Genomic DNA, 1,153,433 nt, shown 5'->3' with positions numbered 1-1,153,433 from the left:
TAGAATACTGAAAGGAGAACAGTGTATCGCATACTACGTTATCGATATCTGTGCAGTAAAAGCTTCTGCATGAGAAGTTACATTTTCATTTATTATTTATTTACTACTAAAACATTCGTAACACATTTAGCAGACAGTATCCACAGACGAAGGAAAATCAGAAAGGCTTTGACCCTCCTTTTTTTAGTCAAATTACGGCTCCATCAAGTTATTTTGCATTAGGAATGTGGATGCAATCAACGACTGTGAAATGATTTTCAAAAAGATGGAGCACAGCGGTACAGTAGTCTTGAATGAACTGTGACAGAAGCCCGAACAACAGGGGACTGACGTATCAGAACAAGTATTAAAACTCCGAAATACTGCATTGATAATGGCTAGTTACTAGCCGAAGTTTAGATTTGCTTTAATAAAGCGTGAAAGGAAAGGACGACTGATTGCTGTGCTCCATCATTTTGCAAGTCATGTCACAGGCATTAAGTGCATTCCACATTCCTAATGGAAGGTAACTCGACGGAGCCGGAATTTGGTTAAAAAAGGGGGAAAGACTTCATCATTTTTCTTCGTATATGGATACTGTCTGCTAAATTTGTGAAACAGTGCATTGATAATGGTTACGCATTAGCTGAAATCTAGATTTTCTTTAATAAAGCCTGAAACAAAATTGATTTAATTTCAAAATGGAGCACAGCAAATTGCTTCTGTAAATGCGAAGTCAACACATCAGTTCCTAGCGCTGTATCTTTCTTGTTTCGTGCCGGCCTTGTCTGCCGGTAGCTCCGCCGCACGGCGCTGCTGTCAGTTGTTAAAGATGGCGGCTGTGCTTCATTAAGTCCACAGCGTTCAAAATGGTTCAAATGGGTCTGAGCACTAAGGGACTTAACAACTGAGGTAATCAGTCCCCTAGAACTTAGAACTACTTAAACCTAACTAACCTAAGGACATCACACACATCCATGCGAGTGGCAGGATTAGAACCTGCAACCGCAGCGGTCGCGCGGTTCCAGACTGAAGCGCCTAGAGCCGCTCGGCCACTCCGGCCGGCCGTCCACAGCGTCAGAGCAACGAAGTGTGGCTCGTTTTCTATGGAGCAAGGTACGGGCGCCCATCGAGATCTACAGGGAAACGCAACCCACATTGGGTAAACCATCTCGCTTTGAGAATTGTGAGGTGGCGGTCTGACTGACAACATTTCCCGCACAGATGCAATGGTGACAGCAGATCGGTGTGTGCATATCGTGACCACTTCCAAGGAGCTTGGCATACCGTATGGGAGTGCTTACGACATTGTTCACAAGACCTAAGGGTACCAGAAGGTTTCATGTTGGTTGGTGCCTAAGCAGCTGGATGACATGATTAAAGACAAGCGAACGATGTCTTCACCATCTGGAACGGCACTCCAAGGAGTGTGCATTGTTACTGGCGATGAAATGTGCATACTACTTTTCACGCCGGAATCCAAGCAGCAGAACATGTCGTGGAAACAAACATCCAGGTTCGCCTGTGACATAAAAAAAAAAAAAATAGATTCAGAGCCATCTATTGGGAAAGTGATGTTAACGGCCTTCTGGGATAACCGTGGACCGCTCCTGCTGGATCCCATGCCACGAGGTGCAACCATTAATGCTGACAGTTATTGTTCCACACTGTTACGTCTGGGTCTGGGGGGGGGGGGGGGAGGGGGCTGCCATCAGGCGTAGGCGCTGATAGATTCTCAATGTGGACAACGTGATTCTGCTCCACGACAGTGCGAGACCACCTGTGGCATTCAGAACAGTTGAGAAGCTCTGGGAATTTCACTAGAAGATTCTGGACTACCCACCATACATACATCGCCCCTAGTGCTTTCCACGTTTTCGGACCCTTGAAGACGTTCCTGGTAGGACAGCGATTCACAAGTAACGAAGCCAAGACAGCAGTCCGACTGTTGTTCCATAGTCAGCCGAACGAATTCCACCCCAGGGGCATCTCAAATTTAGTGCTGCGATGGGACAAATGTGTGAATCGGTGTGGGGACTATGTAGAAAATTAGTGTAAAGTATGTAGGATAGGATGAATATTTGTCATTATCTGTACATACCTTACATTGGCTAATAAAAAATGGGGGCAAAGGCTTTATGATTTGCACTCGTATATCACTGAATGTACCTGCAAAATTGTAACATTGTACGACATACAATTCAGGAGATATGACATCATAAATATTGTTCTTAAGTGAAAAACTTGCTTCTGTTTAAAACGGAGCGTGCGTTACCTATATTGTGCTCATGCAGTGAATAACCCGAAATAAATAGTGTTTTGCGTCTTCAACCATAAAGGTTTTACATCCCTGTTGTCAAATATTTAACACATTATCTCATTTATAACGTAATCAGACGCCTGAGGCTGTTTCATACATGGGAGTTCGATTCTTAAAAGAATAGGGGGTGGCGTTGCTGGTGTTGTAAAAATTGGAACAAAAGAACTATAATATTTAGGCTATGTTTCAGGAATATATAATTGCTATTCCCTGTCTGCTGAGTTAATATTACATCCCTACTGAAGGAACGGCATTGCCGTTGAGGCACTGACTGAACCGAACATGCGGCACAGTAAAATATTGGGGAGGGGGTGCGGAAAATCATGTCATTTTACGTTGAATTCAAACAAATCGTTAAAAAGTTTTGATTTTTTTTATCGGTGATGTAATCACTCTCCTTATCAAGAACGTTTTATCATCTAATGTATAACGTTTCAATGCTGTATCGACAAAAACCAATTGGTTTTAGAGCAAAATTGCCCTTTTTTAAAATTTTTAGGCACTTAAAAAAGTTTTAGTGATCGGAATAAATTAAAATGTCGGCTGAGTATGTTGAATGAGGCACTACCTCCCACGTCAGTTCATTAATATTTTCCAGAGTTTGTCTTGCATAGTGCAGTCTTTTATCGTGTTGCGGAACATCGCCTTTTCTGCTGTTGATTGCAGGGCACTTTTCGTTTACTTTTACTCGATCCAGTTGTCCACAGTCAAGGTCTGCATTCATACTTTGTCCTGGATTCAGCACTTCAAACTGAACGACCCTTCACAGGCTCCACCAAACATCCAGAAGCGCCTTTTCGGGGTGTAAACGTGGATAGGTGTGGTTCTTGGGGATTCATTCGCAGAGCAACTGCCTTTTGCATTCTGGATTAGAGTAGAGAACGCATTTCTGATCTATAGTGATCAAGCAATAAAAAAAATAAATAAAAAATTCTGTATTGCACCGCGAAAGCAATAATTTGCTTCTCATGGATCGGTTAGCTCTGTTTGTCTTTACCAACCCGCCGCACTCTTTTTTCGATGGTCGACCAAACTTGGTTAAGAGCGTTTAACAGTTCGTCGAAACTCAAAGAGCATAAGATGCTGAATATGGACCACTTTTTAGCTAGTCATTTCACCATAAATAGAAAAAAAGAGGTAGACCAGGGTAGAATGTTTTAGTTTAATCTTTTTATTGGCTTAAAATGTTCCTTAAGAAGTCTATTTTTAAGATTTTTTTCATATAAAGTGTGTCATAAATGATAAAATATTTTAAAACCACAATTTATTGAGGGGGGTTGCCACATTCGAGGGCTCAAATGCAACCGATGTGGTACTATGACAGTTACCGACGGAATAGTTTCAGATAGTACCTCAGAGGGTGTTAGTATCAACTAAGTCATGGACTGTGCGGCTGATCCCGGCGGAGGTTCGAGTCCTCCCTCGGGCATTGGTGTGTGTGTTTGTCCTTAGGATAATTTAGGTTAAGTAGTGTGTAAGCGTAGGGACTCATGACGTTAGCAGTTATGTCCGATAAAAAAAAGTATGAACTAAAACACTATTCTCAACAAGGTTTCTCTTCATAACATTGTTCGTTTATGGTAAACAGTCTGAAACCAGGTGCTTGTCTCACGTTTCCTTAACTTGTTATTTCGCTTGTTTTTTAATACGAAGCGACACGTCAGAGCTTGAAAATGACAGACTTCTTTGTAAGGATAGAAAGGGTTCGAAAAGTAATGCCAATCGTGCACAAAACGCTTCGATTGGTAAGCGGAAGCAAGTTAACCGATATAAGTTGGAACTTCAAAATGAGAGTGTTTCGACATCGGCGAAAAAACAACGCCAAATGTACGGTGCTGGTATTGCCTACTAAATGTTTGTTCAGTTTCAATAACAACGCAAGTTAAGACTTTAAACACTTGTTTTTTTTTTTTTCAAAACAAAGTTTTTCAAGTTAGCGGCAACTAGAACTCATGATATATATATGCAATTACATTATTCCTTGTTCTAGCTTTTGAGTTGGCGTTTCTTCTACTTTAGTATGTACGATAACTGCGACATATTTTAAATTCTATTATTGGTCCATGGTTCTGTAACGACATTGTTAGTGAAAAAGATTGACTTTTATTTCAGATCGCAGCCATGTTGTTAAAATTTTTCAAAATATCGCTACATACTACGTTAGAAAATATCATGAGTTTCAAAGCAGCTTTTGATATTTCGTGCCGGCCCGGGTGGCCGAGCGATTCTAGGCGCTACGGTCTGGAACTGCGCGACCGCTACGGTAGCAGGTTCGAATCCTGCCTCGGGAATGGATGTGTGTGATGTGTGATGTCCTTAGGTTAGTTAGGTTTAAGTACTTCTAAGTTCTAGGGGACTGATGACATCAGAAGTCCTATAGTGCTCAGAACCATTGTTCTTTTTTTTTATATTTAGTTCTAGGTTGAAAATTGTGGCTTTCAGAGTTCCCACCAACCGCCCTCGCACTACGCGAAGGCCTTTCGGCGATGTCCTGAAGTGTCCTCTGGGTGCATGTTTTTTACTTATAAATATGCATAACACAATATTATTGGTGGACAATAAAGGTCTGAAATCATTTCTGCAATTTGTTTGTTATCAAGTTATCTTCCATTAGGAATGTGGAATGCACTCAACGACTGTGATATGATTTTTCAAATGGTGGAGCGCTGTAATCAGTCTTCCTTCCGTTTCACGCTCTATTAAAGCAAGTCTAGATTTCGATTGGTAACTAGCTACTATCAATGCAGTATTTCAGAGTTTTTATACATATACTAATATGTCAGTCTCCTGTCGTTTGGGCTCCCTTCACAGTTGATTCAAGACTACGAGGATTTGTTTAATAAAGCCTGAAAGAAAAGGACGACTGATTGTTGTGCTCCATCATTTTGAAAATGTGTTTGTTATTTTTTTGAAAAAAAAAATCATGAATACTGGTTCCAAAATCGAGCATGACCCTGGTCAACGCCCATAATTAATTAATAGCAAACAAGTCACTCTAATCCCAAAATGTCTTTGGCACGGCTTTGAAGTACACACTGAGCAGATAAATGACAAACGAATATCGACATCCGCAGAAACGACATGGCTTTACGTCACCACTGAAGTCATTAATATCTGTACTGCAAGAGAGTGCCTAGTAGCGGTTGCCCTTCTTAACATCCCTCTCCGGTGTTTAAGGCCTTGCTTTCAACGACTGGAGCGAGCACAGGTTCACGGTGTGGTTAATAACGTGCGAACGGCGCGTTTGGCAGCCGGCCAGGCTTCTGGTAATAAAAAGGGCCGACAGGCGACAGAGCGCGCCCGTGGGAGCCAAATTGCAACGCGCGTCGCATCCCCCCTCCCCCTCCCCCCAGTGTCCGACGCAAAGTGGCGACCCCTGCCTGGCAGTCGGTGGACACGCGCAGGCGTGACGTCACAGGAAGCAAAGGGCAGCCCGTTAGAGAGTTCTCTGTGCAAGTCGTTAGCACGCTGCGCAACGCAATAAAAAGGGAGATTTTTTCGAATCACCTTAATTGTCTCCCATTGCGATGCCAAAGTTTGAAATTGTGCTCAAGGCTGCCTGAAACCTTCCTCCATATTCTGGTCGTACGTAAAGTAGCGGCAAGACACAATATCAATGCCTTCTCTGGACGATAGCAACGGAAATACTATCGATCATAGTGCTGCAAGGCAGAGTTACTTAACACATCCTTCCAAAATTCATTCACCAAAGACGACGAAGTAAATATTCCAGAACTCGAATCATGAACAGCTGCCAACATGAGTAACTTAGAAGTAGATATCCTCGGAGAAGTGATTACGTGATTTAAGTTGCAAGTCTCCCTGTCCAGATTGCCTACTAATTAGGTTCCTTTTAGAATATGCTAATACAACAGTTCTATACTTGACAATCACACGCGACCGCTGGCTCAACCAAAGATCTGAAGACTGGAAAGTTGCACAGGTCACACCAATGTTCAGAAAAGGTAGTAGGAGTAATCCACTAAATTACAGGTCCGTATCATTAACGTCGATATGCAGCAGGACTATGGAGCGTATATAGTGTTCGAACATTGTGAATTATCTCAGAGAGAACGGTCACACACTGTCAACGCGGCTTTAGAAAACGTCATTCTTTACTCACACGAAGTGTTGAGTGCTATCGACAAGGGATTTCAAATTGATCCCGTATTTCTAGATTTCCAGAAGGTTTTTGGCACTGTACCACAGAAGCTGCTTGTAGTGAAATTGTGTTCTTATGGAATATCATCCCAGGTATGTGACTGATTACCTGTCAGAAAGGTCACAGTTAAAACAGAAATGATTTCTGGCATTCCCCAAGGTAATGTTATAGGCCCTCTTCTGTTACTCATTAATATGTATTAGGAGACAATCTGAACACCCGTCTTAGGTTGTTTGCAGATGGTGCTATCGTTTATCGTCTAGTAAAGTCACCAGAAGAGAAAAAGAAATGGCAAAACGATTTGGAAAACATGTTTGTATGGTGCGAAAATTGGCAATTGACCCTAAATAAGGGAAAGTGTGAGGTCATCTGTAACCTCCCCCTCACTTACCGACCTTAATGACAGTGAAAAATGAAACCGCGTGTACCTAATGGGAGTTTTGGAAAAGCAATCGTCACCGAAGTTAACCTGTCGGTAAAGAGGGAGGAAAGGGTTACATCTAAATGAAAGGAAATGTGCTAATGAAACTGGTGGAAATTAATTTTGAAAAGGGGTAAAGTTAATAAAGAAAGTAAATGTGCAGCCGTTACGTTAACAATTAACGAGCGGTAATTAGGTATTTGAGATTTGGGGGAAATCACGGTCGCCAGTCCTAAGGACAATTACTATAGTAACTGAAAAAGAAAGGTTATTACACATATAATTAGCACTAGAAGCGTGGCAACTGAAGGTTGACACGTGTAGTGTGAAAACTGAAAGTTTGTCAGAAGTAATAAATTTCGCTACACCCTGACTTAATTTAGCAAAAGAATTAATAAAACTGGAAAATCGAAAGTTAATTTAGTGACTGAAGTTAATAGTGAGCTTTCTTTCTGAAGCACATCGAAATTCAGTAAAATACGGTTAGTCTTGGACTACCTCAACAATCATTTCAAAAGCTACTTGAATCTACGCAATTTAGAAAGAAGAGATTTAACTTTGAACTTGAATTAAATGATTCTGAACAATTAACAATAGTAAAATTTAGTACGTACCAAGCTGAGCTGCAGTCACAGGTAAGCTAAAATACGGTAACAAAGCTCGCACTCTTAATTCGTGCTTGTGTAATCTGAATATTGTAGCCAGCTATTAATGCCATAATTGAACTTTGAAATTAAAGCAGTGAAAACAAGTTAGCTATATTACTTTAATGCTGGCGTTTGAATTTCAACGACACTCGGGTTCATTTCGGAAAAGGAAGGGACTCTGCTTGGTAATGCAATTGGGACAATGAGCAACAAAAGTTCATGCTAAGTTGCTGTAATTATAGTGACGAAAATGGAACAGTTTGAAAAGCTGAGGTCTGCCATACAGTTCTAAAACTTTACGTGCGTCCAGTCTTCCTCGTCGGTTGATTGAAGGTTTGAAGCCGTCGGTCGAGGAGGTGGCGACAGTCACTCATTGTCGGCCGTCGCTGTTGCAGAAGCTGGATGTTGGCGCGCCTTCTTCTCGACACGGTCACCAGACGAAACGGGCTCTTGATGTGCGCTAGTTAATGTTTCCCGTCCGCGACACCATGTCAGAAACTATCATCGCAAGTCGAGCGCAATTACATGCTGCCAAACCCCGAAAGCGCGGCAACTCGCGGGAGCGTCACACAACACACCTGCTCCACTCGCTACTCCAGCCAAACTCTCTCTGCTCAGCCCGCGCTCCAAGCGGCAGAGTTAACACTACCAAAGATCCTACACACTTTGATTCTTCACACGACCTATCGATGTAATCGTTCGATAGCAGTTTTCCCTAGGCAAGACCCAGCGTAAAAATACAAATAATAATTACGAAACAAACCAATTATACATCGACATAAATGTATAAATCTATATATACAAACAGTAAAACAATTACAATATACAAAGAGACAGAAATGTCATATCTTGAGGTAACAGAGTAAGGAAAAAAAATAATAGTACAATAGATGGAAATAGGAGGATATGCATTTCCGGCGTTACACATCCACATGAGTGCTGAAAGGAATCCGTTAAACTTCGGTTACACGATAAATCAGTCAAATCTAAATGTCGAAAATTCAAACAGATACCTAGAAATTACATTTAGGAACAACTTAAATTGGGAAAATGTTGTGGGGAGGCAAACCAAACACTGCGTTTTACTGACAGAACAATTTGAAAATGTTTCATATCTACTAAACAGAATGCGTACAGTAGGCTTGTTGGTCCTCTTTTGGAATGTTGCTGCGCGGTCTGAGATCCTTAGCAGAGTACGTTGAGAAAGTTCAAAGGACAGCACCTCAAAAGAGGTGAAATGTGGCTAAGAGGGGATGTGACGGCCTTTCTATCGTGTGACACGTCCACTGTGGTGTTAGGCGGAACTGTGGTGAGTTTTGGTGCCATCGTGACATCATTAACCCACCTTTTACTCAAATCTTTTCTGCGCATGCGTCGACACCTTGCTGTTAGAAGCGTCCCCGAGTCGTAGAGTGACAATAAATGGCGCCACACCTTTGAAGCAATACAGAGGAAGCTTGTAGGCACCTTTCAGCCAGTAATTTTTGAGAACATTTCTCTTGGAGGTTTCCTTAATACTTCAAAATGAACATGAACTGACTCGACCCCAAGAAACCTTTACTTTTGTGGTTACCGGTTTCGGTCAGTTGCTGACCATCTTCAGATCTCATATCGTGATGGTAGGTGGTGGCAGAGAAGGGAGGAGTTGAAGTTCTTGGAGTTCGTAACGCGTCCTCCGTTTCCTGCCATCATGGTATGAACTCTGAAGATTGTAACTGACCGAAGCCGGTAACAACAAAAATAAAGGTTTCTTGTGCTCGAGATCATGTACATTTTAAAAAAATCCTGTGAGCCACATTTCAGACTTCTGTGTCGCAATGGGAGATAGTGGGTTTAAAAAAAGTGACCCTTTAATTGTGCTGCGCGGTGTAGCAAGCATAGCGCAATACTGTAAATCAGATTGCAACTAAGCGGGACATGTGGCTACAACCCAAAGTTCCCTGCGCAAATCAACTTTCTGGATGGTTTAAACATTCATCTTATTCTTTACAGGGGAATTCGGTGATTTGACATCTCCGACATGCGAAAATAACGTAGAGAAATCATCAGATACAAAGCCAGAAAATTTTATCGAAATTTCAGAAGAACGCTGCAGGGGTCGTCAGCAGTCTATCGACATCTGGCTCACGATTTGCTATCCTTATTTGAACTTCTTCTGCTTGGTAAGGATCTCGTACCACGGAGCAGTACTCCAGTAGAGGACGGAGAAGCTTAGTGTATACGGTACCCCTAGTAGATTTGTCGCTTCTTCTAAATGTTCTGCCTATAAAAAGCAGTCTTTGGTTCGCCTTCCCTAGAACATTTTCTGTTTGATGCGTACAATTTCAATCTTTCTAATTGGAGTATGTGGGTATTTCGTTGAATCTACAAGCTTCAAATTTATCTTATTTGACGTGTAATCGAAATGTTACGAAATGTGGACAACCTCACACACTTCATTGTTTATGGTAAATTTACAATTTTCACACCATACTGGTATCTTGTCTAATTTTGCAGTTCGTTTTGGATCATCTGGTGACTTTACTGGACGGTAAACTACAACATCCTGTGACAACAGATTGTGTCGTAAATTACGAACCGCGGAGGCTCCATAATACTTTCCTGCGATAACACAGATATGGCTTCGGTTTTACTCGATGACTTCTCATCAGTTACTACGAAGTTTAACCCTTCTAACAGCAAATCACCAATTTAGTCTCACAAATCAGAAGATACTGAGTAGGCGTGCAATTTGATTAGAAGCCGCTTGTCAGGAATGGCGTCTAAAGCCTTCTGACAATGTACATGATGCCCGTACTTAAAGTTTCAGTTTCAAAACTCTGTAGAAAGAAAACTACTGCTTACAATGACGTCAAATTTGAACAGCATGTTATTGACGTAGGGGAAACATCATGAACGAAAAAAAAAAAAAACGTTGCCAACAGATGACTCTCTAAGTCTCTTAATGTAAATGGGTGGGTTGTTTCGGGGAAGGAGACCAGGCAGCGAGGTCATCGGTCTCATCTGATTAGGGAAGGACGGGGAAGGAAGTCGGCCGTGCCCTTTGAAAGGAACCATCCCGGCATTTGCCTAGAGCGATTTAGGGAAATCACAATGTAAATGGGGTCGCCTACAAACAACAGATGAGTCGCAATACGACGCCTATGGTTTGAGATGCACTTTTGACCATCCGCACTGTTCAATGTGCATGACTGCACAAACTCAGCAGTCTACAGCTGTAGCACGGTTAGTTACATAAGCCCATTCACCACGACAACGGATGGGAAGAATCGGATTTTAGTTGTCCTGTGGCTTAAAACCTCATAAAAAGCAAAATAACATTGGTTTCTAACTGTCGTAAGACTGGCGCAAGACATGTTCAATATGCTGTCCAACGTTTTCTGCCATAAGTTGAAATCGAGGAACAGCATGTTCCACAACAGATCGGAGTGTCTCGAGGGTTACTTTTAGTACGCGTTGCGCAGTGCGTGCCTTCAATTGAGCTATGTTCAAACCGGAGTACTGAACACAACATCTTTCAGATAACTGCACAGCGAGAAATAACATGGATTAAGATCCTCTTTTCGTATGGTTCTTATATCTTCCTTGCTTCACCCGTGTTTTATTTGGCTTCTGAGGTAGTAGAGTACTTACACCTCGTTTACTAAGTTTGCAAGTGAATCTCTAATATAATTCCTTCTATTCCTCGCTACTTTCGTTTTTCTTTGGATTATTCCCCAGTCCATGTTCTTTGTTCATTAGATTCTTCTTTCCATTCAACAGGTCCTATAATTTTTCCTTACGTTCATCAAAGATAGTACTGTCTTCAGCAAACCGTTTCCTTTCTTCACCTTGAACATTAATGCCACTCCTAAGCTTTTACTTTACATCCACCATTCCTTCTTCAATGTCCAGGTTGTGAATTTTTAGAGACAGACCATGTCCTTATCTTACGCAGTTTTTAATCTGAATATTTCTCGACTTGTCTACCGTTCTTACTGATCCGTCTTGCTGTGGGTACATAGTGTGTAGTAGCGAACCTGGCAGTGTTGTTCAATTGCTAAATATCTGTAGGAATCTGACATGAGTCCTAATCTCCTTCTCCCTCCTCTCTCTATCTGTTCCTTCTCCACCCTATCACTGTCCGTCTCCTGCCCCCTGCACCTCTTTCTGCCCATCTCCTCCTTTCCCCTCTAGATTTCCTCCCCCACCCCCACCCCGTTCATCACCTCTGCCCCCCCCCCCCCCTTCTCTCTGAACTTGAACCTTGTTTACTGTTGCTGCCAACGAAATCTTGATTGGGCATTGAAGGCTCTTAATATAAATGGTAAAATCAGTTGGAATCATTTGTATACTCGTCATGAAAGACCGCTCCTTTCTGCTGTATCTATTAGATTAGTAGCGTCTATAACAGCATATCGCATAAATATCATTCAACGACTAATGAATAATATCATTCAACGACTCCGATAACAATTTTATGGTTCATTGAAGTTCCATAGCATGACTTCCACACCAAAGTTGCAACACATTAGTTAACTGTAGAGAGACTATACAGTATTGCCAGATCAAAGGGTATAGCGGACTATACAATTTTATGTTTAAATATGCTAATATAGTTAAACTGCCTGCGAGAAAGGGAACGAAACCGCACATTTTCACGGTACAGTAGAGCACAGAATTTTATTTCTCGCAGCCCGTTCTTTCAAAAATTCTGTACACTATCGTTTAGAGAAAAAACACTGGGTAATGTTTATTAGACTTGTGTTAAAGTATAAGGTCAATTGAGCAAAAAGCTTTCGAGATTTCTGATAACATTTTCACTTGTCCTTCCGAACGTTTAGGAGGGTATCGAGTAAAAATTTGAAGTAAATCAGTCAAGAACTTCAGATTATTGTTGACAACGTTAAACGACCACTTGTCTTTGTATAGTAGCATAGATTACCTATCTTTTCCTACAGCTTATACGTATTTTTAATTGAGAACATTTAGCGTCATTTAATGTTGTCGAACGCCAAATATTATCAAAGTGTGTCCGTTGTCACAGTTGATTTCTACTGCTTTTTATGGACGATAAATAGTTTAGACAAAAAGAGAATAGAAGCTTTCGAAATGTGATGCTACAGAAGGATGCTGAAGATTAGATGGGTAGATCACATAACTAATGAGGGGGTACTGAATAGAATTGGGGAGAAGAGAAATTTGTGGCACAACTTGATTAGAAGAAGGGATCGATTGGTACGGCATATTCTGAGGCATCAAGGTATCACCAATTTAGTATTGGAGGGCGGCGCGGAGGTTAAAAATCGTATAGGAAGACCAAGAGATGAATACACTAAACAGATTCAGAAGGATGTAGGTTGCTGTAAGTACTGGGAGATGAAGAAGCTTGCACAGGGTAGGGTAGCATGGATAGCTGCATCAAACCAGACTCAGGACTGAAGACCACAACAACAAACAACCAGTAAATCGTAGTTCTTCAGAGTCGAACTTCTTGTATAATACAGCTTCAAGCATGTGATTTCTTTATAGTGGAGTTAACGTGTTAAACATTCGGCATCAAGTACGTGAGCGAGGAAAAGTGTACAAGAAATTTGAAATTGTTGGAAGCCCCTTAGTGTTCTCTTTATCAAATACTCGATACCCACCACAGTCATGGCAATTTGCTCTCTGTTTTTAGCATACGCTAATCGTTCACGCATATCAATGTTCATGACGTCACATCTCCTGAGCTTTGTAACATAAGATGATATAACAATTTGTCTATTATATTTGGACTGTTGAGCTCCGTGGCCGTGGATAATGATATTTCGTTGTAAAAATACAGCAACCAGCCACTTTTTAATGCGTTTTATTCATGCCAATATGCATTTCGGGTTTGCACCCATCTTCAGCTGGCAAATTACATGGATCTTCAGTTACTACTGTAGTAAGATGATATAATTTTGGAGTTTCAGTAGAATATGTCGATGCTGTCTGCTAAATGTGTTGCGAATAGAGTTAGTAGCAAAGAAGCAACCAATTAAAACGTCTTTCCCGATGCTGGGGTTTGACTTCATAAACAGCGATAATTTTTTTTTTCCTTTCATCATTTTGTGCGGATGTGAACGAGAAAAAGTTTCGTAAAGGTTGTCTGCAAGTCACTAAGCGCTCTCATTCACAAACACTGCAAGGATATAGTCTGGGAGTTTTTGCGCTCCTTGAGGTTCCTTGTCGTATACAGGCAGTTTGTAACTTTAATAGTCTATTTGTTGTGTTAAACCATTAACATAAGATTACACCTCTTAATGACTAGATTATGACAGCATTTCAGATTTTTAAATTCGGTCAATAACTGTATGAAATATTGAAAATCTATAAAAAAATGTTCAAATGTGTGTGAAATCTTATGGGACTTAATTGCGAAGGTCATCAGTCCTAAGCTTACACACTACTTAACCTAAATTATCCTAAGGACAAACACACACACACACCCATGCCCGAGGGAGGACTCGAACCTCCGCCGGGACCAGCCGCGTAGTCCATGATTGCAGCGCCTAAGACCGCTCGGCTAATCCCGCACGGCGAAAATCTAATTTTTGCTGCCCCTGCAAACCGTTAGAGTATAGACAGCTGCAACTGGGATTTGTTGACTGAGCCCCGGATTACCCACTTAGAAATATAATCGCAGATACCAAATCCGTTAAATATTTCGTCCGTAAGGGACGGCTTTATGAGGGCTACGACTGTTCATAAACACAAATAAAACAGTTTGTACGTCAGTCACGTGTTTATTTTGACTACGCGTTTCGATGGTTCACACCATTATCTTCAGGTAGAGAATTGTTTGTTTACAAGGATGGTATTGGCGAAGAGTACAGACGTATTTTCATAGTCACAGACCAAGGACAGTGAAGGTTATTTTGCACCGGGTAGTGTTGTAAAAGGTTTACATACTGTCCACTGACATTGTAAATGTAATATGCAGTGGTGAGGACACACATCAAGCAATAATATGCAGACCTTTTACAACACTCCCGTCCTTCAAAAGACGCAAAATACCATACACTGCCCTTGGTCTGTGACTGTGAAGAGACATTTTTACTCTTCACCAACACCAGCCATGTAAGTAAACAGTTCTCCACCTGAAGAGAATGGTGCAAACCATCGAAACGCTGAAGGCAAAATAAACAAGTGACTGACGCAGAATCTGTTTTATTTGTCCCAAAGCCGTGTTTGGCAGTGAAGTGATCATTCCTGATAACTGATGTCACAAGGGGTATTATAACAAGATTGTGGATGATTGTGTTGTTGAGTGTTACAATTCAGTCATCGAAATCATCCTCACTATTATCATCAGCTGCAGCTGCAGTTGGAGTATTTTTACCACCGACGCTACAGCGTTTTAATTTTGTTGCAGGTGAGTGGATGCTGCCTGTGCTTCTCATATTTGGAACTCGATATCGAAGTGTGACGTTCTGAGAGCCTCGTATGAAAACGTTCCAGGTAAGGTAGGCGTATTTCAGTGCATGATGCTTCTCACACTAAAATGTGTCGCTGAAGTAAGCGTGGCAAGGACAACTTGTATTTATACACTCACTCTTTGACGTTTCAGGTGTCGGACTTGGTCAGTGATATGTACATTTTGTCACCCTCTTTGTAGCAAGAGCGAAAAAAACGTCAGGACCTGTTAAGTACCGTGAGAGGTGGACTCGCATTCGGGAGGGCGACAGTTGAAAACCCGCGTCCGGCAATCCTGATTAAGGTTTTCCTTGATTTCCCTAAATCGATTCAGGCAAACACCGGGATGGTTTCTTCGAAGGGGCACGACCTATTTCGTTCCCCATCCTTCCCTAATCCGATGGGATCGATGACTTCGCTTTTGGTCCCCTCCATGAAATCAACCAACCAACCAGCCTGCTAAGTAATAATTGTCATTATTATTTGTGATTTCGTTTTGTGTATGTGCGATTTCATTGTTCTGTGTAAACCTCAAATTACACAAAAGTAGAAGTGTTGTAAGAGGTTCATGACTAAGGAATTTATAGCTAGCGCACTCAAGGAGATGTAATTTCGATGGATTGCTCACGCGCTGCGTGACATACGTAAGCTATAAGAGAATCTCAGACCAGAGAGCAGTGTCGGCTGCAGTAGGAGCCGTGTCGGTAGAAGGAGTAAGTAGTAGCTAGCAGTCTGGTGTATGGAGTTGGCGGGACCGGTCGTGTGGAGCGATGGCGGTGCCTGAGCGATGTAGCATAACGTAAAAGCAGCCGCGCGCATTTGTAGTTTGTTACAACTAAATTTGTACTATTGTTATATCTAGTCCCATGTAAATTTTTCAAAAAAATCTTTTAATAATAATATTTTTTTATAAAATTAACTTTTTGATAATCATTCATGTGAATTTAAAGAATTTGCTAATTTCTGCAATCCATGGTCATTCCGATTATCGTAAAGAAAAATCAGTTGTTTCTTTCTATACATGACAAATCTAGCGGCCGGCATTGCACTGGGCTGTGCTAGAAAATTTGCTTATAGGAGCAGATATATACGCGTTATCCAGCGACTTCATTGAGGTAAGATTTTTCAGTTTATTCAGTATGATCTTTCAGGGCCATGACGCAGCACTGTTGACGTCCAAATTTACCAGCTTAGATTCACAGTAACTTAATTATTGAAAGGTTACGTATAAGTCACATTTTTTATTGGGACGTTAGTCATTGGTAGGTTACGGAATTTATCTGTTGGGAGGTAACACTGAATATGAATGATATAAATTATTTTTACTGTTGGGAGGTTACAGTGTCCCTGCAGAAATATAAAATGCGGAGAGAGTAAATGTAGAGGAAGGTAAGAAAAGCTACCCAAAATGCATTGAGAAGTAGTAAATATGCTGACGGGGGGAAAAAAATGCAACGCGAAGAAGGAGTTAAAATTTCGCGCCAGTCGCATAAGAGCGGCGCTTGTAGCGCCACTTCGAGGATACGAAACATGTTTGCTTTCAATATACGCTGTAACGGTCGTGAGCGCTTGTTAACGTTGGGACTAGACGAATGTTGGTCAAGAAAGCCTTGAACGCGACAAAGATACCATTATAAATACCTCACTGAGTTTGAACGAGGTCGTGTACTAGGGCTACGAGGAACTTCTGGGATATTGCAGAAAGACCTGTCAGGAATGTAGCCACTATACATGACTGCTGGCAGCGGTGCTGACGAGAACGTAATGTTGCAAGAAGATCGAGCTCGGGACGACCACGTGGCACTGCCGAGAGGGAAAACAATCGTGTACGGTGTGTGCTCTGGAACAACGTGCCGCATCTGCAGGAGCAATTAGAGCGGCAATTGGCACCACAGCCACACAGCGAACTGTTACAGATCGGTTACTTCGAGGACAGCTCCAAGCCAGACGCCCTGTAGCGAGCATACCTCAAACCACCGCCACTTGCGACTTCACTGGTGTCAAGCGAGAGCTCATTGGAGGGCAGGGGGGGAGGTCTGTTGTGTTTCCTGAGGAAAGCTGGTTCTGCCTCGGTGTTATTGATGGCCCAGTGTGTTAGGAGGAGGCCAGATGAGGGCCTGCAACCAATCTGGCTGCGAGCTAGACACACTGGAACTACGCCTGAAGTTATCGTCAGGTATGTGATTTCATATAACAGCGGAGCACTCGCGTGGTTATACCGCGTACCCTGACTGCAAATTTGTAGCTCAGTCTGGTGATTCAACCTGTTGTGCTGCTATTCGTGAACGGAATTCCAAGGTCGTTTTCGAGCAGGATAACGCACGCCCACACGCCGCTGTTGTAACCCAACATGCTCTACGGAGTGGCGACATGTCGTCTTGGTCTGCTCGGTCACCAGATGTGTCTCCAGTCGAGCACGTATGGGACTCCATCGGACGACGACTCCAGAGTCATCCACAACCACCATTAACCGTTGACCGACCAAGTTAACAGGCATGGAATTCGATAACACAAACTGACGTCCAGCACCAGTACAAGGCAACGCATGCACATTTGCATGCTTGCATTCAACAACCTGGCCTTAACACATTTGCAATGGCTTATCTTACGCTTACATTAACCTGTGATCTTGCAATGTTAATCACTTAAATATCTTGATCCATAACATTTCTGGCGTGGAGCCGCATAAATTTGACTTCTTCTTCTAATATTTCGGCTGAATACCGTCCAGCCATCTTCAGAGTGAGCCGAGGTGACTGACGCTCCAGCACTTGCTCCGTCCTTTTAAACCCGTGGACCGCACCACTGCGCATGCGGCCACAGATACACAAGGTGCCAGAGACATAGTCCTTTGTCGTCTTTGGAGCCCAACTTTTTTGTCGAGGACTTCGAGGAGAAGGCGCTGGAACCTGCAAGGTTGAAGCCCACGGTGTTTTGGAGGTATGTTGACGACACGTTTGTAGTGAGGCCCCATGGTGAAGACAAGTTAAAAAGATTCTTAGATCATCTGAACTCCATACACAGAAAAATTCAATTTACGATGGAAATTGAAAAAGATGGATGCCTTCCATTTTTCGATGTGCTGGTAGGGCGTTAAGGTGATGGCATCTTGGGACACGCAGATTATCAAAAACCGACCCATACGGATTTATATTTATGTGCTAGTAGTTGCCACCATCCTCCACAGACGATGAGTGTACTCAGAACTCTAGTTCACAGAGCACATGTCATTGCTGACGAAAGCAGTCTGGAGGACGAGGTTTTACACCTGAGAAGAGTTTTTGAAGCAAATGAGTACTCACAACAGCAGATACATAAGGCGCTACATATGAAACCAACTGTGGGTATAAGAAAATCAGAAGAAGACAAGGAAAGATTTAAATCGATGATTTTTCTGCCATACGTGGGAAGCCTATCATCAAAAATAGGACGGATCCCCAGTAAGCATGAAGTGAACGTGATTTTTCGCCCTCCACCAAAGACAGCAGCACTCCTGAGTTCCGTTAAAGACGATTTGGTGCTTCAGAAGCCTGAGGTTTATAAGATACCCTGTGAGTGCTGCCGTTCATACATCGGACAGAGGACACGTACAGTCCAGGAGAGATGCACAGAGCACCGCTAGTGCTGAAGATTGCTGGAAGGTATTCAGCCGAAATATTAGAAGAAGAAGTCAAATTTATGCGGCTGCACTCTCGAAATTTTATGGATGAGTATTTGCGCCGCGAAAATATGAAGATGTACACTTAAATATGTTATGCAGGCAAACGTATTCCCGAAATTTCATTGTCCTATATGAACTATTTCGTGTAGCAATTTTTTTCCGTCAGTGTATGTCGATGAACGTTTTGTGACTAAATTATAGCGGGCAATATGGCATATTTTCTGACGTGCGCAAGTAATTTTTAACCTTCATAGCTGCCGAAAAATAGTACCGGCTTCGCTCTTTTTTTCTGAATGCAACTGTGTAATTTTCCTGTGACTCGAAACAGCAGTTGACGTACGTTTCAAATACATAACATATTTTGAATAGCAACACAAACCATTATCCCGCCGTCAGGAGATAATGTCTCATAACCATACGCCCTACTGCACCACAGTGTACTGGTTCTGGAAATATTTCGTTCACCTATCTTACGAGAGGACCCTACGGAGCGACCGTCTTCGATTTTCTCCAAACTACTTTTTGGATGAAACAATAGCAGAACTACTGTTGCGGAGAGATAAGTGTTTTATTCACAAGGTTGGAGCTAGAAACTTCACTTGTAGACTAAAACACAATCTCAAACAAAGGACTCTTGAAGGGCGCCGCCCGAAGTGGCCGAGCGGTTCTAGGCGCTACCGTCTGGAACCGCGAGACCGCTACGGTCGCAGGTTCGAATCCTGCCTCGGGCATTGATGTGTGTGACGACCTTAGGTTAATTAGGTTTAAGTAGTTCTAAGTTCTAGGGGACTGATGACCTCAGCAGTTAAGTCCCATAGTGCTCAGAGCCATTTTTTTATCGAAGGGCTTCACGTATTTCCATTGTCCATAACAGACAAATTGGATCTGTGCGAAATAGCCTAGGAAGCGACGCCTTTGGATTTGTGCGAAATAGCCTAGGGAATAACGCCTTCTATCAGCTCCGCTAGGACTGCAATGCGAACTGGGGAATATCTGTAAACGCGCTAGCGGAAAATTGAGACTTTACAAAGATTTATGACGCTCGTTCAGGTTATTTAACGGCAAGAGCGCTATCTCTGTCGCTCACGAATGCACAATGCGTTTCCGTCTTTTCTCCCTCAGTATCCGTTCTTTGTAAAAAAATCTGGTTCCTCACCTCGATTCTGAAATTTTATAGCGCGTCGCCAAGTGTCCGAATTTATACACCTGTTTATTCTTCAAGTCACTAGGAGCCCGGCCTGAATAATACACCTCAGTTCTCAGATCGCAGCTGCTGCTAAGTGTGTTCTAAATGACCCACTTGACATAGAAACCTGTTGTTTACGTGATGTAGTAAACATACAGAGGGGAAGGAGGCAGTAGTAACAGTGCATGCATGCAACTCCGAATATCGCATGTTAAGCTTAGCTGTGTGACTGGTGATAACTAATTCGTAGAGTACGGTAGTTTTTGTAGTAGCTCTGCTCAGTGAAGATCGCAGTCACATTACGTGTACATTAGATGTGTTGCATACCTATCGGGCGTTACCTCGTTTCGATCGCTTTGTTTTCCTGCGCAGTCAGTGTCTTAGCAGATTCTCCTAGAAACCAGGAGCGGTTAACTGTCTAGAAAATGAGCGAAGATATATAAAGGGCCGTGTAACCTATGGAACATTTTTGTTCTGCATAGTTATCCTCTTGTCTGTTTCTTAAAAATAAACAGTAATAACAGTAAAATTAAAACTGTCAATGTTTAATTGAGGTTTTATTTGAAAATTGTTGACTTGTAATGTGAAACAGAGGGGTGTTATAGTAAAAATAAAAAGATACAGATTTACCATATAACAGTAAAAATGTAATTTCCGAAAAAAAGAAAAATTTTTTAAAAAAGAAACAAAACAAAAACATATGAAACATCATTTCAACGTTTTGTCCACTTTTTATGAAACATGATTCTTATATTGGTAAACAACTTTTGCGCTTATCAATAATAACAAGAAACTCTTGCCTTTGACCACAACGAAGAACTTTCTAATGAGTACAAAATAACAACAATAATTATACAAATTTTCTGCATTTTTGTGCATTTGATCTATTCTTGCAGCAACAGTAATAGCTTTGGTTACATAAAAGCGCAGAAGTTACACAGTCAGTTAAACTTTATTACTTACAAAATGCAATTTATATTTTGTAAGGATATAGAATAACCAATTAACTAACACTGAACGATGTGCGGTTCTAGTTATGTTTAAAACAAAAAAGCAAGAAACAAAGACAAGTCATCGGGGCCCTATTCGTCTCTCACACATTCATTTATGTTACCTTTCCCTACCAGTGCTACCAAATCCTATTGGCAGACCTACCATTTACTATATATAGAGATGGTATCTATTCTTTCCCACATGTCCGAAAGAACAGGTATCATCTCTGTATACAGTTCAGGCTAACCGGCCATGACCCTCTTCTTCTGTGCTCATGCACACGCATTGCCCGAACTCTTACGGGAATTGGTCAGATTGTCTGCCGCGAGTAATGAGTGTAGTGGGCAGGGGTATAACGAATGTAGTGTGTGGACATTAAATTGGAAATGTGGGTCTCACTGGGGGCATGCAAGGGATAAACCCCTGCAGTCGCACTATCCTCTGTGCCCTCGGTGGCTCAGATGGATAGAGCGTCTGCCATGTCAGCAGGAGATTCCGGGTTCGAGTTCCAGTCGAGGCACACATTTTCAACTGTGCACATTGATGTATATCAACCCCTGTCGACAGCGTAGTGTCTTGATTTAATTATCATTGCCTACCATTTACTGCGTCATTTATGTGCTGTAGCAAAACTACCGCACCGTAGTCTTGGAGGAGCCCAACACTATTAATGAGCATTGTTCTAGTTTGCAGGAAATTGGAAATTTTTGGTAAGGTCTTATGGGACCAAACTGCTGAGGTCATCGCTCCCTAAGTTTACACACTACTTAATCTAACTTACGCTAATGACGACATACACACCCACGCCCGAGGAGGACTCGAACCTCCGACGGGCGCAGCCGCGCGGACTGTGACAAGACGCCCTAGACCACGCGGCTATCGCGCGCGGCGATTTTTTAGGGAAAATTGGTGCGCCAGCGAATGTATACCAGATCGATCTTGTGTAAACAACTTCTGTCACATTTTGTTCCGCAGCCAAAGCGGGTATTGCAGGTGCGCCTGTCCAGCGGTTCGCTATGTTCTCTGAAGCCTTCAATAAGCACCACTTATAGAAGAGTGATTGAGCTAAAAGAGCGGTCGCAGAAATTGACAGATTGGTAGTTAGTTCTGTGGCGGAGAGAACTTTTCCTTAACGTGCGGTTCCTGGTGAGCAATTGTAGTGTTTAGTAGTGTCGTCCTGTCCATGAGTGCCAAATCGTCTGAAGTTTCGTCTCGAATGAAAATCAGCCCACAGTTGCACTAATTATGTTTATTCTAAACCTTGACCATTGTTTCAGCTATAATAATATAGCCTTCTTCAGAAGTCCTAAAAAGTGATCAAACTAACATCTAGACTAGTAATACAATCTATACATAAACCTCTAAAATTACGTGTGTGATAACATATTACTTACATAAGCTTTTAAAAATGAAAAATGTCTTAGCCCAGCGGTTGCGTCAAGATCAATAAACTAAAATAACTTCAACAGACGTAAGCCTGTTTCGATCATAAGTAAAACTACATATGGCCCCGTTTGTCCTCCGCCACTACATCTGTTATACTACGCGCACGGTCGTCAAGTGTGCTACATCCTGCGCGCCATAGGTGGCGCTTCCCACATAGAGCTACATCGCACCGTTTATCAGGAGACTAGTTGATATCTACGATAAAATATTAATAACAAGCCTAGAAGTGCAACTGAAGGACCATATACTTATTAACACGACTGTCCAACAGTTAAAATGCTGTTGTATACGATCATTAAAGTGGTCAAACATTAACAATTTCATACAACAAAGTTTGCATCACTGTTTAAAGCATCATTCAGAAACGGGGCTATTATATGCAAATATAGCTCCAGATTACATTATTCGCTCTAACAGCTTATAGGGCTAATTCCACCAGCCGACCTTAGTCGTTGTACATAGGCACACTACTAGTGACTGACGATAGTCCTACGAATAGCAGTCTAGTGCATGAGTGCGGTAACATGGCACAAGACAATGAAAGGCACTTTAACATAGATGTCTCAACACGGACTACTGTTAACATAATAACAGCTTATGGCTCTTTACAATTTCCTACTGGAACATTGTTCTAAAACTAGTTTATCTCAAATCAAAAAAAAATGGCTGAAATGGCTCTGAGCACTATGGGACTTAACTTCTGAGGTCATCAGTCACCTAGAACTTAGAACTACTCAAACCTAACTAATCTAAGGACAAAACACACATCCATGCCCGAGGCAGGATTCGAACCTGCGACCGTAGCGGTCCCGCGACCGGCTATCTCAAATAATCATATAATAATATGGTACAATCGAGTCAGCACTAGTGCCTATCTGCTATGCCCAATACGGGCTGAAAACCTTCAAGGAAGCTGGAACTTTTCAAACAACACTGATCATTCAGTAAATTCCTATTGCCACACATTTTGTTCTTATATATCTGCACCACCTCCAGTAAATCTAATTTCATACGCTAGGCTTCTTTACACAATAGCTCGGTGTCATTAACAGGTTGGGGCTGTTTTTCATTTCGTAACGGTTGCTGGTGTTGCTGCCACGATGAAAATAAAAAAAAAATAACGTTTGAAGTTTCATAAATGCTAAGTGAAAATTTAGCCCAAGTTCTTACCTTCAGGAAGGAACTACTGAACTTCAGATCTATCGACTAGAGATTCCACCTTACAAAATATATCTTTCCCATATTCTCTTAGGCGTGAGACTGGAGACTACAGGAGGAAAGAAGGTCTGCTGACATGGACATTGTAGCGCAGTTTATCGAAATAAATGGCTGCAAGAAAGGACAAAACATTTATTCACGAGGAGGAAGCATACTCCCGAACCGATTTTTACGTGGATCACATACAAAACCTACCCTATGGTTATTTTTACGGATAAATTGAGATAATATAACGCCCCATCATTACTCAGCAGCGACTGGGTCGGTAAGGAACGAAAATGGACGGCAATTACTCCACCCCAGATTCACATCAATTGAAACCAAGGCTGGTCATTTTCTGGTCACAGTTGATACGTGAAAACTGACTTGTGCCTTGCAGCGAAAGGAAACACGGACGTGAACTGGAACGCGATCGATGAAGTGAATAGCGTGCTCCACAGAGTGAGTTCTGTATCATCTAGATTTATTGAAATGACGGCAAGGTTAGCAGTCGCAAAAAAATCCATAATGCTCCTAACCTTTGACTTTAACGTCACATGGAGTAAAATACAGGGAGCAAAATGCTATTTACGACTTTTATAGAAACCAGACGATAGTTATAAAAGCCAAGGGCCTCAAAGGGAGGCAGTAGTTGAGAAAAGAATGAGACAGGGTTGTAACCTATCCCAGGTGTCACTCAATCTGGACATTGAGTAAGGAGTAAAGGAAACCAAAGAAAAATTTGGACTAGGAATTAAAGTTAAGGGAGAAGAAATAAAAATTTTGAAGATTGCGGATGACATGCTACTTCTGTTAGAAATGGTAAAAGACTTGGAAGAGCAGTTGAACGGAGTGGACAGGGTCTTCAAAAGGGGATATAAGATGAACATCAACAAAAGAAAAACAGGACTAATGGAATGTAGTCGAGTTAAATCAGGTGATCCTGCGGGAACTAGATTAGGAAAGACATTCAAAGTAATATATGAGTTTTGCTATATGGGCAGCAAAATAATTGATGATGGCCGAAGTAGAGAGCATATAAAATGTAATATCGCAAAGACAAGGAAAGCTTTTCTGAAGAAGAGAAATTTATTAGCATCGAATATGGATTTAAGTGGCAGGAAGTCCTTCCTGAAAGTATACGGATGGACTGTAGCCAGGCATGGAAGTGAAACGTGGACGATAACCAATTTAGGCAAGAAGAGAACAGAAACTTCTGAAATGTGATGCTACAGAAAAATGCCAATGATTAGGTGAGCAGGCCACGTAACTAATGAGGAAGTACCGAAAAGAACTGGGGAGAGAAGAAATTTGTGGCACAACCAGATAAGAAGGAGGGATCGGTTGGTAGGACACATTCTGGGACATCAGGGATCACCAGTTAGGATTGCGGGGAAGTATTGGGGTTAAAAGTCGTAGAGGGAGACCGAGAGATGAATACACTAAACAGATTCAGAAGGATGTAGGCTCCAGTGGTTATTCGGAGATGAAGAGTGTTGCACATGATAGACTAGTATGGAGAGCTGCATCAAAGTAGTCCTCTGAGTGAAAACCACAACAACACCAAAAGCAGACATAATAACTCTAAAACACTGATCCAGTTCTAGTCCAAAATCGGTGTTCTAATGGCCACAGAAATCGCACATCATACTTATGGAGCAGCGTCTGTCAACTACGATTGCCCTGTGGCTCCGTAAACTTTCCCGGCGTAGTAATTCATTATATTCATATCGGGTCTCCAGCCGGAACATCGCGTCATCTGGCCAGGTGGACCGCCGAAAAAAAAAAGTTCAACTGTGTGTGAAATCTTAAGGGACTTAACTGCTAAGGTCGTCAGTCCCTAAACTTACACATTACTTAACCTAAATTATCCTAAGGACAAACACATACACCCATGCCCGAGGGAGGACTCGAACCTCCGCCGGGACCAGCCGCACAGTCCATGATTGCAGCGCCAGAAACCGCTCGGCTAATCCCGCGCGGCATGGATCGCCGAAATATCGTGTCCAGATAAAGAGATGTTCCCGCTGGAGACCCGATATGAATTGTCCTCGTCAACGCCCCAGACACTTCTTATGGCAGTCCAAACTGCCCCGTCTCCGAACACTGAGATGAGAGATCTTGGAGGAGCGAGACTGGCCAATCATCGTCAACCCGAATGCTTTTTTGGCGGTAGATTTCTTCTCCAGTCTGAAGGCTGGAGAAGCGACGCCCGTTTATGCGACATAAAATTTTCCACGCGCTCCTTAATATCCGAAATTCTAATAACAGGTACATGTTAGGCGATCAGGGAGAGCCAATCGAAGGAGCCACCGATACAAAAGCCCTCGCCGATAATCGCTATGGACTGGAGGCTCCAGTATTGAAATTTCAACTGCCGTTCCCAGTCTTCTGTCCCAAAGTTTCACCAGGGGAATCCACCTGAATTTACTCAGTCGCATGCGTTAGTGACTGAGTCACCATCAGTTAACCCAGTGGCATCGATTTGTAATTACGGAGGGTATTAGGTATATGGTGTGATGATGATGATGGTTTGTGGGGCGCTCAACTGCGTGGTTATCAGCGCCCGTACAATTTCCCAACCTTTGCTCAGTCCAATTTCGCCACTTTCCTGGATGATGATGAAATGATGAGGACACCACAAACACCCAGTCATCTCGAGGCAGGTGAAAATCCCTGACCCCGCCGGGAATCGAACCCGGGACCCCGTGCTCGGGAAGCGAGAACGCTACCGAGCGGCGGACCTGGTAGGTATATGGTGTGTTGAGTGTACAACGTAGTGCACTGACGGAAACAAATCGCAACACCAAAAAATAATTAATGTAGAGTTATGAAATTTCGGTATTACATTTGACTGGGTAACATATTTAAGTGAGTAACATTGCAAGACTGCATTGTTACGACAGCGGTATGTAAATGTGAAATCCTGGTACAGCAATAACCAGTGCAACAGCCAGACTGTTGAATGCAAGCATGCAAACGTGCATGCATTGTATTCTGCAGATGACGGATGTCAGTTTATGGGGTGGAGTTCCATGCCTGTTGCACTTGGTCGGTCAGCATATGTACGGCTAATGCTGGCTGCAGATGACGCAGGAGTAGCCGTCAGATTATGTTCCTGTATGTGCTCGATTGGAGACAGATCTGGTGATCGTCAGGCCAAAGCAATATGTCGACACTCTTTAGGTTATGTTTGGTTACGACAGCTGTATGTGAGCGAGCGTTATCTTGTTGGAAAAACTCGGCCGGCCGGGGTGGCCGATTGGTTCTAGGGGCAGCAGTCCGGGACCGCGCAACTGCTACGGTCCAGGTTCGATGTGTGTGATGTCCTTAGGTTAGTTAGGTTTAAGTAGTTCTAAGTTCAGGGAACTGATGACCTGAGAAGTCCCATAGTGCTCAGAGCCATTTGAACCATTTGGAAAAACTATGTGAGGTACGACAGAACAACAAGTCGAATCACCAGATTTACATACAAATTTGCAGTTGAGGTGAGTGGGATAAGGACGAGAGAGCTTCTGCTGTCATACGAAATCGCACCTCGGAACATTGCTCCACGTATGGGTCCAGTGTATAACAGGTTCCTAATAGGCCCACATCTTGCTTCACTTCAACCAACACACGGCCATCACTGGCACCGAGGCAGAACCAGCTCTCATGGGAAAACACAACAAACCTACACAAGGCGTCTGTCTCGAGGCTGTCTTTGAAGTAAGCTACCTGTAACAGTTCGTTGTGTCACTGCAGTGCCAGTTGCTGCTCAAACAGCTGCTAAGATGCAGAACGATGCGCCAGAGCCATACCCGAAAACGATTGTCTTCCTTCACGGTAGTGCCTTGTGGCCGTCTAGAGCCCGGTCTTCTGCGACCGTACATTTTCGTGAGCACCGCTGCTCCATTTTTGCCAACTCTTTCTGCACCATCGCAGGAGCACCACCGGCTTCTCGTAGCCCTATCACACTCAGTGAAGTGTTGATAATGGCGTCTTAGTGGCCTTAAAGGGATTCTTGACTAAATTTTTGGTAACTTTTTGGGTGAACAGCGGTCTTGCAATCTATGTAAAATCAGTCAAAAAAGGCCTTGACCGCGATGGTTATTTTATTAAAATGACCTAGTTGACGATGAGTGGAACACACAGTTGACATCAGTCGCTTCAGCTGATGGTGCTGTCTGAAGATGGCCTAAGCCCAGACCGCTACTGGCCATTAAAATTGCTACACCACGAAGAAATGCAGATGATAAATGAGTATTCATTGGAAAAATATATTATACTGGAACTGACATGTGATTACATTTTCACGCAATTTGGATGCATAGATCCTGAAAATCAGTACCCAGCACAACCACCTCTGGCCGTAATAACGGCCTTGATACGCCTGGCCATTGAGTCAAACAGAGCTTGTATGCCGTGTACATGTACAGCTGCCCATGCAGCTTCAACACGATACAACAGTTCATCAAGAGTAGTGACTGGCGTATTCTGACGAGCCAGTTTCTCGGCCACCATTGGCCAGACGTTTTCAATTGGTGAGAGATCTGGAGAATGTGCTGGCCAGGTCAGCAGTCGAACATTTTATGTATCCAGAAAGGCCCGTACAGGACGTGCAACATGCGGTCGTGCATTATCCTGCGGAAATGTGGGGTTTCGCAGGGATTGAATAAAGGGTAGAGCCACGGGTCATAACACATCTGAAATGTAACGTCCACTGTTCAAAGTGCCGTCAATGCGAACAAGAGGTGACCGAGACGTGTAACCGATTACACCCCATACCATCACGCCGGGTGATACGCCAGTATGGCGATGACGAATACATGCTTCCAATGTGCGTTTACCGCGATGTCGCCAATCACGGATGCGACCATCATGATGCTGTAAATAAAACCTGGATTCATCCGAAAAAAATGACGTTTTGCTATTCGAGTACCCAGGTTCGTCGTTGAGTACACCATCGCATGCGCTCCTGTCTGTGATGCAGCGTCAAGGGTAACCGCAGCCATGGTCTCCGAGCTGATAGTCCATGCTGCTCCAAACGTCGTCGAACTGTTCGTGCAGATGGTTGTTGTCTTGCAAACGTCCCCATCTGTTGAGTCAGGGATCAGACGTGGCTGCACGATCCGTTTCAGCTATGTGGATAAGATGCCTGTCATCTCGACTGCTAGTGATATGAGGCCGTTGGGATCGAGCACGGCGTTCCGTATTACTCTCCTGGACCCACCGATTCCATATTCTGCTAACAGTCATTGGATCTCGACCAACGCGAGTAGCAATGTCGCGATACCTTAAACCACAATCGCTATAGGCTACAATCCGACCTTTATCAAAGTCGGAATCGTGATGGTACGCATTTCTCCTCCTTACACGAAGCATCGCAACAACGTTTCACCAGGCAGCGCCGGTCAACTGCTGTTTGTGTATGAGTAATCGGTTGGAAACTTTCGTCGTGTCAGCACGTTGTAGGTGTCGCCACCGGCGCCAACCTTGTGTGAATGCTCTGAAAAGCTAATCATTTGCATATCACATCATCCTCTTCCTGTTGGCTAAATTTCGCGTCTGTAGCACGTCATCTTCGTGGTGTAGCAATTTTAATGGCCAGTAGCGTATTAAAACAACCACCGCGATCAAGACTTTTTTCACTGTTTTTATGTGTGCTTGACTAACATCAAGTCACCGCGTCCAGTCTCAAAGGCAAGTAACGCTCTCGACCGATGTAGCGAGTATTTAAAGCAAACATGATTTGCATTGTCGTAACTGTGCTACTAGCGCCACTCTTGAACACGGCTATCAAGTTTCGTTTATGTCGCACAACGTCTTCTTTGTGTTGCGAGTTCTTTTCCGCCGGTGTCGTAATGCAAATAAAGCGTATTCAACCTCGGTTCCCAGCGTGATGTCTCTCCGTGGTTTGGAACACTTGAGCAAATACAGGCGGAGACAATGTTCCCTGTCAAACTTGATAAAGGGAGACTACGAAAAAGATACTGCGTAAAGTAGAAACCACACAACCTCACGAGAGGCGGATTGATTGACGCCTTTCAGTCTTCCCTGTGTTTACGATTCTCGATTCGCACAACTTTCTGGACTGTTTGCGCACACTTGAATTGACTTTCGCTACAGCCTGGTCCTTGCCTCTGGCTATCGGTTCACTCCGTGAATCGTCGACCGCAGGAAGTGCCTACTTCTTCCATTGGCCTCTGTGTCGCCGCCAGAGTGAGTGATCGTAAACTGTCTTCCAGCTTCGCCGAAAAGGATATAAAAGTTCGGTGCTGGGGACCAACGAGGAACTCCCAAGAGCGATACGTTGTGGCAGACTTACTGCACTGCGTAAGTTGAGTGTGACTTGGTTTTCCCCTCTCTTTTCTTCTACCGTGCCTGTGGTTTGGCCAACTTAGGTCTTGCGACGTTCATAAGGTATTCAGCCATCTCCAGCCTTCCACAAACCAACATCATCCTTCGCCAAGCCGATCACAGAGAAGCTTCTTGCAGGTGTCAGGAAGATTGTTTTGACATAATACTTTTCTAAATGCTGGATATCAAATTTACAGGAAAATTCTTAATTAAATATTACTAACTATTGTTGATGCAAAAATCTAAGAAGAACAATTATGCAATAGAAAGGTATACGGGTAAATTATAATATACTATTTTTAATAAGATAAATTGTTGAAAAACGTCTGGAATTAGCATAGAAAAGCATTTACCATGTATTGATGAAAATAAACCCTTAGTGAGGTAAAAAGATCCGATCATTGGAAAATATTGGAAATAAAATGTTTTCTTAAATACATTATTGGTCGGTAGGTTTGTGACATAATAGTCGTGGTGGAGGGTGCTTACGCTATTATATAGCTGCCTTGAAAACTTGTTTGCCGGCCGGAGTGGCCGAGCGGTTCTAGGCGCTACAGTCTGGATCCGAGCGACCGCTAAGGTCGCAGGTTCGAATCCTGCCTCGGGCATGGATGTGTGTGATGTCCTTAGGTTAGTTAGGTTTACTTAGTTCTAAGTTATAGGCCACTGATGACCTCAGAAGTTAAGTCGCATAGTGCTCAGAGCCATTTTGCAAACTTGTTTTCAAGGGACGGTAGCACGTACGGAAACGGTACTTTTCCGAACATGGGTTCCTATTCAAAATATTATGTACTCGCTCCCCTCTATAAGTCCTAGAAGTTTGTAACGAGAATTTCGGAAAACCCTGTATTTATGATGTAGTTATGAAGTGGGAAGATGAAGTACAGTTACGAACAGAAACAGGATCGAGCATACCATTAAAGACTCTGATGACGAGATAATTACACAGGAAACAGAAGGTAATCTACAAAGCGCAGTGCTCAGGTTGTGCCAGAACGCAATGTACTTCAACTTAACTACATCTCCAAAAAAGACAAAGATAACAGCTTTCAAAGGGAAGAATCTAGTTAGATCGAAAATACTAGCAAATGAGAAAATTTTAGAACAAATATCCCACTTCAGCTACCTAGGATGTGATATTAATTCTAACTACGATAATACACTGAGAAGAATGTTAATAAATATGAAGCTGTCTTTGAGACAACTGGAAAAACTTTGAGAAAAAGAGATTGATTGTATATTAATTCCTGCTCGAATCTTTTTTTCGGCCACCCACGCACGCTTCTCCCCACACAGCGGTCCTGGAAAGGCTAGTTGCGTTACACATTTGTAGCCGCTGTCCCTGTTAATATGGCTTGCCTTCGTCATGTGTGGCTCCACGGACTTTTTAAATTGAATCCCAAAATGAATTTTCAGTAGTCTAATTTGTTGTTTTGTGACATTCCACTATACGCCCGGTAGACATACGATGTAGAGCAATGTGCGACCTTCGTTTGTTACAAAAGGCGAGTGCTGCATTGACGTCCTACGTAGCTGTCTCCCGCGGTGTGTGTGTGGTCTGACTTATACGGGGTGATTCAAAAGTAACTGCACACTTCGTGGGTGTAACGTACGCAACAAAACAAGAGTAAAATGTTAAATACAGATGTGTCTCAAACTGCATTATTCTCGAGTTATGATGCGTAATGTCATTTGTGGTGGGCATTACATAATGGCTTTTGATGTGTCGTGTTCGCCTGCGTATCGATCGATGTTGCTTTGTACACCCCTCTTCACTGCTCGGTTGATTCTGGCGCAAAATACCTTTGGATACTTGATTTCAGGGTCATCCGTTGTACTCTGTGGCGCTGTTTCAGTGTAGTGGCACCGGACATACTACGTATATTGATTCCGTCGAAGTGTTGCGCAAGGTACGCTATCGTAATCAAACGATAAATGCTACTGTAGGGACGCCTCGATTAACTGTATGGCGCCTGCTTCAAAGACAACAGTTCCACCCATTGTGACTAGAGATCATACAGGAGTTAATAGCTGTGAACTACCCTAGACGACAGAATTTCTGTCAGTCGTTACTCGAGCACCGTGCTGCTGATCCATTGTTCGGTCGTCGGGTAACATTTACGGATGAGAGCGTCTTTACCGGTTCGGGTATCGTGAACGCTCATAACATTCACGTGTAGGCGTATGAGAGTCCTCGCGTAACTACAGCACGAGGATATCAATATCGTGCAGCCAACTGCAGGTGGTGGCTCATGTCGGTACCAGTGACGTGTGTCGCTTTGGATCGGAGCAGATTCTGTCTGGTTTCGGGCGGCTAGCGGAAATGGTAGAGACTGCCAGTCTTACTTCCGAAATTAAGGAGGAGCTCACCATCTGCAGCATCGTCGATAGAACCGACTGTGGTCCTTTGGTGCAGAGCCGAGTGGAGGGTCTGAATCAGAGGCTCAGGCGGTTCTCTGACCGTGTAGGCTGCAGATTCCTTGACTTGCGCCATCGGGTGGTGGGTTTCCGGGTTCCGCTTAATAGGTCAGGAGTCCACTACACACAGGAGGCGGCTACACGGGTAGCGGGGGCTGTATGTTAGGGACTGGGCGGTTTTTTAGGTTAGAGGGTCTCAGAGAACTAAAGAAGGGGCGTCCGTCTAAAAGTGGGCAGGTAAAACACAGTAAGGTAGTTGTAGAAACGATTGGTATTGTAGTTGTAAATTGTCATAGCTAGGTTGGGAAAGAACCTGAGCTCCAAGCCCTAATAGAAAGCACTGAAGCTCAAATAGTTGTACGTACAGAGAGCTGGCTAAAGGGGGAAATACACTACTGGCCACTACACCACGAAGATGGCGTGCTACATACGCGAAATTTAACCGACAGGAAGAAGATGCTGTGATATGCAAATGATTAGCTTTTTCAGAGCATTCACACAAGGTTGGCGCCGGTGGCGACACCTACAACGTGTTGACATGAGCAAAGTTTCCAACCGATTTCTCATACACAAACAGCACTTGACCGGCGTTGCTCAGGACACGTTGTTGTGATGCCTCGTGTAAGGAGGAGAAATGCGTACCATCACGTTTCTGACTTTGATAAAGGTCAGATTGTAGCATATCGCGGTTGCGGTTTATCGTATCGCGACATTGCTACTCGCGTTGGTCGAGATCCACTGACTGTTGGCAGAATATGGAATCGGTGGGTTCAGGAGGGTGATACGGAACGCCGATTGGATCCCAACGGCCTCGTATCACTAGCAGTCGAGATGACAGGCATCTTATCCGCATGGCTGTAACGGATGGTGCAGCCACGTCTCTATCCCTGAGTCAACAGATGAGGACGTTTGCAAAACAACAACCATGAAGCGTGTATTCGTCATCGCCATACTGGCGTATCACCCGGCGTGATGGTAAGGGGTGCAATCGGTTACACGTCTCGGTCACCTCTTATTCGCATTGACGGCACTTTGAACAGTGGACGTTACATTTCAGATGTGTTACGACCCGTGGCTCTACCCTTCATTCGATCCGTGCGAAACCCTACATTTCAGCAGGATAATGCACGACCGCAAGTTGCAGTTCCTGTACGGGCCTATCTGGATACAGAAAATGTTCGACTGCTGCCCTGGCCAGCACATTCTCCAGATCTCTCACCAATTGAAAACGTCTGGTCAATGGTGGCCGAGCAGCTGGCTCGTCACAATACGCCAGTCACTACTCTTGATGAACTGTGGTATCGTGTTGAAGTTGCATGGGCAGCTGTACCTGTACACGCCATCCGAGCTCTGTTTGACTTAATGCCCAGGCGTATCAAGGCCGTTATTACGGCCAGAGTTGGTTGTTGTGGGTAGTGATGTCTCAGGATCTATGCACCCAAACTGCGTGAAAATGTAATCACATGTCAGTTCTAGTATAATACATTTGTGCAATGAATACCCGTTTATCATGTGCATTTCTTCTTGGTGTAGCAATTTTAATAGTCAGTAGTGTAAGTTCAACCGAAATTTTTTCAAACGATCTAACTGTGTTCAGAATGGATAGATTAAGTATTTATTGCTGTCAGAGGTAGTTTGCCTTGTAGGGAAACTGAAGTGGATAGTTCACGTGAAATAGTATGGGTAGAGGTCATACCTGACAATCGGACTAAACTATTAATTGGATCGTTTTACCGACGCCCCGACTCAGAAGACATAGTTGCTGAACAGTTCAAAGAAAACTTGGGTCTCGTTTCAAATAAGTACCCCGCTCATACAATTTTAGTCGGTGGTGACTCAGTCTACCCTCGATATGATGGAAAAATTATACGTTTAAAGCCGGCGGCAGGTATAAAACGTCATCCGAAATTGTACTGAATGCTTTCTCAGAAAATTATTTTGAACAATTAGTTCATGAGCCCACTCGAAGCGTAAATGGTTGCGAAAGACTACTTGACAGTTTAGCAACAAATAATCCCGGACAAATAGTGAGTGTTGTGACGAATACTGGGATTAGCGACCACAAGGCAGTTGCTGCTAGGCTGAATACCATAACACTTACAACCATCAAAAAGAAACGCAGAATATATCTATTTAAAAAGCTGATAAAAATGCTCTTAACGCCTTTTTAAGAGGCAGTGTTCACTCCTTCCGATCTGATCATGTAGGTGTAGAAAAGTTGTGGAACGTTTTCAAAGAGAAAGAGCAATTGAGAGATATATACCACATAAATTAATAAATTATGGTACCGATCCCCCATGGTACACAAAATGGGTCAGATCGTTGTTGCAGAAGCAACAAAAAAGCATTCCAAATTTAAAAGAACGCAAAATCCCCAGGATTGGCAAAGTTTTACTGAAGCTCGAAATACAGCGCGTACTTCAATGCGAGATGCTTTTAATAATTTCCACAACGAAATTCTGTCTCGAAATCTGGCAGAAAGCCCAAAGAGATTCTGGTCATACATAAAGCACACCAGTGGCAAAGCGCAATCAATACCTTCACTGCGCGTTAACAACGGTGAAGTCACTGGTGGTTCAAATGGCTCTGAGCACTATGGGACTTAACTACTGAGGTCATCAGTCCCCTAGAACTTAGAACTACTTAAACCTAACCAACCTAAGGACATCACACACATCCATGCCCGAGGCAGGATTCGAACCTGCGACCGTAGCAGTCACGCGGTTCCAAACTGACGCGCTTAGAACCGCACGGCCACACCGGCCGGCAAGTCACTGATGGCAGTGCCACTAAAACAGAGTTATTAAACACGATTTTCCGAAACTCCTTCACCGAAGAAGACGAAGTAAATATTCCTGAATTCCAATCAAGAACAAGTGCCAAGATGAGAAATATAGAAGTACATATCCTGGGTGTAACAAAGAAGCTTAAATCACTTAATAAAGGCAAGGCCTCCGGTCAAGATTTCATACCAGTCAGGTTCCTCTCAGAGTATGCTGATAAAATAGTTCCATATTTAGCAATTATATACAACCACTCGCTCACAGAAAGATCCGTACCTAAGGACTGGAAAATTGCTCAAGTCACACCAGTACCCAAAAAGGGAAGTAGGAGTAATCCGCTGAATAACAGGCCTATATCACTAACTTCGATTTGCAGTAGGGTTTTAGAATATATACTGTATTCGAACATTATGAAGCATCTCGAAGAAAACGATTTATTGACTTGTAGTCAGCACGGATTCGAAAATATCGTTCTTGTGAAACACAACTAGCTCTTTATACTCATGAAATAATAAGTGCTATCGACAGGGGATGTCAAATTGATTCCATATTTTTAGATTTCCAGAAGGCTTTCGACGCCGTTCCTCACAAGCGTCATCTAATCAAACTGCGCGCCTACGGGGTATCGCATCAGTTGTGTGACTGGATTCGTGATTTCGTGTCAGAAAGGTCACAGTTCGTAGTAATAGACGGAAAGTCATTTAGTAAAACAGAAGTAATATCCGGCGTTCCCCAAGGCCTTCTGTGGTTTCTGATCCATATTAACGACATAGGAGACAATCTGAGTAGACGTCTTAGATTGTTTGCAGATGATGCTGTCATTTACCGTCTTGTAAAGTCATCAGATGATCAAAACGACTTGCAAAATGATTTAGATAAGATACCTGTATGGTGCGAAAAGTGTGAAGTTATTCACATGAGTACTAAAAGAAATCAGCTAAATTGCGATTAAGTCACACAAATCTGAAGGCTGTAAATTCAACTAAATCCTTAGGGTTTCCAATTACAAATAACCTAAACTGGAACGATCACATAGATAATATTGTGGGTGCAGCAAACCAAAGACTGTGATTCATTGGCAGAACACTTAGAAGGTGCAAAAGGTCTACTAAAGAGACTGCTTACACCACGCTTGTCCGGCCTATTCTGGAGTATTGCTGTGCGGTGGGGGATCCGCCTCAGATGGGACTGACGGATGACATCGAAGAAGTACAAAGAAGGGCAGCTCGTTTTGTATTATCGCGAAATAGGGGAGATAGTGTCACAGACATGATACGTGAATTGGAGTGGCAATCATTAAAACAAAGGCGTTTTTAGTTTCGACGGGATCTTCTCATGAAATTTCAATCGCCAGTTTTCTCCTCCGATTGCGAAAACATTCTGTTGGCACCCACCTACATAGGGAGAAATGATCATCACGATAAAATATGAGAAATCAGGGCTCTCATAGAAAAATTTAAGTGCTCGTTTTTCCCGCGTGCCGTTCGAGAGTGGAACGGTAGCGAGACAGCATGAAGGTGTTTCATTGAACCCTCTGCCAGGGACTTTATTGTCAATAGCAGAGTAATCACGTAGATGTAGACGTAGATGTAGATGTACATGTTTTACAATGAATATTTGATTTGCTATAGTGCACAGTTACTCGAACTGCATATTATTTCATAGCACTTGAAAGGCAGAATATATCGATAGTTTTTCGAACACTACCAACATTATTTTTAATTTTGAATCTACAATTCGAGTAAAGCCACCATTCACGCTTGTGACTATTATTCAGGAAATAGTTATTTACATAGTTTAGTATGTAATACTACTGGTTTCGTCTACATCACAATCGCACAGGATTTATCCAGTGCTTTTTTTCTTATAATATATCATTCGCTGAATTATCTATTTACTGAAAAAGAGTGTGAGAATTAATGCTGTATTAAATGTACGGATTTCAAAGCGACAGCAGGCGTCGGACTACTCCGATAGTAACGAGGCAAGCCAACAAATTAGGTCGTGCGTTGCCCACAAAAGGTGGTCGTGTAGGGATTCAGTGTTTCTCTACTACTGTTCAGTCTGTTCACCGTAGAAGTAATGACGGAAATAAAAGGAAGATTCTGGATATGAGAAATTTGAGAACACACGGAAGGATACAGACAATCTTTTTTCCCACGTACCGTCCACGAAATAGTGCAAAATTACACTGAGTACAAAGTACCCTCACTACACACCGTAAACGGTTGCTTCAGGTACATTAACGTCTGACATCTGTTGCATGATATTTACGTGAGAGTGCAATTGCATCTGTTGTAAACAGTGAAGAATTTATATGAGAGACACTGAGGTGACGAAAGTCGTGGGATACCTCCTAATACACTGGACTCGCATTCGGGAGGACGACGGTTCAATCCCGCGTCCGGTCATCCTGATTTAGGTTTTCCGTGATTTCCCTAAATCGCTCCAGGCAAATGCCGGGATGGTTCCTTTGAAAGGGCACGGCCGACTTCCTTCCCCGTCCTTCCCTAATCCGATGAGACCGATGACCTCGCAGTCTGGACTCTTCCCACAAACAACCCAACCCCAACCCAACCCATCCCAATACCTCGTAATATCGTGTCGAACCTCCCTTTGTCCGACGTAGTGCAGCCACTCGACGTGGCATGGACTCACAAATTCGTTGGAAGGCCCCTGCGGGAACGAGCCATGCTGCCTTTACAGCCGACCGTAATTCCGAAAATGTTGGCGGTGCTGGATTTTGAGCACGAATTGACCTCTCAATTATGTCCGACGCCATTCATGGCGGGCGATATTGTTGGCCAAAAAATTCGCTCGAATTGTCCAGAATGTTCTTCAAACAAATCGCGAACAATTGTGGCCCAGTACCATAGCGCACTGACATGCATACAAAATTCCAGCGTTGCTTGGGAACATGAAGTCCACGAATGGCTGCAAATGGTTTCCAAGTAGCCAAACTTAAGCATTCCCAGGCAATGATCTGTCCAGTTGGACCGGAGGACCCAGTCCATTCCATGTAAACGCAGCCCACACCATTATGGAGCCACCACCAGCTGGCACAGTGCCATGTTGACAACTTGGGTGCATGTCTTCGTGGGGTCTGATCCACTCTCAAAATCTACCATCAGCTGTTACCAACTGAAATCTGACAAGACCCCGGTTTTCCAATCGTTTAGGGTCCAACTGATATGGTCACGAGGGCCGCAGAGGCGCAGCAGGCGATATCGTGCTGTTACCAAAGGCACTTGCGTCTGTCGTTTGCTGCCATAGCCAATTAAGGCCAAATTCCGGCGCACAGTCCTATCGGATACTTTCGTCGTACGTCCCACATTTATTTCTGCGATTATTCCACACAGTGTCGGTTGTATGTTAACACTGACAACTCTATGCAAACGACGCTGCTCTCGGTCATCAAGTGAAGGCCGCCGGCCACTGCTTTGTCCGTGATGAGAAGTGATGCTTGAAATTTACTATTCTCGGTGCACTCTTGAAATTGTGGATCTTGTAATATCGAATAACCTAACGATTTCCGAAATGCAATATCCCATGAGTCTAGCTGCAACTACCAAACCTAGTTCAATGTCTGTTAATTCCCATCACGCGGCCATAGTCACGTCGGAAACCTTTTCACATGAATCACCTGAGTAAGAATAACAGATCCGCTAATGCATTGCCCTTTTATACCTCGTTTACGCGATACTGTCGCGTTTTGTATAAGTACATATCGCTATCCGACGATTTTTGTCACCTGAGTGTATTTGTACCACCAGATATATGTATAGAAACATTTGTACCAGTAGATGCAAACAGTAATTATTTTCAAATTCAGACTCCTCCGACAGATATCGCGGAAGGTGGCTGCTCGTCTGCTCTTTTGACACTGAGTAATAAGTACCGTGTAAACATGGGTGACAAAAAGATCGGTTGATAACTGAAGTTCAAGAATTAATTAATATAAATTGCAGTTGTTTCAAAGAAAATGCTTTTTTTGCATGCTGCATATCGAAATTTTTATTTTTATTTATGCACGCAGACGAATTTCGCCTTTTTTACTCCGTGGGTGCCCTGAAATATTACATGATTTGTCTATTTTTACATATAGGTTATGGTTTCACATCTAGGTTATAGATTTAAAAACAGTTCCTTAACGTTCTTTATGAAAAGGAAAGGTCCTTACAGGTAACTTCTAATTCATTGCATCTAAGCAAACTGCTTTTTCTCATCTGGCAACCAGGTGGACATCTTACAGTTCACTGTTTACGTTACACATCGCTGTTAACTGCCATCTTTTTAATACAAAGTTTCATTTGTTTTTCTGAGTGTTACCAACTTCTCAGTTTTTCTGTATTCAACTGTTTTGTGAATGTATGTGTCTGTGTGTGTGTTATTTTTTGTCAGCTGTCCTGGGCGATATTGTGCCAAATTCTGACCAATTGGTGTGTTATATCGTCAAAATCGTGAGCTAATTTTCAGGTCCTGCCCATAATGCTACAAACGATTTTACACAGAGTACGCGAAGGAACTTGCCCCCCTTCTTGCAGCGGTGTACCGTAGGTCTCTAGAAGAGCGTAGCGTTCCAAAGGATTGGAAAAGGGCACAGGTCATCCCCGTTTTTAAGAAGGGACGTCGAACAGATGTGCAGAACTATAGACCTATATCTCTAACTTCGATCAATTGTAGAATTTTGGAACACGTATTAAGTTCGAGTATAATGACTTTTCTGGAGACTAGAAATCTACTCTGTAGAAATCAGCATGGGTTTCGAAAAAGACGGTCGTGTGAAACCCAGCTTGCGCTATTCGCCCACGAGACTCAGAGGGCCATAGACACGGGTTCACAGGTAGATGCCGTGTTTCTTGACTTCCACAAGGCGTTCGATATAGTTCCCCACAGTCGTTTAATGAACAAAGTAAGAGCATATGGACTATCAGACCAATTGTGTGATTGGATTGAAGAGTTCCTAGATAACAGAACGCAGCATGTCATTCTCAATGGAGAGAAGTCTTCCGAAGTAAGAGTGATTTCAGGTGTGCCGCAGGGGAGTGTCGTAGGACCGTTGCTATTCACAATATACATAAATGACCTTGTGGTTGACATCGGAAGTTCACTGAGGCTTTTTGCGGATGATGCTGTGGTATATCGAGAGGTTGTAACAATGGAAAATTGTACTGAAATGCAGGAAGTTCTGCAGCGAATTGACGCATGGTGCAGGGAATGGCAATTGAATCTCAATGTAGACAAGTGCAATGTGCTGCGAATACATAGAAAGAAAGATCCGTTATCATTTAGCTACAATATAGCAGGTCAGCAACTGGAAGCAGTTAATGCCATAAATTATCTGGGAGTACGTATTAGGAGTGATTTAAAATGGAGTGGTCATAAAAGTTGATCGTCGGTAAAGCAGATGCCAGACTGAGATTCATTGGAAGAATCCTAAGGAAATGCAATCCGAAAACAAAGGAAGTAGGTTACAGTACGCTTGTTCGCCCGCTGCTTGAATACTGCTCAGCAGTGTGGGATCCGTACCAGATAGGGTTGATAGAAGAGATAGAGAAGATCCAACGGAGAGCAGCGCGCTTCGTTACATGATCATTTAGTAATCGCGAAAGCGTTACGGAGATGATAGATAAACTCCAGTGGAAGACTCTGCAGGAGAGACGCTCAGTAGCTCGGTACGGGCTTTTGTTGAAGTTTCGAGAACATACCTTCACCGAAGAGTCAAGCAGTATATTGCTCCCTCCTACGTATATCTCGCGAAGAGACCATGCGGATAAAATCAGAGAGATAAGAGCCCACACAGAGGCATACCGACAATCCTTCTTTCCACGATCAATACGAGACTGGAATAGAAGGGAGAACCGATAGAGGTACTCAAGGTACCCTCCGCCACACACCGTCAGGTGGCTTGCGGAGTATGGATGTAAATGTAGATGTAGATTTAGATGTAGATGTAGAACGTTCTCAGCTGAAGATGGATCTGACGACCTGGCTGGCCGAGGTAGGGTTTGGCAAGCACGCAGACAAACAGCAGAAACTCTCGCAGTCTTCAGATAGCCATTATCTGAAATTTAAGCCGAAGATGGCTTCCCATGAAGGTGAACATAACGGAGCGCAGAATATCGTCAACTTACCGCTGTGACCCCAAACCATCAACGTTGCTTATGATGACAATCAGCTAGGTATCCCTCCACTGTCTGGTACATGTCTAGACACGTCTCCGCTGGGCTTCGGAGGTCAGTTCGAAGCAGTTCTACTCTTGTCAATGAGATTTCAAGCAGAATATGTGTCTAGAGGTGCTCGGATAGTGGTGGAATGCCAACCTTATAGTCCGACAACGAGGTGTGACGGTTACTGTTGACAGTTCTTTTCATAGCAGGACCCCTTTGGTTGTCATCCGCGGCGCCCTCACAACACAGCGGTATGTTGACAATACTCTACGCCCCGTTTTGTTGCCCTCCGTGGTAAGACATTCTGAGCATACGTTTCAGAAAGATAATGCCCCTCGAAGACGGTGAGAGTTAATACTGCATGTCTTCGTGCTTGCTAAACTCTGTCTTGGCCAGGAAGGTCGCCGGATCTCTCCACGACTGAAAACGTTTGAAGCGTTACGGGCAGGGCCTACCAACCAGCTCGGGAGTTCGACGATCTAGTACGCCAATCGGAGAGAATTCGATGCTACATCCATGAGGAACCACCCAACAGTTTTATCAGTCAGTGCTAAGGGTGATAACGGCTTGCATAAGGTCCAGAGATGGACCAGATCGTTATTGAATGGCTCAGTTTGTGAAGCTCTATCTCTTGAATAAATCGTCCAGTTTTTCTGAAAATGTAATCATTTGCTTACCTGTACATGTGCATCAAATCTACCGATATGAGTCCCATTCGGATAGTTCATTCGTAGTGCGTCCTTTTTAATTTGTCTTAGAGTGTAGTTTGGGCGCTACAGTCTGGAACCGCGCGACTGCTACGGTCGCAGGTTCGAATCCTGCCTCGGGCATGGATGTGTGTGATGTCCTTAGGTTAGTTAGGTTTAAGTAGTTCTAAGTTCTAGGGGACTGATGACCTTAGAAGTTAAGTCCCATAGTGCTCAGAGCCATTTTTGTAATTTGGGCAACGGCCTTGCCGCATTGGATCCACCGGTTCCCGTGAGATCACCGAAGTTAAGCGCTGTCGGGCGTGGTCGGCACTTGGATGGGTGACCATCCAGGCCGCCATTCGCTGTTGCCATTTTCCGGGGTGCACTCAGCCTCGTGATGTCAGCTGAGGAGCTACTCGATCGACTACTAAGGGCTTCGGTCAAGAATACCATCATAACGACCAGGAGAGCGGTGTACTGACCCCACGCCTCGCCTATCCGCATTCTCCACTGAAGATGACACGGCGGTCGGATGGTTCCGGTAGGCCAATCGTGGACTGAAAACGGAGTGTTTTTAGAGCGTAGTTTAACCATGGTAACATGCAAATAGTGTACAAACTTAGCCGTTTAGGAAATGCTTCCAACCTTGGCCCGAAAGCCAACCATCATGCTGTTTTGGTCGTCAATTAAATCGCTCCGTTTCGCCATTACGACAAAGACTGCACTTTTTTCCGCCCCCCCCCCTCCTCTACACGCTTTGTTTACCCTCCACTCCTAGTGCTGCCACCTCCCGTCTGCGAGTGGTTACTGCACGTTCACGTCGAACATAGGCTGTGATCACCTTAATGTAAACGGACCGTGTAGATGTAGACACAAAATACGTAGATCGGTGTAGGTCACCTTCAGCGATAAGACACTAACGCAGCGGGCTACGGTTCCGGCTTTTACTGGCAGCGCAGTGGGTTTACGCGCTCGTGCTTGCAGTGTTGAAGTTCATACAGGCAGTAAACAGAGGCGCGCGGCAGCCGCCGTCAATAAAGCAGCAAGTGCCAGGCTTGGCGTTCTGGTGAGGGGGTGAGCGGGGGGAAGAGGTTTGGGGGATGGGGGACTGGAGGTGCAGCGGGTCCGATATGAGCTTCTGGATTACTCCGCCGCACCGTCTACGTCTCCAGATTTCACGCCTCCTCTCTGTTTCTGAGCGTAAACAAACATACGCTCTGGCGTCTCCAAATCCGCGTGAATGGGAACTGCCAAGTCCCCTGGCAATCGCGTGTACCAGAGCAGGGTCGTAGTCGTGGCAGCTGTTTATCTTTTCCTTGAACAAATAAAGCAGCTACGTTATTAAGCTACTAGTTATCGACGTCACAAGGTGACACTGTGTCACTGAGCATTGCTCGGGGGATAAGCCGTCATGGTGAAGGGTAGGTTCGATATGAATTACTCTGCGTCGAAAACATTCTTGGTGGATCCTACTCGCGTCATTAATACCTTGTCGTGCTTTAACGAGTCCTACTCGTGGAACAAATGCGGGCCAAACGTAAACATCACGAGCCACACTCATGGGAACGGAAGACGGACCAAATATACACTCCTGGAAATGGAAAAAAGAACACATTGACACCGGTGTGTCAGACCCACCATACTTGCTCCGGACACTGCGAGAGGGCTGTACAAGCAATGATCACACGCACGGCACAGCGGACACACCAGGAACCGCGGTGTTGGCCGTCGAATGGTGCTAGCTGCGCAGCATTTGTGCACCGCCGCCGTCAGTGTCAGCCAGTTTGCCGTGGCATACGGAGCTCCATCGCAGTCTTTAACACTGGTAGCATGCCGCGACAGCGTGGACGTGAACCGTATGTGCAGTTGACGGACTTTGAGCGAGGGCGTATAGTGGGCATGCGGGAGGCCAGGTGGACGTACCGCCGAATTGCTCAACACGTGGGGCGTGAGGTCTCCACAGTACATCGATGTTGTCGCCAGTGGTCGGCGGAAGGTGCACGTGCCCGTCGACCTGGGACCGGACCGCAGCGACGCACGGATGCACGCCAAGACCGTAGGATCCTACGCAGTGCCGTAGGGGACCGCACCGCCACTTCCAAGCAAATTAGGGACACTGTTGCTCCTGGGGTATCGGCGAGGACCATTCGCAACCGTCTCTATGAAGCTGGGCTACGGTCCCGCACACCGTTAGGCCATCTTCCGCTCACGCCCCAACATCGTGCAGCCCGCCTCCAGTGGTGACGCGACAGGCGTGATTGGAGGGACGAATGGAGACGTGTCGTCTTCAGCGATGAGAGTCGCTTCTGCCTTGGTGCCAATGATGGTCGTATGCGTGTTTGGCGCCGTGCAGGTGAGCGCCACAATCAGGACTGCATACGACCGAGGCACACAGGGCCAACACCCGGCGTCATGGTGTGGGGAGCGATCTCCTACACTGGCCGTACACCACTGGTGATCGTCGAGGGGACACTGAATAGTGCACGGTACATCCAAACCGTCATCGAACCCATCGTTCTACCATTCCTAGACCGGCAAGGGAACTTGCTGTTCCAACAGGACAATGCACGTCCGCATGTATCCCGTGCCACCCAACGTGCTCTAGAAGGTGTAAGTCAACTACCCTGGCCAGCAAGATCTCCGGATCTGTCCCCCATTGAGCATGTTTGGGACTGGATGAAGCGTCGTCTCACGCGGTCTGCACGTCCAGCACGAACGCTGGTCCAACTGAGGCGCCAGGTGGAAATGGCATGGCAAGCCGTTCCACAGGACTACATCCAGCATCTCTACGATCGTCTCCATGGGAGAATAGCAGCCTGCATTGCTGCGAAAGGTGGATATACACTGTACTAGTGCCGACATTGTGCATGCTCTGTTGCCTGTGTCTATGTGCCTGTGGTTCTGTCAGTGTGATCATGTGATGTATCTGACCCCAGGAATGTGTCAATAAAGTTTCCCCTTCCTGGGACAATGAATTCACGGTGTTCTTATTTCAATTTCCAGGAGTGTATTTTTATTTGTCGGGTAGGGCTCCATTATGAGTACAATTGAAGAAGAGGCACGCTTGAGGTCCTCTGAGGCTATAGATACTGCGACAATGAGTAGCTCACTAGACAGTTCAGTTGAAGAGGAACGGGCGACTCTAAAAAAGGGCAATCACAGACGTTGAAGAGAAAAACATAGATACAAAGAAGGTAACTGCGAAGAAAACCTGGATAACACTTCAGCTGATTGATGAAAGAAGGAAGTACAGAACTGTTCAGTGAAATTCAGGAATACAGAATACAAGTCTCTTAGGAATTAAATAAATACGAAGTGTATGGAAGCCAAGACGAAGTGGCTCCATGAAAAATAAAGAAATCGAAAAAGAACTGATCGTCGGAAAGAATGACTCAACATATAGAAAAGTCAGGACAACGTTCGGTGAAATCAAGGCTGCTAATATTAAGAATGCAATGGGAACTCCACTATCAAATGCAGAGGAGTGAGCGGGTAGGTGGAGGAGGAGGAGTTGTCTGATGAAGTCACAGAAGAAGAAACAGGTGTCGACAGCAATGAGATAGGTGCTACAGTACTAGGATAAGAATTTAAATGAGCATTGGACGATTTAATATCAAATAACGCAGAAGGGATGGATAACATTCCATCTGGATTTCTAAAATCATTAGAGGAAGTAGCAAGAAAACTACTATTCACTTTGGTGTGTAGAATGTATGAGACTCACCACGCATTTCGGGAAAACAAGAACAACATAATTCCGAAAATTGGAAGGGCCGATAACTTCAAGAATTATCGCATAATCGACTTAGCACCTCGTGCGTCCAAGTTGCTAAGAAGAATAATATACAGTAGGACGTAAAAGAAAACTGGGGATCTGTTAGATGACGATCAGTTTTGCTTTAGGAAAGGTAAAGGCACCAGAGAGCAGTTCTGACGCTGTGGTTGATAACGGAAGTAAGACTGAAGAAAAATCACGACACGTCATAGGATTTGTCGCCCTGCTGCAAAATATTCGAAATTTTGTGAAAAACAGAGATAAGCTATAGGGAGAGACGGGTAATATAAAGTATGTACGAGAGCCAACAGGAAGCAGTAATAGTGGAAGATCAAGAGCGAACTGCTCGGATTAAAAAGGATCTAAGACAGGGATTTAGTGTTTCGCCCAACTGTTCAGTATATTCAGTGAGGAACCAATGACAGAAATAAAAGAAGAGTTCAAGAGTCGAACTACAATAATTAATTTCAGGTTGAAAGGATATCTGTCAAACAAAAGGCAATTACTCTGCAAAGACGGAAAACTTACATAAAGTCCTCGGAGAAGATCTGCTATCGTCTGTTCTAAGACGAGCTGTCTTACTGTTGTACAGAGCATGCACTTGACCGGAAAATGTTGTTGAACAACCTGAATCCAGTAACTGCGTGCTTCGCCCAAGAGTGATGATATCAGTTCTCCGGGTGTCTTATTTCCTTCCATTACATGCCGTTTAAAGCGAAGTACCCATCCTGCAATTCGCAACAATTTGTCGTACTACCTATACTGCGTAGCTATTAAAATAGGGAGTGTTGTTCACACGATGAAGATTTGATCTGTTAAACCTTCCGTGCTTGATGGAATACATAAGTTCCACTAAAGTAACACGCAGTTTGAGAATTGGGACGTATATATCTCACAACTCTCTAGTCCCAATATGTAGCAAGACGCTTTCGAAATGTACTGAAAAATACTACGAACCATGGAGTGGATATATAGAAGGCTTTGAGTAATCAAATCGTGAGGTGTGTGTTTATAGTATGCCTGTTTCAAGAAAATCATATCAAATCTCTATCTTCTCCACTCCAAGAATGTCTGAAGTAACTAATTGTGTTTTTTTTTATACACCATAGACATCGTTTTGTAACATTGCTACACACCCTATAATTCTGATGGTTTGTATGTAATTTGTTTTTAGGGGGACATATATGCCCTACAAGACGTCATAGAATACAAAAAAACATTGGTGTGTGGTATGTTAAAGCCATATCCAAATGTTATATTGAAAATCTGTGTTCGATATTTCATGTTTTTCGTCGTCAGCAGAATAAATATGATTTGGTGCTGATTTATTTTATCTTGGACAACAATCGCTTGGTTACTGTTATAAATAATTTATTCAACGACCGGTTTTGTAGCCTAAATGCAACATCAAGTTAGATCTTTTCTTCCTCTAGGCTACGAAACCGGTCATTAAATAAATTATTTACAAGAGCAGCCAATCGGTTATTATTCCAGACGTTTGCTTATAGGTGCGGTAGTCCATCATACAAGATAGTGATCTGTTATACGTTTTCCATAATTGCCGTACTGAAAGTCCTAGGTGCACATGAAAACACATGGATTTAGTTAGTGGGACACATGTGTCCCATTTCGCCATTTTTCAAAGTAGGTCAGTTCAAATTTTTTTTGGTAGTGAAAATGTATTTATTTTTTATCACAAAATTTTGTATTTGTGGGGGATCCACAGCCTCCAGATGCTTAATAAACGTAAATGTGGTCCTTAGTAGACTAGCGCGATTTTTATTAGTCGTGCGATTAGCTAATTTCCATTATCGTGCTCCTGTAGGGTTAATTTCTTTTGGCAATGAACGTTTGTATAAGTCATGGCTAATGTGTTTGATTCTTTGTTAACCAATCAGGCCCGTGGGACCTTATAGTAGTGCGCTAAAGTATGTCTGCTGAGGTACCTCTGGACAGTGGCTCAGCTGGGTCTTCCCCACCAGGGCAGAATCTCCACTGTAATTGAGTCGTTACTCTTTGTATTTTCGTAACATAGTTTGACACAGAGGTCTTTCGTCTGTTAGGGTCATGTCATATGCATCTTAAGGCTACAGTTGAGTCAATCCACAGTGTAGAATGACTTGTATCGTAGCTCGTGGTCTTACAGAAGTAATAAAGTAGTCTTGATACAAGAAGTGTCACTAGAAATTCCAGCTGTGGAAGAGTTATCCTATTGATGGGAACTAGTGTGTCTTTACGCAAATTAAATGGACTCATGCCACGTTTGTAGAGGTGCACCATACATAGAGGAACGCCCCGTGGACCTTTTCTGAGGCATCAGAAAATACATGGATTTCTTCCTCAGCACAGTTTTAGTCAAGATCAAGAGGTTATATCTCGTCCCATTCAACTCCTCTTGATCAGTTTTCCTAGGAAACTACTTTTGTCATGAGGTACACAGGCGACAATAGACTCAGTGAGTCATAGAATCGGGTCATACCCTTGAATGTAAGTAGCTCACTTGCTTAAGGCGTGTTGGTAGGACCACGTGACTGGTATCGAGTTATGTCATGACCTTCTATATAGTTCACACAATTGCCTAATGCTTGTGGGGAGTCCCTCTGTGACATTAAACAGTTTCCGGTGATTCTCTGATGGGGAGGGGGGGAGGGGAAGGTGAGGAGGGCCGTGATCATAAGTCGGCCAGGTGTGTAACCTGACGCCGGACGTGATAACATAGATATCTCAGTCAGAACTCTTCTTACTGTTCTACTTGTGTCTGCCTCTTGACATTGGGTCAGGAATTACTTCGTGCATTACTCTCATCATAATATACATGGAATGTACGTTTGTCTCACGTCTCAATATCTGATGTCTATCAAGTTACTTTTTTGGTGGTACATTTCGTCACACAAAACTGTCATTTTCTAGTGACATTCTTTTCCAACCATAATGTTGGTCCTCGAAACATTTGATCGCAGACGACTGAAGTTGCAGTTTTAATTAGTTGCTTCCTGATTTTCATTCTCGAGTCTTTACATCCGAAACGAGAAAAGCGCGGAATGAAAAGTCTTATGCAGAAGTTACCTTTGGAAAAGGGCGCAGGAAGTGGGAGATACAACGCGTCTGTGTGGCGTGGCGCGGCGGCCGGCGCTATCGGAAAAGAAATAATGGAAACGTCTGTAGCAGAGCGACTTTCGTGTGCAGCACAAAGCCCCGAGTATCGGCCTTTGTCGGTGTGTGCGCAAGCAGCGCCGAGTACTCGTCGCAGGAAATAACGAAGCGCCGGGGTGCTGCGAGTGTCTGCAGGCGCGGCGCGGCTCTGCGTGCATCCCTGAGGGAGCCAAAGCTCCAGCCCCCACCCACTCTGCCACGTCTTCTGCTGCCGTGACGCAGCTCGCTCGTCCCAAACACAAGCTCGTGAATGTTAATACGTGCAATAAGAATGAAGCAAAGCGATTTATCACTCGATGCTGGTGTGTCCCACATACACTACTGGCCATTAAAATTGCTACACCACGAAGATGACGTGCTACAGATGCAAAACTTAACCGACAGGAAGAACATGCTGTGATACGCAAATGATTAGCTTTTCAGAGCATTCACACAAGGTTGGCGCCGGTGGCGACACCTACAACGTGCTGACATGAGGAAAGTTTCCAACCGATTACTCATACACAAACAGCAGTTGACCGGCGTTGCCTGGTGAAACGTTGTTGTGATGCCTCGTTTAACGAGGAGAAATGCGTACCATCGCGTTTCCGACTTTGATAAAGGTCGGATTGTAGCCTATCACGATTGCGGTTTATCGTATCGTGACATTGCTGCTACCGTTGGTCGAGATCCAATGACTGTTAGCAGAATATGGAATCGGTGGGTTTAAGAGGATAATACGGCACGCCGTGCTGGATCACAACGGCCTCGTATCACTAGCAGCCTAGATGACAGGCATCTTAGTTGCATGGCTGTAACGGATCGTGCAGCTACGTATCGATCCCTGAGTCAACAGATGGGGACGTTTGCAAGACAACAACCATCTGCACGAACAGTTCGACGACGTTTGCAGCAGCATGGACTATCAGCTCGGAGACCATGGCTGCGGTTACACTTGACGCTGCATCACAGACAGGAGCGCCTGCGAACCTGGGTGCACCAATGGCAAAACGTCATTTTTTCGGATGAATCCAGGTTCTGTGTGCAGCATCATGATGGGCGCATCCGTGTTTGGCGACATCGCGGTGAACGCACATTGTAAGCGTGTATTCGTCATCACCACACTGGCGTATCATCCGGCGTGATGGTAAGGGGTGCCATTGGTTACACGTCTCGGTCACTTCTTCTTCGCATTGACGCTACTTGGAACAGTGGACGTTACATTTCAGATGTGTTACGACCCGTGGCTCTACCCTCATTCGATCCCTGCGAAACCCTACATTTCAGCAGGATAATGCACGATCGCATGTTGCAGGTCCTGTACGGGCCTTTCTGGATACAGAAAAATGTTCGAGTTCTGCCATGGCCAGCACATTCTCCTTTTATTTTTTTTTTGTCGTCAGTCTACTGACTGGTTTGATGCGGCCCGCCACGAATTCCTTTCCTGTGCTAACCTCTTCATCTCAGAGTAGCACTTGCAACCTACGTCCTCAATTATTTGCTTGACGTATTACAATCTCTGTCTTCCTCTACAGTTTCTGCCCTCTACAGCTCCCTCTAGTACCATGGAAGTCATTCCCTCATGTCTTAGCAGATGTCCTATCATCCTGTCCCTTCTCCTTATCAGTGTTTTCCACATATTCCTTTCCTCTCCGATTCTGCGTAGAACCTCCTCATTCCTTACCTTATCAGTCCACCTAATTTTCAACATTCGTCTATAGCACCACATCTCAAATGCTTCAATTCTCTTCTGTTCCGGTTTTCCCACAGTCCATGTTTCACTAGCACACAATGCTGTACTCCAGACGTACATCCTCAGAAATTTCTTCCTCAAATTAAGGCCGGTATTTGATATTAGTAGACTTTTCTTGGCCAGAAATGCCTTTTTTGCCATAGCGAGTCTGCTTTTGATGTCCTCCTTGCTCCGTCCGTCATTGGATATGTTACTGCCTAGGTAGCAGAATTCCTTAACTTCATTGACTTCGTGACCATCAATCCTGATGTTAAGTTTCTCGCTGTTCTCATTTCTACTACTTCTCATTACCTTCGTCTTTCTCCGATTTACTCTCAAACCATACTGTGTACTCATTAGACTGTTCATTCCGTTCAGCAGATCATTTAATTCTTCTTCACTTTCACTCAGGATATCAATGTCATCAGTGAATCGTATCATTGATATCCTTTCACCTTGTATTTTAATTCCTCTCCTGATCCTTTCTTTTATTTCCATCATTGCTTCCTCGATGTACAGATTGAAGAGTAGGGGCGAAAGGCTACAGCCTTGTCTTACACCCTTCTTAATACGAGCACTTCGTTCTTGATCGTCCACTCTTATTATTCCCTCTTGGTTGTTGTATATATTGTATATGACCCGTCTCTCTCTATAGCTTACCCCTACATTGTTCAGAATCTCGAACAGCTTGCACCATTTTATATTGTCGAACGCTTTTTCCAGGTCGACAAATCCTATGAAAGTGTCTTGATTTTTCTTTAGCCTTGCTTCCATTATTAGCCGTAACGTCAGAATTGCCTCTCTCATCTCTTTACTTTTCCTAAAGCCAAACTGATCGTCACCTAGCGCATTCTCAATTTTTTTTCCATTCTTCTGTATATTATTCTTGTAAGCAGTTTCGATGCATGAGCTGTTAAGCTGATTGTGCGATAATTCTCGCACTTGTCAGCTCTTGCCGTCTTCGGAATTGTGTGGATGATGCTTTTCCGAAAGTCAGATGGTATATCGCCAGACTCATATATTCTACACACCAACGTGAATAGTCGTTTTGTTGCCACTTCCCCCAATGATTTTAGAAATTCTAATGGAATATCTATCCCTTCTGCCTTATTTGACCGTAAGTCCTCCAAAGCTCTTTTAAATTCCGATTCTAATACTGGATCCCCTATCTCTTCTAAATCGACTCCTGTTTCTTCTTCTATCACATCAGACAAATCGTCACCCTCATAGAGGCTTTCAATGTATTCTTTCCACCTATCTGCTCTCTCCTCTGCATTTAACAGTGGAATTCCCGTTGCACTCTTAACGTTACCGCCGTTGCTTTTAATGTCACCAAAGGTTGTTTTGACTTTCCTGTATGCTGAGTCTGTCCTCCCGACAATCATATCTTTTTCGATGTCTTCACATTTTTCCTGCAGCCATTTCGTCTTAGCTTCCCTGCACTTCCTATTTATTTCATTCCTCAGCGACTTGTATTTCTGTATTCCTGATTTTCCCGGAACATGTTTGTACTTCCTCCTTTCATCAATCAACTGAAGTATTTCTTCTGTTACCCATGGTTTCTTCGCAGCTACCTTCTTTGTACCTATGTTTTCCTTCCCAACTTCTGTGATGGCCCTTTTTAGAGATGTCCATTCCTCTTCAACTGTACTGCCTGCTGCGCTATTCCTTATTGCTGTATCTATAGCGTTAGAGAACTTCAAACGTATCTCGTCATTCCTTAGTACTTCAGTATCCCACTTCTTTGCGTATTGATTCTTCCTGACTAATGTCTTGAACTTCAGCCTACTCTTCATCACTACTACACTCCTGGAAATTGAAATAAGAACACCGTGAATTCATTGTCCCAGGAAGGGGAAACTTTATTGACACATTCCTGGGGTCAGATACATCACATGATCACACTGACAGAACCACAGGCACATAGACACAGGCAACAGAGCATGCACAATGTCGGCACTAGTACAGTGTATATCCACCTTTCGCAGCAATGCAGGCTGCTATTCTCCCATGGAGACGATCGTAGAGATGCTGGATGTAGTCCTGTGGAACGGCTTGCCATGTCATTTCCACCTGGCGCCTCAGTTGGACCAGCGTTCGTGCTGGACGTGCAGACCGCGTGAGACGACGCTTCATCCAGTCCCAAACATGCTCAATGGGGGACAGATCCGGAGATCTTGCTGGCCAGGGTAGTTGACTTACACCTTCTAGAGCACGTTGGGTGGCACGGGATACATGCGGACGTGCATTGTCCTGTTGGAACAGCAAGTTCCCTTGCCGGTCTAGGAATGGTAGAACGATGGGTTCGATGACGGTTTGGATGTACCGTGCACTATTCAGTGTCCCCTCGACGATCACCAGTGGTGTACGGCCAGTGTAGGAGATCGCTCCCCACACCATGATGCCGGGTGTTGGCCCTGTGTGCCTCGGTCGTATGCAGTCCTGATTGTGGCGCTCACCTGCACGGCGCCAAACACGCATACGACCATCATTGGCACCAAGGCAGAAGCGACTCTCATCGCTGAAGACGACACGTCTCCATTCGTCCCTCCATTCACGCCTGTCGCGACACCACTGGAGGCGGGCTGCACGATGTTGGGGCGTGAGCGGAAGACGGCCTAACGGTGTGCGGCACCGTAGCCCAGCTTCATGGAGACGGTTGCGAATGGTCCTCGCCGATACCCCAGGAGCAACAGTGTCCCTAATTTGCTGGGAAGTGGCGGTGCGGTCCCCTACGGCACTGCGTAGGATCCTACGGTCTTGGCGTGCATCCGTGCGTCGCTGCGGTCCGGTCCCAGGTCGACGGGCACGTGCACCTTCCGCCGACCACTGGCGACAACATCGATGTACTGTGGAGACCTCACGCCCCACGTGTTGAGCAATTCGGCGGTACGTCCACCCAGCCTCCCGCATGCTCACTATACGCCCTCGCTCAAAGTCCGTCAACTGCACATACGGTTCACGTCCACGCTGTCGCGGCATGCTACCAGTGTTAAAGACTGCGATGGAGCTCCGTATGCCACGGCAAACTGGCTGACACTGACGGCGGCGGTGCACAAATGCTGCGCAGCTAGCGCCATTCGACGGCCAACACCGCGGTTCCTGGTGTGTCCGCTGTGCCGTGCGTGTGATCATTGCTTGTACAGCCCTCTCGCAGTGTCCGGAGCAAGTATGGTGGGTCTGACACACCGGTGTCAATGTGTTCTTTTTTCCATTTCCAGGAGTGTATATTGTGATCTGAGTCTATATCTGCTCCTGGGTAAGCCTTACAATCCAGTATCTGATTTTGGAATCTCTGTCCGACCATGATGTAATCTAATTAAAATCTTCCCGTATCTCCCGGCCTTTTCCAAGTATACCTCCTCCTCTTGTGATTCTTGAACAGGGTATTCGCTATTACTAGCTGAAACGTGTTACAGAACTCAATTAGTCTTTCTACATTCTCCATATCTCTCATCGGCCACCATTGACCAGACGTTTTCAATTGATGAGACATTCTCCATATCTCTCATCAATTGAAAACGTCTGGTCAATGGTAGCCGAGCAACTGGCTCGTCACAATACGCCAATTACCACTGTTGATGAACTGTGGTATCATGTTGAAGCTGCATGGGGAGCTGTACTTTTACACGCTATCCAGGCTCTGTTTGACTTAATGCCCAGGCGTATCGAGGCCGTTGCTACGGCCAGAGTTGGTTGTTCTGGGTACTGATTTCTCTGGATCTATGCACCCAAATTGCATGAAAATGTAATCACTTGTCAGTTCTAGCATAATATATTTGTCCAATGAATACCCGTTTATCACCTGCATTTCTTCTTGGTGTATCAATTTTAATGACCAGTAGTGTAGTAATATGCCCCCACTTCTTACTCACTCTCCACGGTTTTCTTTTGGCAAAACAGTTATTTCGCTCGAAACTCTGGTTCGACTGAGTTGGTGCCTGCATCTGTAATGGGCGATGAACAAAGTTTCCTTTCGATGGCGTACGTTCCACAGTGAGGATGGCAATCGAGCTGTATCACCGTGAGCACTGAAGCAATCATCCCACTGACGCACTACTTGGAAGATACCTGTTGAGTAAAAGACTGTGTTCTGCTGCGTGTGTTCTGCTGGTTGCTGCACATTCTCGACTGACGGGTCTCTCTGACCCTCCAAGGCCTTTTCTAAGGGTCTGAAGGCGTGATACATGCGTGGGAAGATATCTGGACTATAGGCTGGGTGCTCGAATGTTACCCACTTGGCGTAACTTGAGGCATAGCGCCTTACATCTTGCCTATTGAGATCGTAAAGCCAGTGAACAGGCGTGCAGTAAGAGTCACGCACAGGACATGTGGTGTCCGATGCCAGAGAGTACGCAGTTTCTATGCCATCTGGTAGACGTCACTAGCAGACGGACACTGCTTGAACTGCAGTCAAAGTACTGTCGTTTTTATTTGCAGTTCTGTTTGTTTAATTTTCGACCTGTTTATCAATTACTATAGCAATTACACTTGCTTATGAGAATGAATGCGAAATTACGTTTTAGGTAAAGTTTTTATATTATACATTGAAGTAACTGGTCTCGTGATGAATGTTTGGAAATGACGAGTGTGTTCTATGTCCCCCTCAATCCCCCCACCCCCACCCAAATTCTATAAGTCCCTCCAGATCTCGAGCACCATTAACTCCGACTCGCCTTCTATATCCACCTCCCGTCCTCCACGCGGATCCTCTATGACCTGATTCCTTTCCCCATTTGCTTCTTTTCCTCGAACATATCCGAGTCCTCTACACCTCCCACAGACTTGATTCCCCCTCCCGCCATCACATAGTTGCTCCTCTCCTCTCCAACCCCCACCCGCTACTGTGCCTTCACTGTTGTGTCCCACCTACCATCCACCTGTACATCCTTCATCTCATTTCCCAAGGAGGCTTCTGTCAACTCCCCCTCCTGGATCATGCCCTCTCTCTCTCTCTCCCCATTTATCTCTCCTATCACTTTGATCCTCACCTCCCCCTCCCTACCTCTGTCCTTTTCCTAGGCTCCCTCTCTCCCCCTCCCATCCTGTTTTTCCCTTTTACCCACCAACCCTCTCTTTGACTCCCTTCCCTCGCCCGAGTTCTTCTTCATCTCCTCCTCTGCCATTCCCCACTCCCTCTCGTGTCCGCTCTGCCCCCCACCCCCCCTCCACCTTATGAGTCCTCTCTCTCCATCGGCTCTTTCCCAACCCTTTGCTTTTTCCTCTCCTCCTCCGATTTTTTTCCTCTCATCTGTCCGAGTTCCCCACCCCCATCTGCACTAGGCTATGGTGTGTCATCTGTGGGCCAACTTTTTAGTGCAGTGTTTTAAGTGAGTGTTAAGTGTTGTGCATCTTTTCTGAAGTGTAGCGAACAGAAACACCAGACTGTCGCCTTGTTTTTTTAACTGTCTCCTGTTGTACCTGTCTGCTTACTGTGTGGTTTAATTAGCATCGCCAACTCTTATTTCATATTTTAAGTTCCACAATTTTCCGGCATTTCATAATTTAAAAGTTACCGTTTTTATCGCCTGATTTTATTATTTATTATGTTTTTAAAACTTCTGCAGGCTGAAGAGCGGCGTACTAAGCTACTGCCAGCCCGCTCCCTTTGGGGAGAATCGAAAACCAATAAAGAAAAAAGAGTGTGTGTGAGTCATTTGTACTGGGGAATTTGTTATGAACTATTTCATCGGTTTATGGCGCTGGGGAAATGAGATTATGATTTCGCTAAATGTAGTTTTGTTAAGAGAGAGTTAATTTTATATTTGTGAGGTTTCAAAATTTATCTATGTTAGTTTACTGTCCTGATTCAGTGACAAAATTTTGATCGGTTCTGCATATATGTGCGGGACTGAGTGGGTTTCACGCTGCTAACCGATTGGCTGTGATGTTTCTCCACCAATCAGAAATTAGCATATTTCGGGAACTAGAAACTTCTCTTGTGTAGAGAGATGAGTAGAGTCGGGGCTTGGATCTCATAATGATCAGACCTTTTGACAGGTGCTCAGATGAAAATGATTAATATTGTGATATTTTGGAACCAGGATATTTGAGAAGTGCTGTAAAGTGTGGAAGGGACTTCGATTTAATCCACAGTGTGAAACTCAGAACTTTTGGTGACATTTTAAATAACTAAATTTCGCATGGCGTGTTGCTTACTCGCAAACGTGAACTTTTTGTTACGTGAGACTGATTATAACAACTTTTGAGCGAGCTATTCTAAAAGAAACAATCCGTTTTTAAACTTTAGCTGAGGGATAATCGATAATTACCATAAACTGGCTGCGGTTAAAATGATGCATGCGTGTGGACTTTTCAGTCTTTGTACAGCTTAGAGTAAGGCTTGGTAGTAAATGGTGAACGCAAGCTTACCTTAATAAAGTGAGATTTTACGTACATAGATACTTTCATTTAGCTAATCCTTCCACCAACAATACAAATTTTAGTGCGACTTGTGGTTACGAGAAGTACAGCAGTTTTGTCAATAGCTTTTTCCGGATGAGGACTGCATTTCAGTAACTTCAAGGAGGCGTGCGTTTGAGAAGAGATTCACCACAAGGTGAGTGGAACTTTATACGCAGCAGAAACGTACGACGCCGCCGCAGACTTCGGCGTTACGATATTTTCTATATGGGGACGTGCGTTACCGTGAAGCAGCACCCAACCTGGCGCACCATTCCCAAACGGTGGTTTTAGACAGACGTGCTACCCCTTACGCGTTCTCCAATGGATGTTTCTCCTCCGGCTCCGTGTTTGGACGCATTAAGTAATAACATCGGCGTAGTTCACTTTTCCACATTTACCACACGCACGTTGGAAAGACACGCTTGCCACACTAATATCTGTCCTCAATGCCGATGCTTATATACCGACATCGGAGTCGCATGTACGCTGCAGCAGCGCGCCCCGATGGAAACTTTTTGATCGTGCCTTATATATGTTTATTCATCAAGCGTATCACTACTTTCCCTTTCCTGTTACAGTTGCGAATGGTTCACGCGAAGAACGATGACCGGTAATGCTGTCTGAGACTCATTCTCTCAAATTTGACCTTCACGGCATTTTCGCGAGATATACATAGGAGCAATATACCTGTTAACTCTTCTAGGCGCCGGCCGTTGTGGCCGAGCGGTTCTAGGCGCTACAGTATGGAACCGCGAGACCGCTACGGTCGCAGGTTCGAATCCTACCTCGGGCAGGATTCCGCTTGTGGCGGAGGGTACTTCTAGGACCATTACCTGATCTCCCATTACCTGTTCCACATGCGGATGGCTCGTGGGGAGAATGATTGCCGGTAAGCCTGTGTATTAGTTCCATTTTCTCGAATTTTCTCATCGTGGTCTTTTGTGGGATGAAGTAATATGCTGTCGGATTCTTTTCGGAAATTTCTCTCGAAATTCCGGTAGTCAGTCTCACTCTGAGGGACGTTATTAGAGACATCTTGTGGATGAGATAGCAAATAAGGTATTTGGGAAAGAACACAGAAAATATTTAGAACATTTTGTATCCCGCCTGGATAGGCGGTGCGTGGGTCTGCTCCTGTGAACTGCTTCTGTGTTATAGGGCGAGAGTGAAGGAAGCGAGTAGGAGCAGGAGAGGTGAATCACGTTGGTACTGCATGTAACTTTAACACTTTTAATAGAGTCAAAAACACAATTAAACATCAAATGGATACATAACTTTGGCTAGGATGAGCACGTAGGTGTGAAGCCGTAGTCCACTGTAACGTTGTTGCTTTATTTTGAGGTGTAAGCGGTACTGATAGACAATAAAAGCGGGTTAAAAACTGTGAGCTGTCTGGGGAAGGTAACCTTGCATTACTGCGCAACTGTTTCGCCAGGTATCCTGTCTAGCTTACCAAATTCCCAACCTGACTAACATTAATTATAATCTTTTAATAGTCATACGACAACCGGTGATATATATATAAAAGAGAATTTAAATAAAAAGAAATAAATCAGTTTATATTTGGAAATTTATTTTAACATTGATCATTGAAATTTCAGCATATTAAACTTGATTCCTAACTAAACTGGTGCCTTATTTAGGATTGTGAAAATGTGAGATTGTAATCTTACGGAACACATCAAATATGGAGCCAAGATTGGGAGACTGTATACAACACTGCATTCATAAAACAACACACAAAGAACGTTGAAACATATGCAAGAGAAAATTAACCACTACCAACCGATTCAATTTTCACCCAAAGAAGTTACGTTCGTAGCACAATCCTGTCCGTCATGTAATTACCACACACTGGTATACTAAATTCATATTAACTCTTTGTGACATCTTCCCGAAAAGAATAGCTGAGGGCTACTTTGATCATTACACCACATGCTTCACGTGGTCAACTTGGTTTACACAAAGAGTGTAACTCCACAATAATTTTGATAATTAAAATAAATTAGATCGAAAAGCAAAACCTCGAACTGGTTACTATCGTCTTACTATTAACCTGATGGGTCAAACAATTGTATAAGCATGTGGTACTGGTTTCACAAAGTACACCCCACATGCGTTGAACATAAAGAAAAGTTGCTATATTGAAAAATATTGTCAAGACGAGACGTTATAATCTCACGCACATTCGCATTTAAGATTGATGATCTTAGTTGGAGTTACGGATCCTCAACACGTGGTTCCACTTTACTCACAAAGTAGTGACAAAGCTACTACTGGAAGGTATTCTGAACTTCACACTTGAATTACACTGTGTTGCAATTTAAGATAACATATTTTAGATCTAAACCTGAAATAAAGGTGATTAAATTTTCAGTTAGGCTGAACTTAAGAAATCCATTGTCCTACGGACTTAGCAGACACGCGCTTAGCCGGAGATCTTACCACTTCAGACGCTTGCCACGGACCGACTGACGTGGTCCCTTCCTGAGGGGTGGCTCGCAAATACAAATGGAAGTGGCCAGAGGGGCAGCTTCCTATACCAACATGAGAAGGGACAGACAGGACCATACTAAGGATAGAAACCTCTTTGCTTTTAGAAAGCGTAGCTACCTGTTCCGACGTTGGTCCTACTGTTCTCCAGCAGACAGGCTTGTCTGCTACCCTCAAGCATGCAACTAGAAATACATTTGCTCATTCATCCTCTCACACACAAGGGAAGGGGGATGACAGTATCTTATCATATACAGTATATAAAAGAAAGCGGATGTAGGTTCCGTATGAGACTGTGTGACATGAATTACATATAAACTGTGTTTTAAAGTGTAGTAGTGTGACAGATCGTTCTTGTTTATGTGTAAAAGTAACACGTTCCACTACTCCGTCGCCTCCCAGATAGTCAGAAACGCCACAGTAAATTTAGAAGAGGAATTTATGCCGTAAATGACAACAGATTTAAGAAATTAACATGAAAGGAATCGAACAGAGACCTTTCACCATGTCTAATCCTGTGAAGTTAGGATGATTTGCTGTCCAAACTTTAACTGAACGGAACTAATACAAAGTCTCAATAGCAAGCTAGCCCACTCGGTAGTAGAAGCGATATTTCCAGGCCGTCTGCTCATGATGAAATGGCTGAAATCAAGACGGCACTCCCTGAGCTCCACAGCGTCGGCCAGAGGGTGCTGTGGTCGGCGTAGTTAAGTCTTCTCTTGTAGTGCCAACTTCCGAGAGCGTGCACCTGCATTGTGGCATCGTAACTATTGACGCCATAGAACCTAGACTCACTTTAATTGTATGTGATTGTACTGAAGTGAACATGCGAGTACAGTGAATATCACTGAAACTCACATACAGTGCAATTGTAACCATACAGGCGACAACCAAAAGCAGCAGGGATAAGGCGATGGGTTTGCGATTCTTTGGGGATGGTATTGGTTTCCTAGAATCCTGGCTCTAGAGAATTAGTTTGTTGTAGGGAATGCTCTAGCACAGACGTAGGTAATGTTAACTTAGGTCATAGACGTAAAATTCTGGATAAGGGGTTTCTTGAAAAATATAACTTCCTTGAGCACGAGGTGAATCAGTGCTTGAGATCAGGAAATGCCAGTAAGCATCTGTTGCGAAGGTAACATAAAATATAAATCGTCTACAAATGTAGTACCATGGTTTAAGGATTTTGGGAGTTTTTTTATTTTTTTGTAATATTTAATTTGACCAGCTACTGAAAATCCTTAAAGTGCATTACAAATGCTGAAGCGATATATAATTGTAGCTGTGCACAACTACCTGTGCCTCTGTAGAAATCGAACCCATATTAGATTTCTGGGCGGCCGATGTGGCCGAGCAGTTCTAGGCGCTTCAGTCTGGAACCGCGAGACCGCTACGGTCCCAGGTTCGAATCCTGCCTCGGGCATGGCCGTGTGTGTGTCCTTAGGTTAGTTAGGTTTAAGTAGCTCTAAGTTCTAGGGGACTGATGACCTCAGATGTTAAGTCCCATAGTGCTCAGAGCCATGTGAACCATTAGATTCCTGGTGGCGGATGTCGAGATTGTAGGCAATAATAAATAAATAAATTTCATGTTGATAATCACTACTTTAGATCCTTGTATCTCAAGTCAATAAAACAGATTTTTCTAGCTACACACGTTTCGCCTTCATTACTTAAAAGGAATTTTCAGCGGCAATTTTCGTAGATGCTGATCTACGTGTGGTTTTTTTCTTGCTGTACAGTTGTTCTTCTCCTGCTTTCTGCCATACGAAATTTCTTTTTCACAGTACCAGGCAATGAAAATTTGCGTAGACGCCTTGAAAATAATAAAAGCGAAACGCGTATGGCTGGAAAAATTTGTTTTATTCAGTTACGATAGACTGCTGTAAAGTAATAATAAGCTTAGTGTTACAAGGAGTTTGGGGCGACAGAACAACAAACAACTAACGATGTAAATAAATAAATGAGTTGTCGGCGTTTGTCGAAGACGTCACCCGGCTGTGTTGCCGTAAGTTGTTAGAACGTCTTTTACGCCGGAAGAGACTCGAGTTGTTATGAGCAGTTTATAAGTGAATGTGTGCGCTCCAGCTGACGTGAATGTACCGAAGAAATAACAAGCAGTAGCGGTGCCTCTCGCAGGTACTTGTTAAGGGGTTACTACGCCAGAGCCTTTGAGCTGCCGGCGGCTACGGTATCAAGCGACTTGCATCTGGCGGAGCCGTTATACACCGGCGCGCACGTCAAGTGCCTAGTCCACGGCTGTTAGGCAGATGGCCCACGGAAAGGCTCTCGAAGGCACGCCAGAGGAGGAAGTTTAACGGCTGCGTAACGACCAGCCGGAGACTCGTCCTCAGCTCAGCTAGCGGCGCTGTGGCAGTGAAGGAGCGTTAAACCGGCCAACCGGGCAGAGCGGTTCGACAATGGCGAACAGGCGGGCAGAAGTGGCGTCTATGCTATTATCAAGTTTCACTCCGGTCTGAATAAAATTATTGTGGCTACCAAGTCGCATTATTAGGAGGTACTAAAACAACTGTCATAACGAATTTCCGACCGACTTGTCAGCAGTCCTCTCCAGAGCTACTAAATGTTGGATTCTGGTGATGGTCCTCCCCTAAATAGAGTCTTACTTGGGTTGTCCGGTAGATATCGATGTCACGTTCTAGGTTGTCAGCTGAAAAGTAATGCCACCGATTTTTTTAAGTGAAAACTCTTAAAGCTTTTTGCCAACCGCTGTGGCCGAGCGGTTCCAGGCGCTTCAGTCTGGAACCGCGCGACCGCTACGCTCGCAGGTTCAAATCCTGCCTCGGGAATGGATGTGTGTGATGTCCTTAGGTCAGTTTGGTTTAAGTAGTTCTAAGTTCTAGGGGACTGATGACCTCAGTCCTCAGTGACATTTGAACCATTTTTAAATAAAGCAAATGTGGTTCAAAAATGGCTCTGAGCACTATGGGACGCAACTGCTGTGGTCATAAGTCCCCAAGCAAATGTCACTAAGATTCTACATGTTTATTCTTCAATTTGAAAGGAGTGTACTGGGGCACAATCGTCTGTGGCAGCCGAATGTGATTTTTATAAACGATGTATGACTTCGATAGGCTTTATATTTTATATCGCAGACCGAGACATACTGCTAGTGCTGGAGTAAGAGGGCGCTTGGCGCACAGTTGTGGGTAGCTGTCTGTGAGGGAAAGACGAAACAGTAGGCAGTCTTTGTGTTGTGTTGAGCCACCAAGAGTTAGATTAATTTAGGTGTGTCAGTATTGTTGAACTTGGAAGCAGAAGTCTTCATGTAAGCAAGGTAAAGATGTTAAATAATTATGATTTCTGTTTTTGCCAGCGCGTTAGTATACATGAGTTGGCTGATAATTTGTAATTGTTGAGTAACCCAGAATGTACATAAACTGTTTTGTTTTGATAAAAAGGCTAGTTAGATATTTCATTTTTGTAATGCTTCCAAGATTTTTTAACAGAGATAAATATTTAATTTGATGATTTGGATTTATGTCGGATTAATGAAGTTAGATAATACTTGCTGTTTGAATCTCAATGTTTGTGAATCAATTGAGAGTAATGTAACTTCAATTGTTAGATGTTTTTGAAAATCCAAACTTAACTTTCAATGTAATTTTGCTAAAAGCTGAGTGTTAGTAATTCACTAAAATCAGTACTGCCTCCCTGTCCAGGTCATATTTCTTTTTTAAGAAGTTGGATTTTCTTAAATGTTCTCGTTTATCGGCCAAATGAGTTTCATGTGCATTTCATTTATTATGGACATCGCTGCACATTGCTGAGCCTGTAGCTAGCACATTTACATATTTTTTTTATGAGAGACCAGAATATATTGCGTTACTTCGTTTATGCTTTAGAGATAAGACAATTTAATTTACTTGCTATGTGCGCAGTGACCAAAGTTATCAGTTTCGAATAGGGCCAGATCATTCAGTGACTAAGGGGCTGAATGTATTTCTAGTCACTGTATTTCTTTACTAATATTGGGAGTTGCATTTCCCAGTCAATTCGTGTAAAGTTTCGCTAACAGAAACAGAAAGTAACCATAGCACTTGCAGTTGCGCTACACGATAATTCGAGTTCAGTACCCATTCCACAGATCAGACATTCATTCAACGTAATGGTAAAGCTTGATCATTTTTAAAAGAACGTTATACTTGGAACGTTACACTTGGAGCCCCAAACATTTGATAGCTACTAAGATCAGCATTTATGCACCTAGAAAGGCCACTTGGAGCTTCCAATTGATATTTTCTCTACAATTGTTTTAGTTGTTAAGATTTGCATGTATTCCAAGTACAAGGCCACCTGGAGCCATTCATTTTTTGATTTTACTGTTAGGTTTTCTCACCTAATTATATCACTGTATAATGTTATGAACCAGTGATGTTCTGTGTAATATTAGGTTATTCTGCGTCTAATTGACAGCCTGATGCCACGCTTATTGATGTTGTCTTATTCAGAGTTCACTTTCAATTTTGCCTATTCCCTCTGATGTACAGCATTGTTGCTTCATCCAGTCTGTAGTTTCATTAGGGTACTGAACTTCTTATGGTCATGTTCCACTACCTTACATCTGCTACTTTTTTTTGTACCTTTCATTATCCAATCTCCTACCTCTGTTCGTGGTACTGGGGCAATTTACTACTGGTATTCATACTTAAACATAAGTGACTATATATGTTGTTTGGATCTCAGAAGAGTCTCCACTATGAAGAGCAGTGATGATGTTGGTCATTAATTTACTGATGTTTTGGTAATCGCCAACTGCGGATGTCGGCAATCTGTTGCCGAGTATCTCTTGTATCTCTGCACATGACTGAGGAAAATAATACGGAGTTCACTGGTACACTGAATGAAATACACATTGGTCACTACCAAGTTGTTGAACCTGCACAAAACAAAAATAAATGGACTTTATGATGCAGTCACTACAACATACTGATACGCTTCAGCCATGACTCTTCGTTTCCCTTGCCCAGTTCTATACCATTAACTTCATGTTTAGGATTGTGTACTTATTTTGCCTTACATGATTTATTTGTCAGCAACCTTGTTTATGAGACAATTTACTCATAATATAACCAGATTATAATTCATAATAGTGCACCTGATCACTATCAGTTCTTTCGAGTATGATGATGTTATACAATTAGATATTTTTACCACACATTTGTTGTACAAGGCACTTCGAAATATGTGTCAAAACTGTGAAACCCCGCGCTCGAGGGTTGTGAAAGGAATATACTGGGGCACATTTGTATGTGGCACCCGAATGCGATTTTTATAAACGATGTATGTCTTTGATAGGCTTTATATCGCAGACCCAGACTTACTGCTAGTGTTGGCGTAAGAGAGCGATTGGCGCACAGCTGTGGGTAGCTGTCTGTGTGGGAAAGACGATGGAGTAGGCAGTCTTTGTGGTGTGAAGCCACCAAGAGTTAGATTAATGTAGGTATGTCAATATTGTTGAACTTGGAAGCAGAAGTCTTCATGTAAGGAAGGTAAAGATGTTAAATAATTATGATTTCTGTTTTTTCAGTGCGTTATTAGATATGAGTTGGCTGATAATTTGTAATTGTTGAGTAACCCAGAATGTACGTAAACTGTTTTGATAAAAAGGCTAGCTAGCTATTTCATTTTTGTAATGCATCTAAGATTTGTCAACAGAACTACATATTAAATTTGATGATTTGGATTTATGTTTTATTAATGACGTTAGATAATATTTGCTGTTTAAATCTCATTCTTTGTGAATCAATTGAGAGTAATGAAACTTCAAATGTTAGATATTTTTGAAAATCCAAACTTAACTTGCAATGTAATTTTCCTAAAAACTGAGTGTTAGTAATTCACCAAAATCAGTAGCGCCTCCCTATCCAGGTCATATATTTTTTAAGAAGTTGGATCTTCTTAAATTTTCTCGTTTATCAGCCAAATGAATTTCATGTGCATTTCAAATATTATGGCCAGCGCTGTACACTGTTGAGCCTGTAGCTAGCACATTTATATTTTTTTTTATGAGAGACCAGAATATATTTCGTTACTCCGTTTATGCTTTAGAGATAAGACAATTTAATTTACTTGCTATGTGCACAGTGACCAAAGTTACCGGTTTCGAACAGGGCCAGATGATTCAGTGCCTAAGGGGCTGAATGTATTTTCCAGTGACTGTATTTCTTTACTGATATTCGGAGTTGCATTGCCCAATCAATTCGTGTAAAGTTTCGCTAACAGTAACAGAGAGTAAGCATAGCACTTGCAATCGCACTACACGATAATTCGAATTCAGTACCCATTCCACAGATCAGACATTCATTCATTCAAAGCTTGATCATTTTTAAAAGAACATTATACTTGGAACGTTAACTTGGAGCCCCAAACATTTTATAGCTACTAAGACCAGCATTTATGCACCTAGAAAGGCCACTTGGAGTTTCCGATAGGTATTTTCTCTACAATTGTTTTAGTTGTTAAGATTTGCATGTATTCCAAGTACAAGGCCACCTGGAGCCATTCAGTTTTTGATTTTACTGTTAGGTTTTCTCACCTAATTATATCACAGTATAATGTTATGAACCAGTGATGTTCTGTATAATGTTAGGTTATTATATGTCTAATTGACAGACTGATGCCACACTTATTGATGTTGTCTTATTCAGAGTGCACTTTCAATTTTGCCTATTCACTCTGATGCAAAGCATTGTTGCTTCATCCAGTCTGTAATTTCATTAAGGTACTGAACTTCTTCTGATCAGATGTTGTTGTTGTTGTGGTCTTCAGTCCAGAGACTGGTTTGATGCAGCTCTCCATACTACTCTATCCTCTGCAAGCTTCTTCATCTCCCAGTACCTACTGCAACCTACATCCTTCTGAATCTGTTTAGTGTATTCATCTCTTCGTCTACCTCTACGATTTTTACTCTCCACGCTTCCCTCCAATACTAAATTGGTGATCCCTTGATGTCTCAGAATATGCCCTACCAACCGATCCCTTCTTCTACTCAAGTTGTGCCACAAACTCCTCTTCTCTCCAATTCTATTCAATACCTCCTCATTAGTTATGTGATCTACCCATCTAACCTTCAGCATTCTTATGTAACACCACATTTCGAAAGCTTCTATTTTCTTCTTGTCTAAACTATTTATCGTCCACGTTTCACTTCCATACAAGGCTACACTGCATACAAATACTTTCAGAAAGGACTTCCTGACACTTAAATCCATACTCGATGTTAACAAATTTCTCTTCTTCAGAAACGCTTTCCTTGCCATTGCCAGTCTACATTTTATATCCTCTCTACTTCGACCATCATCAGTTATTTTGCTCCCCAAATAGCAAAACTCCTTTACTACTTTAAGCGTCTCATTTCCTAATCTAATTCCCGCAGCATCACCCGATTTAATTCGACAACATTCCATTATCCTCGTTTTGCTTTTGTTGATGTTCATCTTATATCCTCCTTTCAAGACTGTCCATTCCGTTCATCTGCTCTTCCATTTCCTTTGCTGTCTCTGACAGAATTACAATGTCATCGGCGAACCTCAAAGGTTTTATTTCTTCTCCATCGATTTTAATTCCAACTCGGAATTTTTCTTTTGTTTCCTTCACTGCTTGCTCAATATACAGATTGAATAACATGATATGTACACTACGATGTGTTAAGATTCATTGATTTGATATCAGAGCTCTTTACTGTCAGTACCGTCAGAGTGGAGGCTTTACTAACTTCGATGGCAATCAGTGTCAACCATTTAGGGTTACCATAGAATAAGATATCTGTATGGTGCGAAGATTGGCAATTGAACCTAAATAATGAAATGTCTGAGGTCATTCACAAGAGTAGTAGAAGGAATCCGTTGAACTTCGGTTACACGAAAAATCAGTTAAATCTAAAGGCCATAAATACAACTAATTACCTAGGAATTAAAATTACTAACAAATTGTAAAGAACACGTGTGAAGGCAAACCAAAGACTGCGTTTTTTTGGCAGAACACATAGAAGATGCACAGATCTACTAAAGGGACTGTCTACACTACGCTTGTCCATCCTTTTTAGGAGTACTGTTGCGCAGTCTAGGATCCTTACCAGATAGGATTAACGAAGTGCATTGAGAAAGTTCAAAGAAGAACAGTGCGTTTTGTATTATCGCGAAATAGGGGAGAGAGTGTCATAGACATCATACAGGATTTGGGGAGGACATTATTAAAACAAAGGCTTTTTCGTTGCGGTCGAATCTTCTCACAAAATCTCAATCACCAACTTTCTCCTCCGAATCCGAAAATATTTTGTTGACGCCTACCTGCATAGGGAGACACGATCATTATAATAAAACAAGGGAAGTCGGAGCTCGCACGGAAAGATACAGGTGTTCATTTCTTCTGCGCGCTATTCGAGATTGGAATAAAAGAGAATTATTGTAAAGGTGGTTCGATGAACCTTCTGCCAGGCAATTGTGATTTGCAGAGTATTCATGTAGATGTAGATGCAATTGGGCGCGATTTTTATCGAAGTAACATACGTTTTGCCGATATAGTATTTAGATTAATGAATAGCAATTAATGTTGTAATTCAAACTTGTTAAATTTCTGTATATTTCTTTGAGTGTTGTTTTACAATAAATATCTTGTCAGTAACCAGCTGCTCTACTTTTCCTAGGATTAGATTCCAAATACCGATCCCGATTATGTTAGAGTATTATTACAACTTAGGGAAGTAGTTCAGATGTTATTCCCAGTTTCTGGTTGGTAATAGCAGGGCTAATTTATTCGAGTTTTGGGTGTGACCACTCCGTTGCGAACCCAACATCGGCAGCCATCACACATACAAGGTGACAATTATTGAACTACATGAAATAAAATTGTCATAAATTCTGAACGGTTTGTGTTAGGACGTTCAAATTGCGCGGTTGGCCGCGGGGCATAATGGGAATTAGTATTCGCTGTATAGTTTGGTTTAGCCCACTTTCATTTGGATGAATTCGTCAGTGAGCAAAATTGGCGCATTTCGGGAACTGAGATCCGCATTTCGCGATCAAGAAGCCTCTTCACCCTCAATGGGTGACTGTGTGGAGTGCAGTGTCCAGTCATGGAATAATGGGTGCGATATTCCTTGATGGCAAAATGACTACCAAACGGTACGTGAAGGTTTTGGAAGATGATTTCATCCCCATTATCCAAAGTGACTCTAATTTAGAGAAGACGTGGTTCAAGCAAGATGGCGTTCGACCCAGGAAAGTGTTCGATGTCCTAGAGGAGCACTTTGAGGAGCGCATTCCGGCTATGGGGTACCCAGAGGCCGCTGGCATGGGCCTCGAGTGACCACCATATTCTCCAGATCTGACTACATGCCACTCCTTTTTGTGAGACCATATTAAAAACAAGATGTACCGGGTGATCAAAAAGTCAGTATAAATTTGAAAACTTAATAGACCACGGAATAATGTAGATAGAGAGGTAAAAATTGACACACATGCCTGGAATGACATGGGGTTTTATTAGAACAAAAAAAATATCGATAGACGCGTGAAAGATCCCTTGCGCGCGTCTACATCTACATTTATACTCCGCAAGCCACCCAACGGTGTGTGGCGGAGGGCACTTTACGTGCCACTGTCATTACCTCCCTTTCCTGTTCCAGTCGCGTATGGTTCGCGGGAAGAACGACTGTCTGAAAGCCTCCGTGCGCTCTCGAATCTCTCTAATTTTACATTCGTGATCTCCTCGGGAGGTATAAGTAGGGGGAAGCAATATATTCTATACCTCATCCAGAAACGCACCCTCTCGAAACCTGGCGAGCAAGCTACACCGCGACGCAGAGCACCTCTCTTGCAGAGTCTGCCACTTGAGTTTGCTACCAGGTTTGCTTACCAAATAACCCTGTGACGAAACGCGCCGCTCTTCTTTGGATCTTCTCTATCTCCTCCGTCAACCCGATCTGGAACGGGTCCCACAGTGATGAGCAATACTCAAGTATAGGTCGAACGAGTGTTTTGTGAGCCACCGCCTTTGTTGATGGACTACATTTTCTAAGGACTCTCCCAATGAATCTCAACCTGGCATCCGCCTTACCAACAATTAATTTTATATGATCGCACCACTTCAAATCGTTCCGTACGCATACTAACAGATATTTTACAGAATAAAGGATCCTTATTTCTATGTACTCGCAATTCATTTCATTTGTCTATGTTAAGGGTCAGTTGCCACTCCCTGCACCAAGTGCCTATCCGCTGCAGATCTTCCTGCATTTCGCTACAATTTTCTAATGCTGCAACTTCTCTGTATACTACAGCATCATCCGCGAAAAGCCGCATGGAACTTCCGACACTATCTACTAGGTCATTTATATATATTGTGAAAAGCAGTGGTCCCATAACACTCCCCTGTGGCACGCCAGAGGTTACTTAAACGTCTGTAGACGTCTCTCCATTGAGAACAACATGCTGTGTTCTGTCTGCTAAAAATTCTTCAATCCAGCCACACAGCTGGTCTGATATTGCGTAGGCTCTTACTTTGTTTATCAGGCGACAGTGCGGAACTGCATCGAACGCCTTCCGGAAGTAAAGGAAAACAGCATCTACCTGGGAGCCTGTATCTAATATTTTCTGGGTCTCATGAACAAATAAAGCGAGTTGGGTCTCACACGACGCTGTTTGCGGAATCCATGTTGATTCCTACAGAGTAGATTCTGGGTTTCCAAAAACGACATGATACTCGAGCAAAAAACATGTTCTAAAATTCTACAAGAGATCGACGTCAGAGATATAGGTCTATAGTTTTGCGCATGTGTTCGACGACCCTTCTTGAAGACTGGGACTACCTGTGCTCTTTTCCAATCATTTGGAACCTTCCGTTCCTCTAGAAACTTGCGGTACACGGCTGTTAGAAGGGGGTGCAAGTTCTTTCGCGTACTCTGTGTAGAATCGAATTGGTATCCCGTCAGGTCCAGTGGACTTTCCTCTGTTGAGTGATTCCAGTTGCTTTTCTATTCCTTGGACACTTATTTCGATGTCAGCCATTATTTCGTTTGTGCGAGGATTTAGAGAAGGAACTGCAGTGCGGTCTTCCTCTGTGAAACAGCTTTGGAAAAAGGTGTTTAGTATTTCAGCTTTACGCTTGTCATCCTCTGTTTCAATGCCATCATCATCCCGGAGTGTCTGGATATGCTGTTTCGAGCCACTTACTGATTTAACGTAAGACCAGAACTTCCTAGGATTTTCTGTCAAGTCGGTACATAGAATTTTACTTTCGAATTCACTGAACGCTTCACGCATAGCCCTCCCTACGCTAACTTTGACATCTTTTAGTTTCTGTTTGTTTGAGAGGTTTTGGCTGCGTTTACACTTGGAGTGAAGCTCTCTTTGCTTTCGCAGTAATTTCCTAACTTTGTTGTTGAACCACGGTGGGTTTTTACCGTCCCTCACAGTTTTACTCGGCACGTACCTGTCTAGAACGCATTTTACGATTGCCTTGAACTTTTTCCATAAACACTCAACATTGTCAGTGTCGGAACAGAAATTTTCGTTTTGATCTGTTAGGTAGTGTGAAATCTGCCTTCTATTACTCTTGCTAAACAGATAAACCTTCCTCCCTTTTTTTATATTCCTATTAACTTCCATATTCAGGGATGCTGCAACGGCCTTATGATCACTGATTCCCTGTTCTGCACTTACAGAGTCGAAAAGTTCGGGTCTGTTTGTTATCAGTAGGTCCAAGATGTTATCTCCACGAGTCGGCTCTCTGTTTAATTGCTCGAGGTAATTTTCGGATAGTGCACTCAGTATAACGTCACTCGATGCTCTGTCCCTACCACCCGTCCTAAACATCTGAGTGTCCCAGTCTATATCTGATAAATTGAAATCTCCACCTAAGACTATAACATGCTGAGAAAATTTATGTGAAATGTATTCCAAATTTTCTCTCAGTTGTTCTGCCACTAATGCTGCTGAGTCGGGAGGTCGGTAAAAGGAGCCAACTATTAACCTAGCTCGGTTGTTGAGTGTAACCTCCACCCATAATAATTCACAGGAACTATCCACTTCTATTTCTCTACACGATAAACTACTACTAACAGCGACAAACACGCCACCACCGGTTGCATGCAATCTATCCTTTTTTAAACATCGTCTGTGCCTTTGTAAAAATTTCGGCAGAATTTATCTCTGGCTTCAGCCAGCTTTCTGTACCTGTAACGATTTCAGCTTCGGTGCTTTCTATCAGCGCTTGAAGTTCCGGTACTTTACCAATGCAGCTTCGACATCACGTTTGGTGATGATCGTGTGCTCAGACGCCACTTTCGTCATGATTGGCCTCCCAGGTCCCCAGACCTCAGTCCGTGCGATTATTGGCTTTGGGGTTACCTGAAGTCTCAAGTGTATCGTGATCGACCGACATCTCCAGGGATGCTGAAAGACAACATCCGACGCCAATGCCTCACCATATCTCCGGACATCCTCTACAGTGCTGTTCACAACATTATTCCTCGACTACAGCTATTGTTGAGGAATGATGGTGGACATATTGAGCATTTCCTGTAAAGAACATCATCTTTGCTTTGTCTTACTTTGTTATGCTAATTATTGCTATTCTGATCAGTTGAAGCGCCATCTGTCGTTTGTATTTTTTGGTTCTAATAAAACCCCATGTCATTCCAAGCATGTGTGTCAATTTGTACCTCTATATCAACATTATTCTGTGATTTATTCAGTTTTCAAATTTATGCTGACTTTTTGATCATCCGGTAATCCCAAAACCAATAGCTAATCTGAAAATATCCACTCAGGAGGACATTGAAAGTATCGATGTTCCGACACTTCAGCGGGTCATGCAGAATTTCGCTATTCCTCTGCGCCACATCATCGCCAATGATGGCAGGCATATCGAAAATGCCATAACCTAAATCCGAATATCTGTAGTGACGTTTAAATGTTGAATAAAGTGTGTGCACGCCGTAGTTTGTAACTAATTTACGTTTTTTTTCATATAGTTTAGCTTCCAACATTATCAATAGTCCAATAATTGTCACCCTGCACACACAGCGTTTGGTACAAATAGATAACATGGCATTCCCGTGTAGCATTGAACATTCACGCCCTTTATGCCACGCCCTGGGATCTTTACGTGCCGATTGAGAGGGGAGGTGTGTCTGAAATGTTTTCCTCGACCACCCGTAAGAAACCAGCGTAATTTCAACGATGTGCGTCGCGGTTCTGACCTCCATCGCAGAGGCGGCGAAACAAGGAGTGAAACGTGGCTAATTGGGGTGTGACGACCTTACATCGTGTGACATGTCCAGGTTGACGTTGGACACAACTGTGGTGAAATTTTGAGCCAGTGTGGCATCATCAACCGACCTTAAACCTGAGCTACATCTACATCTACATCTACATGATTACTCTGCAATTCACATTTAAGTGCTTGGCAGAGGGTTCATCGAACCACAATCATAATATCTCCGTACCATTTCACTCCCGAACAGCGCGCGGGAAAAACGAACACCTAAACCTTTCTGTTCGAACTCTGATTTCTCTTATTTTATTTTGATGATCATTCCTACCTATGTAGGTTGGGCTCAACAAAATACTTTCGCATTCGGAAGAGAAAGTTGGTGACTGAAATTTCGCAAATAGATCTCGCCGCGACGAAAGACGTCTTTGCTTTAATGACTTCCATCCCAACTCGCGTATCATGTCTCCCACACTCTCTCCCCTATTACATGATGATAAAAAACGAGCTGAAGTTTTTTGCACCCTTTCGATGTCCTCCGTCAATCCCACCTGGTAAGGATCCCACACCGCGCAGCAATATTCTAACAGGACGAACGAGTGTAGTGTAGTGTAAGCTGTCCTTCCCCACGATATTATCTATGTGGTCTTTCCAACTGAAGTTGTTCGTAATTTTAACACCCACGTACTTAGTTGAATTGACAGCCTTGAGTATTGTACTATTTATCGAGTAATCGAATTCCAACGGATTTCTTTTGGAACTCATGTGGATCACCTCACACTTTTCGTTATATAGCGTCAACTGCCACCTGCCACACCATACAGCAATCTTTTCTAAATCGTTTTGCAACTGATACTGGTCTTCGGATGACCTTACTAAACGGTAAATTACAGCATCATCTGCGAACAACCTAAGAGAACTGCTCAGATTGTCAACCAGGTCATTTACATAGATCAGGAACAGCAGAGGTCCCAGGACGCTTCCCTGGGGAACACCTGATATCACTTCAGTTTTACTCGATGATTTGCCGTCTATTACTACGAACTGCGACCTTCCTGACAGGAAATCACGAATCCAGTCGCACAACTGAGACGATACCCCATAGGCCCGCAGCTTGATTAGAAGTCGCTTGTGAGGAACGGTGTCAAAAGCTTTCCGGAAGTCTAGAAATACGGAATCAACTTGAGATCTCCTGTCGATAGCGGCAGTTTTTTCGCAGTTGTCGATACCTTAATCTCTGAAGCGTCGGCGAGCCCGAGGCTGACATCACATGGTGTCGCGCTTTTGCACCATCAAGAGGTAGTTTGTAGACACACTTGAGCCAAATTTCAAACTTCTACGTCGCAATGGAAGACATTTACGGCGCTTCTAAAAAGCGATAATTTAATTGTATTGCGCAGTTTATTCAGAACTTCTTTCTCCATATTATAATAGCAAGTAGAATCAAACCAATACGCAGTTGTTCACACTGTAGTGTATGTTCCACATAACTGCCTTATATTTACTGTGCTGATAGTAGTTGCACCCTCACAGCGTATTGGAAAACTGCACACAAGAACTGTGCTTAAAAAAAACTGGTGTAATTACCACAGAGATTGGAATTCACAGCTCGTTACTTCATTGAGTGAGTTATATTCAGTCGAGTAATTGCTCATTGGTTGCTGAAATTGCGCAGTCCGTCCATAAAAGCGACAGGTGGTAACTCAATTTTTCACGATTAATTGCCGTATCTGGCTTGTCTCCTGACAGTACAAAGAAGCAATTGCAGTCAGTCGTATGCTTTGCAATTTGTGTATTGTCCTGTAACAAATTGGCTTTTCTGTGAGCTAAAGCAAAAAGATGCGGAATAGGAAACGGGGGGGGGGGGCAGACGTTGACAGCTGCATTACAACGTTTCGTGTTCATGCCCAGCGTCTGCCCTTTGTGCATGTGTGTGTATTTTGTGAAGAAAATAGGTCGGAAGTGTAACGAAATTGAGTGATAACATGCTGCGTTATCTAGTCCTGTCGCAAACTGAGCCATATGTAAACGAAACAGTTCTCAGAGATCTACTGTGCGTAATTTTGACCGTGAATTTTGGTTACTCAAACTCAAAAGAACCCGTTTTACTTCCAGACTTAACGAAAGTAATCACGTAGAGTTTGGTAACATTTAACACCAGAAGAACGTAAAACACGAAAATTCCCGTAAGTAAATTCATGAATAATTAAGGAAATGGCTATAATTTTATTCAGCTACACATGTAACAGCGAAATAAAGTCGCACTTGGTCATGAGTACGTCGTAATATAATGTCTACATCTACATCTACATGGATACTCTACAAATCACATTTAAGTGCCTGTCACAGGGCTCATCGAACCACCTTCACAGTTCTCTATTATTCGAATCTCGTATAGCGCGCGGAAAGAGCGAACACTTATATCTTTCCGTACGAACTCTGATTTCCTTTATTTTATCGTGGGGATATCTTATCTTAGAGGAAAGATTAAGGAAAGGCAAACCTACGTTTCTAGCATTTGTAGACTTAGAGAAAGCTTTTGACAATGTTGACTGGGATACTCTCTTTCAAATTATAAAGGTGGCAGGGGTAAAATACAGGAAGCGAAAGGCTATTTACAATTTTTACAGAAACCAGATGGCAGTTATAAGAGTCGAGGGACATGAAAGGGAAGCAGTGGTTGGGAAGGGAGTAAGACAGGGTTGTAGCCTATCCCCGATGTTATTCAATCTGTATATTGAACAAGCAGTAAAGGAAACAAAAGAAAAATTCGGAGTGTGTATTAAAATCCATGGAGAAGAAATAAAAACTTTGAGGTTCGCCGATGACATTGTAATTCTGTCAGAGACAGCAAAGGACTTGGAAGAGCAGTTGAATGGAATGGATGGTGTCTTGAAGGAAGGATATAGGATGAACATCAACAAAAGCAAAACGAGGATAATGGAATGTATTCGAATTAAGTCGGGTGATGTTGAGGGTATTAGATTAGGAAATGAGACACTTAAAGTAGTAAAGGAGTTTTGCTATTTGGGGAGCAAAATAACTGATGATGGTCTGATGGTCGAAGTAGAGAGGATATAAAATGTAGACTGGCAATAGCAAGGAAAGCGTTTCTGAAGAAGAGGAATTTGTTAACATCGAGTATAGATTTAAGTGTCAGGAAGTCATTTCTGAAAGTATTTGTATGGAGTGTAGCCATGTATGGGAGTGAAACATGGACGGTAAATAGTTTGGATAAGAAGAGAATAGAAGCTTTCGAAATGTGGTGCTACAGAAGAATGCTGAAGATTATATGGGTAGATCACATAACTAATGAGGAAGTATTGAAGAGGATTGGGGAGAAGAGAAGTTTGTGGCACAACTTGACCAGAAGAAGGGATCGGTTGGTAGGACATGTTCTGAGGCATCGAGGGATCACCAATTTAGTATTGGAGGGTAGCGTGGAGGGTAAAAATCGTAAGGGGAGACCAAGAGATGAATACACTAAGCAGATTCAGAAGGATGTAGGTTGCAGTAGGTACTGGGAGATGAAGAAGCTTGCACAGGATAGAGTAGCATGGAGAGCTGCATCAAACCAGTCTCAGGACTGAAGACCACAACAACAACAACAACATCGTGGGGATCGTTTCTCCCTATGTAGGTCGGTGTCAACAAAATATTTTCGCATTCGGAGGAGAAAGTTGGTGATTGGAATTTCGTGAGAAATGCAAACACATTTCTCGTAGCCGTCTGCTGTCGGATTCATGATTCCCACCTACAAGGTGCCTTGCACGAACAGCAGACGAAGACGAGCGGCGTTGTTGTGATTGGTCGGAGCTCAGAATTTCATGGCGGACGCCGCAACTTAACATGGCATACCTAACGTGACCATTTATTTTCTGTCTGAGCGGAACGCTTGCAGGATTTAGGGAAAAAAACTTATTTCACTATTTACAATTTATTCAAAAATAAGAACGTGACAATTATGTATTAATTATATGTAATTTGAATTAATCAACTTTAGATTACAGATGCAGACGCACTTGTTTTATATTTGTCGGCGGAGGAAATCAGTTTCAAAATTTCGGGGCCAGTTTTCAAGTAGGAGTAGAGCTAATCGCATGATTTGTTAATGTTTGTCTTCGTCATGAAAATGGCTTCAAAACTGCTATACTTAACTGCGTTTTGTCACTTGTCCATTCCTTATTCATTAGAGAAAAAACTCTTTCGACAGTTGCGTTACTGCCAGGCAAACATAAAACGTATTCAGTAATTATACTAAATTTCGTACAGTTCAGATTGTTGTCACGGAAATGTGTGAACAACTCCACCCAACGGACTTCGGTAGCTTGATATTTTTTCACCTATGACGTAGTTGGAAATAAGCGAAAACTCGTCGAATACGTCCGTATCTTGGTCGCTGCCAATAAATCCTTGTGCAATCAGAAAATCTGTCACATTCTGTATTTCTTACTAGTTAGATACTTTTCTCAAAGTTGCCCATTCAAACACTTCTAAGCTTGCACTGAACTGACACCACTGATCCGCATGTTCTTTGCTAGTCTTATAAAGTTCAGCCGCTGCAGCTTCTACACCCTGAACAGCAGCGTCAGTTTCCTGTAATTTTGTTATTAGATTACAAACGGAGTCAGGTAGGAAAAGCTGAACTCTCTTTACTGCCAAGTTATCTCGGAGCCGCTTAATTTCTTTTGTAGATTCTACAGCAGACACACATTGTGCTTTAATTTTCAACACCGTTTGATGGAAAGTCGCTGCCTGTGGAACCGTAATTCAAAATCTTCGAAAAATGTTTTGAAACTGTTTAGGCATTTCCGATGCTTACAAACTAATTTTTTAAGGGATGAAATATTTTTAAAATTCTTTAGGGCCGGCATTAAGGCGAGCTACATGGTTATGCTGTAGCCCAGCGTTTCCGATACTCTGTGTCATTGGAATCACAGAACTCCTCTAGAGCCCCCACTCGGACGCTGTAGATGTAAAAAAAAACTGGGTAAAGTTCCATAATGATACATTCGAAGTCCACAGGGAATCAGTCCGAAGCTGCTTTGATCGCGTTGTGAACTATATGGGGTCCGCTTCCAATCCCAATGAGTTGCCTTCCGAATGATAGGTTCAATTTTGCGAAAACATTGTTACTCGATTTTCGATTCTTTCCTTCACAACTGCAGTTAGTATTATCTCTACAAAATGCCACAATTGCCTTATTTAAATCAATGCACGATAGTACCTCCTACAAATAAACGACACAATATCCGCTGTTTCACCTGGCTGCTCCAGAAACTTTATAATCTTTACTTTCACACCTTCACAAGGTAATAAATATCGAATCAAAACAGGGAATAATTTTACTGAGCCATTGATTTGGAGACTCTGTTGACAAAGATATGCATTGGGCTTCACAAAGATGCTCTTCCAATTCATCCATCACCTTAGGTGCTAATACATTTAGAAAATAGACTGGGTTTTTGTACGAGGACATCTAATTTTTTTTCTCAAATCATGTTTGAATTAAATTAGAGACACAGTCATTTGAGCGAACTGTGTGGTTTCCTTGAACCGTGTGGTACGCCCACACACCTTCCACCACGGTTACATCCAAATCCTTCGAAGTCGGCAAATCTGTTCTGGGGAAAAAAAGCAAGCGTTGACGAGCTGGAATCAGCAGCTTGATCGGAAAACCTGTTTTTTTTTTCGATTTTAAATGTTTCTCAATATCCCTGACACCACCATGAGCAGCTCTAAAATCAGTACGACACTTTTCACACGTAACCTCTGATGCACTGTTCCTTTATTTATAAATGTATACTTATTTTGCAAAGTAATATTAACTCTCAACTCGCGAGATGACTTTTCTATAACGTATACCACTAGCTGGGATCTCTGGGACCCCTATGTTTAAGCCGAGATTTAAGCAAAACTCAGATGAAATTTTTAATTTATGCTATATGATATTTATTTTCACAATTATTTAAGTGCTGATTAAATTCTCCTAGTTTATTTTATTGCAATAAACAAAACCTGCAGCATTTTACTATTTATCGCACAAGAGCCGATAATTTTGTGTGGTTCTTTCAAGTAGTGCACATAAATGGACTGTTAGAGTACTGAATTTTACGTTCTGAAAAATTATATAATCTCTGTAGCAAATAAATTTAAATTCTAGATTTTAAATGTGCGTATAAAAATTCTACTCGATAGGTACAAAAAGAAAGTCTGTCAAATTGACATTCATTGCTGGGAACTACGTTTTCTTACCACCACTCAGAACACTTTCGATTTTAACAGGCACTTTAAGCATTTCATTGAAGAAACAGACAGATCCCCATCACAACTTTCTTGACGTTCTTCTTCTGAATGATACTCTTCTTCGACAGCAGGACTTTGATCACTGGCTAATGTAAAATCGTCGTTTTTTTGGTTTTATTTCTTCATCCATATCACTGACGCCTTCCTCCATAGAACTACAAACAATTTCATCAAACTCGGGAGCCGGCCGGAGTGGCCGAGCGGTTCTAGGCGCTACAGTCTGGAACCGGGCGACCGCTATGGTCGCAGGTTCAAATCCTGCCTCGCGCATGGATGTGTGTGATGCCCTTAGGTTAGTTAGGTTTAAGTAGTTCTAAGTTCTCGGAAGATAAGTCCCATAGTGCTCAGAGCCATTTGAACCATCAAACTTGGGAAAGTTAAAACCAACACATTCGAGCGAGCACATTTTGAGCTATAGGGTAACGTACTGAAGAAAACAGGTACGTAGTCCGCGAGGCGCAGTTTAGGAAACAGAAACACGTATCAGTAGCACGTGTAAACAATAACACAGAAGGCGATAACGGAACCGACAGCGAAACATCGTTGGTCTGGCAATTTAAGGGGGATACGCGGAGTATAGAAGCATTCCACCACAACATGCCTTGGGGGACAAGTTCGAAAATTTTCGCGCGGTCTGAGAGACCACACCATGTGAGTTAAGGCTTAAAGGCACTCTTGCGTTCGGGCATTTTTCTAATGTTACGGACACACAAACAAAAACGTTGATTGAGTTGTTTGATTTTGTACTTGCGCCCGAACATTCCAATACAAACTAAAACACAACAATGTTGCCGCACGTCAAGTTTGCATTCGCGCGTTGTGATTGTTGCCTCATTTGAGTTGAGCGACAGCATCTGTCTCGATCTCGCATGTTGCTTTCTCTCTCTCTCTCTCTCTCTCTCTCTCTCTCTCTCTTCTGCAAGACGCCCGCGCTGCCGCCGTCACCCGCGCGTTTCGAATGTAATGAATAACAGGCAGGTAAGCGGTACGTCTGATCAGTTATCGTTTGGTCTGTTTGCAAAAGCGGGACAGTTTTGCTCTGACTGGGGACAGCCTGAAAGCGGGATTGTCCTGCCCAAAGCGAGACGTACGGTCACGTGAGGCATATCGCATACCACATCAAAACACGTAAAGCGCCCGATGAGAGCACTACACACAAACATCAAAACACACCCCTCCAAAAGAATACATAAAACGCATGCAATAACAATTACAATAAAATAAATGACTAAGTCAGAGAAAGTAAATGGTAGTAGCAACTATTAAGAGTGGACTCAATAATGTCAACACTGATTGCGAATACATTTTACAGAAACTGCTTTTATTTTTAAAGAAAGCAAATATGAGAAACGTTTTCACGAAAGAGAAAGAAATTATAACTGAATCTATACGAAATGCCTTAAGTTTTTACAGAGGTGACTGCATGGGTTGCAACTTATCTGCGTCTGTCGTCGTTGCGTTGTGACGGCGGCGGCGGTTCGTTGGTGCTGGCGGCGTCATTGTTATGGCTCCATCAGTCAATAAATTGCAATGGATTTGCTTGTAATATGATTCTCCAGGCGTAACATTATCCTCCGTATCATTACTTTGATCACAGTACCCTTAGGCGTATCCGTTGAAGTATTATTTCACGTATGTCAGTGTACGATTACAACGTTCTTCACATACTTTCTAATGTCCCGTAGCCTACATAGTTTTAAAACAGTATACATTGCACTCATACTCACCGTTTGTGAACTTGCAGTCCTACAACAATTCCTGACAGACCCTAGTTCGGGTCGTACTTCAGGAGCATTGTTATCACTGTCAGAGGCCCAAGAGGAAAGCTTTCCATGCTGTTCCTCATGGCTGCGAGCCACCTAACCATCGTGCTATGGGTACCAAGTTGCTCAACTCTGAACTACAACGTGTTTACGTTTTTGCCACAGATCAGCTTAAACGTTCAAATGCTTTCGCTTTACTTTCTGATGGATGGACACCAAGTGATTAATCTCATTTTCGCGACATCAGATCCAATATGCTTCTAGAGTATTCGTCCTAGCGAGTGCAGAGACAGCACAATCAAGGATAAAAATGCACACTGGACTAACACTGAACGATGTGCGATTCTATGTGCGGAAAAGAAGAAAAAGAAAAAAAAAGTAAAGAGAAGTTGTCGGCTTCCAGTTTCTCTCTAGCACATTCAGTTATGTTTCTTTCACTACCAATGCTACCAGTGCTACTATTTACTACGTCATATATGTAAACACCGAGCGAGGTGGCGCAGTGGTTAGACACTGGACTCGCATTCGGGAGGACGACGGTTCAATCCCGCGTCCGGCCATCCTGATTTAGGTTTTCCGTGATTTCCCTAAATCATTCCAGGCAAATGCCGGGTTGGTTCCTCTGAAAGGGCACGGCCGACTTCCTTCCCCATCCTTCCCTAATCCGATGAGACCGATGACCACGCTGTCTGGTCTCCTTCCCCAAGCAACCAACCAACCATATATGTAATACAACGTAACTATTGAACCGTAGTGTTGATGCGACGGTTGCCCAGAAAGTAATGCACGGCATTAATTTTCTTCAACAGTTCTTTATTGAAGATAATGAGAATCACACACACGAAAGAATGGTGTTTTATCTACAAACCCTGTTTTTCCACGTAATCTCCATCCAGTTCTATGGCCTTCCTGCAGCGCGAAACATGGGCGTGTGTGCTCTGTCGGTACCAGTCATTGTCCTGGTGGCGAAGCCAGTGCTTCACTGTTTGAATCACCTCCACATCGTCCTCAAAATGTCTACCAATAATGGTATCCTTTAATGGCCCAAACAAGTGGAAGTCCGACGGGGCTAGATGAGGGCTGTAGGTGGATGGGGTAACTCTGTCCAACGCTGTTGTGCGATGTGTTCAGCAGTCCTCAGACTTGTGCGGGGCAGAGCGTTATTGTGTTGCAGCAAAACATCTCCTGGGTTGCTGAGGCGCCGATGTCACCGGAAGCTCGTCTTGAGTTGTGTTACAGTGTTGAGATATGCTTGTGAATTAATGGTACCGCCTCTTGGCATCACATCAATGAGAATCTCACCTTGAGAGTCCCATTACACGGTGATCATGACCTTACCTACGGAAGCAGTTGCTTTGAATTTTTTCTTCTGTGGGCAGTGGGAGTGGCGTAATTCCATCGATTGCCGTTTTGTTTCGGGCTCAAAATGGTGAACCCAGGTTTCATCGTTTCTGACAATCCGGGACAAGAAGGCCTCCCCCTCAGCTTCAAAACGTTGCAACAAATCAAGACAAATGCTTTTTCTGTGCGATTTGTGATCCACTGTTAGACATCGCGAGACCCATCTTGCACACTCTTTTGAATATCCAAGAATGCTGATAATTGCGTTGACACTTCCTTTGCTGGTCGGCAGATGCAGCACCAACTGCCGAGTCGTAATGCGTCTGTCCTCGCGAATGACATTAGCTCGCTGCAACATGTCAGGTGTGACAGCCGATGGATCCTCTACCCGACCGTTGCAAATCGTGGAGCTCCACTAAACCGCCTTCTGATGACCTCACCCTCCACTGTACTTCTGTCGACAGCAGAGGCTCCATAGATTTTGCACAAGCGTTTGTGAATATTCCCCACAATTTCTTTCAGTGCAGTGTGTAATTCAATGACGGCACGTTGCATGTAGCGTACGTCATCTACAGACGCCATTTTGAAACAGTCCTGCAGCTACGCTATCTGCAACTTCCTGGCAGATTAAAACTGTGTGCCGGACCGAGACTCGAACTCGGGACCTTTACCTTTCATGGACAAACGCTCTACCGACTGAGCTAGCCAAGCCCGACTCACGACCCGTCCTCAAAGCTTCAGTTCTGCCAGTACCTCGTCTCCTACCTTCCATACTTCACAGAAGCTCTTCTGCGAACCTTGCATAACTAGTACTTCTGAAAGAAAGAATATTGTGGAGACATGGCTTAGCCACAGCCAGGGGGATGTTTCCAGAATCAGATTTCCACTCTGCAGCGGAGTGTGCGCTGATATGAAACTTGCTGCCAGATTAAAACTGTGCTGGATCGAGACTCGAAATCGAGTCCCAAGTTCGAGTCTCGGCCCGGCACATACTTTTCAAATAGTTCAAATGGCTCTAAGCACTATGGGTCTTAACACCTGAGGTCATCAGTTCCCTAGACTGAGAACTACTTAAATCTAACTAACCTAACGACATCACACACGTCCATGCCCGAGGCAGGATTTGAACCTGCGACCGTAGCTGCAGGACGATTCCATACTGAAACGTCTAGAACCGCTCGGTCACAACGGCCGGCCACACACTTTCAATCTACCAGGAAGTTTCATATCAGCGCACACTCCGCTGCAGAGTGGAAGTCTCATTCTAGCTACGCTATGCGGCGGAAGCGACGGAAACTTGGCACGCTCACTCACGAGACTTCAAATAATGCATACGTAACGTTTCGCATTCGTAGCACTGTTTTGAGCTGAGAAAAAAAAATGCGGTGCATTACTTTCTGGGCAAAAATCGTAGAAAGCAAATAGATCGCTATGTCTACGAGTGGGTGGTGGGGGGTTGGTGGAGGGGTGGTGGTGATGGCTTGTGAAGTTGGATTTAGAAATAAAAGCTGTAACGCTCATTTACCAATGGGATTGTCACGTTTTAAGTTTTCCGACCTTTCCTAAAAGCCCGAGATGATTTTTGTAGTAGAGCCACTGCAATTCCTTTCACCCCCACTTTTCTGGCTGGATTAGCCCCTCGTCGTAAATGCCCTATATTTCCACAGGACGTAGTGCTGTCGAGATTGGCTTCTGTCCCTCTTCAGCGACAGCAGAACCAGCGGTGGCCCTTGGGACGGCCGCGGCGTTCATTAGCAGCAGTCGCGCGCACGCTTTGAAATGCTCCGCATTGCCGGGACGGCGTCCCGCCGTGGAAGTCCGGGAACAGGACAAACAGGCGCCTGCAGACTGCAGGGAGCGGGCGAGCGCCATGAATAGTTGACGGCGGCGCCTGCAACGGGCGAGCCGCGCCCTCCGCTTCTGCTGCCTCCGCCCCCGCCCTCCGCCCTCTGCCCTTTGGCCTTTCGCCGCCTCCCCCCGAGTGCGAAACGATCTGCAGCCGCCGCGCCGGCTTCCGCCGTGACCACTGCTCCAAAAGGTCGCACGTGGCTGCCACGCTTCCTCAGAAAAACGACTACTGACCACTCTGCCCTGTCGTTTGTCTGTTATGTAAACTGTTGCTCAGATAACTTACGGAAGTGCAGCCGGGTGACGACGTCGACAGCCGAGGATATTTCGACAGGCGCACACTCTTGTCATTTTAAAGTCAAAACTGCATCAAGTAAACGTTGTGCAAGGGAATTTAAAACTTCGGTTTTGCAGAATAATTCCGGAAGAAAACAAACGTACACACCCACCAACGAACCCGACCACTCTCCCCCCTCCCCCCCCCCCCTTGCACACACACATGGTCCATTGATAGAGACCGGACCAAATATCTCACGAAATAAACATCAAACGAAAAAATCTTCAAAGAACTTAACTCGTCTAGCCTGAAGGGGGAAACCAGATGGCGCTATGGTTGGCCCGCTAGACGGCGCTGCCATAGGTAAAACGGATATCAACTGCGTTTTTTTAAATAGGAACCCCCATTTTTTATTACATATTCGTGTAGTACGTAAAGAAATATGAATGTTTTAGTTGGACTACTTTTTTCGCTTTGTGATAAATGACGCTGTAATAGTCACAAACGTATAAGTACGTGGTATCACGCAATATCCCGCCAGTGCGGACGGTATTTGTTTCGTGATACATTACCCGTGTCAAAATGGACCGTTTACCAATTGCGAAAAATATCGATATCGTATTGATGTATGGCTATTGTGATCAAAATGCCCAACGGGCGTGTGCTATGTATGCTGCTCGGTTTCCTGGACGACATCATCCAAGTGTTCGGACTGTTCGCCGGATAGTTACATTATTTAAGGAAACAGGAAGTGTTCAGCCACATGTGAAACGTCAACCACGACCTGCAACAAATGATGATGCCCAAGTAGGTGTTTCAGCTGCTGTCGCGGCTAATCCGCACATCAGCTGCGGACAAATTGCGCGAGAATCGGGAATATCAAAAACGTCGGTGTTGAGAATGCTACATCAACACCGATTGCACCTGTACCATATTTCTATGTACCAGGAAATGCATGGTGACGACTTTGAACGTCGTGTACAGTTCTGCGACTGGGCACAAGAGAAATTACGGGACGATGACAGATTTTTTGCACGCGTTCTGTTAAAGGACGAAGCGGCATTCACCAACAGCGGTAACGTAAACCGGCATAATATGCACTACTGGGCAACGGAAAATCCACGATGCCTGCGACCAGCGGAACATCAGCGACCTTGGCAGGTTAATGTATGGTGCGGCATTATGGGAGGAAGGATAACTGGCCCCCATTTTATCTATGGCAATCTAAATGGTGCAATGAATGCTAATTTCCTACGTAATGTTCTACCGATGTTACTAAGTTTCACTGCATGACAGAATGGCGACGTACTTCCAACATGATGGATGTCCGGCACATAGCTCGCGTGCGGTTGAAGCGGTATTGAGTAACATATTTCATGACAGGTGGATTGGTTGACGAAGCAGGATACCATGGCCCGCACGTTCACCGGATCTGACGTCCCCGGATTTCTTTCTGTGGGGAAAGTGGAAAGACATTTGCTGTCGTGATCCACCGACAACGCCTGAGAACATGCGGCAGAGCATTGTCAATGCATGTGCGAACATTACGGAAGGCGAACTACTCGCTGTTGAGAGGAATGTCGTTACACGTATTGCCAAATGCATTGAGGTTGACGGACATCATTTTGAGCATTTATTGAATTAATGTGGTATTTACAGGTAATCAGGCTGTAACAGCATGCGTTCTCAGATATGATAAGTTCACAAAGGTACATGTATCACATTGGAACAACCGAAATAAAATGTTCAAACGTACCTACGTTCTGTATTTTAATTTAAAAACTTACCTGTTACCAACTGTTCGTCTAAAATTGTGAGCCACATGTTTGTGACTATTACAGCGCCATCTATCACAAAGCGAAAAAAGTGGTCCAACTAAAACATCCACATGAATTTGTAATAAAAAATGGGGATTCCTAATCCGTTTGACCTATGGCAGCGCCATCTGGTTTCCCCCTTCAAGCTAGGCAACTTTCGTTCTTCGTAGATTTTTTCGTTTGACGCTTATTTCGTGAGATATTTGGCCCGATCACAATCAATGGACCACCCTGTATATACATGTATATACGAATTTCAGTACATACCTCCTTCTCTATTTACACTGAGCTGTCTAAAGTCATGGGATAGTGATATACACATTTACAGTTCGCGGAATATTATCGTAAAGAACGTATAAAGGGGCAGTGCATTGGCTGAGCTATCACCTGTACTAAGTGGGTCACATAAGGAGGTTTCGGATGTGATTACAGCCGAACGACGGGATATAACAGACTTTGAATGCGGAATGGCAGTTACTGCTAGACACATGGGACGTTCCACTTGGGAAATCGTTATGGAATTCAATATTGTGGGATCCACTGCGTCAAGAGTGTGCCGAGAATACCATATTTCCTTCACTTAACGACCGAGAGCAGCAGCGTCTGCATGGAGTCGTCAGTGCTAACAGACAAGCAACACTGCGTGAAATGACAGTAGAAATCAATGTAGGACGTGCGACGAACATTTGCGTTAGAACAGTTCGGGGAAGTTTGACGTTAATGGGCAATGGCAGCAGATGTCCGACGCGTGTGCCTTTACTAACAGCACAACATCACCTGCAGTGCCTCTACTGGGCTCGTGACCATATTGGTTGGACCCTAGACAGAAAGTCGTGACCAGGTCAGATGAGTTCAGAGTCCTTTTCTAAGAGCTGATGGTAGGGTTCGAGTGTGGCGCAGACCCCACGGAGCAATGGACCCAAGTTCATTAATTCTTAACAACTGACTTTAGCTTTTCATTATTTCCTTTCAGTGCTCAAGCGTGTCAATACTTTTAACCCTGTAAATAAGAAAATGTTTTATCCAGCATAACAATGAAATAAATGCCATTGCATCTCATATAGAATATTAGTTAATAAAACTGCTCAATTTATTATTATGTGTCCATAATTAGTTGTAAACAAAATCTGTGCTGAAAATGTTTGAAAAAATCTGTAGGAAATTAGCTGTGTCAACTTACATTAGTAAACAAATGCCCTCAGGAGGAAGACATTTGTCAAAGGACTGCGATTCACAAGTCACATTAGATCATGCATGTAGATGCACATTTGCAACCATCTCATAATCAGAGCCAGCTTAATGACTCTCATGAAATGCTTCTTCAGGCACAGGCAGAAAGTTTACTGTGCCTGTTGCAGCTGTACTACACGTTTCACTCACTCTACCACTTGTACCGTGTTTCCCATACTACTAGTAGTTACTGTAGTAGCCTTTGAAACTGTAGATTAGTAGCTACGTCATCTGAATCAGAGACTCCTCCAAATTCTGAAATTCTGCGTGCTCTTCTATAAACTAGAGCCAGCAGTTCATTACCAGCCAGAACATCATCTGCCGTGGAACTATGCCACCTCCGTAAAGAACTAACAGAAATATTCACGAATGTCAGTGTGGTACCTCTAACTATAAAAACAAACAAAAAATGAGTAAATAATACACCTATGTCGTTTAAGTGTATGCATAAACTGTTTTCGTCATGTCGCATATTTTCATTAATCGTCTTACATGTTCACTGTTAGCGGAAGTAATTTACATTTTATCATCAGCTAACATTTTCGAGATAAATAAGGTGAAACCGTATTATCTACGGTGTCCGTTCGTCATTAGAAGCAGCATTTCACAACACATAGTAAAATTAGATGTAATTATGAACTGAGTTCACGATAATCTACTTGTTTCTATGTAAGGCGCGGAAGGAAACTTTAGTAGCGCTCAAAAGTACGAGGGTTATTCAGAAAGTAAGGAACTGTCGGTCGTGAAATGGAAACCACAATGAAAATCCGATGAAGTTTTGCACAGGTATTTTGGGCAGTGTCTATAGTATGCCCGTCGATCGCATTACGTCGTTCTTTTTAGTTCTGAGCACACAGGGAACACATGAAGATACCTAGAACAGTAGTGCCTCCCGCCAGCTACGAAGGCCTGCTGAGAAATTTCGCCTGAAGGTATGCAACCAACATTACATAACTGTCGTGCGTTTTCTTCTTAAAGACAATTCTCAGCCGCATTCTGCAGGGCCAATGAGGATGCTCCTGCATCGTTTTCAATTGGAAGTGTTTGATTGCCCACAATACAGCTCGTAATTGTCTCCCTCTGAGTTTCATCTCTGCTCACATGAACCGCTGGCTATGAAGACAACATTTTGGCACAGACAACGAGCTGTAGGACAACTCAGAGAATTGGCGTAAAGCACTGGCGGCTGTCTTCTATAACGAGGATATTGTAAAGCTGGTACAACGCTACGACAAATGTCTAAGTCGGATCGGCGACTATATAGGTAAGTAGCTGGAAGTTGTAGCTAACTGTTGCAAATAAAACAGTTTTGATTTTCACTGTGGTTTCCATTTCGCGACCTATTGTTCCTTACTTTCCGAATAGCCTTCGTATTTTGTAGAAAGCACTAGGTAAGTACAGATAAGTGTGTAATAGAAAGAACTACCAGTGGGCGGTTGAAAAGTAGATAATTATAATCTATTTAGTACGAAACTACATTAAGTTTAAAAAAAATATGTTACATCAAAACAGAAATAACAATTATTCTGGCTCAAAAGCGATTTCTAAATCTAAGTATGTAAAAATAAAACAAAACTATTTTGGAATCCTCGGAACAAATCAGTATTTAGTTACATACCCACGCGCTTTGATCACAACTGGACACGTATTTAGCACCGAATGCGCAAGCTTTTGTAAATGTGATGTGGGAGTTTTGGCTATTCCTCCAGTAATGCAGCAGCAAACTGATCCTTGTTTGAGTAGTTTATAAAACGAATAAGTCGATCCAATGTATCCCTGAGGTGTTCAGCTGGATTAGATTCGGGCTCTGGCTTGACAACTCCTGGCGTTTTGTTTTTATCTGAAAGATTTTTTTGTTTCTGTGGCCGTAGGTGTGATTTGAATCATTGTCCTGTTGAGATACCCAAATACGTGGCATGTTCATTCTCACATGTGGAACCATATTCTTTTCTAAAATGTCACTGTACAGGCAGTGATCCATTTTGCCTTCTATTGAGACTACAGGACCAACCCCACGTCTAGACGCTCCAGCCACCTTGCTCAATGCTCGGTAACTGGTACTTTTTGCTCTTCCTCTGGCTTTTTGGTCGACATATATAATGCGCATCATGAGATGAAAATACGTTAAATTTACTTTCATCACTCTATAAAACTTTAAACAAATCTGTAGCATTCTAAGTTTGATATTTCTCTGCAACTCTATCCTGGCCTTCCTATTTTCTGAATTTATGAGTGGTTTACGTGATGGTCGTCTACCATTTAAATCGCCCGATACTAGCCGACGTTTTACAATAGAGACGTGTAGGTTCAGTCCCTGATACTGCTCCAGATCATCCCTAATTTGTCGATCCAATTTATTTGGATCAGCGGCCGAGTGCTTACAAATCATTCTGTCCTCCAACCTTGTTGTTTTTCGAGGACGACCTGACCTTGACGTACTGGCTACTGTTCCTTCCTTGTTTGCCGTCGAGTCCACACCGTTATTAGTTCTTGTGGTATGCCACAGTCTGTAGCAACGCCTGATTACGACTTTTCCTTCTTCAAAATATAAAAAATACCTTGTCTCACATCTTTGTGTTTTGGTATGCTTTTAGTTGAGAAGCGCCGGAAAAAAACCGATAAATTCGCATTTGCTGTTAATACAGAAAGTAACAAACAGTTATCTCTGAATGGCTCGACAAGCTACAAAAAGAAGAAACACACCATAAAAGACTTGATGTCGCGTTGTGCTGAAAATTATTTTGTGGCAGCTTGTACCATATTATTACTCCCGTATCTCCTCCCTACAGCTCAAACACGCGAATACAGCAAAAGTGAATATATCGGGTTTTGTTCCAGCGCTCCTCAGTTGTCTCTACAAATAAACAAACACTGTCTCAATGCCCACGTGACTATCCCACTACCGAAGCAAATTACAAATCACTTTAGAGCTAAAGGAACGTATACTTATGATGTTATTGTATGACATCGCTTGTTTACTAGCTAAGTAACCACTGCAGTGCGAAGCTCTTGTTGGAGTTACACAGTTACATGTGTTGCTCTGTTGTGACTGCATACAAACAGTACTGACAACATAACACCGCAGGTACAAAATAAGTTTCAACGATGCTGTAACTGTAAATATGCTTACAAACGACTGCAGTATTGATTGTATACTGTGTAAAGGCAGACATGTAACTGTGAATTGTCGTTTGTATCAGAAGAGTAAATCCAAAGGCGACAAATGCTGGCCAAACACAAAACCAGCTACGAAGAAGCGTTCCTCAAAGGCCATCGACGAATATTCATACGGTTACCCATTTGTTCACCGATATTTCAAAATAACCGATTTAAAAACACAAAAGTAGCATTCGTACTAGGCAGAGAAAATATTGTGAATATACATTGATGGAAAAAATCTCAACACCAAATAATAATTAAGTAGAATAATGACATTTCGGGAATATATTTGTCCAGGTAACATATTTAAGTGATTAACATTGCAAGGTCACAGGTATGTTAGCACGAGGTAAGCCATTGCAAATACGAAATGTTGCTACATTAATATCCGATATAATCACCAGAATGTGGAATGAAAACATGCAAACGTCCATGCATAGTGTCTTACATGTGGCGGATGTTAGTATGTGCGACGGGGTTCTATGTCTGTTCAATTGGTCGGTCAATACAGGGACGGTTAATGCTGTTTGTGGATGACCGAGGAGTTGTCGTCCGATGATATCCCATATTTGCTCTGCTGGAGACAGATCTGGTGATCGACCTGGCCAAGGAAACATGTCGACACCATGTTGGTTACAACAGCGGTAGGTGGGTGAGCGTTATCCTGTTAGAAAACATCCCCTGGAATGCTGTTCATGAATAGCAGGACAGCAGGTACAGTTCTGCAGTCAGGGTGCGTGCGATAGTCGCCATAGTGCTCCTGCTGTCATACAAAATCGCATTACTGACCATAATTCCAGGAAGAGGTCTAGTGTGTCTAGAAAGCGCACAGCCTTATTGCATGACGTTGTTCAAACTCGGTGAGCTGCTGATGATGGCGACTTTGTCACCTTAAAGGCATTCTTGAGTAACGCAACTCAGCACGTCCAGTCTCAAAGGTAACTAACGCTCACAAACGTTACAGCGTGTTTTTAAAGAAAACGTGATTTGCATCTTTATAGTGGCGCTACTAGCGAAACTCTTGTACACTAGGCGCGAAATTGGAATAGGGATCATCTTTGGGATGTACAAACACGCCTACCAACTTTCGTTTATGTCACGCAACTCTTTCTTTGTACTGAGATTTTTCCCCGTTAGTGTATTAATACCAATAAAATCGACTTTTTGTGGTAAATAAAGAATTAAACAACATTTAAGACCAGTGGTATATATATTTATCGTTGTGACTTAAAGTGTTACTCTAGAAAAAAACAGTTTCAATAATTATCACATACTCATTTTTCTTACTAAGTTATTCTGAACATCACTTGTAAATCCACCTACTGTTAGTTTCGTAAACATTTTACTTTGTTTCGCCATAGTAAAATTTAATTTTTATTTTCCTTGTTTTTTTTACTGTAATTGTACTGTACATCTCTAAAGTTGATGTTTTTCTTTCATGTCGAAACTCCTACATAGCTGTAATGTGCAGCATTCAAATATTCATCGCACCATTATAGGTAACGTTTGGTCATAATTCCAATGCCAGTTTCGGACTGCACTGTTGAATGGTATTAAAAGGCGCGCAAATGGAATAAAATAAAGAACTTCTCAGTAACTGGAACGGTAATTCTTTAATTCAATACACAGTTGTGGAGCACCAGCGATCTGGAAACACCGAGAAACTAATAACTGTCGAAGAGCAGAAGTGGAGACTGGTAATGAAAAGAAAGCTTCATGTGATGAAACGTCAGCCGGAAGACAGAAGGAAATGTTTCCAACGAGGTATCTTGGTATTTATTCCCCCCACGCAAGGGCGATGGTGTGCAGCGATTCGTCACATGCGATATCGCTGCGGTCGGCCGCCAAGCAATTTCAACAGGTGTTACGAACACCACTGTGTACCTCCATGAATCCTTGGATAAAATAAATTAAATAATAGGGACTGTAATTGATAGTGAGGCGACAAAAATCGCGGGATAGATCCTAATAAAGTGCTTACCTTATTCGAACACTGTTTTTCCCCAAAACTTACCAAGGTTAGAGCAATGTCTACAAAGAAGCCATGGATTACTCAAGGAATAGGGGTATCTTGTAAAACAAAAAGAAAACTGTATCTACCAATCCGAAACAGTTCCGATGTTGATGCTATAACACATTACAAGAAATACTGCAAAATATTAAAGACTGTAATATGGACGTCAAAGCAAATATATTACAAGGAAAAGATAGTCATATCAGATAACAAAATAAAGACAATATGGGATATAGTGAAGGAGGAGACCGGTAGAACCAGACATAAAGAGGAACAAATAGCATTAAGAGTAAATGATACATTGGTGACATGTGTATAGTGTTGCAGAACTTTTTGACAAACATTTTATAACTGTTACTGAAAAGATGGGGTTGTCGGGCTCGATAGATGCTGCTATGGAATACCTCAGACCAGATATTTCAGGTAACTTCCATAGTATGAATTTGACCCTCACTACCCCAGCAGAAATAATGTCCATCATAAAAGCTTTAAAATAAAAAAAAAACATGATGAAATATCAACAAAGTTAATTAAAGAATGTGATTCTGAGTTAAGTAACATATTAAGCTATCTGTGTAATCAGTCGTTTATCAGTGGAATATTTCCTGAATGGTTGAAATATGCTGAAGTTAAGCCACTGTTTAAGAAGGGAGATAAAGAAATAGCATCAAATTTCCGTTCAATTTCACTTTTGCCAGCATTCTCAAAAATTTTAGAAAAAGTTATGTACAGTCGGCTTTATAACCATCTTATCTCAAATAACATACTGTCAAAGTCACAGTTTGGATTTCTGAAGGGTTCTGATATTGAGAAGGCTATCTACACTTTCAGTGAAAATGTGCTTAATTCATTAGACAAAAAATTGCAGGCAACTGGTATATTTTGTGATCTGTCAAAGGCATTTGACTGTGTAAATCACAATATCCTTTTATGTAAGTTAGAATATTATAGTGCAACAGAAAATGCTGCAAAATGGTTCAAATTTTATATCTCTGGCAGGAAACAAACGGTGTTATTAGGAAAGAGACATGTATCAAGCTATCAGGCATCATCCCACTGGGAACTAATTACATGTATGGTCCCACAAGGTTCCATTTTGGGGCCCTTACTTTCTCTTGTGTATATCAATGACCTTTCATCAGTAACATTACCATATGCCAAGTTCGTTTTGTTTGCCGATGATAGAAACATTGCAATAAATAGCAAATCAAGTGTAGTCGTAGAAAGACCATCTAATAAAATATTTGTGGACATTGATCACTGGTTCCTAGCCAATTCTTTGTCACTAAACTTTGAAAAAACACACAACATGCAGTTCAGAACTTGTAAGGAGTGTCCCACGAGTATATGTCGAACATACGATGAGAAGAAGTGGACAGTGCTAAATTCTTGGGATTTCAGCTTGATAATAAATTCAATTGGGAGGAGCACACCACAGAACTGCTGAAGCGTCTTAACAGATCTCTATTTGCAATGCGAATTGTGTCAGACGTAGGGGATATAAAAATGAAAAAGCTGGCGTGCTATTCTTACTTTCATTCCATAATTTCATATGGGATTATTTTTTGGGGTAATTCATCAAGCCAAGCTAAAGTTTTCTGGGCACAAAAACGTGCTGTGGTGTGAACTCAAGAATATCCTGCAGAAGCCCGTTTAGGGAACTAGGGATACTAACTACTGCATCCCAATATATTTATTCCTTAATGAAATTTGTCATTAAAAATATATCACATTTTCAAACCAACAGCTCAATTCATGGAATCAATACTGGAAATAAGAATGATCTTCACAAGGATTTAAAGTTACTTAGTCTTGTACAAAAGGTGTGCATTATTCAGGAACACACATTTTCAGTAACTTGCCTGCAGCCATAAAAAGCTTGACAACCAATGAAATTCAGTTTAAGAGAAGCCTAAAGGATTTATTGGTGGCCAACTCCTTCTACTCCATTGATGAATTTCTCAGTAAAACCAACTGATTTGTGTATACACACGTATATATATACAATATAACTTCTGCACAATTTCAGTGCAGTAATGTGTTCATTGTAAATATGTGTGTGTGTGAAGTATTATAGTAGTTGTATTACATGTTTATTACCGTATAAATAAATAAAAAAAACTTTTTTATTTTAAATTCAGTGCATTAGTATTTGTAAACTGACTCTTTCATATAGTGTTCATTAAAAATGACGATCATTCCACTTGGGTCCTGTGGAATGGTACATTAGCTTATTTGTTTTAGTTGTAAACATCTGTCATGTATTGTTGTATTTCTGACATATTCTACATCCTTGAAGACCTCCTCACTATGGATCAATTGGAATGAAAGTAAATCTAATCTCTAATCTAATCTAATCTAATCTAATCTAATGTAACATCGTGTCGGACCTCGTTTTGTCCGGTGTGGTGCAGCAACTCGGCGTGGCACGTTCTCAACAAGTCGCCGCAAAAATATTGAGCCACGCTGCCTTTATAGGCGTCCGTAACTGCGAAAGTGTTGCCCGTGCAGTACCTTGTGCTTGAATTGACCTCTCGATTATGTCCCATAAATGTTCGATAGGATTCATGTCTGGCGATCTGGATGGCCAAGTCATTCGCACAAAGTGTCCAGAGTATTCTTCAAACCAACTGTGGCCCGGTGACATGGTGCATCGCCCTCCATAAAAATTCCATCGTCCTTTGGGAACACAAAGCCCATGAATGGTTGCAAATGGTCTCCAATTACCGAACAAAACCATTTCCAGTCAATTATCGATTCAGATCTATCAGAGGACGGAGTCTATTCCGTGTAAACACAGCCCACACCAGCTTGCACAGAGCCTTGTTGACAATTTGGGTCCATGGCTTCTTAAGGTTTTCGCCGTACTCGTATCTTACTATCAGCTCTTACTAACTGAAATCGGGACTCATCTGACCAGGCCACGATTTTCCAGTCGTCTAGGGTCTAACCGATATGGTCACGAGACCAGAAGAGGCGCTGCAGGCGATGTCGTGCTGTTAGCAAAGGCTCTCGCGTCGGTCGCCAGCTGGCATAGCCGATTAACACCATACTACATCGCACTGTACTAAAGGATACAATCGTTGTACGCCTCACACTGATTTCTGCGGTTTTTTCACTCAGCGTTGCTTGTCTGTTAGCAATGACAATTCTACACAAACGCCGCTGCTCTCGGTCGTTAAGCGAAGGCCGTCGGTCACTGCGTTGTCCGTGGTGAGAGGTAATGCCTGTAATCTGGTATTCTCGACACACTTTTGACACTGTGGGTCTCGGAATACTGATCCCATTACGATTTTCGAAATGGAATGTCCCATGCATCTAACTCCAACTACTGTTCCGTTTTTGATGTCTGTTAATTCGCTTTGTGCGGCCATTATTACACCGGACACTTTTCCAGATCAGTCACCTGTGTATGAATGTGTCACTGTCCCTTTTATACCTTGTGTACGCGATACCACTGCCTCCTTCTGTATACGTGCATGTCGTTGTCCCATGACTTACGTTGGTGTACTATTCTTGTTTTGAAATGCTTCCCTTGGGAAATTTAGGTTACATTTTTCGATTTCACCAAGCGGGTTGTGCAGATCTTCCTAGTATTCTAATACAATCCGTTTTTCGAGTGTTAGTCCTCAGTTCCTTTTTCAATCAGTCTTGTAGTTTAGCTTCAAGCATTTACACTTTGTTTTGTAATCTCGATGTATTTGTAGTACTATTGTCAATAGTAGCACTCTTGTTATAAATTGTGCGAGAGAGAGAGTTAAATTGTATGAAATGACAAAGGAATTGAGTGTAGCTGTATAACAGATTTTCCCTGAACATTTAAATTAAAAAGTCCGCTTAATATTATGGTATGTCATTCTGTTTCAAAGTTAAATACCTTTAATAAGGTGTGTAATCACTGCCACCTCGGATGGTGTATTTCGTGTTACTTCTTAATATAGATGGCAACTCCGGCCTGCATTTCACTTCTCGGACTGGTTCGTGGTCCCTGAATATTCACACACATCGCTGCTAACCGGCCAGGGAGCCACATTGCATGCGCATGTAGCGTGCGATCTATCAGATTGCCTGTGATTTCCATGCGATCAGCGACCGATCGCTGGGATTTGCCCACGCACCTGCAATCTGTGAAGCGATCGGTTGCCCAAACGACGAATAACTGCTATCCGTCACTCATTTGTGTTGCTAGGGATGGAAAAAAACCGACTGGTTGAAACCGGTAGTGGTATTTTATTTCTGAATAATCTGTATTTGTTTGGTCTCAACATTAAAACCTGAAACTCAATCAGACTCCTCGACAGAAAAATCAAAGGGGGTAGTATTAGTTTTAGTCAAACATGAGGTAAAAGAATCCATTGCTAAAGGAAAAGAAATAATAACAAATTAACAATAAATCTGGTAATTTATAAAATCATATACATTGAAACTGCCAATTAAAATACGAGTAACTGAAGGAAGTAAAATCAAAGCTAATCTGAATGCATATGAAATAATCTGAGCAACAGAAAGTAAAGAACCTAACAAAGAATAATTTGAATTTGACGATCAACCAGAAATTATTATAGTATATGCACCCAATCTTGTACAACGTAAAAAAAGTGCAACCATAAGAAAAAGAACATCCATTAGACAGGAAAAAATTACCCAAACATCTAAACAAATGATTAAATTAAAAACAGGAGGAAAATAATAAGACAAATAATTTGACGTAATAAGTTAAAACAGTTTTTTTATTTTTAACGAATAAGCGGGTAAAAAGCCGGTACATCAATTTACCACAGCAACAATGCTAAAATTCGTGATTTTTTAAAATAAAGCATTTTTAGAAGCGAGTATGGTTTATGTGCAAAATTTCCATTGCTTTAAAATCTTGAGTTGTTATTCGAAATGAAAAACGACCACTGTAGTTTTAATAAAAACATAGTCAGTTACTAGTGAGTAACAAACACATGACCTAAGACTAAAGGCCCCCGTAAACGATCAGAGGTGTTTCCAGAATGAGATTTTCACTCTGCAGGACAGTGCTCACGAGGTCTACGTCGTACGCGCAAGGGACCATCACTTGAATGCATGCAGAAACTGCTTTCATCGCTGTAGACCACAGAGCGCCATTCCATCCTCCGAGTGATCCTCTGACGGCACCAGTCGAACCGAGCTCGCCGATGCTGTGGCGTGAGTGGAAGACGGGTTATCGGGGTGCGTGCCCGTACTCCCACTGCTAATAACCAATTCGTGTTGACACGTCTGCGCTCACAAGCCTTCTTACCCGTGCTGTGGTAGCTGTACGATGTGCCACTGCTTCCCGCACAATACGACTATCCTGGCGGCCGTCTGTGCTGCGTGGGCGTCCAGAACCTCGTCTACGGGTGTGAGAATGTTCACGTGACCACTGATACCCCAGTTGTTGCGTTACTGACGCAGCACGTCCAATTCGTGTAGCAATTATCTGACAGGACTACCCCGCCACTTGGAAGACGTCAATTTGACCTCTTTCAGACTCGCTCAGTTGGCTCCAGGAAGCACGAGTGCGTCTCCGTGACGTGGTTGCCTGTTTGCTTCCCACGTCTGCACCACACAGAGCCTTCTGGCTGCCAGCATTCCCCGTTAAAGCGTAGGCAAAGATGACGCTGTTGCAGCTACGCCACTTCCCCTGTCTGTTGCCGGATGACGCTGGAACCATTATCAGTACTTCTACTGAATGAGATTTTCACTCTGCAGCGGAGTGTGCGCTGATATGAAAATTCCTGGCTGCAGAGTGAAAATCTCATTCTGGAAACATCCCCCAGGCTGTGGCTAAGCCATGTCTCCGCAATATCCTTTCTTTCAGGAGTACTGGTTATGCAAGGTTCGCAGGAGAGCTTCTGTAAACGTTGGAAGGTAGGAGACGAGGTACTGGCAGAAGTAAAGCTGTGAGGACGGGGCGTGAGTCGTTCTTGGCGTAGCTGAGTTGGTAGAGCACTTGCCCGCGAAAGGCAAAGGTCCCGAGTTCGAGTCTCGGTCCGGCACACAGTTTTCATCTGCCAGGAAGTTTCAGTACTTCTACTATTCCACAAGTGGCATATGCCGTCATCGGATCAAAATCAACGTCAAGTTTCCAATCGTACTAATTTTTTCTAGCAGTTTATAAATAACAGCAATAAACAAACGAAAATCGGTTGCTTCATAAACCGATTATTTTGAGCCGTTTTAAAAGTCAAGTTTCACTGTAGATGAAAAGACAGTAACAGATTAACGAAAAACCTGTAGTTTCGGCGATAACCGCCCTTTAGGAGGTAGCGACAAGGCTGGAGATTTGCGGCCGGACATGGCTTGGTTCAAATGGCTCTGAGCACTATGCGACTTAACTGCTGTGGTCATCAGTCCCCTAGAACTTAGAACTACTTAAACCTAACTAACCTAAGGACATGACACACATCCATGCACGAGGCAGGATTCGAACCTGCGACCGTAGCCGTCACGCGGTTCCAGACTGTAGCGCCTAGAACCGCACAGCCACATCGGCCAGCCCGGGCATGGCGAGTGACGTAAATGGTTCGTTTCTGGTTGCGCAGCAGTGATGACATGGAACGGGAATTTGTTTCAGAAACCGGTAATGTTGAGCGGTTTTAAAAGTCAGGTTAAACTGTAAATGAAAAAAGAAACGGTATAACTGAAAACCGGTTGTTTCAGCGAACTGTCATCCCTCTGTGGGGTCCTTTAGAACGTAGCGATGAACGAAATTTCAGTACTGTTAGTGCAGCTTCTAACAACCCTACCACAACAAAGGTCAAAACTTAATTGTGATTGTAGAGTTGCTCACGCTGCTAAATATTGCATTTTCGGGCAACAAAAAAGTTGTATTATGTCGCAGGTGTCATTAGAGCACAGTTATTAAAGTCATTTCTTGAAATAATGGATAAACTAGGCACTCATTTTTTCGTGTTTCGCCGGCCGCGGTGGTCTGGCGGTTCTGGCGCTGCGGTCCGGAACCGCGGGACTGCTACGGTCGCAGGTTCGAATCCTGCCTCGGGCATGGGTGTGTGTGATGTCCTTAGGTTAGTTAGGTTTAAGTAGTTCTAAGTTCTAGGGGACTTATGACCTAAGATGTTGAGTCCCATAGTGCTCAGAGCCATCTTTTTCGTGTTTCCCACGCTGGTCTCGTTGTGAACTCATGGCTCAATCGTCGAAAATCTAGGTAGTGATGATTCCAAGCTCGGATGCAAAGAGGCCTAGGTGTCATTCTTACTTCATCTTGGACAGTTTCCAGCCACTGGCTGGGTCTGTCGGGAACACAAGCCTCTCCATCGTGTTCTGTCTTTCCACCATTCCCCCTCTTCCACCTTCGTCCAGTTCTCTCCTCTTCTCGTCACACATTCCTTCACTCCCTTCACCCATCTATCTCTTGGTCTTCCTCTGGGCCTCTTCCCCTCCAGTTGCAGATCAAACATCCTCTTTGGAATTCTTCCCTCATCCATTCTCTTCATGTGTCCATACCACTGCAGTCTTGATTTTTCTATCCTGTCCTGTACTGGTTCCTCCTTTAGTCTTTCCCTCACATACACATTTCGCAATCTGTCTCGTCTTGTTACACCCAACCTGCTCCTCTGGAACTTCATTTCGCTAGCCTGTATTCTACTTTTGTCGCTTTTGTGCATTACCCATGTCTCACTTCCGTATGCCAATATGGGGACAAAGTAGGTTCGGTATATAATTCCCTTGGATTTCTGTGGCACCTCCTTGCTCCAAGGTGTCATTCTGCGATATTCAAAAGTTTTATAGATGTGTTTCATAAACCATTCTTGAAGATTAAACTTTTGCAAGTTAGAACAATGGTGATGTAAATAAAGTAATCAGCACTCCGAATTTAAGTTACACTTCTTTTATGTTACTTTTTTTTGCAACATCACTTCACAATATAAAACATACTTGAAAATATCTACCTCACTGTTAAAGTTCACATTTCATAACTGACTACAATTTGCGTCTTTTCAACATGACGACCAAGACTTGACTCTCTAATAACCGCTTACGCGCCCAAAAATCAGAGTCACAAGTACGTCAAAGATCATAGTGACAAAAGACAGAATACACATAATAATATCATTGCAATATAAACATATCGATGAATCAGAGTATCTCTACATTAATGAAATCAAATCTGAATGTTGTCACAGAAATACACTCCTGGAAATGGAAAAAAGAACACATTGACACCGGTGTGTCAGACCCACCATACTTGCTCCGGACACTGCGAGAGGGCTGTACAAGCAATGATCACACGCACGGCACAGCGGACACACCAGGAACCGCGGTGTTGGCCGTCGAATGGCGCTAGCTGCGCAGCATTTGTGCACCGCCGCCGTCAGTGTCAGCCAGTTTGCCGTGGCATACGGAGCTCCATCGCAGTCTTTAACACAGGTAGCATGCCGCGACAGCGTGGACGTGAACCGTGTGTGCAGTTGACGGACTTTGAGCGAGGGCGTATAGTGGGCATACGGGAGGCCGGGTGGACGTACCGCCGAATTGCTCAGCACGTGGGGCGTGAGGTCTCCACAGTACATCGATGTTGTCGCCAGTGGTCGGCGGAAGGTGCACGTGCCCGTCGACCTGGGACCGGACCGCAGCGACGCACGGATGCACGCCAAGACCGTAGGATCCTACGCAGTGCCATAGGGGACCGCACCGCCACTTCCCAGCAAATTAGGGACACTTTTGCTCCTGGGGTATCGGCGAGGACCATTCGCAACCGTCTCCATGAAGCTGGGCTACGGTCCCGCACACCGTTAGGCCGTCTTCCGCTCACGCCCCAACATCGTGCAGGCCGCCTCCAGTGGTGTCGCGACAGGCGTGAATGGAGGGACGAATGGAGACGTGTCGTCTTCAGCGATGAGAGTCGCTTCTGCCTTGGTGCCAATGATGGTCGTATGCGTGTTTGGCGCCGTGCAGGTGAGCGCCACAATCAGGACTGCATACGACCGAGGCACACAGGGCCAACACCCGGCATCATGGTGTGGGGAGCGATCTCCTACACTGGCCGTACACCACTGGCGATCGTCGAGGGGACACTGAATAGTGCACGGTACATCCGAACCGTCATCGAACCCATCGTTCTACCATTCCTAGACCGGCAAGGGAACTTGCTGTTCCAACAGGACAATGCACGTCCGCATGTATCCCGTGCCACCCAACGTGCTGTAGAAGGTGTAAGTCAACTACCCTGGCCAGCAAGATCTCCGGATCTGTCCCACATTGATCATGTTTGGGACTGGATGAAGCGTCGTCTCACGCGGTCTGCACGTCCAGCACGAACGCTGGTCCAACTGAGGCGCCAGGTGGAAATGGCATGGCAAGCCGTTCCACAGGACTACATCCAGCATCTCTACGATCGTCTCCATGGGAGAATAGCAGCCTGCATTGCTGCGAAAGGTGGATATACACTGTACTAGTGCCGACATTGTGCATGGTCTGTTGCCTGTGTCTATGTGCCTGTGGTTCTGTCAGTGTGATCATGTGATGCATCTGACCCCAGGAATGTGTCAATAAAGTTTCCCCTTCCTGGGACAATGAATTCACGGTGTTCTTATTTCAATTTCCAGGAGTGTATGTTAACTATTTTACAGGAACACAGTAGCATATTGCTGGTATCGAGAGGTTGAGGTGACGTGCCGTAATGGTTACGTAATTCAAGTACCAGAGACAGGAGACTGCGGCCTAACGTGGCGAGTACAGCGTGCATACAAAAGCTTCCGCTTCTGATCGCCCGGGATGGGAAGCGGACATTGCTGGCCCCCGCCCGCACTGTGCGCTGTTTGCGCTGTGGTTAGCGCTCGCCCCGGTAAGCCCCTGCCGGCACATCGGGCCACTTCCAGCGGAGCACGGCGCTCACACAATGCGCCGAATTAATCGACGTAACGCGGCGCAGATCCGCGCCGCGCTAGCCGCCTCCCGCCCGATGGCACACAGCGCGACAAATTGGCTGTTAATAATGCCCGCGGGTCGCAGCGCACTCGCGCGTGCACACGCTCACACTGCAAAAACAGCCGCAGGGACGATGCTGGGCAGTCTCCTGTCATCTGGTGACGGCGCCTGTGCGTGCTTCAGTAACAATCCGGGCTTTATCTCCCGCGTTTTCTAGGCGTTGTTGATTAACGGTGGTGCTTCCGCGTTGAAACGGTGTGAGGCGATCGTACGTCGCGCGGATGGCTGCCGTTTCGTGTCGCGGGAGGGCGGCGTTGGACGACGAGCTAAAGCGATTACCTGGTAGCTGCAGAGAGGTGGACTATCGAGAGAGTGGAAGCAGCAAGTGTAAGTGACTGCAACTAGAACGAAAGGATTTTTGTGGAATCTGAATGGAATTTGACTTATTTTTCACCGTTTGGTTTCACGTGCAGCTACTTGTTTACGTCTTTTGTTAACGGTAGACATTGATGAAATTGACCTAAAATATCAATTTTCGATTTATTTTTTTATTTGTTAGTACAACTCATGGACAATAAGTTTCTAAAGTTTCAATGTTGAAATCGCATCCGAAGTGTCTGAAAATTAATTAAAAGTATGACGTTGCCTCCCTGCCACGCCCACGTTTTGAAGCAGCACTTCAATACCAGCTCAGTGAACAACGACTTTGTGTATTACTTTCAAACAAACGTGTGCGGGATGCATCTAGAAGGGCGTGATACATACTCTTTGGTTTTATAGATCATCTTTGGCCGATCTTGCAATTCTCAAAACGTGTGTTCATGGCAAAACCCAAAATCCAAATGAGTCTCTAAATTCACTCATATGGAAACGATGCTCTAAAAACACATTTGCATCTGCTACAGTTGTCATAATTGCAACGTACTGCCGGCCGGAGTGGCCGAGCGGTTCTAGGCGCTACAGTCTGGAACCGCGCGACCGCTACGGTCGCAGGTTCGAATCCTGCTTCGGGCATGGATGTGCGTGATCTCCTTAGGTCAGTTAGGTTTAAGTAGTTCTAAGTTCTAGGGGACTGATGACCACAGCAGTTAATTCCCATAGTGCTCAGAGCCATTTGAGCCATTTTTGCAACGTATGATGCAGTTATTGTATTTAATGATGGGAACGTCGGGATGATGAAGGTATTAGAAAGAATGGGCTTCAAGGTAGGAAATTTTACTCAAGACATCCTGAGAAAAATAGATTTACAGCGCGTCTCTGCAGCTGGAAAGTCAGTTGGAGACCTGGCAAAGGAAAGAAGACAGACAACAAGAAACCAGAAGAGAAGCCTTGAAGGGAAAGACGACCCAGAGTAAAATGTGATGCCTTCTGAGAAAGTGACATAAGAAAAATTGCGTTTACTGAAAAGTTTGTTTTTTTAAATTTATAAACCTTTTCCTCAGATTCTATGAATGCTAGAATTGTGAAATTTTGTACACATATTTCTCTAAACCTAATAAACGTTGTCTAAAGAGCAACGTTTTAAATTCTGATTGTAAGCTGAGATATGGGGCAAAGTACTTCGAATTTTGCGTGAATTTAAAATTGTATTTGTGGAATTATAATTAAAAAATTATGAAAATTCCCCTATTTGACCTATTCCAAAAAAAATCATCAGAGACGCTTACAACATATAAAGAGATGAATCAGAGAAATTTTTGTAGAAATCTCTTGAATACTTTCTGAAAAAAAGGAACATGCATTATTTTTTGAAAATAAAACTTCAAATTTCATTAAAAAAGTTGAATATATATACTCAAAGGATTTTATATGTAAATGTGTTACTTTCATGTAAAGCATGGTAAAAATTTCATTGCAATATCTCAAAAACCGTGGATTTGGTGCATTTTCGAAATAGTGTGTGTTTTTCATCAGCGTCCCCCTTTTTAGGGAGAAAACTGGAACTATGGTTAACTTTCGAGCATTCGTGACGTTAGCGTGTTTACCGACATAAAATAACGACAAAATTACGTAATTGGCATTTCATTGTTGATGACCATCACCTTTTTGGTGTTGTAACAAAACAAAAATACAGTGTTGATGGACTGGACAGTAAAAGTGTCTTCCATTACAGACAGCTACCTTAAGCATCCTGAAAATTCTTAAACGTAGAGATGAGAGGGAGTCAGTAATCATCTGTATGGAGAGGATGTTCAACATCTTATTGTAAGCAAAAAATCGAATTACTGTTTCACCAGTCTTCCAAGTGGAATCATAGTTAAAATGGAACTTAAGAGTTTGCGTGCAGTTGGCAATATACGAGGTGCGACAATAAAGTAATGAGACTGATGTGAAAAAAAAGTTGCTTACCGTTTTAGCCAAGTTTAGTGCTGTCTCCTTCAAAGTAGACCCTTTCGATTGCACACAGTTCTTCGAGCGCTTCTGCCACTGATAGTAACATTTCTGGAACTCATCTTCTGTAATTTCCTCCAATACCCTCGTCACAGCTTTTTGGACATCTTGTGTTGTTTGAGCACCATTGCGAACTTTGGCGTTTTGTCTCTGGATCGTACTGAAAAAACCAACTTTCATCACCAGTGATAACACGGCTCAACATTTTAGGATTGATTTCCGTTTGCTCTAACAGATCGGCTGCCACATTTTTCCGTGTTTCTCGCTGTTGTGGTGTGAGATTTTTGGGGACAATTTTTGCACAACCCTTTTGCATACCAAGATATTCAGTTATTATTAGACGAACCGTTTCTCGATTGATGTTCAGTTCTTCTGCAATCATTTTCACGGATCAGATCATTTTCACGGATCAGATCTTACGAGTTCACACCTGGACCAAGTTGATATCCGTCCATGAGCTTGATGGACGTCCACTGCGGACTTCATTTTCAATATTCGTTCTGCCTTCACTAAACATTTTATGCCAACGAAAAACTTGAGCTCTTGACATAACCTCCTCTCCAAAAGCCTTCTGAAGCTTACAGTAAGTTGTCGTCGCGTATTCAACCAATTTAACGCAAAAAGAAATGGCTAACTGTTGCGCAATATTATGCGGTTAAATTTCCGTGACGAGAGACACAAACACGTGGTAACGTATTACAGCATAACTCACGACTGAGCAGTTGCATCGATGTGCCACTTGGATTACAAGCAACTTATAGATCAAGGTCAAAGATATTGTGCGTACGGAAGCCTGCAGGGTTGTCACATCTTGCGAAGAAAATCAGTCTCATTACTTTATTGTCGCACTTCGTACATTGGGTATTTGACGGCTCTTGCGTAGTTTAGTGGAGTATTTGAAATTTTTCATGTGGTCAGTAGACAATTTTCATTCTTTTAAGTGTATTTTTGTTGTCCTTTGCCATTTTTGCTTGTATGTTTGCAAACCTACTTCTGGAGGTGTGCATAAAAATGATGTACTGGAGGTCTCAACGGTCTATCTCAATTTCAAACCATTCAAAACTGCCTTTTAGCGACTTTCAGAAATTTATATATAGACATACCTCTCCCCACCAAATTTAAGGGATGTCAGGTCTTAGTCCATTTTCAAGTTATACTCAAGATTATAATAATTTTTGATACTTTTAACACTTGAAAGTGGCCTAAGACAGAAATCTAGGTTGTAGAATAAAACCTGTTGTACAGTCAAATGGCCGTTATACCTTAAAAAATGTTTCTCCTTTCTATGTTAAATTAGCGATCCTATCAATACTAAGTATTTACGGAAAATGTATATATGGCCTAATCTACTTATCCGCCTTTTGTCCATCTCCTCCTCCCTCTCCTCTATGCCCATCTCCTGCTTCCCCTCTCTATTCGATCTCCTTCTCTTCCTGCTACCCCCTCTGTCTGTCAGTTCCTCCCCCTCCCTCTGTCCACCTCTCCCTTCTCCCACTCTCTGTTCATTTCCTTCCCAAAAATGGTTCAAATGGCTCTGAGCACTATGGGTCTTAACTGCTGTGGTCATCAGTCACCTAGAACTTAGAACTACTTAAACCTAACTAACCTAACATTCATGCCCGAGGCAGGATTCGAGCCTGCGACCGTAGCGGTCGCGCGGTTCCAGACTGTAGCGCCTAGAACCACTCGGCCACCCCGGCCGGCGTAGTAGGCTGTACTGCGATGTTTATTTACTCGTGCGATCAGCTAATGTCCACTATGCGTGATTGTCAGACAAATTTATAACTCCTGTATTTCATGTCATTTTGAAATCACACTTAATTACAAGTAAAAAGTAGCCCTATTCCGTCATTTTATGAAAGGATACGCACTACTGTGAGACCTTTCAATATCATGTTCTAAACTTTCCCTATGATGTTAAAACGTGACACTGTAGCAAAATGACGGAATATGGCTACTTTTTACTTGTAAGAGCGGTTTGAAAATGACGTGAAGTACAGATGTTACAAATGGCTCGACAATGACGCTTAGTCGCATGATAAAATCGCACGATAAAATAATCATCGCATCATGAGCCTTGTACGGACTATGTTTACGTCTTTAAACCAATTTAAGTTGTTCGTAATTCTTACCCCCAGGTATTTAGTTGAATTGACAGGATTTAAATTAGTATGATTTGTTGTAACCGAAATTTAAAGGATTCCGTTTAGTACTCCTGTGGATGATATCACACTTATCATTATTTAGGGTCAGCTGCCACATTTCGCACGATACAGATATCGTGTCTAAGCCGTTTTGCAATTGATTTTGATCTCCTGCTGACTTTACTGGACAGTAAATGACAACATCATCTGTAACCAGTCGAAGAGGGCTGCTCAGATGGTGTCCTAAATCATTTATATAGATTAGAAACAGCTAAGCGCCTATAACACTTCTTCAGGGAGCGCCAGACACAACTTCCGTTTTACTCGATGACTTCCCGTCAGATACTACAAACTGTCAATCAAATGGAAGTGTGGCATGTGACTGGTCAGGCAATTGAATCGGTGTGCCAGTGCTTGTAACCTCCCCCTCACTTATCGACCTTAATGACAGTGAAAAATGAAACCGCGTGTACCTAATGGGAATTTTGGAAAAGCAATCGTCATCGAAGTTAATCTGTCGGTAAAGAGGGAGGAAAGGATTACATCTAAGTGAAAGGAAAAATGCTGATGAAACAGGTGGAAATTAATTTTGAAAAGGGTAAAGTTAATAAAGAAAGTAAATGTGCGGCCTTTACGTTAACAATTAAGTAGCGGTAATTAAATATTTGAGATTTGGGGGAAAATTACGGTCGCCAGTCCTAAGGACAATTACTATAGTAACTGAAAAAGAAAGGTTATTACACATATAATTAGCACTAGAAGCGTGGCAACTGAAGATTGACAAGTGTAGTGTGAAAACTGAAAGTTTGTGAGAAGTAATAAATTTCGCTACACTCTGACTTAATTTAGCAAAAGAATTAATAAAACAGGAAAATCGAAAGTTAATTTAGTGACTGAAGTTAAAAGTGAGCTTCCTTTCTGAAGCACATCGAAATTCAGTAAAATACGGTTAGTCTTGGACTACCTCAACAATCATTTCAAAAGCTACTTGAATCTACGCTATTTAGAAAGAAGAGATTTAACTTTGAACTTGAATTAAATGATCCTGAACAATTAACAATAGTAAAATTTAGTACGTACCAAGCTGAGCTGCAGTCACAGGTATGCTAAAATACGGTAACAAAACTCGCACTCTTAATTCGTGCTTGTGTAATCTAAATATTGTAGCCAGGTATGAAAACTTTAACTGAACTTTGAAATTAAAGCAGTGAAATGCTATATTATTATTTTAATGCTGGCGTTTGAATTTCAACGACACTCGGGTTCATTCCGGAAAAAGAAGGGACCCTGCTTGGTAATGCAAATGGGACAATGAGCAACAAAGGTTCATGCTAAGTTGCTGTAATTATAGTTACGAAAATGGTACAGTTTGAAAAGCTGAGGTCTGCCATACAGTTCTAAAACTTTACGTGCTTCCAGTCTTCCTCGTTGGTTGATTGAAGGTTTGAAGCCGTCGATCGAGGAGGTGGCGACACCAGACGAAACGGGCTCTTGATATGCGCCAGCTAATACTTCCCGTCCGCGACACCATGTCAGAAACTATCATCGCAAGTCGAGCGCAATTACATGCTGCCAAACCCCGAAAGCGCGGCAACTCGCGGGAGCTTCACACAACACACCTGCTCCACTCGCTACTCCAGCCAGACTCCAGACTCCCCCTCTGCCCGCGCTCCACGCGACAGAGTTAACACTACCAAAGATCCTACACACTTTGATTCTTCACACGACCTATCGATGTAATCGTTCGACAGCAGTTTTCCCTAGGCAAGACCCAGCGTAAAAATACAAATAATATTTACGAAACAAACCAATTATACATCGACATAAATGCATAAATATATGTATACAAATAGTAAAACAATTACAATATACGAAGACACAGAAATGTTATATATTCAGGTAACAAAAATAAGAAAAACAAATTTATAGTACAATAAATGGAAATAGGAGGATATGCATTTTCGGCGTTACATGCTGTCTGTCGCTTCTGTTTCAGAATGTGGGATGAACATTAAGTGTTTTATTTGTGTAGGTGGGCAGTTGGTGACAGTTGTCTTGTTAACATAGGGTGCATTGAAGGTGGCAGTGACGGAACACCATTTTGTTGTCTCCCGTTTTTAAGAGAGACTACTAGAAACACGAGATGAGTAATAGTCCGTGCCAGAGAGACAGACCAGTCGGTCTGAACAGAAGGCACACCCTAACATCTGCTAACTGCTTCAGTAACCGCACGTCCCCATAATACTTCCTCTCGAGAGAACCAGAATAATGTAGGGCAGGGCGGCATCGAACCTCTAAGCATTATTCGCCTTTCCCTAACTTCAAGTCAAACAAGCTCCTCGTCGATGGAGAATGGAGCGTGTAATTGCTTGGAGCAGTCGGCTGGGATCCACGGAGCAGTGACGTGATATAAATCTGCTGCAGTAGCACAACCGCGGCGCCCGATGCATAGCTCTGTGCTCTGCACAGCGCTTTAATGCAGATTCATGGAGCGCGGAATATTCACGCATTGCGGTGTGCGGACTGCGGCAAACGCAATCTGGCCTCTCTCCATCGGGAAATTAGTCGCGCGATCGTGCATCACGCAAGTGATAAACGCATTCTGCTCCGTTGTTGAAGTTTGCAGCACTTGTTTGATACGTCAGAGATTTGAGCTACAAAACGACATAAGTTGGTCGAAAGGGTACGTACTCACAGATAGTACCTCCGGTTCAAAGACATATCAAATACTCCTTAGTTTCTGATGCTGCAGGAATTACTGCCGAGTTACGTTTCTGGGCGTTTAGATGCGCAGTTTGGGGCTACATTACACAACACAATTAAAGGATCGATGTTCGTATCTGGGTACACAGTCACGCAGGTAAATGGCAGGTCGTAACTTGCACAATGCTACGGACGCTGGCTTGTAGGGCAGTATTATGTTATGGATGACGTTTACTTGGACTTCCATGTGACCTGAGGTAGAAATCCAAGATTCCATCACAGCTGTGCACTACGTGAACCACATGACAGCCATGGGATCTTCTATATAGGTAACTTGATATCTGTCTGGCATAAACACATTTTGCTTAATGTGCCGGAAAAACAGCCAAAGTTGGAAATTTCACTTTTATTTCCTTGACGGCTAGTTTCGGGTTGCGACCCATTTTCAAATCATCCAGGTAGTCAAAATGGCATTTCTGAAAATATAATAAGCAGAAACGTGGAAGGAGTATGTATAGGGTCTATCCAAGGGAGTGTACTTCAGGGGGCTATTATAGAAATGGAAGAGGACGTAAAGAAAGATGAGAAGGGAGATATGATACTGCGTGAAGAATTTGACAGAATACTGAAAGGTCCCGGGAGTAGACAACATTCCGTTAGAGCTACTGATAGCCTTTGGAGAGCCAGCCATCACAAAACTCGGGTGAGAAAGATGTATCAGACAGGCGGAATACCCTCAGACTTCAAGAAGAATGTAATAATCCCAATTCCTAGAAAGCAGGTGCAGACAGGTATGAAAATTAACGAACTATCAGTTTAATAAGTCACGGCTGCAAAATACTAACACAAATTCTTTACTGACGAATGGAAAAACTGGTAGAAACCGACCTCGGGGAAGATCAGTTTGGATTCCGTAGAAATGTAGGAAGACGCGAGGCAATACTAAACCTACGACTTCTCACAGAAGATTGATTAAGGAAAGGCAAACCTATGTTTATAGTTTTTGTAGACTTAGAGAAAGCTTTTGACAAAGTTGACTGGAATACTCTCTTTCAAATTCCAAAGGTGGTAAGACACAGGGAGCGAAAGTCTATTTACAATTTGTACAGAAACCAGATGACAGTTGTAAGAGCCGAGGGCCACGAAAGCGAAGGAGTGGTTGAGACAGTGTTGTAGCCTATCCCCGATGTTATTCAGTCAGTATACTGATCAAGCAGTAAAGAAAACAAAAGGAAAATCTCGAGCAGGAATTATAATCCAGGTAGAAGAATAAAAAACTTTGAGGTTTGCCTTTGACATTGTAATTCTATCAGAACCAGCATAGGACTTAGAAAGCAGTTGAACGGAATGGACAGTGTCTTAAAAGGAGGGTATTAGATGAAAATCAACAAAAGCGAAACGAGGATAATGGAATGCAGTCGAATTACACGTAATACTGAGGGAATTAGATTAGGAAATAAGACACTTAAGGTGTAAATGTGTTTTGCTATTTATGAAGCTAAATAACTGATGATGGTCGAATTATGGAGGATATAAAATGTAGACTGGCAATGGTTCAAATGGCTCTGAGCACTAAGGGACTTAACATCTGAGGTCATCAGTCCCCTAGAACTTCGAACTACTTAAACCTAACTAACCTAAGGACATCACCCACATCCATGCCCGAGGCAGGATTAGAACCTGCGACCGTAGCGGTCGCGCGGTTCCAGACTGTAGCGTCTAGAACCGCTCGGCCACTCCGGCCAGCCCGTGGTTTGAAGGCCGCGATTGGCGTAGCGGAAAGAGCACAGAACGGTAATGCGAAGGTCGTGGTTATGGAGTCCTTATGCAGATTTTTTTTTAAATTCGCATCTTGAACAGCAAATAAAGCTAAATAATGCTCAATATTTCGAATTTATTAATGTTTTCATAAAAGGTATGAAAAGAAAAAGTAGAGGAAAATATGGCATTGCATATAAATTTCCAGGGAGGTATTCTAAGGCGTGTATGAGAACTTCATAAGATTTACACGTGCTGGGGTGATATTCGTCGTACGAATAGGGGAAATAGTAATTTTCTCGGCATCTTGCACGCTTTATGATCGCTCCGTTTCTTTAAAAATTATTTTTTCATTTCAAGTTTCTGCAGAAAAACAAACTTGATTTACTATTACAAAACGATAGCTCTTATGGCACAGTATGGCAGAACGCGTAACGCATCATTTCACAAAATATTGGTGAGGGTAGCTGCTGATGTACAGTGTGATGTATTTTGACGCAGACTCCTTCGGATGTGATTTCTTTTCCTCTATCCATGGGATAAGAACAATTCTGAAGCTGTCTAATCAAATTATGTACCTGACGATAAAATACGGGGTGTGTCATAATCAATGGTGTAAGCGCATACAGTTATAAGTACATGATTTTTTTCAAGTCTTCAGTCTTCTGTCACTACCTTACAATGTTGTGCTACAAACATGCATTCTCAGAAATTTATTACTCAGATTAATTCCAATGTTTTATACTAGTAGATTTCTCTTGGCCAGGAATGCCTTTTTGTCATTGTTAATCTGCTTTTTATGTCCTTCTTGCCCCGTCCGCCATGGGTTATTTTGCTGCTCGGTAGCAGAATTCCCTAACTACATCTACTTCGTGATCACTAATTGTGATGTTAAGTTTCTCGCTGTTCTCATTTCAGCTACGTGCCATTAATTTTGTCTTTCTTGAAGTTACTGTGTCTATATTCTGTACTCATTAGACTGTTCATTCCATTCAGCAGATCATCTAATTCTTCTTCACATTCACTGAGAATAGCAATGTCATCACCGAATCTTATGATTGATATCCTTTCACCTTGAATTTTATTCCCATTCTTGAACCTTTCTTTTATTTCCGTCATTTCTTCTTTGACGTATAGACTGAACAATAGGGCGAAAGACTACATCCATGTCTTACACCTGTTTTAACCTGAGCTCTTCGTTCTTGGTCTTCCACTCTTATTGCTTCCTCTTGGTTCTTTTTCATGTTGTATATTACCTGTCTACTTCCATTTTTCTCAGGATTTCGAACACTTGCACCATTTTACAATGTCGAACGCTTTCTCCAGGTCGACAAATCCTATGAACGTGTCTTGAATTTCCTTCAGTCTTGGTTCCATTATCAGATGCAATGTCATAACTAATTCTCTGCAGACTTTTCCCTGTCCTGAAGCCAAAATCATCGTCATCTAATACATCCTCAATTTTCTTTTCCGTTCTTATGTATATTATTGTTATCAGCAACTTCGATGCATGAGCTGTTAAGGATCGTGCGATACTTTTCGCTCTTGTCGGCTCTTGCTGCCTTGGGAATTGCGTGGATGACGTTTTTCCGGACGCCTGATGGTATATCGCTAGTCTCATAGATTCTATGCACCAACGAAAATAATCATTTTGGTGCCGCTTCCCTCCCAATGGTTTTACAAATTCCGATGGAAATTTATCCATCCCTATTGTCTTACTTGATTTTAAGTCTTCCAAAGCTCCTCTACGTACTGATTTGACACTGAATCCCCTATATCTTCCCTGTCGACTCCGTTGCATCTTGTATCTCGTCATCTTATATGTCCTCCAAGGCATACAGGACCTCAATGTACTCTTTCCACCTTTCCTACTGTGCAATTAAAAGTCGAATTCCCATTACACTCCTAATGTTGCCAACCTTGCTTTTAATTGCAGCGCAGTATGTTTTGACGTTTCTACGAGTATATGTTGAGCGGGTGCTTACTACACACATCAAAAGAAGTTTTGCATCATCTCGGTTCCGAGAGTTCCGGAACGTGTACAGATAATTGGAATAGAGATAAACATAAACGTCATTTCCGCCCTTTTTATTGCTCATGAAAACCACACATTGCATTTTGTACCACCATACAGCGAGACTATCAGAGGTGGTGGTCCAGATTTCTGTACACACCGGTACCTATAATACCCATCAGCACGTCCTCTTGCTTTGATGAATACCTGTATTCGTTGTTGCATACTGTCCACAAGTTCATCAAGGCACTGTTGCTCCAGATTGTCCCACTCCTCAACGGAGATTCGACATAGATCCCTCAGAGTGGTTGGTGGGCCACGTCGTCCATAAAGAGCCCTTTGCAATCCATCCAATGCATGTTCGATAGGGTTCATGTCTGGAATTCATGCTGGCCACTCTAGTCGAGCGATGTCGTTATCCTGAAGGAAGTCTTTCACGATGGGGGTGCAAATTGTCGTCCATGAAGACAAATTCCTCCTCAATATGCTGCCGATATGGTTGCACTATCGGTCGGAGGATCGCATTCACGTATCGTGCAGCCGTTACGTTGCCTTCCATGACCACCAGCGGCTTACGACGGCCCACATAATGCCACCTCACAACAGCAGGGAACGTCCACCTTGCTGCACTCGCTGGACAGTGTGTCTAAGGCGTTCAATCTGACCGGATTGCCTCCAGACAAATCTCCGACGATTGTCTGGTCGAAGACATATGCGACACTCATCGGTGAAGAGAACGTGATCCCAATCCTGAGCGGTCCATTCGGGATGTTGTTGGGTCCATTTGTACAGCGCTGCATGGTGTAGTGGTTGCAAAGATGGATCTCGCCTTGCACGTCGGGAGTGAACTTGCGTGTCATACAGTCTATCGGGCACAGATGAAGTCGTAACACGACGTCCTGTGGCTGCACGAAAAGCATTATTCGACCAGATGGCGTTTGGTGTCAGGGTTAAAAAAATGGTTCAAATGGCTCTGAGCACTATGGGACTTAACATCTGAGGTAATCAGTCCCCTAGAACTTAGAACTACTTAAACCTAACTAACCTAAGGACATCACCCACATCCATGCCCGAAGCAGGATGCGAACCTGCGACTGAAGCGCCTAGAACTGCTGGGCCACAACGGCCGGCTGCTGTCAGGGTTCCTCCGAGACATAATCTGTAGGTAGCGGTCATTCACTGCAGTAGTAGCCCTTGGGTGGCCTGTCATCGACAGTTCATGTCTCCCTGTATCTCCTCCATGTCAGAACAACATAGTTTTGGTTCACTTCGAGACGCCTGGAGACTTCCCTTGTTGAGAGCCCTTCCTGACCCAAAGTAACAATGCCGACGCGATCGAATCGGGGTATTGACCGTCTAGGCGTGGTTGAACTACAGACAACACGAACCGTGTACCTCCTTCCTGGTGGAAAGATTGGAACTGAGCGGATGTCGGACCCCCTCCGTCTAATAGGCACTGCTCATGCGTGGTTGTTTACATCATTTGGCAGGTTTAGTGACATTTATGAACAGTCAAAGGGACTGTGTCTGTGATACAATATCCACAGTCAACGTCTATCTTCAGGAGTTCTGGTAGCTGGGCTGATGCAAAAATTTTTCTGATGTGTGTATAAATATTTATTTTTGTGTTTCTTCAAAGTTTTCATGTAGCCTTTTCTCCTCAAGTACCTGCAACACCTATTTATTTCGTGCCCTTACCGCCAGGGCCTATATGCTTGCATGGTACCACTCTACTGGTCAACGCCGGAGACAAAGTCTTGTTGCATCCCCTTTATACATGCACTGTTTGCTGCGGAGGGCATCGTTCATTGTGCCAAAAGAATGGAAGCTGGAAGGTGCGAGATCTGGGCTCTAAGGTGGATGAGAAAGAACAGTCCAGTGAACTTTGTGATTTCCTCTCGGGTGTGCAGACTTCTGTGGCCTTGAGGTATCATGGAGAAGGCAAAGTTTTTCTGGCGACGAACATGCTGATGTCGTTTCTTCAGTTTGTTGAAGGTAGCACAAGACGCTTTAGTGTTGATCGCTGCACCACGAGGGAGGACATCAAACAGAATAACCTTCAAAGTCTCAAAAGACCGTCGCAATGGCTTTACCAGCTGGGGGTGTTGCTTTGAACTTCTGCTTCACAGTAGAGATTTTTTGGCGCCACTCCACGGACTGACGTTTTGTTTCCGGCTGTACGTCATGAACCCACGTTTCGTCGCCTGCGACGATGTTCGACAAAAACTTTTCACTATCAACGTCGCAACGCATAACCAATTCTGCACAGATGGTTCTTCGTTGCTCTTTATAGTTTTCTGTTAGGCAATGAGGGACACAGTGGGCACACACCTTTGTGTACCACAATCGGTGGACGACTTTGTCAGCACTACCAACAGAGACGTCCGCTTGAGCAGTGAGGTGTTCGGTTGTGATCCTTCGTTCATCTCGAATGACGGTGTCCGCACATTCCAATCCAGCCGCCGGCCGGAACACGGCTGATCGGGCCGGTTTGCATGGCCTCGTTGCGATGACGCCTCGCCCAACGATTCACCGTGCTCTTGTTCGCTGCCAGGTTTCTGAAGACATTTTGCAAGCGCCTATTAATATCTGCGATGCTCGTTTTCCTCTAAAAGAAACTCAATGTCACCTCACTGCTTGGAACACACCTCTGTTACAAGTGCCATTTTGAAGGCTACTTATAGCGCCTACAGTTTCATGATGTTCCGATAAGTGGAGGGACTGATGCGGGAATATTCCACCAATAAATTCCGCATTTTTTCAGCTGAAAAAGGTAGAGGAAGAGAATGCGTTGCTTATTTCTTAAGCGCCCCTCGTATGTTGTGTGCTGTGTACGCTGCTGGCCATTAAAATTGCTACACCAAGAAGAAATGCACATGATAAACGGGTATTCATTGGACAAATATATTATATTAGAACTGACATGTGATTACATTTTCACTCAATTTCGGTGCATAAATCCTGAGAAATCAGTACCCAGAACAACCACCTCTGGCCGTAATAACGGCCTTGATACGCCTGGGCATTGAGTCAAACAGAGCTTGGATGGCGTGTACAGGTACAGCTGCTCATGCAGCTTCAACACGATACCACAGTTCATCAAGAGTAGTGACTGACGTAATGTGACAAGCCAGTCGCTCGGCCACCATTCACCAGACGTTTTCAGTTGGTGAGAGATATGGAGAATGTGCTGGCCAGGGCAGCAGTCGGACATTTTCTGTATCCAGAAAGGCCCGTACAAGACCTGCAACATGCGGTCGTGCATTATCCTGCTGAAATGTAGGCTTTCGCAGGGATCGAATGAAGGGTAGAGCCACGGGTCGTAACACGTCTGAAATGTAACGTCCACTGTTCAAAGTGCCGTCAATGCGGGCAAGAGGTGACGGAGACGTGTAACCAATGGCACCCCATACCATCACTCCGGGTGATACGCCAGTATGGCGATGACGAATACACGCTTCCAATGTTCGTTCACCGCGATGTCGCCAAACAAGGATGCGACCATCATGATGCTGTTAAGAGAACCTGGATTCATCCGAAAAAATGACGTTTATCCATTCGTGCACCCAGGCTCGTCGTTGAGTACAGCATCGATGGCGTTCCTGTCTGTGATGCAACGTCAAGGGTAACCGCAGTCATGGTCTCCGAGCTGATAGTCCATGCTGCTGCAAACGTCGTCGAACTGTTCGTGCAGATGGTTGTTGTCTTGCAAACGTACCCATCTGTTGACTCAGGGACGTGGCTGCACGATACGTTACAGCCATGCGGATAAGGTACCTGTCATCTCGACTGCTAGTGATACGAGGCCATTGGGATCCAGCACGGCGTTCCGTATAACCCTCCTGAATCCACCGATTTGATATTCCCCTAGCAGTCATGGATCTCGACCAACGCGAGCAGCAGTGTCGCGATACGATAAACCGTAATCGCGATAGGCTACAATCCGATCTTTATCAAATACGGGAACGTGATGGTACGCGTTTCTCCTCCTTTCACGAGGCATTACAACAACGTTTCACCAGACAACGCCGGTCAACTGCTATTTGTGTATGAGAGATCGGTTGGAAATTTTCCTCGTGTCAGCGCGTTGTAGGTGTCGCCACCGCCGCCAGCCTTGTGTGAATGCCCTGAAAAGCTAATCATTTGCATATCACAGCATTCTCTTCCTGGCGGTTAAATTTTGCGTGTGTAGCACGTCATCTTTGTGGTGTAGCAATTTTAATGGTCAGTAGTGTATTAGCGTTGATACCAGGTGACTGAAGTGTAGCTGCCAATTGCCGACTACTGCACCTCCATCTGCGGACAGGAGACGCCGTGTCTTACTCGTGGCCGTGTTTTATCAGCGGGGGCCGCGCCGGCGGTGACAGCCGCGCTCTGCGGGCTCTGCGGCGTGCCAGGCGCAGCCCGGCACTGCGGGCGCCCGCCATAGCCGCCACCGCCGCTGCCACTGCCGTAGTCCCCCGGCCGCACCGGCTCCTTCCCTGCCCGGCCTCGGCAACCCGCAGCACACCGCACTGCAGTGCAGCGCAGGGTGGCGCCACACACGACTGTGAACGCTGAGACCGTGCAGAGTGGGGCCCACCAGATATACGGGCCCTGCAACGGAGCTGTGACGTCACACTAGTCGTCCTGTCCGCCACACCTCGTAAACGTGCGGCGCCGTGCAGGATCCACGGCGAAATTGAATGATCGTGTGGCACTGTTGGCCGAGACGCCTCATCCGGGGAAGTTCAGCCGCCGAGTGCAAGTCTTATTTCAGTCTACGCCATAGGGAATCAACACATAATTGAAAAGACACCCATTAAAGGCCGTAACTTCATCCTGTGCTATCGAGGTGTTTGGATGCATTTAGACACATAGTCTAGAATTATTAAAGGGGAATGACAGGGAAACGATCGAAAATATTGCTCAAATTCAGGACCTCTCGTTCTCTGTTCTGGAATGTAGTAGACAAATAGGGTTTCCTGCAGTGAATAAAGCATATATTGAAGTTTTAATTGGCATGTTTATTGAAAACATATTAATATCTCACTTTGTAGTTGTGATTTTCCCTTCGATTCCCGGCGGGGTCAGGGATTTTCACCTGCCTCGAGATGACTGGGTGTTTGTGTTGTCCTCATCATTTCATCATCATCCAGGAAAGTGGCGAAATTGGACTGAGCAAAGATTGGGTAATTGTACGGGCGCTGATAACCACGCAGTTGAGCGCCCCACAAACCAAACATCATCATCATCATCATGTGATTTTCCCGAGGCAGCTCTGAAAGGAGGTAGATCAACCATTGTCACTCTAGCTCCAGTTGGGGCTATCTGAAAAGTGAAACTAACATATCACTCTGATCCTTACAGATGTAATTTTAGTTTATTATAGGGCTTTGCAATACAAAATATTTTTGGTGAAATTATCGATATTTGAAAAAATATTTTTTTAGACTCCCACGTTTTTGGCAGAAAAAAATACTAAATGTGAACATACAAAAATTGTTCATCAGGTTACCCTCCATTCAGAGGCTGTTGCATGCAGCCTGCCTTCCACAAAAATTAGTATTCCATGAACTGTGTACAAAGCCAGACCAACAGGCATTACATGCATTCACCAAAAAAGGTGAGTGGTATGTAATATACAAACCATATGAGTTAAGCGATTAACTGCAACTTGTTATGACATCGTCTAACTATGTAACTGTTGTATTCTTAGCACTGAGAATGGCTAGTTGCTAGCGGAAATCTAGATCTGCCAATAAAAATTCCAAAGGACGACTGATAGCTGAACTCTGTTATTTACAAATATAAAAATTGTCTGTGATGAACTAAAGAATATTCAATTTACTTCAAGACAGACCAAAAATCAGTAAAATCGGATGAAAATTGTTGTGTGAGCTACGACATCTATGCCGAAATACATGGTTTTGAGAAAAACGCGCTTAGAAATGGTTCAAATGGTCATGAGCACAATGGCACTTAACATCTGAGGTCAACAGTCCTCTAGACGTAGAACTACCTAAACCTAACTAACCTAATGACAGCATACACATCCATGCCCGAGGCAGGATTCGAACCTGCGACCGTAGCAGCAGCGCGGTTCGGGACTGACGAGCCTAGAACCGCTCGGCCACAACGGCTGGCGCGCGTTTAGAGTTGGACAAGTACTTATCATGTATAAATAAATGGACAAAGCGTGAAACTTACGGAATATCACCGATGGCTGGTGTGGGGGGAGATTAGTGTTTAACGTCCCGTCGACAACGAGGTCATTAGAGACGGAGCGCAAGCTCGGGTGAGGGAAGGATTTGGAAGGAAAGCGGCCGTGCCCTTTCAAAGGAACCATCCCGGCATTTGCCTGAAGCGATTTAGGGAAATCACGGAAAACCTAAATCAGGATGGCCGGAGACGGGATTGAACCGTCGTCCTCCCGAATGCGAGTCCAGTGTGCTAACCACTGCGCCACCTCGCTCGGTCAAATGGCTGGTGTAAAATAACTATCGCCCCAGCTAGTGAACGGCTGCCTTCTGCTGCTTTGACTTGATGAGCCCTCATTTTCGTCCTCAAAGCCCCTTTCGTCGCTGAGAGCATTACTGCTGGCGTTTTTTTTCTTCACAGAATCGGCGCGTTTCGTTTCCGATTTTGATTTGAAGGGCATTTGCCACGTGCATTAATGCAGTATGGCCTACAGTGAATGGACATACGGCAGCATTTGAAACAATGTTGACAATTTTGCTTCGGTTGGATGTTATTTTTGGAGCGTATCTCCAAATGAAACTATTGACACTTACGTTCTCATTTTGAGTAAAACTGTCCAAACAACGCTCCAGCAAATCAGGTTTACTCAAATCGGTACAAATAGGGGTGATGGCACGGATAACGACTTGTGTCAACTGGTTCTCTGACGCCGAGGAGTGCCGCGCACGCTCGGCTTCAAACGCTCACAGAATCGTTACTTGTTGGAGTTCAAGCATAGTATTCTGAGGAATGAATGAAAATTAAGTCGGGTGATGTTGAGGGTATTAGATTAGGAAATGAGACGCTTAAAGTAGTAAATGAGTTTTGACATTTGGGGAGCAAAATAACTGATGATGGTCGAAGCAGAGAGGATATAAAATGTAGACTGGCAATGGCAAGTAAAGCGTTTCTGAAGAAGAGAAATTTGTTAACATCGAGTATAGATTTAAGTGTCAGGAAGTCATTTCTGAAAGTATTTGTATGGAGTGTAGCCATGTAGCCGGCCGATGTGGCCGTGCGGTTCTAAGCGCGTCAGTTTGGAACCGCGTGGCCGCTACGGTCGCAGGTTCGAATCCTGCCTCGGGCATGGATGTGTGTGATGTCCTTAGGTTAGTTAGGTTTAAATAGTTCTAAGTTCTAGGGGACTGATGACCTCAGTAGTTAAGTCCCATAGTGCTCAGAGCCATTTGAACCATTTTTGTAGCCATGTATGGAAGTGAAACATGGACGGTAAATAGTTTGGACAAGAAGAGAATAGAAGCTTTCGAAATGTGGTGCTACAGAAGAATGCTGAAGATGAGATGGGTAGATCACATAACTAATGAGGGGGTACTGAATAGAATTGGGGAGAAGAGAAATTTGTGGCACAACTTGACTAGAAGAAGGGATCGATTGATAGGAAATATTCTGAGGCATCAAGGTATCACCAATTTAGTATTGTAGGGCGGCGCGGAGGTTAAAAATCGTATAGGGAGACCAAGAGATGAATACACTAAACAGATTCAGAAGGATGTAGGTTGCTGTAAGTACTAGGAGATGAAGAAGCTTGCACAGGATAGAATAGCATGGAGAGCTGCATCAAACCAGTCTCAGGTCTGAACACAACAACAAAAATTCTGAGGAATAATTTTTCAATGTGTATATGTTCGAGTTTCGTAATTAAAAAATTCGAGCTTTTCGACCGTCACCTTTTTGTTTCCCCTTAAATTCATCTTAAGTAGGTACTCGCTCCCTGCCGGAGACGGCTGCTGGCACTCGTGTAAGACCTGTGGTATTATTTGCCGTGACGATCTGCTTATCTCATTGGCCTCGGTGCAGTTTCTGATGCCACCGTGCGGCAAAAGCACGCTGCTGAATCATTCGGAACGACGTGCAGAGCTATATCGACCATGCCAGATATACTGAACGCGCATCTGACCTGTGAGATGGCAGAACGCCATCTGGTTCACATGCAGGCCGTCTTTGAAGCACAGAGACGTAAGATGCCGTATTGGGTTTCGTCGTTTTCAGTCGAAACCCATATTCGGCGGATTTTGTACAATGGTGTGGAAAAGTTAAAAACGACAGTGACTTCCGCATCATGTGTCGCTGCTAACAAGGGAAACTCCCCATCGCAGCCCCCTCCCCCCCCCCCCCCCCCTCGTCCAGAGATTTAGTGGTAAGAGGGCCCAGTGCACAACCTGTCAAAAACTGAACACAGATCACAGATCAAGCCTGAAAAAAGGCAGAAGGTGGTACTGAACTGTGAAAAAAAAGTAAAATATAAACAGTGAACGGTCCAAGCTGAACAAGTGCAGTATTGAGCAAAACTGTATTGCTGGGCCGCCATGTTCCAGTGGTTACGGTCCTGGACTATAAGCCAGAGGAGCCGTGTTCATATTTCCCTCCGGCACTTGATTTTTATTTATTTTCACAACATTATGAACTATCTGTCCAGTCATTCAAATGTCTGTTCTCTTTCTGTAGTCATACTATATATTGGTTATAGAATATGAGTCGTGTGGTAAGAATACATTACTGTCGCATGTAAATGTGATGAACAGTGAGAGAGGGAGAAATGCCACGCAAATAAACGACTGGGACCTATGTTACAACCATAGAATTCAAGAGTCAGACCGGGTTTGATTCCCGGCAGGGTCAGGGATTTTTCACCTGCCTAGAGATGATTGGCTGTTTGTGTTGTCCTCATCATTTCATCATCATTCATGAAAGAGGCCAGATTGAACTGAGCAGAGGTTGGGAATCTGTACGGGCGCTGATAACAGCACAGTTAAGCGTCCCACAAACCAAACCATCATCATCATCATCATCATCATCATCATCATCATCATCAAGAGTCAGAACTTCCAAAACGGAATGGAACTTCGAAAACGTTAAAAACGTATGTTTTGACTGAGCGCATAGACACTGTGGGAGTGTGAAACTGTTGCGTTCATTTGTTACGTCTGATGTGACAGACTACTAAGTTTTCATTACTCACATTCATACGAACAGCTAAATAGGGCACGGAGGCACTCACTGACCAGGTGTACAAATTAGGTGCTTCGATAAGAGATTCCTATCATACGACACACATAATGCCGTGTATGACACAGCAAACGTGTTTTCCAGTCTAGGATTCCGTTGACTTGTCGCCGTGTCGTCAAAGGTTTGCGGTTCCTGTTCGAAAGCCACTTCCTTTCGGCTGCTAACCGAGTAATTGTGCAGAGTCAACTGTCTTTATAGGTCCTTTCCGTACACCTCGCTGTTACAAACGGACGTTACACCAAAACAGAGGCACAAATTTCTCGTCTGCTTTGCAATTCAACACTTTGGCACGATGCGGTGACTCTTAAACGCTGCCCTATGTTGCACTTATTGTGCTTGGACCGTACACTGTTTCTATTTTGCTTTGTTTTTCACAGTTCAGTACCTTTTCCTTCGTGTTCGTTATTTGTTCAGTTTTTGACGGGTTGTCCACTCGGCCCTTGTAACATTAAATCTTAGAGAGAGGGGGAGGGGCGATGGGGAGTTTACCTTGTGAGTGACAGAAGTTGATGAAAATTGGGCCACATATAGATAGCACTGTTACAGTATAGTACAGAAGATAACTGATAGAAACACGCAGTGAGACCAACAGGAATGACACTTTTATTCAAAAACAATTATTGCACTGACGTCACTGTGTTTTACGATGGTCCCCTGGACCCTAAAAAAGAGAGCATATGTTTGCTAATAGGGTGCGTGATCAGCGGAGACGGAAATGCATGCTCTGCAACGTGCTCCATTTCTGGCCAACAGGTTGGTGAGGAGTTTTTATAGTATGGTGTTCCAGTCCTCCAACAGCGCGACCGAGCGAGGTGGTGCAGTTGTTAGCACACTGGACTCGCATTCGGGAGGACGACGGTTCAAACACGCCTCCGGATATCCTGATTTAGGTTTTCCATTCATATGGTTCAAATGGCTCTGAGCACTATGGGACTGAACATCTGAGGCTATAAATCCCCTAGAACTTAGACCTACTTAAATGTCAGGTTGAAATGCACCCTTGAACAGACGCAGATGGGAAAGCAGCACAGTGTCACAGTTACGATGACCTGTGTGCGTACCGTTTCAGTCAGGTAGAGGTCATTTCTCTCATTTATACCTCCCGCACCATGTTACTCGGACCACCAAAACGACAATGTTCGACAATATTTCTGGGTGCCTTACGTGTTTCTAACTCTCGCCATATTAAGGTGCTTCCAGAATCACTACTCTGAATCTGCTCTCATCCGCGAAGAGCAAGTGACCCCATTCTTTGTTAGTCGAGTCCATATGGTATTGGAACCATCACTTACGGTGCCTCCGATGAGCAGGTATCCTCGGAACACAACGTACTAGTCCTCGGGCAAACAGACCACCCCCATACAGTCACCGTGCCGCTGTGGAATGTGGAGATCGCTTTCCATGTACTCCCGTTTAGTATGGTTCCAATCGCACCAACTGTTCGACGAGCGTCCCTTCTTTCCTGTTGCACAATGACGCGTGTTGTAACGTACTTTTGATACAACTACAGAAAGAGATTTTACATCTCGCCACCCTCAACTGTTTATAGTGCGCTGAGGAAAACACTATGAGAGGAGAACACAGAAATACTGATAATGATTAGTGACAAGAACGCACATGTTTATTGACGAACACACTACTTTTTACGAATCGGCTCAGGCAGCAGATACTGAAGTTTAGTTACTATTCCAAAAGCTAAGGCTGGATAGTAAACAATTCTTGTCCCAGTAGAATTTTCACCGAAGATGGGCTGATGTGGACTCGGTAGAGCAGGCGATTCGGCGCAAAATACACAAGTAGAAGACGGCCTTCTCGGTAGCCGAGCAGACTTGTAACTACGCTACTGGCCATTAAAATTGCTACACCACGAAGATGATGTGCTACAGACGCGAAATTTAACCGACAGGAAAAAGATGCTGTGATATGCAGATGATTAGCTTTTCAGAGCATTAACACAAGGTTGGCCCCAGTGGCGACACCTACAAAGTGCTGACATGAGGAAAGTTTCCAACCGATTTCTCATACACAAACAGCAGTTGACCGGCGTTGCCTGGTGAAACGTTGTGGTGATGCCTCGTGTAAGGAGGCGAAATGCGTACCATCATGTTTCCGACTTTGATAAAGGTCGGATTGTAGTCTATCGTGATTGCGGTTTATCGTATCGCGACATTGCTGCTCGCGTTGGTCGAGATCTAATGACTGTTAGCATTATATGGAATATGGAACGCCGTTCTGGATCCCAACGGCCTCGTATCACTAGCAGTCGAGATGACAGGCATCTTCTCCTCATGGCTGTAACGCATCGTGCAGCCACGTCTCGATCCCTGAGTCAACAGACGGGGACGTTTACAAGACATCAACCATCTGCACGAACAGTTCGACGACGTTTGCAGCAGCATGGACTGTCAGCTCGGAGACCGTAGCTGCGGTACCCTTGGCGCTGCATCGGAGACAGGAGCGCCTGCGATGGTGTACTCAACGACGAACCTGGATGCACGAATGGCAAAATGTCATTTTTTCAGGTCAATCCAAGTTCTGTTTACAGCATCATGATGGTCGCATCCGAGTTTAGCGACATCGCGGTGAACGAACATTGGAAGCGTGTATTCTTCATCGCCATACTGGCGTATCACCCGTCGTGATGGCATGGTATGCTATTGGTAACACGTCTCGGTCACCTCTTGTTCGCATTGACGGCGCTTTGAACAGTGGACGTTACATTTCAGATGTGTTAGGACCCGTGGCTCTACCCTTCATTCGATCCCTGTTTAACCCTATATTTCAGCAGGATAAAGCACGACCGCACGTTGCAGGTCCTGTACGGGCCTTTCTGGATACATAAAATGTTCTACTGCTGCCCTGGCCAGCACATTCTCAGATCTCTCACCAATTGAAAACGTCTGGTCAATGGTGGCCGTGCAACTGGCTTGTCACAATACGACAGTCAGTACTCTTGATGAACTGTGGTATCGTGTTGAAGCTGCATGGGCAGCTGTACCTGTACACGCCATCCAAGCTCTGTTTGACTCAATGCCCAGGCGTATCAAGGCCGTAATTACGGCCATAAGTGGTTGTTCTGGGTACTGATTTCTCAGGACTATGCACCCAAATTTAGTGAAAATGTAACCACATATCAGTTCTAGTATAATATATTTGTCCAATGAATACCCGTTTATCATGTGCATTTCTTCTCGGTGTAGCAATTTTAATGGCCAGTAGTGTATATGTATGGGTGGTGTCTGTTCTTTCCGACATGTCCGAAAGAACGGACACCACGCATTCAAATAACTGAGTCGCCCAGCTAGGCAATGGATCTACCTTCTTCAGTGCGGAAGCACAAATACGTCCAACCTCGTGTGGGAGTCTCAGAGCCCGGCCGGTGTGGCCGAGCAGTTCTAGGCGTTTCAGTCCGGAACCGCGCTGCTGCCACGGTCGCAGGTTCGAATCCTGCCTCGGGCATGGATGTGTGTGATGTCCTTAGGTTTAAGTAAATCTAGGTTCTAGGGGACTGATGACCTCAGATGTTAAGTCCCATAGTGCTCAGAGCCATTTGAACCATTTTTTGACTCTCAGAGTATCGAGGTTGGAGAAAAGGGACAGGGGTTGCGGTTAGGAGGCACTCTGTAGGAGTGTGGCGCGCCTAGAGAGTCCGCGCAGTTGCGACAATGCTGTATCCCGGATGGCGCAGTGGTTAACGCACCTGCCTAGTAAGCAGGTGATCCCGGGTTCGAATCCCAATCCGGCGCTCAGTTTTCACTCGTCACCGCTGATTCCGCGTGATGTCCCGATGCAACTGACAGCAGTCATCTTCTCCCTTTCCTCTCATTTCTTCCCCTCTCCACCTTAAATTTACATATGAGTTAGAAGTGCCTGCTGTGCAGTGGCGCCGTCCGAAATCACTTCTCCGGTGGTGCCACCTCTGCGACTTCTTAGGGTGGCAGTCTCTGGGCTCTATGACGTCTCTGGAGTGAGTTGACCTTTCGATGACTGTGGTGCTGCCTGGTGGTGCGTGCTGTGCTTGCGACACCACAGAGCGGTCATCTGCTGCTGTAGTTGGCCGTGACCACCACCTCCTAGATTTACTTAAGCCTAACTAACCTAAGAACATCACACACATCCATGCCCGAGGCAGGATTCGAACCTGCGACCGTGGCAGCAGCGCGGTTCCGGACTGAAGCGCCTAGAACCGCTCGGCCACACCGGCCGGCCTCTGAGACTCGCACACGAGGTTGGACGTATTTGTGCTTCTGCACTGAAGAAGGTGGATCCATTGCTTAGCTGGGCGACTCAGTTATTTGAATGCATGGCGTCTGTTCTTTCGGACATGTCGGAAAGAACAGACAAATGGCTCTGAGCACTATGGGACTTAACATCTATGGTCATCAGTCCCCTAGAACGTAGAACTACTTAAACCTAACTAACCTAAGGACATCACACAAATCCATGCCCGAGGCAGGATTCGAACCTGCGACCGTAGCAGTCGCGCAGCTCCGGACTGAGCGCCTAGAACCATGCACTTGAATGAGCTTTGTGAGCAATACAAAACCGTGGTCTACACCTGTCACATTTCGTTCTTCTCCCACTATCCTGATGGTTCTTCTCCATGTCAAGTCATCCATATGTTGTCTCCGGGCTATGTTGTAATGAAGAACACCACAACAGGGCACCTTAACTGCTAGCTAATTGACGCACACATTGTCTTTTTCCGTTCCTTCAGCTGCCTCGTATAGAGAGACCACTCTCATTTGGCGTTAAGTCACGCTGACCTCTCGTCGTATGACGTCCAGGTTTCTGTTCGCCACTGGGAGATCTCTGGCAACATGCTCGCGCACTTTCAACCTCTTTTCCACTGTGTTGTTAACGCGTTATGTTACTTTATCCCTGTCGTCTTTAAGTTTTACAGAGCAGTGGGTCTTGCGCACCCTGCATACGGGAGCCGTCGTGTCCGGTGGCTCGTTAGAAAGCAAATGCATTTCGTTTGACATCTTTGCTTGCCTGGCCATCCTCCGCAGCGAGCACAGAAATTCTTGATTTGTAAATAAAACCACCTTTCCTTGCTGCAACTTAATTTATGTTTTCCCAAACGCGTTTCGCCTTTTCTTTCGCTCTAAGGAATCTTCAGCGGGATCTATAACGATACAGTTTTCTTACTTTTAGATTATCAGACAGTTTACGTCGCGTTTTTTATGCAAGTAAGTAATTACTTACAGTTTGCTGTGATCTCCGTTTGGCCTCCTCTGGTCTGGAGCTCGCATTACTGCTTTATTTCCCAAACATAGGCACAATTTTGTATCCAGAACTTTTTCACACTGTTCACCATGTTTCTGATATTTTTGGCAAAATAATAATAACACACCACACAAAAAAGAAGGAGAAACATGGTGAACAGTGCGAAAAAGTTCTGGATACAATATTGTGCCTATGTTTGGGAAATAAAGCAGTAATGCGAGCTCCAGACCAGATGAGGCCAAACGGAGATCACAGCAAACTAAGTAATTACTTACTTGCATAAAAAACGCGACGTCAACTGTCTGATAATCTAAAAATAACAAAACTGTATCGTTATAGATCCCACTGAAGATGACGTAGAGCAGGGCTTCCCAACGTGTGGCCCGCGGACCCCTTAGGGGGTCTGCAGCCACCTTTCACCAAATCGTGTAAAATAATGAGTAAAATTATTGAATAAAAATATCAAAGTCAAATTCATCACTATTTTTTTCGTGTTAAAGTATGTGCACTTCTACTTCAGTTCGTATTCCCAAGCAGCCTTTGCGGTTCCTAAGTAAGAACGAATACACAGTTTAGTGCCGGAGAATGCGGCTTCTCTGATCGACTGCTTCGCAACAATACGGGGGTCGTTTGGGCGCCGGCTCACGGCGCTAGATGCGCTGAAACCTTTTACGCATGCGTGGAGCGAGCTTTGTCGACCAATCACAGCGCTCGCTGGCACGTATGAGGCCCCAGACATCGTTAAATGTTAAACTTGCTTTGTCAGTACACTACCTATATCATAAGTCGAATTTTGACCAGTTTATCACTTCTAACATGGATCCGTGGCTGAAGTCAGGATCATTGAAGAAGGGTGCGGTATCTCCATCGCCTTCACAACAAGGGAAGTTTCCAGTTGAAATGAATGAGGAGGGAGGGCGACCAAAGGAAGAACAATCACAAGAACCTCCAAAAGACTATTGACACTTCGTGGAGAGGGAGGGGAAGAGGGGTCATTGGAAACATGGCACTTGCATTAAGAAGCTTTCAGTTCCCATGGGTTCCGCTCTGAAATTTAAAGTTACTGTGCTCTTTACTGACTAGGGGTCCGCCATGGATTTTCGACTGTAGAAGGGGACCGCCAGCTGAAAAGGTTGGGAAGCCCTGCCTTAGAGCAAGGAAAAGGCGAAACGCGTCTGGGAAAAACAAATTAAGTTTCAACACGAAAATGTTGTTTCATTTACAAAACAAGCATTTCGTCTGATTTCTTACTCTCATTTGTCTTTGTATCTGTAGCGCGCTGCAAACATCTGCACAGTACCGCAGATGTCGACGTTATACGCTGTTGCATCTACTCACACAAGACCACTATAATGAATACTAATCTGACTTTAAATACAAACTCAAATTAATCTCTGGAAAGAAAACTGTTAATATTAACTGGAGCAGACGGCCGTTGTTGATGGTGAATGCGTCTTTGTTAGTGGTCATATTGACGTCTAGAAAAATGCTGTAAAATTTAGAAAAGATTACACCTTTTAATACTACTACCAATTTTGTAAAGGCGGAGTCTGTTATTTACGGGAGAAACGGAATCATAACTGGAAATTATAGCCAGAAGCTCTTGCATTCAAGTTTGCAAAACACTTCGTGATGATCGGCAATGAATCTCAGGGACGCTGTAGCAAGTTGCAAATGAATAAATGGCAGAATACTGATTGCAATCCTCCATTGCATCTCTACGCCACGATCCGCTAAGCTCGTATTGATCGTTGGCTGTAACAATAAATTATTAAAACATTTGATGTAACATGTATCTACTAGAAGAACTGTTAAAATGAGACTTAACTAAATTACATTAATTTGATTGGAAAGGGCTTATACCTAATACATGACACTTACACCAAATTTGTCTACACAGAAGTGAGAGTAATTAATGATACGCTAGGAACGCAGCTGTAGTGCGTCTTATCAGTACGAATGCCATCAGCCAAGACAGAGAGATACGAGTAGGAACGCTCTTCACTTACTTTCTAAAACAGAAAAGAAAAAAATATTACGATCGATCGTTATATTTTTTAAATATTATTTATAAAATAATAATTACATTTCAAAAAATTAATTTATCTAAATTATTTAGATTTGAAGTTATTTACAGTAAATAAATATATAAGTGCTTTCCGTCGTTTTTGTGACTTTAAATTTAGATGAAATTACTTTGGATTTGTCCATGTTATGCTTCAATGCTCTCTGTCTTTTGTTTGTAAACAAACTTGTTGCATTCAGTTTGCTGTTTCTGGTAGTATTGCCCACTTTATTCTTCATCCTCAATCTCACTTTCAGTACTGCTCGTCTCTGTCTCAGCTTGTTTTTCTCGAAATGTTAGTCTAAGAGAGACACAGTAGATAACGACAACCGAACAGTTGTGGTAACTAACCGAATAAAACATAATTATCTAAAAGCCAGGAGCAGTACGCACTTCGTATTTAATCGCTCGTATCTAGTAGATGAGAAGGTTAAAGGAAACTCTTATTATAACAAATTATTTCTGGTTTATTTAGGGACAACTTATATTACTTACAGGTGCCTAGCATTTAGCACTAACCTCAAATGTCAGCATATGTAAGACAATGCTCATTTGTAGTCTCAGTCGCATCGTCTGCTAAGAGTATGCCATATGTAGTCAATGAATATGCACTAACATAAATGATAAGAAAATTCACCATGTCTTTCGTAAACTGTGCATTCTTCATGCCACATTAAAGGGGATCCGAAACGATCCATCTCCTCCATGTTAATTTTAGCAAATAGAAGGAACATTTTTTCTAAAACAATTAAACATATTGCTCTGAAATTTGGACTACATGTTCAGTGAATATTTATGTGGAAAGTGATAATGCCATGTTAAGAAATGTTTATTGATTTTTGTTTTACAATTTTTTTAAACAGATGCTTATTTTTTCTCTAAAATTTTGCACTTCTTCTTCTGTAACTATTGAGTTATACAATATTTTTTGGCAATTTATTATAAAAATTAAGGAAAAGAAGTAAACAATATTGTGTATAAATTTCATTGATAAACTGTTACCAGTTTTTGAGAAAATGTTTCTCAAAGATGAAAATTTTGAAGTTATGGGAAATGGATTCCGAAGTTTTTTAATACATTCCTGCCCCATATGATGGATTATCAGCATCCTCTTCTTTTTCCAGTGTTAGTTTCCCTTTCACTGGTCTTTTCTTCCCTTTTGCTGCACGTTGTAGGCTTTTGTCTCTTCTTCCTGCACCCCTTAGTCTTTCTTCATCAATTAGGCGCATTGTGGAAAAGGTATTGTGTCCTGGTTGGAAACCTAAACGTTTCAGCACATCACATTTGATAATGTTTTCTTCATTGTATGTTGCCACTGCATCATACACTCCAAAATGCAATGTTTTTATCTGTGGAAACACTCTTTTGGGAATCCTATCCAAATTAAATTATTTACACTTTCATTTGGATTTTATGTTTTCCCATGTAAACACTTTTCCAATAAACTGGGCTATGATAAATCTTTGAATATGGGCTTAATTACATCATTTGGCAAACTGTTTTGTGGGCATATTCCTTTCCTGATTGGTACATACACCATGAGTCATCACCCATGGGGCACAGTGCATGTTGTGGGCGCTCATTTGTTGATGCAGTATGAAAAAATAATGCACATACTGCTCTCCTCATATGCTCAATGCCTAATTCGACACCCATAGTACCTCTGCAATCTATCAATTGCTTCATCTGTCAATCTTCCTCTTCCTCAAAGGATCTCACTATAACTAAACTTCTGGGATCCTAATGTCTGCTTTAGTTTGCGCAAGCGAGCCCCATGCACTTCTGCACATGTCCAATGCACTCCTGTTTTTGAATGTGAATTTCATTGCCACAAGGTTTGAGTTCCTCTACAGCTTTATATCCCTTAGAATCACCATCTCCTAGATAGTGTATCGTACATTATACCACTCCTGTGAGCAGGAAAAAATTGCTTTAAAAAAAAATGGCTCTGAGCACTATGGGACTCAACATCTTAGGTCATAAGTTCCCTAGAACTTAGAACTACTTAAACCTAACTGACCTAAGGACATCACACACACCCATGCCCGTGGCAGGATTCGAACCTGCGACCGTAGCAGTCCCGCGGTTCCGGACTGCAACGCCAGAACCGCACGGCCACCGCGGCCGGCAAAATTGCTTTCACTCCCTCTACTTCTATCGCTCCACTCGTGCCGTGAAAATTTGCTTACAACTTTCATTATGTTCGTCCTTGGTATTGCCCTTACATCTACAATGTTTTGAGAGAATAGTAACATCAATTACTTTGCAACTGTCTCCACTGGTAGCTGTTACAACTCCATTTAGAGATCTATGACCTCTACGTTGCCATGATCCATCTAAAGCAACAGTTAAATCTCTACAATTCCCATTATTTGTCACAGCTTCTTCAACTGCTTTCTTCATTGTTGCTTGAGCAATATCTTCAGCAGAAGATCCCACCAATTCATTATAAAATCCAAACTTGGTTGGTGGTTTTGCCAAGTTCATAATTCCACATAACATTGTCCCTGCAGTACTGTCCTTGCCAATGCAACGCAAGACATACACTAGCCTAACAAACATTTATATCATACACCTTCTTTCCACTATTACCACTACGAGGAATACTGTTAAAATTAGAAAACGAAACTTCTGCAGCACATTTGTTACACTTCAATAACATTTTACATGCCAAACCAATGTGTGAAGTTATTTTCAATTCCAGTCCTCTTTCTTTGCAAACTTGGCATAATACGTTATGGTTAAAAATATTAGAGAGCAAAGAAATGTTAATTATTTCATCTACATCATTACTGTCACTTTCATAGTTTTCAAATTTATCTTTGCTGCCACAGAGGTTCTTGCTGGGAGAAGTACTATCACATTCATCTGCAGTAGTCGGTGAAGCAGTCTCAGCAGCATCTCCCTTCGAAACAACAAAAGATTTCTTCTTCCACTCATTGTGCTTTTTCTTAAACACTCGATTGCTGAAACGGGGCATATTGATATCCACAAACCAAATACGCAAAACAGGTTCGAGCAAAATTCGTCACATACGCAAAATTGAACAGCTAAACAACACAAAGCAGACGCCACAAGTCAACACACACGGTATAGCGTTTATGTTTACCGATATGAACAGTCACTTGTCACAGAGATAAAGCCATACAACGTTGGAAAACAAAACACTGTGTAATTCCGCAAAGATACCCTGCTTGCAGCCAGCGAGCGGCACCGTCAGAGGTGACACACCACGTCGCTACAAACGTTTACGCGGCGCTTCAACTTTGCAGCGATAAAAAACACACTTAGAATTCATTTAGAAGAGTGAAACTTGATTTGTTTTATTCAGAAAACTCGAAATAATTTTATAATGAAATAAACCAAAAAACGTTAATTTTGTCATTTTCATTGTTCCGGCTCCCCTTTCCAGTCTTCTGTTGTGGCGTATCAAGACAGCCACGCCACTCGGAAATAGCCGAAATGCACGCGTTACACACGCCGGCTGGCGTGAGGTCTGAAACAGGATACGTAATGAATGCTATAAAGAAAAGTACGTAGCTTCTTTAATACTTAACTTTAATCCATCATTTGTATACAGCATTCTTGATGATACAAGTGAGACTCTCTCTAGATATGGTTAATGGCGCCTTGCTAGGTCGTAGCCATGGACTTAGCTGAAGGCTATTCTAACTATCTCTCGGCAAATGAGAGAAAGGCTTTGTCAGTGTAGTCGCTAGCAACGTCGTCGTACAACTGGGGCGAGTGCTAGTACGTCTCTCTAGACCTGCCGTGTGGTGGCGCTCGGTCTGCAATTACTGACAGTGGCGACACGCGGGTCCGACATGTACTAATGGACCGCGGCCGATTTAAAGCTACCACCTAGCAAGTGTGGTGTCTGGCGGTGACACCACATCTTCCATGATGGGTTCCTCGTAGACTAGTACTTTGCCTCTTCTTCCTTGTGTTTGGTTTAGCTTGTTTTTCTAAACATTGCATTTTTGCACGGGGACCTATGAAAAAATCTCGAATTTTTTGCCATTTTCTTCTGTGTTGTGGTCGGTCATGTTTTGGCAGTGGATAAATACTGGATAGGCGTACACCTGTTCGTACATCAGCACTCTAAATTTCATTACTGTCACGTTCTTGTTTTTTTCCCGGTGACTACACTAACAAATCATCTATCACTGAGAGGCATAATTTGAATGTGGGCCCTTTTTTAATTCCTTTGCCTTCTTCAGTTGTTGAAAGTATGCCTTTTTCAGTGATTTCTGATGGAGCAAGGTCTTCTGTTGTGAAGACATCCGGATCCAACAGTAATATTTCCGTTGACTCGAAGGATTTCTCAGCTGTTGGGATTGCGACTGTTCTAGAATATGCAAAGCACTCACAACTGTCTGCCTAATCGGTCTTACTGGATTAGTAACCGTTAGACACAATGCGGGGGGGGGGGGGGGTTAAGAGTACGCGCATAGTCTTCCCCGCCGTCTTACAGCGTACTCTTAACCGATGCGCCACACAGTTAAAAAAAAGACACAAATGGGAGCCATTGCTCGGTTCCGGTGGTTTGTTCCTCGCAGAACGGTGATCCTTTTGGGAAATAATTTTATTTGCTAGTGCATACCTAGATAATGCTCCTTGCTTACGATATATAACGTAAAGATTACATCATTTGAAACAAAAACTTATATTTACTTGCTATAAAGCTGTCGGAGTTTTTCAAGATTACATGTGACGGCGTCGCTGTAGAAGCAACAACTGAATGCCGGTCATTGTTGCCAGTGTAGAGAAAATTCCACTGCGAACTCTTACCCGACTTTACGCTACATTAGTACTCTATAGCGAGTCACGGAAGTTCTCGGCTCCCTTAAATGGACATTCTCAGAAAAGAATGACCTCCAAAATTTTGTCGCTGCAGATCGCGTTCATCGTGTACAGGTCTGAAATATTTAAACTGTGTGTGTTTTTTTCCGAAGGTGACTACATCAAATTCTATCTTCATTCCGTCGTATTTTGTTAACCGGGACAAGTGTACTCGTTAATCACAGAGTTTAATCCTGAAGAGGGCGGCAGCAAAGGGGGCTTCTCTCCTGCATCAATCACCAGGCACTCAACTGATGGAGTTCTGAGGACCATCCATCACGCCGTGCAGCTCAAGTGCTGATCTTGCGTTCGTTTCCCGCAGAGATTCTATGAGCCATCTTTTATAGGGTAAGCCTCTCAAGGATGGCAAAGTACGCAGTTTTAAGTCGATAATCTGACTAAGAAGCCTCTTTTAATCGAATTCCTGACGCAATTACATCTCTACGGAGATTATGAAGGATTACTTAAAACTTTGATCGGCGTGGCAAGCGGCACGTGCAGATAAATAGCGCAAATTCGAGAGAGTAAGGTCTATAATGTAATAATTGCATCCACGCCGCAAATTCTATAAACGAAAAAGCTACAGTTTCATAAAAAAAACCTGGAGAGGAATTCCGCTTTTCACAAGATATCAGTCTATAGTAATGTTTTTCTCCAGACATGTTTCAGCAGCTCATGTGGCATCTTCAGTGAGATTTCGTTTACTTTCTTTCTTAGAAATTATTTTTGCGTGTTGTTTAGGTTATATGAATTTTGGTTCAAAAGTATAAACATTTGCAAAACATTAGTTTGACATTAGTTTGCATACGTTACAAGGTTAAGGCAAATGTCACTGATTTTGCACATTATATTTTATTGACTACGATATGTTTAGAGATTCGGTTTTATATTAAATCTGGAAATGATTTGGATACATATGTTTCTTTACATACCTCGCATGACGCTTTTAAATATATACGCCGGTAGCTTTAAACGTGCCGTACCTTTTACACATCTTGTTACCTGCAAACAACGAAACGTTATTTATTTTTCTGTTTATTGTTCAAGCACGGGAATGAGAAGAGCTATAACCTCCAAAAGATGATTATTGGTCAAAAGGTCATAAACGTTTGAGTTTGTTTGGAAATTAATCATAAACTTCGTAATCTTTCCCCTCCTTCCTTCTTCCATCTACTGTCCATATTAAACACTGCCCTGTCCAAGTAATTGATAAGCAAAGTCTTTTATGAAGATTTGGGGTGAGCGAAGATTACAATAAACTCTCAAGTTTACTTAGCTTGTCATGCGGAGGTGGCTCTAGTTCTTCTTGTCTAGGGGTCTGATTCTTGAAGCTGAAGATGTAACATCAGGTCCTCACGTTTGGTTTGAACTAAATAATTTGGAAGATAGTTGTTGCAGAACGTTTTACGTAAATATATTTTGTCACATTTTAGTATATCATACAGTATTTTGATTTTTCACATTAACGAAGCCAAAATTACATTTTACAAGAATACGTTCGATCACATCAGAGGAAAGCTTACGACCCTCATAAATAGCAATATTCCAAAGGGTTTACAATTTTTCGTAACACACGTATTCCAGTAGTTTTCGTTACATTATTAATTTCGATTATTATTTCTTACATGAATCCAAAAATAAACAAATTAAACAATACAGGATTGCGGAAATTAATAATAGAAAAGTAATCCGCAATTTCAAACGTTTCTAAAAAAAATTTTAACTATACATTCAGAACTAGTACTTATAGATTATAACATCGAAACTAAAATATTTTATAAAGCAATTCTTTTTTAATAAATTTTAGCTTGAAATATAGCGTACTGTGTATAAAAGTAACTCAGATAATATTAAACTGTCCAAAATTTGAAAAATAATACTGGTATCGACAACTACTGTTGAGGAAAAGTAATGCTAGAGGGGGATGTCCCGTTACAGCTTCTCTAGTAATACAGTTTTTAAACAAAACAGAGTGAAGAAGCCTAAGGATAAAACATAGTTTTAACATCATCTGGAAAGGTAATAAGATTTAAATAACCTCCAGTTGAGGATGCTACAAATTTTGTGAGTCGATATTATACGTATGGGAACGCAACGATGCGCTCGTAATTCCATTTCGCCGTGACTTAATATCCCTAAAAAGTTTAGCAATTATAACAGTTACTGCTGTGAACGATTACATTTTATTATTATATTGATAGCACGCTACCTATTCAGGATGTCCGAAGCTTTTGGAGTCAAAATTATAAACATGCTAAGGATTTACTCTGAGATCAGGACCTCTTGGTCAGAAACGAAAATTTATATTTATTGTTTTTTGAGGTCAATGAGCAACACATCATTATCTTAAGCTTCTAAGAGATTTTCAAAGTAACGACCGCCACTCTCAAACCATGCATAAAAGCGGGAACAAAATTCATCCACACGCTCTAAGATACATTGACGGAAATGGGAGTGATTCATTATGAATACCTTGATCGAATGGTACTCCAGTGTTTTTATGGCTATGGGGTACGAAGCTTAAAATTTTATAATTATACGAGCTTCTTTTCGTTCCTAGAGATGAAGAATGACGTGTGTACTTTGTGGCTGTTGGCTGTTTCTAACGTTAATGGAACTTCTCAGCTGGAGATGGGAACAGAGCATGACCAGATGACGTGTACTTTATCATCATGTTTAGGACTTTGAGAAAGGTTGGTTCAAATGGTTCAAATGGCTCTAGGCACTATGGGACTTAACATAGGAGGTCATCAGTGCCCTAGACTTAGAACTACTTAAACCTAAGGACATGACACACACACCCATGCCCAGGGCAGGATTCGAACCTGTGACCGTAGCAGCCGCATGGTTCCGAACTGAAGCACCCAGAACCACTCGGCTACCGCGGCCGGCGAGAAAGGTTGAACCATTGGCGTGAGGGGTGCTGGCACATCATACTGACACATCGCACAGACAACTTTCTGTGGTGCAGTTACTGCAAAACGTGTGGCGACGAGATGGATTCATGATAGCAGTTTCACGAGCAGAAGAGGCTGGTCCAGCCGGAAGGCGCACGTGACGAGAAGGTCGTAGGGTTGTTGGACTTGCTCTGAGCAACAGGCAAAATCCAGACAGAGCTTCCAGATACAGCATCACCACGTGCCACCGGGGGTAGATTATTGGAACCTGGGCTGAGATCCCGAGTTGACATGCGCTGTTTGCTACTGTCACCATATCACAGGCAGTAGAAAACACGTGTTGTGTAGAGCCAGCGTCAGCTGGGACATTGGCAGGCATTCTGTGTTGTTCAGCTGTGAGTTTCACTTCCATTTCTGGCGACCTTGGCAACGCCATAGGGTCCGCAGAAGAAGTGATCGAAGGCCAGAGGAAGATGCAGTTCACCAGATCCATAGCGATCCAAGTCCGGCAGTCGTGATGTGGGGAACTACTGGAATTGGCAACAACAAACAATGCAATGTCCAGCATGCAGTAACAACGACGTTATGGTAAGGATAAATTGCTAATCACTGCATAGAGATGCTTTTAGTCGCAAGCAGGCGCAACAAAAAGACTGCCATAGGGTTTACTTTCCGGCGAAAAGGCATTCTTTTGAAGTAGAAGGCACACACCTACACATTCACACAAGCAAAACTCACATACAAATGACCACTGTCACTGGCCACTGTGGCTGGAGACGTTGTGTGTGTGTGTGTGTGTGTGCGCGAGAGGATGGGCGGGTGGGTGGACGGTGTGAGCTGTGCTTGCATGAATTTGTGTGTGCTTTCTGCTTCAGAACAAGGCCTTTTGGCCGAAAGCCAAAATGTACAGCAGTCTTTCTGTTATGGCTGTCTGCCACTCAACATCTCCTCTACAGTGTGCTTCAGCTGCCCCTACCGATGTCGTTTTATGCAACCCGCAATGTAATATCTGGTCGTCAAAAACCACGCTCGAGATTTTCATAGCCTCTGGCTTGCTACGCGCAAACTGTTAGTCCCACATAAAAAATGAACTTTTTTGTAGAAAATTTAACGCAGTAAAATTTCGCCAGAGGCCGTAGTTTTCGAGTTATTCAACAAAAACGTACAACTTCAAAAGCACCCTCTCCCCTAAACCAGTCATGATGACTTCTAGGATGTTGCTCATAGCACTCCTTCCTAGCACTCTACAAAAATTTCCGACTACACGTTCTTGACATTTTACCTTTCTTGGTCTTTAATGATTGGTCTACTACGTCACCAGCACAGTCGGCTATTTCGTTAACATTATTAGTGTAAACTTGCCCATGGGGATAATGAGAGAAAAACAAGTTTTGTAAATGTTCCGCTAAACTAATTATGTTCACAATTCGATCGAAGCTGAACCCATACAAGCACAGTTGTTTCGTAGTCAAAAGGCGTGCGAATACAACGAAACGTCAGTTTATAATTATTAAGTGCTCGATTAAGCTCGTGGCGTAATAAGGCCAGTCAGTGAAAACCATAAAACGTCGAAAGTCTGAAGTAATTCGTGGAATCGGAAATTTTTGTATAGGGGTAGGAGAGACTAAATTAAATTTTCTACAGAAACGTCCGGTTCATTTTTTTTCTTTCTTAGAACTAATAAATCGCGTGTAGCGAGTGAAAGAAAATGAAAAGCTCACACATGGTTTTTGAAGGACAGATATAACATTGCGGTTGCATAAAACCATATCAGCAGGGAAAAATGAATCATCTTGTGTATGGTGAGTGGCATAATACTGTTGGGTATGACAGTAGGACTGGTATGGTAGCTGTTAAGGGAGGCTGAATGCTCGGTATTGAGAGACAACCTTGCTTTCGTCCTATCATGATTTTACTGAATTTTTATGCTGCTTCTTTAAGATAGTATTTCATTATAGGTAACCGCGTCACCTGCAAAAAGCCTGATGTTACTATTGTAACCTCCCCCTCACTTATCGACCTTAATGACAGTGAAAAATTAAACCGCATGTACCTAATGGAAATTTGGGAAAAGCAATCGTCACCGAGGTTAATTTGTCGGTAAAGAGGGAGGAAAGGGTTACATCTAAATGAAACGAAAAATGCTAATGAAACTGGTGGAAATTAATTTTGAAAAAGGGGTAAAGTTAATAAAGAAAGTAAATGTGCGGCCGTTACGTTAACAATCAACTAGCGGTAATTAGATATTTGAGATTTGGGGGAAATTACGGTCGCCAGTCCTAAGGACAATTTCTATAGTAACTGAAAAAGAAAGATTATTACACATATAATTAGCACTAGAAGCGTGGCAACTGAAGGTTGACAAGTGTAGTGTGAAAACTGAAAGTTTGTCAGAAGTAATAAATTTCTCTACACTCTGACTTAATTTAGCAAAAGAATTAATAAAACCGGAAAATCGAAAGTTAATTTAGTGACTGAAGTTAATAGCGAGCTTTCTTTCTGAAGCACATCGAAATTCAGTAAAATACGGTTAGTCTTGGACTACCTCAACAATCATTTCAAAAGCTACTTGAATCTACGCAATTTAGAAATAAGAGATTTAACTTTGAACTTGAATTAAATGATTCTGAACAATTAACAATAGTAAAATTTAGTACGTACCAAGCTGAGTTGCAGTCACAGGTAAGCTAAAATATGGTAACAAAACTAGCACTCTTAATTTGTGCTTGTGTAATCTAAGTATTGTAGCCAGCTATGAATACTTTAACTGAACTTTGAAATTAAAGTAGTGAAATTCTATAATATTACTTTAATGCTGGCGTTTGATTTTCAACGACACTCAGGTTCATTCCGGAAAAGGAAGGGACCCTGCTTGGTAATGCAATTGGGACAATGAGCAACAAAGGTTCATGCTAAGTTGCTGTAATTTTGTGATGCAACCATTTTAAAAGTTTGAAAAGCTGAGGTCTGCCATACAGTTCTAAAACTTTACGTGCTTCCAGTCTTCCTTGTTGGTTGATTGAAGGTTTGAAACCGTTGATCGAGGAGGTGGCGACAGTCACTCATTGTCGGCCGTCGCTGTTGCAGAAGCTGGATGTTGGCGCGCCTTCTTCTCGAAACGGTCACCAGACGAAACGGGCTCTTGATGTGCGCCAGATAATGCTTCCCGTCCGCGACACCATGTCAGAAACTATCATCGCAAGTCGAGCGCAATTACATGCTGCCAAACCCCGAAAGCGCGGCAACTCGCGGGAGCGTCACACAACACACCTGCTCCACTCGCTACTCCAGCCAGACTCTCCTTCTGCCCGCGCTCCACGCGACAGAGTTCACACTACCAAAGATCCTAAACACTTTGATTCTTCACACGACCTATCGATGTAATCGTTCGATAGCAGTTTTCCCTAGGCAAGACCCAGCGTAAAAATACAAATAATATTCACAAAACAAACAAACATAAATGCATAAATATATATATACACAAACAGTAAAACAATTACAATATATAAAGAGACAGAAATGTCATATCTTGAGGTAACAAAGCAAGGAGAAAAAATTATAGTACAATGGATGGAAATAGGAGGATATGCATTTCCGGCGTTACACTATTAACATTGTCTGCAACGTCATTAATATACGACACGAACAGCAAGGGCCCCAACACACTTCCCTGGGGCACACCCGAAGTTACTTCTACATCCGATGTTGACTCTTCTTTCAAGATAACAAATGCTGTGTCCTCCCTATCAAAATGTCCTCAATCCAGTCACAAATTTGCGTTTGCGGATATATGTGTAGTGAAACTGTTTCGCTTCTAGTATCGTGTTCTTTCAACTGTATGCGTTTACGCCATTAATTATGATACACTCTGTGAGAGGTATGTACGAAAACAAAGATGAACATATATCTGTATTCTAACGTTCCCTTAAGTCAAATTTTTTACTGTCTAACTATCTGTTTCTTCCCGTCCGAGATTCTCGGTGGACGTATTGAGTGTACGGCAAACAACAATTTATATTTGTGCCAAAGGTTCAAATGGCTCTGAGCACTATGGGACTTAACATCTATGGTCATCAGTCCCCTAGAACTTGGAACTACTTAAACCTAACTAACCGAAGGACAGCACGCAACACCCAGCCATCACGAGGCTGAGAAAATCCCTGACCCCGCCGGGAATCGAACCCGGGAACCCGGGCGTGGGAAGCGAGAACGCTACCGCACGACCACGAGATGCGGGCTGTGTCAAAGGTTTTACAATATGTCGTCTGGGAAGGGAGGTAATTTCTTTCATTTCTAAATTGCGTCGTCCTGAAAATGATACCTAGATTCATCTAGCCTGGAAACGTCGGAAAACACGGCGATATTATTTATGATTGTATTATACTGCATTCATTATGACGGAGCTGGGCGATGCATCTTCTTCTTCGAGAATGAAGTGGTAAATATCGCTCTGTTCAAAGGAGAGTTAGTTTCTCAATCAATTTAGACTGTTACGGTGATAATCGTAGCGAGAGACTGTGGAAGTGCGAACTTAGACGCGTGAATTGCTGCTGGTGAAAGTATCCGCCAGCCACACGCCTCGAAATAACCGACATTACTCGCACTCTCAGTTTCCGTCAGAAAATGCCTCTCTCCGAAGCTGCTTAGCTGTCAGCGTGTCTCACTGCCGTGCAAAGCACTCGATTCAACTCCCGATACCGCTGGGGATTTTTCCTTGGTCAGAGTACAGTAAGTGTGCCGCTCACCTCAGCCGGGGGCGGTGTGCCTTGTCTTCCACCGTCGGTTCTCTCTGAACTCAAGCACGGCTCGTGGAGCCGATAGGCGCTGTCTTGAGTTAACAGCGTGGAGTTCGTCGCATGTAGGGACCATCTACATCTACATACTCCGCAATCCACCATACGGTGCGTGGCGGAGGGTACCTCGTACCACAACTAGCATCTTCTCTCCCTGTTCCACTCCCAAACAGAACGAGGGAAAAATGACTGTCTATATGCCTCTGTACGAGCCCTAATCTCTCTTATCTCATCTTTGTGGACTTTCCGCGAGATATAAGTTGGCGGCAGTAAAATTGTACTGCAGTCAGCCTCAAATGCTGGTTCTCTAAATTTCCTCAGTAGCGATTCACGAAAAAACGCCTCCTTTCCCCAGAGACTTCCACCTGAATTTCTGAAGCATTACCGCAACACTCGCGTGATGATCAAACCTACCAGTAACAAATTTAGCAGCCGGACGGTGTGGTTCTAGACGCAACCACTACAGTCGCAGGTTCGAATCCTGCCTCGGGCATGGATGTGTGTGATGTCCTTAGGTTAGTTAGGTTTAAGTAGTTCTACGTTCTAGGGGACTGATGACCTCAGATGTTAAGTCCCATAGTGCTCAGAGCCATTTGAACCATTTTTTGAACAAATTTAGCAGCCCACCTCTGAATTGCTTCTATGTCCTACCTCAATCCGACCTGATAGGGATCCCAAACGCTTGAGCAGTACTCAACGACAGGTCGTGTTAGTGTTTTATAAACGGTCTCCAGAGCATGGAGCCGAGGACGCTCGCGCTACAATCTTTGAGGTGTACACGATACGTTGAATTAACAGATGAGGGATGAAGTGGTATCTTGGGTGATTTACGAAGAATGTTTTTTACACTTACCATCTCAGATAACTGTAAGAATGATTTCGTGAAGTCCAACGTAGTATAAATTTATTGCCCGTGTTCACTGTGAATATTAGGTATGCAATTCAATACAGATGAATTTAGTTGAAGCTTTAAATACGAGGAGTGATCAGAAAGTAAAGTTACAAAGCCTGTACCGAAACGTGTACATTTTATTTCATACAACCAATGCAGCCGACCGATAACCGTACCCTCGAAGCAAAAATAAAACATCGCACCACGAAAGAATTGTCCGAATGCGACGAAAATCGATTGATGTGGCGGACATGTAGAGACATCTACATATATGTGATTACTCTGGTATTCACAGTAAAGTGCATGGCAGAGGGTTCATTGAACCACCTTCAAGCAGTCTCTATACCGTTCCACTCTCGAACGGTACGCGGGAAAAACGAGCACTTAAATTTTTCTGTGAGAGCCCTGATTTCTCATATTTTATCGTGATGATCATTTCTCCCTATGTAGGTGGGTGCCAACAGAATTTTTTCGCAATCGGAGGAGAAAACTGGTGATTGAAATTTTATGAGAAGATCCCATCGCAACGAAAAACGCCTTTGTTTTAATGATTGCGACTCCAATTCACGTATCATGTCTGTGACGCTATCTCCCCTATTTCGCGGTAGTACAAAACGAGCTGCCCTTCTTTGTACTTTTTCGATGTCATCCGTCAGTCCCACCTGATGCGGATCCCACACCGCACAGAAATACTCCAGAATAGGGCGGACGAGGGTGGTGCAAGCAGTCTGTTTAGTAGACCTGTTGCACCTCCTAAGCGTTCTGCCAAAGAATCGCAGTCTTTGGTTTGCTCTACTCACAATATTATCTATGTGATTGTTCCAATTTAGGTTATTTGTAATTTAATCCCTGAGTATTTAGTTGAATTTACAGCCTTCCGATTTGTATGACTTATCGCGTAATCGAAATTTAGCTGATTTCTTTTAGTACTCATGTGAAAAACTTCACACTTTTCTTTATTCTGGGTCAACTGTCATTTTCCGCACCATACAGATATCTTATCTAAATCATTTTGCGAGTCGTTTTGATCATCTGATGACTTTACAAGACGGTAAATGACAGCATAATCTACAAACAATCTAAGACGGCTACTCAGATTGTCTCCTATGTCGTTAACATAGATCAGGAACAATAGAGTGCCTATAACACTTCCTTGGGGAACGCCGGATATTACTTCTGGTTTACTCGATGACTTCTTGGCTATTACTACGAGCTGTGACCTTTCTGACAGGAAATCACGAATCCAGTCGCACAACTGAGGCGATACTCCGTAGGCACGTAGTTTGGTTAGAAGATACTTGTGAGGAACGGTGTCGAAAGCCTTCTGGAAATCTAAAAATATGGAATCAATTTGACATCCCCTGTCGGTGGCACTTATTACTTCATGAGCATAAAGAGCTAGTTGTGTATCACAAGGACGATATTTTCTGAATCCGTGCTGACTATATGTAAATAAATCGTTTTCTTCGACAAACAAATGATTACAATTTCAGAAAAATTTCATGATTTATTCAAGAGAAAGAGCTTCACGAATTGAGCAGGTCAGTTACACATTCTAGAGACCCACCCATAATGCTCTAAATGTTCTCAACGCGGGAGACCTTCGGCGATCTTGCTGGCCAAGTTAGGGTTTGGCAAGCACGAAGACAAACAGCAGAAACTCTCGCTGCCTTCGGGCGGACATTAAGCTCATGGCCCATGATCCAGGATGGCTTGCCGTGAAAGTCAACAAAACGGGGCATAGAATGACGTCGACGTACCGCTGTCCTGTAAGGATGCCTTGTATGACAACCAAAGGGATCCTGGTATGAAAGCGGAACTTCACTCCTGTTTGTCGGGCTGAACGGCGAGCGACAGCTGAATCGGTATCCCACCGCTGTCCAGGGTATCTCCAGACACGTCTTCGGTGGTCACTGATACTCATTTCGAAGTGGAACGCATCTCTGAGGACAGTAGGACAGTTCTGTTCCAATGAGATACCAGGCCGAAGATGTGACTGGAAAGACTCCAGAGAACGACGGGATATCAACCTGACTGTCGCTTGCCATATGGTGTGACTACCAGGAGTGTGTAACAACAACAACGCTGTACTATTGTACATATAAGTAAATTTTTTTTCCATCTGATTTTTCGATAAATTAGTGTAATCGATGTTCTGATTTCATTTCTTTTTTGATTCATGTCATTGTGTTAAGAAAACTGTAAACAAGTTTCAATGTGAATATTAATGTTTATGTCAAATGTCAAGCAATATTGTAATAGAATTGAAATGTAACAAACTGTGCGTCTGGTCCATACGGAGGCAATGTATGAGGATATGTAGAATGCAAAACCTCGGGTGAATACCCTGTCTGTAAGGGAGCGGTAAAAGGTGGATGGCAGGCGAGCGCGGAAAAATTCGCACGGGCGCTGCACGGCACAACGGGCTCAGCAGTAGTAGTTGGAGTTTGGCATGGGTCTTAGCAACACGTTCTGGAGCGGGGAGGCTCTCCTGGAAGACGTAGTTTCACTGAGCCTCGGGTATGCCGTTCCAACGCCCATACAGCATGCCAAAATTCCATAGGCACTAAATGGAAAAGTATTGCGAAGCTATGAAGAAATAAAGTGCCGATACGTCAAGAGCCATAGCTGTGGTTGTATGTGTGCTTTATGCCTCGCCATCTCGCCGCCTGCCAACCGCCGCATCGAGACGAACAGGTTGAAACTTTTAGTACTGTATTCGTATGGACCAGTGTTACTTTTGTTCCATACTGTTCAATAACAACTTAAATTTTACCAGAACTTTCCTATCATTTAATTGTCCTCACAACTAACCTAGATAGAGTCCTTTCCAAATGTTGTGCAATCCGAGTATCGCGAGATGAAAAATTTAAGTTTGTGTTAATAATAATTATCTGCAGACCTAACTATGTTAGAATGGTGTTTAAAGAATTGTTTTGTTAATGAACCAGTAAATGAATAACGAAGGTCTGACAAAGTTGGAAGATAACTTTAATATTGATTTAGTAATGAAGTTTAATTATTTCAAGACAGATATAAAGGTATTTAAATGGGTAGGTTATAAGATAAAGAGAGCAGTAACTCATATATTGGAAATCTTGAGCGCATAATGGTGTCAGTAATTAATTTTTTATTATTTTTTATTATTTATAATTTTTTATTATTTTATTATTTTTAATCATAACAGTTTCAAGGCCCCCCCCTCTTTTTTTTTATTCCTTTGAATTCTGGCGTGTTCTAAATTGATTTGACCAGCAATAGTTAAAGTCAATATAAAAGCCAAAATTTATCAGTGTTTTATCTTTATTAAAATTGACATTTTGTTTGTGGCTCGAAATTACTATTTCTAGGGTGACCTATGCCCGATTTTAATCAGATCAATAGACAGTACAAAGTTTGGTAGTATACATTATAACGTAGTGTTATGTATTCATGGTTTTTCCATATCAGTATAGAAAGTGAAACCATCAGTTCAATAGATTTTCTGGTTCTAAAATTTACTATATTATGCAGTATTACTACGTGTTGGTTTGCATGAATATACATCAACTTGTACAGAGAAGAAACTCAGTTAATGCCTAATTAGGCTGGCGACCGTATTATTAACAAATTGGTAGCATCTGCTGTGTTGCTTTTTGTCCGTCCTGACGTGCAGTTGCATTTCGGACTTACTTGACGTATCATTGTTATTACAGAGTGGGTGTAAGTCTGATTTGCCTCCATTCAGGTACACGCGGTCAATATCTATACCAAAATCCTGTCACGTAAGGTGAACCCCACTCACTTACCATAGTACAGGCTTTAATGAGTATCGTGTGCCCTACGCGCACGTTACAAGTGGTGGTCTAGGATGCCATTTCTTTTCACAGGAGGACCGTGTTTATAATCATCGCGGCACCTTTAGAGAACGACAGTAAGTCCACGATATCGTATACACTCTTTTGGTGCCATCCATGGCAAGCCATGTTGGGCCTACAGCTCAGCAAGATAAAGCCCACCGACAGATGGCAAGAGTTTCTACTGCTTATCTTCGTGCTCGCCAAACCCTAGCTTGACCAGCAAGGTCGCCAGATCTCTCCCCAACTTAGAACATTTGGAGCATTATGAGCAGGACCCTCCAGCGAGAACGAAATTTTGTCCATTTGTCGTGCCAGTTGGACAGAATTTGGCAGGGTATTGCTCGGGAGGACATCCAACAACACTGTGAATTAATGCCAAGCCGAATACGTTTGTGTAAGGACGAGAGGTGTACCAATGCATTATTGACCTCCTCAGCTTTTGGGGCTCTTTTTCTTGAATAAATCATCCAACTTTACTCAAACTGTAATCATTTGTTTGTTTGCACAGGTCCATCACATCTACGAATTACCGTTTCATTCGGATAATTCCTTTGTGATGCGTCGGATCTTTTTTTTTTCTCTTAGAGTGTAAATTAGGTTATTTTTCGACATGGTCTGCGTATTGGTTTAGGCACTTGTCGCTTTGTGGGCTACGCTGTCGCGAAGTATTTTACCTTCTCGTCTGAACTGAATCGTCGGACACTTAGGTGCTCCTTCAGCTGAGGAAAAAAGGTGAAAGATGCTTGGAGCGATGTCTGGGCTGTAGGGGGAGTGGCCGATGATGTCCCAGCGAAACTGGTTCATCAGTTTTGTGGTCTTCTTGGCTGTGTGTGGTCGCGCCTGGGTGAGAATCCTGGCTGTTTCCTTCCTGGCTGTTTTATCTGATTGCTTCGTGCTGGCGTTTCAAGGTCTCGCAGTGTCGGTCAGCGGCCACGGTATTCCCTCTTTCCAATAACTCCACGAGTATGGCACCCGCGCTTTCCCAAACCATTGTTGCCATCGCCTTCCCGGCAGATGGAGTCACTTTGAACCTCTTCGTCTTTAGAGAGGAGGGGTGTTTATAGTCCATTGCCGACGGCTTACTGATGGAGTTGTAGTGGAGGATTCGTGTTTTCTTACCCACGACAGTGCAGTGAAGAACTGTTTCCTTCCGTTGAGAATCATAGCACAAATTGCAGACTTGCACCCAAACAGTTCCTTTTGACTTGGTTAGTCAGATTTCGCGGATCCCTTCGGCAACAAACTTTCTGATTCTCCAAAATACGGTGAACGATATGACGAACGCATCGGCTTTCCCAATTCTACCGTCATATGCCGTAACGTCACCATTTTGTTGTGTTCAAATCTGTTGATGCCGTGCTGGCTCGACCACTAGGATCCTCGGTGACTTTTTCTCTACCAGTCGCAAAATTTCGACACCATTGTGCGACATGCTAGCGAGACTTGAAGCCACTACGTAAACCTCACCATATGCTGGAGAATTTTAGCCGCGGTTACGTGTTAGGCCCACAGAAATCAAATAACTGTGCGAATTTCTTGGCGAGACCAGTTTTCGGATCGAGTCGCCATTTGTGTGTAACTACAACTGGCGCCTTAGGTGACGGATGGCCGAACCTCTGCCAACCACATGTCTCAGAATTATCGCACAGTACTAATGCCCCTATAGCAGACGAAACACTAGGGCTATCGGCGTTGTAACTTAGTTTCTGATCACGCCTCTTTTTAAAGTATCACCAATTCGTACTTTTTGTGATGTTTGCAGGGCATTTGACTGCACAGATTATGTTACTCTCTCAGAAAAACTTGCATTTGGTTTAAATAATACAAGCAGGAAAACTAGTCTCTCCAAGAAATTCGCTCAGCATTCTCTCTGGTTTGTTGACACCCACCACAAATTGCTCTCAGAGTTTTTACCCTACATCCTAACTATTTGCTGCATGTATTCGAATCTCTGTCTTCCTCTACAGCTTATACTCGCTACGGCTCCCTCTAGTACCATGCACACTATTCCCAGATATCCTATCATCCTGTCCCACCTTTTTTCCATATATTTCATTCCTCGCTAGTTCTGCAGAGAACTTCCTTATTTCTTAAGGGGAGTTGGAATGCCGGAAAATGGAAAAAATTCACATTTTCAGTTTTTAACCTTATAACTTAATTTGAAATTTTCTGCTTAAAATGGTGCAAAATTTGTTAAGAAATTCCAATTGGAAGTATTTTTATTTAATTTTTCAAAATTACATGTGCGCCCAGCAAAGTTACCCATCTTGTGATTTGTACACATTTAAATCTTCGCATTTCCGAAAACATTACATATAGAAGGCTGTGGATTTCACTCTTCAGTTGTAGAATCTTTGATCCTTCCATAGGTACCATTGTTTTTACGACTAGCTGTGTTTATTGTTCAGTTTTTGATCTGTGAGTGTTTGTTTTGAGCCTCGAGTTTAGTTTGTCGCTCATTTGGAGTTTGTTATCTGTCTTGTTTTGACTTTCAGTGGTGAGTGCGTAGTTTCTACGATGCCTAGGAGTGCATCATTATTTAAAAAGCGAAAGTTTCGCGGTAATAGATTTACAAATAACGTTTGTTCAAGTGATTCTGCTTCAGCACCTGTTGATGCTGGTGAAAGTTCTGACGTTTGTACAGCTGAGATGTGTGAAGGAGACACGCCCACCAGTGCATCAAAAAAGAAGTTATCAAACTGTGCAAGTGAAATTACAGATGAAGCTTCTAATGAACAATATGTTTTAGTCGACTTTCCTGTTTTTACTGAGTTTATGAAGAAATGTTTGTGTTGTAATCTTTGTGGAGGTTCTTTTGATATGAACATAACAAAATCTATAGGACTTTCCTGCAAAATTGCTATAGTTTGTGCCAGTTGTGAAAATGAGACCTGTTTTTGGAGCTCTAAAACATGCAGTAGCAATTTGTTTGAGAGTAATATCAGGCTAATGTATGCAATGAGAGCAATTGGTAAAGGACATACTGCTGCTCAAACATTTTGTGCCATAATGAATCTTCCACCTCCACCTGCTAAAATTGACAATTACACTGAAGTGATAGGAGATGCTGTTCAGTCTGTAGCAGATTTATCAATGAAAGCTGCTGCCAGTGAAGCAAAATATATAAATGAAGGAAACCCAGATATCCCTGTTGCTTTTGATGGAACCTGGCAGAAAAGGGGTCACACATCCAAAAATGCTGTTGCTACTGTTACTAGTGTGGACAGCGGTAAAGTTTTGGACTATGAAGTGCTCACTAAACATTGTTACCATTGTGCATCTGGTAAGATAGAAGCAGCTCACATATGTAGCAAGAATTATGAAGGTACGAGTGGAGGCATGGAGGCTGCCGCTGCTGTGAAAATGTTTAGCAGATCAGAAAAAGAACGGGGAGTATTTTACACAAAATTCCTTGGAGATGGGGACTCCAAGGCATACAAAAGTGTTACAGAATCCATGCCATATGTCAATAAGACAATAACTAAACTAGAATGTGTCGGTCATGTTCAGAAACGAATGGGCACTCGTCTAAGGAAACTGAAACAGAATCTGAAGGACAAAATTTTGTCAGATGGTAAAACCATTAGAGGTCGCCTGTCAGATAAAATTATAAATGAATTACAACAATACTATGGTATGGCAATAAGAAATAATGCAAATAATTTGCAGGAAATGAGACAAGCTGTATGGGCCACATATTTACATCGATCATCAACTGATGATAATCCTCAACATTTTGCTTGTCCAGATGGTCCTCAGTCATGGTGCAATTATAGAAAATCTCAAGCTACTGGGGATCCTTATCACCATAAAAATTATATTCCATTGGCTGTTATGGAAGTAATTAAACCAATATATAGAGACTTGGGGCATCCTGATCTTCTGCGAAAATGTCTTCATGGTTGTACCCAGAATCAAAACGAGTCGTTCAACAACCTCATTTGGACTCGTGTACCTAAGAATGTATTTGTTGGGATAAAAACATTGAAATGGGGAGTCAGTGATGCTGTTATTTCATTCAATGATGGTCATATGGGTAGGCTAAAGGTCATGGCAAGGCTCGGCATTGCTCCTGGTATCAACACCATCAGAGGTCTTCAGCTTCTGGACAGCGTGCGAGTAAGGAAGGCTCAGTATGCAGCTGAATTTAATACAAAAAAAGCAAGGGCAGCAAGGAGAAGAAAGCTTCTAGGTGAAGAAGAAGAACTAGAAGATGACCCTGATTACTCTGCTGGACACTTTTGATAATAGAATAAAAGGTATTTGTGAATTTTCATAATAAATTACTTTAATCGCATTTTCTGGCATTTGACATTTTTAGTGTTACATGTACCTTTATCTCATAAACCACTCAACCAACAACATTCAAATTTTCAGAAATGCTGCAAAACAGTTCAAAGAGGCCACTGAACTAGAATCATGACAAGAACTGGCTTATTCTCTGAACTAGGGAAGTTTATGTTATACTTTTTCCAATAAAAAATGGCTTAATGGTAAAAAATTCATAAATACTATACCAACAAAAAGAAAACATTGGTTCTAGTTCAGTGGGCTCACAATATATGCTGAAAACCTCTGCCAGAATTTCAAAGTTCTGAAGATAATAGTTCCAAAGAAAAAGGTACACAAAGTTAGCAAATTTAACATTGGCGAGATAGGGCATTCCAACTCCCCTTAACTTAGCAGTCCACCTAATTTTCAACATTCTTCTGTAGCACCAGGTATGAAATGCTTCCGTTCTCTTCTGTTCTGGTTTTCCCACAGTCCATGTTTCACTACCTGTGCTCCAGACGTACATTCTCAAAAATTTCTTGCTCAAGTCTGATTTTTACTATATGCCCTCCTTCCTCCGTCCATCATGGGTTATGATCGTTCCATCTCACATAGCTTTGCAACGTTATGACCAGATATTTAAACGACGTGATTTATCACGTAGAACACTAGTGATACTGTATCCGAACATTACAGATTTGATCTCGGTGCTCATCTGCATCAACTTATATTTTTTTCCACATTTAGGGCTAGCTGCCATTCATCATACCAACTGGAAATTTTGTCAACATTAGAAGAAAAAAACCGATATCTATTGCTCATTATTAAAAGTTCAGTAGGTCAAAAAGGAGTTGAAAGTGTATCAACAAAAATTTTTTTATTGTTTGCCCAATGACATAAAAAGCGTGTCATCTAGCAAAGCTAGTTTTAAATCTCAACTAAAATGATTTATACTACTCCGTAGATGTTTTTTTGTTTAAAAATTGACAGCTTGTAAAAAAATATAATTATTTTGAACGATAGTTGCATGAATAGAGCTAAATGGTTCAAATGGCTCTGAGCACTATGGGACTCAACTGCTGAGGTCATTAGTCCCCTAGAACTTAGAACTAGTTAAACCTAACTAACCTAAGGACATCACAAACATCCATGCCCGAGGCAGGATTCGAACCTGCGACCGTAGCGGTCTTGCGGTTCCAGACTGCAGCGCCTTTAACCGCATGGCCACTTCGGCCGGCAATAGAGCTAAAATATAATATGTTCATTCAAGTTAAAACTGCAGCATATGTGTCCGTAATTACGATTAAAATATCGCGTTCCACATCATTTTAATGAAAAAAATCGTTCAAATGATCTATGGAACGTATTACTAACTAACTAGTAAACTAGCTTACAACGCTAAGCACTCCTGAGTATGTGACAATCACGTGAGCATAAGAACAAACGAAAATCACAAAGAGACTGGGACAAGATACCGGCCTTAATAATGCCGACTGACTGCAGTTGTCTTTCTCGTTGCTCTTTGCTCTACTGCGCAATCCTTTTTTCAGGATGTGTATTTTTCCAGCCATAAATCCCGTATAACGAAGTCTGTCCTTAATCCGTTTAATGAAATCCGGACAATAACGAAGGCAGCGGAGAACGGGCGAGAAGTTGGAGGGGAGGCAGAGAGCGCTGCTCCCACCCAGTCTGCAGCTTCTAATAAGGGCTGGCGGCCGTCCCAACCCCCACTCCCACCCCCAACCCCCCAGAAATTTGCACGCGGGTTGAAATTTTGCTGACGAGAACTACGTCTAAATTATGGCGGGGCCGATACCGGCGAGTAAAGTGTTTACGATGGAACTTCACTTCCAAAATTTAATGCGGTGGGGCGCGTAAGAGGGTGTTCTTTCTGAGTGACGTAAATTATTAACCTGTTCCTATTTTACCGTTAATAGTACTCTTCATTAACGATGTAAAGCCTTCCTAACAAGTTGCTGGTTTACTGTTCGTTGTAATGCTTAGAAAAACGAAACAGGTGGTAGCAGCGACGTTTCAATCTACGCTTCTGTCTCCGTACTGCAAATAGGAAGTCGCTGATAAAGTGGGAGCTAGAATAATTAATAATTTTCGGCCAGTGAATGTAACGCATTAATTTCAAAGGACACAGGCAAGTTGACTGTATTCGACCAAACTCTCCTTTTGTTGATTTGGAAGAGGTCTTCAGACTAGAATGAAGGTGGAATACGCGTAAATTGAACCTAAATCAACCTTTTTCGATTTATAGATGACATTGTTTTGTTTGCTCCTGATCTAGAACAACTTGAGCAAAGCAGGGAAAATTGAAAAGATCAATTATGGCAGTATGTCAGACGACCAAAATAACTTACATCCATTGTGGCGATAGGAAAATACTAAAGATTAATGATACGATAGAGAAACACTATATTAGACATATTCGTGTTGAGAGATTCAGCAACTGTTTAATTAAGATAGTTCTCATTTATTCCTGCATCTCAGTTGCACATTTTTAGTTAGATTACATGTTTCGGTCACAGTGAATTATCTTCAGATCTAAGTAGCTGCATCACCAGCCCGTGTTGTCTACTCATAACCACATACCAAAGTACTCTGATACGAGGATCTGAAGATGATCCAGAATGATCGAAAAATGTAATCTAATTAAAAATATGCACCTGAGGTGGAAAGATAATTGAGAATTATCTTAAATGGAGACAGTGGGAGATTTGTTTACTAACGAAAATTGAAAACATGAAGGTGAACTCTTCAAAGATTAAACATGAGGATAAAAACGGCTTGACTGAAAACATACGATATGTGTCAGTGAGTAGATTGTCAGAGTTTTATGGCTGTGTGAAACTTAATCCTTAAATGGTAAAGCAGCTCATTTTTCTTACTAGTGTAGTAGTTAAAAATATCTCTGTTACCTTCAAAATCAGACGAATTGTTGATAACAAATTTCGTAAGTGAATAAATGCGCTGTGAGGCTGTGGTTAATATTCCTAGCTGCTTAAAGAGACTCCTGAAAGGTGTATGCATCTGAACCTCACACACACAGTTGTAATTACTTTCTTTTGCACAATAATAGTTTTTGCCTAGCTGAAGAAACACGCCAAAATTTTATTTTGCGTGACACTAGAGAATTAAAATATCTACGAACTAATTTACTTCATTCTGTAACCCCATATTTGGCAGTTATTCTTGTGCACAAAGCAGCTGAACGTAAACGTTTTAAGGGTATGCGAAAATAGTTTTTTAACGAGAAAATAAATTTTTCGGGAAATGCATTTTCGAAATATTTTAAGTCGCCTTTTTAAAACTGTGTAGAACACATTCATATAACGTGCATATAAGTATTTTAAACCGTTTTTTAATATGTGGCACGCGATGTTCCGCACCATGTTTATGAGACACAGAACGTGCCTAATATAGCCTGCCTTCCCAGAGATGTAGCTGAGACCAAGAAAGCTGTCTTTTCTATTCGCTACGCTGTAAGACTACTGACAGCCGGCTTTGCGTCATTTGTTTCGTTTCCTCAGTGAGTAAATCCGTGGGCTTTTTGTGAAAGCCAAATTTGCCGAAGACATTTGATTTTTTCCTTTCAACATGCCAAGATAGTCATAAGGTATTTAAAGGCTTGTACATCGACGCAAGAACGTAAAGGATACACAGAATTCGTCTACTTCATCGTCTGCATCAGTATTTGACGTTCCAATACGGTCTAATCCCTATACATTGAGTGATGCTACTGCCACTATGTCAGAAAGTGCTTCAAAAATCAGACCAGCAGTAATTGAAGAACATACAAGAAACTAAATGCTGGGACTACAAAATATGAGATAATTAATGTGTCTTTACTATCAGACGTTTTTGAGAATAATGTGTGGTGCAAACAACATGGAAAATACGGTGTTACACTGGAAACAAACATAGGTGTAGGACTTGCTTGTGAATTAGAGTTGATGTGCAATTATTGCAAACACAGTTACTGCAGATGTAGGTAAACTACACGAGATAAACTTTAGTCTGGTTTATGGATTACGGTCTATAGCTATAGGCAGGGCTGCAGGTGCCATATTATGTGGTGTGATCAATCTCCCTGCTCCACACTCGAAATGTGACGAACTCATCATTGCAGTTGATGGTGCGTTGAAGATGTAGCACAGGAAAACATGAAAGATGTTGTTGAGAAAACTGTTGTAGAAAATAATAACAGGGACTTGTTCACAGATTTGATGGGAGCCAGCAGAAGAGAGGCCACACATCTCTGAATGCTGTTGTTACAGCTACAAGTGTTGACACTGGCAAGGTAATTGATGTGGCAGTACTTTCCAAGCATTGCAGTTGCAACATAAAATGAAAAACAAACATGAAAAAGAATACATAGCAAATTGTTAGGGTTCAAGTGGTGGTATGGAACTTACTGGAGTATGAAGTATTATCAACGCTCAGTAAAATGGTACAACGTTAGATACATAAATTATATTGGAGATGGTGACTAAGGCATTCAAAGAAATTGAGAAACTGAATGTGAAAATTTGAAACTGGAGAGTGTTGGCCACGTTCAGAAAAGGATGGGATCAAAACTTCTACAGCTCAAGGCTTGCATGAAAGACAACAAATTGAGGGACGGGAAATCTTTAGATGGGAAAAACAGACTGACAGATGCTGCTGTAGACAGACAACTGTATGTGCAAAATCAATCAAAAGAGCAATCTCCACCACAGCTTCAAGCAATGAGAATCCCCAACATAGGTCATGTTCAAAAGGAGAAGATAGATACTGTAAGACCAGTAGAGGCAAGGTAACTAAACAGCAATATAATCACCTTCATCATTTGCCACCTGCCATAATGGACGAAATAAAACCAATATTCCGAGACCTCGCAGATATTAATCTTCTAAAGAAATGTCTTCACAGTCGGACTTGAAATCCAAACGAGCGATACGCAAGAGAGTGCCTAAAACTGTGTTTGCGGGTATAAACACTTTTCACTTTGGCATCTATGATGCTATTTCATTATTCAATCAGGGTAATATAACAAAGAGCTAAGTTTTGCAGAAGATTGGGCTCTGCTTAGGATTACGAGCTGCAGCAGCTGTGCTATGTTTACGCAAGAAACTGCTCAGGTCTTCAGATAACGCAGTAAAAATCTATTCAGAGATGGCTAGGAAGCGGAGGAGAGCCATCAAAACGAAGCTGTTGAACAATTCTGATAATACTTGTTATGGAGCACGAGTGCGTTGAAGTACAAACTTGGAAGCTCATTTACTGTATCTTCAATGTTTTTTTACGTAAGGTTGTATTTCTCACAATCTATTTGTAGTCGAAAAATTACATTTTCAGTTGTGTCTTAATGTCTTCTAATATACCTGAATTAGAATATTTGTGAAATTAATACTTTTTAAAGTATATAATCTTTTTTTACCACTTAGAAGAAATAATGTATCTCAAATCCAAACTTTCTTTTTCCAAATTATTAATTCAGTAGAAAAGCAGAACATATGTCCGCATTATGTGAAAAAAAATCAAGAGTGTAGTTCCAATTATTCATGAGAAAATCTTCATAAGTTTTGGCTCAAATTAACATGTTTACTGTATGGTTCTTCCAGTTAAAGTTTTCATCAGTATGTAAGCCCAGGAACTTAGAACTTTCTACACTGTTTTCAATTTACAATTGGTGGGATGTTTTTGACAGAACTGAATGAGCTGAGTTTCTTCTAAGTTTAATGCTAGACCGTTTTTGCAAAATCGTTCAGCAACTTTCACGAAAACGTCATTTACTATTTTCTCTGTTGATAATTCGTTGTACTGCATCACAATGACGCTTGTATCATCTGTAATCGCGACTAATTCTGCCTCAACATTCAAATAAAATGGTAGACCATTAACATAAATCAAGAACAGTGGTGGACCAAAGATCGAACCCCATGGAACACTCAGTGTAATTTCTCCGCATGCAGAGGATGTGCCGTTCCTCTTTGTATTTCTCGAATTGCCTTGGATAAATTTCTATATTCTGATTCTTAAATGCAAGCTAAATAGGGCGTGTGCTTAATTACGTATTCCATAAATACTCGACTTTTCTTAAATAATGTAAGAGTAATGAGTTACGAGTTGATAGCGACTAAGCTGAAAATGGACTGCGCAAACTGTGTGGGAGGCCGAAAAAGTGGCTCAAACGGAGAATGGAGATCAGAACTCAGTGAGCGGATTCCAGCCCAAGGGAAGGGATTTGGCCCTTTTGTGAGTCCGCCGCGCCACCCCGCCTAGAGGCGGTCACCTCGACGTTTCGCTTTCCCACCGTTTGCGCCGTCAGCCGCGCACCAGGGCGCGACAAATGGGCTTTCTGTGTTCCGGGGAAACGCTCCCAAATGAAGTAAGCTATTAACACCGGGCCCCGGAAACGTGAGAGCTCGTTTGTTTTCGCTTGGCGTCCCCTTCCAGCCGCCAGCGGCACGCCGCTACTTTTAGTCGCGCATCTGCCGTAATTATGACGAATCTCGTCGCGTACGTCATTTAGATAATTGAAATGTTACCGCTTCAAAAGCCCTAAGTTTCAGAGAGAGCTCTAACGTTCAACTGAAATTCTGCGCTGTTTCTTATTTCTGTGCCCGCACCGTGTTACGACTGCACAGTCATAATTTATAACGAAATTAGGATCATCACCAATGGCAACAACAACAACAAAAACATCATCATCACGGATGAGGTCTTGCGCTAGTTCGCGCTACACGCATCTTTCAACCAGCATCCTTTAAATCTCTACTGCCTCATTGAGGGACTTATTCCTTATCCTAAGATGTCGGCGATTGCGTTTTTTTTCTTCTTCGTGCTGCAACATGCATGCAGCATATGTCTTTCCTCTAATTTTTTTGACTACAGTCTCTTTCACATATTTCATGGATATTCTTAGTTTTTCATTCCTTATCATCGTACCCGAGATCCTCATCTCAGACAATCAATTTTCTCTAATTCTGTAGCCCTGTTTACAGTTATCACCATTTCACAGCTACCAGACTAGACAGCTACCACCACCAACATACCAACACACTACTTAACCTAAATTATCCTAAGGACAAACACACACACAGCCATGCCCGAGGGAGGACTCGAACCTTCGCCGGGACTAGCCGTACAGTCATGGACTGTGCGACTGGTCCCGGAGGAGGTTCGAATCCTCCCTCGGGCATGGGTGTGTGTGTTTGTCCTTAGGGTAATTTAGGTTAAGTAGTGTGTAAGCTTAGGGACCGATGACCTTAGCAGTTAAGTCCCATAAGATTTCACACACATTTTTTAACTAGCCGTACAGTCCATGACTGCAGCGCCTCAGACCGCTCGGCTAATCCCGCGCGGCATACCAGTGGCAGTCTGACATTGTTTCTGGCCACTGTGTTACCAGTAATGGCGCGCGAAGTAGTGTGCTTACCTGTTCTGAAGTAGGAAGCTTTCCTGAACGCGAAAATTTCGACTTTTCAAGAAGAAAACAGGCCTCTGGGCATAGTTAAAGTTTTGGCGTACTGAGATATACACTGTAAGAAAAAAAATGGCGCACCATGAAGGAATTATCCGAATAGTCGAATGCAGCGGAAATCGGTAGGTGTGATGTACAAGTTCAGACAAACAAATTATTACAATTTCAGGGAAATTGGAATTTTATTCAAGAGAAAGAGCTTCACTTCTTTACAAGATCGTCAAAATCCCGAGCTGGTTGGCGGGTATTGCCCATAATGCCCCAAACGTTCCCAACTGGGGAGAGATCAGTTCGGCATGAAATCTCATTCACTGCAGTAGGCTCGTCTTCAGTGTTGAGTTGTACTTCGAACTGAGACCCGAAGACCACCGAATACGTGTCTGGAGACGCCCCAGACACCGATGGGATTCCAACCTGACTGTTACCAGCCAAACGGTCCGATAGCCTGGGATGACCTTCCTTTTCATAACAGGAACGCTTTGCTTGTCAGGCGCGGCATCATCACAGCACAGTGGTACGTCCACGATATTGCACGCCCCGGTCTGTTGCCCTTCATAGTAAGCCATCCTGGGCTTGTAGTTTCAGCAAGACAATGCCCGCCAGTCCACGGCGGGAGTTTCTATTGCTTACCTTCGTACTTACCAAATTCTACCTTAGCCAGCAAGGTCGCCGTATCTCTCCCCATACAAGAACGCTTGGAACATTATAGGTGAGGCCCTCCAACCATCTCGGAATTGTGATGATCTAACGCGCGAACTGGACGGAATGTGGCACAAAATCCCTCAGGAAGATATCCAGCAACTGTATCAATCAATGCCAAGCCGAATAACTGCTTGCATAAGGGCGAGAGGTGGACCACCGCGTTATGAAATTGTCCAATTTGTGGAGCTCTATGTTTTGAATCAATCGTCCAATTTTCTGTAATTTTACTCATTTGTTTGTCTGTACCCTGTGTATCATATCTACCGATTTCCGGCTCAGTGGGTGGTACCAAACCCGTTTCAAATGATACACCGCAATGGAAAGGTTTAGCATTGCCACTTGAGTCAAGCCAGCCGGTGTGGCCGAGCAGTTCTAGGAACTTCGGTCTGGCACCGCGCGACCGCTACGGTCGCAGGTTCGAATCCTGCCTCGGGCATGGATGTGTGTGATGTCATTAGGTTAGTTAGGTTTAAGTAGTTCTAAGTTCTAGGGGACTGATGACCTCCGCTGTTAAGTCCCATAGAGCTAAGAGCCATTTGAACTTTTATCATCCTTCGAAATAAACTGTAGTTCCTTGGAGTGGTGGTGGTGGTGGCAGCAGCGGCAGTGGCAATGGTGCTGCGGTATATGCTGGAGGCATGACGTCTGCAACTGAGGGGTTAATTAAGTCTGAGATGCAGTGTGTGAGATTGGGAAGTCACGTGGGGTTATCCGAGTAGTGGGGAAGGAGGGAAATGCAAGGGGGGGGGGGGGACAGTGACTAGGAGTTAAGGAGTAAGTGGAGGTGGGAGTGGAGTACAGGTGCAAGTAAATGATTGTGGATGTCGTAGTTGCAGGTTGACACATCGCTGAATGAGAACAGCGATATTGGTGACTAGCTGATGCAGGCAAAGACTACCAGCAAAGACGTAGGCTGGTGATCACTAGCGATGTCCGGCAGTGGGGCTGAGAACTGGTGGCGAATCTGATACTGGCAGTGAGGACTGGCAGTAATGGCGGTATCTGGCAATGAAGGCGATAACGACAGACAGCGAGGACTGACAGCAATGACGACGTCTGGCAGTAGAGGCGATGACGATGGGCAGCAAGGCCTGCTGCCAATACTGAAGAAGTGGATGGTATCGACTGGAAGCTTTTTCCGAAGGAATTTCAATGCTGAGAAGTGCCCAAATAGTTATATTCCGAGGCTAAGAGAGTTCCAACCCTCCGATGACTGCCACATTAACATATACGTAATCTTATAAACCAGTTTTCGTATTATAGGATATGAGCGCATATCAAAGGTACATAATATGTCTGACATTGCACCAAGCGAAAAAAATTAACAAGCTGTATGGCGTAATTGAGAGCCAATATATTGCTGTGAGATGCATGCATCACGACTGAGGTTAATATTCGTCAAAACAACGGCAGAAGTATCTTCTTACGACAATGACATACCATTTAGGGAGGCCAGACATTTTGTGACGTGTAAGTAACGTTCTAAAATATGTGTTAACTTTTTGTTCTTCGCATTATGCCCTGCAATATATGTACACTTTATCAATTTTCAGTTTAACTTACGCTTGGAAATGGCTACATAAATGATTAGCAATTTACTGTCAAATAGCAGATATTTCTTTCAAAAGGTTGGATAAGAATTCTTAGCTGTTCCATACCCCGCCACGCCATCTTGGAAAAATATCTCTTCTTACACTAAAGAAAAAGTCATCAACTAAACAACTGCCAGTGTATAACAACTCACTTCTCTTTGCATGTTTATTACATTTAATCTCATTGTGTAACACAAATACACTCCTGGAAATTGAAATAAGAACACCGTGAATTCATTGTCCCAGGAAGGGGAAACTTTATTGACACATTCCTGGGGTCATATACATCACATGATCACACTGACAGAACCACAGGCACATAGACACAGACAACAGAGCATGCACAATGTCGGCACTAGTACAGTGTATATCCACCTTTCGCAGCAATGCAGGCTGCTATTCGCCCATGGAGACGATCGTAGAGATGCTGGATGTAGTCCTGTGGAACGGCTTGCCATGCCATTTCCACCTGGCGCCTCAGTTGGACCAGCGTTCGTGCTGGACGTGCAGACCGCGTGAAACGACGCTTCATCCAGTCCCAAACATGCTCAATGGGGGACAGATCCGGAGATCTTGCTGGCCAGGGTAGTTGACTTACACCTTCTAGAGCACGTTGGGTGGCACGGGATACATGCGGACGTGCATTGTCCTGTTGGAACAGCAAGTTCCCTTGCCGGTCTAGGAATGGTAGAACGATGGGTTAGATGACGGTTTGGATGTACCGTGCACTATTCAGTGTCCCCTCGACGATCACCAGTGGTGTACGGCCAGTGTAGGAGATCGCTCCCCACACCATGATGCCGGGTGTTGGCCCTGTGTGCCTCGGTCGTATGCAGTCCTGATTGTGGCGCTCACCTGCACGGCGCCAAACACGCATACGACCATCATTGGCACCAAGGCAGAAGCGACTCTCATCGCTGAAGACGACACGTCTCCATTCGTCCCTCCATTCACGCCTGTCGCGACACCACTGGAGGCGGGCTGCACGATGTTGGGGCGTGAGCGGAAGACGGCCTAACGGTGTGCGGGACCGTAGCCCAGCTTCATGGAGACGGTTGCGGATGGTCCTCGCCGATACCCCAGGAGCAACAGTGTCCCTAATTTGCTGGGAAGTGGCGGTGCGGTCCCCTACGGCACTGCGTAGGATCCTACGGTCTTGGCGTGCATCCGTGCGTCGCTGCGGTCCGGTCCCAGGTCGACGGGCACGTGCACCTTCCGCCGACCACTGGCGACAACATCGATGTACTGTGGAGACCTCACGCCCCACGTGTTGAGCAATTCGGCGGTACGTCCACCCGGCCTCCCGCATGCCCACTATACGCCCTCGCTCAAAGTCCGTCAACTGCACATACGGTTCACGTCCACGCTGTCGCGGCATGCTACCAGTGTTAAAGACTGCGATGGAGCTCCGTATGCCACGGCAAACTGGCTGACACTGACGGCGGCGGTGCACAAATGCTGCGCAGCTAGCGCCATTCGACGGCCAACACCGCGGTTCCTGGTGTGTCCGCTGTGCCGTGCGTGTGATCATTGCTTGTACAGCCCTCTCGCAGTGTCCGGAGCCAGTATGGTGGGTCTGACACACCGGTGTCAATGTGTTCTTTTTTCCATTTCCAGGAGTGTATCTAGTAGTAAATACAATTTCCTTGAAAATGTATCTGGAGCAGTTTCCCAAAACTGAAACACAGACTCCTTGACCAGCGAGGAAAACAATGGTGGCAAGGTGCCGGCACTGACTACAGATCATCAACAGAGCCCTCAGAAGACATTCTCACGAGGCAGCAGCCGCTAACAGAGCAGAAACGCCGGTACGAAACTCTACTATTCTAAATAACTTCATCAACATCGGACCAGTATAGTAATGTTTGTCATCACAGAGTATTGATGACCAAACAGCCAACGAATGGCACTTCAGAAGACCCAAAGACCGAAGTTGTGCAATAGTGCGTAAATAAACTAAAATTCAGCAGTCGCAGGCGGCAGGGAGCCATTTGGGAAAATCTGTTGGCAGTTTGCGAGCGCCTGGAGTGGTGATCGCAACAATTAGCGAAATCCCCTAGGTGGCGGTGGTAGCGCTTTGCTGCGGAATTCCTGGGCACACGCGAGTGTTTGTCGCAGAGGACGCGAGACCTTGGTCCGAGCTGTACTCCAGCGTACAGCGCTGTGCAGTGTGCAATGCGGCACTGCCTGACTGCCGCAGGTCACGCGACAGCAGGCGCCGGCCCGCAACCCGCGTCACAAAATCTGCATTCCCAGTAGTATACAACTCGTGCGGCGCGCACTCGCAAAAAACACGTCCACTGTTTGACACCTGGTACAAAAAGCTCAAATACGCTTGTTTCCAGAGATGAAAGAAATATCCACTCAGATAACAGTAACAATCAAACACAATAACAGGCTTCTGTTTAAATCAGAGGAGGCACGTTATGAGGAATTCCTCTTGGATGTCACGAAACAAAACATACAGTGTCTGATGCAACGTACCAGAACATCCGTTAGAGGAGATTAATATGGGATGTGGCCACAGCTCGCCTTTATGACGGCCTGAACCCTGCTGGGGCATTTTCAGTGAGGTGTGCAGAAATGGCAGCCAAATCTTCCTCAATAGCCGAAACCAGAGAAGTTGATGATTTTGGACGCAGCAGATGGGGTCAAAGGCGACGTTCTCGTCCCAAATGTGTTCCATTGGGTTCAGGTCAAGACTGAGCAGGCCAGTCTATTCTAGGAATGCTGTTGTCCACAAACCATTGCCTCATTGTCAGTGGCGGCCGGTTATCATGAGCACATGTGCTACAGTACACTGTAAATATCACTCTAAAAGTATGTTGTTTCTCTTAGAATTCGAGCCACAAATTTCACAAAAGTTACGCCATTGTCTTCGAATGCAAGCCGGAATCGCACTAAAATTGCGCCATTTGTCTTCGAGTGTGTGCTGGTATGTAGATAAATGGGTCGAATACATATTTTGTAGTGCTCTCTGCGTGATAGCTAGAAACGAGTGTCGAGTGCTCAGAGAAGAGACGTAGCTGTCTGTTTTCGACTGTACATGTTCTCATGTGGCATCATCCCATGCAGCATTACGGGAGCTACAAGTGTCGTTCAATAACTCATGAAAATTTTTTTTGGCAGTGTCAGTCGAAAAAATGCCCAATAGACGAGGTGCGACAATAAAGTAATGAGACTTATTTTCTTGGCAAGATGTGACAACCCTGCAGGCTTGTGTAGGCACAATATCTTTGACCTCGGTCTATAAGCTGCTTCTAGTCAAAGCAGCACATCGATGCAACTGCTAAACCGTGAGTTGTGCTGTAATAAGTTAACACGTGTTTATGTCTCTCGTCACGGAAATGGAACCGCATAATATTGCGCAACAGTATGCCATTTCTTTTTGCGTTAAATTGGGAAATTGGGTGAAACGCGACGATAACTTATGGTAAGCTTCAGAAGGCTTTTGGAGAGGAGGTTATGTCAAGAGCTCAAGTTTTTCGTTGGCACAAAATGTTTAGTGTAGGCAGAACGAATGTTGAAAATGAAGACCGCAGTGGACGACCATCAAGATCACGGGTAGGTGTCAAATGGCCAGGGTGCGTGAACTCGTATGATCTGATCGAAGACTATCTGTGAAAATGATTGCAGAAGAACTGAACATCAATAGAGAAACGGTTCGTCTAATAATAAATGAAGATCTTAGTATGAGAAAGATCTGCGTAAAAATGGTTCCCAAAAATCTCACACCACAACAGGGAGAAACACGGAAAAATGTGGCAGCTGATCTGTTAGAGCAAACAGAAATCAATCCAGAACTGTTGATCCGTGTTATCACTGGTGATGAAAGTTGGTTTTTTTCAGTACGATCCAGAGACAAAACACCAAAGTTCGCAAAGGTGTTCAAATGCCCAGACCAAAAAAAGCTCACATGTCAACGTCAAAAGTGAAATGCATGCTTATGTGCTTCTTTGATTCCAAGGGAATTGTTCATAAAGAGTGGGTGCCTCTTGGACAAACAGTTAACCAATATTACTACAAAGAAATTTTAGAAAGACTTCATAAAAGAGTTCTTCGTGCCCGCGCCAACATTGCCGATAATTGGATTCTGCATCATCCCATACTGCTCTGTCAGTACAGCAATTCTGAACCTCAAAACAAATTTCAGTACTACCACAGCCACCTTATTCACCAAATATCACTACGTGCGACTTTTTTCTATTTCCAAGAGTCAAAACGGCGGTCAAGGGACACCATTTTCAAACAACACAAGATGTCCAAAAAGCTTTTATGAGGGTCTTGGAGAATAGTACAGAAGATGAGTTCCAGAAATGTTACCATCAGTGGCAGAAGCGCTGGAAAAAGTGTATGCAATCAGAAGGAAACTACTTTGAAGCAGACAACACTAAACTTGACTAAAACGGTAAGCAACATTTTTTTTTCACATCAGTCCCATTACTTTATTGTCGCACCTCGTATTGTGGGGCATCGTGGAATGTTCCCTCTTCAGCACTTACAGTTTTATGAAGTTCCGATAGGTGGCTGCCCTAAAGGTAACCCTCAAAATGGCGTCCGTAACAGAGGTGCGCTTCAAGCAGAGGTGCCATAGAGTTTGTTTTGGCGGAAAACCGGAGCTTCGCAGATACTCATAGGCGCTTGAAGAATGTGTACGGAGACTTGGCAGTGAACAAAAGCACGGTGAGTCATTGGGAAAATTGGAAATTTGCAGTAACTTCTATGGGATCAAACTGTTGAGGTCATCGGTCCATAGGCTTACACTCTACTTAATCTACACTCCTGGAAATGGAAAAAAGAACACATTGACACCGGTGTGTCAGACCCACCATACTTGCTCCGGACACTGCGAGAGGGCTGTACAAGCAATGATCACACGCACGGCACAGCGGACACACCAGGAACCGCGGTGTTGGCCGTCGAATGGCGCTAGCTGCGCAGCATTTGTGCACCGCCGCCGTCAGTGTCAGCCAGTTTGCCGTGGCATACGGAGCTCCATCGCAGTCTTTAACACTGGTAGCATGCCGCGACAGCGTGGACGTGAACGGTATGTGCAGTTGACGGACTTTGAGCGAGGGCGTATAGTGGGCATGCGGGAGGCCGGGTGGACGTACCGCCGAATTGCTCAACACGTGGGGCGTGAGGTCTCCACAGTACATCGATATTGTCGCCAGTGGTCGGCGGAAGGTGCACGTGCCCGTCGACCTGGGACCGGACCGCAGCGACGCACGGATGCACGCCAAGACCGTAGGATCCTACGCAGTGCCGTAGGGGACCGCACCGCCACTTCCCAGCAAATTAGGGACACTGTTGCTCCTGGGATATCGGCGAGGACCATTCGCAACCGTCTCCATGAAGCTGGGCTACGGTCCCGCACACCGTTAGGCCGTCTTCCGCTCACGCCCCAACATCGTGCAGCCGGCCTCCAGTGGTGTCGCGACAGGCGTGAATGGAGGGACGAATGGAGACGTGTCGTCTTCAGCGATGAGAGTCGCTTCTGCCTTGGTGCCAATGATGGTCGTATGCGTGTTTGGCGCCGTGCAGGTGAGCGCCACAATCAGGACTGCATACGACCGAGGCACACAGGGCCAACACCGGGCATCATGGTGTGGGGAGCGATCTCCTACACTGGCCGTACACCACTGGTGATCGTCGAGGGGACACTTAATAGTGCACGGTACATCCAAACCGTCATCGAACCCATCGTTCTACCATTCCTAGACCGCCAAGGGAACTTGCTGTTCCAACAGGACAATGCACGTCCGTATGTATCCCGTGCCACCCAACGTGCTCTAGAAGGTGTAAGTCAACTACCCTGGCCAGCAAGATCTCCGGATCTGTCCCCCATTGAGCATGTTTGGGACTGGATGAAGCGTCGTCTCACGCGGTCTGCACGTCCAGCACGAACGCTGGTCCAACTGAGGCGCCAGGTGGAAATGGCATGGCAAGCCGTTCCACAGGACTACATCCAGCATCTCTACGATCGTCTCCATGGGAGAATAGCAGCCTGCATTGCTGCGAAAGGTGGATATACACTGTACTAGTGCCGACATTGTGCATGCTCTGTTGCCTGTGTCTATGTGCCTGTGGTTCTGTCAGTGTGATCATGTGATGTATCTGACCCCAGGAATGTGTCAATAAAGTTTCCCCTTCCTGGGACGATGAATTCACGGTGTTCTTATTTCAATTTCCAGGAGTGTAACTTAATCCAACTTACACTAAGGCAACACAGACACCCATGCCCAAGGGAGGACTCGAACCTCTGATGACGGGGGGGGGGGGGGCGAACCGTGACAAGACGCCTGAGACCGCATGGCTACCCCGCGCGGCGGTCATTGGGCCAGGCGTCTGTCTCATCGTAACAAGGTCGCGCAAACATGTCCGATCCCCCACGTGCCGTCCGGCCGCGCACAGCTGTGACTCCTCCGAAGAAAAAAAGTTTAGAGCCACCTACTCCTTGTACGAAAGAGCCTTCTGCAGATGATCTGCGAAAGAGGCAGTTTTCCAGCAGATCTTAGAAGGAGAAAATGCGATTTAGAGGGTTCGGTAGATCTTCTCCAAATGTAAATCTAACAACAGCAGGGCGTGGGACGAGGCTCACCGTAGGGCTCGAAGTATGTGAACAGGAAACAGGTAGATGCCCCTTTCAAGTTCCTAGAATATTTCGTCTATGTGGGCTACAGCAAAAGGTAAAACTCGCTCTAAAGTGTTACGTGTAAAATACGAAGATATTTCGAGCAACATCTGTCGGAACGGCGCAGCTGCTGAAACGTAACGCATAAGTGAATCCGTAGTACAGTAGGTAAAAGAATATGACGGCAAGCACGAGGTGTCTGTTACAAAGGAAAGTGCGGAACTTCCTAATCATGCTGTTAGAAGGCTGAAACTGTCAAGAATGATGAAGCAGTGAATTACTTTGCGATACTGCTTGTGGAGTGTGCTCTTCTGGCCCCAACTTTACTTTCGAGGAGATTAAAATGAATACATAAGGGATTTTCTTAATGATTGAGTTGGATGTGGGCATTGATGAAGAGGGAACTCAGTTTGCAGAAGAAAAAAATGCGGACCCTGAACTGCCACCAGTTAAAGGTGACCGTGAAGATGCCTCTCGAATTGAGGAATTATTAAATTTGTTTCCAGGTACTATTGTTAAAGATTTAATTTCATTCCTCATTCTATGAACGCTACAACTGGTAACTGTAATTATCTATCACCCTATTTGTTATTTCATCGCTAGCTAGTCAGTTATGTTACTGTTCATGTGGAATTAAAACAAAGAGACTCGCAATTCGACAACAGGAGTTCTATTCACACTTGTTTCATCATTTTTTTTCTTTCATTTTGTTTCATTCCTCGTAGTGTTTAACAACTGGTTATAAAATTTACATATGTTTCAACAGTTCGCTATGTTTAACAACAGGATGTAAAATTTAAATTTATTTAAACAGTTCAATTTACATATGCAAAATTAGTACATTCAGTTTAGTTATGATTATTACCCTTGCAAGTCAAAAGGCTATAAGCCACCACATTGTAGATCATTGGTAAAGATTTGAACGAGCTGCCACTGCTCATAGGTGCTGCTTAATGACAGCGTGTATTGGCGTGCTGATATAAACAGTCATCGACTCCGAACTTTTTCTCCATCGCGCGCAGAACACAGTGCTATAAAATGTGTTCATATTGTTTTGCATTTACCATTTTCTTCAGCTTTGTAAGGAAAGGGGACACAACCTAACCACGATTAGCACCAGCATACCGTAACACGACCTCTTCAGTACTTCACGGTATTGCACATGATGCCAGGTAAAGTTCTCCAAGTATTTGCCAAATCCAGACCCTTCCAATAAATTGCCGCAGAATACAGCGCAATTCATGACTCAGTATCATTTGTTTCCAGTCATTCACTGTATACACCACGCAAAGCGTCACTTAGCACTGGGTACAGAAATGTGTAGTTTATGAGGAGCTGCTGGACCACCAAACCACGTGCTTTTTAACTTCCCTCACACGGTCATTGTGCTAGACGAACTGTTGGCAGTACTTTGGAAGTCACGACTGACTCCTCTCGCTTATTACGTGTGATTTTCTACAACCACCGCTCTGCAGTGCTCGAGGTCTGCCTCTTCTTCGCTTAGTTGTGGTTGTTCCTTCGCGTTTCCACTTCACGAAGGGCCTGATGGATTTTTTACACCAGTGACATCCAATGCTTAGTCATTGAGCTGTCCTGACCGGATCATTTTGCTCTTACTACTTCTCTACTGACAGCACAGTATTCCGCGCTTCCCCCTACTGCCGGATCATACGCTCCTGGCGTCTAAAGGTCATTTCCTTATTACGTAGGTGTGTCCGAATACTTTTGATCACATAGTGTACGTTATACACTGAAGCGCCAAAGAAACTGGTATAGGCATGCATATTCAAATACGTAAACAGGCAGAATATGGCGCTGCGGTCGGCAACGCCTATATAAGACAAGTGTCTGGCGCAGTTGTTAGATCGGTTACTGCTGATACGATGGTAGGTTGTAAGATTATTTAAGTGAATTTGAACGTGGTGTTATAGTCGGCGCACGAGCGATGAGACGCAACATCTCCGAGGTAGCGATGAAGTGGGGATTTTCCCGTACGGCCATTACATGAGTGTTCCGGGAATATCAGGAATCCGGTAAAACATCAAATCTCCGACATTGCTGCAGCCGTGTAAAGATCCCGCGAAAACGGGACCATCGCCGACTGAAGAGAAGCGTTGAACGTGACAAATTGCTGCAGATTTCAATGCTGGGCCGTCAACAAGAGCCAGCGTGAGCACCATTCAACGAAACATTATAATATGGTCTTTCGGAGAGGAGGCCCACTCGTGTACCCTTGATGGCTGCACGACTCAAAGCTTTTCGCTTCACCTGGGCTCGTCAACAACATTGGACTGTTGACGACTGGAAACATTTTGCCTGCTCGGACGCGTCTCGCTTCTAATTGTATCGAGCGAATGGACATGAATGGACATGTTCGGGTATGGAGACAACCACATGAATCCGTAGACCCTGCATGTCAGCAGGAGACTACAAGCTGGTGGAGATTCTGTAATGTTGTGGTTCGTGTGCAGTTGGAGTGATATCGGACCCATGATACGTCTTGGTACGACTTTGACAGGTGACACGTACTTAAGCATCCTGTTCGATCACCTGCATCCATTCCTGTCCATTGTGCATTCCGACGGACTTAGGTAATGGCAGCAGGGCAATGCGACATACCATACGTCCAGAAATGCTGCAGAGTGGCTACAGGAATACTCTTCTGAGTTTAAACGCTTCCGCTGGCCACCAAACTCCTCAGACACGAACATTATTGAGCATATCTCGGATGCTCTGCAGCGTGCTGTTCGGAAGAGATCTCCACCCTCTCCTACTCTTACGGATATATGGACAGCCCTCAAGGATTTATGGTGTCAGTTCCCTCCACCACTATTTCAGACATTAGTCGAGTTCGTGCCACGTCGTGTTGCGGCACTGCGTGCTCGCGGAGACCCTACACGATATTAGGCAGTTGTACGAGTTGTTTTGGCTTTTCAGTGTATATTTGAAACAAGGGTTCATAAGCTTGCACTTAATGTTCATTTCACAAATTCTGATACTTTTATACACCGCAAGCCACATTACGGTATGTGCAAGAGAGCACATTTGGTATCACTATTCTGTTCTCTCTTCCGTTTTCCGTTATTCAGAAAGAACGACGATCGTTAAGCATCAGTATAAGCCCGAATTTTCCTGATTTTCCGGATCTCTCTTTTAATACTGTTTGAACTTACCGAGTTACATTTCCAAGTACCTGTTGCAAAAATTTTATCATCTACATAAATGTATGACAAAAAGAAGATATTTTCTCAAATTATATACTTTGTCTTACCTGCAATGCATCTCTTGCACTGCTCCTTTCACTCCTATATTACCTATTTCCAGATGCCTTAGGACATCCCCCAAAAATCTATCCCTTCTGCTGGTAAGGGTTTTCTTTGTTATTTCTTCTAGTTTTCTTCCTTACTGTAATTTAACTCTCAACTTAGTTTCTAAGATGCATCTCTGTCCCGAATTTCTTATTCTCTGATTTCCCTTAGCGTCCAAGATTTGGTCTCATATAATGCTTTATACTTGACGCTTTCAGAAATGTCCCCAATTTCAAGTCGATTTTGATACAACTAGAGATCTCTTCTTGAATGAAATTCCCTTACATTCCAGAAATATGTTTCAGACGTCTTTCTTGCTTCTGTCTTACTGTATCCTACTTAGCAACGAAATATTTCGTTTACGTAGCTTAATTTTTATTTTTTGTTATCCCACCGTTTGACAGTCCTCCTAGCTCAGCTTTATATTCAGTTAGAAGAACAGTGGAAACGTGAACTTTATCACTGATATTTATTACACTTGCATTTCCATTCCAGTCTAAAAATTTCTTACTCTTTATCATTATTTCTTCGATATTTATGTAAAACAAGAGCATCGCTTCAATTTTTGAATAGTAATATGTTTCTCTTGATTTTATGTTTTCATTGCACCAGCTCTGTTTTTGTTGATACTGAAATCTAGTAGTCTGCATAAATTACCCCTCATCTTTTCGTGATTCCGAGCACAATACACTCCCGAAAGCTTTCTTCACGCCTATGAATTCTTTGAATATACGCTTATTTTTCTTCACTATTCTTGCTTAATTCACTCAGCTGTCGGTCAAAAATAACACTGTACCTCTGTAGACATATGCATACTAGGAAAATAACATCTCATTCCGTATCATCTAACCTCTAACACTTGTTTTGTGTTCCAGGTAAGCAACTGTGGATGATCGACTTGACACGTTACTACAACAATATGCATTGACTGAATCCTTCTACGTGTCGCGTGATAACTCAGAAACTTCGATTCATGGTAAGTTTGTTTCCAGTTTACACATGTTATTGTGAATAGATTGCGTTAGACCTGGGGTTTTCGAAGTGTGTGTCGCGTATATACAGTAGAGGCTTCAGTGTGCTTTCATGAAAAGAATAATTAGATTTATTTGGTTTCTGGGTAAAGGTACGACGCTTGCGCTACTAGTAATTTCTAACGGGCTGGTAAGTAAATGTTATTACTGTGGAAGTGCGGTTGATAGCAACCTAGTACTATCGTAGAAAAAGTTGGATGATAAAGATGTACCTGTACAGTACGTTTTCCTTGCTCTTCAAACGGCTTTTGACGATAGTGAATTCGAGCTAAGTAAAAAATTGATGTCTGTGGTTGTGGATCTAACTGAACTCTGTCTTTACTTCCTGAATTGCTTTCCAGAGTTAGTTGGCCAGCACAACTGGATCTAAGATCCTTTCACTACGGAACAGCCACAAAGACTTACCAATGAAGAACAAGACGAGTTAATTGATGTTTCTTTAGATTCCAAATTAAAATGGAACTTCGTTTCCTCACCATTGCTTGAGTTTTCGAGCTTGGAGAAGCAGGAGTACGTGTAATTAGGTAACGAGTCGCTACGACTTTCGATACTTTTTCAACATCCTACTTACGTGAGGTACGTTTTTCAGCAAAGGTAATCAATAACGCAAAATACAGATCGCGAATGAATGTGGACAAAGAGATGGGAGTTACCATTCCCAATCTTGCACTGAGATTTGAAGAACTGAAGATGAATGTACGAGGTCATTCTTCTCACTGATTTCGTTGCAAGAATAAGATGTAGCAACAACACATTTGATTAAAATGGGTTATGTAATGATTAATAAAGAAATAACTTTTCTTATTCATATTTTCGGACATTAAGTTCATATACTCAAGCCCTCAAGTCAAATGTTATGTGCAAAAGGGGCTGCAGGCGTTTACGTTCAGGTCAAGGCAGTCGTGGAGGAAGCCTTGGTACCAAAGAGTTTAAAAATCGCTGCTTTAAGGTCACTTTCTTGTGAAACCACTTCAAAAAAATCGATTTTTTTTCATAGAAAATCGAAGTTTAAAATGTTTTGAGCAAATTGATGGTTCCGTGAAAAAGGCAGAGTCCTACTCTGGATTAGAGACCTATAGTGGGTCACATTCAGAGCTCTCAAAATACACTCCTGGAAATTGAAATAAGAACACCGTGAATTCATTGTCCCAGGAAGGGGAAACTTTATTGACACATTCCTGGGGTCAGATACATCACATGATCACACTGACAGAACCACAGGCACATAGACACAGGCAACAGAGCATGCACAATGTCGGCACTAGTACAGTGTATATCCACCTTTCGCAGCAATGCAGGCTGCTATTCTCCCATGGAGACGATCGTAGAGATGCTGGATGTAGTCCTGTGGAACGGCTTGCCATGCCATTTCCACCTGGCGCCTCAGTTGGACCAGCGTTCGTGCTGGACGTGCAGACCGCGTGAGACGACGCTTCATTCAGTCCCAAACATGCTCAATGGGGGACAGATCCGGAGATCTTGCTGGCCAGGGTAGTTGACTTACACCTTCTAGAGCACGTTGGGTGACACGGGATACATGCGGACGTGCATTGTCCTGTTGGAACAGCAAGTTCCCTTGGCGGTCTAGGAATGGTAGAACGATGGGTTCGATGACGGTTTGGATGTACCGTGCACTATTCAGTGTCCCCTCGACGATCACCAGTGGTGTACGGCCAGTGTAGGAGATCGCTCCCCACACCATGATGCCGGGTGTTGGCCCTGTGTGCCTCGATCGTGTGCAGTCCTGATAGTGGCGCTCACCCTCACGGCGCCAAACACGTTTACGACCATCATTGGCACCAAGGCAGAAGCGACTCTCATCGCTGAAGACGACACGTCTCCATTCGTCCCTCCATTCACGCCTATCGCGACACCACTGGAGGCGGGCTGCACGATGTTGGGGCGTGAGCGGAAGACGGCCTAACGGTGTGCGGGACCGTAGCCCAGCTTCATGGAGACGGTTGCGAATGGTCCTCGCCGATACCCCTGGAGCAACAGTGTCCCTAATTTGCTGGGAAGTGGCGGTGCGGTCCCCTACGGCACTGCGTAGGATCCTACGGTCTTGGCGTGCAGCCGTGCGTCGCTGCGGTCCGGTCCCAGGTCGACGGGCACGTGCACCTTCCGCCGACCACTGGCGACAACATCGATGTACTGTGGAGACCTCACGCCCCACGTGTTGAGCAATTCGGCGGTACGTCCACCCGGCCTCCCGCATGCCCACTATACGCCCTCGCTCAAAGTCCGTCAACTGCACATACGGTTCACGTCCACGCTGTCGCGGCATGCTACCAGTGTTAAAGACTGCAATGGAGCTCCGTATGCCACGGCAAACTGGCTGACACTGACGGCGGCGGTGCACAAATGCTGCGCAGCTAGCGCCATTCGACGGCCAACACCGCGGTTCCTGGTGTGTCCGCTGTGCCGTGCGTGTGATCATTGCTTGTACAGCCCTCTCGCAGTGTCCGGAGCAAGTATGGTGGGTCTGACACACCGGTGTCAATGTGTTCTTTTTTCCATTTCCAGGAGTGTATAAAGTCCCTTCAAAAGTTAGTTTCGTTGCGTTCTTTCACTGCCCAGAGCCAATCAGCAAAACGATCGAATATCACACTTTACTTCCACCAGATCTCCACGTGAAGTGTCCTCAGTCGTTAAAGTCTCATAGTGAACGTTCACTACAGAGACTCAATCAAATGTCACCCAATACCACAGGTAGGTCTGCCTTCTTACAGCACAAACATCTAGGTGTCCAGAATAGGTCCTTTGAGCTCTTCATTTGAAAAGTCCCAGTCTCCATTTGACTCCTCTACTGTTACACTACTGTCTGCTTTTCCATTGGCTGAAGGCTGTCCGCAACAAAAACACATCACTCTTAAGTTCTACAAGCTCGATTTGACTCAGCCTGAACACTCCATGGATTAAACTAATATAATGTAAAAATGTTTAAATTCAGCAATGTTGTCTGCCGTTTGTGGTCTCGCGGTAGCGTTCTCGCTTCCCGAGCACGGTGTCCCGGGTTCGATTCCCGGCGGGGTCAGGGATTTTACCCTGCCCCAAGATGAGTAGATGTTGTTATGTCGTCCTCACCATCTTCATTCATCCCCATTACGGTCGGAGGAAGGCAACGGCAAACCACCTCCATTAGGACCTTCCCTAATACAGTGGTGCGGGTTTCCTGCGCCGTTCTCCTACGCCCTGTCAAGAACCATGGAACTTCATTTCCGTTTCCAGAGCAGTCTTATTCAGTCACACTGGGACCATTTACAATACTTGTAAATAAAAATTTGTTCATAAATAAATAAGCCATCATTAACGCGCAGGTGCACTCACTCCATCTTCAGGCTACGAGTGGCCTACCGGGACCATCCGTCCGCCATGTCATCCTCAGAGGAGGATGCGGATAGGAGGGGCGTGGCGTTAGCACCCCGCTCTCCCGGCCGTTATGATGGGATTCTTGACCGACGCCGCTACTATTCGGTCGAGTAGCTCCTGAATTGGCATCATGAGGCTGAGTGCACCCCGAAAAATGGCAACAGCGCATGGCGGCTGGATGGTCACCCATCCAAGTGCCGGCCACGCCCAACAGCGCTTAACTTCGATGATCTCACGTGAACTGGTGTATCCACTGCGGCAAGGCCGTTGCCATTGCGCAAGTGCACACACGATAAATGACAACAGGTTATTGTTAAATATTGTTTAAACAATTGAAGGGGTCAGAGAGATATAGTCATTAGCCACATCGAACTAGTTTTGAGATACAGCGAGTTTAAAGTTCCATAGAGGTCTGAAAATGTTTAATACAAAATAGAAACCTTATTTCTATTGCAAACACTTGCTTAATACTTGTGAAGCATGTTGTTAAATAGTCAACTCTCTGCATGCTGTAAGATATTAATTTTAGAATGATTCTAATTAAGAATTAGTCAACGGTGGCTTATGACTATATCTCCCAAAAAATTGTTTAAAACATAATGTATGAATTTGTAAGGATTTATTTTAACTACTCTTACACATCAAGCAGAATATATAATTTTTACACATTAATATATACATATCAGGTATCTGAGATGTATAAATTACTTTTTCATGTATACAGTTACATCAAGGAAGTTCCTCTACCTCATTATTGTACACGTTATTTCCAGTACATGACCGAAAGAAATCTTGATTTGCTGCAGGTATGTATGGCATAAGAGACAGTATATCATCAGTTTTTTTCTGGTTAATTGGTAGTGGCTTTCTGTACTTTATTGGCAGCTGATATGAATTTGGTTCAACTAGCCTTCCTTTCTTTTTGACACGAATATCCACTGACATGAAAGCTCCTATGTCTGAATAAGAGTGCTTTACACTTAGCTTGAAGGGATCTTCAGACTCAAACTTAAATTGAGTAGCTTCACTGATATGGTGGGGATTTCTGGACGTGGATTCTGTACGTTTTGAGGTCAATGTCTTCAGGCTTTTCAAACTTCTGAAGTCTTCTCTTTCCATTTTAGTTACAATGAAATGTTTTGGACTCGCAGATTTTATTACTTCTGCCCATTCATATGGAGTGTACACTATTGGACGTCTTTTTCTTGCATACCGTTCAATGCAACCAAAATCACGATTGCAAGGTAGCATGGTGTGACCTACCACAGGGAAGTAATGCTGGACAGAATCAAATCTTTTGGTAGCAACAAGGGACCTTTCCAAAGCAATAATAGTCCAATTCTTTGTCTGACCCTTGCAGTTGTCTATGATTATGTGGAGATGTTTTGTCTGGGCATTAGTTATCTCCAAGTACTTCAGTAAGCAGCTCCCAACCTCATCTGAACCCCGTCCTCCATCCTCCTCGCTCCACAGAAACATATAATCCTTATTTGATCCACAGTCGTGGATACCATAGTTGTATGCCCGTATTTTCCTCTTGTAAAATGCTGGATGTACTGTTAGTTTATGTGTGGGGAATGTTTGCTGCATGTCCATTGCTATCACATGATGCTCTTTCGAAATTTCTTTAGCCAGAGCAGTTAAAGACGCAATCATATTTTGTCCTCTGTCAGCGTTTTTGATATGCAGTTCATATTGTTGTTTCTTTTCTGTGACTTCTTCTGCACATAATTCTGGGTTATTTATTGCAATTAGAAATCCATCACATTTTGAACAGGTGTCACTTTTTGGTAGTTTGAATCCTACGTTACATTCAGATACGAAAATTTCTCTGAATTTACTTTCAGATACTGCAGGAACCTGCTTTTCTTTGCAGTATTGTGAGTATTTATCTCGAAAAAAGGAAGCAATTGTGAAATCACAATACAAATACACTTTATTGGGGTTCTGTTGCCTACTGTAATGACTGTTATATTTCGGTATGGCGTTGAGAAGTTCTCTAACACTTTGTACAGCTTCGTCTTGAAATTTATATGAGTAGTTTCCATGTTCTCCTGAAAGAAAAAAAGATAAGCTTATATCCTCTTCCTAATAGAAATATTTGTATAGTACTCAGTTTGAGTACATTCCTAACTTATAGCACAGAGTAACATACAAACCTCTCCCATCTTCTTTTGGCACTGCAAATCCCTGCTTCATTTGATGTTGCAAATTCCTCACTTTTCGTGCATGTAAGCCATGAACCCTTAGGAAAGCTTCCTTGCAGATCATGACTTCTATTCCGCATACCCCCACATTATAAGAAAATGTAACATCCCTGAATGATATTTTCTTGGAAGTCTTTTTTGGATAGCTTTGAAAGAAATTATTGACAGATATAACAAAATGAAATAAATGTACAAAATATTAAACCATTTGTATTCAAATAGTGAACAAACCTCCGTTTTTTCTGTTCCATTTTCATACAGCTCATCAGGTAAGTATTCGGGGCATTAAAGTTTCTTTTGTCCCAAAATGAATGAAAAATGTTTTCTTCCTCTGCAAGCAGTTTTGTGAAGCATTTATTTGAACAAGTACAGGGACTTCCTATAGTAGCAGCCTGAACAGTCTTGTGGGTTTTTAAAGACTTTTACTGCTGACCAGCATTTCGTCGACGTTTTGCTTTATTTTTCTTCCACTGATCAATATTTCGCTTTCTTTTCCGTGAAGGCTTTGATTCTTCGGGTGATTCTTCATTTATTCTACTTATTTCAAGGTATAATATGAAGAGCAAAATGGTCTAAGAATTTGCGTGAGATATAGTCATAAGCCACACAAAACATTAAATTTCGCTAAAATCACATTAATGAGAAAATATTTTTTACACATCTTTTGCCTTTGAAACTACATTATTGCACCACTAAGCAGTAATATAAATGTGCCCATCAAGTTTCATCATTAACACACAAGATGGCTATCAAATGCGTTGCCAATGTTGAGAGAAACAAAGTCATAAGCCACAGGAAATTAATCACCAGAAATTAACCGTTTTATTTCCTTACCGAAACATCATCTGAGCTGGAACTGCTGGTGAATGGATGCCAAGATTCATCACTGTCAGGATCCAAAGGGTAAAGCTCTTCACTTCCACTACTGTCTGTGTCAAATATTCGTTGAAGACCCGAAGACGCTTCAGACGTTCCTGACCCACCTGCCATTTTGCCGTGGCTTGTGACTGTGTATCTTCTGAAACTTCCACCAAATGGCACAGCATAGAACTGCACTCCATCATAGTCTGCCATCTGTTGCAGTAACACGGAACTTTTTCAACTCATTGTAAAGAAGACATTGTTAAGAATGCCGCAACATGAAAAACTCAATTTCGTGAAAGTTGTGGCTTATGACTATATCTCTCCGAGCCCTTCAATTATCTATGCCTTCTTGACAGTTGTGTCTTTTGTTTGTCTTTTCAATTGCGGTGTCTGCTAGCAAGTGATGACCACATTGAAATTAGAACAGATTTTTAATAGCATTTGAAAAAAATGGTTCAAATGGCTCTGAGCACTATGGGACTTAACATCTGAGGTCATCAGTCCCCTAGACTTAGAACTACTTAAACCTAACTAACCTAAGGACATCACACACATCCATGCCCGTCGAACCTGCGACTGTAGCGGCAGCGCGGTTCCGGAGTGAAGCGCTTAAAACCGCTCGGCCACAACGGACGGCTAGCATTTGCAATCAACACTTAAATAAAGTTACTGGCAAAATAGTAAAATGTTCAGTAAATAATTACACCAGTATGTCAAGATATGATGTGATCGTGATGCATCATAAGCTGTGTAGTTGTGGAAAATACGATGTTTTGAGCAACATTTGCAAAACAAACAAGATATAAAAGACATCATAAGTCAAGAAATAAAATAGATACAGATGATTGGCTTTCTGGGATAATAGCCATATTGCAGTTCTATCATCTTAGATATCAATTGCTGAAACTGCATGAAGCATTTAAAAACTGTAAATTTAGGGTTGACTGTGAAAATATTTAGTCATTGTAAAATGCTAATTGTGTAGTGTTTCAGATATTGAAAGTACTTTTTTTTAGGATGCAACTCATTTTTCTGAGTTGTCAGGTGTATCCAAATTTACTTTGTTATGTAACTGAGATTTATTATAAAATTTCGAAGAGATCTGTAAGTAGCTGCATTTCGGACTGTCAGACACTTTGCCATTTCTGGTGCATGCTTCGTACTTCTTCTAAGTAAGTCACTATCGTCCAAATTCCCCACACAGGGTTTTACTCCTTTCCTGCCAAGCGCTGCTCACATTTGTAGCTGGATGGCCAAGGATTGCTGCACTAGCCGTGGCACTTTGACTGAGTTAGTCACCGCCATACCCTGGGGTCCTAACGTTCAGCTTCACAAGCAGATTTATCTCCTAGAAACTCTAGGCAGCTGAATGACCCGCCTGCGTACGTGTAATGCCACAGCACTCAGCCGTTGTGAGGCCCAGTGAGGAGCTACTGGTTGTGAAGTAGCAGCTCCGGTCACGAAAACTGGCAACGGCTGGGAGAGCGGTGTGCTCGCATGTTCCTTGATATCCGCATCCAGTGATGCCTATTGTCTAAGGATGACGTGGTGGTCGGTCGGTACCGTTGAGCCTTGAAGGACTGTTTGGGCAGTGTTTTTAATTTTAGTGTCGTATACTTCCAAGAGCACACGTGGCCACTGGCAGTGTTTTTAGTTTTAGTGTCGTATACTGCCAAGAGCATACGTGGCCACTGTTGTTACATGGCCTCTCTCCGGTCTGCTTGCAGCAGCTGAAGCGAATTTACGAGATGGATTCGTCCCGCACCATGTTCGGCCCCTTCAGCGGTTGCGCCGAGACACAAACGAGAGCCCGTGTTGCCGGGGCTGTCCTTTGAGTGAGGTAGGCCGCTTCGTTTGCGCGGATCCGCCTCCCCCGATGGCAGAGGCGTAACTTTTAATGGTCTGTGCCATTAAGCCGGGCAGATTTGTACACGGACCTGCTTCCCATTACGCTGCGGTCGCGCGAAATTAAAAATACGACAGCCGCTTTCACCACAAACCCGCCGTCGCCAGCCCCAGAATCCGTGGCGGTAGCTATCTTGCGGCCCCACTGCCGCGACTGTCTTTTGTTTGCTTCGCGGTAGTGAAGCAACTCAAATCGCTTAATAAAAGCAAGTCTTCTGGTCCAGACTGTATACCAATTAGGCTGCTTTCGCAGTATGCTGATGCATTAGCTCCATACTTAACAATCATATACAACCGTTCGCTCGACGAAAGAGGCGTGCCCAAAAACTGGAAAGTAGCACGGGGTCACACCAATATTCAAGAAAGGTAGTAGGAGTAATCCACTAAATTACAGGGCCATATCTTTAACGTCGATATGCAGCATGATTTTAGAACATATATTGTGTTCGAACATTATGAATTACCTCGAAGGAAACTGTCTATTGACACACAGTCAACATGGGTTTGGAAAAAATCGTTCCTGTGAAACACAACTAGCTCTTTATTCAAATGAAGTGTTGAGTGCTATTGACAAGGGATTTCAAATCGATTCCGTAGTTCTGGATTTCCTGAAGGCTTTTGACACTGTAACACACAAGCGGCTTGTAGTGAAATTGCGTGCTTATGGAATATCGTTTCAGTTGTGTGACTGGATTTGTGATTTCCTGTCAGAGGGGTCACAAGTTCGTAGTAATTGACGGAAAGTAATCGAGTAAAACAAAAGTGATTTCTGGCGTTCCCCAAGGTAGTGTTATAGGCCCTTTGCTGTTCCTTATCTATATAAACGATTTGGGAGACAATCTCAGGTTGTTTGCAGACGACGCTGTCATTTATCGACTAATAAAGTCATCAGAAGATTAAAACAAACTGCAAAACGATTTAAAAAAAAATGAATGGTGCGAAAAGTGGCAGTTGGCCCTAAATAACGAAAAGTGTGAGGTCATCCGCATGAGTGCTACAACGAACTCAAACTTCGTTTAACCGATAAATCAGTCTAATCTAAAAGCCGTAAATTCAACTAAATACATAGGTATTACAATTACGAACAACTTAAATTGGAACGAACACATAGAAAATGTTGTGGGGAAGGCTAACCAAAGACTGCGTTTCATTGGCAGGATACTTAGAAAATGTAACAGACCTACTAAGGAGACTCCCTACACTACGCTTGTCCGTCCTCTTTTAGAATACTGCTGCGCGGTGTGGGATCCTTACCAGGTAGGACTGACGGAGTACATCGAAAAAGTTCAAATAAAGGCAGCACGTTTTGTATTATCGCGAAATATGGGAGAGAGTGTCACAGAAATGTTACAGGATTTGGGCTGGAAATCAGTAAAAGAAAGGCGTTTTCCGTTGCGACGGAATCTTCTCACGAAATTCCCATCACCAACTTTTTCCTCCGAATGCGAAAATATTTTGTTAACGCCGACCTACATAGGGAGGAATGATAACCACGATAAAATAAGAGAAATCAGACCTCGTACGGAAAGATATAGGTGTTCATTCTTTCCGCGCGCTATACGAGATTGGAATAATTGAGAATTGTGAAGGTGGTTCGATGAACCCTCTGCCAGGGACTTAAATGTGATTTGCAGAGTATCCAGGTAGATGTAGATGTAGATGTAGATGTAGATCAGTGCCGCGGTCAGAAAACAATAATTTGCTCGCTGCATAGGTTACGGCTCATTGCACAAGTAAATCCGTCAGTTAGCCGATGTATTATTCCTCACCCGGTATCACTTTCCGGAAGTATTAAACTAGCAGGATTAACGAAAGAATAATTGTGGCGTGGTATGTTGTTAAGGGGTAGATTTTGGAACTTATATTTATGATTTTTTTCTTCAGTAACATAGCAAACAAATTACAAAACTTGAAATTAAGACAGGGGTCAGACAAGGAGACGGATTATCCGAAATCCTCTTCAACATCGTGGTAGAGAAAATGGTGAAAACCTGAGAAGAGGCCCTGAATTTGGAAGTAATAAGACGGATATACCTCAGGAGGGAAAGACATAACCTGGAAATCAAGTGCTTAGCTTTTGCCGACGACCCTGCTGTCTTAGCCAACCACCGAGAAGACGGTGGAAATGTGCTTGAAAGTCTTCATGAAATTGCAGAAAAAACGGGTCTTAAAATCTTCTGTGAAAATACAGAATATACGGAGTACAATCACCGAAGTGAGAGACACATGAAAGTAAATCATGGGACGATTAAGAGGATAGAGAAGTTTAAATATCTAGGAGAATGGATCCATCCCGATGCAACTGATAGGGAGAGAAACAAATGAAGAACCAGGAAACTAGACGTTACACACAGGCTAATAAAGAAGAAGTGCAACAAACGGGTGTTATCCTACCCGGACAAAACGAGACACTATAGCTGGGTAGAACTTGAAAGATTGTACGCTTCGGTCTCATTTTAAATAAAAAAGGGGAGCTTCAAGAACTCGAAAAGAAAGAAAGGAAGATTCTGAAGAAAATACTCGGAGCACAGAAGACTGACGGGAGTGGAAGAAGAGGAAAAACTAAGAACTCTGTAAGTACACCGAAACGATCACGGACACAATGCAGAAGCGGTGGCTGAAGTTCTACGGACACGTAGTAAGGGTGGACGAATACAAACTGACCAAAAGAACCTTCAGCTACACCGTGAGGTTAAAGGCCACGACTAAACGTGCAGATGAGGTGAAGAGGGATGCAGCTGAAGATGGAACTAGGCCACGGATGATCCATATTGGCTTTTGTCTTGGGTTCTTCTTCCGACGTTCAGCTGATGATTTTACTGACGTTTCACCAGCACGAGTGGCTGGCATTGCCAAAGCTTCACTCTCCATTGCCGGTGGTGAACTGGAGCCGAGCTCGCGGCCGCAGACTATTTGTACCTGGCGCGCCAACGTCCGAGGGCTTCTCCGCAGTCATTTCCGGTGTGCTTCTCCTTTTGCTGTCTGCGACGGTCGTTCGCTGCAGTACGGAAAGCCAGGATCCGTTTACCTTATGGCTCTCCTCTTTCTCGTTGAAGCTGTTCGCGTGTTTTTGTATTTTTACAGTTTCTTTGAACAAGCCGGTGTCATAGTGCTTCTCTACAGCCAGAATTTTCGTGTCGGCGAATTTTGTTACGCGGTCGGTCTCATTCAGTGAGTGCTCTGCCACGGCCGCCTTCTCCATCTGCCCAAACCTTCAATGTCGCTGATATTCTTTGATCTTGGTGTTAATTGACCGTCCAGTAATTCCGACATAAACTTTTCCGCATGTGCGTGGCACACGTTATATTCCCGACATTGCAAGTGGGTCGCTTTTCTGCCGCGCGGAATTAGCCGAGCAGTCTTAGGCACTGCAGTCCTGGACTGCGGCTGGTCTCGGCGGAGGTTTGAGTCCTCCCTCGAGCTTGGGTGTCTGTGTTTGTCCTAAGGATAATTTAGGTTAAGTAGTGTGTAGGCTTAGGGACTGATAACCTGAGCAGTTAAGTCCCATAATATTTCACACACATTTGAAGATTTTTTGGTCCCTTTTCTCCTTTGCTGATCTACGACACTCTTTGATCTTCCTTGTAGGTTTGAAAATCGTCTTTGCGCCGTGTTTGTGCAACACACGGACGATTCTGTCCGTCACTCTGGGAATGTATGGAAGAAAGGCATTACCCGACATTTCTTTTTCCGATTCCTTACTTCGCCGAGTGTTTGGCTCTGTTACACTCCTAATATAATTTGTGGAGTACCCATTGCTCCTCAGAGCATGCACTGAGTGAGACAGACCACGCAATAAAATTCGCCAACACTGAAGTTCTGACTGTAGAGAAGCTCTATCACACCCGCTTGTTCAGAGAATCTGAGGAAATACAAAAACAAGCGAACAGCTTCAACAAGAAAGAGGAATGCGTTAAGGTAAACGGATCATGGCATCCCGTACTGCAGCGAACGACCGTCGCAGGTAGCAAGAGGAGAACCGCACCGGAAATGACCGCGGAGAAGCCCTCGGACGTTGGTGCGCCAGGTACATACAGCCTGCGGCCGCGAGCTCGGCTCCAGTTCACCAGCGGCAATGGAGGGTGAAGCTTTGACAATGCCAGCCACACGTGGTGACGAAACATCAGTAAAAACATTAGATGAACGTCGGCCGAAGAACCCGAGACAGAAGCCAATAGGCAGTTTGTCAACAAGTGGCCACGAAAGCCTTAAAAATTTCAAATTAATTTCATACCTCGGCAACCGTTTATTTGCGGACCTATGTTTATTGGAGAGTTTTAGCTACTTTTGGCCTGTACTTTCCATGTGTGAATTATTGACCATCAATTCTGAAACACCCTGTGTGTTGCAAAATCGTACTTCAAACTGACGTCAGTGATATGGGTCTGTAATTCAGCGGAGTACTCGTATTTTATTTCTCGAGTGTTGGTGCGCTTGTGCAACTTTCCATTCATTCAGGAACATCTGAAGGAACAGTGCTCAGCTGGGGGACAGAGTGTCGGTGCGGTCGCCAGAGTAATTAGCAGCGGCAGCTCTTGTGGAGTCCAGCTACACAGTAGGGAGGTGGTCGGCCACCGGCGCCCACCGCAATCCGTCCGCCGCCCACAATGGCCGCGATTTGAATAACAGCGCCGCACAAAGCCCGGCTGTCCGCGCCTGGTGGCAGAGGAGCGGAGCCGCTGTCACAGGCGCGTCCCGGACAGGTGACGCCTCTCGTGGCCAGGGCGCGTATCAGAGTCCAGCAGCTGCTACCTAGCGTGTGAGTAGAGTTGGAAACCTACTGTAGGATATCACATCTAAACTCAGACTGAGGCAGTTTTCCCAGCAGCTTTGATCATTTAAGGTCGTAACCGCGTTACCTGTATGTTAGGTGTGTTGCATACCTACCGGGCGTTACATAATTTCCAATGCTATGTTACCGTATGCGATCAGTCTCTTACTAGGTTTCCTTAGAAACCGGAAGTGGTGGACTGTCTCGAAACTGAGTGGGGATATCTAAAGGGCTACGTAAGGTAGGAACATTTTTGTCCTACATAGTTTTATCCTCCTGTCTGCTACTTACAAATAAACAATCTTTCTTGCAAAATAAAAATTTTGAAGTTCTGGTGTTATTGGAAGATTGTTGACTTATAACATGAAACAGAGGGATGTTGTAGTAAACATCGCCTCAATACTTCGCCGAGCTTATGTAAAACATGTTTCTGCTAGTCACAGAAAACTATTAATAATAATAGGAAACTGTTGCCTTTGTTCATGATGAATAAGGTTCTATGGAGTACAATGTGTAACAATAATTACATATATTTTCGTTTGTTTGTGCACGTAAACTCTATTAGCATCAAAAGTCATTGCTTCAGTTACATAAAAGCGCAGTAGTTACGCATAAACTAATATTACTTACTTATAAAATGCAGTTTATATTTTGTAAGGATATAAAATATAAAGTGAACTAGCACTGATCGATATGCTGTTCTATGGCCAAAACAAATAAACAAACAAAAAACAAAGAATTCGGCTCTTAGTTTCTCTCTCACACATTGATGTACGTTTCTTTTACGCTGAAGAGCCGAAGAAACTGGTAGATCTGCCTAATATCGTGTAGGGCTCCACCGACCACGGAGAAGTGCTGCAGCACGACGTGACATGGACTCGACTAATGTCTGAAGTAGTGCTGGAGAGAACTGACACTACGAATCCTGCAGGGCTGTCCATAAACCCGTAAGAGTACGACGGGTTGGAGATCTCTCCCGAACAGCGCGTTGCAAGGCACTCCATGTTCACGTTTGGGGAGTTTGGTAGCTAGCGGAAGTGTTTAAACTCAGAAGAGCGGTCCTGGAGCTACTCTGTAGCATTTCTGGACGTATGGGGTGTCGCAATGCCCTGCTGGAATTTCCCAACTCCGTCGGTATGCACTATGGACATGATTGGATTCAGGTGATCAAACAGGATGCTTATGTACGTGGCACCTGTCAGAGTCGTATCTAGACGTATCATGGGTCCAATATCACTCCAATTGAACACGCTTCATACCATTACAAATCTCTGCCAGCTTGAACAGTCCCCTGGTAACATGCAGGGTCCATGGATACGTGAGGTTGTCTCCATACCCATTACACGTCCATCCGCTCGGCACAGTTTCAAAAGAGACTCGTCCCACCAGGCAACATGTTTCCAGTCACCAACAGTCCAGTGTCGGTGTCGACGGGCCCAGGTGAGTTGTAAAGCTTTGTGCCGTGCATTTGTCAAGGGTACATGATGGGCTTTCGGTCCTGAATGCCCATATCGATGATGTTTCGTTGAATGGTGCGCACTTTGACATTTGTTGATAGTCCAGCTTTGAAATCTGCAGCAGTTTGCGAAAGGGTTGCTCTTCTGTCACGTTGAACGATTCTCTTTATTCGTTGTTGGTCTCTTTCTTGGAGGGTCTTTTTCCGGCCCACAGCGATGTCGGAGATTTTATGTCTTACCGGATTCCTGATATTCACGGTACACTCGTGAAATGGTCGTGCGGGAAAATCGCCACTTCATCGCTATCTCGGAGGTGCTGTGTTCCATCAATCGTGCGCCGACTACAGCACCACGTTGAAACTCACTTAAATCTTGATAACCTGTCATTGTAGCAGCAGTAGCCGATCTAACAACTGCACCAGGCACTTGTTGTCTTGTATGCGTTGCCGACCGCAGCGCTGTATTCTGCCTGTTTACATATCTCTGTATTTCAATACGCATGCCTATACCAGTTTCTTTGTCATTTCAGTGTATAAAGGGCCGCTTAAGGTAGGGACAACTTTATTCTACATAGTTATTCTCTTGTCTGCTACTTACAAGTAAATACTGATTGTAACAAAGCAGAAATTTTTAATGTTTAATTCTGGTGTTATTGGAAGATTTTTGTACTGTAATTCGAAACAGAGGGATGTTGTAGTGAAAATAAAAGAAAAATAAATACAGATTTATCATATAGCGAAAGAAAACGCAATTTCATAAAAAATGCGTAAAATAAAAAAAAAACCTGAAAATAAAAGTATATCAAGTATTACTTCAATACTTCGTCGAGCTTATATAAAACATGCTTCTGTTATTCATAGGGAACTTTCTCACTTATCAATAATAATAGCAAAATCTTACCTTTGCTTTGATGACTAAGAATGTACACTCCTGGAAATTGAAATAAGAACACCGTGAATTCATTGTCCCAGGAAGGGGAAACTTTATTGACACATTCCTGGGGTCAGATACATGATCACACTGACAGAACCACAGGCACATAGACACAGGCAACAGAGCATGCACAATGTCGGCACTAGTACAGTGTATATCCACCTTTCGCAGCAATGCAGGCTGCTATTCTCCCATCGACACGATCGTAGAGATGCTGGATGTAGTCCTGTGGAACGGCTTGCCATGCCATTTCCACCTGGCGCCTCAGTTGGACCAGCGTTCGTGCTGGACGTGCAGACCGCGTGAGACGACGCTTCATCCAGTCCCAAACATGCTCAATGGGGGACAGATCCGGAGATCTTGCTGGCCAGGGTAGTTGACTTACACCTTCTAGAGCACGTTGGGTGGCACGGGATACATGCAGACGTGCATTGTCCTGTTGGAACAGTAAGTTCCCTTGCCGGTCTAGGAATGGTAGAACGATGGGTTCGATGACGGTTTGGATGTACCGTGCACTATTCAGTGTCCCCTCGACGATCACCAGTGGTGTACGGCCAGAGTAGGAGATCGCTCCCCACACCATGATGCCGGGTGTTGGCCCTGTATGCCTCGGTCGTATGCAGTCCTGATTGTGGCGCTCACCTGCACGGCGCCAAACACGCATACGACCATCATTGGCACCAAGGCAGAAGCGACTCTCATCGCTGAAGACGACACGTCTCCATTCGTCCCTCCATTCACGCCTGTCGCGACACCACTGGAGGCGGGCTGCACGATGTTGGGGCGTGAGCGGAAGACGGCCTAACGGTGTGCGGGACCGTAGCCCAGCTTCATGGAGACGGTTGCGAATGGTCCTCGCCGATACCCCAGGAGCAACAGTGTCCCTAATTTGCTGGGAAGTGGCGGTGCGGTCCCCTACGGCACTGCGTAGGATCCTACGGTCTTGGCGTGCATCCGTGCGTCGCTGCGGTCCGGTCCCAGGTCGACGGGCACGTGCACCTTCCGCCGACCACTGGCGACAACATCGATGTACTGTGGAGACCTCACGCCCCACGTGTTGAGCAATTCGGCGGTACGTCCACCCGGCCTCCCGCATGCCCACTATACGCCCTCGCTCAAAGTCCGTCAACTGCACATACGGTTCACGTCCACGCTGTCGCGGCATGCTACCAGTGTTAAAGACTGCGATGGAGCTCCGTATGCCACGGCAAACTGGCTGACACTGACGGCGGCGGTGCACAAATGCCGCGCAGCTAGCGCCATTCGACGGCCAACACCGCGGTTCCTGGTGTGTCCACTGTGCCGTGCGTGTGATCATTGCTTGTACAGCCCTCTCGCAGTGTCCGGAGCAAGTATGGTGGGTCTGACACACCGGTGTCAATGTGTTCTTTTTTCCATTTCCAGGAGTGTAATAACAATATTGTTTAGATTTTTTATGTACTCATATGTGCATTGAAATTGTACTTGCTTCAGAAGTAATTGATTTGGTTACATAAAAGTTACAAGTTACGCGAGCGACTAATATCTATTACTTATGAAATGAAGTTTGCCGGCCGCAGTGGTCTAGTGGTTCTAGGCGCGCAGTCCGGAACCGCGGGACTGCTACGGTCGCAGGTTCGAATCCTGCCTCGGGCATGGATGTGTGTGATGTCCTTAGGTTAGTTAGGTACAAGTAGTTCTAAGTTCTAGGGGACTGATGACCGCAGAAGTTAAGTCCCATAGTGCTCAGAGCAATTTGAACCATTTTTTTTTAAAATGAAGTTTATATTTTGTTAGGATGTAAAATACTCAGTGGACTAACACTGAACGATATACCGTTCTAATTGTGTTCAACACAAACAAACAGGAAACAAAGATAACTCTTCGGCTCTCAGTTTCTCTGTAACGCATTCATTTATATTTCTTTCCTTAACAACGCTAACAATCCTGAACGAAGGAGAATCACACAGTAGTCAGTCGTAATCCCATTAGCTCTTATTAATCTTGCAAATCTAGATTTCGGCTATAAATAACCACCTTCAGCTTATTTTCGTAATATTTTAATATACTCACGGCGGTTCCTGTTGTCAGGTATACTTACAGGTGTATAGGCAGTGATCTTCTGCCTATACACCTGTAAGAACATATGGCGACAGGAAGTGCAGCGAGTCTGTTGAAATATAACGAAAATGCACTGAGGAAGGCTGTTTATAGCCGAAATCTAGATTTGTAAACATAATAAAAGCTAATAGGGTTGCGACTGACTGCTGTGTGCCCCTCCTGTGCACAACGGTTCCTGATGGGATCAAAGTTGCTACCAATACTACCGATAATCCTACCATTTACTACGTTATTTACGTACTGCACCAAAATTACCGAACCGTGCTTTTGATAGAACGCAGCTCTGCGTTTGAGCGAACAGACGAGCACGCAAATGAATCCAATACGAATTTCTGCACTGGTTGCGGTAGTGCGACAGAAGCACGGGTGGGGCTACGCAGTCTTCCAGGGAGTACAGTTTCTGCATCTATGCACATAATCGTCAAGCCACCGTGCAAGGCATGGAGGAGGGAACGTTGTATCACTACCAGCCATGTCGTTCTTGTTCCAATCGTAAATGGGAAGGGAGAAAAATTGATCTCTATATACCGCGATACGATCCCTAACTTATCGTACAAGGGGTGTCCGCAAAGTAAGTACGGTTTCGTTCCCCTCAGCAGTATTGCCGCACTTACACACATTCGCCGCGCGGGGTAGCCGCACGGTCTATACCGTCTTGTCGCGGTCCGCGAGCCTCCCTCCGTCGGAGGTTCTAGTCCTCCCTCGGGCATGGGTGTGTGTGTTTTGTCCTTAGCATAAAATAGATTAAGTTAGATTAGGTAGTGTGTAAGCTTAGGGATCGATGATCTCGGCAGTTTGGTCCCATAAGATCTTACCACAAATTTCCAATTTCCTTCCACGCCATAACAGTCAGATTGTCTTGTGTGTACATTTGTTAGTCATCGGGCAAATGTTCAAGACAATCTCTGAGACCTCCGACTGTGAAGTGCGTTCTGTAATACGGATTTCGAACGCAAAGATATTAAAAGATCTGAAATTCGTTGTCAATTTGTAGAAATTTATGGTGGAAATCTAATGATTGATGGAATGGTGAGACAATGGGTGAGACAGTCCAATAATGAAGGAACCATTGTTCATGACGAAGCACTGAGTGAGCGGTCGTGTCTTTCCAGTCATGCTTTGGCCGAAAAAGTGGATTAGAAAATTTGTGAAAACGGACGGTTCACACTGTAATTGTGGCTGCTTTTTTTTTTTTTTTTGGTCATCAGTCTACTGACTGGTTTGATGCGGCCCGCCACGAATTCCTTTCCTGGGCTAACCTCTTCATCTCAGAGTAGCACTTCCAACCTACGTCCTCAATTATTTGCTTGACGTATTCCAATCTCTGTCTTCCTCTACAGTTTTTGCCCTCTACAGCTCCCTCTAGTACCATGGAAGTCATTCCCTCATGTCTTAGCAGATGTCCTATCATTCTGTCCCTTCTCCTTATCAGTGTTTTCCACATATTCCTTTCCTGTCCGATTCTGCGTAGAACCTCCTCATTCCTTACCTTATCAGTCCACCTAGTTTTCAACATTCGTCTATAGCACCACATCTAAAATGCTTCGATTCTCTTCTGTTCCGGTTTTCCCACAGTCCATGTTTCACTACCATACAATGCTGTAGTCCAGACGTACATCATCTGAAATGTCTTCCTCAAATTAAGGCCGGTATTTGATATTAGTAGACTTCTCTTGGCCAGAAATGCCTTTTTTGCCAGAGCGAGTGTGCTTTTGATGTCCTCCTTGCTCCGTCATTGGTTATTTTACTGCCTAGGTAGCAGAATTCCTTAACTTCATTGACTTCGTGACCATCAATCCTGATGTTAACTTTCTCGCTGTTCTCATTTCTACTACTTCTCATTACCTTCGTCTTTCTCCGATTTACTCTCAAACCATACTGTGTACTCATTAGACTGTTCATTCCGTTCAGCAGATCATTTAATTCTTCTTCACTTTCACTCAGGATAGCAATGTCATCAGCTAATCGTATCACTGATATCCTTTCACCTTGTATTTTAATTCCACTCCTGAACCTTTCTTTTATTTCCATCATTGCTTCCTCGATGTACAGATTGAAGAGTAGGGGCGAAAGGCTACAGCCTTGTCTTACACCCTTCTCAATACGAGCACTTCGTTCTTGATCGTCCACTCTTATTATTCCCTCTTGGTTGTTGTACATATTGCATATGACCCGTCTCTCCCTATAGCTTACCCCTACTTTTTTCAGAATCTCGAACAGCTTGCACCATTTTATATTGTCGAACGCTTTTTCCAGGTCGACAAATCCTATAAAAGTGTCTTGATTTTTCTTTAGCCTTGCTTCCATTATTAGCCGTAACGTCAGAATTGCCTCTCTCGTCCCTTTACTTTTCCTAAAGCCAAACTGATCGTCACCTAGCGCATTCTCAATTTTCTTTTCCATTCTTCTGTATATTATTCTTGTAAGCAGCTTCGATGCATGAGCTGTTAAGCTGATTGTGCGATAATTCTCGCACTTGTCAGCTCTTGCCGTCTTCGGAATTGTGTGGATGATGCTTTTCCGAAAGTCAGATGGTATATCGCCAGACTCATATATTCTACACACCAACGTGAATAGTCGTTTTCTTGCCACTTCCCCCAATGATTTTAGAAATTCTGATGGAATGTTATCTATCCCTTCTGCCTTATTTGACCGTAAGTCCTCCAAAGCTCTTTTAAATTCCGATTCTAATACTGGATCCCCTATCTCTTCTAAATCGACTCCTGTTTCTTCTTCTATCACATCAGACAAATCTTCACCCTCATAGAGGCTTTCAATGTATTCTTTCCACCTATCTGCTCGCTGCATGGTACAGCGCGTATTAGACCGCAGCCTCTGTAACAATGATTGAATAAATGGTCTCTAGAGTTTGTACACGGTAGGAAAAAAAAATCACCCTGAATTTGTTACCAGCAGGTTCGATCAGCACGCAAGTACTACGGAGAAACTTCGTGCACTCAAATAGGAATCACTGGATAGAAGGTGATGTCCTTTTTGCCGGCCGGAGTGGCCGAGAGGTTAAAGGCGCTACAGTCTGGAACCGCACGACCGCTACGGTCGCAGGTTCGAATCCTGCCTCGGGCATGGATGTGTGTGATGTCCTTAGGTTGGTTAGGTTTACGTAGTTCTAAGTTCTAGGGGACTTATGACCACAGCAGTTGAGTCCCATAGTGCTCAGAGCCATTTGAACCATTTTTTTTATGTCCTTTCTGCGAGGCACTATTGAGAAAATTTAGTCAACCGCCATTTGGGACTGACTGCAGACATGTATTGTATGAAATTGTCATCAGTCCCTTAAATTTTCGCAGACTGCTATCCCCGTTGGATTTCGAAAATGCTTACGGCTGTCCTCAAAACAAAGCGGCTTGGCAGTTTTGACGTTTCTTATCCGATACAGTGATGAGGGAGGTGAATTCTTAAACAGAATTTTGCCCGATAATAAAACTTGGGTTTATCATATCACTCCGGAAGCAAAACACCAGTAGATGGAGTGGAGACGCTCACGATCCCCCCAAAAACAAATATTCAAAGCAACGTTTTGTCAGCACAAAAAAATTCACCAAGCTGAGACATTGTCGCGGATTAAAACAGTGATCCAGAGAGTGTAGAATAAATTTATTTTATTTCCGTCAATGATGACAAACTTTTGGTACTAAGACTACCGGTTTTGGTCAAAAACGACAGTCTTCAGAGCTGGTTTACATGTCCTAATATAATGAAGCGATAGGATAGGTTGTTAAACAGTCCTGAAGATGGTCATTACTGACCGAAACCGGTAGTCTCACGACCAAAATCTTTGTTATCATTGACGGAAAGACAAGAAATGTATCCTACAAAAAAATCATGTGCACTGTGTTTTGGGACTGACGGGGCATTCTGCTTCCTGAGTTCCTTCCCAGAGGTGAAACCGTCTTTGCGGTACGATACTGTGAGACACAGACAACTTCAATGCGCAGTTGATTGCGTTGCTTCGTGACCACGCACGTCTCCATTCTGCTGTTGTCACTCAAAACCTTACTCAGCAGATCGGGTGGGAGCAGTTCGATCACCTGCCGTAAGGCCACGATCTCGCATCTTCTGAGTGCCACTTGTTGAACTTTAAACGTGATTTTGGAGGAAAGCGTTTTTACAGTGATAACGACGCAAATACGGTGTTCAGCACTAGTTGTGTCCACAGGCGGCGTCCTTCTACGAAAAAGGCATAGGAAAGTTGGTTTCCCGCTATCACAAATGTCTGAACAATGGTGACAAATATGTAGAAAAATAGTTTAAGAAATGCACTTTCTTACAAAACAATTTTTTTTCAAACAAAACTTTTTACAGGTTTTGTTAAAAAAACAGTACTTGCTTTCCGGACATATCACGCATCTTCGTGCACCTTACGTGAATTGAACATTGGCAACAACACAACCGTTCTGCAGTCGGCTTCAAATGACGGTTCTCTAAATTTTATCAATACTGCCTCGTTAAAAGGACATCAGCGTCTACGCAGGGATTCCTATTTGAGATCACGAACTTCCTCCGTAGTACTTGCGGGCTGATCGAACCTGCTGGTAACAAATACAGGGTGATTTCTTTCCCGCCGTGTACAAACTCTAGGGACGGGCCGATGAGAGGATACAGAACAAAAAATGTCTAATGAACTTATGTCCGGAAATGCATGGTTTCCATGTTAGAGACCATTTATTCAGTCACTGTTACAGAGGCTACGGTCTAATACGCACTGTACCATGCAGCCACTGTTACAGAATGTGTTGAAAATGGTTTCCATGTGCCTCAACGCATGCGCATAGGCGACGTAGCGTATTCTGTCTCACACGTTCAAATCGGACAGTTTGCATCCGAACAGTGTCAAAGGCAGCATGAATACGCTGTTCCAGTGTCTTCGCATCTAGAATAGGCTCTGCATACACGATACTTTCGAGATGGCTCCATAACCAGAAATCATACGGGTTGGGATCCGGCGAATGAGCAGACGCGTCAGATCGCCAAAATTCTGAGATGACTGGAGGTGAGATGACGGCAATCTTTCACAATTCGGGAGACATCCTTGGACCGTGTGGCTAAGGTACTGTTTGGTAAGCACGAAAATAAGCAGTAGAAACTCGTTCTGTGCACGTGGGCATTATCTTGCTGAAATGTAAGCCCAGGATGGCTTGCCATGAAGTTCAACAAAACGGAGCGTAGAATATCGTCGACATACCGCTGTACTGTAAGGGTGCCGCTAATGACATCACTAGGGGTCCTGCTATGAAATGAGATAACACCCCAGACCATCATTCCTCGTTGTAGTGCCGGCCGGAATGGCCGAGCGGTTCTAGGCGCTACAGTCTGGAACTGTGCGACCACTACGGTCGCAGGTTGGAATCCTGCTTCGGGCATGGATGTGTGTGATGTCCTTAGGTTAGTTAGGTTTAAGTAGTTCTAAGTTATAGCGGACTGATGACCTTAGACGTTAAGTCCCATAGTGCTCAGAGCCATTTCAACCATTTTTTGAACCTCGTTGTCGTGCCATATAGCGGGCGATAGTCAGGTTGGTATCCCACTACTGTCTCCAGACACTTCTCCGATGGTCATCGGAACTTGGTTCGAGGCGGGACTAATCACTGAAGACAATTCTACTCCATTCACAGAGACTCCAGGCGTTATGTGTCTGACACCACTGCAAACGGACTTGTCGATAAACAGAGGTCAATGGCAGTCGGCGTAAGGGGCGCTGTGAGCATAGCTCCCTTTCTGTGAGTGGCCTATTAATGGTCCTCGTGAAACACTAGTTGGACGTCGGATCGATGATAAGAATGAATCTGGGGGATGTGAGGGCCCAGCTCAAGATTGGTCGGTCCTCACGTTGGGCCGTCTGTGTAGATCGACCGCTTTCAGGCCTTACCTGATCTACATCTACATGGTTACTCTGCAATTCACACTTAAGTGCCTGGCAGAGGGTTCATCGAACTATTTTCATACTATTTCTCTACCATTCCACTATCGAATGGCGCGTGGGAAAAAGGAACACCTAAATCTTTCCGTTCGAGCTCTGATTTACGTAGATGGGTGTCAACAAAATATTTTCGCATTCGGAAGAGAAAGTTGGTGATTGAAATTTCGTAAGTAGATCTCGCCACAAAGAAGACCGCCTTTGTTTCAGTGACTGCCACTCCAACTCGCGTATCATGTCAGTGACACTCTTGCCCCTATTGCGCGATAACACGAAACGAGTTGCCGTTCTTTGCAGTTTTCCGATTTCCTCCGTCAATCCTACCTGGTAAGGATCCCACACCGCGCAGCAATATTCCAACAGAGGACTGACAAGTGTAATGTAGGCTGTCTCTTTAGTGGGTTTGTCGCATCTTCTAAGTGTTCTGCCAACAAAGCGCAGTCTTTGTTTCGCCACAGATAATATTTTATTTGTGTGATCTTTCCAATTTAAGTTGCAACTGATTGTAATTCCTAGGTATTTAGTCGAATTGACAGCCCTTACATTTGTGCAATTTATTGTATGCTTAAAATTTATCGGATTTCTTTTAGTACCCATGTGAATGAACTCGCACTTTTCTTTGTTTAGTGCCAATTGCCACTTTTCGCACCATACAGAAATTCTCTCTAGATCATTTTGTAATTGGAATTGATCGTCTGACGATTTTAGTAGACGGTAAATTACAGCGTCATCTGAAAACAATCTAAGGGGGCTGCTTAGATTATCACGAATCCAGTCACACAATTGAGACGATACTCCAAATGCACGGAATTTGATTAATAGTCGCTTGTGAGGAACAATATCAAAAGCCTTCTGGAAATCAAGGAATATAGACTCGATCTGAGATGCCGAGAGGATTAACACGATCCTTATACACGATGTATCAAAGGCTAACATCTGTAACAGGTTTACGCAGATTAACTGTAACAGCACTGTTGTCTCTCCAACATCAACTCTCACGATTGGTCGGTCGTCTCTGTAGTTCGACTGCCTCATTTTAACGCTGTTGTTCGTCAATGGTTCACCCACTCCTGCCAACATTATCGAATAGTGGCATCACTCCTGTTCAAATGTCGAGCGTTTCGCCGATTACTCCAAGTGGCTTCTTTGAGCCCAAGTATACGTCCTGCCCCAAATGCTGACATTTACATACTTCGCTCACGCGTCTGTCTGCGACGAATAGTCACTGTCCAGCTGAGTACACGTAATTCGAAAAGGCTTTATGCCCTGGTATCGACACGACCTCTGTTTACTATCCTTACCAGCTGCACGGTGATATTGCGCTGCAGCGTCACACATTCATCCATCGGTTGGCAGAGTTTACAATTTTTCATTTTCCGTCGACACTGCATGAATACCACTTTGTGCCCAATTTGCCAAACTCCTTTGTGGTTCGTGTTTCTTTTTCTTAGATTGTTTTGGTCTATCTGGGTTGATAATTATTTTCCGTGACACTCTGCGAATCGGCACACTGAATTCGCCTGCTGCAAGTGCCTTGTTTTCCAGAGAATGATGGCGACAGTAAACAGAAAGCTTGTGAGAGGCAGAGCCGGAAGCTAACAGAAAGCCTGCAGGAGCGTAACTCGGGGCTAATCGAAGCGGCGGCGTGGGATGCCGAGGTGGGGGCCCCGCCCACTGTGCGCGGAGAATGGCGGCGGGCCATTAGGCGGCTGTGCTCTGCGGCGCTGCCATTAGGCGAGCTGGGCTGCGCGTCTCTGCCTGCGGCCAGCAACGAGGTTAAGGCGCGGCTCTGCACGCTGCGGGCTTCAGGCTGCTACTAATGCGTCCCCACTGTGCCACCCGGGGAAACTTGGCGCTCCCCCCCGGCGCTGACGTGTCTTGCGGGACAGCCGCTCCCATAGCTGCTCAGGGGCACTAACTACACTGCTTCCCCACAAGGCTGAACGCCAATGGATGACCAATTGAATTACGTACACGTACCTAGTTACTGTACCACTCTGAAACATCAGCAACGCATCGTGGTGCAAACTCATTCTCCTCTTACTTCTTCACCTTCATCATCATCATCATCATCATCATCATCATCATCATCATCTCCTTCCAAGGATTAGATGTAGTAATTCCCTCTTCCGGTTCAAAAATGGTTCAAATGGCTCTGAGCACTATGGGACTTGACTTCTGAGGTCATCAGTCCCCTAGAACTTAGAACTACTTAAACCTAACTAACCTAAGGACATCACGCACATCCATGCCCGAGGCAGGATTCGAACCTGCGACCGTAGAGGTCGCGCGGCTCCAGACTGTAGCGCCTAGAACCGCTCGGCCACTCCAGCCAGCCCTCTTCCGGTCCCTTATCATTCATCCATGCATGCATCTCTTATGAAGTATACCTAGTTCTCTCTTCCCAATCGGGCGATAATTCATTACTTTTTTTCTGCAATATATTTTCTATCATCCTGTACACATGATCCTATCTTGTCAGTAACTGAAAGATTTTTTAATGTGATCCTGTTGTTTCATTCATTATTTTACTCGCTTTTTACAGGCGCTTACATATCCCATGAATTTCATCTCTGCTGCTTGTATACGTGTCTTTTTTCCGTTTTTTGTTACTGTCCATGATTTGGAACCATATAGAAGAGTAGGTACAGCCCTAATTTTATAGAATCTCATTTGCGTTTCCTTTCTTGTTTTTTTTTTCAGAGATCTTTCAGTTATTCCTAAGTTTCGATTACGCGATAAGTTACACAAATCTGAAGGCTGTAAAATAACTAAATACTTAGGGGTTACAATGACAGATAACTTAAACTCGAATGATCACATAGATAATGTTGTGGATAGTGCAAATCAAAGACTGCGATTCACTGTCAGAACAATTAGAAGGTGCAACAGGTCTACTAAAGAGACTGCTTACACCACGCTTGTCCGCCCTGTTCTGGAGTATTGCTGTGCGGTGTGGGATCCGCATCAGGTGGTACTGACGGATGACATCGAAAAAGTTCAAAGAAGGGCAGCTCGTTTTGAATTATCGTGAAATAGGGGAGATAATACCACAGACATGATACGTGAATTGGAGTGGCAATCATTAAAACAAAGGTGTTTTTCGTTGCGACGGAATCTTGCCATAAAATTTCAATCACCAGTTTTCTCCTCCGATTGCGAAAACATTCTGTTGGCACCCACCAACATAGGGAGAAATAATCAACAGGATGAAATAAGAGAAATCTGGCTCGAACAAAAAAAAAAAAAAATTGTGTTCCTTTTTCCCGCACGCCGTTCAATAGTGACACGGTAGAGAGACAGATTGAAGGTGGTTCATTGAACCCTCTGCCTGGTACTTTATTGTGAATAGCAGAGTAATAGGATAGATGTAGATGTTAGAAGGGAGTGTGCCGGCCGTTGTGGACAGGCGGTTCTAGCCACTTCAGTCTGGAACCGCGCGACCGCTACGGTCGCAGGTTCGAATGCTGCCTCGGACATGGATGTGTGTGATGTCCTTAGGTTAGCTACGCTTAAGTAGTTCTAAGTTCTAGGGGACTATTGACCTCAGATGTTAAGTCTCCTAGTGCTCAGAGCCATTTGAACCAATTTTGAGACAGAGTAAGCACACGAAATTTTTTTTTATTTATTCTGTTATTACATCGAAAAACCTCCGTACAGAACTCAGCGACTTACGTAGTTACACATAGTGTGAGTGTAACTATCGAGAATGATCAGGTCTTTCCTGTCGTTTTTAATGTATTAAGAATAATAAGGACTTCATTCCCACATGTTTACTTCCAATAATATTAATTGTAATGGCTCAAATGGCTCTGAGCACTGTGGGACTTAACATCTGAGGTCATCAGTCCCCTAGAACTTAGAACTACTTAAACTTAACTAACCTAAGGGCATCACATATATCCATGGCCGAGGCAGGATTCGAACCTGCAACCGTAGCGGTCGCGCGGTTCCAGACTGATGCGCCTAGAACCGCTCGGCCACAACAGCCGGCCATTATTAATTGTACTTATCCTTTGTGACAAAAAGAAATACGAAGCTTCAGGCTGTTCACTCCCATTCCTGCTGATGAAAGCATATGGAATGGAAATGAAGTTCCATGCTTCTTCACAGAGCGTAGGGAAACGATGCGGGAGACTCGCATCGCTGTCCTAGGCAAAGTCCTAGCGGAGGTGGTTTGCCATTGCCTTCCTCCGACCGTAATGGGGATGAATGATGATGATCAACACAACAACACTCAGTCATCTCGGGGCAGGTGGAAATCCCTGACCCCGACGGGAATCGAACCGGGAACCTCGTGGACCGGAAGCGAGAACGCTACCGCAAGACCACGAGATGCGGACGATGAAAGCATAAGCTAATGAATTTACCGCGTTTCTCGCTTCCCCAGCTAGAGGTTTGAGTGGTTCGACAATCTACATGTATATTCTGCAAGTCATCTTACCGTGAGTACCGAACGAAGTAGCGCAGTGGTTAGCACACTGGAATCGCATTCGGGAGGTCTTCGGTTCAAACCCGAGTTCCACCTTCCTGGTTTAGGTTTTTCGCTATTTTCCTAAATCGCTTCAGGGAAATGCCGGTATGGTTCTTATGAATGGGCACGGCCGACTTCCTTCCCAATTCTTCCCTAATCCGATGGATTCGATGACCTCGCTGTTTGGTCCCCTCCCTCCAAACGACCAGCCTTACAGTGTGTGGCGGAGGGTAGTTTATGTGCCTCTAACAGTTGCCCCCTTTCACATTCCAGTCCCACGTGGTTCGCGAGGGGGGGGGGGGGGGGGGAAGGACATTTGCTGGTAAGGCACCGCATGGTTTCGAATCTCTCTGAGCTTTTATCTTCAAGGTCTTTTCGCTTAATAGACGTAGGAGGTAGCAATATATTCGTTGAATTTTCTGGGAACGTATGCTCTCGCATCTTTAACTGAACATCATAGTGTGACGCAGAACGCCTCTCTTGCAGCGTGTGCCACTGTAGTTTGCTGAGGGTTCTGTTGAATCTTTGGCGCTTACTAAGCGGATCTGTAACGAAACGCACTGCTCAATGTTACTCAATCTGATCTAATGCAGTTCCCATACAGAAGAGTAGTATTCAAGTATTGGTCGAACGATGGTTTTATTAGTTCCTTCCTTCGTTTATGTACTACATTTCCTGACTCTTCCAGTGAATCTCAGTCTGGCATCTGCCTTACCCACAATTAATTTCATGTAGTCGTTCCACTTCAAATCGCACCGTGCGCATACTCCTGGATATTTTATCGAAGTAAAACTTTTCTACCAATCAATTTTTGTAATGGAGGTGGTGTTGTACAGCTTCAATGAATGTTAAGAACTGCATTGTGCAATACACAGCCGTGTCAGTACATTTTATTAGAGCCTATCGATTGGGATCTAGGATCAGACCATCATCGGGTGCAAAAACCATCTGCGTAGCTGGAATAACAGTTAACAGATGAAAATTGTTCCATCACTAATAGTAGCTGTACATACGTAATGTATATGTCCTTTTAACCTCATAGACATTTGTGTGTTGCATATTTATGCTGTGAACAGATTAGGTCAAAGATTATTCAATGAAGCAATTAAGGCATTGCAAAGATGGCAAGAGGGTATATCTTTCACCTACCCTGTTCAGTGGATGAGTATGCCACACACAGACGTCTGTAAGGTTAAATGGACATATATGTTGCGTAAATGCAGCTTCTATTAGTGATGGAACAATGTACATCTAATAACTGTTATTTCAATCACGCAGATGTGTAACTGAGGTGGTTGCCGGACCCAATGATGGTCTGACACTAGACCGAAAACCATCGTCAGTAATAAAATATTCTGATACATGTGTGTATTGTCTAACGCAGTTCTTCAACTACTTATTTTTTTAAATTTTGCACATTGCTAGAGTAGCAACAGTAGGATGAAATCTTCTTGTAGAAATAACAAACATCCAATAACCTGCAAAATGGTAAGTTTATTTAAACGCCTTTGCTGTGGTTTCAACGTTTATAAAAACATCTTTTTCGGAAGGATATTGAAATGCCTGGGCTAGCAGGGCAGACCGGATTAAGTTGTGGAAAGGGGACAAAATAAGTTGCTGGCAGTTGCACTCAACATACAAACTTCATTTATCAACACACAATATGACAATAATGATGCAAAACACTCAAAACCTTAATCGACCTCCTTTGATTAACTTTGGTTCGGTTGAAGGCTACACTCAAAATCCAAGAAACAAGGCCTAAGCAAGAAATTTAAGTACAAGGTTCTTCTGGAGGTTCCACCCAAGAATATTTTCTAAATCTTCAATCTAAACAGGCTGAAGGCCTTAGTAATTTAATTTTAATGGAACTTTGCTGGAGGCCGCATATTAAGCAATAAGAAGAGTTTCAATTTAAAAGCAGAAAGCTTATCTTGAAACATTTCATGTAAAATTCGGCTGAAGGCCCCATATAAAAGAATAATCTCTTGCCTTAAGGGTAAGACAAGAACATTAAGAGATATTGATACTCACCAGAAGGCCACAAGGCCACACGTCAACCAAATAACTAAAACCCAAACAGTGAAATTACTGTAACACACAAGTAACGGCGCTCAGAAGTTTCCAAGGGTCAGCCTGAGATTGTAACACTAATGCCCGTTTAGGTGAGACAGGCAGCCTGTCCAACGACTTCTTAATCTGAAGGCAACCCAACCGACAGACAGCCGACCGACCAATCAACAAAATCAGTGCCGCTCCACGCAACCAGTAAAACGACCTCAAGATTTCAATACAACAACACACAGAATATTGGCGCCCACAACGACCAACAACACTTCTGCTGTCCAACTACACACCGCGCTGGACAGCATCAACACAATTAGGAAATTACATTGCCTAAAATTACGTCAACAACCGGGGCAGTTAACCGGAACGGCAACGGCCGCAAGGCAGAAGATACCGCTGGTCAACTTCAATAACAGGGAATAAACGAAGTTAAACTCCACAGGAAGCCCGCTGGGATCTTAGCCGACTTGAATACACTCACGTTATTGCTCGCGGGAATGTCCCAAAAGCGACAACCAGGATCAAACGAAGAAATGTAAATAGTTGAGGCTCGATAGTAACTTAAGTGAGGACTCAGCTTTCATGTCCAAGATCGGTGGGCGACGAACTTCGTAGCAGTCGCAAGCAGCACCTCACACTCCAACCGCGCGTGCACACCGCCAGCGGCCCGACCCTAGTACGCATGACGGAGACTCCCTTGCCGCTCCACGCCAACCGACCGACTGGGAACACACCTCCCACCCGAAAACTACATCTGCCACACCAAAGATACTACAGTAGTACAAGTATCGATACATGCTGCTGCTGCTACTCACGGAGAGGGCAGCAACATTATCGCTATAGCCGCAGGAGAAATAAAACCACAGGACTGCAACCAGGGTTTAATCCAAGACAAGCATGACTCGAGGCAGGAACGGCTCAGACATAGTGACAACTGGATCACAAGTTGTAGCGGAGGTACGTTAAAATGTGGTCAAAAGCCGTCAGTCAGATATAAAATTTCATCTCAATAACAATTAAAAAATCCACAAAATGGATGTTGCCATTTGGTATTTCCTCACCAAGAACCATATTGTGCACTTCTTCATTATTATGGAGATGAAATTTATATCTGTCTGACGCCTATAGGCCACATTTTAATTATCTCCGCCATAACGTGTAACACAGTTGTGACCACATTCTTTTGAAAAAGACGTTTTTATAAAATACATTAAAAGTATTGGCAATTGCGAATATGGACAACCATCAGCTGTAGAATGGAATGACGACAACGAAAATTTGTGCAGCACCGAGACTAGAACCCGGATTTCCCGCTTATCGCGAGTGGTCGCCTTACGTTTTGACTATCTGTGCACCCATGCGTCTCCACCCTGTCGTCAGACATCCATTACGTATATAACTACGATATTGCAGCGCGTGTGTTATTCTGACATATGTGCATGTCCAAACGAACTTTGCATCGCAATTCAGAATAACACAGGCACTACAATATCGTATCGTTTTTACAGGGGTTGAAACCATGGTAAAGGGGTTTCAATAAACCTTCTATTTTACGACTGACTGGCGGTTTATTATTCTTACAAGAATATTTACACTACTGGCCATTAAAATTGCTACACCAAGAAGAAATGCAGATGATAAATGGGTACTCATTGGACAAATATATTATACTAGACCAGACATGTGATTACATTTTCATGCAATTTAGATGCATAGATCCTGAGAAATCAGTACCCAGAACAACCACATCTTGCCGTAATAACGCCCTTGATACGCCTGAGCATTGAGGGAAACAGAGCTTGGATGGCGTGTACAGGTACAGCTGCCCATGCAGCTTCAACACGATACCACAGCTCATCAAGAATAATGACTGGCGTACTGTGACGAGCCAGTTGCTCGGCCACCATTGACCAGACGTTTTCAATTGGTGAGAGATATGGAGAATGTGCTGGCTAGGGCAGCAGTCGAACATTTTCTGTATCGAGAAAGGCCCATACAGGACCTGCAACATGCGATCGTGCATTATCCTACTGAAATGTAGGGTTTCGCAGGAATCGAATGAAGGGTAGAGCCACAGGTCGTAACACATCTGAAATGTAACGTCCACTGTTCAAAGTGCCGTCAATGCGAACAAGAGGTGACCGAGACGTGTAACCAGTGGCACCCCAGCCCATCACGCCGGGTGATACGCCAGTACGGCGGTGACGAATACACACTTCCAATGAGCGTTCACCGCGATGTCGCCAAACACGCATGCGACCATCATAATGCTGTAAACAGAACCTGGATTTTTCCAGAATGAGATTTTCACTCTGCAGCGGAGTGTGCGCTGATATGAAACTTCCTGGCAGATTAAAACTGTGTGCCCGACCGAGACTCGAACTCGGGACCTGTGCCTTTCGCGGGCAAGTGCTCTACCATCTGAGCTACCGAAGCACGACTCACGCCCGGTACTCACAGCTTTACTTCTGCCAGTATCTCGTCTCCTACCTTCCAAACTTTACAGAAGCTCTCCTGCGAAACTTGCAGAACTAGCACTCCTGAAAGAAAGGATATAGCGGAGACATGGCTTAGCCACAGCATGGGGGATGTTTCCAGAATGAGATTTTCACTGTGCAGCGGAGTGTGCGCTGATATGAAACTTCCTGGCAGATTAAAACTGTGTGCCCGACCGAGACTCGAACTCGGGACCTGCAAGTTTCGCAGGAGAGCTTCTGTAAAGTTTGGAAGGTAGGAGACGAGATACTGGCAGAAGTAAAGCTGTGAGTACCGGGCGTGAGTCGTGCTTCGGTAGCTCAGATGGTAGAGCACTTGCCCGCGTAAGGCAAAGGTCCCGAGTTCGAGTCTCGGTCGGGCACACAGTTTTAATCTGCCAGGAAGTTTCAGAACCTGGATTCGTCCGAAAAAATGACGTTTTGCTATTCGTGCACCCAGGTTCTTCGTGAGTACACCATCGCAGGCGCTCCTGTCTGTGATGCAGCGTCAAGGGTAACCGCAGCCATGGTCTCCGAGCTGGTATTCCATTCTGCTGCAAACGTCGTCGAACTGTTCGTGCAGATGGTTGTTGACTTGCAAACGTCCCCATCTGTTTACTCAGGGATCGAGACGTGGCTGCACGATCCGTTACAGCCATGCGGATAAGATGCCTGTCATCTCGACTGCTAGTGATACGAGGCCGTTGGGATGCAGCACGGCGTTCCATATTACCCTCCTGAACCCACCGATTCCCTATTCTGCTAGCAGTCATTGGGTCTCGACCAACGCGAGCAGCAATGTCGCGATACGATAAACCGCAATCGCGATAGGCAGCAATCCGACCTTTATCAAAGTCGGAAACGTGATGGTACGCATTTCTCCTCCTTACACGAGGCATCACAACGTCGTTTCACCAGGCAACGCCGGTCAACTGCTGCTCGTGTGTGAGAAATCGGTTGGAAACTTTCCTCATGTCAGCACGTTGTAGGTGTGGTTCAAATGGCTCTGAGCACTATGGGATTCAACATCTTAGGTCATAAGTCCCCTAGACTTAAACCTAACTAACCTAAGGACATCACACACACCCAAGCCCGAGGCAGGATTCGAACCTGCGACCGTAGCAGTCCCGCGGTTCCGGACTGCAGCGCGAGAACCGCTAGACCACCGCGGCCGGCCCACGTTGTAGGTGTCGCCACGGCACCAACCCTGTGTGAATGCTCTGAAAAGCTAATCATTTGCATTTGCATCTCACAGCATCTTCTGCCTGTCGGCTAAATTTCGCGTTTGTAGCACGTCATCTTCGTAATGTAGCAATTTTAATGGCCAATAGTGTATTTTTGTTTGGCGTTTGCGCTGTGATCTGTTGGATTCCACAAGCATCTTACGGCATCTATGTTCTTCTACCAACAAAGCTACATTCACTTCAACAACAACAACAGGGAAAACCATTTTCGCAAGCGAACTTTCTTTGATGGTTCCCCGAATACCAGCCACCGACAGGATAGGAGCGAATGCAAAGCGAACACGGCGGAACGCTGTCTGGCTGCTTTCGCCTATGGTTGGTTGGTTGGTTGTTTGGAGGAAGAGACCAAACATCGAGGTCATCGGTCTCATCGGTTTGGGGAAGGACGGGGAAGGAATTCGGCCGTGCCCTTTCAGAGGAACGATCCCGGCATTTGTTTGGAGCGATTTAGGGAAATCACGGAAAACCTAAATCAGGATGGCCGGACGCGGGATTGAACCGTCGTCCTCCCGAATCTTTCGCCTATGGCCTATGCTCTCACGCTGGTGTTTTGCTTCGGTGTAAACTTTGCTCCAGTGTAAACGAGACTTGAGGTGTGGCAGGTGAGCGGACAGTTCCCCCTCGGCAGGTCCCACGCCGCACACACACGCGGCCACGCACTCCCGCAGATTAGACGTCACGCTGCGCGTTCCTAAAATACGAGACGCAATACCCAGGAGGCGGACCGCCAGTGCGTAAACGCACGGTGCCGGGCGGTGACGCGTCGCCCCGGGGCCGCACGCACGTCACTCGCACATTCCGAGATGAAGCGTGCGCTGGCGGTCGGGCAGCCTCCTACCTCTCTCTATCTCTCTCTCTCTCTCCGCTAGAAGACGCTGGCGCCGCAGAAAATAATACCCACTCCCAAGGCGGAAGGCCTCGCCTCCTTGTCTCCCTGGGATCTCCTGTTGAATAAGGAATGCGCCACCAGTGGCGAGAGAGGAGGAGGCGTTTCCGAGAGGTGACCTCTTTTCTCCCCTAAAGCTGGCAGCGACGCCTCGCAGCTCGAACCGGAAATGAGGAACACTCGACCCGCTCGCTCGCTGCCTGCCGAAGCTGCCGGCAGTATCTCGCGGCTCCGAAAGATCGTCGCGCAGTCGCTCCCCTTCTGATTGGCTGCAGCGCACCGGAAGGACTTCCAGCAGAGACGCGACCCTCTGCTGCCACAGTTCCGGGCAGAAAATTTATGGTACCAGGAAAAAAAGAAAAACCGGCCAAGTGCGAGTGAGAATAGCGTTCTGAGGCTCCCGTGCAAACTTAGTCGCACTATGTAATCAAACGTATCCGGACACCTAGCTGGAAATGTTTTCCAATTTCAAACCTGGTTCATAAATCTCTGTCTTACCATTATATAATCTATCTGAAATCTTCCAGTGTCTCCAGGCCTCTTCCACGTATACAACCTTCTTACACGATTCTTAAACCAGGTGTTAGCTTATGATCAAGCTATGCTCTGGGCAAAATTCTACCAGGCGGCTTCCTCTTTCATTCCTTACCCCCATTCCATATACACCTGCTACTGTTCCTGCTCTTCCTTTTACTACTATCGAATTCCAGTCCTCCATGACTATTAAATATTTATCTAAAAATGGTTCAAATGGCTCTGGGAACTATGGGACTTAACATCTATGGTCATCAGTCCCCTAGAACTTAGAACTACTTAAACCTAACTAACCTAAGGACATCACACAACACCCAGTCATAACGAGGCAGAGAAAATCCCTGACCCTGCAGGAAATCGAACCCGGGAACCCGGGCGCTGGAAGCGAGAACGCTACCGCACGACCACGAGCTGCGGACAAATATTCATCTCCCTTCACTATCTGAATAATTTCTTTTATCTCACCATACATTTCTTGAATCTCTTCGTCATCTGCGGATTCTTGATAATCGTAACAGAGGTGTCGAGATTAATTAAGTATTTCATAGAACTTGGAGGTAACAGCCAAACAGCCAATGTCACTGCTTCATTACATCACCAATAAAATTCTTCCTACTAGTAACCGTTGTTGGCCCCCCTTAGCCTCGATGACTGCTTCCACTCTCGCACGCATACGTTCAGTCAGGTACTGGAAGGCTTCTTGGGAAATGGCAGACCATTCTTCGCTGACTGCTGCACTGAGGAGAGGTATCGATGTCGGTCGGTGAGGCCTGGCACGAAGTCGGCGTTCCAAAACATCCCAGTGGTGTTCTACAGAATTCAGGTCATGACTCTGTGCAGGCCAGTCCATTACGGGGATGCTATTCTCGTGTAATGACTTCCCCACAGGCCGTGCATTATGATAAGGTGCTCGATCGTGTTCAAAGATACAATCGCCATCCGGAATTGCTCTTCGATAGTGGCAAGCAAGAAGGTGCTTAAAACGTCAATGTAGGCCTGTGCTGTGGTAGCGCCTCGCAAAACAACAAGGGGTGCAAGCCCCCTCCATGAAAAACACGACCACATCATGACACCACCACCTCTGAATTTTGCTGTTGGCACTACACACGCTGGCAGATAACGTTCACCGGGTATTCGCCGTGCCCACACCCTGCCGTCGGATCGCCACACGGTGTACCGTGATTCGTCATTTCACACGTTTTTCCACTGTTCAATCGTCCAATGTTTACGCTCCTTACACCAACCTAGGTGTCGTTTGGCATTTACCGGAGTGATGTGAGGCTTATGAGCAGCCGCTCGACCATGAAATCCAAGGTTTCTCACCTCCTGCCTAACTGTCATAGTACTTGCAGCGGATCCTGTCGGCCGGCCGGAGTGGCCGTGCGGTTCTAGGCGCTACAGTCTGGAGCCGAGCGACCGCTACGGTCGCAGGTTCGAATCCTGCCTCGGGCATGGATGTGTGTGCTGTCCTTAGGTTAGTTAGGTTTAATTAGTTCTAAGTTCTAGGCGACTGATGACCTCAGAAGTTAAGTCGCATAGTGCTCAGAGCCATTTGAACCATTTGGATCCTGTCGCAGTTTGGAATTTCTGTGTGATGGTCTGGATAGATGTCTGCCTATACACATTACGACCCCCTTCAACTGCCGGCAGTCTCTGTCAGTCAACAGACGAGGTCGGCCTGTACGCTTTCGTGCTGTACGTGTCCTTTCAAGTTTCACTTCATTACCACGCCGGAAACACTGGACCTAGAGATGTTTAGTAGTGTAGAAATCGCACGTACAGACGTATGACAAGTGATACCCAATCACCTGAAGACGTTCGAAGTTCATGAGTTCCGCAAAGCGCTCCATTCAGCTGTTTCATGATGTCTAATGACTGCTCAGGTCTTTGATATGGAGTACCTGGCAGTAGGTGGCAGCACAATGCACCTAATATGAAAAACCTATGTTTTTGGGGGTGTCTGGATGATTTTTATCACATAATGTATGTACTGGCTGTTACTCGTGGTTGGGCTTACATATCAGTTTTCGTTCTGATTACCAATGGTAAGTAAGTAAGCTGTTGTACGTGCAATAATGTCACGTGTCTGCCCTTTCCGAAGTGCACGACGCAGCATGCACGGTTTTCTTCCCTCCGCATCAAATTAAAATAAAATTATTATGACTAAATAAGATCTGGTTACTTGAACGGAAAGGTTTTTCACTGTAAGATGTGGTCCGATAATTTCTATGCCGTACGTTGGTATTGGGATGACTATGGCTCTGAAGAGTACCTCTGCCGTTTCTAGGCTAAGGGATCCGATGTATTGTATTTCGTGAATTGCTGTCATTGCTTGTATTGCTTTCCATTGTAACGTGAAGAAACCGCAGAACGCTCGCTGAATCAACAATCTTTTATTGCATAAACGATTGGTTTCAGAGCACTTCAAGTTCCATCACCTGGTGTAAAAAATAAAATCCTTTAACCATCTGAGATCATCCTCAGCGTAATGTTGTCATGAATCAACATTTGGGTGAGGATGATCTAAGATGGTTAAATGATTTTATTTTTTTACACCAGTTAATGGAAATTCATGTCTCCCGAAACTGGTTGTCTGCGCAATAAAAGATTGTTGATTCTGCATCTGTTGTGCGCTTTCTTCACCTTACAAAAAAATGGTTCAAATGGCTCTGAGCACTATGGGACTTAACTTCTGAGGTCATTAGTCCCCTAGAACTTTGAACTACTTAAACCTAACTAACCTAAGGACATCACACACATCCATGCCCGAAGCAGGATTCGAACCTGCGACCGTAGCGCCTAGAACCGCTCGGCCATTCCGGCCGGCTTCACCTTACAAAATTCCTTATCTGAGAGGGAGTTGTAAGTGGCACTTGTGATGCACTAGTATTTTTGATCATTCTTTAAAAAATGTTATTAGGAATAAGCAGTACTAATTATCTCACTGATTCTTCGTTTACTATAGTTTGTGCAAAAACTAAATATCACTTATCCTTCGTCATTTTAACAGTAAGTATTCAAAGAAAATAAACTTTCATTCTAAAGTTTAGTTAGGTGTTTCTGTTGGTGATGGTGGCGGAGAGGGTGAGCGTTAGCGTGAGGTAGGGGGACTAAAAAGTGTCTCATTGTACTCAGGGGTAATGTCTTTCCTGTACGGCTAAGGGACCGTAGATATTAGTATTTGACATAAATTACAACTCTATACCTGTACTCGTTTCTGAGCTCCAGAGCTCTTAACAGACAGAAAGAAGGACATCAAATTGATCCTATGTGTTCCGTTCGAGGTACGGAACAGTAAAAACTTCAAGGGAGCGTTACATAACATTTCCCGTAAATTAATGTTAGTACAAGCATACCGCTAGATTTTCAGAAAAGCGACACAGCACTGATGACATAAAACCGGGCAATCAAACTTAAAATGTAGCGTTTGATCCACACAGTTAGCGTCACGAAACGTCCAGTTTGGCTATAGGGCGGGTGTTGTGTGGTACTTTGCAGAGTTAAAATTTACATCATGACGAAAGTACCATCGAAAAAAAGCGTACATTCATTTCACGCAAAACTTGAGAATTTTCATGAATGAAAAACACAGTATTATGTATTCTACACGATTAGTTGTATTGAGTTAACTGTTCTTCAGCTTATACACCGATGGCAGAAAAATCACAACACCAAGAAGGGGTTATACAACATAAAGTAAAGTTCGTAGGCGTGTTTATTCATCTGAAAGATGATGTCTATTCAAATTTCTAGCCATTCGCATATGAGTGGCGCTAGTTCGTCACTGTGAGGATGACAACCAGGTTTGCTTTAACTAAACGCTTTAACGGCTGTGAGTTTCGTTACATTCGAGATTCGACGTGTTGAGTTGACGTTAGTGAAGAACGCATATAAGGCGGCAAAGCCGCCACTATCGAGTTCGAACGATGTTGTGTAATAGGGCTACGAGAAGTTGGGTGTCCCTTCTGCGATGAAGCTAAAAGACTTGGCAGGCAGGTAGCCACTGTAGCTGGCAGTGATGATCACGGGAATATATGGTCGTAAGAAGACCGGGCTTCGGACGAACACGGGGCATTACCAGGAGGAAAAGCAATCGTGTTCGGCGTATGGCTCTGGCGCATCTTCCGGCATCTGATGCAGCAACCTGAGCGGCAGTTGGCACCACAGTGACACAACGAACATCTACATCTACATCATCACTGTGCTATTCACAATTAAGTGCCTGGCAGAGGGTTCAATGAACCACCTTCAAGCTGACTCTCTACCGTTCCACTATCGAAGGGCACGTGGGAAAAACGAGCACTTAAATTTTTCTGTGCGAGCCCTGATTTCTCTTATTTTATCGTGATGATCATTTCTCCCTATGTAGGTGCGTGGCTACAGAATGTTTCCGCAATCGAAGGAGAAAACTGGTGATTGAAATTTCATGAGAAGATTCCGTCGCAACGAAAAACGCCTTTGTTTTAATGATTGCCATTCCAATTCACGAATCGTGTCTGTGACACTGTCTCCCTTATTTCGCGATAATACAAAACGAGCTGCCCTTCTTTGTACTTTTTCGATGTCATCCGTCAGTCCCACCTGACGCGGATCCCATACAGCACAGCAACACTCCAAAATAGGGCGGAAGAGCGTGGTGTAAGCAGTCTCTTTAGTAGACCTGTTGCACCTTCTAAGTGTTCTGCCAAAGAATAGCAGTCTTTGGTTTGTTCTACCCACAATATTATCTATGTGACCGTTACAATTTAGGTTATTTGTAATTATAATCCTAAGTATTTGGCTAAATTTGCAGCCTTAAGATTTGTGTGACTTATCGCGTAATCGAAATTTAGCTGATTTCTTTTAGTACTCATGTGAATAACTTCGCACTTTTCTTTATTCACGGTCAAAAAAAAAATGTTCAAATGTGTGTGAAATCTGATGGGACTTAACTACTAAGGTCATCAGTCCCTAAGCTTACACACTACTTAACCTTAATTATCCTAAGGACAAACACACACACCCATGCCCAAGGGAGGACTCGAACCTCCTCCGGGACCAGCTGCACAGATTCGGGGTCAACTGCCACTTTTCGCACCATACAGATATCTTATCTAAATCATTTTTCAAGTCGTTTTGATCATCTGGTGACTTTACAAGACGGTAAATGACAGCATCATCTGCAAGTAATCTAAGAGGGCTACTCAGATTGTCTCGTATGTTGTTAATATAGATCAGGAACAATAGAGGGCCTATAAAACTTCATTGGGGAACGCCAGATATTACTTCTGTTTTACTCCATGACTTTAGGTCTATTACTGGGAAATGTTACCTGTCTGATAGGAAATCACGAATCCAGTCGCACAACTGAGGCGAAACTCCATAGGCACGCAGTTTGGTTAGAAGATGTTTGTGAGGAACGGTGTCGAAAGCCTTCTGGAAATCTAAAAATAATTTGACGTCCCCTGTCGATAGAACTTATTACTTCATGAGTATATAGAGCAATTTGTGTTTCGCAAGAACGATATTTTCTGAATCTGTGCTGACTACGTGTCAATAAATCGTTGTCTTCGAGGTACGTCATGATGTTCGAATACCGTGTATGTTCGAAAACCGTACCGCAAATCGACGTTAGTGATATAGGCCTGTAATTCAGCGTATTACTCCTACTTCCCTTTTTGGGTATTGGTGTGACTCGAGCAATTTTCCAGTCCTTAGGTACGGATCTTTCTGTGAGCGAGTGGTTGTATATAATTGCTAAATATGGAGCTATTTTATCAGCATACTCTGAGAGGAACCTGACTGGCATACAACCTGGACCGGAGGCCTTGCCTTTATTAAGTGATTTAAGCTGCTTTGTTACACTGAGGATATCTACTTCAAAGTTTCTCATCTTGGCAGTTGTTCTTGATTGGAATTCAGGAATATTTACTTAGTCTTCTTTGATGAAGGAGTTTCGGAAAACCATGTTTAATAACTCTGCTTTAGTGGCACTGTCATCAGTGACTCCGCCGTTGTTATCACGCAGTGAAGGTATTGATTGCGTCATGCCACTGGTGTGCTTTATGTATGAACAGAATCTGTTTGGGTTTTCTGCCAGATTTCGCGACAGACTTTCGTTGTGGAAATTATTAAATACATCTCGCATTGAAGTACGCGCTATATTTCGAACTTCTGTAAAGCTTTTGTAATTCGGTTACTTCAAGGACAGCTCCGAGCCAGACGCCGTCCATCGTGCATTCCGCTGACCCCAAACGACCGCTGTTGGCGACTTCAGTGGTGTCAAGCGAGAGCTCATTGGTTCAGATGGCTCTAAACACTAAGAGACTTAACATATGAGGTCATCAGTCCCCTAGATTTAGAGCTACTTAAACCTAACTAACCTAAGGACAACACACACACGCATGCCCGAGGCAGGATTCGAACCTGCGACCGTAGCAGGCGCGCGGTTCCGGACTGAGACCTCATTGGAGGGCAGGGTGGAGGCCCGTTTTCTGATGAAATGTCGTTCTGTCTCGGTGTCAGTGAGGGCCATGTGTTGGTTAGAAGGAGTCCATTTTGGGGCCTGCAACCAACGTGTCTGGGTGCTATTAAGGTGCGTTTTCGTATGAGAGCAGGAGTGCTGTCGTGGCTATCCCACGCACCTCGACTGCAAATTTGTACGTCTGGTGATTCGATCTGTTGTTCTGCCAATCATGAACAACATTCCAGGGGGTGTTTTCCAACAGGATAACGTTCGCCCACTTACCGCTCTTGTTCTGAACATATTCTGCAGAGTGTTGACTTGTTGCCGTGACCTGCTCGAGCACCAGATCTGTCTCCAATCGAGCACGTATGGTATATCACGAAACGACAACTCCGGCTCATCCTATATTGACCAGCTAAGTTTGCGTGCTTGCATTCAACATTCTGTCGGTTACACCAGATATTAATGTACCAGCATATCACATTTGCAATGGCTTATCTCGTAGTTACATTAAAATGTAATCTTACAATGTAAATCAGTTGAATATGTTGCCTAGACAAATGTATTCCCGAAATTCAATTACTCTACATTAATTACTTTTTGTTATTGCGAGTTTTTCCGTCAGTGTACAAGCTCATCAACAGTTTTTAACTGACTATCGTCACCAGATAAGTTACAAAGTTTGTAAACAAGACTGAGAAATATGTTACTCATGTAGAGTGTCATCTTTGACAGTGGAGTGACTATGCAACTGTCGCCGGTGTGGCCGTGCCGTTCTAGGCTCTTAAGTCTGGATCCGCGTGACCGCTACGGTCGCAATTTCGAATCCTGCCTCCGGCATAGATGTGTATGATGTCCTTGGTTAGTTAGGTTTAAGTAGTTCTAAGTTATAGGGAACTGATGACCACAGATGTTAAGTCCCATAGTGCTCAGAGCCATTTGAACCATTTGACTATACAACTAAGAAGTTAACAGTTGAAAAGTAAATAAATACAAATAGGGCAAGTCAAGACAAACATTAACACTAAACTCGAAAAAGGTGGCTATACATCAATTTAAGTAAAGTCGATAGTTCAAAAGAATACTAAAGAATAGATTGTAGTCGATTACATACGTAAAGTGATAAAGAAGCAGATTGAAAGATATAACTGGCAGTTACAACATTTTCCATGTGTAGTATCTCTTAATGCTTTTCTTTAGTACTGATGTGAACATCTATTTTTATTTAAATCGCTATAAAGGCACTGTTTCTCGAGTTTAATGTTAATGTTTGTGGTGGTTTGCCCTTTTCATATTTATTTACTGTTCAGCTGCTAAACTTACACTTGAATAACCATACCACCGTCAAAGATGACATTCATTCTTTATTCTTGCCTCACTGGAGGTGGATAACATCTTTCCCGGGGTTGTTTACAAATATTGTAGCTTCTTTGATGACGATAGTCAGTTGAAGTCACACGATGGCATTGTAAATCGAAAATCGGTTAATTCAATAATATTAACCCTTGTAGAACATACACAATATTGCATTTTTCATTTCCAATTATGTTGTTCCACCAAGTAGCGACGGAAGATCCAGTTAACGTAAAGAATTTTCAGTTTCAGCATTTGTCTCAAAAACTAAGGAAATTTCATGAAAACTTTGCTCCGGGGCTGGGGTATTAGCTACTTTTAATGTATTTTCGATACAATGACTTCCAAATATATCAAGACCTAGTGCGCATTTGAATTACTGTTTTGTTAAGTCTTTTTTACAGAGCCCTGTTTCTTTTCCATCGAAATAGCAAGCGACCCCGTACTGAGGCAAGGGTTTACCATTGGAATCAACAGTGACTGCGCGTTTGATGTTTATACATTTGCTGAGCACGTGATGAAATCTTTAAACGATAAGAATATCACCAGTTGGGGTCTTCCGTGACTTATTAAAGCCATCTGATTGTGTCAATCATATGTATCCTTATAACGGTCTCCCAGCCACCCAATCACAGTTGCAGATTGCCTTTCTAACAGCTTGCAGGGACAACGAAAATTTGGTTTTCAGTATTTCATATTGACTAAATTTTTAAAATTTAAAACGTTATCGTACTTTACTCGTGGAGAAATATAACGTTATGTTAAAGATTTAACACGATAAGTCAAGTTTGTAAGTTGGAAACTGTTGAGGTAGCATGACTCATGGTGCGAAAATTACCCGAACTATATTCATCCAATATTTCAGAGTGAGAGCACTTTGTGACTTCCAACAAACTTTATACATAAATTCCAACCATTCTCTCACTCGAACCCTCCCCCCTTCCCCCCATCAAAGAAGGAAAGTAAAAAAAAAATTCTGTTACTACATTTTCTATTCGTGCAGTAAAAATTCCACTCTTTTACAGACAGTACCCACATATACTTAGTATACACGAGGAATAGTTTAGGAGAAAAACTAACTTTTCAAAAAAACTTTTGGTTTCGACGTTTTCCTTAGTCTGTGAGTGAACAATCCGAAACTAATAAAACCATCATCAGTAGCGTTTTACGCATTCAGCCATAAACGTTTTACATGCTCAACGTCACGCATTTAAAATATCAACTCATTTGTAAGCTGTTACATACATGGGAGTTCAATTGGCTCTGAGCACTATCGGACTTAACATCTGAGGTCATCAGTCTCCTAGAACTTAGAACTACTTAAAACTAACTAACCTAACCTAAGCTAAGGACATCACACACATCCATGCCCGAGGCAGGATTCGAACCCGTAGCGGTCGCGCGGTTCCAGACTGTAGCGCCTAGAACCGCTCGGCCACCTCAGCCGGCGGGAGTTCAATTCTTTCCAGTTTCGGGGATAAGGGGATTTACTGATAATATGCTATTAGAGACTGTAGCGCCTAGAACCGCTCGGCCATCTCAGCCGGCGGGAGTTCAATCCTTTCCAGTTTCGGCGATAAGGGGATTTACTGATAATATGCTATTAGAGAAGTTTACTTCATTTGGGGGTGTTTCCGCAGAGCACAGGAAGCCCATTTGCTGCGCCCTGGTGCATGGCTGCCGACGAAGACGTCGGGGAAGCGAGACGCCGAACTGTTCGCCGCTAGAAGCTGAGGCGCAGCGGACTCACAAAAGGGCCAAAGCCCTTCCACAGGCGTGAAATCCACTCGCTGAGGTCTGGTCCCCTCCTCCTCCTCTGTTTGAGTCGCTTTTTCGGGGCTCCTACCTCCCTCCCCACGCCCTCCCCTTACGCCAGTGTTTTCTCTGCTTAGTCATTAACAGCTCTTAACTCATAACTATCCTATTCTATTACAAAAGTTAAGTATTTATGTAATACATAGTTCAGAACATGTCCGCTGAACGCTACAATGGGACTGCCACAGGGTTCGATGTTTGGTCCACTACAGTTATTGATTTTTGTTAATCATCTGTCAAAACAACTGTCAAAATATCTGACACAACCATATTTTTGTCTTTTGTAACCACAAAAACTGTTATACTTAACGAGACATGCCAGAAAAACTTTACTATAGATGCAAATTGGTCGTCACTTCCAACTAGACGTCACTTGATAAGGCCAATAAACCGAAACAGACCTGCCGTGTAAAATATTTTTAAAAAAATATTACCTTATTAAAGCTGGTTTGGAGCATTCATTTGCATAATGTCTTATAACGACGTATACTATGCTGCGGGCCGAAAAGAACGTAAAATCTGCCATTTCATCTGCGTCAAGGAGCAGAATCGTGTTTTGTACATGATACAAGCGTTTCTGCGAAACCGAGGAAAGAAGCATCAGGGGAGAAAACAGTAAATGAAGTTTTCTGTGAAAGTTACTGTGTGGTTGTGCAGAGATAGGCTAACTTTTAAAATTTGCAAAAAACGGTTTATTAATTTTTCTACAGAAAAAAACGTCCCATCTCCTAATAACTTATTACATCAAACAGGGACCAATAAGCAGGGTAGAAAGTTCTAAGGCCTTAGGTGTGCATATTCTGGAAAACTTATAGACATACTGGAAAAAGATATAGCAGATGTGCGAAAACATGTAGGGTTGGCTATTTTGCCTTAACAATCAGTGGCAGCTTTAAGGATATAGAATTCATAAGTTAATATCATAAGTTAATAAATTTTGCTTTATTGTCTTATAATGGTCTGGGATAACTTTTCAGACAAAAATTATTCATTGCACTAAAGAAAGTAATTAGAACTATATGTGGGGTTCATACAATTACATGTGTCAGGCATCTCTTTAAGTATCTGAGAAAATCGTAGTCTCACAGTACATTTGTTCATTTAGTTATCAACAATCCATCTGAAAGTTACAAGGATACCCGCAAGCAGAACGCTACAACGTCAATTGGTGACTACGAATTAGATGAAGTTCAACAATTCTGCTACCTAGACAACAAAATAACACTTTACGAACGGAGCAAGGACATTAAAAAGCACATTCCTAGCCAAGAGAGGTCTCTTAATATCAAATTCGAGGAAGTAATTTCTGAGAATGTACTTTTGGAGCACAGCGTTGTATTGTAGTGAAACACGGACTGTGGGAAAACTGGACAGAAGAGAATCGAAGCATTTGAGTTGTGGTGCTGCAGAAGAATGCTGAAAATTAGGTGGACTGATAAGAAAAGAGGAGTTTCTCCGAAGAATCGCAGAGGAAAGGAATATATGAAAAACACTGACACGGTGAAGGAACAGGATGATAGGAGACCTGTTAAGACATCAGGGAATAACTTCCATGTTACAAGAGGGAGCTATAGAGGGCAAAAACTGTACGGGAAGACAGAGATTGGAATACATCCAGGGAATAATAAGAGGACGTAGGTTGCAAGTGCTATTCTGAGACGGATGCGGTGTCCGAGCGGTTCTAGGCGCTTCAGTCCGGAACCGCGTGACCGCTACGGTCGCAGGTTCGAATCCTGCCTCGGGCACGGATGTGTGTGATGTCCTTATATTAGTTAGGTTTAAGTAGTTCTAAGTTCTAGGGGACTGATGACCTCAGATGTTAAGTCCCATAGTGCTCTGGGCCATTTGATTTGAGCTATTCTGAGATGAAAATGTTGGCACAGAAGAATAATTCGTGGCGGGCCTCATAAAACAAGTATTTTTCAATGTCTGCTTGTGTCTGTATATGTGCGGATGAATATGTGTGTGTGTGCGAGTGTATACCTGTCCTTTTTTCCCCCTAAAGTAAGTCTTTCCGCTCCCGGGATTGGAATGACTCCTTACCTTCTCCCTTAAAACCCACATCCGGTCGTCTTTCCCTCTCCTTCCCTCTTTCCTGATGAAGCAACCGTTGGTTGCGAAAGCTTGAATTTTGTGTGTGTGATTGTGTTTGTTTGTGTGTCTATCAACATGCCAACGCTTTCGTTTGGTAAGTTACATCATCTTTGTTTTTAGATATATTTTTCCCACGTGGAATGTTTCCCCCTATTTTATATATAGGGTGAATCACCTAACGTTACCGCTGGATATATTTCGTAAACCACATCAAATACTGACGAACCGCTTCCACAGACCGAACGTGAGGAGAGAGGGGCTAGTGTAGTTGTTTAATACAAACCATACAAAAATGCACGGAAGTATGTTTTTTAACACAAACCTACGTTTTTCTAAATGGAACCACGTTGGTTTTGTTAGCACATATAAACATATAAACAAATACGTAATCAGTGCCGTTTGTTGCATTGTAAAATTTTAATTACATCCGGAGATATTGTAACCTAAAGTTGACGCTTGAGTACCACTCCTCCGCTGTTCGATCGTGTGTATCGGAGAGCACTGCAACATACATCGCGTTTATACAGATTGATCTCCTAACGTTGCTCGCAAATGTCCCACTGGAAACTGGTCGACGTATGTGGTATCAGCATGATGGTGAACCTGCACATTCCGCAATTAACACTAGGCTGACCCTTGACAGGATGTTCGACGGGCGTGTCATAGGACGTGGCGGACGCATAAATTGGCCAGCCAGTTCTCCTGATCTTACACCTCTGGACTTCTTTCTGTGGGGTACGTTAAAGGAGAATGTGTACCGTGATGTGCCTACAACCGCAGTGGAAATGAAACAACGTATTGTGGCAGCCTGCGGCGACATTACACCAGATGTACTGCGGCGTGTACGACATTCATTACGCCAGAGATTGCAATTGTGTGCAGCAAATGATGGCCACCACATTGAACATCTATTGGCCTGACATGCCGGGACACCCTCTATTCCACTCCGTAATTGAAAACGGAAACCACGTGTGTACGTGTACCTCACCCCTCATGGTAATGTACATGTGCGTCAGTGAAAAAGACCAATAAAAAGGTGTTAGCATGTGGACGTAATGTGCTGTTCCAGTCTCTTCTGTACCTAAGGTCCATCACCGTTCCCTTTGGATCCCTACGTAATTCGGTGCTCTCCGATTCACACGATCGAACGGCGGAGGAGTGGTACTCAAGCGTCAACTTTAGGTTACAATATCTCCGGATGTAATTAACAGTTTATAATGCAACAAACGGCACTGATTACGTATTTGTTTATATGTTCAGATGTGCTAACAAAGCTAACGTGGTTCCATTTTAAAAACCGTAGGTTTGTGTTAAAAAAACATACTTCCGTGCATTTTTTTATGGTTTGTATTAACCAATTACACTAGCCCCTCTCCTCACTTTCTGTCTGTGGAATCGGTTCGTCAGTATTTGATGTGGTTTACGAAATATATCCAGAGGTAACGTTAGGTGACTCACCCTCTATATATATATATATATATATATATATATATATGTGTGTGTGTGTGTGTGTGTGTGTGTGTGTGTGTGTGTGTGTGTGCGTGTGTGTGTGTGTGTGTGTGTGTGTGTGTGTGTGTGTCTTCTGACTGATTTGATGTATACTTATGTATGAAAAAAAAGGAAAAGTTAATGACTCTACCTTTGACTTTCGGACAAACAGGCGTGAAATATACGGGTACAAAATTCTTTAACAGCTGTTCATCGATCCACTTTCTTTGACAGATAGCACAAATGTTTATTATCTCCTTACTGACTCATTCTATACAGTACCACAGGGGAATTATTGAAAATAATCAAGTAGTTATTTGTACAGAAAATATTGTAAATGACCATGATGTACCCATACAAGTAGTTTTTCATAAATACACTGTCCTCTCAAAAGTATCCGGAGACCCGTATGTAATCTGAAATTGATCACTAGCTGTCGCGAGAGGCGAACCGTCAGTAAAAAAGGAGGCGCGGAGAAATGTGTTGTCGGCAGGAGGCAGCAACAGCAGAATGGATCAGTGGCTCCGACGTGGCCAGTCGCTGGATGTCACCTGAGTGTCCAATCCAAGGGCGACATTTCAGCCCTTCTAAAGCTGCCCAAGTAGACTGTTGGTGATGTGATTGTGGAGTGGAACCGCGAAGGAATAATCGCGGACAAACAAAGACCAACCAGACGTCAAGTAATGACGGACAAATTCAAATGGCTCTGAGCACTATGGGACTTAACATCTGTGATCATCAGTCCCCTAGAACTTAGAACTACTTAAACCTAACTAACCTAATGACATCACACACATCCATGCCCGAAGCAGGATTCGAACCTGCGACCGTAGCGGTCGCGTGGTTCCAGACCGAAGCGCCTAGAACCGCTCGGCCACACCGGCCGGCTTACTGACGGACAGGGACGATCTAGCATTGCAGAGGGTCGTTGCAGGAAGCTGCAAGAAATCAGCGGGACGAATCACTCGTGAGTTCCAAAGTACTAACAGAATTCCATTTAACACAATAGGGATAAAAAAGAATTGGGTACAACGGCCGACCAGCCCATCATAAGGGACACGTTCTGGAGTCAGTGCTAAGAGTCGGTGAGGTGCTGTAACCGGCAACACCTCTGGATAGTGGAGGAACGAAAACGAGTGGCTGGTAGAAATACCATGTGGCAATCTGTTGGAAGGGTTTTAGTTTGGCGGCGGCTTGAACGACGTTACCTGCCATCACGTGTACTGCCATCGGTGAAGTACGCAGGAAGTAGTGTTACTGTTCGGACGTGTTTTCCATGGTTATCCACCCACTGCGCTTAAGAAAAACTACACACAGTACTCTGTAAGGTAGTGAAACAGTTTGGAGACGATCATTGTTTCACTAATGTGACAATGCACCTTGTCAAAAAGCAGCACCGAGCGAGGTGGCGCAGTGGTTAGCACACTGGACTCCCATTCGGGAGGACGACGGTTCAATCCCGTTTCCGTCTATCCTGATTTAGGTTTTCCGTGATTTCCCTAAATCGCTTCAGGCAAATGTCAGCATGGTTCCTATGAAAGGGCACGGCCGACTTCCTTGCCCATCATTTCAAAATCCGATGAGACCGCTTTCCTCGCTGTTTGGTCTCTTCCCCCAAACACCCCAACCCAACCCAACCCAAAAAGCAGCACCTATGAGGTAATGGTTCTTTGAAAACAATATTTCTGAAATGGACTCGCCTGCCCAGAGTTCCGACCTGCACCCAACAGGACACCTGTGTGATGAGCTGGAACATCGGATTGGCCCCAGACCCTAGCCTACAACAATGCTACCTTCTCTGCTTTCGGCTCTTGAAAAATAATGTGCTGCCACTCCTCCACAGACTTTTAGACACCTCAGTCAGTGCGTCCCTAGTAGAGTTCAAGGCTGACTTCATAATGACAAAGGGTGAACCAACCCATTTTAAGGTCAGTTAAAACTTGTCCGCATAGTTTTGAGCAGATTTTATATATATAGACAACTACAGTATGTAGACAGCTATTACCTGACATTAAAATGGATTGTGTCCACCCTTCGCCATGATGAAGCATTGAACTCTCTTAACGACACATTCATTGAGATGTCTTAAAGTCTGTGGAGGAATATTCGCAGGTTGGAACTTTAATAGTGGCAACTATTTATTTAGAGCTGGTACAAAATAGATACCCGTTTCAAAGTTTTACTGACCTTCAAAGTAGTCACTAGCATTGTGTATAACCCGTTGCCAGCGATGTGTAAGTCGTAGGATACTCTTTATCAGTGCTAGTTGTGTTGATAGTTCGAGCGACGCGGTTTACAGCACGACGAATTTGTAGCAGTTCTGAAGCGAATGTCGTGATGTGTTTCCTCCAGTTTAGAAATCGAGTTGAACTCACGAGGGCTTAAGTCACGGGAGTGCAGTAGGTGGCATAGTACTTAGCAGCCCCGTCAGTCAAACAAAACAGTTGGGAGGCACCCACATGCCTTGCTCATACTGTGGCATCAAGCAGTCAGGCCTGCAAGATGAGTGGTCTGCCAAGCGAGTGGATTCATTCTTATTTATCGAGTAACATGAACTCTCGTACTCACAATTAAGTTACAAATTATCCTCCTGTATGAATAATACGCAACGGAAACGCACATCTGACTATCAGTGATTTACAGAACTCAGACTGTTCACTACGCACTGGCAATACCACATTTTCTTTATGTCTTTTATTTAACGGCTTTTGTCAACACGTGGCCACCGCACTGAATATGAATGGCGCACACATTATAAATTCGGGACATCATGACAACATACAATTCGAAGGAAAAGTCCACCAATCTTTTTCTTTTCACTATCTTATTTATTCCGATAAATTCTATAACCTAAACACACAAATTCTATAACCTACAACAATAACACATGAGAAATTCCGCCCAGTGGGCATGGCTTTACATTGGTGAATCTCTATATTATGGTCTCGTAATTATTTAACGCTACAGTGCACTTTCTGGATAGGATGGTGGATCTTTTATTATATCTCACACTTCGACTCTCACAATCATCATCACGAAACTTTCCTCCAGACCGAGCGGTACAGAAGGAACAAGCATAACCCACTAATCTTTTGAAACTACCTCGCTACTTTCCCATGCAAACCACACATACCCAAATTACATGACATACACTGAAAGGTGGCTACACTGAGCCACAGCGCCAAAAATCGCGCCAGAGAGTATTGTTCCGCCGCCTCCACTGGCAGTGATTATTGAGACGCAGCGACAGGAGTTCTTGCCGAGAAGTTGTGGTGGACACTGCTTGTAGCTGAAGTTGGAATGAGATGGGGTAGTAGTGAGTGTTTGTTCGATGTTTTATGCAGCTATGTGATGGGAGAGATAGCAGATGTTATTCCAATGGAGATATTGTAATGGTCAGAGTGCTTTTCGTCAATATATATGAAGGTAATAAATATTATGTTGTCTATTTATTTGTGTGTCCTGAATAATGTGTCATTACAGGTTCAGTCAACAAAGCATCTGGCTTGTGTTCTTGTATTAGAGTGTAATTCTGGGTTTCTTGCACAATTATAGTATTTATAATTTTCTTTTATCACGTCAGTATAAATGATATTTAAAAATTCTTGTCTTGTTGAAGAAGAACCGTGCCAGATGTGCGTTGAGTCATACTACCACATACAGAACAGCTACACTTGTGCTTTGTTGGATTCGTAGATTTTATAGTTGCTGGGGACTTAATTAGTTAATTGTGTTAACAGAAATTTTCTTACATTCTTTGTTGTCATTCTGTGCAGTCAGATAGCGTAACAATTAGTTGTCAGGGCCAGCCGTTTACGAGACTTGCGTAATCGGACATACAGCTATTAAAAATATTTGCATTCATATTTAATTTTAATTTAGCCCCCATGCAACACCACACTACAATATGAAATACTACACAGGTAATAGTCACAACATTATTACTTTCAGCTTTCCCACTTCAATTAATATTTATCCCAGTTTCACACGACACTGCTCCACTTCGTAATTCTATTTTCCTACTATGAACTCTGGAGATATATGCACGTCTTCCTGTGCAATGCAAGCCAAGTGGCGTTGCTGGATACACGGCCGACTCACCTTGCTTCTCTCTCAGAGTTTGAATCTAGCGTCACACGGAATCGTATCACGCAAAGTAATATTAAGAACATATTCATCACATACGCGAGTCCTCAACTGATACCATGGACGAGTACTTCTCTTTATCCTTTGTCTCATACACAGTTTGAGACTCACACAGTACTCACCACGTGGAAGTACTCGCCATTTTTTAAATATTTCAACTTATGGTACACAAGCTATTTCTTAAATATTTCAACTTATTGTACACACGCTAGTAATTCAGCTTAACTTAAGCACACGGAAGTATTTCAACTTATTGCTACATGTGGTTTCATTGTGACCGTTGGTCACTACCGAAGATTACTACAATTCCATTAATATTACCTCCCTGACATTTAATTCTCCCCACAAAAGTTCCTGAAATAGAGAAATTATTATTTCAAACTACTCTTAAATATTCCACATGCATACCATGTCTCCACTCTTTCGTCATTACGGAGCACAACTAAAACAGGTCATAACAGCACAAGATCCAGCGGCAGAGTGCCGAAACATGGCCGTTCTCGAGGTCCTCTCGCACCTCTGCTGAAGTGGGGGAGCACCTTCCTACCGTATTGGTTAGCCACATTTCAGGCGCTCAAAGCTCAGGTAAGTTTCATCTCTTTGGTTCCACCAAAGGTGGCCAAAGGATCGTCTCAAAGATGATCATATATTCACATTCACTATCTGCAGTTAGCAGACGACCATACATTCATTCATTTCACAGATCTCACCAAACTGGATGTAGGGATTTATTTTGTGGGAGTGCACATGTGATCAATTAAATAAATAAATTGTCATTCTTTCCTACACTGGTATCCGGCTTCGCTGTATTAATTGAAATTAAGTTATTTTACAAAAAAACGTGTTGTTCTGACAAAAATAATGAAGTATGTTGTACCTATTTTCAATGTTGGGCGGTACTGTACCCTTTCACAGTAACAGCTTGCACAGTACGTGCTTGAGCATTGTCCCGCAAAATGATGATCAGGTCCTGCAGAAAGTGTCATCACTTCTATGCTGTTCATTTTAGGAACACAACCTACGACCAGCTTAGAGACAGAAGTGATGATAGTTTCTGCAGGACCTGACCATGATTTTGCAGGACAATGCTCAAGCACACTCTGTGCAAGCTGTTACTGATTTGTTTGACTGATGGGGCTGCTAAGTGCTATACCATCTACTGCACTCCCCTGACTTAGGCCCTCGTAAGCACAACTCGGTTTCTAAACTGAAGGAAACACTTCACAGCATTCGCTTCAGAGCTGCTACAAATTCGTCGGGCAATAGACCACACCACTCAAACTGTCAACACAACTGGCACTGCTAAAGAGTATCCTACGACTTCCATATCGCTGGCAACCGGTTATACAGCATGCTGGTGACTACTTTGAAGGTCAGTAAAACTTTGAAATACGTCACTGTTTTGTACGAGCTGTAAATAAATAGTTGCCACTATTAAAGTTCCAACCCTCATATATACGCAACTACAGTATGCAGACACCAATTAGTTGACATTAAAATGGATTGTGTCCACCCTTCACCATGACGAAGCCTTGAACTCTCTTAGGGACACATTCATTGAGGTATCTGAAGGTGTCTGTATACTTTTAAGTCTCCAGCTAGAGCGGGGTGTTCGAAAAACGACTGAATGTAGAGTCAGGGACTTCTCGGCCAAATACAGGTAGTGGGACGTAGGGGATAAATTCCAACTATGGAATATATGCGACAGGATTTCCAGTACCTTACACCCAGTGGACCCCCATCCGCAAAAAAAGAAAAAAAAACGTTAGCAGAACACGGTGATGGGAAATATTTCTAGTTTTATTCCAGTTCAGTTTGTCCCAGATAAAGTTGTAACCTCAGAGTATGTAAAAGTGTAGTTTCTATACCTGTACACAGGTATTATGTAAGATAACTGTCAACAAACAATAGCGATTTGCATGATTGAGAGTTTGAACAGTACCATTACGAGAATCACACTTAACAGCCATGCCATTTGTTGTATCAACAACCGCTCTTGGTGCCAAAAAACAAATACGTGGCAGGAAGAGAACCCCCTGCCACCGAAAGTAGTTATTGTTATGAGGTGGCTGGCTTACACGCTGCAACTATACAGCGCCATCATAGGGCTAAATAGGATTAGACAACAGTTGTGGCAAAAACAGATGGCTACAAAGGTTAGCACTGTCGTTTTAGGTTGATGACGCATGCTTTGTTTATTTGTTGTTATATCTTTCCTATTTTCAAGCTACTAGGTTAGTTTCACTATCGCTGCCGTGCTGTTAATCATGGCTGCTCCACTGTCTATTTGTACCAAAGAAGAGCAATTGTCAGTGATCCGTTTTTGTGGCCGGAAGGAGTATCAGGGACCGAAATTCATCGTAGACTTTCGGTACAGTACGGGAACAGTGTTTTGCCACAACTGAGTGTCTACGAATGGATTGAAAAATTCCGAAATGGTCGCACAAGTGTTACGCACGGTGAAGGAGCCGGACGACCGTTTACCGCCACAAATGAAGAAACCATTGAGCATTCACGTGAAACGATTCTCTTAAGACAGACGATCAACTATTGACGAAGTGGCACATCGTCTGCAAATTAGTCACGGTTCTGCCTACTAAATCATCCACAACAGACTTGGGTTTCATAAAGTTCGTGCAAGATGGGTCCCAAAACAACTCACTCAGTTGTATAAACAAACGCGCTTGGACATCTGCAAAAAATATATGGATCTCTATGGTAACGAAGGGGACAACTTCTTAGACGGGATCATTACTGGTGAGGAAACAAGGATCCATCATTACGAGCCAAATTCGCTGTGCAAGAAAAAGTTCAAGACCCAACCGTCCGCAAGAAAACTGATGCTTACGGTTTTTTGGGACGCACAAGGACCTGTACTGGAACATTATGGGGAAAGGGGCACAACAATAAACAGTGTACTTTACAGTGAGATGCTTACTGCCAGGCTAAGGCCTGCAATTCGAAGCAAACGCCGAGGATTGCTGTCAAAAGGTGTTGTGTTGTTGCACGACTTTGCCCGTCCGCATACTGGTGCCCACACTGCTGAAACGCTCCAAAAACTCAAATCAGAAGTACAGGATCATCCTCCATATAGTCCCGATCTTGCCCCTTCTGACTATCACTTGTTTGGACCACTCAAACAGGCACTAACGGGCCGTCAATTTGCCTCGGACGAAGCAGTGGAAGAAGCGGTGTATTCCTGGCTCGCAGCTCAACCGAGAACCTTCTTTTACGAGGGCATCAGGAAGCTTGTACAACGATGGACCAAGTGCGTTGAAACGCAAGGAGACTGTCGAAAAACGATATTCTTGTAAGTTTCCTATTTGATTATGATAAAATTTTATAGCTACTTTGAGGGTAATAATGGACTTACCCTCATAAGGTTTTAAATCTTTATTATGTCACTTTTTGTAATTCTCTCCACTTTATCATCGTGCACCTTTCGTCATTTTTTACACAGCTGCAGGATCTATATGAGGTCTGGGATTGTACTTACAGTATTCTCAACAGTGTCAATAAATAATTATTCAAGTCATCAGGACTACACAAGCTTCAGGGTGAGGTTGGTTTCTTCCTGCGTTCATTGATCAGGTTCCAGGCTCAGAGTTATACTCGAACACAATACGTGTTCCAAAATTCTACAACTGATCGACGTTATAGATATAGGTCTATAGTTCTGCACATCTGTTCGACGTCCCTTCTTGAAAACGGGAATGGCCTGTGCCATTTACCAATCCTTTGGAACGCTACGCTCTTCTAGAGACCTACGGTACACCGCTGCAAGAAGGGGGGGGGGGGGGGGAAGTTTCTTCACGTACTCTGTGTAAAATCGAAGTGGTATCCCATCACGTCCAGCGGCCTTTCGTCTTTTGAGAGATTTTAATTGTTTTTCTATCGCTCTCTCATCTATTTCGATATCTACCACTTCGTCATCTGTGTGACAATGTAGGGAAGGAACTGCACTGCAGTCTTCCTCTGTGAAACAGCTTTGGAAAAAGACATCTAGTATTTCGGCCTTTAGTCTGTCATCCTCTGTTTCAGTACCATTTTGGTCACAGAGTGTCTGGACATTTTGTTTTGATCCACTTAACGCTTTGACATAAGACCAAAATTTCTTAGGATTTTCTGCCAAGTTAGTACATAGAACTTTACTTTCGAATTCGTTGGACGCCTCTCCCATAGGCCTCCTCAGACTACATTTCGCTTCGTGTAATTTTTGTTTGTCTGCAAGGCTTTGGCTGTGTTTATGTTTGCTGTGATGTAGTTGGTATCTGTGAGGGTACTTGTTTTGGTATAGCAGCGCTGTGTTTCGACCGTTTCCATCTTCTTGGCCGTACGCAAACACCATCTCGACTAGTTCCCGACATGAATACCATATCACTCTGCTGCTTACATTACGTTGGTTTAATCACTCAGCTGACAACACGCAATGAACACACAGCATGTGGTCAGAAAAATTCTCCGTCCCTGCAGTTTGTCAGCTTTATTAACCTTCAACCAGTAGGCATAAGTGCAGATAATTCGATTGGCGACGGCGGACGATGCACTGAACAACATTACATAAGTATTTACGTCATTTGCAGACTAATTGTAGCGACGACAAGTCATATGTTTTTAGGTTGAGTAGTGCCTTCAAGTACAAGTGGCAAGATCATGCCGGTAATGCTTACTTTCCCCCTGACAGCTGGTCAGATTTTGAAATGTGGACAGGTGGACGCAAAACGGTTAGTCTATACTGACAGGCGTAGTTCACTTAGTGGTGCAGTTATACCTGTGCAGAAAAAATCGTGTCATAAAGTTTGTGACGTGTTTGTGGGAACACTATTCGACTCAGGGGGGAAAATCAACACATGAGGTCTGTTGAAAAAATTCCGGAATATTCGTAATTTTGCGCCTATACTGTGTTGGAGCGGAATGTGGTTGGCATCGCTGCACACGTCTGTGTTTAATGTGCAACTGCCGGAAGTTTCATTGTTGTATGTCTGCTATAAAATCCCGCTACGGAAGTTAAAGATGACCCTCGTTCAGGACGCCGTTCGACGTCTACCGACGACGCTCATGTCAGGAACTTCAACGAAACTGTGCGTGCCAGTCGAAGACTGAATGTCCGAGAGATTGCAGAGGGATGTAACATTTCAGTTGGATCATGTTATAAAATCCTGAGACGCGTCTTGGAAAGCATCGTGTTGCGTTTCTTAAGAGAATGATACGGCGCCTGTGGACTTCTTTTTATTTCAAAAGTTGAAAACCCGTTGAAAGGTTGAAGATTTGCAAGTGTAGACGAGATAAAAGAAAATTCGCAGATGGCGCTTCGCGTGATCCAGCAAGAGGGAAACGACAATGGGAGGGTGTATCAGTTGTGGAGGAGAGTATTTCGAAGGAGACCATGCACAATAAGTAAAAAGTAAGTTTTGAAAAATTATGCGGACAAAGTTCCGGAGTTTTTTAAACAGACCTGTATTTGAAGGGTTACTAAAATTACCCAATATTTCATTGAAATTTACCAGATTTAGCTGTCCACCTGGAATTGCAGCAGTCTAATTTATCAATAACTGTAGAGAGACAATTACATTAAAAAAAATTAACATGTCTTTTCTTTAATACATAATCCGTACCCACCTCTCGTGGAGCAAGCCACGCAAATTATTGTAAGCTATCACTAACAATTAGCCAGAAATAAATATCAGAAACTGTAGATCCTTTGTAAGAGGACTGACGAACAATATCTCGAAACAATAGCTCCACGCCACACGGCATTGTGGTGTACACGCAAGCGGGCTGGCTACGTAGCAGGGAAGTCTTTTCCTGAGGCGCTTCAGTTATCGACAACTCCGTGACAACAGAGTCAAAGCTAACGATCGTATTGTGTCGCAGATGTCGTTTCCAATTACGGTCGTGGGCGGCATCAAAGGGCCTCGTTAACGGCCAGCGGGCTGCACCGGGAAGTGTCTCCCGTCGTGAGTGGCCGGCCCCTGGGCGCCATTTCGGGAAAATAGTTACTGCGGACAAAAGTCTCGCAAACATGGCGCCCCCTTTTGTGCTCCGCGATGAAACGTCACGGCCTGTTCTTGTGAATGACGGAATACTTTCCGACTTAATTCTAGTGGAATTCGCCCGTTAGCTAGAGGGAAGTGAAGCTGCTACTTAGCTGGAAGATAACTCTTAATACCTGTATGGCGACGTCTGCTAGAAGCGAACTGTGTTTAATGAGCTCGAAGGAAAGTGAACGCTTAACTGGAGTGGAGGAGTTCATCGAAATACAGGGTGTGGCATAAGTCAGTGGTCACTAGCATTTCGTAGACTTCGCTTTGCCCAGCGTAATGGAGAAAACGGTTTTCAGGGGTGTAGTTCGCGAGACTATAGATCCTGTATTTAAACGAGGTTTTGTTAGAAATAACCTGAGTTGGTGTCTGACTATTTCGCCCCAGAAGAACTTGTTTTGTAAGGGTTGCCGGGGAAGCAATGCACCGCATTTTTTTTTTCTTCGACAATTCTTTATTGAACATAATGAGAATTACACACAAGAAAGAATGTTGTTTTACCTACACACCCAATTCTTCCACGTTATCACCATCCCCTTCTATGGCCTTTCTCCTGCGTGAAACAAGGGCGTGTATGCCCTGTCGGTACCAATCCTTGTCCTCTTAGCGGAGCCAGTGCTGCACTGTGTGAATCACCTCCTCACCGTCTTCAAAATGTATTCCACGAATGGCATCTTTCAATGATCCAAACATCAACTCGGTGCAACATGTAAGGTATGACAGCCGCCAGCCGACCGCTGCAAATCATGGCGCTTCACCGAACCGCCTTCTGATGACCTCACGCTCCATTCCCATCGACGTGCTTCTGTCGACGGCAGATGCTCCATATACGTACTTTGAACAAGCGTTTGTGAATATTCCCCACAGTTTCTTTCTCTGCAGTGAGAAATTCAATGTCGGCACGTTGCTGATGATGCTGGTACTTGTTGCCGATGATACAAGTATAGCTATCACACCCAACAGACAAGAATTAACTGATGAAATTGTAAACGATGTTTTTCAGAAAATCATTAAGTGGTTTCTGCAAATGGGATCTCATTAAACTTTCACAAAACACAGTATATACAATTCCGCACAGTAAATGGAATGAGACCTTTAATAAATATAGACTTCGATCAGAAATCGGTAGCAAAGGTAGAATATTCAAAATTTCTAGGTGTATACATTGATGAGGGGTTGAACTGGAAAAAACACACTGAAGATCTGCTGAAAAGTTTGAGTTCAGCTACTTATGCTATTAGGGTCATTGCAAATTTTGACGATATGCATCTCAGTAAATTATCTTACCATGCCTATTTTCATACTCTGCTTTCGTATGGCATCATATTCTGGGGTAACTCATCATTGGTAAAAGAGTGTTCATTGCACGAAAGCGTGTAATCAGAATAATTGCTGGAGCTCATCCAAGATCATTCTGCAGACACTTAAGGAGCTTGGGATCTTCACTGTAGCCTCACAATGTATTCACTTATGAAATTTGTTATTAACAATCCGAACAGATTCAAAAGTAATAACAGTGTACATGGCTACAAAACTAGGAGAAAGAATGATCTTCACAACTCAAGGTTAAATATAACTTTGGCTCAGAAGGGGGTAAATTATACTGCCACAAAAATCTTTGGTCACTTAGCTAATAGCTTCAAAAGTCTAACAGATAGCAATATAGCATTTAAAAGGAAATTAAAAGAGTTTCTGAGTGGCAACTCCTTCTACTCATTAGATGAATTTTTGGATATAGTAAGTGGGTAATTTCCCCACCCCCCAACAAAAAAATTGTCGTGTAATATTTCGTGTAATGTAATATCTCGTATAGACACCTTTTATTAACCTGACACGTTCCATGGAACATGTACTAATCTATTCTAATCTGTAACGTACATCACCTACAGACGCCATTTTGAAACTGTCCTGCATTTACGCTATCTGTCGGAAGCGACACGCTCGTCCAGGAGACTTCAAATAATACACACGTAACGTTTCGCATTCGCAGCACTGATTTCGGCTGAGAAAAATAAATGCAGTGCATTACCTTCTGGGCAACGTTCGTACTTCCGAATTGTGTGGATGTGGGGAGAACGATTCAACGTCGTCACACACACTTGTGTTATTTATACCATAAATACTGTAGGATTAGACTTTGCATCTGTTCACGTATCCCTGTAATCATCAACAAATAAGTTATCATTAGTAAAAGTTTGGTAACGTGACCCTAAGTACGATGTGAACATAATATGCTTTGTTTGACAACTGTCACATTCAATTTGACCTCGCCGCGAAACTTAGACCAGAAATTAATGGAGCACGCCACGATTAACGCGTGCGCCCGTATAAAAAATTAAAGTATGTAAACTCACGTTGAAAATAACGCTGCACACGCGTTTATAATATTTCCCTCCAAAAGACACACAGAATGCAAAGGGAGTAGCATTAATGTAAAAGAAAGGTATAATTTAAGTAAAAGGAAAATTCTTATATCGAATGGTGGATCAACAAAGCTTCATTGAAAGTGAATAGTTCACTCCAGAAATTTTATTTACGTAGCAAAAATTAAGAAAAGAAAAAGAAAGAAAATAGTTTTGTAGTGAAACAAACAGTTCACAGTCTGAACTGCTGAATTCTGTTAGTCTGGGAGAGCGTACAGCAATGCAGCTTATCTGTTCGTTGTTGGAGAGACATGGCGGGGTGTCGAGATGGAGGCAGCGGCTCGTGATATTGTATTTTATTTTTATTTTACACGTCGAGTTCCATAGGACCAAACTGAGAAGCAAATTTCCAAGGTCATGAAACGTGTCAGCACATGAAATTACAACATCGAAGTAATAACAGGAAAATTAAATGTTTATGAACCCAAAAAAAAGACAATCCATAAGTTTATGTACACGCAGTCAACAATATAACAGAGAAATCGGCTTAATTTTTCAAAGGAACTCCTCGACAAAATAGAAGGAGTGACCCATGAGGAAACTCTTCAGTTTCGATTTGAAAGCGCGTGGATTACTGCTAAGATTTTTTTTATTCTTGTGGTAGCTTACTGAAAATGGATGCAGGAGCGTACTGCACATCTTTCTGCACAAGAGTTAAAGAGGTGCGGTCCAGATGCTGATTGTATTTCTGCCTAGTATTAAGTGAGTGAAAGTTGCTAATTTTTGGGAATAAGGTGGTATTTTTAACAAGAAACGACAGTAAAGAATATATATATATATATATACTGAGAGGCCAGGTCAGAACACCCAGACTAGTGAACAGGGGTCGACAAGAGGTTCACAAACTTACACCACTTACTGCCCGAATCGCCCTTTTCTGAGCCAAAAATATCCTTTGAGCATGGAAAGAGTTACGCCAAAGTATAATACTGTACATCATAAGCGAATGAAAATAAACAAAGTAGACTACTTGTCGTGTCTAACGGTCACTTACTTCGAATACCGTTCGAATGGTAAAAAATAGCAGCATTAAGTCTTTGAACAAGATCCTGAACGTCGACTTTCCACGACAGTTTACTATCTATCTGAACACCTAGAAATTTGAATTGTTCAGTTATAGATGAAGTTGATGCAGCAACTCCGTTTGTCGTATTTCCACGACGAACTGTGCAGATCAAATCACCTTTTGGTTGGGCTGCAAAGTGCCGTTTAACAGGCCATTTGCTGAATAGACGTGATTGTCGGCGATAATCCACAGGTTTAACATGTAGACTTTTATTACTCGTTATACACACCTCGTTCTCTTTTCAGTACTTTATACACTGTTCGTGATAATTTCCGACCGCGATATAACTGTTCATAACGTTTGCATATGACTGCCGCAATTGCAATTTCACAGTCAGTAAAACCGTTCTTGCACCTGATCCACAAATGCAATTACGTTCACCGCGGCAGTTATGGCTTCCAACACTCGGCTGTTCATTAAGAAGACAAAAACAATACACGGTTTTACGGTGCCTTGGCTGTCGTGATGCGGTTATATGTAAAAATAGTTTCACTCATATGGTAGCAATAACTGATGTCTAATCGCGCAAGCATTGTCTGTACTAGTCGAGACACAGTCCATTTAGTAATGCTCAAACTGTACGATCTTTCTGTTCATAATGACCACTTGAACTTTCATTAAGCACTGCAACGGTAATCCCAATCGTCAGCCGTAAATTTCCACGATTGACTGTCTCTCCGAGCAAGCTGAAGTCAACACTGCATATCTCGCCATATTGTCGCACACAAACGCACACACTCTCACTGACTACCACTGCCTCACTGTATATCTCTGTTCCACTGTCACTTTCATTATCGGTTTTAGTGCTTTCATGGTGTAATATCTCTTTTATTCTACTAAAATCCCTGCACAATTCGAGGAGTGAATTACGGTTCCTACTTGACCATCTATATACTCGCAGAATCGATGCGCAAAGTATTACAGTACTACTACTATTCCATGAGCGCATAATTACTCTTTGTAATATTCTCTCTGGCGTGTTGAGGGGTCTTCTAGTATCTTCTCCGTGCCGAATAGCCGCATTGAATAATTGTAATTTTGCTATCGAGATTACTGGAAGAAAGAGATTGAAAATATATTGTATGCTACTCAAGAAAATATATACTGAGCATTTACATCAAAGGTGTGTAAGGAATTTCATTATATATGTATTCTCTAACAGGAAATTTGCACGGAGGTGTCGTTTCGTTGGTAATCAGAAGGGAACTTCCGATGAATTGGAAACTAACCTGCAATTATTAGATGCAAGAGTTCCATTATTTCATCGGATAATTAAACTCTATCAAAGCAAACTTTCCGCTTGATCTGAGGTTGACTACGCAACGCAAGAAAACCAAGACATTTTATTTACACAGGATTGCAGATCGCTTCGAATCATCGAGACTGCGGACAAGGAGAGTCATCGTCCGATTCTGATTAAACAAGGGAAGCTTAATTATAACTTTCTTGAGCGACTGTGATGACTGTGATATGGCTGCTTATGAATGAGATCATTAATAAAATACTAATAACTAACTTTCCTCCTCACCAGCAACCGGTATAAGCACAACATTAATTAAAATTATAATGGCAACGATTTACATAGCAGTTCTTCACATCACAGTTAATATTACGAATACAGAGCAAATAAAAGTATTTACTAAAGTCTATCCGTATTCAAGTAATAATAAGGAAAGGAAATAAATTGTACTTACATTTTAACATTATTACCAAATACAGCTATGCTACACCATCAAAGATACGAATACTTTGTCTAAGAAGCGAAAGAAATGACAGAAAAAAGAAAACAAATTATACCCATAAATCACTTGACGCTAGCAGTTTGAGGTTATGTTGTTTGTTGTTATCCGAGAAACAATAAACTGAGCGTGCATTTGTATTGCAAACGTGGTAGAAACATGATCGTAATTACAGTGATGATTGTGATTTGTTTGTGAAACGTTTTCCAAACATCCAACCTGCATCTCGACAAGGTATTCGCAGATTACATTTAAGATTTGAAGGGACTGTGACGGTAGCGGATCCCTCGTTCAGAGTAGTCCAAAGTCTTTTACTACAGAAGAGAATCTTAATGTTAGAGCACAGTGTTTTGTGCAGTCACCGACTAAATCTCATAGTAAGAGGTCCAAGGTGTATGGATGAGCGGGAACATGCCTACGAAGAATTAAGAAAAAGCTACATTGAGATCGTAGAAGCCTACTTTGCTTCAAGGTCTAAATGAACGTGATTCGGACAGGCGTACGGAATTCTGCGACTTGTACACAATCCGACAAGAAGCCGCGGCCAAATTTCACAGAAGTATTCTTTGGAGTGAAGAAGCGACTTGTACGCTCAATGACAGAGTGAACAGTCACAAAGAGAGCAGTTTTATTATGAAACAAGCAAGTAGTCAACAATCTGAACTCCTGAATACTGTTTGTCTTTAACTGGGGAGAGCGCACGGCCATGCAGCTTATCTGTTCGTTGTTGGAGAGGCGTGTCAGCACGTTAGTATTGGAACGTAACTCTGGTGGGACTATTTGATTGATTGAGAATGTTGGCAAAATTTAGAGTACCAACAACATTTATTTTCCCAAAGAAGACATAAATTATACTAAAGAAGTTATAGATTGATAGATTGAATACTATAAACAATTAACAGACGATTTAATTCCCCAACGGGTGGACCTTAGTTGGCAAAGACCGTTTATCTAGGTCATCAGTAAGTCAAGTACTCTAGCCCTAAAGTTGTGGATAACGCGATGAAGAACCTTGCACAGGATAGAGCAGCATAGAGAGCTGCATCAAACCCGTCTCGGGACTTAAGACCACAACAACGACAACAACAATGTGGTAGCATCAAACCATGCACTCACCCAAAAAAAATAACCATCTTCTTTACCCTATGGCGGCTGTGTCTTCGCATTTTTCGGCGGTGGTGAATCCGTGTTTTCAATGCTTGTTTTGTACCTCTTTCGCGTGACCATAGTGACATCAACACATCACTCGTGTACGGCGATTAAAAGGTTAAATGAGTCGTCTGCGATGGTCCGTTCGACGGATTACTTGAATTGGTTTGACTAATCACGGGACCCAACGGGCGGTGTTCTTTGTGTCGTGAAATATGTTGAGAAGTCACTTCGATTGTGACACTGTGGTCCTCGATTGCCATTCTCCGTATCTCTTGCCGTTCTCGGTTCTTCACAGCGAGATGGTCTGCCTCTTAGTTCTTCATCACTTGCACATGTCTGATCCAATTAGCAGCCCCTGCGCCGCATGACCCCTGTGTAATAATACGACGGTACATTCTTTCTGTACATTTCCACCAGATCAGCATGGATTGTTGCAGCTTTGTTGTGCGGAAAACAACTGACCGCGCCAGTTTTGTTTTTACTCCTCTACAGCAGGGTTTTTACCAATCAGCGTTTCGCCTAAGAATGGTGTTTCGCGGGAAGTCAATAAGTGCTCCGCCAAAAAATAGTAATAACATTTTTTCCGACAATATTAATCACTTTTTATTTATCATACTAATACAATATACTAATTACTTTTTAAAATTTTATTACGATTTCTCTGCTATTAACTGAGATTTAAAATTGAAATAATCACTGAATTAAACAAGTTTTTCTCATTTTTTAAAATTTTATTAACCTTCACAATAAATAAGGTATTCCACCAAGATATCAGGCTTCTCATAGTGTTCCGATAGAGGAAAAGTCTGGGAAACCCCGCTTTAGAGGCATCCTGCAGTTCTGTGGCGGTTCTGTGGCGCCAGAATAAGATTGAAGGCGTGTACTGGCAAACAACCGGAAACTTAATTACGCAACTTCATATTTTCGAGGCGATCATTAAAACTTTGTCACTGATCCTCGTAGCTTGCTTTAATCACTCTTCATCAATTTGCTTCGGAAAAAAAGCCTTTACTCAACTTGGTTAAAGCAAAATTTTGTTTCGCGCAGCTTGAAATTTCTTTGTACACTGTCTTTTCTTCATATAATTTTACATAAATTACGGCTTGCAATAATCTGACTGGTTTATTGTGCCTCCGTGTTTGCTAATGACCCCGCTGTCGCGTGCCGCAAACTTACGTAATCGTTCACTACCCTTAATCACGCGATCTCTTTATCTACATTTACCTACGCGCTGCACAAGCCACTATACGGTGCATAGCGGAGGGTACGTCGTACCAATATTATTGATTTTCCTTCCAATCGCACTCATTTGTTGAGCGAGGAAAAAGACGTCTATATCTCTCAGTAAGGGCCGTAATCTCTCGTGAGTGTAAATGTATGACGTGGGATAGTGAACCATCAGCTCATAGGCCCGTGTTTCATAGACGCAACACTGAACGCGCACCAGTATCGCAGCCTCCTAACAGACTAATCTCCACGGATGCTAGAAGACGTTCTTCTGGAGACTAGGAGCCCGCCATGATGGCTGTCCAGGCCCATAGTGAACGAAGTATTACAGCGTGTTTCTAAATTCTTGGATTGGACGCAGAGCACCTGTACCGTGGCAAACTCGTTCCCCGGATTTGATGCCTACAGACTTTTTTCTATGGGAGAGCTGGAACACACAGTCTACAATGACATACGAACTACACTCGAGGAGATGCAGCCTGCTCGGACATCTCCGCCGAAATGCAAGCACCTGTGCATCAGACGTTCCGCACGAGACGAAAAGCGTGTGTTGCCGCTGCCGGTGGTCATTTTGAACACAACCTGTGATGGTCAACTGTCTCGCTACTGATCAGAATCCACATAACTAGTGTATAAGCTTGTGTCGGGCACAGATCTTGTCACAAGCGGCGGTGCGGGAACTTATCGAAATACGGTATCTCGTAAACGACTTCATCTGCATCTACCATTCCATTGACGCGTGGGAAAAAGGAACACCTAAATCTTTCCGTTCGAGCTCAGATTTCCCTTATTTTATTATGATGATCATTTCTCCCTACATAGGTAGTTGTCAACGAAATATTTCCTCATTCGGAAGAGAAAGTTGGTGATTGAAATTTCGTAAAGAGATCTCGCCGCAAAGAAAACCGCCTTTGTTTCAGTGACTGCCACCCCAACTCGCGTATCATATCAGTGACACCCCTATTGCGCGATAACACGAAACGATGTCCTCCGTCAATCCTACCTGGTAAGGATCCCATACTGCGCAGCAATATTCCAGCAGAGGATGGACAAGTGTAATGTAGGCTGTTTCTTTAGTGGGTTTGTCGCATCTTCTAATTGTTCTGCCAACAAAGCGCAGTCTTTGTTTCGCCTTCCCCACAACATTATCGATGTGGTCTTTCCAATTTAAGTTGTTCGTAATTGTAATTCCTAGCTAATTAGTCGAATTAATAGCCCTTAGATTTGTACGATTTATCGTATACCCAAATTTTATCGGATTTCTTTTAGTACCCATGTGGATGACTTCGCACTTTTCTTTGTTTAGTGCTAATTGCCACTTTTCGCAGCATACAGAAATTCTCTCTAGATCATTTTGGATTTGGAATCGTCTGATGATTTTACTAGACGGTAAATTACAGCGTCATCTGCAAACAATCAAAGGGGCTGCTCAGATTATCACCTAGATCATTTATATAAATCAGGAAAAGCAGAGGGCCTATGACACTACCTTGCGGAACGCCAGGTATCACTTCTGTTCTGCTCAATGATATACCGTCTATCACTACGAACTGTGACCTCTCTGAGAGGAAATCTTGAATTCAGTCACACAATTTAGACGATACTCCATATGCATGCGATTTGATTAATAGTCGCTTGTGAGGAACGGTATCAAAAGCCTTCCGGAAATCTAGGAATATGGAATCGATCTGAGATCCCTTGTCGACAGCAGTCATTACTTCATGGGAATAAAGAGCTAGCTGTGTTACACAAGAACGATATATTCTGAATTTGTGTTGGTCATGTATCACTAAGTCATTTTCTTCAAGATGATTCATAATGTTCGAGTATAGTATATGCTCCAAAATCCTACTGCAAATTGAGGTCAGTGATATGAGTCTGTAATTCAATGGGTTGCTCCTATTTCTTTTCTTGACCTGTGCTACTTTCCAGTCTTTAGGAACAGACCTTTCGTCAAGTGAGTGGTTGTGTATGATTGCTAAGAAAGGCGCTATTGTGTCTGCATACTCTGAAAGGAACCTGATTGGTATACCATCTGGACTGGAAGACATGCCTTTCTTAAGTGATTTGTTTCGCAGCACCTAAGATATCTACTTTTATGTCACTCATGCTAACACCTGTTCTGGTTTCGAATTCTGGAATACTTACTTCGTTTTCTTTCGTGAAGGAATTACAGAAAACTGTATTTAGTAACTCCGCTTTAGTAGCACCATCATCGGTAACATTTCCATCGCAATCGCGCAGTGACAGTATTGACTGTTTTTTACCACAGGTTTACTTTACATACGACCAAAATCTCTTTGGGTTTTCTACCATATTTTGAGACAATATTTCACTGTGGAAACTATTTGAAAGCATCTCGCATTGACATCCGCACTAAATTTCGAGGTTCCGTGAAATTTAGCCAGCCTTGGAGATTTTGCGTTCTTCTGAATTTGGCATGCTTTTTTCGTTGCTTCTGCAGCAGTGTTCTGACGTGTTTTGTGTACCATGGTGGATCAGTCGCGTCTCTTATTAACTTATGCCGTATGATCCTATCTATTGCTGTCGATACTGTATCTTTGAATTTGAGCCATATCTGTTCTACACTTACTAGCACTATAATCCTGCAACAAACAGCACTGACACTCTAATTTACCCTACTTTTAATTTGTTAGTGTCGATAGGTATTGTTTTATTTAAAAAGATGTATGTTTGCACGCCAAAAATACGCTTTCTATGTATAATTACAGTCTGGCAAATAATACGACACCCTAATTAGCAATCTATTCTGTGAAAACAGCACATCGTTAACACTTTCCATTTCTGCAATATTTTCGGTGCAAGTTTTGGGTGATCTTTCCTGTTTACGTTGGCGGCAGCATAATGGTTACGCAATCATCTTCGAATAGAGATTCTTTAAATTTACCGAAGAGGGTTGCCGACACCTGTATGGACTTTCTCCCAGGGATTACTCTTTTAAGTCCCTCGAACACTTGTGTTAAACATTTCGTACTGGCTCTACCGGCCATTTACGAACTTTCCATATCTGCTGTCTGGTCTACTTTTCAAGGACTGCGAACGATGGGACAGTAGTTTATAGCGCTTTCCCAGAAGTCTTACAACAAACCCAAGTCGCCCATTCACCTCTCGTAATGCTGTTTACACATGTTGAAGGTATTTCAATTCAGTCTTTGCAACTACAAAGAAATGTGTGTCTTTGTCACCAAACGCGTTTCGTTTTATTCACATAAAGCATCAGCAGTGGTCCCGAAAAACTGTTGGGAAAAGATGTCGATATTACTCAAGATTTCTTTCACCTGGTTTTCGCTCACATCAGGATGTACCGTCTGCTTGCAGGTTTTTGCTCTGTATACTCTGGCCGAAAGTCGTATTGCTTCTACGCATTTCTTGATTTCAAACACACCACGGTATAGCATCAATACTGTCTGTTCGTATCTTTCTGGCTACATATGCCTCGAATACTTTGTGTAGTGTTACCAGCTTCACCGCTAGCTTTTTCTTTTGATCTAAAAAGTTATCTTTCTCTGTGATTCATCATATATGTGTTACCCCGTTTAATTATATTATTACGTATTTACTTCATGAGTAAGAGAAATGATGGTGTAATGCTGGAGTTGAAAATTTAAATGGTCAGCAATGAGGGGAGGGTGGGAGTCATTGGGGGAAGAGGGGGCGGGATGGGGGTTTGGGGAAGATGATTGAACAGTGAATGCGAAGTAGCAGAATTTAGTGAATGTTGTAGGAAAAGTGGTGAGGGGATAGAGGCGATCTGCCCGAGGCAGGATTCGAACCTGCGACCGTAGAGGTCGCGCGGTTCCAGACTGAAGCGCCTAGAACCGCTCGGCCACATAAACAGGCTTTGCCGTAATCAAAATTCCTGGTTACCTCGCGTCTTGACAACATCGTTGCAGATTTCTCGGAAGCACAACAGCAGCCAAGCAGCGGCTAAGCTATATTTCTGTTTGTAAATACATATTCAACGGTAGCATGTGATAATGCGTAATGACAGACAGTAGGATGAGGAGACTAAATATTCCTATGAAATGGCATGCCAAAACAACGATTTTAGAATGAAGTATATATTCAAACACACAGAGTAATTCGTCACGTGATCTTCACACATAACATATGTCTGAACAATAGTATGCTTAAAAAAGTGAATTATTTAAAGAAGGTACAATGTTAACAGAGAATTTCTACAAAAACTAAACAGTTTAATCAGTTTGTTAATGCATGACTCAGGGAAGTGGGGTGGCCTTACTCTCAGCTCTGAGCAAGTTAACTAGCTGACTATAATCATTCCTAGCTGTACAATGCTACAGTCTTATCTCAGACTTTGTCTCTTCAAAAATAGTAACATCATTCAATATATATATATATATATATATATATATATATATATATATATATATATATATATATATATACAGAGAGAGAAAGAGAGAGAGAGAGAGGGTGAGTCACCTAACGTTACCGCTGGACATATTTCGTAAACCACATCAAATACTGACGAACCGATTCCACAGACCGAACGTGGGGAGAGGGCCTAGTGTAATTGTTTAATACAAATCATACAAAAATGCACGGAAGTATGTTTTTCAACACAAACCTACGTTTTCTTAAATGGAACCCCGTTAGTTTTGTTAGCACATATGAACATATAAACAAATACGTAATCAGTGCCGTTTGTTGCATTGTAAAATGTTAATTACATCCGGAGATCTTGTAACCTAAAGTTGACGCTTGAGTACCACTCCTCCGCTGTTCGATCGTGTGTATCGGAGAGCACTGCAACATACATCGCGTTTCTACAGAATGATCTGCCAACGTTGCTCGAAAATGTCTCACTGGAAACGCGTCGACGTATGTGGTATCAGCATGATGGTGCACCTGCGCATTCCGCAATTAACACTAGGCTGACCCTTGACAGGATGTTCGATGGGCGTTTCATAGGACGTGGAGGGCGCATAAATTGGCCAGACCGTTCTCCTGATCTTACACCTCTAGACTTCTTTCTGTGGGGTACGTTAAAGGAGAATGTGTACCGTGATGTGCCTACAACCCCAGAGGATATGAAACAACGTATTGTGGCAGCCTGCGGCGACATTCCACCAGATGTACTGCGGCGTGTACGACATTCATTACGCCAGAGATTGCAATTGTGTGCAGCAAATTATGGCCACCACATTGAATATCTATTGGCCTGACATGTCGGGACACACTCTATTCCACTCCGTAATTTAAAACTGAAACCACATGTGTACGTGTACCGCAACCCTCATGGTAATGTACATGTGCGTCAGGGAAAAAGACCAATAAAAAGGTGTTAGCTTGTGGACGTAATGTGCTGTTCCAGTCTCTTCTGTACCTAAGGTCCATCACCGTTCCCTCTGGATCCCTGCGTAATTCGGTGGAGGAGGAGTGGTACTCAAGCGTCAATTTTAAGTTACAATATCTCCGGATGTAATTAACATTTTACAATGCAACAAACGGCACTGATTACGTATTTGTTTATATGTTCATATGTGCTAACAAAACTAACGGGGTTCCATTTAAAAAAACGTAGGTTTGTGTTAAAAAACATACTTCCGTACATTTTTGTATGGTTTGTATTAAACAATTACGCTAGCCCCTCTCCTCACGTTCGGTCTGTGGAATCGGTTCGTCAGTATTTGATCAGTGTACACTTCATACCTACCCTTGCTGTTCTTTACCATATTCTTTATCTAACAGATACAATCACAAGTTAACACAGCACTACTGAATACGTCCCTCGCCTACCACACTTCAGCTAAGAATTATCGGACTGCGCAGAGACAAAGACTATGCTATGACAAGACCAAAGATTGTTTATCAGGAACGTAACTTGCTCTCTCTCTGATGTGGACATCCATGACATATAAAAACCAAATGACATGGCCACCTTATAACATATCAAGGTAAGAGGTACCCGTTACAATATTCTCACAAAAGAAAAACAGACCATACAGTTTCATCTGTGACATTGCACAGAAAACATTAATTTTCGGCGAACATAGTTGATGCAACTCAGTTTCGTAAAGATATTCAGTACCTTACACTCTCACATCGTTGCTACTACCCTTTCCAGATAAATGGAAGATATCGCATATTCCAGCACACGCAAAATTTTTCTTGCTTTGACGCCATTTTGTCAAGGCATTGCACTCGAAGCGCCAACTGGTGGGTACAATGCATACTCGGTAGAATTATGGTTCTATTCATGCATCAGCCATATTTGTACATGTAAAACTTTGGAATATATACAACTTCGAAAACGAATTAATCTTTTATAGTGGCCCTGTAGTATCAAGCGATAGCAGTCGTAAAACATGGGGAAGTGAGCAGAGTACAAATTCTGCCGCCACAGGCCGTGCACCGCGTGTGATATGGACAATTGTTTACCGCGTTACGCTGGCTGGTGGGACTGTATAATGCCTTCCAGCCACGGTGCGGTGCTCTGCACGCGCCGACAGTAATCGCCTGATAAGGAGCTAGCGACCGTTCCAGACGCAGTCATTAGCGGTAATAGCCTGTCTGCCGGTGGACAATCTGATCAAGATTATAGCCGCACACAGATCTGCTCCCTTTTCCCCTTGCTTTAAAATTACAGGTAATTCATATTCAATCTTTCCCGCTAGCATTGTCCTAGAACTTTCATTCGTTTTGCTTGTTTATCTCGTCTTTTTTTTAAAGGAAACGATATTCGGTGAATGGTTTTCTCTGGTGTTATTAGTAAATGCAGACGAATAACTGCGAGGGAGGTAAATGCACTTAGAGTTCAGAGAGAATTCACAGAAAAATAAACATAAGCCAGCAATAAGGTAAAAGCATGAAATTTATTACGACGAATTGCAAGGAAAAACTGAAAACGATAGGCTCGTGCAGATGCTGAAGTTTATCAGAATGTAGAAAATATTTCTATGGGGGACAGACGGGACAACTCGACAGAGTACAAGATATCATAGCAATTAAACTCATCGACAATGTTGTGACTGACACTCCACAAATTGCGAGTATTTTTAACAATTACTTTCTAAATATAGCAGCAAAAAACAGGATCAACTGGTTAGGCTGAAGTGGCAAGAGAATATATTAAAACTTTAAGCAACTATTAGCAGCAGCAACACCCTTCACTGAAATTAACAGAAGTTTAAAAATTAAAGAAAAGCTCATGTGTATTGATGAAATTTCAAACAGAGTTCTGAAAAGTTGTTCTAACTTCATAATTAATGTCCGCCGGCCGGAGTGGCCGAGCGGTTAAAGGCGCTACAGTCTGGAGCCGCAGGTTCGAATCCTGCCTCGGGCATGGATGTGTGTGATGTCCTTAGGTTAGTTAGGTTTAAGTAGTTCTAAGTTCTAGGGGACTTATGACCAAAGCAGTTGAGTCCCATAGTGCTCAGAGCCATTTGAACCATTTTAATTAATGTCCTTATGGATGTATACAATGCATTGCTGGCACAGGGAACTCTCGCAGACAGATCGAAAAATGTAATTGTTAAACCTCTTTATAAGAAAAGTGCCAAGAAAAACTTACATAATTATGAACCAATTTCCTTATTGTGTCATTGTTACCAAAATACTGGAAAAAGTAATGTAGACAAGAGTAGCCTCATATTCAAATAGAAACAATTTACTTAGTATTTCACAGTTTTGACTCTTTAAGTGTTGCACGACTGTGATCTTATTATTCATTCACTCACCAAATATTACAAGATTTAAACAAAAAATTTTCCCATTTGTTATTTTTTGTCATCTCTCTAAGATGTGTGATTTCTTAGATCATGTTACTCTCTTAGAAAAAGTTTCATGGAATTGAAGGCTTTACAATCAACTTAACAGAGTGTAAAAAGTTGAGCTGAATGATTCAAACTATACTGGAAGGAGACAAAATTTTAGTGACTGGAAACAAAACACAAAGGGACTCACACAAGGTTCAATTTTGGGTCCACTTCTGTTCCTTGTACACATATCAAAAAAATGGTTTTCATCACCTCGGTTCCGAGAGTTCCGGAACGTGTACAGAAAATTGGAAGAGAGATCAACATAAACATCATTTCCCCACTTTTTATTGCTCATGAAAACTACACATTTCACGTTGTACCACCATACAGCGAGACCTTCAGAGGTGGTGGTCCAGACTGCTGTACACACCGGTACGTCTAATACCCAGTAGCACAACGGTGATTCGGCGTAGATCCCTCAGAGTGGTTGGTGGGTCACGTCGTCCATAAACAGTCCTTTTCAATCTATCCCAGGCGTCAGAATGAGATTTTCACTCTGCAGCGGAGTGTGCGCTGGAAACATCCCCCAGGCTGTGGCTAAGCCATGTCTCCGCAATATCCTTTCTTTCAGGAGTGCTAGTTCTGCAAGGTTCGCAGGAGAGCTTCTGCAAAGTTTGGAAGGTAGGAGACGAGGTACTGGCAGAAGTAAAGCTGTGAGTACCGGGCGTGAGTCGTGCTTTGGTAGCTCAGATGGTAGAGCACCTGCCCGCGAAAGGCAAAGGTCCCGAGTTCGAGTCTCGGTCGGGCGCACAGTTTTAATCTGCCAGGAAGTTTTTATCCCAGGCGTGTTCGACAGGGTTCATGTCTGGAGAACATGCTGGCCACTCTAGTCGAGCGATGCCGTTATCCTGAAGAAGGTCATTCACAAGATGCGTACGATGGGGGCGCAAGTTGCCACCAATGAAGATGAATGCCTTCCAATATGCTGGCGACGTGGTTGCACTATCGGTCGGAGGATGGTGTTCACGTATAATATAGCCGTTACGGCGCCTTCCACGACCACCAGCGGCGTACAGAGGCCCCACATAATGCCACCCCAAAACAGCAGGGAACCTCCACCTTGCTGCACTCTCTTGACAGTGTGTCTAAGGCGTTCAGCCTTACCGGATTGCCTCAAAACACTCTCCGTCAAACAAGTTAACAATTGATGGTTGGAAAGAACGACATCACAGTTACAGGTTGTCTGCGTAAACCTGTTATGCTGGCCACTGATGCATCGTATATATGGATGGTGATAACCACTTTAGCATCAACTGAGCCTTGAAGACGTTGCATTGAAGCGCTGAAACTGGTAGCTAAACAATAAATAAGATCATAAGGACGGCTGTAGGTGTTTCATTTTCTTACAAATTATATTCAGTTCTGTACAAGAAGTAGAGTCATACCAGAAACTGATGCACCACATGAACACGACTCTTAACTGACGTAGGACGTCAAAAATTTTAAAAATAATTCGATCTTTCAAATATATGCCTATTTCGTAGCGCACGCCTTCCTGAATAGTTTGATGTATTAAACATATACATTTGAGAGTTTATAAGGCACGTTATTTGGTCTTAAGTGTACCAAGATGCACAGCATTCTTCTGCCATACATAAGTGAAGAATATCATGACAGGAATCCTCTAGCAACTGCTGCAATGGAAGCCATCAAACCTATATTCAGGGACCTTGCAAATGAAAACGTATTGAAGATATGGTTAATGGTAGTACCCCAAACCCAAACGAAAGTTTTAACCAATGTATATGGGAAAGATTGCCAAAAAAACATTTTTATGGAAAGAAATGCGTTTTCTATTGGTGTCTGTGATGCAGTTTCATGTTTTAATGATGGTGTGCAAAGCAGGAAATATATTGTAGAGAAAATGGGAATTAAGTGCGGAGTGAACTGCTCAAAGCTTTGTATGCGATAGAGAGTGTATAGTGAAAGCAGATAAATCATTTTTGGAGGTGATAAAATCAGGAAGAGTGCATCATAGGAATGTGAAAACTGATTTAGAAAATGACAAATAACCTGCTTATGGTGCAGTAGAGTTCTAAAAGAATGCCAAATACAAGCAGAAACTTTAACGGCCATTTTCCACAAAACACAAATTTCTGTATTTAGGTACATGTAACATCCAAAATAAATATCCTGTTACTTTCAAACTTGGTGTGCTTTTTTAACACAAAATCCTTAATGGAAAACTTTAGAATTTTCCAAACCTATTGAAAACTGTGGTAAAAATTGAGATAATTTACTATAAAATTTGAGTTTTTTCTGAAAATGAAGTTTAAAATGTAATTTTTTCATAAATTAAATAAATTCTAGAGTTTCATACCCCTGTAAGTATAGTTTGTATGCTGTGCAAAGTTCATTGGAGAATCTCTCTTACTTATGAAGAAAAGTGCACCTATAGCAACAAATGCAGCGAACAGTAATTGAAAAAATGATGAAATTTCGCACGTAAAAAAATTATTTTGATATGTTTTTGAACTTCCACTGCTATGAGTGTGAATCCTGAATCCTTCCTGGTCATGCTGACAAAGGTTTATGAATTTATTTGTAAAAATATAGACAGTGGAAATTAAAATGTCCTGTGGCGCCTCTTCTGCTCCTAGTCGGCCGGTTTGACGTCTTACACCCCTTAATAGGGTAGAATGCTCCAGACTGTTGTGTATACAAGTTGATGAAAACTTGAAGTGGAAGAAGAATATTGTATTTTATTGTGCTGTATGTTATCCGGGGGCCTAGAAACGACGGAGAGGCTCCATCCACGCCGCAGCCGCAGTGGCCCACAACCCCACGACGACTACCGGAGACCACTTCACCCCTCCACAGCCCCACACCGAACTCAGGGTTATTGAGCGGTTCGGCTCCTGGTTGACCCCCCAGGGAACGTCTCACACCAGACGAGTGTACGTGTTTGCATGGTAGAGTAATGGTGGTACGCATACGTGGAGAACTTGTTTGGGCAGCAACTGCCGACATAGTGTAGCTGAAGCGGAATAAGCGGAACGAGCCCGCATTCGCCGAGGCAGATGGAAAACCTCCTAAAAACCATCCACAGACTGGCCGGCTCACCGGACCTCGACACAAATCCGCCGGGCGGATTCGTGCCGGGGACCAGGCGCTCCTTCTTAATCCGGAAAGCCGTGCGTTAGACCGCACGGCTAACCGGGCGGGCTAGAAGAATATTACTGTGCCGCTCAAACAATTAAGAACAGCTACTTTTGCTGTGATTAAAATCACCACTGACGAGCAAAGTAATGGCTTTGACATCCACCGATCTCCCGCCAGAGGTTCGGGTCCTCCCTGGTTGTTGGGGTAGTTTTGGGGGAAGAGACCAAACTGCGAGGTCATCGGTCTCATCGGTTAAGGGATGGATGGGGAAGGAGGTCGGCCGTGCCCTTTCAAAGGAACCATCCCGGCATTTGCATGCAGCGATTTAGGGAAATCACGGAAAACCTAAATCAGGATGGTCGGACGCGGGATTGAACCGTGGTCCTCCCGAATGCGAGTCCAGTGTGCGAACCACTGCGCCACCTCGCTCGGTCGAGTCCTCCTTCGGGTATGGGTGTGTATGTTGCCCTTAACGTGAAGTTAGTTTAAGTAGTGTGTAAGTCTATGGACCGATGACCTCAGAAGTTTGGTCCCTTAGGAATTCACACACATTTGAACATTTGAACATCCACCGATATCTACTTGAAACGATCTTTATACAGTCCTCACTAATTTCGCAGATCCTAAATCCACCACTTCTGTGGATATACTTCTCTTGTGGCCGCTAGGAGTGAAGGGCTGCAGGGTTGCTCGTTCATGGATTCATTTCTTTATGTAGTTTTATAGTTTACAAATAAACATAAACCTTGCGGAATGTTTATCTTGCTTCCAGAAATAAACATCTGAACAAGTGACATTCACTGAACTATACTGATGTGCAAAACTTAAGGGTGAACTTTCGCAAGATGTGTCACTTTCAAGGAAGAACTACACAGAGGAAGAACTGCTGTAGTATGTTGCAGAAGATAACAAAGAAATGACACTTTCACTAGAAGACAAAAGTTCCACTGAAGTCACCTCGATTCTTGATGTTCCCCTGGACATTACAAAAGATGGGATGTGGTTCTTAACAGTGTGTGTGATTACCAAGGACGGCAACACTTGCTCTGCAACGTGCCCCCATACTGGCCATGAGGTTGTTACGGAGTTCTTGAGCCAGGGCGTTCCATTCCTCATTGCAGAGCATGCGTTGCCGTTCGTAGCGATTAGATGCCCAATCAAGAACCATGTTCCCGTTTTTGTAATGTTCAAGGGACCATCGTGAATCACGGTGACCTTGGTGTAAATATCGTCTTTGAATTAAGTGTCATTTCTGTTCGTCTCATTGCGTATTTCTTTGTTACCTTCTACCATACAGGGTGATTCATGAAGATGTGCAAATATTTTAATGTTATTCTACAAGTAAAGCTAAAGAAAGAAGTTCATATAAACATAGGTCCTCAAATGTTTAGTCACGGAGTTATGGCTAATCAAAGATTTTGCCTGAAACTTAACTACTTCGCTAATATGAAGCCATTGCAAAACTGTACGAGGTTAAAGCGTGATTTCCATTTATTTTCTTGTTGTTGATCTGGTGAATCTAATAGAAGACATCCCAGACGTGTATCTTAAGTAGTTTTCCAGAACATCCACAGAAGCAAAAACGTAATTTCGTAAAATTTTTAATTTCTCAACAACTTGGCCCAACTTTTTAAATTCCAGAAAACTGCAAAAGGTTTTCAACAGAAACTGTATGAATGTGCCAGATAATCTGCTTTTTCAGTACTATAGCACACGTGGATTCATGTTAAACCAGAAAAAACACAGCTGATTGTTGAGGAAGTTGTACACCGTACGTACATACTATGTCACAATACATTCACAATAAATGTAAATTCAATGCATTTAGCTGCCCGTGTATGAACAGATTATGTTGCTCGTTTCATTTTCTCTGGGTTGTTCTTAATTTCGTCTATTGCATTCATAATGCAAGTAATGCCTCACGTGTATTGACTTTGTCCTAATAAACTGTCTTTCATCCATCCCCATACAGAAAAATCCATTGGTGTTAAATCGGGCTCTCTGGGTGGCCACAGACATGTAGCACCACGAACAATCCATTTCTGGGGAAAATGTTCATTTAAATTTGTGGTAACGGCGCTGGTGAATGTTTAAAGTACATATGCTAACGCGAAGCAAGTAGAACATCTTCGGGCAACGGGGGCATTTGGTCTTGAACGACTGGAAGTACGTCTCGGCAGTTAGACGTCCTAGGAAAATGAAAACAACAAAATAAATGGAAATTGTGCTTCACTTTAACTTCGTACAGCTTTGCGATGGTATCATATTACCGAAGTTGCAACATTGTGTGTTGATTATCCCACACCACACATTTATACTAAATCGCTGCTGGCAATTGCGTTGCACTGTTACATGTGGGTTTGCTTCAGACCATTCGTGCTCGTTATGTAATTTGTTTATACCATCTCGAATAAACTGTGCCTCATCAGTAAATAAAATATATTTTTGTAACTGCCAATTAGTATTTAACCAGTTGCACAACTCAAGCCATCTCGAGTAAACTGTGCCTCATCAGTAAATAAAATATATTTTTGTAACTGCCGATTAGTATTTAACCAGTTGCACAACTCAAGCCATCTCGAGTAAACTGTGCCCCATCAGTAAATAAAATATATTTTTGTAACTGCCGATTAGTATTTAACTAGTTGCACAACTCAAGCGAAGGACAGAATCTCGCGGATGTAAATGACGCACGTTTTGGTGACGGTAAGGGTCCGCCTCCCTAGCGCAGTGGTAGCGGTAAGTTACCGCCTGCCACGCAATGGGGCCCGGGTTCGATTCACGGTAGGAGACTGGGTGTTGTGTGTCCTTCATCATTATTGACATGCAAGTCGCCGAAGCGGCATCAACTAAAAAGTCTTGCAATACGGCGGCCGAACCCCCAAGGGGATATCCCGGCCAATAAATGCCATACGATCATTTCATTTCAGCGCGACTGCTACGGTCGCAGGTTCGACCCTGCCTCGGGCATGGATGTGTGTGATGTCCTTAGGTTAATCAGGTTTAAGTAGTTCTAAGTTCTAGGGGACTGATGACCACAGCTGTTAAGTCCCATAGTGCTCAGAGCCATTTGAACCATTTGAGCCATTTCATTTAATTTTGTTTATGGTAAGGATACAGACTATTGTACTTCAGTGTACGCCATACCTTAGATTGTGAAATGCCTAATCGTTGATAGATACGTCATGTACTGGTACCCGGGTTACGTTGAACAGCATCCATAATATCCTTATCATCGTCTTCAAAAAAATGGTTCAAATGGCTCTAATTAAACCTAACTAACCTAAGGACGCCACACACATGCATCGCCGAGGCAGGATTCGAACCTGCGACCGTAGCGGTCGCTCGGTTCCAAACTGTAGCGCTTAGAACCGCACGGCCACACTGGCCGGCCATCGTCTTCACGTATCGAGTGGTCGTAATGATTATGAACGCTAGGTGTAGAACCTGTCTCCCGTAACATTCGAAATACTCCACTAACGGTTTCAAGGTTAGGAAACGACTGAAACAACTAACTAACGGTAGCCAACAATGACATAAACGTTTCTACATTCTTAATGGAAAGTAAACAAATTTACTTGTATAATAATCTTTGCTTCTCTGGATGTTCTGGAAAACGACTGCAATTACACGTCTGAGACATGTTGTACTAGATTCATCAGACCAATAACAGCAAAGTAAATGGAAATCGTGGTTTACTTTAACCTCGTACAGTTGTGCGATGGCATCATATTAGCGAAGTTGCTACATAACATGCAAAAATTTTTATTGGCCTTAATTCCGTAACTAAACATTTGCGGGCCTATGTTTATATGAACTTTTTTCTTTAGTTTTACTTATAGAATAACAAATTAAAATATTTGCATATACTGTAGCAGTTCTCCCTATGTATGGCCCAAGTTTCATCAAGCTATGATACTTGGCAGTGACACATCATGCGAATATTACCTCGGTTGTTAAGTTTTTCACACCAGTGTATCTCGCTGCCTTCACACGAGACAACAAAAGGGCAGTGGCCATACTGGAAACAGAAGCACATCTGCAGCTCTCAGAGAGTATGCTAGGTACACTTGCCGATCAACAAAAATGACTAGAAATATGCCGATTTAGCAAACGGAATGTTAATCTGATGTACAAGGTACGTCTGAAAAGTTCGGCCATTGGACTGAGAAGATAAAGAAACAAGAGTTACAAACAGAATATCTTTACTGGCATTCAAAGTAATCGCCATTAGCTACAACACACTTCTGACATTGGTTGTACAGCTGTTGGAAATTATCAGCAATAGAGCCTTGCAGATAAAGCGTATCTTGCATTGTCTTTAGCATTGAGTGTAAGTAAGAGAAAGAAAACAAGACGTTGCTCCAAATAATGAAAGAGAGAGAAAAGTATAACCATGAAAGTCTGATAGTGGAAATATTACACTTAGAACATGACGATTAGATCAAATTTCTCCGAATAGACAGCCAAACATTTATTTACTTCGCCCTCACATTGAGAAAGGAGGCACAAGTTAGCAAAAATTTATTGTCTTCGTCTTGGTCCCTAATGACAAATCATTAATACACCACTGTATGGGAATATAAAAATCATCCGTGGAGGAACTGTAGAGCTTCGTGTTTTTTTTTAAATTTATTTATTTTATTGCACACCTGCCTGTATGTTGTGCCTAGAATATTTATTTTGTTTTTAACTCCTCCTATCTAATATATGGCTGCGAAAGACGAAAAACTCCTACAACTTTGTAACCGTCAGCGCTGTTTTGTTTCTATCCTTGATCGCTGTTTACATAGTTCCGGAAACTCAAGGTACAGTGAGACAAATTGTAACAAAACTCGTTTTCGCTTATCACCCATCAACACAAACAATGTCGGCCATCTTGTGAAATTTGCCGTCAATCAAAATTTCTCTCAAACAACACGCTCCGCTCTGTGTTTGACAAGTACGTCAATCAGCGTCGTACTCAGGTCTAATGCTTGACAAACCTAGTTGTTTGACAAACTGTTTGATGGTATACGGCGTGATTTAAAGTGTGTCGTAGTCTAAATGGCTGATGTACATGGATCCCTTGTATCAGCTTACAGTTTATGGTGTCGATGTACACTGGTGTCCAAAATTAAAGCAACATACTGCAATTCCCCATCCGGTGTCCAGTTCACGACGTACTCATATAAACTGTCATCGGATATCCATACGATCGTGTTCTGCGCGGAAAATGGCTGTCCGATCCACGGACAACACGCCAGCGATCGCGGTGGTGCTTGCCGGAGAGTCCCACATCCATAATCGCTGTGTTTACAGCCACATAAGGCGCAGTATGGCACAGTGAAGACGCCTACCAGACTCTCTGTTGTGGAGGACCATAGGAAGACCGAAAGCAGGATAGTCGCAAACTAATTTATTTTTATTTTATTTTATTTATTTATTTATTGTTCCGTGGGACCAAATTAAGAAGAAGTCTCCATGGTCATGGAACGAGTCAATACATGAAATTATAACACGATATTAGAAACAGATAAAATGAAATATAAAAAAAAAACATATTCAGGTGACAAGTCGTAAGTTTAAATGAAGACAATCAACAATGTAACAATGGAATTTGCTTAATTTTTTAGCTCTTCCAGGAGCTCCTCGACAGAATAGAAGGAGTGAGCCATGAGGAAACTCTTCAGTTTAGACTTAAAAGAGTTTGGGCTACTGCTAAGATTTTTGAGTTCTTGTGGTAGCTTATTGAAAATGGATGCAGCAGAATACTGCACTCCTTTCTGCACAAGAGTCAAGGAAGTGCATTCTACATGCAGATTTGATTTCTGCCTAGTATTAACTGAGTGAAAGCTGCTAACTCTTGGGAATAGGCTAATATTGCTAACAACAAACGACATTAAAGAAAATATATACTGTGAGGGCAATGTCAGAATTCCCAGATTTTTGAATAGGGGTCGACAAGAGGTTCTCGAACTCACACCACATATAGCTCGAACAGCCCGTTTTTGAGCCAAAAATACCCTTTCTGAATCAGAAGAATTACCCCAAAAAATAATACCATACGACATAAGCGTATGAAAATATGCGAAGTAGACTACTTTTCGTGTTGAAGTGTCACTTATTTCAGATACTGTTGTAATGGTAAATAAAGCAGCATTTAGCTTCTGAACAAGATCCTGGACATGGGCTTTCCACAACAGCTTACTATCTATCCGAACGCCTAGGAATTTGAACTCTTCCGTCTCGCTTATAATATGCCCATTCTGTCTGATCAAAATATCGGTTCTTGTTGAATTGTGAGTTAGAAACGGTAAAAACTGAGTCTTACTGTGATTTAGCATCAAATTATTTTCTACAAGCCACGAACTTATTTCATGAACTAAAGTATTTGATACTGTTTCAATATTACACACAAGATCCTTCACTATCAAGCTGGTGTCATCAGCAAACAGAAATATTTTTGAATCACCTGTACTACTAGAAGGCATATCATTTATATAAATAAGAAACAGTAGTGGCCCCAGCACCGACCCTTGGGGAACGCCCATTGCTTGATGTGAATCGTTCTCGTGCTTCTCGAATGTGGCGACCGGTTTATAGACACTGAAACTGTATCCCGAAGACCAGGGCAGGGCCGACTACATGTGACATCAGAAAGAGAGGACCTTTATTTGGCTGTAAGGGCGCGACGGTACGGCCTTAGGACTGCACGCAACTGGCATCTGACCTCTCAGCATCCCCTGGACGTGTTGTATCGAGGCAAACGGTGCCCAGAAGGCTTCAGCAGAGTGGCCTTCATTATCGGAGACCTACCGTATGAGTACTTCTGCCGCGTCTTCACAGGAGAGAACGTCTAGAGTGGAGTCGTCAACATGCCACTGAACGATCGAACAGTGGGCCAATGTTCCTTTCACATATGAGTCTATATTTGGTCTGGAGAGTGATTATCGACGGATTCGCATCTGGAGGGAACGTGGGACACGATTTCGAGATCCAACCGTTCTCGAAAGAGACTGATACCGAGGATGATCCCAAATATCACAAGCGTCTTCTAACCAAACTGCGTGCCTACGGAGTATCGCCTCAGTTGTGCGACTGGATTCGTGATTTCCTATCAGAAAGGTCACAGTTCGTAGTAATAGACGGAAAGTCATCGAGTAAAGCAGAAGTAATATCCGGCGTTCCCCAAGGAAGTGTTATAGGCCCTCTATTGTTCCTGATCTACACTCCTGGAAATGGAAAAAAGAACACATTGACACCGGTGTGTCAGACCCACCATACTTGCTCCGGACACTGCGAGAGGGCTGTACAAGCAATGATCACACGCACGGCACAGCGGACACACCAGGAACCGCGGTGTTGGCCGTCGAATGGCGCTAGCTGCGCAGCATTTGTGCACCGCCGCCGTCAGTGTCAGCCAGTTTGCCGTGGCATACGGAGCTCCATCGCAGTCTTTAACACTGGTAGCATGCCGCGACAGCGTGGACGTGAACCGTATGTGCAGTTGACGGACTTTGAGCGAGGGCGTATAGTGGGCATGCGGGAGGCCGGGTGGACGTACCGCCGAATTGCTCAACATGTAGGGCGTGAGGTCTCCACAGTACATCGATGTTGTCGCCAGTGGTCGGCGGAAGGTGCACGTGCCCGTCGACCTGGGACCGGACCGCAGCGACGCACGGATGCACGCCAAGACCGTAGGATCCTACGCAGTGCCGTAGGGGACCGCACCGCCACTTCCCAGCAAATTAGGGACACTGTTGCTCCTGGGGTATCGGTGAGGACCATTCGCAACCGTCTCCATGAAGCTGGGATACGGTCCCGCACACCGTTAGGCCGTCTTCCGCTCACGCCCCAACATCGTGCAGCCCGCCTCCAGTGGTGTCGCGACAGGCGTGAATGGAGGGACGAATGGAGACGTGTCGTCTTCAGCGATGAGAGTCGCTTCTGCCTTGATGTCAATGATGGTCGTATGCGTGTTTGGCGCCGTGCAGGTGAGCGCCACAATCAGGACTGCATACGACCGAGGCACACAGGGCCAACACCAGGCATCATGGTGTGGGGAGCGATCTCCTATACTGGCCGTACACCACTGGTGATCGTCGAGGGGACACTGAATAGTGCACGGTACATCCAAACCGTCATCGAACCCATCGTTCTACCATTCCTAGACCGGCAAGGGAACTTGCTGTTCCAACAGGACAATGCACGTCCGCATGTATCCCGTGCCACCCAACGTGCTCTAGAAGGTGTAAGTCAACTACCCTGGCCAGCAAGATCTCCGGATCTGTCCCCCATTGAGCATGTTTGGGACTGGATGAAGCGTCGTCTCACGCGGTCTGCACGTCCAGCACGAACGCCGGTCCAACTGAGGCGCCAGGTGGAAATGGCATGGCAAGCCGTTCCACAGGACTACATCCAGCATCTGTACGATCGTCTCCATGGGAGAATAGCAGCCTGCATTGCTGCGAAAGGTGGATATACACTGTACTAGTGCCGACATTGTGCATGATCTGTTGCCTGTGTCTATGTGCCTGTGGTTCTGTCAGTGTGATCATGTGATGTATCTGACCCCAGGAATGTGTCAATAAAGTTTCCCCTTCCTGGGACAATGAATTCACGGTGTTCTTATTTCAATTTCCAGGAGTGTATATTAACGACATAGGAGACAATCTGAGTAGCCGTCTTATATTGTTTGCAGATGATGCTGTCATTTACCATCTTGTACAGTTATCAGATGATCAAAACGACTTGCAAAATGATTTTGATAAGAGATCTGCATGGTGCGAAAAGTGGCAATTGACCCTGAATAAAGAAACGTGTGAAGTTATTCACATTAGTACTAAAAGAACTCAGCTAATTTTCAATTAAGCAATAAGTCGCACAAATCTGAAGGGTGTAAATCAACTAAATACTTAGGGATTACAATTACAAATAACCTAAACTGGAACGATCATATAGATAATATTGTGGGTAGAGCAAACCAAGACTGCGGTTCACTGGCAGAACACTTAGAAGGTGCAACAGGTCTACTAAAGAGACTGCTTACACCACGTTTGATCTGCCCTGTTCTGGAGTATTGCTATGCGGTGCGGGATCCGCATCAAATGGGACTGACGGATGACATCGAAAAAGTACAAAGAAGGGCAGCTGGTCTTGTACTATCGTGAAATAGGGAAGATTGTGTCACAGACGTGATACGTGAATTGGAGTGGCTATCATTAAAACAAAGGCGTTTTTCGTTGCGACGGAATCTTCTCATGAAATTTCAATCACCAGTTTTCTCCTCCGATTGCGAAAAAATTCTGTTGGCACCCACCTACATAGGGAGAAATGATCATCCCGACAAAATAAGAGAAATCAGGGCTCACACAGAAAAATTTAAGTGCTCGTTTTTCCCACGTGCCGTTCGACAGTGGAACGGTAGACACAGCTTGAAGGTGGTTCCTTGAACTCTCTGACAGGCACCTTATTGTGAATAGCAGAGTAATCACGTAGATGTAGATGGGCGGGAATTATTTTGACCACTCGAACACCTTTTGGGTGATCGGCAAGGTTTAACTGCTGTCAGGTATCATGACGAGATCTTGGCACCTCATGTGCACTTGTTGCGAGGTGCTGTGAACCCAGACTTCGTACTGATGGACGATAATGCTCGACCTCATAGGGCACGGGTGGTTGATGTTTTGTTGGAAACGGAAGATATTGCATACATGGCGTAGCCTACACACTCTCCCAATTTGTATCCCATAGCGCATGTCTGGGATGCACTAAGCAGCCGGGATGCATCACGGCAGCATCCGCTAACCATTCTTCAAGATTATCGATCAGCTCTGCAGAAAGAATGGGCGTTATTGCCTTACCGAGCGGGGTGGCGCAGTGGCCTGCAAGCTGGACTCACATTCGGGAGGACAACGGTTCACGCGACCACTACGGTCGCAGGTTCGAATCCTGCCTCGGGCATGGATGTGTGTGATGTCCTTAGGTTAGTTAGGTTTAAGTAATTCTAAGTTCTAGGAGACTGATGACCTCAGCAGTTAAGTCCCATAGTGCTCAGAGCCATTTGAACCATTTGAACAACGGTTCAAACCTGTGTCCGGACATCCTGATTTAGGTTTTCCGTGATTTCCTTGAATCGTTTCAGTCAAATGCCACGCTGGTGCCTTTGAAAGGGCACGGCCGATTTCCTTCCATATCCCTCCCTAATCCGAGCTTGTTCTCCGTCTCTACGCTTAATGACCTCGTTGTCGACGGGACGTTACACACTAATCTCTTCCATTACCGCCTCAACATGAGACCGATGACATCATCCACAGCATGCCCCATCGGTGCCAGGCCTGTATTGCTGCCAGTGGTGGTCACACCCCGTGGAGCACATCATCCAATTGTCGGAGTGCGTGCGGCAATACGTGAAGTTGGAAAAAAAACGATTGCCGTAATGAAACCAAGCTTTACCTAGGTTTCAGCCCAAGTGATTGAGCTTTCTTCAGAAGATAAACCTGATTCTATAGTGTGTCTACGAGAGCATGATCTAGTAATAAAACTGAAACCGCCTGAATAGGCGTAGTCACATTTTAAAAATGCGGTACATAGGTACTAAGTCTATTCAGGTTGTTTTAGTTTTATTTCTAGACCATGCCCTTGTAGACATGTTATAGAATCAGATTTATCTTCTGAAGAAGGCTCAATAGCTTTGACTGAAACCTAGGTAAAGGTTGGTTTCATTACGGCAATCGAGGCTGATAATTTTATATATATTAGATCACGTTAGCTGACTGGGCTGCAATGTTGAATGCAGGCCAGTGTGGCAGAGCAGTTCTAGGCGCTTCAGTCCGGAACCGCACTGCTGATATGGTAGTAGGTTCGAATCCTGCCTCGGGCGTAGATGTGTGTGATGTCCTTAGGTTAGTTAAGTTCAATTAGCTCTGTGTCTAGGGGACTGATGACCTCAGATGTTAAGTCCTATAGTGCTTAGAACCATTTTTTGCGCTGTCGAAAGTACTAAAAGAAAATTTTTTTCCATCGTTATGCATGTTGCAGCTGTTTAGGTTCTGTGTTCCTTACATTGTATCTACTTTACTATCAACCGTTTATAGTGTTTTGTGGGAACATAAACGCAGCCTTGCAAAATTCTCATTTGTTGTTTTAATTTTGGACACCAGTGTAGTTTCGTATCATCGTCTCCAACCATTACACGGCATTCCCCGGCTGACCGCTCGACCACAACCCTGTCTGACGTTCTCCAAGAACAGCGTAACAGATGGTCCTCTAGATCTCATAGTATTGCCCACTCATTTATTTTATCTCCAGACGATGTCCCGCACCCGGACTTCTTTGGAAGGGGGTGGCATCTCCTTCTCCCAGTGGCTGAATGGCGTACTTTTTTACGTCATTTCTGACGCGACGTGATGTAATGACATCATTACTCTCGAGCACTCGGCCTGCTGCTTCGGCTGCTACCGTCAACCTCCTCAAGGACTTTGTCGGAAAATCGCTGCGACGTCTCTAGCGCAAATGGAGCGGGACGGAAATCGCATGGGGAAAGGCGACGGTCTTTCCCCACCACGTCAATCCTGTTGGTTGCCTGACCTTCCCGTAAGTCACAGTTTAGGGCCTTAATGTCCGAAAGAAATTGTCACCGATACTCGTAAGTAACATGGCAAAATGTTCGCCTGTTCATTGCCGTAATTTCGATAAAGTGGAGCTGTCTGTTAGTATTTTAAACTATGTTGTACTTCCTCATCGGTGCTATCCAATTATATAAAATGAAATAATGACTCACAATTAATTTTATAATAGAGCGCATAAGTAATTAACTCAACGTTCACTTTTTAGTCTGGATCAACAATGATACTCTCGCCTGTGTATTGTCAGATACCTATAGTACTTTTGATCATAGAATGTTCTTTTTTTTTTTTTTTTTTTTTTTTAAATGGACTTGTAGTCCGAGGTGATAGGTTACAATACAGCATCACCGGTCTGTTGCGGTCTAACTGTGTTGGTGGGCCAGTAAATTTCCACTGTGCAGTGACTTTGTCACTGCAATTCACTTTGGAGGTGTGGCGGTGGGACTTGTGGTCCCGTACTTCGTGCAACATAACAAATATATCAACTGGTCATTTAAATTTGCCTGCGAGTATGCTCCTACAAAATAATTTTGTTTTTACTATGAGAGAAGACGAAGTCTTTAAGCTGTACGTTGCTTCTTGTTATGTACATCTGACTGTTCGCTTTTGCCTTCAGTGTTCTCCGACGCCCAAGGATACATGTAGACAAGTCTCTCCTACCCAGTGGCGTACGAAGACAGCGAATGAAGTAACCTCAGCCTTCACTGATTTTGCTAAGATGGCATGGCACTCTTCCTTGATTTTTCAGGAACATGCACTAAAATCATTATTGACGCTCTTGAGCGACAAAATGGTTTGGACCAAACAGCTTTCTGTGCTTCAGTGAACGCCACATCCGTCCGTCATGTATACTGCAGACATCAGCTCCCGTGTGCTCGTAAATCGCTCGTAGAATTTCAGACAACTTTAATCACTCGGAATCACCCGATGTTTAATACATCTTCATACAGATTTTTCATTAATTTTTAGTGCTTGATAAGTTCAAATGATCATTTCTCATCCATACGATGTCAAAAAAGAAAAAAAAGGGAAGAAGCTTACGCCCATAACTCTCTCTGCGTTCTTATGTTTCCACCTTCGTTCAACTAACTGTCCATTCCTCTAATTTTACATACATATTAAACCGTCTTGGCATAGCCGATATATTTAAGTACAACACTTACAAAGAAATTTACATATTAATTAGGTTACATAGGTAGTAATAATGATGAAATAAAAGCTATGTCCGTGTAAACAAGCAAGGTAAATTCCTTCATATCACGTATTTCTACGGAAAACTGTGTCCTCTGAAAAGAGAGGGGACGACACACACACACACACACACACACACACACACACACACACACACACACTTCTTTGGCACGTTTTCTCTCATACTTTTGCTAAACATTTTAACATCAACGTTAACGCGATTTATTTCACTGCATTCATATTTTCAAAATATTTCGAAAGTCATCAAAAGAGTATTTCCTGGCAGATTAAAACTGTGTGCCGGACCGAGACTCGAACTCGGGACCTTTGCCTTCCGCGGGCAAGTGCTCTACCGGCACGTCGGTAGAGCACTTGCCCACGAAAGGCAAAGGTCCCGAGTTCGAGCTTCGGTCCGGCACACAGTTTTAATCTGCCAAGAAGTTTCATATCAGCGCACAGTCTGCTGTAGAGTGAAAATTTCATTCTACATCAAAAGAGTAGATGGTGCCACTTTCAAAATTTATATTTCCATCAATATCTTGGTTGTTACCAGAGTTATGAGATCAAATAACACATCCCTCTGTGTACTATATTTTGCCGAAGCCTTGCCATTGAATTACGAGATACTGTCCGGTAGATGTAGATAACGTAAACTTAAGTGTATATTACTCACGGCTGTCGTTCTCGGTTTATAATCTTGACATGATATTAAATGTTCCAGAAGACTGGGTTGCAGGTGCATGGACTCTCCCAGATAAGCCCATTAATCTACTACAGACTTCACAGTGGTACTTTGGAACGTCGGTGTTAACATAGCCTGCAGGCTTATTACCGCACTGGTCTCAGCTACCTTTCCTCGTTAAATGGATAGTTCGGTATCTCATACATTTACTGGTATCACCGTCCTCATATGTGAAAATGTAGTCTATTTTCCTCTATGCGCGAACTTAATGATCAGTCTATATTGTAAGATATTCGAAGCACTGTTCGTAAACCGTATGTCTGACCGCAAATTAACAACGAAATTAACAACGAAATATTTACGCACTCGTGTGTCCTGTGCAGAAATTTTTATCTGCGGTTTTGAAATACCTCATTCTCTTTGTATATGACAGACAATTAATTTGATATACAGGCGCGTAATACTATGATTGTAGCAACATGGACAACGTTTGCTTTTTAAAAAAGAAAAAAAACAAACAAGGGAATTATCCTGTTTCGAATATTCCGTTCGGTCAAAAGAAGATTTTATTTCCATTTCCATTAATGAGTACTGCTCTCGGTCGCAGGGTCGTTATTAAAGTTCAGCAATCTAAACCTCAAAGAGGCAAAGCTAATTATAACTTCGCTTGTTTTGACCTTTCAGGCATTAATGCAAATTTCGCTCTGCGTTCCTTTTACGCAGAAAATGTTAGCGTATCAGTCTTCTTTGGGAAATCACTGACGGCAACTTACTGCAAAGTAAATCGTTTATTTCACGATTAATACATGACATTTGGAAGAACCTACTCTCCCAACAGTGTCGCCCATATCGTGTTTCAGACAACGGTAATTGGTAAAGTAGTAGGGAACGATAAGTCAGAAAGCTTTCGGTTCTATTGTTATTCGACAACAGATGACCTGTTCTCTCAGTAAGAACAGATTACTAATTTATCCGGAGTGGGTGGGATCGTAGGTCACGCAATTTATTGAAAATCAGAATAATTTAGAAATTAAGAAAAACATTGGAATGACATTGGTTAAATGCCATGAACATCCATACATTATACGTATTTTCAGGTAAACATACGAATTATAACATTATTTTATCATAAATTTTGTGCAGGATTAAAAAAAAAGAAAAAACAAGTTGTGTACACTAAGTAGCGACCCGCCGCGGCTTCCAACTGATAGCACGAAATACAGGGTGATTCTAAAGTCACTATTCATTTTACTAACCAATATGTAATGGCACTGTAACTTATGTTACAATAGGACATAATTTCAGCAGACTTCAATGTGACCACCTTGCATGTCTAGACACACCCCCCAGTGCTCCACTGTAGACTGAAAAACCTGCCCAATCATATCTGGTGTAATCTCACCAGCTGCGGCTCGAATCCGCTATGTTAAGCCTTCAGTGCTGCGGATCTTCACCTGGTATACTTTAGACGTGATAAACCCCCATGTAAAAAAGTCTAAGGGTGTCAAGTCAGGAGAGCGGGGTGCCCGCAACCGTGGAGAGGCACGACCAATCCATCTGTCGGGAAATGCTTGATTCAGACAATCCCGAACAACGAGGGCAAAATGGGTTGGTGCACCATCCTGTTCAAAAACAACTGTATCCATAATCCCATCAGATATCAACTGGGGCTCTAAAAACTGTTCCAAGATATCTAGGTGTGTGGTTCCAGTAACGGTTTGTTCTGCGAAGAAGAAGGGCCCGTACACTACTGACCTCGTTATCCCTAACCACACGTTCACTTTTGCTGTGTCCCGTTGCCACACCTGCAGCACACTAGGTTGTTCGTGTGCCCAGATCCTGCAGTTGTGTTTCTTCACATGTCCACAGGTATGAAACGTAGCTTCATCAATGAACAAGATATTTTGCATCAAATTATCATTTTCCACAGCTTGTAGCACGTCATGACACATAGCTTATCTGGCTGCGTAGTCCTCCGCTTCAAGCTTATGTGCGACCTGGATATGGTACACACGTTTGTTCAGCTTGTAACGAAGAACTCTCCATACAGTGGTTCGAGGAATACCAAGCTCCCTACTAAGTCTCCTGGTAAATGCGGAAGGGCTACGTGTGATCGCACCCTGCACACTTTGCACGGTGTCTGGCGTTATGGCCGGCCTCCCTGGACGTTCGTCATCTGCAGCACTACCCATTCGCTGGAATTTATTGACGAGGGTCTTGATAGCAAGCCTGGTGGGGCCTGTTTCCCGGAATCGACGGGCAAAGTCTGCCCCTCACCTGTTCATAAGTCATTCCACGAAGACGAGCAGAAACAACAGCGATTCGTTCTTCTTTGGTTAGCATTCTGTCGTAGTACCTGCAAGAAACAAATATTCAGTTCCGATATCACTGAAAAGTATAGTGACTTACTATATCACTGAAATGTATAGCGACTTTAGAATCCCCCTGTATTTACGATCTGTTTACCATATGTATATACAGGGTGTCAAAAAAAGTTTCCAATTGTTACAGAGGATGTGGTATGGAACAAGGAAAGAAAAAAAATTCGTATAAACATCGGTCGTAAACTTATGTCTTCGGAGATATGGCCTGCTACCACTACTATCAATGGTCATCATGTCTCTACGCTACTCTTCACAACATGTGCTCGATGTGACCGCCATCCATTGCAGTGCAGCCTTCCACCCCACGGCTCATGGAATCACGCATTCGTTGGAACACCCCTTGTCACTACCGTATTGCATCGCACCCATTGAACAGGCGTTTTCATAGTGTATCCACATCATTTATGGGGACCGCTTACACCAAGGTCTTTACATGCCCCCAAAACCAAAAATACACAGGGTTCAAATCAGGAGAACGCGCAGGGCGCTATATCGGCCCTCACTAATCAACCCATCGATCTTGAAAGACTCGTGTTAGATGTCGCCTCACCCAAAGTTGAAAATGAGCCAGTGCCCAATCACGCATAAACGTAGGGACCTAGCAGTCTGTCTCAGTGGACGCCTGCCCCAACGTTGATAACAAATGCTTGCTGGCGTCATCTCTCGCCAAGAGCATGCGGGTTGGCATCGGCCCATACATGCGCATAATGGTAATTTACGATACCATCTCTGGTGAAGCCCGCCTTATCAGTCAACAACACCTTAGCCGAGAACTGCAGATCACGAGCACACGTTTGGAGAAACCAGTGGCAGAATTACAATCTGGCGGTCAGATCGTATATCAGTAGAGCTTAGATTCGCTGTGTATGGTAGGGATAAATCAACTGTTTATTGATGACCGTCCAGACAACAGATTTAGGAAACACCTTCCGCTGCAGCTATTCATCGGCCTCTCGTTCTGGGGCTGTCCTGCACATGTTCTCTTACCCGCGGCTCCATATCAAGTGCGCTAGTTGCTCGAAGTCTACCACGATCCCGGGCTCCTGGTACAAATGATTTCGTTCCCGAAAGTCACTGGAACAGGGTATTAAAACACCTTCACATGTAGTTTTGTATGTCCATCGTTCTGATACGAGGTTTGACGGACTTCGGCCGTTCACGTATGTAATACAACGGAACACCTACAGGCGTCTTTACGATGTGATTCATTATATGGACACCAGCTTCGATGCTTCTGTACACCATCTCCAGGCATTAACTGACGCTGAGAGGGTTGATTCCAAACGTATACACGATTCCTCAGATATCTTCGGACGTTCTGTTTTGAATGTTTCTCCAGTCAGCTGGTAAGTTGATGGTTGGAGACACAACATCGTTGTTACAGCTAGTCTGCGAAAACCAGTGCATTGATATTGGCTACTGGGGAATCGTGTACACTATTGGAGTTAACCCATTCAGCGTCAGGTAAGGCTGAAGCGCCGAAACCGGTAGCCATGTAATAAATAACATCGTAATGACGGCTGTAGGTGTCCCATTTTATCACTCTTTAGATATGATGTACGGCATCGTGGATATTTGGCAGTCTACTGCTTACATGCGCGTAGGAAGCTTCCATCTGCTTGACCATAGCAGAAGACAATATCTGCCGTCTCCTTTGTTGGACAACTGAGTACCCGTGGTCTAGGGGCAGCAGTCTGCTTTCCGCAGCGCTGCGGCGAGGCCGTCTTGTTTACGTCCCGTCCGCGCGGTCGCGAGTGTCCGTAGTTGTTTACTACTGCGTTGTCGCTAGTTTAGAGTCCATCACTACCGACGCACCATGGCACATTCATATAGACAAACCACCATCAAGATCAGTTTTCAACCCGATCATGCACGACCGCGAGCTTTTGAAGTGGAACGTTTTCTACGTGACGACGTTAAAATTGAACCGCGAGACATAATTGGTATCCATCTCTCTATCACGAGCAGTGTTGTCTACGTCAAGTTAGTAAGTGACGAGGTGTGCAACAGAATCGTGCGCGCACATGCGAACGATCTTAAATTGAAACATTCTGATGGCCAAATTGGGGCGGTCTCTATCGATCACGCGGGGCTTGGCCTCCGTACGACACGCATCTTCGAACTCCCTTTCGAAGTTCCACCGGACGAAGTCACCGCGGCTTTCCAGCCATACGGCAGAGTGATCAGCCATATGGCCGAAAAATGGACCACCTTTACAACGTACCCCGTTCTTAATCGGGTACGACAGACCAAACATGTACCTTCATATCTTGTCATCGGCGGATGTAGGGCGATCATTATGTATGACGGCCAACCACGCACTTGCTCTGGTTATGGCCAAGTAGGGCACGTCCGGTCGGATTGTCTCCGACGACGGCTTACTCAAATCCCGACAGGTGAATCTATGACTCCTTCTACAGTGACGACCCTTCCTTGTAACGCCGGAAATGCATATCCTCCTATTTCCATCTATTGTACTATAAATTTGTTTTCCTTATTTTTGTTACCTGAATATATAACATTTCTGTGTCTTTACATATTGTAATTGTTTTACTATTTGTATATATATATATATATATATATATATATATATATATATATATATATATATATATGCATTTATGTCGATGTATAATTGGTTTGTTTCGTAAATATTATTTGTATTTATACGCTGGGTCTGGCCTAGGGAAAACTATGCTATCGAACGGATACATCGATAGGTCGTGTGGAGAACCAGAGTGTTTAGGATCTTTGGTAGTGTTAACTCTGTCGCGTGGAGCGCGGGCAGAGAGAGTCCGGCTGGAGTAGCGAATGGAGCAGGGGTGTTGTGTGAAGCTCCCGCGAGTTGCCGCGCTTTCGGGGTTTGGCAGCATGTAATTGCGCTCGAATTGCGATGATAGTTTCTGACATGGTGTCGCGGACGGGAAGCATTAGCTGGCGCACATCAAGAGCCCGTTTCGTCTGGTGACCGTGTCGAGAAGAAGGCGCGCCAACATCCAGCTTCTGCAACAGCGACGGCCGACAATGAGTGACTGTCGCCACCTCCTCGATCGACGGCTTCAAACCTTCAATCAACCAACAAGGAAGACTGGAAGCACTTAAAGTTTTAGAACTGTATGGCAGACCTCAGCTTTTCAAACTTTTAAAATTGTTGCATCAAAATTACAGCAACTTAGCATGAACCTTTGTTGCTCATTGTCCCAATTGCATTACCAAGCAGGGTCCCTTCCTTTTCCGGAATGAACCCGAGTGTCGTTGAAATTCAAACGGCAGCAACATTCAATTTCACTGCTTTAATTTCAAAGTTCAGTTAAGGTATTCATAGCTGGCTACAATATTTAGATTACACAAGCACAAATTAAGAGTGCGAGTTTTGTTACCGTATTTTAGCTTACCTGTGACTGCAGCTCAGCTTGGTATGTACTAAATTTTACTATTGTTAATTGGTCAGAATCATTTAATTCAAGTTCAAAGTTAAATCTCTTATTTCTAAATTGCGTAGATTCAAGTAGCTTTTGAAATGATTGTTGAGGTAGTCCAAGACTAACCGTATTTTACTGAATTTCGATGTGCTTCAGAAAGAAAGCTCACTATTAACTTCAGTCACTAAATTAACTTTCGATTTCCCTGTTTTATTAATTCTTTTGCTAAATTAAGTCAGAGTGTAGCGAAATTTATTACTTCTGACAAACTTTCAGTTTTCACACTACACGTGTCAACCTTCAGTTGCCACGCTTCTAGTGCTAATTATATGTGTAATAACCTTTCTTTTTCAGTTACTATAGTAACTGTCCTTAGGACTGGCGACCGTAATTTCCCCCAAATCTCAAATATCTAATTACCGCTAGTTAACTGTTAACGTAACGGCCGCACATTTACTTTCTTTATTAACTTTACCCCTTTTCAAAATTAATTTCCACCAGTTTCATTAGCATTTTTCCTTTCATTTAGATGTAACCCTTTCCTCCCTCTTTACCGACAAATTAACCTCGGTGACGATTGCTTTTCCCAAATTTCCATTAGGTACACGCGGTTTAATTTTTCACTGTCATTAAGGTCGATAAGTGAGGGGGAGGATACATCCTCTCAATTACGCCGACGTTGCACGAGCAGCAACCCTTTCCGATGCTGACCACACTAGTCCGATAGCCGCCCCCGATAGCGAGGCCATGATGGATTCTGCAGTACGGGATCCGGCCTCTACAACAGCGCCCCCACCTGAAGATACTCACCGACCGACCTTGCAAGAAGGCGTGGATGCCAGGATTGACATTGACCCACGGGTTGTGCCGACAGCGGCATTTCTACCAGACACTGGAGCAGCTGAAGAAATACACCCACATTCAGATACTGAAACACACGTCCGTAAACAGCGTTCCCCGCGAAAACACAAGAGACGGCGGCGTGCTCCATCGGACGAGTGTTTGCAGCGATCGTCTGACATGGACTGCGGACACTCCGACGACGGTACCGGAGGTACAGAGATCGCTGTACCATCAAACTCAACAGATCGCCGTGGTGACGGCTTCAGCCCGTCCGACCCCACAGAACAGCAGGATCACAAGCAGACAGCCGCTGCCGATTCCCAGCCAGTAGAGCCGATGGAGTCAGCGCCGAGTGCCGCAGCAGCCACTAACAGCCACCAGCAGCCGATGGTATTTCATGGTGACTGGGCGGACGACAGTGAGGAGAATTCCTTATCCATCGTGTCGGACGACACGCGGGGAAATGTACCCCACCAGTGTTGATCCTTTTCCGCCATCAGATACAGTGACGAGACAGCCTTACAAGGGTATTGATGGCCAACACGGGTGCTATGGATAGACCTCAAACTTATCGCGTTGCAACTATAAACATCAACACTATACGGAAGCGCGCTAAGTTATCCTTGCTTCAGGATATGTTGAACTCTGCTTCCATCGATATAGCCCTTCTCCAGGAAGTGTATGTCGACGACTTCCCAGGCATGTACGGTTACGATGCTTGCGTCTCTCCAGCTTCCCCTACAGGCAGCGGTGTCGCTGTACTTCTCCGGGAAGGGATAGTGGCGGACGATATCCTGTTTCTGCCTGGGGCAAGAGGAATGGCACTCACGGTACTGGGTGTCCGCCTTATCAATATCTACGCGCCTTCCGGGACGGACAAACGTCGCGAACGTTCACGATTCTTTGCGGAAGGCGTAGCCCCGCTCTTCCAAGGCGCCCAGAGACCAACTCCCACGACATAATCCGTGCCCGGAACTCGAGACGCTAATTCGGGACCTGCAGATGGTGGACACTTGGGAACATCTTCACGGCCACCGACCGGGATTCAGGCACTTCATGAGTCACTCTTCCAGTCGTATAGATCGTATTTATGTCTCACGCTCTCTCGCCGCTGGAACACAGGATGCGGAACTGTGGCCTGCAGCCTTCTCGGACCACTCAGCGTACATTTGTGCCGTCACCTTGCAGCGACAACAAGTTTGGAGAAGCCGCAGCCCGTGGAAATCAAACATCGCTCACCTGTCGTACCCGGATTGCCGCCAAGCCGAATATGATACGTGGCATTCGTGTGAAAATCGCCTCCGTGCATATCCCGCAACGGTCCGCTGGTGGTTGGACTGCGCCAAACCGGCACAGAGGCGAACGTTGATAACCTACGGTCGCGACCACGCCACTTGGCGTAGACATACACACGACTTTTACTTCAGGGTACTGCGCGACTGCGATGCTATGGCGCCGTCTCCGGAACGGCAAACGGCAGTCCACCGTGCTAAGGCTCAGATCATCGCTCATATGCGACGCCATCTAGAGGGGGTAGTCATCCGCATGAGGACGCAGGATCGGATGCCGAGCGAACGCCCGTCAATGTTCCACGTCTTTCGTGAACGTAAACGACGCCAACGAGCGCTGGTACGCTTCATCGACACGGAGGACGGTCGTCGCCTCACCACGCAACAAGACATAAACACAGCGTTCTACAATCATTATTCCCAGCTCTATTCCGCTCAGACCCCTGATCCGACAGCACTGAAGGACGTCTCTCAGACGATTTACGGCACCGTCACCCCGGCAATGGAAGCGGCCTTGATGGAAGAAATTACAGAAGAAGAAGTAATCGACGCCATTCGAAACGGAGCTGTCAACAAGTCTCCGGGTCCTGATGTCCTCCCCTTGGAATTTTACCGGACTTTTCAATATTTATTAGCCTCCCTATGGACGGACGTCTGTCGCGAACTACTATCCCCGGAAGTGCCGCTCCCTGCGGCCCTTGTGGAGGGGATGATTATTCCTATTCACAAACCGTCAGGTGGCTCACGACTGCAGGACTACCGCCCGTTGACGCTATTGAACTGCGACTTTTCTCGACTGTTGGCGGCGCGGATACGCCAGACCTTACGAAATGTTATCTCACCCGATCAAACGTCATTAGGAGGCGACAATAATATTCAAACAGCACTCAGTGAATATCGTGACTTGATCTCACTGGCGAGGGCATGTCGTCTGAAGGGTGCACTGGCGGCAATCGATTTTAGTCAGGCTTTCGACCGAGTGGACCACGACTATTTGGAAGCGGTCCTCCACCATATGCGGTACCCACAGCCATTCGTCACTGTCGTCATGCGACTACTCCGTGGGGCGACGTCCAAGGTGATCGTCAACGGCCGACCTACGCAGCCCCTCGCCATTTCTCGATCGATACGCCAAGGCTGCCCTCTGTCCACTTTACTTTACGCTGTGACCATGGAACCACTTCTCTGCGGCTGCGTCAACGGCTAACGGATATGACGTTACGAGGCCACGCTTTCCGATGTAAAGCGTACGCTGACGACCTGGTGATTGTCATCCGCAACGGTGACGACACCGCTAACGCACTGAATTGGATAGCGAAATATAGCATGGCCGCTGGTAGTCGTATCAACGTCGCAAAATCGGTGGCGATGAACATCGGGGTCGGATTGTCTGAGAACAGTGTCACCCCCTTACAGCTCAGAGATAGTTTGAAATGTCTCGGCATTGATTTCACAGACGATATACGACGGACCGCTGCTCACGACTTTCGACGGCTTTTACGAAATGTTCGGACTGGAATTGCCAACAACCGCCTACGAGCCCTGGATATCGTCCAAAGGACCCAGTATGTTGACACACATTTAGCGTCACGCATTCCGCACATCGGCCAAATATTACCTATACCGGTGATGTTAGCTCGCCGTATACTTGCGGCTTTTGGGTCCTTCGTGACTTCAGGAATGCTTTTCAAGATCAAATATGAGACTCTCACCCTTCCCCCGGATCGGGGAGGGTTTGGCCTTTATCACGTTCATGACAGGGCGGTTGTACTATTTGTGAGCACATTAGTCAAACTATGGCACCGCCGTCCGGACAGTCTGACGAGTTTGTTAATAGAAGAACTAGCACCGCCCTCCCTGTTGCCACCTGTGTCGATACACCACGTCCCCTCCTCGCTCTTCTACATCGGTGTCTTTTACCTCGAACTCGGTTACGTTCGACTTGCCTTACCAGCGACTCAACTGGCGACGGCAAAGACGATTTATCGGGTCCTGCAATGTGGACGACCCGATGACGTCGTGGAGAGGAAGCACCCGACCGTCAACTGGCGAGTAGTGTGGAGGACAATTCACCACGTAACACTGGACACTGACGTCACAGCGATGTGGTACATCACAGTCAACGGTAAGCAGGTGACCAGATCAAGGCTACATGCGATCCACATGGTAGACTCACCTACGTGCACGAGCTGTGGCGTGCAAGACAACGATGAACACCGTCTTAGCTGTGGCGTGTCGGCAGCAGTGTGGCACTTAGTGAGGCAAATGTCAGCATACTTCCTTCGAGTAACGCCGACTCATATCGACCCCAAGACTATCTTATTCCCGGCTGAGACGTATTACCCACGCACTAAAACTAATGCAATGACGTGGCTTCGTGGACATGCAGTGCATTATTTGTTTCAAGACGGCACTAAGGACACTTTAGACATTTGGAACTATTTGCAGGAACGACATTGCAAGATCCTCCGTAACCCAAAGTATCGCCAATATTTTTCCAATTATTTGTGGAGTGCGTTCCACGACCCTCCAAGTAGCTGGAACATCACGGGTAAGAGAAGCTAAAAATTACAAGACGATGATAGAACACTACACGGTACGACGTGGGATCTACCTTGGTTATTAAGAGAAGTCATACCTGGATGATACAGCAGACGGAGAGTTTCGTCGTGAACCCTCACACTCTGTAGCAGAATTTCCCCCATTTCATCTTTTTGTCCCTGGTGCGAAAAAGTCTTCGCAGTTTTTGTTTCCCATCTGGTGCAAGATGTAGCACTGGTTAATGGTGGTATGGATTCCACTCTTCAGTTTTGTTTCATGGTTTCCTTAGCCCCGCACTTTTCTCTCTTTCTTTCTGCCTTTTTCTACAACTATTAGCATGTTTTTAGTTAAGTGCGGCCCCAACTCGACGCAACGAGTGCATTTATTACTTTTCAGTTCCTTACCGTAAAAAAAATTAAAAAATATAAATTAAAAAATATAAAAAAATAATTTAAAAATAAATGAATAAATAAAATTAAAAAAATTCACAATAGTACACCAACTGCATCCTTTGTACCACATCCCCAGGATGGGAGGGAGAAGACATCGTGGCCAGGCCTCGGATTGCGACCCCTGCCCACCTTGCCTCCGCCACCCCACTACCTGATCCCTTCTCTTAAAATAAAATTAAAAAAAAAGGGCGGGGATAGCGTCTTTGATTCATAATCAAAACGTCTTCGCCACTGCCTAAATTTTGATAAATAATCAGCATTGGCGGCCGAAGGCTTCCGGCATAAAGTCAGCCTCATTCTGCCAACGGCCTTGTCAAAGAGGGCAGAGGAGCGGATAGAGGTTCAGGGCACTCTCTTGTCCTAGGGGTGGGAAATTGCCCCTAAAGGCGGAAGAATCAGCAATGATCAACGACATGAGGATGCAGAAGGCAATGGAAACCACTGCATTAAAGACACGTAACGTGTATCCACAGGACATGTGGCCTGTAATTGAAGAAGTGTCATGATGATCTCTCCATTGGCAAAAAATTCCGGAATAGTCCCCCATTCGGATCTCCGGGAGGGGACTGCCAAGGGGGAGGTTACCATGAGAAAAAGATTGGATAATCAACGAAAGGATAACGTTCTACGAGTCGGGGCGTGGAATGTCAGAAGCTTGAACGTGGTAGGGAAACTAGAAAATCTGAAAAGGAAATGCAAAGGCTCAATCTAGATATAGTAGGGGTCAGTGAAGTGAAGTGGAAGGAAGAGAAGGATTTCTGGTCAGATGAGTATCGGGTAATATCAACAGCAGCAGAAAATGGTATAACAGGTGTAGGATTCGTTATGAATAGGAAGGTAGGGCAGAGGGTATGTTACTGTGAACAGTTCAGTGACCGGGTTGTTCTAATCAGAATCGACAGCAGACCAACACCGACAACGATAGTTCAGGTATACATGCCGACGTCGCAAGCTGAAGATGAACAGATAGAGAAAGTGCATGAGGATATTGAAAGGGTAATGCAGTATGTAAAGGGGGACGAAAATCTAATAGTCATGGGCGACTGCAACGCAGTTGTAGGGGAAGGAGTAGAAGAAAAGGTTACAGGAGAATATGGGCTTGGGACAAGGAATGAAAGAGGAGAAAGACTAATTGAGTTCTGTTACAAGTTTCAGCTAGTAATAGCGAATACCCTGTTCAAGAATCACGAGAGGAGGAGGTATACTTGGAAAAGGCCGGGAGATACGGAAGGATTTCAATTAGATTATATCATGGTCAGACAGAGATTCCGAAATCAGATACTGGATTGTAAGGCATACGCAGGAGCAGATATAGACTCAGATCACAATATGGCAGTGATGAAGAGTAGGCTGAAGTTCAAGACATTAGTCAGGAAGAATCAATACGCAAAGAAGTGGGATACGGAAGTACTAAGGAATGACAAGATACGTTTGAAGTTCTCTAACGCTATAGATACAGCAATAAGGAATAGCGCAGTAGGCAGTACAGTTGAAGAGGAATGGACATCTCTAAAAAGGGCCATCACAGCAGTTGGGAAGGAAAACATAGGTACAAAGAAGGTAGCTGCGAAGAAACCATGGGAAACAGAAGAAATACTTCAGTTGATTGATGAAAGGAGGAAGTACAAATATGTTCCGGGAAAATCAGGAATACAGAAATACAAGTCGTTGAGGAATGAAATAAATAGGAAGTGCAGGGAAGCTAAGACGAAATGGCTGTAGGAAAAATGTGAAGACATCGAAAAAGATATGATTGTCGGAAGGACAGACTCAGCATACAGGAAAGTCAAAACAACCTTTGGTGACATTAAAAGCAACGGTGGTAACCTTAAAAAGTGCAACGGGAATTCCATTGTCAAATGCAGAGGAGAGAGCAGATAGGTGGAAAGAATACATTGAAAGCCTCTATGAGGGTGAAGATTTGTCTGATGTGATAGAAGAAGAAACAGGAGTCGATTTAGAAGAGATAGGGGATCCAGTATTAGAATCGGAATTTAAAAACCCTTTGGAGGATTTACGTTCAAATAAGGCAGAAGGGATAGATAATATTCCATCAGAATTTCTAAAATCATTGGGGGAAGTGGCAACAAAACGACTATTCACGTTGGTGTGTAGAATATATGAGTCTGGCGATATACCATCTGACTTTCGGAAAAGCATCATCCACACAATTCCGAAGACGGCAAGAGCTGACAAGTGCGAGAATTATCGCACAATCAGCTTAATAGCTCATGCATCGAAGCTGCTTACAAGAATAATATACAGAAGAATGGAAAAGAAAATTGAGAATGCGCTAGGTGACGATCAGTTTGGCTTTAGGAAAAGTAAAGGGACGAGAGAGGCAATTCTGACGCTACGGCTAATAATGGAAGCAAGGCTAAAGGATTTGTCGACCTGGAAAAAGCGTTCGACAATATAAAATGGTGCAAGCTGTTCGAGATTCTGAAAAAAGTAGGGGTAAGCTATAGGGAGAGACGGGCCATATACAATATGTACAACAACCAAGAGGGAATAATAAGAGTGGACGATCAAGAACGAAGTGCTCGTATTAAGAAGGGTGTAAGACAAGGCTGTAGCCTTCCGCCCCTACTCTTCAATCTGTACATCGAGGAAGCAATGATGGAAATAAAAGAAAGGTTCAGGAGTGGAATTAAAATACAAGGTGAAAGGATATCAATGATACGATTCGCTGATGACATTGCTATCCTGAGTGAAAGTGAAGAAGAATTAAATGATCTGCTGAACGGAATGAACAGTCTAATGAGTACACAGTATGGTTTGAGAGTAAATTGGAGAAAGACGAAGGTAATGAGAAGTAGTAGAAATGAGAACAGCGAGAAACTTAACATCAGGATTGATGGTCACGAAGTCAATGAAGTTAAGGAATTCTGCTACCTAGGCAGTAAAATAACCAATGACGGACGGAGCAAGGAGGACATCAAAAGCAGACTCGCTATGGCAAAAAAGGCATTTCTGGCCAAGAGAAGTCTACTAATATCAAATACCGGCCTTAATTTGAGGAAGAAATTTCTGATGATGTACGTCTGGAGTACAGCATTGTATGGTAGTGAAACATGGACTGTGGGAAAACCGGAACAGAAGAGAATCGAAGCATTTGAGATGCGGTGCTATAGACGAATGTTGAAAATTAGGTGGACTGATAAGGTAAGGAATGAGGAGGGTCTACGCAGAATCGGAGAGGAAAGGAATATGTGGAAAACACTGATAAGGAGAAGGGACAGAATGATAGGACATCTGCTAAGACATGAGGGAATGACTTCCATGGTACTAGAGGGAGCTGTAGAGGGCAAAAACTGTAGAGGAATACAGAGATTGGAATACGTCAAGCAAATAATTGAGGACGTAGGTTGCAAGTGCTACTCTGAGATGAAGAGGTTGGCACAGGAAAGGAATTCGTGGCGGGCTGCATCAAACCAGTCAGTAGACTGATGACCAAAAAACAAAAAATGTTGGACAATAGGCGTCCATTGGGAGCTCCATTGACGGACATGGAAACAAATTATAGTAAAGTAATGCTGTGTCCCACCAAGAGATGCGCCTTATGAACACTGCGGGTATAACAGCAGAATACCATGGGTGTTCCCTTGTGCTGCATAAACGTTTTAGTGCTTACGCTGTTTCGTCATTTGTCTTATGCCAAAGTGCTCGGTGGGCAAGATACATTCCTCGTACACACTCAAGTCGTAACCCCGAAGATATGAGGTTTACGACCAATTTACAGCAACTTTTCGTCTTCCCTTGGTGCGTACTATGTCTTATTGTAAATACTGAAACCTTTTTTTCGAACACCCTGTATATTCAAAAAGCGTCCTCATGAACAAGTCTAGCTTTTAGTGAAAACTGTATCGAAAGCCCTAAAGCAGCTTCCTGAGATCAGCCTTCGTTTAGAGACAGAAAAAAGCGGCGGGGGATACAATATGTAAATTTCTTTTGCGACAGATTATTACGTCTTTGTGTACACACAATCACGTAAGCCCCACAACACTATTAGTTAGGTACAAGTTGTCTACGCCTGGTGTTCCAAATGAACCACTATTTTGTCCATCTACCGTTCTTGCCTGTATATGTGTCATATTGTCTTGACATTGAGCACCAGCTACATCAGCTAATCCATAATCACTATCATCATTGTTTGCAGACGAACAAATGGCGATAATTCTGCTATCAAAAATCTGACCATCGTCACTTTACAGCCAGTCATTAATGACATCAGCCCCTACATCTCACGGTGAGCATCCTGAAATGTTTGCTAATGCTTCAATGAACTGCACCAGGTCTACACTGCGACCAGTTTCTTTACTCAAAGTGCAAATCTCTGCTAGTTGACACCCCTGAAGTTCTAATAGCAAGTACAACAAAAATGTGTTCCAACAATTCTCCTTCATTCATCCTACGCTATGCATCTTTTTGTCCACAAGTACTATGTAAGGACACAGTTTATTCGGTTGATACTGTACTCTTCATTTCGCCTTATTTTCATGTCTCTTTTTTTTTTAGCGGTTTGTGTTTGATCTTATATGTTTGCTGTTTGACTCTCAAAATTATGCACATCAGTGACTTATTATTATAGTTATGTTAAGAACCTTAAAAGTAAGGCATGACATGCTGACAGCTTACGATGATACTGTTGTTTTTCCTTTCGCTTTAATGTATGAGACATAAGAAAGCAGATGAGGGCGCAATCTATCTGTGCTACAAGAAACCAGGCAAGATTTTTTCTGACTACATATATCAGACGATAAAAGTCGCTAGACAACAGCTGCGTCATTTAACAAAGATTAAAATGACAAAGGAAGACCATGAGTGTCAGTGATTAATTAACCATCGATCTTTGTAAAAGAAATCTGTGAAAAGTAATTTATGAGTTCGGACATGTTGAAAATATCTCTGTCTTTTTTTATGGGCTTTATACAGGGTGAGGTGTATAAGAAAGGAGAGCAATATTTGTTATAGTTCTAATTATTTACCAAGTTGACTCAGCTTAAGAAATATGTTTCATGGAACATGGTCCGAACATTCATGGGTTACTGAAAGAAAAGTTATATTTGCATGAGCAGTGGTATAGTCCATGTAAATGAGGCATTTTCTTACAGTTATCGTGTTTTAAATTACTAAATACTTTTGATTGCAGACTTTTGCCGTTAATACATACGGAGTATCGCATAATATACGGCTGTTGCGGCTTCAGAGAAAGTATGGGCCGGCTGAACTACGTATCACAAGTAAAGAGAGCCAGACAAAATAAGTCCATCTGCTGTAGCCGTTTTATTCCTCTTTGTAATACTTTTACAAATGATGTTGGACATGTCATGGCATTGCAGTTACAGAGCAACAACGAATATTTAGTATTTTATCTTTCTTCAGCAAGTATAGTCTTTCATAATGTACTAGTTTTATGCAGACGCTGTGAATTACATGTAGCCATCTAAGAGCTCTTATTGTATTAGTGGATTCAGTATTGTATTACTTACTGCTTCTGAATATTCTTACGACCATGACATTTTGCTGTAAGCACTTCATTGTTGACACTCGCAAATAATGCGATAGGCATAACCTTATGAAGAAGGTCACTAAGTGCCTGAAACCGGCAAAAAGATTAAATTTCTCTTATGGAACTGGTTGCTTATTATTTCATTATAACAAATATTTCACATATACGAACATCTACACATTTAATGGTCTAACATGACAAGGATGGGATAGGCAGTTGGGCGTAGCCTAATAGTCAGTTATTTGCCTGAAGCAAGTTGGAGAAACCACGGAAAAGAAGGCTAGCCACCTGGAGACTGCAACGTCCGCATACCGTTTAAAACGGCGCAACGATTTATTCCTAGTGTACAATACTGTTTTTAAAATGATTATACATAAGGCGAGTCTATATTTTCATTCATTTTTCAACAGCGATCGCCGGCTTTGTGATGCACATTTCACTGTTGGTGGCAATGGCAAACGGTTGCTGTTGCAGGGAATGTAAGAAGGGATAGTTTTATCCTCCCAGAGGAAATACACTGTCTGATTGGATAACAATTTTATTTAATTTTCACAACAGAGCAAAACAGTTTATCGACGTACGACGCAGTCCGGTAGGGGCACTACTGTGCTATGAGAGACTTTCACCTGAACTTTCATGGGAACTACGGTGGTAATCGAAGGCACCGCGACAGCTGTGGACCACGTGAACTCAACTGGGCGCCACCTGAGGCCCTGCGTGCCTGATGACTTTTCCAACGGTGGTGGCACCTTCCAGCAGGATAACCGTCTGCGTCACTAGGTCAGATTGCTGCTGCTGTGGTTTGAGAAGCATGATACTGGACTCGAGTTGATATCTTGTACACGAAATTCGCCTCATATGAAACCGATGGAATACACTATGTTTTCAAAGGTTCCCGGACACCTGGCTGAAAATGACTTACAAGTTCGTGGCGCCACCCATCGGTAATGCTGGGATTCAATATGGTGTTGGCCCACCCTTAGCCCTGATGACAGCTTCCACTCTCGCAGGCATACGTTCGGTCAGGTGCTGGAAGGTTTCTTGGGAAATGGCAGCCCATTCCTCATGGAGTGCTGCACTTAAGAGAGGTATCAATTGTAACCTCCCCCTCACTTATCGACCTTAATGACAGTGAAAAATTAAACCGCGTGTACCTAATGGAAATTTGGGAAAAGCAATCGTCACCGAAGTTAATCTGTCGGTAAAGAGGGAGGAAAGGGTTACATCTAAATGAAAGGAAAAATGCTATAGAAACAGGTGGAAATTAATTTTGAAAAGGGGTAAAGTTAATAAAGAAAGTAAATGTGCGGCCGTTACGTTAACAATTAACTAGCGTTAATTAGATATTTGAGATTTGGGGGAAATTACGGTCGCCAGTCCTAAGGACAATTACTATAGTAACTGAAAAAGAAAGGTTATTACACATATAATTAGCACTAGAAGCGTGACAACTGAAGGTTGACACGTGTAGTGTGAAAACTGAAATTAATAGTGAGCTTTCTTTCTGAAGCACATCGAAATTCAGTAAAATACGGTTAGTCTTGGACTACCTCAACAATCATTTCAAAAGCTACTTGAATCTACGCAATTTAGAAATAAGAGATTTAACTTTGAACTTGAATTAAATGATTCTGAACAATTAATAATAGTAAAATTTAGTACGTACCAAGCTGAGCTGCAGTCACAGGTAAGCTAAAATACGGTAACAAAACTCGCACTCTTAATTCGTGCTTGTGTAATCTAAATATTGTAGCCAGCTATGAATGCCTTAACTGGACTTTGAAATTAAAGCAGTGAAAACGAATTAGCTATATTACTTTAATGCTGGCGTTTGAATTTCAACGATACTCGGGTTCATTTCGGAAAAGGTAGGGACCGTGCTTGGCAATGCAATTGGGACAATGAGCAACAAAGGTTCATGCTAAGTTGCTGTAATTTTGTGATTTGAACAGTTTTAAAAGCTGAGGTCTGCCATACAGTTCTAAAACTTTACGTGCTTGCAGTCTTCCTTGTTGGTTGATTGAAGGTTTGAAGCCGTCGATCGAGGAGGTGGCGACAGTCACTCATTGTCGGCCGTCGCTGTTGCAGAAGCTGGATGTTAGCGCGCCTTCTTCTCGACACGGTCACCAGACGAAACGGGCTCTTGATGTGCGCTAGCTGATGTTTCCCGTCCGCGACACCATGTCAGAAACTATCATCGCAAGTCGAGCGCAATTACATGCTGCCCAACCCCGACAGCGCGGCAACTCGCGGGAGCTTCACACAACACACCTGCTCCACTCGCTACTCCAGCAAGACTCCCTCTCTGCTCAGCCCGCGCTCCACGCAACAGAGTTAACACTACCAAAGATCCTACACACTTTGATTCTTCACACGACCTATCGATGTAATCGTTCGATAGCAGTTTTCCCTAGGCGAGACCCAGCGTAAAAATACAAATAATATTTACGAAACAAACCAATTATACATCGACATAGATGCATAAATATATATATATATATATATATATATATATATATATACAAATAGTAAAACAATTACAATATGTAAAGACACAGAAATGTCATATATTCAGGTAACAAAAATAAGGAAAACAAATTTATAGTACAATAGATGGAAATAGGAGGATATGCATTTCCGGCGTTACACAATGTTGGTCGGCGAGGCCTGGCACGAAGTCGGCGTTCCAAAACATCCCAAAGGTGTTCTATAGGATTCAGGTCAGGACTCTGCGCAGGCCAGTCCATTACAAGGATGTTACTGTCGTGTAACCACTCCGCCGCAGGTCGTGCGTTATCAACAGGGGCTCGATCGTGTTGAAAGATGCAATCGCCATCCCGGAATTTCTCTTCAACAGTGGCAAGCAATAAGGTGCTTAAAACATCAATGTAGGCCTGTGCTGTGATAGTGACACGCAAAACAACAAGGGGTGCAAGCCCCCTCTATGAAAAACACGGGCCGGCCTTAGCGGCCGAGCGGTTCTAGGCGCTTCAGTCTGGAACCGTGCGACCGGTACGGTCGCAGGTTCGAGTCCTGCCTCGGGCATGGATTTGTGTGATGTCCTTAGGTTGGTTAGGTTTAAGTAGTTCTAAGTTCTAGGGACTGATGACCACCGATGTTAAGTCCCATAGTGCTCAGAGCCATTTGAACCATTTTGAAAAACACGACCACACCATAACACCACGGCACTGTTGGCACTACACACGCTGGCAGATGACGTTCACCGGGAATTCTCCATACCCACACCGTGCCATCGGATCGTCACATTGTGTACCGTGATTCGTCACTTCGCACAGCGTTTTTCCACTGTTCAATCGTCCAATGTTTACGCTCCTTACACCACGCGAGACGTCGTTTGGCATTTACCGGCACCTCCCGCCTAACTGTAATAGTATCTACAGTGGATCCTGATGCAGTTTGGAATTCCTGTGTGATGGTCTGGATAGATGTCTGCCTATTACACATTACGACCCTCTTCAACTGTCACCGGTCTCTGTCAGTCAACAGACGAGGTCGGCCTGTACGCTTTTGTGCTGTACGTCTCCCTCCACGTTTCCACTTCACTATCACATCGGAAACAGTGGACCTAGGGGTGTTTAGGAGTGTGGAAATCTCACGTAGAGACGTATGACACAAGTGACAATCAGCTGACTACGTTCGAAGTCCGAGGATTCTGCGGAGCGCCCCATACTGCTCTCTCACGATGTCTAATGACTACTGAGGTCACTGATATGGAGTACCTGGCAGTAGATGGCAACACAATGTACCTAATATGAAAAGCGTATGTTTTTGGGGGTGTCCGGATACTTTCGATCACGCTTACGCGCGACCGCGTCCGTCTTCTGCCGGTGTGACGTCGGGCGTCCGAGCCGAGGTTAGGGCCCGTGAAATGTCTGCTGGTGTCGAGGAAGTGACAGCACGGGGGGAGGGCGTGGCCCACGCCGAGGTGTGCGGGCGGCAATCGATAAGCCGGAGGGTGACGCCTGCCGCCGCCGACGGGAGGGACCCAGCGCTCTGGGGACCGGCCGGAGACACAGGCGGGATATCGCACCGCGTCTGTCTGTCAGCGATCCCACCAGCTGCAGCGATCACCGTCCCCGCTGTTTATGGCGCTCGGTGACTGACACGGACCCCCCCACAGTTTATAACACTAGCCTGCCGTGAAACAAGATAATGTTATCCCCTGTGAGGATTAAAAATTTTGACCGCGCGTGTGTCTAACGGACAAAGGTATCGGACTAGAATTTTGAATATAGTGAAATTAACAGAAAAACTAAACAGACTTTAACTTTGGGGGTTAATGAAAGTGGTAAAACTCATATGTGAATGAAAAAAATGAACGGTCACCAGTTCAATTGGGCACATTAATTAGGAAATATATGTTTCAGAAATCTGGATAATGGTTATTAAAGTTACTTTCATTAATATTTCCCTTTTGAATAGCGCACAGGATACAAAGTGACATAGGGTACTGTGAGCTATGTGTAGCAGCAGTTATGAAAACTCACACCCCAGTAATTATAGAAAGCAAATTTGCACTAAACCCATACTAATAACAGCTACACTCAAGATCTTTACTTAAACCAATACTGAAATGTTACTGCATGAAGCGCCGAACTAAATTTGGACATGAGCTATCGTAACTGACATTTAAAACCACAAATAAAGATAATTAATAGCCGAGCGGTCTGAGGCGCTGCAGTCATGGACTGTGCGGCTGGTCCCGGCGGAGGTTCGAATCCTACCTCGGGCATGGGTTTGTGTGTTTGTCCTTAGGATAATTTAGGTTAAATAATGTGTAAGCATAGGGACTGATAACCTTAGCAGTAAAGTCCCATAAGATTTCACACACATTTGAACTTTTTTTTTTTTACACTGTTTATACTCCTCTGGTTCCCACAGAAAAATTTAAGTTGTCGTTTTTCCCGCGTGCCCTTCGAGAGTGGAACGGTAGCGAGACAGCTTGAATGTGGCTCATTGAACTCTCTGGCAGATACTTTATTGTGAATAGCAGCGTAATCACGTAGATGTAGATGTAGATATATATACATATACACTCCTGGAAATTGAAATAAGAACACCGTGAATTCATTGTCCCAGGAAGGGGAAACTTTATTGACACCTTCCTGGGGTCAGATACATCACATGATCACACTGACAGAACCACAGGCACATAGACACAGGCAACAGAGCATGCACAATGTCGGCACTAGTACAGTGTATATCCACCTTTCGCAGCAATGCAGGCTGCTATTCTCCCATGGAGACGATCGTAGAGATGCTGGATGTAGTCCTGTGGAACGGCTTGCCATGCCATTTCCACCTGGCGCCTCAGTTGGACCAGCATTCGTGCTGGACGTGCAGACCGCGTGAGACGACGCTTCATCCAGTCCCAAACATGCTCAATGGGGGACAGATCCGGAGATCTTGCTGGCCAGGGTAGTTGACTTACACCTTGTAGAGCACGTTGGGTGGCACGGGATACATGCGGACGTGCATTGTCCTGTTGGAACAGCAAGTTCCCTTGCCGGTCTAGGAATGGTAGAACGATGGGTTCGATGACGGTTTGGATGTACCGTGCACTATTCAGTGTCCCCTCGACGATCACCAGTGGTGTACGGCCAGTGTAGGAGATCGCTCCCCACACCATGATGCCGGGTGTTGGCCCTGTGTGCCTCGGTCGTATGCAGTCCTGATTGTGGCGCTCACCTGCACGGCGCCAAACACGCATACGACCATCATTGGCACCAAGGCAGAAGCGACTCTCATCGCTGAAGACGACACGTCTCCATTCGTCCCTCCATTCACGCCTGCCGCGACATCACTGGAGGCGGGCTGCACGATGTTGGGGCGTGAGCGGAAGACGGCCTAACGGTGTGCGGGACCGTAGCCCAGCTTCATGGAGACGGTTGCGAATGGTCCTCGCCGATACCCCAGGAGCAACAGTGTCCCTAATTTGCTGGGAAGTGGCGGTGCGGTCCCCTACGGCACTGCGTAGGATCCTACGGTCTTGGCGTGCATCCGTGCGTCGCTGCGGTCCGGTCCCAGGTCGACGGGCACGTGCACCTTCCGCCGACCACTGGCGACAACATCGATGTACTGTGGAGACCTCACGCCCCACGTGTTGAGCAATTCGGCGGTACGTCCACCCGGCCTCCCGCATGCCCACTATACGCCCTCGCTCAAAGTCCGTCAACTGCACATACGGTTCACGTCCACGCTGTCGCGGCATGCTACCAGTGTTAAAGACTGCGATGGAGCTCCGTATGCCACGGCAAACTGGCTGACACTGACGGCGGCGGTGGACAAATGCTGCGCAGCTAGCGCCATTCGACGGCCAACACCGCGGTTCCTGGTGTGTCCGCTGTGCCGTGCGTGTGATCATTGCTTGTACAGCCCTCTCGCAGTGTCCGGAGCAAGTATGGTGGGTCTGACACACCGGTGTCAATGTGTTCTTTTTTCTATTTCCGGGAGTGTATATCAAATTTCCTTAGCAGCAGTAACAGTTCAGTTAACTTTCTAATATGTGAAGAATATGATGGGGACCCATAAACTAGTATAATGTCACTAGCCAAGCTCTATGATTATTTCATTAAAAAACACTAATTCAAACAAAGCTACTCCTTTACTTTACTTGAAATAGTTTATATTCTACTTTGCAATGCAAAATATTCAACACTGAGCTTAATTAACTTTAAAAAATAGGAATCATTCGTGATAGTAATCAAGACACCACTAATTTTAAAACAAGCTTAACTTATTTGTCTCCTTTTTACTACCTGTGAAGCAGGTATTTTAGACAATAACATTTACACAATTTGCCACTGTGTTCTTGCAAAACTATACTTTGCAATAAAGTGAAAGTATTTTAGCAAAATCCTATCCGACTTCACTTTTGTGGTATTAGCTTTGACTTTTGCTACTTCTTTCACATTGGACAAACAAAAAGAAAGCACTTTAGAACACCTGAAAGCAATAATAGTTCATTTAATACAGCATACTCGGTTTTAGTAACACTTAGGAGAGGACCCTTCATAGTTTCGTGATCAGGATAGAAGATACGATTCCGAACACAGATTTATAGCATTTGGATTATTATTAAAATCACTCAGACAAATTAACTGGTCCATGCCACATACATATCTGGATGTATGAAGTTAGCGAAGCAGTGGCAAAGTTTTGGTGGCAAGCGACATGGTGGCTAAGTGTACTCACGGCTCTTGATGTTCGAATGCTCTATAAAATCTCTTCTTGTCGTCGGATTTTCAACATATTAGAGCCATTCTTTTTTTCCGAGAATACCCAATAATAGCCAAATCCACATCCGAGGCAAAATTCCTTGCAAAGCAGCTTCCAATTTCCTCTCTAGGCACAGTCGAAGTGTACTGTGCAACGGCTGGCCATTTACTGCGTACCGTTCCCAGCAAGGAGCCGCCCAGTTCGACCGCTAAAACCACTTTTTACATTGCGCCATGCCTCTTTTGTTGCGGAGGGATTTCTCTACATCTTTTACAGTTTACAATACAAGTGTCCTAAGCATGAACCAGCTTCCAATTAACATTGTCTGTCTTGTAAAAATACACATATTATAAAAATTCAATATTTTAACAAATCATTTTACTTTTATTCATATATATATTACAAAACTTCAAATTTCCTGTCATAAATCAATGGCCTTAACTAACACAGAATACACACTCCATAATTGCAGCTACACAGTTGCATCATATAAAACTACTTCTAAGCGAAGTAAGTGTAACAAGTTCTCCGCGATCTCGCGGCTCTTGTATCTTGAACCTTCACATTACACGCTTCTTTCTTTTCAGACCCGCAGTCATCGGACTGGCTTGATGCTACGAATTCACCTGCTGCGCCAATCTCCTCACCTCACACTAACACATGCACCCAGCGATCTCTGTTGTTAAAAAACTTAAATTTTGTGGAATTGATGGACACAACTGGTTTGAATAACAATTAACAAGCAGCATGCGAAAAGTTGTGGTGAGTGGTTCAGTCAATGATGGAAACGTAGAAAATTTTACTGATTGGGGAGAAACCACGAAGGAAGTCACGGTTTTGTGCGTCCACTACTATTCCTTATCCAGGGTGACACAGCTCTCCTTACCTATGGCTTTTATGCAACCACTAACGCTTTCAAAAACTACACAGACGATTTTCATATTCTCTTCCTCGTTATGTGAAAACTGCTCTGAAACGCTAGAGAAACTAGTATAGGCATGCGTATTAAAATACAGAGATAAATAAACAGGCAGAATACGACGCTATGGCCGGCAGCGTCTATATAAGAAAACAAGTGTCTGGCGCAGTTAGATCGGTTACTGCTGCTGCAAGATTTCAGTGAGTTTGAACGTCATGTTGTAGTCGGCGCACGAGCGATGTGGCACAGCATCTCCGAGGCATCGATGAATTGGAAATTTTCCCGTACGACCATTTCACGAGTGTGCCGTGAATATCAGGGATCCGGTAAAACATCACTTCTCCGACATCGCTGGCGTCGGAAAAAGATCTTGCAAGAACGGGACCAATGACGACTGAAGAGAATCATTCATCGTGAGACAAGTGCAACCCTTCCGCAAATAGTTGCAGATTACAATGCTGGGTCATCAACAAGTGTCAGTGTGCGAAACATCAGCGATGTGGGCTTTCGGAGCCGAAGGCCCACTCGTGTATGCTTGATGATTGGACGACACAAAACTTTACGCCTCGCCTGGGTACGTCACCACCAACATTGGACTGTTAATGAATGGAAACATGTTTCCCGATCGGAAGAGTCTCGTTTCAAATTGTATCGAGCGGATGGACGTGTACGGGTATGGAGAAAACCTCATGAATCCATGGACCCTGCATGTCAGCAGGGGACCATTCAAGCTGGTGGAGGCTCTGTAAGGGTGTGTGGCGTGTGAAGTTGGAGTGATATGAGACCCCTGATACGTCTAGATACGACTCTGACACCTGTTACGTAAGTAAGTATTCTGCCTGATCATCTGAATCCTTTCATGCCCATTATGATTTCCAACGGACTTGGGCAATTTCAGCAGGACAATACGACGTGCAGAATTGGTACAGCGTGGCTCCAGGAACACATTTCCGATAACCACCAGACTCCACAGACATGAACATTATTGATCATATCTCGGATGTCTTGAAACGTGCTGTCCAGGAGAGATCTCCACCCCCTCGTACTTTTACGGATTTATGGACAGTCCTGCAGCCTTCATTGTGTCAGTTTCCTCCAGCACTACGTCAGACGTTAGTCGAGTCCATGTCATGCCATGTCATGATGCGGCACTTCCGCGTGTTCGCGGGGGTTCTACACGTTATTAGGGAAGTGTATCAGTTTCTTTGGCTCTTCAGTGTATTAGCCCTACATACAATATGAACAGTTAAATTTTTTACGGGGATGTGTTTTCGCTAGAGGCCATAGTTTTAGAATTATTCAAGAAAAACGAGCACAAGTAACCTTCAAACGTGTTTTTCTTGAATAACTCGAAAACTTTGGCCTCCAGTGTAAATGTGTCGCAGTACAAAATTTAAGTGGATTAAATTTTCTACAAAAGGGAACTGCTCATTTTTTCTGTAAGACTAACAGTTTGCACGTAGCAAGTGAGAGAACTTGAAAATGTTGCATGTGGTTTTTGAAGACATTGCGTCTTGCATAAAACACATACGTTTCAGCCGACTCACTGTGTATAGTCTATACGAATACCCTTCGACACAACATTCGAAGAAGAGGATTGGTACTTTTTACAGACACCAGTAGCGTTATAATAAATCCAGTTATGGAGAAGCAACAGAAGAGATCGTTAATGATGTTTTACAAAAGTTGTTATGTGGTTCTCTCAACATGAACTAGTCCTAAATTTTGATAAAACACTACATTCCGTTCCGCACAACAAATAGTGATGCCAACAACTGATTTAGTCCATGAACAGGAGCCAGTAATAGGGTAGAACGCTCCAAAATTTGGGGTGTACATACGAATGCACACATTTAGCTATAAGAAGCATATTACAGTGCTTCTCAAACAATTAAGTGCAGCTACATGTGTTCTTCGTATAATACATAGGCTTGGAAATAAATGAATCAACCTCCTGATATATTTCCATATTTCCACTCAGTAATGCTTCGTGGAATGTTCTTCTAGAATGACTCATCACTTATAATGAAAGTATTGTTTGCACATAAGCGAGCAGAAAGAATATGTGGTGCTCGCTGCCGTCGTGATGTAGGTACCTCTTCAAGGAGTTAGGCATTTGAGCTGCAGAGTCACAATAGATATATTCGCTAATGAAGTTCGTCATAAATTATCCGTCACAATTTGAGAATAACAGTGATGTCCATATCTACTACACTAGGGGGAAAAATGACCTTCATTACCCATTGTTAAAGCTGTCAGTGGCTCAAAAAGGTGTTCAATATGCAGCAACAACAATTTTTGACCCTTTGCCCAATATAAAGTGTCTGACAGGTAGCAAAGCAAGTTTTGATTGTAATTTAAAATCTTTTCTCCTAAACAATTGCATCTATTCTAGGGACGAATTTCTATTTAAGAACCTATGGAACATATAACTAACTTACTATTCCAATCTCTGTTGTCCCCTACCGTTTTCACACTCTACAGCAACCTCTAGTACCACAAAAGTTATCCCCTTATGTCTTAACACATGTTCAGTTGTAGACTGCCGTGGGTTTTAGCTGAAATTGTGGTACGAAACGGTAGCTAATGAACTGTCTGCCGCTGATTCCCTATTAGTTGGAAAATTAACTTCACCTGCCAATCTTCTGTTCCCTCGACTGTGTTGATTCGTTTCGTCACAGGTTCGTTTAGTAACCGCGAAAGCGTCACGGAGATGCTCGGTCAACTGCAATGGCAGACGTTGCAAGAGAGGCGAATGCATCACCGGTGTGGTATACTGTTAAAAGTTCCGAGAGGGTACATTCCTAGAAGAGCCAACCAATATATTACCTCCTCCTACGTTATACCTCGCGAAATGAGCATGAAGATAAAATTAGAGAGATTCCAGCCCACATGGAGGCTCAACATCAATTGTTCTCCCCGCGAACTACACGCGACTGTAACAGCAAAAGGGGTAAGAGACGCTGAAACACAAATTACCCTCCGCCACACTCCTTCAGGTGGCTTGCGGAGTATGGATGTAAAAGTAGACATCGAACTTCTTCACGTCTAGCAGGGGTTTCTATAGCTAAATAAAGATTCTTGTTGTTGTTGTGGTCTTCAGTCCTGAGACTGGTTTGATGCAGCTCTCCATGCTACCCTATCCTGTGCAAGTTTCTTCATCTCCCAGTACCTACTGCAACCTATATACTCCTGAATCTGCTTAGTGTATTCATCTCTTGGTCTCCCTCTACGATTTTTACCCTCCACACTGCCCTCCAATGCTAAATTTGTGATCCCTTGATGCCTCAGAACATGTCCTACCAACCGGCCTCTTCTTCTCGTCAAGTTCTGCCACAGATTCCTCTTCTCCACAATTCTATTCAATACTTCCTCATTAGTTATGTGGTCTACCCATCTAATCTTCAGCATTCTTCTGTAGCACCACATTTCGAAAGCTTCTATTCTCTTCTTGTCCAAACTATTTACCGTCCATGTTTCACTTCCATACATGGCTACACTCCATACAAATACTTTCAGAAATGACTTCCTGACACTTAAATCTATACTAAATGTTAACAAATTTTTCTTCTTCAGAAACGCTTTCCTTGCCATTGCCAGTCTACATTTTATACACTCCTGGAAAGTGAAATAAGAACACCGTGAATTCATTGTCCCAGGAAGGGGAAACTTTATTGACACATTCCTGGGGTCAGATACATCACATGATCACACTGACAGAACCACAGGCACATAGACACAGGCAACAGAGCATGCACAATGTCGGCACTAGTACAGTGTATATCCACCTTTCGCAGCAATGCAGGCTGCTATTCTCCCATGGGGACGATCGTAGAGATGCTGGATGTAGTCCTGTGGAACGGCTTGCCATGCCATTTCCACCTGGCGCCTCAGTTGGACCAGCGTTCGTGCTGGACGTGCAGACCGCGTGAGACGACGCTTCATCCAGTCCCAAGCATGCTCAATGGGGGACAGATCTGGAGATCTTGCTGGCCAGGGTAGTTGACTTACACCTTCTAGAGCACGTTGGGTGGCACGGGATACATGCGGACGTGCATTGTCCTGTTGGAACAGCAAGTTCCCTTGCCGGTCTAGGAATGGTAGAACGATGGGTTCGATGACGGTTTGGATGTACCGTGCACTATTCAGTGTCCCCTCGACGATCACCAGTGGTGTACGGCCAATGTAGGAGATCGCTCCCCACACCATGATGCCGGGTGTTGGCCCTGTGTGCCTCGGTCGTATGCAGTCCTGATTGTGGCGCTCACCTGCACGGCGCCAAACACGCATACGACCATCATTGGCACCAGGCAGAAGCGACTCTCATCGCTGAAGACGACACGTCTCCATACGTCCCTCCATTCACGCCTGTCGCGACACCACTGGAGGCGGGCTGCACGATGTTGGGACGTGAGCGGAAGACGGCCTAACGGTGTGCGGGACCGTAGCCCAGCTTCATGGAGACGGTTGCGAATGGTCCTCGCCGATACCCCAGGAGCAACAGCGTCCCTAATTTGCTGGGAAGTGGCGGTGCGGTCCCCTACGGCACTGCGTAGGATCCTACGGTCTTGGCGTGCATCCGTGCGTCGCTGCGGTCCGGTCCCAGGTCGACGGGCACGTGCACCTTCCGCCGACCACTGGCGACAACATCGATGTACTGTGGAGACCTCACGCCCCACGTGTTGAGCAATTCGGCGGTACGTCCACCCGGCCTCCCGCATGCCCACTATACGCCCTCGCTCAAAGTCCGTCCACTGCACATACGGTTCACGTCCACGCTGTCGCGGCATGCTACCAGTGTTAAAGACTGCGATGGAGCTCCGTATGCCACGGCAAACTGGCTGACACTGACGGCGGCGGTGCACAAATGCTGCGCAGCTAGCGCCATTCGACGGCCAACACCGCGGTTCCTGGTGTGTCCGCTGTGCCGTGCGTGTGATCATTGCTTGTACAGCCCTCTCGCAGTGTCCGGAGCAAGTATGGTGGGTCTGACACACCGGTGTCAATGTGTTCTTTTTTCCATTTCCAGGAGTGTATCTTCTCTACTTCGACCATCATCAGTTATTTTGCTCCCCAAATAACAAAACTCCTTTACTACTTTAAGTGTCTCATTTCCTAATCTAATTCCCTCAGCATCACCCGACTTAATTCGACTACATTCCATTATCCTCGTTTTGCTTTTGTTCATGTTCATCTTATATCCTCCTTTCAAGACACTGTCCATTCCGTTGAACTGCTCTTCCAAGTCCTTTGCTGTCTCTAACAGAATTACAATGTCATCGGCGAACCTCAAAGTTTTTATTTCTTCTCCATGGATTTTAATACCTACTCCGAATTTTTCTTTTGTTTCCTTTACTGCTTGCCCAATACACAGAATAACATTGGGGAGAGGCAACAACCCTGTGTCACTCCCTTCACAACCACTGCTTCCCTTTCATGCCCCTCGACTCTTATAACTGCCATCTGGTTTCTGTACAAATTGTAAATAGCCTTTCGCTCCCTGTATTTTACCCCTGCCACCTTTAGAATTTGAAAGAGAGTATTCCAATCAACATTCTCAAAAGATTTTTCTAAGTCTACAAATGCTAGAAACGTAGATTTGCCTTTCCTTAATCTTTCTTCTAAGATAAGTCGTAAGGTCATTATTGCCTCACGTGTTCCAATATTTCTACGGAATCCAAACTGATCATCCCCGATGTCGGCTTCTACCAGTTTTTCAATTCGTCTGTAAAGAATTCGTGTTAGTATTTTGCAGCTGTAACTTATTAAACTGGTAGTTCGGTAATTTTCACATCTGTCAACAAATGCTTTCTTTGGGATTGGAATTATTATATTCTTCTTGAAGTCTGAGGGTACTTCGCCTGTCTCATACATCTTGCTCACCAGATGGTAGAGTTTTGTCAGGACTGGCTCTCCCGAGGCCGTCAGTAGTTGTAATGGAATGTTGTCTACACCCGGTGCCTTGTTTCGACTCAGGTCTTTCAGTGCTCTGTCTTCTTACTGATACAAAATCAACGGCCTTGTCTCAGTGGTAACCCTGATACCTTTGAGGTAATCGAAGTTAAGCGCTGTCGGGTTTGACTAGCACTTGGATGGGTCACCGTCTGGGTCTGTTGGCAAGAGGGATGCACTCAGCCATTGTGAGGCCAATTTAGGAGCTATTTGACTGACAGTTAGCAACACCGGTCACGAAAACTGACAACGGCCGGGAGAGCGGCGTGCTGACCATTTGCCCCTCCGTATCCGCATCCGGTGAGGCCTACGGGTTGGGGATGACACGGCGGTCGGCCGGTACCGCTGCGTCTTCAAGGCATGTTCGGATGTTGTTTGTTTTTTATTGATACAGGGAAACAACAAGCGAATGCAACAGACCAGCAAACAGACAGGTCTGTCAAACAACTCAGATATATTCGCCAAAAAACACGTGAAATATGAGGTAGCCTGTTACATTCTAAGAGAGATCGATCAACTCACAATTAGAAGAAACAGTCACGGCAACGTCTTGCTGCAGATCAAGACGAAATAACAAAACTGTATTGAATGTAAGAAAAAGATATGAACAACACTCGTCCAGTCCATTTGAGAGAGTATACTATCAGAAAATCGCGACAGAACTGTAGAACTTCTAACCAAAAAGGAAATAGTTAATAGCCACGAGATCTGCGTTTCAACAAAAGCCCAGACAGGGGCAACAAGAACTAACAACAGAAACATTTTTCCAGGCCTCTAGCTTGCACCATAAATGACCACAACTGGACCTGATCCTCTACAGGTAACTGCTATTCCGGAAGAGAGCCTATTGCCAGAAGAAAACCCTACTCTAAAAGAGAAAACACCTACACAGCCATATCTCATTCCTGAAGAGGACCCAACTGCAACAGAAAATCCTGCACCACAAACAAAGAGTAAATCTGAAGCTCTAGTTAAGCCTTGGTCCCATTTAGAATCCAAAAATGTTGAATCGTTGACGAATGAACCCGCTGCTCTAAGAGATTGGAACCTCAAGCTTTTGGGAGTTACACCTTCTGTACGTCGTCAGCGTTTGCCGTATCAGCCGAAGACATAACGCCACCACTTCGACTTGCAAAGACGAAAACAGAAACAAATGATAAAAGAAGGAGGAAAACTCTGTAGGATCGAACAACACTCAAGTGTTAGGAGGTGCTTCGGGAATTCAAATGCAAATCCCTCGAGGAAGGCGGCATTCTTTTCGAGGAACAATATTGAGGAAATTTAGAGAACCTACATTTGAAGCTGACTGCAGAACGACCTTATTCCTCCAACATAAATTTAGCGTAAGGCTTACGAAGATATACGAAAAATTAGGGCTCTTGAGGAGGCATATAGATAGTCGTTTTTCCCTCGCTGTATTTGTGAGTGGAACAGGAAAGGGAGCGACTAGTAGTGGTACAGGTACCCTCCGCCACGCACCGTACGGTGGCTTGTAGAGTAAGCATGTACACGTAAACGTATCCATGATAAGTGCGCATGTCGCTATTACTGTATGAACATTTTACCTCTTTACAGTGGTTGTGATTTGTATTCCGCCGGACGGCCGGGGTGGCCGAGCGGTTCTAGGCGCTACAGTCTGGAACCGCGCGACCGCTACGGTCGCAGGTTCGAATCCTGCCTCGGGCATGGATGTGTATGATGTCCTTGGGTTAGTAAGGTTTAAGTAGTTCTAAGTTCTAGGGCACTGATGACCTCAGAAGTTAAGTCCCATAGCGCTCAGAGCCATTTTTTTGTATTCCGCCGGTAGCGCGAGGGATACGGCGGTTGGATTGAAACGCGCTTCGAAATTAGCCACCATGATCGCGGTCTTCGACTGAGGCCACAGACATCAAGCATTCCGATGGTTTGGATACTCACCAGAACCACCCGCTAGGGAACGCAAAACTATGTTACCATTCAAGTACCTTATTTTCTCGAAATTTCAACGTGTAGCCATATTATTTGTACAGTACAATCACGTTTGCAGCACTCAAGTAACGTTTGAACATCAGTGTCAACTGTTAGAGCACAAAGATTTACTTTTCCATCGTGAGTGAAATGTAGAATCAAATGCGTCGATTATTAAGTCCAAGAACAGGCACGCTTTATATTTGTCGATTACAGCGCCATCTACTGCACGTATTTTTGGTGTAGTATCGGAATATGCAATAAAAAATGGCGGTTCCCATCTGAAAATACAAAGTTGACCCCGCCCATCCTGGAAGGGTGGTTAGGAGGTGGCCATTTGTATCACAGACATATACCCCCAATTTATTAATGTTAACTTTTTACTTAGGACATTTTTCCTACAATGCGCCGTTTTCGAGATATTTACTTGTCTAACATTAAAACAAATATCCCGTATATTCCCATAAAATTAGTTTGTGTACCAGCTGTTACTCCACAAGCGAGATAAGACTGGGTAATATTACTTTTTCTATAAAAGAACCTCTCGCTAAAAACTATTGAAGCTAGGACTTTTCAGCAATAATGTATTGTACCCTACTAAACAATGATTATTTTTACTAAATCTGAGACTCTGGGTTAAATAGTTTAGCTCTAAAGGTCCTTGGACCTTACCGCAGTTTCCCCTACAGGAAGACATAGAATGTGCGTGAATGACAGAAATGCACCCTCTCTCAGTTTCTTGTACATTTCCGGAATTCTTTTGCAGCAAGACGTTATGTAAGGCATAAGATCGGTTACTCTCACCTTTCTGGACCAAGCAAACTCAGTAACCCACATTTCGCCGAAAAGATAATACCTACTCAGAAAAAATCGCACCCGACTCTTGTCTGCAACGCGCGCTTCGATTTCAATCAGTGCCGAAAGCGAAACGCGCGCCTAAGAGAAACGTCACCGTGACGTCCAAATTGTAACGTAGGTCTTTGTATGCCTGAGTGTTTCAAACAAGTCACACTCACGCAACTTAAGTGCAATAGCGGCGTGTACAACTTATTTTTCGGAATAAAAGCATGGTTCAGTGAAACAACCGGTATATCTGCTGCTGGCACTATCTCATAATACAATTTTAACTAATAGATAACATATGTTTCACCTATCATTTTACCTTGTTACAATGGTCAGTGATTGCATGATAACAACAATATGGGTTTGTGGGTCCGCCATGATGCAAAACACTTTCGTTTTATTATTTTCTTTCTCCAACCAGTTTCAGCTATAATATCGCCATTACCGGTGATTTTTTTCTTTATTCTAAAACATGCAAGATTGCAACGGCAGCATACGTAGAAACCATGTTGTGACTTATAGTAAATACGGTTTTATGAAACCATTCACAGAATACAATACTTGGAATAAACAGCACATCTTTAATAATATTTTGTAATGTTTATAGCTATGCTAATTTTGTATATTTTAGATAAAGAAAGGAACCTACTGGTGATGGCGATATTGTCGCTGAAACTCCTTTGGGAAAGAAAATAAATATAGCAAAAGTGTTTTGTATCAACGCAGACTCACAACCCTATATTCATGTTTCCTCGTTTCAAACGACACATCACACGATTTTATTGTACGAGTAGTTATAGTTACAAAGCTATGACATTCAAAAACTTCGTTAAAAACAGGCGTCCAGCTGCCCCAGCCTCGGTGACTGAGGCCAATTCCGAAAGTGTTAATGGCGCCCGCAGCGCTGACGCCATTGCACTTTCAACTATGGCCTTTCCCTATGACGAGTTTAGCCCCTAACGCGACCAGTTTCTTAGCAGTGGACTATGAGTTTGCTGGTCTGCACCAGACAGTCTTGTACATGGTCCGGCCTACAAGTAATGAGACCAGCGCTGTAAATGTGTGCAACGTAAACTCCGTCGATGGCACTGGCGTGCCCAAAGATACCGACCGACCGCCGTGTCATCCTTTGCAATGGCTTCCTCTTGATGCGGTATCGAGAGGCTCCCAGTCGTTATTAGCTTTTGTGACCTGCACCCGCTGCTTCTCGGTCAAGTTGCTTCTAGATGGGCAGATGACGTCGTGTACTCCCCGTTCACGACCTCCTACCAAGGAAAACTCCCTGTCAGTACCGGGAATCGATCCTATGTCCTCCGATGACGGGGAAATATGTGTCGTTACGAAATATTAAATCGATTTAGACATGAGTGGAACAGTTGGAAAACTACATAGTGTGTCCTAGTTCCATTAGGACTGCTTGTATGACACTCTCCAAACTGCAATGCTATTCTGTGGCGAGTTGTAGCGCCACGATCCCGGAAGTTTCAAAAAACTGAGTAGGAAGTCAAAGCGTTAGCATTGCTGCAGCAGGCATACTGGTTGCGAATGTAACAGTACGTGTCTGGCACTCACTGGAAAATGGCAGTGAAGCAGTGAGGCAGCATGACGTTTTTTTGAGTCATGCAGCGTTTCTGGCGAAAATTTGTCGAGTTCGACCCAAATACCGAGACGTAAATTCCTGGTTGCTTCTCCACGACGTCATAGCAGCCCACAAAGCTTTGCACGAATTTTTGACCAACAAATGTATCACAGACCTGGATCATCCACCGTATTTGCCGGTTTTGACTGCAGCCGAATTCTAGTTGTTCCCAAAACTGAAACTGGCTGTGAAAGGACGGCATTATGACCAAATGAAGGAACTCCAAGGAGGTTGTACTACAGTACTAAATGCAACTCCAAAAAGAGAGAACAGTAGCTACTTGAAAAGACTTTTTTAAAAGTTTCTACGTGTGTTTAGATTCAGGGGGAGACTACTTTGGATAAATATAGTGATTTCGTAAACATACTACATGACTTTTATTTTCCGTAGCCGCAGCCCACACAGAACTGGAAGACACCGCGTACGTCAAAGGTATTGGCAGACCAATGAATTAAAAAGAAAACGGAAGGGAAGCACGGAAATGATTCACTTACCTACATCCAGTCTTTCACGAGAGAAACAAAGCCTCCTATCTACAGAATGCCATTTAAAAACTTCGGAAATCTACATCTTCATCTACAAATGTACTCAGCTAGCCACCATGCGGTGTGTGGCGGAGGGCACAATTGGCGCCAAAGTCATATCTCCCCCCCCCCCCCCCCTGTCCCACTCGCGGATCGCGCGGTGGAAAAACGAGCTCTTATTTCCCTTATCTTTGAATGGTGATCATTGCGCGATTTGAAAGTTGGTGGTAATAATATATGCTCTACATCCTCGGAGAAGATCGGATTTCGGAATTTAGTGAGCAGCCCCTTCCGTTTAGCTCGTCGTCTATCTCCAAGCGTATCCCACTTCAAACTTTCTATGAGATTTGTAACGCTCTCGCGATGGCTAAATGTACCAGTTACGAATCTTGCCGCTCTTCTTTGGACCCTCTCGATCTCTTGAGTCAGACTCAACTGGTAAGGGTCCTAAACAGACGAACAATAAAGTAAGACTGGACGAACTAAAGTATTGTAAGCAATTTCCTTCCTTGAAGGAGTACATCGCTTCAGAATTCTGCCAATAAACCGCAATCTAGAGTTCGCCTTGCCCGTTAGTTATGTAATCTGATCATACCATTTGAGATCATTTCGAATAGTCACACCCAGATACTTGACGGATGTCACCGCTTCCAAAGTTACTATTGTAAGTAGGCTGTTTATATTTTCTTATTGGCAAAGTTACGTAGCGCTCTATATGAAAATCACTGGCTGTGCTGTGTGCAGTCTGTGGCTAGTTTGCATTGTTGTCTGCCATTGTAGAGGGGCAGCTGGATGTAAACAGCACGTAGCGTTGCGCAGTTGGAGGTGAGCCGCCAGCAGTGGTGGATGTGGGGAGAGAGATGGCGGAGTTTTGAAAAATGTCATGAACTGCTGTATATATTATGAATATTGAGGTAAATACATTGTTTGTTCTCTATTAGAATCTTTCATTTTCTAAGACTATCAGTAGTTAGTGCCTTCAGTAGTTTGAATCTTCTATTTAGCTGGCAGTAGTGGCACTCGCTGTATTGCAGTAGTTCCAGTAACGAAGATTTTTGTGAGGTAAGTGATTTGTGAAAGGTATAGGTTAAAGTTAGTCAGGGCCATTGTTTTGTAGGGATTATTGAAAGTCAGATAGCATTGCGCTAAAAAATATTGTATGTCAGTTTAAGCACAGTCGTGTATAAATTGTTCTAAGGGGACGTTTCATATGGCGACCCTGCCAGGATACCTCACTGGAATCTTCTGATTTTTTCTTGTAGTTTGTGTATTTAGTGTAGCTTTTGTTTATTGCTAGCGCATAATTGTAGAGAGAATCTCCTTTGTAGTTGTAGCCTTTCATTGTTGTACAGAAAACAGTTGTGGCATGCATATAGATTTGCACCAAGTATTTCGCAGCTACGCTTGCAATTAACTACATATTATTTTCAGTGCTATGTTAATGTGTTCTCTTATTTTTGCTATTCAAATTGTGCTTTTCTGTGTTATCGTGTGAAATATTGTGACAATAATGGCGTGTGAAAAACGTAACACTCGGCTCCAAAGTAAACTGAGAAATGACAGTGAAGACGAAAGCAGTGTGTTGGCCCCACCATGTAATGAATTAACTAATATTCAAAGTAGTAATTTGGTAACTGTGCATAGGGAAATGGAGCGGGCGTCAAACAATGGCGTAGGCAGTGAAACAGGTAGTGAACAGGGAAGCATTATCGATCGATCGGTCGGCAACAGCTCGCCTCAGGAATCCGAAATGATAGGACACAATTTTGCAAATACTGTAGATTCAGGTTTTGCGTCCTCACCGTTTTCTCAAATAAGTCAAGACACATTTTCAGCTTGTCAAAATGTGAATGTTGCCGGTGCAAATGCACTGCCGAAAAGAGTAGAGGAACAGATTCCAGACACTAATGCATTGTTATTACAACTAATGCAACAAATGGAACAAAATCAGAGACAAACACAGCAACAGTTAGACACAATGGGACAAAATCTTCAAAAGTTAGACACAATGGAACAAAATCGGAGACAAACACAGCAAAAGCTGCAAAAGTTAGACACAATGGAACAAAATCAGAGACAAACACAGCAAAAGCTGCAAAAGTTAGACACAATGGAACAAAATCAGAGACAAACACAGCAAAAGCTTCAGAAGTTAGACACAATGGAACAAAATCTTCAAAAGTTAGACACCACACTTGAACAAACACGTGAAGATTTAACTACTGAGTTACATAACATCGAATCGAAATGTCAAAAGGTCTGTAATGACGTAAAAACACAAATTTGTGAACATTTTCAACCTATTTTTTCGCGTCATGAAAATGCATTACAGAATCACGAAGCAGCCATAAAAGAACTGCAAACTATTGTTCATGAAAATCATGAGACCTTGCAAGCTAAAATGGACTCAGTTGCATCTACCGATTCGGTTACGCAACTGGCAAAAACTCAGGAAAACTTAAAGAACACAGTAGATTCGATTTCAACACAAATGGACACTCTGAAACTTGGTTCAGAAAAACACACTGAGGAAATGTGTTCACTATCGGAGAAAGTAGCTGAACTTTCGGATCAGGTCACTAACTTATCTACAAAGGTAGATGATGATCTGAATGACACAAGACCCGTAGCCTTCACTGACACAGAAGAGTATGAACAAATTAGAAAATTCAAACAAAATCAAAATCAAATCAATACACAGTACAAAAGAGAAATCCGGGAAGTACAAGATCAGCTGACACAGGTAATACAAGAATTACATATTTCAGAGGATACTCGCGCTCCAACACGGGAAGAGGAACTAGGAAATACGGAAAAGCCACAAAATAATAGCACAGGGCATTTCGGTAATTATGAAAGGAATTGGCAAGGTGGACCGAATTTTGAGATGGAACCGCCGGCACGACGTAACAATGACCGATATGCTACTCGCCGACACGATGATTTTGACTATAAGCTGTTCATTACTACACGTAAATTCAAAACATTTAAGAATTCTGGCAACGACATTCATCCACAAGCATGGCTCCATCAATTCTCTCATTGTTTCCCTCCCAACTGGTCATTGGAGCACAGGTTAGAATTTATGCGTGGCTACTTGGAGAATGAACCAGCTGTAAGAATGCGATCGGTCATTCACGATTGTCACAGTGAAGGAGAATTTTATCATGCCTTCCTCTCAGCGTATTGGTCTCAAGCTACACAAGACCGGGTAAAACATAGCATCATAATGATGAAACACTTCGAACAATCTGAATTTTCCAGTCTTGTGAAATATTTTGAAGACATGTTGCACAAGAATCAATACCTGTCAAACCCATACAGCCCCTCAGAACTCATCCGCATTTGCTTAATCAAACTGCCCGAACATTTGAGACATATTATTTTAGCAGGACGTTGCAAAGACGACATTGAAGCTTTTCAGGGACTGTTACAAGAATTAGAAATTGACACAGACAGTCTCGGGATGCGAAAACAGGAAAACAATCACTACAGGTCACATCCGTCACAATTCCGTGACGACAGAAACGATAACTGGACGCGACAAGGCTATTCTCACCACACAAATCGTGACCAAAATAGACACCACCCGTATGACAACCGTTGGCAGAGTAGTAATAATTACAGGGAAAGATCACCTCTCCGCAATAATGACTATCACAGAGACAATCAGAGAAACAGACAATATGGGAACCAAAATAATTATTATCAAGGGAGACAGAATAACTTCAGACGCAACGGTCCAGCGCGCAGTTACGATTCAGGGAGAAATTCTCCACCACATGACCGACAAGAAAGATACTATCGAATCTACCGACATGACAACAGACGATATGATCGTAACGACAGACCTGAATTGCATCAGAACTGGCGAGATTTAAACAGAGCAGAGCACTCTCGTCACGATGAATTTGTAGAAGTTAGGTCTCCAAATCCCAATAACGATGCGCGCCAACAAAGAGACAATAGGCAATGACTCACTCCGCTGGCAGCCACAATACGTACTTATGAAACTGACGACGCAGCTGCCGTAGCTAGTAATTACGTAAAAATGGAAGACATTAGGGACATCTTACTCCAGGAACACGACGTAAAACATAACAACATTGCATATCCTGTGATTCACATTACTGTAAATGACGTAAAATTTACGGCAGTACTTGACTCTGGCAGTCCCATTTCAGTAATTAGTGAAACAGCTTTTAGCAAATGCAACAAATCGAACGATTGCCCCACACTTCCGTTACGTAAGATGAAATTACAAGGTGCAATCTTTGGAAAAAGTGTAGATGTACGCCAACAAACCAATTTAGAATTCTTTTGCCAAAGCCACAGCTTCTCTATGAACTTTCTTATTGTTCCATTATTGTCGACGGAAATTATACTGGGAGTAGACTTTTTGAATGAATACAAAGCAGTCTTAACCTTTCACGATGCTGAAATAAGTTTAGAGAAAGAAGGTAAGTCAATAGCTTTGAAATTTGAAGACTGGCTCTCAAACCATGATGAGGAAATTAATCGGCTTTACCTTCTGTTAGATAACAGTTCGGAATTTTCTACGGAACTAGACACTAACAATCACTCTGCAAGTATTGACAGGGATGACATCGACGGCATATTTGAAATTAATGAGTTAATTCAGAATAAAATTCAAACAATTGAGAATTGTAATGACACTGATAGGCAGAACCTTTTTGAGATTTTACAAGCACATTCCACAGTTTTTACTCACAAAACAGGAACAATCAAGGGATTTCAATACCAATTTCGTGTTCGTGAGCATACTAAATTTTGTGTTAGACCATACGTAATTCCAGCACATTATAGGGACCGTATTAGAACAGAAATACAATCTATGCTTGACGAGGGCATTATTGAGCCTGCAGTAAGCTCATACAAAAATCCGTTACATGTTGTTGAGAAGAAAAATGGATCGATCAGACTAGTCTTAGATTCGAGACAAATCAATACTATCATTATTCCTGAAACAGACAGGCCGCAGACGATGGAAGAACTTCTTCAAAATTTTAATGGTGTAAAAGTGTTGTCTTCCATTGATCTCAGATCCAGCTTTTATCAGATCGAACTTCATCCAGAATGCAGAAAATACACAGCTTTCCTTTGTTTCGGCGTTTGTTATCAGTTTCGGAAACTTCCTTTTGGTTTGAATATTTCTTCGGCAGCATTCATTCGTGGGTTAAATTCCATATTACCTGAGTTCTTAAAACGTCACATTACCTTATATGTGGACGATATTCTAATAGCAGAAGCTTCATGGGAACAAAATAACCGCATCCTCAACAGTTTGTTACGTATTTTTGCAGAATCTGGAATTACAGTTAACTTGGAAAAGTCTGAATTCGGTAGGTCAAAGGTGAAGTTTTTGGGACATATTATTTCTTCTGAAGGCATTCAGCCGGATCCTGAAAAGTTAGAAGCAATCAGAGCCATTCCTGTTCCATCCACAAAAAGACAAGTCCGCAGTTTTCTAGGTCTCGTAAATTTTTACCGTCGTTTTCTGAATATTCAAATTCTTGTTACACCAAAACTTTGTTCTCTCACTGGAAAAAATACTATTTGGAACTGGGACGAACAAGCACAGTTGGAGGTGAGCCGCCAGCAGTGGTGGATGTGGGGAGAGAGATGGCGGAGTTTTGAAAAATGTCATGAAATGCTGTATATATTATGAATCTTGAGGTAATTACATTGTTTGTTCTCTATTAGAATCTTTCATTTGCTAAGACTATCAGTAGTTAGTGCCTTCCGTAGTTTGTATCTTTTATTTAGCTGGCAGTAGTGGCACTCGCTGTATTGCAGTAGTTCGAGCAACGAAGATTTTTGTGAGGTAAGTGATTTCTGAAAGGTATAGTTTAATGTTACTCAGGGCCATTCTTTTGCAGGGATTTTTGATAGTCAGATTGCGTTGCGCTAAAATTATTGTGTGCCAGGTTAAGCACAGTCTTGTATAAATTGTTCTAAGGGGACGTTTCATATGGAAAATATAAACAGCCTACTTACATAGCCCCCATCCTCCCCACAAAAAATTTTACAAATCTGTATTGGCCACTGGCCAAAAAAATTTGTAAAATTTTTTGTGGGGAGGATGGGGGCTATGTAAGTAGGCTGTTTATATTTTCTTATTGGCAAAGTTACGTAGCGCTCTATATGAAAATCACTGGCTGTGCTGTGTGCAGTCTGTGGCTAGTTTGCATTGTTGTCTGCCATTGTAGAGGGGCAGCTGGATGTGAACAGCACGTAGCGTTGCGCAGTTGGAGGTGAGCCGCCAGCAGTGGTGGATGTGGGGAGAGAGATGGCGGAGTTTTGAAAAATGTCATGAACTGCTGTATATATTATGAATATTGAGGTAAATACATTGTTTGTTCTCTATTAGAATCTTTCATTTGCTAAGACTATCAGTAGTTAGTGCCTTCAGTAGTTTGAATCTTCTATTTAGCTGGCAGTAGTGGCGCTCGCTGTATTGCAGTAGTTCCAGTAACGAAGATTTTTGTGAGGTAAGTGATTTGTGAAAGGTATAGGTTAAAGTTAGTCAGGGCCATTGTTTTGTAGGGATTCTTGAAAGTCAGATAGCGTTGCGCTAAAAAATATTGTATGCCAGTTTAAGCACAGTCGTGTATAAATTGTTCTAAGGGGACGTTTCACTATGACTATCACAGAGAACAACGAAGATACACTGTTGTCCAAAATCAAACGGAAATTTTGCAAGTTTGGACTACTGTTGCCACAAAAGAGTATAAACAGGTGATACTAAAGTATAAACACTTTAAAGAATACAGAACTTAAACAACCGCAACATACATAACAGTAGACAACAGTGTTCTTCGATTTTTCCAACTTAACGGATTTTCGCACACATTGTGCTAAGTTATGGGACGTGATCACATCTGGCAGCAATACAGACCTGACAACGACGGGGCATTCTGTTAATGATGTCATCATTATCTTGAGTCAATAACGTCCATTATTCCTGCAGAGCTGCTCGCAATTCTTGAGAGTGGATGGTGGATGCTGACATGATGCAGCCCGTCTCCCTAGCGCATCCAACACATGCTCTTTGGTATTCAAATCGGGAGAAAGAGCATGCCACGCCATGTGCGCAGTATCTTTCGCTTCCAAGGAAACATTAGCCACCCGTGCTATATGAGATCGAGCATCATCGTCCATCAGTACGAAATCCGGGCCCACAGCACCTCGCAACAACCGCACATGAGGTCCCAAGATCTCGTCACGATACCTAACAGCACTTAAACCTTGCCAATTCACCCATACAGCTTCGAGAAAAGGTGTTCGAGTAGTCGTCATAATCCCTGTCCACACCATTAGGGATCCTCCCCGAAATCTGTTCGGGTCCAGAAATCGTGTTCCACGTTACCTCCAGATGCAAAACCCTCGAGAATCACTCTCCAGACCAAATTGAGACTCATAAGTGAAAAGAACATTGGCCCACTTGAAAGGGTACAGTACCGCCCGACATTGAAAATAGGTACAACATACTTCATTATTCTTGTCAGAACAACATATTTTTTTTCTAATAATAACTCAATTTCAATTAATACAGCGAAGCCGGATACCAGTGTGGGAAAGAATGACAATTTATTTATTTAATTGATCATATGTGCACTCCCACAAAATAATCCCTACATCCAGTTCGGTGAGATCTGTGAAATGAATGAATGTATGGTCGTCTGCTAACCGCAGATAGTGAATGTGAATATATGATCATCTTTGAGCGCCTGAAATGTGTCTGACCAATACGGTAGCATGGTCCTCCCCCACCTCGACAGAGGTGCGAGATGACCTGAAGAACGGCCATGTTTCAGCACTCTGCCGCTGGATCTAGTGTTGGTAAGACCTGTCTTAGGCGTGCTCCGTAAGGACAAAAGAGTGGAGACATGGTATGCATGTGAAATACTTAAGAGTAGTTTAGAATAATAATTTCTCTATTTCAGGAACTTTTGTGGGGAGAATTAAATGTCAGGCAGGTAATATAAATGGGATCGTAGTAATCTTCGGAAGTGACCAACGGTCACAATGAAATCACGTGTAGCAATAAGTTGAAATACTTCCGTGTGCTAAGTTAAGCTGAATTACTAGCGTGTGTATTATAAGTTGGAAATATTTAAGAAATGGCGTGTGCAGGACTTGAAATTAGAGACGAGTACTTCCACGTGGTGAGTACTGTGTGAGTCTCAATCTGTGTATGAGACAAAGGATAAAGAGAAGTACTTGCCCATGGTATCAGTTGAGGACTCGCGTGTGTGATGAAAATGTTCTTAATATTACTTTGCGTGTTGTGTTTCCGTGTGACGCTTGATTCAAACTCTAATACTCTGAGAGAGAAGCAAGGTGAGCCAGCTGTCTTGGCAGCCACTTGGCATGCATTGCACAGGAAGACGTGCATATATCGTCCAGAGTTCGTAGTAGGAAAGAAAAGTTACGAAGTCGGGCAGTGTCGTGTGAAACTGGGATGAATACTAATTGAAGTGGGAAAGCTGAAAGTGATGTGATTATAATGTTGTGACTATTCCTTATGTTGTATTCCATGTTGCAGTGTGGTGTATGTCATGTAATTTATGTATGTGTGGTTTGCACGGGAGAGTAGCAAGGTAGTTTCAGAGGTAGTGGGTTATGCATGTTCCTTTTGTACCGCTCGGTCTGGAGGAAAGTTTCGTGATGATGGTTGTGAGAGTCGAAGTGTGAGATATAGCAAAAGATCCACCATCCTATCCAGAAAGTGCACTGTAGCATTAAATAATTACGAGACCATAAGATAGAGAATCACCAATGTAAAGCCATGCCCACTGAGCGGAATTTCTAATGTGTTATTGTTGTAGGTTATGGAATTTGTGTGTTTAGGTTATAGAATTTATCGGAATAAATAAGATAGTGAAAAGAAAAAGATTGGTGGCCTTTTCCTTCGAACTGTATGTTGTCATGATATCCAGAATTTATAATGTGTGCGCCATTCGTATTCAGTGCGATGGCCACGTGTTGATCAAAGCCGTTAAATAGGAAAGAAAATGTGGTATTGCCAGTGCGTAGTGAGCAGTCAGAGTTCTGTAAATTACTGATAGTCAGATGTGCGTTTCCGTTGCGTAATATTCATACAGGAGGGTAATTTGTAACTTAATTGTGAGTACGAGAGTTCATGTTACTCGATAAATAAGAATGAATCCATTCGCTTGGCAGACCACTCATCTTGCAGGCCTGACTGCTTGGTGCCACAGTATGAGCAAGGCATGTGGGTGCCTCTCACACAGTTCGACCGTCCAGGTGGCATGTTGACGGCTCTGCTCTACACGTTCCCTTCTGTAAAGACGCCTCAGAGGTACACATACAGCAGGTCTCCGACAATAAAGGCCACTCTGCTGAAGTCTTCTGTACACCGTTTGCCTTGATACAGCACGTCCCGTAAATGCTGCGAGGTCAGATGGAAGTTGCCGTGGTAGAGTCGTGTCCGTACTGCCAAATAACGGTCCTCTCTTCTGATGTCGCACGTGATGGGCCCAGCCCTGGTCGCCGGGATACAGTTTCAGTGGCTATAAACTGTCGCCACTACCGAGAAACAACAGAACGATTCACATTAAACCATCGGGCCACATCAGTTTGCTACTCTCCCGCTTCAATTCTTCCTATGGCTCTCCACTGCAGAGAGTCTGTAGGCGTCTTATCTGTGCCATACTACACTGTCTGTGACTGGGTACACAGTAATCATGGACGTGGGAATATGCGGCAAAATCTACCCTGTTTGGTAGGTGCCCTTACGTCGTCGTTAGCATGGTTGTCCGTTGATCGGAATGCCATCTTCCGCGCAGAACACGATCGTACGGACATCTGTTGTCAGCCTGTGTAATTGTGTCGTGTATAACATACAGGACGAGGAAGTAGCGGCTTGCTGCTTTACTTTTGGATATCAGAGTGTATTATTTACCTAAGTTTTAACGCTACGAATCTTTCAAGGTGCCAAAGTCAGCCAATTTGACTGGCAGAGACAAACCGCGGCCGGCAACACATCCGTTTGTAGATGTGATGCAGAGTGAAAATCTCATTCTGGAAACATCCCCCAGGCTGTGGCTAAGCCATGTCTCCGCAATATCCTTTCTTTCAGGAGTGCTAGTTCTGCAAGGTTCGCAGGAGAGCTTCTGTAAAGTTTGGAAGGTAGGAGACGAGGTACTGGCAGAAGTAAAGCTGTGAATACCGGGCGTGAGTCGTGCTTCGGTAGCTCAGATGGTTTGCCGGCACGGTAGCTCAGCGTGTTCGGTCAGAGGGTTAGCTACCCTCTGTAATAAAAAAACTGAGTTCACCGATCAACAAAGAACCAAAACGGGTGTCTTAAGACGTCCGCCCCGAGCAGATACAACGAACAAAATGAGATTAAATATATATATATGGTAGAGCACTTGCCCGCGAAAGGCAAAGGTCCCGAGTTCGAGTCTCGGTCGGGCACACAGTTTTAATCTGCCGGGAAGTTTCACATCCGTTTGTATTCAAAAATAGAGACAACAAGCTTGAAAGTTTTCGTAACAAGTCTCCAAGCATTACTTAGAGAAGATGATGTACAATCAGTTAATTTTTAAATCAGTTCAAGCCATCTCTGATGGTCTCTTTCTTCAACTGAATCTAGACTCAAAGAAAAAGTCAATACATGAAGCGTGATTTGAGTCGTTATAAGTTGTATTCGCCATTGAATAATCTGGTTACGTATTCCAACGGTGGCCTAGTGAAGGGCCTATGACATTCTGCTGCACAAGTGAGGAGGAAAATTCAGCAAGTGCACTGTGACGTGTTGAGTGGACATGACAGCATACTCGGCATGGCCTTTGAGTGCAGAAATTACATGTAACGTCACAAATGAAGAGTGATGGAAATGGCAGCGCTGACGTGGCGACGGGGTAATTACCGGCTCTGCGGCTTTGATAATGAGCCGAGTTAAACGAAATGTCATTCAAGCCTGGACAAGCTCATGGGGACAGAGAGAAAGAGGAAACAAGTTTTCATCTTGTTCGCAACAGGACCATATTTTGTAAATAATGAGTGCTTTACGTTCGAAACATTTATGAACAGCATATTGTTCACTTATACAGTCCGGTAATGAGCACTGGATGGCACGAGAGACGATCCCGCCAGTAATAAAAGAAGATGGGGAGTATTGTGTTGTCAGTAGAGAAACAGAAGAAACAGAATGGGTCGGTCAGCTCAGTGGCTTCATCAGATGTCATCTGAGTAATAAATCCATCAGGGACATTTGGAAAGTTCTAATGCTGTCCAAGTCGATTGTTGGTGATGTCACTAAGAAGTGGAAACGGAAAGGAACAACCACAGTGCAAAACCAAGACCAGGCAGATCCCTTGTTATGAAATCACAGGATGGAATCATACGTGAGCTCCAAAGTGCTTTCAGCACTGCATCTAGCATAGCTGTGGGTAGGTAGTTAAAGGATGGGGTACAGTGGTCGAAGAGCTCCGCAAAATCCACACATTTCTGTAGTCAATACTATGTAAAGATAGAAATGGTAGAACAAGCGACGCGAGTGGACAACGGACGACTGGAAGCGAGTAAGGGGGAGTCACGGATCGAGCTAACGTTGTGGCTGTCCGATGGAAGAGTTCGGGTTTGGCGAATGCCTGAAGGAAAAACAATTTTATATGCAGGGCATCCGCAGCTGCTGGAGGTCGTGATGAATGATAACATCGCTAACAGCTGGTAATACTTGGTATTAATTCACGACACTACCGGCTTCACAGATTGCACCCGCATATTTAACAACTGAAATATAATTTTAAACTGTATCGGAAATTTGTGCTATTATATAAAGATTATTTGACGCACTGCACTCACAAAAATTATTATATTAGTCCATCACAGGAGATCCCAACGTTCTTAGTCAAGGTACTGCCATGCAGAAAATAGCCGGCCGGTGTGGCCGAGCGGTTCTAGGCGCTTCAGTCTGGAACCGCGTGACCGTTACGGTCGCAGGTTCGAATCCTGCCTTGGGCATGGATGTGTGTGAAGTCCTTAGGTTTGTTAGGTTTAAGTAGTTCTAAGTTCTGGGGAACTGATGACCTCAGATGTTAAGTCCTATAGTGCTCAGAGCCATTTGAACCATTTGAACAGAAAATATTGTCAACATTTAAAAATACGCTGCAGAGCCAAAGAAACGAGTACAGCTGCCCAATAACGAGTAGGGCCCCCGAGGGCACACAGAAGTGCCGCAACACGAATGTCTGAAGTGGTGCTGGAGGGAATTGACACAATGAACTGCGGGGCTGTCCATAAATCCGTAAGAGTACGAGGGGCTGGAGATCTCTTCTGAACAGCACGTCGCAAGGCCCTCCAGATATGCTCAATAATGTTCATGTCTGTGGAGTTTGGTGGCCAGCGGAAGTGTTTAAACTGAGAAGAGTGTTCCTGGAACCACTCTGTAGCAATTCTGGACGTGTGGGGTGTCTCATTGTCCTGTTGGAATTGCCCAAATCCGTCGGAACGCACAATGGACATGAATGGATGCAGTTGGTCAGACAGGATGCTTACGTACGTGTCACCTGTCAGAGTCCTATCTAGCAGTACCAGACGTCCCGTATCACTCCAGCTGCACACGGCCCACACCATTACAGAGCCACCAGCAGCTTGAACAGTCCCCTACAGAAATGCAGGATCCATGGACTCATAAAGTTCTCTCCATACCCGTACACGTCCATCCGCTCGATACAGTCTGAAATGAGACTCGTCCGACCAGGTAACATGCTTCCAATCGTCAACAGTCCAGCGTCGGTGTTGACGGGCCCAGGCGAGGCGTAAAGCTTTGTGTCATGCAGTCATCAAGAGTACATGAGTGGACCTTCGGCTCCGAAAGCCAATATCGATTATGTTTCGTTGAATGTTTCGCACGCTGACACTTGTTGACGGCTCAGCACTCAAATCTGCAGCCATTTGCGAAAGAGTTGCACTTTTGTCAATTGAACGATTCTCTTGCCGTCGTCGTTGGGCCCGTTCTTGTAGGATGTTTTTCCGGCCACAGCGATGTCGGAGAACAGATGTTTTTTGGGTTGGCAAGGTGGGCCATTTAATATCCTCTATTAGTGATGCCGAGTAAATCGTGCCGATATACTGGTCATTCATGGCAGTGTCAGTATGTATAAGAAGAAGAAGCAGTATTGAAGGCTAAAACCGATTTCTAAGGTAACAGCTCAGACATAGTTAACGGTGGAAATAGTACTGGATCGTAGGTGGTACATAGAAGAATAAACGAGGGCGGTCCCTTTCTTACCTTCTCAAACCGGCACTGAAGATGTAGCTTTCAACAAAAGCCCTGCCTACGCCGGCCAGCAGGAAACACTTACTAGACAGGTAAATATCAGCTACCACGTGCACCCTGTGTTGCAATGTACACGTAGCTACCCTTACGATACAGTTAATCGTACAAGCTGTAGAAGTTTGCCAAAATATTGTGAAGCTTTAAGTCCAACTGACTATTCAACGTGTTCTGTATGCTATCTTTTTGGAACCTAGAAATGTCCACTTCCTCCAATAGTTTCAAAATCTGGTCTTTTTCTTTTCTGTGATTTTCGACAATATTTGGGATTAAGTGTACTCCGCTTCCCGTATGTACGAGGTTACTGCAGATTGGGAATTTTGTAAATTAAGATGTTCCTGTATCCGTTTAATGAAAGATCTCCCAATTTGTCCTGTTTGTTTTTTTGGGGAAATCGTTGCATTTGATACAGTAACCACCTGCTGCGTTATATTTATCACAGGAAACACATTCTCTTTGTCCAAGTTTTCCACCCAGGACAGAAGCAATGAAATGTGCAGGAACGATGCTTTTGTACGTCGAACAACGGCCAGTTTTCTTCGAGATGAAACCCAGATATGGTAGTCAACTAAAAAATTCCGCTTCATCTGTCTCTGATCACTTGGTTGAAGCGTTATACCATCTCACCTAGATCCCATCAGGGAGAAAACATTTTTCTTATGGGTTGCATTAATAAACGGTACTTCATATACATTTTGATAAGCAACGGGATCTAGATGAGATGTTATAACGCTTTAACCTACTGACCAGAGCAATAGAGCGGTGTTTTCAGTAACTACCTTATCTGTGTTCTATCTCGGAGAAAACTGATCGTATTATTCCTCGTTTATTCAAAAATGGTTCAAGCGGCTCTGAGCACTATGGGACGTAACATCTGAGATCATCAGTCCCCTATAACGTAGAACTACTTAAACCTAACTAACCTAAGGACATCACACACATCCATGTCCGAGGCAGGATTCGAACCTTCGGCCGTAGCAGCAGCGCGGTTCCGGACTGAAACGCCTAGAACCGCTCTACTCTACTTTGTACCTACACTATTTCCACCGGCGTTAACAACGCTTGAGCTGCATCTTCAAAATCGGTTTTCGCCTTCAGCACTGTTACTTTCCCTGATACGTATTTGCAATTGCAATAAATCGCAAGTATATCGGTACGATTTACTCGGCAACGCTAGTAGGGGATTTTACATGGACCACTTTCCCAAGTAGCCTTCGTTCTTTTAGTTTTTTGTTTCCTGACAATACTGTCTGAATGGCAGTACCTAGACTAAGAACGTTGGTACACCTATGATGTGTTAATGTAATACTCTTTGTGAGTACAAGTCTCCAATAATCTCTATATAATAGCACAAATTTCCAATACAGTTCATGATTATATTTCAGTTCTTAAATACGGGGGCTGCACCTTCTGTCGGCGTTGTTTTCATTCATCACGTCCTGGAGAACTTAACCCGCCCGGTATGTACTGGAAACAGTGGAGTAGGGAGAGACTGATGTTACTTTAAGGGTTTGTGGGCTCCTTATAGCGCCTAAAAAATCGGTAACTGGGAAACGATACGAGCACGTTCCACAGCACTGTGCACAGCGTACAGTAAACAATACAGCTCAGAGACGATAATCGTTCGTATCAAACGACGTAACAGTGTTCAGAAAGGATAGATTAAATACAGTTGGTGGTGGAGTATTTGTCGCTGTCAGAAGTAGTTTACCTTGTACTGAAATTGAAGTAGATAGTTCGTGCGAAGTAGTATGGGTAGAGGTTATACCCGACAATCGGACTAAGCTATTAACTGGATGGTTTTACCGATCCCCCAACTGAAAAGATGTTGTTGCTGAACAGTTCAAAGAAAACTTGAGTCTTATTTCAAATAGGTACCCCACACACACTATAAGTCGGTGGTGACTTCAATCTACTCTCGATGTGCTGGAAAAGTATACGTTTAAAGTCGGCGGCAGGCATAAAACGTCATCCGAAATTGTGCTGAATGCTTTCTCAGAAAATTATTTTGTACAATTAGTTCCTAAGCCCACTTGAAGCGTAAATAGTTGCGGAAAGCATACTTGACTTTTTAGCAACAAATAATCCTGCACAAATAGGAAGTATCCTGACGAATACAGGGATTAGCGACCACAAGGCAGTTGCTACTAGGCCGAATACCGTAACACCCACAACCATCAAAAATTAACGCAAAGTACATCTATTTTTTTAAAAAAAAAAGCTTGATAAAAATGCTCTTAACGCCTTCTTAAGAGACAGTCTCCTTTCTTTCCGATCTGATCATGTAAGCATAGAAAAGATGTGGAATGATTTGAAAGAGATAGTATCGACGATAATTGAGATATATATATATATATAGCACATAAATTAATAAGTAATGGTACTGATCCCCCATGGTACACAAAAGGGATTAGATCGCTGTTGCAGAAGCAACGAATAAAGCATACCAAACTGAAAAGAACTCAAAATCCCCAAGATTGGCTTTGTTTTGTAGAAGTTCGAAATATAGCACGTACTTGAGTGCGAGAAGCTTTTAATAATTTCTACAACGAAATTCTGTCTCGAAATCTGGCAAAAAATCCAAAGAGATTCTGGTCATAGATAAAGCACACCAGTAGCAAGATGCGATCAATACCTTCACCGCACGATAACAACGGTAAAATCACTGATGACAGTGCCACTAAAGTAGAGTTATTAAACATGGTTTTCCGAAGCTCCTTCGCCAAAGAAGACGAAGTAAATATTCTTGATTTTCAATCAAGAGCAACTGCCAAGAAGAGAAACATAGAAGTAGATATCCTCCGTGTAACGAAGCAGCTTAAATCACTTAATAAAGGCAAGGCCTCCGGTCCCGATTGTATACCAGCCAGGTTCCTCTCAGAGTATGCTGATAAAATAGCTCTATATTTAGCAATTGTATACAACCACTCGCTCACAGAAAGGTACGTACCTAAAGACTAGAAAATTGCTCAAGTCACACCAATACCAAGAAAGGGAAATAGGGGTAATCCACTGAATTACAGGCCCATATCACTAACGTCGATTTGCTGTAGTGTTTTGGAACATATACTGTGTTCGGACATTATGAATTACCTGCACGGATTCAGGAAACATCGTTCTTGTGAAACAGCAACTAGTTCCTTATACTCATGAAGTAATAAGTGCTGTTGACAGGCGATGTCAAATTGATTCCATATTTTTAGATTTCCAGAAGGGTTTCAACACCGTTCCTCACAAGTGCCTTCTAATCAAACTGCCTGCCTATGGAATGTCGCCTCACTTGTGCTACTGGATTCGTGACTTCCTGTCAGAAGAGAGACAGTTCGTAATAATCGACGGAAAGTCATCGAGTAAAATAGAAGTAATATCCGGCGTTCCCCAAGGAAGTTTTACAGGCCTTATGTTGTTCCTGAACTATATTAACGATGTAGGAGACAATCTGAGTAGCCGTCTTAGGTTGTTTGCAGATGCTGCTGCTCTTTAACGTCTTGCAAAGTCATCAGATGACGGAAACGAATTGGAAAATGATTTAGATAAGATGTCGGTATGGTGCGAAAAGTGGCAATTAACCCTGAATAAAGAAAAGTGTGAAGTTATTCACATGAGTACTAAAAGAAAATCGCTAAATTTAGATTACGCAATAAGTCACACAAAATGAAGGCTGTAACTTCAGTTGAATACTTACGGATTATAATTACAAATAACCTAAATTGGAATGATCACGTATAAAATGTTGTAGGTAGAGCAAACCAAAGACTGAGATTCACTGGCAGAACACTTACAAGCTGCAACAGGTCTACTAAAGATACTACTTACATCACGCTTGTCCTCTCTATTCTGTAGTATTGCTGTGCGGTGTGGGATGCGCTTCAGGTGGGACTGGCGGATGACATCGAAAAAGTACAAAGAAGGGCAGCTCGTTTTGTATATCGCGAAATAGAGGAGATAGTGTCACAGACATGATACGTAAATTGGAGTGGGAATCATTAAAACAAAGGCGTTTTTCGTTGGGACGGGATCTTCTCATGAAATGTCAATCACCAGTTTTCTCCTCCGATTGCGAAAACACTCTTTTGTCACCCACCTACAGCGGGAGAAATTACCATCACGATAAAATGAGAGAAATCAGGTCTCGCGCAGAAAAATGTAAGTGCTCGTTTTTCCAGCGCGCTGTTCGAGAGTGGAACGGTGGAGACAGCTTGGCTTGAAGGTGGTTCCTTGAACGCTCTGCCAGGCACTTCACTGAGAATAGCAGAGTAATCACGTAGATGTAGATGTGTGCCCTGTCCTAGAGCAGCATCGATGAGACAGGGACCTCTCCCTATGTTGGTGCTGAGCAATAAAAAATTTTGGCATTCGGAGGAGAAAGTTGGCGTTTGAAATTTCGTGGCATGATTTCAATTTAGCTGAAAACATTTTTGTGTTAGTGTGTACTACTCCAGCTCTCTCGCCTGTTATCCCTCGACATCGAGGAGTGATGAGGTGGGGTGGCATTTCTTTTCATAGCGGGATCCCTTTGGTTGTCATCCACATCACCCATACATCACAGCGGTACTTCGACGATATTCTACACCCCGTTTTGTTGCCCTTCATAGCAAGCCATCCTGGGCTTACTTTCCAGCACGACACTCACACGGCGAGAGTTTCTACTGCTTGTAATCATGATTGGCAAACCCTACCTTGACCAACAAGTCGCCGGATCTCTCTTCAGTTGAGAATGTTTGGAACATTACGGGCAGGGTCGTCGAACCAGCTTGGGATTTTGACGATCCAACGCGCCAATTGGACAGAATCTGGCACGATGTTCCTCAGCAGGACATCAATCAACTCTGTCAACCAGTGCCAAGCAGAATAACTGCTTGCATAATTGCCAGAGGCGGGCCAACGCTTTATTGACTTGTTCAATTTGTGAAGCTCGTTCTCTTGAGTAAATCATCCATTTTTTTCTGAAGTTGTAATAATTTGTTTGCCTTTACTTTTACATCACCCTTACTGATTTCCTTCCCATTCGGATAATTCCTTCGTGGTGCACCGTTTTTTTTGCCTTGGAGTGTATTTACACTTAGGTCACTAGGATTTCTGATAGTTCCCTAGACATTATGGAAGAAGGGACATTGCTCGTAATAGGGTGTGTGATCACCACGGACGGCAGTGCATTCCCTGGAACGTGCTCCACTTTTGGCCATAGGGTTGGTGAGGACTTCTCGTGGAAGGGCGGTCCATTTTCTCCACAAGCGCGGGTGACGACAGCCAGACACTGAAATCACTAGGATTTCTGATAGTTCCCTAGACATTACGTAGGAAGGGACATTGCTCGTAATATGGTGTGTGATCACCAAGGACGGCAATGCATTCCCTGGAACGTGCTCCTGGTTTGGCCATAATGTGGTGAGGACTTCTCGTGGAAGGGCGTTCCGTTCCTCCATCAGCGCGGTTGACGACAGCCGGATGGTCACTGGTGCGTGTGGACGTGCAGCGATACGTCTCACACGTTTTCGAAGGGACTTAAGTCGGGGAAACAGACAGGCCAGTCCAATCGCCGAATGTCATCTCGTTCCAGGAAATCCTCCACCTGCGCCGTTCGATGCGGCCACGTGCTGTCTCCACGAAAAAGAAAAGAAGGCCGAATCCAGTCCTGAAACGACCCACATGGGGAAGGAATACAGTATCACAATAACATTGACCGGTCATTGTACCGTCTACAGAGATTTGGAGTTAAGTGCGCCCGTTCAACCTGATGCTACCCCACATCATGGCACCTGAACCACCAACCAAAAAGATCAGGTTGGACAATGAAACGTCCTGGCAGATTAAATCTGTGTGCCGGACCGAGACTCGAACTCGGAAGGTTTGGAAGGTAGAAGGCGAGGTACTGGCAGAAGTGAAGCTGTGAGGACGGGGCGTGAGTAGTGCTTGGGTAGCTCAGCTGGCAGAGCACTTGCCCGCGAAATGCATAGATCCCGAGTTCGAGTCTCAGTCCGGCACACAGTTTTAATCTGCCAGGAAGATTCATATCAGTGCACACTCCGCTGCCGAGTGAAAATCTCATTCAGGTTGGACAATACTCAACATGCCCTGGTATGGCGAGAGGTTGGAACACGTAATGCACCAAGGAACACTGTCGAACATAATCTGAGTTCAAACATAGTGAAGTATCTCGAACAGAACCAGAAAACTGGCGAGACTGGAATGTGTAAGGATTGGGGATTTGTACAGGCACTGATAACAACGCTGTTGAGCGCCACACAAAACAAAAATCATCATCATCATCATCATCGAACAGAAAGCCCTCTTCCATGCTAACAAGCATGGATTCCAAAACATCGACGGTGTGAGACCCAACTCGCACTTTTGGTTCAAATGGCTCTGAGCACTATGGGACTCAACATCTTAGGTCATAAGTCCCCTAGAACGTAGAACTACTTAAACCTAACTAACCTAAGGACATCACACACACCCATGCCCGAGGCAGAATTCGAACCTGCAACCGTAGCAGTCCCGCGGTTCCGGACTGCAGCGCCAGAACCGCTAGACCACCGCGGCCGGCAACTCGCACTTTTCTCACATGACATCCTGAAAGTCATGGATCAAGGCTTTCAAGTAAGTACAGTCTTTCTCGGTTTCCGAAAAGCATTTGGCTAAGTACCACTTACTCTTCATCAGGATACCATCCATTCAGAAATCTGTTGCACTCAGCGACTGTTATATTGACTTGTAAACTACAGATTTTAGCGATCAGTCGTCCTTTTTAAATTGTATTCGCATATCTAGATTTCAGATAGAAGATAGCCATTCTCAATGCTAATAATACAAGAAGTACATAGTTAGATGATGTCATTAAAAGTTATAATTAATGGCTTAACTCATACGGTTTCTAGTTCAATTGTTGGTGCTAGTCTTCTTCTAAAGAAGGCTCAGAAGAATGATACAAAGAACAATACTTCTGATGCAATAAATAGGATTATTCCTCATCGTAATCCAATTGATACAAATCCTGTATGTAATCCTTGTTAAGTTCCTTACCGTACTACATCTCGTCATCATTGAATTATAGTTAACGAGGTAATTCCGAATCCAATAATAAATAAATTAATGTTAAATAGGTGGAATCATTTTGCTAATCCTGATACTAGGACATTACTATTATTTTTGCTCAATGCGTGTAATGCCTGTTGGTCGGGCTTCATCCACAGTTCACTGAATGCTACTGTTTGCGGAAGGCGGGCTGTATGGAGAACACACCGCTTGGTTACTTGGCGCCATCTATGTACTTCTTATATTCTTAGCATTGAGCATTCTAGCTGAAATCTACGTCTGCCAATAAAATAAAAAAGGACGACTGATCGCTGAAATCTATAATTTACTTTTACTCTTGCTATCAAAAGTATGATAGCACAGTGTATCAAGCGAAGTTTATAATTTGATTGAAGGTTTCTTGGTAGGTTGGACGCTGCATGTTATTTTGGATGGAGACTTATCAACAAATGTGCAAATAACTTCAGGAGTGCCCCAGGAAAGAGTGTGTCGGACCCTTGTTGTTCAAGTTGTATATTAATGACGTTCCGGACAATACCTGGGTGTAACACTCGGTAGGGATGTGAAATGGAATGATCACATAGTCTCAGTCGTGGCTAAAGATGATTCCAGATCATTGGTAGAATACTGGGAAACTGAAATCAGTCTACAAAGGAGGTTGCTTACAAATCACTCGTGGGACCCTGAATATTGTTCAAGTGTGTGAGATCCATACCAAATAGTACTAACAGGGGGCATTGAACGAATACGAACAAGAGCCGCACGAATAGTTACAGATCTGTTTGACCTGTGAGAGTGTGTCACAGAGATATTGAAAGAAATAAACTGGAAAACTATCCCAGAAAAAGGTTACGTACTATGACTCTAGGAATATACTACAGCTCCCTACATATCACTCCCGTAGGGAGATTAATTACAGCATGCTCAGAGGCGTTTGATCAGTCATTCTTCCCGCGCTTCGTACGTGAATGGAAGAGGAAGAAACCCTAATAACTGGTACAATGGGACGTACACTCTGCCATGCACTCCACTGTGGTCTGCAGACTATGGATGTAGATGTAAAATCCTCATCGGCTTCAGGCGAATTCATATAAACTTCATACAACATTCTATTAGGAATTTCAGCACTTTCTTTCCTAATATTGTAATTCATTTCTTCAACTTCATACATTTAAATAAGTCCACAAATGCTGCTACAGTTTTATCCGTCTTTTAGATATTATGCCACCCTAACTAATGGGATATTGTATCTACTCAACACATCTTTATTTCGTTTTCTTCATATTCTTATAGTTTTTGTTTGTTCCGATCATAACTTTTTCGTAGAAACTTCTCACATATTATCGAAAGCAATTATGAATACTTGAGCGTATTCAATAATGTTCCTGTTACTGTTTCCTTGAAACTCATGTCTTCTGTTTAGTAGCTGCCTTCTTCCTCCTGAGATTTTATTTTCTGTTGATGCTCTAGTAACTTTTTTACTGTTTAAGGGCATCCGTTATAAAAATGTTTGCTTTTGTTTATGTACGTGTAAACTCTCTTTTCTAAGATACCAAACTTGTTACTTAGCTTAAGATGACATATTCAAAAAATCTTAAACAATTACTCGTAATATTCGTATCTGACACTCTGGCCGAGGAGTTTATTTCTCTTTAACTTAGTACCTACTTTCACTCTACATCTTTTGATCGCTTACATTTCTAAAGTGCTTTCTAAACATGGTAATGTGGACAGTTTATGTATTGTGTGATAAAGTATAATTTCATTTCGTTTTAGTTTGTTCCAAGTTAATTTTCTGTTTGTTTTCCTCCTACAGAATCCATTAACGACAAATTTGATGTTTTTCTCGACCAGTACTATAATTTCTAGTATTATATACGAAGTATTTCACTGAAAAATTGTTCTTTAATCGTACGTTCGCATTAAAATATCGCCATTACGACTGTGTAGTGGATTCGCGGTCATTTAACACTTTATCCAACTTTGTCACATCACTCGTGAATAATTTCCAAGCAATATCTGATGCTTATTTTTAAAACAAGTCTGAATAATTTGTCCGAAATTCTTTCAGTATCGAAGATACCGTTCCTTTCCTGTTTATATAAATCCTAGAACTGAATTTCTTCCCTGCTTTGTTCATCTGTAATAAATCTAAAACAAGCAGTCCTCGGAGTGATATCAAGGTAAATAGCCGCAGTAACTTTTTTACTGTTTAAGGGCATCCGTTATAAAAATGTTTGCTTTCGTTTATGTACGTGTAAACTCTATTATCTAAGATACCAAACTTGTTACTTAGCTTAAGATGACATATTCAAAAAATCTTAAACAATTACTCGTAATATTCGTATCTAACACTCTGGCCGAGGAGTTTATTTCTCTTCAACTTAGTACCTACTTTCACTCTACATCTTTTGATCGCTTACATTTCTAAAGTGCTTTCTAAACATGATAATGTGGACAGTTTATGTATTGTGTGATAAAGTATAATTTCATTTCGTTTTAGTTTGTTCCAAGTTAATTTTCTATTTGTTTTCCTCCTACAGAATCCATTAACGACAAATTTGATGTTTTTCTCGACCAGTACTATAATTTCTAGTATTATATACGAAGTATTTCACTGAAAAATTGTTCTTTAATCGTACGTTCGCATTAAAATATCGCCATTACGACTGTGTAGTGGATTCGCGGTCATTTAACACTTTATCCAACTTTGCCACATCACTCGTGAATAATTTCCAAGCAATATCTGATGCTTATTTTTAAAACAAGTCTGAATAATTTGTCCGAGATTCTTTCAGTATCGAAGATACCGTTCCTTTCCTGTTTAAATAAAGCCTAGAACTGAATTTCCTCCCTGCCCTGTTCATCAGTCATGAAACTAAAACAAACAGTCCGTGGAGTGATATCAAGGTATACAACCGCAGGTGTCAGAGTGAGAAAGTATTGCAGCTCCTAATAATACCGCTTCCCGAGCCGGAAAATCCGCTCCGCCGCGACTGTGGAATTAAGCAGCAATCTACACTCCTGGAAATTGAAATAAGAACACCGTGAATTCATTGTCCCAGGAAGGGGAAACTTTATTGACACATTCCTGGGGTCAGATACATCACATGATCACACTGACAGAACCACAGGCACATAGACACAGGCAACAGAGCATGCACAATGTCGGCACTAGTACAGTGTATATCCACCTTTCGCAGCAATGCAAGCTGCTATTCTCCCATGGAGACGATCGTAGAGATGCTGGATGTAGTCCTGTGGAACGGCTTGCCATGCCATTTCCACCTGGCGCCTCAGTTGGACCAGCGTTCGTGCTGGACGTGCAGACCGCGTGAGACGACGCTTCATCCAGTCCCAAACATGCTCAATGGGGGACAGATCCGGAGATCTTGCTGGCCAGGGTAGTTGACTTACACCTTCTAGAGCACGTTGGGTGGCACGGGATACATGCGGACGTGCATTGTCCTGTTGGAACAGCAAGTTCCCTTGCCGGTCTAGGAATGGTAGAACGATGGGTTCGATGACGGTTTGGATGTACCGTGCACTATTCAGTGTCCCCTCGACGATCACCAGTGGTGTACGGCCAGTGTAGGAGATCGCTCCCCACACCATGATGCCGGGTGTTGGCCCTGTGTGCCTCGGTCGTATGCAGTCCTGATTGTGTCGCTCACCTGCACGGCGCCAAACACGCATACGACCATCATTGGCACCGAGGCAGAAGCGACTCTCATCACTGAAGACGACACGTCTCCATTCGTCCCTCCATTCACGCCTGTTGCGACTCCACTGGAGGCGGGCTGCACGATGTTGGGGCGTGAGCGGAAGACGGCCTAACGGTGTGCGGGACCGTAGCCCAGCGTCATGGAGATGGTTGCAAATGGTCCTCGCCGATACCCCAGGAGCAACAGTGTCCCTAATTTGCTGGGAAGTGGCGGTGCGGTCCCCTACGGCACTGCGTAGGATCCTACGGTCTTGGCGTGCATCCGTGCGTCGCTGCGGTCCGGTCCCAGGTCGACGGGCACGTGCACCTTCCGCCGACCACTGGCGACAACATCGATGTACTGTGGAGACCTCACGCCCCACGTGTTGAGCAATTCGGCGGTACGTCCACCCGGCCTCCCGCATGCCCACTATACGCCCTCGCTCAAAGTCCGTCAACTGCACATACGGTTCACGTCCACGCTGTCACGGCATGCTACCAGTGTTAAAGACTGCGATGGAGCTCCGTATGCCACGGCAAACTGGCTGACACTGACGGCGGCGGTGCACAAATGCTGCGCAGCTAGCGCCATTCGACGGCCAACACCGCGGTTCCTGGTGTGTCCGCTGTGCCGTGCGTGTGATCATTGCTTGTACAGCCCTCTCGCAGTGTCCGGAGCAAGTATGGTGGGTCTGACACACCGGTGTCAATGTGTTCTTTTTTCCATTTCCAGGAGTGTATATTCGGATGTGGAAACAGAATGAAGTGTTTGTCGACTCAGTTTGGATATCGACTTCCCGCCAGGGGAAGTAACATTCTTTGGCGCGCCTTTGGGAGGCGAAGAAAACATTTGTATAAATTCTGGAGCTTCTCGAGGAGTTTATTATTCAGCAGCTGGCGGCAGACGCAGCTGGGCTGGGCGTGCTTTTCGTCTGCAGTTCCACTGTGAGAGGCAGCTCTCGACAGCAGCACACGTGCGGCTTCGCGCACTGCAGAGCTTTGCATATTCACATCCCCCTGGGTAGAGCGTCAGCTGAAATTTTCGCCACCGTGGGGGCTGCAGACAAAGTTATGCGGTTCTTTCATTTTTCATGCTATTCTGAAGAGTTCCGATTATTAACTGTGGCTTAGCTTTTATTCAACATTTTTATTAGATCGCTCTCTTATCTGTCTGTCTGATCAGTACATATTTTACGGTCGATTTTAAACATCAACACAACTCAGAACTGGATGAAAATTAAATACTAACTCTTTCTTGTCGCTGTATTCCGTATTGGTGTGAGTGAGAAAGGTTAGTAATTCCCGATATCTCCATTACCCTGCAGGACCGGCTTATTGAGCAGGAAGTATCAGAATGCGTTCCAGGCGGTATGCGAATGGATGGACCTGACTGAGTAGGGATGGGGGAGGGGGGGGGGAGAATATGGAAATCAATTTCTTGTCTGTCTGTCGGAGGGGGGCGGAGGGGTAAGAAAAAGGAGATCGAAGTCGAATTCTTGTCTGTCTCTTTGTTTGATAGAAATTTTGCAACTGATGTGAAACTAACTTCCCAATGAGTGAGATTTTTAAAATTTTAAACATAGCTCAGAACTAAAAGACAATGCCATATTAACTAGCTATCTTCAGATTTAAATTTTCGCTCTGCAGCAGAATGTACGCTGTTATGAAACTTGCTGGCATATTAAAACTGTGTGACAGACCGAGACTCGAACTCGGGACCTTTGCCTTTCGCGGAAAAGTGCTCTAGCAGCAGGTTGGCAGAAGAGCTTCTGTGAAGTGTGGAAGGTAGGAGATGAGTTACTGGCAGAATTGAAACTGTGAGGACGGGTCCTGAGTCGTGCTGGGGTAGCTCAGTATGCGTAAGGCAAAGGTCCCGAGTTCGATTGTCGGTCCGGCACACAGTTTTGATCTGCCACAAAGTTTGAACTGGCTATCTTATCTGGCGTGTGGCGGAAAGTACTTTGTGTACCGCTGCCATTTCCCCCTTTTCCTCTTCCAGTCACAAATGGTTCGGTGGAAGAATGATTCCTTCTAAGCATCTGTGTGAGATCGAATGTCTCTAATTTTTACCTTCACAGTCTTTTGGTAAGGTATATGTAGGAGGAAGCAATACACTATGTGATCAAAAGTATCCGGACATCTGGCTGAAAATGACTTACAAATTCGCGGCGTCTGCCATCGGTAATGCTGGAAGTCAATATGGTGTTGGCCCACCCTTAGCCTTGATGACAGCTTCCACGCTCACAGGCGTACGTTCAGTCAGGTTTATTTGGGGAATGGCAGCCCATTCTTCACGGGGTGCTGCACTGAGGGGAGGTATCGATGTCGGCGTTCCAAAACATCCCAATTGTGTTCTACAGGATTCAGGTCAGGACTCTGTGCAGGCTAGTCCATTACAGAGATGTTTTGTCATGTAGCCGGCCGCGGTGGTCTAGCGGTTCTGGCGCTGCAGTCCGGAACCGCGGGACTGCTACGGTCGCAGGTTCGAATCCTGCCTCGGGCATGGGTGTGTGTGATGTCCGTAGGTTAGTTAGGTTTAAGTAGTTCTACGTTCTAGGGGACTTATGACCTAAGATGTTGATCCCCATAGTGCTCAGAGCCATTTGAACCATTTTTTTGTCATGTAACTACTCCACCACTCCGCAACACATTATGAACAGGTGCTCGATCGAGTTGAAAGATGTAATCGCCATCGCTGAATTGCTCTTCACAACGGGAGGCAAGAAGGTGCTTAAAACATCAATGTAGGCCTGTGCTGTGATAGTTCCACGCAAAAAAACAAGGGGTGCAAGCCCCCTCCATGAAACACACGACCACACCATAAAACCACCGCCTCCGAACTACACACGCTGGAAGATGACGTCCACCAGACATTCGCCATACCCACACCCTGCCATCGGATCGCCACATTGTGTACCATGTTCGTCGCTCCACACAACGTTTTTCAACTGTTCAATCGTCCAATGTTTACGCTCCGTACACCAAGCGAGACGTCTTTTGGCATATACCGGCGTAATGTATGGCTTATGAGCAGCCGCTCGACCATGAAATCCAAGTTTTCTCACCTCCCGCCTGTCATAGTATGTGCAGTGGATCCTGATGCAGTTTGGAATTCCTGTGTCATGGTCTGGATAGATGTCTGCCTATTACACATTACGACCCTCTTCAACTGTCAGTGGTTCAAAATGGCTCTGAGCACTATGGGACTTAACATTTGAGGTCATCAGTCCCCTAGAACTTAGAACTACTTAACTAACCTAAGGACATCACACACATCCATGCCCGAGGCAGGATTCGAACCTGCGACCGTAGCCGGCGCCTAGAACCGGTCGGGCACCGTGGCCGGCCCTGTCGGTGGTCCCTGTCAGTCGACAGACGAGGTCGGCCTGTACGCTTTTGTGCTGTAGTGTCCCGTCACGTTTTCACTTCACTATCATATCGGAAACAGTGGACCTAGGGATGTTTAGGAGTGTGAAATCTCGCTTACAGACGTATGATACAAGTGACAGCCAATCACCTGACCACGTTCGAAGTGCGTGAGTTCCGCGGAGCGCCCCATTCTGCTCTCTCACGGTGTCTAATGACTACTGAGGTCGCTGATATGGAGTACCTGGCACTAGGTGGCAGCACAATGCACCTAATATAAAAACCGTACGTTTTTGGGGTTGTCCGGATACTTTTGATCACATAGTGTATATTGGTTGAATCAGGCGAAGAGAAACTGAAATAAACCTGAGACTCACAACATGTCCCTGTTGTTATCTCATCAAAATGTTTGAAATCGATTCAAAACTTGCACACACACAACACTATAAAGCTGAACTTAATTATTTAAATAAAAAATAAATTTTTAATTTCCCACATTCTTAAAATGAACTAAAAATTATAAAACAATATCTCCTAGCCCCATAGAGGTTTTTAACCGCCATACATTGTCCCTCTCCTTATTACCATCAGTTGCATGTGCCGCGTGTTTTCGTTTAACATCTTAAAAATATTTTCACAGCTATTAAAAATTGCAATAAGGTATGTAAACGAACGACTGATGTGGATAGATTTGACAGTGTCTAGCAAGAAAATTAGGATTGTGTCAGTATATTCGCATTGTGAAGGGACAGATCAAGATAAGATGGATAGTTTTTATGAGGCACTCAGTGATGTAGTTGTTAGCGTAAAGGACAAGGACAGTGTTCTGCTCATGGGTGATTTTAACGCCAGGATTGGAAATCGAACATAAGGGTATGAAAAGGTTATGGGTAAATTTGGAGAGGATATGGAGGCCAACAGGAACGGGAAACAACTCTTGGATTTCTGTGCCAGTATGGGCTTAGTAATCACAAACTCCTTTTTTAAACATAAGAACATTCACCGGTATACTTGGGAAGGCAGGGGAACCAGATCTGTCATTGACTATATAATAATAGATCAGGAATTCAGGAAGGCTGTGAGGGACACACGTGTATTCAGGGGATTCTTTGATGACACTGATCATTATTTAATCTGCAGTGAAATTGGGATTGTGAGGCCGAAAGTGCAGGAGGTCAGGTCCATATGTAGGAGGATAAGAGTGGAGAAACTTCAGGATAAGGAAATCAGGCACAAGTACATAACAGCGATCTCAGAAAGGTACCAGTTAGTTGAATGTAGTCAATTACAGTCATTGGAAAAGGAATGGACAAGGTACAGGGACACAGTACTAGAAGTGGCTAAAGAATGTCTTGGAACAGTAGTGTGTAAAAGTAGGATGAAGCAAAAAGTTTGGTGGAATGATACAGTCAAGGCAGCCTGTAAAAGGAAAAAGAAGGCGTATCAAAAATGGCTACATACCAGAACCCAGGTAGACAGAGAAAGTTATGTTGAAAAAAGAAACAAAGCTAAACAGATAATTGCAGCATCCAAGAAGAAATCGTGGGAAGACTTTGGAAACAGATTGGAGACTATGGGTCAAGCTGCTGGAAAACCATTCTGGAGTGTAATTAGCAGTCTTCGAAAGGGAGGTAAGAAGGAAATGACAAGTATTTTGGACAGGTCAGGAAAACTGCTGGTGAATCCTGTGGAAGCCTTGGGCAGATGGAGGGAATATTTTGAAGAGTTGCTCAATGTAGGTGAAAATGCGATCATTAATTTTTCAGATTTCGAGGTAGAACGGGATAGGAATGATGATGGAAATTGGATCACATTTGAGGAAGTGGAAAAAATGGTCAATAGATTGCAGTGCAATAAAGCGGCTGAGGTGGATGAAGTTAAGTCGGAACTCATCAAATACAGTGGAATGTCAGGTCTCAAATGGCTACACAGGATAATTGAAATGGCCTGGGAGTTGGGACAGGTTCCATCAGACTGGTCAAAAGCAGTAATCACACCAATCTTTAAACATGGAAACAGAAAAGATTGTAACAACTACAGAGGTATCTTTTTAATCGGCGTTGCGGGTAAAATCTTCTCAGGTATTGTTGAAAGGAAAGTGCGAGTATTAGTTGAGGACCAATTGGATGAAAATGAGTGTGGGTTTAGGCCTCTTAGAGGTTGTCAGGACCAGATCTTTAGCTTACGGCAAATAATGGAGAAGTGTTATGAGTGGAACAGGGAATTGTACCTATGCTTTATAGATCTAGAAAAGGCATATGACCGGGTTCCTAGGAGGAAGTTATTGTCTGTTCTACAAGATTATGGAATAGGAGGCAAACTTTTGCAAGCAATTAAAGGTCTTTACATGGATAGTCAGGCAGCCGTTAGAGTTGACGGTAAATTGAGTTCATGGTTCAGAGTAGTTTCAGGGGTACGACAAGGCTGCAACCTGTCTCCACTGTTGTTCATATTATTTATGGATCGTATGTTGAAAACAATAGACTGGCTGGGTGAGATTAAGATATGTGAACACAAAATAAGCAGTCTTGCATATGCAGATGACTTAGTTGTGATGGCAGATTCAATTGAAAGTTTGCAAAGTAATATTTCAGAGCTAGATGAGAAATGTAAGGACTATGGTATGAAGATTAGCATCTCCAAAACGGAAGTAATGTCAGTGGGAAAGAAATATAAACGGATTGAGTGCCAAATAGGAGGAACAAAGTTAGAACAGGTGGACGGTTTCAAGTACTTAGGATGCATATTCTCACAGGATGGCAACATAGTGAAAGAACTGGAAGCGAGGTGTAGCAAAGCTAATGCAGTGAGCGCTCAGCTACGATCTACTCTCTTCTGCAAGAAGGAAGTCAGTACCAAGACTAAGTTATCTGTGCACCGTTCAATCTTTCGACCAACCTTGTTGTATGGGAGCGAAAGCTGAGTGCATTCAGGTTACCTTATCAATAAGGTTGAGGTTACGGATATGAAAGTAGCTAGGATGATTGCAGGTACTAGTAGATGGGAACAATGGCAGGAGGGTGTCCACAATGAGGAAATCAAAGAAAAACTGGGAATGAACTCTATAGATGTAGCAGTCAGGGCGAACAGGCTTAGATGGTGGGGTTATGTTACACGCATGGGAGAAGCAAGGTTACCCAAGAGACTCATGGATTCAGCAGTAGAGGGTAGGAGGAGTCGGGGCAGACCGAGGAGAAGGTACCTGGATTCGGTTAAGAATGATTTTGAAGTAATAGGTTTAACATCAGAAGAGGCACCAATGTTAGCACTGAATAGGGGATCATGGAGGAACTGTATAAGGTGGGCTATGCTCCAGACTGAACGCTGAAAGGCATAATCAGTCTTAAATGATGATGATGATGATTAAAAATTTACAACAACAAATTTTCAGGATTAGAAATTTGTAATGCGATAGGGGAAATTCTTCTGTACTTTTTGGTGCCATTTAAAAACGTGGTATATTAAAAATGGTTTTTATTGAAGACGCTTTCTTCATATTCTTCAGCATGTTACTTGGCCCACATGTGGGTGGCAGATTTCCAATTGACGGTTTGGGTGTTACCTTCTTCTATGAATCATAATCAAATGGTTCAAATAGCTCTGAGCACTATGGGACTTAACTTCTAAGGTCATCAGTCCCCTAGAACTTAGAACTACTTAAACCTAACTAACCTAAGGACATCACACACATCCATGCCCGAGGCAGGATTCGAACCTGCGACCGTAGCGGCCGCGCGGTTCCAGACTGTAGCGCCTTTAACCGCTTGGCCACCACGGCCGGCGAATCATAATCGTGTAGACATTATCTGTACGACCTGAAAGCAATAAAAACAAGAGGAGTATATATAGTAAAAAATATATATCTACAGGGTGTTACAAAAAGGTACGGCCAAACTTTCAGGAAACATTCCTCACACACAAAGAAAGAAAATATGTTATGTGGACACGTGTCCGGAAACGCTTACTTTCCATGTTAGAGCTCATTTTATTACTTCTCTTCAGATCACGTTAATCATGGAATGGAAACACACAGCAACAGAACGTACCCGCGTGACTTCAAACACTTTGTTACAGGAAATGTTCAAAATGTCCTCCGTTAGCGAGGATACATGCATCCACCCTCCGTCACATGGAATCACTGATGCGCTGATGCAGCCCTGGAGAATGGCGTATTGTATCACAGCCGTCCGCAATACGAGCACGAAGAGTCTCTACATTTGGTACCGGGGTTGCGTAGACAAGAGCTTTCACATGCCCCCATAAATGAAAGTCAAGAGGGTTGAGGTCAGGAGAGTGTGGAGGCCATGGAATTGGTCCGCCTCTACCAATCCATCGGTCACCGAATCTGTTGTTGAGAAGCGTACGAACACTTCGACTGAAATGTGCAGGAGCTCCATCGTGCATGAACCACATGTTGTGTCGTACTTGTAAAGGCACATGTTCTAGCAGCACAGGTAGAGCATCCCGTATGAAATCATGATAACGTGCTCCATTGAGCGTAGGTGGAAGAACGAAAGTAAAATGAGCTCTAACATGGAAATTAAGCGTTTCCGGACACATGTCCACATAACATCTTTTCTTATTTGTGTGTGAGGAATGTTTCCTGAAAGTTTGGCCGTACCTTTTTGTAACACCCTGAATAGATGTAAAGATCATACACATGGCAACAGAGAGGACTGAGTTAATATACGGCAGAGAGGTTAACATTAGAAAGAAATGTCGGAAAACTACAACAGAAAGAAGAGAAAAAATGCTTATGAAAATACTGGGTCCTAAAAGAAGTAGTGAGAGACGGATGTGAACACCTAGATAAGAAATGTACCGGAGCATGAGAACAATTTGGAGAAATCAGAGTAAAAAGGAGAACGTGTGCCAGACATGTGATTATGATAGATATGGATAGAATGACGAAAAGAGTAAGGAGAAAAAGCAGGGAGGACAAAAGGAACGACAGGAACCAAGTGGGTTGTTGAACTCCGAAAGGACTGGTTGTGTGTGGGTACCAAGGTGAAAGCAATGGAAGCATTGTACACGTCGACCAATATGCCAGAGACAGGTGAGAGAGACTGATGCAGAGAAAGGATAGGGCGTCACCAGTGGAGAAGGTAAGAGAAGATGATGCAGAGAAAGGGTAGTGCGTCACTAGTGGAGGAGGTAAGAGAAGAGGATGCTGAAGATTTCGTAAAAAGAGCAGGAGAACAGGAGAAGAAATGAAGAGGTTGTAGGGGGAGGAGACGAAGAAAATGCAATCCGGGGCTCGCCGTGGATCTACAGAGGCTGTAACGCAAGAGGAACATTGTTCTGTGCGAGTTTGCATGTCATTTGCTTATGTAATGTGTTCCCGTGCGCTGAGAGGGGGGGGGGGGGGGGGGGGGGAACTCGGAGTTCGAGTCTCGGTCCGGCACACAGTTTTAATCTGTCGGAAGTTTCATATCAGCGCAAGCTTCGCAGCAGAGTGAAAATCTCACTCTGGCAGCTCAACATTTGCCTATAAATATGTCGAAAACCGTCTGAAAACGACAGTCAATCTTGCTGGAGTATCAGGTAGATAATCGTTGATTGGGGGAATTCATTCACTTTCGGACCTTACGTAGCAAATCGAAGGGCTGCCAGTTGTGGTATATAAATAGACGTACAAATTACTCTATTGATAAAATAAAAATGGTTCCGTGGAATAAACTGACGTTTAAAAGTATTTGTTGTGTAGGTCATCTTCAGCAGCAGCAGCATCAGCAGAGACTGTTTCACATCCACTGCTAGGTAAGGTCCTCATTGTCACATGAATATCATGAAACCAGCGCAAGAAAATTCATCATTCCTTTCTGGGAGACACACTCCCAATCTTCATTGTAGGCTGATTGCATTTCCGCAGTATCCCGGTCGCGAATGTAAGTCTGCCACCTACTTTACCTACGACTTGAGCCTAGTGATAATTCCATTTAAAATTCCTACAAATTGTGTTGATTGATATTTTAGACATACCATCTACGTCTTTTTTTGTTTTGTGAAGCGCACAGTTGTACATTTCTGAGCACTGAAAGCAAGCTGCCAATTTTTGCATCACCTTCAGAGCTTATAAGAATCTGACAGAATGTTTGTGGATCTTTTTTGAGATGAAACGTCGTTACAGATAATCTGCGAAAAGTCAGAGGTTACTGTTAACACTGCCTGCTGGTAATTGATATACAACATGACCAACAAGGGTCCAAAAACTCTTACCTGTGGTACGCCTCAATTTATTTGGTGATGAATCTCCAGCCAAGATAACACACTGCTTTTGCGTGTCAAGAGACCCTCAAGTTGTTCACAAATATTTTTTGATGCGCCATATAGCCGTACTTGTGTTAATAAATGTTTATATGTTTCCAAGTAAACTGCTTTTCGGAAGTCGATAATACTGGATCTACTTGCATTCCATGACCCATTGCTTCAAGGATGTGATGTGGGAAAGGCACGTGTTTATCACCTTACCGATCTTTTAGGAATCCAAACTGGATGGCAGGAGGAAATTATTTTGTTCTACACCCATAATTACGTATAAAACTCAGCATATGTTGGAAGATCTCACAATAGATGAATGTCAACGGTATTAGACGCTAAGTTTGGAGATCACTTCTGTTATCATTGCTGCACGTGGGTGCTAAATGTGCTTTCTTTTGTAATGGGATGGACTGTAGCAGAGCCAGGAACCAAGAACAGAGCACCAGGAAATTGGCATCGGTCGCCTTCAGATGTCGCATCCGCTTGCTCAGCTCCACAGCAGAAGTTGCCGCTGCAGTGTCGTCAGACTTCTGCATGAAATGTAGAAATGAAAACTTCAGCAGCTAAGATTGATAACTGTAATTTTATTTTTGAAGATCATTTTTGTCAGATCTATGTTGCCACCATCGGTTCTTAAGTAATTCATAATATCCGATGATGGAAACTTACATTTGACAAAGCCAGTCATCAAAATGAAAATTATTATTGTTATGAATAATAATAATAATAATAAAACTATTATTGTTGTTGTTTTATTTTTATGTCGAGTTTTATCAAGGCTCCATTTTGGGGCAAACACTGATTTATTCTACGTAAATGACTTACCCATAAATATAAATTCCCCATTAGTTCTGTTTGAAGACGATACTTCTGTTTTAATTGAAGACGCAGAAAAAATTCCGAGCTCCTTCGTAAGCATCTTAGAAAACTTATTCCAGTCAAATGGCTTGAAACAGAACGTAGAAAAAACCCATATGATACTTTTCAAAGCCAAAGATTCAAAATATGTAGGACTTCAAACACCAGATAACAATCAACTTATGGAAGAAGTTGACACGGTCAGATTCCTAGGACTAAATGTGGACAGGAACTTAAGTTGGAAAACACATATTCACTTCCTATCAAATAAAATATGCAGTTTTGCATTTGCAATGCAAATAATAGAAAATTACACTGACTTGAGTACACGAAAAATTGTTTATACAGTTATTTTGAATCTGTAATTAGATACGGTATAATTTTCTGAGGAAATTCAAGTAGTGTATTTGGAATACTGAAACTGCAAAAGAAAATTGTCAGATACATGTGTATTGCACAGCAAAGAGAGTCTTTTCACCGTTATTTCGGAAACTACAAATCCTATCGGTTCCTTTCATATACATTTATGAAATTTTGATCTTCCTGCACAGCGGACAAACTTATTTGAAGAGAATCAGTTTATCGACACATATAACAAGATAAATAAAAATTATTTTATGCTACCCACACACCAGTCGAAATTATATGCACGGATCCCACAGTATATGGGGATGACAATATATAAGAAGGTAATGGGCAAAAACATATTTTATATGAAGCTAGAAGTTTTGAAAATGAGGATACAGCAGCTTATGTGGGAGAAATTCTACTATTCAGTAGAAGAATTCATAGAGGATGGAATGATAATTTGAGTAAAGGGTAATTAATATATATATATATATATATATATATATATATATAGTATTATTATTATGATGCTGTATGTTAATATGTTCCATGTTCATGGTGAAATTTTGTCGCAGTTTTGACATGTCTCATGTACCTGAATCAAACGATTTAGATTATGTGTATTATGAGACAAATAAACCACAATTCACAATTCTAAGTTGCCATCATTAGATCTTATGCAGAAAAATAAGATCCGATTTTCGGAAATAAGATTTGCTGAAACTGATCACCAAAAATATATAGTTAGCGGTCTTGGTTGTTGAAGTTTTCACTTCTATATTTCATTTTTCTCTAGCTCGCCGGTTTACTTGAATTATGTCAAGCATATGTAAGACTTCTGCATGTCAGTGCCGTGGGGTCCGGCCTTCATGAAGCCAGCACTCCAGCCAGACCGACTCTCACGCGATGACACCTGTTTCGGTCACTGCCACTGTTGCAGAACATTTGCGCGGTGACACAGAAACGCCACACTTCCGTGAAGTCAGCAGCGAGCAGCTGCTTTTTAACCGATTCCAGACCAGCCATTACGGTGGAACTGCTGGGCAGGAATGTGTCCTGCAGTCTATGCTGGCCAGCATCGTATCTCTAGCATCACCAGGCTTTGAACCTCTGTCCACCACCTGAACATCGCTGTTATTGGGCACTCTGCCGCCTTCACAAAACGTCGACACGGGGACTTACCCATCCGCGCCCCTGCCGAAGTAACAGTAGTGGGCATCTCAGCCCTGAGCCTCTAGGACAGGATGCAGTTTGCCGTATTCACAACAGAGAAAAAACATCAGGTCCACATGATAAGAGCCTGGTAACGAGAGACTCCGTCTATGCATCGCGTCCACTATGGGATTTGTTTATTTATTTCATTAACAGTACAAAGCAACCGACCGCCTTGAATATAAGGTGGGTCGGATGCTACTAAAACCAATAGCAAAGACTCGTTGCTGTTAAAGTCTTGCTAATATCTACATGTACATCCACATAGATGCTCCGCAAGCCACCGTACGGTACATGGTGGAGGTTACTCTGTACTATTACTAGTACACTACTGGCCATTACAATTGCTACACCAAGAATGCAGATTATAAACGGGTATTCATTGGACAAATATATTATACTATAACTGACATGTGATTACATTTTCACGCAATTTGGGTGCATAGATCCTGAGAAATCAGTACCCAGAACAACCACCTCTGGCCGTAATAACAGCCTTGATACGCCTGGGCATTGAGTCAAACAGAGCTTGGAGGGCGTGTACAGGTACAGCTGCCCATGCAGTTTCAACACGATACCACAGTTCATCAAGGATAGTGACTGGCGTATTGTGACGAGCCAGTTGCTCGGCCACCATTGAACAGACGTTTTCAATTGGTGAGAGATCTGGAGAATGTGCTGGCCTTTTCTGTATCCAGAAAGGCCCGTACAGAACCTGAAACATGCGGTCGTGCATTATCCTGCTGAAATGTAGGGTTTCTCAGGGACCGAATGAAGGGTCGAAATGTAACATCCACTGTTCAAAGTTCCGTCAACGCGAACAAGAGGTGACCGAGACGTGTAACCAATGGCACCCCGTACCAGCACGCCGGGTGATACGCCAGTATGGCGGTGACGAATACACGCTTCCAATGTGCGTTCACCGCGATGTCGCCAAATACGGATGCGACCATTATGATGCTGTAAACAAAACCTAGATTCATCCGAAAAAATGACGTTTTGCCGTTCGTGCACACAGGTTCGTCATTGAGTACACCATCGCAGGCGCTCCTGTCTGTGATGCAGCGTCAAGGGTAACCGCAGCCATGGTCTCCGAGCTGATAGGCCATGCTGCTGCAAACGTCTTCGAACTGTTCGTGCAGATGGTTGTTGTCTTGCAAACGTCCCCATCTGTTGACTCAGGGATCGAGACGTGGCTGCACGATCCGTTACAGCCATGCGGATAAGATGCCTGTCATCTTGACTGCTAGTGATACGAGGCTTTTGGGATCCAGCACGGCGTTCCGTATAACCCTCTTGAACCCACTGATTCCATATTCTGCTAACAGTCATTGGATCTCGACCAACGCGAACAGCAATGTCGCGATACGATAAACCGCAATCGCGATAGGCTACAATCCGACCTTTATCAATGTCGGAAACGTGATGGTACGCATATCTCCTCCATACAAGAGGCATCACATCAACGTTTCACCAGGTAACGCCGGTCAACTGCTGTTTGTGTATGAGAAATCGGTTGGAAACTTTCCTCATGTCAGCACGTTGTAGGTGTCGCCACCGGCGCCAACCTTGTCTGAGTGCCCTGAAAAGCTAATCATTTGCATATCACAGCATCTTCTTCCTGTCGGTTAAATTTCGCGTCTGTAGCACGTCATCTTCATGGTGTAGCAATTTTAATGGCCAGTAGTGTAATTTCCTTTCTTCTTCCACTTGGAAATAGAGCGAGGGACGCTTATGACGCCTAATTTCTCGTATCTTATCTTCGTGGTCCTTACGCGCAATGTACACTCCTGGAAATTGAAATAAGAACACCGTGAATTCATTGTCCCAGGAAGGGGAAACTTTATTGACACATTCCTGGGGTCAGATACATCACATGATCACACTGACAGAACCACAGGCACATAGACACAGGCAACAGAGCATGCACAATGTCGGCACTAGTACAGTGTATATCCACCTTTCGCAGCAATGCAGGCTGCTATTCTCCCATGGAGACGACCGTAGAGATGCTGGATGTAGTCCTGTGGAACGGCTTGCCATGCCATTTCCACCTGGCGCCTCAGTTGGACCAGCGTTCGTGCTGGACGTGCAGACCGCGTTAGACGACGCTTCATCCAGTCCCAAACATGCTCAATGGGGGACAGATCCGGAGATCTTGCTGGCCAGGGTAGTTGACTTACACCTTCTAGAGCACGTTGGGTGGCACGGGATACATGCGGACGTGCATTGTCCTGTTGGAACAGCAAGTTCCCTTGCCGGTCTAGGAATGGTAGAACGATGGGTTCGATGACGGTTTGGATGTACCGTGCACTATTCAGTGTCCCCTCGACGATCACCAGTGGTGTACGGCCTGTGTAGGAGATCGCTCCCCACACCATGATGCCGGGTGTTGGCCCTGTGTGCCTCGGTCGTATGCAGTCCTGATTGTGGCGCTCACCTGCACGGCGCCAAACACGCATACGACCATCATTGGCACCAAGGCAGAAGCGACTCTCATCGCTGAAGACGACACGTCTCCATTCGTCCCTCCATTCACGCCTGTCGCGACACCACTGGAGGCGGGCTGCACGATGTTGGGGCGTGAGCGGAAGACGGCCTAACGGTGTGCGGGACCGTAGCCCAGCTTCATGGAGACGGTTGCGAATGGTCCTCGCCGATACCCCAGGAGCAACAGTGTCCCTAATTTGCTAGGAAGTGGCGGTGCGGTCCCCTACGGCACTGCGTAGGATCCTACGGTCTTGGCGTGCATCCGTGCGTCGCTGCGGTCCGGTCCTAGGTCGACGGGCACGTGCACCTTCCGCCGACCACTGGCGACAACATCGATGTACTGTGGAGACCTCACGCCCCACGTGTTGAGCAATTCGGCGGTACGTCCACCCGGCCTCCCGCATGCCCACTATACGCCCTCGCTCAAAGTCCGTCAACTGCACATACGGTTCACGTCCACGCTGTCGCGGCATGCTACCAGTGTTAAAGACTGCGATGGAGCTCCGTATGCCACGGCAAACTGGCTGACACTGACGGCGGCGGTGCACAAATGCTGCGCAGCTAGCGCCATTCGACGGCCAACACCGCGGTTCCTGGTGTGTCCGCTGTGCCGTGCGTGTGATCATTGCTTGTACAGCCCTCTCGCAGTGTCCGGAGCAAGTATGGTGGGTCTGACACACCGGTGTCAATGTGTTCTTTTTTCCATTTCCAGGAGTGTATGTTGGCAGCAACAGAATCATTCGGTAGTCAGCTTCAAATGGCGGGTCTCTAAATTTTCTCAATAGTGTTTCTCGAAAAGAACGTCGCCTTTCCTCCAGGGATTCCCATCGAGTTCCCGAAGCGTCTCCGTAACCCTTACGTGTTGCTCGAACATACCGGTAACACATCTAGCAGCCCGCCTTTGAATTGCTTCGATGTCTTCCTTCAATTCAACCGGGTACACATCCCAAACAGTCGAGTAGTATTCAAGAATACGTCTCACCTCCGTCCTATATGCGATCTCCTTTAAAGGCGAACCACGCTTTCCTAAAATTCTCTCAATAAACTGAACTCGACCATTTGCCTTCCCTACCACAATTCTCACGTGCTTCTTCCTTCTCGTATCGCTTTGCAACGTTACGGCCAGATATTTAAACGACTTGACAGTGTCAAGCAGGACACTAGTAATGCTGTATCCGAATATTACAGGTTTTTTCTTCCTACTCATCCGCATTAACATACTTTTTTTCATATTTAGAGCTAGCTGCCATTCATCACACCAATTAGAAGTTTTGTCTAAGTCATCTCGCATCTTACTACAGTGTCTGAAGTTCGACATCCTACTGTACCCCATGGCATCATCAGCAGACAACCGCACATTGCGGACCAACATGTCCGGTAAATCATTTATGTACATGGACAACAACAGTGGTCACCGCTCCTATCACACTTCTCTTAAACACTGCCGACAGGTGTGGCCGAGCGGTTCTAGGCACTTCAGTTTGAAACCGCGCGACCGCTACGGTCGCAGGTTAGAATCCTGCCTCGGGCATGGATGTGTGTGCTGTCCTAAGGTTAGTTAGGTTTAAGTAGTTCTAAGTTCTAGGGCACTGATGACCTCAGATGTTAAGTCCCATAGTGCTCAGAGCCATTTGAACCATTTTTTGAACCCTTCAACACTCCTGACGCTACCGATGTCTCTGACATACACTCGCTGTCGAGGACAACGTATTGGGTTCTATGAAGTCTTCGAACGCCGGCCGCGGTGGTCTAGCGGTTCTGGCGCTGCAGTCAGGAACCGCGGGACTGCTACGGTCGCAGGTTCGAATCCTGCCTCGGGCATGGGTGTGTGTGATGTCCTTAGGTTAGTTAGGTTTAAGTAGTTCTAAGTTCTAGGGGACTTATGACCTAAGATGTTGAATCCCATAGTGCTCAGAGCCATTTGAACCATTTGAATCTTCGAACCACTCACATATCTGTGAACTTATTCCACATGCTTCTACCTTCGTTAACAGCCTGCAACTGGGCTCCGTCTTCAATGCTTTTCGGAAATGCAGAAATATGGAATCTGCCTGTTGCTCTTCATCCATAGTTCGGAGTGTATCATGTGAGAGAAAGGGCAAGCTGAGTTTCGCAGGAGTGATGCTTTCTAAAACCATGCTGATCCGTGGACATAAGCTTCTCAGTCTCAAGAAAGTTTATTATATTCGAACTGAGAATATATTCAATGAGACAGCAGCAAACAGATGTTAGGGTCCGTTCTTTTACCCTTCTTACATAGCGGAGTCAGGTCACCTGCGCTTTTTTCAGTCGCTTGGGATTTTGTGCTGGGTGAGAGATTCACGGTAAGGCCAATGCCGTAGAGTATTCATTGTAAAATCGAACTGGGATTCCATCCGCATCTGGTGATTTATTTGCTTTCAAATCTTTCAGTCGTTTCTCTACTCCAGGGATGCTTATTACTATGCCATCCATACTGGAGTCTGTGCGATGGTCAAATAACGGCATGTTTGTACGATTCACGTGCGTGAGCGATTTCTTGAACGTGAAATTTAAAGCTTCGTCTTTCGTTTAACCATCGTCAGCTACCACACCGCACTGGTCAACTAGGGATTGATTGGAAGCCAAAGACCGGCTTAGAGATTTTACGTAAGACAACAATTTTCTCGGATTCTATGCCAGATCTTTTGCTAAGGTATGACGGTGGTAGTTGCACGTTTCGCACATACATCTTTTCCCAGACGCACGAATGTCTTTTTAACCTTGTCGTCGTGCTATTTTAAATAATATAAAGAACGTAATACATAAAATAAATTATATTCTCCTCAGAAATAAATTATATAGAACAACTTTAACAGTCATAAAGCATTAAATTCTCTGGAACCACTGTGAGAGTGCACGTTCGGCATTATCACATCCACACTGAGCTGGTGGTCGTCACACGGGGGATGTTGAGATGGTGTATTGGCCTCAACCCGTCGTCGACGCTAGCAGCTACAAACTCGTGAGAAGGTGAGGCTCATTTTCCTCGCAGCCCGTTATACTTCCAAATACCGAGCACAGTTCTTGATCGAGGGATGTACGGCAGCTTACTGTTAAAGAAGGGACTAACTCAGCTTAAAGTTCTCTATGGGACGAGTTTTCCCATGACCTTTGGTCACTTTCTTTATATCGAACCCCAGTATTTAGAAGACTTCTTATCTATTTTTCGTCAATACTGTCCTCTGTAGGAATATGGTAGTGTTGTGGCGTGCATTTCAGGCAGGTATTCGTAGCCAGCCAAGGAATATGTGGACCAGCCACCGAACTATGCATTATTGTATAGCAAAACGTGGTGTTTCCACAGCCGACTCTGTGACGGGAGCCTACCTCCTGTAATACAGCACATGGCTGAAAGCAGTAAAAGTTCTCCCAGCTCAGGCAGTAGCAACTCCTTCGGTGTCGTGCAGCCTTCCGACGAAGTCTCCAATGGCTCTCAGTCTTCCACCATAACCGATTCCATTAACATGAGGTAGCAAATATGAGGTGGAAACGTGGGTTCTACTATGTCAAAGACTGCTTGGTAGCTACAACAAGAAAAGACAATTAATTAGCAAGAGTACAAAATAAGGAAGTATTTATTACTTAACTTTGTTGTAGTCCATGATCTGTTGACAATTGTAGAAGACGACACTAGATTAAGCATCTGTAGAATTACATAATTTACAAGTCATAAAATATTGCAGTGACGAATTAATCTCTTGTAGTCTTGAATGTCGAATCCGGTACATTTGAAGAAGTGGGCTACAAAGACTTGATGGCAGCAGTGACTGAGCTGCAGACGATCACAGAGTAAGATCGGCGCTGGTTGACCACTGAGCGCGGCTACGAACTGTAGACTGGCACAACTGCACTACACTCCTACTAGACATGAAGTGGCCGAGCGGCGAGCATAAGTAGTGCGACTGGCTGTGTACTCTTTGGCTAACACAGCCGTTCTTCTGCTCCGTTTATCGAGAGAATCGCATCCGCAGGATCGATCTCTCAGGCGGCTGTGTGGTCGTATGACTGACGACATCGCAGTCTCCATACGAGTCATATGTAGAATGTCCTACTAAGGAGCTTCAGCAACATCAAGCAGCGTCACCAACTATGCGCAGTTGCTGATCTACGAGCTGTCACCTTGCTATGATGGTTCCAGTCGACTGAACTGGATCCGTCGAGGCGACGTCGCCCTTGGCGCGCCATCACCCGACACTCCAGCCAGTCTCTGAGCCTCCTGGGTTCGATGTTGCCCCAGCAAAGTTCCCACCCGCGTCACAGAGCGCCGGTGGTACTCCATCATCCGTACAGTTTTAACAATGCGAGTTGCGTCAGCAAGGTCGCTTCCCATCGACAGCTGCCATGGCCTGCCTATTTTCCGCAACGGAGATCTGGGTTCCTGACACTGAAGTTCACTATGGAAGGCATCAAGAAATAAGGAATGCTCCTGCTGAATAAACACTACTGTCGAGTCCGAGACACGCCGAGGTACTGGAAAATTTGTAGCACAGCTTTCCGCTCATGCTCTTCAATGGTATTACAGTAATACATATAAAAATATTTGCATTTATTCTGAATAGGCAACATATTTTTCAGGCAAGTTTTACTTTGCTCTTTCTGTATAAAGAGTCTATGTGTCTCTCATTAGGTTACAGTTATTATGACTAATTGAGTCAATAGTTTATGGACACCCTGTGCATTCAACGAAAAATTATCTAATGCAGCTACCTGATATTGTCAGTGTAGAGACGCAATCTATTATTTCAGTCATTACCAGCCAGGCTCGCATACAAGAAATTTAAAACTATTTTCAACCTTTACTGATCGTGTTCAGGTCAAAGTAAACACAGCAGCGTCTAAGGTAAGAGGACACTTTGACAATTGGTTGTTAACAATGTGAGGGAATGTCATCTTCCAACATTCTCGTACCTTGTTAACAACAAACTGACGAAAACTCATAACGTAGACACTGCTGTGTATACTTTGATCTGAAGACGAGCCGGCCGCTGTGGCCGTGCGGTTCTAGGCGCTGCAGTCCAGAACCGCTGGACTGTTACGGTCGCAGGTTCGAATCCTGCCTCGGGCATGGATGTGTGTGATGTCCTAAGGTTAGTTAGGTTTAAGTAGTTTTAAGTTCTAGGGGACTGATGACGTAAGATGTTAAGTCCCATAGTGCTCAGAGCCATTTGAACCATTTGATCTGAAGATGACCGGTAACGGTCGAATCTAGTTATCAAATTTACTGTATGTGGTCTTGGATAACAGAGATTTTATTTAAAAAATTCAACACCTATTGCACTGAACTATTGAAGGCGATTCTGGTCATACATAAAGCACACCAGTGGCAAGATACAATCAATACCTTCACTGCGCGATAACAACGGTGAAGTTACTGATGACAGTGCCACTAAATCAGAGTTATTAAACACGGTTTTCCGAAACTCCTTCACCAAATAAGACGAAGTAAATATTCCTGAATTCCAATCAAGAACAACTGCCAAGATGAGAAACATAGAAGTAGATATCCTCGGAGTAGCGAAGCAGCTTAAATCACTTAATAAAGGCAAGGCCTCCGGTCCAGATTGTATACCAGTCAGGTTCCTCTTAGAGTGTGCTGATAAAATAGCTTCATATTTACCAATTATATACAACCACTCGCTCACAGAAATATACGTACCTAAAGACTGGAAAATTGCTCAAGTCACACCAATACCCAAAAAGGGAAGTAGGAGTAATCTGCTGAATTACAGGCCTATATCACTAACGTCGATTTGCAGTACGGTTTTAGAACACATACTGTATTCGAACATTATGAAGTACCTCGAAGAAAACGATTTATTGACATATAGTCAGCACGGATTCAGAAAATATCGTTCTTGTGAAACACAACTAGCTGTTTATACTCATGAAGTAATAAGTGCTATCGACAGGGGATGTCAAATTTATTCCACATTTTTAGATTTCTAATGCGTGCGTAAGGAGTATCGCCTCAGTTGTGCCACTGGATTCGTGATTTCGTGTCAGAAAGGTCACAGTTCGTAGTAATAGACGGAAAGTCATCGAGTAAAACAGAAGTAATATCCAGCGTTCCCCAATGAAGTGTTATAGGCCTTCTATTGTTCTTGATCTATATTAACGACATAGGAGACAATCTGAGTAGCCGTCTTGGATTGTTTGCAGACGATGCTGTCATTTACCGTCTTCTAAAATCATCAGATGATCAAAACGACTTGCAAAATTATTTAGATAAGATATCTGTATGGAGCGAAAAGTGGCAATTGACCCTGAATAAAAGAAAAGTGCGACGTTATTCACGTGAGTACTAAAAGAAATCAGCTAAATTTCGATTACGTGTTAATGTAACACAAATCTGAGGGCTATAAATTCAACTAAATACTTAGGGATTACAATTACAAATAACCTAAATTGGAACGATCACATAGATAATATTGTGGGTAGAGCAAACCAAAGACTGCGAATCATTGGCAGAACACATAGAAGGTGCAACAGGTTTACCAAAGAGACTGCTTACACTACGCTTGTCCGCCCTATTCTGAAGTACTGCTGTGTGGTGTGGGATCCGCATCAGATAGGACTGATGGATGACATCGAAAAAGTACAAAGAAGGGCAGCTCGGTTTGTATTATCGCGAAGTAGGGGAGACAGTGTCACAGACATGATACGTGAACTGGAGTGGCGATCATTAAAACAAAGGCGTTTTTCGTTGCGACGGAATCTTCTCATGAAATTTCAATCACCAGTTTTGTCCTCCGATTGCGAAAACATTCTGTTGGCACCCTCCTACATAGGGAGAAATGATCATGACGATAAAATAAGAGAAATCAGGGCTCGCACGGAAAAATTTAAGTGCTCATTTTTCCCGCGTGCCGTTCGAGGGTGGAACGGTAGAGGGTATAATGGTCGCCTAGTCGTAGATATTGCTATAATCGCACTATTTCACTGCCATTTACGGAGCTTGTTAGCACCCGATGTTCGGTTGGCGCCATTAAAATGCATTATGGTAATCGCTGCTGCTTGCTGGATCGCTGCTGTGTCTCGATGCTAATGCTGGCTCTAAATCTGGTTGTCTGGGTAAAAAGATGAGGTCTCGTGTTTTCGATGTGCTTTTGATGATAAATAATGAGCGAAACCAACAAATATTTAAACTTCAAATATTAATTACTCTGGTGGCCACCTTAATTCCACTGTCCACCAAAGACAATGTAGCTCTTTACATGTTCTTTGCAATGTTTACCCACCTCGAACAATAACACACATACACTTTACCAAAGTGACATTCAGACTCCGCTCCCGACCCTTCTTGCTGCTTGTATTTACAACGTTGTCAAAGAACTACTAAAAAGAGATATAGTTTATAAGTCACATGTACATCTGTTATCGTAATTTGTGCATAAAAGTTAATAATTTATATCGAGTGACATAATTTAACAGGTTATTAAAATGATAGACAGATTTGTTGACTTGACAGAATAAATCATTGTTACAAAAAGGCCGTTTTTTAGAAGTTTGTCAATTGACTTCTCTAATTTGCATAAATAAGTAAATAACATGAATTATTAAGAATTACATTGCTTTCGTCTAAAATAGGAGTGCTTACGTGAATACTGAGTGAAAACGGTCCTAGTGAACAAATAGGTCTCACTGGGTGATTTTTATTTAAGGACATCCAAAATACGTAAGTTGGCCACTATTCTTCGTACTTCATATTAATTATTTAAGATGAACTTAGCGTTTTTACGTGATGACATTTGCTGTATCAGTGATCAAGTGATATTAACTTTTGTGTGGGTCAGTTAATCAGTATAATTTAATGGGTTGACTGTTTATCGAGGCATGTTATGCAATCATTGCTAACATACACAATAACTTTTCTATAATCATAAATACTCGTTAAACCGGTTGAATTTGGAGGGTATCGCATACTTCGGTAAAGCAAAGCCTTTAATATGTTCCGTTACAAGGGACAGCATGAAGGTGGTTCATTGAACCCTCTGCCAGGCACTTTATTGTGAATAGCAGAGTAATCACGTAGATGTACATGTAGATGAAGGCTAGAGTGAAGTCACTTTTCCGCTGTGGAACGAAAATGTCCAGTAGACGGAGAACGTGGGCAAACAGTAAGACGACCGTTGTCACGGCAGGGCGCTGCCTCGGCTGCTGCGAGTGCCCTGGTGGGGGAGGGGGTGGGAAGAGCCTGCTGGCCGGGAATCCAATAAGGCGCAGCGGCGCGCTGGGCCGGCCAGCGACCTCTGGCGGCGGCGGCGGGGGCGGCGGCGGCGGTGGAAATCGCGTTAGGCGCGGGGCAGCGGCCGGACGGGACGCCACAGCTTTGCCACGGGGACTGGTCGCCTGTCCGGCCACATCACACTCACGCGGAAAACTTGACACATTCCCACCTCCACTGTCGTACCTCGGTGACGGCACTCCCCACGCCTCGGCAATGTCTTCTCGTCTGCAGTTCCATGCGGCATTTCGCGGATGATGCTGTAGTATACAGAGAAGTTGCAGCATTAGGAAATTGCAGCGAAATGCAGGAAGATCTGCAGCGGATAGGCACTTGGTGCAGAGAGTGGAAGCTGACCCTTAACATAGACAAATGTAACCTATTGCGAATACATAGAAAGAAGGAACCTTTATTGTATGATTATATGATAGCGGAACAAACACTGGTAGCAGTTACTTCTGTAAAATATCTGGGAGTATGCGTGCGGAACGATTTGAAGTGGAATGATCATATAAAATTAATTGTTGGTAAGGCGGGTGCCAGGTTGAGATTCATTGGGAGAGTCCTTGGAAAATGTAGTCCGTCAACAAAGGAGGTGGCTTACAAAACACTCGTACGACCTATAATTGAGTATTGCTCATCAGTGTGGGATCCGTACCAGGTCGGGTTGACAGAGGAGATAGAGAAGATCCAAAGAAGAGCCGCGCGTTTCGTCACAGGGTTATTTGGTAAGCGTGATAGCGTTACGGAGATGTTTAGCAAACTCAAGTGGCAGACTCTGCAAGAGAGGAGCTCTGCTTCGCGGTGTAGCTTGCTGTCCAGGTTTCGAGAGGGTGCGTTTCTGGATGAGGTATAGAATATATTGCCTCCCCCTACTTATACCTCCCGATGAGATCACGAATGTAAAATTAGAGAGACTCGAGCGCGCACGGAGGCTTTCCGGCAGTCGTTCTACCCGCGAACCATACGCGACTGGAACAGGAAAGAGAGGTAATGACAGTGGCACGCACCGTTTGGTGGCTTGCGGAGTATAAATGTAGATGTAGATGTAGATTTAGACCTCCTCCATAGCAGGTGCGGACCCAGCTGCGTGTCGCAGCTTTCTACCATCCACGTCTCCCTTCCCTCCCTCTTCCCCACTCAAATACAAAGGTATCGTCATTAATGCCGTAAACGCATACAGTTGAGAGCAAATGATACTAGAAACAAAAAGATATCAGTAAACATAGGCTCTAAAACGAATATCTTGACATGTACGAGTACTTGTGTGTTTTCGATATTACGAAACAAATCTCTTCTACAATAAGCTCTCTGCTTCCCATATTTTGCGAAGTGGTAGTAAGGACGAAAACAAGAACAGTATTTGAAGTAAACGCCGGCATACGTTAAAGACATGGCCAAGTGTTCATATTTGTCACTGTGAAACATTTCTGTTCTACTGAACAAGTGTTCATAGCTCTAAAGGATGCGCTTTGGATCCCGTGTGTACCTGACGTTTTTTTCTTTTTTTGGTCCATACTACCTCCTTTAGATTAGGAAATGAGACGCTTAACGTAGTAAACGAATTTTGCTATTTGGCGAGCAATATAACCGATGATAGTCGAAGTAGAGAGGATATAAAATGTAGACTGGCAATGGCAAGGAAAGTATTCGTGAAGAAGAGTAATTTGTTAACATCGAGCATAGATTTATGTGTCAGGAAGTCGTTTCTGAAAGTATTTGTATGGAGTGTAGCCATGTATGGAAGTGAAACATGGACGATAAACAGTTTGAACAAGAAGAGAATAGAAACTTTCGAAATGTGGTGCTACAGAAGAATGCTGAAGATTAGATGGGTAGATCACATAACTAATGAGGAGATACTTAACAGAATTGGGGAGAAGAGAAATTCGTGGCACAACTTGACTAGAAGAAGGGATCGGTTGGTAGGACATATTCTGAGGCATCAAGGGATCACAAATCTAGCATTGGAGAACAGCGTGGAAGGTAAAAATTGTAGAGGGGGACCAAGAGATGAATACACTAAGCAGATTCTGAAGGATGTAGGTTGCATTAAGTACTGGGAGATGAAGAAGCTTGCACAGGACAGAGTAGCATGGAGAGCTGCATCAAACCAGTCTCTGGACTGAAGATCACAACAACAACAACTACCTTCTACCAAAATATGGAAAGCAAAGAGCTTGCAGTAGAAGGGATTTGTCTGAAAATGTCGAAGATGAACAAGTGCTCATAGATGTTAAGATACCCATTTTAGAGCCCATGTTTACAGAGAGATTTTTACTTCCAGTATCATGTACTTTCAACTGCATGCGTTTACGCCATTAATGCTGCATAGTTCGCAGTCACCTCCATTTTTAACATGCAAAGAAGCAGTCGACTTGAATAATAATAATAATAATAAGAAGAATATGTAAGAATTGTCATGGATTGGCTCCATTTCTCTGCAGCTGTGTCTTAGAAAAAGTAATCCAAGAGTGGCGAAAACTGAAACCACAGCTTAAAATTGAAAAAAAATGAGGAACAGCAAATATTAGGACAGAATGCTTAGCTAGTGCAGAAGACCTGGCGATTCTATGTCTGGACGCTGAAACAGTACAAAAGCAAATAGAAATTCTTAAGGAAACAGCATAAAGAGTAAGTTTCCAAATATCATTTGAAAAATAAATAAATAAAAATAAAAAACACACAAACAAACTACATTTCTAGCAACCACTTGACACACAAAATTTTGAAAACTAAATAGGGGAAATTAGAGAGTTTCTCAATTCGCATGTTTAGGTGAAACTATTCACAAAACTGGATATGAGAACTGGTTATGAAATTCGCTGTCACAAAATCAAAACAGTTTTCAACCTTACGAAAGACACCTATAACAAAAAGAAAGGATCCCAAAATGTATCAAACTGAGACACTACAAAATAGTCATCAGACCAGTGTGCCTTTTGGGGCTGAGACAACGACTTTAGACAGAAAGAAGGGTATTGTAAAAACCAAAAGTAAGGCCGAGATGTTATCAGGAAAATTTTAAGGAGGAACATACAGTTTAAGAGCAACTAAATAAATTGAAAGTATACCAACATTTATTCGGATACGAGAGAACACAAGTGCATATTACAGAATGGAACCGATCAGGTTAACCACAAAGGGTGCAGAATTCTACGAAACCAGAAATAAAGCTAAAACTGAAACGATTAAGGGGACCGCTGCAGTAACGAAGTCCTGTGGGATGCAGAAATGACACGAATTGATGTATTAGACAGGAAAATATTTAGGCAGAAACTTCACAACTGGACAGTTGCCCCTGCTGAAATACCAGGAACACCGTAACAAGTTGGTCCGTAACAAGTTAGTATGACGAGTAGGAACGAGCCCCTTCTGAGAGAATGAAAGTAATGCGGCCACAAAGGAAATGTAAAACAAGAATCCTGTAAATGTCCCATGTAGTACACCGCGTTGTCCAATAGGCTACAAATGTATATAATAATAGAAATATGTAAAACATAGTAAGACAACATTAATAAATTGTTTAATGAATGTAACATTTACGTAATGTTTCGTCGGCACTTGCAGAACATAGACATATTAAAAACTGACACACACAGACATTATTAATATTCCACATTGATATTGTAGGATTTGAAGGAAACAGGAATCAACAGCGGTAATTTTATTTAAAAAATTTTTGCTACCAGTTTTGGTTCCTCATTACTTTATCTTCAGACCCCTGTACAAATCAACAAAATCATCAAGCTTAGAACAGAAATCGAATCAGTTATGCAGCATCAATTGTCATTATATAAAACAAATTTCCCATGCATATGGCTTAGTAAAAAGTACAAACGGAGATACCAAAAATCAAGACTGTGAAATAAAATACATGACACACAAATATTGGTCACTGATTTGTCAGGTACCGTACCCATTCACTGTATTAATACAAACCGCTTAAACAAAACGCAATGCTAACATAATATTACGAAATACAATAAAAATTACTATAATGTAGTAATTAGAAAAGCCTTCATTAAAACTTGCGCAGAGTTATTTCATCCAAACAATGGTATCACATACAGTGCTCATACTGTAACGGAACGTCATGAACACAGAAAACCTGTTTCAAACTATAAGTACTGAAAAACAATAAAACTAAGTAATGATTGCAAAGATAGGAGAAAGGAAGAAGGCGATCCGACTCTAATAGTGTAACTGAGTTGTGAAGGAACGCAAGAACTGCTCAAAGGAATAGGAAACCAGAGATGAGAACGATGCACCTAGGTCAAAGTAAAAGCTTAAGCTCGGAAACGTAAATTATTATTTCTTTTACTTTTCTTTTCCTTTTCTTTGCTAGTGGTATGTAGTTGTGATTACTATGTTCCTTTATTCGTGCGTCATGTCTGCTAAAATCCAAATTACAGATAATTTAACCAAGGATACAGGAGAGAAAAGAAGAGATGAAACCAGAAGTCAACAACAAAGTAAACTCTCGATCTGTGTGCGTTGGTGTAGCAACATAGAGGGAATTCAACTCTAAAATACAGTCAACGCTTTTAGTATCTATCATACATAATGCAATATGAGAATTATTATAACTGAATAAAATAATGGCTATTGGTATTTGTTTTCTTCAAATCTTCGGCCAGCCCAGACCAATTCCATTTTCACAAGATGGAATTACAGAAACCGTTGTAGGATTATCCACGTACTCGCCCGTCCTTCACAGTATTATGACACTGTAAAACAAGATTACAACAGATTACGTGAGTCGTGCTTAGGTAGCTCAGATAGTAGAACACTTGCCCGCGATTGGTAAAGGTTTCCAATTAGAGTCTCGGCCCGGCACACAGTGTTAATCTGCCGGGAAGTTTCATATCAGCGCACACTCCGCTGCAGAGTGAAAATCTCATTCTGGAAGATTACAACAGACGAATAAAAAGTTCGTACAGCCCTTACGGAGCTCTAATTGGGCGGGAGCCATGTCTGAGGGAAATAGTGAAGACATTGTTTTCATCATGAGGGTGGATGGGAGTCTACTGCAAAGGGCTGCATGTGTGGCACCTCCAACCAAAGTGTCACCAGCGTGTGGTTTGCAGACCACACCCCGTGCGCGTACAGTTTCAGCGATAGTGGTAGCCGTGGGCGTCCTTTCGCGATGCGACCGGATAACTAGCGTGATGACTCTTCCACATCTGGCTCCAAGGTGAAGGAAGCCAGAATACGCTGCTAGCCAAGACGGCGGCAGAAATCAGCGTCAATCTTCACGGTCCAAAAGCAAAAGGACATCGACGAGAGCCTGCGTCAGACTGGAGTGGAGAGCATGTCCTATGTGGTGCACCTCAACTTCAAAAGCATAGTCCCTTCAGCCAGCCTTACAGGACAGTCTGCGCTCATTATTCACCTTTTACTTCGGCACGCTAACCAACCCCTATACCCATAGGAAGTTCCCTCCATCTTTTCCTTCCGTAACAATACATCTCTACCTACCGATCCCTCCATGAATCGGCAATAGAACGAACAGTTTTTCACACGTAAACCACACATAAAAATGTTTAATTATTACTGCGAATATATATATATATATATATATATATATATATATATATATATATATATATACAGGGTTATTACAAATGATTGAAGCGATTTCACAGCTCTACAATAACTTTATTATTTGAGATATTTTCACAATGCTTTGCACACACATACAAAAACTCAAAAAGTTTTTTTAGGCATTCACAAATGTTCGATATGTGCCCCTTTAGTGATTCGGCACACATCAAGCCGATAACCAAGTTCCTCCCACACTCGGCGCAGCATGTCCCCATCAATGAGTTCGAAAGCATCGTTGATGCGAGCTCGCAGTTCTGGCACGTTTCTTGGTAGAGAAGTTTTAAACACTGAATCTTTCACATAACCCCACGGAAAGAAATCGCATGGGGCTAAGTCGGGAGAGCGTGGAGGCCATGACATGAATTGCTGGTCATGATCTCCACCACGACCGATCCATCGGTTTTCCAATCTCCTGTTTAAGAAATGCCGAACATCATGATGGAAGTGCGGTGGGGCACCATCCTGTTGAAAGATGAAGTCGGCGCTGTCGGTCTCCAGTTGTGGCATGAGCCAATTTTCCGCGGGGTACGCGTGAAATTTGCCCGCACGCGTTCAACCGTTTCTTCGCTCACTGCCCCTTACAGAGGCATCCAGAAGCTTTAAACTGCGCATACCATCGCCGAATGGAGTTAGCAGTTGGTGGATCTTTGTTGAACTTCGTCCTGAAGTGTCGTTGCACTGTTATGACTGACTGATGTGAGTGCATTTCAAGCACGACATACGCTTTCTCGGCTCCTGTCGCCATTTTGTCTCACTGCGCTCTCGAGCGCTCTGACGGCAGAAACCTGAAGTGCGGCTTCAGCCGAACAAAACTTTATGAGTTTTTCTACGTATCTGTAGTGTGTCGTGACCATATGTCAATGAATGGAGCTACAGTGAATTTATGAAATCGCTTCAATAATTTGTAATAGCCATATATATATATATATATATATATATATATATATATATATATATATATACAATAATAATACGTCATGAATTACGAGGTCTGTTAAAAAAATTCCGGAACTTTGTCCACAAAATGTTTCTACGCGTACCTTATGCTTATTTTGCATGGTCTCCTTCGAAATACTCTCCTCCACAATTGATACACCGCTCCCAACGCCGTTTCTACTTCCGAAAAGTCTTGGTACGCCCCTTGCTGGATCTCTCGAAGCACAGTCTGTTAATTTTCTATATCACGTCTATCGTTACGAATCTTCGGCCTTTCAACGGGGTTTTCAACTTCGGAATATAAAGAATGTCCGCAGTACGGAGGATGAGACAGCGCAGTGAGTTTGTGTTTTATGCAACAGTCACGCAGCAACAGGGATGAATGTGCGGGTGCGTTATCGTTGTGCAAGAGCTACGAATTGTGTCGCCACATTTCAGGCCGTTTCCTTCTCACATTTTCTCGCAGGCGTCGCAAAACGTCCCGATAGTACCATCGATTAACATTTTGTCCTTGCGGTACAATTTCGTTAATGTTCCTGACATGACCGTCGTTGGTAGATGTCGAAAGGCGTCCTCAACAAAGGTCATCTTTAACTTCTATCTGGTCATTTTTAAACCGTGTGAACCATTCGTAAAACCGAGTACAGCTTAAGCACTCATTGCCGTATGCTTCCTGCATCCTGTCTGTAAAGTTTTTATTGAGTTACACGCAAAATTCAATGCAGACGCGTTGTTCCTCTAACTCTGCCTTCTCGAAATTCACAAACTGTGCGACACAGTGTTCTACTCCATACAGCACTTAACAATAACTAACAGACATACAACAATGAAACTTCCGGTAGTTACACATTAAACACAGGCGTGTGCAGGGATGCCAACAGCATTTTGCTTCAAGACACCACCGCGAAATTACGAATGTTTTGGAATTTTCCGAGCAGACCTCGTATATAAATGGCACGAAGTGTTGGTATTGCACTTGTAACGTCCCCTTTGGAAAATTATAAATGACTGTGCTGGTACACTTCTACGTCATTTGATTTTCAAACAGCTGAGCAAACCTGAATGTACTCAGACATTTCTCTCTTTACTTATTCTGATCATCACTAAACTGACACACGCTATTTTTAGCGCAACGCAATCTGACTTTCAGTAATTCCCACAAAAGAATGGCCCTGACTAACAATAACCTATACCTTTCATGAATCACTTACCTCACAAAAATCTTCGTTACTCGAACTACTGCAGTACAGCGAGCGCCAATACTGCCAGCTAAATAAAAGATTCTACCAACTGGAGGGACTAACTACTGATAGGCACAGTTAGCAAATGAAAGATTTTCATAGAGAAATTTCCTTTATCTGGCGTACACACGCCCAGGTCGTCCGCTTATAGCAAACTCTCAAAACTCTGGCATCCACCACTGCTGGCGGCTCACCTCTAACTACACAACGCTACGCGCTGTTCCCATCCAACTGCCCAACACTGCAATAGCGAATATTCCGACAGTGCCAACCAACCACAGACTGCACACAGAACAGTCAGCGATTTTCATACAGAGCGCTACGTGGCGTTACCAACATAAAAACCTAAACAGCCTACTTACACACTCTCACTGATCACCTTCATAATTCCAAAGGCACTAATTGTTTTTGTCTCCCGTATAGTAAAAATGAACTGAGAACAAGCTCCTTCATATTACAGTGGCTTGCCCAGTGGCTGAAATATTGTACATTATTTTTATATGAAGATCATCTCTGAAGTCCAGTACGTGCCACATATGTTTTGAACGTTTTGTTAGTGAAGCGTCTACAGTAACTTTTTTTTTCATATTCGACGATAGTAAGGACGTGTAGTGTAACATTTGCAACACATCGTATTATGAGAGTATTTAAGAAAAAGTAATGCCGTTAAAACAAGGAGGTCAGTGGATATTATGTTGAGAAATAGATTTGTGTTTAGGTTTTTACCATATTGTGGTGGAATACGCTGATCAACAGCTCCAGGATTCAGTGTATAACGGTAAAAGTTCATCAACGCATCTATTAAATGGGTTTATGTTAAAAACCGATTGCAGAGCATTGTAACTCCATTTGCAGTGGAAACGATTGGGTCCGAGTTCTGAAAATAGTGTGATTTCCCCAGGTCAAAGCAATATTGCATTGGCAATCATCATAAGGAGCGAATATTCCAACAGTGCCGAAAATAGGCATTTTATAAAAAAATATAAATTAACTTGGCAGTACTTGTGACAGCCATGTGAATAATACAGGATGTCAAATTAAAGACCTTTCAGCCGTCTACTTCCCAAACTTATTTGATTTGGCTACCAGTTTCGGCGATTTACTACGCTATTTTTAGGCCCATGACCGATGTGTAGTAAGATTCCACCTCGGAAATTAGATTAGATTAAATTAATACTTGTTCCATAGATCATGACTACGACACTTCGTAATGATGTGGAACGTGTCAGGTTAATAAAAGGTGTCTATACAAGATATTACGCCCGCATCTCGTGGTCGTGCGGTAGCGTTCTCGCTTCCCACGCCCGGGTTCCCGGGTTCGATTCCCGGCGGGGTCAGGGATTTTCTGTGCCTCGTGATGGCTGGGTGTTGTGTGCTGTCCTTAGGTTAGTTAGGTTTAAGTAGTTCTAAGTTCTAGGGGACTGATGACCATAGATGTTAAGTCCCATAGTGCTCAGAGCCATTTCAACCAAGATATTACATTACACAAAATATTACATGACACTTTTTTTGTGGGGGTTAGGGAAATTACCCACTTACTATATCCAAAAATTCATCTAATGATTAGAAGGAGTTGTCATTAAGAAATTCTTTTAATTTCCTTTTAAATGCTATACGGCTATCTGTCAGACTTTTGATGCTATTAGGTAAGTGACCAAAGACTTTCGTGGCAGCATAATTTACGCCCTTCTGAGCTAAAGCTAGATTTAACCTTGAGTAGCGAAGATCATCCTTTCTCCTAGTGTTGTAGCCATGTACACTGTTATCACTTTTGAATTCGTTCGGATTGTTAATAACAAATTTCATAAGTGAATATATATATTGTGAGGATACTGTGAAGATCTCTAGCTCTTTAAATAAGTGTCTGCAGGATGATCACGGATGAGCTCCAGGAATTATTCTGATTACACGCTTTTGTGCAATGAACACTCTTTTACTCAATGATGAGGTACCCCAGAATATGATGCCATACGAAAGCAGAGAATGAGAAAAGGCGTGGTAAGCTAATGTACTGAGATGTATATCGCCAAAATTTGCAATGACCCTAATAGCATAACTAGCTGAATTCAAACGTTTCAGCAGATTTTTAGTGTGTTTTTTCCAGTTTAATGCCTCATCAATGCATACACCTAGGAATTTTGAATATTCTACCTTAGCTACCGATTTCTGAGCGAAGTCTATATTTATTAATGGTGTCATTCCATTTACTGTGTGGAACTGTATGTACTGTGTATTGTCAAAGTTTAATAAGAGCCCATTTTCAGAGAACCACTTAATGATTTTCTGAAAAACATCGTTTAAAATTTCATTAGTTACTTCTTGTCTGTTGGGTGTGGTAGCTATACTCGTATCATCGGCAAAAAGTACCAGCTTTGCATCTAAGTGAATATAGAATAGCAAGTCATTAATATGTATTAAGAACAGCAGAGGACCCAATACCGAATCCTGGGACACCCCATTCCCCATTCTTGATTGTTCCCCAGTTTGAAAAATCACCAGTGTTTTGCATATTATGTAAACTGCTTATTTCAACTTTCTGCACTCTTCCATTTAGATATGATTTAAACCATTTGAGCGCTGTCCCATTCATACCACAGTACTTGAGCTTATCTAGAAGTATTCTACATTTACATCTACATGATTACTCTGCAATTCATATTTAAGAGCTTGGCAGAGGGTGCATCGAACCACAATCATACTATCTCTCTACCATTCCACGCGCGGGAAAAACGAACACCTAAACCTTTCTGTTCGAGCTCTGATTTCTCTTATTTTATTTTGATGATCAGTCCTACCTATGTAGGTTGGGCTCAACAAAATATTTCCGCATTCGGAAGAGAAAGTTGGTGACTGAAATTTCGTAAATAGATCTCGCCACGACGGTTCAAAATGGCTCTGAGCACTATGGGACTTAACATCTCAGGTCATCAGTCCCCTAGAACTTAGAACTACTTAAACCTAACTAACCTAAGGACATCTCACACACATCCATGCCCGAGGCAGGATTCGAACCTGCGACCGTAGCGGTCGCGCGGTACCAGACTGAAGCGCCTAGAAGCGCTCGGCCACCAACGGCCGGCCCGCCTCGGCGGAAAACGTCTTTGCTTTAATGACTTCCATCCCAACTCGCGTATCATATCTGCCACACTCTCTTCCCTATTACGTGATAACACAAAACGAGCTGCCCTTCCTTGCGCCCTTTCGATGTCCTCGGTCAATTCCCCCGGGTAAGGATCCCACAGCGCGCAGCAATATTGTAACAGAGGACGAACGAGTGTAGTGGAAGCTGTCTCTTTAGTGGACTTGTTGCATCTTCTAAGTGTCCTGCACATGAAACGCAACCTTTGGCTCGCCTTCCCCACAATATTATCTATGTGCTCTTTCCAACTGAAGTTGTACGTAATTTTTACACCCAGGTACTTAGTTGAATTGACAGCCCTGAGCATTGTACTATTTATCGAGTAATCGAATTCCAACGGATTCTTTTGGAACTCATGTGGATCACCTCACCCTTTTCGTTATTTAACGTCAACTGACGCCTGCCACACCATACAGCAATCTTTTCTAAATCGCTTTGCAACTGATACTGGTCTTCGGATGACCTTACTAGACGGTAAATTACAGCATAATTGCGAACAACCTAAGAGAACTGCTCACATTGTCACCCAGGTCATTTATATAGATCAGGAACAGCAGAGGTCCCAGGACGCTTCCCTGGGGAACACCTGATATCACATCAGTTTTACTCAATGATTTGCCGTCTATTACTACGAACTGCGACCTTCCTGATAGTAAATCATGAATCCAGTCGCACAACTGAGACGATACCCCATAGGCCCGCAGCTTGATTAGAAGTCGCTTGTGAGGAACGGTGTCAAAAGCTTTCCGGAAATCATGAAATCAACTTGAAATCCCCTGTCGATAGCGGCCATTACTTCGTGCGAATAAAGAGCTAGCTGCGTTGCACAAGAACGATGTTTTCTGAAACCATGCTGATTACGTATCAATAGATCGTTCCCTTCGAGGTGATTCATGTTTGAATACCATTCCATGATTTACATCGGTTCTGGTCAAATGAGGGGCCAGCATTCAAATACTGATATCTGTAGATTTCTTCTTGCTATAGGCATCACTTCAACCCTCAACTGCCGAATAACGTGAATAATATTTTGGGCAGAGATGTTAGCCGGCCTCTGTGGCCGAGCGGTTCTAGGCGCTTCAGTCCGAAACCGCGCTGCTGCTGTGCTCGCAGGTTCGAATCCTACCTCGGGCATGGATGTGTGTGATGTCCTTAGGTTAGTTAGGTTTAAGTAGTTTTTCGTCTAGGGAACTGATGATCTCCGATGTTATGTCCCATAGTGCCTAGAGCCATTTGAACCATTTGGTTTGGTAGAGATGTTAAAGGCATCGTGAACGTGTTGCAGGACGAGGGCTGGAAGCTGAACCGCACCAACTACTACCAGGAGGGCTGGCTGGCCACGGGCAACGTGCGCGGCATAGTGGGGGTGACGTTCACCACCTCCCACTGCAAGAAGGCCGGCGACTTCCCGCTGCGCACCAACTACAACCTGCGCGGACACCGCTCCGAGGTAGGTGGCAGTCCTCACCTGCTGTTACTCACCGCTATGCCCGGTGTCTGCAAGTCTGGGGTCTAGCAGCGATGTGTCCCCCACTTCCTACTGGTGGTCAGAGCACGGTGGGATAGGACAGAGTTTGGGTGACTTCTTTAAGCCATCCTCAGACGGGACACTTTAAGCACTCTAGACGTGGTTTTCATTGGGGTCAGTGCACGTTTAGAATCGATTTGGTGTACCAAACGGATGTGCTGCTGATCACGATTCGCAGCGCAGTGCTCTATAGAGACTTTTCGGCTGCTTTTCGGCTGTATTTGGCTCGCAGATCACACAATTTGTTTACTAAAATGGATGGGCGTGAAGTTGCTACGTTAGCTCCAATGAAACTTACGTTCCCTCTCGTGTCCATATAGTAGTCTTGTTGTTCAGTCTGCAGTAAACATAAATGAAATAATAAATACACATAAATGAAATACGAGGGCCGCCCAGAAAGTAATGCACCGCATTTTTTTCTTTGATAATTCTTTATTGAATATAATGAGAATTATACACCCGAAAAATTGGTGTTTTATCGACACACCCTATTTTTCCACGTAATCTCCATCCCCATCCTTTCTCCATCACGAAACAAGAGTTTTTATGCTACAACGCCACTTCCTCGGACGAGGAAAAAAATCAAAAATTAGCTACCAATAACCCAAAGATTTACCCCCAAGACCCAAATTCCCAGAAAAGTGAATAAGCGAACGAAGTTCCATTTATCACTATTATTAGGACAATAACAGGTAATTAAATCAGGAATCTAAGACTTGACAATTTAGCAATCTACGAAAGAAAGATTAAATTTCAGTAAAATTAAACTCGAAATCATAATTAATTGCAAAATTAGCACAAATTAACATTCGCAAAGTAAAACCAACGATCCCAAAGAATACTCCGTGTGAGTACTCTTTGGGAATAGTGAGTAATGACTAAGTATAATTCAATGCCTTGTCACTACGTAACGATAGTTAGCCGAAGCAGTTCATATATTTGAATGCCGTACATGTAGGCGCGCTTAGATTGCTTTTGAGATTGAATAATTGCGATATATTATGACGCAGTAATACGATTTTCTGACTTCAAATATCACAGCATTAGAATTCGAACGGAGGACTTTTACCTATTAGAATAAAGTGAACTTTTAACTAGATAATTGAACTAAACATTACTTAGACAGTGATTTAGGCAGCGAACACCGATAGACAATTTTCATTCATAATACCAGTGGTTTATGGCACTTCAGTGATAGGTCCGAAGCATATAATTTAAATCCTCCCAACACCTGGGAAAGTTTTCTTCTGAAGGCTCGGTTAGGAAGTGACTGATATTGTGCAATAAAACACCCTCTCGTGCCAAGTCGTACATTTGCGATTTAAAATTCTATCAAATTATTGACATGAAACGCCCGAGTAATAATTACGCGCAGCGATAATATTTGACTGTAGTGCTCGGCGCTTGTGTAGAATCTTTGACTCAAATAACAAGCCCACTGTTACGATTTCTTAGATGCTTGAAATTACGACCAGCTTGTAGGGAATTTGTTGTGGATGTGACTGTATTGGTTTTATCATTAATATTTCATCATTAATCAGTTAAACATCGATTACGAACGATTAATTACGATTCTTGGTGAAGTAAATATCTCACGCACGTCGACATTTCTGTTCAGCACTGTTATTTTGTGTAACGTCGTCTTCGTAACTTGATAACGACCTCAACATTCTACCGACTGTCGCCGAGTTTTAGCCGAGGCCAAGTAGAAATCAAATCAAATCATCAAGAAGAAGAGGCGTTATAATGCCCTGTCAGTACCAATCGTTGTTCACTGTGTGAATCACCTCCTCAAAATCTCTTCCACGAATGGCATCCTTTAATAGCCCATTTCAGTGCCCCTCCCCCCCCCCCCCAGCTTGAAAACTTTGCAACAAATCAAGACAAATGTTTTGTCTGTGCGATTTGTGATCCACCGCTAGACACCGCGAGACCCACCGTGCACACACTTTTGAATATCCAAGAGTGCGGATAATTGTATCCACACTTCCTTTGCTGATTTGTCAGATGCAGCACCAACTGCCGAGTCGTAATGCGTCTGTCCTCGCGAATGACAACATCAGCTCGCAACATGTGAGGTGTGACAGCCGTGGATGGTCTCCCCGACCGCTGCAAAACGTGGAGCTCCGCCGAACCGCCTTCTGATGACCTCACCCTCCGTGCCCAGCGACTAACTGTACTTCTGTCGACAGCAGACGCTCCATAGACTTTGCACAAGCGTTTGTGAATATTCCCCACAGTTCTTTTCTGTGCAGTGAGAAATTCAATGACGGCACGTTGCTTGTAACGCACATCACCTACAGACGCCATTTTGAAAATGTCCTGCAGCTACGCCATCTGTTCGAAGTGACGGAAACTTAGCGGGCTCACTCAGGAGACTTCAAATAATACATACGTAATGTTTCGCATTCGTAGCATTGTTTTTGGCTGAGAAGAAAGAATGCGGTGCATTACTTTCTGGGCACATCTCGTGCATAAGTGTACGCAAATATCCACGAACATAAGACAAAAAGAAAAATTGCAAGTCCAGACAGTAAGGGCATCAACTTCTCAAAGTCCCATTACAATTAGCGTGATAGACAATTCACAATAGCTTTCCACGTAAGCTATAAATTATTTCATCAATGTCACTTTTTAGTAAAACCCTAAGGTCACTCTTACTGGATCACTTTTTCTATTCGGTGACCGAATTTATAGAACAGCTGAAATACAAGACTTGTACCAAGAAATTCCAACATATCCTACTGCAAGTACTGCAACCTCTCCAACAGATAAGACAAAAAACATCATTTCTTTACTGCAATATTACTCTTACATTTCCTATACTTCATGTATGTGTATGTGTGTGTGTGTGTGTGTGTGTGTGTGTGTGTGTGTGTGTGTTTGTAGGACTGCACACAGTCATAAACAAACTTTGTAAAGGAATTATGTATCTCAGAATGTAGAACTTTTTTTTTGCATGAAAAAATGCAAACACTGTATTGCGATCGAATCAGGTAGTGGTGTAGAAAGTAAACTTGCAGTTTGTTGATCACGTTACCTGCGATGTCCACAAAATCAGAGAAACTCACTCCTGACAGAGAGCGCTCTTATATTCGCATATATACACTCCTGGAAATGGAAAAAAGAACACATTGACACCGGTGTGTCAGACCCACCATACTTGCTCCGGACACTGCGAGAGGGCTGTACAAGCAATGATCACACGCACGGCACAGCGGACACACCAGGAACCGCGGTGTTGGCCGTCGAATGGCGCTAGCTGCGCAGCATTTGTGCACCGCCGCCGTCAGTGTCAGCCAGTTTGCCGTGGCATACGGAGCTCCATCGCAGTCTTTAACACTGGTAGCATGCCGCGACAGCGTGGACGTGAACCGTATGTGCAGTTGACGGACTTTGAGCGAGGGCGTATAGTGGGCATGCCGGAGGCCGGGTGGACGTACCGCCGAATTGCTTAACACGTGGGGCGTGAGGTCTCCACAGTACATCGATGTTGTCGCCAGTGGTCGGCGGAAGGTGCACGTGCCCGTCGACCTGGGACCGGACCGCAGCGACACACGGATGCACGCCAAGACCGTAGGATCCTACGCAGTGCCGTAGGGGACCGCACCGCCACTTCCCAGCAAATTAGGGACACTGTTGCTCCTGGGGTATCGGCGAGGACCATTCGCAACCGTCTCCATGAAGCTGGGCTACGGTCCCGCACACCGTTAGGCCGTCTTCCGCTCACGCCCCAACATCGTGCAGCCCGCCTCCAGTGGTGTCGCGACAGGCGTGAATGGAGGGACGAATGGAGACGTGTCGTCTTCAGCGATGAGAGTCGCTTCTGCCTTGGTGCCAATGATGGTCGTATGCGTGTTTGGCGCCGTGCAGGTGAGCGCCACAATCAGGACTGCATACGACCGAGGCACACAGGGCCAACACCCGGCATCATGGTGTGGGGAGCGATCTCCTACACTGGCCGTACACCAATGGTGATCGTCGAGGAGACACTGAATAGTGCACGGTACATCCAAACCGTCATCGAACCCATCGTTCTACCATTCCTAGACCGGCAAGGGAACTTGCTGTTCCAACAGGACAATGCACGTCCGCATGTATCCCGTGCCACCCAACGTGCTCTAGAAGGTGTAAGTCAACTACGCTGGCCAGCAAGATCTCCGGATCTGTCCCCCATTGAGCATGTTTGGGACTGGATGAAGCGTCGTCTCACGCGGTCTGCACGTCCAGCACGAACGCTGGTCCAACTGAGGCGCCAGGTGGAAATGGCATGGCAAGCCGTTCCACAGGACTACATCCAGCATCTCTACGATCGTCTCCATGGGAGAATAGCAGCCTGCATTGCTGCGAAAGGTGGATATACACTGTACTAGTGCCGACATTGTGCATGCTCTGTTGCCTGTGTCTATGTGCCTGTGGTTCTGTCAGTGTGATCATGTGATGTATCTGACCCCAGGAATGTGTCAATAAAGTTTCCCCTTCCTGGGACAAATAATTCACGGTGTTCTTATTTCAATTTCCAGGAGTGTATATAACATCGAATATTGCAAAACATACAGTACGTCTATTAAATTAATAAGAAAGTGCCAGAACCTTTTATATAATGAGAAACTAAATAAAAAATATTTGGCTATAGCGGGACGCGAATCAACTAGACATGGTTCCCTTAACGCTGCACTTCTGTACACTATACTACGCTGAACTCATCTAACGATCTTCTGAATCCTTTAATCGCTGATATGTTAATAAATGACGTATAACTGTTACAAATCGTAACAAGAACAAAGCATTTTCTATAAGTCTTCTATGTGTCATTGCTTTGAAACGGCATACCCTCATAACGCACGAATTATAATAGATAAACAACCAAATATGACATAAATTCCTGTTGGTGGGACATCCATAAAGGTTATGTAAATTCTTGATAATACTGAAACGTCCACTACAGAGTACAAAATTTGTGTTTCTGAAGTCTTGTACACCCCATTTCGGAGTCGCAGTCCCATCTTCAGCTGCAGCTGTAAATTAAAAACTAAACCATAAAGTGGCAATATGTTCCGTTTACCAACGGAACGGAGACTGAGTAATTTGACTACACGTTGCGCTAAAGTAAAGACGGCTTGAGGAGCGATCCACACGAGCAAAGGAGAAACTCATATACAGTTCAAAGCGACGAAAATATTAATAAGCAGCTGAAAGTAACGGCACATGCACGAGAGATGAACTGCCCCACGATGACGTCTCGGGCGTTCTCACTGGTATTTATGATTTTCTGTGTTTTAATGTTGATGTAGTGCGTTATTAGCATAATATGTTCTTTTGTCGATGTTTACATTTTTAATGTTTCTGGCCTGTGTTTCTACTACCACAATTGCTTCTGTGCTTTTATTGCAGTAGTTACTAATCCAACTTCAATTTCCGGCCAGCGCAGTGCGCTGGGTGGACATTAGAAGTGACCTGTGTTTATGTGTTTGTCGATTTTATTGGTTTTTACCTCAGGTTTTTTTATTCTTTTCCTATTTACTTTGGACTTGATTCACTGAGTTTTTTACGCGTCGTTTATCTCTCTTATGTGTGCCGTTACTTCCAGTTGCTAATTAATACTTTCATCACTCTGAACTTTACCTCCATTTCTCTTTTGCTCGGGTGGGGCGGTACTCACACCGTATTTACTTTAGTGCGGCTTGTAGCCACATTACTCTGTCCCTGTTCCGTTGATAAGACGGAACACGTTGGTGTTTTCTACGAGTAACTGATATGTGGCAGACTTTGTTATTCAGTTCCTTAGTTACGAACACTTGAATAGTGTTTTGTATGTTATAATTATGTCAGTTTAGGTAATGTATACCATTGAGAGCACTGTGCAAAGTTGGTATCGTTTGGCCTTCCGTAAGTGTTTCTGTTCATGTCTCAGTTTGAGCCTTACGTCGTACCTCCCAGCCTTTCGAATAGTCTAATACGGCTTTATTTGCGTTTATTTATACACTTGCAGCATATGGTTGACTTAAGTCAGGTATATTTGAAAGTTGGTTTTAGCGTGGTTGCTGTTCTGTACTCCCACTGATCAGCCATGCTCGGCAGATGTACTGCATTTTGACTTACATTGGACCTGTACACTTTGTACTAATTTTAAGGTATGTTCATTGTTGACTGTAACTGCTTTTGTACTACTGGTAGGCTTTCATGGGTCTCATTGTTCAGACATATGGTTTCATTTTTAATTTACAGCTGCACCTTAAGATGGGGCTGACACCCAGATAATTTCGGGTTTCGAAAAGGTTGTTTTTATTGCGCAGAACTTGACACACAGTTAGTTCTGTTAAGACTTTGAAAGCCAACTGCTACCTGTTGACCTTGACGTGAGTTCATAACTGATATGACTCCGGTATTAATATCTCCATTATTGTGCAAAGTTTTGACCCACGAGTAAATATCAACGCAAGCTGACTTCGACTGATGAAATATTAGGTAGCAAGTAGTCTTTCGCAACGCAACGAGTCATATGAAGCGTCCTGTCATATGCGTTAACGTAGGGCAAAGTTATAACCAAGGTGGTTAGTTATTCTAGTGCAACTTAAAAGTGTGAAGACGTCTTGTCTTAGATAAAAAAACGGTTCTATGCGGATGCAAACCACATCTTTTATTGCCTGCAACTGATAATAGGAGGCATAAAACACACAGTAACTAATCTCGAAATCTTCAGAACTTCAGCACGTGTATCTAAGTTCTCAGCAAGCAAAGAAAGAGAAAGCTTGTGTGCCAAAGGCAGTAGTTTATCATGAAAGCAGTTCGACTGTGAGCAGAATGTATTCAGCTAATTATGCTCGCTGTAAAGATGAATGTAGACAACCGATAACTTGAGTATAAATGTTCTTTAGATTTAATAATCTAAACTGAATGTCGTTATTAGAAACAAGCTTAGAGCATGACAAGGAAAGGTGCATATATCTTCTGTCGGACCACGTGGAAGTACACCACCAAACATTCTCAAAAAAGGAAACAAAGGGAGACCCATATACTCACAAATCCACGAAGTATTATTACGTGAGTGGGAAAGTTACCTGGCACCGGACGGAAATCCAGGAATGACTTAAAAAAAATAAAAAAAAACAATATTAAACCTTCTAAATTCGACAAAGCATATTAAACCTTCTAAATTGGACAAAGCCTCGATCGGCACAGGAAAATCTAACCTCGCGTCGGCATGGCTAAAGAAACTCAGATCTTTAAGCCCGCTTCAGAGTACGGCGTAAACACCTGCTCTTACTATGCAACCACTACTGTGATTTCCATAACAGACCATAACAGTGCTTCGGGATTGTTAGACCTTGCTAGTGGTATTTAATAAGAGAGACGATTACTAACTGACGTCTTTCAACTTCCAGGATGAAGGGCCAATGTCGGTATAGATAACAATCTCTTTCTTTTCGTCTTTGACTAGGAGAGACATATTCGGAGGTAAAGCGGCAAATTCATCAACGGATCGAAGGGACACTGAATTTATAGAGCTGCATAGATGGCGTCATCGTTCGTCATGTGTGCTGAATGCGTGATTCTCTCTAGCTGGCATCAGATTAACACGCTGACGCCGACGAGTATCACCGGTGGCTCACTTTAGATCCACCCATCGTGCGGCGTGTAGTAACGGTGGCTCACGCTAGATCCCCCATTGGACGGCGTGAACCACCGGTGCCAGTTATGCTACCAGCAATACACTATCGTATGATGGATTACCCATCAGCCAGGCGTAACGAACAGCTGCGAATACAATTTCGTGTGACCATTGAACAACAGAGCATTTTGAATAAATGATACAGTCACATAACTTTTTATTAATTACAATAGATTAACAAAAAATTATTTCATGTGGTCTCTCGACAAACAAGAAAAGTTGGGCGGCTAGATGAAGGGAAGCATGAATTCACTCATCACCCCACAGAGAGAAACAATTCACAGCGCCATAGTGAACATGTTAAAACGATAATAGATTCGTCATTCTGCTGACGTAAAACGAGCACCCATAAACTCCCTCTTCATTTCTGTTAAAATTTTCATGACGGCCTCTCTGTGCACACTGATCAGCCAGAACATTATGACCACAGAACTTCTATCGATATGCCGGCCGGTGTGGCCATGCGGTTCTAGGCGCTTCAGTCTGGAACCGCATGACCGCTAGGTCGCAGGTTCGAATCCTGCCTCGGGCATGGATGTGTGTGATGTCCTTAAGTTAGTTAGGTTTAAGTGGTTCTAAATTCTAGGGGACTGATGATCACAGATGTTAAGTCCCATAGTGCTCAGAGCCATTTGAACCTTCTATCGATATAAACCTGCCCAGACGATAGCAACGTCCCCTAGCGAGAAATGACTGCTAGTCAGACACACGCACGTTTCATGTCGTATCAGTGAGCTTGTTGTCGGTGTGTAGAATGGGAAAGGCATGCGATCTGTCTGAGTCTGATCGCCGCGCGGGTTTAGCCGAGCGGTCTGAGGCGCTGCAGTCATGGGCTGTGCGGCTGGTCCCGGTGGTGGTTCGAGTCCTCCCTCGGGCATGGGTGTGTGTGTTTGTCCTTAGGGTAATTTAGGTTAAGTAGTGTGTAAGCGTAGGGACGGATGACCTTAGCAGTTAAGTCCCATAAGATTTCACACACATTGGAACATTTGAGTTTGATCGAGAGGAGATTGTGATGGCCTGGTGGCTCGATACGAGCATTTCCGAAACTGAACAATTTGTCGGGTTTTATAGGACTGCTGTGGTGAGTGTCTTCGACATCTGGTGAAACCAAGGGGAAACCACGGACAGACGTCGTGGGGTTAGGTGGCCACCCATCATTACAGATGTCGGACGTCGTAGGCTGGGCAGACTGGTAAAACTGGACAGCTGGCGATCTGTGCTGGAACTAATATCAGACTTTAATGCCTGGCAGGGTATGCTCATTAGATGACAAAGGAGTAGAAATTGGAGGAAGAAGAGTAGGATGCTTGAGATTTGCTGATGACATGGTCCTTCTAGCCACAGGGGAAAAAGAATTACAGGATTTGGTGGACACCATTGCAGCTAACGGAAAAAAAATATGGAATGAAAATTAACACAAATAAAACGGAATAATACGGAAATAAAAATTGTGCTGAATGGAGAAACACTAGAACAAGTGCAAAATTTTAAGTATCTTGGAAGCAGGATAGACACCAACTGGAAGTGCACCACAGAAATTAAAACAAGGATAGCAATGGCAAAAGAGGCGTTTTATAAGAAAAGGAGAATCTTCTGCAGCGGTCTGGACAGAGAACTCAGAAAGAGACTCATAAAATGTCTTGTATGGAGTGTTCTTCTGTATGGCGCTGAAACATGGACTATGAGGGAAAAAGACAGAGAAAGGCTGGAGGCTTTTGAGATCTGGACATGGCGGAAGATGGAAAGAATAAGTTGGATGGACAGAGTAAAAAAATGAAGAGGTACTGAGAAGAGTGGGAGAGAAAAGACAGTTACTAAATGTAATAAAGAGAAGAAAAAGAAATTGGATTGGGCATATATTAAGAAAGAATGACGGACTGATAAAAACAGTTTTAGAAGGTTATGTAGAAGGGAAAAGGAAGCGAGGAAGGAAGAGATTCCAGATACTGGATGACATGATGGACGGTACAACATACAGCAGCCTTAAGAAGGAAGCAATGGATCGCAGAAAATGGAGAGGCAAAGGACCTGCTAATATAGCAGATAACTGATGATGATGAGGGTACAAGTGTGTCCGAACACACACTGCAACGAGCACTCCAAACAATGGGCCTCTGCAAGCGACTACCCATGTATGTGCCAGTGTTACCACACGACATCGGCAGCTACAACTGGAATGGGCACGTGACCATTGGCACTGGACGCTGGTGCAGTGACAGAGCGTTGCACAGCCTGATGAATCCCGATACCTTCTTCATCAAGCCGATGGGAGAGCGTGAATCCATTGCCTTCCAGGGAAATAGTGCTTTGACAGCTGTACTGAGCGACGTACACAAGTTGGCGGTGACTCCATTACGCTCTGGGAGACATTCACGTGGGCATACATGAGTCCACGGAGCTCGTGCAAGGAACAGTGACGGCCAAAGAATCTCGTACTCTGGTTGCAGACCATGTACATCCCTTCTTGACGATCATGTTTCCCGATGGCAGCTGCATTTTTCAGCAAGATAATGGGCCATGTCACAAGGGCGGGAGTGTGATGGAGTGGTTCGAGGACCACAGTGGTGACTTACAATTGATGTGCTGGTCCCACACTCGCAAGATCTGAACCTGATCGAACACATCCTGGATTTGATTGAACGTGGCGTCAGAACTCATCATTCCCTACCCGGAATTTACGGGAAGTAGGCGACCTGTGTGTGTGTGCGGATGTGGTGCCAACTCACTCGAGCGACCTACGATGGCCTCATTGCTTCCATGCCACGACGCGTCGCCGATGTTATCCGTGCCAATGGTTGACATACCGGCTGTTAGGTAGGTGGTCATAATGTTCTGGATGATGAGTGTGCATTTATTATAAAAACTGAGGATTGTATATGTGTTAATTGGCATATATTTGACGAATTTTATATTTAATCTAGATTATAGTGTTACTGAATGACAGAAAAGGTAAAACGACAAAAAAAAAGCGTAGGGAGATTCGAACCAGTTATCCATTGATTACTCAAGAACTATTCTGCAACGCTACTGTTTTTTTCTCCATAAAACCATTAAAAAGACTAGCTTACTATGAAATTGCATAATAAGCTGACAACTAATTACAGTCATGTATTACAGAATTCATAGAAAGAAGAAACAAATTTAACAACGTCCTCCATTCAAGAGAATATGTAAATAATGACTTCCAGATAGTTTTTAAGTGGCTCTAAGCAAATGGGCTCAAATTAAATTTTGAGAAAACACAGTATGTAAAGTTTTGTACACTACATAACAAGGACGTAATAAGGACTTGTCGTTAATATCCAAGCTAAAATTAACAGAACATCCAAGAAATATACAAGGTCCATAGACTAGGGCGTGGGATGCAACACTCTTGACTGGAATACGATTTTTCTTGTCTCCTGGTGTTGTAGTAAGTTCAATGTTTTCTATATTTTTGTACACTGTTGTACGACGACGACGTCGATATCTCCTGTACGGCATGTTGGCGGCGTTCAATGCAGTTGCCTGTGCAGCAGCAAGACACAGACTGAGCGTAGCGCCGGAGCGCGCTCGCTTATATACTGTGCGAGGACTTTGACCTTAGATAAGGGACTTAGAGTTTTTGCAGTGGCCAGCGGGAGCGCTATGCTGGACGCGCACACTGGGTGTTTTAGAGTGTGCGCCACTGGTAAATATAGACTTTGAACAGAAGTCCGTTGATAAGGCAGAATATTCTGAATTTCTGGGTGTGTGCATTGATGAGAAATTCAATTGGAAGAAACACATTGATGATCTGATGAAACGTTTGAGTTCAGCTACTTATGCTGTTAGGGTTATTGCAGCTTCTGGTGATAAACATATCAGTAAATTAGCCTATTTTCATTTACTGCTTTCGTATGGCATCATATTTTGGGGAAATTCATCACTAAGAGAAAAAGTGTTCATTGCACAAAAGCGTGTAGTCAGAATAATAGCTAGAGCCCACCCAAGATCACCTTGCAGACATTTATTTAAGGAACTATGGATATATACAGTACCTTTACAGTACCCATGTTCACTTATGAAATTTGTTATTAATAACCCATCTTTGTTATTAATAAGCCATCCCAATAAAAAAAAGCAGCAAAGTGCATAGCTACAGTACTAAAAGAAAGGATGGTCTTCACTGTTCTGGATATGACTGGCATAGAAATGGGTGAATCATACAGCCACAAAAATCTTTGATCATTTACCAAACGGCATTAAGTGTCTGACAGATAGTCAAACAACAATTAAAAATAAATTAAAAAGAATTTGTGAATGACAGCTCCCTCTACACATTAGATGAATTTTTAGATATGAAGTAGGAACAAAATTAATTATATTGTGTAAAGAATGCTTATGTTAAATTGATATGTTGCACAGCATTATGAAATGTCGTGTCCATGATTTACGGAACAAGTATTAACGTATTGTAATGTAATTAACTTCAGTGTCATCTTGAACTGGTGACAGTGAAGCATCCACATTTTCTGCTTCTGCAGCCTGAGGTTGCTCTTCATCAGCGCCCACGCCCAACGTAATCATTCACTCTTCCAGAGTACATTTGGGAACAGAAGAGGAGTCTCGAACAGCAGCATCACAAAAACCTTCACTGCCTTGTCATTCTTGTCCGTTTCAGCCTTCTAACTGAGCTACGCGGCACAGCGTGATGTTCACCATACGTTTAGTAAATCAAACTTCCTCGGAAAACTTCACATTCGATTTTGTCTATAATTTTTTAGATTTGCATGGAACTGGTTTGGATGACTGATATTAGAGTTCCGAACGTCAAGTACCATAATCATAAAAAATTAAAAAATATTCGATTCCCAGGCTGTCTCCTTGTCAGAAAACAGTGTAGCTTTGGCGTAGTCGTCTTCTGTAACCCCAGAGACATTTACTAACAATCCTGTATAGTTGTAGATGTGTTTGGCCCACTAACAGCACTGGGAGAGCTTATAAGAAATAAGTATGGTCCGAGAGCGTGGTAGAATGTTGAAATGTAACTGCAGTGACAGAAAAATACGAAGGTTGGGACATTAATAGTGGCAACTATTTATTTACAGCTCGTACAACATAGATACGTGTTTCAAAGTTTTACTGACCTTCAAAGTAGTCACCAGCATTGTTTATAACCCGTTGCAGCGATGTGGAAGTCGTAGGATACTCTTAGCAGTGCCGGTTGTGTTCACAGTTCGAGCGGAGCGGTCTATTGCCCAACGAATTTGTAGCAGTTCTGAAGCGAATGCCGTGAAGTGTTTCCTCCAGTTTAGAAATCGAGTTGAACTCACGAGGGCTTAATTCAGGGGGGTACAGTAGGTGGTATAGCACTTAGCAGCCCCATCAGTCAAACAAATCAACAACAGATAGCACTGTATGTGGTTGAGCATTGTCCTTCAAAATGATGGTCAGGTCCTGCACAAAGTGTCATCACTCCTGTATCTCTTCATTTTTGGAACACAACCTACGACCAGCTTATACACAGAAGTGATGACGCTTTCTGCAGGACCTGACCACCATCTTGCAGGACAATGCTGAAGCATGTACAGTACAAGCTGTTACTGATTTGTTTGACTGATGGTGCTGCTAAGTGCTATATCACCTACTGCACTCCCCTGACTTAAGCCCTCGTGATTTCAACTCGATTTCTACATTGAAGGAAACACTCCACGGCATTCGCTTCAGAACTGCCACAAATTCGTCGGGCAATAGACCGCGCCGCTCGAACTGTCAACAGAACTGGCGCTGCTAAGAGTATTCTACGACTTCCACATCGCTGGCAACGGGTTACACAAAATGCTGGAGACTACTTTGAAGGTCAGTAAAACTTTGAAACACGTATTTATTTTTTACGAGCTGTAAATAAATAGTTGCCAGTACTGAAGTTCCAACCCTCGTATGTGTATGTTAGAAGGTCGTTAAGCGACTTGGGGGATACAGCGCCTTGCCCTCTGGGGTCGGTGCTTATAGAAAGACTTACATTAGGATGAAAGCTGAAGCAGCCCGATAAGGGCCATTAAGAGTCCCTGGGAGAGCGGGCGGATGAGGAACTGCGATCGGCCAGACTCTCCCTCTCTGCCCCCGTACTGCACCCATCGCAAACACGCTGGAGGGTGGGTTTTGGCGTGCGCTGTGGTCAACAACTGCCGGCCGCACTCTGCAAACACGACGCCGACGCGCATGCGCTGGTGGCGGGGTGCGTCATGATCGGCGCCGAAACAGCCCTCCTTAATCACCGGTTAGCGCGCGCTGATCCAGCATTTAATAGCGGCGAGATGGGCGTCGTATGGGAGAGCACGAGTCCCTGCAACCCCTCAGGCACCCGGCACAGTCACCCGCATGAGCAGAGTGATAAGAAATGAAGTTTATAACTGCCCACGTCGTGTTGTATCGACTCCACTGTAGCTTGAATGGATTTTTAAGTTTTTTTTATATGCCCGACTTCTAATTTCACCACACAAGTCTCCAGGGTTGAGCAGTTATTGCCCGATGGGGACACGTAGTAAAGCGGAGTTCGCCGTTATTAATTATGTTTTTAGATTTATTTTTATTACTCGTACAGAGACTCAACGTTTCTTTGTTTAACAGCGCGTCGTCAAAATAGGTATGAAATGCTAATGTCTTTGCAATACATAATGTCGACTATTGAGTTAAAAGTTCGTACCTATTTTTCCATTTTAGAGGAAAGAAACCTTGAGCGCTTCTGCTTCTATAGTCTCAGTATCAAATGTTCATTAATTTCAATTTACTTCCTATCTCAGTTCAATATTTAACACAAATTATATATCAATGTCATTTCAGAGATATTACGTCGGTTCCACACTAACGGAATAACACGTAATTGTCATTTAACATCACTTTTATTAATAATCCTTTTTCTTATGACGTAAATGTTAATTAATGATCACTATCTAGGAGGAAAGAGGGATTGATCCTAATCACGAGGTAATAGCTTTTAATGAGCCCGCAATCGTTAATTAAATAAAAAGTCACGTTCAAGGATGATATGCGAACAACTTTCGAAACGCCCGTTTTCACGTATCTGTCAAAACTAATCCTGTCGCCCACAATTCAAATTAACACTGACGTTAACCCCTTTTGTCGGAACTTCGAATCGTAACTATTATGTGAAAGTTTATTCTAGTCCCCGAATTAATTCGCGCACGACCGAACAGCAGAACGGAACACAAACGACTTGTTTTAACAACCGAACAACGCAATGACGTTACATTAAGACAATGTCCGCCCAATGAACATATCTTTGACTTTATCTTTTCTACTCTGCTTAATTAAATTATTCCTAATTACAATTTATTCAGCTATTTAACGAAAACATCTAACAAAAAATAAAATAAATTTATCCCAACGTAAAAGATCCGTTATAAGTTCCCGGTTCTTATTTTCAGCCGTGGTGAAAGGCAAGTTGCACGAGCAGTATTACAAAATAGCACCAGAATGTTTGTGGAATCGTTCAAAAATGTTCACTGCATCTCATCATCTTCTACCTTTACAATCAGCAAGCAGTAAAAGAATGCAAGCAAAAATCTGGAGAGGGAACTGAATTTCAGGGAGAACAAACTAAAAATTGAAGGTTTCTCGATGACATTTTAATTCTGGCACAGACAGCAAAGGACTTGGAATAGCAGTTGAACGAATAGGTGGTGCTGAACGGAATAGATCGTGTTCAAAGGAATAGATGGTGTCTTGAGGAGATGGTATAGTAATAACACAAAAAGTAAAACAAGGGTAATGGAATGGAAGTAGAATTAAATAAGGGGGTGAGGAGGGAAATTAGAGTAGTAAATGAAAAAATGAAATTAGTGTATGACTTTTGCTGTTTTGGTAGCAAAATACAGAGGGGTCCAAAACAATGTATGCACTGTTAAGAAGTCCATAACTGGCAAACTAATTGACGGAGTAATCTCATCTTCGGTAGTGTAATAGTTTGTAGTTCCGGCAATCACCACACAAGCGTCGTATTGCGTTGTTTTGTTTTGCAGATGGTAGTCGCCAGATAGTCAGTGTTTTGTTCTTAGTTGCACCTAGTTACTCGATCAAACATGGCTGGCGCAAGGCTTACATTCGATGAAAGGAAGTCAGTTTTGAAGTGGTATTTTAAGTACGGAAACATTAATGAGATTCAACGGCAACGGTGAAATGAATATCAAACAGAGCCACCGACACGTTTAACGATTCGTCGCATTCGAGACAGATTCGAAGCCGAAGGCTGTGTTAAAGATGTACACAAACAACGATCTGGACGACCTGTACCAGTTGACAAGTCCAGCTAACTCCCGTCGTGTGTTACAACAATTCACCCGCTCACCACAGAAGTCTGTGAGACAGCGTGCCCGTGAAACTGGAATGAGTCGCTCAAGTGTTCGGCGAATTTTGAAGACAGCAAAGTGGAAGTGCTAGATCCCACGATTGCCACACGCAATGAACGAGGACGACCCATATCGTAGAATGGAGTACTGCGAGTGGTTTACTAACATGGTGCGCAACGATGAAGAGTTTGCAGAGATGATTGTGTGGTCTGATGAGGCGAAGTTCAAACTCAATGGTACAGTAAATCGCCACAATTGCATCTACTGGGCCGTCGAAAATCCGAACGTCCATGTAGACAAAGCCGTGAATTTGCCAGGAGTAAATGTGTGTTGTGGGTTGTCTTACCGGGGCTTCATTGGGCCATTCTTCTTTGACGGCACAGTTACCGGTGAGTTGTACCTTCAGAAGCGTCAGTCATCCATTTTACCTGCCATCCGAGACTTGTATGGAGACGAAAGAGTTTACTTTCAAAAAGATGGTGCCCTAGCCCACTACCAAAATCGTGTTAGGGCGTATCTCGACGAAAATCTACCAGAAAGATGGATAGGCCGTAGAGGTGCTGTGGAGTATACACCACGTTCCCAAGACCTAACTCCTCTGGACTTTTACCTGTGGGGAACAAAAAAAGGACGTCATTTATCGACAAAAGCCACGCACATTCGATGAACTTCGAGAATCCATCGTACATTCACGTGCAAATATCAAACTGAAGACGTTGCAGTCAGTAGTTCGGCGGCATCGTTTGTGTGTGGATGTTAATGGTGACCATTTCGAACACCTACAGTGATATCTTTAAGTTGGAATTTAAGCTACACTTTCACCAAAAATGAGACAACTCCGTCAATTAGTTTCCAAGTTATGGACTTTTAGACAGTGGATACATTTTTTTAGGACCACTCTGTATATAATCTACCAATAAACTAAGTGTACCATCTACTAGAAATTACCTAGTCAAAAGTATCTAGACAACCCTGCGTCATGCGAAACTGATCACCAGATGTCACGAGAAGCGGACCTGGCAAAGTAAAATGAGGCGGGGAGTACTGTGTTGTCAGTAGAGAAGCAGTGACAACTGAATGGGTCAGATAGGAGAGGTCAGTGGCTTCGAACGTCGACTAGTCGTTGAATTTCACCTCAGCAACAAATCCATTAGAAGCATTCAAACGCTTCTAAAGCTGTCCAAGTCGGCTCCTGGTGATGTGATTGTAAAGTGGAAAGGCAAAGCAGAAGCCGCAGATAAACCATGCCTGGGCACATCTTATGTACCGAAGGAAAGGGACCGTGGAGCATTGCGGAACGTAGTTCCATAAAAATCGCATACAGTCGGCGGAAGGACTAACTCGTGAGTTCCAAGGTCCTACCAGCAGACCAACGAGCACAATGTGCGTAGGAAGCTGAAAAGAACAGTGTACAACGGCCAAGCAGCTCCTCATAAACCAAATATTTCCTGAGTCAATGCTAAGCGGCACTTGAAATGATGTAAAGAGTGACGCACTGGAAGTGGATTACTGAAAACGAGTGATTTGGAGAGAGGAGTCACGCTATACCGTCTGGCAGTCCGATGGAAAGACTGGATTTGATAAATGCCTGCGGAACGATACATGCCATTACGTTTACTGTTTTGGAGGATCTTTGTATGTCCATCTTTTCAGAGATGGTGTCCGTCTCCGTAGCGCAGTGGTACCTTAACACCTACCACGCAAGGGGGCCCGGGTTCGATTTCCGGCAGGGTACTGGGTGTTTTGTGTCCATCATCGTTTTCATCATCATTGACACGCAAGTCGCCGACGTGGCGTCAACTAAAACGACTCGCGATACGGCGGCCAATAAACGCCATACGATCATTTCATTTCGTTTCAGAGATGGTTGCGGGACTTGGCTGTTCGATACAGGACTTCAAATCAAACAAGTTTCAGCCGTCTGGTTTCCAAACTTATTTTATTTGGCTACCGGTTTCGGTGATTTACTACGGAATCTTCAAGTCCCTGACCGACGTGTAGGAAGATTTCGCCTCGGTTCTGGTCAAAACAGTGGCCAGCATTCTAATACTGGTATCTGTAGCTTTCTGCTTGCTATACATCACTTCAACCATCATCTGCCGATCGGTTCTGGTCAAAACAGGGCCCAGCATTCGAATACTGGTATCTGTAGATTTATGCTTGCTATACCGATCGGCAGATGATGGTTGAAGTGATCGGTATAGCAAGCATAAATCTTCAGATACCAGTATTCGAACGCTGGGCCCTGTTTTGACCAGAACCGATCGACAGATGATGGTTGAAGTGATATATAGCAAGCAGAAATCTACAGATACCAGTATTAGAATGCTGGCCACTGTTTTGACCAGAACCGAGGTGAAATCTTCCTACACGTCGGTCAGGGACCTGAAGATTCCGTAGTAAATCGCCGAAAGTGGTAGCCAAAAAAAGGGGAACTAGACGACTGAAAGGTGTTTGATTTGAAGTACGGAGGCGTTACTGTTACGGTAAGGATGTGTTTCTCCCCGTTGTCCGTACGAAAACAATAAAAGCTGAAGGATACGAACACACACTACAGCACTGAGTGCTGCGCACAGTGGAAGAACACATCAGAGACGATGACTGTATCAGAATGACAATGCACACCCTCATAAGGCAGTATCTGTCAGGCAACGAGTTGTGGACAATAACAGTAACTTAAAGGAATAACTTTGGAATGAGTTAGAATGCCAACTTCGCTCTCGATCCGAGCGTCCAACATCAAACCTTGTCTGTTGTCGGCTCTTGAACACGAATGGGCCGCCAGCCCTCCTCGGACATCCAAATACCTCCTTGAAACTGACCCCAACAGACTTCAAGCCGATGTACAGAACAAGGGTCGTCACACCCAATATTAATGTCCGCTGATAGGTGTCTGCAAACGTTTTATCAGATAGTGTATCAACTGATGTGCATCTATGATCTTTCCATTACACATCTCCAAAAAATGTCACATGTAGATAGTCGGATGAGTTGACTGACTCCAATTGTGACTCATTATGCTACAGAGGTAGGAAACTACGTTTTTTTCGTTTTTGCGAAGTACACAATTTTACAGTTTCGAAATTTATAGCGATTTGTCTGTCTTTGCACCATTCTCTCACAAATCTCTGACTGAATATTGTCTTCCCACTAATTAGTACAGAAGATAAACAGCAAGGGTGTCAACAAAACAGTAATAAGATTTTTTTTCAGGCAGTTTTAAGCAGTCGATATATGTTTCACAAACCCATGACGCTGAACTGCATTAACTGGATTTTATTAGTACTACTGGCTTCGGCCGTAAGCCATCATGTGGAACCTAACAACACAACATTCCAATTTGTATAACAGCATTAAGGCAAGGCCTAGCAGTGACATAATAATATACTTACGAAAACCGCTCAAAACATTTCATTTGTGATGAATATTGAAACACAAAGCATCGAATACTTTAATCTACTTGAAACACGTAATAAAAAAATCTCCTCATATGAATAGGACGATAGCTGCACTTATAATCGCTATCAATAAGTTTTTTTTATTACGTGTTGCATGTAGATTAAAATATTCAGTGTTTTTTGTTTCAATATTTATGACAAATGATATGTTTCAAGCGATTTTCGTAATTACATTATTATGCGACTGCTAGGCACCAATTTGTGTTGTCTTAATGTTGCTCTACAAATTAGAATATTGTGTTGTTAGGTACCAGATGACGGCTTACGGCCGAAACCAGTAGTACAGCTAAAATCCAGTTGATGCAGTTCAGTGTCATGAGTTTTTTGATAGTACTAAATGGTCTTAGAATAAATTTATTGCCGGCCGCTGTGGCCGAGCGGTTCTAGGCGCTTTAGTCCGGAACCGCGCGACTGCTACGATCGCAGATTCGATCCTGCCTCGGGCATGGATGTGTGTGATGTCCTTAGGTTACTTAGTTTTAAGTAGTTCTAAGTTCTACGGTACTGATGAACTCATATGTTAATTCCCATAGTGCTCAGAGCCATTTGAACCATTTGAACCAATAAATTTATTTATATCTTGTAACTGCTAATGGAGTTGTAAAGAAGATGTTTTGTTCTAATTAACTTATCGAAATGTTAAACGTAATACCTACATTAGTTTCGCAATTACTGATTTATAAATCTGTTATCAGCGTCCACTAATCTCAAGTTTATATCTTAATCCGACAAGTAATTTGTGGCTTTAGTCTCAGCATTCAGTTAGTAATACCATTTTACTGTTGTTTTCTGTAGGAATACGTACTCTGTAGTTTTTTTTCCTGGTGCTTCAGTTGTATTCAGATTAATGTCAGTGCTCAGTATTTGTTTCATAGTTCTAGTATGTTCATTTTAGATTCTGATAGGAAACTCCAAATCCTTCTGGCTAGTTGAGATATTGCAGTTCGTGCTGTGGAACTTTTATAGCCTTTATGGTCGGAACCTCTATTTCAATGCCAATCTCTTCTTTCCCTTGCTGCTGCAGAATAAACATTTACCACTATAAGAGAACGTTTTATTGTGAGACATTTCTCTGTAACTTGGGACTGCGACCATGGCATGTTATGCACTACTGTATGTATGGCATTTCGTACTTCACAACTGGATTGTTAAACAAAGACCTCAGAAAAGTTTTCGAAAGCCAGAGATAGCAAGTGATCGCAAGTCAGGTTGGTCTTTCTGTTCTTGCCACTAAGGGCAGCCATTCGGACGGGCTAATTTTTATGATCATTAACCGCAATCACGCGAAGTTTGCCTGAAATGTGAGAGCGAAGCGGCTTCAAAATACGAACTTCGTGATAAGAAACTATTTGCGTCGCGCTTTCATGCACGTACGCTAGTGCACGACTCATTTTCGCGGCTCAATATTGCTTAAGCTAACTTATCGCTCCGAGTAAGTACAATCATAAAAATTTTCCAGAAGTTATCTGAGTAAAAACATAGCACTGTTTGAATTGTGCAATAACTTGAAAGGTATTATTACACATTCCTTTTGATGAATTATAGTCATCATTACATCATCATCAACATCATCAGTAGCAGCATTGACCACTGATATTATCTGCACAAAAGAATAAACGCTTGCTTAACTTCTCTCATTCTTAATCTAATCTAAAACCATGTCTTCTGGAAAACGCCTTCTGTTCCATATTTAATAATTTATTTATCGTGTGGTGTACATTAAGAGTTTGTGAATGACAAGAATATACTTACACAAAGATTACTACACTCCTACGTTCAATACCTAATACAGCTTCCGAGCAAGACAGAATACAAATGGCAATAGATATAGGCGAATATCATAGTTTATCACTATAGCTGACAATGTCAGTAAATGTTCGTAAGAATCCATGTAGGCACGTGCAGGACATGTTGATACAACATGAGCAACTATCTATCATTCAGCACAGTCACCCGAGATGGTGATGAAGATTCGCCCCACGTGTGGAGAGTATGTACACATCTTCCATGGCCGGCTTGGATGCGCTTCAGAGTAGTCTAATTTGCTTAAGACTGGTCAAATTCAGGGCGTTTCACCTGGATGCAGGAGTCAATCATTGTGGGGAACTCAATCATTGTGGGGACAGTTTTGTTGCCAGAAGTGTTTCCATTCATCGATGACACTGAATTCAGTTTCCGTAAGACTTGCGGTTGTGATAAGAGTGGGATGTTTTTTGATGTTAATCTTTTTCGCTCTGTAGGGAATACATCGTGCAATACCGGAAGGTCGAGGTTATTAGCAATTTCTGATTCAAACAGTAGCGCGCTCTTTCGTCTGATATCAGGAGGTGGAATGTGGCTCAGGATAGGTAAACAGTATCTGTGAGTGGATCACATTGACCCACTAACGATTCGCATGGCTTCGTTAACTAGTACTTCCATGTTTTTCACCTATGAATTATTGAGCCAGGCAGACTTACAGTACGCAAGATCCCTCGCTTCTAAACTGATACTATTATTATTCAGCTTAGCCGCGAGTCCGTAGAGGGTGGTATATGTGACGTACAGTATAACTGGTCAGCATTTCCACCCGAGTGTAAGTCGCACCTTCCTTGATCCGCCTTGGTGCGTCGTGTCGTCGGATTTACTCCTACCTGTGCGCGGTGCAGCTCCCGTAAATGTCGTCCCGTGCAGATTCTTCATTGGCGCATTGGCTGTCTCTGTCGGTGGAAGCTAATTATCTGAAATTGCTGTCGATCAACTTTGTGGTATCTATTTACTCGAAATTAACAATCAGCATGCCGTAATATCACTTTTATTCCTATTAGATCAATAATGAAACACTCATGTCACAAACTACTCGTAACCTAGACCATGGCTAACATCGAACAAGACAGGAAGAGCTCTTAACGCCGGCTGCTGACTTTGGCGCGCAGTCCGTATCTCTTACTAGTTTCGTCACAGTTTGTGGATTTCCGATCAATTTCGTATTTACTAAGATATGCATTTGTTAATGAACGGGTGTGAATTTTAACGAGGCAAAATTATGATAAATAGTTTTAAACATCCAGAGGCTCCTCCTAGTATTCATGTTGTCATAAATGACTTTAATTATTAAATATTAATAAACAAAATCGGTGACTTTGGCGCCAAGATGGCGGTACTTCCCGTCATGTATATTTCCCAGGCTGACGCTTGTTGCTACGGTCCAGCGCCGAGCCCCACCCCACTACGCGCGACGTATGGTCGCTCCGTCACCTGGCCAGCCAGCGTGGGAAATGCTCTCCGACTCATGGCCGGCTACGGACTACAGCACTTCCTAACTATCGTGAATACATCAATAAGAGGCAATAATGTATTAAAACTGGTAAAAATGTCTTCCTCACGTAAGAGGCACCTTACAAGTACTATGTGATGTACAATACACCAATCTGATTGCCAATACTCGAAAACTATCTGCTGATAATCCCAAGCTCGTGCCACAGAGCTTATGAATAATGTCATTTCTGCTTTTTCCCTTAGCAGATGCTCATGGCAAGTGCTCCTCAACAGAGAGTGTCCTGTCTGTGGTGATCCCAGAGGTATTTTGGATGCATGTTTTAACGTTTTTGGTCTCCCTCAAAATAGACATCTACAGAGCCACTCAAATAATCTCAAAGGTGTCCTTGCAAAAATGAGTCCATCACAAGCCATGGACTCACATGGTTCTTTCATGACTCTCCAGCTATTAACTTTTATTCCAGATCTAGTTTTTAATTAAAAACTATTAGCACGTGCAGCAAAAAAATCTTGGGTAGCATTAGAGACGACGTTTTCATTGTTACCAAATGTCAACCAGTTTGGTAATCAGTAAGTTATAAGTGATCAGAAAAAGCTATAGTCACAAAGGAATCACATATATGTAACCTGTAAACTGACTCTTTCCACATCACTTCGATTTCGATAAAAGCTCTGCGAATGATCTTTGGAACATGAGGCTACCTGCCTCTCAGAGTGAAATAAACAAGAAATGCAGAGAAGTAAAGGGTGTAGCAAATAGTTGCAAATTATATTACCGCATATATATGAAACGCCAAAGAAACTTGTATAGGCATGCGCATTCAAAGAGACATGTAAACAGGTGGAATGCGGCGCTGCGGTCGGCAACGCCTATATAAGACAAAAAGTGTCTGGCGCACTTGTTAGATCGGTTACTACTGCTACAATGGCAGATTATCAAGATTTAAGTGAGTTTGGACGTAGTGCTATAGTCGCCGCACGAGCGATGGGACACAGCATCTCCGAGGTAGCAATGATGTGGGGATTTTCCCTGACGACCACTCCACTAGTGTACCGTGAATATCAGTAATCCGGTAAAACATCAAACTTCCGACATCGCTGCGGTTGGAAAAAGACCCTGCAAGAACGGGACCAACGACGACTGAAGAGAATCCTTCAACGTGACGGAAGTGCTATCCTTCCGCAAATTTCTGCAGATTTCTGTGCCGGGCCATCAACAAATGACAGCGTGCAAACCATTCAACGAAACATCATCCTCATGGGCTTTCGGAGCCGAAGGTACACTCGTGTGCCCTTGATGACTGAACGACATAAAGCTTTCTGCTTCGCCTGGGCCCGTCAACACCGACATTGTACTGTTGACGACTGGAAAGATGCTGCCTGGTCGGACGAGTCTCGTTTCAAATTGTATCGACCGGATGGACGTGTACAGGTATGGAGACAACCTCAGGAATGGATGGTCCCTGCATGTCAGCAGGCGACTGTTGAAACTCGTGGAGGCTCTGCAACGGTGTTGGGCGTGTGCAATTTTAGTGATATGGGACCCCTGATACGTCTAGATACGACTCTGACAGGTGACACGTATGGTAAGATTCCTGTCTGATCAGCTGCATCCATTCACGTCCATTGTGCATTCCGACGGATTTGGGCAACTCCCGCAGGACAATGCGACGCCCCACACGTCCATAATTGTTACAGAGTGGCTTCAGGACCATTCTTCTGAGTTTAAACACTTCCGCTGGCCACCAGACTCCACAGACATGAACATTATTGAGCATATCCTGCCTTGCACCATGCTGTTCAGAAGAGATCTTCTCCCCCTCATGCTCTTACGGATTCATTGCCAGTCCTGTAGGATTCATGGCGTAAATTCTCTCCGCCATTACTTCAGACAGTAGTCGAGGCTATGCCACATCATGTTGCGGCACTAGTGCACGCTCGCGGGGGCCCTACAATATATTAGGCAGGTGTTCCAGTTTCTCTGACTCTTCAGTGTTTGTATGTGTGTGTGTGTGTGTGTGTGTGTGTGTCTGTGTCAGAAGACTGACGACTGAATATACAGGGTGTTACAAAAAGGTACAACCAAACTTTCAGGAAACATTCCTCACACACAAATATAGAAAATATGTTATGTGGACACGTGTCCGGAAACGCTTAATTCCCATGTTAGAGCTCATTTTAGTTTCGTCAGTATGTACTGTACTTCCACGATTCACCGCCAGTTGGCCCAATTGAAGGAAGGTAATGTTGACTTCGGTGCTTGTGTTGACATGGAACTCATTGCTCTACAGTACTAGCATCAAGCACATCAGTGCGTAGCATCAACAGGTTAGTGTTCATCACGAACGTTATTTTGCAGTCAGTGCAATGTTTACAAATGCGGAGTTGGCAGATGCCCATTTGATGTATGGATTAGCACGGGGCAATAGCCGTGGCGCGGTACGTTTGTATCGAGACACATTTCCAGAACGAAGGTGTCGCGACAGGAAGACGTTCGAAGCAATTGATCGGCGTCTTAGGGAGCATGGAACATTCCAGCCTATGACTCGCGACTGGGGAAGTCCTAGAACGACGAGGACACCTGCAATGGACGAGGCAATTCTTCGTGCAGTTGACGATAAACCTAATGTCAGCGTCAGAGAAGTTGCTGCTGTACAAGGTAACGTTGACCACGTCACTGTATGGAGAGTGCTACGGGGAACCAGTTGTTTCCGTACCATGTACAGCGTGTGCAGGCACCATCAGCAGCTGATTGGCCTCCACAGGTACACTTCTGCGAATGGTTCATCCAACAATGTGTCAAACCTCATTTCAGTGCAAATGTTCTCTTTATGGATGAGGCTTCATTCCAACGTGATCAAATTGTAAATTTTCACAATCAACATGTGTGGGCTGACGAGAATCCGCACGTAATTGTGCAATCACGTCATCAACACAAATTTTCTGTGAACGTTTGGGCAGTCATTGTTGGTGATGTCTTGACTGGGCTCCATATTCTTCCACCTACGGTCAATGGAGCACGTTTTCATGATTTCATACGGGATACTCTACCTGTGCTGCTAGAATATGTGCCTTTACAAGTACGACACAACATGTGGTTCATGCACGATGGAGCTCCTGCACATTTCAGTCGAAATGTTCGTACGCTTCTCAACAACAGATTCGGTGACCGTTGGATTGGTAGAGGCAGACCAATTCAATGGCCTCCACGCTCTCCTGACCTCAATCCTCTTGACTTTCATTGATGGGGGCGTTTGAAAGCTCTTGTATACGCAACCCCGGTACCAAATGTAGAGACTGTTCGTGCTCGTATTGTGGACGGCTGTGATACAATACGCCATTCTCCAGGGCTGCATCAGCGCATCATGGATTCCATGCGTCGGAGGGAGGATGCATGTATCCTCGCTAACGGAGGACATTTTGAACATTTCCTGTAACAAAGTGTTTGAAGTCACGCTGGTACGTTCTGTTGCTGTGTGTTTCCATTCCATGATTAATGTGATTTGCAGAGAAGTAATAAAATGAGCTCTAACATGGAAAGTAAGCGTTTCCGGACACGTGTCCACATAACATATTTTCTTTCTTTGTGTGTGAGGAATGTTTCCTGAAAGTTTGGCCGTACCTTTTTGTAACACCCTGTGTATCGAACTGGCATATAAAATGATGAGTTATGAGTTCACATTGTAATCTTTATCAGTACAGGCGTTGAGCAAATGTGGTTCCAAATGGAATCACACATGGTAAACCAGAAATGGTGCTGATGCTGGTGGGGGCGCAAAAAACCGTTAATGTATCCCTACTGCGATAACACGGCGTATAGCACTGCAGTGCTGAAGTACAGTACTTCTGTGCGCTGTGCTCCTGACCTGTGGCTGAACTCCGGCATAATACAGTAAATGTCAGCGCCGGTCAGGTAAACACACGCAGTGCGCGGAAGCGAGTAACTAGCAGGCGGATGGCGCCTGAGCAGCGACCGACCGCTAAGCTCTGCCAGAACGGCTGCCCTGGGCAAACACCCCTCCACCCCCCCAACCCTCCATCACCACTCCCTCCTACCACCACTTCCCAGGGGCAGCGACGTGCGGCGCGACCTTTTACGACTGTTGGCCAAGGGTCCTTCGGTGCAAACTGTGGAGGCCACCGCGCACCTGTGGGACTCAGCAACAGCGTCAACACCGTCAACACCGCTGGGTGCGAGCAGTAGCTCACCGGCAGGCGGCGTCCGATCAGCCAGGCGGAGGGGACGGCTCCAGGAGAACACACAAGCACTGACACAGTGCAGTCATTCCTCTGGAACCACTCAAAACCAAATTCACTAACCATTATCTATTTCTCAGGTTCACTTAAGATAAAATGGGAGAATAGTGCGCCATTATGCAAAAATTACTCTACTGGCCATTAAAATTGCTACACCAAGAAGAAATGCAGATGATAAACGGGTAGGCGCTACAGTCTGGTGCCGAGCGACCGCTACGGTCGCAGGTTCGAATCCTGCCTTGGGCATGGATGTGTGTGATGTCCTTAGGTTAGTTAGGTTTAATTAGTTCTAAGTTCTAGGTTCAAATGGTTCAAATGGCTCTGAGCACTATGGGACTTAACTTCTAAGGTCATCAGTCCCCTAGAACTTAAAACTACTTAAACCTAACTAACCTAAGGACATCACACACATCCATGCCCGAGGCAGGATTCGAACCTGCGACCGTAGCGGTCACGCGGTTCCAGACTGTAGCGCCTTTAACCGCTTGGCCACACCGGCCGGCTAAGTTCTAGGCGACTGATGACCTCAGAAGTTAAGTCGCATAGTGCTCAGAGCCATTTGAACCATTTGATAAACGTGTATTCATTGGACAAATATATTATACTAAAACTAACATGTGATTACATTTTCACGCAATTTGGGTACATAGATCCTGAGAAATCAGTACCCAGAACAACCACCTCTGGCCGTAATAACGGCCTTGATATGCCCGGGCATTGAGTCAAACAGAGCTCGGATGGCGTGTACAGGTACAGCTGCCCAGGCAGCTTCAACACGATACCACAATTCCTCAAGAGTAGTGACTGGCGTGTTGTGACGCGCCAGTTGCTCGGCCACTATTGACCAAATGTTTCCAGTTGCTGAGAGATCTGGAGAGTATGCTGGCCAGGGCAGCAGTCGAACCTTTTCTGTATCCAGAAAGGCCCGTACAGGACCTGCAACATGCAGTCGTGCATTATCCTGCTGAAATGTATGGTTTCGCAGGAATCGAATGAAGGGTAGAGCCACGGGTCGTAACATCTGAAATATAACGTCCACTGTGAAAGTGCCGTCAATGCGAACAAGAGGTGACCGAGACGTGTAACCAATGCCACCCCATACCATCAAGCCCGGTGATACGGCAGTATGGCGATGACGAATACACGCTTCCAATGTGCGTTCACCGCGATGTCGCCAAACACGAATGCGACCATCATGATTCTGTAAACACAATCTGGATACATCCGAAAAAATGACGTTTTGACATTCGTGCACCCAGGTTCGTAGTTGAGTACACCATCGCAGGCGCTCCTGTCTGTGATGCAGCGTCAAGGGTAACCGCAGCCATGGTATCTGAGCTGATAGTCCATGCTGCTGCAAACGTCGTCGAACTGTTCGTGCAGCTGGTTGTTGTCTTGCAAAGGTCCCCATCTGTTGACTCAGTGACCGAGACGTGGCTGCGCGATCCGTTACAGCCATGCGGATAACATGCCCGTCATCTCGACTGCTAGTGATACGAGGCCGTTGGGACCTAGCACGGCGTTCCGTATTACCCTCCTGAACCCACCGATTCCATATTCTGCTAACAGTCATTGGATCTCGACCAACACGAGCAGCAATGTCGCGATACGATAAACTGAAATCTCGATAGGCTACAATCCGACCTTTATGAAAGTCGGAAACGTGATGGTACGCATTTCTCCTCCTTACACCAGGCATCACAACAACGTTTCACACGGCAAGGCCGGTTAACTGCTGTTTGTGTATGAGAAATCGGTTGGAAACTTTCCTCATGTCAGCACGTTTTAGGTGTCGCCAACGGCGCCAACCTTATGTGAATGCTCTGAAAAGCTAATCATTTGCATATCACAGCATCTTCTTCCTGTCGGTTAAATTTCGCGTCTGTAGCACGTCATCTTCGTGGTGTAGCAATTTTAATGGCCAGTAGTGTATTATTTTCACCCAACTACACTGAGATGATATCCACATATACGGATGGTGGTAGTCTCATGTAGACGAGGTATAAAATTGCAGTGCATTGCAGAGCTGTCATTTGCACATCTACATCTTCTCTCTGTCAACCACCATGAGGTGCTGGCTTGGGGTACGTCCCTTTGTACCAGTTATTAAGTTTTATTGCTGTTCCATTCACGTATGGAGTGCAGGAAGAATGATTGTTTGAAGGCCTCTGTATATGCAGTAATTATTCTTAACTTACTCTCATGATCCCTATGTGAGCGATATGTAGGGGGACTTTAGTATATTTCTAGCATCATCATTTGAAGCGGGCTCTTGAACCTCTGTGAATAGACTTTGTATTGTATTGTATGGAATTGGGGACCCAGAAACTACGGAGAGGCTCCGTCCGCGCCGTAGCCCTCAGTGGTTCACAACCCCACAACAGGCTACAGCAGTCCACTCACCCCACCGCCACTCCACACTAAACCCAGGATTATTGAGCGGTTCGGCCCCTGGGAAATTCTCACACCAGACGAGTGTAACCCCATTGTATGCGTGGTAAAGTAATTATTTTGCATGCATATGTGGAGAAAGTGTTTGCGCCGGCCGCTGTGGCCGAGCGGTTCTATGCACTTCAGTCCAGAACCGCGCTGCTGCTACCGTCGGAGGTTCGAATCCTGCCTCGGGCATGGATGTGCGTGATGTCCTTAGGTTGGTTAGGTTTAAGTAGTTCTAAGTCTAGGGGACTGATGACCTCAGATGTTAAGTCCCAAAGTGCTCAGAGCCATTTGAACCATTTGAAGAAAGTGTTTGCTCAACAGTTGGCGACATAGTGTAACTGAGGCGGGATACGGGGAACCAGACCGTATTCGCCGGGACAGCTGGAAAACCGCCTTAAAAACGTTCCACAGACTGACTGGCACACCGGACCTCGACACTAATCCGCCGGGCGGATTCGTGCCGGGGACCAGCCGTCCTTCCTGCCCAGAAAGCAGTGCTTTAGACCTCGCAGCTAAGCGGGCGTAGCATTAACTGACTTTCTCAGGATAGTTTACGCCTGTCTTCGAGAGTCTGCTATTTCAGTTCCTTCAGTGTCTCTGTGACACTCTCTCGTGGATGAAACGTACCTGTGACCCTTCTCTGTACACATTCAGTATTCTCTTTTAGTCCTATTTGGTATAGATCCCTCACATTTGAGCAGTATTCTGGAACCACTTGCACGAATGATTTGTAAGCTGTCTCGTTTGTAGACTGAATGTACTTTCTCAGTATCCTACCAATAAACCCAAGTGTACCACTGAGGCTGTATGATCATTCTATTTCATATCTCTACAAAGTATTACACACAGGTGTTTGTACAAGTTGGCCAACTCATTGATATTATACTCATAGGATATTTCGTTTTTTCGTTTTCCGAAGTGCAGAATTTTATATTTCTGAACTTTTAAAGCAAGTTGACAATCTTTGCACCACTTTGAAATCTTAAAAAGATCTGACTCAATATTTATACAGCTTCTTTCAGACAGTACTTCATTATATACAGGGTGTTCCAAAAAGGTACGGTCAAACTTTCAGGAAACATTCCTCACACACAAAGAAAGAAAATATGTTATGTGGACATGTGTCCGGAAACGCTTACTTTCCATGTTAAAGCTCATTTTATTACTTCTCTTCAAATCACATTAATCATGGAATGGAAACACACAGCAACAGAACGTACCAGCGTGACTTCAAACACTTCGTTACAGGAAATGTTCAAAATTTCCTCCTTTAGCGAGGATACATGCATCCACCCTCCGTCGCATGGAATCCCTGATGCGCTGATGCAGCCCTGGAGAATGGCGTATTGTATCACAGTCGTCCACAATACGAGCACGAAGAGTCTCTACATTTGGTTCCGGGGTTGCGTAGACAAGAGCTTTCAAATGCCCCCATAAATGAAGGTCAAGAGGGTTGAGGTCAGGAGAGCGTGGAGGCCATGGAATTGGTCCGCCTCTACCAATCCATCGGTCACCGAATCTGTTGTTGAGAAGCGTACGAACACTTCGACTGAAATGTGCAGGAACTCCATCGTGCATGAACCACATGTTGTGTCGTACTTGTAAAGGCACATGTTCTAGCAGCACAGGTAGAGTACCCCGTATGAAATCATGGCGGTGAATCGAGGAAGTACAGTACATACTGACGAAACTAAAATGAGCTCTAAAGTGGAAAGTAAGCGTTTCCGGACACATGTCCACATAACATATTTTCTTTCTTTGTGTGTGAGGAATGTTTCCTGAAAGTTTGGTCGTACCTTTTTGTAACACTCTGTATAACTGTGTCATCTGCAAAAAGTCTGATGTTACTATTAATGTCGCCTGCAAGGTCATTAATATACAACATGAACAGTAAGGTTCCATCACACTTCCCAGGGGCACACTTGAAGTTACTTCTATGTCTGACGATGACTCTCCATCCAAGATATTCTGTGTTCTCCTTACCAAAAAGTCCTCAACTCAGTCACAAATCACGTAATACTCCAGGTGATCGTGCTTTTGACAATAAGCGTAGGTCAAATGCTTTTCAGAACTCATGAAATACTGCATCTATCACACTGCCTTGATCCAAACTTTCAGTATGTACATGAGAAAAGTGCGAGTTGGCCTTCACATGATCGGTGTTTTCGAAATTCGTACCAACTGCACTGAGGAGGTCATTCTATTCAAAATACCACATTATGTCTGAGCTCAGAATATGTTCTAAGTTTCTACAACAAATATATGTCAGGGTTATTGGACGGTAGCTTTGTAGATCATTTCTACTACCCTTCTTGTACACGGATCTGACCTGTGCTTTCTTCCAACTACTAGGCAAATTTTTTTGTTAGAGGGATCTATGACAGATGACAGTTAGAAGAGGAGTTACCTCAGCCGCAGATTCATTATAGAATCCGACAGGGATTCCATCGGGCCCAGGAATATTGTTAAATTTTAACGATTTCATCTGTTTCTCAACGCCGCTGACATTGATACCTATTTCATTCATCTTTCAAGTGGCACGAGGATTAAATTGGCGCAGTTGTCCTGGATTTTCCTTTTAAAGGAGCATTTGAAAATGGAGATAAGTATTTCAGCTTTTGATATGCGACCCTCAGTTTCAGTTCCTGTCTCACTCGCTAGGAACTGGACACTAACATTGGTGCCACTAACAGCATTTATATATGACCAAAATTTCTTTGGGTTTTGTGAAATAACATTTGACAATATTCTGCTACGATAGTCATGGAAGGAATCAAGCATTGCTCCCTTGACAGCCAAACGCTTTTAATTCACCATCTCTCTGTTTATAGCCCTATGCTTAAATTTACACCTATTATGCAGTAATCTCTGTTTCTTTAAAGTTTCTTTATGGTGACTGTATACCATGGAAGTCTCCCCCCCCCCCCCCAATTATAAATCGTTTTACTGGTTACATATCTATCCAGTGCATGGCCAATTATTCTTTTGAGCTTGAGCCATAGTTCTTTTCCATGCTCCTGCCCTAAGCTGAAAGTTGCCAGTTTCCTACTGAGATAGGACACAACTGATTTTCTATCCGGTGTAGTGAACATATGTATTTTTCTGGATGTTTTAGTTGACTTTTGTACTTTGGTAATCGTTGTTGCCACAACTGCGTCATGGTCGCTGATAGCAATTTCAAAGTGGACATCCTCACAGAGGTCAGGTTTATTTGTTACCACTAAATACAATATATTCTCATCATGAGTGGGTTCCTAACTATCTGTTCCAAGTGTTTTCAGAGAAGGCATTTAGTAATGGTTCACAGGATGTCTTATCACTCCGACCAGTAACTGAACTGTAATTTTCCCCAATAACTGTCGTCTACCGATGATTACAGTGTGGTTGGGGAACTTCTGTACAAGTTAACTGAGGCTTTCTCTAAAGTTTTCAGTTACATTAGACGATGAGTCTGGTGGGAGATACAGAGGTCCAATTATCATTTTATAGCGAAACAATCTCGTGTGCAGCTTCAATTTCTATGTCGATGGATTTGAGTTTCTTGTCTACTGCGACATGTACAGCAGCTCCATTTCCAATTTGCCTGTCCTTTCGATATACACACAGCCTTCCCCAAAAATCTCACTGGTATCGATTTATCGTTTGAATCAGCTGTATACTCACAACTCAGATGATTCGTGTGGAAAGGTTTCCGAGGTGGTTATGGCCGCACAGTGGCAATTGACAGACTGTGAACGCGGAATGATAGTTGAAACTAGAAGCATGGGACATTCCATTTCAGAAATCGTTAGCGAATTAAATATTCCACAATCCATAGAATCCATAGTGTGAAAAGTGTGCCGTGAATACGATTGTTCAGGCAGTACCTCTCACTGTGGGCAACACAGAGGCCGTTGGCCGTCACTTAACGACAGAGAGCGGGATTTTTCTTAGAGTTGTCGGTGCTAACAGAGAGGCAACACTGCGTGAAATAATCACTGAAATCAATTTGGGACACACGACGTACGTATTCGTTACGACAGTGAGACGAAATTTGGCATCAATGGGCTATGACAGCAGACGAGCGACGTGAGTGCCTTTGTTAATAGCACGACGTCGCCTGCAGCGCCTCCCGTGGACTCGTGACCGTATCGAGTGCACCCTAGACGACTGGAAAACCGTGGCTTGGTCAGACGAGTCCCGATGTCAGTTGGTAGGATCTGATGGTAGGGTTGGAATGTAGTCTAGACCCCACAAGACCACGGACCCAGGTTGCCATCGAGGCACGGTGCGAGCTGGTGGTAGCTCCATAATGGTGTGGGTTGTTTTTACTTGGCATGATAAAACTGAACCGATCAATCACTGTATATGGTTATGTTTTGCTACTGGGACACCGTTTGCAGCCATTCATGGACTTCATGTTCCCAAACAATGATGCAGTTTTTATGGATGACAACGCGCCATGTTACCAGGCCACAAGTGTTCGTGATTGGTTTGAAGAACATTCTGGACAATTCGTGCAAGTGATTTGGCCACCCAAATCGCCCATCATTAATCCCATCGAACATTATGAGGCATAATCAAAAGGTCAGTTTGTGCACAACATCCTGCACCGACAACACTTTCGCCATTATGCTGATTAATCCTCGCACAAACGAAAAAATGGCTGACATCGAAATAAGTGTCCAAGGAATAGAAAAGCTACTGGAATCACTCAACAGAGGAAAGTCCACTGGACCTGACGGGATACCAATTCGATTCTTCACAGAGTACGCGAAAGAACTTGCCCCCCCCCCCCCCCTTCTAACAGCCGTGTACCGCAAGTCTCTAGAGGAACGGAAGGTTCCAAATGATTGGAAAAGAGCACAGGTAGTCCCAGTCTTGAAGAAGGGTCGTCGAGCAGATGCGCAAAACTATAGGCCTATATCTCTGACGTCGATCTGTTGTAGAATTTTAGAACATGTTTTTTTGCTCGAGTATCATGTCGTTTTTGGAAACCCAGAATCTACTACGTAGGAAACAACATGGATTCCGGAAACAGCGATCGGGTGAGACCCAACTCGCTTTATTTGTTCATGAGACCCAGAAAATATGAGATACAGACTCCCAGGTAGAGGCTATTTTCCTTGACGTCCGGAAGGCTTTCGATACAGTTCCGCACTGTCGCCTAATAAACAAAGTAAGTGCCTACGGAATATCAGACCAGCTGTGTGGCTGGATTGAAGAGTTTTTAGCAAACAGAACACAGCATGTTGTTATCAATGGAGAGACGTCTACAGACGTTAAAGTAACCTCTGGCGTGCCACAGGGGAGTGTTATGGGACCATTGCTTTTCACAATATATATAAATGACCTAGTAGATAGTGTCGGAAGTTCCATGCGGCTTTTCGCGGATGATGCTGTAATATACAGAGAAGTTGCAGCATTAGAAAATTGTAGCGAAATGCAGGAAGATCTGCAGCGGATAGGCACTTGGTGCAGGGAGTGGCAACTGACCCTTAACATAGACAAATGTAATGTATTGCGAATACATAGAAAGAAGGATCCTTCATTGTATGATTATATGATAGCAGAACAAACGCTGGTAGCAGTTACTTCTGTAAAATATCTGGGAATATGCGTGCGGAACGATTTGAAGTGGAATGATCATATAAAATTAATTGTTGGTAAGGCGGGTACCAGGTTGAGATTCATTGGGAGAGTCCTTAGAAAATGTAGTCCATCAACAAAGGAGGTGGCTTACAAAACACTCGTTCGACCTATACTTGAGTATTGCGCATCAGTGTGGGATCCGTACCAGATCGGGTTGACGGAGGAGATAGAGAAGATCCAAAGAAGAGCGGCGCGTTTCGTCACAGGGTTATTTGGTAACCGTGATAGCGTTACGGAGATGTTTAACAAACTCAAGTGGCAGACTCTGCAAGAGAGGCGCTCTGCATCGCGGTGTAGCTTGCTGTCCAGGTTTCGAGAGGGTGCGTTTCTGGAGGAGGTATCGAATATATTGCTTCCCCCTACTTATACCTCCCGAGGATATCACGAATGTAAAATTAGAGAGATTAGAGCGCGCACGGAGGCTTTCAGACAGTCGTTCTTCCCGCGAACCATACGCGACTGGAACAGGAAAGGGAGGTAATGACAGTGGCACGTAAAGGGCCCTCCGCCACACACCGTTGGGTGGCTTTCGGAGTATAAATGTAGATGTAGATGTAGATTATGGACGGCTATAGAGACAGCATGGCTAAATATTTCTACAGGGAAGTTCCAACGCCTTGTTGACTCCGTGCCACGTGGTGTTGCTGCACTAATCCGGGCAAAACGAGATCCGACACGATCTTAGGAGGTGTCCGATGACATTTGTCCCGTCAGTGTATATCGCCACGGTCACCCACTCCGAGTTGTAGGTCGCCTAGCTAACGACATCGAGCGGAAACAAAAATTTGATTTTCAATATTTCACGTAATTACTGACCGAGTTTAAAAACTTCAGATGCTGCCTTAATCTGCTCATCAACAGAGATAATCCTATGTTAAAAGTTTGAAGACAAGTATTACAATTAGAAATGTCTCGAGGGAGGGTAAATCAAGGCGAGCAAAAATACCGTACTATACTCATCCAGTAATTGAGACTGAGATTACTTAGTGACTCCCATCAAACTTCCCACATCATTTCTCGCTTGTTCCCTCTACATGACAACGAAAGGAAAAAACGTTTATCAGTTACATTTGCGCAGTAAAACTTGAGCGTCATGTGTAACATTTTAAATTATTTACTACTAATTTCTTTTGGAACAAATTTTGCTGGCAGTATCCACATATAACACTGAATGTACCTGTGAAACTATATCACTATGCAACATACAATTCAGAAGAGATGCATAAGAAGCTTTCTTTTCCGTAAAACCGAGTGCAAGTTATCCAGACTACATACATACACTGTTTGAGAATGAGAGACTTATTCACTTACAACAAACTTTGCACATACTTTCAAACCTGTGCGAAACTATTCCTCGCTGGCACGAAACAAAGCAAGAAAGAAAGAAAGTCTGTCGACTACATTTCCACTGTTCGTACAATAAAACTTGAGTATCACCCATGACATTTTAATTTGTTAGTTCTTTTCTACTAACTGTTCGCAACATAACGTTGCTGCCGTTATCCACTTATCACACAGAATTTACCTGCAAAGTTAAATGATTGTGAAACACATAGTTTTAATTTAACCTATGTTAGTTCATTTACTGATATTACAAGTACAATTAGATGCTTTAGTATTGGGTAGCTACACTGATTAGCCTGAACATTATGACCACTTAGCTAAGAGCCTGCATGTCCACCTTTGCCACGGACAACAGCGGCGACGCGGCGTGTCATGGAAACAGTGAGGCGTTGGTAGGTCGATGGAGGTAGATGGCGCCACATCTGCACACACAGTCACGTAACTCGTGTAAATTCCTGGCGGGGAGTACGGGGGGAGATGGGGGAGAGGCGATGAGCCCTGACGGCACGTTTAATTACATCCCAGATGCGTTCGATCGCTTTCAGACCTGATAAATTGGCGGAGGGGGGGGGGGGGGAACGGCACGTCAACTGGGATTCGCCACTGCGTTCCTCGATCCACTCCATTACACTCCTGCCCTTATGACATGGCCCACTGTCTTGTTGAAAAGTACACCTCCCGTACACCTCCCTGATGATGTCCTCGTCCCCTCCATCTACCCCTCCTATCAACTTTGACCCTGCCTCACCCCCCACTTCCGGTGTCCTTTCCTTTCGGCACCCTCCCTCCCTTCTCTTCTCTTCCCTTCTCTTTCCTTTTCCCCCGTCCCCTCCCTCCACCCCTCTTCTCCCGGGCTTCCCCTCCCCCTTCCTCCCTCCCCCTATCTCCCCTGCCCGTGGCATCTCTGCTCTCCTCTCTCGCTCTCCCACTCCCCTTCCTCCTCCTCCTCTCTTGGCAGGTCCCCGGACTCGCACACGCATAGTGACCATTCGCGCGCCGGAGATCATCGCCATCTGTGTCTCGTGTGTGTGACGTCGTTTTGTGTTTTTAGTGTCCGCCGTCCCGCTACTACATTCACTTGTGCCGTCGGATTCATCAGTGTTCTGTGCGCCGTGTCAACGTGTTTTCAGTGTTGTTTTCGTCGCGTGTGAACGGCTCCGTGTTTTTTGTGTCTATGTGACCTCTATCTTTTGCCCGTCACTATGTTCATTATAATTCTCCATTCTTGTACTATTGTCAACACTATGGCTGAAGAGCGGCGTAGTATGCCGCTGACAGCCTACCTGATTGTTAAGGTATTAAAATTACAATAAAGTAAAAAAAAAAAAAAACTTGTTGAAAAATGCCACTGCCACCAGAAAACATGATCACGAAGGGCTGCCGCCGCCTGTTTGCCTCTGTCCCGCAATACAAGTCTCAAGGAGCTGTCCCCCCCCCCCCCCCCTTAAGCATGATTATAAAGGTATCGGGATTCGTCAGACCATGAAACGCCCTGCCACTGCGCCAACGTCCAGTGCCGATGGTCATGTGCTGATTTAAGTCACAGTTCCCAGTGTCGTGATGCTCACATTGGCACATGCAAGGGTCGTCGGCAGCAGAGGCCCAACGTCAGGAGTGTTCGGTGCAGTATGTGTTCAGACACACTTGAACTCTGTCCAGCATTGAAGTCTGATGTTAGTTCCGCCACAGTTCGCCACCTGTCTTGTTTTACGAGTATGCCCACCTATGACGTCTGACATCTGGAATGGGTGGAGGGGGGGGGGGGTTGCTGCCTAACCCCATGATTTGCGGAAGTGGTTCGACCTTAGTTTCGCTAAGTGTTGAAGACACTCACCATAGCACTTCTCGAACGCCCATTAAGTCGTGCAGTTACAGAAATGCTCGTGTCAAGCCTCGAGGCCATCACAATCAGATCGCTCGTTTCCTAATTCAACACATGGACAGAGTTCTCACTGACACTGCATGCACCGTGTGTGTCTGATTAGCAGTCATTCCTCACCAGGTGACGCTGCTATCGCCTGGACGGGTTTGTATCGGTAGTAGACGCGTGGTCAGTGTGAAGACAATATGACAATGCATACAAAGGCAACAACCACAGCTGGACAAAATAATATTTCATTTGCAACACCAGGCGTAAACATTTTCGGTCGCACTAACTTGAAAAGCCTGCGAGGTCATGCTACACATAAACGATTTGTGAATCTGACTGAAAAGACTCTGAGTGATTACCTTAGGATACAAAATTCAGCGTTTTCTTCTACATCTACATTTACATTTATACTCCGCAAGCCACCCAACGGTGTGTGGCGGAGGGCCCTTTACGTGCCACTGTCATTACCTCCCTTTCCTGTTCCAGTCGCGTATGGTTCGCGGGAAGAACGACTGTCTGAAAGCCTCTGTGCGCGCTCTAATCTCTCTAACTTTACATTCGTGATCTCCTCGGGAGGTATAAGTAGGGGGAAGCAATATATTCCATACCTCATCCAGAAACGCACCCTCTCGAAACCTGGACAGCAAGCTACACCGCGATGCAGAGCGCCTCTCTTGCAGAGTCTGCCACTTGAGTTTGTTCAACATCTCCGTAACGCTATCACGGTTACCAAATAACCCTGTGACGAAACGCGCCGCTCTTCTTTGGATCTTCTCTATCTCCTCCGTCAACCCGATCTGGTGCGGATCCCACACTGATGAGCAATACTCAAGTATAGGTCGAACGAGTGTTTTGTAAGCCACCTCCTTTGTTGATGGACTACATTTTCTAAGGACTCTCCCAATGAATCTCAACCTGGTACCCGCCTTACCAACAATTAATTTTATATGATCATTCCACTTCAAATCGTTCCGCACGCATACTCCCAGGTATTTTAGCGAAGTAACTGCTACCAGTGTTTGTTCCGCTGCGATACAATCATACAATAAAGGTTCCTTCTGTGTATTCGCAATACGTTACATTTGTCTATGTTAAGGGTCAGTTGCCACTCTCTGCACCAAGTGCCTATCCGCTGCAGATCTTCCTGCATTTCGCTACAATTTTCTAATGCTGCAACTTCTCTGTATACTACAGCATCACCCGCGAAAAGCCGCATGGAACTTCCGACACTATCTACTAGGTCATTTATATATATTGTGAAAAGCAATGGTCCCATAACACTCCCCTGTGGCACGCCAGAGGTTACATTAACGTCTGTAGACGTCTCTCCGTTGATAACAACATGCTGTGTTCTGTTTGCTAAAAACTCTTCAATCCAGCCACACAGCTGGTCTGATATTCCGTAGGCTCTTACTTTGTTTATCAGGCGACAGTGCGGAACTGTATCGAACGCCTTCCGGAAGTCAAGAAAAATAGCATCTACCTGGGAGCCTGTATCTAATATTTTCTGGGTCTCATGAACAAATACAGCGAGTTGGGTCTCACAAGATCGCTGTTTCCGGAATCCATGTTGATTCCTACATAGTAGATTCTGAGTTTCCAAAAACGACATGATACTCGAGTAAAAAACATGTTCTAAAATTCTACAACAGATCGACGTCAGAGATATAGGTCTATAGTTTTGCGCATCTGCTCGACGACCCTTCTTGAAGACTGGGACTACCTGTGCTCTTTTCCAATCATTTGGAACCTTCCGTTCCTCTAGAGACTTGCGGAACACGGCTGTTAGAAGGGGGGCAAGTTCTTTCGTGTACTCTGTGTAGAATCGAATTGGTATCCCGTCAGGTCCAGTGGACTTTCCTCTGTTGAGTGATTCCAGTTGCTTTTCTATTCCGTGGACACTTATTTCGATGTTAGCCATTTTTTCGTTTGTGCGAGGATTTAGAGAAGGAACTGCAGTGCGGTCTTCCTCTGTGAAACAGCTTTGGAAAAAGGTGTTTAGTATTTCAGCTTTACGCTTGTCATCCTCTGTTTCAATGCCATCATCATCCCGGAGTGTCTGGACATGCTGTTTCGAGCCACTTACTGATTTAACGTAAGACCAGAACTTCCTAGGATTTTCTGTCAAGTCGGTACCTAGTATTTTACTTTCGAATTCACTAAACGCTTCACACATAGCCCTCCTTACGCTAACTTTGATATCGTTTAGCTTCTGTTTGTCTGAGAGGGTTTGGCTGCGTTTAAACTTGGAGTGAAGCTCTCTTTGCTTTCGCAGTAGTTTCCTAACTTTGTTGTTGTACCACGGTGGGTTTTTCCCGTCCCTCACAGTTTTACTCAGCACGTACCTGTCTAAAACGCATTTTACGATTGCCTTGAACTTTTTCCATAAACACTCAACATTGTCAGTGTCGGAACAGAAATTTTCGTTTTGATCTGTTAGGTAGCCTGAAATCTGCCTTCTATTACTCTTGCTAAACAGATAAACCTTCCTCCCTTTTTTTGTATTCCTATTAACTTCCATATTCAGGGATGCTGCAACGGCTTTATGATCACTGATTCCCTGTTCTGCGCTTACAGAGTCGAAAAGTTCGGGTCTGTTTGTTATCAGTAGGTCCAAGATGTTATCTCCACGAGTCGGTTCTCTGTTTAATTGCTCGAGGTAATTTTCGGATAGTGCACTCAGTATAATGTCACTCGATGCTCTGTCCCTACCACCCGTCCTAAACATCTGAGTGTCCCAGTCTACATCTGGTGAATTGAAATCTCCACCTAAGACTATAACATGCTGAGAAAATTTATGTGAAATGTATTCCAAATTTTCTCTCAGCTATTCTGCCACTAATGCTGCTGAGTCGGGGGGTCGGTAAAAGGAGCCAATTATTAACCTAGCTCGGTTGTTGAGTGTAACCTCCACCCATAATAATTCACAGGAACTATCCACTTCTACTTCACTACAGGATAAACTACTACTAACAGCAACGAACACTCCACCACCGGTTGCATGCAATCTATCCTTTCTAAACACCGTCTGTACGTTTGTAAAAATTTCGGCAGAATTTATCTCTGGCTTCAGCCAGCTTTCTGTACCTATAACGATTTCAGCTACGGTACTTTCTATCAGCGCTTGAAGTTCCGGTACTTTACCAACGCAGCTTCGACAGTTTACAATTACAATACCGATTGCTGCTTGGTCCCCGCATGTCCTGACTTTGCCCCGCACCCGTTGAGGCTGTTGCCCTTTCTGTACTTGCCCGAGGCCATCTAACCTAAAAAACCGCCCAGCCCACGCCACACAACCCCTGCTACCCGTGTAGCCGCTTGTTGCGTGTAGTGGACTCCTGACCTATCCAGCGGAACCCGAAACCCCACCACCCTATGGCGCAAGTCGAGGAATCTGCAGCCCACACGGTCGCAGAACCGTCTCAGCCTCTGATTCAGACCCTCCACTCGGCTCTGTACCAAAGGTCCGCAGTCAGTCCTGTCGACGACGCTGCAGATGGTGAGCTCTGCTTTCATCCCGCTAGCGAGACTGGCAGTCTTCACCAAATCAGATAGCCGCTGGAAGCCAGAGAGGATTTCCTCCGATCCATAGCGACACACATCATTGGTGCCGACATGAGCGACCACCTGCAAATGGGTGCACCCTGTACCCTTCATGGCATCCGGAAGGACCATTCTTCAATATGTAGTGGACATATATGTGAACGTAGTTGTATATTTCGTGTGTATGTGGAAAAAATATGTGTGTTTATAGCATTTAACCCAAGTCATTTCATTTTTCTGTCTTTCTGGATTATTTGCATTTTTCAGTAATTCGGATGACCTATGATCCCACGTAATCCGAATAAAGGATGGTTTGTCGTACCGGTTTCAGCTGGTGAGCGTCATTGTACGAGAAGTTGCTCGGAAATACTGTGGAGATATACTATCTGACAAAAATGTGAAGCTTGTAAAAGAGCAACGATGAAACAAAATGAAACCTGATCGGTCTAGAGGGTATGCGAAGTTATTTCAGTGATTATCATATCGAGTCAAATTTCCAAAGAACTTGGCAGAATAAGCCCGCTTATCAACATGACGTTGCACCCCTTCTGGACTGAATTCAGGCACTGATTGGGTTGGGAAAGGTGTGATAAAGGTCATATACTCTCTCCTGAGGCAAGCTGGCCACGACTGTCGTAACTGGTCCTTGATATCGTGGACAATGACCTGGGACAGAACTGGCCTTCAACTGATTCCACAAGTGTTCTGTTGGGACCGGATCTGGGGATCTTTCTGGCCATGGGAATAAAACACAGTTAGTTCATAGAGACGAATGTCATGTATGGACGAGCTTTGATCTGTCGAAAAATTGCGCTTCAATATTGTCGTACGAGAGGTAATAAGTAAACACGCAGGATGTCCATGATATACTGATGCGGCGTTGGAGGTTACACAATCATTGCCAGCGGTCAGCACGAGCCGTACCTGTTGTCTGCCCAAACCGTGACGCCATGAGTAACAAAACATTGAAAGAATGGTATCTCTCCCCAAGTCGCCGCCACTATCCGCTGACGGTGCTCATCCAGAACAGTGCATAAAGGCAGTTCATTTATGAACTCATCATCACGCGATTGGTCAGCTAACCATTCTTCCCACTCACTGTACCACTCCAAATGCATCCGTCTTTGTGTTGTGGTGTTAATGGCAGCATAAGCACGGGACAGTAATTGACTAATCTAATTGCTGATAGTTTCCAACCAAAGCTGGAAGATAGACTGTAGCAGAGAGACCATTACTTGCTCCCAGATGGCAGGCACTGATGTGAAGGGATTACTTTGTGTTTGTTGTAGATCTTCGTTCGCGGTGGTCAGACGTAGTGGACTGCCAACTTAATTATGGCGATGCCTAATCTCAGTTCCCGTGAAGTCCAACATCAGGCCATTGTCACATCCAGATGCCTCAAAAATCTGGATACAGGGGGGTTCGACCAGGTGGCCAAATTGGGATCAGTGGCCAAATTGGGACCAGGTGGCCAAATTGGGACCAGTGGTCAAACTGGGACCAGGTGGCCAAATTGGGACCTTCTAAAACTCTGTCGGGTGCTGCTAGCACTGTCTCACATGAACATGCTGCAGCTGCATGACCTTCACAGTGATCACTAAACATGCTACACTGTTCAAGGCCCTCACATATTATCCCAGATCAGGTAACAACACTGAACACGGTTGTCAATATCAATGAAACTCGCCAATAGATGTGTAACTGCAGATGTTGTTATATTTTATTTCATGACGACTACCAGTTTCGGTATTCCACTGTGTCATCTTCAGGCTCCATATGCATCTCTCAAAATAAATGATAATGTCATGCAGTGCCATACATCTCTGTATAATAGCGAGTCTTCAAATGAAGCACTTTTGAAACGGTTTGAATTCACGGCATCTAGGGATATATGGCACTGTATGACATTATCTTTTATTTTGAGAGATGCATGTGGGTCCTGAAGATCGCTTAGTGGAATGCTGAAACTAGTAGTCGTCATCAAATTAAAATTAAATGACATCGTAGTTACACAGCTGTTAGCGAATTGGTGTAATGGTACTTGAATTACGTAATCATTATGGTACCTCATCTGAACCTCTCGATACCAGTAATATTCTACTGTGTTTCTGTAAAGTAGTTTACATATTTCTGAGACAACATTCAGATTTGATTTCATTTGTGATACATCGATATGTTTATATTGCAATGATATTATTCTTATGGGTATTCTTTCTTTTGTCACTATGATCTTTGACGTACTTGTAACTCTGATTTTTGGGCACGTAAGCGATTATTAGTTAGTTAATTGTTAACTTGTTAGAGAGTCGGACCTTGAGAAAGTAAAGTCGTGGACGTCATGTTGGAAAGACGAATATTGTCGTCAGCTTAGAAAATGTGAACTTTAACAGTGACTGTGAGGAAGATGTTTTCAAGTATGTTTTGTATTGTGAAGTGATGTTTAGTGTGTCGCGTGATATTGCAATAAAAGCAATTAAAAGGAAGTGCAACTTAATTTCGGAATGCTGATTATTTTTTTACATCACCATTGTCCAGGAAAAGTGTAATCTCCAAGAATGGTCTGAGAAGCGCATCTACAAAACTTTGAATATAGCAGAATAAAACCTAGGCCTCTTTGCATCCGAGCTTGTAATCATAACCACCTAGATTTTCAACGATTGAGCCATGATTTTACGACGAGACCAGCGTGGGAAACACGAAAAGATGAGTGCCTAGTTTTTTCATTATTACATGAAATGACTATTAACTGTGCTCTAATGACACCTGCCACATAATATGACTGATTTTGCCCGAAAATACAGTATTTAGTAGCGTGAGCAACACCACAATTGTTATTAAAATTTTGAACTTCGTTGTGGTAGGGTTGTTAGAATATTGACAATTACTTAAGGGGCTCCGGAACGCCCTATACTTGCAATGTTAAAATAACGCTTATAAATTACATCTTTCCTCACAAAGTATTTGAGGTAGGAAGTTGAACTTTTTACAGATTATTTATTGGAATATGGGCTACAACTTAACACAGGGATTTTACAAAATTTTAGTTCAGTTATTAACGATGATTTTTTTTCAATTGTAATGAAAATTCACAACATTTTTTTGCAATTTTTTATTTATATATTCAAAAATATACAGATTTTTGGAAAAAGGCTGTGTTAAATTATGCAGAAGGTACTGTGTAACATTTACTGAAAGTTTGAAACAAATATGTTTGGAAGATTCTTAGAAAACATGTAATTAGTATGAGAAAATAAAAGTTTTGGGAATCGAGCGACAAAGATTGGATTAACTTTTTAGTGCATTCCAGGTCCATAGGATGGATTATCTTCATCCTCTGCAAACTCCTCCTCCAGCTTCCTCTTGCTCCTCCTCCTGTTTACCCTTGCTAGTATTTCTAGACTCTTTACAGCCCTGTCTGCAGCCCGAAGGCGTTCCTTGTCTAAAGCAAGCATCGCTCGTACCATGTTAGAACCTATCTTCATTCCCATATTTCTAAATACCTTGCACCTTACAATGTTGCCATCATTGAAAGTCGCAACAGCATCATACACACCAAAGTGAAGTGTTTCTATTCCAACAAATACAGTCTTGGGGATTCTCGACCATATAACACTATTTACACTTTCATTTGGGTTTTGAGTTTTTCCGTGAATACACTTTTTCAACAGTTCAGGTGCTGCTAAGTCTCTGAAAATAGGTTTTATCACCTCCATTATTGCATGAGGCAGACTATGCTTATGAGTGTACACTTCACCAGTTAGCAATCCTTTGTTATATTTACACCAACTGTCTTCTTCTTTGGGACACAAGCTATGTTGGGGATTTTCATCGGTTGAAGAAGTATGAAAAAAAAAGAGCCCAAACAGCCTTCTTCATTTCGTCGACACTTTGTGTATTTTGCCTAATAGCCATTCCATAATAGTTCTGTATTTTTTCAATTACACTGTCAGTTAACCTTCCCTTCCCATCCAACCCTTTACCGTCACTGAGTTTTTGTTTTTTGTACGAAGCTTTCAGTCGCCGAAGTCTTGTTCCCATTCGCACCAGCGATACATATTGAACCATCACAGGTTAGCCACAACACATACTTTATCTCACATCACTAAAATGTACCTGATGTACACGGACGTTAATAATAACACCATTTGACAGCAGTTTAACAGCGCCACAGTGGGTCACGCCCATGTAGAACACATTTCAAAAAAAAATTAAAAGTAGTTGTAGTCTTCGGAATTGAATAAATTATATATCTATTAAAAGGTAATAGTCTGCAGATTTAGAAAACGCAAAAAAGTAAAAATTGAACTTTTCATGATTTTGAGCCTTTTCGGAGCCCCTTAAGCAGCTGATGACCCCTGTCCATGAAGGATCAGAAGAGACTGAACATGATTGGTTGGTTGGTTGGTTGGTTGAGTTGGGGGAGGGGACCAAACAGCGAGGTCATCCCACCATTTGCTTGATGTGATTTAGGGAAACCACAGAAAATCTAAATCAGGATGGCCGAACGCGAGTTTGAAGCATCGTCCTCCCAAATGCGAGTCCAATGTGCTAACCACTGCGGCACCTGGCTTGGTCACTGAACACGAACAACACTACTGCACTCTGGTTGCCATACTACCTGTCATAGAGAACTTCAAGTCTAATCATTTACACACCCACCGACTGTGTGCATTTCTACGAAGAGACCTTGGTGTTCTGGGTGCACCGCTTTCTTTGTCAGGTAATACATCTTAAAAGACCCTAGCTGTCCAGCTATGTGGTGGCTCCTCTCGGCCCGGTCACGGTGCGCCATCAGCTGGTTGTTGGTGCGTGGCGTCGTTTGCGGTGCTCGCCTCTGCGATAGCCCCCCGCGCTATCTCGCTGCACGGCCGGTAATTGATGCTCCCAGCCGTAATGGGCCCGCCGGGCTGTGCCTGATTTACGCCCACGCGCCCCGTCCGCTCTCGCTCGTAATTAAAAAAGGAAGCCGACGGTGCGCCGACCTGCGTACTCATCTCGAAAATAAACGCCGCGTTGTTTCTCCGTTTAGTTTTTTTTCGTGCGAGCGTAATAAACCTGTCGCGGTTGCTGATACGGGTACTTATCGCGTACACGGGGCGCTGCGCACCGCTGCACGCTGCCGCGCTCTCGAAGCCGCAGCGTGTTAAAAGCCGTCGCGTGCCCTGCACCCATATCCCTGCCCGCGGCGCGCCCCAACTGCGCCACTTTAATTTCCTCAGAACGTGCCGCATATGGCGCGGCTACGACCTCACATAAATTACCCCTGTTCACACTTATGGCAGACAAGGAAAATTTATGAGCTAAATTACTTCAATACCTGAGAAAAGAAAGCAGAAGTCAGTCTCCTTAAAACACTGCAGACGAAACTAAAATCTAAATCTTCTTTGAATCCTTGTCCTTCTCGCAACGACACAGGACTATTTATTTAATCATTTCTTGTGTATATGTGTTAACTAGTTCGTGATTAAGATCGTTATTGTTCTCAAAACAAGTAGTCTGTGATATTATGCTTACTGTAGCAGTGTAAGATACTAGTTGTAAGGAGCTTATTAGGAATACCAATGAAAACGGAGAAAATCCTGGCAGGGTTGCCATTTTAAATAGCCTGCGGTATTTTCTGGTATCATAATAAATCCTGGTATGGTCAAAAAATAGTTCAAATGGCTCTGAGCACTATGGGACTTAACTGCTGAGGACATCAGTCCCCTAGACCTTAAAACTACTTAAACCTAACTAACCTAAGGACATCACACACATCCATACCCGAGGCAGGATTCGAACCTGCGACCATAGCGGCCGTGCGGTTCCAGACTGTAGCGCCTAGAACCGCTCGCCCACTCTGGCCGGCCCTGGTATGGTCACCATTTATGTAAGTAGCATGTATAAATTGCAAATGAAAATGGGGTAATTCTGGTGGAGTGGCCACTGATAGCCTGTAGTAGTGTTTTCTGGATCATGAGAAATCTGTCTTTTTTTTATCATACTGAATCCTAGCAGGGTCACCATTTATCAATTTATGTAAGTAACGTGTGTAATTGGCAAACAAAATGTGGGAAAATCTTGACAGGAGGATGTATTTATGTAAGCAGGTGTCGATAAGGATTACTTGTTCATTTTCAAGATATATTCCTTGTATTCATCTTTTGGATTTGCAGCTCTTGTATTTTTTTTCCTGTAGTTAAAATTATTAGATATAGAGTTGGATTTTTATGCAATACATTGTTTTTTCTTGTTACCCAAACATGTTTTGGCACCTCTGAGCCATTGTCAGTGGGTTTCCTTAACTTTTAAAGTGGATTTTACATTATAAGGTTTTGAAGGACCATCTGTAGAGTGTCATCTTTTTTTTGTGACTGATCTTACATCTTTTACATTCTGTGGGCACTGCATATACACGCATTACATATACTTTGTGTAATTTCGGTTATGAAAACAACGTTTTACTTGTCAAAACGCGGTGTACCCGATGTTGTTGCGTGTCATAACTCCTACAGCTAAACAAAACCCTCTGATGATGACACAGAGGTGGCGAAACACGTTGAGTAACAAGAAAAAACATGTTTTTCATAAATGTGGAACCTATATCCAATATGTCGTTTGTGTTGATGAACTATGTCTGTTGAGGCAGATAGAAGTATCTCAGATCAAATTTTTTCCATAGTGTCTCTTCTTCCTTTCAGAATTACACAGAAAGAATCTCACTCGGTGCCCTGGTGTAAATCAAGGGCTTAATTGATCTTTTCTGGGAGCTTAGTTTGTCTGCAAATTCACGTGGATTGAACCACGTCGGGATTCCACAGGTGAAGACATGCTCTGAAATATTTTAAATTCGAATTCACAGTGTCTTACCTCGATTCATGTTGAATCATTGAAGCTACTGTGTACACTGTACCCTTTTCTTACGCTTTCCTGTCCCTCTGTCACTATAACAAATCATTCTCCGATGAATGTAGCATGATTAGCAACCACTTCAGATTCTTTCTCAACATTCCCCGCACGTCTGGGGTGTGTCTTTGCCCTTACTATTGGTCCAATAGATCTCCCTGTCGATTAATAATCGCACGGTACATCTCTTTACATGATATCCATTAAAAAATTATGGACGCTAGCTAACTAGATTGACATACAATTAATGTCATGACAACTCTCAGTGTTTTTACTTGTTTCACCACCCTGAAACTAAGTGCTGATAATTATTTTCGATATGCTAGAGTTCAGAAACACATTTTTAATTAATCTACTTGACCAGTTTTCCTTGTGAACAAGGTTTAGTCAGAGTGGTGAAGCATGCATGTGAGCTGCTAGCTCCATATATCGTTGCTGTAACCCCAATTTGCATAACAAAGCCCATTTTAAGATTTTATTTAATGACATCATTATGTACCATGTGTATCATTTCCTCCTGCTAGGATTTCCTTTTTGTTTGATTTACAAAAACATGAAGAGCTACTTACGTAAATGGCTTTAATTGCCAGAATTTGTTAAGATCTAAGACTTCAGCAGGCTATTTACACCAATCGCTCCTCTTGCCAAAATTTTCCCCGTTTCTATTTTGAAACTAAACATATAGCACACAGTACCTTATGCAGTTCATTTGGAAGCTCAGTATCTCAACCTACTTGTCAGCAGGGTAACTTCAGGCATGTGACTGAAGTAGTCTTTTATTGGGGGCACCTACGTGGGATTAATATGGAGCCCTGCCATCTTCCTCACTGGCGAACGATGCAGAAACCTACTACCTGGCTACATACAGGTGTTTGTTCGCCCACAGGACGTACGTATGCATACGATACTAAATTCATATTCACTAGCAATAGCCGAGTGGAGGAAATATACGATTAGTGCCTGCCGACCTACAAAATGTATGTCATCAATTGCATAATCTAGCTCAGAAGCGCTGTCCAACGTCGTGGTGATAATACTTCATACTCCATTTTCATTTGGAAAGGTGCCATTATGAGCAGTCTCAGTCCAAACACACACACACACACACACACACACACACACACACACACACACACAATGATAGGATGTCAGAAACAAACGAGGCCGACCGAATTAATATCGCTAAAGTCACGTAAAGGACAGGGTCGTAGATTCGATTGAAACTGGTGAAGGATATTTCTGCAGCGGAAATTTTTGTGCGCAGTTTATACGTATTATAAATTAAAGTCCCCCTTCGCATTTTCCTACCTGGACGCGAAGGCAAATCTAATGAATTACTATAGAGACGTTGATACTAAAAATGGCTCTGAGCACTATGGGACTTAACATCTATGGTCATCAGTCCCCTAGAACTTAGAACTACTTAAACCTAACTAACCTAAGGACAGCACACAACACCCAGCCATCACGAGGCAGAGAAAATCCCTGACCCCGCCGGGAATCGAACCCGGGAACCCGGGCGTGGGAAGCGAGAACGCTACCGCACGGCCACGAGCTGCGGGCAGACGTTGATACTATTTTCACTAATAGACTGATTCACAAGGAACGTTTGTGTATATAATCTATTATCGCCATGCCAGGAAAATTCGGTCGTAGATACTTAATGCTAGACATACGATGCCGGAGTGTGAATAAAAATAAATAATCTCATTTATGTCTGCTGTTGCGCAATAACATACTTGTTGTCAGAACCCAATACTGCACGTAATTACGTGGGGATTAATATCCAGGGCAATGTTTCCGTGATTTTCCATTGCGCCCTCTCACTTCTGGATAACATTTATAATGTGTAATTGTTTGGTGTGGCTGACCGTAATGAGCTCTGTTCGAGTGTGCACAGACTGCTCCATTCGAAAATCACTTAAAGCTTTTCCTGTATTAAGAACTCAATATGGGTACGTGCTCTGGTACCATGCGTCTACATTGGAGCACTACTGTAACTGTGTATCACTGTCTCTTATCCTCATACATCAACGTTTATAAATACTGGCGTTGGAGAAAAATGTGGAAACACCGCAAGAAATGCATTCTTCAACATACACTGAAGCGCCAAAGAAACTGGTATAGGCATGCGTATTCAAATACAGAGATATGTAAACAGAGAGAATACGGCGCTGCGGTCGGCAAGGCCTGTATAAAAAAATGAAATGAGCGTATGGCGTCGTTGGCCAGGAGGCCCCTAGTCGGGGAAGTTCGGCCGCCAAGTCGTACTACATTCGACTCCAAATTGTGCGACTTGCGTGCCGGTGATGAGCATGAAATGATGATGAGGACAACACAACACGCAGTCCCTGAGTATAGAAAATCTCCAACCCGGCCGAGAATCGAACCCGGGCTCGCTTGCATTGGAGGCGAGCACGTTACCACTTTTTTTCTTTTTTTTATTAGTTTTTTTTTTCGCCAGGGAAAGGGTGAATGAAAAAAAGATCTTTATTGATACAAACTTAAATACAACAGAAATGCCATCCTTCCGGCGATAATAACACAAGACATTATACTCGTACAAGGCGAGCATTTTTTTTTATGAACAAGGTGTAGGAAAAAAAAGAATAATAATTCTGATGTAATCTAAGAGGTGAGAAGCAATATACAGTGGAGTGAGGGAAAGACCAGTGTTTTCTGGAGTAGTGCATAAAAGAAAGGAGGCGCGTGTCCATACGCCTACTCCACTGTGGGTTACAATGTAGAAAGTAGCGCGGGGAGTCTCAGATGTCAGCAGGGGGGGCGGGAGTCCTGTCGGCGTGTGGCCCCATCCAACTGAGCGGGGTGACGTAAAGATCGCATGTAGGTAATTGGCGAAGAAGGCGCGGTAGCGCGGTCGGTGTTCGACTTGACTGTGGGCGGTTTGTAAGTACTGCCAGAGATCAAGGCGTGATTTGTCGCCATCATTATACATGTAGGTGATCGTCCATCCCTTGACCCATACAATCGCATGATTTTTGGTGGCGGGGAAATAAGTATTCTCAGGATGGATAAAAGGCCATGCGTCAATCGAGTCCGGCGGAACGCGGAGGTAACAGGCAACGAACTGTCGGGCAAGTTTCCAGACGTCACTGGTGGCAGCACAAGTCAGTTGATGGACATCGTCATCCACGAGGTGGAAAATGGAACAAAGTGGAGAGTCCTTTAGTCCGATGGCGTGAAGACGATGATTTGTGGCGAATTTTTCATTTGCGACTTGGTACCATGTTGCCCAGACGTTGGAGGGAAGAAAAGGCTGGTGGATGTGACGCCAAACCGTTGGCCATCGCGTGGACGGATGTCTCAGTTCGATATTGTTGCTGGATATGGAACGAAGGAGTGGGGTGTAAAAATCTTTAGATCGAGGAGAACGCGTGGTCGGTAAGTGTGTGTGAGCATAACTGACGTCGACGATGAAATCAGAAATGTGCGTCAGATGGTGTTTGATGTGTCCGACTGGTACTGGTGGTGTTATGGTCGGGCACAAGAATTTCCAGCAAGCTGCGCATAAGGGAGGTGCCCCCGTGCCACTGCTTGTGCATGGTGGACATGTACAAGGACGCCGCGCGGAGTCGCACATTGACAAGGCCGAGGCCCCCCGCTTGCGGGGGAAGGGTGAGCGTGTCGTAGCGGACCTTAAAGAGCGTACCACCCGTAAGGAAGTATCCGAAGGCAGCCTGGAGGCTGCGTCCAATATTTGATGGCAGCGGGAGGACCTGTGCGATGTGGATCATTCTGACCGCCACATGTTGATTGAGGTATTGGACACATTGTAAAGAATCGAGTCGTCGGAGAAGATTTTGTCACACCGTCGTGCGGATAGTTTGGAGTGCACGCCGACCACTCAACTAAGCAGGCGCACAAACGTTGGTGCTATAGTTGGCGCACGAGCGATGGGACACAACATCTTCGAGTTAGCGATGAAGTGGGGATTTTCCCGTACGACCATTTCAGGAATCCGGTAAAAAATCAAATCTCCGACATCGCCGCCATCGGAAAAAGATCCTGCAAGAACGGTACCAACGACGATTGAAGAGAGTCTTTCGACGTGACAGAAGTGCAATCGTTCCGCAAATTTCTGCAGATTTCAATGCCGGGCCATCAACAAGTGTCAACGTGGAAACCATTCAAAAACACATCAGTGATATGGGCTATTTTGTGGCCTTGTCCGATTCCAGTTACTGCATTAATAAATCACACTTGCAAGATATTGACTTACTTCAGAAGAATAGAAAAGTTGGTAGAAGCTGAGCTTTTTGAAGATCACTTTAGGTTCCGGACAAAGGTACATGCAAAACAATTCTGATTCTACGACTGATGTCATAAGATAGGTTTAAGAAAGGAAAATATAAATTTACTGCGTTTATAGACGTAGAGGAACCTTTTAACACTACTGACTAGAATAAACTTTTTGGAATTGTTAAGGTAGCAGTAGTGCAATACAGCGGGTAAAAGGCTATTTGCAACTTCTACAGAATGCAGACAGCAGTTATAAGAGTCAACGGGCCTCAAAGGGAAGCAAGAGTTAAGAAGGCTCTGAGCACTATGGGACTTAACATCTATGGTCATCAGTCCCCTAGAACTTAGAACTACTTAAACCTAACTAAACTAAGGACAGCACACAACACCCAGCCATCACGAGGCAGAGAAAATCCCTGACCCCGCCGGGAATCGAACCCGGGAACCCGGGCGTGGGAAGCGAGAACGCTACCGCACGACCACGAGATGCGGGCCAAGAGTTAAGAAAAGTGTGAGACATGGTTGTAGCCTATCCCTTATGTCATTCAGTCCGTACACTGAACAAGCAGTAAAGGAAAGAAAAGAAAAATTTGGAGTAGGAATTAAAGCTCAGCGGATAAATAAAAGCTTTCATGTTTCATGATTACGTCGTAATTTTGTCAGAGACAGCAAAGTACGTGGCAGAGCAGTTGGACAGTATCTTGAAAGGATTATATATGACGAACATCAACACAAGCAAAACAAGGATAATGGAATGTGGTTGAATTAAGTCAGGTGATGCCAGGGGAATTAGATTAGAAAACGACACTTGAGGTAGTAGGTAAGTTTTGTTCTTTGGGCGCCAAAATAACTGATGATGGCTGAAGTAGAGAGTATATGTACTGTAGGCTGGCAACAGCAATCAAAGCGCTTCTGAAGCTGTGAAATTTGTTAACATCGAATACAAATTTAACTGTTACAAAGTCTTTTCTGAACGTATTTGTCAGGAGTGTAGTCTTGTATGGAAGTGAAACTTGGACGGTAAATATTTAAAATGGAAATAGAACAGAAGCTTTTTTAAATGTGATGTGCTTCAGAAGAACACCGAAGGTTAGATGGGTAAATCACCTAACTAACGAGGAACTATTGAACAGAATGAGGGAGAAAAAAATTGACATTAGTTGACTAAAAGAAGCGATGGGTTAATACGACACATTCTGAGAAATCAAGGAGTCACCAGTTTGTTACTGGAGGAAAGTGTGGAGGGGTAAAAATTATGGAGGGAGATCAATATAGGAATACAATAAGCAGATTCAGAAGGAAGTAGGTTGCAGCACGCATTCGGAGATGACGAAGAAATGCATTAGATCCGTCTTCCGACTTTTTTTTTTTTTTTTTTTGCTCTAAGCACTATGGGACTTAACATCTGAGGTCATCAGTCCCCTAGACTTAGAACTACGTAAAGCTAACTAACCTAAGGACATCACACACGTCCATGCCCGAGGCAGGATTCGAACCTGTGACCATAGCAGCAGCGCGGTTCCGGACTGAAGAGCCTAGAACCGCTCGGCCACAGCGGCCGGCAGTACGTTTTTTCTCAGGAGCTAAACACAATGCCTTTTCCTGCCTTTACGGTCGTTTGACGTTCTTTTGTTTCCATTCTTACAGGCACTGATATGCAGGAATTTCTCGACGTTTTGTCATTGTAACACTGGAGTTTCAAATCTCCTCTAGGAGCCAATTACTCGGAACTGCGTGTGTTTCTGCAGACAGGCTAGAATTGAAAATGACGATGCTGAGTTTCCCTTCAAGCCACAAACACAATGCCTGACGGAAGAAGACGCTTGAGGAAAATCATGTAAAATTGCAAAGAAATGTAGAGCGTTTTGAGATTACATACATAGACAAACTGTCGTTTGGTGTAAGTATAGAATTACATTCCAATGAGAGCAAAGAAAATTACAGGGTTATTACAAATGATTGAAGCGATTTCACAGCTCTACAATAACTTTATTATTTGAGATATTTTCACAATGCTTTGCACATACATACAAAAACTCAAAAAGTCTTTTTAGGCATTCACAAATGTTCGATATGTGCCCCTTTAGTGATTCGGCAGACATCAAGCCGATAATGAAGTTTCTCCCACACTCGGTGCACCATGTCCCCATCAATGAGTTCGAAAGCATCGTTGATGCGAGCTCGCAGTTCTGGCACATTTCTTGGTAGAGGAGGTTTAAACACTGAATCTTTCACATAACCCCACAGAAAGAAATCTCATGGGGTTAAGTCGGGAGAGCGTGGAGGCCATGACATGAATTGTTGATCATGATCTCCACCACGACCGATCGATCGGTTTTCCAATCTCCTGTTTAAGAAATGCCGAACATCATGATGGAAGTGCGGTGGAGCACCATCCTGTTGAAAGATGAAGTCGGCGCTGTCGGTCTCCAGTTGTGGCATGAGCCAATTTTCCGCGGGCTACGCGTGAAACTTGCCCGCATGCGTTCAACCGTTTCTTCGCTCACTGCAGGCCTACCCGTTGAGTTCCCCTTACAGAGGCATCCAGAAGCTTTAAACTGCGCATACCATCGCCGAATGGAGTTAGCAGTTGGTGGATCTTTGTTGAACTTCGTCCTGAAGTGTCGTTGCACTGTTATGACTAACTGATGTGAGTGCATTTCAAGCACGACATACGCTTTCTCGGCTACTGTCACCATTTTGTCTCACTGCGCTCTCGAGCGCTCTGACGACAGAAACCTGAAGCGCGGCTTCAGCCGAACAAAACTTTATGAGTTTTTCTACGTATCTGTAGTGTGTCGTGACCATATGTCAATGAATGGAGCTACAGTGAATTTATGAAATCGCTTCAATCATTTGTAATAGCCCTGTATATTGTTTGCGTTTTATTTCTAATTATATTATGTATGCAGTTTAAGAAAAATTCTGATAAATGTCTTGCATCTGCAACAAATGTGAACAAATAATTTAAATCACTAACGTAAATTTCATATGTTCACTTTCTTATTTTAAGAAAAAAAGCAAATATTTTGCAGAGGTTGTCACAGTTGCGCCGTTTAATTTCTTTAATTTACATCTAACAGCAGTTCAAACAATACATCAGCATAACACAGAGGATATTTGTCGTGGTTAAAAGCTAAAATCAATTTACATTCTTCAAAACAAATTATGTAGCTGTGGATGAAAACGTGCACTGGTGTTGCCTCTTTCTTTTCTTGTTTGTTTAGTTTTTTTAATTACTTCCTTTGTTAATGTAATCATTTGATAGGCGTTTTGCTAGTGGTTACTTTTTGTGTTAACATTTGTGCAACGTTGTAATTCATTCCATTTCAGCACAATAAAAAGATTTACTTAATCGTCATGATGTTATGAATATTCGACAGCTAGCACCACTTCACCCTTCCCGTATTCCACTTCTTCCGATGCTGCCAGTCTCCTTCTTCTAGTCCTCTGGCATCCATAGCTTCCCGGACATCTCGACGCAAGCTCCTGCTACGTTGCCCACGATTTCTTCTTTCTTCTGGGGTCCACTGCCACACTTTCTTCGGCCATTTTTGATATGCCACAACTTTGCCTCCAACAGTCCGTCTTCAGCGCAAGCAACTTGTTTCTCCGACGCTTGTTTCTTACCCACGTTTCTGTTTCGTATCTAGCGATGTTTTCAACAACTGAGCGATGTATCCCTTACTTGATCCTTTTTGTTATTCCAAAGGACCGAGTTCACTTATCGTACAGCCCTCTTGCCCTGATCAATTTTATTTTTTATGTCATACTCAATTTTCCCTTTAAATTATATCAAATGTAAAAGATGTACAACCCTTTATCTTACTGGCTGCAGCCACCAGATCCATTATATGGTACTGTAGCCAGCCTTCAGATATTCGGTTTTTGTCATGCTAATTGTGATGCCCCACTTTTCTCCTTCCTCTTTTAACTTCTATAGCATGTACTCAGCATCATTTTGGTCTCCTGCTACGATGGTCTGGTCATCAGCGAAGTGTGTACAAGGTTTTGTCCTCCACAGGGACCACTGTGCCTTCACATTAGGTGCTCCAGGCTTTGACATCTCCCTCCACATAGGTTTTAAATACAATCAGTTCTATAGCATACCCTTGGCATAGCCCTTTTGTAACAGGAAACTCCAGTGACAGTTAATTTCTTACTTCGGCAGTTAATAGAAATAATCGAAATTTTTGAAAACACATATTGACCAAATTGGAAAGGTTGAAAGATTGTAATATCTTGAGGAGAAAATCCAAGAAAATCGTTTGAAAAAACTGCTATAGAGGAAAGGATACAAACATGGAAAGACTTTTACAAGAAAAAATTCCTGTCTAAAAATACGAAAGAAAAGGCATTACAATACAGCAAAGAAGCCAGAATGTCTAGAGCCCAAATGTGTAGCATTAAACTATAACTTAGGGAATCAGAAATAGTAGGAACGCGGATTATTAGAAAAATATTGCGCCCACAAAAAACTATTGATGGTTGGAAATTACGTACTAATGATTAAATTTATCAAAACATGGAAAATAAGAACTAATGAGAAAAAGAAAACCGATATTTTTTGGACATTTACATCGAATGCAATGCAATATATTAACCAAAAAGATCTTCAAATATTTGTGGAATGAGAAATAAACAAGTTGGACACATTATGTAAGAAATTTTTTTTAATGAAAAGTGAAGAAATAACTCACAGAACTGTTTACCGTAAAAATATTGAATATGTAAGGATTCCAAGATAGAAGAGTGAAAAAAACTGGTATGAAATGGTCAGAAGACAGAAAGAGAAAACGTAGTGAAAAGGTGAAAAGGTATTGGAAGAAAAGAAGAGAAAACGAATAAGGAACCTGGATCTTAGTTGGTCCACACGAGAAGGAAAACAATAATAATAGTGTTTTATGGCGCAACGGCCTGGTGCAAGTCTTTCAAATGGACGCCAATTTGGCGACTTGAGGCTCTCTGAGTGAACGGCAGCTGTCCAAGAATACGAAAGAAAAGGCATTACAATACAGCAAAGAATCCAGAATGTCTACAGCCCAAATGTGTAGCATTAAACTCTAATTTAGGTAAATCAAAAATACTATAAAGGGGGATCATTAGGATAATACTGGGCCCACAAAAAACTATTGAAGGTTGGAAATTACTTAGTAATGATGAAATGTATCAAAACATGGAAAATAAGAACTAATGACAAAAAGAAAACCGGTATTTTTTGGACATTTATATCATATGCAAGGCAATAGATTAGCCAAAAAAAAAATCTTCAAATATTTGTGGGATAAGAAATAAACAAATTCGACACATGGTATAAAAAAAGAATTTAAAAAAATAAAAGGTGAAGAAATAACTGACAGAAGCGTTTATCGAAAAAAGTATTGAATATGTAAGGATTCAAAGGCAGAAAAGTAAAAAAAAAATTGGTATGAAATGGTCAGAAGAAAGAGAAAACTTGAGGATCTCTGAGTGAATGGCACCCGCTGTTCCCAGGCGGTCACCCATCCAGGTACTAACCAGGCCCGAAGTTGCTTAACTGCGGTGACCGGAAGACAACTGGCGTACCCAAGGTTGCAAGACCGTTGGCGACAGCTTTACTTGTAACAAAAATAAAAAAGGTAGCTCAGTCTGTAAGAGCACTGCCCCTAAATGGCAAGAGTGTGCCGATCCGACACACAGTTTTGATATGTCCACCAAGTTTCAAAACAGAGCACACTCCACTGCACAGTGAAAGATTCGTCCTGCAGACCTAATCCAGTCACCTAATCAGTTCCCTCTTCTGCTTGTTGGAGTACTTTGCCGGGGTGTAATTATACCGTTACGGGGAGTAGCGGCGTGGCAGGTGCGCCGCGCGTATCGACCGCCGGCTAATTGACGCGGCTCGGCGCCCCCGCGCGTTGCCATGGCGACCGCCGCCGCCTCCCACGCCCTCCACGTGCGCCGCACACAGCCGCGCCGCTCCCCGGCTACACCCATTAAAAGTTACCCGGCCACGGCCAGCGAGTGCCGCGGCTGCAGGTAAAGAGCAGCCAGTACCGCCGCTACTACAGTTTGACGTCCACTCGACAGGCACAGCGCTGCAACGAATTGACCAGTAGCTAAGCCAAAACACACGCTCCAGCGGAAAGCGGTGCCGGCCCTATTCACGCAGTCACTACTGCGCAGCTCTGTTGTGGTCAGGAAAATCGTTGGAAACGTGGATCGGGATTACAGAACAAGTTAAAATGGTCCAAATGGCTCTGAGCACTATGGGACTTAACATCTGAGGTCATCAGTCCCCTAGACTTAGAACTACTTAAACCTATCTAACCTAAGGACATCACACACATCCATGCCCGAGGTAGGATTCGAACCTGCGGTCGTAGCGGTCACGCGGTTCCAGATTGAAGCGCCTAGAACCCTCGGCCACAGCTGCCGGCACAAAACAAGTTAAATTCTTCGTTTGTGTAGCCATATTGTCTGTAGTTGCTTTGCTATTATTCAGGGTATTTTAATTCTGTCTTTGCAACTACAAGAAAATGTGTGTTTTTGCCAGGATATGCGTTTCTTTTTACTGAAATCCTCACCTCTTGCCCACGCTTCACCCTCGTACATGTTCGACGCATACATTGATCACACCACCTCCCCCCTCTCTTTGTCAACCCCTTCCTGCCTCTAAATACCGTGTTTACCCCCATCTGGTGGCAACGCATGAGTTATCCTCACACGCAAATGATCATAAAGATGGAGACTGGTATTCTGCAATAGATTGCCCCAATCGTCTACATCTACTTCTGCATCTACATCTACACGACTACTCTGCAAATCACATTTAAGTGCGTGGAAGAGTGTTCATCGAACCAACTTCATACTAATTCTCTATTATTCCACTCTCGAAGCGCACGCGAAAGAAACCCAGGTTGATGCCATATTTCTCGACTTCCGATAGGCGCCCGACTATCGCTTGCTCCAAAAAGTGCGAACTTACGTTCTATACGATGACATATTCGGATGGATAGAAAGTTTTCTAACAGACAGAGAGCAGTATGTCGTCCTGAATGGGACTTCAACAGAAACAAGCGTAACTTTAAGTGTGCCCCAGGGCAGCGATTTACAAAAAAATGGCTCTGAACGCTATGGGACTTAACATCTGAAGTCATCAGTCCCCTAGAATTTAGAACTACTTAAACCTAACTAACGTAAGGACATCACACACATCCATACCCGAGGCAGGATTCGAATCTGCGACCGTAGCGGTCGCGCGGTGTCAGACTGAAGCGCCTAGAACCGCTCGGTCACAAAGGCCGGCTACGATTTACATAAACGATCTGTTTGATGGTGTGGACATCGGCATTAGACCGTTTGCCGATGATGCTGTAGTCTACAGGAAAGTAGTATCACACGAAAGTTGTGAACAAATCAATGAGGATTTGCAGAAAATAAATGCGTGGTATAATGACTGGCAGTTATCTCTCAATATTAGTAAGTGTAACCTACTGCGTATACCAAGGCGAAAAATTCCCATTAATGTAGGAATACAAAATAAATGCCCAGTCTTTGGAAACGGTAACATCCGTTAAGTATCTGTGTGTGACTATTCGAAATGATCTCAAATAGAATAATCTGATTACACAAGTAACGGGCAAGGCGAACTGTAGATTGCGGTTTATTGGTAGAATCCTGAAGCGATGCGGTCCTTCAACAAATGAAATTGCTTACAATACGTTAGTTCGTCCAGTCTTAGAGTATTGTTCATCTGTATGGGACACTTACCAGTTGGGTCTGACTCAAGAGATTGAGAAGGTCCAAAGAAGAGTGGTAAGATTCGTGGCTGGTACATTTAGCCATCGCGAGTGCGTTACAAAAATCATAGAAAGTTTGAAGTGGGCACTCTTGTAGGTAGACGACGAGCTAAACGGAAGGGGCTGCTCACTAAATTCCAAAACCCGATCTTCGCCGAGGATGTAGGGCATATATTATTACCACCAACTTTCAAATCGCGCAATGATCACCATTCAAAGATATGGGAAATTAGAGCTCGTACTGAGGCGTTAAGACATTTGTTTTTCCCTCTCCACTACACACCGGTTGGTGTGTGGTGTACATGTAGATGTGGATGTAGACATATCTTTGTGTACTAGCTCTGTTTCCCTTATTTTATTATGATGTTCGTTTCTCACTATGCAGGTCGGCGTCAACAAAATATTATCGAAATATCCACGGGTGTACTGCCGGTCTACAGTGTCCAACGGGCACAATATTTCGGCGATCATACATGTCGCCATCATCAGGTGAACTGACGGACTGAGCTCCTGTGAACGTGCCGGTAGGGAGATCCGTACGCTATGAATGCTCAGAGGGAACTGGGTTCGGTCGCGGTCAAGAGAAGTGCTGACGGCACCCTAGGTCATGGGGTGTATCGGAAGACAACGCACACTGATCTGTATTTGCACGCAGACAGCTGCCACCACCCTCCACTGAGGAATGGGGTACTTAAAACTCTAGTACATAGGGCGCGCACTATCTCTGACGCAGGGAGTCTACCCCAGGAGTTGGAACATCTGAGAACTGTATTTCGAAAAAATGGGCACTCAGAGTGGCAGATTCAACGTGCTCTCCGCCCAACCACTACAGCACAACCTGTGGAGATGGATGAAATCACGAGGGAGGAGGTAGGCACTGCGTTTATTCCATGTACAGGCGCACTCTCGGGGAAAATCGCCCGCATTTTGAAGAAACACCGGGTCGGACCTGTGTTTTGTCCTCCGAATAAAACTCGTGCACTGGTGGGGAGCGCCAAAGATGACCTCGGATTGAGGAAGGCCGGCGTGTACCAGATTCCGTGTCAATGTGGCAAGTGTTATATTGGTCAGACGATGCGTACCGTCGAGGATCGATGGCGTGAACACCAGAGGCACACTCGACTGATGTATCCGAGCAAGTCGGCGGTCGCTGAACATTGTTTGTCGGAAAATCACGCTATGGAGTATGAACGCACGAGGATTCTGGTACAGACGTCGAGACACTGGGACAGCGTTGTTCGAGAGGCCATCGAAATTCGCACCAATGACGACCTCATAAACCGCGACTGTGGCTGTAATCTTAGCAAGGCTTGGGAACCAGTGATTGGGTTAATCAAGAGAAAATCGAGAAAACGTATAGTTGTGACGACCACGGCGGACAGAGCCATCACTCCGACTTCATCTCAGACGCCGTCGCAATCTGTTCCACCGCGCGACCGTGGCGCGGGGCGCGGACAGCAGAGGGAGCGCGCCGCTGGCGGAGGGTATTTAAATCGGCCGCCGCCGTGACCGAACCCAATTCCCTCTGAGCATCCATAGCGTACGGATCTCCGTGCCGTCACGTTCACAGGAGCTCAGTCCGTCAGTTCACCTGATGATGGCGACATGTATGATCGCCGAAATATTGTGCCCGTTGAGCACTGTAGACCGGCAGTACAGCCGTGGATATTTTGACTATCAAATACGCCGGGAGAAACTCAAGAATCACAAAATATTATCGCTTTCAGACGAGAAAGTTGGTGACTGAAATTTCGTGAGAACATTCTGCCTCAACCAAAAACGCCTTTGTTTTAATTATGTCCACCCCAAATCCTGTATCATGACAGTGACACTCTCTCCCCTACTTCTCGATAGTACAAAACGTGCTGCTCTTCTGTGAACTTCATCGGTGAACTCCGTTAACCACATCTGCTAAGGGTCCCACAGCGCGCAGCAATGGGTTACTCCTATTTCCCTCCTTGAATATTGGTGTGACCTGTGGGAGGGGAACTGCCGTTCTAAACTGAAACCTACACTAACATTCTTCACTTAAAACTTCCGGGCTGATAGGCCGTGGTCGAAGTATAAAACACTCTCCTGACGTTTCGTCTCCGACTGCGGGAGACATCCTCGGAGGTAAAGCGGCGAACATTGTATGATCTACACTAACATTTTTAGCCCGCAGCCACCACCACTACCGCTTTCCCCGCGTGAGCCCTGCCGGCTGCGCATCTATCTGCCACGGTATTGTGCGCGAACTCTACTACATGGACGTGCAGAACTTGGTCTACGGGCAGGAATACTGAAACTGCAAAAGAAAATTGTCAGATACATGTATACTGCACAGCAAAGAGAGACTTCTCGCCCATTATTTCGGAAACTATAAATCCTATCTAATGGTTCAAATGGCTGTACGCACTATGGAACTTAACATCTAAGGTCATCAGTCCCCTAGACTTAGAACTTCTTATCCTAACTAACCGAAGGACATCACACACATCCATGCCCTAGGCAGGATTCGAACCTGCCACCGTAGGAGCAGCGCGGTTCCAGACTGAAACGCCTACAACCGCTCGGCCACAGCGGCAGGCAATGTTCTAGAGAGCACTGCTGCAAGAACCGACCCATCACCGATACATTGTGCCCAACATGAGCAGCAATCCGTCGAGACATTTATTCAGTCTGCTGCAGCTCAAAACTCAGCACGGTTACTGAATGCAGAGTCAAAACAGAAGGTGCACAGAGAGGCCTTGAGAGCTACAGCTGATCACCTAGGGCCATGACAAATGAATCACTAACACTAAAACTATTCACCATGCTCATATTATACACTACTGGCCATTAAAATTGCTACACTAAGAAGAAATGCAGATGATACGGGTATTCATTGGACAAATATATTATTCTAGAACTGACACGTGATTACATTTTCACGCAATTTGAGTGCATAGATCCTGAGAAATCAGTACCCAGAGCAACCACCTCTCGCCGTAATAAGGGCCTTGATACGCCTGGGCATTGAGTCAAACAGAGCTTGGATGACGTGTAAAGGTACAGCTGCCCATGCAGCTTCAACACGATACCACAGTTCATCAGGAGAAGTGACTGGCGTATTGTGACGAGCCAGTTGCTCAGCCACCATTGACCAGACGTTCTCAATTGGTGAGAGATCTGGAGAATGTGCCGGCTAGGGCAGCAGTCGAACATTTTCTGTATCCAGGACCTGCAACATGCGGTCGTGCATTATCCTGCTGTAATTCGCAGGGATCGAATGAAGGGAAGAGCCACGGGTCGTAACACATCTGAAATGTAACGTCCACTGTTCAAAGCGCCGTCAATGCGAACAAGAGGTGACCGAGACGTATAACCAGTGCCACCCCATACCATCACGACGGGTGATACGCCAGTATGGCGATGACGAATACACGCTTCCAATGTGCGTTCACCGCGATGTCGCCAAACACGGATGCGACCACCATGATGTTGTAAACACAACCTGGATTCATCCGAAAAAATTTCGTTTTGACATTCGTGCACCCAGGTTCGTCGTTGAGTACACGATCGCAGGCGCTCCTGTCTGTGATGCAGCGTCAAGGGTAACCGCAACCATGGTCTCCGAGCTGATGGTCCATGCTACTGCAAAACGAACTGTTCGTGCAGATGGTTGTTATCTTGGAAACGTCCCCAGCTGTTGACTCAGGGACCGAGACGTGGCTGCACGATCTGTTACGGCCATGCAGATAAGATGCCTGTCATCTCGACTGCTAGTGATACGAGGCCGTTGGGATCCAGCACGGTGTTCCGTATTACCCTCCTGAACCCACCGATTCCATATTCTGCTAACAGTCATTGGATATCGACCAACGCGAGCGGCAATGTCGCGATAAGATAAAACGCAATCGCGATAGGCTACAATCCGACCTTTATCAAAGTCGGAAACGTGATGGTACGCATTTCTTCTCCTTGCACGAGGCATCACAACAACGTTTCACCAGGCAACGCCAGTCAACTGCTGTTTCCGAATGAGAAATCGGTTGGAAACTTTCGTCATGTCAGCACGTTGTAGGTGTCGCCACCGGCGCCAACCTTGTGTGAATGCTCTGAAAAGCTAATCATTTGCATATCACAGCGTCTTCTTCCAATCGGTTAAATTTCGCGTCTGTATCACGTCATCTTCGTGGTGTAGCAATTTTTAATGGCCAGTAGTGTACCTGGGTGGCTCTGAACACATTTCTTGAGGAATTTGCATTTTTTCCAGCAGTGTACAACAGTAAGACCGAACTGTAAGAGCAGTCAGTATTCATCATCCGACGGGTAGAGTGCACACACAGACCTCAAGAGATGTTGGACAAGCAGAAGAAGAAGAAGTGGGTAGAGTAGCATCGTACCGGCCTGTACTGAGGCCCAGAGCAGACCGTCCGTAGCCCGGCGCGTGTAATCCGCCGGGCAGGGCAGCGCGGCGCGGCTCGGAACAGGGGTGCGCGTCTCCATGGCAACGCCACCCCGCACCCACGCCGGTGACATTTGCCGCGTCGCGGTGCGGCGCGCGAACTCTGCGCTGCGACCGAAGCCGCATCCCCGCGCTTTCCGTGATGCGATTACGCCGCTCACGGGAACAGAGCAGGATTAGCGGTCGCAACTGAATCTGGTTGTTTCGCTACAGTGTTTAACGTGAGCTCTGCTGAAGCGCAGGAGCTGAGCACCGATGTGGCTCCACCGAGGGTAGCAATCGGCCGAGATCTCGTGCAGCACCGAATCATGTACTTCTCGTGCGGTCATGCATTATTATTTCATACGTAATGAACTGCCGTCTGACGCCAGTGCCTAATTATTAATGCGCAACGTAAACAATCTGTGTAACAAGATCAGTGCGCACTGCTATGCACAAACAATGACGATACAAAGGACATTAAGCAGCTAAAGCTGTACATTGTGGTTTGATATGTATCGTCTTTTTCAATGAAATCCGCTATTTGTGAATATGTTTTTCGTATTACATATTATACACTCTTTGATATTCTCAAGATAGCAGCGATAAAGTCAGGGAGAGAAAGTTTATGTACAGCTAGTACAGAATTCAGACGACAGTTATAGAGTGTGAGTCAAATGAAAACCTTAAATTGGTAATATCAAATCGAGATTTCGCGTCGTTACCCTGTAAGTTGGTAAGCGTGCTACAAACAGCGTGCAGAATGGCCTGTAGCTGGCAGCATAGTGCAGACACACACATACCGTCGCAGTATCAGTATAAAGATGGCCGCCCCACTTGCGACTTGCACCAGGGAAGAACAGCGTTCTGTTACTCGCTTTGATATTCATCGAAGAATGGAGGTTCAGTACGGGTGATACATGTTTGTCACAGCAGCAAGTCTACGAATGGAGTAGGAAGTTCGCAAATGGTGTGACTTCAGTGGAAGATGCTCCTCGGCCAGGTCAAGCACAACGAGTTGTGACTCCACAGAACATTGCAGCAGTTGAAGCCATAGTGAAGGAAAACCGCCGAGTGACACTAAATGAGATTGAAGCATGTTTACAGATTAGTCAGGGGTCAGCACACCACACTGTGCATGATGTGCTCCAGTTTCACAAAGTGTCTGCAAGATGGGTGCCACGGCAGCTGACTCCTGAAATGAGAGAACGACGTGTTGATGCTTGTGAAGAATTTCTTAGGCGCCTTGAATGAGAAGGTGATGGCTTCATTGCAAGAATCGTTACTGCGGACGAAACCTAGGTTCACTTCCACCAATCACTTCCTCATCCACCATACTCACCAGACCTTGCCCCAAGTGATTTCCATATGTTTGGACCACTCAAAGACGCAATGGGAGAAAGAAGTTCCGTTCTGATGAAGAGGTACGCCACGCGGTGCATGAGTGGTTGCGCGGACTACCAAAAGAATTTTTTTTTAAAGGAATGTATGCACTTTGTAAGTGCTGGAGGGGAGGTTATGTTGAAACGCGATACAGCATTGTACCACTTCTGCACAATAAATAATATTTTTTAAAAATATTTCAGGTTTTCATTTGTCTCAGAGTCGAGTGGCATGAAAGGGGAACAGTGGTTGAGAAGGGGGTGACACAGGGTTGTATCCTATCCCCGATGTCATCCAAACTGCACTCTGAGAAAGTAGCGAATGAAACCAAAGAAAAATTTGGAGAAGGAATTAAAGCTCAGGGAGAAGAAATAAAAACTTTGAGGTTTGCAGGTGACGTTGGAATCCTGACAGAGACAGCAAAGGACTTAGCAGAGCACCTGAACGGAATGGGCAGTATCTCGAAAGGAGGATATAAGATGAACGTCAGTAAAAGCAAAACAAAGATAACGGTATTTTCTCGAATTATGTCTGGCGATGCTAAGGGAATTAGCTTAAGCCGTCGGCACACGGACCGTGCTGTCGAACGTTAACGTTGAGCGTGTCAAGTTCAACGTGCTGCTGAACGCTCAGGAACGATGCGACTTGTGCATAAGGTTCGTGGGGCCCAACGTGGTATACGCGATCGCAACGCACTCCAGCGGCAGTTGAGGGATGTATCTAGTTCATAAATCACACTGTTTACTCAACGGGCGCGCGTAAAATTCCCACGTTAGCTCTATTAAAACGCATGTTTCCTTCATCGTCCACGAAAAGGAAAGTACCATGTCCAATCAATAAGGACACAGGCTTATAAAAGTTCCATTACAAACAGTGCGGTACAAATTCGAAATACTTCTCCGCATAATATAAACATTATTTCACCATTCCCACATTTTAGTAAAACTCCAGGGTCAGTCTTACTTGATCATGTTCCTACCCAGTAGCAGAATCTTTGCAATATGTGAATTACGAAGCGTAAAAGGAGCAAAATATCTTCATACAAGTAGCGCAAGCTGTCCTGTAGATTAAGCCAATCGGACAAAGTCACCCCTCAAAAAAATGTGAACTTATATTTACATAACATCAAATATTATAGTATATACTTATATTAAACTAATAATAAAGTATCAGAACCTAATAAAAACGCGAATGTTAGGAAAAAAAAATTTGGAGGGGTTATGACACGAACCACCGCCCCATCAAAATCTCATTAATGGACCGAGACGCTACTCACTACGCTAAACCAACAATACCCATCGGTGAATTATGTTATCTTACCCATTCGTAAAAACGTTAATCGCAGGTAATTATGTTATTAATTGAAATTTAATTATAACAAATTGTACCAAGAACAATGCGTTTTGGGTGGATCTTCAGAGTGTCGCTGTCTTCAAATAGCCTACTCTCCTAATACGCAAGTTACAATAATTCTTTGGCTTCGAATATGATGTTTCTCATTAATTTATTGGATCGAATCACACAACTAACAGCGGGTTTTCCAGTGATTCTCAATTTGCTGGTGGTCAGAAACGGCATATATAGACTTGAAATGAATGTCAATATGGCGCCTCACAACTGTGTACTGAAGGGAGACGGCGTGCTTGTGACGTAGGTGGCGTTGTGCCATCTCATTGGTCAACGCTCAGACGCACGCTCAGAATATCTGACATGCCAGATATTGCTCTGCACGTTCGGAAAGACTCCCGAACGTGCTGTTCCACGCTATGACGTCAGAAACTCGGCGCGCTCAACGCTCAACGTTCGGATGCACGGTCCGTGTGCCGATGGCTTTAGGAAACAAGACATTTAAAGTAGTAGATCAGTTGGGCAGCAAAATAACTGATGATAGTCGAAGTAGAGAGGATATAAAATGTAGACTGGCAACATTAACAATTAGATACGGCTCCTTAAATAAACACAACGAATGAAATTACATTAGAAAAGACTATATTACTGAGCTTTTCAAACAGCTTGCTTAAGCAAGTTTTGCCCTTTGCGCTGTCGCTAGTTTTGGAAACAAACTCATTAATAACTTAACATATTGTGCATACTTTAATCCACAATTGCTTTAAAATTGCGTAATATACTGGCGCGTCTCTCATTTAGAACGAAAAGTATTTATTCCGCAAAAATCGGCATTTAGAATACATTTGGTGTTCACTCACAGCCATCGTTCGGTCTTTCAACGGGTTTACGGAATTTAACCACTCGTTTACCATATATACGTTGTTTTAGATAAGGTGTTCCCCTCTACAACTTACGACATAATAAGTGAAAGGCAAATTTATTTATGTAGATAAATATAAGAAAAGCTTTTGCGGCGTTATCCATTGGTGTGACAGAAGTCACGGAGAAGGAGGAATAGGAGGAGGAGATAATGTTTAACGTCCCGTCGACAACGAGGTCATTAGAGACGGTGCACAAGCTCGGATTAGGGAAAGATGGCGAAGGAAGTCGGCCGTGCCCTTTCAAAGGAACCATTCCGGCATTTGCGTGAAGCGATTTACGGATAGCACGGAAAACCTAAATCAGGATGTCCGGACGCGGGTTTGAACCGTCGCCCTTCCGAATACGAGTCCAGTTTGCTAACCACTGCGCCACGTAGCTCGGTGACAGAAATCATGGGATAGCGATATGCGCATATACAGGTGGCGGTAGTATCGCATACATAAGGTATAAAAGGGCAGTGCGTTCGCGGAACTGTCATTTGTACTCAGGTGATTTATGTGAAAATAGTTCCGATATGATCATGGCCGCAGATGGGAAGTAACAGACTTCCAAAGCAGAAAGTTAGTTGGAGCAAAATGCATTTGGACGTTCCGCTCTGGAAATCGTTAGGGAACTCAATATACCGAGGTCCATAGTGTCGAGAGTGTGCCGAGGATACCAAATTTCAGGCATTACCTCTCACCTCCTACAGGGTGTTTCAAAAATGACCGGTATATTTGAAACGGCAATAAAAACTAAACGAGCAGCGATAGAAATACACCGTTTGTTGCAATATGCTTGGGACAACAGTACATTTTCAGGCGGACAAACTTTCGAAATTACAGTAGTTACAATTTTCAACAACAGATGGCGCTGCAAGTGATGTGAAAGATATAGAAGACAACGCAGTCTGTGGGTGCGCCATTCTGTACGTCGTCTTTCTACTGTAAGCGTGTGCTGTTCACAACGTGCAAGTGTGCTGTAGACAACATGGTTTATTCCTTAGAACAGAGGATTTTTCTGGTGTTGGATTTCCACCGCCTAGAACACAGTGTTGTTGCAACAAGACGAAGTTTTCAACGGAGGTTTAATGTAACCAAAGGACCGAAAAGCGATACAATAAAGGATCTGTTTGAAAAATTTCAACGGACTGGGAACGTGACGGATGAACGTGCTGGAAAGGTAGGGCGACTGCGTACGGCAACCACAGAGGGCAACGCGCAGCTAGTGCAGCAGGTGATCCAACAGTGGCCTTGGGTTTCCGTTCGCCGTGTTGCAGCTGCGGTCCAAATGACGCCAACGTCCACGTATCGTCTCATGCGCCAGAATTTACACCTCTATCCATACGAAATTCAAACGCGGCAACCCCTCAGCGCCGCTACCATTGCTGCACGAGAGACATTCGCTAACGATATAGTGCACAGGACTGTTGACGGTGATATGCATGTGGGCAGCATTTGGTTTACTGAGGAAGCTTATTTTTACCTGGACGGCTTCGTCAATAAACAGAACTGGCGCATATGGGGAACCGAAAAGCTCCATGTTGCAGTCCCATCGTCCCTGCATCCTCAAAAAGTACTGGTCTGGGCCGCCATTTCTTCCAAAGGAATCATTGGCCCCTTTTTCAGATCCGAAACGATTACTGCATCACGCTATCTGGACATTCTTCGTGAATTTGTGGCGGTACAAACTGCCTTAGACGACACTGCGAACACCTCGTGGTTTATGCAAGATGGTGCCCGGCCACATCGCACGGCCGACGTCTTTAATTTCCTGAATGAATATTTAGATGATCGTGTGATTGCTTTGGGCTATCCGAAACATACAGGAGGCGGCGTGGATTGGCCTCCCTATTCGCCAGACATGAACCCCTGTGACTTCTTTCTGTGGGGACACTTGAAAGACCAGGTGTACCGCCAGAATCCAGAAACAATTGAACAGCTGAAGCAGTACATCTCATCTGCATGTGAAGCCATTCCGCCAGACACGTTGTCAAAGGTTTCGGGTAATTTCATTCAGAGACTACGCCATATTATTGCTACGCATGGTGGATATGTGGAAAATATCGTACTATAGAGTTTCCCAGACCGCAGCGCCATCTGTTGTTGAAAATTGTAACTACTGTAATTTCGAAAGTTTGTCTGCCTGAAAATGTACTGTTGTCCCAAGCATATTGCAACAAACGGTGTATTTCTATCGCTGCTCGTTTAGTTTTTATTGCCGTTTCAAATATACCGGTCATTTTTGAAACACCCTGTACAACGCAGTGACCGACGGCCTTCATTTAACAACTGAGAGCAGCGGCGTTTGCGTAGGGTTGTCAGTGTCAACAGACAAGCAACACTGCATGAAATAACCGCAGACATCTATGTGGGACGTACTACGAACATATCCGTCAGGACTGCGCGACAAAATCTGGCGTTGATGGTCCATGGCAGCAGATGATCGACGCGAGTGCCTTTGCTAACAGCACGAAATCGTCTGTAGCGCCTCTCCCGGGCTCGTAACCACATCGATTGGACCTTAGGCTACTGGAAAACGGTGGGCTTGTCAGACGAATCCAGATTCCAGTCGGTAAGAGCTGATGGTAGTTCGAGTGTTGCGCTGACCCCATGAAGTCGTGGATCCAAGATCTCAACAAAACACTATGCAAGCTCGTGATGTGGGTTGTGTTTACAAGGAACGGACTGGGTCCTCTGGTGGAACTGAACCGGTCATTGACTGGAAATGTTTACTTCGGCTACTTGGTGACCATTTGCAGCCATTCATGGACTTCATGTTCGCAAACAATGATGAAATTTTTAGGATGTCAATGCGTCATGTCATTCGGCCACAACTGTTCGCGATTGGTTTGAAGGACATTTTGTGCAATTCGGGCGAATGTTTTGGCCACCCACAGATCGTCCGACATGAATCTCATTGAATATTTATGGGGCATAATTGTGAGGTCAGTTTGTGGAAAAATTCTGCACCGCGAACACTTTCGCAATTAAGGACGGCTATAGGGGCAACATGGATAAATATTTCTGCAGCGGACTTCAAAGGACTTGTTGAGTCCATGCACGTCGAGTTGCTGCATTAAGCCGGCCAAAATTAGGTTCGACAGGATATTGGGAGGTTTCCCACGACTTTTGTAACCTCATTATAAATGTAGTTTATGTAGTTACTTTCCATAGAGTAACAGCAACGAGCTAAAATATATTTAATACAATATTTTTCTCTTTCGTGTTACTGATGTATGCAAATCTACTGTGCACCAATCAATCTAAATCGAATTTCTATCCATTTTAGTTAAGGAGCTAGAAATATTCATTACTTTAACGGTGGATGCAACATGTATAGATAGATATTCTGATAGCGGAATGTTAAATAGTGTCAGATGTGCAAACGTGTGCCTATTTTCCTGAATACACAACTCAGTGCTCCTTGTAAGCGACCTACGGATGAGACGTCAAGTTGCTGGTGTAACAGAGGGACAAGCTTCCTCTACGCACTGTTACCAGTCATGTTTGGTTACACTATCTTATACAAGGCAGGTAAAAATGTAAATTGGTAATAACTAATATTTTGTCTTTTTGGGCATCAAATATGAAATAGAGAACATTTATTTTCTATCTGATTTTCGTCACTGTTAGCTCTGCAAACATGAATTTTTGAAGAATTATTAGATATTATTAAATGACGAAAGAAAAAACTTCGTACCTTGTTTTTTTAATTATTTTTTAGAACCTACAGAAGTCAACTTCCAACACCTGGAGTTATGGTCTGCAGTGCGATTCCGTACGACAGCAGGGGTACTGTCATGGCTATCCCACGCACCTTGACTGCAAATTTGTACGCCATTCAGGTGATTCGACGTGTTGTGCTGCCTCTCTTTTACAGCACTTCAGGGAGTGTTTTCCAACAGGAGAAGGCTCACCCACCTACCGCTGTTGTAACCCAACATCATCTACAGAGTGTCGATATGTTGCATTTTTCTTCTCGATAACCAGATCTGTCTCCAATCGAGCACGCTTGGAACATCTTGGGACGACTCCTCCAGCGTTATCCTCAAACCGTATAAACCGTCCTTGTATTGACCGTCTAAGTGCAACAGGCACGTGTAGGGAAGCAGCGTACTCACGCCGTATAAAATTCACATCAGTCTTTCCATTGTGTGCCAGCCAGTCCGCTGTAACTAGCTCTGACGTCATAAATGTTGCGCAATACTTTAAAAATCAAGTAAATAACCTGAAACGTTTCTAGCATGTCAGGAGTAATACTAAATCAATATTTGTTGAATATCAGTTCAATAACTTTAACCATTTTCGAAATTTGGATGTTTTTCTGTAAAAATCATTGGCCCAACAGAAAAGAGTTAGAAACTTAAAAATTTATATTTAGATTCCTTTTTCATAATAATTTAGTAGAAACAGTATTCTGGATCCCACAAATTAAAATTTTAATTGAAATTCATGATTTTCTGGTTTTTGTCTTAAAAATTAAGGAAGCAAGATAGATTAAGTAGGCAAATAAATAAGGCTAGGATGTTTAAACGTAAGTAGAAGGGAGATCCGCTATAATCATAAAGATGTGAGAAGTTTCAACTGAATAACTATAAAACTGTAGTGATAGCGTATCTCCAAAGGGCAAGTTCAGAGCTCGTCTACTGCGTGTAGTGTAATTAAATTAATTCTCTCGCCTAAAATATTTGACTTAGCCACGTCAGGCTTTTATGATGATTACTTACCTGTGTGCTGAATGCACATTTAAATTGAGAGCTTCATCGGCCATCAGCAAAGGAAGCAATGATTTATTCGATATCTTAAAGTGGTGCATTACTAGCCCAGCGGCTAGCCGATTTGATCAGGCGTTCCCTTAGCCGTCCGCACCGCGGCTTTATGTATAAGAACGCTGCGCGACGAATAAAGGTCCCAGTTCTCTCCAGACGCTGATTAGCTCACCGTCTGTGCCAGGTGTCGCGTCGCTTCGGTATCATTGCTATAAACAGCCTCAGATTCCGTAATAAGTTACTCGGGATATGCGTAACCATGAAATCGTTTTCCAGTGAAGTGTTAATTCTGGGATGACTTTAATGATCTATCTTCAGTTTGCGTATGTCGTATTTTCACGTGCCGCCGTGGGACAGACATTCTACCATTATTTAGCGTGGCATTTGATGAACATTATCATTAAATTATGGCGAACATTCACTTAAACCTTTAATTTGAACAGTTATAGTTGCATCAGCGCATTAGACTCTGAACTGCTCTGGTAGTTGGATTGTGTGGATACTTTTTCTTGGTCTGTGACTTTCAGAATATAGTGAACATTTTAGACAGAATCGTTTTTGATTATGAATCCCAGACAATCTCCTAATTCCTCAGAGCTATAAGCTGTAGCTATAAGTGTATTTCTCAGATGAAGTGGGCACTAGGAATTCTAATTACAGGCTTCACGTTTTGCTAATCACTTTCTGGTTGCCAATATTGTAGTTAGAGAGCCAGTGTTGAGAACGGCAAACAACAGCATTAAATAAATAATAGGAACATTTTATATAACAATTATTCCACCCACCACCCCACATATGGTGCTAATCGGCCGGGAAATGCATCTTTTCTACATTACATTCTACTTTTCCTAAACAATTATTCCACCCGCCGCCCCACACACAGAACTCCAGCCCACAAACTCAAATCTGGTTTGTCCAACACAATGCATGCACGTTTTCATGCTTGCGTTCAACATTCTGGTGATTACACCGGTTATTAATGTACCAGCATTTCACGTTTGTAATGGTTTATCTCGCGCTTGTATTAACATGTGATCTTGCAATGTTAATCACTTAAATGTTTCCTAGACAAATGTATTTCCGAAATTTTGTTACTCTACATTAATTATACTTTGGTGTTGCGAATTTTTTTCATCAGTGTATATCGTTCGCTACTCGATTAGTTCATTTACAACAAACGATAGAGATGGACTTGCATTCATTGACATTAGAAATTCCTTTCCAGTTTGAAACCGACTGTTGTTGACAACGCATGGCGCCTTATCTCCGGTTCCAGTTGCCTAGGACATAATAGCGACCACTGTTCTCACACCGTCTTACATGCCTGCGAGTGGTGCACCATTCCTTGTAGACATGTTGGACAACCCGCGTTGATAGACCAGAAAATCACTACACTTCACAGTATGGTCATGGGTGCGTCCAAATACGATAGCTCGTTTTTGCCATTCTATCAGTTTTGCATGTCTATCCGTCTCAATGTGCCGATTCTGTATACGCGACTCGGACACACATACCACTTAACTGCCCTACAGATAGTCATCGGTGGAAGGCCACATGTCCAATTCTACAGCGCTCCAAAGCGATCATTGTACTACTGTAAGGGCTAACTAACCTAATACTAATTTTGTCAGATGACCTTATGTAGACTTACATTTGATCCATCCCTCAAGAGCGATTCTAGGCGCTTCAGTCTGGAACAGCGCTACCGCTACGGACGCAGGTTCGCATCCTGCCTCGGGCATGGATGTGTGTGATGTCCTTAGGTTGGTTAGGTTTAAGTAGTTTTAAGGTCTAGGGGACTGATGTCCTCAGCAGTTGTAAGGAGCTTATTAGGTATACCAATGAAAAGGGAGTAAATTCTGGCAGGGTTGCCATTTTAAATAGCCTGCGGTATTTTCTGGTATCATAATAAATCCTGGTATGGTCAAAAAATGGTTCAAATGGCTCTGAGCACTATCAGGTCATCAGTCCCCTAGAACTCAGAACTACTTAAACCTAACTAACCTAAGGACATCACACACATCCATGCCCGAGGCAGGATTCGAACCTGCGACCGTAGCGGTCGCGCGGTCCCAGACTGAAGCGCCTAGAACCGCTCGGCCACTCAAGCTAGCAAAATACTGTGTGTACTAAAAAAAACTGTACGTCCCCATTCAAAGACCACCATCTTTTTACAAGCTGAATGAAAAATATTGTAATATAATGCAGTATCAGTATTGATGTTTTGTTAGATGAGTGTGTTTTCTGATGAGACCATCTCGGACTGGAGTTTATTAAAACATACTTTACTTAGAGTAGGAAGGATGTATTATACTTCTTGAGGTAAACGAGTAAGTTTCTTGTATCGGGTTTATTCTGTTGATATGTGTCCCCACGCGCATAAGCATACACACATTTTTCCACAGGATACCGTTTCAAAATTTGTCCATTAATCGAACGTTTTCAACGCACGTTTTAGGGTTATGGTAATATGTTGTACATCTGTGAACTTTACGTGTTACTAGCCAGAGCCTGCACCTAATGAACTGTTTTAAGTGGCGACAGTAACAATGAGAGCTGTTTACATAACTTAATATAGAAAACGATAGTAAAGCGAGGATTGAAATGTACCGCAGTCTGCGGATTCAAATGCAAATGATACTTGTTTCTTCGTTGAAGTTTCGCTTTCGTTTCGATACTGTATTTGTCGGAGTTTAAATGCCGGTGAATCTAATGATTCTGGAAGCGATCGACAGAGAGTTATTACTTCCAATTTGCTTTTGTGCGCGACATTTGTGAATCTGTTGCAAGTGGTTGCGTATTGCTTTATTCATACGTTAATGTAGGACTACAGTTTGGTACGCTCTATTTCCTCACTGTATTATGCAAAAAAAGTATTTATCTGTTTTCATTAAAGTAAACAAGAGACTGCGGAAAACACTGATATCTGGTTGGCGGAATTTGAGATATCACTCCTCTAATTTCGTCTACTGTAAAAGCGTTACGTAACGTCATGGCTGTCCTCACATATTAATATCAACGTCTATATTCTACAAGAGACGTTCAAGACGATGACTGTTAATGACTGCTACTTGAAGACTACCATATTTTACGCACTATAAGAAGCTACGGACTATAAGACGCAACTTAATTTTTTAGCAACTTTTTTTTTAAATAGCATTTTCGTTAGTAGATCCTCATCGTTGTCCTCTTCATGCGTAAGACGGTCTTCACTGCCATCGAAAGCGTCACTTATGCCGCACTTCTTGAAAAACTTAACAATGATGTTTTCTCTCACTTTTGACCACGACTGCTTTATCCATTGACACACTTGTTCGATTGTAGTCATTTTAAAGCTCCCTTCAGCGCGAATTAATGTTGGGTTTCATGCATCATCCATTTGTTCCATTCCTCTCTCATATACACTTTAAATGATTATTTATCGACACATCAAGAGGTTGTAGTTGTGAAGCAAGTCCTCCCAGAACAACAGCAAGCTCTGTATTTCCCTGTCTCAATTTCTCTTTCACAGAATTTTTCAAATGACTACTAAACTGAGAACTCGTCTTCAATGAAGCACCCTTACTTCTCTCTCACATTCTGTTAATCCATAATTTCATACCAGCCTCGTCCATCCAACCCTTGTCACGTATGTGAACAACACCCGGAGGTATTCAGGAGGTTGTGGCATTGTTTTGCGCTTGAGAATGTTCATTGAGTTAAGTTTAGTGCTGTCAGCACAACATGAAAGGACAACAGTACAGTGTATTTTTTCATGTCCACTTGCTTTTGTAGTTACAGTTTTAGCATCTTTCTTGGCAATATATCTTTTACTCGGCACAACAAATGTCAGAGGCGTTTCGTCCATATTCGCTAGCTGGTTTAGTTCCACGCTGATTCACTTTCCATGTTGAATAGTAAAGCGATGGAACGACAATACTTTCTCTTCATACTCTTGTGGGATTTTCTGATATTTTCGGTTTTGGTTTGCATGCTAAGTCCATGACGCTTCACAAACCCGTAGCAACAACCAGCTCCACCCTTAGTCTGTTTAGTTCCACTGTAGCGCTAGCTTACGAGCGTGTATTTCAGTAATTTTTGTATTAATTCCAAGGTCATTTTGACGCTGTCCTTGAATCCATTTCAATCGTCATCTTTTAGTTTTGGCCGTTTTGCATTCAGTCCTCTATTTACCCTTTTACTCTTCTTCAATTTTTTAATTCTTCTTTATTAGCCCGCCAATCGCGAATGTTTTTTTCTGTTGGTGGAGGGCCGAAATGCCGATCAGCTGCTTTGTTTCTATGCTCTTCTGCGTATGCTGTTACTTTCAATTTATAGCCCGCATCATGTGACTACTTTTTATTTTTTGCATTACGAAACTAGCTGCTAAAAAATTGTACTGTTATCGATAACACAAATCACTTTCAGTTCAAGTTGACTGGCACCGTAGACTTCAATGACGCATCATAGGCTAGACAGTGTTCTGGTTTGTGATGGACGGGAGGGAAGAAGACAGTGTTAGCAAGCTTGTGAATCCACGCAACTCATGTTCGTCGCATCGGTGCACTGCTGCTACCGGTTGAATCCAATGTTGCCACATAGAAATAGTTTCCCACGACATCGAATATATGGCCATGTTCAAGAGCCATGTTTAAGACTGGCAGGAATGTTGAACCAAACACTAGACATTTGTATCTGAATTTCGAGTATAAGATGCATCTGAATTTTGGAGACAATTTTTCGATGAAAAAAGTGCGTCTTATAGTCCAAAAATGTAGTAATATCCAACGCCCCTCCGAATCCAAAAAAAGGCTCTGAGCACTATGGGACTTAACATCTGTGGTCATCAGTCCCCTAACTAACCTAAGGACATCACACACATCCATGCCCGAGACAGGATTCGAACCTGCGACCGTAGCAGTCGCGCGGTTCCTCCGAATCCATTCACCGACGAAGGTCAGAAGTGTAGTGGTAACTCCTCCCTAGCTGTAGCGTTCTACTGCTTTTTAAGTAACTATTATAATCATTGTCTCCCTTCACACTCATGTAATCAGAATTATTGAGTACTTCTGACTACCGATGTGCGATGTTAGTAAATCATCGAATATAATTCCGATTTCATCATCGCGAGCACAGATCATGTCGAGCGCAGATCATAATCGATCTCAAAACGTCCACGTTCTTAACATCGACGTTTACATTTTTCGACGCGTGGTTGCAGCTGTAACGGCTATAAAGCTGAGTTCTGACAAAGTTATTTGTGCACTTTTATATAGTTATTAAATTTAATAATTTTCAACGGTGTTTCGTGCTGTTTGTGGCTAAATAACGATTTAATGAGCTTTCGGAAACGTTCGCTCGCTGTGTTATTTAGAGTTTTGTGTGTGTTGAAGTCGTCTAGCAGATTTCGTGCTTTAGTTTTCAGCTGACGTTTCTTATCGTTTCTAGTGAAATATTTCAGTAAAATTTTCATTCACTGCTTTGACTTTGATGAGTGCTCCAGTAGCCGCTTGAATTTTTGGTTGTAGCTAAGAATTTCTTGAAGTGTCCGCCCCCTGTAGCTGAGTGGTCAGAGCGACAGAATGTCAATCCTAAGAGCCCGGGTTCGATTCCCGGCAGGGTCGGCGATTTTCTCCGCTCAGGGGCTGGATGTTGTGTTATCCTAATCATCATCATTTCATCACCATCGACGGAAATTCTGAATTTTTTTTGTAGATTGCTCGCAGACGAGGGTGCACCAGGATGAGTGGCTACAGGGTATGATACCTTGGACGTTAACCCACATCGCCGTATAGATTGTTTCGAAAAGTCGATGTCACCGCTGGAGACCTCTCCTTGTAAGACAAAAAGTCTTCTATGTAACATTAAAAGCCGGTCGGAGTGGCCGAGCGGTTCTAGGCGCTGCAGTCTGGAACCGCGCGACCGCTACGGTCGCAGGCTCGAATCCTGCCTCGGGCATGGATGTGTGTGATGTCCTAGGTTAGTTAGGTTTAAGTTGTTGTAAGTTCTATGGGACTGATGACCTCAGCAGTTAAGTCCCATCGTGCTCAGAGCAATTTGAACCATTTTGTAACATTAAAAACAATCTAGATGTCCAATAGCTGGGCGTGTATCACATTCCGTACGAATGTTGCACCTTCCCGTAGATGCTCACGACACCAGCACGTGAACATTCGACCAGCTTCGCCGTTTCCGAGATTCTCCTTCACTTACTCTGGGTAATAATAATACCCCTTTTGTCAAAATCGCTTATCTCAGCGGTTTTCCCCGTCGCAGCCCATATCTTCGGTAGGGTGATCCCCCACCCATGTCTGCTCCGCTTAGGTACTTTTGTTACCGCCTCACGTGGCCGCAACGCCACCAGGCGGCATCCAACGTAGCAGTGGGCAATCGTCATAATGTTTTGGCTTAGCAGCGTCCACGGCTGCATAGCCGGGCTTGGTTCCGAAATGAATTACGGGCTAGTACTAATTGGAACTCCAAATGAAATAAATGAATCGCAGTACTTTGTACTGTAACTAACTGATGTACCAAGTGAGATCGCATATGTTTGATCTCAGTTTCGTTTAACTTCACAGCACTGGGGCAGTGTAACACTCTCTGACTGGCATATTCTGAGGGAGTTATACATTACTGGCCATTAAAATTGCTACACCAACAAGAAATGCAGATGATAGACAGGTATTCATTGGACAAATATATTATACTAGAAACGACACGTGATTACATTTTCACGCAATTTGGGTGCATAGATCCTGAGAAATCAGTACCCAGAACAATCACCTCTGGCCGTAATAACGGTCTTGATACGCGTGGGCATTGAATCAAACAGAGCTTGGATGGCGTGTACAGGTACACCTGCCCTTTCAGCTTCAACACGATACCACAGTTCATCACTGGCGTGTTGTGACGAGCCAGTTGCTCGGTCACCATTGACCAGACGTTTTCAATTGGTGAGAGATCTGGAGAATGTGCTGGCCAGGGCAGCAGTCGAACATTTTCTGTATACAGAAAGGCCCGTACAGGACCTGCAACATGCGGTCGTGCATTATCCTGCTGAAATGTGGGGTTTCGCAGGGATCGAATTAAGGGTAGAGCCACGGGTCGTAACACATCCGAAATGTAACGTCCACTGTTCAAAGTGCCGCCAACGCGAACAAGAGGTGACCGAGACGTGTAACCAATGGCACTCCATACCATCACGCCGGGTGATACGCTAGTATGGCGATGACGACTACACGCTTCCAATGTGCGTTCACCGCGATGTCGCCAAACACGGATGCGGCCATCATGATGCTGTAAACAGAACCTGGATTCGTCCGAAAAAATGACGTTTTGCCTTTCGTGCACCCAGGTTCGTCGTTGAGTACACCATCGCAGGCGCTCCTGTCTGTGATGCAGCGTCAAGAGTAACCGCAGCCATGGTCTCCGAACCGATAGTCCATGCTGCTGCAAACGTCGTCGAACTGTTCGTGCAGATGGTTGTTGTCTTGCAAACGACCTCATCTGTTGACTCAGGGATCGAGACGTGGCTGTACGATCCGTTACAGCCATGCGGATAAGATGCCTGTCATCTCGACTGCTAGTGATACCAGGCCGTTAGGATCCAGCACGCCGTTCCGTATTTCCCTCCTGAACCCACCGATTCCATATTCTGCTAACAGTCGTTGGATCTCGATCGACGCGAGCAGCAATGTTGCGATACGATAAACAGCAATCGCGATAGGCTACAATCCGACCTTTATCGTTGTCGGAAAAGTGATGGTACGCTTTTGTCCTCCTTACACGAGGCATCACAACAACGTTTCACCAGTCAACGCCGGACAACTGCTGTTTGTGTATGCGAAATCGGTTGGAAACTTTCGTCATGTCAGCACGTTGTAGGTGTCGCCACAGGCGCCAGCCCTGTGTGAATGCTCTGAAAAGCTAATCATTTGCATATCACAGCAAATACTTCCTGTCGGTCAAATTTCGCGTCTGTAGCACGTCATCTTCGTGGTGTAGCAATTTTAATGGCCAGTAGTGTATGATGAGTTGCTGTTAGAAATAACCGTGACTCCACACTGGGAAAGATACAGAGTGATGTATGTCCTAGGGGCAAGCATCGCACCACAGCTGGGCCGTGTCAACGACGGCGTAAATGTAGCGGCGAAGCTACGAGAGAGACGCAGGCTGCGGGGGCAGCGGGCGCAGGCGCTGCCGCCGTTTCCATGGCGACGCCATGTCGGGGAAACGCGAGCAGGGAAGCGAGTAGACTCTCTGCATATTGACGCCGAAACCTGACGCTCGGCTAAGCGGAGCTGGCCGGGGGAGCGACACGTAAAAAACGGCGCAGGTGCGCCTTTTACAACCCAACCCGCCCACACACCTGCCTCTGCACCTCTAGTGCGAGGTGCCCCTGCGACCCTCTGTGTCACGCCAGCAGCTGGAAAAACACACAGGTAGCACTTGTTGTTTCTGACTGAATGGTAGTCTTCCACATACTGATGGAGTTGCTGCATGATAACGTATAGATTACTTACAAGGGGCGGCCACGACGTTTGGAACGCTGATATACTGCAAACTTCGTACATTCGTAGTACTCCATGAGGACAACAAAATGTGTAAGCAGTAGCGCGTACTTCTCAAGCGTTATTGAGAAAATCGTAAGATAATATCGGTCGTCAGATATATACCCGTGCGTGACCTTTTTTAGCACGAAGCGGCGGCAGCCGAGTGATAGCCGCCACAGTAGCTCAGCGTGTTCGGTCAGAAGGGTTAACTACCCTCTGTAACAAAACACTAAGTGAATGGAACAACGTAGAACCTAAACGAGTGTCATCGGACGTCCGCCCCGAACAAATTCAACGAACAATCACGAACAAAGGGAGATTAAAAAAAAAAGTGGTTAGCGTTCAAGCCCCGTAATCGCTGGATCGATGATTCGAGTCCCGTTCGTCAGTTGTCTTTTTTTTTTTAATTTCTAACACAGGCATTTTCTTTATTATTTATATTACAGTTGATATAATGGGAAAAATACGTGTAACCGGGTGAACTTTTATTAAATTTACAATGTTATTTGGCAGTCTATAAATTTTTATTATTACAAATAATATAATATTCGTAACTATCGATTAGTAAACTACCAAACGCATAAAGTGATACTGAAAATGTATGCTTGTCATCTCCAGTTTTTGACCGGTACAGGTAGCTTTCGAAAGATGTACAATTAATCATCGCTTTCGACATTACGAGTACAAGTTGCGGGATAGTATTTTTCGTAAAAACGTGAAAAACAAAGTTAAACGGCACCAGCTGCAGTGAATAAATGCTATGTTGCCGCATACGCAAGGTCTTTTGAGGTTTTCCGTGGGAAAACAAACGTCGTTAACATTTTCAAAAACCTCTCTTTCAGACGATAATTTGGAAGCAAACCATGCATAATGCAGCATTTCCTTAAATATCGGCGCTGATAATTGGTCATGCAATAATCAACTGTATTTTAATCGCATCTTCACAAGAAGCAGTTTCTCGTTCTGTTTCGATTAAATATGAACAGTTTTGAAGACACGGAGAAGCATACATTTTCAGTATTACTTTAGGCGTTTGGTCGTTTACTAGTCGATAGTTATGAATATTATATTATTTGTGATAATAAAAATTTGTAGACTGCCAAATTACATTGTAAATTTAATGAAAGTTCATCCGATTACACGTATTTTTCCCATTATATCAATAGTAATATAAGTTGTAAAGAAAATGACTGTGTTAGAAACACAAAAAACTGACGAACGGGACTCGATCCATTGATCCAGCGATTACGGGGCTTGAACGCTAACCACTCGGCTGCCGCCAATTCGACCGAGCGAGGTGGCGCAGTGGTTAGCACACTGGACTCGCATTCGGGAGGACGACGGTTCAATCCCGTCTCCGGGCATTCTGATTTAGGTTTTCCGTGATTTCCCTAAATCGCTTCAGGCAAATGCCGGGATGGTTCCTTTGAAAGGGCACGGCCGATTTCCTTCCCCATCCTTCCCTCACCTGAGCTTGCGCTGCGTCTCTAATGACCTCGTTGTCGACGGGACGTTAAACACTAATATCCTCCTCCTCCGCCAATTCGTGGTAATATATACCTGATGACCGGAATTATCTTGCGATTTTCTCAATAACGTTTGAGAAGTACGCGCTACTGCTTACACAGGAGTAAAAAAAAAAATGGCTCTGAGCACTATGGGACTTAACATCTATGGTCATCAGTCCCATAGAACTTAGAACTACTTAAACCTAACTAACCTAAGGACATCACACAACACCCAGTCATCACAAGACACAGGAGTCAAGCATTATATTGCTCCCTCCCACGTATATCTCGCGAAGAGACCATGAGGATAAAATCAGAGAGATTAGAGCCCACACAGAGGCATATCGACAATCCTTCTTTTCAGGAACAATACGAGACTGGAATAGAAGGGAGAACCGATAGAGGTACTCAAGGTACCCTCCGCCACACACCGTCAGGTGGCTTGCGGAGTATGGATGTAGATGTAGATTTTGTTGTCCTCGTGGAGTTCTACGAGTGTACGAAGTTTACAGTGAAACCGCGTTCTAAACGTCGTGGCCTCCCCTTATTAGAAAAAAAAGTTTTTTGTTCGTATGGCAATTAATATTCTCTTTAAAATCTATCTTTTCGCACACGAAAGCCAGAAGGCGGTAGATACCGGCGCCCAGATACGAGATCTTATCAGAAAATTCCGGAATTTTGTCCACAAAATTTTTTTATTCTTACCTTGCACTTATTGTGCATTGTCTCCTTCTAAATACTCTGCTCCACAATTGATACACGTCTCCCAACGCCGTTTCCACTTCCTGAAGCAGTCTTGGTGCGCCTCTTGCTGGATCGTGCGAAGCGCCGTCTGCGAGTTTTCTATCATTGCAAATCTTTAGCCATTCAACTGAGTTTTAAACTTTTGAAATAAAAAAATAAAAAAAACAGTCAGCAGGCGCCAGGTCGGGAGAGTATGGAGGAAAAGACAGCGCAGTGATTTGTGCGAAAATCACGCACCAACAGAGATGAACGTGCCGGTGTGTTACCGTCAAGCAAGATCCATGAATTGTCTCGCCACATTTCAGGTTGTTTCCTTCTCAGCGGCTGGTCCAGGCGGAGGTTCGAGTTCTCCCTCGGGCATGGGTGTACGTGTGTTTGTCCTTAGGATAATTTAAGTAAAGAGGTGTGTAAGCTTATGGACTGATGGCCTTAGCAGTTAAGTCCCATAAGATTTCACACACATTTGAACATCTTTTTCCCTTCTCACGTTTTCTCGCAGGCGTCACAACACGTTCTGATGGTATCAGCGGTTCACAGTTTGTCCCTGCGGCACGAAATCATGATGAATTATTCCTTCAAGTCAGAAAAATCTATCAGCATGTCTTCAAAGCCATGCCCTGACGAGTTGTCATTGGTCTTGGAGAACCTTTCCCACCCATTGTGAAGGCTGAGTCTTGGTCGCAACATCATAACCGTAGACGCTCGTCTCATCACCAGTTATGATTCTATTAACGAACATCACGTTCTCATTTGCGCAAACCAAAAGCTCTTCACAAAATGGTTCAAATGGCTCTGAGCACTATGGGACTTAACATCTCAGATCATGAGTCCCCTAGAACTCAGAACTACTTAAACCTAACTAACCTAAGGACATCACACACATCCATGCCCGAGGCAGGATTCGAACCTGCGACCGTAGTGGTCGCGCGGTTCCAAACTGTAGCGCCTGGAACCGCTCGGCGACTGCGGCCGGCGGCTCTTCACCGATTGCAAGACGAAGGTCTTTCTGGTCTTGACTCACGAGCCGTGTGACGAACTTGGGGGCAACACGAAGCATTCCAAGATGCTGTGTCAGGATTTCATGACATGATCCAACTGAAATGTTACATTCTTCTGCAATCTGTTGGACAGTCAGTCTTCGATTGGCACACACAGTTTCTTTGACATTCCTGACATGAACGTCGTCGGTAGACGTAGAAAGGCGTTCTGAACGAGGGTCATCTTTAACTTGCGTCTGGTCATCTTTAAACCGTGTGAACCATTCGTACTACCGAGTACAGCTGAAGCACTCATCATCGTAGGCTTCCCGCATCATTTGGTGTGTCTCTGTAAAAGTTTTCTTGAGCTTCACGCAAAATTTAATCTAGACGCGTTGCTCCTCTAATTCTGGCATCATGAAATTCGCAAACTGTGCGACACGACGTTCTACTCAATACAGCACTGAACAATAACTAACAGACGTTGAGCAATGAAACTTCCGGCAGTTACATATCAAACACAGGCGTGTGCAGGGATGCCATCTACACTTCACTCTAACACAACATTGGCCTGAAATTGCGGATGTAGTGAACAGACCTCGTAGATGCTGTGTTCCCTGACTCCCGTAAGGGATTCGATCCAGTTCCGCACTGCTGCGTAATAAACAAAATCGTGAGTGTACGGAATATCAGTTAGCAGTCCGATTGCAACGAAGGATACATTTCGGACCCTGTGGGTCAAATGTCAAGTACAAATCGTTTAACAGAGAACTTACACTTCCTCTTCACTGAGCTGAAATGCATGTTGTTGTTGTGAGAAAGTTAGATGTTGGATTTTGTATTCTTTGAGTCAAGTGCGGAAAATATGTGAGAAACAATGAAAAACTTATCGAACAAACAACGAATAATGTTATTAACCTTTGAAGGTCAGAGTACCTTGGTCTACAAATTCCGTCATCGCACATCACGTTATTCACACGTTGTAAAAACAGCTCACGGATGTAGTTTAACATATGATCGAAGACGAAGTTTACCGTTTAGTGTCAGAGATGTGAGTATTAATAAATTGTTATATGCATGGAATAAATTTAAAATAGCTCTTTCAAATTATCAGATTAATTATAGCTAGCGATATCTGTTCATTTAACATAGATTCACGCTTTTTGAGTTTATGGAAGTATATTTCTAGTTGTTCTAAGAAATTTAGGGTCCTACCATTAGCTTCTTTCAACAAAAAAAAAATGGTTCTAATGGCTCTGAGCACTATGGGACCTAACTTTTGTGGTCATCAGTCCCCTAGAACTTAGAACTACTTAAACCTAACTAATCTAATGACATCACACACATCCATGTCCGAGGCAGGATTAGAATCTGCGACCGTAGCGGTCGTGCGGTTCCAGACTGTAGAGCCTAGAACCGCTCGGCCACTCCGGCCGGCCTTGGCTTCTTTGTTCGGTAACGTTTCTACTGTTTCTTTCCTCAGACATTATCCGCACCACGTGACTGACTAAATAAAAAACTTAACATCTGATTTTCTCGCAATAGGAACATGCATTTCACGTTACGCAAGAGCAAATGTACACGGTGTTTAAAAAATGACCGGTATATTTGAAACGGCAATAAAAACTAAACGAGCAGCGATAGAAATACACCGTTTGTTGCAATATGCTTGGGACAACAGTACATTTTCAGGCAGACAAACTTTCGAAATTACAGTAGTTACAATTTTCAACAACAGATGGCGCTGCGGTCTGGGAAACTCTATAGTACGATATTTTCCACATATCCACCATGCGTAGCAATAATATGGCGTAGTCTCTGAATGAAATTACCCGAAACCTTTGACAACGTGTCTGGCGGAATGGCTTCACATGCAGATGAGATGTACTGCTTCAGCTGTTCAATTGTTTCTGGATTCTGGCGGTACACCTGGTCTTTCAAGTGTCCCCACAGAAAGAAGTCACAGGGGTTCATGTCTGGCGAATAGGGAGGCCAATCCACGCCGCCTCCTGTATGTTTCGGATAGCCCAAAGCAATCACACGATCATCGAAATATTCATTCAGGAAATTAAAGACGTCGGCCGTGCGATGTGGCCGGGCACCATCTTGCATAAACCACGAGGTGTTCGCAGTGTCGTCTAAGGCAGTTTGTACCGCCACAAATTCACGAAGAATGTCCAGATAGCGTGATGCAGTAATCGTTTCGGATCTGAAAAATGGGCCAATGATTCCTTTGCAAGAAATGGCGGCCCAGACCAGTACTTTTTGAGGATGCAGGGACGATGGGACTGCAACATGGGGCTTTTCGGTTCCCCATATGCGCCAGTTCTGTTTATTGACGAAGCCGTCCAGGTAAAAATTAGCTTCGTCAGTAAACCAAATGCTGCCCACATGCATATCGCCGTCATCAATCCTGTGCACTATATCGTTAGCGAATGTCTCTCGTGCAGCAATGGTAGCGGCGCTGAGGGGTTGCCGCGTTTGAATTTTGTATGGATAGAGGTGTAAACTCTGGCGCATGAGACGATACGTGGACGTTGGCGTCATTTGGACCACAGCTGCAACACGGCGAACGGAAACCCGAGGCCGCTGTTGGATCACCTGCTGCACTAGCTGCGCATTGCCCTCTGTGGTTGTCGTACGCGGTCGCCCTATCTTTCCAGCACGTTCATCCATCACGTTCCCAGTCCGTTGAAATTTTTCAAACAGATCCTTTATTGTATCGCTTTTCGGTCCTTTGGTTACATTAAACCTCCATTGAAAACTTCGTCTTGTTGCAACAACACTGTGTTCTAGGCGGTGGAATTCCAACACCAGAAAAATCCTCTGTTCTAAGGAATAAACCATGTTGTCTACAGCACACTTGCACGTTGTGAACAGCACACGCTTACAGCAGAAAGACGACGTACAGAATGGCGCACCCACAGACTGCGTTGTCTTCTATATCTTTCACATCACTTGCAGCGCCATCTGTTGTTGAAAATTGTAACTACTGTAATTTAGAAAGTTTGTCCGCCTGAAACTGTACTGTTGTCCCAAGCATATTGCAACAAACGGTGTATTTCTATCGCTGCTCGTTTAGTTTTTATTGCCGTTTCAAATATACCGGTCATTTTTGAAACACCCTGTAAATTATGTATCACACGATTTTCACTTGTCGATGAACCAACAGGGTCCAAAACGTATGATGAAACTTAACGAAACATGAAAAAATAATAGCTGGCCAGAGTGGCCGAGCGGTTCTAGGCGCTACAGTCTGGAACCGCGCGACCGCTACGGTCGCAGGTTCGAATCCTGCCTCGGGCATAGATGTGTGTAACGTCCTTAGGTTAGTTAGGTTTATGTAGTTGTAAGTTCTAGGGGACTGATGGCCTCAGAAGTTAAGTCCCATAGTGCTCAGAGTCATTTTTTTAAAAAAAATAGTGACTTACGCATCTTTATTCATATTTCCTGAAATTTAGAACGCAAATTCACAAACACAAAATGAAAATATAATGGGAGAAATAGTGAAATAAACTGCTAAATTAGCTGACTCGCGCTCCTTATTTGGGCACAACAACAAAACAATTTAATAAATACACTGTATTCGCTTTCATTGGAATTTTCTATCTCCAACATAATAACAGTCCCTTTTGCAATCTATTGTGCTATGCGGATTATAGAAAATCAGATTTAGTAGACAGATTCACAGTCGGAGCCTCAGTTTAATAGCGAACGTTGATGTGCTCCCTGTTTGAACAAGGTTTTGGCTGCTTTAAACTCTGGATATCAACACAGTTGTTAGCTCTGCCTTGTATATCAGAGACCACGAATCCCTCTGGAATGCTCCGCGAGAATAGCTGCGATATGCTTGTAAACCAGCAGACGTCCGTACAAAGGAATGCGGTATAACTCGCCACGTATTAATTCCGCGCGCTTGCCGGATAAACAATGCTGGCGGGATATTGGGGATCGCCGTTGCAGCGCCACGGAGGGATCGCTACGCTTTTGTTTTACGAGGCAGGCAGCGGCGGGCGGTGTTTGCTCGCCACCTGTCAGCTCGCGTCTCCATGGCGACGGCACACAGGGGCTGCCGCACCCCACGCCTAGCCCGCCGGCAACCCCGCACAACACGACGCTCACAAATTAACTGGAAATTAAACCTCGCTCCGGGCTGCGCAAACATTTGCTTTTGAACCTCGTTGGCCTCCTCGCCTTCTGATTGGAGTGCTTCCTGTCCCGCAGGGGGATTCGAACCGCGCCCACCCGCGCAGCGTGTTGGCTGGGGAGGAAGCGCGTTCCCGTCGCTGACACACTAATTAGGCTGAGTGCGCGGAATCTTGCACCTGTCGCCGTTCAAAGACCACTGATGTGCGACAGGAATACTTACACAGCAAACGACGCATTTAGATCTGCTTACGCCGATAACATTTGTAAATGTTAATAAAAACCACCCCAGCAGTACTTCAGTTACATTTATTACGTCACGACCTGTTTTGTTCTAAATGAACATCTTCAGGTGACACCGAGAGTTCACTAATAGCCTACACAATTAATTCGCCCAAAGTGAGAATCAAACAAGTTATTTAGGTTAACTGCCGTCTGTAGCTACTGTTATAAAAGTCTTATTAAGACTTTACAGGAAAAACATCTCTCTCTCTCTCTCTCTCTCTCTCTCTCTCTCTGTCTCACACACACACAGCCGGACGATGTGGCCGTGTGGTTCTAGGCGCTTCAGTCTGGAACCGCGTGACCGCTACGGTCGCAGGTTCGAATCCTACCTCGGGCATGGATGTGTGTGATGTCCTTAGGTTAGTTAGGTTTAAGTATTTCTAAGTTCTAGGGGACTGATGACCACAGCTGTTAAGTCCCATAGTGCTCAGAGCCATTTGAACCATTTTTGAGTACTCAGAGCCATTTGAACCATTTTTGAACACACACACACACACAAACATCTCACTTAAAATAAACTAAATTAAAAACTGTAATCTCTCTTTCTCTCTCTCTCTCTCTCTCTCTCTCTCTCTCTCTCTCTCTCTCTCTCTTGCTAGTCAGAAAATATAAACACTCACTGGGCGACAGCAGACGCCTCCGCCACTATCAAAACAAAAGACGAAGGCATCCCGCAATTGCATGAAAAAACACGCAAAATGGCAAGAGGACAGTAATATTTCCCAATACAGACATGTAATTGTACTTGATTGCAGTAAAGTGCTGTATTCAAATACTCAACACATACACCTGGAAGACGAAGAAGAATGCAATAAACAACAAAAAATGTGAGTAACGAAAAGAGTAAAGACTGTCTATAGTAACATGTAAAGCATGTGAACAATTAATGATCATAACAAGCAAAATTAGAAGAGAAAAAACCACACTGTTACAGAGACCCCAGAAGACGCTTTAAAATAAAGCAAAACGCGTCTGGTCTTAACAAAACTTTTATTGCATTTGCTAAGGAAGGCAATTAAGCTATGCATCTGTGGGAAAAATGAGGCCAATAAACAAAAAACAAAGAAAAAACTTGACAATTAAAGTTGAACTTTAGTTACGATGACTGTTGGGAAACTTTCGGTATGACATGAAGATGTCCAGTTAGGTCGAAACCGGTTGTGGCCTAGTAAACGTGCCTGATACACGGCTGGGGTGGTTCTCATTAACGTTTATCATAATTCATTTGTGAGGCTTAACACCATCAAAATAATGTTCGTGCACTATTCGTTTCCCTCATGAGCAAGAACATGTACCTGCTGTACACTCTTTTCTTACTTTTGAAATTTGACTGAGGAAATAAACAAATCACGTCTGTTCTACTAGTACTTACATGGAAACTCAGAGCGATATGCATGCGTGAACGTAAAGGCAGGCGCTGGTTGAGTCTGTAGATGACGGCGTTGTATTTGACTACGAACGGAAACCATGCAGTGTCGTCAATACGCTGCAAGTGACAATCGTGGTCATATCAGTGTTCTGTGTAGTCGTGAGTGCATTACGTCGGAGATCAGTGAATTCGAACATGGGCAAATTGTTGGTTCACATACGGTGGGTGCTTCCGTAACCAAGGGAGCCGAAGTATTTGGTGTTTCAGGAGGCACCGTATCGATGACTTACATCACACACGGGGAAAGCAGGAAACGTCACGCGATACGTCACGTCGCGGACGAAAGTTGTGTTGAGTCATCTTAACAAAAAAATGGCTCTGAGCACTATGCGACTTAACTTCTGAGGTCATCAGTCGCCTAGAACTTAGAACTAAGTAAACCTAACTAACCTAAGGACATCACACACATCCATGCTCGAGGCAGGATTCGAACCTGCGACCGTAGCGGTTGCTCGGTTCCAGACTGTAGCGCCTAGAACCGCACGGCCACTCCGGCCGGCCGATCGTAACAGATGACCATTGGAGAGGACTGTGACGAAAAATAAAAGGACGTCAGCTGCGAAGTCATTGCGTAACTCAAAGTCGCACTCGTGAACCCTGTCAGCGCCGAAACAAAACGTTACGGAGATCCATCAGGAGGGCGAGCTGAAGTTCCAAAATTACCCATCAGTGATGTAAATGCCCGTAACATACTGCCTAAGCTGTAAAACCTAGATGGAACAATGGAAGGAACTTATTTGGTCGAATAAGTGTTATTTCGCAATTTTCCAGTTTCTGGGCCGGCCGCGGTGGTCTAGCGGTTCTAGGCGCGCAGTCCGGAACCGCGCGACTGCTACGGTCGCAGGTTCGAATCCTGCCTCGGGCATGGATGTGTGTGATGTCCTTAGGTTAGTTAGGTTTAAGTAGTTCTAAGTTCTAGGGGACTGCTGACCACAGATGTTAAGTCCCATAGTGCTCAGAGCCATTTGAACCATTTGAACCAGTTTCTGACCGAGTCTTTGTCCCAAGAGTGGGACATGGTGGGGGTTCGGTTACGAACTGGGCATCCATTCCATGGGTTCTATAGTTACTCTGCAAGATCGCACTACTGCCAAGGCCTATATGATCTTTCTGCCTGTTCGGGTCCAACCTACGGTACAACGTTTGTGCAGCAGTGGTGATGCTGTGTTCCAAGACGACACTGCTCACACAGTCCGGGACAGGTTTTATGAACACGAGGATGAATTGTCACCTCTCTCCTGGGCATCACAGTCCGCAAATCTCAATTATTATTCACTCTCTGCGGTCTGCTTTCGACAGAAGGGCACCTAATCGCTATCCGCCTCCGTCATCGTCAGCGCAACTTCTCATTGTTTCTCAGGAAGAATGGCATATTCATAAGATACCCTTCAAAACTATACAGGAGTTTCCAGAATGTAATGTTTGGAAGGTAGGATACGAGGTACTGGCAGAAGTAAAGCTGTGAGGACGGGGCGTGAGTCGTGCTTGGGTAGCTCAGTCGCTTGCCCGCGAAAGGCAAAGGTCCCGAGTTCGAGTCTCGGTCCGGCAAACAGTTTTAATCTGCCAGGAAGTTTTATACAGGAGTTCTATTTATCCATTCCGAGACGAATGTATGCTGTTTTGAATGTCGACGGTTTTCCTACGCCGCATTAGGCATGATAGTGTGCTGTGTTTTTGGTGTTTCCACATTTTTCTCCAACCCCTGTACATTTCCTACTCCACAATCGGTTTCGTTCTAAATGAAAAAATTCAGGTGACACCCAAACTTCACTTATTGTCTCCGTAACTACTTCTCACAGAGTGAGAATTAAATGTGAGGTTTAGATACGGTAGTTATCGGTGAAGTTTGGACACAGTTGTGGGGGGTTTTGTCAATACTTACATTGTGCTGATAAAGATGATCCAAATAATATTCATGCAGTAGTGGTTTCCGTCGTGAGAAAGAAGTTGTACGTCTTGCACTTTCATTTCTTACTTTTGCAATTTGACTAAGAAAAGTACACAAATCACGATGGCATGTAGCAACCTCTGGCATACTGCTGCGTATATGTGCACCCCATTTTCCTGTTCTACCGTTGAGTCCTTGAAATCTTCATGCTTCAGTGATGCAGAATCGGAAAACTCGTTTTAAGCATGCCTCCACGCTAGATTACCATTTTTCTGTCACTTCTATTCTGTTTTAGTCATGTGAAACAATCGTTTGACAATAAGAGAGCAACTAATTTACCTTAAAGACTCCTTTCGATTGCGAGACAGATTTTCTCTGACTCCTGATATAAAAACCCTATGGATAGAATGTGGAACATTACGTGTACAATGGACTGGCGATTTCTGATTTACAATTGCGGAGAGTAGGGTCGCAGTGGAATTTTAATTAGCGGCATTGTTGTAAGCTGTCATTTTGAATACTGAATGCAGGTTTATGAATTGTTTCATCTCATTCAAGAGGATGATGTGTACTTAAATGTAGCTAGGAAAATCGTTTAAGGAAAAATATAGTTTCATGCATGCAAAAGGTACGTTCAATTCTCTAGTTATTTTAACTTCTCCCTTGTCTGTGCCCCAGAACAATATTTCGTGTGTCGTAACTCGTAGGGAACTTTGTATCCTTGGAAATCAGTAGAACCTGCACCACGGTCGTTTACTATCTATTTTAAGATACGTAACATGGACACTGAGTCGCATGCTGCAGGGTGAGTACGCCATAGCACCCAAGACGGCTTTCCCACGGCATACGATTGTGCCTCTGTTAATGTTAAGAATTTTCAGAGTCGACGATCGCCGGAATTCTGCAGAGCCATAGAGATTTTATTCCAGGTGGGGTAATTAGTTCTATAATAGGAAGAGTGACAGATAACAGTATAAAAGCATTGGGAAGCGACTTCTCTCGCCCAAAAGTATCCATTCAAGTAACTAGGTATTATTCAGTCATGTTAATTTAACTTCAACTATAACAGAGGGAGGGAGGTTAAATACACCAGTCAACTGTTTCCATTCAACTACTGCCCAATGCCGTCGCTCTTTACAGTACCTAAGTGCTGGCGAGGGGCTGTTCTACCACTGTACCCCATTACCCCATTCTTTTTGACTCCATATACACAGTCATTGTGCTACCTGGATGCTGGTAGCACCATAAAACTGACGGGTGATTTCTTCGGCAACAGCCGACCGCTGTGGGCGAGCTGTTCTAGGCACTTCAGTCCGGAACCGCGCTGCTGCCACGGTCGCAGGTTCGAATCCTGCCTCGGGCTTGGATATGTGTGATGTCCTTAGGTTAGTTTTAAGTCTAGGGGACTGATGGCCTCAGATGTTAAGTCTAATAGTGCTTGGAGCCATTTGAACCATTCTTCCGCAACAACAACAACAACAACCACTCTTCGCAACACTCGTCAGTCCCTGTCGCGTCACCCACAGTCGACTTGGGCAGCTTTAGAAGGGCTGAAATGTCCCTGATGGATTTGTTATTCAGGAGATATCCAATGATCGGTCTCCTGACCGACGCATTCCGTTGTTACAGTATCTCCACTTACAAGACAATACTATGGGCTCCTTTTATACTATCGGACATCTCTCGTGACATCTGGTGGTCAGCTCGGCGTTATTTAGAGCTGTCGTTATACTTTTTGGTCAGACAGTGTCACAATGTCTACTGTCACGCCATACGTCGCTTTTAGCGGCCATCGTACAAGCCTCGGCTTCAAATAGGCCAACCGTTCCCGTGAATTTTGGTCATTCAGTTTATAGAGATCCTCCGAACGAGCCCGACATTATGTCATTCCGAATGCTGCTGCGTCATGGAACTCACATTTAACGAAGAGAGACATTGCCGCAGTTGAAACTTCCTGGCAGATTAAAACTGTGTGCCGGACCGAGACTCGAACTCGGGACCTTTGCCTTTCGCGGGCAAGTGCCCTACCGACTGAGCTAGGGGTCCGACAGGTCACCATTGATCTCCGAAGCCACTTCCCGTCCTACTTACAGATCGGCAGATGCCGTGTAATTATTATATACGACGGCCAGCCTCGGACCTGTTCCGGGTGCGGCAAAGGAGGTCACCTTAGATCCAAATGCCTACAACGGCGTATTACGCAACTTCCAGCTGCCGAAGAACCACCCACGTCGCAACCTAAAGTGCTACCGGTGACCTACGCCGCTGCTCTAGCTTCTCCTACCGCTTCGCAACGTCGCCCGGTCACCACAAAAGACGCCACCAACGAGCCCGACCAGACACCGGCGGAGAGCGCCTCGGACGGCCCGCCGCCTCGGCCGACCATCGACGGCGCTGCGACGATGCCGCCGCAACCGGACGCTGACCCTGACCTCGGAAACACGATGGGGATCGACTCGCTCATCGTTCCTACAGCGGCCTTTCTGCCAGAACGACGCCACTCCCTTCCGTCGCGTCGTCGGACACGGAGGGTCGCACAAGGAAACAACGTTCTCCGAAACATCGCAAGCGAAGACGTCGCACAGTTTCCGGCCAAGAGGAGACGTTACAAGTCGAGGAGGACGTAACCGTCGACCAGCACGAGGCCTCAGAACCCGCTACTGCTAACGAAGACGTTATGAGCGCGGAGACATCTATCGGTGTGCCTGCGCCCCGTGCTGACGCTGAACTAAATCATGAACGTATCACAGGCGACACTACACCACGCACCATTACAACATCCTCTGCAGACAAAATGCACCAGTGTCCGCTTCCAGGGCGTGGCACGAGGAAGAGGTCGAGGAGCAGGAGCCGTTACGGGACCCTGCGCCGTCACGGCCGCACCACTAATCATACTCTCCTCACATTCCCCTGCGCGCCAGCGGGATAACGTTCCGCTGCGACGCCCACACCCTTGCGCGGACAGCGGAGTGGACCAGCCTCCAGCAATACGACACCAGGCCTACCGGATAGCAACCATCAACACCAACAACATCCGTTCCAGGGTGAAAATCCGCCTTATGCAGGAGATGTTCTGGGCTTCGGATATTGATTTAGCCCTTCTGCAGGAAGTTCACTTGGCTAGTCTCCCGGATATCAATGGCTATACCGCCCACGCCTCCGCGAGTGATCCTATGGGCCGCGAAGTGGCCATCTACGTCCGCCACGGGATTTCTGTGACCGATGTCGCCTTCCTTCCATCAGCTCGGGGCATGGCACTCACTGCCATGGGGACACGCATCATAATGTCTACGCTCCCTCAGGCACCGAGGAAATCGCTCCCCTGTTTTTAGGGCGTTATGACCATTGCCTACTAGGAGGTGATTTTAACTGCGTTCTGCATCCTAAAGATCAGATTCCCCACTATACTACATGCCAGGAACTACGTATAGTGGTGCGAGACCTCCTGCTTCACGATACCTGGGAAGTTCAACACGGCGACCTTTCTGGCCATACCTTTCTTACCAGTCATTCCAGAAGCCGACTAGACAGGATATATGTCTCAAACACTCTTAGATCTGCGATACGGGGCGCCGAACGCTGGCCGCTGGCCTTTTCCGATCATTGCGCTTACATCTGTACGGTCCTCCTTCCGCCGCAATCAGTATGGCGCAGCCGTGCGCCATGGAAACTCAATACCTCACACTTGCATGACCTGGCTTGTCGCCAACAAGTCACTGAAACGTGGACAGCCTGCGAACGACGCCTTCCCCGCTACCACTCGACATTGATATGGTGGTTGGACTGCGTCAAGCCGGCGATCCGGAGGACACTGATTAGATACGGGAAGGACGTGGCCGACTGGCATCGCACCACTGTTGACTTCAATTATGCGAATCTCCAAGATCTGGACGCTCAACCGCCAACCCCGGACAACCAGTTGGAACGGCAAAGAACTAAGGTGAAGATAATTGCTCTGGCACGCCAGAAGCTGCAAAGGGTCGTGATACGGACGCGACACCACCATCACTCGGATTTAGAAATTCCATCCATGCATCATATAGTGTCCGACAAACTGACCACGCCTCATGGCACGCAGGTGACCACTCAGAATGACATCGTCTACGCATTCGTCGAGCACTACCGCCGTACTTATAGTGAAGAAGACGCTGAAACTGCAGCAGACGACTCCATTTTGTATTACGTCTCGCGCACCCTCCCCCACACGGAGGCGGATGCTTTGACAGTAGCGGTCACGCTAGACGAAGTCAACAACGCAATCGCCCAGGCTGCAGAACGCTGGGCATTGACGGTTTACCTCATGGCATCATGGTGGACGACTATGTATCAAGAACTGATGACATCTGACCAAGCAATCCCACCCGCCCTTGCTGAGGTCATCATCATACCAGTCCACAAACCAGCCCGTGGTTCGATGGTCACGAGTTACAGACCGCTTACCCTACTGAATGCCGATTACAAAATTTTCGCGCGCTTACTGGCAATGCGGCTCCGAACAATACTCCCTCATATCCTCTCGCCAGAGCAAACGACGCCTGGAGGACAGGTTATCATACAGACTGCAACAGGGGAATGCCGCGACTTAATTGCGATGGCGGCGGCCTGCAGACTCCGTGCAGTGGTCGTCGCTATAGACTTCGACAGCTACTTCGATAAAGTGCGTCATCGTTTCCTGCTTTCGGTGGCAGCCCGAATGCGCATTCCCCCTCCGTTTCTCGACGTCATCCGGCGTCTTTACGACAGTGCCAGTTCACGCGTCCAAGTCAATGGACGTTTAGCAGGGCCGGTACCTATTTGCCGTTCGATACGGCAGGGGTGCCCCCTGTATGCCATTGCCCTTGAGCCCCTTATTGGGGGCATGACGACCAAGCTCTCTGGCCTCACCCTACGCCAACACACCTTTCGCTGTCGGGCATATGCTGATGACCTCCTCCTCCTCATTCGCTCCGGCTCTGAGATTCGAGAAGTCCTCGAATTGATTACCCGTTATGGGGCTGCCGCTGGCAGTGCCATGAATGTCGCCAAATCTTCTGCAATGCACATTGGACGAGGCCTCCAGGAGGGTGAAGTGGCACCCCTGCCGCTTGTGCGGACTTTCCGGTACCTGGGCATTACCTTTACCCCCACGGTCACACGCACAGCGGCAATGAATTTCCGTCGCCTGTTAGACGTCATCCGCAACGACGTCCGCCAGAACCTCTTGCGCCGCCAGGACACACTTCGACGGGTTGAGTTTCTTAATCTTTATGTGGCATCAAAATTGGTTCACATCGCGCAGGGGGAGCTGTGTCTGAGGGACAATCCATCTGTCCCTCCTTATTTCCGCAGGGCACAATACCAGCTGGTGCTCTGCATGCCGGCGACCTCGTTTGTCGGCGTGGGACCTCGGCGCGTGTCGGCAAGTGCGCTTCGCCGCGCCCGTGGGTAACCGGGGCGTGTTCTGCCAAACCCAGGGGGTGGTGACATCACCTGGGCCAGGTTAGCTGGGTCCAGACCGTCGAACGACTGGGCGACCGGCCCGCCACCTGAGTAGGAGCGGGTCCCCTGGCCTGTAGGAGGGAGCTCGGGCTAGTAGACGGCGAAGGACGAGAAGTGCATCCGCTTCTCCGGAGTGCGGGGTGCACTTGCCGCTGAACACTGGGAGAAATCGACGATGACGAGGCCACTGAAGGAGACCAGGACACTGGCAACGGTGTACTGAACTCGGCGGCTTAGGGATGCCCTTGACCTAGGGACGAGGTTGGTGGGCGAGCTGCATTCTAGTCCCCCCCCCCCCCCCCCCCATGCCAGAGGAGCCGGTCCGGGGTAAGAGACGGGCTTCCAACCCTTTTTTCTTTCGCTTGTCAATCATGGCCGAACCTGAGACAAGCGAATCGTGTGCTTCTGCGAGAGCTTCGATGCTTTCTGCTCCCGATCCATCGGGGCAAACGGAGAATATTGACGAGAGTGTGACTGAGAGACACAACAGAATTACACAGCTGTTGGAGTCCAATGTAAAAAATGGAAAGATTAGTCAAACCGCCATCTTGGCCATAAAGAATGAACTTGCCTCCTGGGCCATTGCTCATGCAAGGCTTGAGGGGACGCGGCTAGGGCTGCCAAATTTAGGCAATTCTTAACCTTCGTCGAAGGAAGTAAAATAGAACGAACAAGCATGGTAGATGCAGGGGGATCCGTCCAGACGGATCCGTTTGAACGGGAAGTTACCGCTCTCCCCTCCCCCCGGAACATGAGACCGCCAGAAGATCGGGCACCCATAGTTAGGCGTCCTGCAATAGCGGGCCAAATTAAAAGTAGCTCCACATCCGAAGTACCAGTCCAAGTCAACACGATTAGTAGTACAATAGTAACACCTACCTGTGATCAACCGCCAGTTAGACGTCTGGAGGTAGATCCCATCAGGATCTATCCCAATCTAGAACATGCTCTACAACTTTCGCGTCTGGAGGAGCCGGCTGTCCTGACCACAGCTTTGAGGCATATAGTGCGGGTGGGACACCAGTACGGACGTAAAGTCACCTTCTCGGCCATGGAGGCTGTCGATAGGATACAGTTAAAGACCATGAATCTCCCCACTGACTTTGGCGCCCTGCGTGACCTTGTTCAAAAGGTTTTTCAAAGGAGGAATGAAAAATTCGACCTAAACGAAATTTACAAGCAGGCTGTCCTAGCCAACGGAAGGATAGCTTTTGACTGGAGGAAGACCTTTCCAGAACAATACGTACATACGTATTTCCCATGACAATTAAGATAGAAATAGGACAACTCAACGCACATAATAGTCGATTAGTCATGCAGGAGCTACGAAGGGTGGTGGAGGAGACGAGTCTCGACGTACTCTGTCTACAGGAGCCATACTCTCTTGCGGGGAACATAGCTTTCGCTAGTGTTAACTGGCAAATAATATCATTTGGGAACGATCCTAAAGCCACCACTATAGTCTTAAATAAAGCTATACGAGTCACAGTGCTCGCCCATTTCTCGAATGAGCACTGCATCGTAACTGAACTCCAGACTCCAGTTGGGGTCATTCACTTAGTCAACATGTACTACCAATATGGCGAGGACATCGAGGCATATCTAGACCAACTCTCAAGAATTACAACAGCACTAAGAGGCAGAAAGATAGTGGTGGTGGCAGATGCCAATGCGAAGTCCCCCCTGTGGTACAGTGGCACCCGGGACGGTAGAGGGGAGAAGATGGAGGAAACAATAATGTCTTTACAGTACTTGGTCGCAAACAGAGCCGGGAATCCCCCCACCTACACAGGCGGAGGAGGAGAAGGAACGAACATAGATATAACTTTAGTGTCACCTAATTTTGCTGGTCATCTGAATAATTGGAAAGTAAGAGACCAGGTAACAACAAGTGACCATAATTTAATAACTTTCGAGCTTACAGATAGGGAATGCCACTGGGACATAGGGTGGGAATTTCAATTAAACTATAATAAAACTAATTGGGAGCGCCTTGCAGGAGAGTTTGTTCCCCCGACATGGCCAGAGGGTGACGAAGACGTCGACAGGCATGCTGTAGAACTGGTTAGTGCCATCATGAGAGCGGTAAAGGCTGCAGTACCAACCAGGAGGAGGGCTGTCGCGGCCTCTCCCGCACCATGGTCAGCTGAACTAGGGCAGATGCGTCAGTCGGTCAGGAGGGCAAGGAGGTACTACCAGCGAAGTGTCGTCTGGGAAGAAAAACAGAGATGGCTGGGAATTTATAGGAATGCCAAGGAGGAGTTCCAGAAGGAGCTCAAAAGGGTTAGGCTAGCAAGCTGGGAAAAGTATGTTCAAAGCCAATTGGCTATAGATCCCTGGGGTATTCCATATAAAATAGTCAGAGAAAAAAATTAAGTCACCTATGGTACTATCAACCATCCGGGATGGGAATCGGATGACAGGGACGTGGCAGGAAACTGCTGAAGTCCTTCTCCGGTCCCTACTTCCGGATGACATGGAAAATGAGGACACGGAAGAACAAGGCCTAATTAGGCAAGCTCAACTAGAAGAGTACCAAAACAACACCTTGGTGTACCCTTTTACGGAGAATGAGGTGGCGGAGCACATTAAAGCACTTAAGAGAGGAAAGGCCCCAGGACCAGACGGCATTATCGCGGAGGTGGTGCAATACCTTGCTCCTCAACTAGTAGCACCTCTAGCGAGAATCTACAACGAGGCCCTAAGCCTCAAAAAGTTTCCTACCATCTGGAAACAAGCAAAAGTTGTAATAATTAAAAAGGGACAGGATAAGGATCCAAAAGAGGTTAAGTCCTACAGACCCATTTGTCTGTTGGATCTGTTGGGAAAATTGCTGGAGAGGCTGCTGGCTGACAGGCTGATGGCACACCGAGTGCTTTGTGGAATGAGCAGCAGGCAGTTTGGCTTTAGGCCGGGGCGTTCTGCGTCTGACGCAATCGCCATGGCGGCTGAGGTCTGCGGGTCGTCCACACATAAGTACATAGTTGGCATCATGGTGGACATCAGTGGCGCCTTTGACAACCTGTGGTGGCCTTCGCTTTTCTCTCGCTTGCGAGAGAAGGAGTGCCCAGGGCCGCTATATGGCTGTCTTAGGAGCTATTGCGTGGACAGGGAGGTCTGGCTATTATCCCCTAGCGGAAGAGTGGGCAAGAAGATAACAAAGGGGTGTCCACAGGGCTCTATCCTGGGGCCACTCTTTTGGGATATCAATATGGAGCCTCTCCTTGAGACCTTGGAGAGCTGTGCAGATGTGCTAGAGGTGATAGCTTACGCTGATGACCTCCTCCTGCTGGTTGGCGGTCGGAGCCGAGAGGAACTGGAACCGAAGATAGACAGAACTATGACACTAATCTCATATTGGTGCCAAAGAACTAAACAAAAAATTGCACCCAACAAATCCACTTATCTACTCTTAAAGGGCCAATTGGTCAGGAACCCAACAGTTAGGATGGATGGCACGCCAGTCATACGTCGTCGAGAAGCTCGATACTTAGGGGTAATATTAGATGAAAAATGGAGTTTTGCCAGACATATCGAGGCAACTACACATAGGGCATTAGAAGTGTTAAATAACCTCATCAACATCGGCCATAGACGATTTCATCTTCCACCAAATCTCATTAAATTGTACCATAACACCATTCTAGTTTCCATCGTGGGCTACGGGTCCGGGGTCTGGGCCCACAGGCTCACGAGGGTCGTTCCTGCCGTGGCCGTGCGGAGAGTGCAGCGAAACATGATACTTCGATCAGTGGGGGCATATAGAACGACGCCTGGGGGAGCATTATTAATACTCATGGGTCTATGCCCCCTTGATGTAAAAATCAGGGGGCAGGCTGCATGGTATTGGTTAAAAAAGAGGAAAATTGAAAAAACTATGGATATAATGGGGGTCAGAGTGGGGGACAAAATTACAATTAAATGAAGGGGAATAGAACTTTGGCAGGAAATTTTGGACGGGGAAGAGACCGGAAGAAGAACGCACCAACTACTACCAAATGTTCAGGAAAGGCTACAGATGAAACACTTCCAACCAAGTAAGGGACTGCCGCACTTCCTCACTGGGCATGGCCCGTACCCGGCATATCTTTGCCGATTCGGGAAAAGGGCGACACCGTCGTGTGACTGTGGTGCCGAACTGGGCACACCGGATCATGTGGTCTATGAGTGTCCGCTTTTCGACGACGTTGCAATGGACTTACGAAATTCATTACCTAATACAGACACTTTTCATCTCATTAGGGACGCTACCACCTTCACTATTATTAATAAACTGGCTGGCGAGGTATCTGCCAAGATCCTAAGAGAATACAGAAGGGAGATAGATTAGATAGGATCCAAATTTTCTCGACATAACGCATCATCCCATTCCGCCAGGGTGCGTACTGGCCGACCGTCAATGACGATCGGGATCCGACGCATCCAGGATCAGGGGGAGGGTGCGACCATACCGGCTAAGACTAAAGCACACCGATTATGACTCATATTAATTATTACCATAATTGTAGAAGTAGATTGTAGGAAATGTTTTTTCTTAGACCTGCAGCGATTGTTGGAAGGCCAGCCCAGTGCCAGGGGCACGCCCACTGGGGTTAGCTCGGTGGGCATGGCCACAAAATAGTAGGTTTATAGTACATTCAGGCACACCTGTAACGCTGCAGGAAGTAGTTATTGGTAGGAAAGTAGAGTATAGTTGATAGTGTGATTGCCTAATAGTTTTTCCACATAGATACCTATAGATAATGTAAAAACTCGTAGATTGAACTAACTTCCTGTAGTTAATACTAATAGTAAAATATAATAGATAAAGAATATGCTGCTAAAATGTAAATTGTAGCTAAGTTCGACCCACTAATGATTTCAGGTGGTAGGTTAATTATGTATGATATTGGGTTAATAAATTAAGATTTTTTTTTTTTTTAAGTTCTCCCTCTGCCAACTGCAATTGGGCGCAACCTTCAGGCGGCTTTTGGCTATTATCTCATGGCTGGATCAATGTTTAAAGTCCGTTATGAGACACTTACCCTGCCCTCAGGGTATGGTGGCGTCGGGCTTGTCAATGTCCGTATGCGAGCTGCAGCCTTGTACATGAGTACCATGAGAAAACAGTGGATGGGCCAGGGTACATCTCTAACACGCAGCTTGCTTGAGGTCCTCCTACCTGCTTCCACCTCACCACCGGTGTCTGTCGGCGATATCGTGCCTAAATTGTCGCATATTTCGACCTTTTTCGTCGACTACAGTTACATACATACCAGTCTCCCAGATACACGCCCACCCAGGACTAAGGATTTTTACAGCCTGTTGCTGCGCTGTGTTCCCCGGAATGTGATGGAGACCAAACATCCCTCCATCCAGTGGCCCATAGTGTGGACTACCGTCCACCAGCCCTTCCTCCCAACGAACGTCCGAGCACTGTGGTATCACATAGTCAACTGTAAATTTGCCACGAAGCAGCGCCTGCTCAACATTGGCTTGTCAGAATCCCCTCTTTGACTCCTTTGCCAGCAACTGGACACTGATGAACACCGTCTGGCATGCGCCTCATCGCAAGATGTATGGCGCTTCGTGCTGCAAATCATTGCCTGCAATCTCCGGGTGCCACCAGACACAATCGAACCTCAAATGTTTCTATACCCGGAGGACAGACATTTTCCCGCCGCCAAATGTCTTGCTATTACGTGGGTCAAAGGGTGGGCGGTCGCTCATCTCTTTCATGAGGGACCTAAATCCCGCCTCGACTTCTGGACCTATTTACGAACAGCCCACGCAGCTCTCGAAAACACGCCACGTTACCGAACATTCTTTGCTAACTATCTTCGAGCGGTCTTTGTTAGATCTCGACTGAGTTGGGGGGTGCCTGGCTCAGAGGGCACCTACCCCTCCTCCCCCGGCGGTGTCTGAGTTTCAACCGCCTACGATCTATTCTATTTCTGACCTCCGCGGATGGGAGAGCGCGTCGCAGATTGCGCGGATTTTATATCTTTTTGCTTTTCCTTTAGGCATCAATGTTAGCACTGAATAGGGGATCATGGAGGAACTGTATAAGGGGGGCTATGCTCCAGACTGAACGCTGAAAGGCATAATCAGTCTTAAATGATGATGATGATGATTTTTCCTTTCTTTTTCTTTAACCACAATTTATATTTCTTTTCTCTTTCGCCGATGTGTTCACATAATTTCATGATATTAGTGAATATTACAAAAACACATGCAAATAAATAAATAACAACGCCTTCCACTACTGTTGATTCCTGTGTCTCCCACTTCCCTAAGCACCACAGGCTCGGTGGTGGCGAGGAGGACACTGTGTCCAGGCCTCGGGTTTCGACCCCTGCCCACTTTGCACCCCGAGCCCCCACCGGTCCACTACATTAACCTTTTTTTAAAAAAAAAAAAAGGTTGTGGAGCGCTTTAAGAAAAAGAAAAAAAAAGAAAGCAAGAAATCCCGGGTTCGAGTCCCGGTCTCACACACATTTTTGCTCGTCGCCGCTGATTCCGCATGAAGTCCCGATATAGCTGATATCATTAGTTCCTCCCCTCCCCTTTCCTTTCTCCCCCTCCATCTAAAAACAAAACAAAAAAAAAGTCGGTAGAGCACTTGCACGCGAAAGGCAAAGGTCCCGAGTTCGAGTCTCGGTCCGGGGCACAGTTTTAATCTGCCAGGAAGTTTCATATCAGCTCATACTCCGCTGTAGAGTGAAAATTTCATTCTATTGCCGTAGTTGGTTATCTACTGATGTTGGGCTGACCCCAGAGAAAGACAGGACGCAGTTTAATAGAGATTCGAGCGCCTGTAATAAGATCGGTGCGCGAAGCATACAACTACCACCGACATGCCTAGTCATAAAATCTGGCGGAGAAGCCGGGAAAATTTTGGTCCTGTGTAAAATCGCTAAGCAGGTCGAAGGCTTCTATACAGTCACCCGTTGACTAGTCTGCTGTGGTAGTAGAAGATAGCAAAACGAAACCTAAAGTTTTAAATTCCGTGTTTACAAAAACATTCGCGCAGGTTCAAATGGTTCAAATGGCTCTGAGCACTACGGGACTAAACTTCTGAGGTCATCAGTCCCCTACAACTTAGAACTACTTAAACTTAACTAACCTAAGGACCCCACACACATCCATGCCCGAGGCAGGATTCGAACCTGCGACCGTAGCGGTCGCACGGTTCCAGACTGTAGCGCGTACAACCGCTCGGCCACACCGGCCGGCCATTCGCGCAGGAGAATCGCACAAAGATACGGTCGTTTAACAATAGCACAGACTCCCGCATGGACGACATAGTACTAGGGTAATCCCAAAAGTAAAGTCTCCTATTTTTTATAACTAAATAGACCTGTTTATTTCTACAATGATTTACATCAGTTTACAGCTTGAACATTTAGCTATTTTTCGACATGATCACCATTTCTGCCGATGTATTTTTGTAGACGCTGTGGCAGTTTTTGTATGCCCATGTCATACCAGCTCGCCGCCATGCTGTTTAGAAAGTCATGAACCACGTCTTTCACCTCGTCGTCGGAGCTGAATCACTGGGACCACAATTAACGCTGACAGGTACTGTGAGACTGAAAAAACTCAAACGGGCAATTCAGAACCGGAGAAAAGGAATTTTGAGCAAGGGCGTACACATTCTCCATGACAACGCTCGCCCACGCATCGCCCGGCACACCATTGCTCTCCTGCAGCAGTTTCAGTGGAACATGATCACCCACCCACCCTATAGTCCTGACTTGGCGCCCAGTGACTATCACCTGTTCCCTAGGTTAAAAGAACATCTGGCCAGAAAGCGATTCACCTCCGACGACGAGGTGAAAGAAGAGTTTCATAACTTTCTGAACAGCATGGCGGCGAGCTGGTATGACATGGGCATACAAAAACTGCCACAGCGTCTACAAAAATGCATCGACAGAAATGGTGATTATGTCGCAAAATAGCTAAATGTTCAAGCTGTAAACTAATGTAAACCATTGTAGAAATAAACAGGTCTCTGGCGTCGAGAAACAATTGAATGAGTTGAAAACAAATACGTTGCCAGGTCCGGATCGAAACCTAGTCCGGGTTTACAGGGAGTGCTCTACAGCTTTGGCCTCTTACTTAGCTCGCGTTTATGGCGAATATCTCGCCCAGCGCAAGGTCCCAAGCGATGGAAAAAAGCGCGCGTGACTTATGTATATAAAAACGGTAAAAGAACGGACCCGCAAAATCATTAGCCCAAAATCCTCAACATCGATTTGCTTCAGAATTCTTGAACATTTCCTCGCTTCGAATGTACCAGTAATAAATTTCGTTGAGATGGAAAAACTGCTGTGAACAAATCATCACGTTTTTAGAAGGCATCGCTCGTGCGATACTCTGTTTGCCCTCTTGTGACGTGACATTGTGCGAACCGTGGGTGAAGGGCAACAGGCGGATACCGCGCTCCTAGATTTCCGAAAAGCGTTTGACACGCTGCCCCAGTGCACGCTGTTAGCGAAGGTACGCGCTTACGGAATAGTTTCCCTGATATGTGAGTGGGTCAAAGACTTTTTTGAGTAACACAACCCAGTACGTTGTTCTCGATGGTGGAATACCAGTTCATCAGAGACAAGAGTATCCAGGTCGTCATGAGCGTCCCAGGTAAATCTGATAGGCTCACTATTATTCTATGTACAGGGAGTACATAAAGTCCGAGAACACTTTCAATTATTTATAGCACAAAAACTAAGCATTGTACAGATGTCATACGTATTGCATTTTGAAGAGAAACTCTGAATATATACATAAACGAAAAAACTACAAACAGCGAAACCCGTCTAGCTTGAAGGGGGAAACCAGATGGCGCTATGGTTGGCCCGCTAGTTGGCGCTGCCGTAGGTCAAACGGATATCCACTGCGTTTTTTTTTTAAATAGGAACCCCAATTTTTATTATATATTCGTGTAGTACGTAAAGAAATATGAATGTTTTAGTTGGACCACTTTCTTCGCTTTGTGATAGATGGCGTCGTAATAGTCACAAACATGGCTCACAATTTTAAACGAACAGTTGGTAACAGGTAGGTTTTTTTAAATTGAAATACAGAACGTAGGCACGTTTGAACATTTTATTTCGGTTGTTCCAATGTGATACACGTACCTTTGTGAACTTATCATTTCTGAGAACGCATGCTGTTACAGCGTGATTACCTGTAAATACCACATTAATGGAATAAATGCTCGAAATCATGTCCGTCAACCTCAATGCATTTGGCAATACGTGTAACGACATTCTTCTCAATAGCGAGTAGTTCGCCTTCCGTAATGCTTGCACATGTATTGATCATTTGTGCTTCTATGCAGGTTACCACTGCCACCACAGCATTGCCAAGTATGGCTGTTCTGGTGTTGTGAAACAGTTGACGGGAGAGTACAATCACGCTCTGTTGTCTTCTGGTGAGCCCAACAGGCGTGTGCTATGCATGCTGTTCGGTACCCTGGACGACATCATCGAAGTGTCCCTTCAAATGGCTCTGAGCACTATGGGACTTAACATCTATGATCACCAGTCCCCTAGAACTTAGAACTACTTAAACCTAACTAACCTAAGGACATCACACAGCACCCAGTCATCACGAGGCAGAGAAAACCCCTGACCCCGCCGGGAATCGAACCCGGGAAGCCGGGCGCGGGAAGTGTCCGGACCGTTCGCCGGATAGTTACGATATTTAAGGAAACAGGAAGTGTTCAACCACATGTGAAACGTCAACCACGACCTGCAACAAATTATGACGCCCAAGTAGGTCCTTTAGCTGCTGTCGCGGCTAATCCGCACATCAGTAGCAGACAAATTGCGCGAGAATCGAGTATCTCAAAAACGTCGGTGCTGAAAATGCTACATCAACATCGATTGCACCCGTACCATATTTCTATGCACCAGGAATTGCATGGCGACGACTTTGAACGTCTTGTCCAGTCCTGCCATTGGGCACAAGAGAAGTTACGGGACGGTGACAGATTTTTTGCACGCGTTCTATTTAGCGACGAAGCGTCATTCACCAACGGCGTTAACGTAAACCGGCATAATATGCACTATTGGGCAACGGAAAACCCACGATAGCTGCGACAAGTGGAACATCAGTGCCCTTGGCGGGTTAATGTATGGTGCGGCATTATGGGAGGAAGGATAATTGGCCCCCATTTTATCGATGGCGATCTAAATGGTGCAATGTATGCTGATTTCCTACTTAATGGTTCAAATGGCTTTGAGCACTATGGGACTTAACATCTGAGGTCATCAGTCCCCTAGAACTTAGAACTACTTAGACCTAACTAACCTAAGGACATCACGCACATCCATGCCCGAGGCAGGATTCGAACCTGCGACCGCAGCAGTCGCGCAGCTCCGGACTGAAGCGCTTAGAACCGCTCGGCCACCACGGCCGGCCCTACGTAATGTTCTACCGATGTTACTACAAGGTGTTTCACTGCATGACAGAATGGCGATGTACTTACAACATGATTGATGTCCGGCACATAGCTCGCATGCGGTTGAAGCAGTATTGAATAGCATATTTCATGACAGGTGGATTGGTCGTCGAAGCACCATACCATGGCCCACACGTTTACCGGACCTGACGTCCCCGGATTTCTTTCTGTGGGGAAGTTGAAGGATATTTGCTATCGTGATCCGCCGACAACGCCTGACAACATGCGTCAGCGCATTATCAATACATGTGCAAACATTACGGAAGGCGAACTACTCGCTATTGAGAAGAATGTCGTTACACGTATTACCAAATGCATTGAGGTTGACGGACATCATTTCGAGCATTTATTGCATTAATGTGGTATTTACAGGTAATCACGCTGTTACAGCATGCGTTCTCAGAAATGATAAGTTCACAAAGGTACATGTATCACATTGGAACAACCGAAATAAATGTTCAAACGTACCTACGTTCTGTATTATAATTTAAAAAAACCTACCTGTTACCAACTGATCGTCTAAAATTGTGAGTCATATGTTTGTGATATATATACAAACATTCGATATGCGAACCATGAGTGACCCAGCAGATGTCAGTACGGTAATCGAATTCTTGTCATACCCGTCCCAGCGTGGCATCGTCGGCTGTGGCAGTCCCTCCCAGTATTCTCTCCCGGAGCTCTGCTACATCACACATTCACTTTCCCATTAGTGTGAAAAGTGGCTTCTTCGCTAAAAATTAAGCGATCAACGATGCAATACACATCTTCATACAGTTATTGCAAGTTCGAGCAAAACTCGAAACGTTTGTCTTTGTCGTCGTCGTCGTCATTGAGCTTCTGCACTAGCTCCAATTTGAATAGTTTCATAGACAGCTTTTGTCGCAGGACTTTCCACAGTGTCATTGGATCCATTTCGAGTTCACGGGATGTACGACGCACCGATTTCTTTGGACTCCTTACGCGCTCCACATTCACTTCACTCACACTGGAACGTCTGCTTCTCTTTGCCGGGCACAAGCAAACCGTCGTAACGAATTTGTTGTGCCAGTGGTAAATGGCCTTCTTTGTTGGTGGCTTTTTACCGTACTTGGTTCTAAACATCAGTTGAACAACTGTAGCACACTTGTTTTTGTCGAAGTCCAACACACAGACAGCTCGCTCCGCACCTGAAGTCACCATGTTTGTGACTAGCGCTGACTATCGGCAAATCACCAAACTACGCTGTGGCGGTATACATGAAAAGAAACTTTCAGGGTTTCTCTTCAAAATGACATGTGTATGATACCTGTACAATGTTTGGTTCTTGTGCAATAAATAATTGAAAGTGTTTCCGGACTTTATGAACAATCTGTATACATGAATGATCTGGCGAACAGGGTGAGCGGCCATCGGCGACTGTTTTTTGATGATACTGTGGTGTACGGGAAGGCATTGTCGTTGAGTGACTGTAGGAGGGCAGTGGATGATATAGACAAAATTTCATGTTGGTGTGATGAATGGCAGCTTGTTCTAAGGTGTGAAAAACGTTCGTTAATGCAAGTGAGTAAAAGAAAGTCAGTCCTGTGATGTTCGAATACAGCTTAAGTGGTGTACTGTTTTACATATCGATTACATATCTATGTGTAACATTGCAAAGCAGTATGAAATAGAACGAGAATGTAAGGACAGTAGTATGGAAGACGAATCGTGGACTTCGGATTTTTGGGAGAATTTTAGGAAAGTGTCGTTCTTCTGCAAAGGAGACCGTGACATAAAACTAGTGCCACCCATTCTTAAAGACCACTCGAGTGTTTGGAATCCCCACCGTGTCCTATTAAAGGAAGACACCGAAGGAAGTCAGAGGCGTACTGCTGGATTTGTTAACGGCAGGTTCGGTCAACACACGAGTATTACGTAGATGCTTTGTGAATTCCATTGGGGATCTCTGAAGGGAATATGGCGTTCTTTTCGCGGAACGCTATTTAGAAAATTTAGAGCACCGGCATTAGAAGCTGACTGCAGAACGATTCTACTACCGCGAACTGCATTTCGTGTAAGGTCCACGAAGATAAATTAGGGCTCGCACAGAGGCATAAGAACAGTCGTTTTTACCTGGCTCTAACAGGAAAGAAAATGACTAGTAACGGTACACGGTACCGTCACACGTACCGTATGGTAGCTTGCGCAGTATGTATGTACATATAGATGTAGAACCTAAAAACCCTGTGAATAACCTCTTGGTGGAGTAATCGCTGATCTTACTGAAGAGAACAACACAATTTGTAAACAACGTTTTGACAACTAATGGGATTCTACCTGTTCCCCACCACACCGAAATTTTACCCACAGTGCTTTTAAAAGTATACAGCTCCCGTGGCGACATTACGGCGAAAAGTTTATGAGTCAGCTTAGCACTAGAAAAATTTAACGGTGAGGCGTTGCATGTGAGTATTAGGTAGTGTAATCTCTGTAGAATCGCTGTTGCACTCTCTGGTCTCTGGAAATTAAAGGTCGTAACTCCTTCGTTATTGCTCGAGTGCGCTTTAGCTATTGCAGCGGCTAGCTTTTTTCGCGTATGCAAATTATGCGCCAGTTACTGCTCGGTTTTAATCTGTTTTTAACTGTGCATCCCAAACAGCCGCTGACACAAAACACGCTGAAATTAAGTCTCGAAATTATAAAAGGAAAACAAACCAGTAGCATTACGTCCAGTTTTACGGAAAAAGTAATTTCTGTCCGGTCACGAATAAACAAGTTTTATAAAGGCGTGTTCTACGCAATTCGTAATATATATTTAGCAAGGAGCTAGCGTTGGAGGTTTTGCATAACTTTTGGCTTTTTCGCTCTCCAGGGACCTAATGCCCTTTCGTTACTCTTTCAGCAAACACTAATGTTCTATTCTATGTTCGAGCAGCTCGCATGGTTGACACTGCGTTTCTTTAACAGCTTTCTCTGCGTTTTTTCGAAACACGACAACTTAACAAGCTGAACAGAAATCTTAACAGAAGTGCACTTGTTCTTATAATGATATCTCTGTTTCCTCAAATTCTGCTCGTCCTTTTACTCACTCGTGGCGATTACATTTAAAAAAAAATTGTTAATGACTTTTGGAAAGCACCCATACAGACAGCCTCAGAGTGTTTTGTTAACTTTTAAATCTGTAACAGACTGAAACCGTTAAAAGGAAGCATGTGATACCACTACCACATTATAACAACAATTATCAGTTACATTCAATTTACCTGAATTTACGTCCACTCTCTAAGAAAATAAAAATATAGTTCATAATATAAAAGGAGGGTCGATAACACAAAGCATACTTATTCAGTTTTTATATTATAAGACAGAAATCGCTTTTCCTATATTTTTATTTGTAGTACTGTTATAAAATCGTATAGGAGTTTACACGTAGGCCCCCTGTCGTGAAAATAGTTTGAATTATCGTTGGTAATCCATTTCCAAAGAATATCAAACGCTGCAATAGTGTCGTAGTTTCTTGATATCTTTTATTACAGGCGAAGAAAATATGGTTAACATCTTCCTCACGTCCGCGATGATGTAGAGAAGATGAGATCATATTAAGTGGTGAAGATACTGCCGGCATCTTCTGTGATAAACCAAAGGCGCAGTTTTGCATTTTCAGTTTTGGCCATTCAGAAAAGACAGAGACAGTTCTTGTCCTATTAAGCTGGCTTTGTCTCTAATGGCCATAACGTCGACGAGACGTTACAATCTAGTAAGTTTTTCTCCCTCTTCATAAATACAAATCTATCCATTACAAACTCCTGAAGGAATCGGCTCTATAGGAACTCTTAAATTAGTGCTAATCAATAATTTAGTGAACATAGAAAGTCCGTCTTAAACTCTAGGTAAGAAAACTGGTACCTAAATGAGAACCCGGCCTAAAAATGCTCGATCACGAAGCGTAACTTTGACGAACGTCCTGTATAGTGTCGGAAACACTAAGCTGAAGTGAATTTCTCTGTTTCGGCCAGTGCGATGCGTTGAGTACGTGTATTTGAGTCATAGCGCAACGCAGTAACGCAGTGCTCCTCAAGCCATAGAGAAACTGAGTTTGGAGAAATAAACATCATCTCCCCGAGAAAATACCGAATCTGCTTTGGTTCTCCAACTTTGTGAATAGTGCTTCGCGGGAAGAGCATCTTCCCTCCAGGTATTCCCATTTGAGCTCACGGAGCATTTCCATAATAACTGCGCGTTGATGGAACCTACCGATAACGAAACTAGCTGCACACCACTAAATCGCTGCAATGTTTTCTACCAAACCGACCTGCTGGGGGTCCCAAACACCCCAGCAGTAGTCAACAGTGGGTCGTAGAAGTGTTCTGTGTGCGGTCTCGTTTACAGAAGAACCAAACTTTCCGAAAATTCTCCCAGTAAGCTGAAGTCGTCCAATTTCCTTTCCTACATGTTCGTTCTATTTCGTATCGCTTTGCAAGGCCCCGCCCAGATGTTTAAGCGACGTATGTGTCAATCAGGACATCACTAACGCTCTACTCGGACATTACGGGTCTCTCTTTCCTACTTACATCTACATCTACATCCATACTCCGCAAGCCACCTGACGGTGTGTGGCGGAGGGTACCTTGAGTACCTCTATCGGTTCTCCCTTCTATTCCAGTCTCGTATTGTTCGTGGAAAGAAGGATTGTCGGTATGCCTCTGTGTGGGCTCTAATCTCTCTGATTTTATCCTCATGGTCTCTTCGCGAGATATACGTAGGAGGGAGCAATATACTGCTTGACTCTTCGGTGAAGGTATGTTCTCGAAACTTTGACAAAAGCCCGTACCGAGTTACTGAGCGACTCTCCTGCAGAGTCTTCCACTGGAGTTTATCTATCATCTCCGTAACGCTTTCGCGATTACTAAATGATCCTGTAACGAAGCGCGCTGCTCTCCGTTGGATCTTCACAACATCTTCTATCAACCCTATCTGGTACGGATCCCACACTGCTGAGCAGTATTCAAGCAGTGGGCGAACAAGCGTACTGTAACCTACTTCCTTTGTTTTCGGATTGCATTTCCTTAGGATTCTTCCAATGAATCTCAGTCTGGCATCTGCTTTACCGACGATCAACATTATATGATCATTCCATTTTAAATCACTGCTAATGCGTACTCCCAGATAATTTATGGTATTAACTGCTTCCAGTTGCTGACCTGCTATTTTGTAGCTACTGCTTATCTGCATTAACGTACATTTTTCTACATTTAGGGAACGTTGCGATTCATCACACCAATTAGAAATTTTGTCTCAGTCGTCCTGTATCCCCCTACACTCACTCAACTTCGACATCTCACCGTACACCACAGCATCCTCAGCAAACGACCCCAGACTGCTGCCCACCCTGTTCGCCGAATCATTTATCCATATAGAGGACAACAGCGGTCCTTCAACAATTCCATGGGACGCTCCTGACGATAGCCTTGTCTCTAATGAACACTCGCCGTCGAGGACAACATACTGGGTTCTGTTACGTAAGAAAACTTCGAGTCACATTTCTGTGAGCTTACTCCATATAATCGTACCTGCGTTAACAGCCTGCAATGGAGCACCGTGTTAAATGATTTCCGGAAATCTAGGAATACGGAACTTGCCTCTAGCCCTTCATCCATAGTTCGCAGCATATCATGTCAGAAAGGGGCAAGTTGAGTTTCGCACGAGCGATGCTTTCTAAAACCGTGCTGGTTTGTGGACATTAGCTTTTCGCTCTCAAGGAAATTTATTACACTGGAATTCAGAATATGTTCTAGAATTCTGCAACAAACCAGTATTAACGATACTGATCCATAGTTTTGCAGGTTGGTTCTTTTGCGATTCTTACGTAGAGAAGGTACGTGCACTTTTGTCCAGCAGCTTGGATGTTTTCGCTTGGCGAGCCATTCGCGATAAATGCAAGCTAAGTAAGGGGCTAGTGCCGTAGAGTACTCTTTGTAGAACCGAAATGAGATTCCGTTCGGGCCTGGTGACTTACATGGTTTCAACTCTTTCAGTTGTTTCTCTGCGCCAGAGTTGCTTATTACTATGTCGCCGTTGCAGGACTCTGTGCAACGGACAAACGACGGTATGTTTGTAAGAGCCTCCTTCGTGGACGATTTTTTAACCGTGGAATTTAAAACTCGGGCTTTCATTTTGATATCTTCAACTGCCATCCAGACTGTTCGACGAGTGACTGGATAGAAGCCACTTAGCGATTTTACGGACGACCAGAATTTTCTCGGGTTCTCTACGAGATCTATTGCTAAGACATACTGAAGTGCCAAGGAAACTGGTATAGGCATACGTATTCGAATATAGAGATTTGTAAACAATCAGAATACGGCGCTGCGGCCGACAACGCCTATATAACACATCAAGCGTCTGGCGCAGTTGTTAGACCGGTTACTGATCCTACAAAGGCAGGTTATCAAGATTTAGGTGAGTTTGAACATGGTGTTACAGTAGCCGAACGAGCAATGGGGGGGGGGGGGCAGCATCTCCGAGGTTCCGATGAAGTGGGGATTTTCCCGTACGACCATTTCACGAGTGTACCGTGAATATCAGTAATCCGGTAAAATATTGAATCTGCGACATCGCTGCGGCCGCAGAAAGTTGCTCCAAGAACGGGACCAACGACGACTGAAGAGAATCATTCAACGTGACAGAAGTGTAACCCTTCTGCAAATTGCTGCAGATTTCAATGCTGAGCCATCAACAAGTGTCAGCCGCGAACCATTCAACGAAACTTCATCGATATGGATTTTCGGAGCCGAAGGCCCACTTGTGCACCCTTGATGACTGCACGACACAAAGCTTTACACCTCGCCTGGTCCCGTCAACACCTACATTGGACTGTTGATGACTGTAAACATGTTCCCTGGTAGGTTTAGAGTTATATCGGGTGGATGGACGTGTACGGGTATGGATACAACCTCATGAATCCCTGGACCGTGCATCTCAGCAGGGGACTGTTGAAGCTGGTGGAGGCGCTATAATGGTGTGGGGCGTGTGCAGTTGGGGCGATATGGGACCCCTGATACGTCTAGATACGACTCTGGCAGGTGACACGTACTTAAGCATCCTGTCGATCAGCTGCATCCATTAACGTCCATTGTGCATTCCGACGGATTTGGGTAATGCCAGCAGGACAATGCGACACCCCACACGTCCTGAATTGGTACAAAGTGGCTCCAGGAACACTCTTCTGAGTTTAAACACTTCCGCTGCCACCAGACTACCCTGACACTAGTATTATTGAGCACATCTTGGATGCCTTGCAACGTGCTGTTCAGTAGAGATGTCCGTTCCCTGCATGCTGTCAATTCCCTCCAGCACCACTTCAGACATCAGTGGAGTCCATACCACGTCGCGTTGCGGCACTTCTGCGTGCTTGCCGCTCGCTCTTTACCTAATTGGATAGTGCCTGACTATCTCTAGGTTACGCACGGTAAGTGTTTTGCACTATTCCTGCACTTCCTAATGTTTATTTTAAATGGTCCTATTGTTTGTGTTGGTCCTATTGTGTGTTGAGCATTTTGTGGTGGTTAATATACTTCTCTGTGGCAGTTTTTCACTGCCTTAGCAGGTCGGGCCATCTCGTTGTGCCCCTTCTGTGTGGTTTGTTCCCGAGATTCGAGACAAGACTTTTGTCGGACTGCTGTGATTTTTCGTAGAAAAGTCGAACCGTCTGTCAAATTCTGTCCTTAATTGTCTGTACTCCTGTTATGTAGCTCCCTAGTTGGGAAGTCACGCGGGAGATTCATGATCATCCTAAGGATTCTACCCTGGAGGCCCTGCAATCTTCGGATGTGGCAGTCTGCCGCACTGCCCCACACGACTGCCGCATACTCCATTACCGGCCTTATAAGGGCGAGAAACAGCGTAATACCGCAGCGTGCGAGTAGGGTTGACTTCTGGTTCAAGATCGGGTAAAGTGTTCTCAATCTTCCATAGGCTTTCCCCCTAATATCCCTTACGTGTGGCCCCCACGTGAGGCGTTTGTCGAGGGTCACCCCGAGGTACTTCGCAGTGCGGGACCATGGGATACGGCCTCCCATGATCCGCACCGGCTGTAGGTCAATGGGGATCTTTTTCCTCGTGAAGATGATTGCCTGACTTTTCCCGGCATTGTATTTAATTCGCCACTTTGTTGCCCCTGTGCCTAGAGCTTCGCATGCCGCCTGCAGGCGGCGGCGCATGAGGTTCGCATTCGCGCTTATGGTATACAGCGCGGTGTCGTCCGCGTATAATGCGAGCGAGACTATGTTGACCTTTGGAGTGTCCGAGGTGTAGAGGGAGTTCAGCAGAGGTCCGAGAACAGAACCCTGCGGTACTCCCGCCTGTATGGGCCTAGCTGTGGATATGCTTGCTCCCGCACGGACACGCTGTGCTGTGTCCGCGTCGGAAGCCGCATTGTTCCGGCGGGATCAGTTCCTCCGCGTATACATGTAGCATTAGCCTTTTAGAGTACAGGCGCTCGAATATCTTACAGATTTTCGGTAAAAAAAAAAAAGGTTCAAATGGCTCTGAGCACTATGGGACTTAACATCTGAGGTCATCAGTCCCCTAGAACTTAGAATTACTTAAACCTAACTAACCTAAGGACATCACACACATCCATGCCCGAGGCAAGATTCGAACCTGCGACCGTAGCGGTCTCGCGGTTCCAGACTGTAGCGCCTAGAACCGCACGGCCACTCTGGCCCGCTCTTATAGTGGAAAATGTTTATGCTGCAGCACCAAGGGAAAGAAGAGATTGGCATGAAATAGAGGTTCCGACCATAAAGGCTATAAACGTTTCACAGCACTAACTGCAATATCTCAACTAACCAGGAGGATTTGGAGTTTTCTATCAGAATCTAAAATGAAGATACTAGAACTAGAACTATGAAACAAATACTGAGCACTGACAATAATCTGAATACAACTGAAGCACCAGCAAAAAAACTACAGAGTACGTATTCCTACAGAAAACAACAGTAAAATGGTATTACACTTAGTGATCAGTTTCGCATGATGCAGGGTTGTCTAGATACTTTTGACCAGGTTCAAAAATGGTTCAAATGGCTCTGAGCACTATAGGCCTTACCTTCTGAGGTCATCAGTCGCCTAGAACTTAGAACTAATTAAACCTAGCCAACCTAAGGACATCACACACATCCATGCCCGAGGCAGGATTCGAACCTGCGACCGTAGCGGTTGCTCGGCTCCAGATTCTAGCGCCTAGAACCGCACGGCCACACCGGCCGGCAGATTGCCGGTAAAAGGCTGATCCTGTACTTCTGTTGGAGCCTGATGTCTTTGCCTCGTTTTGGGATAGCAACCACCTCTGCATGTTTGCAGTTGTGCCTCTACTTCCTCCTCTGTGAATTCTTCGATGTCTGCTACTTCTTCACCGTCGAAAAAGACTGGGAGCCGATGCTGCACTAAACGTATGTGCTCCTCGTCAATGGGGTCCTCTACAGGCGTGAAGTTTCCCGCAAGGGCACTGGCCTTGGCAGCAGGGTCGCAGATCACCTCACCACCGAATTGTAGGGGAGGGATGCTTTGACTTTTCCTTAAGAAGTACTTCGTCATTTGCCATACTGACCTCTACATCATATTAGGCAGGTGCGCCAGTTTCGTTGCCTCTTCAATGTATGATGGTGGTAGACGTTGTATGTTTCGTAGAATGAAGGCTTTCACGACCGGTTGACATGGCTGTTGATATACTTTCCGGGATGTGAGGTCGTGGTCCAAGAACTTTTCTGCTCCTTACGTTTCGTCCAGGACTGCGCTGGACTTCCTCAGAGGCGCTGCTCCGCTGAGTCTCGCCGACTGACTGGTCGGGTGTCTGAGAGCGACTTATATATTGTGAGAAAGGGGGGCGTGGTTCAGGTGACACGTGATGAGCAGTGATAATCCATAGCAAAGATAAGGTTGACTATCGATTACCACCTTGTCAAAGATAAAAATTGTTAGCAATTTTGTAGAGCCACTGTCCATATATCGCTGAGTTTCATAGCCTCCTCTTTCGTATTAAAATTATCGTGATGTTTATAAATTTCGGTAGCTTCTCTATAAAGCCGTGGATATTAATTTAACGTTGTAGATAAAACTTCGGTATCCGAAAACTTCACTTGGTAGTTGCCTGGTTGATACCGAAGTTTTATGTACAACGTTAAATTACTATCCACGGCTTTATAGGGAAGCTATCGAAATTTATAAACATCACGATAATTTTAATACGAAAGAGGAGGCTATGAAACTCAGCGATATATGGACAGTGGCTCTACAAAATTGCTAAAAATTTTTATCTTTGACAAGGTGGTAATCGATAGTCAACCTTATCTTTGCTATGGATTATCACTGCTCATCACGTGTCACCTAAATCACGCCCCCCTTCCTCACAACATATAATTCGCCCTCAGACACCCGACCAGTCAGTCGGCGAGACTCAGCGGAGCAGCGCCTATGAGGAAGTCCAGCGGAGTCCTGGACGAAACGTAAGGAGCAGAAAAGTTCTTGGACCACGACCTCACATCCCGGAAAGTATATCAACAGTTGTATGTTTCGCCGATAGATCTTTTGACAGCCCCACGAATGCCTACTAACTCTGCGGAGGCTGTCAGCTTCATGACAGCTCGGGTTTCGCCAGCGTCTTACGGCGGCCGTAGCGGCGACCTCGCCGCGCCTTCCGCCGGTCGATGGCGGCCGCTGAAGCCTGCCAAGGCCGAGGCGAGGCGAGAGGCGAGAGGCGAGAGGCTTCCGCCGCCCCGGGAGGCGGCCGCCGGTGGGGAGAGTCGCCCAGCGACGCCCGCAGTCCACGCCGAAAGCCCACGCCGGTCTGGAGGCGGCCCCCAAAAGCCACGTCTCCCACACCAGGGGCGAGCTCCACATCGGGAGTGCCCCAGCGAAGTGTGGCAGGACCGTTCTCGTTGATTCCGAAGTTCAAATGTTCAAATGTGTGTGAAATCTTACGGGACTTAACTGCTAAGGTCATCAGTCCCTAAGCTTAAACACTACTTAACCTAAATTACCCTAAGGACAAACACACACACCCATGTCCGAGGGAGGACTCGAACCTCCGCCGGGACCAGCCGCACAGTCCATGACTCAAGCGCCTCTGACCGCTCGGCTAATCCCGCGCGGCCCCGTTGATTCCGGCCTCGTCAGACTGGGCGCAGAAATTAGGTTTGGAACTTTTTTTTTTTTTTTTTTTTGATCATCAGTCTTCTGACTGGTTTGATGCGGCCCGCCACGAATTCCTTTCCTGTGCTAACCTCTTCATCTCAGAGTAGCACTTGAAACCTACGTCCTCAATTATTTGCTTGACGTATTCCAATCTCTGTCTTCCTCTACAGTTTTTGTCCTCTACAGCTCCCTCTAGTACCATGGAAGTCATTCCCTCATGTCTTAGCAGATGTCCTATCATCCTGTCCCTTCTCCTTATCAGTGTTTTGCACATATTCCTTTCTTCTCCGATTCTGCGTAGAACCTCCTCATTCCTTACCTTATCAGTCCACCTAATTTTCAACATTCGTCTATAGCACCACATCTCAAATGCTTCGATTCTCTTCTGTTCCGGTTTTCCCACAGTCCATGTTTCACTGCCATACAATGCTGTACTCCAGACGTACATCCTCAGAAATTTCTTCCTCCAATTAAGGCTGGTATTTGATATTAGTAGACTTCTCTTGGCCAGAAATGCCTTTTTTGCCATAGCGAGTCTGCTTTTGATGTCCTCCTTGCTCCGTCCGTCATTGGTTATTTTACTGCCTAGGTAGCAGAATTCCTTAACTTCATTGACTTCGTGACCATCAATCCTGATGTTGAGTTTCTCGCTGTTCTCATTTCTACTACTTCTCATTACCTTCGTCTTTCTCCGATTTACTCTCAAACCATTCTGTGTACTCATTAGACTGTTCATACCGTTCAGCAGATCATTTAATTCTTCTTCACTTCCACTCAGGATAGCAATGTCATCAGCGAATCGTATCATTGATATCCTTTCACCTTGTATTTTAATTCCACTCCTGAACCTTTCTTTTATTTCCATCATTGCTTCCTCGATGTACCTAAAACACAAGCAATCTTAGTGGCTCACACAAGACTCATTAACCCTCAACACAGAGAATCTCTTCCACCTTTAATCCAAAACGGCACAGAAATAGTCATTTCTTCTTCTTCTGCTTAGAACTAGGGAATAATTCTGGACCATCACCTACACTGGACTGAACACAAAATTGCGGTCTGTGCGAAGGGGTCAGCGCCACTTCACTCGCTACAGAAATGTACAAAAGTGTTTTCGTCCGAGCTTAAAAAGAAGCTTGTAGAGTCATACTCCCTATACTCGAGTATGGTGATGCTGTTCTCCAAGGACTTCCATACAAAAGCTCACCTGGGTTGGAACTGGCGTTGAATGCTTGTGCACGATACATTTGTGACGTTCGCTTTTTAGACCATATCACTCCTGCCTACAAACAACTATCATGGCTACGTACCAAGAAGCGCAGAGACCATCGTACCCCATACTTGCTCCATCTTCTTCTCAGTCACTGCACTCCCTCTTACTTATCGTCAACTTTTACACCACTATCTGAACAGCCGCTCTGTTCCAGCACATAACACTGTCATATTCTTTAAAACCGTCTCCGTATCAGGAACCCGACTCTGGAACAATCTTCCACAAGTATCAGAGAAACCGAATCCCTCTACACCATAATTCCCTCCCACGCGCTCTCTTGTCAGCAGCGTTCTCTGTCTGTATTTTATTGTTTCCTATCTTCTACGGTCGCTGTCATTTCAATCTTCTCCTTCATCTAAACTCTTTTCGCTCCTAATAACTCTAATGATAGTCTCAAATCTACTAAAATAATTTGTCTACTTTCTTACGCCATTCACTGTTATTGTTATTATTATTATTATTATTATTTCCTTTCTCAGACGTTATGTCTGGTTAAAAATGGAAAGTGACGCGGACCTTGGTCAAGCGTGACTTCCTTTTAGCTGTACAGTGTATGTTACATTGCATTTAGGAACTTTCGGGTAATTGAACATGTATCAATAATTACTGATTTCTGTAGTTGTATATATACGTTTGGATGTAGCTGTATTGCGTTGATGTACTGGTGGATACTGTGTGGTGTGACTCCTGTAGTTGATAGTATAATTGGTATAATGTCAACTTTATCCTGATGCCACATGTGCTTGACTTCCTCAGCCAGTTCGATGTATTTTTCAATTTTTTTCTCCTGTTTTCTTCCGCATATTTGTTGCATTGGGTATGGATATTTCGATTAGTTGTGTTAATTTCTTCTTTTTATTGGTGAGTATGATGTCAGGTTTGTTATGTGGTGTTGTTTTATCTGTTATAATGGTTCTGTTCCAGTATAATTTGTATTCACCATTCTCCAGTACATTTTGTGGTGCGTACTTGTATGTGGGAACGTGTTGTTTTATTAGTTTATGTTGTATGGCAAGTTTTTGATGTATTATTTTTGCTACATTGTCATGTCTTCTGGGGTATTCTGTTTTTCTAGTATTGTACATCCGCTTGTGATTTGATTTACTGTTTCTATTTGTTGTTTGCAAAGTCTGCATTTATCTGTTGTGGTATTGGGATCTTTAATAATATGCTTGCTGTAATATCTGGTGTTTATTGTTTTATCCTGTATTGCAATCACGAATCCTTCCGTCTCACTGTATATATTGCCTTTTCTTAGCCATGTGTTGGATGCGTCTTGATCGATGTGTGGCTGTGTTAGATGATACGGGTGCTTGCCGTGTAGTGTTTTCTTTTTCCAATTTACTTTCTTCGTATCTGTTAATGTTATGTGATCTAAAGGATTGTAGAAGTGGTTATGAAATTGCAATGGTGTAACCGATATATTTATATGAGTGATTGCTTTGTGTATTTTGCTAGTTTCTGCTCGTTCTATAAAGAATTTTCTTAAATTGTCTACCTGTCCATAATGTAGGTTTTTTATGTCGATAAATCCCCTTCCTCCTTCCTTTCTGCTTAATGTGAATCTTTCTGTTGCTGAATGTATGTGATGTATTCTATATTTGTGGCATTGTGATCGTGTAAGTGTATTGAGTTCTTCGGGGTCTGTGTTACTCCACTTCACTATTATTATTATTATTTCTTTCCTTTCTCAGACGTTGTGTCTGGTATTATTATTATTATTATTATTAGTGTCAACTATTACAATTGTTACTATTATCATTGTTAATATCATAATGACAATTATTAGTGCATATTTTTTGTGGAATCTTTGGTATGTCGTGCTCCTCTTCAGACGTAAGACAGGCCCTTAAGGCCCCAATCCTGTCAGGCTAAATAAGCAATAAACAAATAAAGAAAGGAGCTTTAGGATACGGTGGGCGGCAATTTCAGGCTCTTTACACAACAAACAATCCTGCTGGAAGAACGTCTGCAACTGAGCATTATACTAGAGGCTGAAAATACCGCTTCAGTTGTAAATTTCTTTTATTGTCACGACCGGGTTCGGGCTCTCATAAGCCCATCCTCAGGTGTCGCAACTGTGCTGTGGCTCCCGAGCGCCGCGGTGGACGTGTAATAGGCGCGGTGTGCTACATATGAGCTCTTTACACAAGATACTATTATACACAGGAAAATGTATAGGGAGTACTACAATGAGCGTATGAAAAGTTTGATGGATGGTCTCAGAAAATAAAGGAAACAAGAGCTACAAACAAAACACCTTTACTGGCCTTCATAGTAATTAACAATAGCTATAATACACTTGTGACGTCGGTTTTAAAGCTGCAAGAAACTAACAGCAAACACAGCTGGTGAAATTTGTCGAAGTACACACTGTTGCATATTCTCATCTATAACAGAAGATGACATCTGCTGTACATCTACATAGATACTCCGCAGTCCACCGTATGGGACGTGGCGGAGGGTACCCTGTACCACTACTAGCCATTTCCTTTCCTGTCGAATGTCTGTATGCCTCTCCATGAGCCCTAATTTCTCGTATCTTATCTTCGTGGTCCTTGCACGCGATGTTCACTAAGTGATCAAAAGTATCCGGACACCTGGCTGAAAATGACTTACAAGTTAGTGGCGACCTCCATCGGTAATGCTGGAATTCAATATGGTGTTCGCCCACCCTTAGCCTTGATGACAGCTTCCACTCTCACAGGCACGCGTTCAATCAGGTGCTGGAAGATTTCTTGGGGAATGGCAGCTCATTCTTCACTGAGTGCTGCACTAAGGAGAGGTATCGCTGTCGGTCGGTGAGGCCTGGCACGAAGTCGGCGTTGCAAAACATCCCAAAGGTGTTCTATAGGATTCAGTTCATGTCTCTGTGAAGGCCAGTCCATTACAGGGATGTAATTGTCATGTAACCACAGGCCGCGCACTATGAACAGTTGCTCGATCGTGTTGAAAGATGCAATGGCCCCCCCAAACTGCTCTTCAACAGAGGGAAGCAAGAAGGTGCTTAAAACATCAATGTAGACCGGTGCTGTGCTAGTCCTACGCAAAACAACAAGGCGTGCAAGCTACTTCCATGAAAAACACGACCACACCATAAAACCACCGGCTCCGAATTTTAACGTTGGCACTACACACGCTGGCAGATGACGTTTACCGGGCATTCGCCATACCCACACCCTGCCATTGGATCGCCATATGGTGTACCGTGATTCGTCTGTCTACACAACGTTTTTCCACTGTTCAGTCGTCCAATGTCTGCGCTCCTTACACCAAGAGGGGCGTCGTTTGGCATTTAGCTGCGTGATGTGTGGCTTATGAGCAGCCGCTCGACCATGAAATCAAAGTTTTCTTCCCTCCCGCCTGACTGCCATAGTACTTGCAGTGGATCGTGATGCAGTACGGAATTCCTGTGTGATGGTCTGGATACATGTCTGCTTATTACATATTACGACCCTCTTCAACTGTCGGCGGTCTCTGTCAGTCAACAGACGCGGTGGGCATGAACGCTTTAATGCTGTACGTGTCCCTTCATGTTTCCACTTCACTATCACATCAGAAACAGTGGACCTAGGGATGTTTAGGAGTGTGAAAATCTGGCGTACATACGTATGACACAAGTGACATCCAATCACCTGACCACGTTTGAAGTCCGTGAGTTCCGTAGGGCGCCCCAGTCTGCTCTCTCACGATGTTTAATGACTACTGAGGTTGTTGATATGGAATACCGGGCAGTAGGTGGCAACAAAATGCACTAATATGAAATATGTTTTTGGGGGTGTTCGGATACTTTTGACCACTTAGTGTATGCTGGCGGCAGTAGAATTGTTCGGCAGTCAGCTTCAGATTCGGGTTCTCTAAATTTTCTCAGTAGTGTTTCCCGAAAACAACACCACCTTCATTCCAGGGTCCCGAAGCATCTCCTTAACACTTACGTGTTGTTCGAACGTACCGGTAATAAATCTAGCAGCCCGCCTCTGAACAGATTCACTGTCCTCCTTCAGTCCGACGTGGTAGGGATCCCAAACACTCGAGCAGTACTCAATAATAGGTCGCATCAGCGTCCTCTATGTGGTCTTCTTTCCTGGTTGACCACTCTTTCCCAAAATTCTCCCAATAAACCGAAGTCGACCATTCGTCCTCCCTACCACAGATCTCACATGCTGGTTCCACCTCATATCGCTTTGCAATGTTAAGCCCAGATATTTAAACCAGTTGAACGTGACAAGGAAGATACTACTAATACTGTATCCGAGCATTAAAGGTTTGATCTTCCTGCTCTTCCGCATTAACTTGCATTTTCCCACATTTAGGGCCAGCTGCCACTCATCACACCAACTGGGAATTTTGTGTAAGTCGTGTTGTATCTTCCTACAGCCACTCACGTTCGTACACCACGGCATCGTCAGCTTGCTGCCCACCCTGTCCACCGAATCATTTATGTATACAGAGAACAACAGCGGTCCTACCACACTTCCCTGGGGCACTCGAGAGGACACCCTTGTCTATAATGAACACTCACCATCGAGGACAACACACGGGATTCTATTATTTAAGAAGTCTTCGAGCCACTACCATATCTGTGAACTTATTCACTATGCTCGTAGCTTCGTTAACAGCCTGCAATTGGGCGCCGTGTCAAATACTTTCTGGAAATCTAGAAGTATGGAGTGTGCCTGTTGCCCTTCATCCACGGTGCCAGTACCATCTGGAGACAACGCGGCAGTCAGTGGCACGGTCTTCCCCGCCTTCCTCTGGTAGAAAATTCATTATGCATCAAGCCCTTGGTGTCGAAATGAGTGATCAGTGTCGTCACAATTTTGGATTTTGTCGCCGACTTTCTTTGGGAGGCGGGGAAGACGATAAACACGATGCCATTTACTGTCGCTTGGTTTCCGGAACGTATTGATAGCACCGCGTGTCATCTCCTGTAATAGGTGCGGATATCCAACAATGCGTGATCACGGTGCTTCGAGCAACTCCACAAGAATTGTTTGCTAACAGTTTCCGACAGCTCTACAACCAATGTTGTAGCTAATAGTGATTATTCACTTTCTGAGATCTTTCAGGCACACCTTGTACTATCGATACTGCTATGGTGTAGTCAGTGGCGGCTCGTCTACATCTACATATACGTCATTACTGTGCTATTCACAATAAAGTCCCTGGCAGAGGATTCAATGAACCATCTTCAATCTGTCTCTCTACCGTTCCACTCTCGAACGGCTCGCAGGAAAAACGAGCACGTCAGTTTTACTGTGCGAGCCCTGATTTCTCTTATTTTATCGTGATGATCATTTCTCCCTAGGTAGGTGGGTGCCAACAGAATTTTTTCGCAATCGGAAGAGAAAACTGGTGGTTGAAATTTCATGAGAAGATTCCGTCGCAACGTAAAACGCCTTTGTTTTAATGATTGCCATCCAATTCACGTATCACGTCTGTGGCACTACCTCCCCTATTTCGCGATAATACAAAACGAGCTGCCCCTCTTTGAACTTTTTCGATGTCATACATCAGCCCCACCTGATGTGGATCCCACACCGCACAGCAATACTCCAGAATAGGGCGAACAAGCGTGGTGTAAAAAATCTCTGTAGTAGACCTAATGCACCTTCTAACTGTTCTGTCAATGAATCGCAGTCTTTGGTTGGAATTCTGGGTGTCCACAAATTTTTAGATTCAGATTAATCTGAGAGTATGAAATTAGTAGCATCTGCTTGCTAACCCTCAGCATTACGAACCTTTACGTACTGTATGATAAAATATAACAAAATTTGAGCTGACATGGACCATAAACACCACACAGTCAGCAGTTATTCGCTACGCAGTATTTATGTTTTCTGGGAAGTTTCTTACGTCAGATATTCTGGAATATTGCATGTTCTTTTATAATCATGCTGAATTATTCGATGTTTGTATAAACAGCGGCAGTCAGTGTACAAGTGTTCATTTCTCTACTGGCTACACGTTGGTATTGTATTTCACTGATGACCTTACTTTCGGATCCGGACTTGAGTGTCGGTGCAAGTAAATATTAGCTACCTTTTTCCGTCGGTAGTGATGCTACAGGCTGGTGTCAAAAATTAGGCGGAATGAAATGAAATACGAAACGAAGAGGTACTAGAACGAATGGGACAGAGATAATTTATTAGCTTGCTCCAGAAGGAGCTGGTTAAGAGGAAAAATTGTGGAAAGAGGGGAGGAAAAGAAGAGATAAAACAGATTACCGAAGACGTTGGTTTCGGCAGATGTGTTTTTTCCATTAAATAGGAATATTTGGAATTAAAGTCCAGGGTGAAGGGAAAAAAAAAGCTTTTAGGTTTGCAATGCCATCGTAATTGTGTTGGACACAGTAAAGGACTTAGAAGTGCAGTTCAACGGAATGGACAGTGTCTTGAAAGGAAGACATAAAATGAGCATCAACAAAAGCAAAATAGGGATAATGGAATGTAGTCGAATTAGATCAGGTGATACTGAGGGGATTAGATTAGGAAATGAGACACTCGAAGTAGTAAACAAGGTTTGTTATTTTGGTAGAAAAATAACTGATTATGGTACAAGTAGAGAGGATCTCAAATGTGGACTGGCAATGGCAAGAAAACCGTTTCTGAGAGAAGAGAAATTTGTTAACATCAAGTATAGATTTAAGTGTCTGGAAGTCTTTCCTGGAAGTATTTCTATGGAGTGTAGCCATGCATGGAAGTGAAACGTGTACGATAAATAGTTTAGACAAGAAGAGAATAGAAGTATTTCAGACGTGGTTCTACAGAAAAAATGCTAAGAATAAGATGGGTAGATCACGTAACTAATAAGGAGGTAGTGAATAGAATTGAGAGAAAAGAAATTTGTGGCACGACCTCATTAAAAGAAGGGATCGGTTGATAGGACACATTCTGAGATATCAAGAGATCACCAATTTAGTACTGGAGGGAAGCGTGGGGCGTAAGAATCGTAAAGGTCAACCAAGAGATGAATACATTAAACAGATTCAGAAGGATATCGTGCATTAGTTACTCGGAGATGAAGAGACTTGCACAGTATAAAGTAACATGGAGAGCTGCATCAAGGCAGTCTTCGGTCTGAAGACCACAACAACAGCAAACAGAACAGAATAGAGAACGGCATTATAATAGCACAAAGGCTGTTGATTCAGGAAATAAAAAAAGGCAGTGGCTCCGGGGGATGTGATGTGATTCCTAATAGTGAATTTTGCTCTATCGTAGATGAATCAGACAGCAATTAAGATTAGCGCTAACTGTAATCTTCATTATTCTAATTGGCTCTCTCCGCCCTCGTGAAAATGCTCTCTACTGAATTGTGCCCCAGCAATTCACAATTAACTACAGTTAAGTGCGTAATCGCGAACTGAGTGCCTGGTTGATGCGTACACTCGAATGATGAAGATAAATCACAGGCCAGAAAGTGTCTGTCACGCAAGGGGCGCATGTTACTTTGTGTTTCCCAACGGCGAACAAAAATGAATTCGTAAACCACGAACCTTATAAAAATGTAAATTTATTTTGTAAACTGCAGGATGTTCCAAAAACATTCATCAGACTTCATAAGGCTATATTTTCTATGTGAATGAAGATAGAGTCTCGGGATGAATTTTATGTTTCATATAGTACTACACAGTTTTTACATTCAAAATGACCATCCGAGTTTACCAGGATATATCTTTCACATGATCGCACATGCAATCTCAAGAGGGTTTTACAGTGACGTTTAGGATCAATGTTTGCATTTACATTCCGGAAATATTCGGTGTCCAACTTCAGCAGCTGAATGATGTATGGTTTGAAACACAAACGTCGCCAACAACACGCTATACAGCCACAGGCGGAATGGGTTAACCTCGTATGGCACGACGAGTGTACTTTCATTGACTGCGTGCAAAACTGTTCATTGTGGTCACAAATAATTTTCACCCACAGCACAGTGTGCGCTTCACTGAATTTTCCTGGCAGATTAGGAGTGTGTGCCAAAGTGGGACCCGAACCTGGTACCGCCAGTGTCTCTCTCTCCTACTTTCCTAATTATCCGCAAGGCATGCAGGACAACTTCTGTGAAGTTTGGAAGAACGGAGGTAGTGCCGAAAGCAGGACTGAACATTATTGACATTCTACATCTTTGTTCTTAATATCTACACATTTGCAGCCTTCTAACGCAAAAGGGCTCCCAGCTGTAGCGTGTTACATAGCGGTGTGTAACGTAACATTGTCGGTGCGTGAGAAACAGCGTGCTGTAACCGCGTTTCTAATTCGAAGAGTTCATAGACAGATGGAGCTATTCAGCATGACAATGCCAGACCACACACGTGCGCTGCGACATCTGCAACAGTCCGACGGCTTGGGTTCTCTGTTACCGATCGTCCTCTGTACATACCCGACTTGGCGCCATTCGATTTTCGTCTGTTAAGAAACACTTTCGAGGACTTCATTTTGATAGTGATGAAGCGGTGCAAGCAGAAGTGATGTTGTGGCTCCGTCAACAAAGTCAGACAGTCTACAGTGACAGTATCAACAAACTGGTCTCACGTTGGGAGAAATTCGTGTTCGGCACCAGAGTGACTATTGAGAAATAAATATCCAGACATGAAGAATAAAGATGTCGAATGTTAATAACGTTTGCTTTATTTGAAAAGCTTTAAGAGTTTTCACATAAGAAATTTGGAGTCATTACGTTTCAGCGCTCCTTTGTAATATGTGCCTACTAATGGAGTAGTGACTGACTAACATTGACAGAATGATAACTAAATTACTCTGAATGGCACTACAGTGATGTGGCATGGCCTTTGTTCTTGTAAATAGTGATATCACATACTCGTACTTTGCACACCGTTAATAGTTTGCTACACTGCCCCAAGAGTGTAGGCCGAATAAACCTAAAAGTAATTTCTATTTTGTCACTGTCATCCGTAGGCTACTGATTGTTCGAATCGTTGGAATGTCTACTTGTTTCTTCGTCTGCAGCGATTGTAAGCACTAACTGGTCTGTAATTCGTTACAAACTGTTCTGACTGCCACTGACGTGACCTTCTTGTTCTAAGCCTTTTTCATTTTGATGTTCATCTTATACTTCAAGTTCACTTACGTACATAAGGATATGTAGACACTAGAACTAGGTTCGAAAGTTGGGAAAGACAGAGAAAGTGCAATTAAAGAAGAATATGCTATAGGAAAAAAAAAACATTTTCGTGTCCTAGAAACCCTGGAAGCAGGTGAGAACGTGGGGGTAAAGTGGAAAGAAATTAAGTCCAAGATACTAAGTGTAGTGAAGGATAGACTTTAGAAGAAGAGAATGAGAAAGAGAAAATTTTTCAACGAGACATACCAGAAGGCTACAGAAAAGGGAAGGAAGATGAGCGAGAAATAGTTGGTTGACAGGGAGAACGAAGAGAAAAGGAAGAATTTTCTCAACAACAGAAGGGAGACGAGGCGAATCGTGAGAACCGAGAAGCAAATGTATCTCACCAGTTTGTTAGAATAAGTAGACACAGAGTCACAACAAGAATTCAAGATAATTTTTCCAGTGCATCAAAAATCGGAAACGTGGATTTCAGAGCATAACCATTTTCATTAGAGATGAGAACGGCAACTCGATAAATGACAATGAAAGAATTATAAAAACATGAAAAGAATAACTTTTAAATCGCCAAGACCCAGATGAGATGTTACCTGCAGACAGCACGGACGAAAGGGAAGATGAAGAAGAATGGCAGCTGACTGAAGAAGCTGTGAAGATCGCAATCAAAAGACTCAAAAACAACAAAGTACCAGGATAGAACAGAATACCAGGAGATTTAATGAAAGAGGGAGGTGAGAACCTGCACTTAGATATACATAAACTAATCCATTTGATATGGAAGGATGAGACATTGCCAGAAGACTGCAAGTCATAATATGCCCAATGTACAAGAAGGGCAACAAAATGGAATGTGGTAACTGCTTGCTGAATGTAGCCTACAAGGTAGTATCTATCATTATCGTCTGAAAATTACAACTATTCATAGAGAACAACTTCCAGGAATACCAAGCTGGCTTTCGACCAAACCGCTCGACAATAGATCGTATTTTCAGTCAAGATAGTTGTTTAAAAAACACTGGTAATACGATAAAGATATCTACAATCTGTTCGTCGATTTTCAACGTTCATTCGACAGAACCCACAGGAATATCCTGTGCAATGCACTGCGTGGCTTCAGAATCCCTGAGAAGCCAGTGAGCATGGTGCAAACTTATTTGGACGGATCAAGGGCAGCAGTGCGTTTCCGAGGGGTCATGTGAGAAACGCTCGAGAGCGGGACAGGTCTCATACAAGGGAATGCTCTCTCATATGTCTGCTAAATGTCATCCTTGAAATAGGAATAAGGGAACGTAAGCAACAGGAGTGGGCTGGAGTACAGATGGATGATAATTTCAGTTATCTCCGCCTATGCAGACGGTAAAGTACTAATAAGCGAATCAAACCATCAGATGAAGTATCTGTACCAAAAAATAGACAACTGCGAACAGAATATTAGGTTATAGGTCCGGCAAGACAAATCAGAGTTCACGCAGTTAGGAAGAAGACAAGAGCGGAAAGAATTTCTTGACATAGATGACGTGAGGTTCAAGAGAGTTCACAAGTTCAAATACTTCGGGATCTTAGTTTATCAGTGGCAACAACATAAAAACGGACAAAAGGAAATAACATGGGTGGGAACGAAATCCATGCATTCCCTCAGGGAGATGCTCAGCTCAAAATGAATATCAGCGAACGCCAAGATGAGAATCTGGAACACAGAGATACGCCCAGCAGGCACGTACAGATCAGAAACCTGGAGCATGAATAAATGAGAAAATGAAAAGCTATTAATATATAAAAGAATAGTAATAAATAATACATGGGAAACGATCTTAGACCGACGAGAATGGAGGAGAAAGAACGAGGAAATCCACCTCTTCATGCAACAGCCAACAATCCTACAGACGATGAAGAGCAAAGCAGTCCAATGGGCAGGCCATGTAGGCCGTATGCCAGAGGAAAGACAGATGAAGAAGGTACTTGAGCGGAAACCAAACACCGAACGCCCCTTAGGACGACCAAGACAGCTCTCGATGGACGACCTGGTGAACGATCTGGCAGTCCTGGCGACTGAGTACACCGGGAGGAACCGAGCACAGAACAGGTAGAATGCAAGGAATTTGTAAGAACAGCACCTGGTCCGCAGGGCCTGTGATCCTGGATATGTATATATTTATGTATCTACAATAATTTCAGTTAATCCAGTATAATGAATACAGGCAGAAGCAATTAATTAAAATTTTTTTACTACGAGTGGGATTAGAACCCAGGTCTCCTGCCCCATCCTAGCACCACATTAAACAGAGGTCCACGGATTCCCCTAGTACGCCTCCTTCCATAATACAGACTCCAATGCGTTATAGTAATCCGTACAGCTACGTTAGCTGCAGTGCCAGGGTGGCGCAGTGGTTAATGCATCTGGCTAGACAGCAGGGCACCTGGGTTCGAATTCTACTTCTCGTACAAATTTTAATTCATTGCTCCGGCTTGTATTCATTATCACGGATAAAACTGAGAGTTAATATGTCTCTGGAACATACGATTAGTTTAGCTTTGTTTATATTGTTCACCAGAGTATCAAGAGCTGCAACAGTTTTATTCCTCAGAGATAATTTGTTAAGACCTTCCATGATAAGACGTCTTATAGCATCAACCGTTTCGTCTGTTTTATTCTGGAAGTAAATCACCTTTACATGAACGCCCTTACTCGGCAAAAAATATCTATCAAGTACTAGTATTAATTTTATCTTTTAGTGATTCGAAGTGTCTGTCATAACTGAAATGTACTTTGCACCTTTTAAACTCGTCACAAATTTGATGCGATGTATATATAGCCAAAACATTTACTATTACAGATTCGCACTTCCTTCTGGAACAAGTACAGTTCTTCTCAAACAGCTTCCTGATGATGGCAGTAGTGCAATCCATTGATCTGACGGAATGGTAACGTTTCACCGAATGGAATGCTAGCACGATTTCCTCAGCAGGAAGACGCTTTTCTTCGTCACTCATAATGGCACCACTCTCCACTTTTGTAACTAAAGACATCGAACCCTGAGTCCGCAGTTCGTGGCCTCACGGTCGCGTTCTCGCTTTCCGAGTACGACGTCCCGGGTTCGATTCCCGGCGGGGTCGGGGATTTTTCACTTGCCTCGAGGTGACTGGGTGTTTGTGTTGTTCTCATCGTTTAATCATCATTCATGAAAGTGGCGAGACTGGACCGAGCAAAGGTTGGGAGTTTGTACGGGTGCTGATTCCGCGCAGTTGAGCGCCCCACAAACCAAACATCATCAATCATCACATCGACCTTTGTAAAGAAGTTTTGCTTCAAACATGTAACTTCTGTTTCTTTCCATTAATGTGTTACCCAATATGGGATCGACCTACGTCGTCGATTGGAAAAGTATTTTTCGTCAACGTGCATAATATTCTCGCTCAGAAATGGAGATTCAGCATTAATTTCGTCACTAAATACACACTTTCTTTTTGGCATTTCCGTGGAAAGTTTGCAAAATATCACATAAGTAAAAATCTGTGACTCAAACGGACTAAAACGACAGTTCCAAACGCGGCGGAAATGTTCAAAGAAAGAGGAAATGATAAACTTTTCCCCATGTGAAATCGTTACATAGAGCCAATCAGAGAACTTCAGAAATTGTGCCTTGTTCAGATCGGCGTAATCGAAGACTATATTCCTTTATCATTTAAGTATGAGTATATTTGTTCTCCACTTGGTGATACCATACCTTACTTAAAACCTTTCAAAATATAAAGGACGGATAATGAAAAAAGGGAGAATATTTGTTCTCCAATTGGTTATGCTATAAGTTACTTAAAAACTCTCAAAAAAAAAAAGGACGGGTCATGGAAAATGGGACAATAATGTCTGGTTGTCCTGAGCTACAATATATACGCTATAACATCTTTTATCCACCCACTGTCTAACTTCAGTATGTTGATCGCAATGAAACGAAGTATTAGGGGGAGCGGATAGTAGTGTAGTCTTTTTTAAATTAAATTCTAACTGATCAGTTGTGAATAAGTTTTTATTTTTAATCAATGAAGTTATCACCCTCCTTGACGACAATTTTTTTGCCACATAGTGCTTAATTTTCAGTGTTCGATCGATAAAAATCAGTAGGATTTTCAACAAAAATTGAAGATAGCACTTTGCACGCCTTTCCCATTCTAAAATTTTTTGCCATTGAAAACAACATTTTAGCGATCGAAACAGATGGAAAACAGGTGGCACAATGCCAGGTGAGTACGGTGTGTGACGCAATATCTCTCACCCCAATTCATTAATTTTTCCCAGGGTTCGTCTTGCGCAGTGCGGTCTTGCATTATCGTGTTGCAGAATAACGCCTTGTCTGTCGACAATCGCTGGGCACTTTTCAATTAAACATTGATTTACTCGACCCATTTGTTCACAGCAAAGGTCTGCATTTACAGTTTGCCTAGAATTCAACTTTTCAAAAAGAACGATCACGAAAATACTCCATCAAATATACAAAAGCGCCTTTTTAGCGTGTAAACCTGGCTTAAGTGGACATTCATTTGGAGAGCCACTGCATTTTTGATTTTGGATCATCATAGAGGATCCATTTTTCATTTCCATTGATCAAGCAATCGATAAACGTTTCCGTACTGTGCCGCTGGAGCAATAAGTTGCATCTGATGGATCGTTTAACTTAGTTTGTCTTTACCAACCAATTGCAAATGTTTTTGGATGGTCGACCAAAGATGGTTAACCTCTTCACTCCTGACATAAAAAATATACTAGGAAATTTTTCTTTTCAAATTTTCCATCAAACTAAGAAACAAGCATGGCACAAATGCAAGTGAAATATTGTTTTGTTGATTCACTAAGGCATAAATAAAGGTCTTCATATGTGGACCTCAGGTGCCACTTATCGTGAAAATTTACTGGTCTGTGCCTTGTACTCTCTTTCCCTTTTCTTCTTCATCATCATCATCATCATCATCATTTAAGACTGATTATGCCTTTCAGCGTTCAGTCTGGAGCATAGCCCCCCTTATACAGTTCCTCCATGATTCCCTATTCAGTGCTAACATTGGTGCCTCTTCTGATGTTAAACCTATTACTTCAAAATCATTCTTAACCGAATCCAGGTACCTTCTCCTGGTCTGCCCCGACTCATCCTACCCTCTACTGCTGAATCCATGAGTCTCTTGGGTAACCTTGCTTCTCCCATGCGTGTAACATGACCCCAACATCTAAGCCTGTTCGCCCTGACTGCTACATCTATAGAGTTCATTCCCAGTTTTTCTTTGATTTCCTCATTGTGGACACCCTCCTGCCATTGTTCCCATCTACTAGTACCTGCAATCATCCTAGCTACTTTCATATCCGTAACCTCAACCTTGTTCATAAGGTAACCTGAATCCACCCAGCTTTCGCTCCCATACAACAAAGTTGGTAGAAAGATTGAACGGTGCACAGATAACTTAGTCTTGGTCCAGCCCCATCTTACTTGCAGCCTCTGCCAGCTCTACCTTCTTCCCAGAGTAGCCCCCATTGATATTAATAGCTCCCCATCTCAGTACCATTTGTTTGCCAAGTCGTATCTTAGGAGTCCCTGGTTTGTCAGTTAGAGGTGGGACTCCGTCACCTCCAAAGGTCCGAGGCATTTTGCTCTGATTGTTGCCAGCATCATATTTAAAGTACCAGGGAAGCAGGTTGCTAACCTTACTTGCCCCGAGTCCCATTGGGTTTTACTCCTAACGGTTGAGGGACTAACCGGTGGATTTGGTAGTCTTTGCCGTATGAGCACGAAGGTGACCACGACTCAGAATATGTCCGAGATGCCCAGCCGTATTCCAAAGTAACCGGTATCCCGACTGTCGGGACTACTTACTTGGCCACTCATACGTTGCCCGTGGTTCATGAACTAGGACATGACTACAGGAACCCACACCATGAACCACCCCTTTTCTTCAAAGAAAACATTTTATTCGGCAATAGATACATTTTTTATTTGAAACAGTGCTAACGCACACAGGCAATACAGGTTTTTGTTGATGTTCTAAATCACCTTCACAAATGCAAAAGACAAACACACACATGTTGATCACAAAATAAAAAGTGCAAGCGATGGATTGTAACAAATATGGGTGAAAAATGCCGGAAATTGTCCAGCTGCAGCATGGAGACCGAATGAACACATCTCCAGGACCACACATATTGACTAACAATACTGGAAATCGCCAATGAAGATGCTTCATAAATAAATGAAGCGAAACGCGTATGGCAGGAAGCAAGAAAATGATAGAAAAGTAGTTTCTAGCAAGTAATAATTTGCTTCTGCCAGTAAATTAATCTTTGCGGTACTTGTTATGCTACAAAATAATTATTTATCACAGTACATAAATGCATTCCACATTTGATACACATGTCCCTTAGATTGCAACCAGGTTTCCGGCATTTTGAGGCATTCTTTGACTCAACAGATTTTGGCAGTTGGCGAACTTTTTAAAATCTTGTGGTTGCAACACAGCTGTTCTTGGCTTTTTATTCGCATTTTCTATTTCATCTACATCTTCACTGCCAGAGGAATTCACTAGACGAGGATGCCCTCTTCACCCGGTTGCTGGCACGACATCTTAACGCTCTTCTTGTTCACAGCCAGTTTCAGCAAGCTCAGCAGGCCAATCTTCAGTCAAAAACGAGAATTCGTCATCTTCCCAATAACATAATTCCGCATAGCTATCATTAAAAAAGAGCTTCTAATTGCTCATCACTTAATATTTCATGCATTGCTGTTTGGTTTGTGGGGCGCTTAATTGCGCGGTCATCAGCGCTCATGTACTGCTGTAAATTGTTGGAACAACAGTCATTGCAATATTCCATCATCGAACCAAATTGAAATTAGCAGATATGCATTATGACCTGAGTTCTACGAATGAGAACCTTCAGGAAATGGGTTACTGCATAGTAATGGACAAAATTTATACAAATCTGAATTAATTCTCAACGTCTAGAAAAGTCAACGAAAGTTAGAAAGCAAAACACAGACTCTCAGTCTAATATTTAGGCTCAATAATAATGCACATAATTTTTGATTCGTAGAAGTAACCATTTTCTGCCTACGACCAGCTGTAAACTAACACACGAATCGTACCTTGCAAGTTGCTGCGCCCTGGTTTTAAAACTAAGAACTAGAAAGTCCATACTCGCAGACCTCCGATCTATAATCCGAAAAATACGCCTATTTACGGAGAAAAAAAAATGAACGAACGTCCGCATATATAGGTCGAGGTAAAGAAGACGTACTAGTGCTTGACAGTTCATCGCTTGTGTGACACGGGTTTGCTTCCACTTCCACCCTTAACATGTCATTGTCTACAGTCGTTGGTCTTCCTAATCGATACGAGTCGGCAAGATCAAAATTACTTAGAAATTCTTCCAATCCATATGTGGCATACAGCAAACCAGTGGGTAACAGTATTGGTTAAAAACAGTCTTGGTTGCAGTTTTAGTTTTTTTTTTATTTTTGAACGACGCGTTTCGCCTTATTTAGGCATCTTCAGGTTATCTTTTCTAGATGGACGCGAGAGGCACCAAGATCTGCTTAACACGTTCCCTTTCCCGTACTGGCATACGACGCTGTGGCGCATTATGCTTACTACCTGTGCCCCCATCTTACTCTGTTACTCGCTCCTGTGAACAGGAACGCGTTATGCAGATCTTGGTGCCTCTCGCGTCCATCTAGAAAAGATAGCCTGAAGATGCCTAAATAAGGCGAAACGCGCCGTTGAAAAATAAAAAAAACTAAATTTGCAACCAAGACTGTTTTTAACCAATACTCAAAATTACTTGGTTTGACCATAGAAAACCACCTTTCCTAATGCAATGTTTTAGTAGCAGCTGTTGCTTTACTACCCTCGCGAAAGTCAAAAAGCATACGATGCCGAATACGTACCCCTTCTGGTATTTAGCTGGGCATTTCACCATAAATTACAAATAAAATAAGAGCAATATTTAATTATTTACGAGCAAACAAGTCACTGTGACCCCAAAACTCTTTGGCACGATTTTGAAGTACACAGTGAGCTGATAAATAACAAACGAATACCGACATCCGTAAAAACGACGCAACTTGCCGGTACTCCTAATATGTTCAGCTGTGTCTACCAATCCACAGTTGCACATCTGTGTCCTAGTCTCGATAACTCTACGTAAATACGCAGGGCGCGGTTGGGGGAACAGTAGAGGCGGTGTGAGGCACCCTCCGCCACGCGCTGCAGAGCGGCGGATATTGCGGACAGCCGGCGGCCGGGGCAGAGGTGGCAGGCGGGCTTTCACCTGTTGTTTCCGGACGCTCCCCTTTAAAAACGCGGGGCGCCGCTTTATGCGGCCGACATCAAAGCGGGCGCGCTCGCACCTCTTTTGTTTCCACTGTGCGACTGCCGGCTGACGACTGCCGACTGCAGAGCTCAGCTGACGCGGCTGCCGCGTCATTACGGCAACCGCAGGCGGTCAGATGTTCAGCTCAGAGATGTAGCGAGACGGTACGTCGTAATGCTCTGCTCCTGTTCAGCTGTTTGGCTTACGGCATCTGTGGCTCTAGATAGGGCTCGCGTCAGGAAAAGAAAACTCCTCACGTGTCAAAACTGAAAACACTACACAACATTAAGACACCGTACGGCGATGAAGGGTGTGTGTCACTCCTTTCTTTCACATAGTACAGTAAGACAACAATAAACTGACACCAGATAATCCGGCAGAGCCGATAGTCCGGCATGCGTCAGAAATTTTCCCGTATTTTTAGCTCGCTGCAGTTGGCAGTACAGTCCGACAAATTCGAAAACATCGGAACCGTTCGGCACGGCTCCTGTTCAGCAACAATTGACTGAGCGATTACACTCTCTCCAAGATAAGCTAGCTGCATTGTTAGCTGTGTGCTATTATCAACGATTCTTCGCCCACAGGACGTACGTTTACAGTATTTATTTTTCCATGCCTGTCAGGTCTCCGGATTCGGGCGGGAAACGCTCCATTTCACACCTGCTTTTCGCCTCTCGATTATTCCGTTGCCTCTGCTGACTTTTAGTTAATCTTTTCCTAATGCGTCTTTTTTTCTAATGATCGGAAGTCCTTTGCTCATTTCGTTTCTAATCGATGAACATATAAGTCACGTGCGACCTGTATACCGATTGTTACTTTTCCTCATTCCCGCGCATTTCGTAGAATGTATACTCGACTCGCTCAGTGTTATGCTGTGTTTGGAGTTTTTAAAATTATGTGTTGTCACTGTTCTTAAGTGAAGCCGCTTACTAGTCAATGCTTTTACAATCGGTATAAATCGATAGAGTGGATGGTTAAGTGTGTAATTTTATTACCCGAATCCCTGGAAGGCTCTATTTTGTGTAAGTGATTATTTCACGTGTATCTTAATAGTCATATTCATAGTATTAAAAAGGTTGAAAAAAGAAGATTAAAACTTATAGTCAAACTCTTATAACAGAAATAAGCAGTGGGTTAACTGTTTGCTATTGCGTTTTTCTGTGCCTCAGGCATCAGTCCGTCTTAGGTAAGTGGTTGCCTTTCCGAATCAACCTGTTGGATAGTTCTGGTTTCTTTAATTTGCCTTTCCGAATCAACCTGTTGGATAGTTCTGGTTTCTTTAATTTACCTTTCCGAATCAACCTGTTGGATAGTTCTGGTTTCTTTAATTTGCCTTTCCGAATCAACCTATTGGATAGTTCTGGTTTCTTTAATTTAAGTTTTTATAGCTGTTATATAGCTTTGTGATGTCATAGGGAAAGACTCACATCAGCTGTCTCGAGATTATAGCGAAAATGAGCTGCAGTTTTTGATCATTCGTACCTCCCGATTTTGAAAACTGGATTTCCTGATTTTTGGTTTTTAAAAGTTGGCAGGTTTTCGTTTCCGTCGCTGATGCGACGTTTCATTTAGTAGTTATTAAGGTAAGTCATTATACTGCTTCAATATTCAGCTATTTCTGCGACTGGCAGATAGAATAAACCACAGTACACAAAGTTCGTGAGCGCAGTTCAAATGGTTCAAATGGCTCTGAGCACTATGGGACTTAACATCTATGGTCATCAGTCCCATAGAACTTAGAACTACTTAAACCTAACTAACCTGGGGACAGCACACAACACCCAGTCGTCACGAGGCAGAGAAAATCCCTGACCCCGCCGGCAATCGAACCCGGGAACCCGGGCGTTGGAAGCGAGAACGCTACCGCACGACCACGAGCTGCGGACTCGTAAGCGCAGTGAAAATGTTTTCCAAACAGAGCAAAAAAGCGCCTAAAACGACAAAATGCCCACGTGTGACGTTGACAATCCACCAAAAACTGGACATCATAAGAAGATCGGAGAAAGGTGAGAACCGAAGAAACATAATGACTCCATTTCACAACTGATCTTCAACTACGTTCGATTAAAGAAACAAAAACGACAGCTGGAAAAACATGTTTCACGATCAGCATCAGTTAAAACTCCAAACGTTAGACGAACACTAAAAAAATCAGTTAGAAACTACTCTGACATGCACCGAGGTGATAAATGTCAGGGGATAGCGATATCCACATATACCGATGGCGGTAATATCGCGTACACGGGTTATAAAAGGGCAATGCATTGGTGGAGCAGTCATTTGTACTTAATTGATTTATGTGCAAAGGCTTCCTACGTAATCATGGGAATTAACAGACAGAACGCAGAATGCTAGTTGTAGCTAGACGCACGGAACATTCTATTTCGGAATTACATTTACGGAATTCAATATTCCGAGACGTACAGTGTCAGGAGTGTGCCGAGAATACGAAATTTCAGATATGACCTCTCACCACGGACAACACTGTGGCCTTCACTAAACTATGGGGTGCAGTGGCGATTTATTAGAGTTGTCAGTGCTAACAGACAGGCAACAATGCGTGAAATAACAGTAAAAATCAATGTGTTAGGTACGACGAACGAATGCGTTAGGACAGGTTGGCGAGATTTGGCGTTAATGGGCTGTGGCAGCAGACGACCGACGTGAGTGCCTTTGCTAACAGCACGACATCGCTCGCAGCGCCTCTCTTGAGCTCCCGCCCATATCAGACACTAGATGACTGGAAAACCGTGGGCCGGCCGGAGTGGCCGTGCGGTTCTAGGCGCTACAGTCTGGAGCCGGGCGACCGCTACGGTCGCAGGTTCGAATCCTGCCTCGGGCATGGATGTGTGTGATGTCCTTAGGTTAGTTAGGTTTAATTAGTTCTAAGTTCTAGGCGACTAATGACCTCAGCGGTTAAGTCGCATAGTGCTCAGAGCCATTTGAACCATTTTTTTGGAAAACCGTGGCCCGGTCAGAAGAGTCCCGATTTCAGTTGGTAAGAGCTGGTGGCATGGTTCGAATGAGGCGCAGACCCATGAAACCATGGACCAAGGTTGTCAACAAGCTTTGTGAAAACTGGTGGTAGCTCCATAATGGTGTGGGGCGTGTTTACATGGAATGTACTGGGTCCTCTGGTTGAACAGAATCGATCATTGATGGAAATGGTTATCCAGAATGAGATTTTCACTCTGCAGCGGAGTGTGCGCTGATATGAAACTTCCTGGCAGATTAAAACTGTGTGCCCGACCGAGACTCGAACTCGGGACCTTTGCCTTTCGCGGGCAAGTGCTCTATGTTTCGTTACTTGGAGACCATTTGCAGCCATTCATTGACTTCATGCTGCCAAACACAATGGAATTTTTATGGATGGCAATGCGCCATGTCACCACGCCACAATTGTTCCCGATTGGTTTGAAGAACATTTTGGACAGTTCCGGCGAAAGATTTTGGACCCAAATCGCGCGAAATGAATCGCATCGAACATTTATGGGACAAATCGAGAGGTCAGTTCGTGCACAACATAGAGGCAAGGATTGTAGAGGCAGCATGGCTCAGTATTTCTGCAGAGGACTTCCAAAAACTTGTTGAATCCACGCCACATCGAGCTGCTGCACTACGCCGGGACAAAGGAGGTCCGACTGGATATTAGGAGGTGTCCCATGACTTTTGTCACCTGAGTGTACTGTTCACCGTCGACAATGTCCGGTATTTCTACTGTTCCAAAGACAGTGATAGCAATTAAACTCCTCGAGATGACTGGGTGTTTGTGGTGTCCTCATCATTTCATCACCATTCATGAAAAGTGGCGAGTTTGGACTGATCAAAGGTTAGGAATTTGTAAGGGCGCTGATAATCGCGCAGTTGAGCGCCCCACAAGCCAAACATCATCATCATCACAAATTAAACTGCACCCATATTCTTGGGAACAATTTTTATTAATTAGTTTATTCTTGGAATTTTCAAATCTATGGTGGTTTTAAAGACTTTTTCATAACTAATAGTGCGTCTGTTGTCGATCTTCCTCTTTGTCAATCCATTTGTACTTCACTTAATAAAAAGTCTGCCATTGCTTTTAATCTGCTGTGCAGGATATCACCGTAAGCATTCTACAATTCAGCAAGTTACTTCAATCTGCTGTTTTAAACAACGACGTAACTTTTGTCTAACTTTTGAGAACATTTCTCGTAGGAAAACAACGGTCTGGCATAAGGCACTTTAAAAATGAATTATAAACAGTCTCAACCGCAAAACCATTTATTTTGGTGGTAACTGGTTTCGCTCAATATTTGGCCATCCTCAGACCGTCGTAGTATGATGGTAGGCGACGGTGGTAAACGGAGCGGATGTTGTAACTTCACGAACGTCAACTGCACAGGCTGACGTCTGTGGAGTTACGAGACCCGCTCCATTGTGTACAGTCTGTCTAGCACGCAGACAGGTTGGGTTCAGTCCCTCAACTGGCTCCTTCTAACCAACACAGGGCCATCGCTGGTAAAGAGGCAGAACCAGCTTTCATCACACAACACAACTGATGTCCACCCTACCCTCCAACTCAACTCTCGTTTGACACCACTGAGTCGAAATGGTCAGTGGAATACACGTTACAGGGCATCTGGCTCGGAGCTGTCCTTGACGTAATCGATTCCTAAGATTCGTTGTGTCACTGGGATGCTAACCGCTGCTCAAATTGCTGCTGCAGATGCAGTGCGATGTTCCAGACCCATATGCCGAACACGATGGCCTAGCGTCTTGTGACAAGTAGCAGTCTGGAGCCGGGCCATCTCGCGACCGTACAGTCCCGTAACCACCGCTACGAGCAGCAGTGGCTGCATTCTTGCCAAGTCTTTCTGCAATAACGCAGCTTCTCGTAGCCCTATTATATGACCTTGTCGAAACTCAGTGAGACGTTGATAGTGGCTTCTTCGTCGCTTTAGCCGCATTGCAGTGGCGCGGTTACTTTCGTCATTACGTACCTGCACCTACCTGTGAACTCGTTGCAGCAGATCGCCGGTAGGAAAGCCGAGCAGAAACCTGCCGTACTGCAACTCGCACTAGGCTGCAACCAACGTAACTATTCAAAGAATCGGGAAAAGATCTTAATTTTGAATGAAAGGTGGAAATAGTGGCAAAACTTCGGTATATTCTGAACTTTGATAATGTACACGTTCACTGCCAAGCCCGTGCTAATCCTAACACAGTCACGCACAAACCCTTTCATTATGTTAGCAAGTTTATGGTAACGTATTTCCAGAAATCTGAACAGCTACTAAGCACGGATTGTTCTTAAATGAAAATGCTGGCCATACTATTAAGTTTATCGGTGTCTAATGCACTCCATTTTTTAGACAGCGATCTGCTCATTACGCCACGCGGAATTACTGTCTTTTCTCATATACAAAATTACTTTAAAAAATCCGTACTTTAAAAAAAAACCACCGGAATAAATACACCTTCACTTTAAAACACTTTGGAAGCATGTAGCACAACTAAAACCGGCAAATTATAACTTCCTTCGTAGATCCTACTACACACGACCGTACCATTGAAAGGCTGGACTCCCATTACCTTCGATTGTTGTCAGCATTCTATATCTCCAAGAGAAAAGACGCGCGAAGAATACTCCGTTCTGATTGGTCAGTTTTCTTTAAGGTCGATAGAAAAACATTATTCTCCCGCGTTAGTCCGCACTTTTCATGACTACAAATAACACACTTTCGAACTGTACTTTTTTCCGAAATAAATATTTAACATTCTGATATTTTAGAATGAAATTTTCACTCTACAGCGAAGTGTGCGCTCATATGAAACTTCCTGGCACACCAAAACTGTGTGCCAGACCGAGATTCGAACTCGGGACCTTTGCCTTTCGCGGGCAGTGCTCTACCATCTGAGCTACCCAAGCACGACTGACAACCCGTCCTCACAGCTTTAATTCCGCCAGTACCTCGTCTCCTACCTTCCAAACTGCCACGTTGATCTGCCAGGAAGTTTCATATCAGCGCACACCCGGCTGTAGAGTGAAAATTTCATTCTAGAAACAAGCCCCAAGCTGTGGCTAAGCCATGTCTCCGCAATATCCTTTCTTCCAGGAGTGCTAGTTCTGCAAGATTCGCAGGAGAGCTTCTGTGAAGTTTGGAAGGTAGGAGACGAGGTACTGGCGGAATTAAAGCTGTGAGGACGGGAGATATAGAATGCTGACAACAATCGAAGGTAATGGCACACAGTTTTGATCTGCCAGGAAGTTTCATTGTAATATTTTGTTTATACTTTACGTTATTAACTATTTTCATTTGCACTGGAATTAGCTTTCCTTTTACCATAAACTTACTTAACATATTGTGATACGAAATTCCGTGTCGTCTGCGTTCACACTGGCTTAAAACTTCCTCACACTAATTCCTACAGCGTTCATCAGTAGAACAATGATCTACATATTTACTTTAGGCCACATTCACGTATCATTCACACTACTAAAAGCATATACAAAACTGTACAAACATAAATAAACAAAAACACCTTCAAGAAATAAACAGAACAATTCAATAAAACGTTCTCTTGACCTGTTTCTTGAATGTCTCTGTGCACTACTGTCCTCTAGCAGATGAAAATTAGAACTGTGTACTCGACTGAACTCAGTTCAGACCATCTGCCACTGTGCAGGCATGGGTCTTTCTCCCAGTACACAGGCTCTAGACACGAGCGAGCCTTATCATTCTTGACCAACATCAGCTCAGCTCCTCCACTATCAAAAATAACTAACGCACACGACCGTTACAGCGAGTGTTTATAGCAAACCTGATCTGCATCCTTGCACTGGCGCTACTAGCCCCACTCTCATGCGACTGGCGCCAAATCTGAACAGACATCGCCATTCAGATGTAGAAACACGCCTACCAAATTTCGTTTATGTCGCACGGCTCCTTCTAGGTGCTGCGATTCTTTTCCGTCAGTGTATTGTAGCTTCTCCGGGAGGACCTTGTCATATATTCTTGTGCCCCGTGTGCAATGACAGCACGTTAAGTTGGAGCAATTTAAAAGACTGGCCATGTGTATGAAATTGAGGTGTCGTTGGAAAACGGAAGAGGCTAACGCGTATACTTCCATCACACCCCTGCAGCCGCTCTGGACCAGACCATCTCGATGATACTTACTAAAGCCGAGATAATGTCAAACAGTTTTTTCTCTCTCTTCTTTTCCTTGCAGAATCGTTAACGGCGCCGGATTCGCAGTGCGAAACACCGCCGTTGCTCTCTCCCTGCCCCGCTCCACTGTGCGGATCTAATCTCAACGTCTTTTCTTTTCGGAACTTATGGCGCTTATTTCTCTCGCTAATGGATTGTGGCCAGAAATCGTTTATTTTCCTTTGTGGCTGCCGCGACCCAGGGACGTGTTTCTGCAGCTAAGTAAGCGTATTATTTCCTGAGCCTGCACGGAAGCAGGCGGCAAAAGAATGGTGGCAGAGAGATGTGTCCAATTCTGGCCGGAAATTCGTCTATGCTCTCTAAACTCGGGAGATCGCAGAGGTTTCGAGGGACCTTCAGAATGAAGTTTCAGAATTTGAAGAAGTGAGAAAAACACTGAATAATAATTTGGTAATAATAATATCCTGGAATAGAATGGCTATTTCCAACTGTGTATTCCGCCAGTTAAAAAGAAATTCGAGACTGGATTAATAAACAGTAGACAAGGGTTAGCATGGTGGATCCAGTGCTCCATAAGTTCTGCATTATCTCCCTGTCAGTACAGTACAGCGCACAGAACGTTCATACAACCTTGTCAATCTGTCAGAAAAGTCATTCTTCGGGTTGTTGTTCAACACATCAGCTTGAATGCCAGTTATATCGTCAAAGCGTTGACTCTTCCTGTGAATGTCTGCCCTTGGTCGTTTTGAGGTAGATTCGCAAAGTCTCAACGTACGCGATCTGTAAAGGGGACCGCATATAGTACGCTAGAGACACCTTTCGTATAGTACTGCTCGAGTGTTTGGGATAAAAGGAAGACGTCGAAGGAATTCAGAGGAGGGCTGTTAGATTTGTTACCGGTAGATTAGATCAACACGAAAATGTCACGAAGGAGCTTCGGTAACTCAGATTCGAACCTTTGGAGGGAAGGCGACATTCTTTTCGAGGAACACTACTGACAAAACTTAGAGAACCGGTATTTGAAGCTGACTGTAGAACGACTAACTGTCGCCAAGATACATTTCGCGTAAGGACCACGAAGATTAGATTAGAGAGATTAGCGCTCATTCGGAGGAAGAGAGACAGTTGTTTCGCCCACGCTCTACTTGCGAGTGCAAAATAAAAATAATCCTGTACAGAAAGACAAACAACGTGCAGATAACTTTTTGTCTAATTGAATATCTGGTTTTGACCCTTCTCTAGGCCACCAGGGCAATCAGTGACGAATTACTGCGAAGCGCAGGTCGTCAGTCGACCTGAACCTTTGCCAACTGAGGACTTGCGCAACGCGCTGATTCGTAATTAATGGGTTATCGGATCTGAGGATGACGTATAAAAGAGCTGAAAACTACATCGAATACAATTAAAGCGTAACATAGACAGTGTTTGTCTTTCTGTACATTGAAAGTGTCCGCCGCGCCCTATGGACATTATAGCTTTAATTATGAGAAGATAATAATAGTAGTAGTAAACCTGAGGATCATTTATGGCGATTTTTTTTCTTTTCTTTTTTTTTGGGGGGGGGGGGGGATCCGTGCGTGAAATTTTAGCCCAATTAAATGGGAACTTAACCGAAAACTTAACATTTCAGATACGAAATACGTTTTCACTAAATAGGACAATATTTCATACTAAAGTCCATTTGTACTTTGTAATTGTATATTCACAACCACTTCGCAGTTGGCTCGTTTTTCGATATTAATCATCGTAAGACTCGCAGAACATCTTCCACACTACGCAAAGTCTAGTAATTTGAAATATTTCGTATGGGGTGATGTAGTGTTTTGTGTATTACAACTACACTGCCGCATATCCGCAAAAATTCTCTATTGTTCTATGTATCTCCTTCTTCAGCTACTTTGCAAAGCCTCACGCTTCTTTGCTTTGCGATCGTATTGGTCTGGCATCGGACACATGGAACCTCACAGCATTGGCGGTTAGCTTTACTCCCAAGACTCACGTATCACGGTTATATATAGTTTCCAACTGTGTGCTCTCACTACCCCACGTAACTAAGTTAGTAGCACTTAGAAATTACAAGAAACGTCTGTTAAAATTAGAAGAATTTGTACTTTAAGCTCATAGAAAACTGCCTACGATGTCTAATGTTCATTCACAGTGCATTAGCGTTCACTCGATTCTGCACCGAAGCGCCAAAGAAACTGTTACAGGCATGCGTATTCAAATACAATGTAAACAAGCAGAATACGGCACTGCGGGCGGCAACGCCTACATAAGACAACAAGTGTCTCACACAGTTGTTAGATCGGTTACTGCTGCTACAATGGCAGGTTATCAAGCTTTAACTAAGTTTGAACGTGGTGTTATAGTTGGCACACGAGCGATGGGACGCAGGATCTCCGAGGTAGCGATGATGTGAGGATTTTCCTGTGCGACCAGTTCACTAGTGTACCATCAATAGCAAGAATCTCCGACATTGCTGCGGCCGGCAAAAGATCCTGCAAGAACGGGGCCAACGACTACTGAAGAGAATTGTTCAGCGTGACAGAAGTGCAACTTTTCCGTAAATTGTTGCAGATTTGCATGCTGAGCCATCAAAAAGTGTCAGCGTGCAAACCAATCAACGCAACATCATCGATATGGGCTTTCTGACCCGAAACCCCACTCGCGTACCCTTGACGACTGCATGACACAAAGCTTTACGCCTCGCCTGCCGACATTGGACTGTTGACTGGAAAATGTTGCCTGGTCGGACGAGTCTCGTTTCGAATTGTCTCGAGCGGGTAGACATGTACGGGTATGGAGACAACTTCATGAATGCATCGACCCCGCATGTCAGCAGGGGACTGTTCAAGCTGTGGGGAGGCTCTGTAATGGTGTGGGGCGAGTACGCTTAGAGTGACATGGGACCCCTGATAGGTCAGATGTGATTCTGCCACATGACACATACGTAAACATCCTGTCTCTTCACTGGCATCCATTCATGTCCATTGTGAATTCCGTCGGACTCGGGCAATTCCAGCAGGACAATGCGACATCCCACACATTCAGAAATGCTACATAGTGGCTCCAGGATCAGTCTTCAGAGTTTATATACTTCCGCTGGCTACCAAACTCCCCAGACATGAAAATTATTGAGCATATCTGGGAGCCTTGCAACATTCTGTTCAGAAGAGATCTCCACCCTCTCGTACTCTTACGGATTTATGGGCTGTCCTGCAGAATTGATGGTGTCAGTTCCGTCCAACACTACTTCAGACATGAGCCAAAACCGTGCCACGTCGTCTGCGTGCTCACGGGACTACTACACGATATTAGGTAGGTGTACCAGTTTCTTTCGCTTTTCAGTGTATAATTCTTACATTTCTCTGTGTTTGCAAAAAACAGCAATACGTGCTTGTGAGTCCACGTTGATGCAAAACACTTTTGTTTTATTTATTTTCTTTCCCGAACCACTTTCAGTGACAATATCGCCATCGTCAGTGGTATTCTCTTTATTCTAAAACATGCAAAACTAGAACGGCAACGAAAGTAGAGACCATGCTGTGACCTAAAGTAAATAAGATGTTATGTAACTATTCACAAAATACAGTATTTTAAACTAAACAGTACAACGTAATAATCTTTTATGGTGTTTATAACTATACTAATTTGCCGGCCGGAGTGGCCGAGCGGTTCTAGGCGCTTCAGTGTGGAACCGCGTGACCGCTACGGTCGCAGGTTCGAATGCTGCCTCGGGCGTGGATGTGTGTGATGTCCTTAGGTTAGTTAGGTTTAAGTAGTTCGAAGTGCTAGGGGACTGATGACCTCAGATGTTAAGTCCCATAGTGCTCAGAGCCATTTGAACTATACTAATTTTGCATGTTTTAGGATAAAGAAAGTGATGGTGGCGATATTGTCGCTGAAACTATTTTGGAAAAGAAAACAATCGGCCGGGGTGGCCGAGCGGTTCTAGGCGCTACAGTCTGGAACCGCGCTGCTGCTACGGTCGCAGGTTCGAATCCTGCCTCGGGCATGGATGTGTGTGATGTCCTTAGGTTAGTTAGGTTTAAGTAGTTCTAAGTTCTAGGGGACGGATGACCTCAGATGTTAAGTCCCATAGTGCTCAGAGCCATTTTAACCATTTGAAAGGAAAACAAAAATAGCAAAAATGTTTTACATCAAGGCAGATCCACAATCCCATGCTGTGTCCTCGTTTCGAACGACACATCACACGAATTTATCGTAGTTATAGTTACAAAGCTGTGATCTTCGAAATCTTTATTGCCACAGCCACGGTGACTGAGGCCAAATCCGAAAATTTTTCATGGTGTCCGCAACGCTGACGCCATTGCACCTTGAACTATGGCCTTTCCCTATGACGTGTGTAACCATGCGCGACCAGTTTTCTAGCAGTGGACTATGAGTTTGCTGGTCTGCACCGTACATGAACATTATTAAGCATATCTGATTAATGGTGGCGCCTTGCAACATGCTGTTGAGAAGAGATCTCCACCTCCTCGTACCCTTACTGATTTGTGGACAGCCTAGCAAGATTCATGGTGTCAATTCCCTCCAGCAATACTTTAGACATTAGTCGACAGGATGACAGGACGTGCGTTAGGACATCGTGGAATATTTTTCCTGGTACTGCAGGGAGCTTTAGAGGGCTGAAACTGTGGACTAAGACGGAGACTGGAATACATCCACCAAATAATGGAGCAAGTAGGATGCGGGTGCCACTATGAGATAAAAGGTTGACACTCGGGAGAAATTCGTGGCGGGTCGCATTGAACCAGTGAGAATATTGTTGCCCCAATAAAAAAAGTACGGAACTAAAAATCAGGGCAACTAAACTACCAACCAGATAAAAGCATTCTTTCCACTTTCAGTTTAAACGAGGACGTAAGGAAGGAAAAGCAAAAACAAAATACAACATGTAAGGAAAATAGCTCAGAAACTGGCAGAGGTACGCAAACATGAACAGCGAATAGAAGAGATTTAGACAGCTGCTCACGATAGGATAGATATCTTGGTTCGGGTGCTGATGTTTTCAGTTGCCACTAGATATTCATCGCATCGCAGGTTTACGTTGATAACATTTCGCACCATCGTATGTTCATTGCTTTCTGCACCTGCATCTACATAATCACTCTACAACTCATACTTAAGTGCCTGGCGGAGGTTTCATTGAACCAGCTTCAGACTATTATTCTAGCGTTCCACTCCAGAGCAGCGCACGGGATAAACGAACAATTAAGTGTTTTCGAGTGAGCTCTGATTTCTCTTATTTTATTACGATGATCATTTCTCTTTTTGTACGTGGGCGTCAACGAAACATTTCCACATTCGGAAGAGATAGACGGAGATTGCAATTCCGTGAGAGGATCCCGTCGCAACGAAAAACGCCTTTGTTTTAATGATCGCCACTCCAATTCACGTATCACTCTTCCCTGTTTCGCAATAATAGAAAACGAATTTTAGATGTCATCCGTCAGCCCCACCTGATGCGGATCCCACACCCCACCGCAGTACTCCAGAATAGGGCGGACAAGCGTGGTGTAATCAGTCTCTTTAGTAGACCAGTTGCACCTTGCCGGCCGGGGTGGCCGAGCGGTTCTAGGCGCTACAGTCTGGAACCGCGCGACCGCTACGGTCGCAGGTTCGAATCCTGCCTCGGGCATAGATGTGTGTGATGTCCTTAGGTTAGTTAGGTTTAAGTAGTTCTAAGTTCTAGGGGACTGATGACCTCAGAAGTTAAGTCCCAAAGTGCTCAGAGCCATTTGACCCATTTGTTGCACCTTCTAAGTGTTCTGCCAATGAATCCCAGTCTTTGGTTTGGTCTACCCACAATATTATCTATGCGATCATTCCAGTTTAGGTTATTTGTAATTATAATCCCTAAGTATTTAGTTGAATTTACAGCCTTCAGATTTGTGTGACTTACCGCGGATTTCTTTTAGTACTCATGTGAATAACTTAACATTTCTCTTTATTCAGGGTCAATTGCCACTTTCGCACCACACTGATATCTTATCTAAATCATTTTGCAACTCGTTTTGGTCATCTAATGACCTTGACGGTAAATGATAGCATCATCTACAACCAATCTAAGACGGCTACTCAGATTGTCTCCTATGTCGTTAATATAGATCAGGAACAATAGATGGCCTATAACACTTCCTTGGAGAACGTCGGATATTACTTCTGTTTTACTCGATGACTTTCCGCCTATTACTAGGAACTGTGACCTTTCTGTCAGGAAATCACGAGTCCAATCGCACAACCGCGGCGATATTCCATAGGCACGCAGTTTGGTTAGAAGACGCTTGTGAGGAACGGTGTCGAAAGCCTTCTGGAAATCTAAAAATATGGAATCAATTTGACATCCCCTGTCGATAGCACTCATTACTTCATGAGTACGAAGAGCTAGTTGTGTTTCACAAGAACGATATAGTCCGAATCCGTGCTATGTGTTAATATATCGTTTTCTTCGAGATAATTAATAATGTTCGAACACAATATCTGTTCCAAAACCCTACTGAAAATCGATGTTAGTAATTCAACGGATTACTTCTATTTCCATTTTTGGGTATTGGTGTGACTTGAGCAGTTTTCCAGTCTTTAGGTGCGGCTCTTTGTGAGCGAGCGGTTGTATATAATTGCTATATATGGATCTATTGTATCAGCATACTCTGAAAGGAACCTGACTGGTAAACAATCTGGACCGGACGCCTTGCCTTTATTAAGTGATTTAAGCTGCTTTGCTACACCGAAGATATCTACTTCCATGTTTCTCCTCCTGGCTGTTGTTCTTGGGAAGTTCAGGAATATTTACTTTGTCTTCTTTGGTAAAGGAGTCTCCGAAAACCGTGTTTAATAGCTCTGCTTTAGTGGCGCTGTCATCAGCGACTTCACCGTTGTTATCGCACAGTGAAGGTATTGATTGCGTCTTGCCACTGGTGTGCTTTATATATGACCAGAATCTCTTTGGGTTTTCTGCCAGATTCCGAGACAGAGTTTTGTTGTGGAAATTACTAAAAGCATCTCACAGTAAAGTACGCGCTATATTTCGAACTTCTGCAAAACTTTTTGCGTTCTTTTAAAAAGCAAGCTTTTTTCGTAGCTTCTGCAACACCTTTCTGACCCGTTTTGTGTACCATGGGGGATCAGTACCATCAGTTATTAATTTATGTGATATACATCTCTCAATTGCCGTCGGTACTATCTCTTTGAAATCATTCCACATCTTGTCTACGGTTGCATGGTCAGATCGCTAGTAGTGGAGACTCTCTGAAAAAGGCGTTAAGAGCATTTTATCAGCTCTTTTAAATAGAAATATTTTGCGTTTCTTTTTGATGGTTGTGGGTGTTACGGTATTCAGCTTCGCAGTAACTGCCTTGTGGTCGCTAATCCCTGTATCCGTCAAGAGGTCAAGTATGCTTTCGTATCCGTTTACGCTTAGAGTGGGCTCATTAACTAATTGTTCAAAATAATTTTCTGAGAAAGCATTCAGTACTATTTCGGATGACGTTTTATGCCTGCCGCCGACTTTAAACGTATACTTTTTCCAGCATATAGATGCTAGATTGAATTCACCACTTACTATAATTGTATGATTGGGGTGCCTATTTGAAATGAAACTCAAGTTTTCTTTGAGCTGTTCAACAACTATATCTTCTGAGTCGAGGGTCGGTGAAACGATCCAATTGATAGTTTAGTCCGATTGCCATGTATAACCTCTATCCATACTATTTCGCAGGAACTATCTACTTCTATTTCACTAGAAGGCGAACTACTTGTGACAGCAATAGATACTCACCACCAACTGTATTTAATCTATCCTTTCTGAACAGTGTTAAATAGTTTGAAAAAATTCGGCTGAACTTATTTCCGGCTTTATCCAGCTTTCCGTGCCTATAACTATTTGAGCTTCAGTGCTTTTTGATTGCCGGCCGTGGTGGCCGAGCGGTTCTAGGCACTACAGTCTGGAACCGCGCAACCGCTACGGTCGCAGGTTCAAATCCTGCCTCGGGCATGGATGTGTGTGATGTCCTTAGGTTAGTTAGGTTTAACTAGTTCTAAGTTCTAGGGGACTGATGACCTCAGATGTTAAGTCCCATAGTGCTCAGAGCCATTTGAACCATTTTTTTTTTCTAATTTTCTCATGTTTGCAGCTGTTCTTGATTCGAATTGTGGAACATTTACGTCGTCTTCTTTGATGAAGGAACTTCGGAAAACCGCGTTTACTAACTCCGCTTTAGTGGCACTATCATCGGTAATATTACCACAGCTACAGCACAGTATTTCTTGGTGTTGGTGTACTTAATAAATGGCCAGAATCTGTTTCGATTTTCTGCCTGATTTGGAGACAGGATTTCGTTGTGGAAACGATTAAAAGCATCTCCCATTGAAGTCCGTGGTAAATTTAATGCCCATTGATGCATTCGTCTCATTTCATTGCATGTAGCGCATTTCATATGGAAACAGAAATAGAGCTATAGTTTGTTTTAGAGTATTTTGTTGCCGTGTTTGTTGGTAGAAGCGAACGGTTCTCTTTGTTTTTACGTGACAGACGTCGAAACGAGGTTCTTGCCGCTATTTGCCGAGGGCAAATATGCTGAATGGTGGAGAGAGAGAGAGAGTACAAGGTCCGCATGTATTTGCCGTAACACGGCTGGCACGCTAATGGCGCGATTCTGCCGGCCCAGTGGGCTATTGAACGCCGCCCGCGTGACTGCACATCACGCGCACTGCTGCCCGTACAAGCGAGCACCTGACAACGGATTGCTCCACCCGGCGATAGCTGGCACGCCACGAGACGTGGGCCGAGGCCTCGTCTCGATTGCTGCACGCAAAACCCGTGTCGCCCGTTCGCATCGAAAGGCAAAACACCGCAGAGCCCGACAGCGGAATTCCGCACTATGAGCTTTTCAGTAAGCGGCTGGATTGTCGTGCCCAACACGCGCAGCAATTCGGCAGCAGACTGGTTTCTCATCATCAGCAGCACCGGACGCTGTATCCCTACATACTTAGCATTTGACAATTATTGGCGTTATATTGCTCCCGGCAGCAGTAAACGAGTGGCAGCTGTACAGGTGAATCTCAGAATTTCACTTGGTTTTTGTCGTTTACTACACTACTGGCCATTAAAATTGCTACACCACGAAGATGACGTGCTACAGATGCGAAATTTAACCGACAGGAAGAAGATGCTGTGGTATGCAAATGATTAGCTTTTCAGAGCATTCACACTAGGCTGGCGCCCGTGGCGACACCTACAACGCGCTTGGTTCAAATGGCTCTGAGCACTATGGGACTTAACATCTATGGTCGTCAGTCCCCTAGCACTTAGAACTACTTAAACCTAACTAACCTTAAGGACATCACACACATCCATGCCCGAGGCAGGAATCGAACCTGCGACCGTAGCAGTTGCGCGGCTCCGGACTGAGCGCCTAGAACCGCGAGACCACCGCGGTCGGCTACAACGTGCTGACATGAGGAAAGTCTTCAACCGATTTCTTATACACAAACGGCAGTTGACCGGCGTTGCCTGGTGAAACGTTGTTGTGATGCCTCGTGTAAGGAAGAGAAATGCGTACCATCACATTTTCGACTTTGATAAAGGTCGAATTGTAGCCTATCGTCATTGCAGTTTATCGTATCGCGACATTGCTGCTTGCGTTGGTCGAGATCCAATGACTGTTAGCAGAATATGGAATCGGTGGGTTCAGGAGGGTAATACGGAACGCCGTGCTGGATCCCAATGGTCTCGTATCACTAGCAGTAGAGATGACAGGCATCTTATCCGCATGGCTGTAACGGATCGTGCAGCCACGTCTCGATCCCTTGGTCAGCAGATGGGGACGTTTGCAAGTCAACAACAATCTGCACGAACAGTTTGACGACGTTTACAGCAGAATAGACTATCAGCTCGGAGACCCTGGCTGCGGTTACCCTTGAAGCTGCATCACAGACAGAAGCGCGTGCGATGGAGTACTCAAAGACGAACCTGGCTGCACGAAAGGCAAAACGTCATTTTTTCGGACGAATCCAGGTTCTGTTTACAGCATCATGATGGCCGCATCCGTGTTTGGCGACATCGCGGTGAACGTACATTGGAAGCGTGCAGTCGTCATCGCCATACTAGCGTATCACCCGGCGTGATGGTATGGGGTGCCATTGGTTACACGTCTCGGTCACCCCTTGTTCGCACTGACGGCACTTTGAACAGTGGACGTTACATTTCAGATGTGTTACGACCCGTGGCTCTACCCTTCATTCGATCCCTGCGAAACACTACATTTCAGCAGGATAATGCACGACCGCATGTTGCAGGTCCTGTACGGGCCTTTATGGATACAGTCAATGTTCGACTGCTGCCCTAGCCAGCACATTCTCTCACTAACTGAAAACGTCTGGTCAATGGTGGCCGAGCAACTGGCTCGTCACAATACGTCAGTCACTACTCTTGATGAACTGTGATATCGTGTTGAAGCTGCATGGGCAGCTGTGCCTCTACACGCCACCCAAGCACTGTCTGACTCAATGCCCAGGAGTATCAAGGCCGTTATTACGGCCAGAGGTGGTTGTTCTGGGTAATGATTTCTCAGGATCTATGCACCCAAACTGCGTGAAAATGTAATCACATGTCAGTTCTAGTATAATACATTTGTCCAGTGGATACCCGTTTATCATTTGCATTTCTTCTTGGTGTAGCAATTTTAATGGCCAGTAGTGTACTTCGTGCACGACGGTAAGGAGAGACAGGCTTCAGAGTGGTGCAGCAGCTGTCGTCATAGGAAAGCAGGAGCAGAAATGATTAGCAAGAAAGTAAATATACTAAACAGAAGTTTTACCTACCTGGTGGCTTTCTCGAAGTGTACAAAATCTCTTTGCAGATGAACATGTAGCAATAAAATCCAGCGAATACAATAGCATCCCATATTCCATACAAGCCTCTTTCAGATCTTTCAGCATGTTATTCACTGTCCGCTCACTTTCTGCCGCTAATAGCATGTCATCAGCAAATCTTATACATTGCCTTCTCTTTCCACCAATAGGTATTCCTCTTTTACCATCTAAGCCTTTCGGAATAATCTCTTCAAGGTATGCGTTGAACAACAGTGCGGAAAGTCAACTACCCTGTCTAACACCTCGTCTAGTGCTGCTTTCTTCTGACATTTTATTTCCAATCCTTATCCTTACTTTTCAATCTATTCCTTTCCTCTTCAAAATATCCATCAGCTTGTTTCACTGAACTCTGTCAAAAGCTTTTTCTAAGTACATAAAAACAGCAAAGATTTCTCTATCTTTATCCATATATCTTTCCCCTATAGTTCTTAACAGTCCAATAGCATTTCTTGTTCCTTTTCATCTTCTAATTCCGAACTGCTCCTCTGCAATCCCTCTATCCAGCTTGCCATATAGCCTTCTACTCAATACTCTCAGCAACATTTTAGCTGCATGAGAAATTAAACTGATGGACCTATGCTCTTCACATTTTTTAGTGTTTCTCTATTTTCTATTGGTATCACAACTGTTGCAAGGAAGTCCTCACGCCATTCCCCTTTGTCATATATCTTGTTACAGAGGGGCGCAAATAAACACAGCAAAAACAAAAGGTACAAGACTGTCCAATATTAAAATAGAACAAGCTACCATTAGCCAAGTAAGTGCATTTAAATATCTTGGAAACACAATAACTGAATACTTGACATGCCACCAGGAGGTGAAAACTCGAATTGCCATAACGAAGGAGGCATTCAACAGAAACAGGAGACTGTTACGTGGCAAAATAGATAAAGGTCCAAGGAAAAGGCTTGGCAAAGGTTTTGTCTGGCGTGTGGGACTATATGGGGAAGATACATGGACGCCGAGACGAAAGGATGAAAAAAGGTTGGAACCATTTGAAATGTGGATGTCGAGGAGAATGGAGAGGATGGAGATACAAGATGATAGATGACATAAAGGGAAGAGGAAATTATGCGAATCTGAAGAGCATGGCAGAAGAGAACTACGATGTGAAAACCTGCCTTTTGGCAGAACACTTGATGATGATGATGATGATGATGATGAATACAATAGCAACAAGACCATTGTAGGGAGACGCTCTCTTAACTAATGCAAGAGTAATAGTCAAGGGTGTGACTTGGCTGCATTGCGACTGGACCGCACCTCATAGCGAATGGGCCATGCGGCTCCTGCCGACCGTCCTATATTGCGCCAGTAGCAGGCGTTCGTAGTATGGACCCACAAGAGGTGTGCTCCATTGTGTCTGCCTTGTCTCACTGTGTTGTTTTTAAAATGTATGTTGAGCTCTGTTCTCTGTGTTGAGTGGTGTGGTTTAAGTGAGTGTACTTATACAGTCCATTAAACTGTATGCTTTGTAGGCACGTATAGGTTTAGTTACACATCAAATTACGCCACACACACACTAAAGTGCCAACACAACTTATCACAGGCAGATTACACAGTCTTTTTATAGAAATATTATTTGAAGATTTAATGCCCGCAATATGAAACATGTAAAGAGCAGTGTAAACCACTGTACTGGCTCGCACACGGAAAAAAAACATCGTGTAGAGCCCCACGAGCACGCAGAAGTTTCGCAACACGACGCGGCAGGGATTCGACCAATGAATGAAGTACTGCTGGAAGGAACTGACACCATGAATTCTGCAGTGCTGCCCACAAATTCATAAAGAGCACGAGGGGTTGGAGATCTCCTCTGAACAGCATGTTGCAAAGCATCCTACATATGCTCAATAATGCTCATGTCTGGGGAGTTTGGTGGCCAGTGGAAGTGTTTAAAATCATGTGAGTGGCCCTGAAGCCACTCTGTAGCAGTTCTGGACGTGTGGGGTGTCGCATTGCCCTGCTGGAATAGCCCAAGTCCGTCGGAATGCACAATGGTCGTGAACGGATGCAGGTGATTAGACAGGATGCTTAAGTATGTGTCACCTGACAGAGTCCTGTCTAGACGTGTCGGAGGTCCTACATCACTCCAACTACACACGCTCCACACCATTAAAGAGCCCCCACCTGCTTGAACAGTCCCCTGCTGACATGTACGGCCCATGGATTCATGAGGTTGTCTTCAGCCGCTCGGTACAATTTGAAACGAGACTCGTCCGATCAGGCAACATGTTTCCAGGCACCAACAGTCCAATGTCGGTACTGGCGGGCCCAGGTGAGGTGTAGAATTTTGTCTCGTGCCGTCATCAAGAGTACTCGAGTGGGTCTTCGGCTCTGAAAGCCCATATCGATGATGTTTCGTTGAATGGTCCGCACGCTGACACTTGTTGAAGGCCCAGCACTGAAATCTGCAGCAATTTGCGGAAGCGTTGCACTTCTGTTACGTTGAACGATTCTCTCCATTCATCGTTGGTCTCCTTCTTGCAGGATCTTTTTCCGGGCGCAGCGATGTCGGAGGTTTGATGTTTTACAGGATTCCTGATATTTACGGTACTCTCGTGAACTAGTCTTACGGGGAAAATCACCACTTCATCGCTACCTCAGAAATAGTATATCGCATCGCTCGTGCGCCGACTATAACACCACGTTGAGACTCAAATCTTGATAACCTGCCATTGTAGCAGCAGTAACCGATCTAACAACTGTGACAGACACTTGTTATTTTACGTAGGCATTGCCGACCGCAGTGCGGGATTCTGCCTGTTTACATACATCTGTATTTGAATAAGCATGCCTGTACTAGTTACTTTGGCGTTTCAATGTATGTTAACAGAACATCTCAGATTCTTTTTTGCATTGCAATTTCATTGAAATTAATTCTGCATCAATGCCATGTGTTCGAGCGGAGAAGCATTATTGTGTGGCGTATTTATCACTGATCATTTCGGAGTAAGTTAAATTCTGTGAGCTTACGTAGCTGAGATAAAACGCGGTAGCTACGAGAATTTAATGAAAACTCCTATTAATATTCGCAAATAAATTAAAATGACATTCAAGTTATATAACTAAAACGCAAACTATGTAAGTTAATGCCGCGGCTCTGTGACGTTTAATATTGCCAATATTCAAATAAGATAATGTGGACGTGCAAATGGCCGACAACAATCAATCGTAGGCTCACGCTGTGTTGCACTTTCTGATATTCTGAAAAAATAAGTTATTAGTCTCCTAAAATGTCGGGATGCTAAAATTGCATAAATAAAGGTTTTAAGAGCAAATAAACACATATACTGAACCAAAATGAAACGCCAGTACACGTACAAAGCCTGTCACGTCTATCCTCATCCAAGATTAAGACCAGAGTAGGTAATTACATTAATTCTTTCGACTGTTCCAGAATTATTAACATTTTGAACACAGAACAAAGAGTAACATACATAATAAGTAGATAATTTTTTTTTAATACAATTACGTTGAATGATAAATGTTCTTTTTCTGTACATTTTTACGTAAGCCTTTCAAGAATGATGAAAGTCTTAATTCACTGCACTGTTCGTAATTCCATACGAATAAATAGCCTGTTGTTCAGAGGATGTGGAGGTGTTAGGCTAGTGGAATGTGTCGGTAGGGGCGATGCAGCGTACTAGGACTGGAAATTAGAGGGAAAACGATAGGATTATTAGACTCAATTTTCTGGATGGTGTAGGTTGTTAGAAGGTGCGGGTGGGGTGTATGACGCTAGAGTGTCAACTTCGGTGGGACAGATACGCATGTAACATTTGCATAGGGGAAAATGGGTCGAGTCGAGGTTTTGTAGGTGGGGAGGATAGTAGAGAAATGCAATCCCCTAGTTACACCGGTTAATAGTTTAAGTAGGTTCAGACTATTATGAGCTTTATGTTTGATGGTTAGTAGGTGATGTTTCCGTGTTATTTGCCAGTCAGTGGCTAGTCCAAGATATTGTGGTTCAAATGGATCAAATGGCTCTGAGCACTATGGGACTCAACATCTTAGGTCATAAGTCCCCTAGAACTCAGAACTACTTAAACCTAACTAACCTAAGGACATCACACACACCCATGCCCGAGGCAGGATTCGAACCTGCGACCGTAGCAGTCCCGCGGTTCCGGACTGCAGCGCCAGAACCGCTAGACCACCGCGGCCGGCCAGATATTGTGGTAGAAGATAGAAAGTCGTGAGGCGGAAAGTTCACGTCGTTCGTCCTATAATTATTGTCGAGGGTTTGGTGGGGTTGATCTTGAGGACCTGTTGGTTACACCAGGAGATAAACTAACAGAGGTGGATTTGGAGGGATCTTTGGAATTTGCGTATTGTACAATTGCGAGGAAGTTAATGTCATCAACATACTGAAGGATATGCATTAGTGGGGGTGGCTGTAGCATATCTGCGGTGTTAAATGGGCTGGAATGTAGCGTCCTTTGTGTGGTGGTAGTGGTGGATGTGCAGAGTATTTCCAAAATTACGTCGCTTTCCGACGTGGCGCACACTTTAGTCAGGGTTGCCACGTACCCCGATACGGATGGGATTGTCCCGATTTTTCTGTTGAAAACCCGACTCCCTGTTAAACCAGTCAGGGTTGCCACTTACCCCGATATGGGTGGGAGTGTCCCGATTTTTCTGTTGAAAACCCGACTCACTGCTAAACCTTGGCGGGTGTACATAAAAATCCCAATTACACTTGACTGGATAATGTTTCGCACAGTATAGTCCGTTCATTATACGAGTTAAGAGGAATTCTTGTAAATATAACTCAACTTAAAAATGCATTTATAGATGTACACTCAACAGCCGTTACAGTCTCAACTTCTAAGTTAGCCGATCAGCTTCCTACACATGAATCGTTCTATGACGGCTACCAAACGCCAATTTAGAACAGTAGAAGGCGATAGGCTTCGGGCGACAGTCATTTGTTTCCCTCTGCAGCCAACGTTACGTACACTCTTTGACATAAAACTTGACCGGCGGCCGGCCGCTTCAGAGGCAAAGTCCGCGCCGATCGCGACATGGGACAAAGAAACTGGCCAACTCGCTAATTCTCTAAGTCCGGTTATCTGCACAATCTGGCAACACTGTAGACTGCGGCACTTCCTGGAGGAAAACTTGTCCCAAGATAGAGAGACTCTAGGCTGATTACGCCTGTGGTCTAGCGGTAGCGTGCGTTGTTTCTGTTCATAATGTCAGTGGATCGAGAGCAGCTGGCATAAAATATTTTCATAGCCTCTTCTGTCTGAATGCTGAAGACGTGAATGTAATGGTAGCGCAGATTCAATCTATTTCGCTTTGTGACACACCGATATCAAAATTTTATCTAGTAACGATTTTGCGGCAGATTTCCTGCAGACTGTCCTCCTCTGGACGCCGTATGCGGCAAAGCTCCAGGATCCATTTGCTGGCTACTGGCAGCGGCCGTGGCGACAGCAGCGGCGCTGCACTCCCCCGTTCTTTATCGAAAGCGCCTGCTACCGCTCATCGCTTTTGATGATTTAAAACGCTTTATTATTAAATGTTGCTCCACAGAAAATTTCTACAATTTCCATTCACGCTCAAAAGCAACGGAGACAGACGCCCTGATTAGTAGGCGGGTAATCGGCAAGAGCTGAGTATGGCCCGAAATTAATTTTATAGACTGGGACGAAATTAAACCACCTCACTACATTCGATGAATTTATAAATGCTTCATACCTCGTTTCTTTTCCTTTCAAACTTAATTATTTGTGCAACTTTTGGTCAATGTTTGGATGTTTTCGTCAAGCCAGAGTGAGCGTCTGTGGTGTAAAGTGTATTACAGTTCTTGTTTCATTCCTTATGGTAAGTCTATGCGATAAACTGTGTGAATACCTTGCAATGCATGCTCTGTAGCAGTGCAGGCACACTGCACATTTGGAGTTCCATGTATGGGTTCATGAAGTATTTATTGTTGATCGGAAGTGATAGTTAAGGTCATCAGATTTAAACCAGAAAAATTTGTCGTTTTGAAGGTTTCAGAGAACGGAAAGGAATTGCTAACGCCGGTGTTAGAAAACGTCTACAGTTAAACGCTATTGCAAAAATTTAGAAGATGTGAACTATATTAATGAACATGTGCACTTCATAAACAACCTTCTGACATGTTAGACCTATATGACGAACAAAGCTCAAATTTATATCGTTGACAGTCGGTTTGAATCTTTTCAGGACCTATTTTACAGTGAAGCACCTTGGAATTTGCAAAGCAGAAATCCATGATATTAACTTAATTTACTAAGTCGAAATCGGACGAAGATTGATGTTTAAAGGCATTCTTCAGATTTCGCATAAGAAATTTTTACTAGCAGTTTGCAACTCCATTAATTAAAATGGAAAATAAAAGGTTTTAGTCAGCGGCTTCTACCGTGATTCGAACTTATAGTACAAGCACTGCAACGCACAAGGGAACCTCTGAGCTAACGACACACTGGCGGCCAGGGGCGGACTATAGTCACTGCGATGTTGCCTGAGCCTCAAAACGCAACCTTAAACACAGAAACAGAGGAGGTGGAGATTACTGTTTTAACGTCCCGTCGACAACGATGTCATTAGAGACGGAGCACAAGCTCGGATTAGGGAAGGATGGGGAAGGAAATCGGCCGTGCCCTTCCTAAGGAACCATCCCGGCATTTGCCTGAAGCGATTTAGGGAAATCATTGAAAACCTAAATCAGGATGGCCGGGCGCGGGATTGCACCATCGTCCTCCCGAATGCACACACAAACAGGTGTTACTTATGTGAAGAACGCCGTTCTTGGAGTCCAGAAATTAAATATACTTTCTAATTGTGTCATCTTGCAGTGGATTATATCGTACGAGTCTTCGATGTGGAAAACGAATGTTAAGTGAATTTAGCGAGGTAACGCCGACCTACACCCGGAAGTAAATGCACTATCAGAGTGTTGACAAATACTTGCTACGACGCTGCCATTTCTCGGCTCTCTGACGAGGCAGCTCTTCAGCGAAATGCTTGCCTTGATTCTCCGATACGGTTCTTCAGAGTGGAGACGCGCGCGCACGTTTGGTTTTTATGCGGCGTTCTCCCCTGGTGGTTTCTGACGTCGCCTTGTGGGCTATGTATACATATGAGACATTCAATTATCATTAATCCAGAATGATACAAGTTTCAGCTTCCGGCGTGGAAGAAGGCTGTTGACGCCGACATTATATCATTTCAACGTAGGGAAAGCAAAACGGATCATTCAATGTTTCTCATTCAACATAAAGCATGTGAGATAAATTTCCGTAACGTTCATAATCATCTAAAAATACAAACGAAGTAAAAATACGCCGGAATCTTATTCGAATTGAATACAATGTAAGATACCAAACGCTTTGCACCTCGATGTCGAATTTGTCCACTTGCAATCGTTTGCAGCATGCACATAAATTGTCATGATTACCACGAGAATGAAGAAATATGTTGGTAAGGATGGAAGCAAGAAGAGACGCAGTCAACAAATATTCTATTCCTCATGGCATTCATTTCATTTGACACGTAAGAAGAGGTAAAGCGGGAATTTACTTTCGTTAACACGAAAGATATGCCGCACATATTGATAACGAGGAAGTCTGCGTCTTCATACGTTTCCTCCTTGAAATCTGTATGCTCTATTATATACTAAGTAGCCCGATCATTGTTTCAGTAATGTTACCCTCTTGTTTGACCCCGTAACGATGAACAGATTCCAAATGCATGTCTCTGCGTGAAAGTAGCTGTTCGAACCCTTCCTGGGTTGTTTTTTGTGTTTTATTGCTTGGAATTCCTGAAGCAGACCACTGTGCCTTCCCCCCTCGTGGGTTAGGTCTCAAAACTAAACCGCTTTGTATCCAATGGCATAATTTATTCATACAGCATCAGCATAAGACTCCTGCGAGTGAGAGAATGACAATAACAATCGTAACAAGAACAAGCAAATAATGAATGATGTTTATTCCAACGCAGAAAGAGAATGGCTTTAAATATAAAAATCTATATCTATATCCATATCTATTGATCTTCGAGTTGGCACAATGAAAATATATTCTTAGCATTTAGTTACTGAATTTAGTTCTGGATGTTTGCAGAGAAAAGGAAAAGTCGGTACTTCTCGCTAGTGTAATATAATGTGAACCAGCAACTACCCTTTCCTTAGAACACGACTCAAGCAGGTCCTCAAGTAGGCACTGCTGCACTCTGTTCCCTGACATTGCTCTGATGACGGTTAATGCAGATGGTTCCGATTATGAAATACAAAACGTATTGCAGGTTAGTTCCTAGGATAGTAACATTAAATTTGCGTTGTAGACGGCACATGAACGTGACGACTATCCATATTACTCATCAATATAAAAAGACAGTATTTTGGGAATTTAGCAGGATTACTCAAAATGAATTCTGAAATTGGGTGACTGACCGCACAGGTGCTAAACGTCGTCAAGAGTATACGATGTCCTAATCGCATTAGGAATATGAAGATCGTCTTCGACAGCTCGCAACTTTCACATAGCTAACCCCACCCTACTCCAGACAGCTCTCGGTGGAGTTGCACTACGTTGCCGATGTTATGGAAGGCCTTCAAACCGACAACAGACCACATATTGAAAAATACAAGCGAATTCTCTTGCAGCGTAAGCTCATTGTAACTAATCTAAAAATTATTGGAGAGGAACATTGTCCTATTCAAAAAAGTAAAATGTTACACACTGTTGACGTCAAACGGACATTATCTATGTCCTGTCTTGTGTCCTACTCATCTATAATATCAAGTGTACTATGAAAATGATTATATATAATGGATTATAAGGTAATGCATTGATACCAGATGGTGGGGGCCGGCCGATGTGGTCGTGCGGTTCTAGGCGCTTCAGTCTGGAACCGCGTGACCGCTACGGTCGCAGGTTCGAATCCTGTCTCGGGCATGGATGTGTGTGATGTCCTTAGGTTAGCTAGGTTTAAGTAGTTCTAAGTTCTAGGGGACTGATGACCTTAGAAGTTAAGTCCCATGGTGCTCAGAGCCATTTGAACCATTTAACACAAAATGACATTAAAAATTTAAGTTATTCACGAGCAGCTAGTTGAGAATATGTATGAACATTAAATGACACGACGAACCGTCATGTTCTGCATATGGATTCAAACCCAGCTCATGCAGACTAAGCAAAGATTTCGTGACTGACGGAAACTAACAGTCATTCCTGATTAGGCATACAGAGAGTGATATACCTCGATTTTAGACAGTATCAGTTAGCAAATATCAACTTTAAATTGCATAACGCAAACATTTTTAACAGACGCGAATTCCTACCCAGCATCTATTGTCCCTGTTAACGAACTACGAGAGATGTTAAATATTGCTTCTTCACAAGTAACTTACTTGAAATGCCGTGAGGTAAAGCTGTGTGTTGGACACGGATTCGAACCCGGAACCTAATCGGATTGCTATCGAAGCACAGTCAAATGTGACATATCGGAATTTCGCGGCAGTAACTAGATGTTATAACTGAAATGACGAGACGAAAAATTAATTTTTTCCTTCCGAGGACTCCAACCCGGCACCTATCGCTGTTATATTCTAGAGAAAACTAACGTTAAATATGGGTTTGTTGCACCAGCAGTGACATGTGAGCATGTTTGAACTGAAATAATATGACGAAGAGTTCAGCGCTCACTGGGAATAGAGCCCCACACATATCGTTGTTGACTACAAACAAAGAGACGTCAGCTACCGAATTTTTCTCCACCAGCTGCTCAGAATAGCATCTTGAACTTACAGTCATCTCGCAAATAGTTCTGTGTCTCACTGGGAGTTAAAAACGTCAGATATCGTTAGTGTGACAGCGAATGAAAATACATTAAAAATCAAAATTATTATCCACCAGCAGACAGGTGTTCTCATGCTAGAGCTTGATAATACATAATTAAATCTTTAGTGCCGGGCCAGGATTCGATCCCATTCACGCATAATATGTGAAGGTGTTGAGGAATCTGCAGTTTTGAACAAACAACAAATTGTAGCCGAGCTGTATTGCCACGAAGGGATCAAATTCCGCGTTAAGGGCGGTCTGAGTTGCATTCCCAGTTCAGAACCAATTTTATCGACATACAGAAGCTCAAATAAAAGATGGAATAAGTGTCCTGTGACCATACATAGCGTTTGTGTCGTCACTTGAAATAAATAACTAGTATAAGAAAGGTTACTGGTGGTAGAGTTTCTACATGTCGCCACTCCAGACTTTATTGTGGTTCAACCTACCGTCTACTTGGTAAAGAAGGAATATCATCTTTAATGTGAATTTTCTGACCATGCAGCCATTATATCTCCTTCACTTGGTGTAGCCAGGAGAGAATGGAATCTGTCTCTCCCTATCTAAAATCATTGACAGAAGTGGGAATCGAACCCAGACCATAGGTATAACAACCTACCATCCGTCCAACAGACCACGAAATCCTCTTCTCTGCGAGTCATTTTTCTATCGTAACGCAGTTGTGCCACACTGGATGAGAATTCTGACACACAGGCTCCCTGTAGTAATTTGCAGCATGTTCAGTAAATTCATTTACTTGGTTGACCGAATCACCATGAACTAGCTGCCTCGGCTACCCAGTGCATACATTCGACTATTTTGTAATCACAGAAATAAAATCACGTTACTGCCACCTACACACAACTGCCAACATTGTAGGATGCAGAAGTTTAAATAAGAAGTGTTCCTTTTCACTTGAGCTATTCTATTGCGCTATCTGTTACTAGAAAACGTCGTTCAGTCCAAAAGAAAAGCTGTAACTGTTTGTCTCTCAGAAGTCAAGACATGGCCATATGCATAATCTCACAGTGCTGTGGAATCCAAAAGTTCTGAAGGAATAGTTGCTGAGCTCTGGAGCTGTTGTAGTTCCGTGTCAGCTTGTAGCATAGATAAGATGTCGCGAGTTCGAATACATTCAGTGCTACATTTTTTAAAACGCAATTCTGCTCTCTGCTGAAGTTATCAATCTAATGGAACTTTGAACAAATTCCCTTCACTTCTCAACCCAAAGTAGTCGCATGTGGAAAAAGGACTAACTACTGTGACATTTTGTCCTATTCAGGTTTAATAGACAGCAGGCAGCAGATGCATCTCGAAGATGTGCAGAGAGAGCGCATCGTGCCATAATATGTCAGAAAAGTATTTTCTACATTAGCCGTCGTGTGGTAGTGATATTTTATTCTTCTTCAAACTTTGATTGACAGCTTTAACTCAGAACAAATTTTCTACATGCATGTAATCAATAAACTGCATGTGCATTGTCAGACTGTCATAGGTAACATCAGAGAATTCGCATATATCGTTGATGATTAATTTCTCTCTCATGTTTACTATTGTTTTAACAACACTAAAGGAAACCTTACGAAAATTGTGCACTGTATTATAAGAAATGAAATAAAACTAACGATGATAACCTTACGACGAAAGTATCTGTACACAAGCATGCCTCTATCGACACGAATTAGTAAAATACTACTCACTTAGATTTTGATAGGGTCTGTGTTTAATTGGTATGCTGTGTCATACTCAAGAGGTATGCAAATGTGGCATTTCATAAATATAGTTACGTATTCCTAGAAACCCAAAATTCGCTTGTCAGCAGCGGAAAGAGGCGTTACCTGTTGTGCAGCATTGTAAGTTTTTCAACATTGCACTATGAGCTGAAAGCATTTTCTTACGATTTCCGTATTGATGTTTGATCTGACTGCTTGTAGCTCTTTCACAGAAGGGATAAAAACGTTTCAGTCAGTGAGACTGGAACTGCGAACCGTAACAGACGCTGTTTCACATGTCAGCACGTTACCACAGAGCTGGCGAGGGGGTATGGGTCTCAGCTTCCTATTACGACGGCAATAGTAACTAGAACTCGTAAACCGCTATTTAAAGGTCGAGATTAGTTGCGATTTCCACCTGCAACGACTTTCTTGGGCTGAAAACCGTAAATTTTCAATCTTTTGTTACCCTTCAAGCTATAATAACTCAGATTATTCAATGGAAATGACAGGTAAAATCAAGTGAACTTTGAGGCTTAATTCCGTGCACACCAGGAAGTAACTCGTCGATCACAGAGTTGCCAAACATACGTTGCCTTGTTGCCAAATCTCAGTTACAGTACCAGCAGGAAGAAGACGAACCGATGTGATCCTACAGCGGTCTGGGAAGTGACCATAGCTGGTGTCTCCAAGTCGCGGCTGCTACGGCCTGGAATACGTAATGCGTCTGATTCGCTTTCTGTAACTAGGTTTAGGGACTGGAGCGTAGTTACTAATAATACTCAGAACTGACTGCAAACTGAGCATCATAAATCAGTAACTCTCATTGTTGTTTTTATATTTCTTTCGTAAGTGCACTCAAAACTAAGAAAGTCATTCACAGGCGTTTTCCTGCCTCGCCGATAGTCGAGCAGAACATACAAATAAAAATAAAAAAGAATGTGTGTGTGTGTGTGTGTGTGTGTGTGTGTGTGTGTGTGTGTGTGTGTGAGAGAGAGAGAGAGAGAGAGAGAGAGAGAGAGAGAGAAATAAAAAGCAATGAGAGAGTGTGTAAAAAATTGTTGTAAAGAAATTGAATCATGGTATTTAAAGAAATCTTTCATTAAAATGACACGTTACACATCATTACGAAACGTCGTATTCATGATCTATGGAACAAGAGTTAATCTAATGTAATGTAATCTAATCTAATCACATCATATTGATTAGCCATGAAGAGTCATGAACTACCGAAAGTTTTGCCAATACCAGTAACCAAATCTAAACTTGAAAATAAAAGACGACAATTTTTGTAATAAACCGTGACTCCTATGAAGACCCTTTCATCCCTGTTATCTAACCACGAAAGATGTCTGATATACCTCCATTCTGAAGTAACAAAGTGTGCATGCATTTAAAGATGAAGTGCATGATGTGAAGTTCTGTGACGGAGATACGAACCCAACACGTAATCCGATTGTTAACTAAGAAAAATCAAATGTTACGTATCGGTTTTTCTTACGAGCCGCTAGGTGTCTGAATCTAAAATAAGGATACAAACTTTTGTGCCTAAGCGACAATCGAACTGCACACCTACCGCGCATCCACGAATATAGCTTAAGTATCAGGTGCTTACTCATGAACAGTAAGATGTGTGCGTGTTTGACCAGAAATAACGACACCTGTTGCGATTGTTGGCAACACATGAACAGACATTGAAATTGCGCGTTAATTTTCACTAGCAGGTGGGTGTGCACTTGATAAAGCTAGAAATGAAATTATGAATATTTTTGTACTGGATCAGGTTTCAGACCCACATACTTACCTTTGGAAGAGAGCTAGAGAAGATTGCAGTCTTGGGAAAAGGAACGAAATGACTGAACTATACTGTTCCGAGAGATTCAGATCCTCGAAAGAGGAGATACGAATTCGAATCACAGTCCAGCACCAAATTTTTAAACGTCTCTAGTTCAATCAAGTACAAGTAAAATAAGAGCCCTGTCCCTTTAAATGGCTATCGGTTCATCAAATAAAATAAAATTTTATAATGTAAGTAAGTTTACTGGCGACTGTATTTCTGTTTACCATGACTTCCGCTTTGTCATTTCCCAACGAAAACTGGCTCTGCTCAGTTGGTTATGAAGGAACGTGATGTTTAATGCGGATTCTGGATTATAACGTCTTTCTCTTGAGGTTACCAGAGGTAAAATAAATATGTTTGTGCCTCTTAAAAGTAAATGCCTGAACCCACGCATTGCACCTGTGATAGCTCGTTCCACCAGACCATTGTGGCCACATTACCCAGCCCCAGGAGTGTGCTGTAACGGATGATGTGCTTAGCTTACAAAATTAGTCACGGTGGAAAAAATGCGAGTCTATTAAATGGTCAAGTAGAAGCAAGCTTCTGACGCAGAGATTATGCTATTCTCATGTCAGCAGGATGTAAAGACTCTTCTAGGCATCATAGGCTGGATGTGAAGCCATTTTGATTTTTCACAAATTCAGCAAATTTCTTAGTTCGAGAAAATCCACTGTGAAGTGTGAAGTTGCCGGATAATTCGATTATTACTGTTATTATTACTATCATTTTATTCGTACCGCTGATGGAACACGACCGTAGTCTTGAGGTAAAACGCGAGACCAGCTAATATGACGTCTGGCGACCGAAAGCACATATCGACAGAATTTTTATCGCCCCTTTCCCCTCGGTGCTGAAGCTATGAGTGTAATTCAAGCGAATCTACAATATCATATTAGCTGGTCTCGCTTTTAACCTCAAGACTACGGTCGTAGTCTAGAGTAATGTACTAAGACTGGAGTCAAGACTTCCTCTGGGAAGTGCCGCAGTCTACATGTTGCTAGATCGAGCATGTTGCCAGACATAGAATTCTGAGAGGAGCATGACTGTATTGTCCACCTTACGTGAACGACTCGGCGGTCAATTTTTTGGTCTGAGACTGTATCTACAACACATATTGCTCGCTTAAGACCCAGAAGAATTTAAAAAAAAAAGTAGTTTATGAGAGCAACGTTAACCATAGCGTTCGAAGTATTCATAGTATTGTATACGTGTGTGTAAACGCCTTCCAGTGATCACTCAAGAAAGACAAGGATACACAGTCTAGCTTCAATATTATAAATACGCCTCAGTTTGTGGATGAACTCAGACTTAAGTTGATAATAATTTTGAAAATATAGCAGCACTGTACCCATTGGTGTTAAACTCGTTTTCAACCAATGATTCCCACAGCTACGGGGATACTACTTGTGATACCTCTTAGACAAAATACTTAAGCAGTGTTATCAGACGAAAAGATCAACCTGACACAAACTGTGGGAAGTTTGTTTTACAACCTTCGTACCTGGATATTCAGCTTTTTCCTATTTGAGATATCTGTGAACGTTGCTGCTTAAGACGATTTAAGCAGAAAATAAATTCCCTCAGCTTCGACAATGTTTAAAGAAATCGTCTTATCGGCACTAAATCGTGATTTGTGATTTGTTTACCGGCTGTACTCTTCCGTATTTTGCCGGTTGGAAGGCGAAAGCTTATTGACAAATTTCACACAGAAATTACTGTTACAGTGTACTTATGGAGCCAAATGAGTCAATTGCGTATTTTCCGGTGAGAAAGAGCACTGGCAAACAGTCTTCGCTACATTAGGTTATTTAAACTGGTGTCACTCTGAGCTAGAATTTATGGTCAGCGACTAAGTGTAAGGTCAACGTTTCGGATGCGAGTTTTGCGACTGTGAAATACTTTTATACATTATAGAAGCGAATATTAAATGTGCACTAATATTGCGAAAATTTTGTACTTGGACAGCTTAGAATGAAAATACTTCTGTTTATTGCAAAGGGAAACAATAGATTTTCTAAAACACTGTCTGTCATACACTACTTGAAACAGGTCATGTCGACCAAATCATGTGGAAGAACTAACAGCAACGTATATCGGAAGGCAGTAAGATCTCTTGCCTTTTGGTTTGTCAGTACTCGATAGCCACTTCTAGGCGAAAGTAAATGAAGAAAGGCAGTGCGTTTTTGTTACCAAGTAACGTCTTCGTCAATTACTTTAGTTTTAATGTAATCTACGAGTAATTGCTGGTGTTTGATATTAACATGAAAAGGATTCCGTAGACAGGGAAAGAACCTGTTCTTGGGAAACTACTTCTATAGTGACCAAAAGATACTAAATGATGTTCAAGCACTTGTGTTACAGCAGCAGTATGAATAAAATGGTATTAATAATAACAGTAATAATCGAATTATCCGGCAACTTCACACTTCACAGTGGATTTTCTCGAACTAAGAAATTTGCTGAATTTGTGAAAAATCAAAATGGCTTCACATCCAGCCTATGATGCCTAGAAGAGTCTTTACATCCTGCTGACATGAGAATAGCATAATCTCTGCGTCAGAAGCTTGCTTCTACTTGACCATTTAATAGACTCGCATTTTTTCCACCGTGACTAATTTTGTAAGCTAAGCACATCATCCGTTACAGCACACTCCTGGGGCTGGGTAATGTGGCCACAATGGTCTGGTGGAACGAGCTATCACAGGTGCAATGCGTGGGTTCAGGCATTTACTTTTAAGAGGCACAAACATATTTATTTTACCTCTGGTAACCTCAAGAGAAAGACGTTATAATCCAGAATCCGCATTAAACATCACGTTCCTTCATAACCAACTGAGCAGAGCCAGTTTTCGTTGGGAAATGACAAAGCGGAAGTCATGGTAAACAGAAATACAGTCGCCAGTAAACTTACTTACATTATAAAATTTTATTTTATTTGATGAACCGATAGCCATTTAAAGGGACAGGGCTCTTATTTTACTTGTACTTGATTGAACTAGAGACGTTTAAAAATTTGGTGCTGGACTGTGATTCGAATTCGTATCTCCTCTTTCGAGGATCTGAATCTCTCGGAACAGTATAGTTCAGTCATTTCGTTCCTTTTCCCAAGACTGCAATCTTCTCTAGCTCTCTTCCAAAGGTAAGTATGTGGGTCTGAAACCTGATCCAGTACAAAAATATTCATAATTTCATTTCTAGCTTTATCAAGTGCACACCCACCTGCTAGTGAAAATTAACGCGCAATTTCAATGTCTGTTCATGTGTTGCCAACAATCGCAACAGGTGTCGTTATTTCTGGTCAAACACGCACACATCTTACTGTTCATGAGTAAGCACCTGATACTTAAGCTATATTCGTGGATGCGCGGTAGGTGTGCAGTTCGATTGTCGCTTAGGCACAAAAGTTTGTATCCTTATTTTAGATTCAGACACCTAGCGGCTCGTAAGAAAAACCGATACGTAACATTTGATTTTTCTTAGTTAACAATCGGATTACGTGTTGGGTTCGTATCTCCGTCACAGAACTTCACATCATGCACTTCATCTTTAAATGCATGCACACTTTGTTACTTCAGAATGGAGGTATATCAGACATCTTTCGTGGTTAGATAACAGGGATGAAAGGGTCTTCATAGGAGTCACGGTTTATTACAAAAATTGTCGTCTTTTATTTTCAAGTTTAGATTTGGTTACTGGTATTGGCAAAACTTTCGGTAGTTCATGACTCTTCATGGCTAATAATCAATATGATGTGATTAGATTAGATTACATTACATTAGATTAACTCTTGTTCCATAGATCATGAATACGACGTTTCGTAATGATGTGTAACGTGTCATTTTAATGAAAGATTTCTTTAAATACCATGATTCAATTTCTTTACAACAATTTTTTACACACTCTCTCATTGCTTTTTATTTCTCTCTCTCTCTCTCTCTCTCTCTCTCTCTCTCTCTCTCACACACACACACACACACACACACACACACACACACACACACACACACATTCTTTTTTATTTTTATTTGTATGTTCTGCTCGACTATCGGCGAGGCAGGAAAACGCCTGTGAATGACTTTCTTAGTTTTGAGTGCACTTACGAAAGAAATATAAAAACAACAATGAGAGTTACTGATTTATGATGCTCAGTTTGCAGTCAGTTCTGAGTATTATTAGTAACTACGCTCCAGTCCCTAAACCTAGTTACAGAAAGCGAATCAGACGCATTACGTATTCCAGGCCGTAGCAGCCGCGACTTGGAGACACCAGCTATGGTCACTTCCCAGACCGCTGTAGGATCACATCGGTTCGTCTTCTTCCTGCTGGTACTGTAACTGAGATTTGGCAACAAGGCAACGTATGTTTGGCAACTCTGTGATCGACGAGTTACTTCCTGGTGTGCACGGAATTAAGCCTCAAAGTTCACTTGATTTTACCTGTCATTTCCATTGAATAATCTGAGTTATTATAGCTTGAAGGGTAACAAAAGATTGAAAATTTACGGTTTTCAGCCCAAGAAAGTCGTTGCAGGTGGAAATCGCAACTAATCTCGACCTTTAAATAGCGGTTTACGAGTTCTAGTTACTATTGCCGTCGTAATAGGAAGCTGAGACCCATACCCCCTCGCCAGCTCTGTGGTAACGTGCTGACATGTGAAACAGCGTCTGTTACGGTTCGCAGTTCCAGTCTCACTGACTGAAACGTTTTTATCCCTTCTGTGAAAGAGCTACAAGCAGTCAGATCAAACATCAATACGGAAATCGTAAGAAAATGCTTTCAGCTCATAGTGCAATGTTGAAAAACTTACAATGCTGCACAACAGGTAACGCCTCTTTCCGCTGCTGACAAGCGAATTTTGGGTTTCTAGGAATACGTAACTATATTTATGAAATGCCACATTTGCATACCTCTTGAGTATGACACAGCATACCAATTAAACACAGACCCTATCAAAATCTAAGTGAGTAGTATTTTACTAATTCGTGTCGATAGAGGCATGCTTGTGTACAGATACTTTCGTCGTAAGGTTATCATCGTTAGTTTTATTTCATTTCTTATAATACAGTGCACAATTTTCGTAAGGTTTCCTTTAGTGTTGTTAAAACAATAGTAAACATGAGAGAGAAATTAATCATCAACGATATATGCGAATTCTCTGATGTTACCTATGACAGTCTGACAATGCACATGCAGTTTATTGATTACATGCATGTAGAAAATTTGTTCTGAGTTAAAGCTGTCAATCAAAGTTTGAAGAAGAATAAAATATCACTACCACACGACGGCTAATGTAGAAAATACTTTTCTGACATATTATGGCACGATGCGCTCTCTCTGCACATCTTCGAGATGCATCTGCTGCCTGCTGTCTATTAAACCTGAATAGGACAAAATGTCACAGTAGTTAGTCCTTTTTCCACATGCGACTACTTTGGGTTGAGAAGTGAAGGGAATTTGTTCAAAGTTCCATTAGATTGATAACTTCAGCAGAGAGCAGAATTGCGTTTTAAAAAATGTAGCACTGAATGTATTCGAACTCGCGACATCTTATCTATGCTACAAGCTGACACGGAACTACAACAGCTCCAGAGCTCAGCAACTATTCCTTCAGAACTTTTGGATTCCACAGCACTGTGAGATTATGCATATGGCCATGTCTTGACTTCTGAGAGACAAACAGTTACAGCTTTTCTTTTGGACTGAACGACGTTTTCTAGTAACAGATAGCGCAATAGAATAGCTCAAGTGAAAAGGAACACTTCTTATTTAAACTTCTGCATCCTACAATGTTGGCAGTTGTGTGTAGGTGGCAGTAACGTGATTTTATTTCTGTGATTACAAAATAGTCGAATGTATGCACTGGGTAGCCGAGGCAGCTAGTTCATGGTGATTCGGTCAACCAAGTAAATGAATTTACTGAACATGCTGCAAATTACTACAGGGAGCCTGTGTGTCAGAATTCTCATCCAGTGTGGCACAACTGCGTTACGATAGAAAAATGACTCGCAGAGAAGAGGATTTCGTGGTCTGTTGGACGGATGGTAGGTTGTTATACCTATGGTCTGGGTTCGATTCCCACTTCTGTCAATGATTTTAGATAGGGAGAGACAGATTCCATTCTCTCCTGGCTACACCAAGTGAAGGAGATATAATGGCTGCATGGTCAGAAAATTCACATTAAAGATGATATTCCTTCTTTACCAAGTAGACGGTAGGTTGAACCACAATAAAGTCTGGAGTGGCGACATGTAGAAACTCTACCACCAGTAACCTTTCTTATACTAGTTATTTATTTCAAGTGACGACACAAACGCTATGTATGGTCACAGGACACTTATTCCATCTTTTATTTGAGCTTCTGTATGTCGATAAAATTGGTTCTGAACTGGGAATGCAACTCAGACCGCCCTTAACGCGGAATTTGATCCCTTCGTGGCAATACAGCTCGGCTACAATTTGTTGTTTGTTCAAAACTGCAGATTCCTCAACACCTTCACATATTATGCATGAATGGGATCGAATCCTGGCCCGGCACTAAAGATTTAATTATGTATTATCAAGCTCTAGCATGAGAACACCTGTCTGCTGGTGGATAATAATTTTGATTTTTAATGTATTTTCATTCGCTGTCACACTAACGATATCTGACGTTTTTAACTCCCAGTGAGACACTGAACTATTTGCGAGATGACTGTAAGTTCAAGATGCTATTCTTAGCAGCTGGTGGAGAAAAATTCGGTAGCTGACGTCTCTTTGTGTGTAGTCAACAACGATATGTGTGGGGCTCTATTCCCAGTGAGCGCTGAACTCTTCGTCATATTATTTCAGTTCAAACATGCTCACATGTCACTGCTGGTGCAACAAACCCATATTTAACGTTAGTTTTCTCTAGAATATAACAGCGATAGGTGCCGGGTTGGAGTCCTGGGAAGGAAAAAATTAATTTTTCGTCTCGTCATTTCAGTTATAACATCTAGTTACTGCCGCGAAATTCCGATATGTCACATTTGACTGTGCTTCGATAGCAATCCGATTAGGTTCCGGGTTCGAATCCGTGTCCAACACACAGCTTTACCTCACGGCATTTCAAGTAAGTTACTTGTGAAGAAGCAATATTTAACATCTCTCGTAGTTCGTTAACAGGGACAATAGATGCTGGGTAGGAATTCGCGTCTGTTAAAAATGTTTGCGTTATGCAATTTAAAGTTGATATTTGCTAACTGATACTGTCTAAAATCGAGGTATATCACTCTCTGTATGCCTAATCAGGAATGACTGTTAGTTTCCGTCAGTCACGAAATCTTTGCTTAGTCTGCATGAGCTGGGTTTGAATCCATATGCAGAACATGACGGTTCGTCGTGTCATTTAATGTTCATACATATTCTCAACTAGCTGCTCGTGAATAACTTAAATTTTTAATGTCATTTTGTGTTAAATGGTTCAAATGGCTCTGAGCACCATGGGACTTAACTTCTAAGGTCATCAGTCCCCTAGAACTTAGAACTACTTAAACCTAGCTAACCTAAGGACATCACACACATCCATGCCCGAGACAGGATTCGAACCTGCGACCGTAGCGGTCACGCGGTTCCAGACTGAAGCGCCTAGAACCGCACGACCACATCGGCCGGCCCCCACCATCTGGTATCAATGCATTACCTTATAATCCATTATATATAATCATTTTCATAGTACACTTGATATTATAGATGAGTAGGACACAAGACAGGACATAGATAATGTCCGTTTGACGTCAACAGTGTGTAACATTTTACTTTTTTGAATAGGACAATGTTCCTCTCCAATAATTTTTAGATTAGTTACAATGAGCTTACGCTGCAAGAGAATTCGCTTGTATTTTTCAATATGTGGTCTGTTGTCGGTTTGAAGGCCTTCCATAACATCGGCAACGTAGTGCAACTCCACCGAGAGCTGTCTGGAGTAGGGTGGGGTTAGCTATGTGAAAGTTGCGAGCTGTCGAAGACGATCTTCATATTCCTAATGCGATTAGGACATCGTATACTCTTGACGACGTTTAGCACCTGTGCGGTCAGTCACCCAATTTCAGAATTCATTTTGAGTAATCCTGCTAAATTCCCAAAATACTGTCTTTTTATATTGATGAGTAATATGGATAGTCGTCACGTTCATGTGCCGTCTACAACGCAAATTTAATGTTACTATCCTAGGAACTAACCTGCAATACGTTTTGTATTTCATAATCGGAACCATCTGCATTAACCGTCATCAGAGCAATGTCAGGGAACAGAGTGCAGCAGTGCCTACTTGAGGACCTGCTTGAGTCGTGTTCTAAGGAAAGGGTAGTTGCTGGTTCACATTATATTACACTAGCGAGAAGTACCGACTTTTCCTTTTCTCTGCAAACATCCAGAACTAAATTCAGTAACTAAATGCTAAGAATATATTTTCATTGTGCCAACTCGAAGATCAATAGATATGGATATAGATATAGATTTTTATATTTAAAGCCATTCTCTTTCTGCGTTGGAATAAACATCATTCATTATTTGCTTGTTCTTGTTACGATTGTTATTGTCATTCTCTCACTCGCAGGAGTCTTATGCTGATGCTGTATGAATAAATTATGCCATTGGATACAAAGCGGTTTAGTTTTGAGACCTAACCCACGAGGGGGGAAGGCACAGTGGTCTGCTTCAGGAATTCCAAGCAATAAAACACAAAAAACAACCCAGGAAGGGTTCGAACAGCTACTTTCACGCAGAGACATGCATTTGGAATCTGTTCATCGTTACGGGGTCAAACAAGAGGGTAACATTACTGAAACAATGATCGGGCTACTTAGTATATAATAGAGCATACAGATTTCAAGGAGGAAACGTATGAAGACGCAGACTTCCTCGTTATCAATATGTGCGGCATATCTTTCGTGTTAACGAAAGTAAATTCCCGCTTTACCTCTTCTTACGTGTCAAATGAAATGAATGCCATGAGGAATAGAATATTTGTTGACTGCGTCTCTTCTTGCTTCCATCCTTACCAACATATTTCTTCATTCTCGTGGTAATCATGATAATCTATGTGCATGCTGCAAACGATTGCAAGTGGACAAATTCGACATCGAGGTGCAAAGCGTTTGGTATCTTACATTATATTCAATTCGAATAAGATTCCGGTGTATTTTTACTTCGTTTGTATTTTTAGATGATTATGAACGTTACGGAAATTTATCTCACATGCTTTATGTTGAATGAGAAACATTGAATGATCCGTTTTGCTTTCCCTACGTTGAAATGATATAATGTCGGCGTCAACAGCCTTCTTCCACGCCGGAAGCTGAAACTTGTATCATTCTGGATTAATGATAATTGAATGTCTCATATGTATACATAGCCCACAAGGCGACGTCAGAAACCACCAGGGGAGAACGCCGCATAAAAACCAAACGTGCGCGCGCGTCTCCACTCTGAAGAACCGTATCGGAGAATCACGGCAAGCATTTCGCTGAAGAGCTGCCTCGTCAGAGAGCCGAGAAATGGCAGCGTCGTAGCAAGTATTTGTCAACACTCTGATAGTGCATTTACTTCCGGGTGTAGGTCGGCGTTACCTCGCTAAATTCACTTAACATTCGTTTTCCACATCGAAGACTCGTACGATATAATCCACTGCAAGATGACACAATTAGAAAGTATATTTAATTTCTGGACTCCAAGAACGGCGTTCTTCACATAAGTAACACCTGTTTGTGTGTGCATTCGGGAGGACGATGGTGCAATCCCGCGCCCGGCCATCCTGATTTAGGTTTTCAATGATTTCCCTAAATCGCTTCAGGCAAATGCCGGGATGGTTCCTTAGGAAGGGCACGGCCGATTTCCTTCCCCATCCTTCCCTAATCCGAGCTTGTGCTCCGTCTCTAATGACATCGTTGTCGACGGGACGTTAAAACAGTAATCTCCACCTCCTCTGTTTCTGTGTTTAAGGTTGCGTTTTGAGGCTCAGGCAACATCGCAGTGACTATAGTCCGCCCCTGGCCGCCAGTGTGTCGTTAGCTCAGAGGTTCCCTTGTGCGTTGCAGTGCTTGTACTATAAGTTCGAATCACGGTAGAAGCCGCTGACTAAAACCTTTTATTTTCCATTTTAATTAATGGAGTTGCAAACTGCTAGTAAAAATTTCTTATGCGAAATCTGAAGAATGCCTTTAAACATCAATCTTCGTCCGATTTCGACTTAGTAAATTAAGTTAATATCATGGATTTCTGCTTTGCAAATTCCAAGGTGCTTCACTGTAAAATAGGTCCTGAAAAGATTCAAACCGACTGTCAACGATATAAATTTGAGCTTTGTTCGTCATATAGGTCTAACATGTCAGAAGGTTGTTTATGAAGTGCACATGTTCATTAATATAGTTCACATCTTCTAAATTTTTGCAATAGCGTTTAACTGTAGACGTTTTCTAACACCGGCGTTAGCAATTCCTTTCCGTTCTCTGAAACCTTCAAAACGACAAATTTTTCTGGTTTAAATCTGATGACCTTAACTATCACTTCCGATCAACAATAAATACTTCATGAACCCATACATGGAACTCCAAATGTGCAGTGTGCCTGCACTGCTACAGAGCATGCATTGCAAGGTATTCACACAGTTTATCGCATAGACTTACCATAAGGAATGAAACAAGAACTGTAATACACTTTACACCACAGACGCTCACTCTGGCTTGACGAAAACATCCAAACATTGACCAAAAGTTGCACAAATAATTAAGTTTGAAAGGAAAAGAAACGAGGTATGAAGCATTTATAAATTCATCGAATGTAGTGAGGTGGTTTAATTTCGTCCCAGTCTATAAAATTAATTTCGGGCCATACTCAGCTCTTGCCGATTACCCGCCTACTAATCAGGGCGTCTGTCTCCGTTGCTTTTGAGCGTGAATGGAAATTGTAGAAATTTTCTGTGGAGCAACATTTAATAATAAAGCGTTTTAAATCATCAAAAGCGATGAGCGGTAGCAGGCGCTTTCGATAAAGAACGGGGGAGTGCAGCGCCGCTGCTGTCGCCACGGCCGCTGCCAGTAGCCAGCAAATGGATCCTGGAGCTTTGCCGCATACGGCGTCCAGAGGAGGACAGTCTGCAGGAAATCTGCCGCAAAATCGTTACTAGATAAAATTTTGATATCGGTGTGTCACAAAGCGAAATAGATTGAATCTGCGCTACCATTACATTCACGTCTTCAGCATTCAGACAGAAGAGGCTATGAAAATATTTTATGCCAGCTGCTCTCGATCCACTGACATTATGAACAGAAACAACGCACGCTACCGCTAGACCACAGGCGTAATCAGCCTAGAGTCTCTCTATCTTGGGACAAGTTTTCCTCCAGGAAGTGCCGCAGTCTACAGTGTTGCCAGATTGTGCAGATGGCCAGTTTCTTTGTCCCATGTCGCGATCGGCGCGGATTTAGCCTCTGAAGCGGCCGGCCGCCGGTCAAGTTTTATGTCAAAGAGTGTACATAGCTGACAGTACGGTGTGAGGTAGCCATTGTTTGCTTTGTCGCAGTGTGTTGTGCTGTTCTTCACTCCGTTTCGAACGTTTCCTTTCCTTGTGACAAGTGTAAGTAATTGTTGCAGTTACTATAGTTATTAAAAATATCAACACATGTGACGATTTTAGTTTCGATTGCGGACATCATTTAATCGATTGTTTCCTCTGACTTCTGCATGCACAAGCAAGTGTGACTTGAAACTTACTGGTAAATTAAAACTGTGTTTCGGACCAGGGCTCGAACTCGGGACAGTTGCCTTTCGCGGCTCTACCAACTGAGCTATTCAAGCACGACTCACGCCCCTTCCTCACAGCTTTACTTCCGCCAGTGAAGTTTGGAAAGTAGGAGACGAGGTACTGGCGGAAGTAAAGTTGTGAGGAGGGGGCGTGAGTCGTACTTGGGTAGCTCAGTTGGTAGAGCACTTGCCGGCGAAGGGCAAAGGTCTCGAGTTCGAGTCTCGGTCCGGCACATAGTTTTAATCGTTTTAATCTGGCAGGAAGTTTCATATGAGCGCACACTCCGGTTCACAACCCGTCGTCCCGTCGTCCCGTCGTCCCCCCCCCCCCCCCCCCCCGGTGACGGTGAATGTGTGAATGTGCGGGCGTGGATTGCAGTAGGCTAAGTTGCATCGAACTCTGTACTGAGTCAGAAATCGATCGAAACAGTTTCTTATTATTACTGACGGTGAAGCATTTTTAGAGATACTAATAAAGTGCTATTAGAAGCAAAAGTGAAATTGAAAACCAGTTTCAATCACAAGTGGTGTAAAGTTTACTCATGCCATCACAAAGGTAAAACGAGTAGCTATAACGTTCACTATATTGTAGGCTTTTCGCAATATAGTGTCCCACCTAGGCGAAACTGACGTTAAAAAAATACGTTACAAAACCCAATTTTTTTTCAGTTTAAAAGTGTCATTTCCGAGGAAATAATCCCGACTTTGGTTCGCAAAATCCTGGCGACCCTGCGAGGCCGAAATCTTTTAAAGAGTTGGTCAGTCTTTTCCCGCCACCACTTCGCAGCGCCCTAACGGCAGGCCACAATCTCTGGGACAATCAGCCGAGGAGCGCCTCTAACTACTGGACCACTGACTGGGTGGGCCTGCCCCTAGTTGCGCCTTCGGCCGCCAGGCGCGCTGTAATCAGAGCACCCGTCAGCGGCCTGATTGAGTCGCGTTAACCGGCGGCGGGCGGACGGCACATCGATTGGCGCACGATGGGTCGCCCCGGGCGCTGACACGGCTCCGATGTCGCTCTCATCCGAGTGTCCACCTGTCTCTCTCTCTCTCATTTTTCTCTCTTCTCCCTCTCTGTCTCTCTCCCTCTCCCTCTTCCTCTCTCCCTCCCCGTCGGAATATAGCTCGTCTCGCCAAGCCCATTTTCCGCTGCTGTCGATATCCGACGTGGTAGCAAAACTGTCTCCGGCACTTGCCACAACTCTCACAACGGAAGGTAACCTCATACAGTTCCACTTATGAAAGTCCATCATTCTTGTGGACGTGAGAAAGCGGCTCACAATGTAAGTGATTGAATTGGAACACCACAGCCGTATTTTTTATGTATTTATTATTCAGACGACTAGTTTCGCACGCTACGTTTCGTCATCAGATCCGATTATAACTCAAGTAATTACATTCCATTAGAACTGCTGACGGCCTTGGGAGAGTCAGTCCTGACAAAACTCTACCATCTGGTGAGCAAGATGTATGAGACAGGCGAAATACCCTCAGACTTCAAGAAGAATATAATCATTCCAATCCCAAAGAAAGCAGGTGTTGACAGATGTGAAAATTACCGAACTATCAGTTTAATAAGTCATAGCTGGAAAATACTAACGCGAATTCTTTACAGACGAATGGAAAAACTGGTAGAAGCCGACATCGGGGAAGATCAGTTTGGATTCCGTAGAAATATTGGAACACGTGAGGCAATACTGACCTTACGACTTATCTTAGAAGAAAGATTAAGGAAAGGCAAACCTACGTTTCTAGCATTTGTAGGCTTAGAGGAAACCTTTTGACAATGTTGACTCGAATACTCTTTTTCAAATTCTAAAGGTGGCAGGGGTAAAATACAGGGAGCGAAAGGCTATTTACAATTTGTACAGAAACCAGATGGCAGTTATAAGAGTCGAGGGGCATGAAAGGGAACCAGTGGTTGGGAAGGGAGTGAGACAGGGTTGTAGCCTCTTCCCGATGTTATTCAATCTGTATATTGAGCAAGTAGTAAAGGAAAGAAAAGAAAAATTCGGAGTAGTTATTAAAATCCATGGACAAGAAATAAAAACTTTGAGGTTCACCGATGACATTGTAATTCTGTCAGAGGCAGCAAAGGACTTGGAAGAGCAGTTGAACGGAATGGACAGTGTCTTGAAAGGAGGATATAAGATGAACATCAACAAAAGCAAAACGAGGATAATGGAATGTAGTCGAGTTAACTCGGGTGATGCTGAGGTAATTAGATTAGGAAATGAGACACTTAAAGTAGTAAAGGAGTTTTGCTATTTCGGGAGCAAAATAACTGATGATGGTCGAAGTAGGGAGGATATAAAATGTAGACTGGCAATGGCAAGGAAAGCGTTTCTGAAGAAGAGAAATTTGTGAACATCTAGTACAGATTTAAGTGTCAGGAAGTCGTTTCTGAAAGTATTTGTATTGGGTGTAGCCATGTATGAAAGTGAAACATGGACGATAAACAGTTTGGACAAGAAGAGAATAGAAGCTTTCGAAATGTGGTGCTACAGAAGAATGCTGAAGATTAGATGGGTAGATCACATAACTAATGAGGAGGTATCGAATAGAATTGGGGAGGAGTTTGTAGCACAACTTGACAAGAAGAAGGGATCGGTTGGTAGGACATGTTCTGAGGCATCAAGGGATCACAAATTTAGCATTGGAGGGCAGCGTGGAGGGTAAAAATGGTAGAGGGAGAAAAAGAGATGAATACACTAAGCAGATTTAGAATGATGTAGGTTGCAGTAGGTACTTGGAGATGAAGAAACTTGCACAGGATAGAGTAGCATGGAGAGCTGCAACAAACCAGTCTCAGGACTGAAGACCACAACAACAACCACAAGTACTTCTAGAAGTAAGCGCTACAGCATCCAATGATTGGGAGTACTTATTCGGTTTATAGGAGAACCTAAATGATGCAAATGTGGCGTTGAAGCTAGTCGCCTGAATAATGAATACTTTGAAAATACTGCTCTGGTGTTCCACTTCCGTTACTCTTAAAGTAATATAGCGTTGTAGTCATGCTGACCTCTCGCTGTGCCACATCCAGCTTTCTGCGCATACCTGGAAGACCTCTGGCGACATTCCCCTGCAATTTCATTCATTTCCACCGAGTTGATAATATGCACCGTTACTCTGTTTATCTCCTCCTCCAGCTTCTCGTCATTGCTGTTGTAGCCGGATGAAAATGGTATGTGTTGTCAGAGGTACAACAGAGACTGACAACGGCGCGTACCGTAAAGTGCGAGATTTGAAAGTGATGCTATATTCAAAATTACTTTACAGCGAAACGGTTCATTTCCAGACATTGGTTTCTTATCAAAACTCTACTCCCTATAGCCCCTAGGAACCTGTAACATTAGTCGTCGAACGTCGTATACAGGGTGAGTCACCTAACGTTACCGCTGGATATATTTCGTAAACCACATCAAATACTGACGAATCGATTCCACAGACCGAACATGAGGAGAGGGGCTAGTGTAATTGTTTAATGCAAACCATTAAAAAATGCACGGAAGTATGTTTCTTAACACAAACCTACGTTTTTTAAAATGGAACCCCGTTAGTTTTGTTAGCACATCTGAACATATAAACAAATACGTAATCAGTGCCGTTTGTTGCATTGTAAAATGTTAATTACATCCGGAGATATTGTAACCTAAAGTTGACGCTTGAGTACCACTCCTCCGCTGTTCGATCGTGTGTATCGGAGAGCACCGAATTACGTAGGGATCCAAAGGGAACGGTGGTGGACCTTAGGTACAGAAGAGACTGGAACAGCACATTACGTCCACATGCTAACACCTTTTTATTGGTCTTTTTCACTGACGAACATGTACATTACCATGAGGGGTGAGGTACACGTTCGACGTGCGTTTCATAGGACGTGGAGGACGCATAAATTGGCTAGCCCGTTCTCCTGATCTTACACCTCTGGACTTCTTTCTGTGGGGTACGTTAAAGGAGAATGTGTACCGTGATGTGCCTACAACCCCAGAGGATATTAAACAACGTATTGTGGCAGCCTGCGGCGACATTACACCAGATGTGCTGCGACGTGTACGACATTCATTACGCCAGAGATTGCAATTGTGTGCAGCAAATGATGGCCACCACATTGAACATCTATTGGCCTGACATGTCGGGACACACTCTATTCCACTCCGTAATTGAAAACGGAAACCACGTGTGTACGTGTAACTCACCCCTCATGGTAATGTACATGTGCGTCAGTGAAAAAGACCAATAAAAAGGTGTTAGCATGTGGACGTAATGTGCTGTTCTAGTCTCTTCTGTACCTAAGGTCCATCACCGTTCCGTTTGGATCCCTGCGTAATTCGGTGCTCTCCGATACACACGATCGAACAGCGGAGGAGTGGTACTCAAGCGTCAACTTTAGGTTACAATATCTCCGGATGTAATTAACATTTTACAATGCAACAAACGGCACTGATTACGTATTTGTTTATATGTTCAGATGTGCTAACAAAACTAACGGGGTTCCATTTTAAAAAACGTAGGTTTGTGTTAAAAAACATACTTCCGTGCATTTTTTTAATGGTTTGTATTAAACAATTACACTAGCCCCTCTCCTCATGTTCGGTCTGTGGAATCGATTCGTCAATATTTGATGTGGTTTACGAAATATATCCAGCGGTAACGTTAGGTGACTCACCCTGTATATATAGCGTCCCGCCTAAGAGTCGTCAGGCGCATTTCCTCTGGCATTTCAACAGATATTTGCAATTTTATTTTTGCAATGTGTAGCTGGAGACTGCCAAACCAAATACTACTCATACACTGAAGAGCCAAAGAAACTGATACACCTGCCTAATATCATGTAGGGCCCCAGCGAGCACGCAGAAGCGCAGCAACACGACGTGGCATGGACTCAACTAATGTCTGAAGTAATGCTGGAGGGAACTGACACCACGAATCTTGCAGGGCTGCCCATAAATCCGTAAGAGAACGTGGGGGTAGAGATCTCTTGTGAACAGCATGCTGCAAGGTATTCCAGATATGCTCAGTATTGTTCATGTCTGTGGAGTCTGGTGGCCAGCGTAAGTGTTTAACGTCAGAGGAGTGTTCCTGGAGCCACTCTGTAGCAATTCTGGAAGTGTGAGGTATCACATTGTCCTGCTGGAATTGCCCAAGTTCGTCAGGTTGCACAATCGACATGAATAGATGCAGGTGATCAGAAAGTACGTTTCACCAACCTAAGCGTATCAGAGATTCTACGTCACTCCAACTCCACGTGCCCCACACCATTACAGACCCTCGACCAGCTTGAGCTGCTGACATGCAGAGTCCATGGATTCATGAGGTCTTCTCTGTACCCGTACGCGTCCATGCAGTCTATACAATTTGAACCGAGACTTGTCCGACCACGAAACTTTTTTCCAGTTATCAACAGTCCAATGTCGGTGGCGTAAAACTTTCTGTTGTGCAGTCATCAAGCGTACGCGAGTGGGTCTTCGGCTCCGAAACCCCATATCGTTGATGTATCCTTGAATGGTTCGTAGGCTGACGGTTGTTGATGGCCCAGCATTGAAATCTGCAGCAATTTACAGTAGGATTGCATTTTTGTCACGGTGAACGATTCCTTTTAGTGGTCGTTGGTCCCATTCTTGTAGGATCTTTTACCGGCCCCAGCGATGTCGGAGATTTGACGTTTTACCGGTTTCCTTATATTCACGGTACACGCGTGACATGGTCGTACGGAAAAATCCCCACTTCATCGCTACCTCGAAGATTCTTTGTCCCATCGCTCGTGATCCGACTACAGCATCACGTTCAGACTCACTCCAATCTTGACAACCGGCGATTGTAGCAGCAGCAACTGATCTAACAAATGCGCCAGACATTTTTTGTCTTATAGACGTTGCTGACCGCAGCGCCGTATTCTACCTGTTTACATATCTCTGTATTTGAATGCGCATGCCTGTACCAGTTTGTTTGGCGCTTCAGTGTATTTTCTCTTATGCGAAGCCCACTGTCGATAGAAAAGTTCGGTTTGTTTCCCGTTAGAAAGAAAATGTTTTTTCTAGCTGAACTGCACGTGTCTGTTCAATATAGCAGTCCCACATTAGTCTGGTGCAATATCCGTTTTATCGATGTGTGTCAACAATAACCGTAAAACAGGAAGAATAATAACAGATAGTATAGCAGTGATGGTAATATAGCAGTGGTGGCACTACCCTGGCCCATGCAGGAGGGAAGGCTGAAAAAGCATAAACACTCTTAGCTGGTTCTAATCCGTTCAAAATACGTCGAATGGGTTTTGAACGGTCTTGTGGTTCACCCTTGTACACCAGAACAAAAACTATGTCGCACTACTCTCCAAATCGGTATGGTCACTTTCATTACGCTTGCAGACTCATGATGTTCTCAGAGAAGGGTTGAATCGCCAAATCACCAAGGGGGACGGAGGAGGAGGGGGGTCTAAGCAGTGTCAAAGGTCGCCAAGGACTGCAAACTCTCGTTTTCGAGCGCGAAATGTGTGGAAATCAACGTCCAAGGAAAGGGGTGGTTTGATTCAGGTCTTTTACGCCACCCCCTGAGGCCTTTTCATGTAGATTCTGGGCGGCGGTGTGGCTGAAATGTTTTCTTTGGCTATCCATAAGAAATTCGCGTGATTTCAGTGCTGCGCGTTGCGGTTCTGACCTCCATCGCAGAGGCGTCGAAAGAAGGGTGCAATGTTGGCAAGAGTGGATGTGAGGACCTTTCCATCACGTGAGACGTCCACGGTGGCGTTGCGCAGAATTGTGGTGAAATCTGGTGCCAGTGAGGTATCATCGTCCCTCCTTAAATCCCACAAGAACTTCTCACTTGTGGGCTTCATTTTGCTTTGTTGCTCGAAATGTCGCCGAGTCCAAGGGGCGCCATGCTTTTGCATCATTACAGCGGAAAGTTGTAGCCATCTTTGAGTTAAATTTCAAGTTCTTACAATGGGAGATAATTACGGTATTTCTCAAAAGCGACCCTTTGTGTGTGTGAAATCTTAAGGGACTTAACTGCTATGGTCATCAGTCCCTAAGCTTACACACTGCTTAACCTAAATTATCCTAAGGACAAACACACACATGCATGCCCAAGGGGGGACTCGAACCACCGCCGGGACGCGACTGGAATAGGAAAGGGAGGTAATGACAGTGGCACGTAAAGTGCCCTCCGCCACACAACGTTGGGTGGCTTGCGGAGTATAAATGTAGATGTAGATGTAGACCAGCCGCACAGTCCATGGCTGCAGCGCCTCAGACCGCTCGGCTAATCCCGCGCGGCAAGCGACCCTTTAATTCTGTTACACAGTACATACGGGATGTAATGGGTTTAAGTGCCGATATTTTTATATGTGGTACGTTAAAATGTACACATACCAGCGTGTTGATTGTTTTTTCTCTGAGTCGAACAGACCCCACAAACACGTAACATAATTTACTACACGATGTTTTCTGCACGGTTGAAACTGCACCACTAAGTGGACCATGCCTGTCAGTATAAACTAACCGCTTTGCGTCCACATTTCCACAAATCTACAATGGACCTGCTGCCCAGGGGAAAATAAGCATTAATGACTTCCTCTTGCCACATTTACTTGTAGGTACTAACCAACCTAAAAACATAGTACAAGGGCATTCGAAAAGTAAAGATACAATGGCTTGCAGTCCTTAAACAGAACATTTATTTAGAAAACGTCAGTTACATCTTATTAACTGGATTATTTTTTACTTTTCGACATAATCACCCCCGTTACCCAAACATTTGTTAAGTCGGTGAACAAGCTTTTGTATCCCACAGTCATAGATGGTTGCCGCCGGTTGTCGGAACCACATTTCAACTTTATCTTTGAACTCTTCATGATTTTCCACCAAGATGTGACTTTAGGTAATGGAAGACATGGAAGTCAGTGGGCACAAGATCCGGGCTGTATGGCGGATGGTCCAATACGCCCCATTTGAATTGTTTGAGGAGTGCTTTGGTTACGAGCGCTGTGTGAGGCCGAGCGTTGTCATGAAGCAAGCGGACTCCACTTGTCAGCATTGCCCTGCGTTTGTTTTGAATTGCCCTTCGAAGACGTTTCAAAGTCTGGCAATATGCAGCAGCATTAATTGTCGTTCCAGGAGGCATAAATTCCAAAAGAAGAATGCCTTGTCTGTCCCAAAAAACAGAGGCCATGATTTTCTTCGCTGAAATTGACGTTTTGCATTTCTTGCCTTTTGGTGAATTCGAATGGCGCCATTGCATTGATTGTTGCTTGGATTCAGGTGTATGGTGATACACCTGTCACAATGTGATCAAGGAACTCATCACCTGTTTCGGCATAGCGTATGAGGAAGTCGAGTGCAAAGCCAATCCTTTTCTTTTTGCGTTCTTCCGTTAACAGTTTTGGAACCCAGAGCCCACACAATTTCCTGTACCCTAACTTGAGAGTCACAACGTCATACAGAGTTGTCATTGACACGTCCGGTATTATCTGAAGCAATTCTCTCAATGTGAGACGTCTATTCGCACGAACTGCTTCCTCCGTTCTCCGAAGAAGGGCATCAGAGATCACAGATGGCCGACCTGTTCTTTGTTCGTCATGAACATCGGTCCTACCTTCAGAGAAATGACGACACCATTTCGTTACATTTTGTCGATTCATAATTTTCCCATAAACAGAAACAATTTCTTTGTGAATATCCGCCGGTCGCTGATCTTTTGCATGAAGAAAACGTATGACGAAGCACACTTCGCATTTGACGGGATTCTGAATCGGCGCAGCCATTTTAAACACGACCTAACTCCAACCAGAAGCAACGTTCAACTGCCGAACGACCGCGAGGAGAAAGTTAACGGTTCAAGGTTAACACCAGTGTTGCCAACTTGCTCGCCAAAACTCTTCTGTTCCTCTGGCGTTCGGTGTATCTTTACTTTCCGAAATACCATCGTACTTGTAATAGTTATTAGTCCTCAAATGAAGTAAATACTGATGTTTTGTAGTTCCGTACACTACCCTCGGTCACCAATAGAAGTATCAGCACTTACACCTGTCACGTCCTGCATATATATATATATATATATATATATATATATATATATATATATATATATATATATATATACTGAAGGGCCAAAGAAACTGGTATAGGCATGTGTATTGAAATACAGAGATATGTAAACAGGCAGAAAACTGCGCTGCGATCGGCAACGCCTATATAAGACAAGAAATGTCTGACACAGCTGTTATACCTGTTACTGCTGCTATAATGGCAGGTTATCAAGAGTAAAGTGAGTTTGACTGTGGTGTTATAGTCGGCGCAGGAGCGATGGAACACAGCATCTCCGAGGTAGCGTCGAAGTGAGGATTTTCCCGTACGACCGTTTCACGACTATGCCGTGAATATCAGAAATCTTGTAAAACACCAAATCCCCGACATTGGTGCGGCTGGAGAAACGTCCTACAAGAACGGGAGCAACGACGACGAGAATCATTCCATGTGACGGAAGTGCAACTCTTCCGCATATTGCTACAGATTTCATTGCTGGGCCATGAATAAGTGGCATCGTGCAAACCATTCAACGAAATATCAACGATGTGGGCTTTCGGAGTTGAAAGCCCACTCGTGTACCCTTGATGACTGCACAACACAAAGCTTTACGTCTTGTCCAGGCCTGTCGACACCGACATTGGACTGTTGATGACTGGAAAAACATACTGTCTGATCGGACGAGTGTTGTTTCAAATTGTACCGAGCGGATAGACGTGTACGGGTATCGAGACAACCTCATGATTCCATGGACTGCATGTCAGCAACGGACTGCCCAAGCAGGTGAGGGCTCTGTAATTGTGTGGGGCGTGTGGAGTTGGAGTGATACGACACACCTGATACGTATAGATACGACCTCTGACAGGTAACACGTACGTAAGCATCCTGTCTGATCACCTGCTTCCATTCCTGTCCATTGTGGCGATTCCAGCGGGACAATGAGACACCCTCTACGTCCAGAAATGCTGCAGAGTGGCTACAGGAGTACTCTTCTGAGTTTAAGCGCTTCCGCTGGCCATAAAACTCCCCAGACGTGAACATTATTGAGGATATGTTGCCTGGGCCTTTCAACTCCGTCATCGGACTGTTGATGACTGGAAAAATGATGCCTGGTCGGACGAATCTCGTTTCAAATTTTACCGAGCGGACGGACGTGTACGGGTATGGAGACAACCTCATGTATCCATGGACTCTGCATGTCAGCAATGGACTTCTGAAGCAGGTGAAGGCTCTGTAATGGTGTGGCTCGTGTGCAATTGGAGTGATATAACACCCCTGATACGTCTAGATACAACTCTAACAGGTGACATGTACGTAAGCATCCTGTCTGATCACCTGAATCCATTCATGTCCAGTGTGCATTCCAACGGACTTGGGAAATGCCAGTAGGACAATGCCATCCCCCACACGTCCAGAATTGCTACAGAGTGACTCCAGAAACACTCTTCTGAGCTTAAAGACTTGCCCCGGCCACCCAACTCACCTGACATGAACATTATTGAGCGTATCTTTTCAGAAGTGATCTCCCTCCTCGTACTCTTATGGATTAATGGATAGCCCTGCAGGATTCATGGTGTCAGTTCCCTCGAGCACTACTTCAGACATTATGGAGTCCATGCCACGTTGTGTTGCGGCACTAGAGAGAGAGAGAGAGAGACAGAGAGAGACAGAAAGAAAGAGGTGGGGGACAGAGAGAGAGGCCAATTTTATAAATCCCTGAGAGATATCAATTTCGCGACGAATACCCCTTATTTGAGGACAGTCTCCCATTTTCTTTCATATGTAAATGATGCTCTTGAAGGCTGTTCCCGCCCGTGTTATTTGAGAGGTGCTGCTTATCTCGATACCGTCTTTTGAACGAGGATCGTTCGATATTCGGCGTCGGCCCGCAGGGAGCCCCGACGCCGTAATACTCTACGGCCGCCCCCGGAGGCAGGTGATAGTATGTGGCGGCCTGCTAACGACCAATCACGTCACGTGCTGCGCTGCGCCGAAGAGCCGATAGCAAATCCGCTATTTTGGGCGGCTCGGCAGCGACGAGAGGATGGAGGCCGTCAAGGGCTCTCCGATAATTGGCGGCGAACGCCAGCAACAGCGGCCGATCGATGTCCGCAATTACTGCGCCTCCGGGAGTCCCTCCACTGCACTGCGTGCACCCGGGGCAGCCCCAATGTGCCCTACCAGCTGCTCTGTTTGTCTCCCTTAATTACAGGCCGAGTCTTCCCTCGTCAACTCTTCACTTATAGTCGCGAAGGTGCTGCAGTCGACTTGTGCGGTCTCAAAACGTACACCCGCTGACGATGTGATGAACGATGACTTCGAAAGGGCTGTGGCACAGTTTCACACCGTCACTTAGTGAACAAGATACGGTCGCACAGCATATCTATAGAGTTACTAGCACGTGAAACAAAACATATCGTTCTTGACGGATATCTTCTGACATGAAAGTGACTTCAGGCGTACACCGAGCGAGTGTTTTAGGATTTTTTTTCATTAAACCAGGTGGGTGACCAGCCGCCTGTGGGTATATGGCTAGTTCTTTTTTTTACCACAAAAAATACTTTTGTGATATACCCAACAAGGTTTTCTGCTGTCTTAGCCATCGTGAGTGACCGCAAGTTTGTTAGCTTCCGGCCACCCTCGATGTTGCCCGTCCCTGCCACGTGGAGGCGGACCAGTTTCTGCGTTGTTCACCATTATCTTTTATTGTTATGTGATATCACATTTCTATGTTTAGATACAATTTGGGATTCAATCTCGATATGTTTTACGAAAAATACTTTAAAATAAAGAAAGGAAACAAATTAAAGAAAACCATGCAGGGAATTCTGAATCTAACTCATCTGTTTTAGGATAGCCGAGAGCGCTAACGCGCTGCTTCCTAGACTCGGGTAGGCGCGCCGGCCCCGGATCGAATCCGCCCAGCGGATTACCGACGACGGCCGGTGTGCCGGCCAGCCTGGATGTTGTTTTTGAGCGGTTTTCCACATCCGACTAGGTGAATACCGGGCTGGTCCCAACTTCCCGCCTCAGTTACACGACTCGCAGACATTTCAAACACATTCACACTATTTCACGATTTATACTAGACGCAGACAGCTGGGGAACACTAATTCCGTCCCAGGGGGTATTGGGTGGCAGCAGGAAGGGCATCCAGCCTCCCCTTAAAATTAACGATGACAAATCCGTACTTAACCCGCCGACCCTGCGCACAATCCTGCAGGCTCGAATCCTGTCTCGGGCATGGATGTGTGTGATGTCCTTAGGTTAGTTAGGTTTAAGTAGTTCTAGGGGACTGATGACCTCAGAAGTTACGTCCCATAGTGCTCAGAGCCATTTGAACCATTTTGAAAGGCTGTATAAATGACTTACCACGAGACGACCAACCAATTCAGTTTTTGAACTTTTTCTGTATTTATTACACAGAAAGTTCAGAACTCAAAAACCAATCAATCGAAACAGTTCAGTGCAACTCTAAGAAGTTCTCCGGAAAATCGACTTTGAGGTTTCCGAAAACTTCAAATGGTTCAAATGGCTCTGAGCACTGTGGGACTTAACTTCTGAGTCATCAGTCCCCTAGAAGTTAGAACTACTTAAACCTAACCAACCTAAGGACGTCACACACATCCATGCCCGAGGCAGGATTCGAACCTGCGACCATAGCGGTCGCGCGGTTCGAGACTGTAGCGCCTATAACCGCTTGGCCACCGTGGCCGGCGCTAATTAACATTTATAATCACCATTTATATGAAAAATGCGCGTATTGACCTTTCCAATTGCATAGTTTGTGTATTGCAAATATAAATTCTTTGCTGTCGATTTTCTATAAAAGACTGTTAATAAACATAGTTTAAATTAAAAACCACAATAGGACGAGGAATTCCGCCTTATGCAAGACACCTTTTCAGTTTGTTTTGCCCAGACATGTTTCAGCACTTTTTGTAATATCTTCAGTGTGTTATTTTTTATGTTCTTAATGTGAAATTGTTGTTACTTATTAACATTTAGCGAAACTTCTGGTACATAATATTCACGATTGTGAATGAATAATTGTTGTAAAATATTATACATCATTTGTTCATAGTCCAGAGTTGAGATATGTATTAACGACCTAATGCACTGTGTGTTTTTTATAACATTATGTCTAAAGTTATAGTTATAGCTTAATTGGCAAAAGAATGGATGTATGCATTAGTTAAATAGATTATATGATGCTATTGGATATTTATGTTGGTAGCTAGTCTGCTACACAATCTACAACTTCTCATCCGGAAACAGCAAAACGTAATTTTTATTTTTCTGTTTATTATGCATTTACAAATGGAAATGAGTATATCTCACGTTTTTTGTGTGTAATTTTCTTATATGTTTTCTTATATGTCGTTGGCGAGGTGAATAGGCTCATTTCGCCTCGCCAGCGACATATAAGAAGACACTACAACATCAAAGCCGAAAGTTACACACAAAAAACGCCTGGAGTTCTGTAATTTCGTCCCTCGCAAGATGAAGGATGACAGTTTTCTTCCATGTTTAGTGTTTTGTGACGAGGCAACATCCTATTTAAATGGAAAGGTGAATCGTCATAATGTGAGAATATGGGGTACGGAACAACCACATGAAGTTCTATTCTCCAAAATTTAATGTGTTTTGTGCAGTTTCACGGGAAAAGGCGTACGGTCCATTTATTTATTTATTTATTTATTTATTTTATTTATTTATTTATTTATCTATTTTTTTTTTTTTTTGCCGAGAACACTGTTACACTAAGAACGTATACGATTGAGAACTTTCTTTTCCCACAGGTAAAGTCTGGTTCGAACGACTTCATTTACCAACAGGATGGGTCACTGCCACACAGGCATTTGGAAGTGGGGGGCTTATAAAAGTCTCTGTTTATGTGCCCCCGTTACCAATAACAATGAATGAACTGAGACATCGCATAACAGCAACTGTGGTAGCTGTAACGCAAGACACGATCGCTGTAGTGTGGGAACAATCTAAATACCACATTAACATATGCCCTGCATCTCAAGGAGGGCATATTGAAAAATCTGTGAAAAAGTATGAAAAAATACTTTTTGAGTTTTCCGTTCATCGAAAAACAGAATTCATTGTATATGTTTACTAGTTTCAGAAATACAAACGTGCGAAATTGGATGATTCTTTTTCATACTCCCTGTGTTAAGAATGTTGTTGTTGTTGTTGTTGTTGTGGTCTTCAGTCCTGATACTGGTTTGATGCAGCTGTCCATGCTACTCTATCCTGTGCAAGCTTCTTCATCTCCCAGTACCTACTGCAACCTACATCCTTCTGAATCTGCTTAGTGTATTCATCTCTTGGTCTTCCTCTACGATTTTTACCCTCCACGCTGCCCTCCGATACTAAATTGGTGATCCCTTGATGCCTCAGCACATGTCCTACCAACCGATCCCTTCTGATAGCTCACAATTTGCATTATCGGTTCAGTGAGCTACAAACCTCCATTAATATGATGAAAGACGAGTCGTCGTACACATAATTTGTATATATATATATATATATATATATATATATATATATATATATATATATATTACAGCTTGCTGACATTTGAAAGTTGTCGAGTAGATATTATTCCAAGAGGAAAAATTCTAACTGATTCCTGTTCTTACTAAAATTATGCTTCACTCATATCAAAGTAGCAGCATTCAGCGTTAGCTCGGATCGACAATTAAGAAAGCAAGGTTAGAGCTGTGCGCGCCCGTCGACATTGTGATCGTCAGAGATGGGAAGCTAGCTCAGACTGGACAGGCAATATCTGCAAGTAGGCCGTGTTTTGATTTTACAAGCCATCTCAGCATTCGCCTGAAATAATATGAACAGAGAGTACAAAACGTGTGAATAAACCAGAATGGCAGATCGCATATCTGAGTCCTGTTCCTCTTCAATAACATTATCTGCACCAATGCGTTTTCTCACTGTGTGATTGAGCAAGGTAAATTCTGACGTTGTGACTCCCAGGCTACGAAACGGGTCGTTAAATACATTATTTACAAGAGCAGCCAAGCGGTTATTATTCAAGAAGTAAATTCTGTTACGTTAGTAACGTCAAAATCGTAGTCACAACACGGTACGGCGCTCTCAGTATTGGGTACCGGTTGCCCAAACAGCAGTCGAGGGAGACTTCATTTGTCGTTGTGGAGATGGAAGTCGGTCTGGTGCCATTCCGCACGGTCGCTATACGTCACGACGGAGAAGCCCATAGTTAAATTAGCAGAATGTGTGCATTGGCGACGCCTTTAATACGTTTAATGCCGTAATGTTCCACCCCTGCCATCTACCTTGCAACACCGTCTCTTTGATCTCGGTTAATTAATAATTAGTCTTTGATAACATTTCCCGCGGAAAGGTCAAGAGGTTGCCGACGACAAGTATACACTTCTCCGCCTTCCTAACGTCGCTGCTGGGTGGAGAACTTTCGTCATTGTGCTTCCATTCGGATGCCGGAGCCACTTGGAAAAGAAACTCAATTTGTAAAATGTGATGCTGACGTTGCACCGATAAACGTGCTTAGGTCCTTTCTTAGAAGCGTAGGTCAATTATGGACCATATATAACTCGAATTTACTCAGATATGCACCGAACTGGCACGGTGAATGTTTAATCAGACAAATAAAAGAAAGTGTTCTCGCTTTTCATTCTCAATATGCAGCGAGTTCGTAATGACTGGATATACACAATAAGATGAGAAACATAGGACGACATGGATAATTTTACGTTCCACGAAATTAACTAAGTAAATATTCCTACGGATTCTTACGGAATATCTGATCATTTACAGTGAGAGAACAATAGAACTTAATATTGTCAAACAAAACGGCACGTTGTCAAAGTGACGTAACAGTTTATTGGCAAAACTACCGAATAAAGAAAAGTATTTGAATGCACAGAGGAAGAACGGGAAGCTTAGGTAAGATTTAATATGTTTAATTTTGATTACTATTCAGCTGTTATTCTGATAATTTGTAATTTCTCATTTCCAGTTACAGTTTTTTTCAAACTGTAATCTGTGATAAAAATAAAAATCATATCTTGATTAACTGTTTATACTATTCTACACTGGAGCGCCAAAGAAACTGGTACAGGCAAAAAATGGCTCAAATGGCTCTGAGCACTATGGGACTTAACTGCTGAGATCATCAGTCCCCTAGAACTTAGAACTACTTAAACCTAACTAACCTAAGGACATCACACACATCCATTCCCGAGGCAGGATTGGAACCTGCGACCGTAGCGGTTGCGCGGTTCCAGACTGTAGCGCCTAGAACCGCTCGGCCACATGGGCCGGCAAACTGGTATAGGCATGCGTATTCAAATACAGAGGTATGTAAACAGGCAGAATACGACGCTGTGTCTGCCGCAGTTGTTAGATCGGTTACTGCCGCCGCAATGGCAGGTTATGAGATTTAAGTGAGTTTGAGCGTGCTGTTACAGTCGGCGCATGAGCGACGGGACACAACATCCCCGAGATAGCGATGAAGTGGGGATTTTCCCGGACGACCATTCCACGAGTGTACCGTGAATATCAGGAATCGGGTAAAACATCTAGATTCCGACATCGCTGCGGCCGGAAAAACATCCTGCGGGAACGGGACCAACGACGACTGAAGAGAATCCTTCAACGTGACGGAAGTGCAGTCCTTCCACAAATTGGTGCAGATTTCAGTGCTGGGCCATCAAGAACTGTCAGGGTGCGAACCATTCAACGGAACATCATCGATACGGACTCTCGGAGCCGAAGGCACACTCATGTACCCTTGACGAATGCACGGCACACAGCTTTAAGCTTCGCCTGGGCCCGTCAACACCGATATTGACGACTGGAAACATGTTGCCTGGTCTGGATGGACGTGTACGGGTGTGGAGACATCGTCATGAATCCATGGACCCTGCGTGTCAGCAGGGGACTGTTCAAGCTGGTGGAGGCTCTGTAATGGTGATGGGCGTGTGCAGTTGGAACGATGTGGGACTTCTGATACGTCTAGACACAACTCTGGCCGGTGACACGTACGTAAGCATCCTGTCCGATCACCTGCTTTCATTCATGTCCATTGCGCTTTCCGACGGACTTGGTAAATGCCAGTAGGACAATGCAACACCCCACAAATTCAGAATTTCTACAGAGTGGCTCCAGGAGCAGTCTTCTTAGTCTAAACACTTCCACTGGCCACCAAATTCTCCAGACATGAACATATCTGGGATGCCTTGCAACGTGCTGTTCAGAAGAGATCTCCACCCCCTCGCAATCTTACTGATTTATGGACAGACCTGCAGGATTCATGGTGCGAGTTCCCTCCAGCACTACTCCAGACGTTAGTCGAATCCATGCCACGTCGTGTTGCGGCACTGCTGTGTGCTCACAGGGGCCCTATACGATATTAGGCAGGTGTACCAGTTTCTTTGGCTCTCCAGTGTACTTAAAATTCATGAAAATCGACAGTCTCTCTCTGTTATACAAGGTGATCGCAAATTAACTTGATTTTTTTTAATCTTATGAACTAAACAGTACGGAATTATTTTTATGGGTTACAAATAATCGGTATGTCCTACTCGTGTCACCCTGCAAATTTCGGGACTATATTCGTACTCTTCGAAAACCTTGTGCAATACGTCAGTGGTGATGGATCCTACCACAGCAGCTGCAAATCACCCTGTAAAAAATCACAAGGAGTTAAGTCTGGTGGCCATGTGCAACACACATCACCAGCAACTGCGCGGCCGAGACACTGTCAGGCAGATGAGTGTTTAGGTGTTCTCGTGCAGTCCGGTTTAAGTGAGGAGTTGCTCGATGAATTTTCTGGCTTATCCTTGCCATTGAAGCAGTAGCCAGAAAGAAAGCATACTGAGGTAGTTAATGCCTGTGACATTTCTCTACATGAAAAAGGAGGGACCGTAATCTTCTCGCTCGTACCTTTGGCGAATTTCGTTCATGTTCAATAGACAAGTGGGGCTTTTCCCTTCCCTCAAAAAAGGAGATTATACCTATTAACTCTACCTCTATTGTGAAACGTTGCTTCGCCACCAAAAAAAGGAAATTGAGCGTATGGCGTCAGTGGTCGGGAATTCCCAGTCGGGAGGTTCGGCCGCCAAGAGCATGTCGTACTGAGTGCGACGCCACATTGGGCGACCTACGCGTCGACAATGGGGATGAAATGATGATGACAGCACAACACCCAATCCCTGAGGGGAGAAAATCTCCCTACCCAGCCGGGAATCGAAACCGGGCCCCCGTGCGTGGTAATCCAACGCGCTGACCGTCCAGTTATGTTCGCCACCAAAAATGCACCTCTTTGACTGTCTTTGTCATTGTCCACTATTACCAAAATCTCGGTGCAGAAATCAAATCGTGCATGATAATCTACCGATGTGAGTACTTGAAGCAACTGCATTCTGTACGGTTTCATGCCTAAACGTTTACGCAGGATTTTAGAAACGCTTGTTTCTAGGACATTGCTTGGGTACCAATGTCAAGCCACGGATTCCTAGACGACTATGCACACCAAATGGCCGAAATTTTGACGATCTATTCCTAAGATCCTGATCTCGAACAGCCTTGAAAATTTTCTTGATATTTCTATCTGTTTCCGAGATACAGAAGTTCAAAGATACGCTACTTGCACACGTGAAATACGCACCTAAAACCCAGTGCGATGCGAAAACGTAGTGACATAACATGGAGAAATATACTGTAAAGTGTCTCTGTTACCAACACAAGCGTTCTGGGAACCCCATGTTGTACTACAGAAGTAGCCGCAAAATTTTTGTGGCCGTAAAATCCGATCTGAGGTGTAAATATAGCTTTGCGTTATTTCATTTTCACATGTCATCTATCAAAATTTTTACTAACCCATAAAGTTTTTTTTCATATGAGTGACATGCCCTGCTGTGGCAGGGAAAAGAAGGGAAGCAACGGGAAACTGTTCCTATCGGAGCAAAAAAAAAAAAAAAAAAGGCGAATATTCTCCTGTTTAAAAGACTCTGCCTGAAAAGCGGGGTACCAGCTGCCTCATTCAATCTTCCTCAGCAACTTTAAAAATTTTCCGAAAAATTCAAACTTACGGACTTATTTGCGATTTTTATGCCGAGAGAGAAGGATACGGCGGCAGTGGGAAACAGAAAAGTAATGAATACTGGAAGATAGTAAACAGTGGTTGTGGTATAGAAAGAGCTAAAAACAGAATGGCAGTGTGAGAGAAAGAGAAGAACACAGTGGCAGTGGAACATAGCTGACAGTGGCAGAACAGTAATAGGAAAAGAGTGAAGGAGACAGTGACTATGGGAGAGGAATAAAGAGAAGGAGAAAGTAGAAGTGGGTGAGAGGCAGTGATAATGACAGACAGAGAGTCTATGACATTGACAACGGTGAAGAGAGAAATAGTACAGCGAAAAGAGACAGCAGCTGTGGGAAAGAATGATTGAGATAGTAGAACTAAGAGAGAGAAAAAAGAAGACAGTGACAATGAGAGAAGACTGTAATAATAGGACAGGACGAGAGGGACTGTGGCTGTAACACAGTAGACAGTGAAAGAGAGACGCAAGAAGAAGACTGAGTTGGCAGAATGAGTGAGTGAGAAAGCGCTACTGGGTCTGAGCGACTTACCAGTGATGGACTAGTCAGTGTGAGTGAGTTACAGTTAGGAGAGCTTGTGGTAGTGGATGTTAAAAAGAGTGCGAATATGTTCGCATGCAAAAATTTTTGTGAAATTTTTAAAGGTGATGAGATAGGTAGAATGAGATAACTGTTACCCACTTTTCAGTCAGTTTCTTTTAAACAGTCGCTTATTCGCCTTATTGAGCTCCGATAGGAGCATTTTTCCACTGTTCCCGTATGCTCGTAGCGTCGTTAATGGTTTGCAGTGCGACACCGTGTCGAATGCTTTCCATATATCAAGAAATGTGGAATCTCCTTGTTGACCTTCATTCACGGCTCGCAGGGGGCACCGTGCGATAAAATGGTAAGCTGAGTTTCGCACGAGTGATGCTTTCTATATCAGTGCTGACTTGTGCACAGAAATTTTCTGTCTTAAGGAAATTTATTGTATTCGAACTTGCAACATGTTCAAGACTTCTGCAGCAGACATTAGTTAAAGACATCGATGCTTCATACATTTGAAACACACATAGGAAAAAATGGTTCAAATGGCTCTGAGCACTATGGGACTTAACATCTGTGGTCATTAGTCCCCTAGAACTTAGAACTACTTAAACCTAACTAACATAAGGACATCACACACATCCATGCCCGAGGCAGGATTCTAACCTGCGACCGGAGCAGTCACGCGGTTCCAGACTGAAGCGCCTAGACCGCACGGCCACACCGGCCGGCCACACATAGGACCTGTCACGTAGGGTGATTGATAAAAACTGCTGCGCAATTTATCAGAGGGCAGATCTCAGACGTAACAGTGGTACAAGATTCGTCTGAAAAGGTCGGTGAATAAAGAGAAAAGAGGTTACAAACAAAATACATTTACTGGCATTCAGATGGCTCAAATGGCTCTGAGAACTATGGGACTTAACATCTATGGTCATCAGTCCCCTAGAACTTAGAACTACTTAAACCTAACTAACCTAAGGACAGCACACAACACCCAGCCATCACGAGGCAGAAAAATTCCTGACCCCGCCGGGAATCGAACCCGGGAACCCGGGCGTGGGAAGCGAGAACGCTACCGCACGACCACGAGATGCGGGCTGGCGTTCAGAGTAAGCACTGTTAGCTACAACACACTTGTGACTTCGGTGTTGTAAAGCTCTTAGAAAGCGCCAGCAAACGCTTCTCGTGGAATCGCTTGAAGCACCATGGTCACGCGATGTTGGATATCTACATCATTACAGGAGATGAGATCTGGCGCTACCAATACGTTTCGGAAAACATTGCGACAGTCAATGGCATGATGTTCATCGTCGTCCTCACCTGTATGGGGTAGAAATTCATGATGGGCCAAGCCCTTGCGGTCGAAAAAGTCGATCAACATTGTCTAAATCTTGGATTTTGTCAGCCGATTCTTCTTCGTAGGTGGCGAAGACGACTAACGCCATGCCATTGACGTTTGGTCTCTGGCTGGTACTGGTAACAACAGGTCTTATCTCCTGTAATGATGCGGATATTCAACAATGATGCGGATATTCCACAAGAAGCATTTAGTGGCAGTTTCCAAGAACTTTACAACTGATGTCTGGAGTGTGCTGCAACTAATAGTAATTACTCTGATAGCCTACCAAACCAACGTCTCACGTCTACTGTAGCTGGTGGTGATTACTTTGATGGTGTACCCAACCAATGTCTGAAGTGCGCTGTAGCTGGTGGTGATTACTTTGATGGTGTACCCAACCAATGTCTGAAGTGCGCTGTAGCTGGTGGTGATTACTTTGATGGTGTACCCAACCAATGTCTGAAGTGTGCTGTAGCTGATGGTGATTACTTTGGTGGTCTACCTAACCACTTTCTTAAGAGTGCTGCAGCTAATAGTGATTACTTTGATGGCCTACACAACCAATGTCTGTAGCTGAAGACGATTAAATTTATGGCATACCCAGCCAATGTCTAATGTGAGCTGTAGCTTATCGTGGTTAATTAGATGGCATACCCCACAAAAAGCTGAAGTGCTGCTGTTGATGGTGATTACTTTGATGGACCACCCAACCAATGTCTGAAGTGCGCTGTAGCTGTTGGTGTTTACCTTGATGGTGTACCCAACCAATGTCTGAAGTGCGCTGTAGCTGATGCTGAATACTTTGGTGGTCTACCTAACCACTTTCTTAAGAGTGCTGCAGCTAATGGTGATTACTTTGATTGCCTACACAACCAATGTCTGTAGCTGATGATGATTAAATTTATGGCATACCCAGCCAATGTCTAATGTGAGCTGCAGCTGATCGTGGTTACTTTGATGGCATACCCAACAAAAAGCTGAAGTGCTGTTGTTGATGGTGATTACTTTGATGGACCACCCAACCAATGTCTGAAGTGAACTGTAGCTGTTGGTGATTACCTTGATGGCCTACCCAACCAATGTCTCAAGTGTGGGGTAGGTAATGGTGATACTGTGATGAGCTACCCAGCCACGGTCTGAAGTGTGCTGTAGCTAAAGGTGATTACCAGAGAGCGGGTTATATGTATCATAAAATATGCATGCAAATATGCATGAAAGTGCCAAAATATGCAATATCAAATAATAAAAAAACATGGCAGTTACTGTGTGCATTATAACTCAAACTCGAACCTGGGCATATCAATTACGAGGAAAAGCGCCTGCCACGCGAAAAATCGGTACAATCACAACGCTGATATCATTTTCTGAATACTTTCTGGTAGAGGTCAGGAAGGGGGTCTAAATGGGATTATTTTCTAAAAATTTGCAAAATAGTGACGCATACCGTGTTTCAAAAATTGTTCCTTCTTTGCTACTGTTGTCGGTAACAAGCGGATGCGATGCGAGTGTGTCGCAGCGAAACAATCGATATGTACAGGTCCAACATCAAGATATATCGCATACAGAGGGGCACGCTTAAAACGACGTAATATTTTATTTTAAAAACAACGTATAATCATGAATTTTTTTAACAGCATTAACTTTTAATTAGTGCTATTGGACCAAAGCATCATTTAGAGTTTATTTTACATTGTGCTGCAATTTTAACCATAAACGAGCAAGTACTGTTCCAAATGTTCGATATTAAGATTGTATCTTCGATCACTCAAAACATCTTTATAAGCAGAAAAGGACCGTTCTACATCAAATGAGGTAACTGGGTAGTATTTGAATTCTGGTGCTGTCCTGGCACCCATCCCATTAATAAAACTATAAATTTGGCACAAGGGTTCAAAGCCTGGGTTACTGTTTACATTGTCTTCAAACTCTTCTTTAAGTTTTCATGGGAATACCTCCGGCAGTGAGGAGTTCACTAGAATAATTTTATTCATTAACTGAACAGATTCATTCAAGGCCAAACCTTGAGTTTCAAGCTTTTTAATACTTGCAGGCAAAAATGAGTGCTAATCACAGAAATGTTTTTTAATACCGGAATCATTAAAAACTTCCTTACAGTGGCAAACTGCCAAAGCCTGTGCACTATCGAAGTCCTCTTCTACCCCGCTAATGGCCTCGAAATGTTCATTGTAAAACAACACAGCTTCGACCCACGTACCCTAACGAGATACCACTCATTCTGGAGGTACAGGCACATTTCGTAGTTTTTCTTTGTAGGTCCTGATACGAGCAGGAGCCTTTAGAAACACTTTCAGCTTATTTACATTCACAAACATGGAACGTACTTCTTCAACTAGGCGATGTACTCCATGAGCAAAGCACGTCGGGATAAAATACTCGGAGGGCTTTTCTTGTTTTGATCATATAGGGAGCAGCATCTGAAATAAATGCAAAACACCATTTCATCTGCTGAAGATTCTGGAAACATTTTTCTAATACCCACATTCACAAATCTGGCGACCGTAGAATGATTTACTTTTTCAGTTCTTTGCAGAACGCTAAATAGGAAAGAGAAGGCTCTTCCATTAAGCACCAACAATTAAATTTGCAATGTAACGGCCACAAGAGTCGGTAGGTACATCAACTGAAATCCAGGTAATGCTATCTTTGAGGTCATTGCGTATTTCTTCCAGAACATTTACGTAAATTGTCGGTATGCAATTTTTACGCATTGTTGATTCGTCTGGTATATTTCGATTTAAGCAATATTTGCGCAGGAAGCCCTTGAGGATAGTGTTTGTAAGTTTGTGAAGAGGAATATTGCTTGCAATGAATGCTTCCCATAGATTCACGTTAAACCGACTTTTTTGGTTATCTTTGGACAAATCGCTACTAGTGCAGCTTTCTGTTGTCAGAAGTTGTTGTCGTGGTCCTTTCTTCTGCATTTTTGCAGGGATTGAATGAAGGGTAGAGCCACGGGTCGTAATACATCTGAAATGTAACGTCCACTGTTCAAAGTGCCGTCAATGAGAACAAGAGGTGACCGAGACGTGTAACCAATGGCATACCATACCATCACGCCGGGTGATACGCCAGTATGGCGATGACGAATACACGCTTCCAATGTGCGTTCACCGCGATGTCGCCAAACACGGATGCGATCATCATGATGCTATAAACAGAACCTGGATTCATCCGAAAAAATGTCGTTTTGCCATTCGTGCACCCAGGTTCGTCGTTGAGTACTCCATCGCAGGCGCTCCTGTCTGTGATGCAGCGTCAAGGGTAACCGTAGCCATGGTCTCCGAGCTGATAGTGCATGCTGCTGCAAACGTCGTCGAACTGTTCGTGCAGATGGTTGTTGTCTTGCAAACGTCCCCATCTGTTGACTCAGGGATCGAGACGTGGCTGCACGATCGGTTACAGCCATGCGGATAAGATGCCTGTCATCTTGACTGCTAGTGATACGAGGTTGTTGGGATCCAGCACGGCGTTCCGTTTTGCCCTCCTGAACCCACCGATTTCATATTCTGCTAACAGTCATTGGATCTCGACCAACGCGAGCAGCAATGTCGCGATAAGATAAACCGCAATCGCGATAGGCTACAATCCGACCTTTAGCAGAGTCGGAAACGAGATGGTACGCATTTCTCCTCGTTACACGAGGCATCACAACAACGTTTCACCAGGTAACGCCGGTCAACTGCTGTTTGTGTTTGAGAAATCGCTTGGAAACTTTCCTCATGTCAGCACGTTGTAGGTGTCGCCACCGGCTCCAGCCTTGTGTGAATGCTCTGAAAAGCTAATCATTTGCATATCACAGCACCTTCTTCCTGTCGGTTAAATTTCGCGTCTGTAGCACGTCATCTTCGTGGTGTAGCAATTTTAATGGCCAGTAATGTAATAATAAATCAATACTTAAATATATAGCTCTAAAACCGGCAGTATAATTACAATGTGCAGCCTATGTTTTTATAGACTGGTGCGTCAACGTTTTTTTCGTACATACATCTATACTTCACTCAATATATCGAGGATCTATAATGATATTTTTCTAAATATCTATGTATTGGATTCCAGATATTTTTAAAAATATCAACACTCCCACTGCTAGCCCCGAAGTGAACTGGAATCGCACTTCCCTAGCGGAACACGAACGAACACTACCGACTGCTGACCGAACACGAAGGAGAGCCGTAGGCTCACTCCCGGCTAGCGTTTAGACAAGGAAGAGAGTTCTCTTTCGCTGCCGGCAAGTTCGCTTGTTTTCGCTTCGGCGTGGAGGGGCCTTAACGGCGCCGGGCGTCGGCAGCATTTGAGACGGCCTTGCTGAGATACGGCGCCCTGCTTCACCGCACAAAGGGACGCCTGAAAGCGACGCGAGCGCCGCGCCGCGGAGAGCCCGCCGCACTACGCCACCACCCCCCACCCTTGGGCGGGCAGCCAGCGCGCTAGGAACTAGGTATGGGAAAAACCGATATCAGTATTTTAGTTCTGAATAACCGGTATACGAGGTTCGCTCAAAATATTGCGAAACATTCGTAACTTTGCGCCAATGGTGTGTTGTAACGAAGTACAGTTGGCATCCCTGCACGTGCTTGTGTTTGATGTATAACTGCTGCAAGTTTCATTGTTGTATGTCTCTTAGTTATTCTTCAGTGTTCTACTGCGTAGAACATTGTGTCGCAAGGTTTGCGAATTTCGAGATGGCAGAGCAACCCGTGTGCATTAAATTTTGCGTAAACCTCAAAAACACCTTTACAGACCCACACCACATGACACAAGAAGCCTACGGTGATCAGTGCTAAAGCCCTACTCCGTATTCACGAAGTTTAAAAAGGGCCGGAAGGAATTTAAAGATGACTCCCGTTCAGGACCCCCTTCGACATCTACCGGCGACGCTCATGCGAGGAACATCAACGAAATTGTGGGTGCCAATCGAAGACTGACGATCCGTGAGATTGCAGAAGAATTTAACACCTCAGTTGGATCATGTCATAAAATTTTGACACAGCTTCTTGGAATGCACCATGTTGCCGCCAAGTCCCACAGCTTGTGAGTCAAGACCAGAAAGACCTTTGCCTCGCAGTCTGTAAATAGCTTTTGGATCGCGCAAACGAGAAAAAGATTTTCCTTGAGAGATTCATAACTGATGGTGAGACGTGGGTCTACGGTTATGTTGTTGAGACCAAGGTTCAGTCTTCACAATGGGTTGGGAAAGGTTCTCCAAGACCAAAGAAAGCTCGTCAGGTCAGGTCAAATGTCAAAGCCGTGCTGATAGTCTTATTTGACTTTTGATAGTTTAGTTAATCATGAATTCGTGCCACAGGGACAAAATGTTAATCGATATCAATATCGGGGCGTGTTGCGACGCCTGCGAGAAAATGTGAGATGGAAACGGCCTGAAATGTGGCGATAAAATTCGTGGCTCTTGCATCACGATAACGCATTCGCACGTCCATCGCCGATGGTGCGTGAATCACTGTGTTTCCTCATCCTTCGTACTCTCCAGACATGGCCCCTGCGGACTTCGTTTTATTTCCGAAATTGAAAACCAAGTTGAAAGGACGAAGAATTGCAACGATAGACGAGATGAAAGAAAATTCCCAGACGGCGCTTCACACTATCCAGCAAGAGGTGTACCAAGACTGCTTCCGGAAGCGGAAATGGTATTGGGGACCGTGTATCAGCTGTGGAAGAGAATATTCGTAAGGTGACCATGCACAATAAGTAAAAATTAAACGTAGAAAAATTCTGTGGACAAAGTTCCGAAATCTTTTGAACAGACCTCGTATTTCGGTTTTTGTTTGGTCTCGGTTGTAACAGATCTTTTCTATTTTTAATTAATACCCGCGCAAAAAACGAAATATCAATTAGTCACAGCTATAGCCATAAAAGTTATGGTTTCTAAATTGACCTGGTTTAAAAAACGAGTGATTTTTATTTTTAAAATTTCAATTGCATTGAAATATTGCCCTGTTGTAGAACATGGGAAAGGCCGTCGCTGATGTTTTAACAACAATGCCGACAGAAACGAACAACAAACACATAGTGTAAGGATTGGGACAGCATTTCTGAGATGTCGTGTGACTAGGGCCTCCCTTCGGGTAGACCGTTGGCAAGTCTTTCGATTTGACGCCACTTCGGCTACTTGCGCGTCGATGAAGATGAAATGATGATGATTAGGACAACCTAACACCCAGTCCCTGAGCGGAGAAAATCTCCGACCGAGCCGGGAATCGAACCCGGACCCTTAGGACTGACATTCTGTCAAACTGACAGCTCAGCTACCGGGGGCGGACATTTCTGAGATAATGATATACCTCACAAGCTGCGACATGGTCGCGAATGGAACAGTGATCCAGAGAGTGTAGAATAAATTATTTATATCACTTCTATGATCACAAAAATGTTAGGTCCTCAGGCTCCCAGGTTCGGACAGCAATGACTGCCTTCAGATTGTTTTATGAAGACATCTCCTAATATAATGGAGCCATAGTCTGATCGTCAAATACTGTACCTGTTACAGTATGATGTGCCCTATTGGATGGTATGTGAGTGCAGGGTGACAATTATTGAACTTTATGCAATACACGCATCGCCCCGGCTCCCAGAACTCCTGAAGATAGACGCTGACTCTGGATGTTGTATCACAGACACAGTCCCTTTGATTGTTCAGAAATGTCACTAAACCCGCCAAAAGATGTAAACAAATGCGTGAGCAGCGCCTATTAGACGGAGGGGGTCTGACAGCCGATAAGTTCCAGTCATTCCATGAGGAAGGAGGCACACGGCTCGTGTTGTCTATAGTTCAACCATGCATAGACGGTCAATACGCCTTTCGATCGCGTTCGCAATGTTACTTTGTGCCAGGAAGGGATTTTAACAAGGGAACTGTACAGAAGTCTCGGAGTGAACCAAAGTGATGTTGTTCGGACATGGAGGAGATTCAGAGAGACAGGAACTGTCGATGATATGCCTCGCTCAGGCCGCCCAAGGGCTACTACTGCAGTGGATCCGTTACCTCCGGCTTATGGCTCGGAGGAACCCTAGCAGCAGCGCCACCATGTTGAATAGTACTTTTCGTGGAGCCACAGGACGTCGTGTTACGACTCAAGCTGTGTGCAATATGCTGCATGATGCGCAACTTCGCTCCAGACGTCTATGGCGAGGTCCATCTTTGCGACCATGCAGCGCGGTACACATGGGCGCAACAACATAACCGAATGGACCGCTCAGGATTGGCGTCACGTTCTCTTCACCGATGAGTGTCGCATATGCCTTCAACCAGACAATCATCGGAGACGTATTTGAGGCAACCCGGTAAGGCTGAACGCCTTTGACACACTGTCCAGAGAGTGCAGCAAGGTGGAGGTTTCCTGCTGTTTTGGGGTGGCATTGTGTGGGGCCGACGTACGCCGCTGGTGGTCATGGAGGGCGCCGTAGTGGCTGTACGATACGTGGATACCATCCTCTGGCTCATAGTGCAACCATATCGGCAGCATATTGGCGAGGCATTCATCTTCATGGACGACAATTTGCGCCCCCATCTTGAGAATGACTTCCTTCAAGATAACGACATCGCTGACTAGAGTGGCCAGCATGTTCTCCAGACATGAACCGTATCGAACATACCTGGGATAGATTGAAAAGGACTGTTTATGGACGACGTGACACACCAACCACTCTGAGGGATCTACGCCGAATCGCCGTTGAGGAATGGGATAATCTGGACCAATAGTGCCTTGATGAACTTGTGGATAGTATGCCACGACGAATACAGGCATGCATTAATGTAAGAGGACGTGCCACCGGGTATTAGGGGTACCGGTGTGTACAGAATTCTGGACCACCATCTGTGAAGATCTCGCTGTATGATGGTACAATATACAACGTGTGGTTTTCATGAACAATAAAAAGGGCGGAAATGATGTTTATGTTGATCTCTATTCCAATTTTCTGTACAGGTTCCAAAACTCTCGGAACCGAGGTAATGCAAAACTTTTTTGACGTGGTAAAATCGCCATTAACTTCTGAACTACTCGCGTTAGGACGTTAAAATTGCACTGTTTGCCACGGGGTATGATGGGAATTAGTATCCACATGCGTGGTTTGGTTTAGAGACGAAGCCCACTTCCATTTAGATGGGTTGGTCAATAAGAAAAATTGGCGTTTTTGAGGGACTGAGAATTCGCATTTCGCGGAGAAGTCTCTTCACCCTTAATAGGTGACAGTGTGGTGTGTAATGTCCTGTCACAGAATAATCTGTGCGATAATCCTTGATACCACGGTGACTACCGAACGGTACATGAAGGTTTTGGAATGTGATTTAATCCTCATTATACAAAGTAACTCAGTTTTCGACAAGCTGTAGTTCATGCAAGACGGAGCTCGACCCCATCGAAGCTGGAGAATATCTGATGCCCTGCAGTAGCACTTTGGGGACCGTATTCTGGCTCTGTGGTATCCAAAGACCTCTGGCATGGGCCACTATTGGTTGCCATATTCTCCGGATCTGAACACATGCGATTCCTTTTGAAGGGCTGTGTTAAAGACAAGGTGCGCAGCAATAACCCCAAAACCATTATGAGCTGAAAACAGCCATTCAGGGGGTTATCGACAGCATCGATGTTCTGACGCTTCAGCCGATCATACAGAATTTCGCTATTCGTCTGCTCCACATCATCGCAAGTGATGCCAGGCGTATCGAACACGTTATAACCTAATTCTGAATATCTGTAGTGACATTACATGTTGAATAAAGTGTGTGCACGCCGTAGTTTGTAACAGCAATTGACCGGCGTTGCCTGGTGAAACGTTGTTGTGATGCCTCGTGTAAGGAGGAGAAATGCGTACCATCACGTTTCCGACTTTGATAAAGGTCGGATTGTAGCCTATCGCGATTGCATTTATCGTATCGCCACATTGCTGCTCGCGTTGGTCGAGATACAATGACTGTTAGCAGAATATGGAATCGGTGGGTTCAGGAATGTAATACGGAACGCCGTGCTGGGTCCAAACGGCCTCGTACCACTAGCAGTAGAAATGACAAGCATCTTATCCGCATGGCTGTAACGGATCGTGCAGCCACGTCTCGATCCCTGAGTCAACAGATAGGGGGACGTTTGCAAGACAACAACCATCTGCACGAACAGTTCGACGACGTTTGCAGCAGCATGGACTATCAGCTCGGAGACCATGGCTGCCGTTACCCTTGACGCTGCATCACAGACAGGAGAGCCTGCGATGGTGTACTCAACGACGAACCTGGGTGCACGAATGACAAAACGTCATTTTTTCGGATGAATCCAGATTTTGGTTACAGCATCATGATGGTCGCATCCGTGTTTGGCGACATCGCGGTGAACCCACATTAGAAGCGAGTATTCTTCATCGCCATACTGGCGTATCACACGGCGTGATGCTATGGGGTGCCATTGGTTACACGTCTCAGTCACCTCTTGTTCGCATTCACGGTACTTTGAACAGTGGATGTTACATTTCAGATGTTTTACGACCCGTGGCTCTGGCTCTACCCTCCATTCGATCCCTCGAAACTCTACATTTCAGCAGGATAATGCACGACCGCATGTTGCAGGTCCTGTACGGGCCTTTCTGGATACAAAAAATGTTCGACTGCTGCCCTGGCCAGCACATTCTCCAGATCTCTCACGAATTGAAAACGTCTAGTCGATGGTGACCGAGCAACTGGCTCGTCAGAATACGCCAGTCACTACTCTTGATGAACTGTGGTACAGTGTTGAAGCTGCATGGGCAGCTGTACACGTCATGCAAGCTCAGTTTGACTCAATGCCCAGGCGTATCAAAGCCGTTATCACGGCCAGAGGTGGTTGTTCTGGGTACTGATTTCTCAGGATCTATGCACCCAAATTGCGTGAAAACGTGATCACATGTCAGTTCTAGTATAATATATTTGTCCAATGAATACCCGTTTATCATCTGCATTTCTTCTTGATGTAGCAATTTTAATGGCCAGTAGAGTAATTTACATTTTTTTCATATAGTTCAATAATTGTGACCGTGTACTTGCAGTGTGCAAGGCTTGTCCCTTCTTGCCTATATGGCAGTTGCACGCTAGTGTCGCCGGACGTAAGTTGTAATACAGAATGGCACCATCCCTAGTCTGGAAGTATTTTACGAAATGCGGTACCTAAGAAGTACAATTCTGCATTTGCTTTAAAAGATTAAGAACAGGAGGTGCCACAAGAAACTCTTGACATCATATACGGAGAAAACTTGAAACTTAACAATTCATGCAGACGATATTGCTGTATCTGTGTTATTCAGAAATACGACGCAAAGTTGCTTCGGACATGCATGTCTGCGTGAATCCCATGTTCGAGTCTGATTTTTGTAAATAGATTTTCTCACTTTATTTTAGTGTGGGAGATAGTTAGAACATCCCAAACTGGTATGGTTAAGATGTCCATCGCCTTCTAGATGTTTGCGGCAAGTGGGAGAATCTATCAGTCCAATCTTACAGAGGTTCGCAAGGGAACATGAGTGACCGAGTCTTATTCTCCATGTAAAATTCTTCTAGCTGTACTGCGGTTTTGCTGGAAAAGTGCGGTGGATTGAACCGAACGAAGACCCTGTCCTGCTGGGATATCTGCTACTGCTGTCCATTGCTCGTATCCCTCTCGCCTTGAAACTCGGGGAAAGTCGTAATATAGCAGTATAAGTACTGTGGGTTACATTCTTTGCTTCTGTATTTTGCGAGGGCATCTTACTGCTTCATTCGGTCGACTACCTAAAGTGTTCTTTTAACCAGCTTAGTCGAAATGTTTTAAATCCACCACTTTGTAAATACAGCTATTAAGAGAATTACTACTAGTGTTCTTATGTCACAGATGTCGTCATAATCTCTGGTAGACGTTCCGTGTCTTCGTAACGCCGCTATGACATAATTGGCCCCGTTACATACAGTGAGGAGTGGGGAGTTTGAATGTACCGCCATGCCAAGTCTTTCTACACTCCTGGAATTTGAAATAAGAACACCGTGAATTCGTTGTCCCAGGAAGGGGAAACTTTATTGACACATTCCTGGGGTCAGATACATCACATGATCACACTGACAACCACAGGCACATTGACACAGGCAACAGAGCATGCACAATGTCGGCACTAGTACAGTGTATATCCACCTTTCGCAGCAATGCAGGCTGCTATTCTCCCATGGAGACGATCGTAGAGATGCTGGATGTAGTCCTGTGGAACGGCTTGCCATGCCATTTCCACCTGGCGCCTCAGTTGGACCAGCGTTCGTGCTGGACGTGCAGACCGCGTGAAACGACGCTTCATCCAGTCCCAAACATGCTCAATGGGGGACAGATCCGGAGATCTTGCTGGCCAGGGTAGTTGACTTACACCTTCTAGAGCACGTTGGGTGGCACGGGATACATGCGGACGTGCATTGTCCTGTTGGAACAGCAAGTTCCCTTGCCGGTCTAGGAATGGTAGAACGATGGGTTCGATGACGGTTTGGATGTACCGTGCACTATTCAGTGTCCCCTCGACGATCACCAGTGGTGTACGGCCAGTGTAGGAGATCGCTCCCCACACCATGATGCCGGGTGTTGGCCCTGTGTGCCTCGGTCGTATTCAGTCCTGATTGTGGCGCTCACCTGCACGGCGCCAAACACGCATACGACCATCATTGGCACCAAGGCAGAAGCGACTCTCATCGCTGAAGACGACACGTCTCCATTCGTCCCTCCATTCACGCCTGTCGCGACACCACTGGAGGCGGCCTGCACGATGTTGGGGCGTGAGCGGAAAACGGCCTAACGGTGTGCGGGACCGTAGCCCAGCTTCATGGAGACGGTTGCGAATGGTCCTCGCCGATACCCCAGGAGCAACAGTGTCCCTAATTTGCTGGGAAGTGGCGGTGCGGTCCCCTACGGCACTGCGTAGGATCCTACGGTCTTGGCGTGCATCCGTGCGTCTCTGCGGTCCGGTCCCAGGTCGACGGGCACGTGTACCTTCCGCCGACCACTGGCGACAACATCGATGTACTGTGGAGACCTCACGCCCCACGTGTTGAGCAATTCGGCGGTACGTCCACCCGGCCTCCCGCATGCCCACTATACGCCCTCGCTCAAAGTCCGTCAACTGCACATACGGTTCACGTCCACGCTGTCGCGGCATGCTACCAGTGTTAAAGACTGCGATGGAGCTCCGTATGCCACGGCAAACTGGCTGACACTGACGGCGGCGGTGCACAAATGCTGCGCAGCTAGCGCCATTCGACGGCCAACACCGCGGTTCCTGGTGTGTCCGCTGTGCCGTGCGTGTGATCATTGCTTGTACAGCCCTCTCGCAGTGTCCGGAGCAAGTATGGCGGGTCTGACACAACGGTGTCAATGTGTTCTTTTTTCCATTTCCAGGAGTGTATTTGACGCCATTTCGGCGAACTGCTCGTCGATGAAGATGCGACAGTAAACTCGTGACGTTCTCATATTGTTTAAAGTCTGCTTCGAGTACCTGAAAATAAACTCCCGGAGCTGGAAGTGCGTCGCATCTAAGTAAGTCAAACTAAGTAACTCTTAGAATCTGTTCGCTACTTAGCAAACTGGAACATTTATCAACACACTCTACATAGTGCTCGTGAAAATTTGACGACGTCTCTCCCGTTTTGCTATGTGGGCTGATTCCGAAAAAATTATTCTAAAATTGTCTGTGTAAAAGATAGTCTGTGTAGCTCGTCACAATCATCAGCCTACTTGTGACTCATTACATCAAATTCCTCCTCTCCAGCTACATCACGATGATTTTTAGATCATTAATAATCCTCCAGCACTGCTTCCTCCTATTCTTCCAGACCAGGCAACCATTAATCATCCTGCAACGTTTCCTCTAGGTCCGATTAAGTTCCTCAGTCTTTCTTAACATACCTTAATTGTTTCTCTTTTTTCAGACATAACTCACTTTTGACAGCCGTAATATCTTGCTTCCAACTCCCTCCTCCTCCCCTCCTCCCCTAACCCACTTTCTCTCTTTGCCCTCTTTGTTGTCACTCTCTTTCTCTACAATCACCCTCTTTTTCCTCGTTTCTCTGGTCTACTAAAGGAACAGACACAGACATTGCGTGATATGAAAGTCTTCCTTTTCCCATCTGTGACACAGTCGCGAATAAAGACAATGATCTACAAAGTGTAGAATTTCTTTATTTAATTTGAATCAATGACAGGAAAAATTATGATCAGACTGTCGACGATCATCTTCAGATCTTTCAGCAAGAGGGAAACAATAAACACTTTGTGAAGATTTTGGCGTGGTTTGCACTGTATTATTATACCCATTCGACGATGTCTTGTTAATTTTGTTAATGTTTTATGACGATGCTATTTTGGTTTAATCATGTTAGGGTAACAAGAAGCTTTTACCGTTTTAATCATGTATGTTCCATTTCTTTTTTTAAGTTTCTGTTTTCCCTCGTACATATGAAATTAGTATCTTTTCACTATTTTATAATTTTTGTCTGCAAGCTGTATATAGTCCACCAGTTGTACTTGATTTCCCTCTCCCTGACAGATTTGGAATGGTCATTACGAACCTGTTACGAAAGAGTGACGACGATGTGTTTGAGTTAATTGACTGTATTTAAACAAATGAAAGAGTTAAATTCATCCATATTGTTTGGAAATGATTGAGGTCAGTGACTGTATTATAAATTCTTGAAATAATTTTTTCAGCTTTACTTTTACTAACATTAATGATCACAACGCGTTTCGGCAGCATGATGCCACCATTAGGTACATTACCGTTACGTGTACTTTAATCTGATATGCGATAAGGAATATTTACTGGGTGTTAACCCTGCGCAGGAAGATTCATTCATTTTAGTGTATACCTTAAGTGAGTTATATTTTTAAATCATATCATCCATGTCTTTGGTTACATATTTACCGGTAACTTAATTGTCTGGCACAGGGGCACAATAACAAACACAGTGTCATCACTTAACACATTCACGTTCTAATTCCTGTACTCCAAAGTCCCGCAACCGCTAAGCTAAATTTATTTCAACTCAAACAATGAAGTACAACCTTTTTTTAATACAATTATATTTATGTCATGGTACATATTAAATAGTATGATTATTGTCTTAACGTTGCTCAATAACCAAGAAATACCAAATACTCATTCTTTTTAGTAAGTGCCACAATAGAAATATGTTTCTGCAAAAAAATATTGTATTTTCATTTTTTTTACTACCCTAGTAATTGAAATAAATCTATCGCTAGCAGTTAAGCGACTCCGAAATGTAAACATATGAATGTCAGAGTGTAACGTGATGATGCGATTAACAGTGTGCTCTGCTGTGTGTGCCAGACAAACAAATTTCGCGCAAAATGTAAGTCAAGACGTTACTGAAATGATTTAAATGCATAGTTCACTGAAGGTAAATTAAATAAATTTATCTTTCTGTACAGCGTTAAATTTTGAAATATAACGCCACTGACAAACGCAGAAAATTACCTTCAACACACTTCAGATTAATACATGTAACTCTAATGCAATTGATGATGCAAAAATGCTGCCGAAACGCATCGTGCTATTAAACATTAGTAAAAAATAATGGATATAACCGAAGCAAACAATTGAGATGGTAGTGGCATGTACGCTGTTTGGGTGAGGAAAGAAGATGATTGAATGGATTCGAACTACACTACTGGCCATTAAAATTGCTACACCACGAAGATGACGTGCTACAGACGCGAAATTTAGCCGACAGGAAGAAAATGCTGTGATATGTAACATGATTAGCTTTTCAGAGCATTCACACAAGGTTGGCGCCGGTGGCAACACCTGCAACGTGCTGACATGAGGAAAGTTTCCAACCGATTTCTCATACACAAACAGCAGTTGACCGGCGTTGCCTGGTGAAACGTTGTTGTGATGCCTCGTGTAAGGAGGACAAATGCGTACCATCACGTTTCCGACTTTGATAAAGGTCGGATTGTAGCCTATCGCGATTGCGGTTTATCGTATCGCGACATTGCTGCTCGCGTTGGTCGAGATCCAATGACTGTTCGCAGAATATGGAATCGGTGGGTTCAGGAGGGTAATACGGAACGCCGTGCTGGATCCCAGGGGCTTCGTATCACTAGCAGTCGAGATGACAGGCATCTTATCCTCATGGCTGTAACAGATCGTGCAATCACGTCTCGATCCCTGAGTCAACAGATGGGGACGTTTGCAAGACAACAACCATCTGCACGAACAGTTCGACGGCGTTTGCAGCAGCATGGACTATGAGCTCGGAGACCATGGCTGCCGTTACCCTTGACGCTGCATCACGGACAGGAGCACCTGCGATGGTTCAAAAATGGTTCAAATGGCTCTGAGCACTATGCGACTTAACGGCTGAGGTCATCAGTCGCCTAGAACTTAGAACTAATTAAACCTAACTAACCTAAGGACATCACACACATCCATGCCCGAGGCAGGATTCGAACCTGCGACCGGAGCGGTCACGCGGTTCCAGACTGAAGCGCCTTTAACCGCACGGCCACACCGGCCGGCTTCACCTGCGATGGTCTACTCAACGACGAACCTGGGTGCACGAATGGCAAAACGTCATTTTTGCGAATGAATCCAGGTTCTGTTTACAGCATCATGATGGTCGCATCCGTGTTTGGCGACATGGAGGTGAACGCACATCGGAAGTGTGTATTCGTCATCGCCATACTGGCGTATCAGGCGGCGTGATGGTATGGGATGTCATCGGTTACACGTCTCGGTCACCTGTTGTTCGCAGTCACGGCACTTTGAACAGTGGACGTTACATTTCATATGTGTTACGACCCGTGGCTCTACCCTTCATTCGATCCCTGCGAAACACTACATTTCAGCAGGATAATGCAGGACCGCATGTTGTAGGTCCTGTACGAGCCTTTCTGGATACAGAAAATGTTCGACTGCTGCCCTGGCCAGCACATTCTCCAAATCTCTCACCAATTGAAAACGTCTGGCTAATGGTGGCCGAGCAACTGGCTCGTCGCATTACGTCAGTCACTACTACTGATGAACTGTGGTATCGTGTTGAAAAGCTGAATGGGCAGCTGTACCTGTACACGCTATCCAAGCTCTGTTTGACTCAATGCCCAGGCGTATCATGGCCGGCTAGAGGTTGTTGTTCCGGGTACTGGTTTCTCAGGATCCTTGCACCCAAACTGCGTGAAAATTTAATCACATGTGAGAGCATATGGACTATCAGACCAATTGTGTGATTGGATTGAGGAGTTCCTAGATAACAGGACTCAGCATGTCATTCTCAATGGAGAGAAGTCTTCCGAAGTAAGAGTGATTTCAGGTGTGCGGTATCGGAGTGTCATAGGACCGTTGCTATTCACATATACATAAATGACCTGGTGGATGATATCGGAAGTTCACTGAGGCCTTTTGCAGATGATGCTGTGGTGTATCGAGAGGTTGTAACAATGGAAAATTGTAGTGAAATGCAGGAGGATCTGCAGCGAATTGACCCATGGTGCAGGGAATGGCAATTGAATCTCAATGTAGACAAGTGTAATGTGCTTCGAATACACAGAAAGATAGATTCTTTATCATTTAGCTACAAAATAGCAGGTCAGCAACTGGAAGCAGTTAATACCATAAATTATCTGGGAGTACGCATTAGGAGTGATTTAAAATGGAATGATCATATAATGTTGATCGTCGGTAAAGCAGATGCCAGACTGAGATTCATTGGAAGAATCCTAAGGAAATGCAATCCGAAAACGAAGGAAGTAGGTTACAGTACGCTTGTTCGCCCACTGCTTGAATACTGCTCAGCAGTGTGGGATCCGTACCAGATAGGGTTGATAGAAGATATGGAGAAGATCCAACGGAGAGCAGCACGCTTCGTTACAGGATCATTTAGTAATCGCGAAAGCGTTACGGAGATGATAGATAAACTCCAGTGGAAGACTCTGCAGGAGAGAGGCTCAGTAGCTCGGTACGGGCTTTTGTTAAAGTTTCGAGAACATACCTTCACCGAAGAGTCAAGCAGTATATTGCTCCCTCCTACGTATATCTCGCGAAGAGACCATGAGGATAAAATCAGAGAGATTAGAGCCCACACAGAGGCATACCGACAATCCTTCTTTCCACGAACAATACGAGACTGGAATAGAAGGGAGAACCGATAGAGGTACTCAAGGTACCCTCCGCCACACACCGTTAGGTGGCTTCCGGAGTACGGATGCAGATGTAGATGTAGATGTCAGTTGTAGTATAATATTTTTTGTGTCCAATGAATACCCGTTTATCATCTGCATTTCTTCTTGGTGTAGCAATTTTAATGGCCAGTAGTGTAATAGAGGAAGAAGAGGACGCCCGAAAACAAAATGGGAAGAGGAAGTGAAAAGATTTATGTGAGAGAGGATTGTGCAGGCGGAAGATTGAAAAGATAAGAAACTTTGTGAGCGATGATCCGAGAAAGAATAGTAATGTTGTATTAAATCACGAATAAATGCCTGACCAGTAAAAATAATTACAAGACAAATGAAAGACATTGACTGTGGAGCGCGCGGTCGTCTGTGTGTGTGTGTGTGTGTGTGTGTGTGTGTGTGTGTGTGTGTGCGTGCATGTGTGTATGCTCGCGCGCTTTCAGTACAGTAAATTATGGATTTCAGTGTGGGAGACAGAACACCGACAGCCATGGTGACGTGCGTAGTAGTTCGGCTAGCTGTGTGTTTCAAACTCTGCTCTTAGCGAGGCAGCAACGGACGGTGGCGGGTAGGCGAGTTTTTACAGACCGCACACAACCCACGCGGCCAATTTCGCTCGCTTCCCTCTGCTGTCCCGCCGTAATTAAGTATTCATTGAGGGGTAGCCGCCCCCGCTAAGCGCCGGGGCGCCCTCTGGCCACCGGAAGCTCTGTCTGCTGAATTCGCTCTGAGACAGCTCCCCCTCTCTTGCAGCCGGCGTCAGGTGAAGGAACGCAAGTACTTCGCCGTTCAGCGAACCTGTCGTCGACCAAGAATGAATACACGGTCTTTCAGATGAAATGTTTTGCTCAGCAACATACAAAGTAATTAGTGAAAGGAATATTTATGTGGACAAGTAAAATGGAACTTAAATGAGCGTTTGGCGTCATTGGCCGGGAGGCCCCTTACGGGGTAGGTCCGGCCGCCTTGGTGCAGGTCTTATTCAACTACTGGCCATTGAAATTGCTACACCACGAAGATGACGTGCTACAGACGCTAAATTTAACCGACAGGAAGAAGAGGCTGTGATATGCAAATGATTAGATTTTCAGAGCATTCACACAAGGTTGGCGCCGGTGGCGACACCTACAACGTGCTGCCATGAGGAAAGTTTCCAACCGATTTCTCATACACAAACAGCAGTTGACCGGCGTTGCCTGGTGAAACTTTTCCGACTTTGATAAACGTCGGATTGTATTCTATCGCGATTGCGATTTATTGTTTCGTGACATTGCTGCTCGCGTTGGTCGAGATCCAATGACTGTTAGCAGGATATGGAATCGGTGGGTTCAGGAGGGTAATACTGAACGCCGTGCTGGATCCCAACGGCCTCGTATCACTAGCAGTCGAGATGACAGGCATCTTATCTGCATGACTGTAACGGATCGTGCAGCCACGTTTCGATCCCTGAGTCACAGACAGAAGCGCCTGCGATGGTGTACTCAACGACGAACCTGGGTGCATAAATGGCAAAACGTCATTTTTTCGGATGAATCCAGGTTGTGTTTACAGCATCATGATGGTCGCATCCGTTTTTGCCGACATCGCGGTGACCGCACATTGGAAACGTCTATTCGTCATCGCGTTACTGGCGTATCACCCGGCGTGATGGTATGGGGTGCCATTGGTTACACGTCTCGGTTACCTGTTGTTCGCATTAACGACACTTTGAACAGTGGACGTTACATTTCAGATGTGGCTCTAGCCTTCATTCGATCCCTGCGAAACCCTACATTTCATGAGGATAATGCACAACCGTATGTTGCAAGTCCTGTACGGGCCTTTCTGGATACAGTAAATGTTCGACTGCTGCCCTGGCCAGTATATTCTCCAGATCTCTCACCAATTGAAAACGTCTGGTCAATGGTGGCCGAGCAACTGGCTCGTCACAATACGCCAGTCACTATTCTTGATGAACTGTGGCATCGTGTTGAAGCTGCATGGGCAGCTGTACCTGTACACGCCATCCAAGCACTGTTTGACTCAATGCCCAGGCGTATCAAGGCCGTTATTACGGCCAGAGGTAGTTGTTCTGGGTAGTGATTTCTCAGGATCTATGCACCCAAATTGCGTGAAAATGTAACCACATGTCAGTTCTAGTATAATATGTTTGTCCAATGAATACCCGTTTATCATCCGCTTTCTTCTTGGTGTAGCAATTTTAATGGCCAATAGTGTACATTCGACGCCTTATTGGGCGACCTGTGTGCCGGATGGGGATGAAATGATTATGAAGACAACACAATACAAACTTAAGAAAGCTGGAGGACGTAGAATTACTGGTGTCCAAAATTAAATCAACAAAACGCTATTTCTATTTCCTGTTTCTAATACCCAAAATAATGATACAAACTGTCAACAGATATCGTGTTCTGCACAGAAGATGGCATTCCACAACAACGATGACGACAAGGTATCCACCAAACGGAGTTCTGTTTGCTGGGTGGTCCCACATTCGCGATAGCTGTGTGTACAGGCACAGACGATGCATTATGGCACAGAGAAGACGCCTACCAGACTCTCTGCCATGGAGGGCCGTAGGGAGAATGGAAGCACGACAGTCGCAAACTGATGCGGCCCAATGGCTTGACGTGAATCGTTCTGTTGTTCCTCGAATGTGGCGGCAGTTTATAGAGAGCGAAGCTGTATCCCGACAACCGGGGCAGACCCGACCAAGTGTGACATCAGAAAGAAAAGACCGTTATTTGGCTGTAAGAGCACGACGGTCGCCAGCTTTTTCAATGCTGTTTCAAAGAGGAAGACTGCACTGTAGTTCTTTCTCTAGATTGACGAGCAGATGACAAAATGGTAGATATCGAAATAGATGACAGAGGGATAGAAAAACAAATAAAATCGTTCAAAAGAGGAAAGGCCGCTGGACCTGATGGGATACCAGTTCTATTTTACACAGAGTACGCGAAGGAACTTGCCCCCCTTCTTGCAGCGGTGTACCGTAGGTCTCTAGAACAGCGTAGCGTTCCAAAGGATTGGAAAAGGTCACAGGTCATCCCCGTTTTCAAGAAGGGACGTCGAACAGATGTGCAGAACTATAGACCTATATCTCTAACGTCGATCAGTTGTAGAATTTTGGAACACGTATTATGTTCGAGTATAATGACTTTTCTGGAGATTAGAAATGTACTCTTTAGGAATCAGCATGGGTTTCGAAAAAGACGGTCATGTGAAACCCAGATCGCGCTATTCGTCCACGGGACTCAGAAGGCCACAGACACGGTTTCGCAGGCAGATGCCGTGTTTCTTGATTTCCGCAAGGCGTTCGATACAGTTTCCCACAGTCGATTAATGAACAAAGTAGTAAGAGCATATGGACTACCGGACCAATTGTGTGATTGGATTGAAGAGTTCCTAGATAACAGAACGCAGCATGTCATTCTCAATGGAGAAAAGTCTTCCGAAGTAAGAGTGATTTCAGGTGTGCCGCAGCGGAGTGTCGTAGGACCGTTGCTATTCACAATATATATAAATGACCTTGTGGATAGCATCGGAAGTTCACTGAGGCTTTTTGCGGATAATGCTGTAGTATATCGAGAGGTTGTAACAACGGAAAATTCCACTGAAATGCAGGAGGATCCGCAATGAATTGACGCACGGTGCGGGGAATGGCCAGAAACTGGAAGCAGTTAATTCCATAAATTATCTGGGAGTAGGCATTAGGAGTGATGGAATGACCATATAAATGGAATGATCATGTAAAATTAATCGTCGGTAAAGCAGATGTCAGACTCAGATTCATCTGAAGAATCCTAAGGAATGCAATCCGAAAACAAAGGAAGTAGGTTACAGTACACTTGTTCGCCCACTGCTTGAATACTGCTCTCTGATGTGGGATTCGTACCACATATGGTTGATAGAAGAGATAGAGAAGATCCAACGGAGAGCAGCGCGCTTCGTTACAGGATCATTTGGTAATAGCGAAAGCTTTCCGGAGATGATAGATAAACTCCAGTGGAAGACTCTGCAAGAGAGACGCTCAGTAGCTCGGTACGGGCTTTTGTTGAAGTTTCGAGAACATACCTTCACCGAGGAGTCAAGCAGTATGTTGCTCCCTCCTACGTATATGACTCTGAGCACTATGGGACTTAACATCTGAGGTCATCAATCCCCTAGAACTTAGAACTACTTAAACCTAACTAACCTAAGGACATCACACACATCCATGCCCGAGGCAGGATTCGAACCTGCGACCGTAGCGCTCGCGCGGTTCCAGACTGAAGCACCTAGAACCGCTCGGCCACACCGGCTGACTCCCTCCTACGTATATCTCGCGAAGAGACCATGAGGGTAAAATCAGAGAGATTAGAGCCCACACAGAGGCATACCGAGAATCTTTATTTCCACGAACAATACGAGACTGGAATAGAAGGGAAAACCGATAGAGGTACTCAGAGTACCCTCCGCCACTCACCGTTAGGTGGCTTGCGGAGTATGGATGTAGATGTGGATGTAGATGTAGAACTGGCATCTGACCTCGCAGCATCCTCTGGATGTGTTGCATCGAGGCCAACGGTGTACAGAAGGCTTCTGCAGAGTCGCCTTTACCGTCGGAGACCTGCTGAATGCTTACCTTTGACGCGTCTTCTCGGAAGGGAGCCTCTAGAGTGGAGTCGTCAACATGCCACCTGGACGGTCGAACAGTGGGCCGACGTTCTTTTCGCAGATGAGTCCCAATTTCGTCTGGAGAGTGATTCTCGACGGATTCGCATCTGGAGGAAGCCCTAAACATTTTGGAAAGAGACCGATATAGAGGAGGGTCCCTAATGATTTTGTTCCGTTGCTCCATTTGAAACTACGTCTTTAGTTATTTCTATCATTTAAACACTGACCTACAGAATTTTCCGTGACAAAGACAACTGAAGCTTAACCTATTCATTTATTACCCACAATATACAAGCCCAACGCCTTGACAACATGGCTTCCAATAATTAAGACAAAAGAATGGCCCACAATTGCAAGAAATCCTAACAATAATAAAATTCCAAAATTTTGAAATTAAACAAATATGAAACTACCTCCAGCTCTGTTAATTGCCAAAACTCATTTCAGTCACGAATCCCATTTTTTTAAGTCACTTACATCACAGAAAATCTTCATCACACGAACTACAACAATTAGAGCAAGCAGCAACTACAGCCAGCTAAATAAAAAGATTCTAACTACTATAGGCTCTAATTACAACGAGGCGTATGGTTAGCAAAAGAAAGATTTTGATGAAGAGCAAACAATGTATTTAGGAATTTTACCTTATTCATTTGACAGCCAGTTCTAAAAATTATATAGTTGTCAATAATTCCACAACCCAAACATTACCAACAACATCAATTCTCATTTTACATTTCTTTGCATCTCACTTTACAGTGCAAGTCCTACCAACACAGTCTCCACTAAGAAAATAGCATGTCCATAGACATCTCTATCCACTCGCTAACCGCTAGTCCATTCAACAAGTGAGTCTCTTGCCGAGGGCGCACAGTGCTGTCAGCGATATTAACACAGTCTACAGCGCTGCCAACATACAAACAGGCTACTTTCACACTGTCCACATTTTATGGCTTAGGCACCGGGCATTTGCATCGTTCATGAATGGTTTTTAAATTGCAATTCGTCCTGCAGTTCCTCCTTATGGAGCTCCCTTCCTGTTGTTTAGGTTCTGAAGGGGTTCGCGAATGGGACATTCAGTTCGGCAGTCACTATTAAAGCTGCCGTCCTCTTTATTTTTCGCCACACTCTCCTCCAGTGACCGACTCTCACGATCATTCAACACGCACTTTCATCCCCGTTGCAAGTTACCAGACGATGTTCCGATTTCCCAGAATGCGGTGCGGTGTAAATATGCGATTCGGTGCCTCTTGAAACTCCACGCTCTTCGGCTACATTGCTTACGGAACTGCCCATCCTACGAACACCAACAATTCGCCAACGTTCTAATTCATTTAGCCCCGACATAATGCACTCACAACCAAAGAGAACAATATTCTGGCAACGACAGACACTTGCAGTGTATTCGAGGACCATGCACAGGCCGCACGGGATTAGCCGAGCGGTCAGAGGCGCTGCAGTCATGGACTGTGCGGCTGGTCCCGGCGGAGGTTCAAGCCCTCCCTCGGGCATGGGTGTGTGTGTTTGTCCTTAGGATAATTTAGGTTAAGTAGTGTGTAAGCTTAGGGACTGATGGCCTTACCAGTTAAGTCCCATAGGATTTCACACACATTTGAACACTGCACAGATGCCGCTCGTGGTCAAATACAACAGCATAACCTACATGCTTGGTTAACATCTGCATTTGTGTTCAAGCACGTATGGTGTTTTCAAATTTTTGTCCAACCCCTGTGCTTTCAACACTACATTACATATGTTTTTGAGTGGGGTTGCCTTTAGCAAAACACTATTTTGTTTTTTGTCCCAGACATGTTTCACTGCAGTTGCAGCATCATCAGTGTTTTTTTTTCTTGTTATGGCTGTTAAACATAAGTAATGTTCTTTACTGTTTAAATACATACAAATATTACTTTCTAAATCGTAATTACAGGTTTTTTAGGAGCACATAAAATAGTGTATTCATACCTTCTTACAACGTGGTGTGGTTTTCCTGCTGCATTACGTTTTTATGGTGTCTGTTTTTTTTTTTTTTTTTTTTTTTTTACTTTAAAAACGTAATACAGCAGGAAAACCGCACTATGTGGTAAGAAGGCATGAATACACAGTTTTACGTGCTCCATAAAAACCTGTAATTACGATTTAGAAATTAATATTTGTGTGTATTTACACAGTAAAGAACATTCCCTGTGTTTAAAAGCCATAACAATAAAAAAAACACTGATGATGCTGCAGCTGCAGTGAAACGTATCTGGGACAAAAACAAAATAGTGTTTTGTCAAAGGCGAACCCCACTCAAAAACATATGTTATTGTTAAAGCAAACATACACAAAAGAGCTTCAACATGAAGATGATTACTGCATTAGATGTTTGTCCATATCTACCGAGTCCATGAACAGGGACCAGTGGCAACACAGTTTATGTACATACTACTCATAAAAGAACGATTCTTACAAACATAATTATCATCATCTTGGACAGTTTCCAGCTTCTGACCGGGTCTGTATGGAACATAGTCCTCTCCATCGTCTTCTGTCTTGCCACCATCTCTCCGTCTTCACCTTGGTCCAGTCTTCTCCTTTCTTCTGGACGCATTCCTCTACTTCTTTCAGCCATCTGTCTGTCGGTCTTCCTCTTGGTCTCTTTCCTTCCAGTATCATCTCGTGTATCCTCCCGGGTATCGTTTTCTCCTCCATTCTCTTAACGTGTCCATACCATCTCACCCTTGATTTCTCTATTTCCTCCTATAATGGTTCCACATTCATTAACTTTCTGATCCTCTCATTTCTTAACCTGTCTGTTACTCCAATACTGTTTCTCAAGAATTTCATCTCACTAGCTGGTACTTTGCTATTCTCTCTTCCTTTCATTACGCAGGTTTCTGATGCATATGTCAGGATCGGGACATGGTAAGACGGGTATATAACCTTTTTACTGATTTGGGGTACATCGTTGTTCCATGTCAGACTTCTGACACTTCCGAAATGCTTCTGCTTTTCTCTCCCGCTCGTTTATTTCTCTGTCGTTTTTTCCATCTGCCTGCATCAGGCTTCCTAGGTACTTGAAACTCTCCACCCTCGTCAGACGTTCCCCACCAATTGTTATTCCAGTTGTTCTTCTATCCTTCGTTCTTGTTGTGATAATCATCTCATTCTTACTTATATTAAATTTCATCCCATATTCTTGTACTGCTCGTTCCCACACGTCCAACTGCTCTTGTACTTCCTCCTCCTTATTCCCCCAAATCATCAGATCAATTGCAAACACGATGGGCTTCGTCTTCCTTTCACCAATTACTTGTGCTACTGGACTCATTATATCATCCATCACAACAATGAAGAGTATTGGTGGAAGTGTACTTCCCTTCCTCAAGCCATTCTTCTGTTCAATCCAAGCTGATCTCTCTCCTCCTACTTTCACACATCTCACACTTCCATGCTACATTTCCCTTACTCTACAAATAATCTGTTTTGCTACTCCTCTGTTCTCCAGGGCTTTCCACACTTTGCTTCTATGTACACTATCATACGCTTTTTCAATGTCCAGGAAGCTCTTTATTAGATCTATTCCATATTCATAGTGCTGTTCCTGCAGCTGTCTTACAGCAAAAGTTAGATCCACCATGGATCTTCCTGTTCTGAAGCCATTAGTTCTTGCAATCTTTTCTGTTTCCCTTCTCAAAGATCGGGACAATTAATCCCTTCTTCCAGTCTTCTGGGATCATCTTCTGTCTCCATACAATTTTCGTTACTCGATATTGTACAACATAATACAATTTGTAAAATGAATTTTCACTCCGCAGTGGAATGTGCACTGATTTTAAACTCCCTCGGTACGCGTCCATACCCTGCACATAGGTTTAATCTACTGGGAAGTTAATAGTTTATAGAGTCTCACTACAATAATAATAGGCAAACAGTATCGTCTGCATTTTTAATAATATAGAACATTATCTCACCGAAGTGAAAAAAAATCCTTCATATCATTTTTATGAGCTAGACAAGCTACAATAACTAAATGTTATACTGTCTCAAACGTAGTTTTGTTAACATTTCAGTTTCAGTTTGAACTCCAGCTGATTGTTTTTCCTGTCATTGACGGTCAGTTTGCAAGTGATGCGTCGTGTTTATAAACTGATAAATGCAGACACCCCAATTTCTGAGGAGAAATGAAATAAGCGGTGATACATTGCGACAAGTATTTTTCGGGGAAGAGCACTTAGCTGCTCGTCTGCTCTTAAGGAATAACTAATGGCTCCCTTAAAAGCAATGGCTACACCGCCACTTAGTTTCCGAAGTCAAACTAATTCCAGTCTGCACCGCCGCAGGGAGCGCGCAAGTTTCAGTGCATAAATCAATGGAAGAACCGGTAACATTTGATGTTCACGTCCTAAAATAATGTCCTCTCAGTCTCCCAGCGGGTAATTTTGAAACTTATTATAGGTTTATATCGAGAAATGGTCTGAATGTCTCAATTAGTGGGTGTGATACCAGGTGACTCGTCAATCCAAAAGGATTGATAGGCGTTATGTTTAAATATGTTGTTGTTTTTCGTTATTGTAACTGTCCTGCTGACGTCTACATCTACATCTACACGATTACTCGTGCAAGTCACAGTTAAGTGCGTGGCAGAGGGCTCATCGAACCTTCTTCAAGCTATTTGTCCACGGCTCCACTCTCTAACAGCGCACGGGAAAAACGAGCAGTTAAACCTTTCTGTGCGAGCCATGATTTCTGTTATTTTATCATTATCATCGCTTCTCGCTGTGAAGGTTGGAGCCAACAAAATATTGTCGAATGCGGAGGAGAAATTTGGTGACTGTAATTTCACGGGAAAATTTTGCCGCCACGAAAATGGCCTTTTCTTTACTGACTGCCACACTAATTCACGCATCATGTTCGTTGCACTCTCTCCCCTATTTCGCGATAATAGAAAACGAACGCTTCTTCGAACTTTTTCAAGATCCTCCGTCAGTCCCATGTCATGCCGATCCGACACTGCATGGCAGCACTCCAGAAAATGGCGGAAAAGCGTGGTGTACACACTCTTTTTAGTCGATCTATTGCATTTTCTAACCGTTTTACCAATAAATCACAGTCTTTGGTTTGCTTTATCCACAATAATATGTATCTGATCGTTGCAATTGAATTTTTTCTTAATTGTAATCTCTAAGTATTTAACTAAATTTACAGCCTTTAGATTTGTGTGATTTATTGTGTGACCGAAATTTAGCGGATTTCTTTTACTACTCATGTGGATAACTTCACACTTTTCATTATTTAGAGTCAATTGCCACTTTTTGCACCATACAGATATCGTGCCTAAAGCGTTTGGCAGTTGATTTCGATCATCTGATAACTTTGCAAGACGGTAAATGACAGCGTCATCTACAAACAATCTCAGAGGGCTGCTCAGATGTCATTTATATAGATCAGGAACAGCAGAGGAGCTGTAACACTTCCTTCCTGTTTTACTCGATGACTTCCCGCCAGTTACTACGAACTGTGACCTAACTGACATGAACTCACGAACACAGTCCCACAACTGAGACGATACTCCATAGCCACGCTATTTGATTAGAAGACGCTTGTAAGGACCAATGTCGAAAGCCTTCGGGAAATCAAAATGCGGAATCGATTTGACAAGCCCTGTCGATAACACTCATTACTTCGTGAGAATAGAGAGCTAGTTATGCTTCACAAGAACTATTTTTCCTGAATGCATGCTGACTATTAGTCAATAAATCGTTTTCTTCGAGATAATTCATTATGTCCGAACAGAGAATATGTTCCAAAAGCCTACTGAAAATCGACGTTAGTCATACAGGTCTGTATAAACTTACGTTAGGTATCACTTCCAGATGTTAAGATGTAAGTACCATGCTAACGTTTATTAATGAAAGTGCCATCACACGAGGTATCAAAAGAAATTAGTCTGGTCCGCAGCTCGTGGTCGTGCGGTAGCGTTCTCGCTTCCCGCGCCCGGGTTCCCGGGTTCGATTCCCGGCGGGGTCAGGGATTTTCTCTGCCTCGTCGTGACTGGGTGTTGTGTGATGTCCTTAGGTTATTAGGTTTAAGTAGTTCTAAGTTCTAGGGGACTAATGACCATAGATGTTAAGTCCCATAGTGCTCAGAGCCATTTGAACCATTTTTTTGAAATTTGTCTGAATGATGAAAGAGAATGAAATTTTCGCCCTGCTGCTCAGTGTGCGCTGATATGAAACATCCTGGCAGATTAAAACAACGTGCAGGGCCGAGACTCGAACGTGGGCCTTTTCATTTTTCGACAAAGTGCTTTAGCGACGGTAGGAGATAAGGTACTTGCGGAAGTAAAGTTGTGAGGACGAGTCGTGAGCCTTGCATAGATGGCTTTGGCAGGGCACTTGCCCGCGAAAGACAAATGTCCCGAGATGGAGTCGCGCTCTGGTACACAGTGGACGAGGATTTCACGGTAGGGAGGATGCAGTATTTTGCGTTTGATGGAGAGTCATCAAAAGATGAAGAAACTTTAGGGGTTGCGCAGAGAAGTGTGTTAGAATCCTTTCTGTTTATGTTGTGTATTACTCATACATAGATACAGCAATAAGGAATAGCGCAGTAGGCAGTACAGTTGAAGAGGAATGGACATCTCTAAAAAGGGCCATCACAAAAGCTGGGAAGGAAAACATAGGTACAAAGAAGGTAGCTGCGAAGAAACCATGTTTAACAGAAGAAATACTTCAGTTGATTGATGAACGGAGGAAGTACAAACATGTTCCGGGAAAATCAGGAATACAGAAATACAAGTCGCTGAGGAATGAAATAAATAGGAAGTGCAGGGAAGCTAAGACGAAATGGCTGCGGGAAAAATGTGAAGACATCGAAAAAGATATGATTGTCGGAAGGACAGACTCAGCATGCAGGAAAGTCAAAACAACCTTTGGTGACATTAAGAGTGCAACGGGAATTCCACTGTTAAATGCAGAGGAGAGAGCAGATAGGTGGAAAGAATACATTGAAAGCCTCTATGAGGGTGAAGATTTGTCTGATGTGATAGAAGAAGAAACAAGAGTCGATTTAGAAGAGATAGGGGATCCAGTATTAGAATCGGAATTTAAAAGAGCTTTGGAGGACTTACGGGCAAATATGGCAGAAGGGATAGATAACATTCCATCAGAATTTCTAAAATCATTGGGGGAAGTGGCAACAAAACGACTATTCACGTTGGTGTGTAGAATATATGAGTCTGGCGATATACCATCTGACTTTCGGAAAAGCATCATCCACACAATTCCGAAGACGGCAAGAGCTGACAAGTGCGAGAATTATCGCACAATCAGCTTAACAGCTCATGCATCGAAGCTGCTTACAAGAATAATATACAGAAGAATGGAAAAGAAAATTGAGAATGCGCTAGGTGACGATCAGTTTGGCTTTAGGAAAAGTAAAGGGACAAGAGAGGCAATTCCGACGTTACGGCTAATAATGGAAGCAAGGCTAAAGAAAAATCAAGATACTTTTATAGGATTTGTCGACCTGGAAAAAGCGTTCGACAATATAAAATGGTGCAAGCTGTTGAAATTCTGAAAAAAGTAGGGATAAGCTATAGGGAGAGACGGGTCATATACAATACGTACAACAACCAAGAGGGAATAATAAGAGTGGACGATCAAGAACGAAGTGCTCGTATTAAGAAGGGTGTAAGACAAGGCTGTAGCGTTTCGCCCCTACTCTTCAATCTGTACATCGAGGAAGCAATGATGGAAATAAAAGAAAGGTTCAGGAGTGGAATTAAAATACAAGGTGAAAGGATATCAATGATACGATTCGCTGAAGACATTGCTATCCTGAGTGAAAGTGAAGAAGAATTAAATGATCTGCTGAACGGAATGAACAGTCGAATGAGTACACAGTATGGTTTGAGAGTAAATCGGAGAAAGACGAAGGTAATGAGAAGTAGTAGAAATGAGAACAGCGAGAAACTTAACATCAGGATTGATGGTCACGAAGTCAATGAAGTTAGGGAATTCTGCTACCTAGGCAGTAAAATAACCAATGACGGACGGAGCAAGGAGGACATCAAAAGCAGACTCGCTATGGCAAAAAAGGCATTTCTGGCCAAGAAAAGTCTACTAATATCAAATACCGGCCTTAATTTGAGGAAGAAATTTCTGAGGATGTACGTCTGGAGTACAGCATTGTATGGTAGTGAAACATGCACTGTGCGAAAACCGGAACAGAAGAGAATCGAAGCATTTAAGATGTGGTGCTACAGACGAACGTTGAAAATTAGGTGGACTGATAAGGTAAGGAATGAGGAGGTTCTACGCAGAATCGGAGAGGAAAGGAATATGTGGAAAACACTGATAAGGAGAAGGGACAGCATGATAGGACATCTGCTAAGACATGAGGGAATGACTTCCATGGTACTAGAGGGAGCTGTAGAGGGCAAAAACTGTAGAGGAAGACAGAGATTGGAATACGTCAAGCAAATAATTGAGGACGTAGGTTGCAAGTGCTACTCTGAGATGAAGAGGTTAGCACAGGAAAGGAATTCGTGGCGGGCCGCATCAAACCAGTCAGTAGACTGATGACCAAAAAAAAAATTACTCATCTGTCAGACAGTGTCAGTAGTAACATCTGACTTTTCCGAAATGATGCAGTTATCTACAGTAAGTACCTATGTGCACAAATCTGCACTAACATTCCGACAGATTATGATAATTTTTCAAAGGAGTACAAATATTGGGAACTTGCGTTAATTGTTCAGAAATGTAAAAGTGTATACTTGATAAAACACAAAGACGGAGTGTGCTATGACTACAGTATCAATGAGACACAACTGGAATTAGTAGACACGCACATCTGGACGTAACAATATGTGTGAGGGTATGAAATGGAATGCCCACACACGCGTTTTCGTCTTTTTAGTCATCAGTAATCTAGTACCATGGAAGTCATTCCCTGAAGTCTTAACAAATGTCCTATCATTCCATTCTTCTCCTTGTCAGTGTTTTCCACATATCCCTTTCCTCTCCGATTCTGCGCTGAATCTCCTCATTCCTTACCTTATCAGTCCACCTAATTTTCAACATTCATCTCTAGCACCACATCTCAAATGCTTCGATTCTCACGCAGGCTTAGTCGTAGGCAAAGTAGATGTTAGACTTTGGAACACTGGTAGAATGCTAAGAAAACGCTGTGATATAATGCAGGGTACCCTCTGCCGTGGACTTCACTATGGTTTATAAAGTACAGAGTTACAGGGTGTAGCCAAAGGATATGGCCAAACTTTCAGGGAACATTCCTCACACATAGAGGAATAAAATGTTTTATATGGACATGGTTTCGGAAACACTTTATTTCGATGTTGGAACTCATTTCTGCTTCCTTCCATAATCCATTAATCATGCGAAACGCACAGGAGGGTATACTAGCCTTACATGAAACGTTTTCTTACATGAAATGTTCAAAATCTCCTTTAGGTTACTTTTGGTTAGGATGTTCAGCAACTTGTAATTCTTAAGTCCATTGCCAGCATTTGCCCCATCAATGGAACGACGATAATGTTAACATACGACTCACTTTTCTGCTTGTGTTGACATGCCACTAACCTCTACATCTACATCTACATCCATACTCCGCAAGCCACCTGACAGGTGTGTGGCGGAGGGCACCTTGAGTACCTCTATCGGTTCTCCCTTCTATTCCAGTCTCGTATTGTTCGTGGAAAGAAGGATTGTCGGTATGCCTCTGTGTGGCCTCTAATCTCTCTGATTTTATCCTCATGGTCTCTTCGCGAGATATACGTAGGAGGGAGCAATATACTGCTTGACTCTTCGGTGAAAGTATGTTCTCGAAACTTTGACAAAAGCCCGTACCGAGCTACTGAGCGTCTCTCCTGCAGAGTCTTCCACTGGAGTTTATCTATCATCTCCGTAACGCTTTCGCGATTATTAAATGATCCTGTAACGAAGCGCGCTGCTCTCCGTTGGATCTTCTCTATATCTTCTATCAACCCTATCTGTTACGGATCCCACACTGCTGAGCAGTATTCAAGCAGTGGGGGAACAAGCGTACTGTAACCTACTTCCTTTGTTTTCGGATTGCATTTCCTTAGGATTCTTCCAATGAATCTCAGTCTGGCATCTGCTTTACCGACGATCAACATTATATGATCATTCCATTTTAAATCACTCCGGATGCGTACTCCCAGATAATTTATGGTATTAACTGCTTCCAGTTGCTGACCTATTTTGTAGCTAAATGATAAAGGATCTATCTTTCTGTGTATTCGCAGCACATTACACTTGTCTACATTGAGATTCAATTGCCATTCCCTGCACCATGCGTCAATTCGCTGCAGATCCTCCTGCATTTCAGTACAATTTTCCATTGTTACAACCTCTCGATACACCACCGCATCATCTGCAAAAAGCCTCAGTGAACTTCAGATGTCATCCATACTTTGTTCATTAAACGACTGTGGGGAACTGTATCGAACGCCTTGCGGAAGTCAAGAAACACGGCATCTACCTGTGAGCCCGTGTCTATGGCCCTCTGAGTCTCGTGGACGAATAGCGCGAGCTGGGTTTCACATGACCGTCGTTTTCGAAACCCATGCTGATTCCTACAGAGTAGATTTCTAGTCTCCAGAAAAGTCATTATACTCGAACACAATACGTGTTCCAAAATACTACAACTGATCGACGTTAGAGATATAGGTCTATAGTTTTGCACATCTGTTCGGCGTCCCTTCTTGAAAACGGGGATGCCCTTATAGCACCAAACACGTAGCATCAACTCTTCACTGTTCATCACTGAGTTGGTTTTGCGGTACTGCGCAGTGGAAGTGTACTCAAATGTAGAGTGGACAGATGTCCACGGGTGGTAACAGCCGTGGCCTTCAACGTTGGTATCGGCCTGGAAGGACGAGAGCACATCAACTGGAGGAGGAACTACGTGCAGTTGACGACATTCCTGCTTTCAGCGTAAAGCAAATAGCTTCAACAGGTGATGTTGAGCACGTGACTGCCTGGGGAGTGCTACACGAGAACGTGCTGTAACGGTACCATGTACAACATGTGCCAGCACTATCAGCGGCTGATTTGGTTCAAAATGGCTCTGAGCACTATGGGACTTAACATCTGTGGTCATCAGTCCCCTAGAACTTAGAACTACTTAAACCTAACTAACCTAAGGACATCACACACATCCATGTCCAAGGCAGGATTCGAACCTGCGACCGTAGCGGTCACGCGGTTCCAGACTGAAGCGCCTAGAACCGTTCGGGCACAACGGCCGGCCCGAGATGTTCCTTAAGAGAATAATAACTAGTGATGACACGTGGCTCTGGGGTTATGATGTTTAGACCAAGGTCCAGTCTTCACAGTTAGTCAGGAAAGGTTCTCCAAAATCGAAGAAAATCCGTCAGGTCAGATTAAATGCCAAAGACATTCTGATAGTTTGACTTTAAAGGATTAGTTCATCATGAATTCGTGCCACAGGGACAAACTGTTAATCGATGTTATTATCGGGACGTGTTGCGACGCCTGTGAGAGAATGTGAGAAGGAAACGGCCTGAAATGTGGCGAGACAATCCATGGCTCTTGCATCACGATAACGCACCCGCACATTCGTCCCTGTTGGTGCGTGACTGTTGCACAGAAAGCGAAATCACTGTGCTGCCTCATGCTCCGTACTTTTCAGACCTGGCCCCGCGATATCTTTTATCTACAAAGTTGAAAATCTCGTTGGAAGGACGAAGATTTGCAACTATACAGGGTGTTACAAAAAGGTACGGCCAAACTTTCAGGAAACATTCCTCACACACAAATAAAGAAAAGATGTTATGTGGACATGTATCCGGAAACGCTTAATTTCGATGTTAGAGCTCAGTTTAGTTTCGTTCTTCCACCTACGCTCAATGGAGCACGTTATCATGATTTCATACGGGATACTCTGCCTGTGTTGCTAGAACATGTGCCTTTACAAGTACGACACAACATGTGGTCCATGCACGATGGAGCTCCTGCACCTTTCAGTCGAAGTGTTCGTACGCTTCTCAGCAACAGATTCGGTGACCGATGGATTGGTAGAGGCGGACCAATTCCATGGCTTACACGCTCTCCTAACCTCAACCCTCTTGACTTTCATTTATGGGGGCATTTGAAAGCTCTTGCCTACGCAACCCCAGTGCCAAATGTAGAGACTCTTCGTGCTCGTATTGTGGACGGCTGTGATACAATATGGTCTAGCGGCTCTAGGCGCTCAGTCCGGAACCGCGCGACTGCTACGGTCGCAGGTTCGAATCCTGCCTCGGGCATGGAGTGTGTGATGTCCTTAGATTAGTTAGGTTTAAGTAGTTCTAAGTTCTAGGGGACTGATGACCACAGATGTTAAGTCCCATAGTGCTCAGAGCCATTTGAACCATTTGATACAATACGCCATTCTCCAGGGCTGCATCAGCGCATCAGGGATTCGATGCGACGGAGGGTGGATGCATGTATCCTCGCTAACGGAGGACATTTTGAACATTTCCTGTAACAAAGTGTTTGAAGTCACGCTGGTACGTTCTGTTGCTGTGTGTTTCCATTCCATGATTAATGTGATTTGAAGAGAAGTAATAAAATGAGCTCTAACATGGAAAGTAAGCGTTTCCGGACACATGTCCACATAACATATTTTCTTTCTTTGTGTGTGACGAATGTTTCCTGAAAATTTGGCCGTACCTTTTTGTAACACCCTGTAGACAAGATAAAAGAAGATTTTTCGCCTCCAGCAAGAGGTGTACCAAGACTGCTTCCGGAAGTAGAAACGGCGTTGGAAGCGATGTATCAGTTGTGGAGGAGTGGAGGAGACATTGTACAATAAGTAAACGGTAAGCGTAGAAACATTTTATGGAGAAAGTTGAGAAATTCTTTGAACAGACGTCGCACTTTATGCTTGATGGAACTCCTCCCCACTTCATTATTAATGTTCTAGACAACTAATAACAATTTCCGTGACGGATGGATAGGTAGTCGTCCTCCATGCTCTGCAGAGCTAAACCCACTACACTTTTATCTGTGATGGCATTTGAAAGTGTTACGTACGGAAAATCAATACAATAAATGCAGAGTCCTAGTGCCCGTATTGTGGACGGCTATTAAACGATACGGAATTCTTCAGACGTACGTCATCATATCAGTGGTTCAGTCCGGTGGTGGGTTGACGCATGCATACTTGTTGACTGGGAGCATTTTGGACATTTAATTTAGGAAAGTGTTTGGTACTGTGCTGATACTTTATTTTCCTGTATATGTCCCATAATTAATGTGTTGAAAAGTTGTAGAAATGGAGCTCTAACGTGGGAATAAAGCGTTTTCGGATCCATGTCCATGTAACATATTTTCTTGCTCTACGTGTGAGCAACGTTTGCTGAAAGTCTGGCCTCCCTGTAGATATAAATGGTGATGACGGTACGTATAGAGCGCTCAACCGCGAGGTCACCAGCGTTCTTACTCAACTAAAAGAGCGCAAGTGTGGATATGAGATGTTAGACGCATGCAGCAAAATGTAAATTAAAAAAAAAAAAAAAAAAAATGAAATCCCCAGCCATCGTGGGACTCTCTCCCTCACTCACTCACACTGTCACGATATTACGATATTTCCGAACCGGGGCAAAAACTTGACACTGGCGCCCCCTCCCCCTCCTCACCCCGCCCCCCTCCTCCACCTCGGGCGTTTGAGGTAGGAGGTCAAAAACTTAAAAAAGAGCGATTTTACAAAAATGTATTCATTTTGTAGCGCACATCTTTCTGAACATGTACGTTCGAGGAAATTTAAGACATGTTATTTGGTCTTAAGTGTCCCGTGCACTGCCAAGTTTCTTCACACAGCATTCCTCTACCGCACTTCATTGTGTTTCGCTCTGCAGACTTCAGACATGTATATTTCGTAATGGAAGCCATCAAATCTACAAGGGCTATCCACAAAGTACATTACGTTTTGGAATTAAAAATAAATAAAGTATTGGAAATTTTTTTTATTATATACAGATGAAAGCCACACTTAAATACTACTTTTCTACATAGTTGCCATTTAAATTAAGGCACTTATCGTAGCGATGGACGAGCTTGGAAATTCCTTCGTCGTAAAATTCGGCCGCCTGCGCCTTCAACCAAGTAATGACTGTCTTTTGGGACAGAAAAGGTGTGATTTTTGTGGATTTCCTGGAAAGAGGCACTACAATAAACTCTCAAAGGTATTGCCAAACTCTGCACAACCTCAGAAGAGCAATACCAAACAAGCGCAGGAGAAAGTTGGGCTCAAAGATCTTGCTGATTCACGACGACGCCCGGGCCCACACGGCAAATGCCAGTCGTGAAGTTCTCGAATCTTTTAAGTGGGAGTTGTTTCCTCATACGCCGTACAGTCCCGACCTGGCACCGAGCGACTTCCACTTATTCCCAGCAATGAAGAAGTGTTTGGCTATGCAGCGTTTTGATGACGACGCACAGCTTCAAGAAGAGGTAACCACGTGGTTGAAGGCGCAGGCGGCCGAATTTTACGACGAAGGAATTTCCAAGCTCGTCCACCGCTACGATAAGTGCTTTAATTTAAATGGCAACTATGTAGAAAAGTAATATTTAAGTGTGGCTTTCATCTGTATATAATTAAAAAATTTCCAATACTTTATTTATTTTTAATTCCAAAACGTAATGTACTTTGCGGATAGCCCTCGTATATTCAAGACAATGTAAATTAAAATGCGCTAGGGTGCCTCTCCTGCTCCCAGTCGGCCGGTTTGTGTGATGTCGTCAGTCATACGACCACACCGCCGCCCGAGAGATCGGTCCTGCGGATGCGATTCTCTCGATAAACAGAACAGAAGAACGTCTGCGCTAGCCGAAGAATTCACAGCCAGTCGCAGTACTTGAACGCTCGCCGCGAGGCGCCGCTAGGCCACTTTACATGTAGCAGCAGAGTAGTGCAGTTGTGCCGGTCTACGGTTCGTAGGCGCGCTCAGTGGTCAGCCAGTGCCGATGTTAGTGAGTCATCGTCTGCAGCTCAGTCACTGCTGCCATCAAGTCTTTGTAGCCTAGTGCCAAGTTAGTCTTCAAATTCACCGGATTCGACATTCAAGATTACGAGGGATTAATTCATAACTGCAAGGTTTGTGACTTGTAAACTATGTCATTCTACAGACTCTTAGTCTAGTCGCGTCTTCTATAACTTTCAACCAACAGAGCATGGACTACAACAAAGTTAAGTAATAAATACTTTCTTATTTTTTACTCCTGCTAATTAATTTTGTTTTCCTGTTGTAGCTAACAAGCACTCGTGACATAGTAGAACCCACGTTTCCACCTCCTTGGCTACCTCATATTTGCTACCTCATGTTGATGGACTCGGTTATGGTGGAAGATCGAAAGCCATCAGTTTGCTACCCTTCTTAAAAAAGCCTCACAGTTAATACCGGATGGGATTATTTGTGATCGATGTCAATGTCTAATACGGAAAAAGCTGTTGATACGAATAGTACTCAAGACTGGTGTGGTGCCTCGATTTCATTACATCTATTTTTTCACTGTCTGCTAGAAGAAACAAAATAGGCCTTTCTAATATTGCACCAGTTGTAACACACCCCAAATAAGCGAAACTGTTTTGGCACAAGTGGTCATTTTTGTCTACCTCAGTTACATAAATAACATGACAGAATAATTCACTAAGTACCAACATGAAATGCCTATCAGACCTACTACAAGCAAAAAGTTTTACGTTAGGAAATAGTTTCACATTTCATTCATAAGCCCCAGTTTCTGAAGCCCGACATCGAAAAATAGTAGTAGTACGAAATTTTTATACAGATTTGGAATCGTCATATTCTTACATACAATTTGTGTGATGTCGCCATTTATCTTCCTTCCTCGTTCTAAAAAACAATCTTGTCAAAAAAAATGGCTCTGAGCACTATGGGACTTAACATCTTAGGTCATCAGTCCACTAGAACTTAGAACTACTTAAACCTAACTAACCTAAGGACATCACACACATCCATGCCCGAGGCAGGATTCGAACCTGCGACCGTAGCAGTCCCGCGGTTCCGGACTGCAGCGCCTACAACCGCGCGACCACCGCGGCCGGCCAACAATCTTGTCATCACTAATTCAGCAACTATTCCCGCCATTGCCAAAACTCCTGTTGACTCCACTGACCCTCGCAGAATCACCAGTTTTGTTATCCCGTGTTTATTCTCCGTTTATGAGTTATTACGTGTTCGTATAACGCGCTTTATGCGCTATTTCGAGAATAGAACTTAAGCGGCTGATAACCGGGGACTTTACATCTGGCCCTTAGCAGTTTGGCGATCTGGCGGAATTTTTCTGTCAAAACTTCATTTTCTTGCATACACCAAGAAGATAATATGCAATATTTCTTACCTGTCGTTCCTGTTAGCCGTTTATTTCCACTCTGGTAGTCTGAATCTATGGATTTCGCTAATAGTTATAACAAAGCTTATCATTCGTGCACACAATCAATCACACAAGCAAACAGCGATTGGCATTCACCAGTTCGGGTTTATTCGGCTCAGCTCTTGTAGCCCCGTCGTCCCCTTTTATCTGCTGGAAAGTTTTCTTATTTGTAGATGCGACGGGGGTTTCCCTGGCAGAGACATCCCGTACACCACGCACGCATTCAAAAATCAGTTTGTGATTCGTTCAGCAATCACCTTAGAATGTGTCCAAAAATGTTCAAAAGCCTACAGGGATGCATTTCAAAACCATACGAACAATCGATAGACCAACGTTCGCTGGATGCTCCGTGCTTTGTGAAACAAGATTTTTTTGCTCAAGAATATGAATTTGGCGCCCCCTGAAGATGCCCCACCGGGCAGAAACACTGGTTTGCCGCCGCCCCTCCCCCCCACCCCTTTCAAGTTCCTGGCCTGCTGTCACACAAAACAGCAAAAGACGAATGCCTTAGGGCAGTGTGTGAGTAAAATATAGAGACTATAACCACACAATATCTAAAATAGTGGAAGCAGGAACTGTGCGTACAGACTCAATTGGAAAATAAACGATGAAGCAATCACCCTAGAAACACATTAAAACCTTCTACCTAAGACACTATTGAAAAGACAGATTCTTAAATACGGACCACATTTGATTCATCATCACCTAAAAAATAGAGAGCAGGTCAACCGGTAAGTGGGTTGCGGCCCTCATGGCTTGGTATAAAACGCATTCATTTAAAATTTGGTGTACGGAAACCTGTTTACCGCAAGCACTGCATATCGGTATGTCTTCCTGTCGAATGAGGAACACATGCGTCAGAGGACAGTGTCCTATCCGGAGGCGTTTGAAAGTACTTGCACCTGTTTTAGTGGCCGAAAGGAAAAACACCAAGACCGCGTCGTTGGGTTAGCGGGATTCAGCTTCTTGTTTTCGAACCCTAGACATTCCTCCAACCACAGACCCATGACGTTGGGTTTCAATAGTGAGGCAGGTGCGTGGGCAGTGCAGCACATTTATAAATTGTAACTTCCAAAGAGACATCCTTAGTTGCTGCATCTGCTGCTTCTTTATCCATAATATACATGTGTCGTTGTATCCAGCAGAACAACACATTCTTTCCCTGCCTCTGTAAATGGAGAAGGGATACTTTTCAGCTGGATATATGTACATGTACATGTACATGGATACTCTGCAAATCGCACTTAAGTGCCTGGAAGAGGGTTCATCGAACGACCTCCACAATAATTCTCTATTATTCCATTGTCCAACAGCGCGTGGAAAAGTCGACCGCCCATTTTCCTTACTTTACTATGATATTCGTTCCCCCTTATGTAGGTCGGCGTCAACAAAATATTTTCGCATTCGGAGGAGAAAGCTGGTGACTCAAACGCCTTTGTTTTAATTATGTCCACCCCGAATCCGTATCATGTCAGTGACTCTCTCTCTGTTATTTCGCGATGATACGAAACGTGCTTCTCTTCTTTGAACTTTCTCGATGTACTCCGTTGATCCTATCTGGTAAGAATCCCACACCCCGCGGCAATACTCCAAAAGAGGACGGACAAGCGTAGTGTAGGCAGTCTCTTTAGTAGATATGTTACATTTTCTAAGTGTTCTGCCAGCATAACGCAGTGTTTGGACTGCCTTCCCCACATTTTATATGTGTTCCTTCCAATTTAAGTTATTCGTAATTGTAATTCCTAGGTATTTAATTGAATTTACGACTCTTGGTTTGACTAATTTATCGTGTAACCGAAGTTTAACGGATTTCTTTTAGTACTCATGTGGTCGATCTCACACTTTTCATTACTTAGCGTCAATCGCCGATTTTCGCATGATACAGATATCTTATCTAAATGCTTTTACAATTTGTTTTAATCTTCTGATGACTTCACAAGCTTCGACGTAGTTTTCAATTGAAGAGTGGAGCCAGTGTATTAGGACGTGCTTTTATAAAACAGATGTTAAGGTGGCCATTATAGACCGAAACGGGTAGTCTGACGACAAAAAATTTGTGACTTTATACATGAAGTAAAGGAAATTTATTCTGATGACGTTACTACACGGTAATCGGCAGCATCATCTGCGAGAAATCTAAGACGGCTGCTAAGATTGTGTCCTAAATCTTTTATATAGGTAAATAACAGCAGAGAGCCTATAACAGTACCTTGGCGAACGCCAGAAATCACTTCTGCTTTACTGTATGACATTCCGTCAGTTACCACGAACTGTGACCTCTCTGACAGGAAATCACGAATCCAGTGACATAACAGAGATGATATTCCGTAAGCACTCAATTGCAGTACAAGCCGCTTGGGTGGTACAGTGTGAAAAGACTTCTGGAAATGGAGAAATACGGAATCAATTTGAACTCCCTTGTCAATAACACTCAGCACTTTGTATGAGTAAAGAGTTACTTGTTTTATAAGAATGACGTTTCTAAATCCGCGTTGGCTGTGTGTCAATAGACCGTTCTCCTCGAGGTAATTCATAACGTTCGAACAGAATATATGTTCCAGATTCCTGTTGCGTATCGACGTTAATGATATGGGCCTGTAGTTTCGTGGATTATTCCTACCAGGTTTTTTTGAATATTGGTGTGACCTGTGCAACTTTCCCCAGCTTTGGGAACGGATCTTTGGTTGAGCGAACGGTTGTGTATGACTGTTAAGTACGGAGCTATTGCATCAGCATACTCTGAAACGAAACTGATTGGTCTGGACCGGAAGACTTGCTTTTATTAAGCGATTTAAGTTGCTTCCCCATTCCGAGGATATCTACTTCTAAGTTACTCAGGTGGCAGCTGTTCTTGCTTCTCGATACGTGCGACCGATGGAGTGAAGGGCACTTAGAAAGTGTGTGCAGATGATGAGGGAGGCACCGCACCTTCTCAAGTGCCCTCAAGATCGCCAATAATCCAGCGTCACACACTGTAAATATGCCAGGTACGCTAATGTTGTCGACTCAGTATGGAAATAACACAGCACAGCCGACGGCGTTATCCTGCTTACATCCATCAGTTCAAACGACTACACAGCCACAGCTAAAATTCTGTAAAATATCGATGTAGATAAATGAATGTATATGTTTTGTGTAATTCTTTTTAAATCCAATTTTTACAATATTCTGAAAGTGATAAAATTTGTTATACCTTTTATCGATCTCTAATGGTGGGCAAACAAGAATTATCTCTAGACACAGTAAATTGTGAAAGGTGTCGGCGAGAGTTCTGCGCCGTCCATTCACACCGGCAGAAATAACAGCGATTGATCGCAGCAGGTATTGATCAGAGAACTTTCTTGTTCTTAGCTGGGGCAGTCGGGCAGGTGATGTAAATATGGTTCACGCGGAAGTGCGTAGTTACCAGCCAACATAACCAATGTAACAGCGCGCGGCAAAAGTAAGTCGTGACGGGTTTCATAAGGTTGGACATTTTTATGATAACTGGCGGTGGCTCGTTGAAATTCAGATATTCACGTAGCTCTACGCCCTCACGAACACCGACAACAGTGGACATAAATTTCAAGTCGAGGTCTTTCTTCTGTTTGGTTTCTCAGTGAATCTACAACTGTCGCAGAATAGGCGCTAGTGTTATAGGGATTGTTGTAGCAAATATTTTCTCTTTCTTAAGCAGCATCTGTCGGGTTTCTATGGTCTTTCTTAGTTGGGAAGATTATAAAAACATCAGTGATAGCAAACTCGTTACGTATTGTCAGTGTGTGGGTGTTATATTGACGAGTTGCGCAATGGATTGATCTGACAAGTACCCTTTGTCTCCTGCAAGAAGCAATTTCCACCCCACACAACTACAGAAGTAAGACAGACGCCCCTAACGTACCAAAAAGAAATGCCTGAAAAACCTTCAGCAATAAATATCTTCTGGAGTCGTCCGCTGTTAGGAAAAGACACAAAAATATTCTATTTTTTACATAAGTAGTGGGATACTTGGGTACTGGAGTTTTGCTAGTTAGTGTAAGAAAAACGTTAAACGAACGGAAAATATAATTTATTGCAAAATTTAAGAAAAATCAAATGAAACTTTTATTTATAAACTGATACACAAATTTCCAGCTTCTTTTAGGAATAGGAGGTTACCTCTTATAGATAGGAATCCTGTTAATGACATTTATATACAAAGTGCGGGAAAGCTTTTTTATCCCTTTTCTTTAAGAATGTTATTTACTTGGCAGAATGGCTGAGAGCCGCACCTACTCAACTTGAGTAATTATCCCACTGAATTTTTCTAAGTACGGTCAAGGCTGTCGCGTGAGAAATATAATGGAGTGATGTGAATGAAGTATGTTATTTCTAATGGAGGAAATACAGGGCTCGCCTACGCTGTAGCTCACAATACCGTGAGCTGCGACGACTGCTGCCTGCGTCGTTCGCCACTGAAAAATAACAAAACTGTCTCTTTCTATCTGGATTGACCTTTTCCAATCGAACTCTCACTACGCCTTGATGAAGTGAAGGACTCCAATCTGCCCCTAGTCTAACTATTGGCGTGGGACACCGGCCAGATAACCAGTCCACCGCGATACCATTCAATGTTCGCTCACAGGCGTTAACTAATACTCTGTGTTCACAGCACACATTAAGTGTTGCGGCCAACACAGTGAGCAAACGCTTAATCGCGAGCGACTCAATTTAGAGTATCACTCCGATTCGCTAGCGGCAGAGGTGCTCTCTCAGTGCAGTACTGAGTAAAGACTTGGTTCCTCACTCTCTGCGTACGCGCACGAGCGCACTCGCTCCCACTACGTGTTCCCGCTACAAGAGCTTCACCGGAACGACATCCCTCCACGCAAAAAGCGAAAGGGTATATCGTCCGCTGTCTTTCCCTCACTCCTCTGGCTCATTGCGTCAGAAATAGTCCACCAATCAGCGTTGCTCTTACAAACGGGAGAATGGCTAAGCCGACCAATCCGGAAATATATAGAATCTGCGTTAGGCGTTTTCTGTCCACTTGTGAGAACTCTGAAACTGCACACTAGGTCCATCAAAAAAATGCGTATGCTGGTGCTCTCCCAAACAATACAGCAGGTTTAGCTTTTAAGGTGAACCCGCAGGTCATTATCCGTTTTCTCTGGCAAAAACTGTTTTGGTCCGTGGGCGGTCGGCCAGTCGGCACAGCTCCGTGCTAACTCACCCTCCTACGGACTTTCCACTTTCCAGCGGGCTGGTTGCCTCAGCCGAACAAAAACTCCTGTAGCCGTCGTGTCTTGAATGTTTGTGTATGCCAGCCTCGACGTTTTAATCTCGGTGCGCACTTGCGATTTATTTATTAGATTTGCATATCGATTAAATGGAAATATGTAAAATTGCCTCTACCCTATCGAGTTTGGGCTCAAATGAAAACGTCTTGATACGCAGAATACGATGGTGAGGTCGGAATATGTAAGAAATGAAGGTCAAGAGACCACGCCGCCTTACAGTATGTTGCAATATCTTCGTGAAACTGCACATAAAGCAGCAAGCTGTTTAATTTGTGAAAAACCATTGTGCTCCATTTTATACACTAACATGGCAACCTGGCAAACAGTTCCAACTCAAAATAAACGCGTTTTATAACAAAAATTTCTGAAGACCTGAAGACCTGAAGACCACAGCAAAGTATGCCGAAACCAGGTCTTACAAATAAAGAAATACGAGGTCTGTTCAGAAAATAATGGGAGATTCGTATTTTCGCGTCAGTGGTGTGTTGTAGCGAAATGCGGTTGTCATCACTGCACACGCCTGTATTTAATGTGTAACTGCCAGCAGTTTCACTGTTATTTGTTAGCTTCCGTTCATTGCTGTACTGAGCAGAACATTGTGACGCACAGTTTGCGAATTTCGAAATGGCAGCATTAGAGAAGCAACGCATCTGCATTAAATTTTGTGTGAAACTCAAGAAAACCTTTACAGAGACACACCAAATGATGCAGGAAGGCCGGCCGGTGTGGCCGTACGGTTCTAAGCGCTTCAGTTTGGAACCGCGTGACCGCTACGGTCGCAGGTTCGAATCCTGCCTCGGGCATGGATGTGTGTCATGTCCTTAGGTTAGTTAGGTTTAAGTAGTTCTAAGTTCTAGGGGACTGATGACCACAGCAGTTAAGTCCCATAGTGCTCAGAGCCATTTGAACCATTTGATGCAGGAAGCCTACGGTGATGAGTGCTGAAGCTGTACTCGGTGCCACGAATGTTTTACACTGTTTAAAAATGCCCGGACAGAAGTTAAAGATGACACTCGTTCAGGACGCCCTTTCACGTCTACATAAGACGCCCGTGTCAGGAACGTCAATGAAATTGTGCGTGCCAATCGAAGAACGACCGTCCGTCGACCGTCCGAGAGATTGCAGAAGAATGTAACATTTCCGTTGGATCACGTCATGAAATACTGACACAGCATCTTGGAATGTATCGTGTTGCCGCCAAGTTCGTCCCACGGCTCATGAGTCAAGATCAGAAATTCCTTTGCCTCCTAATCTGTGAAGCGCTTTTCGATCGCGGAAATGAGAACCAGACGTTTCTTAAGGGAATAATAACTGCTGATGAGACGTGGGTCTACGGTTATGATGTTGAGACCAAGGTTCAATCTTCATAGTGGTTCAGGACAAGTTCTCCAAGACCAAAAAAATGTTCGTCAGGTCATGTGAAATATCAAAGCCATGCTGAAAGTTTTATTTGACTTTGAAGGTTACGACGCATGCGGGAAAACGTGAGAAGGAAACGGCCTCAAATGTGGAGAGACGATTCATGTCTCTTGCATCACAAGTACGCACCCTCATATTCATGCCTGTTGGTGCGTGACTATTGCACAAAAGACGAAATCACTCTGCTGCCTCATCCTCCTACTCTGCAGACATGACCCCTGCGCACTTTCTTTTTCTCCAAAGCTGAAAAACCCGTTTGAAGAACGAAGATTTGTAACGATAGACGAGATAAGAGATAATTCGCAGACGGCGCTTTGTGCGATCCAGGATCCAGCAAAGGGCGTACCAAGACTGCTGCAAGATGTGGAAACGGCGTTGCGAGCTGTATATCAATTGTGGAGGACAATATTTTGAAGGTCACCATGCGTAATAAGTAAAAGTTATGCATAGAAAAATTTTGTGGGGAAAGTTCAGGAGTTTTTTGAACAGACCTCGTATATATGCAACCTTGGCTTCAGAAAGCTTTTACCAAACTTCAGCACTTAACGTACGAAAATGCACAATGCTTCGTAAGTCACACAAGCAAAATAAAGGTTCAAAAGGGCGGAAAATACGAGGGTGAGTCAAATGAAAACCTTAAATTTGTAATAACAACTCGAAATTTTGCGCCGTTATTCTGTAAGTTGGTAAGCGTGCTACAAACAGCGTGCAGAATGCCCTGTAGCTGGCAGCATGGTGCAGATGCACACATACCGTCGCAGTACTTGCGACTTGCACCAGGGAAGAACAGCGTTCTGTTAATCAGTTTTTGCGTAGTGAAGGTGTGAAACCTAATGAAATTCATCGACGAATGAAGGTTCAGTACGGTGATGCATGTTTGTCACAGTAGCAAGTCTACGTATGGAGTAGGAAGTTCGAAAAAGGTGTGACTTCAGTGGAAGATGCTCCTCGTCCAGGTCAGGCACAACGAGTTGTGACTCCAGAGAACATTGCAGCAGCTGAAGCCATAGTGAAGGAAAACCGCCGAGTGACACTGAATGACATTGCAGGATGTTTACAGATTAGTCACGGGTCAGCACACCACACTGTGCGTGATGTGCTCCAGTTTCACAATGTGTCTGCAAGATGGGTGCCACGGCAGCTGACTCCTGAAATGAGAGAACGACGTGTTGATGCTTGTCAAGAACTTCTTCGGTGCTTTGTGAAAATGGAACACATCATGCGCAGTGTTGTGTGCTGACCCATGACTAATCTGTAAACAGGCTGCAATGTCATTCAGTGTCACTCGGCGGTTTTTCTTCACTATGGCTTCTACTGCTGCAATGTTCTCTGGAGTCACAACTCGGTGTGCCTGACCTGGACGAGGAGCATCTTCCACTGAAGACACACCATTTGCGAACTTCCTACTCCATTCGTAGACTTGCTGCTGTCACCAACATGCATCACCGTACTGAACCTTCATTCGTAGTTGAATTTCAATAGGTTTTACACCTTCACTACGCAAAAACCGAATAGCAGAACGCTGTTCTTCCCTGGTGCAAGTCGCAAGTGGGGCGGCCATCTTTATACTGATACTGCGACGGTATGTGTGCATCTGCACTATGCTGCCAGCTACAGGTCATTCTGCAAGGTGTTTGTAGCACGCTTACCAACTTACAGGATAACGGCGCGAAATTTCAATTTGTTATTACAAATTTAAGGTTTTCATTTGACTCACCCTCGTATATAACGTAACTCGATTTCAGCCAATCACGAACTGCAGACGGTGGAAAGCAGCAAGGAAAAGGACGCCCATACTTTCCCCCTGCTGAAGTTTTATCTACTGTTCAAGAGTGTTACCTAGTGATAAAGCTGCGAACTACTTTACTACACCCCACAGACTACTCGTAAAATTAGAGCGCTGAACGAAAGAAGAAGAAACAAAGTGTGTACGCCCAGCACCGAACCGTTTCGCGTTAAACTGCCCGTAACCGGCGAGATGATGGGCCGTTTAATGTTGATGTAACAAGTTTCGACAGCAATCACCCTGCATCGGCTTTTGCGCATTCCGGCGGGTTTTTGAGCTTTAATGGCCAATTTTGTTTGTTGCGGAATAACGCCAAGTTTATCGGTCTGCCCGTTCTCCGGTGAATGATGCCATTAGCGGGACGAATTCTCTATTGATCGCTTTAGGCCGTTACCTCGTTAAACGTCAATTCCGGCGTTACTCGACAAGTGGTGCGTTCTCGCCACAAACTCAGCCAACCACCACTAAACGCGATGGACGTTCCGCCCGCTAAACTCCCCCTAAAGCCGGGAATGGCACGCGGCCATTGCTTAAATCCCCGCTCGCAGATTTGCGCATCCTGTTAGTTTTCACACCGGTCTCATGAATACTTGCGGCACATAGCTATGGACAGAAGAGGCCATATTTTTATTGTTCTCCAGTTCATATTCAGAAATGGCGGTACTCGTTTATACTGAAGACGATCTTCCTCTTTCAGTCCAATCGAACGCTGTAGCTATTGTGATCAAGTAAGTTACTCTAAACTGTGTGTTTCAGGTCTACATTACTTTGGTAATACATTTATATCAAGATGGTATGCTTACGACACATACACTGAAGAACCAAAGGAGATGGTACACGTGCCTACTATCATGTAGGGCCCCTGCGAGCACACAGAAGTGCCGCAACACGACGTGGCATGGACTCGACTAATGTCTGAAGTAATGCTGGCGGGAATTGACACTATGAAACCTGCAGGGCGGTCCATAAATCCGTAAGAGTACGACGGGGTGGAGGTCTCCCTTCTGAACAGCACGTTGCAAAGCAACCCAGATATCCTCAATAATGTCCATGTCTGGGGAGTCTGGTGACCAGCGGAAGTGTTTAAACTCGGAAGAGAGTTCCTGGAGGCAATCTGTAGCAATTCTGGGCGTCTGCGGTGTCGCGTTGTCCTACTGAAATTGGCCAAGTCCGTCGGAATGCACGATGGCATGAATGGATGCAGCTGATCAGACAGGATGCTTTCGTACGTGTCACCCGTCAAGAGTCGTACCTAGACGTATCAGGGGTCCCATATCACTCCAACTGCATACGCCCCACACCATTACAGAGGCTCCACCAGCTTGAACAGTCCCCTGCTGACATACAGGGTCCATGCGTCCCTGAGGTTGCCTCCATACCCTTACAGTCCAATGTCGGTGTTGACGGGCCCAGACGAGGCGTAAAGCTTTGTGTCGTGCAGTCATTAGAAGTTCACGAGTGGTCCTTCACCTCCGAAAGCCCAAATCGATGATGTTTCGTTGAATGGTTCGCACACTGACACTTGTCGATGGCCCAGTATTGAAATATGCAGCGATTTGCGGAAGGGTTGCACTACTGTCACGCTGAAAGATTCTCTTCAGTCGTCGCTGATCCCATTCCTGCAGGATCTTTTTCCGGCCCCAGCGTTGACGGAGATTTGATATTTTTCGGAATTCCTGATATTCACGGCACACTCGTGTAATGCTCGTAAGGAAAAATCCCCACTTCAGCGCTACCTCGGAGATGCTGTGTGCTATCGCTCGTACGCCGACTATAACACCACGTTTAGACTCAATTACATCTTGATAACCTGCCATTGTAGCAGCAGTAACCGATCTAACAACTGTGCCAGGCACTTGTCTTATAGAGGCGTTGCCGACCGCACCGCCGCATTCTGTCTGTTCACATATGTCTGTATTTGAATACGCATGCCTACACCAGTTTCTTTGGCGCTTCAGTGTAATACAGTGCTGTGCAGAACTTAAGGACGGAGGTAACTTTCGCATGCCAACGGCCTTGCCGCAGTGGTAGCACCGGTTCCCGTCAGATCACCGAAGTTAAGCGCTGCTAGCACGTGGATGGGCGACCATCCGGTCTGCCGAGTGCTGTTGGCAAGCGGGGTGGATTCAGCCCCTGTGAGGCAAACTGAGGAGCTACTTGATTGAGAAGTAGCGGCTCCGGTCTCGAAAACTGACATACGGCTGGGAGAGCGGTGCGCTGACCACATGCCCCTCCATATCTGCATCCTGTTGTTCTGAGGATGACACGGCTGACGGTCGTCACCGTTGGGTCTTCATGGCCTGTTCGGGAGGAGTTTTTCTAATTTTCGCATAATGTGTAACTGCCAAGTGACATACCTCGCTGAAACATAACACACATATATAAAGAACTGCTGCGCTATAGTACACAAGGTAAATGAAAGAAATATGCTATTAGACGAACAGGAATAACGCTTCTACACAATTCCCTGGACTTTTTGGGAGTGGCATGGTTCTTGATAGGGTGTGTGATCGCCATTGCCGGCAATCCATGCTCTGCAACGAGCTCCTCTGCTGGCTACAAGGTAGGTAAGGTCTCTGTTGATCCGTTGTGGACATGGGACAGCCGCTGGTCATGTATTTACCAATGACATTCGTGCAGTTGTAACCTCCCCACACGATAATATTAATTAAATGATGAACCAAGTGTAAACTCCCCACAAAATAATAATTAAATGAATTTTAAATATTTTAAATATTGTAATCTCTGAACAAAATTGGTTCCCATTTTTTAGTCTCCGTGCAGAAATGCATTCACATTTAATGTAACCACAAAATTCAATTCCTAAACCCGGAAATAATTAAAAAAAAAATTCAGTAACCTGGTAAATTTTATGACGACAGCAACGCTGCGCCTCGGCCCTGTATTCTGAATAAAAAAAGGAAAAATTCTTACCTCAATAAAAAACTGCGAATATATCTGCTCTTATGTAGAAATTTTTCGGCACAGCTTCGTGCAATACTGGCGTATATTTTTTTTCTGATTCTTGGAAGGAATGATCATGCATTGGAAATATTCTTTAAATTGAAATGCTTTTCTTTAAAAAATTACTTTATATTATAAAAATTATTATTGGGGCATTTTTTTAAAAGAAATTAATGACAGTTAATATACATTACTAGATATGCGCAAAGCTGCTTCTTTACCTTCTACAATAACACTCATCCTCCAGAGTCCCGACCAGAGCAGACTGCCGACACGCGCAGGCACGCGCCGACTACTCTCAACTACTGCAGACTCACGCAACTACTGCTTACTAGCACGGACTGAAGACTAATGCCGACAGACGCCGACTAGCGACAAGCAACAACTAACTACATACTACTCTCTGGTCAGAGACTCTGCCATGCCTCGCCCATCGCCGGTAACGCATACGTCTTACACAGTTGAGATATTATTTTATTGTATTTTTACTACCAGTTTCGGCATTCCATTATGCCATCTTCAGGCCCCATATGCATCTCTCAAGAATAAACGATATTGGCATACTGGGCCATACGTTCCTGGATGTCGTGAATTCTGAAGCGTAGCGTAAGTGATTCCTTCGGAGAGTTGATTGCAACTGAGCACACCTGCAGGAACATATGGCCCAGTGTGCAAATATCGTTTATTTTTTAGAGGTGCGTATGGTCCCTGAAGGTGACATAATGGAATGCCGAAACTGGTAGTAAAAATAAAATAAAATCTCAACGGCACGGTTGTTGGCGAATTGCATTGTTAAAAAGGTTCGTAAGGAGTTCTTGTGGTCGGGCACTCCATTCCTCCACCAACGTGCTGGGCAAGCACTGAGAGGTCGGTGTTAGATATGGATGTGCTGCAATGCATCTACACAACGCATCCCACACCTGCTCGACGGTATTTAAGTTGGGGAACGGATAGGCCATCCGTTCGCCGAAAATCCTCTCATTCTAAAAGGTTATCCGCTTGCACTGTTCGTTGCGGTCGCGCACTGTCATCCACAAAAATGAAGTCACCCATGAAAAGCCGCCGCACATATGGAAGGAGTACAGTGTCACGATAACATTGGATGGTGAGTGTACCACGTTAATAGGCACCATTGCAAATGATGCCGCCGATGTTCAGGTGTTAACAAAACAGTCGCACTATCCTCTTGTGTCCTCGGTGGCTCAGATGGATAGAGCGTCTGCCATGTAAATAGGAGATCCAGGATTCGGGTCCTGGTCGGCGCACACGTTTTCAACTGTCCCCGTTTACTTATATTTCATTCTAACGAGCTGCATGGTCATGTCCGAAAGAACAGATACCATCTTCAAATGGCTCTGAGCACTATGGGACTTAACATCTGAGGTCATCAGTCCCCTAGAACTTAGAACTACTTAAACCTAACTAACCTAAAGACATCACACACATCCATGCCCGAGGCAGAATTCGAACCTGCGACCGTAGCGGTCGCGCGGTTCCAGACTGTAACGCCTAGAACCGCTCGGCCACCACGGCCGGCGTGAGACCAGTGTTTTACCACTCCTGCACTGTACCATTTCTAAATATATACGAGTCTCGTCGGTGGTTGGACTGCCGATTCGTCCCGATCGTGAGTAAGGGCGTCTGGGGCACTGTATCACTTCATAGGAACTGCGTATATGACCAACACCGTTGGTTACTGACAGTGGCGGCTCGTAGATATACATTCTGGGTGTTCGCAAGTTTTTAAATTCAGATAAATGTGAGTGCTAAATTAATAGCCTCTGCTGTATAAGAGTTATGCTTATCAACATATTTATGCAACTTCAGCCGCTGTTTATAATAATAGTAATAATAACAATAATAGTAATTATAACAATAATGTGCATAACTTGTCCGAAAAAAGGAAGAATTGTTTTTGTGCAATTTTGTACTTTTGTACATAATTAAGTACAGTTTATGATAAGACCGAAATAATGTTTAAGCTTTCGCTACTCTTCGATTCGCATTTTTGTGTAAATGGGAGTTTTTATGCTTTTTTTATTTTTTCGGAAAAATGTACAAGTTCCCCAATTCATCTTTTACTTAAGGATTATACTTCCGGGCTGAAAATCAGGCATTCTTACAGTGCACCCACACTACAACTTACGCTTATTATACACTTCTTTGTTAAATGTTCGCTTCTAGTTACGCTTATTTGATTTCGTCACTTTCTCAGACAACGGATCTGGTCTGGGAGATCCTCCTTCGTTTACGGGTAACTTTTCCTGGTAATTTTCTTTTCTGTTTGTGTTCAATACAGGTTCAACAGAGTACATGTTGACATGGTACAGGAAAGCCGACTCCTGCACAGTAAACAAGCAACTCCAAACACAAACTATTGTGCCAAAATAAAACACCTGCATCCGTCCTCATGATTTTATTTTATTTTGTTGCAACCAGTTTCAACGCTTCGGTGCCCCATCTTCAGGCTGTTGTTGATGCGGTACGCGTTGATATGATCAATATATATATATCACATCACTTGCCAGCATTACTGTATACGCACATAATGTGTCAGCTGTTGTTAACGCGGTACGGGTTGATGTGAACCCTATATATATCACATCAGTTGCCAGCATAACTGGATACGCAGTATATCTGCGTATCCAGTTATGCTGGCAACTGATGAGATATATACAGGGATCATATCAACCGTACCGCATCAACAACAGTCTGGAGATGGGGCACTGAAGCGTTGAAACTGGTTGCAACAAAATAAAATAAAATCATAAGGGCCGGCCGAAGTGGCCGCGCGGTTCTGGCGCTGCAGTCTGGAACCGCGAGACCGCTACGGTCGCAGGTTCGAATCCTGCCTCGGGCATGGATGTGTGTGATGTCCTTAGGTTAGTTAGGTTTAACTAGTTCTACGTTCTAGGGGACTAATGACCTCAGCAGTTGAGTCCCATAGTGCTCAGAGCCATTTGAACCAAAATCATAAGGACAGCTGTAAGTGTTTTATTTTGTCACAATAGTAAACGGCCGTCGTCCAAAAGACCTCCTGCCAAAAGAATGGACATACAAAAACCAAACACAAACTGCCGTTTGCGAAAATTACTAAATTCTGGTAGCAGTGTGTACCAACAACGTAACTTGACTAGAACACAAATGAGGCGCTGAGAGCCATAAAGGCCAAAAGTACACCGTCTTCGACTGCCCCTACCCCTTTTTAAGTGAATATCAGTGAGATAGCTTATCGCGAATTTCCAAATATATGTAAATGTGGGCCTACAGTACAGATAAACCTGACCCACCATAAGATCAACAGATGTCAGATCAAAATGGTTCAAATGGCTCTGAGCACTATGGGACTCAACTGCTGTGGTCATAAGTCCCCTAGAACTTAGAACTACTTAAACCTAACTAACATAAGGACAGCACACAACACCCAGCCATCACGAGGCAGAGAAAATCCCTGACCCCGCCAGGAATCGAACCTGGGAACCCGGGTGTGGGAAGCGAGAACGCTACCGCACGACCACGAGATGCGGGCAACAGATGTCAGAAGCATGAATAAATGCTACAGTCCCACAGTCGACGATGATGTGCTTTATGGTTCTCAGAGCTTCAAATGTATTATTGTACAACAAAATCCAAAACTTAATGTACTATATCTCATTCAGGATCCCATAATATTGGTTTGTCTATCAGTCTAACTATAACATACACTGACGTCCGATCTAATTTTACTACATACTGAGTGAATTGGCATATCTGTGGAGTGTGCTACTGTCTAGTGGGATTTATGCTATGCGAATGTGGATAAAAGTCTGTTGCAATGTGCTACCATCTGGTGGCATTGATGTAAACTTGTAGATGAGTGGTAGGGGCTAGTACTGCACGCCGTGGACCGTGCATAATATTTTCATAATCAGTATGTATTTGGGCTGTAAGGCGATTCCGTCAAGCAAGTTGCGCATGCGCAGAAAGCGCTTAAAACGTGCACATGTGAAGGTGTGCTCGCGACCCTGACGCCAAGTTTCACCGAGTCTAGAGGAACTATGTTGCACAGCGCGGTAGTTTTAGTGCCGTGTATTTCAGATTACCGCATCTACATTACGTTTGAAGGCGTTCAAAGAAACAAAACGAATAAATCCGCTAGCTGTCAAAAGTTGGGATATTCACGTGGTCTTGTGCTCTCACACAGTAGCCACCACTGGTTACCAACACCTGAATAAAATACGACAGGCAGCGAGCGTGTTTCAGGTAGTTTGACAAAGAGTTTTTTCAGAATAGCTCGTTCTTCCTTTTCCCGTGGAGCACATTTATGTGTCAGGGCCTGCGCCGTATATTATCGTAATACCAACTACATCTACATCATAATCCGCAAGCCACCTAATGGCGTGTGGCAGAGGGTACCTTCGGTACCACTATCTGATCCTTCCAACCCTGTTCCGCTCGCGAATAGTACGTGGGAAGAATGATTGTCTATAAACCTCTGTATTGGCTCTATTTCTCGAATTTTCTCCTATTGGTCAACACGCGAGATGTATGTGGGGGAGGGGGAAATAATATGTTGTGCGACTCCTCCTGAAAAGTGCTGTCCCGAAATTCCAATAGTAAATCTTTTCTTGATGCACAACGCCTCCCTTGTAACGTCTGCCAGCGGAGTTTGTTTAGCATATCCGTAACGCTCTCTTGCCAACTAAACGATCCCGTGACGAAACGCGCCGCTCTTCGTTGGATCTTCTCTACCTGCTCTATCAGTACTACCTGATAGGAATCCCAGATAGGTGAACACTACTCAAGAATCGGGCAAACAAGCGCCTTATAAGCCACTTCTTACGTGGATGAGGTACATTTCCTTAAGTTTCTTTCGATGAATCTGAGTCTTGTGTCTGATTTTCCCACTATCTATTTTATATGGTCATTCCACTTAAGGTAGCTCTGCATAGTTACGCCTAGATATTTTACAGCAGACGCTGTCTCCAGCTGTTTGTCATCAAGAGTGTAGCTGTACAGTAGTGGATTTCTTTTCGTATGTATGAGCAGTATGTTACATTTATTTACGTTCAGGGTCAACTGCCAGAGCCTGCACCAATCATCAATTCTCTGCAGGTCGTTGTGCAAATTCTTACTCTCTTCTGGCGTTTCTGTTTTGGTTTAGGCCACTGCATCATCTGCGAATAGCCTTAAAGAGCATCCGACGCTTTCTACTAGATCGTTTATACACTCCTGGAAATGGAAAAAAGAACACATTGACACCGGTGTGTCAGACCCACCATACTTGCTCCGGACACTGCGAGAGGGCTGTACAAGCAATGATCACACGCACGGCACAGCGGACACACCAGGAACCGCGGTGTTGGCCGTCGAATGGCGTTAGCTGCGCAGCATTTGTGCACCGCCGCCGTCAGTGTCAGCCAGTTTGCCGTGGTATACGGAGCTCCATCGCAGTCTTTAACACTGGTAGCATGCCGTGACAGCGTGGACGTGAACCGTATGTGCAGTTGACGGACTTTGAGCGAGGGCGTATAGTGGGCATGCGGGAGGCCGGGTGGACGTACCGCCGAATTGCTCAACACGTGGGGCGTGAGGTCTCCACAGTACATCGATGTTGTCGCCAGTGGTCGGCGGAAGGTGCACGTGCCCGTCGACCTGGGACCGGACCGCAGCGACGCACGGATGCACGCCAAGACCGTAGGATCCTACGCAGTGCCGTAGGGGACCGCACCGCCACTTCCCAGCAAATTAGGGACACTGTTGCTCCTGGGGTATCGGCTAGGACCATTCGCAACCGTCTCCATGAAGCTGGGCTACGGTCCCGCACACCGTTAGGCCGTCTTCCGCTCACGCCCCAACATCGTGCAGCCCGCCTCCAGTGGTGTCGCGACAGGCGTGAATGGAGGGACGAATGGAGACGTGTCGTCTTCAGCGATGAGAGTCGCTTCTGCCTTGGTGCCAATGATGGTCGTATGCGTGTTTGGCGCCGTGCAGGTGAGCGCCACAATCAGGACTGCATACGACCGAGGCACACAGGGCCAACACCCGGCATCATGGTGTGGGGAGCGATCTCCTACACTGGCCGTACACCACTGGTGATCGTCGAGGGGACACTGAATAGTGCACGGTACATCCAAACCGTCATCGAACCCATCGTTCTACCATTCCTAGACCGGCAAGGGAACTTGCTGTTCCAACAGGACAATGCACGTCCGCATGTATCCCGTGCCACCCAACGTGCTCTAGAAGGTGTAAGTCAACTACCCTGGCCAGCAAGATCTCCGGATCTGTCCCCCACTGAGCATGTTTGGGACTGGATGAAGCGTCGTCTCACGCGGTCTGCACGTCCAGCACGAACGCTGGTCCAACTGAGGCGCCAGGTGGAAATGGCATGGCAAGCCGTTCCACAGGACTACATCCAGCATCTCTACGATCGTCTCCATGGGAGAATAGCAGCCTGCATTGCTGCGAAAGGTGGATATACACTGTACTAGTGCCGACATTGTGCATGCTCTGTTGCCTGTGTCTATGTGCCTGTGGTTCTGTCAGTGTGATCATGTGATGTATCTGACCCCAGGAATGTGTCAATAAAGTTTCCCCTTCCTGGGACAATGAATTCACGGTGTTCTTATTTCAATTTCCAGGAGTGTATTTATTATAAACAACGGTCCTATCACACTTCGCTGTGGTACTCCGGATATTACCTTTACATCTGTCGATTTAGTTCCGTTAAGAATTACGCGTTGAGTTCTATCTGCAAGAGGGTCTTAATTACAATCGCAGATCTGCTCCGATACTCGCTAAGCTCGTATTTTTTCCATTAAACGGCAATGCGAGGCGGCGTGAAATGCTTTACTGAAATCAAGGAACACGGCATCAACCTGAGAGCTACTGTCCACTGCGCTTTAGGTCTCATGGAGGAAAAGAGCGGGATGAGTTTGGCAGGATCTCTGTTTGCGGAATCCATGTCGATTGTTATAGAGGAGATGTTCATTTTCCAAAGGCGTCATAATTCTTGAGCATAAAACATGTTCCATAATTCTACAATAGATTGACGTCAACGATAAAGGTCTATAATTGTCTGCATCTGTCTTACGGCCTTTCTTAAAAACGGCAATGACTTGCACTTTTTCCTGTCCTTAGGTACCTTTCGTTGCTCAAGCGATCCACTATAAATTACTGCTAGAAGGAGAGCAAGTTCTTTGGCTTAATCTTTATAGAATCCTACAGGTATCTCATCTGGTCCTGACGCTTAACTACGCGCGCTAATACTGCGCGTTTTAATCGAATATCGTCTTAGAGGCAAGCAATGAAGTTGACACTCCTGTTCGCTGCAGGAACAGGACAAGGTAGCCGAGCGCCACTCGTGCAATTAACTTCGAAAGCCGACGAGCAGCTATGAAAGCATTAGGACGTAACGAAGTTAGGAAAGTTGTTAGCAGCGGAGCACAAGAGGAAAGACGACAGACACCAGGAAAAGAGCCGTGCGGGAAACTCGGCAGCTAGGGAAGATCCCGTGGGATCGTGGGTGCTTTGAGACTGACGCTCAATAGCTCGCCACTCCGGTCTGTGTACAGCCAAGGCTGTGCGGATCAGCGCTAGCTTGTCCTGCGGCCGGCACGTTGTTCTGCCACACAGCAGTAAATCGAGGCTTGTTGCTCGTGTAACTGACGTCAGCAACTGTCACCGTTTTTTTTTTTCCTTTATTGTATTTCAATTCCCCATCGGGGCGGGCTGGCAGCAGATGCGCTGCTCTTCGGCCGAAAGACATAGAAAAAAACAATAGAAGACATTTAAAAACATACATAGGGAAAAATATGGTGAACATAGATATAAAAAAGGGGGAACATCATGGAAGGTAATAGACAAAAAAGGGGCGACTCTAAAATGGAGATAAAAACCGTAAAAAAGTAGCGCACACAAAAAACCACACACTGGGACAATTAAAAGAACACAAGGCACAGTATGACCGGAGCATAAAAGTATCGACGGATGGCGTAGCACATAGCAAACACTGACAGCGAACCTCAAAGCACCACACAATTAAAATCACACCTCTTGACACACAGGAGAAACAGCACTAAACACAACACTGACGTGGCACACTGACGATGATCAAAACGGAGGATCTGCCAGGCGCAAGGAGATGAGGAAGACCAGAAGAAGGGAGGGAGGGAGAGGGGGGAAGAGAGGGGGGAGATGGGCGGGGGGGTGCGCTGAAGAGGGCCAGGTAGGGGGGGATGTGGGAAGGAAAGAGGTAAGGATGGGGTGCAGGGTCTCGGGGGGGGGGGGGAGCGAAGGAGGAAAATCCGCTCTGGGAGAAGGAGGGGAGAGGAAAAAGGGGCCCTGGGGAGGGGAGGAACAAGGCCAGGTTATAATTGGAAGGAAGGGTAGATGACATGGCGAAGTTCATCATCTGGGAGGGAGAGATGCTGGAAATTGCCCAGATGAAGGAGATGGAGGGTGTGGAAGTGGAGAGAGGGAGGGATACAGTGATAGAGGTGTGGCAACTTTCCGGGGGTGGAGAGGAAGGACGAACCAGAGGGGAGGGGGGGGGGGGGTCCAAGCCTGCGTACAATGTAAAGGATGCGGAGATGTTGGAGGAACAGGAGGAGGTGGGAGAAGGGGATGAGTTTGTACAGGAGCCTTGTGGGGGAAGGAAGGCGGATATGGAAGGCAAGGCGGAGCACATGCCGTTCTAGGATTTGGAGTGCCTTGTAAAAGCGGGTGGGTGCAGAGATCCAGGCAGTGCTGGCATAACAGAGGATAGGACGGATGAGGGATTTCTAGGTGTGGAGGATCGTAGGAGGATGCAATCCCCATCTCCAGCCAAACAGGAGTTTCAGAAGGTGGAGGCGGGAATGGGCTTTCTGCTGGATGGTCTGGAGGTGAGGGGTCCAGGTGAGGTGTTGGTCGAGGGTGAGGCCAAGGTATCTCAGGGTGGGGGGTGAGCTGGATGGGATGACCATAAAGGGTAAGGTAGAAATCATGGAGACGAAAGGAGTGGGTGGTGTGGCCTATGATGATTGCCTGGGTTTTGGAGGGGTTGAGACGGAGGAACTACTGGTTACACCAAGTGGTGAACTGGTTAAGGTGGGTTCGGAGGGCACGTTGGGACTGTTGAAGGGTAGGATAGAGAGCCAGGAAGATGGTGTCATCAGCATACTGGAGAAGGTGGACAGGTGGGGGTGGCTTGGGCATATCAGCCACATACAAGAGATAAAGGAGAGGGGAGAGGACAGAGCCCTGGGGGACGCCAGCAGTGGGATAAAAGATATGGGAGTTGGTGTTGTGGAGGGTGACACAGGAAGGACGCTGTGAGAGGAAGGAGGCGACCAGACGGACAAAATTGATAGGCAGGGCGTAGGTTTTGAGTTTAAAGAGGAGACGGGGATGCCATACACGGTCATAGGCATTTTGGAGGTCAAGGGAAACAAAAATGGCGGAGCGACGGGAGTTGAGCTGGAGGGACAGAAGGTGAACGAGGTTAAGGAGTTGGTCTTCAGTGGAGAAGAAGGGTCGGAAGCCACACTGGGTAAGGGGGAGGAGGTGGTGTTGAGTAAGGTGCTGATGGATACGGTGGGAGAGGATGGATTCAGTAAGAAGACGGAGGTGAGGCAGATGGGACGATAGGTAGAGGTTGCAAAAGGGGGTTTGTTGGGTTTGAGGAATAACAGGACGCGGGAGGTCTTCCACAGGTCAGGGTCGAAGCCAGTAGAGAGGATGACGTTATAGAGATGGGCGAGGACAGTCAGGAAGGAAGAGGGGCTTTCTCGAAGGTGGAAGTAGGTGACACAGTCGTGACCAGGGGCCGTGTTGCGTTTGGACCGCAGGATAAGTTTAATGTCTTGTGCTGTGATGGGAGTGTTTATGTCGGAGGGGGGCAACTGCTCCAAGTACTGGAGACTAGGAGCAAGTGGAGCGATCGAGGTATCGGCACGTCCCATGACGGTGGGGAAAGAGAATAATCAAAGTGGGGATCATCTGGGATGGAGAAGACCTCGGAAAGGTGGGAAGCGAAGTGGTTGGCCTCACTGAGGTTGTCAGGAAGGGGGCGATCGTTGTGGAGAAGGGGGTTGTTGTCACCGTTTGCATTAAGATGAATTTGAACACCAAAGTGTCCAGAACTGAGGGTAGTACAAATTTAGTTTTAGAGACAATCACATAGTACTGGGTTACTCTAAGTGGTGTACCCATCTTAAAAAATTCGTGTGTATTCAAATACATATCCAAAATTAACAAGCTTTATACCAATTAAAAGAGGAAGTTTCAAAGTTGTTGGCGGGCGGCGGCGGGCGGGCGGTGCCGGTTTCAGAAGCGACCGGTAGAGTTCGCGCAGCAATAGGGCCGTAGTTTCGTTTCACTGTCAATGGAGAGTGAGCACAAGGTTTTCTGTGTTCTTGAGTTGGCGAAAAGTGAGTCGCAAATTGCAGTGCAGCGAGCATGTCGTACCAAATCCAGTATTCAACCACCAACTCGCAAAAGCGTTAACCGTTGGTTTAAGCAATTTCAACATGACTGGGAGTGTGTGCAAAGGGTGAAGCACCGCGTGTGTCAGAGGATGACGTTCGTCGGATACAAGGAAGTTTTGTGCGCAGTCCCACCAAGTCTACCAATACAGCCAGTCGAGAACACTGGATACGCCAACCGGCTGTATGGAAAGTTCTGAGACGGTGTTTGCTGTACAAGCCCTACCGTTCACAACTTCTGCAGGTTCTTAACCCCAGTGACAGAGAGAAGCGTCTCGCATTTTGTGGTTATGTGCTAGCAAAGATGGAGGATGACGCGTTTCTACAGCGTGTAATTTTTAGCGATAAAGCGATGTTCCAGCTTAGTGGGAAAGTCATGAGACACAATGTTCACATATGGGGTTTGGAAAATTCATGTCAGTTCAAGACATAAAGTCTGAAAATGAGTCCGTGATCATATTTTTGACAGTTTATTTTACAGCTGCGTCTTGATCACACACACTTTTACACTTCATTATTACCAGTTTCGGCTACTGCCATCTTCAGATCATTAAATAATCTGCAGTGAACACACAGTGTGTAGTGGGGCGAGTGCTCTGTTGTAGAAAGAATTCAAAAGCCAAGATCGCTTAAACGGTGTTTACTGGATAACCGGTCAGAACACTACAGGTGCCATCATCGGATCTGCATTCAGATCCGATGATGGCACCTTTAGTGTGTTGAAACCGGTTATCCAGTAAACAGTATTTAAGCGATTTTGGCTTTTGAATTGTTTCTACAAAATATTCTGATATAGTTGAAACTACTTTATTTAAATGAGTGTGGCTGTACTTAAATTGCTGAATGACTGAGACCCACAATATCCTAGCGCAAAGCAATCTGACTGCTCCAAAAAAAGATAACCTGACTTCAAATAATTAATTCAAAAGAATGGCACTGACTAAAAAGAAATCCTAGCAATAACCTATACATTTCATTAAGCACTTACCTTACAAAAATCTTCATTACGCGAACTACTGCAATACAGCGAGCGTCAATACTGCTAAGTAAATAAAAGATTCTAACTACTAAAGCCACTAACTACTAGTAGGCATGTGGTAGCAAAGGAAAGATTTGGTTGCAAACCAAATAATGTAATTTTTTACCTTAATAATGTGACATCCAGTTCAGACAAGAATATAAATCGTCATGGACATCTAGTACAAAGATATATAATCACGAATAATATTCAATCTCCAAGTCGAACATGTATAATAGTTAGCCTACGCTAACGCTTCAGACCTCTACCCTACATCAATGCTAACTTCTCACATCAAACATCCATCACTGCTGGCTGTTCACCTCCAACTGCCCAACAGTACTTCCATCACTGCTGGCGACTAACTTCCAACTGCCCAACACTACTGGCGATTAACTTCCAACAACGAGTCCAACCAGCCACAGAGTCTCTTACAAAGAAAGCGCAGCCAGAGATCCAATGCAAAGCGCTACGCAGCGCTGCCAACACAGAAGCAGCCCACTTACATAGTATCAACGTCAAAGTAAACTAATAGCTACATAATAAGTACTTACTGTGTACCGACATGTTTAGTTTGACGTTGATACTACATCAGAATATTTTATGATCTGAAGATGGCAGTAGTCGAAGCCGGTAATAGTGAAGTGTAAAAGTTTGTGTGATCAAGACGGACCTGTAAAATAAATCCACATTCACCATTCCAATACGAAAGAGATTCACCAAAGATCAACGTGTTCTGTGGCGTATCCCGTACGAAGGTTTATGGACCATTTTTCTTTGCGGAAAGAACTGTAACGGGAATCGCGTCCCTGGACATGTTGGAACAATGGCTTTTCCCTCAAGTTATGGAAGATTACCACGACTTCATTTTCCAGCAGGATGGAGCTCCGCCCCGTTGGCACCGTGATGTACGAGGCTTTTTAAATGACTGCCTTCTTCAGCGCTACATCGATCGCAGCGGACTTGAGGACCTGGCTCTCCACTTCAGGCCACCGAGATCTCCCGATCTCACACCCTTCGACTATTTCCTACCGGGTCATGTGAAGGAAGCTGTTTACGCCCCGCCTCTATCAGCCACTCTGAACGATCTGCGGAGCCGGATCACTTCCGCTGTGCACTCAGTAACAGCAGATACGCTTTCGCGTGTGTGGGACGAGTTTGGATACCACGTCAATGTTTGCCGTGCAGCCAACGGTGGACAAAAAAATGGTTTAAATGGCTCTGAGCACAATGGGACTCAACTGCTGAGGTCATTAGTCCCCTAGAACTTAGAACTAGTTAAACCTAACTAACCTAAGGACATCACAAACATCCATGCCCGAGGCAGGATTCGAACCTGCGACCGTAGCGGTCTGGCAGTTCCAGACTGCATCGCCTTTAACCGAACGGCCACTTCGGCCGGCCAACGGTGGACACATTGAACATTTATAACATTTATCACATTTCTAATAATTAGAAACTAATTAATTACAAATTATTAGAAATTATTAAATTTATTAAATTGATATCAAACACTTTGAAACTTCCTCTTTTTATTGATATAAAGCTTGGTCATTTCGATTTGTACTTGAATAAATACGAAGTTTTGAAAATGGGTCCATCATTTTGAATACCCCTGTATTACAGTACGAACCGAGCTCGGTCATACGATAGTCTCTTCAAATTCTATTCGTTATAGGCGCCAGTTGGGTGAAAACACATTTTACAAAAAATGCTGCGTCTGACATGTGAAGGTCTATTTTGCATCTGTGCTCCGCAAGCCGGATTACGGTGTGGGCGAAGGGTACTTTTGATACAACTATCGTATCTACCCCTTCCCTGTTCTACACTCCTGGAAACTGAAATAAGAACACCGTGAATTCATTGTCCCAGGAAGGGGAAACTTTATTGACACATTCCTGGGGTCAGATACATCACATGATCACACTGACAGAACCACAGGCACATAGACACAGGCAACAGAGCATGCACAATGTCGGCACTAGTACAGTGTATATCCACCTTTCGCAGCAATGCAGGCTGCTATTCTCCCATGGAGACGATCGTAGAGATGCTGGATGTAGTCCTGTGGAACGGCTTGCCATGCCATTTCCACCTGGCGCCTCAGTTGGACCAGCGTTCGTGCTGGACGTGCAGACCGCATGAGACGACGCTTCATCCAGTCCCAAACATGCTCAATGGGGGACAGATCCGGAGATCTTGCTGGCCAGGGTAGTTGACTTACACCTTCTAGAGCACGTTGGGTGGCACGGGATACATGCGGACGTGCATTGTCCTGTTGGAACAGCAAGTTCCCTTGCCGGTCTAGGAATGGTAGAACGATGGGTTCGATGACGGTTTGGATGTACCGTGCACTATTCAGTGTCCCCTCGACGATCACCAGTGGTGTACGGCCAGTGTAGGAGATCGCTCCCCACACCATGATGCCGGGTGTTGGCCCTGTGTGCCTCGGTCGTATGCAGTCCTGATTGTGGCGCTCACCTGCACGGCGCCAAACACGCATACGACCATCATTGGCACCAAGGCAGAAGCGACTCTCATCTCTGAAGACGACACGTCTCCATTCGTCCCTCCATTCACGCCTATCGCGACACCACTGGAGGCGGGCTGCACGATGTTGGGGCGTGAGCGGAAGACGGCCTAACGGTGTGCGGGACCATAGCCCAGCTTCATGGAGACGGTTGCGAATGGTCCTCGCCGATACCCCAGGAGCAACAGTGTCCGTAATTTGCTGGGAAGTGGCGGTGCGGTCCCCTACGGCACTGCGTAGGATCCTACGGTCTTGGCGTGCATCCGTGCGTCGCTGCGGTCCCAGGTCGACGGGCACGTGCACCTTCCGCCGACCACTGGCGACAACATCGATGTACTGTGGAGACCTCACGCCCCACGTGTTGAGCAATTCGGCGGTACGTCCACCCGGCCTCCCGCATGCCCACTATACGCCCTCGCTCAAAGTCCGTCAACTGCACATACGGTTCACGTCCACGCTGTCGCTGCATGCTACCAGTGTTAAAGACTGCGATGGAGCTCCGTATGCCACGGCAAACTGGCTGACACTGACGGCGGCGGTGCACAAATGCTGCGCAGCTAGCGCCATTCGACGGCCAACACCGCGGTTCCTGGTGTGTCCGCTGTGCCGTGCGTGTGATCATTGCTTGTACAGCCCTCTCGCAGTGTCCGGAGCAAGTATGGTGGGTCTGACACACCGGTGTCAATGTGTTCTTTTTCCATTTCCAGGAGTGTATTTGCCAATAGCGCGTCGGAAGAATGATTGTCGGTAAAACTCCGTGTTATCTACAACTTCTCAAACTTTCTCGTCTTGGTCATTCCGCGAGATGTATGTAGGAGGAAAAAATATGTTGTCCGACTCTCCCGTAATTTCAACAGCGAACGTCTCCGTGATGAACAAGGCCTCTCTTGCATCGCGTGCCACTACGGTATATTGAGTACCTGTGCAACACTCTTTCCCCGACTAAACGATCACGTGAAGAACCACGCCGTTCTTCGTTGCATGTTCTCTATCTCTTCTATCAGTACCAGCTGGTAAGGATCCTACAACTGAAGAGCAACACTCAAGTATCGATCGAACAACTAATTACAAAGTGCTTCTGCCGTGAATGAATTACATTTCCTTCAGATTTTTCCTGTGGATCTCAGTCAGGCATTAGCTTCTCCTACTACATGTTTTATGTTTTTATTCCACAGTAGGTCGGTTCGGAATGTTACTCATGCGCATTTTACAATTCTTGCTGTTTCAAGTGATTCGTCAACAGTACTGTGATCGAACAGTAGTGGATTTATTCGCCTAATCATGCCAATCTCTGTGCCGATCATCGATACTCTGCATTCTTCTGATGTCGCTACCTTCTTGTAGACAATCGCATCATCTGCAAACTGCCTCACATCGCTTCCGACATTATCTACTACGTCATTTTTATGGTAAAGGTGTTTATAGGTGTTCAGATAGGTAGTAAACTGTCGTGAAAAGCCCACGTTCAGGATGTTGTTCAAAGACTTAATGCTGTCATTTTTACTATTCGAGCGGTGTCTGAAGTAAGTGATAGATCGACACTAAAAGTAGTCTACTTTGCTTGTTTTCAGTCGCTATGTCGTATGGTATTATATTTTGGGGTAACTCTTCCCATTCTCAAATGAGATTTTTGGCTCAGAAACTGACGGTTCGGTATATATATATATACACACTCGTATTTTTAATATATATATATATATATTCTTTACTGTCGTTTCTCATTAAAAATACCAGTTTTTCCCAAGAAGCAGCAGCTTTCACTCAGTTAATACTAGACAGAAATCCAATCTGCATTTGGATCGCACTTTCTTGACTCTCGTGCAGAAAGATATGCAGTACACTGCTGCATCCATTTTCAGTAAGCTACCACAATAATTCAAAAAACTTAGCAGTAATCCACGCGCTGTCAAATCGAAACTGGAGAGTTTCCTCAAGGGTCACTCCTTCTATTATGTCGAGGAGTTCCTTGAAAAATTAAGCTGTTCCTGTGTTATATTGTTGATTGCTTTTACATAAACTGATGGCTTGTTTTTTGGGTTTATAAACATTTCATTTTATCTGTTATTACTTTTATGTTGTAATTTTATGTTTTGACACGTTCCATGACCTTGGAGATTTGGGCATCAGTGTGATCCTATGGAACTAAACGTGTAAAATAAAAAATAAATAAATAATTGCTGCAACACATTTTTTTCTGATAGCAGGTTGGTTTTATTCAGGGTTCCAATATATCACTCTTTTGGCTACAACACCCTATTTTTCAACATAATCTCCATTCAATGTGACGGTCTTACGCCACTTTACTGGGAGAGCTTGTATGCTCACATGTTACCACTCTACTATTCGACGTAGGAGCCAACGTCCTGCTACATCAATAACCTCCCCATCATCGACGCACTGCTTCCCGCGAAGTGCATCCTTACATTGGACCAAATAGGTGGAAGTCGGAATGTGCGAGATCCGAGCTGTAGGGTGAATGAGGAAGAACAGCCCAGGGAAGTTTTGTGAGTTCCCCTCGGGTGTGCATACTTATTTGCGGCCTTGCGTTGTCACGGATAAGAAGTTCGTTTGCATCTTTGTGGCGACGGAGAAGCGCAAATCGTTTCATCAGTTTCCTGAGATTAGCACAGCTGTGGGCGGCGGCTGGCACGCGGAAGACCTAACAGGTTTGCGCGGCCTTGTTGCGATGATGAGAGAAGCCTCGCCCAACGACTCACCGTGCTTTTGTTCACTGCTACGTGTCTGTAGACATTCGGGAACCGCCTATGAATATCTGGGACACTCTGGTTTCCCAGAAAAAGAAACTCAGTGACAGCTCTCTGCGCGGAAAGCACCTCCGTTAAAGACGCCATTTCGAAGATCACGTTTATTGCCGACAACTATCGGAACTTTACGAAACTACGGGACTGAAGCTGGAATAGTCAACGATGTCCCACAACAAATTCCACATTCTTTCCACCGAAAACGACCGAAAAAAAGTGTTGCATTTTTTCTTGAATACACTGTGTATGTTGTAAACAGTAAGTGGTCGTGTTACACTTCCTTCGGGTACTCCTGAAATTCCTTTACATTTGCAGATTTTGTTCTATTAAGAGCGACGTGACGAACCTATGCTGGAAAAAGCAAAGTTGTATAATATATCAGTCACCCTTCTTAATGGACAGAGTGCCTTTTCCCACCAAAAAATATTAATGTGACATGCCCGTGGATGATACTGCGTTTACTGGTTTTAGAGACGAGAGAGGTACGTGTCGCCACCGCGTAACTCTCTCTTTCGTTCATGAATCACAAACAACTAATCAACACGGCACTGCGCTCAGAGATGCTGCGAGTACTGTCCTCTGGACCCTTAAGCGCCCCTTACATGGTCACTAATATTGCACAATAATTTTGTGCAGTATTATTAAATTTCTCTCTAGACTGCTCAATAATATCGATAGTAATATTGTGGTTCGGATGTTGGATGATAAAGACATTGCTGCTATGATAATTGCTCTACTTTGTTGCAAGCAGAAAAAAAGGGGATGAAAAATTGGTTCAAAGAGCGCCAGCGGCCACTCGCAAAAATCTGCTGACAGAATTGAAATAGTTCAAATGGCTCTGAGCACTTTGGCACTTGACATCTGAGGTCATCAGTCCCCTAGAACTTAGAACTACTTAAACCTAACTAACCTAAGGACATCACACACATCCATGCCCGAGGCAGGATTCGAACCTGCGACCGTAGCAGTCGCGCGGTTCCGGATTTAAGCTCGTAGAGCCGCTCGGCCACAGTGGCCGGCGACAGAATTGAAGTTGAATGAAAAAAAAAAGTTATCAAAACTTTTAATGTGTTAATGGTCCAACATTTGATATCTCTCTCTCTCTCTCTCTCTCTCTCTCTCTCTCTCTCTCTCCCTTGGAATCTGGAGCACAGATTTTACTCATTACAAAATAACTACCATACACTTCAAGAAGTAACTTCTCTTGATTCCGTTGAACCTTATCTTTAGCCAAATGTAGCATTATGTAGCTGACCGCTGTGTAAAAGTAATCCGTATAGAATAAGTATTGAGTGGATATCCACCAATTCTCTGGGATACAATAAGCTTTTTTCGGTCACCAATAAATGTTTAATTATTGTGCCATGATACGTCTTGAAACTGAGCAACTCATTTATACTTTTAAAGTCTTGACCCCCCACTGATAAATTTTTGAAGACGCCCATATTCGTACGATCTGAAGACAAAATACTACGATGAAAGACGCACTCACACCAAATCAGCACGTATCTATTAAGCTACGATACCTTGCTGCTGGTAATTGTAATGAAGACTTGAACTTTGCAAGTACGGATTCACCTTAAAGTATATGAGACATAGTTGTGGAAAGGTGTAACGCAATAACTCGTGTAGCCTACTAAAGGATGTGTACACACACATAAATATCTGCATATACTTTTATTCATAACTTTGAATTAGTTAAATTTTTGAAAACTCCCGTCTTTCTGGTCGTCCCTTTATTTTTTGAGCAACATTTCTGTTTTTGTAAGCTACTCACGAATATCAAGAGCTCAGATGACAAGCCAGTACCAAGCAAAGAAGGGAAAGTTAAAATGTGAAAAGAGTATGTTGAGGATTACCGCAAGGGAGATCAACTTGAAGACAGTGTTATAGAAATGGAAGAGGACGTAGATAAAGACGGTGTGCTGTCTTTTAAACCGTGTTGTGAATGCGTAAATTTAGCAGCGTCCAACATAAATATTTAAATATGTCTACACTTCTAAATTGTCGTTCATTTACTGCATTACCCGGCTAGAGTATGACATGAGCATGAATGTGAACTAAATTGAAACACACAACCGTTTTCATATGTGTCTGTAAAGAAGTGTATCTGCTTAAAATTATTCAATTAGTTTCGTTGACTACTTTCGTACAAACTTCGTTCACTCTTGAATATCATTCCACTTTTATAACACGGAGACACACAACACTGGATTTGACGAATTTTCTTGAAAAGATTTCTGAGCTTTAGCTGAGAAAGTTCTATGCTCCGACACCAGCAAAGAATGGTAGAAGTTAAAATGGTTTGTCGTACCATAGATTTTGATATACAATCAAGTTACCTTTACGTGGATTTCTTTTACAGTGCTAAATATATATGTCTGAACTATTCGGCAATTTAAACTCGCCCCGTAAAACTTTCATGAAATGGCGGCAGATAAATGAACATCGGTGTATCACAGAATCGATCTGTTCCGATTACGTGAAAGTAACTGACTGAATTCGATTTGAAAAAACATTAATCAGCATTAAATAATTGTTCCTAGCATTTTCAATCTGAAATAAAACTACAACTCTTGCCAATAAAATCGTATAAATATGTTACCGCTAATGGCGACGTTGCAGATCGTCCGCAGCGAAACAAAGATGGAATGCAGAGAATCCAGATTAGTAACATTCTTAGAGAAAATATGAGATAAACTTGAATAAGATTATTCTCTATTTTTCTTCAATACTTTACAATAGGTTCAAATGGTTCAAATGGCTCTGAGCACTATGGGACTTAACATCTGTGGTCATCAGTCCCCTAGAACTTAGAACTACTTAAACCTAACTAACCTAAGGACATCACACACATCCATGCCCGAGGCAGGATTCGAACCTGCGACTGTAGCGGTCACGCGGTTCCAGACTGAAGCGCCTAGAACCGCACGGCCACACCGGCCGTATTATAATAGGATTTACACAATAGTAACAATACCAGACCTTATCATAGGCGGCAGATTAAAGTGCGTCTTGCTAGCATCATGGCAACTCGAACAAGAAAAAAGAATGCAACAAAAAATCAGTGATAATAACAATTGTTCTTATAATTAAAAGATATCATTGTTTTCAGTTTATTTTCTGTGGCTTGACTAGCAAAACCAAACTGTTTCTCTGTCAACATACTTGTCTCTTATGATGTCACATATTTAAAAAAATAATAAAAAATGTTTTATCGACTATAAAATAGGGGCGTGGATGCTATAATGGGATGGGAGATATAATACTGCTAGAAGAATTTGACATAGCAGTGAAAGACCGAAGTCGAAACGAGGCCCCTGCAGTAGACAAAATTCCATTAGAGCTACTGATAACCTTGGGAAATACAGCCATGACAAAACTCCTCTGTCTGCTATGCAGGATGTATGGGACAGGCGAAATACCCTCAGACTTGAAGAACAATGTAATAATTCCGAATCCAAAGAAAGCAGGTGCCGACACGTGTGCATATTAGCGAACTATCAGTTTAATAAGTCGCGGTTGTAAAATACTGACACGAAGTCGTAAATTGGTAGAAGCCGACCTCGGCGACGATCAGTTTGAATTCCGGAGAAATGTCGGAACACACAAGGCAATACTGACATTACGACTTATCTTAGACTTAGAGGAAGCTTTGGATAATGTTGACCGGAATACTCCGTTCGAAATTCTGACCGTAGCCTGGATAAAATACAGGGAGCGAAAGACTATTGACAAGTTGTACAGAAACCAGACAGCAGTTATAAGAATCGGGGGCATGAAAGGTAAGCAGGAGTTGAGAAGGGAGTGAGATACGGTTGCAGCCTGTCCCCGACGTTATGCAATCTGTACACTGAGAAAACAGTTAAAGAAACCAAAGAAAAATTTGGAGTAGAAATTAAAGTTCAGGGAGAGGAAGAGCAGTTTAATGGGATGGATAGTTTCTGGAAGGGTGGATTTAAGATCAACTAAAGCAAAATAAAGATAATGGAATGCAGTCGAATTAAATCAAATGATGCAGAAAGAATTGGATTAGGAAACGAGACACTTAAAATAGTAGATATAATAAGTTTTGCTATTTGGACAGGAAAGTAATTTATAATGACCCCAGTAGAGAAGATGTAAAATGGATAATGGCAAGGGCAAGAAAAGCGTTTCTGAAGAAGAGAAATTTGTTAATATCAAATATCGAGTTAAGTTTCAAGATGTCCTTTCTCTAAGTATTTGTGTTGAGTGTTGCCATGTATGGAAGTGAAACATGGACGATAAACAGTTTAGACAAGGCTAGAATAGAAGGTTTTGAAGTGTGCTACAGAAGAGTACTCAAGATTACTTGGGTAGATCACGTAACTAATGAGGAACTACTGATTAGAACTGTGGAGAAGCGAAATTTGTGGCACAACCTGACTAGAAGAAGGTATCGGTTGATAGGACACATTCTGAGGCATCAAGGGGTCACCAATTAAGTACTGGAGGGAAGCGTGGGGGATAATCGTAGAGAGAGACCAAGAGATGAATACAGTAAGGAGATTTAGAAGGATATAGGTTGCAGTAGTTCCTCGGAGATTAAGAGGCACGCACAGGATAGAGTACTATGGAGAGCTGCTCAAACCAGTCTTCGGACTGAAGACCGCAACAACAGGTTATTCATCTGCCCTAACATCCCACAATACAGGAAATCGTTTATACAATTCGATGCATTCTAGTAAGCGCTGTTTCATCGTGTTTCGAACTCATTTTTAGCACAACAACCGACAGCGAACGGAAAGTGTAGTGTCACCGCCAGACACCACACTTGCTAGGTGGTAGCTTTTAAATCGCCGCGGTCCGTTAGTATACGTCGGACCCGCGTGTCGCCACTATCAGTGATTGCAGACCGAGCGCCGCCACACGGCAGGTCTAGAGTCTTCCTAGCACTCGCCCCAGTTGTACAGCCGACTTTGCTAGCGATGGTTCACTGACAAATTACGCTCTCATTTGCCGAGACGATAGTTAGCATAGCCTTCAGCTACGTAATTTGCTACGAGCTAGCAAGGCGCCATTACAAGTTACTATTGATGCTGTAAAACATGTACCGGCAAGAGCTATGTTCACCAATTATGGATTAAAGTTAAGTATTCCAACATCTACGACCTTTTTTGCTAAAGTCTAACTTCCTTGACCAGTTCCAGACCTCACGCCAGCCTGCGTGAGCTTAAACGCGTGCCTTTCGGCTTCCTCATAGTGGCTTGGCTGTCTTGTCAAGCCACAACAGAAAGTCTGTAGCATGCAAGAGACTGGCATGGATATACTTGGTAACAAAACCAAAGGCTATCTGACGACAACACTGGGCTTGTTACTGCCACGGAAGGTGCGAAATCTTGCAAAACTTGTGCCGCTGCATACGATTCTGTTCACTGCACATGAAAACACGGCCTTGCCGTAGTGGATACACCGGTTCCCGTGAGATCACCGAAGTTAAGCGCTGTCGGGCGTGGTCGGCAGTTGGATGGGTGACCATCCGGGCCGCCATGCGCTGTTGCCATTTTCGGGGTGCACTCAGCATCGTGATGCCAATTGAGGAGCTGCTCGACCGAATAGTAGCGGCTTCGGTCAAGAATACCATCATAACGACCGGGAGAGCGGTGTGCTGACCCCAAGCCCCTCTTATCCGCATCCTCCACTGAGGATGACACGGCGGTTGGATGGTCCTGCTAGGCCACTCGTGGCGTGAAGACGGAGTGCACATGAAAACGGTTGTAGATGGCAGGTTTGGTTTGGGACCTGAAGACTTCTCCATGTGGTGTCGAAACTTGTAGCACGTGTTGAAAATAACAAACGACGTTACATACAAATACAACCGCTGGTTTTCTTATCATTATTCAGCTACTACGTGTCCGGCTGTAGTCCCATTTCCTTGATGGTTACCAGAGAGTGGCAAGGATATTGTCAATACTGCCCACAGAGAGCACAGTATTTCCAGGCAGCGCAATATATTTCAGAAGTTTCTGATGTGCTCAGTACTACAGCGTGACCTCTCAGTCTTACCCCTAAACGTTAAATATTATTGCGCAATCGGAAATACTGCGCAGTAATATTGCCCGTCCGGGGGTCGCTTTACTGCACTATGCCAGAATTGAGTTCGATGCTGCTTCTGCCGTAGCCGTTTCCGTTCTTCCAGCTTTTGTTTTGTCCGCGACGGGGTTATTTTCGCAGAATTTCGGTAGACGATTCATCGCCACCATGTGGGTAGTGTGGTCTGTCTGCGTCGCATTGTTGAATTCTTCTGCGATGACATGGCTGACACTTTTCGCTGATATCAGGGCGACCTCCATGCGTTCGGTTTGTGATGAAGCCATCACTTTTCACATCACCTGCAAGGAAGAAATACTTGTCACAATTTGAGAATGAATAAAGTTATACTTAAATGAAAGGTACCACTGTTTTTCTCGTTTAGTTCTCTATTTCGCAGATATTGTCAATCATCCCCTTTCCCCTTGGAAATTACGAATTCTGTACGGGCTCCTCCGAGAAATGTCGACAAGAAGTTGTCAACTTGCAACGAAATAAAAGCTGTCATCAGAAGACGGTTTCTCCTACTAGTAAACAGTGACAAGCAGTCCAGTCATATTCATGTCAAAAGCTTGAACTACCATCTTTTGCTGTGCGACAGCTGCGAGACGTTTAGGAAGGCAGTCCGTGAGGTTCTGGAGGCTATGGAACAATGCCCATTCCAGTGCCTTGGCCAACTGCTCTGGATTTCTCGGCTGGGAATCCATGGCGCGGTCTAGGTGATAATCTGAGCAGCCCCGTTAGATTGTTTGCAGATGACGCTGTAATTTACCGTCTAGTAAAATAATCAGACGATCAATTCCAATTACAAAATGATCTAGAGAGAATTTCTGTATGGTGCCAAAAGTGGCAACTGGCACTAAACAAAGAAAAGTGTGAGTTCTACCACATGGGTACTAAAAGAAATCCGATAAATTTTGGGTATACGATAAATCGCACAAATCTAAGGCTTTTCAATTCGACTAAATGTCTTGGAGCTAAAATTACGAGCAACTTAAATTGGGAAGACCTCATAGATAATATTGTGGGGAAGGTGAAACAGAGACTGCGCTTTGTTGGCAGAACACTTAGATGGTGCGACAAACCCACTAAAGAGACAGCCTACATTACACTTGTTCGTCGTGTGCTGGAATATTGCTGCGCGGTGTGGGATCCTTACCAGGCAGGATTGACGGAGGACATCGAAAAAGTGCAAAGAAGGGCAGTTCGTTTCGTGTTATCGCGCAATAGGGGTGAGAGTGTCACTGATATGATACACGAGTTGTGGTGGCACTCACTGAAACAAAGGCGGTTTTCTTTGTGGCGAGATCTATCTACGAAATTTCAACGACCAGCTTTCTCTTCCGAATGCATGCGAATATATTTTGTTGACACCCATCTACGTAGGGAGAAATGATCATCATGATAAAATAAGAGAAATCAGAGCTCGAACGGAAAGATTTAGGTGTTCGTTTTTCCCACGCGCCATTCGAGAGTGGAATGTTAGAGAAGTAGTATGAAAATGGTTCGCTGAACCCCCTGCCACGCACTTAAGTGTGAATTGCAGAGTAACCGTTTAGAAAAAAAAAGCCCGATCGAGATGGTACTACAGATTCTCAACTGGGAATAAAGACGGGGAGTTTCGTGGCCGTGTGCTCAAATGGCTCTAAGCACTTGGCACTTAACATCTCAGGTCATCAGTCCCGGTCCCGGCGGAGGTTCGAATCCTCCCTCGGGCATGGGTGTGTGTGTTTGTCCTTAGGATAATTTATGTTAAGTAGTGTGTAAGCTTAGGGACTGATGACCTTAGCAGTTAAGTCCCATAAGATTTTACACACATTTGAACATTTTTTCATCAGTCTCCTAGAACTTAGAACTACTTAAACCTAACTAACCTAAGGACATCACACACATCCATGCCCGAGGCAGGATTCGAACCTGCGACCCTAGCAGCCGTGTGGTTCCGGACGTGGCCGTGGGAGTACGACAAACTCACCCTGGGGCTCTTCAAACAAACCAGGTGCACGGCGGTGTGTAACACTTTGTACTGTTCTGCTGGCAGATGCCATCATGCCGAATTGCATGTAGGGGTTGACGTGGTTCCTCAGGGATATATCCATACCTGTGTTGATCCATTGTGCCTTTCAGAATGACTAGATCATCCAGGGAGGTCCATGAAAACATTCCCCAGACCATAACGCTTCCTCCTCCAGCCTGGACCCCTCCGAGGATTGTTGCAGGGTGTTCAGTCTTTCACGCCGTACACGCCAATGGCCATCTGTCCGATGGGGCATAAAACGTGCATCATCTGAAAAGGCCACCTGTCTCTATTCAATGGACATCCAGTTGTCGTACTGGAGTGCAATTTACAACTTTCGTCACCGTAAAACAGCAGTCACCATGGGTGCATCAACCAGACGCCTGCTACGAAGGCCCATACACAGCAACGTTCGCTGAACGGTCGTTGGGGAGACACCGCTGGTGGCCTCTTGGTTCATCTGGACGGCCAGCTGCTCAACAGTCGCATCTCCGCAGATGTCTTTCAGTTCAAAATGGGTTCAAATGGCTCTGAGCACTATGGGACTCAACATCTTAGGTCATAAGTCTCCTAGAACTTAGAACTACTTAAACCTAACTAACCTAAGGACATCACACACACCCATGCCCGAGGCAGGATTCGAACCTGCGACCGTAGCAGTCCCGCGGTTCCGGACTGCAGCGCCAGAACCGCTAGACCACCGCGGCCGGCTGTCTTTCAGTCCTACCGTCTGTGGCCAGTGGTGGACCACAGTTCTGTCGGTGCCGGTTTAGGATAGCGCCACTTTGCTACGCACGGTATGACATGCGAACAATGCAGAAACTTATCCGTTTAGGAAATGCGTCCACCTTTGCCCCGAAAGCGAATAATCGTGCCCTTTTGGACGTCAAATAAATCTCTCCGTTTCCGCGTTACGACTACGACTCCATTGTAAAATGTAAAACGAGGGCGTATTAATTAGTTTTGATGTGGTGTCGCTATTCACTATGGTTTCATTCAGTGAAATGTTCCAACAGCTGAATCGGTTTTTTCCTCCCGGTGTTGCGGAACTGTTTAAATATTGTCTCACAACCACGCATTTAAAATGGAACGAAGAGTTCTATGGACCCACAGATGGTGTCGCTACGGCGAGCCCGTTAAGCCCGCTTGTAGCGAAGTTCTTTATGGAAAAATTCGAGGATCAGGCATTGGAAACTGCGAACAAGAAACCGAATATTTGTTTCCGTTACGTGGATGATACGTTTGTTTTGTGTTGGCATGGCAGGGAGAAATTGGATCGTTTTCACAAACGTCTGAACGGAATCAGTCCGAAGATTCAGTTTACCAAGGAGGTGGAAGGAGGCGGAAGATTAAATTTTCCTGATTTGCTAGTTGTTAGTAAAGAAGGTGGTAGCATGGTTTACCGAAAACCCACGCACACAGACCTTTACCTACACTGGGATTAGAACCACCAGCCACAACAAAAGCGAGGCATCATAAAACCATTGCATTGCTCAAGAATGGTTATTCGTTCGATGAGGAAAAAAGAGCGTTAAGACCACCGCGTAGAAGTCATAGCTCAAGCGCAGGTGAAATCGAAAGTTTTCCTGCCTTTCACTAGGGAAGTGACTGACCGCATAGAAAAAATCTTGAGAAAGCGGGACATTGCAGTAATTTACACACCCACATGGAAGATAGGCGGCGCTGTGGACGAGCATTTCTAGGCACTTCAGTCCGCAACCGCGCTGCTGCTACGGTCGCAGATTCGAATCCTGCCTCAGGCATGGCTGTGAGTGATTTCCTTAGGTTAGTTAGGTTTAAGTAGTTCTAAGTGTAGGGGACTGATGACCTCAGATGTTAAGTCCCATAGTGCTCAAAACCATTTGTATTTGCACGGAAGATACAAGATCATCTAAAATCGGCCAAGGATGCTCGGCAACCGCTGGAAAATTATAGCATCCCGTGTGGTTGTGGGGAAGTGTACGTGGGTACTACGAACATAACTCTCAAAAAACGACTCTAGGAGCACGACGGTTCAAATGGCTCTGAGCACTATGGGACTCACCATCTTAGGTCATAAGTCCCCTAGAACTTAGAACTACTTAAACCTAACTAACCTAAGGACATCACACACACCCATGCCCGAGGCAGGATTCGAACCTGCGACCGTAGCAGTCCCGCGGTTCCGGACTGCAGCGCCAGAACCGCTAGACCACCGCGGCCGGCAGAGCACGAGGGCAATTGCAGGAGAGGGGAGATAGTCAGATCAGCTGTTACGGAATTTGCTTTACAGCCAGGAGACCACCGTACTGATTTTGATAGGACTCAAGTACTTGCAGCCACAAACGGGTACCACGAAATCCTGTACAAATAGGCCGTAGAGATTGTGAAGTACGCCAGGAATTTTAATAGGAGGGCTCTGAGCACTATGGGACTTAACATCTATGGTCATCAGTCCCCTAGAACTTAGAACTACTTAAACCTAACTAACCTAAGGACATCACACAACACCCAGTCATCACGAGGCAGAGAAAATCCCTGACCCCGCCGGGAATCGAACCCGGGAACCCGGGCACAATTTTAATATTTTAATAGGAAGGAGAAGGGCGCGCAATTGATTGAAATTTGGATTCCGGTGAATCAGTCCTCCGCCATGGGATGATAGTAACAGCGGACGACGGCAGTCGGCAACTGCCAGTTGCGCTCGCGTATTCAAAACATGTGACGTAACGTCACTGCGCAGAAGCTTCGCGGAAGCGGAATTTTTCTGTAGTCAGCAGCGAGCCAGGTTGTGAATCGGACAGTCAAGAAAGTTACGATCCCCCTTGAAAACGTCCTCCGCAGACGGGGACGAAACGACGGGTTTTGAAGTGAAATCCCTTAGACCACGGCATAATAGCCCGGAATATTTTATTAAGTGTTACGACTGCAGTTTTCTGCATCCCTCCCGACATGCTTTATATACCCTCCACTACCAGTGCTGCCATCTCACGTCTGTGAGTGATTACTGCTCGTTGGCGTGGAACATAGGCGGTGGCCACATCAATGTATGTATGTTTTCAGATGGGGATATTCAACCGTCAAATAATAGTTAAAATTCATGGTGAAGCCTTGAGCTGTCATTTATTTTGCTCAATTCGCTACTAGTTTCAGTCATGGCCATGGCCATTTTCCTGTTGTTTATTCCATCTAAGATTGATAATGGTCACTGACCGACACCATTACCGAATTGTGCAAAATATGTGACCGCTTTCAAAAAATGTGTCAGATGGCTCTGACAAGGGAACCTTCCCATCGCACCCCCCTCAGATTTAGTTATAAGTTAGCACAGTGGATAGGCCCTGAAAAACTGAACACAGATCAATCGAGAAAACAGGAAGAAGTTGTGTGGAACTATGAAAAAAATAAGCAAAATATACAAACTGAGTAGTCCATGCGCAAGATAGGCAACATCAAGAGAAACATGAGCTGAGGGGCGCAATGGTCCCGTGGTTAGCGTGAGCAGTGGCGGAACGAGAGGTCCTTGGTTCAAGTCTTCCCTCAAGTGAAAATTTTAATTTTTTTCTTTTCGCAAAGTTATGATCTGTCCGTTCGTTCATTGACGTCTCTGTTCACTGTAATAAGTTTAGTGTCCGTTTTTTGCGACCGCGCCGCAAAACCGTGCGATTAGTAGACGAAAGGACGTGCCTCTCCAATGGGAACCGAAAACATTTGATCGCAAGGTCATAGGTCAACCGATTCCTCCACAGGAAAATCCGTCTGGTATTTTCTATACGATACTGGTGATGGCATGTGCGTCACATGACAGGAATATGTTGTCGACCCACCTAACTTGTACACTTGGCGAATGAGTAAAAAGATTCTTCTACCTTGCCCGATTTAGGTTTTCTTGTGGATGTGATAATCACTCCCAAAAAATGATGAAAACATAAGAGTTTGTCACATAAACTGCAACAAATGAATGCAACAGTTTCACAGTCGCACAGTTTTCCCTGTGATCTGCCAAAACATATGTTTTTAACGTTTTCATATTTTTCCGTGTGTAGACCGTCAAATCCTGTATATGTCCAAGCAAATCTGAACATGTCCTGGAATTTTGGAGAGCGAAGTCAATTATGTGTGATTGCCTGATCTTTGATAATTGCTGGAAAATAAAAAATTAAACTTTTTACTCGAGGGAAGGCTTCAACCAAGGACCTCTCGTTCCGCAGAGGCTCACGCTAAACACGGGACCACGGCGCTCTGGAGCTCACACTCTCCTTGATGTTGCCTATTTTACGCATGGACTACTCAGTTTGTATATTTTGCTTATTTTTTTTCATAGTTCCACACAACTGCATCCTGTTTTCTCGATTGATCTGTGTTCAGTTTTTCAGGGCCTATCCACTGTGCCAACTTACAACTAAATCTGAGGGGGGTGCGGTGGGGAGGTTCCCTTGTGAGTACTATGGAACCTTGTCCGCAGCTCGTGGTCGTGCGGTAGCGTTCTCGCTTCCCACGCACGGGGTCCCGTGTTCGATTCCCGGCGGGGTCAGGGATTTTCTCTGCCTCGTGATGACTGGGAGTTGTGTGCTGTCCTTATGTTAGTTAGGTTTAAGTAGTTCTAAGTTCTAGGGGACTGATGACCATAGATGTTAAGTCCCATAGTGCTCAGAGCCATTTTTGAACTATGGGACTTAATTTCTGAGGTCATCAGTCCCCTAGAACTTAGAACTACTTAAACCTAACTAACCTAAGGACATCACACACATCCATGCCCGAGGCAGGATTCGAACCTGCGACCGTACCGGACGCGCGGTTCCAGACTGTAGCGCCTAGAACCGCTCGGCCACTCCGGTCGGCTGACTGCTTTCACGGTGAATTTTTACAATCACACCAATGTTACTGGACCGTGTATGTATACTGCTGTGTCAGAAGATAGTTTTACAGAATCGGTATAGTCTTGCAAGCAACACACTGTAAGAGAAGATTGAAGACTTCTTGAATGTCGGAAACACGCTAGGGTTCTCAGTAGGATATGCCAGTGACAAAATTGTGAATTGTTATCACGTAGGTTACGTGTAATATCTGCGTTATTTCCATTGCCAAAGGAAGTTCCCACGAAGATAAATGAATATCAACAGCTGTAGCGTAGCTTGAAACGTTTCCAAGTCGGTTGACTTCTAGGAACATTGCAAGAGTGCAAGAGGCTGAAAATCTCCAAGTTCAATTTATAGTTTTAAGGGTGTGTTATATTGCACGAGTAATTTCTGGGTCAACCATTCTCGCAGCTGCAGTTCGTGCGATATATTACCGATCGAATGAATAACTGCAGGTCGCCCTTGGAAACTGTTACGGCGCTACTATCATGAGGCGCATATCTAATGTCCTTTTGTGAGAGGAGCCATTCCTCAGGCGGGGAGTGCTTTAAACGTCTGGGAGTGGTCTCACACATTCGTTACTTGTCAAGATGTATGGTCCGGAATGTCGCACGGTAACAAGATGGATCGTCAAGGCTGTGTTCCGGCGCAAGTGACTCACTTACTTTCTTCAATACAACAGATTTTTGCAGGAAGGCCATCTTAATGAATAAAAGTATTAAAAAAAATTAAGTTAAGACCTATTACTACGCTGCTTTAGGTCTTCGGCTAGCGTCTTTGTATGTTACAGCTATCTAGCACCGAACACTTGAGATGCATCAGCTATTAACATCCTGAAAGTCAAGGATCAAGACAGTCAGGCAGATGCCGTATTTATCGACTTCAGAAAATCATTTGACTCGGTACACTTACTATCAAAAGTTCGATCGTGTGAGGTATCAAGCGAAATTTGGGACTGGATTGAGGATACCTTGATACGGAGGACACAACATGTTATCTTGGACTGAGAGAGTCATCGACAGATGTATAGATAAAATAGGGTGTGTCCCAGAGAAGCGGGTTGGGTCCATTGCTATTCATGTTGTCTATTCATGACTTTTCAGACACAATATTGCTGGTAAAATTAGACTTTCAGCAGATGATGCAGTTACACTATCTGATCAAAAGTATACAGACACCCCCAAAAACATCGGTTTTTCATATTAGGTGCATTGTGCTGCCACCTACTGCCACGTACTCCATATCAACGACCTCAGTGGTCAGGTGATTGGATGTCACTTATGTTATACGCCTGTACGCGATATTTCCACACTCCAAAACATCCCTAAGTCCACTGTTTTCGATGTGATAGATAAGTGGAAACGTGAAGGGAGAAGTACAGCCCAAAGGCGTACAGGCCGACTTCGTCTGTTGACTGACAGAGACCGTCGACAGTTGAAGAGGGTCGTAATGTGTAATAGGCAGACATCTATCCAGACCATCACACAGGATTTCCAAACTGCATCAAGATCCACTGCCAAGTTCTATCACAGTTGGGCGGGAGGTGAGAAAACTTGGATTTCATGGTAGAGCAACTACTCATAAGCCACACATCACGCCGCGTAAATGCCAAACGACGCCTCGTTTGGTATAAGGAGCGTAAACATTGCACGAATGTGGAGTGACGAATCACGGTACACAATGTGACGATCGGATGGCAGGGTGTGGTTATGGCGAATGCCCGGTGAACATCATCTGCCAGCGTGTGTAGTGCCAACAGTAAAATTCGGAGGCGGTGGTGTTATGGTGTGGCCGTGTTTTTTATGGAAGGGGCTTGCACCCTTTGTGGTTTTGCGTGGCACTATCACAGCACAAGACTGCATTGATATTTTAGGCACCTTCTTGCCTCCCACTGTTGAAGAGCAATTCGGGGATGGCGATTGCATCTTTCAACACGATCGAGCACTTGTTCATAATGCACTGCCTCTGGCGGAGTGGTTACACGACAATAACATCCCTGCAATGGACTGGCCTGCACAGAGTCCTGATCTGAAATCTGTAGAACACCTTTGGGATGTTTTGGAACGCCGAATTCGTGCCAGGCCTCACCGACCGACATCGATACCTCTCCTCAGTGCAGCAGTCCGTGAAGAATGTGCTGCCATTCTCGAAGAAACCTTCCTACACCTGAATGAACGTACGCTTGCGAGAGTGGAAACTGTCACCAAGGCTGAGAATGGGCCAGCACCATACTGAATTCCGGCATTGCCGATGGAGAGGGTGTCACGAACTTGGAAGTCATTTTGAGCCAGGTGTCCGGATAATTTTGATCACATTGTGTATAACCCGAAAGGCTCCTCAACACGAAGTGAGAGAGGGTGCGAATCAAGCACGCACACAGACATGACCAACACGTGTGTGCCTTTAGGCGAAGCGCAAAAAACCGTAGGTACAGCCCAAATCGAATAAATCGCCCCAGAAAGAACCATAAGGTCTACAACAACAGAAATTACAATCAGTAGTATCGAATAATCAATAACAACAAACTAGGATTTCAAGTACGAGAATCACGTTGCAAAATACTAGCTTGGCGCGTACAGTAACCTCCAGATTGACACACGCAGCCCCAAAAGGGGGTCACTGAAAGGTATAAAGGAACCGGATTCCTGGTCAGCTCACAGGGTGGCAGAACTAACAATCTTTAAGTAGAGTACTTTCTGAACAGTCTTCATACATAATTTCAAACAAATGCCAATGAGGCCAGTAGCGTCAGGACTCCAAGTAGGCGCCGGATAATACTGCCCTCCTGCTCGTAGGTGCTAACAAGTTGTCCAATACACATGACCATGCAAAGATGATACGGCGAGGACCAGAATCGATGTAACGGGCGCACAAATGGCGCCAGTAGAATCGGTTGTGCGGCTTCACAGAAGCCGCCACAGCTCAGCGGTGACTACAGTCTAATTATTGTCTTTGCTTAAGAGTATCATTTCTGTTCGTCACATTGCGTATATCTTTCAATTGCCTGCTGTACTGTACTGTGGCAGCGCTTTATACAGGATGATTCACGAAGATATGCAAATATTTTAACATGTTATTCTGCAAGTAAAACTAAAGAAAAAAGTTCATATAAACATAGGTCCGCAAATGTTTAGTTGCGGAATTACGGCTAATAAAAGATTTTGCCTGAAATCTAGCAACTTCGCTAATATGAAGGCATCGCAGAACTGTAAGAGGTTAAAGTAAAGCACGATTTCCATTTATTTTGTTGTTATTGATCTGATGAATCTATTAAAACATGTCCCAGACTTGTATCTGCAGTAGTTTTCCAGAACACCCAGAGAAGCAAAGACGTAATTTCGTAAAATTTTTAACTTATTAACTACTTGGCCCAATTTGTTTTTTGAATTCCAGACAATTGCACAAAGTTTTCAACAGAAGTTGTAGAGAATTTAGTTTAGGAAAACTTATGGTAATAACGTTAACTGAAACTGTATGAATGTGTCAGATAATCTGCTTTTATTAATACCATATCCCCTTTGAATTCACGTTGAACCGGAATAAACAAAGCTCAGTGTTAAGGAAGTTGTACAGTGTACATACCATTCCACAATAAATGTTCGCATTACGAATGCAATAGACGAACTTAAGAACAACACTGTTAAACTGAAAAGAGCAACAAAATCTGTTCATACACCTGCAGTTACATACACTGAACTCGGTGGAGACATTTTTGAACATTTATTGTGAATATATTGTGAAATTGTATGTACACTGTACAACTTCCTTAACACTGAGTTTTGTTTTTTTCTGTTTTTTCCTGTTCATTTAATATTTTCTATTACATTTTGATTTAGAATATTCTTAACGTTGAGCAGTCTTTTAGGTCCGACAACAATTTTTCCTTTGAAACTTCCTGGCAGATTAAAACTGTGTGCCGGACCGAGACTCGAACTCGGGACCTTCGCTTTTCACGGGCAAGGTCTCTACCATCTGAGCTACCCAAGCACGACTCACGCCTCGTCCTCACAGCTTCAATTCTACCAGTAGCTCTGCAAGTGGTAGAGCATTTGCCTGCGAAAGGCAAAGGTCCTGAGTTCGAGTCTCGGTCCGGCACACAGTTTTAATCGGCCAGGAAGTTTCATAACAGCGCTCACTCCGCTGCAGAGTGAAAATCTCATTCTGGAAAGTTTTCCTTTAATAAAACCTGAGCGTTTCAGTTTTCTCTGGGTTCACATATATGAAGACTCCACTTGCAAAAAAGACTTTCCTGTTGCGAAACCCAGTTGTATGGTCAAACATTTCTTTCAAATCAAGAGCTTGTGCCAGTGGAGGCAAATAGTATCGAGGGTAAGGCGGCCTGCAAGGAAAAGACAAAGGCTATTAAAAAGAAAAACAAAAGAACAATGGTAGCCGACAATATGCTTGAGGCTGGGTTGGTCTCCCAGCCAGTAGACAGTTTTAATTTTTCATAAATGTTCACTAGAGGAATATCTGTTAACACACCCAGCTGCCAGTTACTGACGCGTTCGATACAGCTTCGCCAAACCGTAAACGAACTGCTCAATTTTCAAATTTACTTAGACTTCGTGCTACGCTACACATCAGTATATCACCGCACAGTATGTTCCGAAAAAGTTGTACAGACGGTGGAGAATCTACACTGAAGCGCCAGAGAAACTGGTATAGGCATGCGTATTCAAATACGAAGATATGTAAACAGGCAGAATACTGCGCTGCGGTCGGCAACGCCAATATAAGACAGCAAGTGTCTGGCGCAGTACCTAGATCGGTTACAATGGCAGGTTATCAAGATTTAAGTGAGTTTCAACTGTTATAGACGGCGCACGAGCGATGGGACACAGCGTCTCCGAGGTAGCGACGAAGTGGGGATTTTCCCGTACGACCATTTCACGAATGTACCGCGAATAACAGGAATCCTGTAGAACACCAAATCTCCGACATCGCTGCGACCGGGAAAGGTTCCTGCGAGAACTGGAACAACGAAGACTGAAGAGAATCATTCAGGGTGACAGAAGTGCAACTCTTCCGCAAATTCCTGCAGATTTCAATGCTGGTCCATCAACAACGCCCGCATCTCGTGGTCGTGCGGTAGCGTTCTCGCTTCCCACGCCCGGGTTCCCGGGTTCGATTCCCGGCGGGGTCAGGGATTTTCTCTGCCTCGTAATGGCTGGGTGTTGTGTGATGTCCTTCGGTTAGTTAGGTTTAAGTAGTTCTACGTTCTAGGGGACTGATGACCATAGATGTTAAGTCACATAGTGCTCAGAGCCATTTGAATCCATCAACAAACGTCAACGTGCGAACCATTCAACGACACATCGTCGATACGAGCTTTCGGAGCCGAAGGCCACCTCGTGTAACTCTTGATGACTGCACGACACAAAGCTTTACGCCACGCCTGAGCCGTCAACACCGACATTGGATTGTTGAAGACTGGAAACATGTTGCCTGCTCGGACGACCTCGTTTCAAATTGTGCAAGTGGATGGACGAGTACGGGTAAGGAGAAAACCTCATATATCCATGGACGCTGCATGTCAGCAGGGGAATGTTCAAGCCGTTAGGGGCTTGTACAGTTGGAGTGATATGGGACCCCTGACACGTCTAGATACGACTCTGACAGGTGAAACGTACGTAAGAATCGCCGGTCGGAGTGGCCGAGCGGTTCTAGGCGCTACAGTCTGGAACCGCGCGACCGCTACGGTCGCAGGTTCGAAACCTGCCTCGGGCATGGATGTGTGTGATGTCCTTAGGTTAGTTAGGTTTAAGTAGTTCCAAGTTCTAGGGGACCGATGACCTCAGAAGTTAAGTCCCATAGTGCTCAGAGCCATTTGAACCATTTTGAACGTAAGAATCGTGTATGATCAGCTGCAGCCATTCATATCTATTGTGCATTCCGACGGTCTTGGGCAGTTCCAGCAGGACAATGTGATACCCCACGCGTCCAGAATTGCTACAGACTGACTCCGGGAACACTCTTCTGAGTTTAAACACTTCCACTAACCACCAAACTCCCCGGACATGAACGTTATTGAGCATATCTGGGATGCCTTGCAAAGTGCTGTTCACAAGATATGTCCACCCCTCGTACTCTTACGGTTTCATGGACAGCCGTGCAGGATTCATGGTGTCAGTCCCCTGCAGCACTACCTGCATCCATTGATGTCCGTTGTGCATTCCGACGGACGGAAGAGATCTCCATCCCCTCTTACTCTTACAGATTGCGAGATGCCGGAGCTAGCAGTGTATTTAACACTAAATTCTTCTGGAATCTACATATGTAAATGATGCTCCAAGCCCCCCTATTCTAACTCCGACTTTTGCTGCTGCACATGGATTAAAAAGATACGCGAACTGACTGTAACAAATCCAGCTAGTGGAGTAGAAAAAGAGTTTGGCACCTGCAATAATTTAATTTGATAAATAAGTTAAATAAAGGAAGGTTTCATTAACGTAGTGAGAAATGATAGGGTTGCTCTACCGATTAACAGAATGAAAGTTCTGTCCAAAATAACATATGATTTATTAAGACCAGACACAAAATAGTGAACAAAAACACATGAAACATTTACAATACATCAAATTGGCTCAAATTGGATACTCAAATAAACGCTGTGAAGGTGAAGTTGTCCCTAATCTAGATTGTGACGTTTATGACGAAGTGGTATGTGGAGCCAATTCCTTGCAACTCAAATCTTAAGAGAGACACACAGCTAACCCAACATTAATTGCTGCTACATTAGTGAGAACTCAGACAATGAACACCCAAGATAGAACAAAGTTAGAAAAGACGAACAGGCGCGCTCTGCTGAGCTCTGATTACGCCTAGCAAAAATGCCTGCTTTGCCGGTGCTGCGGACGTGCATTACCAAGCTGTCTTCTTAGCTGCAAGGACACGATATGGCATACTGGAAGCGATGGCTGGTTGCTTCGATGTCCCGTCGTGGTGATGATAATGTCGCGAGTATAGCCCGAAACAAACTGTCCTGGTCTGGTTGTTCCAGACTAAAGACTTCCTATCGATACAAATGCGCCTCTGAGGGAGACGAAGAAGGCTCGCCACACAATCACTGACGGTACAGTGATTGATTTTCACAAGCGAAGTCACACAGTAACTCCGATACAGTCAATTTAGCCAAAACTGCCCAAGACAGACAACATAGGCCGCTTGTACGCAGAACGCTCAATTGCCAACTGTACTCGGAAAGTTACGCTGAAGTCGAAACTTCAGCAACTTCGTTAAACACTTACAATCAAATAAAAGTATATTAGACAGCCAACGGAAGGCCGGCTGCCCAGAGCAGCGAGAGCTCAGTGTTGTAACCTACTCCGACTGAAAGGCGAGAGCCGACTACACCACAAGAGCACCCGTACAAAACCGAACACAGAACATTCCCGCCCCCACGACAGTGGCCGTGGTTAACCGTTCCAGTCAGCAACTCGAAAACCGGCGGAAAATTCCACTCTATTGCCAGAGCACTACCATTCCACCAATGGAGATTCTTGGCGCCAATTTCTGTGCCGATTTTGCTACGTCACGGAGCTATGCCCTGAGCAAGCCAATCACAGTTACGATTTTGCAGAAAGCGCGGGAATTTGCCCGCCACAAGTGCCTGGGTACACAAGTCATTCCCACGCCTCGCTGGTAGCCCGCCAGAAAGTGTTTTCGCTAAGTTTCTGCGAAGTAACGGAACCTCCAGCCCAGCCGCTACTTCAGGCCCCCGCGAGCGTGTCTGCCGCTATTGTACAATGTCGGCGTCTGGAAAGCATTCACTCGACTCCCTCACACCCGTCGGCTTACCCTTTCAAGATCAGCATAGCCTGCCTGTCACCGGACCACCCGGGTGATGAGAGACGCTGCGTGGGAAGTCCGCGTGTGAAGGAATAGCAACTTTTCACCGCATGCAATTAGAGAGGAAAATCGTAAGATAGAAATATGAGAGGGGGCTCATGCCACCTCTCAAGATTTATGGACGGCCCTGCAGGATTCGAGGTGTCAGTTCGCTCCAGCAATACTTCAGTCATTAGATGAGTCCATGCCACTTCGTGGCTGCGGCACTTCCGCGTTCTCGCGGCCGCCCTACACGATATTAGGCAGGTGTACCAGTTTCTTTGGCTCTACGGTGTACATCCAACATGATTATCCGCTAATTCTTCTCTTTCTCTCTCTCTCTCTCTCTCTCTCTCTCTCTGTGTGTGTGTGTGTGTGTGTGTGTGTGTGCCGGTCGCTATGTCCGAGTGGTTCTAAATGCTTCCGTCCGGTACTGTGCTACTGCTACGGTCGCAGGTTAGAATCCTGCCTCAGGCATGGATGTGTGTGATGTCCTTAGGTTAGTTAGGTTTAAGCAGTTCTAAGTTCTAGGGGACTGATGACCTCAGATGTTAAGTCCCATAGTGCTCAGAGCCATTTGAACCATTTTTTGTGTATGTGTGTTTAATTTGAAATGCGATGAATAACTTGTTTCCAAAACCCATTCCACAATTTAAGAAAGGTACACCCTATTGAGCCAACACAACGTGCCACCCTCTCTAGGCGAGTGGTAAGCTCGTAGTTCCGTCCAGCAGCGCCTGCAGCGCCTCTCGGTGGCGGCGCCAATAAACCGCATTATGCCGCACAATTCGCTCAGGAGCGGCGGCAACTCGCAGCCTTCCTTCTTCCTTTTGCTGCGACTTCACTGGCCCCTCTTTAAGATGTCTCTCTCGGAGGAGCTTTTGTCCCCAGTAAGAAAAACACGAAGCAGTTATCCAGAAAAAGGCTTTTGTCGGACTTAAGACTCATCGTGCAGTTCAGGCTCTGGAGGGAAAGGCAACGAGCAGAGGTCTTTTCAAACAGCTACTAGACTCGGAGCACCGGAAACTTGAGACGAAACAGCGGAAGAGCGGCTGAATCACCACTGGGAGCTAATTTCGCGGAAGCTCTTCCATCTCGGTCGGCAGTAAACGCAATGTAATTAACTAGATACGAGAGCAGTTAAAGTGTATGGAGCTCTATGAGAAAAGTGGTAATTTGGAATTCAATTACACCCAACGAGAAGGTGCTTCTGGGACGTAACCTTGGGGAGCGCAGTATTGTTTTGGGGGTAAGTTATAAATACCTATAGTTTCTACAGACGTCGAGGAGAACAATTGCGGTAGCTAAAAGTCCGTTCTAAATTTAACCTGCTTTTCATTTGCGCGGCTGTAGAATACACACTAGTCGTACGTTTCATCCCTTTAGTATCCTTAAATAAAGTTACAAACACGTTCTTGTTACCATTTGCGTTTTGCGTCATTCCACGTAATATCTTCATAAGCCTGAAACTAAGCCCTTAATGTCTAATTTCATCCGTTAGAAATATAAAATATTCCGTTTTTAGAGAACGTAGACTTTTTGTACACAATATCAGACGCTCCGGCACAATTTGTCGTGTGCCCACCAAATGGTATTACACAGAAGCGCCAAAGAAACTGGTACAGGCATGCGTATTCAAATACAGAGATATGTAAGCAGACAGAGAACGGCTCTGCGGTCGGCAACGCCTGCATAAGACAAGTGTCTGACGCAGTTGTTAGATAGGATACTGCTGCTACAATGACAGATTATCAAGATTTAACTGAGTTTGTACGCGGTGATATACTCAGCACACGAGTGATGGGACACAGCATCTCCGAGGTAGCGATGAAGTGCGGATTTTCACGAACGACCATTGCACGAGTGTACCGTGAATATCAGGAATCCGGTAAAACATCAAATCTCCGACATGGCTGCAGACAGAAAAAGGCCCTACAAGATCGGAAACAAGGACGACTGAAGAGAATCTTTCAACGTGACAGAAGTGAAACCCTTCCGCAAATTGCTGCATATTTCAATGCTAAGCCATTAACAAGTGTCACCGTGCGAACCATTCAACGAAACTTCATCGATACTGACTTTCGGAGCCGAAGGCCACCTCGTGTATCCTTGATGACTGCACGACTCAAAGCTTTACACCTCGCCTGGTCCCGTCAACACCGACATTGGACTGTTGATGACTTGAAACATGTTCCCTGGTAGGTTTCACGTTGTATCTGGCGAATGGACGTGTACGGGTATGGAGACAACCTGATGAATCCATGGACCCTGCATGTTAGCTGGAGACTGTTCAAGCTGATGGATGCTTTGTAATGACATGGGGCGCGTGTCGGTGGAGTGATATGGGACCCCTGATACATCTAGATACGACTCTGACAGGTGAGACGTACGTAAGCATACAGTCTGATCATCTGCATCTATTCATGTTCATTGTGCGTTCCGACGGTCTTGGACAATACCAGGAGAGCGATGCGACATCGCCGGCCGCGGTGGCCGTGCGGTTCTGGCGCTGCAGTCCGGAACCGCGGGACTGCTACGGACGCAGGTTCGAATCCTCCCTCGGGCATGGGTGTGTGTGATGTCCTTAGGTTAGTTAGGTTTAAGTAGTTCTAAGTTCTAGGGGACTTATGACCTAAGATGTTGAGTCCCATAGTGCTCAGAGCCATTTGAACCATTTTTGATGCGACACCCCCTCGTCCAGAATTGATTCAAAGTGGCTCCAGGAACACTCTTCCGATTTTGAATACTTCCGCTGGTCACCAAACTCCTCATATATGAACAATATTGAGCATATCTGGGATGTCTTGAAACGTGCTGTTCAGAAGAGATCTCCACCCCCTCGTACTCTTACGGATTTATAGACAGCTCTGCAGAATTCATGGTGTCAGTCCCCTCCAGCACTACTTCAGACATTAGTCGAGTCCATGCCACGTCGTGTTGCGACACTTCTGCCTTCTCTCGGGGGCCTACACGATATTAGGTAGGTGTACCAGCTTCTTTGGCTGTTCAGTGTATTCCATTAAGTTAATAAGAAAGACTCAGAATCTTTTAGGAAACAAAAGGGAAAAAAAACTGGGATAGGTGGACACGGACCTACTGCCTTTCTCTTTATATCTCACCAAGCATTCAGTTACGCTACTGTTTCTAGATGGGAGCTGCGCCTCAGATTTGGTATACACTATGTGAAGACAAATGTCATTATTTGATATTTAACAATGCCAAATTGTACCAAAACGACTTGCTCTTAATAGATCATCATTGTGCCTAGCCTTGAAACGGTATAATTTCATAGCACACAAGTTATAACATTAAAAACATCACATTTGGGAAGCCTTTGGCTACCGATATGTAGTTTCGTGTCATTTTATTACAACAAATCGTATCTAAAAAGACGCGTTCTCGGGAGATCTGGAATTTGCTATGCTTATCTGCATACCACGCGCTCTATAATAAACAAAAACACGAAGTACAGAGTTTAACACCATACAATACTGCGGCTCCCAAGTTATTCTTTTGATGTACAACAGATGTCGCATCTCATTGACCAGCCAGGTTAGCTTAACGATGGAGGCTGGTGTGCCGGCCAGCCTGGATGTGGTTTTTAGGCGGTTTTCCACATTTCACTAGGTGAATACCGGGCTGGTCCCCACGTTCCGTCTCAGTTACACGGCTCGCAGCCATCTGAACATATTCGCACTATTCCGTGGATTACACTAGACACAGGCAGTTGGGGTACACTCATTCCGTCCCAGGGGGTTCGGGGTGGTGGCAGGAAGGGCATCCAGCCACCCCTTAAATTAACATTGCCTATTATTTATTTCAAGTTTCTGCTACCAGTCACTTTTTATTTTATGCTTGATCTAACATAATGCAACGCTTTTCGAACGTGTTTTGTTCATCTTCAAGCGTTTGTACATACATACATACATCGGGAAATGTTACTTAAAAATAAGCAGTCTTAAACTAGATTTATCTAGAACACTGTTTATTTTTAAGTAACATTTCTCGATGTATGTATGTATGTACAAATGCTTGAAGATGAACAAAACATGGTCAAAACGCGTTGCATTATGTTGGATTAAACATAAAATAAAAAGTTCTTGGTAGCACAAACTTGAAATAAATAATTTTCCCACACAGTCACGGTTTACAAACATAGCCATTATGGCTGAAAATAATAACCTTGCCAGTTCCGATTAACCATGCCGACCCTGCGTCATTGCGGGAAAATGGCACACGCAAAAGAAGAAAGAAAGAAAGATGTCGCATCTCATTGGCCATGTTCCTCTCAACGAGGCAAAAATGTGACAAGCCGGATTCTTCACTTCACTCTTCGCAATATACAGGGCGTGAAATTCCACGCTGTGACATCACCTGCTCCTCGTCCACGTGCGTTTTACTCGTCCCGCGAGTGGGCGGCTCGAGGTATTTATTCTATTTCTCTGGTGCTCGCTGGAGAAGGAACGGGCGCTCATTCCGCTCTCCCCAGCGGCAGTACGTGGGCGTGGCTTGCGGACGCGCCTCAAGCGGATGAACGGCGGCCGGCGGCCGACAACAAAGGAAAGAGACAGCGCCCCACCCCGGCGGCTCCCCCCCTGCTGACTCGAGGCGCGCCCTAGCGCGGGGCTCGGCATTCAGTCACAGCGGGCGACAATCGGAACTGAATAAGCGCGGAGCACCACTCACTCATTGTACTGCCGTCGTTCATCCACCGGGGGCGAAGGCCAATTGCAACGGCACGAGCTCTCTTGTCTCCGTGCTAACGACCCTCTCACGCCGCGTCCGACAGCTGACGAGTAGCCGGGATATTTAGAAGTGCACCGCAAACACACATTAGCTGTGAACCTACTTATTTAGCTATGTCTTTGCTCAGGGGATTCTGTATGATACAGCTTTTCTGTTGTGGTCTTCAATACGAAGACTGATCTGATGTGCGCTGCCGGAGACAAAAAATCAGCACCCTCAAGAACGAGGTCATTTTATTGACAAGCGAGGTGACAGGCAGTTCATCATTGTAGAAGTACGTGATAACAAATTCGGACAAGATGAATCATACATATCAGAGTGAAGGATGTTCAAACAGTGTATCTCGCTCTGCCGACAGACGGGGGTATTCTGTTCACAAAGGTTTCGCGCTTGCAGCCGGTCGTCGTTAGCTTCCATCCACGATATTTCGACTGGACAACTGCCAGCCATCCTCAGGTGAGCCATCGAACTAATGCGTGGAACCCCGTCATCTCTAAGATCTGCTCCAGACGAAGACGTCAGAGTACTCCGATGGCCGCGGTAGTTGCCGTCGCCAAAGACAGCTGAGTTCTGCAGTTCCACCAGCGAGGGCGCTGCTGGCGGGCGGTGTGGTTCGACTGTCTGTATGATTTTGACGCATGCGCGGAATACTCGCTGCACGCTATATATTGCGGAACGGAGGGCGTCTTCATTTTGTATACGGCGGACTTGCCGCCGCCGTCACCCCCCGTCCACCTCCTCCAGTTTGCCGATGACACCGCCTTCCTTGCCCTTGACCCCACCCTGCAGCGCTCCCAACACCTTCTCCAATCCCATCTTGCCCGGTTCACCGCTTGGTGCAACCAGTGGTTGCACAAAGTCAATCCCTCCAAAACCCAGGCGATCATTGTAGGCAAAACCACCCCTTCCTTCCGCCTCCTTGATTTCTATCTCACCATCTATGGCCGTCCTATCGCCCTCACTCCCACCCTTAAGTACCTTGGCGTCACCCTCGACCGTCGACTCTCCTGGACCCCCCACCTCCGGACAATCCAAGCCAAGGCACGCTCCCGTCTCCGTCTCCTCAAGCTCCTTTCCGGCCGTACGTGGGGTCTGAACCCCTCCACCACCCTCCACACCTATAAATCCCTCATCCGCCCTATCCTTTGTTGCGCCCATCCGGCCTGGATCTCCGCCCCCCCCCCCCTACCTTTTATAAATCCCTCCAAATCCTTGAACGCCATGCTCTCCGCCTCACCTATCGCATCCGTCTCCCCTCCCCCACGCGGATCCTGTATGATCTCATCCCCTTCCCCCACCTCCTCCTCTTCCTTGAAAGGATACGGATCCTGTACACCTTCCGCAAACTCGATCCTCCTCATCCGCTTGTCTCACCCATCCTCTCCCACCCCCGCCCACTGCCGCACCTGTTTTCCCATGTCCCACCTGGTCTCCATCTCTCCACCCTCCTTACCCTCTCCCAAGGTGGCTTCCGCCAGCTCCCCCTCCCTGATGATGTGCTCCTCCCCTCCATCTACCCCTCCTATCAACTTTGATCCTCCCCCCCCAACTTCCTGTGTCCTTTCCTTTCGGCACCCTCCCTCCCTTCTCTTCCCTTCCCTTCTCTTTCCTTTTCCCCTGTCCCCTCCCTCCTCCCCTCTTCCCCCGGGCTTCTCCTCCCTCTTCCTCCCTTCCCCCTATCTCCCCTGCCCTTGGCATCTGCTCTCCCCTCTCCCTCTCCCACCCCCCCTCCTCCTCTCTTGGCAGGTCCCCGGACTCGTACACAGTTAGTGAACATTTGCGCGTTGATCAACGCCTCGTGTTCTGTGTGTGTCGTCGTTTTGTGCTTAAGTGGTTCAGTGTTATTCGTTTTTGTGCACCTGCGTTCACGTGTGGCAATATTCGTCTCTGTCCAAGTGTCTGAACAAATTTTATCTTGGACTCTACGCCCGTGAACGGCTCCATGTATTTTAAAAAGTGGTTGTCTCCGTTTCTATGTCCACCATGTTTTTTTCTCTCGATGTCTTCATTTGTATCTTGTGTGTTTGAGGCCAAAGAGCGGCGTAGCATGCTGCTGCTGGCCTGCCTGTTAACAGGTTTAAAAATAACAATAAAGGAAAAAAAAGCGTCTTCGTCAGTCTTCGATGGCTCACCTGAGGATGGCTGGCAGTTTTCCAGTCGAAATATCGTGGATGGAAGCTAACGACGACCGGTTGCAAGCCCGAAATCTTTTTGAATATTTAGTTCGCCGGGAAAATTTGAAATTTCACATCAGACGGGTATTCTCTCATGCAAATGGTCATAAACGCCCCTGAAGGTATTTTCGTTCTGTCGTTGCAACTACAAGAAAATGCGTGTTTCTTTATTTCACCAGACGCGTTTCGCTTTATTGAGCTAAACCATTATCAGTGGTGTCTAATTAAAGATATTTATAATTTGATTTGTTTTTAGGATCGAAAAGCAGTTCGTTAACAACATGTTGCTTTTCACTTATGCTGATTTTCGCTTGGTTTCTCGCCCACATCGGGAAATGCCGTCTGCTAGCACATCTTTGGTGTTTTTCTTCGTTACACACTGATACTTGTAGCCTAATTTTTAGTTGCTCTGCAGAACTATGCTTTTCTCATCTTTTACGTAGCATACTTTTCCGCACACTACCGTTTTCTGTTTAGTTTTATACCTCTAAGTATGGAATGTAGTCGAATTAAGTCGGACGATGCTGAGGGAATTAGATTAGGTAATGAGACACTTAAAGTAGTAAATGAGTTTTGCTATTTCGGGAGCGAAATAACTGATGATGGTCGAAGTAGAGAGGATATAAAATGTAGACTGGCAATGGCAACGAAAGCGTTTCTGAAGAAGAGAAATTTGTTAACATCGAGTATAGATTTAAGTGTCAGGAAGTCGTTTGTGAAAGTATTTGTATTGAGTATAGCCATGTATGGAAGTGAAACATGGATGGTGAATAGTTTGGCCAAGAAGAAAATAGAAGCTTTCGAAATGTGGTGTTACAGAAAAGTGTTGAAGATTAGATGGGTAGTTCACATAACTAACGAGGAGGTATTCAGTAGGATTGGGGAGAGGAGAAATTTGTGGCACAACTTGACTAGAAGAGATCGGTTGGTAGGACATGTTCTGAGGCATCAAGGGATCGCCAATTTAGTATTGGAGGGCAGCGTGGAGGGTAACGGGAGACCAAGAGATGAACACACTAAGCAGATTGAGAAGGATGTAGGGTGCAGTAGGTGCTGGGAGATGAAGAACCTTGCACAGAATAGAGTGGCATGGAGAGCTGCATCAAACCAGTCTCTGGACTGAAGACCACATCAACAACAAGTATGTTTTGTGTTGTGTGTTTTGTAGTGTTGCCAACATAACATTGCCACTATTTTATCTTTGGGCTATGATCTTTTTTGTATTTTAGTTAATTTTATGTGTGCAGTTCTATTAAATTGTGTTGCTGAAGAAATTACATGAAACAGAAAACAGCCTTTTCCATCCTTCACGCTCTTCCATCCAAACCCCCCTCCTCTCCCAGTTTCATTTCCTTTCTTGCTCCTCACTTTCTCCTCCTACTCACACTCCATCACACTAATATACACTTGTGTCCACTAATCATGGCTTCTTCCTCCCCCACAAAATAGGCACTTCTCCTTCACTACTCCTACACTGTATATAAATACACAGCAACATAATTAAATAGAATTACCCATATACAGTTAACTAAAATACAAAAAAAATAGTGTAGGTCAAGACAAGCTAGTGTCATTGTTATGTTGGTAACACCAAAAAAACACAAACCACATACGTAGGAGTATGAAAATGAACAGAAGACAGTGGTGTGCGAGAAACTGTGCTGTGTGAAATGTGAGAAGTGCGTAGTTCTGCAGAGCAACTAAAAATTAGACTAGAAGTATAAGTTTCTAACGAAGAGAAACACCAGAGACGTGCTAGCAGACCGCATTTCCCCATGTAGGCGAGAAATCAAGCAGAAACCATCGTAAATAAAAGGCAACATATTTTTAACAAACTGTTTTTCCATCTTAAAAACAAATGAAATTATAAATACCTTTCATTACAGACCACTTGTGATTGGTTTTGTTCTGTTTGTTTAAAGTTGTTGTGCTGGTGTGTACGTGTTATTGTAAAACGTATGAAAATGTAGCAGCAAGAATAACAGTATTATTCAAAAGAAATAAATAATCTCGGATAATTTGTATTTATGTGCTGCTGAGTCCGACTGCAATGAATTACTTTGTCGGGCACAGCAGCACAATTATTTTGTCGTACCTTATCACTACAAATAAATATTGAAATGCTTTTTCATTAATTCAGTAAGTGACATTAAAATGTATGCATCACACGACAGCCTCTTCGCGTAACAAAACAGGTGTCGTAAATATTTTTTTGAAGTCATTGATAAATTACTCCGGATAAAATTAATATTACGCGCCAGCCACAAGGCAGTCATTGATAAATTACTCCGAGAAAAATTAATATTACGCACCAGCCACAAGATTTATTTCATTTACGTAAAGCCTAAAATTGTTCTGTTGAATTTTATTTTCACTGTTAGAATAGAAAAATAATAAATTCATGTGGGTTCTTGTTGTCGGAGTTCAAATATCATATTATAATATCGATCGAAAGAATTTATGTCTGATTATTTCTGCAGTTTGAAATTCCCGCTCCATACGCTCACGTAATGGCGGGAGACAAAACACAGTCTGGCCTGGATTTTCTTACGAACGTAATTGTTCGTAGAAAATCAATAACGACAACCTTTCCCTTAACGCTGGATTTAATGTCAGAATCTTCCACCGTTGTGACTGTTTACAATATCAGTATTATTCACCAGTTACCAATAATTCAGTATCGTCGATTTCAGTATCGGCGCTTATAGCCGCTTTCCTAGTTGCTGCGGACACAAAACTTAAAACATTCATAGTAGGTTATCTAATTACAAATAAAGTCCGTACTCAAGGATTCCATTTAGCAAACTGGTACTTCATATTTTAGAGTACTTGTTCCTCACACAACACAATTATTTTTTTACAATATTTAAAAGAACAGACATCACCTTAATCTTTGAACTCAGCCAAATTCATACATCATAGAGAGCAATAGAAGGAAAAAATTTCACTGACAATACAATGCCAATTCATTCTTTTACTGATATTATCTTCTGTTTCATGATTATTCTTGTAGAAAACTGTTTATAAAAAATAATAAAACATATTGTTGTTTATATTATTTACATTTCACAATTTTTCACAAATTTTCTTTATCACTTTTCACATAAAGGCTTAAAAGTCATTTCCGGAAAAATATTCATCGCTTCATAAGTCTCGAGCAGTGTCGCATGCACTGGTGGCACAAAATATTGGCGTTGGCATTACACACTGATGCTGCTTTACCTCAATAAAACGAAACGCGTCAGTGAAAAAAAAAAAAAAAAACACTCATTCTCTTGTAGTTGCAACGACAGAACGAAAATGCCGTCAGCAATTGTAAAGCAGCTACGGACAATATGGCCACACAAATGAAGATCATAAACGTGCCGAGTGGCATCCTGCGATGGATTGTAACAAGCCTTTTGTTGCAACACGGTAGCAGCTGCTGCAGGTCTTGGAGAACGTGTGAGTTCCAGCTTCACCATATCCCATACGTGTTCAGTCAGCGAGAGATCTGGTCATCTCGCTGGCCAGGCCAGCTGCTGCACACCATGAACAGCGCGTTGTGACGCAGCAGGCGTATGTGGACGTGCATTATCCTCTTGAAAAAGCACATCGCCTTCTCGTCGAAGAAATGGCGGTAACACGGGGATAATAACCTATGCAATATAGCGACCACTGGTTACTCCACCCTGCGTAAACACCAAATGTGACCTCGAGTTGTAACTATTCCCCCCCCCCCCCCCCCCGGTCCACAGACGCCATGAATCCTGGGTTGGGACCTCTCTGTCGTGAGAGAATGCATACTGGAATAAGAAGCTCACCAGCTTACGCCAAACACGTCCACGTCCATTACTTGCATACAGATAGCACCTACCTTCATCACTATTTAAAAAGACCACATGAGCCATGCTTAGCCGTGTCGTGGTCTCAGAGCCACACGTGATCTTAATCCTGGTGCAAGCAAAGTTTCGCAATGATCCCTGATGACACAGCAGATGCCACATGTGTCCGGATTTCGTCCCTAGATGATGTTCGGTCGGCCATCGGTAGAATTCTTCAGTCTTGACAAGCATTTGCTCTACGCGGACGTCCAGAACCTGGTCTACAACTGTGGCGTTCAACAGACCACTGTTGCAAGTAACTACACTGATACACTGCGCCCAACATCTGCAGCAATTCGTTGATACGTCCTCCAGCCTCCCGAGTGCGATCCCATTCATATGGCTGAAGCTAATCCAGACGAGTGCGTACTCGTCGCTGGGGCATGGTTGTACCCTAGAATGAATGTTGCAAATGCTGTTCACTTCTAAAAAAATTTTCAAATGCGTGTGAAATCTTATCGCACTAAACTGCTAAGGTCATCAGTCCCTAAGCTTACACACTACTACCCTAACGACAAACACACACACACACACACATGCCCGAGGGAGGACTCGAAGCTCCGCCGGGACCAGCCGCACAGTCCACGAATGCAGGGCCTTAGACCGCACGGCTAATCCCGCGCGGCTCACCTCTAAACTCAGCACAGTTAGTGCCTGAGGAGTCAAATCAGAGGGCACACAGATGGGCCTCCTGATCGCCATCTGATCGCCGATGACCATGACAAATGAGTCACTAACACTACAACCCCTCAGTATGCCCTGGTACTACTGTACACAGTCCTTGACGGTGATTCATTATTTTCTGGCAGTGTACATTATCTGATCAAAAGCATCTTTTTGGCCAGTACTGTGCCCGCAAGGGCGTTATCGTGATGCAAAAGCCCATCTGTTGGTTGCAATCCGGGTCGTTTCTTTCTCACTGCTTCGCGCAATAGTTTTAGCACTTCAAGGTGGTACTTTTGATTAACTGATGTATTCTGTGGATAGAGTTCATGGTGGACGATCCCACTAATGGCGAAAAAAACAAAACAAAATTGTCTTCACATGAGATCTCATCTGCTTTGCTTTCTTTGGACTTGGTCGTGAAAGAATCTTTCATTGGCTCGGTCGTTATACGGTTTCTGACTCGTATCCCAGAACACCACGATTCGTCGTACGTAATGACTTTTTCTTCAAAATCCAGATCAATTTCTGAATGTTGTTCCAATTCCTCGCACACGCGCAAACGAGTAGCTCTCTCATTGTCAGAAAGAATACGCGGAACGAATTTTGCTTCAACACGTTTGATCTTCAAACCTTCACTCAAAATTCGTTGGGCTTATATTCCAGTCATTTCCATCAGTTCTTCGATAGTTTTATGCGACCAAGCATGATCGCAGCATCATTGGCTATCACCCTGGACTCGAATTCTGGAGGACGACGGTTCAAACTCGCGCCCGTCCAGCCAGATTTAAGTTTTCCGTGATTACCCTAAGTCGCTCCAGGCAAATGCCAGGATGGTTCCGTTGAAAAGGGCACGGCCGATTTCCTTCCCCGTCGTTGACGCACTCAGAGCTTGTGCTCTCTCTCTAATGACCTCGATTTCGATGGGACATTAAACCCAATCTTCCTCCGTTCCGTCTACCCTTCCTTTCTTTCTTCCTTCATTCATGGATAGCTAGACGGATTTTTAGAATGTTTTCGTCCATTCTGGAAGCTAATGCACGTTCGGATCGTGATACGTTTTCAGTTGACATTTGATCACTTTTAAAACGAGAAAACCACTCTTAAACCCTTGCCTGTCTCATAGCTTCCTCTCCATTAGCTACCCGGTGAACTGCGACAGTTTCTACTGTTGAGTTTTCTAACAGGAAATAGAGCCTCATGTTAGCAGGTTGGCATTTAATGTCCGCTATTGAAAATTCGCAAAAAACAATCACACTGACCAAAATAACGTTTCCGTATTAATATCGATAGGTAACTGGTACAAAATGGTACAGAACACCAAAATATCAGAAGTGCAGGGCCCATGTTTCCATACCGAAACAGAGCCCGACAGTGGCGCTCCTAGTGGCCTGGCAGTGAACCTCGATTTCGGATAAATATGGCGCTATAATACGTATTCTTATTTTGCGAAATACGGGTGCTAGATGATAATATTTAATCATTTACACTTTACTGGTGGGTCTCGTACTATGGCGATAAAGAGTATTTATATGTAAAATACAATATTGCTGTTTCGACCTTGTGGCTGTCATCAAGTGGAAATTACGTTCCTGATTATGACCTTCTTGTGTGTATTGCAGTCTTCGAATTGCACGGTAAATACATTGTTCGTAATCTGTTTAATTTTGGCTCTCCTCCTTAATACTGGGTGGGGTAAATGATTCCATATTTGTTTTTGTTTCATATGAAACAGAAGCTAGTTTCGTCACACGGTATTCTGTGGACTCTCCTCTATTTGTTACTGTCTATAAATCCGTATGTAAGTATATTGCACGTATTCCACGTTACTTTTGTTCCCATATGTTTTTCGTACTCTTTTATCTAAAGGAGGCCACCGAAATTTTCAGTGACCTGTTAAAATGCAATGTTTGTAGTACCTGTTAATAACCTTCGAAAACATTTACGTAACATTTAATTTTCAGCATTTGCACGGAAGAATGCTGTAGTCATCAAGCCTATATACTCATCTACTGTATATGATCAAAAGTAACGCTGCAATTCATTATGGCGTTGGCCAACCCTTAGCTTTGATGACAGCTTCCACTCTCGCAGGCATACGTTCAATCAGTTGCTGGAAGGTTTCTTGGGGAATGGCAGCCCATTCTTCACGGAGTGCTGCACTGAGGAGAGGTATAGATGTCGGTGGGTGAGGCCTGACACGAAGTCGGCGTTCCAAAACATCCCAAAGGTGTTCTATAGAATTCAGGTCAGGACTCTGTGGAAAATTTGTAAATTTTTTGTACGTTCCTATGGAACCAAACTGCTGAGGTCATCGGTCCCTAGACTTACACACTACTTAATCTAACTTACGCTAAGTACAACACACACACCCATACCCGAGGGAGGGCTCCAACCTCTGACGGGAGCGAGCCGCATGAATCGTGACAAGGCGCCTTAGCTCGCACGGCTACCCCACGCGGCAACTCTGTGGGGGCCAGTCCATTAAAGGGATGTTATTGTCGTGTAACCACTCCGCCACAGGCCGTGCATTATGAACAGGTGCTCGATCATGTTGAAAGATGCAGTCGCCATCCCCGAATTGCTCTTCAACAATGAGAAGCATAAGGTGTTTAATACATCAATGTAGGCCTGTGCTGTGATAGTACCACGCAAAACATCATGGGCTGCAAGCCCCGTCCATGGAAAACGCGACCACATCACACCACCACCGCCTCCGAATTTTACTGCTGGCACCACACACTCTGGCAGATGATGTTCGCCGGGAATTCACCATACCCACACCCTGCCATCGGATTGCCACATTGTGTACCGTGATTCGTCACTCCACACAACATTTTTCCACTCTTCAATCGTCCAATGGTTACGCTCCTTACACCAAGCGAGGCGTCGTCGTTAGGCATTTAGCGGCCTGATGTGTGGCTTATGAGCAGCCGCTCGACCATGAAATCCAAGTTTTTTGATCTCCCGCCTAACTATCATGATGCAGTTTTGAATTTCTGTGTGATGGTCTGGATAGATATCTGCCTATTACACATTTCGACCCTCAACTGTCGGCGGTCTATGTCAGTCAACAGACGAGGTCGGTCTGTACGTTTTTGTGCTGTACGTGTCCCTTCACTTTTCCACTTCACTATCACATCGGAAACAGTGGACCGAGGGATGTTTAGGAGTGTGGAAATCTCGCGTACAGACGTATGACATAAGTGACACCTAATCACCTGACCACGTTCGAAGTCCGTGAGTTCTGCGGAGCGCCCCATTCTGTTTTCTCACGATGTCTAATGAATACTGAGATCGCTGATACGGAGTACCAGGCAGTAGGTGGCACCACAATGCACCTAGTACGAAAAACGTAATTTTTGGGAGTGTCCGGATACTTTTGATCACATTGTTTACATCTACGTCGTATTCTACAAACCACTGTGAAATGCATGGCACTCTGTGACAAGAAGCAACACATTCAAAGCAGAATTACACACTCATCTTGAGACAGGATGCAATGAAACTGAATACCAATACTGTCAAAACCTGCTAACATGGAGTTGTTCACTAAATGTCAGAAAGTGCGGAAAAAGGATACAAACAAAAATAACCAGAATACTACCAATATACTTACAATTCATTTAAATCGAACAGTTCACAGACAGATTCGTGAGCTACAACAGATATACTCAAATCCACAGAACACCATGCAACGAAAGCAGCTTATGTTTCAGATGAAACTAAAACAAATATGGATTCATTAACCCACGCAATGTTACGGTGCGACAAGTATGCAATCAAAATACAAACAAAATTTCTACAATGCGATTCAAACAGTGCAATACAAACAAGAAGATGTAATCAGTAGAACAATGTGACGAAACTAACTTCTGTCAACAATGAAAGTAAAACAAGTTTAGAAGACTAAAAATCAACCAACAATAAAGCGAAATGATGGACTATTAAACTTGCAGCGCTCCAAGTGGCTTGTCAACGAACCAAAGTCGTATCACATGAAGTCCCTATGTGAGCTTCACACCCGTGCAAAATGATGTCTAATGAAAGCACCTAGCGGGAGATTTCGGAACTAGAGTTCTACCAGCTGCCTCAGAAAAATTTTCGTCACTTTTGGGTGCGCCTCGTACCCGTACGCCAGCGCCGCAATTGAGTTAGGCGGTGCTCAAAACGAACGGAGTTCGAAAGTGGTGCCCGCACTTTTACCTCGCATGTTCGCTGAAAATACGGGTATGTTTCAGATGTTTTTTTTTCAGCTAGAATGTACGTACGCCTAGATAAATACAATTTTTGAGAGGAATGAAATACGACATGGCCAATATCGTGGCGCCGACGGCAAGGTTCTGGAACAGCGTAGTTAAAAGAAGTGTATCGAACTAAATATGTCGGATAACCTAATAAAGCGGGACGGACGTTTCAATTTAAACGAAGCTTCGACACCAGCACTGAGTCTGTTAAGAGCTCGCTCGCCATAGCTGGTAAGGACAAAGAGAATTTGCCTTATTATTATATTCGTTCATTATTGGTTTCCGGCCCTTTCGCCATACGACCGTCTTACTTGTACGTATTTATATAAAATACACATTAAGACTGTCAATATTAAGTGCTGAACTCGTCATCAAATAACAATGAGTGTGCAAATTCAAGGTTTACAATAGTAATAGTATAATTATTGCTAACATATCATCAACACTTTAGTCATTATTTTTCATTCATTGATGTCACATTTTATCTGTAAATGTAGACAGGTACTCTTCTTGAATGAGATTAGCACTCTGCAGCGGAGTGTGCGCTGATATGAAACTTCTTGGCAGATTAAAAGTGTGTGCCGGACCAAGACTCGAACTCGAGATCTTTCTCTACCAACTGCGCTACCCAAGCACTTGCTCGCTGCAGACAAAAGTCTCGAGTTCGAGTCTCGATCCGGCACTCAGTTTCAAATTGCCAGGAAGTTTCATATTTACGTACTCTTCTTATTTTGAATACGCGCTATACAGTAAATTATTTTTGTTTAGTTACTGCATCACTATGTCGTATATGGCAACTACCCCTCAAACCCAGAGAGTACTTCTGCATACCGGAAGAGATTCATCTTTTCCCACTAACAATTTCTTCAGTAGTTCTCCTTGATGAATCCTTAACAGGGACAAGCAAATAGGTGGTGACTGATGTCAGAAATTGCCTCATTTCTTGCCTCACAAAAAGATGCCTCACGAAGACCGAGGCGCTACAAACGTCTTGGAGAATTCCCATGGTTTCGCTTAATTCTTATTAAACTGGAGGGAGCTACTTCTGCAGTAGTTTTATTTTGTGGAACCAAAGTTTTAATGGGATATTGTCTGTAACTACAACGTAGTGAACCAAGGTTTCGATGGGATGATGTCTTGAACTGCTACATAGTGAGCCAAGGATCGATGGTGGTCTTGTCTTGAACTGCTAAGTAGTGAACCAGGGTTTCCATAGGATCTTGCCTTGAACTGCAACGTAGTGAGCCAAGGACTACATAGTGACTATATGAATTCCTGTCCTCATGCCAAAGGAGATCGGGATTTGACAGTATTGTAAAATCCTGTATGTGCTAATTTTATGCTTAAATTGGTCGCGGCTGTAACTGCTTCCTGTGCAAGTTCATCCACTTCCTCATGGTTTCTGATTCCGCAGTACCTTTCACGGAATAACAGTGCGGGCTCTCTAAAATTTTGTATCTAGGACCTAATGATGTTTTGCCAACAAGTTTTAAGTCCATTCGCTAAGGTATGAGTCTGGAGGGCGGGCAGCCCTTCGTCGTACTAGGTGCCAGGACATCGGCTCCAGGAGTTGAACTCTCCATTTCACTCTGTTGTCGTCGGATCGTACAGTCCCCTACGTACTCGCTGGGCGAAAGGGTATTCACAAGGGCACTGTACGAAATTCCCCTCACCAGTCTGATCCTCCTCGACGACATGTGTAGCGCACGATTGGGATTTCAACATAACAGGATGACGCAACCCTCAAGCGTTTCCCGGATAACTGATTTTGAAAATTTCAGGCGTGCTTGTACACTAGGGACGTTCGATAAGTAACGCAACACTTTTATTTCTGAAAGCAGGTTGGTTTTATTCGGGATTCCAATGCACCATATTATTTCCCACTCTTTTGGCTACAAAACCCTATTTTTCAACATAATCTCCGCTCATTGCGAGGGCAGTACGGCACCTTGCTGGGAGGGCCTGTATTCCCGCATAGTGCCACTCTATTGGTCAACGTTTGAGCCAACGTCTTGTTGCATCAAAAACGTCTCCATCACACAAGTAGTGCCTCCCGCGGAGTGTATCCTTCAGTGGACAGACAGATTGAAATCTGAAGATGTGAGATCCGGTCTGCAGGGCGGGTGAAGAACTTCAGTCCAGCGAAGTTTTGTGAGCTCATCTCGGATGCGCAGACTTGTGTGAGACTTTGCGTTGTCTTCTACATCTACATCTACATGGATACTCTGCAAATCACATTTAAGTGCCTGGCAGAGGACCACCTTCACAATTCTCTATTATTCCAATCTCGTATAACGCGCGGAAAGAACGAACACTTATATCTTTCCGTACGAGCTCTGATTTCCCTTATTTTATCGTGGTGATCGTTTCTCCCTATGCAGGTCGGTGTCAACAAAATATTTGCTCATTCGGAGGAGATTGTTGATGGTTGGAATTTCGTGATAAGATTCCATCGCAACGAAAAATGCATTTCTTTTAACGATGTCCAGCCCAAATCCTGTATCATTTCAGAGGGAGATGTTCGTTTGAATTTTTGTGGAGGCGAACACGCTGAAGTCATTTCTTGGATTTCTTGAGGGTAGCACAATACACTTCCGACTTGTTCGTTGCACCACGAGGATGGACATCAAATGGAATATCTGCGTCAGAGTGACAGAAGACAATCTCCGTGGCTATCGGCTGAGGGTGCGACTGTGAACTTTTTCTTCGCTATTTTTTCAAAGAAAATTCCGCACTGGCTGTATGAATGATTTTTATTAAATCTGCGACCGATTTCGCACCACTTATCGGTGCATCCTCAGGCAATATACGCTATTTATGACAAAGTAACGTTGGGCATTGCCCTATAGACACTCCGCACCATTCATGTCCAATATGCCTTCATCTGGTGAAAGCGGCAGTTAAAACTTAAAAATCTTTTTTTTTTAATTTTTAAATGATGGGAGCGGCAGTGACCGTGCAAGTTGAGAGGAGTCGCGCGGCAGCGGACACGGCCTGACTGTGGTTGCTCGCCCTAGAAAACAACAGGTTTTTTCTTCTGTTGTGAGGTGGTGTGGCGCAGCCCCATTGATTGCCGTTCTGTTTCCGATTTCATTGCCTGTGGCGATTTTCTACACTTACTGTACTTTACTTTTTCGTGTCCAGAAACTACAATTTGTTTGTCCGGTATTGGGCAATGCCCACTGCTTCTTCTTTAGCCACCCATAGATCGTCGAGGATGCATCTGTGGGGGCAGGCAGGGCATTGTAGGAGATGTTCCATGTCCCGTCGAGTGCCGCAGTCGCATTTGTCGTCATTTTCGTCCAACAAACCCCATTTGATCAGATTAGATTTCACAGGAGCCACCCCAGTTCTGATGCGGTTAAGCATTCTCCAGGTTTTCCAGTCACCAGAAACGCCGCTTGGTGGGTCCTCTCTTAGTGGATAGTAGATGGGGGGGGCTCATCTAAGGCGCAACTTAGGAAACGGCGTCTGGATTTGAGTCTGCTGGGACCACACTCTAGGCCAAATATTGAGCGATGGGCATCAAGGGTTTGTTTTAGCTTCTCGGTATGTTCGTGGGCTTTCTTACGTGAGTCCGGGTTTGTGAAACCTGCGGCCCTGTGAAGATTTTCTATGGGGGTTGGTTTCATGCAGCCTGTCACTAACCTGCATGTTTCATTCAAGCTAATATCTATCTTTTTTGCGTGGGCGGATCTGCACCATACCGGACAGGCATATTCGTCAGTTGAAAAGCACAAAGCTTGGGCTGAAGTTCTGACCACGGTAGGTTTGGCACCTCATTCGCTATTGGACAGCTTTCTTATTAGGGAATTTCGTGCTTCTACTTTTTTGCATGTTTTTTCGCAATGATATTTGTATGTCAATGATCTGTCCAGCACGACGCCAAGGTAGGTGGGACTATATCTGTGTGTTCTACTAATGTCGCATCGCAGGTAACATTGAGCCTGTACTTTGCCTGCCTCGAGTTCAGATGGAATGCCCTCACTTCAGTTTTGAAGGGTTTTAGAGAATTCTTTTTGTAGTAGGTTGACATTGTAGAAAGGGCGGTTTCTAGTTTCTCCTCGATGGCTTCAAACCTGTTGCCTGGAACCGTTATTGCCAGGTCGTCTGCATATACAAAAGTTTTGGTTTTGTCTGGAGTTGGTTGGTCATTTGTATATATGTTGAATAGGATTGGCGCCAACACGCTCCCTTTGGCGAGCCCATTTTTCTGATTCCGCTATCGACTCTTTTTCTCCTCAAGCATTACGAAGAACTGTCTATTTTGGAGCAGGGATTCGATTATCTTGACTGGATGGCAATCTTTCAGGGTCTCGTAGGTTTTATGCAGTAGTGTCCGGTGATCTAGTGTATCATAGGCGGAACTTAGGTCGACTAGTGCCAGCCCGGTGATTAGTTTATTCTCAAACCCATCCTCGATATGTTCCGTCAGTGCCAGAATTTGACTGGTAGAGGACTTTCCAGGTCTAAAACCTGCTTGGTGTGGAATTAGCTTCGAGTCAACGATCTTCTCTATTCTGTTGAGGATCAATCTTTCATAGAGCTTAAACAGGTGGCAGAGAAGGGTTATGGGTCGATAGCTCTTCTGAGACTCTGGGTCCTTCCCGGGTTTAAGGAGAGCCACCACTTTTGACTTCCTCCACAGTTTCGGGATTTGAAAGGTTTCACGGCACACGTTAAAAAGTCCAAGCATCCAGTCCCTGGCGCCAAGGCCGAAATTTTTAATCTGTTCCACGCAAATATCATCAAACATACACTCCTGGAAATTGAAATAAGAACACCGTCAATTCATTGTCCCAGGAAGGGGAAACTTTATTGACACATTCCTGGGGTCAGATACATCACATGATCCCACTGACAGAACCACAGGCACATAGACACAGGCAACAGAGCATGCACAATGTCGGCACTAGTACAGTGTGTATCCACCTTTCGCAGCAATGCAGGCTGCTATTCTCCCATGGAGACGATCGTAGAGATGCTGGATGTAGTCCTGTGGATTGGCTTGCCATGCCATTTCCACCTGGCGCCTCAGTTGGACCAGCGTTCGTGCTGGACGTGCAGACCGCGTGAGACGACGCTTCATCCAGTCCCAAACATGCTCAATGGGGGACAGATCCGGAGATCTTGCTGGCCAGGGTAGTTGACTTACACCTTCTAGAGCACGTTGGGTGGCACGGGATACATGCGGACGTGCATTGTCCTGTTGGAACAGCAAGTTCCCTTGCCGGTCTAGGAATGGTAGAACGATGGGTTCGATGACGGTTTGGATGTACCGTGCACTATTCAGTGTCCCCTCGACGATCACCAGTGGTGTACGGCCAGTGTAGGAGATCGCTCCCCACACCATGATGCCGGGTATTGGCCCTGTGTGCCTCGGTCGTATGCAGTCCTGATTGTGGCGCTCACCTGCACGGCGCCAAACACGCATACGACCATCATTGGCACCAAGACAGAAGCGACTCTCATCGCTGAAGACGACACGTCTCCATTCGTCCCTCCATTCACGCCTGTCGCGACACCACTGGAGGCGGGCTGCACGATGTTGGGGCGTGAGCGGAAGACGGCCTAACGGTGTGCGGGACCGTAGCCCAGCTTCATGGAGACGGTTGCGAATGGTCCTCGCCGATACCCCAGGAGCAACAGTGTCCCTAATTTGCTGGGAAGTGGCGGTGCGGTCCCCTACGGCACTGCGTAGGATCCTACGGTCTTGGCGTGCATCCGTGCGTCGCTGCGGTCCGGTCCCAGGTCGACGGGCACGTGCACCTTCCGCCGACCACTGGCGACAACATCGATGTACTGTGGAGACCTCACGCCCCACGTGTTGAGCAATTCGGCGGTACGTCCACCCGGCCTCCCGCACGCCCACTATACGCCCTCGCTCAAAGTCCGTCAACTGCACATACGGTTCACGTCCACGCTGTCGCGGCATGCTACCAGTGTTAAAGACTGCGATGGAGCTCCGTATGCCACGGCAAACTGGCTGACACTGACGGCGGCGGTGCACAAATGCTGCGCAGCTAGCGCCATTCGACGGCCAACACCGCGGTTCCTGGTGTGTCCGCTGTGCCGTGCGTGTGATCATTGCTTGTACAGCCCTCTCGCAGTGTCCGGAGCAAGTATGGTGGGTCTGACACACCGGTGTCAATGTGTTCTTTTTTCCATTTCCAGGAGAGTATTTTCTACAAAAAATTGTCACGTGCAGTCTCATAATGCGCAACCAATTCCGCACAGCTGGTACTTCATTGCTCTTTATTGTCTTCTGTTAGGCCGATAGGAACCCAGTGGGCACACACCTTCGAGTATCCTAGCTGGCGGACGAATGTGTCAACGCTACCAACAGAGACGCCCAGTCGTGCAGCGAGGTGTTTGGTTGTGATCCGTCTGTCATTTCTAATCAGAGTTTCCACACATTCCAACACTGAAGGAGTCACAGCTGTGTGCGGCCGACCGGCACGTGGGTGATCGGATAGGTTTGTGCGACCTTGTTGCGGTGGTGACAGATACCTTACCCAATGACTCACCGCGCATTTTCTCACTGCCGGCTCTCCATAGACATACTGCAAGCGGCAGTGAATACCTCCGATGCTCTGCGTTTCCACCAAAAGAAACTCAATGACTGCTCTCTGCTTGCAACGCACCTCCGCAACAGACGCCGTATTAACGGCTGTGTGTAGGCCATTACCTATCGAAACTAAGCGATACTGTAGGGGCTGAAGCGGGAATATTCCACGATCTTGCACAATAAATTCCGCGTTTGTGGCTAAGCCATGTTTCCGCAATATCCTTTCATCCAGGAGTGCTACACTAAGGCCACTAAAATTGCTACACCACGGAGAGGACGTGCAACAGACGCGAAATTGAAACGACAGGAAGAAGATGCTGTGATATGCAAATGATTGGCTTTTCAGAGCATTCACACAAGGTTGGTGCCAGTGGCGACACCTATAACGTGCTGAAATGAGGAAAGTTTCCAACCGATTTCTCATACACAAACAGCAGTTGACCGGCGTTGCCTGGTGAAACGTTGTTGTGATGCCTCGTGTAAGGAGGAGAAATGCGTACCATCACGTTTTCGACTTTGATAAAGGTCGGATTGTAGCCTATCGCGATTGCGGTTTATCGTATCGCGACATTGCTGCTCGCGTTGGTCGAGATCCAATGACTGTTAGTAGAATATGGAATCGGTGGGTTCAGGAGGGTAATACTGAACGCCGTGCTGGATCCCAACGCCCTCGTCGTCGAGATGACAGGCATCTTATTTGCATGACTGTAACGGATCGTGCAGCCACGTCTCGATCCCTGAGTCAACAGAGAGAGACGTTTGCAAGACAACAACCATCTCCACGAACAGTTCGACGACGTTTGCAGCAGCATGGACTATCAGCTCGGCGACCATGGCTGCGGTTACCCTTGACTCTGCATCACAGACAGGAGCGCCTGCGATGGTGTACTCAACGACGAACCTGTGTGCACGAATGACAAAACGTCATTTTTTCGGATGAATCTAGGTTCTGTTTACAGCATCATGATGGTCGCATCCGTGTTGGCGACATCGCGGTGAACGCACATAGGAAGCGTGTACTCGTCATCGCCATACCGGCGTATCACCCGGCGTGATGGTACGGGGTGCCATTGGTTACACGCATCGGTCACCTCTTGTTCGCATTCACGGCACTTTGGACAGTGGACGTTACATTTCAGATGTGTTACGACCCGTGGCTCTACCCTTCACTCGATCCCTGCGAAACCCTATATTTCAGCAGGATAATGCACGACCGCATGTTGCAGGTCCTGTACGGGCCCTTCTGGATACAGAAAATGTCCGACTGCTGCCCTGGCCAGCACATTCTCCAGATCTCTCACCAATTGAAAACGTCTGGTAAATGGTGGCCGAGCAACTGGCTCGTCACAATACGCCAGTCACTACTCTTGATGAACTGTGGTATCGTGTTGAAGCTGCATGGGCAGCTGTACCTGTACAAGCCATCCAAGCTCTGTTTGACTCAATGCCCAGGCGTATCAACGCCGTTATTACGGCCAGAGGTGGTTATTCTGGGTACTGATTTCTCAGGATCTATGCACCCAAACTGAGTGAAAATGTAATCACATGTCAATTCTAGTATAATATACCCGTTTATCATCTGCATTTCTTCTTGGTTTAGCAATTATAATGGCCAGTAGTGTAGTTCTACGAGGTTCGCAGGTGAGCTTCTATAAAGTTTGGAAGGTAGGAGGCGAGGTACTGGCGGAAGTAAAGCTGTGTGGACAGCTACTGAGTTGTGCTTGAGTTGCCCAGTTGGTAGAGCACTTGCGCACGAAAGGCAAAGGTCCCGAGTTGGAGTGTAGGGCTGGCACACAGCTTTAACCTGCCACGAAGTTTCGAACCAGCGCACACTCCGCTGCAGGGCGAAGATTTCATTCTGAAATTCCACATCTTTTTTTCAGCTCAAACTGGCGGAGAAAAAAAGTGTGTTGCATTACTTATTGAACGCCCCTCGTATATAAGCACCCCTAAAGTTGTCGATCTTCTCGAAAAGGATTGAGAGTTGCGTCTTTCTGTTTACAATAATGAAATCGGTGAGGGAAGTCGTACAGTCGCCTTGTAAGGAAAGATCTACATTCGTGCATGTGACTGGCGCAGCAAAACAGTGCGGTAAAGGCGACACCTACTGCGCCATCCATACGCCATATCGGTACCACTGTGTCGTCCCGCGGCAAACTCCTGATGCGCAGGCAACCCGATATACTCTGCTGTAAAGCGTGGAGTCTGTGCCGTCGATATACCACAAGCTACGGCACATCAACGATCTTTCGAAAATGCGTGGATTTTGACGCGATTTGCTGTAATAAAATGACAAAAAACGACATAACAGTGATTAAAGGCTTTTTGTCTTCTGACGTAAACGCTATGAAAGCATGCCAATTCAAGGGACCAGCGCACTGAAGCTTTATCGAAAGTGGGTCGTTTTGGTAAGAACTGCTATAATTAGTTCTCCGTTAATGACATTGTATTGGTAGTTAAAAGATTCGGGAAATCATAGTCTAGAACACAGGCTTCAATAATATCTGTCGACTGCAGCGTGTATCGGGAACTGTACAGCTCGTGGAGGATATCCAATATGTGCCACACATTCTTCAAACATTGATTTATTCATTCATGTTTCCTAAAATATTAATTCAGCAGAAGAATGTCCTGGAACATTCAATACCATGTTTAGAAGTGAGCTCGTTCGATTTTGTTAACATGCCAGGGAACATGAAGACTTGTAAGCCTCCTACTTTTTTATCAGAACTAGGTACATGGAACATGTGATTGGAGTAAAATGAGCATGTGCCTCTTTTAGACAACATTTTGACCCAAGATATAATTCATAACTCTACCTGACCACGGATTCATAGACATGTTCAGTAATAGGTAATACTTACGTTGTCCAGCAGAGATACTGGGGCATGTATGAACGTGAGAATGAATTTAAGGTCGCAGTTACTTCTCAGAGTTCCATAACCTGATTATGTGAACGTACAGGGTGTTCGGAAATTCCCTTTACAAGCCTCTAGAACTTGTAGAGGGAAGTGAATTCGTAATGTTTTGAATAAGAACCTATGTTCGCAAATGTATGTTTCCGTTCATCTACTTCTGCTTACGGAATTAAATCAGGCTTGATGCAGTACAGTTATTATGAAACAGTTCGAAAGGAAACATGTCAAAACATCCATTAATCACTTAGGCACATTTGTTTGTATTAACACTTAAAAATTACATGTTTACATTATTGCAACAAAAAGGAACCCAGCATACTGTACGTACAGAACGGTACTCATGCGTTACAACAGCAGCTCGATGTGGCGACCACCAAAGCTGTTACAGACGTTGTACTTACGAAGCATGTCCTGGTACATACTCTGCATCGCACCTGGTGTCTCGTCAGTTTCTAGTGCAGCGGCCAGAACTCATGCCAGAAGATCTTCCCCTGTCTTTACAGAAGTCTCGTAAATTAAACTTTGCATACGATCCCACAAGAAATGGTCCACAGGAGTTAAATTCGGCGATCGCGGCGGCCACGCGGTTGGACCGCTATGGCCTACCCATCTTTCGCCATATAGCCTGTTGAGATGTCTCCGAACAGCACGTGGGATGTGAGGTAGTACACCCATCATAGTGAAATCACATTTACTGACTGACATTTGGTGGCACAGCTTCCAAGAACGGGTCCAATACTTTTTGTAGGAAGATCATGTATGCAGGATCAGTTAGCTTGAGGGGAAAGCAAAAGACCGTCCAGAATACCTGCCCACCGAACCACTGCTGAAATCTCAGAACATGCGTGGCACGAGAGTTTTCATCTACACAGACGTGGCTGTTTCGGGAATTCAGAGCACAGTTCCTAATGAACTTACAATACTCCGTGAACAGAACTCGACGTGGAAACGGAGGTGTGTCAATATAGCGGTGCAGGAACCACGTGCAGTAGGCAACAAGTTATGGAAAATCGGCTGCACTCACTTCGTAAGTGGTAGAGACATACATTGATCTTCGAGTTATGACCGCCGACCTACTATCGATATAAATAAGTCCAGCCGATAGCAGCGTCATCTGGTGAAGAATCATTGCTAGTCAGACACACCCACTGTGGACGTAATATGAGCGAGCCTGCCTTCCGTGTGTAGAATGCGGAAGGCACGCGATCTATCTGAGTTTGACAGAGGGCAGATTGTGATGGCCTGAAGGCTCGGCACGAGCTTTCGTAAACTACACGACTTGTCGGACGTTCGACACGTGGCAACACCAACGTGAAATCACGTCCAGACGCCGTGGGGTTGGGTGGCCACCCCTCATTACAGGTGTCGGACGTCGTAGGCTGGGCAGACTGGTAAATCAAGACATACGGAGAACTGTGACGGGAATAACATCAGACTACAAGTCTGAATACATAGTACATCGAACACACCTAATGATGAGCCTCCGCAGCAGACGGCTCATGCCTGTGCCAAAGTTGACACCACGACATCGACACCTACTACTGAAACGGTCACATTGTAACACCATAGCTCTTCTGCTGTATGGATTTATTTTGCTTTTGTTTTATTTAATGTTATAACATTGAGTATCTGTAAATGTGTTTGATTGACTAGATAACACAAAATTGTACACTCTTTTCTTTGTTAAAACTTTGATGTCCTGGTTTGATTCTATGCAGTGTAGTATATCTGTCATTTAAATTCTTTGTCCCATTTGGAGGGAACAAAAGTTACTATATATAATTGTTATTTCTGTGTGAATAATTTTTTGTAGAAATGTCAATATGTGCAAATGTTCTGTTTTATTCAATGTATTTGGTTACTGTTATGTAAACTGCTGATCCTCACTTAGGGTTCTTAGTTAGTTTGTACGTAAAAGGTGTAGTGGTTCCCCTCGGGAACGGAACTGTGTAGCGCGCGCAAATTGTTGTTGGCCTATGTAGAAAAGATGGAACTGATAGTCAGTCGGGGACAAGCTACGAGTCGGGGACGAGCTACCAAACTGTGCAATGCTATGTAAAAGATGCATATTGTACTGGTTCCGAGAGAGGCTTTTTCTGCTACTTTCCAATGCCTCGGATGGATGGATAAGTAGCTGGAAATATTCTGGGATTGGTATCAATCATCGCCACCAAGAAATGACAGAGTCCAGCAATTCTACCTGTAATTCCACCTACCAACATGCAGTTGCCACCACATTGCGCAATCATTGCATCGGAATACTACAGTGATGTACAGTGAAGGATCAGCTTAATGGATGTGTTAGTGTGCTCAAATATAAGGTAATTTATATCTGAATTTAAGTATCTACCTTGATTTTTTCCTTATCATAACACCTCTCAGGGTCCTCTCCGTTTGAACTAAAGTGATTACCGAGTGTCCCTACTGAAGGAACATTAAAAACCAGTGTTTTTTTTCTAATTAATGCCTCTTGAACATAGTAAAGAGAAAGTTAAAGTTAATGTGGCAAGAGAGTGAGTTAAAGTCAATGATGCTTGCTGAATATAATTTTCCTAGTAAAACTGCTTATTAATGTGTTGTTGCCAACTTCAAATTAAAAGTTCTTAAGACTGAGGCTTATAAAGTTTTGCTTAGTAAATGATCACATTACTGTCTGTTGTAAATCGCAGAAGGCGAGTCAGTATCTCACATATATGTTAATTTTCTCTCTCAATGTAGTGAAAGTGGAAAACTGCAGTGTGAAACGTTATATACTCATGTCTGCTAAGTGTTTGTCTCTCTTGTGTATTGGAAGTGCATATTAATAATATAACAGGATCCACAGTTTGTCTATTGTGTTAATGCTAGGTAACAAGTAATGGGAAGACCACTAATTATGAAAACCATAATTTCTTTATTCAAATGGTAGTGAGAAACAACCTGTTACTGGATTCCAATTAACTTTCATTTTAAATAGTAAAGTATTTAACTGAGAGAGACTTAACCTATGTCCAATTTATGATCCTGGAGGGAATGTTAATGGTAATGTTATAAAGACCATTCAGTTTGTATAAGCCCTGAAAGTAATAGTGTGTTTCGGTATAATGTTATAATTTTGCAAATAGTTTGTGCTGCTCTAACTGTTAGTTTCAATCTTACCGTAAACATATGTATGTGTCAGAGTTCACTGCACTCGCGTGTGACAAAGTATAGGTTGTTTTTATCCATTAAAGTTACTAATAACTATTTTCTTGAACGAGAATGTTAATCATTCTCTTGCCTAGTTAGGCTGGCGACCGTTTTCTTTATCAGTTAAACACTGCAGATAGGCAAAATTTTATTTGTTACTGTTCAAATATTCACGTAATTCTGACTTTCACTTCCGATGAGCCACCTCCGTTAGGTACAGCACGGTCAACATAACAAAATTCCTCTCAGAGGGTAGCACTGCTCTGTTGCTTTATACCATAATTGTTTTAACTAGATAATTATATTTCACGACCTGCCTCCAGTTCCGAGGTTATGGTATAGCAGTAGCAGGTAGGAGTGTTATAACATGACCATCTGTATTTATCATTGGAGCAGTGGCAGAGCGTTGCATGATCTAATGAATACCGATACCTTCTTCATCATGCGGATGGGTGGGTGTGAATCCGTCGTCTTCCAGGGGAACAGCTCCGTGACCCCTGTACTGCGGGATGGAGGCAAGCAGATGGCGGCTCCATCATGCTTGGGAAACATCCGTAGGTCCAGTGGAGCTCATGCAAAGCACCATAACGGCCAAGCGCTATCGTACGCTGGTTGCAGACCATGTGGATCCCTAAACGATGATCATGTTTCCCAATGGCAGTGCCATTTTTCAACGACATGGTACGCCATTTTACAAGGCCAAGAGTGCGATGGAGTGGTTTGAGGAACACAGTGGCGAGTTCTAATTGATACGCTGGCTCTGCAACTCATCACATCTGAATCCTGTCGAATACATCTGACATGTGATTGAACGTTGCATCAGAGCTCATCCCTCCCTTCCCGGAATTCACGTGTATTGGATGATTTTAGTATGCAGATGTCGTGCTAACTCCCGCCTGAGACCTACCAATACGTCATTGCTTCCATGCTGCGACGTATCGCTGCTGTTATCGGTACCAAAGATGGGTATACCGACTGTTAAGTAGATGGTCTACTGTTCTGGCTGATAAGTGTAAATGTCCCTCGTGCAGAATGTCTCAGTCGATATTGTGACTAACACCCACTGCACGCGGAATTGTTCGAGTACTAGGTCACGGGTTTTCTTCATCGCGATGCACAAAATCTTGAAATTCGGGCGTGCGGCGTTGGAGTGGAACACGACAGTCCTGCCTCCTCGTGGTGAAGATACCTTTTTCCCGGAGCCACTGCGTAACTTGGGCAAAAAGTTAGTGTGGGCGTGCTACGTAGCGGCAAACTTTCGTGATACAGCCGACAGCACAGCTTCCGTTACCTTTTGTTCCGCCATATACAAGAAGCATGTCTGTGTGTTCCTAAAAATTGTAACGAACCCTTTTTAATATGTCGGAGACGCAAAGGCATTGAATAGATCTTGCACCAGGGTAGACGTTGAAACTGTCTACGAGCAAGGCTATCCAAGGGAAAATAGTGTGAACAGATTCTAGATGTTTGTGCATCGTGTAACTGAGGCCGGACCTGGAAACTAGCCCGGTATTCACCTCTTGGAGTGTGAGCAACCACCTAAAATTCACATCCACGCTCGTCGGCGCACTGATGCTCTAAGTTAATGCTCCGTGACGATTTTATCCAGTGCCAGCGCGCTTCCGCGACCCAGGAACGGCGCTTTAACTGCAAACAACTATCTGAGCGGGTCTTTAAGCAATTCTATGTTGCCATTCACAAATGCAGTGAAAATGAATGAAACAAATGAATGTGTCATTAAAGAAGCAGCGTACCGCTACTTGATTATTCACATCGTTGTTATGCGTCATTTTATTTGGATTTTTGGCTGTCATTGTTGAAATGAAGTGCAGTTGAAGGACTTGCACTAATCTTCAACGTGATTAAATTCTAAAACGAAAATCATTCACTTCATTTCATAATAATTTTTCAATCACTTAGGTTTATTCATTTAGTTTTGAGGTATGTATTTAGCTGCTATATACGAGGGTTGCCCAGAAAATAATGCAACCCATTTTTTCCTACAATAATTCTTTGTTAATTCTTTGTGGAACATAATGAGAATTACACACACAAAAGAATGGTGTGTTATCTACAAACTATATTTTGCCACGCAATCTACATCCCGTTCTATGGCCTTCCTCCAGCGCGAATTCAGAGCGTATAAGCCCTGTCGGTACCAATCCTTGAATATCCAAGAGTACGTATAATTACATCCACACTTCCTTTGCTGATTGACAGATGCTGCACAAACTGCGGAGTCGTAACACGTCTGTCCTCGCCAATGACAACATCAGCTCGCTGCAACATGACAGGTGTGACACCAGTGGATGGCCTCCTCGACCGCTGCAAATCGCAGAGCTGCGCCGAACCGCGACTAACTATACTTCTGACGACAGCAGATGCTGCTTAGACTTTGCACAGGCGTTTGTCAATATTGCCCACAGTTTCTTTCTCTGCAGTGAGAAATTCAACGGCGGAGCGTTGATTGTAAGGGACACTATGTGATCAAAAGTATCCGGACACCCCCCAAAACATACGTCTTTCATATTAGTTGCACTGTGTTGCCACCTACTACCAGATGCTCCATGTCAGTATCCTCAGTAGTCATTAGACATCGTGAGAGAGCAGAAAGGGGCGCTCTGCAGAACTCACGGACTTCGAACGTGGTCAGATGATTGGGTGTCACTTGTGTACGCGAGATTTACACACTCCTAAACATCCCTAGGTCCACTGTTTCCAATGTGATAGTGAAGTGGAAACGTGAAGGGACACGTACAGCACAAAATCGTACAGGCCGACCTCGTCTGTTGACTGACATAGACCGCCGACAGTTGAATGTGTAATAAGTAGACATCTATCCAGACCATCACACAGGAATTCCAAACAGCATCAGGATCCACTGCAAGTACTTTGACAGTTAGGCGGGAGGTGAGAAAACTTGGATTTCATGGTCGAGCGGTTGCTCATAAGCCACACATCACGCCAGTAAATTACAAACAACGCCTAACTTGGTGTAAGGAGCGTAAACATTGGACGATTAAACAGTGTAAAAACGTTGTATGGAATGACGAATCACGGTACACAATGTGGCGATCAGATGGCAAGATGTGGATATGGCGAATGCCCCGTGAACGTCATCTGCCAGCGTGTGTAGTGCCAACAGTAAAATTCTGAGGCGGTGGTGTTATGGTGTGGTCGTGTTTTACATGGAGGGGGCTTCCACCCCTTGTTGTTTTGCGTGGCACTATCACTGCACAGGCCTACATTGATGTTTTAAGCATCTTCTTGCTTCTCACTGTTGAAGAGCAATACGGGGATGGCGACTGCGTCTTTCAACACGATCGAGCACATGTTCATAATGCACGGCCTGTGGCGGAGTGGTTACACGACAATAATATCCCTGTAATGGACTGGCCTGCACATGGTCCTGATCTGAATCATTAGATAACCTTTGGGATGTTTTGGAACACCGACGTCGTGCCAGGCTTCACCGATCGAGATCGATACCTCTCCTCAGTGAAGCAGTCCGTGAAGAATGGGCTACCATTCCCCAAGAAACCTTCCAGCACCTGAATAAACGTATGCCTGCGTGGGTGGAAGCTGTCATCAAGGCTAAGGGTGGGCCAACGCCATTTGAATTCCAGCATTACCGATGGAGGGCGCCACGAACTTGTAAGTCATTTTCAGCCAGGTGTCCGGATACTCTTGATCACCTTGTGTACATCACCTACAGGCGCTATTTTGAAATTGTCCTGCAGCTACGCTATCTGTCGGAAGTAATAGAAACTTGACGCGCTCACTCAGGAGATTTTCAAATAATACATACATAACGTTTCGCACTCGTAGCATTGTTTTCGGCTGAGAAAAAAAATTCGGTGCAAAACGTTCTGGGCTACCCTTGTATCAATACGAGAATGTTGTTAAAATAACATTCAACGTATATGTGCGTGAGGTGGACGTATTACGTACTCATATTACTTTCTTACTTTCCGCGTAGAGTAACATTTGTTGTTGAACAAGATTTAAAAAAACGTTGAGCAGATGTAACCCCTCCCCCACCTCCCCCAGGGCTCCGGTTGTCACTCCGTTCTGGCAGTGCGGCACAGCGCCGGCCGAAGTGGCCGAGCGGTTCTAGGCGCTACAGTCTGGAACCGCGCGACCACTACGGTCGCAAGTTCGAATGCTGCCTCGGGCATGGATGTGTGTGATGTCCTTAGGTTTAAGTAGTTCTAAGTTCTAGGGGACTGATGAACTCAGACGTTAAGTCCCATAGTGCTCAGAGCGATTTGATTTTAGTGCGGCACAGCAAGTGACAAGCTGCGGGTGCGCGCGATAATTAAAAAACTGTACGTCCAGAAGTTCACATGTGCGTACTGTCAGAATTATGACACCAATTTTTGCGTGGGGTCGAAATCTGGGGCTGATATCTTGCAGTTGTGCTGTTTTTTCTGCTTAAAATAGGAGATTTAGTTGGTGAATTTTCCTCGGAAGAGCGGTTCACGGAATACGTTTGCATGAGCAGAGACAGAGTAGTTAAACAAGCAATCAGTTATGAATTAAAGTAACAGAGAGAGATGTAGTTACTACCAGGAATCAGATGGCTTTAGTGAAAACGCCAAACTGTAAGCTTACACCACGGAGTGAAGGAGATCATCACTTAACATAAAACTGCAATGTTAATTAACAGCCGGCCTCTGTGGCCGAGCGGTTCTAGACGCTTCAGTCCGGAACCACGTGGTTGCTACTGTCGCAGGTTCGAATCCTGCCTCGGGCATGGATGTGTGTGATGTCCTTAGGTTAGTTAGGTTTAAGTAGTTCTAAGTCTAGGGGACTGATGACATCAGATGTTAAGTCCCATAGTGCTTAGAGCCTTTTTTTTTGTTAATTAACAAAAATTGAACCCTTAAACTGAAACAGAACGTCTTCTTTAATTCCAGCTTGCTAATTTCACGAAAATAAATTGAAATTAGATACAGAAATGCAAAGAAGTTAGTGACGAACCTTCGGAAAGAACTTCGCGTTTCTTTTAAAAATAAACTGTCGTGCATTGTAAACATATGCATTTCACTCAATTATGAAGGCGATGTAAGCAATTTATTTCGTTACTTACATTTACATACGTAACATGACATGTTTAAACCCGACTTCCCAATTATTAATACCGATGTTAGCGTCCCACAGGAATGAAGACAATGTTGGATTGAAATAACTCACACGCACACGGGGGAACGGAGGCAGTATTATATATCAAGTGGTAATAAAACACCTGCGGGAGAAATTGCCATCGATGCGCCATGAATGGTTACGGTGTATATGCCTCTGTCTGCCAAGTCAAAGATCGTTTTTACAATAACAGATAAACCAGGATTCCACATTTTACTTAAAGAATATCCCTTGCCTTTTCATATAACATTATCTGCTGGTATAATTTTATTAGCGTACTACCTCAGTATATCCACCTTTCGCATCAATGCAGGCTGCTATTCTCCAATGGAGACGATCGTAGAGATGCTGGATGTAGTCATGTGGAACGGCTTGCCATGCCATTTCCACCTGGCGCCTCAGTTGGACCAGCGTTCGTGCTGGACGTGCAGGCCGCGTGAGACGACGCTTCATCCAGTCCCAAACATGCTCAATGGGGGACAGATCCGGAGATCTTGCTGGCCAGGGTAGTTGACTTACACCTTCTAGAGCACGTTGGGTGGCACGGGATACATGCGGACGTGCATTGTCCTGTTGGAACAGCAAGTTCCCTTGCCGGTCTAGGAATGGTAGAACGATGGGTTCCATGACGGTTTGGATGTACCGTGCACTATTCAGTGTCCCCTCGACGATCACCAGTGGTGCACGGCCAGTGTAGGAGATCGCTCCCCACATCATGATGCCGGGTGTTGGCCCTGTGTGCCTCGGTCGTATGCAGTCCTGATTGTGGCGCTCACCTGCACGGCGCCAAACACGCATACGACCATCGTTGGCACCAAGGCAGAAGCGACTCTCATCGCTGAAGACGACACGTCTCCATTCGTCCCTCCATTCACGCCTGTCGCGACACCACTGGAGGCGGGCTGCACGATGTTGGGGCGTGAGCGGAAGACGGCCTAACGGTGTGCGGGACCGTAGCCCAGCTTCATGGAGACGGTTGCGAATGGTCCTCGCCGATACCCCAGGAGCAACAGTGTCCCTAATTTGCTGGGAAGTGGCGGTGCGGTCCCCTACGGCACTGCGTAGGATCCTACGGTCTTGGCGTGCATCCGTGCGTCGCTGCGGTCCGGTCCCAGGTCGACGGGCACGTGCACCTTCCGCCGACCACTGGCGACAACATCGATGTACTGTGGAGACCTCACGCCCCACGTGTTGAGCAATTCGGCGGTACGTCCACCCGGCCTCCCGCACGCCCACTATACGCCCTCGCTCAAAGTCCGTCAACTGCACATACGGTTCACGTCCACGCTGTCGCGGCATGCTACCAGTGTTAAAGACTGCGATGGAGCTCCGTATGCCACGGCAAACTGGCTGACACTGACGGCGGCGGTGCACAAATGCTGCGCAGCTAGCGCCATTCGACGGCCAACACCGCGGTTCCTGGTGTGTCCGCTGTGCCGTGCGTGTGATTATTGCTTGTACAGCCCTCTCGCAGTGTCCGGAGCAAGTATGGTGGGTCTGACACACCGGTGTCAATGTGTTCTTTTTTCCATTTCCAGGAGTGTAGCAGTTTTCCTCTTTTGACTGGTTGGTATGGAGCCGAATACGCTGCAACGAGCGCAGGATTGTACAGTTGATCGTTATCGAGAACAAATTTTGAAATAGTCAGTTGTAGTGACTGAAATAAACTCGTCTCCGAACTGCAGGCTCTGTGATTTCGAACTATAAACAGAGAATATCCACCTTACCACATAAAATATTCTTTGAGGGGAAAAAGACATGTAGTCATCTGATACGAGAATAATTGTTCGAAGAGGTAAGTAGTCACTGCTACTGATTATTTCAGAATTTGTTCTCGCCTTCTTTTATGGAGACCTTTATTGGTATCTTCCTCAATAGTCCACAAATATCGCTACAATATTCTTAAAATGTCAAACTGACGATCTCAGTGTCGTAATAACGGGCAAGCCACGCTTCTTGATCGAATCAGAACAGAGTACATCATAATTAATTCCTTAGTCCCATAATGGATTTCAAACAAATGACAGGCCTCAGAGAGAGCAATACGCGTTGAGCGCGAAATACCACTACTGCGCAGGCGATAGTTACTCTGCGAAGCAGTAAATGTGTACTACAAATATTGTATAATATAACTGGGAAAAGTGTTTCGCCTTTTAGCGAGTGTCTGCAGTATGTCTTCAGCCGTTATTCGCGTGTTTAGCTCTGCTATTGGAGTGCTGTATAAGTAGTAGAAGTTTCGTGCGAGGTGTGGGCTGCCTATGTCTAGGATGTGAAGTGGCTGGCTCTGTTGAGATTGTCTGGAAGGGTGACTATTGTAGTGTGAGACGGGATACGTAGAGGAGTTGTTTCTGGACAGCCTGTGGAATGCGTTCCAATACTTCACAGAGTTTGTGGGTGTTTGGTTTAGTTTAGTGCATGTAACGTGCCAGTCTCGACGTCGCTTAGCGTGTAAGTAACTGCGAACATGACGCTGGATCATTCCTCGTTCCCCTCTGCTCCGCTTATACCGGGTGTCCGAGGACAAATGATGAATATTCATGGATATGGCAGGAACGCGCATAGGAAGCAAAAACGTTCATATGGACGTATGCCGTATTCTGAGTCGTTTCCTATGTAGAATGCATTTAATAGAGTTGCTTTTGGACTACTCGCGCGCACGTATGTGTCTTACGGACCCAACATTTTTTTTTTATTGTAGTCCAACCTGCCTAGATCCTTTCAACCTATTTGTTCAGGATGTCACTCAACCATTAAATTGGCCCGTTGAATGGGCCTGTAAGTTGTGATGAAGTAGATCGAAGAACTGAGGACGTACCAGAGAGAAGCATCTGTTAAATGTTTGTACACGTGCTGGCTAAAATGCCACACATCTATACCAAAGAAGAATAAGCAGATGTGGTGTTTGTTTACGGCTTCTGCGACGGTAGTGTTCCTTCTGCTGTCGAAGAATACCATCGGCGCTTTCCGACACGTCGAATCCCTGACCGTAGAGGGTTCACCAACAATGTCAGCATATTACGTGAAACACGGTTCTATCAAGTTCCCAACATTCTTCTGAACATGTAGTTCAACAACCTGTGCAGCAACAGCAACACACTATTGAAATGGTGCAATGTAGTCCGACGACCAACACACGCCCACTTTCTACACGTATCAATGTCCCACTGTGCGTTAAGGGGACACGTTAATGAAAAAGACATGTGAAAAAGATGCACCACACCCACAATTCTGAAGATGCGGCAAAGAAATTTTGTAGCATACTTCGCATCAAATTAACACGTTTACTGTTAAGTTTCTTGGATTACATAGATTTAACTTTTCTGTTATTTTTCTCAGAAACAGTTCAACAGTTTTCTACAAATTTTCTTTGTTTAATCGTTTTACGTATAGTAATCTTCTCTCATGAGTTTTTTTGGATATATCGTTTAGGAGAACTTCAGCATTTTTTGTAATAATAATTCAAGTATAACACAAAATTCATACAAAATTCCAAGCACTTTGCGCCACATCTCAGCTTAAACTCGGAATTTCCAAATTTACCCTTGAAATAACATTTATTGCATTGATAGAAATAAGTGCCCAAATTTCACAATTCTAACCTTCATAGATTCTGAGAAAAAGGTACATAAACCTTAAAAAAATATAATTTTCAGGATTTGCAGTTTAAAGTTCAACCTAACGCTTTTTCTTACGTCGCCTAATCAGAAGGCTTCAGAATTCTACTTGGAGTCCTCTTTCCCTTCAAGGATTATGGTTTCCTGTTTTCTGCCTTCACCGAGCGAGGTGGCGCAGTGGTTAGACACTGGACTCGCATTCGGGAGGACGACGGTTCAATCCCGCGTCCGGCCATCCTGATTTAGGTTTTCCGTGATTTCCCTAAATCGCTCCAGGCAAATGCCGGGATGGTTCCTTTCAAAGGGCACGGCCGACTTCCTTCCCCGCCCTTCCCTAATCCGATGAGACCGATGACCTCGCTGCCTGGTCTCCTTCCCCAAACAACCCAACCTTTTCTGCCTTCTTTCCTTTACCAAGTCTTCAACTGACATTTCAGCTGCAGAGAGGCGCTGTAAATCTATTTTTTCTCAAGATTAAGTGAAATTTCCCATCTTAATGACCAGTCTCTCTGTAATACATTCATCCTACGTTCCCATCATTAAATACAAGAACTACATCAGAAATCCCAATTCTGACTACTATAGCAGATGAAAATGTAATTTTAGGGCATCGTTTACATATGAGTGAATTTGGAGACTCATTTTGATTCTGGGTTTTGCCATGAACACACTTTTTTCGAATTTCAGGATCGGCCAGAAATCTGTAAGTGGGCTTGGCAACATCCAGGATACAATTTGGAAGCCTCTCCTTGTGAATGTAGGGGTTGTTATCCTTCTGAACCTGTAGATACTGAAGTGTTACTTCGGAAAGTGGGCGTGGATGGAAGGTCGCGTCACACATTTATTTTTCAGGAGATTTCACCATTGAAACTTTGGGAACTTTTTGTCCATGAGTTCTATTAATAAATAAAAAAATAAGTTGAAAATTGACATGTTCGGTCAATTTCATGAACGTTCCACTTAAAAATACGTATTTGTACATCTACATGGATACTCCTCAAGCCACGGTACGGTGGGTGGCCAGGGGTACCCTGTACCACCATCACTCATTTCCTTTCGTGCTCCACTCGCAAACACAGCGACGGAAATACAACTGTCTGTGTACCTCGGTGTGAGCCCTGGTGTCTCGCACCTTATCTTCGTGATCCTTAATGCGCAGTATATGCATGCGGCAGTAGAATCGTTCTGCAGTCAGCTTCAAATACCGGTTCTCTAAATTTTCTTAGTAGTGTTCCTGGATAAGAAAGTCGCCTTCCCTCCATGGATTCCCGTTTGAGGTCCCGAAGCATCTCTGTAACACGCGTTGATCGAACGTGCAGGTAACAAATCTAGCAACCCGTCCCTGAAATGCTTCGATGTCTTCCTTTAACCCGACCTGGTACGGATTCCAAACACTCGAGCAGTACTCAAGAACAGGTCGCACTAGCGTCCTATAAGTCCGCCGCTCGTGGTCTCGCGGTAGCGATCTCGCTTCCCGAGCACGGGGTCCCGGGTTCGATTCCCGGCGGGGTCAGGGATTTTCACCTGCCTCGAGATGACTGGGTGTTTGTGTTGTCCTCATCATTTCATCATCATCCAGGAAAGTGGCGAAATTGGACTGAGCAAAGACTGGGTAATTGTACGGGCGCTGATAACCACGCAGTTGAGCGCCCCACAAACCAAACATCATCATCATCATCATCACTAGCGTCCTATATGCGGTCTCCTTTGCAAGTGAACCGCTCTTTCCTATAATTCTCCGAATAAACCGAGGTCGACCATTCGCCTTCCGTAACACAATCCTCAGATGCTCGATCCACTTCATATAGCTTTGCAGTGTTATGCCCAGATATTTAAACGACGTGAATGTGTTAAGCAGGGCATTACTAATGCTGTATCCGAACATTATGGGTTTCTTTTTCCTACTCATCCGCATTAACTTCCTTTTTTTTCACATTTCGAGCTAGCTGCCTTTCATCACACCATCCAGAACTTTTGTGTAAGTTATCTTGTATTCTCCTACAATCACTCAGCTTCAACACCTTCCCGTACGCCACAGCATCATCAGCAAACAGCAGCAGATTGCTGCCCACTCGATCCGCCAAATCATCTCTATATACACAGAGAAGAACAGCGGTCCTATCGCAGTTCCCCGAGACACTCCTGACGACGCCCTTGTCTCTGATGATCACTCACCGTCGAGGACAACATACTGGGTTCCGTTACTTAAGAAGTCTTCGAACCACTCACATATCTGTGAACCTATATAGTAACAAGATCGCTAGCTAGAAATGTTCTTCAGTAGACTACTTTTCACATAAATGCTCTTTAGCTTTGAACACATAAGAATGAATATGGAAAATCACTTTACTTTTGGAGATGTCTTATATTTATTTGGAATATGTGAAAAAGTATTATTGAGTCCCTGTAATCAAGATAGTGGTAGAGAACTCGGCAATACAAAAATTAACTTTTGTAGTAGATAAGTGTTTTAATAGGATGTAATAAATTATTCCTGATCTATAATGTAGGAGCACCTTGTTTCATAAATGAAATTTTACTCTTAAGTATTCTCTGCTGAACTGTGCTCTAATAAAAGGAATCCGTTAAACTTCGGTTACACGATAAATCAGTCAAGTATAAAGACCATAAAATCAACTAAATACCTAGGAATTACAATTACGAACAACTTAAATTGGAAGGAACACAAAGGCAAGCCAAAGACTGCATTTTATTGGCAGGACACGTAGAAAATGTAACGGATGTGCTAAGGAGACTGCCAACACTACACTTGTCCGTACTCTATTAGAATACTGCTGCGCAGTGTGGGATCCTTACCAGATAAGAACGACGGAGTACATCGAAAAAGTTCAAAGAAAGGCAGCAGTCTTGTATTATCGCGAAATATGGGAGAAAGTGTCACTGAAATGATACAGGATTTGGGTTGGACATCATTAAAAGAAGGGTGTTTTTCGCTGCGACGGAATCGTTCTCACGGAATTCCAATCACCAACTTTCTCCTCCGAAACGATCACCACGATAAAATAAGGGAAATGAGCTGGTACGGAAAGATATAGGTGTTCGTCCTTTCCACACGTTATATGAGATTGGAATAATAGAGAATTGTGAAGGTGGTTCAATGAACCCTCTGCCAGGCACTTAAATGTGATTTGCAGAGTATCCAGGTAGATGTAGATGTAGAACCTATTTCATATGCTCTTACCTTCATTAACAGCCTGCAGTGGGGCACCGTCTGAAACTCTTTCCGGAAATCTGCAAATGTGAAACCCGCCTGTTGGTCTCCATCCATAGTTCGAAGTATAACGTGTGAGAAAAGGGCAATCTGAGTTTCGCACGAGCGATACTGGATCGTGGCTATAATTCGATTGATATTTCGTAAAACGTATTTTATAATGCAGACAACCTTTTAGATGGGGCAACGAAAACTATAAGTATTCATCTTGGGTACTAATAACAAATGGTTCAAATGGCTCTGAGCTCTATGGGACTCAACTGCTGAGGTCATTAGTCCCCTAGAACTTAGAACTAGTTAAACCTAACTAACCTAAGGACATCACAAACATCCATGCCCGAGGCAGGATTCGAACCTGCGACCGTAGCGGTCTTGCGGTTCCAGACTGCAGCGCCTTTAACCGCACGGCCACTTCGGCCGGCTACTAATAACAGCTTCAGCTGTATTTTAGTCCTTAGTTACTGTACCAATACTGGTTTCGTGGCGTTAAATCCGCATCTTCAGGTGACATAAGATTAAAACATTAGAGCGGAAAAGCTCGGAATCTTTTTTCCCAACATTCGCTGTCCGTCAATACAAAACACCGCTAGAGACCTTGTCATGGATTAAAAACTGATGTACCATCTTTTAGCGGTGTTTGGTATTGACGGACAACGAATGTTGGCAAAAAGGATTCCGAGCTTTTGCGCTCTAATGTTTTAATCATATGTCACCTGAAGATGTGGCTTTAACGCCACGAAACCGGTAGTGGTACGGTAATAAAGGACCAAAATACAGCTGAAGCTGTTATTAGTACCCAAGATGTGTGTTGTAATGTTTACTAAGTGTTGTAGGCCTACATGTGTAAATCTGATGGTGTGTGAAAATAGATAAATGTGTTCCATATCGGACGCAATTCGGCGTAAGGCATATGAAGTTATTTCCTTCGAATGATCATTCCTGCCATATTCCTGAATACTGACCATTCGTCCAGGGCACCCTTGAATACACTACTGACCATTAAAATTGCTACACCAAGAAGAAATGCAGATGATAAACGGGTAATCATTGGACAAATATATTATACTAGGACTCACAGGTGATTACATTTTCACGCAATTTGGGTGCATAGATCCTGAGAAATCAGTGTCCAGAAGAACCACCTCTGGCCGTAATAACGGCCTTGATACGACTGGGCATTGAGTCAAACAGAGCTTGGATGGCGTGTACAGGTGCAGTTGCCCATGCATCTTCAACACGATACCACAGTTCATCAAGATTAGTGACTGGTGTATTGTGACGAGCCAGTTGCTCGGTCACCATTGACCAGACGTTTTCAGTTGGTGAAAGATCTGGAGAATGTGCTGGCCAGGGCAGCAGTCGAACATTTTCTGTATCCAGAAAGGCCCATACAGAACTTACAACACGCAGTCGTGCATTATCCTGCTGAAATATAGGGTTTCGCAGGAATCGAATGAGGGGTAGAGCCACGGGTCGTAACACATCTGAAATGTAACGTCCACTGTTCAAACTGCCGTGAATGCGAACAAGAGGTGACCGAAACGTCTAACCAATGGCACCCCATACCATCACGCCGGGTGATACGCCAGTATGGCGATGACGAATACACGCTTCCAATGTGTGTTCACCGCGATGTCGCCAAACACGGATGCGACCATCACGATGCTGTAAACAGAACCTGGGTTCATCCGAAAAAACTACGTTTTGCCATTCGTGCACACAGGTTCGTCGTTGAGTACACCATCGCAGGCGCTCCTGTCTGTGATGCAGCGTCAAGGGTAACCGCAGCCGTGGTCTCCGAGCTGATAGTCCATGCTGCTGAAATCGTCGTCGAACTGTTCGTGCAGATGGTTGTCGTCTTCCAAACGTCCCCATCTGTTGACTCAGGGATCGAGTCGTGGCTGCACGATCCGTTACAGCCATGAGGATTAGACGCCTGTCATCTCGACTGCTAGTGATACGGCCTTCCGTATTACCCTCCTGAACCCACCGATTCCATATTCTGCTAACACTCATTGGATCTCTACCAACGCGAGCAGCAATGTCGCGATACGATAAACCGCAATCGCGATAGGCTACAATCCGACCTTTATCAAAGTCGGAAACGTGATGGTACGCGTTTCTCCTCCTTACACGAGGCATCACAACAACGTTTCACCAGACAACGCTGATCAACTGTTGTTTGTGTATGAGCAATCGGTTGGAAACTTTCCTCGTGTCAGCACGTTGTAGGTGTCGCCACCGGCGCCAACCTTGTGTGAATGCTCTGAAAAGCTAATCATTTGCATATCACAACATCTTCTTGCTGCCGGTTAAATTTCGCGTCTGTAGCACGTCATCTTCGTGGTGTAGCAATTTTAATGGCCAGTAGTGTACTTTCCTCGCCGCGTCACTTGCCCGTATTCAGTCCCGGGCTGGACAGTTCAATAATGGTTCAAATGGCTCTGAGCACTATGGGACTTAACATCTATGGTCATCAGTCCCCTATAACTTAGAACTACTTAAACCTAACTAACCTAAGGACATCACACAACACCCAGTCATCACGAGGCAGAGAAAACCCCTGACCCCGCCGGGAATCGAACCCGGGAACCCGGGCGCGGGAAGCGAGAACGCTACCGCACGACCACGAGCTGCGGACAGGCTGGACAGTTGGACACATTGTTTCGGCACATCAGCGTAGAGGGTAGTGCTGGTAGGAAATACGGCACGGCACGGGCCAGCGGCCCCTGGAGACGCAGTGCGTGGCCCGCCGTGCGTGGGGTGCGTGTGAAGCGAGGCGCCACGGACTACTTGCTGTGATCCGTCTGCTGTCGCCGCGGCGTCGTGTCGCTCGGTGTGCCAGCGCTGTGCTGTGCTGTGCTGTGCTGTGCTCTGTGGGGTTGTGCCCCCCTCGCTATCGATCGCCGGCTTACCACTGGCAAACGGAACGCCACGGCGTGGGGGCCACACATTCCCGCACTTGCCTCCTGCTGTCCCCGTCCACGACAGCCGTGACGCAAGAAAAAAAAAATAAAAAAGAAAGAGGAGACTGCCTTCCGCTTCCTTCCTCCCTCCAACCAAGGCGATTCTTCCTCACGCGGGACGTATTTCTCATTCTGAAACACTCCAAACGGGGTTTCCAAAGCAGTGATGGAAGCTGTAATATAATCGTGCCAGGAATCCTACGATACCACAGAGTATCGATATTTTCGTTTACATAAACAACAGTTCACATATACATCTACACACATACTCCACAAGCCACAATACGGTGCGTGGCGGAAGGTAGTCTATACCTTTACATGTGATTTCCTTTCACTTGCAAACAGAGCGAAGTAAAAACAATTGTCTACAGAGAAGCGCCAAAGAAACTGGTGTAGGCGTGCGTATTAATACAGAGATACACTATGTGATCAGAAGTATCTGGACACCTGGCTGAAAATGACTTACAAGTTCGTGCCGCCCTCTATCAGTAATGCTGGAATTCAATATGGTGTTGGCCCATCCTTAGCCTTGATGACAGCTTCCATTCTCGCAGACATACGTGCAGTCAAGTGCTGGAAGGTTTCTTGGGGAATGGCAGCCCATTCTTCACGGAGTGCTGCGCTGAGGAGAGGTATTGATGTCGATCGGTGAGGCTCGGCACGAAATCTGTGTCCCAAAACATCCCAAAGGTGTGCTGTAGGATTCAGGTTAGGACTCTGTGCAGGCTAGTCCATTAAAGAGATGTTATTGTCTTGTAACTATTCCACCACAGGCCATGCTCGATAGTGTTGAAAGGTGCAGTCGCCATGTCCGAATTGCTCTTCGACAGTGGGAAGCAAGAGGGTGCTTAAAACATCAATGTAGATCTGTGCTGTGATAGTGCCACGCAAAACAACAACGAGTGCTAGCCCCCTCCATGAAAAATATGACCACACTATAATACCACCGACTCTGAATTTTACAGTTGGCACTACACACGCTGCCAGATGACGTTCATCGGGCATTCGCCATACCCACAGCCTGCCATCTGATCGTTACATTGTTCGCCGTGATTCGTCACTCCACAAAACGTTTTCCCACTGTTCAATCGTCCAATGTTTACGCTCCTTATACCGAGGCGTGATGTGGCTTATGAGCAGCCGCTCGACCATGAAATCCAAGTTTTCTCACCTCCCGCGTAACTGTCATAGTACTTACAGTGGATCGTGATGCAGTTTGGAATTCCTGTGTGATTGTCTGGGTAGATGACTGCTATTACACACTACGACCCTCTTCAGCTGTCGGTGGTCTCTGTCAGTCAACAGACGAGGTCGGCCTGTACGCTTTTGTGCTGTACGTGTCCCTTCACGTTTCCACTTCACTATCACGTCGGAAACAGTGAACCTAGGGATGTTTAGGAGTGTGGAAATCTCGCGTGCAGACGTATGACACAAGTGACACCCAATCATCTGACCACGTTGGAAGTCCGTGAGTTTCTCGGAGCGCCCCATCCTGCTCCCCCGCGATGCCTAATGACTACTGAGGTCGCTGATACGGAGTACCTGGCTGTAGGTTGGAGCAAAGTGCACTTAATATGAAAAACGTATGTTTTTGGGGTTGTCCGCATACTTTTCATCACATAATGTATATCTATATCGTATTCTACATATCACTGTGAAATGCGTGGCACTCAGTGGCAAGAAGCAAAACATTCTAAGCACATTCAACGCAAACCATCTCCGTAACACTCGCATCTTCATAAAACCCACCGGTAGCAAATCTAGTGCCTGCTAGAACCGTATTTTACAGGCTATAAGACGATGCGGACTATAAGACACATCTTTATTTTTAAGCAGTTTTTTAAAAAAAATATATTTTTACCTTTTTTATTATTAGATTACAAAACCAGACTAAATGAAATTCTTAGTTTGTAAAGCCGAACTGATCTTTAAAATCGCTGAAAACCGTCATCTCAACTTTCTTCTTCTTCTTCTTCTTCTTTTTCCTCATCTTATTCGTCGTTATCGGTGTCCTCTTCATACATAAGATGCTCATCAGTGCCGTAGAGTGCGTTTCAGATGTCAAAATTCTCGAAAGATTTAATAATAATATCTTCTCTTACTCTTGCCCACAACTGTTTTATCTACTGACACGCTTGTTTCATTGTAGGTCATTCTAAAGCTCCCTTCAGCGTGAAATCACGTTGCGCTTCATCCATCATCCATTTGTTCCATCCCTCCTTCATATACACTTAATGGTTTGCTTATCGAGACATCAAGAGCTTGCAGTTATGAAGTACGTCCTGCCGATCTAAGAGGGAGCTCTGTATTCCCATGTCTCAGTTTCACTTTCACAGACTTTTTCAAATGACTACTAAACTGATCTAGCAAAAGAAGAGAACTCTTCTTCAATAAAGCACATTCCCTTCTCTCCCACACTCTGTGAATCCATAATTTCATACCAGCCTCGTCCATCCCACCCTTGTCATGTTCTCTGTGGCGGTAGTTCAGAAGGTTTTGGCTTTGTTTTGCGACTGAAAATGATCACGCGATTAAGTTTAATATTGTCAACACATCATGAAGAACAACAGTGTAGTGAATTTTTTCATGTCCACTTGTTTTTATAGTTACAGTTTTAGCATCTTTCATGGCAGCAGTTCTGTTACACTGCACATCAAATGCAAGAAATTCTTCCATATTCGCTGTTTGGCTTAGTTCCACACTGGTTTTCTTTCGATGTTGAATAATAAAGCGATATAAGAATAATATTTTCTCTTCATACTGTTGTGGTATTGCCTCAGATGTTTTGGTTTTGGTTCGCATGCGAAGTCCATGAGCTTCAGAAACCTGTAGCACCAGCCAACTTCGCCCTTGAAGTCTGTTAAGTTCCACTGTAGCGCTAGCTTAGTAGCGTGTATTTGAATCATTTTTGTTTTAATTCCAGTGCCAGTATGACGGCGTTCTTGAAACCATTTCAATACATCATCTTCTAGTTTTAGCCATTTTGCATTGAGTCCTCTATCTGCACATTTAGTCTTCCTCGTTTTTTTTTTCTCCATTCATATTTAGTAGCACTTATTTGTGGAGGGTAGAAATAACGCTCAGTTTCTCTGTTTCCATGTTTGCACAAGCTGTTGTCCGCAGCTCGTGGTCGTGCGGTAGCGTTCTCGCTTCCTGCGCCCGGGTTCCCGGGTTCGATTCCCGGCGGGGTCAGGATTTTCTCTGCCTCGTGATGACTGGGTGTTGTGTGATGTCCTTAGGTTAGTTAGGTGTAAGTATTTCTAAGTTCTAGGGGACTGATGACCAGGGATGTTAAGTCCCATAGTGCTCAGAGCCATTTGAACCATTTTTTTTTTTTTTGCACAAGCTGTTACTTTCAGTTTATAGCCCGCATCATATGAATACCTTTTACCTTTTTCCATTATGAAACTAGCTGGTAACAAAAACATTGTACTGTTACACAACACAACACAAATCATTTTGAATTCAAGTTCACTGTAGACTGCAATGATGTACCACAGGCTAGACAGTGCTCTACGATTTTGATTGCGAGGCGGGAGGGAGACAGTGTTAGCAAGCTTTTGAATCCCCGCAACTCACGTTCGTCGTATCGGTGCACTGCTGCAGCCAGTAGAATCCAATGTTTCCAGATAGATATGCTTATCGCGGCATCAAATACGGGGTGTTCAAAAAGTCTCTCTGCAGTGCGGTATGATTGTTAGCCGCGCGTGCCGTACGATTGTTCGCCTGCCTGGGTTACTTTCCTTCTAGTGGACTCTCCCAACATTCCACTGTTTCGTTTATCTCAGTAAAAATGAATATTCAATAAATTAATAACTTGTATTTCAATGAGTTTCATTTCGGTATATTCACTGCGGCATACGGCACGCGCGGCTAACATCATACAGCACTGAGGAGAGACTTATGAACACCCCGTATGTGGCCATTTTTAAGGCTGGCGGAAATTTTAAATGAAACCCTGGTCATTTTTATATAAATTTCGAATATAAAATGCTCCTGAATTTTGGAAGCAATTTTTCGAAAAAAACAATGCTTCGTGATGATGATGATGATGATGTTTAGTTTGTGGGGCGCTCAACTGCGTGGTTATCAGCGCCCGTACAATTTCCCAACCTTTGCTCAGTCCAATTTCGCCACTTTCCTGGATGATGATGAAATGATGAGGACAACGCAAACACCCAGTCATCTCGAGGCAGGTGAAAATCCCTGACCCCGCCGGGAATCGAACCCGGGACCCCGTACAATGCTTCGTAAAGTACGCTATTATTTTGCTGACGGACCAGTTTCACCTGGCGTTTCAGCCGCTCTGTGTAACTGGCATCGATTGCGGGAAGTCTGCTTTGCAGGAGTTGCGACTCACGGTCACAGCGGAAGGTGTTTCGGGAAACTCTGACATAGTGGTCGCCAGGTTTATGAAACTTCTGACTCTGCAAGTTACCAAAATAAACTAGGACAGAAACAAGATCTTTTTAAAAAATCTTGTATTTATTTATTGATCTTAAACTAACGTTTCTAATAAATATGAAATGTATTTTAATTAAACTGTATATATGAAAAGAAACTGAAGTTTATCCAAGAAAGAAATTTAAATTTAGTTAGTAATAAATTATTAATGTGAAGCAGAGTGTTTTCAGACTTCTTAAATTTATTGAGAAGAGTGGTACTCAACAAGTTTCTTAAGAATCCGTCGTTTTTGGCTCGTGCGTTGAGGATGCACGCGAGAAAAATGATGGAATATTAGATCGGCGGGGAAAACTTCAAGAAAGATTTTAGTGCTGGAAGAGTAGGTAGTGGCTACGATTCTAATATAGTTGTCAAAGTGTTCATCAGTCAGTCTGTTTCAGTACTTGTCTTTTGTAAATGAAGTCTCGGTTGCTGCTTTATTCTTGCCTAATGGTTTTAAAAGAGTTGATTGTCGAGCATTAAGTTTTGTATGGAAGTGAAACGTGGACGGTAAATAGTTTGGACAAGAAGAGAATAGAAGCTTTCGAAATGTGGTGCTACAGAAGAATGCTGAAGATTAGATGGGTAGATCACATAACTAATGAGGAAGTATTGAATAGGATTGGGGAGAAGAGAAGTTTGTGGCACAACTTGACCAGAAGAAGGGATCGGTTAGTAGGACATGTTCTGAGGCATCAAGGGATCACCAATTTAGTATTGTAGGGCAGCATGGAGGGTAAAAATCGTAGGGGGAGACCAAGAGATGAATACACTAAGCAGATTCAGAAGGATGTAGGTTGCAGTAGGTACTGGGAGATGAAGAAGCTTGCACAGGATAGAGTAGCATGGAGAGCTGCATCAAACCAGTCTCAGGACTGAAGACCACAACAACAACAACCTTTTGTTTCGTTAGAGCATAACCTAGTGGGCAATCCTTTTCAGTCTCTTAGTGAACGGTTTTGAAGACTCGTTCGACGTTCCCTTTCTTCCCAACTGATACATTTGCAGAGCACAGTAAACAAAGAATTTGTTCTTTACCTATGTAAAGAAGCAATATATTTCCCATTCCGAATGGAAGTGATAAGTTTTTTTTATTGAATACCCCATCATTATAACAAACCTACCTTTGTATTTATGAGTAAATCAAACTATTCACATTAGCAGATGTCTGCTGTATAAGCGGAATATACAGGGTGAGCCACCTAACATTACCGCTGGATATATTTCGTAAACCACATGAAATACTGACGAATCGATTCCACAGACCGAACGTGAGAAGAGGGGCTAGTGTAATTGGTTAATACAATTGGTTAGGTACAGAAGAGACTGGAACAGCACATTACGTCCACATGCTAACACCTTTTTATTGGTCTTTTTCACTGACGCACATGTACATTACCATGAGGGGTGAGTTACACGTACACACGTGTTTTCCGTTTTCAATTACGAAGTGGAATAGAGTGTGTCCCGACATGTCAGGCCAATAGATGTTCAATGTGGTGGCCATCATTTGGTGTACACAATTGCAATCTCTGGCGTAATGAATGTCGTACACGCCATAATACATCTGGTGTAATGTCGCTGCAGGCTGCCACGATACGTTGTTTCATATCCTCTGGGGTTGTCGGCACATCGCGGTACACATTCTCCTTTAACGTACCCCACAGAAAGAAGTCCAGAGGTGCAAGATAAGGAGAACGGGCTGGCCAATTTATGCGTCATGGTAAAGTACATGTGCGTCAGTGAAAAAGACCAATAAAAAGGTGTTAGTATGTGGACGTAATGTGCTGTTCCAGTCTCTTCTGTACCTAAGCTCCATCACCGTTCCCTTTGGATCCCTACGTAATCCGGTGCTCTCCGATACACACGATCGAACAGCGGAGGAGTGGTACTCAAGCGTCAACTTTAGGTTACAATATCTCAGGATGTAATTAACATTTTACAATGCAACAAACTGCACTGATTACGTATTTGTTTATATGTTGAGATGTGCTAACAAAACTAACGTGCTTCCATTTAAAAAAACGTAGGTTTGTGTTAAAAAACATACTTCCGTGCATTTTTGTATGGTTCGTGTTAAACAATTACACTAGCCCCTCTCCTCACGTTCGGTCTGTGGAGTCGGTTCGTTAGTATTTGATGTGGTTTACGAAGTACATCCAGCGGTAACGTTAGGTGACTCACCCCGTATAATGCGCATAACCTCACGTATGTACACTCAACTTTGAGGGGGACAATGTAGTATTCTTGACTGGCAATGGCGGTTGCACGGGAGGAACAAGCAGCTGTTGCCGTAAGCGAAGTCTGAGCTCAATGGAAGCATACAGGCTAGTCAACATGAACGTTACCGCGATCTTCTGAAAATGTCTCCGCGAGCTAATAACAACAGCTTGAGGTCACAGTCATGAGCTAGGTCTCAGACAGATGAGTGCGATCAGAAACGCAATGTCTGTGTCGCGGTAATCTCCTCGGGTTCTAAAATGAACTCAGTTTTTAGTGGAACTAGGTAGCAGCAGTATCTTTCCTGAAGATGATTGACAGGTGCATCGAGCGAAACATCGAGTGATGCTTATTTTAGGATGTGGCGGCAATCCCTGGCAGACTACCAAACATTATTACGACGAGAAAGGCTACGCAGTCAATTTCCGTCTCCTTTCGTAACTGCGGCAGGCCTTAAACAAGGCGGCGTAGCGAACCTCGTCATTGCTACCAATGATGGTTAATCTCTGTTTGGTTAATGTTAGCAAACTACTTCATTTCCTGCACGCCTAAGAGCTATTAGATTTACCGTGGGTTATTTTCCTACCGAGGGCTCGAAAGAGTGGGGCCACAGACAATCCAAAGAATAATAATTCTATTATGTAAACCTCGGTTCCAAAGTTATTTTTATTACAAATAACGCGTTTCTCCCGGTTAGGGCTTCCTCAGATTTTTCTAAGAGCAGGGCTGTAATCATACAGAAATACAAACTGAGGAGTAGTGTTCTAAGCTGCGCTTAATTTTAAAAAATTATTTTAAAATAAAAAAAAGAAATAAATTAACACTTACGAAACGCTCTCAAAACAAAGTACGTTGATAGGGCGATTAGTCAGAAAGATACTAAGGAAGATCTAAAGGAAGAACCGTCGAACAAGATACACTGGAACGAAACCAAACGTATAAACTTAAATGGAACAAAACTGGGAAAAACGACTTCGTGCTATCTATTTCAAAGTCCAAATAATTGGCTCCCACTTTTTTTTCCCTTGTTTTCCACAATGCGTTTTTACGATTTCAATACATTGATTTCTTTCACGCATATTGTTATTTTGTTTATGTTTTCTGTACACCCATTTGTAGCATTTTGGAATCTTTTATTGCGTATTTGTAAACATTGGCTTTTACATTATTTCTTATTCTTTATGTTCGGATTCATTTCTAACGATCCTGAATTTTTATCCTATGCGTTATCATGCATTGTTAGTTAAGATACTACCTAATGACTTTTACTTATTGCCTGTAGCAACTTTTTATAGTCTTACGCCTGGATTAGTTTAATTTTTACCGACACTAGCGCCTTCTGTTGGCGTATCCCCCCCTACTAGTGCCGTAAACAGGGCTTTCCTCTGCACTCTGATTTACATGTAGCCGTCTATAACACCGTTTACTAAACTGCTCTCCAGGATCATTCCAAGTATATGCGGGTCTACGCTGCCCTTGACCTGGTGGCTATTCCATGTTACTCCACCGCCTCCTCCCCCCCCCCCCCCCCAACCTCATAAATTTTCCCTGACCTTTATCCTTTTAAGTTTTTGTTTTGTTCCAGTTTATCTTCTTCGACGGTTCTTCCTACAGACGGTTTGTTAGTACCGCTCTGACTAACTGCCCTTCCAGCCGGTGATATGCATCGCTTGATAACCTTTCGGGAGTGTTAATTTATTTTCAAAAATGGTTCAAATGGCTCTAAGCACTATGGGACTTAACATCTGAGGTCATCAGTCACCTAGACTTAGAACTACTTAAACCTAACTAACCTAAGGAAATCACACACATCCATGCCCGAGGCAGGATTCGAACCTGCGACCGTAGCAGCAGCGTTAATTTACTTTATTTAATTTTTTTAAATAATTTATTAAAATTTAGTGCAGCTAAGAACCATGCTCCTTAATTTGTAATTTTATATAATTACATCCTTGCTTTTAGAAAAATCTTAGGAAGCATTAACCAGGCGAAACGCATAACCTGTAATAAAAATAACGTTGCTACAGAGATTATCTCTTTATACAATTATGTAAACAAGTTGCGCACAAATCGGCTTATCATGGAATGGAATAAAAAGCATAATTCGGACTTGAGTTAGTAAAAACGAAGGAAGTGAGGTTAGGATTTTAACATCAAGTCGGCAGCATAGTCGTTCGAGACGGAACATAACCTCGTAGTGGGGGGAGAAGAGGGAAGAAATTCGGCTTTGCGCTCTTCAAGGGAACTATCTCAGCATTTGTCTCAAGTGATTTCGGAGAAGCACGGAAAACGTAAATCAGCATGGTCGGACGGGGATTTGAAGCGCCAACACAGTGCGATGATCACTGCAACGTTTCTCTCTCTATGTCGAGTAAAGAGTCAATGTAAAGTGGACACAGTTATCTCTAATCGTAACCCTAAATCAAATAATAGAAATGGTGCAGAAAGCTACGTTAATAAAAAGAATTACAGGTTCGAATTAACACGTCGCACCATAGAACCGATATCAGAAGGTGGACATTCTCCACTACGGCGGTAGGTTCAAATGGCTCTGAGCACTATGGGACTTAACTTCTGAGGCCATCAGTCCCCTAGAACGTAGAACTACTTAAACCTAACTAACCTAAGGACATCACACACATCTACGCCCGAGGCAGGATTCAAACATGCGACCGTAGCGGTCATGCGGTTCCAAACTGAAGCGCCTAAAACTGCTCGGCCACAGCGGCCGTCTAAACACAAAGGCACACCAGCAATGGTATCTGGGGTAAAGCTACTGAAGTTCACTTTGGACACGATTTTGAGAGCAATACTGCTGTGATGACTGTGAAATGAGAGATTTGGAGATAGAGGCTTACTTTTATGTAAAAACGGAACCCTTATAGGATCACTTTATTTTCCGCCTGTCTGTCTGTCTATCCCACCGTTAAGAAACATTTTTCTGAGAATGGATAGAGGTATCAAGGTGCAATTTATGTCATATACCAAAGTCTACAGTTCCCTGGCGATGTAAAAAACTTTAAGTTTCTACGTCACTGCAATCAAAAGATAAGACCATTTATGTCGCATACTCACTCATCAAAAACTATAGCATACTTCCTGTTGACCTAGGATTATGATATTTTGTAGGAAGCAAGGTTCCACAAAATACGTAAAGAAAAAAATGAAAATTACTAATTTTTAATTATTTCACACGAAAAAAATATTTTTTGTCGCTTTTATCCGATCCTGTTATTGCAGGAATGGGTGGAGTTACCAAGTTGAAATTTATGCCGTATACAAAGGTCTGTAGGCTCTTGGCGGTGTAAGAAATTTAAGCTTGTAAGTCAATGCAGTCAAAAGATACGGCCGTTTATGTCACATATTTTGACATCTTGGCATTATCTATGTCGATAACAGGCAAAGTCGTCGAAATTCTCGATTCCCGGGATATAAGAAATATATATATACGGAATCCTCTGTGAGCTAGTCCTGCTCGCTCTTATCTGGACTTTTTTCAGCTTTCACGTGTAGCAGCATTCGACATGCTAACGGGTCAACGATCTAAGCAAACTCGATGGAATAATAACGAAGGCTGAGCACGCGCCATCGAACTGTTTAAAGTGCTTGGCCCTTGTACCGAGGTCTGCTTGACCCGAAGAAAACCGTCGTGCGCTCCTGTCATTACCTGAGGGCGGTGTAGAAACACCGCTACCCTGGCGATGATGGATTCTAGGCGGTTCTGAGGTTTTTTCAGAGGTTGCCAGCTCTACTGGTGGAAGACGGCAAATAAGTGCGGATCTTCAGTTGAGAAACTACGTGAGGGGTTCTTCTTCAGTTTGTGATGGGGTATCGTACTCGCAAGATTTCATGAAAGAATCTAGTAAAAAACTTGAGACCGAATCCGGCGGTTTCGTTGGCCATGGGATAGAACCTGATGTTGCGATCTAGCCTTTTGTTCAAGTTGCACGGACATTCGCATCAAAGTGATACAGTGCACGCCAACATGTTTAAATCGTATTCTTCCGCAGATAACAAGAGCAACAGCCATTAGTAACCATGTCACTAGAACAGTTGACTTCATGCATTGATTACTAGATGGACCTGCATCAAAACAAAAATGAATGAATATTATTTAACATCTAGTAGCAACTAGAAACATAGCTCAGTTAAAACTTTCACATGGAACTAAATAAACTTAGGATACTATTTTATTTGTAAATAATAGATTTCAGCTATCAGCCGTCCTTTTGAAATTTTTTATTGGCAGATCTAGATTTCAGCTAGAAACTAGCCATTGTCAATGCACTATCATTTTTGATCAATGCATGTAATGCCTGTTGGTTGAGCTTCATCCACAGTTCCTTGAATACTCAATCAACTGTGGATGAAGGAACGCATGTAATGCCTGTTGGTTGAGCTTCATCCACAGTTCATTGAATACTCAATCGACTGTGGATGAAGCCCGACAAACAGGCATTACATGCATTGATAAAAAATGATAGTACATTGGCAATGGCTAGTTTCTAGCTGAAATCTAGATCTGACAATAAAAAATTTCAAAAGGACGGCTGACAGCTGAAATCTATTATTTACAAGTCAATATAACAGTCTCTGCGTGCAACTGCCTTCGGAATGAAAGGTAACCTGATACTATTTTATTATTTTACAATACACTACCTGTTGTTTTCCTGTTCCTTTTCCATGCATTTACATTTCTACAAATTGCGACTTCAACTGACGGTTATTCGGCCGAGTAGTTTCTCTCTAACAAGCATTCCATACGAGTCAACCAATTGCGAATTTGCCTGATCTTGCTCGCACTTTAGACAACTGACCTGTACACGGCTTCGCTTAAAAGAAATACCTCGATAATGTCGTAGGTTCGAGCCGCACACTTCTGCTTTCAAGCCCAGCAGCTGGCTCACTGCAGATAATAACCTGAAACTGTTATCCTGCAGTCATACAGTCCATGTATCGGCTAGCATTGAGAATTAATAAAATAATAAATGAATAATTTTTAAAAAGGTGTTCTACTCTAATGTCTGTAATTGGTATAGACGACATCCAGAATTACGTTGAAAAATGTGTATTCAGTAAAGTACATCTCAAATAAACGGAAAGTGGTCTTGCGATATCCAACTAAAATACAGACAGGAAACATGCTTATCAAATGCAATAAATTTTCGTTGATAATGTTACGAGAATGGTAGCAGAATCTCCAAGCTAAGTAGTCATCCAAGACGAGAGAAAAATTAAGTCCATTTCGTGATCAGAATACACCAAATATTCGCCAGCTCAAATTAATTCAGAGTTCAGCATGACAATTTTCACAATAAGAGACGAGAGATAACGAATATAAACTTATACCCTCTCTATTCTAGCAGGCCGTGGTGGCCGAGTTGTTCTAGGCGCTACAGTCTGGAACCGCGCGACCGCTACGATCGCAGGTTCGAATCCTGCCTCGGGCATGGATGTGTGTGATGTCCTTAGGTTAGTTAGGTTTAAGTAGTTCTAAGTCCTAGGGGACTGATGACCTCAGAAGTTAAGGCCCATAGTGCTCAGAGCCATTTCTCTCTCTATTCTCAATTCCGTAAATCAGTCGGAAAAAGAGTTCTGCATTGGTGCACATTCAAACCCTGTGAAAACTAAGTCCCCTTAGAAGTTAAAGTATTGTAACGGCTGTTCACCGCCCAGAACGTATCACCCACACGACCAACTGACATACGATATCACAAACCTTCTTCAAGAACGAACGTAAAGGCGTCCAGTATCACTCCCTTAAGCTCTTCACTCGAAAAGTGGGCATCTCCACTTGACTTTAGCTGAATGAATGAACATCGCGTGACTAGGGCCTCCCGTCGGTTGATCGTTCCCCGGGTGCAAGTCTTTCGATTTGACGCCATTTCGGCGACTTGCGCGTCGATGGCGATGAAATGCTGATGATTAGGAAAACACAACACCCAGTCCCTGAGTGGAGAAAATCTCCGACCCAGCTAGGGTTGACATTCTGTCACGCTGACCATTTTTTTTTTCTGGGCGGACGTCACATGACATCTGTTCAAGTTGATCGTTCATTCCTTTACTCAGTTTTTTATTACAGAGGACAATTGGCCCTCTGACCGAACACGCTAAGCTACCGTGCCGGCTCCACTTAGCTACCGGGTGCGGACGACTTCAGCTGTGTTCTGCAACAGTCTTCTTCACCATAGGCTGAAGGCCGTCCCCACCAAAAATTCATCGTTCGTATGTTCCACAGACAGGATTTGACTCAACCTGGCCACTTCTGGTACTAAACTAACTTATTACAACAGCATTTAAATGAAGAAATGTTATAAACATTCGATAACACTCAAACCATGCACAATAAAAATAAATAAAAAGTTGTTTATAAATAAATAAAGCAGCAATCCTGCGCAAGTGCGCTCGCGTTAAACGACAACAAATTGCCGTTAAATATTGTTTAAACAATTATTTACTTCTGTTTGATAGAAACGTCTTTTGGCACACTTTACAACAGGGGCGTCAGCTAACACATGCAATTGACCACTTCTTAAATTACCGTGATCTTGTATTAGCAATTGTAATCAATAGTTAAATAAATAGCTGCCAAAAATGCACTCGTGTTCAGAAAAAGCGGAACACCTTGAACGACTAGAGGTAGGACGTCCATATTCACAGGACATGTAGATTAGTACGTTCTGCAGAAATGGTCAGCGTCTGAACCATGTCGGCAAATGGGTTCAAGATCGATATCTATGTCGCGGAGCAAGTTGCCGCTATAAACCCTATAAACCGAACACAATGGATCAGCGTGACTTGAGCAGACTTGCAGGACGCCTCACAGACGTAAGAGCGAACGTTCCGTCAAATCAGTGAGTGCAGAAGAGGGCGCATTAATGGCGTGAGAGAATGTGATGCATCCATACGGGAAAATGCTGCTCGTGTGGGAGGAAGTGTTTCGGTAGCGCAACGTGTGTGTGCAGAATGGTTCACGGTTAAGCCTAGAATTCGATGCGGATCAGGTCTGCCCGCATCTCGTGGTCGTGCGGTAGTGTTCTCGCTTCCCACGCCCGGGTTCCTGGGTTCGATTCCCGGCGGGGTCAGGGATTTTCTCTGCCTCGTGATGGCTGGGTGTTGTGTGCTGTCCTTAGGTTCGTTAGGTTTAAGTAGTTCTAAGTTCTTGGGGACTGATGACCATAGATGTTAAGTCTCATAGTGCTCAGAGCCATTTGAACCATTTTGATCAGGTCTCACCACCCACCGTCCCTCCCTCCCCCCCCCCCCCCCCCCCCCCCGGAGAAGATCGACGCCTCATCCGAATTGCTTTGCAGGAGAGATCTGCATCCTCCTTGACTCTAGTGGAACAGTGGGACACATCGTACGCTATTAGGAGTGACAGAGGTGGTTGTTCTGGATGCTGATTTCTCAGGATTTTTTTTTTTTGGTCATCAGTCTACTGACTGGTTTGATGGGGCCCGCCACGAATTCCTTTCCTGTGCTAACCTCTTCATCTCAGAGTAGCACTTGCAACCTACGTCCTCAATTATTTGCTTGACATATTCCAATCTCTGTCTTCCTCTACAGTTTTTGCCCTCTACAGCTCCCTCTAGTACCATGGAAGTCATTCCCTCATGTCTTAGCAGATGTCCTATCATCCTGTCCCTTCTCCTTATCAGTGTTTTCCACATATTCCTTTCCTCTCCGATTCTGCGTAGAACCTCCTCATTCCTTACCTTATCAGTCCACCTAATTTTCAACATTTGTCTATAGCACCACATCTCAAATGCTTCGATTCTCTTCTGTTCCGGTTTTCCCACAGTCCATGTTTCACTACCATACAATGCTGTACACCAGACGTACATCCTCAGAAATTTCTTCCTCAAATTAAGGCCGGTATTTGATATTAGTAGACTTCTCTTGGCCAGAAATGCCTTTCTTGCCATAGCGAGTCTGCTTTTGATGTCCTCCTTGCTCCGTCCGTCATTGGTTATTTTACTGCCTAGGTAGCAGAATTCCTTAACTTCATTGACTTCGTGACCATCAATCCTGATGTTAAGTTTCTCGCTGGTCTCATTTCTATTACTTCTCATTACCTTCGTCTTTCTCCGATTTACTCTCAAACCATACTGTGTACTCATTAGACTGTTCATTCCGTTCACCAGATCATTTAATTCTTCTTCACTCTCACTCAGGATAGCAATGTCATCAGCGAATCGTATCATTGATATCCTTTCACCTTGTATTTTAATTACACTCCTGAACCTTTCTTTTATTTCCATTATTGCTTCCTCGATGTACAGATTGAAGAGTAGGGGCGAAAGGCTACAGCCTTGTCTTACACCCTTCTTAATACGAGCACTTCGTTCTTGATCGTCCACTCTTATTATTCCCTCTTGGTTGTTGTACATATTGTATATGACCCGTCTCTCCCTATAGCTTATCCCTACTTTTTTCAAAATCTCGAACAGCTTGCACCATTTTATATTGTCGAACGCTTTTTCCAGGTCGACAAATCCTGTGAAAATGTCTTGATTTTTCTTTAGCCTTGCTTCCATTATTAGCCGTAACGTCAGAATTGCCTCTCTCGTCCCTTTACTTTTCCTAAAGCCAAACTGATCGTCACCTAGCGCATTCTCAATTTTCTTTTCCATTCTTCTGTATATTATTCTTGTAAGCAGCTTCGATGCATGAGCTGTTAAGCTGATTGTGCGATAATTCTCGCACTTGTCAGCTCTTGCCGTCTTCGGAATTGTGTGGATGATGCTTTTCCGAAAGTCAGATGGTATATCGCCAGACTCATATATTCTACACACCAACGTGAATGGTCGTTTTGTTGCCACTTCCCCCAATGATTTTAGAAATTCTGATGGAATGTTATCTATGCACTCAAATTGCGTGAAAGTGTAATCACATGTCAGTTCTAGTGTAATATATTTGTCCAATGAATACCCGTTTATCATCTGCATTTCTTCTTGGTGTAGCAATTTTAATGGCCAGTACTGTAATTTAGACAGAGATAAGTGGTTGAATTATGTCATTATGAGGATATTGAAGGGCGATTTGTTTTAACTGTTAAAACCATATAAAAGCCAAGATGGCACAAAATAATTTTTATTTCTTATGCACCGTACTTGTATCATATGACAAGCATCTGTGATCAGTATGTGTATGGTCATGGCCTTTTGGACAAGGTGTTGTGTGTTTTTAAATAATTTACCGACCACAAACGCAATGTGCTGAGTTTTATCCACTTGACGTCTTGTGCATGAGGTTCCGCGTAAAATGAACATGTTTTGCTACAAAAAAATGTTTAACAGCTGAGACTGTTGAAACAGGTTGTCTCGAATAAAACATATTTTGTGCGATCTTGGGTTTTGAATAGTTGTAGCAGGTGCATGGGTTTCAGGGATGAGAGCTATAGTGCGGCGCCAACATCTGCATATTGTTTTTTGACATCGCTTGCAGCATTTTAAAGTACATTGTGAAAATAGTTAGTTACTGTAATTATTAAAGTTTGTAGTTTTAAAGATATTGAAAATTTAAATGTTTCATTGGATGCGCCTCATTTATCTGAGATTGTAGATCTATTCATATTTGCTTTGTTATCTAACAGTGATTTATTCTCGGATTTATAAGAGCAGTAAGAAGCCACCTTTCAGACTGTGTGAAATTCCGCCATTACTGGTGCATCACCCATCCTCTTACGCGAGCGACCGCCGTCCAAATTCCCAAAAGCTGGTTTAACCCACTTCCTGTTGCTCGCTGCACGTTAGAAGGGTCGGTGGAGCAGTTTATTACTCTGGGATTTATTCCACCTGACTCCCACTGAACGCTGGAATGTGATACAACATGAGTTGCATATTATTATTAATGTATCGGTGTCAGTGGTTAGTCATATAGACTGTATTAAATCGAGCGCGCAACGGGCCAACGTCCACCTAACATTTGTTACGTGGCGTAAGCAGCACAGACGACGACCTTTATATTTGTCGAAGACGTTTGGCTCTCAAAGATAGTCCTACCCTCCCGCTCTCGATGCTACTCACTGTAAGCAATCTGGGGAAACAACAAATCAACCAAGTGATTTTGTAATGAAAAACGTGTTGCAGCAAATAACAAGACGGACTTACTTTGATAAATAAAGTATAATTCAGGGGCGCAGTGTCCTCCAATAGAGTCCATGTTACAACCGCAAGGGATTCTATTATAATAATGTTTGGCACCTGTAATTAATCTGAGAGCACACAAATGACAGAGTATCAGGCTAACATCATCCCTTACGCACCTTATGATGACACATCTCCCATTTACGTTCATAAATTATATTCATAATTTAATCAGGCTCTATCCTTCAGAACAATACAATATACGTTAGCCCCTTCTAGAACAATCTGTCTTCTCTTTATTTACATAGAATTTAGATACCGATTTCACTCGGAGTTAAACAATTAATTTTGCACTGCCACGCAGAACTTCTAATGATGCACTACAAGAAACACTCGCTCGCCTGAACATTACCACATTACAAATGAATTTAGATTTGAAACTTCCTAGCAGATTAAAACTGTGTGCCCGACCGAGACTCGAACTCGGGACCTTTGCCTTTCGCGGGCAGGTGCTCTACCAAGCACTTGCCCGCGAAAGGCAAAGGTCCCGAGTTCGAGTCTCGGTCGGGCACACAGTTTTAATCTGCCAGGAAGTTTCATCTCAGCGCACACTCCGCTGCAGAGTGAAAATCTCATTCTGGGAATTTAGATTTGTTCAACTGCACTCGACTCTACGGCTGGCTTGCGCCACAGTAAACCCTTGAAGACTTATCGGAAATTCACACTCGTGCAGAGCCATGCAAGAAATCACTTACCCATGACGATGAGACTGCATCTCGATTGCAATACCCGTTTCTACCGTTGTTCTAAAGTTCATCACAATTCCAATGAGACTTCATATCACACAGTCAATATCACTGCCTCGCATATGGTTTTACTGGCATATTAAATTGCGGAGTAGCCTTACGCTACTCAACTCCTTTTCCAGACACTCGGAGCAGTGTCTATAAAGCCATTTGTACTGTTAAAGTACTTACTGACCGAATAAAGTTGGCATTTCGTTGGAGCAGCCAGATGCTGGTCTGTCCATCATGAGGGTCCCAGAGCGACTCTCCAGAACGAAAGCGCCAGCGCCAAAACTAGCGCTCCCCTCCACTTTATTCGTACCTCCGCGCTGATGAGTAATCACGTCTTTACTCATTTTATAAACCAGTGAAACAAAATAGCATATAAGACAGGAGATCGTTTTCTTAAGCAAAAAACGGTTCAAATGGCTGTGAGCACTATGGGACTTAAGACCTGAGTTCATCAGTCCCCTAGAACTTAGAACTACTTAAACCTAACTAACCTAAGGACATCACACACACCCATGCCCGAGGCAGGATTCGAACCTGCGACCGTAGCGGTCGTGTGGTTCCAGACTGAAGCGCCTAGAACCGCTCGTTTTCTTAAGCCCTGTCCTCAATTACGTGATTTAGGTTACATGTAAAATATATTTTCCTTAACCTGAAGGGTTAAGAACAAGTGGGACTATTTTCTATTTTCTCTCGACGCCGATATTTCGCAATAGCGCCATCGAGGGAGGGGGGAGGGGAGTGTCCTTTCAGCTTTAACAACCTCGAGCGTTCTGATACCGGAACGGTATTACTAGGCTGAGATCATTATAGAAGGTACTAGAAACCTATCATTTTCCCGCGCAACTGGCACTTCCATCTACATTCGGCCACCAGATGCCTTCCCACTCGAGATGAGTCAGAGCCTTCTATACCGATCTTCTGATGTATGCCTGCCCAGTGCCTTATGCATACTGTGGTGTGCGTACTGTAAGATCTTCAGTACATACACCATCAGTTTATTTGACTTGTCGCTCTAACGAAGTAGGCGAGTGTCAGCAATATGTCTCGTGGTCTTATCGTGGCGTGTTTATCTTCTGCCGTTAGGTCAGACGATAGAAATGCCACTGGCACGCTTAGAGTAGCAGATTGACGTTGACCAACTTTAAACAGAACATGATTCATTTTCACACACATTTATTAAAATAATAACAAGCATAAAAATTACTTAACTTGGTTCTGGATTGTATTTACAATTGCAATCTGAAGTTCCTTTGGTATTGGTATGTTAATCTTATTCTCACATATATTTCTGATACTTGACAAAAGTGTCTATACATTTATCTTCATGGTTATGTACAGGAATATGGTAATCTTATTAGGAACAGACTGAAACTTGACTATAGACTGGTACAGACAAATGTACAACTCGTACAGACTGGTACAGACTATTGCAGACTGGTACAGACTGGTGCAGACAAATGCAGACTGACTAATCGGAGGTCTATTCACTCGTTATAATACCTCACGCGTTCAGCTATCACTGCGCGAGTGTGATCCGCGAGGAGAAAAGCTTCTACGTTAGCAGCAATCTCATTGGCTGCGTTACATATTAATACGTGGATTGGCGGAAGCAGAATTTGATCCGTCTCTATGGCAGCGCCATCTCGTAGTGCGGAGATGGACGAGCGCTGTGCCTGCGCTGTTGTGCTTAACGGGGCGCGCTCTAGTGGGAAAGTTGTGTACGCGCTGACTACGCGGAACTATGTACACAACACATACTCTCACTTATATTTACTTTGTTGGCTGAAGTCGCCTTATGGGTGGCATGAATTACTTTGGTTTAAATTTGGGTGAAGTCCTTACGTTATTATTATTACTGAAATTACTATTGAAGCCTTTGTCTGCCGGTCCATGCCGGCTAGCGTACAGCTGCACAAACAAACTCATCTCCCCTTGTACCAGTTCTAGGGGACTAAATCCAGTTTTTTGTTCGCACCGTTGTTCTTCGTAAAATCGAAAATTTCGCTTGCCAGATTTATGCTCTCTTATTCTGTTGCTGTGCTCTGCCCACAGGTACTATCAGCTCCTCTCCTGCATTGTTTCCCGACTGTGTTCATAGAATGTGTCTCCATCGTCTAATGGCGGCATCTTTTAACACACCGTCCCCCCACACTCCCCTCCCCCCGCTACTGCAGTTACATATCAAAGAAAAAATTATTATTTCAGAATCTTATAATATTTTATGCTATTTATTCGTAACTCACTCACATGACGTTAGAAAAAAACAGTGGAGATGAGAATAAACTTGCGTTGGATCTAGTTACATCAAGACGAAGTATGCCCTGACAGTTTCTTACACGCATTGCTATTGTGTGGCATCGTACAGCCAGAAATATTCATTTCCGACCTCTCTTTCCTTATCTCAAAAATATTCAGCTTATGATCTCGTACCGTCTGTGGAAAAATTAAGGATGAAAGTAACATTCGCATGATGTGTCGCTGCCAAGTAACATGGCTCGATGAAACTTGGACCATACACAGAAAAACGTGCTACAGTATAATGCAGAATGTAACTGAAATAAATACGCAGCGAAACGAAGAGAAATGTCAATTTTATTCAAAGACAATAATTACCCTGAAGTCACTGCGATTTATGATAGTCCCCCGGACGTCACAAACGGTAGGACATGGTTCCTAACAGGGTGCGTTCAAATGGCTCTAAGCACTATGGGACTTAACATCTGAGGTCATCAGTCTCCTAGACTTAGAACTACTTAAACCTAAGGTCATCACACACATGCCCAAGGCAGGATTGGAACCTGCGACCGTAGCAGCAGTGCGGTTCCGGAGTGAAGCGCCTAGAACCGCTCGGCCACAGCGGCCGGAGCAGGGTGTGTGATCACCATGGACGACAATGCGTGCTCTGCAACGAGCTCCCGTGCTGGTCACAGGGTTGGCGAGGACTTCTCGTGGTAGGGCTTTCCATTCCTCCATCGGCGCGGTTGACAACTGCTGGACGATCGATGGTGCATGCGCACCTGCTGCGATACGTCTGCCCAACGCATCCCACAGTACTCGCTGGGATTTAAGTCGAGGGATAGGGCAGGCCAATCCATTCGCCAAAAACCCTCTCGTTCTGTAGCTCCTCGAACAGCGCTTTCCATGCGGTCGCGCATTGTCATTCATAAACATGTAATATGGTCTAATGAACCGCTGAGGAGACGCACATGGAGCAGGAGTGCTGTGTCACAATAACGCTGACCATCAAAGATTTGGAGGTCAGTATGTTCACACAACTATATGCCTCACCACACCATAACACGCGAACCACTAAAACGATCGTGTTCGACAGTGTGCCTGGGTGCATTACGCGTCTCCGCCATTTACCATTTGAGGATACATCCAGAATCACTACTCAGACTGAATCTGCTCTCATCTGACAGCACATGAGTCCGCAGCTCGTGGTCGTGCGGTAGCGTTCTCGCTTCCCGCACCCGGGTTCCCGTGTTCGATTCCCAGCGGGGTCAGGGATTTTCTCTGCCTCGTGATGACTGGGTGTTGTGTGATGTCCTTAGGTTAGTTTGGTTTAAGTAGCTCTAAGTTCTAGGGGACTGATGACCATAGATGTTAAGTCCCATAGTGTTCAGAGCCCTTTGAACCATTTGAGAGCACAGGACCCTCAACCCTCGCTGGTCCAGACCTTGTGTCCTTGCCACCATATCAAACGCCGCCGTTAATGTGCAGTTGTTGTGGGTGGGTGCCAAGAGGTGCCGTATTAAAACTCGGCGACAACTTTCCAAATGATTTATTTGCTTCCACTACAGCGCTCCGTTCACCTCGGTCTGTGTCACAGGGCCCTGCAACGCTAAGGAAGTACCCCAGTGGTCTGTGCAACGCAATGCTGTGTCGTGCCGGCCTTGTACGCCAGCTGCAGAGTTCCGATTACGTCAGGATGACTGTGCCAGCAGCCAACTCAGCAGCCACTACCTTCGTTGTTTCCCCCTCTGCTCCGCCGGGAGCCGTAGGCCGACCCCGCTGCTGCTTCTTCCTCGCTGGCGTAGCTAAGAACGTGGCGGCAACGACCGCCCGCGATCCGGCGTCCGGATCTGCGGCCCTCGCCTCGGAAGACTCTGGCGTGTGTTAGGAGCCGAGACGACTGCCCACGGTAGCGAGCCGAAGATTGGCCCGCCGCTGGCTAGCTGTGGAACCCGTGTCGGCCCTCGAGGCTCGAACCAACGACCCGCCTGTGTACTGGGACGCTGGCGTCCTGTCTGTTGCTGCGTGTAGTCCAGCGGTGTGATACGCCCCGGCGTCAGGAGAGCTGCCACACTTGAATGACTCTCGTTAGAAAACAACACCTATTTATACTCGGGTGCACGCATCTGTTTTTTCCAATTACCTGACGTCCGCAGCTCGTGGTCGTGCGGTAGCGTTCTCGCTTCCCACGCCCGGGTTCCCAGGTTCGATTCCCGGCGGGGTCAGGGATTTTCTCTGCCTCGTGATGACTGGGTGTTGTGTGCTGTCCTTAGGTTAGTTAGGTTTAGGTAGTTCTAAGTTCTCAGGGACTGATGACCATAGATGTTAAGTCCCATAGTGCTCAGAGCCATTTGAAACAATTACCAGACTATGACACATACCAACTAATAAGACAACAAGACACTTTTCAAACTCTTAATAAATTAGCAGATGAGGTATCACGAAAAGTGCTAAAGGAATACCCGAGGGAAATAAATTAACATGAATTAAAGTAAAGATGGAGATATACTAAATACCAAACACGCGCCCTACTCCTATACCGCCGGCGCGTGGATAGGCCGACTTCCTAGTAGTCTGGAATCCGCCACGTGCGGGACTAGGGGGATTGGGGAACAATATCACTGACAAAACAAAGCACCCGAACTGACTTAGGTTAGAACTAGTTAGTAGGACCTAGATTAGGAAATTAGTGTTAGGAACCTGCAGCGAATAACATCTTGGCCTGCCCAGTGTCAGGGGCACGCCCATAAGGGTTAGCTCGATGGGCAAGGCAATAAAGTAGGTTTATATAGATATATATCTGACACAATTGTAACGCTGCAGTCAGTAGAGTTAGTTAAGATCTTATATACTAAATACCATTCCTTGCAAGAATTTAGCTGCCCATTGTAATTAGTTATAGCTGTAGCTCACAATCAATTAATTACAATTAGGTGCAATTGATATTTAAACAAACTAAGACCCACTAATCATATAAGGAAGTGGGTTATGCTGTATAATTATTATTGTTGTTGAAATAAAGAATTTTTTTTTCAAAAAAAAGCGCTTTGCTTCGTGTCACGTATGCATAACAGTTAGGTTGGCCTGTGGCCCTCTTCTGCATGTGACTTGCGTCATGGAAACTGCTGTGCGCGCTGTCTCCGGCAGTTCTTCACCCCTGTGGCCTCTATTTGCCTTCGAAACTGCTGGTATGCGTAACTTACTGCAATCTGGCCTGCATCTGGCTGTAACTAGTGCTCCGAATATCGCACAAAATTAACTTTCCCTACCCTGAGCGGTGGTGCTGCTACATGGGTGTCAACGGAACACAACGTACTACACTCCTGGAAATTGAAATAAGAACACCGTGAATTCATTGTCCCAGGAAGGGGAAACTTTATTGACACATTCCTGGGGTCAGATACATCACATGATCACACTGACAGAACCACAGGCACATAGACACAGGCAACAGAGCATGCACAATGTCGGCACTAGTACAGTGTATATCCACCTTTCGCAGCAATGCAGGCTGCTATTCTCCCATGGAGACGATCGTAGAGATGCTGGATGTAGTCCTGTGGAACGGCTTGCCATGCCATTTCCACCTGGCGCCTCAGTTGGATCAGCGTTCGTGCTGGACGTGCAGACCGCGTGAGACGACGCTTCATCCAGTCCCAAACATGCTCAATGGGGGACAGATACGGAGATCTTGCTGGCCAGGGTAGTTGACTTACACCTTCCAGAGCACGTTGGGTGGCACGGGATACATGCGGACGTGCATTGTCCTGTTGGAACAGCAAGTTCCCTTGCCGGTCTAGGAATGGTAGAACGATGGGTTCGATGACGGTTTGGATGTACCGTGCACTATTCAGTGTCCCCTCGACGATCACCAGTGGTGTACGGCCAGTGTAGGAGATCGCTCCCCACACCATGATGCCGGGTGTTGGCCCTGTGTGCCTCGGTCGTATGCAGTCCTGATTGTGGCGCTCACCTGCACGGCGCCAAACACGCATACGACCATCATTGGCACCAAGGCAGAAGCGACTCTCATCGCTGAAGACGACACGTCTCCATTCGTCCCTCCATTCACGCCTGTCGCGACACCACTGGAGGCGGGCTGCACGGTGTTGGGGCGTGAGCGGAAGACGGCCTAACGGTGTGCGGGACCGTAGCCCAGCTTCATGGAGACGGTTGCGAATGGTCCTCGCCGATACCCCAGGAGCAACAGTGTCCCTAATTTGCTGGGAAGTGGCGGTGCGGTCCCCTACGGCACTGCGTAGGATCCTACGGTCTTGGCGTGCATCCGTGCGTCGCTGCGGTCCGGTCCCAGGTCGACGGGCACGTGCACCTTCCGCCGACCACTGGCGACAACATCGATGTACTGTGGAGACCTCACGCCCCACGTGTTGAGCAATTCTGCGGTACGTCCACCCGGCCTCCCGCATGCCCACTATACGCCCTCGCTCAAAGTCCGTCAACTGCACATACGGTTCACGTCCACGCTGTCGCGGCATGCTACCAGTGTTAAAGACTGCGATGAAGCTCCGTATGCCACGGCAAACTGGCTGACACTGACGGCGGCGGTGCACAAATGCTGCGTAGCTAGCGCCATTCGACGGCCAACACCGCGGTTCCTGGTGTGTCCGCTGTGCCGTGCGTGTGATCATTGCTTGTACAGCCCTCTCGCAGTGTCCGGAGCAAGTATGGTGGGTCTGACACACCGGTGTCAATGTGTTCTTTTTTCCATTTCCAGGAGTGTATTAGCCGCGTGAACAGACCGTCCCAGTGCTGTCGCCGTGCCATTGAGCATGAGACTCCGTGCCTTGCAGTCCTTAAATGTGACTGTAATTGCACCCGCTGTTTGACGTCGGTGCCTGTTGCATAATTCAGAGGTGATCTGCTGCTACAGTTGACTGTAGTTGACCACCTCCTCCTCTCCTTCGGTAGCGGTGTCTGTGGTTCGAAACGCTCCCCCATGCACGTGGAGGAATGCTGTGAGCAATACAAAACTGCTGGCCTACATTCATCACTCTTCATCCTCCTTCTATTTTCCCGATCATTCCTCCCCGTGAGACATCATCCAAATGTTGTCCACAGGAGATGTTGACACCTCCACAGTGCACAGTAACTGTTTGTTCATTGACACCCACTGGCTTTTCTACATCTACATCTACACAGATACTCTGCAAGCCACCGCAAGGTGCGTGGCGGAGAGTACCCTGCACCGCTGCTACTTATTTCCCCTCCTGTTCCATTCGCAAATAGAGCGAGGGAAAAACGACTGTCTTGTACGCCTCTGTACGAGCCCTAATTTCTCGTATCTTGTCTTCGTGGTCCTTACGCGTGAAGTATGTTGGCGGGAGCAGAATCGTCCGGCAGTCAGCTTCAAACGCCGGTTCTCTAAATTTTCTCAACAGTTTTTCTCGAAAAAGAACGCCGTCTTCCCTCCAGGGATTCCCATTTGAGTTCCCGAAGCATCTCCGTAACTCTTACGTGTTGTTCCAACCAACCGGAAACAAGTCTAGCAGCCCTCCTCTGAATTGCTTCGATGTCTTACTTCAACCCGACCTGGTACGGATCCCAAACACTCAAGCATTGCTCAAGAACGGGTCGCACCAGTGTGCTATATGCGGTTTCCTTTACATGTGAACCACTTTTTCCTGAAATTCTCCCAATAATGCGAAGTCGATCATTTACCTTCCCAATCACAGTTTTCACATGCTCGTTCCACCTCATATCGCTTTGCAACGATATTTAAACGACCTGTCTGTGTCAAGCTGAAGACTAGTAATACTGTATTCGAACGTTACAGGTTCGTTCTTTCTACTCACACGCATTAACTTACATTTTTCCTCATTTAGGGCTAGCTGCCATTCATAACACCAACTGGGAATCGTGTCTAAGTCGTCTTGTATCTTCCTACAGTCACTCAACTTCGACACCTTATCGCACACCACGGCATCATGAGCAAACAACCACACACTCCTCCCCCCCCTGCCCCCCCCCCCCCCCCCAACGGGTATAGTGAACAACAGCGGTCCCATCACATTTCGCTGGGGAACTCCAGACGATACCCTTGTCTCTGACGAATACTCGCCGTCGAGGACAACATACTCCGTCTACAGGCCACGAGTGGCCTACTGGGACCATCCGACCGCCATGTCATCCTTAGTGGAGGATGCAGATAGGAGGGGCGTGGGGTCAGCACACCGCTCTCCCGGTCGTGATGATGGTATTCTTGACCGAAGCCGCTACTCTCCGGTCGAGTAGCTCCTCAATTGGCATCACGAGGCTGAGTGCACCCCGAAAAATGGCAACAGCGCATGGCAGCCTGGATGGTCACCCATCCAAATGCCGACCACGCCCTACAGCGCTTAACTTCGGTGATATCACGGGAACCGGTGTATCCACTGCGGCAAGGCCGTTGCCGAGGAAAACATACTGGGTTATATTACTTAATAAGTCTTCGAGCCACTCACATGTCAGTGAACTTATTCCGTATGCTCGTACCTTCGTTAACAGCCTTCAATGGGGCACTGTGTCAAATGTTTTCCGGAAATCCAGAAATATGGAATCTGCCTGTTGCCCTTCATCCATTGTTTGGAGTATATACGTGAGAAAAGGGCAAGCTGAGTTTCGCACGAGCGATGCTTTCTAAAACCATGGTGGTTCGTGCACATACGCTGCTTAGCCTCAAGAAAGTTTATCATATTCGAACTGACAATGTGTTCAAGCATTCTGCAGTAAAGAGAAGTTAGGGATATTGGTCTGTAATTTTGCGGGTCCGTTCTTTTACCCTTCTTATATACAAGAGTCACCTTGAATGAATTTTCGCTCTGCAGCGGAGTGTGCGCTGATATGAAACTTCCTGGCAGATTAAAACTGTATGCCGGACCGAGACTCGAACTCGGGACCTTTGCCTTTCGCGGGCAAGTGCTCTACCAACTGAGCTACCCAAGCACGACTCACGCCTCGTCCTCACAGCTGTACTTCTACCAGTACCTCGTGTCCTACCTTCCAAACTTAACAGAAGCTCTCCTGCGAACCTTGCAGAACTAGCACTCCTGAAAGAAAGGATATTGCGGAGACATGGCTTAGCCACAGCCTGGGGGATATTTCCAGAATGAGATTTTCACTCTGAAGCGGAGTGTGCGCTCATATGAAACTTACTGGCAGATTAAAACTGTGTGCCGGACCGAGACTCGAACTCGGGACCTTTGCCTTTCGCGGCAAGTGCTCTACCAGTGACAAGAGTCACCTTGCGCTTTTTTCGAGTAGCTTGGGGCTTTGTGCTGGGTGAGAGATTCACGATAAATGCAAGCTAGGTAAGGGGCCATTGAAGTGGGATTCCATCCGGACCTTGTGATTTATTTGTTTTCAAATCTTTAAGTGGCTTTCCTACGCCAGGTATGCTTATTTCTATGTCGTCCGTACGGCAGTTTGTCCCTTCCACTGCCTCGTGTGACGGAGCCAGCCCGATTCGTTCCAGTAGTCCCGCTAACCTGACGCAGTGTGAAGTTGGCTTTCTCTGCACGACAGGGAGATCTCAAGGAAAATGTTCTCCCGCATTCATTCTTTTCCACCCAGTAGTTAAGATGTTAGGTTACTTTATCTTCAAGTTTTTCAGAGCAGTGTAAGTTTCAATCTAAGGGCTTGGTGCACTGTGTATTACATACAGCGTAAACCACTGAACAGACTTAACCAATCTCGCACAAGTTTTCCGCGCTGGCCGTGAAGCGCTCTATAAGGCGGCCGATGTTCCCAGCACAGGGAACAAGTTCGGCGGTCGCCATTCTAATGGAATGACGTCCGCAGCGTGGCGCAGCTGCGGAAACTTTGCCGTCGATATTCGATTTGAAAGTCGCATAAATAATAAATGTGCCCTCCTCGTGGCGGCTGAGAGCTGGAGCGGCTGCTGGCCTCCGTTTAAATTCATGCGTCTGTCAGCGAAGCAATTCGACAGAGGCGCGGAAGAAGGCCGGAGCAGCCGAGTGTTAACGGCAACTTGCGCCCCGATAACGTTTCTGCCTGACGGGCGACGAAATTATATTACAAGGGGTCAATGAATGACACGCCGTTAAAAGCAATTCTTCCTACTTGTCAAAAAGACAAAACAAATTTTTGTTACCTGTTACAAAATGATTAATAGATTCTCTCTGGCCTCTTATCGTAAGTGGAATATGTGGTGTCACTGCCAGACACCACACTTTCTAGGTGGTAGCCTTTAAATCGGCCGCGGTCCGTTAGTATATGTCGGACCCGCGTGTCCCCACTATCAGTGATTGCAGACCGAGCGCCGCCACACGGCAGGTCTAGTCAAGACTCTCTAGCACTCGCCCCAGTTGTACAGCCGACTTTGCTAGCGATGGTTCACTGTCTACATACGCTCTCATTTGCCGAGACGACAGTTTAGCATAGCCTTCAGCTACGTCATTTGCTACGACCTAGCAAGGCGCCATATTCAGTTGCTATTGAGATTGATATTGTGAATCATGTACCTTCAAGCGTGACGTTCATCATTAATGGATTGAAGTTAAGTATGAAACTAATTACATCCACTTTCTGAATTCTCATTCCTTGTCATGTTCCAGACCTCACGTCAGTATAGTTCTTCCCTCCTCACGCCAGCCTGCGTGAGCTAAAACGCCTGCATTTCGGCCTCCTCTAGTAACACGGTGTTGACTCTTCTGCCAACACAACAGAATATATTACAAACAAAGGCCGAATAAAGAAATTAAGAGAGGAAAGACCGCTGGATCTGACGAGATGTTTGTACGATTTCTTATAGATTAACCGTAAGAACTTTTTCCCCCTCCCCCCTAGCAACAGGTTGCTGGAGCAACGAAGCTTTCCAAGCTATTAGCAAAAGGAGCAGATTATTCCGTTTTCAAAAAGGATTTTCGGAGAGAATTACTTGACTGTACATCTACAGGATGCTTATAAGTAAACTTCTGCTGCTTCAGAGAGCTCCATTAAAAATGAGTAGTCGTAAGATAACGAAACGTTGTGGAAACACTTTTAAAGAGATGCGGTGGAAAAATAACAAATGAATCACTGAAAGAGATACATTTTAATTTCCGCATAAGATGGTAACATTTGTTGGATCGGTACCATGTTTACGTTCCAGGCTACAAACGTTGCTCAGTGTGACGACCACCTGCATCCACGACCCCTTGGAACCGCACTAGGGATTGCTCTACTACTGCACGAAATGTCTCAGGTGGGATGTCGTCTATCTCCTTCGATACGCTCATCTTCAACCTCCAGCATGTTAGTATCCCCTTGATAAACCCTATCCTTCACGTAACCCCAGAGCCAGAACGCGTATGCGTTCAAATATTGAGACCTAGATAGCCACGCATTTTGGAACGATCAGCCAAGGACTTGTTTACTCCAAATGTTATACAGAGTAACCGAGTCACCACGTGGACCGTGCGTCGGTACTCATTAAGAGCAGCGACATTATTGCTGTTGTTTTTATAAAACAGTTTTACCACTACAGCCCTACTGACCTTGTCTACATCAACATCCATACTCGGCAAGCTACTTGATGGTGTGTGGCGGATGGTACCTTGAGTACCTCTATCGGTTCTCCCTTCTATTCCAGTCTCGTATTTTTCGTGGAAAGAAGGATTGTCTGTACGCTTCTGTGTGGGCTCTAATCTCTCTGATTTTATCCTCATGGTCTCTTCGCCAGATATATGTAGGAGCGAGCAAAATACTGTTTGACTCCTCGGTGAAGGTATGTTCTCGAAACTTCAACAAAAGCCCGTACCGGGCTACTGAGCGTCTCTCTTGCAAATTCTTCCACTGGAGTTTATCTATCATCTCCGTAACGCTTTCGCGATTACTAAATGAGCCTGTAACGAAGCGCGCTGCTCTCCGTTGGGTCTTCTCTATCACTTCTATCAACCCTACCTGGTACGGATCCCACACCGGTGACCAGTATTCAAACAGTCGGCGAACAAGTGTACTGTAACCTACTTCCTTTGTTTTCGGATTACATTTCTTTAGGATTATACCAATGAATCTCAGTCTGCCATCTGGCTAACCGACGATTAATTTTATATGATCATTCCATTTTAAATTACTCCTAATGCCTACTCCAAGATAATTTATGGAATTAACTGCTTCCAGTTGCCGACCTGCTATATTGGAGGTAAATGATAAAGGCTCTTCCTTTCTATGTATTCGCAGCACATTACACTTGTCTACATTGAGATTCAATTGCCATTCCCTGCACCATGCGTCAATTCGTTGCAGATCCTCCTGCATTTCAGTACAATTTTCCATTGTTACAACCTCTCGATATACTACAGCATCATCCGCAAAAAGCCTCAGTGAACTTCCGATGTTATCCACAAAGTCATTTATATATATTGTGAATAGCAACGGTCTTACGTCACTCCCCTGCGGCAGACCTAAGTCACCGTACCAGTACGGGCGCCTAACGGAAGGTCTTGATGCTGACAATGTTAACGACGCATATCCTGTAGTGCACAGTGTGAACATCGTTCTTGTAAAGTTGGGTATCCACGCGGTAAGTAGACTACTGTTCAGAAAAAAAACAAGAACACCGAGAACGAGATAGGATGTTCATATTCACAGGACATGTACATTGGTATTTTCTGCAGAAATTATTAGGAGTCGCTCGGGGTAGCCGCGCGGTCGCGGGTGTCTTGTCACGGTCCGCGCGGCTCCCCCCGTCGGAGATTCGAGTCCTCCCTCGGACATGGAAGTGTGAGTTGTCTTTAGCGTAAGTTAGTTTAAGTTAGATTAAGTAGTAGTGTGTAAGCCTAGGGACCGATGACCTCAGCAGTTTGGTCCCATAGGACCTTACCACAAATTTCCCAATTTTCCAATTATTAGCATTTCAGTCACCTCAATTCAGCATGCGTCCTGTTGCCTAGTAGACATGGGATCGGGCATGGTCCCTGATAGCTTGTTCCATGCGTGATGGCATCGACGCGTATGAGGCGCGATGGCGTTCTATGGTATAGCCATTCACGCTACATTCACCTGGTTCCAAAGTTCATCTGTGGTGGTTGGCATTGGTTAGTTAGGTTTCACCATATTCCACACAACTTCAACTGGCGACAAGGCTGGTGAACTGCCGGGCTAGAGCAAAAGGCTGACATCCTGCGACACCAAGAAGGGATGTGTTCGTGCAGCAACGTGTGGTCGTGCATTGTGTTGTTGAAAAATGGCATCTGGGATGTTCTGCAGAAAGTGTATGGCTACGGGTCGCAGGCTGTCAGTCAGGTATGTCACACTGTTCACAGTGTCCTGGAAAGGCAGCAGTTGTGATTTGCGGTTGCACCCAATAGCACCCCGCACCATGCGACCTCCAGTTGGCCCTGTGTGTCTTGTGTGAATGCAGTCACTGTGATGCCGCTCCTCCTGTCTGAGGCGAAACAAAATGCGACCATCATTTCAGAAACACAGAACTTGGATTCGCCCAAAACACTATCTGAGGCCATTCCTGCCCCCAGTGATGTCGTTCCATACACCATTACCGCCTAGCATGTTTTTGCACATTCGTCTAGGGTAGGCGGAGAAGTGGACGACGCGCAAGTTACCGATGCCGTAATAAACGGTGACGAACTATCACCCCTGATAGTGTACGATGTATTACACTGTTCCACTGTTGCTCCAGAGCCGAGGAGGATGCAGATCTGTCCTGCAATGCCATTCTGATGGGGTGTCGATCTTCCCTGGAGCTGGTGTGGGTGGTGCGGCCTGGCCATCTCGACGCGTTCTACGGCCTTCCGTGAGCTGTTCTGCACACACCTTTAGCACTTCCGAAACACTTCGTCCCACACGAGCTGAAATTTCTCGGATGGATGCATCGCATTCTCTCTCATGCCAATAATGCGTCTTCTTTCAAACTCAGTGATCTGACGTTACGGTTCGCGCATGCGTCTGCAAGGCATCCTGCACCTCTGTTGACATCACACTGGTTCATTACCTTCGGTTTATAGCGACAACTCGCTCGGCGATATCGGTGTTGACCTTGAACCCGCTGACCGATATGCTTCTAACGCTGATCATTCCTGCAGAGCGTACTAATGTACATGTGCTGCGAATATGAAAGCCCTATCTCTAGTCGTTCAAGCTGTTATCCTTTTTCTGAACGTGAGTGTAGTTTCCCATCTAAAAGTTTAATTATAGCCACCCCGTATGTCGCTGATGTCAGTCAGTTTTAGAATCTGCATCTATACTCCGCAAGCCACCTAACGGTGTGTGGTAGATGGTACTTTGTATTCCACTGTCGCTTTCCTCTTCTTCTTGCGGCGGCGCGGTTCTTTCCGTCCCTTTACGACGAACCTGCACCTACCTGTGAACATTGTCTTAGCAGATCATCAGTAGGAAAGCCGAGTGAAACCTACTGTACTTCGACGTGAACCAGGCTGCAATTTAAGTCACTAATCTACGTTTCGGGAGAAAGTTTTCACACAAATGAAAGTTTGGAAATTTTGTCCTCAATTAATATATTCTGAAACTTAGGTGAACACGTATCACTGCCAAGCCCGTGCTAGTCTTAACACAGTCACTCATAATCCCTTTCACTCACGTTAGCAAGTTTATAGTGTTGCATTTCCCGAAAAGGTAATAGCTACAAAAATACTGATTGTTTTTGATTGAGAATGCTCGCCAAATATTAAGTCTGTCGGTACCAAATGCAGTCACAGTTTTTAGCCATCGACTTGCTCTATACGCCACGCGGAATATATATCTTTTCTCGTCACAAAATTCACCTAAAGATTCCGAAAATTCTACACGCCCATCGGAATCATTATGGCGTCACTTTTCCACAGCTTTGAAGTATAAAACAGTGCTAGATCCAGCAACTTATCATTTCCATCGGAACTACTACTACACACGTCCAAACTGTTTCATGGCTAGGCTCCCACTCTTCTCTAGAATACTCTAAGTCTTCTCTACCAGCAGAGAAAGGCGCGCGAAGAATATTGCTTTACCATTGGTCAGTGTACTCAACAGCCAATAGCAAAACAACATTCTCCCGCGTCAGTCCGCGCTTTTCATCAATAACCAATCGCAAAATAGTAAACCAAACGACTGCAGTTTTTACCGACGTAATTATCTAATATGCTGAAGTTTTGCTTGTGCATAAAGTTATTTACTATTGTTATTTATACCCGAATTAACTTTCCGTTTACCATAAACTTACTTTACAAATCTATTCTACAAAAATCCCTTTTGTCCATATCCATACTTCTTCGAAATGTTCCCACATTAAATCCAACTACATAACTCTTTAAACAATTATCTTCATATTAACCTTAAACCACACTCACGCATCATTCATACTTCTAAAACACATTTATAACTTTTTACTTACACAAAAAGACGTAATAACACTTTATGAAAATTCTAGAATAGTTAATGAAAAACATTCCATTACTTTAGTGCGCTGTAGTGGGCACAATCGAAACTAAATCAGTCCCCTATCCAATATTGTCCTCTATCGGCTGATACATAAACTACGTGCGCGTCCAGTCTCGCGTCACCATCTGTCACTATCCAGCTCTGAGACACATCTCCCACTTAACCGCTTCCAAGGCAGGATCGGTATACGGTGCTACGCTTCATTCTGTTTCAATCGCGAGCGGTTCGCATATCCGTACAGCATAATCGAACAGCAAGTGATCGTTGAACATCTTGTTTAGGCGGTGGTCAACAGCATGTACGAATTTTACGAAATGCATACGACTGTGCTGTCTGTGATAGTGATATTTATCCTGCTACCGGTTTCGGTCTTAAACCATCTTCAACGCCAGAAAAATTATCGTAGATGTATCACATGTCACACATACTTTGGCATACGTTACTATTGAAAACCATAATTGCCAACAGAAATGAAAAATTGTAGCAAGATTACAATATGATGGCCCATTGACCACTGAAAATGGTTTAAGGGGAGGTCTACTATCTTTGGCCCGAAAAAAGCATGTTCTTTGAGAATTCTTTTTCTGGGATGTGTCATAGATATCAATGTCTAATTTGGTCAAAATGCTTATTGATATTTCCTCTACAAACTGGAATTTTTTCGACCGGAAATGTCGAAAAGCAAAGGCGGAAGTGCCGTCGGAACGAAACAAAATTTCGATGTAGAACTCCACGCTTGGTATGTCACAGGTCAGCTGGCTCGTCTGAAATCGAAATTGAGTTGACATTAGCGAAGTATAGAAGATTCTTTAGGAGTTGTACCTCACTTAAATTATCTGGTCCATAGCAAACAAAATGGCAGCCATTTGAAGAAAAATAAGGTTTTTTTCATCGATTTTTCGACTTCATCGGCCAAGTAAAGATATTTATAGTTGATGGATCGGAATAAAAGTAGTACAACTCCTAGACAATTTCGTTAGCTTCGTCGGAAACAAAGAATCATGCCAATCGGGTCAGTAGATTTGAAGTTACCATACCGCCCGATAAAAAAGACGTCAGTTTGAGAAAAACGCGTTTGAATTTTTGACTACGTCCATAAACTACTCCTTCCTCTTCCTGATAGAGGGCGTTCTGCTCGATCTGGGCCATCCTGTGCTGCTTCAGAGCCGCTCGTACGGCCGGTGACAAGCGGTTTTCGGCCGCTTGAATCCGGTCGTCGTCCGAATGCTTGGCGAACTGCGTTGAATACAGTCCCAGGGTGACGTTCATCGTTGTCATGGTCTACAGAATTGCTGAATACCTTTCTTTGAAGCTGCTCACTGCCAGGAAAGTCGCAATCTCCACAGTCTTCGCATCAGAAGCAAATGCTTGGGAGCTAACTTCCAAACACATGCGTTCAAACTTTCATTTTAATTTTGTTTGTTTCCTCCCAAGCACCGGTACAATAACTCGTCCTCTGAAAGAAAAAAAAACACTGGTGCGTGAAAAAGGTTGATTTCAGGCAGGTGCATTTTTTTGTTCAACCGCGAATAACAAACATTTCCGTTCCGTATTCGAAAAAACCGTTTCAGGGGTGGATTCTAAACACTTTTATGGATCCAAAAATGCAATTTTAAAAAAATCGATTTTTTGAACCAAAAGATAGTAAACCAGTAGCAGAATAAATAGCATTATCACAGACAGCACAGTGTTATACATTTTGACTAATTTCATTGCTGGTACGTTCAACGGGGAAAAGTACGCACATATCTTAACAGAGAATGTTAACAGTTAGTAGAAAATGTGCCCTTGAAAACTCGTCAAATGATGTGTTTTCAAGGTAATGGAAATGCGGCTCATAATTCTTCAGTAGCAAAAGATACGTGAAACCGCTTGTTTCCAGATCGATGGGTGGCAAAAGGTATTTCTGTTGAGAAGTATCCAGCACGATCGTTTCGCCTAACACTATTAGACTTGATTTTTTCCTTTGTGGTGGACCGCAGTCGTGTAAAACTTTTTGAAAGAAATTTCCGCCATTCGACTGTAAATTACTGTTCATTTACAGCAGTTAAAGTTACAGCAATCAGTCGGAATGATTTTTATTGCATATCTAGATTTCGGTCACTGTGTGGCCATCTTCAGTGCAGTAAATGTAGTAATAATTAAAAACACTTGTATACGCACATAGTTCCAACTGGACTATTCATGTCAAGAGATAGAGTTCACATAATTGCGACTGGATGTTGTGCCCTTACTTACCTGAAATAAATACAGTCGCTTGACACAACTGTTTCCCTATGGAATCAAATCTGATTAATGTTTACTTATTTTACGCAATCTTCATTTCGGCTTTATCGTCACACGCTATCTTAAACACCTAAATGAAACGTCATCGCCTGCCTAGCATACATGTGGTCTTATTAACTAGTCGTCATATTAAGGAATTGAGTACATGTGAGAGACACAAAATAAGTCTGACATTGTGTACAGCAAATAAACAGTGGCAAACTGCAATGCGTATCTGATAACCAATACATGACAATGGTTGATGAATGGACATGATGAAAGAGGGTCACAGCGCTGTATTGATCACGTGCATCAGTTGTGCTCATTGACATCCGAAGAATTGTTGCAGTTTGTTGGACGTAAAAAAAAAAAATAATTGTCCCACATAATGCTGGCTGAAAGACTTCCCAGAGATCTAATATATTCTTTAATATGAAAGATGTGTAAACCACTGTAATCAAAGCACGATACTGTGGCGACACAAGTTCCTTTGCAGAGTATCAAATCAACGGTCGCAACAAACCAGCACAAAAATTTCATGTTCTGTGTATTTTTACTATACAGCGTGTAACCTCCCCCTCACTTACCGACCTTAATGACAGTGAAAAATGAAACCGCGTGTACCTAATGGGAGTTTTGGAAAAGCAATCGTCACCGAAGTTAATCTGTCGGTAAAGAGGGAGGAAAGAGTTACATCTAAATGAAAGGAAAAGTGCTAATGAAACTGGTGGAAATTAATTTTGAAAAGGGGTAAAGTTAATAAAGAAAGTAAATGTGCAGCCGTTACATTAACAATTAACTAGCGGTAATTAGGTATTTGAGATTTGGGGGAAATCACGGTCGCCAGTCCTAAGGACAATTACTATAGTAACTGAAAAAGAAAGGTTATTACACATATAATTAGCACTAGAAGCGTGGCAACTGAAGGTTGACACGTGTAGTGTGAAAACTGAAAGTTTGTCAGAAGTAATAAATTTCGCTACACACTGACTTAATTTAGCAAAAGAATTAATAAAACAGGAAAATCGAAAGTTAATTTAGTGACTGAAGTTAATAGTGAGCTTTCTTTCTGAAGCACATCGAAATTCAGTAAAATACGGTTAGTCTTAGACTACCTCAACAATCATTTCAAAAGCTACTTGAATCTACGCAATTTAGAAATAAGAGATTTAACTTTGAACTTGAATTAAATGATTCTGAACAATTAACAATAGTAAGATTTAGTACGTACCAAGCTGAACTGCAGTCACAGGTAAGCTAAAATACGGTAACAAAGCTCGCACTCTTAATTCGTGCTTGTGTAATCTGAATATTGTAGCCAGCTATTAATGCCATAATTGAACTTTGAAATTAAAGCAGTGAAAACGAGTTAGCTATATTACTTTAATGCTGGCGTTTGAATTTCAACGACACTCGGGTTCATTTCGGAAAAGGAAGGGACTCTGCTTGGTAATGCAATTGGGACAATGAGCAACAAAAGTTCATGCTAAGTTGCTGTAATTATAGTGACGAAAATGGAACAGTTTGAAAATGCTGAGGTCTGCCATACAGTTCTAGAACTTTACGTGCGTCCAGTCTTCCTTGTTGGTTGATTGAAGGTTTGAAGCCGTCGGTCGAGGAGGTGGCGACAGTCACTCATTGTCGGCCGTCGCTGTTGCAGAAGCTGGATGTTGGCGCGCCTTCTTCTCGACACGGTCACCAGACGAAACGGGCTCTTGATGTGCGCTAGTTAATGTTTCCCGTCCGCAACACCATGTCAGAAACTATCATCGCAAGTCGATCGCAATTACATGCTGCCAAACCCCGAAAGCGCGGCAACTCGCGGGAGCGTCACACAACACACCTGCTCCACTCGCTACTCCCGCCACACTCCTGCTCAGCCCGCGCTCCACGCGGCAGAGTTCACACTACCATAGATCCTACACACTTTGATTCTTCACACGACCTATCGACGTAATCGTTCGATAGCAGTCTTCCCTAGGCAAGACCCAGCGTAAAAATACAAATAATATTTACGAAACAAACCAATTATACATCGACATAAATGTATAAATATATATATACAAACAGTAAAACAATTACAATATACAAAGAGACAGAAATGTCATACCTTGAGGTAACAAAGCAAGGAAAAAAAAATAGTACAATAGATGGAAATAGGAGGCTATGCATTTCCGGCGTTACACGTGCCCCACATTGTCTGAGGATGTTCGTGTAACGTAAACAGACTCAGAAAATGTCCCAAAAAAGAAACAGCGGAAATGCATACGCTCAAAACATCAAAAAAATTTAGCATTCGTCTAATTAATCATAAACCAATTTTTATACAATAATAATTGAGTGGAGATACTCCTAATCTTATTCCACTCTGTCATCTTGCACAAAGTAAAACAGGTTGACAACATATCAAAATTCATAAAAAACATAGAAAATGGTTTAGCTATTCCAAAATCATTAAAATTCGTAACACTATAAGAAATGGAATACTATTTGCAAAATTAATCAGAGTACATGGTCATAAAAAACAGGTATATCAAAATACGCAAACTAATGATTAATTACATAGAATACACATTTTTATGTAACCTTTTCATAATTAATTTTCTCGTCATGTCCAATTAACGCTAAACAAGAAAATAAAATACAGCAGATCGAAAAAAACATAAATATTGACAGCAGAATTCTTTCACATCAGCTGTCCGGGAAGAAAAGCAACTCCACATTCCGTACTCACGAGTACAAAGAATGCCGACAGCGGTACAAGAGCCGACAGCGACACAAGAGCCGACAGCGGCTCAGCCTTGCCAGTATTGTTGCGCCCGTCTGTGCGGCACGCTTGATCTCACTCGCCCTTGTAACGGCGTTTCCAGAACGTCCGTTTCACTGAATTCTTTCGGAAAAACTCACTCCCGAGTAATCTCAAGGAGTCCATAAACACTATCACAGTGGATAACTCAACACTGTCCATCATCACACGCATGTACTAGCCTGAAACTTAAAACAGCGTCTAAGTACATCGGCAATGACTAATAAAAACACACATTCATGAAATATTACAGAAAGTTACAAAATCATATTTACATTCCTTAATCTACTGTGACTCAGCTGAAAACTTAAACTAGCAGCTTGGATTTTTCAGATGATTACTAATCAGTTACTCTTAAATCATTTAGTCAAAATTAATTACTTATTAATTACAACTTCTTTAATGACCTCTAGGTCAGGCAAAAGCATCGTAACATGGCACATCCTTAAATCTTACACTCTATATTTACATACTGTACAAGTTACCCATTGTGTGTTATTAATCGATCCTAGGTTGGTACAATTTCAAGTCTACAATATTCCGTTTACCTAATCGTTTTCCAGAGCTTGGATACTCTAAGCAATAAGCATTTGTGTGAGGTATACCAATGACTTTATATGGTCCATTATAAACAAACTTAAATTTAGAGATTTCATTGTCTATCTTGCTCGATTTCTCATGAGCTTTTACAAGTACTAAGTCTCCGATTGCAAACTTAGCAAAACGCGCTTTAGCGTCATGACGACGTATGCGAGCATCGGCTTTTAGCTTCATTACTTCCCGCAAACGATCTTTTTTCACACCAATACTAATGTCAATCCGTGGAGGGAATTTGATTATCTCTTCCACTAAACTTTCTACACTATTGTCAATGCCGAGATTCCTCACATTACAGTAGTTCAAATTCATACCTACGTCAGTAGCATCCGGCCAGTTAACAATGTGTATAGGCTGGTATTGCCTGTGCACACCGTCTCCTGCCTCGTCAAAACTAACTACTATTGTTTTATCTTGTGACGTACATGTCAAAGTTTTGCTTTCGCAATTAATCACTGCACGGTACTTTAACAGCCAATCTAACCCGATAATTACTTCCGTAGTCAAGTCTGGCACGACGACAAACTCTTGTTCAAATCGTGCCCCACATATCTCGAAGTGGACAAAAATCTGTTTTGTGACCGGTTTACTGGCCTTCCCAGTAGCACCGATAATTTTCACTCCTGTTACTGGCATAACTACGATGCCAGGTCTGTCTTTCAGTAACTCAAATGTTTTCCCAGATATAGCACTCAATTCTGCACCAGTGTCAATCAACACGTTTAGTTGTAGGTCGTGCATATTAACAGACACTACTATCTGTCTACACTTGTCCTCGACTGATTCTTTATTTTCCCACAGTAAATCCTCGTCTATATCCAGGTCATTCCAGAAAAAACCATCCGGCTTTGATCCTAAATCCGGCTTATCTGGCGGCTTTTTCAGCCTCTGTTCACATACAGTTTTAATTTCAACACGTTTGTCCTGAGGCTTAGTCTGTAGCTTCACCTCCAATACCGAAACCTTTTCCTTTAACTCGTCAACTATTGAGTGTCGCTTTGCTATCAATTTACTAATTGTCACCTTCGTTGATTCATCTTTGGCCAGATTGATCTCATCTGCCAATCTACCTGGAGGAATGTGCCCAGTAGTATCTGCAATTACTTCCTCTGGATCTGCGCAACCCCCACTGCTATCGTCCGACCGTATAACGTCAGACCTAACCTCATACACGCTGTAATCTACGTGCTTTTCTACCAATCGTGTCCGGCTGCCACTAAAATTCTCGTAATCTTTCTCCTTAATACTTTCACAATGTTTAAACTGGAGGTTTGCGTCGGATGGGTCGGCTACTTCTACCACTACAACTTTCGGTAAGGCCTGCCGGTTAGGGCCAGAACTTTCCGTTACTACTTCAACATTCAACCCTTGCGGGAAGAAACACGACGAATCTTGCTCGTGCTCCCCCTTAACATCAACTATTTCTAGTAAAGTCTGCCGATTAGGGCCAGAACTTTCTATCATTTCACAAACACTATCTTCCTGCGGGACGAGACGCGGAAAATCCTGCACGCGCTCCCCATAAACGCTTCTCCCATACAGACCCCTATAATCTCTTAGTTCGTCGTATAAGCGACCGAACTGCCTTAACCAGACCTCATCCCTCTCTGCATCCCTTCGCTCGATGACGGACGTTTTATCCGACATCTGATCTTCTCTCAACACTTGTGAATCATTATTAAACTCAATCTCCAGTTCCGCTGTGGGTATTACAGCTGCCACTTTATGATCGATTTCCGGAACACTAGTTAAATTGTTCTCACTGACAGCGAATGTATTTTCTACTGCCGTGTATACAGCTGATCTACTACTTGTGGGCGCACTCTTTTCTCTTAACACTGGCACACACTCCCGCCGTTGATTATTCCATACGGAATTTTCATAACGGCGACACCTGGGTTTTCTCTTGTTATTGGGCCTACAAAATTTCTCCACGCCCGCTCGGCCCCTCACCGGCGCGGCTAATGGTTTCCCTGTCTCGTCCCAGCAGATACGCTCCCCGGATGCTGCTGAGGCGGCTGATCACACCCTCTAGCGTTATTACTATTCTGTGAAGCCCGTATCACGTTAGTATGATACTGGTTTCTGTCATTCCTGTTATTATTTGCATTGTACCGATTGTTATTACGGTCCGAACCATTATTGTTATTGCTGCGGTATGCATTATTCCCATGGTTATCGTTGTTATGGTTGGGGTGGTACCCGTTGTTGTTACCACGGCCTCTACCACTGTCGCGATTATTGCGCCAATTGTCCTCGTCCTCAACTCTTTCCAGGAAATCATTGATTGTCCTGTAATTGCTTCCTACGTAGCGTTTTGTATCATCTGGAAGCTTCTTGTAGAGTTCCCAGACTATTTCGGATTCCGTGCGGCGATCACGCAAATATTCCAACTTGCGGATCCAGCCCTCACAAAAGTCCCTCATCGAACCGCGCGAATTCGCATCGAAAGGCCTCGATACGACAAATTCGCGCCAGACAATTTGCTGTTTTTGCTCTGACCAGTATTCAGCCAGAAACAAATTTTTAAACTCGTCAAAAGTCAGGTTCGTAATATTGAGGTTTAAGCCCCAACGCTTGGCATCACCAGCCAGCACATCAATAACCGCATTAATTTTTCTCTCATTAGTCCATGATCTGGGTAAAACTCTTTCACAATTTTTAATGAAATCCGTCGCGTGTATACCGCCTTTTTTCAAGGGGTCGAACCGCTCCTCTTTCGTCAACAATTCCGAACTATGTGCACAGATTGGCACATAGCTCTGTTTTTCGTCAAGTTTCTTTTCTAATTCCGACACTCTCGTAATTACTTGGCAAGTGGTTGTCGCAAGCGTTTCCACTTCCCTCTTTTTCTCTTCGCAGGTATTAGCCTGCTCCCTCACTTTAGTGTCTACTTCGGACACTAAAGCCTTTAGAGTTTCCACCTTCTGTTGATCCTCTTTTTTCACTAATTGAATTTGTTCCGTCACCTTATTCTCGATGATCGGAGCAACTGCTTCCCCTACACTTTTCTCGATTCTGCTAATTTCGGAATTAAAACGAGTATTTATGCTCGCAATTTCCGCCTGAACGCTTACCATTTCCTGTTTAAGATTACCGATTTCGGTATTAATCACAACATCTTCTTTAATTTTATCAACTTTTGTGTTAACAACTCCAACATTGTTGTTAACAACGTTAATAGCTTTGTTCTGATTGTCTAGCATCCGTTCAATTTTTTCAGACTGAGCTTCTTGCTTGGCAGCCTGAGCTTCTTGCTTGGCAGACAGAGCTTTAATTTCTGCCGATTGACTCTTGATTTCGTTAATCAAAACATTCAATAAATCAGTTAAATTCCCGGAAACTACCGATTTTACTTCCGTAGCGGCTTCCTCTTTAATTGTCCCCCCGTATTCGTCATCAAGGGATTCAGACTTGATTTTCACTTCCGATTCCGAAACATTTTCTAAAGTTTGGAATTCCATTTCTGCTCTTTGTTGCGTTTCGCGGTCGCGTCTTTCATGCTAGCCGCCTGCCCCTGAACAATGGGTACCGCGGTGCGCGTTTCCCACTGTTCGACCGATTGTTCCGTATCCAAGTCTACCAAATTTTGGTAATTGTTGCCTTCACTCATTTTAATAATTTTCAATATAAATGACAAATCTCAAATATAATTAGGATTACTCCCACTACTTATTCTCACCGACGTAACGGCCTGTACATAACCAATACTTTGTTACGAGATTTGCACAATGCAAAATTCGTGTCCAGAACAACCTCAAATCTGAACAAAGTGTCCTGTCACGGTCGCCACGTGTAACCTCCCCCTCACTTACCGACCTTAATGACAGTGAAAAATGAAACTGCATGTACCTAATGGGAGTTTTGGAAAAGCAATCGTCACCGAAGTTAATCTGTCGGTAAAGAGGGAGGAAAGAGTTACATCTAAATGAAAGGAAAAGTGCTAATGAAACTGGTGGAAATTAATTTTGAAAAGGGGTAAAGTTAATAAAGAAAGTAAATGTGCAGCCGTTACGTTAACAATTAACTAGCGGTAATTAGGTATTTGAGATTTGGGGGAAATCACGGTCGCCAGTCCTAAGGACAATTACTATAGTAACTGAAAAAGAAAGGTTATTACACATATAATTAGCACTAGAAGCGTGGCAACTGAAGGTTGACACGTGTAGTGTGAAAACTGAAAGTTTGTCAGAAGTAATAAATTTCGCTACACTCTGACTTAATTTAGCAAAAGAATTAATAAAACAGGAAAATCGAAAGTTAATTTAGTGACTGAAGTTAATAGTGAGCTTTCTTTCTGAAGCACATCGAAATTCAGTAAAATACGGTTAGTCTTGGACTACCTCAACAATCATTTCAAAAGCTACTTGAATCTACGCAATTTAGAAATAAGAGATTTAACTTTGAACTTGAATTAAATGATTCTGAACAATTAACAATAGTAAGATTTAGTACGTACCAAGCTGAACTGCAGTCACAGGTAAGCTAAAATACGGTAACAAAGCTCGCACTCTTAATTCGTGCTTGTGTAATCTGAATATTGTAGCCAGCTATTAATGCCATAATTGAACTTTGAAATTAAAGCAGTGAAAACGAGTTAGCTATATTACTTTAATGCTGGCGTTTGAATTTCAACGACACTCGGGTTCATTTCGGAAAAGGAAGGGACTCTGCTTGGTAATGCAATTGGGACAATGAGCAACAAAAGTTCATGCTAAGTTGCTGTAATTATAGTGACGAAAATGGAACAGTTTGAAAATGCTGAGGTCTGCCATACAGTTCTAGAACTTTACGTGCGTCCAGTCTTCCTTGTTGGTTGATTGAAGGTTTGAAGCCGTCGGTCGAGGAGGTGGCGACAGTCACTCATTGTCGGCCGTCGCTGTTGCAGAAGCTGGATGTTGGCGCGCCTTCTTCTCGACACGGTCACCAGACGAAACGGGCTCTTGATGTGCGCTAGTTAATGTTTCCCGTCCGCGACACCATGTCAGAAACTATCATCGCAAGTCGATCGCAATTACATGCTGCCAAACCCCGAAAGCGCGGCAACTCGCGGGAGCGTCACACAACACACCTGCTCCACTCGCTACTCCCGCCACACTCCTTCTGCTCAGCCCGCGCTCCACGCGGCAGAGTTCACACTACCAAAGATCCTACACACTTTGATTCTTCACACGACCTATCGACGTAATCGTTCGATAGCAGTCTTCCCTAGGCAAGACCCAGCGTAAAAATACAAATAATATTTACGAAACAAACCAATTATACATCGACATAAATGTATAAATATATATATACAAACAGTAAAACAATTACAATATACAAAGAGACAGAAATGTCATATCTTGAGGTAACAAAGCAAGGAAAAAAAATAGTACAATAGATGGAAATAGGAGGCTATGCATTTCCGGCGTTACAAGCGTGCGACGGGTATAAGTGCTGATATTGTTATTGGTCACTGAGGACAGTGTACTGAACAACATTACTTCAGTATCTGCTTCACCTGCAGACTAATAATTATAGCTATTAGAAGTTGCATGTTTTTAGTTTAGTTAGTACTTCCAAGTACATGTGGCAAGAGCAAGCAAGCCAATAATGCTTATTTTCCCCTGAGCAGTAGGTCAGGTGTTGAAGTGTGGACGCGTGGACGCAAAACGGTTAGTCTATACTGACAGGCGTAGTCCACTTAGTGGTGCAGCTATGACCAAGCAGAAAACATCAGGCAGTAAATTATGTGACGTGTTTGTGGGAAGACCGTTAGATGCAGAGAAAAAACATAAATACACTGTTGCGTGTGCATATTAAGGTACCACCTGACACCTTGTATCATTTTTTGTTAGACCTTAAAGAGAGTTATATCACTGAATTTGTTTGATCTCATCTCATTTTTATCTTTTAGTGAAATTGAAGTTGATATTTGCTGTGAATTAGTGTGGGAGAGTAACTGAAAACCGTCTCTACGTAAGTTTAGAACAATCTGTGGACTAGAAGAAGAAAAGAAATTTTACAGTCTGCGGAAGCACCCATGTTTACATGAGAGATACATGCAATCTCATTATCCGGAACTAAATTAACCGCTTATTCCGCGAAAATATGTTTGCCTCATCTCCAGTAGTTTCGTAATCAACAGGAATATCCGCCCAGATGAGCTACAGTTAGTTCTGCTTCAGGGCGGTAATTTGTTCCGATTACGCTGTGCTCCGGATTAGTTCTATTCGCTGGATATTCCGCGCTATTCTGAACCGCGTCGTAGAGCTTGCGGATTACCCTCTCCCCGTTATCCACAAACTGAATTATCCCGAAAGTACTTTCCGAGTTGCTGTTGCTGCAAGAAAGAAAACTGAATGTTTATTTCCTGCATTAAGGGCGCGCTTCTCCACGAAGGGGCGAGTGCAGCGAAGAAATGAGCGCTACACACCTCTGTAAGTGTGCACTAAATATTTCTCTTTTTATGGATGCAAAGGAATGAAAAAAAGAAAATATTGTAACAGCAAAAGTCTGTATTTTCAATATGATCATTCTTTTGCCTTTAGCTTCGTCAGAAAGATTTTGTAGAGAGCAAAAGAATAGCCTATCCACAGAAACATCTACTTCAGAATTTGTTGGCAGTATTTTTCTGCAATTGTTTTTACATTATAACATCTAACTAAATATTTGATGAAACGACTCAGGTCATAAATAAAGTGAGTGATACAGTTTTTCATTATGAAACTCACTGGAAGGTTGAAACTTGGCGCCAGATCGGGACTCGAAGCCGGGACCTGGGCTCACGTGGACAATGCTCTTACTTGCTAGGTTGACCAGGCACGATTCACGACTGGCCTTCGCATTTTTACGCCTGTCAGTAGCTCTCTCATTTGCAAACTCAGCTAGAGAACCATTTTGATATTTTGATTACATTAACTAAAAAGGCTACTTCAGGTGCAGTATGACCTAGCCCTTCTCCTGTCATGGACACAGTACAGTTTAAAACAAAAGAATTAGAGCTGCAGTACTCAACAAAAAAATAAAATATACTATTTGTGTCATATTTGACTAAGGATTTCGGGTGGAAATCATTAAAATAAAGGCGTTTTCCTTTGCGACGGGATCTTCTCACGAAATTTCAATCACCAGCTTTCTCCTGCAAATGTGAAAATTTTTGTTGACCCCGACATACATAGAAACTGTCATTATAATAAACTAATGGACATCAGAGCTAGCACGGGAAGATACAGGTGTTAGTTTTTTCCGCAGTCTGTTCGAAGAGTGGTATAACGGAGAATTAGTGTGAAGATTGTTCTATGAACTCTCTAGCACACACTTACCTGTGATTTCCAGAGTAGCCATGTATATGTAGATACAGGAAACACGTCTGGACTGGATCAGATACATGCGAGATTCTACAGAGACTATGCGAAAGGAATTGCTCCTCTTCTAGCAGTATTTTAAAATAGGAATCCAGAAAAACAAAGGCTACATTGCGATTAGAAAAAAAGGGCAGGTCAGTACCGAAAGGTGCTACGACAGATGCACATAAGAATTAGAAAGACCAACATAATAAAAGGAACTCAGAGCTTGGACGGGAAGATCTGGGTATTCGCTTTTCCCACATGATGCTCGGGAAAGTACGCGAAAGAACTTGCCCCCCTTCTAACAGCCGTGTATCGCAAGTCTCTAGAGGAACGGAAGGTTCCAAATGATTGGAAAAGAACACAGGTAGTCCCAGTCTTCAAGAAGGGTCGTCGAGCAGATGTGCAAAACTATAGACCTATATCTCTGACGTCGATCTGTTGTAGAATTTTAGAACATGTTTTTTGCTAGAGTATCATGTCGTTTTTGGAAACTTAGAATCTACTACGTAGGAATCAACATGGATTCCGGAAACAGCGATCGTGTGAGACCCAACTCGCTTTATTTGTTCATGAGACCCAGAAAATATTAGATACAGGCTCCCAGGTAGATGCTATTTTTCTTGACTTCCGGAAGGCGTTCGATACAGTTCCGCACTGTCGCCTAATAAACAAAGTAAGAGCCTACGGAATATCAGACCAGCTGTGTGGCTGGATTGAAGAGTTTTTAGCAAACAGAACACAGCATGTTGTTATCAACGGAGAGACGTCTACAGACGTTAAAGTAACCTCTGGCGTGCCACAGGGGAGTGTTATGGGACCATTGCTTTTCACAATATATATAAATGACCTAGTAGATAGTGTCGGAAGTTCCATGCGGCTTTTCGCGGATGATGCTGTAGTATACAGAGAAGTTGCAGCATTAGAAAATTGTAGCAAAATGCAGGAAGATCTGCAGCGGATAGGCACTTGGTGCAGGGAGTGGCAACTGACCCTTAACATAGACAAATGTAATGTATTGCGAATACATAGAAAGAAGGATCCTTTATTGTATGATTATATGATATCGGAAGAAACACTGGTAGCAGTTACTTCTGTAAAATATCTGGAGTATGCGTGCGGAACGATTTGAAGTGGAATGATCATATAAAATTAATTGTTGGTAAAGCGGGTACCAGGTTGAGATTCATTGAGAGAGTCCATAGAAAATGTAGTCCATCAACAAAGGAGGTGGCTTACAAAACACTCGTTCGACCTATACTTGAGTATTGCTCATCAGTGTGGTATCCGTACCAGATCGGGTTGACGGAGGAGATAGAGAAGATCCAAAGAAGAGCGGCGCGTTTCGTCACAGGGTTATTTGGTAAGCGTGATAGCGTTACGGAGATGTTTAACAAACTCAAGTGGCAGACTCTGCAAAAGAGGCGCTCTGCATCGCGGTGTAGCTTGCTCGCCAGGTTTCGAGAGGTCGTTCTTCCCGCGAACCATACGCGACTGGAACAGGAAAGGGTGGTAATGACAGTGGCACGTAAAGTGCCCTCCGCCACACACCGTTGGGTGGCTTGCGGAGTATAAATGTAGATGTAGATGTAGATGAAATAAGTCCGCAGCTCGTGGTCGTGTGGTAGTGTTCACGCTTCCCGCGCCCGGGTTCCCGGGTTCAATTCCCGGCGGGGTCAGGGATTTTCTCTGCCTCGTGATGACTGGGTGTTGTGTGATATCCTTAGGTTAGTTAGGTTTAAGTAGTTCTAAGTTCTCGGGGACTGATGACCATAGATGTCAAGTCCCACAGTGCTCAGAGCCATTTTTTTGCTCGGGAATGGTACGGTCGAGAAATAGCCTGACAGTGGTTCCGTTGTCCCTCTGTCAAACACTAAGGTGTGAGTTGTAGAGTAGTCATGCAAATATAGAACTAGAAACTGCGGGACCTCTGACAGCGAGGGTTTCGTATCATGTCCTTCTCAAATTTCTCATGAATGCATTTCAGAAACCAGCATAGAAAGAATTGTTGAACTGGACCTATATTGTTCGAGACTACACTGTTCTGCAAAACATCAAGACGAGCTACATAATGTAATACAACACCAGGCGAGGAGGCGTAGTGGTTAGCACACTGGACTCGTATTCGGGAGGACGACGGTCCAAACCCGCGTCCGGTCATCCTGATTTAGGTTTTCCATGATTTCCCTAAATGGCTTCAGGCAAATGTGAGGATGGTTCCTTCCCCACCCTTCCCTGATCCGATGGAGCTGATGACCTCGCCATTTGGTCTCCTTCCCCAAAAATCAACCAATCAATGTAATACAACATATTAAGTACTTGATGGAACTGGATAAAAGTCTGGAAGGATGTTGTCAGTCGTGCACAGGGAGCAGGACGTCACATGGCATGAGATAAGCGTAACTTTAGCGCCAAACGGTGCTGGCCCCGCAACAGGAAGCAATGGAAGGAACGGGAAAGACAGTGTGTGTCAATCAAACAATGGTTCAAATGGCAATGAGCACTATGGGACTTAACATCTGAGATCATCAGTCCCCTAGAACTTGGAACTACTTAAACCTAACTAACCTAAGGACATCATACACATCCATGCACAAGGCAGGATTCGAACTGTGACCGTAGCAGTCGCGCGGTTCCGGACTGAAGCGCCTAGAACCGCTCGGCCTTAAAGGCCGGCTGTGTGTCAATCAGTGAGTTGGGTTGGGTTGGGTTGTTTGGGGAAAGAGACCAAACAGCGAGGTCATCGGTCTCATCGGATTAGGGAAGGAAATCGGCCGTGCCCTTTCAAAGGAACCATCCCGGCATTTGCCTCGAGCGATTTAGGGAAATCAGAGCGATATAGGGAAATCACGGAAAACCTAAATCAGGATGGCCGGACGAGGGATTGAACCGTCGTCCTCCCGAATGCGAGTCCAGTGTGCTAACCACTGCGCCACCTCGCTCGTTCAGTCAGTGAGGAGTTCCTGTGGTGGCGTTCTGCATTACAACACAACCCGGAGATAACACTTGGCTGACTTCAGACGGGGAAGATTCATCGGGAAACTGGAAGAAGGGCGAAGTGTGACGAGCGTAGCCCAGGAGTTTGGTGCTGCTCACAACACTGTTTCACGTGCATGGGGAGCGTTCCGAACCACAGGCGGAGGAGCTGGTGGACCACGGTCAACTACAGCTGCAGGTGACAGCTACACTGTGCAACAGGCAAGGGGGGGACCCACGCGAAACAGCGGCTGCATTTGTAACCACATTTAACACGAATGCAAGGCACGGAATCTCCCACTCCATGGTGACACGATGACCCCATTCGGGTGGTCTCTTTGCCCGACGACCAGGCCATTGTGTTCCGCAGACACCTGCACATCGGCAGCACCGTTTGGAATGGTGTCAAGAGCATAGTGACTGGATCATCGAGGAGGGGGTCGCGCGCTCTTCTCGGATCAAATGGTTGAAATGGCTCTGAGCACTATGGGACTTAACTGCTGTGGTCATCAGTCCCCTAGAACTTAGAACTACTTAAACCTAACTAACTTAAGGACATCACACACATCCATGCCCGAGGCAGGATTCGAACCTGCGACCGTAGCAGTCGCGCGGTTCCGGACTGAGCGCCTAGAACCGCGAGACCACCGCGGCCGGCCTTCTCGGATCAGAGCACGTTCAGTCTGAGTAGTGATTCTGGACGTACCCTCAATCGGGAACAATTAATGCATCCAGGAACACTGCCGAACACATTATGGTGGTGCTGGTGTTTCAATGTCGAGAGACATGGGCTTACTGACCTGCTTTGAACACGATACACTCAGTAAGTAACGTTATTGTTCCACTGCATCCCCTCCCCACGTGCGTCTTTTCAGCGGTGTATTCGGCTCTGGGTTCATTTTTACGAATGACAACGCGCGACCTCATCGAACAGTCCAGATGGAAGTGGTTTTGGAACGAGTGAATATTCGACGAATGGAGTGACCTACCCTTCTCCCCGACTTAAATCCAATCGATCATCTGTGGGATAAGTTGGGGAGACGAATTTCAACACGTCCACACGCACGAACGATCATCCAGCACTAGTCAGCTGCGCTGGTGGAGGAATGGTACGCCCTCTTCAAAACAGGGTTCTATTTTCCACTTTTGCCGTGATGCTTTTCACATGTTCACATGTGTGTGAAATCTTATAGGACTTAACTCCTTAGGTCATCAGTCCTAAGCTTACACACTACTTAACCTTAATTATCCTAAGGACAAACACACACACCCATGCCCGAGGGAGGACTCGAACCTCCGCCGGGACCAGCCGCACAGTCCATGACTGCAGCGCCTCAGACGGCTCGGCTAATCCCGCGCAGCCGGCCGCGGTGGCCGAACGGTTCTAGGCGCTTCAGTCCGGAACCGCGCGACTGCTACGGTCGCAGGTTCGAATCCTGCCAGGGGCATGGATGTTTGTGATGTCCTTAGGTTAGTTAGGTTTAAGTAGTTCTAAGTTCTAGGGGACTGATGACCTCAGATGTTAAGTCCCATAGTGCTCAGAGCCATTTGAACCAATTTAATCCCGCGCAGCGTGATGCTTTTACTAGTTGAGAAGTAGCTTCAGACTTTTATGCCACTCTCAAGTGATTCTGAGGTTCTGCACTAGAAAAGTATGCCAAGTTTGCGTGGTCATCCTCCGCAGCAGGCATAGAAATACTTGTTTTCTAAATAAAACCTCCTTTTCTTGCTTCAACTTAATTTAGTTTTCCCAGTCGCGCTTCGCCTTTTTCTTACTGTAATTCATCTTCAATGTGATTGTTTGTTGGCATCTGTGTTTCCGCTAATCTGGTCTCGAGGTTGCATTACCACTTCACTTCGGAAACGTAAGCACAGTTTTGTAATCCTAACTTTTTCTTTCACACTGCTCACCATGTTTCTCCTTCTTTGTGGTGTACTATTATTCTTTTCCCGCTACCTATAGGTATTCTTTAGAACACCGTGCTTTTCACGACGTAAATATTGTGAGTTCATTATGTGTTTCCCTATGTTTGGTTTATTTACCTACATGTTGCCAACCTAACGAAGTATATGTTGAAAACTAACATCTATTCGTGGTGTTTATAAGGAGGAAACACATAATGAAGTCACAATATTTACGTTGTTAAAAGAACAGTGTTCGAACAAATAGCTGTAAATGGTTGCAAATAATAATAGTGCACCACAAAGAAGAAGGAGAAACATAGTGAGCAGTATGAAAGAAAAAGTTAGGAATACAAAATTCTTCTTATGTTTCGGAAATGAAGTGGTAATGCGACCTGCAGGCCAGATCAGAGGAAACACAGATGCCAACAAACTATCCGACTGAAGATGTCTTAAAGAAAGAGAAAGGCGAAACGCGTCTGGTAAAAATAAATTAATTTGCAGAAAAAAAGGCGGTTTTATTTACAAAACAAGTGCACCTTACGTATTTGAACGACAGTGGCTTTAAATTGGTGTTCTCTATTGGTGTTGACTGATAAATGCTGGCTTGTTCATTTCACATCTTTCTTTTCCAGAACCACAAAATCATCTGATAATGGGCTATAAGGTTCAGGCTAGAAGTGAACAAATAAAAGCGTTACAGAAAAAGTGAAAAATGCCTGTTTCTTTTAATAAATTCGTTGCTGTGGTACCCCCTGGAGGAAAAAAGCTCTTTATCAACCTTGTGGCCAGCATGGGTGCAAAGGATACATTGGCGTCCATGCTGACCGCACACCCTATTAGGAACCATGCCTCACCTTTCTAATGTCGAGAGGACCGTCATAAATCGCACTGAAATCTGTGTAATTATTGCCTTTGAATAAAAGTGTAATTTCTGTTCCTCTCCTTGCGTATTTCTTTCAGTTACCTTCTGTAGTATATTGTAGCAGTTCTTTCTACATATGGTTCAAGTTTCATCGAGCTATGTTACTTGGCACATCATGTGAAACTTAGTTTCGTCCTTAAACACTGCTGGGCGGTGTAGTAATGGTTGTTCTTGTGGTCTTCAGTCCGAAGACTGGTTTGATGCACCTCTCCATGTTACTCTATCCTGTGCAAGCCTCATCATCTGCGAATACCTAATGCAACCTGCGTCCTTTTGAATCTGGTTCTGTATTTATCTCTTGTTCTTGCTCTATGATTTTTACCCCCTACACTTCCCTCCAATACTGAATTGGTGATCGCTTGATGTCTCACAATATGCTCTGCCAACCTACCCCTTCCTCTATTCAAGTTGCACAACAAATTTCTTTTCTCCCCAATTCTGTTGAGTAACTCCTCATTAATTAAGTAATCTTCTGCATTCTTCTGTAACACCATGTTTCAAAATCTTCTATTCTCTTCTTCTCTAAACTATTTATCGTCCATACATGGCTACCCTCCATACAAATACTTTCAGAAAAGATTTCCTGACACTTAAATCAATAATTTTCAATGCTATAGGATCTGCAGCTGCGACGATTTTTTTGAATGCTTGCTTGATGCCTTCAGCTGCCAATCTCTTTATTTCAAGTACGATTGTACAATTTCGTCCTTAGTCTATTTTCAAGTATGCTTTGCAACAACTGCTCGAAAGTAACGTGCTCCTGAAATAGCGTAAATGATCTCGGATTTACTTTATGAACATAACAAGGAGTCAAAGGTGCAACGACATATATGGGATAATTTACTACTAAAAATGATTCATAAAATACTTAAATTGTACAATCGTACTTGAAATAAAGAGATTGGCAACTGAAGGCATCATGAAATCTTTGAAAAAATTTAAATCTATATTCGATGTTAACAAATTTTTCTTCTTCAGAAAAGCTTTTTGTCGTTGCCAGTCTACATTTTGTATCCTCTTCTACTTCAGCGTTGTCTACTATTTTACACATAACAAAACTCGTCTGCTGCTTTAAGTGTGTCATTTCCTAATACAATTTCCTCAGCATCAACTGCTTTAATTCAACTACATTCCATTATCTTTGATTTGCTTTTGTTGATGTGCATCTTATATCCACCATTCCGAGACACTGTCAATTCCGTTCAGTTGCTCTTCCAAGTCCTTGGCTGTGTCTGATAGAACTACAATGGCATCGGCAAACCTCAAAGTTTTTATTTCTTCTTCGTGGACTTTAATTCCTACTCCAATTTTTTCTCCTGCCCTGCGGAGTAGCAGCGTGGTTTGATGCGCCTTGCCACGGTTTGCGCGGCTCCCTCCGATGGAGGTTAGAGTCCTCCCTCGGGCATGGCTGTTTGTGTTGTCCGTAGGGAAAGTTAGTTTAAGTTAGATTAAGTAGTGTGTAAGCCTAGGGACCGATGACCTCGGCAGTTTGGTGCCATAGGAATTTACCACAAATTTAAAAAAGATAATTCTTTTTTTTCTTTTGTTTCCTTCACTGCTAGCTCAGTGTACATGTTGAATAACATAGGGTATAGACTACAACCGTGTCTCAATACGTTCTTAACCACTACTTCCCTTTCATGCCCCTCGACTCTTATAATCATTTTTGGTTTAGTTTTAGTTTGTAGTAAGTTCCTATGGGACCAAACTGCTGAGGTCATTGGTCCCTAAATCTAACTTAAACTAACTAACGCTAAGGACAACACACACAAGGGGTGAGCCGCGCGAAACATGGCAAGGCGCCTCAGAGCTCGCGGCTACGCTGCGTGGCTTATAAAAAAATATTCAGATGTGTGTGAAATCTTACGGGACTTAACTCCTAAGGTCATCAGTCCCTAGGCTTACACACTACCTAACCTAAATTATCCTAAGGACAAACACACACACCCATGCCCGAGGGAGGACTCGAACCTCCGCCGGGACCAGCCGCACAGTCCATGACTGCAGCGCCTCAGGCCGCTCGGCTAATTCCAAGCGGTGGCTTATAACTGCAAGTGGTTTCTGTACAAATTGTAAATAGCCTTTCGCTCCCTATATTTTATCCCTGCAGCCTTTAGTACTTGAAAGACAGTACTCCAGTCAACATCGTCGAAGTCTTTCTCTAAGCTTACAAGTACTATAAAAGTAAGAGTGCCTTTTCTTAACCCATGTTGTATGATAAGTCGTACGGACAGTATTGCCTCGGGGGCTCCTACATTTCTCCAGAATCGAAACTGATCTTCCCCGAGGCTGACTTCTACTAGTCTCCGCATTCGTCTGTAAAGATTCGTGTTAGTACTTTGCAACAATGCCTTATGAAGCTGATAGTTCAATAATGGTAAAAAGCGTTAAACTGTACAGGGATATTACAAATGATTGAAGCGATTTCATAAATTCACTGTAGACCCATTCATAGACATATGGTCACGGCACACTACAGATACGTAGAAAAACTCATAAAGTTTTGTTCGGCTGAAGCCGCACTTCGGGTTACTGCAGCCAGAGCGCTCGAGAGCGCAGTGAGACAAAATGGCGACAGGAGCCGAGAAAGCGTATGTCGTGCTTGAAATGCACTCACATCAGTCAGTCATAACAGTGCAACGACACTTCAGGACGAAGTTCAACAAAGATCCAGCAACTGCTAACTCCATTCGGCGATTGTATGCGCAGTTTAAAGCTTCTGGATGCCTCTGTAAGGGTAAATCAATGGGTCGGCCTGCAATGAGCGAAGAAACGGTTGAACACGTGTATCTGGACATGCTGGAAAATTGGCTCATGCCACAACTGGAGACCGACAGCACCGACTTCATCTTTCAACAGGATGGTGCTCCACTGCACTTCCATCATGATGTTCCGTAGTTCTTAAACAGGAGATTGGAAAACCGATGGATCGGTCGTGGTGGAGATCATGATCAGCAATTCATGTCACGGCCTCCACGCTCTCCCGACTTAACCCCATGCGATTTCTTTCTGTGGGGTTATGTGAAAGATTCAGTGTTTAAACCTCCTCTACCAAGAAACGTGCCAGAACTGCGAGCTCGCATCAACGATGCTTTCGAACTCATTGATGGGGACATGCTGCGCCGAGTGTGGGAGGAACTTGATTATCGGCCTGATGTCTGCCGAATCACTAAAGGGGCACATATCGAACATTTGTGAATGCCTAAAAAAACTTTTTGAGTTTTTTGTATGTGTGTGCAAAGCATTGTGAAAATATCTCAAATAATAAAGTTATTGTAGAGCTGTGAAATCGCTTCAATCATTTCTAATAACCCTGTATACTTGGTGTGTTGACTCATTAATAATTGTAGATCGCTGTTTTCTTGGAATGCCGCCCCATTCCTCTTTGTTTTTATAATCCAGCGCACATAAGCTGACCTACTACTGTAAGAAGTTAGCGCACTATCTTCCGCGGGCCGTACCTCGCAGACACCCCGCCCCCACCGGCGCGGCTAGGTGCGCCCGTAATTACGGAGGTGACGCGCTGAGGCTGTCGGCCGCAGGAGGCTGTCGGGTTACATCGCGGCGCTGCCGCTCACTAATGAGCGTTTGCGGCGGCAATCCCCCTGGCGCGCTGATCCCCGCCGCGAGAGACAAGCCGCGCGCGGATCCCTTCCTGCGTTTCAAAAGGCCGCCGGCCCAGGGCAGGGCATCGCACCCTCCGCCACTGTCCGCGGCGCTAATGATCGGCCGTTGTCGGCGCCGCGCGGCCCTCGAGCGCCACCCCTCTCCTCCCCTCTCCCCCCCACACCTTCCGCTTCCCCCGCGGTGTTTGTCGGGAAATAAAGGTGCCCCGCGGCGGCGCGCAGCACTGGGCGCTAACGACGCTCTGTTGTTTTAGCTCAGCCCTCCCACACAGCCAGTCTGCCGCGCCACTTGCAGCATTTCCGGTCGCTGTGATCGATTCCCTAAGTGTAACATGAACCAGCCGCGTATCACCCACATTCGTCACCATATTCACTCCCGTCATTGTCATTAATTTAACTCTTTCGGAGCCCACAACGTGTTCACTGGCTTGTGTTGTTCACTTACCTATGGATATGAATGGATTTGAACGCCCGCCACGATTAGTACTGCGCGCCACAGGCTAGCCAGCCAATCAGAAGCCGCCAAGCACTCAGCGCAGCGGCTAAGTCCGCTTCAAGGTCACCCGCCTAGCGAGCAACCAAGAGAGGCACAGCCTCCTACTTTCAAATGAATAGTGTTTTTGCTCTTTTAAAAAAAAATATCTCACGGAGATAGGTAAGGATGGTTCTCGGGTAGGTGGATCAATCTTTATTGTCTATAATACAACATGCAATCACCATTTATTTTTATTTTACAATTTCCATTGCCAACTTTAGCCCATATAAACAGGTACTCGTCAGCATTCAATTTCTTCTTTCTTCTGGTAGTCAATACAAATGGCATACTGGGAACAAGCGTACCATATGGAACCTTAGCTAAAAGTCCTGTTGTCTCTGCTATACTCCATGTTTTCCAGGCTAAAATATTAGCATCTGGAAAGGCTTCAAGGCCACCGTAGTCACAGTGATTGCCCCACACTGCAGCTAGTGTAAGCCATGTACTGCCTCCAAAAAGAGCTTGTACATCACATGTAAAGTTCAGGCGGAGTCCACGAAACACATTGGGACCTCCAATCAGTTGTTGTTTATTGAACTGCGTTTGCGAACTCTAACGACAAAGCTCAGAGGTGTTCTTTACCGATTGTTGGACACTCTAGGTCGTTTTACAGAGTAAGTCGTTCGTTCATTAGTTCAATATTTATTTATTTAACATAAGTCACACACGACATTACAAGATTTTTTAAAAAAATAGGTAAAGTATAAATTTTATATCTTGACTTTAGTCTTTCAGTGTGCCCTCAAATTCTTCCTGTAGTATCACATCTCCCTCCTCATCTTCATCTGCTCTCTCTTCCGCCTCTACACTGCAGAGCCAAATAAACTGGTACACCTGCCTAATATCGTGTAGGGCCGCCGTGAGAACGCAGACGTGCAGCAACACGACGTGGCATGGACTCGACTGATGTCTGAAGTAGTGCTGGAGGAAATTGACACCATGAATCCTGCAGCGCTGTCTGTAAATCTGTAAGAGGACGACGGGGTGGAGATCTCTTCTGAACAGCACGTTCCAAAGCATCCCAGAAATGCTCAATATACCGAGCGAGGTGGCGCAGTGGTAGCACACTGGACTCGCATTCGGGAGGACGACGGTTCAATCCCGCGTCAGGCCATCCTGATTTAGGTGTTCCGTGATTTCCCTAAATCGCTCCAGGCAAATGCTGGGATGGTTCCTTTGAAGGGGCACGGCCGACTTCCTTCCCTAATCCAATGAGACCGATGACCTCGCTGTTTGGTCTCTTCCCCCAAACAATCCAATCCAAATGCTGAATAATGTTGATGTCTGGGGAGACTGGTGGCCAGCGGAAGTGTTTAAACTCACAAGAGTGTTCCTGGAGCCACTCTGTAGTAATTCTTGACGTGTGGGTGTCGCATTGTCCTGCCGGAATTGTTCAGGTCTGCCGGAATGCACAATGGGTATGAATGGATTCAGGTGATCAGACGGGATGCTTACGTACGTGTCACCTGTCAGAGTCGAATCTAGCAGTACTAGGTGTCCCATATCACTCAAACTGCACCCAGTCCACACCTTTACAGAGCCTCCACAATCTTGTACAGTCCCCTGTTGTCATGTAGGATCCGTGAGGTTGTCCGCATACCCGTACACGTCCATCCGCTCCATACAATTCAAAACGAGACTCGACCGAGCAGGCAACATGCTTCGAGTCAGCCACACTCCATTGTCGGTGTTGACGCATTCAGGCGACGCGTAAAGCTTTGTGTCGTGCAGTCATCAAGGGTACACGAGTGGGCCTTCGACTCCGAAAGCACGCATCAAAATTCGTTGAATGGTTCGCACGCTGACACTTGTTGATGGTCAAGTTTGATGGTCAAGTATTCAAATCTGCAGCAGTTTGCGAAAGGGTTGCACTTCTGTCACGTTGAAAGATTCTCTTCTGTCGTCGTTGGCCCCGTTCTTCCAGGATCTTTTCCCGGGCGCAGCGATGTCGGAAATTTGATGTTTTACCGGATTCCTGATATTCACGGTGCACTATTGAAATGGTCGCACGAGAAAATCCCCACTTCATCGCTACCTTGGAGACGTCGTGTCCCATCGCTCGTGCGTTGACTGTAACACCACTCTCAGACTTACTTAAATCTTGATAACCTGTCATTGTAGCAGCAGTAACCGATCTACTGCGCAGACACTTGTTCTTTTATATGGGCATTGCCGACCGCAGTGCCGTGTTCTGCCTGTTCACATATCTCTGTATTTGAATACGCATGCCTATACCAGTTTCTTTGGCGCTTCAGTGTATATTTTAACTTAAATCTTTCAGTGCGCTGTGAAATTCTTCCTGTAGCATCACATCTCCTTCCTCATCTTTATCTGCTCTCTCTTCCGATCCTATAATACTGCTGCCTAGCTGAATAAACTTGTTGTACATGTTTAAATATTTTAAAAGCTCTACCAGACGATCTCGGAGCAGAGAAGGTTACCACTGGGCCCATTTGCCAATTGGAATGTCAAAGAGGGATACCACCAACGTAACAGCCGTCAGGCCAAGAGGCGAGCATTGCCACACCGCTTCAGAGCGAGGCAGACGGAGACACAAACTTTGCCGTGTTACATAAGAAGGCATTTTGAGATAACACTATGTAAAATTTCAACACCCAAGTGGCACTGCAAAATCGAACACAGGCAGAAAGACCCAAGCTCGTCGACCCAGAATAATTATTCAATTACCACGGGAAGGAAAAGAGCACTCATGCGCCCAGAGCCACCACGTCGCACGCATGAGATGGGCTCTTTAAATTAAGAAGCATTCGAAGCTCAAAGACACATTCGGTCTGGCTGCCATTGTTCCCGTGTCATTAGACCCAAGAGAAAGACAGTATACTGGGTTTCAGTGAAACAGGACGTAGCTGAACGATGAAGCCCTGCCTGTTACCTGCTTGCTGAATTCGACACCGAGATGCAGCCAACCTGATGCATACTGCAGCCATGGTCTGCTATTCCCGCCTAATGGGTCTAGATGACAAGACTGGCGTGCCGCCAGCCCTCCTCCACTACGGACTATCTGCCAGCTGCCATCTCTGTACCGACCAGGCGTGGTGCGTTCACACAGCCTCTTGGCCAGCTCATGAGTATCTCTGGGTCAATCCGTGGTGAATGACCAGCGTCTAGTCTTCATGACGACCTACGTCCTGGACCACAGTGAGCAGTCTCCAGCTGAGCTCGCGATGGACTGTCTTCAAGGGCGCTGTGTTGGGAGCCGCATTGAATCACGATACGTTCGGAGGGCGACGCGTCCTCGTGCCCACACTGCCGCGAACACAGCAAGTGCTCATGTCATGACTTACTGACAAGGCATCAGCACTTCTACGTGGCACGTGCATTTATGCCTGGCCACCAACCACCACTCTGAAGACAATTGTATCTCTGTACACTTCGCACGATAAAAAAATTTATTGCAGTAATCACTGTGTCACTGTCGCCTCTGGGCATGAACTGGATCACTCATCCACACCCCGTGTTCTTCCTCATGTTCAAATTGTCACTACAGTTCCCTGGCTGGCAACAATATTTCCTTCAAGTTCTTTTCCATCATTTAGTCGATCTATACATTTGGTCCACCATTCGGCTTTTTCTTCTCTGTCACAGGCTTGCTATCTGAGCACTTGAAATTCATACAGCTGTTTCTCTTTCCACTGGAGGTCTCTTTAATTTTCCTAAGGGTGTTATCTAACTTTCTCCTACCTATGAAGGCTCCTGTAACCTCGCATTTGTTCTCTAGCCATTCCTGCTAGGCCATTTTCTACTTTCTGTCAATCTCACATTTTATCACTTGTATTCCCTTTCACCTGCTTAATTTGCTGCATTTATATATTTTCTACCCTTCATCAATTAAAAGAAATATCTGCAAACAGTAACTAGCGTAAAATACCTTACAGTAACCATCCAGAGTGATTTGTTTCCTCTAATAGTCATTTGTAGTATGGGTGTCAAACTAACTACCAGTATTCAAGCATGGGTCAATAAGATACTTTGTGAGCCACCTCCTTCATTTCCTGAGGGTTCTTTCGGTGAACCTCAGTCTGGCGTCTGGTTTTCCTATCATCAATTTTATGTTGTTGTTTCACTTAAATTACCCACCTCCATATCAGAGGTTCCAGTCACATGCCTGTGCGATGGTACTCGACTCAGAGGCCAGCTGGTTCGAATTCTGGTCTTGGACGAAATCTTTGCAGCCAGTGTCTGATCACCAGCCTTTGCACCAATCTCGTGGATTAAGTTTCAAATCTCTGAGAGTGTTTCTTGAAGTAAGTACGTGTGACACTTGTGACACTGTTGATGGTGATCTGTCATATGAGGACATTAAGCTTGGAGACCCCGTTTTCTCTTCTTTCATCAACATGAAGGAATAAAACCCTAACACTGCATTACACATGCATCCAGTTCACTCACATCCTTCTCACTTTAATCAAATATTTTCATGGGGTGGTCATGTTAATTGTTCCATTTGACAATGTTAGAGATAGAGGGTAGCCAGATGCTCTTCCTGTCGCCACCCTTTTCCCCTTCTGCCCCTTCATCTCCCACCACACTCCCCCTCCATCTCCCCCTGCCCCTTCCACTTCTTTTCCTTACTTTAACCCCATATTTTCGTGGCCTCATCATGTTACTTGCTCCATTTGATGATGTTGGCGATAGAGGGAAGCCAAATGATCTGCATGTCGCTACCCCTTCTCCCCTTCTGTCACTCCATTTCCCACCCCACTGTCCCTCCTTCCCCTCCCCCTCCTTCCTGCCACCCTTTCCCTCTCCCTCCGCCTCCTCCTTTCCCCCACCCACTTCCCTTCTTTTACACCCCCCCCCCTCCCTGCTCATCCCATCTCCTTCCCTCCTCTTCCTCCTTTTGTCCCCAGCCTCTCCCTTTTCCCATCTCCTCCTCCATGCCCCTCCTGTCCCCTCTCCCCTTCCCCCTCCCATTTTCCATTTCCCTCTCCCTGCCCCATCCACCCCCTCCTACCTTTCCCTCCACCCTCCCCCTCCTTCCATCCTTCTCCTCCCTCATCCATTCCTCCATCGCCTCCCACCCCTCTCATCTCCCCAACCCCCTGCCCCCTTCCCAGAAAGGAATTTGTGTACTCCAACTGTCTGCATTGAAGTTATCGCATATGAAAGTGCGAGAACGTTTTCTAAAAGTTGACGAATTGTGTTACTTAGAAGGGACATGGATATCAGTCTAGTATTCACCTAGCCACATGTGGCAAACAGCCTGAAAACTGCATCCAGACTGGTGGCACACGCACCTCGTCGTTAATCCTCTAGTCAGATACGATCCAGGGACAGCATGCTTCTGGAGTTCCAAAAGTGGCATGCTAACCTATGCAGCTGCTCTGACAGTTCCATCCAGACACTCATCTATACTCCACAGATACACATATGTAACAACCCGCATACATCGCCAATGGAATTGGCCAGTATAGGCAGAGCACGAACACCCTTTCTGACAGGTGACTGAACCCGCGTAGTGGTTGTTATTTATTTAACTCTTACTCACTTACCTTGACTCTTATTCACTTACTTTAGACCCAGGTACTGAGAGAGTCCATACTCTGTCGACAAAACTCAATCATTAGAACTCTTTACTGAATGTTTGATCTCAGAGACCATGCATCTCATATGGCTCGTTACAGAGTCATGTGACTAACTCATTCCCTCATTACTTCGGTAAGGCACTCATGGTATTCCAAGATATTTGAAAAATCACATAAAATATAATTTTATAGGCTCATATTAGTCGCAGCGATCCACTAATGCACACGTGAGTTGGAAGAAAGTACTCCATTGGCTTACCAAGGTTTGCTCTCTCTCAGTTCACATTCCTTGATAAGGTGGTGGATGGATTGGCTTGGAGCACCACAGCCACAGTTTGTTGTTGGACGTTTGCTCCACTTGCATAGGTTTTCTGCACAAATACCGTGTCCCATGCAGATTCTGTTTAAAAATTTTCCATATATTGCGATGGGTTGCAAAAGCACTGGTCACTTCTGATGGATCTATTAAGTCACCTTGGTATCAGGGGTTGGTTTTATTCCAGAATTCGAACCATTTGGCAACGAGGTGTTGACAAGACGCCAGTGTGGGTTTTGGCGTAGTAGAAATTTCTAGCCAGCTGGAGTATGTCCGAGTATGTCCTGGAGGATTGTTCAAAATGGTTCAAATGGCTCTGAGCACTATGGGACTTAACATCTGAGGTCATCAGTCCCCTACAACTTAGAACTACTTACAACTTAGAACTACAACTTAGAACTAACTAACCTAAGGACATCACACACAGCCATGCCCGAGGCAGGATTTGAACCTGCGACTGTAGCGTTCGCGCGGTTCCAAATTGAAGCGCCTAGAACCGGTCGGCCACACCGGCCGGCGGAGGATTGTTCAGATTATCTTGTATTCGTTAGCTGCTTCCCGTATGCGCAGGAGAGTCTAGCCGAGTGCGGGAAGTCATACATTAGTAGACTTGAAACACCCAGTTACCATCCTCATTGCAGTATGTAATTGGACGTCAATCATTTCGGAATGACGACTGCTCAACCAGACCAGCGCGCAGTATGCGGTTACAGAGTGCACTAAGGTCACTGCTGAAATTCTTAAAGCTTTTGCCGAAGTTCCCTGTGTAGCTGTCATATATCCTCCTCTTTCAGGCGGTATTCGTAACATGTTGTTTGAAAGATAAGATTCTGTCCAAGGTCACACCTAGATATTTGGCATGCTTTTGGTGTTGTGAGCACCGTGTTGTTAAAAGAGATACTGACTTGACGATTAACGTCTCTCTTATTTATTGAAAGCAACTAGCTTCGGTCTCGCTAAGGTTAAAGTTGTGTGACAGGTATCATCCTAACACGGACAATTTTATCATTGAGGATAGAAAGTTGTGAGAAAGTCAGACATTTAAGTCAGTATTAGCTGGCCAATGTTTTCGGCCACAATAGAAGCGAAGGAAGGAGTGACGGGACACATCGGAGAAGAGTCAATAACGCCCCTTCAATTTGGCCATGAAATGCATATTAGAAGACTGTAGAGTGCAGAGTACTAGCGAAACAGTAGATACATACCTACCATCAACAACGTATACAAAGACTGGGACAAATAGTTTTAAACCCAAAGTTCAATAAATGCATTGAGACGCGGTTCTCAGGCTAAACATATGCATGAACACCTCTTATTTATACCATGTATATGAAACCCAAATTTGGGTGCAATAAATACAGGTCCGTTATTTGAAACTGATAAACAATATTTTATTCAAAATAATCTCCATTGCTATTTATACGTTTCTCCGACCTCTCCGGCAGGAGATAGAGAAGATCCAAAGAAGAGCGGCGCGTTTCGTCACAGGGTTATTTGGTAACCGTGATAGCGTTACGGAGATATTTAACAAACTCAAGTGGCAGACTCTGCAAGAGAGGCGCTCTGCATCGCGGTGTAGCTTGCTCGCCAGGTTTCGAGAGGGTGCGTTTCTGGATGAGGTATCGAATATATTGCTTCCCCCTACTTATACCTCCCGAGGAGATCACGAATGTAAAATTAGAGAGATTAGAGCGCGCACGGAGGCTTTCAGACAGTCGTTCTCCCCGCGAACCATACGCGACTGGAACAGGAAAGGGAGGTAATGACGGTGGCACGTAAAGTGCCCTCCGCCACACACCGTTGGGTGGTTTGCGGAGTATAAATGTAGATGTAGATGTAGCTATGAATGTCACACCAAAAGCACAGTTCTTCTTTTGAAGCAAACCAGTCGGCGAGCCATTTCCGTACATTTTCATTCTAGTTGAAGAGTTGTTCAGCGAGAGAGTGTCCCAATGACGCAAATACATGATAATCTGACGAAACCCAGTCTATAGAATAAGCCGCATGCCCTAGTATTTCCCAATTGAACGGCCTGATCGTTTCCCTGACCCGTTTCGCAGTGTGTGATGGGGCGTTATCAAGGAGTAAAATGACTTTGTGTTGCCTTTTTCCATATTCCGGTCGTTTTTCAGGTAAAGCTCGATTTAAAGCTATCATTTCCTGTTGGTAGCTATCTGTGTTAACGGTTTCACCAGGTTTTAGCACCGCCGGCTGGTGTGACCGAGCAGTTCTAGGCACTACAGTCTGGAACCGCGCGACCGCTTACGGTCGCGGGTCGAATCCTGCCTCGGGCATGGATGTGTGTGATGTCCTTAGGTTAGTTAGGTTTAAGTAGTTCTAAGTTCTAGTTGACTGATGACCTCAGAAGTTAAGTCCCATAGTGCTCAGAGCCATTTGAACCATTTGTTTTAGCAGCTTATAATACATGACACCCTTCTGATCCCACCAAACACAGAGTATTGTCTTCTTTCCAAAACGATTTGGTCTTGCAATGGATGTCGATGGTTTGCCAGGATTCACCCATGATTTACGACGCTAAGGATTCTCAAAATATATCCATTTTTCGTCACTACCCGACGGATAAACGACTTTCTTAAACCTGATACTTTCAACATAGCTTTTCAACATTCGAGGAATAGTTTATACTAGATATATGAAAAAAAAGTTTTTCGAAATTCCAGGCTCATCAAGCGTTCATAGTATCGCTAAGGAGAGAAGACACGACATAATTCCTAAGGAGATACGGCATAAATACGGAAACCTCTGTGATGGACGGCCTCAGAATGCAACAAATGAACTGCGTTGTCAGTTTATTTCTCTCCCCTGTTTAATACTAATTTATTGAGGATTTAATGTGTAGTCCGTATTTTATGAAATAAATCCGATCAGCTCATGCGTCACGTATAAGCCGGCGAAGTTGTATCACACCCTATCACACAAGATCATACAGCAGCTACCCCATACATCATAAAAGCTGCTCGAAAATTGATATTGTGTTAAAAAGAGAGCGTCTCCTACTGCTCTTTCTGTTGTATACTTTTATCCTGTCTCCTCCAATGTACTATCAAAATTTGCTATCCCATTTGTCTGATGCACATTTGTCCTTTGGGCTTGAAGTATTCTGTCCGGCTTGAAATATTTTTCGTGACGTAAGCTTGTAATTAACAATTTATAAATTATTTTTACGGTTTGGTGACTTCATGTCTCAACCAAATACCACATTTTCAATATACGGTCTAAGACAAAAAAAGACGTACCTCGAAGGAGTTACGGTAATTGGCCACAAACTGGTATTCATACAGGTATCAACGGACAGTGCGAAACTGTAAACTTTGGCGGCCGGTGGATGAATGTGTGTCGCTGCAGCGAAGTTTCACCGCGCAGCTGACAAGAATAGTAAGCAGGCGACATTTCGATACGTCTGTATAAAATCTCTGCGAATTTCATCCCTTGTACTCAGTTGGACAGTGACTACGCCTCCAAACAGACAGGTGATAAATATATGCATATATCGCCTACAATTGAAATAAATGAGCCCTCGTTCGCAATTTTTTAGTCTTATTAACTAGATTTCAACACTTCTAAGAGTGCCTTCATCATAATTTAGACATTTAATGTGGTCTATAACATAATTACAAATTTGCGGAAAGAAAAAATATTTTTATATAAAAAAGTGTAAGTACTTACTAACGATACAAGACAGAGACAGTAATTACATGTCACGTATAAAATAAATAACAGGCCAGAAGGGCTTTAGTCACAAAATATTTAAAAGGAATGTACTTACACTTTTTTATATGCTGTTGTTGTTGTTGTGGTCTTCAGTCCTGAGACTGGTTTGATGCAGCTCTCCATGCTACTCTATCCTGTGCAAGCTTCTTCATCTCCCAGTACCTACTGCAACCTACATCCTTCTGAATCTGCTTAGTGTATTCATCTCTTGGTCTCCCCCTACGATTTTTACCCTCCACGCTGCCCTCCAATACTAAATTGGTGATCCCTTGATGCATCAGAACATGTCCTACCAACCGATCTCTTCTGCTGGTCAAGTTGTGCCACAAACTTCTCTTCTCCCCAATCCTATTCAATACTTCCTCACTAGTTATGTGATCTACCCATCTAATCTTCAGCATTCTTCTGTAGCACCACATTTCGAAAGCTTCTATTCTCTTCTTGTCCAAACTAATATCGTCCATGTTTCACTTCCATACATGGCTACACTCCATACAAATACTTTCAGAAATGACTTCCTGACACTTAAATCTATACTCGATGTTAACAAATTTCTCTTCTTCAGAAACGCTTTACTTGCCATTGCCAGTCTCCATTTTATATCCTCTCTACTTCGACCATCATCAGTTATTTTGCTCCCCAAATAGCAAAACTCCTTCACTACTTTAAGTGTCTCATTCCCTAATCTAATACCCTCAACATCACCCGACTTAATTCGACTACATTCCATTATCCTCGTTTTGCTTTTGTTGATGTTCATCTTATATCCTTCTTTCAAGACACTGTCCATTCCGTTCAACTGCTCTTCCAAGTCCTTTGCTGTCTCTGGCAGAATTACAATGTCATCGGCGAACCTCAAAGTTTTTATTTCTTCTCCATGGATTTTAATACCTACTCCGAATTTTTCTTTTGTTTCCTTTACTGCTTGCTCAATATACAGATTGAATAACATGGGGGTAGGCTACAACCCTGTCTCACTCCCTTCCCAACCACTGCTTCCCTTTCATGTCCCTCGACTCTTATAACTGCCATCTGCTTTCTGTACAAATTGTAAATAGCCTTTCGCTCCCTGTATTTTACCCCTGCCACCTTTAGAATGTGAAAGAAAGTATTCCAGTCAACATTGTCAAAAGCTTTCTCTGAGTCTAAAAATGCTAGAAATATAGGTTTGCCTTCTTCTAAGATAAGTCGTAAGGTCATTATTGCCTCACGTGTTCCGATATTTCTACGGAATCCAAAGTGATCTTCCCCGAGGTGGGCTTCTACCAGTTTTTCCATTCGTCTGTAAAGAATTCGTGCTAGTATTTTGCAGCTGTGACTTATTAAACTGATAGTTCGGTAATTTTCGCATCTGTCAACATCTGCTTTCTTTGGGATTGGAATTATTATATTCTTCTTGAAGTCTGAGGGTATTTCGCCTGTCTCATACATCTTGCTCACCAGATGGTAGAGTTTTGTCAGGACTGGCTCTCCCAAGGCCGTCTAAAAAAAATTTTTTTTTCCCACAAATTTTTAATTATGTTATAGACCACTTTCAATGTCTAAATTCCGATGAAGGCACTCTTAGAAGTGTTAAAACCTGGTTAATAAGACTAAAAAATTGTGACCGAGGGCTCATTTGTTTCAATTTTAATTTATAAACGGTCACTGAACCAAGCAGCCATGATCAAAACTTTGCACATATCGGCATTTGAGAGAGGACGACGCGTAGTTGGGCTCAAAGAAATCGGTCTTGGTAATCGTCGAATCGCCTAACATTAGAACACAAGCGATGATACTATTCAACGATGTTCGCAGGAATGGGTGAGCCATGGCCGAAGCCAGCGTCAAGAAAGAAGTGGTCGATCTAGAGAGACGACAGTAAGTAAGGACTGAGCAATCGCCAGCGAGGCGCTCAGAGCCCCGGATTCAGGATTATCATCGATGCGACGCGCCACTGTACTTCACTGAGCACAACGATCATTAACAGGGGGCTCACAGAAATGGGGTTCAGCTCACAGCGCCCCTTGTGCCAACTACCATTGACTTCCGTACAGCAACAAACCAGTTTGCAGCGATGTCGGGCACATACGACCTAGAATCTCACTGACTGGGGTAAAACTGCCTTCATTGATGAGTCTCGCTTCCAAAGTACCTGGAGACGCTCCCGACAGCGGTGGGATACCAACCTGAATCCAGTAAAACAATACCAATCGCCTTTATTTACGTTTTGTTTTTAGACTACCAGTTTCGACGATACATTGACGGCAAATCATCGAATAGAACAGAAGTGATATCTGGCGTTCATCAAGGTAGTGTCATAGGTCCTCTGCTGTTCCTGATTTATATAAATGATCTAGGTGATAATCTGAGCAATCCCCTTAGACCAATTCCAATTACAAAATGATCTAGAGAGAATTTCTGTATGGTGCGAAAGGTGGCAATTAGCGCTAAACAAAGAAAAGTGCGAGGTCATCCACATGGGTACTAACAGAAATCCGATAAATTTGAGTATACGATAAATCGCACAAATCGACTATCAATTCGACTAAGTACCTAGGAATTACAGTTACGAGCAACTTAAATTGGAGAGACCACGTAGATAATATTGTGGGGAAGGCGAAACAAAGACTGCACTTTGTTGGCAGAACACTTACAAGGGAACCTCCCCATCGCACCCCCGCCAGATTTAGTTATAAGTTGGCACAGTGAACAGGCCTTGAAAAACTGAACACAGATCAATCGAGAAAACAGGAAGAAGTTGTGAGAAACTATGAAAAAAAAGCAAAATATACAAACTGAGTAGTCCATGTGTAATGTAAGCAACATAAAGGACAGTGTAAGCTATGGAGCGCCGTGGTCCTGTGGTTAGTGTGAGCAGCTGCGGAAAGAGAGGTCGTTGGTTCAAGTCTTCCCTCGAGTGAAAAATTTACTTTCTTTATTTTCGCATAGTTATGATCTGTCCGTTCGTTCATTGACGTCTCTGTTCACTGTAATAAGTTAAGTGTCTGTGTTTTGCGACCGCACCGAAAACCGTGCGATTAATAGACGAAAGGAAGTGCCTCTCCAATGGGAACCGAAAACATTTGATCGCAAGGTCATAGGTCAACCGATTCCTCACAGGAAAACACGTCTGATATATTCTATACGCCACTGGTGACGGCATGTGCGTCACATGACAGGAATATGTAGTCGACCCACCTAACTTGTACACTTGGCGAATGGGTAAAAGGATTCTTCTACCTTGCCCGATTTAGGTTTTCTTGTGGATGTAATAATCACTCCCAAAAAAGTGATGAAAACATAAGAGTTTGTCACGTAAACTGAAAATAAAAAACTTTTCACTGGAGGGAAGACTTGAACCAAGGACCTCTCGTTCCGCAGTTGCTCACGGTAGCTACGGGACCACGGCGCTCCTGAGCTCACATTCTCCTTAATGTTACCTATATTGTGCATGGACTAGTCAGTTTGTATATTTTGCTTATTTTTTCATAGTTCCACAGAACTTCTTCCTGTTTTCACGATTCATCTGTGTTCAGTTTTTCAAGGCCTATCCACTGTGCCAACTTATAACTAAATCTGAGGGGGGTGCGATGGGGAGGTTCCCTTGTTAGAAGATGCGTCAAACCCACTATTGAGACAGCCTACGTTACACTTGTCCGTCCTCTGCTGGAATATTGCTGGGCGGTGAGGCATCCTTACCAGGTAGGATTGACAGAGGACATCGAAAAAGTGCAAAGAAGGGCAGCTCGTTTCGTGTTATCGCGCAATAGGGCTGAGAGTGTCACTGATATGATACGCGAGTTGGTGTGGCAGTCACTGAACAAAGGCGGCTTTCTTTGCGGCGAGATCTATTTACAAAATTTAAATCAGCAACTTTCTCTTCCGAATGCGTAAATATTTTATTGACACCCACCTACGTAGGGAGAAATGATCATCATAATAAAATAAGAGAAATCAGACCTCGATCGGAAAGATTTAGGTGTTCCTTTTTCCCACGCGCCATTCGAGAGTGGAATGGTAGAGAAGTAGTATGAAAATGGTTCGATGAACCATCTGCCAGGCACTTAAGTGTGAATTGCAGAGTAACCATGTATATGTAGATCTTCACGCCTATACAGTGAAGGCTATAACCCAGCAATAAGTACATATTAAAATTAAGATACAGAACGTATTGTCTAAAAGATGCAAGTGTTGATAATTAATTTACGTAATTAAAAAATATACAGTGAAGCTTATAACAGAACAATATTCCATAGATACTCCCCAGAAGAATGATGTTAGGAATTTTCTGCCCAAACAACTGATGTGGGTTCCATCTTCCAAATAGTGTTCATATGAATAGAAACATAAAAACCATGTCTTCTTGTTGAAAAGGGTGTGTTTTTTGAAAAGTTAACATACGTAATACCCACTTTTCGGTTGTGGTGTCCATTGTCTTATCATATGGGTGGACATACGTTTCCATTTTATTTTTTTTACTTTTCGTGTTTTTATTTTTTACTTCTTACAGTCATTATCCTATAGTGTTCTTTTGGTTCATCCTTGTTGAATGTTGTTTAATAACCATTGAGTACAGCTATGGTGTTTCCATAGTTGTAATGACTTTAAAGGTATCGTTCCTTTATGTATATCTACTATAAATAGCACCATAGCTTATAGTATACACCTTTACTTTACCTGATATATATGATCCTGTTACTTATTTTACATATGATTAATCGGTCACTTTACCCGTCTTTTACTTTCTGACAAAAAAATGGCTCTGAGCGCTATGGGACTTAACATCTATGGTCATCAGTCCCCTAGAACTTAGAACTACTTAAACCTAACTAACCTAAGGACATCACACAACACCCACTTTCTGACAAAACCGGTAGAGTCTGTCATGTATAACCATACATTTTTACAGACAACGGATATACCGGACTGATCGTTGCATTACTGTGACACTTCTGTTTTATAAACACTTCCATTAGGTTACTAAGGATTTCACAATATGCATGAATAACCAATTAATTTCTGATGGAACATATTACGTAGTATCATGTAGATTTTAATTAAGACTGAGTTCTTTTAATTGTGTAAATTAATATGTAACACTTGCATCTGTTAGACAATTCGCTCTGTATTTTAATATGTACTTATTTCTCTGTTATAACCTTCACTGTATATATTTTAATTTCGTAAATTAATATGCAACACTTGCATCTTTTAGACAATACGCTCTGTATTTTAATTTTAGTATTTACTTATTGTTGTGTTATAACCTTCACTGTATACGCCTAAAGATGACGTAATGTACCGTCGAAACTGGTAGCTTACAAATAAAAAAGTAAATAACGGCGATTGGTATTGTGTCATTGGATGTTGACCAAATGTAGTCCCATACTCCAGACAGAAGGTGGAATTACATTCACCAACCTGAATGTCGCTCGTCATACGACCCGACAACCAGCACTGATGGTCTGGGATGTCATTTCATTTCATAGCTGAACCTCTTTGGTTCTCATCCGCGGCACCCTTACAGCACAGCGGTACGTCGACGATCTTCTGCGCCCTGTTTTGTTGATCTTCGTGGCAAGCTTGGGCTTACATTTCGGCAGAGTAGTGTCCGCCCGCACACGGTCAGAGTTTCTACTGCATATCTTGCCAAACCCTACCTTGGTCAGCGAGGTCGCCTTATCTCTCCCCAATTGAGAATGTTTGGAGCATTATTGGCATGACCCTCCAACCAGATCGGGATTTTGACTATCTAAGCCGGCCGGAGTGGCCGAGCGGTTAAAGGCGCTACAGTCTGGAACCGCTACGGTCGCAGGTTCGAATCCTGCCTCGGGCATGGATGTGTGTGATGTCCTTAGGTTAGTTAGGTTTAAGTAGTTCTAAGTTCTAGGGGACTGATGACCACAGATGTTAAGTCCCACAGTGCTCAGAGCCATTTGAACCATTTTGCACAAACGCATTATTGACTTGCTAATTTGTGAAGTTCTTTCTCTTGACTAAATCCTCAAGTTTTTCTGAAATTGTAATCGTTTGTTTGTCTGTACATGTAAATCACATTTACCGATTCCCGTCAGATTCGGAAAATTCCTTTTTCGTGAGACTTTGCTTTCTTTGAGTGTACAATAAAAATGTTCATGTAATTCGGAAAATTCCCTTGTAAGTCTTTGCTTTCTTTGAGTGTACAATAAAAGTGTTGATGTAATTCTTTTTGTAATTCGGAATCTGTTTGTTTTGCAGGTTATCCTGGTCAAGTGGAATGAACCGTATCAGAAGCTAGCGTCATGTGACAGCTCAGGGATTATTTTTGTATGGATCAAGTACGAAGGAAGGTGGAGCATCGAACTCATCAATGACCGTAACACTCCTGTCACCCACTTTTCTTGGTCGCATGATGGACGAATGGCGCTTATTTGTTACCAGGTAAGTTCTGAATGCTTCGCAGAAACAATTTCGTATCATCATCATCACCATTCATTCATTCGTCATCATAATCATCATCTGATCTGTGTCAGGTACAGGCAAGGTACGTGACCACCTGTCTCTATGTTTTGCTTTGCTCTTCACTTGCACTTAGTTACCACTATCCTCCATGGCAGGGCTCGTTAGTTGATGTTTTCCTTTTTCGTCCCTTTTTGTCGCTTCAGTTCCTAGCTGGACTAAGCACTGCCTTCTGAAGATGTAGACCAGCCAGTTTTCCTTCCTTTTCCTGATGTTTTTGTAACATGACATTGGCCTCCCTGATTCGACGATGCCGGCAGCGGTGGCCGAGCGGTTCTAGGCGCTTCAGTCCGGAACCGCGCGACTGCTACGGTCGCAGGTTCGAATCCTGCCTCGGGCATGGATGAGAGTGATGTCCTTAGGTTCTAAGGGACTGATGACCTCAGATGTTAAGTCCCATAGGGCTCAGAGCCATTTGATTCGACGGACCCGTAACACTGCGGCCTCCCTTTGGACAGAAATTGGGCTATCCCACTTCTGATGCCAGTTTACAAGAGTAGGAGAGGTAGCTACTTAGGATGGACAAAGACATGGGCGTCTTCGTGGGAGTCAGAGGAACGAGTTAAGTAAACTGAATTTTGGTATATACAGGGTGATCAAAAAGTCATTATAAATTTGAAAACTTAATAAACCACGGAATAATGTAGATAGAGAGGTAAAAATTGACACACATGCTTGAAATGACATGGGGTTTTATTAGAACCTAAAAAAAAGTTCACAAAATCTCCGACAGATGGCGCTGGACAGCAAAACTGCTACCGTGACGGGTGAGAGGTACGCCGATATGTTACAGAATTGCATCATCCCCACCCTGGCTGATAAACACCTGCTGGAACGTACGATGTTTATGCAGGATGGCGCTCCACCCCATATTGCTAGACGCGTGAAAGATCTCTTGCGCGCGTCTTTTGGCGATGATCGTGTGCTCAGCTGCCACTTTCGTCATGCTTGGCCTCCCAGGTCCCCAGACCTCAGTCCGTGCGATTATCGGCTTTGGGGTTACCTGAAGTCGCAAGTGTATCGTGATCGACCGACATCTCTAGGGATGCTGAAAGACAACATCAGACGCCAGTGCCACACCATAACTGCGGACATGCTTTACAGTGCTGTTCACAACATTGTTCCTCGACTACAGCTATTGTTGAGGAATGATGGTGGACATATTGAGAATTTCCTGTAAAGAACATCGTCTTTGCTTTGTCTTGCTTTGTTATGCTAATTATTGCTATTCTGATCAGATGAAGCGCCATCTGTCGGACATTTTTTGAACGTTTGTATTTTTTTGGTTCTAATAAAACCCCAAGCATGTGTGTGAATTTGTACCTCTCTATATACATTATTCCGTGATTTATTCAGTTTTCAAATTTATACTGACTTTTTGATCACCAAGTACTTTCACTTCAGTATACATCGCCAAACGGTGAAGCTGCCTGACACTCTAGGTGGTAATAGAGGGTCGAGGAATAGGAAGAAGTATGTTTTGGGAACAATGTTGCTGATTGTGAGCTTTGTTGAAACTCTGTGAGCAACACTGGTGTTCCCAACCTTCTTAGCTAATCGTTGGCATCATCCAAGTACAACGTCAGAACCCATATGATAGACATCATTTGTTCCAACGTGCGGCATAATCTGTAGTTCATTCCACCCTGTTTCATCAATGGCTGCCGGAATACCCACTTCAAGACGCTGAATGAGGCCTCCAGATACGCACGTCGCGTGCACATGGTGTTCTTTCCCATCTGTTGCTGCCATTTCCCTAATAGGTGCCATTATGCACTGTACATTTGAACTGCCAACAACAGACCCCTACCCATTTGCATTCACCTCCTTTTGACGCACGATGCAGTAGATTTCCCAAGAGATGAAGCGAGTCTCACTGGCTCGGTTTAGGTTTCATTGGAAGACAGCCCCTCATACGTTTCACTTAGAGAGATGGATGTAACAACCTGAGTCCTACTTAGCCCTATCTCCCCTGTACAGGACATCTTGACCTATTAGTGATGCGCTAATCAAAGTCAAGTGTACGAGTAATGACAGACCCTGTACTTGCTGCAGAGTAAACAGTACCCATAGGAGAAGATAGTACTTGAAGTTATCATGACTCTTGGTATCTGTTCCAACACAACCATTTGTAGCAGCTCCCAATTACTTGACAGCAGTCAGGGCGATTTCCAGCTGCTTACGAGCAGCAGCTGCATGGTGTCGCAGTTACTCTTTTCTAAAACTTATTTTAAGAAGTGTTTCCACAAGAATAATCATCATCCATTTGTGATTGTCACAACCAAACACCTTGGAAAAGTCACAGCAGATAAGCTCCCAACAGAAAATGCTATTCACTCCTCCTCTTTGGAGCTCTGTAGATAGTGAATAACTGGTACCAGAAGGTGATGTAACCCACCAAGGCATGGAACTTCAATGGCGTGTATGTGCCTGTCATTTCTGTGGAACCAGCGCAGTAAGGTGCTTCGATGTCGGTGTGTGATGGAATGGCAGAAAGAGTTTGGGTGGTATAGTCTGTAGATTCCAGTGCCACATCAAAGCTGGCAACACATATCGATACCATGGACATTGGCGTGGTCTCGCTGCAATGCGCAACGGGGGTGGTAGGCGCTCAATAAGACCACGCCTCCCTCTCAGTATAGCAGCGCCCTCACACTGATGTCAAGATTGTGTTGAACTTGAAAGAGCTCAGCTCAGTTCGTGACCTCAACTACAACAGTCCGCATCAAAGTAGGACCAACGAGTTGTCTACATTTCTGATCAACTTGTACTTTAAAAAAATGTTGTATAGTGTACCTCAAGAAAACAGTTTGTTAATTAGTGCATCAGGTGGTGCTTTAATAGTCAATGACAATTCTAAATTGTCAAGCAATCCTGTGACAGACCTGTGTCAAAGTTAAGTAAATCTCTTATTCCATTATGTAAGAAAGTGAACTAACATTTCATGTATTCAATTTCAATGAGCCTTCTCTCAGAGCAATCAAAGAACCAACTAGTGTGGTTGGACGAAAGACGTTTTGCCTAGTCACAACAGTTTGCCCATGACCATATCGTCAATGGAAATACAGAGTTTGTTGATGTATCGTTGCGGATTGTACAACGCGTCCACAACGGATGGTGTATCACCAACAGCTGTGTAACATGACATAAGAACAACGGTAGTAAAAAGATCCTAACTGATTGTAACTGGAGACAATTGTTATTATGTATAATATGGATAGAATTCACAGAAATATTTACACGATGAGGTACAAAGGGAATATGCAAGAGCTACTGGTCTCAGCTGACCTTACAGAGTGATGTCAAGAGAGTCTAACCACACCAATGTTGTTGGAGAACCATTGATGATATCTGTCCAGTCCCCACTGAAACATGTCTTGGGACGTTCCTCTATAACGTGGCCAATGGTCTACTCTGATGCTTCACAGTCACACAGTGGGGTGCCCGAGAGCCCCCATTTGTACATGGGGGACTTCATTCTTCTGCAGCCACATCGTATTCTGTTCAGTTGACACCATGTTCTTCTAGACAGTTGGGGTCTTTGGAGCCATGAAGACGTATGCTGGCGTTGTTTCTCGATGTCTCCTGGATCGGAGACAAGAGTCACTTCTTGCCAATAACAACGGGCTTCAAACCAGACAGGAACTGTTGTCTATAAAGGTAGGTCCATCTCAACTAGTTTCTGAGCGATTTTTGGGAAAGGAGCTGGATGCAGTGGACTATTATTAGAGTCGGGTACATCACAAAAGAGCATTTCTCGTAGGGGATGCACATTTTCATAGGGACAAACTACACAGAAGCTGGGCATTAACTGACTGAAAGCGATTAGTGTGGTTCGATGAATCACGAGTTTGTCCCTTTCCAAATTATGCAAGGAGTCTAGTGCACCAGCTGGCGTTTAACCCGCAGTTGGTAGAGGATGTAGTTCAGGTCGTTACCTGATGTTTTGACAGTGCTGTTCATATCATGTGTTGGGCTCAGTCATTCAGGTTTCAGTGAACTGAGATGAAGAAAATCTTCTCCGTTTTCAAGCCACGTCAATTCGAAAAAAAAACCTCTAGATCTGACTGCCGGGGCTGGTACCATTCTCTGCTGTTACAGGCACGATTTCAGTCTGTGGTACCAATCAAAGGGCGGCGAAATGACGCATGCGCGGAAGGCGAAATGGACAGCTCATGGCAGCTCCGGCCCGCCACGGCACCACGTTTGAATCTGGCGCTCCCTGCCTCCCTACAAGCGTTAAGGATCATCCCCCGTCGCTTCCTTTTGACATCAAGTGCTCGCCTCCACGCCGTACTAGAAGTTTACCCTTGGTCCCTCTTAAAAGTTCTGCTGTTTATTCTAATCTCAGCTGCCTTCTTTATAAAGGAATCCCAATAAGTTGATGCATACTCAAGATTCTCGTCTTTTCAAACTATATTTTGCGTCTGTTTTTCAGGCAATGATCAGCTATGGCCCACTTATCAAACTCCCTTCACTTGATATGTCGTTTGTACTTGGCACAAGACTCTGCTGCGTATATCTCGTATCTTGGGAGCGGATCAGAATACTGGTTTCAGTCCGTATCTCTGCAGCAGACATTCTAACCTGCTGCTTGTTGCCCCACAGTATTGGAGGAAATCCGCTGGTTTGGCCTCTTCTGCCTATTCACAAGGCGTTCTTCTTCGGTGGCACCTGAAAACGTTTCTAATGTCTCCCTTGCCACAACCATTCTCTGTACACGTCTCTCAAATGCTTCAGTTCAGACTGTACATGAGCATCGTCAGAAATAACCTTTGCTCTGTGTACTAGCGTATTCTGGACCCATTTCTTGTGTAGTGGGTGGTGAAAACTATCGCTTTCTAGTTTCGATCAGTGCGCATTGGCTTTCTGTGCAACGAATGACCTAGCCGGCCTCCTGGCTTCCACTGAACTAAAACATCCACGACGGTAGTTTGCTATCCTTCTCCGTCTCAATAGTAAATTTAGTGTTGGGATGGACACCGTTCATGTGATCGACGAATTGCTTCAGTTCATTTTCACTGTGAGGCCATGTCAGGAATGTGTCATCGACGTATATTAGGAAGCAAGACGGATGCAACGCCGCCGAGTTCAGAACCGGCTCCTCAAACTGCTCATGAAGAAATTCGAGACTGCCAGAGACAGAGATGATCCCACTGCTGTGCTATCCGACATTTCATAATATTCGTTGTGGTAGAAGAAGTACGTTTTTGTTGGAATATGACAAAGCAACTTCATGATTCCAGATGGAAAATGTTCGGCGGAAAGGTGCACCGTGTCTTATACCCGTACCTTTGTAAAAGGTGACACAAGGTCTAGACTAACCACTGCGCCATTTCGGCTTATTTTTATTTTCTTGGGTGTTTCAACTAATAGCTGTGAGTTAACAATATGCTGATCACAATGTCCTAGTTTTGATGCTAATAACCCTTCCAGATGTTTTTCCAGTCTGTGGGTGGGCGAATTGATTGCTTTAACAGTGGACCTAAGAGGGATACCTCTCCGACAGTCCATAAAGATAAAGCGCTCGGAGGTCTGACAGCACAAGGCATTAATTTTATCACCACTTCATCTGGTTAACCAGGGTCTGTTAATAATGTCCCTATCTTTCTTCTAATAAATGTAGCCCCTTCAGGTATTAAATTTCGATGGCTCAGCTTTCTCCAGTACACGGCTGGTAGTTAGCCTGACATCTTCAGTTGTGTAAAGCGAATTCACCGCTGTATTTCACTAATAACATCCCCAACTGCACTAATAATATCCCAAACTGGTAGACGTCACGGGACTGGAGAAAATTAAGGACTTTCTTCAGCGCTGCCTCAGATGCATCTTCCCGCTCTTGGTTGGAGAGGTTAACAACAGACGTATCGCCTTCGTTGTTCTCCGCATCATTTCCTCCGTGAGTTAAGCGGTCAAACATCCTCGGTGAATGAGTATTTCCCTTTCTACACTTTCATGCTGAGTAAGCTGTGCACACTTCCATCTCACAGGATGACAAGCGCCACGTTTCTGGTGTGACCAACACTCAGGCAACCTATCACACCTTGACTGAACCCGTCAAGCCACTCTATCCCGAGTGAGGTGGCGAAGTGGTCAGCAAACTGGACTCGCATTCGGGAGGACGACGATTCAATCCCGCGTTCGGCCATCCTGATTTAGGTTTTCCGTGGTTTCCCTAAATCACTCCAGGCAAATGCCGGGGTGATTCCTTTGAAAGGGCACGGCCGACTACTTCCCCGTCCTTCCCTAATCCGCTGAGACCGATGAGCTCACTGTCTGGTCTCCTCCTTCAAAACAACCCAACCCTCACCCGATTTCAGTCTCATGGATAATGTCTGGGACTATTTGAAACAACGAGTATGCCCGCAATTTGGCAACTACACGAGATCCAGTCACCAATGAGTGTCTTCAGCTGGACGTGACATACCTGCAAAGACTTGCGCACACTCTTCCTAGCAGAATTAACACACTATGAATGTTACACGCGGTGTTGCAGTGTTTTGCAGTGAAGACAACTTGAGGTGATTAATTTTTGTTCATTGTGCTTACGAACAGGAGATATTTTATCGTTCTAAAAATTTATTATGTCCTCATTGCATGTAGAAGTAGGTGTCTGAATAAAGCAGCTCTTTTGAAATCGAAAAACTCAAAAATTGGGGAAAATGTTGAAAATAGCCGATAGTTGCAGTCAAAACTCTTGACCACCTACCCAGTAGCCGGTATGTCCACCTTTGGCATGGATAACAGTGGCGATGCGTCGTGACATGGAAGCTGAGGCCTTGGTAGATCCCTGGAGGGAGATGGCACCCCATCTGCACGCACAAGTCACCTAATTCCTGTAAATTCAGGGGGGGGGGGGGGGAGGGGGATGAGCTCTGACGCTACGTTCAGTCACATGCCAGATGTGCCAGATGTGTTCGTTTGGATTCATATCTGGCAAGTTGGAGGGTCAGCGCATCAATTCTAACTCGCCACTCTGTTCCTCGAACCACTCCATTACACTCCTGGTCTTGTGACATTTCGCATTATCTTGCTGAAACATGCCACTGCCATCGGAAAACTTGATCGTCATGAAGGGGTGTATGTGGTCTGCAACCAGTGTACGACACTCCTTGACCGTCATGGTGCCTTGCACGAGCTCCACTGGACCAATGGATGTCCATGTGAATGTTCCACAGAGCATTACGAAGCCGCAGCCAGCTTGTCTGCGTCCCGCTGTGCAGGCGTGAAGGAGCTGAAACCCTAATGGACGGTGGATTCGCGCCCTCTCGTCAGCATGATGAAGACGGTATCGGCATTCATCAGACTACGCAACGTTCTGACATTGCGCCAACGTCCAGTGCCGATGGTCACTTGCCCATTTCAGTCGTAGCTGGTGACGCTGTAGTGTTACTATAGACACTTGCGTGGATCATCGGCTGTGGAGGTCCATCGTTGAGAGTGTTCGGTGCACTGAGTGTTCAGACACTCTTGTGCTCTGCCCAGCATTGAACACTGATCTTAGTTCCACCGCATGTCCTGTTTTACCAGTCTGCCCAGCCTGCGACATCTCACATCTGTAACGAGGGACGGGCGCCTAACTTTCACGACGTCTGGACGTGGTTTCATCTCGCTTTCGCCACATTTTGAAGACACTCACCACAGCACTCCTCGAACACCCGACAAGCCACGCAGTTTTCGAAATGCTCGATCCAAGCCTCCAGGCCATCACAATCTGCCCTCGATCAGACTGAGATAGATCGCACACCTTCCTCATTCTACACACGGACAGCACTCTCACTGATACTACATGCACCTTGTGTGTGTTTGACTAGCAGTCATTTCTCGGCCAGGAGACGCTGCTGTCGCATGGATGGGTTTGTATCGATAGTGGATCGGTGGTCATAATGTTCTGGCTGACCAGTGCATTGAGATCTGTGAAGCCAACAGTCTTATACAGTGGCCTAACAATCACATATTTTAATCTCTGTGGGAAAATACCCGAAATTTATTACGTGAATAGGAAGTTTACATATTTGAGGCCCACAAATTTTGTTGTCTCATTGCAAATATTATCAACACGATATCAGCGAGTACTTACAGCAGCAGTAGCAGTCGTGGTAGTACTAATTGTTGTTGTTGTTGTTGTTGTTGTTGTTGTGGTCTTCAGTCCTGAGACTGGTTTGATGCAGCTCTCCATGCTACTCTAACCTGTGCAAGCTTCTTCATCTCCCAGTACCTACTGCAGCCCACATCCTTCTGAATCTGCTTAGTGTATTCATCTCTTGGTCTCCCTCTACGATTTTTACCCTCAACGCTGCCCTCCAATACTATACTGGTGATCTCTCGACGTCTCAGAAGATGTCCTACCAACCGATCCCTTCTTCTAGTCAAGTTGTGCCACAAGCTCCTCTTCTCCCCAATTCTATTCAATACCTCCTCATTAGTTATGTGATCTACCCATCTAATCTTCAGCATTCTTCTGTAGCACCACATTTCGAAAGCTTCTATTCTCTTCTTCTATTCTCTTCTTCTGTTCTCACGTCCATACATGGCTACACTCCATACAAATACTTTCAGAAACGACTTCTTGACACTTAAATCTACATTCGAAGTTAACAAATTTTTCTTCTTCAGAAACGCTTTCCTTGCCATTGCCAGTCTACATTTTATATCCTCTCTACTTCGACCATCATCAGTTATTTTGCTCCCCAAATAGCAAAACTCCTCTACTACTTTAAGTGTCTCATTTCCTAATCTAATTCCCTCAGCATCACCTGACTTAATTCGACTACATTCCATTATCCTCGTTTTGCTTTTGTTGATGTTCATCTTATAACCTCCTTTCAAGACACTGTCCATTCCGTTCAACTGCTCTTGTTGTAACAGTAATAGTAGAAAACTATGTATCTGTGTTTTTGTCTGCTTTAAATACTCGAAGTCCGACAAAATGTTTCTAGAAATATTTTGTCTTCTTTTTATTTAGCTTATTGTATTTGATCTTCCTCTTCTAGAGAACAGTGAAGAAAGAAAAACCAGCAGTTGATCAAGAAATGGGTTGTTAGCACGTACGTAACAATTTGAAATATGAGTAGAAAAGTCCCACTAAACGAAGTGGCTGCTGGTATTTTTAAGCACTGTTTTCTACAGTGATCGTTACTAGCAAACTGAACTAGTTTTACTTTATCAAAAATTCTAAATGTGCTCACGGCAAAATCTCTTCAAAAAACCGCCCAAAGAGATTAATGTGGATAGCACAACATGTACATAAAAACAGAAATCGGATATAAATTGAATGTGAAAATTTTCATGTTTGCGCTTATACAGAAATTGGTATTTGGTGTTTGATTGTAATTGCCGTTAATATTTTATGACACTTAAGTCTTATCTAAAATCTCTAGTGAAACTGAGAAGGAGTTAACCGTCACTAATTTCAGACATGGCACTCTTTACTACTGTTTAATTTTTAAAATAAGTGATGTGTAATGAGATGGTGAAATCAGATATGGCTCAAATTTAGAAACTGTTTCATTACATGTGATCTTCTTTATTTTTTGAATGACAATAATCTGCAGCCCTAGTTGTTGTTCCTTAGATTAAAATATACTTGTATGTTTCATTGCCACACAATTTCACTATCGAGGTATTATTAAGCATCTGAAACACATACTTGATGTAAAGTCGTGTTATATATAAAAGAATCATATGTTGTTTAGTCAATAGAATAAAAATTAAAATTACATTAAAAATAAAAGAGAATTTACAGGGCGTCACCCGCAGAGAGGACGTATTTAAACCGCAGTTTCAACTTACATTGGTCAGACTTTCTTAAAATATATTGGGGTGGTGCAGTAAGCAATAAAATACAAGTGGAAAAAAAATATTCCTCATACAATAGCGGATAAAATGCACTACTGGAAATTAAAATTGCAGCACCACAAAGATGACGTGCTACAGACGCGAAATTTAACCGACAGGAAGAAGATGCTGTGATATGCAAATGATTAGCTTTTCAGAGCATTCACGCAAGGTAGGCGCCGATGGCGACACCTACAACGTGCTGACATGAGGAAAGTTTCCAACTGATTACTCATACGCAAACTGCAGTTGACCGGCGTTGCTTGGTGAAACGTTGTTGAGATGCCTCGTGTAAGGAGGAGAAACGCGTACCATCACGTTTCCAACTTTGATAAAGGTCGGATTGTAGCCTATTGCGATTGCTGTTTATCGTATCGCGACATTGCTGCTCGCGTTGGTCGAGATCCAATGACTGTTAGCAGAATATGGAATCGGTGGGTTCAGGAGTGTAATACGGAACACCGTGCTGGATCCCAACGGCCTCGTATCACTAGCAGTCGAGATGACATGCATCTTATCCGCATGGCTGTAACGGATAGTGCAGCCACGTCTCCATCCCTGAGTCAACAGATGGGGACGTTTGCAAGACAACAACCATCTGCACGAACAGTTCGACGACGTTTGCAACAGTACGGACTATCAGCTCGGATGCCATGGCTGCGGTTACCCTCGACGCTGCGTCACAGACAGAAGCGCCTGCGATGGTGTACTCAACGACGAACCTGGGTGCACTAATGGCAAAACGTGATTTTTTCGGATTAATCCAAGTTCTGTTTATATCATAATGATAGTCGCATCCGTGTTTGGCGACATCGCGGTGAACGCACATTGGAAGTGTGTATTGGTCATCGCCATACTGGCGTATCACCTGGCGTGATGGTATGGGGTGCCATTGTTTACACGTCTCCGTCACCTCTTGTTCGCATGGTCGGCACTTTGAACAGCAGACGTTACATTTCAGATGTGTTACGACCCGTGGCTCTACCCTTCATTCGATCCCTGCGAAACCCTACATTTCAGCAGGATAATGCACGACCGCATGTTGCAGGTCCTGTACGGGCCTTTCTGGATACAGAAAATGTTCGACTGCTGCCCTGGCCAGCACATTCTCCAGATCTCTCAGCAACTGAAAACGTCTGGTCAATGGTGGCCGAGCAACTGGCTTGTCCCAATACGCCAGTCACTACTCTTGATGAACTGTGGTATCGTGTTGAAGCTGTATGGGCAGCTGTACCTGTACACGCCATCCAAGCTCTGTTTGACTCAATGTCCAGGCGTATCAAGGCCGTTATAACGGCCAGAGGTGCTTGTTCTGGGTACTGATTTCTCAGGATCAATGCACCCAAATTGCGTGAAAATGTAATCACATGTCAGTTCTAGTATAATATATTTCTCCAATGAATATCCGTTTATCATCTGCATTTCTTCTTGGTGTAGTAATTTTAATGGCCAGTTGTGTACTTCACTACATTACTGGACTTTCCAATAAATGAAATCACAATGCGTAACTTATGTTTACTTTCTGCCGTAGATGAGAGTCACGTTAACTTTTCTGGCCACTGCGCAAACATTACAGTCGTGACCTATATACATACAAATACATTATTTATAATAAATAACATCGTTACGTTCCCTTGATGACTGCACAACACAAAGCTTTACGCCTCTCCTAGGCCCATATACCCATCAACACCAACAGTGTTGATGACTGGAAACCTGTTGCTTGGTCATTTCAAATTTTATCGAGCGGATGGACGTGTACGGGTATAGAGAAAACCTGATGAATCCATGGGCCCTGCATGTCAGCATGGGACTGTTCAAGATCGTGGAGGCTCTGTAATGGAGTGGGGCGTGCGCAGTTGGAGTGATGTGTGACACCTGATACTGCTAGATACGACTCTGACAGGTTACACGTACGTGAGCATCCTGTCTGATCAGCTGCATTATGCGACACCTCACACGTCCAGAATTGCTACAGAGCGGCTCCAGGAACACTCTCCTGAGTTAAAACACTTCCGTTAGCCACCAAACTCCCCAGACATGAACATTATTGAGCGTATCTGGGATGCCTTGCAACGTGCTGTTCAGAAGAGATCTCCACCACCTCGTACTCTTACGGATGTATGGACAGCCCCGCAGGATTCATGGTGTCAGTTCCAACCAGCACTACTTCAGACATTTGTCGAGTCCATGCCACGACGTGTTGCGGCACTTCTGCGTGCTCGCCGAGGGCCCTACACGATATTAGGCAGGTGTACCAGTTTATTTGGCTCTTTAGTGTATTACCAATATACAGGGTGTTACAAAAAGGTACAGCCAGACTTTCAGGAAACATTCCTCACACACAAATAAAGAAAAGATGTTATGTGGACATGTGTCCGGAAACGCTTAATTTCCATGTTAGAACTCATTTTAGTTTCGTTCTTCCACCTACGCTCAATGGAGCACGTTATCATGATTTCATACGGGATACTCTACCTGTGCTGCTAGAACATGTGCCTTTACAAGTACGACACAACATGTGGTTCATGCACGATGGAGCTCCTGCACATTTCAGTCGAAGTGTTCGTACGCTTCTCAACAACAGATTCGGTGACCGATGGATTGGTAGAGGCGGACCAATTCCATGGCCTCCACGCTCTCCTGACCTCAACCCTCTTGACTTTCATTTATGGGTGCATTTGAAAGCTCTTGTCTACGCAACCCCGGTACCAAATGTAGAGACTCTTCGTGCTCGTATTGTGGACGGCTGTGATACAATACGCCATTCTCCAAGGCTGCATCAGCGCATCAGGGATTCCATGCGACGGAGGGTGGATGCATGTATCATCGCTAACGGAGGACATTTTGAACATTTCCTGTAACAAAGTGTTTGAAGTAACGCTCGTACGTTCTGTTGCTGTGTGTTTCCATTCCATGATTAATGTGATTTGAAGAGAAGTAATAAAATGAGCTCTAACATGGAAAGTAAGCGTTTCCGGACACATGTCCACATAACATATTTTCTTTCTTTGTGTGTGAGGAATGTTTCCTGAAAGTTTGGCCGTACCTTTTTGTGACACCCTGTAGAAGACGAAACTGAAATACAATGTCCATGGGTGAATGGCAACACAACTAAATTACAAACAGAAAATGTCTGTCTGAGATGCTGCCAGAGATTCGAAGCCCACAAGTCGTTGTAGGCGGCGGAGCTAGAGGAACCGAGGAAAATCGACTTTAGGATCCAACCTAGCACTCGGATTATGTTCTTGAGACGACAGTGTGGTGTCACCGCCAGACACCACACTTGTTAGGTGGTAGCCTTTAAATCGGCCGCGGTCCGCTAGTATACGTCGGACCCGCGTGTCGCCACTGTCAGTGATTGCAGACCGAGCGCCGTCACACGGCAGGTCTAGAGAGACGTCCTAGCACTCGCCCCAGTTGTACAGCAGAGTTTGCTAGCGATGCTACACTGACAACTACGCTCTCATTTGCCGAGACGATAGTTAGCATAGCCTTCAGCTACGTCATTTGCTACGACCTAGCAAGGCGCCATTACCAGTTAATATTGAGATTGTGAAGCATGAACAGTCAAGAGAGATGTACACCAATTATGGATTAAAGTTAAGTATTCCAGCAGCAACGTACCTTATTGGCTATATTAATTACATTGTCATTTTCCAGACCTCACGCCAGCCTGCGTGAGCTTAAAGGCGTGCATTTCGGCCTCCTCTAGCAACACGGTGTTGGCTCTTCTGCCAACACAATAGACAGTACTTCCGGACCGTCTGGCGTCGGCAGATATCGGTGTCGATGCCTCGGATAATGACGTTGAGGCGTGGTGTGGCACCTAGGAACGGCAGGCAGAGGTCCTGCGTGGCGTCAGCAACAGGTGCGCCACTGCCAGAGCGGTGACTCGGCAAGGTGGTCTGCTGGTGCGGCCTGCTTGAAGCCCTGGGCGGAGCGCAGGCTTAAGTATCCGCCAGCGGAAGGATACGGCGCGGTACCACGTGAACACGTCACTATCCGATCGCAAGGTAGTGCCCGCAGATCAAAGTGCTACGTGCTGCGGCTCACACGCCACACAGGGGCGAAGCTGGTGGCCCCAGACACTGTGGCAGGTGCTGGCGGCTCGACTGTACACCGTGCCTTGTCTCATCTGCTTACTAATATCCCAGTGGATGAGGTAGCGGCCGCATCTAGCCTGCTAAACACAGTTGGTAGTGTGGTGGTCCAACTGTACAGGGGCAGCCCTGCATTCACTCCAGCAATGAAGGGACATTCAGATAAAATGCGCAAAAGGGCCAATAATAATGAAATGACACAATTTCAGAGACTTTACTGGTCTCATGCAGATACGATTTCATGTATATAAACTGAAGTGTCGAGTGAAAATTTGTATCAAGGCTAGGAATCGAATGCGGGTTTCCTGCTTATCAGGCAGGTGTGTTAGCCACTAAGCCACCGTGGCACAGAGGTTTACACAATTGTACGGGCTCGCTGGCTCACTTTCCTTCTCAATAATAATTTCGTTTGTAAGAGGGTATTTAAAGTAGACTGAGGCGGCAGTCAGAATTTTTATCGAGGAGAGAAGTGTGTCAGGGTAATCCGTGCACTTGTGTGAAGCGCTGTGCCACGGTGGCTTAGTTGCTAACACACCTGCCGAGTATTCAGGAGACCCGCATTCGATTCCTGGCCTTGATACAAATTTTCACTCGACACTTCAGTCTATACATATGATCAATATTAATTAAATGAACCATTTTTTCATATCTATACCACCCAAGCAAAAAACTAACCAACCATCAAAACAATATACCAGTACAATTAAGTGGAACTGTGTCATGAGCTCGGCCAGTTCACATACAGTATACATTTATTTTCCAAGAACATCACAACACCTTTATTTGTATTGTTCACACTCATCATGCATTAAGAACTCTTTGCTAAAGTCAAAATTTATTTTGGACATAATATCCACAAAAACACAATAGTCTGACCAAATTACAAGAAAATTTATTTTATTGAAAATTAGTATTTTTGTACTTTTAAGAAAGATTCAAAAATTTTATTAGAAGGTAATTTTACCATCTCTTAAACGGTGCAAACTATTTTAGTACAAGGACGCATCTGAACATGGTTCTGCATCTCAAAAGGTGGGTTAACATTAATGAATTAGAATAGATTCAAAACATTGCTTGGGGTGTGGTTCAGGTTAGTCCATCTCTTAACAAGGCAAGGCAGATTAACTTACATGGAATCTGCAAAAGAACTCGTGTTAATATGACACAGAAATAGTATCAGACCCTCACAGAAAGCAACGACTGACGCACGCAGGTGATGTGACCTACATATTAACGACTTATCAAGTAAATCCCCTTAAGCTAATAATTCATGAAATCAGACATACACTAGCTCTGCTAAAACTGCCACGAGAACTTTCCTTTGTTTGCCTTATAGCCCACTCACTCACAGCCAATCAATGACATTCAATAACATGTTCATGTTACAGTTCATTCAAGGCAGCATTTAGTAGCTAAACTCAAATGACATACTAGCGGTTTAAGGTACAATGCAGTATCGCGATGGTGCCTAAAATGCCCTTGGACCCACTGTACACTGAGGTGGCAAAAGTCAAGAGAAATCTCCTAATATCGTGTCGGACCTCCTTTCGCCCACAATAGTGCAGCAACTCCACGTGGTTTCCAGAATGAGATTTTTACTCTGCACCGGAGAGTGCGCTGATATGAAATTTCCTGATAGATTAAAAATGTGTGCTGGACCGAGAGTCGAACTCGGGACCTTTGCCTTTCGCGGGCAAGCGCTCTACCACTTTTTTTAAATTTTTTTTTATTTTTTTGCATTTTGTTCGTTATTGATCGCTGTGTTTCGTCGTTGCGGACGTCGCAAGACATCCTGTTCAAGTCCGCTGGTTGATCCTTCCACTCAGTTTTTTATTACAGAGGCCAACCGGCTCTCTGACCGAACACGCTGAGCTACCGTGCCGGCTGCCACTGAGCTAACCAAGCACGACTCACGCCCATTCCTCACAGCTTTACTTCTGCCAGTACCTCGTCTCCTACCTTCCAAACTTAACAGAAGCTCTTCTGCGAACCTTGCAGAACTAGCACTCCTGAAAGAAAGGATATTGCGGAGACATGGCTTAGCCATTGCCTGGGGGATGTTTCCAGAATGAGATTTTCACTCTGCAGCGGAGTGTGCGCTGATATGAAACTTCCTGGCAGATTAAAACTGTGTGCTGGACCGAGACTCGAACTCGGGACCTTTGTCATTCGCGGGCATGTACTCAGTGGAATTGCCAGTTTGTTCTACAAGCCAATCACGAACAATTGGGGCCCAGTGATATGGCGCACTGTCGTCTATAAAAATTCCACCGTTGTTTGGGAACATGAAATCCATGAATGGCTTCTCAATTAGTAGTGTAATTGGATCAGAGGACCCAGTCCATTCCACGTACACACAGGCCACACCATTATGGAGCCGCCACTAGCTTGCACATTGCCTTGTTGACAACTATGGTCCATGGCTTTGTGGCGCATGCGCCACAGTCGAACCAACTGAAATCTGGTCTCATCTGACCAGGCTACGGTTTTCCTGTCATTTAGGATCCAACAGATATGATCAGGACCCTAGGAGAGGAGCCGCAGGCGATGCCGTGCTGTTAGCAAAGGCACTTGAATCGGTCGTCTGGTGCCACAGCCCATTAACGCTGAATTTCTCCGCATTGTCCAAACAGACACATCCGTCGTGCGTCGCACATTGATTTCTGCGGCTATTTCAAGCAGTGTTGCTCGTCTGTTAGCACTGACAACTCTAAGCATATGCCGCTGCTCTTGGTCGCTAATTCAAGGCCATTGCCCACTGAGTTGTCCGTAGTGAGAGGTAAAGCCTGAAATGTGGTATTCCCGGCACACTCTTGACACTGTGTATATCGGGATATAGAATATCCTAACGATTTCCGACATTGAACGTCCCATCTGTGCAGCTCCGCCGGCCGGGGTGGCCAAGCGGTTAAAGGCGCTACAGTCTGGAACCGCGCGACCGCTACGGTCGCAGGTTCGAATCCTGCCTCGGACATGGCTGTGTGTGATGTCCTTAGGTTAGTTAGGTTTAAGTAGTTCTAAGTTCTACGGGACTGATGACCTTAGAAGTTAAGTCCCATAGTGCTCAGAGCCCCCCCTTTTGTGCAGCTCCAACAACAATTTCACTTTCAAAAGTCTGTTAATTCCCTTAGTGTGGCGATAATCACATCAGACACCATTTCACATGAATCACCAGAGTGCAAATAAGAGCTCTGACAAAGTACTTTTTTTTTCTTTATTGTAATTTTTATCACCTTACACAAGGCGGGCTGTCAGCAGCTGAGTACGCCGCTCTTCAGCCTTGAGATTTACAATAAGTAATAAATAGAGGGGACACAGAGAATACAATCAAAAATGGTGGGCAAAACAATGTAGACACCAAAAAACAAAAAAACACGGAGCCGTTCACGCCTGACGAGAAAACATCACTGACACTAGTGGACACGGCGCACAAAACAGGGATGATGGCGATGGGACACGTGAACAGTGGCGGCGTTTCGGCGAACAAACACTAAACACAAACGAAGGCACACACACGAGACACTAATGGCGATGACCTCCGGCGCGCGAATGTTCACTGAGCGTGTGCGAGTCCGGGGACCTGCCAAGAGAGGAGGAGGAGGAAGGGGAGTGGGAGAGGGAGAGGGTAGAGCAGAGATGCCATGGGCAGGGGAGAGTGGGGGAGGGAGGAAGGGGGAGGGGAAGCCCAGGGGAAGAGGGGTGGAGGACGGGGGACGGGGGAAAAAGGAAAGAGAAGGGAGGGAGGGTGCCTAAAGGAAAGGAAACAGGGAGTGGGGGGGAGGATCAAAGTTGATAGGAGGGGTAAATGGAAGGAAGGAGGACATCATCAGGGAGGGGGAGCTGGCGGAAGCCACCTCGGGAGAGGGTAAGGAGGGTGGAGAGATGGAGACGGGGTGGGACGTGGGAATACAGGCGCGGCAGTGGGCGGGGGTGGGAGAGGATCGGGGAGACGAGCGGGTGAGGAGGATCGAGTTTACGGGAGGTGTACAGGATCCGTATCCTTTCAAGGAAAAGGAGAAGGTGGGGGTAGGGGATGAGATCGTAGAGGATCCGTGTGGGGGAAGGGAGACGGATGCGATAGGCGAGGCGGAGAGCATGGCGTTCAAGAATTTGGAGGGATTTGTAAAAGGTAGGGGGGCAGAGATCCAAGCCGGATGGGCATAACAAAGGATAGGGCGGATGAGGGATTTATAGGTGTGGAGGATGGTGGAGGGGTCCAGACCCCACGTACGGCCGGAGAGGAGCTTGAGGAGACTGAGGCGGGAGCGTGCCTTGGCTTGGATTGTCCGGAGATGGGGAGTCCAGGAGAGGCGACGGTCAAGGGTGACGCCAAGGTACTTAAGGGTGGGAGTGAGGGCGATAGAACGGCCATAGATGGTGAGATATAAATCAAGGAGGCGGAAGGAAGGGGTGGTTTTGCCTACAATGATCGCCTGGGTTTCGGAGGGATACAAAGTACTACCCTTTATGTCTTGTGCATTCAATACTACCGCCATGTGTATACGAGCATATCGCTATCCCGTGACTTTTGTCACCTCGGTGTATGTTCCAACGGGGTGATGGGAAGTGAACTGCTAATAACATCTTGCAATACAGATCAATACGATAATACAGGGTGGTCCATTGATCGTTTCCGGGCCAAATATCTCACGAAATAAGCGTTAAACGAAAAAACTGTAAAGAACGAAACTCGTCTAGCTTGAAGGCGGAAACCAGATGGAGTTATGGCTGGCCCGCTAGATGGCTCTGCCATAGGTCAAACAGATATCAACTGCGTTTTTTAAAATAGGATCACCCATTTTTACTACATATTCGTGTAGTACGTAAAGATATATGAATGTTTTAGTTGGAGCACTTTTTTCGCTTTGTGATAGTTGGCGCTGTAATAATCACAAACATATGGCTCACAATTTTAGACGAACAGTTGGTAACAGGTAGGTTTTTTAAATTAAAATACAGAACGTAGGTATGTTTGAACATTTTATTTCGGATGTTCCAATCTGATACATGTACCTTTGTGAAGTTATCATTTCTGAGAGCGCATGCTGTTACAGCGTGATTACCTGTAAATACCACATTAACGCAATAAATGCTCAAAATGATGTCCGTCGACCTCAATGCATTTGGCAATACGTGTAACGACATTCCTGTCAACAGCGAGTAGTTCGCCTTCCGTAATGTTCGCACATGCATTGACAATGCGCCGACGCATGTTGTCAGGCGTTGTAGGTGGATCACGATAGCAAATATCCTTCAACTTTCCCCACAGAAAGAAATCCCGGGATGTCAGATCCGGTGTACGTGCGGGCCATGGTATGGTGCTTCGACGAGCAATCCACCTGTCATGAAATATGCTATTGAACATCGCTTCAACCGCACGCGAGCTATGTGCCGAACATCCATCATGTTGGAGGTACATCGCCATTGTCATGCAGTGAAACGTCTTGTAGTAACATCGGTAGAACATTACGTAGGAAATCAGCATACATTGCACCATTTAGATTGGCATCGATAAAATGGGGGCCAATTATCCTTCCTCCCACAATGTCGCACCATACATTAACCCGCCAAGGTCGCTGATGTTCCACTTGTCGCAGCCATCGTCGATTGTCCGTCGCCCAATAGTGCATATAATGCCGGTTTACGTTACCGCTGTTGGCGAATGACGCTTCGTCGCTAAATAGAACGCGTGCAAAAAATCTGTCATCGTCCCGTAAGTTCTCTTGTGCTCAGTGGCAGAACTATACACGACGTTCAAAGTCGTCGCCATGCAATTCCTGGTGCATAGAAATATGGTACGGGTACAATCGATGTAGATATAGCATTCTCAACACCGACGTTTTTGAGATTCTCGATTCTTGCGCAATACGCCCGTTGGGCATTTTGATCACAATAGCCATATATCAACACGATATCGATCTTTTCCGCAATTGGTAAACGGTCCATTTTAACACGGGTAATGTATCACGAAGCAAATACCGTCCGCCCTGGGGAAATGTTACGTGATACCACGTACTTATACGTTTGTGACTGTTACAGCGCCATCTATCAAAAACCGAAAAAAGGGGTCCAACTAAAACATTCATATTTCTTTACGTATTACACGAATATGTAATCAAAAATGGGAGTTCCTATTTTAAAAAACGCAGTTGATATCCGTTTGACCTATGGCAGCGCCATCTAGCGGACCAACCATAGCGCCATCTGGTTTCCCCCTTCAGCTAGGCGAGTTTCGTTCTTTGTAGTTTTTTCGTTTGTTGCTTATTTCGTGAGATATTTGGCCCGGTCACTATCAATGGACCACCCTGTATACATGTCTTCTTATAGCATGAATATAACACCAGTCAACATCCGTTATTTGAAATGCAATTCCATCGCAGTTCACGCCAATAGAAAAGAGAGTGCCGTCACTATACAGTACCTTGTAATTCACTCCTGCTGAACATATAACGTTCCCCACATTTCGTAAACAATCGCCACAATCCGTGCTGTCCACTCTTGTGTCACAGCTACAGAGAGTTTCAAGATATCCCGTCCTATAGCATCAGTTGGCGGCTTCCAAAACAGCTGTCTGTTTTCCGCAAGCCGCAAGTCATCTCTCCGTGCGTGCCTCTGCCGAGATTCAATAGATTCACTCTGTCCTAGTCGGTACACGCTGCACCAATGTGTGGGCTCTGCGTACCGACTATTCCCAGTAGGTGGCGCGGTGCAGACTTCTTTCAGACGATCACCCAAGCGGCTGATCCAAAGTGTGGGTAACCGGTAAATACTGTCCTCCCACTTTAGTCTGTATCATATGTGCGAAGACCCCAAAGGACGTGCTCCCAAAATAAAACATATCTAGACTATAAAACTATATCTAGACATACTCTCATTACTCTGGAATAAAATACACAACAAGTTTCTAGATGAAGCGAAAGCAGAACAACCAAAATGATACAAAGAAAACGATAAATTACCCCACATTCCCAGGGACTGCTTATACTTTACCTCATTTGCTTTTGAACCAGCTTGATTTGAGGAAGGTGGATCCTCTTTTGCTGGCCAGAACTGGGTTACGTACCAATATTGTCACTGAAGTTAAAAACTTCAAAATCCGTAACTGCTCCATGAACCTAGACAGCAATTTATCGATTATCTTATTGCCCACCATACTAATGGCACCGAAAATCTTCAACATAACCGTATCATACACCTTAAAATTTTTAGACTGTCAACCTCTGTTGTACTATTTAGTCTGTTGAACATGAACTCTATTACTTTTAGCACGTTCCTTTTGTCAGTCAAGTTGGTTGGAGTGTCTGTCTCCCGTTTTTTTTTTTTTTTTTTTTTTTTTTTTTGTCATCAGTCTACTGACTGGTTTGATGCGGCCCGTCACGAATTCCTTTCCTGTGCTAACCTCTTCATCTCAGAGTAGCACTTGCAACCTACGTCCTCAATTATTTGCTTGACGTATTCCAATCTCTGTCTTCCTCTGCAGTTTTTGCCCTCTACAGCTCCCTCTAGTACCATGGAAGTCATTCCCCCATGTCTTAGCAGATGACCTATCATCCTGTCCCTTCTCCTTATCAGTGTTTTCCACATATTCCTTTCCTCTCCGATTCTGCGTAGAACCTCCTCATTCCTTACCTTATCAGTCCACCTAATTTTCAACATTCGTCTATAGCACCACATCTCAAATGCTTCGAATCTCTTCTGTTCCGGTTTTACCACAGTCCATGTTTCACTACCATACAATGCTGTACTCCAGACGTACATCCTCAGAAATTTCTTCCTCAAATTAAGGCCGGTATTTGATATTAGTAGACTTCTCTTGGCCAGAAATGCCTTTTTTGCCATAGCGAGTCTGCTTTTGATGTCCTCCTTGCTCCGTCCGTCATTGGTTATTTTACAGCCTAGGTAGCAGAATTCCTTAACTTCATTGACTTCGTGACCATCAATCCTGATGTTAAGTTTCTCGCTGTTCTCATTTCTACTACTTCTCATTACCTTCGTCTTTCTCCAATTTACTCTCAAACCATACTGTGTACTCATTAGACTGTTCATTCCGTTCAGCAGATCATTTAATTCTTCTTCACTTTCACTCAGGATATCAATGTCATCAGCGAATCGTATCATTGATATCCTTTCACCTTGTATTTTAATTCCACTCCTGAACCTTTCTTTTATTTCCATCATTGCTTCCTCGATGTACAGATTGAAGAGTAGGGGCGAAAGGCTACAGCCTTGTCTTACGCCCTTCTTAATACGAGCACTTCGTTCTTGATCGTCCACTCTTATTATTCCCTCTTGGTTGTTGTACATATTGTATATGACCCGTCTCTCCCTATAGCTTACCCCTACTTTTTTCAGAATCTCGAACAGCTTGCACCATTTTATATTGTCGAACGCTTTTTCCAGGTCGACAAATCCTATGAAAGTGTCTTGATTTTTCTTTAGCCTTGCTTCCATTATCAGCCGTAATGTCAGAATTGCCTCTCTCGCCCCTTTACTTTTCCTAAAGCCAAACTGATCGTCACCTAGCGCATTCTCAATTTTCTTTTCCATTCTTCTGTGTATTATTCTTGTAAGAGCTTCGATGCATGAGCTGTTAAGCTGATTGTGCGATAATTCTCGCACTTGTCAGCTCTTGCCGTCTTCGGAATTGTGTGGATGATGCTTTTCCGAAAGTCAGATGGTATATCGCCAGACTCATATATTCTACACACCAACGTGAATAGTCGTTTTGTTGCCACTTCCCCCATTGATTTTAGAAATTCTGATGGAATGTTATCTGTCCCTTCTGCCTTATTTGACCGTAAGTCCTCCAAAGCTTTTATAAATTCCGATTCTAATACTGGATCCCCTATCTCTTCTAAATCGACTCCTGTTTCTTCTTCTATCACATCTTCACCCTCATAGAGGCTTTCAGTGTATTCATTCCACCTATCTGCTCTCTCCTCTGCATTTAACGGTGTCTCCTGTAACAAATCATAAATCGGCCATAAATTAGTGAAGGGAGAATTTACCTTAAACGTGAGAAGCAATTCAACCATAGTGGCCTTGTGTGCGTAGCTGTACTGAAGGCGATCATCAGGCATCACAGCGACTTATCCCATCCTGGCTGGTCATGACTGTGATGAGCAATAAGAGCAGCCCTAAGAACCCTGTTAACTCTCTCTGAATAGGAAGGGTGGAGGTAATAGGCACCAGTGGTATAATGCTACATCTCTTAAGGCCCTTAAAAATAAAGGTCGTCACATTATCCATGACAGTCACTTGCTCCAAATACACTTTTCTAGGGTTTCTATGGCCGACTGGGCCGTAGCCACCTTCGTCGGAAAACTACACAAACTGGGAAAATGCATCCATACAAACTTTTGCATATTTAAATCATATTCTGGTTCATAGAACGGGACCTGAGAAATGCACGTATAACTTCTCAAACGGTCTTTCTACCAATTTGAATGCAAGGAAACCAATCTTAGTGTTCTGGGGAGCCTTACCTCCTTCACAAGTCTTACACAAATGGAGCATCTCTAATCTCTCTATTCATATTCCCAAAATAAATATAGGATGAATTTTCCCACGATTCTTAATAATTCCCAAATGCCCTCCACCAAGCGAGGAGGAAAATATTTCAGACCATCTGCCGAGCGGCAGATTAAAATTGTGCGAGCGACCAGCACAATGGTGTAATGTAGTAGGCACAAGACGAGTTTACACACTGTCTTCTAATTTCTTCATTACCAGCAACCCTCAGAGAACTCCGCGATAAAAATAGAAGTGTAAAAAGATAGGTTTTGAACCATTGACTTTCCTTGAATCAGAAACCTTGTTATTTGTACTCAATCATGATTTTTAAATCACTATGTGACAATCTTATTGAGAAACAGTTTATTATAACAAGAGCACTGACCAACAAATCATCATCTCATTCATTATAATAAAATATGAGTTGAATTGTAAGCCATCACACTACATCTTAACAACGTGTGGGCTACATAAATTCTGTCTACTTCCCAAATACACTATAAGACAAAAAAGCGACGCACCACGAAGGAACTACCCGAATGGGAATGAAATCGGTAGATGCGATTACATATGCAAACGAATGATTACGATTTCAGAAAAACTGGATGATTTATTTACGAGAAAGAGCTTCACAAATTGAGCAAGTCAACAACGCGTCGCCCCAACTCTGGCGCTTATGCAAGCAGTTATTCGGCTTGGCGGTGATTGATAGACTTGTTGGATGCCCTTATTAGGGATATCGTACCAGATTCTGTCAAACTGGTGTGTTACATCCTCAAAATCCCGAGCTGGTCGGAGGGGGCCTGCCCGTAATACTCCATACCTTTTCAGTTGGGTAGAGATCTGGCAGGCTTGCTGGACGAGGTAGGGCTTGGGAAAAAAAATGGTTCAAATGGCTCTGAGCACTATGGGACTTAACATCTGTGGTCATCAGTCCCCTAGAACTTAGAACTACTTAAACCTAACTAATCTAAGGGAATCACACACATCCATGCCCGAGGCAGGATTCGAACCTGCGACCGTAGCGGCCGCGCGGTTCCAGACTGTAGCGCCTTTAACCGCTTGGCCACCACGGCCGGCTAGGGCTTGGGAAGCACTGAGACAAGCAGCCAGTTCGGGGTGGGACTCATCACTGAAGATAATTCTACTCCAGTCAATGAGATTCCAGGCTGAAGTCGTGTTTGGAGACTCCCTTGCTAGTGGTGGGAGAGCAACCTAACTGTCGTCCGCCATACGACACGACAATCAGGAGTTATGGTCTGGGGTACCATTTCTTTTGATAGCAGGACCCTTTTGGGCACACTTGGCACCCTTGGTCACCGTCGGCACATAACACAGCGACACGTCAGCGATATTCTGCGCCCGTTTTGTTGCCCTTCGTAGCAAGCCATCCTGGACTTACATTTCAGCAAGATAATGCCTGCCCGCACATGGCGAGAGTTTCTACTACTTGTCTTCGTCCATGCCAAACCACACCTTGGCCAAAAAGGCAGCTGTATCTCTCCCCACCTGAGAACGTTTGGAGAATTATGGGCTGGGCCCTCCAACCAGCTTGGGATTTAGACTATTGGACAAAAGTCGGCTCGACATCCCTCAGGAGAACATCCAACAACTCCACCAATCGATGCCAAGCCAACTAACTACTTGTATAAGGGCCGGAGAGGGACCAACGCGTTACTGATTTGCTCAGTTTGTGAAGTTCTTTTTCGTGAATAAATCATCCAATTATTCTGAAATCGTAATCATTTGTTTGTCTATATATGTACATCACATCTACCGATTTCCGTCCCAATTCAGACAATTCCTTCTTGGTGCGTCGCGTTGCTTTGTTTCAGAATGTATTTCGGAAGCAGTCCTTTTTTTTAAAAAAAAAGAAAGGGGGGGCGTATGTCCGTTGACTGACTATCTTTATTTAATTTTAATTCTCTCAACTAATCACGTTCTTATTTTAGGCAGATTACATCTGACATCCTTTGCAGGAACAATAAATTGTGCAGTAGTGAAAAATCGAAAATAAAATGGTATTCTGATCCAACTAACGACAGACAGTGCGGCGGAAAATCAGTGTCGTTCATTTCGCAGCGGACACAGTTGTGACTAAAATACTGATCTTGTTTAGTCTCCATGGTAAATAATTTATTGTGTACGTCTGATTTTCTTCCACAGGATGGTTTTGTTTTGGTTGGATCCGTGGCTGGCCAAAGGTACTGGTCGTCAATGCTCAATTTGGAATCCACTATCACGTGTGGTATATGGACTCCTGACGATCAGCAGGTAATTACTACCTCATTAAACAATATGATGATAATAGACTAAGCATGCTATGCCCTCAAATACACACATCAAAAAAAGTTTTGCATCATCCCGGTTAACAGAACTCATGAAGATAGACGTTAACTGTGGGTATTATATCACAGACACAGTCCCTTTGACTGTTCAGAGATGTCACTAAACCTGCCCAAAGATGTAAACAACCATGCATGAGCAGCGACTAGTAGACGTAGGGGGTTCGACAGCCGATCAGTTCCAGTCATTCCACCAGGAAGGAGGTACATGGCTCGTGTTGTCTGTAGTTCAACCTTGCCTAGATGATCAATACCGCGGTTCGATCACTTCCGCATTGCTACTTTGTGTCGGGAAGGGCTCTCAACAAGGGAAGTGTCCAGGGGTCTGCGTGTGAACCAAAGTAATGTTGTTCGGACATGGAGGAGAGACAGAGAGACAGGAACTGTCGATGACATGCCTCGCTCAGCCCGCCGAAGGGCTACTACTGCAGTGGATGACCGCTACTTGCGGATTATGGCTCGGAGGAACCCTGACAGAAACGCCACCATGTTGAATAATGCTTTTCGTTCAGACTCAAACTGTGCGGAGTAGGCTGCATGATGCGCAACTTCACTCCCGACGTCCATGGAAAGGTCCATCTTTGCAACCACGAGACCATGCAGCGCGGAACAGATGGGCCCAAAAAAATGCCGAATAGGCCCTCTCAGGATTGTCATCATGTTCTCTTCACTGATGAGTGTCGCATATGCCTTCAACCAGACAATCGTCGGAGACGTGTTTGGAGGCAACCCGGTCAGGCTGAACGCCCTAAACACACTGTCCAGCAAGTGCAGAAAGGTGGAGGTTCCCTGCTGTTTTGGGATGGCACTATGTGGAGCCGACGTACGCCGCTGGCGGTCATGGAAGGTGCCGTAACGGCTATACGACATGGGAATGCCGTCCTCTGACCGATAGTGCAACCATATCGGCAGCATATTGGCGAGGCATTCATCTTCATGGACGACAATTGGCGCCCACATCGTCCACATCTTGTGAATGACTTCCTTCAGGATTACGACATCTCTCGACTAGAGTGACCAGCATGTTCTCCAGACATGAACCCTACCGAACATGCCTAGGTTAGATTGGAAAGGGTTGTTTATGGACGACGTGATACACCAACTACTCTGAGGGATCTGCGCCGAATGCCGGCCGCGGTGGTCTAGCGGTTCTGGCGTTGCAGTCCGGAACCGTGGGACTGCTACGGTCGCAGGTTCGAATCCTGCCTCGGGCATGGGTGTGTGTGATGTCCTTAGGTTAGTTAGGTTTAAGTAGTTCTAAGTTCTAGGGGACTTATGACCTAAGATGTTGAGTCCCATAGTGTTCAGAGCCATTTGAACCATTTTTTTTCTGCGCCGAATCGCCGTTGAGGAGTGGGACAATCTGGACCAACAGTGCTTTGATGAACGACGAATACAGGCATGCATCAACGCAAGAGGACGTGCTACTGGGTATTAGAGGTAACGGTGTGTGCAGCAATCTGGACCACCACCTCTGAAGGTCTCGCTGTATGGTGGTACAACATGCAATGTGTGGTTTTCATGAGTAATAAAAAGGAGCGGAAATGAGGTGTATGTCGATTTCTATTCCAATTTTCTGTACAGTTTCCGGAACTCTCGGAACCAAGGTGATGCAAAACTTTTTTGATATATGTATAAGTACATTTATATGTAGTTTCATCGTATCACTTAGTGCTCACACGGTTCAGGAAGAGTACGTTAATTAGACCCTCTGACACATACTCTGCCATTTTTCCTACTTTTCATCCACGAATCTAAACACAACAACATGAATCATATGGTACAATGAAAGTTACACTTCATCACACACATCTCACCAAATTTCAGGAGCTAGGCGTAGATGAAACATCTGTAGGTTTCCAGGTAACAGGAAGACTCTCGGCGGCAGTGTAACTGCGCTTACACTTAACCCTTTCCTAGCCCATTGCTATTTTATTTTCGAGGAAATAGCTTTATGGAACAGTCTGCCTAAAAGAAGGGAAAGTATGGTATTTCAAATCCTGAGGCATCAATCAATAATTAACGTGCTAAAAAAGGCAAGTGGAGGAGGGGTGAGAGTTTTAGAGGGAGCCTGAGGCTTGAATGCAGTCAGCACTTTGGAATGGAAGTGAGGCGCAGTAGTTATGCACTTACGAAGAGAGTTGCATAAAGTAGACTAGCGTGGAGAGCTACACTAAATAAGTCTTCAGATCGACGACTGCAACAATAATGATTATTATTATTATTGATTCCATTGTTATTCATCTTCTAGGATTGGATATTTTATTATTCTTATCCTTACCTTTTAAAAGTTATGTGTATTTAATGACATGTTACCACCTCCAGTGTCCCATTAAATGAAGACAAACAAATGTTTTTCGTTCTGTTAATAAAGTATTGTTGCAGTTATTCCTCACTTTCTGCAATGCAATGCCCGCTTCATCATGATCACCTTTTTCTCTTCCAACTACTGAAGAGTAGTTAAATATAACCCTTAAGCGTAGTTTACGAGATGTGAGGCTTATATATTTTTCATACGAGATGTAACGCATATATTTTTCAGATTCTTTGTACAGTTACCGACTTTCTAGCCTCGAGATAGCCGTACTACAACATTATTCTCCACTTATCAGCGACTATAAGGTTATGGTCGTAACTCTTAATCTGGTTTTAAACTTTTTCGCGCGACATCCTCATGAGCCTAAAGTTGTGTGCAACCCGTTTTACCTAACTAAAAACGTGTGCTCATACTCACGTACATGTGGCAAGCTTTAGAGTATGGAAAACAGAATGTGCTCAGAAACGAAAGCGAAAGTAGTCCCATACTCAAAAACATCGGGAACTTACGCGATATTATGGTGTCTCCTGTGACAGAGAATTTTTACATCCTGAATACGTTCCTTTAGGGAATTTAAATCCATGAAGTGAGGCTTATCGGACTGGAAAACCACGGACGACGCACCTCATAGCAGAATGTAATTTTTTGTAGTGTTTACGGGTCGGGGTGTGAAATGTCAAAAGTCTGAATGTGGTAGGGAAATTCTAAGGCTCAATATAGATATAGCGAAGGTCATTAAAGTGAAATGGAAAGAAAAGGATTTTGGGTCAGGTGAGCACAGGTTAATATCAACAGCAGCAGGAAAAATGGTATAACTGGAGTAGGATTCGTTATGAATAAGAAGGTAGGGCAGAGAGTGAGTTACTGTGCACAGTTCAGTGATAGGGTAGTTCTCATCGGAATCGACAGCAAACCAACACCGACAACAATAGTTGGGTATACATGCCGACGTCGCAAACTGAAGATTGAGAAATAGAGCAAGTATATCAGGATATTGAATCAGTACGTTGGCGAAAATACATCATCCGAAATTGGGCTAAACGCATTCTCTGAAAATTATTTCGAGCAGTTAGTTCATGAGCCCACGCGAATAGTAAACGGTTGTGAAAATACACTTGACCTCTTAGCAAGAAATAATCCTGAGTTAATAACGAGCATCAAAACGGATACAGGGATTAGTGAACACAGGGTTGTCGAAGCAAAACTGAACATTATAACCCCCAAATCATCCAAAAATAAACGAAAAATATACCTATTCAAAAAAGCAGATAAAAATTCACTTCACACCTCCCTAAGAGACAATCTCCACTCCTTCCAAATTAATATTATAAGCGTAGACCAGATGTGGCTTGAATTCAAAGAAATAGTATCGGCAGCAATTCCGAGATTTATACCAAATAAATTAACAAACGGCGGAGCTGATCCTCCTTGGTATACAAAACGGGTTAGAACAGTGCTGCGGAAACAACGAAACAGACATGCCCAATATAAACAGACGCAAAATCCCCACGATTGGCGATCTTTTACAGAAGCTCGAAATTTAGCGCGGATTTCAGTGCGAGATGCTTATAACAGTTTCCACAACGAAACTTTGTCTCGAAACATGGCAGAAAACCCAAAGAGATTCTGGTCGTATGTGAAGTATGTTAGCGGCAAGAAACAATTAATGCCTTCTCTGCTCGATAGCAATGGAGATAGTATCGACGACAGTGCTGCCAAAGCAGAGTTACTAAACACAGCCTTCCAAAATGCCTTCACAAAAGAATACGAAGTAAATATTCCAGAATTCTAATCGAGAACAACTGCCAACATGAGTAACGTAGAAGTCAATATCCTCGGAGTAGTGAAGCAACTTAAATCACTTAATAAAAGCAAGTCTTCTGGTCCAGACTGTACACAAATCAGGTTCCTTTCGGAGTATGCTGATGCATTAGCTCCATACCTAACAATCATATACAACCGTTCGCTCGGCGAAAGATCCGTATCCAAAGACTGAAAAGTTGCACAGGTCACATCAATATTCAAGAAAGGTAGTAGGAGTAATTCACTAAATTACAGGCCCATATCATTAACGTCGATATGCAGCAGGATTTTGGAACTTATATTGTGTTCAAACATTATGAATTACCTCGAAGAAAACGGTATATTGACACACAGTGAACATGGGTTTAGAAAACATCGTTCTTGTGAAACACAACTAGTTCTTTATTCACATGAAGTGTTGAGTGCTATTGACGAGGGATTTCAAATCGATCCCGTATTTCTGGGTTTCCCGAAGGCTTTTGACACTGTACCACACAGGCGGTTTGTAGTGAAATAGCGCCCTTATGGAATGTCGTCTCAGTTATGTGACTGGATTTGTGATTTCCTGTCAGAGAGGTCACGGTTCGTAGTAACTGACGTAAAGTCATCGAATAAACTAGAAGTGATTTCTGGCGTTCCCCAGGGTAGTGTTATAGGCCCTTTGCTGTTCCTTATCTATGTAAACGATTTAGTAGACAATCTGGCTAGCCGTCTTCGGTTGTTTGCAGATGACGCTGTCGTTTATCGACTAATAAAGCCATCAGAAAATCAAAATAAGTTGCAAAACGATTTAGAAAAGGTGTCTGAATGGTGCAAAAAGTGGCAGTTGACTCTAAATAACGAAAAGTAGAGGTCATCCATATGAGTGCTAAAAGGAACTCATTAAACTTCGGTTACACGATTATTCAGTCAAATCTAAAGGCCGTAAATTCAACTAAATACCTAGGAATTACAATCCGAACCATTTAAATTTGGAAGGAACACATAGAAAATGTTGTGGGGAAGTCTAACAAGAGACTGCAGGACACTTAGAAAATGTAACACATCCACTAAGGAGACTGCCTACACTACGCTTGTCCGTCTTCTTTTAGAATACTGCTGCGCGGTGTGGGATCCTTACCAGAAATGACTGGCGGAGTACATCGAAAAAGTTCGAAGAAGGGAAGCACATTTTGTGTTATCACGAAATATGGGAGAGAGTGTCACTGAAATGATACAGGATTTGGGCTGGACATCATTAAAAGAAAGGTGTTTTTCGTTTCGACTGAACCTTCTCACGAAAATCCAATCACTAACTTTCTCCTCCGAATGCGAAAATATTTTGTTGACAACGCCCTACATAGGGAGTAACGATTACGACGATAAAATAAGGGGTATCAGAGTTCGTACGGAAAGATATAGGTGTTAGTACTTTCCGCGCGCTATACGAGATTGGAATAATAGAGAATTGTGGAGTTGGTTCGATGAACCCTATGCCAGGCACTTAAATGTGATTTGCAGAGTACCATGTAATAGCAGTAGTTGTAGTAGTACGCAAAGAGAGATGAAAATCTAATACTCGTGGGAGATTGGATTGCAGTTGTAGGGGAAGGAGTAGAAGAAAGCGTTACGGGAGAATATGGGTTTGGTACTAGGAATGAGAGAGTATAAAGACTAATTGAGTCCTGCAATAAATTTCAGCAAGTAACATTGAATACTCTGTTCAAGAATCACAAGAGGAGGAGATATCCTTGGAAAAAGCCTTGTAATGCAGGAAGATTTCAGTTAGATTACGCCATGGTCAGACAGAGATTCCGAAATCAGGTACTGGATTGTAAGGCTTAACCAGGATTAGGTATAGACTCAGATCATAATGTAGTAGTGATGAAGAGTAGGCTGAAGTTTAAGACATTAGTCAGGAAGAACCAAAACGCAAAGAAGTGGGATACAGAAGTGCTAAGGCTTGATCAGATACGCTTGAAGTTCTCTAAGGCTATAAATACAAAAATAAGGAATAGCTTAGTAGGCAGTACAGTTGAAGAGGAATGGTCATCTCTAAAATGGCAATCATTGAAGGAAAAACGTAGGTACAAAGAAGGTAACTGTGAAGAAACCACGGTTAACAGAAGAAATACTTCAGATGATCGAAGAATGAAGGTAGTACAAAAATTTTTAGAGAAACTCAGAAATACAAGTCGCGGAGGAACGAAATAAACAGGAAGTGCAGGGAAGCTAAGACGAAATGGCTGCAAGAAAAATGTGAAGAAATCGAAAAAGAAATGACTGTCGGAAGGACTGACTCAGCATATAGGAAAGTCAAAACAACATTCGGTGAAATTAAAATCAAGGGTGGTAACATTAAGAATGCAACTGGAATTCCACTGCTAAATGTAGAGGAGAGAGATGATAGGTGGAAAGAGTACATTGAAGGCCTCTTTGAGGGGGAAGATTTGTCTGATGATAGAAGAAGAAGTACCATTCGATACAAAAGCGATAGGGAATTCTGTATTAGAATCAGAATTTAAAGAGCTTTAGAAGACTTACAATCGAGTAAGGCAGAAGGGATAGACCACATTCCATCAGAAGTTCTAAAATCATTGGGGGAAGTGGTAACAAAATGACTATTCACGTTGGTGTGTAGAGGGTATTTTTTTTTTAAATCTTATGGGACTTAACTGCTAAGGTCATCAGTCCCTAAGCTTACACACTACTTAACCTAAATTATCCTAAGGACAAACACACACACCCATGCCCGAGGGAGGACTCGAACCTCCGCCGGGACCAGCCGCACAGTCCATGTCTGCAGCGCCTGAGACCGCCCGGCTAATCCTACGCGGCAGAGTGTATTAGTCTGGCGATATGCCATATGACTTTCGGAAGAAATATCATGCACACAATTCCGTAGACTCCAAGAGCCGACAAGTGCGAAAATTATTGCACAATCAGCTTAACAGCTCACGCATCCAAGTTGCTGACCAGAGTAATGTACAGAAGACTGGAAATGGAAACTGAGGGATGTGTTAGATTGACGATCAGTTTGGCTCTAGGAAAGGTAAAGGTGCCAAGAGGCAATTCTGACATTGCGGTTAATAATGGAAACGAAACTAAAGAAAAATTAAGACGCCTTCATAGGATTTGTCGACCTGGAAAAACCGTTCGACAATGTAAAATTGTGCCAGATGTTCGAAATTCTCAGAAAAATAGGAGTAAGCTATAAGGAAAGACGGTTAATATACAATATGTACAAGAACCAAGAGGGAAAAATAAGAATAGGAGACGAAGAACAAAGTGATCTGATTAGAAATGGTGTAAGACTGGGATGTTGTCTTTCGCCCCTACTGTCCAGTCTATATATCGAAGCAGTTATGGAAATAAAAGAAAGGCTCAAGAGTGGAATTAAAATTCAAGGTGAAAGGATATCACAGATAAGATTCGCTAATGACATTGCTGTCCTAAGCGAAAATGAAGAAGAGTGTAGGATCTGCTAAATGAAATGAAGTCTAATGAATACAGAATATGGACTGAGAGTAAATAGAAGAAAGACGAAAGTAATGAGAAATATCAGAAATGAGAACAGCGAGAAACTTAACATCATAATTGGTGATCACAAAGTGGATGAGGTTAAAGAATTCTGCTACCTAGGCAGCAAAATAACCTGTGACGGACAGAGCAAGGAGGACATCAAAAGCATACTAGCATTGGCAAAAAGGACATTACTGGCCAAGAGAAGTGTCAAATATAGCCCTTAATTTGAGGAATAAATTTCTGAGAATGCACGTTTGGAGCACAGCACTGTATGGATGTGAAACATGGACTGTGGAAAAACCGAAACAGAAGAGAATCGAAGCATCTGAGATTTGGTACGAAGAGGTTCCGAGCGAATCAGTGAGGAAAGGAATATATGGAAAACACTTACAAGAAGAGGGGACAGGATTGTAGGACATCTGTTAGGACATCGGGAATTAACTTCCATGGTACTAGAGGGAGATGTAGAGGATTAAAAACCGTAAAAGACAGCAATTGGAATATATCCTGCAGATAACTGAGGTTGTAGGCTGTAATTGCTACTGAGAGATAGGGAAGTTGGCAGGGGAGAGAAAATCGTGGCGAGCTGCATCATATCGGTCAGAAGACTATGCCTCAAAAAAAAAAAAAAAAAAAAAAGTCTTCTGATAGCAGTTAAGGAACAGCTTTCTGGTGCATAACGATTTGTGCTGCAGCATTCTGCTCAGCGCTCCGGTTCACTCAGCGCTACGGTTCACTACACTACCTGTGTCTCTTATAGATACATCTTCTTACGACTGCCCAGTAGGACTGCTAGGGGGGGAGGTTAGGGGTATGGGGATGGGGAATGTGGTCTAGGGGGCCGGGCCAAACGTTTTAGTCATGCAGAAAATCGAGACGTGATTTAACAAGCAACGGTGCTTATCTTCAAAAGTAACTTTCAAATTCTATGAACTAAGTAAACGTACTGTGCTACAGAGAGAAAGCAGTCAATCCACAAAATGTGTTGGAATTACACACCTCGAAAGCGTCACATAATATGTCTATTTCCGTCAACTTCCAAATGTGAAAGGTGGTTTAAAACCAGATATGTTTCGACACATTAAATATGGTTGCCTAGCTTACGGAAGATATACTCTCTAGATTTAAAGTTAAAAATGTGGGGCGCCTGTAAAAACAGTTCTAAACCAATGCATACTATCACTAATAACTTATGTTTGTGAGATATAGACACTGAATGAGTTCAGTATTAGAAGATTCTTAGTAACCCAAAGAGCAATTGAAAAATCAATGTTGGCCTACACGAGGAAAGACAGTAAATATCAGACATACAGCAAAGGTCAGTGACCTAATGGAAAGAGTAATTGCCTTGAATAACAGTGAGCTGGTCACGACTCTCGAAGAAAGGACGGCAAATGGTAGAAAGAAAAACTAGTCTACAGCCCAATTTACCGTAAAAGACCGAGAGGAAGACCACTGGAAGTATGGGACAGTCTTAAGAAAAACAGTTACAATAAGAAGTCAAGACTGGCAGAAATAAAAGAACCTGCTGGGATACTATGTTGCACGTCAATTCAAAGAGGCTAAATCACCAAGTGATCGAATATATCCGTATCTATCTATATCTTCTTCTGTTATATGCAGGGTGCCTCAAAATTACACCGACAAACTTTCAGATGTGTAGAAGATGTCTTGACGAACAAAAAGAGCACAGGTACCTGTGTTCAGAAACGTCATCCAACAATGGTTATGAGTCTCGAAATTATAGGCACAGGGCTTGCTGATAGGCTACCCCTTCAGCAGTAAACGTGACTTTGTATGCTGATGGGACCGCAGGCGTAACGTCTCGCAATGTCGTTTGTTATTCAGTGACCTGTACTGATTGCCACAATCGCCAGTTGAGAAGATGGTGCTAGCTGCTGCGTAGACTGACATTGTCTCCCTTGAATGTGATGCTCTATTTATTTGGTGAATGATTGGTTTGGACACGGAAGTCCAGCCACAGTTTATTTTTCTCGTGGGACTCCCAAAATCTTCAGTGTTTTTCGGTATCCGAGAATACAGGAGGAAAATAAACTGCAGATGGAATCCCATATCCAAACCATCATCCGCCAAGGCAACAGAGCATCACATTCATAGGAGACAAGGCCTGTCTGTGCACCAACTAGCTCCATCTCCAGTGGCAATTGTACAGTCAGTCGTGATTAACGAATAACAGACAACACTGAGGGAGGGGGAGCATGAGACAGAAAGGGGAAAGACCTGGGCAGAGATAGGAGAAAGAGAGAAATGGCATAGAGATGTGTGAAGAGGAGAAGGGGGAAGGAGGTAAGAGAACAAGGGGGAGGAGGATATGGTCATAGAGAGGGGTGGAGGAAATGGGCAATGAGAGGAAGGAGAAGGAAAGACAGAATGCAGAGGAGGATATGGACAAATAGAAGTGGGAAGATGAGGTGGACAAAGAGACAGGGAGGAAGAGGAGGACACAGAAAGGGGGAGCAGGAGATGGACAGAGGGACAGGGAGGAGAAGATGGACAAAGAGACAGGAAGGGAGGAGATGTGTACATTGTATGTGTCATATCTGTACCCAAGCAAAGCTGTGGGAAGAACTTCACAAGTATTAGCACTGAAGGGTTTATAGCCTCCTAACTCCACTAGGAGCAGTGATAAAAAAAATCTTTTACTCAGCCCCAGCCATTCGGGCTGTCCTGCACAACAGGCGCGTTGCATGCAAATGACATTGGCCTGCCTTATTGATTTGCTTTAGAGGACAGCCTACACATTAGGGGCAAGAAAGGGTTTTCCACACTCCAGTGTGTAGGCTTTCTTGCATGACAGGTATGTTGGAGTACTATTGGCCTACTTTATTGGTCGTCTTTATATGCATCCTACATGTATGATCAAAAATGCTTTTAAGGTTCAAATGGTTCAAATGGCTCTGAGCACTATGGGACTTAACAGCTGTGGTCATCAGTCCGCTAGAACTTAGAACTACTTAAACCCAACTAATCTAAGGACATCACACACATCCATGCCCGAGGCAGGATTCGAACCTGCGACCGCAGCAGTCGCACGGTTCCGGACTGCTTTTAAGGCCCCTGAAAAGTAGTTTGCTTTGCACTATTCACATTCTGTGGCAAAAGTATCAGGCTACTTCATCGAGATGTGTATAACAAAGCAGACGCTAAGTCTATGTCCAGGGCCCCATCCCAAACATCCAGGAGCTCAAGCAGCAAACTCTGCGAGTATCAGCACTATGGGATTTATAACCTCCTCACTCTGTGAGAAGTGGAGATATGAGCAAAAATGTTTTACTTCACCCTGAGCCACACAGGCCACCTTCTACAGCAAATGAGTCTTGTGTAAATAGTATTAGCTTGCCTTATTGACCTGCTTTGCAGCGCAGCCTACATGTCAAAAGCAAGAAATCTTTTTATGATCATTGATGTTTAGGCCGCACTGCAGAGTAGGTGGGCTGTGTTTGAGTAGTATCAACTTACGTTATCGACCTGCTTTGTAGGGCAACCTCCACACCAGGGACAAATAACAGTTCTGAAGCGCCTCATAATTAGGTCGCCCTGCATAACAGGTATATTGTGTGAGTAGTATTGGCCTATTTTATCGATTTCTTTTTTAGGAATAGCATTCAGATGATCATGCCTCTGGAAAGTTGACAATGGATACAGGCGGTGACAGACAAAGAAATGGGGTAGTAGGGGATGATTAGGGATGGGGGGTGACAGGAGGGGCGGATAGAGGGAGGAGAAGCAGGCAGTGAAGGACAGAGAGAGTGAGAGCAGGAACTAATGAGCAGAAAGTGTCACAGGAGGGAATTCGACAGAGAGATGGGAGAGAAGGAGGCGAAGGTGGATAGGGAAATGGTGGTCGAGGAGATCGACAGAGTGAAGGGAGAGGAGGAATGAGAGAAAGAGGAGGAGGAGAAAGTGGATAAAGTAAGGGGAGAGGGGGAGAAAGATGTGTAGGGAAAGAGGGGGGTAAAGAGATGGATAGGGAGAGGAGGAGGATGAGAGAGAAAAGGTGGAGGAGGGGACAGGCAGAGAGAGATAGGGACAAAGGATAGATGGAGAGGAGGTAAAACAAAATGGACAAACAGCAAGGGAGAGGAGGAGATGGACAGCGAGAGAGGGGCAAGAGATCATGAGGAGATAGATTAAAAGGGAGGAGATGGGCAGAATGTAGATGGGTCGAGATGGGCAGGAAGGAGGGAGGAATAGCTGGACAGAGAGAAAGGGAAGGAGGAAAATGGTAGAAAGGGGGTGAGAAAGAGTTGGTTATGGAGCGGATTAGGAGGAGATAGAGAGAGGGGACAGGAAGTGGATGGTACAGATTAATTGAGGAAAGAAGGAAATGGTCAGAGATATGGACAGGAGGAGATGTGCAGAGGAGGAGGAAGAGGAAATGAACCAAGAGGGGGGGGGGGGGGGAAGAGATGCCTGCAGTATATGTGGTCGACACGTATGCAGGTGAAGCCATGGGGTAAAGGCTAGCATATATATACTATGTGATCAAAAGTATCTAGGCACCCCCAAAAACATACGTTTTTCATATTAGGTGCATTGTGCTGCCACCTGCTGCCAGGTACTCCGTATCAGCGGGCTCAGCAGTCATTAGACATCGTGAGAGAGCAGAATGGAGCAGTCTGCGGAACTTCGAAAGTGGTCACGTGATTGGGTGTCACGTGTATACTATGTATGTACCCGAGATTTCCACACTCCTAAACATCCCTCGGTCCAGCGTTTCCGATCTGATAGTGAAGTGGAAACGTGAAGGGACATGTACAGCACAAAAGCGTACAGGCCGACCTCGTCAGTTGACTGACACAGACCGCCGACAGTTGAATGTGTAATAAGCAGACATATATCCAGACCATAACACAGGAATCCCAGACTGCTTCGGGATCCACTGCAAAACTATAACAGGCGAGGGGTGGGAGAACTTGGATTTCATGGTCGAGCGGCTGATCATAAGCTACACATCAGGCTGCTAAATTCCAAACGACGCCTCGCTTGGTGTAACGAGCGGAAATATTGGAATACTGGACGACTGAACAGTGGAAAGCCGTTGTGTGAGGTGACGAATCACGGTGAAACGTCCCCTTTGAAAAATTGTACAGGACTGAGCTTAAACTAACGCACAATATTTTTAGCGCAATGCAATCTGACTTTCAAAAATCCCTACAAAAGAATGGCCCTGACTAACATTAACCTATACCTTTCACAAATCACTTACCTCACCAAAAATCTTCGTTACTCGAACTACTGCAATACAGCGAGCGCCACTACTGCCAGCTAAATAAAAGATTCAAATTACTGAAGGCACTAACTACTGATAGGCATAGTTAGCAAATGAAAGATTTTAATAGAGAACAAACAATGTATTTACCTTAATAATCATAATATATATAGCAGTTCATGACATCCAGTCTTACAAATTTCAGATCTCCGCCATTTCTCTCTCCACATCCACCACTGCTGGCGGCTCACCTCCAACTGCGCAACGCTATGCGCTGTTAACAGCCAACAGCCCAACACTACGATGGCCGACAACAATGCAAACTAGCCACAGACTGCACACAGCACAGCCAGTAATTTTCATACAGAGCGCTACGTGGCGTTACCAATAAGAAAACCTATACAGCCTACTTACATAGCCCCCATGCTCCCCACAAAAAATTTTACAAATTGTTTTGGGCACTGGCCAATACAGATTTGAAAAAATTGTTTCATAATTATAATTACAATAACAAAGAAATCAAATGCACACACTTATTGATACAATGTTGGTCAAAAGGTAAAATTTTCTCACAGTCCATAAAGACAGTCCTGATCATTCTCACAGTAAAATTGCAGTGTTTTTCTCAAAGTCTGAGCAGTAAAAGAAAATGCACACAGAAGTAGTGGATTTCCATGCAGTCTTGAATAAGTAGTGTTGTCCTTCCAATGGAAAGACAGTGCTGACTCTCGACATGCAGACAGGTAATGGGCCACAACAGAGCAAACCCACAGCAGAGTCACTCGAAGTTTTGAAGAATATTGGTAGGTAGGTCATCACAGAGTAGACCCACTGTAGTCCTGGTAGATATTGTGGTATTGGTGGGCCACCAGAGGTGCAGACCCACTGCAGTCCTTTTAGAGATGGCCAGCAGCCATCTGCTGCGACTGTGCAGGTGCACAATCACCATCGAAGAGTCTTGCGGACAATATAGCAAGTCCATAACCACCACTTGTGCACTCACAAAGTTTTTTGAATTGTCCTTAGAACCAGAAATGCTGTTATCCAGTCCCTTGCTGAATTATTAACACACGTGTAAACACTAACAGTCCCTACTTCTCACATATTGTCCATATACTATGACCAACAGAAACGTGTGCAGTGAAATGTAACTTGCAAGTTACTTAATTTGATGAACTGGTGTCAATTACAATTTTATAACATAAGAATAAAATTACTAAGGTACAAAATATATCATTAAAGAACATAACAATCCAGATAACATTTGTAGTAATACGGATTTTACAAAAGAATCGAACTAACATATACAGCAGTGTTACAGAAATTATTACATGAGTACATATGAAACGTCCCCTTTGAAAAATTGTACAGGACTGAACTTAAACTGACACACAATATTTTTAGCGCAACGCAATCTGACTTTCAAAAATCCCTACAAAAGAATGGCCCTGACTAACATTAACCTATACCTTTCACAAATCACTTACCTCACCAAAAATCTTCGTTACTCGAACTACTGCAATACAGCGAGCGCCACTACTGCCAGCTAAATAAAAGATTCAAACTACTGAAGGCACTAACTACTGATAGGCATAGTTAGCAAATGAAATATTTTAATAGAGAACAAACAATGTATTTACCTTAATAATCATAATATATATAGCAATTCTTGCCATCCAGTCTTACAAATTTCAAATCTCCGCCATTTCTCTGCCCACATCCACCACTGCTGGCGGCTCACCTCCAACTGCACAACGCTATGCGCTGTTAACAGCCAACAGCCCAACACTACGATGGCCGACAACAATGCAAACTAGCCACAGACTGCACACAGTACAGCCAGTAATTTTCGTACAGAGCGCTACGTGGCGTTACCAATATAAAAACCTAAACAGCCTACTTACAACGGTACACAATGTGGCGATCCGATGGCAGGGTGTGAGTATGGCGAATGCTCGGTGAACGTCATCTGCCATCGTGTGTAGTGTCAAAAGTTAAATTCGGAGGCAGTGGCGTTATGGTGTAGTAGTGTTTTCCATGGAGGGTGCTTGCACCTCTTGTTGTTTTGCGTGGCACTATCACAGCACAGGCGTACATTGATGTTTTAAGCACCTTCTTGCTTCCCACTATTGAAGAACAATTCGGGAATGGCGATTGCATCTTTCAATACGATCGAGCATCTTTTCAGAATGCACAGCCTGTGGCGGAGTGGTTACACGACAATAACACCCCTGAATCGACTGGCCTGAACAGAGTCCTGACCTGAATCCTATAGAACACCTTTGAGATGTTTTGGAATGCCGACTTCGTGCCAGGCCTCACCGACAGACATTGACACCTCTCCTCAATGAATCACTCCGTGAAGAATGGGCTGCCATTCCCCAAGAAATCTTCCAGTACCTGATTGAACTTATGCCTGCGAGAGTGGATGCTGTCATCAAGGATAAGGGTGGGCCAACACCATATTGAATTCCAGCATTACCGATGGAGTGCGCCACGAACTTGTAAGTCATTTTCAGCCAGGTGTCCGGATACTTTTGATCATATAGTGTGTGTGTGTGTGAATGTGTGTGTGTGTGTGTGTGTGTGTGTGAGAGAGAGAGAGAGAGAGAGAGAGAGAGAGAGAGAGAGATCTGATATGCTTGTTAGTTCTGTAGTACTCCTGTTTTCTAATTTCGGAGTAAAACTCAACGGTATCGGCAATGACAACAGCAGTTATAATAATTTAATTAATAAAACAATTGTTTCAGGTTTATTTTGGCACCACAGCTGGCCAGATCATTGTCATGGATGTCCACGGGGCAATGGTCTCCCAGGTGCAAATCGGTTCTGAGGTTGGCATCACAAGCATGGCGTGGTCCTGTGAAAAGTTTAAAATGGAAGAAGGCGACGATGCAGATCTTAACGGTACGCAGCCAGGTACGTCATTTCGACACCAATGGCAATAAAAAAAGTCTTCCCTTCATGTCGACACATTATGAGTTGAGAGTTAATTCCTTATTGGTGATCACGGCAGTCATTTTCTTCGCGTATTTTTATTATTTTTCTATTATGTACCTTTTATTTATGTCTGGCTATTTTCGTTCCACACCTTTACTCGTAGAACCTAATTTTGAAATAGTAATATTAAGCTAAAATTTTTGTGATAGGAAATAGAGTAAAGAATATGTTATTCGACTGTGTGTGTTAGTATTTGAAGCACTGTAGAACCAAAATGCCAAGCCTTTGTAACTTTTTAATTTTTTTAATCTGACAGATGAAGGTTATTCAATACCTCATTTTCGTGTAACGACGATTTTACACATACTGAAAATAAAACAATCATGGTTGCAAAGTTATTTTTATTTCATATTGTACGGAAATAAAAATAACTTCGCAACTGTACTGTTTTCGGTATAACCATGAAAATCGGTTGCTGTATCAATCGGCCAATGATGAAATGGAGTGAATTTTACAAATATACAGTTGTATACACCATAGTTACTTAAGAAAAGACAATCATTTAAATATTATAAATGCTAATAAAATGGTATAAATAGAATTAAAAGTGATCTGAATATATATAATGACAATGTAACAGCATTGATGAAGTAAGAGCTGATGCTGCTGTTAATAATAATAATAATAATAATAATAGTGATAGTAACAGATATTAAATGAATTTGTAGGTGAACAAAATTAATGTTTTCTAAGAAAGTGAGTTTCGAGAGAGAGAAATTTAGGTAGACTGCACCAGCTAATACCTTTAGGAAATAAAGAAGACATGGTTGTAAAGGTGGTTATTTAGCTGTAGAGGAGTAACTGGTGCGCACAAGAACAAGGGCAGTTGTTTAATTCGGTGACTGATTACCGAAAAGAGCGTGAACTATCACTTCAGATATCATAAAGTATTGTTTCACTGAGATCCTTCCGATGGGTCTCTAACCCTGTTAAAAGAGGCTCGTAGTTGTTGCAGTATCTTACTAGATAGAGAAGGCACAAGTATTAATCATTTAGCAAGTCCTCGCCTCCTTGCCAACAATGAATTGTTTAAAGTACAGTCTCACATATTCATCAAAATATAGAAACAGAAAGTCAGTCATACTTGAAAGGTAAAAGCAGAAAAAAATAAGTACAGAACTCAGTCAGATATGAATATCATTGTTTCAGGTACCAAGTGTACACAAAGAGGGAAAGAATGAATTATCACAATCTTTTTTGGCTCACAGAAGAATGGCAGCAAATTACTGTAAAATCTGAACTGACAAACACGTGCATAATTCTCTATAAAAGTTGTTAGAAAACTAAAAAAACGAAACTACGAATATGCTGTAGTAGCCTAAATAGTACTTCTGTAGAAACCGAGAGACTAAAATTAATTTAGGAGTAAGAAAGCGCTTAGACTTGCAGATTAGTGACCTTAAACTTTAAATTGGGAGTAGGCTCAACTCTCTGTTATTGAGCACGTATATAGGTTTTGATTTATTTGGTTAATGTACCCATCTATTAGTAGTTTATAATTTTTCTTGAATTTTTTTTTATGTTAGCAGGTAAGTCTGTCAGATAAGACACGGAATTAATATTTGTACTCTGTACTCTGATGTTTGCAGAAGAACGTACCTTCGTGCTAGCAGTGAGTCTGCAAAACGGATTTGTGTTCCTGATGAAGAGCTTCGATGATGTTTCGCCAGTTCAGGTGCACACTGGTCTCTCAGGGCCGTTGTGCATTGAGTGGAGCAACTCCAGAGAACTTCTTGCCGTGGCAGGCAGCTACCAGCAGCCTGGATCCGCTGACTACACCAACGTCCTCAGGTTCTATTCCGACGCTGGAGTCCTCATCTACTCGACATCCATACCCTACACTCAGGTCAGTGTATGTACTCAGTTTTCATACGAGTAAAAGCCTGCAACATACTTGACGTGTTAGGTTCTATGGAGCGACACAAAAAGGAGAACAAAATTTCATCGAATGCTTCGGAATCATAAAGTGTATGGTGTACTATGAGTGTCAGATCGTCCCAATAACACTAACGAAAAATGTGGTATGCTTTGAATATGTTTCGCAAATTTTTAATGTCTTTACATCCCACAGATTATAAAATATGCAGGTGAGCAACGGCACAATGGAAATAATTTTCGCCATCTTGTTCAGTGCTGACAATACAAATACGGTTTTTACATCGTGACTATCATCTACTGTTTATGGTAGAAGTGTGGCGCATACAAATAATAAGATTTCCTGGAATCACTTTTTTACAGCTGTTCATGATCACTTGCGGTATTTAATTTTTAGCAGATAATATGAAATTAAGTCGGTTCTGATTCAAATATTCAATGAGCAAGGGCGGAAAAACATTTTACATCACAAATAATATAAACCAGTTGTGCAAGACGGTAATAAACTTAACACGGAGTGTAGTAAATTGGATTGCAAAAAGGAAAAAAACAAACAACAAAAAATCAGAATCACATGAAACTTTGGCGGTAAATGAGATTTCGAAACCAATAATTAATCAGTTTTCAAATCTAGATACTTTCGAAAGTACACCTCCATGTTTCAGCTGAAAGAATGTTGCTGTTTATCTTTATTCAGAGCTTCAAAGACTGGCTCAACTGAATTCCCCAATCTTCTTCAACACTAAGTCTGTTTCCATATTAATTTTTAATGTACAACAACTCTGTTTGACACGTCTAAGTAGTGACAAATAGCACCAAAACTCAGACTGCTTGTTTGGGAAAAAAAGGTATTGTTTATGTTCCTAACCGAAAAGAAAGCAGAGTTTTTTTTTTTGAAAGAGTTTTCTTGCGTTGAACTGCCGTTAGTTATGTCAATGAAAGTTTTTGCTGTGATTACCTCTTCCATTACCATTCTGGAAACTGATTTCTTATCTAGACATATTTTGTGTAATCCTTGGGAAAGTACATTTCGAAGCTCTTTTGAAGGACTTCGAAATGTGTAACAATGTCTCGTACTAAAACTTTCATGGGAGCTAGTTTATTGTCTTCCAAAAATGATGTAAGATTAGGAAATACGAGAAAGTTATTGTTCGGTACTTGTGACCTAAACAGAGGCAATATTGTCTTGTGATCTACTAAGAAAGTTGTTGTGCCTTGTCCTTGGAGGTCCTATCAGCTAAATAGGCCAGTCTTGATAACCACTGATCATCGACGAAGAAATTCTTCATATCATTGTTTTTGTCGCTGAGAAACATAAATACCTCGGACGCCAGTTCAAATACTGTATATTGTTTAAAAACTTGCCACAAAAGAGCCATCTTATTTCAGTATGAAGAAACAAACTTTTAAGTTTAAGTCCCATATCATCACACAGTAGCTTGAATAGCCGTGAGTTTCGAGCCTTTGCCTCGATGAGGTTTATAACATTTACAGCGCTTGCCTGCCTGCCTGCCTGTCTGTCTGTCTGTTAAGACTCCATTTCCTCAGGATATAGTATCAACTTGAAATTTATGTCAGGTACTAATGTTTACAGTCTCCTAGTGGTGTACATACTCTAAGTTTCTAAGTCAACACAGTCAAAAGATACATCCATATATGTCTCATACTTTGATACTCGTAAATTTACTCATCAAATCCCATCGATGAACTGTCCATATACTCGTACATGTTAGGTTTGGTGGTCTAGCAGCGCAGTCGGCCTTAGGCTGTGTAGTGGCGTGGACGTGCCTAACGCTCCGAGACGCGCTCCGCTAGCAAGAGTTATGTAGATGAAGTAGCATTGGTAGGAAAGAAATTTGTGTGGGAGAAACTGGGAGCCGAGGATTTCCCTTTGTTCGTTTGTTTGTTTTGTAAATAATTAGCACTGCACGTTGTTCAGGTTAGTCCATTGTGTATTTTTATCCTTATAAACTATAAATAGCGTTTTATAAGTAATAAAAATCAATTGATCGTGTAACTTCTGTGCTTTTATGTAACCAAAACAATTACGTTTTGATGCAAGTACATTTTATAAGCATAAACATAAAAAAATCTATATACTTTTTGTTGTTATTTTGTCCTTAATAGAACGGTCTTCATCATGATCAAAGGCAAGAGTTCCAAATTAATATAGATAAGTGCAAAAGTTGTTTATGAAAAGCAGAAACACGTTTTATATAAGCTCGACAAAGTATCAAAGCAATGTCTTATATGTTTTTGTTTTGCTTTTCTTTATCGTTTTATCGAGGGAATTGCGGTGTCTGGCGCTATGTGATAAATCGGTATTGTTATTAAATTTTTACTACAACATTTTTCTGTTTCACATTACACATCAACAATTTTCGAATTTGCCCTGAATTAAACACTGACTGTTTCAATTTTGCTATAAATGCTGTTTATTTTTAAGTAACAGACAGGAGAACTATGTAGAACAAAAATGTTCCATGGGTTATGTGGCCCTTTACATAATCTTCACTGAGCTTTCAGACTGTACACCACTTCCGATTTCTAGCAGGAGCTGTGTAGTGACACGTGGATCGCAGACACAAACAAAGCAATCGAAATGAGATAACGCCTGATACGTATGCAACGCACCTAATGTAGTGGACTGACCCGACAGCCAATCCACTATGACTTGTAGCCGAATAGCACGCGTTTAAGCTCACGCAGACTGGCGTGAGGTCTGGAACAATTAAAGGAGTTGAGTCTAATAAATAAAGTACGGAGTTGATGTAACACTTAACTTTAATCCATAATTGGAGAACATCGCTCTTGTTGATACATTATACAATCTCAATATAAACTGGTCGTGGCGCCTTGCTAGGTCGTAGCAAAAGACGTAGCTGAAGGCTATGCTAACTATCGTCTCGGCAAATGAGAGCGTATTTTGTCAGTGTAGCTTCGCTAGCAAAGTCGGCTGTACAACTGGGGCAGGTGCTAGGAAGTCTCACTAGACCTGCCGTGTGGCGGCGCTCGGTCTGCAATCACTGGCAGTGGCGACACGCGGGTCCGACGTATACTAATGGACCGCGGCCGATTTAAAGGCTACCACCTAGCAAGTGTGGTGTCTGGCGGTGACACCACACCTAACATACAGGTAATGCAGTTACGATCTTAACTGACCAAGATTATTAGAGATACTTCAGTAGTGTATGCTTCCTTATGATAGTTTATGGTAGCCTATGGTAGTTTCACAACTCTATTTTTTTCCGAATCAGGTACAGAACCTTAAAAATGATTGTGTATTGTGTTGCTTACTAATCAGGTGTATCATATGCTATCATAGTTGATATCCGTCTGTTGTATTACAGCATGCAGGAGAATGTCGGTGAAGTTTGGAATGTAGGAGAAAAAGTACTGGCAGGAGAGGCGCTGTGAGAGTGGGACGTGAAACTTCTCGGGTAGCTCAACCAGTGAAACACTTACCCTGAAGGAAATGAGGTCCGAGGTTTGAGTGCTGGAACAGCGAGCGGTCCTAGGCGCTTCAGTCTGGAACAGCACGCCTGCTACGGTCGCAGGTTCGAATCGTGCCTAGGGCATGGATGTGTGTGATGTCCTTAGGTTGGTTAGGATTAAGTTGTTCTAAGTCTAGGGGACTGATGACCTCAGATGTTATGTCCCGTAGTATGACCATTTGAGTCGTGAGTCTTCTTGCGTAACTCAATCAGTAAAGCACTTGCCCTGGAGGAAATGAGGTCCGTCACACAGTTTTAATGTGCTAGGAAGTTGCAAATCAACACATGCTCCGTTGCAGAGTACATATGACATGAGTTTCTCTTGATGGGAGATCCGTAACTGTTATTCATCATGAATGATAATCTCCGCTGCAGCTGTAAAAATTATTTATTTCGAAAAAGGAACACACAATCCGGTTTCAAGATACGTATCCCATCATCAGGACCACATTAAAATGTGAGTCCATAAACATATTTTAACCTGAAACTCCTGGCAGATTAAAACTGTGTGCCAGATGGAGACTCGAACTCAGGATCTTTCGCGGCCAAGTGCTCTACCAACTGAGCTGTCCAAGCACTACACACGACCCATCCTCACAGCTTCAGTTCTGGCAGTACCTCATCTCCTACCTTCCAAACTTCACAAAAGTTCTTCTGCGAACCTTGCAGAATTAGCACTCCTGGAAGAAAGGATATTGTGTGGACATGGCTGCAAAATACTAACGCGAATTCTTTACAGACGAATGGAAAAACTAGTAGAAGCCGACCTCGGGGAAGATCAGTTTGGATTCTGTAGAAATATTGGAACACGTGAGGCAATACTGACCCTACGACTTATCTTAGAAGGAAAGGCAAACCTACGTTTCTAGCATTTGTAGAAAAAGCTTTTGACAATGTTGACTGGAATACTCTCTTTCAAACTGTGAAGGTGGCAGCAGTAAAATACAGGGAGCGAAAGGCTATTTACAATTTGTTCAGAAACCAGATGGTAGTTATAAGTGTCGAGGGACTTGAAAGGGAAGCAGTGGTTGGGAAGGGAGTGAGACAGGGTTGTAGCCTCTCCCTGATGTTATTCAATCTGTTATATTGAGCAAGCAGTGAAGGAAACAAAAGGAAAATTCGGAGTAGGAATTAAAATCCGTGGAGAAGAAATAAAAACTTTGAGGTTCGCTGATGACATTGTAATTCTGTCAGAGACAGCAAAGGACTTGGAAGAGCAGTTGAACGGAATGGACAGTGTCTTGAAAGGAGGGTATAAGATGAACATCAACAAAAGCAAAACGAGGATAATGGAATGTAGTCGAATTAAGTCGGGTGATGCTGAGGGAATTAGATTAGGAAATGAGACACTTAAAGTAGTAAAGGAGTTTTGCTATTTGGGGAGCAAAATAACTGATGATGGTCGAAGTAGAGAGGATATAAATGTAGACTTGCAATGGCAAGGAAAGCGTTTCTGAAGAAGAGAAATTTGTTAACATCGAGTATAGATTTAAGTGTGAGGAAGTCATTTCTGAAAGTATTTGTATGGAGTGTAGCCATGTATGGAAGTGAAACATGGACGATAAATAGTTTAGACAGGAAGAGAATAGAAGTTTCCGAAATGTGGTGCTACAGAAGAATGCTGAAGATTAGATGGGTAGATCACATAACTAATGAGGAGATACTGAATAGGATTGGGGAGAAGAGAAGTTTGTGGCACAACTTGACTAGAAGAAGGGATCGCTTGGTAGAACATGTTCTGAGGCATCAAGGGATCACCAATTTAGTATTGAAGGGCAGCGTTGAGGGTAAAAATCGTAGAGGGAGACCAAGAGATGAATACATCAAGCAGATTCAGAAGGATGTAGGTTGCAGTAGGTACTGGGAGATGAAGAAGCTTGCACAGGATAGGGTAGCATGGAGAGATCAAACCAGTCTCCAGACTGAAGACCACAACAACAACAACAATGGCTTAGCCACAGCCTGGCGAATGTTGCGAGATTGAGATTTTCACTCTGCAGCGGAATGTGCGCTGATATGAAACTTCTGGGGCAGATTAAAACTGTGTGTCGGACCAAGACTCGTACTCAGAAGGTCGGAGACGAGGTACTGGCAGAACTGCAGCTGTGAGGAAGGGTCGTGGGTCGTGCTTGGGTCGCTCAGTTGGTAGAGCACTTGCCCGCGAAAGGCAAAGGTACCGAGTTCGAGTGTCGGTCCGGCACACAGTTTTAATCTACCAGGAAGTTTCATATCAGCACACACTCCGCTGCAGAGTGAAAATCTCAGTCTGGATATTTTAACCTCAGTTGTGCATCTGATTGGGGACTCGTGTTTTAATATGCACCTGAAGATGGGAGACATGTCCTGAAACTTAGTTGTGCATTCCTTTTCAGATATACAAATTCTAGCAACTGTAGCGGATATTGTGACTGATGAGAGTAATTTTGAGCATTAGTTGGCACCCTCACTGCCAGTGGAGTAGCTGCTGAAGCTTCTGATGTCCGCAGTCGCCGGTGACGGCGCTGACGTGGGGCCACAACGACAAGCGGCTGTTCGTGGCGACGGGCTGCCAGGTGCACATCGCGTGGGTGTCTCGGCGCGTCGCCTCGCTGCAGCTGATGTGCCGGCTGCGCGTGCACGGCCAGCTGCGGGCCGAGCACCAGGTAGCGGCGCTGCCGCTGCCCGCGCGCATCAAGGCGCTCATCTCCAACCTCTTTGCTCAAACCATAAGGGTGAGTCGGCCACCACCACCACCACCACCACCACCACCATCATTATCACCACCACCATCGTCATCATCACCACCATCATCATCACCATCACCACCATCATCATCACCACCACCATCATCATCACCACCATCATCATCACCACCATCACCACCACCACCATCATCATCATCATCATCACCACCATCACCACCACCATCATCATCACCACCACCATCACCACCACCATCATCATCACCACCACCATCATCATCACCACCATCACCACCACCACCTTAACCTGCTATGTTACGAGCTTAGTGCTCACTGTTTTGCTCGCGTGGACTCTATGACCTGCACACATGTTTTTCGTTTTGTTTTTATTTCATCGAATTTTCATATTGTCCACAAATTGCAACACCTTCTAAGCTATTCACGCTAATTAAGCCCATATAAACACGATCTTTTCCCAATGTAGTTCTGACCAAAAATCGATTCTGGTGGCTCGAGTCCAAAGCATTTTGTTAATCAGGCCTTTTGCGTTCTTGTGCAAGATACACTACTGGCCATTAAAATTGCTACTCCGAGAAGAAATGGAGATGATAAACGGGTATTCATTGGACAAATATATTATACTAGAACTGACATGTGACTACATTTTCACGCAATTTGGGTGCATAGATCCTGAGAAATCAGTACCCAGAACAACCACCTCTGGCTGTAATAACGGCCTTGAGACGCCTGGGCATTGAGTCAAACAGAGCTTGGATGGCGTGTACAGGTACAGCTGCCCGTGCAGCTTCAACAAGATACCACAGTTCATCAAGAGTAGTGACTGGCGTATTGTGACGAGCCAGTTGCTCAGCCACCATTGACAAGACGTTTTCAATTGGTGGGAGATCTGGAGAATGTGCTGGCCATCGCAGCAGTCGAACATTTTCTGTATCCTGAAAGGCCCGTACAGGACCTGCAACATCCGGTCGTGCATTATCCTGCTGAAATGTAGGGTTTCGCAGGGATCGAATGAAGGGTAGAGCCACGGGTCGTAACACATCTGAAATCTAACGTCCACTGTTCAAAGTGCCGTCAATGTGAACAAGAGGTGACCGAGACGTGTAACCAATGGCACCCGTACCATCACGCCGGGTAACATTCCAGTATGGCGATGACGAATACACGCTTCCAATGTGTGTGCACCGCCAAACAGGGATACGACCATCATGATGCTGTAAACAGCACCTGGATTCCTCCGAAAAAATGACATTTTGCCATTCGTGCACCCAGGTTCGTCGTTGAGTACACCACCGCAGGCGCTCCTGTCTGTGATGCAGCGTCAAGGGTAACTGCAGCCATGGTATCCGAGCTGATAGTCCATGCTGCTGCAAACGTCGTCGAACTGTTCGTGCAGGTGGTTGTTGTCTTGCAAACGTCCCCACCTGTTGACTCAGGGATCGAGACGTGGCTGCACGATCCGTTACAGCCATGCGGATAAAATGCCTGTCATCTCGACTGCTAGTGGTACGAGGCCGTTGGGATCCAGCACGGTATTCCGTATTACCCTCCTGAACCCACCGATTCCATATTCTGCTAACAGTCATTGGATCTCGACCAATGCGAGCAGCAATGTCGCGATACGATAAACCGCAATCGCGATAGGCTACAATCCGACCTTTATCAAAGTCTGAAACGTGATGGTAGGCATTTCTCCTCCTCACACGAGGCATCACAACAACGTTTCACCGGGCAACGCCGGTCAACTGCTGTTTGTGTATGAGTAATCGGTTGGAAACTTTCCTCATGTCAGCACGTTGTAGGTGTCGCCACCCGCGCCAACCTAGTGTAAATGCTCTGAAAAGCTAATCATTTGCATATCACAGCATTTTCTTCCTATCTGTTAAATTTCGCGTCTGTAGCACGTCTTCTTCGTGGTGTAGCAATTGTAATGGCCAGTAGTGTATTATCAGATATGGTGATGTTTACTGCCCCCTCGCTCACCCGATTTGTCGATATGCTACTTCTTTTTGTGGGGATATTTAAAACCAGAAGTCTACATGAACAATCCTTTCACAATCGATGACCTGAAGAATTTCATTCGTAAGGAAATTGAAGCCGTACCGAATGAAATGTTGGAGAGAGCCATGTGTAACTTTTGGAAGAGGATCCAAATTTGTATCCAGCAAGAAGGACGTCATCTGGAAACAAATTAATATATATTTCAAAACTGCATTAAAAAATCTATCACTCAATGCTTGTTTTTATTATTTTTATCAAGCTGTGTCCCAGTCATTCAACAGTGAAAAACATGCGTTTCCTCTGCTCCACCCTGTATATTACACGGTGATTTTTTGCACCATATACAAACTCTAGGGACTGATCGATGAGAGGATTTGGAACTAAAAATGTCTAATGAACTTACCTCCGGAAATGAATGGTTTCCATGCTAGAGACCATTTATTCAATTATACTTCGTTACAGAGACTGCATTCTAATGCGCGTTGTACCACACAGGCACAATTACAGGGTGCATGGTTTCCTCCTACAAGATGGGACTATTCCTCACATGTCATGCCCTAGTGCCCTCCCCAGCCAATGTTGTATTCAAAAAATTAGTTCAAATGGCTCTGAGCACTATGCGACTTAACTTCTGAGGTCATCAGTCCCCTAGAACCTAGAACTACTTAAACCTAACCAACCTAAGGCGTCACACACATCCATGCCCGAGGCATGATTCGAACCTACGACCGTAGCGGTCGCTCGGTTCCAGACTGTAGCACCTAGAACCGCACGGCCACTCCGGCCGGCCCATGTAGTGTCAGATTCACTTTTCTCGCTGATTCACCTTGTAGTGGATGTGATACAGCGCTGTACACAATAGTTCCGTATTCGAATCGAGAGCTTGCCAACACCGTGTTTCCTTACAGAAAGGCAAATGGCAATAGGCGGCGAGCAGCAAGATCGTATCAGAAGGCCTATCCCCGCCGACAACAACTACAGCATTCAATGTTTTCAACAGTGTTTCGTCGCTTGTCTGGGACCGGGTCGTTTCAGGAAGCAAGAAGTGATGAAAGACGCAACCGAAACGTTTGGGCACCAGACTTGGAGAAAAATATGATTAACACTGTGGAGGCACCATGTTAGTATGCGGCAGTTGGCCCGCCAGTACCGAGTAACCCAGACCACTGTGTGGAACATTCTCTGCGACAACTGTTACTACCCATACCACTTACAGCGTGTGCAGGGCTTACTAGCGACAGTTTCCACGTTGGGAGCAGATTTGTCAGTGATTTCTTCACCAGGCAACCACTATTCCGGGGTTTGTGTCATTCATCCTCCTTACAGATGAGGCCACCTTTACACGGAGTGGTATCTTCAACTTTCATAACAGTCATCTGCGGTATAGCGTACATAACACCATGGTATGGTGAGCATATGGACTACCAGACCAATTTTGTGATTGGATTGAAGAGTTCCTAGATAACAGAACGCAGCATGTCTTTCTCAATGGAGAGAAGTCTTCCGAAGTAAGTGATTTCAGGCGTGCCGCAGGTGAGTGTCGTAGGACCGTTGCTATTCACAATATACATAAATGAGCTTGTGGATAACATCGGAAGTTCACTGAGGCTTTTTGCAGATGATGCTATAGTATATCGAGAGGTTGTAACAATGGAAAATTGTACTGAAGTGCAGGAGGATCTGCAACGAATTGATGCATGGTGCAGGGAATGGCAATTGAATCTCAATGTAGACAAGTGTAATGTGCTGCGAATACATAGGAAAAAAGAGCCTTTATCATTTAGCTACAATATAGCAGGTCAGCAACTGGAAACACTTAATTCCATAAATTATCTGGGAGTAGGCATTAGCAGTGGTTAAAATGGAATGACCATATAAAATTAATCGTCAGTAAAGCAGATGCCAGACTGAGATTCATTGGAAGAATCCTAAGGAAATGCAGTCCGAAAACAAAGGAAGTAGGTTACAGTACACTTGTTCGCCCACTGCTTGAATACTGCTCACCGGTGCGGATCCATACCAGATAAGGTTGATAGAAGAGATAGAGAAGATCCAACGGAGAGCAGCGCGCTTCATTACAACATCATTTAGTAATCGCGAAAGCGTTACAGAGATGACAGATAAACTCTAGTGGAAGACTCTGCAAGAGAGACGCTCAGTAGCTCGGTACGGGTTTTTGTTGAAGTTTCGATAACATACCTTCACCGAGGATTCTAGCAGTGTATTGCTCACTCCTACGTATATCTCGCGAAGAGACAATGAGGATAAAATCAGAGAGATTAGAGCCCACACAGAGGCATACCGACAATCTTTCTTTCCACGAACAGTACGAGACTGGAATAGAAGGGAGAACCGATAGAGGTACTCAAGGTACACTCCGGCACACACCGTCAGGTGGCTTGCGGAGTAGGGTGTAGATGTAGATGTATGGTGACAGTGAGTCACCAGTATCGCTTCAGCCAGAATGTGAGGGCCGGGATATTTGGCGGCCGTATTTTGGGACAAGTCTTCCTTCCAAGTCGCCCAACAGGCAGGCACTATCGGCGATTCTTGCAGGTGACTTTGTCTCTCCTGCTGGAAGAAGTGCCGTTGATGATCCGAAGGGTTATGTGGCTGCTACGGGATGGTGCTCCAGCCCATTTCGCCATTAACGTCCGGATTCATCTCAATCGTGTCTTTCCAGTCGATGGATCGGACGAGGGAGTGCAGTTCCATGGCCTGCTCATTCACTGGATCGCAACCCGTGCGATTTCTGGTTGTGGGGCCATCCCAGAGGTATCGTGTATGTAGAGCCCATTCCAGATGTGGAGACACTGGAGCAGCGTATTCAAGCTGCCTTTGACGCTGTTCGGATGAAGCCTGGTCGATGTGACTGTGTGAGACAGGACGTGCTACGGCGTGTACACGCATGCGTTGAGGCACAGGTTCAAATGGCTCTAAGCACTATGGGACTTAACATTTGAGGTTATCAGTCCCCTAGACTGACCTAACTAACCTAAGGACATCACACACATCCTTTCCCGAGGCAGGACTCGAACCTGCGACCGTAGCAGCAAAAAATGGTTCAAATGGCTCTGAGCACTATGCGACTCAACTTCTGAGGCCATCAGTCGCCTAGAACTTAGAACTAATTAAACCTAACTAACCTAAGGACATCAAATTCATCCATGCCCGAGGCAGGATTCGAACCTGCGACCGTAGCGGTCGCTCGGTTCCAGGCTGTAGCGCCTAGAACCGCACGGCCACTCCGGCCGGCCCGTAGCAGCAGCGCGGTTTCAGAGTAAAGCACCTAGAACCTCTCGGCCACAGCGGACGGTTGAGGCACAGAGAAACCATTTTTAACACATACTGTAAGTGCAGGTGCCGCGTGGGATTAGTCGAGCGGTCTAAAGGCGCTGCGGTCGTGGACTGTGTGGCTGGTCCCGGCGGAGGTTCGAGTCCTCCCTCGGGCATTGGTGTGTGTGTGTTTGTCCTTAGGATAATTTAGGTTAAGTGCAGCTGCATGTTACAGCGCGTATTAGACTGCAGTCTCTGTAACAATGTTTTACTGAAAGCATGAGCACCAAGCACTTCTGGACATAAGTTCAGTCGACCTTTTTTGCTGTGCATCCTCTCATTGGTCAATCCCTAGAGTTTGTAAATGGTGGAAAAAATCACCCTGTATTTATGCTGAATGTAATAAATGCTACAAAAACTTAAAACTTTGATATTGGTTTTGAAACACCCCATACTTCTCTCTTAGAGATAGTGGTACGATCGCGAAATTAATTTTATTCTTGGTGAAAATGTAGCCACATGAAATCTTCCAAAGGTTTAAAAAGGCATTGTATAGCGTTCTGCTCGGCACTCCCGCTATGGTTTGAAAAGGTAGTGACATTTGCTCTGTCGTGTTGGCAGTGCTGTGTTCCTGAGACGTCTGCCCTGAGGGAGTTCGTGTCGCGCCCGCCCGCGGGCAGCGTGAGGCTCCACTGCACCATGATCAGGCACGACGACGACTCCAACCTGAGCTCCGGCACGTGCTACACGCTGTACCTCGAGTACCTCGGCGGCCTCGTCCCGCTGCTCAAGGGGAAGCGCACCAGCAAGATCCGGCCCGAATTCGTCATTTTCGATCCTCAGGTTGACGGTCAGTTCCATTTGATGAACCAGTTTCCAAGCTACTTTTTTCTGTTATGTTACTTTTATTCCAGTACTAGCTGTAAAACACCCGCTTCTCACGGTTTTTATCTTCATTTGTTTTCTGCGAACAATCGAGAACATTCGAGAGCATGCTAAAAATAAACATTCAAAAATTCGGAAAAAAATTTGTATTCACGTTAAAAAGCTATTCTTGAATGCTCAAAAATACTCTCCAATACTCTTAAATCCATTGGAGTATTCAACAGTATTATAATTTGGAATAAAGTACTCTCTGCCAATCATTTCTGTATAGAACTCCAACAATATTCCAAAACATTCTAGAACGTAAAAAAATAATTCAAGAACTATCTAGACCAGGGGCGGGCAAACGTTGCACGCGGCTCATGAGCGCACAGCGCTGCACGTGTGCTGCTCGCGTGCAGGCGTCGACCGGGGCTGTGGCGACAGCCGGCAGGTTGCGGCAGTGTAGTGCCAGGCTAAGCTGCGGACGTTGATGCGAAGCGAGCACTATGTAGTGAACGTTGTATTTCAAGAAACGGAGAAGTGGAGATTTGCTATCTTTTAAAAAATAATGGGAGAATCATTTTTTCTTTGTGCAAAAACGTGAAAATTCGAAATGTTTAATATGTGGCAGTATTCTCGCTGGTCAACGGAAGTTTAGTATTGAAGGCCATTATAATAAATTTCACAAGGACGAGTACAATTTATTGTCGGATTCTGAGCGGATGGGGAATTGACTGAGCTTAAGAAGAGCGATCTGACGATACCAGATGAATCTGTCGTAGTTGACTGGCCGCAGTGGCCGAGCGGTTCTAGGCACTACAGTCTGGAACCGCGCGACCGCTATCGTCGCAGGTTCGAATCCTGCCTCGGGCATGGATGTGTGTGATGTCCTTAGGTTAGTTAGGTTTAAGTAGTTCTAAGTTCTAGGGGACTGATGACCACAGCAGTTAAGTCCCATAGTGCTCAGAGCCATTTGAATTTGTCGTAGTTGCTGTTGTCACGAGAGATCTGCGACTTTCTCTCACCGTGTCTCTCATCTAACTGATTTAACTTTTATGGAGCACTGTTTTCAAGTTTTCAGGACGACAACAATAATAGCCCAGCGGTATGTGCAAGTTATAAGACTGCGCTTAATATAGCGAGAGCTGGAAAACCATTTGCTGAATTAATAAGTCTCGGTTAAGAGCAAACATCAGTGATGAAAATTTACGTAACTGTTTGTGTTTGTCTGTATGTAGAAATTTTGTTCCAGATATTAAACTATTGTAAACTCCACCTGCGATAATTAAATAAAACGTATCGTAGGTAATAGGTACTCTTTCAAACCATGATTTCTTTCAAGCACTCCTACTAACCTTATTCATTCACTCAATAAAGCAAGCTAGGAAACAAAACGCATGAAGTTATGGTGGGGATGGGAGATAAGCGGGTGGCCAGCTTGCCCCTGTGTGCACACGGAACACCTGTTAACTGCACGCGTGCAAGTGCACCGCGCATGTGCAGGATTCCTGCCCGCCCCTGATCTAGACCATTCTACAATCTAGACCAGGGGCGGGCAGGAGTCCTGCACGTGTGCGGTGCACTTGCACGCGTGCAGTTAACAGGTGTTCTGCGTGCACACAGGGGCAAGCTGGCCACCCGCTTACCTCCCCTCCCCACCATACCTTCTGTCCACTGCGTTTTGTTTTCCTAGCTTGCTTTATTGAATGATGGAATAAGGTTAGCAGGAGTGCTTGAAATAAATCATGGTTTGAAAGAGTACCTATTAACTACGATACGTTTTATTTAATTATCACAGGTGGAGTTTACAATACGTTTAATATCTGGAACAAAATTTCTGCATACAGACAAACGCAAACAGTTACGTAAATTTTCACCACTTATGTTTGCTCTTAACCGAGGCTTATTAATTCAGCAAATGGTTTTCCAGCTATATTAAGCGCAATTTTATAGCTTGCACGTACCGCTGGGCTATTATTGTTGTCGTCCTGAAAAACTGAAAACAGTGCTCCATAAAATGTTAAATCAGTTAGATGAGAGACATGACGAGAGAAAGTCGCAGATCTCTCGTGACAACGGCAACTAGGACAGATGCATCTAATATCGTCAGGTCGCTCTTCTTAAGCTCAGTCAATTTCCCCATCCGCTCAGAATCCGACAATAAATTGTACTCGTCCTTGTGAAATTTATTATAATGGCCTTCAATACTAAACTTCCGCTGACCAGCGAGAATACTGCCACATATTAAAGATTTCGAATTTTCACGTCTTTGCACAAAGAAAAAGTGATTCTCCCATTACTTTTTAAAAGATAGCAAATATCCACGTCTCCGTTTCCTTGATTCACTCTTCATTTTCCGGTTCTTGAAATACAACGTTCACTACGTAGTGGTCGCTTCGCATCAACGTCCGTGTCTTAGCCTTGTACTACACGGCCGCAACCTGCCGGCTGTCGCCACTGCCCAATTCGACGCCTGCACGCGAGCAGCACACGTGCAGCTCTGTGCGCTCACGAGCCGCGTGCAACGTTTGCCCGCCCCTGATCTAGACCATTTGAGAATATTTTAGAAGATTCCAAAACGTTCGTTAACATTCAAAAATATTCATTAAAGCTCGACAACACAGATAACTTTCGAATCTTTCCCTGTACATCTTGCAACATAACAAACGTCTAAAGAAAAATGAAATTCTGAGAGGTAAAATGTAAATAAAAATGCAGTCGACTAAATGTGCATGACATTTTCTCGTGCGCTCCGCAACCATCACTGCAGAGAGCCAGCTTAAAAGCTCGATAACATACGTAAATCTCGAAAAGAGGTGGAAGATGTCTTGGTGACCACAACAGTGTGACAGCGACAACTTCAAACACTCATATCTCTGCACACATCTCCAGAAACACAACTACCACACAACCAATCCTGTTGGCAGAACATCCGCAACTGAGCATTATAGCAGAGGTTGAAAATACCGCTTCAGCTGTAAATTACTTTATCTTCACACGACCGGTTTCGGACTGTTATAAGCCCATCCTCAGGTGTCGTAGCTGTGCTGTGGTCCCCGAGCGCCGCGCATACCAGGCGTGGTGTGCTGCCTATGAGCGCAGAACAGGGAGCGCCATCTAACACAAAGCGAAAAAAGTGGTCAACTAAAACATTTACATTTCTTTACGTACTACCCGAATATGTTATAAAAATGGGGGTTCCTATTTAAAAAAACGCATTTGATATCCGTTTGACCTATGGCAGCGCCATCTAGCGGGCCAACCATAGCGCCATCTGGTTTCCCCCTTCAAGTTAGATGAGTTTCGTTCTTTGTAGTTTTTTCGTTTGATGCTTTTTTCGTGAGATATTAGGCCCAGTCACTATCAATGGACCACCATATTCAGTGGAGAACAATTGTGTCACGAAATTTTAACCTTGGATAGCTGATGCCAGCAGGAAGCAGAATTACTAATGTTGTATAGGTCGACAACGGACCATTTATAAACTACTGAAACTTGACGCCACGGGCTCCGGTTGGCCGTGGGGTTGCCCTGTTGCCGTTCGTCGGTTGACGGGCAGCGATATCGTTGTCGGTTCACACATACAAACCCCTCGCCCCGTCACTGCCCCAACGTGATACACACACGTGTAGAATAGGCCTTGCTGTTTGTCTCCACCTCACGTCAGAGGTAATCGCACGTAAGCTTCGCTTTGGAGCACATACACGTCACCTGCGATTTAGTCATACAGCAAGCATGGTGGCACAATATTCGTTTGAAGAACAACGAGGTATGTGTTTTGGTTATGGACTAGCCGACGGTAAGGCGCATGAAGCTCGACGGTTGTATGAGGAACGGTACCCAGCAAGACGCCACCCACACCCGCAAACGTTTACAGCAATTCACCGGCGACCTGGCGAAACAGGTTCGTTAGCGGGATATCATGGTGATGCTGGAAGACCTCGAACACGACGGGATGCTGCATTTGAAGAGATTGTTCTCTAGTGCTTCGAGGGAGCACCTACGACAAGTACTCGAGCGGCTGGAGACGACATGGGGTTAGTCTGGGAGGTTTTGAGAGGTGACAGCCAGCATCCATTTAGTTTCCACCCTGTCCAAGACCTAAATCCTGTGGCGGACTTTGAACACAGGCTAGGGTTTTGCCGGTGGTTTCTGTGACGTGTTGCAGGACTCTCATGGATATGATGGAGAGCCTAGCAGAATATTAAAGTACTGTGCTGCACATGTCAGCCCTGTACTTAGTCATATTTATAATTTTTCCTTTAGGAATGGTCAGTTTCCTGAACAATTAAAGTACTCAGTAGTAAAGCCGCTTTATAAAAAGCGAGAAAGGGATAATTTAGACGATTTTAGACCTATTTCTATGCCATCAGTGATTGCTAAAGTTATTGAAAAGCCTGTGTATATAAGGATAATTGATCATTTTATATCACATAATTTGCTATCAAATGTACAGTTAGGCTTTAGAAGTCGTTTAACAACTGAAAATGATCTTTTCTCTGTGAGGTACTGGATGGGTTAAACAAAAGGTTTCGAACGCTAGTCGTATTTTTTGGTCAACTAAGGCATTTGATTGTGTTGATCACAAAATATTGCTCCAGAAGTTGGACCATTATGGAAGTGGGGGGTAGCTCACAATTGGTTCATCTCTTACTTTGACAACAGGCAGCAAAGGGTCATTATTCACAGTGTTGTGAATGGCTGTGATGTGGGGTCTGAGTGGGGTACGGGCAAATGGGGGGACCCAGGGATCACTGTTGGAGCCACTCCTGTTCCTTATTTATATAAATGATATGCCATCTCGTATTACAGGTAACTCTAAAATATTTCTGTTTGCTGATGACTCTAGCTTGGTAGTGAAGGATGTTGTGTGCAACATTGGCTCGGTTTCAAACAGCGCAGTTCATGACGTAAGTTCATGGCTTGTAGAAAATAAACTAATGCTAAATCACAGTAAGACTCAGTTTTTACAGTACTAACACATAACTCAACAAAGCCCGACGTTTTAATTTCACAGAATGGGCATATGATTAGTGAAGCTGAACAGTTCAAATTTCTAGGTGTTCAGATAGTAAACTGTCGTGGAAAGCCCATGTTCAGGATCTTGTTCAAAGACTTAATGCTGCTATTTTTAGTATTCGAACGGTATCTGAAGTAAGTGATCGTTTGACACGAAAATTAGTCTACTTTGCTTATTTTCATTCGCTTATGCCGTATGGTATTATATTTTGGGGTAACTCTTCCCATTCTAAAAGGATATTTTTGGCCCAGAAACGAGCGGTTTGGGCAGTAAGTGGTGAAAGTTTGCGAACCTCTTGTAGACCCCTGCTCACTAGTCTGGGTATTTTGGCATTGACCTCTCAATACATATATTCTTTACAGTCATTTCTTGTTAACAGTATCAGCTTATTCCCAAGAATAAACAGCTTTCATACAATGAAGGCTTTCACGACCGGATGTTTCAGCTGCCGAGAATTCTTCCCGTTTGCATGGCTGTCAAAATTTTGTCAGTTAACTGTCTAAATATTCGTAACAAAGTTCCAGAATTTAGTGCCCTCCAGGAACGCTTTCGCGCTGAAGTTAATCTTGGGATCGAGACCTGGCTGAAACCCGAAGAGGAAATCTCAGAGATATTTAGCGAGTCGTGGCATGAATATCGGAAAGACAGAGGCCATAGGAGGGGGAGTGTTCACTGCAGCTGACAGAAATATTGTTTCTATTGAGGTCGAAGTGGAGTGCGATATTGAAGTTACCTAATCGCGTATAACAGGTGTTGGTGAAACCAAGTTAATTGTTGAATGTTTTTAATGGCCACTCGATTCCACAATGACAGTTCTAGAGTCATTCAAAGCAAGTCTACAGTCAGAAGCGCGTAAATTTCCAGATCATGCAGTAGTAGTTGGAAGCGACTTCAGCCCACCAAGTATAGACTGGGATGTCTGTGGATTCATTGCGGTGGGTGCAGACAGATAGTCATGGGAAGTACTTTCGAACGCGTTTTCTGAAGACTGTCTTGGTCAGCTAGTTCGGCAACCCACTCGCAATGGAAATATCTTAGACATTGCTACTACAAATAGGCCGGATATTATCGTCAAAGTTAGTGTAGAAACGAAGATTAGCGATCGTGATGTCATTATATTAACTATGGTTATGAAAGATAATAACTCAGTCAAGAAGGCTAGGGGAGTGTTTCTTTTAGATAGAGCAGATGACCAGTTGCTAGCATCCCACTTAGAGAGCGAACTGACCTCACTTTACTTCCAGACTCGTCTGCAAGACTCAGCACAACGAGGAGCACCTCCGAAGATGCACTTGGACGAAAAGTCAGTGATAGAAGAGTTCCATGGACCACGACAATACAACCCGGAAGAATTCTCGGCAGCTGAAATAGCTTTCACTCAGTTAATGCTCGGCAGGAATCAAATCTGCATTTGGATCGGACTTCCTAATTTCTTGTGCCGAAAGGTGTGCAGTGTACTGCTGCATCCATTTTTAATAAGCTACCACAAGAATTCAAAAATCTTAGCAGTAATGCACGCACTTTCAAATCTAAACTGAAGAGTTTCCTCATGGGTCACTCCTTCTATTCTGTTGAGGAGTTCCTCGAAAAATTAAGCCGATCCTTATGTTATAATGTTGACTGCGTTTACTGAATCATATGGCTTGACTTTTTTTGGGTTCATAAACATTTTATTTTTATCTGATATTACTTTTATGTTGTAATTTCATGTAGTGTCACGTTCCATGACGTTGGAGATTTGCTCCTCAATTTGGTTCTACGAAACTTGACGTGTAAAATAATTAAAAAGAATAAATCCGGACTTCCCCGTCATTGTGTTGTTTACCGACGATTGCACCTTCCATCGGGATGGACTTTACAAGACTCGAAACGTTCACTACTGGGCAAGGGAAAATCCTCACGTCATTCACGTCTACGGACGCCGGGAACGATTTTCGCTCAACATATGGGCAGACATTGTGGGTGACCATCTGATTGGGCCGGTCCTTCTACCTCCTCGACTTACCCGGGCAAATTACCTTCTCTTTTTGCAAGAAACTCTACTCGGCCTGCTGGAAGATGTTCCCCTGGACATGTGGCTGCGCATGTGCTTGCGGCATCACGAGGCGCCCGCACGTAGCAGTCGTGCTGTGCGCAGACATTTAAATGAACTCTTCGATGGCCAGGTAATTGGCAGAGGTGCTCTTAGGACATGGCCCCCGCGATCACCGGACCTCTTGCCACCCGACGTTTTCCTGTGGGGATTCTTCAAGGTTCTAGTTCACCCACCTGGACGCGAACCCCTAGAAACGAAGAGAAATTAATGGATCGCATTCAACATGCAGCCAGTCACATCAGGGCCATGCCAGGAATCTTTGAAAGAGTTCGGCAAAACACCGTTCGACGTTACCAAGCTCGTGCCGCGTCAGAGGGTCGCCAGTTCGAGAACCTGCTATAAGTAAACTATGTCCTAGTTACAAAAAAAGGCCCTGACTTTCTGTTCGCGAACTAACAGCTGTTGACGGATTTGTTCCCGGTACGTCTTATCATGAAACTACAATGGATGTGTCGGGATAGGATTGCCATACGTCACGGATTTCGCGGACAGTCCGCGATTTTATGCTCGAAGACGTGTGTCCTGGACGAAGAGGAACGTGTCCGCGAAAAAAGTGGCTAGTAAAAAAATTTTTTTGAGCAAGTTTTGCCTGATTGGGAAAAAGTTGAATGTACGCTGAAGTGGATGCAAGAAAACACAACTTGCAAAGTGGATGAGAGTTTGCTATTTGACCAGATAGTGAAACTGAAATGTTTTCTTACATAGGAAGATAACCAGAATTTGGTGATGATGCGTCATAAAAAGTGGGTTAAATTTTTTGAGGATTGTGTTTCTAAAGAGCAGTATTCAGAACTGCTTGCTATTGTGCAGTACAATTTCTCCATTCCAGGGAATAATGCCAATGTGGAGAGAGTGTTTTCCCTAGCGAATGGACAATGGACAGAAGAAAGAAAGAAAAGAAAGAGACTAGCTTTAACATCAGTCAATGCAATGCTCCAAATCCAATATAACATGAAAAACACAAATTGCACACATTTTTATAAACTGATTCAGAATCGGAGCGAGTTTCTTTCTTCTGTCCAGGGCTCAGAGAAATACGACTGGTTTAAAGCATAAAGTGAGAGATATATATCAATTGTAGCAGTATAATTGTGTACATGTTAATAATTTGTGTTCAGTGCTTTAATTAAAAAGTTATTTAATGTCAATTGTAATTAATTTTCTTCATCATTGACCACTTCTTTATAGACACCATTAATGCTTGGATTAATTTTCCTTGTTAATTACAACTTCTTTGCTGACGGAATTACTGTTTGAATTATGGTAATTATGAAGATTTGGCTGTCGTGCAGAAAGGTGAAAGGACATCGTGTGATTCCAGGTTTCAACCATATCTTCATAATTACCACTGTAAAGTAATGATGAAGATTCAACTGAAATGCAAACCAATGGCCACTTGCACAACATATCGGTCCGTGTTTCAACCACATCTTTATAATCACCGAATTTTGTCCTTGATTTTCGTCTTTGGATTATGGCAACACTATGTTGGCACCCCGGCTGATTCGCCCCAAGAGTGGAAGGCTGGCGCGCTACCACCGAGCGTGCGGGCCACATTGGATACATCGCGATCTCCGGTAGGCAAAGCATTTGCGTTGTCCAGAGCATCCGGCAACAGGCAATCCCGCGACCAATCGGAGCGCTTGGCGCCAAGTTTCCGTAGTTCAAAAATTGTGCATTGTCGACCTACACAAGATCAGGAATTTTGGTTCCTATTGGCATCGGCTATCCAGGGTTAAAATTTCGTGACACAGTTTTTCTCCACCATGTATGTGTGTGTGAGTGTGTGTGTGTGTGTGTGTGTGTGTGTGTGTGTGCGTGCGTGCGTATTCACTAAACAATCTGTTAACTGCTGTGTCAGTTCCTCACTATGCGCTCTTGTGAAAGAGATAGAGTTTCCTGCAACATGTCTTAGGGAGCTAACGAATATGCTTGTCTCAGTTCTTTTAATTTATTGTTGCAGTTTCCATTCCGCTAAATGTGTATCCTCACTTGACAGACGGTGTGTTGTCGTAATGTCTTCAATGACCTGACCCACTTGCCAGATGCTGGCTTGCTTCCTACTTCCACCTCTGTCTCCGGCCTAACTTGAGCTTGCCAATAGCAGTGTGAATGAGTTCTAATAAAATACTTCTAATTTCTAGCCCTTACTATTCTGTGCAGGAACAGACTTATTCACTATATGAACACAGCTTGCGTAAACTACGGAGTGACTCATTAATAAGTCTTTTTAATCCATTATGAATGTGGATTATTGCGATTGTGATGAATAAGGTTTCCTGGCAGATTAAAATTGTGTGCCGGTCCGAGACTCGAACTCGGAACCTTTGCCTTTCGGGGGCAAGTGCTCTACCAACTTTTTTTTTTTTTTTTGTTGCGAGTGTTTTTTTTTATGTCATTTTGTTCGTTATAGTTCGTTGCCGTTATTCTTGGCGGACGTCCCCTGACGCTCGTTGAAGTTTGTTATTCATCCGTGCACTCAGTTTTTTATTACAGAGGGCAGCTAACCCTCTGACCGAACACGCTGAGCTACCGTGCCGGCGACCAACTGAGCTACCCAAGCACGACTCACTCCCTGTCCTCGCAGCTTTACTTCCGGCAGTACCTCGTCTCCTACCTTGCAAACTTTACAGAAGCTCTCCTGCGAAGCTTGCAGAACTAGCACTCCTGAAATAAAGGATATTGCGGAGACATGGCTTAGCCACAGCCTGGGGGATGTTTCCAGAATGAGATTTTCACTCTGCAGCGGAGCGTGCGCTCATATGAAACTTCCTGGCAGATTAAAACTGTGTACCGGACCGAGACTCGAACTCGGGACCTTTGCCTTTCGCGGGCAAGTGCTCTACCATCTGAGCTACCCAAGCACGACTCACGCCCCGTCCTCACAGCTTTACTTTTGCCAGTATCTCGTCTCCTACTTTGCAAACTCTACAGAGGCTCTCCTGCGAACCTAGCAGAACTAGCACTTCTGAAAGAAAGGATATTGCGGAGACATGGCTTAGCGACAGCCTGGAAGGTAGGAGACGAGATAATGGCAGAAGTAAAGCTGTGAGGACGGGGCGTCAGTCGTTCTTGGGTAGCTCAGATGGTAGAGCACTTGCCCGCGAAAGGCAAAGCCGCGCGGGATTAGCCGAGCGGTCTTGGGCGCTGCAGTCATGGACTGTGTGGCTGGTCCCGGCGGAGGTTCGAGTCCTCCCTCGGGCATGGATGTGTGTGTTTGTCGTTAGCATAATTTAGGTTAAATAGTGTGTAACCTTAGGGACTAATGACCTTAGCAGTTAAGTCTCATAAGATTTCACACACATTTGAACAAAGGCAATGGTCCCGAGTTCGAGTCTCGGTCCGGAACACAGTTTTAATCTGCCAGGAAGTTTCACATCAGCGCACACTCCGCTGCAGAGTGAAAATCTCATTCTGTGAGGAATAAAGGTTTTCAGAGATGACTGCAAGTGGTGACCTTTTGATTAGAGTATAATTTTATTTTCTAATTAGTAGTTTCAAGTCGCCTCATGACTCACGGACGAGTGCCTTGTGTTCTCCTGTTTGCATGTAGAATCGAGCCTGGGAGGCGACTCGAACCACGACTCTGGCAAGAGCAGCGGGTCCTCCCAGAACGCGGCCAGCGACACGTCGGACACGGAGCGCGAAGAGGGCTGCGGCAGCCCGCGCGTCCAGAGGCGCAAGCGGCGCCGCAACAAGTCGCACGGCGGGGGCGGCGGCGGGGGCGGCGGGGGCGGCGGGGAGAAGGCCGGCAGCGCCGCCGCGGGGGCCGCCGCCGACGCCGAGCAGGAAGACCTCACCTATGTCGACACCCTGCCCGAGGTACGCCTGTTGCCCTCTGCTCGCGCTCGCTAGTTTGTGCAACTGCCTTGTAAACCAGCACGGGCTCCGGAAATGTCGATCATGTTAAGCACAACTTGTGGCTTTCGGGCATGTTTTGATTCAGTAGCATTTCGACACTTTCTAAGGGCATGGTTCCCATCCTTGGTTAAACGATTGCTCCCCGCCCCCCCCCCCCCTCTCCCGTTACCATCTGTTCCCCCCATCCTCCACACATTATCACCAACTTTAGCACCTAAGTTATCTGTAGAATGAAAGACTTCTCTTGAAACACTTTTATTTTTTCAATGGTGAAAGACGAATAATTTAGTTTGGGTGTATGTGTGCTTGAGTGTGTCAGTGTGTGTGTGTGTGTGTGTGTGTGTGTGTGTGTGTGTGTTTGTGTGTGTGTGTGTGTGTGTGTGTGTGTGAGAGAGAGAGAGAGGGGGGGGGGGGAGAGAGAGAGAGAGAGAGAGAGAGAGAGAGAGAGAGAATAAGAGAGACAGAGAGAGAGTTAGAACGAATAACGAAGGAATTCGTGATGCATTGCAGTGCTACCAACAATTTGTTCTCAGGAAAAAACCTAACTATCAACAGTGAGTGTAGATACTGGGTGATCAAAAAGTCAATATAAATTTTAAAACTGAATAAATCACGGAATAATGTGGATAGAGAGGTACAACTTCACACATGCTTGGAATGACATGGGGTTTTATTAGAACAAAAAAAATACAAAAGTTCAAAAAATGTCCGACTGATGGCCCTTCATCTGATCAGAATAGCAATAATTAGCATAACAAAGTAAGACAAAGCGAAGATGATGTTCTTTACAGGAAATGTTCAATATGTCCACCATCATTCCTCAACAATAGCTGTAGTCGAGGAATAATGTTGTGAACAGCACTGTAAAGCATGTCCGGAGTTATGGTGAGGCATTGGCGTCGGATGTTGTCCTTCAGCATCCCTAGAGATGTTGGTCGACCACGATACCCTTGCGGCTTCCGGTAACCCCAAAGCCAATAATCGCACGGACTGACGTCTGAGGACCTGGGAGGCCAAGCATGACGAAAGTGGCTGCTGAGCACACAATCATCACCAAACGACGCGCGCAAGAGATCCTTCACGCGTCTAGCAATATGGGGTGGAGCGCCATCCTGCATAAACATCGTACGTTCCAGCAGGTGTTTATCTGCCAGGCTGGGGATGATGCGATTCTGTAACATATCGGCGTACCTCTCACCAGTCACGGGAGCAGTTAAAAAACCAGAATCACGCATTTCCTCGAAGAAAAAAGGCCCGATAACGGTAGATGTGGTAAATCCAACCCATATCGTGACTTTCTCGTCGTGCAATCGAGTTTCCACGACAGTTCTACGATTTTAGGTAGCCCAAATTCTGCAGTTGTGGGCGCTGACAGACCCTCGGAGCGCGAAATGGCTTCGTCGGTCCACAACACGTTACTCAACCAATTGTCATCTTCCGCCATCTTTTGAAACGCCCACATCGCAAATGCCCTCCGCTTCACTAAATCGCCAAGTAACAGTTCATGATGCCGATGGATTTTGTACGGATAGCATCGGAGGGTACGCCTAAGTGCCAACCAAACAGTAGTGCATGAAATGCGGGTGCGACGTGCGACTGCACGAGCGCTGACTTCCCCCGTGCATAGACGAACCCACTACAGTCTCCATTTATTCCTGAACTGTCTCGGCAGCATTACGCCTTGTGCTCGGTCGGCCACTACGGGGTCTATCGTCTAAACAACCCATGGCTCCGAACTTCGAAATCATTCTCGCCACAGCTGTATTTGTCAACGGACCTTTACCCGATCGAATCCCCTTCCTATGGCGATAGGATCGTAACGCTGAACTAGCACATTCCCCATTCTGATAATACAGCTTCACTAAAAGCGCCTTTTCAGGTAACGTCAACATGCTGCGACTGCTGGCGCATCTGATTCTCTCTCTCATTACAGCTCCTTTTATACACGATTGTCATGCGCAGTCACTGACGTTTTGCTGTCGGACATTTTGTAAACTTTGTTTTTTTTTTTGTTCTAATAAAACCCCCTGTCATTCCAAGCATGTGTGTCAATTTTTACCTCTCTATCTACATTATTCCGTGGTTTATTAAGTTTTCAAATTTATACTGACTTTTTGATCACCCGGTACTTTTTACAATACATAGTTCCTCTGCATTACTGCTCTCCATTGCAGCACCTCCTTGACCTGCACGCTGCAACCCCATTTAAACAAGTTCAGACGTGTACACTATATTTACTGTTCGCAAATCACTTCATTGTGCACTCCTTACTTCTGAACTGGCAGAAATTGGACGACTTCAGGCTGTTAATGCTTTGTGTCTAACAACATAAATATAGTAACAATAATAATTAAAATGTGTACAGCAATGCAGTAGCCCTTGTATAATTACTGCTGTGTCGTGCTGTCAATTGATTCTTTTATCGTTTCGAAAAGTAATGAAGCAATTTCTGGACTATTGCAGGTACTATTTGCAACTTGGAGAAGACGTTTTCTTGAGATATTTGGTGGATGGACTATGTGACGAGCCTGTAACCTCCATTATATTAATGCAACTAATTGAGAAAAACTAATTATTAATAACTTATATAATCAGTATTAGAGTCTTGCAAAATTGTGATAATAGTAATGATGTTTTGAAAATGATTTAGTTTCGTGACAGGAACAGAATCAAATCGTTTAGTTTTTAACCCTCAGAAAAAATAATTTTGCACCTCAGGGGGTAATTACCCCCTGGTTGGGAGCCGCTGTTCTAAGGAAAATATACGGCATCCCATTAAAAACGTTACCTCAGGAAGTATAAAAAAGCTAAATTTCACCCAATGTGCTTGCGTATAAAGTACAGTACTAAAATACAGGATTAAATCTACTACGTAGTTTTTGGCAGCTATATCCATACTAATGTTATAAATGCGAAAGTAACTCTGTTACGTCCAGATGAGGAAACCGCTGAACCGATTTTGATGAAATTTGGTATGGAGATAGCTTCAACCCTGAGGGAAAACAGGATACTTTAAAAAAACTGTATTTTTTATATATTAACATTTTTAAATATGGTTTTCGTGCGTGAGATGCAGATTACATTTCCACTGAAGTCAGCGACTCTTGAGTGGTTCAAATGGCTCTGAGCACTATGGGACGTAACTTCTGAGGTAATCAGTCTCCTAGAATTTAGAACTACTTAAATCTAACAAACCTAAGGACATCACACACATCCATGCCCGAGGCAGGATTCGAACCTGCGACCGCAGCGGTCGCGCGGCTCCAGACTGTAGCGCCTAGAACCGCTCGGCCACTACGGCCGGCTGTTACGATACTGTTAGGGCCAACTGAGGACATATTTCTATAATTATTTAAAAGTGTTAACAGTTTACTCAAACATTAAACTTTGTTTTCTCACTGTATTTTTCAGCAATAGTTAGATTGTTTTAATTACACTCATATGTGGCAGTGTTATAGGAAAATGTAACCTCTTCAGCAGCGCACACTAGGTAACTGTTATTTCTATCTTTGGATTTAAAAATTTCTCTTATGTTTCGTGAAGTAGCAGCATTAATGACACTCTAAGTTTAGCTGTTTTCGTGTGGTCGTTAATATTGCCCTTTCCTTTTGTACTACAGAAAATTTCCCATTACATAGTGAGCAATACACACATTCATTGTTACTGTCATTACACAATTTCAAAAATTTTTATTCCTCTAGCGAGTTAACATATACACAGTTCTTTTGACCATTCCTAAACGATGAGACAAAAACCGATTAGAGATAAGATGACGAAGAAAATTAATAACAAATAAACATGATGCTGCATATATCTATCTTATAGTGGGTATTGTGCCAACAGCTGTTGCTGTATCTTGTATGTAGTAAGAATAACACCAGCAGCTGTATTTAATGGTTGTATTCTGAACTGAAGTAGGGTTGATGCACTGCCACTGTAGACGTCATAGACTATAACAAGCTTCACTCTAGCCGACACCATGTTTTGGACCATCTACATCAGGGCCGGCCAAGAATTCTGATCGTGGGCTATGCCCTGGCTCGTGAGCTGTGCCCTGGCGCGCAAGATATTCCTTGATTCCCGTGCCAATTGCTCTGCGTGGCTGCACACTTCCCCACTGGCACATCACAGTTTCTGAGTGGAAGGAGGGGGAAAGTGGGGGAGGGGGGGGACTGCGAATGCACCATATGTAGATGACAATCTAGTCGCACTGCATATGACTTGGTTTCATATTTCGTATTTCTCAACAACAGATCACAAACGCAACAAATTGTCAGTATTATTAAATTATTTTGGTGCACCGAATATATAGTACACTACTGGCCATTAAAATTGCTACACGAAGAAGAAATGCAGATGATAAACGGATATTCATTGGACAAATATATTATACTAGAACTGACATGTGATTACATTTTCACACAATTTGGGTGCATAGATCCTGAGAAATCAGTACCAGAACAACCACCTCTGGCCCTAACAACGGCCTTGATACGCCAGGGCATTGAGTCAAACAGAGCTTGGATGGCGTGTACAGGTACAGCTGTCCATGCAGCTTCAACACGATACCACAGTTCATCAAGAGTCGTGACAAGCGTATTGTGACGAGCCGGTTGCTCGGCCACCATTGACCAGACGTTTTCAATTGGTGAGAGATCTGGAGAATGTGCTGGCCAGGGCAGCAGTCGAATATTTTCTGTACGCAGAAAAGCCCGTACAGGACCTGCAACATGCGGTCGTGCATTATCCTGCTGAAATGTAGGGTTTCGCAGGGATCGAATGGAGGGTAGAGCCACGGGTCGTAACACATCTGAAATGTAACGTCCACTGTTCAAAGTGCCGTCAATGCGAACAAGAGGTGACCGAGACGTCTAACCAATGGCACCCCATACCATCACGCCAGGTGATACGCCACTATGGCGATGACGAATACACGCTTCCAATGTGTGTTCACCGTGATGTCGCCAAACACGGATGCGACCATCATGATGCTGTAAACAGAACCTGGATTCATCCGAAAAAATGACGTTTTGCCATTCGTGCAACCAGGTTCGTCGTGGAGTACACAATCGCAGGCGCTCTTGTCTGTGATGCAGCGTCAAGGGTAACTGCAGCCATGGTCTCCGAGCTGATAGTCCATGCTGCTGCAAACGTCGTCGAACTGTTCGTGCAGATGGTTGTTGACTTGCAAACGTCCCCATCTGTTGACTCAGGGATCGAGACATGGCTGCACGATCCGTTACAACCATGCGGATAAGATGCCTGTCATCTCGACTGCCAGTGATACGAGGCCGTGGGGATCCAGCACGGCGTTCCGTATTACCACCCTGAACCCACCGATTCCATATTCTGCAAACAGTCATTGGATCTCGATCAACGCGAGCAATAATGTCGCGATACGATAAACCGCAGTCGCGATAGGCTACAATCCGACCTTTATCAAAGTCGGAAACGTGATGGTACGCATTTCTCCTCCTTACACGAGGCATCACAACAACGTTTCACCAGGCAACGCCGGTCAACTGCTGTTTGTGTATGAGAAATCGCTTGGAAACTTTCTTCGTGTCAGCACGTTGTAGGTGTAGACACCGGCGCCAACCTTGTGTGAATGCTGTGTAAAGCTAATCATCTGCATATCACAGCATCTTCTTCCCGTCGGTTAAATTTCACGTCTGTAGCACGTCATCTTCGTGGTGTAGCAATTTTAATGGCCAGTAGTGTATAATTTAGCTTCAATGGGCTCCACTGTATACTGTGATTCTTTTTCATCTGTTGGTAGGAGAACGATGTCGTCTGCAAACCTCAAACACTATATCCTTATTCCCCTAATTTTTACCCCCTTGACGTTTAGTAGGCTGTGGCAAATCATATTTTCTAAGTATAGGTTGAAAAGCATAGGAGACAGACAGCATCCTTTTCTTACTCCTTTTCTCAATTTTATCCTATTGGAACTTCCTCCTCATACATTCACGGACGCTTTTTGATTTAAATTTAATGAGTTTATAAGTTCGTCTGGTTTTCCAATCCACTCTCCATTCCCTCATTATAGCTGCAAACTTATCCCCTGCCACATTAACAAAGGACTTTTCCAGGTCTATAAAACACATACAGGATGACAATTACTGACCTATATGAAACAAAATCGTCATAACTTCTGAACGGTTTGCGTTAGGACGTTCAAACTGCACGATTGGCCGCGGGGCATGATCGGAATTAGTATGTGCATGAGCAAGCACCTTATTGTTGTCGGCCATTTGCACCTGAAAATGTCACGGTACAGCGTGCCTGAGCGTATAACGCTTGTGAAGGCCTACTATACGAGCAATAACGGCCCAACTACGCTCAAAGGAAGTTTGCGACCGAGTTGAAGCTGAAGACAACCGGCCCAAGTGTGTTAACATCAACAATTTGATTCGCAAGTTTGAGAGAACGCGTAGCGTTCATGATGACAGTGTTGGCAAAGTCGGTCGACCAAAAAGGGTAAAACACATAAAAAGATCGAGAAGACACGCGTTGTGTTTCAAACCAGCCGCAAGAAATAAATCAGACGAACTGCACAACACATGGGAATCAACCGAGAGACAGTGCGACAAACTGCTGTTGAACACCTGCATCTCTGCCCACGCAAAATTCAAACCCATCAGATATTAGTCCCCAGGGCCATGAAACAGCGGTTTTGTTTCGCCAGCACTGTTGTCCACAGAATTGACGAAGGGGATTTTGATGTGCATATAGTTTGGTTTAGCGACGAAGCCCATCTTCATTTGGATGGGTTTGTCAGTAAGCAAAACTGGCGTATTTGGGGTACCGGGAATCCACTTTTCACGATCGAGAAGTCTCTTCATCCTCAACGAGTAACTGTTGGTGTACAATGTCCAGTCACAGAATAATCGGTGCGATATTGCTTGATGGCACCTTGACTACCGAACAATATGCGAAGGTTTTGGAAAATGAGTTCATCCCCTTTATCCAAAGTGACGCTGATTTCGACGAGATATGGTTCACACGAGATGGAACTCGACACTATGGAAGCAGGAGAGTGTTTGATGTCCTGGAGGAGTACTTTGGGGACTGCATTCTGTCTCTGGGATACCCAGAGGCCACTGGCATGGGCCTCGATTCGCCTCCATATTCTCCAGATCTCAACACATACGAAAACTTTTCGTGGGGCTATACTAAAGACAAGGTGCACAGGAACAACCCCAAAACCATTGCTGAGCTGAAAACAGCCATTCAGGACGTCGTCTACAGCATAGATGTTCCGACACTTCAGCGGGTCATGCAGAATTTCGGTATTCGTCTGCACCACATCATCGCCAATGATGGCAGGCTAATCGAACATAACCTAAAACCGAATATCTGTAGTGACGTTTACATGTTGAATAAAGTGTGTACAAGCCGTAGTTTATAACTAATTTACGTTTTTTTTCATGTGGTTCAATGGAAATGGAAATGAGCGTTTGGTGTCACTGGCCGGGGGGCCCCTTACGGGGCAGGTCCGGCCGCCTTGGTGCAGGTCTTATTACATTCGACGCCACATTGGGCGACCTGCGCGCCGGATGGGGATGAAATGATGATGAAGACAACACAACACCCAGTCCCTCAGCGGAGAAAGTCCCCGACCCAGCCGGGAACCGAACCCGGGCCGCTAAGGACGGCAGTCCGTCACGCTGACCACTTAGCTATCGGGGCCGATATGCAGTTCAATAATTGTCACCCTATATACTATGTCTCTTCGCTTTTCAGTAAACTTCTCTCCCAAAACTCACAAGAGTGCTATTGCATCTCTTGTGCTTGCATTCCGTCTAAAAACAAATTATTCTTCAGCCAGATTCTTCTCCATTACCTTTTCCAGTCTTTTATTAATGATTCTTAACGTAACTTTGGTGCATGTGAAATGAGGCTAACTGTTTTGTGCCCACTGCTTATCTTGATTCCCTATTTCTTTAGTATTGGAATCATTACTGTTGTTGTGTGCAGTTGCATTTATTGGGGTAATCTGTGGTGACAGCAGGGCTGGAGGCACAGTGGGAACACTGCTGACCAACAGAAAGGCATTTGTTCAACTTCAGCTACACACATGCCTCACTCCATTGACCCTGACTGGCGCTATCTCATGTCCACATAGGCGCCCTATGACGCTGACGACACGACAGAGGATTATTTAACAATGAAATTCGCCAAACAGCCGCGCAGTCGAGATGTTATTGTATTTTATTTTCGCTACTAGTTTCGGCAATTCATTATGCCATCTTCAGGCCCCACATGCACCTCTCAAAAATAATCGCTATTGGCATACTGGGGCCATGTGTTTCTATATATCACGAATTCGTACCTCCAGAGCTTCCTTCGAAGACATGACTTGTAGTCAAGTCTTCGAAGTATATGAATGAAGCTCTTTAAGGCTATTCGCAAAAGATGCGGTTGTCTATAACAAGGTAGCAACGCCAGACTACAGTGATGACCTTCTGCAGAGGACTGCTGAATGGTGCAGTTGACCGTGAACGTAAATAAACGTAACATACTGCGCCTACATAGAAAAAGAAATCTACTTCTGTATGGCTACTATGACAAATGTCTGGAAACAGTAGCCACCCTAATATATTTACACTCATGCTCATAAATTAAGGATAATTGCAGAATGTGATGCCACCCAACTTAGCACTACATAAAACTGCCGCTAATATCCTAGGCACATAGGGAACACACGCGACACAGATTTGTAAGTCCACGGTATTAATGATAAGTAGAGAAAACCGTCCCGAAACACATGTACTACAAAACGCCACTGTTTCCTGCGCATGTACCCCGACATCAATAGTGGATATGATCACCATGCACGCGTACACAGGCCGCACAACGGGTTGGCATACTCTGGATCAGGTGGTCGAGCAGCTGCTAGGGTATAGCCTCCCCTTCTTGCACCAGTGCCTGTCGGAGCTCCTGAAGTGTCCTAGGGGTTTGAAGACATGCAGCGATACGTCGACCGAGAGCATCCCAACCGTGCTCGATGGGCTTTAAGTCTGGAGAACAGGCAGGCCACTCCATTCACCTGATATCTGCTGTTTCAAGGTACTCCTCTACGAAGGCAGCTCTGTGGGGTCGTACATTATCGTCCATCAGGAGGAAGGTGGGACCCATTGCACCCCTGAAAAGGCGAATCGTCCCGTTACACCTGACCTGTTACAGTTCCCCTGTCAAAGACATACAGGGGTGTATGTGCACCAATCATAATCCCACCCCACACCATCAAACCACGACCTCCAAACAGATCCCTTTCAAGGACATTAAGGTGTTGGTATGTGGTTCCTGGTTCACGCCAGATGAAAGCCAGGCGAGAATCAAACTATACCTGGACTCGTCCGTGGCCATAACCTGGGACCACTGTTCCGATGACCATGTACTGTGCTCTTGACACCAGGCTTTACAGGCTCTCCTGTGACCAGGGGTCAGTGGAGTGCACCTTGCAGATCTCCCGGCGAATAAACCATATCTGTTCAGTCGTCTGTAGACTGTGTGTCTGGAGACAACCGTTCCAGTGGCTGCGGTAAGGTCCCGAGCAAGGCTACCTGCAGTACTCCGTGGCCGTCTGTGGACACTGATGGTGAGATAATATCGGTCTTCTTGTGGTGCTGTACACTGTGAACGTCCCGTACTGTAGCGTCTGGACACGTTTCCTGTCTGCTGGAATCGTTGCCATAATCTTGAGATCACACTTTGTGGCACACGGTTGGCCCGTATTATGGACCTTCTGTGTTTGACCAGCCTCCAGTCGCCCTAGTATTCTACCCCTCATAACGTCATCAATATGTGTTCTTTAAGCCATTTTCAACACACAGTCACCATTAGCATGTCTGAAAACGTCTGCACACTTAACTCGCTACACCATACTCTGACATGCGTATGTGGACTGCTGCCAGCGCCACCGTGCGACGACCGCAGGTCAAATGCACCGCATGGTCGTACCCCGAGGTGATTTAATCCCGCAAACCGCCCACCAGAGCGTTGTTTCACCATGTATCAGCATTATCCTTAATTTATGAGCATGAGCCCTAGGAGTAACTATCCGGAGCGACCTTAAATGGAATGAGCACACAAAACAAATAGTAGGAAAAGCAGATGAGAGACTGAGATTCGTAGAAAGAACATTGAGAAAAAGTAATTCATCCACTAAAGATGTAGTTTACAAGGTGTTCGTTCGACCGATTCTTGAGTATCGTCGAACAATCTTGGGACCTTTACGGGGTAGGACTGGTTGAGGAAAGAGAAAAGATCCGAGGAAGAGCGGCACGTTTCGTCACGGGATCATATAGTCTGAGCGGGAGCGTTACAGAGATACTGAAAAAACTGCATTGGCAGGCGCTACAAGAGAGACTGGCATCACGAAGAGGTTTACTATTGAAAGGCTTACCGACAATCATTCTGCCCACGTGCGATTCGCGAATGAAACAGGGAAGGGGGAATCAGTATTTCCAGAAGTACCCTCCGCCACACACCGTCAGACTACCAACAGCGGATTGCAGGATTATAGCAACTACAACGAACTTAAGAAATTACGAGAAACTAAGGTGACCGAAGATCAGAGATGTTCTCAGTCACAGTCAAAAATGGACGGCCGTCAAATATGAAAGATGACACCTCCGTACTAGAACGCATAGGCATGGGTTAGAACGATCCTTACAGATTGGAACAGTCTTTTTAAGTGGGATTAGCGTCTGAGTCTCTGAGTTACGCGGGTTTTGCTTTGACATTGTAATTATCCACAAAACCGAATTGATTCAGACATCAGTCTTGTAGTAATCGTATCCTCTCGTCGCTTTTGGCGACGAAGTTGTATCATTCGTACCCCAAAAGTCCAACCAGATTTTGATTTTCCGCAGCTGTTTTAAATCATTTCAGCCATAATGTTACCTTTGGCTGACCCACAACCGATTTCCTTTCCCACCGTTAGACAACCGAACTAATGCGCTATCTTTAATACCCGCGATGTGTGAGGGACGACGTTCTAAACCGTACTACCTTTTCCTTCAAACAGTCCCTCCAGTTCCGCCATTAGCACATGATTTTTATCGGCATGACAGCGTTCCACATCATATTTCACTGTGCTCCGTGGAAGAGAAAATTGTTTGGTCGCTCTAATGGCTATGTCATCCACTTTTCCTCTTAACTCTCCGACGCAACAATGAGAAAATTATCCACTGAATAAGTTCGTCTTTTTGTAATTTTTGACAAGCTCTATTAATTTCATTGCATTATTGAAATTTTGCACTGTAACTGTATTGCCTTTGTTTGTTGTATAATGAATACCTAATGATTTGCTCAAGTGGGCTGCCTTCTTCAGTTCTTGTAATGAAGGTACTGCCTCGGTTTAATTCGAAATGTTGGTTCTGGGTGGTTTGTTTTCACAACTACTTATTATAAACGCCTATTGTATGAAACATCAGCAAGAAAAAATAGAATTTTTTAATGAATACACTACTGGGCATTAAAATTGCTACACCACGAAGATGACGTGCTACAGATGCGAAATTTAACCGACAGGAAGAAGATTCTGCGATATGCAAATGATTAGATTTTCAGAGCATTCACACAAGGATGGCGCCGGTGGCGACACCTACAACGTGCTGACATGAGGAAAGTTTCCAACCGATTTCTCATACACAAACAGCAGTTGACCGGCGTTGCCTGGTGAAACGTTGTTGTGATGCCTCGTGTAAGAAGGATAAATGCGTACCATCACGTTTCCGACTTTGGTAAAGGTCGGATTGTAGCCTATCGAGATTGCGGTTTATCGTATCGTGACACTGCTGCTCGCGTTGGTCGAGATCCAATGACTGTTAGCAGAATATGAAATCGGTGGGTCAGGAGGGTAATACGGAACGCCGTGCAGGATCCCAACGGCCTCGTATCACTAGCTGTCGAGATGACAGGCATCTTACCCGCATGCCTGTAACGGATCGTGCAGCCACATCTCGATCCCTGAGTCAACAGATGGGGACGTTTGCAAAACAACAACCATCTGCTCGAACAGTTCGATGACGTTTGGAGCAGCATGGACTATCAGCTCGGAGACAACGGCTGCGTTACCCTTGACGCTGCATCACAGACAGGAGCGCCTGCGATGGTGTACTCAAAGACGAACCTGGGTGCAGGAATGGCAAAACGTCATTTTTTCGAATGAATTCAGGTTCTGTTTACAGCATCATGATGATCACATCCGTGTTTAGCGACATCGCGGTGAACACACATTGGAAGCGTGTATTCGTCATCGCCATACTGGCGTATCACCCGGCGTGATGGTACGGGGTGCCATTGGTTAGACGTCTCGGTCACCTCTTGTTCGCATTGACGGCACTTTGAACGGTGGACGTTACATTTCAGATGTGTTACGACCCGTGGCTCTACCCTTCATTCGATCCCTGTGAAACCCTACATTTCAGCAGGATAATACACCACCGCATGTTGCAGGTCCTGTATGGGCCTTTCTGGATACAGAAAATGTTCGACTGCTGCCCTGACCAGAACATTCTCCAGACCTCTCACCAATTGAAAACGTCTGGTCAATGGTAGCCGAGCAACTGGCTCGTCACAATAAGCCAGGCACTACTCTTGATGAACTGTGGTATCGTGTTGAGGCTGCATGGGCAGCTTTACCTGTACACAACATCCAAGCTCTGTTTGACTCAATGGCCAGGCGTATCAAGGCCGTTATTACGGCCAGAGGTGGTTGTTCTGGGTACTGATTTCTCAGGATCTATTCACCCAAATTGCTTCAAAATGTAATCACATGTCAGTTCTAGTATAATATATTTGTCCAATGAATACCCGTTTATCATCTGCATTTCTTCTTGGTGTAGCAATTTTAATGGCCAGTAGTGTATATTCCATCGCAGATTTTCCTCACAAGGGGCTTCTAATTAATTGTTTGCCTATGGAGTATCGTCTCAGTTGTGCGACTGGATTCGTGATTTCCTGTCAGAAAGATCACATTTCGTAGTAGCTGACTGAAAATCATCGAGTGTACCTGAAGTAATATCTGGCGTTCTCCAAGGAAGTGTTGTAAGCACTCTGCGGTTTCTTATTTGTGTAAATGATTTAGGAGACTATCTGAGCAGCCGTCTAGGTTTGCTTGGCAGATGATGCTGTCATTTACCGTCTAGCAAAGTCGTCAGAAAATAACCTTTTGCAGAATTATTTAAACAAGATATTTTCATGGGGGTGAAAAGTGACAATTGACCGTAAATAATGAAAAGTTTGAATGAGGTCACCCACATGAGTATTAAAAGGAATCCGTTAAATTTCGGTTACACAATAAATCACACAAATCTAAAGGTTGTCAGTTCAACTACATAATTAGGAATTACAACTAGGAATAACTAAAATTGGAAAGATCGCATTTATAACGTTGTGGGGAAGGCAAACTGAACACTACATTTTACTGGCAGAACGCTTAGAAGACGCAAAAAGTCTACTGGAGAGACTGTCTAAACTATGATTGTCCGTACTCCGCTAAGAGTACCGCTGCGCGGTACGGGATTATTGTGAATCAGGGGAGCTGATGACACGGATATGATAAGCGCGATGGGGTGGCAATCATTAAAACAAGGGCGTTTTTTGTTGCGGCGAGATCTCTTCACGAAATTTCAATCACAAACTTTCTCCTCTAACTGCGGAAATATTGTATTGACGCCAACCTACACAGGGAGAAATGATCGTCGCAGTAAAATAAATCAGGTCTCGCACGGAAAGATTTAGATGTTAATTTTCCTTACGTGCTGCTCGAGAATGGAACGGTAGAGTAATACGGGTAGTTTAAAGGTGGTTCGATGAACCTTCTGCCGTGCACTTAAGTGCGAATTGAAGAGTGGTCGTGTGGACTTAGGCGCAGACGACAGGGCTTCCTCTATCCTTCCTCTCTGCCAGATCAGCCTGAGGTTCATAGGCTGATTTTCTGTCATGATATTCAGCTTTTGTCCCGAATTTCTATCCCTTGTTTTCACCAACTACTTATTATAAACGCCTATTGTATGAAACATCAGCAAGAAAAAATAGAATTTTTTAATGAATATATTCCATCGCAGATTTTCCTCACAAGGAGCTTCTAATTAATTGCTTGCCTATGGAGTATCGTCTCAGTTGTGCGACTGGATTCGTGATTTCAGAGACGTGTCCATCATAATCTTTAACAGCCTGTGCCGTGATACACTCTCGGATTTTACGGGGGTGCTAATTTCTTCAAGTACGATTGTCTTGTGATTTATTTGGCATGCCCCTTTCATTTGCATCTACGTCTACATCGTTACTCAGTAGACCGCTGCGAAGCGCATGGCAGAGGGTATGTCCTATTGTACCAGTTACTAGGGCTTTTTCCCATTCCATTCACGTTTGGAGCGCACGAAGAATGACTATGTGCCTTTGTGCGCTGTAAATAATCCAATCTTCCACTCACGATCCTTATGGAGAAATATATAAGGGTTTTTATATACACCTAGAGACATCATTGCAACGCGGTTCTTGAATCTTTGTTAGTAGACTTTCTCAAGATGGCTTCCGTCTGCCTTCAGGACTCTGCCAATTTAATTTCTTCAGCATCTCAGTAACACACTCCCAAGGGTCAAAAAGAACCTGTCACCATCCGTGCTGCCCTTCTCTATATACATTCAGTAGCCCTTGTTAATCCTGTTTGGTGTTGGTCCCAAGCACTTGAGGAATATTCTAGCATGGACCACAAGAGTGATTGGTAAGGAATCTCATTCGTAGACTAATTGCATTTCCGCAGTATTCTACCAATAAACCGAAGTCTGCTACATGCTTCACTCACGACTGAGGCTATATAAACGTCCCATTTCAAGTCTGTACAAAGTGTTACACCCAGATATTGCTAAGATTTTACAGATTCCAGATGTGGGTCACTGGTGCTATAGTCAGAGGACACTGCTTTTCTCGTTTTCTGAAGTGCAAAATTTTACATTTCTGATCGTTTAAAGCAAGCTGCCTATCTTGGCACCACTTTGAAATCTTATCAAGGTCTGATAAAATATCTGTGCAGCTTTGTTCAGACTGTACGTCATTATGGATAACTTCACCATCTTCGAGAAGTCTGAGGTTACTATCAATATTGTCAGCAAGGTCAACATGAACAGCAATGGTCCAAACACGCTTCCCTGCGGCATACCCCAAGTTATCTATACATCTGCCGATGATTCACCATTCAAGATAACATGTTGTGTCCTCCTTACCAAGAAATCTTCAGTCCAGTCACAACTTTCGCTTGATATCCCTTATGATCGTACTTTTGATAATAAGCATAGCTGTGGCGTTGAGTGAAGTGCTTTCCAGAAATCGAGAAATACTGCATCTACCTGCATTGATCCATGAGAAAAGTGCGAGCTGTATTTCACATGATTGGTGTTTTCTAAATCTTTGCTGGCTGGCATGGAGAATGTCATTCTGTTCCAGATACCTCTTTATGTTTGAGCTCAGAATATGTTATAAGATTCTACAGCAAATGTATGCCGAGATATGGTGAATTACTTCCGCTATTCTTCTTGTGGACAGGTGTGACCTGTGCTCTCTTCTAACTCCAGGGCACGGTCTTTTGCTCAAGGGATTCACGATAGATTGTAGTTAACAGGGTCGAAAACTGGGTATAAAATCTGATAGCGATTCCGTCGGGCACTGGAAATTTGTTCAGTTTTAACGATTTCAGCTGCCTCTCAACGCTTCTGACACTATCTATTTCACTCATCTTTTTAGTGATAAGAGAATTATATTGGGACAATACTTCAGGGTTTTCCTTTGTCAAGTAACGTTATGCGTTTGCTTTGCTATTCTCGGTTTCATTTTCTGTCTCGTCTGTGACTATCTTCACTAGCTTCAGATAGTAGACTATACACAAAGTCAGCTAAGTATACATAATTTGGACCTTTCCGTTAATTAGGAAGGATCTGTTAAGTTCTCTTCCCTACTGCCTAATTCCAGATTTGTTTGCTGTTCTCTGGCGATAAGGCAAAACTGTCATCGACTCAAAGGTTGATTTTGGCACCACAGTACATTCACTTTGCGTGATACTACTGGACGAGCTAAGCTCTTATCTTTCTCCATCGCTTGAAACGATCCAACAGCCAGTTGTAGGGAGATCAACAGTTTAAAATGCACTTGTAACTTTAACAAATTATTGCCAGAAACGAAAGAAGCGATAAATGTCAAGAAAAACGGTTGGCTCAATTCAGGACTGAAGCTCTGAGCTTTGGGCGATACTTACCCACTTAGCTACCAACCCATGGATGATTCACTTCTTTATTTCCTTCTTACGTATAGCTTTTTTGTCCAATCTCTTTTTGGTTTTTCTTTGTTTTTTTCTGAACCGATATAGTTCATCTCTTTCATTTTTATAGGGTCTAGGAGTCATATGCCTGGCCCTGAGCAGTTAGCAGATAAACGTACAATAGTGGTGAGGACTGCATCGTTATATATATTTGTTGCACTTTGGGGTCCCTGAAAATTTCATCGATCAGTTGATTTCTGTTCACAAATGCATATTCACTTTGAACAGCGTTAACTATGTTGGCATAAACTTCTAATTTGTTTCAGCACATCAAACTGGTGGAAGTGACATCAAACATCTGGGGTACGAAGTTTAAAATCCACGGCTTAGCTCCGTCAGTACCAGCAAACTTGGGCCAGGTCACTTACAAGACTTCGCTCCTCCACCTGCAGCCCCGCCAGATGACCCTGGTGATCACCGAACTCCGAGACGACTTCCCACCCGGCCCCGACCCCAACTTCAATCCAAACCTATTCTCCGAGGACGAAGAGGAGGCGTATTACCACGAGGAGAGCTCCAAAATGCCGGCCGGTTACCAGAGCGACATCGCTCCGCCCATAGCACCCATGACACCGAGAAGCCATCACACGCCGTCCACCAGCGGTCGTTTCGTACAGAGTCGATCGAGGATGCACCAGGCACTGCACAGCTCGAAAGCTCACAGCCACCAGAATAGTATAACTATATCTAGCAACGCGACCGCCGCTCTAGCGAGAGCAGAGTCATACGAGGACGAATTCTCGTACAGTGAAGTGACGGAAGCCACGAGCTCTTGTGAAAGTCTCAAAAATAGTTCTGTTCCTGCTTCCGTTTCGTCTGCAGCGAAAAATTGTACAGACAGTTACCCGTGTCAGCAGATGATATCCGTGCCTAATGGGAATGGTTACAATGGGAATGGTTACAATGGGAATGGGTCTTACAATAACGCCTTAGGGTCGGGCAGTAGTAACAGTTATAGTAGTGGTGCTGTTGCACAAATAACGCGATCTAACATCGGAATGGCCTCCCAAGGTGGACAGTCCCGACACGTCATTCCGCCACTAGTTTGTGAAGGAGCAGTTCCTGCTCTGCAGTCGCCTAAAAACACGGTAGCTCCGAGCGACGTTTTAATCGACCTGACGTCCTCGACACATACTATGGTAGCCTCCTCGCCGTCCGATTTTTCCGGTAACATACAAAGAGTGAAAACCACAATCGAGCATAACCAAAACAGGGGCAACGCGGTAACGAATCTCAGTTTAACACCGGGAGGGGCAGAGCAAAGCTGCGTCGAAATGAAACCAGTTGTGGTGAAGAGACTGGATACAGAGGGGAGCGGTAAACCCCACCAGTCTAATAATGGCAGCTATAGCGAAACAGCGATCACTTTAGAGGGAAGTTTCACTACGACAAGTGGCCCGTCCTACTGCACGTCACCACACAAAGGGACGAGTAGTAGCAGTGCGGGCAAGAGAAAGGAGAAGAGTGGCGCGACGAAATCGAGTCCTAGTGGGAACCAGATAGGTATTGCCGGCAACAAGTGGTGCGTTACGAAACCGGAAGAACTGCTCTTCATCGACGAAGACGGATCGGGCGAGCCGGTCGCTCCGGAAAGGGGAGTCAGACGTATCCCGACTTCGGTATCGATAGCTCCCTGCACAGCCGCTTGTGTAGCCGACTCCATGGTGCGGAGCTGCAGCGTCGGATACCTCGACATGGTCGACGTCAACATAGTCCCGTGCGACGTAGCCCTGTCCATGCTGAGGAAGGACACGCCGAAGCGCCTAGTCCTGGTGAACAGGAAGAAACAGCGGAAACACAAAAGCAAGCAGCACCAGAGTCGCGAGGGAGGTGACAAGGCGAAGGACAGTTGCGCGGGGCTGCCCAAGCTGAAGCACTGCGGCAAGAGCAAGAGCCTCGACTCTAGCGATCTGTTTCCGACCAGCGATACGTCCGAGAGCAGTTCCACTGCGGATCCTCCGTCCACGAAGAGATCGACCGACCGTGCCGGGAAGGAAACCGGCTCGGCGAGCGCGAGCGGCGAGGTGAGTCGCGAGTCGTCATCGGCGTCGTCACCGCCACCGGCAGCCCCGCCGCCGCGGGAGTCTCCGCCAGTCGGCGAGCGGCGCGCTGAGGTCAGGGCCAGTGGCGCGCAGGCAGTGCTGGCGCCAGCGCCGCTGTCGCCAGCGGCGAGTCCGCCCAGCGCGCCACGGAGGCAGCAGCAGCACGCGCTGGCGGCGCTCGAGAGCCTGGCGTCGCGCATCCGCGAGCTGGACGAGACGCACTCGCTGCCGCCGCCGTCGCCCTGCGCCTCCCCGCGGCTGCCACGCAGCAGCCCCGCCAGCCCGGCGCCCAGCAAGAAGGCCGCCAAGCGCAACCAGTCCTCGTCTCCCATCAGGTAACGTGCGACTTCCACAGGGGTCTGTTCTGGGTCCTTTGCTTTTCCGGTTGTACTGGATGGTTTTAATTAAACTTTTGCTACTTCAGAGGGAGCGAAAGGCTATTTACAATTTGTACAGAAACCAAATGGCAGTTATAAGAGTCGAGGGGCACGAAAGGGAAGCAGCAGTTGGGAAGGGAGTGAGACAGGGTTGTAGCCTATCCCTGATGTTATTCAATCTGTATATTGAGAAAGCAGTAAAGGAAACAAAAGAAAAATTCGGAGTGGGTATCAAAGTCCATGGAGAAGAAATAAAAACGTTGAGGTTCGCCGATGACATTGTAATTCTGTCAGAGACAGCAAAGGACCTGGAAGTGCAGTTGAACGGAATGGACAGTGTCTTGAAATGAGGATATAAGATTAACATCAACAAAAGCAAAACGAGGATAATGGAATGTAGTCGAATTAAGTCAGGTGATGCTGAGGGAATTAGATTAGGAAATGAGACACTTAAAGTAGTAGAGGAGTTTTGCTATTTGGGGGGCAAAATAACTGATGATGGTCGAAGTAGAGAGGATATAAAATATAGACTGGCAATGGCAAGGAAAGCGTTTCTGAAGAAGAGAAATTTGTTAACATCGAGTATAGATTTAAGTGTCAGGAAGTCGTTTCTGAAAGTATTTGTATGGAGTGTAGCCATGTATGGAAGTGAAACATGGACGGTAAATAGTTTGAACAAGAAGAGAATAGAAGGTTTCGAAATGTGGTGCTACAGAAGAATGCTGAAGATTAGATGGGTAGATCACGTAACTAATGAGGAGGTATTGAATAGAATTGGGGAGAAGAGGAGTTTGAGGCACAACTTGACAAGAAGAAGGGACCGGTTGGTAGGACATGTTCTGAGGCATCAAGGGATCACAAATTGAGCATTGGAGGGCAGCGTGGAGGGTAAAAATCGTAGAGGGAGACCAAGAAATGAATACACTAAGCAGATTCAGAGGTATGTAGGTTGCAGTAAGTGCTGGGAGATGAAGAAGCTTGTACAGGATAGAGTAGCATGGAGAGCTGCATCAAACCAGACTCAGGACTGAAGACAACGACAACAACTTTAGAGGGCCCCCACTACAAACGAGCGATTATACAACAATGAAACTTTGTGAAAACATTTGCAAGAACATGCAGAACAAACATAATGAGTAAACCATTGAAAGAAACACATTTTAAGCAGGGAAAAATTCTCCCATCGAAGCACAAAAAACGCAAATGCGTTTCTGTTTATCTGACTGAAAAATGAGGTACCAGCTGCCTCATTCTACTTTCCTCAGCCCTTTAAAAATTTCCCAAAAATGTTGGCATGTGAACTTGTTTGCATTTTTTTAACATGCAACTCAGAACAGTGTCCCACAAGCTCCCCTAACTGTAACTCACTCACACCTAGCAGTGCATTGTAAGTCACTCATATCCATCCATGCCAGTTCCCCTTTCTCACTCACTCAGTCAGCCCAACTCAGTGTCTTTATCTCTTTGTGTGTCTCTGTCATTGCCCCTGTATCACAAAAAATGGCTCAGATGGCTCTGAGCACTATGGGACTCAACATTTGAGGTCATCAGTCCCTTGAACTTAGAACTACTTAAACCTAACTAACCTAAGGACATCACAAACATCCATGCCCGAGGCAGGATTCGAACCTGCGACCGTAGCAGTCGCTCGGTTCCAGACTGTAGCGCCTAGAACCGCTCGGCCACACCGGCCGGCTTACTTTTCCATCTCTTTGCCACTGCCACTCCCATCTTCTCCCCTACCATAAAAATGTGAATAGTATTGCGTGCCAAAATTTTTGGAAACATTTTTAAAGGCGCTGATGAACGTAGAATGAGGCAGCTGGTACCGCACTTTCCATTCAGAGTCTTTTAAATAAACAGGAACTTATCCGCATTTTTTGAGCTCCGATAAAAGCACATTTCCACTGGCTCCCATCTTCGCCCTGTTGTAACTCATATGAAAAGAAATAAAATTTAAATGGTTTTCTTACGTGAAACTGAAATAATACAAACGCAATTTTACACCTGAGACCGGATTTTTATGTTCAAAAAATTTTGCCTGTATACTACAACACAGGGTTCCCAGCGGATAACGGAGACACTTTACAGCACATTTCTCTGTGCTACGTCACTCCATGCATTTTCGCCTCACACCAGATCTTATGTGCGTGTTTTCCGTGGAAAAGCAAGGTAACTTTGAAACTCTGTGCCTCGGAAATGGATGAAGATGCAAAGAAAATTTTCAAGGTTGTTCGAGTTCGGGATGTTAGGCATACATCGTAAAATACAGCCATTTGCTGTCCACAGCTGTCGTGAAAGTGCAGCTGTGTTTTAGTACCCAATAAGCAAGTTTTTTGGATGTTTCTCGATAACGGATGAAGATTTCTGGAAATGCGTACACATCTATTTTAGATAAATGCCTGTGAAATATACTGATAAAATTTGTGCAATGTGCTGCAGTTATTTTTTATTCAGATTTCGCTCATACCGAATTTTATATGTAAAAATAGGGTAAATTTGAACCTTGGTGTCTTGGAAACAGATAAAGGTATCAAGATTTTCGAGATTAGCTCTTAGAGATATACCGTAAAATTTCAGTCATTTGCTGTGCATAGCTATCTTGGAATCTTCAGCTGGGTTTTAGTCCGCTAATGACGTTGAAAATATAGCGAATAACTGTTTTTGTGGATTTTTCGAAGAAACCTCTCCACAATCCTTTAATGCATCAACACTCGTGAAGAGCAACAGCACTTTTGCCTTTGTTTTGATAAAACAGCCTTGCGAGTAAAGACCTGCTGCTGGCCGGTGTGACCGAGTGATTCTAGGTGCTTCAGTCTGCAACTGCGCGACCGCTACGGTCGCAGGTTCGAATCCTGCCTTGGGCATGGATGTATGTGATGTCCTTAGGTTAGTTAGGTTTAAGTAGTTCTAAGTTCTAGGGGACTAATGACCTCATATGTTAAGTCCCATAGTGCTTAGAGCCATTTGAACCATTTGAAAGACCTGCTGTCCTTTTCAGACCCATATTGACTGCCTGCAACTGTAATTCGCACTGATGCATGTGTTTCAAACCTATTATCACCGTACCACTATTGGTTCCTAATGGCAAGTCATGACACTAACACTTCTAACGCAAATCCTGCAGTGCATAGTCTGAACTTAAATATTTTCCCATATACATTTAATCTTTTCTATAAGTGGAACTCTTTTTAATGTCCACCTTTCCCTTCTGCAGTTTTGGTACCAAACCAATTGTGGCCTATTACATCACCTGTCTTTTTCTTGGTCTCCTGGGGCCTCTCTTCCCTGTTGGTTTAAAGTTCTTTATCTGATGTATAGTTCCTCTAGGTCTATTTTTGTGACATTCATTCAATTTCTTTTTGTTTTCACCTAGTTTTTCTTTCATGCTCCAAATTTTAACTCCTTTATTTGTTTCTGTGTTCCTTTTTTAAAGCAACAAAGGTGCATTATTTGCAACAAAACAATAACTTATTAATAAAAGGATACACTTTTAAATGTTGATATAACATTTGCCGCCGCCGTAGCACACCAACCATACTAAAAATGACATGTTTTGGAGAGATTTTACACAACTATAAATTTGTGAACTACCGAATACAGCATGTTAGCTTTGCAACCACTGAAAACAACATGGCGGCTGCTCGGCTTGCTTCTGTTAGCCAGTCATAGCACAGGACATGTGATGGCGGTTGTAGTGTGGTTGGAACCTAATGCCACAGCCCAAAATAATTTAAAAACCTTAACTCTCACAAATATTTGACTGTTTTCCCTCAAAGCAGTTTCAGCTGTTGTGTTAGGTCCCAACCTAACCATAACCTCAGTCACATGTCCTATGTTATGACTGGTTGACGAGATCATGTGCTCTGCACTGTGATTGGCTGACCGAGGCAAACAGGGCAGCTGACATGGTGTTTTCAGCTTTTTCAAAGCTAACATTCCATATGCTTTCGTACTGTCCATGTTATGGAAGTATGCAGTTTCAGTGATAGACCACATTAAAGATCTCTCCGAAACGCATCATTTTTAGTACAGTTTGTTGAGGCAAAATGCCAGGAAATACGCTACTTAGTTGTGAAAAATATGTGTTTTCGATGAATTCCACACAATTCGACCAATGCACGAAACGTAAAAGACATCTCGTGTATCTGCTATCTCCACTCCTGAAGCACTTCTCAGAGCAACAGTCGCTCTCCCTCTCTCCAACTCCCTTCCACACCCTTCCACCACCAACGATGTGTGACTGCTGATGATAACTACAGTCAAACACGACATCAAACTTATTAAACTAGGGGAATATTCCCATGTGACTATGGGAAGAAATTTTTTGGTCAGCCGGCCGCAATGGCTGAACAGTTCTAGGCGCTTCAGTTTGGAACCGTGTGACCGCTACGGTCGCAGGTTCGAATCCTGCCTCGGGCATGGATGTATGTGATGTCCTTAGGTTAGTTAGGTTTAAGTAGTTCAAAGTTCTAGGGGACTGATGACCTCAGATGTTTAGTCCCATAGTGCTCAGAGCCATTTGAACCATTTTATTTTGGTCATCTGTTAGGAATGGCGTAATAGAGAGACAAGATGCACCCATGTCCACACCAGACCGCCCCACCCCAAGAAATTAGCCATTGTTGAACACGTGGAGCCTTCTCGCACATAAACATACTATGCAATGCAACGAACCAACATTTTGGCACAAGTTTCTTCCTATGTACTATCTGATCAAAAGTATCTGGACATTCCTATGTGATGCAGAACTGGCCACTATATGTAACAGGAGGCATTCCCAGCATAAAATGAGATGGAGAGAATTTTATTGTCAGTAGAGAAGCAGTAACAGCATAATGAGTCGATTAGAGGAGCTCAGTGACTTCGAATGTGGGCTGGCTACTGGATGTCACAAGAGTAACAAGTCCATCAGCGACATTTCAACCTTTTTAAAGCTGCCCAAGTTCATAACTAGTGATATGATTGTAATGTGGAAACACCTAGGAGCAACCAGGGTCAAACCAAAAACTAGTTGGATCTCACACAATGTTGGACAGGGACTGTCACCCATTGTGTAGGATGGCTGCAAGGATCCCATGAAATCAGCAAGCGGAATCCCTCATGAGTTTCAAAGTTCTGTCAGCAGTCCAGCTAGCATAAGGACTGTGAGATGGGGGTTAAAAAGCATGGTGTGCAATGATCGAGCACTCCTCGTATGCCACACATTTCTGCAGTCAACGCTAAGCGACACTCGATATCATGTAAAAAGTCTTCACTGGCCAGTGGATGACTGAGAACAAGTGATTTGGAGTGATGAATTGAACTTTACTCTGTAGCAGGGTTTGGGTTTGGCAGAAGCCTGGAGAACGCAACGTACCATTATGTGTAGTAGCAACATTGAACTACTGAAGCAGGGGTGTTATGGTATAGATGTGTTCTTAGTTGTCACGGTGTGGTACCCATTTGCACTTAATATGATAACGGCGAAGAGTAGATATACGCCATGTTAATGTTCAATAATAGGTGTCTGGATACTTTTTATGAGATAATGTAAAGACGGCTTCCTCAAGGAGCGACAGTCATGTCATTAGTAGAGCTTGAACCATTTGTTGCGATTGTTAAGTATTTTGCACCAGCGAGCTTTCAGCAGCTGGCTGTGGAGATACGATGCAGCATCTATGGAATGGAAAAAAACCTGACTATGGTGGAAGATGACCGTCGCCCCAAAACACGGTCCAGCACTGGGGGCAACAGGTAGGCGGAACGGACAGTGTGATAGAATTTCATTAGATCAGATCATTTGACTGAGATTGATACAAAAATCCAGATGATAACGAAAAAATCTTTCCAACTCATTCTTAAGGCCAGTTCTCAGTGCACCTTACAATTTAGCCAGGGGCGGTATACCCTTCTTCCGCCATAGGTTCTCTTTGAGGTGCAACACAGCTTTGTAATGTGTGACGGATAGGAATTGTTTAGTTAAATATCGATGTAGAGTCTGTCGAACTTGGGGCTCTAGTCTTCTGGTCATGTTAAAGATAAAAGTTCACGTCTAAAGTGAATATAAATCAGACAGTTAATAGGAGAGAGACTAAATAATATCGTCAGTGATTTACGCAGAATGTATCTTACGTTATTATAAGTTATCATTGATAATTGGATTACTTCTATAAAGGGAGAAGAGTGATTTCAGCAGTCTGTGTGTTTGTTTGTGTGTGTCTGTGGAAATCGTAGTGACAAATATTTGACAATAAATACCGAAAATGTCATGAAATTTTTGGAGGATTGAGCAATGGTGAGAACTGAAGGCGCCTGGTTCCCCATTTTTCTATCAGTCTATTAAAAACGTACATATTCCTTTTTTTGTGCTCCGACAGGAGCATTTTCCGCTGGTTTATATAAAACGAATTCTACAGGCCTGTAAAGTTTCCATAGTGTACGTTGACACACATCAACGACAAATAAAAACCTATGCATAGGTAAACACAATGAGGTGACCGTTATACAGAGAGAGCAAGTCATAAAGTTTCGTTGGTGTAAAAATACTGACTGAAAACATAAGTTTAGCGATGTCAGAATCCCTGCGGGCCTGCGATGACCCGAGAATCCTTGCCATGTGTTCACTATGTGAGTTAAAACTTCTTTTCCGCCTCAACCAGATTTTACGTGCATAAGCACGATAACTTTGAACCTCCAGATTTCCGTAATAAATAACGACGTTGAAAAAAGTAGCAAGGGACCGAAAAAACACCATTTTAAGAACATGTGGTAAAAATTTCCACAATTTATCATTGATTGAAATTATATAAGTGGCCATTCCACAATTGGTACTTCTGGCAGTCGAAAAATCATGGTTCTTCGGATGTATTTGATAACAGATTTTGATAATTGCAGCCCACGGGTCAAAAATGGTCAAAAACCGGTTTTCGCTATTTTCTTCATGGATACGATAACTTAGAACATCTGAATATCGGGCGTGGATAAGAACATTGAAAGAAGTTTTGAAGTTCACCGAGAATGTCATCATGAGAATATATGGTAAAAATTTCGTAGATCTTCCGTGAATAGAAATTATAGGAGTGGCCATCCACACAGTTTGTACTTTCCGTATCCAAAAATTAATGTTTTTCAGGGTTTTCTTAAGAACTGACCATGAAAAAATGGTGCTTTTATAAGCTACCTACGGTCCATCCAAGACCACACCTAATGCAAGGGAACCACTCGATCTGTTCAGTTTTCCTGGGCTCTGGAGATCAAATTTTGATCTTGTACTGTAAGATAGCTACAGCATGCCCACTCTTCCGATAGGTATACAAATGGCAACTAGTGCAAGCGCTATCCACAGCACTTGACCCCTTCATGTCTGTGATCAACAGAGGCTGAGTTATGAGCCCCTGAACAAACGCATTTTCGCAGACGGCTTTTTTGGAACATATTGGTACCATGCACAGACGATAACCAACCCACCAATTTTCACTGGCAAATTGGCAGGTGTTCATTGACGAATCTTTTACCAAACAATGCAACAGCTTTTCCTCAAATTGTACCGCATCAACAACTGATTGTCAGAAAACTTGACCAGTTGTCTGTCGCTTTGATGCTAGCTCAGCCCAATTTCGTATGATTTTTTTTACCCCCAGGTGTTCTCTATACATTCGCTCAGCTTTCTGTGCACTACAGTCTACTGCATTATAGATTAAATGCAGTCTGTAATTCCTGTAACGATCAGCACACCAACTTTGATAACCAGTCATGAAATGTAAACAGTAGTAAAGTCCACCATGGGCTGATAACTTTTTGTTTCCTTCTTGTAGATCACATTACCATCATCTTCAATATGGCAAGCAGTTGTGTTTATGAAAAGTAACCAACTGACAAATATGTTCATTCAGTTTCTCATCTCAGTTAATTCATCGTAACACCAGCAAAATCATATCCAACAATTGGTTCTTTACCTCAAAATACTCCATGTATAGGCCCTACCATGTGTACGATATTAGCGCTAAATGTTTTAGACACCTCCTGACATATGGTAACATTTAAGCGTGTTTATAGAATGTTCTGTGTCTACAGCAAGTACTGCATGTCACACATAGAACAACAAATGTATTGTATCTTTCAACTTCGTTATGTATCAGAATTATACAACGGGTCAACAGAAACATCCGATCTCACGTGGGTTGGATCGGACGCTTCAGTATTTCCTTATACAACCAACAATTGTTCACTCTTCCTGACTTTCTTCAATTGTTAGTAGCGATCGACCTGCATTGCAATGAAGGCTATAAATTCAACTATAGTTACTTTTTTCACAATTATTTACTGCTGAAGTGAATAGTAACTACACTCCTGGAAATTGAAATAAGAACACCGTGAATTCATTGTCCCAGGAAGGGGAAACTTTATTGACACATTCCTGGGGTCAGATACATCACATGATCACACTGACAGAACCACAGGCACATAGACACAGGCAACAGAGCATGCACAATGTCGGCACTAGTACAGTGTATATCCACCTTTCACAGCAATGCAGGCTGCTATTCTCCCATGGAGACGATCGTAGAGATGCTGGATGTAGTCCTGTGGAACGGCTTGCCATGCCATTTCCACCTGGCGCCTCAGTTGGACCAGCGTTCGTGCTGGACGTGCAGACCGCGTGAGACGACGCTTCATCCAGTCCCAAACATGCTCAATGGGGGACAGATCCGGAGATCTTGCTGGCCAGGGTAGTTGACTTACACCTTCTAGAGCACGTTGGGTGGCACGGGATACATGCGGACGTGCATTGTCCTGTTGGAACAGCAAGTTCCCTTGCCGGTCTAGGAATGGTAGAACGATGGGTTCGATGACGGTTTGGATGTACCGTGCACTATTCAGTGTCCCCTCGACGATCACCAGTGGTGTACGGCCAGTGTAGGAGATCGCTCCCCACACCATGATGCCGGGTGTTGGCCCTGTGTACCTCGGTCGTATGCAGTCCTGATTGTGGCGCTCACCTGCACGGCGCCAAACACGCATACGACCATCACTGGCACCAAGGCAGAAGCGACTCTCATCGCTGAAGACGACACGTCTCCATTCGTCCCTCCATTCACGCCTGTCGCGACACCACTGGAGGCGGGCTGCACGATGTTGGGGCGTGAGCGGAAGACGGCCTAACGGTGTGCGGGACCGTAGCCCAGCTTCATGGAGACGGTTGCGAATGGTCCTCGCCGATACCCCTGGAGCAACAGTGTCCCTAATTTGCTGGGAAGTGGCGGTGCGGTCCCCTACGGCACTGCGTAGGATCCTACGGTCTTGGCGTGCATCCGTGCGTCGCTGCGGTCCGGTCCCAGGTGGACGGGCACGTGCACCTTCCGCCGACCACTGGCGACAACATCGATGTACTGTGGAGACCTCACGCCCCACGTGTTGAGCAATTCGGCGGTACGTCCACCCGGCCTCCCGCATGCCCACTATACGCCCTCGCACAAAGTCCGTTAACTGCACATACGGTTCACGTCCACGCTGTCGCGGCATGCTACCAGTGTTAAAGACTGCGATGGAGCTCCGTATGCCACGGCAAACTGGCTGACACTGACGGCGGCGGTGCACAAATGCTGCGCAGCTAGCGCCATTCGACGGCCAACACCGCGGTTCCTGGTGTGTCCGCTGTGCCGTGCGTGTGATCATTGCTTGTACAGCCCTCTCGCAGTGTCCGGAGCAAGTATGGTGGGTCTGACACACCGGTGTCAATGTGTTCTTTTTTCCATTTCCAGGAGTGTATATAGTAAGTGGGAGAAATGTAGCGTTGTCTACATGTCATAGTATTTATCTGCTCCTTCACACCCTAATTTTGTTTTTGTGAACGTGAATGTCTAATCACAATTGCCATCTTAAGCCTATTTTCCTTTTCAGGAAGCATTTGCTCAATTCACCACTTTTGTCAAGGAGACAGCGCAAGAACAAAAGTATAGAAAGTTCTGACGACGAAATCGTCCACTCAGGAGATGAAATATTTAATGGAAGAAATTATAGGGATCTAGAAAGTTTCCAAAAAGCGCAGTTACGACAAAAAGTGAGTAGCGTAATATTTAAAAGTTGTATTAATAAAATGTCCACATTTCTTTGTGCTATAAGCTGAGAATAACAACACATTCAAACAACTGATCTTATGTAATAAACAGGAAACATTATACAGCAGAATTATAAAGAATGAATCAAGTGAAGTATACAAGCACCACCCGAATCAAGATATTGGAAAGAGGAGCATCAAAAATAGGTTAATTTCTTTGTAATCTGTTCTCCCGACATTTTGAAGGTAGACATCCTTATACCTTCTAAAGCTATATAGCTTTTGCGAAAGAAATAAGAAAAGATCAAAATTAATAGATACACACATTTTATACATTCTAAGTATTTTGACCTATTATCAAGATATCTTCTTCCCAAAAAATTTAAATGCCATTAATATTACTGAAATAATGGAAACATATGTAAATTTTGCAGTTTTTTTAATCAAAATGTTGACATCAAGCATATATAGATGTGTAAAGATGTGCAAGTGAATATTTTATTTCTAAGTTTCTCTCTTGTTGTACAGCTAAAACGTGGCAAAGGTATCGATGGCAGTCCAACGCCTCAGAGTCCAAGGCGCAGAGAGTTCGTGATGCACAACAAAGCTCCCATGTGGAATGAGAGCAGTCAGGTGTATCAGCTTGACTTTGGTGGGAGAGTGACACAGGAATCTGCTAAGAATTTCCAGATCGAATTCCGAGGCAAGCAGGTGAGCAGTAAATGAAATACTCTAACATTTGTGAAAACTGCAACATGAAGACTTATACAAGTCACTGAATTGAACTTTGTGGCCCAGATTAGAGCTGCACATAATATCCGACTCTGGGAATTCACAGTTGTGTGAAGCCCTATGTGAGAGCCTTTAAATACTATGTAATGGAACCAAATAATGCTTGCATGCACTACCTGATCAAGAGTACCTGGGCACTGTGAGAGGTGTGTCCACCATTTGCCTTTGCAGTGGCTCAAATTTTGCTGAGAACACTTGCAGTGAGGTGTCTCAATGTCTGTGGAGTAATAGCACCCCATTATTCCTTGACAGCCAAAACTGGAAAAGGTAATGTTGTTGGGTATTGAGCTCTGGAACAAATTCGATTCTCTAACTCATCCCACAAGTTTTCAGGACTCTGCCAGCCAAGCCCAATTCAGGAATGCTATTATCCACAAACTCTTGTCTTACAGGCACTGCTGTATGACAGGGTTGGTTGTCATGCTAATACAAACAGTCATTGTCTCCGAACCGTTCCTCTGTTGTACACAGTACACAGTGCTGTAAAATGTATTCATATTCTTGTCCATCTAGCATTTTCTTCACAATAAGGGGACCACACCCTAACGATGAAAATCACCCCTATACCGCAACATCACTTCCTCTGCTTAATACTGTTGGCACTATATATGATGGCAGGTAATATTCTTGACACATCTGCCAAACTGAAACCCTTTCATCAGATACCAGAGTATAGCATGATTTGTCACTCCAGACTAGTCATTCACTGTCCAGTGGCATCACTTTTTAAACCACGTCAAGTGTCACTTGCACTGACTGCAGAAATGTATGGCTTATAGGGAGCTGTTTGACCATTGTAAACCTTTGCACAGTCATTGTGCTGGCTGGACTGCTGGTAGAACTTTGGAACTCACGAGTGATTCCTTCTGCTGAATTCATTTGATGTTTCACAGCCACCCTCCGCAGTGCTCAGTTGCACCTGTCTGTAAATAGAGGTTATCTGCCTGGCCTTATTTTATTTCTGATTCTTCCTTTCATGTTTCCACTTCACAGTCACATCACCAACAGTGAACTTGGGCAGCTTTAGAAATGTTGAAATGTATCTGATGGGTATGTTACTCTGGTTACATCAAGTGACTACTCCACGTTCGAAGCCACTGGGCACTCCTGAACAACTAATTCCGCTTTTACTGCTTCTCTACTTGACAACACAATTCTCCATACTTCCTTTTACAGCAGCTCCACCTCTTGTTATATCTAGTGGTAAATCCCACATTACATAGGTGGACACTTTGGCTCAGACAGTTTACGTACCTGGAGAATTTTGCCCTACACTATTCAAATGCAGTCCCTCAAAGAATCATTCACTGTATGACATTGATGAAAAAGTTTCTGGCTGATCATAACTCAGGCAAGTTCAGTGGGCAGTATGCCAGATCATAGTGCACACTATGGAAGCAGACACACCCTCTGTTCTTTGGAGAAGGCTTGCACATTCCTCACCGCATTAATCAGGCATTGTTCAGCTGATATATGGCATGTTGAGCTGCCTCATTGATGGGCAGTATCTCCAGCTATAAAACATTGCTGATATGCCTGCTATGATTTGCCATTCAACTCACCCTCAATATGTAGGAATGGAGATACCTATTGTTCTCGTTTTCGGGCATCCAAAAAGTAGTGAAATATACAGTGAATTGTAATGTATTCATCTGTGCTTTTGCCACATGTTTATCAGTAATGATGGACATTAGGTACAGAAATTGAGTGTAGTAATTGAAGCTGCCTGGAATTGTGTTAACCAAGGATGTTGTTAGACAAATTTACAAGTTCTTGTAGTGGCACCTGGAAAATGTACATAAATAATGGAACTATGAATGTTGCAGACTTATTTTATTCAGGAGAGTGTTACAATGATGCTGAAGAAAGAGGTCAGTACATGAATGTAAAAAAAAATGTTTCTCTGATCACATAAACTAGTCCCATAGGCATTAAGATAAGACAGAATTAGACTAAGAACAACTTTCAGAACATGAGGTAAACCATCACTTCTCTCACACACCATTTGTGAATTGAATGGGAAACTATCTATGAAGTTAAAAGTACCCTCTGTCATGCATCTTAGCATCTTACATTTACTTTTAGTATAAATATAGAAAGATGTAAACTTATTTCACCGTGTTGTTAGGAAAGGAAGAGTAGTTTCAATTCCTGACTTGATTTTGAACGTTCTGCCACCCTTTTGTGTGTGAGCACCCAAATACAGCTTATCATTACAAAGTACAGATTGCTTTCTGAAACACATAGAAATGTGTCGATAAAATGTTGTAGACAAAACAGGAGACTGAAACCATATGAGCTCTTTCATATTAATTGTTGTTGTATATAATAATGAAGGCGATTTGGCATTTTTAATGTCTGCTACTAACGTATTCTCCAAAATAAAATTCATCAGTGGTGATATAACCAGGCAGTCAGTGAATCAAGAGAGTTGTGGATACAAAATCTGTATTCAGTGGCTTGTCAGGTCATGGTTTCAGCTGAGAATAACAACACATTCAAACAACTGATCTTATGTAATAAACAGGAAACATTATACAGCAGAATTATAAAGAATGAATCAAGTGAAGTATACAAGCACCACCCGAATCAAGATATTGGAAAGAGGAGCATCAAAAATAGGTTAATTTCTTTGTAATCTGTTCTCCCAACATTTTGAAGGTAGGCATCCTTATAGCTTATAAAGTACATATAAACATAAAAGGATGGAAGAAATTGTTGGAATATGGAATCAGTCTATAAGGTGCCACATAGAGACAGATCTAACTTACTTAAAGCTCATAACTGTAGCGAGCAACTGAATCTACAATGCTAACAGAAGTGTGGTTAACTGCATCAAAAGAAAAAGTATCATGAGAAAACTACAAAATATTGAGACACAATTGTTGGTCAGCAAGTGACGTTCACGTGCTTTATTTCTTCATTGATTGTCCTCAATGTCAACGTACTGTGTTGCTATACTGGCTGAAAAATAGGGGAGGTGGAAGTTAGACACTGACTACGTAAATGATGTAGCCAACAGTTGCACCCATGAGCTGATTACCGGTACTTCAGATGTTAATTATAGTTTTCACCTTCTCCCCCACACAGTCTTGTTTGTTAAGGCTACTCATTATGTATCACTTAATATAAAACGGCTTTTGCTGTGAAATTACCTTATTCTCATTCACTCATCTCCTGCTGCTCTGCTGCTGCTGCTGCGGTTGTCATCTCGATTTATCATCTGCATGGCTGCTGCAAGTTGTAATTCCCTTGGCAAGGCGTCTTGTTTATCCTGGTCAGCTGTGTCCACCAGCATGCTGGTTGCCTGCTCCTGTATTTAATAGCTGCTTCCATAGAACCCGCTTGCTGATTGGCTGCTGTCATACTGTGACCATGAAACCCAAGTGCTGATTGGATGTTGCATCACTGAACTGCTCTTGAGTTCACTGTTCAAAGTTCATGAGACCTAGTTTATTATGCCCACATTCAATATTCCTCACCCAGGGCACCATGTGTGACATTCACCTGCTTTGTTTCTTTGTTGATTGCCCTCAGTGTCGACGTACTGCATTGCTACACTGGCTGAAAAGTGTGGGGGGGGGGGGGGGGGGGGGGAGGTGGAAGTTCAACACTGACTACTTTAGATTATGTAGCCGACGGGTGCACTTTTGCATTTCACAGTCCTTTACTTTCACTGTTCACAACTCTCCAATAAGACACAGTTATATAGCCAGTGCACTATTGTTTAACTTTCGATAAGCCTCATTAATAGGTTACAAGCTAACATCAACATACTGCTACAATAGATTACTGTTGAACATCTACAAGCAGTAAAAATCTAACCACATAGTTCTCGGCAAATAATATGGTCCGTATTGAACAGACACTGTCATTGTTTTAGCACACAGCCTATTAAACTTACATCACAGTTAACTTGATGCACTGTTGTTGATCTAACCAATACAGGTTTCCTGTCTGAAACTTGGTCGCGGAGTGACTGTCTCGAGACCAAAAATCGGGCCTTTATATATCATCACAATAATTGGCACTGAAACTACACATTGTTCGATGTTTAATTTACTGAAATTACAATTAAAACTTAACTCATTAAAATAACTGAAGACATTGAAAAAACCCGTCTCTTTAACAATTTCTTCTACTACAAGAGTTAGGCTGAATTATTTGTTTAAATGATGGAATTAACAGATATAGTTACGCAAACAATACTTTTGACAAAACTGGTAATTACTTTGGAATTAATTAAGAGCTGGCTTTGCTAACATGTTTTTGAATAGAGCCAAATAAATACTTAAAGAATGCTGTTAGTTGTTCCTCCAAATGTTTATAATTAGTATAGAATTTATATTTGTTTATAAGTCAACAATAGCATTTAAGTTACGAAACAATTACTTGATTTCACCCTATAACAAAAGATATTAACCAGTTATAGTCAAAATAAATTAGAAAATCAATTACACACATAAAAATAATCACGAAATTAGATCTGGTGTTATATTCTTTAAGACTGAGGGCCAACCTTTCTCTTTTATGGAAATACATATTATACTTATGTATGTTAACAGTAATTAGTCAGACATGAAAAAAATGAATTTTAAGGAGGCAGATGGCAAAACAAGAGGGTAAGTAAAAATATCCCAGCTTGCTTCGTCACAAGCACTCATCTTCACAAGAAATGGCAGTACTGGTAATAGACGCATATAAAAGTACATAAACTATTCAAAGTTTCAGAACTAATAGTTCCTTCCTCAGTGAGTAGGAAAGAGTAAAAAGGAAGGATGGTTTACTTAGACACCATGATGAGAGGGACTCATCTGTTGTACGGAAAAGATGAGTCCCTCTCATTCTGGTATCTGAGTGAGCTGCCCTTGCTTTTTACTCTTTCCCAATCTACCCCCCATACTCATTGAGGAAGAAACTATTAGTTCTGACTGTTTGGACTGTGTATGTACTTTTATGTGTGTTTATTATGAATACTGACATTTCTCATGAAGATGATTACTGGCTGACAATTATGTCTCAAAAAATTTTATAACAGGTGTGAGCAAGGAAACCTCTGGTGACAAACGGGCTGGATTCACATACTTATGCTTGGGAGCCACCTCATAGCATGACATAGTGGCAGCACTCCTAATGAATAAAGTCAATAGTACAGGGTGTACATAGAGTCTGGGAACACTTTCAATTATTTATTGCACAAGAACTAAACATTGTACAAATGTCATACACATTGCTTTTTGTAGAGAAACTCTGAAAGATTTTTTTTTTTTACAAATATTTGAAATGCGAAGCATAAGTGACCCGGCAGACCTCAATACAGTAATCAAATTCTTGCCATACCCGTCCCAGCATGGGATCATCAACTGTGGCAGTCTTTTCCCGTGTTCTCTCCTGGAGCTCTGCTACATCACGTGGTAGAGGCGGTACATAAACCAGATCTTTAATGTGTTCCCCCAGAAAAAAGTCACACAGAGTGAGATCTGGTGATAGGGGAGGTCATTTCGTGAAACAGCTGTCGAACTCCAATACACAGAAAGCTCACTCCACACCTGAACTCACCATGTTTGCGACTACTCCCCTGCAGCACACCTGAAATCACTCTTACTTTGGAAGACTTCTCTCCATTGAGAATGACATGCTGCATTCTGTTATCTAGGAACTCTTCAATCCAATCATACACCTGACCTATTCAGGGGGACCCTCCATTTCTCTACCCGATATCAGAGGTCGAGAAATTTGCACCCCAGATCTCCGCAGAATCGTCTGAGCCTCTGGTTTAAGCCTCCACTTAGCTCCAAACCAGAGGACCACGATCGGTTCTGGGAACGACACTACAAATAGTTAGCTCAGATTCCACCTCACGAGCGAGGCTTTCCGCCTTCACCAACTCCACCAACTGCCTGTATGAACTGAGGATGACCTCTGAACCCACATGGCAGGAGTCATTGGTGCCAACATGAGCAACAACTTGCATCTAGTGCTATCTATCGGCGCCGGCAGGGCCTCCTCCACATCTCAGATGAGACCCCCTGGCAAGCAGACAGAGTGAACACTGGCCTTCTTCCCCAACCTTTCCACTATTTCCCTAAGAGGCTCCATCACCCATCTAACACTGGAGCTCCCAATCACTAATAAACCCCTCCCCCCATGTGCCTGCTCAGACCTTGCTGGAGAAGTGGCCACATGTCCACCCATAGGCAGAGCGGGAGATGCCACATGACCAGCCTCCATATTGACCCTCTGCCTCGTGCGGCATGAACGCCGTTAAACCCACCACTCCCCTTGGGGAGAGGGTGGCCCAACCGTGCCCGGTACCCACGAAGATGTCTTGACAGCAGGGACCATGGGTGAAGCATGTGACACCTGGGGTGTACCATGCGACGCACCAGACTCCCCACTGCTGCTACACTCCAAGGCAGCAGCCTGAAGACAGCTGACCGCAGCCATCAGCATGTCCAACTGTTCACGAACAGTAGCCAGCTCCTCCTGCGCCCATACACAGCAGTCACAGTGGTGGAAGTGTAGCTGTGAGGATGGGTCATGAGTTGTACTCGGGTAACTCAGATGGTAGAGCACTTGCCCGTGAAAGGCAAAGGTCCCGAGTTCGAGTCTCGGTCCAGCACACAGTTTTAATCTGACAGGAAGTTTCATATCAGTGCACACTCGGCTGAAGAGTGAAAAATCTCATTCTGGAAACATCCCCCAGGCTGTGGCTAAGCCATGTCTCCACAATATCCTTTCTTCCAAGAGTGCTAGTTGTGCATGGTTCGCAGGAGAGCTTCTGTGAAGTTTGGAAGATAGGAGACAAGCTACTGGCGGAAGTGGAGCTGTGAAGATGGGTTGTGTGTCATGCTCAGGTAGCTGAGATGGTAGAGCACTTGCCCGCGAATGACAGAGGTCCCGAATTCGTATCTCGGTCCAGCACACAGTTTTAATCTGCCAGGAAGTTTCATCATGAAGATTGTTTATTGTTTTACAATAATTGTCTTAAAAATTTCCATTGTAAAATACTGTTTGAACTAGCAGTGAATTGATGTGTGAGTCTTTATAAAATTGGTGCTCACGTTAACTACATCTGAGACATTTTTTATTTTAAGTGATTTAGCACATAAACTTTATTGGTAAATAATTCAGTGGAGATCTGTTAAGTTGACTTTTACAATATTTAATGCAGCCGATTTCTCATTTAATAGACCAGTAAAACCTTTTTGTGAAATGACCAAAGCAAGTGCTCCATTAGAAAAAACTCCAATGAGTTGACTAAATTGCAACAAACTCCATTGAATTGACTTCACCGGATTTAGAAATTTTCGATGATTTTTTTTTCACTTTTTCTTCACCAATAATAGTTTCTTTTAGTAGCTCTAATGCCTACACCACAAACAAAAATTAGTAACTGAGCTGTGTCTGACATATCAGGATCTCATCCTAAGCAATTGCAGGTGCTTTGAATGTGATTGCAAGACCACACAAACTTTTTTTAATGTCATCAGCCATTGTACCAATTCAGCAAACAACTGTTTGCCCGGATAGACTTTTTTTTTATTATTTATCCTTATTTGGACATAGTACACCTGCAATGGCCAAGAGGCACTCCTTTACGAATTTGCCTTCACCGAAAGGCTTTAATGATTTGGCAATTTTTCTACTTCCTATAGAACTAGTTTTAACCAAGTTGTTGCACTGTGTCCTCAGTTTAGCAAACATTTGCTGTTGCTTGAACAAATTGACAATTTAATATTTTAATTTTGTCCTTCCACAACTGGTCTGTAAGCCGTTGCTAGGTAATGTGTTTTGTATAAAAGTGCCTCTTCATATCATATTTTCCTGCACAACAGATAGTGACTCATGACACAACAAGCAAACCAGTTTATCTTTGTACCTGATAAAAAAATAATCCTTCTACCATTTCTCCTGGAATTTGCATTTTTCAGCATCTACTTTCCTCTTCTTAATGCCAGACATTTTGCAAATAAACTCAGTAAAGATGTGCAAAAACACTTTCCCAAAATTAAAAAATATCTAGTACAGAATTTTATGCCTGAACTGACAACAGATAACCAGCCTGTTCACGAAATTGTGACCCTTACAGCTGTCATTCAAATTGGCACATTCCACAAGTAGTCAGTAAGTTTTATGCCATAGCTGTTTCCGCTACTCTCCACATGCATATGAGCACATGGACCATAACTTCACACTCAGACTGGAAATGTGTTTCTCTTTATTCATACCCAGCACTGGCAAAATAACATTGCGCACATGTGGAATAAGTATGCAGAATAAGATGAGCCAGGTATCATGTGAAATATACAAAAATAGGTTCTGAAGGGAGTACAGTGTGAGTGCTTCACTCATTCTCACAAATTTCTTCTTTGGGTCAGACTGAAACCAGTCATGGGCCAGATCTGGCCCACAGGCCACAATTTGTCCGCTCATTTTTTCTAGTAACAGGAGTGCAAGAATATAAAGTAAGATACAATATACTAAAAATGTTCAAAGACAAAATAGCAGAATGCCTGCTAAGTACTTAAACTATGAGAAAATGAAGGATAAAGAAGTTTTCGTTTATCAAACAGCACCATCTGCATCTACATCATACTCTGCAAGCCACCTATGGTGTGTGGCACAGGGTACTTTTTGTACCATTAACTGAGCTCTCCAATACTGTTCCATTTGTGAATAGTGTGTGGGAAGAATGATTGTCGGTAAGCCTCTGTATTGGCTTTAATTTCTGGAATTTTCTCCTCATGGTCATAACTGGAGACATAATCTAGTAGGAGGTAATGTGTTGTCCTACTCTTCCCGGAAAGTGCTCTCTTGAAATTGCAATAGTAAATCTCTCCGTGATGCACAGTGCCTCTCTTGTAATGTCTGCCAATAGAGTTTGTTGAGCAGTTTCGTAATGCTCTCGTGCCAACTAAACGTTCCTGTGTTGAAATGTGCTGCTTTTCATTGGATCTTCTGTATCTCTTCTATCAGTCCTATCTGGTATGAGTCCCAAACAGATGAACAATACTTAAGAATTGGTTGAACAAGTTTCTTATAAGCCACTTCCTTCGTGGATGAGTTACTTTTCCTTAAGATTCTTCCTATGAATCTGAGTCTGGCATCTGCTTTTCCCATTCACATCTATATTCAGCAAACCACCCTGAAGTGCATGGCAGAGGGTACATCCCATTATACAAGTAATTATGGTTTCTTTCCATTCCATTTACATATGGAGCACAGGAAGAATGATTGTTTGAATGCCACTGTGTGCACAGTAATTAATATCATCCTCACAATCTATAAGTGAGTGATACACAGGGGGTTGTAGTATATTCCTAGAGTCATCATTTAAAACCAGTTCTTGAAACCTTGTTAATAGACTTTCTTGAGATAGTTTACGTCTATCTTTAATAGACTTTCGTGAGATAGTTTACGTCTATCCTCAAGAGTCTTCCAGTTCAGTTCCCTCATTATCTGTGTGACACTCTCCCATGGATCAAACAAACCTGTGACCATTCATGCTGCCCTCCTCTGTATGCATCCCCTATTTGTCCTATTTGGTATGGGTGTTACACACCTAAGCAGTATTCTAGAACCGGAACATGAGTAATTTGTATGCAATCTCCTTTGTAGACTCATTGCACTTCCCCAGTATAACGTGTAGTCTACCACCTGCTTTACCCACAACCGAGCCTACAAGATAATTCCATTTCATATCCCTACAAAGTATTACACCCAGGTATTTGCATGAGTTGGCCAATTTCAACTGTGACTCATTGATATTATAGTCATAGGCTGCTACATTTTTTCATTTCATGAAATGCACCATTTTACATTTCTGAACACTTAAAGCAAGTTGTTGATCCTTGCACCACTTTGAAATCTTATCAAGAACTGACTGAATATTTATGCAGCTTCTTTCAGACAGTACCTCATTATAGATAACTGCATCATCTGCAAAAAGTCTGAGGTTACTATTAATGTTGTCTGCAAGGTCATTTACATACAACATGAACAGCAGTGGTTCCAACACATTTCCCTGGGGCATACCTGAAGTTACTTCTACATCTGACAATGACTCCCAATCCATTATAACAAGCTGCATCCTCCCTACTAAAAAGTCCTCAGTCCAGTCACAAATTTTACTTGATATGCCATATGATCTTACTTTTGACAATAAGTGTAGGTGTGGTACTGAGTCAAATGCTTTTTGAAAATCAAGGAATACTGCTTCTACTTGACTGCCTTGATCCAAAACTTTGTATAAAGCTTTCATGCACAAAAGTAATGTATACAAGAAGCTGAAACCAGAATAGGATAAAAAGTCATCTCATTTACCAAATTAAGGAAATTTTCATGGAAAAGTAAACTAAAGAATCTGTGTGTTTGGCAATAGTCATGGCTATGAAATTTCAGCAGTGTTGATGGGAACATGTAATTTCGGGGGATCTGGTTTTTTAAAGCCAGGGGCTTCACTGAGTGAAATAACAAACCTAACAAAATTAACTGACAGCTAGTTTGAATACAAACAATTTTGTTGTGTCAATAGGTGAGTCAAACAACATCTATAGAAACCAGACATACAACATTACTACATAAATGAGGAAATGTTTAAACAGTTTAATTTGTGCAAATGTACTTGTCCTGACTATCCCACATCATCATGATTTACCATCCTGGTCATATATGAACCAGGAATTAGCTTTGCAAACAAGTGCATCACTGAAGTATGTACTCACAATAAAAATGTCACTGCTGTAGACATAAGCAGCTTGGGGCATTTGTTCCATGCATTTAATTTAAATGTATCAGGAAAGGGGTTACTTGCATTTCAAGGAAGAGTGATTATAAAAGGATAAGTGGCAAACAAACAGAGATTACGAAGTGCTTTAGACAAGTTGCAAACAACAATCTCATGGACCAAATGCAAATTACCAAGAGAACAGAGATAAATGAAGTAACACTTGTACAAGCTCCAGAAGTTAACTCACCTACCAGTTGTCACCAAAAAGCAGAAGCCACACACACAAAAGACACTGAAAATTTTTTAGAGTACATGCTGCAGTAGAAATGCCATTAGGTAAAGAACTAAAAACCACTTCAGCTAAAGTTTCTAAATGCCCAGATTCTGTTGTATTACACCATAATATTTAGTCATTAGCAAATAAAATTACCATGTTAGAAGAATTACTCCAGTACAAACTAAATGTAGACATAATCTGCATTATTGAACATTGGCAATGAAATGACAAAGCAAGTTAACTTCAATCTCAAGATATGCATTAGCAAGTCATTTTAGCCAAGAGATCTCCAGACATGGTGCTATCTCTGTGAAAGAGCAAATAAGTTTCTGTGATGTTAATAAAAGTTATATTGACCCAGTTGAAAGAGACTTCAACCTATCCATTACTAAGCTACCAGACTTTAATTTCATAATTATTAACATGTATAGAGCATCAAGTGGAAATCGTCAAGTGGAAGTCATCATGAACAAATTAGAGATTCTGCTGAACAGGATCAGTGCATTAAATATGAAGATAGTGCTATGTGATGATTTCAATACTGATTTTTCAAAAGATAACAGTATCAGTAATGCTTTGATAAATGTGACTAACACATTCAATTGATCCCCACAATACATTGCCCAACAAGATTAACAGAACTTCATCGTTGACCAAATATTCATCTCAGATACAAGTTACAAAAGACTACTGAGCATGGATTATAGTGATCATGAGGTACAGCTGCTGTGTATAGAAATGCCAACAGGTAGTAGCAGTTGTAAAAACAGCAGTAGTAAAAAAAAAAAACAGTTGAAAAAAGAACTTTTTCTGAAGACAGCATTAAAATTTTTAATTTCTTACTGGTTAAGGAAAATTGGAAAAGCAACTGCATTCAGAATAAGGTTGATAGCACATACATGTGTTTTCAGAATATCTTTCTTTACTATTTTAATACAGCATTTCCAAATAAGCCAAAACTGTAAAACCTAACAATAATAAGCAATGGACAGCTAAAGGAATAAAAATTTCCAGTGAGACAAAATGACTTCTGCAGTACTGTTGTAAGAAATATAGAGTCACCCAAGAATTTTCAGATTATTGTAAAGCCTACAAAAGAACCTATGGTAGAGTAGTCAGGGGGGCAAAAATTATGTGTAATGACAATTTGATAAGAAACTCATCCAAAAAATTAGATCCATGTGGAGAGTTGTAAAGAAGCAATTTTTTAGCTGAGTACCTAAAAAAAGAGAATGTGTCATTAACACTAGAGGGCTCAAAATTCACAAACCCAACTTCAGTCATGACAAAATTCAACAAATACTTCACTTCACTGGCTGGAGACTTCATTCAAATAAACTGTAAAGAACCAGTCCCAAGTCTCTCCAGCAAACCGGTGATCTTGATTGCTTCTTTGAATGTTTATGAAACAAATCCTGATGAGATTATAAGTAAGATTAAATCGTTAAGCAATAAAATGTGAAGTAGCCCTGATGGAATACCTGAATTCATATTAAAAGAATGCACTCACCACATAGCAAAACTGCTGGCAAAAATTTTCAACCTCTCTCTAGAGACTGATCTCTTTCAAGATACTCTCAAAACAGCAAAAGTTTCACTACTGGTAAAAAAAGGTTCTTCTTAAAAATTCTAAAAAACTCTTATGACAGGCTTTTAAGTTTCATAAAAAATAGCCTCCTCTTATGGCACACCACCATGATTGTAGAAAGTCTGAATCCACACAGACATTGTTTTTTGAGTACTTAGACTACACTTTAAAATCCAATTATGAACATAAATCAGTTGCAGGTATTTTTCTAGACCTGTCAAAACCCTTTGACATCCTGGATCATAACATTCTGCTTGAAAAATTTTAAAGACAAGAAGTAAGAGGTGTAGCACATAGCTGGTTGTGTTTGTACATAAAAAACTGGAGGCAGAAGGTTTTCTGGGGACTCTCAACACACAGCATAAAGGCTTTTTATATGATTTATTGCAGCAAAATAGCCATTGTAGTTTTACATTAGATTACAATCATTTGAGAGTGAATTACAAGGATGTATTGAGTGTCCGCATAATTCTTAGTAGATTACATTCAGTGCACGTATTATAACAGATTATCATTTGAACCATTTATTGCATAGTCTCTAATTGATCTGGTCCTCTTGTTGCATGTTACTATATGGTATCTCTCACATGACTGCCCACATAGTGTACACTTGCAAAGGTTTGACGGTTTGTGGTATGTTGTATTTGCACAAATTTCATGGTGGAATCTGTGTACTGCGAGTCTTGTAAGTACGTGTCTCATCTCAAAATTTGCTGCTGTCCAAGTGCGGTCGATCATGGCCCTGGATCCATAGAATTCCGTTGGTACTTCCTCTCTTTTCTTGAGTAGTGATCTTAGTAGGTTCTCCGATGCTGATGTGTTGGGAAGTAAGAACATTGTCCTTAGATCCTCGATGAGGAAAGATTCTCGGGCGAGAAGGTAGACTAATCTTGATCTTGTGGTTTTTGCTACCCCTAATGCTCTTTTGATATAGGTTGCTTTTACTCTTTCCTATGTTTCTAAGTTCTTTTCATTTAGGTGTATCCATATGATTTCTATCCCATAAGCCAGTATCGGTATTATTTTTGATTTGAAGAGTGCCATAGCTGTGTCTAGATTTAGTGTTATGATGGAACTAATTTCGTTTATCGCTCTGATGGCCTGTGTCGCTTTCTCTGTTGTGTGTTTAGTAAATCACTTTGCGGACGGCTGGAGTGTTATCCCTAGATATTTGTAATAAAGCATAAAGGTTTTTTAGAATGCATAAAAGGGCTATGAATAATTTGTGGCCTTAAAAAGATGGAGTCTATAAATCTCATTTTTTCTGAGCTTGATGTTTTGAAGGTCCTAAGTTTATACATTTATGAAACTGTCTTGTTCTCTAGAGGCTACCTCTTGAAAACAGGTAACAAAACAGGTAACAAAATATATACCACTGTTGTACCAGAGGAACATCAAATATACATAAAAAATGTCATAGAACAACAGCCTGTCAGAGGAGCATAATTAACTATGGTGTAATGCTACATAATAATATACCAGAAGAAATAAAAATTGTAACATATCCAATACTTAAAATTAAACAACAGGTATTTCTATTAAAGCACTATTTCTGTTCTGTAAAAGAATTTCTGAATATGTAACAAAGAAGTTGTTTAAAACTTAAATGGTACCTAATTTTAATTTGTTTACTATATGTTGATACTATGTATTATTGCAAGTTTTCTTTAACCTGCTCAGCATCGGTTGTACAATTTGTGCTGTATAGAACTGGTCAAATAAAAAGACCAGAATCAAAGTCAAAATTTAATGTGATTTTTCTGTGTGTGTTTATGCCTGTATTTGCTATCAGATACATGGATTTTGTAATACATATTTGATTTGAGTCTTATTTTCAAGTTCTTCCTACAAGAATAGGAAATTACTAAAAAATACCCCCTTTACACTGAACTAAATGAGGCAAACTCATTTTAGCATTTGCAATAACTCACTGTCATTTGACATGTTTCTTGACAGGCTGAATATGTAATACTGTCACCTCTATTCAGCAGTAGAGTTAGAGAAATGTCAGATTTAGAAGACATGAACAAGACTTTATCTCTTTTCCATTTTTTATTATTTCTGTAAGAATCTAAGTGAAATAGAAAATTTGTGAATTGATAACCAATCATCTTTTTGTCTAGGTGATGCAATTTGGCCGCATTGATGGAAATGCTTACACTCTAGATTTCCAGTATCCTTTCTCAGCACTGCAAGCATTTGCTGTGGCACTTGCTAATGTTACACAGAGGCTTAAATGAATGAGGGATCATATCAACATAATTCATCAGTGGATTATTATATGCAGAGGTAACTATGTGCAAGATATTTTTCACCTATATGAGTGGTATATGTATTGAGTCTGCTCTGTCTCATTTGTTTTTTATGTTAAATTGTGTGTGTTTCATTACTTTGCTTGTAAAAGCTTGCAAGGTGCCAGAGTTGCTTACTGAAACGATTGATTAGGTTTCACACAATTCTTATACTAGATTTTTTTTGTCTTCTGAGAACTGCTTTCTGAATTTTATAGTAATGTTGTAGCTATCCCCTTACACATATTCTACCTTTGTTTAGTTTCAATTCATATAAAATATTGATTGGTCATTTATGGTGTAGATACTGTTTTAGCAAAATTGATGTTTGATAACTTCATCCATTGTGCATTTCTGTATATTCATGAGCAAATTAAATTGTAGATACCTGCTTTGTTGGGAAAAGAGCACTCCCGACACAATGAGGAAAAGAACACTCAATACATCACCTTGTTTGGACCATGGTCAGATCTGGTGCTGGCCACTGGCACGACATTTGAGCTCGGATGGGCACATTTAATTGTGGGCAGATCATCTGTAGCAGAAATGTGGAACACTCCATCTCCAGTGGGATGTAGGCACTTGGGTCTCCATGTGCCACTTCCTCAAAGACATTAGTGAATACCTAAATTCAGAGAAAAGTGCTGCTGCATCCAGAGTCAACTGCTGTGGGCAATACCATCTTGCAGAAAGGGGACTCTTATCAAGTATAGTGGGATCTCGCAGCAGATAATGTAGTAAATAAATTTACAATTCGAAGCTGTACTATATCAACTGGTGAGCAGCACTACTGTTCAGAATCACCTCCTTGCCTTAGGATACAGTAGCCACCACAGCACAACTGAATCTCTGTTGATGGCAACTCAGAGGGAACAGAGATTATCTTAGGACAGTGACACAACCATTGAATGCTCAAAGTGTGAAAAAAAAGTTGACTAAACTGATTATCCACTGTAATTGACAATATGACGGGAATACATTCTTTAGAATTTGAAAGTAGCAGGGGAAAATGCAGGAAGTGAAAAGGCTATTTACAACTTGTACAGAAACTAGACTGCATATATAAGAGTGAAAGAACATAAAAGAGAAGAAGTGGGTGAGAAGGAGTGAGCCAGGGTGCAGTCTATCTCCAATATTATTCAGTCTGTACATTGAGTGAGCAGTAAAGGAAACCAAGGAGACATTTGGGAAGGGAATTAAAGTACAGGGAGAAGCAGTAAAAAAGTTGAGGCTGTCAGTGACTTTCTGATTGTGGCAGAGATGATAAGACTTTGAAGATCAGTTGAATGGAATTGATAGTGTTTTTAAAAGAGGTTAAAAGATGAACATAAAAAAAAGGTAAAACAACGGCAGTGGAATTTAGTTGAATTAATTCAAGTGCCTTTGAGGGGATTAGAAAACGAGACATAAGATAAGTTTTGCTATTGGGGGCAGTGAAATTACTGATAATCGTCAAAGTAGAGAGGACATGAGATGCAGAGAGCCAGGAGCAAGTAACATGTTCCTGAAAAGATTTAAGTGTTGGGAAGTCTTTTCTGGAGATATTTGATGAAAGTGAAATGTCGACAATAAAACAAAAAGAGAACAGAAGTGTTTGAAATGTGGAGTTACAGAAGAATGCTAGACTGCAGAAGAGTAGATGGCAGACTGAATAACTAATGATGAGATACTGAACAGAATTGGAGGGAGCAAAACTTTAACACAATTAGATCAAAAAGAGGAGAAGGTTGATATGATATGACATATCCTGAAGCATTATGGAATTGTCAATTTGAAAATGAAACAGTGGAAAGTCCAGGTTAGAATATGAACTATATTATGAAAAGGACAGATGCCTTACTCACCATGAAGATGACACATTGAGTTGAAGACAGGCACAATGGCCAAAAGTCAGTATGTAGCAGTCATTTTGTTTTGCCTGTCTGCAACTCAGTGTATCATCTTTATGGTGAGTAGCAATCTATCCTTTTCATAATATTCTCAGTTTGGTAATGGAAGGAAGTATATGGGGGGAGGGGGGGGGGGGATAGATCAAATTGTAGGAGGAGACAAACCAAGGCTTAAATACTTAAAGTAGGTGCAAATAGACGTAAACTGCAATATTTGTGAAGAAATGAAGTGACTTACACAAAGTAGGCAAGCATGGAGAGCTCCATCAAATATGTCTTCAGACTGATGACCACAAAAACAATGTACTGTTGTGCTGGTGTAGATCACAGTTTGTTTGAATTGTTTATTCATCCATCTTTAAGTATTTGTATGCAATTTGTGTCATTATGAGTTATGTACAAAAGGATTTATAAACTATGGCTGTCATGTTAAGAAACATAATTTACATACGCTATGGTAACACACATAATAAGAGAATGTACACTCTTTGACATAAAACTTGACCGGCGGCCGGCCGCTTCAGAGGCTAAATCCGCGCCGATCGCGACATGGGACAAAGAAACTGGCCAACTCGCTAATTCTCTAAGTCCGGTTATCTGCACAATCTGGCAACACTGTAGACTGCGGCACTTCCTGGAGGAAAACTTGTCCCAAGATAGAGAGACTCTAGGCTGATTACGCCTGTGGTCTAGCGGTAGCGTGCGTTGTTTCTGTTCATAATGTCAGTGGATCGAGAGCAGCTGGCATAAAATATTTTTATAGCCTCTTCTGTCTGAATGCTGAAGACGTGAATGTAATGGTAGCGCAGATTCAATCTATTTCGCTTTGTGACACACCGATATCAAAATTTTATCTAGTAACGATTTTGCGGCAGATTTCCTGCAGACTGTCCTCCTCTGGAAGCCGTATGCGGCAAAGCTCCGGGATCCATTTGCTGGCTACTGGCAGCGGCCGTGGAGACAGCAGCGGCGCTGCACTCCCCCGTTCTTTATCGAAAGCGCCTGCTACCGCTCATCGCTTTTGATGATTTGAAACGCTTTATTATTAAATGTTGCTCCACAGAAAATTTCTACAATTTCCATTCACGCTCAAAAGCAATGGAGACAGACGCCCTGATTAGTAGGCGGGTAATCGGCAAGAGCTGAGTATGGCCCGAAATTAATTTTATAGACTGGGACGAAATTAAACCACCTCACTACATTCGATGAATTTATAAATGCTTCATACCTCGTTTCTTTTCCTTTCAAACTTAATTATTTGTGCAACTTTTGGTCAATGATTGGATGTTTTCGTCAAGCCAGAGTGAGCGTCTGTGGTGTAAAATGTATTACAGTTCTTGTTTGATTCCTTATGGTAAGTCTATGCGATAAACTGTGTGAATACCTTGCAATGCATGCTCTGTAGCAGTGCAGGCACACTGCACATTTGGAGTTCCATGTATGGGTTCATGAAGTATTTATTGTTCATCGGAAGTGATAGTTAAGGTCATCAGATTTAATCCAGATAAATTTGTCGTTTTGAAGGTTTCAGAGAACGGAAAGGAATTGCTAACGCCGGTGTTAGAAAACGTCTACAGTTAAACGCTATTGCAAAAATTTAGAAGATGTGAACTATATTAATGAACATGTGCACTTCATAAACAACCTTCTGACATGTTAGACCTATATGACGAACAAAGCTCAAATTTATATCGTTGACAGTCGGTTTGTATCTTTTCAGGACCTATTTTACAGTGAAGCACCTTGGAATTTGCAAAGCAGAAATCCATGATATTAACTTAATTTACTAAGTCGAAATCGGACGAAGATTGATGTTTAAAGGCATTCTTCAGATTTCGCATAAGAAATGTTTACTAGCAGTTTGCAACTCCATTAATTAAAATGGAAAATAAAATGTTTTAGTCAGCGGCTTCTACCGTGATTCGAACTTATAGTACAAGCACTGCAACGCACAAGGGAACCTCTGAGCTAACGACACACTGGCGGCCAGGGGCGGACTATAGTCACTGCGATGTTGCCTGAGCCTCAAAACGCAACCTTAAACACAGAAACAGAGGAGGTGGAGATTACTGTTTTAACGTCCCGTCGACAACGATGTCATTAGAGACGGATCACAAGCTCGGATTAGGGAAGGATGGGGAAGGAAATCGGCCGTGCCCTTCCTAAGGAACCATCCCGGCATTTGCCTGAAGCGATTTAGGGAAATCATTGAAAACCTAAATCAGGATGGCCGGGCGCGGGATTGCACCGTCGTCCTCCCGAATGCACACACAAACAGGTGTTACTTATGTGAAGAACGCCGTTCTTGGAGTCCAGAAATTAAATATACTTTCTAATTGTGTCATCTTGCAGCGGATTATATCGTACGAGTCTTCGATGTGGAAAACGAATGTTAAGTGAATTTAGCGAGGTAACGCCGACCTACACCCGGAAGTAAATGCACTATCAGAGTGTTGACAAATACTTGCTACGACGATGCCATTTCTCGGCTCTCTGACGAGGCAGCTCTTCAGCGAAATGCTTGCCGTGATTCTCCGATACGGTTCTTCAGAGTGGAGACGCGCGCGCACGTTTGGTTTTTATGCGGCGTTCTCCCCTGGTGGTTTCTGACGTCGCCTTGTGGGCTATGTATACATATGAGACATTCAATTATCATTAATCCAGAATGATACAAGTTTCAGCTTCCGGCGTGGAAGAAGGCTGTTGACGCCGACATTATATCATTTCAACGTAGGGAAAGCAAAACGGATCATTCAATGTTTCTCATTCAACATAAAGCATGTGAGATAAATTTCCGTAACGTTCATAATCATCTAAAAATACAAACGAAGTAAAAATACACCGGAATCTTATTCGAATTGAATATAATGTAAGATACCAAACGCTTTGCACCTCGATGTCGAATTTGTCCACTTGCAATCGTTTGCAGCATGCACATAGATTGTCATGATTACCACGAGAATGAAGAAATATGTTGGTAAGGATGGAAGCAAGAAGAGACGCAGTCAACAAATATTCTATTCCTCATGGCATTCATTTCATTTGACACGTAAAAAGAGGTAAAGCGGGAATTTACTTTCGTTAACACGAAAGATATGCCGCACATATTGATAAGGAGGAAGTCTGCGTCTTCATACGTTTCCTCCTTGAAATCTGTATGCTCTATTATATACTAAGTAGCCCGATCATTGTTTCAGTAATGTTACCCTCTTGTTTGACCCCGTAACGATGAACAGATTCCAAATGCATGTCTCTGCGTGAAAGTAGCTGTTCGAACCCTTCCTGGGTTGTTTTTTGTGTTTTATTGCTTGGAATTCCTGAAGCAGACCACTGTGCCTTCCCCCCTCGTGGGTTAGGTCTCAAAACTAAACCGCTTTGTATCCAATGGCATAATTTATTCATACAGCATCAGCATAAGACTCTTGCGAGTGAGAGAATGACAATAACAATCGTAACAAGAACAAGCAAATAATGAATGATGTTTATTCCAACGCAGAACGAGAATGGCTTTAAATATAAAAATCTATATCTATATCCATATCTATTGATCTTTGAGTTGGCACAATGAAAATATATTCTTAGCATTTAGTTACTGAATTTAGTTCTGGATGTTTGCAGAGAAAAGGAAAAGTCGGTACTTCTCGCTAGTGTAATATAATGTGAACCAGCAACTACCCTTTCCTTAGAACACGACTCAAGCAGGTCCTCAAGTAGGCACTGCTGCACTCTGTTCCCTGACATTGCTCTGATGACGGTTAATGCAGATAGTTCCGATTATGAAATACAAAACGTATTGCAGGTTAGTTCCTAGGATAGTAACATTAAATTTGCGTTGTAGGCGGCACATGAACGTGACGACTATCCATATTACTCATCAATATAAAAAGACAGTATTTTGGGAATTTAGCAGGATTACTCAAAATGAATTCTGAAATTGGGTGACTGACCGCACAGGTGCTAAACGTCGTCAAGAGTATACGATGTCCTAATCGCATTAGGAATATGAAGATCGTCTTCGACAGCTCGCAACTTTCACATTGCTATCCCCACCCTACTCCAGACAGCTCTCGGTGGAGTTGCACTACGTTGCCGATGTTATGGAAGGCCTTCAAACCGACAACAGACCACATATTGAAAAATACAAGCGAATTCTCTTGCAGCGTAAGCTTATTGTAACTAATCTAAAAATTATTGGAGAGGAACATTGTCCTATTCAAAAAAGTAAAATGTTACACACTGTTGACGTCAAACGGACATTATCTATGTCCTGTCTTGTGTCCTACTCATCTATCAAGTGTACTATGAAAATGATTATATATAATGGATTATAAGGTAATGCATTGATACCAGATGGTGGGGGCCGGCCGATGTGGCCGTGCGGTTCTAGGCGCTTCAGTCTGGAACCGCGTGACCGCTACGGTCGCAGGTTCGAATCCTGTCTCGGGCATGGATGTGTGTGATGTCCTTAGGTTAGTTAGGTTTAAGTAGTTCTAAGTTCTAGGGGACTGATGACCTTAGAAGTTAAGTCCCATGGTGCTCAGAGCCATTTGAACTATTTAACACAAAATGACATTAAAAATTTAAGTTATTCACGAGCAGCTAGTTGAGAATATGTATGAACATTAAATGACACGACGAACCGTCATGTTCTGCATATGGATTCAAACCCAGCTCATGCAGACTAAGCAAAGATTTCGTGACTGACGGAAACTAACAGTCATTCCTGATTAGGCATACAGAGAGTGATATACCTCGATTTTAGACAGTATCAGTTAGCAAATATCAACTTTAAATTGCATAACGCAAACATTTTTAACAGACGCGAATTCCTACCCAGCATCTATTGTCCCTGTTAACGAACTACGAGAGATGTTAAATATTGCTTCTTCACAAGTAACTTACTTGAAATGCCGTGAGGTAAAGCTGTGTGTTGGACACGGATTCGAACCCGGAACCTAATCGGATTGCTATCGAAGCACAGTCAAATGTGACATATCGGAATTTCGCGGCAGTAACTAGATGTTATAACTGAAATGACGAGACGAAAAATTAATTTTTTCCTTCCCAGGACTCCAACCCGGCACCTATCGCTGTTATATTCTAGAGAAAACTAACGTTAAATATGGGTTTGTTGCACCATCAGTGACATGTGAGCATGTTTGAACTGAAATAATATGACGAAGAGTTCAGCGCTCACTGGGAATAGAGCCCCACACATATCGTTGTTGACTACACACAAAGAGACGTCAGCTACCGAATTTTTCTCCACCAGCTGCTCAGAATAGCATCTTGAACTTACAGTCATCTCGCAAATAGTTCTGTGTCTCACTGGGAGTTAAAAACGTCAGATATCGTTAGTGTGACAGCGAATGAAAATACTTTAAAAATCAAAATTATTATCCACCAGCAGACAGGTGTTCTCATGCTAGAGCTTGATAATACATAATTAAATCTTTAGTGCCGGGCCAGGATTCGATCCCATTCACGCATAATATGTGAAGGTGTTGAGGAATCTGCAGTTTTGAACAAACAACAAATTGTAGCCGAGATGTATTGCCACGAAGGGATCAAATTCCGCGTTAAGGGCGGTCTGAGTTGCATTCCCAGTTCAGAACCAATTTTATCGACATACAGAAGCTCAAATAAAAGATGGAATAAGTGTCCTGTGACCATACATAGCGTTTGTGTCGTCACTTGAAATAAATAACTAGTATAAGAAAGGTTACTGGTGGTAGAGTTTCTACATGTCGCCACTCCAGACTTTATTGTGGTTCAACCTACCGTCTACTTGGTAAAGAAGGAATATCATCTTTAATGTGAATTTTCTGACCATGCAGCCATTATATCTCCTTCACTTGGTGTAGCCAGGAGAGAATGGAATCTGTCTCTCCCTATCTAAAATCATTGACAGAAGTGGGAATCGAACCCAGACCATAGGTATAACAACCTACCATCCGTCCAACAGACCACGAAATCCTCTTCTCTGCGAGTCATTTTTCTATCGTAACGCAGTTGTGCCACACTGGATGAGAATTCTGACACACAGGCTCCCTGTAGTAATTTGCAGCATGTTCAGTAAATTCATTTACTTGGTTGACCGAATCACCATGAACTAGCTGCCTCGGCTACCCAGTGCATACATTCGACTATTTTGTAATCACAGAAATAAAATCACGTTACTGCCACCTACACACAACTGCCAACATTGTAGGATGCAGAAGTTTAAATAAGAAGTGTTCCTTTTCACTTGAGCTATTCTATTGCGCTATCTGTTACTAGAAAACGTCGTTCAGTCCAAAAGAAAAGCTGTAACTATTTGTCTCTCAGAAGTCAAGACATGGCCATATGCATAATCTCACAGTGCTGTGGAATCCAAAAGTTCTGAAGGAATAGTTGCCGAGCTCTGGAGCTGTTGTAGTTCCGTGTCAGCTTGTAGCATAGATAAGATGTCGCGAGTTCGAATACATTCAGTGCTACATTTTTTAAAACGCAATTCTGCTCTCTGCTGAAGTTATCAATCTAATGGAACTTTGAACAAATTCCCTTCACTTCTCAACCCAAAGTAGTCGCATGTGGAAAAAGGACTAACTACTGTGACATTTTGTCCTATTCAGGTTTAATAGACAGCAGGCAGCAGATGCATCTCGAAGATGTGCAGGGAGAGCGCATCGTGCCATAATATGTCAGAAAAGTATTTTCTACATTAGCCGTCGTGTGGTAGTGATATTTTATTCTTCTTCAAACTTTGATTGACAGCTTTAACTCAGAACAAATTTTCTACATGCATGTAATCAATAAACTGCATGTGCATTGTCAGACTGTCATAGGTAACATCAGAGAATTCGCATATATCGTTGATGATTAATTTCTCTCTCATGTTTACTATTGTTTTAACAACACTAAAGGAAACCTTACGAAAATTGTGCACTGTATTATAAGAAATGAAATAAAACTAACGATGATAACCTTACGACGAAAGTATCTGTACACAAGCATGCCTCTATCGACACGAATTAGTAAAATACTACTCACTTAGATTTTGATAGGGTCTGTGTTTAATTGGTATGCTGTGTCATACTCAAGAGGTATGCAAATGTGGCATTTCATAAATATAGTTACGTATTCCTAGAAACCCAAAATTCGCTTGTCAGCAGCGGAAAGAGGCGTTACCTGTTGTGCAGCATTGTAAGTTTTTCAACATTGCACTATGAGCTGAAAGCACTTTCTTGCGATTTCCGTATTGATGTTTGATCTGACTGCTTGTAGCTCTTTCACAGAAGGGATAAAAACGTTTCAGTCACTGAGACTGGAACTGCGAACCGTAACAGACGCTGTTTCACATGTCAGCACGTTACCACAGAGCTGGCGAGGGGGTATGGGTCTCAGCTTCCTATTACGACGGCAATAGTAACTAGAACTCGTAAACCGCTATTTAAAGGTCGAGATTAGTTGCAATTTCCACCTGAAACGACTTTCTTGGGCTGAAAACCGTAAATTTTCAATCTTTTGTTACCCTTCAAGCTATAATAACTCAGATTATTCAATGGAAATGACAGGTAAAATCAAGTGAACTTTGAGGCTTAATTCCGTGCACACCAGGAAGTAACTCGTCGATCACAGAGTTGCCAAACATACGTTGCCTTGTTGCCAAATCTCAGTTACAGTACCAGCAGGAAGAAGACGAACCGATGTGATCCTACAGCGGTCTGGGAAGTGACCATAGCTGGTGTCTCCAAGTCGCGGCTGCTACGGCCTGGAATACGTAATGCGTCTGATTCGCTTTCTGTAACTAGGTTTAGGGACTGGAGTGTAGTTACTAATAATACTCAGAACTGACTGCAAACTGAGCATCATAAATCAGTAACTCTCATTGTTGTTTTTATATTTCTTTCGTAAGTGCACTCAAAACTAAGAAAGTCATTCACAGGCGTTTTCCTGCCTCGCCGATAGTCGAGCAGAACAGACAAATAAAAATAAAAAAGAATGTGTGTGTGTGTGTGTGTGTGTGTGTGTGTGTGAGAGAGAGAGAGAGAGAGAGAGAGAGAGAAATAAAAAGCAATGAGAGAGTGTGTAAAAAATTGTTGTAAAGAAATTGAATCATGGTATTTAAAGAAATCTTTCATTAAAATGACACATTCCACATCATTACGAAATGTCGTATTCATGATCTATGGAACAAGAGTTAATCTAATGTAATGTAATCTAATCTAATCACATCATATTGATTATTAGCCATGAAGAGTCATGAACTACCGAAAGTTTTGCCAATACCAGTAACCAAATCTAAACTTGAAAATAAAAGACGACAATTTTTGTAATAAACCGTGACTCCTATCAAGACCCTTTCATCCCTGTTATCTAACCACGAAAGATGTCTGATATACCTCCATTCTAAAGTAACAAAGTGTGCATGCATTTAAAGATGAAGTGCATGATGTGAAGTTCTGTGACGGAGATACGAACCCAACGCGTAATCCGATTGTTAACTAAGAAAAATCAAATGTTACGTATCGGTTTTTCTTACGAGCCGCTAGGTGTCTGAATCTAAAATAAGGATACAAACTTTTGTGCCTAAGCGACAATCGAACTGCACACCTACCGCGCATCCACGAATATAGCTTAAGTATCAGTTGCTTACTCATGAACAGTAAGATGTGTGCGTGTTTGACCAGAAATAACGACACCTGTTGCGATTGTTGGCAACACATGAACAGACATTGAAATTGCGCGTTAATTTTCACTAGCAGGTGGGTGTGCACTTGATAAAGCTAGAAATGAAATTATGAATATTTTTGTACTGGATCAGGTTTCAGACCCACATACTTACCTTTGGAAGAGAGCTAGAGAAGATTGCAGTCTTGGGAAAAGGAACGAAATGACTGAACTATACTGTTCCGAGAGATTCAGATCCTCGAAAGAGGAGATACGAATTCGAATCACAGTCCAGCACCAAATTTTTAAACGTCTCTAGTTCAATCAAGTACAAGTAAAATAAGAGCCCTGTCTCTTTAAATGGCTATCGGTTCATCAAATAAAATAAAATTTTCTAATGTAAGTAAGTTTACTGGCGACTGTATTTCTGTTTACCATGACTTCCGCTTTGTCATTTCCCAACGAAAACTGGCTCTGCTCAGTTGGTTATGAAGGAACGTGATGTTTAATGCGGATTCTGGATTATAACGTCTTTCTCTTGAGGTTACCAGAGGTAAAATAAATCTGTTTGTGCCTCTTAAAAGTAAATGCCTGAACCCACGCATTGCACCTGTGATAGCTCGTTCCACCAGACCATTGTGGCCACATTACCCAGCCCCAGGAGTGTGCTGTAACGGATGATGTGCTTAGCTTACAAAATTAGTCACGGTGGAAAAAATGCGAGTCTATTAAATGGTCAAGTAGAAGCAAGCTTCTGACGCAGAGATTATGCTATTCTCATGTCAGCAGGATGTAAAGACTCTTCTAGGCATCATAGGCTGGATGTGAAGCCATTTTGATTTTTCACAAATTCAGCAAATTTCTTAGTTCGAGAAAATCCACTGTGAAGTGTGAAGTTGCCGGATAATTCGATTATTACTGTTATTATTAATATCATTTTATTCATACTGCTGCTGTAACACAAGTGCTTGAACATCATTTAGTATCTTTTGGTCACTATAGAAGTAGTTTCCCAAGAACAGGTTCTTTCCCTGTCTACGGAATCCTTTTCATGTTAATATCAAACACCAGCAATTACTCGTAGATTACATTAAAACTAAAGTAATTGACGAAGACGTTACTTGGTAACAAAAACGCACTGCCTTTCTTCATTTACTTTCGCCTAGAAGTGGCTATCGAGTACTGACAAACCAAAAGGCAAGAGATCTTACTGCCTTCCGATATACGTTGCTGTTAGTTCTTCCACATGATTTGGTCGACATGACCTGTTTCAAGTAGTGTATGACAGACAGTGTTTTAGAAAATCTATTGTTTCCCTTTGCAATAAACAGAAGTATTTTCATTCTAAGCTGTCCAAGTACAAAATTTTCGCAATATTAGTGCACATTTAATATTCGCTTCTATAATGTATAAAAGTATTTCACAGTCGCAAAACTCGCATCCGAAACGTTGACCTTACACTTAGTCGCTGACCATAAATTCTAGCTCAGAGTGACACCAGTTTAAATAACCTAATGTAGCGAAGACTGTTTGCCAGTGCTCTTTCTCACCGGAAAATACGCAATTGACTCATTTGGCTCCATAAGTACACTGTAACAGTAATTTCTGTGTGAAATTTGTCAATAAGCTTTCGCCTTCCAACCGGCAAAATACGGAAGAGTACAGCCGGTAAACAAATCACAAATCACGATTTAGTGCCGATAAGACGATTTCTTTAAACATTGTCGAAGCTGAGGGAATTTATTTTCTGCTTAAATCGTCTTAAGCAGCAACGTTCACAGATATCTCAAATAGGAAAAAGCTGAATATCCAGGTACGAAGGTTGTAAAACAAACTTCCCACAGTTTGTGTCAGGTTGATCTTTTCGTCTGATAACACTGCTTAAGTATTTTGTCTAAGAGGTATCACAAGTAGTATCCCTGTAGCTGTGGGAATCATTGGTTGAAAACGAGTTTAACACCAATGGGTACAGTGCTGCTATATTTTCAAAATTATTATCAACTTAAGTCTGAGTTCATCCACAAACTGAGGCGTATTTATAATATTGAAGCTAGACTGTGTATCCTTGTCTTTCTTGAGTGGTCACTGGAAGGCGTTTACACACACGTATACAATACTATGAATACTTCGAACGCTATGGTTAACGTTGCTCTCATAAACTACTTTTTTTTTTAAATTCTTCTGGGTCTTAAGCGAGCAATATGTGTTGTAGATACAGTCTCAGACCAAAAAATTGACCGCCGAGTCGTTCACGTAAGGTGGACAATACAGTCATGCTCCTCTCAGAATTCTATGTCTGGCAATATGCTCGATCTAGCAACATGTAGACTGCGGCACTTCCCAGAGGAAGTCTTGACTCCAGTCTTAGTACATTACTCTAGACTACGACCGTAGTCTTGAGGTTAAACGCGAGACCAGCTAATATGATATTGTAGATTCGCTTGAATTACACTCATAGCTTCAGCACCGAGAGGAAAGGGGCGATAAAAATTCTGTCGATATGTGCTTTCGGTCGCCAGACGTCATATTAGCTGGTCTCGCGTTTTATCTCAAGACTACGGTCGTGTTCCATCAGCGGTACGAATAAAATGATAGTAATAATAACAGTAATAATCGAATTATCCGGCAACTTCACACTTCACAGTGGATTTTCTCGAACTAAGAAATTTGCTGAATTTGTGAAAAATCAAAATGGCTTCACATCCAGCCTATGATGCCTAGAAGAGTCTTTACATCCTGCTGACATGAGAATAGCATAATCTCTGCGTCAGAAGCTTGCTTCTACTTGACCATTTAATAGACTCGCATTTTTTCCACCGTGACTAATTTTGTAAGCTAAGCACATCATCCGTTACAGCACACTCCTGGGGCTGGGTAATGTGGCCACAATGGTCTGGTGGAACGAGCTATCACAGGTGCAATGCGTGGGTTCAGGCATTTACTTTTAAGAGGCACAAACAGATTTATTTTACCTCTGGTAACCTCAAGAGAAAGACGTTATAATCCAGAATCCGCATTAAACATCACGTTCCTTCATAACCAACTGAGCAGAGCCAGTTTTCGTTGGGAAATGACAAAGCGGAAGTCATGGTAAACAGAAATACAGTCGCCAGTAAACTTACTTACATTAGAAAATTTTATTTTATTTGATGAACCGATAGCCATTTAAAGGGACAGGGCTCTTATTTTACTTGTACTTGATTGAACTAGAGACGTTTAAAAATTTGGTGCTGGACTGTGATTCGAATTCGTATCTCCTCTTTCGAGGATCTGAATCTCTCGGAACAGTATAGTTCAGTCATTTCGTTCCTTTTCCCAAGACTGCAATCTTCTCTAGCTCTCTTCCGAAGGTAAGTATGTGGGTCTGAAACCTGATCCAGTACAAAAATATTCATAATTTCATTTCTAGCTTTATCAAGTGCACACCCACGTGCTAGTGAAAATTAACGCGCAATTTCAATGTCTGTTCATGTGTTGCCAACAATCGCAACAGGTGTCGTTATTTCTGGTCAAACACGCACACATCTTACTGTTCATGAGTAAGCAACTGATACTTAAGCTATATTCGTGGATGCGCGGTAGGTGTGCAGTTCGATTGTCTCTTAGGCACAAAAGTTTGTATCCTTATTTTAGATTCAGACACCTAGCGGCTCGTAAGAAAAACCGATACGTAACATTTGATTTTTCTTAGTTAACAATCGGATTACGCGTTGGGTTCGTATCTCCGTCACAGAACTTCACATCATGCACTTCATCTTTAAATGCATGCACACTTTGTTACTTTAGAATGGAGGTATATCAGACATCTTTCGTGGCTAGATAACAGGGATGAAAGGGTCTTGATAGGAGTCACGGTTTATTACAAAAATTGTCGTCTTTTATTTTCAAGTTTAGATTTGGTTACTGGTATTGGCAAAACTTTCAGTAGTTCATGACTCTTCATGGCTAATAATCAATATGATGTGATTAGATTAGATTACATTACATTAGATTAACTCTTGTTCCATAGATCATGAATACGACATTTCGTAATGATGTGGAACGTGTCATTTTAATGAAAGATTTCTTTAAATACCATGATTCAATTTCTTTACAACAATTTTTTACACACTCTCTCATTGCTTTTTATTTCTCTCTCTCTCTCTCTCTCTCTCTCTCACACACACACACACACACACACACACATTCTTTTTTATTTTTATTTGTCTGTTCTGCTCGACTATCGGCGAGGCAGGAAAACGCCTGTGAATGACTTTCTTAGTTTTGAGTGCACTTACGAAAGAAATATAAAAACAACAATGAGAGTTACTGATTTATGATGCTCAGTTTGCAGTCAGTTCTGAGTATTATTAGTAACTACACTCCAGTCCCTAAACCTAGTTACAGAAAGCGAATCAGACGCATTACGTATTCCAGGCCGTAGCAGCCGCGACTTGGAGACACCAGCTATGGTCACTTCCCAGACCGCTGTAGGATCACATCGGTTCGTCTTCTTCCTGCTGGTACTGTAACTGAGATTTGGCAACAAGGCAACGTATGTTTGGCAACTCTGTGATCGACGAGTTACTTCCTGGTGTGCACGGAATTAAGCCTCAAAGTTCACTTGATTTTACCTGTCATTTCCATTGAATAATCTGAGTTATTATAGCTTGAAGGGTAACAAAAGATTGAAAATTTACGGTTTTCAGCCCAAGAAAGTCGTTTCAGGTGGAAATTGCAACTAATCTCGACCTTTAAATAGCGGTTTACGAGTTCTAGTTACTATTGCCGTCGTAATAGGAAGCTGAGACCCATACCCCCTCGCCAGCTCTGTGGTAACGTGCTGACATGTGAAACAGCGTCTGTTACGTTTCGCAGTTCCAGTCTCAGTGACTGAAACGTTTTTATCCCTTCTGTGAAAGAGCTACAAGCAGTCAGATCAAACATCAATACGGAAATCGCAAGAAAGTGCTTTCAGCTCATAGTGCAATGTTGAAAAACTTACAATGCTGCACAACAGGTAACGCCTCTTTCCGCTGCTGACAAGCGAATTTTGGGTTTCTAGGAATACGTAACTATATTTATGAAATGCCACATTTGCATACCTCTTGAGTATGACACAGCATACCAATTAAACACAGACCCTATCAAAATCTAAGTGAGTAGTATTTTACTAATTCGTGTCGATAGAGGCATGCTTGTGTACAGATACTTTCGTCGTAAGGTTATCATCGTTAGTTTTATTTCATTTCTTATAATACAGTGCACAATTTTCGTAAGGTTTCCTTTAGTGTTGTTAAAACAATAGTAAACATGAGAGAGAAATTAATCATCAACGATATATGCGAATTCTCTGATGTTACCTATGACAGTCTGACAATGCACATGCAGTTTATTGATTACATGCATGTAGAAAATTTGTTCTGAGTTAAAGCTGTCAATCAAAGTTTGAAGAAGAATAAAATATCACTACCACACGACGGCTAATGTAGAAAATACTTTTCTGACATATTATGGCACGATGCGCTCTCCCTGCACATCTTCGAGATGCATCTGCTGCCTGCTGTCTATTAAACCTGAATAGGACAAAATGTCACAGTAGTTAGTCCTTTTTCCACATGCGACTACTTTGGGTTGAGAAGTGAAGGGAATTTGTTCAAAGTTCCATTAGATTGATAACTTCAGCAGAGAGCAGAATTGCGTTTTAAAAAATGTAGCACTGAATGTATTCGAACTCGCGACATCTTATCTATGCTACAAGCTGACACGGAACTACAACAGCTCCAGAGCTCGGCAACTATTCCTTCAGAACTTTTGGATTCCACAGCACTGTGAGATTATGCATATGGCCATGTCTTGACTTCTGAGAGACAAATAGTTACAGCTTTTCTTTTGGACTGAACGACGTTTTCTAGTAACAGATAGCGCAATAGAATAGCTCAAGTGAAAAGGAACACTTCTTATTTAAACTTCTGCATCCTACAATGTTGGCAGTTGTGTGTAGGTGGCAGTAACGTGATTTTATTTCTGTGATTACAAAATAGTCGAATGTATGCACTGGGTAGCCGAGGCAGCTAGTTCATGGTGATTCGGTCAACCAAGTAAATGAATTTACTGAACATGCTGCAAATTACTACAGGGAGCCTGTGTGTCAGAATTCTCATCCAGTGTGGCACAACTGCGTTACGATAGAAAAATGACTCGCAGAGAAGAGGATTTCGTGGTCTGTTGGACGGATGGTAGGTTGTTATACCTATGGTCTGGGTTCGATTCCCACTTCTGTCAATGATTTTAGATAGGGAGAGACAGATTCCATTCTCTCCTGGCTACACCAAGTGAAGGAGATATAATGGCTGCATGGTCAGAAAATTCACATTAAAGATGATATTCCTTCTTTACCAAGTAGACGGTAGGTTGAACCACAATAAAGTCTGGAGTGGCGACATGTAGAAACTCTACCACCAGTAACCTTTCTTATACTAGTTATTTATTTCAAGTGACGACACAAACGCTATGTATGGTCACAGGACACTTATTCCATCTTTTATTTGAGCTTCTGTATGTCGATAAAATTGGTTCTGAACTGGGAATGCAACTCAGACCGCCCTTAACGCGGAATTTGATCCCTTCGTGGCAATACATCTCGGCTACAATTTGTTGTTTGTTCAAAACTGCAGATTCCTCAACACCTTCACATATTATGCGTGAATGGGATCGAATCCTGGCCCGGCACTAAAGATTTAATTATGTATTATCAAGCTCTAGCATGAGAACACCTGTCTGCTGGTGGATAATAATTTTGATTTTTAAAGTATTTTCATTCGCTGTCACACTAACGATATCTGACGTTTTTAACTCCCAGTGAGACACAGAACTATTTGCGAGATGACTGTAAGTTCAAGATGCTATTCTGAGCAGCTGGTGGAGAAAAATTCGGTAGCTGACGTCTCTTTGTGTGTAGTCAACAACGATATGTGTGGGGCTCTATTCCCAGTGAGCGCTGAACTCTTCGTCATATTATTTCAGTTCAAACATGCTCACATGTCACTGATGGTGCAACAAACCCATATTTAACGTTAGTTTTCTCTAGAATATAACAGCGATAGGTGCCGGGTTGGAGTCCTGGGAAGGAAAAAATTAATTTTTCGTCTCGTCATTTCAGTTATAACATCTAGTTACTGCCGCGAAATTCCGATATGTCACATTTGACTGTGCTTCGATAGCAATCCGATTAGGTTCCGGGTTCGAATCCGTGTCCAACACACAGCTTTACCTCACGGCATTTCAAGTAAGTTACTTGTGAAGAAGCAATATTTAACATCTCTCGTAGTTCGTTAACAGGGACAATAGATGCTGGGTAGGAATTCGCGTCTGTTAAAAATGTTTGCGTTATGCAATTTAAAGTTGATATTTGCTAACTGATACTGTCTAAAATCGAGGTATATCACTCTCTGTATGCCTAATCAGGAATGACTGTTAGTTTCCGTCAGTCACGAAATCTTTGCTTAGTCTGCATGAGCTGGGTTTGAATCCATATGCAGAACATGACGGTTCGTCGTGTCATTTAATGTTCATACATATTCTCAACTAGCTGCTCGTGAATAACTTAAATTTTTAATGTCATTTTGTGTTAAATAGTTCAAATGGCTCTGAGCACCATGGGACTTAACTTCTAAGGTCATCAGTCCCCTAGAACTTAGAACTACTTAAACCTAACTAACCTAAGGACATCACACACATCCATGCCCGAGACAGGATTCGAACCTGCGACCGTAGCGGTCACGCGGTTCCAGACTGAAGCGCCTAGAACCGCACGGCCACATCGGCCGGCCCCCACCATCTGGTATCAATGCATTACCTTATAATCCATTATATATAATCATTTTCATAGTACACTTGATAGATGAGTAGGACACAAGACAGGACATAGATAATGTCCGTTTGACGTCAACAGTGTGTAACATTTTACTTTTTTGAATAGGACAATGTTCCTCTCCAATAATTTTTAGATTAGTTACAATAAGCTTACGCTGCAAGAGAATTCGCTTGTATTTTTCAATATGTGGTCTGTTGTCGGTTTGAAGGCCTTCCATAACATCGGCAACGTAGTGCAACTCCACCGAGAGCTGTCTGGAGTAGGGTGGGGATAGCAATGTGAAAGTTGCGAGCTGTCGAAGACGATCTTCATATTCCTAATGCGATTAGGACATCGTATACTCTTGACGACGTTTAGCACCTGTGCGGTCAGTCACCCAATTTCAGAATTCATTTTGAGTAATCCTGCTAAATTCCCAAAATACTGTCTTTTTATATTGATGAGTAATATGGATAGTCGTCACGTTCATGTGCCGCCTACAACGCAAATTTAATGTTACTATCCTAGGAACTAACCTGCAATACGTTTTGTATTTCATAATCGGAACTATCTGCATTAACCGTCATCAGAGCAATGTCAGGGAACAGAGTGCAGCAGTGCCTACTTGAGGACCTGCTTGAGTCGTGTTCTAAGGAAAGGGTAGTTGCTGGTTCACATTATATTACACTAGCGAGAAGTACCGACTTTTCCTTTTCTCTGCAAACATCCAGAACTAAATTCAGTAACTAAATGCTAAGAATATATTTTCATTGTGCCAACTCAAAGATCAATAGATATGGATATAGATATAGATTTTTATATTTAAAGCCATTCTCGTTCTGCGTTGGAATAAACATCATTCATTATTTGCTTGTTCTTGTTACGATTGTTATTGTCATTCTCTCACTCGCAAGAGTCTTATGCTGATGCTGTATGAATAAATTATGCCATTGGATACAAAGCGGTTTAGTTTTGAGACCTAACCCACGAGGGGGGAAGGCACAGTGGTCTGCTTCAGGAATTCCAAGCAATAAAACACAAAAAACAACCCAGGAAGGGTTCGAACAGCTACTTTCACGCAGAGACATGCATTTGGAATCTGTTCATCGTTACGGGGTCAAACAAGAGGGTAACATTACTGAAACAATGATCGGGCTACTTAGTATATAATAGAGCATACAGATTTCAAGGAGGAAACGTATGAAGACGCAGACTTCCTCCTTATCAATATGTGCGGCATATCTTTCGTGTTAACGAAAGTAAATTCCCGCTTTACCTCTTTTTACGTGTCAAATGAAATGAATGCCATGAGGAATAGAATATTTGTTGACTGCGTCTCTTCTTGCTTCCATCCTTACCAACATATTTCTTCATTCTCGTGGTAATCATGACAATCTATGTGCATGCTGCAAACGATTGCAAGTGGACAAATTCGACATCGAGGTGCAAAGCGTTTGGTATCTTACATTATATTCAATTCGAATAAGATTCCGGTGTATTTTTACTTCGTTTGTATTTTTAGATGATTATGAACGTTACGGAAATTTATCTCACATGCTTTATGTTGAATGAGAAACATTGAATGATCCGTTTTGCTTTCCCTACGTTGAAATGATATAATGTCGGCGTCAACAGCCTTCTTCCACGCCGGAAGCTGAAACTTGTATCATTCTGGATTAATGATAATTGAATGTCTCATATGTATACATAGCCCACAAGGCGACGTCAGAAACCACCAGGGGAGAACGCCGCATAAAAACCAAACGTGCGCGCGCGTCTCCACTCTGAAGAACCGTATCGGAGAATCACGGCAAGCATTTCGCTGAAGAGCTGCCTCGTCAGAGAGCCGAGAAATGGCAGCGTCGTAGCAAGTATTTGTCAACACTCTGATAGTGCATTTACTTCCGGGTGTAGGTCGGCGTTACCTCGCTAAATTCACTTAACATTCGTTTTCCACATCGAAGACTCGTACGATATAATCCACTGCAAGATGACACAATTAGAAAGTATATTTAATTTCTGGACTCCAAGAACGGCGTTCTTCACATAAGTAACACCTGTTTGTGTGTGCATTCGGGAGGACGATGGTGCAATCCCGCGCCCGGCCATCCTGATTTAGGTTTTCAATGATTTCCCTAAATCGCTTCAGGCAAATGCCGGGATGGTTCCTTAGGAAGGGCACGGCCGATTTCCTTCCCCATCCTTCTCTAATCCGAGCTTGTGCTCCGTCTCTAATGACATCGTTGTCGACGGGACGTTAAAACAGTAATCTCCACCTCCTCTGTTTCTGTGTTTAAGGTTGCGTTTTGAGGCTCAGGCAACATCGCAGTGACTATAGTCCGCCCCTGGCCGCCAGTGTGTCGTTAGCTCAGAGGTTCCCTTGTGCGTTGCAGTGCTTGTACTATAAGTTCGAATCACGGTAGAAGCCGCTGACTAAAACCTTTTATTTTCCATTTTAATTAATGGAGTTGCAAACTGCTAGTAAAAATTTCTTATGCGAAATCTGAAGAATGCCTTTAAACATCAATCTTCGTCCGATTTCGACTTAGTAAATTAAGTTAATATCATGGATTTCTGCTTTGCAAATTCCAAGGTGCTTCACTGTAAAATAGGTCCTGAAAAGATTCAAACCGACTGTCAACGATATAAATTTGAGCTTTGTTCGTCATATAGGTCTAACATGTCAGAAGGTTGTTTATGAAGTGCACATGTTCATTAATATAGTTCACATCTTCTAAATTTTTGCAATAGCGTTTAACTGTAGACGTTTTCTAACACCGGCGTTAGCAATTCCTTTCCGTTCTCAGAAACCTTCAAAACGACAAATTTTTCTGGTTTAAATCTGATGACCTTAACTATCACTTCCGATCAACAATAAATACTTCATGAACCCATACATGGAACTCCAAATGTGCAGTGTGCCTGCACTGCTACAGAGCATGCATTGCAAGGTATTCACACAGTTTATCGCATAGACTTACCATAAGGAATGAAACAAGAACTGTAATACACTTTACACCACAGACGCTCACTCTGGCTTGACGAAAACATCCAAACATTGACCAAAAGTTGCACAAATAATTAAGTTTGAAAGGAAAATAAACGAGGTATGAAGCATTTATAAATTCATCGAATGTAGTGAGGTGGTTTAATTTCGTCCCAGTCTATAAAATTAATTTCGGGCCATACTCAGCTCTTGCCGATTACCCGCCTACTAATCAGGGCGTCTGTCTCCGTTGCTTTTGAGCGTGAATGGAAATTGTAGAAATTTTCTGTGGAGCAACATTTAATAATAAAGCGTTTTAAATCATCAAAAGCGATGAGCGGTAGCAGGCGCTTTCGATAAAGAACGGGGGAGTGGCGCGCCGCTGCTGTCGCCACGGCCGCTGCCAGTAGCCAGCAAATGGATCCCGGAGCTTTGCCGCATACGGCGTCCAGAGGAGGACAGTCTGCAGGAAATCTGCCGCAAAATCGTTACTAGATAAAATTTTGATATCGGTGTGACACAAAGCGAAATAGATTGAATCTGCGCTACCATTACATTCACGTCTTCAGCATTCAGACAGAAGAGGCTATAAAAATATTTTATGCCAGCTGCTCTCGATCCACTGACATTATGAACAGAAACAACGCACGCTACCGCTAGACCACAGGCGTAATCAGCCTAGAGTCTCTCTATCTTGGGACAAGTTTTCCTCCAGGAAGTGCCGCAGTCTACAGTGTTGCCAGATTGTGCAGATAACCGGACTTAGAGAATTAGCGAGTTGGCCAGTTTCTTTGTCCCATGTCGCGATCGGCGCGGACTTAGCCTCTGAAGCGGCCGGCCGCTGGTCAAGTTTTATGTCAAAGAGTGTACATAATAAAATGACATAAAGATTTCTCCACATGGTTAATAGTTAAATATGGAAATAAACATTGTTAAGTTACTAAGTTACACATGATAAAGGAGTATAGGTCATCCAAAAAAAATTCCCAGTGTTATTAATAGTAAAATATGAGCTGAAAGTTAATTACTTTCTTGCATATTCATTATGTACAAAAGACAAGAAACCAGAGGGACAAAAAAGCATAGAAAGACGGTACAAGCAGACAGTATTACAAGTTATTTAGTAAACTCAAGTCAACTTTTGAACAGTTTTCAATTCTTTAAAAGTGTAAAAAGCTCTCTCATACAGTTATGTTTTGGGCCTTATTTATAAAGACATTAAGAGAGGTAGCATGTGCTTGCACAGGTAATGCATTGAAAATCTTTGTTCCTACATATTCGTAACTGCCTGTTTCTGTAAGTCAAGTTGTAGGTACGTCTATCTTTAATGTTTGACTAGTATTATGATGATGAATGGACTGCCAAAGGTTGTAACTGTTGAAGTTTTCCTTTATGTACATCTACATCTATGTGATTACTGTGCTATTCACAAAAAATTACCTGACAGAGGGTTCAATGAACCACCTTCAAGCTGTTTCTCTACCGTTCCACGCTCGAACGATCTGCGGCAAAAACGAGCATTTAAATTTTTCTGTGCAAGCCCTAATTTCTCTTCTTTTATCGTGATGATCATTTCTCCCTATGTAGGTGGGTGCCGACATAATGTTTTCACAATTGGAGGAGAAAACTGGTGATTGAAATTTCATGAGGAGATACCGTCGCAGTGAAAAATGCCTTTGTTTAAATGACTGCCACTTCAATTCACGTATCATGTCTGTGACACTATCATTTGTCAGTCCCAGCTGATGTGGATCCCACACAACACAGCAGTATTCTAGAATAGGATGGACAAGCGTGGTGTAAGCAGTCTCTTTAGTAGACCTGTTGCACCTTCTAAGTGCTCTGCCAATGAATCGCAGTCTTTAGTTTGCTCTACCCACAACATTATCTATTTGATCGTTCCAATTTAGGTTATTTGTAATTGTAATCTCTAAGTATTTAGTTGAATTTACAGCCTTCAGATTTGTGCGACTTATCGTGTAATCAAAATTTAGCTGTGACTTATCGCTTAATCAAAATTTAGCTGATTTCTTTTAGTACTCATGTGAATAACTTCACACTTTTCCTTATTCAGGGTCAATTGCCACTTTTTGTACCATACAGATATCTTATCTAAATCATTTTGCAAGTTGTTTTGATCCTCCAATGACTTTACAAGACGGTAAATGACAGCATCATCTGCAAACAATCTAAGACGGCTACTCAGATTGTCTCCTATGTCGTTAATATAGATCAGGAACAATAGAGGGCCTATAACACTTCCTTGGTGAACGCCAGATATTACTTCTATTTTACTTGATGACTTTCCATCTATTACTATGAACTGTGACCTTTCTGACAGGAAATCACAAATCCAGTCACACAATAGAGTCGATACTCCGTAGGCACGCAGTTTGGTTAGAAGACACTTGTGAGGAACGGTGTCGAAAGCCTTCTGGATATCTAAAAATATGTGATCAATTTGACATCCCCTGTTGATAGCACTTATTACTTCATGAGTATAAAGAGCTAGTTGTGTTTCACAAGAATGATATTTTCTGAAACCATGCTGACTATGTGTCAATAAATCATTTTCTTTGAGGTACTTCATAATGTTTGAATACAGTATATGTTTCTAAACCCTACTGCAAATTGACATTAGTGATATAAGCCTGTAATTCAGTGGATTACTTTTACTTCCCTTTTTGGGTATTGGTGTGACTTGAGCAATTTTCCAGTCTTTAGGTACGGAACTTTCTGTGAGCGAGCAGTTGTATATGATTGCTAAATATGGAACTATTGTATCAGCATATGCTGAAAAGAACCTGACTGGTATTCAATCTGGTCCAGAGGCCTTGCCTTTATTAAGTGATTTAAGCTGCTTTACTACACCAAGGATATCTACTTCTATGTTTCTCATCTTGGCAGTTGTTCTTGATTGGAATTCAGGAATATTTACTTTGTCTCACTCAGCTTTAGTGGCACTGTCATCGTGGTCTCGCCGTTATTATCATGCAGTGAAGGTGTTGATTGCATCATGCCATTGGTGTGCTTTATGTATGACCATAATCTCTTTGGGTCTTCTGCCAGATTCCAAGACAGTGTTGCATTGTGGAAATTATTAAAAGCATCTCGCAATGAAGTATGCGCTATATTTTGAACTGCTGCAAAACTTTGCCAATCTTGGGGATTATGCTTTCTTTTAAGTTTAGCATGCTATTTTCGTTGCTTCTGCAACAGCGATCTGACCCGTTTTGTGTACCATGGGGGATCAGTACCATCACTTATTAATTTATGTGGCATATATCACTCAGTTGCCATCTACACGATCTCTTTGAAATTATTTCACATCTTTTCTACACTTACAGGATCAGCTCGGAAGGCATGGAGACTGTCTCTTAAAAAGGTGTGAAGAGCATTTTTATCAGATTTTTTTAAAAATAGAAGTACTTTGCGTTTCTTTTTGATGGTTGTAGGTGTTACGGTATTCAGCCTAGCAGCAACTATCTTGTGGTCGCTAATCCCTGTATTCATCATGATACTCCCTAAGGAGTCAAGTATGCTTTCGCAACCATGTACACTTCGAGTGGGCTCATGAACTAATTGTTCAAGAGGGTGGTTTGAAAAGTTCTCGGAATGGAATAGGAAAAAAAGTACTTACATCACTGAAACCTTTTTTATTTTTCAATGTAGTCTCCTTGTAGATTAGTGCACTTGGTCCAATAATGTTCCAGTTCCTTGATCCCATCTCGAAAATGAGTTTCCTCCAGGCCTGCAAAATAGTTGTCAACTCCGGGTATCAATTCTTCGTTTGAAGTGAATCTTCATTCACCAAAAATATTTTTCAGTTTTGTGAAGAGATAATTCTGACAGAGCCGTATCAGGTGAGTAAGGTGGGTGTGGCAACAATTCATACATTATTTCATGTAATTTTGCCATGGCAACGGCAGATGTGTGCAGGTGCACTTGATGGAAAATCACTTTCTTCCTTCCTAAACCAGGCCTTTCTTCACGTATCTTTTGCTGAAATTTGTCCAGGAGGTTAGCATAGTATTTTCCAGTAATTGTTTGCCCAGTGGGGAGATAATCTGCAAACAGAATCCCCTTCAGTCCCAGAACACTGATGCCATGACCTTTCCCACTGAAGGAATTGTCTTTTCTTTCTTTGGTGGTGGAGAATCAGCATGTTTCCACTCCTTTTACTGTTGTTTTGTCTTTGGGGTATAGGAGTGCAACTAAGTTTCATCTGTGGTCACAAACCGGCAAAAAAAATCTTGTTAGTTTCTCCTAAAACAGGCCAAACATTGTTCCTATTTGTACATTCTCATGCGTTTTTGATCCAGCATCAATAGTTGTGGCACCCATCTTGCAGATAATGTTTTCATTTCTAATTCTGCAGTTAAAATGTGATATACCCTTTCAGATGACATCTGGAAAGCAGGAGCAATTTCACGCACTTTCAATCGGCCATCCTCCATGACCATTTTGTGCACTTTTGCAATGATTTCTTGAGTAGTGGTACATCTTGGCCGACCACTGCACAGATCATCACTTAAGCCCTCCTGACCAAATTTAAATTCATTTGTCCACTTGGCAACAATGTATTTCTGAAATTGGTATGAATGTCCTTTGTTTTCATACCTTTCTCTACAAAGTTCTTAATCACTGCTCGAATCTTGATTTTTTTCCATCTTCGCAAATCACTATGCGGGAACAACAACAACAGAGCCATGTCACTGCCACAGCTCTCATCCAAGAGCACTGATGTGGCATGTGTTTACAGGCAACAGTCCAACAAATATCTCATGAACAACTCGTTGCGCTAGCACTGACCTCTCGTGGTGATTCTGAGAACTTTTCAGACCACCCTTGTACAAAAGGCAGCTGTTTACAAGAGATCGGACTGACATTTTCTGTAATTCTGTGAAATAAGGCTTACATGCCACGTTACTTTTTGTATTCCAGGGATGCTCCTGATAGCTTTCTCATGACAAATAAAAATTTTCTAGCTGCAGCAGAATTACCCTTAGGCAGAATTCCTCAATTTATATGGTAATGAAAGAAGGCATAATAGAAGTTAATCGCCAGTTTTCCAGAAACAGATGTGCATAATTTTACTCCACTATGTACACAGCTCGTGAAAGCTTTCAAGATGTGTAGTCTGTGTGAGCCTCCCAAGTTAATTTTGTGCCCAGGTATATGCCAAGGAGTCTGATAGAAGCTGACTCAACATCAACATTGGACAAGCCAAAAGAAATATTTCCAGTCTTTTCATGGTTAATAACTAACTCATTGGTTTCAAGCCACATATTGGGTAACCTGGGGTAATCTTTTCTTTGCTTTGTCAGTTTATTTATGTTTTTTCCAGACTTGATGAAGGTAGTATCATCTGCATAAAGCACAAATTTGCATGGCATATTGCTGGACAGGTCATTTATAAATATTATAAACAATAGTCACTCAAGCACTGATCGTTGGGGAACACCTCCAGTAACATTCAGAAACTGATTTTTCATCATTGTAGCTTACAATTTGTTTCTTGTTATTGAGATAGGTTTTGATTTTCCAGATTAGTACCTTCAGCTTCTCTGTGAAGTTGTTCTTACTTTTATGCAGTACAGTTATGAGGCCATGTGCATGTCATGCCTGAGTGTTGTTTAATTGATCAAGTCCATTCTGTTGGTGAATACCAAGATGTCACCTATGTACACCCATGCAGAATAAGCAGACATGTTTGTATACAGGTACTGTGACTGTCTACCATGCACAGTTCCCTGACAGATGAACCCCCTGTGCCAGGGTATTTCCCAGGATTTTTGAAACACTACAGGAATCTGGAATACTACCCAGTGTACAAGTAACATCAGAACATGAGGCTGCCCAGGCAGTTGTGGAAAGGGAAGACATTATTGCAACACTACAATGGAGTCCCACCACCAGTACATGGTGCGTTAGCAGTCAGCTTGGTATTCCACAAATGCAAGTGTGACACACTTTATATTCTGAGGGCTTGTACCCATTCCATATGCAGCCCATGCAGCATCTGCATCCAGGTGACTCTGTAAGCAGACAACAATTTTGGAAGGTAGGAGACAATGTATTGACAGAATTGAAGTGGTGAGTATGGGTTGTAAGTTGTGCTTGGGTAGCTCAGTCAGTAGAGAACTTGTCCACGAAAAGTAAAGGTCCCAAGTTTGAGTCTCAGTCCAGCACACAGTTTTAATCTGCCAGTGAGTTTCAACAATTTTGTGAATGGTTGGCTGCACACAGAGACATCATGCGGTAGGCTTTATTTACAGATGAAGCTACATTTACATGCAGTGGTATCATGAACAACCACAATTCTCGTACATGGGCAATGGAGAACCCACATGACACTAGGGGAACAAGATTCCAAGTGAGGTTCTCAGCAAATGTCTGCTATGTTATGACTGATGACCTGGTGATAGGACCTGTGTTTCTACCAAATCACGACAGCTGCAGCAAATGCACATTTCCTGATGGAAGATCTTCCTGCCGTTTTTGAAGGCATGACATCAGAGTAATGATGACAAGGGTACTTGCAACATGATGGATCACCAATTCACTGTACTAGACAACTATCCCATTATCTAAATAACATATTTCCTGAATTGTGGTTGGCTGTGGAGGACTCATTAACTGGTTTGCCATATCTCTCGACCTAACCCCATTAGACTTCTTTTTGTGGGGCTGGTTAAAGGAGGGAGTGTGCGCTAAAAAGTTGATTACCCTTCAAGAACTTGCTGTTCGCATCACCAATGCTGTTGCCCACATCAAAGCCTGTTGAGATGATGTTCGATGTGCAACACAACACACCCTCCAACACTTTGACAAGTGCATTAAGCTGTGTGGGGGATTTTTTGAACACCTCTTGTTGAATGGATCAGTCACCTGTCCTACCATTGTGCTGTCCATCACAGCATTTCAGTAAGTAATATTCACAGTTGTCTTCATAACCACTCATAGGCGTTATAGTCTTCAACTTACTCCAGTTCCTTAATGATAAATTGGACACATATTCTTATGACTTTTTCAGTTTATTTTCACATGTAGAATGATCTCACAAATTACCGGTATGTAACATTCCTCCTGAATCACCCTGTATATATGTTGAGGAACCCCCATAAAACTGACTGGGTCTGCAGTAACTTGTAATTGAATTAAAACGTGGTGGTAAATACAATTTTATCTCTTCCTCTCTTAACCAGTATTCATTAATACATAATATTATCCTTTTGTTCCCATTCAGTATAATTACCAGCTTGTCAGCTTTGTATTTCAGAGATCTAATATTTATATGCTCAAATGAAATTGATTTTTTATTGCAAGAAGGAAGATGGGTGTTGTCCTGGGGCAAACTGGAAGCAAACACAGTGATTGTCTTGCACTGGTCATTATGTTTGTTGCAATGAAGGGGTTACGTTTTGGTAGCGATTGGATTTTCTTGAGGCAGGCCATGAAAATCCGTCATTTCTCCATGGCATTTTTTTGGCCCTGTTTGAGACTTGGATGGGAGACTTTCTCATTTCATTCCCTACATAATTTATCTGCTATAAGTAATTTAATACACTTGATAACACTTCACTATGGGAGGGAGAAGACGATTCAGTACTTACTGGTGTTGCTTTCTTCTTACCTGCTAATGGAAGTAACTTATCTCCTGCTTGTTTCTCATGGTTCTAGTTTATTCCATATGCTGTATGATTCATGTGGGCAGACTGACTGGAAGCACTTGACAACACTTTGGAATAGGATTGAGGTGATGATTCATTCTGCCAACGATGCTGATGTTTTTCACTATAGTGCTGATGCACTGATGTTTTTTTACCTATTGATATTCCTGTTGCTTCAGCTGCAATTTGCCACTTTTATGTCTGATGACATGGAGTTATATATTTTATGGTACTTGCGGTTACCAGTGAACTTCTGAGGGTACTCAGTAGAGCTTACTTTTTCCTTTACGAGAGAAGGAAAATTGCTACTCACCATATAGCGGAGATGCTGAGCCATGATAGGCACAATTAAAAGATTCACACAATCATAGCTTTCAACCATTAAGGCCTTTGTCAGCAGTACACACACATACACTCACACACACACACACACACACACACACACACACACACACACACACACACACACACACACACACACGCAAGCGCAACTTGCATATACATCTGCAGTCTCAGAGAGCTGAAACTACACTGCGAGCAGCAGCACCAGCGCATGATGAGAGTGGCAACTGGGTGGGATAAGGAGGAGTCTGTATGTGTGTCTACTGCTGACAACGGCCTTAATGGCCGAAAGCTATGATTGTGTGAATCTTTTTATTGTGCCTATCGCGGCTCAGCATCTCCACTATATGGTGAGTAGCAACTTTCCTTCTCTCATATTGTTACATTCCATCCTGGATTTTCCATGTTTGATTACTTTTTCCTTTGTTTTACATGTAAAGTCCACATCTAGTAAAATCATTCCATTCTGGAAAACTTTTTACCTGAGTACTCAAACATGATTACTGTAAGAGGCCTCCTGCATCAAGTAGCTATTCATTTAGAATATTTTGTGATTTTCACTAGGGATGTCATACCTCTGTGGTCTTGTGGGCAAAATTAATTTTGTGTCATCATTTTTGCAATGGTTTCATTTAGTGAACTCTTAAAGCTATTTTTTTTTACCATTAATATCATTTGTTCTGGCAGAGATAACAACCTGATCATTTTTCCTCGGTTGCATGTTTTGCTTTGTGTGTTGTGTGTGACATATTTGAAAAAGACATTCAGCTTTATAAACGATGTACACTTATAGCTGAATGCTGAAATTTTGTTCAGTATTTTCACTCCGTTTCTGACACGATTGTCTGATAATAACACTACCTGTAATTTATTCGCAGGATTGTTTTTATAGAATACTGATTCTCTATTTGTCTCTATCCTTTAGCAGTTTGCACTGTCTATTACCACGTTCAGTAATTATAGCATGGGAATGTTCTAAATTGTTAGCGTTACCCGAAGTTATTGGTGGTGCAAATTATTTTCTCCGATTCATTCTGTTCTAGATATAAATTTGTTTCATTGCACTACTGTCCATTTGCCATTTTCAGTGTCCATCTCATGCTACTTGACAAAATTTTTAGATATATCATGTTCATATTTTCCTCTCTGGTGGAGAAACTTACCACATTTATTTTTTAAACCTAATATCTCATCAACTTACTCTGACATAATTTTAATCTTATTATCTGTGTTGTGAAATTTAATGTCTTAATCTTCATCTCCACATGTAGATCAGAGCCAGTTTTCTGTTTCAGATTTATATTTGCACTGTTGTAATGGCACACAGTCTTCCGTTTTAAACATGTAAAACCTTTAACAGAACACCTCTTGCAATAGCGTTGATTTGAAATTTCCACTTTTTCTATTATGCAAGAGTTTTTGTGAGACAATGTTGGTGCAGATGACGTTAATGCTCCAGATGGTATCTTATTGGTGGGATCATAAATTTTTGTCTTACTCTTTTCACTTATTTTTGTGATAATATCACACAGGATGCATTTTCCTTGATTATAAATGTCCAATTTTGCAGATGATGTACAGTTTTCTTCTTTGTTACACATTATATCTGTGGAACACTGGACAACACAGCTAATATATGGCACCATCTGAAATGAGTCATTGTTGTCGCAAGCAAAATCGCTTTTAATTTATGTACACTTAGAATGGTAAGTGGCTATAATTTTGGAACAGATTACAAGATGATTCTCTGGTTTTGGCTCCATAAATAATTCTGACAGCTTTTTTTCCTGATTATTGATTATCTTGTAAAGGGTAAAACAATAGCTAGTAAATAAGCACTAACTTGATGAAAAATAAATGACAAGGTGTGGATGTTAGTGTAGCAGTGGTTTGAAACAACCACCAAGTACTGATATTGGCTTTCATTTTAAGGAATTGAATTGAATTGAATTGAATTGAATTGAATTTTATTTGATCCTGTAAGATTACATTGTGTACAGTAAATGTACATGTAATATAGGACATGTCAAAGTATTAACATTCTTTATCACTTATTTTTCTACACCTTTAGCTTACATTTTTACATCACTGATAATGAGTAACAATATATACAAATTTAATGGCATAAGTATTCTGCAACATTGTAAAACTCTTTTTCAATGAGATAGTCTTTAAGTTTCTTTGGAAAGTCATTGTGAAGTACACTATCTTGCAGGTTTTTGGGCAGACTTCTTAGTAGTCTGATACCAGAGTACTGGGGTCCTTTTTCTAGCATTGCCAGTCAGTGGGGTATGCTCCGTACTTCATTCTTCTTTCTTGTATTGTGGGTGTGTACACTAGCATTTGTAATCCAGTCCTCACTACCTTTTGTGATGTACATTATTGTTTTATATATATACAACGATGAAAAAGTTAAGATACCTAAATTCTTGAAACAGTTTCTGCATGTTTCAGAGGTCTTTCTTCTTAAAATGGTCCTAATTGCTTTTTTTTGTAATGTGAACACTTGCTTTGTCTCTTGTTTGTTTGAGTTTCCCCACACAGTCACTCCATACTGTAAGTATGGTTCGAAAAGTCCATGATACACTGTACACAGAAGGTTCTTGTCTGCATACTGTGATAGCTGCATCATTAAGAATATGACAGAGCTCAGTTTCTTACAGTCATTATTAATATGTTTTTTCCATTTCAGTTCATTATTCACAAGAATACCTAAGAATCTAGCAGATTCTACTTCTTCCAGCCTTGTTCCATCAAGCTCTAAATCCATGTCTACAGCCTTTTCCTTGTTTTTAAACACTGCATACATAGTCTTTTTTAGATTTATAACCAGTTCATTTTCCAACAGCCATTGAGCTGTGACATTTGCAGATATGTATGCTCTTCTCTCAAGCTGTTCCATATTTTGGTCACTATTTAGTATTGTCATGTCATCAGCATACAATATTTTCTTTTCTTCCTCCTCAACACCTATATCATTAACAAATACATTAAATAACAATGGCCCCATTACCGAACCCTGCGGCACTCCATATTTGATGGATTTGGTTTCTGATTGGTACGAGTTTCCTAGTGATACATACTGCTTGCGGTTGCACAAGTATGATTTTATCCATTCACCTGGTTGCCCCCGAATGCCATAGTTGCTTAATTTTTGTATCAGCATTTCATGGTCAATGGTGTCAAATGCCTTTGAAAGATCCAGAAACATTGCAGAGACAACCTTTTTCTCATCTAAGGACTGTAAAATGTATTCTGTTAGACTGACAGTTGCTGATTCTGTAGATTTGCCATTTCTGAAACCATGTTGTGAGGGCATGAGAATGTTATGTTTGTCCAAATAGTTAACTAATCTGGTATACATAAGCATTTCTAGGATTTTTGAGAAACCTGATATCAGTAAAACTGGTCTGTAGTTGTTGGGATCATCCTTACACCCTTTCTTGTACACAGGCACTACCTTCGTTATCTTCAGTTTTTCTGGAAAAATTGCATCTCTGAAAGAACAGTTTGTTATGTTCAGCAGTGGTGTTATTATCTCCTCACATACCAGCTTTATTACATGATTTGATATTTCATCATCACCAGCTGATTTCTTGGACTTCAGTTTCTGTATAGTTTTCCGCAATTCATCTTCCGTGACTGGTCTTAAGAACATAGTACTGCATGATCTTTTTGGTACCTTAATACCCTTCTGTTTTTGACTATTTCTTTCCAGTTTTAGGTTTTCTACTACACTGATATAGTTATTATTCAGTATGTTTGCTATTTCCATACCATCTGTGACCATTGTGTTGTCTATTTTAATTGACCTAATACCTTCTTCTTTGTTTGACCCATCTTTTTCCTTTCTTTCAGCATTGATTGCATTCCAAGCTGCCTTTGCCTTGTTTTTTGAGTTCGCTATAGTGGTGTTAATTGCTCTTGCTTTCGCTTCTCTTATTGTTTTTCTATACTTCTTTTTTAACATTTTATATTTATCAGCTTCGCCCATCCGTCTCACGTCCTGAAGCTTCCTTCACTGTTCTAATATTTCACTGGTAATCCACTGTGTTTGATCTTGCTGCCTTTCTTGTCTCTTAACTTTGGGAAATGCTACATTAAAATGGTACTTAATTGTTGAAATAAATGTATCATATTTTTCATTTACACTCTGGGCCTGTAGGGTTTCATTCCAGGTTTCCTTACTTAACATTGTTCTAAAGATGTTGATATTTTGTTCACTGATGATCTTAATTTCTTTGGTTGTTTGTTTTGGTTCTGACACTGTGTCATTACTTCTGCAAGATCTTGATGTGCAACCATTTTAAGAGTGTAACCTCTCCTTTGATTTAATACATTCTTAATTATTCCTCATCCTGGAAAGTTCTCATTATGATGTGTGTGTGTGAGGGAGGGGGGGGGGGGGGGCGAGATGAATGACTAGAAGCACATACAATAAATTTCGTACATTCAGTATCATCTGATATCACCATACTCGATATAATCCATAACATGATCTCAAATTTTTAAGACAACTGTAACAACAGCAACATAATACCACTGTAATTTTGTTTCCAATTAAAAATAATCATAAAAGTAATGCAGTTATTTTGTTTGTTGCAGGCTGTATCAGCACAACGGTAGCAGTGTATGATGTGGGGCTGAATGTCCACCCAGTTTTTTAAGAAAAAAAAACTGCCAATGTTTGTTTTCAGATATTTAATCAGAGATAATATTTTAAATATGGTGCCAGCTTTTTATTCAGAAGACAGTAACTTTTAACTGCACTTATTTATTGATTATGCCTTAAAGGCATCTTATTCATTTCTGAAATGTCACATGAGAATCTGGGCCTATGTAATAAGTATAATTTGAAACTAAACACACTTGCTGTATCGTCCAAATAATTTCATACATGCTAGGGAAGCTAGAAAGGCCACTGCTATAATACCGGCGTGTTATCATTCAGAAACTAGTTGTAATTTAATGATGAAATTTTATATGGAAGTGCTACTAAACTTTTATTTTTTATTGGTTATACAAATTGTGCAATGGTATCAATTGTAAATGAGTGTCTTTGACTCCTAACGAATGTTATAGTGTTATCTAGTCAATTTTACATTGAAGCTGTTGGTCCATGAAACTATAACTGAATGTGTATCATTAAATATGTAGATCTGGTTCGTAGTGAGTGATATAATATTGTGTAAGAAAGAATTGCTTTATAGATATCACTGGTGTTACAGAATGATTATCTTTGTTATGTCTTATTATGATGTGCAGTAAATCTACTCTGAAAGAAAAGTTTCATTTCCTCACCTTAGAAGTAAATATTTCTTTGTAAAAGTTCATCTAACATTTTCCCTATCGTATTATGTCACATAAGTAGTGTGGGTTTTATAAAAGGGTTCACATGCCACAAATGTATTTATCACAGGCCTTAATTGTTGTGTTAGGTTTGTATTGGATCTGGTTTTTCCACTATCTGCCTAGAATATATACTTACGACTCGGATCCAGTAAATAACTTTTTTAAAAAAAAAAAGCTGTGGAGGAACTCAGAAAGTATTCTTTAAACATTGATAAACAAGAAGTTCTGTCCAGGCACCTACTTCAGTTCACATTCTTGCACAGCGATAAAAAGTAAAACAATCCTGTAATTGAAATTTTATTATTTTTATAAATGAATGAGTTAAAAACACAATATTGATATACAACAATCACATACCACAATCTAAAATTTCTCTCTCCTTTACAAGTGTGTCAAATGGATGTTTACGTAACTCATTCCACATGATATATCTGAAACTGATGAAACATAATTTGTTTTACAATGTCACCACTTTTCCTGTCTCCTTGTTCTTATCTTGTTGCTTAACATGGTTTAAACATTCCACCTGTAATGCTGATGTATTCTCCTTCAGTAAAGCTTTGGATGGACTATCTGTTGAAAGTGTAAGATTTAGATATTACAGAAACACAGAGGAAATTATTAACAACTAATAGAAGAAAGAAAGATAATGCGATATCATCACAAGACCAAAGAATAAATGTAGCATAAGTATTGTTTTAGTAAAGCTTTTGATTGTTAAAAATTGACATCATATTTGTCTAAATAGTAAGGGTCATATTTTTACTAAATAGTAATGTCTAATGCTTTCAACCATTTTTATTCAGAAGAATATAGAAAACGAGAATGTAAGACTGGCTGGAAGAGGCTTGTAATAACTGTATATGTCAGGAAGAAATGTACAGTTGCCAGATACAAGTATCTGAAAATAGCTTTGAAAGGAAGGTTAAAATTTTAGCTTTGTGACGTACATAGGAAAGGATTAACAACAGAGAAGACTGCACATGTTCTAAACCATAGAATCAATATTTGTGCAGCTTAAAACTTAAATAATTTTATGTAAATAATAATGAATCATTACGAAATAAAAACAAAAGGTGTTACATATAATCATGGTGTAACTATATAAAAGGAGAAAATTATAATTGTTTAAGCCTGATGTGTAAACAAAAAAGAGCATATGGCAGTCTTGCACTTCTTGACCAAAAAATGAACATAAGATCTTTTTAGGTTATCAATCTCAGTCTAATTTTGAGTTGACTGCAAGGTTTTACAGCAGTTTTATAGAAAGCTGAAAACTATTTGTCACTATGGAATATGTGTAGGTAGCTAAACTAGTTGATGCATGAGAATATTATTCTTCATAGTACTCCTTTTCACACCCTTAAAATTGATGACCTATGATTTATCATTCATCTTTGCCTTGACAAAAGTGGTTCGTCTGTTAGTTAAAGTTATAAAACTTGTATGTTCATTTAGACTCATTCTGTAACAACGAGAATCACATTGTCATTGTTTTGTGAACAGAAGCCTCTTAATGAACATATCTTCTGTTACAAGTGTTTGATGATCACTATAAAATCTTAAAATTTGTGCCAGCTAATAATTATTACCTTGACTGTATTTAATGTTGGTCTACACAGCAATAAAGTAAGCAAAGGGCAGTGAAACCTGATAGAAGGAAAGTACGAAAAGGTTTAGACACTAAATGTTATCAAAAGCCAAATACACATTCTTGATGAAAAAGGAAGAAGCTTAAGAGGATAATAAAAAAAGAAAAACTGTGGAATGAATGAGTTCTCAAAATTGCCACTTATGATTAAGTGATGCATGAGTATAAGATCATGATAAGAAACAAAAATAAGGATACAGATACACATAACAGCTCAGAAAATTGTATGAACTTTTGAAATTTCACTCTTTTTCTAGTTTACATACACCTCTCTCTCTCTCTCTCTCTCTCTCTCTCTCTCTCTCTCTCTCTCTCTCTCGTGTGTGTGTGTGTGTGTGTGTGTGTGTGTGTGTGTGTGTGTGTGTGTGTGTGTGTGTGTTTGTGTGTTTGTTTGGGGGAGGGGAGGAGAGGGGGAGGGGGGCGGTCTGAAGTGCAGTGAAACATAAAAATGCTAGTGCAGCCTTCCTCATTTTCATTTGTTGTTGCCATTGTGGAAGCTGTGATACACTACACTTTTGTGGAATGAAAATATTCCAGGCCAGTAAAATTTTAGTAGTTCATGTCAGCCTTATTCATCATTGTCTGTCCATGTACTGGCTCTTTCTTTAACTGCTTCATACAATTTAAGCTGCCCACTAGAATTTCTTTGCATTTATTTGTATTTAACTGAATCAATGTATTTACCAGACATTGTTGAGCTCGTCTCCCAATAAACAAATAAATCATAACTTGTACTTTTATACCATCCTAAGTTACTTGTTGCAATGACAAAATACATTTAAATTATTCTTGTCAGGTAAAGAAAATAGTCTTGTACACAGGAGAAATGTTAACAAGTGTGTATGATGCTGGCCAGAAATGTATTTCAAAAAGGTGTTAACACATATGAAAAATCCTTCTTTATCAAAGTTAAGAAAACTATTTTCCATTTATGTAACAATTATGTTGATTATTATCTTTAATGATTTTATGAAACTTGTTAGACTGTTATAAGTTTTTACACTCAAGTGTCTTTAGAATTATAATTCTGGTGCTATGATTGTTTTCATTGTTGACACACCTGAGTTTTTTTGTAATTTTCTTTGTTTAAACTGTTAACTAAAATGATGTATGTTAATAAGAACTTCCTCCAAACCTCTCATGGCTCTCTTATCAGTTCATCGCAAAATGTTGATAAGTATTTGCAGTGCAGTATGTCAGAACTCCTGTCAAGTTATATTTGGGTGAAATTATGTCATAATCAGTCAGTTCTGCAACCAAATTACAATTACAAAAAAGAAATTTTGATTCAGGCTTCCGTTTACCATGAATCAAAATGTCCTCCCTGAAATATACCCAAGTTACACAGTACCAACGTAGATAAATATAAAAATATTTCACAAATCTATCATCCACTGTCTGCAGCTCGTGGTCTCGCAGTAGCGTTCTCGCTTCCTGAGCGTGAGGTCTGGGTTCGATTCTCTGTGGGGTCAGAGATTTTCACCTGCCCTGAGATGAGTGGGTGTTGTTGTGTCATGTTTGTCATCATCATTGATCCCCAACAGTTGGAGGAACACAACAGCAAACCACCTCCATTAGGACCTTGTCTAGTACGGTGATGCGGGTCTCCCGCATCGTTCCCCTACGCTCTGTCAAGAAGCATGGGACTTCATTTCCATTTCCATCTTCCACTCTTAGGACATAGTAGTCTAATTTATACATCATTAAGTCATGCCGGCTTTCTTAGCAACAAAGTATAACACAGGAAACAATAGTATGAATTGATGCAGTAATTCTCAGTAGTAGTTTCATTCCCAAACTCATTTCAGAATGTCTGCAGCCACATCTTGTGATTAAAGCTCTTTGATGCAAATTCCAACATTTCACTTTATACTTATTACCCATGTTGTTCAAATAATAAACATATGTAAATGAATCAACAAGTGATCAGTTAAGTAAAGTTAAGTGGCGTCCAAATACAGACTGTCTGTAAAGTAACAAGAAAGTTTATTTACTATTTAACATATGTCATAACTCTTTTTTTCTAAAAAAAAAAATAACTTTCATGAAACCCCAAAAATATTTAAATGTAGCTCTGACATAGATCCATTAATTGTTGGATGTCATTATGTTTTGCCTGACACCTATACAGTACTGCCCATTTTCTTTGCAGATATTGTACACATAGCATCTACCATTCTTACAATACAATTCACTTTATCATTTTCTTCCCACTGACATCACATTTCTTTTGCATAATTTCCACATAAATTGCCTAAATATGATCACACATGAAAACACACCTAGAAAGACATTTAGTACTCAGAACATTCTTTTGAACACTGAGTAAGAACAATCAGAAATGTCTGCAGAGATACATGACTGTCAGAATTTCTTCACAGTGGACACTTAGAATTGAAATAAATCCTAATACAACTGGCGGAAAAGATACATAAGCTTATCTCTTGAAGGTCAAGCTTGATAATTTTTTTAAAAAAATATATTGGATACAATGAGCCATTATCAGTCTTTCCCAAAACTGCATCGAAATCTGAAGATTATACTAACTACTGTATTATTTCTCTTGTTATGCTAAAAATGTTCTCAGATCTTCCACTGACTGTTATTACTGCTTTCCAGCTACAGACACAACGTTAATGACAGCATCTTTGAACTACGTGTACTTTAAATTCAGTTTTTGCAATGTTGTACAGATCTGCTACTAAGCTAATATGTGCTCTCTGTGATAGTGAGCCCACAACTTCTTCATTTGACTGACCATTACTTTGCAAGTGAAACATTATGAACCACCATAACAGTAATAACTGATTTTGTACATGTTATTGATAACTTTAGTATTTGGTGCTCATACATCTTTGTTGTGTTGATGTTGTGCATGTATGTTTTTGTTATATGGAGTGTTGAATATGTGTTTTTGTATATAGCAATAAAAGGTGACAGGTGTTTTTGTTGGTGTATAGAGTTGCTGAATACCTTTTTATTACCATTAACAATAGCTACATCACTTGCCAGTCATGACTGGGCAAATAGTGTAAATGTTTCAAAGCTAAGACAAAAATGCAGCCAAAAGGGAGGGAGGTAGGTTAATATTTTGTAACATCTGAGACACTGCCTTTTTTGTAGAGGGGTTTTACAATAGCATACCTCAGCTTGTCAGGGAAGATACATTGTTTGAGAGAGGCATTGAGTGTATGAGCTAGGACTTTACTGAACTGATTGTAGCCAGCTTGTAGTAGTTTGCTGAAAATATTGTCAACACCAGTTGAATTTCTACTTTTTAAAGGAATTATGGTTCTTCTTACTTCCTGTACTGTTGTGGGAGCTAAACCTAAACAATTTCAGAAACAATCTTTCAGTATTTTTATGTCCTTTTCTAAGGAGCTGTTGTGTCCACTTTTATCAGCAACACTTAAAAAGTGCCCATTAAAATTTTTTGCCAAAATCTCTTGATTTTGTACTTGTCTGTCTCCATTTTGGAGAACAATGTTTTGTGTTCTACTGGGGAAATTTCCGCCAGTCTCCCTCCTTATCACTTCCTATATAATTTTGATTTTGTTACTAGACTTACTAATTTTGGGCATAGATACAGACTTGAATAACTTTTCATTGTATTTTACAATATTTTTTGTAGTATTTTAACTGGTGGGGTTCTCTGAATTTTTTTGAGCAATATACACCTCTTATTTCCTTTTACATGAAATCTTAATGCCAGTGGTTATCTGGGGCTTTTTTATTTGGGTCTTAGATATCCTTTTTTGGGAAGGTACTTTCAGATACCAGTGCCACTTCATTCCTCAAAAGATTGTACTTGAAATTAGCATTATCTAAATCTCACAAGGATCTCTGGTCTATGTCTTGGAGATGTGATTTAACAGTCTGGGTACTTTCATCATTAATTTTCCTAGCTATTAGGTTGGTGCATAAGTATGTAGTGTTTTTCCATAAGTTTAATAAACACAACAGATACACATAACAGAAACTTCAGTCATCAATAATATATTCTCCTTCACTATTTACAATAGTCTACCAATTCTGGGGTAACATTTTGATTCCACAACTGTAGAAATCACATGGTTTGAGGCAAAGAACTCAATGAGCCAAGTTTGGAGTGCATTTTCATCCAAAAAGGAAGTAGCTTGTAGGTTGTTCAACAGAGTATGGAAAAGGTGAAAATCTATGGGCACAAGATCTGGTGAATAAGGTAGGTACAGAATGACTTCCCAACACAACTCCTGTATGGTGTTTTTTTGTCAGTCTATCAGCATGTGAGTAGGTATTATTGTGGAGGAGCATCACTTCATGCAGTCGTCATTCTTGGATTGCAACTGCAAGATGTCTCAATTGTTGACAGTAAATGTCAGCAGTAATGGTTACACCTTGGAGAAGCAATTCATAGCACACCACGATTAAAACTTAACTCATTAAATTAACTGAATACATCAAAAAATTGTCCTTTTAACAGTTTCTTTTACTACTATAGGAGTCAGGCCGAATTATTTGTTTAAATGAGGAAATTAAAAGATATCATTATGCAAACAATACTTTTGATAAAACTGTTAATTACTTTGGAATTAATTAAGGGCTGGCTTTGTTAACATGTTTTCAAATAGATCCTTTAAGAATACCATTGGTGGTTCTTCCACATGTTTATAATTATTACAGAATTTATATTTATCTCTAAGTTGACAATAGAATTTAAGTTACAAAGAAATTACTGATTTCACCCAGTAACAAAAGATACTAACTAGGCATAACCAAAATAAATTAGAAAATCATTTACATACATAAAAATAAGCACAAAATTAGATCTGGTGTTATATTCTTTAAAACTGAGGGCCAGCCTTTCTCTCTTATGAAAATGTAGATTATACTCACATATGTTAATGGTAATTATTTAAAAGTGAAAAATGAATTTTAAGGAGGCAGAGGGAAAGTAAAAATATCCCAGCTTGCTTCGTCACAAGTTGGAGAAAAAAGAAAGATAAATAATTATAGCATTTATGCAGCTAATGCTGGAATCAGAGTACTAACATTTGCCCTCATTTAGTTTCAGAATAATTAGCATTGTTATCCAAAATATAGTTAGTGAAGTAGAGACCCATATTCTGGCAAACTAGATTCTGTAATTCAATGGTGATTATTGTTTTCCCTGAAAGTCCTCAGTCAGACAGATCTCATTCCACTAATCAGTTATTCGGAAACAGAAATATTGAATTGTAACTTGTAGAAAGACAGTAGACAACTTAACTGAGAGTAGTTGTAATGTTATAAAAGAGAGGTGCTGGAAGCCAGTTTAGTCAGTCTGCTTGAGGATAAGATATGAGCAAAATCTGTGCCCAAAATTACTACAGAATGTATGCAGACGAAGTAACACAGATTACAGCTTATACAAAGTACTGAGTTTTATCTGAATTTTGCATCTGGGAAATTCATTGTTTTTTAATGATGTATGGTGGACTTGCAGTTAATCTCAGAATTGTGTCAAACTTCAAAAATGCATTCTGAAAACTGTGACAATAGTATGTTATTTCCCAATAATATTTACTGTGCACATAGTTTTCATTTTTGTATCATGTCTATTGGGAAGGACAGTGTAATTAGTGAATTTGTTAGTGATTTACTTGCCACATTTTAGTTATTGTGAATCAGGACACACATATTAAGTTATTGCACTTAAACAATCATCATCATTATAGGGCATAGGTCAAGTGTATTATGTGGCTTATACTTTACCTGCACATAAATTACAGTGAATGACACTGGATTTGGCCATAAACAGTAGGTTATTTAATATCAAAGTGCAAATAATGTTTTTTGGACCGTAAACCTGGTATGGACAATATTGTTTGAAATAGCCTACTTTTGCCAATTTTTTGAGCCAGATTTGATAGAGGCATAACTACCAGAGGCATATTAGCTCAGATAAACAGGATAATGTTACAAGTTATCTAATTTTTTAGGTTCTTGTGTATCAGTTTCTCCAACACATTCAGTGCCCAACCTCTTCTCACAGGCTTCACAATGAAACTTAATTTGCTCTTTCTAACACTTCACGGCATGAACTTCACCATTACTAAGGCCTACACCATCATTGTGGAAGGATTTTCCAGACCATAATCCACATATTAAAATTGTTTGCATGCTTTTTTAGGCTTTACACATGATGTACACCATCACTCACCAATATATTGATAGCAGTGCCATTAAAAAACTATTCAGAATATCTATTTTGTGTTCTGTGTTGACTATGGAAAATCGTTTAGAGAATTAGTGGCACAGTAGACTGTGCCCAGTAAGTTGGAAGAAAGCACAGAGCACACCCATCTACAAGAAGGGTAGCAGAAGTGATTCACAAATACCATGTCTTTTTCATATGTCATACATAGGTTGAGTAGATTACTACAGATAGCATTTACATACAGTAATGGTACATACATTTATCTCAGTATTCTAATTATATTATGTGTTACAAGAGAGGACAAGTAGATTAGAAGTCACTGAGTGAATATAAACATTTATTTACCAAGAAGGCTTTTAACTTCCTTTGGAACAGCTTTGGTTCACAAGTTTTGAGGTTGTTGAACCATATCTGCCCATTAATATAAGGACTATTGTCAGTTATTTTTAATTTTGTCTAGTATCATAATTATGTGTATCACTACATTTATTTAGTTTGTTTTTACTATTCAGAAAAAATATAATAAGTTTATAGAAATACAAGGAATATGCTGTTAGGTATTTATGTTGGGCAAAAGTTTCAATACAAGACTCTCTGAACTTTAGTCCATGCATTAACCTAATGGCTCTTTCCTGTAACACTAATATTCTGTTCAGATGTAGGTCTGCTGCACAACCCCACAGTTCAATACTATAATTAAGAAATGGATAAACTGTTCCATAGTAAATAATTTTTAGTGTTTGGATTGGCAATATTTATGCCTACTGACTCATACGATACAGGCTACTCACACACAGAAGTAATGTGGTTTAGCCAACAGAGATTTTTGTCTCGGGGGACACCAAGAAATTTAATATTATCTGTTTCTGCTGATGTAATACCACAAATATTGTTTATTTCAGCCTCATGTTAGTAGCTGAGATTTATTGATGTTGGTGTTCAGGCTCTGATGCAGAATATAGGTGGTTACTTCCAACACACCCTTAGTTGCAACTGAGTGTACTGTCTCCAAGACTTTTTTATAAAATAAGAGGGAGATGTCATCAGCATAGGTTACTAGACGTGAGTTGAAGAGTTGTGTCAATGACAAGAAGAGAAATGGACCGAGGATTGATCCCTGCGGTACCCCCTGGAATAATAACACTGAATTTGAGCAGAGCTCAACTCATTCAAAATTTTCCTGGGGCAGCCATACAGAAAAAGTGGGAAGCAACAGCAGCAAAATAATATTTGCTCTAAGGAAGCTTTGACTTTGTCTAAATGTGCCAGTACCTAGAGTGGTTTACTTTGCTTTAATACACAGTCACATTTCCTATGGCACAATACTGTGGGGACATCAAAGCATGGCAGCTAATTTCTTCAAACTACAAAAGAAGGCAATAAGACTGATATGTAGCTTGGCACCCAGAGCTCACTGTAGGCCAAGCTTTAAAAAATTACAGATCATGACTCTACCATCAATATTTATATTACAGTGTGTAATGCATATTAAGGAAAACTATTCCAGTTATCAACAGTATGACATGAGACATAATTGTAACACAAGAAACAAGCAGGGCATAGTTTGTTTCCAATGTAACTATAAAAAATGCACAAAAGTTCTTCCTATACAAGCCCATAAAATTTTTTAATGCCATACACTATTGGACTCTTTCATTGCATGGTTCATCCTGACATATTTCAGAATATGCTGGCTTAAGGCAAGTAAAGCTGTGAGGGTGGGGCATGAGTCGTGCTTGGTAAGCTCAGTTGGTAGAGCACTTGCCCGCGAAAGGCAAAGGTCCCGAGTTCGAGTCTCAGTCCGGCACACAATTTTAATCTGCCAGGATGTTTTGTATCAGTGCACACTCCACTGCAGAGTGAAAATCTCATTCTGGAAATATCCCCCAGGCTGTGGCTAAGCCATGTCTCCACAATATCCTTTCTTCCAGGAGTGTTAGTTCTGCAAGGTTCGCAGGAGAGCTTCTGTGAAGTTTGGAAAGTAGGAGACGAGATACTGGCGGAAGTAAAGCTGTGAGGGCAGGACGTGAGTCGTGCTTGAGTAGCTCAGTTGGTAGAGCATTTGCCTACGAAAGGCAAAGGTCCCGAGTTCGAGTCTCGGTCCGGCACACAGTTTTAATCTGCCAGGAAGTTTCGTATCAGTGCACACTCTTCTGCAGAGTGAAAATCTCATTCTGATAATTTGAGGAACGCCAAATCTGGAGAACCAAGTAGAGATCAAGTACAGACACTGCTGAAGTATCTGGTACCTGGTCAGCCTTCAGCCACCTAGGTTACCATGGCAACTACAAAATGAAAGCGTTCTGAAGAGGGAGGAGGACCTATAGTACCCAAATTCAACTGTGAGAATCTACCTTCAGGGGAGGGGAAGACATCCACCAGAGCAAAGTTGTGGCTAGAGATTTTACAGCCTTGACATCATGTGCAACACTGAGCCCATTTATGGCCAACTTTCTGTATTCCTGGCCAACCAACACTGGCTGATACTAACTTAGTGATAGGTCTTATCCCCAGATATGCTAGGTTGTGAAAAGTGTTGAAGACTGGGTGTCACCACTTTGCTGTGGTAAATGAACGTAACTTTTTTCCTGAAGTGTCCCACCAAATCCCCTGTCTTGTGCTGTGCAGTGGCAGATGCTCAAGGCATAGAGCGGTCGATGCAGGATCAGCTCAACACTGCTGAAGGAAGCTGTCTGTATCTTGTTCTGCTGCCACATCAGCCCACTTAATGACAGAAAATGCCACACAGTTGCTTGACAAGCAGTTAGCCATGACATCCAGCCCTGTGATGTGTTGTATGTCTGTGGAAAACTGGGCAATGAACTCTGCTTGGAGAATCTGACGTGGTGAGATGAAGTCAGTAACATGTTGAAATATGGAAGTCAGAGGTTTACGATCTGTGAAAACTGTAAATGTCTGTCCCTCTAGGAATGACCAGAAATGTTTGACAGCTAGATATATGGCCAGGAACACCCTGCCATTCACACTCCATTGTTTTTGCTGTTCTGACAAGTTTTTGGAAGAAAAAGCCAGAGGTTGCCATTTCACTGTTACGTATTGTTGTAACACCTTGCCGAGTGCTGTCTGACTTGTATCAACCCACAAGATGATCAGTGCATTCTGAACAGGATGTGCCAACAATGAAGCATTTGCCAATGCATTTTTTAGGTCACTATATACAAATGTAGCCTCAGGAGTAGATGGAACCACCCTGCTACCATTTGTTTTACCAGTGAGCAGTTTGTTAACAGGCTCCTGCAACTCTGCCAAATGTGGCAACTGCCTTCTGTAATAACACAAGATGTACCAAAAACAATAATCTGATTTTAAAAAATCATAACTATTATGTTATTTGAGATATGTGTGTGAACAACGTACTGCTGGAAAGAGCGAACTCTCGAGCTTTACACGGTTCCCACGGTAGTAGCACTGGCATCTGGCTGCTAATTTGCAACCTTATTTTATTAGGCAACCAGTTTTATCTATCTGTCGGCAGATGATGTTTGAACTGGTCACTGTAGCAAGTAGATATCTACTAATAACAGTATTGCTGGCCCATGCTTCAATCACAAGTCAAGTACACTCCTGGAAATGGAAAAAAGAACACATTGACACCGGTGTGTCAGACCCACCATACTTGCTCCGGACACTGCGAGAGGGCTGTACAAGCAATGATCACACACACGGCACAGCAGACAAACCAGGAACCGCGGTGTTGGCCATCAAATGGCGCTAGCTGCGCAGCATTTGTGCACCGCCGCCGTCAGTGTCAGCCAGTTTGCCGTGGCATATGGAGCTCCATCGCAGTCTTTAACACTGGTAGCATGCCGCGACAGCGTGGACGTGAACCGTATGTGCAGTTGACAGACTTTGAGCGAGGGCGTATAGTGGGCATGCGGGAGGCCGGGTGGATGTACCGCCGAATTGCTCAACACGTGGGGCGTGAGGTCTCCACAGTACATCGATGTTGTCGCCAGTGGTAGGCGGAAGGTGCACGTGCCCGTCGACCTGGGACCGGACCGCAGCGACGCACGGATGCACGCCAAGACCGTAGGATCCTACGCAGTGCCGTAGGGGACCGCACCGCCACTTCCCAGCAAATTAGGGACACTGTTGCTCCAGGGGTATCGGCGAGGACCATTCGCAACCATCCCCATGAAGCTGGGCTACGGTCCTGCACACCGTTAGGCCATCTTCCGCTCGCGCCCCAACATCGTGCAGCCCGCCTCCAGTGGTGTCGCGACAGGCGTGAATGGAGGGACGAATGGAGATGTGTCGTCTTCAGCGATGAGAGTCGCTTCTGCCTTGGTGCCAATGATGGTCGTATGCGTGTTTGGCGCCGTGCAGGTGAGCGCCACAATCAGGACTGCATATGACCGAGGCACACAGGGCCAACACCCGGCATCATGGTGTGGGGAGCGATCTCCTACACTGGCCGTACACCACTGGTGATCGTCGAGGGGACACTGAATAGTGCACGGTACATCCAAACCGTCATCGAACCCATCGTTCTACCATTCCTAGACCGGCAAGGGAACTTGCTGTTCCAACAGGACAATGCACGTCCGCATGTATCCCGTGCCACCCAACGTGCTCTAGAAGGTGTAAGTCAACTACCCTGGCCAGCAAGATCTCCAGATCTGTCCCCCATTGAGCATGTTTGGGACTGGATGAAGCGTCGTCTCACGCGGTCTGCACGTCCAGCACGAACGCTGGTCCAACTGAGGCGCCAGGTGGAAATGGCATGGCAAGCCGTTCCACAGGACTACATCCAGCATCTCTACGATCGTCTCCATGGGAGAATAGCAGCCTGCATTGCTGCGAAAGGTGGATATACACTGTACTAGTGCCGACATTGTGCATGCTCTGTTGCCTGTGTCTATGTGCCTGTGGTTCTGTCAGTGTGATCATGTGATGTATCTGACCCCAGGAATATGTCAATAAAGTTTCCCCTTCCTGGGACAATGAATTCACGGTGTTCTTATTTCAATTTCCAGGAGTGTAGATTATTGCTAGACTTCGGCCAGGGGCCTGAAGATGGCATAATAAAGTGCTGAAGCTGGTTGCCTAATAAAATAAGGTTGAAAATTGATGGCTGAAAGGTGTTAAATTTGACACCCTCAATTGAACAGCCAAATCCCATGACCTTTGCTAATAAGACGAATGTACAGAGGTATGTGATTATTTCTTCTGGGGCTTTATAAAAGACTCTGTTTATATGCCTTCATTACCAACAACAATGAATGAACTGAGACATCACAAAACAGCAGCTGTGGAAGCTGTAACTCAAGACATGCTCGCTGTACTGTGGGAACAATCTGAATACCGCACTGATGTATGCCGTGCATCTCAAGGGGGCATAATGAACACCTATGAAAAGGTAAGAAAAAAAACTTTTTGAGTTTCCCGTTAATCAAAAAACAAAATTTATTGTATATGTTTATTAGTTGCAGAAATATAGACATGCCAAATTGGACGATTCTTTTTTATACATACTGTATAACATCCCCAAGAAACATCTAAGGCCTTTAAACAGAAAAGGAGAGGGCATTTTTACAATATCCATCACTTTTTCAGGAAGTGGTAAGATACCATGGTGTGATGTGGTGTAGCCAAGGGACTTCACATGTTCTTTTGCAGAAACATGTTTATTCTTATTAATCATAAAACCCCAGTACCATACTCTAGTCTTTTGAACAAAGTATACAGATGCCTAGCGTGCTCCTCTTTGTTTTTTGAGAATGCTAACACAGCGTACACATAGCAAAATGCAAATGGAAGGCCGTGCAGGACCTCATGCAGAAAACACTGTCACATTTGTGCTGCATTTTGCAGCCCAAAAGGCATAACATGCACTCAAAAGGACCAAAGGGTGTAGTCACAGCTGACTTTTTTTATTATTTTTTATTTTTTTTTATTTTTTTATAGCCATAGCACAGCCAACAATACTGAAATAGCAATCCACTTCTAGTTTTCCATTAAAGTCAGCTATGAGATGCACTGGGTATCAGTTAGAATAGTGTGGGTGTTTAAACCCCTGTAGTCTCTGCGGATTCTCAATGATCTGTTTTTCTTCTTCATCATTTGCAGTAGGGCCATCTAGTAACTGAAATATAACATAATCAGGAGATGCAGGCTGATCGGCCAAGGGCATCAATGGTCAGTTGCCAAAACCCAGAGAAAGACAGCTAGGGACAACAACAGTAGCCACAAATGGATACAGCAGTTTACAAGTCCAATGAATAAACAAAATTGAGAGCCTAGACGTAACGAGATCAGCAACCGACAATGATACATATGATGATCAATATAAGAGTGCAGTCTGTACATGACTGAGTTCTGAGCCCCTCTGGTGCTGGCTTTAAAGGCCCCCTGTGAATGCCAAAAGAATGGCATGGCAGGTGTGGCCCACACACAGCAATGTGGAGTTGACAGCAGTGCTCATAGGTTATAGGGGCACCGCCCAATGGCTGTCATCTATGACCATGTCTTCTGGCAGCTGTCCAGACTGTCAAACCAGGATGTCAGAGACCACCCATGTGCTATGTGATCTCGATGCAGCTCCATCAGTGATAATGTTATTGAATTCCTGTTTTACTGAGGATAATTTATTGGGAGGCAAGTGCTGAGGTGAAAGATGCCAGCTACCCTGGCATTGTCCTAATAAAATATTGAGTGGAATGATTTCTGTTGCTCCTGGCCAATACTGGATCCATCAGTGATGCAAACTCAGGCAGTAGTTATTGGCTGAGGTCATTGCCTGATGCACAGCTGGCCTTGGAGAAGGAAGAGGGTGAAGATGCTTGGGCATCACGTGTTGCTGTAGCCATGGTTGTTCAATTGTGTAGTACAAATTTTTCTGCGATACGGTACTTTTCCTTTGCAATTTAGTATTTTTGTCTTGTAATTCATTAATGGTTGACCTTTAAGCAGAACACGGTTCCTGTATCTCATACATTTCTGCTTCAGGTACCTTTCAGTTCACTCTTAACCCTGAATGCTTGATTTTTCATGTAAATAAGTGTCTGGTGTCTTCTTGTGTAATTGCAAATGTTGTGATGAAGCAAGCTAGGATCTATTTACTTCCTCTCTTGTTTTGCCCTCTGCCTCCTTAAACTCATTTTTTTTCAATTTTGACTAATTACCATTAGCATACATGAGTATAATCTGCATTTCCATAAAAGAGAAAAGTTGGCCCTTATTCTTAAAAAATATAGTACCAGATCTAATTTTTTGCTTGGTTTTGTGTATGGCATCAATTTCCTAATTTATTTTGACTATTCCTAGTTAATATCTTTTGTTATAGGGTGAAATCATACTTGTTTCATGACTTAGATTCTGTTGTTGACTTATAAACAAATATAAATTCTATACTAATTATAATTATTTATACGAACAACTACTAGGATTCCTAAAGTATTTATTTGACTCTATTCGAAAACATATTAGCAAATCCAGCCCTTAATTAATCCCCAAATAATTACCAGGCTTGTCAAAAGTACTGTTTGTATAACTATATCTGTTAATTTCATCATTTAAACAAATAATTTGGCCTAACATTTGTGGTAGAAGTAACTGTTCAAAAGAAGGAATTTTTCTATATATTCAGTTAATTGGATGAGTTATGTTTTAATTGTAATTTCTGTAACTTAAACATCGAACAATGTATAGTTTCAGTGCCTATTATTGTGAGAATATATAAAGGGCAGATTTTAGGTTACAAGATAGTCAATCTACGGCCAATTTTCAGACAAGAAACCTGTATTGGTTAGGTTAGCAACAATGCATCAACTTGACCGCAAAATAAGTGTCTGTTCAATAGTGCCACATATACCGTATTATTCTGCAAGAGCTATGTGGTTAGGTTTTTACTGCTCATAGATGTTGAATGGTAAATTATTGTAGCAGTATGCTGACATTCGCCTGCAAACTATTAATGAGGCTTATTAAAAGTTAACCAATAGTGAACTGGCCATATTAACTGTGTAATATTTGGGGGTTGTGAACAGTGGAATTAATGCCATTGAGTACAAGAGCAGCCAATCAGCACACAGGTGAATACAACCGACCGGGATAAACAACTCGCCTCACTGAGAGAATTGCAACTTGCAGTGGCCATGCAGATGATGAATCAAGATGACAACTGCAGCAGCTGCAGAAGGAGACGAGTGAATAAAGTTAGGGTAATTCATAGCAAAAGCCATTTTATATTAAGTGATACACAATGAGTGCCCTTTACGAACAAGGCAGTGTGATGGGGAAAATAATACTAATAATAATAATAATAATAATAATATTTATTTAACATCGAATAATCAAATACAATCCCTAGAAATAATATAGTTTCAGGACATTATACAGATTATTCCTCTGAATATGTCAGTATATAAATTACAAACTAAAGATTTGTTTGTATTAATAAATTTTACATTTGGTAGTATACAATCACAATATCACAAATATTGTATTTTATCAACATTATATTAGTTGTGGTTACTTAAGACTATGAGCTTGACATACTTATGAAGCACTTTTCGTACAGATATAATACTCGTCTAGGGAATAAAAAGGGTTTTCAATTAGAATTCTTTTTAGCTGATCTTTTAATTTGTTAGTAGGAAGGGTTGTGAGATTTTTTGGTAGGGCATTGGCTAGCTTCAGCCCACCATGAAGTGTATTTTTTTCATATAAAGCTGTTCTGTGGCTATTTACGTGGTATCTGAACTTTTGCCTTGTATTGTACTGGTGCAGGTCACAGTTGAAATTTGGATTTATTGTGTTCACAAGCAATATAACTTTCAATATGTATACACCTATAATGGTAAGCACACCTTATTTTGGGAACAGATTCCAACATGATTCTCGAGGTTTGGCACCACAAATAATTCTGATAACTTTTTTCTGTAGTATTAATAATGTACTTAGGTTGGCTAGAGTTGTTGCACCCCATATTTCTACAGCATAGTGTAAGTTTGATGAGAATAGGGCATGATAAGCAGTTTTTAGTACACACATGTCCTTACAATCATATTTATAGCAAACACATTCTTCGACAGCTTACATGCTAAGGAATCAATATGCATGTCCCATTTGAGGCTGGACAACAGGAGAGTGATGCAATTGACAACAAAGCTGTAGAGGTTAAGTTTTTAAATGAACAGAAAGACTTAATGGGGACTGGCTCTGTAGATGATAGTGGTTATATATCACACATGAATGTAACTTTGAATGATGGGAATGAAAGTCCTATTGTAGATGAAATGATAAAAGCATCATCTACATATGTGGTGATGGGAGCGAAATGGATGAAAACTGTACTGAAGTGGATGAAATCGTTAAGGCTAAGGGGAAGCAACCTAGTAGCGAAAGTCAGCAAGGGCAAAAGTTTATGGCAGACAGAATATTGGAAGAAATGTTAAGGCAAATTATGAGTAGTATGTGTATGAAAGAAGACATTAGTAAGGTGGAAAATAGTATGAAAGAAGACATTCATGAGGTGGAAAAGATAACTGATAGCATTAGAACTGACATGGTTAGCTTAAAGGATGAACTGAAGAAAGAAATTAAAAAGGAAATTAAGGTAGTCAGCTCTAATGTTTCAGATTGAAATAAAAAGGTTGAGGCAGTAGCTAAAGATTGTGATGAAAAGATAAAGAAATTAGCTCATAACACTAATGAGAAATGAACATTAATGAGTAGTAAATGTGTAGAAGAGAGAAAGAAGCTTTGTGATGACTATAGTGGGAGGGTGAAGGCTTCTGAAAAACAGCGTAAAGATGAAGTCAAAGCAGCCAGGAACTTTTTGCTGAAAACAGTGTTAAACTTGAGAATCAAATCAATAAGATTAAAAATGATTTAGAAACGGAGGTAGAAACCAAGTGTGCAATAGTGGTAGAGGAAAAACTAGTAAAAGTAAATAAAAATGTAGTTTCAAAATTGACTGCAATGGATAAAAGAGGTACTTCATTCATAAGACACCTTCTTTCACTGCCATCTACAATATGGCATTCTTTTATGGGGTAACTCCCCAGAAGCCAAAAAAATTTTCACTTGGTAGAAAAAAGCAATTACACATCTTTATGGAATCACTGACAATAAGACCTCATGTTGACCTTATTTTAAAGACTTAAAAACTCTCACAGTCCCATCTCTTTACATATATTGTTGCCTATTAAACATAAAAGAAAACTTAAACCACTACACTATAAGGAAATCTGTTCATCAACACAATACTTGATAAACAAATATGATTTATATACCCATAACCAGGCTTAAGAAAACCCAATCTAGCTATGAATACATAGGCATAAAATTATTTGACACTTTACCCATACAGGCTCAGTTGGTTTCACTGGATATTTTCAAAACTAAAACCAAAGTGTGTATGAGGGAAAATACTTTCTATAGTATAGAAGAATTTCAGAATTGTTGTAAAGATGACCTAATTTATTTGATAAATAAAGGCTTACTGTTATGTATAGATATGAGTGTAGAGGCAACTATAAGTTAATAGGGTACAACACAACTATATTTTTTACCATGTAATATTTTGTTATGTAAAACATAATGTACAAATAGCTGTAATTCGTTTGACGGCATTGATTGCATGTTAATGCTGAAAGATAGATGAAATAAATAAATAAATAAATAAAAGAATACAAAATCTAAAGCATAGAGTATGTAGTGTCCCAAACAGTCCTTCATTTGTTAGTTGTAAGAAATTTAATAATTTTGAGCCATTTGGGGAAGTGCATCCACTGAATTTCATTAGGAAATTTAATGATTTGCCTGAAACATGGAATTACAAAGAGAATAGGTCATTTGTGAGAGGTTTTTTGAAAGGGGATGCTTATGGATGGGTAGCTCAGGTAGCTGATGGTTGTACTTAATGGCATAGCTTTAAGAAAGCATTTTTAGATGAATATTGGTCCAAACAGAAGCAGTGCAGAATTCTGAGTGAATTTTGGAGAGGAGAGAGATTTGACTCTAGGAAGGGTACTGTGAAAGGTGTCTGTCAGCTTTGGATAAACAAACTGAAATATTTGGACAAAGAGCTAGGTAGTGAATCAATAACTATGGGTTTAGAAACTAAGTTACCTCAGAAAGTTAGAGAATTGCTTGCACCTACCCCTAGGAATAATATTAGTGATTTCTTGAATTACGTTGGTAAGTGGAGAGGGTGAAGATTGTAGGAGGGATTTTGATGACGATAATCAATCAGGGCGAGAGTTTCAGGTAAATAGGATGAACAGAACTAATTATGGTAGAAATTCAAGGAATAGTTGGGTGGAGGATAGCCAGAATGGGCACAGAAATGGTAGGAGAAATTCAAGTAACAGAGATGGAGAACCAATATGTAATGAAAATGGAAAAATACTAAGAGATTTTGCCACTTACAACAACCTAAAAATCACAAATTCACTTTTTAAGATAAAGGATATACACAAGTATACTTGGGCCAGCAGAGGTCTTAGATCAATAATTGACTACATCTTGAATAAATGATAAGCTAGTGGGCCAAGTAAGGGATACAAGATTTTATAGATGACAAGATATAGGATCAGATCATTTCTTATTAATCTCCAGAATAGATCTTTTTACAAAATGGAAGAAAATGACTAAACAAACAACAAACCAACAAGATCAAAGCATTTAAAAAGTTACTTGCTTGAAGAGGACAGTATCATACACCTGTACCAAAGGAGATTAAATGAAGAACTAGCAATTTACAAACTAAAGACAATATAGAAGGAGAATGGTGAACTCTGAAGAATACTGTACACAGAGTAGCTGGAGAAGCTCTCGATAAAAAGAAAAGAATATAGAAAAGAAAAGGCCTAAAAATCTGGAATGAGGATATAATGAAAGCTGTCAAAGAAAAACAGGATGAATATATAAAATACTAAAGCAACCCCACTATTGAGAACAAACAATAATATACAGAGAAAAGAAATAACGCTAAATGCATAGTAAGGAAAGTACATCAGGAACACTGGGACAGGTTTATCTCTAATATCGAACATGATATCCATGGAAGACAACAAATGGCATATAAGCTTTTAAAAACCTTAAACGCAACAGAAAGAGAGAAGATACCAATAAATAGTATTGAAGAAGAACAGTGGATAAATCATTACAGCAAATTGTGGTATGATCATACATCACAAGAAACTGAAATTGAACAACTAAATGAGAAAGGATGAGATGAAATACAGTCTAACGAATTGACATCTGCACTAACATCACTTAAGAACAGAAAAGCAACAGGAAAACATGGCATTAATACTGAATTATTAAAATGTGGAGGAATGATGGTACACTGACGACTGTTACATCTCTTCAACAAATGTTGGAAGAAGAAGAAGAGCATTCCCAAAAACTTGGAAACAGCTAGAGTGAAATCAGTTTTTAAAAAAGGAGATAAAAGTCTACGCAGTAATTACAGAGGAATAAGTTTACTATACTCATCATACAAGGTGTATGCTAAGATTTTAAATACAAGACTTAAAAATATAGCTGAAGTAGTACTGCATGAGGAACAAATGGGTTTTAGGGAAGGACACTCCACAATAGATGCAGGTTTTATTCTACAGCAAATAATAGAAAAACAGAGAGAGCATAATAAAGAAACACACACTGCTTTTATTGTCTTTAAAAAAGCTTTTGACAATGTCAATAGACAGAAACTTTGGGAAATAATGACGAATCGTGGATATCCAAAAAATCTAGTAAAAGCGATAAAAAGTTTATATCAAGACACAAATATCACTCTAGATCTCAATGGTAAAACAACTAATGAGATACCAACTAACAAAGGGATATGAAAAGGCTGCTGCATCTCTCCAACTTTGTTGAACATCTACATTAATGAAATAATACATATATGGAAATCAGAATTTCAGAAAGGCATCTACCTAGACAGGAACATTCTTTTAAATAATTTACTATCACTGCAGATAACGAAGATGACCTCCAGAAAGGAATCTACTTGCTAAAACAAATAAGTGCAAAATTTAACATGGAAATTTCAAAAGAAAAAACTAAGACAATGGCCCTCATGGGGAAAGAACCAATCAGAACCAAAACAGTGATAGATCAAAAGATTTTAGAGGAAGTAAACCATTTAAATTATCTCGGATGTGAAATGACATATGGCTACAGCAGAGATATTGAAATTAAGCTTAATAAATTCAGCTGAGTATGTGGAATAATTAACAGAAACCTAAAAAACAAAACCTGGAAAGACATTCAAATTAAATTTTAGAAAACTGTTGCAGTTCTCATACTGCTCTATGGAAGTGAGACAAGGGTGATTACCAAGAATCAAGAAAGCCGGATTCAGGCACAAGAAATGAAATTCCTTAGAGGTGTTAAAGGTTGCACAAGAGAAGACAGGCTGAGAAATCAATATATTAGAGAAGAACTGCAAATCTTTAGCCTCAATGATAAAATTCGAGATTACAGCAGAAAATTGAACGAACATCTACAAAGAACGGAGAGTGAGACACTTCCCTTAAAGGCAAGAAATTATAAGTCCCATAGGAGAAGAGACAGAGGAACATCCTGACAGAGATGGGCACCATAACAGGCAATTCTTGCCTAATACCTGAAGAGAAGATGATGAAGAGATGGAGGAGAAGACGTTAACTCTGGATCAAACCATTTAAACTAGATAATGCTCCAGTTTTGGCTTGCACTAGAGCAGGTAGTGATGAAGAGTCATATGTATATAAATGTGATGCAATCACAGGAAAGAGTAGTACAGTAGAGTCTTGATAGTTCGAGTCTCAATAGTTCGAGTTTCCAATAATCCCAGCCTCTTTTTTTTATTTTTTTTACTGACATGATAAATAATGAAAACATCATTGCAAAAGATAGATAGGGAGAGCACAGCTCAGTGACAAAGCAGACATCAATGCAATCAACACCGACGATTAGTTTGCTGCTCTGTTGCACGAACATCTGTTGTCAGTATGGCACGAAATACCCCGACTGCTGCCGGCTGCTACTGATCAAAACTGAGGAGTTCATATGCTGCTGTAGTCCCCAGTACCTGTACTGTACAGTGTTGTGTGTTGTTTTGCTTGTTGACTGTGTGTTCCATTGTACACCTTACAAAGATGAGTACTGTAACAAAAAAAAGAGAACATTTGTGCCTTTGCATCTAAAATTATAAGCACTAAGACGACTTGACAAAAGAGAAACAATAAAAAAAACTTGCTCTCGAATATGGTGTCGGTGAAGTTACTGTTGGTGACTGGCGAAGAAACCGACCTAAATTGGAACAGTTTCCTTCACAGAAATGCTCACATGAATCTCTCAGTCGAAGAAGTATAAAGATGTCAGACTTCGAAAAAACAAGTGAGGCATTGTTCATGTGGTTTACCCAACAGAGACAGAAGGGTGCTCCGATTTCCGGCCCAATCTTACAAGAAAAAGCTTTGTTTTTCAGAAACCAGCTGCAGGAAGGAGATGACAATTTCGCCGCTAGTGTGAGCTGGCTCGACAAGTGGAAGAAGAGGTATGGAGTGCGTCAACTAGACGTATGTGGAGAAAAACTCTCTGGTGACACTCAGGCCATTTCAAAATTTATCGTCGAGTTTAAAAAGTCATAACTGACGAAAATTTGTCTAATGAACAAATATATAACTGTGACAAAACTGGGCTAAATTCTAAAATGCTACCAGCGAGAACACTTGCTTCTTGTGAAGATAAAAGTGCTCCTTGGCACAAAAAAGCAAAGAGTGGCTCACAGTTATGGCAGCTTCAAATGCAACTGAAAAACACAAACTAAAACTAGTTGTGATTGGGAAGTCTGCCAAGCCAACAGCATTCAATAATGTATCCATCTCAGCTTCTCCGGTTGTCTATACACGTCAGAATAATGCCTGGATGAATCAGGAAATCTTCAAGAACTGTTTCTATAACTCATTTGTACCTGACTGCAAGAATTTTTAAAAGAAAGGGGACTGCCATGCAAAACAGTTTTGCTCATGGATAATGCATCTTCACATCCAAGTGCAGGAGAACTGCAGTGCGACAGTATCTGCACCTTTTTTTTCCCACCAAACGTTACCTGTCTCATTCAGCCCATGAATCAGGGCGTTCTGGACTGTCTAAAAAAAAAGTATCGACGGTGATTGCTACAATCAATACTGCATTCCGAAGACAATGAAAGCATTGTAGGAGCTTTGAAGAAAGTGACTTTGAAGGACGTTGTGTATTGGATTAGCAAATCTTGGAACGAAATAAAGTCAGACACAATTTCTAAGTCATGGAGGAAAATTCTACAGGAAAGTATGCCAGACACAGAAACTGAAGATTTAGCAGATGAGGGGGCAACCATTGTGTAATTTAATCAGAAGATTGCTAGGGTGTGAAGAGGCAGAAGAGGTGGAAGTAGGCGAGTGGTTAAATTCGCACAAGCAGTTGGAAGTGACAGAGTCTTCTATAATTGACGTGGTTAACATTCCATCACAGTGTGAGAGTGACGAGGATGACAAGGCAGAGGCTGCACCGATGATGAGTCACACTGATGGCTACACTGCTCTCGAGGCCGCCATATGCTACGTGGAACAACAGCCTGAGGTGACACCAGCTGACCTACTGCTCCTGAGACGGTGGCGTGACATTGCCGCGAGGAAACGTTGCAGCTTCGCCAAACAAAAGACACTTCACTATTACTTGTCTAAATAAATAATTATTGTTATTCTGTCAATGCAAATGCATGTGTAAATACTTTTATTTTAATAAAGTTCATATTTTCACCTGTATTACTTACAATATCATAATATTTCTTTTTCCCATTTAAATTTCGATAGTCCAAGTTTTCGATAGTTCGAGGTGGTTCCAGTCCCGTTCACCTCGAACTATGAAGACTCTACTGTAGTAAGACAAGTGTAAATTCTAATTCTAGTGAGATATTGAATGATGGTGCACATAGCAATGTTTATTCTATAAAAAGAGAGAAGGAACTTACTACAATATAATTAAGTGATGAAACAGTGTGTGTTGCTGCTGCTCAGGATGTCCAAAGTGGCAAAATGGGTGGTAAATTTTTAAGAGAACATAAGGAATTCAGGTGTTTTGCTTTGTGGTCTAATACTGGAAACAGGGATCAACTAATTAGCCAAATATTTGAGGACAATGAAAGTGACAGTGGGTCTAATTCTGACAGTGGTTGTAATGACGATAGCAGTGACAAACCCAGTAGTAACGAGGATGAGGTATTTGAATTTATAACTGATAATGATGGCAATGAGTTAAGTAAAGAAAGAATAAAGGAGGCTAATATTAGGCCTAATGAAGAGTTAGAGTTTAAGCGTGGTAAAGAGGAAGAGGACAATGCTATCTGTCATTTGATTGTGTCTGATAATTACTTTGGTAAGCAGGATGATAGTTGTTCCAGGGAAAGGATTAATGAGGATTTTTTGCATGAAGAAGATCGCATGGTAAGTAAAAAGGAAGTGTGGCACCCTGTAATAACGGCAAGTGTACAAGATGTACATGTTAAGGGTTTACTGGACAGTGGTAGTGATTTGAATGGCATTTTACAGGCATTTTTTTGGATCTATTAAGAACACAGAGGGTATAGTAGTGATGTATGTTTCCAGAATATAAATTATTGGTGCTACTGGTAAACTGTCAAAGAGTGTGAAACAAGAGGTACTGTTAACTGTGGAATTGGCAGGACAGTTTTGGAGTGCAATTTCTTGGTGATTCAAAATCTCAGCATTGATGTACGGTAATATTTGAAACAAATTTCTTGTGCAAATGGTGTGTAAATATTGATTTTGCTAGTGGTTAGTTTAGTTTTAAGTGTAATGGAAATTAGGTACAAAGTATCATTTTTGGAAGGTATGGACAATTGTATGTAAACTGAATTAGATTTGCCATCAAGAGTTTTGACCACTGGGCAGGTTACTGAGGAAGAAGAGGAGGAAAGAGTAAGGTTGGGAATAATAAAGAGAGTTGAGGATATTGAAGGTATTACAAATAATCAAAGGAAGGAATTAAAAGGTATCCTTCTGAGCAACTGTAAGGCGTTTTCAGACAGGCCAGGTTTGGCAAAAGATTTTGAATGCAAATTAAAGTTTAAGAATCATGAACCATTTTTCAAGAAGCCTTATATTTTTCCATTTTCAAAAAAGGAAGCTATGAGGAAAGAAATTCAAAAGTTGGTCTCATGGGGGATAATTGAAAGGTCAATGAGCAGGTATAATAACTCACTTGTGGTTGTAAAGAAGAAGAATGGTGGTGTCAGGTTGGTTCTGGATGCCAGAAAGTTAAATGAAATTGTAGTAGGGGAGTGTGACAGACCAGCTAACATAGATGAAATTTTGCAAAAGTTCCATGGATGTAAATTTCTGACTTCTTTTGATGTGACTTGTGGCTATTGAAATATCAATTTGGGCAAAGAATCTAGGGCAAGTACAGCGTTTTTACATGAAGGTAAGTGTTACCAATACTGTGTTGTGCCATTTGGTATGAACTTGTCTGTGTGTGTGTTTATCAGAGCTATTGACAAGGTGCTAGGTGAGATATTAACCAATGAAATCATGGTCTATGTAGATGATACCCTAGTAGTGAGTGCAGAATGGTTCAAGCACTGTAAGATTCTGAAGTAATTACTGAGACCTATGTATAGATGAGGTATTAAACTACAATTAAGTAAATCTGAATTTTTAAAGAACGACATTTCATTTTTGGGTCACAGGATTAACAAGGAAGGTATACAGCCTGATACAGAAAAGCTTGTTGCTATTGCAGATTTGCCCCCCACTCCCCCCTCCTAAAAAGAAGGATCTTAAAGCTATGTTTGTCTTGTTTTGCTTCTACCAAAAGTTCATATCAGATCAGTCATTTAACCGTCCTCGCCTTGGTAATTTGTTGTAAAAGAACGTGGTGTGGAATTGGATGCGGTGTGAATAGGTATTTCAGAGTTTGAAAAAAGAATTAGTAAATAGTAAAATGTTAGGGCATCCAAACTTTTCACTCCCTTTCTGTATGAGTACAGATGCAAGTTTTTGTGGTTTGAGGATAGAAATTTTCCAATTAGTACCTACTGAGATGGGGGTTGAACATAAAACTATTGCTTTTCCTAGTAGAACATTAGACACACATGAAATGAACTATTACATTTCAGAATTAGAGGCTTTGGCAATTATTTTTGGATTTCAAAAGTTTGAGTACTGTTTGCTTGGACATAAGACAATAGTGTATACGGATCATAAGGCTTTGAATTACCTTCAAAAGTGCAGGCTGAAACACACCAGGTTAACTAGGTGGGCTTTGTATTTGCAACAATTTGATCTGAAGATAAGGTATGTAAAAGGAAAAGACTATCTTGTGGCTGATGCATTATCTAGGATGCCAGCAGGGAAGAAGGATACTGATAGCAGTGAGAACTGTGAAGAACATGTAAGGTTGTTTTATTTGCAGGGAGTGAAGGATGAGAAGCTTATTAGGAAAATTTGCAAGCAAATGAGAAGGGAGCAGAATGAGGATCCAAATTTAAGGTTGGTTAAGCAGTACTGCAGTTCAGACAACATGCCAAAGGTGAAATAGTACTATACTATATATAAAGAGTTGTTGATTAGGGGGAAAAATTTGAATGATCAGGACTGGAAGTTATGCTTTCCTGACCAACATATTGAAAAATTTATTGACTACTTGCATGACAGTTACGGACATTATGGGACCAGGAAATTAGTAGCTAAGATACAGGAGACAGTAATATTTAACAACTTGCGGAGAAGGGTTAAGCAGAGACTAGAAAGATGTGATAAATGTCAGAGAGTAAAGACAACTGGTGTGCCATCAAAAGTCTTAATGCATTCTGTTCTTCCTAGCAAACCTAAAGAGCTTATAGCAGTTGACCTTCTAGGAGCATTGCCAGCATCTACAAGATGTTGTAAATATATTTTCATTGTGATTCTTGAGTTTCTCCCGGCGTATTTGATAATCAAAATATCCACGGGTATGCTGCCGGTCTATAGTGTCCAACGGGCACAATATTTCGGCGATCAAACATGTCGCCATCATCAGGTGAACTGACGGACTGAGCTCCTGTGAACGTGCCGGCACGGAGATCCGTACGCTATGGCTGCTCAGAGGGAACTGGGTTTGGTCGCGGCGGCGGCCGATTTAAATACCCTCCGCCCGCGGCGCGCTCCCTCCGCCGTCCGCGCCCAGCGCCACGGTCGCGCGGTGGAACAGATTGCGACGGCGTCTGAGGTGACGTCGGTGTGATGGCTCTGTCCGCCGTGGTCGTCACAACTATACGTCTGCTCGATTTACTCTTGATTAACCCGATCGCTGGTTCCCAAGCCTTGCTAAGATTATAGCCACAGTCCCGGTTTATGAGGTCGTCATTGGTGCGAATTTCGATGGCCTCTCTAACAACGCTGTCCCAGTATCTCGACGTCTGTACCAGAATCCTCGTGCGGTCATACTCCATGGCGTGATTTTCCGACAAACAATGTTCAGCGACCGCCGACTTGCTCGGATACATCAGTCGAGTGTGCCTCTGGTGTTCACGGCATCGATCCTCGACGGTACGCATCGTCTGACCAATATACGACTTGCCACATTGACACGGAATCTGGTACACGCCGGCCTTCCTCAAACCGAGGTCATCTTTGGCGCTCCCCACCAGTGCACGAGTTTTATTTGGAGGACAAAACACAGTTCCGACCCGGTGTTTCTTCAGAATGCGGGCGATTTTCCCCGAGAGTGCGCCTGTGTATGGAATAAATGCAATGCCTACCTCCTCCCTCGTGACTTCATCCATCTCAACAGGTTGTGCTGCAGTTGGTGGGCGGAGAGCACGTTGAATCTGCCACTCTGAGTACCCATTTTTTCGAAATACAGTTCTCAGATGTTCCAATTCCTGGGGTAGACTCTCTGCGTCAGAGATAGTGCGCGCCCTATGTACTAGAGTTTTAAGTACCCCATTCCTCTGTGAAGGGTGGTGGCAGCTGTCTGCATGCAAATACAGATCAGTGTGCGTAGCCTTCCGATATACCCCATGACCTAGGGTGCCGTCAGCCCTTCTCTTGACCAAGACGTCAAGGTAAGGTAATTTACCCTCCGTTTCAGTCTCCATAGTGAATTTGATGTTGGGGTGTATGGAGTTTAGATGTGTAAGGAAGTCAAGGAGTTTATCCATACCATGTGGCCAGATGACGAACGTGTCGTCCACGTAACGGAAAAAGCAAGTAGGTTTCCATACGGATGACGACAGGGCTTCCTCCTCGAAGTTCTCCATGTACAAATTCGCTACCACCGGTGAGAGTGGGCTACCCATGGCGACTCCCTCCGTTTGTTCGTAGTATTCTCCATTAAAAAGAAAATACGTGGAAGTCAAGACATGCCTAAAAAGTTCAGTGGTCTTCTCATCAAACTTCTGACTAATCAATTCTAGTGACTCTCGCAGGGGTACCCTCGTAAACAAGGAAACGACATCAAAACTCACCATGATATCTGACTCATCCAACCTGAAGCTATCAAGGCGTTTAACAAAATCCACGGAATTACGGATGTGATGAGGGCATTTACCCACATAAGGACTTAATATTCCCGTCAGGTATTTGGCCAACAAATATGTAGGTGCCCTGATGTTGCTGACAATGGGGCGTAATGGTACCCCCTCTTTGTGAACCTCCGGGAGTCCATATAGTCTAGGCGGTACCGGACCTTGGGGTAACAATTTCTTAGCGTCACCCTCCGGTAAATCTGCGTCTTTGAGAAGCGCCCTCGTCTTGTTCTCCACCTTCTTTGTAGGGTCAACGCTGATCTTCCGGTAGGAATCGTCATTTAGCAGGCTCTGCATCTTATCAGTGTAGTCCTTATGGGAGACAACAACTGTAGCATTGCCTTTGTCAGCTGGTAAGACAACAATTTCAGAGCGCTCCCTCAGATCACGAATGGCCGCCCTCTCTTTACTGCTGATATTTGACTTCATCGGCTTGGATTTCGTCAACGCACGACAAGTTTCACGACGTATTTCCTCGGCTGATTCTGGCGGAAGTCGAGCTGCAACCTGTTCAACAGCACTAACAATTTCTGCGACCGGAGTGAACTTGGGGGTGGGAGCGAAGTTGAGACCTCTCTGCAAAACCGAGACCGCATCATCACTCAACACCATGCCACTCAAATTGATGACAGTCTTGCACGGAACTTGCAGGGATGGTTTGTCAAGGAGACGTGAGAACTTAGCTGTTTGACGTCCTGTAGCCTTCTTATGGGCGGAATCAGCTGACACCCAGGTGACACCATCAATCCAATCCCAGGAACAAGAAGTGAACTTACTAGCTAGTTGCAAATGTAGTTTGAGTGATTCCTGTGAGATAAACTCAAGGCTCCGGCGGGTGAATTGCACTCTCTCACGTACCAATGCGAGGCTGGCTCGTTTCTTGATTCTTTTAGCTGCTGCAGAATCGATGTGATGCATAACCTTAGCAAAATTTGGAACAACATTCTCGGAACGACATCTCTTTAGAAAGGCAAGAGTACTTAGCAAACGACATCTACGGTGGCGCAACTTTTCAAATTTCTTCATGCTGCGATACATCTCCTCCCCGTAAAGGTGTATGATGTGATTCTTGAGTTTCTCCCGGCGTATTTGATAATCAAAATATCCACGGGTATGCTGCCGGTCTATAGTGTCCAACGGGCACAATATTTCGGCGATCAAACATGTCGCCATCATCAGGTGAACTGACGGACTGAGCTCCTGTGAACGTGCCGGCACGGAGATCCGTACGCTATGGCTGCTCAGAGGGAACTGGGTTTGGTCGCGGCGGCGGCCGATTTAAATACCCTCCGCCCGCGGCGCGCTCCCTCCGCCGCCCGCGCCCAGCGCCACGGTCGCGCGGTGGAACAGATTGCGACGGCGTCTGAGGTGACGTCGGTGTGATGGCTCTGTCCGCCGTGGTCGTCACAACTATACGTCTGCTCGATTTACTCTTGATTAACCCGATCGCTGGTTCCCAAGCCTTGCTAAGATTATAGCCACAGTCCCGGTTTATGAGGTCGTCATTGGTGCGAATTTCGATGGCCTCTCTAACAACGCTGTCCCAGTATCTCGACGTCTGTACCAGAATCCTCGTGCGGTCATACTCCATGGCGTGATTTTCCGACAAACAATGTTCAGCGACCGCCGACTTGCTCGGATACATCAGTCGAGTGTGCCTCTGGTGTTCACGGCATCGATCCTCGACGGTACGCATCGTCTGACCAATATACGACTTGCCACATTGACACGGAATCTGGTACACGCCGGCCTTCCTCAAACCGAGGTCATCTTTGGCGCTCCCCACCAGTGCACGAGTTTTATTTGGAGGACGAAACACAGTTCCGACCCGGTGTTTCTTCAGAATGCGGGCGATTTTCCCCGAGAGTGCGCCTGTGTATGGAATAAATGCAATGCCTACCTCCTCCCTCGTGACTTCATCCATCTCAACAGGTTGTGCTGCAGTTGGTGGGCGGAGAGCACGTTGAATCTGCCACTCTGAGTACCCATTTTTTCGAAATACAGTTCTCAGATGTTCCAATTCCTGGGGTAGACTCTCTGCGTCAGAGATAGTGCGCGCCCTATGTACTAGAGTTTTAAGTACCCCATTCCTCTGTGAAGGGTGGTGGCAGCTGTCTGCATGCAAATACAGATCAGTGTGCGTAGCCTTCCGATACACCCCATGACCTAGGGTGCCGTCAGCCCTTCTCTTGACCAAGACGTCAAGGAAAGGTAATTTACCCTCCGTTTCAGTCTCCATAGTGAATTTGATGTTGGGGTGTATGGAGTTTAGATGTGTAAGGAAGTCAAGGAGTTTATCCATACCATGTGGCCAGATGACGAACGTGTCGTCCACGTAACGGAAAAAGCAAGTAGGTTTCCATACGGATGACGACAGGGCTTCCTCCTCGAAGTTCTCCATGTACAAATTCGCTACCACCGGTGAGAGTGGGCTACCCATGGCGACTCCCTCCGTTTGTTCGTAGTATTCTCCATTAAAAAGAAAATACGTGGAAGTCAAGACATGCCTAAAAAGTTCAGTGGTCTTCTCATCAAACTTCTGACTAATCAATTCTAGTGACTCTCGCAGGGGTACCCTCGTAAACAAGGAAACGACATCAAAACTCACCATGATATCTGACTCATCCAACCTGAAGCTATCAAGGCGTTTAACAAAATCCACGGAATTACGGATGTGATGAGGGCATTTACCCACATAAGGACTTAATATTCCCGTCAGGTATTTGGCCAACAAATATGTAGGTGCCCTGATGTTGCTGACAATGGGGCGTAATGGTACCCCCTCTTTGTGAACCTCCGGGAGTCCATATAGTCTAGGCGGTACCGGACCTTGGGGTAACAATTTCTTAGCGTCACCCTCCGGTAAATCTGCGTCTTTGAGAAGCGCCCTCGTCTTGTTCTCCACCTTCTTTGTAGGGTCAACGCTGATCTTCCGGTAGGAATCGTCATTTAGCAGGCTCTGCATCTTATCAGTGTAGTCCTTATGGGAGACAACAACTGTAGCATTGCCTTTGTCAGCTGGTAAGACAACAATTTCAGAGCGCTCCCTCAGATCACGAATGGCCGCCCTCTCTTTACTGCTGATATTTGACTTCATCGGCTTGGATTTCGTCAACGCACGACAAGTTTCACGACGTATTTCCTCGGCTGATTCTGGCGGAAGTCGAGCTGCAACCTGTTCAACAGCACTAACAATTTCTGCGACCGGAGTGAACTTGGGGGTGGGAGCGAAGTTGAGACCTCTCTGCAAAACCGAGACCGCATCATCACTCAACACCATGCCACTCAAATTGATGACAGTCTTGCACGGAACTTGCAGGGATGGTTTGTCAAGGAGACGTGAGAACTTAGCTGTTTGACGTCCTGTAGCCTTCTTATGGGCGGAATCAGCTGGCACTCAGAGTGGCAGATTCAACGTGCTCTCCGCCCACCAACTGCAGCACAACCTGTTGAGATGGATGAAGTCACGAGGGAGGAGGTAGGCATTGCATTTATTCCATACACAGGCGCACTCTCGGGGAAAATCGCCCGCATTCTGAAGAAACACCGGGTCGGAACTGTGTTTCGTCCTCCAAATAAAACTCGTGCACTGGTGGGGAGCGCCAAAGATGACCTCGGTTTGAGGAAGGCCGGCGTGTACCAGATTCCGTGTCAATGTGGCAAGTCGTATATTGGTCAGACGATGCGTACCGTCGAGGATCGATGCCGTGAACACCAGAGGCACACTCGACTGATGTATCCGAGCAAGTCGGCGGTCGCTGAACATTGTTTGTCGGAAAATCACGCCATGGAGTATGACCGCACGAGGATTCTGGTACAGACGTCGAGATACTGGGACAGCGTTGTTAGAGAGGCCATCGAAATTCGCACCAATGACGACCTCATAAACCGGGACTGTGGCTATAATCTTAGCAAGGCTTGGGAACCAGCGATCGGGTTAATCAAGAGTAAATCGAGCAGACGTATAGTTGTGACGACCACGGCGGACAGAGCCATCACACCGACGTCACCTCAGACGCCGTCGCAATCTGTTCCACCGCGCGACCGTGGCGCTGGGCGCGGGCGGCGGAGGGAGCGCGCCGCGGGCGGAGGGTATTTAAATCGGCCGCCGCCGCGACCAAACCCAGTTCCCTCTGAGCAGCCATAGCGTACGGATCTCCGTGCCGGCACGTTCACAGGAGCTCAGTCCGTCAGTTCACCTGATGATGGCGACATGTTTGATCGCCGAAATATTGTGCCCGTTGGACACTATAGACCGGCAGCATACCCGTGGATATTTTGATTATCAAATACGCCGGGAGAAACTCAAGAATCACATCATACACCTTTACGGGGAGGAGATGTATCGCAGCATGAAGAAATTTGAAAAGTTGCGCCACCGTAGATGTCGTTTGCTAAGTACTCTTGCCTTTCTAAAGAGATGTCGTTCCGAGAATGTTGTTCCAAATTTTGCTAAGGTTATGCATCACATCGATTCTGCAGCAGCTAAAAGAATCAAGAAACGAGCCAGCCTCGCATTGGTACGTGAGAGAGTGCAATTCACCCGCCGGAGCCTTGAGTTTATCTCACAGGAATCACTCAAACTACATTTGCAACTAGCTAGTAAGTTCACTTCTTGTTCCTGGGATTGGATTGATGGTGTCACCTGGGTGTCAGCTGATTCCGCCCATAAGAAGGCTACAGGACGTCAAACAGCTAAGTTCTCACGTCTCCTTGACAAACCATCCCTGCAAGTTCCGTGCAAGACTGTCATCAATTTGAGTGGCATGGTGTTGAGTGATGATGCGGTCTCGGTTTTGCAGAGAGGTCTCAACTTCGCTCCCACCCCCAAGTTCACTCCGGTCGCAGAAATTGTTAGTGCTGTTGAACAGGTTGCAGCTCGACTTCCGCCAGAATCAGCCGAGGAAATACGTCGTGAAACTTGTCGTGCGTTGACGAAATCCAAGCCGATGAAGTCAAATATCAGCAGTAAAGAGAGGGCGGCCATTCGTGATCTGAGGGAGCGCTCTGAAATTGTTGTCTTACCAGCTGACAAAGGCAATGCTACAGTTGTTGTCTCCCATAAGGACTACACTGATAAGATGCAGAGCCTGCTAAATGACGATTCCTACCGGAAGATCAGCGTTGACCCTACAAAGAAGGTGGAGAACAAGACGAGGGCGCTTCTCAAAGACGCAGATTTACCGGAGGGTGACGCTAAGAAATTGTTACCCCAAGGTCCGGTACCGCCTAGACTATATGGACTCCCGAAGGTTCACAAAGAGGGGGTACCATTACGCCCCATTGTCAGCAACATCAGGGCACCTACATATTTGTTGGCCAAATACCTGACGGGAATATTAAGTCCTTATGTGGGTAAATGCCCTCATCACATCCGTAATTCCGTGGATTTTGTTAAACGCCTTGATAGCTTCAGGTTGGATGAGTCAGATATCATGGTGAGTTTTGATGTCGTTTCCTTGTTTACGAGGGTACCCCTGCGAGAGTCACTAGAATTGATTAGTCAGAAGTTTGATGAGAAGACCACTGAACTTTTTAGGCATGTCTTGACTTCCACGTATTTTCTTTTTAATGGAGAATACTACGAACAAACGGAGGGAGTCGCCATGGGTAGCCCACTCTCACCGGTGGTAGCGAATTTGTACATGGAGAACTTCGAGGAGGAAGCCCTGTCGTCATCCGTATGGAAACCTACTTGCTTTTTCCGTTACGTGGACGACACGTTCGTCATCTGGCCACATGGTATGGATAAACTCCTTGACTTCCTTACACATCTAAACTCCATACACCCCAACATCAAATTCACTATGGAGACTGAAACGGAGGGTAAATTACCTTTCCTTGACGTCTTGGTCAAGAGAAGGGCTGACGGCACCCTAGGTCATGGGGTGTATCGGAAGGCTACGCACACTGATCTGTATTTGCATGCAGACAGCTGCCACCACCCTTCACAGAGGAATGGGGTACTTAAAACTCTAGTACATAGGGCGCGCACTATCTCTGACGCAGAGAGTCTACCCCAGGAATTGGAACATCTGAGAACTGTATTTCGAAAAAATGGGTACTCAGAGTGGCAGATTCAACGTGCTCTCCGCCCACCAACTGCAGCACAACCTGTTGAGATGGATGAAGTCACGAGGGAGGAGGTAGGCATTGCATTTATTCCATACACAGGCGCACTCTCGGGGAAAATCGCCCGCATTCTGAAGAAACACCGGGTCGGAACTGTGTTTCGTCCTCCAAATAAAACTCGTGCACTGGTGGGGAGCGCCAAAGATGACCTCGGTTTGAGGAAGGCCGGCGTGTACCAGATTCCGTGTCAATGTGGCAAGTCGTATATTGGTCAGACGATGCGTACCGTCGAGGATCGATGCCGTGAACACCAGAGGCACACTCGACTGATGTATCCGAGCAAGTCGGCGGTCGCTGAACATTGTTTGTCGGAAAATCACGCCATGGAGTATGACCGCACGAGGATTCTGGTACAGACGTCGAGATACTGGGACAGCGTTGTTAGAGAGGCCATCGAAATTCGCACCAATGACGACCTCATAAACCGGGACTGTGGCTATAATCTTAGCAAGGCTTGGGAACCAGCGATCGGGTTAATCAAGAGTAAATCGAGCAGACGTATAGTTGTGACGACCACGGCGGACAGAGCCATCACACCGACGTCACCTCAGACGCCGTCGCAATCTGTTCCACCGCGCGACCGTGGCGCTGGGCGCGGGCGGCGGAGGGAGCGCGCCGCGGGCGGAGGGTATTTAAATCGGCCGCCGCCGCGACCAAACCCAGTTCCCTCTGAGCAACCATAGCGTACGGATCTCCGTGCCGGCACGTTCACAGGAGCTCAGTCCGTCAGTTCACCTGATGATGGCGACATGTTTGATCGCCGAAATATTGTGCCCGTTGGACACTATAGACCGGCAGCATACCCGTGGATATTTTGATTAATATATTTTCATTGTTTTGAACACATTCTCAAAATATGTAAAACTGTATCCAATTAAGAAGGCAAATATTACTGCTGTAACTGAGAAGCTGACATCTGATTACCTTTGCAGTGTAGGGGTATCAAAATCACTTCTGTCTGACAATGGTCCGCAATTTGTTTCTGAGAGGTTTTGAACACTGTATGACTATACACAAGACAAAACACATAATGATTTCTATGTATTTTCCACAGGGTAACATGAGTGAAAGGGTTATGGAGGAGATTAATAGACTGTGCAGGACTTATTGTAGTAAGAAACACACTGCTTGGGTGAGTCATATTTGACATGTTGAAAATATTATCAACAACTTGTGGAACGAATCAGCAGGATATGTCCCATGTGAGCTTATGTTCAACTAGAGACCAAACAACATCATCAGAGAAAAAGTGGATTTCCCTCAGGTAAGCAAAGTAGTATCGTTAAATGATGATGGTGTCCTCTTGGGTAAAATATTCTGGAGGTAAAATAGTCCCCCATTCAGATCTCTGGGTTGGGACTACTCAGGAGGACGTTGTTATCAGGAGAAAGAAAACTGGCATTCTACGGATTGGAGTGTGGAATGTCAGATCACTTAATCGGGCAAGTAGGTTAGAAAATTTAAAAAGGGAAATGGATAGGTTAAAGTTAGATATAGTGGGAATTAGTGAAGTTCAGTGGCAGGAGGAACAGGACTACTGGTCAGGAGAATACAGAGTGATAAATACAAAATCAAATAGGGGTAATGCAGGAGTAGGTTTAATAATGAATTTAAAAAAAAAAAAGGAATGCAGGTAAACCACTAAAAACAGCATAGTGAATGCATTATTGTGGCCAAGATAGATATAAAGCCCACACCTACCACGGTAGTACAAGTTTATATGCCAACTAGCTCTGCAGATGATGAAGAGATTGATGAAATGTATCATGAGATAAAAGAAATTATTCAGAAATTGAAGAGAGATGAAAATTTAATAGTCATGGGTGACTGGAATTCAATAGTAGGAAAAGAAAGAGAAGGAAACATAGTGGGAGAATATGGAATGGGGGTAAGAAATGAAAGAGGAAGCCGCCTGGTAGAATTTTGCACAGGGCATTACTTATGGTTCAAGAATCATAAAAGAAGATTGCATACATGGAAGAATCCTGGAGATACTAGAAGGTATCAGATAGATTATATAATGGTAAGACAGAGATTAGGAACCAGGTTTTAAATTGTAAGACATTTCCAGGGGCAGATGTGGACTCTGACCACAATCTATTGGTTATGAACTGTAGATTAAAACTGAAGAAACTGCAAAAGTTAAGGATATGGGACCTGGATAAACTGAAAGAACCAGAGGTTGTACAGAGTTTCAGGGAGAGCATAAGGGATCAATTGAGAGGAATGGGGGAAAGAAATACAGTAGAAGAAGAATGGGTAGCTCTGAGGGATGAAATAGTGAAGGCAGCAGAGGATCAAGTAGGTAAAAAGACGAGGGCTAGTAGAAATCCTTGGTTAACAGAAGAAATATTGAAATTAATTGATGAAAGGAGAAAATATAAAAATGCAGTAAATGAAGCAGGCAAAAAGGAATACAAAAGTTCAAAAATGATATCGACAGGAAGTGCAAAATGGCTAAGCAGGGATGGCTACAGGACAAATGTAAGGATGTAGAGGCTTATCTCACTAGGGGTAAGATAGATACTGCCTACAGGAAAATTAAAGAGACCTTTGGAGAAAGGAGAACCACTTGCATGAATATCAAGAGCTTTGATGGAAACCCAGTTCTAAGCAAAGAAGGGAAAGCAGGAAGGTGGAAGGAGTATATAGAGGGTCTATACAGGGGCGATGTTCTTGAGGACAATATTATGGAAATGGAAGAGGATGTAGATGAAGATGAAATGGGATACATGATACTGCATGAAGAGTTCGACAGAACACTGAAAGACCTAAGTCGAAACAAGGCCCCAGGAGTAGACAACATTCCATTAGAACTACTGACAGCCTTTGGAGAGCCAGGCCTAACAAAACTCTACCATCTGGTGAGCAAGATGTATGAGACAGGCGCAGTACCCTCAGACTTCAAGAAGAATATAATAATTCCAATCCCAAAGAAAGCAGGTGCTGACAGATGTGAAAATTACCGAACTATCAGTTTAATAAGTAACCGCTGCAAAATTCTAACATTAATTCTTTACAGACGAATGGAAAAACTGGTAGAAGCTGACCTCAGGGAAGATCAGTTTGGATTCCATAGAAATATTGGAACATGTGAGGCAATACTGACCCTATGACTTATCTTAAAAGTTAGATTAAATAAAGGCAAACCTATGTTTCTAGCATTTGTAGACGTAGAGAAAGCTTTTGACAATGTTGACTGGAATACTCTCTTTCAAATTCTGAAGGTGGCACGGGTAAAATACAGGGGGCAAAAGGCTATTTGTAATTTGTACAGAAACTAGATGGCAGCTGTAAGAGTCAAGGGACATGAAAGGGAAGCAGTGGTTGGGAGGGAGTGAGACAGGGTTGTAGCCTCTCCCCGATGTTATTCAATCTCTATATTGAGCAAGCAGTGAAGGAAACAAAAGAAAAATTTGGAGTAGGTATTAAAATCCGTGGAGAAGAAATAAAAACTTTGAGGTTCGCCGATGGCATTGTAATTCTGTCATAGACAGCAAAGGACTTGGAAGAGCAGTTGAACGGAATGGATAGTGTCTTGAGAGGAGGATATAAGATGAACTTCAACAAAAGCAAAATGAGGATAATGGAATGTAGTCGAATTAAGTCGGGGGATGCCGAGGGAATTAGATTAGGAAATGAGACACTTAAAGTAGTAAAGGAGTTTTGCTATTTGGGGAGCAAAATAACTAATGATGGTCGAAGTAGAGAGGATATAAAATGTAGACTGCCAACGGCAAGGAAATCGTTTCAGAAGAAGAGAAATTTGTTAACATCGAGTATAGATTTAAGTGTCAGGAAGTCAATTCTCAAAGTATTTGTGTGGAGTGTAGCCATGTATGGTAGTTAAACATGGACTATAACTAGTTTGGAGAAGAAGAGAATAGAAGCTTTCGAAATGTGGTGCTACAGAAGAAAGCTGAAGGTTAGATCACATAACTAATGAGGATATATTGAATAGAATTGGGGAGAATGGGAGTTTGTGGCACAACTTGACTAGAAGAAGGGATCGGTTGGTAGGACATGTTCTGAGGCATCAAGGGATCACCAATTTAGTATTGAAGGGCAGCATGTAGGGTAAAAATCGTAGAGGGAGGCCAAGAGATGAATACATTAAACAGATTCAGAAGGATGTAGCTTGCAGTAATTACTGGGAGATGAAGAAGCTTGCACAGGATAGAGCAGCATGGAGAGCTGCATCAAACCAGTCTCTGGACTGAAGATCACAACAACAACAAGAACATCAACAGGAATATTTTAGGAAAGGTTTCGCCAGTGAAACACAACTGTGCATCTGTCAGCTACATTATTTGCAGTAGTCAGTGTCAAAAATACAAATCCCATTTTTCAGCCAGTGTGGAAACGCAGTATGTAGACACTGAGTACAATCAACGAAGAAATAAAGCACGTGAACATCACATTTGGTGACCTTTGTGAGGAATATTGTATGCGTGCACATTAAACTAGGACTCACCAACTTTGATAGTGAACTTGAGTGGTTTACAGTACAGTTTTAAATGGAGGAGTTGCAACAGCCAATCAGGGCATGGCTTCCATGGCCACAGTATGACAGAAGCCAATCAGCAATCGTGTTCTATGGAAGCAGCCATTGAGTACCGGAGCAGCCAATCGATGCCTTGCCGAGAGACTTACAACTTGCAACAGCCATGCAGACAACAAGTTGAGATGACAAAAGCAGCAACAGGAGACAGGTGATTAAAAATAAGGTAATTTCCTAGCAAAAGCTGTTCTGTATTAAGTGATAAATAATGAATGACCTTAACAAACAAAACAGTGTGATGGGAGAGCATGGACCACAGGGGACTAGTTCTGTAGACAATAGTGATTATAAATCAAACATGAATGTAACTTTGAATGATGGAGACGAAAGTCCTATTGTAGATGGAATGATAAAAGGGTCATGTACATTGTATGGTGATGTGAGTGAAATGGACAAAAACAGTACTGAAGTGGATGAAATCATTAAGGTTAAGAGGGAGGAACCTAGTAGTGAAAGTCAGCTAAGGCAAAAGTTTATAGCAGACAGAAATTTGGAAGCGATGTTAAGGCAAATTATGAGTAGTTTGAATTGTTTGAGTAATATGAGTATGAAAGAAGATATTATTAGTAAGAAAAAATTGAAAATAGCATGAAAGAGGACATCAGTAGTATGAAAGTAGGTATTAGTAGTATTAAAACTGACATGACTAGCCTTTCAGAATTAAATAAGAAGGTTGAGGCAGTAGGGAACATTTCAGAATTCAATAGGAAGAATGAGGCAGTAGGGAAAGATTGTGATGAAAAGATAAAGAAAGCAGAGCAGAATACTAATAAGAAATTAACACTACTGAGTAGTAAATGTGTAGAAGAGAGAAAGAAGCTTCGTGATGACTATAGTAGGAAGGTGGAGGCTTAGGAAAGTGTGAAGATGAAGTTGAAGAAGCCAGGAAAGTTTGTGCTGAAAACAGGGTTAAACTTGAGAACCAAATCAGTCAGATTAAAAAAGATTTAGTAACAGAGGTAGAAACAAAGTGTGCAGTAGTGGTAAAGGAAAAACTGGTAAAAGTAAATAAAAATGTAGATGAAAAATTTTCCAAAATAGAGAAAAAGATGGAAGAGATATGAAATCAAAAGCATAGAGAAAGTGACAGTGGGTCTGATAATCATTTTGGTAAGCAGGATGATAGTTTTTCCAGGGAAAAGACCAATGAGGATTTGTTGTATGAACATGGTAAGTAAAAAGGAAGTATGGCACCTTATAATAACAGCAAGTGTACAAGGTATACAAGTTAAGTGTTTACTGGACAGCAGTAGTGATTTGAATGGTATTTCACAGGTATTCTTTGAATCTATTAAGAACAGAGAATATAGTAGTGATGCATGTTTCTGGAATAAAAAGTGTTGGTGCTACTGGTAAGCTGTGTGAAACAAGAGGTACTATTAACTGTGGAATTGGCAGGACTGCTGTTGGAGTGCAATTTCTTGGTGATTCAAAATCAGCATTGACATAATATATGTATGGAACTAATTTCTTGTGCAAATAGCAAGTAGGGGTTTCAGCCAGTATAGTAACACAGTACATCAACATCAAGGACCATAAATGAAGAAATGAAGCAGGCAAATGTCACAAAGTGTGTGACAGGTAAATCTCTGTTGGAAGTTCAGGCATTAACCTATTATGCTTGAACTAATCGGGAGCAGAGTTGGAACCAGTTTTTACATAATACAAAATAGTCATGGTCTCCTGACATTTAACACAGGAGTTTCTCATTTGCTAATCTGGCACTGACTTGCTAACGTGGCACTGACTCTCAAGGATATGTGGACATGGTGATTGCTAACCCAGACGTCAATACATTACCGTATTTACTCGAATCTAAGCCGCACTTTTTTTCCGGTTTTTGTAATCCAAAAAACCGCCTGCGGCTTAGAATCGAGTGCAAAGCAAGCGGAAGTTCTGAAAAATGTTGGTAGGTGCCGCCACAATTAACTGCTGCCGTCACATATATATGTAGCGCTACACTGGCATCCTTTGTAGGCACAAAGATAAATACTGGCGCCAAAACCTCTGCGTCAGTAAATAAAATTTTAAAAAAAATTGGAAGACGAGCTTTTTTTCTCCGCCCGAGTTTCGACCACTGCATTTTCATACATTATCCAACGAAGTAAATACAAATTCCGTATTGTTTATCTTCGAATGTAGCAGAATTTCAATGTGCTTCGAAAGTCTGACTGGCAAGACTGGGATTTTTGTCAATATGGCCAACTCTACGTTCTGAATTTTTTCCTACCTGTGAGAAGAGATGGTTGCTAATAGGAACCTGATGAAATGTGAATCACATGCAGTATTCTCTTCACCAAAAGAATAATACGAATATAAACATTTTGCCATGTATTCTTTCGTGTTTGTTTCTATCTCATTTAAATCCTGTCTGCCTAATAAACTACGAAACTAGAGTGAGACAACAGCAAACGCGGAAGAATATACGTATCGTGTCATGTTTATATTCGTATTACTCTTATGCCTAATAGTGATACAGTCAGAAATGAAGCACGGCAACTGACTAGATTTTTAAATCGAAGATGACTAATTTCTGTGCAGAATTTGATGTACTAAAGAAGCGGCCGCAAAGACTTTCAAACGGAGAAAAAATTTCGCCCAACTCTCGTTCAGAACATGTTCTATCATACGCAGTCTATTATTTGGTTCTTGTTGATCACTATCAAAGAAAGCAGCAGTGTAAGTAACTACAAATAGCAGTCTCTTGCCATTGCTTCGCTAATGAGATGATTCCTCTCTTTTTTTAATTGTAGGCGGTGGTAGCGCGCACAGAAGCAAGCCATGCCGCGAGCAGCGACAGGCCGTAAACACGCACTATCAGAATGCGACAAACAATGCATGACACAATATAGTAATGCATTTTCAGCTTAGAGTGACTGATGAAAACACCTATAACACAGAAAACGGCACTTATCAGATCAAAGCAAAATAAGCAATCGACGAAGCACATGAAAAAGGAAGAGTATCCGTGTAAATACGGACGGAGCGCCTGACGCATAGCAATGGCTACCTGGTAAAGCTTAACTTCTAAGCTTACGACTCGAACCAAACTCCTGTGTTAAATGTCAGGAGACCATGACTATTTTGTATTATGTAAAAACTGGTTCCAACTCTGCTCCCGATTAGTTCAAGCATAATAGGTTAATGCCTGAACTTCCAACAGAGATTTACTGTAGCATATTACAATGGACCAACTTTGTTTCGATTTGGAGGTGCGGCCTAAAACTTTTCTCTCCCCTTGAATATCGAGTCTCAAATTTCAGTTGCGGCTTAGATTTGGGAATTTTTTTTTTCCCTTTATTTCGAATCTCATTTTTCAGGTGTGGCTTAGATTCGAGTGCGGCTTAGATTCGAGTAAATACGGTATGTTATGCAACTGCTTGCTGATCGTAGACTTTTTGCTAATGTAAATGATGTGGAGATGTTAACATGTTAAGAATGGAATGTGGACTAAAGATTTTGGGGTGGGATTTGCCTTACAAAGACTGTCATTTGTACATTTTAGTATTTCAGAAACTACATAATGGTTTGAAAAACTGCTTCTCTGGCAAACTGCCTTAAATATTTATTGAGCTCAGGTCGATGCTAAGATAATTTTAAAAAGACTCATTTGTGAACTTTCTTTGAGAACATGAATAAATGAACTACCATATATGAGTTATGGCACTGTGTCAAGAAACTAATGTACAGATCAATAATGACAATATTATAAAAAGGATAGTTGCTATTCACCTTATAGTGGAGATGCTGAGTCAAAGATGGGCACAACAAAAAGACTGTCAGAAAGTAACCTTTCAGGCAACAAGGACTTCATCTGAAATAGACAACATATACACACAATCACACTCACGCAAATGCGACACACACACATGACTACATTCTCTGGCTGCTGAGGCCAGACTGCGAGCAGCAACACATAATGGAAGAAGCAACCTGGTGGTGGAGGAACAGAGGAGGCTGGGGTGGGGGAGGGCTAGGGATAGCAGGGTAGGTGTGGAGGACGATAAAGCGCTGCTTTTGTGAGCATACAGGGATGAGGTGGAGAGAGGGTAGGTGCAGAAAGGTGGTTAGACAGAAGGCGGGGAGGTGGGGGGGGGGGAGGGGGGGGGAGGTTAGCAGAAAATAGGAGAAGTAAAAAGACTGTGGATGTGTTGGTAGAATAGAGGACTGTGTAGTGTCGGAATGGGGCATGGAAGAAGCTACTGGCTAAGAACAATGGCTAACGAAGGTTGAGGGCAGGAGGGTTACGGGGAATGTGTGATACATTTCAAGGAGAGTTCCCACCTGTGAAATTCAGAAAAGCTGGTTCTGGTGGTTAGGATCCAGATGGTACAGGCTGTGATGCAATCATTGAAATGGGGAATGTCATGTTGAGCAGCATGCCCAGCAACTGGGGTGGTCCAGCTGTTTCTTGGCCACAGTTTGTCAGTGGTAATTCATACTGACAAACAGCACATGTAGAATGCAGCACTGGACTGGAGTAGTTGGTGGTGGAGGTGGGATGATGTGTGGGGCAGGTCTTGCATCTAGGTCTATTACACAAATATCAGCCATGAGGCAAGGGGTTGGGAGCAGGGGTTGTAGAGGGATGGATGTGTATATTGTGCAGGTTTGGTGGCTGGCAGAATACCACAGTGAGAGGGGTGGGAAGGACAGTGGGTAGGATATTTCTCATTACAAGGCATGAAAAGAGTTGGTAGAAACCCTAGTGGAGGATGTGATTCAGTTGCTCCTGTCCTGGGTGGTACTGAGTCACGAGGGGAATGTTCCTCTGTGGCCAGACAGTGGGACTTTGGGAGATAGTACAAGGTGCATTCAAGTTCTAAGGCCTCCATTTTTTTTCTAATTAACTACTCACCCGAAATCGATGAAACTGGCGTTACTTCTCGACGTAATCGCCCTGCAGACGCACACATTTTTCACAACGCTGACGCCATGATTCCATGGCAGTGTCGAATGCTTCTTTAGGAGTCTGTTTTGACCACTGGAAAATCGCTGTGGCAATAGCAACACGGCTGGTGAATGAGCGGCCACGGAGAGTGTCTTTCATTGTTGGAAAAAGCCAAAAGTCACTAGGAGCCAGGTCAGGTGAGTAGGGAGCATGAAGAATCACTTCAAAGTTATTATCATGAAGAAACTGTTGCGTAACGTTAGCTCGATGTGCGGGTGCGTTGTCTTGGTGAAACAGCACACGCACAGCCCTTCCTGGACGTTTTTGTTGCAGTGCAGGAAGGAATTTGTTCTTCAAAACATTTTCGTAGGATGCACCTGTTACCGTAGTGCCCTTTGGAATGCAATGGGTAAGGATTACGCCCTCGCTGTCCCAGAACATGGACACCATCATTTTTTCAGCACTGGTGGTTACCCGAAATTTTTTTGGTCGCGGTGAATCTGTGTGCTTCCATTGAGCTGACTGGCACTTTGTTTCTGGATTGAAAAATGGCATCCACGTCTCATCCATTGTCACAACCGATGAAAAGAAAGTCCCATTCATGCTGTCGTTGCGCGTCAACATTGCTTGGCAACATGCCACAGGGGCAGCCATGTGGTTGTCCGTCAGCATTCGTGGCACCCACCTGGATGACACTTTTCGCATTTTCAGGTCGTCATGCAGGATTGTGTGCACAGAACCCACAGAAATGCCAACTCTGGAGGCGATCTGTTCAACAGTCATTCGGCGATCCCCCAAAACAATTCTCTCCCCTTTCTCGATCATGTCGTCAGACCAGCTTGTGCGAACCCGAGGTTGTTTCGGTTTGTTGTCACACGATGTTCTGCCTTCATTAAACTGTCGCACCCACGAACGCACTTTTGACACATCCATAACTCCATCACCACATGTCTCCTTCAACTGTCGATGAATTTCAATTGCATTCACACCACGCAAATTCAGAAAACGAATGATTGCACGCTGTTCAAGTAAGGAAAACGTCGCCAATTTAAGTATTTAAAACAGTTCGCATTCTTGCCACTGGCGGTAAAATTCCACCTGCCATCGGTGCTGCCATCTCTGGGACATATTGACAATGAACGAGGCCTCATTTTAAAACAATGTGCATATTTCTATCTCTTTCCAGTCCGGAGAAAAAAAATCGGAGGCCTTAGAACTTGAATGCACCTCGTAGGTGACTGGAGAAATAAGGCACAGGAGATCTGTTTTTATACTAGGCTGGGAGGGTAATTATGGTCTGTGAAGGCCTAGTGCGACCATTGGTATATTTCGAGATGGGCTGCTTGTCACAATAGATGTGAAGGCCATGGATTGCTACGCTGTGTGGAAGGAACATCTTGGTATGGAATGGGTTGCAGATGTCGAAGTGGAGGTAGGTTGTTGTTGTTGTTGTTGTGGTCTTCAGTTCTGATACTGGTTTGATGCAGCTTTCCATGCTACTCTATCCTGTGCAAGCTTCTTCATCTCCCAGTACCTACTGCAGCCTACATCCTTCTCAATCTGCTTAGTGTATTCATCTCTTGGTCTCCCTCTAAGATTTTTACCCTCCATGCTGCCCTCCAGTACTAAATTGGTGATCCCTTGATGCCTCAGAACATGTCCTACCAACCGATCCCTTCTTCTAGTCAAGTTGTGCCACAAACTCCTCTTCTCTCCAATTCTATTCAATACCTCCTCATTAGTTATGTGATCTACCCATCTAATCCTCAGCATTCTTCTGTAGTACCACATTTTGAAAGCTTCTGTTCTCTTCTTGTCCAAACTATTTATCGTCCGTGTTTCACTTCCATACATGGCTACACTCCATACAAATACTTTCAGAAATGACTTCCTGACACTTAAATCAATACTCAATGTTAACAAATTTCTTTTCTTCAGAAACGCTTTCCTTGCCATTGCCAGTCTACATTTTAGGTAGGTTTGATATATATGAAGGTACTGTAGCAGCCACCTTTAAGGTGGAGGTCAGTACCTAGGAAGGTGGTTTGTTAGGTTGAGCAGGACCAGATCAAGCAAATGGGGGTGAATCTGTTGAGGTTCTGGAGGGATGTGGTTAAGGTGCCCTCACCCTCAATCCAAATCGCAAAGATGTCATCAATGAATTTGAACCAGGTGAGGAGTCTGGGATTTTGGGTGTTTAGGGAGGATTCCTCTAGATGGCCCATGAATAGGTTGGCATAGGATGGTGCCATGTGGGTGAGCATAGCCGTACCTCGGATTTGTTCATGCCTTCAAAAGAGAAGCAATTACGGTTGAGGTTATAGTTGGTCATGGGTACTACGAAGGATGTTGTAGGTTTGGAATGTGTTGGGTGTCCAGAAATGTAGTGTTCAAAAGTGGTAAGGCCAGAGGCATTACGGATAGTAGTGTAAAGGGAGGTGTGATCAACAGTGATGAGCAGGACACCATGTGGTAAAGGAACTGGAACTGTGGAGAGTCAGTGGAGGAAATGGTTGGTATCTTTTATGTAGGAGGGTAGGTTGTGAGTAATAAGCTGGAAGTGTTGGTCTATGAGAGCAGAGATTCTCTCAGTGGGTGCACAGTAGCCGGCCACATTTGGGTGTCCTGGGTGGTTGGATTTATGCATTTTAAGAAGCTTGTAGGAGGTGGGAGTGCATGGAGTGGTAGAGGTGAGGAAAGAGATGAACTTCTGGGAGAGGTTCTAGGATGGGCCTAAGGATTTGAGGAAAGACTGAAGATCCTGCTGGATTTCTTGAATGGGGTCTCTGTGGTAGGATTTGAATGTAGATGAATCTGACAGCTGGAGGAGTCCTTTTGGCAGATAATCATTGTGGTTCAAATCAACAGCAGTGGAGACTTTTTCAGCAGGTAGGATTAAGGCTGGCCTCAGCTGCCCAAGACTGGGGTCATCTGTGAGCAAGTTGCATTTGCGTGAGTGTATTTACACTGCCTATTTCCAATGAAGGCCTTTTTGGTCAAAAGCTTACTTTCTGACAGTCTTTTTGTTGTGCCTATCTGTGACTCAGCATCTGCTTTATGGCACACAGCAACTATCCTTTTCGTAATACTGTCATTATTCCATTCTGGATATTCTATTGTTTAATGTACAGGTCACTTGGATACTACTAAATATGAGAGTAGAAACCACATTTTGTATGAAACGTGGGGCCGCTTAGGAACATGGCTGCCAAGGAGGGGAAGGAAGCCAGTGTGCACTCCCTGTGCATACCGGGGGGAGTCATTCAAGATGTGGAAACGCTGCTTCCGGATGCCGTGAAGAGTACACGGTGCAGCCAACTGCAGTTGGTGGCTTATATTGGTACCAGTGATGTGTGTCGCTTTGGATCGGAGGAGATTCTCTCTGGTTTTGGGTGGCTAATGGAAATGGTAAAGACTGTCAGTCTTGCTTGTGAGATTAAAGCGGAGCACACCATCTGCAGCATCGTCGATAGAACCAACTGTGGTCCTTTGGTGCAAAGCCGAGTGGAGGGTCTGAGATGCTTTGATTTGCACCATCAGGTGGTGGATTTCCAGGTTCCACTTAATAGGTCAGGAGTCCATTACACACAGGAAATGGCTACATGGGTAGTGAGAGCTATGTGGAAGGGACTGGGCGGTTTTTTAGGTTAGAGGGTCTCAGGGAACCATAGAAAGGCCACCTGTCTAAAATAGGACAGGTAAAACACAGTAAGTTAGTTGTAGAAATGATCGGTATTGTAGTGGTAAATTCTCGTAGCTGTGTTGGGAAAGAACTCGAGGTCTGAGCCCTAATAGAAAGCACTAAAGCTCAATTAGTTATAGGTACAGAAAGATGGCTAGAGCTGGAAATAAGTTCAGCTGCAATTTTTTCACATGATCTAACAGTGTTCAGAAAGCTTACGGTAGATTAAATACAGTTGGTGGTGGAGTATTTCCTACTGTCAGAAGTAGTTTACCTTGTAGTGAAACTGAAGTAGATAGTTCCTGTGAAATAGTATGGGTAGAGGTTATACTTTAAAATCAGACTACACAATTAAATGGATTGTTTTACCAACCCCCGACTCAGAAGATATAGTTACTGAACAGTTCAAAGAAAACTTGAATCTCATTTCAAATAGGTACCCCACTCATACAGTTATAGTCAGTGGTGACTTCAATCTACCCTCAATATACTGGAAAAATTATACGTTTAAAGCCGGCGGCAGGCATAAAACGTCATCCAAAATTGTACTGAATGCTTTCTCAGAAAATTATTTTGATCAATTAGTTTATGAGCCCACTCAAAGCGTAAATAGTTGCAATAGCACACTTGGTCACTTAGCAACAAATAATTCTGGACAAATAGTGAGTGTTGTGATGAATACAGGGATTAGTGACCACAAGACAGTTGCTGCTAGGCTGTATGCCATAACACCTACAACCATCAAAAAGAAATGCAAAGTACGTCTGTTTAAAAAAGCTGATAAAAATGCTCTTCACTCCTTTTTAAGAGACAGTCTTCACGCCTTCCAATCTTATCCTGTAAGTGTAGAAAAGATGTGAAATAATTTCAGAGAGATAGTGTCAATGGCAATTGAGAGATATATACTACATAAATTAATAAGTGATGGAACTGATCCCCCATGGTACACAAAATGGGTCAGATTGCTGTTGCAGAAGCAGCAAAAAAAGCATGCCAAATTTGAAAGAACACAAAATCCCAAATATTGGCAAAGTTTTACAGAAGTTTGAAATATAGTGCTTACTTCAATGAGAGATACTTTTAATAATTTCCATAACGAAACTGTTTCGAAATCTGGCAGAAAACCCAACGAGATTCTGGTCATACATAAAGCACACCAGTGGCAAGATGCAATCAATACCTTCACTGTGCGATAACAATGGTGAAGCAAGTCACTGATGACAGTGCTACCAAAGCAGAGTTATTAAAGAAGGTTTTCTGAAACTCCTTCACCAAAGAATATGAAGTAAATATACCTGAATTCCAATCAAGAACAACTGTCAAGATAAGAAACACAGAAGTAGATATCCCCAGTGTCACAAAGCAGCTTAAATCACTTAATAAAGGCAAGGCTTCTGGTGCAGACTGTATATCAGTCAGGTCCCTCTCAGAGTATGCTGATGCAATAGCTTCATATTTAGCAATTATATACAACTGCTCGCTTGCAGAAAGATCCGTAACTAAAGACTGGAAAATTGCTCAAGTCACACCACTACCCAAAAAGGGAAATAGGAGTAATCCACTGGCTTTCAGGCCCATATCACTAACTTCAATTTTCAGTAGGGTTCTGGAACATATACTGTATTCGAACATTATGAAGTATGTCAAAGAAAACAATTTATTGACACAGTCAGCATGGTTCAGAAAATATCGTTCTTGTGAAACACAACTAGCTCTTTATACTCATGAAGTAATGAGTGCTATTGACAAGGAATGTCAAATTGATTCCATATTTTTTGATTTTCAGAAGGCATTCGAAACTGTTCCTCACAAGCATTTTCTAACCAAACTGTGTGCTTATGGAATATCACCTCAGTTGTGCAACTGGATTCGTGATTTCCTGTCAGAAAGGTCACAGTTCGCAGTAATAGATGGAAAGTCATCAAGTAAAACATAAGTAATATCCGGCATTCCCCAAGGAAGTCTTATAGGCTCTCTATTGTTCCAGATCTATATTAACGATGTATGAGACAATCTGAGTAGCCATCTTAGATTGTTTGCAAATGATGCTGTCATTTACCATCTTGTAAAGTCATCAGATGACCAAAATGAATTGAAAAATGATTTAGATAAGATATCTGTTGTTGCTGTTGTGGTCTTCAGCCCAGAAACTGGTTTGATGCAGCTCTCCACGCTATCTGTATGGTGCAAAAAGTGGCAATTGACCCTGAATAAAGAAAAGTGTGAAGTTATTCACATGAATAGTAAAAGAAATCCAGTATATTTTGATTATGTGATAAGTCACACAAATCTGAAGGCTGTAAAACTTAGGGATTACAATTACAAGTAACCTAAATAGGAATGATCACATAGATAATGATGTAGGTAGAGCAAACCAAAGACTGCAATTCATTGGCAGAACACTTAGAAGGTGCAATAGATCTACTAAAGAGACTTCTTACACCATGCTTGTCCTCCCTATTCTGGTGTATTTCTGTGTGGTGTAGGATCCGCATCAGGTGGGACTGAGGGATGACACCGAAAAAGTATAAAGAAGGGCAGCTCGATTTGTATTATCGCGAAATAGGGGAGGTAGTGCCATAGACATGATCTGTGAATTGGAGTGGCAATGTTTAAAACAAAGGCATTTTTCATTGCGATGGGATCTTCTCATGAAATTTCAATCACCAGTTTTTTCCTCTGATTGCGAAAACATTCTGTTGGCACCCACCTACATAGGGAGAAATGATCATCACGATAAAATAAGAGAAATCAGGGTTTGCGCAGAAAAATTTAAGTGCTTGTATTTCCCGTGTGCTATTGGAGGGTGGAATGGTAGAGAGACAGCTTGATGGTGGTTCATTGAACCTGCTGCCAGGCACTTTATTGTGAATAGCAGAGTAAACGTGTAGATGTAAATGTAGAATACTTTATTTGCCAAATGCTATCTAGGATGTATACAAACTGAAGATGCTCAATGTACTACTGAAGCCAATCATGAGTGTATTCATATTCTGTGTTTATGTCTGAAGTAAAAAGAAGAGTATAATAAATGGATGTCAGATTTGCAGGCCTCAGTGCACATTATTATAGCCCAGTCATTTGAAAGAGAAATGATATATATTTTGTACATACATAGATCTCCCAATATGTAATATACCACACTCAGTGGGTGGGCTGACTCCCACAGTTTCATTCACTGTTGTTTACATATGTGTAGCAGGAGGAGGCATATTGCAGCTTCTTTTTGGAGGTAGTTGTCTAGTACTGCTAACAATACAGCAAGGGATTTCGACATTTATGAAGAACAATTGTCAATGCATAATACTAAGGCAGGACAAGACATATTTAACTGCTTTTGAACTTTTGTAAAAATATATTCCATCTCTGTAGCTACAGATGAAGCTCCTTCTATTACCTGAAAATGGGGGAAAAACTTGTGGTTTTGTGGTGTCACTGCAAAAGATACAAAAAGTGAAATGTATGATGGAACCAAGATTTGTCATACACATTGCATTATACATCTACATTCACACTCTGCAAACTACTGTAATGTTCATGGGAGAGGGTACTTCCCATTGTAAGAAATATTACTGTTTCTTCCCATTACATTTGCATACACAATGACAGACGAATGATTGTTTAATTGTCTCTCTGTACACTGTAATTAGCCTAATCTTGTATTTTTGGTTCTCATGGGAGTAAGATGTATTGCATCAAGAAATACTATGCACCAAAGTAACAAACATGAAAACTGTGTTAGCATTCAACAATACAATAATTAATTTCATTAATATTAAACACGAGATACTTTCCTGCTGTCATTTTTTACTGTGAACTGACTTTCAGCTTATTGGACCATTGCCAGGTGTAAAATGAATGTAATAGGTAAAGACAGTAGACTGCCATGATTAATATATCAGGGTTTTAAAGTCATGATGACATATCTACAAAATTTTTGTTTAGGCACAAAGGGAAAAGAAGTTTTGCAAACAATGGAAACACTCTCACTGTTACCAGCTAAGTTCAAATCGCTGATAATCGAGATACCTCACAGTACTTAAGGGATGTGTACATTCATTAAACAATTTGTCAGATTTACATTAAGCAGTGGTGAAGCAGACATGTCAAAATGGCAAATTTTGCAGATACATCATTATGACTCCCACAATTACTTTTGATCCAGATCAACACTTCCCCGTAACTTTCCACATGGGAGTTAAACTTTATAACACATTTCCTGAAAACATAAAAGTAAATACCAAGGTAACCTTTGGAAAATCTTTAAAGTCCTATTTACAGACTAATTGATATTTCTCCATTGAAAACTATTAAATTTATTAAGTGTGTTATATTAATTGCAATAATTTATAATTTAAATATGTATGCACAGAAATATAAGTTCTGTAATGTATTATCATATCACCTTTACTTGTATATATATATAATCTACGTATCCAAACTCTTATGCATAAGCTGCTTTTGTAGACAAGGTGGCCAACAAAAATACAATATGCAGACTTGAAGGCAGGAAAGGAAGAACATTGCCTAGCAAGTGAGCCTCTCCAGCAGCCATCTTAATTGTGATAGGTGCCTCTTGCTTATTTGGTCTTCAAAGCTAGCAGCAATCAACAAGCCTGAGTACCAAAAGATTTATGGCCCAACAGAACACTGTTTGAAGTTTCTGGAAGCGATGTCAACATTACACTGGAATGCTTCTAGATACTACAGTTTTTGGCAAGTGTGTTTTCCTGTTTGAGAGAAGAGCGCATTGCTCAAGAACAAGAAAAGTTGCCAACAAATAATTCATTTGGCAAGAAGAAAAAAATCTGAGCTGACCTCTCAGATGTAAGTACACAACCAGAGAGAATTTTACAGAACACAAGAGGATGGGAGAAACAGAGATACACTTCGGGAGAAACAGAGATACACTTCTACTGAGCGATATTTTGCTGTGAAAACACTTCAACATATTATGGAAGACAGTACAACACTCCAGTCATAAGTGATAACAACCAATCTCATTGCTGTTACAATCTGGTCCACTCCTAGCAACTCACAATCATGCATGTAACAGCTCCTGATTGCTGTCTCACAGGCACAGAATGAAAGGCATAAGTTATTTTATACCTTCAAACCTGCTCACATTGCCTGGTAATGAAGTATACAGACACACCTGAGTATGAGTGAAGAATGAATGCCAATAACGAGCTAAGTGCCAAAGCTTAAAAAAGTGAAATAGACTCAGAAAGAAACTTAAGTGCCAATTCCAAAAACCTAAAAATCACGCTAAATGCTATGACCATTGTTAGTGGTGCATACACACTCAGCAGATGGCATGGAATATGTATTATCCCACTTGTGAGGCTGAATCATACTAAGTGCCACCAAGCTATTATAGTTCTTTGTAAATGTTGTCTTTAATGACACACTGTGAGTTCTAACCTCATTCTTTTTATTAAAATCTGTTAATTGTGCCTTCAGTTTTATTTACACACACACACACACACACACACACACACACACACACACACACACACAGAGAGAGAGAGAGAGAGAGAGAGAGAGAGAGAGAGAGAGAGAGAGAGAGAGAGAGAGAAAACAAAACTCATTTTTGAAGGCTCTTAGTGCCGTTATCCCTGTAAAAACAAACCATCATGGTTAGTATAATGGAATCAGTGTAATGATACAAAGGACAGCAAATGGAGAGCTGTGGTTTGTTATCGATACCAGGTGGGAGGGTGACGTTCTGCAAGTCTGAAGGAACCATTATCCATGTTTTTGCAATAATCAAATGCAGAATTGAAGTTCTCCATCAGTGAAAAGAAAGGTGACGTGTTCACAGAAAAGCAGGGCAACAAGAACGAAATAAGTAAGTTCTGAGTAGCAGATGTGTACCTTGTTTTCGAGTATGTCAACTCTTTTCCAAGGGATGAGAGACATTATGGGTGAAGAAAAAGTGACAGAGTAATTGAGCCAAGATTTGAATATCAGTAGGCTGTACCATACCTTTACGAACAAATATCCAGCCTCCAAATTTGTGTATGTTTTATGATCAAACCTTTTCCTGTAAATTTCATTCCATCACACATACACTGATAGTTGTACCAAAAGTGACTTATTATGGAAAGATGTTTGCAAAACCTGGTGTTATAAAAGCAAAAATTACTTCAGAGATGTACCACAGAAAAGCTGAGAAAGCAATGAAACAAGATTCTATATCATCTCATCTCCCTTTTGGTGAAAAATCTGTGTGTTCGATAGATCTTATACAAGTTCTCTAACCCACAATGAAATTTTCTATTAACATGAGGTCTCCTGCAACAATCTACATGGTTATACCGCAATTCACACTTAAGTGCCTGGCAGAGGGTTCAGCGAACCATTTTCATACTACTTCTCTACCATTCCACTCTCGAATGGTGCGTGGGAAAAAAGAACACCTAAATCTTCCTGTTCGAGCTCTAATTTCTCTTATTTTATTATGATGATCATTGGGTGTCAACAAAATATTTATGCATTTGGGAATAGATCTCGCCGCAAAGAAAACTGCCTTTGTTTGAGTGACTGCCACCCCAACTCACGTATCATATCAGTGACACTCTCACCCCTATTGTGCGATAACATGAAGTCAATGAAAACAATAATGGGATCATGCTTTTGTGGGACGATGAAACTGCTTCATACCTCTTTAAAGCACTTAGCAGTCCAGAATTTATGAGGAACCAAAACCTTGCCAATTGGTCTGACACTAACTGCAATGAGAATAAAATGATGGTATTACTTTGGCAATTGCAGGGAAGTACAATGAGATAAACCTCATGTATCTGGTATCCAGCCTTTAATTTGTCATGCAATAGAAATATTGTGCTCGAGAAAAGTAAAAGGGTTGAAAAATGCCTGCCTGATGACCTTGTTAAACTTAGAGAATGCAACACACAACATTCTCTATGTGGTTACCACACCTCAACCTGATGACTTGATTGATATCAGACAAGCAGGTGATAAATACTCAATATGATGAACTAAATATTTCCAAATGCATTTGGATTAGTACTAAAAAAGCTATATCTCGAGTCATAAAGACTAAAAACAACATTTAATTAGCTTGAAACACGGAGTAACTGCAAGGTTCTCAAAAAGGGGTTACCATTATCAGGACAAAAAAATTACACTGTCAATGTAAATCAAGTTGATTAGTCCTCTGCACAAATTATCGTGTGACAACATAATGATAGACCAAGGATATTGCTTTGATGAAACATAACATTCTGTATGAAGGCTGTAGTAGCTTGCAAATTTATGCACTCTTACTGGTCTGCCAGCAATGAAACCATTAAGATGATTTATCTGTAATGGTGTGATTCAATGACATAAGTTGTTTAGGTGCGAATGTAATGTGTATTTGTTGGGGGGTGGGGAATATTCACAATTTATACATTGGTACAGAACACAGAGATCAACAGTCAAGCAATTATGAAGTAGGAGAAAGAATATAAAATACAGTTTGGCTGTACCTAGTCCAAAAACAACAATGATCAATTTAAAACTGTGTTGGTCGGAGGACAAGAAACCAGAGGGAGTTTGCAGCAAGATATACAGTCTGACTGAGACACAGGTGACAACAGGACGAATGAAATTAAGTCTGCAACCTGTTGTCTCCATCTTGGACCTGAGGCTGATAAAATTAATGTAAATGATTATCACGATTGGAAAAGTCAGTGCCTCTGTCCAAGAGTATTTCTTTTTTTGTATGTTAGTTGAAATCATCAAGAAATGAGAAAAATATCTAAGTAATTGTGTTAACATGTAACACTGGTGAAAATATTTGAAGCTCAGAGTGAGTGAGTTAGTTTCATGTTCCAGTCACTTTACATTCACAATGCAAATTAATTTGTACATACAGTTATATGTTGAACATTTTACTCATTATATCACAGAAATGCTTGTATGGAACAGAAGGAGTTGTTATGGAGAAACTTTGCTGTTTGTCAGACATTTTATATCACTGGGTAAGGGATCACAATTTTCTGTTCCATCATTGTGCACCCCTTTTTGTGCTAAATACAACATTAATGTGGAGTAATTAATGTCATTTTTTCTTCTGGTATTGCAATTCCTTTTGAACCATAGGGATCATGTAAAACTGCATGAGGAAATAGATGCGCAGTGAAGCAGCAGCCAGAATGCCCAACTCCTGAAACAGATGTATACAAGATGACCATGGGTGAGCACCGCATATTATTATAACAGCATGTTTTTGAGCAACAAAGACTTTCTTTCTTAAAGATGAGTTACAGCAGAACATTATTCCATTTGACATTACTGAATATAATATGAAAAATATGCCAATTTACTGATTTCTCTCTTCCCAAGACTTGCAATGATTCCAAGTGCAAATGTAGCTGGCCTAAGTTTTTTAGGAGTCACAAAATCGGTTTTGTCCAATGTAAATTCTCACTGATGTGGACATCAGAGAATTCTTAAGTTTCCACTCTATTCACCACTTCATCATCATATGTTACACTTACCATTGGCGTCCTACCTCTAACTGTGCAGAATTGAATATGTTGTTTCTTTATAAAACTGAGAGCAAGACCATTTGCACAAAACCAGTTAATGATACTTTTAAGAATGTTACCGTTTCTTCTGTTTCTGTATGTCACTGATCACATTACTAGTCTCGTCTGCAGAAAAAACTAACCCTACTTCTTATATACAGGACGGGAGATCGTTCACATATATGAGGAACAGTAGTGGACCCCACACGATTTCTCTCCGGTCAGAGGTATGTCCCCAGACTATATTGGTTGAATTACTAAGTACAACTTTCTGCATTCTTTTGGTTGGATACGTTATTATCCATCGGTTGGCTATGCCATCAATCCCATAAAACTTCCAATTTATCTACGAGAATATTGTGATTCACACAGTTAAATGCCTTTGAAAGGTCACAAAAAAGAAGAGTAGCAGAAGAATGGACAAGAACTGATTTGAATGGAGGTTGGTGACAGATGCATATAGATGTAGCGCTTTCTGTGGTACTTGGACTAATATTGGGTGTTCTTGACAGTGACATTGTAAGAGAAATGCATGGTGTGATAACTTAGAAAGATAATTCCATCAACTGACCATTTCTGAAAGTGACAGAATGGAAAATTGATAAAGCAGGGATGTACATCAAGAACATTAACGCGACTTATTAAAGTAGTTTCCCATCCAGACCACAAAATTGGTAATTTTTTATGACATTAGTTTTAGTTATGATGAAGCATTGGAGATGATGAGCAATTAATTTAAGATGAATATACCTTCAAAAGATGGACAGTAACAGAGGCAGATGATGTACAGGAACGAGTTTCTGAAGCAAAGTTTCGCACGAGGATTAACACATTACCGATAGCATTTACTGGGACTTGTGATTTGCAACTGCATATACACAGTGAGGAATGTTAACAGGGGAGAATGCATGAGAGAAATTGAGCACTGAAGAAAAATTGACACAAAAATCACATGGATACACGTCATGTAAAAGGTCCACATCTGAAGCAGTATACCATTTCAGCAAAATATAAGAAGCTACAAGAGACAAAATAAATTATGAAAAATTAAAAATACAAGCAGATGAAAACATCCAGAGTGTGATGCCATGCTTTCATGATAATAACAAACAATCCAAGTAGGGAGAAATGAAATTGAATGTCCTTCCATTGGTACCTGTGAAATAAGACACTTCAGTGTCTGTGGGAAGGTCATTCAAAATTGCCTATGAGCATGAGTGTGATAATCAAATTCATTGCTATAAACCACCTAGTCCAATCTGACTTGGGAGTAACGTTTATTAATACAAAAGTTGTACCAAAATAAAACAAACATCCAATGGCACGTTTATTTCGGTAAATGGAGGCAAGCTTGAGAAGAAACAGGGTTGATGTTACTAATTTACAATCTTCATACATAATATCAATGAACAACCATGGCACAAGCATCACAGAGAACTGCTACAAATTAGTTAATTCATCATATTCCACAGAGCCCATCAAGGAGAACAACTTCAGGTATGTGCAATAAGTCAAAACTGTGTGCAAAGTCAGTAAGCAATCTTACTTTATAACATAATTACAGTATACATTTGAGGTGAGCTGTAACATGCAACAAATCAGATACAAAATCTACATCAAGAAAACGCGCAAAATTAAAATAAATCATTTCATTACATGCTCGTCTTCTGATTCAACGAATTCTGGCAATGGCTACTCTCAAAAGAGCAAAACTACAGTATGTGGAACTAACAAACACCTGAATTACAGGCAAGGTCAATGTTCCTGGATCTTGAATTAGGATCAGTTTACGTAGCACTGATCTCAATGATGATACTATTTGCTGTTCCTCTTGTAACAACTTCCACTATTCATTGGATGTCAAGTTACTGCACAATCAAAATGCTGAAATAAATTAACATTAAGTTTTCCTGGTCAGTTTTCTTACTACTATATCAAAACCATAAAACAGGAGAGAATTTTTCTTTCCTGACAATTTTTATTTTAGTACATCTCTCAGATATTCTTGCCGTATCAGGTTGGCAAAGGACTTCATAATAAAAGTTCCACATAACTTCCTGCGTATGAATATTATTCGGCATTGTATTTGTGTCTTACACTTTCATTTCTGTCTTTTGACAGTAAAAGTACATGCACCAATGATTATTATTTTTCTGTTTATGCGCACAAGGGTAGGGACAGCAGCACAGCACATTTTTATGCAGTATAGTAAACAGATACAGCTCTGACGAAACACGTTTGTTGACACTCAACTAAGACATAGGCCTGTCTGTGTCAAACGAAGAGTGAGAATTGGCAGATGAATATTTCTAGGTTGCACCTCAAAGATGTTCTCTTGGAATCCCACCTGAAATACTACCATGCACATAGATAACATTGAAAGCTTTAGGTCAGTGTCACTTCTCACAGCTAACATGCTCCAAAATCTCTGGAGTTATGTGTAATATTTCATAGTCCCTTTTGCACTCTTCCTCTCCCTCTTTCTTAGAAGTCAGTTGAACCTACTAATACCAGACATAGGCATCAACCATTGACATGATGATGATGTTACATGTGACTCATATGTACACAAACACAAGGAGAACAAATTAAATGTTTTCCATTTACATGGATTTATGAAATAACATACTGGTATGTAAGTTAGTGTACACCTCAGTTAGGCAGAAAGATGAAAAGTTTGGTTGCAAGTTGGTGAATCAGTGTCAAAGGCATCATGCAACCCACTTTTGTCAACGCTTTGTCATAATGATTTCTAGTACATTGTCACTACACTTATATTTATTCAACTATGTTGCACTGTTGAAACCAACTTTTATTTCACCTTCCACATGAAATATCTTTTTCAGCACTGTTCACCTGTATTTTATCCTGTTTGTTGATACTAGTCAGCTACTGTCCGAAGAGATGCCCGTAAGATGAAAACCGATTAACTAAATAAATTAGTATGTAGGACATTCACAGTTTGTGTTTTCACTGATTACTATGCAAATATTTTTACGAGGTGTAAAACAAGCCATTAAAATGCATCTTCTCATTATTTAAATTCTACTGCAATTTTGATGGAAAAAACTTATACTTGCTCTAAACCATAAAACTTCTGAGAATATTTTGTTGGTACCATGCTCAAAAATAATACGATTTTAAACATTTTATTTTAGTATATTTCCATACCCTTTCTGCGTATCAAGTTAGTAGATAAAGTAGTTAGTATCAAAGTAGAAGGTAAAGGCAGAGTAGCAAATAACTTATTCTTCCCCAGTCAACAAGAATTAGTTATAATGTAACGAAAAAATTGCAACGAGTTGAAATCACTGAGTAATACAAATATTACCACATAATTGTGCATTTTTGACAGAACGTAAGACATACACAACAAATCAATTATAAAATGTATTTCGAAAACACTCCAGGGGTAACAGTATATGACAGATCAGATCTGACAAACTGTTCCACTGATCAACACATGTAAGACATAATTGTTATAAATGTGATCTTGTTAATAATGACATTCATATAAGGGCAAATTGTAAGACCAATACCACTCCAAATATCTTGATAAAAGGAAATGGCCCCCTTCTCTCTACTAATAATTGTGTATGAACCACTATGATGGTTTTGATATGAAATGATAGATGGACACAGGAATACTGATATGCTTCTACTATGAAAGCAGTCTTGAACAGCTGATATCATGTCCTCCACAATGTGTAGAGTAAGGATTTCAGTTGTGCTACAAAAAAGTTGAGACTCAAAGTGCAACAACAGCAAAACATATCACCTTCTTAAAACATAGATTGTAGAACAAAGAAGTCATGCCAATCAACATTTTATAAATGAAGTTTAACCAATAAATATCACTGAAATTAAATTTTATTACAAATATCCACAGAAAATGTTTCATACATATACGCTATGTAACAATGTTTGACACACATTTCATTCTTACAGGCAGGACAGAACACTTTTTTATCATCACTGCCACAAATGTACTGGACAGTCCAATAGAATTTACATACAAACTGAAATTTATAGTCCACTACTATTTCTTCATTGGTGCACCCATAGGTCCTCCAATAAGTGGTGGTCCTCTCATAGGTCCCATTGGACCCATTGGTCCCATCGGCATCATGGGTCCCATCATCGGTGGTCGCATCCCCATCATAGGAGGCATAGGACCATGAGGTCCCATCATCATCGGACCCATATGGCTTGGAGGCATTCCTGGCGGACCCATCATACCTGGTCCAGGCTGAGGTGGGCCATGTACTGGTCCAGGTGGTCGTGGCGGTCCTGGCATACCAGCCGGTGGCGGTAGAGCAGCTCCGGGTTTCGTAGCAGCGAACGGATTAGAAGCAATTTTGCCAGCTTTAAATGCAGCCGTTGTCGCATCAATGAGATGCTGTGCTTGCTCCTCCATCCACTTCTGATAGTAAAATTTTACATTGTCTTTATGCTTGCGCCCTTGACAATGTGTTTTTCTAACAGACGGTGAATCGTGTGTGAGATATGTATCACAGTAGTCGCAGTAATACTTCGGCATTTCGAAATAAATCCGTCACCTGTGTAACTCTCGCACTACTTGTAACTCAGCACTCACAATTACACACTACAACACTATCAACATAAACAACGTCCAACGATGTTTCTCGGAGTGTGATTCAGTATCAAAGATCACTAACACAAAGACCATGGCAAAGACATGATAATCGCTGGTGTGGGCATCTGTGGGGGTGACATAATCGACTAATCGATACGTGATATGTGCAGTGTATCCAGTGATCTCTGGAGATCACTGAGTGTATCTTTTATTTTCGCATGTACTGTGTTGCGTCTTGTTTTGTTCACTAATCTACGCATTAGTCTTTTGTAACTATGTACAATAAAGTGGAATTTTTACACAGTCATACCGTGTATGTAATATGTATGCGATCAGTAATCTCAATCCACAGTCTGAATTAAACAGTAGGAACATCTATGGAGGGAGCATTCAAATGCCAAAAAATGGAATTCTTGTTGTCAATACTCATAGACATCTTAACAAATCTCATTTATGGGCCTGAAAAGAACTTGGCTTAATTCTTTCAGCGGATGAATGCAAAGGCACTTCGCATACACGAGACAAATGTTCAGCCCGCCTGCCGCTATTTCTTTCTATTAAAAGGAAAGAAGATATAGGCACTGCTATTATTTCGGATTTTGACTACACTTATCTTATTACTGAGTCACTGATCTAATAAATTATGCTATGGCGACATTACAAAATAGCTTGTGTTCGAAATTGAAACTATCCCTAAAAAAACAGAATTGGTAGGACTGGCACGCAGCAAATTAGTGATTAATGACTATGAAATCCTTCAGAGAACAAAATTCTTCCGTTTAGACTTTCAGGTGGCATAAAGTTAATCTTCGTTTACGCTTTGGGAAGCTGAAACATTAATTTGCACATAGGCTTATTTTCTGCGTTGTATGTACCACAGCTGGAATTTCAAATTGTTACTAATTTACAATAAGCACGATACTTGGGAGCTCTCTATAATCAGAATTTGCTGATTTAGACAGTCATGTGTAAATCTTTTCTACAAGCCTCCCAAAATAATTCAGCGATACCCGTTCCTGCTGCAACGACTGTACTACTCTCTTGTGAAGTAGCAAAACGCGAAGATCATGAAAAAAGCCAAAGAATCACACACATTTCACCTTAGGAGAGTCTAAACTATAGTCTAAGAATTTCAGAAATTGCCATTATTATTGTAACTTTAATCGTTACAAACTCTTAATTTCTTTTTTCCTCTTTTCAGTAAAATTCTCTCTTTCTGTCTCTACGAGTTCGATATAAATATCATCGAACTCCTTTGTGTGATAATTCGATTTGCTTACTATACAGAAATGATCAATGCACATGATAAATTAATATCGAATTCGTAACGAATACGCGGTATACACTGCTCTGCAAAACCTAAGGACGAGATACATAAAGCTCAAACATAATGAGTTACCTCAACACTTTTCTCACATGACATACTAAAAGCCTTGGATCTAGGCAGTCAGGTTGGTGCAGTATTTCTTGATTTCCAAAATTGATTGTGATATTCCTGGCTGTGCCCGCCAGTTTTTTATCTTGCTAGAAGCTCATCTTGATGCAGCTCGATACACACGAAATAGCATATGGTACAAACGTGGAGTGAGGTACTAGCCGCAGATGGTACAGTATGTACCATTCCTGTGGGAGAGTCTGCCAATTGTACTGAACTGGCTTCTGATTGATCGGCACATTCGGGAGTTAGGCACGGAAACGCCTAACTTCTCTTATTAATTATTTATATACTTTTCATTGTATTTAACCCATTTTTCAGTATGACCATCTCTCATAGTTACCCTACGCGTCTACCGTTTTTGTTTATTAAATTTCACTAGTTTTGAGAATCATAAGAGTAATGATATTACAGTGGAAGTGCTTTGGACACCTTCGGGTCGCTATGGTGCGCCGGGGAAATGAACTACTTCAGCTGCGCTAGTCACTCTACTTCGGGTGTTCTTCAGAGCCGGACATGTATCTCTGTTTCGGACGCACATGTGGTACTCTGTATTGTCAGAAAAGTTACCGTACTATTAAGAAAGCTATGTCGAGTGTTGTAGAACACAGTGTAAAAAGTGATATTTTAAAATATAAACAAATAGGATGCATTAATGAGAGGTGTCACCTACGATAATTGTCAGTACTACAGATCTTGCCCTCTATAGATACAGAGACTAACCTGGGCAAGTGGAATCCCACAAAAAATGCACAAACACAGGTTCAAGTTCTAAATGACAACATAGCAGCCACCGCCGAGGAAGATCCTACGACCGACAAGCTGTCTTCTGTGCTGGGGACACAACTTCAGAACATTGGTGGAAAGGACGGTAGGGATTCTTATTCAGTCTCTACAGATTTCTCCAGCTTCCAGATCTGACTTCCAACAAGACAATGTATAGTTTTATACATGGCATCCCTTGTGGGGAAAATGTATTTAAAGAAGAGGCTACTATCTGTTAACGAGAACTGTGAATTGAGTGAGATGTGAAAATTATAGTGAGAACAGTGAACTATGATGATTATCATAAAACACCCGAATCAATAGTGTATGAACAGTGAAGAAGATAAAAAGCAGCACTGTGTGAACTTTTGTAAGTTTCTCTGAATTGTGAGACAGCAAAATCTATAAATGCCGCTAATTAATCCGTGTCATATAGTTGAAAGTGAAAACGTGAAAACGCAAATCGGAGTGTAAAGTTGTAAGTGTGGGCGCGATCCAAACGGATTACGTTTTATTTCACCGCTACAACAAACAATGCTTCAGGGAGCAGTTAGCAGAGCAGCGTACAGCAGGCGAGGCGAATGACTTGGAAGCAACACTTGTCGCCCCCACCAGCTGCAGTCCAGCGTCAGAGAGCGGCGAACGGCAGGGATAGGCGTCTGTGGTCGATTACGGCAACCGAAGACACCCAACACGAAAAAGACAGTGTGGCGAACAGCAACATCGTGCCGGAGAAGAAACTAGCGTGTACGCTAATCACTTTAGAGCTAGTGAGAGGAAGCTAGTACTAACAAGCTTAGGGATTTTTAAGAATATTGTTAATTGTTTCGTAATAATTTCCTTAATAACAAAAGGTCAGAGGAATGCGAAACATGGTACAATCTTAGAAGTAGAGGCAGTGGCCTCAGGGTAATGAAATCGAAGAGGCAAGCCAATTACAGGGCATGCCAGGTGAAATATAAGTAAAGAGCAAAGCAAGGTGTACAGAATCAAATGGATGATAGCTAGTTACCAGAATCACCTGATGTAGAAACTGAAGTTTCGGAAGAAAACACAATTTCAGATAATAGCAATATTGAAATTAGTGAGTTGGATACTGATGTAGATGACATGAATGTTAATAATAAGTTAAATAAGGTGACTGGTGATGTCAGAGGCAATGACTCTGACACCATCATTGCTACTGAATAAACAAGTAGAACAAGTAGGTCAAGCCATGGAACAGCATCGGCTGATACATTGCCTACACAAGACAATAACAAAAGTGTGGTTAAAATGTTAATGGAGCTAGTATGTGGGCAAAAAGGAATAACAAAGATTTCAAATTAGTTAAAGAAAGGGCAGAAATTACTTGCTGATAAAACTGAAGTAACAAACACAGAGGTAGCAAAAATTAAGAGTAAGTGTAAACATTTAGAGACCAGGGTTGATTCTCATGAAACTAGAATTGGGGATTGTGAAAAAATAATTGAGCATGACAGTAAAGAATGGGGTCAAAAATTAGATCAGTATAAGCAAGACGTTAATCATAAGATGGATGATGAATTAGCGAAAATAAATGATCTCATACAAGGTAAAGATACTTTTGTGTTGTCAGGTATGGATGAATTCATAAATTAAGTAATGATCAGTGTAAAATAAACAAAACTTGCAAAGATACCCATGAAAGGCAAAACAAACAGGTTGTAGACTTAAAGTACGAAAATGCAGTCCTTAGTCGTAAAGTATCACGAGTAAAACCTGTTTGTAATCGTAATACAAATACAATTCAGGGTCGATTGAGAGAAATAGAACACAAGGTAGAAAACATACTCAAGTAAGTGAGATGAGTAAAAACATACATGATGTGGAAGTTGCGTAAAAACAGAAACTCGAAATGTGGATTGAATGGGATAAACGTAAGGGTGTTGTCTATATTAACAAAGTAGTCAGTAATTCTAACGCTTACAAATTTCATAACTTTTCTAGCAAAAGTAGGATACATCCTGTTGCTTTCATTCATCAGTTTCAGGGCACCATACCTGACACCATCACAGATCAGCAGAAAATCAAATTTGCAGCAAGTCGTTTTGAATGGGACACAATAGCATGGAGAGCTGGAGCCAGTAACACATGTAAAACATACCAAGAATTTATTAGAGCACTCTTAAACCAATACTGGTCCACAAGTACACAAAACAGTATAAAAACAGTAATCATTGAAGCAAGGATCTTTGAAAACAGTGGCTGCAATAGTTATAAGGAGATCTTTCAGTAATACTGGGAAAAGAACCAGTATTTAACTGATCCTTTACGTGAATCTGACGTGGTAGAAATAACAGTTCTTAAATTTCCAGTGACTGTACAGGAGAAACTAATACATGTCAACAAGAGTGAAGTTAACAACCTCCTGTGTATATTAGAACTGCTGGACGCACTTTCAGGCAACAGACAAGTGCCAGAAGGCTGACGTGAAAACAGGTGGTGTATAGTCCGCTGCATCCACCGTGACTCATACAGGAATAGCATGTCAAGAAACCTCAGGGAGCAATAGCACTCTTTGCACTGCTAGGTAGCCTGCGCCTATCAGGTACCCGAGTTAACTAACAGTATATTTCCTTTCTTTTCATGCAGTTAGTTCTTCCCTTTTCATCATTCTGGACTAAAATCTGTCGTATATCCTTCTTCTCTATTCAAGACAATAAAAGAAAAAGAGCCAAAAAGAGATCAATTGAAACAAAAGAAGTACTAATTGATTAGTTAAGCAACCAATCATAGACTATACTTATGTATCACAAAAGATAACATGCAGCATAAAGTTTGCAAAGCAAGTACAGAACCTAGGCTATAAGACTTAAAATCATCATCCATACATGCAGCAGAACATCCTATAAACTATATACAAAAACTTTTTATGCATGTAATGAAACACAAAGAAATTACATACGCATATAGACAGAGAAAACTGTCTTCTTTATTTTGCTAGCTTGCAGCTGATGCAGAGGAAGATGACAGTGCCGAACCAAGCAAGTGGACACAATTAGAGCAAAAAGTACGCAATGGTCCTGAGATGATTAGATTAAACTTTATTAGCAACAATTGTTAGATGGTCTGCGAATGGTTAAAAGCAGTGATTTTCACTGCAATATTTAGGCTAGGATGAGTCCAGCCACTATTAAAATGATGATGAAAGAGTTTTGGATCGACCAAAGAATTCGAAAACTCATATATGATGATAGCGAATAGGAAGGTAATAGGCAACATGAAAGTTGGCCACACATTTAGGGATTATTAGGAGATGTATTTCCGCCGAAGCATTATTATTAATTGTATCACAATGCAGAAATGTTACCCACTCAGCTAATGACAACAGAACATGAATCTCACTCACATAGGATACAGACAATAATGAGCGCTGAGATACAAATGCATGAAGCGCATGAGAAAGGTTTGTTATATTCATAGTGTTTACATGTTTGAGCAGCAAAGTCCATAATAAGCTACAAGTGAATTAAAGCAACAGGATTTGTTTCGCTATTTTTCTCTGTTATCACGATGTAGGGTATCCTCAGTTCTCTCAAAAGACCTGTGAATCTTGTATGAATGCCTTGTTAAGTTATCGAATGATATGAAAATAAAACATGAAGTATAAAATGAGAACTATTCTCATATCATTTCCATTTTCGATATTCAGATGTAAGATAGCGATGCGTGGAGCACTGTTATTAACTCGATGAAAGTAAGCAGCAACTGGGATGAGTCATGCCTGATGTGTAATTGTGAAACATTAACAGGTGGTGCAAGAGTGCATTGACTGATGAGTCAAGGTTAGGACTGTAGGTAATGACTATAAGTCAGCAAGATGGATGAAGGGGGAAGGAGAAAATGGATGAACAGTTTGACATGGAACGTTGCAACTAGGGATGGAAAGAGAGGTATACCTCGGGACATATTTCATTGATGGGAAGAGAGAGTTGGTTAAAATTCTGGCGGGAGAGGAGGGATAAGGCATGAAGCCACATAGAAGGTTGAATATGGATGTAGAGGTCCAGCAGACTACCTAGACTGGTTGTTAGTGGGTGGCAAATTGGAAATTGGGTGCTGGGACTGGGTTTAGCGTTTAATGTACCATATCTGAAGGTGCTCTAGGAAGAACAGAAGGAATAGGAAGTAGATGAGTTGGTACAAGATGCACATTGGAGAAGGGAGGTGGATGTAGAAGGCAAGGCCGAGAGCATATTTTCCAGGATTTCAAGGGACTTACAGGATTTAGGCTAAGCAGAGATCCAGGCAATGTTGGCGAAGGTTAGGATGGATCAGATGAGGGAGTTATAGGCAAGGATAATGGTAGAAGGATATAGACCCCCAGGTATGGCCTGTTAGTAGTTTTAGCAGTTTTAATGGGTTCAGGCTATGTGTTGGTTGGCAAGTAGATGTGCCTTCCATGTTAGTTATTTGTCAAGAGTTTGTAATAAATAGTTGGTCCTAAATACTTGAGTGTATTAGTCAGGGGAATGGGATGGTTGTAGATGGAGAGATGGAAATCTGGGTGGAGGAAGCGTCAAGCGGTGTGACAAATGATGGGCTTGGCTTTTATAAGGATTTACCTGAAGTTTCCACAGCCGGCCGGTGTGGCCGACCGGTTCTAGGCGCTTCAGTCTGGAACTGCGCGACCGCTACGGTCACAGGTTCGAATCCTGCATCAGGCGTTAATGTGTGTCATGTCCTTAGGTTAGTTAGGTTTAAGTAGTTCTAAGTTCTAGGGGACTGATGACCTCAGATGTTAAGTCCCATAGTGCTCAGAGCCATTTGAACCATCTTGAAGTTTCCACACATTGCACCATTCAACCAACACTTTCAGTTAGCGAGAGCCTTGAGGCTCACCTTTCTGTGGGGTTACAGATGCAAGAGCAGGTGTGGTTGATTGTGACATATGTGGGATGGTGGTGAAGGAAAGATGATATAATACAGGCATAGTTAACTTGGAGTGCATAGGTTTGTAGCTTGAAGAGCAGTCCAGAATGACAAACCTGCTCGAAGGATTTTTGGATATCAAGAGAGACAAATATGGAAATATGGTGGACTTCCGTTTCTTCAACTGATAGAAGATTAGGTGGGTAGGGTAAAGAAGTTGGTCATTGATGGATAGTTGGGTCGAAAGCCATATTTGATATTGGGAATGGGTAGGTCGGTATCAAGGTGCTGATGGATTCATTGGGTAAAAATGATTTCAAAGATTTTACTGAAAACTGACGTGATGCTGATAGGTCGATATGATAAGGTCTGTAAGTGTGGTTTATCAGGTTTCAGTAAGAGGAGAATTCTGGACGTTTTCCACTGTTCTAAGTAATTACCTGTGTAATGGACTATATTTTAAAGGATGTCAGTGGTTTTGTGATAGGATTTGGGCATTCCTTGAGGTGGCATCAGGTAATTCTATTGTGACCAGGTGCAATGTTTCACTTTTCAGCGAGTGTTTGTGTAATGTCATCAGCTATTACTGGCATGTTTAGTCCCTTTTGTAGAGTGCTGTGTAAGTACTGGCAGATTGGTGTGAGAGGTGTGGTAGTTGTGTTCATACATGCAGTGATCTATTAAGCAATCAAAGTTGGGATGATGTGGAAGGTGAATGTGTCTTCCAGATGGGACACAAAACAGTTGGCTTTGGTGAAATTGTCTGGGAACGGTCTGTTGTTGTGTGGGATGGGACAGATGGGAGTAGGGTTGTTTCTGGAGAGCCTATGGAATACTTTCCAATACTTGGTAGAATTTATAGGTTTTTCGCTTAGGTTTTTGCATGTCATGTGCCACTCCCAACGTTGTTTGGCTTATAAGTAACTGTGAACATGTCGCCGGAGTTGTCAGTATTGTGTGAGCATGTCCGGGTCATGAGCATGAAGGAATTCCCTGTATGCATGATGGGATTCTTAGAGCAGAGAAAAATAGGACAGTTGTAGTAGAGAGTTCTGAATGGGATATGGTTGGCAGTTGAATTCAACACAGTGTTTCGCAGGAAGTAGCCTCACTTTGAATGTCGTCAGGCTTTTGGTGGTTGGAACGATGGCTTTCGATTATGGTATGAATTTAGTCATGCTATGCATTGCAGTCTGCATGATAACAATTCCAGCTATGTCAGGGTGGATAGTTAGGAGTGAGATTGGTTGGTTAGAAGGACAGATAGGTGATCACTTCCACTCGGGTCCAGGACTTCTACTGTGGTGTGCCTCAAGAGGTTAGGAGAGAGAATAATGGTACTGGGGGTGGTACCTGTGTCAGGATATGTGTGTACAGGGATATGGATATTGTGACTATTGAAGATGTTGATAAACTGACACAATGTCGTTTTTTGGCGGATGTGCAGGAGTGAAGATTAAGGGTGGTCGTCATTATGTATATGGTAAAGGTTTGATCTACATGGGTTAGGAATTCATAAGGAATGGGATAGTTAGGGCAGATGTAGATAGTGGCAAGAGTTAATGATAGTTTTGGGAGCAAGATGGCGTGGACGAGGCGCTCAATTGGATCATTAGGAGCGGTTGGGGAGAAGAAGGGATATTTTGGGGATGGGCGATGGCTACTCCACCACAGGCGATAGGATTGGGATTATCAGTTCGATGTAGGATCTAAGGAGGCACACATATGGAATGGTGGGGTTGGAGAAAAGTGTCGTTGAGGGGGACAGCATGGATTCCATGTTGTTACAGGTCATAGATAAGAAGATGTTTATTGGGGTGGAAGGAACGGATATTTTAGTATAGGGTAGGAAGTTGTATGTCTGCTGCGCCATTTTTAGTAAAACAAGGAGCTGTTCCAGGGATAGGTATAGAATAGTGTCTCGAGATGGTCAAGAAATGAAATGGTCTTGATTTTGGGAATAAATGACATAGATACTGAGATAAAAGATGGTGAGAGTGACGATGGTTATTTGTTGTTGGATGTATGGTCTTTCAAAAGGATGTATATTTTACAGGATTAAGATTATGAAACGGATTGTATCTTTGATGGTAGGTGGATTATGTAGCAAGGTGCTTTGTTGAGTGGTGTGTGAACTTCCCATGTAGGAGAGTTCACGCTTTTGGTGAGAGGCTTCGGATTTACATTTGTGGTAGTAGGTGGAGTGAGGTTGGTCATAGGTGATGCAGGTAGGTGAAGAGTTTAGGTTTGGGCATTGTTTGTGAACGTGGTTTTGCTTGCAGTGAGGATAGGTATGTGACTTCATGCAATTTTATGTCAGGTGGTCATTGTACTGGAAGCACCACTGATGTCTATATGCTTATGCAGTTGATCGAGATGTTTCAACAGGATGCTTCCTGCGGTAAATCAAGGTCCCATGTTTATGAGTGTGTCAGTGGTGTCGGATAATTCTGAGAATACTCATACTAAGAAGCAAGATCCATTATCAAATTGTATGGAGAGTGCCTTGTGGACACTGATTCCCATTTCCAAGTTGAGTTCACTCGATCGCTTTGTCTATGTACTCTAACTGCGTTAACCTTTTTGATCACTGCTGTGAATGTTGAGGGTCAACATGGAGGGTCGGATTGTTTAGGTGGAGGGTTTTTAAGGATCATAATGGTGGCATTTCTTGTGAAAGAATGGCTAATTTGGAGGAGAGACGAATGGGAATGAGAATTGTTAGTTTTAATAGTGATGGAATCCCTCCTATGAATGAGTTGCTGGATTTGCATTGCTGGTATGTACCGCCGAAAGTAAGTTAGGAGTGTCTTTGGATTTAGAAATTTGGGGTCACATTTGCTGAGCAAGAAGGAAGAGGAATGTACTTGGTTTTGCTGATCTGGAATGATTTAAACCTACATGTTGTCAGTAACTGGAAGAGTGAGCTCAGTCGTTTCAGGTTCACCCTGATGATCACTGGTACTCAGCCTTTTGCTAGTTTTAGCGGTAGTTTTTGGTTGAGTGTGGATGGAAGATTGTGGCAACTGGGGGCAGGGAATGTTTACCTGTTGATATTGGCGTACACATCATAGCTGGCAGTGTGGCTGGCAGCGTTGGGGCTGCTCTTGGTTATGGTGTGGCTGCTGCTGTTGCTGACGCCTAGTGGCTGATGACGCTGCTGGCAATGAAGGGGCTGGTGCTGGCAGAGCTGGCGGTGATGGTGACAGTGCTGTGCCCTGGGCGGCCAGTGGCGTCGTTGGGAGTGCTGGAGTGTTCTTGAAACATCCTGTGGATGTTCGGCAGGCAATTGTTGCCCATGTTGTTGTCCAGGTAGCGCGCTGTGTTGCATAGATTGCAGCTGTAGATACTGTGGCAGCAGTTCCAGGCGATGTCCTCATTGTGGTAGCTTGGTCTTCATATGACAGTCTGGAGATGAAGGTAGCGTTTGTCCATGGCAAGAGAAGCTGACCTTTTGGTGTCGCTTTTGTTAACAGTGCTGGCGATGGGTGTACCGGCGGCGACACACCGATGCGATAACAAAGCGATTTTTAACTAGCGAATTCGAAATCCAGAAGAATATCTTTTAGTGTTTCAGTCACTGTGAGTAAAGGGACTCCCACCCTTGCTACATAGTTGTAGTTTTTTCCCTTTATTGTAATTTTCATACCTATACAGATACATATTAGGCTGGCAGCAGCATCGTACACTGCTCTTCAGCCTTCGATTTCCCAATGAGAAAAGACATTAAGAAGATACATAATAGATAGAGTGACGGGTAAAAAACAGTAGACACACAAAAATACAAAACACGGAGCCGTTCACACTCGACGAAAATTATACTGAAACACGTTGGCGCGGCGCACAAACACTGATGATTCGACGCACAGGTGAACATAGGAGTGTGACAGTGAACACTAACACAAACGACAAACACGACAGCACACAAACGAGAAACTGATGGCGATGATCTCCGGCGCGCGAATGTCCATGTAATGTGTGCGAGTCCGGGGACCTGCCAAGAGGGGAAGAGGGGTGAGGGGGAGGGAGAGGGGAGAGCAAAGATGCCGATGGCAGAGGAGACGGGAGCAGGAGTAGAGGTACAGGGGTAGGGGAAGCACGGGAGAGTAGTGGGGAGAAAGGGAGGAGGGAGGGAAGGGGGAGGGCAGGGAGAGAGGGTGCCCAAAGGAACAAACACAGGAAGAGGGAGGCAGGATCAAAGTTGGTAGGAGGGGTAGATGGAGAGGAGGAGGGCATCATCAGGGAGGGGGAGCTGGCGGAAGACACCTTGGGAGAGGGTGTGGAGAGTGGAGAGATGGAGAGCAGGTGGGACATGGAAGTGCAGGCACAGCAGTGGACGAGGGCGGGAGAGGATGGGAGAGACCAGCAGGTGAGGAGGATCGAGTTTACAGGAGGTGTAGAGGAGGAGGTGGGGGAAGGGAATTAGGTCGTACAGGATCCGCGTGGGAAAGGGGAGATGGATGCGATAGGCGAGGCGAAGAGCATGGCATTCCAGGATCTGAAGGGATTTGTAAAAGGCAGGGGGAGCAGAGATCCAGGCAGGATGGACATAGCAAAGGGCGGGGCGAATGAGGGATTTATAGGTATGGAGGATGGTGGAGGGGTCCAGACCCCAAGTACAGCCAGAAAGGAGCTTGAGGAGATGGAGTCGGGAGCGTGCCTTGGCTTGGATTGTCCGGAGGTGGGGGGTCCAGGAGAGGCGACGGTCGAGGGTGACACCAAGGTACTTAAGGGCGATAGGATGGCCATAGATGGTGATGAAGAAATCGAGGAGACGGAAGAAAGGGGTGGTTTTTGACTACAATGATCGCCTAGGAAATGGAAGGATTGACCTTAAGCAATCACTGGTTGGACCAAGCAGTGAACCGGTCAATATGGGATTGGAGAAGATGTTGGGAGCGCTGCAGGGTGCGGGCAAGGACAAGGAAGGTGGTGTCATCGGCGTATTGGAGAAGGTGGTTGGGGGGTGAAGGCGGCGGCAAGTCCGCCATATACAAGAGGTACAGAATAGGGGAGAGGACGGAACCCTAGGGCACACCGGTGGAGGGCAACAAGGTGTAGGAATCCGTGTTGTGGATGGTGACGTAGGAAGGACGTTGGGAAAGAAAGGAGCCGATCAGACGGACATAGTTGATAGGAAGGGCGAAGGTTTGGAGCTTGAAGAGGAGACCAGAATGCCACATGCGGTCATAGGCTCGTTCAAGGTCAAGGGAGAGGAAGATGGCGGAACAACGGGAATTAAGCTGTTCGGAGAGGAGATGAGTGAGGTGAAGGAGAAGGTCATCGCAAGAGAAGGACGGCCAAAAGTCACTCTGGGTAACGGGAAGGAGGCAGTGCTGGCGGAGGTGTTGGTGGATGCATCGGGTGAGGATGGATGCCAGGACCTTGCTGAAGACCGAGGTAAGGCTGATGGGCCTGTAGGAGGAGAGAGCGGACGGCGGTTTACTGGGTTTGAGGAACATCAGGATATGGGAGGTTTTCCACAGGTCTGGGTAGTAGCCAGTGGACAGGACTACATTGTAGAGCCTGGTCAGGGTGGAGAGGTAAGAGACAGGAGCTTCGCGGAGGTGGCGATAGTTGACACGATCGTGACCAGGAGCGGTGTTGCGTTTCTTGCAGAGTGTAGCAATGAGATCCTGTGTAGTGATAGGGGCATTGAGTTCTGTGTGTGCAATGTTATCCAAGTACTGGAAACCAGGTGCGAGGGAGGGGACAGAGGTGTCAGTTTGATCGTGGACATCGGGGAAGAGGGAGTAATAGAACTAGGGATCATCAGGGATGGTAAAGACATCGGAGAGGTAGGAGGCAAAGTTATTGGCCTAACTAATGGCGTCAGGGAAGGGTTGGTTGTCATGAAGGAGAGGATAGAAGGGGGGGGGGGTTAGATCCGGTAAGGTGGCAGAAGGCTGACCAGTACTTGGACGAGTTGATAGGAAGGGTAGCGTTTACGCGGGTGCATGTCTGTCGCCAGTCCCGGCGTTTCTTAGCTGCGAGCAAGTTACGGGTGTGTCTCTGGAGTTGCCGGTGGCGTCGTAGTGTGTCTGGGTCACGTGTCCGAAGGAAGGCACGGTAGGGGGTAAAGTAGGGAAGGTAGGATGTTGGGGTGGATGGCGACATAAGGGATGTGGGCCGCCACGGCCTCAGACAAGGTCTGCTGGAGAAAGGAGGCGGTATGGGTAATATCGTCAGGGTGGTGGTAGGTAAAGGGGTGACCATCGACCTGGGTGGAGAGGGTATCCCCGTAGGCATTCCAGTCTGCACGGGAATAATCATGGACGTACTTTGGGGGTGGGTCATGACGGGGGTCGGGGCAGGGGCGACGACCGTCTGAAACGGTGAGTAAGACAGGGAGATGGTCACTACCAATGGGGTCCAGAACATCCACCATTATCTGGCCAAGGAGGTTAGGGGAGGAGAGGACGACATCAGGCGTGGAGTTGGATTTGGGGCGGGTGTGCTGGGGATTGGGGACGAGGTCACCTTGAAGGGAGGAGAGGAACCGATGCCACCACTGTAACTGGATGGCGAAATGACTATGGATGTTGAGTTCGGTGGCGATCATGTAGGAGGAGAAGGTACGGTCAATGTGGGAGAGGAAGTCAAAAGGAAGAGGGGTGTTAGGGCAGACATAGATTGTGGTGCAGGTGATGGTAAGGCCAGGGAAGATGAGACTAAGGATCAGGTGTTCGGTGGGGTCGGGGAGGAGAGGTTGGAGTCAAACTGGGATCTGGCGGTGGTGGCCAATGGCAACTCCACCATGCGCTATCGGGAAGGGATTGTTGGTGCGGTGAAGGAGGTAGGGCGAGGTGTGAACGGTGTGGTGGGGCTGAAGAAAGGTTTCATTAAGGAGGAAGGCATCCACGCAGTGGGTGGCGAGGGTGTGCATGAAGAGGTTCTTGTTGGCAGGAAGGGAACAGATGACAGGGATTTAGACGAGGGTGTCAAGACGAGAGAAGGTGAAATGGGCCTGGTTGTGGGAGTAGGTGGCATACATTTTTAGGTGGAAGACGGAACGGGCGGCGAGGGAGATCTGTTGGAGGGTGTGAGGGCGCTGGAAATGGTGGATGTTTTGAAGAACAATGGTGAGGAATGTGATGATGTCCTCAGCGGTAGGGGGGAGACGAAGGGAATTGCCAGGAGGGGTGGGGGCTTCCAGAGGGCGGACAGGGATGGTGAGTTCAGGAGTGGTCGGAGGGGGTCGGGCTTTACATTTTTGGGAGTAGGTGGGATGCGGGAGATTGCAGGTATTACAGGAGGTAGGGGATTGAAGGTTAGGGCACTGCCAGAGGAAGTGCGCTTGCTTACTATGCGGGCAGGTGGGGGCCTCACGGCACTCAGCTTTTGTGTGTGTGTTGTAGTGCAGACACCTCTGGCAGTGGAGGGATTGAGGAGGGGAATGAGAGGGGTCGACCTTGTAGCGCTGGTTGAAGAGGAGGGTACCCTCCTTCAGGAGGCGGTCAATGGAGGGGGCATCCTCTGATAAAACCCGCATAAGGCGGGTGGGGCTGGCGGAGTTGAAAATGCGGCGGACTGCCCGCACCTCCAGCGAGAGATGTGCCTTGAGCTCTGCCAACACCTCCTCCTCCGTGCTCGTCGGACTAAGCCGAGTGATCACGGTGGTGAGGGTCGGTTGGCGACGCAGTGGTTGGGGTTGGTGGGTAGAAGACGGGGAAGCAGCAGGGGTGAGGGATGCGTTGGGGCCAAACCGGGTGATGGAGATTCAGGAGAGGATGTCAATATGGAGGGTGGGGCTGGGGGAGGAGATGAGAACTGAGTCTCTTCTGGGAGTGAGGAGGGAGATGGGGGCGCCAGGAAAGTGTTGGCGGAGAAGGAGGGAGAGTTTCCGGGCCTCGAGTAGGGAAGGATCGGGACGAGAGAGGAGGTATTTATAGGAAGCGGGAGGGGAGGAGAAGGAGGAGGAGGAGGAGGAGGAGGAGGAGGAGGAGACAGAGGGAGCAGGGCAAGGCGGGGAGACATCCATGGCATCCTGGGGGGGAAGGATGGGGCGGGGCCTTTTTGGAAGCGGAGGAGGTGGTGGTGGCACTAGGGCGTTTAAGGACGGCGGAAGGGTGAGTGGTGACATGAGGGATGGGAGCTGTAGGGATGTGGCGGGATGTGGCAGGTCCCTGCGTGGATGCAGTAGTCGGCGCTGGAGATGGTGATGGTGAAGGCGACGGCAACAGCGATGGTGGTGATGGCGAAGGCGATGAGCAGAGCTGGACATGGGCAGTGGCCCGTCGGGCCATCACCCGAGCTTGTGCTGCAGTGACAGGCTGGGGGATTGGAGGTAGAGGTGCGGGAGGAAGAAGCTGGGGAGGGGGCGACGAAGAGCGTGGGCGAAGGGAGAGTTAGAAGAGGAGGGATGGAAAGAGGGGGGCGACTGGGCACACCATGTAATGGTGGTGATGGGGGCTGACATGACGACAGGTAGAAACTAAGACTGTACAGGACGGGAAACGAGAGAGGAAAACCGGGCACACACGAAGACGGACGCCAAAGTCCCATGCTGCTGGCTGCTGCTGCTGCCGCGGACGGGGTCGCCGCCGCCGCCGCCGCAGCCACCGCCGGCTGGCTGGCTGGCTGGCTGGCTGGCTGGCTGGCTGGCTGGCACCTGCAACCCTAACGCTTCGATTAGTGCACGAAAACACAAATCGAAGGGCAGTACTCGTAGCGAGATACCGCCGGAGATTTTCTTTACTGTTATTTTAACCACCTCATACTAGGCGGGCTGTCACCAGCATATTACGCTGCTCTTCAGCCGTCAGTGGTACAATAACAAGACATATAGGTGGCACAGATAATGCAATAAAAACGGCGGGCAAAAACTGATGATACGAAAAACAATAAACATGAAGCCGTTCACCCTAAACGAGAAAAAACACTAACACCTGTTGACATGGCGCATGTAACACGGATGACTGCGACCGCACACGTGAACAGTGGTGACGTGACGGCGAAAGAACACTAAACACAAAATGAAGGCACAGACACGAGACACTGAAGGCAATGATCTCCGGCGCACGAATGTTCACTGAGCATGTACGAGTCCGGGGACCTGCCAAGAGAGGCGGAGGGGGGGGGAGAGGGAAGGGGGAGAGCAGTGATACAACAGGCAGGGGAGATAGGGGGAAGGGAGGAAGGGGGAGGGGAAGCCCAGGGGAAGAGGGGTGGAGGAAGGGGGATGGGGGGATTGGGGGATAAGGAGAATGAAGGGAGAGAGGGTGCCTAAAGGAAAAGACACAGGAAGTGGGGGGAGGATCAAAGTTGATAGGAGGCGTAGATGGAGGGGAGGAGGACATCATCAGGGCGGGAAGCTGGCGGAAGCCACCTTGGTAGAGGGTAAGGAGGTTGGAGAGATGGAGACCGGGTGGGATGTGGGAATACAGGCACGGCAGTGGGCGGGGGTGGGAGAGGATGGGCGAGACAAGCGTGTGAGGAGGATCGAGTTTGCGAGAGGTGTCCAGGATCCGTATCCTTTCAAGGAAAAGGAGGAGGTGGGGGAACGGAATGAGGTCGTACAGGATCTGCATGGGGGAGGGGAGACAGATGCGATAGGCAACGCGGAGAGCATGGCGTTCAAGGATTTGAAGGGATTTCTAAAAGGTAGGGGGGGCGGAGATCCAGGCTGGATGGGCGTAACAAAGGATAGGGCGGATGAGGGATTTATAGGTGTGGAGGATGGTGGAGAGGTCCAGACCCCACATACGGCCGGAAAGGAGTTGAGTAGACGGAGTCGGGAGTGTGCCTTGGCTTGGATTGTCCAGAGATGGGGGGTCCAGGAGAGGCGACGGTCGAGGGTGACGCCAAGGTACTTAAGGGTTGGGGTGAGGGCGATAGGACGGCGGCCATAGATGGTGAGATATAAATCAAGGAGGCGGAAGGAAGGGGTGGTTTTGCCTATGATGATCGACTGGGTTTTGGGATAGTTGAAGTTTTTTTTCTTTATTGTGATGTTAAAACCCGTAGAACAGGTAGGCTGGCAGCAGCACAAGACGCCGCTCTTCAGCCAAAGATAGTACAATGATAAAAACAGAGAAGATGCATGACTTGGAACAAAACGGAGGGAAAAAACAGTAGACACATGAACATAAAAAAAAACATGAAGCCGTTCACACTCGATGACAATCCATACTACAAACTTTTGACACGAAGCACAAACACTGAAGATGACGATGGCACGGGTGAATGATGGAGTGTGACGGTGAACAATGAACACTAAACACAATGGCACACATGAGACACTGATGGTGATGATCTCCAGCGCGCGAATGTCCACTTAGCGTGTGCAGGTCCGGGGACCTGCCAAGAGGGGAATAAGGGTGAGGTGGGGGAGAGGGGAGAACAAGGATGCCAATGGCTGAGGAGATGGGGGGAGGAGGAGAGGGACAGGGGAGGGGAAGCCCGGGGGCGGAGTGGAGAGAAATTGAGGAGGGAGGGATGAGGGAGAGAAGGGAGGGAGGGTGCCCAGAGGAGCAAACACAGGAGGAGGGTGGGAGGATCAAAGTTGGTAGGAGGGGTAGATGGAGGGGACGAGGGCATCATCAGGGAGAGGGAGATGGCGGAAGCCACCTTGGGAGAGGGTAAGGAGGGTGGTGAAAGGGAGACCGGGTGGGACGTGGGAATACAGGCGCGGTAGCGGGCGGGGGCGGGAGAGGATGGGGGAGACTAGCAGGTGAGGAGGATCGAGTTTGCGGGAGGTGTACAGGATCCACATCCTTTCAAGTAAAAGGAGGAGGTGGGGGAAGGGGATGAGATCGTACAGGATCTGCGTGAGGGAGGGGAGACAGATGCGATAGGCGAGGTGGAGAGCATGGCGTTCAAGGATTTGGAGGGATTTATAAAAGGTGGGGGGAGTGGCGGAGATCCAAGCCAGATGGGCGTAACAAAGGATTGGGCGGATGAGGGATTTATAGGTGTGGAGGATGGTGGAGGGGTCCAGACCCCACGTACGGCCGGAAAGGAGCTTGAGGAGACAGAGTCGGGAGCGTGCCTTGCCTTGGATTATCCAGAGATGGAGAGTCCAGGAGAGGCGACGGTCGAGGGTGACGCCAAGGTACTTAAGGGTGGGAGTGAGGGCGATATGACGGCCGTAGATGGTGAGATAGAAATCAAGGAGGCGGAAGGAAGAGGTGGTTATGCCTACAATGATCGCCTGGGTTTTGGATAGTTGTAGTTTTTTTTTCTTTATTGTGATTTCATTCCCCTGCCCCATATGGGCAGGGGCGGGCTGTCAGCGGCACAATCCGCCACTCTTCAGCCGAGAGACACGACAACTAGAACAACAATAAAATGATACATACATAAGGAGATAAAAAAGGGGAACATAAAACAGAGTAAGGGGAGAAAATGGAGGTAAAAAGACATGGACATGTAGACGTTCATGGGGGACAGTTAAAAAAAGTCACCAGAAAGTAAAAAAACACAGTTGGCGATTCTTGAAACATAGAGAAGACACTGAATGCGCATGCACAGGTTAAAAGTTGGCCACAGTATTAAAAACACTCCGAAATAACACGCTTAAAACCCACTTGGAGCACACACGACGAAGAGTAAAACTACCAGGAGGGACCTGCCGAGGGAAAGGTCAGAGAGGATGGAAAAGGAGGGGAGAGCATGGGGCAGCTGAGGAAGCGGCGGGATGAAGAGAGGAGGGGCAACCGTGAGTTCACGAAGAGGCAGGAGACACATGGGGCGGGAGAGGAAAAGGGAAGACAGGGCAGGAGGGAGCGCAGAGACACTAAAAGAAGGCACAAGAAATGGAGGGGGTATAGGAGGGGAAAGCCGCTCAGAAGGAGGGAGGGGGAGGAGAGGCAGCCACGAGAAGGAGGCAGGAAGAGGGGGTTAGAGTTGGTAGGAAGGGTAGATGTCAGGGCGAAGCACATCATCCGGGAGGGGGAGATGGTGGAAGTTGTGTTGGGAAAGGAGATGGAGGGTGTGGAGATGGAGAGAGGGAGGGACACAACAGTAAAGGCACGGCAGCTGGTTGGGAGTGGAGAGGAAGGGAGACACCAAGGGGTGAGGGGGATCAAGGCGGCGGACAATACAGGGCTATAACAAATGATTGAAGCGATTTCATAAATTCACTGTAGCTCCATTCATTGACATATGGTCACGACACACTACAGTTATGTAGAAAAACTCGTAAAGTTTTGTTTGGCTGAAGCCGCACTTCAGGTTTCTGCCGCCAGAGCACTCGAGAGCGCAGTGAGGAAAAATGGCGACAGGAGCCGAGAAAGCGTATGTCGTGTTTGAAATGCACTCACATCAGTCACTCATAACAGTGCAACGACACTTCAGGACGAAGTTCAACAAAGATCCACCAACTGCTAACTCCATTCGGCGATGGTATGCGCAGTTTAAAGCTTCTGGATGCCTCTGTAAGGGGAAATCAACGGGTCAGCCTGCAGTGAGCGAAGAAACGGTTGAACGCGTGCGGGCAAGTTTCACTCGCAGCCCGCGGAAGTCGACGAATAAATTGGCTCATGCCACAACAGGAGACCGACAGCGCCGACTTCATCTTTCAACAGGATGGTGCTCCACCTCACTTCCATCATGATGTTCGGCGTTTCTTAAACAGGAGATTGGAAAACCGACGGATCGGTCGTGGTGGAGATCATGATCAGCAATTCATGTCATGACCTCCACGCTCTCCCGACTTAACCCCATGCGATTTCTTTCTGTGGGGTTATGTGAAAGATTCAGTGTTTAAACCTCCTCTACCAAGAAACGTGCCAGAACTGCGAGCTCGCATCAACAATGCTTTCAACTCATTGATGGGGACATGCTGCGCCGAGTGTGGAAGGAACTTGATTATCGGCTTGATATCTGCCGAATTACTAAAGGGGCACATCTCGAACATTTGTGAATGCCTAAAAAAACTTTTTGAGTTTTTGTATGTGTGTGCAAAGCATTGTGAAAATATCTCAAATAATAAAGTTATTGTAGAGCTGTGAAATCGCTTCAATCATTTGTAATAACCCTGTATATAGTGTGCGGATGTCTTCAAGGAACAGGATATGGTGGGGGAAGGGGATGAGGTCGTAGAGGATGCGCGTGGGGGACGGAAGGCGGATGCGGAAGGCGAGGCGGAGTGCATGGGATAGTTGTAGTTTTTTTTTTCTTTATTGTAATTTTCAGCACCTTATACAGGCGGGCTGTCAGCAGCATAGTACCCTGCTCTTCAGCCTTAAGTGGAACAATAACAAGACATATAGGTGATACAGACAATACAGTAAAAACGGCGGGCAAAAAAAGGAGATACAAAAAACAAGAAACATGAAGCCGTTCACGCTGGACGCGAAAAAACAGTGAACACTTGGCGACACTTCGCACAGAACACGGATGACGGCGATGGCACACGTGAACAGTTGATGTGTGACGGGGACAGAACACTAAACACAAATCGAAGCACACACACGACACACAGATGGCGATGATCTCCGGCGCGCGAAAGTCCACTGAGTGTGTACGAGTCCGGGGACCTGCCAAGAGTGGAGGAGGGGGAGGAGGAGGAGGAGGGGAATGGGAGAGGGGAGAGAAGAGATGCCATGGGCAGAGGAGAGAGGGGGAGGGAGGAAGGGGGAGGGGAAGCCTGGGGGAAGAGAGGAGGAGGAAGCGGGGAAAGGAAAGAGAAGGGAAGGGAGGGAGGGAGGGTGCCTAAAGGAAAGGACACAGGAGGTGGGGGGGAAGGTCAAAGTTGATAGGAGGGGTAGATGGAGGGAAGGAGGACATCATCAGGGAGGGGGAGCTGGCGGAAGCCACCTTGGGAGAGAGTAAGGAGGGTGGAGAGATGGAGACCGGGTGGGACGTCGGAATACAGGCGCGGCAGCGGGCGGGGGTGGGAGAGGATCGGGGAGACGAGCAGGTGAGGAGGATCAAGTTTACGGGAGGTGTACAGGATCCGTATCCTTTCAAGGAAAAGGAGGAGGTGGTGGAAGGGGATGAGATCATACAGGAGCAGCGTGGGGGAGGGGAGACAGATGCGATAGGCAAGGCGGAGAGCATGGCATTCAAGGATTTGGAGGGATTTATAAAAGGTAGGGGGGGCGGAGATCCAAGCTGGATGGGCGTAACAAAGGATAGGGCGGATGAGGGATTTATAGGTGTGGAGGATAGTGGAGGGATCCAGACCCCACGTACGGCCGGAAAGGAGCTTGAGGAGATGGAGTCGGGCACGTGCCTTGGCTTGGATTGTCCGGAGATGGGGAGTCCAGGAGAGGCGACGGTCGAGGGTGACGCCAAGGTACTTAAGGGTGGGAGTGAGGGCGATAGGACGGCCATAGATGGTGATGTAGAAATCAAGGAGGCAGAAGGAAGGAGTGGTTATGCCTACAATGATCGCCTGGGTTTTGGAAGGATTGACCTTGAGCAACCACTGGTTGCACCAAGCGGTGAACCGATCAAGATGGGATTGGAGAAGGTGTTGGGAGCGCTGCAGGATGGGGGCAAGGGCAAGGAAGGCCGTGTCATCGGCAAACTGGAGAAGGTGGACGGGGGGTGACGGCGGCGGCATGTCCGCCGTGTACAAAAGGTACAGAAGGGGGGAGAGGACGGAGCCTTGGGGCACACCGGCAGAGGGGAAAAAGGTGTAGGAATCCGTGTTATGGACGGTGACATAGGAAGGACGGCGGGAGAGAAAGGAACCGATCAGACGCACGTAGTTAAAGGGAAGTGCGAAGGTTTGGAGCTTGAAGAGGAGGCCGGAATGCCATACGCGGTCATAAGGGCGTTCGAGGTCAAGGGAGAGGAAGATTGCGGAGCGACGAGAATTAAGCTGTTCGGAAAGGAGATGAGTGAGGTGAAGGAGAAGGTCGTCGGAAGAGAAGGACGGCCGAAAGCCATACTGGGTAACGGGAAGGAGGCGGTGCTGGCGGAGATGCTGGTGGATGTGTTGGGTCAGGATAGATTCCAGGACCTTGCTGAAGACCGAGGTAAGGCTGATGGGACGGTAGGAGGAGACAGCGGACGGCGGTTTGCCAGGTTTAAGGAACATGAGGATATGGGAGGTTTTCCACAGGTCGGGGTAATAACCGATGGACAGGACTACATTGTAGAGCCTGGCCAGGGTGGAGAGGAAAGAGACAGGAGCTTCACGAAGGTGACAGTAGGTGGCACGATCGTGACCAGGAGCGGTGTTGCGTTTTGTGCGGAGTGTATCAATGAGATCCTGTGTAGTGATAGGGGCATTGAGTTCCGTGTGTGTAATGTTGTCCAAGTAATGGAAACCAGGAGCGAGGGAGGGACAGAGGTGTCAGTTCGATCGCGGATATCCGGGAAGAGGGAGTAATCGAACTGGGGATCATCGGGGATGGAAAAAACATCGGAGAGGTAGGAGGCAAAGTGGTTGGCCTTACTAAGGGTGTCAGGGAAGGGGTGATCATCGTGGAGAAGAGGATAGTAGGGGGAAGGTTAAGTTCCGGTAAGGCGATGGAAGGCTGACCAGAACTTGGACGAGTTGAGTGGTAGGGTAGCATTTAAACGGGTGCATGTCTGTCGCCAGTCCCGGCGTTTCTTAGCCGCGAGCAAATTATGAATGTGTCGTTGGAGTTGCCGGTGGCGTCGTAGTGTGTCCGGGTCACGCGTGTGGAGGAAGGCACGGTAGTGACGGTGGGATTCACGGAGGAGGAGGACGGCCTGTGGGGGTAAGGTAGGACGGTGGGGGTGGATGGCGACAGTAGGGACACGGGCCTCCACGGCCTCAGACAAGGTCTGCTGGAGAAAGGAGGCAGCATGGGTGACATCATCAGGGTGGTGGTAGGGGAAAGGGTGGCTATCGACCTGGGTGGAGAGGGTATCCCGGTAAGCATTCCAGTCGGCACGGGAATAGTCATGGACGTACTTAGGGGGAGGGTCATTACGAGAGTCGGGTCGGGGGCGACGTCCGTCTGAAATGGTGAGGAGGACAGGGAGATGGTCACTACCAATAGGCTCCAGGACATCCACCATTACGCGACCAAGGAAGTTGGGGGAGGAGAGAATAACATCGGGAGTGGAGTTGGATTCGGGACGGGTGTGCTTGGGGATGGGGATGAGGTCACCTTGAAGGGTGGAGAGGAACCGATGCCACCGCCGTAACTGGGCAGCGGAACGACTATGGATGTTGAGGTCAGTGGCGATGACGTAGAAGGAGAAGGTACGGTCGACGTGGGAGAGGAAGTCGAAGGGAAGAGGAGCGTTGGGGCAGACATAGATGGTGGCGCAAGTAACGGTAAGGCCGGGGAAGAAAAGACTAAGGATCAGGTGTTCGGTGGGGTCGGGAAGGAGAGGTTGGAGCCGAACGGGGATCTGGCGGCGGTGACCAATAGCAACTCTGCCACGCGCAATTGGGAGGGGATTATCGGAGCGGTGGAGGAGATAGGGCGAAGTGTGTACGGTGTGGTGGGGTTGGAGGAAAGTTTCATTAAGGAGGAAGGAATCCACGCGGTGGGTGGCAAGGGTGTGGAGGAAGAGGTTCTTGTTGGCGGGTAGGGAGCGGATGTTGTTGAAAAGGATACGTTGCTGTCACGCCATGACAGGGATTTAGACAAGGGTGTCAAGGCGGGAGAAGGTGAAATGGGCCTGGTTGTTGGAATAGGTGGCGTACATTTTGAGGTGGAAAATGGAATGGGCAGCGAGGGATACCTGTTGAAGGGTGTGGGGGCGCTGAAAGGGATGGACATTCTGGAGGATGATGGTGTGGAACCAGATGATGTCCTCAAAGGTGGGGGGGGGGACGAAGGGAATTTCCAGGAGGGGTGGGGGCGTCCAGAGGACGGACAGGGATGGTGAGTTCAGGAGTGGTCGGAGGGGGTCGGGCTTTACACTTTTGGGAGTAGGTGGGATGGGGAAGATGGCAGGTATTACAGGAAGGAGGGGATTGGAGGTTAGGGAACTGCCTGAGGAAGTGCGCTTGCCCACAATGCGGGCAGGTGGGGGCCTCGCGGCACTCAGCTGTGGGATGCGCGTTATAGCGCAGACACCTCTGGCAGCACAGGGATTGAGGAGGGGAATGGGAGGGGTCGACCCTGTAACGCTGGTTGAAAAGGAGGGCACCCTCCTTCAGGAGATGGTCAATGGAGGGGGCATCCTCGGAGAAGACCCGCATAAGGCGGATGGGGCCGGCCGAGTTGAAAATGCGGCGGACCGTCCGCACCTCCAGCATGGGATGCACCTTGAGCTCCGCCAACACCTCCTCCTCCGTGATCGACGGACTGAGCTGAGTGATCACGGCGGTGAGGGTCGGCGGGTGACGCGGGGGTTGGGGTTGGCGGGTAGGAGACGGGGAAGGAGCAGGGGTGAGGGAGGCGTTGGGGCCAAAACGGGTTATGGGGAGGCGGGAGAGGATGTCAGTATGGAGGGTGGTTCAAATGGTTCAAATGGCTCTGAGCACTATAGGACTTAACATCTATGGTCATCAGTCCCCTAGAACTTAGAACTACTTAAACCTAACTAACCTAAGGACAGCACACAACACCCAGCCATCACGAGGCAGAGAAAATCCCTGACCCCGCCGGGAATCGAACCCGGGAACCCGGGCGTGGGAAGCGAGAACGCTACCGCACGACCACGAGATGCGGGCATGGAGGGTGGGACTGGGGGAGGAGATGAGTACGGAATCCCGTCTGGGAGTGAGGAGAGAGATGGGTGCACCAGGGAAGTGTTGGCGGAGGAGGAGGGAGAGATTCCGGGCCTCAAGAAGGGAAGGATCGGGACGGGAGAGGAGGTATTTGTAGAAAGAGGGGGGGAGGAGGAGGAGGAGGAGGAAGAGGCGGAGGGAGCAGGGCCAGGAGGGGAGACATCCATGGTCCCTGGGGGGGGGGTAAGGAGGACGGGGCGGGGCCTTTTTGGGGGCGAAGGAGGTGGCGGTGCCACTAGGGCGCTTCACGGTGGCAGAAGGGCGGGTGGTGACAAGAGGGTCGGGAGCTACAGGGAGGTGGTGGGAAGGGACAGGTCCCGGCGTGGACGCAGCAGGCGGCGCCGGAGATGGTCACGGTGACGGTGACGGTGACGGCGGCGGCGGTGATGGCGAAGGCGACGGGGAGAGTTGTGCATGGACAGTGGCCCGACGGGCCACCATCCGAGCTGGAGCTGCAGTGACAGGCTGGGGGAGTGGGGGGAAAGGATCAGATCGAGAGGAGCGGGAGGAAGAAGCTGGAGAGGGGGCGACAAAGAGCGAGGGCGAAGGGAGAGTAAGAAGAGGAGGGATGGAAGGAGGGGGGTGGGACTGGGCACACCAAGTTATAGTGGTGGAGGCGGCGGAAGGGGAAGTATAAACTATGGCGGTGGTGGTAGCGGTGGCGGTGGTGGCGGACATGACGATACGGAGAAACGATAACGAACAGAACGAAAAGGAAAGGACACAAACTGGGGACAGACAAAGACGAAGACGGATGAAGACGAAGACGGCCGTAGACCAGGGTCAGGACGGCGACGGCGGCGGCGGCGGCGGCGAGCACCGGCTGGCGGCGACCAGGTGGCGGCGGCGGCGGCGGCGGCGGCGGCGGCGGCGGCGAGTACCGGCTGGCGGCGGACCAGGCGGCGGCGGCGGCGAACGGACGGACGGACGGACGGACGGACAGCGAGCAGGCAGCAGCGGTGGCGGACAGCGAGCAGGCAGGCGGACGGACGGACAGACGAACGAACAGCTACAGCAGCAAGCGCCGGGCAGACGGGCAGACAGACAGACAGACACAATCTTCGAAGACGGAGATTCCGACATGAGAGTAGCCCAGGCGTTGCAATCTGACGCCTTCGAATGAGGGAATCCAACCCTCTGATGCATGTTCCCAGTTGGTCTCCCAGTGTAATATATACATTATCAATATTGCTTGATTCGCGATGTTTCCTATCTCACCCAGTGACCTTAAAATATTCCAAGGTGCTAATAGGCACGCGATTATAAAATCGCTGCCGTCTTGTAGTTCTTCCACGTTCTAACATATACAGCACAGTCTAACATAAGGCATGATACTCCGTCGCTCTTGTGTTACCCATTGCGACGGTAGCGCACCTAGCGGTCAGCAGGCGGCACTACCGAATATGATGTCGGATGAGTGCGATCACTACCGTTTATATTGATTTGTGATATAGTTTGTATAATAGGGAGCTTGTTTAGTGTCATAAAAATGTGCAATAACTAAAAAATGACAACACATTTTTCATTCTTTAGTTTCCTAAAGACCCTGGGAGGTACGAAGCAGTACATGAGAGGACAATTTATTTACGATTCTCCTGTAATGTGTAGATATTTACTGAGGAATGTCGTTTTTCTTAATAACAAAAAAAACGGTAGTAAATATCAGAGGACCCGCCATTGTGCAGAAAAACGTCATATGTCCACTCTTCAACGCGAAGATTTGTTCGCTACGTTTTCAGCCAAATCAGTGAATTTAGAATGTAGAAAACATGTATGGAATGTAATATCTACGTTAGTTAGCGAATGAAATAAGCTACTGCAGCTGTATCGGAGGGTAAACCACGCAGACATCATGATAACACGTAAAAAGCAATGAAACTATCACCCAGCACAAAAGAAACACGTTCCACAATTGTTGCTTCATTTCAAACACTAAAGGCAAGAATTTTCAACACGCTCGCATTTGAAGCGTAAGTAATTATAACTACGAAAATATTTGTGGGTTATAAAATCGAGTGAATGATAACGGATGAATCATTAGACTCTACAAAAAAATTTTCGTGTCATGGGATGTGCTTCAAATGGCTCTGAGCACTATGGGACTCAACTGCTGCGGTCATCAGTCCCCTAGAACTTAGAACTACTTAAACCTAACTAATCTAAGGACATCACACACATCCATGCCCGAGGCATGATTCGAACCTGCGACCGTAGCAGCAGCGCGGCTCCGGACTGGAGCGTTTAGAACCGCACGGCCACCGCGGCCGGCTGGGATATGCCTATCATAGTTACCCCATTTACATGGTGCTCCCAAAACTGGATTTCGTAAACCGATTTTCCAATACTGGTTCTGGTTGGTCTACAAACACTTCGAAATCGGTTCCTGAAACCCGCTTCTGGCTGCCGGTTTTCCAATTCCGCAACCGATTTTCGCTTTAATGTAAATGCAGCCAGCCGGTTTTGAAACGTGCTTGGACTGTCGGGTTTCATCTTGTTATTAAAAATTTTCAGCTAATATGGACGGAGTGGCTTTTTGTACAGTGAAGGATAAGTAGAATTATTAGACAAAAGCTATTTACACCTCGTCTAATTGAAGAAAAATAGCGACTGTGCTGACTAAATTATAAACTGTATCAGCTGTTTTCCAGGCGTCATATGTAACTGGGCTAATAAATCCGATTCAGACCTTAACATGTAAACAAGACAGCGAAGAACGGTTTCCGAAATTCAGTTTTCGTCTTTCGCACATGACATATCTCTTGCTGTCAACAGCATAATCTGCAACTATACACATATTCCCGAGCGAGCTGGCGCAGTGGTTAGACACTGGACTCGCATTCGGGAGAATGACGGTTCAATCCCGCGTCCGGCCATCCTGATTTAGGTTTTCCGTGATTTCCCTAAATCGCTCCAGGCAAATGCCGTGATGGTTCCTTTCAAAGGGCACGGCCGACTTCCTTCCCCGTCCTTCGCTAATCCGATGAGACCGATGACCCCGCTGTCTGGTCTCCTTCCCCAAACAACCCAACCCCTATACACATATTCATAAGTATTTTTTCATGAGAAAGTTGTAACCTATGTTACTGAATCAGTGAGATTCGGCTATTTTTTATCTATTTCGCAGCCATTTATGATTTCTGATATGAAGCAAACTCTTAGGGGCAAAAAAATTAAATACATATTTCGTAAATCACGTAGAAAAGGGAAGAAAATCTTTACGATCATGTGACTGCCCCTTCTCACCGTTTGGAGCGCTACTGTCATTCCAGCTGTAAAATGGTAAAAACTTTCGCAGCATAGTGTGTCGTGACTGTATGTAGTCGCGACTCTCACTGTTGTGAAAATTGTTGCCTTGTAACGAGTGGAATGACCCTAGTGATCCTACCGGCGACAAGCCAACCATAATGTTTGTTCTAATCATTTGGTACTGAAGGAAATAGTTATTATTTTCTTGCATTCCAAACATTATTAAATTATCATGAGACAAGAATGGTCTTGAAATAAGTACAGAAAAAGCCGAATCTTACTGATTCAGTGACATTAGCTACAACTTATTCATGAAGAAATACTTCCGAATATGTATACAATTGCTGACTACCCCACTGAAAGCAAGAGAATATAAACACATATTTGATGCATTTAAGCGTAATTTCAGTTGTTTTCTGTTCTTATTATGACAAGCACTTTCTTTGACATGTATAAATTTTGTATAGAGTCTAATGATTCACACATTCTTATACTTCACTCGTCTTTCTATTACACGAAAATTTTTGTAAACGTAATTACTTTTACAGTTGTTAAAGGAACCGTCTTAAGCTGCGTACGAAGTTTTATTTATTCACTGAAGACCAGTTTCGGATGGCTAGTCCGTCGTCAAATCAGCCCTGTACGTCATTCTTGCGTTAGAGCCAGACGTGCATTACGGGCCACAAAATGTGTCAGCTCGGCACTATAAGAGTACAATGTAGCGCCAGCACATGAACTTCGCTGTACAGTATATCAGAAGGTAAACTTTTGATTGTAATTTCTTTTGCTTCAAACGTGAATAATGTGTTGAAGATTCTTGACATTTGTGGCTCAGATGTGTCAACAATTGCGGAATTGGTTTCTTCAATGTTCGAGAATACACAGATCAAAAAAAGTTTTGCATCAACTCGGATCCGAGAGTTCCGGAACCTGTACAGAAAATTGGAATAGAGATCAACATAAACGTCATTTCCGCCCTTTTTATTGCTCATGAAAACCAAACAATGCATGTTGTATCACCACCCAGCGAGACCTTGAGAATTGGTTGTCCAGATTGCTGTACACACCGGTATCTCTAATACCCAGCAGCATGTCCTCTTGCATTGATGCATTCCTGTATTCGTCATGGCATATTATCCACAACTTCATCAAGACACTGTTCATCCAGATTGCCCCCTCTTCTCAACGGCGATTCGGCGTAGATCCCTCGGAGTGGTTGGTGGATCACGTCGTCCATAAACAGTCCTTTTCAATGTATCCCGGGCGTGTTGGATACGCTTCATGTCTCGAGAACATGCTGGCGACTCTAGTCGAGCGATGTCGTTATCCTGAAGGAAGTCATTCACAAGATATGCGCGATGGGGGCGGGAATTGTCGTCAATGAAGACGAATGACTCGCCAATACGCCGCCGTTATACACTCCTGGAAATTGAAATAAGAACACCGTGAATTCATTGTCCCAGGAAGGGGAAACTTTATTGACACATTCCTGGGGTCAGATACATCACATGATCACACTGACAGAACCACAGGCACATAGACACAGGCAACAGAGCATGCACAATGTCGGCACTAGTACAGTGTATATCCACCTTTCGCAGCAATGCAGGCTGCTATTCTCCCATGGAGACGATCGTAGAGATGCTGGATGTAGTCCTGTGGAACGGCTTGCCATGCCATTTCCACCTGGCGCCTCAGTTGGACCAGCGTTCGTGCTGGACGTGCAGACCGCGTGAGACGACGCTTCATCCAGTCCCAAACATGCTCAATGGGAGACAGATCCGGAGATCTTGCTGGCCAGGGTAGTTGACTTACACCTTCTAGAGCACGTTGGGTGGCACGGGATACATGCGGACGTGCATTGTCCTGTTGGAACAGCAAGTTCCCTTGCCGGTCTAGGAATGGTAGAACGATGGGTTCGATGACGGTTTGGATGTACCGTGCACTATTCAGTGTCCCCTCGACGATCACCAGTGGTGTACGGCCAGTGTAGGAGATCGCTCCCCACACCATGATGCCGGGTGTTGGCCCTGTGTGCCTCGGTCGTATGCAGTCCTGATTGTGGCGCTCACCTGCACGGCGCCAAACACGCATACGACCATCATTGGCACCAAGGCAGAAGCGACTCTCATCGCTGAAGACGACACGTCTCCATTCGTCCCTCCATTCACGCCTGTCGCGACACCACTGGAGGCGGGCTGCACGATGTTGGGGCGTGAGCGGAAGACGGCCTAACGGTGTGCGGGACCGTAGCCCAGCTTCATGGAGACGGTTGCGAATGGTCCTCGCCGATACCCCAGGAGCAACAGTGTCCCTAATTTGCTGGGAAGTGGCGGTGCGGTCCCCTACGGCACTGCGTAGGATCCTACGGTCTTGGCGTGCATCCGTGCGTCGTTGCGGTCCGGTCCCAGGTCGACAGGCACGTGCACCTTCCGCCGACCACTGGCGACAACATCGATGTACTGTGGAGACCTCACGCCCCACGTGTTGAGCAATTCGGCGGTACGTCCACCCGGCCTCCCGCATGCCCACTATAAGCCCTGGCTCAAAGTCCGTCAACTGCACATACGGTTCACGTCCACGCTGTCGCGGCATGCTACAAGTGTTAAAGACTGCGATGGAGCTCCGTATGCCACGGCAAACTGGCTGACACTGACGGCGGCGGTGCACAAATGCTGCGCAGCTAGCGCCATTCGACGGCCAACACCGCGGTTCCTGGTGTGTCCGCTGTGCCGTGCGTGTGATCATTGCTTGTACAGCCCTCTCGCAGTGTCCGGAGCAAGTATGGTGGGTCTGACACACCGGTGTCAATGTGTTCTTTTTTCCATTTCCAGGAGTGTAGTTGCACTATCGGTCGGGTATGGTATTCACGTATCGTACAGCCGTTACGACGCCTTCCATGACCACCAGCGGGGTACGTCGGCCCCACGTAATGTCACCCCAAAACATCATGGAACCTTCACCTTGCTGCACTCGCTGGACAGTGTGTCTAAGGCCGACCGGGTTACCTCCAAACACGTCTCCAACGGTTATCTGGTTGAAGGCATATGCGACACTCATTGGTGAAGGGAACGTGATGTCAATACTGAGCGGTCCATTCGGGATGTTGCCGGGCCCATCTGTACTGTGCTGCATGGTGTCTTGGTTGCAAAGATGGACCTCGCCATGGACGTCGGGAGTGAAGTTGCGCATCTTGCAGCCTATTGCTGCAGCTGTAGCGGAGGGTAAAGCACGCAGACATCATGATAAAACCTAAAGAGCAATGAAACTGTGGCTTCACGAAAAGCATTATTCAACATGGTGGTGTTGATGTCAGGGTTCTTCCGAACCATAATCCTTAAGTAGCGGTCCTTGGGCGGCCTGAGCGAGGCATGTCATCGACAGTTCCTGTCTCTGTATCACCTCCATGTCCGAACAACATCGCTTTGGTTCACTCCCAGACGCCTGTAAACTTCCCTTGTTGAGAGCCCTTGCTGGCACAAAGTAACAATGCGGACGCGATCGAACCGCAGTATTGACCGTCTAGGCGTGGCTGAACTACAGTCAACACAAGCTGTGTACCTCCTTCATGGTGAAATGACGGGAAATGATCGGCTGTCGGACCCCCTTCGTCTAATAGGCGCTGCTCATGCATGATTGTTTACATCTTTTGGAGGGTTTAGTGACATCTGTGAACAGTCAAAGGGACTGTGTGATACAATATCCACAGTCAACATGTAACCTCCCCCTCACTTATCGACCTTAATGACAGTGAAAAATTAAACTGCGTGTACCTAATGGAAATTTGGAAAAAGCAATCATCACCGAAGTTAATCTGTCGGTAAAATGGGAGGAAAGGGTTACATCTAAATGAAGGGAAAAATGCAAATGAAACTAGTGGAAATTAATTTTGAAAAGGAGTGAAGTTAATAAAGAAAGTAAATGTGCGGTCCTCACATTAACAATTAATTGGCGTTAATTAGATATTTGATATTTGTGGAAAATTACGGTCGCCAGTCCTATGGACAACTACTGTAATAACTGAAAAAGAAAGGTTATTTCACATATAATTAGCACTAAAAGCGTGGCAACTGAGGGTTGACATGTCTTGTGTGAAAACTGAAAGTTTGTCAGAAGTAAACTCTGACTTAATTTAGCAAAAGAATTAATAAAACCGGAAAATTGAAAGTTAATTTAGTGACTGAAATTAATAGTGAAATTTGTTTCTGAAGCACTACGAAATTCAGTAAAATAAGGTTAGTCTTGGGCTACCTCAATAATCATTTCAAAATCTACTTGAATCTACGCAATTTAGTAATAAGTGATTTAACTTTGAACTTGAATTAAATGATTCTGGACAATTAACAATAGTAACATTTAGTACGTACCAAGCTGAGCTGCAGTCACAGGTAAGCTAAAATATGCTAACAAAACTCGCACTCTTAATTTGTGCTTGTGTAATCTAAATATTGTAGCCAGCTATAAATACCTTAACTGAACTTTGAAATTAAAGCAGTGAAATTGAATGATATTACTTTAATGCTGGTGTATGAATTTCAACGACACTTGGGTTCATTCCGGAAAAGGAAGGGACCCTGCTTGGTAATGCAACTGGGACAATGAGCAACAAAGGTTCATGCTACGTTGCTGTAATTTTGTGATTTGAACAGTTTGAAAAGCTGAGGTCTGCCATACAGTTCTAAAACTTTACGTGCTTCCAGTCTTCCTTGTTGGTTGATTGAAGTTTTGAAGTCGTAGATCGAGGAGGTGGCGACCGTCACTCATTGTCGGCCGTCGCTGTTGCAGAAGCTGGATGTTGGCGCGCCTTCTTCTCGACACGGTTGCCAGGCGAAACAGGCTCTTGATGTGCGCCAGCTAATGCTTCCCGTCCGCGACACCGTGTCAGAAACTATCATAGCAAGTCGAGCGCAATTACAAGCTGCCAAACACCGAAAGGGCGGCAACCCGCGGGAGCGTCACACAACACACCTGCTCCACTGCACTACTCCAGCCAGACTCCCTCTGCTCTGCCCGCGCTCCACGCGGCAGAGTTCAACTACCAAAGATCCTAAACACTTTGGTCCTCCACACGACCTATCGATGTATTCGTTCGATAGCATAGTTTTCCCTAGGCCAGACCCAGCGTATAAATACAAATAATATTCACAAAACAAACCAATTATACATCGACATAAATGCATATATATATACAAATAGTAAAACAATTACAATATATAAAGACACAGAAACGACATATCTTGAGGTAACAAAATAAGGGAAAAAAATTATAGTAAAATAGATGGAAATAGAAGGATATGCATTTCTAGCGTTACACATGCCCCACATTGTCTGAGGATGTTCGTGTAACCTAAACAGACTCAGAAAATGTCCCAAAAAAGAAACAGCGGAAATGCATATGCTCAAAACATCAACAAAATTTGATTCATAGAAAACATAAAAAATGGTTTAGCTATTCTGAAATCGTGAAAATTCCTAACAGTATCAAGAAATGGAATTCTATTTACGAAATTAACCAGAGTACATGGTCATAAAAAAACAGGTATATCAAATTACGCAAATAAATAATTAATTACATAGAATATACATTTTATATAAGCTTTTCATAATTAATATTCTCGTCATGAGAGTCCACTTAACGCTAAACAAGAAAATAATATACAGCAGATCGACAAAAACATAAATATTGACAGCAGAATTCTTTCACATCAGCTGTCCGGGAAGAAAAACAACTCCACCTTCCGTACCCGCAAGTACAAAGAATGCCGACAGCGGTACAAGAGCCGACAGCGGCTCCGCTGCGCCAATATTGTTGCGGCGCCCACCTGTGCGGCACGCTTGATCTCACTCGCCCTTGTAACGGCGTTTCTAGAACGTCCGTTTCACTGAATTCTTTCGGAAAAACTCGCTCCCGAGTAATCTCAAGGAGTTCAGTAACACTATCACAGTGGATAATTCGACACTGTCCATCATCACACGCATGTACTAGCCTGAAACTTAAAACAGCGTCTAAGTACATCGGCAATGACTAGTAAATCACACATTCATGAACTCTTACAGCTAGTTACAAAATCATATTTACATTCCTTAATCTACTGTGACTCAGCTGAAAACTTAAACTAGCAGCTTGGATTTTTCAATTGATTTATAATGACTCTCTCTTAAATCATTTAGTAAAAATTAATTACTTATTAATTACAACTTCTTTAATGTCCTCTTGGCCAGGCAAAAGCATGGCAATCTAGCAAATCGTTTAAATCTTAGACTCTATATTTACATACTGTACAAATTACCCATTCTGTGGTATTAATCAATCCTAGGTTGGTACAATTTCAAATCTACAATGTTCCGTATACCTAATAGTTTTCCAGAGCTTGGATACTCTAAGCAATAAGCATTTGTGTGAGGTATACCAATGACTTAATATGGTCCATTATAAACAAACTTAAATTTAGAGATTTCATTGTCTATCTCGCTAGATTTCTCATGAGCTTTTACAAGTACTAAGTCTCCGATTGCAAACTTAGCAAAACGCACTTTAGCGTCATGACGACGTATGCGAGCATTGGCTTTTAGCTTCATTACTTCTCGCAAACAATCTTTTTTCACACCAACACTAATGTCAATCCGTGGAGGGAATTTGATTACCTCTTCCACTAAACTTTTACTTCTATCATTCAACAGGATTTTCTCTGGAGAAAATCCCGTAGATTCATGTCTCAAGCTGTTCATAATTCTCTCAAATACTGCTACATATTTGCCCCATGGCCTATGGTTGTGATGGCAATAGGTATGGCAAAGTCGGCCTAGCTCGCGCAGGCCTCGTCTTTGTTCGTGTGTTACGTTTGACACACCGTCTACAATACTTTCCAATTCACTTTCTAGATTATTATCAATGCCGAGATTCCTCACGTTACAGTAGTTCAAATTAATAACTATGTCAATAGCATCCGGCCAGTTAACAATGTGTATAGGCTGGTATTGCATATGCACATCATCTCCTGCCTCGTCAAAACTAACTACTATTGTTTTATCTTGTGACGTGCATGTCAAAGTTTTGCTTTCGCAATTAATCACTGCACGGTACTTTAATACCCAATCTAACCCGATAATCACTTCCGTAGTTAAGTCTGGCACGACGACAAACTCTTGTTCAAATCGTGCCCCACATATCTCGACGTTGACAAAAATCTGTTTTGTGACCAGTTTACTGGCCTTCCCAGTAGCACCGATAATTTTCACTCCTGTTACTGGCATAACTACGATGCCAGGTCTGTCTTTCAGTAACTGAAATATTTTTCCAGATACAGCACTCAATTTTGCACCGGTGTCAATCAACACGTTTAGTTGTAGGCCGTGCATCTTAACAGACACTACTATCTGTCTACACTTATCCTCGACTGTTTCTTTATTTTCCCACAATAAATCCTCGTCTATATCCAGGTCATTCCAGAAAAAAACATCCGGCTTTGATCCTAAATCCGGCTTATCTGGCGGCTTTTTCAGCCTCTGTTCACATACAGTTTTAATTTCAACACGTTTGTCCTGAGGCTTAGTCTGTAGCTTCGCCTCCAATACCGAAACCTTTTCCCGTAACTCGTCAACTAGTGAGTGTTGCTTTGCTGTCAATTCACTAATTGTCACCTTCGTTGATTCCTCTTTGGCCATGTTGATCTCATCTGCCAATCTACCTGGAGGAATGTGCCCAGTAGTCACAGCAATTACTTCCTCTGGATCTGCGCAACCCACACTGCTATCGTCCGACCGTATAACGTCAGCTCTAACCTCATACACGCTGTAATCTGCCTGCTTTCCTACCAATCGTGTCCGGCTATCACTAAAATTCTCGTAATCTTTCTCCTTAATACTTTCTAAATATTTAAACTGGAGTTTTGCGTCGGATGAGTCGGCCACTTCTACCACTATAACTTTCGGTAAAGTCTGCCGGTCAGGGCGAGAACTTTCCGTTACTACTTCAACATCTAACTCCTGCGGGACGAAACACGACGAATCTTGCTCGTGTTCCCCATTAGCACCAACTATTTCTGGTAAAGTCTGCCGGTTAGGGCCAGAACTTTCTATCACTTCACAAACACTATCTTCCTGCGGGACGAGACGGGGCAAATCCTGCTTGCGCTCCCCATAAACACTTCTCCCATACATGCCCCTATAATCTCTTAGTTCGTCGTATAAGCGACCGCACTGCCTTAACCAGACCTCATCCCTCTCTGCATCCCCTCGCTCGATGACGGACGTGTTATCCGACATCTGATCTTCTCTCAACAATTGCGAATCATTCTTAAACTCAATCTCCAGTTCCGCTGTGGGTGTTACAGCTGCCACTTTATAATCGATTTCCGGAACACTACTTAAATTGTTCTCACTGACAGTGAATGTATTTTCTACTGCCGTGTCTACAGCTGATCTACTACTTGTGGGCGCACTCCTTTCTCTTAACACTGGCACACTCTCCCACCGTTGAATATTCCATACGGAATTTTCGTAACGACGACACCTCGGTTTTCTACTGTTATTGGGCCGCCAAAATTTCTCCACTCCCTGTCGGCCCCTCACCGGCGCGGCTAATGGTTTCCCTGTCTCGTCCCAGCAGATCTGCTCCCCGGATGCTGCTGAGGCGGCTTATCGCACCCTCTGACGTTATTACTATTCTGTGAAGCCCGTATCACGTTAGTATGATACTGGTTTCCGTTATTCCTGTTATTATTTGCATCGTACCAATTGTTATTACGGTCCGAACCATTATTGTTATTGCTGCCAAGATTGCGGTGTGCATTATTCCCATAGTTATCGTTGTTGTGGTTGCTGTGGTACCCGTTGTTGTTACCACGGCCTCTACCACTATCGCGATTATTGCGCCAATTGTCCTCGTCCTCAACTCTTTCCAGGAAATCATTGATTGTCCTGTAATTGCTTCCTATGTAGCGTTTTGTATCATCTGGAAGCTTCTTGTAGAGTTCCCAGACTATTTCGGATTCCGTGCGGCGATCACGCAAATATTCCAAATTGCGGATCCAGCGCTCACAAAACTCCTTCATCGAGCCGCGCGAATTCGCATCGAAAGGCCTCGATACGACATATTCGCGCCAGATACTTTGCTGTTTTTGCTCTGACCAGTATTCAGCCAGAAACAAATTTTTAAACTCGTCAAAAGTCAGGTTCGTAATGTTGAGGTTTAAGCCCCAACACTTGGCATCATCAGCCAACACATCAATAATCGCATTAATTTTTCTCTCATTAGTCCATGATCTGGGTAAAACTCTTTCACAATTTTTAATGAAATCCGTCGGGTGTATACCGCCTTTTTTCAAGGGGTCGAACCTCTCCTCTTTCGTCAACAATTCCGAACTATGTGCACAGATTGGCACATAGCTCTGTTTTTCGTCAAGTTTCTTTTCTAATTCCGACACTCTCGTAATTACTTGGCAAGTGGTTATCGCAAGCGTTTCTACTTCCCTTTTTTTTTTCTTCGCAGGTATTAGCCTGCTTCGTCACTTTGGTATCTACTTCGGATACTAAAGCCTCTTTTGATCCTCTTTTTTCACTAATTGAATTTGTTCCGTCACCGTATTCTCGATGATCGGAGCAACTGCTTCTCCTACACTTTTCTCGATTCTGCTAATTTGGGAATAAAAACGAGTATTTATGCTCGCAATTTCCGCCTGAACGCCTATCATTTCCTGTTTAAGATTACCGATTTCGGTATTAATCACAACAATATCTTCTTTGATTTTATCAACTTTTGTGTTAACAACTCCAACATTGTTGTTAACAACATTAATAGCTTTGTTCTGATTGTCTAGCCTCCGTTCAATTTTTTCAGACTAAGCTTCTTGCTTGGCAGACTGAGCTTCTTGCTTGGCTGCCTGAGCTTTAATTTCTGCCGATTGTCTCTTGATTTCATTAATCAAAACATTCAATAAATCAGTTAAATTCCCGGAAACTACCGGTTTTACTTCCGTAGCGGCTTCCTCTTTAATTTTCCCCCCGTATTCGTCATCAAGGGGTTCAGATTTGATTTTCACTTCCCATTCCGAAACATTTTCTGAAGTTTGGAATTCCATTTCCGCTCTTTGTTGCATTTCGGCGGTCGCGTTTTTCATGCTAGCCGCCTGCCCCTGAACAATGGGTACCGCGGTGCGCGTTTCCCACTGTTCGACCGATTGTTCCGTATCCAAGTCTACCAAATTTTGGTAATTGTTGCCTTCACTCATTTTAATAATTTCCAATATAAATGACAAATCTCAAATCTAATTAGGATTCCTCCCACTACATAACCTCGCTGACATAACGACCTGTTCGTAACCAATCCTTTGTTACGAGATTTGCTCCATACAAAATTCGTGTCTAGAACAACCTCAAATCTGAAAATTGTCCTGTCACCAGGTCGCCACGTGTAACCTCCCCCTCACTTATCGACCTTAATGACAGTGAAAAATTAAACCGCGTGTACCTAATGGAAATTTGGGAAAAGCAACCGTCATCGAAGTTAATCTGTCGGTAAAATGGGAGGGAAGGGTTACATCTAAATGAAAGGAAAAATGCAAATGAAACTGGTGGAAATTAATTTTGAAAAGGGGTGAAGTTAATAAAGAAAGTAAATGTGCGGTCCTCACGTTAACAATTAATTGGCGTTAATTAGATATTTGATATTTGGGGAAAATTACAGTCGCCAGTCCTATGGACAACTACTGTAATAACTGAAAAAGAAAGGTTATTGCACATATAATTAGCACTAAAAGCGTGGCAACTGAAGGTTGACACGTCTTGTGTGAAAACTGAAAGTTTGTCAGAAGTAAACTCTGACTTAATTTAGCAAAAGAATTAATAAAACCAGAAAATTGAAAGTTAATTTAGTGACTGAAATTAATAGTGAAATTTGTTTCTGAAGCACTACGAAATTCAGTAAAATAAGGTTAGTCTTGGGCTACCTCAACAATCATTTCAAAATCTACTTGAATCTACGCAATTTAGTAATAAGTGATTTAACTTTGAATTTGAATTAAATGATTCTGGACAATTAACAATAGTAACATTTAGTACGTACCAAGCTGAGCTGCAGTCACAGGTAAGCTAAAATATGCTAACAAAACTCGCACTCTTAATTTGTGCTTGTGTAATCTAAATATTGTAGCCAGCTATAAATACCTTAACTGAACTTTGAAATTAAAGCAGTGAAATTGAATGATATTACTTTAATGCTGGTGTATGAATTTCAACGACACTTGGGTTCATTCCGGAAAAGGAAGGGACCCTGCTTGGTAATGCAACTGGGACAATGAGCAACAAAGGTTCATGCTACGTTGCTGTAATTTTGTGATTTGAACAGTTTGAAAAGCTGAGGTCTGCCATACAGTTCTAAAACTTTACGTGCTTCCAGTCTTCCTTGTTGATTGATTGAAGTTTTGAAGTCGTAGATCGAGGAGGTGGCGACCGTCACTCATTGTCGGCCGTCGCTGTTGCAGAAGCTGGATGTTGGCGCGCCTTCTTCTCGACACGGTTGCCAGGCGAAACAGGCTCTTGATGTGCGCCAGCTAATGCTTCCCGTCCGCGACACTGTGTCAGAAACTATCATAGCAAGTCGAGCGCAATTACAAGCTGCCAAACACCGAAAGCGCGGCAACCCGTGGGAGCGTCACACAACACACCTGCTCCACTGCACTACTCCAGCCAGACTCCCTCTGCTCTGCCCGCGCTCCACGCGGCAGAGTTCAACTACCAAAGATCCTAAACACTTTGGTCCTCCACACGACCTATCGATGTATTCGTTCGATAGCATAGTTTTCCCTAGGCCAGACCCAGCGTATAAATACAAATAAAATTCACAAAACAAACCAATTATACATCGACATAAATGCATATATATATACAAATAGTAAAACAATTACAATATATAAAGACACAGAAACGACATATCTTGAGGTAACAAAATAAGGGAAAAAAATTATAGTAAAATAGATGGAAATAGATGGATATGCATTTCCAGCGTTACAAACGTCTATCTTCAGGAGTTCTGCGAACCGGGGTGATGGAAAACTTTTTTTGATGTGTGTAGTTTTATTGCTTTATACGTTTTATTATGACTCCTGTGTAGTTTTTCCACCGGCTACAGTCGTGGTGCCTTCTCTGGTACGTCAAATAATGTATGTATTGCATTCCGTACAAGTTTCCTACGTTCCACATTCACTGTTGTGAATGCGGGTGTAGTAAACAAAACTTCATGATGTTTCGTAGATTTACGGCATCATTCTGCAAAAGATCACGCTCTCTGCTGTTTACTAGCCATTTTTGTTCTCAAAAGGAAATGGCGTCCTGTAGTAAACTTATAGGTTACAAGAGAAATGCACATAAACTGTCCTGTAATGTACTTTTAGATACCTCCCTGGGTCCTTAGAAAACTAAAGAAAGACAAAGATGGTGTCTTTTTTTATTATTGTCCCTGTTTATTGCTCTAAATATACGCTCTTTTGCAAAAATTACATTACACTTCAATATAAACTATACTATTCATGCTGCTGTCGCTGTGTATAACAAAAATGAGGAATGTCGTGGCTGTATATGTTTGACTATTGTTCTAGCCACTGGATAATTTAAATAACAGAAGACTATGTTGACCATTTTTAATCTCCTTTCTGTTCTTGTCCTAAACCTCTGCGGTTCAAATTGAAGGTACGTGTGATGTGTTGTGATAATAAATGTAACTTTCTGAGATCTTTGTATGCTATTTATGGAGATCATTTCACCGAACGAAATTGCTGTTAAGAACTATAAGTAATTTTTCTTTTAAAGGTCATCCATTATCAGTGCTAGGATTTGTAATGTGTAATGTGGCTCTGAGCACTATGGGACTTAACTTCTGAGGTCATCAGTCCCCTAGAACTTAGAACTACTTAAACCTAACTAACCTAAGGACATCACACACATCCATGCCCAAGGCAGGATTCGAACCTGCGACCGTAGCGGTCGCGCGGTTCCAGACTGTAGCGCCTAGAACCGCTCGGCCACCTCGGCCGGCTAATGTGTAATGTAATCACGTTTTTATCTGGAAGAGTTATTGATAGAGACAGCTTCCGCTCACATTTATTTTGGCGACAACTCGAGCCTTTAACTACGTGAACTTTTCCAGAGAGTAAATTACGTAACAGATCCCAACAAAAATTATTTTGCTTCACGCCAAGCCACCAGATAGGACAAGCAGATGTAACAGCGTTTATTCCTGCTTGCAAATACACAAGACAGTATACCAGTCATGTTGAAAAATCTGGGCAACACATGGCGTAGTTCAGCATGAGTATAGCTCCAAATGGGATAGACAGGAAAAGACAGCGTGTGTCAACCATGGAGCAGGTACCGTAAACGGTGGTTGTGTTCATCATTACAACACCAACACTGCCCGGGGATAACATCTGGATGACTTCACACGGGGAAGGATCATCAAGAAACAAGAAGAAGGACATAGTGTGACGAGTATAGTCCAGGAGTTTGGTAATGCTCACAGCATTGTTTCACACGTCTGGGGAGCGTTCCGAACCACACACACTGCTGCCTGAAGAAGAGGAGATGGTCGACCAAGGGCAACTACAGCAGCAGATGACGGCTACATTGTGCAACAGGCAGGCAGGGACCCATGCCTAACAGTGGATTTGAATTACAACTACATTTAGAAGTACTGCAAGGCATGGAATCACATGCTCCACAGGCGACTGCATGTGCATGGGGGTCGTATTTTTGCTCGACGAAGAGTACATTGTGTTCTATTGACACCCGCACTTCAGCGGCACGATCTGGATGGTTCCCAGGACATAGGGACAGGATCAACGAGGAGCGGGGTGGCGTGCTTTTCTTGGATGAGACCAGAGTCAGTTTGAGTAGTGATTCTGGACGTACCCTCGTACGGTGTGAGGTAGGAACATTCAATGCCTCCTGGAACGTTGTCGAACATGATAATTTTGATGGTTCAGGTACACAAACGCAACAAATTGTCAGTATTATTAAATTATTTTGGTGCACCGAATATATAATACACTACTGGCCATTAAAATTGCTCCACCAAGAAGAAATGCAGATGATAAACGGGTATTCATTGGACAAATATATTATACTAGAACTGACATGTGATTACATTTTCACGCAATTTGGGTACATAGATCCTGAGAAATCAGTACCCAGAACAACCACCTCCAGCCGTAATAACGGCCTTGATAAGCCTGGGCATTGAGTCAAACAGAGCTTGGATGGCGTGTACAGGTACAGCTGCCCACGCACCTTCAACACGATACCACAGCTCATCAAGAGTAGTGACTGGCGTATTGTGACGAGCCAGTTGCTCAGCCACCATTGACAAGACGTTTTCAGTTGGTGAGAGATCTGGAGAATGTGCTGGCCAGGGCATCAGTCGAACATTTTCTGTATCCAGAAAGGACTGTACAGGACCTGCAACATGCGGTCGTGCATTATCCTGCTGAAATGTAGGGTTTCGCAGGGATCGAATGAAGGGTAGAGCCACGGGTCGTAACACATCTGAAATGTGACGTCCACTGTTCAAAGTGCTGTCAATGCGAACAAGAGGTGATCGAGACGTGTAACCAGTGGCATCCGATACCATCACGCCGGGTGATACGCCAGTACGGCGATGACGAATACACGCTTCCAATGTGCGTTCACCGCGATGTCGCCAAACACGGATACGACCATCATGATGCTGTAAACAGAACCTGGATTCATCCGAAAAAATGACGTTTTGCCATTCGTGCACTCAGGTACGTCGGTGAGTACACCGTCGCAGGCGCTCCTGTCTGTGATGCAGCGTCAAGGGCAACCGCAGCCATGGTCTCCGAGCTGTTAGGCCATGCTGCTGCAAACGTCGTCGAACTGTTCGTGCAGATGGTTGTTGTCTTGCGAACATCCCCACCTGTTGACTCAGGGATCGAGACGAGGCTGCACGATCCATTACAGCCATGCGAATAAGATGCCTGTCATCTCGACTGCTAGTGATACGAGGCCGTTGGATACAGCACGGCGTTCCGTATTACCCTCCTGAACTCACCGATTCCATATTCTGCTAACAGTCATTGGATATCGACCAACGCGAGCAGCAATGTCGCGATACGATACACCGCAATCGCGAAAGGCTACAATCCGACCTTTATCAAGGCCGGAAACGTGATGGTACGCATTTCTCCTCCTTACACGAGGCATCACAACAACGTTTCACCAGGCAACCCCCGTCAACTGCTGTTTCTGTGTGACAAATCAGTTGTAAACTTTCCTCATGTCAGCACGTTGTAGGTGTCGCCACCGGCGCCAACCTTGTGTGAATACTCTGAAAAGCTAATCGTTTGCATATCACAGGGTCTTCTTGATGTCGGTTAAATTTCGCGTCTGTAGCACGTCATCTTCGTGGTGTAGCAATTTTAATGGCCAGTAGTGTATTATGTTGTGGGGAGACGTAATGTTACATGGGTGTATTGACCTCCAAATCTTTGAACACGGTACAGTCACTGGCCTCTCCCCATGAACCATGTACCTTGCTGTTGGTGGGAAGGCTTGCGTGCCTCAGCGATACAGGTGGCCGTACCGTAGGCGCAACCACAACAGAGGGGTATCTGTTGAGAGGCCAGACAAACGTGTGGTTCCTGAAGAGGGCAGCAGCCATTTCAGTAACTACAGCCGTAATTTTTCCCGAGGGCATGCAGCTTTACTGTATGGTTAAATGATGATGGCGTCCTCTTGGGTAAAATATTCCGGAGGTAAAATAGTCCCCCATTCGGATCTCCGGGTGGGGACTACTCAGGAGGGTGTTATTATCAGGAGAAAGAAAACTGGCGTTCTACGGATCGGAGCGTGGAATGTCAGATCACTTAATCGAGCAGGTAGGTTAGAAAAGTTAAAAAGGGAAATGGATAGGTTAAAGTTAGATATAGTAGCAATTAGGGAAATTCGGTGGCAGGGGGAACAAGACTTTTGGTCAGGCGAATACAGGGTTATAAATACAAAATCAATAGGGGTAATGCAGGAGTCAGTTTAATAATGAATAAAAAATAGGAGTGCCGGTAAACTACTGCAAACAGCATAGTGAACGCCTTATTGTGGCCAAGATAGAAACGAAGCCCACGCCTACTACAATAGTACAAGTTTGTATGCCAACTAGCTGTGCAGATGACGAAGAAACTGAAGAAATGTATGATGAAATAAAAGAAATTATTCAGATAGTGAAGAGAGACGAAAATTTAATAGTCATGGGTGACAGGAATTCGGGAGTAGCAAAATGGAGGGAAGAAAACGTAATAGGTGAATATGGATTGGGGCTAAGAAATGAAAGAGGAAGCCGCCTGGTAGAATTTTGCACAGAGCACAACTCAATCATAGCGAACACTTGGTTCAAGAATCATAAAAGAAGGTTGTATACATGGAAGAAGCCTGGAGATACTGACAGGTTTCAGATAGATTAGATAATGGTAAGACAGAGATTTAGGAACCAGGTTTTAAATTGAAAGACATTTCCAGGGGCAGATGTGGACTCTGACCACAATTTATTGGTTATGAACTGTAGATTAAAACTGAAGAAACTTCAGAAACTTGGGAATTTAAGGAGAGGGGACCTGGATAAACTGACTAAACCAGAGGTTGTACAGAGTTTCAGGGAGAGCATAAGGGAACAATTGACAGAAATGGGGGAAAGAAGTACAATAGAAGAAGAATGGGTAGATTTGAGGGATGAAGTAGTGAAGGCAGCAGAGGATAAAATAGGTAAAAAGACAAGGGCTGGTAGAAGTAGTAGAACTTGGGTAACAGAAGATATACTGAATTTAATTGATGAAAGGAGAAAATATAAAAATGCAGTAAATGAAACAGGCAAAAAGGAATACAAACGTCTAGAAAATGAGAACGACAGGAAGTGCAAAATGGCTAAGCAGTGATGTCTAGAGGAAAAATGTAAGGATGTAGAGGCATTTATCACTAGGGGTAAGATAGATACTGCCTACAGGAAAATTAAAGAGACCTTTGCAGAGAAGAGAACCACTTATATGAATATCAAGAGCTCAGATGGAAACCCGGTTCTAAGCAAAGAAGGGAAAGCAGAAAGGTGGCAGGAGTATATAGAGGGTCTATACAAGGGCGATGTACTTGAGGACAATATTATGGAAATGGAAGAGGACGTAGATGAAGGTGAAACGGGAGATACGATACTGCGTGAAGAGTTTGACAGAGCACTGAAAGACCTGAGTCGAAACAAGGGCCCGGGAGTAGACAACATTCCATTAGAACTACTGACGGCCTTGGGAGAGCCAGTCCTGACAAAACTCTACCATCTGGTGAGCAAGATGTATGAGACTTAGACTTAGACTTCAAGAAGAATATAGTAATTCCAATCCCAAAGAAAGCAGGTGTTGACAGATGTGAAAATTACCGAACTATCAGTTTAATAAGCAAGCGCTGCATAATTCTAACACTAATTCTGTACAGACGAATGGAAAAACTGGTAGAAGTTGACCTCGGGGAAGATCACTTTGGATTCCGTAGAAATATTGGAACACGTGAGGCAATACTGACCCTCCGACTTATCTTAGAAGAAAGATTAAGGAAAGGCAAACGTACGTTTCTAGCATTTGTAGACTTAGAGAAAGCTTTTCACAACGTTGACTGGAATATGCTCTTTCAAATTCTGAAGGTGGCAGGGATAAAATACAGGAAGCGAAAGGCTATTTACAATTTGTACAGAAACCAGATGGCAGTTATAAGAGTCGAGGGCATGAAAGGGAAGCAGTGGTTGGGAAGGGAGTGAGACAGGATTGTAGCGTCTCCCCGATGTTATTCAATCTCTATATTGAGCAAGCAGTAAAGGAAACAAAAGAAAAATCGGAGTATGTATTAAAATCCATGGAGAAGAAATAAAAACCTGGAGATTCGCCGATGACATTGTAATTCTGTCAGAGACAGCAAAGGACTTGGAAGTGCAGTTGAACGGAATGGACAGTGTCTTGAAACGAGGATATAAGATGAATATCAACAAAAGCAAAACGAGGATAATGGAATGTAGTCGAATTAGGTCGGGTGATGCTGAGGAAATTAGATTAGGAAATGAGACACTTAAAGTAGTAAAGAAGTTTTGCTATTTGTGGAGCAAAATAACTGATGATCGTCGAAGTAGAGAAGATATCAAATGTAGACTGGCAATGGGAAGGAAAGCGTTTCTGAAGAAGAGAAATTTGTTAACATCGAGTATAGATTTAAGTGTCAGGAAGACGTTTCTGAAAGTATTTTTATGGAGTGTAGCCATGTATGGAAGTGAAATATGGAAGATAAATAGTTTGGACTAGAAGAGAATAGAAGCTTTTTAAAATTGGTGCTACAGAAGAATGTTGAAGATTAGATGGGTAGATCACGTAACTAATGAGGCGGTATTGAATAGAATTGGGGAGAAGAGGAGTTTGCGGCACAACTTGACAAGAAGAAGGGACCAGTTAGTAGGACATGTGCTAAGGCATCAAGGGATCACAAATTTAGCATTGGAGGGCAGCGTGGAGGGTAAAAATCGTAGAGGGAGACCAAGAGATGAATACACAAAACAGATTCAGAAGGATGTAGGTTTTCGTAGGTACTGGGAGACGAAGAAGCTTGCACATAATAGAGTAACATGTAGAGCTGCATCAAACAAGTCTCTGGACTGAAGACCACACCAACAATAACAACAACAACAACAGTCATTCGTCAATGTTATTGTGACGCTGTACTCCTTCTTCACGTGCGTCTTTTCAGGCATGTGTTCGGTCCTGACATGATTTTTATGGATGAAAAAGCGCGACCGCATCAAACAGCGCAGGAAGAGGAGCTCTTGGAACGAGATGATATTCAGCAAATTGACAGGACTGCCCATTCCCACAATTTAAATCACACTGAGCTCATGTGGGATGCGTTGGGGAGGAGTACTGCGGTATGCCCACTTGCATCAACGACCAGCCACCCGTTGTGGAAAGGGTTTCGTGGAGGAATGAAACACACTATTACAAAGTCGCCTTACCAATCTTGTGGCCGGCATGGGAACATGTTTCAACGGAGGCACTGTCATCTGTTATGATCAGAAACACAATTAAGGACCATGGCCTTTCGTAATACTCAGGGAACCATAGTAAATGTGGGTTACGTCGGTGTAATTATGGAATAAAAGTGTCATTTATGTTCGTCTCACAGCACATTTCTTTCCGTTACATTCTGTACTGCGCTGTGGCAGTTCTTTCTATGTATGGTCTCAATTTCAAAGCGTTATGTTACTTGCCATTGACACAGCATGTGGAAGTTAGTTTCCCCCTTACGTCATGCACACCAGTGTATTTACACTTTCTCCATAAGGTTATCGGTACTTGACTCCAACTTTTACTTTTTAGACGGTGCATGGTGGAGCTGGAGGAATAATCTCGAAATCTAGCCTAGCCACATTTAGATATGAAACTTCCTGGCAGATTAAAAGTGTATGCCGGACCGAGACTCGAACTCGGGACCTTTGCCTTTCGCGGGCAAGTGTGTGAGTCGTGTTTGGGTAGCTCAGATGGTAGAGCACTTGCGCGCGAAAGGCAAAGGTCCCGAATTCGAGTCTCGTCCAGCACACAGTTTTTCTCTGCCAGGAAGTTTCATATCAGCGTACACTCCGCTGCTGAGTGAAAATCGCATTCTGGATACATTTAGATAGTTTGTGGTTTCTGTAAAACTCCTGAGGCAAATTCAAGGATAGTTCTTTCTACGAGTCACTGTCTATTTCTTGCCCCTGTATCCGTTAAACAGAGCTTTGTTCATTATATCTACATCTGCATGGATACTCCGCAAATCACATTTAAGTGCCTGGCAGAGGGTTCATCTCTTTTAATTAACCAAGTCAACGGTGAAACTGATATTCACCCTTATTTAGAGCTACCTAATTCATGACTGCGTGTCTTTGCCCGCCAGAAAAGTGGCGCAGCATTTGTAAACGGTTTTCAGCGAAAAAAAGTCGCTGCCTGACACGTTTACTTGTGTCTTCGGTGGCACTTAATAATGATGGAAGACTGCTTCATGGAAGAATGATTGTTTTAAAAAATGCAATCCATCGATAAACCTTACAGTCCTACTGAAAATTAGTCCATTGCCAAAGTCTAAGGCATCTCGTCTTATATTTTCTTCATTTTATAATGTCCTTATAACTACAAATAATCAACTCGTGAGTTACAGCGTATTAAAACAAGCAAGACGATGATGACTAGGATGTCTGGGGAAAAGAGGGACGAAGTGTTACACATCTGCAACAGCCATAGAAGATATAAGAAATTTCAGGAACATCGCTATTTCGCAGTCGACACCAAAGCTCTTTTTTCTCTAAGCAATGGAGTGATTTTAACGAGTTCAATTACGATTCTCGATGTGTTGGCGAACTCCTTGCAGTTAAAATTGTCAGTTATTACATACATAACTGTCCAGATTGGATTTAATTACTGTCGATCAGGTTTTAATAAACAGAACAATTAAGTGCCGGTTTGAAGCGGAAATGGTATTTTTTTTTAAATTCTTGGTGTAAATACTCCAAAAGTTGTTTCATGTCCAAAGAAGTATCAAACTCCTTAAGTTACAAAATAAACACATTTAAAATATTTTGAGTTGCAGTAAATGCATATCATCACAGATCAGAGTTACTACGTGAACCCATCTTCCAACAGAGATATCAGTACTGTCTTCGCATTTTAACGGGAAGATGGTACGATAAAGTTTTCGTACGTGGCAGTTACGTTTTATCGTTCTGCCACATTCTCTGTTAATAATGGGATTAAATTTTGAGTGTGAGTTGTATTTCTAAAGATATCCAGCGTGTTTGACTTTGTATCATGTCTATTTTTATATGGTAGTACAAACCGAATCTGTGACTTAATATGTCAAGATCGTCTAGAAATATTAACAGGTACAGCATATAATTACGTTTTACAATGTGCTGTTTGAGATATGCGCATTACGAAACTTCCGTGTCGAAACAACTAAATGTTTCAAATATGCAGTTCCAAAGAAGACGTGGCCTCCAGGATACCGTGTGACAACTAGAAGTTGAGGACAGAATATGAAAGAAGATGTCGACATCGCTAGTAGCATTTTCTTTCACGATTTTGGCTGCTGTAGCATCATATGAGAAAAGCTGTCCTGAGACAGGTAAATTTATGTAACGTAGGCACTTTCAGTTTGAATGAAACATAACATTTCGAATATAGTCTACCAATCACAGTTGACTGTTTAAAATATACCTTTCACGATACAGTTTTAATCACTTATAGTCAATCACTGTAACATATTTCCTTATTTATTGAACAGTTTCTTGTACTTCAGGCTGTGTCACATGTTGTACTAAGCATAGTTTCTTGTACTAAGGCAGGTATTAAACTATCAAATTTCTTGTCAAAGATTTTATCAAATATTCGTCAAACATATTTGACAAAGATCTTTGATGTGGAGCTAAAAAGGGGTATTACACTGTCTTCATATTTTTCGTCAAAGTTCAAGATGGCTGGCAACAACAACTTGTTACTAACCGCAGAAGTTGCATGTACCACAATTGCACTGTATGCACATGCAGAAGAGAAGCGGGGGAAAAAAAGGAAATGTATCTGGGTGATGCCGTGTGTTTTACAATGACACGATAAAAGCATTCAACAAAGCTTGTTATGTGAGCTTGTAGTGGAGGACGTCAAGTCGTACATAAGTTACTTAAGAATGGATGAGTATACATTTCAGTATGTGCTCAGTGAAGTGTATGCTCATATCACAAAGCACAGTACTCACTGAACAACTGCTATATCTGCAGAATACAGGCTCACTGTGACACTCCGATTCCTTGCTACAGGAGAGAGATAGGTTAAGTTAGGTCAGGTCAGGTCAGGTCTCAAGTCTTCTTAATATGTTTTTGTATTCAGGGTGCCTCACGTTGTAAAGCGCCTCCTCAGCTTCATACATCTCTATTAATTTTGTAGTTGTCGGTACACACCAATTGTATTAACTGGCAATGTTTATAAAAACACTCACAGGATAGAGTAGCATGGAGAGCTGCATCAAACCAGTCTCAGGACTGAAGACCACAACAACAACAACATACAGCTGACAGAACACTGCTGACAGAACGCTCCTCGTGGTAACGTATCACATTGCAGTGAACAGAAGACAAGCGACTTCTTTGATCAAATCTACAGCGAGGCCCTAGATTTGATCAAATTTATTTGACGACAGACGAGATGACAAAGTTCCCTATTACACCATCAAATTTCTTTGACTAAGAAATTTAATAATGTAATACTGGCCTAAGTATAGTTATTAATTGTGATTATTTTATTATCTAGACTATTAGGCTAATTGTTCAGTTAATTTTCGCGGAGCATCCTAAAATTTTGTCAGTATCTACTAACACTGGCATGAACTGAATGGAAACTCCCACACATTACCGTTCTGAAAGGGTCTTAATCATATTTATTATCGAATGTGGACGAGTTTAGGACTGTTTTGTGACCTGGATGCGACAATGTTTTTGAGATCACTGTAAAAGCTAATGTTAAATGTGATCTTTAGATATTTAGTGGATGGGTGAGCAGGATGGGAGGCAGACCACAAGCACATCCACAGCCCACATGAGAGAAAATGAAAAGCATCTTATGTTAGATATTGTTTGTACTTTCCTAGAACTTTTTGTCACTTTTATGACATTTAGTTTTCATAATACAGGGTGCTTATAAATTAATTATATGAAAATAACCTTTAATTGTTAAAAGGATAACTAACTTACAGAAATGTTTGATACAGCACTGAATGCAGTATATCGTCAAGTTTTATCGTAGCCTAAGTACTGTTAGTTCCCGATGTTCCCGCTAGATGGCATGCGCGAATGAGTTATGCCAACAGTGCCTCTTGGAGTCGTATAACGGTGCAGAGCCTGCACGGTATTGTTTATCGTTTCATGAATCCAGTTTCTCTATTACAATTCAGAGACAATTAAGGACGAAATGTCCTAAGGCACACCCTTAAAGAAAAACTGTTATTAATTGGTACGGTACAATCGTTTCACTGAAACTGGGCGTGTAAGCTGTAAGAAGATTGGTATTCCTTTCGCTTTTGCCGAGTCATCTATAACTGGAATACAGTACCTGGACGTGCTTGAACATTATCTAAAGTGTCAGTTACAACAGAATATGAGCACGGAATTTATTTTCCAGCAGATGGCGCGCCACCACATTATCATTATGAAGTTGTTTCGTATCTCTGTAGGAATCTGCTGGCTTGTTTTGGACGTGGTGAAACAATATACTGGCCAACACGATTACACAATTTAATCCCAATGGACTTCTGTGTATGGGTCTATATTAAAGACAGAGTGTTCGTTCCTCCGCTTCTGGGAAATGCCGATGAGCTGCAACAGTGAATAATGCAAGCAGTTGGCACCATACATCAAGACTTGCTTCATAGGATTTGGGAGGAAACTGTCCGCAGATGGGGCATTTGTCGTGTTACAAACGGTAGCCAAAGTGAACGTTTGTAAACAGAACTGAAGATATACTGCATTAAGCGTTGTATCATACGTTTGTGTAAGTTGTTTGCCTTTTTCACGATTAAGAAAAAAGGAAGGAAGGAAAATTGGGGTTTGACAGCCTGTAAATTCACAATTAAAAGTTACTTTTGTGTAACACTCTCTGTCCTTTAGTTTCTGAATGTTATATGAGAAACTTAGAAATGGGTGTACAGGGTGACATTTATTGAACTATGAGAAAAAACGCAAATTAGTTACAAACTACGGCGTGTACAACCTTTATTCAAGTTGTAAACATCACTACAGATATTCGGATTTAGGTTATGACATGTTCAATATGTCTGCCAACATTGGCGATGATGTGGCGTCCATGAATAGCGAAATTCGATGCTGTCAATGACCTGAATCACAGTAGTTTTGGGGTTATTTCTGTACACCTTGTCTTTTATGTTGTTGTTGTGGTCTTCAGTCCTGAGACTGGCTTGATGCAGCTCTCCATGCTACTCTATCCTGTGCAAGCTTCTTCATCTCCCAGTACCTGCTGCAACCCACATCCTTCTGAATCTGCTTGGTGTATTCATCTCTTGGTCTCCCTCTACGATTTTTACCCTCTACGCTGCCCTCCAATACTAAATTGGTGATCCCTTGGTGCCTCAGAACATGTCCTACCAACCGATCCCTTCTTCTAGTCAAGTTGTGAAACAAATTTCTCTTCTCCCCAATCCCATTCAACACCTCATTAGTTATGTGATCTACCCATCTAATCTTCAGCATTCTTCTGTAGGACCACATTTCGAAAGCTTCTATTCTCTTTTGTCCAAACTATTTATCGTCCATGTTTCACGTCATATAGCCCTACAGAAAGGAGTCGCAAGTGTTCAGATCCGGAGAATATGGCGCCCAATCGAGGCCCATGCCAGTGTCCTCTGGGTACCACAGAGCCAGAATGCAGTCCCCAAAGTGCTCCTCCAGGACATCACTCTCCTGCTTCGATGAGGTCGAGCTCTGTCTTGCATGAACCACCTCTTGTCGAAATCAGTGTCACTTTCGATAATGGGGATGAAATCATCTTCCAAAACCTTCAGGTATCGTTCTATAGTCACCGTTCCATCAAGGAATATCGGACCGATTATTCTGTGACTGAACATTGCACACCACACAGTCACCTGTTGATGGTGAGGAGACTTCTCGATCGCGAAATGCGTATTCTCAGTCCCTGAAATGCGTCAATTTTGCTTGTTGACGAAATCATCCAAATGAAAGTGAGCTTTGTCACTAAACCAAACTGTGCATGTGCATACTAAATCCGATCACACCCTGCGGCCAACAGTGCAATTTGAATGCCCTAACGCGAACTGTTTGTTTCATATGGTTCAATAATTATGACCTTGTATGTAAATATATAATTTTTTTTTTTTTTTTGAGGGGTCAAGACTTCCGAGACCATTTCACCCTCTAGGATAGCACCTGTGCTGATGACCAAGAGAGCACACTAAATGGGCAGTATTTTTACTCGGCTATTGATCTGTTGTGAGTATATTCGCATCCCCTGCTTGTCACACTCTCACGTGTTTTGGTTGAGCAGCTCTGGAGAGGCGTCCAGTCACGTGGTTCGTGCCGTGCCTGAGTGCGGCACTGCTGCTGCTACTGGTGGCGACGTGTGTCACGCGTCGGAGAGAGCGCGCAGACAGCAAAGCCCCGCTGGGTACGGACCTGGTGGAGCGCGGCGTGCTGCATGGAGAGCAGCCGGCGGGTCTGTGCGAGTGGATTTCCCGCCGCTGGCGGTGGGCGCCGGCACCGCCGCGGAGCCCCCAGCTGGGCCGCATGAGAAAGGGGCTGGCTCGCTCCACGCAGCCGCTGCTGCGCTACCAGCTGCTCGAGAAGCGCCACGTGCATCTCGTGCGCGGCGCCCTCTGCGTCCTCAGGACGGACCTCAAGGTGCGGTGCTCAGTCTGAAAGCTGCTACTTGACCCTTTTGGAGGTGGGAACGAGAACGGCACTAGATGCTAGAACGTACTTTGATCAGCCAGAACATTATGACCACCTACCTAGTAGCCGGTACGTCCACCTTTGGTACGGATAACACGTCATGGCACGGTAGCAGTGAGGCCTCGTCAGGTCGCTGTAGGGAGTTGGCACCACATCTGCACACACAAGTCACCTAATTCCTGTAAATTCTGGGGAAGGGGTTGATGATCTCTGACACCACATTCAACCACATCCGAAATGTGTTCGATCAGGTTCAGATCTGGTGAGTTGGGGGACCAGCACATGGAACTCGCTACTGTGTTACTTGAACCACTCCGTCACACTCCTGTCCTTGTGACATCGTGCATTATCTTGTTGAAAAGTACCACTGCCCTCGGAAAACACGACTGTCATGAAGGGGTGAACGTGGTCTGCAACCAGTGTATGACACTCCTTGGCCCTCATGGCGCCTTGCACTAGCTATGCTGGACCCATGGATCCCCACATGAATGTCCCCCAGAGTATAAGAGAGCTGATGCTAGCTTGTCTCCTCTCACATTACAAGTGTCAAGGAGCTGTTCCTGTGGAAGACGACAGATTCGCGCCCTCCCATCGGCGTGATGAAGAAGTTACAGGGATTTGTCAGACCGTGCAACGCTCTGCCATTACGCCAATGTCCAGTGCCAATTGTCGCATGCCCATTTCAGCCATTGTTGTCGATCTCGTGGTGTTGGCATTGGCTCATGAATGAGCCATCAGTTGTGGAGGCCCATTGTTAGGAGTGTTTGGCGCACTGTGTGAACAGACACACTTCTACTCTGCCCAAAATTAAAGTCTGATGTTAGCACCACCACAGGTGGCCACCTGTTCTGTTCTACCAGTCTGCCCAGCCTATGACGTCCGACATCTGTAATGAGGGGCGGCCGCTCAACGCCACGACGTCTGGACGTGGTTTCACTTCGGTTTCGCCACGTGTTGAAGACACTCACCACAGCACTTCTCAAACACCCAACAAGTCGTGCAGTTTCCGAAATGCTAGTGCTGAGCCTCCAGGCCATTACAACGTGCCTTCGGTCAACTCAGATAAATCACGCACCTTCTCCATTCTACAGGCGGACAACACGCTCACTGATACTACATGCACTGTGAATGTGCCTAACTAGCAGTCATTCCTCACAAGGTGATGCTGATATCTCCTGGATGGGTTTATATTGACAGTAGGTCAGTGGTCATAATGTTCTGGCTGACTGGTGTATGAAACTGGGATTTACAACATACGATGATCTTTAAATTTTATTGGGTATTCAGGTGAGTGACATCGACGAAATCTTGCGTAATTTCGGCGAGATGACTTGTTGCCCTCTTCAAGTGGTCCTGATGAACGACTTTCTTCCACTGCGCACCATCTTGCGACGGCGTTTGTGCCTCACACTGGTAACATATCAGCGAAATTTTGGTGAATACTTGGGAAATACGAGGTGTTAAAACGTGCAGAATATTTTAAGAAGTGTTAGTACCCTCCAAAACAAGAAAAAAAGTCCTATAAACATTTGCACTTAATCATTGCAAATCTTGAGGAGAGACAAATCAGTAAGTTGACAATTTTTGTATATTTTCATTCAGTAATGTTATATGGAATAATCCTTTGTAGTACTACATCTTTAAGATAGGATGTCTACGTTGCTCGAAACCGCGCTGTAAGAATAATACGTGGTGCTCACCCACGATCATCTGGTATGAATGTGCTTAAGGAATTGGGCATTCTGCTTCACAGTATAGTTATTCATTCGTTACGTTTGTTATAAATAATTCACTACAGTTAAAAAGGAACAACAATATACATAATTACAATATCAGAACGAAGAATGACATAAATTACTCCTCATTAAGGTTTTCTTTAGTACAAAAAGGAGTGTGCAATGCTGTCACAGACATTTCTGATCACCTACTCAGTAATATAAAATGTCTTAACAGACAGCAAAATAAAATTTGAGAACAAACTGAGGAAGTTTCTACGTGACGATCCCTTCTATTTATTAGAGGAATTTCTTACAGTAATGTGTAAAAGGTGGTGGGTAGGATTACTAACTCACAAATGTATATTTAAAAAAATAAAAAAATAAATAAACTTAGAAATCTTCAGCATGTAACCGTATTTGCAAATTAGTTGCGAACTGAACTAAAATGACTCTTTGCATATCATTACGATTTATCATGCAAAATTTTCCATGGAATATAATACTAATTAACTAACATGGGTTCTCACATGCATACCTTAAGAGCTGTGACCACTCGTTCATCTTTGATACTGTGAAACACATCTCCTCTTCTGAACAAATTGTCATAGCTCTTAAGGTATGCATTTTAGAGCCTATATGTACTTGACATTTTTTTCTTGTTTTGATCCACACTATCTCCTACCAAAATATGTAAAGCAAACACACAGCAGTAGAAGATATGTGTTTCACACTCGATGATGTACAAGCTCTCACAACTATTAAGGTCTGCATTTTAGAGCCCATGTCTGCTGGACTTTGTTTCCTTGTTTTGGAGGGAGTCACCACCTCTCGAAATATTCGACACTATTTTTTAACACCTTGTTTAATAGCAAGTAGGTATTAGGTCTGCTACACCAGATGAAAGCCTTGATGGTGTCTGTTAACGACGACATAGAAATCAGGAGACCAGGTGTCTACCACATCCTATGCCAGTGTGGAAAACTGTATGTAGGCCAGGCTGTAGGGTGGTACAGGAAACACGCTCAGAGCACAATCCCCACACTATCACAGTCAGCTGTTCCAGACAACCACACTTATAAAGGACACAGCATGGATTATCAAACCACCAAATTGTTAAAAAAAAGACCAACACATTCTGGGATTGAATTTTAAAAGAATCTCCAGAGATCCAGATATCTGAAAAACTGATAAATAAAGACAATGGTCCCCAACTAATTAAAGCTTGGGACCCGTCCTAGAGTGTTCCAAACACAATGAAGTCTGTGGAAAAATCCACTCACGCCACGCCAATTGAAGAGCTGATGCGTCTACTCCGCGTCAGCTGTTTCCCGATCTCCACAGTGGTGAGACAGAAACTGAGAGCTGCTCGTATCGTGATCATGCGCTTACCACTCCACTTCCTCAGTGGAGCCGCACTTACATATCGTGGGTGCCAGACTGACAGCAGAAGAGATATACGAGGGAGGTTTGATAAGTCTGATAGAAAAAGGAAGGAAAAATGTTTTTGTGTAAACAACTTACGTTACTTCTGGGCATAGTCTCCTTTTAGGGATAGAAACTTGGTCCAGCGATCCTCCAGCATTTTCAACCCGTCGGAAATATAGGTTCTGTCAAACTCTGCAGAATACTTGTTGACTGCAACTATCACTTCGTCATTTGATGAAAAGTGCATACCAGCAAGCCTAAGTTTCAAGTTAGGGAACAAAAAGAAGGCGCTTGGAGCTAAGTCTGGTGAATAGGGTGGATGAGGAATCAATTCAAAACCCAATTCATGCATTTTCACCATTGTATCGCTGGTGTGTGGGATGGTGCATTAGCCTGGTGAAAGAACACATTTTTGTGTACCAACCTTGATCTTTTTTCAGCCAACGTAAGTTTGGAACGATCCAGCAATGAAGCGTAGTATGGTGCAGTTATGGTTCTGCCTTTACTCAAGTAATCTATGGGGATTATTCCCTGGGAATCCAAAAAAAACAGTGCCCATCACCTTACCAGAACACAAAATGGTCTTTGCCTTTTCCAGTGCAGTTTCACCAGCTTTTGTCCATTGTTTTGACTTCCATTTTGACTTTGGTGTGTAAAGGTGCATCCAAGTTTCGTCAAAAGTCACAAATCGTTGCAAAAAGTCTTGCAGATTACGATCAAACATTGCCAGACATTTTACTGAAATTTTGTGCCGGTAGCGGTTTTCGTCGATTGCGAGCAATTGCGGCACCCACCTCGCAAAAAGCTTCTTTATCGTCAATTCCCTGTGCAGGATATTATGCACTCTCTCAGCTGAGATACCTACAGTTGCAGCAGTCTTATGAATTTTTGTTTGGGGGTCTTGCATGACCATATCATGGATTGTATCAGCGGTTTTGTTTGTGCTGATCTCAACGGGACGGCCGGAGCGCGCTTCGTCTTCTGTACTTATTTCACCTCGATTAAGTGCAACCAATCCAAAAGTAAATGGTTTTCAATTATGGTGCAGTGTTCGCGTGAACTCCATCCAGTTCTGTTTTGATTTGTGTGGCAGCACAACCCTTCAAATGAAAATGCTTAATAACGTCTCGAAACGCGGTTTTCTCCATTTTCAATCGCAGTCAGCGCACTGACCAATTCAGTCAGCAATGTACTGTGTCTGTACATTGTCGAAATTCTTTATACGATCCTTAGAATAATCAAGCTTATCAGCCATGACGGTGCAACTGTAATGCTCCGTTCTTTCACGGAATTTTACCAGACTTACCAAACCACTCATGTAGTATGGCGCCCAGCGAAAGGCTATGAGTCATCAGGGCGGCCTGAGGACAGCAACAAATCAGCATCTACATCTACATCTATACTCGGCAAACCAACATGAGGTGCATTGTACCAGTTACTAGGGTTTCTTGCTGTTTCATTCAGGTGTGGAGCGCGCAGAGAATGCCTCTGTGAGTGCAGTAATTATTCTAATCTTATCCTCACGATCCCTTTGTGAGCGGTACGGAGGGCGTTGTAGTATATCCCTAGAGTATTCATTCAAAGACGGTTCTTGAAACTTTATCAATAGACTTACTCGAGATAATTTACGTCTATCTTCAAGAGTCTTCCATTTCAGTTCCTTCAGTATCTCTGTGACACTCTCCAACGGATTAAACAAACCTGTGACCATTCGTGCTGTCCTTCTCTGTATACGTTCAATATTCCTGTTGGTTCAATCTGGTATGAGTACCACACACTTGAGCAATATGCTAGAACTGGTTACACGAGAGATTTTTAAGCAATCTCCTGTGTAGACTGGTTGCGCTTCCCCAGTGTTCTACCAGTAAAACGATTTCTACCATCAGCGTTAACCACGACTGAGCAAATGTGATCATTGCATTTCATATTCCTACAAAGACTTATACCTAGATTCAAATGGTTCAAATGGCTCTGAGCACTATGGGACTTGACTTCTGAGGTCATCAGTTCCCTAGAATTTAGAACTACTTAAACCTAACTAACCTAAAGACATCAAACACATCCATGCCAGAGGCAGGATTCGAATATGCGACCCTAGTGGTCGCGCGGTTCCAGACTGTAGCGCCTAGAACCGCTCGGCCACCCCGGCCGGATATACCTAGGTATTTGTGTGAGTTGGCCCATTTCAACAGTGACTCATTGATACTATAGTCATAGATAATACGTTTTTTTCGTTTTTTGAAGGGCAAAATTTTACATCTCTGAACATTTAAAGTAAGTTGTCAATCTCTGCTCTACTTCGAAATCTTGTCAAGATCTGACTGAATATTTATGCAGCTTCTTTCTGATAGTACTTCATGATGAAAACTGCATCATCTGCAAAAAGTCTCATTTTACTACTTAATATTGTCTGCAAGGTCATACATATACAACATGAACAGCAAGGGTCCCAACACACTTCCCTAGGGCACACTTGAAGTTGCTACTACATCTGACGACGACTCTCCATCCAAGATAACATTCCGCAGGCTGCCTACCAAAAGTCCTCAGTCTAGTCACAAATTTCACTGCATACGCCATATGATTGTAATTTTGACAATAAGCGTAGGTGTGGTACTGACAAGGGAGCTTCCCAATTGCACACCCCTAGATTTAGTGATAAAATGGCCCAGTGGATAGCCCATCAAAAACTGAACACAGATCAAGCATGAAAACAGGAAGATGGTGTACTGAACTACGAAAAAAAAAAAAAAAACTGAATAGAAACAGTGAACGGTCGAAGCTCAACAAGTGCACCCGTCTCATGTCACTTATCTTTTTTTAAAAGTACTTTATGAACTCTATAGAGGGTCTATACAAGGCAATGTACTTGAGGACAATATTATGGACATGGAAGAGGATGTAGATTAAAATGAAATGGGGGATACGATACTGCGTGAAGAGTTTGACAGAGCACTGAAAGACCTGAGTCGAAACAAGGCCCCGGGAGTGGACAACATTCCATTAGAACTACTGACGGCCTTGGGTGAGCCAGTCCTGACAAATCTCTACCATCTGGTGAGCAAGATGTATGAGACAGATGAAATACCCTCAGACTTCAAGAAGAATATAATAATTCCAATCCCAAAGAAAGCAGGTGTTGACAGATGTGAAAAATACCGAACTATCAGTTTAATAAGTCACAGCTGCAAAATACTAACGCGAATTCTTTATAGACGAATTGAAAAACTGGTAGAAGCCGACCTCGGGGAAGATCAGTTTGGATTCCGTAGAAATGTTGGAACACGTGAGGCAATGCTGACCTTACGACTTAGAAGAAAGATTAAGGAAAGGTAAACGTACGTTTCTAGCATTTGTAGACTTAGAGAAAGCTTTTGACAACGTTGATTGGAATACTCTCTTTCAAATTCTGAAGGTGGCAGGGGTAAAATACAGGGAGCGAAAGGCTATTTACAATTTGTACAGAAACCAGATGGCAGTTATAAGAGTCGAAGGGCACGAAAGGGGAGCAGTGGTTGGGAAGGCAGTGAGACAGGGTTGTAGCCTCTCCCTGATGTTATTCAACCTGTATATTGAGCAAGCAGTAAAGGAAACAAAAGGAAAGTTCGGAGTAGGTATTAAAATTCATGGAGAAGAAATAAAAACTTTGAGGTTCGCCGATGACATTGTAATTCTGTCAGAGACAGAAAAGGACTTGAAAGAGCAGTTGGACGGAATGGACAGTGTCTTGAAAGGAGAGTATAAGATGAACATCAACAAAAGCTGTTAAAAGAAAAGAAAAAATTCCTTGACGTCTATATTTATGTGCTGCTCCATGACTCTGCTGTCAATATCTTTATTCTTGGCTTGTATGTAACTTCTGTGTTTTTTTCAGTAAATGTGCTTTTTTCGTATCCAGGGTGTAATTATATTGCTAATAAAATGTTTTCTTGCCTTTAAAATAATATTTTTCATCAGGTTATGGGCCCAGTACACGTGTAAAGGCAAAGAACATAGTTTAATTAAAACAATATTTGAAATGAGCCTATGTCTGTAAAGAAACATGACTGCTAGCGGCGATTATAAGGTCAGCATTGATAAGCTTGAAGGACCTGACGACTGGGCCAATGGAAATGGCATATTTCTATGGTGCCGCGTTCATATGGACTAGAAGATATTATTAACGGTACACGTTAACGTGTAGAGTTGCCGCAAGATGCGACAAGTGCACAAAAAGAAGCGTATGTGGAATGGCACAAGGACGACGCAAAGGCAGCAAGTCTTATAGCAAGTGCACTAAGTAAACCTGTTGCAGAACTCGTCTTAACGTGCAAGAATGCTAAAGAAATCTGGGACAAATTACGCGCCCGATTTGAACGTAGCAGTACTCAGCGTTTGAATATGTTGATTGAAACATTTTTCCGTGTTAAACGTGATGAAACGGAAGATATTAGTGCACATGTGGCCAAACTGCAGAAGTTATCTGTGGACCTGAACGATGAATTAGCAAAACATGAAGAAAATACGATATCTGAAAGAATCTTAAATGGTCGAATTTTGTCTACACTGGGAAAAGACTACGACAATTTTAAGGATCTCTGGGATACGATACCGACAGAAAAGCAAAGCTTGAATTTATTGATTAAAAAACTCTGTACTATTGAACTGCGTGAAGAAGACATTAATGGAAGTGCAGCTTTTGTCGTTTCCAAAACAAGAAAACGGCAAACAAGTAATCAGCAAGTAAAGATGACGAAGTCACAATTAAAACAGAAGTTTCCGTGTAATATATGCAAACAATTAGGTCACTGGGCAGCAGAGTGTCCACAGAACACTCGTGACAGCAATAAAAGGAAAGAGAAGAAGCGAGAAAGTGAACACGCTGCATTTACTTCATACGCTGTGGGTGTGTGTACCAGTAATCACAGTGACCCAAATAAATGGTTTTGCGACAGTGACGTTACAAATCATATCACTCCCAACAAACAGTATTTTATTTCGTATAGTGAATTTGATGCTCCTCAAGTAATTTCATTGGGAAAACAAGATGTCAAAATGTGTGCGTACGGTCAAGGAACAGTTTACATCCAAATTCGACGAAACAATAAATGGTACAATGCTAGAATGGACAATGTTTTGTACGTCCCTGATGCAAGTGCTGATCTGTTCTCTGTGAGAGCCATTGCCTGCAGAGGCTACAGTACTAATTTTAGTTATAATAATGTCTGTGTTCGAAAACAAGTCAGTGGCAATATTGTTATAACAGGTTATGTGAAAAATGGACTTTATGTGTTGAACATGCGTGTTGTTAGAAATGCAAAAATGAATAGTGTGAACTTGATGACTTCATCCGAAACATTGTAAGTGTACCATGAAAGGTTTGGTCATCAAAATAAACAACATGTGAAGAATATTTTAAAAGGAATGAACATTAACGTGGAAGATGCCAAGAGTGAATTTTGTGATGGCTGTGCGGTTGGAAAGATGCATAGGCTGCCATTCAAAACACGAACAATACGCTCTACCAGTACTGGTGAATTAATCCACGCGGATGTCAATGGACCAATGAGCACGACATCTTTTGGAGGTAAGCATTATTATGTATGTTTCAAAGACGATTTTAGTAAATTTCGTCGAATTTTCCTTTTAAGACGCAAAAGTGAAGTGTGTACTGTGCTTAAGCAGTTTTTAAATGAAGCACGAACTAATGGACATGTTGTCAAACAATTTAGATGTGATGGTGGCAAAGAATTTAACAATAAGAATGTCAGTGAACTGCTTGCAGACAGAGGAATAGAGCTCCTTGCACTCCTGAACAAAATGGTATGGCTGAACGGGAAAATAGGACCATTGTTGAAGCTGCCCGGTCAATGCTAAATCCGAGTAAATTACCTAAAGGGTTGTGGGCAGAGGCATGTAACACAGCAGTCTACCTAATAAATCGTACTGGAAAATCTTCAGTTGAAAATAAAACCCCTTATGAACTATGGTTTAATCGACCAGTAGGACGATTTGATCATCTCAGAATTTTTGGCACAGGCTACTATGTTCACATTAACAAACAATTCCGTTCCAAGTTTGATGATAAGGCAGTTTTTGGACGATTTGTTGGATATGTTAATGACAAGGATAGGTTCAGAGTTTGGATTCCATCTAAAAGCAAAGTGGTGTTAAGTCACGATGTGAAATTTAAGCCAGAAATTGTTTGTGATTTACATAGTGATCATGTTGAATTTGAAGTCCCTCAGGAAGAATTAAATGATCCGAATTCATCTAAAGATGACCAATGTAAATCTCCTAGGCTGTACACTTCTGGAGGAAGTCAAACTCAAGAAAACATTGGCACTCTCGATTCTACAGAAAGTCAAGAGTCGAGTGAATATAATGAAAATAAAGAATTAACAGAATTTCTAAAAGGAGAAGCTGCTGAATCTTCTAATGAAGAGAAACAGAAGAATAAAAGACAACGAAGAAAACCAACCTGGATGGAAAGTGATGAATTCTGTATGGCAACAAAAGTTGATGCACTTGAACACAAAGATCCAAACTGTTTTTCAGAAATATTGCAGTCAAACGAGAAGGAAGAATGGATGCAAGCTGTCAGTGGAGAACCTCAATCTCTAAAGAAAAACGATACCTGGGTGCTGGTTGACCGTCCGAAGAATGCCGAAGTATTGCAAAACCGAAGAAGAATTAAAGATTTATGCTGATGCAAATTTCGCAGGTGATAACTGGACAAGGCGCTCAACAACTGGAATTCTTGTAAAGTACTCAGGTAGTGCAATGTCATGGACAAGTCAGTTGCAGAAAGCAAAGCAATAATTTCATGATATTGGCATGCAAGAGACAAAGTAATAATTTTATGATTTTTTCTTTTGGAGGAAGTGTTAAAAGAAAAGAAAAAAATCCTTGACGTCTATATTTATGTGCTGCTTCATGACTCTGCTGTCAATATCTTTATTCTTGGCTTGTATGTAACTTCTGTGTTTTTTTTTCAGTAAATGTGCTTTTTTCGTATCCAGGGTGTAATTATAAAGCTAATAAAATGTTTTCTTGCCATTAAAATAATATTTTTCATCAAAAGCAAAACGAGGATAATGGAATGTAGTCGAATTGAGTCGGGCGAAGCTGAGGGAATTAGATTAGGAAATGAGACACTTAAAGTAGTAAAGGAGTTTTGCTATTTGGGGAGCAAAATAACTGATGATGGTCGAAGTAGAGAGGATATAAAATGTAGACTGCCAATGGCAAGGAAAGCGTTTCTGAAGAAGAGAAATTTGTTAACATCGAATATTGATTTAAGTGTCAGGAAGTCGTTTCTGAAAGTATTTGTATGGAGTGTAGCCATGTATGGAAGTGAAACATGGACAAATAGTTTGGACAAGAAGAGAAAGAAGCTTTCGTAATGTGGTGCTACAGAAGAATGCTGAAGATTAGATGGCTAGATCACATAACTAATGAGGAGATATTGAATAGAATTGGGGAGAAGAGGAGTTTGTGGCACAACTTGAGAAGAAGTAGGGACCGGTTGGTAGGACATGTTCTGAGGCATCACGGGATCACAAATTTAGCATTGTAGGGCAGCGTGGAGGGTAAAAATCGTAGAGGGAGACCAAGAGATGAATACACGTAGCAGATACAGAAGGATATAGGTTGCAGTAAGTACTGGGAGATGGAGAAGCTTGCACAGGATAGAATAGCATGGAGAGCTGCATCAAACCAGTCTCAGGACTGAAGACCACAACAACAACATGAGCTCTCCGTGCCGGCCGCGGTGGTCTAGCGGTTCTGGCGCTGCAGTCCGGAACCGCGGGACTGCTACGGTCGCAGGTTCGAATCCTGCCTCGGGCATGGGTGTGTGTGCTGTCCTTAGGTTAGTTAGGTTTAAGTAGTTCTAAGTTCTAGGGGACTTATGACCTAAGATGTTGAGTCCCATAGTGCTCAGAGCCATTTGAACCATTTTTGAACTCTCCGTCCGGCGTGATGGCTGGGTGTTGTGTGCTGTCCTTAGGTTAGTTAGGTATAAGTAGTTCTAAGTTCTAGGGGACTGATGACCATAGATGTTAAGTCCCATAGTGCTCAGAGCCATTTCTCCGTCCGGTGATTGAATGTTTGTTCTCTGTCTGTAGTCTTGGCATTTATCATAGTATACAGTGGTTATAGAGTATAAGTCATATTGTAAGAATACATTACCGTTGCAAGTAAATGCGATGAATTGTGAGAGCAGACGAGATATCACATTGACATCTCAGAGAAATTACAACAACAAATAAACGGATATGAACTGTGTTACAACAACGAAATTCAAGAGTCAAAACGGAACGCAACTTCAAAACATAAGTTTTGACAGAGCACAGTGAAACTGTGTGACTGCGAAACTGTTGCGTTCTTGTGTTGCAGCTTATGTGACAAACTATTACGTTTTCATCATTTCTTTGGGAGTGATCACATTCAGATTCATACGAACACCTAAATCGGGCAAGGAGGCATATCTCACTCGTTCACCTGGCGTACATATCAGGTCCTATAATATCACACACGTGCTGTCGCTAACGCCGTGTATGACACTCCAGACGTGTTTTCCGGTGGAGTCTTCGGTTGACTTGTCACCTTGTCATTAAAGGCTCGTTTCAAACTGGGACACTTGTGATGGTCACAGGTGACGGTCACCAGTGACTGTGGCGAACACTCCTGGGTCACTGGTGTCCCACACTGCAGCTGTTGCCAACTGATTAGTTGGTGAAATCGACTCGAGCGAGGAGGAACTGTTGTTAGTATTTGTAATGAGGAGGAGGAGGAGGAGGAGGAGAATGAAGACAAAACGTTCATTACACATACATCCGCTGCTACGTGATCGGCTGGAGAAAGGATTGTATTCCACCCTTTATGACGATCTGAGACAATCTGAGAAGAAGTTTTTTCAGTATTTTCGAATGTCAAAAACTTCATTTGATGAACTGCTAGAAAATGTGAAAGAAGCAATCGCAGGAAAAGACACTATACTAAGGAAGGCTATCCCACCAGAGGAAAAACCTGCTCTTACATTAAGGTAGGTACTGTAGTATTATTTTATTTTATTGAAAGCACATTTTACAGATTTTAACTGCTATTAATATACATTACAATATATTGTAAAACTTTCACTGATAGTTTTAAGTTCATTGTTTCTCTGCCTGTGCTGTTGAAAAGTATATTAAGGACTCGTCACTGTACTCGGAGGCCGCTGGCGAGCACACAGCTGGTAACTGATCGGACAACCTCGACTGTCCTCCAGTGTAGCCTTGAACTGTTCCATGATATGCACGGTCGTGATGCGGATCCCCCGTAGCGTAATTTGGTACCGGCGCAAATCCTATTTGGGACGAGGAGGAAGCAGAAGCGCTGTAATATTGTTGGGCATTAATAATGACATTCATCAAATCTGATTTCACTTTCAATCTTGCATGACTGGGTAATTTTTTTAATTCAGGTACTAGAGACTGCATAAACAAGCTATCTTCGTCGGCTTGCTGTGATGAATTGTCTTTTCTGGCGTACTTTTCCTTCAAAATGTTATATAGGATATCTTCTTCTTCAAGACTCTTCTTTTCACGTGGCCTTTTTTGCCGTCGCTCAGCAGTGTTCCTGCTCTAAATTTTCTCCTTCATCTAACTCATTTCTGTCATCATCATCATCATTGTCAATACCAGAAGTAGTGTTCTTACAGTCAGTTGTTAGGAATCGCAGCTGATCGAAGTAGATATACTTCTTCCTACCAGTTGCTGCAGAACCACTCTTTTCTGTTTTTTGCCTTAATAACTCTCTGGTATAACTGGCCCTTAAGCTCTTCGATTTCCTTTGAAGGATTGTCCCTGCAACAAACAAAAACCACTATAGTATCGTAATATCTAATATATAAAAATGAATGTTTGTTTGGTTTTGTTCGTATTTTATGCGCAGCCGTACCGTTCATCCGACTGCGATGAAACTGTGTCACTTGCGCGAAAGTTATAGGCATAGTACAATTATTAACATTTATTAAAATTATAGTTGCCGGGTGTTTCAGCTGGTTATCTATAATGTCTACGTGTGCGTGCGTGTGTATGCTTGTGTGTAACCTGCATAATTTTGTAGTTTTGCTCCATATGATTTATCTTTTTTTTACAGGTATTTGGGGGCCGGGTCATCCATGATGGACTTACATTTTGAGTACAGAACTGGAGTATCAACTATCTCGTATATTATACGAGACGTTTGTTCTGCCATATGGCGTAAAATGAAGTCAAAATGTTTTCCCGACCTCTCGAAAGATATATGGCTTGCCTCAGCTGAAGGATTCCATAAGAGGGTCAACTTTCCTCATTGTGTGGGTGCAGTGGACGGGAAGCACATCAGAATTGTAAAACCCACTTCCAGTGGTTCACTCTACTATAATTATAAGAACTATTTTTCCATTCTGTTGTTAGCTGTTTGTGATTCGACGTACAAATTCTTATTTATAGACGTTGGAGCATATGGGAAATCGTCCGACTCAACTGTGTTTCGTAATACAGTGTTAAATAATAAACTACAAGATGGTACGCTAGATTTACCTGCACCAAAATAACTGTCATTATCGTTTGAAAGACCTATGCCATTCATGTTAGTAGGAGATGAAGGTTTCGGATTGTCAAAATTCATTTTGCGCCATTATGGTGGAAAGTATTTAGACATTAAAAAACGTGTGTTCAACTATAGACTGTGTAGAGCTAGAAGGTACATCGAGTGTACTTTTGGAATTCTTGCAAACAAGTGGCGCATTTTCTATCGACCACTGGATGTTAAATTAGATTTGGCAGAGTCTATTGTGAAGACATGTTGCCTCCTCCATAACTTTGTGCGTGATCGTGATGGAATACAGTTTGAGGATACGTTAACTATTCAGGGATTGCAGGACATGTCACCTTGCTTGGTCCGTGGAGGAAATATTGCGAACGGTATCAGAGAAGATTTCGCAAACTACTTCATCAGCCCTGAAGGCGAAGTACCATGGCAGCTGCAAAAAATCTAAGTGCTAGAAATGTTATGTGAACATTAATGTCGTTAGGCCTAAATGTTCATTGGAATTGTATTTGAAATGTGCAGTGTTCAATTATTACCATGTTAACTGTAACAAATCATACTGCTGCGTTCACTGAACTGATTAAAACTTGCAATTAAAATTATAATTACAATGCACTGTTTTGTATTACAGTTGTGTGTACCTAATTAAACAGAACCCAAGCACGAGCACTGTTCTCATTCGGGTGTCAAAAACTTGTAAGTCAATAGTATTCTGGTAAATAAATAAAATTCATTATTATAGTAACAACATATGCGTAAATTATTGTTGTTTTGAATAATATTTTAACTGTATTTTTCGGACCATAAGGCGGAGCGCCTTATTAGACTACGAAAAGACGTACCCTTAATTTTGTTATGAAAATGTTGAAATAAAACTATTTATTTTATTTTACTTTCATTCGCCCTGTAGGGCTGAGTACATGGTTTCTGCGCTCATCCATTTTGTCCATTCATCTCGCATTGAGACTGCATAACAGTACACTTGCTATTGGTAATGCAAAAGAAAAGCGGTGAGGGATAGCATTTTCCTAGTAGGTTATTAACCTCCTAGCCTCGTACAGGGGTAGAAAATATCTTCGCTATTCTTGTGGTCCGAGAAATACGGTATTAAAGTGAAAAAAGAATATAGAACTTACCAATTTTGTTTCTTTCATCTATGCTCTTTTCATCAAAATCAGGCACAAACTTCGTAATAATTTCTTGCCACGCTTTCATTTTCATGACTTTGTTACTGTAGTCATCGCTTTTCATATCCCAAATAACGGGACGACTTCCCACTTCACTTATAAAATCTTCTGTGTTGATTAAACTCATGGCTGCACTGTGTGGAGAACCACTGGGCTCAGCAACGACTGCCTGTCTGTTGGCAACTCTGCACTGCTGTGTCTGTGATCGGTGTCCCAGTGTGAACACTCCAATACAAGCTGATGCATGTCCGGCGGTGACCGCAGCGAACACAGTGTCGGTGTCCGTCACATGTGGCGAGGGTGAGTCACTGCTGGGCCACCGTGACTCGGTGACTCAGTGCAGTGTTCCGGTGTGAACGCTCCAATTGAAACGAATGTAACTCTATCAGTGACCGTCACCGGTGACCGTAACAAGTGTCCCAGTGTGAAACGAGCCTAAAGGTTTGCGGTTCCCATTCGGACGCCGCTCCCTTCCGGCTGTTAATAGGGTAGTTGTGCAGAATCGACTTTCCTTATAGGTCCCTTCCTTACACCTCGCTGTTGCAAACGGACGTTACACCACGACAAAGACACAAATTTGAAAACATCGATCAGCGAAAAAAGATAAAGTTCTGAACACGGCTCACCCCCTTTGCAGTGTAACACCGTGACCACTTAACCACGACGCCATCTCTTCTGTGGCCGCGCGGTTAGAGGCGCCGTATCACGAATCGTGCAGTCCCCCCCGACGGAGGTTCGAGTCCTTCCTCGGCCATGGGTGTATGTGTTGTCCTTAGCGTAAGTTCGTTTAAGTAGTGGTAAGTCTATGGACCGATGACCTCAGCGGTTTGGTCCCTTAGGAATTCGCACACATTTGAACATTTTTTTGTCTTTTGTCCTTGCTCAGTGTTGCACTTGTTTAAGTTTGGACCGTTCACTTTCTATTTGCTTTTTTCACAGTTCGGTACACCTTCTTCCTGTTTTCATGCTTGATCTGTGTTGAGTTTTTGGCGGGCTATCCACTGGGCACTCTTACCACTAAATCTGAGGGGGGTGCGATGGGGAGTGTCCCTTGTGAGAAATCAATAAATGTTGTGAAGATCAATGTTTTCGAAAGCCATGCTGGTTGACATTGAGGAGGTCCTTCTGTTCAAGATACCTCACTATGTTTGAGCTCAGAATATGTTCTAAGATACTACAACAAATCGATGTCAAGGATATTGGAGGGTAGTTTTGTGGATCACTTCTACTACCCTTCTTATAGACGGGTCGGATCTGCGCATTTTTTCCAAGATCTGGAACGAATTTTTTGTTCGAGAGATCTACGATTTATTATAATTAGAATAGGGGCTAACGCAAATTCAGTATAGAATCTGACAGGGATTGCATTGGGCCCTGGAGCTTTGTTCAATTTTAATGATTTCAGCTATTTCTCAGCACCACTGACACTAATATTTATTTCATTCATCTTTTCAGTGGTACGAAGACAAAATTGAGGCAATTCTCCGGTTTTCCCTTGTAAAAGAACATTTGAAAACGGAGTTAAGCATTTCAGCTTTTGTTTTGCTACCCTCACTTTGTTCCTGGCTCGTTCACTAGGGACTGAGCACTAACTTTGGTGCCACCAACAACCTTTACATATGACCACAAATTGTTTGGGTTCTGTGAAAGACCACTTGACAGTATTCTGTTACGCTAGTCATTGAAGGCATCACGCATTACTCTCTTGACGGCCAAACACGTTTAGTTCAGCATCTCTCTTTCTATAGCCCTCCGTTTGCCATGTGTCGCACCATTTTGGACGACGCCACCCATCCGAATATTCGAGAACATTTCAAAAGTTACTAGAATTTACACAAGTGTGGATTTTAGGCAGCTGCAGTCATTGACTGGACATGCGCGATAGGCTTTCAAAAAGTAACAGCAAATTTACAATAATATAAATGTTTGCACTCAGTCACTTCAAAATCACGACAGGGCAGTAACAAACGTTTATATAATCACTCATATCAACAGTTGACAGTGCTGGTGAGCACAGTTGCAACAAGACGTCCGTGCCTTTAGCTTCGTGGTCTGAGAGGAACAACAACTAGTTATAAGTTTTTGAAGAAAAAAATGGTTCAAATGGCTCTGAGCACTATGGGACTTAACTGCTGTGGTCATCAGTCCCCTAGAACTTAGAACTACTTAAACCCAACTAACCTAAGGACATCACACACATCCATGCCCGAGGCAGGATTCGAACCTGCGACCGTAGCAATCGCGTGGTTCCGGACTGAAGTGCCTAGAACCGCTCGGCTACCGAGGCCGGCGGGAAATCACAAATCCAGTCACATAACTGAGACGATATTCCATAAGCACGCAATTTCGCTACGAGCCGCTTGTGTGGTACAGTGTCAAAAGCCTTCCGGAGATCTAGAAATACGGAATTGATCTGAAATCCCTTGTCAACAGCATTCAACACTTCATGTGAATAAAGAGCTAGTTGTGTTTCACAGGAACGATGTTTTCTAAACCCATGTTGACTGTGTGTCAATAGACCGTTTTCTTCGAGGTAATTCATAATGTTCGAACACAATATATGTTCTAAAATCCTGCTGCATATCGACGTTAACGATATGGGCCTGCAATTTAGTGGATTACTCCTACAACCTTTCTTGAATATTGGTGTGACCTGTGCAACTTTCCAGTCTTTGGGTACGGATCTTTCGTCGAGCGAACGATTGTATATGATTGTTAAGTATGGAGCTAAAGCATCAGCATACTCCGAAAGGAAACTAATTGGTATACAGTCTGGACCAGAAGACTTGCTTTTATTAAGTGATTTAATTTGCTTCACTACTCCGAGGATATTTACTTCTACGTCAGTCTAACCTAAAAGCCGTAAATTCAACTAAATACCTAGGTATTACAATTACGAACAACTTAAACTGGAAGGAACACACAGAAAATGTTATTGGGAAGGCAAAGCAAAGACTGCGTTTTATTGGCAGGACACTTAGAAAATGTAAAAGACCTACTAAGGAGACTGTCTACACTACGCTTGTCCGTCCTCTTTTAGAATACTGCTGCGCGGTGTTACCAGATAGGGCTGACGGAGTACATCGAGAAAATTCAAAGAAAGGCAGCACGTTTTGTATTATTGTGAAATATTGGAGAGAGTGTCTCAGAAATGATACAGGATTTGGGCTGGAAATCATTACTAGAAAGGCGTTTTTCGTTGCGACGGAATCTTCTCACGAAATTCCAATCACCATCTTTCTCCTCCGAATGCGACCTACATAGGGAGGAACGATCACCACTATAAAATAGGGGAAATCAGAGCTCGTACGTAAAGATATAGGTGTTCATTCTTTCCGCTCGCTATACGAGATTGGAATAACAGGGAATTGTGAAGGTGGTTCGATGGACCCTCTGCCAGGCACGTGAATGTGATTTGCAGAGTATCCATGTAGATGTAGATGTCAGTGTTGACAAAATTATCCAGAAACTTTATCGCCATGCAGCAGCATTTTCGTTGCAAAGTTGGCACGCAAACTGTAGGTTTTAGCGCTTGTAACAACTGCAAACGGTAAAGGCGTAGTTGTAGGCGTCCCCTTAAAAGTCTGCTCGAAGACATCACTCGAATCGCTAATTCAGGATTAGCCTTCTGAAGTTATTTCTGGGGCTACGCGTCAAAGGCTCTCTCACTCGTTCAAGTTCTTCAGCCACGCTTAGTCAAACTTGTCCCATACTTTAGCGAGCATGTCTGGAGCTACTCTACTGCATTCACTGCTGTTTCTTTGCTATGCAACAGTTCATTAAAAGTTGTTGAAAGGGGAGATACATACACAGAAATATTCACAAATCCCCAAGAAAAACATCATATACCGTGGTATCAGTCAACAGTGGAGGCCAAAATTGCTATGTGACATCCGTGTAGCCCTTACAGTTGAATCATTGTTGTAGTAGCCCATTGTTAAGAAATCATCTGACTCAAAGGTGCCTGTGAACTGGTATAGAATTTTGAGAAATGACGTAAATCTCTGTGTCTTTTTAGCAGAAAACTGAATGTAAGGGTCAGATCTGCTCATAGCATTTTTGTGGAAGTTCCCAAAGTACAGCAAATCGAGCGTGCCATAGGTGTCTAGGTAGCTTAGTGAAGAAAACGACGTTATATATGAGCAGTTAACCATAGCCTCTTAAGGGGGGAGGTATAACAGTGCAAGAAATGGCATCATCACATGTCCTGAAACAGTGCTTAAGAACTAGAAGCATATTTATGAGTCAATAAATAAATGATAGTTAGTCATTTGTCCCTCTTCTTGGATATCAGTGGACTAATTGACGAACTCTGCCAAGAGAGGGTTGAATAGTGAACAATGTATTGTAAAGCCTAATGTCTGAGAAAGAGCTAAAACCAGCACTATAAATCAGTGACAGAGGATTTCTATTTACATGTGATCCCTTCCTTGTCCCTACACCTCCTCTATAGCTTTTCTTCTGATGAAGAACATGAAATACCAGGTTTTATCGCAGTCAGTGATTAGACATATGTATTGAAAGAAGTTGATTGTGTTAAGAAGTGACATAATTGTATTTCAGGAAAAGTCAGTTTGCTGCTACTTTTTAAGAAAATGCTATTGTTATGAAATGATACTACGTATGCAATCTCAATTTTCTTATTAATTACTCAAAAGTACATGTAAACTCTAATTCATATATACTTCATGTCTGTTCTAAGGAGAATTTCAAGCATGTAGGGAACAATTACAAAACATTAAAACTAAATTTCCCATAAACATTTCAAATCATTCTCAAACTTGTCCAGAGCCAGGTAAAGACAATATTTTTCACGAACTTGAAAGCTGTCACTTGTGCTTTCTTTCTATCTCCAGAAAAGTTTGCAAAAATATTGTCATGGACGAATATTCTTTGAGTGTAAATAAAAATTAATTGTCTGTGACGAAACTCAATGAAAATTAGTGTTTAAATGTACCTTAAGAAGCAGCCAAATGTTTTTAATCATGCAAAGATATTTTAATTTCATCTTCAGCAACTTTTATTAAGTGTTATATACAGTGCGTTTCACAGTTCAAGTTACGTGCTTCTAGAGGTTGTAGAGAGGACTTAGTAGATCAAGTTTTACACAAGAACCCATGTCCAGAAACGTCATCCAACGACGTTACAGAGCGTCAATGTTAGAGGTGCCAGTGCATGTAAATGTACGTGTATATGTGAACACCTTTTCAACAGAGAAGATGTGTTTCGCAGTAGCGAAGATGAACACGTGCCCATAGCTCTTAAGATATACATTTTAGAGTCAATACTTACTAGACATTTTTTCTTCTTTTGGGCCATGCTATCACCTCTGAAAGTTGCCTACCCTGCAATCTTAATACCAACAGTACCAGTTCATGTATTCCACTTTCAGAAGTATCAGAACCGTTTTCGCTTATGACTTCCGACTCGTTCGTTTCCGATGCAGGGACCATTGCCTCAAATTGATACATTTATCCCTCTCCATTATCCAAGAAAATTTATAACATCATTACCGAATCATCCTGTACATCACACGTTTACAGGAGCCGGCCCCTATAACTTTGGCGTTCCGTAGCGTCGTTGGATGATGTTTCCGGACATGGGTTCCTATGTAAAACTTGATCTACTAGGTCCCCTCTACAATCTCTAGACGTGTTTAACATTCATTGTGCAACACCCTGTATAAATAGTACTTATTAAAATAATAAAGAGATATACTGATTGTGATAAAATAAAGGCCTTAGAAGATTAGTATTGTCGTGAAATTGGGAAAATAGGTATATGTAAACAATGTCTAGTGAAATATTATTATTATGACGAAAGTCGCTACTGAGAAACATGAGTACTTGAACTATGAGAAAGAAAATTAAAGAATTTCTGAAATTACCTCAAAAGCCTTGTGAGGCATAATATGAGAAAAACAGAAATAAACTTCTTGGAAATGGCACTTTTTGAACAAGGCGAAGGTATATACAGAATGTGTAAACTTCATAAAAAACAAATAGAATAAAACAGTCAAATAAAGTGTTATGTACATTAGAAAATAATAAGTTTGTTGTAATTATACTGGGTGAGTCACTAACTAACCTAGAATAACTGCGAAAGTATGATAGTAGCTGAGAGGTATGTGGGATAAATGTTGCATGGGACAGTGGGGGCCATAATATGACGTTGGTTTTTTGTTGCTGGGTGGAGTCGCGTCAGAGATATGAAAGTCAACATTTTTTTTAATGGGTTGCTATAGTTTGGTACTTATTTTCTAATAGCGGCTATCGAGACAAATCCAATGATGTGTAACAGTAAGGTCTTTGAAGATCAACGAAGGTCTCAAAAGTGGCATGAATGTCCATTTACAGAAAGTGTTCGAAGTGATGACCACTGGTATCAATGCAGTTCTGCAATCTTCTTATCATGGATTGAGTGGTATTTTTATCACACCGGCACTCATCGAAGCACATGCTCTGACAATTCTCTCTCTTATATCGTGCAAATAGTAAATATTCGCCGAATAAGGCGTATCCATCTAACATGCCATTGACATTTAACCACCAGTCGACGGTTTCGCATTACAACACTAATAGGAACGGTAAGACTACTATCGTCAAATCAAGCAAATGTGAATAATGTATTCCTTCGAATAACAAGTCGATATGCTTCTCATTTACGGAGAATTCCAACGAAACCTGCTTGAAGTCTCCCCTTACAGTGATGACATCTTCCAGCAGGATAAATGTATGTGCTGTAAGGTCAGGATCGTGCTGCAGGGGTTTGAGGGGCATTGTAGTGAACTCACATTGATGTCTTGGCCAGCAGATATGCCTGATCTGTACCTGCTGGAACATAAATTGGACGCCAGCTGCATGCCAGTAAACCATCATCCTCTAATTTGTGGGAATTGCTTGACTTGTGCTTCATACTTCTGGAAACCTGTAAAGGACTTGTAAAATCCATGCAAAGCAAAATCTCTGTTGTAGCGTGTTAGAAAAGTGTAATAACACTCTAATAAACGGGTGGTCATAATGTTTTGTCTCACAGTGTATGAGGAACATGAATGGTGTCAGCTGTCGAAAGATCATTGTGAATGGCATGGAGATGTCACGTACCCACATCATCACCTGGCAGAGTTTGAAAAGGGCCTCATTGTGGGTTCCAGCGGCCAGCTGCTCGAATTGTGCGGTATCCAGAATTGTGGGGTATTGGTATGTGGCTGTGGTCCCATGTTGGACAGTATGGGAATGTGAGGGCAGGCATACTCATCATTACGATTCTGGATAATTACGTCCCACCGTCCAAATATAACGACTACGTCATGAAAGGGATACATTGCTTCTCATCATATAGAAGGGACGCTGGGCCGCGGACAGGCACACGGTAAGACTGCTACACAAGGCTCTTTCGTCCAGAAGGTCTCCTTCTACCGTAGAAAACAAAGCACACATGTTCATGCAAGCACAACTCTCTCTCTCTCTCTCTCTCTCTCTCTCTCTCACACACACACACACACACACACACACACATGCACACATGACCAATGTCTCTGGCCACAGAGGCCAGACCATTGTTTGGCCTTATTACGCACCAGGTACATCATAAACCCTTCAAATCTGTGCGTGCTATCCGAGATCAAGTAATGGATTCCCTGAAACATGCTGCGTCATTCCATACCAATGGTTAGAGACTGACAGCACGGAGAGGCTACCATATCACCAAAACCATAATCATAAACAGTTGAATTCGGAGTGATACTATAAATGGGAAGCATCAACTGCTGATAAATATCATCAACGATGAATTACAGTTCCGTTCTATCTTGGATGGACTTCGTCAGTGAGTATGGCGGCGATCTAGGAAAAGGTCCCATTCTTCCAGTGTTTTCTAGCGGCAGAGCTGTGTTACTCTTGGTTTCTTGGTGTGGAAAATTAATGGGTATGAATTTGAGTAACGGTTGGTAGTGACTGAGGCGATGTGTTGAGGGCATCATCCGGACAGCATCCAGGCTAGATGTGGCAGAGGTAGTGATCAGGCTCCCATTATGTAGCATCAAGTTGTTAATCTTGCAGGTATGAGGGTGGGCGCCGAGTCCAGTCATAGTGGACTGTTTTGGAACATCGGCTGTCGAGGACATTCCGACAGAGTCAGCTTGTGAGGAGTTGTCCTCATGGTCCTCAGTTGCAGTGGTGGAGGAGTGTGATGTTCTGGGGTCGGTGATTGTGAGGAAACCATCAAGGAACGGCCACAGTGTGATGGGTGCCATGTACACGTCGATCGGCAGTTAGTAGGAATCTGTGAATGCTGTTTGATGAAACCATTCCCAGCGTCGCATTTGGGATGTTGCCGTTCGACCAAGAACTTATCAAGCGGTATGACATCAATGTCGGCGGGTCGGACATCTTGGACGTCGAGCTGTACTACAAAATCGTAAATGGCCACAATGTGTCTGGTTGAGTCGCCATGTTGAATGGTGGAAGCTGATATGTTGTTGGTAGACATATCGTCATGAAGCGTCCATGCTAGTTTCAGACAGTTTACAGATAGTGTGCTGGATCTTCCTTCAGCAGTATTCCGAATGTATGTACTTTAGACTGTATGTATTTTAGAACCTTGTGCGAACGTGAATAAGGAAGCCGTAAAACAGGCTGAATTGTATCATCACGAAGCTTGTCACAGGTGCAGTCTGTGAGGCCCTTATGGATGAAAAAATTGGGGCCTTTATGAGGCTGTTGAGGCGGTATCTTAAGTTGTGCAATGTGTTCTTTTACCCTGGTGACGAGGGCGGGAAGTGTCTGCCGGCTGCACCTGTAGCACAATGTCAGTGGGAATGGCTCGTCATACAGAACTTCAGTAAGGGAGGGATGTAGATCGTTTTTGTGGGCAATGTGTATGTCTGATAGGAGCCACAATAAAGATTCTGTACAGTGACTGTCGTGAGCCATCAGGGTGGCTTCTAGCGTGCGAAACCATCATTCCACAAGGCTGTTGCTTTGAGGACAATAAGCAGCAGTTCAATTACGACGAGTGTCACAGAGGTTACATAGTTTACTGAACATGGCAGATTCAAATTGTTGGCCTTGGTAATTGGTTGTGGATACTGAACACTCATACTGGAAATCCTAGTGTCAATGGAGTCTCTGTCTGTTGACTCTGCTGACATGTCAGAGGGGAATGGCTTCTACTACCCATTGTGTGACACTGTCGATGATGGAAAGGACGTGTAGCTAATCCTTAGATTCAGGGAGTGGTCCCACCAGGTCAAGGTGAATGTGTTGGAACTATCCTTCTGGTATTTTAAACCGTCTGAGGGGTGTTTGTGTGTGGTATTTGACTTTACTTTTCTGGCAAAGTATACACTTGCATGTGCAATCTTTGCAATCTTTCTTGACGTTTGGTCATACGAAACAAAGTGTAACTAGGCGTGTCGTCAATCAAATGCTGGGATGTGATACGTTGTGCAATTGGTGGAAGACGACTTTGCGAAGTGGCTGAGATGTAGAGGGACGAGTGCAATTCTCAGACACATTAAACGAGATCTGCCTCGTTGTGCTCAGTATCAGACTAATGTTCAAGTTTACAAATGTAGCTGTATCACTTGAGAGATCTTGAAGCAGTTTGTCTCGCTTTTGAGCGTCTGCTGACTTTTCGTAGTCCATTTTTGCAGTTATGACATTGATCCGTGAGACATAATCGGCGACAACATTGTGTGCAAATTTCAGGTGACGCATCACGTTCGTAAATTGTGTGATGTAATCTACGTGGTAGAAACTTTGCTTTGAGAAGGATTCAGTTTTCACGAAACAAATGTGAGTGGTTGCTGTACATCTGCCACTTCTGCTGGAGAACCGCATCAATCGCAAAGTCACTCATGTCTGACATTATGGTTAACTGTGCATGAGGAAGCTGGTGTCTCAAAGTCGTAGCCTGAGCGAGACAATCTTTGAGCTGGTTGAAGGCTTTCTGCATGTCAGTGGTCCACATCAGCTTCTGTTTACTACCAGTGTTTTTTCCATTGTGGGCCTTTGTGAGTGGGGCCTGAATATTAGCTGCCTGCAGGAGGTGGCAGCAGTAGAAGTTGATCACCCCTAGAAATCGACGTAATTGGTTGTATTCTTGTGGAGGCGGTGCTTGGCGGATGAGTTTCATTAGTTGTGGTGTAGTGCGGATGTTCATGGCATTGACAACATGACCAAAACAAGTAACCAAGTTGCCCTTTCGTCTTTGCAGTAAGTACATCGAAAACTTTATTGTGGTGAGAGATGCGTGTGTCATTATCTGGGAAAAATGGGGATGCCATCGAGATAAGCATGGAAGAAGGATAACTTTAAATAGACACCGTCTAAAAACCGTTGCCATGCTCGGGATTCGTTTTTGAGGCCATATGGCATGCAGAGGTACTCAAATAGTCCAAAATGTGTGATTTTTACTGTCTTTTGTGCATTCCCTGTGTTCATCGGCATCTGGTGGTAGCCTTGTTTCCACTCCAGGGTGTTACTCATGAAAGGTAGTGGCTAAGGTCGTGGATACTCGGTGTTGGGTAACTGCCAGTTACGGTACGTGCATTAAGAGTTCTGCAGTCAACACATAAAGTGCTGTCTTTCTTTGGCGCTATTTTAGTGGGAGAAGCCCATGAACTGCCCAAAGCTCTGATTATTCTGACTTGGCCACGCAAAGTTCGTCTGGCGGTCGCCAGCGCAGTCTATGTCGAACCAGGGGGCCTAGCATTCTGTTACTTATAGCGCACTGGGTAAATAACACTCGAGGAGTATACAGGGTATGATTTAAAAGTTTCAAGACTTAACTCAGAACCAGAAATTTGTTAGGCATTTAAGTACAGCGAACTAAAGTTCTTCAAAATATGACCCTCCAGCATCAACACAGCGCTGCCAGCGCGTCTTCCACTGTTCGTATCCCTTCTGGAAGGCCTCGAGCGTCATGCTGTGAAGGGCTCTCGTCGAAGGCTGCTGGATGGCGTCGATGGAGTCGAATCGCTTCCCTTTTAGGCCTGTCTTGAATCGGAGAAGAGGAAAAAGTCACTTGGAGCCAAGTCGGGGCTGTAGGGTGGCTGCAGCAGTGTTGTCAGGTTGAACTTGACCAAAACTTCGGTGGCGGCCGCGACGTGTCATTGTGTAAAAGTTCCCGTACTCTCTCCACATGATCCGTTCGGCTAGATGATGGCCTCCCAGAGCGGTCGTCGTCTTCAACATTCCCACGGCCATCTTCGAAACGTTTGTGCCACATGAAAACCATTGCACGGGACATGGCTTCTTCCTTAAATGCCTCTTGAATCATACCGGGAGTCTCTGCGGCGGTTTTGTTCAGTTGCACGCAAAACTTAATTGCATAACACTGCTCCAAGTTCTGCTCCATTTCTGCCTCTCCCACTTTTCGACCGAGGTCAATGACACGCACCCAAGCTGCAAACGATGTGCACTCTCCAGAGTTCCGGAGGCAACTGCCGCAGTGTCAGTTCATTCCCTGAGACCCCCACTACTTCCCCCACTCGGCAGAACCGGTCCGTGCGCTCCCCTACTCAGAGATGAATCAGTCTTGAAACTTCTGAATCACACCTTGTTTATTGGTAGATGCCTGCACAGGGTAACTGTAGGGAACACTTATGCAGGTGGTGTGTTATTAACCTTATTGGTCCATGAGGGCTATGTAAACGTAGGTGCTTCCTCAGAGGCTGGTGTAGAGGCAGCCTAATTGAGTTGCGCAGGCGTGATGTAACCGTTACTGACAGGTGAAATCGGTCGAGAGTTTTGCAGTGAGACGTATCTTGCATTGTCAGTCGCATTGTTTCATTTGCCTTTTTCAGGCGCAGAGACTCAATGTGCGTTTCAAAGTAAAGAAACTGCTTTTGTTCAGTTTTAGTGAGTGAATTGATGCAGTCAAGTAGATGACGATGGTAGTTATTGGTTGGGGTGCATTGCTGTTTGTTGGTTTGAGAAGGTGTAATAAGGATGTGTTGTGTCTCTAGGAATGTGTGGCCAATTATGCTGGTGACTTAATTACCTGCATCGGATTGTATCAGTGTGCTGTTGGACAAATATAGTAGAAATCAGGAATGACAGAGGAAATCAGAAATGAGTATCAGTTCGCTGACGTCCTCGATTAGAAAGTTCCATGTGACCGTCGTTCTGAACCCCAGATCCATTCTGAGAGATTTGGAATCGTAAATGATGATTGTTGAGTTGTTTGCTGCATGGAGCTACATAATGGTGTGTTGTGGTGGGGAAGATAAGAGGTGCTGCACTTCTGTCAAAGTGGGAATCGACTATATGGTATTGCTGATCAAGATGGTCCAGGATATAGACCCTGCCGTTATCCCACATCATTGAAATCTACGGCAGTTCTTCGCTGTGTGAGATGAGGTGGTTTGAATGACAATTATGGTCTGGTGTGCCTGTCATGGGCCATGCAGCGTTTTAGGTGGTTGTTGGGTGAATGACAGTTGCGCGTGGCATCGCCAAACTGTGCATGGTACCTGTAGAAGACAGGGGGGGGGGGGCTGTTTGTGGGATGCAGTTGCCAGTAGTTTGTTTTGTTCACTCATCTGCACGAAGGTCATTGTCCTGGGTGGATGTAGTGATGTCACAGTCGACAGCAATTGGGTGCGGTTGGGCCAATTCAGTTGTTGCAGGAAACAGCAGACGCTGTGCTTTCTGAAAACTGTCTTGAGCAGCTAGCTCAGCAGTCCACACGTAATAGAAATACCTTAGATCTTGTAGCTACAAATAGACCGGACCTTATCGACAATGTCAGTATAGAAACGGGGATTAGCGATCATGATGCCGTTAGAGCATTGTTGTTGTTGTTGTTGTTATTGTGGTCTTCAGTCCAGAGACTGGTTTGGTGCAGCTCTCCGTGCTACTCTATGCTGAGGAAGCTTCTTCATCTCCGAGTACTTACTGCTGCAACCTACATGCTTCTGAATCTGCTTAGTGTATTCATCTCTTTGTCTACCTCTACTATTTTTACGCTCCACGAGACCCTCTAATACTAAGCTGGTGATCCCTTGATGCCTCAGAATGTGTCCTACCAACCGGTTCCTTCTTTTAGTCAGGATGTGCTACAATTTCCTCCTCTCCCCAATTCTATTTAGTACCTCGTTATTACTTACATGATCTACCCATCTAATCTTCAGCATTCTTCTGTGCCACCGCATTTCGAAAGCTTCTATTCTCTTCTTGTATAAACTATTTATCGTCCATGTTTCACTTCAATACATGGCTAGACTCCATACAAATACTTGCAGAAAAGACTTCCTGATACTTAAATCTATACTCGATGTTAACAAATTACTCTTCTTCAGAAACACTTTCCTTGCCATTGCCAGTCTACATTTTATATCCTCTCTACTTCGACCATCATCAGTTATTTTGCTCCCCAAATAGCTAAACTCATTTACTACTTTAAGTGTCTCATTTCCTAATCTAATTCCCTCAGCATCACCCGACTTAATTCGACTACATTCCATTATCCTTGTTTTGCTATTGTTGATGTTCATCTTATATCCTCCTTTCAAGACACTGTCCATTCTGTTCAACTGCTCTTCCAGGTACTTTGCTGTCTCTGATAGAATTACAATGTCGTCGGCAAACCTCAAAGCTTTTATTTCTTCTCCATGTATTTTAATTCCTGCTCCAAATTTTTCTTTTGTTTCTTTTACTGCTTGCTCAATATACAGATTGAATAACATCAGCGATAGGCTACAACCCTCTCTCGCTCCCTTCTCAGCCACTGCTTCTCTTTCATGCTACTGTACTCTTATAACTGCCATCTGATTTCTGTATAAATTGTAAATAGCCACTTTCAGAATTTTAAAGAGAGTATTCCAGTCAACACTGTCAAAAGCTTTCTCCAAGTTTACAAATGCTAGAAAGGTGGGTTTGCCTTTCGTTAATCCGTCTTCAGAGATAAGTCGTAGGGTCAGTATTGCCTCGCGTGTTCCAACATTTCTACGGAATCCAAATTGATCTTCCCCTAGTTCGGCTTCTGCCAGTTTTCCCATTCATCTGTAAAGTAATTCGTGTTAGTATTCTGCAGCCATGACTTATTAAACTGATAGTTCGGTAATTTTCACACCTGTCGACACCTGCTACCTTTGGGATTGGAATTATTATATTATTCTTGAAGTCTGAGGGTATTTCGCCTGTCTCATACATCTTGCTCACCAGATGGTAGAGTTTTGTCATGGCTGGCTCTCCCAAGATATTAGTAGCAAAATTCTACCAGGCAGCTTCCTTTTTCATTCCTTACCTCCAGTCCATATTCACCTACTACTTTTCCTTCTCTTCTTTTCCCTACTATCTAATTCCAGTACTCCATGACTATTACATTTTCATCTCCCTTAACTATCTGAATAATGTCTTTAATCGCATCATACATTTCTTCAATCTCTTCATCATCTGCGGAGCTAGTTGGAATGTAAACCTGTATTGCTCTGGTAGGAGTGGGCTTCGTGTCTATCTTGGCTATAATAATGCATTCACTATGCTGTTCATAGTAGCTTATCCGAACTCCTATTTTCTTATTCATCATGAAACCTACTCCTTCACTGCCATGTTTGATTTTGTATTTATAACCCTGTATTCACCTGACCAGAATTCTTGTTCCTCCTGACACCAAACGTCACTAATTCCCACTATATCTAGCTTTAACTTCTCCATTTCCCTTTTAAATTTCCTAACCTACCTGCCCCATTAAGGGATCTGACATTCCATGCTCCGATCTGTAGAACGCCAGTTTTCTTTCTCCTGATAACGATGTCCTCCCAAGAGGACGCCATCGTCATTTAACCATATAGTAAACCTGCATACCCTTGGGAAAAATTACGGCTGTAGTTTCCCCTTGGTTTCAGCTGTTCACAGTACCAGCGCAGTAAGACTGTTTTGGTTAAAGTTACAAGGCCAGATCAGTCAATCATCCAGACTGTTGCCCCTGCAACTACTGAAAAGGCTGCTGCCCATCTTCAGGGATCACACGTTTGTCTGGCCTCTCAACAGATACACCTCCATTGTGGTTGCACCTACAGCACGCAAGCCTCCCCACCAATGGCAAGGTCCACGGTTCGTGGGGGGGTGGGGAGGGGGGGGATGATGTCATTATAGCAACTTAAATGTATACAGAGAACAGCAGCGGTCCTATCACACTTCCCTGAGGCACTTCTGACGATACCCTTGTCTCTGATGAACATTCGCCGTCGAGGACAGCGTACTGGGTCCTATTATTTAAGAAGTTTTCGAGCCACTCACATATCTGTGAACGTATCCCATATGCTGGTACCTTCATTAACAGCCTGCAGAGGAGCACCAAGTCAAATGCTTTCTAGAAATTTAGAAATATGAAATCTGCCTGTTGTCCTTCATCCATAGTTCGCAGTATATCATGTGAGAAAAGGGCAAGGTGAGTTTCCCACGAGCGACACTTTCTAAAACCAGGCTGACTCGTGGACATAAGCTTCTCAGTCTCAAGAATGTCTACGTCAGAGGAATACAACGTTGCAAATGGGGATTTCAATTAGAAGTTACGAGATACTGGGCTGTCCTGCCAACACGGCATGGAGGTGGGAGCCCACATGTCGTGTGACATTTGAAGGCAGAAAATTACTATTGTGTACCCATTTCTATTCCTCCGGTTACAACCCGATCTGTGTCGAAACGAAGAAAATGGTTCAGACAAAACATATGTAGTTTTTGCCATATAATCGTAATCTACAATAAAAAGAACGGGTACTGCCTGTCACGGTCGCCATTTTTACTATATATTTTTACTGCTCAAAGGAAGAAAGTAAGCCAGCCGCGGTGGTCTAGCGGTTCTAGGCGCTCAGTCCGGAACCGCGCGACTGCTACGGTCGCAGGTTCGAATCCTGCCTCGGGCATGGATGTGTGTGATGTCCTTAGGTTAGTTAGGTTTAAGTAGTTCTAAGTTCTAGGGGACTGATGACCACAGATGTTAAGTCCCATAGTGCTCAGAGCCATTTGAACAATTTTTGAAGAAAGTAATGTTTTTCAAGCTGTTCGTAATATTAAACTCGTTGTTAATGAACTAGTGTGTTTAGTGTCTCTGTTTGTAGGTCTGTGAGGTACTATCTCGATCGGTGTTGCCTACACCCTCAGCATATGTAATCTCTATGTACACATAGACACATTACTCTCATGGTGTAGAAGCAGCTGCCGACTCCGATGGTTGCCTGTAAAATTCTTGAAATGTAAGTGAAAGAAAACTTCTATAGGATCTTCTCGAAATGGAACACTGCCATTCGCATTTGGTCATTCGATGATTGTCTGTGAGTGAAATGAGTTCCTTTTAACAGAGAAAAGTTTCTCTATTCTTTTGACCATGTTATTGGAGCAGCTTCTACAGCAAACATCGACCACCAAATGTTCGAAGTCGTATACAAGCTTGTACTACATAATTGTACTAATTTGATCAAAATTAAATACGCGCAATTACCTTTGAAATGCAACATACTGTATCATGACCGTTACTATACTTCACACTAACAGTACATAGCGCCTGTGAATCCCAAAAAAATACAAATTATCCAATATGGCGGCTAACAATGACTGTTTCATTACACACTCTTCCTACACATCCTCTCATTACCGTGTCTCGTAACAAAGTTCCGTCACATTGCGATTTTTTTACCTTTCCTCGCTCGCCATTGAGCAACGAGATGTCAAAGAATAAATGATTCGCTCGCGCAGGCGAAACGCACCACCTCGCGATGTACGTCCACTTTAAAACGATAACAATAGGAAGGTCGTTGAACCTGGTTGTTTGTCTCAGCAGTTTTGAACTCTTCAGGAACTAATGAGTAGTTACAAGAGTCGAGTGTCATGAAAGAGATGCAGTGGTTGACAAGGGAGTGAGTCAGGGTTGCTAAAAACTTTGAGGTTTGGCGATGACATTGTAATTCTGTCACAGAGAGCAAAGACTTGGAAGACCAGTTGAATGGAATGGACAGTGTCTTGAAAGAATGATATGAGCACCAACAAAAGTAAAACAACGATAATGAAACATAGTCATATTAAACCAGAGGGTGTTGAGGGAATTAGCGTAGGAAACGAGACACTTAAAGTATTAGGTGAATTTTGCTATTTAGGCAGCAAAATGACTGACGATGGTCGAAGTGGAGACGATATACACAGTAAACTGCCAATGGCAAGAAAAGCGTTTCTGAAGAAGAGAAATTTTTTAACATTGAGTATAGATTTAAGTGTCAGGAGGCCCATAAAGTATTTGTATGGAGTGTAGCCATGTATGGAAGCGAAACATGGACAATAAACTGTTTAGACATGAAGAGAATAGAAGCTTTTGAAATGTGGTGTTACAAAAGAATACTGAATATTAGATGGACAGATCAGATAACTATTGAGGAGGTACTGAATAGAATCGGGGAGAAAAGAATTTTCTGAGACTTCAAGGGATCACCAGTTAATACTGGAGGGGAGTGTGGTGGTGGGGGATAATAATGTTTAGAGGGAGGCCAAGAGATGAATACAGTAAGCAGATTCAGAAGGATGTACGTTTCAGTAGCTATTCAGAGATAAAGAGGCTTGCAGAAGATAGAGAAGCATGGAGAACTGCATCGAACCACCCTTTGGACTGAAGACCACCACAACAACAACAGCTTTGGAAGTAAGTTTTTCCTGAAAAGAAGGAAAAATGTGGCATCAAAGTGTTATATGAAATGACAGATGTTTTACTGTTTCTGTTATTATTTATCTGTGTTACATTTTTTACCACACACCTATTCTGTGTTATCAAAGTTATGGGGAACAGGTCACACAGTTGTTGTATTAAAAACCCGAACACCACTTTATATGAAACTTGGTATACAGTATCCAATACAACATCACATACCAAGTGCCAGAATAAGACTAAGGAACAAACCGCAATGGCGGCGCAAGTTTGAAATCAAACGTTTTGGTTACTTCAGAGACAGCACATTATGTCGACACTCGAGTCTGGAGGTCAATGGCCACTGCAGAGTAATCTTTCAATGCATAGAATACATTGCTTAACAGGACGTACTTAAATAAGTTTGTTTTAGTAACCCGCCACAGAGAACCTCCCACCCATGGCTTGTCGCTCGGTCTGTGTTGGTGTCTAAAGGTGTCCCCACAGGGAAAGAGGACCCATGGGTGTAGTTCCATTACTGGGAAGTCGCATTGCCACGTTAGTGGACGGAGCGAGTGGCCAAACTGGGAACGGGCGGCCCAGCGATGCAGAGATGTGGCGCGCTGTAATTAGCATACGAATAGAGAGGTGGCCATTGTCGTCAATTGAGGCAGTGGTGGCTGTCACCTCTGCATCTGGAGGGATCGCAAACGCATGGAGGAGCGTGCTAGGGCAATCAAATTGTCCAGTGTGCGTGTAGGGACTTGCAGGACGAGCAGTGTGCCATTGCATGCTGCAGAGAGAGAGAGTCTCAATGGGAAAGGCTGACATATCAAAGTGGAAGATAGCAACACAGGTGTCTTCAGCTGGCTCGGTCGATCAGTGGAATCACTGGGGTGGGGGGAAGGAGAGTGGAACCCTTCACATGCGACCTCTGTGAAGGGTGGAGGAAATGAAGCACTAGCATCATACGCATTGTTAGACTATATGCACTTCCAGAGCTTGAAGCAGAGTTCGGCTCATTAGAAACACTAGAAGTCAGTGGTCGCATGGAAGCAGTATCGGGGTGGGCGGTGTGGGGTGGGGTGGGGAGTCGTCCTCCGGATTTGCATCTTCGTTGAGCTGCCAGGCTGGTTTGAGACATGAGACAGACACTATTTGTCTTTTACCATGGAGCAGAATGTCAAAGGTCTGCAGCAAGTGGCGTAATACTTTATGTGGGCCCGTGTACGGTGGGTGCAGTGCAGGTTGCACCTTGTCTTCGCGCAACGTCATCCAGTCACAAATATGTAGGTCTCTGTGCACGAAAACGCAATAGATCGTGTGTGCCCTTGGCGGCAGGGGGCGTAATTGCGCGGCGAATTGTCGGACGCGTTCTACTGACGTCGGAAGTTCGGACTATGTGGGAAGCTGGAGTCCTCAACGAATTGTGCCGGAAGGACGAGACGTGTAGGCCGCCTAGACGCCAAGCAGGACCGAGGGAAGAGCCCTGAGCAAGACATGCCATGCCACATAGGCATGGCTTTTAAAGTGCAGTACCAGTGCTTAACCAAACCATTACCCTGCAGGTGGTACGCTGTTAGGCTGTTGTATGTAATTTGTTTGCATCACACAGGTCACATAGTGACCGAAGATGGGCAGCCGAACTGCATGATCCAGAAGGTGATAAAGGCCCATGCGACAGAGTTGGCTGTTGTATCTGTGATCAGAATGGCCTCGACCCACCAACTAAAGCACTCGATGATAGACAGGATCTATCAAAAACGCTCTGAAGGAGAGAGCGGGCCGATTAAGTCCAGACATACGTTGCATAACTTGTCTTTAGGTATTTCAAACGAGCTCAGTGAATGAGTATGCATGACAGCCAAGCTTGGAGTGTTGGCAGGATACACATGCACAGGTCTGATTTCTGCAATCTGCCCTACCCCTTGTCCATGTGAAACGCTCCGTTATTAGGCTTATGGTACCCTGAATACTAGGATACGCGAAATCATGGATAGCAGCAAATCTTATGACGCAAGATGGCTGGAAGTAGGGGGGGGGGGGGGTCATACCTGTGGGAACATCACAGAGGAATAGTACGGAAGAACCCGGAATTTGGCAAGGCTCAATTGAGAGTGAGGTAGATTCACAGTGTAGTAACTGCTGTACATCATCATTTGTTTGCTGCTGGGTTATAGTTTATCAAAGTCTGAAGAGAACGAGACTGCACGGACTCATGACTTGTAATTGGCTATGACCTTGTCCACGACCTTGATGTAATGGACATCGGTGGTGAATTGACATAGTAGGTCGATGTGTCACAAATGTCAGGGATGGAGGTTGGCTGTGGGTTTATGCTCTGCACTGGCCAGCAGGTTGTTGGCCGCATATGTAGTCACTGACCTACCCTCGATGTCCTTGTAGAAATGAACTGCTTTGTACATGGTAAAGCTATTGGTCGAAAGTGGACCTTTTATGCTGGAAGGTGGATGACTTTCTTGTGAAGAACAAAGTGGTTTTCCAGAACCCTCGACCCACTGAAGAAACACGGCGCGATGACTATGTTACTAGCATCCACCGTGACCAATATTGGAGCGTCAGAGACTGTGTGTGTGAGAGTGCTTAGCAAGTGCTGCTTTTAACATGTCGTACGCACGTCGCATGTTGCTGAAGATCCCTGGTATCTGGTTACTTGTAGCGTGGTGCAGGAGAGCTGCTGCTTCGAGATCTGGTGAGAAACTGAAGTTGCATAAGAAATCCATGTCAGTAATGGAGCAGTTGACATCCGCAATGCAAAATGTCCAGTCACAGCATAAGGCAGACGAGAGATGCATCTGAAGTTTGGCTGAACCATGGATGTGAACTGTGGAATTTTGTAAAAGACAGCAAGAGTGAAGGTAGAGCGCTTGACTTGGGAATGATGCTAGCGTCAGCGTCTATGTCTACAAGGAAATAGTGTGTGCTGAAACCGTCATAGATGTATAATCTACCGGCTTGATGGGTGGCGGCGGTTGTCAGCCAAGGACGTGATCGGCGCCCTGAAGTGTCTGCACGACCTGTGGCGCCTATTTGGGCTCATGTTTCGCGTTTGGGTAGTTACAGGACGCACATAAAAAATGAGCGGCATCCCAAATGTAACATGGTCCAACATAGTGAGTATATTGTGTGTGGCATTTGGGCCAGCGAGCTGGAGGCATGGGGTGGGACGTTCTGCTGCAGACTGAGGGTGGGTGGGGCAGCCGGGTGAGGAGTGGCAGCAGGTATAGTGTTCTGGCCGCCAGTTGGCACCATCGGCTGGTGTTATATGCTGTGCGCCCGACATCTGCTGGCTCGCCATTGAAACACAGGAGTCGGGGAAGGTGTAGTGCTACCAAATTCTGGCTTACCAGAAATGCAGGAGGATATGAGCTAGCAGTGTTTGATGATGCTGTATGCCTGGTCTGCCAGGGCAGCTTTTTTGTGAGCCAACAGATGTAGCTGAAGATCTTATGGCATTTTCACGAGCCATAATGACCAGAGTACAAGGTCGGGGGGAGTTCGTCCGTGGTGGCCTGAGCGCGTAAGTGGCGCCAAAGTTGAGAAGGCTTATGGTCCCCTAAAACCACTTCATGAATAATAGAGTGGATGGCTCCTGCAGGAGAAGGCATTTAGCGCTTGATGATGTGAGCTTTTGTGGTTGTCTATTTGTGCTGGCTCAGTGGCGTGAGCAATAGATCACTGACTGGTTTGGCTTGTCATGTAGATGGTTCATCAAATAGATGAAGCATGGATTATCTCCCAGTACACCATGGATGTCCAGGATACTATCCATCAGTACAAACCATATTGTAGGATTGTCCTTCTGCAGTTGTGAAAGATTTGGAAACTGCCTGACAGGTGGTTGCTGAAGCATCATTGTAAGATGGCGGTGGGGGGAGGGGTGGCAGGTACCAGAAACTGGTGTACGATCTGATGTCTGTAATGCATCTGTCCACACACACACAAGGCGTGGGAGGCGCTGGAGAAAACACGGTAGGCACGAGAATCACAGCCTGCTGCGATAGTGGTTGCAGGTTGATGAAGTGGGAAAGTAACGGCATGAGAGTTCGGCGGAAGTACTTGCTCGTGTGTCAGGCTGGCAGGAAACGTGTTCACTTAAATGTTGTGTAGAACTGTGGCAAAGGTACGTCTTGTTTCAGCTGTGGTATGAAGTCTGGGAACTGCTATACATGTGGACACATGTAGTTTGTGTGCGCCACGGCCCGCGGACAGTACTGGTTAGGTTATGTTGTGCCGGCATGGGAACACACGGCCGTGAAAATGCACTCGGAACCGTCGATGTGCGAAACCACGGCAGCTCGTCAATGAAAGAGACAGTAGGCAAACTCATTGCCACTGCCGGATCACTCACCATGGCGCGGTTCATTAGTAATTTACGGCACATGAATAATATGAAACGAGTGTAGCGAAAACGTGTGCAGTCGCATCGAAGAAGTCCGGGGTCATGACTATGGGAAAAATGGCCATACAGTCGTCATATCAATAACCTGAACACCACTGCATACGAAACTTGCCGAGTGCCGGAATTAGGATATGGAACTAACAGCAAAGGCGGCGCTAGCTTGAAACGTCAAAGATTTTGGTTACTTCAGAGATAGCACATTGCGTGAGTACGCGAAGGAACTTGCCCCCCTTCTTGCAGCGTTGTATCGTAGGTCTCTAGAAGAGCGTAGCGTTCTAAAGGATTGGAAAAGGGCACAGGTCATCCCCGTTTTCAAGAAGGGACGTCGAACAGATGTGCAGAACTATAGACCTATATCTCTAACGTCGATCAGTTGTAGAATTTTGGAACACGTATTATGTTCGAGTATAATGACTTTTCTGGAGACTAGAAATCTACCCTGTAGGAAACAGCATAGGTTTCGAAAAAGAAGATCGTGTGAAAACCAGCTCGCGCTATTCGTCCACGAGACTCAGAGGGCCATAGACACGGGTTCCCAGGTAGATGCCGTGTTTCTTGACTTTCGCAAGGCGTTCGATACAGTTCCCCACAGTCGTTTAATGATCAAACTAAGAACATACAGACTATCAGACCAATTGTGTGATTGGATTGAAGAGTTCCTAGATAACAGAACGCAGCATGTCATTCTCAATGGAGGGAAGTATTCCGAAGTAAGACTGATTTCTGGTGTGCCGCAGGGGAGTGTCATAGGACCGTTGCTATTCACAATATACATAAATGACCTTGTGGATGACATTGGAAGTTCACTGATGCTTTTTACGGATGATGCTGTGGTATATCGAGAGGTTGAAACAATGGAAAATTGTACTGAAATGCAGGAGGATCTGCAGCGAATTGACGCATGGTGCAGGGAATGGCAATTGAATCTCAATGTAGACAAGTGTAATGTGCTGCGAATCCACAGAAAGAAGATCCCTTATCGTTTAGCTACAATATAGCAGGTCAGCAACTGGAAGCAGTTAATTTCCATAAATTATCTGGGAGTACGCATTAGGAGTAATTTAAAATGGAATGATCATATAAAGTTGATCGTCGGTAAAGCAGATACCAGACTGAGATTCATTGGAAGAATCCTAAGGAAATGCAATCCGTAAACAAAGGAAGTAGGTTACAGTACGCTTGTTCGCCCACTGCTTGAATACTGCTCAGCAGTGTGGGATCTGTACCAGATAAGGTTGATAGAAGAGAGAGAGAAGATCCAACGGAGAGCAGCGCGCTTCGTTACAGGATCATTTAGTAATCGCGAAAGCGTTACGGACATGATAGATAAATTCCACTGGAAGACTCTGCAGGAGAGACGCTCAGTAGCTCAATACGGACTTTTGTTGGAGTTTCGAGAACCTACCTTCACCGAGGAGTCAAGCAATATATTGCTCCCTCCTACGTATATCTCGCGAAGAGACCATGAGGATAAAATCAGAGAGATTAGAGCCCACACGGAGGCATACCGACAATCCTTCTTTCCATGAACAATACGAGACTGGAATAGAAGGGAGAACCGATAGAGGTACTCAAGGTACCCTCCGCCACACACCGTCAGGTGGCTTGCTGAGTATGGATGTAGATGTAGATGTAGACACTCTATTCTGGTGGTCAATAGCCTCCACAAAGTAATCCTTCAAAGCATAGAATATGTTGCTTAACAGGACCTTTTTAAAAGACTATTTAAATAAATTTGTTTTAGGGATCAGTTGAATCTCCTTGGACAATTATTTTTACAGTTTTATTCCTTGTATAAAATGGTATTTTGAGTAATGGTGTTTCGTCTGTGTATTGGTGTTTGTAATAAATGTTCTTTCAGTGATAAGTGTTGCACTTCACTGACGACCCTGCTTTCACGTTTTGACTTGATTTTGATTATAGCTGTAACAGTGTCAATAACAAATATATATAGAGTCCAGAAGCCATTAAGCCATGATGCAAAGTTAATGTTTAGATAAAAAAAGAGAGATGTAGGATGTGAACCTGTGTGGCGGATGGTAAATTAATTTAAAATCTAATCTACTTCGCCATTTACAAGAGCCTGAAAACTATTTTTGTGGTCAACCAGAAGGCGCTGGAGAACACATTGACCATAATTCCCAGTCGGTAAGTCCACATTGCTCTTCGTACTCACTGAAAGAAAATGTTCCTACTTGCTATTTACTCAGCAGGATCAGGAATTACGATTATAAATAAAAGTTTTGAGTTGTAACTGGTTAATATATTCAGTAAAAGTTCACACGCACAAATTTAGTTTTTAGTTAATAGCTTAAAAACTATTCGAGGTAACTTAATGGTGCCACATAGTTAATGTTCTGAGGCTACATACGAATTTTCATCTTTCTCTGTCGAATATTTTGCGCCTTCAAATTTTCGTAAAAACGCTGATTTTGACCAAAATACAGCACCGATCAAGTTAAGACTTGTAGCTCTTCATTGTGACATGCATTTGCACATTCTGAACTTTTTAGGTTTCTAGTTTCGTTATTTAGCGCCACTTATTTTTTTCTTAATATAATCTATTTAACGAAACATAGGCCTATTCATTAGATCATCCTTAGACTTCACAATGTTAACATTAATATACTAGAGCATACACTGAGAAATTTTGGAAATGTTATTTTAATTTTTAATTTTATTCTTTGATTATGGCGCAATACTTTATATGCTATGCACAGGCGTTTTATGATGACTTGTCAGTAGTGGTAGTGAACTGGGTTAAGTCCCGGCACACTCGCTTGCCTCTGTATCTCTCACAATGATGCGGCGCTAGTTTCGCGAAAAACCGAAACAGCGGCAATAATAAAGTACGCCATCGTGATCACTTAACAAGAGACGAATCACCATTCTGTGATGACTTTGAAATTAAGCAATGTGTCTGTGCCATATTGGACATATAATGTAAACTCTGTGAGAAAGATCTCCTACACGATATAAAATTTAGGATTCCTAACGCGAAAATGAATCTTACTGCTTTAGGTCAGGAGACAGCGAATACTTTCGTTAGGGTCACTGGTACATTCATCGTTATAAAAGTAATCGGCAAGTTTAAATGACAGTCAGTTGAAGTGTAAAAAAAGGGTTTCTGGAAGGTAAAATTGATTGAATGACAAGGAATAAATTATGTAGATGATGACTAAAAAACTCAAATATTGGTATGCTGCTGATATAATCATTTATACAACAAAGTCCCCCACGTGTTTGCTAAAGTAAACAAACATCTTACGATCATACTGACAAGGCAGAACTCACTACCTCAGGCGCTACAATTAGGCCTTAGACATGTGGAAGTTGTTAAGCCCCCAAATTATTGGCATCGTGGATAGTTCTGAGGACGGATTGTTTGGAAATCCAAAACTAGTAATACGCAAAAAAAAGACTGCTAATCCATAGTGCTAAGTAAACATTGTGAGCATAAAGTTTTAACACGATAAAACAATAATAATTATGTTAAGCTGATAAGTCTTTCATTTTATCTGAGAAACTTAACTTCGGAAAAAGCTTGTCATTATTGAAAATGGCTACACCAACAGCGATGTTGGGCCCCCCTAGACAGGTCAGGCGTGCACTACACACCGGAAGCAGCTACTAGGGTAGCAGAGTACGTGTGGCGTGCACATGGGGGTTTTTTAGGTTAGAGGGACCCCCCCTTGGGCGAAACGATAAAATATCTGACGGCTTACCAGAGAGGACATTATCATCGTTGATAAAGAACGTCCGTCCTCAGAGACCAAAAACAGGAAAAGTTAACGTAATATTGGTAAACTGCAGGAGTATCCAGGGCAAGGTTCCTGAATTAGTATCTCTTATTGAAGGAAATAGTGTGCATATAGTATTAGGAACGGAAAGTTGGTTAAAACCGGAAGTGAACAGTAACGAAATCCTAGACACAGAATGGAATATATACCGCAAGGATAGGATAAACGCCAATGGTGGCGGAGTATTTATAGCAGTAAAGAATTCAATAATATCCAGTGAAGTTATTAGCGAATGCGAATGTGAAATAATCTGGGTTAAGCTAAGTATCAAAGGTGGGTCAGATATGATAGTCGGATGCTTCTATAGACCACCTGCATCAGCAACCGTAGTAGTTGAGCGCCTCAGAGAGAACCTGCAGAACGTCGTGAAGAAGTTTCGTGATCATACTATTGTAATAGGGGGAGACTTCAATCTACCAGGTATAGAATGGGATAGTCACACAATCAGAACTGGAGCCAGGGACAGAGACTCTTGTGACATTATCCTGACTGCCTTGTCCGAGAATTACTTCGAGCAGATAGTTAGAGAACCAACTCGTGAAGCTAACGTTTTAGACCTCATAGCAACAAATAGACCGGAACTTTTCGACTCCGTGAATGTAGAAGAGGGTATCAGTGATCATAAGTCAGTGGTTGCATCAATGACTACAAGTGTAATAAGAAATGCCAAGAAAGGAAGGAAAATATATTTGCTTAACAAGAGTGATAGGGCACAAATCGCAGAATATCTGAGTGACCACCATCAAACGTTCATTTCTGAGGAAGAGGATGTGGAACAAAAATAGAAAAAATTCAGAAACATCGTCCAGTACGCCTTAGATAAGTTCGTACCGACTAAGGTCCAAAGCGAGGGGAAAGATCCACCGTGGTATAACAATCATGTACGAAAGGTACTACGGAAACAAAGAAAGCTTCATCATAGGTTTAAGAGTAGTCGAATCATAGCTGATAAGGAAAAGCTGAACGAAGCGAAAAAGAGCGTAAAGAGAGCAGTGAGAGAAGCATTCAACGAATTCGAACATAAAACATTGGCAAACAATCTAAACAAGAACCCTAAAAAGTTTTGGTCATATGTAAAATCGGTAAGCGGATCTAAATCCCCTATTCAGTCACTCGTTGACCACGATGGCACCGAAACAGAGGACGACCGAAGAAAGGCAGAAATACTGAATTCAGTGTTCCGAAACTGTTTCACTGCGGAAAATCGTAACACGGTCCCTGACTTCAGCCGTCGCACGGACGCCAAAATGGAAAATATTGAAATAAACGATATCGGAATTGAAAAACAACTGCTATCACTTAGTAGCGGAAAAGCATCCGGACCAGACGAGATACCCTTAAGATTCTACAGTGATTATGCTAAAGAACTTGCCCCCTTTCTATCAGCAATTTATCGTAGATCGCTGGAAGAACGTAAAGTACCTAGCGACTGGAAGAAAGCGCAGGTCGTTCCCATTTTCAAGAAGGGTCATAAATCAGATGCGAATAATTATAGGCCTATTTCGCTTACGTCAATCTGTTGTAGAATAATGGAACATGTTTTGTGTTCTCGTATTATGACGTTCTTAGATAATACAAATCTCCTTCATCATAACCAACATGGATTCCGCAAACAGAGATCATGTGAAACTCAGCTCGCCCTATTTGCCCAAGAAATTCACAGTGCCGTAGACACTGGCGAGCAGATTGATGCCGTATTCCTGGACTTCAGGAAGGCATTTGATACGGTTCCGCACTTACGTTTAGTGAAAAAAATACGAGCTTACGGAATATCGGACCAGGTTTGTGATTGGATTCAGGATTTCCTAGAAGAAAGAACACAACATGTCATTCTTAACGGTTCAAAATCTGCAGATGTAGAGGTAATTTCGGGAGTACCGCAAGGAAGCGTGATAGGACCTTTATTGTTTACAATATACATAAATGACTTAGTTGACAACATCGGTAGCTCCGTGAGGCTATTTGCAGATGACACGGTTGTCTACAAGAAAGTAGCAACATCAGAAGACTCGTACGTACTCCAGGAAGACCTGCAGAGGATTAATGCATGGTGCGACAGCTGGCAGCTTTCCCTAAACGTAGATAAATGTAATATAATGCGCATACATAGGGGCAGAAATCCATTCCAGTACGATTATGCCATAGGTGGTAAATCATTGGAAGCGGTAACGACCGTAAAATACTTAGGAGTTACTATCCGGAGCTATCTGAAGTGGAATGATCACATAAAACAAATAGTGGGAAAAGCAGGCGCCAGGTTGAGATTCATAGGAAGAATTCTAAGAAAATGTGACTCATCGACGAAAGAAGTAGCTTACAAAACGCTTGTTCGTCCGATTCTTGAGTATTGCTCATCAGTATGGGACCCTTACCAGGTTGGATTGATAGAAGAGATAGACATGATCCAGCGAAAAGCAGCGCGATTCGTCATGGGGACATTTAGTCAGCGCGAGAGCGTTACGGAGATGCTGAACAAGCTCCAGTGGCGGACACTTCAAGAAAGGCGTTACGCAATACGGAGAGGTTTATTATCGAAATTACGAGAGAGCACATTCCGGGAAGAGATGGGCAACATATTACTACCGCCCACATATATCTCGCGTAATGATCACAACGAAAAGATCCGAGAAATTAGAGCAAATACGGAGACTTACAAGCAGTCGTTCTTCCCACGCACAATTCGTGAATGGAACAGGGAAGGGGGGATCAGATAGTGGTACAATAAGTACCCTCCGCCACACACCGTAAGGTGGCTCGCGGAGTATAGATGTAGATGTAGATGTAGATGTACAAGACTGAAACAAACTCTTATTATTTCGGATTAGGTACATTACAATACACAGACTAAATGACGAATATCTGCAGACTGCCGTAAACATTACTTATTCATTATTTAATCACTTCGTTGTATTTACTCCCTGTTTACCACTGTGTCTCTCCAACGAATTGTGTGTTGGTCAAACGTGTTGCGGACAGCACTCTTGAGATCGCCACAGGCGCAAAACTACATTGAGTCAGTATACCGTGTCTCATAGGATAATATGTCAAATGTAGCATTTTGATTTTGGCGGTCTGAAGAATGTTTTTGATGTGTTTCAACTTACTGGTTCTGTTGTTGACGTAAAACACGCAACAGGAGCTCTTAGTGGTCTTTCAGAAACAAATATCGCGATGGTTCGGAAGATTGTGGCCAAGAGCCCAGGGACATCGATTCGTCATTGTGCACAACAACTGTATATTACAGGAGCCACTCTTCACTACAGTCTCAGTGAACATTTTATTTGCAACCACATATGATTAAAACATTAGAGCGGTAAAGCTCGGAATCTTTTTTTCCCAACATTCGTTGTCCATCAATACAAAAAAAACCTTAAAGACTGTATGTCATCGATTAAAAACTGCCAGATGCCACTATATTGGAATTTGGCAGTTTTTAATCCATGACATACCGTCTTTAGCGTGATTTCGTATTGACGGATAACGAATGTGGGAAAAAAGGTTCCGAGCTTTTCCGCTCTAAAGTTGAATCATATGTCACCTGAAGATGTGGCTTTAACTCCAAGAAACCGCTAGAGGTACAGCAATAAAGGACCAAAATACAGCTGGAGCGGTTATTAATACCCAAGTAGAATTTTTAGAAGTTTCGTACTAGGCATGGCAATAAAGCTTTTCACAGTCAGAGTTTTTCGAAACCTCTGTTTCCAACTGGCCTTTTGCAGAAATTCGTCATAAGCATGCGTTTCGTTTTCATTGGCCTGCTTGTGTTGTAAGTCCCACACATCGAATTTTTCTTCAGTAACTTCCACTTCACACAGTATAACAGATTTTTATATACAGTTGTTAAATTATTAAAACATAAAAATGAGTGACAAATACAGTAGTCCACAGTAGATGTTTTTACTGAAGTCCGTTAGAGACTAACACAACCGGTTTCGCAACTTTTAAGTTGCATCTTATGGTGTATAGAGTACTATGTCATATGACGTAGGGAGCCATTCCAGAATGCCACAGAGTAACAGTAGTCTTGCTTAGGTAAAGTCCTCAGCCTTTTTCAGTTGGTAAAAACCTCATCAATGATGAATGTCCGGTCTGTCTTAAAATCACGAACTATCACCATTTTAACGATTAAAATACGTACCTGTGGGCCTATGTAAAACAAAGGACATTTATAAGGGCGTTCTACGCCTTCTGTCATTCATTGCTTTCGTGTGGCGTCATATTTTGGGGTAATTCATCATTAAGGAGAAGAATATTCATTCTCCAAAAGCTCGTAGGCAGAATAATAGCTGGAGCCCAGGCAAGGTCATCCAACAGACATTTATTTAAGGAACTAGGGATATTCACAGTAGCTTTGCTATACACATATTCACTTATGAAATTTGTTGTTAATAACCCATCCCAGTTCAAAAACAACAGCAATGTGCATAGCTGCAACACTAGAGAAAAGGCTGATTTTTCGCTACTTTGGGTTAAATCTAATTTTGGCACAAGAAACGGTGTATTATGTTACCACTAAAATCTTTGGTCGCTTACCAAATAGCATCAAAAGTCTCACAGATAGCCAACCAACATTCAAAAACAAATTAAAATATTTACTGAATGACAACTGCTTCTACTCAGCAGACGAATGTTTAGACATAAATTAATAACCCTACAACTAAAAGATGAATACTTGAATTATGGCATTTAAAGAAAACGTTTCGTTAAACTGACTCATTCCCCATCATTATGAAGTCATATTCATCATCTATGGAATAAGTATTAATCTGACCTAATCTAATAATGTGTGAATTGGTCGATCAATTATGTATCATTAGTTTAGCTGTGCTGCCATAGTTTTAAAATTTAAGAATTTTCTATTTATCTTGTGTAATGCTCTGTTTACTCATAATGATAACACATAATAACCAAAGTTCATTCTGGAAGGTTTCAAATGTAATAATTAGTTTGATATCATCTGTTCGAGAATCTTCACTTAAGGTGGTTCATCGAGTTGCCATGTTTATGGCCTTTGTGAGGGTTCTGGCATGGACAATGTGCATTGTCAAAAACCCTGCAGATCAGCAACAAATGCAGTTGGCTACGTGCATTATTTTTCTGTTTTTCGGACTTTTTTGCGCAGTGAGGCCTACTTATTGTGTATTTATTGACATTAACTCGAGCTCCTACTAATAATGTAGACTCCTAAATCGTTAACTTCTGTGGATGTATTTCGTTTGTAGTCTGACAGATAGCCATATTGCATTTAAAAGGAAATTAAAAGAATTTCTTAATGGCAACTCCTTTTACTCATTACATGAATTTTTGGATATAGTAAGTCGCTAATTTCTCAACCTCCAAATATAAATAAATAAATAAATAAAAATAAAAAAATTATTGAGTGTCATGTAATATTTTGTCTAATATAACATCTTGTATAGACACCTTTTATTAACCTGACACATTCCACATCATTACGAAGTGTCGTATTCATGATCTATGGAACAAGTACTAATCTAATCTAATCTAATCTAATTTGTTGTGCAGCGTAGTTATAAATGAGAATGCCATAAGCACTTTCAGCTGACATTTTGGTCATGAGACGTCCATCGCTCACTGAGTGGTTCGATCTTTGTTATTTTGACCACCAAATTTACGAAAGTGTTGTTAAACATTCAGTTGGAGCTAAATATCTGTGACAAGCAAATGTAACCGGCACTGTTGCTTGTTTAACTTCAGCAATTTAAGCTATGCATTTAGGTCCCCCTAATCATACCCTCGGAAATCGTGAAAACTTCGGAAAAAAAGGCTTAATATTTATGAAAAAAATAATATAAATCCTATGGTATTGTCGATTGTTTCATGCATAGCAATTTCATCTTTCGTTTTTTAAACAGTCTGAAACCACAAAATCGAAGAAACTCAGCAGCCTCTTATGTGTAAATAACATAGAATTGTGGAACATACTCCTATTAAATGGATAAGAAAGTTCCAGAACGCGTTACTAATGTGAAGATGAAAAAAATATTAGCATGTACGAGGACGCAATGCTACTTCCTTCAACTCCATAAGCGTATGTCTCTACCCAAATGAGCATGCCTATTGCATACAACACTGAGCATTGAGCGATGGACGTCTCATGACCAAAATGTCAGCCGAACGTGCTTTTGACATTCTCATTTTAAGCGAGGTATACGAGCATATACAGGGTGACACACGGGAGACGGACGGTTTTGAACTGCGTAGTTCTGAGGATGCGGTGGTGGGAGGTGGTCGTGGTGGGGATAGTTCTGATCCACACAAGACGCCATTTCATTTACTCAGTCACTATGGAGCAGTGGGACTTGTAACGTCGAGTGTTTGTCTATGACAGTTTCGTGAAAAGTGGTGAGTCTATTATTGCTACACAGCGATTGTTTCGTGCGCGGTTTAATGTCGGTCGACGTGGAGTTGCTCCGAGCTGTAACACAATCCTCAGATGGGTGGAAAACTTCAGATCGACTGGAAACATACTGGATGAGAAGCATCCTGTTTTGATCTCATAAGTGCTTTTACCGCCAATGTGTAATTAATTAATATTTAATTATAACAAATCATACCATGAGTGAAGTGTTCGTGGAAAGTCTTTGATGCGCTGCTGCCTTGAAGAAGCATACTGTAATAACACATAAGTTATAATGCGGAAATAATGAAGTAAGATGAATCCATTACGACGCCTCAAAAGTAGTGAGTGAGGGACGTCACGAGAGCGATTTGCGACTTCAGCCAAACACCAGTTGCACACCATTGTACATCCTAAATTTAGTCACTTGTTGCTTCAGTGAGTCATTTTACCACCTTGCCCACAGGCAAAAACAATGGAGCACCATATTGTAAAGATACACACGTCTGTCATCTACCAACACTCTGTCAAGACTCTTTTCAAGGTATTTTATACGTTCCGAAAATAACTTGAGAATGCGGTAGCAGTTATATTGGATAGTCAGTATGAACGATTTGAGGACTCTGCACGAAGCACTGATGCCACATTAAATATCACAATTTCGACAGATCTGCTGTTGCTGAAGACAGCCTCATTAGCAAACGTTTGCTTATGTTTGATGAAATCGAAATGTTATACTATGCGTCTACCTACTTTAATTCTGTGATCAAAGAAGTGGGTGAGATCAGAATGTGTAACAGCAGCTTTAATCAGGACAATGGCTACACCGCTAGTGCTGCATGGAAATGGGTACTTGATGCTGAAAGGCAACAAGGAAATCAGCTGACTCATCCACCATCGAACAAAATCAGTGTCGCTATAGTCCACGCAAAATGCTGTGGCCAGTAGATGTGCAGATGACAAGGCACACAAGGGGAGAATGGTAGTGGTGGTGGTTATGGGCAGGCATTGTAGGGGGAAATGCTGAGCGCTGGAGGGGAAGTGTCATTCTAAACTGAAGCCGATACTCACACTTTCTGTAAATATTAAGTGGGGCCCCTCCACGCCCACATTTGCATGGTGACCATTCAAAAATATCTACTGTCACCATTGATTCGGTTAGTATCTAAAAAGAATTCGCCACAAATGTAGCGATTTATTTTCGTCTGGCTTGTTAACCATTTATAACTGTCAGAGAAGTGTCGTGAGTGTCAAATTTTGAGTAAAACCTACACATTTCTCTGGTTGCCATGTTAAAATTTGCTTCTTTCGCCAAAACACAGTGGAGCTTACACAGTCTCACCTCACTAACATGTTGTACTGACACAGTTGCGACAGAATTCTGAAACAGCTTTATTAAGTGAGGAACTGAGGAAAACTAAGATCAGCAGCATTTGAAAAAGCACATTCTCGGTGCAAAATAAACATGTAATGTCTTAAGTTATGTTGTTCAAATACCCATAGCTTTCTCGTTTCATCAGTATCGATGGCTCTTAAAAATTAGATTCTTTCATCGAAAAAGTCTATAGTTAGTGGAATAACACAGTCGATAATTAGGTTTTACATAATAACGATATGGAAAATACTCTCCACTTTGCGTGCTATAATTTGCCAACATCTCATTTCGATATCTAAAACCGTTTATGAAGTAATGAGAAATGGCTGGATATTTCACTCTGGCTCTATCGTTGGCGCGGCGCGATCGCAAATGAGTGTGCTATGTCGGATCAATTTTCTCGAGACTGGTGACAGGTATATACCTCTACTCGAGTACAAAGAAAAATTCATTATGCTAGCTAAATTTCATACACAACAACATATCATGTAATATGCACCAAACGCAAAATCATAGCGACCACTATTTTTCATTGCAAACTTTTCCGAATTTCGCTCAGTGTCTTACTTCGACGTACGTACCACAATAACTATGACTGTTAACTAAATGATGGGCACATCATCATGAATCGGCCGTATAAAGCTATAAGTAGAGAAAAATGATATATTTTTACCGAATAGTTTCTGTAAAATCGTTTGAGAAAGGATTTAGGGCGTGCGACTCAATTCTGTCATCGCTGACCGGCTGAAAAGTGGAACACAATTACCGGCCTCCGATTCTGAACAAATGAATGAACTAGCCCAGCGCTTTGGACGAAACCCTGTCATTGCGCATCGGCCACTGCATCCTGCGCTGATTCTACCAATGTTCTTCAGTGATTGACATTGTCATTATGTCTCTCCATGGCTTTGTGACGTCTCTGAGACACAATGCGGAAAACTAAACAAAATACCAAACGCTCTACTGAAATTTTCTGACTACTAAATATTAAATACAAATCTAATGCAGCAAGAACTCCGTGAAGCATTTATTCAACAACATAACTGTGGAAAACTACATCGCCAAAAGTTCTAAATCATTCAAATCTACTTTTGCTGAGCAACATAAAGCTTACTGATCAATGGAAGGAAGAAAGCTGGATGGTCATGGCAGATGGGTCACTAGTATGGTTTTTCAAAGCGGGTGAAGATGTCAAGCACTATTTAACGTGTCAGTGAAGCCACTAGTACCAATTATCATCTCGACAACACACACCTTCTCAGCATGTCACCAGCTCCAGCAAATGGTTGAAACATCACGCATTTTGAGTTTGCGCTTTGTACATTTTGTGCAACACTGACTCCCCTAATTACCATCCACTTTTACAATCTTTACATTGCTGTCGACCTGAATATTGCCTACTGTATGTGCCGAAACCGTTCATTTTAAGTAAACGATATTTTGCGATCTTTGTGAAGTGAATCATGACTGTCCCTTCATAAGTAATTTCCAGGTAGGGACGACGCAGAATGTTATTTGGGCGGAGGGTCATCTACAGATGTAAAAGTGACTTCAGGTTATAACGCCGGAAATGCATATCCTCCTATTTCCATCTATTGTGCTATTATTTTTTTCCTTGCTTTGTTACCTCAAGATATAACATTTCTGTCTCTTTGTTTATTGTAATTGTTTTACTATTTGTATATTCATGCATTTATGTCGATGTATAATTGGTTTGTTTCGTAAATATTATTTGTATTTTTACGCTGGGTCTTGCCTAGGGAAAACTGCTATCGAACGATTACATCGATAGGTCGTGTGAAGAATCAAAGTGTGTAGGATCTGCCGCGTGGAGCGCGGGCTGAGCAGAGAGAGAAGGAGTCTGGCTGGAGTAGCGAGTGGAGCAGGTGTGTTGTGTGACGCTCCCGCGAGTTGCCGCGCTTTCGGGGTTTGGCAGCATGTAATTGCGATCGACTTGCGATGATAGTTTCTGACATGGTGTCGCGGACGGGAAACATTAACTAGCGCATATCAAGAGCCCGTTTCGTCTGGTGACCGTGTCGAGAAGAAGGCGCGCCAACATCCAGCTTCTGCAACAGCGACGGCCGACAATGAGTGACTGTCGCCACCTCCTCGATCGACGGCTTCAAACCATCAATCAACCAACAAGGAAGACTGGAAGACTGGGAGCACGTAAAGTTTTAGAACTGTATGGCAGACCTCAGCTTTTCAAACTGTACCATTTTCGTAACTATAATTACAGCAACTTAGCATGAACCTTTGTTGCTCATTGTCCCAATTGCATTGCCAAATAGGGTCCCTTCCTTTTCCGAAGTGAACCCAAGTGTCGTTGAAATTCAAACGCCAGCATTAAAGTAATAATATAGCATTTCACTGCTTTAATTTCAAAGTTCAGTATTTATAGCTGGCTACACTATTTAGATTACACAAGCACAAATTAAGAGTGCGAGTTTTGTTACCATATTTTAGCTTACCTGTGACTGCAGCTCAGCTTGGTACGTACTAAATTTTACTATTGTTAATTGTTTGGAATCATTTAATTCAAGTTCAAAGTTAAATCTCTTATTTCTAAATTGCGTAGATTCAAGTAGTTTTTGAAATGATTGTTGAGGTAGTCCAAGACTAACCGTATTTTACTGAATTTCGATGTGCTTCAGAAAGAAAGCTCACTATTAACTTCAGTCACTAAATTAACTTTCGATTTTCCGGTTTTATTAATTCTTTTGCTAAATTAAGTCAGGGTGTAGCGAAATTTATTACTTCTGACAAACTTTCAGTTTTCACACTACACGTGTCAACCTTCAGTTGCCACGCTTCTAGTGCTAATTATATGTGTAATAACCTTTCTTTTTCAGTTACTATAGTAATTGTCCTTAGGACTGGCGACCGTGATTTCCCCCAAATCTCAAATACCTAATTACCGCTAGTTAATTGTTAACGTAACGGCTGCACATTTACTTTCTTTATTAACTTTACCCCTTTTCAAAATTAATTTCCACCAGTTTCATTAGCACATTTCCTTTCATTTAGATGTAACCCTTTCCTCCCTCTTTACCGACAGGTTAACTTCGGTGACGATTGCTTTTCCAAAACTCCCATTAGGTACACGCGGTTTCATTTTTCACTGTCATTAAAGTCAGTAAGTGAGGGGGAGGTTACACGTGGCGACCTGGTGACAGGACAATCTTCGGATTTGAGGTTGTTCTGGACACGAATTTTGCATTGTGCAAATCTCGTAACAAAGTACTGGTTACGTACAGGCCGTTACGTCAGCGAGAATAAGTAGTGGGAGTAATCCTAATTATATTTGAGATTTGTCATTTATATTGAAAATTATTAAAATGAGTGAAGGCAACAATTACCAAAATTTGGTAGACTTGGATACGGAACAATCGGTCGAACAGTGGGAAACGCGCACGGCGGTTCCCATTGTTCAGGGGCAGGCGGCTAGCATGAAAGACGCGACCGCCGAAACGCAACAAAGAGCAGAAATGGAATTCCAAACTTTAGAAAATGTTTCGGAATCGGAAGCGAAAATCAAATCTGTACCCCTTGATGATGAATACGGGGGAACATATATAGAGGAACCAGCTACGGTAGCAAAACCGGTAGTCTCCGGGAATTTAACTGATTTATTGAATGTTTTGATTAATGAAATCAAGAGTCAATCGGCAGAAATTATAACTCTGTCTGCCAAGCAAGAAGCTCAGGCTGCCAAGCAAGAAGCTCAGTCTGAAAAAATTGAACGGATGCTAGACAATCAGAACAAAGCTATTAACGTTGTTAACAACAATGTTGGTGTTGTTAACACAAAAGTTGATAAAATCAAAGAAGATATTGTTGCAATTAATACCGAAATCGGTAATCTTAAACAGGAAATGACAGGCGTTCAGGCGGAAATTGCGAGCATAAATACTCGTTTTTATTCCCAAATTAGCAGAATCGAGAAAAGTGTAGGAGAAGCAGTTGCTCCGATGATTGAGAATAAGGTGACGGAACAAATACAATTAGTGAAAAAAGAGGATCAAAAGAAGGTGGAAACTTTAAAGGCGTTAACATCCGAAGTAGATACCAAAGTGACGAAGCAGGCTAATACCTGCGAAGAGAAAAAAAGGGAAGTAGAAACGCTTGCGACAACCACTTGCCAAGTAATTACGAGAGTGTCGGAATTAGAAAAGAAACTTGACGAAAAACAGAGCTATGTGCCAATCTGTGCACATAGTTCGGAATTGTTGACGAAAGAGGAGCGGTTCGACCCCTTGAAAAAAGGCGGTATACACCCGACGGATTTCATTAAAAATTGTGAAAGAGTTTTACCCAGATCATGGACTAATGAGAGAAAAATTAATGCGGTTATTGATGTGCTGGCTGGTGATGCCAAGCGTTGGGGCTTAAACCTCAACATTACGAACCTGACTTTTGACGAGTTTAAAAATTTGTTTCTGGCTGAATACTGGTCAGAGCAAAAACAGCAAAGTGTCTGGCGCGAATTTGTCGTATCGAGGCCTTTCGATGCGAATTCGCGCGGTTCGATGAGGGAGTTTTGTGAGGGCTGGATCCGCAAGTTGGAATATTTGCGTGATCGCCGCACGGAATCCGAAATAGTCTGGGAACTCTACAAGAAGCTTCCAGATGATACAAAACGCTACGTAGGAAGCAATTACAGGACAATCAATGATTTCCTGGAAAGAGTTGAGGACGAGGACAATTGGCGCAATAATCGCGACAGTGGTAGAGGCCGTGGTAACAACAACGGGTACCACCCCAACCATAACAACGATAACCATGGAAATAATGCATACCGCAGCAATAACAATAATGGTTCGGACCGTAATAACAATCGGTACAATGCAAATAATAACAGGAATGACAGAAACCAGTATCATACTAACGTGATACGGGCTTCACAGAATAGTAATAACGCCAGAGGGTGTGATCAGCCGCCTCAGCAGCATCCGGGGAGCGTATCTGCTGGGACGAGACAGGGAAACCATTAGCCGCGCCAGTGAGGGGCCGACCGGGCGTGGAGAAATTTTGGCGGCCCAATAACAGGAGAAAACCTAGGTGTCGCCGTTATGAAAATTCCGTGTGGAATAATCAACGGCGGGAGAGTGTGCCAGTGTTAGGAGAAAGGAGTGCGCCCACAAGTAGTAGATCAGCTGTATACACGGCAGTAGAAAATACATTCACTGTCAGTGAGAACAATTTAAGTAGTGTTCCGGAAATCGATCATAAAGTGGCAGCTGTAATATCCACAGCGGAACTGGAGATTGAGTTTAATAATGATTCACAAGTGTTCAGAGAAGATCAGATGTCGGATAAAACGTCCATCATCGAGCGAGGGGATGCAGAGAGGGATGAGGTCTGGTTAAGGCAGTTCGGTCGCTTATACGACGAACTAAGAGATTATAGGGGTCTGTATGGGAAAAGTGTTTATGGGGAGCGCGTGCAGGATTTGCCGCGTCTCGTCCCACAGGAAGATAGTGTTTGTGAAATGATAGAAATTTCTGGCCCTAACCGGCAGACTTTACCAGAAACAGTTGATGTTAATGGGGAGCACGAGCAAGATTCGTCGTGTTTCGTCCCGCAGGAGTTAGATGTTGAAGTAGTAACGGAAAGTTCTGGCCCTGACCGGCAGACTTTACCGAAAGTTATAGTGGGAGAAGTGGCCGACCCATCCGACGCAAACCTCCAGTTTAAACAATGCGAGAGTATTAAGGAGAAAGATTACGGGAATTTTAGTGATAGCCGGACACGATTGGTAGAAAAGCACATAGATTACAGCGTGTATGAGGTTAGAGCTGACATTATGCGGTCAGACGATAGCAGTGTGGGTTGCGCAGATATAGCGGAAGTAATTGCAGAAACTACTGGGCACATTCCTCCAGGTAGATTGGCGGATGAGATCAATCTGGCCAAAGAGGAATCAACGAAGGTGACAATTAGTGAAATGATAGCAGGGCAACACTCACTAGGTGACGAGTTAAAGGAAAAGGTTTCGGTATTGGAGGCGAAGCTACAGACTAAGCCTCAGGACAAACGTGTTGAAATTAAAACTGTATGTGAACAGAGGCTGAAAAAGCCGCCAGATAAGCCGGATTTAGGATCAAAGCCGGATGGTTTTTTCTAGAATGACCTGGATATAGGCGAGGGTTTACTGTGGGAAAATAAAGAAACAGTGGAGGACAAGTGTAGACAGATAGTAGTGTCTGTTAATATGCACGACCTACAACTAAACGTGTTGATTGACACCGGTGCAGAATTGAGTGCTGTATCTGGAAAAATATTTGAGTTACTGAAAGACAGACCCGGCATCGTAGCTATGCCAGTAACAGGAGTGAAAATTATCGGTGCTACTGGGAAGGCCAGTAAACCGGTCACAAAACAGATTTTTGTCAACTTCGAGATATGTGGGGCACGATTTCAACAAGAGTTTGTCGTCGTGCCAGACTTGACTACGGAAGTAATTATCAGGTTAGATTGGCTATTAAAGTACGGTGCAGTGATTAATTGCGAAAGTAAAACTTTGACATGTACGTCACGAGATAAAACAATAGTAGTTAGTTTTGACGAGGCAGGAGACGGTGTGCATAGGCAATACCAGCCTATACACATTGTTAACTGGCCGGATGCTATTGACGTAGGTATGAATTTGAAGTACTTTAATGTGAGGAATCTCGGCATTGACAATAGTGTAGAAAGTGAATTGGAAGAGATAATCAAATTCCCTCCACAGATTGACATTAGTTTTGGTGTGAAAAAGGATCGTTTGCGAGAAGTAATGAAGCTAAAAGCCGATGCTCGCATACGTCGTCATGACGCTAAAGCGCGTTTTGCTAAGTTTGCAATCGGAGACTTAGTACTTGTAAAAGCTCAGGAGAAATCGAGCGAGATAGACCGTGAAATCTCTAAATTTAAGTTTGTTTATAATGGACCATATAAAGTCATTGGTATACCTCACACAAATGCTTATTGCTTAGAGTATCCAAGCTCTGGAAAACGATTAGGTATACGGAATATTGTAGGCTTGAAATTGTACCAACCTAGGATCAATTAATACCACACAATGGGTAACTTGTACAGTATGTAAATATAGATTGTAAGATTTAAGGATGTGCCATGTTACGATGCTTTTGCCTGACCTAGAGGTCATTAAAGAAGTTGTAATTAATAAGTAATTAATTTTGACTAAATGATTTAAGAGTAACTGATTAGTAATCATCTGAAAAATCCAAGCTGCTAGTTTAAGTTTTCAGCTGAGTCACAGTAGATTAAGGAATGTAAATATGATATTGTAACTTGCTGTAATATTTCATGAATGTGTGTTTTTATTAGTCATTGCCGATGTACTTCGACGCTGTTTTAAGTTTCAGGCTAGTACATGCGTGTTATGATGGACAGTGTTGAGTTATCCGCTGTGATAGTGTTTATGGACTCCTTGAGATTACTCGGGAGTGAGTTTCTCCGAAAGAATTCAGTGAAACGGACGTTCTGGAAACGCCGTTACAAGGGCGAATGAGATCAAGCGTGCCGCACAGGCAGGCGCAACAATACTTGCGAGGCGAAGCCGCTGTCGGCTCTTGTGCCGCTGTCGGCTCTTGTGCCGCTGTCGGCATCCTTTGTACTTGCGAGTACAGAAGGTGGAGTTGTTTTTCTTCCCGGACAGCTGATGTGAAAGAATTCTGCTGTCAATATTTATGTTTTATTTTATCTGCTGTATATTATTTTCTTGTTTAGCGTTAATTGGACATGACGAGAAAATTAATTATGAAAAGGTTACATAAAAATGTGTATTCTATGTAATTAATCATTAGTTTGCGTATTTTGATATACCTGTTTTTTATGACCATGTACTCTGATTAATTTTGCAAATAGTATTCCATTTCTTATAGTGTTACGAATTTTAATGATTTTGGAATAGCTAAACCATTTTCTATGTTTTTTATGAATTTTGATATGTTGTCAACCTGTTTTACTTTGTGCAAGATGACAGAGTGGAATAAGATTAGGAGTATCTCCACTCAATTATTATTGTATAAAAATTGGTTTATGATTAATTAGACGAATGCTAAATTTTTTTGATGTTTTGAGCGTATGCATTTCCGCTGTTTCTTTTTTGGGACATTTTCTGAGTCTGTTTACGTTACACGAACATCCTCAGACAATGTGGGGCACGTGTAACGCCGGAAATGCATATCCTCCTATTTCCATCTATTGTGCTATTATTTTTTTCCTTGCTTTGTTACCTCAAGATATGACATTTCTGTCTCTTTGTTTATTGTAATTGTTTTACTATTTGTATATTTATGCATTTATGTCGATGTATAATTGGTTTGTTTCGTAAATATTATTTGTATTTTTATGCTGGGTCTTGCCTAGGGAAAACTGCTATCGGACGATTACATCGATAGGTCGTGTGAAGAATCAAAGTGTGTAGGATCTGCCGCGTGGAGCGCGGGCTGAGCAGAGAGAGAAGGAGTCTGGCTGGAGTAGCGAGTGGAGCAGGTGTGTTGTGTGACGCTCCCGCGAGTTGCCGCGCTTTCGGGGTTTGGCAGCATGTAATTGCGATCGACTTGCGATGATAGTTTCTGACATGGTGTCGCAGACGGGAAACATTAACTAGCGCACATCAAGAGCCCGTTTCGTCTGGTGACCGTGTCGAGAAGAAGGCGCGCCAACATCCAGCTTCTGCAACAGCGACGGCCGACAATGAGTGACTGTCGCCACCTCCTCGATCGACGGCTTCAAACCTTCAGTCAACCAACAAGGAAGACTGGGAGCACGTAAAGTTTTAGAACTGTATGGCAGACCTCAGCTTTTCAAACTGTACCATTTTCGTAACTATAATTACAGCAACTTAGCATGAACCTTTGTTGCTCATTGTCCCAATTGCATTGCCAAATAGGGTCCCTTCCTTTTCCGAAATGAACCCGAGTGTCGTTGAAATTCAAACGCCAGCATTAAAGTAATAATATAGCATTTCACTGCTTTAATTTCAAAGTTCAGTATTTATAGCTGGCTACACTATTTAGATTACACAAGCACAAATTAAGAGTGCGAGTTTTGTTACCATATTTTAGCTTACCTGTGACTGCAGCTCAGCTTGGTACGTACTAAATTTTACTATTGTTAATTGTTTGGAATCATTTAATTCAAGTTCAAAGTTAAATCTCTTATTTCTAAATTGCGTAGATTCAAGTAGTTTTTGAAATGATTGTTGAGGTAGTCCAAGACTAACCGTATTTTACTGAATTTCGATGTGCTTCAGAAAGAAAGCTCACTATTAACTTCAGTCACTAAATTAACTTTCGATTTTCCGGTTTTATTAATTCTTTTGCTAAATTAAGTCAGGGTGTAGCGAAATTTATTACTTCTGACAAACTTTCAGTTTTCACACTACACGTGTCAACCTTCAGTTGCCACGCTTCTAGTGCTAATTATATGTGTAATAACCTTTCTTTTTCAGTTACTATAGTAATTGTCCTTAGGACTGGCGACCGTGATTTCCCCCAAATCTCAAATACCTAATTACCGCTAGTTAATTGTTAACGTAACGGCTGCACATTTACTTTCTTTATTAACTTTACCCCTTTTCAAAATTAATTTCCACCAGTTTCATTAGCACATTTCCTTTCATTTAGATGTAACCCTTTCCTCCCTCTTTACCGACAGGTTAACTTCGGTGACGATTGCTTTTCCAAAACTCCCATTAGGTACACGCGGTTTCATTTTTCACTGTCATTAAAATCGGTAAGTGAGGGGGAGGTTACAAGGTGTACTCTAGAGGTGTGTGTTGTAAGCCTTGCTGTTCGTGTTGTGCAGAGTGTTTCAAAAAGAATATAGTTATTTCGAATGCATATATTGATTAAACTTTTACGACATATGAATATGAATTTTTGCACATATTTACGAACCTCTCAAGTTGATATTAAAGATGTTCAATATGTCCACCATCAGCGACATGAACAATAGCATATCGATACTCAAATTCTTCCCATACTTGGGTAAGCATGTCCTTCGTCACTGACGTTATAGCAGTATGGATCTGGTTCTTCAACTCTTCCAGGTTCTGTGGGAGTGGAGGTACACGAACGTTGTTTTTAACGAAACCCCACTGGAAGAAGTCAGGGTGTCAAATCCCGTGACCGTGGAGCCCAGCTGAGGCGTGCTAAGTCGCCGGCTCCTTGACGACCAATCCATTGGTTCGGTAGAGTTTCATTCTGATATTCACGCACTTAGCGAACCCAGTGAGGGGTGCCCCATATTGTTGAAAAATGAAGTTGCTTCGTGCAGCCTCCGAAACAACGAGTTTTGTAACATAGCGAGGTACTGCTGACCATTAACTGTGTTTCCATCAAAAAAGAATGGAACGTAAACAGATGATCAGGATATCGCACAAAACGCATTGACTTTGGGCGAATCTCATACATTTTCAGCGACTGCATGTGGGTTCTGTAGGCACCAAATTTGAACATTGTGTTTCTGTACCTGAGCACTAAAATGGAAAGTCGCTTCACCACTGAACATGATGCATTGTGCGAAAGTGTGATCATTGTCAATAGCATCAAGAATCTCGTTACAAAATGCCAAACGTTTGTGTTTGTCATCAGGATGCAGAGCTTGTAACAGCTGTAACTTGTATGGCTTCATAACCAAACGATGTCTCAAAACACGTCAAATTATTGTTGCAGGCAGTTGTAACTCCCGACTGGCACGATGAGTTGATCTGAAAGGACTACATTGGAAATCAGTTTGAATTCGTGCAACATATTCTTCACGAACACTAGGGCGACCAGGACTCTTTCCTTTACATACACGTCTGTATCTAGAAACTGTCGATACCATCTGCGAATGTTCCACCCATTTGGCAGATCAATCTGGTACCTCAACCTGAAACGCCTTTGCCCTATAGTCACGGAGTTGCACTTCGAAAACTCGAGAACACAAAATCATTTCCGCTGCAGACTAGCCATTTTAAACAGATGACGGTTAACAAGCAAAACAGAAAACAACTGACATCTAGCGACTATTAATAGAAACTAGATTATGTATTCGTTTCTCCAGTAGTCGAGACGAGGTGCAGCAATCGATAGTTTGGATAAAATAATACTTTTTAATCTGTATATTCCTTTTGAAACACCCTGCATATTAACGACCTTGCAGACAGTATTAATAGTAACCTCAGATTTTTTAGATGATGCAATTACATACGGTGAAGTACTGTCTAATAAAAGCTGCACAGATATTCATTTGGATCTTGATACGATTACAGAGTGCTGCAGAGATTTTCAACTTGCTTTAAATGTCCAGAAATACAAATTTCTGCACTTAACAAAACGAAAAAATGTTGTATCTAATGACTACAATGTCAGCGGATCACAACTGGAATCAGTCAACTTTTACAAATAATTGGGTGAGCAATTTGTAGGGATATGAGATGGAACATTTGCATAGAACCAGCCATAGGTAAAGCAGGGGACAGTCTTTGTTCATTCGTAGAATACTAAGGAAATGCAATCCTTCTACAAAAGAGATTGTTTACAAAGAAATAGTGTGACCCCGCCTAGATATTGCTGAAGTTTGTGAGACCTGTACCAGATAGACAAGGGATGTTGCATGTATACAGAGAAGAGCTGTGAAAATGATCACAGGCTTGTTTGTCCCATGAGAGAGTATCACGAAAGCGCTACAGAAAGTGAACTAGCAGGTGCCTAAAGATAAATGCAAACTATCCATAGAAAGTTTACTTACAACGTTTCAGGCATACGCTTTAAATGTCGGACCTAGGAATGTAATACAACCTCTTAGGTACTGCTGAATCAGGGATTGCAATGACATGATGAGACTAATTACAGCAAGTACAGAGACATTTAAAGAATCATTATTCTTGCCCTCCATACATGAATAGAATGGGTAGAAACTGTGACTGGTACAATGGAACATACCTTCTGCTATTCACTTCGCAGTGGTTTCAGAATGTGAATATGGATGTAGATGTATATATTAGGTTGTACATATCTCAACGTTAATATAGGAGCCATTATCAAAGTTTCTGTAGTTCAGTATGTTTATTATTTGACTTTGATAGTTTATGTTCTTCATCAAGAATAATAGTAAGGAAATAAATAGTTAGAAACATTAGAAACCTATTGTGTCTGCATTGTTTGCTCTTTGAATAGAACAATCAATCAAACTGAAAGAATGTTTCACGATTTACAGATAAAGCTATTAAAGGAGTATACATTAGTACCTTTAAAATCGTTACACAATTTCTAATGAAATTTGGAGATTTTGTTGAAACAATCTACAGTTAAATGAAAATACATTCCGCTTTTACATAATACCAACAGTGGTGTCTGACATTTATTTGTACATCTACATCGACATCTACATCTATATCTACATGGATACTCTGCAAATCACATTAAATGCCTGGCAAGGAGTCCACAATTCTATATTATTCCAATCTCGTATAGCGCATGGAAAGAACAAACACCTATAGCTTTCTGTATGAGCTATCATTTTCCTTATTTTACCATGGTAATAGTTTCTCCCTATTATTTTTGCATTCAGAGGAGAAAGTTGCTGATTGGAATTTCGTGAGAAGATCCCTCTGCAACCAAAAACGCCTTTGCTTTAATGATGTCTATCCCAAATCCTGTATCATTTCAGTGACACTCTCTCCCCTATTTCGCGATAATACAAAACATGGTGCTCTTCTTTGAACTTTTTCGATGTACTTCGTCAATCCTATCTGGTAAGGATCGCCACTGCGCAGCAGATGACGGACAAGTATAGTGTAGGTGGTCTCCTTAGTAGATCTATTACATTTCCTAAGTATCCTGCCAATAAAACACAGTCTTTGGTTAGCCTTCCCCACAACATTTTCTATGTGTTCCTTCCAATTTAGGTTGTTCGTGATTGTATTTAACTTGTTGTTAGCTTAGGAACTTTATGGAAGTTGTGTAATTCAATATGATTACAACTTACCTTTACTTCCTGTGTCGCTTTATATATAAATGGATAACGTTCCCAGACATGGTTTTCCATTCTCAATTTGTTTCTCAGGACACTTTCTATGACCTGTCAAAGTTTAATGCGTATCTGGCAAAACTGTTATTGTATAAAATGTTATTCTTAAATTATTAAAAACCGAACGAAAATGGAAGTTCCATAAAATACCTTGAGTAACGAATATTGTGTAATAATGTGGCTTCAGAGTTTTCAGTGTACCTGATGTAATGATTAAATACTTTTTCTAACGTTGTAAAACATTATCTAATTTCACTTGTAATTATAACTCTCATTGTAAGATCATGGGAATAAAATATAGAAATGAAATTCTAGTTTCCTGTATAGGACAATATTATTTTAATGCCTTTATTTACTTTCAGAAATTATCAACTGGGAGTGTGAGGACTATCATGTCATATTTCCATGTATTTTTTTCTACTTTTTTTACAATTTTTACAATGACAGACTAAATATAATTCCATTTTTTTCAAATACAAGATGCACAACTTGAAATACCATAGCTATTTAGTATTGAAAGATGTTTGTAGGCAACATATTCATTTTTTTCAGCAAAAGATGTTATTTTTCCTCTTTGCAATTAACTTTATCATAGTTACAGGAGTAAAAGCAAGAAATAGGTATGATGAAGCAAAGGTCAAAACAGATAACTTGATAATGGACTTCATATTAAAGTGTGTTAAAATGGACGTGAAACAGACATGAAACCTTGAAAATCATGTTCCAACTTTTTGTCACATGTTTTAATACGATCTGCTTATTTTAAGGCAGTAAGTAAGTGCAAGCTAGTTAAATTAATGACGAAAACATTTCAGCCTGTGGTTTCAACTGGATAATACAGTCTGATAATTTTAGAACAAATGAGACATATATTCGAAGTAATTACGCTAGTAATCAATATTGTTATCAAAGACAGTTTCATGGAAATGGAAATTTATTAAATCTTGCACTTAATCTTGCATATACTAATGTAGAAACGCATAGTGACAAGATGAGTGACAGTATTTTGCTGTTGATACAAGGGTTCCAGAAGAACAGACAAACATTTATGCAACCTTTATTCATGAGATTGAGCATACTTTAGGAACTTGTAAGTTGTTGATAGTAGACTTAATAACCTGCCCAGTCACAACACTTTGAGTATTGAGTTACAATATGGGAGTTTCATGGTTAAGTGACAATCTCAGCAATATTAGAAGAATGTATTCAGAGATTTCCAATGAATCACCATAATAATGGTAATGTTGGTGACACTGAACTTGTGATCTCTTAAGACAAATGATGAGTTGTAGAGCTTTTTCTAATAATTAATAAAGTATTTTGCTTTTAGTATCTCAAATAGGTTCTTATTATGCCTGTATTAAATTGAAGTGAATAGCTAGGTCACTAATTAAGGAATAAGTGCTCCAGTTACTTACTAACACCGTACTAAATGAGTTAACACAAAGATGTTATGAGATATTGTATTAGTCATCACTGTACATCATGGAAATTACTAGCTTCCAATTAATATCGGATTGTCTGAAGTCTAGACAAGTTTTGGAATAAAAAAAAGTGCTCTTCATGAAGTAATATGTACTTCTAACCTTAAAATAAAATGTAACTCATTTTAGATCAGTAATGTAGTGTATAATATGAAGCATTTTGAATAATAAATACAGTACTGACCGCTTTGTCTTTGAGTGCTGCGTCAACTATGAAATCCATTAATGATTTGTTCTTGATAGCAGTTAAGATTTTACAAATTCACTTGCACAAATGGGCAGGTATCATCTTTCGCCTCTCTCCCTCTCTTCTCTCTGTCTCTCTCATTATATAGTTTATACTAATCAAAATAAGCTAAAAAATTTTATTCATTTTGCGCTCCTATTCTTTGACACATATGGTCTATTCAGTTGAATTACTGAAACAGAGTTCCTTTTTCCCATGTATTTACAGTAGCAGAATGTCATAAGTAAAATATATAATACAAATATAAAAGCTACTGAGAGAATGTAAACAAATAAAAATATTTTATTGCTTTGAAAATATATCTAAGTTAACGGAAATAGTAGATGATGACTTTAATTAGAGTACCATTATATAAAGAAATCTATTAAGCTAGACGTAAATGTTAAAATTATGTAGCATATTTCAAATTTCCTGGGGGCAGGAAGGCCATCCTTGGTGTATCATCATAAACGCTTGTTAAAGTATTGCTTATTCACTGTCTTTTTCTGGTGGCACACCTCTCCTCCAGCATTATAGTGACTGTCGTGTAGGACTGAATACAGCATATGAGATTTCACGTATATATATGTTATTGATTGTTTCTGATGTTTAAGTGGTTTAAATATTTTTTTCAGATGTGATTAATTTAAAACAAATGGGGTTCCTACTCCTACAACTCAGTCAAAAGTGTACAACGCTCATTTAGATTTAGTTGTAATTGATATTAGAATATTTTTCCATAGTTTTTCATTTCATAATTCCAAGGATAACATGTTTCTGTCATGGGATGGTATGTGGATTAATGGAAATGAAGGATAGATGAGGTATGTTGATACTGGCATGAGTAAGTCTGTTACTGAGATTTTGGAGCACAAAACTTGTTTAAAATATACATTTTTTTAAAAATAATGATGTAAATGTTTCAGGAGATTTTCACTATGGTCAGATGTGATTAGTATTTTTATTACGCATAGTACTGGACAATATCATCTTTCTTTTCACCAGATGGGTTACATATCCTTTAAATTTTATGTAAAATATGAAACTATTAACACATTGAAATTCAGAATTAATGGAATATGATCAATATTTATGGGAGTTCTTTAAAACAAAGGTAATTACCAAGTCAATACTGTTGCAGTCTCATTGATTATGAAGTGGGATAACTCATGCACATTGGGATGACTAGCTCCCAATAAGGGTGGGATGGAATACATAAGGACCACCGACATTGTATAAAAGAACCATCACATTTGGAAGTATTTTTTCTCAGCCAGAGGATGATCTAGGTGTGGATTAAGGATTAATCTACAGAAATAGGTAGTGGAGTGATATATTGGAGTCTAGATCTATGGAATACACATTTTAAGAGGAATTCTAGCTGACAGGATGGGTGACTGTCAGCATAGAGTTTTGAATGAGGAAGGAGGTGTATGTTAATGCTGTTTGGATCATATATGGATTTATAAAAGCAAAGGGAAGGTAGATATATTGATATTGGCACAGGTAGGGGAGAACTAAGAAGACAATGAGGCCTTTATCTTCACACTGAAAGCAAACAGATGACTTGTGAAGTGTGACTGGCACTAGAGTGCAATGTCATAAGCATCAAAGGAATCATTGAATGTGCACTCAAAGACCGCCACATTAAATTACTGACGTTGTTTCTGGTCAGAGCTGAAGATATAGAGACTAACAAAGGCACACTGCTGATTGAAATGAACAAGGAAGACATTTGTTAACAATGCTGCAGGAAGCCATATGTTACAGTTCTGAGAACTCATTTTTGTTATTCATATTCCATTTTGTTGTTTTATTCAAAGTTCTTGTTTTATGTATGGTCTTCATTTGAGTCTCTAGTTTCCTACTACATTCCTTGACACCAGTGTGAAGTAAACATGAAAGCTCTGAGAAAATACTAGAACAACGAATTTTAATAGATACACTTTCTGAAGATAGTGCTCCACAGCTTTTACATATTCAGAAAAGACATACAAAAAATATTTCCAAACTACACTTGCTTTTTTTACACTGAAATAGATGTTGCAACTCAGTTAATTTGGACAGCAGAATGAGGGATAGAAAAGCTGTGAATGTTTCGCCATTGTAGCTCCAGTAGAAACCTATTTGTCACAAATGCTATTTCTAGCATATTACTTGATGGGAACTTAATCCAAGAGAAAGATAAAAGTAAGGAAACGAATGTCTTCATGAATAACAGGCAATACATAATTACTTCATTGAAAGATGTTAAGAAGCTTGAAAGAAAAGGAAAGTTGAATCCTACATGAAAAATATAATTGTAATTTTTCTTCCATTAACATTTCTCATTTCTACAGACATTATTTTATTTTATAATGTTAAGAAAATCATTTTACTTAGAATATTCAGCATTATCATGAGTCATCAAAGCGACAATAGGATTACAGGTTAGAGAGACTGTTAATACTTTCATTGGGATATGACACATTACAGAAAATATTTATTGCAAACGAGAAGAGAGGTAAATGTCCTATAATGTATACTGAACTTATTACACAACAAGAAGAAAATACTTGCATTAATAATATAATGATGCCCATTTCCGATCCTCATTAACTTTTTAAGATTTATGGAATTTACATCATGGCAATTCGAATCAGAAACAATACAAGTCGTACGTACACAAATGGATAAACTTTTATTTCAGTGTTATTGGTGCAAATGCTCTCAGCTTAGAGAGAGTCTTAGGAATATTGCAATAAAACTAAAGTGGGGTAGAACAAAAGTGAAATTATTAGTGTCTATAGGCTACCTGTGGCAAGTATGCATACCTTTATCAAAAATCTGTTTCACTTGCTGACATGGATAGACAGTGCATTTTCTGGGTTAAATGACACTGTAAAAATTATTATAAAATGGGGTATAAATAAACTAGTCATCTATGACCACCCTGCGGTACAGCTCAAATTGGAGACCTATGAGACTCCCTTTGTCATGAAGAACAAAAAATACAGAAGCAAAAAATATGTATAATGATAACATCAACAGACTAAACTGCATGTTGGCACATGCATCATGGTTCAATAATGATAGCTTTTCCTATGATAGCTTTGTTGCTGATGTCTACTACTGTTTTCACCCACATGCACAGTTCCCAGACGTATTAAAACTTTCCAGGTAACACCAATCTGCAAAAAAGGTGACAAGTGCAAACCTGAAAACTACTTTTCAGAGTCGATATTCCGTGTCCTTTCTACATTAGTTGAAAAATTCATATGTAATAGGACTATGAAATTTCTCAGCATGTATAATCTAATGTTCAAAAATCAAAATGGATTTCTAAAGTGTAAATCAACTATCATATCAACTGCTCAGTTAACTGATGAGGTATTAGGTTACCTTGGGAACAAAGAACATGTTCCAGGTATATACCTGGACCTTGAGAAAGATTTTGGCTCTTTGTATGTTACTGTGCTATTAGATAAGCTATCGAATGTTGGCATAAGGGGCACTGATTATGACCTAATAAATTCCTACATCAGTGACCAAAAACCATTCATGCAGCTACACAAATCTTAAAATACTAATTTAAAATATGAAGTGCCATTGGGCTCAGTACTGGGCCCTCTCCTGTTTTAGATTTATGTGAATGACATTAAATATTACTCTCTAAATTCCAAGTTCTGTATGGAGATGAGACACACATTGTGTATAAAAAGAAGTAATTTAATGAACTGGAGAAACATTGCCTTAATGTGAGAAATGAAAATGTTTAGTACTTTAATGAAAGCCACCTAATTGTAACCACCAGTAACACTTGTCTTCTGCAATTCAACAACAGTAGATTTAAGGCTGAAATTCAACTATATTTAACCAATGGAATGGCAAATAAAGTTCAGTGTAAAATTCCTTGGTTTAACCATTGAGAGAAATCTGAATTGGCACATGCACATTGACTCTGTTACAAGTAAGTTATCTAAGATTTTTTTGCAGTCAGTGTGATTAAAAAGTTTTCCAAAGAGTCTGTTGTCATAAAGACTGCACACCATGATTTATTTTCATCACTATTTAACTACAGAATAAAAATAGGGGAGCAATAACGAAAGAAAATCTAAACAAGCCACTGCTTCTTTATAAAAGGACTATAAGAATCATCTGTGGAGCCAAATATAAGGAATCATAACAGGGTTTGTTGCCAAAAAATTGTGTGCTGACCATGGAATACATGTACATTCTAAAAGCCATATTGTTTGTCAAGAGATTGTACCCCAATATATTTTCTGATCTGCATCAGTACGATAACGGAAATACAGAAACATTTTAATCAGCAGCCACAGAGCAGCACCCTATGAAAAGGCTCCACACTATGCGTTCAAAATTATCCGATGCACTGCCCAGTATAGTAAAGACTCTTCCTATAGTGAAGTGTAAGTTTCAGCTTAAGAAATTTCTTTTACAAAACCCTTTATGTAACTTGTAAGAATATCAAATTTGAATGCAGAATAAGAAGAGCTTTGAAAATATATGTAAATAGTGTTTAAGAAACCATTTATTTGTAATCTTATCATATGTTAATGAATGACTTATTCAGAAGAATGTATTATTGTGGTGTGTATGAAGAATTGTAACCTTTACTGTTTTTGTACATATGCAGTGAATCATTCAATCTTGAATAAAGGATTATTATTATTATTATTATTATTATTATTGCCTCATTTAATTAATCTATTTTACATTTAAGTAAAAAATAAATTTCCTAGACCAGTATTGAAATTAAGAACTGTGTTTGCTGAACAAAAAACTAATTAGTATTATACATAAAGGAATGCCAAAGGTGAAGAATATTAAAGCAAAGAATTACATAGAAACCTTAGACTTTACAGTGAATTTTTTTGTTTTGCATGCCACTATGGTCATGTGTGTTCAAGACAATGCATATGAACTTTTACCTGTACACAAGAAATTTACTTTTCCTGTTAGTAGGGATATGTCATTACCTCCATTTTACAGAAACACACTGGAAAATATACTAATCACAATTTTATAGCACTAAACTGGTTGTGATTATTACACTCATTGCTACTGAATTTTTCAGTGTATTATGAAAGAAACATGCTAAATAAGCTACAGTGTTTGTAAAACCTGGCAGTTTATCGATTTTGAGAAACATACGGCAATCCTTGAGAACGGTTTATATATTTTATTTATGTTTGTTAAATGCTTGAAATTCTTGTTGGAATAGATATAAAGCAAAGTATAATTTAAATTGTATATGAATGAATGTGTAAATCAGGACTGCACTGGTGTTCAATTTTTATACCTGCAAAGGTTAAAGATATTTCTCATCCACTGCAGATGTGATTGAACTAAGGGAATATGCAAAGGGATTGATATTTTGTGTCTCCAACATGATAAACGAATTATCAGAAATGTTCACACCCATCAGTTTTTCAGATAAATGTAGAGTGCAACAATAAAATAAATGCAATGGAGAAGGTAAATGGCAGACAGATTCAGTTGGAGAACACTAGGAAAGTTTAACTCATTTATGAATAAGATGGTAGCTCACAAAACACTTTTATGACAAGTTCTCGATTATTACTCACCTGCAAGGGGTCTTTATGATTTTGGATTAATGGATGAGAAATGATTAAGAAAAGAGCTACATGATCTGTCATGATATTATTTAGCCAGAGTCAAGATCTCTTTGAAATTCTTCACCAACTGTACTGGGAAATGTTGTAGGAAATGTGTTGTGCATGAAGAGATGCTGAAATTGAAATTTCGAGAATATGCCTTCCAATATGGTCCATGAAATATATCATTCCCTTCCACATTCATCTCAAGTAATAGTTTTGATGATAAAATTAGAGAAATATCGTCCTATGATGAACTATGGGTTTTGGTTACGCCATTGCATTTAAAGATGCGGACTTTAAGATTACCAAAAAGATGTGTGCAATGGATGACATTGTCCAATAGGTATGGTACATACTCCTCTTCTTATGATAAGAATAGAAAGAATCACTGTACAAGGGCTGCATAGACTTCTAGGACAATGTGGAACATGACACATTGACATTTGACACATGTATGTGGTACATTATGGCAAACTGCCCCTTACTCATACACTCAATCATCACACTGCTGAGTGGAAAAGTAAAGTAGTGGTAAAGCTATCATCAATCTGAAGTTTGGTTTAAACACCACAGTGCTTTACTAATTCAATTGGAAACTGAGTGGCTGGATAAAGAGGTAGCAAGCTGTGTCATACACCAGGTGTCTGGCCTGTGAAATCATGTCAGTCATTCAAGTAGTAAAAAGTTAACACAGTTGACAGCTGGACAGTTCTCTATGTGAGATAATTATCTGTTCTGAAAAACGGCTTGAACATTGCCAGACTTGTGGTGTGTCAGGCTTCATATGATATTTTTAATTTGAACTTCATATGAAGACAACAGGACACCCTAGCATTTGGCTGTCACTGTGATAAACCAAAGTGATCATCACAGCTGAACAGTCCTGGTAAGGAACACTGATTGTTGTCGTAAACGTCCAAGTGTGTAACTTCACAGAAAGATGAAAATTATGCCAGGGACACTGTAGTTACTGTAGGACCTTAAAAACCTTGCAAGAGACATTAAATTTATCACACAAAGTATCTTCCACAATACATCATAATTTCCTTCAGATCAAACAGCCACATTGTACTGACTTATTTGCCACACGTATTTCCATTTAACTTATAAACGTGAATGAGCAAAGTTCAAACGTGTATTGCTCACAGAGAGGAAAATAAGTTAGCATTCTTCTGACAGACTACATTACCTTCTAAGCAAAAACCCAAATTGAAGGTCTATATCATCGACTACTCCTACAAAGAACCAACAATCGAGCGCATTTTCATTTAAAAATTTTCTCAAGTTGTCACATTCTACCTCTTGACCAACTGAAATACTACCCAGTTTATCCATCAAGGGAGCTGTGACTCAGACGACTGCTTTCACTTAATCCCTCTATGTTCTGGTACAGTGAAAGGATTGCAATCTACAAATATACATGACTTAGCCCAAACCCAATATCTTGCACACACCATGATTATTATAACTATATGTTTCGTCGATATTTTCCTCATACAGCATTCGTCTTTAAGAAGATGATGTTCGTAATTTAGTTATTAATCAAATGTGAGTGCATCTGTATGCAGTCCCCGTGGAAACAGAAGCATCATTAACATTCCACTGTCTTCACCTCCCTCTGAGCTTTGAGCTTTGGAATTGGGTTTGACAGCAAAGATTTCGAATCAGACGAATTCCCTCATCGACTGGGTAAGGGGAAAAGTACACCAGCAAAAGTAATGATTATAAATGTCTCATTATTAGATGGAATGATTTAAGTCGAAGCTGGGAGAGATACGCCATTACAAGGATTTGGGGGCAATTTGTGCCACAGCTGATCAGTCCTGAAAGAAGTCACTGCTCGCTACAGAGAGCGTTGATAAAAATTTAAAAATTATAAAACAAGAACAGAAAATTTCCTGTAGTATATGCATGCGGATAACACATTATACAGAAATTCTTTGCACTACTGTGAAGAACTACTGACCATACAGACAAGAGGAGTACCACAAGGAAGCATTTCAACAGAGATCTGAAAATCTGAGGTCTGTCTCTCGAATTTTTCAGTCCTGCAGGATGTCTATTGAACGTTGAACATGCACCTTTCTGTACGATAGTTGAGAAAGTGTTTGTCACTGTGCAGATCATTTTTCTGTCCACCGCTCACTTGTACAGCTGATTTTAAATTAGTTTATATGGGTACCTACTAATCCCATAAGGGAAGAGTACTTATTGGCACAATAGAATTCAGAGAAATTTGAACAATATTTGCACGAAGTTCGTAAACTCACATCGCAGATCGTTCACACGGCTCTTTCTCACCGCTGTCAATGCGAATTTACATATTTGCCCCAAAATTGTAAACAACAGGAGATAATACAGTGGAAGTAAGAGAAGCAAACTTGCTTTGGTATTCCAGTTCCAGTCACAGAGAAAATTTTTCGTGGGATGGTGATACGAGCATTCAATTTCTGAACAAAATCCTAAGTGTAACAATCCATGAAAACTTTTCAGTCTTTATTCAAACGAATTTCAAACATTCTACATAGTTGTTGCCACTATGCTGATCACCACTTCAGGTTTTGTACAGTTGTGGGTCAGAAATCATATGCACTGTACTGTATTTTGTTGCAGCTACGTTTCAATATTTCACAGGTAGTAATAGCTGTAGGAGACCCAAAGGAACTGGTGAAAGGAAAGATCGTTCCACATATGAGACTACTAAGATCAAATAGATCAACTGCCGAAGTATGCAAAAAGGCATATAATTCTGAACCCAAAATTGACAGCAGTGATATTTTTGTTACACAGTATATATTAAAGTATATATATATCGCAAGGTGGGCTAATGAGAAGTGGGGGTACTGTATCCATCGCAGTAAGCAAGAAATTCAAATTCATTGAGACCGAAATGGAAGCAGCTTGCGAGAATGTTTGGTAAATACAACCGAAGACCTTAGACAAAACCTCAGCTCCTTAGAATGTTGTTGTTGTTGTTGTGGTCTTCAGTCCTGAGACTGGTTTGATGCAGCTCTCCATGCTACTCTATCCTGTGCAAGCTTCTTCATCTCCCAGTACCTACTGCAACCTACATCCTTCTGAATCTGCTTAGTGTATTCAACTCTTGGTCTCCCTCTACGTTTTTTACCCTCCACGCTATCCTCCAATACTAAATTGGTGATCCCTTGATGCCTCAGCACATGTCCTACCAACCGATCCCTTCTTCTGGTCAAGTTGTGCCACAAACTTCTCTTCTCCCCAATCCTATTCAATACTTCCTCATTAGTTATGTGATCTACCCATCTAATCTTCAGCATTCTTCTGTAGCACCACATTTCGAAAGCTTCTATTCTCTTCCTGTCCAAACTGTTTATCGTCCATGTTTCACTTCCATACATGGCTACACTCCATACAAATACTTTCATAAATGACTTCCTGACACTTAAATCTATACTCAATGTTAACAAATTTCTCTTCTTCAGAAATGCTTTCCTTGCCATTGCAAGTCTACATCTTATATCCTCTCTACTACGACCATCATCAGTTATTTTGCTCCCCAAATAGCAAAACTCCTTTACTACTTTAAGTGTCTCATTTCCTAATCTAATTCCCTCAGCATCACCCAACTTAATTCGACTACATTCCATTATCCTCGTTTAGCTTTTGTTGATGTTCATCCTATACCCTGCTTTCAAGACACTGTCGATTCCATTCAACTGCTCTTCCAAGTCCTTTGCTGTCTCTGACAGAATTACAATGTCATCGGCGAACCTCAAAGTTTTTGTTTCTTCTCCATGGATTTTAATACCTACTCCGAATTTTTCTTTTGTTTCCTTTACTGCTTGCTCAATATACAGATTGAATAACATCGGGGAGAGGCTACAACCCTGTCTTACTCCCTTCCCAACCACTGCTTCCCTTTCGTGCCCCTCGACTCTTATAACTGCCATCTGGTTTCTGTACAAACTGTAAATAGCCTTTCGCTCCCTGTATTTTACCCCTGCCACCTTCAGAATTTGAAAGAGAGTATTCCAGTCAACATTGTCAAAAGCTTTCTCTAAGTCTACAAATGCTAGAAACGTAGGTTTGCCTTTCCTTAATCTTTCTTCTAAGATAAGTCGTAACGTCAGTATTGCGTCACGTGTTCCAGTATTTCTACGGAATCCAAACTGATCGTTCCCGGGGTCGGCTTCTACTAGTTTTTCCATTCGTCTGTAAAGAATTCATGTTAGTATTTTGCAGCTGTGGCCAATTAAACTGATTGTTCGGTAATTTTCACATCTGTCAACAACTGCTTTCTTTGGGATTGGAATTATTATATTTTTCTTGAAGTCTGAGGGTATTTCGCCTGTTTCATACATCTTGCTCACCAGATGGTAGAGGTTTATCAGGACTGGCTCTCCCAAGGCCGTCAGTAGTTCCAATTGAATGTTGTCTACTCCGGGGGCCTTGTTTCGACTCAGGTCTTTCAGTGCTCTGTCAAACTCTTCACGCAGTATCGTATCTCCCATTTCATCTTCATCTACATCCTCTTTCATTTCCATAATATTGTCCTCAAGTACATCGCCCTTGTATAGACCCTCTATATACTCCTTCCACCTTTCTGCTTTCCCTTCTTTGCTTAGAACTGGGTTTCCATCTGAGCTCTTGATGTTCATACAAGTGGTTCTCTTATCTCCAAAGGTCTCTAATTTTCCTGTAGGCAGTATCTATCTTACCCCTAGTGAGATAAGCCTCTACATCCTTACATTTGTCCTCTAGCCATCCCTGCTTAGCCATTTTGCACTTCCTGTTAATCTCATTTTTGAGTCGTTTGTATTCCTTTTTGCCTGCTTCATTTACTGCATTTTTATATTTTCTCCTTTCATCAATTAAATTCAATATTTCTTCTGTTACCCAAGGGTTTCTACTAGCCCTCGTCTTTTTACCTACTTGATCCTCTGCTGCCTTCACTACTTCATCCCTCAAAGCTACCCATTCCTGTGAATTGTTCCCTTATGGTCTCCCAGAAACTCTGTACAACCTCTGGTTTAGTCAGTTTATCCAGGTCCCATCTCTTTAAAGTCCCACCTTTTTGCAGTTTCTTCAGTTTTAATCTACAAGTCATAACCAATAGATTGTGGTCAGAGTCAACATCTGCCCCTGGAAATGTCTTACAATTTAAAACCTGGTTCCTAAATCTCTGTCTTACCATTATATAATCTGTCTGATACCTTTTAGTATCTCCAGGGTTCCTCCATGTATACAACCTTCTTTCATGATTCTTAAACCAAGTGTTAGCTATGATTAAGTTGTGCTCTGTGCAAAATTCTACCAGGCGGCTTCCTCTTTCATTTCTTAGCCCCAATCCATATTCACCTACTACGTTTCCTTCTCTCCCTTTTCCTACACTCGAATTCCAGTCCCCCATGACTATTAAATTTTCGTCTCCCTTCACTATCTGAATAATTTCTTTTATTTCATCATACATTTCTTCAATTTCTTCGTCATCTGCAGAGCTAGTTAGCATATAAACTTGTACTACTGTAGTAGGTGTTGGCTTCGTATCTATCTTGGTCACAATAATGCGTTCACTATGCTGTTTGTAGTAGCTTACCCGCATTCCTATTTTCCTATTCATTATTAAACCTACTCCTGCATTACCCCTATCTGCTTTTGTGTTTATAACCCTGTAGTAACTGACCAGAAGTCTTGTTCCTCCTGCCACCGAACTTCACTAATTCCCACTATATCTAACTTTAACCTATCCATTTCCCTTTTTAAATTTTCTAACCTACCAGCCCGATTTAGGGATCTGACATTCCACGCTCCGATCAGTAGAACGTCAGTTTTCTTTCTCCTGATAATGACATCCTCTTGAGTAGTCCCCGCCCGGAGATCCGAATGGGGGACTATTTTACCTCCAGAATATTTTACCCAAGAGGATGCCATCATCATTTAATCATACAGTAAAGCTGCATGCCCTTGGGAAAAATTACGGCTGTAGTTTCCCCTTGCTTTCAGCCGTTCGGAGTACCAGCACAGCAAGGCCGTTTTGGTTATTGTTACAAGGCCAGATCAGTCAATCATCCAGACTGTTGCCCTTGCAACTACTGAAAAGGCTGCTGCCCCTCTTCAGGAACCACACGTTTGTCTGGCCTCTCAACAGATACCCCTCCGTTGTGGTTGTACCTACGGTACGGGCATTTGTATCGCTGAGGCACGCAAGCCTCCCCACCAACAGCAAGGTCCATGGTTCATGGGGGGGGGGGGGGGGGGCTTAGAACGTATATCTCCCAATTATACTTTGAGAAGACTTTAATAAGCCAACAATCGATTGGAACGGGAATGTTTTGTAAGTGGAGGCGTGTGACAAAACATTCTGTGAAACAATAATAGTACTAAATGTTTTCTCCAAGAACTACCTAGAACATATTGTTCAGAAACTTACACAAGGAGAAAGATAGTAAATGTGATGGAAACAAGTACCCCTGACCTCTTTGTGGATGTGTAAATTTGAAACTGGTATCAGGATTCTTTATGTAATTGTAGCAGCAACGATTACACAGATCTGCAAAAAAATATTTTTTGAAAGTTGTTTGAAATTTGAGAACAGACTTATGTACTTTTCAGCGCTGATTTAAAAAATGCAATCCATTTTTTTCTATCACGTCAGGTTTTATCACAAAAATGGAGTATTTTTGGCTCTAATAACAAAACTTAGCAATTTATCACATTTTATCCAACGTTATAAAATTTTATTTAATTTATAAATCATGTTTTAAACTACATTTCCAGTACACTTCCATTTCTCTTTAAGCTCATAAGTCCTTATAATAATGCTTTCGCTTTCTGTCGAAGTTTCTTTTATTGTTTTTCCGGCTGTGGACTCGCTCAGGATCATCTGTTTTTATCATCCATCAGTAGTCCGCTATCATATTGACATTCCATTTTCCGTGATATCTTCTTTCCATTTCTTTGATCTCTTGATGGAATGTTTCGCCCTGCTCTTCACTTACATCACCAAGGTTTTGCAGGGAAGCAGTCAAGATGTGAGTGGAGAAACTCTACTTTAATGCTCATGATACAGCCCAGCTTCTTAAAGTTGTCGAGCATGTCTGTGGCGACTGTCTTGTAGTTTGGATCTCTTTTGTTTCCTAGGAAACCGATAACAACTGATTTAGAAGATGTCCATGTTGCCTTTTCTTTTGTTTCCATTTGTTCACGAAGTTGGGATCTGTCATTAGTTTTCTAATGTCTGGTCCAGCAAAGATTCCTTCCTTTAGCTTTGCCTCGGATAAACCAGGAAACTGTCCTCAAAGATACCTGAAACACTCCCATTCTTTTGGCAATGCCTCAACAAATTGTTTCATCTGCCCCGACTTAATGTGAAGTGGTGGAAGTAACATCTTTCAGGGATCCACAAGGCTTTTCCTCTCAACATTTTAATCCCTACCTGTAAGGTTTTTCTCAAGAGCCAAACTCTTTTTATGTAGCGTTTCTTTGTGTCTCTACTGTCCATTCACAGAGAAAGCAAGGGAACTTTGTGTAGCCACTTTGTTGACCAAGCAGCATTGAAATCACTTTTAAATCATCACACAGTGTCCATTTGTGATCTGAATAGCAGAGTTTGCTTAAAACCAGTTCAAAGTTTTCGTAACATTCTTTTAAGTGAACCTAGTGTCCAACTGGTATAGAAGCATACTTATTGCCACTGTGTAGAAGTACTGCTTTAAGACTTCTGAAGTATTGATAAAAAGTCTCCACTCATCAGGAGCATATTCTATTTTGAAACGTGCCATAAGTCCAGGAACATCACTGCAAAACACCAGGTCACCTTCTTGAGAGAAGAAAGATACAAACTCTTTTTCCCTCAATCGATACCAAGAAAATGATGTACCTGGAGCCAACATACGTTGATCTTTCAATCTATATCCTAAAACGTTTGCTGATTCTTTAGAAAGGCTAAATTGTTCAATTCAGATTGTGAGAATGGAATGGGATCGGTTGTGCCAGCATCGTAGCAATCTCTGTCTTCTTCATTATCACCTTGTTGAGCCAATGACTTGTGATCATCCATATCATCCAAAGAATATGGAGGAGAGGGTATTGGTACTTAAGGTCCATGAGCAACAGGACGAATGGCTGATTGAATGTTAGGGTAAGAAATATCCTTTTTGTTTTTCAAATTCAAACCTTGTACGTTGCAAGAACAAAAATAGCAGTCATCACTATGATTTTTGGGCTCCCTCCAAACCATTGGTATTCCAAAACGTAAGGACTGCTTTTTTCGTTGAAACCATTGCCTCAGTTCTTCAACACACATTGAACAAACTTTGTGTAGGGCCCAAGGCTTATCTTGATCGCCAAACTTTATACCAAAATAGGCGAAATATACTGTTTCAACAAAATCGGAAATGTTTTTTTGTTGCTTTTTAACTGTATAGTTACCACAAATGTAGCAGGAGCAATCTGGCGAGTTTATACATCCTCTGGTAGCCACTGTCCACTGTCCATAAAAAACTTCACAACACAAGAAAACAGCCATTACTTTAAAGCACTAGTCACAACAACATGTGAACAGCACAGAGTGAAGAGGTACTGTGAAATGAAGGACAATAGCAGAAGTTCACTGCTTGGTGATGGCAGGGGAAGGGGCAGGCACTGACATGAAAATACTGCTGGTTTCTCCTAATTACTCTTTATTTTACGAATATCTAGTATAAAAACGGCTGCCGGCCGCAGTAGCCGAGCGGTTCCAGGCGCTTCAGTCCGGAGCCGCGCGACCGCTACGGTCGCAGGTTCGAATCCTGCCTCAGGCATGGATGTGAGTGATGTCCTTAGGTTAGTTAGGCTTAAGTAGTTCTAAGTTCTAAGGGACTAATGACCTCAGATGTTAAGTCCCATAGTGCTCAGAGCCATTTGAACCATAAAAATGGCTAAATAACAGTTTATGGAGATCTTAAAAACCAAAATTCAAACTCGCTAGAGTGCTGAAACATCGAAAAAAGCTAAAACTAGACAAGCAGTTTGTGAAATAACTGTACATGGTGGAATTTTTTCACTATTTTCCCTGAAATCAGCGTTTAAAACTCTATAAAAATCATCTAATAAATTTGAAACAATTTTTGTGTCGCAGACCTGTGTTATCGAAGTACAAAGTGCAACTGTAACAAGTTCAAGATATCTACGGTAAGTCAACTGGATAAAGAGGCTCCAGCGTCAAATCTCATGGAAGGATTCAAAACATTAAGCTTTGGATAGGAGCATGTAGACTAACTGTGGCTCCAATTTAAAAGAATAATTGGCCAAGGACTGGATATACCCAGTAAAACAATTTGTTATGAGATGGAATGTCTATGGTATAAAGTCCGTGTAAACAAAGTTCTAAAGAAGCAGCAATCACTGCACAGTAGGTGAATAAAAACCTTGGAGCTATAGACAGAGAGGTATTTAATGAAATGCTTTTCAGTTTCAAAAGAACAACAGTTGAAGCCTTCAACGGCAGTTGTAGCAGGGAAACAGTTTGGGAGGGATGGGGCATATGACACAAGTGGTGACCTGCACAAGATAGCTTCCCTCACTCATGAAACCAACCTACACTTTGTTGAGCTGTTCCGCGTCATGGTAGACCACACCTTGATGGAGAGGTGTGAGGTGAATCAATGTGGACTTGAAAGGTGTTAACTAAAAGGAACAAATTGTTGTTTGAACTAAATATTCCCGTAAGTTTGTAATCATTTAGTTAAAAAAGTTCACAATACAGATTAAATAAAAGAGCAACCCACTGATGATGAGACAGTCGTGCTGAAACATGTTTGGGAACTTGGAAAAAACGGTGTTTTGCATAAATGGCTGATCTTACATCCAACAATTTTAACTGCAAACACGAAAACCACAAGGAGCTGCAAACCCAAATGATGGATACTAGTTGTCCTTTATTTGTCAAGTAGCCTTACAAGTGTCTCTCGCACAAGAGAATAAAATTTATTTTCTGTTGATGCATTCTTCCTAAATACAAACTGTGAGTCTGATAATACATAAACTACAGTCAAATGAAAACGAGACAGTTGGGAAAAAGTAAGTTAACTGTTTATTATTTCAAAAGTAGTCTCCATAACCTTTTATGCATTCGTCCCACTGTGAAACAGGATTGGCCAAGAATATCTTCTTTCAGGGCTCCAAAAATATGGAACTCGTATGGAGAGAGATCGGGATTTAATGGCGAATATGTAAGGGCTTCCCAGCGAAAGTTGTGCAGTGAATTCGACACAGCATTGGGCATTGGGAACACATGGGCCGACTCTGGGATAGATTATAGTTAACAGAGGGGCTGTGTCAGCCACAAATTGGGGGTGTATAATCTGATAGAGATTATTTCAGACCTTGGGGCTGTGTCCAGTTCTAATAATTTCAACTGTTTGTCAACATGACTAAAACTAATATCTATTCCACTTATCTTCTCAGTGGTATAGGGATTAAATATGGGCAGTATTCCTGGGTTTCCCTTTATTTCAACTTTCTTGATGAGCAGCTGTTGCCCTTCCTTCTGTATCTTCATGGTAAGCATCCTGCAGACACTCCTATCTTCCAAGACATCAAGCACTCTGTTGGCAGGGATGCACACAGCAGTGCTACCTGGTGTAGACAAAGGCTCCTGTGACAGCAAACATCATTTCATCCCCTTTATGAACATGATCGCTTTCATTTGGCATGCTGGTACCATAGTCATGTCATTGCAGCATCAGCAGAATCATTTGTAATATAAACTGTCATGCAAAATTGCCCCCCAGTTTTACAGATTTCTCAAATCGCCATCTTTGTACAGTTATAAAGTCACAAATATCACCTAATTTTTTATGCAGCATTTCTGATATCGATTTCAACCAAATTTGGGACACATACTGATATCTGTATGACAATAAGCTCTGTCGGAGTTAAAACCTCCTAGTTACAGTAATACTGGAGATACAGGTAAAATTTGGTTTTTCTACCCCTGACATGTAGGCTGCCCTGCATGACAGACTTGATGTGAAGGTAGCATCAGCATGCCTCACAGGGACTACACATGTGGATGGGTATGGCTAAACAAAGAGGGAGGAGGAGATAGACAGGGAGAGAGGGAAGGGGATCAACAGGGGGAGGGGAACAAAGAAATAGACAGAGAGGTCGGAGAGGGAAAGACACACAATGAAGTGGAAGGAGGCAATGGACATAAGGAATAGGGGGAAGGAACAGAATGTGGTGGACAGCGAAAATGGGGAGAGAGAGAGGGACAGACAGAGAGGGGGGAGTAGGTAATACACAGAGAGAGAGGGAAGAGGGGGTGGGCAGAGAGGAGAGGGATGAAATGGGCAGAGAGGAGGAGACAGAAAGAGAGAGAGGGGAGGAGGTGTGTTCTATGCCTAGTACCAGCAGTCCCTGCAGGGGCTACAAGTGTGAATTGGCATGGCTGAGCAGTGGAGAGAGGTAGGAGACAGATAGTGAAGGAGTAAGATGAGGTAGTCAGACAGATGGCAGGAGAGAAGTGTCCACGCAACAGGAGGAGGAGGAAATGCTGCAATACACGTGTTGAAACTGTGCACAAAACACATAACACCTATTGTCTGTAAAGAAGTATTATGGGCATAAAAACCACCTAGCTCCCATTGTGGTGGGGGTGACGTGGGATGTTGACAGAGAGAGATGGAGGAGGAGATGCATAGAAATAGGGGGGAGAAAACGATAAAAACAGAATGGAAAGGGAGGAGATGGACAGAGAGGGGAAGGACGAAATGGACAGATGTTGGGACAAGACAGAGATGGACAGAGAGAACGGTGAGGAGGTGGACAGACAGAGGAGGAGGAGGAGGAGATAGACAGGGAGAGGGGGGGAGGGGATCAACAGGGGAAGGGGAACAAAGAAATAGACAGAGAGGTCGGAGAGGGCAAGACACACAATGAAGTGGAAGGAGGCAATGGACATAAGGAATAGGGGGAAAATATCGACAGAGAAAGGGTGAGGCAAAGATGGATATAGAGAGGGGGTAGGAGAAGATGAATAGAGAGAGGATTGGGAGGTGATGGACATGAAAGGGGGAAGAGGAGATGGACAGGGGGAGGGAGGAGGAAATGGTCAGAAGAGGGTGTCGAGGGAGTGGCTAGAGAGAGAAGGGAGAAGAAATGGACAAAGGGAGGGATGGAGAAGGAGGTGATTGACCGAATAGGCGGGAGAAAGAGACAGATAAAGGGAGGGGGAAGACATGGACAGATAGAGGGAGAGGAGGAGATGGGCAGAGAGAGGGACGAGAAGATGGACATAGAGACAGGGAGGAGGAGATGTAAGGAAATATGTGAGAGTCAGAGATGTAAAGAGAGAGAGGGGTGGAGATGATAAGCAGAGCTAGGGGAAAGGAGGTGACAGAGTTGGGATGGAGGAGGAGATGGATAAAAGAGAAGGGACAGGAGCAGGTGGACAGAGAAAGGAGCGAGAAAGAGATGGATTTTTTTTTTACAAGAAGTGGAGCCCTTCCACGCCCACACCAGCACGATAGCCAACTCAACAGGTCTACTGACATCTCTGCATAGGGGTTAGTTTTCACTAAAGTGAGGTGTCGCAGGATGTGGGTACTGCGATGTTTGCGTGCGTCTGGTTAAGGTCGAACGAAGGGTAGCGGTTTGAAGGACAGAGGAAAAAGAGTGCCAAGGGAAAAAAACCTTTGCGGTAGTTAGGTCGGGTAGTAAGAGCAGTAGTGGATGTCTTGCTGCCTGCGACAGGTCATGCAAGGGTAGGCTTTGTTAGTAGTGGGTATCATGCATGTCGATACCTTTGACGTTGTGCGGTGCTGTTACCCGGCGGCTGCCTCAGGGTGCCAGTGTTGATCTCTCGGTCAGCGTCAGCATACCTGTAACAGGTTCATCACTGTTTTGTGTCCCATAGGTAATATATCAGATGCACAGTGTAGGGTGATGTTGGTGATTTTTTTGTGCGTCAGTGGGCGAGCTCGTCGGTTTCCCTGTTGTAGCCTGTTGGTCGGCTCTAATAGCAGCTGGTATATCCAGTCAACGTTGCTGATATGCAGGGGCTTGCCGACGTTTGCCGCTTGTTGGTGTATGTTAGGTTGCCATAGATGGTTATGGCCTAGCTAGTAGTGTGTTTGGCCGCTTATGCTTCCACCTATGGTTGTGAACATAGTTTCCCAGAGTAAGGATGAAAGGATTGTTGGAGTGTCTCGAGTTCCTGTATAGTCGTGCGGCGTGTTTTATGAATATTTCCTTGAGGATTTCAACGCGGTATTCATTGTGAAGATCCACGGTGCGTGTGTAGCTAACGATTCGTAGCACTTTGTTCTGTATGATCTACAGGCGGCGCACGCGTGTAGGAGCTGCATATCCCCAGACGGGAGCTATGTACGTCATTAGAGGTCTAATCAGTGTCATGTATATGGACAGAGAGAGGGACGAGAGGGGAGGGAGGAGGAGAGGATAGAGAGGCGGGAGAGAAGAAGACGGACAATGAGACGTGGGAGGAGAACTGTGCAATAAAAATGACGGAAAAAAGCGCCGCCCCAGGAAGGAGCTGTGTGACATAAATGACAGTTGGTAGGCATGTTTCTATATCTAAAAGATGATGTCTGTTCCAATTTCGCGCCAGTCGCGTAAGAGTGGCACTAGTAGCGCCATAACGGGAATGCACATCAGGTTAGCCTGAAGTACACGCTGTAGTGGTCACTTTTGAGACTGGACGTTATGAGTCGATGCTAGTCAAGAATGCCTTTAAGGCAACAAAGACACCATTACCAACACCCCAATGAGTTTGAACGAGGTCGTGACATGGGGCTACCAGAAGTTGGATGTTCCTTTTGTGATACTGCAGAAAGACTTGGCAGGAATGTAGCCACTGAACATGATTGCTGGCAGCGGTGGATACGAGCATGTACAGTTGCAAGAGTACCAGGCTCCGGATGGTCAAGTGGGAGTATCGAGAGGGAAGACAATCGTGTTCAATGTATGGCTCTGGCGCATCGCATTACATCTGAAGCAGCAGTATGAGCAGCATTTGGCAGCACAGTGACATAACGAAGTGTTACAAACCAGTTACTTCAAGGAGAGCTGCGAGCCAGACGCCCTTCAGCGTGCATTCCACTGACCCCAAACCACAGCATTTGCGATGACAGTGGCGTCAAACGAGCGCTCACTGGAGGGCAGGGTGGAGATCGATTGTGTTTTCTGATGGAAGCCGGTTCCGCCACGGTGCCAGCGAAGGCCATGTGTCGGTTAGAAGGAGACTAATTGAAGGCCTGCAACCAAATTGTCTGCCTGCTAGACACCTGGATGTGATGCGATTTCGTGTGACAGCAGCACTCTCATGGTTATCCCACTCGCCTTGACTACAAATTTGTTCATCAGTCTGGTGATTCGACCTGTCGTGTTGCCATTCACGAACAGAAGTCCAGAGGGTGTTTTCTAGCATGTTAACGTTCGCCCACATACCGCTGTTGTAACCCAAAATGCCGTGCAGAGTGTCGACATGTCGCCTTAGCGTGCCCCATCACCTGATCCGTCCCCAGTCGAGCACATATGGGACATCATCGGACGACAACTGCAGAGTCATGCACAAACAACATTGGCCGACCAACAGGGACGGAACTCCATCCGACAAGCTGACATTCGGCACATGTAGAACACAACGCATGCTCGTTTGCATGCTTGCATACAACATTTTGGTGGTTACACCGGTAATGTACAGCCTTTCTCATCTGCAGCGACATATCTCGCTCTTACAGTAACCTGTGAGCCTGGAATGTAAATCATTTACATGTATTATGTAGACAAATATATCCCACAAATTTTATTACTCTATATTAATTATTTTTTGGTGCTGAGGTTTTTTTTGCGTCATTGTATGTGACGCAACATGCGTGGCCGAAGTTGCAAGTAAATCTCTTAATTTCATGAAATGAATTATGTATACAACGGTATCAACTTCGCTTAATCGAATGAAAGTGTATTAATATATGCTGCAAACGCCTTAGTTCTAGAGGTGACGAACTCAGAGGCGTTTTTGTTCTTCAAAGTCCTGTAAGTAATGTCAGAAAAATTACAACTTTCAGAATATAGAATTTACCGGTTTTGAAGAGGAAATCGATTGTTGTCCATCATGATTATCGATATTGTTATACTGAATTGTTATATCAGACCGATAGGGCACTCCAGCTCGACTCTGCTAAGAGAGTCTCCATACAAAAATGGAATGGAGGAGAAAAGTTTAATTTATGAATGAAACTGGTCACACTTGGTTACATTCGATTAGACTGAGACACAGGCCCCGAGTCAAAGGACTTAGCATCGAAGGATGATTCATCAGTTAACTATGGTAACGATTCTGCTCCTTTCTGCCTGAGCGTTGAAAGAGAGGAGCACGTCAAAATTTCGATTTGTAAAGAAAAGAACTGAGGAAAAGGATTTTTATATTTTGCGTCATGCAATTGCAAAATGCACACTTTCATATCAAAATCACATCAGCGACAGCGAAAAAAAAGTAAACCACATAAGGATGTAGTCATAAACACTTGACTAAAATTCCATTTACGTCATCAAGTGTTATCAACAGCCACCGTCTACTATAACATACGTTTGCGGTTGCTGGTGCAATGAGTTCTGGATAGGCTGAAGAGATTCCTTCGATATCATTGCACATTCTGTGTGTGTGAAATCTTATGGGAATTAACTGCTAAGGTCATCAGTCCCTAAGCTTACACACTACTTAACCTATAGTATCCTAAGGACAAACACACACACCCATGCCCGTGGGAGGACTTGAATCTCCACCGGGGCCAGACTGCACATTCTGTATCGGCTGGAATTGTACATAGACTTGTGCAACTTTTAGTTTACCTTGCCCTAGAGAAGAACGCTCTAAATTGCAGGCCAGTTGAAAAGGGCTTCACGTCCTATTCAGTGACAGGGAAACAGCTGCGTGAGCACTTTCCTAGCCATAAGTGAGTAGTGAGCCAGGTGTCCATCGTGCTGGTACCACAACTGTGTCTAGGTATTTCAAATGGTAGTTTGTCATTGAGAGCCGCTATCAATTCAGTAAGAAGCTGTTCATACCTATTACTCCTTAAAGTTTCTTCAAACAGGTAAAGATCAGTCGCCGAGTCTCCAATAATCCGACACCAAACGTTCATACTTACCTGCCTCTGTTGTTCAGCTGGCTTCAGCCAGTGAGGATTCTCAGTGGCCCAGTAATGCTTGTTGCTTACATTCAGATTTTCATAATTTGTAAAGATAGCTTCATTAGTAAAGAGAATTCTTTGAAGAAAAAACAAGTTACCTTTATGTCACATCGGTGCTGAGCGAGAGGATTCGGTAAGTCTTTTGCAGTCCCACTGGTTAACCTGATGGTGAAGTGATACCTGATACAGGTGGACGCAGTCTGCATGTAAAATGCGAACAATGCTGGGCTGATTTATTCTGGAAGTACTCGCCTATGCTCTGGAGCTAACATGTTAATTGTTTGCAATAGCTGCCAGAATATCTATTTCGTTCGCTTCGCTTGTTGCAGGTATGCTCCTTAAACTCTGTATATTATTTTAATGCCCTTTCAATAACAATTTTTTTGCCCACCGGCTGAATTGTCATTCTTTTTGATATCTGTGAGGATACCCTTGTTATCCAGATCAACTGTTGTAGTTGTGTTCCTTCTGCATTCTTCATAAAGAAGTGACCTATATCTGAAAGAAATTTATTATTAAAACTAACCAGCACTCGACATGTGAGTAACACATACAGAGTGAAAGCTACATTTTCATTCTAAATGATAACGATGATAACCCCACATGGACTCGATTTGGCGCAGGCCAACCAATCTAGCGTTATTCCCGCAAATTTTGTGCCAGACAGTAGTAATTTGTTTGTCATTTGCCATATGGGTTGAGCAAATCATTTCTTCTTCATCTGACAACGTGAGAGTCTTTTACACTCACAGCACGTCTGGCTGTGGTCATCTGGAGAGGCACTTGCTGTCCCATATGCCGGATGAGCAGTTTTGGCGACTGCCATTATTTCTAATAAGGCCGCACACATAGGCGAACCAGTCCGCTGAGCAGCTCACCGAGTGGGTCACCTGTGGTTGGGCATTGGGCTTGTGGTTGGGTCTGTGTGCATCAGTTCCACCGGTGAGTCGCTGCCTGCTTACTCAGATCGCAATTTGCTAACCAACACTCCATTAGTACAATCTCTGATTCTGTGTTGTTCACTGGGAGAATGGCAGGTAGTGTCTACCAGGTGGTCGCCAGTCACCACACACAACCGAACAGGTTGTAGCAGTGGAGAGAGTGGACAGTCGAAAGGGTCACAGCTTTTGATGAAGTAGTTGGTGCACATAGTTCACCCAAACAGTTGAGCTGTGAATGGATACCGATGGAAAAGGCACATTGTCTGGCAGAAGAGGTCCTTTGTAGTAGCTTCGTTGGGTATCACGGAAAGTCCAAGGCGAGCTTCAGGGCCCGAGTTACGGCACCTGTGCTGCACGTATCAGATGGTTCAAATGGCTCTGAGCACTATGGGACTTAACATCTGAGGTGGTCAGTCCCCTAGAAAAAAATGGTTCAAATGGCTCTGAGCACTATGGGACTTAACTGCTGTGGTCATCAGTCCCCTAGAACGTAGAACTACTTAAACCTAACTAACCTAAGGACATCACAAATATCCATACCTCAGGCAGGATTCGAACCTGTGACCGAAGCGGTGGTGTGGTTCCAGACTGAAACGGCTAGAACCGCTAGGCCACACTGGCCGGCTGCATGTGTAGCCCTGTTGACTTCCTGTTATCGGAATGAACATGGAATGTTTCTCCTGAGTGATAGAAGGGAAGCAGGTGACCGTTTGGCATTGGTAACCTGTGCTCAAAATTTTTTACGTAAGTCTGTTGTGCCACATGGAATCAAATGGCCCGAAAACGACCTCTCAGCGCCTACTCCACCTGCCATACTATGACTTGATATGGGAATGCCCGCTCTGAAAGCTAAACTGTTCGCCCTGTAGAAGACCTTCTGCAGCGAAGTCTTCAAGAAGACCCCTGGCATACAGCCTCTCGAAAACTTTCGAGAGAGAAGGATGCAGACTAAGTGGCCAGTAATTCTGCACGAACCGAGGTTTCTTGCCACTCTTCAGGATGGCTGCCACTTCTGCGTGTTTCCTCATGGAAGGGAAGTTGCAGGGATGCAAGTCACTATTAAAAATGGCTACCAGTACCTGGTGAACTTCAGGAGGGAGTTTCTTCAGTAGCACTCTGTCGACCTCTTTACAGCTTTCTGCTTTTTTCGGGTTGAGGCACTGAAGCCGCTTCCTCTAAGATTGGCTGGATCACGTTGTCCTCAGCCCTTTCTATAGGTAACCTGGGTAGCCTCTGTGCTCCCTTTTATACCGGTATCACGGCAGTGCAAAATACATTGTTTCCACCTTATCCAACAAGATGTGCTATCTGATCTGGGTATGCAATCACGAACTTGCGCATAAGACAGCAATCGGTTTTATATTCAAAACGGATAAACCCTAAGCCCTAAATATTGTAATTTTTCCGATACTAAGAATCGGATTTTTGAAACTGGATTGCCGTCGAATTCGTATCTAGAAATTCTAAAGGTGGCGGGGGTAAAATACAGGGAGCGAAAGGCTGTTTACAATTTGTACAGAAACCAAATGGCAGTTATAAGACCCCGGGGGCAAGAAAGGGAAGCAGTGGTTGGGAAGGGAGAGAGAAGGGTTGTAGCCTCTCCCTGACGTTATTCAATCTGTATATTGAGCAAGCAGAAAAGGAAACAAAAGAAAAATTCGGAGTAGGTATTAAAATCCATGGAGAAGAAATAAAAACTTTGAGGTTCGCCGATGACATTGTAATTCTGTCAGAGACAGCAAAGGACTTGGAAGAGCAGTTGAACGGAATGGACAGTGTCTTGAAGGGAGGATACAACATGAACATCAACAAAAGCAAAACGAGGATAATGGAATGTAGTAGAATTAAGTCGGTTGATTCTGCGGGAATTAGATTATGAAATGAGACACTTAAAGTAGTAAAGGAGTTTTGCTATTTGGGGAGTAAAATAACCGATGATGGTCGAAGTAGAGAGGATATAAAATGTAGACTGGCAATGGCAAGGAAAGCGTTTCTGAAGAAGAGAAGTTTGTTAACATCGAGTATAGATTTAAGTGTCAGGAAGTCGTTTCTGAAAGTATTTGTATGGAGTGTAGCCATGTATGGAAGTGAAACATGGACGATAAATAGTTTGGCCAAGAAGAGAATAGAAGCTTTCGAAATGTGCTGCTACAGAAGAATGCTGAAGATTAGATGGGTAGATCACATAACTAATAAGGAGGTACTGAATAGAATTGGGGAGAAGAGGAGTTTGTCGCACAACTTGACAAGAAGAAGGGACCGGTTGGTAGGACATGTTCTGAGGCATAAAGGGATCACAAATTTAGCCTTGGAGGGCAGCGTGGAGGGTAAAAATCGTAGAGGAAGGCCAAGAGATGAATACACTAAGCAGATTCAGAAGGATGTAGGTTGCAGTAAGTACTGGGAGATGAAGAAGCTTGCACAGGATAGAGTAGCATGGAGAGCTGTATCAAACCAGTCTCAGGACTGAAGACCACAGCAACAACAACGGAATTATGATACTAACAGCAGAAATAACTGTAGTTTCATTTGAAAAAGTGAAGTTGATAGCAATATCTCTGTAATTACTTTAGCTCTGAAAATAGATTATACGTCTTTTAGTGAGGATTTCCTCACAATTCATCTGGGGGAAAACATAATTACGCTATCTTAAGCGGTTCCAGGAATGTATACTGCCTGACAAACTGAGTCACTTGGAAGGCTTGGTTGGATGCCGATGTAACTTTGTACATGTGCACATCATTGGTGAGTATGTACATTAGAGTTACAGTTCTCCTTGACATCTAGTAAACTCCATCTGAACAGGCCTTGTAAAGCCCAACAGCACTGACGACACCGACTGGCCGCCACGTCAACCTCATGGAATAAGCACCACTGGATGTGGATATGTAGGGGCATGTGGTCAGCACACTGCTCTCCAAACAATTGTCAGTTTTCGTGACTGGAGCCGCTACTTCTCAGTCAAGAAGCTCCTCAGTTAGCCTCAGAAGGGCTGAGTGTAGCCCACTTGCCAACAGCACTCGACAGGCTCGGACAGTCAGCCATCGGAGTGCCAGCCAAGGCTGACAACACTTAAATTTGGTGATCTGATGGGAATTGGTGTTAGTACTGCAGCAAGGCCGTTGGCTGACATGCAGCACGACCACTAGAATGCATTAGTGTTGTTCTTCTTTAACTTTGTTATTAAGTCTGTTAGGACGTATAATAGGCGTGAAGAGGGTCAGATGTCAAGGAATCACTGTGAAGGATATGGGGATACTACATACTCAGGAGAGACAGTGTTATCACCATCTGACAGAGTTTGAAAGGGGCTTCACTGTGTGTCACCATTTGGCTGGCTGATCAAATTGTGTAACATCCAGATTTTTGGAGCATTTGGATGTGACAGTGGCTCAGCTAGGGGCTGCATCGGAACCTGAGGTCAGGCATATCCAATATCAAAGTTTTGTCTGACCACCTAAACGGAGGATCGCCATATTATGTGCCTAACACTCTGTAACCTTTTCAAATCTCCACTTACAATCCGAGAGCAACTAATGGAGTGCCACAACATTCTATGGCACCCTGCACCATTCATCAGAGACTACCAGTGGCCAGACTGCCCCATACGTAGGCTGCTGTTAACGCCACATTTGTATTCGGATTGGTGTTGTGACCAGAAACGTGGACTGCTGATGAATGGCGTCACATTGTGAATCGCTCTCCCACCCTACCGTGAATGACCATCTTCAGTGAGTATGGCGGCGACCTGGGAAGAAGCCCGATTCTTCCAATGTTTTGGTGAGTCCCAGTGGTGTAACTACGGCGTCATAATGCAGGGAGCCACCAGGTACGTCTTCATGACACGGTTAGTTGTGACTGAGGGAACTCTGGTGACACAATAGTATGTCACGGACATCCTACGCTCTCTCAAGCGACAGTGCCTTCGTGACAGTTTTCAACAGAAAACACTCCTGTGACTAGCAATACCCCATGTCTGTCACCTACAGAACATACCAGCTGATATGTCAATTCTATCTGAGTGCCACTATCCAGGATATCAAACACCATACAACAGTTGTAGGCCTACTTGCCGCAGGAGGGGATACAATAACATTATGACACCCTACTCAATTGAATCAGAGCATGAATTCTGGCCAGAGGGAGGTACAACTTCATACGGACAAGCACGCTCGTACTGCCAATTTCTTTGTAAATTTGACACGATTTTGTACTCACTGAAATAACATCACCCCTCAAACTGTGAAGTTTCATTGCGTTGGTTCCTTACCTTCTGGTTTTGTAGCAGACAATGCATATAAAATATCAAACATGTCAGTAACATCATTTTTGCCAATCACCGCGTAGCATCTAAAGGCGGCATGATTACCATTATTGGGGAAGTACAGAGGATAAGCAAAAAAATGTGAACACCTGTACTTACTTGGGAATGGTTTATTAAGAAGGGATTGTACCCCCATTTGCCCGTAATACAGCTGCGATTCTTCTTGGAATACTGGCATGTAATAATTGCATAGTCTACAAGTGGAATGTTATGTCACTCTTCGATCAGAACCTCTTCTAACTCTTGTAGTGACGAGGGAGGCTGAAATCTGCTTTTGAGTCTGCACTCCAATACCGCCCACAAGGGTTCGATAATGTTCAAGTTCAGGGACTGTGCTGGCCAGGCAAGACGCTGCAGTTCAGTTGCACGCTCCTCATACCACGACTGTACTGTCCTGGCTGTGTGAATGTGTACATTATCATCCTGAAATATGGCGTAGTTGTTGGGGAACAACATTAGAATCATGGGGTGCACCTGATCACCTAAAATGTTCACATAATCGTTTGCTGCAACACGGCCTTTGAGAGTAATGATGGGACCAGCAGAATACCATGATATGGCTGTCCACACCATCACACTTGCAAAAAAATGGTTCAAATGGCTCCGAGCACTATGGGACTTAACATCTGAGGTCATCAGTCCCCTAGAACTTAGAGCTACTTAAACCTAACTAACCTAAGGACATCACACACATCCATGCCCGAGGCAGGATTCGAACCTGCGACCATAGGAGCAGCGCGGTTCCGGACTGAAGCGCCTAGAACCGATCGTTCGCAACGGCCGGCTCATCACACTTCCACCTCCATGCTTAGCTGTTGGAATAAAGCAATCAGGATAGTAGATATAAACCCGGCCCGATGTTGGAAATAACGAAAACGTGGACTCGTCGGACCATATGACATGTTTCCACTGATCAGCCATCTAGGATTTATGCTCCTGACACCGTGTTTTACGCTTCTTTGCGGCGGTTGTCGTTACTAATGGTTTCGGTATAGCAGCTCGTCCATGAATATTTGCTTTATGGAATTTTCGGCGGACAGTGTCGTTAGATATGGGGTCTCGAAGATAGCTATTGAGCTCTGCAGTCACCTTAGCCGCCGTAGTATTGAGTTGTTTTGTCACAGCTCGTGTTAGAGTACGACGATCTCTGTCATTTAGTTTTGATTTGCACCCACTGTTACGTTTACACGATGGCGTGTTTCCACGTTTTGGGTAGGCTATCATGATTGTTGAGACAGTTGCTCTTGAGACAGTCAATAAGTTGCCTGTCTTGGTTATTGATGCTCCAGGTAATCGGGCCCCCACAATCTACCCTCTTTGGAATCCTGTTACATCTTTCATTACAGGTCGACCTCGCCGTCTGAATGCAAATACGAAGTGTGCGCTACCTGTAAACAACCTGCACTGATGCTTAGTCCGTACTGAACACGCACAGTTCAGCGTGCCTTACCTGCGTTGTTGACCGTCAAACACAACCATCTTATTACTACCACTGTTCACATTATTTTGCCTATCCCCTGTAGGTTACTGGAAGGTTTGTACACGTAGGATGCTGACTGATTTAGAAAACAGAGAGAAGAAAAGAAGTTACCATGTTACCACCAGTGGCGAATGAGGTGTGAAAACCAACTAACACTGCCCATCTGGTTTATGGAGCACCTGTATCAAAAGAAGAATTTCCAACGACGTGTGACTTTCTGTTTTTGTACACACAGGTTGTTATGAGGGCTTATTATATCCTCCCTCATGAAATAGGCTCCGTCAGCGAAGAGCTGCTGTTTCATTTGATAATCGGTACGTGCATGACAGTGCGTTGTACCAGTATATTCCAAAAAGCCACAGGCGAAAATGCAGTTTGTCAGATGGTCATATCTCGGATTCTACTGACCGCAGATATAAGGGGCCAACTGTTTTGGATAGCCCTTGGCCATTTGTATACGTATGGGAAGACTGTGCACAATGTGGCCATGCTACAGTATAAGGTCAAAATTTAAACCTTATACACTTCCTTCAGTCCAGGCAAATTGAGCGAATCGGTTGGTTGTTTTGCATTGGGTGTGGCGTAGGGTGGACCGTAGGCAGCTTATAAAAGCACCACTTGTTCATGGACGAGTCATGACAAAATCCCGAAAAACGAATGTAGCAGTTTTGGGGGGTGACCACTTCTATAATTTCTACTAAAGTCAGATCGTCGAAATTTTTACCATGTGTCCTTAAGCTGATGTTCTCGGGGAACTTCGAAACTTTTTCCATATCACTACCCGTTACCGAGCTGTGGTGGTCCAAAGTTACCATTCTTATGCTAATAACTGCCAAAACCGGTTTTTTGCCGGTTTTGAACCATGGGCTACAGTTATCTAAATAACCGAACATAGCAAATGGCTCAAAATTTAACTGTACGTTCTTTAGTCATTCATCTAGAAATACCATTTTCCCGTTTTCGAAAATCTGTATCCGTAAACCACGAACTTTGGGTACCAAAAGTACAGGGCTATTACAAATGATTGAAGCGATTTCATAAATTCACTGTAGCTCCATTCATTGACATATGGTCACGACACACTACAGATACGTAGAAAAACTCATAAAGTTTTGTTCGGCTGAAGCCGCACTTCAGGTTTCTGCCGCCAGAGCGCTCGAGAGCGCAGTGAGACAAACTGGGGACAGGAGCCGAGAAAGCTTATGTCGTGCTTGAAATGCACTCACATCAGTCAGTCATAACAGTGCAACGACACTTCAGGACGAAGTTCAACAAAGATACACCAACTGCTAACTCCATTCGGCGATGGTATGCGCAGTTTAAAGCTTCTGGATGCCTCTGTAAGGGGAAATCAACGGGTCGGCCTGCAGTGAGCGAAGAAACGGTTGAACGCGTGCGGGCAAGTTTCACGCGTAGCCCGCGGAAGTCGACGAATAAAGCAAGCAGGGAGCTAAACGTACCACAGCCGACGGTTTGGAAAATCTTACGGAAAAGGCTAAAGCAGAAGCCTTACCGTTTACAATTGCTACAAGCCCTGACACCCGATGACAAAGTCAAACGCTTTGAATTTTTGGCGCGGTTGCAACAGCTAATGGAAGAGGATGCGTTCATTGTGAAACTTGTTTTCAGTGATGAAGCAACATTTTTTCTTAATGGTGAAGTGAACAGACACAATGTGCGAATCTGGGCGGTAGAGAATCCTCACATATTCGTGTAGCAAATTCGTAATTCACCACAAGTTAACGTGTTTTGTGCAATCTCACAGTTTAAAGTTTACGGCCCCTTTTTCTTCTGCGAAAAAAAACGTTACAGGACACGTGTATCTGGACATGCTGGAAAATTGGCTCATGCCACAACTGGAGACCGACAGCGCCGACTTCATCTTTCAACAGGATGGTGCTCCACCATACTTCCATCATGATGTTTGGCATTTCTTAAACAGGAGATTGGAAAACCGATGGATAGGTCGTGGTGGAGATCATGATCAGCAATTCATGTCATGGCCTCCACGCTCTCCCGACTTAACCCCATGCGATTTCTTTCTGTGGGGTTATGTGAAAGATTCAGTGTTTAAACCTCCTCTACCAAGAAACGTGCCAGAACTGCGAGCTCGCATCGACGATGCTTTCGAACTCATTGATGGGGACATGCTGCGCCGAGTGTGGGAGGAACTTGATTATCGGCTTGATGTCTGCCGAATCGCTAAAGGGGCACATATCGAATATTCGTGAATGCCTAAAAAAACTTTTTGAGTTTTTGTATGTGTGTGCAAAGCATTGTGAAAATATCTCAAATAATAAAGTTATTGTAGAGCTGTGAAATCGCTTCAATCATTTGTAATAACCCAGTACAAATTGTGGGGACAGTGTGGGGATGCCCACCTCTTATAATCATTATTCATGGCAAATCGTCGAAATTTGTCCCATGTGTTCTTAAGATCAAGTTATCTGGGACCCTTGAAACTTTTTCGTAATATCCAGTTTGAGGTGTAAATGAAGTTTTAACTGACGTACTGAACACAACGCAAGGCTTCTACGGCCATCGCACGGGTTCTGAGGACACAAAAGTATGTTTTTATTCAGCATTTTTCACCAATAAATTTTTATGATGTGCTCTCTCTGTATAATGCGTACTTCATGGCTATACAAATATGCCTAAAGTGGTACTGCAGTGGCAAAAAATGGCCTAAAAAGGGTGTTATTAGGCATGAAAAAAACTTAAAATAACACCCAAAAATTATGTAAAAGTGAAAAGACTGCAAATTCAGTAAAAAATATCTAATATCATTAATACTCTTTTAAGATACAAATCATAAGCCGAGCGTTCTCGATTAATTGCGATCAGTGAGCACAGTACAGGCCAAAGGTATCTAAAAAGCTCCAACAAACAGCGTCCTCAAATCAACCGTTGCCGAGGTATCGCATTAATTCGAGTTGGGACCAACTGTAAACGCCCCTAGATGCCGCGGTATTTACGTTGGCATCTCAAGGCTTGGGATCGACTCTCTGTTTCTCTACGCATGTGCAACTACTTCCCTTTCCCCCTCCGTGCGGAGTACCCTACCGGCCTTACGAACGTGAAGGCACCATGGACAGAGGTTACACCAGTGAAGAATAGCTTGACATGCACTGTATGTATGGTAAAGCGAATGGCAATGCCCTTGAGGCTGCACGATTATATGAAGAAGCTTTTCCTCTCCGCAGGCAGCCCGACAGGCGTACATTTAGCCTTAGAGAAACCGGGAGTTCCGCACACCATGTACGAGGAGGCCGACCCATATCCATAACACCCGATGTTGAGGAAATGGTGTTGTGCATTGAACACGAACAACCGAGTACTTTAATAAGGAGGATTGCTAACCAAGAGCGTGTCCTGAGTCATAGCAGTGTGTGACGATTTTACATCGGCCAGTATTCAATCCATATCATCTGCAGCGAGTGCAAACCCTCAACAGTGCAGACGTCCCTCCTAGAGAGAATTTCTGCCCATGGGTGCAATAACAGTGTACTCTGAATCCCCTGTTTGTAAGCTGTATTCTGTCCACGGATGAGGCTGGTTTTACCCATGACGGTATTTTTAACGACCATAACTGTCACATCTGGGTCGATGTCAATCGTAATACAACACGCGTATCACAACATCAGCAGCGTTATTCGTTGAACGTCTGGGCACGACTACTCGGACACCACATAACTGGACCACACTTCCTACCGCAGAGACTAAGCGGACAGCAGTACATGCGGTTTCTACGGACTGTATTTCCAGATGTACATGATGATGTCCTACTGAACCAACGCCTGAACATGTTGTTCATGCACGACGGTGCTCCAGCAAATTTCATTTACGAGTGCGGCGGCTTCTAACTCGGACGTATGGTCAACATTTGAAGGCAGAGGAGGGCCTGTGCCATGGCCTCCGAGGTCTCAAGATTTGAATCCCATGGATCTCTGTGTGTGGGGTCATGTCAAAAGCCTGATCTACGCTTCCAGCGTCAACACTCTTGAGGAATTACGCTTACGGATTGAAGCAGCCTCCCAGCATTTACAAAATTCCCCAGGACTCCCTGAGATGATTCGCAACTTATTTCAGAGACGAGTTCAGTGCCGCATTTAGACGCATGAACAACATTTCGAACACATACTTTAACCTTTAGAGATGCCATGTGTTCCTAGACACTGATGAACTGCAACAGAAAATGTGTTGTATCTCGACAACGGTTGATTTGTGGACCCATGTTTATTGGAGCTTTTCAGCTACTGCTACTATCTCCTCTGTTACTTCCACTGTCTCCCTTTGTCTTTCATTCTCACTGCCGCTGTCTCCACCACACCTTCTCAAAAATTCTGGGGAGTCCAACTTGCTTATTCTCCTACAGCCATTTTTGTTGTGGTCTTCAGTCTGAATACTCGATCAATGCAGCTCTCCATGCTACTCTACCCTGTACAAGCCTCTTCATCTCCGAATAACTACTGCAACCTACCTCTTCCTGAATCTGCTTACTGTATTCATCTTTCGCTCTCCCTCTACTTTTTTAATCCCCCACATTTCCCTCCAATACTCACTACGTGATCACTTGATGTCTCAGAATGTGTCCAGTCAACCGACTGAGTCCTCTTCTTGTGGTCAGGTTGTGCCACAAATTTCTTTTCTCGTCAGTTCTGTTCAGTACCTCCTCATTAGTTATGTGTTCTACCCATATAATCTTCAGCATTCTTCTGTAGCACCACATTTCGAGAACTACTATTCTCTTCTTCTCTAAAAGGTTTATCGTCCATGTTTCACTTCCATATATGGCTACACTCCAGACAAACACCTTCAGAGAAGACTTCCTAATACTTAAATCTATATTCGATGTTAACAATTTCTTTTCTTCAGAATGAGACAGGGTTGTAGCCCATCCACAATGTTATTAAGTCCGTATGTCGAGCAAGCGGTAAAGGAAACGCAAGATAAATTTGTAGTAGGAATTGAAGTTCAGGTAAGAGAAATAAAAACATTGCGGTTTGCCGGTGACATAGTAATTATGTCACAGACAGCAAAGTACTTGGAAGAGTAGTTAAACGAATGGAAAGTGTCTTGAAAAGAGGATATAAAAGTAACAAAACCCATTTACTACTTTAAGTGTGTCATTTTCTAATCTAATTTCCTTAGTGTCACCTGATTTAATTTGACTACATTCCATTATCCGTATTTTGCTTTTGTTGATTTTCATCTTATATCCTCCTTTCAAGACACTGTCCATTCCGTTTAACTACTATTCCAAGTCCTTTGCTGTCTCTGAGAGAATTACAATGTCATCAGGAACTCGAAGCTTTTATTTCTTCTCTCTGAACTTTAATCCCTGCCACAAGTATTTCTTGTGCTTCCTTTACTGCTTGCTCAATGTACAGACTCAATAACATCGGGGATGGGCTACAACCCTGTCTCATTCCCTTCTCAACCACTGCTTACCTTTCATGATCCTCGACACTTATAACCACCATCTGGTCTCTGTACAAGTTGTAGATAGACTTTCCTCCCTGTATTTTACTCCTGCTATCTTCAGAATTTCACAGAGAGATTTCAGTCAACATTGTCAAAGGCTTTCTCCAAGTCTATAAATGCTTTAACATATCCTCTAAAATAAGTCGTGGGGTAAGTATCGCTTCGAGTGTTCCTACATTTCTCCGAAATCGAAACTGATTTTCCATGACGTCGGCCTCTGCCAGTTCTTCCATTCTTCTGCAAAGCATTCGTATTTTCCGGCCATGACTTATTAATCTGGTAGTTCGGTAATTTTTACAGCTGTCAGCACCTGTTTTCTTTGGAACTGTACTTATTACGTTCTTCTTGAAGTCTGAGGGTATTTGTCTTGTCTCATACGCCTTGCACATTAGATGGAGTAATTTTTCAATGGACGGCTCTCCGAAGGCTGTCAGTAGTTCTGACGGAATGTTGTTCCACCCATTCGTCTTTTGCTGTAATCCTTTCCCGTGGTCTAGTCATCCGTTGCTTAATACTCTCTCTGAAATTTTCAACAACCTCTAGTCCTTTCAACTTATCCAGGTCCCATCTCTTTAAATTCCCTACAGTTTCTTCAGTTTTAATCTACAGTTCATAACGATTAGATTGTGCTCGGAGTCTAAATCTGTCCCTAGAAATGACTTACAATTAAAACCTGGTTCCAAAGTCTCTGTCATACTATTATACAATCAATCTGAAACCTTCCGTTGTCTCCAGGTCTCTTCCATCTGTACAGTCTTCTTTCATGAGTGTTAAAGCAAGTGTTAGCAATGACTAAATTACGCTCCGTGCAAAACTCTACCAGCCGCCTTCCTCCTTCATTCCTTTCCCCCAGTCCATGTTCACGTACAATTTTTCCTTCTCTTTCTTTTCTTACTAACGAATTAAACTTTCGTCTTTCTTAACTATCAGACTAATTTATTTTATCTTCTCATACATTTCTTCAATCTGTTTATCATCTGCGGAGTTAGTTGGCATATAAACTTGTACTACTGTGGTGGGTGTTCGCTTTGTGTCTGTCTTGGCTGCAATAATAAGGTCACTAAGCTGTTCGTAGTAGCTTACTCGCATTGCTATTTTCTTTTTGATTATTATACCTACTCCTGCATCACCCTTATTCGATTTTTTATTTATAAACCCGTCCTCATCAGACCAGAAATCCTGTTCCTCCTGCCACCGAACTACATAGCCATGTGTTTAACATTTCAGTTCAGAATGCCCCTCTCCTATCGTACGTGTTTAATCCGCTGGTCTGGGAGGGTCCAGAACCCCAAAGCCTACATTTGGCCTTCACTCATCTGTATTTTGTTTTTTCATTCCACTGCCTCCTCTCTCCTTTGCTTGCACTGCTACTATCACCATCCATCTCTCTTTCTCATTTGCTGCCACTGTCTCTCACTAACCATCAGTGCCTCGTCTCTCTTTAGTGTCACTGCCATTGTCTTCATGCACCTCTCTTTCTGTTTCACAGCCAGTTTCTCTCTCCCAACGTTACTGTCTCCTCTTTCTTCCTCTACCACCGGCACCGTCACTGTCTCTCTGCTATTGTATTTCAGCACAAAAAACAGCGAACATCTTCGCACGCCAAAACATTTGGTTAGAAAGGCGAAATGAGGATTGAGGCAACTGGTTCTCCACTTTTCTGTCGGAGTCTTTTAAAGATGAGCGCACTCGCCTTTTTTGCGCTCCGACAGGAACATTTTTCCGCTGGGTTGTAATGGATGGCGGTTTCCCAACAGTTGTTTGTGAAATTCTATCATTATCATCACCAGCATCACTTTTTTATTTACACGTCAATTTCCGTAGGACCAAATTGAGGAGCAAATCTTCAAGGTCATGGAACGTGCCAGTACATGAAATTACAACATAGAAGTAATAACAGATAAAAATAAATGTTCATGAACCTGAAAAAAGTCAGTCCGTAAGTTTAGGTAAACGCTATCAGCAATACAATACAGCTTAATTTTTCAAGGAACTTCTCGACAGAATAGAAGGAGTGACCCATGCGTAAACTCTTCGTTTCGATATGAAAGCGCGTGGATTACTGCTAAGATATATTGAATTCGAGTGGCAGCTTATTGAAAATGGATGCAGCAGTATACTGCACACCTTTTCACATAAGAGTTAAGGACGTCCGATCCAAATGCAGGTTTGATGTTTGCCGAGTATTAACCGAGTGGAAGCTGCTTATTCTTGGGAATAAACTAATATTGGTAACAAGAAACGACAATAAGGAATATACATATTGAGAGGCCGATGTCAAAATGCCCAGACTCGTGAACAGAGGTCGACAAGAGGTTCGTGAACTCACACCATTTATTGCCCGAACCGCCCGTTTCTGAGGCAAAAATATCCTTTTAGAATGGGAAGAGTTACCCCAAAATATAATACCATACGACATAAGCGAATGAAAATAAGCAAAGTAGACTAATTTTCATGTCGAACGATCACTCACTTCTGATACCGTTCGAATAGTAAAAATGGCAGTATTAAGTCTTTGAACAGGATCCTGAATATGGGCTTTCCACGACAGCTTACTATCTATATGAACACCTAGAAATTTGAACTGTTCAGTTTCACTAATCATATGCCAATTCAGTGAAATTAAAACGTCAGGTTTTGTTGAATTGTGTGTTAGAAACTGTAAAAACCGAGTGTTACTGTGATTTAGCGTTAATTTATTTTGTACAAGTCATGAACTTAGGTCATGTACTGCACTATTTGAAACCGAGCCAATGTTGCACACAACATCCTTTACTACCAAGCTAGTGTCATCAGCAAACAGAAATATTTTAGAGTTACCCTTAATACTAGAGGGCATATCATTTATACAAATAAGAAACAGGAGTGGTACCAACACTGATCCCTGCGGCACCCCCCACTTGACAGTACCCCACTCAGACCCCACATCACAGCCGTTATCAACAATGTGAATAATGACCTTTTGCTGCCTGTTGCTGAAGTAAGAGGTGAACCAATTGTGAGCTACTCCACGTATTCCGTTATGGTCCAACTTCTGGAGCAATATTTTGTGATCAACATAATCAAATGCCTTAGTTAAATCAAAAAATATGCCAAGGGTTCGAAACCCTTTGTTTAGCCCATCCAGTACCTGACAGAGAAAAGAGAATATAGCACTTTCAGTTGTTAAACGATTTCTAAAGCCGAACGGTACATTTGATAGCAAATCGTGTGATGTAAAATGATCAATTATCCTTACATACACAGCCTTTTCAATAACTTTTGCAAACACTGATGGCAAAGAAATAGGTCCAAAATTATCTACATTATCCCTTCCTCCCTTTTTATAAAGCAGCTTTACTACTGAGTACTTTAATCGCTCATGAAACTGACCATTCCTAAAGGAAAAATTACAAATATGGCTAAATACAGGGCTAACATGTGCAGCACAGTAATTTAATATTCTGCTAGGCACTTAGTCTTCAGTGATTTAATTATTGACTCAATCTCCTCCCTGTCTGTATCACAGAGGAGTATTTCAGACATCAATCACGGAAAGGCATTTGCCAAGAGAGTTATATGATTTCCTGTAGAAACTAAATTTTTATTTAATTCACCAGCAATGCTCAGAAAATGATTGTTAAATAATGTACATACATCTGATTTATCAGTAACAAAAATATTTTTACTGCGATCAGTCTTTATATCGTCGACCTTGTGCTGCTGACCAGACACTTCCTTCACAACTGACCATGTGGTTTTAATTTTATCCTGTCAATTAGCTATTCTATTTGCATACCACATACTCTTTGCCTTCCTAGTAACATTTTTAAGCACCTTACAATACTGTTTGTAATGGGCTACTGTAGCTTGATTGTTCTGGTCATTATCACTTCCTTTCTGTTTGCACAGGAACTACAGGAGCAGGCAGAGGAGGAGGACGCGCGCGAGAAGAGAGGCCGTGGTGAAACGGCTCGAAGGTCGAGTTATGGCTTTCAACGTGCATCATTGAGTGGTAGCCCCATAAGACAGCTTGGCTCGGTGAGCAGTAGCCCCATAGTTCAGCTTGGCATAGTGGAGGCTGTAGAGTTCACTGGCCAGTCTCAGGCTGGCACAGCAAAGCCTGCAGAGCCCAGCGAGCAGCGTGTCAGCTGGAGCAACTCGACAGAAGACGTAACATCTAGCGCAGAGTTTCTTGGAGAAGGTGCGGTCGGCGAAACACTCCCTGAGGACCTACCTACGGATCCTGTCGTCATCACAGGAGATGGTACACAGAACCATGATCAAATTAGCAACACTAACTTTGAACCTGATGTGAAAAACTTGGACAAAGAGAGCATAGTGGACGAAACAACCAGCCCCAGTGAAACAACTGATACTGGAGGAAGGGATGACAACCAGTCACCTATCACCGTCACAGAAGAAATCATTCAAAGCAGTGATCATGTCACGCCTTTTAAGAGCATTGACAAAACAAAAAGCTATGTTGATATACACAGAGAACCGGGCAAAAACGTGGAGCCTACTATTTGCCTTGAAGGCGCACAAGCCAAAAGTGATTCATCACCACTGTGCAAAGTGCGAAGTGCAACGGATCTAGAGCAAACCAGTGATTCAGTTGTGCTGCTTGAGATATCTGGTTCCAACGAGGATTTCCATACCTACCTGCCATCGCATAAACAGTCTCAGGAATTTGACACCACGCTCATCGATAACTCAGCGTTCGACAGAGAGTTTAAAACTTTTAGTTACGTCTCTACTTCAACTGACGATCCAGAATCTTCGCCACCACAGAAAGAGGTACCTCCTTCGATTGTCAACACAATAACACAATCTCCCAGCATCTACATTTCTGTCCTTGATAAAGATGCACAAAAACTTCCTAGACAAACATTGCATAAGAAAGAAACAGAGGACACTGATAACACCAGCGCACGCAGCTCAACGTGTTTCTTGCATAGCATTGCGCCAGTTTCACAGCAAGACTGTTTGCAATTCAACAAACATAAGAATTCCAAGAGTGAAAGGTACATTTCTTTACATCCTGAGAAAGAGAGTTCTGTACATCAGCTTCAGCACTGGCAACAAACTGAATATAAAGTAGCGCCAGCTTCAGTAATAACTGGTAACAATACGTTCTTCAGTTCCGGTGGGATAGCTACAGAGGGGCAGAATGTTGAAAGTGCCGGGAAGAACGTAGCTGCTGGAGAAAAACCAGAACTTCACACTTCGTGGGACCTTCTCCACAGCTTCCCATTCCATACCGACACTGTTCAGATGCTGAGAGAGGGCACCAGGTCTAAACGGACCACTGTTTCAAAACCTCACAGTGGGCTCAAACAACACGATGAGCATTCCGTTTCCTTAAGTTACAGAGGATGTGATGCACTAGCATCCAAGCAACAGGCAAGTTGCAACACGGAAGGCATAACACCTGACCGTAGACAAAAGTGCACAAGGGCAGATCATCACGTAAGCACAGTAGTGGAAGACCCATCGTTATCTATACATGAATGCTTACAAGCCTCAGACTTTGAAACCACATCACAACAGAAGCAGCATCCTCACGCAACCACTGCTAACACTGGTGAATATCGCAAAGTCTTGCAGTGGAGAATCACTATCAATCCACACCCAGTCAGTGGCAGCAATGGGCACGCCAAAGACTAGCAGCTAAATCAACTCTCACCATTTGCTTACTTGTAACTCCATACAGACAGCACAACAGAAGACAATAAATACCTTCTAACGTGAAGACTATCATCTTACATTAAGATGTCAATAACAATAAAAAATTGTCTTTTTAATGATGTTTCTTTCTTCTCATTTATCTTTTATGCAATATACAAAAGTATCTTGTAAGAAATTTAGCTTTACATCAAGCTCTGAGGTTTGACGTCTCCAAAACCAGTATGCTGATCCCCCCTTGAAAAAGGCACTAACACGAAAGCACAGAAAATTAGGTGATTTGCTTACTAATCAACATCCAGTAAGTATGAAAGCAAGTTATATAAATCTATGATGTTAATGTTTATCTATTGCTCTGCTGTTGCCTGCAAGGGTGGTGAGATGTTGAGGGACCTTTGAGTGTAATGAACAACTTTCTACAGTTTGATACGGAAATGTGAAAAGATTTCTATTGCCATGTACCCAAATCCCCACCCTGCTACGCTGGTCCTTTATACAAGGTGGTTATAATTAAAATGCAGTTACTGACAGAGGTCCAGTATGGGTGGTAATTATCGCATGTCAGTGAAACTCGGTAGGCTATTTAATGCATTAATGCGGAACCAACTTATGCTGCAAAAAAAAAGTGGTTCAATTTTGTCCGCCTGGCGCAATTCTGGCGCTGTGAATGTGAGAACGACGTATAAAAACGGAACAGGGTGTGGACAGAAAAGGCCAAGCAAGTGAGAAAGGTATAATGTTAGTTTTATAATGAGCCACTGCTTACACGTTTGTTCATTTTCAGAACCAGAGACGTAGATGAGTTTTTCACCTGGTGACTGAATTTGGAACTAATTTTTTCCGCATAAATAGGTTCTGCATTAACGTATTAACATATCTACCAAGTTTCGCTGCCATACAATAATTACAATTTACAATGGACTTCTGTGAGTAGCTGCTCTTTAATTATATCCAGAGAGAGAGAGAGAGACAGAGAGAGACAGAGTCTGTTCAAAACCTTTCTTAGAGAGAACAAAAAATCGTCACTAGTACACTAATTCATTTTTAAAATCGTTACTTGTATTCAGCTCTAATATAATGAGAGGTTGAAACATTCCAGCTTATAGTAATGATGTAAACTGGTCAAAAGATGAAGTCCAAAAATTGTAATCTGTTCATTATTTTACAGATATTCCTCCACAAAATTAAAAATGTTTGAAGAGTGAAACAATTCGTTAACATTGAAAATTGGAAATTTGTGGTAAGGTCTTATGGGACCAAACTGTTGAGGTCAACGGTCCCTAAGCTTACACACTACTTAATCTAACTTAAACTAACTTACGCTAAGGACAACACACACACCCATGCCCAAGGGAGAACTCGAATCTCCGACGGGGGATCCGTGCGAACCGTGACAAGACGCCTAAGACCGCGCGGCAACATTGAAATACTTACCTTGATGAAAATGAGGTAATGATTATTGGTCAAATTAGCACATCCTTTTCAGTAATTGGAGAAAGTATTTGGGTGATTGTTTTGCAATAAGCTTCATTCTAATGTGATTTGAAATAATTTTCTCACAGGCAACATTTTTCGAAATCTGCCTAATTTATTTATAATCTCTTCAGTTTTCGCTCCTCAATTACAAAAATTTTCATTAACAATTAGAATGAACATATACTGAGAGAATACTGTACAAATGCTGAGACATAACTGTTCCTGAACCAAAAACTGAGCCTGCAGTCACCGCCACAATCTTTATTCTGTTACTTGATGGAGGAATACATACATGGCTTAGAGGCAGGTGACCATTCAAATTTGGCACAACTTTGAACTAGAGAAAGGCCTTGATCGCACAGTTCTTTATTAATCATTTGCTTTTAAAAATTTCATCATCAGACTAAAACTGTGGAATAAAGTGTACATGAAAATTACGATTATAGATATTTTCGTAATAACATAAGTATGCATCTTAGTATTCCATATACAGAAATTTCGATTAGTATCGTAATTACGTTAAAATCAAACTGAAGTAGAAGGCTCACGAAATCGAGCACACAGACTGAATACAATACATATCTCATCTCATGTAGGCATGTTGGACAGTGACGTTGTCTATTCAAATAGAATCAGTGCCAGACTGAGTGTGGCGATTAAGCTATCAAAGTCAAAGAGTAATTATAAAAACACTATGCATTGCAAGTACACGTCGCAAACTCGTGAACAACTTGAAAAAGCTACATGTATTCTATTTTTATAGAGGGAAAACTCATATACTGACAGCATGAAATGTGTGTCCTTAAGTAGCATCGTGAACAATGCTAAAAAGATAGTCGTTGGTCGATAATCAGAACAGAAGACATATTTGCAACCAATAACTTGTGTGGTACAATATAAACATAAAAACAACAAAGATAAGTAATAAATTATAAGATGCGAAGGAATAGGTTACAACCATCATTAAATAAAATGTTATGTATCACCAAAGGCACACATATTAAAAATAGAGGAACATATAATAAATAACAGAATCATTCAGGTCAGCCCAGATTAGTGGCAACAGCTGGAAATAAAAAAGAACTATTATACAACAAAAGCGTTTTTATACTTGTTTAATGGAATGATATTAGATCGTATAGCTGTCCAGCAGCTATCAGTTTACAACAATCACAAAACGAAATATGAAATGTTTCATGAGTATGACCAAGTGCAACCATTACAATAGTCAAACAAATAATGGATGACATACAGCATAACCATTTAGTTAAGCCTAGATGACTAGCAACAATTTGAAATAAAACAGCAGCTAATATAACAATTTTTCTTTATTTTACACTAAAAAAATTAAAGGTATAACATCAGAAATGTACAACAGTCTAGGTTGAAGTAGATGCTTGAGTACATCCAAAAAACATCTTAACATATTGTGGCTTATGTAAAGTTACGATCATGGGTTAACAAAAATTGATGCTTAGGCAATCGTAATGTTGAAATAGTCGTCATACTGTTTCGGAATTAATGGATTCCGTTTGGACATATAGTTATATGGAATGCATTGTGAACGTGTATACCAGTGTGGAAATGTAGAACTATATATAACAACATAAGCTCTTTGAATTCGTAGCGAAACCCAAATGTTCAAGTTTCATAAGGTTAACCACAATGAACTGTACATGTAATGTAACTATATTCGATATGATAAGTTAAGTTTACTGTACCCATAAAGTGGATGCATGGCGATAAAAATGCAAAGAGAGTCAAATGAACTGCATAAAGTACTAATGTCGGCAAAATGCACTATGCATTGTCTGTATTGAAAGGAGCTACACAGTGAGGCAGGAACATTGTGGTGGTGGCCTGCGAGAGTGGCGCGGAGTGGATCTATAGAGGATAGCTACATAAGATCGGTCTATGAAAATGATGGCACCATCTGACAGGCCAGAAGGTACTAACGTACAGTCAGCTGTAGTGGTTGCAACGTATCATGAATTCTAGATAATTACGGCTAATCTAAGCAACCTTAGATCAGTTGAGTCAAATCCAATATACATTTCGTATAGTGTATTCACATAACTCTAAGAACCAGTTCTTACTGAAAAACTCCTGCTCATTAAGCAACCAATGCAATGGAAAGATTCCATGCATATCTATTTCAAATTCTTCCAAAACATCTCGCAGACGACTGTGAGGGGCGATGTGCAAAACCTCAAGTCCTTCGGCTGTTGGCAGCAAGCAATGCTTCTTCGTTTTCAGATGCTGTCCCAGAGCACTGGCGTTACTGGGGTATGAGTGATTTGCGTATCTAGTACTGAAATCTATCCCTGTCTTACCAATATAGAAATTATCACAATCTCCACATTGTATCTCATAGATAACTGGTTTACTAAAAATACTTCTTGGTTTCTGTCCTACATCACGCCTTAATCACATATGTAAATTGCCTCTCGTTTCGAAAGAAACATCGATATTAGCCTGTTTCAAAACTTTTGCAGTTTTGTCACAGTTGGGGCCATTGTAGGTTAGACTTACAAAACTATTTTTGTCCTCCCTTTTGACATCCTACATTTCATTTTTTGGTGATTGTTAATTGAAAACAGCAGTATAGTTATATGATCTACTACTATTATAATATGTTTAAAAAATTCTTCAAAAATTCCTTTTCTGTATAATAGACCTTTTGTTTCAAGTTGTTGCCACTAACCTGGGCTGACATAAATGATTCTGCTATATGCCTTTTATTATATGTTCATCTGTTGTAATATAATTGCATTTGGTGATGCTTATCAAATATTTTATTTAGGATGGTTGTAAACTTATTCCTTCGCATCTTATAATTTATTTCTAATGTATACCCATTTTATTTCTTTATTGACCTCGCCAGTTATTGGTTGCAAATATGCCTTCTTTTCTGATTATTGAGTAACGACTACCTCTGTACTATTGTTCATGATGCTACCCAATGAGGCACTTTTCATTTTGTCAGTATATGAGTTTCTCCTCCATAAAAGTAGCATAAATGCCTCTTTGTCAATTTGTTCATGAGGTTGCGATATGTACTTAATTTCAGCGCACAGTTGTTTGTATAGTTACCCTTTGACTTACTTTCTATGGTTAATGTGGGCGTCACCTACTGGCCTTCATTTACTTCTTCGATAGCTTAATTGCCACACTCAGTCTGGCACTGGTTCTATTTGAATAGACAACGGCTCTGTCAAATATGCCCGCATGAGATGAGATCTGTATTGTATTCAGCCTATGTCCTCACTTCTGTGAGCTTTGCAATAAAGTCTGATTTTAATGTAAGTACGATACTAACTGAAATTTCTGTTCATGGAATACTAAAGTCCATACTTATGTTATTAAGTATATATTTGCTACTGTTAATTTTCATGCATACTTTTTTCCACCACTTCAGTCTGATAATGAAATTTTTAAATGCATAATACTTAATAAAGAACTGTGTGATCAAGACATTTCTATACAATGGTTTATAAGTATATAACCTTTTAACAACAAGAGTAGTATTTACTTCTTTGTTAAAACTGATGACATAACTGCAGTTTTGTAACACAAATGATTTGTCTATAAGAAGCATGTTATTATTTTTCTTGACAATTTAGACTAACACAATTACAATAACGATTTTTATCGGTATTTTCCTTTTTTTGATGGAATTACCATACTTTCCACATTTGCTTCATTTCAACATTGTTTCTTATTTGCTCTTGACTTCAACATTTGTCCACATAAACGAAAGAATTTCAATAAGTGATGATCATTTTTCCTGTAAATACACCTCTTGAAAATTTTATGTCTTTGTATAGAAATTGCAGGAATTATGTGACATTAACAATACAGTGTTTTACGCAATCCTATTATTATTTGACTTACATGAATATTTAATTTATGGAAGTTTGAGTATAATCAAAAGAAAAATCACAGACAAATGATCGCAACTGATAGTACTAATGCTGTGCTATAAGAAATAAAAAAACTGAAGGATTAAATACATAAAATGAGATGCAAATGTGTATCATGTTCGATATGAGTCATGTGTATCATACTGTACGATATGTGAATGTTGATCTATTACTTTACACACCTCTCAGAATGTCATGCAAAAGAATTATAGATGGGTTTCTGGCAGTATAAATACATGTAAAAGAAAAAAGAAAACTTTTTAAGTGTCGGAATTGTGTCGATACTGGCTGAACATTATTTGTTAAAGCCTCCCCTTCAAAGAGTGCCTGCCTGTGACGTTTTTGTTTTTAAAAAATCTAACTCTGTAATTGTAAACTGTATTTGTGCTTTTAGGGAATTCGCCCAAGGCACCCACGTTCACAATCGATTGTCCCTATTTTCATTATACATTTACATGAAAAATGTGTAGTATTAAGAACTTTCGGAAGTTTACAATCGTATGCAGCTGCGCCCGATCAGGCCTTGAAAGCCTAAAGGTACCAACAGACCGCCGTGTCATCCTGAATCCGTAGACGTCACTGGATGCGGCACGCCGCTCTCCCAGTCGCTATCAGCTTTTGCGACATGTGCCGCTATTTCTCAACCAAGTAGCTCCACAAGGGGGTTCACAAGGGCTGAGTGTACCCCACTTGCCAACAGTGTCAGAAGACTTACCCGGTCAGCCGTCCAACTGCTAGCCAAACCCGATAGCGCTTAACTTCAGTGATGTGGCAGGGATCGGTGTGACCACTGAGGCAAGGCTGTTGGCTTGCAAACGTACTTTCGAGAATTTTCGTCCGTGCGAGTGTTGTGGACAAACTGTTTCGTAATAAATTGGTGATTGTGATTTACACTAAGGTGACAAAAAACGTTCGGTAGCGATACACACATATACAAATGCCTGTAGTATCGCGTACACGAGGTGTAAAAGGGCAGTTCGTTGGCGTAGCTGTCATTTGTACTTAGTTGATTCACGTGAAAAAGTTTCTGACGTAATTATGGCGGCACGAAGAGAACTGAGAGACTTTGAATGCGAAACGGTAGTTAGAGCTAGACATATAGGACATGTCATTTGTACTCAGTTGACTCATGTGGAAAGGCTTCTGACGTGATTATGGCTGCACGAAGGGAAATGACAAACTTTGAATGCGGAAGGGTAGTTAGAGCTGGAAACATGGGGCATTCCATTTCGGAAATCATTGGAGAATATCCGATATCCACAGTGTGAAATACGTGCCGAGAATAACAGATTTCAGGCATTACCTCTCGCCACTGACAACGCAGTGGACGTCAGCCGATACTTAAACGACCGAGAGCAGCGACATTTGCGTAGAGTTGTCAGTGCTAACAGACAAGCAATAATGTGTGAAATTATCGCAGAAATCAGTGGGAGACGTACGACGAAGGTGTCTGTTAGGGCATTTGACGTTAATGGCGTCTGGCAGCAGACGACCGATGCGAGTGCCATTGTGTAAGTAGGCTGTTTAGGTTTTTATATTGGTAACGCCACGTAGCGCTCTGTATGAAAATCACTGGCTGTGCTGTGGGCAGTCTGTGGCTGGTTTGCGTTGTTGTAATATTCGCCATTGTAGTGTTGGGCAGTTGGCTGTCAACAGTGCGTAGCGTTGCGCAGTTGGAGGTGAGCCGCCAGCAGTGGTGGATGTGGGGAGACAGATGGTGGAATTTTGAGAGCGGATGATCTGGACAGAGACAGTAAATTTGTAAGACTGGATGTCATGAACTGATTATGACTTTTGAACACTATTAAGGTAAATACATTGTTTGTTATCTATCAAAATCTTTAATTTGCTAACTATGCCTATCAGTAGTTAGTGCCTTCAGTAATTAGAATCTTTTATTTAGCTGGCAGTAGTGGCGCTCGCTGTATTGCAGTAGTTCGAGTAACGAAGATTTTTGTGAGGTAAGAATTCATGAAAGGTATAGGTTATTGATAGTCAGGGCCATTCTTTTGTAGGGATTACTGAAAGTCAGATTGCGTTGCGCTAAAAGTATTGTGTCACTTTAGTGAATGTCAGCTGTTTGAAAATCAAATAATGTAAGAGGTTTATCAGCACAGTAATTCATTAATTTTTCTGAGGGGACGTTTCAATTGCTAACAGTGCGACATCGCCTTCAGTGCCTCTCCTGGGCTCGCGACCATACCGGTTGGACCCTAGACGACTGGAAAACCGTGGCCTGCTTAAATGGGACCCAATTTAAGTCGGTAAGAGCTGACAGTAGGCTTCGAGCGTGGCGCAGTTCCCATGAAGGCCTGGATCCAAGTCACTGTGCAAGCTGATGGTGGCTCCATAATGGTGTGGACTGTGACAAACTGCCTATTGGCTTCTGTCTCGGGTTCTTCGGCCGACGTTCATCTAATGATTTTTCTGGCGAAACGTCAGAAAAATCATTGGATGAACGTCGGCCGAAGAACTCGAGACAGAAGCCAATAGGCAGTTTGTCAACAAGTGGCCACGAAAGCCTTAACAATTTTGTATGGTGTGGACTGTGTTTACTTGGAACGAATGTGTCCTCTGGTGGAACTGAACGGGCCGTTGACTGGAAATGGTTACATTCGGCTACTTGGAGACCATTTGCAGCCATTCATGGACTTCACGTTTCCAGAGGACGACGGACTTTTTATGGGTGACAATGCGCCATGTTACTGGGCCACAGATGTTCGCGGCTGGTTTGAAGAATACTCTGGACAGTTAGAGTGAATGATTTGGTTACCGAGATCATCTGACCTGAATTCCATAGAACATTTATGCGATATTATCGTCAGGAAAGTTTGTGCACAAAATCGTACACTGGCAACAAGCTCGCAGTTACGGACGACTCTAGAGGCAACATGGCTCAATATTTCTGCAGGGGACTTCCAGCGACGTGTTGAGTTCATGCCATGTCGGGTTGCTGCACCACGCCGGGAATAAGGACGTACGATACGATATTAGGAGGTGCCCCATAATTTTTGTCACCTCAGTGTATACCTACCGCAGGTAACGAACGTATCATCTCACATTAGTTTTCTCTCTTAACGAGAGTATTTGACAAACTGCCTATTGGCTTCTGTCTCGGGTTCTTCGGCCGACGTTCATCTAATGATTTTACTGACGTATCGCCAGCACGAGTGGCTGGCATTGTCAAAGCTTCACCCTCCACTGCCGGTGCTGAACTGGAGCCGAGCTCGCGGCCGCAGACTATATGCACCTGGCGCGCCAACGTCCGAGGGCTTCTCCGCGGTCATTTCCGGTGCGGTTCTCCTCTTGCTACCTACGACGGTCGTTCGCTGCGGTACGGGAAGCCAGGATCCGTTTACCTTAAGGCTTTCCTCTTTCTTGTTGAGACTGTTCGCGTGTTTTTGTATTTCTATAGCTTCTCTCTGAACAAGAGCGTGTGGTAGTGCTTCTCTACAGCCAGATCTTCCGTGTCTGCGAATTTTATTACGTGGTCGGTCTCACTCAGTGCGTGCTCTGCCACGGCTGATTTCTCCACCTGCCCCAGCCTGCAATGTCACTTATGGTAAACTGAACAGCCTCCATACAAAAATAAAATTTACCATGGAAGTAGAAAAGGGCAAAACACTGCCATTTCTAGATGTGCTGGTCACAAGGGATGGCTAAAACATGGGACACAGCATGTATAGAAAACCGACGCACACGGACCGATACCTGCACAAACTATCAAACCAGCACCCGAGCCAGAAAAGAGGCATGATTAGTACGCTCGTAACGCGAGCAGGACGAATATGTGAGCCGCAACACCTCAGACGCGAAATGCTACTCCTGGAAAATGTTCTGAGGAGCAATGGGTACTCCACAAATTATACAGAAGTGTAACAGAGCCAAACACTCGGCGAAGAAAGGAATCAGAAAAAGAAATGTCGTGTACGGCCTTTCTGCCATACATTCCCAGAGTGACGGACAGAATCGGCCGTATATTGCGCAAACATGGCGTAAAGACTATTTTCAAACCGACAAGGAAGATCAAAGAGTGTTTTAGATCGGCAAAGGAGAACAGGCACCCACCTGCAATGTCGGGAATATACCGTGTACCATGCACTTGCGGAAAAGTTTATGTCGGAATGACTGGACGATCAATCAACACCAGGATCAAAGAACATAAGCGACATTGCAGGCTGGGGCAGGTGGAGAAATCGGCCCGTGAGAGAGCACGCACTGAGTGAGACCGACCACGTAATAAAATTCGCCGACACGGAAGTTCTGGCTGTAGATAAGCACAATCATACGCGCTTGTTCAGAGAAGCTGTAGAAATCCAAAAACACGCGAACAGTTTCAACAAGAAAGAGGAAAGCCTTAAGGTAAGCGGATCCTGGCTTCCCGTACTGCAGCGAACGACCGTCGCAGGTAGCAAGAGGAGAATCGCACCGGAAATGACTGCGGAGAAGCCCTCGGACGTTGGCGCGCCAGGTACATATAGTCTGCGGCCGCGAGCTCGGCTCCAGTTCACCACCGGAAATGGAGGGTAAAGCTTTGACAATGCCAGCCACTCGTGCTGGCGAAATGTCAGTAAAATCATTAGATGAACGTCGGTCGAAGAACCCGAGACAGAATCCAATAGGCAGTTTGTCTACAAGTGGCCACGAAAGCCTTAACAATTTTGTAAGAGTGTATTTGTCTGTATCCATCGTAAATCAACGCTGTTGTCAAACTGTGTTGTGCATAACCTATTTCGCAGAAAATCGGCATTTGTGAATTACGGTTGCTTTAAGTAACCAATACATAGTGTCAAATTAGTTTCCTCTTGTAACATAAGTGTATATTGTCTGCAGTTATCGTTAATTAACGCCATTGTCGAATTTGTTAGTGATCATAACCTGAAAAACGTTTTAGAGTAGCAGTAAATTTTGTAACAAATTTTTCTGTCGTCATAGATATCCAGTTTTGGCTCTCTTCTGTTCTAGAAGATTAGTGGTAATACTTATAGCATATCAGACCCATAAATTAAAATAAAGTCAGCAAGCTTAGTTTAAACCAGTTTGTTTACGCTTCTGTAAAACATTGCACTGGGCATAATGCAGCACCACCGTGTAAGCTGTTCCAGTAACGGGATGAGTTAGTTGCTGTTCGTAAGCACCTGGAGATGGCCCCAGCTACTGTCAGTCGATTGGAAGCTGCTGTGAATGGATGTATTGGGGGGGGGGGGGGGGGGGCTACCGAGACTCATGTACCAAAAATAGCAAAGGTACCGCACGTTACTTGAAGTACTTGAGACAAGTACTATCCTTTTCTGTAGATACTGTTTCTTAGGTGGGAAACCCAGGATCTACCAGAATTCGTTCAATTGTCTATGAATGGCGTGTCAGTGGTAGCTCTGGCTCTTCCAGTACAGGGTAGACAGGAACGAGGGAGAACCCCAGATGTTACAGCCATCTGCCTGACCAACAAGTTCAAGTTGCTGTCTTCTACTGGACCTGAAAATGAACCATTGAGACTCACTTCACTTGGGAAAAGTGATGAGTCCCATGTAAGGAGCACTCAGTATGTGAGCCTGGGGATCTCATTCAGCATATTGAGGAGGCTGTTCTGAAAGCATTGAGGAACAGGGTGTAAAAGACCGCAGATTGTGGCAGACACTAAAACAAACGATGCCTGTCACCAGGCTCTGAGGTCGTACTTGGACCATTCCAGTGGCTGGAAGAGAAGATTGAGAGTACCAACCTTTCTCATAGAATTTCAGAGGAACTCACAATCAGCAGCATTGTCCCCAGCACAGATTATCGCCCCCTGGTTCTCACTCGAGTGGAAGACTATGGAGTTTCCGTGAAAAGTTAGATCGTGATTTCCTAGACTTGTGCCATGGGGTTGAGAGCACTCAGGTCCCACTAAATGGGTGAATTGTGCACTGCACATCTGAGGCTGTTGCCCAGGTAGCTGAGTGTGTGGGATGCACACAAGGCTTTTTTGTAGATTGGGAAACTTTCCATCCACTCCCGACAATAGTAGCTGTAGGAATTCCAGAAGTATCAGTGTAAAATCCAAACTAATGCCACATATAGGCGAGAATGATAATATATCAGTTGTTAACAGTCAAAGCACTCACAACGTAGTGCAAGAGTTTGAAGTGCTGCTAAAAAGGAATGAAGCTCACACAGTACTACGTACAGAAAATTGGTTACATCTACATCTACATCCATACTCCGCAAGCCACCTGACGGTGTGTGGCGGAGGGTACCTTCAGTACCTCTATCGGTTCTCCCTTCTATTCCAGTCTTGTATTGTTCGTGGAAAGAAGGATTGTCGGTATGCCTCTGTGTGGGCTCTAATCTCTCTGATTTTATCCTCATGGTCTCTTCGCGAGATATACGTAGGAGGGAGCAATATACTGCTTGACTCTTCGGTGAAGGTATGTTCTCGAAACTTTGACAAAAGCCCGTACCGAGCTACTGAGCGTCTCTCCTGCAGAGTCTTCCACTGGAGTTTATCTATCATCTCCGTAACGCTTTCGCGATTACTAAATGATCCTGTAACGAAGCGCGCTGCTCTCCGTTGGATCTTCTCTATGTCTTGTATCAACCCTATCTAGTACGGATCCCACACTGCTGAGCAGTATTCAAGCAGTGGGCGAACAAGCGTACTGTAACCTACTTCCTTTGTTTTGGGATTGCATTTCCTTAGGATTCTTCCAATGAATCTCAGTCTGGCATCTGCTTTACCGACAATCAACATTATATGATCATTCCATTTTAAATCACTCCTAATGCGTACTCCCAGATAATTTATGGTATTAACTGCTTCCAGTTGCTGACCTGCTATTTTGTAGCTAAATGATAAAGGATCTATCTTTCTGTGTATCCGCAGCACATTACACTTGTCTACATTGAGATTCAGTTGCCATTCCCTGCACCATGCGTCAATTCGCTGCAGATCCTCCTGCATTTCAGTACAATTTTCCATTGTTACAACCTCTCGATACACCACAGCATCATCTGCAAAAAGCCTCAGTGAACTTCCGATGTCATCCCCCAGGTCATTTATGTATATTGTGAACAGCAACGGTCCTATGACACTCCCCTGCGGCACACCTGAAATTACTCCTACTTCGGAAGACTTCTCTCCATTGAGAATAACATGCTGCGTCCTGTTATCTAGGAACTCCTCAATCCAATCACACAATTGGTCTGATAGTCCATATGCTCTTACTTTGTTCAATAAACGACTGTGGGGAACTGTATCGAACACCTTGCGGAAGTCAAGAAACACGGCATCTACCTGTGAACCCGTGTCTATGGCCCTCTGAGTCTCGTGGACGAATAGCGCGAGCTGGGTTTCACATGACCGTCTTTTTCGAAACCCATGCTGATTCCTACAGAGTAGATTTCTAGTCTCCAGAAAAGTCATTATACTCGAACACAATACGTGTTCCAAAATTCTACAACTGATCGACGTTAGAGATATAGGTCTATAGTTCTGCACATCTGTTCGACGTCCCTTCTTGAAAACGGGGATGACCTGTGCCCTTTTCCAATCCTTTGGAACGCTACGCTCTTCTAGAGACCTACGGTACACCGCTGCAAGAAGGGGGGCAAGTTCCTTCGCGTACTCTGTGTAAAATTGAACTGGCATCCCATCAGGTCCAGAGGCCTTTCCTCTTTTGAGCGATTTTAATTGCTTCTCTATCCCTCTGTCGTCTATTTCGATATCTACCATTTTGTCATCTGTGCGACAATCTAGAGAAGGAACTACAGTGCAATCTTCCTCTGTGAAACAACTTTGGAAAAAGACATTTAGTATCTCGGCCTTTAGTCTGTCATCCTCTGTTTCAGTACCATTTTGGTCACAGAGTGTCTGGACATTTTGTTTTGATCCACCTACCGCTTTGACATAAGACCAAAATTTCTTAGGACTTTCTGCCAAGTCAGTACATAGAACTTTACTTTCGAATTCATTGAACGCCTCTCGCATAGCTCTCTTCACACTACATTTCGCTTCGCGTAATTTTTGTTTGTCTGCAAGGCTTTGGCTATGTTTATGTTTGCTGTGAAGTTCCCTTTGCTTCCGCAGCAGTTTTCTAACTCGGTTGTTGAACCACGGTGGCTCTTTTCCATCTCTTACGATCTTGCTTGGCACATACTCATCTAACGCATATTGTACGATGGTTTTGAACTTTGTCCACTGATCCTCAACACTATCAGTACTTGAGACAAAACTTTTGTGTTGGGCCAACAGGTACTCTGAAATCTGCTTTTTGTCACTTTTTCTAAACAGAAAAATCTTCCTACCCTTTTTAATATTCCTATTTACGGCTGAAATCATCGATGCCGTAACCGCTTTATGATCACTGATTCCCTGTTCTGCGTTAACTTTTTCAAATAGTTCGGGTCTGTTTGTCACCAGAAGGTCTAATATGTTATCGCCACGAGTCGGTTCTCTGTTTAACTGCTCAAGGTAGTTTTCCGATAAAGCACTTAAAAAAATTTCACTGGATTCTTTGTCCCTGCCACCCGTTATGAACGTCTGAGTCTCCCAGTCTATATCCGGCAAATTAAAATCTCCACCCAGAACTATAACATGGTGGGGAAATCTACTCGAAATATTTTCCAAATTATCCTTCAGGTGCTCAGCCACAACAGCTGCTGAGCCAGGGGGCCTATAGAGACATCCAATTACCATGTCTGAGCCTGCTTTAACCGCGACCTTCACCCAAATCATTTCACATTTCGGATCTCCGTCAATTTCCTTCGATACTATTACACTTCTTACCGCTATAAACACGCCTCCCCCTTCACTGTTCAGCCTGTCTCTGCGGTATACATTCCAATCTGAGTTTAGGATTTCGTTACTGTTTACGTCTGGTTTCAGCCAACTTTCTGTCGCTAGTACTATATGGGCGTTGTGATCGTTTATTAATGAGAGCAGTTCTGGGACCTTTCTATAGACGCTCCTGCAGTTTACTATTAGCACATTAATATTGTTATTCCCTGTTGCATTTTGCCTACTCCTATCTTGCCGCGTCTCAGGAGGCGTCTTGTCGGGCCTAGGGAGGAGATTCTCTAACCTAAAAAACCCCCATGTGCACTCCACACGTACTCCGCTACCCTTGTAGCCGCTTCCGGCGTGTAGTGCACGCCTGACCTATTCAGGGGGACCCTACATTTCTCCACCCGATAGCGGAGGTCGAGAAATTTGCACCCCAGATCTCCGCAGAATCGTCTGAGCCTCTGGTTTAAGCCTTCCACTCGGCTCCAAACCAGAGGACCGCGATCGGTTCTGGGAACGATACTACAAATAGTTAGCTCTGATTCCACCCCGCGAGCGAGGCTTTCCGCCTTCACCAATTCCGCCAACCGCCTGTACGAACTGAGGATGACCTCTGAACCCAGACGGCAGGAGTCATTGGTGCCGACATGAGCAACAATTTGCAGTCGGGTGCACCCAGTGCTCTCTATCGCCGCCGGTAGGGCCTCCTCCACATCTCGGATGAGACCCCCTGGCAAGCAGACAGAGTGAACACTGGCCTTCTTCCCCGAAATTCTCGCTATTTCCCTAAGGGGCTCCATCACCCGCCTAACGTTGGAGCTCCCAATAACTAATAAACCCCTCCCCCCGTGTGCCTGCTCGGACCTTGCTGAAGGAGCAGCCACATGTCCCCTCACAGGCAGAGCGGGCGATGCCACACGGCCAGCCTCCACATTGACCTTCCGCCTCGTGCGCCGCGAACGCCGCTGAACCCGCCACTCCCCTTGGGGAGAGGGTGGCCCAACCGCGCCCGGTACCCGCGAAGATGTCTCGACAGCAGGGACAGTGGGTGAAGCATGTAACACCTGGGGTGTACCTTGCGACGCACCAGACTCCCCATTGCCGCTACACTCCGAGGCAGCAGCCTGAAGACGGCTGACCGCGGCCATCAACACGCTCAGCTGTTCGCGAACAGTGGCCAGCTCCTCCTGCGTCCGTACACAGCAGTCACACATCCTATCCATCCTAAGGAAACAATTTACTGAAGGGAGTTAATCAACCTTTAACTAGACTGCTAATTCACTAAAGGCGGCTGCTTATTCACTAAACTGTGGTTGCTAGCCCCTTCTTGTAGAAAACAATGAAAATAGCACTACCTGTCTCTGGACTGTATTGAAAACAAACTCTAGCACTACTGGCACTATGGTTGACTACAGGGACTCTCTCTTACTGTATTCAAAACAAACACGAAATCTATGGAACACTATTAAGAGCACTCGAAAATTAAAGCTTCCTAAAAGCAAATACACACGGAAGAAGAAGTGACAAGTAAGAAAAATACAGTTAATACTTAAATTAAGGTAGCTCGCTGCACAGCAGACGTGAAGCAGGCGGCAGTTACGACGACACTGACACTCCTGGCACTATGGCTGACTAAAGGGACTCTCTCTGACTGTATTCAAAACAAACACGAAATCTATGGAACACTATTAAGAGCACTCGAAAATTAAAGCTTCCTAAAAGCAAATACACACGGAAGAAGAAGTGACAAGTAAGAAAAATACAGTTAATACTTAAATTAAGGTAGCTGAAGTAAACATAGGCAAGATCTGTGGGGAAAATTAAAGTGTTTCTCGAACTGATAGGCTAATGGGAAGTAAGGATAGTGTATTTGTCACAGTAGACGAAAAACTCAAATCCATCGAGATAGAAATTGAAGCAGCATGTCCGATTGTTTGGGCGAGACACACTACCAGAGATAGGCAAACCAACAATCAACTGGGATAATACAGTTTTTTTAGTGCAGGGTGTGACAAGACAACTCGTGAAACATTGCTAAGTGTCTTCTCTGAAAACTGCGCAGAGCAGATAGTTTGGGACCCAATTCACGATGCAAATATATTTGATCTAATGGCAACAAACAAACGTGACCTCTTTGACGGTCTCCATATCGAAAATGGTATCACTGACTTAGTTGTAGCAAAAATGATAACTAACGTACAAAGGGCAACTAAAACAAGCAGAAAGATAAATATGTTCATTAAAGTAGACAAAAATGCAGTAGTGCCATAGCTCATCAAGGAACCTGAAACTTTTATCTCAGGACAGGAGCATCTAGGGGAAACTATGCCGCAAGTTAAAAAGAATAGTTGACCATGCACTAGACATACGTAACCAGTAGAACAGTTTGTGAAGGGAGGAACCTTCCACAGTACACAGACACTGTAAAAAAAATTCTAAGGAAACGGAGACCACTATATTACAAATCTAAAAGAAAGTATAGGGCTATAGATAGAGAGATGCTGAACGAAACACATTTGGCTGTCAAGAGAGCAAATGCGTGAAGCCTAAAATGACTACGGTAACAGAATATTGGTTGGCTGGTTGACTTGGGGGGGGGAGAGAACAAATGGCTCTGAGCACTATGGGACTTAACTTCTGAGGTCATCAGTTCCCTAGAACTTAGAACTAATTAAACCTAACTACCCTAAGGACATCACACATATCCATGCCCAAGGCAGGATTCGAACCTGCGACCGTTGCGGTCGCGCGGTTCCAGACTGTAGCACCTAGAACCGCTCGGCCACTCCGGCCGGCGGGGAGAGGACCAAACAGCGAGATCATCGGTACCAGCGGATTGGGGAAGGATAAGGAGGAAGCTGGCCGTGCCCTTTCAAAGGAACCATCCCGGCATTTGCCTGAAGCAATTAGGGGAAATCAAGGGAAACCTAAATCAGGAAGCCCAGACGCAGGTTTGAACCGTTGTCGTCCTGAATGCGAGTCCAGTATACTAACCACTGCGGTTCCTCGCTCGGTACAGAATATTGTGGAAAGATCTTTCACAAAACTGAAAGACATTCATGTTGTATGTAAAGGTCGCAAGTGGCACGAAAATTAGTGCGACGTGGCGCTGAGATAGCGTCCACACTCCAGTGCACCTCATTCATCAATTTATTGAATAATTGCTTTAATGAGCGAATGTATACTCGATTTAATCGGATTAAAATAGAGAATGTGTAGATACTTACACGTCCTGAGATAGTATTCGGAGCTACTTATGCATAAAAAAGTAGGACTGAAAGCAGTGGGAGCCAACATGGTCAATTTTAGGACATGTTTCTTGCCAGAAAGGGTTATATGGCTTTCGGATGCGGTGGCGTAGGAATACGACCGCCAGTTCCGGAAGTTGCGACACAATACCTGCGAAGACATCCCTGCCTGCATGAATAAAACTGACCGTTTTTCCAGGTGAGAGAAGACACAAACTAGTGCGAAACTTTCTTAGACCTCACAAGTGCTCTTTTTTGAGTTGGATGGCTAAACCAGAGATAAGTTGCAGGAATTAACATTATGCATCGCTATAGGTACTGACAGAAATATATCTCGTAGAAATAATACATGGTTATTACAAATGATTGAAGCGATTTCATAGCTCTACAATAACTTTATTATTTGAGATATTTTCACAATGCTTTGCACACACATACAAAAACTCAAAAAGTATTTTTAGGCATTCACAAATGTTCGATATGTGCCCGTTTAGTGATTCGGCAGACATCAAGCCGATAATCAAGTTCCTCCCACACTCGGCGCTCACTGCAGGCCGACCCTTTGATTTCCCCTTACAGAGGCATCCAGAAGCTTTAAACTGCGCATACCATCGCCGAATGGAGTTATCAGTTGGTGGATCTTTGTTGAACTTCGTCCTGAAGTGTCGTTGCACTGTTATGACTGACAGATGTGAGTGCATTTCAAGCACGACATACGCTTTCTCGGCTCCTGTCGCCATTTTGTCTCACTGCGCTCTCGAGCGCTCTGGCGGCAGAAACCTGAAGTGCGGCTTCAGCCGAACAAAACTTTATGAGTTTTTCTACATATCTGTAGTGTGTCGTGACCATATGTCAATGAATGGAGCTACAGTGAATTTATGAAATCGCTTCAATCATTTGTAATAGCCCTGTAGTTTCTCATCATTGAACCGAGGTTATAAGAAAATGTGAGTTCTGGTTTTTGGGGAGAAGGCGTTGGACCGAGCACTGGACGGAAGCCTGTATAAGTGTCCAACTAAAGCTACCATATTGTTGAAAGTACACTGACGGAAAAAATTCGCAAGACCAAAAAGGAGTTGTGCGAAATAAATGAAAGTTGTCAGGTGTGTTTCTACACGTGAAAAATGATGTCTGCTCCAATTTCGGGCCAGTCGCATAAGAGTGGGGCTGTTAGGGCCACTATGAGGACGTAAATCACATTTTCTATGAATGCACTCTGTAACAGTCGTGAGCACTAGTTACCTTGAAGACTGGACGTTGTGAGGGACGGGAAAAATCCACCGTGGTTCAAGAACAAAGTTAGGAAACGACTGCGAAAGCAAAGAGAGCTTCACTGCAAGTTTAAACGCAGCCAAAACCTCTCAGACAAACAGAAGCTAAACGATGTCAAAGTTAGCGTAAGGAGGGCTATGCGTGAAGCGTTCGGTGAATTCGAAAGTAAAATTCTATGTACCGACTTGACAGAAAATCCTAGAAAGTTCTGGTCTTACGTTACATCAGTAAGTGGCTCGAAACAGCCCAGACACTCTGGGATGATGATGGCACTTTAACAGAGGTTGACACGCAGAAAGCTGAAATACTAAACACCTTTTTCCAAAGCTGTTTTACAGAGGAAGACCGCACTGCAGTTCCTTCTCTACATCCTCGCACAAACTAAAAAATGGCTGACATCGAAATAAGTGTCCAAGGAATAGAGAAGCAACTGAAATCACTCAACAGAGGAAAGTCCACTGGACCTGACGGGATACCAATTCGAGTCTACACAGAGTACGCGAAAGAACATGCCTCCCTTCTAACAGCCGTGTACCGCAAGTCTCTAGAGAAACGGAAGGTTCCAAATGATTGGAAAAGAGCACAGGTAGTCCCTGTCTTCAAGAAGGGTGGTCGAGCAGATGCGCAAAACTATAGACCTATATCTCTGACATCGATCTGTTGTAGAATTTTAGAACATGTTTTTTGCTCGCGTATCATGTCATTTCTGGAAACCCAGAACCTACTCTGTAGGAATCAACGTAGATTCCGGAAACAGCGATCGTGTGAGACCCAACTCGCTTTAGTTGTTCATGAGACCCAGAAAATATTAGATACAGGCTCCCAGATAGATGCCATTTTCCTTGACTTCCGGAAGGCGTTCGATACAGTTCCGCACTGTCGCCTGATAAACAAAGTAAGAGCCTACGGAATATCAGACCAGCTGTGTCGCTGGATTGAAGAGTTTTTAGCAAACAGAACACAGCATGTTTCCAGAGTTTCCAGAGTTCGAGTCTCGGTCCGGCACACAGTTTTAATCTGCCAGGAAGTTTCAGAACACAGCATGTTGTTCTCAATGGAGAGACGTCTACAGACTTTAGAGTAACCTCTGGCGTGCCACACGGGAGTGTTATGGGACCATTGCTTTTCAAAATATATATAAATGACCTAGTAGATAGTGTCGGAAGTTCCATGCAGCTTTTCGCGGATGATGCTGTAGTGTACAGAGAAGTTGCAGCATTAGAAAATTGCAGCGAAATGCAGGAAGATCTGCAGCAGATAGGCACTTGGTGCAGGGAGTGGCAACTGACCCTTAACATAGACAAATGTAATAAACTGCGAATACATAGAAAGAAGGATCCTTTATTGTATGATTGTGTGATAGTGGAACAAACATTGGTAGCAGTTACTTCTGTAAAATTTCTGGGAGTATGCGTGCGGAACGATTTGAAGTGGAATGATGATATAAAATTAATTGTTGGTAAGGTGGGTGCCAGGTTGAGATTCATTGGGTGAGTCCTTAGAAAATGCAGTCCATAAGCAAAGGAGGTGGCTTACAAAACACTCGTTCGACCTATACTTGAGTATTGCTCATCAGTGTGGGATCCGTACCAGATCAGGTTGACGGAGGAGATAGAGAAGATCCAAAGAAGAGCGGCACGTTTCAAAAATAAATGTTCAAATGGCTCTGAGCACTATGGGACGTAACTGCTGAGGTCATCAGTCCCCTAGAACTTAGAATTACTTAAACCTAACTAACCTAAGGACATCACATACATCCATGCCCGAGGCAGGATTCGAACCTGCGGCCGTAGCGGTCGCGCGGTTCCAGACTGTAGCGCCTAGAACCGCTCGGTTCAAACTCAAGTGGCAGACTCTGCAAGAGAGGCGCTCTGCATCGCGGTGTAGCTTGCTGTCCAGGTTTCAAGGGGGTGCGTTTCTGGATGAGGTATCGAATATATTGCTTCCCCCTACTTATACCTTCCGAGGAGATCACGAATGTAAAAGTAGAGAGATTCGAGGACGCATGAAGGCTTTCCGGCAGTCGTTCTTCCCGCGAACCATACGCGACTGGAACAGGAAAGGGAGGTAATGACAGTGGCACGTAAAGTGCCCTCCGCCACACACCGTTGGGTGACTTGCGGAGTATAAATGTAGATGTAGATGTGTAGATGTGCGCTGATGTTAGCCTAGAATACCTTGAAGGCGACAAACAAGCCTTTACCAACAACTCAGTAAGTTTGAACTAAATCGTGTAATAGACTACGAGGAGATGGATGTTTCTCCTCCGATTGCGCAGAAACACTTGGCAGGAACGTAGCCACTGTACATGACTGACGGCAGCGGTGGTCACGGACAGGTACGGTAACGAGAAGACCGGGCTCCGGACGGCCACACGCCACTACCGAGAAAGAAGACCATTGCGTTGAGCGTATGGTTCTGGCGCTCGTACTGCATCTGCAGCAGCTGTTTGAGCAGCAATTGGTAACACAGTGACACAACGAACTGTTACACATCGATTCAGAGTCAGATGCCCTTAGCGTGCATTCCAGTGACCCCAAACCATCGCCATTTGCGACTTCAGTGGTGTCGAGAGAGAGCTCATTGAAGAGCAGGGTCTGTTGTGTTTTTTTTATGAAAGCCGGTTTTGCCTCGGTGCCAGTGATGGCTGTGTGTTGGTTAGGAGGAGGCCAGATGAGGGCCTTTAGCCAACCTATCTGTGTCTTAGACACACTGGAACCACACCTCAAGTAATTGTCTGGGTTGTGATTTCGTGTGACAGCGTGAGCACTCTCGTGGTTATCCCACCTACCCTGACTGCAAATAAGTAGGTCACTCTGGTGATTCGACCTGCTGTGCTGCCATTCATGGACCGCAATCCATGGTGTCTTTTCCAACAAGATAACGCTCGCCCATGTACCGCCATTGTAACACAACATGCTCTACAGAGTGCCGACATGTTTTCTTGGCCTCATCTACACTATGTGATCAAAAGTATCCGGACACATGGCTGAAAATGACTTACAAGTTCGTGGCGTTCTCCATCGGTAATGCTGGAAGTCAGGATGGTGTTGGCCCACCCTTGCTATGATGACAGCTTCCACTATCGCAGGCATACGTTCAATCAAGTGCTGGAAGGTTTCTTGGGCAATGGCAGCCCATTCTGGAAGGAGTGTTGCACACTGGAGAGGTATCGACGTCGGTCGGTGAGGCCTGGCACGAAATTGGCATTCCAAAACATCCCAAAGGTATTGTGTAGGATTCACGTCAGGACTCTGTGCAGGCCAGTCCATTACAGGGATGTTACTGTTGTGTAACCACTCTGCCACAGGCCGTGCATCATGGACAGATGTTCGGTCGTGGTGATGCAATCGCCATCCCCGAATTTGGAAGCAAGAAGGTGCTTAAAGCATCAATGTAGGCTTTTGCTGTGATAGTGCCACGCAAAACAACAAGCGGTGCAAGCCCTCTCCATGAAAAACACGACGAGACCATAATACCACCGCTTCCGAATTTTGCTGTTGGCACTACACACGCTGGCAGATGACGTTCACCGGGCATTCGCCATACCCACACCCTGCCATCGGATCGCCACATTATTTATCGTGATTCGTCACTCCACTGTTCAGTCGTCCACAGTTTACCCTCCTTACACCAAGCGAGGCGTCGTTTGGCATTTACCGGCGTGATGTGTCGCTTATGAGCAGCTGCTCGCCACGAATTCCAAGTTTTCTCGCCTCCCGCCTGTCATAGTAGTTGCAGTGGATCCTGAAGCAATTTGGAATTCGTGTGTGATGGTCTGGATAGATGTCTTCCTATTACACATGACGACCCTCTTCTACTATCGGCGGTCTCTGTCAGTCAACAGACGAGGTCGGCTTGTACGCTTTTGTGCTGTACATGTGCTTCCAAGTTTCCAATTCACTATTACTTCGGAAACAGATGAGCTAGGGATGTTTAGGAGTGTGGAAATCTCGCCTACAGACGTATGACACAAGTGACACCCAATCACCCGACCACGTTCGAAGTTCGTGAGTTCCTTGGAGCACCCCATTCTGCTCTCTCACAATGTCTAATGACTACTGAGGTCGCTCATATGGAGTACCTGGCAGCAGGCGGCAGCACAAAGCAGCTAATATGAAAAACGTATGTTTTTGTGGATGTCCGGATACTTTTGATCACACAGTGCATCAACAAGATCTGTCTCCAATAGAGCACATGAGGGATATCATTAGGCGACAACCCCAGCACTGACATTTCTGCAGCAGTATCACGATGACGACGACGAGGATCGTCGCAGGCTTCGAGATGTGCATTTCTAACTTGGCCACAGAAACCGAGCAGCAGTCAGTGCGTTGTCATCACAGTAGATCTCCAGTCAAGACGAAGTTCAAGCAGACTGTGTCGATGCAGGAAGTGATGTGGACGTGTTCTGGGACAGGAAGGGCATTCTGCTCATTGACTTTCTGCCCAGAGGTGAAACAGTGTATGCTGACCGTTACTGCGAAAAAATGCGGAAACTGCGACGTGCCATTCAGAACGAGAGGGGTGGAATGCTTACAGCAGGTGGTGTGCTGCTGCGTGACAATGCTCGTCCGCACACGGTTCGGTGCACAGCAACTGTTCTGCAGAAATTCGACCGTGAGCTGCTCGATCATCCAGTATACAGTCCTGGCCTTGCTCCCAACGATTTCCATCTTCTCGGGCACCTCAAGAAATTCCTGTCCTGTATGCCAGCGTTTAGTCAACGACTCTCACGCGCTGGTTCAATTCACAGGCGGTAGACTTCTATCACACAGGGATAGAAAAGTTGATCCCGTGATATGACAAGTGTGTCAATTCTTTTGGTGACTATGTCGAAAAATAACTCACCATTGCTGTACCTATTACCAAGAAAGGTTTTAATGTGACTATGTTGTCTTTGTTAAAAAAAAAATACGGATCTTTACTTTCTGGATGGGCCATATACACTATGTGATCAAAAGTATCCGGACACCCCCAAAAAACATTGTTTTTTTCCTATTAGGAGCATTATGTTGCCACCTACTGCCAGGTACTCCATATCAACGACCTCGGTAGTCATTAGACATCGTGAGAGAGCAGAATGGGGTGCACTGTGGAACTCACGGACTTCAAACATGGTCAGGTGATTGGAAGTCACTTGTGTCATACGTCTGTACGCGAGATTTCCGCACTCCTAAACATTCCTAGGTCCATTTTTTCCGATGTGATAGTGAAGTGGAAACGTGAAGTGACACGAACAGCACAAAAGCGTACAGGCCGACCTCGTCTGTTAACTGACAGAGACTGCGACAGTTGAACAAGGTCGTTATGGATAATAGGCAAACATCTTTCCAGACCATCTCACAGGAATTACAAACTGCATTACGATCCACTGCAAGTACTATGACAGGCGGGAGGTGAGAAAACTTGGATTTCATTGTTGAGCAGCTGCTCTTAAGCCACACATCAAGCCGGTAAATGCCAAACGACGCCTCGCTTGGTGTAAGGAGCGTAAACATTGAACGACTGAACAGTGGAAAAACGTTGCGTGGAGTGACGAATCACGGTAAACAATGTGGCGAACCGATGGCAGGGTGTGGGTATGGCGAATGCCCGGTGAACGTCATCTGCCAGCGTGTGTACTGCCAACAGTAAAATTCGGAAGCGGTGGTGTTATGATGTGGTCGTCTTTTTCACGGAGGGGGTTTCACCGCTTGTTGTTTTGCATGGCACTGTCACAGCACAGGCCTAAAAAAAATGGTTCAAATGGCTCTGAGCACTATGGGACTTAACATCTGAGGTCATCAGTCCCCTAGAACTTAGAACTACTTAAACATAACTAACCTAAGGACATCACACACATCCATGCCCGATACAGGATTCGAACCTGCGACCGTAGCGGTCAAGCGGTTCCAGACTGAAGCGCCTAGAACCGCTCGGCCTGCACAGGCCTACATTGATGTTTTAAGCACGTTATTGCTTCCTACTGATGAAGAGCGATTCGGGGATGGCGATTGCATCTTTCAACACGATCGAGCACCTGCTCATAATGCACGGCCTGTGGCGGAAAGGCTTACACGACAATAATATCCCTGTAATGGACTGGCCTGCACAGAGTCCTGACGTGAATCCTTTAGAGCACCTTTGGGATGTTTTGGAACTCCAGTTTCGTGCCAGGCCTCACCGATCGACATCGATACCTCTTCTGAGTGCAGCACTCCGTGAAGAATGGGCTGGCATCGCCCAAGAAACCTTTCAGCACCTGATTGAACGTATGCCTGCGAGAGTGGAAGCTGTCATCAAGGCTAAGGGTGGGCCAACACCATACTGAATTCTATTATTACCGATGGAGAACGCCTGGAACTTGTAAGTCATTTTCAGCCAGGTGTCCGGATACTTTTAATCACATAGTGTACTTACGGTTCCAGGGATCCATTAAAAACAGTGGCATGTTTAGTGAGCGTAAGCTGGCCGTGCGCGGCCTCAATGCCGACTTTCGCTGTTCTTTGAGAGTAGCCGCTCGTAAAGGAACTGCAGCTCGGTTGCTGCTTTGTTTCGACAGCTGGCGAGGCGAGGATTCTGATGGTACCATCGTCGTCGCTGATAGTGTTGCTTCTTTGATCAGTAGAAGCTTGTAGTCTTTCTTTGCGACCATCCATGCCTTTTACGTGTAGGTAAACGTAAATTAGACGTTTTTTGTCACATGTTGTAAGTGGTGTTTTAACAAATAGAGGCATCTCGTTGAGCCAGATATGACGTAACGTTGAGTCTGTCGTCTAAAACTCATCAAGAATATCGCGTAAGTGCTGCCAGTCGTCGGACGGTGCTGTATCAAGAATTTGTTCACTGGTCGACTCTTGTTGAGGGCCTCAATTTTGTGACTTGCACACCCTTTTTAATATGGTGTTTTTTAGAATGTGGTACTTGTTTTGCATTAGTATGTTTATACTAATGTCCAACACTAAAACAATTTTAAAAAAAAAGAGTAAACCGCCATTTGACTGTGTACTGTTATACATTGAAACTGGTATAGGCACGCGTATTCGAATACAGAGATATGTAAACAGGCAGAATACGGCGCTGCGGTCGGCGACGCCTATATAAGACAGCAAGTGTCTGGCGCAGTTGTTAGATCGGCCACTGTTGCTACAATGGCAGGTTATCGAGATTTAAATGAGTGGTGTTATAGTCGGCGCACGAGCGATGGGACTCAACATCTCCGAGGTCGCGATGAAGTGGGGATTTTTCCCGTACGACCATTTCACGAGTGAACCGTGAATATCTGGAATCCGGCAAAACATCAAATCTCCGACATCGCTGCGGCCGGCAAGAAATCCTGCAAGAACGGGACTAACGACGATTGAAGAGAACCGTTCAAAGTGCCAGAAGTGCAACCCTTCCGCAAATTGCTGCAGATTTCACTGGTAGCCCATCAAGTGTCAAGTGTGCGAACCATTCAACGAAACATCATCGACATGGGCTATCGGAGCCAAAGGCTCACTCGTATACCCTTGATGACTACACAACGCAAAGCTTTACACCTTGCTTGGGCCCGTCAACACCCACATTGGACTGTTGATGACTTCAAACATGTTACCTGGTCGGATGAGGCTCGTTTCAAATTGTGTCGAGCAGATGGACGTGTACGTGTATGGACAGCCCAATGAATCCATGGACCCTGCATGTTAGCATGGGACTGTTCACGCTGGTGGAGGCTCTGTAATGGCGTGGAGTGTGTGCAGTTGGAGTGATACGGGACCCCTGAAACAATGCTAGATACAACTCTGGCAGGTGTCTCGTATGTAAGCATTCCGTCTGATTACCTTCATTCATTCCTGTTCATTGTGCATTCCAACGGACTTATGCTATTCCAGCAAGACAATGCTCCACCCCACACGTCCATCGTTTCTACAGAGTGGCTCCAGGGACACTGTTCTGAGTTTAAACACTTCCGCTGGCCACCAAACTCCACAGACATGAGGACATGAACATTATTGAGCATATCTGGGATGTCTTGCAACGTGCTGTTCAGAAAAAGATCTGCACCCCTCTCCCTCCCCGTACTCTTAATGATTTATCTACATCTAAATCTACATCTATATTTATACTCCGCAAGCTACCCAACAGTGTGTGGCAGAGGGCACTTTACATGGCACTGTCATTACCTCCATTTCCTGTCCCAGTCGCGTATGGTTCACGGGAAGAACGACTGCCAGAAAGCCTACGTGCGCGCTCGAATCTCTCTAATTTTACATTCGTGATCTTCTCCGAAGGTATAAGTAGGGGGAAGCAATATATTCGATACCTCATCCAGAAACGCACCCTCTCGAAACCTGGACAGCAAGCTACACCGCGATGCTGTGGGCAAAGTCTACTGGAAGTAAAA

The 1,153,433-nt window shown here is 43.4% G+C and overlaps 2 protein-coding genes and 1 non-coding gene across 3 annotated transcripts; 1 reads left to right on the top strand and 2 right to left on the bottom strand.

The window, feature by feature from the left end:
- Window positions 1-356,993: 356,993 nt before the first annotated feature.
- LOC126137422 (tubby-related protein 4) lies at window positions 356,994-911,244 on the top strand. The gene is made up of 14 exons (XM_049915215.1): window positions 356,994-356,999; window positions 357,239-357,403; window positions 762,941-763,123; window positions 788,821-788,928; window positions 804,607-804,775; window positions 806,446-806,702; window positions 812,712-812,936; window positions 818,823-819,051; window positions 829,737-830,005; window positions 846,638-848,748; window positions 858,673-858,832; window positions 859,358-859,540; window positions 874,342-874,507; window positions 908,491-911,244. The coding sequence occupies exons 1-13, from the start codon at window positions 356,994-356,996 to the stop codon at window positions 874,456-874,458; spliced, it is 4,182 nt and encodes a 1,393-aa protein (XP_049771172.1). The 3' UTR covers window positions 874,459-874,507; window positions 908,491-911,244.
- Trnas-cga (transfer RNA serine (anticodon CGA)) lies at window positions 717,644-717,718 on the bottom strand. The gene has a single exon. It is a non-coding gene; the product is annotated as a tRNA-Ser (tRNA).
- Window positions 911,245-969,260: 58,016 nt separating the features above from the next.
- Window positions 969,261-970,083, bottom strand: LOC126163171 (U1 small nuclear ribonucleoprotein C). The gene has a single exon (XM_049920124.1). It carries the CDS (start codon window positions 969,946-969,948, stop codon window positions 969,448-969,450), a length of 501 nt encoding a protein of 166 aa, XP_049776081.1. The 5' UTR covers window positions 969,949-970,083; the 3' UTR covers window positions 969,261-969,447.
- Between the last annotated feature and the right edge of the window lie 183,350 nt (window positions 970,084-1,153,433).

Source organism: Schistocerca cancellata, chromosome 1 (assembly GCF_023864275.1).
Source record: "Schistocerca cancellata isolate TAMUIC-IGC-003103 chromosome 1, iqSchCanc2.1, whole genome shotgun sequence".
Lineage (NCBI taxonomy): Eukaryota > Metazoa > Arthropoda > Insecta > Orthoptera > Acrididae > Schistocerca > Schistocerca cancellata.
This window is presented reverse-complemented; position numbering and strand designations above follow the sequence as displayed.

What these genes read in the sequence shown, in the direction of transcription:
- LOC126137422 (XM_049915215.1), top strand. An exon ending in TGGCGCTTATTTGTTACCAG is followed by an intron (nt 763,124 to 788,820) that starts GTAAGTTCTGAA and finishes TTTCTTCCACAG; the next exon opens with GATGGTTTTGTTTTGGTTGG. An exon ending in TCGAATTCCGAGGCAAGCAG is followed by an intron (nt 859,541 to 874,341) that starts GTGAGCAGTAAA and finishes CTTTTTGTCTAG; the next exon opens with GTGATGCAATTTGGCCGCAT.
- LOC126163171 (XM_049920124.1), bottom strand. Translation starts at nt 969,948, where the DNA reads ATGCCGAAGTATTACTGCGACTACTGTGATACATATCTCACACACGAT.